General features: G+C 37.9%; 6 protein-coding genes across 8 annotated transcripts; 2 read left to right on the top strand and 4 right to left on the bottom strand.

Annotated features, from left to right (window-relative positions):
• Positions 1-23850: 23850 nt before the first annotated feature.
• Positions 23851-43378, bottom strand: CCDC172 (coiled-coil domain containing 172). Its single transcript, XM_010206081.2, has 8 exons — positions 43300-43378; positions 42509-42594; positions 39103-39219; positions 37456-37621; positions 35469-35570; positions 34441-34543; positions 24693-24780; positions 23851-23883 (listed from the first exon to the last, which is right to left on the bottom strand). Exons 1-8 carry the CDS (start codon positions 43376-43378, stop codon positions 23851-23853), a joined length of 774 nt encoding a protein of 257 aa, XP_010204383.1.
• A 24944-nt stretch (positions 43379-68322) lies between these two features.
• GFRA1 (GDNF family receptor alpha 1) lies at positions 68323-206511 on the top strand. Its single transcript, XM_062001524.1, has 9 exons — positions 68323-68377; positions 69490-69792; positions 70837-70920; positions 155063-155402; positions 171056-171165; positions 176245-176379; positions 181578-181756; positions 204357-204413; positions 206365-206511. Exons 1-9 carry the CDS (start codon positions 68338-68340, stop codon positions 206509-206511), a joined length of 1395 nt encoding a protein of 464 aa, XP_061857508.1. The 5' UTR covers positions 68323-68337.
• Positions 206512-267462: 60951 nt separating this feature from the next.
• On the bottom strand, positions 267463-761337 carry ATRNL1 (attractin like 1). Its single transcript, XM_062001233.1, has 29 exons — positions 761054-761337; positions 718924-719007; positions 716894-717007; positions 715319-715447; positions 711624-711832; positions 700282-700456; positions 698955-699042; positions 687612-687867; positions 680145-680328; positions 675441-675595; positions 663852-663936; positions 661775-661983; positions 659157-659275; positions 651058-651190; positions 649597-649778; positions 641677-641890; positions 639733-639921; positions 635349-635567; positions 630859-630996; positions 605377-605470; positions 578198-578250; positions 555814-555908; positions 555107-555185; positions 553722-553879; positions 506612-506673; positions 486371-486449; positions 391930-392037; positions 319870-319984; positions 267463-268051 (listed from the first exon to the last, which is right to left on the bottom strand). The coding sequence occupies exons 1-29, from the start codon at positions 761335-761337 to the stop codon at positions 267927-267929; spliced, it is 4134 nt and encodes a 1377-aa protein (XP_061857217.1). The 3' UTR covers positions 267463-267926.
• Positions 761338-816568: 55231 nt separating this feature from the next.
• TRUB1 (TruB pseudouridine synthase family member 1) lies at positions 816569-851896 on the bottom strand. Of its 2 annotated transcripts, XM_062001514.1 has the most exons (8): positions 851723-851896; positions 849890-849982; positions 846342-846397; positions 833329-833410; positions 827309-827381; positions 825899-826038; positions 824737-824793; positions 816569-823366 (listed from the first exon to the last, which is right to left on the bottom strand). In XM_062001514.1, the coding sequence occupies exons 1-8, from the start codon at positions 851865-851867 to the stop codon at positions 823152-823154; spliced, it is 861 nt and encodes a 286-aa protein (XP_061857498.1). In that variant the 5' UTR covers positions 851868-851896; the 3' UTR covers positions 816569-823151. The 2 variants fall into 2 exon arrangements, with proteins under 2 accessions (XP_061857498.1, XP_061857499.1); XM_062001515.1 differs by lacking the exon at positions 849890-849982.
• A 24663-nt stretch (positions 851897-876559) lies between these two features.
• FHIP2A (FHF complex subunit HOOK interacting protein 2A) lies at positions 876560-913310 on the bottom strand. Its single transcript, XM_062001127.1, has 17 exons — positions 913054-913310; positions 905765-905843; positions 903472-903641; positions 901155-901259; positions 900330-900452; positions 896348-896641; positions 895310-895506; positions 894029-894143; positions 893853-893929; positions 893554-893746; positions 892708-892877; positions 891713-891856; positions 889969-890059; positions 888115-888258; positions 883555-883695; positions 882391-882494; positions 876560-882301 (listed from the first exon to the last, which is right to left on the bottom strand). Exons 1-17 carry the CDS (start codon positions 913096-913098, stop codon positions 882196-882198), a joined length of 2298 nt encoding a protein of 765 aa, XP_061857111.1. The 5' UTR covers positions 913099-913310; the 3' UTR covers positions 876560-882195.
• A 12361-nt stretch (positions 913311-925671) lies between these two features.
• On the top strand, positions 925672-1121169 carry ABLIM1 (actin binding LIM protein 1). 2 transcript variants are annotated; one of them, XM_062001129.1, is made up of 23 exons: positions 971668-971797; positions 1013671-1013805; positions 1027479-1027662; positions 1029353-1029462; positions 1042508-1042634; positions 1043937-1044030; positions 1066837-1066924; positions 1071077-1071135; positions 1079917-1079994; positions 1082713-1082868; positions 1087578-1087613; positions 1088597-1088726; positions 1098239-1098343; positions 1100600-1100647; positions 1102860-1103006; positions 1105190-1105281; positions 1105396-1105492; positions 1107610-1107671; positions 1107968-1108028; positions 1108819-1108826; positions 1110075-1110149; positions 1113000-1113080; positions 1114344-1121169. In XM_062001129.1, the coding sequence occupies exons 1-23, from the start codon at positions 971758-971760 to the stop codon at positions 1114455-1114457; spliced, it is 2127 nt and encodes a 708-aa protein (XP_061857113.1). In that variant the 5' UTR covers positions 971668-971757; the 3' UTR covers positions 1114458-1121169. The 2 variants fall into 2 exon arrangements, with proteins under 2 accessions (XP_061857112.1, XP_061857113.1); XM_062001128.1 differs by lacking the exons at positions 971668-971797; positions 1110075-1110149; positions 1113000-1113080; positions 1114344-1121169 and adding an exon at positions 925672-925844 and having other exon boundaries at positions 1108819-1110073.
• Positions 1121170-1122146: the final 977 nt, after the last annotated feature.

The raw sequence follows: 1122146 nt of genomic DNA, 5'->3' as shown, positions 1-1122146 counted from the left end.
AAACTTAATTTGTGTTTCTAAATCATACAGAGAGTCTTGGAAAATCGTTTTGATGGTTACTTTCAGTCACATATGCTTATCAGTCCTGATCTGCTTGATCACTTAGTCATCAGCTGATAGGTAAGCATTGGAGTCAATGGAACCAGTCATTTACTTCAAGGGAAAGCCCTTTAACTGTAGTCTCACTGTTACTACTGGTAACTTATCTTCAAAGAAAAGAAGATGATTCTTAGAAAACTAATATCAGGCCCCGATCTTTCAGTGATGAAACCTATATTCCCTTCCTGACCCTCCCTCCCCCAGTCTTCCCAGCCCAGTGAAGTCCATAACATGCTGTTAGGAGCAGAGAATTCATTCCTGTGAAAGTCCTGTTTCCTTCTGCTCTCCTCCAGCCACTCAATAAATACCCCACGCCTCATCATGATGCACCTTATTTCAGTTCCTTAGATGTTCTTGGTGCCAATGTATCCCGTTTTACCTTGGCAAAGTTCAGAGCAAGCCCTTTGGGTCCACTTCTCAGTTGGCTGTGGCAAGTCTTGCAGAAGGCCTTTGAGGAGCCAGGAAGGCAGCAGGCTAGCACTGCCCTCCAAAGCAGGCAGCCCAGGGACGTTCACCCCACCACTGCTCCGCAGCGCTCGGCTTCCCAGCTGCATCTGTGACTTTGTTGGCTAATGTCAAGAGAGATCTCCTTGTGACAGGCACGCTTCATCTGAGATAACACGAACCAGGTCAGACCAGTTGCTGTGAGACTCCACCTGGTTAATGCAAAGTTTCAAATAGGGTGTTATTGTTACCCATTGGTAATTATTTTTAAGGCTAAAATGTTCTGGGAAGTGTGACGTAAACACTAAACAAACACACAGACTTTCAGGATCAGGAACAAGGCTCTTGCCATCATCTGGGCTGATCGTTTCTGTGTGACACTGGGTTGGGACTCAAGTGACTTAGCATCACAACAAAAGATTGTAGCAGAGATTCAATCTTTTGGATTCTACTCCAGAGCAAAATCATCCTTCCTGGAGCTGATCCCTGTCTGAAATAATTTAGTCTTAAGCAAAGTATTGAAATCGTATTTGAAAGTTAATCCAGCCGTTATAAATGCCAAGACACAAACACAAATGAGTTGTTTTGAGATGAGCTAGCATGTATGTTCACAAGGATTAAGCTGTTACCTAAGAAAAGGCATAAAAAAAGAAAGAAGGATGAAAAATGATTAAAAAAGTTAAGTTTCTCAGTCTGTCATCAGTTGTTTGTTCATCTTGTAGTTCTCTTGTCTATAATTTTGTTAGTGGATGAATTATGTGACTTTTCTTTGAAAAGATGACTGAAATGTTCTCAAACTCATTCCTTGGGCAGATTGTCATCAATATGAACTCTTCATTGTTGGATTGTTTTGCAGTAATTTTAGTTTTTAGTGGTCTGTTAATGATATCTTTTCTCATAGTACTACATTGTGGTCATACTATTAGGTTAACACTTCCAATGAGGCTTTCCTAGAAATCTTTGTTCTTATATGGGTCTCTTCTACCCTAAATTATTCTGTAATTCTGTGTAGAGAAACTTACATCTCAATATTTTGATGTTAAAGCCTTTAAGTACTGGCACCTCCTAATTCAAGTATATACAGAAAGAAATATACAGAAGTATATACAGAAATCCCTTTTAGTATAATCCTTTGCTCTGACTGATGACTTATCTCAGATCCAGAGCACACAAATATGAACTGGGTTAAACTGATTCTCAAGAGTACTAGGTACAAAAACACTTCCAGGCTTGTTTATTTTGTTTTCTTAGCCTTAAAAGATTAATTTCTTCAGATGCACATTGTAGAAGCAAATAGATCCAGCATCTCTGTGCTCCTTAACCCTAGCAGAAAATCAGGAAGGTTAGCATGTAGCTCAGGGAATTTGTCTTTCCCATTTCTTCAGGACTAAATTAGTGCTGAATTATTTACATTAACATTCAAATTAGTCACAGACTGTTAGAGTCCCAATTGGTCAGTTAACCAGTCAGCAGGAGAATTCAGCCAACAAAAATCCTGACCAGATGTTTGGAAGAAATCTGCTTCCAAGTTATCCCAGGTCATTGTGGCCAATGCTGAATTCACTGATAGCTAAAAGGCTCTCAGAACTGTGCTGCTGCAGCATGAGGTATACTCAGATCTGGTGATCAGGTTCTCAGGTCTGTGCTACAGTATCACATTCAAAGGGAGCAGGTGCTTGTGGGTTTTTGTATTTTGAATTTATAGACAAATTCAGAAAGGCTGATTCATTTGAACTTAAGGGCCCCTCAGAAAATTAGTATCTTATTTACATTATCTGCTTCTGATTTAAATCTATTATATATAATATTGGGCAAATCCCTCACTTCATTCTATCCTCACAATTTCTTCCCACTCCAGAAGGTTACTATACTGGAGAAGCCAGTCACCCAAACTTTTAGATTAATCTAATTGGTTCAAAAAACTATTTCCATGAATTTGAATGTGTAGATTTTCTCTATTGAAAGTATTTTGGTGCATGTGCTCTCTTGGGAGCTCAAGAATTCAGAATTACCAATTACTTCAAGAAGCCTTTCTGGAATCTGATATAGTCCCAAACTACACCTCAACTCTCTGCGGCAACTTGGACTTTAACAGCAGTCTATTGGTGAAGATTTCAGATCACTTCAAGATGTAGTGATGTTGACAAGTTAAAACTAGAATGACAACTTATTTAAGTGCTTTTGATTTTGCCTATGATGAGATGATCATTGTCTCATGTCTTAGATGCAAACATGTTCTATGCAATTTTTATAAAGCATCATTCCAGCTAGTATTGAGAATCACTTGGAGCTTAACTTCTCAGTGATTTCTCAAAACACTCTCAGGTTACTGGGAGAGCAAGGCATCTTTATATTTGTAACAAATTAGTCAGAGGATTTACTCCAGCAGACAAGCATGAAATGGGTTTTCTATGCTTAGTTTATTAATAACAGGAAAACTCATAGCTCAGCAACATTGTTAGATGTCAGAACTTCTGTGTCAGCTTCTAGAAAACTTCTTGCTTTAACAGGGTTAACTGCTTACAGTATTCTTTGGGACCTGTGATCCAGGAAGCCAGCCACAAAGTACTGACTCTCCATCCCCTAGAAATTCTAGGGAATTTCTCTTCCATGAACTTGTCCACACTGTGCCTGAACTCATGCACACTTTTAGCACACCCAGCATCCTGTATCAAATTGTGCACTGTGAGAAGAATAATTTCCTTTCCTTTGTCCTGACATGTGGAACAGACAGCTTCGTTTCATGCCCTCTTTCACTGGCGTGGAGGAAAATGGGCAAGTTATTCTGTAGTTGATCTTCATGATTCTCTTCATTTTACAGACCACATTCACAGCCCCATCTCTTTTCCAGACTGACTTCTGTTGTTCCATTATATACCAGAGGAGGTGGGAAAATGTCTACTGCTTCTGTTCGGCTGGAACAGAAACCTTTTGCCCTGAGTAACCAAAATCAGTAAGGAAAATTCCTTCTGTCCTGAAGTTTTGCCAGTGAATGTGTGTTTTCTTGAGGAACAGAGTGGTCAAAGGTGGAAGAAGGTTCCTTCTGCAGCTCAAACACAGCTTTGTGCAGTTTCTCCTAAAAGCTCCCACCTATGACGACATCTCTGATAGGAATTACGTGACGAGGTACAGTGTATATAAAATGTTATGATAAAAAACTGGGGCTAATAGGGATAATTTGTTGATGTTATTGTGCAGGTTTGTTTATGCTGGTGTTTTGGTTTTTTAAATTTTTGATCTTTAATTATACCCACTTTTCAAGCCTTAATCTGGAGAGTAAACTTTCTGGGCAGTGACTGACCTGTCTACCTATCTCTGCACATAGTGGGGCTTATAATTCAGCTTTGGGCAGCATATGAATATTTATTGTAAACAGTGACAGTAGTGTAAAGGTCACCTTTCTCAACATATCAGTTGTAAGGTCCTCCCTAAGGAAGTAACAATTCTGCATAAAAGAACTTTAAATACCAGCAAGTATTTCCCTATTCTTTCCAGTCTGCTTGGCAGCTGAAATAGATATGAAGGGATTATTATTCTTTGTATCTGCTATTCCTTTGTTATGATCCAGCTTCTAATACTCTTATTGATGTCAATCCCAATGGAATCACTCATAGTAAAATATACTTCTTAGCTAACAAGAGAGCACCAAATGTTAAGTTCCACTTGCTTTGTGTTTTAATATCATTTAAAGTAACAGCTGCTGTGTGACTTATTTGTACCTCCCATGGAAGCTCTAGTTTTTTTCTTGTACCTCTTGAGATGAGCCTGGAGATATCATGAGATTTGATCTGTAATGCTCCTGACCATGCTTTGTTCCAGAAATTAAAATAGAGTAAGTTTTTTAAGAGCATTGACTCTTATAGCAATATGAAATTTCAAGGATATGTGTGTGCAATTAGCCATCCCTCATTCACTGTTTACCTCTCTGTGGTTAATTATAGCACCTCCTGCCACCTCTGAGAAGATAGATGAGGAATGATTAAACTTCATGTGGAATGCTGCAGGAATCATTCCCCTGACCTTCATCTGGCTTTCCAATGTCTAAATCAAGAAGTCGTGTCTGTCCTGGCCATATCTCGTGTTTGGGTACGTCTGGAACATCCCACTGCCAGGCTACAAAGTTATTTAATTCAGTGTCAGTTTAGAGCTCTTAAAGAAGTGGAGGATACATACTCTGTTGATGTAAGAGAGCAAAGATAAGCATCCTCTTTCAGCCCTAGTACTTTTAATCTTTAATTTGGCAAAATTAAGTAACATCGACTTAAGCTTGGAGATAATGGGGGAAAAATAGTGTTTGCATATAGTGCTTCATTTTGATAAAATATCCCTCTCCCTGCAAGAGTTTAAAGAATTGAAGCAGGGCTAGAGAGTCCAAGTTTTCAAGCTTGAAAACATCTATTTTATTATTTTCACATAATAACGGTGGACTTGCTAATAACCATCTGGTTAGTGATAGATTATTCTTGTCGCTACAGCAGCAACTTGCAGATTGTAAGAGTCTAGGCTACGTATTTGAAACAGACACAGTAAGTCGAGTCACTGGTTAAACTCAACAGAGCTGGACCCATTTACATCAGGTAAGGTCTGAAATATGTGTCTTAATAAACAAAATAACTTTATTCCTGCACTTATGTCTTGGTTTGTGTCAAACAGAATTCCACGTGAGTTAACTTTTTGTCATCTGTGCAATAGAATACTCCCATGCTTCTGAGGACAACACTGAATTCAAGAGTACAAAACATAAAGTACAAAATAATAAGAATGTGATCTAAACAACAATAAAATTCTCCTCTAGCAAGTGATTTGAAGGCCTGTGGATATTGTGTTATAAAAATGTCAAAATGTGAATCAGTTAACTGCAGTGAAAAATAATGAAAGAAACGAGTAAACCTCCAGACTTTTTCCTACCCAACTGCCATGTCTCCCCATCTCTCATCGGCCACCTTGCACCAAAGTGCTGCTTTTGTGCTTTTGAAAAGTTAGAAAGTATTTTAAGAGAAGACAATTAAATACCACATAAAATGGATTTCATGGACTAATAGGGAAGCATGGAACGAAGATCCTAATCATAGCTATTTTCCACAGCCCTGTAGAAGGCTGTGGTAAATGAATTGTAATTGATCATGGTGAATTTTGTCACATAGATTAAAGATTCCATGAAGTGGTGGGATAGAAGCTCTATCTGAAGATCTTTGATTCTTTATTTCTGAGTTTAAGCTAGTGGTTATTAGTAAAATACAAAACCATCGCTTATTTGAGATAACTGGGACAAATCCTTATCTAGTAGCATAATTACTGAAACATTGTGCCCTTAGAATGGCTATATTTTGTTTTTAGTCACTCCTTCTGTCTGAAATTAAAGAAGACATATTAAACAAGTAACTTAAACTTGTGGTTGGCTGAATTATTTTCAATCTATAGATAAGATATCTTTATGTATTTATTTCTGAAAGATAAGACTAAAGATAGAGACATAGGTTTCTATATATTCTAGTCCCTCACCAGATTTCCTTTATATTTCCATCTTAATCAGGTTTTTAATATCCTGATCTCTCAGTTTCCTCAAACCATTAAATGACTGTAGCTGTAGGTGCAGAATGCTCCATGTTTAAATTGGATGATAAAGTCAATAGAACAGTATCAATTTACACAAGCTGTTAGCCACTTTTAAATAGAAACACCTAATAAAAAAATTAAGTGGTTTTATATTGGGCCTTTGATGTGATATGTGGCCTGTTTTATGTGGGTTTGGTTGTTATTTTGCAACCGCTGGTTCTGTGCAGTTGCATTTCCTTTAACGTCAGCAGAGGACAAGAGTTTTACACCAAGGTGCTGCTATGTGTGTGGCACTATCTTTAGGTTCTCAACTATTTGTGCTGTGGCAACACATGTAATGGTTTAATAAGACTGCATATTGGTTTTGCAGTATCCTCTGCACTTGCAGCCTGACCACAAGTTTGTGTTTGTCACTGATTTGTGTCTTGGAGAAGAGGTTATAAACTGGAGCTGTGCATCTAATGCACGTGATGATCTGTAGGTTTCTTCCTCAGAAAGACCCCTGGAAGGAGCTGACAGAAAGAGCAGCACTATCTGGGTGGTTCCCAAAGTCTGCTTGGTGCATCCTACCAGCTTTGTTACTCCCTGTACAAAGGAGGTGACTTACATGGGGAATAACATCTTGTCTTGTGATAAAAGACTGTCTGTAAACAGGAAGGCTTCTTTATTTTGCTTTTGCATGCTGCTGTTTCTTCATCAGCTTGGTTTTTTAGTGTAGTTTGAGAATGCTGCCAGAAATTTAATAATTTGTAGGCCATTGTTGGAATAAAATCAGATCTTAATGAAGTGCTACTTCTGCCTTCTACTGTTTTTGGAAGGTCTCCCAAAGCTTATTTGAGGAGTGACAGCCAATACAGGTAGACTATAAAGAAAAGTAATGTATAGCACCTTTCTGTAAATGAAGGAATGGAAAAGCTACAGGATGGTATACATTTATTTTACAGGCCAGCTGAATCAGCATCACACTCAATATGACTCGAGAAAAATTGAGCATCACCATTTCAATTTTAATCCTTTTGGCTTTGAAGTTACAAACCCACAGATATTTAATGAAGATTGTGAAGGAAACAGTCATGAGGAACAGAGAGAACTCTTAAAAGGGTTACCCCAAATGAGAGTTATGAGGCAGGATTGCAAAGCACAAAGTCATTTTGAGCCCAAGGAGTGTGGGAGTTGGATGTTGCAATTGTCACAGCAGCAATATAGGAAGGCATTACCACACCAATTAGACCTAATGAGTTTAACTGGAGTGTTTCATAACGTGAGTTCAACCCAGCTTCCTTTGAAGTCAGCTGAAGGTATTGCCATTGTTTTCAATAAGCAAGGGTAGAAGTCAGCATTGCAGTATTGATTTCAGGGTGTATATAGTTGTGGCTTGTAGTGGAGACACATAGGAGTGTCTGAAAAAGATGTCAGCTTTCAGTAATATTTCAGTGATCTGGTACTGGACAGGCACTAAATGCTAAGTTTCAACAACTAAAGAGTGAAAAGCTTTAAGACTGTTTTCTGTGTGGGCTTTATGCTTCTGAAAACCAGTTGGATATTTTGTGACACATCACATGTAGATGATTGTGAAAACCCAAAGCCTGAGCACTGCAGAGCTATGCCTGTTTTGGGCTTATTTAACAGTTAAAACTCATGAAAGAAATGGCTATTTAGATGTTCTTCTAAACTGCATTTTACTATGTGCCAGAAAGATAATCCAGTGGCAAATAAGCACTTTTAGGCTATTAGTCCTCCTCAGTCTCATGACCGGACACACTACAGATGCAGCGTACATTCTGTTTGCCTGTGCAGAGCAGGTATTTGGTTCCCAGATGCATTGGAGCATGTTAGATATGCTCTAGCACTGTGCATGTGTGCTTTCTTGTCTTCTCTCCAGGAGAGAGGATGCTGAGACTGATATAAACGAGCAAACTATGGTCTGACCTGAGCAATGCTGGTATCTGCCAAGGAGACAACACTGATTAATCGTTTGCAACATCAGTGATACACAATGTATCTAAATATTTTGAACAACCATTATCTGCTTTCTGTTTCTACCAGCCATGCTACAGATTAATGTAAAACATCTAAAGATGAAAGCTAGAGTTAGCTAAAGTTACAGTAGCTAAATGGTGCTTGGGCTGCACACAGGATCAGCCCTGGTAAATCAGGTGTTTGCTACAGCCCTTGCCAGGACCACTGCCCACACTAGCACAAACTACTTCAACTTGCTTCTGAGAAACCAGCTCTTTTGTTTCTCTGGAAGACTTTCTGCTAGCCTTGAAAATACATTTCTGAGGGCTGTTTTTTCATGGCCTTCATTCAGCTGCTGTCACTTCTTAAAGTAATAATTCTCTCTTTGCTAGAAAATATAAAATTCATCACATAGGGTAAGCTGATAATTTTCCTTGTTTTAATTTGAAATGTATAGCACAAAATGAAGGCAATAAAGAAGTTAAATGCCTTTTTAACATAACATTGTTGTTATTATAACTAGAAGTGCATTCACTGGTATGAAATCTTGAATATAGCGGAAATGATACATCAGGAGTTCTCCAGTTTGCCTTATAGGTTTTGTCTGCTGCACACTTTTTCCCAGGAAGGTTTCATCATAGAAACTTTTCTCATATCCCACATTAATACTTTACACACTCTTGGAATTTAATAATCTACATTCTTATGCATCATGTACACATATGCCTTTGAACATGTTTACTGAACTCTGTGTATGAGTCTGGACCACACATGAATGAAATATGTACTGTGTGTAATTCTTAATGCCATTAAAATGAAGTCATTCAGGTGAGAAAAAGTCTTCAGACAACTACTGAACTTGCAGACAGAGCATGAGTTAGGTAGGTGTTTTCAAGATTTACACAATCCTTCTTTATGTAAAGGCTGTTTACAGGGTGCTCTGGGACTCAAGGAGAAGCAATTATAGCCTTCCCAGTCTGAGTATGTGAGGCTGCCATACACAATGGCCAAAAAGTCATGACTGTGTCCTACCCATAAAGGAAAAAGTTCTAACAATGAACAACTTCAGAGCAATAAGCTGCAGAGGAACAATGGTCCAAGTCACTGAAATGGCAGAGGCAACAAGCCCTGAGTTTTGCCTGTCTGTGCTGTAAATGTCCAGATGCCTCAAAGTGATGCAATTCATACCTTGAGAGAACTGATAAAGAAGGATAATATGTCTCAAAACCCCATTATTTTGTGAACAGAATCAGTGTCTCATTTTATTAACAGGCTCTCTGAGCAGCTAAGGTGGGCTTCCAAAATTAGGTTGATGTGTGAATACCAGCACCTCTACCCACAGTTTCAGGTGATTTGTGAGGACACACTAATCTCTCTAATTATGTATGATGATTCATCCAGCGGATCAGCCCCAGGAATGAATGCTTGCTGGTTCTCAGGCTGGGGTCTGTGCTCTGGCAATGTTCTTTTTATATATGGGGCAAGACCTGACATGTACTACCCCTCTTTCACATTGCAGTCAGCTGGGAAGAGAGCTGTGTGCTGCATCTCTGATTGCCCCAGTCTTTAAACCTCAAGAAAAATAAACAGCTGCCTTTGTGTTTCTGAGCAGCACCACTAGTTCATTGTTGCTTTAAAACAGTATAGCCTCTAAATAATGTATTAATTATTAGGTTGACTCATTAGTTAATCCCATGAGGCTGATATATGGAGGCACTTTATCAAATTGAAAGTAAATCACTAGGAATGTCACTTTTTCCATTGCACTTTTAGATTACCTAGTGCAAACTTAGCCTCCTAATTTCTTGTGTTCAGTTAAGAGGGCATTTGATGGTTGAAAATGATACTTTTGCCAAATGATATTTTAGGGAAGGATAAATTAAATGTATAAGATGGAAACAATGGGAATATGCTCTACTTTTATTACCAGTTTGTGTTACTGCTGTTCCTAGGAAGCCTCTCTTGAAACAGAAGTACAAAATGCCTTGCACAAGTACCTTGCAGGTCAAGATACCTGCAGCTAATCTTCCTAAACTAGTGGGAGAGTGACTAAGTCATCCATTCTCACCTCTGGAGTATGTGTTAACTCAAAGCTTTGCACCTGAGACATGGTGGTACTCCAGAGGATTCAGAGCCTGGGAGATGCAGGTATCAATTTATTAATACTGGCATTCTCAGACCAGCTACCTAAAGGGAAAATACTTTAAAATGGCAGCTTAAAAATAATTTGCAAGTAGTTTTTATTATCAGATATTAATTTCAAAACAGTATCTAAGGGCCAGAAATACTGAAACACTTAATGAGGGTTGAGAAACGATAATAAAATATAACAGGCATGTATTAATCAGAGCCAGACACTCTTGTGAGTTGAACTTGATGGTGTGGATCTTGAAATGTGCTTGGAGTTGTCAATGGAGTTAATAGGTATGATTACAGTCATAGAAACACCTCCACAATGCAAGCATTTTACTACTGAGGACAGGATCAACAGCCACCTCTATTTAGTTTATGCAGAAGGGAAAAGCTCAGAAGTTAATAGAGAGGGTCATGAAATTGAAGGCAATTTTGCGTGTACCTTTTAACTCCATTTCATAGCATCATTTCCACTATCCTTAATGCCAATTACTGGCACCACAGCAGCACCTACAGGCTAGTGCTACACTGAGAGGAAAGATCATCCTGACCTGGTGAAATAGAGGGAATGGAGGAAGCAGAGAACAAGAGTGATGAAAGGAGTGAAGTACGGGAGAGTTGACAGCAGTCAGCCCGTTAGCTGTCAGGAGTTAATGGGATTCTCTAGGTAAAACTATGTTCCAGTGGATCTTAGAAGGATTTAAAGGAATCAGAGATGACAACTGGGCTGGTATTTTTGTCTCTTCATATTTACTGTTTCATGACATTTCTTTGGTGGAATTTATTCTAGTTTTTACCTGTGTTCTCACATGTGAAAAGTTACAGCTGGCTGAATTTTCTGAGAATTGGAATTAAGCCTTAAATTAGATGAGCTACACCTTCCTCAATGCATTATTTCTTTGAAGAAATTACAGCAAGAAACTGCATGCTAAATTCTTTTCATTCCTCTCTGAAGAAAGAGAAAGAATATTCCTGAAAAGTACCTTTCCTCTAGGGCAGTGGGTCCTGTTTGAAAGCAAAACAGTGTTCTTCAATGGAGTTCACATTCTACTAAAGCACCACATTTGAAATAAAAGAAAAGCTGGGAGTGCTGACAAGTGGACAGCAATACTTGCATGCAGTCATAGATTCCTCAATGGCTGTTGCATGTTGATTTTAGACTTTAGGATATAAGTATGTATCAGTACATTTGAGGTCTTTGAATGTACTCAAATGTACTTTACAGTGGCACACACCAGTGCCTTTCATCAGGTAGAGAACTATATGTTATTTGAATTCTCAGTGGATGTGAAAAGTTCTATTTATGTGTACTCAGTTCAACAGGAATAAATCAGACCCAGAGGAATGTGATCTTCAAATATCTCTGGTTTCTTAGCTCATATTTGCTTGAGTATTTTCTGAGAAGCATGCATGAACCATTTGGATTAAATAATTCTATTAAAGATATAGCTGGAAACAGCTGTGTTAAAAGGATTTGCACTATTCCATTGGTTGAGGTAGTTTCCCTGGAAACTTGAGAAGGATTCATCTTACTGCAGTCTTTTATTAATTATGATTTGTGAAATTTTGTTTGATAAATGAATAATAATACATACTGATTGGATGAGTGTTTTCACCAGTTATGACATAGTTGCAGCTATGTGCTAGAGTTCTGCTTTACATTTCTGAGTATGACAGAGAGATGGATAACAGCTGGTACTCATAAATATCCTCCAGTGAGAGGCTGCAGGGGTTTTTGTGTCATTGATTTTTCTTTCAGCTGGTTATCTATCAGGAAGTAAATTACTGTAACTCTATCTCGACCTAGTTTCATAACTTTGTTATCCTCTCCAAGCTGCCCCAGTCACTGCTGAGCCAATAACTCCAGCCTTCATTTGTTTATTCACCTCTACTGTAGTGCATGTCCTCTTACTGAGCTACTTCTAGTCCTAGAACCTGAGCTCAATATCTGCCCTCATCACCTTTCCCCTTCCTATGTGTCACCTGCAGAAGATTGCTCTGCTTCAGCTCATGTTAAGTATCATAACAATGTGCTCAACTCTTCTCAGGCTAACTCTGTAGCCTCACTACAGGAGCATCGTAGAATCATAGAATGGTAGGGGTTGGAAGGGACCTTTAGAGATCATCTAGTCCAACTCTCCTGCTAAAGCAGGTCTACCTAGATCAGGCCACACAGGAACATGTCCAGGCAGGTTTTGAAAACCTCCAGAGAAGGAACCTCTACACTCTCCCTGGGCAGCCTGGGCCAGGGCTCCCTCACATAACATAAGTTTTTCCTTATGTTTAAATTGAACTTTTTGTATTCCAGCTTCTTTCCATTACCACTTGTCCTGTCACTAGATACAATAGGAAAAAGTGATGCCCCAACCTCCTGACATCTACCATTTAGATATTTGTAAATATTAATGAGATCCCCCCTCAGCCTCCTCCTGACTGAACAGCCCCAGTTCCTGCAGCCTTTCCTCATAAGGAAGATGCTCCAGTGCCCTGATCATCTTTGTGGCCCTGCACTGGCCCCTCTCCAGTAGTTCCCTGTCCCTCTTGAGCTGCGAAACGCAGAACTGGACATAGGATTCCAGATGAGGCCTCACCAGGGCAGAGTATCATTATTCCTCCCTTTGTTATGCCATTGTGCTTCCTGCTTGAGACTGAAACGAGATCTTGTAGCTCTTCTGTGATGCCACGTAACCTGTCTGTGCTGTGAGGCACCAGTTCACTTCCAGGTGCCATACATAAATATGAATGCTCTACACTTATGTGATATCTGTTCCTATGTGACCTGATTTAGGTGAACCTGTTTCTGCAGGGGAGTTGGAGTAGATGATCTCTAAAGATCCCTTCCAACCCCTGCCATTCTACAACTCTTTGATTTTATGATTCTATCTATTTGGAAGTCAGATTGTGTTCTAGTTGAGCATTTTAGCCGCCCTTATGTATGTGGGGTGGCATCCAGGGACCAGCTTTAACGCCTCTGAACAGCAATGGGAAATTCAGCAAGAAGTTATTGGAACTGAGCCACCATCAGAGAGGTAAATTTAAGCCTTTTTGGTGTTCATCTAGATTTTCTATATCTAATGCTTTCTTCTGAATTTGATGGTGATGCTCTCTAGTGGACAAGTTTGAAAAATCTCAGCCTGAGCATCTGAAAGGTGCCTAGAAAAGCTCTGGTGCTGAGGCTACAGGTAGGTTAAGACAAACAAAGAGAAAAAGAAAAGATCTCTAAAGTAAGTGAGCAAATTAAGAAAAGTCAGAATGAAAAAAAATTTTTGAAGGAGCCAAAAGAATATTGGAAAAGAGATTAGAAAAAAGGAGTAGAATCCCTCTATGTTTTGATCTCCTCCTTGTGTTTTAGCTAGTAAGTGTTAAGGAAGCATTAAGGTACATCATGTGTGTTTGGTTATGGATGTACAGGCACGAATATGAGACAAGGTTGAGTTGTATTTCTTTTGGGGAAGTTCATTTCTGAAAAGAAATCTCCCCACTTTTTGATATTTGCTAGTACACTCAGCTTAGTGGCTTCTTGTAGGTAAAGTATTTCTGGTTAAAGTACTGCAATTTTTTTTTTAATGTGTATCACAACTCCTGCTGTTAATCCCAGGCTGCTGTCTCATGAGGCACAAGTTCATACTACCACCTAGTGCAGTTTGTGTCTCAGTGCAAGAGCATAAAGACATGGTGGGATGTCTTTATTATTGATGAATTCCTCTGAATAATTAATCTGACTAATTTATTTATTCACTATGGTAATAACTCTATATTAATAGAAGAAACAGAACTAGAATATGATTGTTCTTCAAATTCTAAGCCCTCTGTAAATAATACACCATCTTCCATCCTTTATCTGCCTATTTTCTCACATGTATACAGTAATTTCTAGAGAATAATCACTCCTCTAGCACAATAATACCCAGCTACACTCCTGCTGAATTATGCAGCTGTGGGTTTATATGAATGGACAGTGGTTGATTTGTACAAGCATCCTGTGAATATATGAAGCTTGCTTTGGAAAAGAAGAGGAGAGTGTCTCGATCTCATGTGCTGTGGTATGCAGAACCACAGTAAATCTCAGAGTTCATAAGAATTAGCAGTTTGATTTTAACAAAGAACAGTATGGATTAAACAGCTCATGTTGCTAATTCCTAGTGTGTAGCTATTATTTTGGTGCCATTCTACTCCTCTCATGAAACAGTCTATTTTTCTTATAGATGTGCCCAATAGATGTCACCAAATGATATATGGATTATTGAAATAAAACTCCTGAAGGTCAAATGTAATGTTGATCCTTAGTATAGCTATTCAATAATGAATGCACACAGGAGCATTGTCCATTTACAAAGGGCTTAGGTGCTTTTTTGGTATCAGAACCTTAATTTTGTGTCAATTAATAAACCATTTCAGAGTCACAAATGCATATTATTGGTTTTTTTAAAAGAAGTTAACCATGTTCATGCTTTTTATTATTATGCTTAATTCCCAAGAACTATTTTAATGATGTTTCAATAAGGAAAAAAAATATGCATAGCTAACTTAGTGTGCAGCACAACTTTCTCTAATACCAGCTCTATTTGCTCTTGTGTGCTGATTTCATAGAAAGAAAACAAACCAAACAAATATATTAATAGCAATTCTGTTTATGGGTTAGTTAGACTCTGACAGAACTAAAGACTTATTAGTTCAATAAGCAAGTATTTTTTTTTCCAAGCCTTTTCTGTTTCTGTATCCTCTTCCCTTCAAAGAGTCGGACTGAAAAGACAGGAAGGCTCAAACTCCCTATAAACCCACAAATAACTAAAAAGTTTGGCTAAGTTGGAATTCCAATGGGATGTGGGCAAAGAGGTTTTACCTACATGAAAAGCTCAGTGTTTAAAGCTCAGAGTATAGACAGATAGAGGGCCAAATTTATGGCTGATGGATAATTCCTTGGACTTTAGTGAGACTGAAAAGAGTTTAAATGTGAATAGAATGATAAACAGTTTACCAGTGATAGGCTGTGGTTTTGTTAAGTATGTAACTATAAGCTTATATGTCCCTTTTTTGGCAGAGAAAACTCTTCTAAGAGAAACATCAAGTATAGTGTTACAGTTTGTCCATCCTACCGGTAATGGCTCTTTCTATACTGTGGTATCAGTGGTTTTAAGTTTGCTGTCATGCTTAGGGAGTGGGCAGGTGTGGCTGTAGATTTACCTCAGGAGCTGTCCAGGAGTGCAGGATTATGACTGATGGTGTTACAGCTCCAGGTGAATTTCTCTAAGATTCTGGGCAGTGTTCCCAAATACACATTTCAAATGGACCTCTGTGGTAGATTAATATTACAGCTGCTTAGAACGATATAGAAAGGGTAGAGAGCTTCAGTATGTTGTTTCTGGTTTGTATTTGGAAAGAAAAGTGCCATTGCACTCCTTCCACTGAATTCCTTAATCAGGAAGGAAGAAGGTAGGCACCTGCTAGGGATAAGCTTTTTAAAGATGATCATCTGGATCATCCACACCTGAAAATCCTTAATGAAAACACCCTTGGCTTAGGCATTTTGTATACACTAACCAGCTTTTGAAAGGAATTTTGGAGTGCTGGATAAATTGCAGAAGCAGGAAAGCTGTGAATAGCTGATGGGTATTTGAAAGGACTTGTAGCCTGTTAATCAGATGTGAGCTCTGGGTGAAATAGTAGGAAGAGCAAAGCATTATCAATAATTACATGATAGGAATATAATTAATGCTAGGTAGCATGAATTTAGAGAAAAATAGGCCTGATTTAACTGTCCAAGTGAAGCAATGGTTAAAATCTGAAACTGACTGGAAAAAAATACCCTGAGGTATAACCATGCAGTGAGGCTCTTTACAGTTGTGTCTCCCAAAGAAGTGTGCCCAAACCAAACTCGTGCTACAACTTTATGCAGAGCCTGGACTTAAATATAAAATCACCATTGATAAAACATGGATATGACACAGCAGTTGACAGCATAATAGATAATGATGCCCAGCTCATGAAGGAACTTCTAGAGAGAGTCAAGCACAGGGCCACCAAGATGATCAGGGGACTGGAGCAGCTTATAAAGACTGTTCAGCCTGGAGGAGACTGTGGGGGGACCTCATCAGTGCTTACAAGTAACTGAAAGGTGCATGTCAAGGTGATGAGGCAACACCCTTTTTCTGTAGTGTCCAGTGACAAGACAAGGGGTAATGGACAAAAGCTGGAACACAAAAAGTTCCAGTTAAACTTAAGGAAAAACTTTATTGTTGAGGTGAGGGAGCCCTGGCACAGGCTGCCCAGGGAGAGTGTGGAGGCTCCTTCTCTGGAGGTTTTCAAAACCCATCTGGATGCATTCCTGTGTGAGCTGATGTGGACATGCTTGTGCAGGGGGTTTGGATCTTTAGAGGTGCCTTCCAACCCCTAACATTCTCTGATTCTATGGTTCTATGATGGAGTTGCACAGAGTAACACAGATAGTCTGGTAAGCAGAGCAAACCCATGCAATTTGCTACTGTTTGAATAGATTCACATGCTGAGTCCTCTTTCTGAAAAAAACCTCAAAGTAGTTGAAATAGGGAGGAGAGGACAGAATCCTTGAAAACAGCAACTTTGAAAAGTGCTTACAAATCATCTTGTACTACTGAGTCAACACAGACTTCTAATGTGAAGTGTGAGGTAAAATAGCTTAACAAGAATCTGCAAACCTATCCAGAGAGGCAGCATGTAGGAGTAGGAAGGTAACTTTATGTTTATATAAGTCAGTACTAGTATATTACTTACAAGTCAGGTGTCAGTGTTTCTAACAGTGTAAGAAACTGGAGAAGGTGTAAGAAGAAAGCCACAAAGATGTATCTGAGCCCTGGGAAAATGCCTTACTCTGAAGGACAGAAAGAATACAGCCTGTTAAACTTCTCAAAGAAGGGTCTGAAAGGTGACTTGGTTGTAGCACAGAAGTACTAGTACAAGGAGAATATAGCATGTATTAAAAAAGCTTTTTAATTTCGGAGAAGAAAGCTGAAGAAAAAAAGAGGACTAGAAGCTACAGACAACCCATTCCAACTATCAGTCAGGCAAAGATTAGCATGCCAGTCAGCAGAATGGGTCTGATGTATCTGCCTCATTGAAATCTTCAAAGGGAAGCTCTGCTCCTTTCTAAAAGATGGGTTTTTGCCTGGTTATATTATTGGTTTCAGCCTCACAGTATGATGCTTTTTCCTTGCAAGGAAAATAGTGCAGTATATTCCCACACTGCATGATATTTTTTGAACAGAAATACTATGTTCATAGATAGAGGCAACAGAAATATTTTAATGTCAATGTGTCTGATGTAATTATGTGTAAAACTGAGGGAAAATCTAGGCATAAAGCGGTACCAAAAAGTGTTTTCTGATTACAATTATAAAATGAGACTTGTCATACGACAGGGAATATGTTTCTATGAATATGAAACAGCCACTAGATGGCACTGAAACATCCCTTTACAAATCCTCGTGCTTGGACAGATCCCCTCATTATCCATGCTTTGAAATCAAGATAAGGACATTATGAACCATAGTTTGAAGAATCCAAGAGACACAAAATTCTGGTATCAGACAGGATTAATTTTCTGTTTTTCTGTTTATTTTACACAATATATAATTCACTGCTTAGTTTATGATAGAGTTGTCTTTATGCACTTAAATATTTGGATGTTTTGTTTAAGAGAACTTAATCAGTAGCAAATTATATCAAATATTCCTTAGGATATGCAATTGAACACCATTCCAATCTATAGTTTGACTGCTGGCTAGGCCTTGTTGTCTTCCTGCTAGAGTAAATTTAGCTAAATAAATGACAGCAAATCTCTGTTGTAAAATGAAATAGAGGATATGGGCTCGTCTCCTGCCAGGACATGAAATGAAGGCTGCTTGAAAGTTTGTTAGTACACAATAACAGGAGTTATTATTTCAATGAAATCCAAGAAATATGCTGTGTATTTTCTGACTCATTTCTGGCACTGCATTTATGATAAATAATTTATATGGAAAATTGATCACTTTAAAGCTGTTCCTTCCAAACAGGTAGATGTTCTCTTCAAATACTCAAGACATTAAGTTAGAAGAGAGGAATCAGCTCCCACTTCACATTTACAAAGAAATTTTTAAGCTCCTCAGTTATTCAAGTTGACAGACCTATGCTGATGGAGGTGATCATAGGAGTGGTGAAAGCTGATCATATCTGGGAATTACTGCATGAGTTTTGGCTGAAGAAATGCAAAGGATGTGTAGCCAATGTTTTAAGAAAAGCAAATGATGTCATGTTATACTTTCTGATACAATTTTAATCAAAACCTAAGTGAAATACAAGCTTTCAGCTGAGGACAATCCCATGCTGAGAAGTATTCAAATCCTACTTGTATCAGGTGAGTAACTGGAGAGGACTGTGAATGTCTGGATCTGCCTTGAGTTTGGCCCTTTAGAGAATCACAGCTAGCCTATCCCCTGCTTGGAATTCAGAGTCTGTTTTTGACCTTTTGGGCTCTAAGTGTCTTACTGGTGATTTTGGCGAGAACTATCCTTCTTCGGATAAAGGTATAACTAAATACAACTGATGTTCAGCCCATAGTATAGATGATTTGCTACACTAAGGGCTATTAACAGCAGCCTGCTATCTAGAATATTAAAAAAGTACCTCAAAACTTAATAAAGCAAACCCCCAAAATTCACCAAATGAACAAGCAATTAATTACAAAGGTCATTGGGATAAGGGGCTGACAAATCCTAGCAGACACACTGAGAATGATGGGAATTTGGAAGGCTGGGCTGTCACTAGAATGTATAGACAGTGTGTGTCAGCTGCAATCAGTAAAAGTGGCAGAACTACTACTTACTTAAATATCCTATTGACAAGGAAGATACAGGTCATCAGACATTGATTGTTCTCCTTTAGCAAGTTAACATGTTATAGTATCCTGTTTAAGGACTGGAACTATTTTACTAGTCCTCTTTACTCAGGATCTGTTTATTGCATTATCATCCTTGGAAATGGGTTTGCAGTATATCTACTAAACCTGTTATCTATGTCATGGATACCACCTGGAAGTGTTTTCTCTTACTAAAATCTTCATGGCAGGTCCCTGTTTATTACTTCATCTCAGTCAGTGATAAAATCCTTAGTCATGTTACAAATTCCTATCAAATTGAAGACAATTGTGGTAAACCAGTTGGCTCACTCAACTTCTGAGCTAACATATTGACTTAGTAGAAGTTTAAGCAATATAGAGGGATACTCATTGTTTCATCCAGATTTATAGAGCAGAAAGCACCCAAACAGGTACACACAGAGGAAAACAGAGCTCTTAAAAATGTTAATATATTTAACCTCCAGTGTACAGTAAGATCAAACACTACATTTTTTTGAAGCTGCAGGAGAAATATGAATGGCAAGTCCAAAAGCAAGGCTCCATATCCTATCAAAGGATGAGGAGGATCTGCTACTGCTGGTCAGGTATGGTATCCTTACTCAGGGAGACAGTGCTGGCACATGCCCTCTCTTTTTGGTCTTCCCTTTGTCATTCTTGTAGGATCTATGCTCTCTGGTTTCCCACTACACCTCTGTGGCAGGGGTTGGCCTTGCAGGTACTTTTCCTATCCATTTTTGATGTGTACATGTCATTCAGTCAAGGATTTTAAAAACAAATATTTCTTTCCCTTGGGGTCTGATTTTTTCTAGATCAGTCACTACCAAACTGTCAAGCTCTTGTAGGCAACCAGTAAACAGCCCTGCAGCTGCAGACTGTCAGCTGCCTCTGACTGAGGACGCCCTAAGCTGGGTCAACTGAACAGCGACAGGTGACCTCAACTGATATTCAATTAATATTTTGCTCTCTGTGTCATACAGAGGAAGCTTTTCTCACTGACTCAGTGTGTCATTCAGCTACAGGTATCTTTTTGTGTGTGTCTTATTATTTATGTCCGTCTCTTCTTCATTTTACAACATTAATTTGGCACTATCACCAATTCAATCATATTTATGTCAACCAATTAAAGATAATTTGTGTGGGTACTGTTGCATTAGGTAACTAATTTTATTCAGTGGTCAGATATCATAGTGGTTTTCTTATCAGTCTTTGAATTGTCTGTTAAATAGCATGAAAATGTGGTACCTTAACTCCTTTTTATAAGAAACAAAAGAATTGCATTTTGATTCTTTTTTTTGGTTGCTATTGATTCTTTGTTTGTTTCTTCATCCCATTTGTAGCTGTTTCTTTCTTCAAGAATAGGTACCTATCTGGGTAAACAACATTAGGTCACGGGGGGAGCTTTATACACAGTTAAGCTATGTCTTCATTGTGGTTTGTGTTTTCTCTGCTGGCTTGTTGGATAGTGAAGTTCTTGAGACTTTTTTCTCTTCAGCATGGCCTCTCACCATGACTTTGGCTTAGGACTTCTCATTTGTTTGGCTCCTGCCCCTGGGTTGTCCTTGCTTTGCCTCCAGACTCATTAAGGCTAATTTGTAAACCCATAGTCTTGTAGATTCAGGGTATAATAGATTTTCCCTTTTGGGCCTCTGGGATCAGACTTTACTCTGGATGGTAAACTCTTCTTAAAAGTTCAGTGACTTTCTCCCAAGCCTTCTCAAGTCCATGGCCTGACTTAATTATTTTCCTATCAGGTTTTTTTTGTTTTCAAATGGATTTTGGATGCTCCCTTCCAATAATTTGTTTGCATTAAGCTGCTACTGGGCAGTGCCTTTTCCAAAGCACAGTTGGGACCTGTGACTTGATCAAAAAAACTGTCTGCTTAGCTGTGTCTTAGGCATGTGGCAATGTTAGAGGAGAGATGCTGTGGTGTTAGTGGGTAAGCCTGAGGTAAGACTGCAGTTAATCAAGTCTTTTGTGAAGAGTGTGGGACTTCATGCTTCTCAAATCTCAAACCTTAATAGGTATTTCTTGATCTTTCTTCAAAAATGAGAGAGTTTTTATCTGTTGATTCTTAAAAGCAACTGGTCCTAGGTCCAAAAAGGAAGCATGTGGCTAGTTTTCCCTGGGCTTTGATTTTTTTCTCTGGAATAGTAACTATAATCTTCTCTTTCCCACCAACTTCTTCAACTATTTTTATAGCTTTAAATTTTATGGTTATAAAAAAGGGGTAATTACTTCCTCTGACCACAGAAGGTTCTCTTATTCTCTGATATTTAAAGTGTATAATATATAATCTATCCTTTGAAAAAAATATTCCTGTTATGCAATCTGTGAAAGAATTTCTTGATTCAGAAAAAACTCTGTATTTTCACGGCAATTTGGCAATGTTCTTTTCTTTAACATATTTATGAAACATGGCAAAAGATGATGCACTTTTGCAGTCATTCTTTAAAAGATGATTCATCCCTGGTTTGAGAGTTTAAAAGAAAAATCCACAAAACATAAACTGTGGCTTAGTTTTTTCGTTTGAGTCTTCCAAGTAGAAATATGATATTTGTCTCAAATTACATTGTTCATAAGATATGAGTGAAAAAATACACTTGGAAAAATTAGTATGTTTTACATTCACCCTGCAACAGCTGGTTTAGTCTGGCACTACATTTTTTTCAGAGCTGTTGAGGGATTTGTTTAGCCCAATAGGATTTGTATTGATTTCTGTTTCACTTTTTTTGGTGAGCTTTAGACTTGTTTTGTTGTTATATTGATTCTGAGAGCTTTAGCCTTCGGAGTTATTACAAATTTTGCTCTATTTGTGCTGTAATTCTACTACAATAATTAAGGACTTAGACTTTCACAGCTATTAAAAACAAAACACCCTTCCAACAAACAAACAAACATTCCCCCTCAAACTTGAAGTTCCAACCAGTTTTCTGGAATCTGAAGCATACCTGAAAAGGGATTACCGTATTTCTTTTCCCCAGTGTTCTTTCAGGTGACTAAAGGACATAAATTTATATTATTAATTGATAGTTATTGGATGCTATTACTCATTCCACTTACTTGAAATGTATATATAGAACGCTGGTATGAGGCAATGTGTTCTGGTTTGTCTCATGTCCAAGTGTTTAATCTATATAGACTGAACAGGAATACAAATATGACACCATTGCAAAATATTCAAGGACTTGTCAATAAATGTAATGTGGATAAACCTGAAACTTAAAAAGCTTTTCCTGGGTGATTAACCAATACCTTTAACGTAAGCAAACCCCTTTGAATGAGTAAAATGATCAGCATAAGCTCAGCTGCCCCAGCAAATCCCAAATTTATATCTGTTTCCATTAATTAAATCCAGAAATGGCACTGCTTTAGCTGTATGTACACATTCTGATCTGCAACTGTATCATTTTGCAATATGCCCTAGATTTGATCAAAACCCACAAGCAGTACTTGCCTAACTTTAAGTCAGATGGTCCCATAGAAGTCATAGGGACTAAGATGTTTAAAATTAAGCATGTTGAAAGAGGACCTCTCTTAGGGAAGAGACCCAAAAAACTTTTAAATGCTATCAGTTCCAACAGCACTGATTATTAAGAATAATTCCAACCTCTTGGAATTATCCCAGTTAAGTCAGTGGATCAGAATACCCTTTGATACTAGTGATGGGTATCAAACCTTGTCAGGCTTCAAACTACAGCTGTGTCCTGAGAGGAAAACTTTCTCCATCACAGACAGAATTTGGTCAGCTTCCAAAAGGGATTTATTCCTCCCTTTCTTAATAAAATATCTTTTGCAGTTTTATTGTGACAGACACCGTCTGTAGCTTGGAGAGCTCTGGGTGTAGAAGAACTAGTGAAAAAGCAATTTTCCACCCCATCCCCTAGGCAAGAAGCAGATGGGAAATTATTTGCACACACAGTTGGATGTGATGAGATGTTGACCACAGAGTGGACTGAGGCTGAGCAGAGTGAATACTTGCACATGGTCCTCTTGTAAGCATCTGAATCATCAAGTCATTTCCTGCTGTGGGGCTGGGAACTGCTGCAGTGGTTGTGTGTCCTGAATGAACAGGGTTCCTCATTCAATGGAAATTGTTCACCAGTTCTCTAGAAATGGGACTTTTCAGTTAGAACAGCATTTTATTTTTGCTGTCAAGTGCATTCAGTATTTTGGAAGTCATAGGAGAGTAAGAAAAGAAGAATTCTTTTGTCATTAGAAGACAAATGCTAAGTAATGGAGGGATTTCCCACCAATGGAGGCATCTGCTGCTCAGCAGATTTGGAAACTTTTGTGGACTATCCTGCAAGGCTGCTGGAGTTGAGCTGTTTCGGGGAGCTTGCTACTGAACTGCATTCTTAAGGTGTAAACTAAATAGCCATAGCTCCTGTGAAGTATTTCTTGATGGTTATAACAGTCTTCCCCTTAAATAAGACCAAATCACTGCCTTAGAAACAGGAGAGCATTCATTCTGAAAAATAGTACATAGAGAACAGGGACAGTAGCATAGGAACTCAGCTCTACGTGTAGTGGACTATATATTGTCCATCCATGGGCAACAAAGAAGAAAAAGTAAAGATGGATAGCTTTTGAACTGGAGAATAAAACACTAAAACCTCACCACTTTTTAATTTAAAACATTTTATTTTAATGAAAAATGAAGGCAGATAAAAACTGAGGTTTAATAAAACAATAAAAAATAGAACCAAACCTGATACAGACTAAGTAAAACAGTTCTAAATTTCTCAAAGACTAGCTTCTGACACTCAACTTCCCATGTCATGGATTATTCACTTGTCTGAAGACTTTTTTTGTGATAGATTCTGGAAAAGAGAAAGAATTGAATTAGATAAAATGTAATCTAATGAGTTCAGTGTGCTTTTTATAGAGGGGTTTTTAAAATGTTGAGCTGGGGTTGTTTTTGCTTTGTTTGATAAGCATGATAAAGTTAACAGATAAAGTCTGTTACTTTCCTCCAACAGAAACTTGAAACTGGTCATAAAAGTGAGTAATACAATTTTCCTATAGCTGTTCTTCTGCTAGTGGCTAGTGGCAACTGCATCTTCAAACAGCTCAATCAGGGCTCTGAAAGGAACCCTCAATTCTAAAAATGGAACTTCAAAATATTTTTCTCTTAGCATTGTTAAACCAACTGACAATCAAGAAATTTGAAGTTAGGATTGTCATTTAGAGAAAAACACACATTATTAACTTTTTGTGAGGAATTTTAGTGGACAAAATAAAATATTACATGAAAGGATGCTATTATGGTCCTACTTCTCCATATTCCCATCTTCCATGTAACTGACAGCTGGAGATAAAGATTAATTTAGTTCCTAAATGCACAATGTTTTGCAGCTTTCAAGAAAGTAACGATTAATATTAGTCCCTCAAGTAGTTTTTCTTGGCTAAAAATGTATCTTTAAATTCTTTTCTGTGCTTCCCTTTTGTGTGAGAAATTATATTCCTGGACATTTGGAAATAATAGGCTAAAACAAATGAGAATTGGTGTGAACCTGTGATGTAAGGATGTTTGGCTGTATACAGAGTGAAAAAAACACCCTCCTGCTCATCTAAAACCTCTGCTAATCATCTTAAATGACACTTAAAACGCATACTGAAAATGGCATACCGATTGCAGAACTTCTATTTCTGCTCGAAGAGTCTCACAGATACTTTCCCAACCATCATCTTTGCAGTTTTCCAATTCTTTCTTAAGCCTGTGTCCAAAAACAAGTACATTTTTGCATCAGAGAACTGTTGCTTGCACAACTATATTTTTTAAAGCTTTGGTCCCAATTATCAACTTGACTCAAGTGAGAAAAGCCTTGTTGGTCTATATGCCTGATCAGGATTTGAGTTTGGTAGCTTTGTCATTGCCAGTCCAAGATGTTGCTCTCTTGCAGTGTCACTGGAGTTCACTCGGCACTGGCAGTTATGATGGCAATGTGAGGAACTGCAGAAAATGATGTTCTGGGTTTTTTGCAAAGTGTATCTTGACTAAGTATTTTGTTAGAAAAATTTCTGGTCCACGTTGTTTTCATAAACCATGAAAGATTTATGGCCTTGTTAGTCGTAATTTTACTTATTTAAACATGTGAATTTGAATGCTGATACTTAGGAAGTGCCATATGTTCCTGTTCTTGTTTTACTGGGTATCTACTTGTAGCCGCTGGTGGAGACAGAATGTTGGATTAGATAGGTCTTCTGCATGACCCTGTGCAAGCATTGCTCCATACCTCCTCACAGACTGCTTTGCCATTGCTGCTATTTTCTCCTCACTACTCCCATTGTTCTTCAACACTTACTGCTTTGCAATGGCCTCAACCACAGGAACTCTCCAACTTTTCTACACAGAGGACTAACTTTAGTATTTTATTATAGCAATTTTTTTTGTATTCAGAAGAGTATTGAGTACTGCTAAAAGGAGACACTTAAACTTTGCACATCAGTGAGTGTGATGGTTTAAATTGATACTTGGTAGGCCAAGAGAAATCTGTCGGAGCTTTTAGTCGCCTGATGAATACGAGGCGATGAGATTATACTGAATCTTTCCAAGGCTGATGTAAGAAAAGCATAATGAGAAAGATGAAGTTGTTTGTCCTTAATACAGTTTCAGTAAATATTGTGGGATGTACAGACAAACTGAAAAAAAGAGGACAGAGTATATATTCTACTTCTTGTTAAATAGCTAAACTGATGCATCAAAGCACCCTTTTCATTCTGCAGTTGAAAGAGGAGATGGCAACCACTTTTCCTGTTATATATTATAGTGGACAATAAATGATTTCATCCTATTATATAGATAATGCAGTTCTTTAGCTTTCCTACTGCAGGTAAAGCTTGTTTTCTACAGAAGAAAATGGCTTTATTAACAGTAAAGGTATAGCTTCACATGAGAGGAATAGCTTAGTCACCATGTGGCATTAGAATAATAGTATAAGACTGAACTGTAAGTTAGTTTTGCTGTTCCTGGGGTAAATGCATCTTACCAAAACAGGGAAACAGTATGAGCTCTATGTGTTTGGATTACAAAGGAATAAATGCCTTTTTTTTCCAGAAGTATTTCTCCTGCATTCCTAATATATAGAAATGTTGGAATAAAAGGAAATTCTGAACTACACTTGAAGTTGCTGTCCTGTAGCACAGCTTACAGACCATTTTCATTGGGAGAATTTCATTTCAAAGTCTAAGATCAGGTTCTGATCTTGATTAAATTGGTGTAACTTCACTGCCTTGCCTCCTCATTTTTTTTTTCCTCCGTGTTCTCTGTTAGCATAAGATTAGAACTCAAATTTATTTAAGACAATCAAAACCCCTCCTTTGCCCAATTTACTTTAGGAAAAGACATAGCCTGTTAATCTCAGAGAGAATGCTCTCTCATTGTCCTCCACACTGTAAAATTGATGCATAGTCTATTTGCTATTTGTCAGCTAGGAATGATGCCAGTCCATGTAAGGTGTACGTTATGGATAGAACAACCAAAACATAAGCAGTAGGAGTTGCTTATCTGTGTCTTGGGATTGTGAATTAATTACTACTGATGATGTGCCCTGAAATTGTGACATATTTAGTATGGATTAAAAAATTTTCTTTCAAACATTTTATGAAACTTTTAAATGTGGTGACAGCACAACTCCTCACATAGCATGGGGTAGTGGTGATAAAAACATTCATTCAAATGTAGTGCTGAATTTTTACATTAATCAATTGATTCTGCTTCCAGGTCTTTCTTCTTTGTTATTTAGAAGATAGATAATTACAGTATGTGCCAGGAATATTATGCTCACAAAACAAGGGCTGTCTGTTAGGTTACAGTGTACACAATTAATGCACTGGAGATGCCCGAGTTACTGAATAAATGATGAAGTTTTACCAGAAGGAATGTGAGACAATGGACCTATTAAAACAAATGCTTAACCTGGAAGTGGATTTAGTTGTTTTTTGTCATTTTACATTTAAGATAAGCAGGATATTCATTTTCATCTTTCCACTACCATTTAGAATGTGCAAACCAGTCAGTATAGTTCATGAAACTATGTTGTCTAGACAGAGGGCAAGATTTCTGTCATCTTTAGAAGCGGAAAGATGTGTACCTTTTGCCAGAACAAGGATCAATATGGCAATTGTAGTCTTCTTACAACTATGATAAAAAGTAAATCTCCTAAAAGAAAAAAGAAATCTGAAAAATCACATTGGCAGTGGGCTGTGTCCTTTGGTTTTGTTCTGTTTTTGGTATTTCAGGCTCCTTGATGACAGTAAAATTTATCTTTTAAACAAGTCATTGTGCTGAATGGCCAGGGTATTGGTAGCAGTGGAATGATGAAGAACTGGAGTTGAAATGCTGTGTTTGTGAAAGGAAGCTTGACTACTCCTTTGAAAAGCATTCAAGATAAATAACAATAGCAAAACCTGGCCTTTAATCAAATAGGTGGGACAACAGCATCAGCATCTGTTTGGATGCTAGCTTGAGCACTGCTACCAGTGGTCCATTTTCCATTACTCTTGAATGCCAGAAGCGACAAAGAGAAGAAGAAGGAGGAGCTCACTGAAGATGATCGATTTTGCATCTTTGAAATGAGCACGGCTATTAAATGTCATTGGCATTTGTGGCTGATACACACAATCTTCTTGAATTTCCTCTGTACATGTAGAAAGCAGATAGGAAAAATAATTGTGAAATCAATACATGTAGGTATTATAAATTGAACTATGATGAAAATAATGTCACTGTCAACAAGTGTCTCTGAAAATCACCCACAGATTCAAATTACTGGATCAAGACTTCAGTAGCCAAAACATACATTCTAAGAGTAATTTTATGTTAACAGGCTGAAAAGAAGAAATGATTTATGTAGAAGGTGAGGTAAACGTGTTTTCAGAGACTTTTTCTACATAGGGATAAGATGCCCTACCTGGTTATTGTTGGAGCTGCAGAAGGAACAGACTGTCCCTTGGTTATATTTTGCTGAGACAAGGGAAACATTTTTTTCTTATTTTCTTTCTTGTCTTTGCTTTATTTACGACTACCATCTTATTTTTCAACCATAAATACAAGGGAAAATATTGGAGTGTATTATAAAATGGGATTGCTTGACACTGATACACAGGACATAGAATTTATGGTACAAAATGAAATGCCTTATGTAAGTTAGGTATATAAACTATAGTGCATGTATGCTGATTTTCATGAATTTTATCATAAAAGTCAGAAGAAACATTTATCAAGTTTTAAGGACTTTATTGAGTCCAAAGACAAAACTAGTGTTTTGTTCCAAGCCAAAGTAGAGCTAATGTGTTGAGATCATTCAGTCTCAGTTCAGCACTGGAACTAGATTGAAGTGTATCATTCTGTACTGAGAGCAAGATTTTGATGGATATTTACAATTTGCTGACATCACTAAACAGAAAATGCTATGGATACAGCTGAAGAGGTCAATAAATTTCACACTATTATCAATTGATTGAGGAAAGGAGAAAATGAGTCCTAAATGGAATTCGGTATCTAAAAACATAAACTTAAGCACTTGAGCTGAACAAAGAAATTACAGAGTATATGCTTGATGAAGCAGAAATAGAATAAAAATTAAGTGACCTAGTAATAATAAAAAATGTTATCAAGAAGATGAAAGATGAATGTGATCAAGGTACTAGGCTACATAACGATGAGAATTAAATATAAATTAAAAGAAACAAATACCTTAGGTAAAGTAAGAAAATTTCAGCTTCTACTGTTCTGGACTGTGAAATACATAATTATCATTGATTAAAGCTTTTGTTTTGTGACTACTAGGAGGCAACTATTTATAAAAGCAGTTCTAGGTCTTAACAAGTGTGGGGTTTTTTCTTTCATTTAATAAAAGTATTCCCCAAAATGTATAAAACATCACAGGTAGTTTTTAAGGAATAAATTGCTATAGGTGAATAGGCATGGAATCAAACTGCACAATTAGGATGAGATTTGCTGTTGTGCAGACGGCAAACCAAAGTTCTAAGGACTACTTTGCATAGGAACTGTCAGAACAAGTTACACAGGAGAGAAAAACATCAGAGTCATTGGAGACGTCAAATTGTGTTTCTAGGGGTCAACAGATTCCTATTGAAAGGCACGGAAAATAAATGCAGATCAATGATCCTTCAGTTCCAAAGTCACTATTTAGAACATTAAGCAAGCCCAGCTGTAGCTGTAGTTACCATCTTGCAGCCCCCAAATTTCTTTTTTCAGACCTGTTAATGTTATTATTATTAATCATGTCCTTATTCACTTAAGGTTTTTTAATATGTCTTCCCATGTTACCTAGTGCTTTCCCACACAGGAGAGCATCAAATACTTTACTAATGTCTAGATGGATGGAATTTGCATTTTCTTTGTCTAACCAATGAGTTGTCTTATCAAAGAAAGATATAATTAGTCAATTTGATCTACTGTTTTTGTAAATCCATACAGCAATTTATAATGGAAACCTATTTTAACGTAATTCAAACTGTAATAGTTCCACTGGGCACTGCTATTAAAAAGAAAAGCTTAAAAAAATCAATGAGGAGATTGTCATTAAAAAACTCATTTTCAGCCACATATATTACTCCAGAGATTGCTATTTCCTGATTATAAAATTTAACATAAAATTAAATTGCAAATATATATACATTTTTTTAAACCACCAGAACCATGCATGGCCTTAGGCAGTTCACTGTCAACATGAAACCTTTCTTCAGCTTTAATGAACATATTTCCTGTATGATTTGTATAAAAGGAAACATTGCTGCTTTTTTTTTTTTTCCTAAATTTGATAATGGAATTTCTTTTTCTGCATTTTAGAGTATAAGAACCAATAGTATATTTTTAGGAATTAGGCAAGTATACAAAGCCTTCAACTATATACAAAGTAAGCTGACTTCATGCATTTTTCCTCCTCCTATTGCTTTTCGGTAGTAGGACAGAAATTCAGGTTTCATAAAACCATTTTCTCTTTAGTCTACCTTTAGAATACTGTAAAAAATACCAATTTTAGGTAGAAACTGTCTATTCTTAATCTAAATAATCTTTAAATAATTTTGAGGTTGCTTTACATAAGGCAGTATGTACATTAAAATTTAAAGTATGAAAGAAGAGAAATAATTGATATAGTAAGTAATTACAATGATTATAAGAGTGAAATGACACAGCTAGGAATTTCCTGATACCAGTTAGTCTCTGCTTGACTTCTGCATTGCTCCCTTGAAGTGATATTTCTTGCTACCTGTCAGCGAAATGAGATGCAAGAGAGCTGATGCCAAAGTTCTTGCCTGTTGGTCTGTGTTTGGACTTGGCATTAGCAGAACAGATAATTAAATTATCTTGACTTTAATTGCAGATCTTTCTTCTGAAAAAGATTCCAAAGACCTCTTCTCTTAAACACTTCTCTGAATTGCACATCTCTATCACAAGACTTACAGTTTCTAGGGTGTCTGCTTTGAGGAAGAGGGTACAGTGTCTTATCCATAGTTATATCTGCACTTAGCATTCAACATTTGGTTATTTTTTTTTTCCTGTATCTGATATGTATTAGAATACACCTATAACTGCAGCACCAACAGCTGTTGGAATTGCTGGTGTGTGCTTCTCATGACCTTTTGTAATTCTTTGATGGATTTGGGAGAAATGTTATGAAACTGCAGACGTGATGTAGGGCATTTTTCTCAGATCAAAGATGAATTACTGTAATTTGAATTAGCTAGCTACACTCTTCAGCTGAAATGCAATTTACTTTAAGATATGTACTTAATTGTAATGAAGATTCTTGCCTTGCCAGCTACTTTTGATATTGATTTTTAAGCCGGGACTAGGTATGCGATACAATAACAGACTTACAGGGTGATCTGGGAGCTACATATATCAGGTTATTGATGCTGACTGTCTCACACTTGTTCTAAGGAAGCATTAAAAACATTGGGGGTTTTTATCATTTAGAGAGTGGTGTGGTTTCCTGCTCTGTGAAAGAATTAATTTTTGTGCTTGTTTCATAGAACAAATGTATTTTTGATCCACATTATTTGTATCAAAATATTATTCTTTTTATGTATAAATACTAGATACAATATTCAGTAAAAACTAAAATTATGTTATTGTATCTTGTTAGGCAAAAAGGGTTGTTTTTCCAACACAGGAGGTTCAATCCCATTGATTGAACTGACTCCTCTCAAAATAGAGACACTACCATATGTAAAATTGCATTAATTGGTACTTTGGCTGCAAAAAGTCCTTTGCAAGTGCCAGAGATGTATCTAGATTGTCAGGAAGCCTTCTGGTTCACCACAGGTGCCTGGTATCTTAGTTATTCCTGTCTGACACTGCATGAACTCTTCTTTATTCTCAGTTTCCCTTCAGAAGGCATCCATAGGAGTGGACAGGATAGTTCACTCAAGGATCTGCTCCAGAGAGGCTATTGGCATGGGCTGCATCAGTGCGTGCTCTGCTGCGGCAGTCATGGTCCCTCAAACACTTCTGTGGCAGATCATTGCACACAATGCATGTGCTGGGTATTATCATTTCAAAACAGTACTCTGCTGTTCTGGCCATAACTCCTGTAAGCATTTCCTGCATATTGAATAGAAAGTATGTGTGTATATATATGATGCTGTATCTTAATGTCATAGAAGCACTACAAGGAAACAAGACCTGATGTGATCTCACCAAATGCAAGGCAATTTGGAGATGACTGGTTTGCTGCAGATAATGCTGCTTCTGAGCAATGTAGGCACAAGCCATCCCATATGTATTGATCTATGGGCTGTGCAATCCACAATGGTAATCGGCTTGCTCCACAATTCAGACTGGAAGAGACATCAGGAGGTCACCTAGTCCAATGTCCTTCTAAAAGAAGGGTTACCTACAAGGTCAGGCCAGGTTACTCAGGATTTTATCCAGTTCAGTCTGGAAACCCTCAAGGATGAAAACTATGAAATCTCTCTGGGCAACCTTTTCCTTTGCTGTACTATCCTCAAGATAAAAAAGGTTTTTTAAAAAGTTCATTCTGAACTCCTCTTGTTTCAACTTCTGCTTTTTGCCTTTTGTTCTCCCACTGTCCAGCATTTTGCAGATCCTACCTGTATCATCTTGACTACTTCTTTCTAAGTACTGGAGAGTGATCAGACCAGGGAGACTATTTCTATACTGCTCTATAGCATATACACTTTAAATCCCCTTTCATTCTCTTAATTCAGTAGTCCAAACCAAGAAGTGATGAATAGGTTTTGTTAAAGAAATAAAAGATAAATAAAGATTTCTATGAGTCTGTTAAGGTTTGGGATAATTGTAAGCAGTGCAGTGCTATGACATACAGAGGCAGACAAACAAGGATTGCTTGCTTTGCTCTGCTGAAAAGCAGAATCTATTAGTGCTGACATGGAAACACAGTAACATAGCTATGCTGATTCTGGCAACTGGGTTAACCTACTCAGGTCTCTCTCAAAAGAGAGCATTGAAATTCTGTGATCAAAAGGAACTGCACGATGATTTAGGCACACCTGTCCTAAATTTAATCTAATATCTGAAACGAAAAATATTTCAGTGTAAAGAGAACTTCTTCAATATATTGTTACACCTCAAGGAGCACTTGCTTTTTCTGATACTGATAAGAGCAGTAGGAGCACTTTATATTTTGCACTGCATGCAATTATTATGCAATAATGTTAAGCTTATCTTGACCATCAAATGAGGCATTTTATGAAATAAAAACCCCCTTATCCCTCTTGCTTTGGTTGCAAATGATATTTTCTGGTTTTGGAGTTAATAACAATTAAAATATTATCTCTGCTGTTGTGCTTCCCATCCAGATAAAACCAAAGTGTCATTCTATAGAGCTGAAAGTTAATATCACTATATAAAGAAACAGACGTACACGGATTGGAATGTTTTGCATAGAATCTCATAGCAATCAATGGCAGAGCCAGGGATTTAAAGTAATATAATGTTTGCTACTTCTGTACCTTTTACATAGAGAACTTGTTATAGAAAACTAATTACAGCATTTTGAATATTAAGTGACATCATGGCAGTAAACTACTCCAAGGAAAGTTATTTAGAAGGAAGGTGACAACCTCATGTATCACAAAACCCAATAGATCATGATGGGGTGAATAATGTAAAAGAGTGAATTATAACAAGCTGTCTTCCAGAATTGCCACCGTTATTATTATTTACACTGTGTCATCTACGTATATGTCAAATGCAAAGTTTCTGCTACCGTATGCAGAATTGTGAGCTAATTAATTTTTGTGCTGAGGGAATTTTGGCTGTGTCTCTATACCATGTAAGAGGTTGAAGAGAGTATAGTAATAGGGCTAATGTATCCTTTTCTTTCAAAAACTGATATTGAGCATAAAATGGGCTGTTACCAAATTGCCTTTCAGCAAAATGCTCAGGGTGCACTGCAAAATTTTATTTTTCCTCTATTTATTATTTCTCTATTTCTTCTATTTCTTATTTTATTATTTTTCTTCTCTTTCTTCTATTTATTTGTCCTCTATTTTTTTTTTTTTTGTAAAAAACTCAGAAATTTATAGGAAAAAACCCCCATGTTAGTAACAAAAGTTCTGTTTTCCCTCACAATTTCTGTTAGAGAAGATTTTGGACCAACTTTTTGAGGAGGAGTTTCCTTTGCATTGTCTATCAAATATTTTGTAAATCCACAGGCACTTTCATCTGGAACCATAAAATAGGAAATAGATAGTTAATTCTGTGATATGGAGCTTTTTGCATTGGATTTTTTTGTTGCTGTTGAGAAAATGACATTATTTTCTGCATACTGAAAACTTAAGCAAACTGATGAGAAATGAGACATTACCACTCAGTTCCTGGGAACCAAAACTCATAATTAAGAGAGGCTGTGCAAGGTTTTGTGTCTTGGTTAAATCTTCAAAGTTTTGTTCTAAACTAGCTTAATTAGAAGGCAATCTAGAACTGATGGTAGAGATCATAGAGAAAACAAATCAATACTGTGCCCATCTGGAGATTTTTGTGGCCCATAGCAATCAGGCTCTGGAGAAGGTTGTACAGAATGTCAGCAGAAGTATACCTAGAGTTGTGTAGTTCATCAGTACTCAGTGTTTTAATGCAAACTTAAGAACTGGCCTTCCACCCAAGAAGCAATCTTTTGCTCTTCCTCCACGTTTCACTGAGTTCCTTGCAAACACTTTCACTTTTCAGTTCATTGGAGCATGCACACAAGGGTGAAAGACTATTAAACATTATGAATGCATGTTATGTAATAAAAACAATGTTTCTTATGATTGCAAAGGAATATTGTACAGAAAAGGTAAACTGGTTATTGTCATCAGGACTCATCTGCAGTTACAGACCTAAAATTAAATGTAGGAATATGTTAACAAGAGACTCATACCTTAAACATTCAGGATCAGTCTGAGGTTTTTTAGTGACTTGGACTTTTTCTGCTTCTAAATCTTTGGTCATTCTTTTAGTCTCTCTGATTGTTTCCTCAAGGTCTAAAAATAAAATAGTTACCTTATAGATATTAATCATCCATGTTACCTTCTCTAACATTTCTTTGAACTTGTTCATATGATAAAATCATGTGAATAAAGAACATTCTTTTATTAGTTTGATATGGATATTACAATTTTCTAAAAATGTTCTTACCTTTTCCCAAACAATTTATGACCATATTTACAGCTGGTCTTTGCTCTTTTGCTGTGACATGTTCCTTATATGTTTGTAAAAAAGTTATTGAAGTGCTTCTAGATTACATTTTTTAATCCAAATTTCAAAATCTTCCCTATTGCTTGTGATCACACTTGGCACATAGATTTTCTTGATTCCTCCTGTATTTTTTTAATTTTTCATTTATCCAGTTTCCTGGGTATTCAACACAGCTTTTGGTGTAGATTTCCTTTTTTCATGCACAGACTTTCATGCACAAATACACAAATGTTAGTAAAGACGGCTGAATTTACAGCTCAGAGGTTTAGCACCTAGGCCAAGTCTGTCTTTATCAATCCAAGTCACATTGCTTGTTAAATGTTTGAAATTTACTGACATTTCTTAATGATATGTTGATGGGTTTTAAACAATATTCATGTTGATTTTAAATCTCCTTTGAAACACTAAATTCCCCATTTAAGTATACGACTTACCAACAAAAGTAAAAATTCCTTTCTCCTGTTTATAACTTTTGATTGAGAAAATCTGTAGACCTCTGAATCACTGACATTTAAAATACATCTTATTGAAATCCATAGTATTTTATGTAAGCATGCTTAAAAAATGATGAATTACATAATGTAAAAATATATTCAAATCTTGTTTCTATGATTCCTTTTTTCCTGAGCAAAAATAACTGACAGAAAAGATCTTTCAGAAGTTTGTGTCAAGCCACAAGTAATTATCATAACAACTGCTTATCAGGCACACCTTTGAGTTTGCTTTGAAGAGTAAATAAATTCTGCTTTAATTCTTTCTTCTGCAGCTGAAGTGCATTTAACTGAACATTTTCATGTTGCATTGACTCCATTTCTAAGAAAAAAAACATTTTAAATTAAAATGCATTGCAGTTTTAGTCTTCGTGATTTAATCTTAGTTATTCTTAACTACTTCTACCAATCTTCAGCTAGCCAAAAAGAACCTTAAATACAAAACTAAAATCAACTAAAATAAGTCATATAAAACCCAGTTCACAAGCCATTCTATGTCATACAATGTATTCATAATTAGGAAAGGATTTTTGAAAAATATTAAGATATTTGACATAGTTTGTTGACTGTGCATAAAGAGAATGTTTTGCTTTAGTTACTTCAGCTATAAAGGAAGACAACTTATTTAATATGTGATGAACTTCCCAGGAGAACTGAAAAAAAGCCTTATTTTGTTTGGAGTTATGGACATTTGAACCTGACCATTGACAGCATCTGGAATTAATGATTATTGTTTCCCTGACAACTAGAGATTCTCACAGAGTTTCCTTGTTATGAGTTACTTAAACTTTTCTTCTTAATGTTATCAGTATTCTCAGGACTGTAGCAGACAGAAAGGCAGACAAAGTGTATGTCAAAAAAGGAAAATTTAAAAGGATGGAACTAAGAGAGCAACTAAAGCTAGAGAAGATCCTAGTCGACTTTCATGTTCTACTGATCTGCTTGAATATGTAAAAATTCATCATTAAAAGTAACAGGTACCACCAAATACAGACTTTTTTTCAGCTGCAGTTCAGGATGTGAGACACAGGAAATACAGAAAGAAGGTACCACCAAGTAAAATCTCAAATGGAGAGGCACGTTTCAGGAACTTTATATCTTGTTTCAGGAATTCTCAACTAATGATAGAATAATGAGTCTGGAAATGACTTTGAGGGGTCAGCTACTGCACTCCTTGTCCTGAAGGCAGGATTGGTTGTACCTCTGTCATTTCTAACAGATGCCTGTCTAACCTGTTTTAAAGACATTTAGTAATGGAGGCTCCTAGTTCCTTTGGTGATGGCAGAGTATTCCAGTCTTTTCAGACACTCTTTTATTATGGTTTACACTTGTTCCTTTTTATTCAGTTCACTATGGGTATAGGAAATATATTAGTTTTCTTTTTTACAGAATCCTTTAGCAATTTTAAGACTGATATCCATCTTTCATCAGTCTTTTCCTTCATAGGTTAAATAGCATTCTTGGGTTTTTTTTGTTCTCCAGATCTCTGATCACTCTCACTGGTCCCATATGGATCCTCTCCAGCTGGACCACATTGTTTTCTTGAAGTGTAACATCCAAAACTAGATGCACAGTATTCCAGCTAGGAGTTTAAATGCCCCAGAGTGAGGATTATTATTATTATGATATCTTCTAGGTCAGAATTATGTTTATGTCTCAGTGCGGTGCTGGCATTCTGATGTCATTGAATCATGTTCAGCCTGTGATCCACAATGGCCACCATTTCCTTGCTGAAGGGTTGCTTTTCAGTCTGAATCTCTGTTCTGAGAAATCTCATATTCTGTATCGTAACTCAAAGATAAAGTTACACTGTGGAAGTAAAAGACCAGTCCTACAAGACATCTGTGCATATAATTATTGTGAAACTAATGAAATTTACATAGCTCAGGCATAGGTGATTATAATCAGTGCAGAGCTAAAACAGTATGCTATATATGACAGCACACCTCTGTGCTGGTTGACTTTGGGAGCCACCTCTGCAGGTCTGCTGCTTCTCCTCATAGTGCTCATAGTCAGAAAGGACTGAAGAAGATAAGGAATAGAAGAGATTTTAATTATGCTTCTTTAATGTGTTCAATTTAATGCTGAGAGGAAGTTCCAGACAGCAAGAGAATGCAATTAAAATTATTGTTTTGCACAGCTATATTTTACTGATTTGTATTCATTCTTTGGTAATCCAAGAGAAAATAGTTTAATATAAGACTTACCATTTTTCAACAGAGCTGCCTCGTTCTCTAAATCATTTATTTCAGTCTTGACTTTTTTTTTAATCAGAAGATCTCTGTTACTCATTAATCCATACTCATCATTAAACTCTGTTACTTCTCTAATAAAATTATCTTCCTCTTCAGTCATTTTTCTTTTTGCATCTGCCTGAAAAGAAAAAAAGAAAAAGAAAGGGAAGGGTTAATGTTCATGAGAAAAAAGCCCAAGAAAGCCTTTGGTAAGCTGGACAGACTGAAGCACACTGTTGTTGTTTATCCTTAAACTTGTAACGTAAATGTAGAGTATTTACTTTTCCTGACCTATGAGAACATGGAAATGTTCTACAGCTCTACCATTTTATCTGTTGCTTTAACCTTTTTATTTTATCTGAAAAAGTGAAAGATATATTCTTAATAATAAAACATTTAAAAAAATCAATATATTATGTTACAGGCTTGTGCCAGTAGTTTCTTTTCAGTTTAATTCTTTATTGAAACTAATAGAAAGTTCTGTTTGAAGTCAGTAGCATCGTAGGGCCACACTTCTTTTCAGGTTGTTATTAAATAAGGTAAAGGTGGTTATTCCTCTGCAGAATGCAGACTTACTTTAGCTCTCTCAATAATTACCAAGAAAGCTATAGTTCATAGGAAGTAACTGTTTAGTTTTATGGAAAGAAAAAACATTCTAAAGAGAAAAGCAATATTAAAATCCTTTAAAAAATATCTTAACTAATTGCTCAATAAAAGAAATTAAAATTATCCTTAAATACAGAAGGAAAGAAATTATAGCCTTTATTTCAAACTTGACTCTTTACAATGAAAAGAAATTTGCACATTTTTTCAAAGGATATTTAGCTTTTATAGCTAAATAATTTTTCTATGATACTTTATTTTTTCTTTATTTGTATACTTAGGATTGGGAATATTTTCTATGCTGAAGAAATATTACTTAATTAGAAGGATGTCTGCCTATAGAGTTATGGTTAGTACCAATAATTTAGACTGAATGTTTAAGATTTGGCTGTGTTGATTTAAAGTACAAATATAGATGCAGACAAGAGTACTCATCTGTGGCATTTCTTAATATATGTAGATATAAGGATCCTCAAAGAAGTAAGAGGAAGGCCATATTCATATCAGCACAAGAAAGGACTAAAAACCTTATCTGTAATGTGTTGCAAGTGGTTACCTTTAAAGAAGTGGGTAGGTGTAGCTAGCCTTAAAGAGTTCATGTGAAATGTGAGAATTAAAATGTGGTGTTACCCTCCCTGAGCTTTTCCCTTAATCCTTCTGAATATGTTTCATTGTGGGTGAGGCAGCCCAATTTAAGATGCGACATTCCTAGCTATCTTTTAGAAAGGAAATATGTCAAAATTGGAGTTCAGTCATACAATAGCAGACATTAGAAAATTAAGTCAAGAATGTTAAGTCAGCTTTGTAGATAAACTGCAGCATATGTTACCTTAGGTCGAGGTTTCAATTAAAAGTGAGAAATTATCTACATTTATATTAAGTATGCTAGAGTAAAAAATAAAATACGCATTTTCCAAATTTAAAGCATCACTGCTTCAGTATTTTCAAATTTTAAAGCTGAATACTTTCCTAATCTAAAAAAAACAAGCTATATGAATATCATAACTGGAAACATACAAAGACTTTAAGAAGACTGCTTTTTTGATTAATGAGTTCAGCTTTCTGCTTTTCTAAACTATCTTCACGTTTTTTCAGAGTTTCTAAGTAGAACTGTTTTTCAGACAGATGTTGAACCTTGCAAGAGAAAAAAAAAAGTTATAAAATAAGGTTATTGTTCTATTGTTTCATATAACTTTGATATTGTATGTAAGGATCTTGATCCAATTAAAACACAGCATAGCCAAAAAACAACAGCTTTTCTTTTCCCCAATAATCTTCCAATGTACCACTAAGCTTTTGAAAAGTATCCTTCTTTAAAAGACACATTTAGTGCTGGTCCACCTATCTAAAATGGCATTTTAAAGTCTGCCTAGTTTAGGATATTTTTTTTAACGTTAAAGCCAAGAAAAATATCAATCACATAGGATGTTTATCTAACATAGTGCAGTGTCCTCCATCTAACTGTGTAAAGCTCATCATTTAGCAAATCAGACAACATCAGAGGTACAGGGGTCCAACATCTTTGTTTTGATTGAATGGCTGTAAACATTATCAACTCTGCAATTTTTTTCTGAGCACAATTTCTGGAATTTTTAGCCAAGGAAGTGTAATAGAAATCAGTTCATTGGTTAAAGATGGTTTCACCATAACCTTCCTCAAGCTCCAAACTTCTATTCTGCATGCAATTTTATTTTTAATTAATTTCAAACAGTAGCTTCTCTGATAGAAGGGTATGCTGTTCAATCAATTTTCCAAAACTGCTAAAGAGTTCTCAATTGTCCAGCACATCTATTGTATCATTGTCTAACCTAAGTTAAAATATATGGTGGTTAAACTACAACAGCAGATAAACAGTGAATAGCTAAGTGTCGAAGAGTCTCAAAGGATGAGAAGCATTCATGTGATGAAGTGGAGATAAGGAGATCAAGAGAACAACTCGGACTGTAATACTCAGAATGATGAGTAGGGAAAAGTAAAGTTAGTAGAACTGCCCACAGAATGTAAAGGCACAGGATAAGTATCAGGAAGTTAATGGAATAGTTAGAATGAGACATGACTGTTTGTGTGCAGAAGCAGAAAAGATGAGACAATAGTGATATTACAGAGGTGAAAAAAAAATATTGTAAAATGAAAACCATGTAGTTGATTTTGCAGAGTGTGAAATGCATCTGATCAAAACACGAGCAGGATAGTGAAATCAAATGTGGATAGATAGGATAGAATGTGAGAGTTGCAGAGAAAAAGACCAGATCTTTTCCTTATCCCTGAGATGTGTGGCATGCTGAGTGTCCAGGAAGCAGTTGCCTCAGGAACGTTTATTTTACATACTAATTCAAAGACAGTAGATGGTCCTAGACCTCTGTGTTTTTAATACTGAATACAACTAGGTGCAGTGTTAATTTCTGCATTTGTAAGAAGCCAACTTAATCTATGCATTTGCAACAGATTTGTTTAAGAAATCATTGAGCCATGAAAAGCAAAATGCCATAATTAGGATTCTAATTACATGCTACCTGATTTTACAGAACAAAGGGAAAAAATAGCATTTCCTAAGAGTCTTTGATTGACCACAGGCAGTCTCTGTGAAATAGATGTCAAAACACTTTTGAACTCAGTGTCATCTGCTTGGCCAGGCATAAGCTTCTGTGCGTGCAGGTGCTTGGATATGTATGCTTATAAAGAAGTGCAGTTATTTGGTGTGGGACAAATCAAACAGCATTAGCTGAACAGCAATATTTAATGTTATCTGAATTACATTAACTATTGAAGGCATATGTAAAGTTAATTCCTTTACTGAAAAATAAATTACTTCAAATAGTGTAAATAACTATACAATCTTTAAACCTAAATAGAGTTTGATAGAAATGCATTGTCCTATTCCATCTGTTTTCTGTATCATTTCCTACCTATAAATGAATTGATGTCAGACTAAACAAGCAAGTAAGATATATTTTTGTGTACATCGGTGCAGCAGTGAGAACATTATTAATCCTGGTGGGTAAAGCACAGAAGATTTAATTAGGAATAGTTCTTTTGCTCTTCCCATTAGTCATTTCAATAACTACTCTACTCTAGGGACCTTCTGTACCTACCATATAAAGCTTGATTATAAATCTCAATACATCAATAACAAGTTAGTAGTATAAACATAAAATTGTGATGTTCATAAATAAATTTATGAGCAAGGCTACAAAGGGCTTCATCTAATAAGCAACACCCAGATATAATCTGTGTTGGTTAAATAAGTTATTAAAGTAACTGAGATTGTGGCATGCATAAATGCAAGCATGTGAATAACTGCTTGCATGATTAGAGTCTCAATTTGCAACCAGTAAATATCTGTAAAAGAGTTCTCTTTTATTCAGGCCCCTTTGCAGTAATGTTAATATCTAGTCTATAAATTACACAATCTTTTACAAAAGGCAATTTTTGGAAGGATGAAAATCATCCCCCAAACATTTATTTTCACAACTAGGTGATGTAATCTCCCAAAGGTTCTTGAAGATGTTTATTTAGGTGATAGGATACAACACTTCTGACTTCAAAGGAGGCTCCATATGCTTTCCTGTTGTGCATACACATTCTGCCAGTGCAGATACTTAGCACAGGGGATGATATTTAAACTTCATTTTCAGGCTCAAGCAAATAGATTTTTAAATCTTTTGTAACCACAGATATTACTGGTGAAAAACTCTGCAGAACTGGAAGCTCAATCTGAAAATAGGTCTGCAGTTTAGTTAAATGGAAAGCATAATGAAATCTTAAAACCATGAAAGATTCAGAAACTTTCTTCTGTCTTCAGCTTTCCTAGAAAAACTCTTAGGCCTTGTAAGCCCTAACTGAGATCAGGCTCAGAGGAAGATCTTCAGTACATGACTCCAGATCTTGTGAAGTAAATACAGAATGTTTCCATACATTTTCTGTGAAAGTCTTTTAATGAAAGGCAATGGGCAACAAAGGAATACTCTCCAGGGCTCTGAAGGAAAGCTCTGTAACAAGCTCCAGGACTGTTAAAACAGAACTGCTCATGCCATGCCTGCAGATGACGTCTGGCAAATGGATTGATATGACACAGATCAGCTCCCTGACAAGCTCTATCTGTGGCACAGAAGTGACTCTCACGTGTAGATGTGCTGTCTCCAGTGCCTCCTGATTTTGGAAACATTATCTGGAGATGTTCCTATTCCTGAAGGTCATAGCCAAGGGCCAGCCTAAAAGGCGAGATTTGTGAGGGGAAAAGATGTTGACAGACCTTTTTTTCACTACAGAAACACATGGTGTAATTTTTCTTAATACTATTTTATTCATTAGGTGCAACATACTCCTTGAAAGTGTTAATGAAACTAATCCTGAAAGAGTAGGCCATATATTTGTAAATATAATATATTTCATTATTACATATACTATAAACATGCCAGCTTACCTTAGTTTCTAATTTAAATTTTGCAGTGCTCAGCTCTTCTTTTATTTGGTTAATTTTTTCATAGTTTCTATTTATGTCTAGTTTAGCTGCAACACAACAAAAACATGTAAGAATGTGTGCTCGGTTTGTGAAAGTTCCACTCATACAAAAATGCCGTCAGCAAGAAGCAGTCGGCCCAGCTACCTGCCAAGCTCTTCACAGAATCTTAAGGGTTGAAAGGGACCTTGAAAGATCATCCAGTCCAACCCCCCTGCAGAAACACAACCACCTAGAGTAGGTCACACAGGAACTTGTCCAGGTGAGTTTTGAATGTCTCCACAGAGGGAGCCTCCACAACCCATCTGGGCAGCCCCTTCCAGTTCTCTCTCACCCTCACAGTGAAGAAGTTTTTCCTTATATTTCTTTGGAACCTCTTATGTTCCAGCTTGTATCCATTGCCCCTTGTCCTGTCATTGGAAATAATTGAGAACAGCCTGGCTCCATCCTCCTGACACCCACCCTTTACGTATTTATAAATATTAATGAGATCACTCCTCAGTCCAAGCTTCTCCAAGCTAAAGAGCCCCAGCTCCCTCAGCCTTTCATCATTAGGAAGAAGCTCCACTCCCTTTGTCATCTTTGTGGCCCTATGCTCCCCATCCTTCTTGAACTGAGGGGCCTAGAATTGCCAACAAAGGTCCTGTCATAACAGCGCAGTGGGGTCATTCTGCTTTTCCCTCAGGAAAAAGCAAGGCCAGTAACTGTGTTCAGTGCTATTGCCAGACCCACAAGATGGTGGCCATGGAGCAGACCTTGTTGAATGAGGTGCCTCTTCTCCCTTGCCTGCTTTTCTGTGAGTTGTATTTGCTGGAACAAAGCATCCAGGTTCATTTCTGTCTTCTTGTGGAACCTGTGGGCTCTCTGGGTCTTGCTAGCTTTGTGTTTGGTTAAAGCTGAGCTTCACTGGAGAAGGGTGATGCTGGGCCTGGCCACAGCCCTTCCCTCAGGCCTCTGCACCCTGCGAGGTCTTGGTTTCGTCCTCAGGCCTCTGACGCCCCTGGAAGGAGAGAGAAACCCGGACTACAGATGGAAGCGACTGTGCTAGATGGAACACAGCTTAGGAGGAACAGGTGACAGTGGCATGTGTGGGCTGAAGAAAGTGGTGGGATGAGAGTGAACCTTAGGCAGGGGGAAACATGGATGATAGGCTGAGGGAGCCCACATAGGAAACACTGGGCTCCCAGTAAGAGGGTATTTGGCAAGGGGAAAGGCAGCTGACACTCGGAATGTTGTCAAACTTGTGTGCATTAGTGAAGCATTGGTTCTGACTCAGAGTCTGGGGAACTTTGATCAAACATCTCTGACTTCTCTGGGACCACTGCACATACTGGCTTTGCGTATCAGAAGCTGTTTTCTTTACCCCTTCCTTTTCTTCTATAGAATGATCTTTATCCTTTTAAAATACACCATGTGTTGAGATTGTCTTTTGGAGATTAATATCTGACTTTAGCAAAGGTTAAGGAAGTAGGCTAAAATCTGCTTTCATGCAGAAGATGGTAAAGCTGCCTACATAAAACTTTAGTAATGGTGATCAGACTTAACTCAGCTGCATTTCACCATTAACATAAAACAATATTGCTTCTGTTCCAGTTGATCTCAGTAAGCAGACTATAATGTAGCCTGATGTATGCTCTTCTAGAGCACACTGGTGTATGAGTTTACTATGCTCTGAGCTTCTGCAGCTTTCTGGTTTGTACATTACTGGATAGTATATCTGAAATGTAAGTACACAGTTGAAAATACCGAATCATAGAATTGTTCAGGTTGGAAAAGATATTTAAGATCAAGTCCAACCATTAACCTAGCACTGCCACATCCACCACTAAACCACGTTCCTAAGTGCCACATCTACACATATTGTAAAAGCCTCCTAAGATGGAGACTCAACCCTTTCTTTGGGCAGCCTGTTCCAATGCTTCACGATCCTTTCAGTGAAGAGTTTCTTACTAATATCCATTCTAAACCTCCTCTGGCACAAGTTCTGGCCACTTCTTCAAATTCATATTACAGAGTTTGTTCCTTTATCTTGAAAAGAATCCACTACATTCCTCACAGGGAATACCTGTGAAGTTGGACTATTTGCTTTGAGGCAGAAAAAGTCTTGAGGAATGGAATTTTATAGCCTTCCAGTCTTTTTAACATTGAAAAAGATTAGGATTATTGACAGTTCTGTCTTGTTAAAGAGTTTTCCTCAGAGGAGATACTGTCTTAGAATAGACTGCTGCTGCAAAGCTCAGAAATTAGAAAGTAAAAGTCTTTGATTGTATAAAGCAAAACAATATACACGAGTGTGCAAATATCTTATTAGTGAAAAACCTGTTCTAAGTCAGCAGAATGAAACTGAGAATTCCGGAAAAATGATATGTTATACCATTTACTGCTTAAAAAGTGCCACATTATAGCTGATAGTGTTTCATAAAATAGTGTTTTTTGAAGAAAAGACATTGGTCTATCCAAGAAATAAAATGTGGGTTCTGATGAAATTTGAAAATGTGAAACTAGCACATTATGTTGCAGGAAATGTAATTATCTTTTAAAATGGAACAAAGTGCAACTGAAGGAGAAGAATTCACAAAAATGAATTTAGAAAACGTTTTGGAAGTGAAGCTTTCTACCCAAAGGCCAAAGCAAAAGTGGATGTGTCAAACAGGATCATTTGATGATTGAGACAGTGATTTGTTACACAGGTCTAATGAGTGAGAAAGTCATTTTACAAAATGCTAGAAAATGAACCGCACTATCAGTGGATCAAGGAGAAAATAAAATGAAAAGCTTTCTTTTAAGTTTTTGAGACTTGACTACTTTTGTGTTTCAAACTGAGAATTCCGCTGTAGGCTGGGATAGTGTTCAGTGTCACTTATTAAAGAAATGACTGTTTTGTGGAGGGTGCTTCAGTACCACTAATTATGACAAAGGAACCGCTCTCCCTAGAAGGAAGAGCCTGGCTCCAACTCCTCACTGTCTGAGAATGACCATTCAGCATGATTAACAGTTCTGTAAAAGATTCCTTCAGAGACTGAAAAAATTCAAAGTGGGACAAGTATTTGACATTAAACTTCATAGCTTTTGACTCCTGCAGCTATTTGACATGGGCTTGACTTTTAACATGGTAAATAACTCTCAGTAATAACTCAGGATTGTATAAAATGAACCATGCATGTGAAACATACATGAGTGCTTTCAGAATCAGGATCAAGGCCATTACTTCAAAGATTTGTAGCTGCCTGGCTCCCATATAAATGGATGAGATGGTATGAACCTAAAGATTTCAGAATAAAAGTAAAATGTTAATTACCTTTGCTTCTCTCCAAACTTTGCAAAGCATAAGATCTTTTGTAAATCACTAGCTGCTGGAAAGGTGACTTTAATTTTATTCTGTCGGTCATATCAGTATATCCTAATCTTAATCTATATCTGTATCTTAATCACTGTGCTGTAATCAGGTCATGTCTTTCCAGTGTACTTCAAAATTAGTAATTGCCCTTTGTAATCAGGCTGCTGTGCTAATAGTAAAGTTTCTTCTAAAAGTTTATTCTCTAGTTTGTGTAGGAAGAAAAAAAGAATGATTTTGTTTGCAATTTCAAGTCACTCTAAAAATATTTATGAGTGTAATTTATTTCTAAATCATATATGCTCAGATTGTTTCAAAAATTGTTTTTCTGAAAGCCAAAAATGAAGGAGGCAGAGGTAAAAAAGTGGCAGGGTAAAAATTAGATGATGCAGTACGGTCTTCATCATAAAAAGTATATAGCAGAACCTAGAAATTGTAGGGTTATAGCTACAAATAGATTTCATCTTTTTTTCTTAAGCACTCTAAGTATTCTTTTTTGTTTACATATACAAACTACATTGCTTACCTGTGAAATGTATTTATAGTGAAACCTTTTCCTGAACCACGTCTCTTTGGTCCTCCTTTGCTCTCGGTGGTCTGTTTCCCATCTATATTTGCACTAACATCTTTCTACTTTACAAGAAAGAATAAAGCCAAATTGTCCTGTGGCATAAATTCACAGCTACATTCTGTGTTCAGTACTGAAATCTGAGCTATACTTTACTAAGAAATAGCATATATGTGTATATACACATTCATCTAAATAAAGACCACTAACCACTTGTAGCAGTGTTGATGGAGAGACCACAAATAGTGAGAAACCCAGTCATTATTTGGCACAAGACTTATTCCACATTAAGTATATGATGTAGTTTTTAAAACCAAGGCTTTAAGTTATTATTTTAAGATTCATTGTTAAAATACATCAAGCAGTGTTAAAAAGAAAAAAAACACAACCCAAACCCAAAACATTGAACTACTTCTGGAAACTTGAAGTACAGCAGAGAAGGTGAATATAAAAATGCACTAATAACCTACAATTTATGACCTATCTCTAATTTCCTGAGGAACACAGGTTAAACACAGCCTAGTTATTATCTTTGGAAGAGTGAGAGCAAACTGCTAACCCACAGGCTGGAAGTTCTTCATTTCTAGTACACAGCTCAGCAAGGGACTCGTGAATGGACACACTGTTTCCTCCTTGTAACAGGAGGGAAATAAACTACAAAAATCCATGTAATAAAATATAAAATATGAGAAAAGGTAGAAATAAATCCATGGCAAATTATATGCAAACTAATACAGAGTGATTCTCTGAGTCCCAAATCTGGGTTTAAAAAACATGAAGAAGTAACTTTGTACTCCCACTAATATGTCTGGCTGCAATGGAGAATTAGCTATACTCTTCTTCATTTTGGTAGGAATGTAAACAACTTCACAACAGCTGTTCTATGTAAGGACATAGCCTATTTGCATTGTGATATCTCCTTTTGAGTCTTACATCCAAGTTTTTGTTTAATTCCATCTGGAAAGGCTCCTTTGGATCCCTTTGGTTGCAAAACCGAAGATTACACTTTTATGCTTTTAAATCTAAGTTTTCTATTGTCTTTGGTTAGAATCACACTACACCTGCTTTCTTTGCTGAATGGTAACTGTGCTGTTATATAGGTATCCACATTATTCCTTTATAATGTGTTAGAAGCTTAAATACATTTCAGTTGTCTCTTTTCCTGAATCTAAGAATTTATTCTAAAACTTTTTTTACCCTGCTATTCTGTAATATTTGGATAAGCCACAAATGAAGTTCTCATTTTGAGGCATTTATAACAGCTCTTATTTATCTTGGCATATGGTAGCAACTTGTCTAATGGAGAAAGAATTTTTCAGATCTGGAGTGCATATCACAGTACAAAATGCTGCCTTGCCTTTGCATTTTCATAGTAAATTTTCTTAATTATTTGGCCAGAAAACTGCAGTTTGCTTTACATCAATACTGGTTATCAGTAAGTTGGCATCCAGTGGAAGCTACAACAAAAACAGTGAAAAAATCCTTTTTAGATGTTAGGTGTTTGTATCATCCACTTCTAAAACAGATTGGAGGCTTTTTTCCTATTATTTTGTATTAGCAGAAATGTAAATGAATCCTTCATTATCTTGTAAAGTCTTAAGAGAAGATGGTGCTATTACATCACCTGAATAAAGGGCTGTTAAAGAAACATTTTGAGGTCTGGAACTTTCACACAAGAGACGTAATCTTAGGTTAAAATGCATTAAACAATCTCTTGTAAAATACCTCCTTTTAATCGATTAAGTACAGTATGTTTCCTATAACTATAAAATCTCATAGAATGCCAGTATGCTAGCTTATCTCTTATTGTCACATAAATTTCATCTTAACTATTAGATGATGAGCCGTCATTTCTTCTAAAGAATCTCAGGAGATTTTAAAATGTGTGTGTCTGTTCTTTAAACTCTATTTCTGCTTGATGATGCAACTGTAGGGGGGAAAAAAAGGGTGTAGATCACTGAAATGAATCTGCTTTATTGTCTTTATTCATAACAGAAGCATTATTTAGTGCTAGGTTAGATAACTCTTGTATTTTTGTTGTATGCATTAAACTCCAAGGAGTTTCTCTGCATGCTGAAAATAACTATAACTGAAACCAAGAGTTGTCCATTACACTTTTAGGTTTCTCTGCTAATAGTTTTAATAAGATTAATTTTAAGGTTCCATCCATGATGCTGCTTAAAATGTGACAGTTTCCTTAGACATTTGGAGGACTTGGACATATGCCCATGGCCTGAATTAGGCAGCAGCAGAAATTATCCCACATTCCACGCAAGCCTACCTAGTTGAGGAAAGGCTATCTCAGTTTTACTAAGATATATATCCTGAGTCTGAAAATCTGCTCAATATAACTGCTGAAACTGCATAGTCTCATCAAACCTCTCACCAAAATTGGGCCAGATGGTATTCTTTAGTGACAAACTGTTTTGTAAGAAAGTTCCCATTTCTAATTATTTATTCAGCAAAAAAGCTGTCATCCCTGCTCCTTCAAAACACTCTGAACAGTTTTCAGAATACTTCTCAAGAATATTGTGGAAAAGGTGTCTTCTACCTGCAGGTTTTAAAAGCTGCTTTGTAAAACCCACACTAATAAATAGATCTCTATAAAACTGTGCCCTCTGTTTTCTGTGGCATTTGTGGGCAGAGGAACATATTTAACGAAGACTTAACAATGATAAATAACACTTAGTAAACTTAACTGCCTATTGATATAGAAGTTATGTTGTGATTTCATCTTTTCTAAAGATGAAATGGCATTAAAAAAAAGAACCTATTGCTGTGCTTCTATCCCTTCTATATTCCTCCCCACTGATGCTTCTGGGATATTAGCTATCTTAATCCTGAATTTTTCAAAGGCTTCATGGCACACATCTGCATACATATGCCAGGACTGCATAGGCAGGATAACAAAAGCATTAAATTCAAGTAAAGTAGAAAATCACCACTGTGGTAAGGATGGATTATCATTTGTGCCACATTCATAAATTAATAATTTGCACTGTATTACAGCGACTTATTTTCAGATGCATTAAACATATCTATTCATGGATTGTGTGCAAAGTATGTAAATAATTCTTGTGGGTTTGTCTTTTTACAGCTTGCCTTTTCAGAGAGAAGATAACAGAAGGAAAGTGATTTAGAATAAATAGCAAAAAGGTTGCTTCCTTTAAAATAATTACATTTTCCCCTATTTTAAGAAGTAAATCAGAAGATTTACAATACCTGCAGTCAGTCAGTTTTTTGAATGCAAAAATAATGTCCATAGCCAAGGCTTCAGAGTTCATAAAAGGGAATAACACATTGTGTTTTCATATGTGTGTTCACATATGTTTTTGCCTGGTCCTCTTCTTTTTAAAAATAACATAACTCTAGTGCTGTTGATGGTATTTTTAACTCTTCCATTTCTAAAAGAGAAAAACACAGCTTAAACATCCATTCAGAAACAATTGTTGTTGATTGTGAATAGTTATATCTTCCAGTGCTGCAAAAAGAAAAAGTTCTTTAACCATAGGGCTTAATGATGAAGAGCCTGATGCACACACATTTATATTTGTTATTTTTATGTGTAGTCATAATCTAGCAAGATACAGTTTGAATAGCTGACATAAGAATCATAGGCATAGAGGCCTGAAAAGCATAGCAGGGTATTGTCTGTCTTAACTCTACAGCTGGGACAGAAAAAGCACGCTGGGGACTGCCTGACTCATGGGGCAGAGACCTGCTCTACATGCAGAACTTTTCAGAGTCCTGACAGATTGCTGTCCTGCCTTGTTCTCCCTGTCCTGTGTTTATTTCCTAGAGCAAACACACCCAATTTCTCCCTCCCTTTCATAGTTTCTTAGCCTCTTGCTTTTGATTTTTTCCTCATATTCTCCATCTTTAGTGCTGTTAGATCCTTTTCTGCTGGGCATCTTCTTGGCCAGACATTCCTTAATCCTGCATGTATGCATTAGATTTATTGTCATTAAATGTATTGTGCTGCTCTTGCCCTTAGTGAATATTCCAGACAGTTTTCCTATTTGTTATGGTACTCTGAATTCTGATTCCTTTCTTCAAAACACTGTCTTTTCCCCTTCTCCAGCCTGTCTCCTCCTCAGTACTATACGTTGTTGCACACATTTTATAAGTATGCTTTCTATTCCATCTTCCAAGGTGTTAAAAACACTGACTAGAATTGCACCTGGCTCAGGCTTATGTGGGATCTTGTTTTTAAAGTCCTGAAGAGTAAATAATTGAAAACTGACAACTCTTACTGAGAGTTTGCAATCATCAATGTGCTCTGACTGTAGTACTCTAAACCGTATGGAAGGTTGTGATCATGGTTACACTGGCTTAGACCAAAGAACTACTAGCCTTCCTTCAACAATAGCCAGCAGTAGAAGGCCAATGAATGTAAGGAAAAAATAGATCTTCCATGACTCTTTCCCTGTTATGACCTTCTATTTTGCATCAATTTGAATTTAGAGTTAGTTTACTTATGAGAATATAAGGCAATGTGAAAATCCAGTGTTGTCATCAAAGCTCTTGATCAATGTCAAGGTGCAACACATTTAGTGCTTTACTTTTAACTGACATGTTTAATTGTTTGAAAATTTGTCCTAGTACCTTTCTTAAAACAATCTGTTTGGTATAAAATTTTGACAAATACTAAGTTTAGCCTGTTATATTTCTCTGAGAACTTCCCAGTCCTCTGTGAATTCTATAAGCCAGGCTCTAGCAATTCAGAAATATATTTGATGGTTCCTGCAAATTTGGCAGCTGAAGAGGATAAGGTCCTGTCAGCATGAACACACTTAAATATTTAGTAAATTGTTTAATTATTGCAGCCAACACACCATACTCCTCGTTGAAGTTATTGTAATGATGCATCAAGGAACAATTCTCTTTTCTGAGGACTGCTGAAGGAAATAAGAGATAGAAAAGTGTCTGTCCTCTTGGTATTTTACTCCAGGCCTTTTCCCAGTTCATAATGGATCATCTCAAGAGCGATACAAAAATATCAGTATGGCCAAGAATTTAGCTGAGTTGGCTTGCACAATTAAACCAGATATGAAGTTTCCATAGAACTTTCCATAAGTGAGCTATCAACTAAACAGAGCCTACTTACTGTGATGAAATAGAGGGGGTTAAACAATACCCATTTCAGGGCACTGAAAGAATCTGCAAATGCAAATGCTGATTTGCACAGAATGCATTTGCAGGGATTTTATGTGTATCTCTTCAATTCAGGGCTAGCTCAATACAACTAAAGACTATTCATAAAGGGAAAAGAGGTGGTCAAATAAAATAGCAGTTTGACCTCAACACTAAGCAAGGTCTTAGAGTAGATTTTGAAGGAAAAATTATTGAGGACCTGGATGTAAATGGAAAATGGGAAAAACTAAAACGTGGTTTTATCAAGGGTAGATCATATCAGACTAACTTAATATCTTTCTTTGATAAGATAATTGTCCCAGAGAAGAGTAATGCAGTAGACCTAATCTACCTTGATTGAAATAAGGCATTGTATTGTTCCTCGTGGGAAGTTATCTAAGGTGGAGAAGATGAGCTTTAATACAAAAATTGTAAGTTAGAAGAAGAACTGAGTAAAGGGTTATATTAAAAGAGGGTTCTTTTAAAAATAGAAATATTAAAATGAAAGGAGTTTGCCAGGAGAATTCCTCTGGGACTGATCCTGGCACTGATTTAAGTAGTACTTTTGAACTTGGTAAAGGTAGGAAAATGGATATAGCATTAGGAAATGGCACAGAACTGGACTATGACTAGCATATCAGAAAAAAAAAAAGACTTTTTGGACAGATGAAATAGAAACTTAATAGCATGGAAAGTAGAGCTGGGTACTTGAGAATCAATATAATGTCTTTTAGTACAAGCTGGTATCTTGATAATTGCTACTGACAGTAAAGGGAAGAGGTTTAACGCAGCAGTCAGCTGTATGGTGACTACCAGCCACCATTATGTCACGTCCATGAAGCAGTTTCAGAGTATATTTGATGAAGGATTTTCAGTGAAGACAATAAAGTGTTAATATTACTTTACAAGTCCTTGGTAAGACAACTCTCAGAATATTGTTTACAGTTCTCATGACCCACATTGATTCACAGCAGGTGCAGAGTGGGATGGTTAGGGGAAAGGAGTACCTATTTTCTCAGCTGCGATGAAAATAGCTTATCTGGGAAAACAAAGCTTGAAAGGGCATATGGTTATATCTTTATAAGTACGTGTGGGGGTAGATGTGAGGGAACAGGACTTTTATGTTAAAGGATAATGCTATTTCAAGATTAGGTGCTTACAAACAATTATGAATAAATGAGAAATTAAAAGATGGTTCTTGACAATCTGTGCAAAGCTCTGCAACTGGTTTCCAGATAAGGTCATGGAGGAAGGGGCCTGAACTACTTCCAGATGGAAGTTTATAAATTAATGAAAAGATATGTGTGACATGGTGAAATGATCATGAGTCACAGTATAAAGTTTATGATATAAAGCTTTGACTACTTGCTAATACTGCCAGAGAAGTTTAATGGGAAACTTGCTTGTGTGCTTCCTTACGCAGTCCCTGAACAGAAATGTTTTTAGCTGGTCCAGTTCTTCTATTCTTTTGCATATACCAGGACTTTCATGTTTCTTCTTAGTGCATAGTATAGAAGGGGACTACTCTTTGTCAAATGATATGATTTGCAGCAGGTAAAAATGAGGCAGTTTGTTAGGATGTCAGGTGTTAACCGGGTGTAACTTGCTTACATGCTCTGGCTTAAATTAATCACCTGATGGGAATCAGGAGGTAATTTTTCTCTAAGTCATATTGGTTGGTGTTATGTAGAGTATTGTTTTCCCATCTAACTTAAAGTGTCTGGACGGGGATATGAATTTTTAACTTGTGAAGTACCTGCTCTTGCAAAGTGCTAAGGTGTAGCTGGTCAGGAAATCTCATGACTTAAATATCTTCTGCTGTCTTCTGATACACTGGTGTTATTCAGTCTTCTCCTGAGGTGCAAGGTGGTTTGACTATAATGTAGGACATTGTTTCATTATACTACAAGGCTTGATTCAATATTTCTTTTTTCAGATCTTTGAAGAGTTTCCTCTGAAAAAGAAAATCTCTTTTTTTTTGAGGTAGCATGGAGCTGAGTAAGAGGCAGTTAAGGATGCTTCAAATGTCTTGGTAAGTTTTGAAAAAGGTTGATAATTTTTTTCTGGACTAGATATTCCTGAGATGTTACAGCAGAAAAAGCTCTTTAATTGATAATTCTAGCTCAAAGAATTTTAAAAATCGTTAGAAGACATCATAACTTGTTAACTGGGATTCTCAGGGTTTCCTAGCTTAGTTATTCCCCTGATACACAGATGCCTCATTACTAAATGACTGAGAGTCCTCAGACTTCATAAAACCCATTTTATAGTAACCACAGACACATTGGATTTCCTTCTTATTTGGTTTCTTGACTGCTACTAATTTAAAAGAAGTTCTTTGAAAGTGATAGTGCTTTCTCTCATTAAATGTATAAGGAGTCTATGGCAATTAGGCTCCTAACTCACCTGTGACAGTGAAGTGGTTACCATTAGATGGGGTGTAAATGTGCTGTAGTTATAATGTTTAGTTATAAAGACTGCTTTTTACACAAATAAGGACTGTCAGACTAGAGGCCACAAAGGACTTAATGGTGTTAAAACTCTACTAGGGAATTCAGTATGAATTATTGATATATCTATGCTTGTAGTGGCTGTGCTTACATCTTCCTTGCCACTAATGAAAAAAAGATAGTTTATCTCTCTATTGTTTCTTGAATTCTGAAAAAGCATACTCTGAAATGGTACAGTTTCTTTCTCATAGTCTGGACAAGTGGTATCAATGTATCGGTTGTGTGATGCAGTTTATCTCTTGCAATTCAGGAAGCTGGAGTTTGAAAGTTTTTCTTAAAGCACACATTACTAAATGGCAGTATAATCTATTGCTCTCAATCTGTCCCTCTCCTTACATTTCTCGTCAGAGAAATAAAATAGCAGATTCAGAAGTCAGATCAAATCTAGTCTGCATCTGTTTTCTTGAGTTCTATCTTGACATAATCAGATAAATTATCTTCCAGTGAAGAGATGGCTTGAAACATACAGAAAATGAATGTATCTAAGCCTGCCAGTCCTCCAAAATCCTCACACAGCATTTACTCTGAAATAAGCAAATGCTTAGTTACCTGCTCGTGATGCTAATATCAGAATCTCCAAATTAGTTTTTGCTTGTTCATATCATTGTCTCTGTGGAGACCAGTGTTACAAGTTATGGAACCTTTTAAGAAATAGCTGGCAGCTGCATGGCATATGTAACTTTCTAAATCCAAACCCCTTAGAGATGAAGAACAGTTACTCCCATGCTTCTCAGTCCCTTTTGTCTACCACCTGGAACAGCAATAAAATAAAACTCTTTTTATTATCATCTTAGGTACATAAATCCATCTGAAAACAGCTTCTTCCCACCCCCCCAGTAAATAGTCACCTTAAATTTAAGCAGAAAAGTTTCTGGGGAGTCATTTTAACTTTACTTGGTTTAAGTTTTGGTTAGAAATACTGGACTTTTAAAGCTGATTCTGTCAGATTGTTTTCACTTTAGGATTTTTAGATAGCATAATACTTCTCCCCTCATTATTGTTGTCTAACTTATTGTTATCAGACATGTATTTTGCTTTTATGCTAGAGGGAAATTTTGATACCTAAATCAGGACTTGGGAAGCTTGTATGTTTCTGATATCAAAAAAAGTTCTCCTGCTAAATAGATACCAGTATCTCTTGGCAGAAAGTTAGTTACCTTCTTGTCCTTTTCCTTCTGTGCTGTGTGTGTCTCCCAGATTGTCTCAGCCTGAGTGGCAAATTGTCCAGTCATCTCCTTTCAAGGTCCAGGGAAATCAGAGCAGGGCTGGAGATAAATTTACAAGTACACCCACAAGATGGAAAGTGATCTCTGCTATGTATAATTGAAGAGGACTCAGTACAATATTTCAGTCTTCATTGTGATTGCCAAGATATTGTGTTTCCCTGCAAAAGGGTTGGACTGAGATCTTGAAATGTGGTAAGAATATAGTGATTTGGGTTGAGGAAGTGGGAAAGGAGAAAGCCTGGATTGTTAGAGCTCTCAGAGTACCTTTGCAGAGGCTGGAGTATTTGCCCAAGACAGGACAGTTTTGATTCTCTTCGCTCACAGCATCAGTAAACTAAAAATCTTACTTTCCCAGCATATTACCTTGTACCTTTTTCAGATGGAGACATTGAACAGCAAAGTGTGCAAGAGTTAAGGGGTAAGAACAAGAAGCAGCAAGGTGTGGTGCAATATGGTATGTTAATGATTGTGATAAGGTGCCTCCAGAACTGCTTTTATATGACAACTGTGCAAAACGTATCTAGAATCTTCAGAATGCCTTTTCCACTTTTACATATTAAGTCTGAAATATACTCTTAGTTCATTATAGACCAGACTTGTCTTTTGTGTAGTATCACAGCTGAAATGAGATGGGCCTTATCCATATGACAAATGTTTTGAAGAAATGGGTTATCTTGGAGAGAGATTTAAGAGCACAGGTTTAATATTCAGTGGATGAGATTGTCTTCCAAAATTGGTCATAAATTCTTCTTTGCCCTAGATATTTATTCAGTAACAACATTAGTTTGAATATATATTCCTAATTAAAAATGTAATTATCACTTCTAACTAGAGAAGTCTACAAACCTGGGCTTCTAACAGATTCCTAATGTATTGAGGGGAGGAATATATTTCTTATTTTTTTGCCACAGAAGTATTATGTTCTGATTGTATCTTATTTTATAGTACTGGATTCCATCTGGGCCAAACATACATCTGGTACTCTGAAACAGGAGTCAGCAGTAACTCCTGTAACTGCTTCCTCTGAATCACTGGCAGCTTATGGCTATAGAGAAATGGCTAGTGTTTGGAATAAATCCAACTCCTGTTGGATTTATTTCCTAAGAGTTGCATTTGCACAGCACAGGCATAGATACTACTGTGTTGTGAATCTTACACTGAAACATGGTGACCCTGCCTTAGTGTTTTGCAACGTAACAGCTGGTTCTTTTTTTGTTTTTAAAACTGTAGATTTCCCTGGAAAATCTGAATTTTCTCTAACCATTATAGAAATAAAAATACTCTTGAGTGGCTTTAAAGTACAGTAAACTCAATTCAGCAACAAAGTTTTAATTCAGAGGAGAAACTGTCTTCCAAGTTTTCTTTTTTTCTTTAAAAAGTACTATTTCAATGCTACAAATATTAATATTGTGCAGAGAGCATTGCCAGTCCAGTAACACAATTATTCAAGCCACGAGGAGCACTCTTAGTTCTTTAGCACAAAGGGTAAAGTAGAATCTTTCTGGCCCTCAACCACTGGAAGAGTTCTTTTTGGGTATATTACAAATTTACTGGCCAAGTCTGGTTTAGCATTGCAAATCTGGATCAGGAAAGTAGCCAGGGAGCCTGCATCAGTTTGCCCTCTTTATCTGACCAGTACTTGCCAGCTTGGCCATGAAGTAGACAGCTCCATATATTTAAGCCTCTCTGTCATGTACTCATGTGATGGTAAGCATCTTCCTGGCTCAGTATGTCACAAGATTTTGGATACTAACATCTTAGCAGGATTCAGAACTGTAATCAAGTCCAAGTCTTTTTAGTGATCACTTCAGCTGTTTTCACTTCCAGCTTAGGATTTATTTTAAGTAAGACTGCTGCTAGTTAAAAGTGTCACTTGGAGATGTTCAAGGGAGTTAGACTGAGGGAAACTTCTGTGTGCTTGACCCTTCTTTTAAACATTTTTTTTAGTCAATATTCATCAACCGAGACATTCCACATAAAGTGGAAATCTTACAGAAAGAGCACTTGTGGCTATTCACGGAAATCTTGCAAGAAGAACACCTTGGTTATTCCTCTAGGGGGAAAAAAATTATCTTCCTCAGGGATTATTTTTTTCCTCATGGGATAAAAGATGATTGAAAAATTAAGTTAACTTTTTTCACACTTAAAAAATGTTAATATTGACTGGGAAGTCAACACATTTTCAGCCTTCCTTCAATACAGTATCTCTATGCTGAAGTGAGCTCTTTCAGATGCCTGAAAAAGTATTCCTTAGTGCCTGTAAGCTCCATCAGAAATCAATAACTTTGAAATTTGTGCTATTTGTACTTTGAGTTTGGCATATAAATTCAATTCAGTCTGATTCCAGTGGAACAAAAGAATGGACAATTGTCACAAGCACATAAATACATTGAATAATATTCCTCTAAATTGTTGAAAGGATATCATTTTGATATTTTCAATAGTACCTGGATCTTCACTGTAGCTCTGCATAAAAAGTGCAAATTCAAAGCATCACAGAAATTGTTTTGGTGGTTGCATATAAACTGTGGATGATATCTACAATCACACTAAAATAATATTTTCACCTTGAAAACATTACAAGAATTTATAAAACATATCATTAATGAAGAAACCCCCCACATTTTCAAGATATTTTAGGTGGGCAAATGATTAGGAAAGCAGTGCTGTCAGTAACATGGGCTTTTAATGCTAAGAACAATGCAAAAGAATTCCAAGTTGTGTTTTGAGAAGAAAACAATGAATGCCAAATGTGAGTGTTCTATTTTCCAATAGACAAAAAGTCAACTCTGAGGTTCAGTTTTCATATTGCAGGGGTATCTACAAGCTGAAGATAAAATTTATTCATTTTTTTATAGAGTTGTGTGCTCAACTCTAGGGCTTTGTATATTTCTGGAGTGTCTTTAGTGATAATGGGATGATTCTAAACATTTTCAACAGATAAAATTTCAATGAGTTTAAGCATCCTAATGTGAGAATTAAAATATAACAGTATTCTATCTGAATGTATATTAAAAGACTTAACCAATTGGGCTTAACATTTAGTCATTTCAACTCATTCCACCCAAAAGTGCAAAGTCTGCATTTTCAGTAAAGACTGTGGAAATGCAGTGAAACAGATTTCCTGGGATGAACAGATTTTTCCTTTCTGCTTTTCCTTGTCTTCTCCAGGTCTCCAAAAACTCCTGTGGCCCAGCTAACTATTCCAAAAGCAAACAATTTAAATGTACCATCACCTACCAGTTTTATTTGGAATATTCTGTCCAATTCTGGCCCCCTCAGTTCAAGGAGGACAGGGAGCTGCTGGAGAGAGTTCAGTGCAGGGCCACAAAGATGATGGAGTGGAGCATCTCCTTTATGATGAAAGGCTGAGGGAGCTGGGGCTCTTTAGCTTGGAGAAGACTGAGGAGTGACCTCATTAATGTTTACAAGTATGTAAAGGGTGGGTGTCAGGAGGACAAAAAAGCCATCATCTCAGTGATGTCCAATAATAGGGTGAGGGGCAATGGCTACAAGCTGGAACATAAGAGAGTCCAAAGAAACATAAGGAAAAACTTCTTCATTGTGAGGGTAAGGGGGCACTGGGAAGGGGGCTGCCAAGACGGGTTGTGGAGTCTCCTTCCCTGGAGACATTCAAAACCCATCTGGGGGAGTTCCTGTGTGACTTATTCTAGGTGGTTGTGTTCCTGTAGGGGGGTTGAACTGGATGATCTTTCAAAGTCCCTTCCAACACTTAAGATTCTGTGATTTGATGATTAGATGGAAGATTATCTCTCTCAAAATGTCCTCACAAAAACTGAGTCTAGTGTCATAATAATTCCCACAGTTCTAGCCAAAACTGTAGACTCCTGTCTAACTCACCAAACTACGTCAGAGCAGCAACTGCTTCAAAGCAACATACATAAAGACCAAAAGTGAAGGCAATTCTGATCATGCATTTTACAAAGACAAAAATCTGAATCTCTCAGATTGAAGTACAGGGATGTATTCTAGGAAATGTACAAGTTTCTGTTCATGAGGCTGTTCTAGTTCTGATCAAGATACACTAAACGCATGAATTACTACATAATAAATGAAACTATGTGAGGTTTTATTCTGTGCATTAATAGTTGCTTTGTCACAGATGGCACAAATATCCAAATTTATAGAAATGTGGTTATATCTGCTTCTCTTTTCCTTACTGACAGGAGCAGTGGTTAGTAATTTGGAGGAGCAGCTTGTTGTGTGTTGTGGTTGTGAGCTTGGTACCATGCCTCCCCAGAGGTTCTCTGCAGTCAAGTATCTTTGAACATTCAGCTGTGCTGCCCCCTAAATTGCAATTCCTTTGTGTCTATTTTTCTTGCTTCCATTTTTTTAGATATATAAAAAAGGAAAAAGAATTCAGATGTGTTTTGCTGGTCTTTCATAATATCCCAACTGTGCATCCACCAGGTCAGCTCCAGTCGCACAGATTAGAAAGTAATCAAGTTCAGAAATCATTACATTTATCACAATTGCTTTGGATTTTTGTAATTCAGAGAACACTGAGTTTAAATTTCATTCTGGCAAGATGCCACTACCATATATGTTTAAACAAGTTTGCATTATTTTGTTATGAATAGTGATCTACTGGATAATTAACCAAGTCAAACTTGGAGGGGTCACACTGTGGGAGTGTAATTATTTTGTTACAGCTTTAAATTTATTATCAAGTATTTACATTTCATCTTAACATTTTGTCTCTAAACAGATTTTTCTTCTTTCATAAATTAGAAGCTCAGAAATTCCTCTGAAAACGAGTTCATCACAAGCTTCCTTCTTTTCCTTACTTGGGGTTGCAGATTCTTAGCCTCTTTGCCATTTATAAAATAAATAGTTATATGGCTCAGTTGCTTATATGTACAGACATTGCTGTGGTCAGAAGTATAGCCTTTAGAAATGTTTTTCAGGTATAAGCTAAGTGTTAGAAATGTGTCCAAGGGCAATGCAAAAGACGCCTTTATGTTCCTTTTGGCTTGGCTTCTGCATTAAGGTCATTTAGAGGGAGGAGGAGCAAGAAGCTTCTGCAGTGGATGGCAAGGCAAGTGTGACAAAATCAGCAAGGGATGCAAAGATGGCTTGAAGAATTTGAGTAAACTTTTTTCAAGTCAGTAAGCCACTTGGAGAGAGATTAATGTTCCATTCATGCAGTAGTGGGGGGAAGATTTGTTTTCAAACTTTGTATTTAGTCAGGCCCATCGTGCTAAAGCAAGTTTTCTCTACTAAACAAGAAAGCTCAGCCTAATCCACTATTTTCTGTTCTAATAAAATATGGTTTTGAGATTAGAAGGCTTTGGTGTATCTGCTTAAAGAAAATGGCAAATCTGCCTTCATACACCTCACAGATGGACAGATACACACTAGTGTGGAGTTCTTTACATTTGGGTACTTTTACTGACAAGTCAGGATACAGTATATTTAGGAATATTCAGGATGTCTTGCGTGTGTACAGAGCTCAGTGGGTGTTCTGCTGTCATCTGAGTTTAAGAGAAGTAGTAACATAGAATCACAGAATGGTAGGGGTTGGAAGGAAACTTTAAAGAACATCTAGTCCAACTCCCCAGCAGAAGTAGGTCCATCTAGATCAGGTCGCACAGGAAAGCATTCAGGTAGGTTTTGAAAACCTCCAGAGAAGGAGCCTCCACACCCTCTCTGGGCAGCCTGTGCCAGGGCTCCATCAGAAGCCAACCAATGGGATTATCTGGTATTTTAGCAGAGCAAACAGGTCTTGTTTTTTCAACACTGTTTCCATCTGATGATCTGTGGGATTACAGAAATATTATCTCATCATAAGGTTCTTAAACCTAGAAAAAAAACCCGTGTTAACTAAGGAGCTGTAGCTGCCGACTCAAGAAATACTTAGTTTCTTCATTCCATGTTTAATGAGTACCTCTTATGACTAAACATCTGATTTCAAAATGTTCTGTGCATTTATTTATTCCTGAAGTGTTTGCAGCTATTCAGGAAACTGTGCAAACAAATCAACAAGCACCCCTTCCCACTCACCCCAAATAACAATAAAAAAATCCAACACCACACAGCAACCTAAAACCCACACAATCACCCCCCAAACTCATAAAGCAAGCAATAAACCCCCAAATATCACCGTACCTTAAGTAGAGGGATGGCTACTTGCAGCTGATGGCAGATGCTTGCAACTAGTCGGTTTTGTTTTCTGTGTAGGACAAACTCTCGAGGCATTTACAACACTGGTTTCTTCCACTTTCATTTTTTTCTTGATCTCCTTTCACCTCCAATATAAATATCTCGAGACTTTTTGTACCCTAAATTTCTCACCTCAGAGGAAGACCAATCAACCAGAGGTTCTAGAAATTAACACTGACAGAGTCGCTAACCTTTTTGAGATACTTCCAAAAAAAATTACAATGTTGTTGATACTGTCAAGAGAAAAAATTATTTTACTCGTCAGGCTTAGACTAGCAAATGTACAGAAAATACAGTTTTGAAAATCCAAGATGATAAATTTGCCTTAGGTCATTAAATTTGAAAATGACTTTAACCTCCACGTGTCTTTTTTGACTTCCCTATGCAGGGCAGGAGTCAGGGCAGATTTGGTCTTTCCATTTAGAGTAAGATACGTACAGTAAGTGAAAGCAAAATGTTTCTCTGTGATTTAATATTCTTTGCTTTGGAAATGTGTGTGTGTATCTGGTGTGGCAGGAGCAGTGAAAGCTGAATGCCCTTTGCTAGCCAGAGCTGTGCACATTCAAAAAGAATACCTCACCACTTTTTTTTGCCCCATTCCATACACAGATATTTTATCACTATCAATTAAAGGGAGGGGAGGAAAGGGCAAATGTAGCTGTAAGTGAAACTGTATGCAAATACCAGATACTATCATTCTCATTTTCTCCTATGCTGTTCAAGAATCTGATTTGAATGCTCTGTGATGCTAATGCTTTCCACAACTACGTTTTTAAAGCTGCCTGGATGTTCTATTCTTACAGCAACAGACAATTAGAATAAGTAATTTTCTAGAGCTTTAGTTTTTTCCTGCAGACTATGTAAATATATTTTTTACACAGTATAAGATAAGCTCTCCTGTCCTGTAGTTCAGGAGTGCATGGTTTTCACAAGACCAAGTTGGTGAAGTTTTAAAAGCCAAGAGGAAGGTTTCAAGTTAACAAACAGGGTTGTGACCTCGGTGGAATCCCCTGAGCCAGAGCGTGCTGAGGGTGATGCTGCTGGCGTGTCCTTCGCGAGCTCAAGTGTCGAACGGTGTTGTTCTCACATCTGAATGGCGTTGCTGTAGACTCGCTAGGCAGGTGAATTACAACGATTTAACACCCGCTGTTTCCTGTTCCTTGTGTCTAATCTCTCCCCCTTGTCCCTGCCTGCCTCCCGTCCCGCCTCTTTACTGAATGCGCTAGAGGGCGGTATCCCCCCATTTTTACCGTGGCGGGCTCCGGCCGCCTCGCCCCGGCACGGCCGCCGCTCCCATGCCCACCTTGCCACGGCTGGCACAGCTTCTTCTGCGGCTCCGCTTTCCTCCTTGTTTCCAAATCTTTAAGGATAACTAGTACGATGTGTTTATAAACTGCCTGCTCTCGGAATCGCGTTATACTGCTTTAGTACGTATTCTACTGAAATAAAAATCAGGTCACGTATCAGATGTGAATTTTGCAGCTTGGGTGTTTGGATTTTGTTTGGTTTATTGTGGTTTGGTTTTTGTTTTATTGTGGTTTAGGTTTTGTTTGTTTTATTGTGGTTTTGTTTTGTTTGTTTGTTTGTTTTTCCTCCCACATGGTCTGATACTACACAAACACAACCTCTGATGAGGACAGGGGAGCAAGAGTTGAGGGAAAACTTCCTGACCAGGAACAGCTGTGGGAATTCACCACCAGGTCTGATTAAAGCAAAGGAGTGGAGGAGGGGATGCAACTTTCTTTACTTATGATTTTGCATCAGTTAAAGCCACTCAGTGATCTGAATTGCACTTTCATGTGATTTTTGATTACAGTGTGAATGCTCATTGCTTACTTTGCCTTTGTTTTATGGGTTTTTTTTCCTCCTGCTTACTGAAAGCTCTAAACCCAAATAAATGACAGGTTTGGTTAAAAACTCAATCTTGCTTTTGTGCTGCAAAAGCCCATTCAAGGCTTCATAAGCCCCTCAAAATTGATTTTTTGGAACACTGTTATTTAATCTGTCCTTTACAAAACTTTCATGCCTTGAGCAAATCCTTCTTCCCTTATTCCCACCACTAGGTGCTTTGACTTCATGGTTAGCAGACAAATATAAGACAAAAAAATGCAGTTCAGGTTGTTCCTGCAATTCCAAGTAATTCTCTAACTTGTTTATTCTCCTTTTCTCATTATTGAATAGTGCCTCCTGTGTAAACACAACTTTTTGTGCTCCCATGGCACACAGACATTTTCCCATCAGTTGCTTGCTCTCTCCTGCCTGCTATATCCAACTCATTAGTTCAACTTCAGCTTTGCTTCACCTATTCATCCCCCAAAGAACTATAGTTAAAGTTCATGGCACTGATCTTATTCTCAGCATACTTTCTCTTTTCATATCTACTGTGCCTGCAGATAATTTTGTGTAATGTTCCCCAGGCCCAGTGGCTCCAACTTCATTATTCTCATGCAGGGTTCCATCTTTAAAGGAAGGTCTATGGCAAAGAAGGCAAAGGGACCCCGCAGGCTAGCTGTGGTCCAGTCAGTGTATTAATTCATCCTTCTTGTCAGCTCACTGTTACAATGTGATCTGAACTGCTGCCAGCCATAACAACCTCATGCAGTGCTGCAACACTGCAGCTTTTGCATGTGGGACTGGCTGCAAACAAACATCAGCTGCATTTGAGTCAGTTCATTTTGCATGTGACACGCTTGGAGAGTTTGCTGTCAACTCTTAATTCACATGCAAAGAGGAGGCAGAAGGAAATCCAGTAAAAGCAAATGTCAAATAGAGTCTTCTGACTTTGCCCATCTTGTGTGGCTGGCCTAAAGTACCACACGGCCCTGACTGCAGGGATGGTTTGATGCTGTTGCTGACTGCCCATAGTCAGGGGTTCACTTGTTACATCCAGCTTCAAAAGAGCAGTGTTTGAAGCAATATTTTTTTAGAGAAGTTTTAGTATCAACCCCTCTATCCTCATTACTTTGTCTTTATTAAAAGTTTTCAGTAAAAGAATACCTGCTAATGTAGGTAACTAGAAACAAGTAACTAAAATATGTAAAGACTTAAGTGTACTAGCAGTTAATGCTAGCAGTAAGTAACTTGAAGAAGTCAGCACCATCTTCCACATTATTTATACTGCAATGGCCTTTAAACAATAATACAGTGGTGATTATATTGTCATCTGTTTTCTAATGAAATGTTTTCCCTACCAGCTGTAACATATATATATGCAAGTATATATATACACATATTATTGATTATTCTGGAACTTTTTTATAAAACTCAATCAACAGAATAGAAAACCAGCTCAAATGTCTTTAAAATGTTCACATTAAGGATTTCTGTTTGGCCTTTTTTATATATATTATTCATTTGACTGAAAGAGTCTTATGGTTTAAGAGACTGTCAGACACAAATTGTAAGGTGGACCTTGGTATGACTGAAATCAAAGCATCCATTGACTTAATTTTACCCCAGAGAGAGATAAAAGGCAGTTGGAAAAGAATGTGCAAAGAGCCAGAAGTATTATGACTCCAACCACAGAGTGGCTGATGGGGTTTTGTCTGGCATCTATTTTAAAAAGCTGAAAATGATTTGTAGCTACAATTTGTGACAGAGTACACATAAGGAAAACTTGACCACATGGCACTTCAGGCAAGCTGTGTACCTTGTGTGTTAACATGACACCAGACCCACACACAAGTGACTTCAGCTACCCAAAACCACAGCGAACCTCTAGGAACCCAGTAAAGTTCTCGTGTTGTCTTCGGGCTAACAGAACATGGAAATTAGGTCAGTAATACATGGAAAGGATGACATAGAGAAATGAGTTAATAAATACTGGGAAGAATTTGGCCCAATTTATAAAGAATTCCATCTCTGAAAGAAAAAAAACCCACATGGGTAATTCCTGAAGTGGAAGAAGTGTCTTTGTGATTTGCGAGAAGCTTTCTCCCACCTCCAGTCCTGCTAAAGCCTGTGCAGTGGCTGCGCATTCCAAGCACAAACTTTCTCCTTGGAGTTGTTTAAGAACATGGCTGTGTTTTAAAACTTTTTTTTTCTGATATTAAGACATTTTAACCTTTTTCACTTTGGGTGCTGGCTTTCCAGAGATGAGCCAAAACACCGTCAAGAGGAGTGTTTAGTGATGTAATTCTGAATTTTAGGTGCATGCTTCCCAGCTATCTTGTTATTTCTGAACTGTCAGTAACATTTTATTTGATTTTTAACACTTAAAAAACATTGTTTTAGTGTCACTGTAATAGTAAACACCCCACAAAAGCTGTGTTGTGTAACAGTGGAAGTAGCTATTAATGCAGAGATTTGCAACGTTTTGCTTTGACATGTCAAATAATACTCTGCATGTGTATATACATGTGTATATATGTGTATGTATATCTATATTCAGGACATTAATGAATGAATGGTTTTGTAGATAGTGGCCTGCATTTCAGTCTTGTTTTCACCGGCCTTGCTTCATTGTGGTTACTCCTGACTTAGACTTGTAAATAACAGAAGGATATTACTACTTGTGTATTAGACAGACACAAAACATCTGTATAAAGTTCATCATGTGCCACAATGATGCTGAAATTACCTGTGAAGAAGTAGTAACCACCTCTCTATAGCACCCAAGTCAATTTGTACTGAAGTGGTTGGCAGGCCAACTTGTTTCATTAACTATCAGACACACCAAAACCTGAAGCTCCCTTGATTCACCAATGTCATTACCAACTTTGCACCTCCTAACTATCTTGAAATACTCTAGAATAATCTATCATTGTCTTTGTTTCTCCAAGGATATCCTTGTACCTCAACAGATTTTGTGACCACATAATACTAAATGTCCCCTCATATTAAATGACTAAAACACAAACGGCTGTGACTGAATCAGTTGCAACTTGACATCACTACTGTGACTTCATGGAGAGCCAGTACTCTTTACAATTTTGCTTTTCATTTTTTGGGGGGAGGGAAGAAATACATAAATATCTGTTAAGAAAAAGTGGCAGAGAACAACAACAAAAAAGCTTCCACTTGGGTTCTATGAAGGCTGTATTCTCTGTATACCCTGGCATATGCTAAGCTCTTAAATAAGTGTTTCTGAAGTACCTTACAACAGTTTAGCTCCATCTGCCATCTAGTTTTCGCTATAAAAGTGGCCAGCCTGATCATCTTCAATCTCATGAGGCGAGGCAAACTCCTTTAGGCGAAATTTATTGTGAGGAGAAGCAAATTCCTTAAGTCAAATGGGCCAAATAGCTTGTTGACAAAATTGCCGAGTATAGAGTGGTTTGGGGCTTTTTTCCTTAGTTTAAAAAAAAAGGCCAACTCAAAACACTTGGTTGCAGCTAAAACATAAACACACCTGAATCAAGTTTTCTGCGTAAGAAAACAAGGAAATGTGGAAACTGGCGCTATTTTAGGCTAATTGCATTTTGTTGGGTTTCGGGGGAGCGCTACATAGTAGCGACTGTGGGAAAACCACTAAATAGTTCTCTGTTGGAACCATCTGTCACGAATATGGGACATATGTTCGCTTTGTTTATTCAGGAGCCAAGTGGAAGCCGATACACTCATCTCGCCCCGGCCAAGGGCCGGCCCGCACCGAGCACCGCGGAGATGCGGCTCCCTCCGCTCCCGCCTCCCCCGGCCTGCGGAGCGCAGCCTGCGCCGGCCTCCGCACCGCTCTGCTCTCCTCCGCAAGCGCGGAGCCTGCCTTAAAGACGAGGGCTGCGGAGGAGAAGGCGGGCGGCTCGTCTCCCGCCGCCCTTCGGGGGTCGCAGCGGGACGCCTCGGGCTTCCCCCGCGGCCGGCGGGGCGGGCAGGGGGAGGTGGCCGAGCCCCCGGGCGGGGCGGGGGCCGGGGGGAAGCCGGGTCAGCGCCTCCCGGCACGGGCAGCGGCAGCAGCCCCGTCGCCTCTCCTGCAGCTCTCGCTCACTTGGTGGCAGCTTCCGTTCGGAAACGCTCCAGCCGCGCCGACCCGCGCCCCGGGTGCTCCCGGAGCTGCGGCTGCTTCGCTCGGGTCAGCGGAATCGGAGCAGCCGCCCGCACCGGGACTCCGCGCCTTCCGCTGAGCCTCCTTCTCCCCACCCTTCGCCTCTCCCCCCGCGTCCGTCCCTCTCAATTTCCCCTTGCAAACTTTCCCAGCCGCTGTTAGCAGCGCGGCACCTGCCCCCGCCGCGCCCCGACCCGGCGGCGGAGGCGAGCGCACCGCGCAAGCTGCGCGCCTCCCCCCGCTTCCGCGCACCGCCTCCCCGCCCCGGCGCAAACGAATAAATAAAGTTGCAGCTGCGGGAAGAGGTGAATTGCCCTGGGGGATCTGGGCAGCCCTGGGGAGCCGCAGCCGGGGGTTGTAAGTGGCTGCGGAGCTGTCAGCGGCTGTCCCCGGCTGCGGGGCCGGGGGCGGGCGCCGCGGATCTCGTTCCCCCTCCTCCCTTGTGTGTGCGCTCGGTCCCTCCCTGGGAACAGGCGCTGCCCACCCAAGGAGGCGACCGGCGCTCCTGCCCCGCTGCCGCTCGCTCACTCGCGCACACATATACTCGTGCGTGCGCCTCTCGCTCCCTCTCTGAAGTCAGTGCTTGGGTTTTCAGGTTGCTCAGACCTGAAATCTAAGGGAAAAAGCTCGGCGTTTGCGTCGCTAGTCCTGCTGCTGGTGGTGGTAGCAGTGAAGAGGAGAGAGGGTTTGGGCTTTTTGTTGGGTTTTTTCCTTTTTCCTTTTTTTTTTTTTTCTCCCGTGAATTCAATGGATCTGAACTTGGAGTCTTTGGACCTCGGCGGTTTTGGAATATCTACATGCTGATCCTCTTTGTTATTGCACATCAGCTCGTTTGGGGAAACCATCCGAAGACAGCAAGATGTTTCTCGTTCTCTTGTACTTCGCTTTGCCCTTAGTGGGTAAGTTGCTGGCGTCTGATTTCTCCCAGTACATCGTTTCATAAAGCAAAGCATAGGGTTTATGGGGTCGGATCCCTGATGGTTGTCGGTCTATTGTTTAAGCAGAACAGTGAAGTTTCCCGTAGTTTTTATGGCTCTGACTCACATCAGTTAGCCCTGTCTACATTTAAGTCTGTAGGAGATTACAGACTTAAGATACTTGCCTATGTAGCCTCTTGTTAAATTTGGTTCTCACAAGTTATGGGGAAACTTTTCATGTTACTAAAATAAGGCTGCTTGGAGCAGGGGGTGGGGGGGGAGGGTGATGGTGACAAGAGTCCGCTGAAGGATTACATCTTCACCTGAACCTGGCAGCCTGCCTGACTGCAAGTGGTTTGCAGTCCAAGCTGGTTTCCTTTCCACAGAAGATGTTTGTGTTTCCACTTGTGTGTGTCTGAGGGAGCGTGACATGGGGCATGATGGAGAGAAGAGAGTTAATGTAATTTGCTTTGTTCTCCTGCAAAAACATCATACGTGGAGAGAAACAGAGAGGGGGCAAGACTAATAAATTCTACCTTTATATATGTAAAACAAGCAAAAATGTGTACAGTCTTTCAAAAGTGACTGATGCAAAAAAAGGAGGCTAATATCAATCAGTGAGGATACTTATCTCTCTGAGCAGGTTGTTCGTGGATGTAATTGAAATTACAGCAAAGCTCTTGTGGAAAGTGAGGCCAAATATTTAACCCCTCAGTTAAAGACTCGAATGGAAAGGTTATTTGTTTCACCAAAGCGGATCTAAGAAATAATGAATGCTTGTTTTGTCAGACACATAAACCCCTGTGGGTTTTCTTTCGTGTTTTTAATGTTTGCTTATAAGTCAGCTAGCAGGATTAACATGTACTGTTTCCTTGGATTCTTACAAAAGTGGATCTAAGATTATGAAAACCCCGTGTGCTTTTTTTCTAAGGTGCAGCATAAAGCCTAGAGGTTTGCAAGGTACTGTCTCTGGGGTTGGCTGCATGTGCTGTGTGAAAGGTGCCTTGTGCTTCCCATATGCCTGCTTTGAAACCCTGTTAAATCAGCCTCACCCCTCAATGAGAGTTTGTTGGTTTGTGTCTCCTCTCTCTCAGATGTACTTCTGTCTGCAGAAGTGAGCGGGCTGCCTGGAGGGGACCGCCTCGACTGCGTGAAAGCCAGCGATCAGTGTCTCAAGGAGCAGAGCTGTAGTACTAAATACAGGACACTGAGGCAGTGTGTAGCAGGCAAAGAGAGCAACTTCAGCCGGGCAACGGGCCTGGAGGCAAAGGACGAATGCAAAAGCGCCATGGAAGCTCTCAAGCAGAAATCTCTGTACAACTGCCGCTGTAAGAGGGGTATGAAGAAGGAGAAAAACTGCCTGCGCATTTACTGGAGCATGTACCAGAGCTTACAGGGTACGTTGCAGAAACGTTCCGCTCCCCTGATGCAGTGTGTGATTTTGGCAGTCCCTCACATCCGCAGCTAGCGACGGCCGCTGAGGCTGAACCCAGGGTCTGACCCCATAATTCACACTGTGCTCTTCAGCTGCAAACTAAAGATCTTTCATCCGACTCAAGAACAGCTGCTGCTCCGTCTCCTGTTGTTGGGAAATCCACAATGAGGGTTTCCTCCAGGGGACCCAGCTGACCTTTCTAAACTCAAGTCAAAAGATAAGGGCATTAGGAAGTGCAAGTGCCACAAAAACAATCATTTGGAGACATTTTCCTAATAATATTTAAACTCTTGTTAGAACTTACCTAACAAGATCTCAGGACATTGGAACTAGTTTCTTAGCAATTTGCTGAAAGTTAAATGTAATATGAAGAGGAGCATTATTCTAAGGAATAATTATTTCCTTCTCTGTGTTTACTAGCAACATTACCTGGGCATACTGAGGCAGAAGTCTGTGTTTCTTAGAGCATGTAGAAGTGCCATTTAGAAGGGATATGACAGTGATTAAGGAGTCAATATATATTTTCTGTTTTAACTTTAATAATACATCACAGTACTCTTGGAACTTTTCTGCATCATAAAAAGTTTCTCTTCCAACAGCATCTTGTTAAGAGTGTTTTATTCCAAAGATGCTATTGTTTAGCTGTTACCTGGGCTGCTCCTCTAAAACAGAGCTCTGCTGATAGGGTGAATGAAGAGGAGCATCCTTGCTACAGCTTCTCTCCTGCTGGCATGAGATGGGACAATCCATATGATGTCACAGGCTGTCTGCAAATTATGACCTTTTCTATGGGAGAAGGAGAGAAAAGAACTAGTGACAGGGATAAAAAACTAGCTTCTTCCAGGTGTTTTCATAGATAATGCTTTGAGGAGAAATAGCCACATAAAGAGATCGAAGGGGAGTACCTTTTGCTGTTACAGAGTAACTTCATTTCAGAGTAAAACAAAATTTCATCCTCAATTCTCATATAAGAAAAGAAAAAAATCCAAATATTTTTTGTCTTTAGGAAATGACTTGCTTGAAGATTCCCCTTATGAGCCAGTTAACAGCAGACTATCAGACATATTCAGGCTAGCACCAATTGTATCAGGTAAGCAGACTTAAAATTCTTTAACTGAAACATGATTGCAATCTGCTGCTTTGTAGTTGAATTAGGGAACTTTCGAGAAACACTCTCTTAAATAAAAAGAAATATTAATGGCTTTCTGGATTTAAGAAGTTCATGACATAGTTGCACAAAGGAAAATAGTAAATGATCTTGAAATAAGTGACACTGAAAGAGTGCTTGGCAGGATGTCAATTTGTATTCTTTTTGAGTCATTCTTGACAATAAATGCAAAATTTTCCTGTAGGTGGCATCTGATTCCCTGCGTTCCTAATTTACAAATCAGTTCCTTTTTGGGAATGTGGTCAGTGCAAGTTACTCCCATTGACATTAAAGAAGATCAGAAGAGAAATCTTTCAAATGTTTGCATAAGGGAATGCTTTATAGTTTCATACATTTTTGTTTAAAAAAGAAATTTCAGAATTAAGGCTTGTCTTATTTTCTGGAACTGCTGCCTGTTGAAACAGCCTTGTCAAAACTTCCTTCTTTTTATAGATGTTCTCTGAGCATTTTTGCTGCTATGGGGCTGTCCTTCAGGACTTGTTTGCAGTAATTTGAGTATGTTGCTTGGTAATTAAACTATGCTGTATGTTTTTTTATCAGCCTAAATTATACTCCCTTTGGATAATAGTTATTGAAATCTGTGAGGATGCAGTTGGTATTCAGGACCTTTTTTTGTTTATACTGTCTACATTCATTTTTTAAATGGAATTAATGTTTAAGTCTGACAGTGGTGAAGCTGTAGTTATCTGCTAATCCATAGCATGTCAGTTGGGTCTTTAAAAGAAAGAAGAAAAGACAAGAGAGAGTGGCTTGACCAATTTTCAGAAGTACTTACACTTTTTAAGACCCTAAGTCTCATTAAAAGCCAGGGGGGCTTAGGTTGTTAAGTATTTAATGGTGCAGATTTTCAAAGGCATATAGACACATAAAACATAGATAACTGCCCATTGGGATTTTCAGAAAGGACTAAGTGATTTAAATAGGTGTTAGATGCTCAGGCAGTTTTAGAAATTTTAAGTGCTTAATGCATCTTTAGGTACCTTAATGCCTTTGAAAATCAGCTCTTTAGTCACTTTTCAAAATGTGACTTCAGGTCCAAATCGCATACATCTTTTGAAAGCATTATCCTAGTTTGGTTAGGAAGTCTGTTGGAGAAATAGTAGTGAACAAAGATTCATTTCCAAAGAACATATTTCTTTTAATTACTTAAAACCAAGACAAAATCAATACAGAGGAGTTCCAGGCTGTTTTCTTAGAAAAGTTTATGGTCAGCCTACTGAGGAGCAAATTCTAATCAACTTCAGCAGTTCATGATCTCCATGGCAATGCCCTGTGTATACTCTACTTTTCTGATAGTTTTTAGATTTCTCATTTACTTGCAAAATCATTAATATTTTTTATTCTTCATATTCTGTGAAACAATGACTCAGTTGCCAACAAGTGATGTCCATCCTACTACAGTTACCTAAGGTGCTGTGGGACTGACTAGGACTCATTCTGTGTTACTAGTGCACCCCAAATTGCTGTTCCCTTTGTCAGAAGTTTCAAGTTTACAAGGACTGGAGGCCTAGATTCACAGAGAGCAACAACTAGAAATTGTAGTACAGTGGAAAACCACTAGTATTTGGAAGAATTGTCATCTGAAAGAAAAAGATTAGCAAAAGCATTTTTCATATTGTCATGGTTACTGCTGCATGTTACATTCTTTAAAGCTTCCTAGTCTGACAGATTTTTTTGCAGGGCTCTGCAAACACCCCAAACAGCAGAACTTGGTAAGACTTTTGTATCCTGATTAAAACAGACAAACCGGCCCCCTGTACAAGCAGTGTTGGCAGAGGTTTCTTAACTGGTGTTCTGCGAGTGTGGTCATTGTGTCTATAGATGTTACTGCAGTATTCACTTCCATTAAAGTTACTTGGGTATAATTAAAAGCTGCAGTTCACTCTTTCATCTCCCAAAGGCCATTCTGGCAAGTATACTGCTTTTGCCATCTTTTAAAATTTATTTTTGCCACAGTATAGAAAAACAACAGTTGTCTCTTACAGTACATAAAAGGGAGAAGACATTGGCTAAGATCACTGCTTTGTGTGTTACAGAAGTCTTCTGTGGTGTACGAGTGAGAAATGAAGGACAGTTTTTAAAAGAAGTTAAAGTTGATCTAATTCTATACAGAATTATGTGCAAAATTGCATCCTCTATGGAAATAGGATGCCATTTTCTCCTTAATCACCCAAGCACCAATATGCTGATGTAAAACAAAAGTCAACAATATATTGCTAAACCTGTTACTAAGTTTGTAGTTTGTCTCCAGTTCCCATTCTGTTAATGGAACCAGCAATGCAGTTGTGTTACTAAAGGCAGGCTTTGTTTTATATTTTTAAGACGTCTATTTTGTGCTGGGAGTAGTGGTGTATTTAGTCTAGAACTGGAAGGAAAAGCCAAGTCTTCTATATAAAATTTAAAACAATGTCCAACAACACAGAAAAGAAAAATCTACACCCACATGTTTTTTTTATTGTAATACTAACTGTTAAGTCCAGAGTATCTTATATTCCCATACTGAATAACTACTAATTTTGCAAGGAAAGTGTAATTTATAATGGATGACTGTAACATGAGTGTGAGCTGAGTGTTTCATTTACTTGTGATGACACATCCTGAGTATTCAAAGGTCTGATCTTCCTTTCCATCTACAATTCAAGTTCATAATTGAGGTCCATATATAAAGTTAGTTCTCTGACACCTGTGTGGTCGAATCCAGGACTGAGTCATCCCATTCTGAAGGACAGGGCTGTCTTGGTTTTTGTTTTGGGCATGTCTAGGTCTGAATTTTCTTTAGAACTACCTATGTCTGATGTGGTGCTTCTGCCTCAAGGGTGTGAGTTTCTTGCTGGTAGGCAGCTCTTCAAATTACCGAAGACTTGTGTGAGTGTGTTTTAGAGGGTAACAGATCTAGGTTAGGTATTATGATGTAAAGATTTTGCTTAAGCAGACAGTTTTACTTAAACCTTAACAACTTCTGAGAGGTGAAAACATTTTAAGGTCATTGGCTTCTGTCACAGCTACAGTAAACTCAAAATCTGTTGATTGGATTTCAGAGGTGAGTTTCACACCAAATTAAGGATAGATGCTTGAATTAGTCACTTGTATAAAGCTGTAGATAGCTTTAACTACCTGGGGAAAAGTTTGCCTCTTGAATTTGTATTGTATTTGACATTGAGCCTTGGAACTGGAAGATACCTTATTATTTTGGTATCAATTGATACTGTATAGAGGTCATCTGTGTGGCATGTTGTAAGAATATATCCTGCATAAGAACTGTAGCTTCACATACCTTACAAAAGAAATGTTTATGAAACGTCTTATTCATTTCAACCCAAAACAGAGAGCCACTACAGCTGAATAAAATGCCTTAAGCCATATCTGTGAAGTGATGTAAATAGAATACTTAATGTTAAAAAGAATTGACTATTTAGAACAACATATTTAGTATGACATAATGCTCTCCTCCCATGAATTCACTTTTAAGTTGCCTAGTTAATCACAGGCTTATTATCCCATTATTGAGCTTTATGTACATTTCTTTCTTTCTCTTACATCTGTTATGTTCAGAAGTAATCTTTAAGTACAGGCCATATAAATATTTCTGAAAACATGCTGGTAATTTGTGAAGGATTGGTTGGTTATGTGCTGCTAGTTAATAGCTTGTTTCTAGTGGCTAAAATACGAGGCAGGTAGAAATTAATTATTTCCCCAATGTTTATTTTGAATGTAGTAAACTGTTTTTGCAAAGTGCCTTTTGTGTCACTAACAAACAAGAGAAAGAGACTGGCTCATGTGAGTATGTGTCAAAAGGAGTGTTTTCTAATTCTGCTGTTCTCGTGAGGCTGTTTAGTCTTTAAAAACTCTGGGAATCTTGTGCTTCAGAAGGTATCTGGAAACGTATTTAGAAGAGGATATATTTTAGATGTATTATGGTAAATTTGTTAATTAAAATTGAGTTCAGCAGACAGCACAGCACCTAGGGCTTCTTTCTGGAGTGTGCCATTCCATGTTAGAACATGGATAACACAGCAAGTGAAGTTATTGTGTTTGATTTGGGTACTGAATAAGCTAGAGGTATAAATACAAACCATTCTAGTCAGTAAGATGGCTTCTATTTAAAAAGTCAGTTGCAGTAGTGCTGGAATTCTCAGAAAGGTCTGTGTGCCAGTGGCATTTAAATCAGGCAGTCATAGAATCATAAAATCATTTAGGTTGGAAAAGAGCTTTAAGAAGTCTCACGTACGCTCTTTCTGTAGGATTGATGAAGATGGGTCTGAGTCTCCTTCTAGGATCGCTACATTGTTCAGAAGGAGAGTTGGTTAATTACTAGTTTTTCCCTTCTTCCTCTGAGTTTTTCAAAGTCTCGTAGGTATCCTGTACTATTGCCGTTTACAGATCAGAAAGTCGATACTGGGAAAGAATGAAGTCCTGCATGCAAAACATTTCCTTCAAGATCTGACAAACTTTTATAAAGGGATACTTCTCTCTCCTCAGCATAAAGCCTGCTCTGAGTATTGATGACTGCTCTCTCCCTGTTATTTTACCCCTCCCCGGGATGAGGTAGAGTCAGAGAACAGGCTGCAAGCGTTTCCTGTGGAAAAACTGCTATCAGCAGAAGTGGAAGTAGAAGGTTGGGGTTTTTTTTAATATGATTTCTCAGGATCCAGAGAAACTGAGCTTCCTTGTCTGTGCTTCAGGTACTTTGGGTTTCCTCATACCTCCTCTTTCTGCTACTTGTATGAAGAGGGGCTGTAGAACTAGAACACCATGTCATAGTGATTTAATTTTGCCCAAACATTTGTAACCCCAAATTATTTTAGTTGGCAAATCACAGAATCCTAGAATGGTTTGGATTGGAAGGGTCCTTAAAGATCATCTAGTTCACCTTCTCTGCCACAGTCAGGGATATCTTCCACTAGACCAGATTGCTCAAAGCGTATCCAAACAGGCCTTGAACACTTCCAGAGATGGGGCATCTACAGCTTCTTTGAGCAACCTGTCCCAGTGCCTCACCACCCTCACAGTAAAGAACTTACTCCTAATAGCTAATCTATATCTACCACATTCATTTTTTGCAGTTCTTGAACTAATGTAAGAGGTCTGTTCTGGGTAGCAGGTCTCAGACATTAAATTAGCATTTTTTTTCCCTACCTGGTAAATTACTTTTCCTTTGTAGAATCCATATTATAGTATTACAAAAATTGTTTATCAAAAGATAAGAGTCTCTGTCCTGGCCAACAGATTCACAGCCTTTCCCTATTGGGGTTTGTGGCCTGTGAATTAGTGGCCTCTCCCATGAACTAATGTTGTATGACATCCCCAATTCCTACTGCCTGAGGCCTCTAATCCTGATTCTGTTACTAAATCTGTGTATTTCAAGTGCTACATATTTTTCTAATTTAACACTATGTCTTTTTCTGACATTTCTATAAGAATTTTTGAGATGCCATGTTTCTACAAAAGCAATTTAATTTACAAGATATTAAAAATGTTGATTACTCTTGACTATTTACAGTATTCTTAATAGCTCTTACCTCCCATAATGCTGCAGTTTCCTTAAGAAAAATGAGATACTTGATGTTAGTTACCTTGCACATCCACTGGAATTCATAAACAATAAACCAGATCTTATTAATTTAATAGGAGTCTTGCAATCTGATTCTCTTCCCCCTGAAGTGAGCATAACACATCTAAATATTTTTATTTGTTTATGATGTATTCTGTTTCCTGTTGTAATTATTTTGGCTTAGTTCTGGTTTTCTGATGTGAGACTGAGCCTTTTGATAACAGAAAAGTAAACAGATGTTGTTAATTTAGCCTACAATAGATTGTCACATGCACAACTGTATTTTCCTATGTAAAGTAATACATTAAAATAATAGCCCTTGGAACAATATATAATAGTGGTTTTATAGTTATAAATCCAGATTACTTCTTTCCCCAGTGAGAATCTGTGGCCCTTTTCCTGTTATCAGAAAAAGAACCCTAAAAAACACAGGCATCTGTTTTAGCCGCATTTAACAAAATGAAAATAGTTTGACAAAAATAAATCCAATATGAGCATGTACAGTGTTTGTGTTCTTTGACATTTCTGTCTGCAGATTTTCTTTGCAGACAACTAGGCTGGCTTCCAGTGAGATAACAAGTTATCAAGGGTGCATAGATACTAGTTGCTGATTTCCACTTCTGCATTTTCATAATCAGATTGGACGTCACACAAAAGAAAATCACTTTGGTGACTGTTGGCTTGCAGAAGCTCTTTGAGTTTCCTGTTTTCTGCATTTCTTGAAGTTAGATCTGATTATGAGAGGGGAATTAAGTACTTTGCTGAAGTAACTGACTGACTAGCTTTTAAAGCCAATGCTTAACACACTTTAACTTTAGCAGGAACACAAACAAGCCTTGAAACCCCAAATAGGAACATGCAAATATCTTCAGCTTAATCCATGTGTCTCTCCTTGGTGAGATTATTGGAACTTTTTTGCTAATTTCTTTGAAGATCTGTAAAACAGAGGAAAAGGTCTTTGTTCCTCAAGTACTTAAAATGCACAGCCTTGAGCAAATGTAAAGCTTCTGTTTGTCCCAGTAGCCTAGGCAGGCTTCATCAGTCTGTTTCAACAAAAGCAGCAAGATGGAATCCATTCCATGGAGGGAGGAAGCCTCTGATGATACAACATAGGATGTTTCTGCATGAATATTCAGCATTTCCTTGAATGCTGAGAGTAGTAAGAGAGAATATTTAGGGTCTTGAAGGAAACTTGAAGGAGAGCAGTATTCTCCTGAAGCCTGAAAATAAAGTGTTGGGAGATAGGTAGTTGAATAAATATGGCCAGGCATTTTGCTTATAATGTATGCTGTGAACCATGCCTTTTCTTTGCCTCAAGTAGCATCTTTGGAGAGTGGAATTGCCATCCCTTTAATCTGTATCTTCAGAGGAAAGCCTCAATTACAGCGTGGTAGGCCAGATATCAAACGAGCAGATGCGGATATGCTTTTGAGCAGCAAATTGTATACTCTTGTTTCCCATTACAGTCCAGCCTTATGGTTTATGTAAGTGCCACACCAGTTGTTCTGAAGTAGGAGCAAAAGCACACAGGTACTGTTAGTGGTATTGGTGGGGTTATGAGTGCTGACTAGTCATTGAGGAGGGAAGCTGAATCTGGTTACCTATGGGGAGAGACACCACCAGTTCAAGGACACAGTGAGCAGGAACAGATGTGGGTTGCCAGGGGACTTCAGAGGCACAGAACTTGTCAGGAGGTTCCCATCTTTGTCAGGTATCTCCAGACCGCTGTGTTGCAGGGGTTAAGCAGCTGGACACAACCTGTTAAGAGGACTGCTCGAGGCATGACATGATGGAAGTGAGAAAAAACATGGTACATGTGACATAGCGCTGGTGCAGCACTGAATGTACTATTGGGAATACTACGGTAATAAATGTGCTGTAAAAACTGGTGCAGAAGAGAAGCCTGTGCTCAGTAGGCATGTGTGGCAGTCTTCCTTGGCAGGCTCCTCAAGTGCTTTGTGTCCCCTGCTGAAATGCAGAGAACAGTGCCCAAAAGAGCAGCATCCTGCAGCTTGCTGTCTCCTGATGGCACAGCAAGGTGCAGTTTATGGCAGACAATTTGCACTCTGGCTTTTTCCATTTTAAAATATTTGAAAACTTTATTTTTATAAACCCATTTGTGTTGGATTCTTAGGGAAAACTTTGACAGTCTTGGAAGAGCCAGTGCTATCTGTCAGGAGCTGACAGTCTGTTAAAAATGCTAAGAGTAAAATGCCTGTGTGTCATGAGAAAAAATCAGAATTTCTGGATTGTGAGGCAGAAACTTATTTGTGATAAGTATCCACCATTTCTTGTTTTAGGATGTTTTAGGATGTTTTAACCTTAGAAAGGCATGTATTCACAGTTTTGATTTTTAGGAATGTGACTTTTTGTTTATGAAAACTAATCCTGTAGTTTATGTTATGTTATGGGGTTTTTTTTGGTATTAATTTTGTATTCTTGCATTTCCTGTGAATGAAACTAATGCAGCAACAATGCTGTCAGTATAGGTAGGGCATTAACACAAGTTACTTTTGGAATAGTTCTTCAGTTACTATGATGCTTTGACAATTTTTATAAGTGTCAGGCTATTGTCCTGTACAATCTGCACTCAGCCTGAAATTTAACATGAGATGCGTGACACCAAGTGTAATGGCATAGAGCTCTTCCTGCATAGAAATTTGCAGAAATGATGGGTTGTAAAGAGCCTTGAAGATATCAAACAATTTGAGTAGGAACCCATAAATAAAGATGAATTTCTTCATTCGCTGGTTATATGATTTTTATCACTGTCTGGTGTCCATAAAATGCGTCTTCCCATTAAAGTTTTGTCACGCAGCTGATGAGGTTCAGAAGTGTTAAAAGCTTCCACTTTCTTCCTTTTAAATTCTGCACCCAAAATTCAGTACTAAAGCTCAGTTAAGCAAAACCAGGAATCACTGCTTCCCTGTTCCTCCTCCACAGAAGTCTGTACGGTGATCCTCCATGCTCCCCAGTCCCACAGCCTCCAGCCCCCTGCAGACGTTTCTTATGTGTGACCCTGACAATCAGGCTAGTGCTACACCGTTGCTTCCTTGTGCTGATAACTACAACTCATTTCTGCCTTGACATATCTTTTACATGTGTTGCCATTCCTTCTTTGATTGTTGAGTTCGCTTTCTCTGAACCGTAACTCGTCCACCAAATCCCCTCCAGCAGTAGGACTCCGGTGGTTTCTTTCATTGTCATTGCAGCATGGAATGGTTCTACCTTCTACCTCAGCTAGTGGCTTCTCAGAAATCTAACTGCCTTTCCCCCTCACCCTTTTCCTTTTTATGACAGACTTTGCTTACATCTGGTGTCTTTGCTTTGTGGTCTGCCTCTGTCCCCCACTCTGCTCTCCTTTTCTCCTTTCCCCCAATGCCTTCCTGTCCCCCCTTGTCTGGTATTTCTGGTGAAGCAATGCCTTCGCTGTTGCTTTCTTCATTCCTTTAAACACTGCTTTTCCCAACATTCTCAAAATTGTTCTCTCACCCTCCCTGTAAAGAGTCTGAGATGTGGTCTAATAAAAGTAATTGTTCCCAAGTCATGGAACTAATAAGTCCTGCTTTCCTACCATCCTCCATCTCCTGGATGCCCCTGCTCTCTTTACAGAGACAGCTCCTACCTTTTCTCACTGTGCTGTGCCCTCTCCACATGTACTCCCTTGTCTCTTTATTAGTCCTTAATTCTGTCCCATGACTCTTGTCTCTGCAGCATGTGCTGCAGCTGGCTTGGTGTTATATACTTGCTGAAGGACTGTATGGACAGACAGGTGGGCACCAGCTCCTTCTTGGAATGGCTCAGAGACATGCCTGGCTATGCTTGTGCCTAGGCAGGTCTATTTGGGACTAAAAACCAGCAGGTTTTTTATAAAAACTCTAAGAACTTCATATTCATTCCATTGTCAAATTTGTTTGACTATGTCCTATGGGTTAAAGAAAATCTCTGTGAGCTGCAGGGATGTGGAGAAGATAGAAGAGACTGACATCCAATTTACCTACATTTCCTTGAAAAATTAGGGTTTAAAAAAGCAAATATGGTTCCTGTCAATCACTAAGCATTGGACTGTGACATACCTCATCTTATTCAAGTCTCATAAAGCATCTACTGTGTTGTGCAAGTGATATAAATAAACATGCAGTGGACTTGAAACATACAGACAATTAAGTACAGTTGATGGCTGACAGTTGTATTAGATAATTGAGCATCTCAGGATTCTCAAAATGTGAAATAATTCACGCATTTAGGTTAGTTGTCATAAAGATTATTCAGATTTAGAAATGAAACAAGAAAGAAAGGACCCACCCCAAAGCTGTTCTATATGAACACATATATTTGAGTCCTTAGATGATACAATATTGTATTTACAAATGACACTGTGCTTTTTGGAGTCATCTTCTTTTTCAGATAGACTATTTTAAGATTAAGTGTTAAGTTTTTCTGACATTTGTTGTGATAAAGTCATGAACAAAATTAAGAAAGGTGATGGTAGCATTTGGTTGTAGTTTCAAAGAATTTAAATCCACATACCCAGACTTCTCTGGGCTTGCCACTTGCAAATGGAGTGGAATGTATTCTGCACAGCAGTGGCTTTGCATTCATGAACGCTTAAGCAGCAGATTAAAATGCCTGTTTAAGAAGTAGGTTAGGATTATATAATAACACAAGTCTGGGATGCTAATAGCAGTGAAGATAATTTTATTGAGCAGATTAAGTGCAATTAGATCTCAATGACAGAATACTTAAATACAATACCACATCAAAACCTGGTCCCTGAAACTCTACTTGCTTTTCTTCACACCTACAAGGATCAGCATCTGACAGCAAAGTAAATTATCTTTTTTATTGTTATTCATTTTATATTGCCATAGGAAAATACATCATGTTATCCATTATGAACAGACAAACAAGTCTTTTTTCCACATACACAGTCATGAAACAAGACATGATTGAAGACAATGAGGTGTCTGCACTATTTGAAATTCTATTAGAAATTGATAAATTTGCTTGTCAGATTTCTTTAAAGGATTGCATAGGTAAGAACTGCCTATAGTATTCTCTTACAAAAAGTCATGAAAATTATAACTTTATAATAAAGCCACAGAGACTGAGAAATTCTGTCAGTTCTTTCTCATAATCTGTTTACTTTATTTTCATCTCCTAAATACTGAAATGGAGACACAGACTTGCAGAGGTTGGTACCACTTATGACCACATGAAGTAAATTGCTTTGATCCTTTGAGAGGTCAAACTATGTGCATTTCTCAGCAAACATTCCCCAAGGCTGCTCATGTGTGAGATGTCTCTTCCCCTTGCCAAACGTCCCACTTTCGCAATAGAAAATTAAAGGAGATTTGTCAAGAAATGTGGGGTGTGAGAACAGTTGAACACAGGTTTTGGTGTTTTTCTTTGCACAGTTCAAAAACATCTAGAGAGCTCTTTTCTGGGTTGGGTAGAAGGAGGATGTATGAACTCTAACTGTGTTAATGTTTAGGGAGAAAGGCACAGAGAAGTTTTTTTAATTTAGTAAATAGAGAAAGATTTGAATTTGACTTGGAGCTTCATTTAGCTTTTTAATACATTTCTGCTGTATAGCTAAAAATAACTTATCTTCATGACCTTGACCTTTCTCTAAGAGCTATGGGAAGATGAAAATGCATAAATGAGAATGAATTTAGAATTAGCCTGTTTGAAGAAAAATGGTACCAAATGCCTTAGCTATCCGAAAAATGGTATTAAGTAGTCAGTCCTACCACATGTCCATCCTTGCAGAGCCAAGCAAAGCAACCTACGAGAGCAGGGATGTAGCAGCCCTAGAAATGGGAAGGTAAATAATTTTTCGTTCACCACTCAGTCCTTCCCCTCCTTGCAGAAGCTGCCAGCAAAGGTGCCAATTACAATGATGATTTCTGTAGCTCAGATATCAGTCCCTTAACATACCCTTTCTCCTCCCAGCTTGTTCTGTGTAGTTCACCATGCAGCTGTAGAAATACTTTTGATCATTCCCCTCTTGGACTGTGTTTGAACTAATGACTAAAAAGGTGAGGTTGTCAATATATAAAAGAGTTTGTTAATGGAATAACCACAGCCATAAACGGTGAGTAATTGTGATGGTTGAGCCTGCTTCATTTATTTATTCATTAAAACGTGTCGGTATCTGGGCATCTCTGACATTACAGGGGTACTTTTGAAAACAGATGACTTTTAGTGATATCCACTGCAAGCAGCCACTCTGCAGTGTGCTTAATTACCTACTTTAAATTATTCACTTAACAAGACAGAGAATGGTTGCACTTGTGAAGCTGTCATCTTTAGGGCTTAGGTACTGCATTGCTGTGCAATAATTATACAGTCAGATACTAGCTTTCATTTATGCTAATTGGAAGCAAGCTTATAAATTCCTCAGATTATTAAAAAGTGAGTTATCTCCTTCTTGTTGCATTAAGTCAAGGATTTAAATGTTGCAACTTCCAGTCCTGCTTCAGAGATGCTTCAACATGAAAATCTTTTGGATATCAATACTTTGTCAAGCTAAGAAAACAAGAGATGTTGTTTTGTTTTGCCTTTTGTAATTGTATTTATAGCATTGCAACTGTATGTATCATTTTTTATCATTAATGGAAATTAATTCAGTGATTTAAATATGTGTTTAAACCTACACAGACAAACATAATGAAACTAAAAGATAATTGGTAAATGATTCAACCTAGAACACTAAGAGAGGCAAAAGAAATTGATTTAATAGATGGCCATGTTTTCTCTAGAGCTGTTCTCTGTAGGATAGTCAGAAAAAAATCACAGATTTCTGTAATGCAGGCAGTTTGCAATATCTGGTTTAGAGGGTGAAGAGAAATGTAATTTACAAGTTACAGAGTGAATTATTTTGTCACAAAAAGAATAAAATGGAGCCAATAGTTAGCTCCCCTTGAGCAGTAATATGTGCTAATTGAAGGACTTGGGATTGCTTTGTAAGAGTCAATATTCAAGCTTGTATAATACTTAAAAGTGCTTAGTTTCTGTCTTTAGCCAGAATGAGAAATACAATAAATGATTCTGGACCTGGGCTGTGGTGAGAAGAGCTACTTCCCACTGCAACTATCAGAACAGGAGACGTGTAAAGTACTTGTAACAGATAGCTCCTCTATCGACAGAGCAGCTTGTACTTCTTCCATGGCAAAGAGTGTCGCTGATAGATTAGGGTGACAATTCATAATGTTCCCGAGTGCGAATGCTACATGTTGAACAAGATCAGTGTCTCAAGGAGCATGTCACTGAGAATTAAGGTTTATTACTTAACCTTCCTCGTGGTTTTCAGAATTTTAAAAGGATTTATAATATCTGAAATATGTTTAAACTCAGAAAACCTTGGTATTTCAGAGGAATACTTTATAAATCATCTTTTTCCCCAGATTGTAGCTGAGTGCAGTGGTCTAATTGTGGATACTGACTTTTTGTTGTGTGATGTGATACAGTAATAGAGATGCATTTTAATAAAATTTTTTACAATTACTGTGCATATTAAGAACAATTTATTAGTAGAACAGCAAAGCTCAGAAGGTTTTTTAAAGGTGTTAACTTCTCAGATGTGTATTATTACTGTTCAGTAAATGTATTCTTTTGAACTCTTTAAAGAATGGCAAAAGTATTAAAATATTTCTTTAAATCACTCTAAAGCTATTTAGAGACAAGGTTTTGGCTAGCTGCCCAAAATACTGTATAGTGGGTATTTGGGAAGAGGAGAAGGTTTCTTTGAGAGGTTTTAACCACAGCGGGACTCCTGCTGTTCACATTTCTGTTTGGAGTACCCCAGATTTGCTTGAAATGATTGAGTTCACATGAAAACTGAGGCATGTAATGGTGTTGGAAGAGGTGCAGCCAGCATATTTGTCATGGAAGGTCATGTTAATTTTAATGGGAAAATGAAATGTTTATCTATTTCACATTGTAACACCCAAATGTTAACCCAGGTTGCTTGTCCCTACATCCAGCTGTAGCATGAGAAGCTGCATGGTTGTAGAAGATGTGGCCAACTTTATTCTTTTGACTGTTTTACCCTTAGTTGTTTTAAGACTTGAGTGAATAGGTGCTGGCAGGACTCTAGCTTTTTTCATATTAAATGTAAAAGCTGAGCTAATGTATATTTGGCAGACACAAGTACTCAGAGGTCAGGAAACTTACGACTTTAGCTTTTTCTGCTTTTGTACAGCTCCTTTCTGACACAGGTTTGAAATTACATTCAGACACTCCTTTTCCAGTATGTGATATGAATCAATGTTGTACTGGTGCCTAGAGATCACCTTTGTTGGTGTACTTAAAATCTGACTAATGCAGATATTAAAGGGAAAGCTAAGGTAAAAACACATCTCTAATTCTGGGCCTGTCTGACTGGAAACTTTCTTTTCATAAATCATTCAACAGCAGGTTTACTGAAAGGAAGGTTAGGAGACACATTTCTGTAGACTTACAGATCTTTCCCCCAAAATAGCTCTTTTCCATTGGAAAAAATGCAGTTATCCTAATTTCCTGTCTGTACTCCAGGTTGGCCTTTCTGTGAGAATACATTTTTCTTCCTGTTAGGAATTTTCAAAACCCTTACAGGTCGTCTCTGAAGGGCCACCAGTTTGTGCCATAGTCCTCTTCAGAAAGGACTCTACACAAGAGATGTGTCTGTGCGTTTCTGTTAATAAACAACGGTCTGCAATTTGTAGAGGCAAAGCTTCCTGTTTATAATACAGTGTGGTGTCCTTAAAACATAAAACATTAGGCCAGCCTGTTTTCAAAGACACTAGAAGTGTAAGGCCAAATATTCTCAAAGCAGTATGTTGGATTGCAAACTCTTTCCCAGGTTTTTTCCTTGTATTAATCTCAGTTTATTTCCTTGTACCGATTCATCTGTCTGTACCTGTTGCATCACAGTGAAATGAGTTCAAAGGTGTTAGTTGGTAGAAACAAGGATGCAGAAGTCTCATCTCAGATCTGGCTTTCAGAGCCTGTTTATTTTATTAAAGTTAATAAAGTGAATAGTACTTCAGATAGACAGTCACACTGCTGCTTTATTTAATAAAACAAACAAGGAAGAACCAAGGTGCATTTGCTTCATAAGGAAAAAATCTGTCTTTTGTTGTCTAGAGAATGTATCCTGTGATGACTGTCATACAGCATTAATTTTTATGCCGTACTTAGAATTTAAGTACCTGCATTTCTGGCAGTTTCTTTTCTTCATTGGTGACAAGTAAATGTTGAATAATGAATTGAAATATAATTTTTAAAAAGTAACATCTGAAATGAAGGAGACTGGAAGGGAAGAAGGCAACATTTTGCATGTGATTAAAACTGACGAGTTTGTCAAACTCTAAGCAGGAAAGCTTCAGGTGGTGTAAAAGACATTGAAACAGAAAATCCTCTGATTGCTTTCACTCTCCTCTCATGTATATCAAAAAGCTACTCTACTGGGTACCAAACATTTGAGTTGGCAACGTTTTCCTGAAGGAGAATGTGCATTGCTTCTATTTGGTGTTGGAGAAAGACATGACCAGTTTGCTTCCTAATGTGGTGGACTTTCATAGACTCTGGTGTTACATTATCTTACAACATCATCAATCCTAACGTGTGAACGTGAACATTATTCTGTTTGTTACTGTTTTCACTACTTGTCAGTTGGTCACTAATGGGAAAGATATGTTATGGAAAGATTTGGTTCTATGGAGACAAGTCAAATTGCAGCAGCCATTGATGCACCACAATAGTAGATCTTAAGGACACTTGGCAGCAGAAGTGATATTTCATGTTTAAACCTGTTTATTTCAACAGGTCATGTTGTTCTTTGAAGAATGCATGTTGCAGCAATTAGAGTAGTATGCCAATTACTTCTTTTAATTACAGCTGGTTTTTTTTTAATGTGGGGAATAGATCAGCTCCTGTGAAACTGACTTCTTGTTTTTCCATTCATCTGTGGTGTAAACACTGAGGCAAAATACATTTGTATTATTTTTTCTCTTCATCTGGAAAGAATTTTGTCAATCTGGCGGACCCATATTCATAGCATAAAATCATGTCAAATATTTATTGTAGAGTATGTTTTATAGTTAACTGCAGAAGAGTGTTTTCGCTTGCTTTTAGTCACAGGATACTCCTCTACATTCTGTTACAGGGTCTCGTTAAGAGTAGTGTAGGCTCTCAGCTACCATTGAGTCTCCAGTCACTTTCCATCAGAATTGGATCAAAATCAGCTTCACAAGAGCAGATTTGTAGTCCCCCCTTAAGCAAAATATTTGTTAATATAAAATGAAGCTTTCCCAAGAAGAATGGTAGGGGTTGGAAGGGACCTTCAGAGATCATCTAGTCCAATCCCCCTGCAGAAGCAGCTTCACCTAGATCAGGTCGCATAGGAACATGTCCAGGTGGATAATGAAGACCTCCAAGGAAGGAGACTCCACAACTCCTCTGGGCAGCCTCGCCACTGCTCCATCACCCTCACAGTGAAATAGTTTTTTCTTATGTTTAAGTGGAACTTTTTGTGTTCCAGCTTCATCCTATTACCCCTTGTCCTGTTGCTTGTCAACAATGTTTCTCTTTATATGCTGGATTGCAAATGTACTTCATCTGTGTGACCTCAAGGTGTTTTGATTAATTGGATCTTCTGCAACTCTCTGTGTGTGTTGTGCCTGCTTTATTCACTCATTAAAGGGACACAGCTATTACTTTCCCTCTAGGTTATGTGAAGAAAGAAGGCTGTGTTTACCCTCTGTGTTCTATTTCCAAGCCCCATAACATTTAAAAAAATATTTTTCATGCCTTTGATCTAATCCTAAATGTTATTTTTCTTTAGTCATAAAAAATATGGGTTAAAAGCTCTCAGTGATTTTTTGTAGGCTTTCATACAGTAGTCTGATGCCTCTGAAAGATAATCGTAGAGACATCTCTTCCACAGAACAGGACTTGTTCGTGATAATTATTCTCATATTAAAACTACTTCATTGCTTTGAGCAATCTGATAAGGAAACTGCATCATACAGAGTCAGGAAAATTCCTTCTAAGTTGAGGAGATTTTCCATGTGGGCAGCTCTTGAAATTAAAGATCTCTAATTATTTACAATGCATAGGATGCTCCATACCCTCTCTTACATTGATAGAAGTTCATCTAATAGTTTTATGTGCACGTCACTGTTTTAATAACTTTCTGATCTTCTATCTCATATTGTTAAAAGTTTCTAAAGACTCTTTTAGTGACAAAATAGGTTTTGTGGAGCAGTTTAATGTCCTGTTTGTGATGCTCATCATGCATCTTGTGTGTATTTTAAGCACTGCTGCAATCATCATCTGACTCTTAAAATTGGTATTCACTTCAGGAGAGCGAGCAAGCTTTAGACAGTTATGGTATAAAAGCTATATGCCTTGCTCTATCTGGAACAAATAGTATTGAGACCTTGTATGAAATTCATTTACAAAGATGATGCCTGCATTTTGTAGAACAGAATTGGTGGCCTTATGTTTTTCCCCTAAACTTCATGCTGCAGATGGAGAGTATTATTTATGTGGAAAACTCAGTTTATAGCTAAGCAATCAGATAGCAGCTGTATTTTCCTCCATTGCCAGATCCTCAGTAACATCTTGTCCTGTTTGTAAAGCCATCTAGTTTATGCAAGTTAGAAGGCTCCCAAACAGAACAAGCTGCTCATATTTGTAAAGTATACAGCTGCTAGATCCAGAGCTGATGCACTGAGAGCGCAGTATTCCCATCTTTGTTTAATTGATAATGTTGGCACTTTTCATGCCACTACTCTGAAAAAGACTGCAGCTTAGCAGTCACTCTTGCCTGGCTTTATGCTGGCAGGCATCCAAAGAAAAATAAGATAGCTCTCCTATGGCCGCTTCAGTTCTTCAAGATGCTTTAGTCAGTTGAAGTACACTGCTAAGAAAATATTTGAATTACAAGGAGAACGAGAGAGAGTAACGACTACTCCACCTTCTAGCCTTATGTGTAGAAGAACTGAGAGATCATATATACAGCAGTACACAGCACTGGACACAGACTTTAGAAGGTCCCAGGGTGAGACAGTTAAGGTGCCTGCCTGCTTGAAATGTATGGAAGTGCATCCCCATTGACCACACTATTGCAAAAATACCAGAGATTTATCATGCAATTATTATTTTTTTATATTGTAAAGCAAATTTGGGTATATTTGTCACAAATACACTTTTAATGTACCTCAAATTTCCAGTATATAAATACTATTTATAATAGGTCTCTCTTTGAAACTGGTCATTTTTGTGATTATAAAACTTGCCTTCATCATTTAAAAATAGTTTGTATAAAACTTTGATTATTTTTCAATGTTTTATTTAAATTACTAAGTTCAATAAACTCTCTTTGCTCAGCTTATCTGTAGAAAGTATATGCTTTATAAATACTCAGTGCACCAATATTTTACAAGGCCATGTGTTATCAGAGAAAACTCATGCAGAGAATCAACAGCTCTACCATAGGAATCAATCAGCATAGTACTGCAAACAAGGGACCTTTTGTACCTCTACAAGTGCAGAACAGCATGAATTTTACAACTGCTGAGTGTATTCCTAAGTTAATTACCATTTAGAGTCTAAATAAAATAATTCTCTATTAAAAAAAATGTATTGAAAAAAAATTTAGTGGCATATAGCATCCTATTTATTATTTATTCAACTGTAACCAAAATTGTAATCAGAAGTCAGATTTGAATCCTAGACTGTGGGGAAAAGTGCATCTTTTCAATGGAGTTAATTAGCTGGCATAGAACAAAGCACTAATGCGGCTATCTGGAACCCGAGTTCATCGTTGTTGAAGGGTATATAGTATGCACAGCACTGGCTTGGTGTGTATCTGCTGTATAGTTTGTATAGACACTACACTAAATAATATATAGTGTATATAGACTGCAGGAATTATTCCCTAACGGTGGATGTGCGATTCCAAATTTAACTTATCCAGGAAGAAAAGGTGTCAGAGGTAGAAGAAGGATGAAACGCCGAACTGAACGGTTTAATTGCAAGGAGGAGATGCTGTGAGTGTTTTTCCCTGTAGTTCACAGACTGTCCAGTGAACCTGCATCATCTACTGTCTCTCACTGTGCATTTCTTAGCACCTCCACTGTCTTTCGTCATGTTCAGACTTAGTTAAGATCAAACTTGCCAAGAGCAAGGACAGAGGTCTATTTTCTGAGAGGTACCTGGCAATTGTATTTCCATCCTCCATTGCCTTTTAATTATTATTATATTTTTTGCCGATATTATTGAGCTTTCAAATATTTTGCCTTGTTTCAAAGGAGGTTTGCTTCCATATTGAGTTAAATAACACTTGTCAATAGAATGTTTGTTTTTTATTACTCTGTGTAATCACTGCTATAGAATCTTATCAGATTTCCAGTACTCTCAAATTCTTGTCTTTCCAAGTACCAGACCTTCTCAGTCAATGTCTGTTGACTCCCTTCCAGAGCAATCTTTGTCTTTAACCAAAAAAACTTTAGAAATACTTTTGTTGCTTTTTTACATTTTCATATGTTCTTTTGGAGAAGTCCCATTTCTCTCAAGCATTTGACTTGCTAGTTGTGTTGTTGAGCACAATGCAGTTACGTCTTCTCATGTAAAGCTATGAAATGTAACCAGTGTGGACAAATTGAGCACATGAAAGTTTCTGGGGCAGTGACATTGGAACACATACTGTTTTCAGGGATAAATAATTGCTTTTAAAGGGCTATAAAATGACCACATTTAGTATTTACTAATGACTGGATTTAACAAAAAATTCTGTGTTTTCAAGTTAGAGAAATGAGTATCTGCAATATTTTTGGAAGCACTTGACCACAAAAAGCCTTGCTTCCACATAGCCTGGAAAACAGATGGAACAAAGGAAGGGCACATGGATAATTTGCATTCTTTTTCCTTCTGTTTTGTTTCTAGTGCCAACACATTTTGGTGTTTCTTTATGTTTGCAGGCTTATGAGTGTTCTGTTACAATGCCTAAGGGATTTGACTGGGCATATTATGAAGTTAATATCATTATTACTGTTACTAACAAATACTTGAGTTTCCAGTTTCAGGGAGAGAATATGTTCTAGGATGTAAACATCTAAGAGTAGGAAAGAAAGAAACAAAGAAAAACAATTGAATTCAATTGAATTCTTGGCAACTCTGGGGACTGAAGGGATCTCTTAATCTTCAGGTTTACCTGCTGTTGTGTTTGGTATTTCCTTGCTCTGGAAAAATTAGGATAGTATATGGGAGAAAACAAAAGTGGTCTCATTAAACATTGTTGGAGGATTGTCCCACAGACTTACTGAAATAAGCTACATCTTGTGTTACCACTGGACACAGAATTCATTTATTCAATAGGAAAAACATGTAATTCCTCATGGGTTCTGCCAAACTTCCTAAAATTCCCATGAATTTGTATGTCCTTACTCTTTGTGGAATCTTTGCTGTGACGTCACATCCAATTTATTTTTTTCCCTGTATTTTAAAATCTTCAACCTTCATTTTGTACAGCAATCTTCATTTTTAGGCCTGATGCTGCCTAGCAGGACTAAATCACCTGTATCCCCTTAAAAATGCTTGGCTATGGGTGATGTATAAACTGATTTTCCCATTAAATGTGCCTGTGTTTGGTAAAAGAAAGAGAATGTCTCTGAAAGAAAGGTGAGATATAAGTGTAAAATAATTATCAACACAGTTACCATTTACACTAGTAAAACTTTCTGGATATTGATTAGGGCCAGTGTGTGCCAAGAGGAATTCAATACACAGAAATGAATCAGTATCTGAGCTTTTATTGCTTTTCATATCCAGAGATTCTGCTTACACAATATTTTGGTGCCAATTTAGCATAGTAATGATTACTGGCATTCTTCTAGAATAAAGATCTGTGAAGTTTAGCAAGTCAAATCCATTGTTGATTTGGGACATACAGATTGTGCTGAAGAAGTGTTTAACTCTGGCCTTGATTTTAGAGAAACAAATGGAATATCTGTTTCAAAGAACAGGGTGCTTAAACAAAATGGTCATATTACAAATGCATATTTATATTTGTCTTTTTGCATATCTTTTTATTTTCCTAGAGGGTATCACATTGTAGTTTCTCATTTCATGAGACATTCATAGTTTCTTTTTCGCAGGATAACTTAGATAAACTAGTGCATGTTTTGGGAAAGATCTTAACAATACCTGCCTTTTTTGGGGACAAATCCATTCTGGTGTGTTACATATTAGACTAGTGATATTTGTGTTGGTTCTCAAGTAGAGTTTGACTATTCTGGCTAGCTGCGTTTACAGAAGCTCTTTTCATGATGAAAGCTATAAACTGTTGCCTTTCTGTCTGATGTGCAACTGCTTCACATCTTCTTTGTTGAGTATCTCTTTGATGCAGTTTCAACAATGTTCAAATTTATTGGTGACACAAAACCAGATGGGCCAAGAGTGCTCTTGTGGTCAGGCCAAAATGCAATGACCTTGAGATATTAGAGTGGTAGAAGCCAAGGGGAGCAAAGGGTTTAACTGCTTAATAAATTTAAAGCAAGGCAAGGGTGAAGAAGGATTGGCAATGGGAGGACCTGGCCATATTGGTCACATGATGAGAAACTCATTTTACAGATCATTCTCTCAGTTCTGTCCCAACATGGCTTTTTATGAAAACAAACATTTCAGACTTCACAATCTTAAAATAGCACAGATGGAGCTAAGGGGAGCTAATGCCCAAAATGAAAACTTTTGAGGATACTGCTGTAATACAGGTAATTTACATTTCAACTCTCAAACAAGTGACCTTGCCACGATATTTGGGGAAAAAAAGTAATCTATATTCCTTTGCTAGACTCAGATAACTCATCAATCTCTGCTAGAGGGATTGAATTTAATATATTTTTATATCTCAGAATGTAATAATGCACCCTAAATATTTGTACTTGAATTCCTTATGCCTGAATTACATATATTGTAATTAAAAAGTAATTCAGTTTAAGAAGTTCTAAATGGATATAAATTGTGGTATTCACATACTTCTATTAATAACGTGCCCTGCTCTGAATTTGGCTTTTAGTTTATGGTCAGAAAAGTACACTGTACTTCATTGTACACATTTAAAAACATCACTCCTAAATAGAGTTGTTGTATAACTTTACTGTGATCCATAACAATGAAAACTTGCCATTAAAACTGTAAACATGTTGCTAGTTCAATGTTACTTGTATGATTTTATTTTTAGATATACAATCTGTTAATAAAATGCAAGGTATAAAGCATTATGTCAAAAACCAGTCCATTTATCAGAAGCAAGTGTATGTGAGATTTCTTTTCAGTCACATATTTTCTCCATGATTCTTTGAGAGCGCAGCTAACATTTATAGCTCTTGCAATAGAGAATCATACTTTAAAGATTTGGAGAGGAAAAGATAAAACTATAGCAGAATGGCCCCGTAATTTTCATCGTATTGAAAATGGGAAGTGATCTGGTTCTGGTGTTCTGAAACTTGTGAATTGCAAGGGATGCTAACAAAATGTCTAGAAAATGAGTCCCGACAGCACTAGACTGAGATTGTGGAAAGCATCTTCAATTGCACATACTATTTGGAGACAGAATAGACACTGAAGCAAATAAAATGGCAAGTAGAGGCTTGTTCCCAATCATAAAAAATGAAGGGGGTCCAAAAAATAAAGGCAAAATATGTATCAAAACCCATGACAATTCAGTTGAGCAAAAATAGAACATACTGTCATAATTGGTTTCCATGATTCAGAACAAAAGGAGACATGTAGACCTAGAGAAAGGAATTGTACTTTTCTGTCCTGAACCCTCAGTCTTACTAAGAAACACAAACCTCTTCCTCAGAAGAAAAATATTTAGGAAACATTGAAAATCACAGATAATTCCAGCCTAGCAACCCAATAATACAAATAAGTCTAATTAGTCTGTTTTTTCCTAGATGCATTTAAAAACGCCTATTTTTTAAATTATACAGTAGAAAGAATCGTGTTTTAAACTTTAAACTTGTCCTAACTTTGCTACTGACTTACTGTGTCCTTGTGAAGAAATCATACAGCTCCAATGGCTGAATATTCTTAGTTATCAGTATAGAGGAACAAGCTTTTTAACAATTTTTTTTTTAGGACCTCAAATGATAGGCAAAGTATTTTGTCACTCCTTCTCTGCAACAGTAATTATACTCTAGAGTGAGATTGAGCATTGATATTTTTTTTCTTTTAAATAGCTTCACATTGAGACATTCTACTTCATCCTTTCTTCATCCAGAGGCATTTTCTATAATGAAAAAAGCGTATTAGAATTTCTGTGATTTCTCCCATATAAAATATGAAAAGAAATACAGTTACTTAATGTTTTGCTTCTGTACAAAAGGCAGATCCTGAGTGGTATTATAAAATATATTTAATCCTTTGAAGGGTAGTGGAGCTTTGGCTCTCTAGGATAGAGAGAAGAGATTCTTCTCCCAAGATGCAAGTTGCAGTGAAGCTGGGATGAGTTTTGTAATGCTCTTTGTATATAGGCAGAGCTCTTTCTCACTTTGTGCAGTGCTATATTCAATGCACAGAGCTTCTCAGTCCTTTCCTCTCCCTTTCTTTGTCTACAGAGGTATCTACTGTATACACTCACCTGTGTATGTATAAACAGCTGCAAGAGCAAAGTGTGGGTTGCAAACCGAACAGAGCGCAGACATTGGTGTGTAGCAGTGCAAGGCCCTTTGCTTCAGTGCCCGTCTTTATGGTTAAAGTGCTTGGCTTGCTGCTTTTCTGTAGTAGGGGCAGGACAGGCAGGAATTGAATGTCTGAATCAGAGATAAAACATGCTAATCTTCCAATTTTTGTGAGTTAGTGTTAAGTATCATAAGCACCCATGCCCCTACATGAAAGAAATGATGTCTCCTCCTTCTTCACAGCCCCTATCTCTCATCCCTAAATTACATCATTACCAATGAATTCCATTTAATGCAACTCATTTCTGGCAGGAACCCCATAAAGTAATGATCTGCAGCAGTGTGATCTTTCCTCTGTAGTGTCTTCTTATATTATTTCCTCTGAATCTAATTTTCTAAAATGAACTGAAAAAGTGGTTGTCTTTTGGGGTTCATAGTTTTACTTTATTTTGTTTATAAATGCTTCCTATTCCATAATCTTTCTTCAGAATGTTCTTGTGGGTGGAAAAAATAGTTGAACATACTTATTAAGAAAAGATGAAGAATTTTAGTTGCCTAAAATGTTTATAATGTCGAGATATTCTATCCTGTCTTCTTAATTAGTTTTATGAACTACACCAATTTGCACTCTGATGTTGTCTGGATATTAGAAAGTATTCAAGTGTAAAATAAGCATTAGTCTGATGGTCCTGTGCTATTACTTTAGGAATACCTTTTTGTTTATTGTAAGACAACTGGTTTGTTTGGGCATTTTTATCTTAAGTGACAGCTTTTATATCCCTGCATTCTGTAATATGATTTAGTGTCAGGTTAAGTGGACTAACTGAATTAATATCCCAATGAGTGTGGTTTATTTTTCAAGATGGATGATCATCCATCATTTTGTTACCTTTCTAGATGATTTCTCAGATTGCAACCAAATCATTACCTAGTTTTGGGGGACTTCTGGAATAGGTTTAACGTGTATTATGTTTAACTTCATACATTTGTTCTTCTTTTTCCGTGGATTATGTATAAAAGCAATATAAGCATTCATTCTGATACAGCCTTTAAACAAAAAAATTCATGCTAAATCAGGTTTTGGCCTTTCTGTGGAGACAATCAATAAAGTGATGAGTTTCTCCTTTTGTTGCGTGCTGTGAGCATTAGAAACTCACCCAGGGATACAGCTTAATGCTTGCTTACTTGGCAAATGTGATTAAACTCTTAGATAAGAGGAGAATGAGAGTAATTGTATGGTACAGGCAACAAGGCATGGTTTAAACGTCCACACGTGGAACTGGGACATTGGTGAAAGCTCAAAATGGAGCAATTCTTGAAATGATCAAGAGCAAAAGGAAAGCCTAGTCTGGGATTCACATCATTTTGGAGGAACAGAAAGGTTTTGTTCCTTTATCTGATTTGCTTGCCCTTGTATATGGGATAGAAGGTTGATCTTTGCTCGACTGAGGAGGAAAGCAGTATGGAAGTTTCAGTATGGAAGAAGGAGATACTTCTTAAGCAAGGAAGTCTCCTAGATCATCTGGTCAGTTTCATCTGACACAGTTCTGAACTGGTTTTGTGTTATGTTCTCATCCAGCATGATTCTTCCCCTGTGCTACTCTAACTTCTTCTGTCTTATGGCTTATGATAGAGAACTTTGGATCCAAATGTACATCTAGACAATTTACAGGAATCTTTTTGAAATTGGAGAGAAGTCTTTTCTCTTTGACCAGACCCATTGAGATCGTCTGGGTCTTCTCTTCTGAGCTGCACTGTGAAGATACATGCTTGGAACACAGACAATCAGATCTAGTGGACAAATGAGGTATAAGTTCATTGAGACCTGCAGCTCTTTTCCCAAACATGAATGACCTCTGAGAGATTTTTCATGTTAAATCTCAATTTTCTTAGAGGAAGCAGTTTGAAATGTTTTGGTGCTCTCTTTGAAACTCTTGATCCTTATGCTTCTGGGAATGAATAGAGCTTGTGTGGGAATGCGAGTTAATTACTAGAGACATAATGTGAAGGTGCAAGGGTGAAAGTTCTGACAGAAAAGGGAAATAATTATACTCCCTAAAAATAGAAGACAAGTGATATAAATATCCCGTAGAAATTTCGGCAGACAAATATATCTGGAACAGGCAAAGAAATTGAAACAAACAAACAGAAAAATGCCCACCTAACTCTTCCTTTTTAAGGTCTCCTGAGTATTTTGTATACAACTGTCTGTGGTTCATTGGAGTGTAAAAAATTGTTGAATCAACTTCCATACAGCAACTTTGGGAAAGAGTCCAGGAATGGATATTTTGTCTTCAGAAGATCCATGTCCCTAAGCTTAGAATTCATCTTTTATATAGAGTTACCTACGGTTACTTTCTGCTAAGATCATCACATTTCAGCCTGCCAGCATTTGTTTTAGAGAAAAACATTTTCAAAAGCTTTATTCAACATGCAAAAACATTGTGCTTGTGCTTTCATACTGTCCTCTTTGTTTTGAGACTAATAGCTTTGTTGAGATAATAATGGATCTTTGCACAAATTAATCTTAACTGATATATTGGTTCTCTTGAGGTTATTGTATGAGAACAAAGGAGAAACTTTGGAGTTAGTTCAGTGCCCACTCAAAGGAAAATACAGAGAGGAAAAAACTGTTCGGGATTGTTCTTGTGTGAGGCTCCTTCTCTTGTTTGGTCACAATTAACATTTGAAGATGTTGTTGTAAATAGGAGAATATTTTTGTAAAAGAGATGATTTATGATCTTTTAAAGACAAATGTTTGGGTTTTGAGGGGTGGTCCGTGGCAACGTACAGCAAATGCCTTCTTGTTTTACACAGGAGACTGAGATGTCCTATCATGCTCATAAAGCAGGCAAAACAGAACCTCCCAGGGATGAGAGATTTACTTGGCTAGTAAGAAGGAAGCAGGCCTTATGAAAGAAGGACCAAGTTTGACTCCCCAGCCGTGTTGCCCAGTGTATCTCCTGGCTGCCCTCTGACTGAGTGCCTGTTAAGCCAGTCACACAGGTTATCCATTTGCTTGCAAGCTGCTTATAAATGTACTGTGAGATGTCCATTCTCCATCCTTGGTGGTTTCAGAACCTGTTTGGATAAACTCATTGTACTACTGCAGCCAATCCTGTTTTTCACAGTACTTTGCAGATACCACTTGAGAGCCCTTCCAACCTGAATTGTTCTATGATTTTATGAATGAATAATCAACAACATTTGCGAATACGTGTATATTGCTTTTGTTAAATAAGGCAAGACTGAATTTTTCCTAAATGGTATCTGGATGTAATATATAGATCTCATTATGCTGCAATAAGGCATTACTCTGTGTATGAATAACAGATTGTAATAGAAGGGCAGTTCTTCATGGGTAGAAGTCATCGAAAGTTTTGCCATCTACAGAAGGGAGGTTCAGAATTCTCATTCACAATTCATGAGTCATATTCTCTGTTGCCTTCTGCTTTATGGAGTTACTGTCCCTGTGCACAATGAGTAGAAAACATTTTATCAAATCAGATTGGGCCTGAATGTTTTTCACTGTGCTTTCCAAGGACATTGCGGTAAGAGGCACAGTGAAGGATGACTCATGGTTCTCCTCACTGATCTGCTTTGTTTCCAAGACCCTTAAAGTAGGCTATATGCTGTGGGGTGGGGAGAACTGATCCACTAGATGAGTGGTGTAGACTACAGTGTCTCCATGCTGCTATTGCGGTCTCATGTCAACCATTTCTGACATCCTTTTAAGGTTAATAACTGAAATACCTAACTTTGGGAGTGGATAGCTATAGGCATGTTGATGTTTTCCCAAAGATTTAAGAAGCTGGTACTTTAATTACATTAATTAAATAGTGAATGCGCTTTTCATTTATGTAGATATCAAAATGCAGTCCACAGTAGTCTTGTCTATTTACACAGTTGCCTGTCTGTCTCTTGAGCATCAAGATGTATGAATGATTACTGGGGCATATGGTATGGGACAGAAGATGCTTACTGTTTGTAGGCTATCCATTATTTATTTCTAGAGGCTATATATTATTTTTTTCTCCTACAGAGACTTTCTGTGTAATGCATATAACCCAACATGCTGTAAGTTGAATTAGAGGCTATATTTAGTTGAGGTTAAACAAACAAAACCAAAAAGGAGATGAGGCTGGTTTTGTTTAATGAAGTATCTGTTGTGGGAATGCATATCTATCGGGAATCTTTCTAATTAGCTTGAGCCATCTAGACAGCTTTGGCTATAATATATTTTATAAATTAGAAATAACCCCATCCAAGTAGAGACTGTATTTCTCATGTTCCCACAGTATCTGTTTATACTGTGAAACAGTCTTTCTGTGTGCTAAAAAGACAGATTTACCACGTATGATGATAAAAAGCTAAGTGCTTTATTTGTGACCACCATTGAAGGTGCAAATAATAAATTTAGGTTTATTACTAAATAACTTGCTGTACTTTCTAAAATCTGCCATTCTCTTGGAAGGATTTGCCAGTCAGTAACATGATATACTGTTAAGCATAATCTTGCAAAAGTTTCTCGTAATTGGAAACTCAGTAGCATTTTTTTAAAGACTGGAACAGTTGTTATGTTGTTATTTCCTCACATGATTATATGAGGACAATTTTTTAATTGGGAGAATTTACTAACATTAGAAACACTAAAATACTAAAAACATTTTAAAACATTTACTCTGTGCAAGGCAGTGCTTTACAAGTTGTAGTATAAAGACATAGAAATTCCTTGCTTTCAGTTTTCCTCTTCATCTAGACGTAAGACAGAGTTGTTGGGCTTGATATGTGGTTTATTGCTCTCACAGTTTTAATTCAATCCTTGCTTAGAACATTGGGGAAAAAAACAACAAATAAAGTTGATCTTAGGGTTCAGCAAGTGTAATGGAAAAGTTATAAATACAATTGCTTTCTGAATGACATGTTGCACAGTAGTGTGCTGGATGTTTGACAGTATCATATAAAATCCAAACTTTGTATATAATGACAGCTTAATTCTGAACTTCTGAGAGAAGAAATATTAAAAAAGCAAAAGAGTGGTGAAGTAGCTTGTGTCTGGCCCCTGAATACTGCCATGTTTGCACAGACACCTGCACAGATTGCAAACTGTGACAGACACAGCAGCCAGTGTTTTGACGTTTTCAATGTGGAGACACAAAGAAATTTTTAGATGATTTGTGGATGTTTTAAACTGTTTAATTTTCAACAGATTCTGAGGAAACACTTTCAAGAAACTTAAGAATTTTGAAAACTGTCTCTATTTGCCAGTATCTGCATAATTGCTGCAGTTACATAGCACTCATTCCCAACATTTTAATCATTTCCTAAATCTCTAGTAAATATTTTTTTGTCACTTTTATTCCTTTTGTCCTTGATATTTCCTTCTCTGATAAGTTTCTGGAAGGAATGGGTTGATAATTTGAAAGTCTAGAGTTCTGAATTCTCACAGTGAAACAGTAAAATTCTCATTTAGTGTCAGAAGTACTCTTAGATGGGATGAAACCCCTAAAAAAGTGACAACTTGGGCAGACCTTGAAACACTTGTGGGAGCACATTGCACATGTGAACTGCAAGCTCTGCTGATGGGTTTCTGATGTTGAGCATTGACTGTAAGAACATTGATTGTAAGTACAGACTGGTTGCTATAGCGCCAATAATGAGGGTGCCCTCTTCATGCCAGTGGTACTTGATGTCTCTCCTTCCTTACAGCATTTGGTACAAGTTAAAAAGAGGGAAGTCTAGCCCAACTCTCTATTTGGGCCTGTAGGGTGTTTGCTTTGCTGCATCACCAGCACTGTAGCTTTTCAGGAGTAGGCAGCTGGCAGCATGAAGGTCACGTCAAGAGTTTCCTCTGGTTGTAAATGGAAGGAACAAATATTTAATAAAATAGAGATTACTGTAGCCTCCAGAATAGCAATATCACTGTTCCTGTTGCCTAAAAGTGATGAACATACACCACTTTCAACTGCAATATCTACTTCATTCTTAATTCAGAGACAAGGCAGTGAGTGCTTTTGTAACTCTGGCCACTGAAGTCTGAGTTCTCTGGGTTGGTGACTTGAGTTCTGCTTTAACGTTACTGTGAGTCGGGAATCAAATTACAGAGGGGAGTTCCTAATACCAGTAAGAAATCTTCAATTAAACAATCTTGTCTGAAGGTTATGGAAGATCACAGAAGCCTATGTGCAAACTCAGGTTTTTGTTAATCATCTTTTGTACAATAGCCATCAAGTGGATGGAGTCTGATGGACTTGTGCTTTGCCTGAATCTGAAAGGTACATGAAACTGCTCTTGTCCCTGACTCCTTTCATAGCCCTAGATCCGTACAAAAGAGCCAAAACCACTTGAGTGCCTATTTTTACATTAAAATCTATCTTCTGAGTATCAGGACACCATTTGCTTACTCTGTTACTGCTTGAGGCGGCTTGAAAAAAGTTGTACTCTCAAGTACCAACAGCAAATAGTACTTCTGTTGGATTTTTTTACAGCTTTTGTAGCCCAAACTATGCTTGTTACAAAAATATGGTAAAAAGTATGTTGATATGGATTAACATTTTTGTTACCAGCCAAAGAGCTAACAGGTACAGAACCTGAGCTGCCAGGGAGTCTCCTAATGTATCATTGCTTCAGTAACCTGCCTTTAAAGGTGAAGGAAGGACTGAGAAAGTTGTTAGTGGCTCTTGCACTGAACATATGTGCATCTGAAGCAAAGGAATGTTTGTTTGAGTCAGTTGCCTGCCTATAGTGAGTGAGAGTCAGTTTGTAGTCTTGTATTTAAAGAATGGACGGATCGATGCTGAAATACTATTATGGTGTGGCAGTATAATGGTTTAGAGTAGAAAGGACTGTGGCAGGTAACCTTTGATAAAACACTGTGAAAAGTTTCCCCTGAGTAATCGATATGTATTTACTGCCTTAATTTTGTCTCAAGTTTTTTTTGGCACGTCTCCACAAGTTCAGCTCGTCTCATTTTTCAGATCTCCTTTATTTCCCAAATGCCCTTCTGATTTATATTGAACAGTTTTTTTTTTTGGTGGGGGGGAAGGAGAAGGGATCCCAAGCCCACATGCTACAAATGAGAAATTTAAGACAAAATATTTTAGTGAAAGAGGAAGCAAGGAAAACAGAGCTTTAGTAATATGGCAAGGGGAAAGAAATGCATTTGTAAACCATTGCAAATTTAGCAGTGTGGCAATATATTTATTAATTTACTGTCAAATTGTTACTTGAAGTGTTATATCAGCATTGGGACTGAGAAGGAAAAAACAAGCTGATGGCATCACCATCATGCTGTGGAGAGTGAACTCAGGGCAGTACAAGGGAGCCCAGGGCAGGGAGGAAGGAAGCTGCCCTGGATGGCAGCTCATGCGTCTCGCTTCCCCACTGGCAGAAGGGACTGAAGCGTGAATCTCCTGAGGCACCATATCTTGCACTGCTGCCAAATCTACTGCTTTTGGCAGCAGTCTAACACTTTTATGAGTCATCTATCATCCTACTATTTTTTCGGTTTTTCTATCACCAGTGTGAAACAACAGATTTTCCCCTCCTCCTTTTCTAATCCTGCCCTTGCTGTCTGTTTCCAGACTGCTATATGAGCAACATGCATGTGCTCATCTCTTGCTGCCCAGTGATGGGAACTTGTCCCTTTGTCACTGTCCCTGAGTGCTGGATGGGGTCCATTCAGCTCAGCTTCTTCGCTGTCCTTTTTCTGAGCAAAATAGCTGGCGGGTTCAGGTGCCGGAGCATGTGTTAGGATATAGGTTAACTTGTACTGCTGTCAAATGTATCCCAGTCTGTGTGTGTGTATCAATTTAGTGGGGAAGGGGGCCATGCCAAGGGAAGACTGGCACCAAGCCATCACATTGGCTACTGTATGAATTGCCAATATTACTAGGTAGGAGCATAGCTACTCAATGTCCTTTATTCAGGTCTCAGGCTAAAGCCATGATCTAGTCCTTCAGCATTACAGGCAGCTGCCAGTGCTCCTGTGATTGTCTGTGAAACTTGTTTTGACACACATACTGTATTCTTGTAAAACATCAAGATACAAGTTCAGTATTCATTTCAGCAAACAGGAGAATTGAATTCTCTCTTCATTAGCAGTGCGTGAAACAGTGTCTGCCTGTTGGTTCAGGGCTTTGATTTTTATTCTAAACCCAGATGGAAATATTTGCATAAGTCCTACAGTAGTCCTTTGTGGGGGCTTTTTAGTTCTTCACACCCCAGCTAATACTGCAAACTTAAGAAGTCATCTAAAATTAATCTCTTCCATTGTGCCTGTTACTGAATACTACAAATGACAGAAAGATCTAGAAACCAGGGCTAGTGCTGCTTTCCAACAGGCTGTGAAGCTGCAGTGATTATTTGTGTCGTGTGTGTGTTTATCTCTTTTGGCTAGTGAGACCTTCCATGTTTCCCCATTTTTATTTCCCCTCTCCACACACTCCTTCCCAGCTGCTGTAAGCAGCGCAGCACTCGCCCTCTGGCCAGTGTGTGGAATAAGCTGTTCGTCAGGCTGCTGGTAATGCCTCTCAGGCTGCCACTAGACAGGACACATGCAGAGACGCTTGGCATCTGCGCTCTGACTCGCTGTCTAGCAGCCTGGTACCACCTGGGTACCCTCTGGTCCCGAGTTTGCTGCTCTACTTGGTCCTGAGTACTCTGCAAAGAAACTCTCCCTGGACCAAACGCATCCCCAGAGTAGCTTCTGCTGCATTGTTGTGAATAGAATATATTTGTTGGGTTTATGTTTTGCACTGCTGGAGAAGCAGGATGTTGAATAATATTTGTTGTTGTTGTTATGTTGAAATTCTACTTATAGCTGTAGCTGTGGCTCTTAGCCATCATGGAAAAAAACAGTGATTTCTTGGGTTTTCTTTTCTCAACACAGCAGATCGCTGATTTCCTCCCTGTGAGCCACTATGCTTGGGGTTATCTTGTCTTGTACTATTGTCAGTATGATAGGGGAATCTACACATGCTTAGTGCCCCATACAAGGGGTTGAAGCACTTACTGAGACAAGGCCTGAAGGATCTGGAGGTCGAAGAGGAAGGTTTTTTTTGCTCAACACAGTTTATTGTATTAGTATTTATTTGAATTGTAAAACATAAGTGATTCCCCTTTTTGTCTGTTGCCTGTTTTACTCTACCAACGATTTACATTCTATTTCTGCTCTAAGTAATATGGTGCTTGTACAGAACTTATTTTTAATTTTGTGTTTGCATGTGTTTTACTGTTGAACATAAATAACAGCCCAGTGTCTCTCCAGTTAAGAAATTCTGCCATCCGTGCTGTCGCAGAGATCCTTTCATGAGCCATATCCTTCTCAAACTCTGTGTGATTGGTTTTTAAATGCTGAGGCCAGTGGACCATAAGTTATATTTGTTAGAGATGCCATTTTGTGTTCACTGAGAAAGTGCAGTTGCATTTTGACACCGTTTCCTGTCGCCCCATCTCCTGTTTTAAAACCAATGTGGAATATATTCAGAGATATGTTTTCTAAAGTGTAATAAGAGGTATATAACAGCCTACATTACCAGGCTGCTTGGCTCTGTACATGCGTGCACATGTGTTTCATAAGCAAAGTCTGCATTCATCCTGACGTGCGTTCTGCAGTACAACAGCGTGACAATTGACATGAAGTCAAGAAAGAACTAGATGTATATGCAGTAGCCAGTAGATATTGAGTTCATTTCCAGTTGCCACACATGTAGCCGTTTTTAATATCTTTTTGTGACAGTTTGTATAACATTAGAGGTCAGAGTGAAGTTGTTATCTATTTAATCCTCCTAAAAGCAGATAGATGTAACATCCTTTGGACCAAATCCAGTCTCTCCCTTGGAGTGCAAGTGTTGGGGGTAGGAAAAACATCACAGCTGCAGTGTTTAGATGTATGGGGTAGGTGCAAGCAGTGGAGAGCTGATCACTTACATGGTAGCTGTTTTCACAGTGGTGTATGGAAGATGTTGAGAACATTGGCAGTAGCAGTTGGTGAGCCTGCAAGCATACAAATTACTGGCCGGTGCCCCAGCACAACATCTGCATAGCAGGCATAGATATGTCATAGCTACACAGCTGTTCCACCCCTCCTGTGACATTACATATGGTGAGTGAAGCCTATCCAATCTCTGCATTGAGCTTTTCTTCCTCAGGGGAGCATCACTGGGCTTTCTGACCTAGCAGCCTCAGGAGATAATATTTTTTTTTGGTCAACATTAACAATGTTCTGATGTCACACTTAGTAATTCTGCACTTTGGACTTGAGGTTGAGTGATAGCAGTTGTTGTCTTCCTTTCTTTTTGCACCTCATTGACACTGCAGTCCTTTTTCCCATTGCTTACATTTCTCCTTCCTTCATGTTTTTTCATTCTCAGCCTGTAAAATAAAAAATTACACCTACCAAAACTAACTCAAAAGCTGTACATACAGGATACTTTCTTTGGGGTTTCATATTGCTAGTATTATCCATATCAAGTTACCCAGCCAGAAGATACATTATGGGAAAGCACATCCCTGAGTGGAAGGAGGTGATGATACCCATGCAAAGCAGTTAGCAGCCACACAGAGTGATAGAAATTATTAATTCAAAAGCCCAAGAGGTTGTATTTGTTTGATGCTCAGCTGAAGAAAGAAAATTTCTCTACTGCTGTTTAAATAAACTTTTTGTTTGGAATGTCACGGCTGCATGTCATCCACTATAGCTAGATTTGTCTAACTTCTTGTCAAATTATGTTTTATTTGTACAAATCTAATTTTAGGGGTTTCTTTTCTACATAAAATGTAAGAGTGGGTTTATTTTACCCTTTGATTCAATTTGTCAGTATCATGTAGCATTTCTGTCTCCATCTCGGTATCCATCTCTAGTCAGTTTGTGGATGATGGCAGAGATTTGACATTTGGGGCTTTTTCATGGCTTTTAGGGAACTAAAAAAAGCTGACAGTCATTGGCTGATTGGTATGATAGGAGAGGTCATATTTAGGACCAACATCACTTTGTGTAAAAGTAAATACAACATCACTGAGTTTTTAGCTATTTGTGGCATGCTGAATTACAACTTTGGTATATCAGCTAAGTAGAGATAGAAACACTTGGTAAAGACTATGAATCAAACTGAAATACATCCCATATTTATGGAATTTCAGAAGCAATTTTTTTCCCCATAATTATGGATCCAAAAAGCTTGGATGCATAACAATAACTAAGAGTCTTGCAAAAAACCAAGTGTGTTCAATTTGCAGTAATTCTGCCAAACTGACAGCACCGAAGTTCTGTCATTTGTTTTCAGACTTTCATTTTTCTCTTTCTCTTCACTTAAAATCTGACATACACAAGCATAATTTGGCATAAAGGTAAGAGACCAATTGATGTTGGAAGTACTAGAGTATAGAGCTTTTCTGTTGGCTTTATATGAGTTACACTGAACCCTTATCTAGTTGTGACAGGGATAAATCAAGCTAGCATAAAGCAATCCTTTACTTATGCCAAATAACATTTTTTTTACCTTACTCAAGTCTTGTAGAGAAAATTTCTAACTAAACCTTTAAAAGAGGGGAGCTTGTGACAGAGCCGTGTATCCTCTGTGGATTTAGGAATCCATCATTAGATTGTCTCCATTTATTTGTTTCCAAGAAGAACAGTCATTTCTTGATAAAGAGGTAGGAAGTTAATTAAAAAAAAACAAACCAAAAACCCACCAACACATGGTTTGAGTGATTCCCCAGTTTTGACACTCAACTGTGAAAGCTTTCCACTTGTTGTGGATAAGTAAACAAATAGATTATTGAAATTGTTGTAAAAGCACAAGCTTTTGCCTTAGGATTAGTCCAAAAAGACAAGAAAAGCAGTAAATCGCACCATATTTAGAAGCAGCATGTGCATGAACTCTTGCCCTTTGATTGCAGGGCAGAATCAGTTTAAATCCAGTTTCACTTGACAATACTAGCTAATTCTTAAAAAGGGAAACCACAAAAGATATTTTCCTGAATCACTTAGTGATACCAAAGCACAGATCAGAATGCTAATTTATCTTTGTCAGTAACAGATCATATAGAGATAAAAGCCAGTGTAGAATATGAATATTAATTTGTTAACCACATTGAAGAAACCCTTCTGAGCACTTAGCCCTGTGTTTCTGAAGCAGTATTCTGGGAAGTAGCTGATTGAATGCCATTAATTTAAATGAGAGTCAAATGACAGTCTGTACGGACCTCTTTGAAAATGTGAGGTTTAGTTCTTTATTCTTCTTCCTTTCAAACTGTTGTAGGAGACTTTCACATATTTAGTGGACTTGCAAAGGCAGATATATAGTGCAGTAAAAATACTACAATTTAGTGCTTGCACCGCCTAAGTTGTCGTTTCCTGCAGAGTAAAAGAGTATGGTTAAAACACGGTGTTTTATTTGACGTTGCAAGATTTAAGGCTTCTGCTTGTTCACAGCGTAACTGGTGAAAACTTTATTGCCTGTTGTCAAAAACATCATTTTAATTTAATTTTTGAAGCTTGAATCTAAATCTTAGATCATACTTCCTTTATAATTACACACACTTATTGGAACAGCATATGGGGAAAATATATAGAGCTTTGCAAGAGAAAAGAAAAGAGAAATGCTAGGCTTTTATGTTGATTACACCTATATGGGGGCTTTATAAGCCTCCCATTTGAATCATTTATAGATACAGACTCAACATAGCTCTAACATAACTAGTACTGCAAGGCTTCCTTTTTTTTCTCTTTTTTTTCTTTCTTTTTGCTGACTAAATTATAGGCAAAGCAATTTTCAACAAATGTCTCCCAGTAGGCTGTCATCATGGAAGCCTTGTAATGTTGCATTTTAACCTTAGCACTGGCGGCTATCCAGAAGTTATTTCGTTTATGCCAAACTATTCTGCACAAGGCACTTGCTCTTTCACTACATGGGAAGAGAATAAACTTCAAAACTTAACGTTTCTTCCATCTTCCCATTGTTTTATGAGACCTTTTTCATCTGTTTTATGCTTATGAGGATGTAGCAACATGTCTCTTTTTTTCTTGGGGTGATCTCAGTTTCATTATGGAAGGAGAAAATGGAAAACTCGGGTAACTCATGTGCCCGCCATTTGTACCTTTCAGAATGCTTAGTGTGAGAATTTGATCTTGACAAGAATACATTCTACTTCATTATATCCATGCTATTTTCTCTTTAGTAGGTTTGTTTGGTTCAAAACTCTTAGATATAGCCAAGTGTGGGGATTCAGGTGGTAATGTCACTGCTTTCTGTGAAATCTTTTTTAGTTGTTATCCTGCGTATATCCATTAATGCTTGTGGGCTAAGAGCTTTTATTTATTTTAAAGAAACCAAATTAGAAGATAAATGATCCCTTACATTAAGCCTGAATCTAGTTTTCATTCAGGATCAAATCATAAATAAGCTGATGTTCCAGTTTGATAGTTGTAAAGCCTCACAGATTCTCTGTTCTGTTCCCTAAATCGTGCACTCCTAATATTACAGCAAGCATAGTAGTTTGGAAATGAAGGTGTATGTTTTAGTCAGTCTCTACTGTGAAGTATAGTTGTCCTGTGTAACTAGATGGAAAATACATTTTAGGTTTAAATTATAAAATCTTGAATTAAAAAACTGCAGATCACAAAAGAAGATTATCAGTAAACACTGTAATAACTTATAGGTAGAGATAAGCAGGTATTTGCATAACATGATGTTATCCCAGGCATATGAAACCTGTGGTGATAGACTTGTTGATAGTACTTCACGTTATTTTTTACGTGATGAAAACGCAGTTTGGAGGTATTCCACACCTCAAAAAATCCGTCATTTCCAAACTCTTGGCAAATAGCCTCTTGCTCTGTCCTGTGCAAGGCAGTCTGAACCACAGCACGACACAAATGACAGCTTCAGAGGGGACTCTGCTGGTAAGTACCATTATTACTCCCATTGTGGCATGGAGTTTGTGTCTGTGTTCTTGCAGTTCTTCTCAGAGACAGTATTCAGAGGAAAGATATTACCTCAAATAATGCCTTGTGTTAGAAATTGATCCACTCCTTGAAATTGTTGTCATATCACATAGGCTCAGGCAGACGATATTTTCAGTTCCTTCTACTGATTTTTTTCCCCCCTTTTCTCTCTTTCTCCTTTTCTTTCTCTTTTTTTTGTTTGGTTTTGAATCTCTTTCTATAATAGGAACTTTCAGTCCTGCATTACATGATTCCTGGTTAGTGAGTGCTCTTCCACAGATAGGGCACTGGCCTTGGAGACACCAGACTAGATTCTGTTTGGAATTTGGCTATTAACCAACAGAACAACTATCAACTTATAATTAGATTCATTTTAAGTATAGGTCAAAGTTGTTACAGAAGAGCCAAGTACTATTTGCTTAAGTATTTAAATATGGATAAGGAAGTCTAATTTGCAGCTTCCTGCTCCAGATGTCTTGACCTCTGTGGTTTCTTTGGTTTTATTTCTCCTTCAGTTTACATTGTTCAGAGACTCAACTATGTATCATTTACTTGCTGTAAAGTCAAATATTTTCAGTCTTACTAAGGTTACTGATGGAATTTTGTCCAGTATTTTTGGTTGCAATAGTGGAAAGTAAAATTGTCTCAAGAACAAGGGTATTTGATGAGGTACAAAGGAGTGGCCTCTGTTGCCAGGTAAAAAAAACCCCAAACCACAAACCATGAACAACCATGGTATTCCCATAGCTGAGACCTTATGCTGTTAATTGTTCACAGAAAGATTCCCTCATGTATCTGAAGTGTGGGAACTAACTAATTAAGAACAGAATTCACAGGCACCCAAATTCTCCAGAGATAACCTTCTAAGATTTGGTAGGTAGAAAACTATGTTTAGTAAAAAGAGGAAGGAAAAGAGACTTCTAGATTTAGACTTTATTTAGTTTTTCTAATGGACTTCAAACATTTTGTAGTTAGAAAGCTTCACTTTCATTCTGTTTCTTTTACATTAGTGTGTTTGGTTCCTGTATGTGATTTCTATTGTCTGAAGAGTGTAATTCACCAAATATGGTTGGGGGGAAAGGCAGATTTTTGCTAATAATTATCTCACATACACTATTAACTTAAAACTTCCAGGAGACATTTTTAGTTGCAGGGATAAGGGTCAAGTCTCTTTGTGGATATATCTTCTGTTGGCTTTCAGCCTAACAGCTTTAAGGGACATGAGCTTGGAACTGAGCAATATAAGCAGAAACAGGTCTGTTTCTGCTGCCTGGTGGGATCTCACAGATGCTTGTAATAAAAATTGTTAAAAATTGTTTCATTAGTTTGCAAAAAGGAGGTTTCTTGGAATACTGTACCTTCTTTTGCTGGGAATATTGAATTTCTTTTATGTTCTGTGTATGACAAGCACTAGCAGAAGCAAGTTCACAATTAATTATGATTCTATATAGGACTTAAAAGGAGCACTCTGTTTTTTGCATGCTGAGAACAAAAGAATATTGGGTAGAAAACAATATGGCATTTAATACAACTGTTCCTTTAAGTGGCACATTCTTCAAACAGATAAAGAGATATCAGCCTTCTAGAATTACATAATATCATAGACATTTAAGTAAAACTAATAAGATATGCCACGTGCCCTCATTTTGTAAGTGCAATAGCTCATTTAGCTGTTAGCAAAACCTTGCTTAGTGATGCATCAATAATAAGAAACTGTCACTGTCTGTATATGAATAACACTTTTTCTTCCTCTTGCTATTTTGCTATTTGGGAAAAAAAACCCCACACATATCACATTTCATCTGTCCTGGAGTACAAACATAGCTGGACACTTCAAGATGTCTATATAGAATTGTTAAAGTATCACAAAATGTGGAGTTGCTATATTAACAATTACAAACGTGCATTTTTATCCATTAAGCTTATATGATGAGTTGGTCTTGAGGTAACACATCTACAAAGCAGTCTACTCTATGTAATGTTTAATTAATATCTTAGTTTTCATACAATCCAGAACATGGTTTTTAAAACTGAAAAATATGTTTTCTTATTTAAAAGGAATATTTGTACTTAAAATTGCTTAGAAGGTTAATGACAAGCCATTTACTGGTGGGGTTTTTTTGAGCAGATAGGCTTCTCTGAGCTCATAGCTCTTAATCTGTTAGGGGAATGGGCACAACGAAGGGCACAGTAAAGTTATGTCTGTCAGTAACTAAACAGCCAGAAATCATTAAACCACTGAAAGCATAGGCTGGAAACAAGATGGACAGTCTTGCTAGATGATAGTGTTTCTTTGCAGATCAAAAGAGTGTCTTTGCAAACCTACCCTGTTACAGATCACCTTTTATGAGGACACAGTTCCTCTGTTCTCCAAGGCATGTGTTTTATGTGCAAGAGCACTTTGTACATAGCCTTCTTCACAGTTTCTGTTGCTGCCTTTCAACTGAGCAGCAAAGGAGGTTCAATATATATACAGATTTAGGGTCAGGCACATTGCATGAAACTACTTTTAATTCATGTTTGGAAGCCTATCTTGTTCCTTTTAAAAGTTGTTAGACATAGAAGTGAATCTCAGCTATACTATTACTAAAGTGGACAGATGTAAACCAAAGCTACTGTAAATTTCCCAGCAGCTCTGTGATGGTGATATACAGGTTTTAGTGACCTACTGGTAGCCTCCAGTTGAAGCAGGTGACAGATTTTCTCTTTTCCTTCAGAGATGTGTAAGTAGGTAGTGATGAACACTTTTTGGTCCATTTTTAACGCTCACGTGAGCCAAGATCATTCAGTGGTGAGATCCTTACTCAGCTGTGTAAAAACATTGGGGAGTGAGATTTAGGCTGAATGACATTGTGTGCGTGACTCTGAGCCATTTCCTTCGTCTACAAATGATGGTGATGCAAAGACCAGCTTGCCCATAGTCTAGACAAATCAAAACCTGAGTGAAAATTAGATAACTTGGGTAGATGGAGAGAAAGCCATTTCTCTGGGAGACACATAATGCCTCTGTGCTGGGGAGAGGACAATGCAGAGCTGATTTAGGATATTTACATCTATTCAGATTTGTAAACAAAAAACTTCAGAAAGATTTTTTTTTATGCTATTTATTCAGTCTACTCACTGTAGCATTTCTCTGTGAAACAATTCGTTTATACCCATATGAACCCCACATTTTGGTATTGCAATGCTTCAAAATGTGCTGGGATAACTTCAAAGGTACCATGGAAGCTTGTCCTCAGTGCAAGTGTTCACACGGTAGCACATTCAGAGAATACATTGCACTACTGCTCCAGAGGAAGAACTGTCCCCCTGTGCATGGGTGTGCCCTTCAGGTTTCTCATACAAATTTAGAAAGCCCTCCTTGAGAGTCAGCTATCTTCAGATAGTGCTACAGAACTGTGGATCACCTAAGGAACATTCCAGCCACTGCTAAGCTGTGAATGTCTGGGGACTGCATGAATTTTAGCTGGAACTAAACCAACACTAAAAGATTTGTTTTTAATATGTGAACTAACTATTTCCAAGTCTTTTTTAATGAAAATCTAAAATCATGAAATGGTATAGGACTTGAGAAATTCCCAGGTCAACTTACTCACCTGCTCCAAATTCCTACTGTCTCCAGGCTGGTGGGATTTCAAAACTTGATTCAAAGGCCAGCTGCCTAAATTTATAGGAAATGTATTAAAGGTGCATGATGTTATGGACTTACATGCATACATATATACATGAACAACTGGATATCTGTAAGAGTATGGACATAGCCCCTTTGTCTCAGGTGGTTCCTTGACACACAGTGCCAAGACATTCACTCTTACACGTGGGCTCTGGAGAGGAAATTTCCTTTTCCTCCTGCTATATATGAAAATATGAGAGGATTTTTTTTTTAAACAGTGCTCTCTGTTAATCACAATCCCTAAATATTTATGGGCTGTAAGAAAATACACCTGCTACTTATTGCTCTGTGGGAAACAAAAGCACAGACAAGAAAATGCTACGAAACAAAGGAGATGCTGAAACATATTTTATCAATTACTGATAAGTACCAGAAGTTTAAATGAAGTTTTTCAGAGTTTAAAACCAACAGTGATGTTGAACCATGTTCTTGGTGGAAGTCATAAAAAATGACTACAACATTCTCGAAAATGGATGAGAAATGAGTATACTGGAAAAGTCAGCTCTTCTCAGTATCTTTTCAGAGATGGTTATAGATAATGTATGTAGACAAACCTGCTTGACAAACCCCTTCTATTACAAGGTTAAGGGGAATTTTATGATCAGGGTCATATGAATAAACATAAGACCTTGCACCAATTTATGTATTAATCTGAGAGACGTCTTGGATTAGATGGGCTGTGTCTGCATTGTATTCTGTGTTCAAGCATTTGAATTATGTTTGGATTTGGGTGCATTGTAGCCTCAGTGGCATGCAAAATACTGCAAAAATACATCTGAGAACTTGGAAAAGCCCCTTTTTTGAATGCTAATCCTGTACTGTCTTGGCTACATAATTCTCTATACCAAAACCAGCTATCTGAAGCATTCAGGAGAAAATGTGATTATTTTCATTAATGAAATACCTACACTAAGAATTCATAACATTTACTAGGATTAAAATGGTTAGGTAAAATGAAGCTATAATGTAAGACAGTGAGGTATCTTCTCAGTTGGAAATCTCATAAAAGAAACCTTTTTTCTCGCCAGATGTTAACATGACCCATAAGCCAGAGACAGCTATTTGCTGTCTCTAAGGTAGACACAGTCATTTCCTACTCATTGTTTCTGCAGGTGAAGCTGCTGGAGTGCCATTTTCTTGCAGTTCTTGCCGTTTCTAGTAAATGGGATTGTCCTACTTATATTTTGTGAATAACAGGAGACAATACTGTTTGTGTCTTGCATCATTTCCAATGGGAACATGAATGATTGCAGTGTTTCAAAATCTATTGTGCAGTAACAGAGCAACAGTATGCTGTGATTATCCCTTTCCATTGCCAGGAGCACCATATAAACAGCTTTAAAAACTTGCTTGAGTTGTTCTTGTCTCTGCTCTTCAATGTTTGCAAGAGAATCTAATAGCAGTGCAGTAGTGCAGTGCTTCTGAAATGGCAAGCTCCAGTCCAGGAATTGTCTCTGTTACAAGTGTGTGATTTCTGTAACTTTTCCCATGGAGAAGGCTAGAATTCTTACCTGTGTCATGGGGTGAAGTTTCCATGCAGTGACAGAGATCTGAGCTTTGATGTCAGCTAGGAGTTTTTATTCGCTGGCCTGGTGATGTTGGAGCTGGCTTATTCGTTCCCAGTGTGGTAAGGTCTGATCAGACCTTGGTAAAAAATAGTGGATGCTGGTAAAATTAGCTTCTGGACCTTGAAAAATATTAATTGAGTAGTCTTCTAATAGTACATTGTAATTCAGCTTAAAGAGCTTAATCAGAATCTATTACATGCTGTTAAAGTGGCTCAATAATGAAGGGCTGATTCATAACCATCATAATCACTTCATTGCACTTTTAGTTTAGATCTGTTTTTCTTCTTGTTTTAGTGTTCAACAGAATCTCAAGTGCTAGAAAAATCCCTTGTTTGTAATATTAACATTTGGGCTATGAAATAATGGAATAGTGAAAGACTTAATTGAAGAGCAGTGCACCTAATGTTATTCCTTGGCTTTTATTTGTGGTGTAAAAAGTCTTTTTGACTGGTATACTGACTTTTTTTTTCCCCTTTCATCTTGGAATACTGGATATTTTGGAGGAATTCTCTTTCATTTTTGAGAATGTTTGGCTTGCTGCACTGCTTTAAAAACACTGGCTTCCAGTATTCTCTGTGCTGATCAGGAGTTTGAAAACACTGATGAATTTGTAAAATAGATTATAATAATACTCACTTCACTCCTTTCCAGAAAATCTTTTGCCTCAAATAAGGAATGATAACAGTCAGAGGTGTCTCCGGGGGAGCTGCTGGTGAAGCTTAAGAAGCTGCTGGACTCAGTTTTATTCTTACTGCTTCTTTGCTGGGTGTTCCCCTTCCCATAGTTGAGCTTCTGCCATAGGTCATGGTGTGATTCTGAGTCTTTTTCTGTGGAGCTAACTTTTGAGAAGGCAGAGCTGTCTGATCAGCAGACCTTAGTCCAAGACTTTAGATATGCCACTGATTTACTGTCTGATCTCTGTCTCAGGTTATCCATCTGTTTGATGGGAATAAAATCACACAATAAGATCTTTCTTCTAGATCAGATCATGTGTGCAAGTTTTTATAAAGCACTTGAAATGTACATATTGCTATGTAAGCAATATAAAGTACTATGGTATTAATTACATTGAGATGAGGTGTAGTGATTTAATTAATCTTGATTTAAATTACAGAATAAAAATGGCCTCTGTTTGCGTAATTGAGTTAAATTTTACTTTGCGTGTTACTGTCTCATGATTTTTCTAGAGAAAGGTTGATTTTTAGTTGTTAGCTAGCATCACTTTTCAATGAAAGATGCAGCGAATTAAAGTGATTTTCTCTGTTGGGGAGAGAGATGTTGGGTTTCTTGTGTTTGCTTGGATTTTTAAAAAGATCTTTGAAGATGTCACTCTTGTGAAATCTTGTACTAGTTTAACAGAAAAAAACTTAAGGCAAGAGCAGCAAAACTCAGAAAAGGAAAGTGTAGAAAAAACTAGGAGTGGAGATATACAAGACTTTAGAAGTAAGAGTCAGGACCTTTAGCTTAATAGAGAAACTAATGGGTAGCTTTGTGTCTGCAGTGCAGACAATGTCAATGCAGGTGAGGAGAGTAATTATTTTAGCAGCTATATTTTTTGCATGTATTGGAGAATGGAGAATAAGACCTTAAATGGGAATTTGTTGTAACTGATGCAAATAATACGAAATCTGGGACAAAGATTTTAGTGAAAGGATTGGAAAGGACAGGGTGAATACTGGAGAAACCATAGAAAAGTACTGACAGGATTTGATGACAGTTTGAGCTGTGATCAAGTGATAGAGGAAAGTGTTGAATGGGCCATGAAATTTGAAATCTGGAGAATCAAGAAAGATAGTGGTATTGTCAACAGTAATGGCAAGGAGGTGAGAATGGGAAGAAAAGATAAGAAGTTCAATTTCCAAGAGTCTGACTTTGACATCAAAATTGTGTGTTTGAGAAACAGGCAAAGAAGTGAGATACCGATACCCTGCAATGTGGAGGAAATGAAAGATGCAAGTGAAGATTGGTGATTCATCAGTGTCAAAATGGTGCTAGAAGCTGAGGGCAGGTGAACTCACTGAGAAAGGAGTAGGGAGAAGGGCTGGCTGAGATTTTTCACTGGAGATCGATGAAAGCAAAAGGAAGAAAAAGGAAACATTGATCTGTCAAGTCCTACAGTAGACAACCATGGTAGGGAAGTGGAGGAAATAACAGGTGTTCCATAGCTCAGCCACAAATCAAATACACAAATGAAAATCTTATCGATTTCAATTGCAGAATATCTTTTAATACATGTGCTTCTATAAGTGGCTGCTGACTGACAAGTCACTTCTGTAAGTGGATACTAACAAAATCCGGCTTCTTCGGCAGTGTCCATTAGGCACATTTTGCCATGCGTAACATAGCCCAAAGCACTATGTTTTTAAAACTCTTGCTCTGCTTTCAAAATCTTAAGAGCCTTTCTTTTGGGGGTTGGACTGGAAGGGTCCCTTCCAACCCTTAAGATTCTGTGATTCTGTGATTTTCCCAGGTAGCTTCTTTTGTTGGAGGGAGCAGCTCATCTACACTGCAGCACTGGACTGAGTTGAGGTGCTGCAGTGGCCATTGCTAATGAGACTTGAGCTTCCCTTGCCTTGCTATGCGAGATACAAGTGTATATGTTTGCCTGTCATAGGTGTTAAGTTCCTCCTTGAGATCCTTTTCTCCAACAGCACACTGAAGAATTTCTGGTTTTTATCATAAATTGTAAACAGTCACCAGCTCTTTACATGCATGAGCATAATTTGATTAGAGGCCTGTGAAAGAAATGTACATGTATCATCTTTAATTTATGGAGCAAGCACATCTTAAAGAGCATTTAGATGATCAGTTCCCTCTTAAGTCTGAGATACCTTATGGAAGTGCTTGAATACATCCAATAAATCCATAATTCCTTCTGAGACACTAAATATTATTTTTAGTTTAAACATTGGGAAGGAAATCTCTTTTTTTTAAAGCTTATTAAAATGTTATAAGAATATTTTTCAAATATAATTTATATTATCACTGGTGCATAACCTTTCAAATGAATAATTCACGTCAGCAAGTAGTCACTTTTCATAATCTGCAGCAGTATATTATGTTGGTTTTGCTGAGAGATTAACACTTATGGCCCAAGGAATAAAACAGGAGAATCTAATCCATTTGTTTGCCTATTCACAGTGACAGATATTTTCTTAAATTAAAAGCTATTAGTCTGAATTCTGAATCTTAAAATTGAATCTGTTTTAGCTCATTTTAGGCTCTTATAAAACAGGATTATGATATATAATGTATTGCAGGCAAATTAGTATGCAGACTATTGATTTTCAGCAGAGTTTTCATATCAGAGACACTGAAGAATGTTTCTAACAAAAATTTATAGGATATTAAGCAGAGAAAATGTTTCAAAAAGCTATTGGAAGAGGAAGGAAATAGGATAGACCCTGGCTGTTAATAATTGGGTGTTGTAATTTTTCTGAAAAGCAGCTGAATTTGAAATGGTTTTTCATCACAGGTTACGATGGCACATCTAATATAAAAGTAAGCAAAAATGTGAATGCTATGGTAGTAACATTAGTTGGACCTGGTCCACATCATACTATGAAAGTATGTGTTTAACTATAAAGAGTGATGTAGTGGAAGAAGTTAAGGTTTACCAAAGAGAACATAAACAGATGACATAGTTTGAGTCTGTTTAACTTCTTCCATTTTGCATCAATTAAATTTATCTTCTGTAGCTGAAAAACGTTACTGATGTACATTGTTGCCTTGGTTGCTTGGTTTTGGGTTGGAAGCAAGAGGGGACCCACTGGTATTGTCTTCTGACAGATACTGTGCAGTACTGCACAAATTGTTCTGAATTGAAGGAACATGCAGATACTTCCGTGTGGTGGGACAAGGAGATCCTAGAGCACTGGACCAGAAGATAATTTTAAGAAGCAGACTCCAGGGGGAGACTTACAGAAAGTTCTTTTTCCTGAAAGAAGCTGCTTCATGTGAATTAAAACCATTGTTCATAAACCCATTCCTCTTCACCTCATGCTGTGGGCAATTCAAACAGCCTAAACATGCAAATACTAATCTGCTTGAAAAAATATTGTGGTATGGAGTCTTGCAGGAAGGACATATTCAGAAGACATGGATGTTGATTATGTAGATGTTCCAAAAAACCCAACACCACCACAACAAAGCTAAAACCCCACAACCCCCAAACCACTTATTTTCTTGTATTTTCTTGCATTATGCACTTTTGAAGAGAAAAGGCTCTATGGGTTTCACTATGAGGTAGCCTGTCTAAACAGTATTACAAATAGCCCTCAAAGCAATTGCCTTAAATACTTTTAGTTCCTACATTAAAGGCAAGTGGCAAATTAGAGAAAAATACATTAGTAGAGCTGCACCTGCCAAAATTAGTTGTGAATTTGGTCATAAATGAACTTCATCAGACATTGTGGTGGGGGGAAGATGGATGGACCACACACTTTTTAGGACATGCTCCCAGCATATATGTGACTTCTAAGCACAATGTGAAAAAAAGCATTTCCTTTTAGGCAATAGTGGCTATAAAAATCCACTTTGAAGAAAAGAGACATGTTATATGAAACGTGGGATCGGGTTAACACTTGGCAAAAAAATGATGCCTGTTTTTGGCATCTTATTACAGAAGCTGTGGTACCTGATAGAAGATATAATAGCTATCTAAACCTATAATTTGAAAAAGCTATGCTGCTTATATTCCACAACATAGAATTTACATGTCAATGTAGTTTTGAACAGAGAAGGTGGCCGAGTCATACAAGAACCAGTGAGCTACATTGGTATTAGAATTGATATATGCAAAAGATCTTTCTGGTAATTTAGCTCTTCCTTTGTCAGAGATGCTTTGAACAACCTTACAAACAGCCTGTATTAACAATCTTCTGCTTTCACTGGATGAACAGTGAACAATCTCTGAAAGTTAGTTTGTAGTGCAGCTATTACATGGCCCTGGGTAAAATGCCAGGATTGTACTTAAGGCTTAGATTCTGGTAATATTAATAGATCATCCAAAATGTAAGGCTTTCTTCTTGGTTTTTTTTTTTTTTTCTATGTCAAGTAAATGCTATGATTTAATTACAATAAAGTATTTCATAAAGGAACAATTTTTATTCTATAAGTTATTACTTTAATAAGCCATGAAAAGGTAATTAAATCACTTGAATCTGTTTTCTGAACCAGAACTGGCAATCAATGTATACTTGGAAACTGTTAAAAGAAGAGATGAAGCAGATAACACTGCAAGTTTTGCATAAAGAACAAAAGCTAAGTTTCTTTTTAAACCAGATCAGGGGCATAATTAAATTACCATTGGGTTTTACCATTGTCCTGCCTCTGCAACCCTACCCTCAAACCCCATATGATCTTGGAGTATAGTCCCTGATTGTATGCTAAAAGAGAAAACCTCTTGTTCAAAAAAAACCCCACAAATCACACACAAAACCCCCTGGTATTATTTGTGAGTCTGGTCTAATGTGCCTAAATCAGAAGTAAATGCATAATTAACCTTTTTTCATGATAAATTAACATTAATTTTCTTTGGATTAGTGGGAAATAGCATAATATAGGGCAGGTTTAGCATTCACAGTAACTGTCACATGGGACCTTTAACACTCTTACAGGATTAGTGCAGCCAGTGATTCATCCTGTTACCATGCACACAGAAATAGTGTGCAGCTTCTGACCATCAAAGAGGCTTTCCTAATTATCAGCTTTTACAAGTGAGCATAGAAAGATTAGAATATAAATATGAGGAAGACGGCTTTGGAGTTCTTGAGGGAACAAGATAAAATGCACTCTTTCCCCAGTGAGTCGTCTGATTGTGAATGAAATTTTGCAGTATTGTTCGAGAACCCATCATTAGGAAGATAATTAATGAAAAGACCCGTTGTTAGGCCTAAGTGAGTGTGGTGTCTGTATGTCTGTCCCTGTCTTTTTCTTTCACAAGGGCATTTCTTACTTGTCTTATTAATCTGAGAATTCTTTATGCAAGGAAAAAGACGAGTAGTTTTTGAAGAGTGGGAAAGAACTTGAAAAGCACTGGTTGAAAAGTGTAAAGCTTTGATGGTAGGAGAAAGAGGCCAGCTCTGTTTAGGTACTGAAATACAGATTCAGTGCTTAATTTTTGGAATTCAAGAGCTCAGAAGCGGAATTCTTTTGCTTAAGTACTTGAACTAAATTAGGAAATGAAAATAGAGATGCTTTAGAAGCATCATTCTGGTAAGTCATGCTAGCCGCCAGAAACCTTTCCCCCAGCTGTGCCATGGTACATGTTTCTCTGAAGCCTGGCACAGAATCCTGTGGCTCAAAAGGTAAAGAGGGATGCAGCTTGACCTACCTGATGCTGCTCCCCTAGCATGTACCCAGAGACTGTAGCTCAGCAGAGGTAATGTGCTGAAAGCTTGTGTAATGTGCAACTTGTAGATCTAGGTCCATAGCTGAGAGAGAAATTTGTCATGCAACTCACTCCACCTTCTTTTCTTATCTTTATCCTTTATGGTAGATGCACCAAGTTATTGTTCATTATACACCAACCCTGACCTGCTCAGCTGCGGCTCCTTTGTGCTTCCTCTGCTAAATATGAACCCATGGAGGGGAAAATGTAGAATTGCACCACCTGAGCAATACTTCAGGAAGACAAAGCGTGCTTATTCCTTATTAAGAGCCAATAAGCTCTTAATATGTTGAATATAACCTTTTACATCCTAGTGAGCTCTGCTTTGTAACTCAGAAAGAAAAATTAGTGGGGATCATGGCTTCTCTCTGAGACTGTAGATTATTTGGGCCATTAATCCACGTCAGCCACCAGTCATCTGCATTCTCCTGGACATGTTCCTTTTGCACACAGAGTTCTTGTCTATGTAGGTTTCAAGAATTTAACAGATTGGTCAGGGTTTCGTGGATGTCCTAGAAGTTTAGATGCTACTGTGTAGGCTGCCATATGTCCCTAAATCTCAGACATTTGGCAGTCCAGCTGGAACTGGTGTGCCCATAAGATCTCCTATAGCCATGCACAGTAAAAACTGGGAGGAGCTGGATTCCCTCCCTCCACTTGTGCTACACAGTTGACTTGTAAAAGAAATGCCCTGAGCTGTTTGACTGGTTCACTGGCCATGGACAGGAGTACCTACTGTTTGGTTTTCTTCACACTTTTTCTCTGAACCCTGCTATTTTGTGCAGGATGGCCTGGGTGAATTTAAATGAGTAAGATATGTTTGTTCATATGTAATATATGCGTGGACTTGGGCCTCGGGAGGCCACATATTTGAATATGTAGGACTGGATTCTGATTTTGCAAACAGACCGTGAATTCAGAGCACTTTTTGGGTCTAAGGGCAGTAGGTTTGCATCTTAGCATCAGCATGGGAACTGCTCAGTGGAACATTTATTTTCCTTTCTTTTGCTATCCCAAATATTCATGTTTACCAGAAAAGCCTAGAAAGCTGAACTTGTATGGTGTGTGTTGAAAACAAACCTTTTTTGTGCTTCAAGGACAGTTTCATCTTGGGTTATCAACTGTTTTAAGTGCCAGTTGCACAAAGGCATATTTAACTTGTGCACTCGGTTTGCTTTATAGTCAGATTTTGCATTCTTGTGCAGATAAAGTTTGCTTAATGTTTGGAACAGTTCCTTTCCATTTATGTAAATTCATCTTCTCTTTGACTCCCATAGCTCTATTACATGTCAAACAAGAATCTGATCGTAGGGCAAGATGTCTATATGTGAAACAGAAATTGAGTGTGGGTTGGGGCAGCTGGGTTCCATTATCTTTTAAATGACAAATTATATGGAAACCAAAAAGTATTGAGCATGGACATTCTGCTAGAGGAAGGCTATAGGACTGCATCTTTCTAGGCAGAGTTTGTCTGAATTCTGCATATGTTAAAACCTACATATAAATACAATGCTGATAATATGAAGCCTATTTCATGTGAAACCTAAATGATTGCACGAGGTTGTATATGGAATTATCTGCAAACCCACAGGCACACCTACACATAAATTTTAGCACTTTTTATGTGGATGTATAGGGTAAAGGTCTTCATTTTCATCTTGTAATGCCAGGAAGATGGTGGCTTTGTGTTGTAATTAAGTCTTGATGATATCAAGAAGAAATTACTGTGCTCCAATCTGAAAATTCATTGTGCAGCTAAATGCTCCTCTTTGCATAGAAACTGTTCATAATTAATAATCTGTTTGATGGATTATTAGTGCCAGGCTGGATTGACATCTGCACTTTGGACATGATGTACCTGATTGTACTAACAAGTTATAAGTACATGTATCAACTACTGTAATTATTATATTGCCACTGTTTCCTGCAGATGTAAAGATACATAATTCAAGCTGACAAGCCTCAATATTTTATTGGAATGACCTATGATACCCTAACTTCTCATTAATATACAGCCAAATGCACAATATCAATTAAGTATAAGATACAATCTCAGGGCTTCTTAACATTAGTAGCAGTTAAAATTAATAATGCAACAGAAGTTCTTACTATTTTATTTTCCCTACCCTGTTGAAATGAAGGAGTCTGCAGTACAGAAGCTTTCTTAAAAATGTGTGTTTTTAAATAGTCAGTTCTTTTTTGTGTTTTGGATTTTTACATTAGTATGTAGTAGGAGTAAATAGCATTTAAAATGAAGCCATTGTTTATTCACAAATCAAATAAGCTACCGACAGCTGCCCTAGTGGCTTCCTCATTCACTTAAATTAATGCCTAAGGCCTTGGGGTGAATAGTCTTCTGGGGAGAATGTGGGCATTTATTTTCGATTTCCATTCAATGTTGGGTCTTTTAATGCCAAATCCTATTTAATGTGCACATGTTATGTTGAACTGTGTGCAAATTTATTCTATGGACCACTTGACAGAATTCATACTATTAAAGTCACATACAATTTGTACTCAAAAAAATAAGGTCTTTACTTCTCTTTTGAACAAGCAGCATACAATTGCATCTTTATTTTAGTTTAAGATCCATGTAGCACCGAGAATAAGTCCTACACAATGGTAGGTACTTTTTAACTAAGCTTGAGGTTTGATTTTTTGGATTTGTTCCAAGCCCTGTCCATTTAATCAGGATTTTCCTGTGCCCTCAAGTGTTGAGACAGTGCTGTGATGGATGCAGTTCAAAAACTTGAGGGGGAGAGTAGTTTTGCTGAGTTCAAGCATCCTTCTTGTTTTCACTGCTTAAATGTATTTGGACACTTCTGTGTGTCAGGTTTGCAAAATTAATTCAGCCCTACATCCTCAGAAGGACTTACACCCTGTGACAAAATGGAGGTGAGAGGATGTAAGAGGGATAATGATTCTGTAACCTAGTGGTCAGCCTTCTCCTGGGGAAGTGGAATACAGTTCCAGTTCTGCTCCAAGGATTGCTTGTGCATTTAACAGAAATAATTGAATCGGATGACTGTCACTATCTCATTTTCTGTCCTGGCCCTGTGTTAAAATGACCTCATTTTTTGCAGCACCCAGATTGTTAAGCAAGTTCTAATAAATTCAAGTAGGCTTCAAGCTTCTTAGGTCTGGGAGAAAAAACATTTCTTCAGTGGATCTTGAGGGACTTTGTTATCAGCTAAATGGAAAGCTGCTCTGCCCATTAGCAGTGAGTTTATGGACGAGTGCAGAGACTGAACTCGGAATACAGCTGAGGAACATGAGAGTGGCAATATGGCCATGACTGAAAGTCCAAGGTCTAACATCAAACTCAAGGAAACTTCAGGGCTTTAAATAAGGTGCTTATAGAATTTATGTGTGTCTCTTTCATAGTGGCCGAGAAGAGACGTGGAACTTTGTACTTTAGCATTAAGTGCTTAGTTTCTAGCTAAGAGCCAGCACAGATATGTTTGAAACATTACTGGAAAGCTGGTTCTAGATGGCTACTAGCAGAGAACTGCATTTAAAGTTGAGAAAGAAATGACAGGCCAAAAGTTTGACCTTCTGACAGCCCCTCAAAGGGAATGTAAATTTCCTTCTTCTCACTTGCGATTTTCACCAGCTTTTGTTTCAGAGCTCAGTCTAAGCCCAGATTTGACATAAACTTTTAACTGCTAAAGCTCTGAGAGATTACACCTTTTTTTTTTTTCCCTTACTCTCTTGCTTTTTTTCTGCTTTCTCCTGTCTTTGCAAATTCTCAGATTTGCATAACCATGCCTGAAGTGGAAGGTGAAGTGTCTTAGGTTATTTCTCTACCTTCTCATTTCTACCTTTTCTCCAGTCCTTCTGGCATAGATAAAGGTCATATCCCCTCTACTGTTTAATGTTCAGTCCCACTTTATTTTCTGGATTTAGAAAGGATGAGTCTAAGACACTGTATTACTTCTCTGGCTCCAATTCCGTTGTAGTATTTTTCCATCAATGAAGTTGGTGCTAATGCTTCAGTTCCCAAATTTCCCAGTTTACAGCAGCTTGAAAATAATGTGACTTTAGAAAGCTTTGCAGAAGCCCTGCATAGTTCTTAATAGCATCCACATTATGACAGAAGTGTCAATTTTAATGTTTCTTGCCACTTTAGAAAGCTGTAAGCAGCTGTGGAGAGGTGGAGCTTGGACAATTCTGAGTTTGCTTTATGTACACTTCATTTTTGGAAGGTTCTCTTTATTGACCATAAGGACTGGGAGACAGTGTAAATTTGTCAAGCCTGCACACAGGAAGCTATGCATTTCAGTTCCTCTTGAAGTACTCAGATCAGAGTGATTTTCAGAGTGGCCACATTTCCCTAGCTACCACTAACTCAAAATGAGCTCCGTTTGTTGATATCTGTAGCAAAAGCATCGCTTTTATTGATGACACAAGGTAACCTGCTATACTATTTTGCTCTTAATGTGCTTTTTATTTTTGTAAAAGCAAAACAGCTTCCATATCAGCCTGTAGTAGCAGATTTGTCTGTACTTGCTGGAATATCTGTTAGCTTTGCTTTTTTTAATATTGTGACTATATCCAGAGAAATGGTAAAGTGGGCAATACATAGTAAAATGCTGACACTCAGGACGCTACATGTAAAACATCAGCGTGTAATCTTTGTAGTGCTTCTGCATGTTACATGAATCCTTTTCTAAATGGCCTGTATTGATGGATCTGTTTCTGTGTTAGTTCAGCATATGTTTATATGTGCCATTTGCTACTTTCCTCACCTCTCTTCTTCAAAGTTTTCCTCCTCTGTCCGTGCACTGGAGGCCACTCTACTCTTGGAAGTTACTGTCAGCAATACAGAATTCTGGTGCGTGGGAGCAGAAAGACCCTGTTATTCCAACAGAACCAATTATATAGTAAAGTTGTGCCCTTGCTCAGAATGTCTACCACTGGAGACATGTCTTTTGTGGTCTGCACTTGCCTGTGCAATGACCCTTGCATCAAATTGTTCTGAAGGAAAACACAGTCTTCTGTTGGCTAAAACTGATCTTTCCCTTCTCTGGAGAACAGAGCTGTTTCCTTCAAGTGTGCCAGCTAGAAACATTTCCTATGTTAGTTTAAAAGATAGAAGTATTAAACAGCCTTTTGTGGAACAGTGAGAAAACAGAAAATACAAGGCAACAATACATCAGTGTTCTTACTCAGAAAATCTCTGGAGTTCTTCTTAACTTTGATGAGAATTGGCTTAAACTTCAGGACCTCAGCCAGAGTACCAGCATGTCTAGTCAGTGTTTCAGCCACTATGTTTTCATCCTTTTGGGAGCATAAATACTTGGATTTGGACATCAGACAAGGAAACCACTTATAGCTATAAATCTCAAGAGAAATGGAAATCATGTTTTTAGAATAGAAATGACTAGCTTCTGTTGGAGGTGGTTTCAGTGTCAGATCTGTAGTGTGTCTGGCTGGTACAAGTCTTCTGTGGTGCTTACTCCAGTCCTGAGTGTGCCTAATTAGGGTTAGACAAGATGATCTTGTGAGTTCACTTGCAACTTGGGCTGTTATGTATTCTCAGATAAGTTCCAAAAGGAATTTACCCAAACTTCCCTGCTCCTTGGCAGTGTATTATTTGTTCTCTGCACTAGAGAAGAAGAGAAGGAAGAGGCTATTTGACCTTTGGCCTACTGCTCCCTAAAAAGGTGGCCTCTAGGCATAATGTGGGGGGATGCACTACCTCTCACATGCTGCTTTGCTTGGGGGCCTCTCAATGATCTTTATCAGTACATTCTCTGTATGCTGAAATTTTAAGTCTCAGAATGGACTGGACTACAAGAAGAATAAGCAATTTGCACTAGCTCTTGTCCCAAGTACCCTCTCATTTGCATGCACAAATGATAAATTCCATCTTTTCTATTGCCTGGGATATTGATTTTCTTTTTAAATTCCTCTTTCAGGGTACATATCTATTTTCCTTTCATTGCTCTTTTATGCACCTGCTTAAACACAATACCAAGAACCCTTAGGCTTGATACACAGAAAACAAATCCTTTGTGAATTTTTAATTAACCTGTCTATATGATTTGAACCGAATAAACAAAATTTCTTGCATATATTTCCATTAACTGGCCTTTTGTTTTCTCACAGACCCAAGCAAAATCTTTCTGAGAGAAGACTCAATTAACATTTTGATCTCTGTTTCACATGAACAATTCAGCCATGTTTTTAAAAGTATAATCTTTTATCTGCACATAAACACAGAATTAAAATCCAACCTAACATATCAACTGAATGAAAATTGGGCAGATTACCCATAACCATCAGACATTACCTATGGAGCATGTTTTCTCCTTTGCAGCCTGACAACTTAAACTGAAAAGTGGTTGTGTGTGTCACTTCGACCTAGGAGTACCACAAAGAAATGGGCTTGTGGGTCCATGGGTGCACAGGAGAAAATCCAGACTAGGATGCTGCACCAAGGGAAGATGGGAGCCTATGTTAGACTACCTTTAAATAGGAATAGTCCCTTCCAATCTGTATTCCTTTTTCCACTTGTCACCTTTCTGAGGACATAAATTGGCTTGTGCAGATCCATGCAGTAATAGAAATGAAAGTATGAATTTCTATAAACAAAAGCTATGTATGCTGTTTTTGTTAACAATTCTCTCCAAGATGAAGTTACATTCTTCCGACAGAGTGTAACACCTCATTTACTCAAGTGTAAATGTTGTTTTATAATGGCAATCACTGTCATTCATTCCAGTGTTGCTGTGTACAAATGTAAACAGATCAATTCATTTGGTTTTTAATTTGTCTTATGTTTTCTCTGACGTGTTGTAATTTAAAAGCAATAATTAAGTAAAGATGTTGCACTGTAGTATTCTAAGACGCTGAGGGAAATAGGCTTAATTCCCAAGTTCTGCATTCAAACCAAATAGTGATAAATATGGTGGCAACAGAATAAACATAAGTTGTTTTTCCTACAAAAACTGAATCCAGCAGCATTCCTTCATGGCTCTTAGCCTTTGGGTCGACAAATAAACATCCCATATCTGCTTCACATGTAGGCAAAATGCAGCTGACTAATTTTGCAGGCAGTTTATAAACATATTTTGATAGGTATGTCCTTCTAACTCTTACATCAAATCAAATGTGTGTCACACAGCATGACCTAACATAGCTCAAAGCAAACTAGCACATGCAGAATTCATATGTGCATTTTCAGGAGAAATACAGTGGCCTTGTTTGTACCTTGTCTGCCTCTCTCTATCTTTTCATCTTTACCATAATGCTAAAGATGTTTACACTAGCAGTCCAAAACACTTCATCAATGTTGTTCATCATGAAAGAGCTTTTGACCTTTCCAAAACGTCTGAAGTTCACTTGTGTGTTAGTTTTAGGAGCTTTTAAATTCAATGTGAAGTGCACGTATGCACAGATGAATTGAGATTGAATCTTGAGGCCCTTTACTAATTCAGAGTACCCACTAGCCTGGAATGCCTTTAGAAGATGTTTTTGGGAGTGAAGATTTTCTTGAGTAAATTGGCACTTGCCACTTGCATTTTTCTAGACCTGTAGAATTTCTCTGTATATGTGAAGTGTCTTTCAAATGCCACATCACTGAAGTTCTTACTGTTGTCTTTTGCCCTTTCAGCCCCTGGCATAGCTGAAGTGTAGTTAGCACGATGAGAATTTATACAAGCAGTACCTTGACGTGGCTTTTTTTGGCCCAGGACAGGCCGTTGTTGTACTAATAGCTCTAGAACCATGTCTGAGACTTTCAGACTCTTTGGCTGATGTTAAGCTGCTTTGTTTTTGTGAGCATCCATTTTTGGCGAGGAGGACATCCGTGTGAGCATCCCTGTGGGGTTACTGGTTCTTGTGGCTGTCAGTATCTAACACGCAGCTGTAAAACCTGCAGCCGCTCTGCTATGTAAACAGCGTTGCATAGTGATTTCAGAACACTTCAGTTTATAACCTTTCTTTAAAAACCAACTCCCTTAATGATATTTAGACGTGGATTCCAGATGTGACAGTTAAATATACCCAACCCTTGGGAAATTAGCTGTGTTTTTTTCTTTATTCATTACTAAGTGCCCTCTGCCATGTTTCACGCTCTCCCTCCCAATGTCTCTCAGTCTCTCTGTGTGCTCCACATTACAGCAGAGACTACTTTGTTTTGGTACTTACATTCTCATGAGGTAATAGAAGAACAGCATTATCAGCTTACTATAGCAGCTGAACAATGTAAAGTCTCACTGCACTTAATCCTAGTTACAAAGTGTTACTGTATAGAAGTACGTTGAGTTTCATGTTGCACTGTATACCCAGTGTTGGTATATATGGGTGCCTCTGTATGTTAATGCATTTATGCACAGTAAGAACATGACCTGTTAAATTCCTTTTGGTAAAAAAGTGCAATTTTGACCAGAAAAAAAAGTTTATTTCTTTTTTTTGTTTTCATTCCAAGTCAAGGATGGCTTCGCTCAACAGTCTTAAAAATAAGTGGCAGCTGCGTAACCATGATTTTCATTATAGCTGGAAATATCTTCTGTCACATCTGAGCTACAAAGTGATTTGCTGTAGTTTTCAGAGTAGGTTTGTTTGAAAGATTCTGCTAGAAAGTAACACATCATGCCAAGCTGGAATATTGAATTGCATGCTAAGGGAGTCTGAAAATAATATTACCATAGAAGAATACTAGTGACAAATAGGAATCTGATTAACTTTGTATGAATTGTTGAAGGATCCAAAGGCACTGAAATCGTTTTCCCAGATGCTAATGAACTTTGAATATCATTGTACTGTTTGGAGCATATTTCACTTATCAGGCACTCAGTTCTCTATGTCTCTAGTTGACTTGAGCACTGGCTGTTCTATAGCCCTGTAGGTCTCTGTATGTCAAGAATTGCAGAAGAGACTTGATGCCATCAGACCTTTTGGCAGGACATTCTCATCTCCAGATGCTGCATTTTGGCTTCACAAACCTCTGCCTACAGATACCCTTCCCGCAGCTCCTTCTTTCCTTGAACTCTCTCACTACAGTGCATACGTGGTCAGACCTCATCTTTTTGGACATCTATTCAAATAGCTTTCATCTGTTTTTTCAGAAGTTGTCTTGGACTACATGCCATTGAGATTACGTCTATGTAATGCAGCACAATGCTGGATCTCATCAATCTCTGTTTTCTTTAGCGTCCTTTAATCTTTTCTAATCTATACTTCAGGGAACCACATTTTAATAATGAAGAACATCACTTTGTTTATCAAATTAATATAGACAGTGACCTGGCCCTCTAATAACATCTTTGATATATTTGGGGCTCAATTGAGACAAATTTATGTTACCTGCTTCATAAATTAAGATCCTGTAACAAGAATTAATCATTTTTAATTGTTATTGACATATGCTTTTCTACTTTCAAAGAGAGCATGTTAAAATAAAATACCTAATTAAAAACAGTATGCATTAAAATATCATCAATCTATGTATGGCTAGATGCCTAGTGGTCCATACTGCATTGAAATTTCTAAATGGTGCCTTATAGAATCAGAATCTTTCATGTTGGATAAGACTTTTAAGATCATTGAGTCCAAGTGTTAACCCAGGACTGCCATATCCACCGCTAGACCATGTCCATAAGCATCACATCTACACGTCTTTTAAGCACTTCCAGGGATGATGATTTAACCACTTCCTGTTCCAATGTGTGACAGCTCTTTCAGTGAAGAATTTTTTCCTAATATCCAATCTAAACCTCAGCTGATTCAACTTGAGGCCATTTCTTCTTGTCTTATCATGGGAGAATAGACTGACTCCCATCTCGCTACAACCCTCTTTCAGGTAGCTGTAGGGAACGAGAAAGTCTCCCCTGGCCTCTTCTTCTCCAGGCTGAACACTGCCAGGTCCTCCTATCAGACTTGTGCTCCAGACCCTTCCCCAGCTCTGATGATCAGCTCTGTACATGCTCCAGCATGTCAGTAGTGAGGGGCCCAAAACTGAACACAGTATTTGAGGTGCAGCCTCACCAGTGCTGAGTACTGGAGGACAACATATATGTGTATGTTAAGACAGTATATATATATTTTCTAAACTGTACATTTCTTATTGATTTTTAACCCATTTAAAATTATAACTCTTACAGCAAAGTAGACAAAGTAGCCAAGTAGTCTTTGTCATGCTGTATAATATTGTGTATTGGTTTATGGTTTATGGATCATTATTTTACCACTGGTGAGTGAAGTGCTCAGCCTTTTCAAGTTTGTTTCCTGAAAAATTGTCATGGCCATGTTAAGAAGAAACGACTTAACTGGGGTAAGAGCTCATTTCAGCTGTCCACATTTGAACAAAATTAATCTTGGCTTCCTCTGTAAATGTTACTGGGAAGTCTGTCAGACTGGGAGCGTGGTTTTGACTGAAGAATAACCAACTGGATGAAAATATAAGTTTCAAATTTAGTTGGGACATCATTCAAGACTGGTTGGGATTTTTTTGTATAAAATGCGTGTAAAAGATTTCTTAACAATGTATAAAGTTACCTTAAAGTTACCTCTTAGAGTTTGGATTTTGGGACCCTCAAAAGACTCATTCTTTTAATGCTGCTTGGAACAATGCCCAGGTCCATTTATTTGTAATGTCAACTAAGACCTTAGGATATATCAAAATTTTGTATGGAAAATGGTGTTATGATTAAGAAATTGCTCAAGGTATCTCTTAAATCCCGTGTGAGTGCACAGATTTCACATGTGATTTGACCAGTTCATAAATCCCTTTTCCTTTGTGCATAGATTCCATAGCTATAAATTGTAGCTGTAAGTTTGCCCATCTGAGATATTAGGAGGATAAATGATAAATTCATTACTATTTTGTGGTAACAGGAAGGAATATGTAATGATTGAAAACCCATAATTATTCAGTCATAAGAATCTATGTTTAGATATGTTGATTGGAACTATGATTTGCCTGGTTCGAATCAAATACAAAAATCCATAATGAAATCTCATCTTCAACTTGCTGGATTTCATCGACTTCTTTCTTTTTCAGTAGTTTGAGTCAAGAGATGATTTAATTTTGCTTTGAAACAACTCTGGATAATGGGGCAAAATAATCCCACAGGAAGATTCTGAAACTCCATGCTCTCGTGCTGAAACCTGACTGCATTTGGGAGATGCTTTGTGAGATGGGTAGCCACTCTCTGCAGCAGTCTTCCAAGTGTAGGATAGCACTCAAGTATTCAGTATACCAACACGACATAATCTGAATTGGTTTTAACTGACACATTCACTGTGACTTGAGATGACTGAAGTTGCCCATGAATTTATAGAAGCCTTCCTGTGTTTGCCAAAGACAAAGTTGTAGCCTCACCCCTGACCCCCAAAGAAAACATTGGATAGGTATAAATGAGTAGATGTCTTTTTTTCTCCATCCATTCCTGTCTTCTGGGGCATCTTCTGCACCCCTCATGGTTCCATTCTTCCCCTCTTTTTATGTTAATACTCTCCACCATCCTCAGTAGTGAACAAAATCTCATTCTTTGCATCCAGTTAATTTTTTTAAAACCCTGTGAGTGGTAACAAATGAAATGACTAATTTTTGGCAGGCTGGTGGTTTCTTTGGCTTTGCAAGCTTTGTGCAAGTGTTTAGGTCATCTTATCTTTTATCACATTCAAGCTCATTGTCTGTCTTTAAACCTCATTTTCTTTCATTCCCCCGTACATACATACTCTGCCCAAACTGACTCTCTCCGTGTTATTGCATCCTTCCATTTTGCTTTTCATCTTGTTCTTCTGTATTGCACTTTCCCTAAACTGCCTCCTCCGCCTCCAAAATCTTTGTTTTCATCTTCTAAAGTCTTGCCTTGCTTGTCATATTTTGTTTGTATCTCCAGGGCACAAAACTTACCCAACTGTATGTTTACTAAAAATCTCAGTTAAAAAAACGGACTTGTCTGTGTAATTATATTACTATAAATAAGGGGCTTTTCATAGTAGATTCATGAGTTTGAGTTTTTTCCTTTACTAATTGATCCAGATGTTTTATAATCAGACAAAGCGTTATGACTCAGGCTTGTCGGTTTCTGAGTTAAAACGGGTTGGAGGCAAGAAGGATGGTATGAGATTTTAAAGTAGAGCATAAGGTATTCAAAGAAAAATGTTTGATAAATTCTTAGCAAAATGAAGAAAATCATTCAAATCTATAACATAATTTGAACTTACCCTAACGACCTGTAATTTCCTTCTTCTGCAATGTAGCCCCATTACATTAATCAAATTGACATTCTCATGATATATTACACTCATTAAAAGGGTGATTCTTTTATTCTAGTTAGTTTGCAATTCAGTATCCATGCTATATATCTAGTGACAGTGCTGTACAGAAAATTAGAATTTTGTGGGTTTTTTGTTTTCCCCTTTGGCTGAGCCAAAACAGCTTCTGTTAGTATTTGGCATTAATATCATGCTGTATTGTTTCAGCAGCTAAACAGAGCAATTTTTGAATAAGACATATATAACAGTGCACACTGGAAAATATTTAAAATATATTGAACAGTACTAGATCAAGCACCAATTCATTTTATTGTCTGTTGCTTGCTTTCAGCTATTGTGCTGGAAACTGATTTGAATAACTGTTTCTTTCTGTGGACCGGATTCATAACCCAAAGTAGATCTTTATAGACTTTTTTTTTTTTTACCAACTCAATAATGCTTGATAGATCTGTCCCAGTGAGTAATCCAAGTATGTATCAAGGATGATTACTGTCCCATGTGATCCTCGTGCCATTTTACATTCAGGCAGCCTGGCTTTAAAATTTTCAGAGAGCACTAGCTGAATTGTTGCTGAATTGAGAAATTTAACTCATTTATTGCTTTCAAAGCAGGTTTTTTCACTTGTTATTGTATTTCTGTGACTGAAAACAATAAGTGTATTATTAAAAATCAACAATGAGTAGGGCAAAGTTTTAAAAGTTTTTCAGGTGATATTCTTGTCCAAGTTAATTTTCCACTAAAAAGAAAAAATACCACATCAATTTTAGATACAGAGTAATCACTCTGATCAGCGTCCAATGATTTATGCATGTGTTGGAAATTTAAGAGTAAAAAGACTTCTGCAGTGAATCAGAACAGATGTCCATCTATCTCTGTCTGACAGCAACCAATAACAGCTGCTTTGCAGGATATTTTTATACCTTTTTCCTCTCCATTAAACTCCACTGTTTCAAGATAGGTGTGTATGTGGCATGGTATCAATTAATTTGCTGTTAGTGCCAGTGGAGGTGAGACTGGAACGGTAATTAAGAACTAGATCTTGAATTCTGCTTATAAATTCAGTATTTGCAATTGAGTAGAGTCTCCTCCATGGATGACAGAATCATAGAATGGCAGGGGTTGGAAGGGACCTTTAGAGATCATCTAGTGCAACCCCTCTGCCGAAGCAGGTCAACCTAGATCAGGTCACACAGGGACATGTCCAGGTGGGTTTTGAAAACCTCCAGAGAAGGAGATTTCACAATGCCCCTGGGCAGCCTGTGCCAGGGCTCCTTCACCCTCACAGTAAAATAGCTTTTTCTTATGTTTCAATGGAACTTTTTGTGTTCCAGTTTCTTTCCATTATTCCTGTCCTGTCACTGGAGACAGTAGAAAAAAAGGGATGCCCCAAACTCCCAACATCCACTATTTAGATATCTGTAAATACTAATGAGATGCCCCCACAGTCTCCTCCAGACTAAACAGCCCCAATTCTCACAGCCTTTCCTCATAAGGAAGATGCTCTAGTCTCATCAGCATCTTGGTAGCCCTGCACGACTCTCTGCAGTAGCTCGCTGTCCCTCTTGAGCTGGGGAGCCCAGAACTGGACACAGGACTCCAGATGAGGCCTCACCAGGGCAGAGTAGATGGGGAGGAGAACCTCCCCTGACCTGCTGGCCACACTCTTGATGCATCCCAGGACGCCATTGGCCTTCTTGGCCACGAGGGCACATTGCTGGCTCATGTTTAACTTGCTGTCAACCAGCACTCCCAGGTCTCTCTCTGCAGAGCTGCTCTCCAGCACGTCAACCCCCAGCCTGTACTGGTGTATGGGGTTGTTCTTCCCCAGGTGCAGGACTCCGCACTTGTCCCTGCTGACCTTCATGAGGCTCCTCTCTGCCCAACTCTCAAGCCGGTCAAGATCCCGCTGAATGGCAGCACAGCCTTCTGGGGAATCAGCCGGTGCTCCCAGTTTGGTGTCATCAGTGAACTTGCTGAGGGTACACTCTGTCCCCTCATCCAAGACATTGATGAAGATGTTGAACAAGACTGGCTCCAGAACCGATCTCTGTGGAACTCCACTGGCCACAGGCCTCCAGCTCGATTCTGTGCCATTGATCAGCACCCTCTGGGCTCTGTCATTCAGCCAGCTCTCGATCCACCTCACTGTCCACTCATCCAAGCCACACTGTCTGAGCTTTCTGATGAGGATGTTACGGGATGCAATGTCAAAAGCTTTACTGAAGTCAAACGAGACATTTGTTGCTCTCCCCTCATCTAGCCAGCCGGTTATGCACTCATAGAAGGCTATCAGGTTGGTCAAACAGAATTTCCCCTTGGTGAATCCATGTTGACTCCTCTTGAGAACTATCTTTTCCTTCAGATGTTTATTAACAATATTAAAGATGAGTTGTTCCATCACCTTTCCAGGGATGGAGGTGAGGCTGACCAGCCTGTAGTTTCCTGGGTCGTCCTTCCTGCCCTTTTTGAAGACTGGAGTGACACTGGCCTTTCTCCAGTCCTCAGGCACCTTGCCTGTCCTCCATGATTGTTCAAAAGTGATGGAGAGCTACAACAGACTTCTTCTGCAACTTAATATATAGACTTCTATTGACAGAGAAAGAATAAATATCATCCTTATTTTTTTCTGTGTGATGCTTAAAGATCTGTAGATTAGATGTCCTGTTCTGATCTTTTCTGAAGATGACAGAAGGCTATTGAAATGAGACAGAATTTGACATCTTTCAGTGAAGCAATGAAGATACTCTGAATTTTTTAGTCCAATTGCAAGCAGAGAATATATTTCATTATATACTCCAATTACATTGAGGATTTTACCCTCCAAATTAATGGGAAACTCCTAGTCTATGAATGTAGACTGTTGCTGCACACTGACACTGAAATGTTGAAAGCAATTCCTTCAGAAAGCATTATCTTCTGTCACTCTTTGTAAGAATGCTGGAGATGATCCATGTATGAATCATGTTTATTACATAACGTTCAAGAGCCATTTGGAAATGAGGTACCATTCTGCCAGGCTGTATGCAAACCCGGAATACGAGATAAACCCTATCCTGATGAACTTACAATGTAAATCACTGGAACAGACAGAAGGACAAGGCATGCAAGCAATGAAGTGTGTGATAACTGAAAACACTATTTTAGTTTTATCATTGATTGATTTCATTTTCTTAAATGTTAGCAAAGGCTTGTTTTTCTCTCTTAAATGTCCACTATAAATACATTTATCAAGGAAAAGGGGTGCAGAATGAAACGACAAATGTGCGTGACATTGATAGAAATCCTGTTTGTAGAAATTGTTCAGGAACAGTTCATCCATGTAAAAATATGATCCTTGTAAGACTGCCAAGGTCATCAAGGCCTGTGGTGATCTGATGAGTAAATGCTGGTCACGCCTGGAGGCAGCTTTAGCTTCTGAACTCAATTCTTCAAAAAGTGTAAAACAGTTTTACAGAAAAGAATGTTTGTCATTAGCCTGTCAAGGCCATTTCCTTCTTGTTTTCTTGGTGCCCTTTTCAACAATCGTATACCTCTTTATGTACCTGTCAGCTGTCCTAGATAGGTGCAATGGCAGAAGTGCTAGTACTGCTTTGCATTCTGCTTTTGGGAGGTAGCTCAGCCACTTCATGGGATGTGGAGATGCACATACACAGCCCTTTTCAATGGCAGGTTATCAGTAATCTCTTGTACCACTCCACTGTGGTTTAGATGCTCATACTAATGGTTACTCCCAGTAGATTACAGCAGTGTGGCCACCTTAATGAGATCCATCTAGATGTCTGAATGAAAATACATAGTATTTCAAGATATTTTCACATATTCATGTAGAAACAGGCCAAAGACTGTCATGAGAACAGGATTAGGTTATTAGAAGGATTAATCCTTTTGTTGCTGGTCCACTACTATCCCTGCTGATTTGCCATCAAGCATTAACATATGCAAATCCTCAAAGTATCTGGTGCAACCTGAATGTGTCTTCTTCTCTCCTAGACATACTAGGTGCAGGCAAAGAGGTCACAAAGAACACTTTGTTCACCACAACTTCTGGAAAACCTTACTAAACTTACTGTAGTGCAAAAGTATCTTCATTCTGTAGTATACCTTGATGTTTGAATTTGCACATGATTTAACATCCTTTCAGCATTCATATTTCCTTTGATCCCCTTGCTTATTAAAAAATGCAAATCTAAATTGTATCTTATTAATGTGTTTCTTTGTGCTAAAGCTGTGGGGGGTTAAAATCCCGGCTTTGGTAACATATTTGGATTCTTAATGTGCAAAGTGCAAAGAGAGCTAGACTTTCTGCAGGCCATATTTTCTAATCAACTGTTATGAAAAAGATTTTTATTGTGCTTCTATTTCTGTTCTCATGGAGTTTGCAGAAATAAAAAGAGTAATGACTTCATTGTTATACCAAAAAAGATTTTTAACCGTGAATAGAGATCCTTATTAATTTGCTGCAGTTTCTCAGAAATGACAATGAGGAACCTCAGATGAAAACTCAGGGAAAAATATTTTAAATATAAGGAATCATTTTAGCTGGTTGATTTGAAGTAAATAGTAATTTTTTGTCACAGACCTAGGGCCTGGATTTTGTAATAGTAAACAGTGGTCACTCATTCTTCCAGTAGCTTTTATAGGTACTGGGTACCTCCTTTCACTATGGAAAAAAAGAGCAAATGCTGTAAAATTACTGATACATTTAAGTCCATTAAACTGCTCCTTATAATTCCTTTTTGCACAACTTGACCTATCCCTTTGTCCCATAAAAGCTTTCTCCGCATGTTTAACGGCTTCTTTCTTAGTGTTGCTCCTTGTTTTCTGAATTGCTTCTTATGCATCTCCTGGTTGGGAACTGGGGTAGGTCATTGTGATTCAGGATTCTACATTGCATAAAAATAGTACAGCAAGATGTAAAGCATCTGTGAGGTTGGTTAAAAGAAAGTAGGAACATATGAAATTTCCTTTGATGGAGTGCCACGTTACTTCTTCACAACTTTGCAGCGAGCTTTCTATACAAATTCAGTTCTTGCAGAAGCAGTACAATCATCAATGGGGGTTAATGTACTATTTAGATGAAGACAAACTAAAAAAGTTGGCTATTTAATTTTTTTATAGAAAGGCAAAAATGACTTTAGAATTATTTTTAGGCAAGAAATAAAGCAGGGAAATTTTATGCAAGTCATGTATTTGTGGAATGGCTAAACCTTGTGTTGTTTCTGCTGTGGCTGCAATTTTAGGACATGTAGATCCACATAAATAAACTGTTCTTCCTTTTCTTTCCCCTTCCTGCTGCTGCTTCAGAAGCCTGAGGGATCCAGCTGTGGAACTGAGATGGCATGCTCTACTGTAATGTGCAGTGGATACCCTGTTACTGAACTTATTCTAAGCTTCTGCAAACTCAGAGGTGAAGGGAGCCATTCTAACATAATAGTACTCTATCCCAACACTTTAATTTGCCTTGAAAAGGATTACTGTTGAGGAATTAGATCTCCTTTGTTCATAGCAGGGCTTTCCATTGTTTTCCACTTGGGGAATCATTTAATGGATATGAAAGCCATAGATTACATTTGATTTGATACGATATTTCTTGATCTCATCTCTTTTCAGCTCTCTATGACTCAGGGCTTAGCTGAATGCTGAGCAAACTGACACTTCCTCTAGGAGCCCTTCAGAAATGGAAACTGATGCTGCTGGCACAGTCTCTTCCCTGTCTTTGTGCAGTTTTGTAGACAAATAGGAAATACTAAGAGAATGGGATCAGAGCTGCCCAGGCTCTGACTAACTGGCAGCTCTGTGAGGATAGGCCTTTGAGGCATCAGTTAGCTCCTCTAGTCCAGTTGTTTTCACTACTTTTCTGAACAGACAGAAGAGATCCTATTATCTGTAAGGATGAACAAATTGCCTAGTTTTGTTGAGGACAGATACTGTGAAATAGTCCCTTGCTGATTTGACTGTGAAGCACATCTTGCGGAAGTCTTTGACTTGCTGGATCCACAGCCACGTAGCACTGGGGATCATGACTCAGGTACCACGTTTGCTGTGGACAGTAAGTCATCTTATTTGTTCTGTCTTGCTTTCCATTGTTGAAGCTCCATCTGAATTTGCTGTTTCTTCAGCTATATCACATTCTTTACAGCAGTAGCCTCAGCCATTGTTGTCCTAGCTCAAATAGTTTGCCTCTATGTTGACCTGAAGAGAGATTAAGAGAGATTCCAGCTTACCGATGAGGAAAATAGGAAGGCAGGTAAATAGTTTCATGCTTTTTAGATTCAAGAGGTTCTTATTTTATTCCTCCATGTGGTTAGATACAAGTTATGTAGCAAATAGTAGGGGATAGGCTGTGCTAATATGTTGGGTTTATGTTTTGTTTTGAATAAGGACCCTTTGCTCATAGCTTGGGACTTTGAAGCTGTAGAGATGTGAGTGCACATTGAAAGATCCTGGTTTTGACATAGGTGGCTTTAGTTTATTTGAATAGAAATGATATTCATTTATGTGTTTGATCATAATCATAGGGTCATAGAACCATAATGAAACAAGAGTAATAAAGTTTTGGACAACTTTGCTCTATTTTAGAATCTGATTTATCAGAATGCTTCTACTTCTCTGAGCCATTGTGGTGAGACAAAGTCACCTAAAATCTGGTTTAACTTCTCAGTTGGGGTGACAGTTTGTTTTCCTTCTCCAGAGTAGCAAAAAACCAACTCAAGACTGCCAATACCTTAGGCCTTACTTGCTGTGTCTATGCCTTGATTATCTGTGTGTATTGGAAATGAAAAGTCACATTTTTGATTTATGAACTACTAAGATCATCTGAAAAGTATCAACATAACTCCACAAGCAATTTAGGAAGGCAGTTTTTAAATGTTTGACCTCTAACATATGTTATCACATGACATGGCACCAAAAAAAAGAGAAAGATTTATATTTCCTTTTTAGTTTTAAGTTAATTTTGTTTTGAATAGAAAGGAAGAAAAACACACAACAAATTATAGGGTTTTTTCCCTTCCAAAATCCTGGTGAAATTCATTTTAGAGTGCTTAAACAAGCTGTAGCTTTTGATATACCATTAGCAATTATCTTTGAGAACTCATGGAAGAAAGAGAGGATCCCAGGGGGCAGAGGAAAAATGAACATAGTATCTACCTTATTTAAAACCTATTTTTTATATACATATATATATATATATACACAAACACACACACATCCCCATCAATAAAATGAACCTATGAAAAAGGCCCAGGGAATTATGATCCAGGTCTCAAACTCAGTGCTTGGAAGGATGATAGAATAGAGTATTAAAAAAGAATGATTTAAAAGCATCCAGGGGATGTAAGGTGATAAGGAGGGTCAACGTGGATTCATTAAGAAAGAATGTCAAAGCAGTGTAATATCCTTTGTGACAGGGTAATTGTCAATTGGTGTGAATTGTAGTATGTGATGTTTAGGTTAGATATTAGGCAAAAGAAATCTAAGAATAACTAGGCACTGTCCAGAATACCCTGGAGACTGTAGCGTCCCTTCCACTGGGAGATATAGACAGATACTTTGCAAAGGATGGACTCAGTTTGGCTTGCCACAGGAGGATGAACTAGATAGCCATTACAGTTCCTTCCAGACCTGAATTTCTCTGATATTGTTAAGATCTCACAGCACAATACAGGTTGGTAAAATAACTTGACAGTGGTGCTTTCCTGAATTTATTCATTAGTATTGCAGTAGGAAGGCACAACACTCTTTTTTTCCCCACCATTTCCTATCAAAATCAGCTGAGTTTTTATCTCACACATAAACACACACTGTGTGAATGCACATTTTAGTTTCAGGTAGATAACTTCCATCTGCAAGCAGTTCTTTATGTTCAGTTACATAATTGTGTGGTGGTTCACCACTTAAAGGCCAGTGGATTATTTTCTAATATCTCTAAATCAGCAAACCTCTTGTGTCCTTATGAAGCCTGTTGAGTGACAGTGAGATGAGTGTGACTGTAAGAGCTCTGGCTGTATGGATCAGATTACAAGATTATTTACTGGTTAAATCAATTTTTAACTGGATTAAGGAAAAAAAAAAGAGAGGAAAAAACCCCTCTTGTTTGTACTATACATTTCATTTTGTCCAGCATTTGAGCAGAAGGACCCAAAGTACCAAGCTACCATGTTTACTTTTGCATCCTTGCTTTATGCATTCTTCAAGAGCATAAAAAGTTCTAATTTATTAATTGTGTTCAGCTGAAATATACACTCAAGTTTTGCTTTCATTGAGGGGTGATCTTATTAATGTTTACAAATACATAAAGGGTGGCTATCAGGAGGATGGAACTAGACTGTTCTCAGTGATGTTCAGTGATAAGACAAGGGGCAATGGGTATAAGCTGGAACATAAGAGATTCCAAATAAACACAAAGAACTTCTTCACTGTTCTGGTGAGGGAGCACTGGAACTGCCCAGATGGGTTGTAGAGTCTCCTTCCCTAGAGATATTCCAAACCCACTTGGACACACAGTTCCTGTGTGACCTACTCTAGGTGGTCCTGCTCTGGCAGAGGGGTTGGACTGGATGAGCTTTCAAGGTCCCTTCCAGTCCTTGAGATTCTGTGGTTTTGTGATTATAGTTTTCTCATCCCTCTCATAAAATAATGAGTGAATGCACCCCATTTGGTTTAAAGCAACAAATCTATATCCAGTTAATTTGCGGATAAATGTGGGTTTCTGCTATTGATGTTTCTTGATCCACACAAAGTGGTTATATTAATACTGAAACATTATTAATCAATAGGTAGCTCTTTAAAAATACATCACTGAGACTAGCCAATTACCTTTAAGTATATATCAAAGGCGACAGAGCAATTTGACTTACACTCATGGTCCATTAGAGAGTTCCAAACATTTTAATTACGAATATATTTTTATCTGCACTGAAACTTACAAAGCAAATTAAAATGTCTCATTCTCACCTGAAAAAATCTATTTTTTCTTTCAGGAAAGTATATAAAATATACTTAAATTCATGTCAGGCTCCTGAATTAAAGCTAAACAAACAATGTGTTATCATACTATTTTTAAGATAGTCTGCTCTGTAAGATCACAAAAGTAAGTAATAAAGACAGCTCATGCCATTGAAGTGTATAGTTCTGTTTGGTTTTATAACACTAATTAACTCTGTTGACTTTTAGTGAAATTGCATTATTGCAAAAACTGACCAAAACAATCTACGTGTAAGTTCTCAGAAATATGTTCTTTATTCAAAGGCTGTAATTTTGTGAAGCATACAGTGTATTTTTTATTCCTTATGTACTGATGCTTCTCCTTTAGGAAAGGAATGTGTTGACTGAAGTAGCGTATCATGTTGTGTTTTACCATCAGATGAGAAACTATTTTCCTTTGAGTTTAACATACCATTCTTCACATAAATTTCCTTATTTAAGTAGACTATTTCCCCTCTGGCTCATGTCCCTCAACAATTACCCAGCATAAGTAATCTATGGAGTATAGCGTGAGGTGTAGCTGATTGTCATTCAACGCAAGTGAAATCTTTAGGTGAACATTAGTCACTCTTTTAGACAAGTTAGCTTGAAGTGGAAGCAGTCAATTATAGAGCAGGGGCTTTATGGCTACATTATTACCATCATACTATTAGGTTTTCAGCAGTAGCATTCCGTTTGATCGATCCATGCCAAGACATTGATGGATAGTTTTGTTCCTCAATTGTCAAATATGTGGGACTTTTGTACTTCATTTATTTACCAGTGCACTACTGTACTGTGGATATCTCTCCCTTCCACATCATTCTAGCTTTAACAGCTGATCATGATTCATGTTATTTGAAGTTTTTGATGTTGATTTTAATAGTGTTCTTAATCTTTCTTTCTCATGCTCTTGAATTCCAGAAGAAACTGTACTATAGCATTGGATGTATATTAATTAGACATGGGAAGGTTTCACAGTTGTGTGAGGGCCTTGTGGAGCAAGAGTAATTGCTGGCTGAGAAATGCATGTGTGTGATAGATTCTCTGTAGTGAATTCTGTTCTCAATGCTTCTGTGTGTTGTGTGTGTTTGGGGGCACTGGTCTCTATTATTTTATGTCTCTCTCACATCACAATAATTAGCTTCCAGACACAGGCTTAGTTTAGGTCACAGGTTTTAACGTGATTAATATTTTTTACCTAAATATATGCATTTGTAACTATATTCAGAAGTAAGAATATTGCTATTGATGCTAATCTGTAGCTGTAAAAACCCTTCTTTTTTGGTTTTAACGGGGATGAAAAAGCACATAAATACAAATGAAGAGCAAATATGTATAGGGAGCTGTTACTCTCTCATCTCCAGCAGGACTAAGAAACTGCTCAGTGGCTTGTTTGTGATGGGCACTGGTTCTAAGTACTTCAGCCTTCTGTCAGGATTTTTCTAACGCTTTTACAGAATCCATTCTTCAAGAAGATGAGAGTAGATAAAAATAAGATGCTGAAACTCACTAAAGTTTTCTGCTCAGTTCAGTTAAGCATCGAAGTTTGCAAGCAGAAATTATCGGTACAAAGGCTCTGTCCCCATCCTGCATCCATGGCATCAGTGACACAGAAAGTCAGAGCAACTGTCATAAATTCAAGCTGTGTTTCTGCAAAGAGGTTCAGGGAGCTGTAGCCTCCATGTGACCATAAGTGATTAATGGGCTGTTTTATATGCCAAAGGTGTGACTCTACCATTGTACAACTATTGTGTACTCTACAGTTGGTGCCTCTACAACACTCTACTGGTTGCACCTGCAATGAAGGGAATGTGATTAAGATTTTTAATAGCAGTGAATTTGTATCTTAGTCCCATCCATTTAAGTCAATACTGCAGAAGTGTCCCAGCAGGATGAGTTGCAATGTCAGTCTCAGGGTTTGAGTTCCTGGCAACAGGAACACTTTTTACCTGATCAGGAGTATTAATGTTGAAAAAAAAACCCCAACAACCTAATTTGGATAAATGTTATAGTTTTGATTACAGGAGTGTTTATACACTCTTAGTTCATCTCTTATCCATGTCCCTCCAGTGCCTCTTGGACAGTGTTACCAGTGCTGGATAGCTATAATTCTACACTCCAGAACTGGCAGCAATTCAATAGTGTATGTGAAGAGACTCTGAATAAAATAGACTATTTAAATGTAAATAGTGTTGTCATTTTACTTAGTGAGGATCTCTCCTCATTAATTAGGAGAAATAATTTATTTTAGTGTAACACTGGTTTTCTCTCCTGGTCATTTCATTTTCCACCTATGTATGTGTGTATTCATGTATTTGTAAACACACCCAATAAAAGCCAATGCGTTCCATGTGTGGTTTAGAGTTAAAAATAGAGCCAAGGAGAGTGTAAGATGATGCCTAGTTTGTGCTAGCACTTAATCAGATGCTTAAGTTGATGTAAATAGGTTTTAAATTTAAGAGGCTGAATTTAGGCATAAAACTCAGATTCAGAGGTTACTGAACCTCAATCTGGAGCTTATTGAAGGAAATGGAAATCAAAATTCAGTTGGCTTCAGACTGGGCACTAAATAACAGTCAGCTGAGACAGGGGGCAGCACCTGGAAAAGTCATGAGTGCTATGTAATTAACAATGAAGTCAAAATACTGTGATTTTTTTGGTCTTTTTCTGACAAAAACTATAGTTTTACATTTGGGAAAAAAAAAAAGAGAGAAGTTGGATATTTCTAAAAGATAAATTAAATCAGACTAGCTAAGGGAAAAAGATCAGCAGAGAACAGGAGGAAGACTAGGGCAGAAAGTTTTCTGTCCACTACCACCTGGCTTAAGTGGAAATGAAAGAGGATTTAGAGCAGACAGTGGCCTACTCTAATGGTCTAATTATTAGTGTGGTCCAATTTATTAAATAACATAATGATCTCAAGTTAATAACACTTCCCCAGTTGCATGTAGGTAGGTGACATACATCATACACAGCTGCTTTACCATCATTTTGTATTGCTTTATCTTCTGTGCACACAGTAGGATAGTGACCGTCATTAATATTACTAAATCTCTAAATCAGTATCATTTAAGTTACTTTCCAAAGTACCTTATTTCCCTTTTCCATTAAGTACACCTGTCTAATGCACACATCTCCTTGATCATTGGCTTTTGGAGCCTCAGCAATGAGTCGTAAGATGAAGTGAGCAGCAACACAGTAACTGCAGCCCTTGTAAGGTTCCTGAAGCTGATGCACAGCAAATCCATGAATAAACAGGTTACTAGTCTTGCTCTCTTCGCATTATGGTGCATTTATTTGTATTCAACAGGATTGTATTGAGACCAGCTGATAGAGAAAAGCAGAGCAGCTGGTGGTGGATCAATGGAACGAGGCTTATATTGTTTGGTAGATAGGCCAGATAACTGCCTTGAATGGTTTTCACTAGCAGCAGGCAAAGGGGAGGTGATAGGGGTGCCTGCACATCTGTTGTGACTTTTCTTATTCTTTGACTCTATTGCTATCTCTGCTGCCATGGTGGCAACCTTCGTCCCACCTTGACCGCTGCTGTCACTAATTGAACATCTGCCCCCTTTCTGTTACTGCTGCTTTCATTGTGACTGTAGTCTTGTCTTTTACTTGTGCTAATGTACTTTTGTCATGGCCATGGAGACATCTGTGGCTACCTGATAATGTTGCAGGAGAGCTTTAGAGAAGGTAGAGCTTGCCTCTTGTTATGCTGGAGAGAGTATCTTTCCCCATTCTCTGCTTTCAAATGTTTCCTGATTTATCCCATCAGCTGCTGTTGTCAGACTCAATTCACCATCACTTCTCCAGTCCTTTTTCCTCTCATGATTTTCCTTCCGAAAGAGCAATACCACAGAATAAGCAGGATAATTTTTCTACTAAGATTTTATATACTTTGACTCTTTTTTCAGGTTATAGCCATCAGGAGCAAGCTGCTGTCATAGATAAGCTAACATATACTCCTGCAGTAGACAGTCAATGCGTGTAAACCATCTCTACCTACACTGGTATTGCTTGAGGCTGTAGTAAGCTATGCTTCAGTAACTCTTGAATTAACAGGTTTTGTCTGTCTGTAGCAATCTTCTGAGTACAACTAGTACAGTAACTCTTGATCAACGGATTTTTTGGTAATTTCTATTCTTTTCCCCTAATCTGAGAATAAAATAGCCTGAGTTTAGATACCTGGAAGACATGATTTATGTTATGAAGACAGAATTAGCAGATCAGGGAGGGCTAGCTTAAAAGGAGTGGAGCGATAGGAGAAAGACAGTTATCAAGAAGTTAAAAAGCCATTGCTCAGAGGAAAGAGTAAAGTTAGGAAGGTATTCATGTTCTGACCTTTGAACTCTTTCCCTTTGGTTTGCCTATTACTTTTGATGTTGAGAAAATGTGTGGTTATGTATGTGTGAAAGTACCAATTTATATTTTTTAAATCCTAATGTTTCTAATGTGTTCACTTCCCACATTTTAACAGCTTCCTTGTTTAATGAAAATGAAGAAAAGTAGAACTGGAAAATACAGCTTTATTGACAAAGCAGTTCTTGGCATGCAATGGAAACACTGAAAAACATGTTGGAATATTTCAAGATACTAAACCTCAAAACAGCCCCTATGTTTACATTCTATAGCATATATTATGACTGAGACAGAAATAAGACAAGGTCCAAAAAGGTATTAATCATCAACTTGATATTTTGCATACTCAAAAATGTGTTGTTTATTAAAATGCTCTGAAAATCCCTGCTACTAATCTGAAATTCAGTTACATTTTAAATTTTTTTTTCTGAAAAATAGTTGGATGTTTTCCTTGAGGATTTGTGAAAGTTCATTCCCTTTGAAGTGTCTTTCCTCCTTCCATCAGATTTCCTTGTATTGCACTGAGCTCAAATATCTTAGAACCCGTCTTAAGTTAGACAAAAGCGTTTGGATTATTTCTTATACTTATTAATAAATATATAAGTAGCTATCTTGTCAAATGACTCCTGAAGCCAAAGAATACTGACAAATTCTAGTCCATACATGTGTATACAACTGTGTCTGCTTGTATATGAGAAAAATCTAGGCCATTTTAAAGTAAGAATATACAGTACTCTCAGAGTATATAATTGTAGAAGAACTCTCTGATTTTGTTGCACCAACGTAAAGAAAGCAAAACCTGATGTTGAATTTAGTTCAGGAACCAACTGTGGTTAGAAAAAAATACTATATTCAGAGCCAAACCCCTTAAAGTCTGTGGTTATTTCAGGTTTCGATGTCATGGCTAAGAGCATATCTGGCCCTTTCTTTTCTGTAACTGGCATGACTTCAGGAATAAAGCAGTTGTTAGCAAGCAGAGAAGGGGCTTTGGAATTTCCTGCACTCCTGCTGTGTAGATTCAAATACTAAGTTTAAATAATGGATGAAGCTAAGATTATTATAATTGATCATTGTATGATTTATATGTTGTAATTATAACTAGGCTGAGAAAGAATTTTCAAAAGCTAGTTTCCTGGTAGCCAGAGCCATTAAATAACAGTGTGCTGCCAAAACAAGAATTAGGTGGGAACATAGCCACAGAGTTCACAACGTCTGTCCTCTACCTAATTTATAACCACTCTTATGATGACAGTATCAGTGGTATTTTCTTATTAAGAACAGTGAGAGCTGTTTGAATTGTTTTTCTTATCTTTCTAACGGAACTCTGTATTGTTTTAAGCTTAGTCAAGCATAATAACTGGAAAACTGGAAAAATCTAATGTATTACAAAACTAAGAGGTGCAAGAGGTTGAAAAGGTTAATTAAAAGTGTAATGATTGCATTTACTGAGACAGTCCAATTAATCACTTTAGTCCAGTGGTCATGTGATACAGAAACCATTGCTACAGATAGCTGGTTCCTAGTGCTGGCATACATGGTGTGTTCATTAAAATGGGTATTTTTCTACAGTTTAACTTTTTATTTTAAGCTGGTTTTATTTATTTGAAAACATTTTAAAATAATAAGTAATGTTTAACCCCATACCCTCACAAAATACTTTCTCCAGCTATACTCCCTCCAAACAATATGGGAGCATTGCCCCCTTGATACGTGTAGTCTTACAGCCCTGTGGGAGGTTTGCTTACAACCTAATGGGGTTGGAGGTATAGAAGAAATAAAGGACTAGAAATACATCATGATGTAATGTGATCTCTCTGAAACAGTGTATGTGACCAACAAAGTGAATTCTCAAGTGTCAACAAGCACATCTAAATGTAATTTTTACCACGTCAACTGGAAAAGGGCAAAAAGAACCTTGAAGGATCAATTACAAGGGTCATAACCTTGTATTATCTGATTTGCTATAATATTCACACAGGCTTTATTGGAATGGAACATAAATTTGAAAAATAGTGAGATTAGAAAGGATTGCAACACTAAAGCAAAGAGCTAGAAGCTTTCACTTGGTTTATTTTGCTGGGGCAGCACTTTAGAGGGAGCCCATTATAAGCAGGAGAACAGTAGTTATGTTAACACGGTAATTAATCAAGTCTGAGGAAAAGAGGAAACAAGTTGTGAATTCAGTTCTGCAGTAATAAAAAGAAATGCTGAAAGTTGCCTTGTAAATTGGCATGACTTTGGTAAACAGTCCCTCACTGTGTCTTGAGAACTTGCATGCAGTAAATCACTTCTCATGGCAACCGTGTAGCTTTGAATATTTTCACAGGTTTAGTCTGCAGTTCAGTGTGTGCTGGTTGTTTCTCAATTCTGTTGATTTACTATTTAGCTAATAATAAAATACTCAACTGCATGACATGAGAGTATTTGCAGTAACACGTTTTCACTTCAAGTATTTTAAGGGGAAATGAATTAGATGAACTAAGCTGAAACCGTGGCAATAACCTTCCACATCACAAAACCAGCCTCTGACTCAGTACAGAGCATGAATTGTATATGGAATGACTAAGATCACTCCCTCAGAAAAAAAAAAAATGTATTCTGTATATAGTCCCAGTCATGCATAATCCATCCCTAATGCTAGAGCGGTGTAGATACATTAAAATGACCTTTAGTCCCTAAAACTCTTTAGGGTGGAACTGAAATCATTGGTGCAGTAATGTGAGAAACAGTGACTGGATCAGTTTGCAACAACTGGAAGTTTCTTTGTTATAGCGGCCCGTGTTGTTATTCATACGTTTCTGCCTCATACGTGAGATACCTTGGACAGAAGAAGGGGAAGCAGCATTAAAGAACCCAATTCTTGAACTTAGATTATTGAAAATGCAGAATAACTCTAGTGAATGAAATGGATTCAACCATGCTGGCTTGCACATAATGCAAAACTGCTGTCCTGAGTGTCACGTGGAAAATTAGAGACCCTGGCATAACCTTTCATTGGATTTGTGGCAGAAATGAAACGTGGTAGATCAGGATATTTGTGAGTGAAGATGGAAGGAATTTCAGCAGCAGACCAAAATGTTATGAACACTGGGGAGCAGGGTTTCCACTTGCTTCTTGTTCTTGTGGAACAAAAATTTAAACCAGTTCATCGTAGGGTTTTAAGACTTTCTTATTAGAAAACCTGTGAGTTGAGCAGATGTCCTTCAGCCCAATCCACAGGGCCCAGTGAACTCTGAGTCTTCTCTCAGCCTTTCCTCATTCTTTCCCAGAAAATACTTAAAGTATCAAAGGACATCTTAAGACATCTCCCCTTTTTCCTTAACACATATCCAACATTGGAGTTTTCTCCTGCAGTCTCTATGTGCAATAGCTATGAAATGCATCAGGAAATGTTCAACTAAAGGCAGCAGGAGTTAACTCTTAAGTGGAGAAAAGAGTCCTGCAAAGTACTCGAGCCCAGATCCAGTGCTGAACTTGAGCAATGCAAAATGCAGCATACAGGGTGTGTGGCCCTCTTACTAGGATTAAACTTCCATAAACTGACCAAGAGATAGATTTACCCACCTAAAAGTTAGGAGCCCCTGCTTCCAGGTGATATCTAAAATCCTTAGCAGGGTGCTCAGGATCCTTATAAAATGCACAGGGAATATTGTGGGAAAAAGCCCCAAACACCCACCAACGAACCAGAAAAGAAAAACCAAACCCAACCTTCAAACCAAAACAACAAGAAACCATCTAAAAAATGCCATCAAAACAACAACAAAAAACTCAAAATACCATCGACAACAAAAAGCCATCAACCAAAATGATAACTGTCTAGATGAACAATAAAAAAATGAAGAAACTGAGATTTGTTAGAAGACTTTGAGCCTGAGGAGCCAGATTCAGAGCTTCAGGTGAGTCCACGTGTCTGTGCAGCAGTCACTGTGCGCTCCTGGGAGTAGAGAACCCCTCTTCTTTTATTTGGCACTTAGCAGAAGATGTCCTGGTGCTTTAGTCCTTAAGTTAATGATCACAGCAGTCTTTGAGGAGCTGGGATGGATGCCTTTGCTCTCTGCTCTTCTCTACAGGTTTTCACAAAGCCTGAGAATGTACCCTATGGGTTAGTTAGTAGGTTGGTCTGGAAGGAAGGGGAGGAGCTGTGGGTTTATGGGCTTGTGAGGCTTATGTTTTTTAGAAGAGATTAGAAGACAGCACAAGTGGGATCACGCCTCTGCAGGCTTAAAATTAAGGGAGTAATGTTCAGGGAGGGAATGCTGGTTTCCAGTCGTTGCTCTTGTAAGAGAAATAACTCTCTTTCCTGGGTGCAGGCCAGAACCCAGCAATCTGCCTGCCAGGGAGAGCTCTCATCCTTGGGCTGAAGCATCATGCTCTCTCTTGTGTTTTGCAATAAGCACTATTTCTCATGCACCTTCTTGAGAACACTCTACATTGAGATGGTTTGAGAACTCTTCTGGGAAATGAGAACAGTGGTTCTGAGTCTCCAGGTCAAGAAAGATATTGAACCAAAGCCTTTGAGATCCTGACTGATGATTCAGCACTGGAGTCTCATAAAAACAAAGACCAAGGTGTTTTGAAAAAGACTGTTGGCATAGCAGTTGTGCATAACAATAGTATCTGAGTGATGAACAGTTCCAAATCATGTCTGTTGGTTCACACTAAGCAGGATAAATGTTCTTGATCTCTACAGGCCTTGAACAGGAGACAGTCTTTTACCTCCTCTGATAGATTAATGGGTGTGTTCAGAAGAGAATTCTAGAGACCTGTGGAGTTTGTCTGTCAAAGACTTACATGACACACCAGGAATGTAAAATGTTCCAGCTTTGGTCTCATAAAGTCTCTTTAGGTAGTGTGTTTAGGTCTTTTTGTTGCTTTAGCCCTGGATGTTCCCTTCTGCACACAGGAGTCAATGTCATCCTTGTCACCTGGTGCACCTGCTGCTGCCATTGACTGTAATTTCAACATGCATCTTGTTGTATTTAGTAGTACTCTGAAAGCCCTCTGAAAGCCCGTGATAATATATTAGGTTTAATTAAAAAAGTAAAGCACCAGCTTGTTATGATTATGGGCAAAGTTTGAAGTAGGCCTGACTGTTCTCTAAATGCTGACTAGAAGACAAGTAGAACCTCAGAGTAACATGTATGTGTATCAGTTGCATGATTTCTCAGGGATGACTCATTTTTTTCCTACCATTTGGAACTAGATATAATTTGTCCAGGAAAATGTTAGTTTATTGGAATCCATTAAGGTGCAGATGACAATATTTCCCATGCCTTCCTTAGTTTTTAATCTGCTCTTCTTACAAAGCAGAAGTACTTTGGTGAACCCCATAGCAGCACTTGTGCTAAAGTGGGACCACGTTTCTCCTCTTCAGTCAGTTTTTTGTTTCCTGTGATTCCTAATTCCACACCAGCATTGGAGTAGGCTCATACCCATGTGGTCACCTCTATTGTTTTGTAATTTTGCTTTCCATCACATTAACATTTACAGTTATCTTTACAGCATTCCCTTCACTAAAATGTGTGGAAAACCTACTAACGCTAATTACTTGCAAATAGAAATGGTAATTTTAACAGCAACCTCAGTAAATTGCTTTTTATGTGCTGTAAGAAAATTGAAAACTAAGTGTCCATTTTGCTGTTTAATAAGATTCTTATTGAACAGTAGTCCTTTGCTCTTTCCATCTAGTATAAGCACAAATTAGAAGCTCCCAATATCCACTGAGAATCCCTTCTTGTGCACTATGGGGTTAACAGGAGTTGAGGAGACAGCCAAAGGCCGAGTAGGTGCAGAAATAGAATAGAAATGGAAATGCAAGGAAGATGAAAGATTAAGTTGAAGAGGCTGTGAAAGAGGGTGAAGCATAAGGAAGATCACAGAGGGCGAAGGAAGTCCTGTTAAAACTTTAGAAACATCCCGCAGTGAAAGGGTGGAGCTCTCAGCTGGTTTCTTTCTGCATTTGTTATGGCGCCTTGCTTCCAGAACTGTTGCAGCTGCGACTCTGTTGGACCAAGGTGGAGCTGGTTGAGGAGCTAACAAGTATGAAATTGATTACACCTCCTCATACTGTAATACCAGGCCTGCTTTTTTTTCATCAGTAAAATTTATCAGAAAAGGCATCACACCTTGCATGCACTTGTTACGTGTGCAGTAGAAGAGCTGGGAGCTGGTGATCCACACAGGTTGGTTACTATCAGCCAATTATTGCTGCCCCAGAGGTTTTGCAGATAGTTTTTAGCAGACTGCTTGGTAGGAGGACATTTTCAGACATCCTAACCCTATGGATGTGGGAAGCTGATGAGGTAGCAGCTCCTGGCTCTGGTTGTGTTCTGCTGTGACTTTGCCTGCACCGCATCAGGACAACACCCATAGCAGGAGCAAAGCAGCTCACAGCTGCTGGAGGCAGCATCCTGGTGTTTGCAGATTGGCTCTGCTGGGCTCCTTGCTGTGGGTGGGAACCAGTGCCTCACACACAGGCAGCAGGCATCACTTATCACCTGCCTGGAAGTAACTTACCTCGGAGGCTGCAGTGATTTGGCAGGAGCAGAGAGCTGTGTGTTTGGCAGAGGTTTCCAGTATAGGCCCAAGGCAAAGTGGACTTGGAAGAGAGAAAGCTCTGGGTGGGGAAATGGCAGTGGGAAGGAATCATTATTTGTCCCAGGCTGCTTCTCTGACCGCTCTTAATCTGTATCCAAGTGTCCCAAGAGAGATGGGAACTGAGAAAGGATCTCTGTACAGAAATGTTTTCCAAAGGATGCTGTCAGGAAAAGTAGCTCTGGATTAGATCTATTTGCTCTTAACATAGTCAGTACCTAGTAAGAGCCAAACTCTTGCTTGTCTTAATAATTTAAGCTTTGCAGAACAGAAGCTGGGTGAAATTCTGACCTTATGTATTATTGCTGTGTAAGTAATCCTCAGAAACACTCTCAGTACTGTTAACTGTTTCTAATTACTGCAGGTCTTAGGAGTGATTATGTTGTACTTTTGCTATAAAGAAAAGGCATAAAGAGTGTTCTGAAAGGTACATTTTGTATTAAAACATGTTTTCAAAGCTTGTGAGAAGTTGGTATTAATGAGAAGATTTAGTTTAGGCAATCTCATTTAATTCAAATGCATTTGATGCATTTTTCTTATGTGTTGCACGTTAGTCCTGGTTTTAAAAGGTAAAAAGAATTTGTGGAAAGTGATGATAAATATGCCAGAGAAAACAGCTAGACACGTATGTATCAAAATAGAAAAGACAAGTGACATGTTGCAGCCAGGGCCTGTTTAAGAAAAAACAAATCCCCCAACACCTGATTCACATTCAGAGTTAACCTGCAGAGGAACATGAGCCTTGGGTAGATGCAAATGAAAGATATGAATATGCATAATTTATGTGGGAACAATTCACACCTAATGCAACTTTCATTCCAGATAGCTTTCACTGCTGTTTGTGGTGTCAGTGAATTGGCTTGTGGTCTGCTTTCTGAAAAGATTTATTATCCTGTCCCTTTTGATTTTTGAGGTGTTCATATTGACAGTGTTGTTTGTATTTCTGTAGCAGAATGTACTCCATTTTGCATCCTTAGTGGAAAACATGTATTTGATGATCAGCAAAGAGGGGCTTTGTTATATCTTGGGGTTTTTTTAAAGCATGCTTTATAATGTATCATAGAGTAGGCTTATATCTGCTGGTATTGCAATGCCCCATTCAGAGTTCTTCTGCAGAATCATGTTTTAAAGAGTGGAATTCAGAAGTTGACTCCCAGGCACAAATAACCATGTAATTACTCTGCAATCACATAGTAATTAGCATGTACTATTCATATATTGCATAATTATATGCCCTGCAGATTACATAGCAATTATATTTGTACTAAACATATAATTCTATATACTGTATTAAAAAATGTTGAGAGTTCATATTTAAGATTATATTATATTAATGTACTACAACATTTTATATCAAAATGTTACAATTTTATGAGAGGGCTGCATTTTGGAGATCTCATCTCTTCTGCATCTGGTGTTGCTGGAACTGCAGTAGGCTGCTATTATAAGAAAAACTTGGCTCTATTAATTTGTAGTCAAATGTTGCATGTTTCTAATTTTGTACTTGATGAAGATAAGAATCAAAAAGTTGCAGTTTATTGTGCAGGAAACTGAGATTGGGAAGGACCTGGGGTGTGAATGTTAAATGTACAAAGGTCAAATGTATGAACCAACTGCATGTAGTTACAGCAGTGAGAAGTGAGAAACAGATCTGATGCTGCTTATGCATTGTGTTATTTCTGGATAGGTAAGATACATGGGATAGTAGTAGGTGATATGTCTATGTAATGCTAAGCTTGTGCCAGCATCCAAGGCCTGTCTTTGGCACGCTTCAGGGAATTGTAGTACCACGGTGCACCACATCAGCCAAACTGCATCATCTTGTCCAGTCACAGGAAAACCAGGAAAGGTGAAGGTCCTGATCTGGGAATTAGAGGCTGAGTTAGGAGAATAGAGAGGAGTGGCACTGAGTTGTAGAAAGGGCTTGGACTTAGTTTTTGGGAAAAGGTAGATGATCTAGGAAAAAAGCTTTACTTGAAATAAATTTAGAGCTTTGGATTGTTTGAGATGTTTTGTCTTTGGCCAACTCCTCTGTGAGGTAGCTGCAGAGTTTCGGATACTTGCAAAATGTTCTGTTCAGTTTGCAAATTCTGTAGCAATGGGAAGCTAATGTATTTTCTTGGCTCTGTGATGTTGGCATTCCTAACATCCAAAGCAGCCTTATGATTATTCTTAACTGAATCTTGCATTCTAATGCCAGTGGCCTTCATTTTCAAGCAAACCATCCATTGTGTATTAATATCTGGATAATGTATTGCAAAATTAAATGTGTCATTGTAGTCTTAACTCTTACCTGAGTTTAATTTTTCCTGTAACTCACTGTAGCGTGTGTGTGTGAGCCGTATTTCTTGTTTTCAAATGTTCCTTTCACAGTTATGTGTTATTTCTACATCAACTTTTTCAAAACTTTTAAACTTCATAAAAGTTCAGGTGGCATCTATACATCTTATAAAAGCATCTTTCACTAAGCATGGGGCTCACAGGCCTTGTGGGTGGCCTTACAGAGCTCACAGTCGTTGGGCTGCACCTGCTTTCCTTTCTGTTTGGGTGGGCTGTTTTCATCTCTCAAAAACTGTAATAAGAAGCCTGTGGCTTATACATTCTGCAGAGTACACAAATTACATTTAAATGTTGTTACCTGGCGCAGATACTGAATGTCATTTGTGCTGTTCACAAGGAAAAGATTAAAAAGAATGTCAGAGCTTTAAAAAAGCAGAATTGGGAGCCCCCGTTCTCACTGTGTTCTTGTGCAATGGGCCAAATGTATCCCTTCCAATTTACCAGCAATTTTAATAACTTTAGTGAGGCTGAGTCTTAGCCATATTTGTCCTGCATGTCTGCTGCAAAGCAGATGAAGTACAGCTTGCCCGGTATAATCATCATTCATTTGCCAGCATCCTGATCTTCACGCATGCCTGTGCTCTTGTTCACTCGTTAAACCATTGCCCTAAGAAACATAAGGACTGGTTGCAGTTTCTGGCACTGAAAGTTTTGTATGTAACAAGTATATAATCAGGATCTCATTAACAGTGAAATAAACACAAATATCAAAACACAATATAAATGTGACGCGTTTCTTACTGCTGTTGTGTTGTCTTTTCTAGTGGAGCCAGTACTTTCAAAGGGGAACAATTGCTTGGATGCAGCAAAAGCTTGTAACCTAAATGATACCTGCAAGAGGTTCAGATCTGCTTACATAACCCCCTGCACCAGCAGCACGTCTAATGAAATCTGTAACAAGCGGAAGTGTCATAAGGCCCTCCGGCTATTTTTTGACAAAGTCCCCCCAAAGCACAGCTACGGGATGCTCTTCTGCTCCTGTCGAGACGTAGCCTGTACAGAAAGGAGACGGCAGACTATTGTTCCTGTGTGTTCATATGAGGACAGGGAGAAACCAAACTGCCTGAATTTACAAGAATCCTGCAAGAAGAATTACATCTGCAGGTAAGATAGCACTGGCAGGGGAGTGATTAATGAGGTACCAGAGAGAACTTTTTGGTACTGCTGGATTTGCCAAGACTAAGGGTCAGAAAACCCACTTAGTGAAAAGGATGAGTCAGGATAAAAAGGAAATGCCTCTGACATCCTTAACAGAATAACAAAAGCCTTCTTCTGGTTATAGTGTATGCCTTCTCCAACACTGCTCACAGCTACTCCCTCGCATTACAGAGGAATCATTAACCCCCCAGTTGAATTTTTACAGATCATTGTTGTAAACATTTTCATTAGGTGTCTCTGTGAAATGATGACTCAGAATGATGTTCATGTCTCATTAGTGACCAGGTGAAAATGGAATAATTTGTTAGAAAGGGATTTATTTTCATTGTAATCTTATGTGTGAGCACTAATAACTGTTTGGGAATACAAGCCACATGTTGGACTTGATAAATGGTCACAATGGTCATATGGACTACTCATGGACTTTTTCTTCTAAGAGCTGTTTTAGACTTGGAATTTGTTTTATCTCCCCTCCCCTGACAAGAGTGCTGGTCTGATACAACTGGAGGGTCATTGATTCAGTGACCTAATTCCCAGCCTCTTTCCTCTGTGTGTTGAGCCCGGAGAGGCAGCGCACAGTGCTGCTTCACAGGACAAATTTGCCTTCCCCATCCTTTTGCCTTCAGTCAGTTCCCTGCAGGGTATCACACAACAGTGGCATACAGGACCTCCTCTGCCTTTAGGAAGTGCTTTATTCCTACTTAATGCTGTGTGTGTTCATATTAGAACATTGTCCTAATATCACATTTGTGAAGTTATGCCTGAGAATCTTGCTCATTTCTGATGTGTAAAGTCCTTGTGGGTTATCCACTTCTGTGAATTTGCAAGTAAGGAAATAAACACTATTGTGAAATGTCAAGGATGCTGAAGACATGATATGAATCTTAATAAGTATTTACCTATACCTGGTAAAATATTTACTTTGAAGTTTATGAGATCTGCACTGATGATTTTAAACATTTAGCCATAGCACCTCAGGTGTGCCCAAGTGTTCAGAGGCAAGCAGTGCCCTGCCTTCAGTGGCTCAGGGGAAGTCTGCAGCCACTTTCCTGCTGACTCAAATTAGAGCAGATTTAAAACAAAGCAGAATTCTCATTGCAGTCCAGCGAGTTGCATTCAGCACCTTCATAGCTGATGCTGTTGTAGTTTATGAAAGCTGGATACATGTAGTCTCAGAATCCCTTGCTTTTCGTTTCCCCGTTGTGCCATTAGTCTTTTTGCTTATACACGCTGTCTTCCCTATACACAGGTCCTGTTAATTAGTAGAGTGACAGTGTCTTTACTGTGTTTTCCCATGTATTACTGTGCCAATGAAATGGGAGAGAGGATTTTATAGGGAGACTTCTTCCTATTATTCAAGCTGTAGTGTTCACAAATTACTTAGTTAAATTAATGCTATTACTTCTCTCATGACTGTGTTTTCCTTTGGTCAGCTTTGATCTAATGTTATCTCAGCAGCTAAGTTTTTAATGGCACTTTGTTTAATTTGTCTGGTGATGTGCTTTTTCCGTTGCAATGCTGCAGAGGAAAGCTCGGTAAAATCTGTGCTCCCATTGCCCTAAGTTGCAGTCAGCACTATGATGAAAGTTGTTTCTTTAAAGGTTCTTCCCGTGGCTTGCTTTGATTTGAAATTACAAAAATTGAAAAAGTTTGGACTGTTCTAAGGCACGATGTAACCTGGCTGTGAGGGTGAGGGGCAGCACTGGTATGAGGGAGTGGGTGGGCAAATGCCTGTGGGATTTGGGGCAGCATTGGTGAGTACATCACTTGAGTCCAATGCTGGAGGTCAGACAAGCTCGATGTCTGGATGAAAGTTGTCTCACAATACTTCCTGAGAAGTTTAAAATACCAGTGTGTTTAATACCTTCCCTCTCTATTGTCAAGGAAAGGGAAAACCAGCAGCAGAGCTATTCCAGCTTATCCATAGTACAGTGAAAGATGTTTTGTCTCAGTGACTTGTTGCGCTCTTAGAGGGAGTTGGTGTGATTTGCTCCATGTGTCCTGCAGGAAGACAGGGACTTGGGCAGGGGAGGAAGGAAAGGGGAGGAGATCTCCTCCCTGCTTTGAAGCATTAGTACTGATAAATATCAGTCTGCAGAGTAATTCCAGATACGTTTACAGTGAAAAAAGTAATAGTCAGTAGGCTTATAATTCTAACTCTGATAACTTCTGTTTCGTTTTGAAATCAGGAGTATCTAAATGAGAGAATGATTTGAGAATATGTTCTGCCTCCTGTGAAACGGAGTCATTTAGCAACTATTGTTTGCGTGCTTATTACATCTATTAAAGCTTCTTCCTAATGCTAATTAAGACAAGGGAAACATGTTCTGAGGGTTTCTGAAAGTACACTCACAAATGGTTTGTGAATGCTGCTTACTTAGAAACGTAAGAGTTGAATTTGCCCATATTCTGTATAAAATATCAACTGGGGCTGTGCAGACAAGTATTTAAACATTCAGTTTTGGATGCTCTTTAAAAGCTTTGTCCTGGATGCATATATCACTGAATTTGGTTTTGAAACAGAAGTAAGAGCAGGGAAGTGATCTGGCCAGACAGCAGGTACCACTAACTGAGATGGCAGGATGCTTTGCTTGTTTTTTCATTTTTTATTCATTAATCCATCTGTTATATAACATAAACTCTCGATCAAGGGGGGAAAAAAGAACAGAAATGTCAGGAAATGCAAATAAGTTTTGACTTGTGTAAATGGTCCAAATTTTTCAACCTCATCAGAATACCAAATGGTTCATTGTCATTATCATTTTTCTGCTGCCTCTGCTTGTATCCCAGGCCATATCCAGCTTTGAAACTGCTTGGAGTCTCTCAGGCATGCCTGTCAATGCTCACTGAAAAGAAAAGCAAAAAAAAAGCCAAAGAACAAAAAGAAGACATAAGGATTCCTTTTTATTATGAACATATACAAAACTCTCCACAACTTTCACCAGTGATGTTGTCCTGGAATAGCTCAAACCTCTGAGGAACCTCTTGTTCTGATCGCTTCAGCCACCAACTAAACTCCAGAAAGTTGACTAGCATGTTTTAAAAATACTCTGCTGTAAATGCAGGGCAGTGTGCTTCATTTTGGCCACTATCACGTTTGACAGTGTTTCAAATAGTCTTTTCTTTTAGTAATGAAAGTGTGAGTCATTAGTTTGGTCTTTTTAATAACCTGTGTTTTGAATTTGCATACTTCCTCTGCCTCCTGGATATGTTCAGAAGGCACAGACCAGAATGATAATGACACAGACACATTTATTAAAAGAACAGTATCAATCCTGTCACATGCTGCAAAGATCCAAAGAGTTGCATAAAATGAAGCATCTTTTGTTAATATATGAATCCAGTGACAGCAAGGTTCTTGTCCTTCACAATTACTAAATTCAGAAAGATTGGTCAAGTCACTGAAGTTCATTTTTAAGGTGAAATAGCCAGAACGTAGTTCTTGACTAATTTCAGAAGACATCTGTAACAGTGGCTTCTCTACATTAAGACTTCCTGCAACATGTACCATTACTGACTGCAAACCCTACACCCTCCTGGATGAGATTTGCCAGAAGAGGGGGTGGTTAAACACTAAGCAAGTCTATGATGAGTTATAAATGTGCAGTCAACCTTTTCTGCCTGTTATAGAGAGGAGGGAGCCCAGCACATTGTTTTAGTAGGGAGCTGCCTTTAGTCACAGCATTAACAAGAAGTGGGGAAGAGTGCACTAAAGGGTTGTGTGAAGGGAGAGGGAACAGGCAGAGAAGAAATATGCCCTTTTCCTCAAATTTTCTATTCCTTAGACTTTCATTTTTCCTTACATTCTCCCTAGCTTTTTTCTCATGCATCTGCCCCTTGCTTAGACTCCCTTCATCATCTCTTTCCAGACCTTCCAGTCATCATCTGACTTTCACCCTCTCCACTTCATTTGACTTTTCTCTCTTAAAACCACTTACAGTCCCTCCTCACCTGCTTCTCGGTGTGTTGTTCTTTACCTCCCTCGCTATCCTGCCACAGTACAATGATCATCTATCTGTAATGTAGAAAATGAGAGGGAAAACATAGGTGCTACCTCCCTTTCTGAGCCTAGAAGCTTACAATGATTACAAATCAGTTGTCCAACCTCTGAATTTGACTGCTTAGTCTCAGACTGGCTCTACCTTCAGGTGTTGAAAGATATTAGTGGTTATTTTCATGAAGGACAGAGAAGCACTATGCAGTTCTATATAAAAGAGCCGGATTTGCATCCCTCTGGGGTATTTATAGCAGTTTGGCACTCAAAGCTGTCTGGCAGCTCCTTGAGATGATTGTTTTGCAGTGGGTATGCAAAACCAGGACAACAACATAGTTTTTGTAATTTGGTTAAGGACATTAAAACAGGGACACTCTTGATTTCTAGAGACGTGCAGGCTATGCCTATGTCACATAACTCAGGGAGTGGGCAAAAAACCCTCGTGTGCTGCCTGACTCACCCTGCACTAGATGTAGGATGTCTGCAGTGTAATAGGGTTAGCCTGAGCTCAGGCTACGTGCACATTTTCCCTGCTCTCCTTGTGCATGACATCAGGAAAGCTCCTGTGTCTGCAAAATGCCAAGTGGGATAGGAAAATGGAAATGGAAAATGTAAAGCTACCTTTTGGCCCATATACTGCAGCATGCCCACAAGCTCACCTCACATCTAGGAGCATAGCCTGAATTGGAAGAAGACTGATTTTTATACTTATATACAAGTTTCTGTATCTATTGCTAGAGGTACCATATTTATTTCAGTTTAAAAAACCCCAGGTATTAATTAATAGTGAGAAATGATCACAGTTTAGTAAATTAACAAAATGGCATCAGTGGTGGGGGATGGGACAGGAGCTGGTGTGCTCTGCAGAGGGGATGTGATGGTGAGCAGAGTATGTGTGTGGGGAATTGCTAGCCTGGAAAAAAATATTAATGCACTCTCTGCAAAATAAGCAAAAACTCCTTTCAAGTCAAGGCAAAGATATAAAATGCTGCAATATTCTGTTGTTTTCTTCCCTTCCAGTCTTTTTACATGATTCATTACATTGATGTCTTTTGTTAGCAGAGTAAAATAGAGTATTACTCTCCCCTCACCTCCCAACCCCCCCCCAAATTAATTTAAAATCTTTTCCTTCTGAGTAAAACCCCAAAGGAATCAAGCAGTTCCTCCATAAATCCCTTTGGAATCCAAAAATCAGAACACCCAGCAAAACACCACTACTTTAACATCCCTGTTAAAGTGTAGATGGATCTCATTCTGCAGTGCTAGGATCTGCTTGGCCAGTCCTCATTTATACTCACTCTGTTCTGCTTAAGAAGGTCCTGGAGATTAAAAGCTTGGTGAGTGATTGACATTTCTCCAAAATAAGTGAAGATGCAAGGATGTAGTAATTAGAAAAATGGCTCAGCTATTTTCCTGTACCATACTCTGGCATCACTTTGTGCTTTGACAATGCACAGGGGCATTCAGCTCCAAGAAATAGTAACTAGAAGGTATCTTTACGCTGAGGTCCCTTGTGAGGCAAACCTGAAGCTCTCCAAGCAGCATCCCTTCAGTCAGCTAGGATTTCTGCTGATTCCTGAGACCCGGTCTCCAGGAAGAAGGCAGCCTAATTCTTCTGTGCCCATTATCTGTAAAACGTAAGTTCTGCCTTAACATTGTCAGAACTGTTTTGATTGAAGTCTTCTCAGCCACCAGTAAACTTCATGTCAAAGAATTTGGGGGCACTGGTGTCATCCAAATGTGGTCTTAAATCTCTGTGTATTGTTTTGTCCGAGGAGGCTTGTTTTGTTATTCTAAGTGAGAAAGGAAAACTGCCTGTAAAAGAAATAAGACTACAAAGAAGGAGCCAGGAAGGGTGATACAGCTGGGCAAATGTAACCCATTTGGTTTTGTGCATTTATCATGGGGGAAAGATTAAACCACATATATTAATGAAGCAATTTCACCCCTGTTTAGTCAAAAAATATTGAAATCCAGGAAAGCTAAATTTTGCTTTAAAGTTTAATAGAGATCTAAATTTGGAGCTACCCGTGTTCTTACAGATAAGCAAGGAAGTGCTTAATTGCTTTGCTGGATGGGGTTCCAGTAAGAGTACTGCTACTGCTGATTTGTTGAATTGTTAATTGAGAGTTTTTTGTAGAGAACAGGGGTTTAGTATTCATTGGTTTGCATGAGTAGTTTCCACCCACTGTTCTGTTACACCTGGTGCAGAGAAGATTTGTGATTCCTTTTAATGTACACTCAGTCACATTTGGCTAACATGCTGTTTCTGGGGCAAAGAAAGGGTGTATATATCACATAATAGTGTTTTCTTTAATAAATCAAAATATTTTCTCATTTACCTCAAACCATGTATATGCTACAGGCAAGAAGCTGCTGTAAGTTTAATGTGAATACCAGAGCTATTATATCAAGTCCATTCCCAGTGTGCTTCCTCTGACATCAGTGGCTTCAGTGGATTTATTCCAGGGATGAATTTGTCTATTCCTGCTCTGTGTAGGTAAATCTTCAGGCAGTGCTAATTAAAAGAATGTCAACTGATTTTACCATTCCATTATGCTGGACTTTGTAAAGGTTATTTATATCATTCTACATCAGGCCCCAGTGAGAGAATGTTTGTGGTGGCAGTGCATCTATTAAAATAGCTGCAAGAAAATGTAAACACTAGAACTAAAAATAAAACTTTGTTTCTCAACAGAGCAAGCGACAGCCACATGAATATTTTCAAATGTTAGCATTTTCATGTTTACTGGATAGAAATTGCATTGCTTTCATTATGTTTTAAGCACTACCATGTTACTGATGGAGTGACTACTGTGAAGTGGAAGCCAGATGTAAATGTACCAGTACCCACAAAGACTTCTTGACAGAGGTGGTGGTTGTTTCCTGTGCTTTGATTTATCTGCTGGCTTTAAAACAAGTGACACAGAAAAAGTTTTCTGGTGTGTGTTTACTGTTGAATATAGACTTTCTGTGTGAGCTGGCTGTGACTCTAGCCTGAGATTATTAATAGATGACCTTACATTCACATGTTTGGACTTATACTGTATTTGTTCAAACCATCATAGCAAGCTTTTCTATTACAAAGCACATATGACAAAGACTTCAGTGAAATTAAAACTTGACTGTACTTTTTGAGTGTTCAGTTTACCTTCTTCTGATGCAAGCATAAATTACAGTGGTTGTCCTCTCAAGTCACGATGCTCCCTTTTCTAATTAGGCATCATGAAATAGTGGAGATGGATCTCAGTAACTGACCATCATGCAGCATTGCAAAATACACTTCAGAATGGACAGTATTTTTCAGAGCAACTTCTGTAAACATCTGGATATCACAGGCTGTCAGCTCTCACCCTCAGTGGCCATGTTCAGGTTCTTTTGACAGTGGTGACAAAACAAAACCTCTTAAGACATCCACATCATCCTTAACTGGTCAAAGTGGTTTATTTTCCATACTTTCTCTACAAATCAGTGCTTTTTATACTAGTATGATACATCCATATAGCTTCTAAAAGCGAGTAAAACACATTGAATAAGAACAATGTTATATTGATTTGCTAGTGCCAGAACTTCTTGACTTGCTGTTTGATGGGGCTTGTTTTGTGCATGGAAAAACCAAAAAGCATTCACATAAAAGAGACTCTAATCTACTTTTATGTGCTGTAGTTCTGATTTTATATTTGTTGTCTTACTCCTGAAGTCAAAAGACTTTTTAGAGTAGCTGGAGGTTGAGTTTCAGCTGTATTGGCTGCCTCCAGACCCTGCACAACTGAGTGCAAGGACACACTGGGCAGCACTTGTTTCCTTCAGCCAGACCTCTGCCAAGGAGACACGGAGCTGTTCCTTTCAGGAATACCACCACACATATAACAATGCCACGGAGGGATTTTTCCTCTGCAAAAAGCATCCCTATATAACCTTGGGAAAACTGATGATCCCAGTGCACCTGTAAACAGAAACTTTTCTGGTAAACAGACAACTTGTATTGAACTTTTAAGATTATTTTCTATCTCCAAACTCCAAATCAGTTTCATTCTTGAGCCAGCAATGTTCTATTATAGTTTATTCAAGTGGTTACAAAGAATATTATTGTCATGGACATCTTTCTCAGGTACTTGGAGCCACATCCTTTCAGTGCACACTCAGGATTTGTTGTTAATAAATACCTAAGCATCCAGTGACACACTCAAGGACTTGCAGTGGCACTAATTTCTTTGGCTTGCTTTTTGAGAGGGGCAATGGTTTTCTTAGGTTTCCAGTCTGTAATACAAAGACTCTCCTGCCTGCCCAGCTAATGAAGAGAGAACAACTCTATTCATAATGCACCAGTTCTTTCCTGATGAACGTGCCATCAAGAGACATTCTGAGGCTTGGCCATCTTTAAATGTGACAGTCATTTTATATTTAGAAGCTTCAAATTAAACAGCATAAAGGAAATTAATTAGGATGAAAATATACAAATTCATGGTACTCAGAAAGCAGGTAGTGGATTTGTTCATGTTATTGGAGAGCTTTGGGATAGAGACAGGTAGACTAAATAGAAATCTTTCCAGCATCCCCTGATAGAAATCACAGACTGACAGTTGAGCCTATCATTTTGTGGAGGATTCTCAGAGAAGTGTTTTCTTTGCAGCTGAGAAGACAGAAACACATGATGCATGCTTAAAGTCAATGTGAGGAAACAGAGCCCCGCAAAACATATTTAATATAGGTTTGATTTCCTGTGGAATGGTTTCCAGATGTTCTCTCAAACAGGCTTCTAAAAAAACGATGTGAGGTAATTTTTTTTTGCAAACAGAAAGGGAAAATTCTGTTTTGTGTCACTGCATCTGAGAATCACTGTTCTAATTCTTTATTGCATTACCTTGTGCTCAGGATTTGCACTGTGTTTTTCAAAATTGGTTTTATTACACAAAAGGTCAGTAGTATAAAAATATTTGTATTACCCACTTGCAAATAAATCATACTTGGTTAGAATCACATTTGAGCTTGGTAGTTTTCCTTAAACCCAAAGGAGACCCAATATATTAAATAAAAATTACTCTCATGCACCATCTTGAGTCACTTAGAGGATTTTACTAACATTGATAAACTGTGAGAACTATAAACTTAGCGGTTTTTAAGTTCTTTTGATTTTCTGTAGCAGACGTGTAAAAAGATCTAACAGGGCTCTTGCAGATGATGTGAGCAAAGGGAAAAGATAATAACAGAAAACGATACAAAACCTCCTAATGTAAAGCTTTACATAAAATACAGTAAGAGAAGGTGAGTGTGGGGTATGTTTAATTTAGAGCACTAAAATAGAAAAAAAATGGTTTTCTTAATAGAAAAAATAGAAATAATACAGTGTTCTGTTACTTTTTAAATATAAGTATGGATAGATAGAAGTATTTTTCATTTAGCATAACTGAAGTTCTAATAACTCTCCATATTCTGGGGTAGTAGATGTCTAGAATATCCTTGGTAAATAAAAAGCCTGGGTGACATAGATGCTAGTGGACATGGTACAGTCAGCTAGCCAGTTTGGGTTGAGTGTGGGTGCTCAGCTGGAGGAACCAGCTTTGATGGGCTGCAGTATCTGTGCCTGGTGCTCTGAGCAAGCATTTGTGATGCTACGAGGCATCTGCACAAATCTTGTGTGGTCTCTGGTGTTTGTTTCTGTATCTAGTTATCCCACTATCCAAATAGGCTGCTTCTCTGTAATTAGGGATTGTCTGTATTCTACTTCCAGATGAACAACACAATTTTTAGAGATAAATCGAATCCAGAATCAAATATTTGCTTGGGCTTAGGCTGACAGTCATTTAAAATAACAAACCAGAAGCAAAACCAAATACAACACAGCTTCTTTTGGTTAGTAGCTGATATTTGGGGTCCAAGATCCTGTAATGGTTTCTGCCAATGGTGCAAAACATTTGGATTAGCTCATGTGAAAGAAACTGCTTTCAGTATTCAGGTCTTGAGAGCCAAAAGGTCTGCCATCAGATCTTTACTTTTGTCTCTTCCTTCACGCTTCCCAAATGGTACAAATGCAGAGCTGTGTGTCAGGGTGCAGCATGGACCAGGGATTCCCTGGGGTCCATAGGAACCTCTCGGGGACAGGCAGTACAGGACCTTTCAGGTAATGCTGATCCCACCACCCCAGCCAGGCAATGGAGCAGCCAGGAGCAGCCCAGGACACCAGGCATCTCCCTGGGGATGGGTTGGGACATCAGCCCATGGTGTACCTGGCTTGGTGGGGCCCATGGCATGGCAAAGCTGGAAACTGAGGTTCCACACCATCACTGGGGCGGGGACTGAGGCCTGGGTGCTCTGGGTTGGGGTCCTGGTCCACAGGCTTGAGTAGGGATGGGCAGTGACATTCATGCCCTCGGGGCCTCAACACTGCCATTATCTGAGAAGGTGGATGACAACCAAAGAAAAACAAACTATCTTGCTGAAAATAAATAAACAAACAATGGGATTGCTGTTTAATACCTATATGTAAAAATGACCATTTAAAAATCCTGTCAAAATCTTTAGTTGCTCACAGTTGCTCAGTAGTGTGTGTACATAAGTAAGGAGGTATGAGATGTATTAATGTTACGCATCTCTAGTGTATTTTAATGCAAGACAAAAGATTGAAGCTATATAACTAGATGCTGGGAGGCTCATCTCTCTTGTGATGGACCTGCTCTTCAGCTTTTGCCACCTCACTGGTTGTTTCTTATGTAGCCTTTGCCTTATTTTCTTTTTGCCTGCTCACTGTGTGTTTATGGAACAGCAACAAAATGAAAATATCTTCCAACAACAAAGCCATTAATTTGGCCACATCCCAACCCCTCTTGCCACTCTTGCATCCCAGCAGAAGTAGCACCACCCAAGTTATACAGGAGCTGTGTGTAGCTACAGAGGAGGATGCTGAATTTGACCCCCATAAAGATTTTGTCTTGTTTTTTTTGTCTATAATGGTGTCATTTATCACTATGGCCCACATCCATTGTCTTAGTCTGGTTTTTTTCAGTGCCAGATTTATCCTTCTTTGCTGTTTTGAATATTGATGCAGTGCTTCCCTTACGTGACTATGCTGTGTCTACCAAATGGTGTCTAGACACCAGAGCAGCTTCAACTAATTGGTGTAGTCACCCCAATCACTCAGCTTTGGCACTTACATACTCTGTATGTTACTGCTGCCGAGCCATAAATAGGTACCTGCATACAAGCAGCAATATAAAGAGAGGTGGCACTGAGCACATCCCAGACTTCAGGTGGCATCCCTGAGGTGAGGGCAGAGAACAGCAACCATCGCTCCCTACATTCACTAACAGAGCAAGCGGTTGTAACCACGCACTTGGATATGACAACTGAGTCAGCAGGAGATCCACATCCAATCTGTTTCTTGTTCTGAAGATCACCAATGCAAAGACAAGTCTAAGAGGAGATTTGTCTCTCTCAAGGCTCAGCCCTCGTGTACCAACAACTGAAGATGCTTACAGCCAGAGAGAGAAAAAGCAGTCAACATGTGCTAGCCCAGCAATGGGGATACTTCTTGGGGAGGACTCATATGTCTGGTTGTAGAGTTGCTTTCCAACAGGCCAACTGAAAAATGTAGCTTCTGAAACTTTCTGCAACTTCATCATTTAAAAATGCTTTTCAATTTTGCACCAGTACTGAGGCTAAGTTAAACAGCTTTAAAGAAGGAGAGCTGATAAATATCAAAGATAACTTCAGAACATCAAAAGAACTTTTACAAAACCCTGAGAGTAAAAAATAGTGACAACTTAATGTTGCCTATGCAACAGGCTGTGCTAGTGTAAAATTGAATTGCCTCAAAAATTATATGCAGATTAAACACAATACTGCTATTAACAAAGCTTATTTGTAAGCAAAAATTGAAAGTTTTGATTTATCCTGCTGAGTATTTGAAGAACCACTATCATAAGGAAAGCAAATTAACTTTGTTTTCTTTGTATTTTTAACTGTTACAAATGATTTTACTGGTGCTAATGCAAAGCATTAGAGAACAGCAGGTTTGGGATTTTTGTTTTCTCTTTTTATTCTCTTCTTCTCAGAAAGACAGTTTGTTGTTGGGGCAGGTTTTCTTTGAATTTGCCAATAGGATTATTCTTATTTTTTCAGTTAGTGATATACAAAATATTTCAAGGAAGCTTTCTAGAAGATTTGCAGTTTACTTTGAGGAGATTTTCCAGGGCTAAGATAGAACTCATTTCATTTCTGAGGTTTTTTTTTTCCCCTAAAAGGAGATGATTCATTTTTTTTTTCTCTTCCTAGGAGGAAGATTTCTGGGTGGTTCTCTTCCTTTTTATTTTTTTATGCAAGGGAAAGGAGAAAATTATTAATGCTGCATGCACAAAGAGCATTTGTGGTTCTTCCTCAGAAAAAAAAAGTTCCTCTTAGAGTGGACCTGCTGCATGTTATGCACAATATAAAACTGCCTGCCTCTCTCTGTCTAGCAAATAGATACATATATGTTCTGTAACACTGGGCACACTTGAAGGCACATGTTTGTTCTCTAGATTACCAAACTGTTCAGTCATGGGTTACACATCTACCCCTAAGTTACCAACTAGGAGTTGCTTGCTGCTGAAGGAACACTTCATGTATACATGTTTTTTGTAGGACTGCTATCATCTGGTCCCTCTTTTTCAGCATCTTTAAAAGGATCATTCCTTTTCCCCAAACAGTTCTTAATATCATGTGCAACACTTTAGGATAGATGACTCTGTGGTTCCTCTTTAGGCTAATTTTTCTCTCTCTAGATTAATAGCAGTACCACTGCTTTGGTATTGCTGATGAGCCAGTCTAATGGAAGTGGCTGGGGCTGGATCTTCAGTGACTGTTAATCAGCAGATCTTCGCTGAAGTTAATGGAGTCACTTTATGGCAGTTGAAGGTCTATCTCTGTTTTTATTTGCTGTCCTTAGCTTTATCTCCGGTGGAAATGAGTCCACATAAATATCAGGTGTAGTTAACAGCAGAGGAGAGAGTGAGAACTTTGGTAGTATGAGGTTTGGATGATTCACTAGGGAGGAGGTGTGGGATGATGCCTGGTAACGCTTGGACCAGAGCTATTTGAACTATATTTGGCTAATGAAAACTTAAATGTGCAACATTGTCAGATCATTACCTTTTATGACCACAAAAATTCTTCAGAAATTAACATAGACATCAAGCTGTATGCTAAAAGCATCAGCAGAGCAATTTAGCCTCCTTCAGGGTTTACAACAGAAAAAAGTCTTTCAGCAGACTGGATAGTAAATGACTGGTGTTATACCATAGTTATCAATCCTTACAAACATTTAAAGAAGTGGAATATATTAAATGATCTCTGAACCAATGCACCTAACAGCCTAAGGGAGAACTGGACATTCAAGAACAATTAATTCATTGCAAGAAATGTTTTGAGGATTGTCAAGATACTTGATCATATAATTGTATCTCCAAAGAGATTTATTTGTGGTCACATAAATAATGAGATTTAAATCTGAGGAGCTGTTTTGTTTTAGAAATTTAAAATACTGCACATAACAGCAGGCTTGCTCTTTCTACCATGGCAAAGGTTTTTTCATACTAGATAGCTGTAATAAGCTCTCTTCTGTCCCAAAACAGACTTCATCCAGGTATTAGCAGAATTTGTAAAAACCTCAAAAACTGCCAACTGTCTTTTTTTCCCAGTTACTCAGAAAGCTGGCTCTGAGCCACTGTCTTAATTATTGACTGAGAGTGGATTCACTGCAGTGACATAGGGTTTCCTTGCCCAGATTTTCTCCACGGTGCTGCTTATTTATCTCTTCCCTTACCTTGGGATCCATTTCTTCTCAGCCTGACCCCTGGCAGGTACAGTAGATATTCACCTCCAAAGTAGAGGTTTTATGGAAAATTAGAAAGCAGACACAGAAGGCATCTTGAAGGACTGGCAGAGAGCTTGACTTTTTAAAACTACCAGAGGCAACTATGTACAGATGTCCACCTCAGGGTTACATGGTTAAGTAAGGGAAAGGAGGGCGCAAAAAGCTTACAGCTTCTGTCGTTTGAAGGTAACCGTGGATTTGCTGGTGTCAGTTCAGTTGGCAAGGGATGGAACTAAAAAGAGGTCATGAGCACAGCTCAGATAAATTCAGGTACAGTTTGCATGCGGTCTATTTATGGGATACTTTCTTAAACTGAGCTTGTAAACCTTTTGAAGTTTGCCCATCATGGCTTTCAGGCCAATTAATGATGTCTATCCAATCCCATTCTGAGACAGGTAAAACAATAAAGCAAACAGATAATTAGTCTCTGGAGCATGTAAATAAATAAAGTAAATCACTTGCAAATCACGTGTTTCTGCTAGCTTTTGGGGTTTTGTTGCAAAACTAGAAAAGTGCATTTATATTGCAAATCTACCTAATGGCAGAGCATTGGTGAAAATGCAGAGATTGTACTATTCTGATTTTGAGAAGGCGTTGCAAAGATTAAGCACCTGATCCTGAATCAGCACCATGAGTTGTTATATGCAAAAGAAGGTTTTCATCCCTTTTTCACAGAAGAGAAGATCGACGTAGGGAGGTTAAATAACTTTGTTCATGGAGATAAAGGTCTAAATGAGACTTCATAAATAAAAGTCACTGCTCCAAGTTTACCAGTCTAAGTGAAAGCATTAGTGGGGCTGAGGAGAGCAGCTCTCAAATTTTACAGACCTGAATGGGAGCATTTTGTGGCCTTTAGAGCACAAATAACCAGAAGAGTTCCTGACTTCTAGTTTTTTTGTTGTTGTTGTTGTTGTTGTCTTCCAGCATAGTAGTTATCTGCTAATTGCAATAACTCTCAATCGTAAAGCACTTTCTATAAACAAGTAGGGCCCTCCTCTTCTTGGACATGGAGTGACTGAGGTAAGAGAACATAAAATGGCTATTCAGCAGCAGAACTTTATGCAAAACATACATTCCCATCCTCTCAGCCCTGAGCTCAATACTGTAGACTTTGGATAAATGCACATTTGATAAGAATAAATATATTCTCAGTAGTGTGGCTCTGGGGGGTTGTGGAGACCAGGCCATCTGGATGTGCCTGCTACCCTAGATCAGCCAGCTGGTTCTGCAGGCCAGTCCAGAGCAGGGGTAAGCCCGTTCCCTGGAAACTGCGGGCAGTACCAAAGCAAGTCCTGCCTCAAGCCATGTATAGTCCGAGGATTCTGAGAGCACAAACATCCAGTTTTGTGTAATCAGTAAAACAGCAGAAACTGTGTTCTGGATCTACAGAATGACAGATTCCATTGAGAGCTCAGATGCAGGCAAAATGACAGCTCAAATGATAAAATCGCTCTTTGTCGGTTTTTTTTCCTCTGGCATGAAAATGCAGAGCATTTCTTTTAGTAAAGGGCAGTTATTCTGTCCCCTTTTACTGTTTTCTTGCACTTTTTTGTTCTGACTTTAAAAATGGATTCTGGAAAGAGATACGTCTTAGAAATTGACGTATTGACGTATTGAAATTCATCAGCTGAAATGTGTCCAATATACATTCAAGTTAAAGAATATTAAGCCTTGTCCAGAAATAAAAAGAGTGTAAAAGGTAAGAATGCCTGCAGGCTTGATTTTTGAAGATGTGCATTTTTCTTCATGTTGCAGATCTCGCCTTGCAGATTTCTTCACAAACTGCCAGCCTGAGTCACGGTCTGTTAGTAGCTGTCTGAAGGAGAACTATGCTGACTGCCTCCTCGCTTACTCGGGGCTTATCGGTAAGGAGGCAGGGAAGGGTGGGGGCTTGCTCCGGCTAAGAAAAACACACAAAGTGTATTTTAAAGGCCCACATGTAAGAAAAATTGTAGAACAGATCACTAGGCAAGGCTCTCCACCTAAGTGCATTGGCCTTGTTTTACCTCACAGAGATTCCTGGGGTAAATTTCTATGTTGCAAGGGAATTTAGGATAGAAGACAAAGAGAGAAAGATGCTTGAATTTGAAGTAAATTCAAGCTTGCAAAGTAAAGCTTATTAAGGTGGTTGAATTTGGGCAGGATTGTGAAGTACAAAGTTAAAAAGAACAAGTGAAACTTTAGTTTGGTTGATTTTACAGCTGTCATCACAAAGTTGGGTAAATTTCTCTTGGTCTTCAGGGACAGTTTGCAGGACGTTTGAGGAAGGAGACAATCGAGCATCTCAGCCTTGTTTCACTTCCAGCTGCTTTTCTTTCTGGGATGTCCTTCTATTCACTCAAAATGTTTTCTGAGATGCCTGTCAATGAAGGTGAACGGAGACCAAATTTTTCTCCTGAAATCCTTTTCCCTCCCCACCCTATTTAATTTTGTTTGCTTTCACCTTCCAGACTGTGAACAGGCACAGGGATGCCTTTATGCAAGCCAGATTGCCCATACCACACACAAGGTTTGATGCCTGAAATACAGTGATCATCTCAGGATGGGAAACTCATAGAAAAAACATGGCTGGGCAATAAAGAAAAAGTGAATATCAAAACTCAGAAACAAACACATTTTAAAGGCCACCAGATAAGATATTTTTAAGCTTACATCCTGCACCTGCTGCAATGCAGCAGTATTCCCTTCTGTTGGGCATGAAGGTCCCAGCTGAGGCCCTGAAGCAGATCCTGCTGTTAAATAAATGTCTCTGAAGATAATATCCAAAATAAGATATCTCTAAAAAAGGTTGGATTTGCTGAAATATGACTGAAAGCTATATTCACTGGCTTATTGTTATCATTCTTATTACTCTAGCAGCTAACAGGTGAGGTAAATCCATGTGGCAACTGGTAAAATAAGATGTGATGGTTTCAAAGATTGTCTTCTGTGCCTTAAGAGATGAAGACAGTATGCAAAGGGTATGACATATGAACAGTTATGACAGAATGCCATATGACTCTAAAACAAAGAGTTGAATAGCCTTGAAATCTGATCTAGTCAATGAGATTAAGAAGTCTAGCTGCTGGCAAAGAGTAACTGTTACTAATAAATACTTCTGGGTAAGAGCTGCCAAGGAGTTTTTGCTGGACCTAGTGAATTTTGCTGGCAGTTTTGTTGGATCCATTTTTTTATTTAACCCCAAGGATGACCCAGTTTCTATAGTCAGGTGGTTTTGTGTTACTGTGGATGACCATGCTGTAAAATACTGTCACACATCAGAAATGTGGAATGAATCCCTAAGGAGCTGAAATCAAAAGGATCTAATTTTCAAAGGGAAAAAATAAACATTTTTCCTCCTCCCTGCTGGCCCACAGACACATCCAAAAACGACAGGAACTGACTAGTGTTACAGGAGGTTTTAATTGGTAGGAATTCTGTTAAACCAAGATTACCAAAACAAAACTTTCATTTGCTGAAGCAGTAAATTCCTGCTTCTGATGTCAACTTGATATAAAAGTGGAGTAAATTATTTGAAGACCACGGAATTTTTAAGATGCTGAGATAGAAATCAGAGACAGAATCTTCCAAATGTCTGCCCAATATATATGTAAAACACAGGAAGATGAGAGAGATAGACTGTGGGTAAGAAACTGTTAGAGATCCATTCATTCATCAAAGCTTCAGGATCTCTGGGTGTTTTAATTATGATAAAATGGTGTTCATTAAAATAAAATATTGTTTAATTTAGCCATTTCATTAAATGTAGAAAAAAATTGAACCTCTGTAGAGCTTGTTCAGGAAACTGAAGATCTCTGTGGAAGGTACACTGGAAATGATTCTGTTGTCACATACAGTGATGTAAATCAGAGTTAATTTCACTGCAGTGAATGGAATCCCACCTGAGGAGAATGTCTTAAGTGGAAATGGAGTCAGGCACAATTTTTGTGGGAGTGGCTTTAGCAGTTAAATGGAGATGTCTTTAAAGAGCCCTTTAAGGACTGTGTCAGGGTGCTACGTATATCATTTTAAAGATACCTATATATTACAATCATTTTTTAAAAATATTAATTCATGGCTTTAGACTCCTTGTTGTAGTAATAGAGGTAAATTAATATTAAATATAAAGGAAAGTATAAACGTTAAATATAGAGTAAGACTGGAGATAGCCATGTTTGAGATTCAGTGCTTTTATTAGAGCATAGTTAGAGCATATTAGAGCATCTGGACCTGTCTGCACTCCCACCAACGTTAGATATTGCTCTAACTGCTGACTTCAAGATCTGCTTTAGCATTAACTTTCCGACATGTTTTCCCTTGTCTCAGTAAAATCCATGTAATTTCCCTGGGATTCTCAGGAATTGTGTGAGAGGTTGTGTGAATAAGCTGGAGATACTTCGGGCTGAAGGAACTTCAGTCACACGCTCCTCCTCTTGGACTCACCATCCATCTCCTCACTCTTAACCGACCCTGATTTGAGCAACCTCTTGACTGTGTTCAGGTCAATCCTGCTTTTGTCTAAATTATCGAGACCTTACTGCCTGCTATTGAGACCATTGCAGAACTCTTTGATACACAGGACGCAGAAACACAAGCATGTCCTATTTTATTGTCAGCCACCATGGTTTCTCTGATCTCTTAGTGTCCTTCAGCAGAATTTCCAAGATGCCAGCTAGCAGAGGGATGAGGGGTGGGGAGAAGAAGGCACACACATTGCAGGGAGAAAAAGAAAATCCACCCCAGGAAACCAAGCGTATAATCCGCTTGGGTTCACATCTGCCCCCAGGTTTAAATGACAAACTGATTTTCTACTAGCTGCTCTTTCAGTCACTCTAGTTTTGCTGGATGTACAGTTTATGTGCTGTGTATACACATTCCTTGTCCTGTCTTTCCTGTATTCATCAACCCTAATTGTACCTTGGTATCTGTTACACTTTTAGCCCCTTTCTTGACCCATTTTAATTACCTTATTATCTCATCGTGATAAGAAAGTCTTACCTCAGTGACCTTTTTAATTTCCTCAATACCTTTCTGTTTTCCTAACCCTTCAGTAAACGTTTGCTTCTGAGCCTTTTTTTAAGCCTACTATTTTCTTTCCATTTGCAAAATCCTCTCGATTTTTGTTTTCTCTCACTTCTTTTCAGGTCCTGTCACACGGTTGAAATAGAGTACTGAACCATCAAAGGGATAATGGGCAGATAGTTTCATTTGTTTTATTTTAATTTAACATCATTCCTCCTCTTATTTATCTACTGTCAAGTTTTCATTAATGGTGCAAATGATATTTGGCTATTTCAATAAATTCTCTACTTCCACTTAATACATTTTGAACTGTGCTATTTATTCGTGTGCAAATCTCATGTAGAATTTGAGCAATTATTACTGCAACTATCTGTTAAAAGTTGGTAGTAGATAAAGGTATGGGATTGCATTCTAATCTAAAGTCATCCTTAAAGATGCTTTTTGTGAGTTTGGCAGTGGACCTGCATTCATTTCCACACACGTTACTGCCTTTCTCAGTCCAGCCCTTAGTGTCTGTTATCCTTTGTCTTCCATGTCGTGTATGAAGCAGTTGGTGTGTTGATTTCATCAGTTCCTAACACTGCCTGGTGACTCAAAAGCTATTAGACATCATTCTGGGATTTGTGTTATTTCTAATGTTCACTTTTTTTAGCTTGATGTTTCATAGCCCTTTCCTGTGCATTATTGCAGACTCCTGGATCCCGAACCTATGGACCAAATTTTCTCTACTAGTGTACACTTTGAGTCTCTAATATTTCCACTCCATCAGTTCCATCTTCTTAATAACCACTTTGATGTCAGTTTTGAGGAGATGTGATCACCTTTCTTCATGATATATACCCTGTCCTAGAACTGTAGCTTACCAAGTAAGGAACATGTTTCCTGAAACAGCTCTCATCAGTACAATTCTGGAACACCTTCCTCTTTTTCAACAGACACATGAAATAAAGGTTCAGCCTTTTTTTTTTCCTGAGTCCTTAGGGAGATCCTTAGGGTTTTTAATCTCTGATCTGTTGGGGCAATGCCTTCAGTGAAACTACTTGTTTGAATAAGTGCTGATCATATAACATTTGCCCGATCCAAGTGATGAACAGTTGCTGGATATTTCTTAGGACATAAAATGCATTCTTCGTAGCCTTGACTTGACATATAAATGTGAGAATATTTACCCAGGAATTTGTAATAGAGTTTGGATGAACCTGTGGTTGCAAATCATTGACAATATTTAGGAAACAATCACTGTACTGAAAAAGTGGTGACAGGGCAAGATGAATAGTAATTTATTACCTGCAAAGAATCTACTGTAGCGTTTTATGCATGCTTGTTATGTTTCTGCTTTGTTCATTGCCATAACCCACTCTGTTGGCAGGCCCCTAACGAGCACTATGGGATTAATGCTCCTCCAAGACATATTAAGGCTCCTTTCAGCATGTCGAGCATTGTCCTTGCTCATGTGTTTCAGAAATGTTTTTTTCAGGCTGCAGACTCCAGGAGGAAGCTCAGGTTTGGGTGTCTACTTGCAGCCATTTTTTTTCCAGCTAGAACGAAAAGGTGAAGAACATTTGGATTTTTAGAGTGCAACTCTAAGGACACAGGTCTTATGTTTGATTTGGCAGCAAAGCCCATTCATGATGTTCCCACCTTCTCCCAATCCATCCCTCCTGTGCCACAGTTTTTGGAGGAAGTGAATGGGTCTTTGCTGCCTGAGTAATTTTACAGTTGAATTCAAACAACTGAGTGTGTGAAGTACAGCAGAGGTCTGGGTGTCAAAGGCCAAATGAAGTCAGGAACTTAAAAAAGTTAGAGCCCTGCCATGGGTATGCGTTGTGAGTCCAGCTCTTAATACACAGCTTACCAAGTGCTATTTGCTCTCTTCTTAGTAATGAAAGAATATTTCAGTGCCAAGGTTGCTCACAGTGCTGCGCTTCACTCTTTGTTAACAGGTACAGTGATGACACCAAACTATATCGACTCCAGCAGTCTCAGCGTTGCCCCGTGGTGTGACTGCAGCAACAGTGGTAACGACATAGATGAATGCAAGAAATTCCTTAATTTCTTCCAGGACAATACATGCCTTAGTGAGTACAAAATTAAATGCCTTTAAATATGTTTTAAGCATGGTTTCCAGGATTTCCTTACTGTGTGTTACGATACAGCAAGGCTGTCTCTTTGCACTATATAAGCTTGCTTCTGCTGTGGGTGTAAGAATTAAATGAGCAAATATGCCTGATACTGTGGTTTGTAGCCAAGATTGCAAACGTGAGAAGCTCTTGGAAAACAAAGTCAAATAACAAGGTTGTATCTTATAGAAATATGTTTACATCACAAATGACCCTAACAGGCAGCATCTGTGCCAAAAAAATTGCAACACCTGAGGGGCTTCTGTATAATTTAAGAACTTCATATAAAAAAAGACATACAGTTTATGATATGAAGGATTTGCTGTAGGTAAGTATAAATTGGATTGTGCTTGCAATTTATAGCCAAGCTTCAGGTTTTTAGGCTACTTGATCTCAGCTGCCTGGTTTTAACAGAAGTCTGGATGGTACCTATTGTAAAGATTTTGTTAAATTATTGATTTTTTTTTCCCCAGTCAAACTCACTTCCAAATTAAGGGACTATTATAAATTTCGGAATGGCTCAGTGGAGTCGATTTTGGCAGGTTCTCTTTTCAAATTTCCTGTCTGCCTGGAGCAGCATAATTGGATGATGTGGAGTGTGCATCAGAGTTTTAATTTCAGATAAATGAGGAGACGAAAGGAGCTTGGCTTCCCCAGCCTAGCAGAACAGAAGTTGAAAGGATACGTGATTGTCCTCTGAAATTGCATTAGAGGGGCAAACCCAGGGAGGCAAAAGGATTACTTAACCTAGAGGATAATGCTGGCACAAGATCAAAAGGGGAGATATTTGGCCATATATGTTTAGGCTCGAAATTGGAAAATTTTTAACCATCAGGCTAAACTTAAGAAATAAGCTTCCAGCAGGAGTTCTGAGGGTGAAAAATTCTTACATCTTTCAAAAGTCCCGTTTCATTATCTTATGAAAAGAAGAATACATTGTTGCTTTAGCGAATGAACTCAATGATCTAGACTGTCCTATCCAGTCCTGTATAGTTGTGCTAATATTGATGCAGGGTTCAATCTGTATTTTAGTACAGTGGCCTGAAAAATTCCATTGGTAGCTTCTAAAGACACAGAGAGCTTTGCATACAAAAAGTGAGTGACCAGAGTTGCTATTTGATGTACTCTTTATTAAGCTCTGAAAGAATAAATCAATTACTCAAGATTATTTACCAAAAAAAAAACCACCCAGAAAACAATTCAGACTGTGATTGGGTAAAAGTTAACAATATATCATCAGACTTTCAAACTTAACGGGGCTGCCATTTATATGCACTGCAATACATCAGGTTTTATTCATTTGTGAATGCATTAATTGCTAGAATGTTACAGGTTCCTTTTAGAACACAGAGACAGAACGATCCTTTGTCCTTTCTTCTTGCATCGGTATAAAAGCATTAATGAAGACAAATCAAAGACATTAGAGGTTACTGTGAGACAAATTATAGTCATCCTAGCTGTAAGAGATGTCTTCTTCATGAAGAAATTAAAGATGTTTCTAGTTTAAGATTTTTTTTTATCTTACAGAGAATGGGAAAAGTTCTAATTATTATTTTAAAAAACTTATTACTGTCATTTTTGGGCCTTACAGTGCCTGAAGAAAATGGCATTTGTTCATTGGATGAGATTAAAATTTTTTAAACTAAACAAAGTGAAATAAGGAATTTCTTGCCAGTCTCGTTTGCTAAAACATACATCCTCTTCAAACTGGAAAATAAACCAGTGATTTGGGTTGTTGACAGAACAGGTGGAAAACCTATATTAAATGTTTATTCTAAGACTCATTTGTTCTTTATGTAGAGTGAAATAGCTGAAACGATGCCCAGAGGGCTAGGGGACTCAAAGCAGAAGGCCCAGGGTCATATTCATATTGTGCCTGGTGTGGAGCTGGGACATGAAGCTGTGTTTACCGTGTTTCGTATCACACCTGAAATCCTGGTCTTTCTTGCATCTCTGTATGTGCTTGCCTAGAAATTCCACTCTACAGTTGAAAAGCCTTTTGCAACAGATATTAAGGAGAAACCAAAGTGGAAGTTTTGATTTCAAAAGTTGGATGTGAAAACACTAATGAGAAATCTAATCTGCTTTAATAATTAGTCCTAATAAAGACAAAGATTGCATTGTTTTCTTTTTACATATATTAGTCAAAGTGTTTCTTTATCTCAGAATTATCCCATAGAAAAATACAGCTTTAGATCAGAACTGTGAGATTGGTCCAGTCACAAGAAAGCTAAAAATCCAAATTGATAGACCACAAATCAAATATATTCTACTCTAAAGTCTGTATTACTTTGCTTATATTTGTATCCTTTTTATTGTAAGATGTAAATTTATTGGTAATACTACACTGGTCCAAATTGCTGCCTCCCTAGTTAGGGTTTGTCCAATCTTGAATTCCCAAAGTCCATCCTCAGACTTCATTTTAACTCCTGCGAAAGTGAATGTCATGGCATTCATGTATATACTATAGAATTCCTACTGAACTGAATGGGATTCAATGTGTCTACCTATCTATTCAGTGGATTTGTTCCCACCTGCCTTAGACTGTACTAAAAAGAATTGGCAAGTGGGAGGAAAAGCATAAAGCAGTTAATAAAAAATATTGAATGGGTCTTTATTAGAGCAGTTAGACACTTGAAGCACCTCAGTGCTGAGGCACCTTCAGTCATTATGGTTTTTTGACATATATTTGAAATATGAAAAGTATATATATGTAAATTATGTATTTAAAATATAATTTATATGTTTGAAACATTATGAAAGTATGAGAAGGGATGGAACACCTCTTCTGTGAGAGACCAAGGTGGGAAGACCTTATTGTGGTGTTTTAATACTTAAAGGGGACTTCATAAAAAAGATGAGGACAGACATTTTAATAGAGCTTGTAGTGATAGGACAAGGGGTAACATTTTTAAACTAAAAGAGGGTAGATTTAGACTAGGTATAAGGATGAATTTTTTGATGAAGAAGATGGTGAGCCACTGGAACAGGTTGCCCAGAGAGGTGGTAAACTCTCCCTCCCTGGAAACATTCAAAGTCAGGTTGGATGAGGCTCTGAGCACCCTAGTCTAGTGGAAGATGTCCCTAGTCATTGCAGGGGGACTGGACTAGATTAACTTTAAAGGTGCCTTCAAACCCAAACCATTCTATAACTGAATCACAGAATACTTAAAGTTGGAATGGACTCATAAAAATCATGGAGTGTGAGTCCATTAAATACTTAAAGATAACTAATTATAAAGTCTGCTTTTACTTAAAAGTCTAGAAGGATATTTCTGTGACATCCTTCTTGCAATAATAGAAACAAAGGGTTACTCTTAATTTAGGAAATCATAAGAAAATATTGCTTTATATGTTACCTTATTCAGGTAAAATAAAAAAATATATCATGCTACTCTTCCCAATTTGTTTCCATCATCCCAGCTTTGTGGTACCTTTTGCAAATGCTTCTCTTTGCATGTTGGAGTTCTGAGAACTAATATCAGAATAAAATACATCTTTTTTCAGACAAGAATGAAATGCAAATTCTTTTATAAAGCAAGGAATACCACTGAGAAGAAGTATTAATAACTTCCATGTATTAGTCCCCAGCGAAATTGTTTGATTTTTTTTGTACAAAGAATTTGAAATAAGAAATCCCTAAATCCATGATGAATCCCCAAAGACCTGATTAAAAACTGTTTTTCTATTTGTTTATAAAAACCACCAACCAATTTACTGTTGCCATAAACACACTCTTTAATCCCATGAAAGTGTGATAAGCTTTTTAACTTTTATATTGCAAAGTTTTAGTTTAAGCATGCTTTCCGCACCTGATTATGCAGATTTTGATTGAAAACTGTAAGGAAAAGATTGTCTTAGTTAAACCATTTTGTAGTTACAGGCATATTAGTTTTACTACAGCAAGCTTTAGAAATAAATTAATATTTTGCCTGTTCTCTGTCCTTAGTTTGAGATCAAACTGAACTGTAGCTAGTTGGAGATAGTTTTAGTCAGTGGGATCTTGACCGGCTTGAGAGTTGGGCAGAGAGGAGCCTCATGAAGGTCAGCAGGGACAAGTGCAGAGTCCTGCACCTGGGGAAGATCAACCCCATGCACCAGTACAGGCTGGGGGTTGACGTGCTGGAGAGCAGCTCTGCAGAGAGAGACCTGGGAGTGCTGGTTGACAGCAAATCAAACATGAGCCATCAATGTGCCCTCCTGGCCAAGAAGGCCGATGGCATCCTGGGATGCATCAAGAAGAGTGTGGCCAGCAGGTCGAGGGAGGTTCTGCTCCCCCTCTGCTCTGCCCTGGTGAGGCCTCATCTGGAGTCCTGTGTCCAGTTCTGGGCTCCTCAGCTCAAGAGGGACAGGGAAGTGCTGGAACTGCAGGGCCACCAAGATGCTGATGGGACTGGAGCATCTTCCTTATGAGGAAAGGCTGTGAGAACTGGGACTGTTTAGTCTGGAGGAGACTGAGGGGGGATCTCATTAATATTTACAAATATCTAAATGGTGTGTGGCAGGAGGATGGGACATCTCTTTTTTTCTGTTGTATCTAGTGACATGACAAGGGGTGATGGAAAGAAACTGGAACACAAAAAATTCCATTTAAACTTGAGGAAAAAGCTTCTTTACTGTTGAGATGAGGGAGCCCTGGCACAGGCTGCCCAGGGAGGGTGTGGAGGCTCCTCTCTGGAGGTTTTCAAGAGCCACCTGGACATTTTCCTATGTGACCTGATCTAAGTGAACCTGCTTTAGCAGGGGGGTTGGACTAGATAATCTCTAAAGGTCCCTTCCAACCCCTACCATTCTATGATTCTGTGAATATCACCTGCCTGAATTAGGACATACATTCAAACTGGGTTTTAAATCTTGAAAGTAAATTTTTGAGGCTTTTGGATGGTAACAAATATGATTACAGCAAGTGCTATAGCTTCTGTCAAGAATTACTGGGAACATGACAAAGAAGAGGCTGCACCAGATAATTATATGACCCCAGACTTTCAGTTCGTGTTTCTGATATGTTCAAAATTAAGACACATTCTTCGGGATAAAAATTGAGGTTCTCTAAATACACCTTTTCAATGAAATAATAATAATAATGATTAAAAAGTCAGTCCTGCTTTTACTCATTTGTTTAGAATTAGAAAATTACCTGTAATTTATTTTTACAGAAAACGCGATCCAGGCCTTTGGGAACGGTACTGATGTGAATGTGTGGCAGCCAATCTTACCAGTACAGACCACTACAGCTACAACTACAACAGCTTCCAGACTTAGAAACACGGGTTCAGAGGCCACCAACAATGAAATACCCACCCACAACGATTCACCAGCATGTGCAAACCTGCAGGTAAGAGAGTCTTGTACTTGTTTCAGTGTATAGATGAAAGACTTTCATAGGTACATATACGGAGTAGTCTCCTGCTGCAGGAATAGATGCCAATTTACATTGGAATATCTCTTTATTCCCACATTGTAGTAAGAAGCCAGGTGTACTATAAAATGTCAGATGCTCTTATTTTAATTTAGAAAAATGCATTTTTCCAAGTCGACTGTGTTTCCTCTCTGACTCAGGGCATAGTATTTCGTTTGTTGTCACGTGTTTGAATGTGAATGTAGCATCCTCCAAACCCTGCCAGGATATGTCAGATTATATTAATCCCTTGAGAAATCTAAATTCAGAGGGAACTGTTAATGTCAGCTAGCATGTCCTGCTGTCTTCTTTCTTAGGTTATTGGCACTAAACTTAAGAGATGTTTTGCCCGAATAAGTCTGGATATTAGAGAGTATGTGGTGCTACAAACTACATGATGAAGTTGAGTAAAGACAGAAGGAATTCTAAGTCATGCACTTTCCTGAAATGAGGTCAAGGTTGTTGATGTGATTTTGGCCAGTGGCCGTAGTGATTTTCTTTGATACTTCAAAAAGGCTATTCATGGTGGATGCACCATTGATTCTGGATTTAAAGAGTCTCATCACTTGCTGAAGGCAGTATATGCAGCTCTTAGGAGGTTTGAAGAATTTGGCCAGGGTCAACTGCAAAATTAAGGCAGGAAAGAGGTAACAGGAAATCTAAGTAGAAAAGTTCTTTAGACCAGATCATAATCTAGGTTTCTAAAATAATTTGGTGGTTTAAAGGCAAAATTAGGTCAAGGATAGATCAGCTTGGCCTGTTTATTCTTATCTTTACAGATAGAAAATTGCTATCCCAACTTCTTCTACACTTGTAGCATTCACCTTTCACTGATAAAAAATCGATTTTGTATTCTTATTAAACTGTATCAAAGTTTCCATGTTCACTAAAACGGTCAGTTGGTATCCTTTAGAAGTTTATTTCACTTCTTAGTTTTTCCTGCACCAATATCTCACCTTCCTGCTTATCTAGTTTCTCCATTTATTTTGCATGGACAATTTGCATGAGAATTAACATTTTTCAGAGGCATTACAGAGTCCCAAGTATAGGGATTTAATGGTAGATGGTATTGAGTTTAGCTCCTTCTGTTTTAATTCTGTTTTTCATATCTGTGCATTCATTATTAGTTAAGCTTTTGAAGTTACCAATAAGAGATAGTTGTAGGCATATATTCCTATATGCAGTAATCACTTGGCCAAATAGAATATCCTAAAGAGAACTGTAACCTTTTAAACCTGAAACTCTGAATATTTTGCATTTAAAGCAAGACCTTGATGGGATATTTCTAATTCACTTCATGTTATATTAAAAAGTTGTTTTATGGGAGAGAGAATGTTTTCCTTCGGTGTTTGTATAGTCCCCTATAGAGTAAGGCCTCCAGATGCTGCCAAAGTGCACATGATAAATAATGAACTGAAGAAGTAGCAAGTGATCACAGATCCCATTGGATTCAATTTGATTTGCAAATGTTCCAGTGTTTTGAAAACGAATGGAATTCTTCCCTGTCCTTACTCCTCTTAGACTGGCATTTTGAAGTCACATCCCACATGAGTTTATCAGCACTGTTTTAATGCTGTGCTATGACTTCAAGTGTATCCCAGATATACTTGACACAAGAAGTAAAGGTCTGGAGAGAAAACAGCTTCCTTTAAATAAGTGATCTCTGCTGTTTTGTAGAAACTATAGATAAGTCTGCTAGAAAAGGTCACTGAAGTTACGTGAATCAAGCAGTTCTATTCTTGTGAAATACGACAGTCTGGTGCTCAGATACTTTGCTGTGTCAGAACTGAAACACAGGGAACAAAGCTCTTATATTTTAATGCACTTTTCAAAAAATAACTTTCAAATAGAGCCAAAACAAGCCCACACTTTTTAAAAAGGAAACCTGTATTTGTTGGACAGTGTGGGGCCACTTTGCATGTAAGGCTGAAACCTCAATGCAAATTTCACAAAAGAACTGGAGGCATTCATATCACACTTGGAGAAGGGTATTCATTCCCAGGCTCTCCTCCCATGAAAAGTATGGCTTTGTAGTGTTTTCAAAACGTAAACTAGTGCAACCAAAAGCAATCTGAAGGGCTTTTGTTATGTGCTTAGCAGTTGAGCTGAAAGGTTTCAAAAAGGCAATATAGCCTAAATACTGTGAAAAGTGGAATTAAAAGCCATTAGTCTCAGCATAAAAAGACAACGGCAGAGAGAGCATAAGGAAATGATCACTGAGATATTACAAGGCTGCATGTCCTAGTTAGTGGGTTTAAAAATGCAGTGAAGGAAGAAAGAGCAGGAAGTGATTGATTAGTATAAATTGACGTAGAAATAAATACAGTAAGGGAAGAAAGAGTAGGAAGTGATTGATTAGTATAAATTGCCTTAGAAGTGAACAAATGCTAACCTCCTAGGGCTGTGAAATACAGGGCACTAACCCAATCTGCCAAAAGTGTCACTGGCTGGGCAATTTTTGATACATTTTTTTTCTGACTTGTTCAGAGTGCTTATATGAACAGCAAGATTACACTAATGGTTTTGTCACTGTGCCATGTTCTCCTGCACAGATTCAAACCTGGCAATTGGAAGAGTTGTGAATGCTTAAAGAAAATATCAGATACTCTCCGTTTGCCTGTACTGAATACGTATTTCAAATACCTGTTGAGGGTTTGGACTTCTAAATAATCTTTGTTTGAGTGATGCTGGTTAGAAATTGTTCGTTGTTTCGGCATCCCATTGCTACCAGGATGTACAGTTCTCCTATGATGGTGGTACTTTCCTATTTCACATTGATACAGAGAAACGTTGATTTCTGATATATGCATCTTTTATGTTTACATATGCATGATTTTGTGTAATACACTCTTGTTTTCTATCCCTAAGTCAAATCAGCATCCCATCTTTGCAGGGAAGGTGGTTAACTTTGTCAAGCATCCCATAAACTCTTTTATAAACCTGGCTTCTAACAAAGTTTGCTAAAAACAGATAGGAAACAGTCATCGGTTTTGTATAAAATGATTTGCACCTTTTTGAGGTGCTTGACATTGGGCAAAGGATCCTCAGTACCACATAAAAATACAGTAAAAACTTGTGAACAAAAAGCAAGATGATTGCCAACAATGTGCTCCTCATACAGGCATATTTTATTAAGTAATTGCCATCCTTATCTTCTTTTCTGATAGCTTCCCTCTAACGTTTTCTGTTTAACTGACATATTTGTTTATCCTTCATTCTCAATCATAGCTTGTGTTCAGCATACCAGTCAAAAAATGGTTATGGTCTTTCAGTCTCACACTCCATCATGTTGATTCTTTGAAAGAGTCAAAGGAATGAGTTTGGATGTGTGCTCACACCGTGCATTCTTCAAGAAAAATGCCGCTTCTGCATTTAGGAGAGATGCACTGAACCGAAAGATGATAATGAAGTAAACTTCAAGTGATAGGTTACACAAGATTAAACCAATTGTTACTCAATCATCATCAGAAAGAAATTAAAAACTAGGACTTCAGTAGTGGGTTTGCTACAATATTTTAGAGGACGTTTTGCACAAGATAAACAATGGTAGAAGTCAAGATGGTTAAGGACATTTAAGTCTAAATTTATGCATCCAAATCTATCAACTCCCTAGCTAGTTGTATGCTTTGTTTTCCCATGTTTATTATAAATGCCTGGCCCTAGTTAACCTTAGTTCAGCATTCAGAGGGAATGTAAGGTTTTTATGCTTTTGAAGTGGTGTAAGTAGTGGACACTTGTAATTGAGATACATGGCCCTTCAGACTGAAGTCAAGGACTTTTCAGTCGAGTCCAGCATGTGAATGTCTTTGTACTCTTAGCAGCGAAATTAAACAAAAACAAAAAGAAAGGAATTGAAAAGCTCAAGCATTTTGTAGGGAACAAAGAAGAAGACAGAAATCTGGATACTTAAATAAGGTGATTCTTTTTATTTGCAGGTAAGATTAGTGAGTGCTTAGAACAACTGTGGGTCATATTGCAAACTGTTCTTCCACAAATTCATATAACTCAACATAAACTCAGGATTTAAAAACATATCTGTTATGTCAAGTCTTGAGACAAAAACAGGAGACAGGACTCAGCTCTCTGAGGACAGTGGGACCAAAACATGACTCACAGACTAAAATTGACTGTGCTTCTCACTCATATATCTATCTGTTGCAGATATTCAGCACTGTGTAAGGATCTGCTAATCTGGTGTTTGAAGTACTGTCTATAATTATTTAAAGTAGCTTCACATATGCTGAGTATTATTAGTGGTATATTGTGTAGGTGTTTGGAGAGGCTTAAAATCTTAAATGTAGTGTTGTGAGGATCAAGACACAGCAGGTATGGAGCTTCCTGGATGGGTAATTGGGTGGTGGGTGAACATCAGCAGGAAACACAAGCAGCATGTAGGTGTGGTGTTGATGAAGGGGATAGTACAACAGCTGAGATGGTATGTTAGAATGGAGACAAAGGGAACTGTATTAATCCTCTGAGCACAAGTATTGACTCACCTGTATGTCTGGCACCCAGTTTTCCCCATCCCTTCACACAGCCCGGGATCCTTCTGTTTCCTTTTTGTTTTGTGAAGAACAGGCACTGTCCTTTCAAATACCCTGCCTGCTCTGTCTCTCAGGAGAAGTTGTACCTGCACCTCTTCCTCTGAGCATTGCAACTATGCAGAAAGTTATAGTTTGGGGAAAAGATAGAAATATAAAACTCCCAGTGCTGTGCCAGAACAAAATAAATAAGTAGACTAAATGTTTAGTGTGAAAAAAATGTTTACCTCCTGTATTTCCAAGATTAGCTGACATAATGGGGTCAGCCTGCTGGTACAAGTGAGTTAGAGAACACCTATTGGCAGCTTTTCTTCTGAAAAAGCAACGTCTTTGATTTGCTTCAGTAGCAATTGTATGGTGCCTAAAGAAGTCTTGTGTGCTTTGCATGTTCAGATTAAAATCTGACAGGCAGAGCTAATACAAAGTTTCATCTTTAATCTTATACTTCTAATGTGAGGAGCACTGCACAAAATTCTGTGTTTTACCAAAACAGTAACTGCTTTGACCATTGTTTTAATTGACATTGATTTCAGTTAAGTTAATTCTTGTTTGCTTCAGCACCATGCTGGAAAAATGTGGAAGTATGATACTCCCTGACACTGTATTCATTTAGTGCATGACTTGCACCTTCAGACAGAACCTGAGAAGCTGAGTTCACCAGGAATGAGGGACAGGTTTGGGTTTTCTGTCTGTAAGGCAATCTTGGTGTTCACAAGCAGGAAACAGGTCAGCAGTCCACCCCCTTTACTGTGCAAATTGTGGACCTCAGTGCCAAAAGGCTGCTTTGCAGTGACTGTGTACATATGTATGTACCAATGGTGTGATGATGTAGACTGCTGACACTCGGGGCAAGGCTGCACCTGGGCTTTCCACCGTCTTCACCAAAGAGTTTCAGGGCCACACAGATCATTTTCAAGCTTGTCAGAATCCTGATGAAGATCTGATTACTATAGCTGAATAATTTCTAAGTACAGTCTTTTCCTGTCTTTTGAACAGTAGAGGAACCATTTGAGGATGCAGATTAGTATCATATGTGGAAAATTGTTCTCCTTTAGCAGCCTTGGTTGAACTTCTTAGTCGAACATTGGGCATCCTTGTAAGATCAGTCTTGACCTGTGGAGAGATCTGTGGATCTACAGGCTAAAACTCTCCCGTGGTGTAGGTCAGTGGGTCTCTCCTCTTACCATCAGTGCTGCATAGATGTGCACTGGTTAACACTCAATCTTTTTGTCATGTAGAGCTCTCTCTGTAAGACTGGATTTTATATTTAGTCATCAGTACTCTGATGAAACTTTTTTAACATTGGAAGTCAGATGTAATAAAGACAGCAAAATGGTGTCTTTTGTATGTTAGAATTACCTTTCAATTTAACCTTTTTTGGATTAGCATGGTTTTCATTATTCCAAAACATTGTGCATGTGTCCTGCTGGAGAACATAATACTTTAGAATTATTTCATCAACGATGAAATATTTTACAGTTCATTAAAAAAAAAAGAAGTTTTAATAGCCTGAGCATCTTTAGTGTATTATAATAATACAGCACTTTATAGCAGATTGTAAAACTCCAGCTTACAGTTTTAGGAATCAGGCAATTTTATTTTATAGTTTAATAATTGTTCAATTGAAAATGAGTATGAGGTTACTAAAAACCAATTTAATGACTTACAAAAATACAACTTTAAAATGTACCACACACCTTTACAGAGAACTGAAATTTCTATGGACAGATTATAGTTGTTCTCCTCAGAAAGAGTTCTGCAAGTTATTGCTACTAAAAGCAGATGTACCATTTGCAGTGTTCCCCTAAGCCACAGTTGTTTCTGCATTTCACATCAGTGTCCTCTTATAGGAACTCCCACAAAAACATGAAGTGCTGGAATAAACCAGAATCAGAAAATTGGATCACATCAGATAAGCCAAATCAGACTACTCGTAGCCTATGTTATTACTTTATGTGGTTCTTCATCATACTAAAGGTATTCCTAATGTCAGCCAACTTTAGTTCTCAATCAAATATCTAGTCTATCATGTATTTCCCTTTTAAAACAAGTAGCTCGCTATAGCCTGCAAAACCCAGCCATAAAATGGAGTACTGTATTATACTTTAATTTTAAGGCATAACTACTAATAAAAAATCCAGGTCATTGCATGGTAGGTGATTAATCACATTGTCTTTAGAAGTATAGTTCATAATACAGTGTGTGTTTATGGGACTTGACAAAGTGCTTAGTTTAAGGCATACTGTTTGCTGTTAGCAAACATCAAGTTTTAGCCATGACTCTTCTTCCACTTACACTTGTTCTAGTTAGAATAGCTCTGGTTATGCCAGCAGGCTGCCCGTGTTGCACAGCCAGTGCAGGCAGAAGCAGTTGTGTCACCAGCTTTCTAATGGAATGGAGAACAAGAACAGAACCCTTGAAAACATTAGTGCTTTCTTAACTGGAAGAGCTTGCAGGAATCCCACTTACAGACCAGAATCGCATCATACTGGTGCTTCCACAGGCTCATAATGAAAAGATACTGCTGACCTTAAAAACCTGATGAATTACGATTAACTTCAGCGAAGCTATCATCACCTCAGGGCCTTTATTTACTCTGAAAACCACATAGTGTATTGCAGGACTCTACAAGTAATAAATGTTTTACTTAGTGTACTTATTAGTGTGTTAATGCATGGTGTTGTCCTCAAAAAGTACATCCACAGAGATACGTAAGGAAAACCAAAGTAAAAGAGTGGTGCTGTCTAAGGTAATTGATAGAGCTGTCAGTACAGAGATGTTTCTTTCTAAAGTATGAAAATAGCTTGGCAGTTGCCAGAATTGGTCAAAATTTAACAAAACAAAAAATCTGTCTTTATCAATTCTGCCAAAGAATTCTTCTGCAAAGAATTGTTGTTTGCTAGGCAAGCAAAAGGATTTCATGAGACTTTTATAATTGAAATGTATTCTTAAACACAGTTACTGACGCAGGTATTGATGTTTTTGTTTTGTAGTGGGACGGTTTAAGACAGATGATGGTGTGGAGGAGAAATAATTTTAGATAGCAAAGCATTTTCATCACAGAGGTATACAGTTTTAAGAATTGCTCCATCTTCTAGGGGGATGGTGCAGAGGGAGTGAGAGGTGAGGGGAGCAGCATAGCAAGATTTTGCCCAGCCTCCTCATTCCATGGGAGACAAGCTTCACTCCTGGAGAGGACCATGATGAGTTGTGCACAGTCCTGGTGCAGGGTCATGCAGTTTGCTTCATCTCTTGTCCTGCTCTCTGAAAAGTGCCTAAAGGTTAGAAAGGTATTCCCAGATCCTGGAGTAGGTTGTGAGTCTGCTTACCCCAGAGTCTTTTCCCCAAATCTTTGTTCCCTGGAATTTTTATGACTCCTTGTGTTTATGTGTGGATAGAGGAGAGCTCATGGCTGACTGCATTCAAATGGCACTATAATTCTATGATTTGCTGTCACACTTGCTGGCTTTTGCAGCCTGCTTGTTGTACACACTTCTGGACATTTTTTCACTTCTTAATGATCATCAGGTTGTTTGTATAGATTAGCTATCTATTTCCTAGAGCACACAAAAGCTATGCCGTTGTTTGGGACAAGTGGTTGATTGTAATTTGTCTACTGCTACAGCAAAGCGATGATTAGAGTTCATTGCCTTATGCTCACAGCTCTTTCTGATTTATTTTCAGTCCAAAATAATTTTAAAGAAGATTAGAAATGGGCTGTATGCAGAAGTCACTGTCCTATTGTGGTAGGTCCTGAGCAGTTGTCAGGCAAATAGAGTTCTCCACAAGCCCCAGGAGCCTTGTGCACATGTTAAATTGTCTATTTCTTAGTAGTTTCAAGTGTTCAGATTGCTTTGTTGCTGGTTTTAGCTGAATCATTATGAAGAAAGGAGTAGATTTAAAGCATTTGAGAAAGGCGTATGAATTTGAGTACTCCGGTGCTCAGAAAAATAGGATAACCTGATGTTACCCACTGGATGAAAATGGGCTTGAAGGCATTTACCATATTCTCTCCTTTTATGCGTCTTGCAGAACATGCCAGTTGTGGAAGTGGATGTGTCAGCTTTGTTCATTCTCTTACACTCAGTCTCACGGCAACATTACTTTCTCTGGCACAGAGCTGTAACCTTTCCTCTGGAGGTCTAAACATCTCTGTAATGCCGGCAAAGAAAAGGACATTGCTTTTAGATAGATTCCCTTAAACTCATACATGGATAGCAGCTCTAAACAAAGATCCTTTGTAAACAGCTCCTGTACTCCTGGCAACCCTCCCTATTGGAAATAAGAGAAATTAAAAAACCTGACTATTTTATCATGCAGGAAAGTTCCCCTTCAGGAAACGATAACCAAGACTAGTTCTGCTTGTGTATGTGATGTGAGTTGTTAGACTATTAGTCTCAATTTACTGGCATGTCTACACCATCTCTGAAACCCCGCTTCCAGTTTACCATTAGTCTTTATTAGATTCTTTTCTTATCTGTCCTTTCCCCCCTTTTTTTTTGTCCTTTTCTTCTTGCAGATCTGTTCTGTAATCTTTGAGCACTCAACTGCCTCATAGACTTATTCTGCTATGAAATGTATCAGTATACATTTTTCTATATTCCCCTCTAATGATATAATGGCTGATTGCAGATTCGGGGGGGGCGGGGGGAACCCAAAAGACTGAACAAGACTGAGCAGGAGGGATGTTGGGCCAGTGTGGGACAGGAAGAGTCGCCGTGCCATAGCTGACTTGACTGCCTTGGAAGCTACAGTGGGGGAGGGGGAAGGGAATGGGGGTTGTGGCCATACTGGGATGTAATAAGTTTGTATTTTGAATTGGGAAATAAATCTGAGGCAACCCTGTTTCCTTATCATTCAGTAAAGAGGATACATTGCCTTTCTCTGGAAAGAGCAAAACCAAGTACATGAAGTATGTTTATGCATAGAAAGAGGCAATCACACGACCTAATCAAATTCTGCTATTGTTTATACACTTGTGAGCATGGAATAACTCCTCAGTTGTATACATTGCAATTATCCTTAAGTGTACTGTGTAATTACCAGTTATTCCTTACATATATATACAGTGTTCTTTGATACTCCTATGTAACCCATAAAGTAATGTTCGTAAACATTAAACTACCCAGGCTCGCATTTAGCCCGTGGCAGATACGATCAAAAGCATTTCAGTAATAATAAGGAGGGTTTTTTTGAAGTAGTTTCTTGCATGTAACCAGCAGCAAATGAAATATAGAAAAGCCCAATGGAAATTAGAACACAATAATAAGTAATCATTCTAAATCATACATTGGTGACAAGGCAGCATAACTACAGAAATAGTACGCTGCTGAGGAGCTAAAATTTGGACCTTTTTCCATAGCATGCCTACAGTTTGTAAGTAGTCAAACCACATTTATGGGTCAGAAAATGAAGCACTGTCTTTGAACCAAATTGGCTTAATAGAAAGCCATTAAATATAACAAAACTTCTGAACTTGTTCTGCTTTTAACCTGTCTGCTTATTTTACTTACAGTCTTTGCTGTACATTAGTAATCAAATACTGGGAAGAAATCACACATTTTATCTCTTTCTTACTTTTTATCCCTATGACGCCTAGTCAGCTGTTTTACCTGAATAATGGATCTCAAAGTAGCCCTCAAACCATCTACTCTATAGCATTTTTCAGCTTGCTGTTGAGTTCCAGATCATGAGGCTTTGTCACCCATTTCAGTTCCTTGCCTTCGAAATCCGTAGGCGTTCAAACTGTTTATTTTAGTGCGTTCTTTTAAGGAGAGCCTAAGTATTTCACACCAAACTGTAGTTCTGATCAATGGACTAGGCCCAATAATCCCACTTCAGGTTAAGCCCTCCTGCATGCTTAGCTCTTTCTGTAAGCCACAAGTAAACAGACTGACTGTTGTGCCTAATGCAGGATATTTTTTCATAGGTTCACTCGGCATAAAGAATTACAGGATTATCCTCCCTCACGTCTTTCTTAAAACAGAATTAGGCATCCAGGGCAGTAATTTACTAAATAGTGCATTACATGGTACGACTTCATTTTTCCAGATTGACATTTTAAAAAGCCTCAACTTGCCTCTAATTCAAGGCTAGATATGCATTACCACACGGACATAAACATTTGAATGTACTGAATTCATGCTCAGATTTGAAATGCAAGTATTCAGATGTGTTATGTATGTGGCAGGTAAGACATCTACCAGTTAGGATCTAAATAGCTACCTGCAGTCACACATACCTAATTTGTGCAGAGAGTTGGATAAGTGGGCATTTAAATTAAGTGTGCACAGATGAAAGCTAAGCAGTTATACAAGTATTTGTGTGGAAAAAAAAGTGGTTTGATAACTTTTCTGATCAACGGTATTTAGTTTGTTTTGTACAAAGTCTTGCCCTCCTCTAGAAAAAGCAGTGCATGTATACAAGTTAAATTATTGAAGACCATTATAATGAATTCTATGTCAGTGTGCTATTCTGCATACTTCAATCAAATAGGCACTGTAATTATCTGGCTCTGAGGGGAAATTTAGAGATCTGTTCCTGAAGGGAACTAACTGCCTGTATACAATTTCAGAAGTCAAATGCAAATTCAGAAGGAAAAATTGTCCCTTTTTTCTTACTGATTTTGAATTTAATTAGTTTGACAAATCCTTGAAACTGTTTTGAGAATCATGCTCTCATCAAGATTTAGCCTAACCCCTATTACTTTTGATTAAGATTTCCTAATTATTACTAAGGATTCCATCACGGTTGTTTGCAGATGGGAGATTCAGATTGTTATAGGCACAACTGAAAAGGTTGGGATAAAAAACACACCCAGTCTATACCCAGAGAACAGCATAATGAGGATCCTTAGGAATCGTTAATTAAGCAGAGGCTTTTCACCTTCAGGCATATAGCTCAGATACAATGTTGTATTCAGTTTGGTAAGTGCCCACTGTGAGAGCTCTGCTCTTTGGGAGCTGAACCGATCACGCTGGGCCAGCATCAGAGGGATAGCCCCTAAAATAGAAATCATGCTGGCTCATGTCAGTGTAACAGGGGTCTGGACTCAATGTTTCATGAACATTTAAAGAGAGCAACTGGCAAAGCTGCAGCTCCCCATAATCTCCAAGCCAGTGAGACGCATCTGCTCATGTATGCTTTGCAAGTCCTCATTCATCATCTGCTGCCCTTTGTTATGTACAAAGTCTGTTGTAGTGCACTGTTGTTCATCCATGCACAGCATGATCAGAAATGCAGTGCCCTATGCTGTTCAAGGGGTCACTGAGTGTAAGCAGCATAGTGATATGCCAGATCTCTTTTGGGGATGTTGTTCTCGAATAGTAGAGAGGCTAATCCCATCTTGGCCACTGATCATGGCATCTCTTAAACTCATTAATTTCACTTCTCACTGGGACAGCTCAATAGACCGGTTCAGCATCAGTACTGGTGTGCATAATGCAGCCTGCAAAAACAATATACATGTGTTAATTTACAGTAGACACAGTCTGCATTATACTCATCTCTAGTAATGCTGTCTTAGTTCTGAGTTTCCACCCACTGGTCTGGAGGTAGGAGTAGCACAAGAAGCCATATTGTTGCTGTAATTGACACACAGAGAGATATATGTTTTGGAATGTTTCCTCTCTGGAAGCACATTGTCAATGACAACATGTTGATGCTGAAACTTGCTGGTAAGACAAAGCTGATGTTTGTGGGTATTAGATGCTTCTGAATAGTTAGATAAAAAAACCACTCCTCACTTGATCTGTTTTCTACTTGCCTCAGCTCAGTCCAGAACTATTAATAAAACTGTTATGCACTCAGGGAAATATTTGCTGCCAACCTTCATCAATCAAGATTCTATTCAAATAACACTCTCAAGATGTTTTTCTAGGTGAAACCTTCTAATCTCTCTCTTGAGTCTCACTAAGGGATGTTAAAATTTGGTAACATAAGGCACCTTCAAGATGTTTCTTGTAGGGTTTGCAGTGGAATTAGGAAAGTCTGAGGATATAGGAGGACTGTCTCTTTTTAACAGAACAGCTCATCTCACAGGAAAGGAAATGAAGGGCATGGGGAAACATCCCGAGTGTTTTGCAATGTTATAAACCTCTATCCCATTAATTCTTCAGTCTCTTTGATGAAGTGCACTGCCTGAGGTGCAAATTAGTGCCACTTTTGTGCATTGAACCTGTCCTCTTAAGAGAAGAAGTGCTCCAGAACCGCCTCCTCATTTCAAAAATACTACGGAATAGTTGTCAGTATTGACCTGAGCTAGATTAAACTAGCTGTATACCCCATTAATAATCCCCTGAACTATCCAGTCTGCCACAACAAAATACTTCAAAAAGTAGGCAAACTAGTAACAATAAATCTTCAAAAGCTTCTTCCTGTTTAGTATGGAAACCTTACAAAATATACCAAATGTGATCCTGTTGATCTCCATTGCTTGCATTATTGGCATTCATCTATTTATATTTTCTGGCTTATTGAGACATAAATGTAAGCCCTTCTGTCCTTCTGTGAATGATTTGTGTGCTGAAACAAAACAGGATCATATCCTGTGAATACAATTTTGCTTAATCTCATAATTATTTGCATAATCTGGTTATTATAGGCTCAGAATTGTTTTAATAGGGTTACAATCGTTAAACATCTAACATTCACAATACTTTTTGTGTCTAAGAAATTGTTCCAGTGATGAAAACAAATTCTCAGTACTTCTTAATCTGCTCAGATTTGAGGCTATGAATGCAGATGGTGCTGGGAAGTTAGTTTTCATTTTCACTTGCTGCTGTATGGCCAGTGAAAGAATTCCCATTGATGCAGTGGGATCAGGGCAGTAAAGAATAAGGCACCTTTCTAATAAGGTCATGATTCTGCAGACTTTCCTTACATGAGAGTTTCTCTGCTTCTTTGAATAGCTTCATTAACTAGAGTGGAACTGTTGTGTGTGAGAGCATTGTTCATGTGTAAATAATGGATATGAGGAAGACCTCTATAGCATCATCCATTATAGTATAGTTCACTATAGTCTAGCCCATTAAAGAGAATTAGTGTTATGATTTCACTCCTAGTACTTCTGAGAAGAGGTGATTTTTCTCTGCTTCACTCACTTTATCTGCAAAAAGAGTGAAGGTAGGATGCTACATCAAAGTCTCTCACAAGTACTGAGTTTTAAGATCCAAACTGTGAGGGCCTTTTAATAATCTTTAGGAAGCTGATGGGACAAGCAAGTCTAGCTTAGCTAATGGAGATCTGTGGACAAGACCAACTGGAGATTAATTTTGTTTCAGTCATGACTTAAATCCAAGGAAACTTATACTCATTGTAGAAAAGAAAATGTCAGCAGTCCAAGTTGTCATTAATTGATATTAAACACTTTCAGAAATTAAAATGCTGTCAGGATTTATTAATCAGGAATACAAAAGGTGATTAGGAATACCTTTCCACAAAAGTATAAAGGCAAATATTCTAATGAAAATAAAAATAGATTAGTGTAGACACAGGTAGAAGCTGTGCTTGAAGTTGAAATTGCCATACATTTCACATTTTAAAATCCTGTGTTTGGTGACCTTGAACTTTGCCAAGACATTGACTGTTTGGGTAAAATTTTTCATGTGTTATGTGTGCCTCTGAGTGAATTCTTGAGGAATGATTGCCTGTCAAAAATACAGTATGCCATAACCTGTTTAACCTTGATAAATTTGACTGCATTATCTAAAAAATTCAGTAAGTTCACTAAAATTTCAGCCCTGCCAGTTCTGAGGATACGTCTGTGCACCTGCAGAATTCAGCTACAGGATTAGACAGGGATGGGGAGAAAATGCTTTAAATTTTTATTTCAGAGGCACTTCTGGAGACCAGATTGTTCCAAAAATGCAAAATTCACCAATTAATCCAGATCACAGCTGTCTGAGGTGGAATTATTTTAAAAGAAAAAAAACCCACCAACCCTCCACAGTCTCCAAGTCACGTCATGATTTAATGGGGCTTGGGTACAGGCATAGCTATATAACCACAGATGTAAGGAGGCTAATGCATTGGGCTTGAAATGTGTACACAAAAGTGAGGAGGGGAATGTGTAGCTGTATGATGGGTGCTGAGCTCACTGGCTAGCTTCTACCTTTCTGTGCAAGGATACTGAATATCTGCAGCCTTTAGTTTTGCTTCTCTATAATTGCAGTGAGGTTGCTTGTTACTTGAAGTGTTTTTGAAACCCTTTTAAGGCTTTCTGTGTTTTCTATCTGTATGTGACCGTGCCAGTGCTTGAAACACACATAGGTGTTTACATATTGTTAATTAATAGAAAAGTCTGGTACATTTTTAGTCATTTAACGAAATGCAGATGTTCATGGTCATTCTCTTCCCTTCCCTTTTAAAATTTATGAGTGAATGCAGTGCTCAGGAGACCAGCAATAATATCAGTTGCTTGAGGTTGGCATAGCACGCATGGAAGCTTCCTGTAATGCTCACTGCTCAAGGCCCTGTGCAGACTGGTGTTCAGGCAAGCTTGCCTGATCCTTCTTTCCAGCTGCAGAACCAGTGGATACCACCCCTGGTCCTGCTGCCTGAGTGCAGAGGCAGTGTGTGACCTTGTTTTCTTAATCTCTTCCACCTACTGACAGCTCAGCTTGGAGCTGGATGTCTCACGAGGCCAACCAATGCCATCAGCATCCCTCCTGAGCTCTCTCCCTGCAGCTCTACTTTCAGCCTGGAAGGCTCCCAACTCTTAGTAGAGAGCCCCAGCCTCACACCATCCTGCTTGGTGCCTGGAAGAACATTGCAGCCACCCTCAGACCCTACACTTCAGGTGTGAGATAGAGAAGCACCATAGCCACGTTAGTGTGGTGCCTCTCTCTTTTCAAGGCTCGTTAGCACAATGCAGGCCTATACCGTTCTGGCTGAGCTGCTTTTAGTCCCCCAGTAGCGGTGGCTGACAGCTGCTCAGGAGTGTTTACACCATACTCCAGTGCACCACATAGCCCAGTCTAATAGAGGAGGTAGGTACTTTGCCTGCTGCCAAACAGAACAACTCTGTTTGCATATTTGGCCGTGCAAGGGCACATATACCAGCCTGGGGAAGTGTTGTGGGATCTGTAGTTCTTCAATGGCTTACCTTTGTTCAAAATTAAAAGCTGAGTATGTCTTCTAACTGGGAGTGCAAAGGCTTTATGTTAGTGCTGCTTTTCTTCAGATCCTGCTCAGTGCACAACAGGCAGATGCCACCTGTAACTGCTGTGCATGGCACTGGATCGTTAGCTGTGGTGAATCAAAATTCCAAACAACTCAACCTGAAGTATATGGCTGTTTTATAACTAGAGAGGGGGGAAAAAAATAACACCTAGGCCAATGAGATGTTAACCTAACAAAACTTATTTAATCTATGCTCTTTAGTATTCTCTTTCCTCTGTCCTTCTTAATGCAAAAATGTGTGCTTGAGGCAAATCCATAGAACGACCATATTAGGAGAATTGCATAATATATCCTAAAAATAGGAAACAAGAATCTAGGACTATAGAAATCCATTTTATTCAGATAAATGAGTGACTGAACATGAAAAGAAAATTGTTAGCAAGTTACTGTACTGCCATGAAAGGTAAATCAGTCAGCTCAATTGTCTTGGCTGGGTGTCATATTTTGTGCAGTGTTCACTGGGAGACTAATTGCTTGAAATAAATATTTGAAGCTCTCTGTGTCTGGTCCTTGTAAGCTGTTTGATCAGTTTGGTGTTTCTGATAGGATCTGTTTCTTATAAAACCGTTAAGATTGCTGTTCTGCAGCTTTTGTGACATATTGCCCCAGCCATATAAATGCAGTGAGAGATGGGGCTTAATTAGGACATGTCTTTACTAACATAGGGATCTGGGATTGCTCCAGCAACAGTTCATACAGTACAGGTCAGCTTTCTCTCTTTTCATGATCGTTTCTGCTCATTTTGAGAGGATTAATCCCAACCTCTCCATCTCACCCTCAGAATCAAATTTTCTCATAATTGTAAGACTGAAGAGGTAGGAGGGAGGAGATGTTCCTCTACCTGTGTTGAGCTTCATCAGGTCTGTTTCTCAGGCTTCTGAAGCCTTTCTTCACAGAGGATTGCTCACACCTGCTATGGGGTGAAGACTTCTTTTCAATCTCCTTTCCTCCTGAAGAAGTTCTTGGAAACATTTTAAGGTGACTCACCATCCCTTTTTCCTTTTTCTGACCAAAAAACAATCCCTCCCTTCTTCAAGGTTGCCCTTCATCCCTTGTTTCTGATGCTCACATACTAAAAAATGGCAAGAATCTACTGATGTTGAGTGGTAAGGGGACTTTGAAAAGGCAGTGTGTGTTCCCTTAAGAAAGCTAGAGCTTTGTGAAGGTAGGTCTGTCACTGTATGGTCTTGCCCACTGAGCAAGACTTGGTTTTGGATGGGGCCTGAGCAAGGCCTGGTTTTGTCTGCTGGTTTTGGATGGGGCCTGACTTGTGATTTCTGAATGCTTGAACTGGCAAGCAGGAGGTAGCTGAGCCCAAAGGCAGCTGGGGCATCCTGCAGTGCTCAGGTCTGTCTGGGGTCTGCTGCCCTGCTTGGCTGGGGCAGAGCTGCAGGGGAAAGCCAGACAAGACCCTGTAGGAGAACAGGGACAAACCGAGAGATTTTAAGACAGGTACAAAACTGCAGGAGTCAGGAGCTTAGTGCTGGGAGGTGATGGGATCTGAAGGGACTGGCTGATGGACTGTTCATGGTGCTGTGCTGCAGCCTGTAAAACTCTGTTTCCCCAGTGCATATTTGGGCACAATGGGATAATTGATTTGCTTTATTTAATGCCTCCCAGCTGAAAAAAAAAAGTGATTTGATTCTCACTGTGCTGGGTGTTATCTGCATAGCTTTGGAGACTAGTGCCAGCAGTGTCTTGGTAATGCTTGTTTTAAGATACTTTCTTTGCTCTACCAAGTGGGATGGCAGAACTGCAGTGCTTTTATGCAGGATGATGACTGTTAATTTCATGCCCCAAGCTTGTATCTTGAAGGCTGATTCAGCAGAGAAAACAAAAACCAAACTAAAAGCAGAAGAAAACCCAGACTGCTTTGTTATAGCATTGTGCAAAGCTGGTTGTTTTCATAGCTTAAATAGCCTTGCACTCTGGTTATACAGTATGGGTTTCAAAATTACTCCATGCTGAATTGGATTCTTCTTTTCTTGTGGCCTGTGTTTTTGACCCACCCTTTGCTTATCTTCCCTGTTGAAAGTAATTTATACTCCAGCTTGGCATAGTACTGCTGTGCTAATACAAAATTAGTATTGACAATTGTGATAGATGCACCTACCACTTAGCGAGTGCTGAAGAGTTAAACTGATTGCATTTGTAGTCTGTGTATTTCTCTGTGTCATAGTTTGACCCCAGCTGGCAATTCAGCCCCACATAGCCACTCACTCCCTCTCAGTGGAATGGAGAGAGAATCGAAAGGGTAAAAGTGAGAAAACTCATGGATGAGCTAGTTTAACAGAGAAAACAAAAGCCACCCACACAAGCAAAGCAAAACAAAGAAGGAATTCCCCACCTCTTCTTGGCAGGCAGGTGTTTGACCATCTCCAGGAAAGCAGGACTTCCTCCCATGGACATCCCAAGAGTGCCTTGGGAAGACAAACACCATCACTCTGAACATCCCTAACTTTATCTGCTGACATGATGCTATATGGTGTGGGATATCCCTTGGGTCAATTGGAGTCAGCTGTCCCAGCTCTAGGGTCTGCAAATAATTGAGGCAGAGGAACTGTGGGGTGGGAGCACAGAGTTAATGAGGTTTGGGAGATTCTTATGATGGTAATAAGCTGCAGGGCAAGAGAACACCAGGTATGGGCCTGTCTAAGTAAGGACATGATTTAACACATCTAGGAGGCACTGGGATTAGCAGGAAATATGGAGGTAGATAGAGTCCTCTGGAGGAGATTATCTGTAAGCAGTATTCCTTTCACCCTTCAAAAAACCACTAGCTCCTATGCTGGGTCTGTTTCACCTTTCTTGCTAGGAAAGAAAGAACTAAAATTTTGCTTCCCATCATGAGAGTATTTTGTTTTCTGGATGTGCAGTTGCTTTCTCTACAGGCACTAAGTCCACCATTTTAGTTGGAATATTAAAAACTAAAGGCTGTGAAGACCAAAACAAGGCTTGTGTGACTGATAGACAGGATACTGAAGCTCACCAGGAGATGCATGAATTTGATTATCTCTGTTGCTTGTGCTACCACAGTGGTAAGATTCGCTGTAATAGCAGATGTTCATTTTGGCAGAATATAAAAGCTTAAGTGAGTGCAAGGTTGTTGGCAGTATGGGGGCAGCTTTGTCAGAGTAGCCCACGTTACTGAATTATAGTTCCCTGAGAAGCCAGGGTGAGTATCAGCCCATCTTATGTAACTTTGGATGACAGTCAGAGGCATATCATGGCTCAGTGTGCGAGTCATTAGCCAGTTCCATTGTACCTCTGTGCAAAGGATCTCCTGCCTCTTTCCATGCATTTGACCAGTTATTTTAAGCTGCTTTTCTTTCACTGTTTGTTTTTTAATTCTCATTTTTATCAGCCCAGCCCTACTTGTTTTTTGATGGAATTCCCATAGATCCTTTTGTCACTAGAAAAGAACTTAATTTTGAAGCTCCAAAATACAGGCTCCTTAGCCATTTGTGTGTGCTGTGTGACTCCTCTGGAATTAGGTGCTTCTAGCATGTTTCTTGCCTGTGTTTTAGGATACCAGAGATGAGGGCTGGCAGTGAATCTTCCATAATGAATAACTTTAATTTTCCAAACTTGTTTATGACATAGATAGTCTCTGTCAAAATTGTCTGCAGCTGTAGGTGACAGGCACACACGACTATCGAAGATGTTATAACATAAATATCAGATGGCAGAGGATATTCTTTGTAGTTGAAACTGCCAGTCTGGATGTATTTCCAGCAAGGCTACTAGTGTGACCCTAAAACCCTGGCTTTTTACCTCTGATAAAGTGTTCATTCACTCTAACAGAAATACAGCGGTTCTGCTACACCTAGAGTCATTTCTGCCCAAGAGTAGGGCAGGAAGAATTGTCCCCTTCGCTTGTAATTAAAGGACATGCGCTTTCTATGGCACTCTCTTCAACATGTAGGGATTAGCTGGGGTTTTTATTCTATTACTTATGATTCAGTGATGCACTATTGTATTGCAGTTGTGCAGCTTATGCCAGCTTTTCCATTAAACCCACTTTTACAGGTTTATAACTCAACAGTAAAAATGTACTCTTCCAATTTTAAACTTGGCATATAATGTCTCATGTCATCCTTGAAGTGATAGGAGTTTTTTTCCCCATCACCTTCCCCTCACCGGGAGGTAGCGTTTTTGCTGTATTTCTAAATGGAAGATATCATCCTTTCTGTTTTGATAAGAGAAAAGCATACCTGATTATTACAATTACTTTCAATTCTAAGAAGGGAGGAGCTCATAATAGAGGTTGCACGTGATTAAGTGTTGTTGATGTTAGAATGACTACAGTAAGTATATGGATGCAGAGAAGTATTACCTTCCAAATGAAAGCTAGGAAATATTGATAACAATTCTTGAAAAGCTTTTTTTTCTACTGTTGATTTTGTTTCTAGCTGTTGATTTTACCCCTAAAATAATGTTCTCAAAGGTGAATATGGTTGGAGGTCTTCAAGACCCACCTGGACACATTCATATGCAACCTGATCTAGGTGGACCTGCTTCTGCAGGGGGGTTGGGCTAGATGATCTCTAAAGGTCCCTTCCAACCCCTACCATTCTATGATTTAGCTGCTGCACTCTATTGTTTGTGAGACTGAATGAAGCCAAGGAAGACCTTATTGCATATAGACAAGCTAATGATATTTTTCTCTTTTCTCATTTGAGAAACAGTACAGAAGGAACATAAATTCTAACTTTGGTATTAAGACCAACTACCAAGTGTAGACTTGAAGTTAGCACCCTGTTACAAATCCAAAGTATGCGTAAGCAGCAAAGCACAATGTTTCCAAGAGACAGATGCTTGTGTGGACTAGGAAATTTAGCACCAAATGACAAGCTAAGAAATACGAGACTTGTACAATCCTTAGAGTTTACATGGTCAATACCTGAGCCACTGATCCTGAGGCCTCATCTGAAGCCTCACATTCCAGTGCAATGTTGTATGAGTGTTTAGGGTATTAGAAAATCAGGACTGAAATCCAGTTTCTCCTTCTTCACCCATCTTCTTGGAGCCAGCCCTTTGGGAGCTGAAATCTACCCAGCTGCCAAGAAGTTTTCTAACAACTTCTTTTCTAACACGGCAGGAAGGCTTCACCGTGTTGTTGCTTCTTGCAGCAAATTTACTTCCAGGCATTTCTTTTTCCGTTGAGATAGTTAAATTTATTTTTACTGTAACCACTTTAATGGTACTAATTAGAAGAAAGGGTATGTAAGAGGGAGATTTCACCAAGGGTGTTTATTAATGAATTGAGCTATTATTTTGTCATATGTTTGAAAACTGTCAACATATATACAGTGTGCATTCTTATTCTTGTCTTTCTTTTAAATCCCAGCTGGTTTGGTTTTTCAGTTGTCTCCAATATGTATATTTATAAATGTGAAAGTATCATGAAAAGCAGAGAAAGTGCTTCCTAATGAGAAGCTCAGTTCCTTCATTTGAATTCTAAAATTAGTAATTAGGTTGAAGACTACTTTGTGTCCATGGGCAACACCGATGGCTCTCAGATATAAAGTAAAATATAGCTGTACACGGAACTGAATTTTTTGAAGGTATAAAATCAGAATGCTTAGTACTTACATGAGCTTTAGCCCAGTCCATCTCTGCCAAAACCAGTGGGATCCTGCAGAGTAAAATGAATGCAACACAGTGAGATTCAGATCCCCCTTTTTATTTTTTAGCAAATAAATTGCAAGTCTAACAAAACTTCCAGGTGGGGGTATCAGATGTGCTCGGTGCAGTCGGTCGTTCAAGTGTGTAAATCAAAGTCTTCTGTTATAGGACTTGATTCTACATTTAAGAGTGGTAGTTTTGATAAAAGAGCGCTATTTATATTTCTGGAGTATACAAAGAAAGGAATTACATTGAGAATCACTGAAGTACTTAAATCAACCACAGCAGCATTTATTGAAAATATCTTCAGCACCATGGGGATTGCTATTGCAGAAAAGCAGAAGACTCCCAGCCCAGTCATGTTCTCATGAGCAATGGAAATATTAAACACCTCCTGATGCTAGACTGAGGGCACGCTGTTGCTTTCATTTTGTATGATTCTGCCACCAGAAGTGTTTCTTGGTTGAGTCAGCTTGGAGAACACACCGTAATAGCAACAGATGGATGCTCATCAGCAGATGTGGCTGAAGATATATCAGGTTAATTTTTTAGGCATTGATTGTCTAAAATATTCCTGCATTTGATAATAATCTGTATATAGTAATCAGTGAACCCTATGTAAACAAATAGATCTATTTGAACTACAGTTATACGTTTTAAAAGTCATTACATTTCTTTTTATAACTTTTCTAGAAGAGACTCTGGGGCAGCCATGAAGTGCATTTAAATCCTATTTGTATTTTCGTAATACATGAAGAAATTGCGAGAAACATTAAGGATAAAATACAGCCATGTTGTAGATGTTCCTAAAACTGAGACGTGTTTGATTGATAGATTTTTTTGCTTGTTTGTTATGGTAATTGTTAATGATCATATTTAATTTCTTCTCATGAACATCCAGCACCATTTTTAAGGGGCCACTGAACATAACATGTTTTCTGCAGCTGATGGCACTCGTCACTGTAATTACTAAGTACCCTTAGCTGTTTGAAGTTTTGCTATAAATTCAAATCACATGTGAATGTTACAAGAAAACATGCAGTTACATTTGGAGAGTTTATTTGCTAATCGTGTGCAAATCTCTGTCAAAATTATGGGAGTATAACAACCCATGCAAATTTATCTACCTGTTTTGTGCTGATGTGTGTGTAAATTGTACAGGGAATAAACTTTGCATTTGTTCATAGGCACAGAAGAAGCGGAAATCCAATGAATCTGTAGACACAGAGCTCTGTCTTAATGAGGTAAGCATGTAAACCCTGTATATGTCACAGCACAGGTGTCTCCCTGTGATAGAGAGCATTCAAAGTCTGTCAAAATTGTAACAGGTTTAACTGACGTGAAAGTCTTTTTAGTATTGTTGTGTTTGAATACCATAAGGTATCAAAGAATGATCTTAGAAATCCAGAGCTCTAAGTGGCCTTTTCTGACTTTATATTTTAATAGCTGTATAGTATATGTTTGGGGAGATCCCATGGTAATTAACCCTGCACCTAGCAAGTATAATTAGCTAATAGTCTTCAGGAATGCAAGATTATGTGTCTTTCAACAAATACACATACTGGACATTATTCTGTGAACAAAAATGACCAATTTAGGCCATGAAATGATGTTCACATCAGGAAATATGATGCTCATACATCAGAAACAGATTGAGAGCCCCAAGATTGATGGACCTCCCGGTGCTGTTTGAGGATTCTGCTCAGCCTGACCTCCAAGGCTTCCTTTCCGACATTAAATGTTACATCAGTTTCCATGTCTATCAGACCAAATCCTTTGTACTGAGGCTCTCTGGAAGCTTAGTAATTAGTGAGGTACATAAATTCATTTTAACACTGTGGAAACACGTCACCTAGGCCTTGGAGCAAACCAGCTGCATAAGGCACCAAAAGGATGTGACCATATGCATCAGGTTTTCCTTCACCAGTCCAAACTTGCCCAGTTCTTCCGAATAATGACAGTTGCATAGCCCATTCCTAAATCTTTAGCTTCCATGAAGAATTTCCTGTAGATATTAGAATGAAACCTAGTAAGATGTGAGGAAGCAATGCAGTAACATTTACACTTTTGTTGGCATCTTGTGCTGGTTAAAAGACCTTACACAAGAAGGCCCTAGTAACCGTAGGGCCTTATGATCTGCTGGTCTGTCTTATCCCACACTCTCTCTGTGACAGGTTCCACAAAACAGGACTGAGTATAGGAAAACATTTAGTGGTAATTCCCCCAATGCATCTACTACTTGTAACAGTTTATATCTCAAGGCCTTCTGATTAGCCAGTCTTTGCAGGTGATATCAAAGTGAGGGAATGGCATGAAGATTTATCCACGAATGCCTCCCTGGCTCTGCAGACAATGATTCTTGTGGAAACTCTGTACTTATTCTTTGCATCTGTATTCTGGGTAGTTATAGCTTGTACCTTGGCCCATTGCCTCTCCAGCATGGGGGAGGCTTGTCCCCTCTGTAGAAGCTGCAGATCTGAGTGGACAGCAACTTTGCATGGAGGAGGTTGGACTAGATGACTTTAGAGATCTCTTCTAGTGTAAATTGTTCTAACTCTGTGATTATACCTGTTAGGTTTTTCTTTTTACTGAGGATGATTGCAATGAGAAACATTCCTGTTTGTTGTTACACCTGCTCCTTAAGCAGTTCCCGATGATCTGCCAAGTTCTACTTGCATAGGCATAATGTTTAATTATTGGTAGCAAAGAAGACAAGGAATGTAAATACTGAAGCAATTGAGAGGGAAAAGGTGTGAGAAAGAAAATGTTCCTAAGTTAGAAAACTCTGTCTTTACTGATCCCATGGATTAGATTGTATTTATTGTTATCCAGAAGTAACTTGTCAAACAAAACTGTTCAGAAGCTGCAGTTGCTCTGCAGGCCCTGCATTTGCTTTTTGAAATAACCTGGCATGATAAACACAGATCACTACATTTTTTTTATACTTTAGGGGTCATTTTGTAGGGTTTTTTATTAATTGTGCTATACTGCTTCTTTTATTCTTGAAACTAAATTTAAAATACTGGCATTTTCACATCTGTTTTTATAACTTTTCTATCCTTCTGTCTGTGACGGTGACGTATGGGTAACAGTGGAGGGTGGGACACAAGCGAAAGATGAATCTCATGATGTGGATTTAAATATTTTGCAATGGAAATGTGTAATGGTGACCAAGGCAAGTATTGTGTCTTGCAGAATGCTATTGGGAATGACAACACAGGAGTCTCCACCAGTCACATATCTGCAGAGAATTCGCTGGCTCTTCCTACAAGCACACCGCTCACTCTGATGACACTTGCACTCTCACTCTGTTTGTTCCTAAGCTCATCAGTCGACTTGTAGCTGCGTTACAAAAGGACGTGTAAAAACAAAACAAAGCAAATCTGTTTCCTGTCCTCTGTTGTTTATCTGGAATTCCAGGTCTGGGAGCTAAGCTGAGGCACCCCCTCCTAGAACAGTTTCAGTCAGCTGGATTTATTTCTTTTTCTCTCTTAAAAAGCTTCTTGTGATATTTAGAGGCTTTGTGAAATACTTGGTGCAGTGCTACATTCCAAACCCAAAAAGGCTTTTGGGCATGAGGTGTTTTAAAGAGACAGAGTGTAAATTTGCCTGTAAAGCGACTCAGTTGGATTATTTTAAGAGTTATTATTTTGATTCTGGCTTTTACCTGAGAAGGAGGATGGCAGTTTCCTTAAAATCCTATTTATCTCATTGAATGGTTTTGGTTTTCAAATTGGTTGAACTTCAGCCTATCAAGGATGCCAGGCTTTTGTCTAACGGTGAATGTTCTCCCAGAGAGTGGACTTGATGAAACTTCTTCATTTGATAAATTGCTACTGATGTTAAACTCTTTCAGTGTTATTAGCATTTTCCTCTTTTAAATGTTTATGTACTGTAAGTGATTCTGCGTTCCCTGCTGAGAAGCCATTTATAATTCACATACAGGTGTAATGCACATCTTTCAGTTAAATTCTCATGGAAATAGTGTGGCATAGAGCTTTCTAACAGTACATTTATCTTTTAAGTATTAATCATCTAGCCTTAACAAGGGTGAAGATCCTTTAAATTAACACGAAGCAGCCATTGTGAAAGCTTGATAAAGATATATTTCTTTAAGTTTGAGGGTAAGCGGTGGAAACACATTTTGCTACAGGGTTTCAGCTGTACAGTCTATGGTCTTCTATGCTTCCATTGTGATAATATAGTCCAGTTAATATACTGTTTGTTTAATAAAAACTACATACAATTTATTTGGTCTACTAAAACCAGCATTATCTGTTTATCCATAGCAGATAGCATCGGCTCATAAAGGTTACAGGAACTTAATGCCTTACTTCTCTTATCACAACACAGTAGAGAGAAAAGAGGTAGTAGGATATCATTTAAACTTTTTTTTATTTCTTAGATTACTAAAACCAACACAAAAGCATGGTTGATACAGTTACCAGGCAGCATCACACACACTCACCCATGTGACGGGCTTTTCTCACCCTGGTGGTTGCTGCTGCACACCTTGGCAGTGGTGACATGATGAACTGTCTGCAAGACCCGTTCCATAAAGAGTCTTAATGGTTTGGATGGCAGTATTGCCATTATACATGATCTGATCACTTTGGTTTTCGTTCAGTGGCACTGACAGCCTGTGCTGGCTCACGATGATTTTCTGCAGTATCTAGAAGGAATTCTTTAAAGCTCTAAATCTCATCAAATAGGCAGCGTTTCTCCCAGAGGCTGTCTTTGTACCTTACGGTGGTGGCTTGTTGACTGCTACAAGCAATTATGTCTAAATGATGATCAACAGTGATCAGTTTTTGTTTCTATTGAAAGTGGAAGGTAACTTTGCCAAGCAAGGAGTTCATCATGTGTTGATTTAGACAGTTACATTGGGGCTTACACAACTGTGCCCTGACCTGCTCCGAAACATCCTCAACAGTTATTTGCAGTACAACTATAAAGTACAAATTACTGTTTCATAAACTGCAATGAAGCTTGGGAGAGTGCAAAATACACGTATTACTAAGAGGTTATTAAACATATTGACAAGTTCATCTTTTGAGATTTTTTTTCTTAGCTAATAATAAACTCTTTCATTGATTCTGAAATTCACTCCTGTACCCTTGATTATGGTCAAATAATACAGGTTTCAAAGCCCCGAGTGCGTGATAGAATTTTAGGATGCTCTGTGCCACTGAACAAAACAAATTAGACAATATTACCCTTTAATTCTGTACTGATAAGAAACTGCAAATTCCTTTCAAAGGCAGCAGAGCTGCTTTCAGAAAAGAAATGTATAGCACATCATTACCAGCAAAGCCCGTGTGGTTCCTGTTGCTCTTCTTGTAGAAGCTAATCAAATTCTTGAAAACTAGTGACAAGAGGAAAAAAGATTATGAAATTCATGATTTAAAAAACAAATCAAAGTGTTCTATGTCAAAAGGAGTTGATAGTCTGACCTATTGAGATGCTAATGAACGCAGCATTTATAATTCAGAAGTCTGACATTATCCAATTAAAAAATATTTTCAAAACAAATTCATAAACATTACAATTATTAAATCCATCTTTGATCCACAGAACTTCCTTTAAAATATCGTTTGTATTCAGCACATGAAATATTTTAAGCAGTATCAGGAATGTTAATAACCTCCCAGTATAGTACAAACTTTTTGAAGATTTGTTGCATTGGGTTTGATTACAGTGTCTCTCTCACATTTAATACCAATTATCAGAGCTTTGACACTGTGTGATCCAGAATAAAAGCCATTGATCACTTATACTGTAAACAACAACCTAATTAGATTCTGATTACAAAAGGAATTTCTAGCTATCTGATTCAACAAGAGTTACCTTTGGAAGTATCATTTTGTATGTGGTAGAGGATGAAATGCATTTCTACGCAGCTAGATATGTTACCACAAAAAACCCTGGGCACTCAAGCTTTTCTTCCTTGTGCAAATTAAAAGCATGCTGAATTCTTAATTAAAAAAAAAAAAAGCAAACATCTTATTAAACAGGCAAGAGGGGAAAAAAGTATCTGAAGAGTCTTACACTTAATGAGGATTATTACAGGCATCACCATGCAAATATTGGAGGATTTTTTAGAAGCTGGATGTGGTGTGGATGACATCATCGTTTTAGCACAGTGACCTTGTCAATGCAGTCATCTGCTACAGTACTCAAGTATGGAAGTTGTTTATTTTTTTCTCCCCTTTCAGTCACTAAAATGCCATGTGTTGTGTGTTCAATGAACAAGCTTAGCTTGGGCTTTATCTGTTCCTTTAATACATTGATTTTATCAACATAACAGTAATATAGGAGCTGTCCAAATACAGGATGTACATACAGATGTTCTACTGTTTCAATTGTAAATTTAACCAATTCAGTTGTGTGCAAATTAAATCATGGGCTACCATAAACATATACAAATAATCTTTTTCATTTAACATAATGGAGCAGACATTGTCATTAGTAGCATTAGAAATGCATATACTCTGCCATGTCATATAACCTGATTATTGTGTTTATGTTTCTTCTTAAAAGTAGTACACAGAAAGGTGAAACTCAGACTGAACTCAAATATATGGCTAAGGCTTTGCAGTACTTAATGTAGATATTAATTCCACAAAGTAGTCCAGTGAAAGAGGCCCTGAAGATGAACCACTCAGATATTAGTAAAAAACAATCCCAACTGAAGCTTTTCCTTGCCCCAGTGCAGGCAGTGTCACTCACCAATGGGCAGCAGTCCTGCAGGAGTGTCTGCATAGGGCTGTGGTCAGTAGTGAGGAGTGCAGCCTCATTTCACTGACTCTGCTCCCTGAGATCCTACCTGCTTCAAGAGAAGGGCGAGGGAGGTACCAAGCGCTGAGCAGCAGCCGACCGTCCATCTGCCTTCACTGGGGCACTGGCCACTTCCCGTTGAACGGCTTCATTCTCACTGTGTCATTAGGAAGAATTAGGAGGAACAGGAACTCAGTCATTTCAAAGCTCTATGTAGGCAGACTCTGCCTGGAGACCTATTCCCAGCCTTCTATTTCAATGAAATTATGCCCTCCTAACTCTCAGCCTTTTGACTATGAGGCTGTTCCGAATTTGAGGGGTGTCTCAGTTTGAATCAGTAGACTGAAAACATGAAAGTATGCATTTTTTTCTAAGCCTGTGCAATTAGGCTGGAGATGAAGAAAACAGAGAAGGAATCACCTTGAACTCTCAAGTCTGATTTTAATTTGTGATTGTTGGTTTAATCAGGATGATATTTCCATGGAGGAGAGATGGTGAGAAACCACTGAAGGAGGAGTGCAAAACTCAGAACAGCTCCCTGAAGGAACATACATCTTGTGTGTGTCAAGTGACAAGAGAATCTCATACTTAGCTTGTAATAAAAGAGCTGGATTCTGCTAGGACAGCAGCTTCTTCAGAGCAGGCAGTAAAAGGTGAAAGAACGAACAGTTATTTGTACAGCAATTAAAACTTTCTTTCATAAAATGCAATCATTTGTCCTCAACACCAAGGTGGTCTTATTACCTCACTGAAAAATATCCATTCACCACAGGAATTCTGCATTAAAACTATTCTAGGCTGAAGAGGCCTCCAAGGTTGTTTTATGCCCATACAGTTAGTCAGATTGTACCTGATGTCAGAGACATCAAATAGCAATATATTTGCTTCTGATGAACTTGGCAGAGAAATTAATCCAGAGACTTGTTAAATATTTCTCATCTTTAAATATTTGCTTTTTTCTTACCAGCTCAGTTCCTCCTACGGCATTTCAATTATTGGCTATTTCAGCTTCTCCTTTAACTTCGGAAGGTCATTTTCTCCATACTCTACAGTAATCCACTTTATAGATTTCCCTCAGTGTTGTGTGGGGTTTGTTGTTTTTTTTAATTACAGCCTTCACTTCCTAGAAAAATATGTGTTCAGTAATATGTCTCTACTGAATGACCAGCACCTTTACAGGGAGAGGAAATTGCAAGTTCCTACTTTATCTCTTTAGCACTGGTTTGACTAGCAAGCTAAAACATGATGTTGCTATTCCCCAGATGGAATTTAAAATTTAATTTGCTACTGAACAAGGATTAAAAAGTTTGAAACTCTCACAAGCTTTTAGAAACATTTAGATACTTCTGTGTGTTTTCCAGTTGGAATTTCAGTCAGACAGGTAAAAGTCTCACTGAGTAGGGCCGAGGTTTTTTTTTTAGGAGTAAGAAGTTTCATTGGGAAACTCAGATGGGTCCATTTTAAAGGTAAAATCAGGGAGAGTGGTGAATTCCCATTTCTAACTCAGTATTACCTTGACTTTCATACACACTTGTTCCATGTTCTCTTCACCTGAGTATGTTTACTTTCAGAGAGTGGCTATGCTTAATAAATACATAAATACATGGTCATCTCAATAATCAGAAGCAAGCCAAGTCCTGCAACTCCTGATCAGATGCTCCATCTCTGATTCATAAAAGCCAGACCAACAAATTCAAAATGTGGCTTAAAGATAATCTGAACTTTAAAAGAGCACGGGGTCAACCAATTTCTCAATTGCCTTTCTTATCAATATAGATTGTGTTATTATAAATAAATATATATATATATAAATTGATACCATCTAAACTACCCACTCTGAGCACATTTAACCCAGTGCAGCTGCAGTTTCTGCTGGTTTACCTTTGCCAGGTGCCAACAGCTGAACTTTGCCATGCATACACCTAGAGCTGTCTCGATTGCAGCATCCAAACCTGATCCCACTTCAGCAAGTGTTCCCTTTAGCCCACTTCTCCTTGCTTTTAATGATTCCAACACACTGACTCTTTTGCACTACTTCTTAATCTGTCAAAAGGGGAATTACCTAGAATCCAGGAGAAAATGAGTTACAGATTTAAGGGCAATTTTCTTCCCACCAAAATACCCCAATAATAGACTTCTTGCAGACTTCTGTCCTCCAAAGCACCAAATACCCCCTGCCCAGTACCTTCAGTCCTTGTGACACCGAGCAGGAGTTTCAGGAATTCAGCTTCCAGCAATTGAGGCCATGTTTGTTTTCAGACTTCTTCAAGCCATTCCTACAAATGGATGTTATGGAAAAACATAATTAGAGATGATGCCACACTACTCCCATGTTTGTCAGCTCCTTCAGCTGAACGTTGCTTTGACAGCAGGAGATAACATTCAAAGTCCTGCTGTTGAAAGTACAAAAATTGAATGTCTTCTATTGTTTTGTTCATCTGAAATGCAGCCCTCCACTCCACCCTTCTCTGAGTTCATTTGATCAATCTCCTTAGCAGCAATGAAGTCCTGAAAATTGATGCCACTCAAATCTTGGTATCGGTCTCAGTAACCTAAGCCCATCTCCAGTCAGTAATATCAGTCCATCCTTACTGGCCAGTGGCATAAAAGCAGTATCATGGTGGGCACTAACAGACAGCAGCATTCTTCTGGCTGACCACAGATACCCTGGTAATACAAGGTTTGTTAGCACTAGCTCATCTGTATTCTACCAAGCCATTATGTCTACTTCATCACCCAAGCCTGTCTATCTGGTGCAGAGTTCACTTTGACCACGCTAACAAACCTTTTCAGAGCTACAGGCTGACAAGTAGATCACATCAGTCTTGCAAGCTCCAACTCTTCAGATGGTCTGCAAAGAATAAGAGGTTGATTTTGACCACTGCAGTTATCCTTAGGTGGAAGCTTAAGAGGTACAAAAGCTAGAGGTGTGGATTTACTGAACCACAGGGAGGTGTCAACTCCTTCAGGCACAGAAGCCAGCAAATCTGCTGGAATTCTGAAGTAACTTTCAAAGAAGTCAAACCAAACCATCACAGTCCTTTCTTGATAATGTTTATGGAATAGAATAGAGTTGATAAAATAGAGAGTTTTTTTCAAAAGTAGGAGAAATCCTGAAGATGCAAAAATTACTGTTTAGGGAACCAGCATTTATTTTAGAAGACTGTAAGGCAGAGAGCACTATGCTGAGAAATAGAAAGGTATGTCCCTCAAGGTAGAAGTCATTGTGGGTTTCTCCTTTTTTTCTTTGGCTTTTGTGAATTAGCACATGGAAACTGTTCCCTCTTTTGAGAGGTGAAGCAATGCTCTCAGGAGTCTGCTAACTAGAATGAAGCTGATGGCAGCATACGGGCTCCTTTCCACATCCCCAAACTGGATTATTAGTAATAACAAACATCTTTATGCTTTGGAGTGGGGCAAAGCCTTTAACTCTTCACTGAAAGTTAATTCATGAGGAGTGTTTGGAAGGATTGTTGGGGTGGATCAGAGCCCCTGGTGTTTTATACTGGGAAAGTCACAGTAGAAGTGAGGCATAAAGTCAATGTCCAGTCCCCTCCACTGTTACTGCATGAGAAAAAAAGTAGATCCAAAAGGCAGAGAGTGGAAGAAACTGCTTCAAAGCATTGCAACACATGGAGAACTTAACTGGTGGCAATTAATCCTGATTTTCTTCCCTCCCCCAAAATAATTGCTACTGAGTTTGCTTAACAGGGTGGGTGTGATGTTTTGTGTGGCAGTGTATGTCCTACAGTGTATGAGCTATGTGTGGCTCATACTGGGGAGCTGTATGTGTCTTTAGCTGAGAATATGGCTAAATTTGCACTTTTTGTTTAAAGTGAAAGCTGACAAGAGCTCCAGCAAAGAGGAAATAGCAGGGGAAGGATCGGGTAAAGTGATTTTTATTACACCACAATGATAAAGGGGTTAATGGAGGGTAGGCAGAAAGGATGTAGGTGAAGGTAGCAGGTAGCATTTGGACCCAGGAAGACTGGCATTCACTGTGAACTGGAGATTTCCCATGTTAGTATTTCCCTGCTTTTATTTCCTTTCTTCCCCCTCCCTTCTTCTTTTCCAAAACTGTCTGTCTAGAACATGCTTCCATTTCCCAGAGGAAATTCTACCACAGCCACTTACCTTCTTGCGTAACTTCTGTGTTGTCTTACAGGTTTCTGTACATCTCACTGCAGGTTATTGTGTGTCAAGTCTTCAGTCGTAATGGCTGGGAATTTGTTGTAAAAAAACCAAAAAAAAAAAGAAGTTAAAACACTGCTCACTTGTTCCTGTTGACTGACTTAAACATTGCTCTGAGGACATTCGCTCTTTGGACCCTTTGGAAGTCCATTCATGATGTTTGGCGTTTTCTGTTAGCATAATCCTCCTGCGTTGGTATTGTATATATCCAGGAAACAATCCCTCTCAATAAACATTATTCTCTTTTTTTATTAAAAAGCATGTTTTTGTGACAAAAAAAAAATCCTGGTTGTTCTGTTTTGATTTATACTAAAAATACCCAAGACCCCAAACTGCAGGAAGATTGTCTCACATTAGGAGTGACTCACTGTTGTTTGACAGTCCACCGTTATCTAAGCAAATGAGAAATAAAGCTTTTCCCTTTAAATATCCATACATATGCCTGCTCCCTAGTCTCTTTGTGTTAGTGAATGTGGCCTGCAAAATTACAATGAGCAGAGAATATCAAATGGAAATGATGGAAAGATGGGCACAAGAGTGGCCAGCTGGCCCTATTCATACTTGTTCACTCTCTGGCACACACACACGCCTCCACACCCATCCCACCCCTTCTGTCCTGCCAGGCCAGAAATAAAGGGCTTCCTCCTATTTTCACACAATGGGAGCAAAAGAGCTGCAAAGGCTTCAAAGACAAAAGGGGCTACTGGGAGGGAATATTTTAGGAAATGCAGTGTGCTGGAAGGGGATAGGGAAGGTGGACAAACAAGCTTTTACGATGCACTTGCATGTGGCAATGGCTAGCAACCAGGAAAATTATCTTGGCGTTTATTCGTATTCAAACTGAGACTTAACAAATGGATGTATCATGGGCAAAGAGTAATCACACCCACCTGTGACAAAACTGCTGCACAGCCAAGAGCAGGCCAGAGCCTCCTGCCATTTTAAGGCCAGACGGACTCAATTGCTGTTGCTTCAGAGAAGGAAAGGGAGGTTTAGGGGCAGGATGTAACAAGGAAAGATGGCAGTGGTAGAAATGCACATAGGGCTGGAAACACACGTTCCCAACTAACATAGCAGCAGGTCACCGTCCTATATTCTCACCATCATGTTCTGGCAGCTCCAGAAGGGAGTAGAGTTGCATAGGGTGATGCAGGCAGGAGATATTTAGCTGCCCTGGCACAGTTTGCTGCTCAGATCATCTGTGTTTCTGAATGTGGGAGGGGAAGGCAGCAAAATCTGTATGGGAGCATCCAACAGCTCAGCTGGGTTCCTGGGCCACCCATTGAGGTGGATTTATGAGTCACTCTGCTGCTATTGATGTTCTGTGCATCAAGTTGTGCAGGGACTTCAGCTCCTGCAGTGTCACCTCCCAAGTGTTGAACCATTTCAAAGACACAGAGTTGGGGAATGTGATGCACAAAAAGCAATCAGAATGTTTGAGTTAGCATTGGGCTTTCCTTCTACCTGCTTTCCCTCTCTCTGTGCTGCTACAGCACCAGTGCTGTGAAAGAGGAGAATAAGGGAGGCAGGGCCAGCAGTGAAGCCTCCATTCAGCTCCATGACAAACGCACTGAGCAGAACCCTCTCTGGGGACAGATGAAACCAAGCTGTGCTCAAGACTACTAAGCAGCCAGCTATGCAGGACCAGATGGATCCTATAGTGTGCATTGTCTGTGGGTTTGATTTTTGGGTTTGTTTTTGTTCTTTTGTTTTTTCCCCCATTACTTTGAATTGTTACTATTCATCCATAGGCTCCCGTTGACAGTTTCTCTCTGGGTCAAGAAGTAATGGCAACAGGGCTACTTTTGCTGGACAAAGGCCAACTGAGTGAGTTAGTACCAAGGGTACTACATGGTGCCTCATTGCCCTTCTTCCACATGTATATATTATGCCATTAATAAAGATGTCTCATAGCATCAATCTCTTGTTGTGACATAGAGAGGACCAGTGTCATGAAAAAATTGCATCTTATCTCCCCTGGTCTGGATGCTTGGTGTTCAGCGAGCAACTTTGTGTGACTTTCAGTTGGAATGTTAGTAAGGTCTAATGATGCCCAGAAAAGTTGAATTGTCTACTTTTAATGACATTTATAGAATCATGTCAGTTAAATGGATAGAGTTATGCAGAGACATTTTAAATGACAGTCTGATAAGGAGATGGAGAAAGTGGTTTGACATCTCCAAAGCAAGCCTATAATGGACACGTAAGAGAGGCCAAATGGGGAAGTTTCCTTAGAGGTGCAGGTCAGTGTGCCTTTAAACTGCTACAGGGTCTCAGCTGTGAAGGATATGGATTTTGAAAGACGATCTTAACCATTTTCCAAGCATGTTCCTACAGCTCTCTAAACTACCCTGCCCAAGCAATCGTCCAGCCCTGACACTAGCACAGCTCCTGTGCGCTGGCAACAAAAGCTGTCTGTGTTATTGTCTGCTTCACACTGAATTCTGTTTTACATTCAGAGACAGGAGTGTTATTTCCTGAAACAATTTTTTTGGTAACAATAAACTCAATTGTTTTGGTAACATGCATGTCTTTTCTGGCCCCAAATACAAATGATACTCCCTAATCCTTCATCGCCAATTCTTTTTTTAAATCTGTATTAATTACAGAAAACTGCAGAGCAGCAGCCAGGAACAAGCCAAAACAGGGACTGGGAAATGTTGCTCCAAAGTAATTGTGCAGAAGGTTTTTTTGGGTTGGTTTTATTTTCCAAAGAGGATGCTAGAAAATAGGTTGCTTTGAGGTAGAAAGCATAATTCACAGAGTCTTTAATAAAAAAACCCACATTTGTGTTTTGTAGCATTATAAAATAAAGACTGGTAGCCAATTGCTTTGGAAGGGCCTGGCAGTCAAGCCTCTGAATTGCTATTGTGTATATATATATTTCTTAAAAAAAAAAGGACAACATTGCACTGACATTCTCAGTGAGTTCAGCTAAACAGATGGTATTTATCTCTGGGTCTGCAAGTGTGCCACGTCCCTCTCGCTTGCAAAAGAGGCATTAACGCAAAAAATCTTAAGAGAGGCAGTTGCAAAATTGTCTCACCAAGTGCACACACAGAGATAGGTGAGCATGAAAACAAACATGCAAAAAGAAATCTACGCTCACCAATCCTCTGGGTTGAAGAGGCCTCAAAGGTAGTATTAGCCTGGCTGAGCAGTGATATTTGCCTGTTTGTCAGAGGTCAGAATCTGATGGCTATAAATACAGTTTAGTTTTTATTTGCCTCCAAAAGAATATTTGTCAATACTGCAGTGCTGTTTCTAGCAGATCAATGGCTGCACATAACTCACTGCCTGAGGGGTTTATTATTAATACAAGTTTAGGTAGGCTAAATATTGAGTGACTTTATTAGAAAGGGGTTGTCCTTCCCTCTGTGACTTTGACTGTTGTGAAATGAAATAATACATTAGCCAGGTTCTGCTCGTACACACAAGAAACCTGTCTCCCCCTCTCTGCCCGTCATGGGGGTTGTTGAGTAATTTAAGGAGAATTATTAAACTGTGTTTTGTAGTGCTATCAACTGGAGTTAGCATATAGAAAGAAGTTTACCTTCTTGGGTGAAAGGCTGAGCTGTCTCTGTTCAGTCTCTGTGGGACAGGATTAAGCCAACTTGTGAGAGGCTCCAGAACCTTTGTCTTCCTTAGATGTAGCACAGAAGGCTGTGGCATAACTGAGAACTCCCATGTCCTGGTGGCTCTGGTTTAAAGTAACGTCTCATTTAAAAAAGAGAGAAAGGTATGTGTTAAAAAACATTACTTCTGAGGCAGAGGGTTTTTCCACTTACAACCTGGCAGCTGTGCGTGTGACCTCAGACATTGCCACTCTTGCACATTGGGGTCTACAAGGGGGTTAAGCTGTTACACTATGCTGAGCTGAGGTTGGTCACAAGACCTCTCGGTGCAGTGCAAAGCCTGCTGTGCCTCAAATGCCACTGCTTGCGACAGGCCCAGTGGGCATCACAAGCAGCCAGATGCACAGCTAAGGAAGATGCTTTCCAGGCACACAACTGGCTGTAGGAACAGTCGTCCTGTCAGGTCCAGTGGTGCCCAAGTGTCTGATATGTGATTAGGCAGCTGACTGGTGAGCTGTACTATGTTATTCCCTTGAATAAGGTTTAACCTGGGCTCATAAAAGAAATCCTGTTTACAAAGAAATAAAAGAGGTAAATAGCTCAGTATCATACCCCTTGTTCGCTTGCACAATGAGTATTTCTGTGCAATTTCCTCCTGAAGTGAGCAGATATATGCCTGTTTAAATAACTTCTTTTTTAAAACCAATTTTTATAAGAAATGAGACAATCTTCTGCTTACTTGAAATTAAGCCAAAAGATTGTTTTAAAATGCCACTCAAGATAGAAAAAGAACACATTTCTGCTGGAGAACACAAACCCTGTATAGTTGGAGGGTTTCTCTTACGATTACAGACTATCTACACTTGACAATAACTTTTCAACACCTAGTGACATTAATTTCACTTGACTTCCTGTCTTAAGGTCAAAAGCATTAATCAGCACTTCTATCATTAGCTTAGTTTCCTTTTCTATTAAGCAATTATGATCGCTCACTATTAATGAGTCGTGAAGTTTTAATAAATTCTTGCTAGTGTGAAATTGCTAAACAGTAATTATGGCCCATACTCTATGGATGGTTTGTTCCACAATGTACGTTTTGCTTAATGTTCGTTGGAAACATGGACAAAAAAACAACAGAAAATAATTAACTAGTTATGGCTGAGGATGTGGAATGGCCTTTTTCACCACATTTATAGTCAATAAAAAGACAAAGCAGGTCATTTTGGTTTTTGTCATTGCTGGAATTACTGTATTTCTCGACCTTGTGACTTTTGCAGTCCTTTATATGAAATGGCACTACCAAGGCTGCTTACTAAACAGGAGATGAAAGAAAATATCACATCCTTTAAGAGCTATTGTTTTAGCTTGTGTTATATTTCTACTGTTCTGGCATTGAAACGGCAAGGTTAAAAAACAAAAGCCAGACCCTTTCTGTTAATAGAGAAGAAAAATAACACAGCAAGTCCCATTGCCAAAAAGTAATGTCTGAATACTGACTTGGCTTTCCTGTAGCTTGCCATTACTCACAGACACATCTAAACAACCAATGCCAGATGCTCATTTGGAGCTTGGCTGAGGTTTTTATTGGTTAACTGACTTTTTTAAACACTCGTCAACCAGGAGCTGGGCTAACAGTGGCTGACAAACTGGAAGGTAACTCTGACCACAGTAAGAGGGTGTATTAAAGAAAGCAAAGCAGGTCACAGCAATAAGTTTCTCTACTGACTGCCCCCAGTTCCCAATTTTCTGTTTTACTGATATCAGTGAAATGTGCTGAGAAGACTCTGTCATCTCCTAGAATCACTGTAGATTTACTCCCTTCTGTTCTGAAGCCAAATTCTCCAAACTACTCAAAGGGAGGAATGGATTCAACTGAGGCACACTGGCTTTGTGACACTGCATCCCTCTCACAGCAGTCGGGTCCTTAAACACGGTACAATTAAAAACTTCTCAGACCTTGTTACTACACTGATAGCAATGTGCATAGAATGGGAGTTGTGTTGCCTGTTGTGAAAACCCTAGTTGATAAGCCATCTGAGCCAGCATTGTCCCTTTTCAGTAAATCTCATCAAACTGGTGCTGAAAAATGGAAGGTAGTTCCAAGAAGAGACAAAATGACAACTCTAAGACTCTGTGAGAAGCACAGCTAATAGTAAGTCTCTAACAGTGCAACCTCATCACAAAAACACTACTTGTTGTCGTGAAGAGTGACTCTAAGTACCCAACAAGGAACAGAAATTAGAAAATAGGAGGTTTTCCACCCAATAGACAAAGATTTAACAAGGCTAACTGGCTGGATGTAAACTCTAGGCCAGCTCAGAATAGAAAAGCGTCACATTAACAGAGAAGGCAAGTAAGAGAATTTGTACTGTGTTCTGCACTACTGAATAAAATATTTAAAACCAGACAAGGTGATTTTCCCAGAGAAAAGCAGTGTTCAAAGAATAGTTCAAGAAAGTCCTATACCTTGCTTGGTGCCAGAAGACAGCTTCGTAGTCTCTAATGGGTAAAGCATATCTCTGCTATGTAGCTCTGTAGTGTTCAGGATTGTCACTTTGAGGTGTCAGGATAGAGTCTCTACACTGACTTTGAAGATTCTTTGTATTCAAGAACAAGACACTGTTCCTCTGTCCGTTTCAACCATGGAGCAATCACAGCAGATCTTGACCAAGGGCATCTGCGTATGCATGGGAAGGCTGGCACTGTGAGGGCCTGCCAAATGTCTCTCACTGATTGACTCCTGAACCAGAGAAGGTTCTGAACCAGGACTCCTGAACCAGGAGGGTGCAGTCACTGATACTAGCCAATGAGTATTCTGTCATGCCACTGCAGAACCAAGTGGCATGATTCACAGCTGTATCTTAATTTATACCTCTCATCGGCCTATCAGGAACTGAACAGGTCCTTTGCTTTCCATTAAAGAAATGCTCAGTGCCCTGGATCAGTAAAGAATGGCTTGCATAGCCTAGGATTAAATACAAGTAAAAATAAACTAATCAGCTCCCTGTGTCTTCAGCAAAGGCTGTGGCACAGCAAATAGCAGTTCTGTCCCAAGTAGCCATTTGCATCATACTGCTGGGACAAGGTCATAGCTTTATTGGTAGCTGAGTGACCATCTGTCCTTGCAGACACTCGGTATCACCTCCTTGGAGGGTCATAAAGCTATATCAGTCCATACTGGAGGAGCTGTGTTACACACACCAGCAGTTAGTGTGATCCCTGCCTGTATGACTTGTACTGATCTGAGGAAGATTATTAAAACATTAATTCATATCTCTTGTCTTCATCTTCCTGGCCTGATTCTCACAATGTTCATTACTAGGTAATGTGAAGTTATATCACCTATGTTTTATAACTCTCTGAGGATACCTTGGGTCAAAAATGAGCTTGAGATTCCAAGCCACAGGAGAAATATAACTTTTATCTGATGAAACAACAAAGTGCAGGGAGAATTATGACCAGCAAAAGTCATCATAGTCAACTATCTACTAAAAGCAATTTTGCTTTAATTGCACCTGAAACTGACAATTCCTGAATATGTGGAAAGGCCATTAATTGCTTTGTGGGGATTTGCAAGGAGCCATTGAATGGTGCCTTGGATATATGTACTGTATGGGATATCTAGGAAAGCCCAGCCATGCACATGAGTATATCCAGTTAACTTAAAACACGTGGTAATTCCTAAAATGAAATCTGGTGTACAAAGATTAAGCAATCTCAAGAATGAGCAAGTGGTTGGATCATTAGCACCTTCCCCTCATTCATTAAGGGTGCTGGGACTCCTTAGCAAGCGTGGGCAGCCCAAGCAAGTGCAGCAACATGTGGGACTTGAGTCAACTGCACAATGACATTTTCAGCACTGTCAAGAGCTGAGGTCTATGGTTCTCCAAAAACCATCCTCAGTACCCAGAGACTGCTGAAAATGCTGTCTCTACCCAGTTTTCAGGGTTGGCAGTGGATGAACAAGGGTTCAAAGTGCTAAAACTGGGCCTGGAAAATTAAAGCACTAAGGATGGGGTGAGTCTAGGCACACACATCTTTTAAAGGGGAAGGACAAACACATTTTGGGGGAAACAGGCAGATCACAGGGCTGCTTTATATCCATATGTAAAAGGAGATGATAAACATGACAGGCCTTCAATGGTAAGTATTCACCAGCCATACGGTGACGTTTGGCAAAGAGCTCGGATTGTTCTACCAAGCAAGTATTGCTAAGGCAAAGTCAAAGCTTATTTCAAAGCTCATTCCTCACATTTGACAAGGGTTTGTGTTGCCAACTTCATTGTTCCCCTCTGTATGCTAGTTTCTGTCTACTCTTTTCATGGCTTTGTACTCAATTACTGGATGGCAGAGTATCTCTAGGTTTAAAATAACAGTATCTATGCTGTAAATTCACATTTGAAAACAGATTTCAAGTTGATAATATTCCCTACACATACTCAGAGAAAAAAGCTCTATATTTTAATCCCCTCTAGTTTTGAAACACTTTCAGTCCATTAGAGCCACATAAATACGAGGCACAAAACAATAGCAGGCTGCAAATCAATACATTTGCACAGACAGATCTAAATAAACATGATCCAATTGCTGACTTGAAAAACTGAGAGCAGACCAAAGTTTTCAGAATGAAATGCTGGGGATGAAATAACATTCAATTGCATGCAAGAAACCCTGACCCTCTTGTCAGGTGGCACCCTCAGTACAAGGTATTAGGAAGGTATTTACTGACAAGGAAAGACAACCTTCTGACAAAGTAATGGAACAGTTAAAATCTACCCTGGTGTGAAATGGGCATGGTTCAGCATTATTGTGGACACTATGCTGATAAAGTAGGTTGTGAAGTGGAATGAGACACATTCAGTTCAAATATTCTGCAGTGATCTCTCATGAAGCAAGCATTAGGCCTACTGGGAACTTTATAAATAATACACAATCAAATCACCGTCCTCAGCTTGGAAATTGGTACTAAGCATACAGACATAAACATACTCACTATAATCACACACGACTGGTATCGCTGCAAGGAAACTTCAAACAGCCTATAGGAAGAGACAAACCAGGAAGAATGACAACCTCTGTTCATTTTGCCTTTTACCTTTCTTATGTTTCTGTGCTGCAGCTGTTTTTGTGATAAATAGTAGAGGGTGCTTCAAAAAAATCATACTTCAAATACCTAGGAAAGAAAAACAAGGGGAAAAAAGAGAGGTTTTTGTTCAATTTCAAATTATAAGCAATACGGTCCGTTGGATCCAAGCCCCAAGCAGCAATTTAAAGTTCCAGTCACTTTATACCAAGTTATTTTCCTCTTTCTTAGAGTTATTTCTTCCTGTTCCTACCACAAAGTAACACTTTACATCAACCATTAGTAATAGGCGTAAGCACAGGAAGGGATACACACAGGAGGAGAGGGCAAAAGGCAAAGCAGGCGTGAGAGCAGAGGCTCCTTTGCACCTCTGGGCAAGCAGGTATAGGCTGCTTTTATGTACGCAGTACAAACACTTGTTTGTCTCTTTTTCTGTGCAATAAAAGCATTATGTTAAAGGCTAGCTATGGCTATGTTTCACACTGTCTGTAGGTACATATCATAATAACCCATGGATTTAGGTTAAATCACTTGTGTATGAAATGTGGGGTTTTTTGTTCCCTTATTTGACCTTCTATGTCTATGAGCAAGGGAGCACTGAAAGGCAGGGGAATCGTTCCATTACTTTTGGGGCTCAAAGACAGCGATCTAAGGCATCAGCTGTCTCCCTACTGCAGCTGCCACTACTTGAGTCTTCTTGCTGTGGAAAAAATACAACACTAAAAAAAACTTACATGAAATAAAATAAATAAACCAAAGCAAATGGATCAAAATTTTGGACTGTTCTGTGCATACTTATGCACGTACCTTTACATATGATGGTTTATGGCCTCATTGTTTCCTCCAAAAAATGTAGAGATTTCTTCTGGGATTCTCCCTCAAGAGTGACCTCAGTGAATCAGTTATTTTCAGCAAAATAAAGCCCCGTAGCTTTGTAATCTAGATGGTGCTCATTTACAGCATTAATAAGAGCTCATTAGTGCTAAGGCACACACCTTTGTGTGCTTACCCAGCTGTCTTGAGAGTCAGAAAAATGCCGTTAAATCCATTTTATGATTGAGGACGTAAGGGTTCAAACAGTCTAAATAGGGATTAAATTGAAGTTGGGAGTCAGCCTCTCAGAAGGTGATGTACTGTATTTGCTCTCCACGCTACCTAATCCCAAGGATGGCTTAATTCGGTCAGCACCTTCACGCCAGGCTCCAAAGCTCATGGAACACTTTTACATGCTGGGAGGCTCCCTAGGGGGAGAGCAGAAAGGGGTGTCTCCCACTCAAAGTGCTATCACATCTCAGGGACACATGAAAAATAAGCCTCAAATCTGACCAGGCTCTCAACAGAAAGCACTTCTGGAGTGAAGTGCTGTGCTGCTAATTTCTAGTTCTTAATGACCTCTGAAAAGTGTGGGAAACCCAGAGACTGGGTCATGTTTGGCCTGAAGAAGTTAAAATTCATGCCATGCCCTTCAGAGGAGGGGCAAAATTCACAGAAACCAGCTAGAACTTCTGTTGAAATGGGGGAGAGCGTGTGTACAAGTGTTAATCAGCACTACAAGTATTGTACAAGCTACAGCAAGATTTCTCCTGAGAGAAAGAATTCAGATACATTTAAAAACAACTGATGCCTTCATTCTTAGTCTGTTTTATTTCCTTTTGCTTGACTACACATAGGAGATGGATTGTCTACAGTGAATTGTGTCTCTGGAAGAACCCCTGCGTAGCTACATCCTACAGAAGGTGCAGTTAAAGCATATCAGAAAATGCTATTCCAGACTAAGAGCATAACTATCATTGGTGCATACTGTAACCACTTTAGGAAAATTATCTGGTAGCATATAACTCATGTTACATGACAGCATTTTGAAAAGGACAAGAGAAAAGGTTGACTTATGAAAATCCATTATTGGCAGCCCTTTTTTGACTTCTGAGAGAAGTTTGCAGGCATCCTGGAGTCTGAAGCAGTGACTGTTAGTGAGTAGCTGCTACCCTTTCTTCTAAGCTTTATACACCACAGACTCTCCTTGGCTAGCCTTACCCTCTAAATACAGCAGACTAAATCTGACCCTGTCTATCGATAGTTTCAAAATCTTCACAAGTCCACATGTCTTTTGACAAGAGCCTGGCTGATGCCATCACAGGAGGTCCCACTGGCTTTATCTGTGTGGTTCAGCTCAGTGTGTAATGGCCATACTCCAAGTATCTTGGAAGGAATTGTACTGGACGCTCTACAACTAGCACATACAGTACCCCAAAATAGTCACAGTCTATGTAAATACTGCATTATTTTGTACAAATATTCTCTTAATGAATGCAGAGGCTTGAGATGCACTAAGGTTTTGGCTCTGTGTCTATGATCTTTGTGGAGAAATTGTCCTAGTTCTAATGAGCCACTGTAACCACACTGGGACAACCGCCACTGTGAACGAGGAAGGGCACTATCTTTAGTGGTGGAGCTCATCTTGATTTCAACTAAGCAGAGGTGTAGCAGCATGCCCAAGCCATCCACTATCACTCTGCAGAAAACAGATTATGGTTCTGGGAAGTTCTCAGTATCGTTGGACACTGCCATGTTATTCATATTCTGGAATTCACTGTCCCCCTCCTCTGCAACACAGCAGGTTATGAGAACAATTTGCCTTCTGTTCATTTAATGAAACAACTCATCAGGATTAGTTAATTAAAAATCCATCCTTTGAACTCTCAATTTGGAAAAAGAAAAGAATTCCAAGCAGTTTAGCTCTCTCAGGAAATGAGGCAAGATGAAAGGAGCACAGGCACGGTATGGAAATACATTGATAAAGGACCTGTGGGACAAATGAAGTGTCATCAGCCCAAAGAGAGGAGAAGAATCAGTGAGCAAACTCCACACTGAAGATGATTTTGGCTCCAGTTTGAGACATCTTAAATGCTTCTAATCTTTAGAGGTTAGGAATTCACAGCTAGCAGAAAGCCAGATCTTCTAGGCACCTCTTATCATCAGTCACTTCTGAGAATCCAGTCTTGTTCTGCTCTCTTCAGCCTGTACTGTCTCCTGGGCTTTGATTCTGTCATTAAGGCTGCATGTTCCACCTGTGAAAATGCAGCTGGGTGTTATGCACACCGTTAGAAAGCTGATCATTGTTTTTTCTGCACAAGAAAAGCATGGATATAATAACTTTCAAATAGACTCTGGAAGTGACTCTATTCACAATAGTCAAATCAAGTCTAGAAGCCCAGGATTAATTATATGATAACTGACAAAAAATTCTTTCTACCCTTGCTAATGGAAGTAAGCAGACAAAGAGGCATAACACTCTACATAATTTGTAAGAGATGAAATGCTTTCTTAAACCTTGTAACTAAGAAAGAGAAAAATAATGCAAAGAGAAGCAGAAACAGAAGATTGTTAACGGGCTTATCTCCACAATTTCTGTTGAGAAGATTAAATTTAGCAATGTTCTCCTTGTGAAATTACTTCTTTCCCTTGCCAGTAATTTTCATAGTATGTATCCCCAGGTATATCCTTTTCCTGATTAAAAAAGTGCTGTCTGACATTGGCCAATCTCTTGATCAATAGGTATATTCTTAGTAGGCTCTTCAGTTCTTGCTCTCTTGTCCTGCATGGAAGCTGAGGTTCCATCTTTCAGCCCTTCATTCTGATTCAAAGCAGCCTCAAATCTCAACCAATTTGCTTATGGATACAGAAGCAACAGATCTAAAAAGGTATGACCTTCATCTATCAAAACAACTACCATCTGGTGATCATAAACGTTGTGATCCTACCTAGCACGAGCTTCTGCACAAGCATGCAAATTGGAGTCACTTTCGGTACCTCGGGTATAACGAGGTTCAACAATGTTTGAGTAAGATCGCTGCTCAAATTATAGGTTACAAGTCAGAAAGCGAGACACCATCCCAATTCACCTTCTAAAATAAAATAAAAGGAAAAATAATGATTTGTGAGAAGTCATCTTATGTAATTATTCCTATTTACTCCCCTGTTTATGATTTCTTAGGATCTCTGTTCAAGGCTCCCCATTCTTTGCCACAGCCTCTCTTGTTGAGATGTTTCCTAGTGGTGCCTCCCAACTCCTGGGTACCATGAGATGAATGTCTGAAGTAGCACAGATACTCTCCCAAGGAGTGCTATGCCATGAATAGCCTTAGGAATCTGTCATGCACCCAGCTGCTTAGGAAAACACATATGCTCATTCACATGCAGCTAAGAGGACGACATCAGGCTGCATGCAGTGAGACCTGGGCCATTGCATCCTGCTTCAGCAGCAAGCCCAGCCTCAGGAGTGTCTGTGCTGCAGATACTCCTTCTGTACGTCCCCCCGACCCCTGTGTCTGATGTGCCTCACTCGTGCTATTGTGCTTGTTTGTGGAGCTGAGCCGTAACCTGGATTCCTGAAATGAACAGCCTGAAAATAACTGTTAATAACAAACAATATCAACACAGCTGAGGGGTCATGAACTGCAAGAAGATAGGTGGGAATTGACCAGTGGAAAAAGTATCTTTGTCCATCTTTGCTGCTAAAAGCTGTAGCTCCCTGATTGCTCCTCTCAGTTACAGCAGGGGTGTTGGTGAAGCACCATTGATGGGATATTAAGATATTAAGAAGCTGGTTCATGGGGACATTTAAACCTTTTATTGCTATTACAGCTGTGAATTCTAACAGCATACTGCTTTCTGCTACGCTTTCTTATAGGGCCTTTGAGGACGACAGGGAACTGAACACCAGATCAGCCTGTGATCTCTGTAGTCCTATGCCTGTCATACACACTGGCCAGCAAAACATCTCTAAAGAAAGTCTTTACAACCCAAAGCTGCAGTTACAAATAAACCTGTCACCTGGGAGGTCTCTTACTGAGTTCAGTGGTCTGAAGGTGACTTAAGATGATCACGAACACACCGCTCATTACAGAAGGGCTCATACCTAGTTTACTGTTTTAAAAGCATGGATCGTGACTGATAGAAAGAATGCAAATGATCAAAACAAATCAGTAACTGTGCTGTTACTGCTGGTCAGATAAACTGTGCTGTTGTTTCTAACTTCAGATTTGGAACCTCAGGTACAGCCTTAAGTATGTGCATTCCTGTGATTATGCTTTGAGGGCTATGGCTGTGGATGTGTTGGCATCCACATCTAACACCAAGGCTTAAAGAGCTGACAGTCCAAACAGACTAGAAAAAAGGAGAAGAAATATGCTTATCCTTATTTTACAGATCGAGATCTAAGACAGAGAGAAATGAGGAGCCTACCTCAGGTTATACAAAGAGTCAATAGTAGGGATTGAACAAAGATTGTCTGAATCATGCCCAGTGTGTTAATATCTTGACCTTTATACTGAGGCATTTATACCTCCATAGGAAAGATAGAGATGGTTGAGGGAAAGCAGTATACAGACAATTAATTATGTTTTACGTGCCCTTTCTTCCCTTGTCCCTAGTTACCTCCTGGCCCCTCAGCCTGGATCATGAATTCTTGAAGAATTTTCTTCATTCAGAGAATTTATACATAGAAGAAAAATAGAAGCTGGAGGGAAAATGCTGAGATGATAGAGTAGGTGGAGGAGGTGTTCTGTGCTACTAAGGTATTTCAATGTACTTCTCATCTGAGCTTTGTGCAGCTGCTCTGAACAAAGAGAGGAAAAGCCTGAATACTTGGCTTTTTCCTCTAGGTAACAACTGCAAACAGAAAGAGCTGAAGAGAACCTCAGATCTTTAAAGAATGATAAGTTTTGTTAAAAGTAACAGGAGAACAAAAATATTCTGCTTTATTTCTTCGCCTTCCAAACTTTCCAAACATTCCCCAGTAGGTGCAAAAGATCTCAGGAGACATTGGCAGTCTTAGCTGCAATGGTTGAGGACTTTTTTAAAGCACGGCTGAGATTTAGGATCATAAGTCTCACTGACAAATATTGCAGTCCTTGGGTTTGCCTGAAATGCCACACCACATTTAACACTTGCAATGGCAGATTTTGTGCATTACCCTTCATAATTGCAGGTGATGTTGGATTGGATTTAATTGCTTATTATACTAAGAGACTTTTTTTACTTGTGTTGGGAACAAAGTTCTGCTCTCTTAACTTCTCAAGGTCTCACATCATGTTTCTAAAGATTCTCAGGCATGAAGTGGCTGTGAGTTGAACCTTTCACTTGCCAGAAACTCCCACTTCCAGCCTTCCTCCATGTTCTCTTTCCCTGATGATACCGTCTCTCCAGCGTCTCGCCAAAAGTCACTGAGCTGAAAACCAACATATTTAGCCCTTGGTGCCAGGTAGACTGAATTGCATTGGAGGCTTCTCTTGGATTTACAACTTTGTGTAGAGAAATTCCACGCTAGTCTTGGCCTCCACAATCTCTTGGCACTCTAGTTTTAGCCTGCACAATCTCTTAGTGCTCCCACTTGTATGGATGGAAACCAGGAGATACGTGAAGGCAATCACAAGGTTTGAATAGCTTGTTAAAAAGTTTACAACTAGTGCAAAGTCCAGATGTGTATGTGCAAACTGTGCTATCTACTTCTTAGATAAAGCACATTTGGGAAAAAGAGGAACTGGCTATAACAGAAAAGTGGCTGCTTAGTCAGTGTCTTGCCCTTCACATGAGAAGCCATAGCTTGCTCCTGGCAGCAGTCATCTGTACTCTGGAGAAAGCTTTGCACAGCTACACTGATCCCACTAATCCCACTAATCCCATGCCCCGATGTGCTCCATTAGCCTGTGAAAGGCAGACTTGGACTTTCACATCTAATGGCACTCTACGCTTCAGAGAGGTGGCTCGTACATTTCCCCAGACCCAGGCAAAAGGCAAACAGCAAAGCTGCAGCCAAAGAAGCTGCACAGCCCTTGTGCCAATCCATGAAACGACCTCCCTGGAGGCCCATGGAGGCTGAGCTTGCTTGTGTCTCTGCACCAAAAGTCACCACCAGTCTCTGTGGCAGCTACAGGTTTACATGGGAGAAACTTCTTATTTTGTGACGCTGTTGAGGGCAGAGCAAGCCAGCACCGTCACTGGAGTAAGTATCTGCCTGATGCACGGGTCTGACCTTGCTCAGCGACAGGTTCTAAGTGGAGATAGATAGCTAAGGTGGACCAGGTACAGTGGTTACGGCAATGGAGTGAGAGAAACACTTTAATTTCCCCTTCGGCCCTCAGTTGGCATCAGTAAGTACAAGTTTGCATTACCTTAGGCCACAAATCCTGTGAGCTTTCAATTACAGATTGCAACGTCTGTGAGGGAACAGTAAGTGAAAGAACCATTGAATCCTAAGCAAACTAAGGCAGTGCAAAGATGCCGTGTGTGGATGCACGTGGCTGTGTCTGAGAAAAGGCACACTCTTCCTACCGACAAACTTTAAAATATGATTTACTCTGTGCAGGCAGCAGTCTCAGACATCAAAGCTTCAGCCTCGGTGCAGTGTCAAAAAACCATGAAGCTTTAAGGCTCGACCAAGCATCAACACCAAGCTGAGGCAGAAGCTTTTACTCTTGAGACCGCTGACTGAATGGATTAGACTTAAAAAAAGCAGCCCCACAACTCTCTAAAACTGCTGGTAGAAAAATAAATGACTAAATGTATGTTTGCCCAAGTACATCTTTATTTATCCTGCTGCACTCTACACATCAGTACTTAAACCCACTGTATTTTAAATAGAGGCTAAAAACAGCTGTACTTGCACTAGTCAATGGACTAATGATAATAAATGCATCCAGCAGAGGAGACAAAGGGTTGCTTTTAATCAGAAAAATGAAACAAAGACCAAGGTAACATTTGTCTCATTTTTCTCTCATGCTGCAGAGTGAGTTGGCCGAGAGCCATGCAGCGAGGTAGAGCTCTTCAGCTCGAGCACGCATTTGAACAGAGCTATTGACCATCCAGACAAAGTTATGGTACCAAGTGTGTGATCAGAAATGGATTCAATGGCTGGGCAGAGCGGGTAGGTGTTCTGCTGTGAGTGTTGTGGTAGATCCTGTTCACTTAAGGACTACAGTCTGCTTAGGCCCTTCTGTCCGTGTCACAGAGCTGTGCCTGAAGCCGCTATGGTGCCCAGAGATGGAATCTCCTTGTGCCGAGCTTTGTGATTGCAAAAAGCTCATTCAGCAAGGAACATGCACATCTCAGCAGGCAATATACAGAAACAGAGGAAAAAATAAACACCCTGGGAATGTTATCATTTTGCTTTTGTGTATCAATAATAAAACATGGCAGAGCTCACTAAAAGTTACTTAAGGCCTTTCCCTTAATTTCAGTGCAAGTTACATACCTCAGTGGCTCTCAGAAATTGTGACAGATACTCACTCAAGCCTTTCACAGTCTGTGAACGAGATGCAAAACGGCTACAAAGCCCTCTTGTAGGCACCACAGTCATATATTCTCCTCAGAATCACATGGTTTTGTCCGTAGGTCTTGCCACCAAGTTAACACTTGAGGGAGACATGACCAGAGAACCTCAGTTCAGGGATTTGAACTGACACCCTCTGTTCCTAATGTGCCTGTTGAAAAAGGGAGAGAAGTCAGTTTTATCTGGATTCCATATACTCATATGAGAAGGTGACTGAACTGCTAATGGGGGACACTGCCTCGTGTTCAACAGCGTACTTGGATTTACAAATAGCCTGCACCAGCTGGTGGGCTGCAGCTGAAATGATAGTTGGCATTAATGCTGCTTGCACAGCTTATCTACAGGTCTGCTTTGAGAAGGTTTCATTATTTGGAGTAGAATTGGGCACCTAGTATTCTACACAGAAAAGGATTTCCCCTTTTCCATCAAGATTTTGCAGACTGATTTAATGTTAAGGGACATTGGCTCACAGTTTCTTTCCCCTCTCCATGTGCTCACAGATAGCAACATCTCTCCTCATAGCAAATCTGCACACTTCAGAGTCTCTCACCTCCAACCTGCCTAGGGAAAACTTGCAAAAAAAGAAAAAGGCAAAAACCAATCACAACAAGAACGGATTTCCTACAATACAAAAGAAAGTGGAATCCCTTCCTGTTGGTATGGAAGCCTTGCTGCTGACAAAAAAACAAGATGGTATGGAAAACAGAAAGATTGAGTGAAGATCCCAGGTAGCAAGCTGGCAGGCTACAGAACTCTGTCTCTTCTGCCAGTTACTAACACCAAGACCATTTAAGAGGCACTGCATTGTTATTTCTGTAGCAGGGCAGCAAACCAAGCTTAGTGACATGGAACAACTTGTCAATAGGCCTACAGATCTGCAGGAGGACTTTAATTGGGTAAGAACATATGTCAGGAGGGGGTGGAGGCTGAGTTCTTTTTATTAGCAAAAGATGGTAGCTTTTGAGAAGGAAAAAAACTTCTGTTCCTTTGTCTCCTTTATCATAAAAATCTACTAAACCACAAATCGTTCAGCTTTGCAATGAAAGAGTGCCTTTTGTGTCATTTATATTATCCTACTGTGCTCTTACTATTAACAGTTTTATGCTTAAGAACAGCCCTTGGAAAAACATGCTCTTAAGAGCTTGAAAACACTCCCTGCAAAGCTTTCTTCCTATGCTCCCACACCAGAATCCCAATCAACAAGTGGATTTTGTATTCAAGCTTCCCCTTCCGCCCACCCAGTCACTTTGTGAAATATTAATTCCTCCTCAGGTTCCAAAAAAAAGCTATTGAAAAACAGCTTGAGACACTTTGCTCCCTCTGGGAAATGCCATCCGAGGCCCTTGGGGTGTCTGGAGAGCAGGAAGGCAAGGGAGTGAGAGGTAGGAAAAGCTATTGCCCTTTCTGAGGGAATGATGAATCTGAGACAGTGAAAAAAAGCTGTCAGGACATGCACATTTGCCTCACTACACTTAAGTTTCTTGTCTTTGAGAAAGGTAGAGGAAACATGGCAATTCTAACTCTCTCTCTGGAAAAGAAGAGCTTGCCTGAGCATGCCTGCTATTTGAGTTCCCAGATCCCATGCAGCTGAGGAATGGTTAGTTATCACGAGCTCTAGACTAGAGACCAGAGCAGACATATTTTAACCTTCAGCCTGCTATCCTGCTACATGCTGCAATATACATCTCTTCTCTGCCTTTCTTCCTTTTTCACACTGAGTTAAATTATTTTTATAACTGAGAAGTGCTGGCCTATCCAAGCATCATGGGATACACCAAATTTGGGAGATCTGCTCCAAGAAATAGGGGGAGAAGGGCCAGGACTGGCAAGTGGTGACCTCTACTTTTATAAGATACGAGCAGTAACAGTGGAAAGTTTCCACTGCCATCCTCAAAGAGCTCCCAAACACAACTGTTTTGTGCAGTAGAGCAGTACAGTCCTGTGCTGACTTAGTTTGTGGAGCAATTTTGATGCCCACCAGCTAGGTAGCTTTTGCAGACCACTAAGCTCCAGTCCAAGTGAGTACCAAACATGTGCCAACTATTAATGAGGATGTGACTGTCTGGCATCAACAACTGGGCTTTCAGAGAGGTTTTAACAATGTGCCTGGTGGGGAAGTCCAATCTAGGAGACCACATGGACTACATCTGAAATAAAGCCTTCAAGCTGCATATTATGTAGGTGTAGAGGTCTCAGCCCACCTGTCTGAGTCTGCCTGATAGATCATCAGACTGATCTACTCTAAGGATGCCAAATTGTCACTGTACCTAAGGCCACAGCAAGGTTCCTGTGGCTGAAAGGAAGCTTGACAATAGAACTAGTTTACATGGGTTTTTTTCAGACTACAGGCGGGGATGCCAGATGATTCCAGTGCTGCTAGAATTCTTGTGATGGTCTTCTCAGAGACCTGACTGAGTCTCTAGTCTGACAGAAACTAATGCAAGAATCCTCAAGACCAAGAAGCTAAGGCAACTGCAATGAAAACATGGAATGGGCAGAGGATTGATGTTTTGGGGATCTTTCTTTTGATACTGTCCATCTCTCACAGAGAATTTGATAGCAAATGAGTCTTAATTTCCCAGATGTACACTCCTTTTCCTCAAGTGTGTCTTTTCAGAGACTCAGATAATCCGGGCTCCCACGTGCCTCTGGGTAGTGTTTTGCCTTTTTTAGAAAGGACTTCGGACACGCAGCTCTGAAGTTAAAATTGCAGGCAACTGATCAATGTTCATGGTTAAATATAATCAAATAAGACATTTCTCCTCTGATTAGTTTCAAGTGTGTTGTCAAAGGTGGTACAGATAATATCAAATTCACATTGCAAGGCAAAAGAGGCAGCACGACGTCCCTGTACTTTTCAGCTGTCTCGTTTGATGAGAGGGTAAGGATTGCTCCACTCTCGGTAGGGAGGAGTGCAACTCACAAACACACACACAAAAAGAAGGTGGTATTCTTCATGGTTCACCAACAGGGGACAGCCCTTTGCATATTTGTCAGATTAACATATTCTCAGATGGCATTTCCTGGAGGCAATAAAGTGTCTCTAGTTGTTTTTCAAGCTCCTGCACACTGTCTGAACAGATAGTTATGAAATTGCATTGCTAAAGCTTACAGTGGAGAGGCTTCCTATTATATGCTACAGTGAAAACATTCAAGACATAGCTACGTGTACTCACTGTCTCTAAAGGTACAGAACAGCTTGCCCTGTCCTAAGCAGAATGCCATACTGGTAAATGATGGGGCAGCAACCAGAGAATATTTCATGTGATGGAGGAGCCAAATTTCACTGTGAAAGCACAAGCCAGCTCACCTCAGCCAAACTGCTTATAGTGCTCTCTACTCACAGCACATCAACAATATATTTCCCCTGTCTCTTATAGAGATTTTCAAATCACCATTTCTGTCCCTCTCTCAGCCCTTTTTCACTGTCTCCTCCCTTCTTCCCCCAAATGTCACTTCCCATCCTTTTGCCAAGTATTGTAGTTCTGTATCCAAAGAAAAATGAGCATACAAGGATGTCTTGAGGTTATGCAGGGAGAAAATACAACAGGCCAAAGCCCAACTAGATCTTAATCTGGCTACTACCATAAAAGACCATGAAAAATATTTCTATAAATAGATTAACAACAAAAGGAGAGCTAAGAAGGATCTCCATCCTTTATGGGATGTGAGGGAAAACATAGTGACAAAGGATGAGGAAAATGCTGAGTTACTTAATGCCTTCTTTGCCTCTGTCTTTAATGGTAAAAAACAATTGTTCTCTGGGTACCCTGAGCTGGAAGACAGGGTCAGAGAGCAGAATGAAGCCTCCATAATCAAAGAGAAAATGTTTAGCAACGTGCTACACCACTTAGACACACACAAGTCTATTGGGCCAGATGGAATCCATCCTAGGGCACCAAAGGACTGGACAGAAGTGCTCAGCAAGTCACTTTCAAACATTCGTCAGCAGTCCCGACTAACCAGGGAGATCCTGGTTGACTGGAAGTTAGCAAATGTGATATCCTTCTACAACAAAGGCCAGAAGGAATACCTGGGCAACTAGAGGCCTGTCAGCCTGACCTAGTCTCCAGGGAAGCTTATGGAACAGATTGGTGCCATCATATGACATATATGGGACAACCAAAAGATCAGGCCCACTCAGCACAGTTATGAAAGGCAGATCCTGCCTGACCAATCTGATTTCTTTCAGACCTGCATAGTGGATGAGGAAAAGACTGTGGATGTTGTTTACCCAGACTTTAGTAAAGCCTTTGACACCATGACCCAGAGCATCTTCCCAGAGGACCTGGCACTGGTAAGGCCACACCTCAAATACTGTGTCCAGTTTTGGGCTCCTCGCTACAGGAAAGATACCAAAGTGCTAGAGACAAGCAACAAAGGTAAAGGATCTGGAGCACTAGTCTGATGAGGAGCAGCTGGGGGAACTGCTCTTGTTTATCCTGGAAAAAGGAAGGCTGAGGAGAGACATGATCACTCTCTACAACTAACTGAAAGGAGATTGTAGCGAGGTGGGAATCTGTCTCTTCTCCCAAGCAATGACTGATAGGTGCCAGAGAAGGTTTAGACTGGAGATTAGGAAGAATTTCTTCACTGAAAGGCTTGTTAAGCACTGGCACAGGCTGCTCGGGGAGGTGGTGGAGTCATTGTCCCCGGAGGTATTTATAAGTCATGTAGTTGTGGCACTTGGGAACACGATTTAGTGGTGGACATGGCAGCACTGGGTTAAGGGTTGGACCTGAGGATCTTAAAGGTCTTTCCCAATCTAAATGATTCTACACTTGTATTCCATGTTTTTAGTCTCTCCTGATGCCGTTTCCCCCGTTCCTCCCATCCTGTATTGGCATTAATGAAGGGGAAAAATGCATCTAAAGTGGTGATGTTCAAATGTGTACTTGGGTACAGCTTTAATCTGTCTCCAACTCAGACACTAATAATGTTCCAAAGGTGTACTGTTTGCCAGACCAAGCTACTCAAACGCCACTTTCTCCAGCCATATAGATATGTCCAGAGTTACTGTTTGCCGTTCCTAGGTAACATGACTCTTTCATTACAGCCATCAGCTTCTGTTTCTAAGGTCACAGTTCTTTCTGTCTGGGAGCCACTTACAGGCTTGAGGTGAATTTAAAGGGATAAGGCTATTGTTTCAGTTGAGTATATATTTTTATGACACCTATATGTCAGTAACAGGTTTTGCTTTGACAGGTTAGACAGTCTCTAAGCACAATGATTAAATATGAATATCATGGGATACCTATTCAGACTTAATTTCCCTGTCTCAATCCTCAAGACATTATCTGTAGAGAGCTGCTAATGCAGAAAATGTTGCTGCTATCATCCAGATAGCAATCTAACACATCCCATGTACAATGTGATGGATATACTTCCTAACAATGGGGTGGGAGGTGGGCAGAAGGCAGGGTTTCCAAAGAGCAGGTTTGAAATTCCATGCATCAGAGTTGTCAGCTAACTGCATATCAGATTTACTAACAAGCCTTATTGGGTCAGAGATTTCTAATTTATCACTGTCTTATACTGGAAAGAATGCTTAAAATACATGGATCAGGCTATTTTAGGTAAGACCTGTAAATTAATCTCCATCTTGTTGCATTCCCTGGATCTTTACAGTGAAAACATCTGCAATGACAGTAGTTGACAAAAGGCTGCCTGCTTCAGATCTGCAAATAGCGTAACACCTATTGCAAGGGAAAAAAAGCATCTAAGGTAATATCATGCTCCTGTAATTCAAACCTACCTTAATTTCATAATGAAAAATACTCTGTATTTTGAATAATAGGTATCCACATTGATGATAGGTTTTCAATGCAGCTCAGTTCAGCAACTATCAGTTCATTTCTCTATGAAGAAGTTTTTCAGGGCTAAAAACTTTTCAGGTCTCTTTGTTTGCTTAAAGACTTCTTACGGCATGGCCAAAAATGTTACTCAGAGAACTCTCTGTGGCCAGAAGCTTACTTCCATCTGTGAAGATTGCCTCCCCTAATATTCAAAATGGCTTAAAGTTATCGTCAACTTTGTACCCTGAGTGTATTAGATGAGACTCAGGCTCTAAGTAAAGCACAAGTGCCAGGTCTCCTGTTCCTTCTCACTGCATTTCATCAGCAGAGCTCCATGTTTGATCTGTTGTCGAGTGATTGAAGGCGGAAACAGTGTGGTCACCCTTGTGTTATTTAATGCTGGTTTTCCTCAGTTTAGCAATTAGCATAGTCACTGAGCTGTTTTACAGGAGGTGTTGCTATGCTGAATTGTTCTACAGCTGCACAGGATCAAAGAGTCACAAAGGGAGCCCAGTGCGTAGATCTGCCACATGTTCCTTTAACTCAGCTTTGGTTGATGTTAATAGTTCTGACTGTGGTCATTAACTCTCTTTCTCTCTAAGATTTTTTATTTCTTGCAACATGTCTGAGAGCTTTGTTCCAGACTAGCAAGCCATGACAGTGAGCCAGGGAAGATGAAACTGATGGAATATAGCCAGGGCTGTGGCACTATCCTGCAGAAGTATTTTCCCCAAGAAAGGAAAGATCTCTCACTGTTTCAGTTATTATTATTGCTAGTGTACTTAAGAGCCCTTAAGGATGTGTTATTTGTTTTTAAAAAAAATCTAAATATAACTACATAGCCAGTGAGCCTTAAAAACTGCAGCTTTATAGGTATATCCTAGGGAAGCATTAGTAGAATAGACCCAACAAGGAGAAAACAAGTCAAAACTGAGAGAAGCAGCTGAGAAAAGCACCACAAACCTCCCCCCTCCGAAAAATATTATAGCCATACTTGTTCTCATAAAGGTTTTGCATCAATAGCTCTGTCTCAAACTGCTGTAAACATTCAAAGCCAACAGTGATAAATATGTCATTCCAACAGCTTTAGCAGAAGGGATTTCCAGATCTTTATGAGTAGATGCTGCTTCTTGTCTGTCTGCTCCTTTTAATTAGACCCCCAAAACACAAGATCCTGCATAATCTGTGACAAAATGGGGGGGGGGGGTGATGGTGGTGGTGATGAAGCAGAAGGCAGTGCTGAGGGCTGAGAAAGGGGAAGGAAAGGAAAAGTGCCTATAGCTACAAAAAGGACAAGAACAGTGAGAGAGGGATGGTTTGACAGCATCAGCACATGGAGAGGATAAAGAAAACACATTAAAGTTGGATAATATACAGCAGATAATATGTGAGTACAGCTATGAGCTACTCCTTAAATTGTTTAGTTCTGTCAACATAAAAATGAATATATGTTTTATCCATTTAAATGGCACTATTAAGACTTTATAGAATTCTGGACATTCCTCAATTAACCCCAAAAGGGAATATGCATTCCAACAGCAGCCTCAAAGGTATGGGTTTTCCACTCTATTAAACTCCATTAAGCTTGTACAGGTCATAAAACTGCAAACATGACAACCTGATTATTGTTCATTTTATCTTTCTCTTTCCTGTGCCTTCACCACAGTCTATAGCCACTCTTCCTTTACTCCTGTTCTGCTACTTGACATGATAATCTTTGTTCTCTTCCTTAAAGGTCTAATTTACTTTTCAAAGACACTCTATTATCCTAAACACCTTGATAAGACTGGGAAGCCCAAAGCCTATGGCTGGGACTTAGAGATGGAAGTTGTGCCCTTGTGTAGTCTCTAGGGTCATGCAGCTCATGAGACACCTCTCTCCAAGTACTTGTACTCCATGTCTTTAAATATGAACAGTAATGCAGACAAAAAAAGGGTTTGAAGGTGTACTGGGGATGGGATTTCTCCCAGCAGTGAGGTAGAGTGTAAGTCAGAAGTTGTAGGGGCAAATAGTCTTTGTTTTAGGGAAGCAATTCTTGCTACTGCTACACACCACGACTTTTGCTGCAAATCCTACTGACACTGAGACTCATCCCATCCTTGGGGATAACCTGTCACAGAGGATATGGATCCTATCATTTTTCCTCACTGTAAGGACAGATGTTTGCTCTGACTGGCAGATCTAAAAAACACAGCTTTTTTCTCCCTGCTGAGGTAGATGTACTCCCCAGATAAATTTGAACATGATCAACAGATACCTTCTTTGGAAGACTGACATACAACTTGAAAAACAATGCTCATGTCCCCTGGCAGGAACATCCTCTCTGCAAAGCAGTGACATAGAATAAGAAACAAATGATTCCTATGCCTTGCTTATTCTATCCTAAGACAAAGTAAAACCATGGTGCATTGCCAAATAGTTTCTAATAGTATTTTTGGCTTCTTCACTGTTCATTAGTTCTTAGGAGGAACTTTGTTCCTTGGCACCTAGATGTTGAGTCTAACTTCCCTGCTGTGCAGGGAATTAAGGCTTTGTAACCTCTTCTTAGCTCCACAATACTAGGGAAACTCAGAGAAAGGTGCTTCTTATTTAGCAGAAGCACCAGAGGAAGACAAGAAGTGGGCCAAATCCTGCTCTGCTACCTGTGAGCCAGGAGAGCTTGCCAGAGTTGGAAGGCTTGCCAGAGTTGGAAGGCTTGCCAGAGCTGCATAGTCTGCCCAAGTTCTGCTCCTGAAGAGAAATAACCAGCTGGGTAGGAACCAGCCTGGGGGCTCCTCCACAGTCACCATCCTCCACCAAAGAGGAGGTGGCCAAGACATTACATGGGAAAAGTCACTGCAGCCATTCAAGCTCCAGCACCTCCTTTTGGACCAGAAGAGAAGGGACCTTCCCCTTCCTATTGTTAAATGAAGGAAGGGAGAAGTAATGAATGAAATCTATAAAAAACCCAAGACATGCCAGAAACTCCACAAAATCCCCTCAAGACTATGACAGTAGACAAATCATAGACCCTAAAAAAGCAGGAGGGAGGGATAACGGAAAACCCAGTCATATAATGGATGAACAATTCAACGTCTGCCATCTTGTTATTCAGTACCCATTTTTCCTTTGCTCCAGCCTTCTAATGACTTGCCAGATGGACCATCCACTGTGACTATGTGTACAGCTAGAGTTCCTTTGAGTTGTCATTTGGCTTAATTTCTTGTCTGTATTATGTTAGCCCCACTTCAACACTAAACGGTCATGGAAAAGGTTGTCTAGCATTTAGACACAGGATCCTATTTGTATTGAGTATAATACATCATACTGAACACTGTTTAAATACTTCTTGTGTTCCTCTGCTGCTTGAAGCAAGACTTAATGTGAATCTTTCGGGGTTTTAAACAGTTTTAAACTCAACCAGTTAATGAGACACATAACACATGAGGCACAGGACGTGTTACTTACACTCTTTGGATATAGCTGTAATTAAGTACTGTTGTGCTTTAGCACCGAGACTTCCCCAAAATCTCATCTAGGTATTGAAATTCTCCACTGCAATCGTGGAACACTGTGAATGATACACCAGGGGACCCCTCAGTTCTGGAGAGGCAATATCCTCCTCCCCAGCCAGTATGCAGTTCTGCAGAGGGGCACAGACTCTGCAGCAGCTCCTGGAAGGAACTGAAACAGACAGCTCTGGTGCTGCCTGATGGGCATTCCCACTGGGAAGACTTCAGATGGAGCACCCTCAAGGAACTGCTTATCTGCAGCCCTCTTACCTCGGATGAGAGGGAAATCAGACACTTAAGAGACATGAAAGGATGAAGACAGCGTGTTGGGTAAACTGAGCTGCCAGGAAAGGTATTGATGTGAGCCAATCCCATAAGAGCCTTTGAAGCAACTTGTTCTCTGACAGGCTGTGTGCACTCCAAAATTACCATGGCCTGACTAAATTAGAGCAGCTAATCCAAAGATTTGAGGGCATGATGTTGTTATGGTTTATGTGACGTTTCCTTGAAATTTTCTGAGGAGAAACCCTGGGTACTACTTCTGTCAAAGCTCCATTGTGGAGAAGGGATGGTGAAGGGTGATGTGGATATACCACAATACTCTTAGTCTCACTGAAGTGCTGGAGCACTACCAAAGAGACTTAACAGCCTTTTTGTTTGCTCACCACTTCTGCTCCCTGTGCCCTATTTAGGTTGTAAATACTTCTGAACATAAGCTATGTCCTTTGATTCTAACACTTGCTAGGTGTCCAGCACTAATGATCACCACAGCTATTACCCACTCAGAAGATTCTGGTTTCTGCCTGTACTTAAAAGAACCTCAAACATCCCAAAGTATGGAAATTCATTGTTGGGGCTTTCAAAATATTAATATGTACCCCACTGCTAACCCCCAACTCTCTTTGTTCCACTCATGCTTAACTTTGTAAGGTGTGTTTATTGTTTCTTATCAGTTACTTGTCTTGTGTAGGAAGGCTGCAGCAATACACTAAGGATATATTCCACACGGAAGAGCCACTGTAGTTGTACCAATTATTTGTGCACCACAGAGTTTTCCTTTTCTAATTGACTTAATACATTCATGTCTTCAATGCTAAGTGCACAGTTTCATCACCACACTAATCTTTGTTGTGTTTGGAAAGCAAGTGCAATAATTTCCTGATCTGGGCCTCAGAGGTTTATTTCTACAGATATAGTGTGTCCTGTATCTAATGACGTTTGTATAATTGCTTGTCCACACAGAGGGGGCTTTAGAATTGCTGAAGCCCTGCATGTGGCTCAGGCATGAGCTTCCCTCTGTCTCACTCACTATTTGCAAGGCTCCCTAAATTAACCAATTGCCTCCAGTTCTCCTTCCTCTATGGCCAGAAAGCCCAAGGAATTGCCACAATACCTCCTCCTCTCATTTTACAGACAATCTGAAATGGGAAGGAAAGCTTGTTGGGCCCACTATTTTCCTGACTGTGACTGTGGAGTACATAGCACTTACATCTCTTTGGTTTGCATCTGGCCATAAAGAAAATTGGAGCTGGCAGAACTCTACTACAAGATTTAAAGTAACTCACCGATAAAACAAACCTGTTTGTAACAGAAATATGAGATTTAAAGTACACCACTGATAGATGAAATAAGCCTGTTTGTAATGGAGATAAAAGCTATTTATATTGCTGGAGTGCTGGGTAAACATATTTTTCTGAGTCAATAATAAAGTCACCAAAGAACACATTTTCTGTTGTCCAGAAACTATTTCTGAATTCAGGTCAAATTTCCTAATGGTTTCATCTGAGAAAAAATTATTGAACCAGGACTCTCAAAAGAGATGGTAGATAGCTTTGTTACCTTTTACCCAACAGTTTAACACAAATCCACTCTGCTTTCTGCTGAGAAAAAGTGGACCTCAGCAAAAACACAGTTTGCCATCTCCCAACCCTCTTAGGATTTGCATGTTTCAGCCAAGATGGAACAAGACATTAGGAAAAGGTGAGGAACCAGAAATTTGAGGTCTCTTGCTTGAATTGTGTATCTGGAACTGTGGTGATGCCTGAGGGAAATGCACACAGAGTCTGATTCAGCCCACCCTGGCATAGCCTTGCTCTAAGAGTCCAAACACCTCTCCTGGCATGGGAGGCTGTGCTTACGTTAACTGGAGCAAGACCTTCGAGGCAGTTCCACATCCCAGCTGAAAATCCTAGGTGTTACACTAAGGTTCACACGCTTTCTCTTCCTTCCTCACTCTTTCTAGGAATGCTGAAGTGTCTCCCACAAGTGGGACCGGTTCAGTGTGTGGCATCCAGCGGCTTCTCCTGAGAGCTCGGGAAGTGCTTTCCATGTCCATCAGGCAGGGAAAGCAGCCAAATGCAGCTCTCTGTCTTGTGGTGACTAGTTCTAATCTAGCCTACTGAATAAGAGGAGAATGGTATCTAAATCCCTCCTACCTTTGTTAATTAGCCATCACCTGCTTTCTGTAACTGATGTTCAAAAGATTGACAGATTTTGGTTTATATTCCATAGAACTAAATAAATTGATACATTTTATGAATGTTGATGATTTCTCACACCATTTGGTTCAGTATTTCAATTTTGACTTCTCCTGCCTGAAACAGCCCTACATTGCACTCATCTGACTTTTCACTGCACTTCTATTTATGCAGGGCTAGATGCATCACAGGGATGCTTTTAATAGCAATTTTCACACTTCTAGTGTCTAAATTTTAGAAGTATCCCTGATAAATTAGCCTTACCTCTTAATTTTCTGGCTTTACTGACAGATGGAAGCTTGAAAAAACCCCAAAACCTATAAAATCTGAGAATGGTTCTTAAAACAACCTTGAGAGAAGGAACAAGAAGGAACACTAGTTGCAGGGATACTCAGGAACTGAGATAGTCTGCATAGCTTCAGCTTCTCAGGTCTTCATGAGTTATCTGGGCTTCACCTCACCTGTTCCATAACCAGTGTGTCTGCTTGTAAATACTAGGAGTTGCTGCAAAGCTAGTATCTCAAAAAGAGCTTAAAATAACAATGATTAAAACATCTCCTAACCAAATCCACTCACCTACTTTGACAAAAATTGTAAGCAGATTTCCTCTCTCTTTTTAGGTGGAATTCTCCAGAGTCTATTTGAAACTTTTCTCCCAGCTTTGATCAAATACCTGAAAAAGAGATAGACTGAGAACTGATACAGGCAGTGAGATCTCAAGGACACCTAACTTTGGCTTTGCAGGTTCAGATGTTAGCGTTGTCAGAATATTAATTTGTGGACAGTCCCAAGTAGCCCTCTGAGGTCTGAGGCTGGGATGAACATCAGGCACACAACTAAACCCTTCGCCTCCATTAGCCTGAAGCTGTGAATGAAGAATGCACTGGGGAAAAACACTGATCTCAGTGAAATGGGAGGGACAAGTCCCTTTTTCTTCTGAAGGGGAAAGGTCGAGTTGCAGGAGTTCACCTAGGATATTATATTGCTTATGGTTGTGAGTTGGGAGGCCCTTTTTTAAAGGCAAACGGGCAATAGTTGAAATTGAGCTGGCAGAACCTGCCTGGGGAACAAACTCACCTTTTATTAAAACAAAAGAAAACTTGCCAGAGCTGCTAGGCTCAACACAGCTTGATTAAAGACATTGGGGAATTTACCAATCAAGGAAAGAGCAAAGCATGGAAAAAATAAGAAGTGCTAGATCAGTTAAAAGTAGCTAGAGAAAACCCTGAGGCTCTGCAGCTGGTCATTACTGATGCAAGAGATAGACTGCCTCATGGAGAAGGGATATAATGGGAGAAGAGTAACACATTAATCTGCAGAGTTCAGCATTAGGGCTGACTAATCACAGGCAGCACTGGCAGCTGTAGATCACAGACCACCTTCTTAGAGTAGGGGCATCGATAGAGATCTCTTGTTGTCATGAAAACTCCATACATTACCATCTCTGCACGCCTCAGACAATGCATCTGGCTAATACCCTTCTGCACCAAAGAAGATGGGTGTGAAAAGTAGCTCAGGAGTGTGTCCACACTAAGTGGAAATTGCACACGCTGCAGTGAGCTGTGCTAATCGAAGCATTGCTTAGTGCTGTGGCGGCAGGTTAGCAGTAGCCCTGCTGGGCAGTTAGCCCTGATGGAAATCATTATCACTGGAGAGGCTTCAGCTAGGACATCTCTTCTCAAGGCACTTTAGGGAAGCAATGTTAATTGCCATGTCTAATTCCTTGCCTGCCACAAGACAGCGGGGCAGTGATGGTAAAAGGAGGATGCAGGAGTGAGCTCCCTGAGGCAGGTGTGTGCATTTACCTAGGCACAGATAAAGGGATAAAAACATACCTCTCTAAGTCCTTTTCACGCTCTCATCAGTAGCACTGGGATAAGAAATTCGAGGTTTCCCCATGCAGAATCCACTTCTGCTTTATTGAAGACCTACCTGAATCACATTCAGGCTATAAAGTAACAATGATTAATAACAGGACGTGTGGTCATACACCTGGCCAGACCACAGACTTCCACCAGCATCCTGTACTTGCCATGTAAGACAGAGGGAACGGAGGCCACCAGACCCTCCTATAACTCAGTCACTTTGTCCACGCCTCTCATGAAGACAGTTATGCAATCTCCATAGATGCATTTTCAGGCCTGACCTCCTCTGCCAGAAAGGACATACACTCACCTCAGTGTGACCTGCCTCCTAGTCACAGCCAAGAGACTCTCCACCTATACTAGAAAGCAATCATTTTGTATTTGCTAGTGTAACAATACAACATAATGACAACAAATCTTTTCTGCCCTGCTGCATCTCTGAGCTTTGTAGAACATTTTCTCTCCTCGTCCACCTCTCCTCCTCTCTGCCATGAGAAGTGTCAGAAGATGTCAGGTTCTAATGTCTAAATTAAATGTTGTAATCTGATCAGGATGAAATGCCAAATGAGTCAACTCCTTCTGCATCAGCCTCTGTGCCACCTGCCCTTTGCTCTGCTTCTTGGCTTTCATAGTTTGCTGCTCGGCACAGAATCCAGGATAATATAAAATGGACCTGATAAAGAAGGGGCTAATGGATAAAAACTTCATGAGAGCTTTCCAGCAGCAGACTTTGAGGTATAAGCAGATATAAGTGATGGCATTTGTGGGGAACCCACCCTATACTCTTTTAATGGGAAGAGTAAAGTGAAGTTGATAGAATAATTCTGATTTTTTTCACCTTCTCTCTTCTAAATGGCATATCAGTGAGACACTGACAGTGTTCTCACCATTAAACTTGACAGAGGAATATATGTTCCTTGATTTCAGAAGGCTGCAATAATATCAGAAGCAGTGGGAATCTGAACCAGATGACCAGGTGGGGACCTGAATAGAGAACAATGTGGGATTTTAATAAACTTACTTTTAATAAACTTACTGAACTTGGCACTAGTCTTGTTCCTGAGCACCAAAGAAGAAAGTAATTTAAAGAAGAGATTTGGATTTAAAAGAAGTTAAAAAAGAAAACATTACCATGGGTTTTTTTGCATCATCCCTGACTTTACAGAAATATGTAAGATACCATCATGTGAATTAAGCCATTTTAGCTATTTATTGCTTTTCCCCCTCTCTGAGGCCAGAGCCAAGTTTTCATATGGGCAAGATAGCTTATACCACAGATAAGAGGTTATGAAAAGCTAAGTGAAGGTCACATCATTTAAGAGTTGAAGGGATTCAGAACACTGAGCTTTGGTGGTAATTGGAAAAAAGAAGGAAAACTTCAGAAAGCTGTCTGCCACCTAGAATTCCCTGCCAACAGCAAGCCAAAAGATCCAATTCTGCACTAACATTTAAAACTCAGAAAGAGAACTCAAACCTCTACACACTTTTTCTCTTCGGTTCTGCTCTTTATTAAGTACAATATAACTCACTGCTTAGGCTTTCTGAAGTAGGATGCCTTAGTAAGGCATCACTGTACTTCCCAGGTTAAAAATCAAATGGGGCCTTTTCTCTTTTTAAAAGTTTTTCTTCTAAGCCAAGAAGTGTCCAAAACAACAACAAAACCCCAGCTCTTTTAAAGGCTGGACTTTCTTGCTTCACACACCCGTTGCCCATGCAGCCACAAGTTCTCAAGTCACATGGCCAGTACTTCCCACAGCAATCAGACTTCATCAGTCTATTTGCTGCTGTCAAGGCTAAAGAAAAAAGCCAAGAGAAGGACTAGATGGTGGTGGGAAAGCCTGCTGAAAGCCAAGACCAATCCAGTGGAAAAATGGGCCATGCTAGGGGAAGATCAGCCTTTCCCACTGCATACAGGCATTTGCCTTGCCTCTGTTCTTTGCTTTTCCCTATATGTGGCTGGCTTCCTAAGGGTTAAGCCATCTTTGATAGCAGGAAGGTAAAACTGTCCTAAATGTCTTCAGAAATCTGCTTGCCTATTAGTAATTCCCCAGTGACAATGTAAAGAAAATCAAACACCAGGCTTCACATCCCGAGCAAGCCTGGCTATGCATATTTAATAAAAGGAAACATGCTATAAGATAAAAAATGGGTGTCCATGGAAACTGCATATTTATCTTAAAAAAAACAACACACACTACATTATATTTTACATATGACTTTCTTTCACATACACACTCCCTCTACCAGTTTTGGCCTTCTGTGTTGACTGTCAGAGATCTTCACTGCCTGTTATTTTCACATCCCCAGGATGATCTCAGCATCGTATAGCTCTGAGATCTGTCATGTACTGTACACAGCTCGGGCTGCACACAGGCTTTTCTGTGCTAGGCAAACATGGGCTGCAACAAAGCACTGAGCAGGATGGCTTGCCCCTAGGATTTAGAGCTCTTCAGTAATTTTTTGTAAGGGTTAGACGAGGAGAAAACAAAACAGAACAGCACAGGCAAGCCAGCAGCAGCCTGTGCTGTGCAAAGAGGGGAGGGGGAGCTGTGCTCCCAGCTCTCGCTGCTCCCTGTCCTCACACTGCAGGTACAGGATAGACAGGAAATATTAAAGTATATCTCCCCATGAGGACATGGAGATCCCCCCTGGGTGATTTTAGGAAGCTACCCTTAAGCTGTTGTAGCTTTAGACTGTTAACAGCAGCTGTCCTAGTGCTTTATACATGGTAGCTGAACTGCAGCTCTGAAAGCAAGGGTTCAAGCTCGGGACAGAGTGTAGAGCGCAGTGGAGGGGATCAACAGACACTGAATCACCCTGCAGTTCTCTCTGCTCCAGCCACCAGAGCAGTGCCCAGCATCAAGAAATGCTCAATAAGCCTCTTTGTTCTCAGCACCAGCTGCTAGGCTCTGTGAAGAGAGTTGCAGTAAGCAGTGGTTTGCAAGAGATGCGTGTGCAGAGACAGACAGCAAAAGAGCTCTGTTACAATTAGCACAGGATGTACCAATCAAATTTTTATCAAAATGAAAACAATACTTGGCTTCCTCAACATTTTACCTTTAGCAAAAAGGCAAATATGCCAACTCTACCAGCTGGCTTTAGTGCAGCTCAGGGAAAATGGTGAGACATGCACAGCGGGGCATACTGAGTGATACAGGAAGGCATCACCCAGGTGGTGGTGACAGCAAAGGTCACCACAGAAAACTTCACCTCCTCCAGTTTGTTTCCATATGGAATACCATAGTATGAATTTCCCCAGCACACAGCATCTTAAAGGATAAGAACCCTACCAAAGAAAAGCCTGTAGCAGGATCATGAGCGATCACCTTATTACCATTGTTTCCAATACACTCACCGTTTTCTCCTCTTCAGTAACTAGCAATTAAATTCAGTCCCCACTGCATTTTTTTTTTTAATAGCAATGAAGAATTTCCACAGTGGGATCAGACATTTAAACAAAGAGCAGCTGTTTCCCACCTCACTCTGCAGAACGCTGACAAACCCAACCTCTACCCTCCTCCTCTCCACGTTTCTGCACACATTTGTTCTGTAACTGCTGCCTTTCATTAAACTTGCTCTTAGGGAAAGACTTCCCAAAGGTTTTAGTTGCCCAATTACTAGACAAACATAACCACACACAGCTAAGCTAATGCAAATAGATTCTCTGCTCCTTCATCCAGTACACTTGCTTCAGGCTTTACTATGCATTCATAAGCAAATTCTGTTTCCTCCCTCCTTCCCTCCTCTGTTCGTTTTCAACTAGAGAGAAGCTTTTATCCTGTTCCCTTGTTATCATACCAAGCATCCATAAATTCATTCTGCTTCTTGAATCTCCTCATGTTCCTGAAACCAGGCACCTGCAAATTCTGCATGTTGAAGGGCCACTCCTGCAGCTAGAGCCATTCAGAAACACACCTAGGAGCCCGTGCAGCACTGGCATTTTCAGTGTCATCCTGTTGTGGTGCTCCCACTTCTGCATTTCAGATCTCTGACTGCCCTCACTCTTGTTTAACAATACTCAAAGGTTTTTGGAAAGCACTCTGGCTTGTATGCCCATGGTAGGGGAAGCAAAGACCTGGCCAAGGTGCCCATGTGTGAAATCCACATCTTTCATGCTCTAAGGCCTTCACGTCTGATGTCCATCACCATATATCTGACAAGGCTGATTAATAAGGCCTGCACAATCAAAGCACACACCATTACTAGCATTTATCTTCATGTACTCCATGGCAGAGGCAGGACACATACTCTTCTCATTTCTAATAGGATGACTCCAGCACACTAAACCAGCCACAGCGGCAGCTTACAGCCTGCAGTCAGGGAGCACTCCTCTGAAAGACTGATTGCACCAGTGGTGGAGTGTCCAAGAATGGGAAGAACCACAGAATCAGCCTCAGGCACAAGCTTTACATGGTCAGCACTGTTTTCAGTCACCCAAGGTATGCTCCTAGACCATAGCTTCACAAGTAGTTCTTTTTGAGCATGGGTGGGGGAATTATGTGCCTGAGTCAATTACATACCACTGTACTCCATCCAGTCAAGCAGAGCATGCCACTGGACTCCCCAGAGAACGGCAGCCATGCTCCATGGCCTTGCTTCAAGAGTTTGCACATTCAGAGGGTTATCAATAGTGTTCTAACTTTCGAGGAGGTCCACCAAGGGGAGGAATAGGGGTGGAGTGGGCTGATAAAACAGTAGCTGGGTCCCAGAGGTCACGATGCAGAGGACACAAGCCAGCCAGATCAGTGTGGCACCACAGTGCTGACACCAGCCCTTGCTGAGGACAGGGCTTCTGGCCACAGGAGTAAATATGTGTCAGCAGAGGAAAGACCACAACAGCGTTTATGATAAGAGCTAGCAGTCTTCCTCTCCTAGCTCTTCCTTCCCAGCTGTAGGTGGTCAGATGGATTAGGCATGGGATCACCCATGGGCCATACACACTGTCCTATCCTAGGACTTGAGGAGTCCTGGCTACCTAAGGGAAACTATGATCAAATGCTTCTATGAAGCTTGCAACACCTGTTACACCAAACTTAACATGATAGGTAAGAAGGATGGATGGCAGGAGGACGAGAAGAGTACTGCATGGTCAAGAGTAAAGCTACAATGACACACATGAAGCTGCTGGGAACCCAGAATTGTGAACTATGAGCTGGCAGACACCTCCTTTCACTCGTCATTCCAGTTGCTGTTTTTTGCCATCTGTTTTGTTCCCAGCACCAAGCTCTTTCTATATGACTTTGCCAAGGACACATGCTAAAAATGTTTTTTCTTGTCAGGCAAAGAAATGGGTTAAGTAAGCTTAAAAGTGGGTTTGTTCTCCAACTAGCATCTGTATGCCCTAATAAAGTCAGATAACTGTATTACTGGGGTAGCTTGAAAACAGACAAAATCTGCTTTCTGTTTTTGCTAAATCTCCAGCTAAATGATTTTTGAGGGGGATGTTTTCATGGGAGATAAAAGACTAAAATCAATGATAGGACTGTCTGAAGACTGAAGTTTCATTTTTATCGCCACAGAAAATCAGAGTCAGCTATTCCAGTCGCTCTCTATTAAGTTTTGGTTCAAAAATGTCACTTGTACTCACAGCAGTGCTGAAAAGACTATTTATCTGACTCCAACAGTAGCATAAAGATTCTCTTGGAATCTTTTGTTTATCAAATTAGATAAGCATATGTAGGTAATGCTGTTTATTACAATAAAGGACTTGTAGGTGATATGAAACCCAGACTATGATATGTGACAAACATTAATAAACGGTTATGAGAATGGCATGAGGTCTAATGATAACACATACATACACCTAGATATCAATCTGTGGCTTAGGGAATTTAGGAGGAAAGTGCCTGACAGTTCAAAAAGGAAAATTACCATATCTTCCAAACACTTTTCAAGAACTGCACCAACAGTTTAATGCTCTAAATGATGAACTTTACTGTCTAACTGTGGCGATGGGTCTGCAACACATCTGTGTCTAAGAACTGCAAAGTGACAGCAGTACAACATGGAAGCTGGTGAAAGATTTCTCAATGCAAAAGGATGTATATTACATTGATTTAACTTCCTGATTGCACACTACTGTGACATATTTTCCAGAAATAGCAGCTTATATGAAATGTCACCAAAGACCTGCTTTTGGCCCAAGTAACTGGGCAGGCAGCTGGCGATGGTTCCTCAGTTCTAGATCTACCTGGCCACTAGATCCAAGGAAGAGCTAAGAAGGGTAAGGCAACATGGTTGTCTACAGTAATTGGGTGATGAGGATTGATGATCCTTGATTTCCTAGTCCTAAAATTCCAATTTTCCAATCAGTCTTCCTTCAGAGCTGGCTCTGTCTAGAGGCTCCTGAAAGAGGAATTAGGATTCCCTATTTCTTTCTAGACACTGTACTCTTTAAACACAGGTCTAGCTGTAAAGCACAATTAAGTATAAGTGAACTCCTGCTCATTTTCCCATTGCAACTAACTTCTTTCATAAAGAGCTTAGTCTCCAGCTCAGTTAAGCCTTTAATTGTATGCTTAACTTTAAGTATGTGCTTAATGTCAATGGGACATATGGGTAAGTATGAAACTGCGTGTGTTTCGCTGAATGGAATAAGTTGCCTCAGACGTTTAAATGTTTTACTGAACTGAGGCCCTGGCAAATAGAAAAAGCATTTAATGGGATATTGAAAAGAAAAAGGTTCCTAGCATCAGTTGATAAAACTCGTATTTTAAGAGGTTTTTCTTCCTCATTGGTATAATTATATCAATAACTCTTTTCTGTTCACCCAAGAAAGATTTCTTTGAATGTTCATCAAGATGTGCGAGCTTAAACTAAATGGCTGAACTCAATGCTTTTCAGTGTCTTTGATCAGAATGTCAAAGATACTTGGCTAATTATTTCTATTACATCAGTGCTCAAGACCTTGCCATTAAAATATGTGTCCATATCCTCTCACCTTCACTACGTTTCTAGGATTACTACATTCCTGTAGCTCTTCAGACGGAAAAATGATCAGGTGAGCATCATGCATAACAATGCTTTAAAGCCAACTTACGCCCTGAGTGGGATTTCAAGGCTGTTGTGATGGTACCCTGGCTGATCCTTGCCTCTAGTTTACATGCATTCTTGTTACCTAGCAGTGTTAATAACGGCTCTAAAGCAAGAGGAGAGGTATGAAATGATAAACTTCCTCTTATTGCTGCTCCTGTTCTTCCGTCCAGGAGATTTATTTTCCATGAGTTTCTCTAGTGAAGTACTTTCTTTCACAAGTAGCTCAGTCATTGCATTTGCCACCATTTGCTCTGAAACAGACACTACCCTGAATCAACTGAGGTGAGCAGGTTTTGAAAAGCTATACCTGGTAGACAAAAGCAGTCTGCCTTTTGGCAGCTCTCTTTCTTTTTCTGTCCCTGAGCTCACCCTGCAGCAGAATGAGGTGTTACCCTGTAAAAAAGAATAAATGCTACATTCAGGGAGAACGTTTCTCTTTTCTCTTGCCTTTTCCAAACGTATCCTACTCTTGCCTGTCTTACAGCTATTGCATCATGCTTAGCCTCTACTTGTCCTCTAAATCTTGCCAGAATCTACATATTTTGCCTCTTCATTTGAAATTAATGACGACACCTATTCATCCTTCTGACATATCTGTTCTCATCACTTCTCCATCCTTTGACCCTTTCAGGTGTTATTATCATACTAATATATTTTACCTTGTATGTCTCCAGAAATGGGAGCCATTCCTTCGCATGACTTAGTACAGAACATTACTAGGGAGTCAAACATTTGCTAATGCCTCACTAATATTTTTCTTCATTTCTTTCACATGACAAGCACAGGAATAAAGAGCAGCCATACCAATATTTCAAAAAATGCCTCATCAAAACTCTTATCTAATGGCTTTAGTGTTTGGTCACAATCTTGGCTATATTTCAACGGTACAAAGAGAAAGTCAGTGGCAAGTTGAAAAGGGCAATAAACAAAATGTATCATAAGCAATATGCCAATACCTGTGATAGCACTTCAATTCTTAGTGCCGTACCTTCCCAGTTTGTTATTTTCCCCTAGGTGTTTTGGGACAGCTTAGACAGTTAACAGAAACTCATGTCACTGCTCTTCTCATTTCCCTTTTAAATTCCGATGTGGAATATTTGGGTTGCAACCATCACTAGAGGTTTCTTATTTCTTTGAAACACTTTTCTTGGAGATTTGAAATGAATGAAGCACATATTCCTACAGGTCTTTCGTTTTGTAAACACTTCTATTTTCAAACAGAAATCTGCATTCTGGGTCATATTTAGAGACCTGTAAAGTCTCTTTAATGCATTATAAAACCAAAGAGACTGTTGCAATAATCTATTTTAAATTGACTTCCATTAAAACAATATCAATTTTTTTTAAAAAAAGGTAATCAGAGAGGGGAAATACATTCTATTCCTAGATAAATTGTTCTGGTAACCCATTACCCTCAGTTTTAAAACACTGTGTCATTTATTTTAAGTCTATATTTGTTTAGCTCCAGGAACCTACCAGTAGATAGTGTTACCAGTTTTAGGGATGTATTCCTACTCTTTCACAAGAATAATAAAAGAGCTATTTTATGTAGATATTGAAGACTGGTATCAATTCACCTATTATTCTATTCTTGGATAAATTAAGTAGATTAATTTTTGTAAATCACACGTTATTGGATTTCTTTTTTCCACTGGCCCAGAATTATTCTTTTGTTCCTCTGAACTTTTACTGTTTTTCAGATTTCTTCTTAATGGGTGAAAACAAGATCTGGACAGAGAATACTAGTAATTATCTTAGTCATACCATGAACTCATGTCCCTCCTGCTTGATATTCATTGCTTACCCATTCAAAGCTAATGTTTTTCTCTTGGCCATTATATTGGACAGGGAGCTCATATCCAGACACTGTCTATCTCAAACTCTAAATCTTCATCAGTACCACTGTGTTTCAAGGGTACTCTTCTGCTATTCTGTATGTGTGATTGGAATTCTTTGTTCCCAGCCATATGACTTTGTATTTGACAATATTAAAATGCATATTGTTCAGATGAGCTCACCGTATGGAATGATGCAAATCCAGAATATAGAAATGATCTGTCCTGTCATTATTTACCACTCCACTAATTTTTATGTCATCTGCAATATTTACCAGCAGAGATTTTGTATTTTCTTCCAGACCATTGCTAAAGAATAACTAGCATTAGGCTGAGAACAGATGACTGAAAGTGTCTCCACAGAATGCAGATTTTCTACCACAGTACTTTTGAAATCTATCTACTAAATACATCTTTCAGTCAAAGCATAAAGGGATTTGGAAGAAGCTCTATATACACTATAAAATGGCAGGGGAAGGTTAAGCCGTTTTAAACAATAAAAATCTAGCTGACCAGGCAATAGATTGGAAGCTATTGTTACCTTCTAATAACATTTTAGACTACGCAGCCATAAGGTTTGAGCATCAGCATGGGAATAAACACAAAACCACACTGTGTAACCATAAGAAATTCAGTCCCTTAGAAATAAAGCAAGACAGCTCTCTCCCTCAAATGCATTAATCTTGGGTAGTCTTGTGATAAATACACCATGATAATATTCACTAAAAGAACTTTTAATATCCTACATACAGGATAGAGAGAGGCATCTGCCTACATTGTCCCCAAAATACAAGCAAAGCTTGGAGAGCGTGTTGACTCTGGGAGCGATGCACAGAAGCAGCACTACACATGCATCTCTCATCTTAGGAATGGCCTAATATATATGGTAGCATCACAATAACCTAATTCTGTCCTTTCTTTTTCTTAGTCGGCACACTATACAGTAATCTCACATGAGCCTGCATCTTGCAAGTTATGTAGGGTTTTGGCAGAACTGTCACTTCCTTTACAATACAATGCATTTTGGGCTTGGATTCATTATTAAGAAATAGTATTTGTCTAGGATTAGTCAGTCCAAATGTAACACTTTAGTTTTAGTTTTTAGTGATTTATCTGGGTCACATGTCAGTATATGATACACAACAAAACTGTATATTTATCTAATCTTGTAGTAGGAGAGATGTAACTATTATTGCAATATGTGAATAAATCTAATAAACTCAAAATTGTTTTTCCTCTGGCTTGGACACGGCTATTTAGGAATAACATTCAGCTCAAAAAATAATTGCCAAAGGTTTTGTATAGATTTCAAAACCGCTTGACAACAAGGTCCTTTGCTTCCACTCCTCCTGCCTTCTAGGACCAAAACTCCAGCCTCACCTTATTATTCAAGGAAGTCAAATACTCTAGGGTTCTCATCACTTTCTATTTTCAGCACTTTAGTTGGACAAATGAATACAATTCATCACAAATAAATCACTCTTTGGCTTTGCAGTTATTTTATCAAGTAGCTTTAGTTTGTCTTGCTCGTTATTATGATCCATACACCACAATCCAGACAAATAAATATGCTACTATGTTACCTTTAAATGAGAGGTCAAAACTTGCTCTTTGTCTTGGTCATGTACATTGACGCAGAGCTCTGTCATAATGCATTCTGAATGAGGATTGAAAGTTTAAGTCACTGTACCTTTATCACCATAGTTTTGTTCAGAAACTCCTGGAGTCTCAGGAAGTTAGCTACATGAGATATTTCTTCCCTCTTCTATTTTTACTTGCCATTATAGGATTCAGTAATTTATATGGGAGAAGAGGACATCTAGCATTTGCAACAGCTCTTTACCCCTTGTACGCTGTACATCTGAAGAAAATTAATATCATGAATAAAAACATTTGAAACATGACTTCAGAGTCTGCTGGTTTGAAATATTACAGATCTTCTTATTGCCAATAACACACTGTAGATATATAAGTGTTCTTCAACTTTACAAGCTTTCTCTATGTTAAATATTTTTACTTAAGGCATAATATATGTTTTAACAACTCTAGCATGTGTAAACCATTTTATAGCTCTGAGCTTCGTGGAATTAATAGAGGCTTAAAGGTAATAAGGCTAATCTGTTCTACAAAGGGGACAAGCTACTTTGACATGCTCATATTTTGTGGGTACTAGAGTTCCCAGGTGCAAATAAAATTAGACAGATGAGGTGGAACTGGTAAGAGAACTGAGTGAGTTTAGTCACATGAATTGGATTTTCTAAAAGTGGAAACATGAAATCACCCTTTCATTATCCTTGCATCTGACAAAATACATTATCATATGTTTTTGCTTGAACAGTGTAAAGACCGTTCAAAAGAGATACAATTGCAAATCAGGAAAGATCACACTTACGTGGAGCCCTGACAATGTGATCTCATCAAGCTAGAACTTGAAATTGCAAGTGTCACTTCAGATAAGATCAGAGAATGCTTCCTGTCCCAATGATGTGACATTATCAGGTTTGAGACTCTAGCAAAGGCACATGCACAATTTTGTGAACTAACAAGGCAGATTGAGAACACACTGGTTGGCAGGATATTTTAGATCCTGAGATTGCCTTGAGCTGGGCATAATTACAGCTCATTTTTTGCACATGGCAGAGCCATCTCAAAGACAAAAAGAGCAGGGTACTCAAGAAAGAGAAATGTTGATCTTTCAATTAGCATAAGTTCAAGCATCTGAACTGGGTTTCTCAGTGTATGGACAGCTTTTGAGTGAGAAAACAGCACCATCTTCTATAGAAGACTCCTAAGACAGTTGTGCTGCCATTTGTACAGGAATCATTTAACATATAGAATTCTAGCTGTGGTGTATTTAGACTTGCTTGAAGAAAAAACAACTAAAGAAAATTAAGAGTCTGCTGCTATTAAATTGCATAAAGTTCATCATTAAGGTAGGTCATTAGGAATTTATTACCAGGATTTATTTTTCTGTTGATTTGGACTCTTGAACTACAAACTAAACATCACGGTTCAGAGTCATGAAGAAAGAAGGGCAAGGTGGCAGGAAGCCATTTAGATTTCTTGGCTCTCTGCATATTTTTGATGCTGTTTATTGCTCAGTACACAGCACTTTGCCAGGAATGGATTCAGAACTACAAGTTAGGTACCAGTCCAAAGCAGACTTGACGCACTAAAAGCAGTAACTGGGAAGATGCTGGAGGCCACATGAGAATTAGCAATCTGAGAATGTTTCGTAACACTTCAAACCTCAAAGCCATTGAATGAATACCTGTCCTCATCTGGAAAATCCTCAGCGCCTACAATTTGCCTTTGATTGAACAGATGCCAAATTGCTGTTCAGAGAGGAAAATCTACTCTTTTGACTTCATGGCTTTAACTCTGTCAGATGGCTGAGGACCCACGGATGCCAAGGCTTGGGAAGATCCCCTTTCTGTTGTGATTATAGAAGATGCACATTGGTAGTAATTGCATGGTGGAAGACATGAAGTCTATCGTGTTGAAGCAGCTGGAGGAGGCAGAACTGTGAAGTGCTTTTGCCTCAATGCTATAAATACATGTACTTAGGAATAAAACATTATTTTATCAAGTATAGACATGGTCTACTCAGAAACCATGTGATTTCATACAGCATGGGCTGCAGCATTTGAAATACTAATTCTATGTGCAGGAGATTACAGAAGGTCACTTTGCCCAAAGTATGCATGTAGTGTGATACCAAAATAATTATGAAATTAACATTTAAATGGAGAGCTATTCCCCACAAACCCAGCTTTTTTTCCTTTTCTTTTTTTTCCAGTGACTCCTCAGCATATCAACATCACAATGATTGACAGCTTCTCATATGATGTTCGACAAAACACAGAACTATAACTTTAGAGCACAACTAAGAGAAAGTGGTGAAAGCTTTTTAATATCATAGCTCTAGTTCCAGCTCCCTATTTTTGCACAAATGTTCACATGAGCTGGGGGGGGAAAAATACCACACATTCTTCATCTTAACAAACTTCCTTGCATTGATTAACGCAGCATTTTATGAGACCTGAAATAACAAAGTTAAACGAACAAGAAGTGAAAACTTATGATGGATGTGTCCCTCATAGCATTTAGATCTTTTCCACTTGATTAAAAATTCCTAGTTCCTCTTCACTGAATTGTTTAGTTTTTTAGCAGTCTCTGTCCTGATTAAAACAAATTAGCATCAAAGATCCCCAGCTGAATGAGGCATCATTAATTGAGAAACATGCAATGCTCCTTAATTACCTTAGAACAGTCAGAGAACAAATAATCTTAGGTTTCAAAGGGGTTCGCACGCACCGTGCACCGTGGGCTTTTTCTCAGTGTCTGCTGGAATAAAAGCAGACTTGCCTATACCATTGAGGGATATCAGTACAAGCCTCAGTAAACACATTGTAGATTGTTTATCTAAAGTAGAAAAAAAAATCAGCAAGGTAATGGCTGACTGTTAGAGATAGATATTTCCATTTATTATGTTGATCACAGCTTCCAATTTGCTTTGCATATGCCAACATTGACTGAGAAAGAAAGCTGTTTGATATTGATACAAATTTGAAATACTGCTGGAGCATTTTACTCAGGAGCATCTAACAAAATGTCAGGCACCTAGGTACAAAGAGTAACAGTGCATCTTGAAACAAAAGACAAAGAGGCAACAAACTTTCATAAAACCTGGCTCAAAAGGAATCCAAGGAGTATTTGCTATTCCTTGTTCGCTTGTTCTTTGGTACACAGTTCCTCTGACTGTTGGTTTGTGTAAGGCTATGACTCAGATTCCACAGATCAGTCAGTGCCAACCTTCATAGGAGGAGGAGTAACTAACTTTTTTAAGGGCACAATATACTTAGTAATACGAATATCTTAACATTTGTTTTGCTTCACCAGCTCATAGAAGAAATCCTGCAGAAAAATGTCACTCAATAGCACTGAGTGTATTCCTGGAGTGGGCCTGCTATTTACATTGCTTTGGCACTAAGGCTCATCCAGCAAGTGTTGCTAACTTCGAAACTAGACAGCAAAATTAAACACTGCAGAACTACCTGAGCTAGTTGGGAACAAGCTGGCTTGTACTAGTGCCAATATCCTGTGCTCTCTCACCGAGCTAATTAGCTCTGCAGAGCAGAAAGCTAGGAACATGGGTGCAGTACAGTGCTGATGCAGCTATGGCCTTCTGGTACCCAGACAAACTCCCCTAAAGTTGGCCAGAGAGATCAACACCGTACTATGTCACACTCTAAACACATACCCTTACATCTTTGGCATGCAAATCCCTGATGCAATGTAATACAATGTGTGCAGTTGACATAACAAGATGATTCCAATAAATATAAAGGATAAACACTATAGTAAAGCATTTTTAAGAGATCCTACAGCACAGGAGGTATTTGAACTTGCTCCCAGTTCCTATAAACCTGTGCCATTGCTTTGTCATCAATGAGTTCTTTCCGACATACCTCAGGAGAGTGATTCTAAGATCGATTAAGGAGCTTGATCTAAATATTACATTCTGGCCTTAGCATTCCAACACCCGGGGAACAGAAGCAGCACATCCAGCCTCTTGTGTTAAATTCTCTTTGCTTGCTTCTTTTTCAGTCCACAGCCACGACTTTCTATCTAAATGGAAACCTGAAGTTTTCAAAGATTTCACTGGGGCTCATTCTTCTCATTGATACCTAAGGATGGTATCATCTCTTAAACAAAACCCCCTTTTAGCAACAGTCTACGTAAAGCTAGAAAGTCAGACAACTCCTCAAGCCTCTAGAGAACACTGAACCTATAGAGAACTGGGGTTTTTTATGCAGTAATGTATTGTATATATTTGCAAGCAAAAACACATAACTGGAGCCAAACTAACACTTCTATAGGTGAGACATGCACACATTGAGTGTATGTGTGAGCACAACGTATCATTTTGGGTTAGATTAGCACTTTATTCTGTCTTTTCTCCTGTGAATCAGAACTTCACCTGTACATCACACTCCTAACAATCAAGTGAGAAGTCAGAAAGAGAAATGTCACATCCCTGGTCTAAGTTTTAAGTATTTGGAGTTTAGCCATACCACTTTATTTTTGTTGTTGTTGTAAATAAAATCTGTATGGGTGCAGCTATTGATGCCCTTTCTGTTGGCTTTCATTTTTAGAGTCTATAAACCAAACAAGTTGGTCCTTCCAGACAACAAAACTAATGCTCGCTCATTGCAATGTCAAAGGAACGCAAATAGAGAAACCTTTGCAAGTCTGTGTTGTTTGCTGTCAAAGCAAAGCTTTCCAAAGCAGGCAAAAGCCAACCAAGCTTCAAAGCACTCCTTTTGGTTTGGTAATTTTTATAACAAAGGCACATTGTTGTAACAGAAGGTTGAGCAAAGACAGGGTAAATCACAAGTTCTGAACGTTTTGATTTTGAGCTACTACTGAGCCATACAATTTTAAAGGCTCCTTTTCAAAAATGGATTAGTTACAACTAAATAAACTAAATAATAACATAAAAACTAACATTAGTAATACCAGTGGCTTAGTGGTAGAGACACCATAAACCTGTATGTTTTTCTTTTGATGTAATGGGAGGCACAGTCAGAGGCAAACCATATAGAATTGCAATCAGCATACGATGAGAACACCTATACAGGAATATGATTACTTCACTTAAACTATTAACATTTCTCAAGCACTACTCACTCACCTTCCAAATAATGCACAAAACAACCTCTATATCTAAAGTACTACAGAAATTAGGCAATGGATTAGCACACCTGCTCTGGCTAGAATTGTCTGAATCTCAACATGACATACCTTTCATACGTTTGAGATTCCAAAAGCTCTGCTGATTATAAAAACATGGGCAGGCTAAAGAAATTGGGTCATATTAAAGTAATATTGCTTGGATCTGAAGGCCTTTTCTTCACAAAGAAGCGTAAATTCACAGAAAACACTTGAATATGTTGGAAGGGACCTTTAGAGATCATCTAGTCCAACCCCCTGCAGAAGCAGGGTCACCTAGATCAGGTCACATAGGAACATGTCCCAGCAGGTCTTGAAGACCTCCAAGGAAGGAGCCTCCACAACCCCTCTGGGCAGCCTGTGCCAGGGCTCCCTCACTGAAACAGTGAAATAGTTTTTTCTTATGTTTAAGTGGAACTTTTTGTGTTCCAGCTTCATCCCATTACCTCTTGTCCTGTTGCTAGCTACTATAGAAAAAAGGGATGTCCCAGCCTCCTGACACCCACCCTTTAGATATTGATAAATGTTAATAAGATCTCCCCTCAGTCTCCTCTTCTCCAGACTAAACAGCCCCAGTTCCCACAGCCTTTCCTCATATGAAAGTTGTTCCAGTCCCATGGACATCACAAGATGTCTTGTGAAAGCTGATAAAACTGCAGAGGTCTAAGGAAAGGACATGGAATATATTGAGTAGATATGGTACAAGAGAAGCCAAACTGCAGAGCAGGGGAATGGGAACAACTGGCTGCATATAAAAACTCTGAAAGCCTGTGCAGAAAACAGCCTTGTTCCAACAGCACCAAATTAAACATACACGCTACAAATAAAACTTACAAATTCTGAGGGATTAAGGGCTCATTGAGTGGCAGCTGAGGACAGGTTTGAAGCTTTGGAAGATTTCTATATGAAGTGTGCAGATGACACTGATATAGTGTAAGATAGAGATACAGTAGGAGAACTGCTGAAGAAACCAACAGCATACTTTCAAGTGAAAGAGAAAAGAAATTGGAAAGGAATCAGGATCAGCATGCAGCAAGGACTGCATGTCTTCAGAACCTGGATCGCTTTCATCAAGAGATTGAACCAAAAGAAAACGCCAAGAGAGAAAGCCAATGCAAAAGACAGTATTTGAAGGGCATGGTGGTGAGGGTGGGGCAGAGGAAGAACGTTAGTGCTTGAGAAGAATCTGTGCCTGGAGGAAAAGGTATCATTTTCTCACAAATGTGCTGAACAATGCAAACCTTTTATTGTCAAAGAAGGAAGTTAGAGAGGGATGGACTTGAGCTGTTTGTGAAGCTCAGTCCTGGAGAGATCTAAGAGGCAATTACAACCCTTTGGGAAGATCTTGGCACCATGTGTGGACCGGGTAGCCCTTAAATTATTAAAAGCAGGAGGAGTTAAATGAAGCCAAAGGCTGTACAGAATAATTCTGTTGATTTCAAATATCTGAAAAAGTTTCAAGGCAATGGAAAGTGCTTTTCGTAAATGCAATGTAAAAGCTAGTGCAGCTCCTGTCTTTTTCTTACAGTCTCTAAAGCTCTCTCAGAAGGCTTCACTATTTTTTTTGTTTTGTTTTAATAAAGCAGGAACAGTTCAATAACACTGGTGGGGATTCTGGAACAGAGTTCTACCAAATATTAGATATTTTCATGAGCTATTTGATAAGATGTAACACTACAATCAGAATGAATATGAAGACTTACAGATTTTAAGAAATACTACAATGCTAGATCATGGCCCTTGAGCTACACTGGAGGAATTTATAACCCCATAAAGCATTTTTAAAAAGGCATAGTCACTACTTGCAAAGAAGATAGAGCATGAAGAGGGTGTAAAATCTCTGGCCCATTTAATATAAATGAGGGATTAAGGCATGGAAATGGATTATCCTTGATATTCTTCAGCGTAGTTAAAATGGTACTATCACTGACATTTTCAGTCTACAATGAACATCAAAATAGTATTGGGATCCTATGGCTTGGGCAACCGTGAATGAAGCAGAAGGTACTGTACAAAGAATGGCTACTTGAAGAAGAAAAATAAAGAACAAATAACATAAAATCAGACATCTGAGAAGCCTGACTAACCAAAGGTATCAGTAAGCTGAGCAGACTAATAAAATGATTTACCAAAAGTGGGAAAATGACCTCAACAGGAGGAACTGAGAGCAAATTTTCTGACCACTACTGTGTGAAATGCCACAGCACTTTGAAGTGAAATGCATATGAATTCTTTAATATCTGTCAGCAAATGTTTATTTATTTATGTTTTAATTATGCCTCAAGTTGTGGTATACAAAGCTGCAACATCTAACACTACTAAATAAGTCTGATATTGAATAACTTAACTAAAATAAAATTAGCACTCGTACAGGGACTGCTATTTTTAGATCAGTAAAGAGCTCTGAGTACTCTCTAAACATTAATTAATTAATCTTCAATATTCCCACAGCATTAATATTCTTAAATACTCAGGAAAGTTAAAGCAGAAAAAAATATTTGCCATATTCCAACCATCTATGTAGAAGCAGAAATAAAATGACCTGTATTAATACACTTAGAAAGAATTTTAAACCTGATCATTTGGCTCTTTGTGCTTTGGGAAGAGGAGACTTGCAAGAATATTAACAGACTTCATGTCTGAGAGGAAGCTTTAGGACACAAGACAATTTGGGTAGAGTTCTGTCATGAGAACGTCTGTTTTGTTATCCTAAATGTTATTGTTCCAAAAGCACATTATTTTCTCTCAAGTATATTCCATAACTGAATATAAACAACTAAATAAAAAGGAGCTTTAGGTTTTCCACATGAAAAAAAAAAGTCCTTCATGTTAACCACTAAAAATCATGTCATAACACTGGCTTTTAATAAATACTTACCTGGAAAGGAATGTCTGGAAGTGTATTTGAAGATCTCCATCTTATAACTTTCTTCCTTATTTTCTAATAAAAGGTCTTTTAGGAAAAAAACAATCCACTAAAATTGGTAAAGAACATAGCTAAGCATTGTTTCGGTGATAGCAGAGAAAGGTAAACAGTTATTGTTAAATGAGTAAGAATTCTCTCAAAAGCTAAATTCATCCTCCTTCTGTATGAACTCTGGCCTTGGCACAGAAAAACTTTTACTGGAAAATATACTAAAAAAACTAGGATGGAAGACACTTGCCTCACTTCATGCACTCCATCTTGGACTTGCAGAAGGTACTTATACCTAATTGACAACAGCTGACAATTGGTAACATTCACTATACAACATTTGAAACAGACTTCTATATCCTCACTCAGAATGATAAATATATTTAAGGTTTTATTTCTGTAGAAAGTACCATTAGTACACACATAAATAGTCAGTGCTTCAGTTAAAAGTTTTCATACTGTTCAATATAGTATGTGAGGAAACTGAGAAAGTGTTCTGATTTAGATCAGCTGTGAATACAATATACATATATATACAGATACATGCTCACTGTATGTTTTAAATGGTGGTGTTTGGCTTGGGGTGTTTTTTTCTCTTTGTTTATCATCCTCACCTTCCACATAGCCCTGAGTTCTATGAACCCAGGTTCTAGAAGGCTTGTTTTAAGCAGCTTCGTTCCTCTTCATTAGTATTTAACAAGCAAGCACAGCTGAAGACAATATGGGATGTTCTAGCCACCTGTAGGCAAAAGTAGTTTTGCTATTTGCTGTAAGCACCTACAGTAGCCTTAGGTATTCTGTATTTTACTCTAGAGATGATCTGAAATAAGCATCAGTAAACTACAGCTTTTCAGGTCATGCTGTACCTTGGAGACTGAACAAAAAAGTTAGTTTATTTCATTTTGCCCAATAACATCAAACATTCTGGGTAAGACAACTTTGCTTAAAAAAAGAGAGGGATTGTTAATTACCTTTAACAGAGACTTCCTTTATTGTCAAGAAACCTTTCAGATGCTTTTTTTTAAAAACTGGTAATGAAATTAGATACATAATGATTTTATAATTTAGATGATTACAATGAAAGTTATAATGCGTAAGGACTGAACATCTGCTAAAGTGATCTCAAACTAAAACTCTTACCATCAGGATCCCACCTCTTCACATTAGATTATTTAGAAAATAATTATTGCTGTGGATTTTGCACGTAACAAATTACACATCCCAACCTGAACACGACCAAATGTTTTTGATTTGGGAAGATGAGAGGAGAATCTAATTATAAAGACAGCAGTCAGCTATGAAAATTTTTAAATCAGATGAACCTGAATGTTCCTAATCATAATGGTATCTTCATGCCTTAATATATCTGGAATTTGGCCTCTACTTTAGATACAATTTTAATACTGGCAACATATAGATAACCTTTTTTTTAATAGGTAAACCAGCATTTCATTACATTTCATAGGAATGCAATGAATGGAAGCTAGTATTTGATCTTATTTAGACGTGTACAAATTTCTAGGACTTGATATGAATACACAAGTACAGTACTGGTGAAATCATGCTACCATGGACAGTCTACCTCATATGTTGAATGGTAATTCGTAGCTGCTGAATTTCCCTCAGCAGAATCCACAGACTGAGAGGGTGTAGGTGGAATCCTGGGGCGTATTTTCCAGAAACGCACTTAGTCATTTTTTTCATCCAACATAAATCATTTTAGGGACAAAGCAGGCCATTCAACATTTTCTGACTCTAAGAAAGAGATCAAAAGTTAAACTGGTGAACAAGGTTTTAAAAAAACTGGCTTTTTTGTGAATCAATCAAAATATGACAGTTGGTAACACATCTCATCTGATGTCCAGTCGTCATTATTAAAAAGTGTGCATTTTTCATCAAAAAACAAAATAGTAGCTATCAGACATTGTTATGCTATTTTTACACCTTTCAAATAGAAAGCTGTAACAGTGATTCTGAAACTTTGGTTTGAGATGCGTTGGGAAACTTCTGTTATTTAAGTATGACCAACATAAGTGGTTTTATTAATGTAAATATTTTTACAACTATGAATTTGCATGCAACCAGGGGCCCTGGGAGAAGAAAGATACTTCAGAGAAAAACATCCTCAGAGTGAATTAAAATGTTGAATGGTCCCATGACAAACATGCTTTTCTTATACAATAAAATAACATTTTTGACTATTAACACAATAAAATGGGTGATAGCTATTTGCCCATCTTCAGTGTCACAATCAAATATTTTAAACCCCTTAAAACGCATACCTGCTTTTCAAGTATTTGTCAAACTTCCTTCCAGATATGGAGGAGTGTAGTTCTTTATGAGTCAATACAGTCAAAACTGTTTTACAAGACTACATGGCCTTTCTGTGTGTAGGGTTCCCAGTACATTCACAAAACACACACTGTATATTTCTCACGTGAAATGTTTAGGTTGAGGATAATACAGAGTTTGGAATATATTCCAGACAAGTGGTTCTTTCCTTTTCATAAGCGTATGCATCATATCAACCAGTCCCATTGGTTTATATTCATTTGAACGTTTCTAAAACTGACAGAAAGGGTTGTGTCCAAAAGACCTTTTTTTTTTTCCACTAAGCTAAGAAGCACTGATTGAAAGTTCCCAATGGAAACTTTAAAAAGAAATTTAAAAAGTTTTAAGACACAGGAGATTGAGGTCAGAATAGGCAATAAAAATCATAAGATTGTGATGGCATTATTTTAGGATAACAATTTTATCTTAAGATATGAAAATACTGAAACAATCATGCCAGCATAAGAAATAATCATACCATAATTCATAAGTGCATAATTTATCAAAACAATAGAGCAGTCATGGTTAGATGCAACCTAATATTCCTGTATATTACTACATACTGTACAATCGTTTCTTTTTATAGGTATTTTTACATTTAGTCCTCATCCAAACTGAGCTGAGTATCTCTATGTATGAATGGCATTACAAAATAAACACAACTCACAACAGGGCTTTATTACTGCTACTGCACCACCGTGGCATGCAAGGAACTATGTAGTCAACTATGAACAGTAAAATGTCATCATCTTCCTGAAATAAAAAGAACATAAAAAATACAGATATAGTAGTAAACATCAATTATCTTCTTAAATCTTTCGTATTTACCAAAAGTCTATCATTACATGAGGTATTTATACCTCTGTATCATTCTCCTGTATTAGTGTGGTGGAGTTGAGAAACTATACTTTCAATAAGCTTGTACAAAACTACAGGTTTCGTGTTATACTGCTGCCAACGTGTAATGAGTAAACGAGAATATGACACATCTGCTGCCTACCCCTTAGCATTCTCTTACTCATTCGTATGTTCATGAATTCTGAGTAAATAAAAAGACTGAAGGCCATTAACGTTGCTTGCTAGGTTATCTGTTGTGGTGACTGAGTCCTCAAAAGACTAGTGCCCTACAGAAGTTCTTTCGTCTGCTTTTTGTTGCAGAGTACTGATTGCATGAGGTTCCATAGCGGGTGTTGGATTTAAGAACCACTGTTGGAAGCAACCTGCATTTCTGAATATTTACTTAATTTTTGCTATGCAGGGTAATGCCTTAATTGGTGTGAAAGGGAGAATGGGATGAAATTCTGCAGCTGGGAGTACAAGAAAATATCCATACTTTATTATGAAAACAAAGGTCAAAGGGCTGACTGGGATTAATTTCTTCTGCTGGGAGGTCAAGACAGTATATAGATACTAGCAAATTTCAATATTGAAATGAGAGCTGGTAGAATAATGGCAAGTTAAACTCTCCTTAGATTTGCAACCTTGGAGACTCTTGGGAAAGAAAGCAAACTTTATTGCAGAAGAAACCTTTCCATGCTCTATTAATTTTGCTAATTGGTTAGCTGGCATGGAGGATCCACTTCAGCTCTTGGTAAAATACAAAATTCAGAATTCAGAACAGGCTCTTAAATAGAGAACCATGAAAGCCCACCCACCACTCTTCTGCAGCTCAGATTATGTTCCTGAGGCTTTTGTGAGGTAAAGAAAAATAATCATAAAATGGATAAATGAAGGTTTTCTATGGAATTATCTTTGAAATATTATGCATGGTGTTCTCAGGTCATACCTATGCTAAATTCAAAAGCATTCAAAAGCAATTTTGGACAATGACAAAAGAACACCTAAATCCAAATGATCCTCTTGAATTCCTGCTTGCTGGAAAGAAATCTTAGTGCTGATTACAAGGAAAGAACTGTACAATTCTCATGGTTACATTTAGCTATACAAAAATGTCCTTTAGTTTCCTGGAATTTGCTTAGTTTTCAATTATACAATTTCCTCTACGTTACAAAACAATGTGCAATTTATCCTAATTCTGTTCAAGGATATTCCCTGCTCTGATATGTTCAGGATTAGGAATATTAAGTATTTTATTTCATTTTTTATTCATATCAGGATTCACTCTTTTTATTAAAGCTCATCAAACATACTCATACCTACCATAAGGCTGTTCTGCTTTGGGTTGTGTGACTGTAATAGAGCACAATACCTCATATGTTCATTCATAGGTTTGCCTCCATAAAAACTGAGGCTGTAGTATAGCTTTCAATGGAAGCCATTTAAAGAGAAAACATTACAGAATATACAATTGTAGTTTTTGAATCTCAGACACAAGTTCCTTGACGTGTTGAAAGATGCTGTTTTCGATTCCTGACTCCTGAACTCTTATCTTTACAGTCTGCAGGCTTCTGTTGTGAAATGTCTATCAGTGCGCTTGCAATTGCAAGACCTGTAAGATAAATAAAGGAAAAGAAGAATTTAATGTCCAGCTTTCCTGAGAAGAGTTCCAGAGCGGTGTGATGCTTGCTTTCATGCCAAGTTTTTGTACTTTCCCAGTGATCAGTTTTATTTCAGAGATAGATAGCAAGTTCTCACTTTCTAAAATGCTACCCTGTAACAGTGAAGAAAAAGAGGGAAAAAAACCCCCCACAGTTAAGATACTAGACTGGAAATCAGGAGAAACAAGTTCCCTTTAAGCCTCTTATTGATTTGTTGTTTAATCTTAGCATCATCTCTTATTTTTACCCTTTTCTTGGTTATGTGGACCAGCAGTTCTCTGACATGGATGTTCTCTTATTAAAAGTTTATTCATTGCATTTAGAAATGGATTAAACTATCAAATCACAAATTAAAAAGAACTGGAGACTGCAGTTAAGACAGATTTGTATCCCTGGATATTTCACTTTGCAATATATAAGCCTCCTCAATTTGGGAATATTCATAGGTTAGAATTTACCATGAAAAACAAATGAAAGTATCTTTCCAGAACACATGGATCTGTGAGCAGACTATCAACCATGAAGGTATTGGCTTGGATAAACTCTAAATATTGTCAACTCACCAAAACTCTTTTTTTTTTCCATACTCTGGTTAAGCTGTTATTTCATGACCTGTTATAATCTTCACAGGGTATTACAGAGGGCATGGACAGGCATGCTTAGGAAATGAGTGGTTTAAGAATGTACTCTTCCATTTGCTTGTTACTGCACACTTGCTAGAAATTACTGATTTCTTTGAAAGGCTGTGATTGACAACACAATACATGGTAGTTCTGAATTTTTACATTCACCAGGAGATATTGCAATGAAATGGATTAGGAGTATTCACATCACTTACATGTTCTACTGCACCACGACTGCAATAAAACCATGACACTTACACCTGCAAAAGCACATCTATATTTACACCCATACATAGGTAAAGATGGTGCTGCTTTCTCCATACTGCTCAATACATTTCAGCTGCTAACCAAAACAAGGACCACTCCTCAAGGAAACTTTTGTCAGTACTTTCCACCATGTTTAACTGCTGGTCTCTGTGTTTTCACTCAGGCCAGTATCAAACTCAGTTTATCTATTAGACAATCCAATGTTGCAATACTTTTCATGAATTCCCTCATTACAACCCGTAGCAACTAAGAAACTGCAAAAAGGTATTTTTGAGTTACAAATGATTCTACAGGCTTCTCTCTGAGTATATGATATACTATCACATTCAGTTCAGGTTTCCATTATCCTGAAAAAAATCTATGCTATTGCACATTGTAACTCTACCTTTCTTAGTTCACAAAAACGTGGCAATATTAATTAATGTGCATGCAGCTTTTTCAAGAGGCACAGCGCTGTACTGTAAAATGCTAAGTACAATTATCATTGCTACGTTTCAGGATATGTACAAGCCAGGATTAATTAAGTTGTTTTATACACTTGCACATATATTTCCTGGCATGAGCTAGTGATGCCTTAAATTGGACTTTGATAAATTGAATTTTTTAAGTCTTTGAGGCACCTGTAAAGTGTCTGATATTAGTAAATTCAGGGATAAAACATAAGTAATATTTTGATGGTTGCTTACGTGTGATTCTGTGTGATTCTGATCTAGGCTTTGGGATATGGTAAGCAGAATGGATATTATTATTTTCTATTTTTAAAAGAGATATTGAACTATACTTGTGTGTAGGATGCTAATCCCACTTTGCATAACAATTAAAAAAAAAGGAAGAACTAATTCCTTCAAATCTAATGCTGCATACTGGGATATAGTGGCATGCTGTTAGAGTTCCATTAAAATCGTGTCACTACAGAAGACCATTTTTCAAAATGTCCTACAAATCATCTGATGAATTTCATTTATTATGTTCTCTACGCCCAACATAGTTCCTTGTTATCAAAGCAATACAATTAACTAAAGGAACAATTCATTATTTCAGGCTGCCAGTCTAAAGGAATTTCATTTACCAAGTCAAGCTGATGCACAGACACTGCAAGCAAGCAGAATTTACATCAAAATACAACAGAAGATTTGATAAAAATACTGTGGCTTAAATACTCATTTAAAAAACAAAACCAACCCCAAACAGTTCCATTACTTTTCAGACTTTGTATCTAAACAACAAATGTGAATACATTTATAGTCATTAAAGTTGGAACTGTAAATCGTATAGTGCTCTGTACCTGTTGCCTCAGTTTAGAAGTTATCATATATACCCACCTTCTTCAATGGTTGCCATTTAAATATCCTACCTACCATCCAAACCAGTATTTAACAAACCAGCACATGGTCTCTGGTTTCTTCTGACTCTTGAGTAAAGTGGCAGAAAGGAACAGGAGAATTAGTAAGCATCCCACACGGAGAATCAATGGGTCACCTCTAATAGTCTAATTTCTGGAATCCCAAGCCTAGCTGCAGAACCAGATCTATATTTAAGTTTAGTTTGTTTTTTTTAAGTAAATGTTATAGAAATAACCTGACCTAGTTCTTTGCAGCTAAAACAACCTCTAGCTTGTTTTAAGGCTATGTATGGAAAGATCATTAAGAAGTGAGCCCAGTCAAATACATAAGTGGAAAGTATATTTTTGTAAGAGATAATTGCATCCACAATGAGAAAAATACCAGAGAAAGCAATATGAACTTGGTTATCTTTAGCAGAACTGTTGTGTTTCCTAATGGAAGTTAAATGGTAATAGTTTATTCTCAGGAAGAAGTGTCTAATCATAAAATTACTGGTGTGTGAATTTTTTATCCTTTTTTTTTACAATTATGCAAAACAATTAATAAGTACAGGAATAAAATACAGCACATCAAATGAGATTGCCTTGAAAAATACATTCCCAATTTATATACAAACAGCACTTCAATTCTGCATTTGAACAAAAGCATCTGAAAAAGTCATTAATTTTGAGATGCTCCCCTCCCAGTCTCTGTAAAAACAGGCAGTACTATATATTTTAATTTTGCAGCAAAACAGCTTCATTAGGCGTGAAAGGTTAATTGCAGGTTTAAGTGCAGTTCAGGGAACAATGCATGGGTCTGTAGTGAATAGCACAGTCTGCTACAGAAAGGCTGAGTGCTATAAACTGTTTGCCCTGCTGAAATGTTTTACTACCTCATTTACTAACTGTCTTCTTTTACTGCTTGTATTTGTAGTTCTTCTAAACCTTTAATAGCTACAGTTTTATTTCACTGTAATCAGATTTAAATGGAAATACCCATGCTGAGATGTTTAAACATTTTTCCTCTGATTGTATAGAGCTACATTTGAACTAATGTAAGGTTACACTATCTCTTAAAGTTGGAAAAAACCTTACGTTGAAAAAGTTAGTCTTACATGCTGGTGTGCATATTTAAAACCTTTTTTCCTTCTCTATTGTTCATTTTAATGAGAAATGCATTGAGTTCTTACAATCCCTATTGTTAAAAGTAAGGGAACAAAGAATGACCGCAGATTCACGGTTTGGCAGACAACTGGAAATGGGTTTTTTCAATTTAAATATGTATTATTCAGAGATAACATTTGGATAGATGTCTTCATTTGATTAAATTCGCATGTTTTTTATTGTTACACAGAATCAGAACATTCAGAAAACTAGACAATAAAGTAACTACAACTCAGGTAGATCAATTAGATTTGTTTGACAGTTAACCAAAATTATACTCATTGCTTAAGGTGACCTCAAGCAATAACAACAACAAAATGACAGCTGCCATACAGAAATACTTAAATAGAAAAGACCAGGTAAACACTGTATTAGGTAATAGTTTCACGCTTCAGCACCTAAAAGTCTTTGTGTTACTTCCATTTGTTGGTTCTTTAAAGACATGCCACTGTACATGCTCACCTAATAGTGGACAGAGTCCTGTTATCATAAAGGATGTGTTATTTGAAGTCTTTCCATGATAGACAATGTAAGATATAATGTAAGATATACTGAGATTACTAGAAGATATACTAGAAGATATACTTGAGAATTACAGTGAGAATAAAAGAGAATTACAGAGACTAGTGTCAGTTGAAGATGACCACAGCACACAGTGAAGCCAGTGAAGACCATTTCATGCTCATCAAGAAAACTGACAGTTTTCATGTAGAGAATTTTAATGAGTCTTGTCATTTATCATTATTTCAAGACTATATGAACTGTTTTGTTAACACACAATGTATATTATATGTGTATAAATGATATTTATATGCAAAACTACCTTCTTAAAAATGCAGTTTTGTATTATTTCCTTCTAAATTTGATGAGATCCCACCACAACCTTTATTTTTCAAAGATAATGTTAGCAATAGTGTCTATAATGGCAGAGGAACATAACTTTTGAGAAGGTTATTACTTGGCAAATGTTTCCGAGTACTCATTGAAAAAACTCTCACTTTCTACGAGACATTGTGCTAGGAACATTTGTATTCAGTTTAGTTGTTTGGCAAAATTTTCAAGATTGCCTAGTACTTCCTATACTTTTCCTGTTTACTCAACTAAACTTTCTGCAAGTAGACTGACTCATGATTCATTTTCATGACTGAGAAGACCAGAATATTGCTTGTGCTAAACATTCCTGTGCAATGGATCAAATTGGGTCAGGATAAATCCAAAGGGCATGTAAAATGGAACCAGAATTTGGCATTTAAAAGCCCAATCCACAAACCTTCTCCTAACCATATACAAAGCTACACTCAAGCACCTAAGGAGAGAAATTAAGAATCATCTGAAGTTCAGAAGGTACATGGCTAGTGGAACTCCTGTACCTCTCAACAAAACCAAGTTCATTTCAAAGTCAGAAAGCAGTCAAATCCTTCATGTGTATCTGAGGGGCCTGATCTGGCAGGTGTGCTTAGATAGTATCCAGAGATCATGCACTTACTCACAGAGAAAAACAATCATAACTAACTGCCACGAAGAATAAGTATCTTCATAACCTGTCATATTGAATGGGTTTTTATTTGAATGAGATTTTTTTAAAAAGGACAAACTGACAGCACCTCAAAATCACAAAGTCTTTTTATGGGCTTCCCTTCCTGTTTGGTTCATGGATGTGTATTTTTAGTTGACACCACTCTTACCATGAGAAAGATATATTAAACAAACTAAACTAACTAGGAAATTACTTTGGGCAAGTAACCCCATCGTATCTTTTTTTCAGTGATAATTTTTGCCAGATGGGAAGACAGCCAAGAGTCCAGGAGGTATGTTTTCCCTTTCTTATGCATATAACTTAATTAAATAAGTAAAATATGAGACAGAGCATAGGAATAATAAACTAAATAATGATAGTGTGGAATTAAATCGCCACACACTAGTAGAGAGGAGATGGCATGCCCCTTTGTATTATATCCTTGGTATTTGGTAATAACAGCTATCTATAAGGGGCTAAGAAACTCTTATTCCCAGAATAGACTTATAAATTACTTGCTGTCAGTTTGTGGGAAATGCAGACTATACAATAAAGGATCTTTTACAAAATGTTCAGCCTTTCCCAATTTTTCTCATTTCAAAAAGGAAATGGCCCTACATATTTGTGTGAAATATTTGTGCTCCAAGGGGCCAGTGGTGATTATTTTTGTATATAGTGAGGCAGTTTCCCCTTCCTTTTCAATGTGAGATACCTAGTTTAGTCTGTAATCCTGGTCTGTACTACATCTGGTGATTTTAAACTATCCAGCCTGTCAGTAGCTGAGAGAGAGCATGGGCTGTTTGGTCTCTGCCTATGGAGGGGCAGGGGGTGACTATACACCTTGGAATAGCTCTTGTCTGTTCATCAAGGTAAACAAATATGGTACTGATGAAGGGAACTAGTGAGAAGCCAGAGACACTATGGAACTGAGACTGGTGCAATCTAATATTGACTAACTGAAACTTTTTTCTCCCATCCGTTTTTTCTCAACTCAAGGTCTCCAGGACCACAAGAATCATAGAATCACAAAATCACTGAAGCTGGGAAAGACCTTTAAGATCATAAAATCCAACCATTAACCCAGCACTGCCAAACTAACCCATGTCCCTCAGCACCTCAGCTACATGGCTTTGCAATCTCCATGGATGGGGACCCCACCACCTCCCCAGGCAGCCTGTTCTGGTGTCTAACAACCTTCTAACGGAAAAAGTTCTTCCTAATCTCCGATCTAATCCTCCCCTGGCACAACTTGAGGCCACTTCCTCTTGTCCTAATGCTTGTTACTTCTGAAAAGAGACTGACAACCAATTTACCACAACTTCCTTTCAGTTGTAGAGAGTGATAAGGTCTCTCTGGAGCCTTCTTTTCTCCAGCCTAAACAATCCCAATTTCCTCAGACGATCCTCCACTGATTAGTTTAAAAGGAGCTGATATGAGATTATTGCATTTATCTGGACAGTATTATTGGAGCTGTGCACCAATCCGACCTGTGCATCTTGTCCAGGGAAGGCAGCACGGAGGAAAACAGAAACGCACTTACTCAACAAGTAAGAGAGGAAGACTGAGATAATGGTTGACCTGAGCTGGAAGAAGACCTCTCTATCTGAAAGTGCATAAGAGATGAGAGGCAAGGAATGGTAAATCACAGTGTGTCTTGACAATGAAGCTATTGGAAAAGGGAGTGCGTGGAGCTACAAAAAAATGTTTCTGTAATTAAAATAACAGTCAAGATAAAGACCTGAAATAAACCTGGATAAGGAAGTAGTTGTTTAACGTGTCAGTAATTCAAAAGCTGCAGAGATCCTGGGAAAGGGTGACAGGTTTTGGTGATGCAGAGGAAGATGGTGTTTTGGAGAAGTTGCAGCAAACAAATTCAGTAAGACTATACATTCTGGTAGGGAGGAAGCAAAGCAATGACAGTCAAGGAGTACTTGGGCAAGAGCAGAGGGACAGCAAGGGTTATATTGCCATTAACACAGGTGAAGAAGAAATATGAAACACTGTGGGAATCAAAATTAAAATACATAAAAGTAGTCTGTAACCTGCCTGTTGGTGAAGGGCAATCCAAATCCAAGTATACAGAATACAGACTTTCATTAAAGCCAAATACATGCATTTTCTGAAAAACAAAGGACTAAGCTGAACTACAGACTCTTTGCCAGGACACCTTGCTCTGCCAAAAAATCTTTAAATTTGAAGAATAAAGCACACCTTGAGCCCTAATGGTTAAACATCATCACTAGGTATATCATCTTTTTCTTGCCCCTACTCCTTAGGGCTCCCTGGTAAAGCTTGTCCCAGATATTAAGATATTGGTGTTAAGAATATGACTGACTCCAAAGACAAAAAAAAACACATAAAAAAATTTATAGTTGACTGCTGAGTCTGAAGCTAAAACTTTATTCTCCAAACCTCTTATCGATTCACTATAGGTATTACAATAGGCTTGGGAAATGGCTACATTAGTAATGGCTCCTAAAGCTGCCATACTTACCAGCACTAAATTTCAATTAATAAAGCAGGAATCCCACTCAATCAGGAAATATATTATTCTCATAGAATAGCAGTGCTAAGAGAATTAAACCATCTTGATGATTTTATCTAAGAAGTTCTACTTTGGCAGCAGTTACAGACAAGTGGTCCACTGTTAGAAGATTATTTTATTCCATTGTTGGAATATTTGCACCCTGGACCACAATTGCTAATAAGAAAAAAATCTAAGAATGCCCATAACTGTTCCATCACTTTTCTCAACAGGAGTTATTTTACACCAAAAAATGGAAGAGTTTTGTGTGCAGTTTTTTTGTTTGTTTTACATGAAAAAATAAGCAATGAATAATTACTTCATCAATAATTACATATGTGATCAGACCTTCTCTACCCTGCTTTCCATGAATATGTGTTGTGGAGACACAAACAGTTGTATCAATAGTAAAATAGGTTTACATTTGTAGGGAGGGGAAAAAGCACATTTATAGGATGCATAATATTTTCAGAGAGCTATTAGTTAAGTACATAAACAATTAGATCACTTGTAATTCACAAAATAATTGTTATTAGCAAAATAAGGGGCTTGGTTTTAAGGTATATATTAAATATACCTAAAAAGGAACAATCTGCTTAGAATACATGCAAACCTCATGTGGATCAATTCCTTGACGCTCCCTCACTGCATATTGCACATCGTATGTTAAAATGTGAGTAATTACCCAAGTTTCTGTGAGGGGCAGTAATATTTGAAATATCTGGATTTTTTTTTCACACAAACTATCGTATCTGCAGTTTGATTACATCTCCTTTCCATTGAATTACTTATCCATACGTTATGAAGAACATCTTTATTCTTGTGATGTTGTGCAGCCGTTTAATTTGTTTTCAAGAAAATCACTATAAACTAATTTGCTACTCTGCAAGAATTTGGTAAGATGCATTAATCATGCCAGAATCTAATTTGGTCTTGTAAACCTATTTCTGTAGAAGAGAAAAAAATCTACTCAGAGTACTGAAGAAGCACTATTTTCACTTACTTTTAGCAATACCTGGGTTAATACAAACAAAATTATAATTGGTTTTGTTTAGGAGTCACAGCTGTGACCCAGTTGGGGTTAGTTTATGAACCTCTCTGTAGTAATTAGACACATTTGGATTGCAAAAGCCTCTTCCAGATCAGCACGGCATTATTTTACTCTTTGTCTTCATCAGCCTCCTTTTATTTGGATCATGCACACCAATCAGAGAAAAATGAAGACATGAAAACTAGAAAATGATGAGCGTGAGTTACAACATTTTTAAAGCTTTTTATCCAAATTCATTGATGCAATTGGACTCTTTAACCACTGTAATGAAAGCTAGAGCCTCATTCAACATCTTGAGTAGGAGGCACACCTGTGAGACAATTACCATTCGTATAAACAGAGTGTGATCAACTCTCCATTAATACAGTGCTGAACTATCATTTCATGTAATTAAGTAATCAGAATATCTGCACATGTGTGTGTGTGCTTCTAGGTGTATGAGTACCTGGGAAACAGAAAGTTTGAACACAACTGAGCAATCAGGAGAACAGTTAGAAGGAGAGAAAGCAGAGGTATCACCAGAGTTTACTTCCCTCCAGAGGGGCCTTACTTGCAGAGGGTGATTTAAAGCAGATCTCTTCCTGCCTGTAAAGGAAATCTGGGGTGATTAACCTCACCAGGTGAAATTCATTTTTGTGAATACTTCCCTAATGTTCTGTCTGGGTCATAACATATATTGTCAGATTTGCAGCTTTACTGCTGTTCTCCTCAAGACAAAACACACAACGTTAAAGACAATAGGTTTAAGGGCCCAAGAGGGGGCAATTCTGGCCCCACTGGAGACAAACCTACACTACTTACATTATCATTTACTTTTAAAGAAGATCAGGGCAATAATCCCCAAAGATGCTGCTTCTCACTCTCACACCTTTATTTTGCAGGTGCTGGAGTTTTTTCCACTGTCAAATAAAATTTATTTAAACCAGAAAGTGATGAATAGATTAATACAAACAAATTCTTAAGTTCACCAGAAATTCAATAGGATTGCAGCTTAATGCATCCCATAATGCATTCTCACTTCTAAGTTCTGCTTTCCAAGGTTGATGAAGCACTGGACTTGTTTTCCATTTACAACATACTACTGCAATATATCATCACTCTAACCACTGTTTGGCTTGTACTTTGGTTCTAGCCAAAAACACAGTGCCAGTTTTTCAGTATTCTGCTGATTTCCACAATTAGACATTCAGTACATACCCAGCTACATAGCCAGCAGTCAGTCTGACAAAACAAACGATCTTGGGAGTGTATCACAGAATTAAGTCAACAGGACAGAAAACATGCCCAGAATTTTGAAACATGTTTTGAAATATTACTCAGGATCCTTGGGATCTGTAGCTTAAGGGTATTTGTAGTCTCAGTATCTACTAATGCCCAAGAATAAAGGGGTGGGGGGGGGGGGGGAAAGACACAAATGCCCTGCTGCCAGTATCAGGATGGCTTCACCAGCAAAGATATCACCAGGTTATACAGAATACTGATATTTTAGTAATTATAGCAGAAAAGCTTGGTAAAAAGCTGAAAAGCTCAAACCATAAATAACCCCCATTTTAAACCCCAAAGATTATATACAAATGGCCCTACCAGAATCCTGGTCAGCACTGAAAGAGAATCATTCAGAATGAGATTCTAGTGTACACATGCAAACTACACAGCTCTTTCCTGAATCTTCTGTATTACACTGAAAACACTTTATTATGACTTTAACAGGCAAAATGACACACTGGGACCTGGTTACTGTCAAAATGTGTGGAAATAGGGTTCTATTTCAAACACTGCACATTCATACCATTTTACACACTTGGTCCTGAACAGTCAATATTGATAAATATCAGTAAAATTATAGTAGCAGAGCACCATTTCTGTTTGTGTGACATATGCAGGTAGAGCAAATGCCTGAAACTGTGAGATAGTAATACTGTGGCTGTGTATCACTGAAAATATATTATATGCCCTAGGCGTGCTTCCTAGTTTGGAGAGAAAACTGTCAGAAGACAGTCACAGCTTGTTACCTTGCTCTGCATGTACTCACACTACAACAAGTAGCACTCGTTTATCAATCTCCTTAACAAATTTGAAATAACTATTCTGGTACAAACATAACCAAACTATAACTTTTGCCATTTAAAATATTCCTCTAGATGCCCCTTTACACGCACAGGATGTAAATGGAAAAACTGGGAAAAAATCCCTGACACGCCAAATCCAGGTTCAGTGTTTCTCCTTTTAGGAACAACATCCACATGAGATACAGGGGCTTTGACATATTCCTCTCTTGGGATCGGATTTGGCAAAAATCTCAGCCTGATGTGCACACCACCTTTTTGTACATCACAGTGAAATCTCTCCTTTCTTGTTGAACAGGACTCATGCTACTAAATGGATTTGAAAATAAAAGATAGGAAAAAAAGTGAAAGTTAGAGTCTAGAAATTCTCAGTTCACTTCCCAGCAATGACAGCTCCCAAAAGATGCACTCAATGAAAACAAACATTCAGATACTGAAGAGTTACTACAGCAGCCCTTCCTCATCACTAGTCACGACAGTAAGAAACAGGAGGAATAAAACTAGGGAGATGTGGCCAGAGACACTCTTCTTGGAGTTTTCCACTGTCAGGATGGTTCTTTAAGAGAGGCAAAATTCAGAGAAATTCTGTGCCTTGCTCTTCACAATATTTCCATTAAAATCTGATTTGATGTGTAAAATGCCATGCTGACTTTCTATTTCCAGGATGTGATTAGGAGCTAGCATTCATTTACTAAGTTTCAAAAAGTTTTCACTATGTGATGAAGGAGAAACGAACCTTCAGCAGGACGTTAGAATTCCCTCACTGCAGTTTTACTAAATCTCCCATCTGTTTTTTAAAAGCAGAAATGATGTTGTGTCTTCTATTTCCTACTTAACTGCTGACCTTTTCCCCCCTCTACTTTTTTCCCATATGCTTTTTGATCACATGTGAAAAATTCAGCCTCAGTTCTCTCATTTCCTGATTTTCTATATTTCAATTATACTTTAATGGCTATATATATATACAGTAATGATAATACAAGTGTGTTGTGAATGGATTCTTTTTTGTACTATCCCAGCTTCTGAGAACTGCTACAATTTGAGTTGCTTTCTTCCGTAGCCTCTAAAGTGCCTTCTATAATATAATAATATAATAAACCCTGAATCTGCTCTGCTCTTTGCAATGCAATCCAGCATTCTGTTTCCCATAATGCTGCTACATTATGATTCACAACTATAAATAATTATCCTAAGTTATAAAGATAAAATATAAAACTTTAAAGCAATACCATTAGACACCACGCACTTGAGACTCTGGAACAGCCATAAGCAAACATTGATTTTCATAAAGAATAGAAAAGAAGGTGGTAATGAAAAGCATTGTTCCCACTTCGAATTAGCTCATCAAAAGCTTGCTGCAAGCCTGGGTGCAAAGAGTGGAAATAGTGGGTAATCCCTAGCAAACTGCACCTAACAGGTGGGGCACCAAGTTTTATGACCTCTATCTTTAAAGGCCAAGAGAAGAAAAACCCAGTTGTGGGAATGGGATTTGATGATGTGTGAGGTTCAGAAATAGACCGCATTATCCCCCAAAAGGAGAGACATCAGAGCTAACAGGGACTTATCTAAACTTCTGTATGAACTGTGTGAATTTGTGAGTTGATTTTTGTTTGTTCTGTCTTGTCTGGACAAGTATTCAATATAACAATAGAATAGATAGGATTCCTGGTTTTTTCCTACACAATTTTTCATTGCCTTCCTTACAAATAGCCCTCAGTTTTCCATTCTGTTTTTTGCTGCTGCTTGTTCCATTGAGTCTGAGTTGTCACACTATTTAACAGCCTTTACAAAGTACCTACTTTTCTCTACCTAGACTTCCAATAATCAGGAATTCTCTTTGTAAATCTGATGATAATTACTAAGCCTACTCTAATTCCCTTCTTCATTCTTTCATCTCTTTAGATCATACCACCGTGAAGAGGTGGTGGCACGGCAGGTTTTAAAAGCTGCAAACATCTTAATACTCATTGATATTATTTGTCCTTGTTCTGACTTCTCATTTTAGTGGGCAATTCTTTTTCAAGAAAAACACACATGTCCACTATTTACAAAGAGAGATAAAAATAACTCGACACATCTGAACTATGATCTAATTATTTCTTTAAGAGCGATGAAGTAGATTGTGGATAATCTAAATAGAGCCAGCCTTATTTCATTATTTGAGTCCCACATGTGCTTTAACAATATTTACATTCAAGATTTTAAAAGCTGTGTGCTAACTAGTGCACACTTTAAATGCAACATTTGATGTGTTTAACTGGACTTTGACTACTCGTGATGCAAAAACACTCCTATGTTTTTCCCACTGAGATGGCCTCAAGGATACAGCTATCCTTTGTGCCAGCATGAGGTGGGTGTGAAGCTGCTGAAGGTCCACAGAGGTTGAGGCCATGTGGTTTAAGTCTTCTTCAGACCCACAGACATGGATTTCAAGGGGAGAGAAGGCTAGGAGGCTCTTGTAGGAAAAAACAGCCTTTAAGATGAGGTACATCATTGCTCTTCTCTGCTGAAGCTGCATATGCTCATTAATTTAGACAAGTGGGTGCTCTGGCCAGGATAAAGTCACAATGAAGACTTTACATTTTCATCTGGCTTCCTATTCTTTGCCTTTCTATTTATGCAGGTAAAATGAACCTATTGCCCCGAAACTTGCCTCTTCTGGTCAATACTGGCAGCTGCATTAGGTCAAGACAATGAGAAGTTTTTAGTGAAACAAATGCTTAACCATATACAAGCCTGCTAAGAGATCTGGCCACCAAAATTGAAGGTCTGACTCAAGTTGGAAAGAAAATCAGCTCTTTCAAGTAATGATTTAGAGCTTTCATTTACAAAATCAGTGTTTACTGGCCTTCCCTTAGTGTTTTAAATACGAAGAAAAGAGATGTGTCCAGGAAGGAAAAAACCAGTATTAAACCACTGAGCTTGATATCTCCAAAGTGCTACACACAAATTAACTAATGCATGCTAATATGATGATTAGCCAGTTTGCCTAGGTTTAGTGCTATGGCTACATTTCCTAATGCCATCATCATTCAATGAGAGACGGATTGGTACCACACTGAAGCCAGGACAGCTCTTCTAATGCGTTTAACTTTTGTGTATTACCCACTGACAGTAATATGTCTATTTAGACTGCTGAGGGTGCTTGCAAATAACAGCTATTTTTGGAGAAACATTTTGAAATCAAGATACATTTTGAGTTACTGAAAGATTACAATACTATGCAAAACCATAATGAATTATTGTTGGCTAGGTGAGATGAGGAAGGAGCTACAGATGTTTCGCTTGGTATGGCTACAGTACCCGGTATAAATCTCATAGGCATTGACCCCTCAGGAGCATGTTCTCAGGAGCAAGTAGCACAGAAGTACTTAGAGGAAAGTGCTGTCCCCTCTGAGGGGCTGTCCCTTGCCTCCTCCTTTGGGGAAAAAAAGTAACAAAGCAAGTAGGATTCATCTGTGGACTTCCCAGAGGACCAGGCTCCCTGGACAGTTGCAATGAACAGTTCCAGCATTTGTAGGTCAGATTAAGTACATTATTGTACATGTCTCAATGTAATGAGGTCCCACAGTGAGGCCTCTGACAGACTCAAGAATATAAATAATAATAACAACAACAAAAAATAGTAATAAATAGGAACAAAACTGGTAGCATCACAGGTATTTATGGAGCTCTGGAACGACCACAAGAAAGCTGGCACAGCATCATCAGCACAATGCATACTGAAACAGGTTGGAAAAAGCAATCTGGAAAAAAACCCCAATATGAATATAATGAATGAGTCTTTATTCCACATATGAAAGCATTTCTGATACTGACAAAAGAAGGTACAATATTTATCATTCTAGGATCACAGGGGACAAAACAACAATATTAAATCATGAGAGGTTTTCTTTGCGAATTGGCATTGTTTTCTGTCCCTTGTGTTACCAGAATGATAAATGCTTTCCTTTGTGCAGGAAAGAAAAGGCTTGGTACTGGCTATGCATTCTATATATTCCTGCTTCAATTTTTTGAGAAGTTTGGTTACATCCTCATAAATACCAGTGTTTACATTAAAGGTGCTAATAAGCACTTTGGGGTGGTTATTGTTTGGGGGTTTTTTCCCCCCTCCACAGCTTAATTTGAGAGTCTCCTTCATGATATTTTATTTTCTAGGGCAGATGAAACGAGATTCAGTTATCAGAGTTCTTGGGATAACTGGCTGGAATATTGCAGAAGCACAATGTGATCAAAGCGGATGGGAAAGCAATCCCCAAATGACTAAGGGCAAAGCTGCGCCAGCCCCAGGATTACAGAAAGAGCTGATGGGTATGAGACATATTAAACACTTGCATTTGAATTTTTAATATCAAAAATAAATGTCACAGAATTTTCATGAAGAATATATTTGTTTTGAATGCAGCTCATCTGCTACTCCTTCCTTCTCTTGCTACACCTTCTACTTTACCCATCTTTAACTCCTGCTGAGCACTTGAGCAGTTACAGTGTCTGACAAGAGGTTATGGTGGGTTTTTCCTATTTTTCTTACATTTTATGTTTTCAAAAGCTAGCACACAGCATTCCAGTGATCATATGAAAATTAACATACTTTGTTGTCAATATTTTCAATGCAAGCAATATCTTCTGGTTTGCACAGTTCAGGATGAATATGGTGCATCGCTGTGCCATCTAATGTGACTCAGCTTTGAGAGCTTCAGGGCTTGGCTCTGCCTTCAATGCCCTGGGTACACATGGCTGAATTTTTTTAGACAGGAAATACTGAACGTGTAAATAAATATAGAACTAGTAATCTGATTTCCAAAGATATATAAGCATGACCCTAAGAAATGTTTATTTTATAATGGTATCATTCCATGCATGCTCTGAGTGCTGGGGAAAAAATTACTAGAACACAGACAATTTTATCACACAGATTTCAATAGCTAGGTTAGATGCACTTAAGAATAACATTTAAATTACACAGAAATGTATTCTATATATGTTACATATTACAGCATGCATGGATAGAATGGCTCTTCAAAGTAGTGTGACGGGTTTTCATTCCCCTTTTCAGTGCAATTGCTATTACTCAGACATCTTTCTGTAACCTCTATCAGCCCCAGTCAGGGATACAGCTCCTGCTGTGTGGGGTCTAATGTATGAGCACTGCACCAAAGACCTTAAAATCGAAACAACTTTTTGCAATGCTTAAATTTTCATGTTAAGAGAAACATATTCACAGACCCCGTTAACTCAAAGTCAGGATGGGCATGAAAATTTAGCTAGACTTTTCTTTTCTGCAATAACCTACTAGGCAATAAAAGTTCTGTACATCACTATCAGCTCTCAGTTACACTGTGTAGTTCAGAGGCTTCAAATTATATTTCTGACACTCTCTTACACAGCTAGTCCTGAGCAGACCTTTGTAAATAGCTCTATTAATGATGTACAAGAAAGAACACAATCTACCTCACTCCTGCTTATCTACACTGGCTTTGCAGCTACAACACAAGTAAAATATGACTATTTTACATTAAAACCTGTCAATATAAATGCTGCATAGACCTATGGAGCAGTGAGACTGCATTAATCAAGGGTTTTTTTCTGAGAGAACTGGGCTAAAATTATCATGAAAACTAATAAATGAACAAGCTGCAAAATTGAATGACTTGGAGAATCAATTTCAGAATGTGTGAAGGAGTTGTCTTTAAAAAGTTTATGCTCAGAGTTGAGCAAAGGATATGTAGGCAAAAAAAAAAGGTTTGTAGTTTTGAATAGATTTTAAGATTGGCATAAAATTTCCAGGAAACTTTTAGGACCTGTGCAAACAAAGCTTTGTGCAGAAAAATCATGCATACAAGAAGTTACAACAAAAAGTCAAGAAGTTTCCAGATTTTGATAGATTTCAGGCTGGATGTGTCAAAAGATAAGCCCTGACACTGGCAGGCAGTCTCCCTTGAAAATGTAGGCTCCGTATACAGAGATCTTCAGGTAAACCAATTTCTACTTTCACCTCTGCCTCCAAATACTGCTCTCAAAGGACTTCATTTCAGCCAAAACCTGTCAAAAACCCCAAATGCTTTTCATTACTGAATTCCTTCTGTATGTTCTGTCAGCTGTGTTAAAATAATAAATTCACAACTGATTGATTTTTTAAAAGAGAAGGAACCACTTGAAGTCATCCCTTGATTTTGTTGTTTCAACATGTAGATTTTGGAGGCATATTTAGAGTTGTTGCTTGAAGTCTTTGTTTCCTATGCCCTTCTAGCGATAGGTTCAGAAGGAGTTCTAATATAAGTCATTCTCAGTAGGATTGCTATGAGACATTAGGGGTGTGCTCCAGTCAGTGCGTATCTTTTTAAATCACTAATATTGATGGTAATTCACTCACAAACATCACACACACACACACACACAAAGTGTCCTGGTGTGCTTAACTGGTGCTATGAAAGAATAAAGTTACTTCTTTACATTCTAATATATCTGGAGGAGAATTTAGGACATTTCTACAATTGTTTTGAGAGGTTATTCATTACAGTTTTTGTCAGCAATCCAGGGAGGAAAATACACAAAAAACCATATTGCTGGATAAGAAGACAGCAATGGTTATATTACCTAAAAAGTAGAAAAATAGTCTTTTCACATTATGTGTGTAGACAAGGAGCTCAGTTTGGATGAAGCAGTTGTAAGATCACCTTAATGGGGGACAAGAAAGCAATTAACAATGAAAAGTCACTGATGCAAAAGATAGTTCTAGAGATTAAAATCTTATTGAAACAAATGCTTCTCCATTTGATCATAATGAATTGAGCTGAAAGATCTGCAAAACCAGTTCACTGAACACATGAGAAGAAAATAATAATTTCTTACTTAATTACACTACAAAGCTTTCTGACCAACACACTGCTCTAGAGCTTTAGTTAAATAGAAATAGAGATCTTGGTTAAACTGAACAACACAGTAGGAGAATTAGGCATAGTATTATTTGAAATTGTAATGTGATAATTGTAAAAATATATACAGATATATCAATCTGTACACTGCTTTAAAAACACAGGAAGAATATGCTGCATCCCAAATGGCTAAAAGAGAAATGGTCAAGAGAGCAGAGGTGAAATGGGCACAGCAGGAAGGATAGGGCAGGGAGAGATGAAGCTAATAATGTGAAGAAGAGTAGGGCAGTGGTGGAGCTAAAACGAGCATGGGGCAACTGGGGAATATTCTGAAATGAGAGAAATTGCAGAGATGGAAGTGTGAAAGAGAGAACAGTAAGAAGAGTAGATTGGGAGAGGTACATTACATGTGTGAGAACAGACTGTTTAAATGAGAAAAATCCATCAGATCAAGGTGGAAGGGGTCTTTGTAATGGAGCCAAAGGTGTCAAATTCAGCCTATCTGCCTTTAAGCACCTAGCTGAGACATCTAAATGTGGAAGCTATCACATTAGACTTCAAAAATCAGTGGAGAGGCATGTCCAAAGAGGAATGAAATTGTATGTAGGGTGTGCCCTTTGACAGATGCTTTAAGAAAGAAACGTAACTGATCAAATTTGAGCAACCTGGTCTAGTGGAAGGTGTCCCTGCCCATGGCAGGAGGGTTGGAACCAGATGATCCTTAAGGCCTCTTCCAACCCAAACCATTCTGTGATTCTATGAAATTAGTAACACATCCAAAATAATACACACAGATTATGTGAAACTTTTGGATCAGATGGGACTACAATAAGAGAGATTCAAGGAGGGAACAATAAACATAAACACCTGCAAAAACAGCTGTCACGGGGATTTTTAATTGAATATGTTTTTATAGTGGACCCATTAACAGGTACCATGTTCTTCAGTGTTGCCACTTATAGTAAAATGTGGCAAAGACAGAGGTAGAGGCAACAGAGCAATCAGCAGTGGTGAAGATGGCATCCATAGGTAAAAAATCCCCCTGTTTTTTAAACAGATTATATTTAAATATTCTTTTTCTTTGCTTTTCAATAAGAGCAAAATATGAAGTTACACATCCAGAAGAACAACATGAGACATACCAAAATCAAAGCAGTGGCTTCAGAAAGACTCTGCAATTTGTAAGTAAGGTAAGGGGAAATGATTTGATTACATTTTGGAAGTTCTAAGGAAGGAAAGATCATGCGCTAAAAGGATTCTTTCATCCTTTCAGCAAGAAAAATTTAATACCCAGGTCTAAAGTCTGAGCTCGGGAAAACTAAATGAGGTGAAATTAAAGGAATTTTGATAAAGAAATCATCAGAGTAGGTAAGTCAATGATTCAATGAAAATAAAGAATCGGGTAGATAACCCGAAAGGTCAACAGACTTGGAGGCAGACCATCAGAAGACCAACCATGACAGAAAAGTAGTGAAAGGAACATACAGGCAGGGGAGCAATTACAAAAAAAAAGGCCAAAGTGCCTTGTCAAAAACCATCTCTCTCTTTCTCTAAAAGTATGTATACACACATATACAGTTATTCCACTGTAACATATTTCACTAATAATTTACTGACAATTTAGTCTGTCAACACCACAAGCTGAAGAACTCAGAAAGCATACTTCAGTAATTCCAGGATGAAACAAATCATCTGAAAATATGGAGTTCTACACTGCCTAGTACATAAAATATTTTTAGCAAATAAAATCAAACCCATGAAATAAGCTTCTAGCTGAGAAAAACAAAATTGAAATCATCAATGTATCAATACATTTTGGGCTTGTCAGTCTGTTAAAAAATCAACACAAATTCCATCTGAAATGAAATGTAAATATATATTTTCAGATCACCATCTACTTGCATTTCAGACACAGGAACTTTGAAGAAAGCTATGTTTTCCAATACTCCTAGTGATATGCTACAAGCCATAGGGGATGAGGCATGATGAATCTTGTCCCTTAATAGGGACAAATCCAAGGGTTAAAACTTCAGTATGAACAAAAGATAGGGTAAAAGGAAGCTGCAAATGTATTGCCTACAGAAAAACCCTTCCTAGATTTGGGGAATTATGGACAAAAGCTTATGTCCATTCAAAAAGAAGTAATTTGTGTTTAAAAGGAAAAAAATAAGGAAGAAAAAAAAATAGAAGGAGTAGGACTGTAGTTCTGATAATAAAAATGCCCTGCACACCAAGCCAGCAGTGTACAAACCCTGTACAGGAACCAGACAGTGAACATATAGTCTTACAGTGTGGTTCTTACTGTGATAATGAAATTTTAAAACATTTTATGCATGACAAATCTCTTTTGATTACATGTTGAAATTTTTCAGCAAATAATTAATTAATGAGGCACAACATGGCCTCTTTGTGTCTCTGCTGTCTCCAGAGACTTTGGTGCACAGCTCCCACTGTCTAGACCCTGTTAGATGGGTCCTTGTCTTCCCTTAGAGGAGTGTGATAGAGGTACAAGGAACCTCAGCAGTGGGCTCAGCATCCTGTGAAGCCATCACCAGATGAACTCCACTTTCTGCTCTTGAAACGGGAGCTTTGAAGGGAGACTGTTGCTGTGCAAGAATAACAGCCACGCTGCAACTTGCCAGATCAAAAAAGGGGAAGAGAACTGTGTGTTCAGTGCTGAATGAAAGGACAGGGCCTGCACAGATTGACTATCTGTTGGACATTGTTCCTCTTGATTTAAGAAATATTCCTCATGATGTTAATATCTTCCTGGAAACATATACAAAACTGCTTACTATCAAGTCAATGCATCCACTGCATGCTTAAACTTCTCCACAGGTGTCTTGATCAGGGCCTTACAGAGACCCGTTCTGTCAAAGACAGAAGTTTCTGTCTCTTAATAGAAATATCTAATAACACTTCTAGGAGATTCATGCAATTTTTTCATGATCTGCCCACAAGTTTCAGGACACTTAACACAACTGCAGAATGACTCTCAAGTGTAGCAGACATTTGCTTCAAACCAGCTTTCCCTCAGCCTTTATGCAACTGTGCACACAAAAACAACTTCTCTTTGCAAATGTCTTTCACAAACTGAGGGTAATACCTGGAGTGTCTAGGCCAGAGATGCACAGGAAGGATGTGAAGCTCTTCATAAAATCTGACTGAAGTGAAACCAGTGTTACAAACATACCCATAACAAGGGATCCATTACTGCTACTATAGATATAAAACAGTAATCTGCCATTCAGGAAGCATTTGAAAGGCATGTGTTGGGAGTAGGAAATTCTTTATTCAGCTCCCTGGGAACATACAGTGATACAACATCACTGAAACAGAAAAATATTATAAGCATACCCATATGTTCATAACCTTAAACAGAGTTATCCACCACAGTATATTCTCCTGTGCTTCGGTCCCGGTATGGTAAGGTTTACTTTAGGCTTTTAATCTGATCATGCACACTTCTAATTGTTTAAACTATAATTACAGATGTTAAATTGTTTTGCCATCTACAAAAAAATGTGCTTTGGAGAGACCAAAACAGAAATTAAATGCATGTAACATAATAGGACCATTTCAATGGAACTAATTGCAAAACAATTTTTAAAAGCACCTTTTGATGAAATAATTGTTTTAATTATACAGTATACTTAGGTTTACCAACTATAAACACTTCAGATTTTAGCATTAAGATAATTTCACCTGTACTGTTTTCCCACACTTTATTTCAGAGCATAAATAAACTAGAAATATAAATCCCTGCAAAAGGACTTCGGAACAAAACAGGAGGAAAAGTGGCGATTTCTCTGCATTTAACAGGATTCTATCATAGAATTTGTTAATGGTTATAGCTAAATGCAAACAGGCAATTCATGTATCCTTACTAATGGGGGACTAGCAAGGACATCAAACCTTAGGTTGTTCAGAAATGGCACCTGCCCAAGGAAGGTTATGTGGAGCCCAGCAAGGTCCCTTCCGTTGCAGAAGGACTGCACCAAGTCAGGTCTTCTGGAAGGGATTTTCTAAGTAGAAGTCTTTGCAAAGGACAAAGTTCCCATGACTGCCTGCCTTAAACTCACAGACTCATAGATGATTCATTTCAAAACCAGACTGAGATGCTTCTTGACTGCACACTGTGGCAGACCATAAATTTACCATGGTGCATTGTCCACTGTCTAAAGAAAAAAACCCAAATGCAATAATTCTTACCCGTGAGGCAGCAATGTTCCACTGCTTTGGTCTTAAAGTTTTCTTTGAGGGTGGGAAGAGGTGGTAAAAATCAAATACCATAGGAGGGAAAATGTATTAAGTAAAATTACTATTAAAGGTAATTAAATTACATTCCCAGCCAGATATCTCAAATTCAGCTTCATCATTATTGTCGAGGGGATACAGACATAGTAAATGTCTTGTGACATTTGGTAGGAAGTGGAGGGGAAGGAGATATTTGTGATATGGAATGAATGTAGAAAGGAGATGTTAGCGAGACATTGCACATGTAGACATGCTCTGGCAGAATCACAAACATTTTTAGAGCTTTCAAACACTCAAATCTCTTCTCAGTTTAAAAATACGCCTGAAAACAACTACCTTGTATTATTCTGTGAAACAGCTACAGTAATAACTGCTTGTATTCTCATTGCCTGCAAAAGCTCAACACACAGCAACAAGGAGGTTTCTGCTTCAGTCAAAATCACAGTATAGCTCTTAGGAAATTTCAGAACTATCACCCTTTGCAAGACAAAGAAAAATCCTTCTGTGTTCTGACTGCTGAATCAGTTAGCGTAGACAGAGGCAAAACACAGCGACTGCTTGGCAGGATCTTAAGTAGTCTCTTATCTCTACACTGCATTCTTGCTTGTACTGCATCTCAGTACATGCACAATACTTTGGTGTTGGTCTTGCTTTCACCTTCTAATCCACCAATCAAACTGGTTGAACCATGGCAGAGACTAACATATCTGTTTAAACTTTGCCACTTGGTAATTTCATTTATTTTGTTTTATAGCTGAAGAATTGATCTCACTGAGGGGTTTTTTGTGTGTGTGAGGAATATTAATCTGAATAGCATTACTGATTAATTCATATTTTCGACTCATTGAATTTCCACACTATCCTTGAAATGTGTTTCATTATGTGGGAAAAAGATCTACAACATATTTTATTATGAAGATAATGTTGAAGTCTTCTGAAGAGCCATGTGTCATATGTTCAGCTGATATTAATGCATGCTCTCTACTATAGGCAATGGGTTAATCCCAGATTTCTCCAGCTGGGGTTCTGGTTCTCTTTCAGCCGAGCTAGCAAACCACTGAAGTCCTAATTAATGTTACTTGCAGTATCTAGGTATTGGAACTGTATATATGCAGAAATAAACCCATATATATGTGTAATTTTCAGAACAAGCTTTGGAAGAGAATATATTATTACTGTCTTGCACCTGTTTTCTTTAAGGATTATTATCTCAGAGAATTCTTGCACTTCAGCTGAAAAAGTGTTATTCTTTAAATTTCAGTTTTAGATATCTTTCCCAATGCTTGTCAAATATTCCTTTTCTGGGATATATTATGTAACACATGGTCAAAACCATGCAACAAAAAAAAACGTTTGAAAACAAAAATGACTCAAGCTAGATACAATCTCTTTGCATAGACAGGGGCATCTGATCATTATGGGGCACATTTTCATGACTAACAAAGGTTTATTGGCTGCATCTTTAAAACTGACAGTGTCTTTCAGGATCTATCAAACGTATCATAACATAAGCTATCAAAATGAATAAAATATAAAGTGCATACATCTCAGAGACATCATCTCCAAGCACGTAAACTTTTATCTTACCTTTGAAAAAATGTCAAATCACTTGGAGCAGCAATTTTAGAAGTATGATTTATGAGAAAGACTTCTTTTACAGGCTGTGAGAACTACATAAAAGTCCTTCAAACAGCAGGTCTACCACAACTTTTAAATGAGAAAGTATTAAAACAGGTGACAGATGGGAGCAGGGAAGATCAGGGAAGACAGAATCATGGTCCCTGCCCTCAGTCAAATATGTCTGCATTTGGTAAATAGCTCTAAGAATTAAAAGAAACACTCTTGCAAGTTCTCAATTTTCATTCAATAGATGAGGTGTTTGTAGTGTCATAGATGCTGCTGCCCTAAGCTGTCAGAAACAATCTAGTGCACAGAACAGTGCTCTGAGTGTACAGATAAATGAGGACCCTATGGATGAAGTAGAGAGGTTGATGTAGGAGCAGTCCAGTCTGCAAAAACATACTGCTCTTTTAACTAAAGTCTCTTCTTCATTTAGGTATCCTAGCATTCAATACTATTATTTATATAGCACTCATAGGACATCTTTCTTACATCACTTCAATTGTTAGAGCTTCTCAAAGTGGTTTCCTATTAAAATGAGCAGTCATTACTAAGTCTGGCCATCCTTTTAGCTGTGTAACATTCAGGTTAACTAATGCAACTATTCTACCTTGGCTCTATATAGGCCCTCCTTTACACTCTTGTCATACTTGCTGATAAAAGATATGTCTGCTAACTACATCACTGTACTACAACTGACAGGCTGAAATAAAATATAATTCAGCCGTTTCAAAGGGTGTTTTTAATCTCATCCAACTTCATCTGCCTAGATGAGGTGACTACACTAAGCTAATCATCCAAGCTCCCTCTGCAGACATCAGAGGAGTGGGGCCACCTCAAGAGTGAGATTTCAAAGAGAATTTTATTTTGAGCTCATGTAATAGAATAGGACAAGACGTCCTCTCCCAGTGCTTCATTCTTTCTGTTGACTATCAAGTAAACTTAGATTACCTTAGATTAGAAACCTAACTTCTAGATGAATGTGAGACAGCTCCTGGTTATTTTGATATAGAATTGGTTAAGAACAGCTGTAGGAGCAACCTTATACAGACAGCATTAAAGATAATTCTTGCTTCAGGCAATTCACAAATTAAGGTAAACTAAAATCCCATTTCAGCTATAAAACTATTTTCAAAGATGTTTTTTTTCTGTTCATATTATATATCTAATGGGAGAAAGGTGCCATATGGAGGGATTTCATTTTGTTATGAGATACTCTATTCTTACTTCCCTATGTTCAGCATGGAAATTGAAAGCAAACATAAAGCATATCATATATTTTTACAAGAAATTGTAATTTTAAATACAGAGAACTTTATTAATATAGCAATGGGATACAGAAAAAGTAAAGTGAGAGAACTCAGGGCAAATGCTCAGTTAATGCCATATACCTGTATGTAGTTATCTTGAATTAACTGGTTTGCATATATGGAACACAGCCTTTTAAAGTGTCCTGTACTATCTTCCAAGGATCATTTTCAAAGAGAAACTGTAATTTTCTAAATAATAAAATATTAGCTAATGTAACCATATGATGAAATTGCTGTCAAGGGAGCGGTTCTGGGGCCAGTCTTATTCAACATCTTCATCAATGACCTGGATGAGAGGACAGAGTGTACCCTCAGCATGTTTGCTGATGACACTGCTGCCATTCAGAGGGATCTCGACCGGCTGGAGAGGTGGGCAGAGAGGAATCTCATGAGGTTCAACAAAGACAAATGCAGAGTCCTGCATCTGTGAAGGAACAACACCCTGCACCAGTACAGGCTGGGGATTGACCTGCTGGAGAGCAGCTCTGCAGAGAGAGACCTGGGAGTTCTGGTTGATAATAAACTGAACAGGAGCCAGAAATGTGCCCTCAAGGCCAAGAAGGCCAATGGCATCCTGGGGGCATCAAGAAGAGTGTGGCCAGCAGGTCAAGGGAGTTTCTACTCCCTCTCTGCTCTGCCCTGGTGAGGCCTCATCTGGAGTCCTGTGTCCAGTTTTGGGTTCCCCAGCTCAAGAAGGATGGGAAACTTCTAGAAAGAGTCCAGTGCAGGGCCATCAAGATGAGGGTTGAACTAAATGAACTTTAGAGGTCCCTTCCAAACCCTACAATTCTATGATTCCACAATCAAATACGGTCTTGTGATTATTCTCCTGTTTTGCTTGAGAAAATAAATGTATTTGACTTCTCAATCCAAGCTTTTGTTCCAGTAGCCCTTGAATTCTGGAAGTGCAAAAGTGTATTTTGTAACCTCCTTGGCCAAACAAAGGATTTCATGTGCTCAAAAGTGAATCTCATCAAACTCTCCATGACCAAGAAGTGTCTGCTGATACGATGGGGGAGAAAGCCTTTAATAAGGATAAGAAGAAGAGTATTCTTTGGAGGGTGCTCCACATTTACAAAGCAGATCAAAGGCACACAGCTTTGACTCACAGCTATCTAGAGAATGCTGCTACAAAATGCATGTACTTATCTAAAAATCTGGGTGATACTGACACTATGTGTATGCTTTCTACTGGTTTCCCATTTCCTGTGCCCTAAAACTTGAGATGTTTGGCTTTATTTCCAAAGGCCTTCCCCATCAAAATGCCTCATTTTTAGAAGGAATTCCCTACAGTCATCTGCAAAGCTCTCTTAATTATCTCATTTCAGACCCTCTCTTTGATATGTTGCTTATAGAAAACTCATAGCTGGCCTGATGTTCTCCTTTGAATACTGACTTTTTGGCTGACCAGCCCTGCCACATTGCTTCCTTATGCTCCCCCGTCTGCCTGCCTCCATCTGTTATCTCTTGTTTTGTGCTCAGTTTATAAGGTCTATGGCAGTGGAACTGCCATTCTGTTCTGAGTTCATTTAGTGCCTAAAACAATGCAGGCTTGACCCATGATTAGAGCTTCCCAGGACCAGAATAATACAAACAAGCAAACAGTCTCACAAATAACCCAGCTGGAGGGCCGGATACAGACACTGCCTCGCAAACATCACAACACAGAGGAATCAAATTCCACCAAAACTAAATTACCCGACAATACTGGTCCATTTGGTCATCACTGCAAAACAGCTTTCACATTCCTCTTGCTTTTCAATCTAGCTCACCGTTGTGGCTTTCAGCTAAATAATCTCTCCTTTGAATTAAACTTGTCAAATTATTCAGCTGTTTTCTTTAGATATCAGGGCTCTGCTTCTTGATTCTTCTAAGATAAGCACGCTCAGACTCTTCCTTTCTCTATTCCACCAGAAAGAAAGTTGGTTTGAAACCAGCTCCCTTGAAGCCATCGTGGATGTAAGGCGATATTCACTCACAGATTTGCTTGTTTAAGACATTGCTACCTTTTGGTGTGTGCTACAATGCCTTGACCCATAACCTTATTCACAGAAGAGATGAAGAAATGGCACATGTGAGTGTTTCTCAGCTGCTCTGTGCAAAATCTGGGACCTTAAATTTGAGCCACTGTGAGCAGATTCCAGAAGAGCAATGAAAAAAAACACCACGTGTGTCTCTGGGTGCAGCAAATGATGATTCTATAACATCTCCAAAAGTTAGATGGAGAATCTAAGTCTATTGGGACTGACAGAACTAGGGACGTTCTCCATCCTTACAGCTATCCTCAAAGGCGCCTCCAGCTTCCAGCAAGGGACGTAGCACGGTTATATCCTCATTCCCATTTCAAGGCTGCCTGTATACAGATGAGCAGAATTTGGGACAGGGTTTCTCTTGTGGTTCTTAGTGTGCTGATTAGTTTAATTAACTTTTTCATGAAAGTAAAATAGAGAATAAATTTTAGCTGTATTCCTATGAGATTCTCACCAGCTTAGATTTCTTCAAGCACCTCTCTTTCATATTGTCAGTATTTTGCTGATTTGATTACACAGAAAAAGTGGCAGCATGATGACTGCTAATTAGAACTGAACTCTCAACTTATTACCAGTCCACTTTTTTCTAGGTTTCATATCAGCAGATCAATACAAATATATAATATATGTAGAGCTCTGGTTAGCTCCAATACTGAAATCACTCTATACATGTCTCCTTTAAAATCTTTTAGCCTCGAGAATTGACACAGAAAAAAACACAAATGAGGAAATCTAAAAGTTTGGCTCTAAAAGGAAGTTTTACTACAAATAAAGTTTTATAACTCTAGTGAACAGGAATGTCCTTGAGCTGAGAATATTTGATTGTATCATTAACAAGCAGTGGCATTACTTGTATGCAGGCATCAGCTATAAATTATGCTTTATGTACAGTCATTATATATTTCTTATGGATTCAGGATCTCATCTAGGATGTTCCAGAGATACTGAGCACCAATGGACTTTAATAAGAGCTGAGGATGTTTAGCAGCCTGCACTGCTATGACCACAAAACACAACTGTGCAGTGCATGCTGAAATAATCATGAGGTAAGTGCCTGATAATTTTTCTATCCAAAGTGCACATTAAACATTAATTACAGTTAAGCCACCTAAAGACAATTATCAAGTTACTACAGAAACATGTAATTTCTATGCAGATTGTATTTGGCAAGAAAGCTCCATGAACCTACTGTGTTACTCTGTGTTGCCACACATGGACACACCAAGCCATAAAGAAACAAAATAACCCCCAGCAAAAATGTAATATTTATTGCTGCCACAAACTCACCTTCTAAGAATGACAAAGGAGTTTAAAGCATGGAAAAACACACATTATGAAGCATAAGTAGATACATTTCTTTATCTGACATGCAGAATGCCTAAAGAAGCAAAGTCCAGTGCCCTAGCTTATGATCAGTAGCTTCTGAGCTTTAAAACAAAATGGTAATATGTTCAGGTGGCAAAAATTCTGTTTTAACAGCTGCATCAACTGTTCAAAACTCAAAAGCAGCATCTTAACAGATTAATTCTTCTCCATAATATTATCTTTGCAGCATGCAATTTGTTCTAAATGATAATTAGGTATTTAGAGACTTGCATAATTAGAGAGAAATGACTGGATGATTTTTTATTTGCGGAGAAATCTACTGTCAAGAAAGGAGATCCACTATGGGGACTAATGTGATTCTGGTGCCAGAATTAGTGTCAGAAGCATATGAAAAACTGTAGTTTAAAATGTCTAGATGGTAAAGTAATGTTTTACCAATAGAGACCTACATAATACTCGGTTCTCCAAATGGAACAATTCTATTCCTAACATGCATTTCATAAATGTGGCTATTGAGGGGAACATACAAGATCTGGTAAAAAGTGAACTAGATGGGGTGTTTTTTTCTGTTAATCAGATCTTTCCTAGTCCAATTTGGAATAATATATAAAACATTCAAGGCACCATTAAGCCTAGAAAGCATTTATTCTTATTTTCACATACATTCTGCAGGCTTCTTTTTCCGTTTGCCTTTGCTGCTGCATTGCCTGTCACTAAAATACATCTTTAACTCTATATCATTTTCCCCTGGATTTTATTTACCATGTCACTCACCAGCTAGCTTCATATAAGTACACCTCAAGCTACTAGAAAAGAGCATTCTCCACATTCACTACTAATATCATTCCATAGATTGAGTGGAGTGCTTTATGAGAGATCCTACTACCATCCAAAGACAAATCATGCCTATGACACATTCAGTTGGCTTTTACCCAGGGCTTAAAATCATACATCTACAGCACTAAAATATTGAAGCTGGCCCTACAGCATCCTTCTTATGAGAAACTGGTAGTTCTTTTTGTGCAGACACAAAAAGCTCCTCATTTCCTCAATTACAGGTGCACGTGCACATATACACATACATACATACCCTCATCCTTATATGTGCATCCAACAGCATCCACACTCACAGGAATACATTAATACATGTGTAACTGGCCATACTGAGCATTCAGATATTGCAGATGTTTGTAGAAATATAATTTTGTCCTGTCTTATGTCCAGCTCCTGCAATGAATGTTGCAGGTGTTCTGCAGAAATATCTGACAGTATTGCATTATTGAAGGCTGTATGACAATGCACTCACCCTGGGGAACTGAATAATGGCTGCACAGCCAAATCTGGCAAACCATTACTTGCAAGAACTTAGCTTTCCAGTTTCAATGATTTCATTTTAAAACCACCTCTGAAGCTTTCTTTTATTATTTTTTTCCTGGCTTCAGCTGTTTGTTTATTTGTTTGTTTTAAAGGAAAAGGCTTGAAAAGCTTAACTGCAATGCTCTCCCCAAAGCCCCAGTACTCGAGACTGGACGTATCAGTTGCATCATGCAACTCTTCAAGTTTATGTTCTGGACTAAACATGGGAATCATTAACAATAATCCTGTGGGTGAAAATTATCTTTTCTATGGCACTCCAGATGGAGCAAAAGCAGGTCTGGAGAGGTATGTCTGCAGAGCAGAGAGCCTTCACAGTGCCTGCTTCTTCCTCCTCAATGCTTCAGAAGGCTCAAATACTTTACAGTGCAGCCTGTGCTGCTACAGCTGCTCTGGCATCAATGTGAACCTGAATCTTTAAAAATGTTTGAGTTCAGTTATCACTTTGGCCTGATGCCAACTTTCTTTCCTATGAAATGCAGCTAAAAGAAGGAAAACTGCTATGTTCTACAGTTTATGATTCCACTAAACTGGACTGAATTCAGGGAACAAAGAAATGGCATTTCTTTAGTTCATGGGGTTTTTTTCCTTGACCAAATTTAAAAGTCTGCTGTAAACAACAGCAGTGTTAGAAATTGCCTTTGAAAGCAACCATATTTTTCTACAAAAATCTTTCATTCCAATGTGCTGGGAACCTAGCAGATAGCCCTAAGTTTGTCTAAATATATGTTTCATATATAACTATACAAGTGCTTCACAAACAAGTTTATAAACATGATAAAATAGGTACCTATGTGAAAGCAGTTGCATTTAAACTTGTGAATTGCTTCAGATATCCAGCCATAGGTACAGAAGACCTTCCATGTAGTTTGTAATGCTTTATACACAGCCTGACCAAATCAGTAATAGTATTAGAAAATAAATTTCTGCTTAGCATCTAAGGAATCAGCATTTGAGCACAAATAAATACAAGCACTCAGCTAATCCTGTTACTTATAATATTTGGAGTAATTCCCAAAGATAGTTCAGAATAGCAAATTTCAGAGTACTGAGGTACTTCTGTCCACTTCATTCCGAGTAGCTCTCTCAAGACCTGCAAACTGTACTACTACATATCTCCAACTTCTTCATTTCTACATAACTTCTATTTAAAACATCATAATAACAAAGTGTTACTGTCTTTTCTTCACACTGTGGAACTTAAATATCTTGTGAAACTTGCCAAGTATGTACAGTGAACAAAATCCAGTACTGCAGCACTTACATAATTAAGGTTCAATATTTAACAATGCACGACAGTGATAAACCACTGAATAACACTGAGGTAGGATTTGCATGGAGAGATGCTATTGACTAATTGGTAAAGTTGGAAAAACGTGGACTTTCTTAAACAGGACGTCTTCAGACTTAAGCATTCTAAAGAGAGGATTCCCAAGGGTTTTATGATTCAGCTAAGAATCACTAAATTTTATCAACTTTTTATCTATGCACACACATTTAACCATATACTCAAATGTCTCCACATTTCTAAAGCAGTACAGGTTATCTGAGTTGGTGAGGTTTTTAATCAAAATGCCTAGAAGGGTAGCACTATACAATGATGATTTCTAAAGCATTTGCTTCAGAGCACTTAAAACTTCATCGGTCATTCTTTTAATTAGCTGAATTCACCCCCAAAAAAGAAATCCATTACCTTATAGAGCTACACTTTCTATCACATTCTCCAAAAAAAAGTATAAGTAGATATGTGTAAAAGAAAGTTGAATGTGTTGAAAGAAGAACTAACTTATTAATAGCAAATAATACTTTCAGATTCTTGTCTTTCCTTAAATATAAGCGCTTCCACAAACAAAACACAGTAAATTACATTTTTCCCATGTGTAGGGATGTTTACTTGCAGCAACATCTACCTCCTTAGCAAAGCAGTCATTTTCTTGTCATTTCCAAGTAATATGTCATAACTTGTTCAATCTCTTGAATGTTACTTTCCATAATCACACCTTGATGTGTCCTAAAAGTCTCAGAGAAGTTGGAATCTTTTTTCTGCTGTGATATCAATACATCACTATACATGCAGACAACGAACCATTAAAGTTGCTCATCAAAGACTGGTATGTGTTGTTAAGGTTGACGTCTTTTTCCATTCCTGCCTCTATTGTTGTTCATAAGAAAGCATTAGCTTGAAAGATAGTGTCAGAAGTCTCTTCCCAATTAAATACTTTTCAAGATGAAGATCACATTTGATTTGAACAAGACCCATGCTACTATGTTTTACCGTATTACTACACCCATGTGCAACATCACAGTTAAAAAAGCTGTCTACTGTAACGATTTGATCCCATGTTGGCATTTCAGCTTACAAATGGGTATTTAAGTTTACAGCCTCGTCTAGCAATGCCTTCTCATTTAGTCAGGGAGAGATCCAGGAAATCAAACTGTAGCATATCTGTTTCTCTTTGTGGAGTCAGTGTATATAAGACTAGATGCTTTTTTTCTTTTCCACTAATGGGAAATACAATTGGTTTCAACTGTATCTAGAACAAAACAAACTACAAGCAGACCTGCAATTTCAATTAGGTTCATTTATTTTCATTTCAGCCTTACCAGTTGGGGACAAGAAAAAGGTAATACAACACACTCAGAGTGTACAAGAAAGGCATATAACTATGGAGACAAAATCAGCCAGCTCCTTAATTCATGACTGGTCAGGTCATAAAATGAGCATAATTCATAGCCTTGCTTCCAAAACAAAGAACATGTTAAAGTAAGAATCCAGATGCAATAATGAGTAGTCTGCTCCTATTTCTTTTTAGAGAGATCTATTCCTCTACATAAATTGTTTGGCTTGAAATGCTGAAAATGTTTTGAACAGAAAAAAAATGTTTCCTTTTCAGGCTCTGGCAGAACAGCATTCCAATTAAGAGAGTGGTAGATTTGTGGTACAAATTGTGGCATCCAAAAGCAAAGAAGATCAAAATGCACTTCATGAACCATTGCCAATGAGGTACCTAACCCCACTTTTTTAAAGCTGTTTCATTTTCTAATATATGATTCCTTGAGAAATCAATATTCCATTCTCTTCCCTATATTTTGAAGAGTGCTTGTAAGTACTGATTTCAAGGTGGGGCTTTTACTCATTACTGAATCTTCAATGGTCTCCTTGTATTGCAATCCAAAAGACATAAATAACACCAAAAAATGACCCCAAGCAACAGTTAAAAGCTCATAACTTCAAGTTATGCTCAGTTCAGTCTTGTAAACATGAAGCAGGTTAAGTGCTCAGACATGGTCTCCCTCTTCAGCTACAGATTACTAATACTACCATCTGATTATTATTTGGTGTTCCCTGCAACAAGAACATGGTATTTTTGTCATTTCATTCTACTAGAAAAATCACTGCAAGAACCTTAATAACCCTAACTAACTTCAATATTTTCTGGCAATTTCTCTAAGAGCAGTAAGGAATAAGTGGAAACAGCTTCCTTCAGAGTAAAGGACCTAGCACATTGGTGAACCCTGCTAGGAAAACTGTATCAGTGTTGCCAATGCTCAGCCGAATAAACCAAAGTTTCAGCTCCCAGAGCAAGAAATGCACCATTAAAATTCAAGCATGCAATTTGATATCAAGAGGAAAATAATTTGGGGAAGCAAAGTCTCTCAACTTTTGCTTTTCAAAATGGAAAAGGAAAAGCATTGAGTAGCTATTGCAATTAGGTGGGGAAACTCAAAGAGGAGAATGTAACAAGTACATTTATTAAAAGCACCCAAGCAATGCAACCCAAGCTAAAGAAGACAGGCCACGTACTGCACAAAAACAAACATAGTCAAAACATGGGACAAACACCAAGAGGAGTATATAAGCTGGTTAATTTGAGTGCTTAGAAAAAAATATTTAGTTTTTGAAGTTTCTTGGAGTTTTCTGAGTTTTTATTTAAAAAACCCCACCCTGTTTTAATAGCACTGGTATCGTTATAGTGATACAATTCCTCATCTGGAGAAGCAGGCCATAGCAGCTTATCTTACTTCTGAAAGAGAAAGGTGATAATTTATCTCAGTATAGGCTGTATTTTCACACTTTAACTCTGTCCACAGAGCTGCAATGTGCGAGCACAGATCTTTGGATTGGAATTCACGTTTTAAAACATGATTACTTTGTTAGTTTATTAACAGAATGCATTCCAAGCTTTCTTGTATGCTATTTTGGTACATTTTTATTTACCATGAACAAGAACAAAAGTTTTACTGCGATTTTAAGTATGTTCCATCCTTTAGTCAACTATAGGAGGTATGGTTGAAGGGGCATCAACTTTTATTAGAACATCTGAAATAAGCTAGGAAAAAATTATACCAGTATACCCATAAAAAACTGTTTAGAAGATGAACTTGGGAACTAATTTAGTACTTTTTCAGGTAGCTAGATATCTTTCATTCAGTGGAAGCTCGGATTTGATGAGGGACTTATGCTTTTCATTTGGATAGACTCACATTACATAATTCAGGACTGAGAGCTAAAATTTTTAAAACATTTATTGGGAATTTCTTTCACAGATTATAAATTCACTTTGCTGCACTGTGGTTGTTTAGTTGCACCTATATGTATCTATAGAAATAGATGCATTCAGTACATTTCATAGACTCATAGAATGGGAGGGTTGGAAGGGATCTTTAGGGATCTAGTCCAATCCCCCTGCAGAAGCAGGTCCACCTAGATCAGGTCGCATAGGAACATGTACAGGCAGGTCTTGAAGACCTCCAAGGAAGGAGCCTCCACACTCTCCCTGGGCAGCCTGTGCCAGGGCTCCCTCACCCTCACAGTAAAATAGTATTTTCTTACATTTAAATGGAACTTGGTACAATGCAAGGCATTTGCTAAGGTAAATTATTCTATGTTGATCATACCTTCTAGAAATTCATTGTCTTTGTATCAGTTTCCAGTTGGATGGATAAGTGGCAGACATAGGCTTTGCATAGCAATCACTCAGGCATTCTAGATTGGGTTAGGTAGCATTTCCATGTTTGACATTTTGGATAGGATCTAATGAGGAATTAGAGAACAGGGAACTCCTCAGAGCTGTTGGGTAAGATCAGACAGTGCGATTGCTCCAATATGAAGAAGAGTACTGGGTGTTCCTTGGGCACAATGTTAGGATGTCATCTGCTGTTGGGTAAAGTAAACCCTCTTTACTCGTTGGGCTATCCTATCTTAGTAGGATAGATGGTGACTGTGGTCATATTTGTTGATTATTTCACTTTACACATTCTAGTTCACTGTAGGGATTTGTCTGGTTTGGGATATAAAATCCAATATGTCTTGAATTGTTCACAGGGACTGTTAGAGCAGGGAAGAAGTGCAAAGTGGCCTCCTGTAAGTGTAGGGAAATTACTTGTGCTGTAGTTGGCAAAATCAAATTCTAAATCTAATGTGGAAAGTGAGTCTTAAATGCTTGACATGGTTTCTAATTGTTCATCTGATAATATTTTAGCGCATCTACCACCAAAGAAAAACCCCAGTAATTTATGTTAAGAAGATGCAAGAGAAGGGTGCTTTCTAAAATTCTCTTTTCGTATCACTGCTTTTCATCAATGGAAAGAAAACACAGACAGCATCATTGAAGCATAATATCTGGGAAACATAATCTGAATAAAGCTTTAGTTGCCTAATAAAAACTAGTGGAAGTTTATTACAAAATTTCCTAGCATGCTATTGATGGAATAGATTACCAGATTATAAAGCTAAATATGAGTTTTAACAGGCAATATTTATCCCAGAAGGAAGGATTACCTGAATAATTCAGAAACTCCCTTGTGAATGAATCACACATCCTTGTAAGCAAAACGTACATCATGGATCCTACACTGACATGCATCACTTTTGGTGGCAACTAAATCACTCCTGCTTCCACAAATTCCTCTTCATTAAATGTAATTTTCATTGTCCCTGCTACAAAGTGCCATAATCCTGCAGAAAGAAATGACTGAACCCTGCTGGCTGATTGCACCAGACATGAATCATTGACTCCACTGTGGATGGCAAGGGATGGGCATGTTTGTGGGAAGAAAGAATTAAAGCCCACAGCCAAGATCTCTACAGGAAATCCTAAAAATAGCCAAACTTAGGAAAAAAGTGGGAGTAACTTTTCCAGTTGCAGTGTCAAGTCTCTTAGTAAAATTAAGATTTGAGAAGTAGAAAATCTGAATCAACCACAGTCTTGATTTTCCTGCTATTCTATAGATCCCACATATTGCCCAAGTTCAGAATTACAATGTCAGGTATCACGTATTCCTCATTTTAGGTGTGCTAGCCATTCAGCAAATCATTTCAGCTATATCAAACCCATAGTTAACAGCGTTGTGCATGTGAAAAAGGCACACCGAAGCAAAGACTGAAAGATAAGCTAGTGTACTTGGAGAAATGCTTCTGAATGCTTGATATCATTTCAGGAAGACATCTTTTTAAAATAATTTCCCCCTCTACCCTTCAGTATTCCGCACTCCTGCTGTACCTGTCTCTGCATAGGCATAATATAGAGGACTTGTACAAAGCAATCGCGTCTAGAATACTTGACCTCGACCAGCTTGGAGAAACTGGGATTATTTTGATATCGAGAAAGGTGATAGAGGGGAAACATAAAGATATAAAAGGCTGAAGAGAACAGGAAGGAAGGAAAGAATCTTTTTTCCATGCTCATTTTCAGCATGATAAAAAGTAATGGGCTTAAACCATAGCAGAGGAAATTTAGGTTAACCATTAGGCAAAACTTTCTAACAGCACAGCAATGCATGGCAAAAATTTCCCAGGTGAAAAGCAGAGACCCCATTTTTGTCTACTTTACAAACACGTTAGACAAACATCTGCCAGGAATTGTTTACATGCAGCTGATACTGCCTTGAGAGGGGAGATGGGACTAAATGATCTCTAAAAGTCCTTTCCAGCATTATATTTTTGTGATTCTGTAATCAACTTTGAAAGGAGCTTGGCATCATTCCTATGAAAAATAATGGGAGTTTGCAGAGTGTTCGGTAATAGCATTCCAGATTTCCTCCAGTACAAACCAAGGTGGAATTGTGTGCATTTCAGTGAAGTGGGACCTCAAGCTCCAGTAGCTGCAGCAAGTGTGTTAATTTATACCTACTTGCATTTGTCACACTATGTATCTTCCATTACTAAGCCCTTTACAAAGCAAAAGAAATTTAGATGCCAAACTAAAGCTGATGTGCACCTGATAATGTTTCTTAGTTGGATGAGTAACTGATTTTAACGCATTGTTTCACATAAATTAGAGCTTTGTCTAGTCTAAATATTTTTATGAGCAAATATTCTTCAATTATGAGAAACCAGTAAATTAAAGGATGTATTTTACTTTCAATCTAACAGACTGTATAAAAGCTACATCTACCTCTTCTCCTGTGCCAGTCTGAACAATCCTCTGGTGCAGCACAGGATGTGGCTTGCTATGCTGCCAGCCAGGGCTTGCTGTTTTCTAAAAAAAACCCCAAACATCCATTATTTTCACCTTCTCCAACAGAAGCTAACAGAACTTATTCAAAGGATATTTCTTCAATAGTTGGTATTTAGAATTTAATAATTATAATCTCCAGAAATTGTAAAGAAAATTCCATTTGAGGTTCACATTTGTACTTAGATGATTTTGTACTTTATGGCCAACTTTCTCTGCTGCATCCCCAGGAAAAGGTGCAGTTTCTTCTTGAATGTAATGTGTTATGCTCTGATGGTTCCTAGCATCACTTGTTATGCTTTTTGCATATTGATATGTTTTCAGGTAACCAAAACATTGCTACAAAAAACTTCATTGTGTACTCTCAGCTGCAATGTGCTATCTAAGATGCTTTATCTATTTTCCCTCATGATGACTAATCAGTATTTCTCTATTGTGGACAAAGATTCCTGCATGAGTATATTTGACAGGAATAATTTATCTAGAGGAAGAATAATGGATTAATCTACACTTCTCTGGAAAAAAAACACAAACCATGACAAAACAACAAAAAACCCAAACAAAACCCCAAATCAACAGAGTATCTTATATATTGAGATACTGATCTGAAAATTCATCAACAAATAGCGAATAGGAGTTCTTAACTCTATCCTTACATCGAACTTCCCTGCTGAGGCAATGCAGGGGCTTGGAAATTAATGAATGGCGCTATGCACTAAACCATGCTGTGAACGATTGTTTATGTTTTTTATGGTACACTTACAACAATGAATCTGAGAATACCTCACACATTAATTAACTTATTCCCACAATATCTTCAATAAAGCAGTATTCCCACTTTGCAGAGAGCATAGAGAAACACCAACTGTCCACAAACCCAAGGGGATCAGGATACACAGCAAGGACTAAAGTCTGCTTTGAGTACATGTTCCAATAGGTGCAAATCCCAGCAAGTCTCTTCTTCCTTTTTGCAATGATTAACTAAAATCAGCCATGTAAAACTTTCATGCTTTCCTCTAGAGAGTCAGTGAAACCACTTCACTGCAGAGCAAGTTCTGCTGAATGCACTGCTGTGTGAATTTGAACTAAAGGAGTGAGAGGCAATACAGCTGCAAATATGCAGAAAGGGGAAGGGCTGATGAGGAAAAGACAGAACAAGCCTGAAGCTGTTATGTACCTGGAAAAGTGCCCTGAACAATGATACTAGAGACAAGTCTGAAGTCTTGAACTGCGGTTATGGGTATCATGCTGGTACATCACCGCCAGAGGACAAGGATAAGCAAAGTTACACCTTGATCACTGAAATCCAAGTATAATGCCTACCTTGGTATGCCCTATGGCAAGGCACTAGATATTTTAACTTCCTCTTAGAGTCAACTGCATTCAAAGTAAGCTGAGGACAGTGAGAAATTGACATCTCAAGATTGTAAACAATATATAAGCAATACATACATATATATATATATATATATATATATATATAAATAGTAGGGATTAAGCCAGAATGGGTGAAAAGGGTAGATACAGAAACATTGTCATTCTAAACTTTCCATGACTATATCACGTTGAGTCACTCTCAACACTAAATATAGTTCACCATTGTGATTTTCTTTGTAATCTTTCATTTACATCCTATCATGTTTTGAGCACTTGAGACAATGTTATTGAAATGAAGACTTAAAGTGACAAGAGTGGTCTTTTTCTGCTACTGTTCAGACTCATGCTCAGCAATTTGGAAAAGTCACTGAATATTTTTCAGATACAAGAATTTGAGAAAGATTAGGTTTAGAAAAAGGGATTCTTTTGAAAGTAATTCATATACAGATACTAGTTTATAATGTCCAGCCTTTGGCTGGATTATTTTGACTGCCATTTTTCCATGTTAACTAGCTCCTAGTTGTTTTCAAGCTCATCTTCTCCAGCACAAAAAAAGCATATGCATTTTTGTGTGTGACTTACCTGCCAGATCCCATAATATTGACAGAAATCTAGCTTCATCTCATTTTGTATTTTCCTTATCTTTACATTTAATGTATTTAACAGATCCTGGAGTTTTGTTTGGATTGCTTTTAAAAAAAACCCACATCTTTTAAACAGCCTTTTTTCACATTATAGACTTGCTAATTCTGTATTCCTAAATGAATCCCTTCTTGCTGTTTCCATAGACTTTTATCTTTGTTGTATACTGTAAGGAAGAGTAGAAAAATCATCTTTCAACTTTCTTTTTTATTTTTTTTCCCTGGGTACCTGCAGGCAGGAATAGCCCTGACAGCAGAGGAGCCCACCCATTTAGCACAAGTACTACAGACAGTGATGCATCCTACAGAAATTCTTGAGCAGCTCTGCAGTCAAGTATGATTCACCAGGGTGTACAAGTTCTGACAGCCTTTCTAGGCTCAAACTCATTCCAAAAAGCAGCATTTGGTGGTTCCTACACTGTTCCCCATTTCATGTTACACAAAACCTTACTCATTTGGATGCACCGTTTAGCTGGTTGTATGTGTAGGCATAGTGCCATACTTAGATGCTAAGATGATGGTGCAGAGAGATTCAGAACTCAGCCCTGGTTTTGTACAGACAGTACTGACCTGGATCTACCATATCCCTGCAGGACAGGTCAGAACAGGAGTTTACATGAAGATATGGCTGAAGTATATTCCCTATACCTCTCAGTTCCAGAATTATGAAGCTGAACTACACAAGGCACATGAATATGAGAAGTTAAGAAGTTGTCACAGTAAAGGACAATGTCATAACAACCAACATCTCTAACAATCATGAGCTAATTAACACCAATCCTGAGCTCTCAGCTATCTGTGGATGTTTTGAGCTAATATCACTGCCAAATCCAAAACAGCTCCTTCATAAGGAGATTTCTAGTGATTTCACAGTTAAGGGACAGCTAATTCACAATCAGAAAGGATGTGGGCAACGATTACAAACTCAGTTTTACTCTGTTACAAACTCAGCTTTATTAAAAGAATGAAAGTATCCCATTAAGATGTATCTCCTCAATCTGCTATTCAATTTTATGAACAGAAAGTTTTGAACTGAAAATCTTATGTTTTTTTCCTTTGTACTTACAATATTAAGTGAATATATAGAGCACAGAGTAGTTCATCTCCCATCCCTCATCTTGAAATTGTTTTATACTTAATGATAACAATGATAGTTATGTTAATTTGTGTTCATAAGCTTTAAATCTACCCTTCTACAATAATTGCACAATATTGATTGAATGGGCAAGATCAAAGGATTCTAGAAATTGAGCAGCTCCAAATTTAAGGGCTACTTTTAAGCAGGAATAGTCTCTGTCACACTTTCACACTGCTAACAGAAAGCCCTGACATCCTTTTGTCTCATTTTCCACAAGCACAAATTGCTTATGCATTAGAAATTTACTTGAAATGGCATAAAAAGGTTGTGAAGTTAATGTATTCCTGAAGCCTGGGTCTGCAAGCCAGTGTAATTTCAGAAAACACCATACAGGGTGAAAAGACAGCAGATGCAAGAACTGAATTTAACTATAGATGATAACTCAATTTATTTTCTCTGTAGTCTAGTAACTCAATAAGTCTTTAATGGTTTCGTAAATAAACAGATGGATGCCATCAAATGCCACAGAATGATAAATCTGATTGGTCTCTGTATAATTTTGGATAGCTTTATCCCCAAAACAGACAGTGGAAGCATCTTACTGCAAGAGTATGATGAAATCAATGGGTGAAGGTAGATTATGGTCAGTTGCATTTTCCCAGTGATGAATGAAACTCTCCATGATGGTATGACTAAGAATCAGGGCAGGTCTCAACGTATCTCTTTCTAGTGGTAGATTTGAACAGATCTGACTTCTGTTGATTAAAAAAAAGCGCATCTTTTCAAGGAATTCAAAGTTAGAGGAAGGAGAAATAGGTGATGAGATCCCATGCTGAAAGATTTAAATCACATATAGCTTTTTCTTTCTGAGAGGTTTATCGTTCTAATTTAACTGTGAGCCATCTGCTCCATCCAGTAAGTGTTGACTGAACATAAAACCAGACCACCAATTTCAAACAGGAAGGACACTTATCATCCAGCATGTCACTTGCATAGGGAATTGTTCACTTGATTTTGCAACTCTAACTGTACAACAAACTGTTGAATCCTCAAAGTGTAACAGCACAAAATTGAAACACTTTGCTTGGTTTTCAGAAGGAACATGGATAAATAAGATGCCGTTAGGTAAAGCTGTAGATTCAGATGGGCTGAATGCAGACAACACAGGCCCTATTACTGCCTATTTTCTAAGAAAGAAACATTGGGTCTTTGTATCAAGAGTAGAACAAAACACTGCTTAATAGCACTGTCTGATCACCAGTGCTTCCATTTGTGTAAAATAAATCATACTACTGAAAGATTTTTTCTTCCCCCCATCAGATTTCTATTAAAAATGACAAAAGTATCACATAACCTCTCAGCAAAATTCTCAAGTGAGAACTTCACATGTTAGTTAGTTACCTTTATCACTTCTTGGGGTTGTTTTGGTTTTCAGGGTTTTTTATTTAGTGTGTGTTTTGCTTGTTTGTTTTCTCTCCTTTGTTGACAGCAGTATAGTTCATGTCAAAAGAAGCACACTACAATTTCTCTCAACTATGGAAAGCTTAGCCTTGCAGAATGACTAAGGGTCTGCCTGGGAGACAATCAAATTTGAAGACCTAACTTTCCAGAACATTTTCTTCCTATTCATGAATTACTTTTCTTTGTACCTTCTATCAATTTCACTCTGACTTTCTAAATCCTACCAGCCTTCCTCATCACAGAATAGGCAAAAAAGAAAAAACTATCACATGCAGTAGTACAAGTGCAGGATTTCACAGCCTAAACAAAAGAAAATAAGACCAAGCTCTGTAAAAAACACTTTACTTGGATGAAGTGATTATAGTGAGGAAATAAGATCTACAAGTAGAAAGGGGATAAAATATAAAGGGACATCAGTTCTCCACCCCTCCACACAGAGCCCATTATGAGACCCGAAGGCTGTCCCTGCCATTTGACAAGGTAGAGAGCAGAAGGTCCTGGATACCATATATCTTGCTCTGACCCTATATATGGGACAAATTGCTGTTAGAAATCTGTCCCTTTCTATATCAACAGAAGAGTACATTGTGCAAGGTCACTGTTGACCTGCAGTATGTTCATTAAGAAAAATTCTTGACTCTTCCCTGACTTCCAACAAATACACTATAACTATGGAAGCCAATGAACTTCTTTTTGAATGAGGCTGTAAGTACTAAATTTAGAAAACTTATGAAAATGGACAAAAAGCATCAAGCAACAAACGAGGCTGTGTTTTAGAGGTAAAGAAATGCAAGAGTGAAATATGGATTGCCAAAAATCAAGCTGAGTTAGACCTTGCAAAAGTTTATTAAAACAAGCATTGGAAGACTTTCACCATGTAAATAAGAAATCAAAAAAAAGAAGGGTTATTACGTAGAAAGAATGAGGTGAAGCTCAAATATTTTCTAGATTTTGTCCCAGGAGTGAATTTTTTAATGATTTTCAAGAAGGGAGATAATAGTTATCAAAGAAGGTACCACCAACATAGATAACGGAATGAGGATATGGAAATAGAAACAATGGAAGATTTATGCATTGAGTAATCAGAACAGTAGTTCTGTAAGAACAAAAGAAAACAAAGGCTGGTAGAGGGGAAATTTAATAATCTGTCATGTCAAATGTAGTGTCATACAAATTGAGGAGAGTAAGTGCTGTCTTTTTCATCCTAAACATCATCTAGATTCGAGAAAAACTTATCTAGGTCTTTACTGATCTATTAATCAGACTCTGCTGTATGATCCTTGGCAAGAATGAACAACTAAAGGCAAGTAAATGGAAAATGGGTCAAAATGCTTCAACATTTTACAACAGGCTGTGCCGGACCAACCTGATGGGTTTTTTACAATAAGCTAACTAATTTTCTGGATAAAAAGGTGTCAATTTTTTAAACTTATGAAATCAACAATTTATGAAACAAATGTGAGAAATCACAGACAGGAAAAGATGATATATTAGCACAAGACTTAGAGGAGTCAATTGCAAGAAGGGGAGAAAATAGTTTTGAAGAGGAAGAAGGCTACTGATGGTATAAGATGGCAACAAGAATGAATCTTTTGACACTCTTTTTTAATACTTTCATTAAAGATCTTGGCATAAAGGTAGGAGCACACTGCTGAAATTCAATAATGATAAACATTGGTACGTATCATCAATGCAGAGAAGGAATAGAATTTAAACCAGAAAGAGATGCATGACCTCAAGAACTTGAGGAATATAAATGTACTGAGATTCAACAGTGCAAAATTCAAAGCCGTGTGTTTTGAGAACAAGCACAAATTTATACAGTAAAAGTTCACTGTTTGAGGTAGGGAAAAACAAGTTGGCCACAGAAAGTCTGAGCTGGAAGGGAAGAAATCAGTTTAAACCCCCTAAAAGTTAAATGGGCTACAGCAAGGAAATACCAGTGCCATTGGGCAATACCAGATGGGACTTTGCCTGGTACTCTGAGCACAACCTGGCTATGCAAGATGAATTGAAGCTGAAATTGGGACAGTACAACAAAGGTGTTCAGAAGACTGAGTAATGTGTTCAAAGCAGACCTCATTTGCCTTAGCCTGGCAAAATGAGGAAAACAGGGTAACGCTTGAGCACTTCAGCTGATGGTCATCAGGTAAGCAGGGTTGAAGGATAATGTTTCTTTCCAGGTTACAGGCTTCGAATTGAAGCTTTGGGTTCAACTGTGTATGTCCCCAGACAGGATCTTAGGATTATGAGCATCCATCATTGCCTCTCTACTCTTGATGAGTGGGGAGAGGAAATAACTGAATTGCCATCTGGATGCAACCTGAAAATGGCTCAGCCCACCTCCACAAACAGTGGAGGAGATGTACATGACTGTATTTACATTTCACAGTGTTTAGAACTTTTATAGCTTTGTCAGACATTATTTCAGTATTCTTTATGCACTTAAAGCTGCAAAAGCTCAAAAGAGGCATGAAACAAAATAACAAAACTAACCAAAACCTCATCTATTTCTAATACTCCAGAGGAACAGTGCCAGTTTTGGTTTGAACAATGAATAACTAGTTGTCAAAGAAATATTCACAGTACTTAACAGTTTTTATTAATGTGTCTCATTTTTCTGAATCCCTCTAGATCAGCAAACCAGTGATAAAGATCTAAACCAACCATCTCTGCCTCCTCTGTTATCCTCTCTTTATTTTTTATGTTTATTTTTCAGCTGATAGCTCTACAGTACAGTCTTTACTGTCCAATCAATAAGTTGTTTTTGCCAAGATTTGTGGAAGACAAATTGCTAATATATTGCATGTTCTTCATATTAAAGTGTTTGTGTCTTTTTCAAATAAATTCTCCAACATAGGGAAGAATCAAAGTTCTATGGCTAGAATGATACCAAAACTAATTAATAATAGAACCACCTAAAATTCTTTAAAAGACCAGACATCGATACCAACCTCATTCTTCACCACTTGCAAAGCTTACTATGCTAAGAACCACAGTGCTTTTCAGGTATACTTTACCCTACAGGTTACAAAAAGAACTGCTTTGGGTTTGGGCTGGAGGAGGGGTGGTGGTGGCTACTGGATCTTATTATCTACTTTGTTTTTGTTATTGCCATAAATATTTTTTAAGTAATCGTCAGCACCATCTGCCACTTACCACTGTGTTCTTTTCACAGTGTCAATACTGTAAACACAGTCTGCTCCATCATTTGATGCAATGCAGAAGAATGGAATTAAGCAGAAAATAGTCACTCTAAAAATAGGCCTCACTACTTAAAAGAAAGCAGCTCCTTCAGTAAAATTATCTTCAGAAGAGATTATTTCAGTTTCCACCAAGTCTTAGGGAGTTATTTGCTAAGACATGTCCAGTCAACTAAAAATAACTACATTTCTTTTGAGACCTTGGCACTTGCCAAACCATTCTCTCAGTGTCAGTAAGTTGAAGTTACTGCTTAGGAGTTTAGTTTTAGTCATAGTCATTAAACTCTCACAAACACCATTTTTATTTTCTCATTCAGTTTCAACTTTCTCTATGTCTATTGGCACTTCACAGAAGATGAATAGAACTGAGAATCTTTTGCCATTATATCATATGAGAAATTTTATTACTTATGATGAGGGGCAAAGTGTCCCTTCTAGAGGTACAGTGTAGTTGGTTTCGCTCAGTGTTTTTAATAATACTTTCTTTGTTTACACATTGCTTTATTCTGCTGAAATAGTACTGTTAGATTATAAATAAAAAATCTGCTTGTTTTGTCCAGCAATAAAAGCTTATGCTAATAAAACAGCAAATAATGAAAATAAACCAATAGACTGTCTCCAAAACTACAAAGGAGGAGGGATGACACCCTGTCTTGAGAGACTGACTGATATAGAACAAAGAACAGCATGATGCAGAGAAGTAAGTTTACTTATAAACGCATGTAGGCTGCCCAGATACTATTTCAACCATCTGGGAAAAAACAGAATGCAGAACTATGTTCTGTTTTATCTAGACTCACATCCTTTCATAGATTTCCTTTTTTTTTCTTTTGCAATATCACTTTTAGGTTTCTTGTTTCTATGTTTAGGAGTCTAAATAACCTCCCAACATTCAGGACTCATGCTCTTTCTTTATTAAAGCCTGAGATAATAATCAAAAGTCCAATTTCTAAATGAAGAAACAATGAAGAAACAACAGAAATAAAAGTCTTTATGTACCTTCAGCACCTCTTCTCTAGGTTAAGCACTTCTCTTTCCCTGGTTCCCTTTTGGTCAGTTAAAAGGTTTCTTTTTTTGTCAGTAGGTATTAGTCTATACACACCTTCAAAATACTGCATTCAAGACTCTATAAATAGTTGATGCCACATTTTATACAGCATGAAACACATCCTTAGTGTAAGCATTATTCCAAAACAGATACCTTGCCAGCACTCCTCTCTACTAGCTACCTGACATTATACCATACATAACAGTTCTGTTTTCCAATTTGAATAGAGAACACACAAACAAGATCAATGATCTGGCCTAGCCCTCTGCTCTTAATAGAGCAAGTTCCAAGCCCCTTTTTCCCCCTCTTTCTGAGTATAAGAAAAGATTTAAAAAGAGGTGAAACAGTGTGCCAGAATATGTATGTCTAAGAAGACATGAGGTTAAAGTGGTCCTTAGCAAATGAGCTTCAAGTTCACACTTAACTCTTCAGCCTCACTGTTGAGGAAGGAGCTTTTCAGTAGGCACAGGGATATACTTGCGAATGCAGAATCAAATTCAGCTGTTTCCCTCTGTTTCCTATGTTTCTTCCCTTTTAGTACACGAGAAGTACCAGAACTCTCAACATGCACACTCAGGCCCTTGATAATATATACTCCATACACCACACTGCACAATTCCATTGATATTGCATTATTACCTTTTCATTATTCCTCCTGTATTTTCAGTCCTTTAGTATTCTGTAAATACACTTCAACATGAAAAGACATTCAACCATCTCTAGTGATTAAAAATGTTTACTGATCTTTGTAGCTCTGATGACTTTATATTGAGTTACTTTGCAAATATGAAGGAACTGAGCAAGGAATGTGTTTGTAGCAAGGAGAATCTCATGGGACTTGGTGCATGCCTGCAACTATTTCACTGCATACTGAGACAGGCGCACATGTGAACCCATTCTACATACGAAAACCCCTAATCTATGGGTTTGCTTCCAAGAGTCAGGACAATTGAGTGATATCACGAAATACAACACTTTGTAAAAATGATATCTTATTTTGGTTTTTATAGTAATGTGTCTCATGCTATGGAGCATCTTTTTCTGTATTTTAATCACAGAAAATCAGAAATAGAACTGAGAAAGCCTTGTTACTGAAAACCCCCCATCCAGAGCTAATTGTCTTGTAGAACAGTTAATGAGTCGTTATTCATTATGATGGTGAGTACAGGGAAGGCAGATGGCATGGTAATTTTATTGATTCTGTGATCCTACTGTAGCTTGCTGATTAAGTAGGATTGAACGCAACAGTTAGTATGGCCAGAACTACACAAAATTCTGCTTTGATTCCAGGATATCAAAGAGTAACTTTCAGATGGAAGTGTTGGAGAGGCCTTACCAAACATTAATTTCTTGCTATCTTCATTTATATTTATAGCAACAGAATTTTGTGTGCAGTCTTCCAGGATTTACATTCCACAACTTCCACTGCAAAATTACTCTCACTGAAGTCGCTCTATTATTTACTATAGATTATTTAGCTCTTGATTTTAATTTCCAAGTGTACTTTTAATTATTAAGTTTGATACATCTCATCTAGATATACTCACCTAGATGTTACAAGTCCTCTGTCATTTAAGGGGATCTTATCAACATTTACAAATATATAAAGGGTGGGTGTCAGGAGGTTGGGAAATCCCATTTTTCTATTGTAGCTAGCAACAGGACAAGGGGTGATGGGATGAAGCTGGAACATAAAATGTTCCATTTAAACATAAGAAAAAACTATTTTACTGTTGAGGTGAGGGAGCCCTGGCACAGGCTGCCCAGGAAGGGTGTGAAGGTTCCTTCCTTGGAGGTCTTCAAGACCCATCTGGACATGTTTCCATGCAACCTGATCTAGGTGGACCTGCTTCTGCAGGGCAGTTGGACCAGATGCTCTCTAAAGGTCCCTTCCAACCCCTACCATTCTATGATTCTATGATTTAACACAGACACACATATGCCTTCAGAGACCATTCAGCCCACTGTTTTAATAGGAAAGCACCTTTATGTGGTGGCTCTAGCATTTCTATCTTGGCAGATGACAGGGAAATTTTGCTCTATGCAAGTAAAGGAAACTATAAATAATTCACAAAGTACATTCTGCTTTAAAGCATTTACTGGCCTTTCCAAGAACAATGCAGAGTTCTATAAATTTACTGTACAATATCTCAACACCTCAAAGTGTGAGATTTAGTTGGTTTTAACAGTAATGATGACATGATCACAGTTCTTTCAACAGAATTTATCACACCACCAAGCTCTTCTTTCTGTATTCCCTGATACATCATCAGAGCTGTATGAAGACCTTGAAGGAGTTATTCTTGGTCTTTCTGCTGCTGGTAATTCACTGGCACCTTTTTCTGCAATAAGTAATTTATATATTATCCTAATGTTCTTTTTTATTTGGCCCAGCTTGTTTTGTTCAGTACCCTTTGAGATGTATAATTTAGTTCTTTCTAGAGATCTGGTTGCAGCTGCTCTCATTATTAGATCTCCTTCGATATCTATAAGAGTTTAAGCTATTTAAAGCATGGGGTCAGACACTACAGCATAACACATGATCTCTAGCTTTGAAAGTGTCAAGAAATCTGTAAGCTATAGATGTGCATTGTATATTATAATCTGCCCACAAATGCTGAACAAGTGATTTTTCTGATATGTAAATACACAGGTGTTTGTGTATTGATATACACATGAATTGTACAGAGAATTGCTAGTTTTTTGAACTTCTTAAATTTGATCTGATTACTCAGGTAAAATGCAGCCAATGAGACAAGTGAAGAACGAGGAAACCATATGTTCTATATTTGCCACTCCAACACTGACAAATTCAGTTTTTATCACTACTAAACTTCCTTAATGTTTTGCATTGATCATTCTAATTTAAAATTCTAATTTCTGCCTTAATTCAAGCAAAATTTCATTTAAAAACTGTTGTTACTCTAGAGAAGCATAACTGACTTGTTAGGATGTTCTTCAAAGCTTAAACCTAAAAGAAAATGTGAAGTCTACTGTGCTATATCTAACCTCCATTGACAGTAACATCTATTGACTTCCCAGATTTTCAAGACATTTAATTCTACAAATTGATCCTTCACTGAAAAAAGCTTTTCTTTACAACATGACTCTCAATGAATAGTGGGTCTTTTCTTTTTCTTACCAATACATTCATTTTTATCAATATTTCATCTGAATCTTCATGACCAAGCTGTATAAAACCACATATTAAACCACGTATTAATTTTAAGCAGGTTTAATTATGTCAGCCTAGTCATTATTAGCACTTAGAACAAACAATGCTGTTGAAAGTCTATAAAGTTCTGAGTATTTTCTGCAGGAAACAGAGAGCACTCAGATCTCCACTGGGACATATGGTCTCTCCTAAAGAAGTGTTTGCCTTGCACAGCCTTTGGCCAAAGCCCACCATCTGCAGTTTCAACTTTTCTTCCAGCTGCTGATAAAGGTGAAGTATAGAACATATGCTGCAGAAAGAATAACCTTTGCATTAGGTTGATTTTTTGTTTTGTTTTGTTTTGTTTTTAAATATTCAGAGACACTTTTCAACAAAATATTTGCAAATATAACCCTTGGAAACAAGTAAAACTCACTTTTGACCAAGTTCTGATCTTAAAAGCATCGGGATACAACTAACAACTCTGGTGCAGCATGGACTAGTTATTTGTGGAAAGAATTCTCTTTCTTGATTTTGGAGAAACTCTAATGCAAAACAATACAGGCATTCCATTCTTCTATTTCGGAAATTTGCCAATAAGAAATGTTTTATTGTACAGTCTCTCATTGTGAACTGTGAATTAGTATCATTGATGTATCATTTAAACAAATAGGTTTGACACACTGTCAGTTTTATACTGCAACGATCCCAATGAGCTTGAAAATGGTTATACACAAGTAATAGAAGATTCTAAAATGACTCTGCAAGACATAATTACTGAACACACTACTTTCAGCCACCTAAATATCTTTGTTTTAACTTAGCTTAGATCATAAGGGAAACCAACTGCATAGCAAACATGTCTGCTGCACAAGGATTCCACATAATTTCAAGTAACTTGGCACAGTTCACAGCATCTGCTCCCAGGAAGCCCAGGAAAGAAGCAGCAGGTAGTGCTGCAGGACAGGAATGAAGTGAATTAGTAGAGCTACAGGTATGCCAACAAACTTGCATAATAGCTTCTGTGTGGACTATGCAGGGTTATATACAGTGAAAGCAGTCCATGAGTACCCAAATTCATTACACACAAGAAAAAGCAATTAAAGCAATATAATCTATATATAATCTAATGGTTGAATCAGCATGGTTGCACATCTCAAGCATTTCTATTTGCTTTTGACCCTGAACAAAGTGAAAGTTGTGAGGCTAAATATTTTTTATATTTTTAAATACTGAAAGGCTGACAAACACCACAGTAACGAGAGGAAAAATAGCATTTGAAATATAAGCCTGCAAAGCTGATGGCAGGCAAAGTAATAAGAGGGCAGATCAGAACAGCAGGACATCACATGTTAATCTTTCATAGATTAAGAAACATTCAAAATGACAAATCTGCTGTGTTGTTGAACCCAACTCCTGTTTCAAAAAGCCTCCACAGTTTACATATAGCAAAGAACAGCAATGACTTTAAAAAAATTATGTAGTAAATAGAAGGTGATTATGAAGTAACTAGATAAATACATTTTTACTGCCAAGAAGCACATCATAGGTAAATTTCAAAATAAAAGGAAAACAAACCCAAACCAAAGATCATTTTAAGCTCCAATTTCAACAATTACTTTTAATTTCCTTTCTTAATGTTTTTCCTTGTTGTAAGACTATGAACACCTTCGAGTCTTTTTAATTTCCTTAAAACCTGAACAGGGAATACACTAAACATCCTGACTCCTTCATTGCTCTCTTCAGGGCACTTACATTTTTTACTTCTTCCAGGAAATGTATTTGACAAAGCATCAGTAACACTTTTATTTTCCTAGCACTTCCAGAAATCATATTACAAGTCATAAACAGAATTTTAAGAACTAAGTCCTCATCTCACAACTCAGGGAGGGAGGAGATATAACCCCTCTATCCCCTAAAAAAATGAACTAAAAACCCCAAATAAATAACAGATAGTCATCAGGCCAAAAGGAGAGAAAAGAACAGTCAGCTGAGCTTATTTCCAACATAAGTCAACTGAGTTTGCCCTCATCACCATTACTCAATAGTGTTTAATCTCTTAAATGGAATTGTGAAGGTTAAAAGGATATCTTTTTGGCTAGCCTTAAAAAGCTAGCCTTAAAGCATATTTTCTCGCTCAAAGGAACATTTTGGGCACATATCATGCTGCTTACTGTTCATTGTGCAGGTCTTCATTTTGGCAAGAACTCCAACAAATTCTGAAATAGCAACTGTGGCATCTGTGCAGCATCACGTTGTCTTCTCAACATTGTTGTCGTGACCATTTTGTATCACACCATTGTAGGCAATTATTTAAAGGGTTAAAAAAGTGTATTTATGTATCTCCTGTATACAAATTATTTTATAAGAATGGATGTAATGGTTTTGTACAACAATCTGGCATAGATCAGATAAGAGAAATACCACAAGACATGATTCTAGATAACACAAATCTGCTTTAAAATGTGCTGGGATAATTTCCAAAGTGAACACCTTCCTAAAGAAGCATTCACTTACACAGTCCCAGGTCTCAGCTGATAGACTCTCCAGGAAATGCTAAGATTTAACTGGATTCTGGACAGCATTGGGATTCATGGCATAAAGGAACTTAACCAGAAGTTAGTGCATTAAACATCAACTTGAACAGAGGATACTCACTGGTATTCCCTATATAGCCTCATTTATAACAGCTTGAGCTGAAACTCTAGACGTATCTGCATCTGAATATTTTTTGCCCAACAAGATGTGGTTGAAGAATGCTGGTATGCACACACATTGTTTCAGGAAGTGAGAATGATATATGTCATTATAACAGTAGTCTAGAATGATCACTGGGCTTTTTATTTGGGATACCACATCAAAGGCTAAACAAAAATTCCTCATTAAACATTGGCCCTAAACTTAACATCAACTCGACTGAGTAACCTCTCGGATTCATCTGCTGTGCCATTATTTTGGATCTATGTGGGTGCACTTGTCCAAGTACACTGCATTGCATGAGGACAGATCAACACAAGCCTTACCTGATTGACCAGGGGGAGGGACCCCTGATGATCCTCTGGGCAGACACAGAAATACTGTGAGGACTGCGGCTCTGTTTCCTGAACATGGCTCAATGGCAATTGGTTTAGGTGCACTCTGAAAAAGGAAGATATCTGTGTCATGTCTGAAATTTCCATTATATTTTCACTTGTGTGTCTAATTTATTTTAAGGTTCACTGTAACAGTAGGCAGATGTTTTTCCCAAGCAGTTCTTTGCATTGAAACAGATTGTAATACCCATGTTAATTGACTTAAAAATGGGCTGTAACAGCCCACATAGCAAATCTAATCAAACAGAAAAACTGAAATGATCATAAAGACAACAAAATTATACTTAATTTTATAGCTCACTAAATGCAGTGATATGAACTTCTTAAAGCTTAGAAAAAAAAAGCAAAACCTTTTGGTGTACACAGTGGTATCTGAGAGCATCAGAGTTTCCTCTATTCTAATAAGAAGCATTCATGTGAAAGTATTGTGCTCAAACAGCATCGATTGCCTAGCCCTCCTTATGCAAAAACCATAAACAGAGCAAATCTATATTATATATAGATATATGAAAACAGCCAATCCCTCTTGAGTTTCCCAGACCAATAAATCTGCCTCCTCTGTGTCTGTCCTGCTAAGCAAATGATTACTTTGAGGTAAGAACTTCTGGACTTTTTTCGCACATGCAGAAAACAGGTGCAGTGTGAATATATTAAACAAACCTAGAAACTCTATGAAAACGTTACCTGTACGATTATCATCTTGCTTTGTTTTATATAAAGCTATGATAACAGTATTTTTTGCTGACAGGAGGTATGTGCTGTTACCAAGAATCTCTCTCTTACTAGCTAGAGATTTTTAGCTTGCAGTTAGCTTTCCACTAAATGATTGCTGCCATATTGTTCTGAAGTTACCATGACTTACAACATTAGGAACTAGAAAAAATCAAAGTAGTCTACAAAGCTATAGAATAATATTTCTAATCCTACAATTTACAACATTTCCATATTTACATGTCTCAATGTTTTGTGCTCACCAAGAGATAGGCATTTCACTTTTGAAAGTTCAAACATTTAACTGAGAACTAAAGATGTTTCTAAAAACTCTAGGTCTAAATCAGCACAAGCATTTGTTTCTTTTTCTGCTTGTAAATTTTTAGACTGTCTCTCACGTTTCAAGGCAAAAAATACAAGTTTGATGTTTTGACTCAAATTTCAAAGCTATAAAACTTTTCATTCTCATACAAAATGCAATGTATATATATGTCAACTGATTCAAGTATACTTATAAAAATCATAGTTTAGCCAAGTCAAATGCACTGAAAAGTCCTAGATATAAAGAAAACAAAGGCACTTGCATCATATAAAGCAATTATCATTTTCAATTTTTCTACCTCCAAGTTACCAACATTCGCTACTGCTCAGTGAAGATAAGGAAACAGAGAATACAGCAATAAATTGAATAACAGATAAACATATCTATTTTTTATTTCATGGTCATATTTGAAAGGCACTTCTGTTGATTCATTTGAGGTGATAGCATTAAAATAACTTGGGTGAGAACTGTCATTTAATCTAAAATTGCCGTCACATAATGAATTACAATTGATATTCACAAAACCTTACCAAACAACCGAAAAGTAAAACCTCAAAAGCTTCAGCTAAAAAGATATTTTTAAAAAACAAAATAAGAAATATTTTGTAAAATGAGTGCTCTGGATTTGTAGCATTAAGTATTGTTTTTTGTAATGTATTGGCTCCATGTAGGCCAAACGAACAGATAAAGAGAACAGGTTCTGAACTTGTGTTACCTGGTGTTTATCTGTTGACTTCCATGGATCTATTATCAGAAAAACTTTTAGATAGGCATTGCTGGATGATACAACTTTATGCTAAAAGCAATGCAGTAAAGAGGAAAACAGAATAAGAACCTTTCTAATATTAGCAGCATTGCTTGCACATACATAAAAATAGTACCAGTAGATTATTAGGAAAGGCACAAGAAAATTTTCTTATTAAGGTTTCTTTGAGTCACGTATGTTGAAAGGCAATGCAAAAAACACACACAAGGATAACGAGAATTCTTTTCATTGTAACCTTTAATATAGAAAAGATCCCAAAAGGATCATTCAGATTAGCACCTAGTCTGTACCCTGGGCTGTTTAAATCTCATCAGACAAATGGAGGCATAGAATCACACAACATACACAGCAGTGACCACAGCCTGGTGTAGACCTCTCTGCTGCCTTCTCCCTCTATTACATGCTTTCATTCACTCCTACTTGTTGCACTTTCAACTGTCTAAATCCAAGACTTCTCAACTGTCCCAAATTCATTTCACACCTTCCCTTGGACATAAATGCATGTCCTTTCATTCCAGCATTTCTACTTATATCTCTCTCCTCAACCATTGAGACAGGGATGCAACTCCATGACAGTTGAATTCATTTCACTTTGACTCAATGCTTCCTAAATCACCCTGTATTGGCCCTGCTTCTGCACCTTCAGTGCAAAATAGACTTTCCAGTTCTAGGCAAGTTCCTGGAGCAGGAGCTGTGAATGGAGCAGACCAGATGCTCTTCATGTCCATGGACAGGCTGCTATAAACTGGGGAGGTGGTTAGTCAGTGACTTCTGTGCACTCACTAATGCAATAAATAAATTTTACGAATAAATACCTTTGCATGAGGTGTCATGCACCTCAATCCTTGTACAGCATTTATGATTAAATTGGTATTACTAATGCAAGCAATAGAGCATTTAAGTCATCTGTCTTGGTTTGTCACAATAGCAAATCAAATAACATGGAAAGGCAGACAAAATGAAATCTTCATTTTAAAATGTAATTCAGAATACAGTTTATGTGGACTCACAACTGAAAGGAGAAAAAAAATACCATTATGTCATTTTAATTTGGTGACTAATTACTTTATTATAAATCAAAATGATGATATTTTCTATTGCTGTGTAACAGAAAACCTTTCATTAACAGGCTTCATCCTTTCTGTTTGAAGTTTATACTCATTTCAAAACAGAACTGGAGGAAATTATTTCTGACAAATATTATTCAGAGGACCTCATCCAAAAACCCAACACAGTAAGAATTTTGTATTTGTTCTTATTTGTTCTTTATAGAACATTATGACTGAAAAAGCAGATGTCTTATCTTACCTCACATCATTCACATTGGGTAGCAAGAACTATGGAAGCATAGAGCAAATGATAATAATTTAGATACCCTAAGGTTTGTAGGTTGTTTAAAGATAAATACATAACCATGAATCAAAGTTATTTCACAGTGACATAACATGTTCTCTGAAACGTGCCATTTATCATACATTTTCCACGGGTTTTTTGGAGGAGATAAGGCACATGTTTGTTTGCCCAAAGCACTTAGCTACCATGATTTACTTGCTAGAATGATCTTTTTTTTTCCTCTCTGTACAGAAAGTGACTTACGCTTTCGCCAAAAAGCACAAATGACAATCACAGAGTTAATAAAAATTTATCAGTGTAAGACAGAATAAACAAATAATTCTTTATTGAACAACTCTTCTATTCCCTTTCTTACACATACTATGACAAGAAGAAGTATGTCAGTTGGGAAGGTGAAAAAAGAAGGGGAATAAAACCAAGGAGGAGCAAAAGGGTGAAAGAGTATATATTACTATGATAGTGAGAAGAGTAAGTTAGTGGATGGAAAAAAGAAGAAATAGGTGGAGAGTGTAGTGAACAAAACAGAGAATTAAAATAAGAAAAAGAATAATAAGGTTTTATCCACAATTTAAATACGTAGTCACATATTTATTAATGTAAACAAGTATCAGAAGTCATCTTTCCAGGGCCCTAGATTCTCATCACAGAAAAGGTTCTCCATTCTCCAGCTCTCCTACAAAGACCTAGCCAAAGTCCAGCTGCTTGAGCGAGCTTGTGAGGAATTACTGAGCTTTGGGAAGATTTTTTACTCATCCTTGTGATGTTTCTATAGGAAAGAAATTTTGGCTGGATTTTTTTTTTCCTATCCAAAGGACAGAAACTTGTGTCAGTGTCTGCCATATTCATACCTATATTAAACATTCGTTTCTAAGTACTTAGAAAAACATAATGAGCAGCTTAAGAGACCTAACCAAGTAGAAAGTGGGAAGTGTATTCTGTCACTCTTGGAGGGCAGGAACTGAAGGCAGTGGCCTGAAGAGCTGAGAAGAGCACAAGAACACAATGTTGACTAAGTGGATGTTCACGGATCTGATATAAGGGTTCAGAACCTCTTTGGGAGAAACACAATGAAACTTCAACATCAATTTATATTGATCAATTAAAATATTTAATACTGTGAATACAGGAAGATGAAAAGTGTGAAGTGTTCTGGCTCTATCTGTATTCCAAGAAGTGGTGTCTCACAGAAGCACCATAAAACTTTGCGATTTCAGTACTAAGTAATATCTACATATTTTTTCTGTTCAGCATTCTGAGTTAGGTGCATCCAATTTTTAGAAGTGCATTATTATACCATAAGACAAATAGATCACATAAGACTAAATGGCTCCAAACTCATGCCAAAAAAGCAATTAGAAAATTGAATCAAGGAATTAAGGATTAATGTGAGCATGTTACACCTGTCAGAAGTAATAAGTATTTTGACAAGAACAGAGTAAAGTTTGACAGTGTGCACGAATACAGATCTGATACATAAATCAAGTATTAAAATGCAAACAACTATGCATTAATCACTGTAATGTTTCTTAACTAAAATGGTCTTAGAACTACTTACGAGAATTCATTAGAAACACAATTTCATCTCTACTTAAAAAAACAGGCTTGACCTATACTTTTTGTTTCAGTAATAAATGATGTCAATTTAAACTTAGCTCTTACTCATATTTAATAATAATAAAATAACAATTAATCTGGTGAATTCCACATAAACTTTGATGGCTTGGCAAATAAACAATCAAATATCTTGTTGTGGCATGATTACCACTGGAGTCAGAATGTAAATAGCCACTTTTCTTGAGTTCAATGTGCAAGACTTCAGAGAGGAGAAAAGAAAAGAAACAAGACTGTGTCATCAGAAGAGGTAAAGAATGTAGAAAAGCAGGAAACATAAAATTTATACAGCTATACTACAAGTATTCACATTTGCACTTTCTCTCAGCTTCAGGTTAGTTTCCTGATTTCTTTGTGATAAGTATGAGATTCATTAAAACATTTGAGTACCCGAGTTGGATTTTCATCAAATTTAGATACCCAAATGCAAACTCAAGAGCCTCAAAACCATGTTAAATCTTAGCTTCAATATTTAAAAAAATTCTCAATATCTGAAGCTCTCCTCTACCTCCAAAGGCAGATGCTGGTCTGTCTTACACGCGCTCTGGATTCATTGGCATTTCTGAAGATGCCCTTGATGTAGAGCTCAATCTAGGTAGCTGTTTTCAAAATATGCTTACCAAATTAGATTTTTACATACAGTTGTGGCCACTTTCTGTTAAAACACAGTTGAAAGCAGATGTAGCTCTGTTCTTCATGGAAAGGATTAATCCTGGTTTTCCTATTCCGCATTTACGAAAGCTATGTTTGAGGTGAGTTATTCTGACTTATAGTTAAAGATGGAGATCAAAATGCTGTTATTGCTCTGACCATTTGCAGTGAAGGCAGACTTTTCAGCAGTGCAAAAGGAGGAAAAAAAAAATTCATCCTCTCAAATACACAGAATTGCATTAATGTCATTTGGTGGGGGCTTTTTTGGTCATTTTGCTGCAGAAACTTCAAACATCCCTGGCACAGCTATCCTGCTGAGAGAAAGAACTGGGAGACTCCCACCTGTGGCCAACTTCCACACTAGATTTTCAGAGGAATGAAGAAACACTGTCTGCTCCTCCCAGAAGGGACTCGTTGCTTTCATAGCACTCACCGCTGACCTAAGGAGAACCTGGGACTTCTTCCAGAGTGTTGAAACTAAGGATATGTCTTAGACAGAAACAAAGACTGTAATCAGTACTGCTGTTTGCTTAGGCTATCAGTGTTACACTGCATTGCTGTTCTAAATGTTGGGTACATCTTAACTAACACTTTTGAGCACGAGCTTTCCACTCACCCAAAAGTTTTGACAATTTTCTCCACAGACTTATTCAGTGAGTAATGAGCCTTAATGACACTGCAACAGGAAAAAAAGAGGAAGCTTTCACCAAACATCATTTGTGTGCCAGGAGAAATATACTTTAGGAAATACTGCAATAGAATAAATAAGCAAGGCTGGAGTTGCTATGTGGCTGGCATAGGAAACACCAGTTCTTCATATGACCCTAGGGTTTTACTGAAATTATAAGCATCCACTACAGACTTTCATTTAATCCATCCTGTGAAGTTTCTCTCTTGCAATTAGTGAGAGAAAGGCTTTACCTCATTTAAACCTACAAGAATGGCCCAGAGCCTGAGTGTGCTCAACACTTTGGGCTTCTACACTGCACCTTCTTTCTGTGGATTTCTCATTGATTCTAACTTTGGTTAATAAGATCCCACTAACCCATGTTAGCAACCCCATACATAACAATATTACCTACAGCAGTAAATGCTGGAGAATATTTTGAAGCATCTTACAATTCTGAAAGTGCCTTGGGGTAACTACCTTGCTTCTGTGATTGAGTCATCCAGCCAGTGCTGATTTACTGGGAGGACTCTACCAACTCAACTTTCAGAATGCACCAGTTTTCAGGGAAACATTCTATAGTGACTAATGGAGCTGAGATCACCAGACCTACTGATAATAAAACGTTAACTTGACCAAAATTATACTAACATTTCTTCTTAGAGATTTTTTTAATAGTGAATTACTCTTTCCATAGTAATTTCACTCCATTGGTTTGCAGAATATAAATCTCCCATAATTTCCTTGTTTCAAATTAGCAATGGAAATCTCAGAATATATTGGTACATTATTTTCCATGAGAAAAACAGTGGGAATTAACAATAAAAAGAACACATTATGATTACCAAGCTGCGATTACGGTCCCAGTGAGCAAACTGAATAGTTATCTTTCAATTTATTGTCTTACCACTCTATCTCAACTATATCAATGTGCAGTGATAGGCTGCATTCTTTTTTGCAGTCTCTTCTGAGTAGAATGCTGATAGTTATCAAAGGTTATGTACTGATGTTAAAATTATGTATTAATCTGAAAGTGTTTATGCTCAGAAGAGCCATATTTTTATTATAAGAACTATATTTATGTGCAACAAAGTTACTCTCAGTTAATCTAGCAAGAGGCTTCGTTTCAAAACCTAATACTGTGTCATATAGCATTTCATTAGCAGGAGAGTTATGAATTGACATTCTGATTAAAACTGATTTATTAAGACAAAGCTACGAGAAACGACTGCAGACATTTATTTTCAATAAGGTTTCCAGAAAGAACTCCTAGTCAGGTTTCATATTCAGCTTTCATCCTATTGCCTAAAGGTGGGTTTTTTCTGAACTGTGACACTAGTGTGAACCATGCTGCAGTCTGACTTTCACAAGTGGCTGAACAGAGCACAAAACATTGAAGTTAAATCAAAACACCAGGTAGCTGCTGTAAGGCACATTGCATTTCTTTTTCTGTGTCTGTGCATGCACTTTCCTATCTCTTTATACTGTTAAACTAACTTGGTTTAACTTTACTTGACCACTGATAAGAGCAATTTCAGGTTAACCTGGAAAATATTAAACATAATTTACAACTGATGGTGTGTGAAGTAGTTGGTCTGGATTACTGCCAGAGATATCCCCAATAGCCTCCAGCACATTCTCCTATTAAACTGTATGGGTGTGATTAAAGTCTGATGATGTTAACGTCCAGTTTGTGAAAATAAATTTATCTTGGCAGCAGTTAGCTAGATCCTTTTGGGAAAAGCACCCAAGACCCTGTGTCTGTGGTATATACAAAGCACTATGTATCCTCAGATACTTTCCTGTAAATTCTTTTTACTGCCATTTCAAATTCTGTAAATCAAAGGGATGTTGTGCCATGAAGTGATGCTAATGAGCATTTATTTCCCAGATGGATATATTTGTTGTATCTCCAAGGATTAGAAACAAGAAGTGGAGAATTCTGTTATTGCTTCACAATTCAACCTTAAAGGCTCATCTATGGAAACTCACATTTCACTGGTGGCAAATTACAGACAGTCCATCACTGTTAGAACTTGGGCTGATCACTTAAGACGAGATGATCACCCCATATATCATAGTGGGTTGACTTCATCCCAGATGGCCTGGCAGAAGAGGACATGGTCTCCCCAGAGCCACTACTAACTTTTCAGGGTGATAAAAGATGAAGTACTAGTCATAGTTCAAATTCTCCCTTTCAGGCCAACAAGGGTAGCTACGATAGCAGGCAGGTGAATACTGAACTAGGATGAGCTTACTTTCCTTGGGAACAAACAACCTGAGTCAGCTCCAGACTTCTGAAATGCCCATGAAGTGGATCATCTTGGACTGCCCTTTGCTCAGGGTGGATCTTCAAATGCCAATCTGTCATTGCAACAGCAGATCTCAAATAGAAGTCAGAAGTTCTGACTAGCAGGTACCTTTTTTGACCACAAAAATCTCATTCCTGTAGCCAAGGTTTGATTATTATTTAGGAGATCTGTGCCAAACTTGAGGGTTAGCAAAAGCAAGCGTCCTGAAATTATTATGCTGTATTTTGCATTTCTTGCAAAACTGGAGAGAAAATATAGTACACCATATGTCATCTGAAACACACTTGTGAACTTTTCCTCAGCAATGTCTTTTAAAGTTCTTTTTGTAACCTCCTGGCCACATGGACCGTGCCTAGTGAATGATGAATTAAAACATTTATACCTGGAATCATAATAATAAAAAAGGGAACTAAATCAAGACACATTGTGAAAACTAGCTGTCAGCAGAAGGGATTAAAGTGCAAACTTGGCAATATTCTTAATGCAGGAAAAAAATGCTAATGGCCACAGAATAACAAATTACTTTCTATCATGACAACTTCCACAGATCACAGCCTACTGAACATAGAGAAGACACAACCTGAACATCTGAAAACATGGCACAGCTTTTATTTTTATTGTCCTTGCCATGCTCCAAGGACAACTGTGAAATGTGTACACCACAGCCAAAAATATTCTCAAGCAAACTATTGTGCTATTTAAGACTTGAAAGCCTACAGAAGTTTTCATCCTAGTGACTGCGTGTGGATAGTGTGGATCAGATCACAGTTGCTTCAGCAGCAGGAAAAAAGAACCGTTAAAGACTTCACCATCCCAAGGAAAAGGCATGTGACAGCAGCAAAAGAGAACCTAGTTTTGCTGGATTATACAGCTGTAGCAGCAGCACGTGTTGAGCTGACTAGCAGTTCTAGCAGTCATTGCTGCCAACCAGGTGGAAAAAGAGTGGGCAGGCTGGCAGGCTTGAGAAAGCACAAACCAGACCCTTCTAAAGGTGTTGCAAGACGCGTCTCTCACGTCCCTCTCTTTTGGACCTCTGTCACCTACTCTGGACCATTCACTAATTTGAAGGCATAATTGGGTACAGATTTTCACTCGAATTGTTAAGAATTAATTCAAATTTGATATCTATGAGAATAATCTTCTGCCTAAATCAGTGCAACACTCGAATAACCACAGAACTATGCTGACTCATACCACCTTCAAATCTCACACTACATTGTTAATTCCTTAATGGTATTCTTGAAACATTCTGCATATAAACTCAAACTCAAGTATCACCACTTAATGTTCCTTTCCAAGTTGCTCCCTATGAAGACTGTTAAGACTTATGGTGGTCACAAACATGTTAGGAACTTCACTGAATATGCGTAAGAAATGAGACTTACAGGATCTCATTTGGCAAATAACTAGACAAATGAGAACTAGTACTTGGAGAAGCTGTTGCATTAAAGCAAACAGGATTATTTATGCATGTTACTCATGTTACCTTAACATAACTGATGGAATAACCTTTTTTAAGTTTTAAAAAAGAGGCCTTTTTAATATACCAAAATAAGAAAAAGACTGATCCTTTAAAATATTACACAATCTGCATCATTTTCACCAAATCGGCAAAGATTTACTGTGTAAAGAATTTGCTCAACTCGGATTTGCTAAATCCAACTTACTTGTTCCACTTGCATGGTAAGTAAGTGTTGTTTGTTCAGGAAGGACCATATTCCAAGCCTGCCTAGCCCCTTGAGCACTGCTAACTGAAAATGAATGGTATGGAAACACAGTCCAGCTCAGTTTATAATTCTGTTTCACATGCATTTCCAAGGGCACAGCAGGAATTTCTAATCATTGTTAAATTTATGTTTATATTTTAATTATTTTTCTCAGTAAGGTGGTACAAAATTGATACCAACAAAAACCAAAATCCTTATTGACATTGAATTCTGCAGTCCCCATCCTTACTGCATGAAAGTACAGACAAGCTTGTTATTTCCCTTCAGGAAATATTCTCACTTTAAATTTTACATTGTAACATTTAGCTGCAGCAATGATGCTTGAAACATCTTTTCTTCCAAAGACATCCCATTTTCACAGCACATCGACCAGCTTTTGAAAATAGTTTTCTTCAAAATTTACAGATTTGGGAACTTTTCCTTGGAGTTTGTTTCAAATCCCTGCATTCCATCAAGGCTTCTCACACACTTTTCTTATCTAACCAAATGATTTCTTTTCCCCTAATTTTATTCATAGAGTTCATTCCGCTGCCAAGAGTAAACCAGAGTAATGTTTGTCCTGTACTTCAGTCAACAGAATGGTATACAACACATTTATTTTTGTACCAAAGGTAAACTCTCATTTCTTTCAGCAGTGACTACTATTAGGCTAATGAGGCAAATCTTGCATTGTTTTCTGATTCCTCTTCCCTTTTCCCATCCGTCCCTTCCCAACACCTTTCACAGTCTTAGGGTGCACTTCCCATGGAAATAAATGTCCCGTATCAAATGTCACTGACTATACATTAAGCAGAGGAACAGGATCTTATTTACTTAAACAAGGGTTGAGATTTGAAATCAGTTATCGAGCAGATGTTATTTCTGAACCTGAAAGTATTCATGATGATTGTTTCTATAGAAACCTAGCTTTCTAAATATTCCAAACAAACACTTCTTTATTAGCCTGCTCTGTAACTAAAGCGCTCTGCATTACGCTGCAACCCACAGTTAAGTTCCCAACCGCACATATTTTCTTTCTGGTTATTTGCTTTCAATAGCAACTACAGGACAGAGCTTCTATAGGACCTAAAAGATAGTGTATCACACTACCAGTCAGCCATAAAATGACACACACTGTACTCATTCAGCACTAAACTCCCGTCTGTTTCATTTCCCCCCTCCTGTGGGCAGCCACTCAAATCAGTGTTTCCCTGTTCAGCAACAGTGAAAAACAGGAACCCACTGCTAATTCCTGTGGTTAGATCAGCAGTGCAAAACCAGCAGTGGTTACTAAATGCCAGCCCCAGTCTCTTTAGCAATTAAACCATTCTTCACTCAGTAGACTTTGTGAAGCCCATGCGTCACTCAAAAAGCATCTTTCAATGCCTTGTCATATCATACCCAGAAGTTTCAGACTTGTTGCTTTGTTTGCTGATCATACTAGGAGAAAAGTAAAAATTTGAATCCTAGTTCCAGCGAAGTCAGTGGGACTCCAGTCCCAGTGCATAATCCCTGGGCACATCCCAAGGGCTGGAGCAGGTCACAGCCACAACTGCCAGGTGATTTCCAAACACCACAGCCTGTGCCAGTGGGAAGGAGCAGGTAAAGCACTGTTACACAACCTGTGCTGGTATCCAAGGCTTACAATTTCATTTAAAACTTGGCTTCACTCAGGTAACATTAAGGATCCCTGCCTTTCATTATTCTAAAACAAATCTGGTTTAAAATATAGTGATACAATCCAAGTATGATTAGATTTCTATAAGAATATACAGAAGTATGGAACTGCATGTACCACTGGTATCTATTTTCATACACAATATTGTCCTAAGGAGGAAAGCATTAAGCAAAATAACACAACTAAGGAGCCAGTTAAAAAGTTTTAGTTGTGGTGATTTGTTCTGTCTGCAACAGCATGATGGAGATTTAAAAAATCTATTAAAACTTTAAGCATGAGAAATGTGTAGCAAAAGATATTCTGGAAGTAGATCACAGACAAAGCAAGAGTATTATGGGCATTTTTAATAAAGACAGAGTTACAAGCTAGAAGTGACTGTGTGGGACTGAATACAAAGGATACAATTAAGGCATTGCACGTGTCCTGATGGACCAACATTCAGAAAGGAAAGTGCTGTAGTTAACTGCTGTAGGTTACAGGTTCAGAGAACATACAAGTTGTCTTTTAGATGTCAGTTACCTACACACTGTACTCGGAATATTTTAACAGATTTTGTATGTCTGTGAAGTAAGTCATGCTTTCTCCACGCAGTAGGAGCTATAAATAGCTGGGCCTAACATGGCCAAAGCATGCCAGGTCCTCTGGATAGAGGCCCACAAGGAATTACAACAGCTAGCAACAAATCTGACTGCCTCCTACTTCCCAGCTTAACTGATGAAGTTGTCATTTACAGCTACACTGACTGAGGGCAATCTCCAGTACCTGCCTATAGCAAGGCAAACTCATTTTCTTTTATTTGTAGCAAATAAGCTTTTCTAAAGGTTTTTGTTTGATTGATTAAGTTTTTTTTCTTGGCTTTTTCTCGCTGTATTCCATGTAGAGAGGACACAATGTAAAAAACCACAGAAAACATACACATTTACATGTACATGCACATAGACTGCACGCACGAGTACATGTCACCTTCTAACTGTGCTATCAAAAATCTATGGAATGTTATGTTGAAGCAAAAAGATAAGCATAACAAAAGCTATGCTTTTAATGACTTTCCTTTTTAAAAAGTCAATTCCTCTTGAAAACCTCCTCAGTCTCACACAAAGCAATTTCTCATAATTCCCCAAATGTCTACTGATATGAGTTGCACTAAGAGGTTCTAGAGCCATCAATATCATTAAGGATTTCATAGATGTCTTTTAGTTCTCTTTGATCATAAATTGTCAGAATGGTTTCTGCTCTCTCCAGTTTGCCTGTCCCTGACTCTTCCGCCGTGACATTTCTGGATGACTTCCAGTTCTGATTGTTGTAAAGTCCTTGTTTTTGCAGAATCACCTAGTGTTGAAATTTGCAATTCCAAACAAAATCTTTTTTGGTCTGTTTATCAGCTAACACTCTTTGCTCAAGCAATCTTTGCCCTTCACATTCCAATTCGCTTTGTCCTTATTCAAACTTCTATGAATTTGTGATAGATAATACAACTTAAAACATAGATCAATATTTTTCTTCATTTAAGATAAAAAAACAATCTTTGTGTAGCCTTCAGTTATGGGAAATATCTGAACACATACATAATGTCACAAATTTGGAGGATTAACATTTTACCCTTTTGACCTCTGTATTATTGAGTTTTATTTTTATATTTTCTTTATATATTTAAAACATTTCTTCATGATCACATCAGAGGCCTCTTTGTGTAGTTGTCATTTTTCTCCAATTTGTCTGGTTTTGGTCATTACAGTTTCTTAATTTTCAGCGAACTGCTGAGCAAGCTCAAGATGTTAATTGGATATATCACTTTTTCTTGTTGTAAGAGCTTCTTATTAACGGCTGCTCATGTAGATGATACAGATGTTAATCAATTTGCATCTGTCCTTCTAAAAGATTTGGTTAGATCCCTGATTAACGATCTGTAAACAAACCCTTGTTCAGTAACAGTGTTCAGTCATTTACTGTGAGCCAGCGAAGGCATGTTAGGGCCTTACGCTACCACTCTGTCCTGCTCTAAACACTCAACTTCTCTCAACATACAGAAGGTAAGTGGAAAAAAAGCAAGTGACTCACAATCTAGACTGTGGATCACTGGTTTCTCTCTAATTGAGTCCTTCTTATTATGAAGTATAAAAAATGCAAGTGTCTATTGCTTCCATTAAACATCTAGTGCTTTAGCAATACTGAGTTCCGTATTGCATAGCTATAAGCAGTGAGGATCAGGCATTCCTGTGATGAAAGTAACAGAGACACAGTCTTGAAAAATAAAATTATTTCCTCAGATAAAAAAAATATATTCTCCCCCATCCTATTATTTTGAGCATTTGCAAAGATTCTGGTCTTCCAAAACACCAATGGTCACTCACTAGGAAGTTCTTTGACATTTGAGTTCTTAACAGTTATTGACCTTTACTATTGTTCTCAAAGTTGATGTCTATCTAACTCCATACTGTACATTTTCTACACTCTGCAGTGACCACAGGAGTTTCTGAATACCTTCAAGCAGAGTAACTAATCTCCCTAATAAATCTTGTCTCTCACCATCTCCTGGAGAGCATTACCATTTGAGGATGCCAATGAAATGAGGATATTTTTATTATAATATGCAGGCATTATATGTTTATATATATTCCATTCCCAACCTGCTGTTGTGGACCATATATGCTTGCAAAGACTTGTAGCACAGCCCCTAGATCTTTTCTTAGAGGCTGCTCACAGCAGTGACAGAGACAGACACTAAATTATTGTCCATACTTAAGAGCAATTTTTAGCACAAAAGGAAACCATCTTCTCTGTTCTTACCAGCAGATAACTTACTGATGTGTGGCAGTAGGCATTATTCATTTTTACCACACAGAAGCAGATCAAGGGTGGCACTCAATCACATGGAAGGGATTACAGCTACTCTGAGGCACTTCTAGTTCTGCCATCATATCCATTTCTCATCCTTCCCTATTCTGTTCGGTACCTTGCTATAACTATTGAAAATTACAGGTATTACTTACATTCCTGTTAATCCACACCAAGAATGATTTTCTGTGATGGCCACAAATACTGGACCACCTGCACAAAATATGTAGGTGTAAGTGCCAGCTTTTACATAGCATATCATATGAACAGAAAACATGGCAGAATCCACATGACATGGAATAGACTAATGGGGTTTGAGTAAAATTATTAGGAGTTAAAAGGAAAATAAAGAAAGAAAATTAACTTGTTAATCACCAAAGGTTGGGAGAAAAAAATAATCTAGGAAGTGGTAAAGCAGAACCACAAAGGAGATCTAACATGAGGACTTTTATCTTCCTTTTTCTGCAGTTCTACTTTTCTCTGACTCAGTGATCTCCCTCAAAATCCAGTTTTGTTATAGCACATCTATTTCATCTTGATTGCAACAGATTGTACAACATGAGACATCTTCTCTTCGCAATTTTCCAGATTTCTCTGAAAGTAAACTCATCAATTCATCTAAAAACTTGTTACCAGGGTTCTTAAATATGGTTCCTACTGCTGTTTTTCTTGGTATGTTACCATGTACATGCAAGTGATTAAATTAACGTTCTCCTGTATCCCACACAGGTCATTACCATATCTGTAGTGTCAGATACAATCCATTGCACACTTGTCTTCACCTGTTCCATACTTAAAAACACACTCCTGTAGAGATGTAGTCTAATTTCAAAATATCTAAATACATTCTGTAATAGTTGTTCCTGACTCAAAATGCCAAGGCACTTTTCTGTTCTTGAGATCTGGAATTCATGTAAAAGCACATGATATACATGTCTGATATTTCATTTAACACCAGTGGCTGGCTATCTCGTGATCCTAGGAGCTAGAACTCAAAGGCTTGGATAACCTAAATTGATAGATTCACAGTTTTCCACCAAGAGATACAGCACCTCCTTCAGGACTTCAGATTTAGACTGGTAAAAGTGAAGGAATTATCTTTATAATCTAAGAATACTGAAACTAAACCCATGCCACAGCTTAATCTCTTTTTTCTAATGTGAAACATGTGGCATATGCATAATGTAAGGGGAATGCAATCTACAGAGCTTTTATTGATGGTTGTTTGGTATGATCTATATAACTCATATATTGCTCACTTATGAGTAATGCAGTCCTCCTCAACTCTTGCTCACATACATATAAAAGATGAAAACATCCAATGAATATCACTTTAGGAAGGCCACATTATTCCTGAATGTCAGAGCTTATGCAAATCATACTGAAGGCATAACGCTAACTGACATCACACAATTACACACTCTAAACACATTATACATTTCAGAAAGAGAAGTAATTTAGAGAAGAAATGAGATTTTTTTTTCCTCTTGTACCAGTTTTTCAATAGTTTGGATCTAAAACCAGGGCCTTAGCTTTGATAATTCAACTGCATAATGCTGAAAAAGAGAAAATTGGAGTGTAACATTTCTTGAGTTTATAATTTCATCTGGCAGAGACCATTTTTACTGTCTGATTTGAATTTGGTAAAGAATGTTTTTCTTATATCTTTCTAGATGGGGTTTTTTTTCATGGTATCAAGGTTCTAGAACTTCCACTATACATAGATTTTGGACATCTTCCCCATTAGCATCTCTGCAGCATGTAGTGATTAGGGGCAGATTTTCACATGCTCAGTTTCTTGAATTTTGAAGAAACTATGGCTAAAAGATGATGATATATTTTTTCTATAGTTGGTCACTAGAACTTATCTTAAAATTCCAAATATCCTCAATATTAAGAAGCTGTATCACAATATCTCCAAAAGCCTATATAAGTTCTTCTATTAATGGAATTTTTTATGCAGAGGGATATAGCTACATATTCACTATTTATGTATTTGCTGTGAAGCTTTAAGCAATAAAGCAAATATTTTTATTTAATTGAAGATGTGTTTTCAGCATATTAAACACCAAATACAAAATTTTAGATGTTGATAAGTCTCCAAACTGTCTGCAGACCTTTCTAGTTCTTCATTAGATATGGTTTGTAAAACTTTAGGATGTACATTTTAAATTATCATCAATCAATACTAAAATCAAATAATTTGCAGATAACTCATTCTAAAAACTGTAGCCATGACATTCATGTTCTGCCATAGTGATCAGGTCAAAGTAAGAAAACAGAATGAACTGATGCAGCTAATTACATCCTAATTTCAGCTTCCCAAATTGAAACAAATGACTGAGCTGTATCTGCCACATTGAACTTAACATCACTCAAGCACTTGATGTTGTACCAGCATGATAACCTGTTAGAAAATGGACACAGATTATGAATAAGACAATGGTGAAGTGCTTTACAGGTTTGAGACCTGTGCCTATTATATTCTTTTGGGCAGCTTTTAAGAAGCCTTTGAAAGTATGAAAAAGCATGATGATATTCTCTTAGATCTGGTTTAAAATTTCTAAATGCTGAAAGTAATTTATCTCATCATATGTAGATTTCCTGGCTCTACATTCAATCTCATGATGATACCTGATTACAAATCAGACAAGTTTTCTTCCAATCAGTTAACTTATGTGTGCAAGCAGATAATCACAAGTATGTGGTGTGGCTATTAAAATAAAAAAATACTAAATTTCTTATTTAAAAAACTACTTTTTTCTTCAGAATGGAATAAGAGAAAAGACAGAGGAAGGGCCAAAAATCATAGGAACATTTCTATGAAGAACGGAGAAAGAAGGATCAAAGTCCTGCTTTGTTGGTTTAAAAAGAAGGGATTGCATCTCTGTCTACATATCATGCCACCATACAATGGTCAAACATTAACTGTTGATTGATATTTATTTCATTCCTTCCAAGTGTGACAGGTCACCTCTAAGATACTAATTTATAGCATGTTAATCAATGCTGTTTCCTAGAGGATAAGAGACTATTGCTACAGCGATGAAATCTACCATGGTTCCCTGATGCCTCTGACTTCACCAGAAGTTAGATGAATGTCCAATTTTCCATACACCAGGGGCACTCAAACACAAGTTTACCAATTTTCTGGAGACAGTTTTCCCACAAGAATATGTGGATTAGGTTACAGAAAATTTGGCCAAAAAAGTATTTGAGAGGGTGGGGGGAAGGAGTGTTCTTCCACTAGTCTTGATTAAATCCAGAACATCAAAAATCAGAGAACAGATTTCAAAAAACTCAAAGAATTAGCTCTTTAATGCTAAGAAAAAATAAATCTAAAGTAACACCTTCGTTATACTGCATCCATGACAAACACCGAAAGGATGAAATGTCACTTTTCCTTCAGTATCTATGTTCAGCATGAATTACAGATCGTTCTTTAATATAATTTACAAATATATGTTAGCTATTATAACATCATCTGTTTCAGTCACCCATTACTAACACTTAAATACAAAGTAGTAGCTCAACAACTCCATTGACAGTGTGATAAATTACAAGAAAGCACACGAGTCAAAGGTACTATACTTGCCACCACACAACTAGGGAGATCATAATAATAACAGAAATTTTTAATTAACTCAGGAAATTAAAAGATGACTTTAATAAAGAAGCTTAATAACAAGACACACTCAGATGAACTCACTAGAACATGTTAATCAAGAACAAGAAATAATTTAAGGTACACAAAGGACTAGATGCTTATACACAGTCTAAATGAAACAAAAGACAAGTGTTTTAAAGCAGTGTCCACCACCTTGATTTTGGCTGAGATACAGTTAATTTTTGTTCTAGTAGCTGGTGCAGCATTGTGCTTTGGACTTGGTCTGAGAATAATGTTAACACAATGATGTTTGATTTGTTCATAAGGATTTTTTCAGTTCCCCAGACTCTGCTGGTAAGCAGGTGCACAAGGAGCTGGGAGGCTGCATGTCCAGGACAGCTGTCCTGAACTAGCCACATGGATATTCCATACCATAGGGAGTCATGCCCAGTATATAAACTACAGGGAGTTAATGGGGAGGGGGAATTACAGTGCATTGTGCATCACTTGGGTTTGTTTCTTTTTCACTTGGGTTTTACCTTTTTATTCTATTCCTTTTCATTATTATGCTATACTATTATTATTGTAGTATATTTTATCTCATTTTAGTTATTAAATAGTTCTTAACCCATGAGTTTTACTCTTTTTTCTGATTCTCCACTGTGGGTGGGGAAGTGAGCAAATGGATGTGTGGTGCTTAGGTGCTGGTCTGGGGTTAAACCACAACACACTTAAGTGATGGATCTATGATAAAAACTATCATATATATCTCTGACTATAAACACAGACATTGACCATAGGTGTCTAATAAATAACAAATGGAAGCAGGGTTAATTCCTCAATGAGCACACGTTAAATGACTGTAAAGCTACATGGAGAGTCATTCTGCAGTTTATGCCATATACAAGACACTACAGGATCACAGCTAGGAGTCCTATATTTGCACGTAGATAACAAAACCTCCTAGATGGTTTGGTTGGGGTTTTGTTTCAGATAAGAAATGCACTTATGTTCACTTAGTTATTGCATCAAATATGAGATTATTATGTTCTCAAGTTTTATTTCTGATAGCTGCCTAACCATAATTCCTTTGGTTTTGACAATCATATTTACTGAAAGTGCAACAGAAACACAGGAAATCAGTAATATTTGGGGAAAACTCACTATACACATTCCATAGGTGCTTTTGTAGAAACAGAAGAATGATTCTTTCCCTTTCAGCTATATTAAAAATACCAATACTGGCAATAAATACAGGCCTTGCAAGATTCAATTTGAGAAAACAGAATATTTTACAGTGTTTGAGGTGTTCAAACACGTGACATTTCTACTTCAGTGGTATGCTTATTTGACAACAATGGAAGGTGTTTCAATTAGGAGCTCCAACAATTAATAAAATTCCTTAAATACAAGGCCTCCATATAAATAAGTGATAACCTCCTGAAATTAGAGCATTTAACACATAGATCTACAATATAGGCACGCTGAATTAATGGTACAAAGCTATCACTAAGTTATTCATTAAATAACTTCAAATATTAGTATTGCCCTTCTTCACCCATATGTAGAATATTAGGAAAAGTTCAGTCTCTCTAGTTTTAATGCAAGTTCCAGGAAATACCCATAGGCTTCAGCAGTTCACACTTCTATGGTAGATTCTGAGTTCCAAAGGCAACTTTTTTTAAGTCTAGCCCAACCTTTATGAAATTGTTAACAGCCAAAGCACTGCAGATGCTGCTTTCAGTGACAAAATGCAAATTCAGTTCAAACAATTACATTGAAAAAAGTGAATTCTATTTGAAATATGTCTCAATACCTTATGTAAATGCAGTCTGGGTAGTTATTAACTACCAGGTGAGTTTTACCATTAAAATGCTATTTTAATGAACATTTGGAAAGGACCTCTTGGTTCTTCTAATCTCAATCCATATCCAGTTTAAAAATTCTTCTGCTTTTGTTCTTCCTACAAAATGTGTTGTGTGAGTTATGTAATTAAACTTATTCAATTTATAGACCATGTTTTTTAACTCATTCAAATGAATTTGGGAAAGTACAGTGATACCACATTTATTCTCAGCAGCCATACCTCCCCCTCCCCACTCCCCCCACGTTTATTCATTTCCTAAAGGAAATTGCGAGTTAATAGAAAAAGCAGCACTGGAACTGCCTCACATCCTATAGTTATTAATTAAGCAAAGCCTGGTTCAGTAACTCTGGGTACTAAAAATACAGAGTTAAACAAAGCCCAGTGCTTTATGAAATGAAGTTTCAACTTCATCATTCGTTCTACAAAATTTACACAGTAAGATCTGTATCTTTCCTTTAAGGAGTTTTCAATAAAATCTGAGTAAAAACAAAATAACAGCTTTTGACCATTTCTTCTGAAGGACTCATGTACAAAACACAATACAGAAACATCAAAGTAAGTTATGTCACTGTTGTGTAGAAGCCACTAGCTACATAATTCTCCCTTATTACTATATGCAGATTATTACCCTGCAATTAATAAAACAAGAAGGTGCACTACCTGGTTCATTGCTAATATACTGTAGTTAGCAGAGCTTAAAATGCACCAGTGTGAGAAACTTTTTAAATGTTTCTGATATCTGTAGCTCTTACAGGATAATTTACTGTTGCATTTGGTATTGAATGTTAAGTGAATAGATAGCATGCTGGGAAAAATGCACATAAATTCTGGTTATAACAACTCTGCTCCTTTATAGTGAACCTTTTCTTAAAAGCAAATAGGTTATTATTAAAGTTATTTTTTTGGAATGAAGGACAATAAGAGCTTCAACAACTATGTCAAAGTTCTTTTAAATGCTGAATGCAATTAAATATTTATAAATAACTTACTGAAAGCTTAAAAGTTGGAAACAACTGATGCTATATAGTGAGACAAAGCAGGAAATATTGATGAATTTAAACTGTGAACATGTATGCTACAGAGAATACTTGAAAACAAATCAGTTTGTATCCTATGGAAGAACTAAGTCTCTTTTTCCCTTGGGCAACTTAATTGCTGAGAGTCTCCAACTGAAAATCGATGGCAAAGACAGAAAAATGCCTCAACAGCCTGCATTTTATGAGAAATTAAATGAAGTTGTTCATTATACAGATATTCACCTTTGATTAAGCAGTAAATATTTTGTTTATTTTGCTGCTCTTATACTCTAAACAAAGTATTTGTGTCGCATGAGAGAGTTTGCCATGTTTATTCAAAATTAAACAGTAAGTGATGTGTGTGATCTATCTTCAGAGGCATCACAGCTTAAACCATCAGAAGCAGGAAAGAGAGGTGCTGTTAGAGGAAGGAGATCGCTTCTCATGGGAACAAAGTGGAACAAAATTATTGGCTAGTGAAGGCAAAGCAGGTGCAAGGTAAACCCCCTGCCTTTACCCCTGAAGCTACCTGGGCAGCACCAACACTTCTCCTGTTCAAAAAGAGCTGCCAGGTTATGCTCCTCTTCTTCGGCAAGAGGGGTTTGGGGGCTTTTGTGGTTTTTTTCCACAGAGTAAGCAGAACCCTGTCTCCAACCTTGTCTCTGGCTATTAGCACCTCCATCTGCCACTTTCTGTAATAACCAAGTAGCTGTGCTCTGGTAGACTGAGTCCTGCAGAAACAGAGTCTGTGCTGCTGCCAGCCTTACAGGCAGCACCGCACACAGGACCAAACAAATGACACCAGATCAAAGCTTATAGCAAGAAAGGGGAAAAAAAGAGAATAAAAGATCATTCAAAACAATAAAGCACAGAAGTTACATGACAGCCAGCATCAAGATTTCCCTATGACCTTAAATGGAAAAAAAAATACCCCAAACCCCCACAAGCATTAAGAGTTGCTCCTTAACTCTTAAGGGATAAGTAACGAATGACTACTTTTCACATTTTCTGTTGCTTTTCATGTATTGGGAGCTTTAGTCCTGCTTTTTCCTTTCCCTCAAGCAGATGCAAATAGAAATGTTTTGTATCAGCAAATCTTCCTGTAATTTATATGGTCACCTATGGTAACAGTGCACAGTAATTATGAGGCCTTTTAGTATGCTTTCTTTTATTGAAAAGCTCTTATAATGAGTCATGGATATAGTGAATACACCAAACAGTACAGAAGTAAGGCCATTAACCCAAATTAATCTCAATTTTTTCATTCTTTACAGATACTTTTGCATTACTGCACCTGAGCTTTTATTCCTTTCTCCCCTGACAAAAACTTTTGGGCCCTAAGGTCCTTAGCATACTTCTAAAAATCTTTCTAATGACAGTGCTGAAGTTCTAGTTCAAAGGTAAAGGATATAGCCTTGTCTGCAACGTGCAGTGCCATCCCATGTCTGCTGGTGATACTTTACTGCAAAAATTATTGTAAATTATTTAATACAAAAATCCCATAGAGTTGTTAGTTCTGGAGCACAGCATCTCCTTTAAAATTCCATGTGTACTAACTGCTTGGCTCTTGGGATGGGAACTGGTGTTACCTTCTCATCTCTGCTTTGCAGGACACTGCCTTGATAGGTTTCCCAGCATAACTATTCATCTAGTCATACTCTGAGAGCTGGACTGCTGAAATGAGCTACTTAAAAAATAAAGCAGGTTCAGGTTTAAGAGTAGGATAACTTCCCCAATTCCTTTAACAGAGTGGTTGTTCACATAGTTTTGGTGGACACAAAGCAAAAGTGCATAGATAAAAGGTACTACATAGAGACTACATAGAATTATAGAATGGTAGGGATTGGAAGGGACCTCCAGAGATCATCTAATCCAACTCCCCCTGCAGAAGCAGGGTCACCTAGATCAGGTCGCATAGGAACATGCCCAGGCAGGTCTTGAAGACCTCCAAGGAAGGAGCCTCCACAACCCCTCTGGGCAGCCTGTGCCAGGGCTCCCTCACCTCAACAGTGAAATAGTTTTTTCTTATATTTAAGTGGAACGTTATGTGTTCCAGCTTCATCCCATCACCCCTTGTCCTGTTGCTAGCTACAACAGAAAAAAGGGATGTCCAAACCTCCTGACACCCATTGACTTGATGCAGAAGACTGAAAATATTGTAAGGCAGCACTGCTACTAACCAGCTGAGAACAGCAAACTACATATTCTTTGTTAGTGTGTCTCTACTCATAGAAGAAAATTTCTCAGAAATGAACCATTTCTGTTAGAGATACTAATCAAAGTTAGACTGTTTGCAGCCTGCATTTAACTTGAAGACTGCCATTTCTTCTTTCAGATTGAAAGCTATTTTGTTTGCCTGAAAGCTGGCCTGTTTTTTACTTCAGAAATACATTAGTTAATAAAATACATGACCTTTCTGGAAAATCTTTATTTTGCCATACAGCTCACAGGCTGGTGAGTCAAATTTTGTGTAAAGCAGGATGTATTTCTCCAACGATTTCTTAACCATCTTGTCTCAGCTTTCTCTGGAAAACTACGTCTGTTGCAGGAAAAAATGATCACTATTTGTCCAGGGAGAGAGGTTTGGGCTTGTTTTTTGTTTTTGAAATATTGGCTTTATCTTCCCTGATCTAAAAAAAGAACCCCAACTTTAACAGTTAGAAACCCCAGTACTCAAACATAACTTTTCTCACTACTTGCTCACAGAAAGGTATAAAGCACCATGCTTCCAGAGCTCTGGGGCACTGCCTCACTTTTCTGCAATTAGAAACAGGCTCCTAGGTACTGCTGTTTTGGCAGAGATTGCATAATACAGACATACTTAAGTAGGGAAATAAATTAGGCACACTCTGTCATCATAAACTTCAGTTATGAGTGAAATTACAAGTTTTTTATTGGCCTGGGACATGCTAGAATAAAAAGTGTAGAAATGGAAAGATATTACTTTTTGTGAGGTTTCTGAAATCATAAAACCTTCCACAATGTCATCTCACTGAAGGCTGGTTATTTTTGGAGACAATTTAAGAAATCAAGTTTCCCCATAAGCTGGTGAAGTCATCCACTTTTAAATTTTGTTTAGATTCTTCAAAAAAGCTACAGGTTCATTTCTGTTCATCTTCTTAATAGTTCAGGAATCTATGTACAGACTCAGACAAGAAAAAAGGCCTAGTTCTTCCTTTGATGACATAAATTCACATCTTCAGTAATCCCACCTTCTCCACGAATGAATACAATGATGGGAAATTCACTTTCTTACATCTTTCTATTACTACAATCTCTATATTATGTGTATGTGTGTAATGTTAAAATGTTCTGGGGTGTATTTCTACCTGTACTTTATAGATCATGAAAGAGAAAGGATAAAACTTCTATTCAGCATCAGGATTTTATGTTGGTAAAATTTTTGTGAGGCACCATTTTTCCAATTCCCAGAGACTCTGACAACCAACATCTGATGCATTAATATGGCTATTTTTTTCCAGGAGAACAAAGTGTTGCTGTTTGGCAGTGGATAAATTGTAATCAAGAGTCAACAGAAACAAATATCTTTTCATTCTGTGAATAAATCAGCGGGTTGCTCTTTCACTAGAGCCAGATCTAGGAAAACAAGTCTACGTACAAGGGAAAGCCCATGTCTAATGCAGGTAAACCTGTCAGTAAAGGGACAGATGTTCATCAAGTATATTGAGATACTACAGTGACTGCAACATAGTTCTAGCTAATGAAGATGTGTGGCAGAAACGAGGTAGTGCTCAGAAGGAATGAAAGAAAAAGGATTTTCAGTCACATGGGAAATTAGAAGTAGATGGGAGCTGAGGGAAATTGCTCTGGAGACAGCTATGCAGTATGGCAAGAAAAAAGCCTTGATAGGAGCTAGTCTCATTCATGAAGATGAGATTTATCACCATGATGGTTAATGAAGAAGCAGCTTGGACATTAGGCTAACAAATTTCCCAAAAGAAGCAATGCAGTAGGTAGAATAAAGCTAAAAATGGCTACCAAGGAGATAAACCCAGGTGAGCAGTCTTTTCCTACCAGCAGTAAAAAAGAGAGTAAAACAACAACAACAAAAATGTTCAGGCCTTTAACTTGCTTATTACAACATCTACAATACATCCCAACAGGTTAATACACTTCTTCTCAATAAGCACATTAAAGAAAAAAGAAAAGGAAGATGGAACAATAAATTCCTTCATACAGATATGATACAAAATTACTTTTAAATGCTGCAGATGTACTTGAGTTACTGACTGTTGCCATGCTAAAAGACTAATTAAGATGAGAAAGAGAGAATATACTACCAAAATTTTGAATTTCCTGCAAGGTCATTTCTAAATATTATTACTATAATCCAGGTAAGATTGCACTCTTTAATGCTTTTTTGGCCAGCTCATTCACTTTCTCTTATTTAATGACAATACTCAGACCAATATTATTTAACTCTATCCTTCAGACAAAATGATGCACCATCTAAAAATATTAACATAAATTTCACTGTAAGAGGATTAAAACCAAAGTAGTTCTATCCAAATTAATTTAGATAAGTATACCAGATAAATAAATCAGCACTCTTCAACTCTCAGAAAGCACTTCAAGCAATTTCAAGTCATTAAAAATACCTTCAGTTCCCACATTTTGGCTCTTAGAACAGTCTTAATGGTATGTTCTACTAGTGGCTGTATGGCTTTTATTACATACCCTGATCTATTTGATGATCATGGCAGCTTTTTAGAGAACTACAAAGAAAAGCTGAAATAATGAATTATTTTTCAGACAAGTCTAATAAAAGTGTTAATCAAAAATACCATAAATGTCAGAAGCTCTCATAAATCCTACATTTTATATATTCCTCTTTCTAAACATTCAACCAATGGAAGAACAGTCTTCAAAGGGAAAAAAAACCTAAACCAAGCTAAAGTGCAAGCCAAGGAGGAGAACAAAAGCACTCCACATGCATTTACAAAATCTCACCAATTTATCTGATCTCATTTACTGATTTATGAACTAGTCTTATTCTCCCATGACTTTATTTCTGACAGCTTATAAACATCTCATATAGATTAATGTGGTTATGTTTGATTTCTGGTTAGATTATAAGGTAGTCCCATATGACAAGTTACAGTCAATTATTTCCACTTATGCTACTATTTTGAAATATTAGTGAGTTTAATATAGTTTTCCCAGAATAAGAATCACTTCCCAAACTATTTTCCAGTGACTTGCACATCACTGATCCTGAAACAACAAATACCTTTTAAGTTGTACTTCAAAACTTGTATCTATCCAATCCATAATGATAATTTTCCTTTTTTTGGTGACATTTATCAAGACTAAGTGAAATTTGACCTTCTTTCCATCCATTTTTAAATCCTCCGTGAAAGAATTGCTTATTGTTAAGTGAGGAGAATATAACTACACATAACATTGTAGACCTGCTAGCAAGGATTCAGTTTGCATTTTTATGAGGAACCAAGAATATTATGTTGGAAGGTGAAATTATAGAGCTGTCAGTTATGTCTGTTGGTTCCCATACTGATTTTAGTATGATGCTATGAAGTTTTGGGATTTTTTTTATGGAGTTTCCATAGAGCTGTACAAATGCTTTGTTCTACCTGTGGTGCAAATACCTGCTAATTTGCTTCACTTTCTAACTGAAAGTACTGAATTAAATTTTTTGAAAAGGAGTAAAACTTGTCAGATGTATAATGCACAGGCAAAAAGATGGAGCTCTGTCACAGAAATCAAGCCGAGACCTCCAGATCCCTTGGTAACAGTGCTGCAGCAGACACAGGAAAATACATATTTTGACTGAAAATGGCTACCATTAATTAGTTGCTATTTCTTTTATATTATATTCTTCATACAAACACAGACTGTGTATAGGTAGATATTTTACACCTTTGAGATTCCACAGAACTCTTCAATAGACTGCATACCTAGAGGAGAGTCCAGCTATTTAAAATGCATGATTCTTGGTGTGAAAAGTGGAATTACATGAGAAGTTCAATGGAGCATTCTTAGAAGTACCAATGTGACACATAGGTGAGTGCTATTCTAGTACAAGAGCATAAGAAAATACACACAGTTCCACTGTTTGATAACATTGAGGCACTGAATGCCTCTCTACAGTTACTTGTTTTATAGAATAGTCAATGGCAGAAACTGTCACCATAAGCTTGATGTTTCATCAAAAATTTTCTTCCTTTCCCTATACATTTCCTGTAAGCAACACACTAAACCAAGTAAAGTTTAGCATTAAACTTTGCAAGAATACAGAGAAATGGCATTGAATTTTTTTTTTCCACCCTTTTCCACCAATTTAGGTTTATTCTTTAAACAAGTGTCTGTGATAAGAAAGATTTTTGGGTAGTCATTGAAAAAAACCATAATGTCTATTGGAATTCACTTTTTTCCCCACAGTTTGTTGAAGCACCATTATGGAAGAATAGGATCTGAGAATTCAGGGAATATGGATATTTAAGTATTACACTCCTTTAAGTAGTAGAAGTCTTTACTAATTACCCGAATAGTTGTATCCATATTTTATTAAGATTTGATGGATTAAAAGTGACAGCATTGATACATTAGGAGAAACTCATATATGAAGGTGCAATTTCAAACAAAACTTTGTGTCTGGATTCACTGCAAACTTGAGCTCGATGTTTTTCCCAACATATGTCCAACTGCATGTTTTTCTGAAGAACTATGACTAACCAGAAAAGCAGTTTGGTTTCTTAGATCAAAGTCTGTGCTCCTGTCAGTTGAGAGATGAAATGCTGTGCTTTTAGTCAGCACAAGCTACGTTAACAGGGACTTTTCAACTCACGCTTCACCTCCTGTATCTGCTATAACAGCAGTTCCAATGGGATACAATCCTTTCAAACTGAGACTTATTTCCCTTCATTCTAATTAATCTGATCAGTACCTAGCCATACACATCTGTTAGCACCAAAAAAAAAGTTTCTATTGTTCTATCATCATCTGCAGAAAATGCCATGCCACTGACTAAACAGCATGCTGTCAAAGGCTCAAAATGTCAGAGGAAGATGGTGAATCAGACTATCAGACTAAAAGGGAACGACATGAGTTAGGAAACTGATGAACATTGTAGAGTTACTGCTTAGATTATCAGATAGAAACCAGCATTTAAGTTTGAATAATACAATACAAATAAATAAAGGACAAATTCACACCTATTGATTACAGCATTAGTCTGAAGAACAAAACGTAAATTACTAGCTATCAAAAATCAGTTTCAGCTTCCAATGCAATAAACCTGATAAGTAGGGTGTTCTTGTCAGTGCCAAACTTGGAGGAGGAGCATATAAAAAGTATGTCATAATATTACTTGTAATTTGGTACCAGCTTTTCCGGAAACATTGGAGGAAAGAACGGGGTAAGCTTTTATACCAATTTCACTGATCTTAGAGGAAAAATAGGAAAGCAGCACTATCACAGGTTTATTTCTAATTATTTTAAGCTTCCAGAAGTGCAGGTCAAGAATCAGAAGTGCCCTACCATAATCATTGTAACTTTAAACACAAATGGAATCATTTCTATATGAAAGCAGTATGTGAAACTTATAAAGGGAAATAAAAATGGAGGAACAGAGGGGGAATTCACCAGTTTTTTACTTAAGATGAGTCAATGTTTTCTTTGTGCAAACTTACTTTGTTTCAAAAGATCTCTACCTAAATCAGAGAGATATTCCACACTGATGAGATTAATCTCACCTGACTGATCAACCTCAAGCAATTTAGTTGAAAAAAATCTCTGCTCTACCAGTTAATTGCTCTGTGACTCTTGTCAAGTAACTTCACCTTTGTGTGTTTCAATTTCCTTGCCCACTTCTGTTCAACTATAAACCAAATATTCCAGTGTAAGGACTCTTTTAACCAGATGCTTGCACTCTGTATAGTCCAATGTGAATTCTGATTACACTTGGTACTGTAATATCATAAAATCATAGAATGGTAGGGGTTGGAAGGGACCTTTAGAGATCATCTATAGTCCAACCACTCTGCAGAAGCAGGTTCACTTAGATCAGGTCTCATAGGAACACGTCCAGGCGGGTCTTGAAGACCCCACAACCCCTCTGGGCAGCCTGTGCCAGGGCTCCCTCACCCTCACAGAGAAATAATTTTTTCTTATATTTAAGTGGAACTTTTTGTGTTCCAGCTTCATCCCATCACCACTTGTCCTGGTGCTAGCTACAACAGAAAAAAGGGATGTCCCAACCTCCTGACACCCACACTTATAAAGCATAACAGGACTTCACAGAATTATTCAGCAACAAAGATAGAAAAGAGCAGCAAGAGAAAAAAAATTAATAAACTAATAATCAAATGACAAAATTTGGATAGTGTCTTGAGTAGTGATGAATAAATGCACTTTGCTTTTTATTATTTGATTACAAGCAGACATGCCAGTTTTTAATAAATGCCTCCTTCCATGATGACACAGGATAACTTGACTTTGTTAATCCCAGAGACATTAGCCTCACTAGTCTCTGTCCCAGATGGAGGTCTGGTGGCAGATGTCTGCTTGTATGCAGAGATCATTGATCTCTGAAACCTGAGCTCCATATTAAAGACACTGAGGATGAATCTCTTTGAGTGAGAAAATAGGGTCTCTTTCAGAAAGAGAAAAAATACCCCAAACTTTAATTTATTGTCGCCCTAAGACTCATTAGAATTTACTCCCACAGACTTCCCTTTGATAATAAAAGGCTGCAGCGTCATTTTACAGAGGGTTCATGGTAATAAGCTTAAATTTATACCTGAAAATTTAGGGAAGTTTTACTTAAATTTCTATTTTCATAAACCCAGATTTGCAGCACGATCACGATCATAATATTCTATCCCAGATGTCCTGTGATTTAGAAAGTCTAAAAGGTTTACCATTCCAACCAACAACGCCTCTAACTCATCATCCTTTGTTCTACTCATCCTGTCTTTAAATCTGACAGAGATCAGGCTGCTGTGAAGGGGCTGCCATGAGATCATGCGAAATGCACCAGCAAAGCTTAATATGTGCAATGACAGAGGTACAGGAAATAACTAATTTCTCATTTTCTGTCTCTTCCTCTCTTTCCTGTCAAAATTCTAATTATATGAAGAAATTGCATTTTACTGACATTGTGTCAAGTAATCGTAACTGTTACCCAATATAAGTGTGTGACTCTGGCTCCCAAATAATAATGTTAAGGAGATAATGCAGAGCAGGGGGAGTGTGGGCTGCCAAGACTGTGCAGCAAGCTACAGCAAAATCTCTAATGCAAATGATTTCCTCCTGGACACAACTGCATTTGATTTGAAGATTTCTTAGCAGCTTCATTTTCAGGCTATATCATCCAACACGCTGCTTATGTCATCAGCATTTTGCACAAAATTGCTTTCTGCCAATGAAAGTCTCTCTTTGAAATGTTATTACAAGAACTAATCCTATTTGCACCTATGACTGTAAAACTCTGCTTCAAGACAGAAATACACAGAGACCCAAATAGACAAAATATTGAGGACTAGGGAGGCCAGTACTGAACTGGATGAGAGCTCTGAAGGTAATTTCACACTGTGGGAAAAAAAGAAGTTTTAAAAATAACAAGTCATGGTAGATATTAGAGCCATACTAACAGGCCACTTCATACATTCTTTCAATACTGACTTGCTCTGGATCATATTTTTCAACCATAATTTTCATTGTACGACTTTCACATCTCTCCAGCAGCAGTACTTATATTATTTGTCTTGGGAAGCTATTCTACCATATTGCACCATCATATCCAACAGGCATCTTTCCTCCCTCAAAAAAGTGTGATTTGCTCCTTTAATGTCTTTGGATTTAATGGTAACATCATTCTCTACTCAAGAAGAATAACTAAAGCAGAACTGCTGAAGAGCAGCTCTGCAGAGAGAGATCTGGTAGCCCTGATTGATAATAAGCTAACCATGAGTCAGCAATGTGTCCTCATAGCCAAGAAGCCAATGGCATCCTGGGATGCATCAAGAAGAGTGTGGCCGACAGATCAAGGGAGGTTCTTCTCCCTCTCTACTCTGCCCTGGTGAGGCCTCATCTGGAGTCTTGTGTCCAGTTCTGGGCTCCTCAGCTCAAGAGAGAGAGAGAACTTCCAGAGAGAGTCCAACACAAGGCCAGCAAGATGATCAGGGGGCTGAAGCATGCTCCTTATGAGGAAAGGCTGCAGGAACTGGGGCTGTTTAGTCTAGAAAAGAGGAGACTGAGGGGAGATCTTATTAACGTTTACAAATATCTCAATGGTGGGTGTCAGGAGGTTGGGACATCCCTTTTTTCTATAGTAGCTAGGACAGGACAAGTGGTAATGGGATGAAGCTGGAACACAAAAAGTTCCACTTAAACATAAGAAAAAACTCTTTCACTGTTGAGGTGAGGGAGCCCTGGCACAGGCTGCCCAGAGGGGTTGTGGAGGCTCCTTCCTTGGAGGTCTTCAAGGCCCCTCTGGACATGTTCCTATGCGACCTGATCTAGGTGACTCTGCTTCTGCAGGGGGATTGGACTAGATGTTTTCTAAAGGTCCCTTCCAACCCCTACCATTCTATGATTCTATGAAAAGATACTATTGGACAAAACTAAGCTCTCATCAGACCTCAGTTTCTAAAACAAACAAAAATGAACTGCCTCTCATTGTACTTTAGTCATATCCACACCAAAGGCTTTCAAGTTAACTAGTTAAGAAAAAGGGCTTTTTAGTAATTGCACACTCAGCTGGGCTCTTTGCAATTCTGTCTCTAATGGCACCTGGAGGTCCCTTGACTCCTAGAATTCTGTACAGCCATCGGGGGTGGCATTAAGGGACATGGTCATGTTGGTGAAAATGCAAAGCTGAACAGAGCCAGCTACTTCAGTTTATATGTGTAGGGTCAAAAGCACAAACTACAAGTTGCATACGACTTCCATTCCTTAATGAACTGCTGGAGGCAACTGGGACATTGTAATGATGAAGACAACCTAAACAGAACATAACTTAAATGCCTCACTTTGTGTGTATTTTTTTACTACTTCAGTATTAAACAGACACAGAAAACAGATCTGTTCAGAAAATGCTTCTACAAGGAACTTTCCATGCTCAAAGATGTGCACTGTATGTCAGGCAATTGATGTAAGTATCTGTGTTCCCCTTTCTGATTTAGAATTAATTCATTTTCTTTCCAGATAGGTTAATATCCTAATAACAGGCTTTAAGATGTTCTATACCTTCTTCTTCCTCTTACTATCTGCTCCATTTCAACATTCAGTAACCACAGGGATTTTGTAACCACTCTCCCCAGGGATTACTCTATCAAACTTTTTGTTAAAGAGGCAGGAGCTGCACCCCTGCAGTTACAGTGAAATTCATCATTAAAAGCAGAAATTACATTTCTTTCCTGCACATAAATAATAAACCAAATAATTACATGATTAATATCACAGTGCTTTCCCTTTTACTAGGCTGATTCTTTATAGAGCTTAGATAAAAAGTCAATGTTTACTTTAAAGTTAAAATTAGTTCCAGTTGGATTCATTAACTAAAAAAAGGAAAGCAAAAAATTCCACCCCAAACAATCACAAATCCTAACTCAAAAAATCCTAAGCCCCATCAAAACCACGATTTGGTTTTGAATGAGATAAACCAAATCCCTACCTACTCCCCTGCCCCTAATATAAAGTCTTTAAATCTTGTGCTTATTTCTCAAAAAGTAGCAGTGATTTCTCTACACAAGTCTTTAAAACTACCTTTTTTCCTATTTTTGTTTTTCTTTTTTAACCTTCAGTATAACCAAATAATAAAGTTCTGTTTCAGAATTTCCATGAGGAACCACTCTGAACAAAATACTTATCTCTCATTGCTCTTCTTGGAAATGAAACAAGATGCTGCCTGCAAGTGGCCACTTAGAGAAAGACTTCCATCTCCTACAGTTCTCATTGAAGCTGTTTCTCCCTGTCCTTGAAGCGCAAGTGACCACTAAGGGCAATGCAAGAAAAAGGTGATGGCCTCGCTAAAGAAGGCCAGTTCCTGCTAAGATTTTCAGACATGCAATATGTTTATATTTTAGCCTTTATTGACATATTTCCTAACTCTGTTCAGGAGTGACATGAGCTGAGCCTATGAAGCATTCCTGATTTGCCTATTAGGAACGTGAAAATAGAAGGAATTAAAAATACAGGATCATGTAGGACATAGCTGGTGAAAAAGGGGATGTCACTGTATGGAAATATACACTTGGGCACTATGAAAAGAAATCGTTCTTTTACATGTAGCTATAATGTGTTTTGCAGGAAGAATGTAATACATAAAATAGGAAACTCTTTTCCTTTGAAGTTATTAACAATAATTCAGCATCAGCTTTTATTTTTAGCAAAGATGACCTTGGAGAGCCTTAATTTTTTTTTCTGCAGCTTTATAGTGTAAACCAAGACAATTGAACCCTTTTAGTAGTAACGCTGGGTGCTCAGAGAGGAACTCTCAAGTACTATTATCCCTGATACCCTCAAACACACTGTAATTTGTGCTGTGTGTAGCAGTTTTGAAATGTGTCGTGGAGATGGCGTGATTCATACTTTTTATTTTTTCCTGACAATAGATGTTAATATTTTCTGGTATTTAGAGTGTCAGCTTTTTGACAACTTACATTTTTGGTTGGGGCTTTTCTTTCCCCGTGTTATCTGAAAACGAAATTGTAGGACTTGGTACAAAATAAAGCCTATCACTCGAACACCACTTCTAGTCACTCTTCTTGTGGATACTTTCACAAAGTAAATACCTTGTGAGGAGGCAAAGAATTTTTTTTGAAGGGAGGAGAGTGAAGGAGAAAAGTGGGGAAAAAATGAGGATCATGAAAACGTCTGGATCTCGAACACTGGCTTTTGAAGAGTTTTCCTGAGGGCGTGGGGATCCACTAATTTGTGGTCACTAAAAACACTTCACATCTAGTTTTCAGAGCTATTCACATTAATACCTTTATAGCAGGATGTTCATAAGACACAAACTAAGCCATAAAAGAACATCTGGCATCCCTCTTCATAATATTTGAAGATAACACTGAAATTGCCAGAGCAATACCTGAAAATTTGGTAGAAGCCTCTATGGAAAAGGCAGAATAGAATTTCTGTGCGCATATGAATTCCCCAATCAACTTGAGAGTGTCCTTGAAGGTCCCATGAAAAGCTTCCAGATAAGAGTGAATGTGCTTAAAAGAAAATAATTTAAGAAGTCTCAATATTCAAGTCATAGTTCTGCTCTTTTAAAAATTATATTTTACCTTTCTTACTTGGAAGCAGGAGTATGGAATAACTCCGGTGTTAGGCTCTGAAGCATAGATTTTTTTTGAAGCATTGTTGAAGAGCAACAGAACACAAAAGTTCATACAAAGGAGGAAGTATCAAAACGTGACATTTTTAATAATGAGGAGGTAGCATGGCTTGTTAAAAAACTCTACATACAAAGAAGAGTTACAGCCTTATTTCAGAACTGCAGCACGGTCTTGTACACCCTAAAAGAATTCAACTTCAAAGCTGCCTGTGACATGCTATGGGCGTGTTGGACAACAGAAGAAAGGGACAATGAGACTGGCAGAACTGCTGTGTTTGGTAAGGGTGGCAAGATCATTTTACAGTTCATGCTTTCCCTGCAGAAAGTATATAGGAGTAAACTTCCTTTTTAAGCTCTCAAAAAACTGTTACTGTGATGAAGGAAAAAATCATTCCTCAACTCCCAAAGGAAAATTCTTCTCTGCAGATTCTTTTACTCTCTCTCTTTCACCCACAGCATGCAGCAATAGCAGTTAATGACAGCATAATGGCTCCACCTATCAGAAGGAGGAATACTGGACATTTATCAATAAAAGTTAATAAAATATGATTGCATTTACAGTAACAGACTTTCACAACAAGGTAATATATAATAAGGTAAAAAAGAATCCAAGTAGGAGAAAAGAATGATCATTACAAACAAAATTATCAACTGGCAATTTCTCTGTTATGTCCTACCTAACAACTGAGGCTGTAAAAATGAACCTGAAGGGATGAGGGGTAAGTAATACGACTGCTTGGAAGACCAACTCACAGATATTCATTACACAAGGTCAAAGTTATGGGATCAGGCTAAAGGAAAGGCCTATAACATCCTAAGACTGATATTACTTATACTGTAGTGGATATTGTCTCTGAAGCTTACATTTCCAAGAAACACAGAAGTGGTTTGGTCCTTGCAGAACTTTTAAGGTTCCAGATGTCTGTACACAAGTCAGATACAGAAAAAAACAGGGGCAAGATTAGTAAGACCTGAGATATCAACGGTCATCACATAGTTCCAGGAATGAAAAGGAATTACTACCCAGAGCAGAAAAAGCCTCTAAGACCATTTCTGAAAGTGTGGAAAACAACTGGAAAGTTGTGTACTTCAAGTGTGTCCTTTTGTGTGGAAGATATGACAGTGCCTGTAAAAACATAACAATTTATGAAGACAGCCTCATCTCTGACAATAGTGGTCTCTGTGGTACTTGATTTTATTAACTATGTGCACTAACAAGAACTCTCAAGAATAAGGCTGTGATGGTACATAAACATTTGTAAGACACCTAAATCTGCAAAAGTAATTCTGTAATTTGGTTAATTTCCAATAAAATCCCCAGAACTCCCTAAGGGAGATGTTCTGTCCAGCACTCAGCCTATGCAAGGTCTGATGTTACAATATGTTTGTAATGCAGCAGTGAAGATGATGCTGTGACTGAAATCTGTAACAGGCTTCGTGTGACAGCGGTTCTACCTAGTAGAAATCCTGTGATTATGCCTAGTTGAAATTTAGGCAATTTAGCCTTTTTTTTTGGAGCAGGGCTGCCAGTGCTGTAGGCCTTAGCTGTCACCTCACAAGAAGCACGTCCCAGGTACACACTTGCCTGGGGAGCATCCTCCAGCCCACAGCCAGACCATGAGACAGCAGCAAGTGGAAATGGGCCAGGAGTAGTGCAGGCAAGGTGCAGTCTGATTCTGCTGTGAAGGAGATAGGAGTTTGCACTACACTCCATGCATGTACATTACATGATTTAATTTGTCTATCACTGACTAAAACAAACAATAAAACCCACCACCCAAAGCCCCCAAAACAGACCCAGAAGCAAGAACTGTGACCCTTTGCATGTCAGCAAAGCTTAATGCCCCAACACTCTAACAGAAGGTTCTCTGCTGCTGCTGTGCTGTTGACCACTGGCAACTACAACAGCCCAGCATCAAAAAAGGGAACAGATCATACTTAGGCACCATTTATATATTGACATGACTGTAGTCTTCTGACATAGTTAAACCCTTCAGATTGAGGAGGACCTAGAACCGAAATCTTCCTGTGTAAATGTTTTAACCACTACAGAAAATGCACAGAATTTTTAGCTCTGACCTACGAAGATGAAAGTCTTCCCCCTACACAAAAAAGCACCCATCGGTCTCAATAAGCATTTCTAAGGTTGTCCAGATACAAGTCTACTTAGTTAAAGTTAACTATAACATTCATCATACACAATCTCTGATGCCAGTAGCTTGAGATATAGTTGTTCCAGGATCCATTTTAATAATTTGCTCCCAAGTGCCACTTCTGTATCAAAAGTCTGATCTCACTCTTCTACAATAACTACTACTATTTGTGGTATTAGGGTGCCTATATCTGACTCATCCTGCATTATATGAAAAAAAAAGAAAGGACACAACTCTGTCATTCAATAATTCTTGCATCAGGTTCAGGTGCTTGCTCTTGAGGCAGTTCATCTTTTACAAAGATATGCAGTTTTGATCAAAGACTTCCACTAATGGAAAATCTATCATATTCCCTGAATGATGCATTCCAATAATAAAATACTTTGGCTTCTTAAAATGGACATCATCTTTCCTGATCAAATTTTCTTTCAGCCTCAGGATCTTGTTATGTTTTGTCTTCGTGATAAATGAATCTCCAATACCAAGTATCTACTCTGTGGAGTAGATATGTCACCCCTTACGCTTCTCTTTGACAGAGGAAAACAGAAGTGAAAAGAAAGACCCTGCATGAATTTGTTTAAGGCTGGCTCGATGTTTTTAACAAAGGATGAGTATAGGTTTCACCTTAAATACAAAATAAGGGGGTTTTTCCACCTCCAATTCGAGAGTCAAGAACAGAGGTTCAGAGGACCTAATGACAGTTGTTTGCTATGTCCCTTCTACATTACAATAGACCTATCAGTCTGAAGTAAACAACTTCTATGCCCATGCACAAAGGGGAAATACAAGGGGAAACCCTCTTACACAGCTTTAAAACTAGGAATTATCTCCTAAAGTTCCTTTACAGTTACATCATAGATTTACAGTGCTTTTAATTAGAGTAATAGCCAATAAGCACAGTGAATTTCTGTCAGAGGAAGCCACACTACTGACCAAGGAGATGAACACACACAGTGTTTTGCCCATTGAGGAACAATCAGCACTTGCCAGTACAGCAGTGTAACTGATGCTCAACATGAGGTGAAAACACTAAGTAAAAGGAATTCCTGAAAAACGCAAGAAAAATCAAATATTTTGTGGTTTGAACTATCTTGACTATTATTCAGCTTTTGGGAGTAGCAACAGATATTTAATAGAGCATGGTTCTAGCACAAGCAGAACAAAGCACTAAGCTAAACTGAAAGTCACATACCTGTCCAGAGAAGTTTACTGGTTTACATATTTGGCAAAGTTTCTCACACAAACACACGGAAAACAAAGTGTCTCTGTAATAACAGCAAATGCTCTCAGAAACAGACATAGCCCCAATCTTAGGAAGGGCTGCACAACCACACAAAAACATTAACTGACATGGAGAAAACAGGTAAAATCAGAAATGCTGGTCAATTTAATAGTCAACAAAGAGGAAAAATTCACACAGCCATTCCAGGTCAACCCATGACTGACCTGATCTGTTTTGTGCATAATCACTGTATTTGATCAAGCCAGACATGTCTCTTGGCTGTTTTACTCTAATAGAGAAATATCCTGGATCTCTTAGTCATACATATTACTCAATAGCAAAGCATTGGTAAAAGTTGATTTTATTAAGGCAGTAACAAAACAGTATCAGTACATTAACAATTAATAGTAAATAACTGAGTTTAACCGTCCAGCATTTAGATATCTGAAGTTCTAGCCATAGCTTTCTTTATGTATACACACATTCCAACAGTCTCAATGCATATTTATTAGGTAGTAGCAGGTATATTAACATCTTGTACTCACAAACACATACATATGTATCTCAATATGAATTACTTTACATTTATCAGCCCAGAGAGATCCTGCAGTAACTGACACTTCCAATAGCCATGCACAATTTTTATGATCAGCTAAGGCCAGATAAGGGGTGAGTGAGGGTAGGAACAGACAGAGGGAGCTGTGAGGAGAAAAGACAAGCAAGCAAAATTACTGATTGAAGACAGATTTTTGTCTCCAAATTTTTCAGGACTAAAGGTACAGGTTGTTAAGAAACAGTGTCCATCTTATCATTTAGAAAAGTCATTTACTTGACTAAAAACAGCTTCTAGAACTACGTAAAGCCAAAGAGCGTGGGAGAACAAGAAGAAACAGACATTACAGAAAAACTTTCTTAACAAGTTGCAGAAGGCATTTAGGAGAATTAGGTAAGTAAGTTCTCATCTGATAAGGTTCACTTAAGTAACCCTGGTGGAAGATACATTTTTCAATTAAATATTTTCTGTTCAAATTTGTCCTTTGAGTAGTCTGTTTGGTGACTAATATGCCAGTGGCCACACTTTAGAAAAGAGATGCTGTAAATGCCTCAATTCTGGCAGGCCTACTGAGTAAACCTAGTTGGCACAAAAGGTATTATGGTATGAGAGTTGGTATGAAAAAACAATAATTACAAAATTCTGCCCAGAACAGAGGAAAAGATAAAAATAAAACAATACATAAAATCAGTAAGCCTCTCTCTATGGAGATTGAGACCAAGAAAGACAATGGCAAAATAAGGCTTTGAAGTTTGGTACAGCATTTCTCTGTCTGTAGATGTTTTTGGACATGCTAGTAGAATTACTTGGGTAACTAACACATAAGGTAATGTGCCTGTATACAGACATGCTTTGAAGGTCAACCAAAGCAAACCCTGTTACATGACATTTATGGTTCAAATGATAATCCAAGATACTAAACAGAATCAGTGTAGTAGAGCTGTATTTTCTGTATTTCACTGTGAAGTGAAAATAAGGACACTTCAAGAAGTCAAATAGTTAAATGTCTAATGAAGTTTCAAGTATATTGACTATTTAGTAAGGAAACTTACAAGTCACTAGATGTCTTCCTATTGACTTAACATAGGTCAATATGTTAGAGTAAGAAATCCATTTGAACGCCCAGGTAGCCACGGCTGACCACACTGTGAATGTCAGTTCATTGACTCAGTTAGTGAACTCATGCCATTTTATACTTAGGCAAGTCATTAACCATGAAGAAAAACAAAGATTATTACTTAACTACCAGTTCAGCTGCAGGTACACGCACAGTATTACAGTCTGATGAACCAAGCATAATAGGTATTTTCTGCGTTTACCTCTTTAGCTACACATGATATACACAAATAACAGAGGTGCTAATTTCACTACAGAAACTATGCCATTAAAATTTACTACTATAATTTGTAAGTAGAAAGCAGCAAAAACAAGTGTGAGAGGCTTTTGGGAAGCCTTAGGAGACTGGTTAAAGGCTACAAGCATGTGACATTCCACAGTGATGAGGCAGGCTGGCTGTGTGCCAACATCAGCCACTGTAACTGCACCCTGCAAGAATTCAGCTGCAAATCTTTGTTTCCTTTATGTCTTTCATATCTTTGCAATTCTCAAGGCAAAAAGGCAAAGACAAGTCTTTCAGCTGGAGTTCTTTCATCCAAGAACATTCTTCATCCAAGGCCAAAGGTTCACCAAATCTTAAAAGGCCTTTGGATCTGCATGCTCAGTCATCTTCATCCAAATGTATTTCTTTGGGAGCATTATTCAGTCCTTGTGGTCGATCCTAAAAGAACACCAATAAAAACTATCTTCATTCCTTCAAATACAATCTTCAGTGGTTTTACCTCTAGGACCACTGTATGAGAGTATTGTGTCATAGGTGCAAAATGGTAAGTGATTCAGAGATATTTTGATTACAACCACAGCACATAGAAACTTTATTTAAAGAATTTACTAAAAAGCAAGCACCAAAGCTATAGAATTGTTTCTAAGATGAAATAAACTTTCTGGAAACACACACATATGAACACAGTATTTTCCCCTGTGCTGACAGCAGTTTAAAAGGACTATTAGCTTTCCCTGGACAATATTTCTAAACTGATGAAAATTGTGATACAAGATCTGTATACTACAATCCTACAGTGTTTTGAATATAAAACTCCAGAATACAAGGAGGTTCCTTCACCCATGTATAATGCTTTACTGGAGTAGAGAGAAGCAGAGTGTCTCCTGGGAGGAAACAAGTCACTAACAGTGCACGACAATGCTATAAGTAAAAAAAAATAACCCACCAACATCCTGCAATTGCAAGTTGTGATTGCCTAAAACCAAAAAGCATCAGCTAAACTATCTTGCTTAATTTTCTTTCATCTTTTTTTCTATTTCTATCTTTTCTTTGCCTTTTTTTTTTTTTTTCCAATTTTCCCTGAGCTGTCTCCACTTTTCATGTCTTCTTTCCTTTTTCTCTTCTGGTAGCCTCTCCCTGCTACCCTTCTCTTCAGGTCCCCAGGCCCCTTGGTGACTTTAATCTTTGCCTTTCTCCCTCTGCATCATTCACAACTCTACATCAGTCTCCACAGTCTCTCTCTCACTTTTGTGTCTCCTGTCCCTATTCCTATTGCCCCATGGTCAGACTCAGTTCTAATTTACCTTTATTATTCCTTTCACCTAAAAAACTCATCATTTCCCATCTTCTCAATTATTTTTTGCATAATCCTGCCAAACAACTGGGTCACAAACTGTTTCTAGAATAAGGGACCAATCCTGTCTAGCTGTGTACCTAATAGTGCCTTGCTCTAACAGTGTAACAAGACTAAGTTGGAGCAGAGCTGATTTTCAGCCTAATTTTAAATACCACAAAACTTTCTGCAAGCAGCACTGACAGTTCTCATGACTTCCTTACAATACTTGAAATAACTTTATTAATACTAAATCTGAAGCTTCTGAAAAAAGAAAAAAGACAACTGTAAGAAACATATCTATAAAGAAACTTTCAAGTTCTGATGGTTATGACAGCACCAGGAAACATGCTCCTGTCTTAACTTTGTGAATCATGGGTGAGAAAGGGTATGATTAAACCCTAATGTTTTAAAGTCTTACAATTTTTAAGCTGTGTAACTATTAGCATTTTGACTCTAGGGACAGACATAAACCTGATCTGAGAAGAAAAGCTGGCTGAATAACAACAACTTAAGTTCATACCTGATTTTGAACTATTCTGTGTTAGCTCTACATGCTACATGGTCAGAATAATAGAGGAAGGGGGGGAAAACGAAAGGTAAGCTAATCTCAAGCTTTCATCACACACATGTCAATAAAATGACACTTGTTACACTGAAGTTGTAAAAACAGGTAGCATTGTTGCCTCCATAACTTTAATTTTGGACAGAAATGATCAGAAGTGACAAGTGTTTGGTTCACTGCAGATTTGAAAACAGTAGCTTGAAGAAAAAAGTCAAATTTCCTCATTGGTTTGACAGATTTGTGTCCATAAAAGGTATTTTCTTCACCTCAAATTAGGAGTTATTTCCCCTGCAATGGGAAATGGGCAGGTGAGATAAAAGATACCAATGAGGATTGCTTTTTCCTCGATGGAATGTAATCAATATCCCTCCTTAACTACCTCAAAGCAATATGATGGGGAAAGAAGAAGGGTTGGATTTGGTTATAGTGGGGTTTTGTATTTTGGCTTGGTTTTTCTTTTGTACTCCACTCAGCCACCACAAAAACTTTAATTGCTGTGTTTTCTACTTCTTTTCATTAAGGCGCCTTCTGGATTCTTCTTTTATGTTCCTATCTACTTTTTCAATGTAAGAGTAGAAAGGATTAACATTTTGCCTAGAAACACTTCAACATCCGTCTTCTAACACAAGTGATACCCCCCCAAGACTAGGCTATGTTTGCATAATTAGTTTAATTACTTAGAGGAAATATTTCTCTATCAATTCTGTGCTGAGGTGAATTTAAAGACACTGAAGGATTCAGAAATCGAATCCTTTACAACACCAACTTTTTAAAAGATGTTAACAAGACATATTAGCTCAAACAGAAGCTTTCTATTGACTCTCTATTATGCCTTCAAGGCCTGACCAAAGGAAACCTCAGACTTTCAATCTCATAAAACTCAGATGGGATTTGGTTTGTAAAAAAAACAACTGTAGACTTTAAAGTTTATTAATTCTTTAGCATCCTCTGTTCTTTAGCTTTTAACATGTAAGCTGGATTTCTGTGCACTAGAGTCAATAAACAACTTTTAGCTGAAAGGGGAGAGCAAGATGAGGTACCACACATCTTCTTGTAAAGGCAAACATCATAAACTTATTTTAACACCAAGACAAATGTAAAAGGGAAATTAAGATAGACTGTGTCAGTTGCAGCCTGGAGGAAGACTGAATGCAAAATGAGGGAATGTGCTCTTAGGTCAATTTTTACTAAAAAACAATCAGGCCTATCAGACCTTGGGCCCAGCATATTAGGCAAACAAGGATCACTTTCTGATGCTCAGGCCTTCCCAAACTTTTCAGAAACAGATTTAAGATACTGCTTTCTATCCTGGCACCTGACAGTAAGCAGCCCTTGGTTTTCCCCTGCTGACTCCTCCTGGAAAATGCAGTACAAAAAGAATTTGCATGTACCAACAGCAAGCTTGGTGCTGGTTCAATGTTTTCTCTGCAGTGGTGAAATACCATGAAATGTGTGGAAGCACTCACAAACAATTTTCTCAGTGTTAAGTTCTGAGCACTAAAGCTAGCTGTGGGGTCAAGTCAATGCTAAGACAAATCTAAGCTTTACAGCTGTTGAAATACTTAAGCCATACCAGATTTTAAAGTGATGTCATAGCAATGCAGTTATTACTTGCCTGCCACAGGATTTGCTGATGGCAGTTGAAGTTCTTATTCATCAAGGGGCCCAAATAATTGAAACAATCCATCTGTTCTATGTACTCCCTTTCTGCCTATACTGTGATTACTTACTGCCTTGTGATATTTGCCAGTGATGTCATACTTAATCAAGCAATTGGTGGTCTGTTAGACCTCCTGAGAACTGTGCTGCACTCCTGTGATGGAGCACAGGTAACCAAAATAATCCACCTGTTCCAAGCTTTCCCTTTACAAAACCTGATGTGACATGATATTTGGCAGTGACTGTCATAACTGATCAAGCAATTGCCAGACTCATGCATATTTCCTGAAAGCTGCTGCTGTTTTTCATCATGAACTCCTGATAATTGAAATAATTGACCTGCTCTAGGGCCCTGCTCTGACTCGAGAATTTTCTGCAATGGGACATTTGCCTATTGTCATATTTGTTTAAGAACTGCAGTAGGAAAAGACTTTGATTACTTTTTCACAAGATGTCACAGCACCACAAAGGGAAGTGACATTGTTTGTACAGTTTGTATTACTGAGCTGCCAGACACTACTCTGCTCCCTGTACCATGACTCACAGTGCACATGCTATGTTATATCCATCCAAGTCTTAGAATGGTATAGGAAGAGGAAATGAGGAAAAGCATGCAAGCTAATTTTTGCAACTAGGTTACTAGGATTCCCACTATCACTGCTCCCAAGTGATGAGCACTAAGTAATTTAAACACTCCAGTGCTCTGTTGGTTACATGGACTTCTATTAAGCTTTTTTTTTGCTCAGTAGTTAAGCAGTCTACAAATGTTCTACAGCGAACCAGGTACTCAGACTCAGGCTGTTCACCACTCATTACAAAGCTGACAGCCAGACTTGCCTGTTGATTGATATAAAGATTTTTAGAACAGTCCAATTAAGTGTGCCAGCCATAAAAAGATTTTATGTGTTAATCTGATAAGGCGTATAGATATTACTTGTAGTCATATTCTATTACTCAGCTTCATTTGAGAAGAATGAAAATACAACATTAGCTCAGTACATCACATCCCATTCCTGAATTTACATCTCAAGGATGGATGTTCAGTTGTGTTCATTACTCTGCTTAGCATCTAAGCAGGTCACAGACCGATTGTCAGTGGCTGTAGAAGTCTAGCATATCTGCAATAATTTTGCAAGTGTCAGTCAGACTTCCAGCACTTTCATTAAGATCTGACGTTTCTGCATCTGTGCATTAAGGGGTCAATATTTTAATCTGCATAAAGTACAGAATATAGACTTCATTTTAAAAGACCTCTTATAACACACCATTCACCTCTAGAAATGCTCAGCTTTCCTAAAGTCCAGGCTTTGCTTTATCTGCAGCTTTTATTTTCCCAGCTCCTTATCTCCAAACAGAGAACACTTAAATGACTAAACAGAAATGCTGTTTTTAAAGGAAGAAAGCTGCCAAATCTTATACAGGTGTACAGCTAGGAATGATATCAACATTAGAGTTATAATTATCTACCCACTTCAACACAATTTTCATGGATTTCTTAAAAAAATGGATGAAAATGAAAACAACTCAGAAAGTCAAGGCGATCTGTAAAAGAGTTTACATGTAAACTATGCACTAAAAGGAATACATTTTAATCATCTTACATCAAGCTTTCTAGAAATGAAAATCCTAAGTGTCTCTCGATTAGAAAGGTTTGATGTGTGTTAGTGTAAATCCAGGTCTTGCCATCAAAAAGACATTTATGTTCCCATTAAAATTAGAGTCAGTACTGGCATCCAGGGACAGATAGTCACTGGGTCTCTTGTCCAGAGAGGAGTTAGGGATTGCTCTTTTTCCATCTTCAGAGATTCCTTGCAACCTTCAGGTCCCAGTAACATCACAGAACATTCTGTCCAAGCTCTATAGCAGTACTTGTGTGCTTTTCCCTCATTGAGAAACTTCATTATAGGAAAAAACTACTGTTAAAGTGGTAAAGTCTGAATTTCAGCTTCATAGAGGAAAGCTTATCTAGGAAGACTTGATATACTACTCCAGGGAGTGTTTGTCAATCAACACTTATTTGAGGAAAAAAGATTACAGAAGGACACTGTTGTATGAATGCACATAACTGTGGGGTGGGAGAGATCAATCTTTTGATGAAGTAGCTCTTTTTTTCCATTTTTCCCCCCACCACATACATAGGTGATGATTGAATGTAGAGAATTCAAAAGGGTGACTTACAGATAATTAGCTCTGACTAACAAAAGAAAACAACACTGCAGCTTTTTGTCAGCAGTGGGATGTAATTATGCATCATTAATTATACTGGCATGTCAACCAAAGGTCAGACAACACAATATAAGGAAGAAGAAAGTAGTCCGATACACTGGCAATGTTATTGTTTGAAAATGTTAGTGCTTATGTAGCACTCTTGGTGTGGGAGGAAATAATTCTTCCTTTAAATCAGGTGAAAATCTGGGGTCACATTCAGATCTGACTTAAAACAAAGAAAATGAAATAAAATAAGATGATAGGAAACAAGGAGGTGTTGCAGACTAAACTAACCACCTACACTCTCATTGTGGACAGACGGGTCTGTTCATGAATGGGTATGTAACAACAGGCAGCAACACTTTGCTTAGTGGGGGGTTAGTAACAACTTGCCAGCAGTGGTACAATTCAGAGCAGAAGACCTAATTTCCTTATCACTGTGTACACTCTTATTAAGATAAAAGAACATCCAGAGCAGTATTTTTCGTGCATTCTCCCAGTCACTAACTCTGATTGCTCCCAGTGCCAAGTCTTCTAGGAGGCCATTTGTGGTGCTGTGCCTCATTGCAAATAGAACTGTGCATTATTTGCATGCTCCTATTTGACCCACCATTAAGGAAAAAAACAGGAATTTCCAGCTTTGTTTGCAGTGAATAGTTGGTTGGCTGGATTGGGGAGTTTGGGGGCGTGGTGGGGTGGGGTTTTTTTCAGGTTTTGTGGAAGTTTCAGGGGACCTTTTTTGTTTTGCTATTGGTTTGAGGGGTTTTTTTTGTAGAAGTCACTTTCAGATAGATATTTCCCTGCCCATGTTGCCCCTCCCAACACTTTCTTTGCACAGACTAATTTGCCAGCACATGATAAATTTTACCCTACCAAGTTTACTCAAATAAAAGACACAATAACTGGCATGATGTCATCTCTGAATGCAACATACACCACTTTTCCTGATTCTATTTTTTTTTTAATTGATTAGAAACACGTATGGAACATGGAAGACCAAAAGCTTCCGAAGTAAAAAGCACACAGTTTGTTACTAATGGAGTCAAGCATGCCTTTCAACAGGATGACAGAGACTTGGCAAAGAGATTCTGGTACTGCTGCTTCCTTTCTCGAAGCAGGACTGAGAATTTGCAATAGGTAAAGGTGGATAAGGTATGTTAAAGAACATCTCTGGGATGCACTTTCTCGTTGGTGGGCTGGAACTGGGTTAGATGATCTCACTGGGCAGGTAATATAGTAGTATAAATTGGCAACATTTTCTTCTTCAAACTCAAGATAGACAGTTTGGAGTTTTGGTGGGAGGTGGTTCTTTAAAAACAAACACAAAAAAAAAACCAAGCCACACAAGAAAAAGTGTTGGAGCAAGTCCAAAGGAGGGTCACAAAGATGATCAGAGGGCTGGAGTACCTCTTGGATGAATAAAGGCTGAGAGAGTTTAGACTGTTCAGCCTGGAAAAGAGAAGGTTCTTGGGAGACCTTATAGCAGTCTTCCAATATCTAAAGGGGCCTACATGAAAGCTTCAGAAAAACTTTTTACAGGGGAATGTAGTGATAGGACAAGGGGTGATGGCTTTGAATTGAAAGAGTGCATTTAGATTAGGTATAAGGAAGAAGTTCTGCCCTGTGAGGGTGGTTAGGCACTGTCACGCGTTGCACAGAAAGGCTGTGGATACTTATCCCTGGAAGTGTTCAAGGCCAGGTCAGATAGGGCTGTGAGTAACCTGTTATAGTGGAAGGTGCTTTGGCCTGTTGCAAGGGGGTTGGAAATCTTTAAAGTCCCTTCCAACCCAGACCCTTCTGTGGTTCTATGAAAAAAACTACACCATCAGTTTACCCCTATCTCCTCATACTCAGATATGTTCCCCTTGCCTGCCAAACACAAGATTCAGTTAACTATCTAAGCAATTCATGTTGACAAAGAACAGAAATGGACTAGGTAAAAAAATACTTACATTTTTCTTTCCAGCTCAGTAAAGAAACCTTGTTTTCAGCAGCTGCATTTCACACACAAACTTCCCTTGAGATAATAAATCAAAGTCTGAAACTGTCTCCTTTCCTCATATTGTTTTATCTTTTCACATAATTGCAGAGAAATGGCTAATGGTCACACTGAACGCTTAAATTAGATTTATCAATAGGGCAAATCAAACTTCCACAGCAAGTCAAATTATGCAGGATACATTTTTCAATACAGCACTATACTATCACAGTTGGTACTTAAAGGCAAGCATTTAATTGCATGAAAATTTGGAAGAGAGGCTAAGCAAAGCAATGTAACAACACTATCTTTGAAACAATTTTGTGGGATAAGGATTGATAAAGATATCAAAGAAATCATGTTAGAAGTGAAATTAAGACAGAATACACAAACCCCCAATTCCTGGATTTTAACTGGGTGCAAAAGTGTAAGCAGAAGTGAACCTTAAAACTAGGTTAACCTCTCTTTCACTTGGCATTTCTTTTCACAATGAAGTTGTGAGGTTTTTTTTAAACCCGTAGTTTTGTCTAACCGCATAGCTCTTATAATGGCTAATGCATCTGTCTTTTCAAGTCTGTCCAAGCTGCTAGAGAACAACTTAAATACTATTCAGTATATCCAGTCTTTTGCTTAGGCAGCAAATGCTACTCTTAGGCAATGGTTATCCTGAGTAGCTATAGCATCATTAACTTGTCTCAAATGCCCCATTTTCAAAGATTGTTCCTGTTAGGAACAATTTTTGAAGAGTACAGAAGAGCTGAAAAGGGCTGAGTGTTTTAGATTAGGCTATTATAGTAAAATTGAGCATCCCAATCAAGTTCTCTGGCATCTAAACTGATTTATTGCATCCTAGCTCTTCTGTGTTAAAAGAGGTCTGACATAAAGTATGCATCAGAAATTTTGTAGTGGCGTTTCGTGTTAGGCTTTCTCCATCCCCACAGGTCAGATTCCAATTCCCATTACACTGTTTACTAGAAAAACTAAAAAATCTCCTATCTCAAAGTTATATTAATAACATCAACATATCCAATGTCTCTCATGCTCCAACTAGTAGACAGTAAATAGTAGACAGTGGAAATGATTTTAAGAGAATCCTTGATTGTTTCTGAGGTAAACGAGCAACAGTAAAAAAGGTGTTTGAGGGGTTCTTTCTAAGACAGCACAGCTACCACACCACTTCTTGCTCAGATACAGCACCAGAGCCCTGGTCTTCCTCCAGTTTCTACTCCTGCCAGGTCTGCAAGAAGCAAGTTGGCATTTGGATGACTGTACTGTACCTTACATCCCCCAAAACAATGACTTGTAAGATGAAAATGACCCTATTTAACTTAAAAATCTTGTATGTATTTAGTCTAGTGACCAAACACAGGAGCTAACTTTCACACCTTATAATCTTGAAAAAGTTTTCAAAAACATTCACTCAGTACAAAGTGCAGTAAAGAACCAGAGGTAAACCAGAACAGTGTCCAAATGTTACTTAAGGAACTAAATAAGAGATATAATCCTCCTGATTGTCACCTAGACAAGGCCACTATTAGGTTTTAATCCTGAAATTCTTTCAGAAGCAGCAAGTTCTGCATCTTTCCATGAACAAAAGCATCTATGGTCTGACAGGCAAAGCAGTATGTCTACCTATGCTCATACAGTGTAAGATGCACAATAACAGTTCCACAGCCTTCATTCCACCCATGAATTCATTTAAGTAGACGCTTCCAGTGCCAAGCAATGTTATGTTTTCACTATCAGGTTCTTTCAGGCAGATATTCCAGTCTTTTCCTTACAAAGGAATTGTGAAATGCAGATGGGATTTGAACTCCCTTATATACAGCCTAGTTACCACAATACTAACAGAAGTGGGAGATGCAAATTCAGCTGCCTGTGGCAAAGGATTAATAACCTCCATCTCCCTAAAAGTTATCAATATCAATGACCTGGCAGTAGAATGCAGTTAGCTCTCTGCAATTTTAACTTTTAAGAAAGCCTAACTTAAATGTGAAGGATGATGCAAATATTAGGTAGAAGAACATGACTTGATGCTTTTCATCATAATAGTAATGATGATTGCTACCTCAAGTCTATTCAGAAGTGGCTACATCCTTGCATGTGCACCCAAGCAGTTTTCAAGAGGGAATGCAAGACTAAGTACTTTCTTTTGAAATACTTCATAATAGTAAGTATAATAGAATTAAGATTTGTTGTGTGTCTTGCAATTTAGCACACATAATTTTCAGGTTTGCTAGTAATTTAGAAAGCCTTAACACTTATTTAACGAGTTTAAGCTTTCTAATTCAGCCAATGAAAACTGAAATGTTTATTAATTGAAAACAATGTTAACAGTTAATTTTCTGAATGATGAAGCAACATAAAAACAAACTTAAGTAATGCTATGATTAATTAATTGATTAGCTAGCTCCTGTTGAGAAATATTTAGTAAGAGTCTGCCAATACAAATTGCTATCAATTGCTACTTTATGAAGTGCCAAAAATAATAGGTTCAGGTGCACATTAGAACTAGTTGTCATGAATGCCAATTTACAGCAGAAAAATGGATTGTTTATCACCTAATTTCATTTCAGACAGCTAACTTACTTGTAATAACTCATTTTAGCATTGAATTTTCAAGAACTTGAATGTTGTTAAAAGCAGCAGCTTGTAATATGTGTGAAAATTTAAATTCTTCTGTAAATAATTTAAAGCTGCTTATAACTCAATTTTACCATTGATTACTTCAAAAATGTTTAGCAATTGTATTCAACATCTAGACACCTCCAGTTCCTCCCACTGGCAGCATATTTCATCACAAATGCTTCCCTACTGCTGCTAGACTTGACTGTGCTTTTAATAACATTGAGATAGGCAGTGTCCAATGTTGCTTTGTGGGTGACTCAGCCAAAATACTTTTTGGGGGTCTCTTAGGTCAGATGTGCTATCACATATACCATATGTGGAGACATACACTTTATGTCAGCACATCTGGACAGTGTGACATTCAGATGGAAAACAACATGCAGAGAAAAGAATCACGCTCTCAGGTTCATAAGCAGAGTTGTGTGACCTACTCTAGGTGATCCTGCTCTGGCAGGGAGGTTGGACTGGATGATCTTTTGAGGTCCCTTCCAGCCCTTGAGATTCTGTGATTCTGCATGAAAGGACGAAAAGTTGTTCTGGTTTGGGGCAAGGGTGAGGTTTAGTTCATCATACACCTTCCTCATCCTATTTTTGAAATATTTGAGGTTATTTCATGGCAATAAACCAAAAGTTTTGTTTAAAAAATGGTCTACTTGGAGCCTTTGAAAAGTTATGTAAAACATCAGCTTCTTAAGGCTCCTGGGAAGCTGCCACCTAGAAACAATTTAACCCTTAAGAGACCTTCCCCTTCCAGACTTCAAACATTCACTGAACTTCAGTTTGCACTGCCCAAGTCTGAGTAGGCAGTTACATTACAAAGAGTTTTGCCATCTTATCTTATTGTTAAGAGTTTATTAATCTACCTAAATCATTGCATCTAGAGCCATGCCAATTTATGTTTAGAACTGTAACATTGCTGCAACAGTCTGTAGTTTCTGGAAATCAATATACTATCAACCTTTTTCTTTATTTTGCAAACGAGGCTTTGAAAAGAATCATGTTCCAGCATGCTTGCAATAGGTACTTGACAAAGTTCACCAACTTGTATCTGTCAAACACCAGTGAACATAAAGGTTAGTGCCAGTTTAATTTACTTACTGCAACTACCTCTCACTGGTATGCAGTATGTTCATTAGTTGATGCAGGTCACTTTATATTTCAAAGTAACTATTGTATTAATACTTTCCTGTAATCTGTTACTTCAAGAAAGATCAACCATAGTTGCAAACAAGCAGTAATAAACTAAAAGGTTTCAAAAGCCTTTTCAACTCTCCTTTAATAACATGAATTGATTTCATAAAGAAAAAAGTTTAACAGCAAAGCCTTTGAAATGCCACCTCAAAATAGGTCAGATTCTTACTTTCCAGCTTCTGTTTTACAGCATGAAAGGCTGTCTGTGTTTTGCCTCATGACTTTTCTCCTTATGGGAGCTCCCAGGGATCATTTCTATTGGCAAAAAAACAATCCATTGACTAAGCCTATCCTAGAGCAAACAGACTGAGCTGACAGTGTGAAAATGCTTCAAGCTTAACATGGATATTGACCAATCTAGTTAAAAATGCAACAGAACATAACCAGCACTACACTAGCACAGATGTTGATTGGATTTTACACAAAACTTCAAGGTAAAGCTAAATACTTCCTCACTTAAAGTCAGACCAATAGCAGAACATTTTATTTCAACTCAAAAAAACCCCCAACTTTGTTTTCTACAAGTCTGATATTTAGAATATTTAACTGGATTTTCAGAGATCCATTTGTTCCTACTCTTCCAGGAACATCTTAGTATGACCAGCTTTAGGAAGTCACTCTGTTCTTTCCCATGACCATTTTGGAACACTCTAACCTGCAGTCAGCACACAGCACAGCAAGGACAGATGACAGAAGCCCATTTTGGAAGCAGATCATTGCAGAACAGGTATGGCTTAGCACATTAACATTACAGATGCCAAAAATTCAATTAAAAAAATCCTGTCAAATAGAGTGTTATTTAGACCATGTTCTAAGAGTCTTTGTTAATAACAGAAAGAACCCTTTGCCTGGAGGATTACTTTTGAACCAGACTGTTTCAGTGTTTTACTGTATTGATCCACAGATATAGTAACATAAATGAAGAGATAATCAGAGATGGGAACTTCTTCATCTAGTTTTACTATCAACACTAACACCTCACATACTTTTGCTGTCAGGAATCAAACGGTTATTCCCAACATTGTCAGCAAATGTTTGATATCTGAAAGGCAGAGGGAGGAATCTGCCATTGGAGTTTTTCCTTTTAGGGGGAGGAAAGTACTCTCAATTAAGAGTTTATATATTTCTTATAACTACAATTAGACGGTTACAGGAAACCCTATCCATATTCACTAAGATAATACTGTAGTAGACTTAAAAAGCACTTCCCTCTGCCCCCCAGCACGTTGCAGACTTTGTAAGAAATGATTTAATGTTTCAGTTTTGAAAAGAAATTGTTTGGGAAAAATCTTTAATTTCAACAAATTTGGCCATACTTCATTAATTTGAAGTCAGTATCACATCTTAAACCCTCATAAAATTAGAGCTACAGGAATCTGCAATTACTTCAGAACAAAAAAGACAGTATTACAAAGGCATTACCATATGGCTGAAAAACATCAGTAGCTCTTACTTTCAGTTCAACACCAGAAATGACTGATCCAAGTAATAGTATACATTAAAGTCAGGTTATAATAAATAGTATTTGTGATGAAGTATCAACTATTATTTCTATTGGCATTCTATGACAACTGATACTTGACTCCATACAACCCGTTAATCATTACATGGTACTCAAACTTTTCTAATAAAGCTTTCAGATTACAAATAACATTGATCTGTAAGAAATTGGTATTTACCACTGATAGACACTATGCAGCAAGACACTTTAAGGAAGATGTATGCACCACAACATAGCAGAATGCAAGCTTCCTAAAGGATGTTATTCATCCTTAAGAGCGACCTGGGAAACAATAACAGATGAGTGCAGTGATGCTTTTATCCAGCATTTGTGAGATTATGTTCTTTTTTTTTGATCAGAGCTTTACCAAGCACGAGCATTAACAAAACCATATCAGCTTATGATCAACTCTCGGATTTCATCCTTTGGCTCCAGTCCTAGGACAAATGAGCAAGACCAAAGAAATGCACTGCATTCAGAGAAGAGCTCCAGAACAATCTGCAGTCTGGGAAACATGCTTTGAAATGTAAAGAACTCTATTTACTTTACCAAAAACTTTTAAAAGACTAGTAAATAAAAATCTACAATTACCAATAAAAGTGCAAGACTTTGAGACCACTTTAATAGATGAAGGCACAACAAACTTAAGTGGCTCTTAAATTTATCACAGTTGAAATTGATGCATTACTTTAAATAGATCCATTAAAAAAAGTATTAATCATGAAAGAGTGTAGATCCATGAAAGACTGGACTGAAGATGTGTACAATTTAGACACGTTCCCCATCCCCTAAAGAAAATACAAAATTCTGCCTTATTTTACTGACACCTAAGTTCAAAACCAAATAAATTCTTGCTGGTACACAGAGAAACTTTCACATATTCAGAATTTACTGCAGTGCAAACAGAATCAATGGCTTCAATGTTCTTTTCTTACATAAGCACATGCAGGAATACTAAAATAAACATTCCTCTGCTGAACTTTCCTATAGAACATTGAAAAATTCAGGGCTAATTAGTCTAGAACAAAGTGTGACTTTTTAACCTATTGTTAATAAGTCATTAGGGACCGAGAGTTTTTGATTCTACCTTGAAGGGCAATTCATGAACTATGCATTACATCAGTACAAGTGGATTAAAAGCTTGGACATCACTTGGCACAGAGATTATAAAACCCATACCCAATATCTTCTGTCTCCCAGGACAACAGTCTAGGTCACGGGTCATTTTTTCACCAAGTCTGTTGAGGTGAAGAACCCTTTTCTCTACAATAGCAGTCACAGCTATGACAATAAATGACACGAGTGGCCCGCAGCCTTACACTCAGGTCAGAAACGCTTCTTTGATGGTTGGCTGATGATGGCCTGTAACACCCATCTCTTATATTTTCAATGACTGTTTGAAGCATTGAACTACTATGCAAAGTATAAAATGTCACAGGATTCCCTCAGCTTTCAAAAAAAGAAGCATGAGCACCTAACTCCAGGAAAACATTTTCAGATGTGAATCCCGACTTGACAGAAGCAACCTTCTGCAGCCTGGTTTAGGTACTTTTGAAGAGGCGTTCCTTTTCAGTATTCCCTGTTGCCCTGCTCCACACATGGCAGTGGATTCAATTCTGAGTCAGGCATCTAAAACCGGATTACTACAGCAATGGGAATTACAATAGCAAAATCTTTAGGGATAAATTTATGTCGACACTTCATTTGGTGTTTTTAAATTGACAACATATTTCTGAATGAGTTTGAGTTAAGCCTTGTATTTTTAGGAAAAGCTGTAGTAATTACTGGGTTATATTTTATAGCTTCTGTTATGCTGAAAGTCATATCTAAATTGAAGATAAAAAAGGCCAATATAAATACTGTCATTTATGAGCAGGTCATTGGATAGGGAGCAAAAAAAAACTGAGCTCACTTCCAATTTTTCTTTGTCAGTTTTCCTGTGGGAAAGTAGGATAGATTACTAATATATAATATGCATTTTTATATTTACAGATAAAAATACAAATCATGTACTAATAGGGTGTTGCAAATAGCTACAAGACTACTGAATTCTATATTTGCTTTCCCTCAAAGATTCGAATTTCCATTGCATGGAATTTACTACTCAAATAATGCTAAACTATAAATTGATGAAAGGACACTCACACCTGGAGAAGTCTGACTGCATACTCCAGAAATATAATTTAGATTATAACAATGATTCTTAGATAATACTGGAATAACCTCACTCTGTTAACTGCAGCTCCATAAATGAGATAAACTGGAGCTTTGCCAGCATTTCAAAAACACTTTAGGCTGCAACATTACTACTGTGGTAACTCAGCTTCACGTTATAAGGAAGGAAACGTGAAGTATAACAGTGCTGATTTTCTCTGATGGTGCAAACACAACAACGAGATTTGTTCCACTACAAAGAATACTTTCTATTCCTTTGATATTACTCCTTTTCATTTAGATTTCTGCTCAGATCATGTAATATACATTTGTATTACTACCTGAATCTGCCACAGGTACCTTCCACTCAATGTGGAAAGCCTCACTGCCATTGCACAGGTTGCTTCCAAGGCCCCCACACCACAGGGTCAGTGATGCTTACTAGACTTTATAAGCAGAAAAGAATTGTTAGTTACTTGAGAACAACTATTTTATGCGTAGCCTCTTAAATAGACAAACCTAGTATTGTTTGTCTCCCTGTGGAAATTACCAGAGTTAAAGCAAACTGGAATTCCCCTACTAACAGTGGGGAAAACAACACAACAAGGATGCAAAGACTTTCTCAAATTCCCATAAGTATTCCCTTAACCCTTATCAAAGTAAACACTAATGCTTACCACTCGCTCACTAAAGACATCAATTTTCAGAAGTTTTCTCTTCCTAAAAATCTATTTTACAAGTAGCATGTTAAGATCATATTCTGTGACAGAAGAGCTTATTAAAGACTGTAACGTGAGAGTTCATTGAGCTCTACATCTCTGGTAATGGGCACTGTATGAAATATGAACTTTCTTATCAGTGAGAGATTATCTTTTGCTTAAAATGTGGCTAATTACTGTCATTTGTCAGACATGAGACAGTTGAGTATTATTTCTTATGTCACATTGATTTTAAGTTGCTTATGATTGCATGAAATCAGTGAATTTCTGAACACAAATTTTAGAGGAATCACTCTGTACCTCATAACTAATCCACTGCCTTCACTGAAATTCCCAACTGAAAAAACAGGGTAGCAATGCTAACAATAAATTAATGTTCAAATTAATTGTAGATTAAAATACAGAAGTAGATCTGTGGTCTGCTTTAGTAACATCAGATCATATACAGAGGGCAGTTTCTCAGTTTGCAGGTTAAATAATTAATTACTTTTGCTTTGTTAAGTATTTGTATGCAATGATAAAAATATGCTTTCCAAGAGAACCACTTCTGCATTTTCCAAAGCTGTTTTATACCATGCACTCAGGACTTTGCTTCCAAAAGACAGATATAATAATCAGATAAGTAATTCTGTCTGTAAATTCTATCATAGTGGAACTGACTATAAAATTGATCCAGCTAAATTTCATGGCTATACTTAGCTGCAATTGCCTACTTCCTTTTAAGTTAGATGTACTATTTCTGGAAGGACAGCACTGCACATGAAATTGTTTGAAAGATTAGGACATGCATTACGTTATTCACAGCTACGAGTCAATGCATAGCAATGATTGTCATTAAATATTATTTATCTGTTGCAAGAGCTGAAAAAGAAGACATACTAGATACATGAGAACAAATGAAAAGTGATTGTTAAGGCTAAGCAGAAGACAGATTGGAAGGATATAGGCCCTCAGACTTCACGATCACCTCTGTTGTGAAACCGATTAGACCATCCTCTTAACACACTGACTTTTGTTCATAGTGATCTAATGTGCCTAGGAAAAACATATGTGGGCTGATCCACCCTGCAGTACCTGAGAATATACAATTCCATCATCTCTGTCTGACATCCAGAGGCAGCAATAAAATACATTTCATGCTATTCAGATGTTTGTCTGTATCAGTTGTGTTTGTTAACATATCTGTTGATCTAAAATGTGCAGTCTAGATGCTTAAGGACTGAAACGTGTAAAAAAAAATATCACTGAAATACGATGATGCCTTTATGATGTATCAGGGATTTTCAATTATTCAGATAACACACCTATTCCAAAAAAAGAGGCGCTGTCTATTTAAGTGAAACTTTTTTATGATATGAAGAATGTCCAGCTTATTTCCTGAAGACAGAACAACAAAAAAAGAAGTACTAGGGAGAAACATCTGCTTGGACTACCTGGTAGGCTTCACAGGAAACATCACCAAAAAAATACAAACATGATTTTTAATAGTAGGCTCTCTTAAGGCACAGCTGGTACACACAATTAAGAACCATATGACTGACATGTTGCTAAGAAGAAAAAAGAAAAACCAAGCAAACAAAATCAGACCTAGAGGGAAAGATATCTCTCATTTACTCTTAGAAGTAGATACTTGAAATCTATTTTTTCTTTTGTTTCCTCTTTGAAAAACTAAACCAGCATTGACAATTTTGCAAAGAAACCAGCTTTAGCACAGTTCACCTTAACTTTACTGAACTCCAGCCAAGGTGCCTTGCATTAAATAAAAAAAGAAGACAGACTTTTTTTTCCACAGCTCACCCTTTCTAGGCTGCTTTCTGTGATCAACCATTTCTCCTCAGACAAAAGCTCTTCCTGTAGCATTTCTCAGCACAACTCTTCAGCCTTCACAGGCGAGCCTGCAAATTTGTAATTTATTTGGAGCCAGGCTTTTACAGCTGCTGTTTCTAATTGACTAATTGGTCAAAGCAGAAGATAGGTAAAAGCCTTCCAATAGGATCTTCATTAACCCCTTCTGGTTTGTTATTCTGTGAACTGTGCTTAGTTAACCACAAGACCTCTAAAAAACGCTTTGAAAAACAAAACTCATCTCATCACACGTGCCAAAACCTCACAACTGTGTTTTGTAACTGCACACATCTTGCCAATATTTAAACACGTACATTTAAAAACACTGTGCCAGGTATACAAAGGTACACATTGCAGCTACTAAAATGCAAATGGAAAAAAAAATCTGGAATTTACAGGGTGGTATAAGAAGAACAACTCAAAAAAAATGTATCCTGCAAAGAAGTATCAGCAGAAAAGCAGACGTTGGCCACTCATATATGCTGCTACTGAGGAAAGTGCCTTTACAGCATTTCTTTGTTTACATTAACATCAAAGCTTCTCTAGTTTATGCAAGAAGTTTATATCCAACTGTTATTGCACACACATGAAATAGCCTGAATTCCTGAGAAACACAGCTTTTGGGGTTTGCTATGGTTTTCATCTGGTTGAGTTAGTAGGAGTACTCATAGTACTCACAGCAGAGAAATAACGAGTGGAGGACCACTTAAGCAAATCGGTTGTGGAAAAGTCACCAGGCATAGATGGCATACTGGAAACTGGCCAATGTCACCGAGGAAATGCTATCATCTTTGGTCATGGTGTTCAGGGGAAGTTTCTGATCTCTGCAAAAAAAAGCATATGTTACACTTCTAAGAAGTGTTATGCCCTTAAGAAGGGCAGGAAGAATCTGGAGAAATTCAGACTGGTCAGCCTAACCTGCTTCCCACCATCCCTGGGAAGACTATGAAGGAAATCCCTCTAAAAGCCCTGACCAGGCACATGAAGGAAAAGAATTTGATTAGGAGTAGCTGGAATGGATTTATGAAAGACTAGAGTTTGCCTTACCAACCGTGTTACTTTTGGTGATGGTATGACTGGCTCAGTGGAAGGCAGCAAAGGATGGTGTTAATCTGGGCTTTGGCATGACTCTCAGTCTTCCATAGTATCTTTTCAAACAAAACAAGATATAGGTGGCCTAGGAGTTAGAAGGAAAACCTGACAGTACAGGATTTGTCCAGTCTTAAAAGGAGAAGGTTAAATTGGGATCTAATTGCTGACTGACTATGCCATGCTTTATATCACTAAAATAAGACATTGAACAGAAACAAGAAATTGCAAGAAGACTATGATAAGATATTAGAAAAAGGCTGTTCACAATGAAGGTGGTCAAACGTTTGAACAAGAGCCAGTGAGTCTGCAGAATCACAATCCTTAGAAATATTCAAAGCGCCATTGGATAGTGACCTAAGCAACCTGGTCATAGGTAGCTGGACTCTGCTCAAGAGCTTGGCTTGTCCCCAGTCTCTTTGACTAACAGACGACAGAGAGAGGTTCCTTCCAACCTACATTACTCTATGATTCTACTGTGTATGACGAAAATCTATAGATTAGATTTACTGCCTATGTCAGATTCAGTAAGGAAAAATACTGAATTTCAGTTTAACGTGAACTCTCCTAACAAGGATCAGTTCCTTGAGACTATTACAGTAAACTCTCCAAAACAGCTGATGAGAGGATGAGGTCGCTAGTTCTTAAGTAGGCAGCTAATAAACAGTTGCATCTCCTCGTCAGAACTGCTTGTAACGCCACCATCTTAGTGTTCATAATGCTGAAACAGAACAGTGTTTGGAGAAGATCTGCATACTGATGAAGACAAGTTGGTTAGCGTTAAAAATAGGCAAGGCAGAGGTGAGCAAGAGAAAGTATTCAGAAGACCCTACATTTACAGAGAAGACATGTGACACAATGATCCATATAACCTGTTGTATTGAAGAGTTTTAATCTCTCATTCAATCACAGCTCTCATTAAGCAGCATTTCTGAATTAAGCTTTCTGCCTTTCCCAGTTGATTTAAAATTGTTGCCCAACATTCTGGAAGATAATGGGTTGATTGTACTACCCTCATCTCTTGGAGCAATTACAGTTCTATGATATACTTTGACATTGTAAGCCCTTTGAAACAGAGTAATAGAGTATACCTCAATAGCAAAGGCTATTGCAGAGATTACTGTAAAAACATCAGATTTACCCCTTGCTTTCTGGGCTGGCTTTCTAAAGACTATAAATTGAAGGTTTCAGACCTTATCCTCAAGATACTTAGTGGCTAAGACAGTCCATCTAAAACACTGCCTAAAAGTCTGCCATCAAACTTCGTTTTTCCTTTTTCTCATCTTGCACAGTGGAACTCTATGGAACAAAACCAATTTCAAGTATTTCAGGAGACATGTATTCCTTGGGATTTGGTCAATAACGTTACTGAAATAGTGGCCTGCAGACTTTCACAAACTTCCCTATCATTTACCCCAAATGCTAAATAAGTTTCTCTTTGTCCTCTCTCACATAAATGAAAACAAATTGTACACATTAAACAAAACAAAATATGACATCACACACTCCTACAGTAAATGCACTGGTTTTATACAATCATAGAATCATAGAATGGTAGGGTTGGAAGGGACCTTTAGAGATCATCTAGTCCAACCCCCTGCAGAAGCAGGTTCACCCAGATCAGGTCGCATAGGAACACGTCCAGGCAGGTCTTGAAGACCTCCAGGGAAGGAGCCTCCACAACCCCTCTGGGCAGCCTGTGCCAGGGCTTCATCACCTCAACAGTGAAATAGCTTTTTCTTACGTTTAAGTGGAACTTTTTGTGTTCCAGCTTCATCCCATCACCCCTTGTCCTGTTGCTAGCTACTATAGAAAAAAGGGATGTCCCAACCTCCTGACACCCACCCTTTAGATATTTATAACTGTTAATAAGATCTCCCCTCAATCTCCTCTTCTCCAGACTAAACAGCCCCAGTTCCCGCAGCCTTTCCTCAATATTCTGTTGAGAAGAATATTCTCAACAATATTCTATTGAGAATATCAATGGCTTTATGTATTATCACTTTCCTTCAGGGTCCTATATTGTTCACGTGCCCCTTCCAGTTTCCGTTTTACCTTGTTACAGTTTCATATAATTAAAAGTAAAATAAAATCAGAAATAAGACAGACATCTGGGTTAAAGACACCTATTTAAAATCTTCTTTAGCTACTTATTTTGCAAAGTAATGACAAACTGGTTATAAACTGTTGCTATATCACAATCACACTGCACTTTGCACTTACTTCAACTGATACTATCTGTGAAAGCTAGAACAGAAACAGATGCTGTAAGTGTTTTGGAGAACAAGACATAAAATTAAATATTCAGATTGTAGTACTACTTTTAGCACTTACTTAAACTGAGAAATGGGAAAAATAAAAGTTTATTTTCAGTTTTTAAAAAATGCATTTCTGTGATTGCTCTGCATTTAACCACACACACAAATTCGCTGTTCCTCAATAAATACAACAAATTATATTATTTTACTAGTCTAGTTTTAATGGTGCTCTAGCAGATACATGCTTTGCTGGATTTGGACCTGATGCAACTCTACTTTTCTTGAGCTCAGCACGTGAGTGATGGGAGAATGTAATTCAAATAACATTCATGATTAAGCCCCGAAAGTACCTAGAAATACACAACAGTAGGTTTTGGAGATTTTTTTAATGCATATTCCACTTATGATGTTTAGCTAACTATTTATAACTAAAAGGTGATATATTTTATTGTGATATGATTCTAAAATATTCTTCAAGCAAAAAAAAATGAAATATACAATTTACAGGAACAATACGCCTGGACGAAAATGATGTCTCTGGATCTTATTGCCAAAGCCACATGAGCACCTCTTGGAATGTTTAGTGGTGATCTTGAAGTGTCCTAGACTTGAGTATTTTGTGTTGCAAAAAACAAATTATGTTTGTGAGTCACTGGATAATGCTTTTCTTTTCTGCACATAAACAGATATTTAAGCGTGTTCTGAAGGGTACATTTCATTCCTTCTAATTCCTACCATTTCAAAAAATTCTCTATACAAAATAAATTGCTTGTCTACTTTTCCAAAAGCCCAGTGGCTTTCCATTTAATAACCATTAAGTTGCTTGTAGAACAGAATAACTTTATTTATTAACTCCATCTGGTTCAATATTTATGCATCTTTTCTAAAGGCCTAAACACTTGAGACAAGAAGCTGATGGCAAGGGTCTCTTCAAAGTTCCCAGTCTTTACTGAAAGCTGGATAATAAAGATAAGAAAAAGGTCATCTTGCCAAGGATGTAGCATAAGGAATAGGACTTGGAAAGACAAAATTCTACTTTAAATAAAATTCCAATAACATGAATGTATACCAAAGATGAAAAAAGGAAAATTTCATTTCATGCACATCTGTTAAAAACTTTACTGCTTCACACTAATGAACAATCGTGTTTTACAGTCTTGTTATAGGAATCTCTAAGAGATTTGTAAAGTGTACTAAATTTATAATTGGAAGCGATTACATATCACAAACAGCGCTTACTTTTTAAAGGACTTCCTCTTGTAGAGATGGCCTTGATACAGACTCATTGACCTTCCCAATTTCACTGCAGTCTAACTGCCTTTGTAACTTCTACTTTACTGCAGTTTCTACTTTACTGCAGTATACTATTAACAATCCGTTGATTTCCCAAAGAAGTTGTACACTGAGGAGGCTCCTTCAAGGACCATTAAAGAATTGTACTGTTAGGCCTTAGATCTGATTGAGCCCACTCATTTTTAGAATTCTAATACTATGGTATTTTCTGCATTAAAAAAAAAAAAATAGATTATTACTGCAACTAACAACTTATGCAATGTTTCTACCTCTAATTTGCTAAAGTCAGTGAAGTGAATCCATGCCCTACAACTTACACACCCAGTTTCCACATAGCCTCTTTGAAATGTTGGGTTCTTCACACCAAAGAAGTGTGCCTATAATTACTACCATACTTTTCTAAACAAGCAATGTAAAAAATGGAAATCGCGTCTCACAATATATAGATGGGAAAATAGGACTCCTCTTCTTCCTTTAGTTGTAGTCCTGACCAGACATATCACAGTCTTTACTGTGGGCTCAGGCAAAGGTTAGCTAATAGCTCTTTGAAAGTTGAGTTTATAGACCAAGTAGGGAAGTGCCTGCTGGGTTGAACAGCCTTGGAAAGTAAACAAATGGGATGGCCCTCTGAAGCTTAGGTGAAGTTTAAGCATCTACTGTCCAGGGCACGTGTATTATCTTTTACACAATGAATTAATATTCATCTCAGACTTGAAGTTAGTTTGATACAAGTTATAAAATGATAAAACTGCAGTGAAAACTGGCATAACCTATTAGATTACCCAACAATACATCCAGGATGTCAAGTTCCATGAAGAAAGCAAAGGGCACTGTACTTTCGTCTCTCGTCTGCTGGAGTTTCAATACGTATTATTGTTGGCAAGAACTGAAACCCAAGTACAGAGCTAGGAAATGGCCTCCAGGTAAAGCCTCTGAAGCAAAGTTAAGGACTATAAGTTGCCAAATATCAAACAAAACTATACAGTAGGCAGCTCTATCTGGAAATATGGAAAATAGATGATAAAAGACTACAGTTTCTGTATCTATTTCTTTTTCTTCTCCTTTCCTTTTAAAGAGAGAAATGTCCTACTTTAAAGATGAGAAATAACTTTTCATCTAAAACCAAAAGAGATACTAAGAAAATATATATAACTAGAAAGAGCAGTGTGTCAGAGAATGGCATGTGGAAATCAGGTGCACAGAAACGCCCAGTCAATCAAACCAAGAAGAATTTCTTCTATGTGCTTTTTAGATATTCAGATAGCATATTTCTTTCCATGCTTTGGCACGTTTAGTTTAAAGAATTCTGGAAAAATCACATTGTCATGGATTTGCTTTGCTATCCAAAGGCTAGGTTACCACAAGCAAGCGTTGTTCAAAGACAGTCCTAGAGTCACATACACATTTTGTTTTCCATTCATTGAATTTAGCACCTGTTTACTTTATCAAATAAGATGTTGGAAAAATTCTATTTATTAATTTTAATGATCACAGAACATGCACAGTGTCATCATTCATAACATTTACAGACACATCTAAACACTTCTGCTTGAAAACAATCAGAATATTTATTTTGATACTTTCAATTTGCAACTATGCCTAATACAATAATTTAACAATCTCTATTCATATCATGCCAATACCACTGAAACACCTACATTTAGCTAGTCAGCCAAAATTCCTGCTAATTGTTCCAACTGAGCATGAAATTTGTTGGCAATCTTATTCAACACAGATCATATATTTCTATCCAAACAACTTCTAGACTCATCTGATTATGCAGTACATGTGCCAAATAAATTTTGTGAAGTGGAAAGATACATTTTTATCAAAAAAAACCTGAAGAAAATCAGGTTTTCAAAGCTAATTGTGAAATCACACTACAGCTCATAAGACAATAAGCAGAGGCTTTACTTTCTCGTTAGTATGAAATATTAGGACTTAAATCTACATGTAGACCAATCTCCTCTACATTATATTTAAGACATTCTTACAATGTCCATGAAGGTAAATCAACTCAACAAAAATAAGCTAGCAAAGAATACAGGACAAAAATGTGTTTTCTGTAAATTCAGAGACTGGATACATTTCAGAGCCCATCTGAAACTTTTAAAACTTACTTTAAGAACTCTGTCAAAACATCAACAAGTTTTGAAATGTTAAGATATATTATAGCAAAAAGCACAAAAAATCTTGGTGTATATGGAAAAAAAAAAATGTGGCTTATCCAAAGCTGCATTTTTCAGACTATTTTTATGTTTCTCAGATGCCAAAGGAGAAAACTTAGAACATGTAAGGAAAGAAAACTTAGAAATCTTAAATATTGTTAACTTCATTCTCTGCAAGGAATTGCACATTTATACATTTTCCACTAAATAGCATAAAGAAACACATAAAAACATACAAAACACATAAAAAACCAGGAGCAACTAGATTAGGCAACTAGATTAGACTCAGAACATTCACATATTGCTAGACATGAATTTAAAGCAAAGCTACTAAAACCTTATGCAAATGTAAAGGTATCTAATTGGGCAGGGCAATACTGTTGTATATGACCACTGTATAAGGAATTACAGTGGGAAATCTAAAACTCTCATTTCCTGAAAAACAGTTCATTATATGAGTTCATTACAGCTTTCAGTTAAATGTTTTTCTCTAATGGAAGAACTACCAAATACATAATACAACATGCCCCATGCATGGTATCACTAAATGATACCCAAAATGAATCAATTCCTTGCAAAGAAGGGGAAAAAAAAAAAGGAAAACAAAGAAAAAAAAGAAAGGAAAGAAAAGGTTTTAAGATAGGAATGAAAGGAAATTGACTCAGTACTTTAAGAGAAAGTTCTCCAGGTGAATAGGACACAGGTAGTGGGCAGAGAAGAATTAATTGACTCATTAAGGTCAAAATGTAGCACAAGTCAGCAGAGTTCTTGAGATAGTGGACTGCAGATTTAGCACAATCTTTGAGAAAAACAGAAAATGTAATCCAATATAGATTCTTTTATTCAGTGTCAGGTGTATCATTTGACTACATCTCTCTGAGATATAGTAGTGTAGGATGCATGGATTTTGAAAGGCTATAGAAAAGTTAACTCACTGGTTAAGCCAAAACATAATTACATCATGAATACAGACTTCAAGGAGAATATTGAAGCTATTCCAGAGTAGATCTGAGATCACATTAGACCTAGAGTCATGGGGAGACAACAGTTTTTGATCTTGCATGAAAACTGAAGATGTAAATCAATGAAGGTAACAGGAAAAGTGAAGAGAAGGGTCAGAAATATCAACAGAAAATTAATAATGCAAGGAAGGTAATTAAAGTGTTCACACAGAAATGGAAAATTTTCAGAGACTATGTTGAAGGAGGAGCTAGGCAGCAATCAGAATAACAATACAGACCTAAAAAGATAGAAGCTAATGCAGGTATGGGTTCATGGTACCTGGTAAACGTTTGTCCAGCATGTTCTAAAAAGCTTCCAAGAAAAGAAATTCCATCACCTCCCCAGGCAATTGCTTCCAGTGATTCTGTGATTATTAGAAGTTTTCCCTGATGTACAGCCTAAACTTCCTCTACTACAATTTAAGTCCATTACACCTTTGCTGCCTACCGTGCATGCAAAGAAAAGATCCTTGCCCTCCTGATTGCTACTAACCTTTTGCATATTTGAAAGTTATTATTTTGATTCCTTTCAATAGTCTACTCCAATTTCTTTGACTTTTTCTTGTAGTTGTATTTTCTATGTCTCTGATTGCTCACATTGTTCTCATCTAGATTCTCTCTCCTCTTGTCCTCCTTGAGCTGCAGTGCCACAGACCAGACATTGTACTTAGCAAAGCCCTTTCCAACACTAGGCAGAGCTTGGCTTATAGACACAACATATGGACAATATGGGTAATTCAAACTTGGAATTAGCATGAGGTTTAAAAAAAAATCAGAAATTTTCTAGGAAAGAAAAACATTAGGAAAGTGTCAATTAAACTGGGGAATGAGAGTTCTAAAAAGACCAACTCCTCAAACAGACATCCAAAGTCTTCTAAGGGGAAAGTTAAAGAAAATAATGCTGTTGCTGAATGACATTAAAGAGAACAAAGCAGCTAGGTGTCTCTATGTTTCTGCTCCCTTGAGTTCAGCTACAGCTTTTGCAATCCCTGGAATCATTGAGAACAATCTGCAAATTGTTCTATGTGATCATGGTTGAACTGCCTCACAGGCTGTCCCCCACACTTAGCATTGCACCTTCCTCAGCACTAAGCATGACAAAGATAGAAACATGGACTAGCCAGTGAAACTATCTTTCCCTATCCAGTAGGACATCTAGTTTACTCACAAGGTAGTGTGGGATAATGCCTAGTTATCTCATCATGCCAATAAATAAAAACCAGATTTTATCATATTTAAAATAGAATTTATAACAAACAATGGATATACTAATATCTTCCTTGACATTCCCAGAGTTTAGCTCCACAACAAGCTTGAATGAGCAACAATTACAACTTTGTATATTAGATAGAATGACTTGTAAGTGCCAGCATAGCTCCTGTTGCTAAATATGTGTTGCCTTTATGGTCACTGGAAACAAGATGACCATTCTGGAGACAACTTCATCATTTTCTTGTATAAATTGTTGTTTTCTGAAGTGAAGTTATCCTATGACACTGAAACTAAATTAGGAACTGGGAACATCAAGGGGCAATCTGATGACCTGTAACAAAGAGATGGGAAGAGTCTGTTCCTTGATATGAGATGTTATGTCATCAAAATAATGCAGGTGTAATGCTGATGAAGCACACAACTAGTTTTATTTTGTACAAAATAATGAAGGATGCTTAGGTTGCAGCTTCAAAAATTATTCACTGAATTATTCAAATTAAACAAGAAAATAAACTCAACTTAACTGGATGGAATTGTAAAGCAAGTTAATAGGACCTGATATCTTACTGGCAGGAGGAACCAGTAACACAGTTTATGACTATAAACTTCAATTACCTAAACCCCACAATTCTCTGGTACAGGATTTTAATGTGTTTTAATAAGTCACTCTGATTTCCAGAAGCCATTCTTGGTATTATGATAGCTACTGGTGTCAGTGAGTACCTTCAATCCTTTTATTAAAACGAATGAGAAATTATGGCAGATTTTTGCTTCAGATATAATAGAAGTGTCTGAAATTCAAAACTTATTTAATGTACCATAAATATTACTTACTGCTTGCTAATGAAATAAAGCTCAATTTTATTTGGAATTCAAAATTCTTGAGATCAGATGTAGAGAATTTACAAATATCTAAAGGATGGGTGTCAGGAGGTTGGGACATCCCTTTTTTCTACAGTAGCTAGCAACAGGACAAGGGGTGATGGGATGAAGCTGGAACACAAAAACGTTCCATTTAAATATAAGAAAAAACAATTTCGCTGTTGAGGTGAGGGAGCCCTGGCACAGGCTGCCCAGAGAGGTTGTGGAGGCTCCTTCCTTGGAGGTCTTCAAGACCTGCCTGGACATGTTCCTATGTGACCTGATCTAGGTGATCCTGCTTCTGCAGAGGGGTTGGACTGGATGATCTCTAAAGGTCCCTTCCAACCCCTACCATTTTATGAGTCTATGCCAATTCTACAGAAACTGCAGTAACTTGATGGAAAACTGACTGAAAGATTTACTGTATGTTTTTCTGTAGAGATAATTATTAAAGAATATAATTTTTTAAAAAAATATATCCAAGTAATACTGTAAAGACATCAAATGGATGATCTCATAAGAGGAAATCTTCACTTGGTTCTTATGCAGGTAATAACACATGTGTTGCTACTCCAGTAGACACAGCACAGTAGGTGCTGACGTTCAGAGACTTAGAATGACCACACACTGTAGATTACAGTGGTGCCCACCTTATAGGCCTAAAGAAAGAATCTGTCCCTGTTTCTAAAAACATCATGGGTTCTGAATGAACTGACAAATATCCAGAAGTTAGGCAAAGCAGGACAGAAAAAAACCATTTTTCTGACTTTTGACTTCACATACAGATTAACTAAAATGACTATCGGCAGCACAGTGGAAGAGACTCTTCAAAAGCATTTTCTATTTTAGGGAAAAAAAAAAGATGTTGCCTAAAGGATGCTTAGAATATGAAGCTAGTCTAAGTGGTTTAGCTTTTGGTATATACTGAACAGCAAGAAGCAAGCAGGTCTGGAAATGGCTTAGATGTCTAGGAAAAAAGAAATGAAAGGAATAAAAAACGTTTTAACACTGAGGGCACTCTGAGGGTGTTTTAACACCAAGGGCATTGTATCTATTGATCTATGATACTACTTAAATTTTTTATGATTCTTCTATTGAAAAAATTACAGTGGTATCACAAAATATCACAATATTTTAAATCTATGCACAGGATGTTTCTGGTGTTTTCTCAGTTTGCTTTTTAACAGCCTGCGCTATGTGAAACCGCTAACAAGGAGATCTTAGGAATTCCTTCTCTTCTTTTACTTGCCCCTGACACACTAGCTCCTTCATTATAGCCCTCTTTGAGGATTCTTCTCTTGGCATCCTGAGGTTCTCTCCCTTGCAGCCTTCCCTTTCTCTCCTCCACCAGGGTAACATTAGGCTGCTCTTTCTCTTACCAAGAGGGAGGAAGAAGAGTGAAGGGTGTCGTCGTTCCTTCAGTCCCAACTTCCATTGTAAGAGCTCATTCAGATTTCACCACTTATAAGTAGGGAAATGGAAAGTGTAATGGAAGCAGTTGAAGATCCAGATTAGTGAAGGCACGTCTTAAATAGGATAATTACACACAAGATTAGTATCACGAATACCACGGCACAGCAGGAGTAGGTACTGCTTCATAGATCTAAAATTAGGATAATACCGTACTACCAACATCATTAGCAAGATAGTGGTTGATGTGATGCTAAGGAGGAATAAAGGTAAGGGAAAAAACTAAGTTTGATTTCTTCTGCGTTAAGTTTAAGCTGACAATAAGTTATTTAATAGTTGACATAAGGCCAATATGACAGAATGGATGACAAGGTGAGAATCATTCGTGCCACATTGTAAATAGGATACACAGAAAGACAACCTGAAGAGGTAAAGATTGACAAATAATATGCTTTAAATTGGGAAGACCAAAGGCTATTGCCTGAAAACCCACTCAGCAGGGCACAGAAGGAATATGATGCAGATTAAAGTTTTTTGAAGGGGTTAATATCAAGATACTGTCACTTTGGTGGCAAAACATTAAGATAGACAGACTGGTTGGTTAAAAAAAAAGCAGAAAGACAGCACAAAATAACAGAATTCCAACTATTCCATTTTTTTTTTCATGTTTTTATTTAAATCTGTTGCAAATTGCTGCTAACTGAAAATAGATCCAAGTATTATCAGTTGTACTGAAAGTATCTACACTAGGAAATCCTTTTCAGTATCCATACTCTTATTTTTTTACAAATGCTTTCCAACACTGGCAAAAACTACTGCAAACTAAAACTAAAATGAAATGGTTGCTCTGGATACTTGCAAATAAGTGCTAATAATAAACCATAAGGTAACACAATGGCATATTGGAATTATCATGTAGATAGTTATATAAATATTGATGTGTATCAGACCATCAATATTAATACAGAACACCAGCTGTACAAATCACCATCATATAAACCAAATGACATTAATAAACAGCAGTCTGACTGTGCAGTTGAATGGGAGACTTGCAGTAATGTTGGGAATAGTTCAGTGACATTCCACTATGCTCAAAGGACCTATGGATAATTACAATGTCATTGGAAGTGTTGGAGTTGTTATTGCAGTGCCAATAGAAGCATGAGGTGAGGGGTTGCAATACATCATCATTAAAATTGGAACCCTTATCATATCAGTGACAGATGTCCCCAATGACAGTGGAATAAAGTTACTGCATATTGCTCATTTTTTACCAAAAATGACCAAAAGTTTCCAATGGTCATCACATATCACAGAATTATTAAAATAGCTTAACCATACGACCTTAACACATCAAAATGAAGTTATAGCTACTTCATGCTATCCTATTATTTAAGCATTGCATCCTGGAAATACACGTGTGATCCAAATTCCCTTCAGCCCAAATGAGAGCTGAGAATGAAGAAAAGAATGCCAACTATAATTTTCAGTGTCCTTTCACAAATTGAGGATAGATTGGAATAAAGGCCTAATGTAGCTCTTTCTTACCAAATATACATCAAAGGACAATCAATACTTTGAATTACATTCATTTAATCCTCAGCACAATGCTTTGTTTTGATATAGATCTGTATATTGTACTTCCAAGGAAAGTTTGAATGGACTTCATTCTGTGTGTAACTATTAATTAGGAAAAACCACTATGGATAGTGAATACTAAACAATTACCAGAAAATGCAAGGCTAGGAAGAAAAACCTAATAAAAACTGTAAAATATAATTGAAATATTTCAGCATCTACCTCTTTTAGTGCTAAATAAATATATATGAGAAGAAAATGCAGCAATTAACTTGTGATGTTTACTTCTAAAGTTTAATTAACTAATCAGTATGTTTAGAATTACAGTTTGGATTGCTCAGCTCCCACTCATTGCCTCCCTCTAAAAGGACAACATAGAAAATGTTCACAGATACCAGTTTGGAAACAATGAAATCACATTCCAAAAATGTTAACTTTTAACTAATGTAATATATCCCCAGTCTTGGGAGCTGAAGAGGTTTCTTCCAAGATAAAAGGAGACAGAAAAATTGTGATATAGGTGAAGAACGTGGGGGTTCTCACATTTGGTCAGAAAATAACAAAGCTTCTTCAAAGAGATATGGCGTTTTTATTCACTATTCCAAGTATTTAAATTATGTCAGCAAGAACAATTGTGATTGCTTCCTATACAGTAGCAGGACAGAATGCCACAATTTGGTAAGTACTCAAGAGCTGATTCTTTTTCTTTCTGCTATGAATCTGTTTTTCACATTGCTCACTTCTCCATGAACCTGAGTTTTGATAGAGTGTATTTAATCTTCCACTGAAAGAGGCTATTGAGAAAAGTAAGAGAAGCTTTGAATTCAAGAGGAATTGGCAGCAATGAAAAGAAAAGTACAGTCTTGAAAAATTTCAGAGATATCACACCTCACTCCCAGGTCCCACCATAAATAAGATAAAGTAATAACTGTAAACACAATACTGTAAATAAAGGTAAAGGAATAGAGGATTACAATCTACCAAAAAGCTCAGCTTAGATTAGATATTCATTATCATCCACATATTGCAATTCTGCCTCTATTTTCAGGTGAAACTTCCAGAATCCATTTCATGCATTATTACACTACTCCAATATCACATTGCCTTGCATATTATTTTTTTCCAACGTACTGCAATTACAATAAAAGAAGGCAGTAACGTAGCCATTATCTACAAACACAAATATGCAGTGTAGATAGAATCTCTGCTCTTGTAAACCTGTACGTATGAAACGCAACACTGAAATTCGACTCACAGCTGTTTTATTTGTTTGTTTGTTTGCTGTAATCTCTGTTAATTAAGATAGATGTTAACTAGGGGCACTGTGTACTCGAAGGACTGAGCGTGAGGTTTGCTCCCTCCTCAATGCCTGTGTCTTGCATTCCTTCAGCTCACATCCATCAGGAAAGACTGCCAGGTGAGCTGGCTGTCACTCCAGCCCAGGCTAATAGATTCTCCAGTGGCTTTTGTTACAGCTCATGTCATGCTATTAAAGCTATGCGCCTTGAAAACGGCATAACATATGTAGCTGAGACTTGTCAGCTCCAGGTAATCAGACGCTGCTTGGTTTCAGAAGCAGATGCAGATGAGACTAGCAATATAAATATGCAAATCACAATGGTCCCTTGTCAGCACCACTGTTCCTACCTCTAATGGCCCTCGTAGAAAGTCTGTTTGCTCAGCTCCTACTTCCAGTGCTACATCGACAGAAGCAAAGGGGCGGCTGGCCATCTGCTGTCGCTCCCGCATAAGTTGCTGATGAGGAAAAAATGATGTTTTAACAAAACATTAAAAAATGCACCAGATATCAGTCTGCCCTACTATACCTCCCATTAAAACATAAGAATGCAAATAGCATGCAAAATAATCATATTACAATATTAAAGGGATAAAGTTATACTAAATTATCGTTATCTATATTTACTCGAGAACTGAGCCCAGAGGGCTTATGTTGTCTGCAAATGGTCTTCCAGCTTGAACTCTTGACAAAACCTCCAAATGAAAGCTTTCCTAACCGACTGTTCACTCTAAATAACTTTGCTATTTGTGCAAGTCGCAAGCAAATATGGGAAATGGTTGGTAAAAATAGTTTAAGTCTAATTCCACTGATAATGCATGCATTAGAACACCTGCCAAGAGCAAGTCCACTCGGCCTTCAAATTTTCATACTTCACTACTAAGCCAGATGGAGTTAATAGTGTCAGGACTCATAATTTGATGCACTATCTTTCTGCAGTTGCTTCTATATGAAGAATAATGTATCAGGATTGGGAAGCCTGCATCAGTGTATTTGAATATGAACAGCTATGCTCACAGAGCTTGTATAATCCCTTACAATCATACGAGTGTGCACAGAAGTCTCAAGTAAAACCGCAAAGCTAACTCTTATTCCTTCCTCAATCTGTAATTATAATGCTTATTAAACCATGATGAATAAAAATGATGACCAGCACTAGATATTACAGATCTTACTTCACCGGTTCAGTGCAACTAATAAAAGCATTATTAAATATTTAAAGTGAATGAGTCGTGCAATTAAAGCTGTCTGCTCCTTCAACTGAACAGGATGTCACAGCACCTTGAAGAGACAAAACACTTGTAAAAATGTTTATTAGAATAGATCTAAGTCTCATTTTCGTAGTGTTTTTCTCCCCATCATATCTCTGGAAAGCTTAAAATGTTAGAAACTGGTATTTGGATACAAGTGACATTGGTCATAAAAACCTTGGAAATAGTCACAGGTACGCAAGCAACATTTGTTGTCAGCTTACTAATAAACATTCTCAATTGTTTACACTCTCAAAGGTCAGTTACAAAGCAACAAGCTCATTTTGTAACATCGCTCATGCACTTCTTCTTTACTTGTATTTTAAGTACAGAGATCTAAAGAAGCACTCATAAGGTTAAATTCCAAACAGTAGAGTAGCCTCCCAGTGCATATCCAGTATATTCCTAATGTATGCATCTTATCAACGTGCAGTGTATTTGTCAGTAAGCATCTGTGCAAATGGGCTCCCACTATATCATACCAAGAGGATAACGGGTATGTCTGTGGGTGAAATTGCCTGTTTTACATTCAGAATAAATAAAAGCCTAGTATGAATAACTAGATGGTTAAAAATTACATTTTAACCCTTCATTTAAAAATGGAACTGGCAGTCTCTGTACATCGATTTACATCAGCACTGATGTGTACTGATATATCACTAGATTTTGCAACCAGAGAAATTAGACCCTCCAGTCTTACTAGCAACTTGACAGAGACCACAAAAATTTAAAGCATAAATACCGAGTCATGACATGCTAAAATTACTATATCTAACTCATTTTCTTCCTAAAATAACAAAAATTAAAGAAAACAACGCTATTAGAGCTGTCCTGCCATATGGAACTCATTATAGTGTTGTAAGTCTACAGAGCTATTGGCAAATGCTTACTTTTTAATGGGAAACCAAACATTCTTTTAAACAAATAGAATTGCTTGGAGAAAGCACTTAAATGAGCAGAATAACTTACTCTCCAAATACACAAACAATTATTTAAAAGATTTACTTAACACAGACCATAAGGGAATGTATATTTGAAATGCTCTCTGCTTTTTAAGGCCAGAAGTTTTCTTCACCTCTGCTCCTCTGAATCATTTTGTTCACAAGGTAGTCACTGTAATTTTGATACTTAGTCATTTGAGAAGAATACTATGAAGATTCTTGATTAGCTTTGTAAACAAGAGTAAAAACTTTAAAATGTTTGGCTGCCCGTGAAGCGTTGCTGAGTTTGGCAGCTGAGCACTTGCACATCAAAGAAAACTGCTCTATTCAAAATACTGCTTCTCTCTGTTCAGCCGTTTAAAGCTCCCTGTAAGGTGCAGAACAGGAAAAATAAGATGCAATGAAAAATACAGGAAGATATTATAATGTTTAAAATCACTTCTGTGGCTGCAAAAGGTCACTCACTCCCACCATCTGCAACTGTGTATCAAGACTGGGACAAAGGCAAAGTTCCAGTGGCAGAAAATCTAGTGAGTTAGATTATCGCATGGCAGGTGATGTCTTGTGCTCCAGTCACACTTTGATTTCATGTGTCCGATACAAGTATGGGGAAATTCCTGTAATGGAGCCACAGACTAAGAAAGAAGGAAACTCTCTCGACATGGATTGTTATAAGAAAAGTGAAAAAGCACTTCCCTACATTTTTCTCGGGAGTAAAAGAGATTTAAAAAGCACACAGATTTCATTACAGAGGCAGAATGAACAGGGGATAGTGGAAAGAGGAATCACGCTGGTCTTAGTTATATACTCATATCCAAAAAAATTTACTGCAATTAAAAATCATACCGATAAATAATACATACTTCTTCACTAAGTAGAGATATTTACTTGGAGACAAAGAATAAATGAACATTATTAACTTGTAATATTACAGTATTTTATCACACATTTAATTTATAATGTTCAGAATTAGGCATGCCTAAATATTCACTGAAAACTATGGGAAATTCCAAACATTTCCTTTCCCAGCATAGGACTGAGAAATTTAATGAGCATTTATCTGACTGATCAGATAATCGCTTTCAAGGTCTACCATCATTTTAAATCTCATTAAGTACAGGAGTATTGACAAGAATAATATTTTAGGCATCTCTATTATTTTGCAGGAATTTTAAGGTATTAATTTATATCCTATTAAAGAGGTTTTCTTGTATAGAATTATATTTGTCATTAGTGAAGAATGGTAAGACGTTAGGATACTATAAATTAGTTCAATTTCTCACTCAAAAGCCATATAATTTGAGAACATTTCTTAAAAAACCCAACCACTTTGGCATAATTAGTTGCTTGTCATGGAATTATACATTTCACCTAATTCTACATGGACGTGTAGATATCTCCACTCAAAGATTGTCTTACTTTTGAGTTTTGCAGTGCTAGTTGAATAAACGTTTTTTAAATAGAATCTGCTTCTCCATTTAGAAGTATATCACAGGAAAGTATTTGCCTGGGAATACAATTTAATTTTATCATTGACCAAAGAAATAGTCATGGGGGATACTTCTCTGATCAATGCAGTTTGGAATGATTAAAATGTTCCATAGCATCTTGTATAATCTTCTATAAGAAAAAATCAATTTGAAGAAAAGTTAAGTGCAGATGTTTTGATTTTTCTTCCTTGTAGTTGATAATATTTAGACTTACTTTCAAAATATTTTCATGGCCATCCTGTATTCATGTACAATAAAACAACTCAAAATACATGTAGCAGTGATTTAACATTAGTAGAATATATTTCAACAATTCCCATCTGACATGTTTCAAATCTTTTGTATTTTAGGAAGTATTACCATTTTTCTTCTTTCTCCTATTTGAAGACTTATTTCTTAAAAGACATGGTCTCTCAAGTGGAATCGGACACTGTTCTTCTCACTAGCACTGCTTTTTCCATGTTCTTCTCTTCACCTTCTAGCATAACTGTCCTAGAATTGCCCTAATTGAAAAAACCTAATATAGTGCATGAGATGTTAGGAATTTGTACAGGTGTACTTTTTGTTACACAGTAACAGACATTCTTGAGGAACTGATAGCTTAGGATAGCTGAAAAGGATGTGAAGACTTTAGTGCTAAAATAGGACGAACAGAAAAAAAGATCTTTCAAAGATCTTTCTGTTGCTATTTAGTACATTTATGGGCTAGTTCAGGCCACTGGCAAGCAAGGTTCATGTTGGAGTGTGCTGTAAAATATGCACAGACAAGTGTGTATGTCCAAGTTCATGGGGCAGCTTGACAGCTAGACTAAGGTTAAGAGGTGGCAAATGCTTGTAAAAATGTGAGGAAGAATTCTCACTGCCAGGCCAAAAAAAGTTTTCCTTTCATCTGTATAGAGCCAGCCAGCCTCAGCACACTATTTCAGAAGTAACAAAGTTGGCAGGTGAAAGGCTGCCTATTATTTCAACAGCAACAACAGCCTAGGTTTTCTAGGTTTTCTTTCATCACATTTCAGATTTCTTTTCTTTGTTGGTGTTGTTTTTTCCTAGATCAGTATACTACCAACATTGCACCAGGACGCCCATGACTGTCAAGGTGAATACTCAAAACCAGGAAGAATGGTAATTCTGCAATCTCCTTGCCAACTGCTGTCTGGTTCAGTGCTGCACTACCCTCTGAGTGACAAAAACTTTCCAGGTGTCTAATCTGACTTCTCTGTACTTAGAGCCTGGTCTCCTTCTCTCCTGTTTCCGTGCTGTCAACCGCTGCTGAAAATAACACCAAAAGCTACAACAAATGTTTTAACAATGCCAGGAGTTAAATCTGAGTTTTCCAGGGAAAGTGTTCTCAATGAGGAAAATTGGCAAAACCTCATGGAAGGTGGCATGGACTAATTTCTGATCACACTGCATTTGATAAACTCCAAGGGTTAAAAAATTAAAAATGTATGTAAATGGACAGCCAGTCTGTATAAGCTTTGCAATTCAGTAACTCATCACATACCCTTCAGATTTCTTACTGGCGTAACTAATTGACAGAAGTAGCTTAAATGTGTTTAAATGACTACACAGGTCTGAGTGGACCACAAGCATTTTAGCTGGAAATGTAATTTAGTTCAGTTCAAAAATCTTATATTCTCATTCTCAAACCGAATTACACATAGTGATATTTCAAGGAAGCCCTGCTTATTTCCTTTGATTTGCACAAGACAGAAATTGCCTTCTCTATAACTTTTCTCATTGTAACTCTTGGTGTTACAAATCTCTTCAAATTAAAATAGCTATTTACATAGCTGGAAAGGAGAGCAATTTCTCATTACATGTTAAATAACCTGTTTGACTTGGATTATTTCCAAATCAGTTGATTTTACTGGAAAGGCATATCATAGCCATTAAGCTATTTCTTGGGGTTCAGGTGAAATAAGCTCACCATTCCATGACTGTAGGAGATATAGTGACTTGAAGAGATGGACGAAAGCTGGCTTAGGAAACCAAGCAGCACGACTACAACAGTAGTCTGACAATCTGGATTCATTCATTCTCGTCATCATGAACTTCCTAAATAATCCTGGTCTCTTGCACTCCCTGTGACTCATTTTCCACTTTGTGAAGTGGAAAGTGCCATGACACAGGACTGCATTCAAGTAGGCAAAGAGATATTAAAATGATAGACACAGTATAACATGTTATCTGCATGGCAAAACAGATTGTATGGAAACTTCCTAAGATATCTGGGCCTATTCCCTACCACTTTCTTCTAAAATTGCCTGAGGAAAAATTGTTCTCAGATGTGTGCAAAGGTCTGTCATGGGAAAAAATGAGAAGAGTTATACTTCTTGTTCTAGCTTTATACTGAATAAAATGAAGGGTTATTTAAACTAGACATAGTCCAGCAAACAACAGCTAAGACATACTTAAAATACAGTGTACACATCCAAAAAAATAACAGTTCCAAAAGGTCAAGTTTTTATGTATCCCTTTTGGAAACCAAATACCAGTCGTCTGTAATTTCCCTTGAACAAATCAAAAATGAGAAGAAAGGATGAGCCCTGAAAAGGTCATTTTGTTGGTAGATCCAAGGAACAGACGTTTAATGTATTGCACATTAGTAAGCAAAGAACAAAATGTGAATCTACTGTGACTTCAGGTCTTGGACCTTTCTGGTTCTGGAATAGAACTCCTATCTCTAAAATACTGAAGAGTATGAAAGCTGCTTATTACCATGGAAATGGCATCCTGGTTTATGCTTATTTGCCAGTAATTTATGGGGCCACACATTACGATAAAGTTGGGATCAATCCTTCAGAATTTTTCTCTAGAGATTAATTTAGCACAGGAAGATTTGTTGGGTGCTAAGAATCACTAATCTCAAAAATCAATTAATTGCCTTCAAATTTAAGTGTTAAGATCTAATTCTATTATCTCTTTCACTTAGATCACTATCAATCTATGTTGCACGTTTACACAGTTCTGCAGCCATAATAAGTTCCAAGGTTCCTCTAGAGATACTTAAGTCATTCTGTAGGCCTTGGTAACCCCAGAATTCAGGTAACCCCTCTTCTTCCTGATCAAGTGGATTTAAGAAATCCTTTCCTTCATTATTTATCTGTTTTAGCTAGTAGAGCCACAAAAAATTTCTAAAGATACTTATTCTGCAAATCTGTGTGCAGAAAAAAAGAGAGACAGATCCACTAATTATATGCGTTAAAATATTTCCACACAAGACATTCTACTGTATTTGCCCTAGGATAGTTATTTGTAAATGAATATATTAAAATATATGTTTAATTTAATTATTTCAGAATATAAAAAAGAGATTCCAGTATCATAATATGCAAACTTCTCCTTGGAACACTTTCATTTACAGTAGTGTTACATAAATAATGTTTTTCACAATGTCTCCTAAAGAATTACTAACATTGATACTGTAGTACTTTAAATAAAAGTGCCATCTTTTTAAGTGGAATAGACACAATATGAAACTACCTTCTATTAGCAAAATGTCAGTGCATTCTATCCACACTATTAAGCTACTGCTTTTGAAATGAGGCATCATGAATATTACTCATTATTATCACAACTGTTACAAACTGCTTTACTTACTTACCCTAGACAATGAATGTCAAACTGATAATTCCCTGCTCTGAAATAGTTTTATGCTGTTCAAACAGCAATTCAGATTGCTTTAAAGATAGTAAATATTGCCTAATAAAAGAAACTGGGAATATGTGGTACCTCACAAGATCACTTTGTCCACTTCTGTCCATTGGTCCTATACAAAGGCGGTGTGTTTATAATCCTAGCAGATTTATACATTCTTAAAAAGACCCCAGTGATAGAGGCTCCACAGTCATCCCAGAAGTCCTGAGTTCCTGACGAACCCCATGCTGGAAAGGTCTTTTCTAAAATCTAAATTAAATCTCCATGTTGACATTTAAGCCAATTGCTTCTTGTCCTGTCTACAGTGGAGAGTATTCCCTGTCTACAAGTGAGAAAAATAAAGCCCCTACCAAAACTCTCTTCTCCTTCACAGTTCTTTATAAATGTGAAGTTTCCCTTTAACCTTATAAACTGTAAAAAAAACATTGGTATGTATAATCTCACCACTCCTGCTCCCATTTTCAGTGCTCCCCTCTGTACTCTCCAAGTGCTAGACACTCTTGTCACAAAGTGTGGCCCCAGACCTTACATAGCAAAATAGAAGGGTCACTTCTTAGACTTTTTTGTTGACAATATTTTGCCAGTATCTTTGCTACAACAGAGGTATGGTGACTTATATTCACTTCTAATTCATGATCACCTCATCTCATTTTTGAATACTGTTAGCAAGCTCACTGCCCATTACCCCTTACTCTTTTTTTTGGTAGATGGTTACTTTTTCTTCAATGCAGAATCGTGTATTTGTCAATTACAGAACTGTGGAATTGTAGCTTTCCAGCTAATTAGTTCAGATTCTCCCATCTTTTCATAAGGTTATAGTTCTGTCCTGTAGTAGGTTTGCAGTGTCTCTTACTTCAATGGCAGTTAAATATGGAATAACTATGGTCCACCTCTTAAATAAACACCAGAATCAGATCCCAGAAGAAGGCCACTTGTTTCCCTTTTCACAATGAACAACTTTTAACCATTACTCCAAGAATATAGTTTTACATTTACTTCCTTTTTGTCTGAAAGGTCAGCTAGTCTGTTATATCAAGAAATCAGTGTGGCTCAACATGACTTGAACTTGAAAAAAGCAACACTGAATGTCACTCACATCTTCACTTTCCTCTAAATTCTTACAGATTATTATTATTTTTTTTATTCCAACAATTCCCTAACAGTTAATGATAAATTGGCTGGTGTTTAATTGTCTAGCCCTTCTTTCTACCCCTTCTTTTATACGATAGGTATTACCATCATGCCTTTCTCAATCTTGCCCTAGCTGAAGTCTCAGAGATAACCCTTACAGGCTCTGGAACCACGTGCACGCTCATCCAGATCTCTGAAATATTCTAGAATAAATTTAATCCTGTTATTGAAAATTTTTAGCAAATATTCCCTATCTCATCTTTCTCTATTACTGCTTGACATTGTATCCCTTTTTCACTGTAGGCACTGACAGACTTTTAGAGAGGCCTTAATTAAAGCACTTCTTAAAGCAGACTCATTTCCTAGCACATACAGTGTCAGAAAGGTGAGGTGTACATACTATCACTATTGCTTTAAAGAGATTTTCAAGTGCCAGACAAGTATATTTAAATTTTCAAAAAATGTCAATGCATTTTTCTAACTTACAAGACAATAAGAAGGGTAGGCACTGCATTTGTTTCCTATATGTGAACTGATGGGCAAATATACGGTCCAAATGATAATGACTGAACTAAAGCTATGCCAGTTTAGAAAAAGCTGTTTCTGAAACATACCTGCACTGTAAACCTCACAGTGATTTCAGATTATCAAAATCTTAAGGTTGGGGTTTTTTTTTCAGATTACATTGAATCTAAGGCTTAAATTTATTTTTCTTCACTAATTGTTTTCCACATTTTTTAAATGAATTTGTAACATAAAAAAAAGAAATTGTGAGAGAAGAGAAATAAAAAAAACTGAGCAGGAAAACTATGCTATACTCCAACAAAGGTGAAGTTTCTTTTATTACTATCCCTAATTCTTTAAAAACATCTATTATTTGAGATTACTAGTACACTAGTGACAATGTAAATGAAATGTTTCAAGTGCAGCATCATTGCCAATTATACAACTATTCTAAAGTGGTACTTTAGAAGCTACTTAAAGCACAAATGACATTACCATTAAGGAAGGTAAACTGGTGATGTACCATGACTAACTGATGCCTTTAAATGCTTTCAAGATTTAATTCTTAGTGCATTAAGCAAAATATCCATCATTTTCACTGCCTTGCAAAAGAGACCAAAAAGAGGTACATTTACCAGTAGCCCTGCCTGTCTCAGGATGGAAATGTCCTGATCTACATATATCTGTGTAATGAGTGGAATAGCATTTCTATTGTAAGCTGAACAAGCATACCAGAGTACCTCGTGCTACTGCTGGGTGAGTAAAGCTCTCCTGGATAATCCTTACAAAAGTTGAGCCTGTGTTACTTGGTTACCTGCCTCCCTTTTAATTACAAAATGAGGCTCATCCTGTCAGTGATACACTCTTTAGTTCAATTTTTCCATCCAGGAGAAGCTGTAAAACCTAGTACTTTTCACTTCTATAACCCAACTATGAATCATTAATAAACCATATCTTTAAGTTACAGCTAGGATCAGGCAATGTGAAAAAAAAAGTCTGGTCACTCAGAACGTACAAACAATCCTTATAACAAATCCTGTCCACCTGGCATTTTCAGTGAGAAGAGGTTCAGCTAATCAACATGACACTAGAACACCAATCTGAAATCTAGGTGCTTGTCCAAAGAAATATTCCAAACTTGACAGATTTTCTCACCACACCTAGTACATTCAGATAGCCAAGAATTTGGCACACACTGTTAGTTGGAACAGCATGTGGCTCTGTGCAGGAGAGAGAAAGGCTTTGGAATAGATGCAGTTCTGATACCTGATTGGAATAGTGTGACTTAAAGCAGTTCACATTGATTCTGAGTGTGAAAAAACTGATCTAGCAGATGTTAGATGTTACACCTTTTAACAGTGGTTGCTCAAGAATACTTGAACGGTAAATTGATCACAAAGCTTTCCACTTCTACTAGAGATCTAAGAAAGCAAGACAACTGACCATTCCTTAGCTTTCAAAGAAACCAAGGCACTAGTGAGTTCAAGTACCTTGAACAGGAAAGTATGAATTACAAGAAACTGATGAGATAATTAAGTCTGAAGCTTGTAATATTTTAATGGACAATTATTATCTTAAGAGTTGAACTGCTACCTAGTAAACTACAGCTCCTTAAGTGACTAGAATTTTTCTAATCTCCTAAAATAGTTCAACTGCACCAGAATTTCAGAAATAGAGGGATTTCAATCATTAAACACCCTAATCCTACAGTTTAAACTACAGTTGAGAAATAAAAGGAAAATTCTCATTCCAAGAGAGTATCTTGGCAATATCTGCAGCAGTAGAAGTTAGCTTATTGTTTTCTTGATCTTGATAATAATTTTGTGCACAATCCAGTTGCAAATGAGGAAATCCAGCTTTCCCAGTAGGGTTCCTACAAGGGGTTGCACCAGACTCTGTGTGTACATACTCTACAGATTAGAAAAAAATACTGTGCAAAAGTTAATTCCTCATTGCTGCCACACTAAGACTTTCAATATAAAAGTGACAGAGAGCGTAAATCAAAGTACTCTGGCATTTTGAGCTCCAGTCTGACTGTTTCAAGAGAGAGAAGTGGGACAATTTAGAGTTCATCAATTATATCACATCAAATTAGCCTCCATCACTGGCTTGGCTCGACAGCTTTCATCTATTCTAATTTACAACAGAAAGGACAGCCAAGAACAAGATTGTGGCAATGACACAGTCAAAGGGAAGCACAGTACTCTTGCTTTGCAAAAACAGTAGGCTTTTCTGGACAGCCATTCCAGCTGGGTCAAAATCTCCAGCCACATTTAGGTTCTTTTATTTGCTTTGATCTGATGACCCTTATCCTCATTTAAGGAAGAAATCTGCTAAACATTTTTTTAGCAGCCCTGCAGTCACTGTATTTCTTCAGACACTGCTATGTGTACATCTACCTTACACAGTGATTTACCTTTGCAGTTAAATCCTTAAAATAGATGAGTGCACTACTCATCATACAGGAATGCTATAGTACCTGTGTGTGGTTAGGACATGGATTAGCTATTTTAAAGGAAAATCACTATCAGTAAATTGTAAGAATTTGCCTTCCAACTGACAGACTTTAAATTTGAATTTGCCATGGTTATTTGAAGACACTGACAGTGCAATAACTTAAATCACAGTGAAACACAAAAAACATGGAAGAACCTTACACAGATATTACTTTACAAAATACTTTATATTAATAATTCATCCCTTTGCTATGGCTGTGATCATGAGCATCATTTAAATTGCAGTTTAGAGGCTTTGTCCGACTCAAATGGAAAATGGGCCTTGTGTTAGCCCTCTGCACAGTGGTGAATTTGCACAACAGGGATGAAAGGCCAGCTTTATTGTTTTTATCACAATAAAAACTAAGCAAGCAAACAAAAGAATAAAAAGGCTGTTGTTCACGTAGCAACCAGTTTCCCTCTTCTCCTAAAAAAACCCATTTTTGAAAACAAATTAAAATGAGCATTTAGAAAGCATATCTAACAATGGTTACTTCATCAGAATAAACAGGATTCCAGAAGTCTGTTTCAGTCCCCTCCAACCACAGTTTCTGTGCATGTTGGCATTATGTGTGTATCTCTTTACCTGCTTTTGTCTAATATGGCCCATTTCCAAATGAAATATCGCAAGCTTTAAGCAAGTCAAGGTTATCTTTCCCATTCCTTCACTTCCTCTCCAGGCTTGACTTTGCTAGTAGGATTTTAAGTAGTGAACTACTAATAGTTTTTCATGGCAGTCTTAAAGGTGTTTTAATCACTCTATCAGATTAAAATACTTAAGAGACAAATTATCAGAATTTCTGACTGCTATTTTTTTTACCAGTGACAAATACTAAGCAAAAACTTAGAGACAGTTTTGTCTTTTACCTGGAATATTAACTGGCTCCTTTTTATATGGAGTCTTACACAGTTTGTAAAAAGATTGAAGGAACACAACAAAATGTATTCATGACTTTCCTCTTACAAAAATGAAAACAGCAGACATTTTTATATTCTCCTACAATATGCCTCTTTCTCCATAGGAATCTTTTACCTGTATTAGAGAGTGACATAAATTTTTCAAGAATGTGGACTTGTTTTCTGTTATTTGTTCCAGCTGGAGAGATATTGGTTTAAAATGTCAGGGAACCTGCTATGTGTTAATGGATTTTTATATGGGCATCTGCTAAATGCTTTCAAATTTACATCACCATAATGTATGAGACAGCTGGAATTTCATTAATTGAAATTTATTTACCAAGAAAGAAACAACAACATCCTTAATTGGGAGACAAAAGAAAACAAAGATATGATCTATGAGTCAAAGGTGTGACACATCTCAGTGATTTTCCTCAACAGACCTATATTTATCACAGTGTATGCAAAGCAAGGACTTGTCCTCGGGGGTTTCTTAAAAAGAGCATGACAACTATGAGTTGGCTAATTAATTTTCCCCACTTATCTGGAGTTGAGGGAAGTATTCTAGTATGTAATGCTCAAGCCTTTCAACATAAGTTTTTTATCTTCTGACTTGGGGTTGTGGTGATGGCTTGATTTATTAACATGGAAAAAGTTTTTTCTTGATAACACGAAATATTGTTATTTAAACAGATGTGTTCTAAAAATACATATAATTACGGACCCATTCTCTCTCCCCTTTAACTAGGCACCAATAAACCTATCTTTCTATCTGGGTAAGAATCAATCCCCACATCAGATGTAGCACAGCTTTAATACATCAAGCAACAGCAAGTAAGTCCAGCGCACTGCAGAGGAGGCAACTCCTCTCTGTGAAGGAAAGATCAGACTCCTGTCAGTAAAAGTGAGCTAAATGACCACAAATATGTAAGTGAAAGAACAATGGTGGGGTGTGATAATCTGAAAGGATTTTCTGATCCTTCCCTGCCACACATAAATAGAGGTAGAGTCACTAAAGATACCACAGGAAGAACTTCTTGGATAATGCCTCCATTGCACCTTCCCTGCACTGATGCAGAACTCTTTCTCCATCAGTGTTCAATGCTGTTGACAGTGTTTCTGATGAACTATTCAGATTTAGCACTGGACTTGAGTTCGTGCTAGTAGATTGCAATGGCCCCAGCTAATGCTATCAGGAGATGAGAAAGATGTTTTTCCTCACCTGGTTAGATTGAATCATGTAATAAAGGGGGATTTGCAGCTTCTCATCCCCTGGGAAGTCTTGCTTTGGTTGCTCGGTACAACTGTTCTTTACACCTCAGCTGCATGAGTGCAACGTGGAGTACTAATTTGGAAAGTACAGTTTGGAATTAGAGACCAGAAACTGACACAGACAGCTTGGCATTGTTGAGATGTGGGTCTGAAAGACTAGCATCAGTTGTGATTTTTCCTATATGTAACCTTAACCCTTGTATTATGTAACACGAAAATCTAGCAGCAGAGAGATGCTTTGATGATGGGCAAAGGGAGACCCACAAGTCACACTCAGAAGATTAGTAAACTCAGCATTACTAAATTAAGAATGTACAGATACAGGTCACTGTGAGTATATTATGTCCCTTATGTCCCATATGGCACTTTTCGAGGAACAATACACAGGAGCTACTTACAGCTGGGTAAGAGGTTCTAACAAATAAATTGGCTACATTTCGTAATTGAATCATAGAATCATAGAATGGTAGGGGTTGGAAGGGACCTTTAGAGATCATCTAGCCCAATCCCCCTGCAGAAGCAGCTTCACTTAGATCAGGTTGCATAGGAACATGTCCAGGTGGGTCTTGAAGACCTCCAAGGAAGGAGCCTCCACAACCCCTCTGGGCAGCCTGGGCCAGGGCTCCCTCACTGAAACAGTGAAAGAGTTTTTCTTATGTTTAAGTGGAACTTTTTGTGTTCCAGCTTCATCCCATCACCCCTTGTCCTGTTGCTAGCTACAATAGAAAAAAGGGATGTCCCAACCTCCTGACACTCACCCCTTAGATATTTATAAATGTTAATAAGATCTCCCCTCAGTCTCCTCTTCTCCAGACTAAACAGCCCCAGTTCCCGCAGCCTTTCCTCATATGAAAGATGTTCCAGTCCCCTGACCATCTTGGTGGCCCTGTGCTGGACTCTCTCCAGAAGTTCTCTGTCCCTCTTGAGCTGAGGAGCCCAGAACTGGACACAGGACTCCAGATGAGGCCTCACCAAAATAACCCAACAAACTTATACATCGTTAAACATGCAAAATTTATATAGTTCCACAGGCTAGTTCTTTAACGTTACGTATCCTCAACTAAAGGAGGAAAAGTGTTAATATTTTTGTTTCTGACACTATACATATTTCAGGTTAAGTCACAATTGCCGACATCCGTGATTCAAACATAAAAATCTATCCTGTATAAGTAAAAAATGGCTGTTTAACAAAATTTACTGCTTTGCCCATGCAGTGACAGAAATGGTGAGCTAACATAACATTAGCAAATAGAGTTTCACACAGGGATACCTTTGCACCTACAAACCATTGATTGTAATATTACAGCCTGATTAGAGAAGAAAAAGGAATCAGTTTGAAACAGGATTTTAATATTTGCCTTGCTTTATAATTTATGAGCATTTTGATTCTTTTTCATTTCAATTCTGATGAATTAATCTTACGATTTCAACAGTGAAGATTTGCTTGCAGTTATATTTCACTGGCCTTTAAACTAATGCACGTTCATTCCTGTCCTACAGGCAAAAGTCATTTCTGCGTTTCTCAGTCTCTGATGGAGGGAAATTTTGATCTAATTTCCAGCAACTTTAAAGACAAAAGATGTCAATGATTTTTAAACACAGCTTTTTAAATGCAAGTGTAATACAAGGTACTCCAATCAAATAAATAAATTAAAACTGTGGTAGATTAAATGATTTTATTTGAGAGTGGAACCAGTCACATATCACAAATGCAATCTTCCATTTGACTGAACCAACATTTTAGATCCATTGTGACTATACCAATTAAAACAATGTGACAGTATATAGGTTTTTCTGTATTATGTAAGCTGGTATCAGAGTTCTCATGGGATTTTTTTCAGAGAAATGCAAAAATTTCTAAAATATATACCTTAAAGTGTATCTCAGCCACGCCTCTCTCTTCCTGTGCTGAAAATAAAATAGGTTCCAGAGTCCTGTTGAGCACCCAATATTTCTGACATCTTATGTATGCTCCAGGATGGATTTAAAAACACAGTTTTCTTTTAAAAGCTCTGGCTTCTTTGATTGCAAAAGTATAGGTCATGCAATTGAGTGCTTAACTCAGAAATGAATGGTGTTCATTTCTGAATTCATAGAATCATAGGATGGTAGGGGTTGGAAGGGACCTTTAGAGATCATCTAGTCCAACCCCTCAAAAAAAAAACACCAAAAGAAAAAAAAGTTCTTGGAATTCACAGATTCATGTACATTAAACAATTCAACCACTTAGCCCTCTTTTCTTCATTTATATTCAAAGAGTCACGGCTTATTGCAGCCAAGGATCTCAATTATTGAGTTTCTTTAAGTCACTCCATTCTAACCATGTTACATACACAGCAGAGATTAGGTCCTTCCCCAATCATGTTCTGCCTAATTTTCAGGAAATGAGATGTGAAACATGCAGTGTGAACTACACTGATAGCTGATCTCACTCAGACTGACAAGGTCCAAGATATGCTAAACCAGAATCACGTACACCAGAAATAAATTTAATGATGAAAAGCAGAATCAAGGAAAATGCTCAACACAGCTGCGAAATGTCACATTTCTCTTTTTCAGACATACTTCCCATGTCACCAATGTGTTAAAAAAGTACAATGGCATTACACATCTTATCAATGAAAGATACTTATATTTTAGTTATCGGTTATAGTAAATTCTGATTTGTTTTTCTGGCAAATATTTTTGCATTCAATCATGCATAAACAGCACGGACACCTGTAGTTATCCTTTCACAGTTGCATTCGCCTTGTCTTGAGTATTAACACAACAAAATATTTAACCAGTTATAGGGATGTTCATAAAGGAACCCTCTCTAGCATTTGGAAGTAAATAAAACACAGCTAAACCTCATGGAATAAAAATGTTGCCTTTATAGTTTCATCTACTACCCATGTTGTACATCTAAATAGTTTTTATTTGGTATAATTAGAAAATTGAAAAATCCTTCAGATTCATCTTAATGTAAAATAATGTAAAATAATGCTTGTAATATGTAGGAATTTTATATAAAGAGTTATTTGAGTTATTACATCAGCACATGTAATAACTATAACAACATTTACTGCAACTATAGGTAGGAAAGAATGGCAGGATAGTGGTGTTATTTTTCCTCATAGTGAAAAAGGTATTTTAGTGAGTTAAGTATAACATATTTACCAAGACTTTTCCTTTGTAAGTCAAAGTGAACCTTACACAGAATGAATGCAAACAATTTGCATACATATAGATGTCCCAAATTTCATGTATGCTGTTTAATTCTAATGCATATTAAGCTTTCACTGCTCAGGGAACAGTACTTTGTAACACAGCTGGAAAGTAAACTGAAGAATCACACAGGCTACAGTCTTCTAGACAAGTCAAGATACCTTTAAGAAGATACCTTCCTCTTCTGCAAAAAGAAGTGTCAAGTAACTCAGCAACACACAATGGGAACGAAAGATAGGGGAACATGTTCTCATGTGGTGGATGATGGTGGATAGTAATGTCAAGCTTGCCAGCCAGCTAGTGTGTGGTAGATCAAAATTCACTCTTTTTGGATCAAGGGAATCAATCATATTTTCTCTACACAGTACAGACTTGTAGCATCTGAACCACAGGAATAGATTGTACCTGGATGTAACCCAGTTTTGGAGCTGGATGCATGTAACTGAGAGAACAGTATTTCAATGCTACATGGAATTACAGCTTTCAGAAGGTAGAACAATGTTTTTAACATTTCAGAGATTAGTCTTCCCCTGACCTGAAACATAATCATTTGGTTTTTTTAATCTGCTTATTAGACATTTTGCATGAAGTCTCTTTCTTCTCATACAAAGCTGACATTTAAACACAGTCATATTTTTTAAAGTAAAAAATATGCTACTTTGACTTAATAACAAATAATGAGAAACATTAGCACTGCCATAATTTCCACCATTTCATTCATTCTATACATATTTTCAAGTCATTTGGAAATGTTTCTGATCCTAATGTACATCACAGAATGACACGAACTATTACGCACAAAATAAACACAACTGAAATGTATGGAGTAAGACATGGCCAAGATGAGAGGTAACACACAGCCTACTGAATGTACCCTGGGATATTTTTGCTAATCTTGTATTTCTAGAAAATATTGTGGCCCTTTTTCATGCAAACTGCAGACTGTGACTCAGCTGTACAAAACAGTTCTCATATTTTCCTCTTCTGGGGCACATCTTCTCCAGAAGCAAGCTCATTAAATGTCACCTCAGCTGCCACTGGCAAACGCACCAGCAATGCAGAAGACACAAGCTGTGAAGTGATGAGATCTAGCACTCCCTGAGCATGTCATTTATTTTTGTAATGAAGCAAAAATAAAAGGCTGGACCTACAGTTGACTACATGTGAACAGCATATTTAACACCACTTCACCTGGATATAGATCACATTTACTTTTCAAAGAGTAAACCTCTATGCAAAACCTTACTGAGTGACATGCATTCAGTAGTCAGCTGCATTTCTCATATATATGTGGCTCAATATAAAATGGTTTTCTAACATTTTCATACAATTTCTAATAAATGGTCCAATTCTTAGTCATGTTAACAAACTAACCTGCATAACAAGTTGACACAAACATCTCAAACAACTGGCCACTAGTTGTGGGTGTATCATAATTTCTACTAAAAATACACAAGGCTTTGATGCAAAAGTTTTAAGACATCAACCAGACTCAGGATATAAGAAAGCCTCCTTAAATATCTGCTTGCTTTCCATCGAGGTGGTTTTGGAGGGTTGTTTTAACTTGATTCTGCAGACAATTGTGTACTGTGTGCAGTACATAATACAGATCTTGGCTACTGTGTTTCTTAATGCAAAATGACATCGAACATTATTTGCCACATCAGGAAAAGCTAAACTATGCCCTAAGGCAAAACATCATGAGTCATAATTATTCAACTATGATGTTTAAGATCATCCACTGTTGCGTGAGCACTGTGAAAATGAGGCATAATGAAGTGGGTTATGCCAGGTCTGACATTTCACCCTTCTTTCTGATCATGTCAATTTGGGGGATTTAACTCAGTTCTGCTGCACAGTTTGTGAGGCTTATTTTAATTTCAATTTTAATATCAAACTGAAAAATGTCTGAATAAGTGTTTCATGCTACATTTAAAATATACAATCACTAACTATCAAAAAGAAACACATATATTTAAACCACTTAAAAATATTTAAAATCTAGTGATCTATAGAAAAAGAAGAATTATTCATTCATCATTATTTTCAACAAAACCAGCATATACTGATCTGTACAAGACTATGTATTGTCTTGTGATGCACTACTGTGAATAAGATCACTAGGGAATGCTACCTAAGAAAGAGATTATAACCACACAAAAGTTTGTCCAAAAATAAAGCAATAGCAAATAAAATCTGAATGGAAAATGTTTATGAGATTATTTCTCAGCTGCCCAGCATCCTTGTAGCTGCTTTCAAATGTATTTAATATTGTATGTAACAGAATCCCTAAGTAGCAACATGGCTTTCAGCTAATCACCCTTACAGAACAGATTTTAGGGGGGAGCAGTCTCCACTCTGCTGGAGCGACGTTCTGGCTTTGAAGCCCTTCCTCTGTCCCAGCCATGGGGAGCTCAGAGGGGCAGAAGCCATCCTTCTTCTCCCCTCAGGAACCCGTGCTGTCCCACTTGACCTATCCTTCATGCACATAGTACCATAACTCAGTTTTCTGCCATGATGTCCTTCCCTTTATCTCCTCCAACACATAGGGCTGATTTGGGATGGTTTTGCTCTTCACTGCAGGAACAGCAGAACCTGCTCAAGCAGGCTTTCCTTGCTGTGCTTCCTCAGTCGTTCTGAGCTTTTGACAGACAAGGATGGGAGTGAAGAACACTACTTTCTACACTTCCTCATACCTCCTCCTCCCTGATGGCCTCCTATGGCCATGATGCAGTCGCAGCAGCAGTACAAGGAGAACAAGTTGTACACTCAGTGGTGACATGCTATTTGGGTTGGTTCACCAAATATTCTGTCAATTAAGGAATACACAACAAAAATATTATGTCTTTGACCCTACTTGGGAGGTGCTTGTTGGACCACGCTGCTAGCATACTCAGAAAAATCAACAAAACAAAAGTAGATTCAGTCACCAACATAAGAATGGCTTAACTAGCAAAAAGATAAAAGCTAAAATTTACCACTCTTCTTCTGTGACTGTTATAAGAAAAAAAAAATAATAAGAAAAAAAAAGATAAATAATGCTCAAATAGGAAATAAATACACTGCAAATATACAGACAATTTCTGGAATGACAAGCTTTTCCCAGAATCCATACACAGGTCATAACACAGCAGTGAATATTGCTCAATGCATGCAGATACATACACACAGTTGGAACTCTGCAAAGAAAATAATATTTCTGAAAATTTAATCTGGTTTCTTCTTAGCTGTGGGGCAAAAATTATGTGGATTTTAATACAATGTTGAGATAAATTAAGATTAAAATAAATATATGTACAGGTTGATGCCTCTTATTAAACATAAGTGTTTAATAAAGTTTAATAACATAAAGTGTTAATCTAAAAAAGAAGCCAAAAAAGAGATTTAGCTGAAGAACAGAGATTTTAGGTATTAATTTATTGCCACAAGTATGAGCCTACAAGTAGCATAAGCATGGAACATTTCCTATGCAAATAGGTAAGACAAGCTAGTCCTATTTTCCCTGGACATGTTCAATAAAAGGCAAAAGTAATATCAAGGGATGAGTAAAAATCTACTCAACAATTTTTATACTGTAATGTTTTAAAATACTACAAGCATTTAAAACGTAACACTTAAGGTAAAAAGAAACCAACTGGGACATGTTCTTCAACGTGACACGATACTTGTCTCTGACATTATCCTGTGAAACATTTATTCAGAGACTGTGGCTTTTGATAAGAGCTCAGCATACTGTTGCTGTTCTCCAATTTATTCTTCAAGTTTTTGATCTGCCTGCTGATTATCTCTAAGCCAGTGGTTCAGAATCTTAGTTTTTCCTTTCTGCATCTTACCATCAGCAAGCTCCTTAAAAGAGAGTGGTCTCAGTGGATGATATCACCTTCTAACAGCATCCTACATGCTTTCAGTTAGACCAAGGCTGCTAGAGTAACACAACAAATAAATGCTGTTATGTCAGAATTCACTGTTTGCAGGGATAGAAAAATGAATTTGGTTTTATATGCAAGCAAGCAACAAGAATCTTCTAATTTCCACTAGTGCTTTTAGCCACAGAATTAAACACAGTGCCCACGTACTTATTGGAGGATTGTGCTACATATATGCAAGAGCAGGAGACTAGTTAAAGAAAAAAGAAAATTAATTTGCATCTGTCTTCACCTTGGGAACATGCATGAACTCTGCCATAAAGGTGTGGATGGCCAGCTTGTTAAGCAGGGATAAATTGAGAGAAAGGAGAAATACTGGAATTGCATTCATATCCTGGTGCTGTGTAAAGAACTTAAATGGCAGTAACATGGATGGTGTTTCCTTGTACCAACCATTTTATAAGACAATCAAAGAATTGCAGACTCTGGAGTAATTTGTGTGAAATGTAGTAATTCTAAAGAAATCGGACCAATAAAGGACAAATAACAACCTACAGGGGCATTCCTCACATCTTTGTAAATAGAAAATATCTCATGTGAATATGTGTAAAACCAGCATAAAAATCAGCATCAGGGCCTCCTTATTTTGAAAAAAACTAGAGCACCAATACGATTGCAGATATCAGAAAAAGCAGTAGACTAAGACTCACATAATAGGTCAGTATGTTTTATTTTGGCAAGGCCAAATGATTAAAATTTCTGTTGATCTGCACTGCATATTGTCATTTGTTCTTTTTCATTAGCTTTGCCTCAACAGCAGTAGCAGGATGGGAAGTAATGTGTGAAGGCAAATTTCAAGAAAGAAAAATGCAATTCTTTTAATAAAATGAAAGTAACTACCATTCCACCCAACATGCCTGTTAATAGAGGCAAAGCAACTCGTCACGGACGTTGGCTGCATATAATCTATCACTTTAAAGTTAAATTTAATTGTATTATTATTTTTATATACAGTTTACTGCCTAAAAGCCATGAGCCAGGACTTCTCTGCTGTGCAAACAAAGGAAAGAGGGGGTTTATGGTCCAGAGAGTTTATATTATAATTTGTTAATTTTTGATGAAGAGTAGAAGATAATCTGAATGAAGCATTCAGGCATTCAAAAACAGAACGCATTTAGCTATATAATGCAACTCCTATTACAATTCTCAGTCTGCATTCAGAAAACACCATTAGCAGATACACTGAACATTGCTATAAACTGACAGTAAAGAGGATAAAATTCTCTTTAGGTACAAATGCCTCAACTACTACTAACTTCAATGGAATCATGCTTATCTACCAGAGAATTTTGATCCACTAACAGAAAAAGGTGGCAGCAGGAAAAAAAATACAGCCCAATAAACAAAACACACACACCAGATTGTAAATTACTAATATCATTGAAAAGAATGTTTTTCCTATAACTGCAAATCTGATTTTACTCCAAAATAAAACAGAAGTAGTTATTACAATTACTGCTCAACTGTTATCTTCCGGATCCAAAGTCCTGCTGAAGGTTCTGGTTTGGTAAAAAAGTAATCTGGTGGTGCTTAGTATACTTTTCTATCTGTAGTGAACATTGGGGCACTCTAAGAAAAACCTGCACAGAGCTAAGGATGTATGTTTTTATGTCCTCTATGAAACTAAGGAAATGCAAATAAAGGTATTTGATTACTGTAAATTCATAAAATATTTATTTCCCTGTGCAATTTATGCCCATATAGGCTTACTATAGAGATAAAGAATTGGAAATCTTTTAAGCTTAAATTAGAACATTACTTAAGAGTAGAAATACTGAGCCATGTCTCTTTGCCCTTCCAAGATCTTTTATCTCTTGCCTATAAAGGGCATCTCTAAATTCAAAACACAATAATCTATCCATATATCAGTCATTTCCTAAGTTACTAAGCACATAATCAGCAAAAGACATTGTCACAACTTCCATATCCTGACACACTCCATTAATATCATTCTTGATAACACAATATAGATGTTATTTTATGTTAAAAATTAGCATTTGACGGCAACCATTACCCAATTGAACTTATTGTAACAAAAGAGCTAAATGAGTAACGATCACTATTGAATTTTAAATGTAATACTAAACTTGAACACTCTTATAAGTCAACAATCAGGTTCCTAAAAGAATAACCACCAGAAAGGAATCCCAACTGCTACAGAAACCTCGTGACTAGTGAGTTTGTAAACATTTCACAATCTGATGAAAAAGTTTTTCAACTGAATCTGATTTTTAAAAGTAACTCCACTATTAAATGAAAACATTGCTGGTCTGATTCCAGTCCCTTACAGCAAATAGAAATATTTCTTTAAGCTGAATAAAATATATTTTCAAGGCGACTTGTAAGAGGAAGTAAATTGCTTACATGGTCATTATTCCCATTAAGTAATTTCTTCTGAGTGAAAGAGGAAAATGCATTTTCAAGAATTACAAAAGTAATAGAAATTTCAAAACTATGGAAGATCGAATTGGACCTAGTACAAAAAAAATGATTTTAATAACAAAGCCACCATTCTTTCAGTATGTGCATACAATAGTTTTAAAATTCATCTTTAAAATTACTTTAAGATTTAATAATTATATGTAAGTGAAAATGAACATGCAGTGCACTGTGATAATGCCACCACTGAGTGATATCATCTGAGTCTATTATCCAGCAGAGCAGAGAAATATCAAGAAATAATTGGTCTGAAAACTCTCATTTTAATTGCTCCACACAGCCCTGGAAAGCAAGTTTGATGCCTCTAATATCAAGGAACATATCCAATTCTGAAAATGAAGCAAAATGGATCAGGCTGGGCATTAAGAAATTATAAGCACTGAGCCATGGTATGCCAAGCCACCTTCAAAACAAATGGGAACAATTTTACTATACCAAGCGACAACAAAAGAAACAGCTCACATAGGCTTGGTTAGCATTAAAATAAGATTTAGATTGAGGAACTCAATATGAGGAAGTTGTTCAAGGCTGGAATTCAAAGGTGGTGTACATCAGGAGAGACACGAGAGCTGTGGGATGTGGCTCTGAGGAATACCATAAGAGACAGAAGGCTTTTAGTCTACAGAGAAAAGGTTCAGTATTCTACCTTCTTCTAAACCACAGGAGCGACTATGGATAACTACGTATGTATCTACTCATAGAAGCATCTTTCCTAACAATCCCTTTGAAACATTTTCCCTTACCTCCATTCAATTTTCCACATTAAAAAACCACATGCAAAGTCAATATTTTATTCAGAACAAAACAACCTTTCCAAGATACTGTTTTAAGCATCTCCTTAGCCTAAGCTATGGAAGAAAAATACTTTTCTCTTTTTTTTTTTCAGCTGTAGTTTTATAGATATCATTACTCCCCACCTCCTCCAGGATCAGGCTGATTTAAAAATACACCACAACCTCACTTCAGAGTGCTCAAGTTTTAAAAATCTTCGCATTACTTCTATCAAACTTCTCATAACATGTCTAGTCTGTGGAAACAAAGTACTTGGCCAATTTTCAGCAGCTTAGTGTCTCTGGGGTAATAAAGAGATATTTAAGTCAATCAGTTCTATAATGGAGAACTAGCATCAATGAGAACTTGAAGAGTGACTCTTGCTCTTCATTATAAATACAACATCTGTCTAGAGACATAATTTTATTTCATTATATGTTGTTTGCCATGTCAGAATAGAAATGTTAGCTTCAAAATACTAAATCTGGGACTAAGTGATTAATAAATGCGCTTTAGGTTTCAGTGTGTGAAAAGTATTGTTGCAATTGCTTTTTCATCTCAGGATGCCTGTTGTGTGAAAGCTTGTTTTTGTGTGTCTAGAACCACTTACATTAAATGCATTTTTAACTACCACAGTTGATCATAAAAGGAAAGAGGAAGAAATAAAAAGATACATTATGCAAACAACCTTGAGATTTCCTTTTCTTAATACAAAAGACAGCATTGTTTCTTTGCTTGGATTCTACAGAATGGAATAAAGTTGATTTAAGAAACTTAATTTCAAACTGGTAGTCATTCTACATCCTAAATGCAGGGATGAGTATTTTTTAAGCCTACTGGATAAAATATATTGGTTTTGGTGCCTTTGAAAAAGAAATTGGAAGGTGGATCCTACCAGAACGAATAAATTATACTGGCACAAAAAAAGGACGAAACAATACAGTTGACAACAGATTAACATCTGGGGTTAGCTGCCAAAAGGCAGGCAAGGCTTATTAGTATCTGACTGAAAGGCTCATCCTGTGTCCTGGGCCACATTATTCATTTGTTTGAGTCAAACAGGCTCTTCATCAACTTCTGTCTTGCCTTATGTTCTAATTTCACTAGAAATGTATGGTAATGAAGGTCCTCCTAACAGATGTTCCTTTAGAATCATTAACTTCTGAATCTTGTTCATTCATGTCCCTGCCTGGACATGTTCCTATGCGACCTCATCTAGGTGAATCTGCTTCTGCAGGGGAGTTGGACTAGATGATCTCTAAAGGTCCTTCCAACCCCTACTGTTCTACGATTCTAGGATTTTATCTACCAAAAGTTTATTAGAACAAACAACTATGAGAAATTAGAAAATCACAAAGAGCTTTCATCTTGATACTTAACTCCAGATACCGATACCAAGTGAATCTGCACGCAGATGCTAATAATTATAAAGAATGACACTTATTGTCTTAAGCGATGAGGGAGTTCCCCACGTCTCAAGAGACAAAGATATCCTGCGTGACTTCAAGCAAAACATCATAAATCATTGCTTAGCAAGGACTCTAATAGCAACTGTCCTCCTTACTGACAATAACTAAAGGCACAAAGCACTTTGATCCTACTTGCCTGAGGGGAAGTTATTTAGCAAGTGAAAATAACACTATAGGACTATATAAATAGTACTATAGCAACCAGTTTCGAGGAAAACATTAAAGTCTTGGTGATTTCATGAAAAATGCATGAAATAAAGTGCTAAGAAGCGTGAAACACAACTTTGCACTGTACTTACTTTATGATACCTAGAACATGACAAATGGCAGACCTTATTTAAGATAGGTACAATTATTTTACTATTTCATTGCAGTGGCAGAATTCAGATTTAGACGTTGCATTACTGTATGAAATTCTGATATATACTATCTAAAAAACAAAATAAAACATCCCTGTAAAAAGATGTCACTACTTTTCATTACCACATACAGACTCCAAATGGTTCGGTGTTGATAAAAATCTTAACAGTTTTATAATATTTTAATAAAATGAATGTGTTTTAAGGAAATGTAAAATGAAGACTTTTAAAATCACATTTTTACTCCTGATACATTTCAGATTTTAAAAATTTTACATTATCTTATTTGAAGACTGACAGCAATGTGAGGCCAATGCCTACCTAAACAAAGGAAAAGGTATCTTTTCCGACTAAGCTATGTAGTAATTTTTAAAAGTTATTGCTTAAACAATCTCACAGATTTTCAATGTAACATGCCAACAGGTGAAATGTAGCTCCAGAAGTAGTTTTTGTAACCTACTCAGCTCTTCTAATTAAAACTAACACTAGTCACTCTTTAAAGTTTCTAGTTCTAAAACCATGTACTAAAAACCAGTAATTCTTGTGAATCTGCTCAACAAGAGACATTGATGAGATGGGAATAACAATTCCAGTATATATCAACAGAGATAAGCTATAACCTCTGGTGAAACTTCTCGTGGACTTTTGAATTGATTCTTACTCTGAGAAATACTGGACGTACAAAACGAAATCAAAAGCCTTCAACAAATAATTTCAACACATAACTTATTTTTTTGTTATGTTCTTTGGTTTTATTTGCCATCTGGAATATCTTCCAACTGTATGTCTCTGACAGTTTTCCAATATTTGAATATAATAAATGAGTTTGAAGGAAATACATTATTGAATTCAGAAGATACAGTATGCATTTCCATGCACCAGTGGGAGAGCAGACTATTACATTTCTTTCAGAAGCAAACAGAAGTCTGTTGAAAGCAGACTTTTGATATGTATTTGATAATCATGAGTAAAGGTGAAAAACATCATGTAGGAAAATGACTGTGATGCATTTCAAAGAATATAATTGTTTCTGTATTCTTATGTCTTACTAAACAATCAGCTTATGGTTTGATTTACGCATTTACATGAGCTAAGCATTCTTAGTCTGAACAAGGCAGTACTGTATTATCCTCAGTTACTAAGAATCACATGCAGTAGTGTTTCTCACTTGAATGAGGTAGAAGGAGATTGTGAGCCAGTTGCTTTTCCTTGAAACACACACATTTATCATACAAAAATCTGAACTATTTTACTGTCTTAGCTAATCATCAGATAGATGGTAAGATCATTTGGTAGAGTTAAGACAAGCAAAACAAATGAGTACTATGTTCTAGGGCCAAGTCATACCCTCTCAAGAAATCAAGTTCATGGAATTACAAAAATGTTATGCCTGCTAATGACACTGTTGTATGTGAACAGTACTAAAAAGAAAGACTGAAATAACCCATTCTCTCACCCCTCCTACAAAATAATTGTCAGTTGCATTCACTACCCAAACATGCATTTGGTTACACAGCTGTCAAACACTTTTGCAAGGATGGTATAAGGATTACTTACTTCTAAGTATTTTGTCCCACCTTCTTTTCAATTAAAATACAGCAAGCCATTAACATTTCATGGTCAAGAACAAAATCTTCAGTTAAACAAAAATCCAACAGGCCTCTCTTTAAGAACAGTCTCATATTATTTATTCCATTTCACTTAACTGACATATAGTCATTACTTGTAGCTTTTTTGTCCAAGAATCATTCCAAACAACATTTTTGCCTCTCTTCACAAGTTAAAGGGTATACAAGCAAAGAGCTAGGAAATGAAACTCTAAACTCCTTATTCACTTCAATGCACATCATGGACATCCTGCATTTTGTAGTATCAAACCTTCAGGTCCCGGATCCCACCCATGTCTCACATCATGGTTATAAAATTTTGAATTTGATATTTTTCTTTCAAGAAACATAACTGATTGTCTTCTCAAATGCATAAACATACCCACACCCTATCCACATCCATACACAATACTTCAGAATACATGAAGAAAGTGCAGAAATGAAGTTGTACCAAGAAATTCAAATACAACCACACAAAATCACTACAATGTAATCGAAACACCTGGGTTTTGTGATCCAATGCACACACTGAAGATGTTTTTATCCATGATGCTTCTGGACAATTGTTAGAAAATTATGACTGTCTGATTAGCCATACAAACTTTAAGTAATAGCTTTATGAGTGAAAATGACAATAACATACTATTTGGACTGCAATCCTGAATGTAAAATGTCCACAAACGGAAAGATTTCTAAGCATGCATTGTGTTACAGCATCTAGTCCCAACTTGATTTCATCACCAAGTCTTTTACAGACACAGGAGGAAAAAAAAATCACAAGTCCTGTATCACAGAGCTTGCAATATGGGCATAAATCAACGAAAAGAGGTGAATATGGTAGAATCAAATGTAAGTCAGTCATGGTTGGTAAATGGGCAGTAAGTTAACAGTGTTACCAGAACTGAGTCATGAAAGCATCATGAAATAAAGTCACAAAGTAAAGTGGAGCTAAAAAAGTGTATTTAATGTAGAACAACAATGTAACAGAGGAAGTTGTTCAAAAGAAATCCCTTCTGTTTTTCTTATGGTAGGATAGATTATGAAAACACAATCAATGTACATATAAATGGACATATCTATAGGTAATTCTTATTCTATTCAAAATTTTCTGCTCTCTGCTTGAATGTAAGTGCCACTGATGAGTTCCTAGTCTTATGCATATATAGAATAGCAATTTAAACCAGAAAGACTAACTACCACTTAGCATGTGTATTGGTATACAAAATGGAGGAGAAAAACAGCTGTCTACATTTTTTCACTTTAAAATCATCTTTTCATGCTGTGTTCTGTATAGGGCAAACGTGTGTGTGCTAAATTTCATTTTCATGGATAAATATGTAAGGCTGTTAGCTTCACTGGCTTAAAAAAACCAAAACATACCTCACTGATGAGCCAAAAAAAAAGTAGGACTTTGCAAAAAATCAAGCTGTGAAAAATGACAGAAAAGTCCTTTCGAGCACACTGCCTTTTGTAGCAGAAGGTAGTATGTTTGGTAAAATTCCAGAAACTTAGCCCATCTGCATCATTTCTTTTCCTAATTACAGAGTGCATAGATAAAAATATACATTCTAGCCTCCAAAAACCAAAAAAAAACACCACCCAGATATTTTCTCAACTAGTTCATTAAGCTAGAAAATTTGTAGAAGAATTTCTCCAATGCATAATTTAACTGGAAGTAATTTTAATGACAAAAGCAACCTTATAGATCAGATCAGATATTTTAAGGATTAATTCTGAACTGTTTCAGATATTTGCATGAAACCACAATAGCAATTAATGATTGCTATGCCAAGGGACATATTACTTCAGATTAAAGTAATTCTATTTATTAAACAAATTATTTATATCACATTAAGAAATTTAAAAAGGCTTTTACTGCAGCTCATTTTCTCATGATTTTAAACTGAATGGTAAACAGGTGGGGCAGTAGCAGGATTAAACTTTGTCTAACACTTCCTTTTGGCTATCTCTAATCACAGCTAAACCTTACTCCCTACTCATCTGCTTACCATGGAAGCACACATATTAATCTCTCAGATTAGCTGCATGAGGAATCTAGGTGTCTAACCTCAGAAAATTAGGAACATACCATTAGAGTTTGGTGCATAATCTGTGATGTTATGTTGCTTGATGTAGGCAGAAGCCAAGGTACTACTGTGCTAGGCCCTGAGATAATTGCAATAAACATTAAAGAGTCTAAGAATAAAACAGAAAAAACAATTGCAATAAACCTGAATATAAGTTAAAACATATCTTGAGTATATTAGCTCACAGTATGCTATATCAGCAAGTAGAAGCACATTATGTGAAGTGTTGCAGTGATATTAGGTGCTAACAATCCTTTTACCAAATAGTATTGTTACATGTTTACAAGATAGTTTACAAAATAAAGCACTAAAAGAAGCATTAAAAATCATACATCTTTGAAAACAAAGTTTAATAGCTTTATAAAGTAAATATTTTGTAAATATTTACTTGGATAAATCTAGCTTAAGAAAACATTAATGACATCATTGAAACCAGTGGCTAATCAGCAAGATCAGGTTACTGAAAATGAAAGATTTGAATACAAAAAATATTCATGAAGAAGATTTCATTAACTTCAAAGATTTCTGTTATGCTATGCTGCTTGACCTGATAAATGTGTGCTGTGTCAGTTTTCATTCAACAGTTAATATTTGACTACATTAAATTAATTTCCAGGATGATAATATACTTGCATATCATCTGACCATTATATTTGTCCATCTTAAAGCTGTACTTTACACCCTAGTTAAAGCAAATGAGTACTTGTCCACAGTTAAATCTCTATTTTGTATACTTTCTTTGTAGAGTCTATTAGTTGTATAACTTTCTTTGTAGAATCTATTACTTTGAAAATAGTGTGGATTACAGCAAAACATATCTTCCCTTTTTCTGACACATTCCATGAGTTGAAGACCCTTTGAGTCTATAGTAAAACACCACCAGTCCTGAATATGCAGCTACTGCCAATATTTCTTCCAATATCTGTATAGTATCCAAATCATCTAGGAATTAAGTGGCAGTGGTTAAAATAAATAGCTCAGCTTGTTGCTTTTCTATTTGCCACATATATACATGATACATTAATGTAAACATGAGTTTGCAGGAACTGGGAATGAAAGTGATTACCCTCACAGGAATTGGTTTCCATGCTGCAGAGCATGTTCTTGATGCAATAAAGAACTGGTACTGAAGTCTTTAATTCCATGCAAGTTTAAGTTATACGCATTTTAAGACTGAAATGACGTTTCATGTTTGGTATCATCTTCATCCCATCTTAAAACGGAATCTGTGCTTTAAAAGTAAAATAAATACAGTCTTTAAAATATTTCTTTTTAATAGTGGTAACCAGCCACCTGCAGCCCAGGTGGATTATGGAAAGGAAGAACACAAGACATTGTATGGAAGAAAAAATAGTAACATAATGTGACCCAGTAACTCACTGCTGATTTTGTAAAATGTGATAGGCAATCTGGCCAGAACTATGCAAAGAGATATGGGCCTGGTGCTACTGTAACTGAGGTGTGTATTTAGAGATATTCTGCTCATTCAAACAGAAGATAGTCTAGAGAAAAAAAGGTTGTGATTTCCAGTTGGAAAGTGTTTATTCCACGTAACTTTAGCAAATCATTCAAAATTACAGCACTGATTGCCTGTACAGTCTCAGATCCTCTTTACTTTCTATGAGGTATTGTCTAGAACTACAGATGTAAATCTGGCCCCCCAGCTATTCTTCTGCCAGGGCAAAGTCTAAAAAAAATATATCTTAAAATCTTGATAAAACAAAATACTGCTGTAATATAACATCAGACAGCAAAGACATTTCAGAAAATACAACAAAAGAAAACAAGAACCAAAAAAGCCTTGACAAAAACCCCACAACAACCAGGTCTGCTATAAACTTTTTTCCTGAGGGATATACAAAAAATATTTAAGAAAGAAGTAAAGGAAAACAACTTCATGAGAGGACAGATAGACTATTATTTATTTCTTAGAAGATCATTGTTCTTCCACTGAGAAGGCTCACTTTCCACAACAAAGACGTTTAAAGTCCGGCCAGTACAGCAGTCTATAAAGATCTGTGTAGGTAACAAGACCTAAATCATGTAAGACTATTAAGGATCCACTGTGGCCCCTGCATTTCTCCAGGAAAAATAATTGAAAAGCCAAGAGATTGCCCAAAGAATCAATGTCAGACAACATCCTTGACCTGCGTAACAGCCACACAGTAGCAGCCTTTGCAGCAGTATCTGAGTGCTCTCTGTGGCTTCAGGAAAAACAACAAATTAGGTCATTGCAGTAGTCAAACTAGCAGGTACTTAAAATATTAAACTTAAATTATTAGGATTAGTGTGGCAAAGTACAAATTCCAGTGTAAAAAGTTTTACATAACTAACATATATGTCAAAATGCATGTCAAAAAAACATTCTTGTCCACTATAGTGAACAAACTGGACCTTTGGTGAAGGTCCCCAGAGATAAAAATCAATCTTAAAGTCCCAAATGACCAGGATGTGCTTTACCTAGCTGGCATTAGCCAGCTCATTGTCATCCAAATCCAATTTCACAGACACTCTGTGAAGGCAGAGACAAAGGAGTCCATTCGCTGATAAAGTTCCATGAAAATCAAATATAGAGTCCCATGTCATCAGCACTCTGATGATAGTGAAGTCTACACTGTGTGCTCCCTTTTCTGGTGACACTGTGTTTCATGAGGTTGAACAAGGGCAAGTGCAGAGTCTTGCACCTGGAGAGGAACAACCCCATGCACCAGTACAGGTTGGGGATTGACCTGCTGGAGAGCAGCTCTGCAGAGAGAGACCTGGGAGTCCTGGATGGTAATAAACAAAACATGAGCCAGCAATGTGCCCTCTTGGCCAAGAAGGCCAATGGCATTCTGGGATGCATGGAGAAGACTGTCCAGCAGGTCAAAGGAGGTTCTCCTCCTCGTCTGCTCCACCCTTCCAACTCATACCATTCTATGATTCCATGGTTATGTATGACAGGTTCCACTGGACCTTTGTGAAAAATCAGTCTTCAGAGTGGAAAAAAATATCCTTCCAAAATTAACATTAAAATCACAAAAAGAAACTAAGGATATCTATTTAAAGAAAACAATGTAACTCAGGCTGGACCTCAGCTAGATAAAAGGAAGAATAAATATTACAGATATGTCTACTTGAATGGGTCACTGCTTCAGAACAGTAAGATCTGGATTCATGACCCTGTTGTCCTCAAGACATCTGATACACAGTCACAGATTATAAAAAAACATAATGAAAGACACTTCACACAATACTGTACTTTGGATTATCTAAAACCAGATTGCACCTTGAACTGCAGGGCTCAGAAGTTAGCATAGGACTCTAATGAAACATTGCCCAAATCAAGCAGAGTGGAAAAGGTACTTCATGCATTTTTTTATAGCTCTTATTTCTCAACATAGAACTTGCCCCCTCTCCAATGAATTAAATCATGATGAGTTTGATATTCACTACACCAAGGCCTAGATTTTTATTTCTTGTTTTCCAAGAATATAACTTGTTTTGCAACATAGCTACTACCTCGTCCAGCCTCTGCTTAAGTCAATATAGTTTGCTGAAGCCAATATACTCCATAACTTTTTTGTCTATATCCACATCATCTCTTAACTTGTTACAAGAGATTAACAGTTTAATAAGATCATGGGTTCAGTAGGAATTATGTCAATATTTAAATACTTTTGAGGACTTAAATTTTTCCAGATCTCAGTTTTCCATCTATAAACTATGCACAGTGGTACTTTGCAGGAGGTTTTTTGAGTTACAATCATTTAATATTATCAAGTGTTTAGATAATATAGTAATGGAAATATTTTTGAAGGAAAAGTACACGGGCTTTATAGGGAAAGCAATTTAGACAAGAATAGCAAAAAAAAAAGCTGATATGTAAGTTCCTAAAAGCAGCTCTTAAACTCAACCAAATATAAATAATCACATATTCATATCTGAATCAAAGAATCAAGTAAACATCAGAACACTAGACTATGCTTGCCCATTATTATTTTACAATACTCTATAATCCTTGGAGGTTTTTTAAATCAGAAAGTCATACAAAATGTGAAATTGGTTCCTGATAAAGAGCACAGGTACTCTGTTCACTTCTCCTTCTACTTTCCTACTGCTCCCTAAACCCACTGAATCGGTAATAAAAGAGACAAAAGTAGCATGAATAAATATGAAATCAAACTCAATAGCCTGCATAATAATCTATACATATATTATATACCTATACAAATTACTAGGTGAAATTGAATCAAATCTTAAGAAAATGGATGACAAGCCTAGTTCACAATCAAATGTCATACACTTCAATGTCAGTGATGAGAGAAAGTTTTTGCAGAAGCCCTCATATTAATGACACGAAGAGAACGTTTGGGGTCTCGAACGCCTATGGCTACAACTTTTCAAGTACAATATAAAAAGTTCAGGCAAGGATCACATGTTCCAATTATCAATTTCCTTATTCACAAATAAATATATATGTGACATGTTAAAAATAGAGTGAAAACTATGTATCTTTCAATGCTTAATTGCAACACTTGAAGGAATTTTATGTATACTTATATAAAGTGATTAATGAACAGTTATTATAAATTTCTTCATGAGTCTTAAATATAAGTAGCATTAAAAATCCACATAATTAATTTTCAAATTGAGGAGCAAAACTGGTTTTTTTATTCATTCCAAATGTAACTTTCATTCCTGTTTAAATGGAAAACTTATGCTATTTCTTTTTAAAGGAAATTATTTTTAGAAGTGTCAGTACTTAATTCATGCTGCCAAACCTTTGAAGTAATAGTGCAGAAGTATTTTATATACAATACGATATGATTTTAATCAAGTCACAGCACTTCCATCAGTATTTAAGATTATTCAGAAAAAGTGATACTGAAGACCAGGAACAGTTTGGAAACTGATTTTTTCATTTGCTTTAATTTTTCTTTATTTTGTCAGTCATACCTAAAGTTAACAGCTTGCCTAAAATTTAGAACAGGGCAAGCTTCAAAGATCATTTCACACACACAGACAAACAGAATTTTAAGGGCTGGAAGAAACCTTGAAAGCTCATCCAGTGCAACCCCCCTGCCAGAGCAGGACCACCTGGAGTACGTCACACAGGAACTTGTCCAGGTGGGTTTTGAATGCCTCCAGGGAAGGAGATTCCACAACCCATCTGGGCAGCCCCTTCCAGTGCTCTCTCACTTGAAGAAGCTTTTCCTTGTGTTTCTTTGGAACCTCTTCTATTCCCACTTTTACCCACTGCCCCTTGTGCTATCATTGGACATCACTGAGAACAGCCTGGCTCCTGACACCTGCCCTTTATGTATTTGTAAACATTAATGAGGTCACCCCTCAGTCTTCTCCAAGCTAAAGAGCCCCAGCTCCCTCAGCCTTTCATCAGAAGGGAGATGCTCCACTCCCTTCATCATCTTTGTGGCCCTGCACTGAACTCTCTCCAGCAGCTCCCTGTGCTCCCTGAACTGGACACAATGTTTCATTATTATAGATATTAACATAAACCATTTTGGTTTTCATTATTTGGTTTTTTTTTAAAAAGCCACAGGTGAACCAGATTCAGCTAATGCTGCAATTTAATACAATTACATGCCTTTCCCAAAGAAAACCTGAAATCTTTACTCAATTTGGTTAACCCTTACTCATGTGAATCTCCCAGTGTAGCCCACTGCAATCTTGGGGTTTCAATTTCTATTTGGAAACAAGCAGCAACCATAAAAGAATTTTCACTTTTTGTAAGCCACAAGATCTACCACTAATGGGGGAGAAAAGGTAGAATGATCATTGGGAAAGGTGTGGACTAAGCCACTGAAAATGAAAGGTTTGGGATGTTTTTAATATCATGCTTCACTAACTGATTATAACTCCATTTTTCCCAAGTCATCACCCTTTAGGCCTGATAGCAATTACGTCATCATAATTCCTACAGACATTTGGAAATACATTAAGTTTTAGTGTAGCTGTGACAGGAAAACATCTGGAGTGTCTATAGTAAGAGGACAAGGGAAAGGCTGTGCTGTTCCATACATAGTTTACTTAAATTAAATAAAATCAAAGCTCAACACTCACATGACAGGCCAGAGGGAACAAGGGCTGTCTGCAAATAATCATCTTTATCTGACAAGTGGAAACTAGATATTGAGCCAAAATGTCACATGACATACTGTCATGTTCAAAGTAATTCAAGTTCTTCAATTTCTGCTTAATTGAATTTTCCTCACATATGGCAGCTAACTACATCAGGCTCGTTCACGCTTACGAATATACCATGTAACTTTCTTTTAAAAAAGTATTCTAAATAGTCTATAAAACAACATTCTAAATATTTCCTTTAATTGTAATTAAATTACCACACATACTGAAACACCACTTTTAGGTGCCCAGTGAGCATTCTAGTTAGGGGAATACCCGTTGTCATGGAAGATGTCAATGCTACATTATAGTCTGAGAAGAGACACCTGAGTTAACATGAGATTTTTCCATAGGAAATGCTGGGCTCATTTCTCCCGTGTGGCTTCTGCACAGAAGGAAGAGGCTGAGACAATTTATATTGATTATATGCTAGAAGTAGTCAGGAACAAAACGGGCCATTAGGAATTGGTGAGTCATTAATAGCTGATTCAGTGTAAGCAAGGGAAACAATGTAGGCACTCATACCACATCACTTTGGACATCCAAGGTTGAGTTTCCTTTGGGTCCTAGAGAAAAAGGCAAGTTCTCTACAGGGCAGGTCAAAACACCTGAATTCAGCTCCTGTTCTACATGAACTTCTAGATGAGTCTCTCAGTCACCACCAACTATAAAGTAATAAAAAAACCCAACACAAAAAACCTGCTAATATAATGGTCTACCTTTGCAGTTACTTTTTGAAAAGTTTTTGCTTTTTAATTGGGCTAGCCTGAGATTTCCCTAAGTCTCTCCCCTTTAAGTCACTCCAATATCTATTATTAAATTCTGTGGTTAAAAAAAAAAAAGAACACAGCTTCTCCCCCAGCTGATGAGGGCACTAGTCATCATTTCCTGATATTTGGGTCAATTAATATTTCACTCCAGTGAGAAACATTAATAAGACAGGCTCAGAGGGTGTGATGCTCCAGAATGTTCTGACTTCACAACTGGGGCACTCTTTTAAGAGGTTTAAAGTTCAATTTCCATCTCTTTGCTCCAATAAGACAACGGAATAATTCTAATTGTGTTTTCCTATCTTGCATATATACAGATGCCTTAACAATTAAACAAGGCACATAATTAGGAAGAAGGCTCCTTCTCCTCTGGATTGTGAATGGTATCAAAGCCTAAGATTCTGATTTTTGTTTCCAAGTTTTTTTGCTTTTCCTAAAAGTACATGCCATGTTAAACTTGGCATTTAATTTCCCCTGATATGTTATAAAAATGAGAATCCTATAGAATAAAAAAATCACTAGAGCTGACTCAAATAAACTTCTCCATTCCTAGGACTGTCAAGGAATAGAAACAACGAAATTGACAATTTCAGTATTTCACAGAAAAAAGAAGGATTAGTTCTGGCTTTGCAAATACCAATAACACAGATTAAAATGCAACCACAGAACCCTGTGGACATATTTTATAACTCTCACAATACTGTTTCTCATTCATCTGGTCATAAGCTTTTACCTCGGCCACTGCAGCCCTCTCACCAGCCTTGACAAACACAATCCTGGTCCACTTACATCTATTCACAGCATTTCTAGAGAGATCATTATTTTGTCATCACTTGGATCATATCATCCCTTCCTCAAAATCCTCTAACTGGCTCTTTGGTTCCCCTACCATATCAAATACCTTTTACTTGTCTTCAATTTCAAAATCCCTTGCGATTTATTCTCTCCTGTCTAGCACTTCTCATATGCTATTGTTATGGCTCCAGAATCATTAATGCCACCTTCTGAAATTAATCAACTTTTTTACCTTCCCCCACCCTCTCTCTTAGGCTACCCAAAATCATAGACCATTGTCAGCCTTCCCATCAGTCCTTGAAATTCAGCCCTGACACTATGTCTCTAGAAAACTGGACTAAACAAAGCCACAGGTGTACTGAGGTGGATGGGTAGCATGGGCTTCTGTATCATCACAGTATTATCCAATTGACCACCTTCCAGTGTACTTCCACCTTTTGTTTCTTTGACTTCTCAGCTTTCCAAAAACTAATCAGTTTAAAAGCTCCATCAGACACAAACCAAGTTAATGCTGACAGATCACATGCAAAAGAACTAACCACTGTGAGTGTTGACCACTGGAGAATACCAGATACCGAGACTTTACTAACTCAGGAAATCCTCAGTCTTTAAATTCCATTAATACCTCACACTCATTGGCATGATTCAGGAATTGGTATGAAATGTATGAAGGTGAGTATGCTAGAGTAAGTTAAACAACTCAAAACTAGAGTGGCGGCTTACACAGAGATTGTTTTGAATTGTGGTTTTACTTTCACGTGATGTCTCTACTTTAGCTCTGATAAATTTACTGTGTGAAGCCATGAATAATAAATGATGATATGAAACAATAGTAGGGGAGATATAAGTGAGCTGAAACACTTATAAAATGAAAGCACTTATTTTCTAATAGCCGTAGTCCTACTAGAAAACTTCCAGTGCACCAGGAGACATTCATTTAAACGCCTTGCAGCCACAAGTTCCCACGACAGATCCTGCCCTTTAATAAAATCAAGTTACTCCTTTTAAATGTTATTGGCATTTTATAGGCTGTTAAAAGGAACAGAGCTCAGAATGTTTGTATTGCTCTGAGTCTCCCTGATTGTGTCCCATTCTGATAACCACCTGTCTAAGGACGCTTTGATTGGGCATGCATCTTCTGCTGATAATTCAATAGGAAACAAACATGTTACTGTTGTATTAAAAACAGAATGTGTACTGGGACCTAAGATTATTGGTCAGTGCAGGAATTTTCCAGGCATCTGGTCTGTAGCTCACATTGCATGCAGTGAATTATACCCCAGTAATTGAGAATGATGAATGATTTGACCCTCCTAAATACATAATGAGGGAAAAAACATCACAGTGAGAGCCAAGATTTAGGCAATTTTAGCCTCCAGGAAAAAAACAGTTGTAACCTAACACCACCTACAAATCTCAGCGGGTGCTTTGGTTAGGTAGTATGTCATGTACCTTGGGTAATACGTCTTGCATTGTGGGCATGAAGAAACACTAATATCGATCTTCTACACCATGAAAAACCATATCTAATATCAAAGAATGTAGACGTTTACACAATAAGGTTAAAAAAATCTCACTTAATCTCTTGCTTGGGGATTTTTTTTTTCCTCCATAGGAATTTTATACATCCCTATAAAAGGCAGAAGTACTGAAATAAGTGTTACAAAAGACTGCTAAATTACTCTGACACAATTTAATGTCACAATGGCAAGATAACACCTCTTTTTGCACATACCTCTGTAATATTATGGTGACTTCATGAAAATGTAAAGTTAGTAGCTTATCCTGAAGTTAAAAAGCATGACAATTAGAAATTTCATGCTGGCATTTCACACTGGGATATCCTGCTGTGGTAAGAGACTCTGGGACCAACCTCCTATTCATATAGATATTGAAGTCAGAGGTCAGCTCACTTCAGTTACAAGTTGTATCTTCCCAGCTGGCCACCCTCCTTCCTGCTGCACTGAGTGGAAAGAGTAAAATACAGAACATCTTGTGAGACTTTGGAAAAGATGCTGTCTACAAAGCAGCAGAATAAACACAGTGATTAGGCAGCCATGGAACTTGCCTGTGATTTCTTATTTGGAAACACTAATCTTAATATTTTTTTTTCATTTAAAAATACCAGGTAATACTGTTGGGGAAATTTCATTTATAAAGTGACAGAAGGAAGTGGGAATCTGAAATATGATGAATTGATAAAGAGAAGAAAAGTAAAAGTGAGAAGTGTTTAAAAACTACTAAGGTGAAACCACCCTGGTATTCTCTCCTCTTTTACCTATTTTGCTTATTTGGGCAACCAGCTGCCAGAAGCAGGTTTTGGTCAGTTTAACTAGTCATTAAAGAAATTCAGGGTTCTCTTTTGTCTGTGGTCAGAGATGTGCATGCCTAACACTGTAGAAGATGAGCACAAAATGTCTGCATTTCTGTTTTGGCACAAGGACTAGATTTAAATATGAATAGGGAGATCTCCTGCAGCTGACAGAATTGCTCACTCATTCCACCATCGCTGCAGAGATGTTACCACCAGCTCCAGGGTCCATTTTTCAGGCAACAATTCAGATAATGCATATTTATAACATTTTTACAGCCGAACGAGTTAACAAATCACAAAGAACTTGAATTACATAGGAAGTAGCAAAACCCAATCGGGTAGAGCCTTAATTTGATACATCTGTATTGTGTGATGGGCTCCATTGTATGGGCTCCATCCTGCTCCATGGCAGACAGAGTGTGCATTGAAAGTCCTACATTTGTGCTCTGAAAGACAGCAGCTGCTTCCCATCTTCCATAACATCTGAAGAGAGTTTTACATTCAGAGTGCTCCCAAGCCAAGAACACACATCTCTGATACAGGCTGAGGGAGAGAGTATTTCTGAGTGCCCTGACTATCTGCTGCTAAGGAAAACTACATGTGGCAAATACACGAGGATTTGCCACGGAAATATGCTAAAACACGCTCCAATAGAAAAAGACAACACAAAATTTTACTAATGTTTCTAAACACTGTAATAGATATGTGAAACTTTACATAGCAACATCCATCTTTTCAGCACCGAGAGCCAATTTCCACAACCATTTTCCTCCAGAGCATTTTCTATTGTGCTAAAAAAATCAAACCACAAGAAAAACAGAGAACAGTTATCTTCTTTAAGACTATTCTATTGAACAAGCCCTTATTATCTATTGTTCTAATAAGATTTGTCTTATAACTTCTACTTTGAAGCTGATTTAACTTTTTTATAGTATATTGTACCTAAATCTCTCGCATTCCATGGCTATTAGTGAGACAAAGATACAAGTGTCACTTTTCATTTTTTAGATGAGCCATTTTTTTGTTCTGATTTTGGACCTTTGTGTCAATATCTTTCTTGTTCATTCATGATCCAATTTCCTACACAAACGTTTCTGCTCTTTCTTCCTAGCTGCTCACTACTTACATATCTGTAAAACATACTCAACATCTTCTTCCATGTTGGTGTTAGGGCTGAAAACTCATCTCCATTTCCCAAAACTGCTTCTTACAGTGATTATGTAAAAATGGTGAAAAGAATGGTTTGAAAAGAGAGAGAAGAAATGCAACAGATATTTATACAACTGTAATAAGAGTACACATTATTATATACCATTTTCCTACTTATGAATGTCTGTGTGTTGCTATACAGAACCTGACACCGAGGAACTTTTTATTAACTTGCACAATACAATGTTGATAATTGATTAAAAGAAAAAAATTTTCTCTAAATGCTGTCTTTACATTCCTGTTCCCAAATCTGGTATCTCCCAGTGCTGAACCCATTTAGAAACTAGAGCTCCTGAGATATTATTTACCCAAGCTAGTCAACTTAATATCCAAATAATATGAGTATTACTATGCTTTCATCACATTATTTTGTCGAATGTAATGGTACCCTACAATAAACAGAAAAGCAATATTGTCTATATGTGAGAAAGTCAGATGCTACCAAACAACACCAAAAAAAAAAGCCAAAATGAAACCAACCACCTGGTAATTTACCCATATGTGCATTTTACCCAGAAGATTTTGTAATTCATAAATGAATGAGAAGCTACCAGAGTTCTCTTGTTTAAAGGCTTTTATGTTAATTGAGTTTGCTCTAAACATTTTCATATATCACATCAAGTATTCGATGAGGTGCCAAAGCACTTTGTTAACGAACTTATTTCCCAGATGTGGCTAAAGCAGGGACAGAAGGCTTGAATGTTCTAACATACCTAACAATTCAATTACAGTTATCTTATGGTGCCATCACATATTTTTCTTCAACAATCAAACAACCTCAGCTGGAAACTCCAAGCAATAACATAAATAAAGGACCATCTGGCAAGAATAATTAAGGAAGGCTGGAAATAAAACATTAATTAGTGCAGTAGTTCAAACGACCTTCAAAGGCCTTATTATGAAATTATATCCAAAACAGATAATCATTTATTTCATGTTACAGTTATATTTAACTAAGCATGAATAAATAATAATATCATTTTAGGATGCTATTACATTGTTATTGACTCAGACTGATTTTGAAATTGTCTTATTTTTCTATAACAATAAAATTAGAATGGAAAACAACCTACATCAGTTTAGAATGGCAGCCTCGGTTCTCCCCTGTTTCACATCAATGAGCCAGATGAATCAAGCATGCCTCAAAATTTACATACTAGAAAGGAATAGAATGGTTTGCCAGGACAATATGCATACAACTAATTGCTTTTAAATCATTTACATTTGTTTTCTCAATTTTGGAAGCAAAAGAATTGAAGTCTAGAATTACTTGCTTTCTGATCTATGAAATGAAATCAAATGCCAAACAGTAAGTTTTCTTAAAATCTCTTCTGTACGGAATTATACAATGTTATCATAAGCCCTGGTAAGATATCTTCTGATATCTTTCAAAATCTATGCTACTTTTACTGAAAGTTAGTTTCAATTAGAAGAAATCCATATATTGCTATGTAACCTGCAGACAGGTAATGGTGGTCTCAAATGCCTTCATTATCCTTAAAGCAATACAATAGGAAAAGGATTCCTTGAAAATATAATATAACCAAGCTGCTCAAAAGGGATAAAAATCCCAAACCACAATAAAACAGAGCTCAGTCATTCCTGTGTTTCTATATCTTTTTCAAATCGCATTTAAAAATGTATATATGAATTATTAACAAAGTTCTACCTATATATTTTCTGTTTGTTCTTTCAGTTGAGCATTATTGGAAAAATATGCTAAGGCAAAGGATTTTAAAGAGGACTATAATTAAAATACATTAATTATTTTATTTTATTATTGTATAGAATTGCCACCCACCCAATAAGACTACAGTCTTCATCATCTGGTGGAGTCACCTTCTCCTTATCCCCAGGCTACAGGACATCAAGCAACCGAATGAATTATCTTGGACCACAGCCAAAAGCACACGTCCTTTGGTTACCAGCCAGACAATGACAAAGCTCCTGAAACTCTCAGACATCATCTGGATAAGCAAGCACAGGGGATAAAATCTTCCTTAGGGAATCTGAAGACCAGATCCACTTATGAAGATCCATTACTAACAAAAGAACTACAGAAGTCCCCAGTGCCACCCAAGGCCAAGGGAAGCTGGATGATTTTTTTGCCAGTATTATTGTTTCCTTTATTGCCCGTGCCACACATAGTATGTTGTTCCAAACAAATGGTGCAAACAGTGAAAGTGTGATTCTAATGATGTTACTGAAAGTAATAAATTTCACATTTGCTCTTTTATCATTCTTAAAGTCAGTAGCTTAACCCCACAAACCTTATTAGGATCACAGATACGCTGCTGGTATGAGAAGATGTTGGTTTTTAGATCAAAAATTATGATGGGATAAATTAGCATGTCAGTTCATTGCTGCAATGATAGTTTAGGAGGTAAATTGCTATAAGAAGCTGCTGCTATTCTGTGTAAAAAACAATTAAATTATTGCAGAACTTAGGCCCACATAATGGGAATGCAAAAAAACCCTATAGAGAGAAATAGCTGTCCCTATGTTACTGGCCAAACTGTCAGGCATCAGAGACACGAATTAACAAGAGTTTCTGAGTAACTTTGTTGACAGAAAGTGAAACCCAGACAATATCCATCCACAGGGAAGGGAAGGAAGAAAGCTCAACTACTTGAGAAAACAGCATAAAAAGAACTAAAAATGTGAAGGTCATAGGCAGGCAGCATTTACAATTACCTAAGGGAGAGGGCAGAAATTACTAGCAAACAAAAGAAAAGGCCATAGGGCAGACTGTAATAACTCAAAGATAAAAAGAGGAGGTCTGGACTCCATGTAAGCATAAGCTATAAACCAGTTGCAGACTAGTGAGCTGGGAACAAACCTGTAATGAAACAGGGAATACAGATGAGGGAAGTGAAGCTATTTCTCTGTAAACAGAGTGTACCTAGTTAACACAGAGATCTCCACAGAGTTCTCTGATCACCTTCCTGTGCTAGTTGGAGAAGTATGTCTCTAGTTAGGATGCTTCAGACATTGATTCTGCACATGAGCAAAAGGCAGATGGTCTGACAGTCTGTGCAATGATCTGAATGAGTCTGAGATTCAAGATCAAGCAAAGGATAGTGAGTAGGAGGGAGACTGGTGCTCCATTGTTCCTAGTTCCCGGATTTACGTTTAAGCACTGTTGTTTTTATGTGGGACAGTAGAAGAGTAAGTAAATGATGTTCAGGCTTATGAAAGAAAAGACCCTTATTTTCCAACAAAAAGATTAAGCTTTTAAAAAAAACCAAAACAAAACAAAAAAAAAGAGCAACAAACCAACACATGGGATGGGCCAAAATAGCCCTAAATTTTCTCATTGTCTGTACTCCTTGTGTCTCCTGAATAGCCTTCTGCAGCACTTAACTTCTTAAGAAGTGTGAAGGAGTTGAGGTAGTCATATCCTCCAATGCCATTACCTGGGACAGAAATAACAATTCAGGCTTATATCTCCCCAGCAGTCCCCAAGAGTGCTGCAAACAAGTACACCAGATATGTGTATGCCTTGAATGGAACAGATGTAGCTGCATTGCATCCCTAATACTTATAACATGCCAAAAATATCCCAAATTGTTTCAGACACAAATAACCATTCCTTCTCTTGTGCATATTCCACACCAATCACTGAAGACATCTTTGTGGATGGAGGACTTTCAGAATGCAAAAACACTAAATAAAGGATTGACCTTACAAAGTCTGCTCTGCATCAAGAAGTCTGACCCACTGAATGTTGTTACATAAAGTAATAAAAGATCATGGAAGCTGGAGACTCTCAAAGAATTTCCAAAAGAAGCCCACATTCAAATAGCCAAATAGCCTTCTTATTTCAGAGGACAATCTCAGATAACAGGAATGCAAAAAGTACCTCAATAATCTCACTACTCCCTATCTGAGGGGAAAGTAGAGCATTTGATTGAGACTGGACATTCATCAGATACTTTGCATGGCTTTAGATGCTACATACCACTTCCAGGAAGGAAAAAGAAAACCCCTCAAAAATACAGTGTTAGGTGGTACTACTGCAGGTACACAAGGCATTCTTTCGATTAGTTGGTGATGTTATTACTTCCATTGTAAATCTTACTTGGTTTTATGAAACATATAGTAGCATTTGTATTAAATATATTTATGAGAAGATGAAAAGAGCCTTTTCTGTTTTCCAGCAAATCTTTTTAGAAGGTATTTTGGTACTTTTGTGTCCCTTCAAGTGAAAGAGGTAGAGAGATCCCTTTCTTGATAGAAATTTGTAAAGAACAATGTAGTGTCCTCTTGAAGGTTCTGACTCTTTCAGAGAGATTTGCCAAGGGCAGAAAATGAGCATATATAATTTTCTTAGAAGTGATAGCTTAGCAAAACTTGTTCGAGTTTTGTTGTTGTTTTTTTCTTGTGAAACAAGGAACTGTACAGTGAAAGGTTGGTTTTCAAATCTCTCTGGCCTAAACAAAATCAACAGTTTGAGTATCCATCATTAGCAGCTATAATAGCTCTGCAGGAGATACAGCTTAAAACTTGGAGAGCTATGCTGTCCAATTAAAGTTAAGAAAATGCAGGAAAATAAAACAGACAAAATATTCCCTCCAGGAACTTTTGATGAAAAATTGTTAAAAACAATTTTCAGTAACAGTAATTTATATTGTCCAACTCGTGGAAGAAGGGGTGTTGTCGGAATAACACCTTTGGCCACACATACCAAGACAACACTCAATGAGAACCTTAAGATTTCACTGAAAAGGGACTCTTAAGATTTCTTTTTATATCTTCTAGTCTCCAGAGCCACCATTTTACATGTTCAGTTTATACTTCTCTGTCTCTTCCTTCCTACTCTATTGTGATTGTGAAATACAGCAAAAATGACACTGTTAAACTGCTTTTTTCCTGTCACACAATAGAAATCACTGACAATCTCTGTTGCATATTTATCTTAATATCTATAAAACAGACGATTATGAAAACAGAAACTTAAAAATTAATCTTATTAAAAAGGCCAATTAACCCTGTGATCATACTGGAGTTTTATGTTTAAAACACAGTCCAAAGTCACCCAATTCTGAAAAAAATAGTTTTTATAAATACATCATTTGGTTATGTCTGAAAAGATAAGCAAAACACACACAAAGCCACAATTCTCTGCAAGCAAAATCAAACAAAATTATTATGAGATATGGTAATTACTGTGAGTAGAATTATGACCTAACTTCACAATGAACAGGATGCACATCAGCACAAATAAGGTTCTAGAGGAAAACTTTCAATCACTGATCCCTTGTGAGTCTACACCATTCCTAGGAGAAGCAGCACACTCCTCACTCTGGAAAGATTGTACATCTAGCTTTTCAATGAGTGACAAGATAAATCCTCGGTACGGAAGACAGACAATTTTGCACCTATTGAAATTAAATAAACCCAATAGCAAACAACGGGCTTCTAAAGCAGCCCCACAGCAGGAAACACTACACGTACGCAGACAATTTACAACATATTGTCAATATAATTGTTGTGAATAAGTAATGTAAATCAAAAGTATACAAAAAACCCCCAGAAACTTACTTTATTCCTTGTAAAATAAACATCAAGCATAAATAGAAAACCAATTTCATCTTCAGTTTGATCACATTGTGAACATCTTTAAGTATCCACGAGATATGTCCCTCTACTCCAAAATTTCTTTCTCTGCAGTCACCTCTACATAAGGAAGGCAAAGAGAGTGGCCTAACATGTTATCAATAAAATTAAAACAGACTTTAATTCATTTTTCTTATGCAAAAGATGACGGTCAGTGGAAATGCTAACACAAGTATTTCTTAACACTCACTTGGTTCTGTTAGAAGGAAATGAACTAGTAAACCAAAGCTTGATGACTGGATCTAAAATATGATATGGCTAAGGACTCCTTAGTAAGGAGACAGTAACTGCATTAGTTTTAAGGATACTCAATTATATAGATTTTCTACATGCTATTTGCTTACTGGTCGTCAATTAAAGTCATTTTTCCAAGAAGATTTCTAGGAGTTATAAATGACTGTGTTTAACTCTAGGACAGTGGAAGCCCATCTAAACCCAAACACTTGTATCTCTAGGCCTCTGAACCATCCTGTTAATAGGTCACCTGCTTAATATGGCTGATTGAATGCAAGTACTGTTATAGGAACTAATGAACTGCTTTTTGTGTTGCATGAAATGGAAAAATCTGTCTAGGTGAAGTCATTCAGAGAACAGAAAAGACCATTTGTCAAAGAGAAGAAAAGTTGCTGGTAATTATGGCACACCACGCATCAAAAAATTGGATTTGTTAAATATGCTTTAATAGCTGAATTGTTTCAATAAAAAGCATAAAGTGGTTTTATGTATCACTTTTTCCTGACAAAACAGTTATTAAGCATTTTTCACACTTTCTTCTAACATCTACATTTCAAATGTCATTAGCAACGACCTAGTGACAGGAATACACTAAAGCTGGCATTTGTCAGGACTGACAGCAGATTGGAAAGAAGAGAAGCAGTAGTCTCCTATCTCTGCCCAGATTTAACCTGTGAACTATAGTAGGGTTATTTAACAAACCAGACTTTATTTTCCCCAGTTGTTAATCCAGGATGATAGTTCTCCTTTTTGTGTAGTACTTTTGAGATATTTGAATGAAAAATAAAGCATACAAAATCTTTACTTTTCTTAATCTCTCTGTGATCTTACAATTTACCTGGGAAAAGAGAAGAGACTCTTTTCTATGATAAATATATACACAAAGATGCAGACATAGGCACTATATTGTCATTACAAATTATATAGGAAGAAGAAGTGGTTTATATAATTTTTTTACCCAATTTCTTCCTCTACTGCTTCTGTCAGTGTTCCTCAAAATACACTAAAGTTTTATGCATTAAACATTTATCTCCTTTCCTTTTTACCCTTGTAGAAAGAAAGGAGGTCTAAAATGAAACAAAATGGTAGGAGGAATTTTCCCTCTATTTACTAATTAGTATTAAAATGTTGATTTTTGTCCTCCTAGAATTAAAAAATCTGTAGATATTTTAATGTTACAGTGATTTTGAGAGATTAATACTCTGAAAAATCTCTCAAATTACAAATCTTTCAATGTTAAATATTTTAATATTCTAAGACAAGACTTCTGCAACTCTTCAGTAAGAAGTCAAATGGAGGTATCAGTAAAGCAACTCACAGCATAACATTATGCAAATATATCAACCTATTCCTCAAATATACTTTTAAAATACTATAACTGAATTCTAAACTTCTTAACTGTATTCTAAAATAACAAAAGTCATATACTTATCTACTACCCTAGCATAATATTACTTGCTTATGATGCCACACAATTTACAGACTTTCTATGTTTTTTTTTTTTCACCTTGGGAAGACGGTGAGGTAACAAAGGGGATCCTTTCACTCATATCCCAAAGGTCATATATATATTTACTTTAAAGTAAATAATTTTGTGGAACAAAAGAAATAAGAAAAAATGCTTATAATGGAAAATAATACAGTTCTATGTTCTAACCACAACCAAAATATCAAGATTTTTTTACTTTGGAAGGGTCATGTATCCACCAATGGTAAAAGAATATTCAAGAGGAATTAAATATGCAGACTACAGCTAGAATATACTGAGAAGTTTTTTAAAAATTAACTCAAGGGCAGATGTTTAAACAGAATATAGTCCAAAAACAAATAGCTTGGGCCAGGTCCCTGTTAACTGTAAGTACTCTAATTACTGAGACAGATGATGTTTCAAATGAATATAAGCCACTCTGGCTGGGATACAATATCTAAATGTTGTATAACTTTATTATGTCTTTTTACATTTACAACAAATAGTGAGCACTGACAAAAGTTCTACCAGAAGCAATGTAAAGTATTCCTATTACAAAAAGCACAGTACAGGTTTTGTGATGCCTGGAGCACTCTCTCTGATTTTGAGAAAAGGGCAAGGTTATTCTCCGTATCTCACCACTTTCTTCTTCATTCCCTTCTGCATCTTCTGGCCAAATAATTTACCATAATGAAGAACCACATCAGCTACATCGCTTTCAATAGACCAATGGCACGGCCTAAATTATGTCAACTGGACTCCATGTTGTCCCTCATACAGACATACAAGCCCAGCAGAACTGTTCTGATCACAGAGGGCAGAGTCAGATGAACATACCTTCTGGACACCAGAGAAATGCATTCTCTTGCCACAGGCAGGCAATTCGTACAGACTCATAAATCAATATGTAATATGGTGAGTATTGGTAACAACAGGAGAGCTACACATACATACATATTATAGATGGTCACCAACTGTCTTTTTCCAATGAGACCAGAGTGAAGACAACCATAAACTTCAACAGCAGCAAGAAGGACAGAGAAAGAAACCACTTTCAGGGCTGGCATTGACAGATGCTATGATCTCACCGTGGAGTGTCATCTGTCAGTCCTTTAACTTGAATGGAATATATTCTTGAGGAAGTTACAATTTCCTGAGATCTTGGAATATCTGGAGTTTAGCCCTGTTTTACTTCTGAGTCCTAATGGCACGTTCATGTTCAAACTACTTAACAATGCTTTACAAGCCTTTAAGAAGTATTTTTAGCAACAGGAAAGTATTCCATATGGAGGTGGAAAAAAAGAAAAAAAATACTGTCCAGCAAGAAAAATGATCAGTGGGTGGGCAAATTACCAGAAAGTAAAGAAAGGATTTGTAAATGTGTCATTTGGCAAGATTATTCCTTCTGGCTGCAAGAGCTAATGGGTTCTCTCATATTAACAAAACTACATGGATGATGTGGAACCTTTCAATGAATTCCTTACTGACAGATACCTGCAAGTCAATAAAGCACTCTAAAATTTCAAGTGTTCTCTTCAGTCTTCATATTAACCCCTTTGTAAAACTTTGTACGAAATCAACAATTGTTTCACAAACTAGAAATACAAATTATTTCATTAATTTTACTAAAAAATTACCAAGGAGGCTAATATGTGTAGCTCATTAAAATGATGGTGATAATCACTGTTTGCACGGGTAACTGTAAAATTAAACCTGCAAAATTAATCAAAAAAATGAGTGATTCTGGTATTTTTAGTAATTTATTTCCACAAATGGATGCAGAGTTCATAAAAATATATTAAAAAGTAAAACCTCATGTATAAATGAATAAGGATGTAAGATATAAATGTCTAAAATATATAAATACAATATAATAAAAGAAATATATTAAGCATGACCCCGTATGGTTTGAGATTTCATTAAGCTTCTACCTACTTCTCTTGAACTTTGTATCTCTCATATATGATCACTCGATTCTTATTTCAATTAGTTTTATATTCTTCCTAATTTTACCAGATCTTAAGTTTTAAAGTAAAAATTTTCAACATTTAACACTTCAGCCAAAATGATTTTTTTTCAAGAGTACATAAAGTTCATATGAAATGTATCCTTTTTTCCTAAGATTTAAAAATATACATATTCACCCAAGATTAGGAATAATCTATTTTTTTTTACAGTCAAAGAGGACTTTGTACTCTAATTCTTTGCAGATAAATTTTAAATTTTGTAAGCACTATCATAATACTGTGAGTTTCACATTTTCCATGAAGAAAAAAATCCTAATCTGTGAAAAGATAATAATTGACTACTTTAATACAAATATAAAGGACATGAATTATGCAGGAACTTGAGCAACCTACAGTCAGGACTCCTTAACTTTGGAATAACATACTTAGAAACTTCTGAGGTCCTCCAACATATGCGTCTATATTAAACTCTTGCTTTTTAGCACCTGTGCTTCACAGAATAACAGTAGTAGAGTGTCATAAGTCTTTCAGGTCATGACAATTCCTCTTTAACTAGATATAATTCCACAAATCAAAATAGTGACAACTTCATTTATCTACTACAAATAGCAATTTCTTTCCTCTTTCACTCAACATTCTTTCCAAAAAAACCCACTCAAATCTGTGTACTGAGGATAATACATAATCTTCTAGAAATCTTAATACATATCCCAGTTGACTTTGTTACCATATTGCTGTAAAATCCTATTACTAAGAGATTTTTATTTTCTTTGACTTGTATTAATATTACATGTCACTAGGCAGAGTGAAATTTGCACTTTTGGAATGCACAGTACTTGAAGAAAATCAAGACCAGGGTAGCAGACATTTCTCTCAGATAAGATAAATAGCAAGGACCTTCTACAGCCCTAGCAGTATTTTAAAGTGCCTCTAGTAATGGTTGCCAAGAAAAATACAAGGAAAGCATTCCTTTGCAGAGTAAATTCAATGTATCTTACAAATGACTTTAACTGATATATGCAGAATATCTTGTCCTCCCTCAGTCAGAGCCACAATAAACATCAATAAACAGGTAGGGTAACACAGAGAACATGTGATAGCATCTAAAGTTAGAAAGCAGGGATAAAAAAACCTCTGTCCTTTAAAAGGCTTTCCTGAATACTACATTTCATTATTAATGCAGCTATTTAATACTCAACAATACTTTTCTGTCAGAGATGTTCATATGAATGTTTTTGAAGTCACATTTTTATCTGATTTATGCAAAATACATATGCTTGACTTTGATAAGGTAATGCATTCATTCTAACATCTGAAGTGCTGTCATTTCATTTGTCTTTACTGAATCCCAGTGACACTGCTTGAATCCTGTTACGAGGTAGAATTAGTCCTGGCTTTTTGCTTATTTGTTTTTGCCTGCTATAAATTCCTATGAAAACATACAAAAACAAACAGTAAAAACTGGTCTTTGCAGTTCATTTTTTAAAAATGTATTTTAAATGTAAATAATTTACATATTAATGTTTAATGCAATGAATTTTATGATAAAACTTTGCACTGTAATTCAATTCAAAGATATCTCAAGGTTTCAATTACAGTACAAGCCACTATATCCAATGGTCCTAAAGAGGGAAGATTATCAGACGACTAGAACTATCATGAACTCTTAATGTGTAAAATGATCTAATCTTTTCATGTTTAACCTGCTCATGAACTCAAATTCTGTGATGACTGCAGAAAGCAAATAAGCTACGTTGGACGCAAGGTGAATGAAATACTTTGATTTTTATCTCCCACGCTCATTCATTTACATGTAAACAAATGAAGACAAAACAAGGATCATTAATTTTTTTTTTTTCAATTTCTGTAAAATCTTTTCAGACGAACAATCACAGCCACCACCACATCCCAACATCCTCATAGACCACGTGTATACCACTGAACAAATACTTTATGGCATCCTCCTGTAACTGCCCCATTGCCAAACTTCTCATTGGTATATGGGAAACTGATCAGTGCAAACATAGTTAAAGTCTCCCCTCACTACAACAACCAGCTGCTGTCCAGGATCATCTTGAAAAGTTACTAAGCTAGATGGTGTAACTAATTAATAAGAAATGAAAGGCTGTAACACATATCCTTTCCAGACATGGGGACAGCCAACCCAGTCAATTGTCACTCTCTTTGCTAAAGATAATTAGCCCTAGGTAAGCTTAAACGATTTAAACCGCGAATCTTTGCTAGCCCATATAATTTTGATTGAAATAGGCTGGCTAAGTGAGCCCTGGCAATTCATTCAGCACAGCTGAGAGCACAATGACCTTCAGAAGACGGCAGTAATGAGCAGCTGGGGTTAGAAACCGGATTATAACCTTTTCCACTGGCACAGCTGGATAAGAAAGAACAGATACATTTACATCTCACAGCCAGATCATCACACTAGAATGAAAAGTCAATACTGTGTGCATTCCTGATTTGGACATCTAATTGACATTCAGGCAATCATTCTATGTGTTTTTGAAATAAGATCATAAATTCATCCTAAACTACTCTCCGTTCCACGTTGCAGCTGTATATATCTACAGTGTCAGCCAGCATTTCAATTAATCCATGAATTCTTGCACATCTTAAAAGTCAAGCACATAGTGTATACACCTGAGAGAAATTCTGTATTGGTAAATAACACTTATTTTGCTTCCTTCAACAAGGACATGAAATATAAGCCTTCAAGCATACAACATCAAGTGTAGAACACTATAATTAAGAACTATATATTATTAAAAAAATATTTTTGTGATCTCTTGTTAGTTCTCTTTCTCCTGTTACTCAGTTTATATTAGTCTGCTTATCTAACAACTCAATCTCATGGACAATTAAACAATACTCACAGAGGTATACGAATGTCCAACACAATCAGTTCCACCTTATTAAACGCTTCTTTCATTGCTTTGTAGCATCTCAAATTACACAGTCAATACAATCTCCTCAATAGGGCTACACTTTTGAATACATTTTAGAAATAAAATCTCAAACTTGATAGATTTCACGATCACAGTAAATGTATTTTCTCTTTTAAATGCAACCCAAAAGCTGTAGGGTTTTGTGGGTTGTTTTTTCCCCCAAGAATTTTCATAGTCTTTCTTTATTTCACTTCTGCAGTGATTTAAAAACTTCAGCACTAGAGAACTTGAAATCATTGCTGTCACTTCAGATGCTATCAGAGTTCATGGTAAGATACAAACTCACAGTCTTCCTAGCATCAGCTACAATGACAAAGTTATTTACTGCACTTTCTGAACGCACTAATCTTGTTTTTCATATTCCTACTGAAAACTGGTGACATTCACTATCTTTCCAACCACCATGGCATGACATGCAAGTCAGCTTGAAACTGTGTCATAATGGCTTGACAGTAAAATAAACATTGATTCTGTCCAAAAGTAACAGCAAATAGAGACTAAAAAAGACAACTTTTGCTTTCCTTCCTGGCAGACACAGGCAGTTTCTTATTGTATATTTATTTTGGCATGTTACCTTTCTTTTCTTAACTAAGAATCTATATATACATCTGAGACCATTATTTCAAATGAAGGATTTTTGGACACAATAAGAAAAACCAAAAAACCAAGAAGTTTAATGCTGCTTCTATTTTCATTATTAGTAAGGGTTGCTTGTTTAAATTAAAATGAAATACATAAACTTCTGATCTTCCTTATTTGGAGAATTCCCTGAATTTCTAGAATAAGAACAATCCAGCAAAGTAGTGAATTAAGTTCTTTATAACTTATCCTATATTCCTCACATTTTGTACAGCAGATGACTGATCTGAAATTTGTCAAAGGAAAACTCTCGTGTTTTGTTATACAGCATACATCAGTGACCGGTCATGCCTCTTCGTAGTAGAGACCTTTAAGTGATACTAAATGAAACTATTATATACATAACATACTTCAAGTGACTGCCAACATTAATGCATTGTTTCAGTAATAACCATGAATCTACTGTGACATATTTAGGCTATTTCTCTGTGTGGTTATAATAAACTTTTGTCCAAGAGCATTTAAGTCTATAGCACTCATTATCCTTGTTGTGTGACCTAGAAGGGTCTTTGGCAATCAAAATTCTGACACAGAAGTTCACAGTTCAAATCTGCCTTTCAAGTTGTCCCTTGAGACTACTTGTACTGATCCCAAGACTTTTTTGACAGCTGTGTTGAAGTTTCCCGATTATAAACTCCCATCTTCTAATCTTTTCACTGGAAAGGGCAGCTGCAAGTAATGGCAAGTTAATTGCAGCATATGACACAGATTCTAATAAATGCTTTAAAAGATTTGCACTCTATGCTTAAAAAAAACAATTTGGTGCCAATAATTTCAGTGCAAATCTCCAAGTGCTCAAGAGGTCTATGTTGCTCCTAAACCCTGCAGAGAGAAAAAAAATTAAAGTACACTTTATGGTATATAGGTCTCAAGTCATTGTCATTGAATGCCAGGGTTTTATGCTACGGGTGAAAATAGCATTGTTCCACACATACCTGGCAGCCAATACATAGGTTACTCACAAAAGGAGACCAAATCAAACTAATGACAATCTGCTATTAATATATTGCTCCGTTTCCCTTAGCTATATAACTGCAGAAGTTTTTGATGTTTAAAGCAGAATGGGTTGTAACGTGCTACAGTCAGGCAGAATAACAGAAAAAAATCTTGCTTGTGATGACTGGTAGACATGGTATAAAGACATCCAAACTAACCACAGTTATGTGGCATTTGCAATTACTTTCAAGTAAGCTATGACAACTGTAATACAGACCTATCAGACATTTTCCAGCCCCATGATGGGATACAGTAGATCTCATAAACTATGAAAATGCAAGAATAGATCAGTATGTGCATAAAAGAAGAATGATGCATACTTTTGGCGAAGGTGACATTTTAATGTCTACATAAGGACCAAACCAATGGCCCACCAAGGAGCTATTATGACAATCCTGTCTGACTTGATCCGTAACAGACTTTAAAGAATTGCCCCCAGTAGTTTATGCATCAACTGTACAACATTTATTTAGTGATAGAGAATCCCTGAAACCTTCAAGAAGTTCTATTTATCTTTATAGGATCTTGCTATCCCATGTCCTGCTACATTAAAAAAAACTCACCTTAAAGCTGGTAAATTTCTCCCTCAAAAAGATAAACTCTAATCATATCACCTCTTAACTTTCATTCAGCTAACTACATTGAGATCTTCAGTCTCTGTCTGTCTAAGCATTTTTTTCAAACCTCAAACAAATTTTTATCTCTCCTCTGTTAATCCCTTTACGATGATCTAGACAGAGATATTTCAGATAAATATTTAAGGATCAGAGCAAACATGGTAAATAGATTATCGGATTCTAATAAGACCATATATGCTATTGATACATTCTCTAAATTATTAGTAAGCTATACTTTATGGCTTTAGGTTTCAGGCTTAATATTATACACCTTTGGTTCCTACCTGTAATGCTCTTTTATGTTTTAATGTCAAATAGAAAAATACATGATGGACATTCAGTTGCTTTTCAGTAAGTAAGACAGAAGTTGAGGTTAAGGGTAAAGTTTTCAGTGCTTCAGTTCAGTTCTTCAGCAAAATTTATACCTTAAACTAATCTTTTCAATCTCTGCAGCACACTTAAGACATACAGAAACTTCTGATGTCAATATCAAATATGTATAAGTGAACTTACATTACAATGAAAAGCAAAAATACACTAAAATCAGTCAATCTTACTACTTTTTCAGGTCTCAGGAGGCATCCATGATTCCTTTTGCGACAAAAGCAAGAAATATGTCCTATTTTTTTCCCCCTGATATCTGGGAAAGGAGCCTTTATTGGGACCCAAAGTCCTGATGTCCTATACATCATTGCCCTGGAGGATGAAGTGATATAAGAGGAGCCAGAACCTGTAGCAAGTAAGGGTACGTTTTCTTGTTCTTGTCCCACGTGAGTGTCCAGAAAACAAACTGACCAGGCAATCCTCTGACTTTATAAGCCTCAGGTAGACTCTTTTTAAACTAGCACATGTACTGGACTATACATCACGTTACAGTCTGGCCCCACTTCTCCTCCTAGTTTATACCAAACATAATTTAAAAAAAAAGAACAAGCCAAACAAATCCACCACAAAACAGAGCAAGAAAATATGATGCCTTTCTCTCAAATCTTGCAATAAGAGACAAAAGACATATGATCAATAAAGACATCAGGAGAGTCACAACCCCTCACTGCCCTAAGAAATACTATGGACTTTAACACTTGAAAGTGAGAGGTATGAACAGTAGTAGACAGTCTACTCAGAGGATCTCATCCATCCAAACCCCAGTGACGCCACGATGTCTGTGCTGTACTGATTCATTTGCAGGTTTGAGGAGATACTACGCAGGAGCTTGGTAAATGCCTCTACTTAGCAGTCACAATCCCCTGAGATGATTTAATCAGATCTTGTCAAATAAGCATACGCTTCAGAAAACACACAATGTTCTTCACCTTTATGGTGTTTTAAAAGTGGTTTTCATAACAACTTTCTCTCAGATTTTCAAAAGCACTTTCTACCTGAATCTTGTTTGTGTAAATGATTTTTTTTTCTATTTTATGATTTGAACAGCATGTTTTTTTTAATAAAATGTTGCTTAAATTTCAAGCACTGTAGGTCTTTAAAAGAAAACTGAAATATTTGTATGTATTTATTTAGATAAAAAATAACGAAGTCTTTCCAAGCATCTAAGCACCTCAATATGCCATTAATAATGCAATTAGTCATACTTCTTTTATGGCCTTATGATTCAAAGGGAAAAGGGTAGGAGAAAAAAAAGTTTCAGGACAATAATGCAGCAAGAGATCACCAGTAAATTAGCAAGAACTATTATTAGATAATTAGCAATTGGAAAAATAGCACATGCAAATATTCTGATGGATTAACTCACACTACCATGTGTTTAAATGGCATTCACAAAATAAGCCAAGAGCTCCTGAGGTGTTAAAGCCCTACAATTGCATATTTTAGCAAATAAAAAAAGAATAAGGCTAAGGAGTTGGGTGTATATTATTCTTACATGCTTATAATAATCCCTTAGCTAGAAAGTTTTAATTTTTTTCAAAGTGTTACAAAAATTACCAGAATAAGTATTAGTCAGAGGTACCCCTTCAGTTATATCTTCAAATACCAGCAGGACTAATCCTCAGGTAAAATAGCAAAAGCTTAATGCTATCATATTTAATTTCAAAAGGATTTGAACAAAGAAATAATTTCAGATGAATAAATCAGTTCACTTTGAATGAAAATTGTAGGGGAAAACTGCACTTGTTATTAAAGTTTGTTGTATTTCTCATAAACGCCTAGGAATATTTCCATCAAATTACAGGTATCTAAAGAAATTGGGCTTGCATTCTAGAACCCAACAATTAATAAGGAGTTGTTGAACACTACAGATGAATTTCTTTGTACTGACCTTGAACAAGGAGTCATTGTGAAGTATCATCACTGCATTTATACTGTTAGTATTGTAGGAAGACTATGTCCCTCACACTTCATCATGCATCACTGAACTGTAACAAACTCTGACAGGTATAGAGCGTATCTCTAAATATTATGACACTCTGCTAGTGACAGCTGGAAAAGAAAAGCTGGACACAATCACAGTTCTCACATTTACTGGAAAAGACGAGCTGCCATCCATATCAAACATATTTCAGGAAACTATACTAATACATTTTAAATATTTTTAAATGTCTCATTTCCTGACATTTTAAAACATTTTAAAAGTATCTGTTAGAATTACGGAGGCATTTACTGTCAGCAATTAGTCTTTATGCCTTATGTATAACACTATCACAGAAAACGCTGCTAAAAACAACCAAAACCCAAAAATATACAGCATTCAATAACCTTGCTCAATTATAAAGCAACTCATGGCAAAGTTCATTTGACAAAGCAATAATATTTGCATCATAATTGCATATAAGGAATCAAGTTTGGAACATCACAAAACTATTCCAAGAGTACACTTTCTGCAAACTGAGTTTTCTCATTAACTATAAGTATTTCTAAAGTAATTTAATTAAATATTAATTTAAAAATTAGAAAATTACATTCAAGTGCTTCCTCATGTACAGATGACAAGTACACAAAGGAGGGCTGCATCTTCCCACCAGTGCTAACTTTAGCGTGCAATTCCTCTTTAATTATTTTGATGACTGTGTCTTCAATACATATAGTGTTGCAAATTCAAGCACTCTACTCAAATACATATGTTTCAAGGTGTACAGCTGCCTACTCTCCTGTAGTTTAGCCGAAGGACAGTTCAGCCATGGTACCAAAAGAAACACTGTCCAAAACAACATGAAAATCTTAGACATCATAACTTTACTTGCAGCCAACCAGCTATGTGCTATATATGTGTTGAACTCAATATTCTCTTAAAGACTGCTTATTTTCTTGCATAACAAAATATAGAGTGTTTCCTTCATAAATAAGATGGATTTTAGACCACAATTTTATTCAGGAAACAAAAGTTTTAAGGCAGCTTTGCAACATGACATGAAATACTCCCAGGGATTACCTAACATTCAGGATAAAAAAAAAAATCAAAGTTTTAATAATTACAAAGTGACAAATGAACACTCAAAAAGCTTCTATTTATGCTTTTAAAATATATGTCTTTAATAAATACGTTTTTGCATGTATGTAGATACACTTATAAACACATTGTTCATAAGATATAGTAAAGCTTAGTTGTTTAAAATTCTCAGCGGTTTTTTTCATCTTATCTAAATTGTTTTCCTGTAATTTATCACAATGTTGTACTCAACATTTTGCCAAAACACTACATTTGATACTCAGAAGTTCTGAGAAAAAACTGGGATAAAAAAGAAAAAAAAAAGACTACAACTGCTTCACTTGTTCCTTTAACTGTTATGTATATAAAAGGAGATTTCAGGAATGTTCTAATTCAACTTTTTGGCTCTCTCTTTACTCACAGAAATTGAAGCTAAACACTTCAAACTCAAATCTGACTTACTGACCTTGTCAAGAATAGCAAAACGTCTCCCCTTTGAATAAAATCAACTCAATTTTATTAATTTATTAACAAATCCAGCCAGTGCACCAAAATATGTTGATCGACAGCATATTTCGTACAACTTGGGGTATGTGGTGCTTTTACTAACATTTGTTTAAAATACTAATCTAGATGCAGGAGAAGAAAAAAAAATGGGATAGATCATTCCATGTTTTTGGCAAAAGGAAGTCTTTAGGAGTAGTTATTATATATGCTTCATCTCAAGTTCCCCTAACACCTATTTAATTTTATCTGGTTTTTTTCCTTCCTTTTTCCACTAAGCCTTCCTTGCTCCTTGGCAAATTAAGGAGGAAGAGAAGTAATAATAAAGTAGCAGAGAGATAATAAATCAAATGTACAATAGAGGTACCTGACAAAGTAAATACTGAATCTTTTCCAAGACCTTTCGTGTTCTCTAAAATGGTATTGTTAAACTTAACATTCCCACCACGGGTTTTTCAAAAGTGTGCAGGATCCATCAACTTGAACAAACAGAGGTAGCTCAAAATGAAAGAGGAGTGAAAAGTAGAACAGGAAAAGAGTGGAGAAGGCTAAGAGGAGGTAAAAAAAATGTAGTTCAGAGAGCATATAAGGGAACAACAAAGGTTCAGTAGATAGCACTCAGACCTTTACTTCAACTTGCTGGCTCATCTAACACTTATTACTGTCACATCTCTGTCTTCATCTATAGAATGATATGATACCCTCCTACTGATGTAAAGTGCTCTGAGTCTTATGGTTTAAAAGTTTCTAAAGAAATGTTCATTATTGAGTGTTATATGATGATCTATACACCAGTTAAACCCTCTGATTTTCAATTGTTTATTTATCTGCTGCATGTGGATTAAACACTAAATGAGGAAGTTACAAACTTGTTGAGTGAATTCATAATAATTCAACAAACAGCAGCAGAGCATCAACAGAGTTCATTTTTTTTTCCAGACTCCATATGATAAATCTGTATGCTTGGCTGCTTAGACTGTAAGAATGTTCTTAGCAATTAGGTGGCTGTATTCTCTTTAAGCAGATGGAACAGAGCTTAATGACACTTGAAACTGCCAGATTAAAGGTATTTTTACAGTGACCACTTTTTTCCTTCACTTAGTGCAGTGGAAAATGCAGTTTGACAGAGATAACAGGTGATCTGAGGTTCATTTGAAAGCTGCAGTTAGCATGTTCATGGTTTTTAATTCTGAGTGCTTCTTCCAGACAAGAGGTCTTCAGAGAGAGGGAGAAGATTCTAGGTCCTAAATGAATTTAGCATTTTTCTATGGCAGAGACAAGAGGAAGATAGCTTTATTTTCTTCTGAAGTTTCTCAAAAATCCAACATTATAAATTAAACTGTTTAGACCTAGAGATACTTAACAGTAGTTGTCTGATAATTTCCTTATTTCAGTTTTCAGCTATTACATCCACTAAGGATGTGATGCTAATTTTCAAGGTATATTTATTTAGGTTTTATTTCTCTCAGAGTAGGGGGGAAAAAAATAAACATTTTTCCTTTGTTTAAGTCTGACCACATATGTGTTAGAAATATTTTACTAACACACTTAAAATTCACATCACTGGGTACTGAAACTTTCTAAAAGGTGAGATCTGTATGACATTAAAGCTATGCTTGATGCTACTCCCATAGTTAATGGTCTGTTAAACACTCTTTTATGTCCTTATTTCAGAGGGTTTATAACTTCAGGACAAAATTCTTTGCAATCTGAAACTAAGCATATAGGATAGCAGTTCAGAAAGAATTTTATTAGGCACATACTCAAACCTTCTATAAAACAGGTTTTAAATGAAGACTTTTCTTTGTCCTCTTAGCTAAAAGCAAAGATTAAAAAGGAATCTGTTGGCACCTATCTATAACAATTTTTTCACAGTAAAATGATTTTTAATATAAGAAATGACACTATAGAATGAAAAAGAAACATAACATTTTCGCTACAAAGAACTCAGTATGTATTGATCTTTACTGCTACTATTTAATTAAATGTTACATGAGTGGTAAAAAAAGAAATACAGTTTATGTCCCAAATAATTTCTAACTCAAAAGAGCCATAGAAATCTTTTACTGCAGGTCCAATTGTGAATAAATATGTTGCAGAACCTCCTGAAGTTGAGCAGAAAGGAGTTGGCAAGAAGAAAGTTACAAGGAAAGTAGCCTTAGCATTTTGGTCAAATACAATAGCGTGGTTTTGAAGCTAATCTTCCCTTCCCTCCCATCCCCTTCTGTCTTTGGCTACATTCACAGAGAAGTTTTGGTGCACTAATCTCTTTTTGGAGGAAATCAAACAAGAGACTGCTTCAAATGTGCACCAGAAATACTACAATCCAAATGGGTATACAAGTGTCCTGAGCTATTTATGAGTGGTCCTTTGGAAATGGAAAAACAGCCTAAATCTAGCTGATCTCCTGAAGTCCACACAAAGGATATGTAGGAGCCTCAGCTACTAAACATTTTTTGCCACACAGAACAACATCTCTGAAAACAATAACAGCAGCTATAACTGTGATCCCTGTGGCTTGGAAGATAGGAGTCTTCCAGTGGGAGGACAGGGGTTCTCCTCTCAGCATTGCCACTGACTGGTATTGATTACTCTGTCTACTTAGAGCATTTCATATTGAAGAGATCTCATTTACCTTAAAAAACCAGGAAGTTTTGGTTGCACAGTGTTACTTCTGTCAATGCTACAAATATTCTTCATTTATGAAATTGTACTTAAGGCACTTGGAACACACTGCAGATACTTCCCTTTTGAACTAGTCAGTCTACCTATCTGATGCAAGGAAAAACATATTAAAAATATTCAAAAAAAAAAAAAAATCAGCTTGTTCAGTTTAGGAAGTCCCAGAGATGCTGATTTAGCAACTATTTTGTGCATATTGTTAATTTTCAGCTGACAAGCAGCATTCAATGTTGGAGTGGCAAACATTTGCTTAGCAGTATTTCCTTGTGTAGGATTAATGGGTATCTAAAGCTTTGCTTTGACATCTTTTGGAGACCTGAGCCTCACTTCAATAAAACACAATTAATCAAGTAACCATTTACACCTCAGTAAAATTCATTAATTGTTTAATGATGCTACTGTTTAAAGCTTCCCTTCTTTCCCTTTTACTGCATTCCATCCCCCTTGGTTGTCCTTCTCCAAATACTTTATTTCTTTGTTAAAAAACATGCTGTTATGCTCAACTGAACATTGCTTTCAAGTATTTTGAAAGAAAGAGAAAGCACATCTGGAAATTTTGACACTATCCATTTCTAAAGATCCAATGTAAATTGGAATACTTTTGGGTACAACACAAAGCTTTCAGCTTCAGATGTCTTTATTCCTGTATCACAAAGTGTCACCATTCTTAGGCACAGATACAAAAAGAGAAAGAGAACATCTCGGAGAAACAGAAGTGGAAGCAGGAGAGAGGAAAGATAAGCTAAAAGATTTTTTCACAATTTATGTATGATCCCTTAATTTTTACCACTCTTAAGGCTTCCTCAAATCCACAGGCCTTCTACAATCTCTACACTCTTATCCTCTAAGGCCCCTCACATAATCCTCACCTCCACTCTATACTCCTAATACTTTTCTGGATAACTACTTCTCCCTTCCACGTTCCCTACTTCTTTAGCTGGGCAAAAGGCATATACTGCAGCCAGCGCGTGGTTGTGTTGTGTGGTCGGTATTGGGGTTATGCTGATGGGTTGGTAACATATGGAGGGCTGGTTAGCACACAGAACAGCTAAATGCTCTCATAAATCTGGGCTTTCTTCCTTTAAACATTTGTCAGTTTTCACAAGACTTGGTAGAGAACTGACTTTTGGAGATTGTATCTAAGCAATCCAGTGGCAGTTGGTGACTGGGTTCAGAAATTACTACTGACAGTCAGTAGACAGAGTATTTGCACAAGTGCATTTTTCAGGCCACTAAGCTAAAATGTGATATTGGAAGCTGCAGCACCGCTTTAAAAGAAGGAAAATGAGCATGGTTATGAATTGTGGTGGTTTTCAATATTGTGACAATGAAACTAAGTGCCAGCTTTCTCCTTTTGTATTGCATTCAAAACCGCTCAGCTGAGAAGTGAACTTAGCAGCGGATGGCAAGCTGCTGTAATAGAAGCCTCACACTGTGCAAAAACTGTTGTTACTTTTTTGATGTTTCAGTTGTCTATCCAAATAAAATCATCCGGTGTGAATGTGCATGAGGAAGCATATGGTATGTAAATAAATAGCAGGAGGCTTATGCTAAACAAACTTCTGCTTTCTGTCTTCCAACCTTTCTTTTTTGTTTTCCAAGTTGACCTTAAACATACTTGGAAGGAAAAATATGAACTATGAGTTTATACATTATAAGAAACAAAGAGGCCTAGTACAGTGAGGTCAGAATCTGCATTGGTTTTCAGAATGGTAGTTAACATAAATAATATTTCGAGCCTACTCAGCTCTATACATCTTTTCCTAGGATGCGGATGACAGGAATGTATTTAATTAAACTATGAGAGAGAAAAGAAAGTATACAGCAGTGCTGGTTTACAAGATCTCTCAGAGGGTGCTTTCTTCATCATGTCCTCTTGATTGCTAGTAGTCAGGGAAAAGCTTAGTCTTAATGGATTATTTCTCATTTACACACCTAAGTGACAGCTAGGAAACTGTACAGGACTGTGAGGCTCACTTAACTCTATTCCATCAGCTGAAAAACAAAGAGAGAGCTAAAACAGAGTTTCACCTCCTCTGTGATCATTCTTCACTGCACAAAGACCAGAAGTCATCCCAGTTCAGCAAAGCATATCCATATCTTTATTTTCGTGCTTAAATTCTAATAAAGCCCATGTGTGGGCTAGAGTTACTGAGAAAGATTATTCCTGTCCTTCACATGCCACAAAGTACCAGTGCTGAAGCAAGCTCAGGAGTGATATGACTGAGAGTTCAATGATTCAGAGAGAGATGAGATCTGTATACCTTTGAGGGAATTTGTTCTATTACCATTTACATTAGGCAATATGGTGGTTATTATATATGTCAGCTGGAGATGCCTTAAAAGTAATGCCTCACATTTCATATATGGTATTGCTGCACATTCAAAAGCTTTACAGGTTTAAGTAAAACATCATCTTCTGCATTATCTCAATGTGAAAACTGAGCAGGGTAAGAACTACATATTGTCACTATAAGGATGAGGAGGTCAATGTCAAATTAACTTCTTGCTCCCCTGTCCTTTAATAAGAGCAGAAAGGCTCAATAATGGGCTGGAGAACTGGAGGTGTCCTCAGAGAGTCAAGTTTACTGCCACTGAAGCAGAGCCTAGTACCAAATCTGCCAATTGTTGCCTCATACACTCTCACTCCTGATTTAGTAGCAGATACCCTCAGGTTTTTCCAAGGCTCTGAAGAGATACAGTAGGCAGCAGGAATTCTGCCATGCAGCTAATTAACTCAAACGTAGGTGTCTATGATAAAGGTGTTTAAAGTAAATTTGGAATAAATGCTTTAGTTTTCTGAAACTCTGAAATATGTAACTTTGGAGACAATTTAAAATAAGCCCTTCTTATACATACAATGCCTGTGTCAAATATTCCAATTAATTCATGTTCACTAGCCTATTAATTTTTTGAAAGGAAGTTGTTTTGCTTTTCTCAGTGTTCATCCTTTCCCATAAGCCTAAAGAGACAGACAATATATACAAAAATCCCAAATCAAACAAATAAAAATATCCCAAGAAAAAAACCCTCATACTAGCTGATCACATGGGAGTTCATAAGACTTCCTTTAGAAATGAAGATAAGTAAATCACCTATGCAACCATTAGAGAATAATTTGAAAAACAATGGAGGGTGCAGCTCACCCAAATAACAGAGACATACCTAAGTTACCTTTGAAGTTAATGACCAAGTTTTTCAAGACACTGTAGGTCAATATGGAAACTGAGTGAGCTGAAATAGCTAGATGGTATTTAGGTAAATATCTTCATAGGTATCTCTGATGAACATCACAAAGCAGCAGCTCTACAGTTGAAAGACTTGGATTAACTCACCTAACTTGGCATACCGAAATCACCTTGCACAGGATTTGAGCAAGAAAAAGACTCAGATAATTCTATAACAACATTCTGCACAAAGAAAGATTTCACTCCTGTTTTCTAACTTAAGTTGGAGTGTCAGAACTAGAAAAATGGTAGGTTATATCCTTAGATATAACCTCAGAACAGGAAGAATAATAAATAAAAAAGTCCAACAGTTTAATGAACTCCTGACTAACTCATGCTGACAGATTCCTTTTTACACGTAAAGATAAGAAAAAGTAGTCTTAGCTGGACAAAGAGGACAGTACTTAATCATATCATTGCACTTCATAGTCTGAACCACCTGAGAACACAAACATATGTGTTCAAGCTCCCAAAGCCAAGATAGTTCATCCACTCAAGCATCTTAACACAAGCAACAGACTTCAAGATAACTGTGCTCTACATTAATTATATGAATTAGAAATCTATCACTAAATTGTTGAAATAATTTAATGTATGAGAAACAAGATGAGTCAGTTCACAGAAAACGTGAATCATAAATGTCACCTCTGGAAAAACACTGACTAATCTAACGTTTCTACTCAAGCCAGAAAAGATCCTGCTTAGGTTTACATCTTGGTGATTCATTTTGTGAAAGGAAAAATAATTGATTCTGCTCTTTCACAGAAATGCAGCATGTGCAGTGTCATCAGTACGTCAACAATTTACATTTGTTTTACTGCACAAAGAAGTTTCAAATCAGTTTCAAAGGCTGTACATTTGAAAAGCAGCCAGCTGGCTTTTCAGAACTTTGAATGTGGCTGCCTTTATGTTACCAAGCAAGTAGACAGACAACTGCACATAAAGGGAATTGACAGTTAATTAGCAAATGCCATTGTCCTGCTATATTTTCTTTTTCCATTGTTGGATACCACTCACCTTAACAGATCCCGTTCATAGTATTTCTTTCATGAAAAGCCTACATATTTCTGTACCCTTTTAACAGCTTCATTTGTTGACAATCAGGCTTTCAGATGGCTATCTAAACGTGTCACAATGGGCAACATAAGGAAACAAAATGCTTATTTTCTTTCAAACACTATAATAAGGCATTTGATAAAGTCTGGCAAAAGATTCAGAGATACATTTTATGCTGCATGACATACTTATGGTACAGTGCAATCTCATGAAAAGAAAATAATGCAGTCTCAAATCAGTAGACTCATGCCAACACGGGGCTACAACAAAACTAATAGGATCTGTCTCTTACTGCAGTTGTCTGATCTCTAGCTTTCAAGAGAACTTGTTTACTACCAGCTCTGAATAATGCAGAACTGATTTTTTTTATTCTTTTCTTTTTTTCCCCTTTTGGAAAATCCCAAGTGGATGAAGATGCTGCAAAGAAGCAAGCAGGCACACAATAGAAAGGAAAGAAAGACAATCCTAAGGTCTGCTAGAATATCTCTGTTCTTGTTTCTCTTCATTCATTGTAACTACATCAAACAGCAGTGATATGTCTGAGGGCTATTCCAGCCTTGTTTTGAATCTATCAGAGGTTCTGTCTCCAGTCACTTATGTATCCATACATTTTTCAATAAGACGAACAGTACCTAGGATCTCAATCACAATAACATAAAGAAACTTGAAGTACAGGTTTTTAAATCCGCCTTTGCACTTATTTTTCAGTTTTGCATAGCATTTTGCTTGCTCTGTCTCCTTTTCCTTTCTGAGTTCCAATCTCCCTACCATAGTCCAAGGATGAACAGCACTTTCATTCTAATCAAGACAGTAAGATTTCTGTGCTTGCTTTGACTCTGATACCACATTTGAAAACCCATTCAAGACGACTTCACTTGCTAAAGGCAAGAGCACTGCAATGAGCCAGGTTTCTGGCCTAATCTGAAACTTGAACACCTGAGTTCCAAACTTACATCAGTAGGCCTGGCATGTGGCTTTGTGACACGGAGACTCAAGTGCTGCTATGGCTAACAGAGATGTGGAACTACTCACAAGTCTGTTTACCAGCTGTCTCTTCACAGGAGACAGGTTTTATGGCTTGGATATGCTGATACTTGTATATAAAAAACTCAATGGCAAAGTCAATAAAAGCTGAGCTTTGCTGATCATGGATAAAAGAATAAATCATAAAAACAAGCTACAAAGGTGTAAACTTGATCTCATCTGCTATCCATTACAGAGATAGTACCTCATCTCAAAATCAGGCCTACCTGGATTTTCAGTCTGGTAGCTCTGAAGACTCTTTGGAAGACTTGTATCAGTGAGGAATGGAGCAACTTTTTTCTTAATACATAAAGCTCATTTGAGACAGTGAGGGCAATACTGCATCATGCTCTAGGATGTTGTTTTGGTTACATATGTATATTCATGTTATATGTAGTCAATATGTAGAGTCATTTGGTCTCTTTTTAAACCTGTCAGAGTAGCTGTGAGGAGATGAGATGTTGCATTCACCAGTTTCTAAGGTTATTCTCAGATGGACTACCAGGCAGCCACTAACTCAAGAAATTGCAATTTGCTTCTTTTCATGGTTCATGAGCAGGTTCATGAATATGACTGGTATCACAGAAGACTTCACCACACAGCTAATAAACCAGTCTTGTTTCTTGACTGTTGAAGTTCAAACTGCTAGGGAGTGGTTACACTGCTGCCGTTACTAGTTGAGGACTAACTAGTTCAAGAAAGTAGATGAACATAAACTGTTTTCTATCTAGGTCCTGAAAAACACATCCAATGTCATATTAAATCACGCTCATAAAACACACGGATGTATGCCACACTCTTCACTAAACTGTTCTTTCTAGACTTCGAAAAATGAGAGACAAAACAAGCCATTTTTTTGAGGTGGACCTAACATTGACCATTAGATGCTACTGTGCTCCTCTTTTTAATACTATTTTTAACGTTGTTTCCAAAACTCATGTATAATATTTTACCTTACTTATCTACCTCTATATTTTCTCTTGTATTATCTAGCCAGTATGCTTTTTCTTTTATGTTTCCTGTAAAGTAAAAGATCTAATATTTACACTTTCAGAGTCTGACAAAGGAGGAACTGCCTCAACAATAATAATAAAAACCGGGCAAAAGAGCGGGTGGTTTCCAAGGCATTCGGGATTTCAAATTGTATTCAAAGGAAGACAATTAAATGTGATCAAATGAAATTAATGCAAAATTATTATTATTATATTATGCAGTATAAACATTATTAATAACCATTATCAAGTTGTTGCTGTAACATGAACAAGCAACATAGAAATCTTCTTGTATATGAACTTTTTAATAAAAATTAGGGTCAGTAAACTTTATTATTCTTCCTTTTGTATCTAAAGTCCATGAAATTTTAAATAACTTAGGAGAATTATTTGTCATTTTTCTAGAAAAAAAAAGTAGAAAGGAAATGATAAATCATCATGACTTCGCACCGAGACAATTTTATAACAGTAGAAAAATGGACACAGATACAGCCCTACACACCGGTTTACACAAGTGGCCTGGGAGGTCTGTCTTAAAACTGCTGATTGTATTTTTCTCATCACCCTGCCCTGATTTTGCTTTTTGTTCTGTTCTGTTCCTTCTAGGTAGCAGAATATACTTTCCTTACCTCCCTCTCTAAGACAAGTAGTGGAGGGTTTTTTGCCCATAATTGGCAGTGAGCCCTCCCTGCCCTTGTCTCAATCCTCGGTTATCTTTTTTCCTACCATCTTGCTGGGGCCTCTGCCATCCTAAGGAGGGTGGGGGTTGACAGAGGGCACTGATCAAGGGACTGCTGTGGTGCTTCATTGCTGGCTGGGAGAAACCAAAACAAAAAGGCATGTCCTGTGTAAAGCAACTATCTCAGCGAAGCCTTGCTTAGGTTCTAGGTACCAAAGGTTACACTGATGACTGCTATTGTCTCTACTAAAAGTAAGTATATGCAAGCAACTAAGAACACAAAGTGACAATAAACACATGTTCAAAATACTAGTTGCTCATACACTTACTGACCTAGGTCCATAAAAAATTATATTTTTTAAATGAATGGGTGTTTTCAAGATATATGAGTAATATGAACTTTCCAGCTCCGTTGGGTTGATGCCTGACATATACTATCCCTGAATTTAAAAGTGAGGTATAAACTGAAAAAGTTAAAATTAAGGAAATAAGAAAACCAAATTTCACAGAATGGTAGGGGTTGGAAGGGTTCTTTAGTCCAATCCTCCTGCAGAAGCAGTTCAACCTAGATCAGGTTTGGGTTGTTCAAACCCAAATTCTGTTTGGCTCCTTCAAATATATTGATGCATATGGATCTTTTAATCTTTCTAAAGTGTTAAAGGTAGTAATGCTTTTCATGTTTTTTTCAGACAAACCACTTCATAAAACATAAAGCAGCACATTGTGTTTGATCCTAGAAGCTGAAGAAATTTCAGAAGAATTGATTTTTTTTATATTTGCAGTAATCTAGTAATTTTTAATGTTTCACCATCAATAGATTAGTCAACACATAAAATCAATCTTTAATTCCATTACAGGAAAAGAATTCTTTGTTGATGGTATAATTGCAGTAGAAGCAGTGGCTATTCTAATACCACCACTGAAGTTGTAGGAATAGAACATATAACGCAACAAAGAAAAGAGTGTTAAAAATGGATCACTTTCATTCTTTTGTTAGCACAGTGTTACTAAACTGTGACATCATTCTGCATTATGCACAGAGTTGTTAGGAGAGGAATACATTATAAATAAAGAAACATGACCACAGAAAATGAAGAATTCAAACTGAGGACAAGTAGCAAAGGTTGGCATGAAAACAGGCAAAACCTCAGAGGTTTAGCGTTAGAATAGTCAGATAGAGGGAAAACACTAAGTTAAAGTGCAGGCCTGATTGAGACCATGATAAGCTCTGAGTGGCTATGATGATACAAGCTTGTTTAACACGAAGAACAGAAGTGCAATTCATACGCCTGAATAAGCCGGCTAATCTTGTTAGGATACGCATTCATGTAAAATTAGTCTCTGCATCTCTGTCTGAAAGAAGCACTTAGACCTTTTTAATTTTTATAGCCTATGGCAGTAAATGATTGTAATCATTTAACAATCAGACTCTTTGCAATTCAGATCTGTTCTTAAGGTTGCTGCAGTCCACACTTCCAACCCAACAATGGTCAAACTGAATTCATTTGTTTTGACTCTCTATGTGCCATGTTTCACATTATTGGAACAAATCTCTCCGTTAAAGCTTCCTGACAGAGATCTAACACACACACTGTGTCAGTTACAATTCTGTCCATCACATAAAAAAGCCTGATAAACTGTGGCAATGTAGAAAGCCTGCTGCCTGAAGTCGCAACATGATCACATAATTATTGACCACGTTCTCTTGACCTTTCTATTGCTAGTTCAGGGCCTTGTCTTATGATTATTCAATGATTCAGTTATAAAAGACTTCAGTAAAAATTACACATTTTAAATAAAAACATTTATTCAAGAGCAGAGTGTGTCACAGTAACTTAAAATAAAATCTGACTGGGGAATCTAAGTGTTTATTATCACAGTAGCTGTGCTGCTGGGCTTTTGTAGATTATCTGGCCCATGAGATTTCAGCAATGGGATGGGAAAAAAAGTAAGTAGCTGAGTAAGCAAAACCTACCTAAAGCTATCAGAGAAACTTAAAAATAACTGCAGTGAAACAAACTAAAACCTTGCAAGTTTTTATTAAACTCTATTACTTTGCATGCTTGCAAGATTTAAAGCAAATTATGTTTGCCATTAGAATAGAGAATATTTCCTAACAGGAACAAAACAAATTATAAATAGAAATCTGCATTACTCCAGTAGTTATAAGCACTCTTGCACACTCACTGTGGATACTAAGATGAAGATAATTAGCATATATAGCTTAATGTTGCTATTTAATACAGGTTAATGCAACGTAAATTCTCATTAAGTTTTCAAAGGGATAAAATTTTCTAAACTGATACACAATCTCTTTATTAAAGGCCAGAGAGTCAGATGGGTGTCCCATCACACTGGATGAAACGGAAACCCAGGACAATCCACATCCACAGAAACAGACTAAAGGATTCCTCAGTCAATCAGCGAAATAGGTCAATTTTCCAAACAGAACAGAAAGATATTTCATTGAATGTATTCATTCAGATATTCATTGAATATCTGCATTTCCTTTGTCTACCCTCATGGTACTAAACTATGGTTTTTATCCTCTGCCCCACTTGTGTAGGCAGATACATAGCATCTTTCTCAATGTGTACCAATAACACTCAACCCAGATCTTAAAGGTCTGGTCAGAAAGAGGCAACACAAACGCAATCTCTCTTAAATCCAAATGAATTACCACAGCTACATTTTCCATGTGCAACAGTTTCATTTGGTAATTGTCTTCAGTCTGCTCTTGAACTTTTGACTTTTTTTCCACTGTTTGTTGAGGAAAATTTTAACAAATGTAAAATTGCTGCAGTGAGAGAGAAAGAGAGAATAAAACTGAAGCTCCAAACATTTAGGAAAATCTGACTGCATGGCAAATGGATGTATGATCAATAACAGAGAGAGAGAGAAAGAGAAACACATTATACAAACACATTGAGAAATATTCCAGATGTCAGCAACACTAAGCCTCAGACGTCAGATAACAAATGCAAGAATGTGCTCATGCTTTGATGTTCAGCTCTACTTTGGGCTCAAGGTTGTTACTATTCTCTTTTTAGGAAATAATATTAGCTAATAAAATTTTAATACTGTGGGTTTTCCCATGGTATTTTGCCAGTGACACAGAAATTTAGCTAAGTTAAAAGTGAATAGTTCCTCACACATATTTATTCCTGAAGGTAAAATTGAGTTGAATGTGGCACAATTTTATATTTACATATTTCATATTACAAAAAGATATATTATTTATGAGGCTTATATTTCATTTTAGATATCTCTTACAAAATTTTTCTTGTGTAGGTTATATTGTATTTTAGTTAGGAAACAAAATGAATCTATGGAATCATCATAATAATGTTTCATGGAAGAAAAATTCAATGAACCATATAGTCAAAACTGTTTCATTGAAAAGGCAAAGTTGTTAAATCAGATGACCGTTTAAAATGAACAGGTGAAATTAATGACAAGCACTGTACAATATTTTGATAACAGGGCCTGATCAACTTACATAGCAACTTAAATGTTTCAAAAAAATATTATGTCGGTTTACTCAGCAGTTTGATTTAATTCCAGATTCTTTCTGATCTTTCTGAGAAATAAGGGATGTCCCAGATGAATAAGCAGGAGGATGTCCTAGAATCTTGATGTATGCAAGGAAATCACAGCAGCAAGTTAAACTATCTGTGATGGCTTTGATGCTAACAATGCCTTTCAGCAAAGGACTAGAGACCACTGAAGGAAATGCAAGCTAAGACCAATTCACAGTATCTGAAGTCCTGAAGTAAACCAAATTATAATGTCTCTTATGATAAGAAGTATGCATTTCCATTAAAAACAGATTAAGATTCTTTATTTATACTGGAAAGTATCTCAGCTAAACCACAAAAGATTCTATCCTATGCCAAGTCCTCTCTATTACAGCAACTGAAAAATCTGTAACCACTGAAGTCATTGCCATGCATGTTGTGTGACAGACTTTAAAAATCTCTAAACAAGGTCTGGTTTCCTACTTTCAGGAATATTTGTTCTACCAAACTCACAACATATATTGGATGATTAAGGTCCTGCTACTTGGACAGAATAAAAGATATAGCATGTAAATGACATTAAAGCAGAAGTAATGAAGCTTTGATTCCTTCTGATTTTGGGTTTTGTCCCTTGACTCTTCATCAATATTGCATTAGATTCCCCAGGGTTCTTTTTATCAGTCCTGTTGTGCTTTGAGATGATGGAGTGGTTTATTGGTTACAAACAACACGTGTAGGTGTGCTGGCCTTCCTCAATAAGAGAAATAAGATGTGTTTCTGTTCTCTACCCATCCACTTATTTTCCTGACATTTGTTGAACTGTCTTTGTGGTTTCTTCTTTTTGTCCAGTTTTGCATTGACCAAGGGATTACAAATTTTGGAAGGATATAGAGGATAGAGAAAAAAAGTCACATCATCTCTATTTCCTTCAGCAAAAAGTTAGGAAAGGGTCCTCTGAAGTCATAAATTACAGAGTATTCATAGAAGTTCTCATAGTTCATCTCTCAGTTCAATCGTGATATCCCAGTTCTGGTCATTCAGAGCAACAGGAAACCCCCTGAGGTTTGAGGCTGGCACCGCCAACCTGTGGAATGATACCAGCTCACGTCTGCTGAACAGCAAAGGTCTGAACTGACAGACCTTGACCCCTACTGTTGCCTGTGCCCCTAGAAGCCAAAATATTGGCATTTAAAAGTCTCTCAGTACATACCAAACTTTTTGTGCAAAAAGACAATTTATTGTTCTAACGCTGAATTGCTCTTACTGCCTGTATCTCTGCTACACACATCCTCCAGAATATCTATGGAAATCACAGAATGGAAACCTTTCATTTATTGTCAAATACATTTGATATTTAACACATGAAACATTCATTTAAAAATTTGTGTTCTAATGTCAATGACATTTGCCGTTCAAAAGTGCTAGAATTTCCAGATTTTGTTTTAACCGTTATCCTAGAGCTTCTGCCACCAGCATTCTTCTGCCTGTCTGGATTTATCAAAGAATGCAACCTGGTAGCAATATGTTCACTTTGTGTAATCCTCAAAAAACAAAGGAGCTCAGATCTGCAAACAAAATGAATGTAATTCTTGCATAGACCATTTGCAGTATTTCCTCTTTGTGGGTAGTAAGAAGAAACATTGGCTTTGCTCACAGAATCTTGATAAGCCTCAGTAGAATCTTAAATCATAATCTTATACTTTTTATATATTTAAATCATGGTTTTGATCATCATAACTATAGAAAACAGCAAAAGTAAGATTCCCAGCATAAAATACACAGATTTACAGTGATGTATTAATCCTCTGCTTTTCTCAACCTGAGACAATAGAATTATATTCAAGGATAAGCTGACATACTGTGTATCTAAACCTATTCTGTGTATCTGTCTCTTAAAAACAAGAAGTATGACAAGTTGTTTTGTCTCAAAACACATTAAATCTGCTATATATAGATAAAAACCAATTATTTACGTTTATGACATTTCTAATTACACCAAAACACATTGGAAAATCATGACGGTGCAATTAAGGCTATCAGAGTATATGCTATGGCCACTAACAGAACAGCAGCAGCACAGTCACATTAGCATATGCCAGCTGGGAGAGAGACAGGAAAAGTGACAGTGCACCTGTGCAAGCATGAAAGTATTGGCAAAGCATCTCGGTTGCAGGCGAACATAATCCGATTCCTGGAAGATATAACTGTGTAGGTTTGCTTTACCTAACACTGAGCAAAAAATGGTAGCTGCCTCTATGAGAACTCGGTGTATAAAATAGGACTGTTGCTTTCCTTGAGTAAACGGTGAAAGTGAGTATTTAGCTACGAGCACACAAAATGTATCAACCAGTTTTCAACTAAAATATATAGGAAAAAAAATGTCCCTTCATATAATACATGAAATGTGAATCATGAGTTTGGAGGAAAAATAATCAAGGTAACATCATTGAAAATAATAGTCATTTTATCCTAACAGATTGCCAGGTGACAATATAATGCTTTGTTAACTTTGTAGCAAGGGCACAAAACACTTTTTACCTTTCTAATCACCTGAAAAAAAAGCCCCCAAACCCCATCAAATCCAAAATCTATGAGCTATTTGTATATCTGTGCTATCTGTTGAGCAGAATTGCTACATTCACGTCTCCTATTAAGGTGCACTTTATGAAACTTATATAATGACATTTCATTCAGCTACAATTAAGGTAAAGAGTACTGCAACAGTTCTTGTCCTGCCTAATAATGAATAATGCAATCATTTTCAATGATGTCAGTGTCCTGTTTGTATAGCTTTGCTATCTAAAGAATGTCTGGTATAGATGTGGGAGGTGATGAGAACATCAGTTGAGATAATGGGGCAGAATCTAACTCTCACTGAAGTCACTAGGATCTCATACATTGATTTTAACTCATTTTGGACCAAAATTATCACACATAATTTTCTGTGTTACAAAAATCTCAAACAAACTTGGTGCAGTTGTGGACAATTGAGAAGAAAAAATGAATAAAGGGACATGAAAGAATCAAAAGATTGTATATCAAAAGCTATTCATTTTAAAGGGGCACAACTCAATGTTATCTGTCATTGATTGAAACTGTTTCTCTGTACTAAATGAAAAATGCCTAATAGTATTAAACTTAAAATGTTAAGAACCTCAAAATATATGAAAGTTTTATAATATACAACAGATATGCATAACTTAATTTGAAAAGTTTAAAATCCTAACAAGTGCATGCCAAAAAGCAATAAAGAACTGCACCAAAATATTGCTCCAGGTATGAAAATCCCTGCTGCACTAGTAACAGAAAAGGTACTATGAAAGTAAAAAAAAAGGATCTCCAAGGTGCACTGTACAAACATTCTGAACCTCTGCACCACTAGATAAAAGTTCTTCAAGATATCAAAAAGAAAAATCCCAACAACTTAAAGCAGGAGCAATGATCATTGCTGCCTCTTTACTTTGTGCAACCCTCAATAAAATTAAACATATAAAGACTGGGAATCATGCCAATTACATAAAATATACAGGGTGTGTATGGTTACAGTTGTAAAATGAAAGAATTTAACTAGGAAGCCATCTCAGATTTTGTTAAGAGTGATGAATAAAATCATTCTACAGTAGCAGAATTTGCCACAGAACACAGAGATCTCCCCTGACATAAAGCTGTGTTTCAGGGTTGTACTTGAAAAATTCATTTTAAAAAGGATAAGAAAACACATAATGTTTTAAGGGTATGAGTGTATAACAGTGAATACTACAGTTCTCTAGTTACCATGTCATCTAATATTGCCAAGTAATATCCGCAAGAATCAAACTCTTTCTGTAGCTTCGACCACAGAAGCATATACAAAAAGTTGTATGAGTATTTATTGGTGTTTCTGCTGTCCTTCAGTTCTTTTGTGGTGTCCTTATTTTGAGGGGGGAGAAGGGCTTATTTGTGGTGGCTTTTTTGACATGTGGCATACCCATACATACATATTCAGATAGACATAAAATGGTAAGTAATTATGATGAGAAACTCAACTCACATATTACTCTCATTTTATGGTACATCCTATAATACAGGGGAACTCCCATGTTAAAACTCTAGGAATATAAAGTTTCAGGCCTCAGTGGAAATGCAGGCTGCTCCAGAGGGTAATGCAAGCCTCCTGCAAGCCCCATTTGGCCCTCTACTTTTGTCAATGCACCCTTTCTATGTGTATAACAGTCACAGTGATGGCAGAAACATTTATACATTCAAGTATCTTAAGCTGCAGAAGAAAATAACTGTGGAAGTCTATAAATTAATCCCCAACATCAAACAAAATTATGGGGATGAGAGCTTTCTGCATTTTATCCTTCACCTGCACTCCTCCAGAAAACACACTGACTCAAAAGAAACAATCTTAACTTGCTAGCTGTGTCTGAAATTCATGGTAATAGATTGCAACTTGTTTTTTCTTATTTAAGCTATGTATTACAGTTTGCTTTTCCAATTTCTGCATTGCTTCACATTCTGCTGTATATGTACCACTAATGAGAAGACAACTTTTTAAATTAAAAACATTAATAAAATGGTGCTTGTAGATATTTTTAAATTAAAAAAATGTCAAATGTAAATAACCATCTGGGGGCCTGAATACTTATTCCTTTTATTTCAGAAAGCTTCCAGCAAATGAACCATTTCTGGAGAATTAAAGGTGTAATCCTCTACCAATCACTGACAGATATTTTGTGATGTTTGTGCTCTAGTAGTATCTGATACCTTTTTTGATAATACACACTTTTAAGCCATATTCACATGTATCACCCTCATCTGATATAAGTCTCTTCCTGCTGGATCTTGCTTGTATTCTCTTTTATGTCCTCCCTTTCAGTCAATACTAAATCAAAGCTTGCCCAAATGCTATTGAATAAATAGCAATAAATTAAAAAATAAACAACATAAATGAAACTTGGAAATACCAATCTTTGTGGTCCACCTCAACTCTTTGTTTGATCCCAGTGGATGAGGAGACCCCTAAATATTCATGTCAAAATTTAGACAGGTTAAGAATCCTCAGCTTGCAATTTCCTTTCCTGTATTGCCCCAGAGCAGTAAGGCAAGTGCTCTCCCAGCACAAGGAAATAGTATTACACTGCTGCATCCTCTCTACTTCAGTACACCATGTTGCACTGTCCCTTCTGTCTTCTTAAGAGGTAGTTTAATCTTTAATGATTATTATGTACCAGCAATGCACTCAGGCAAAAGCAGTGCTTTTTCTAAAGAGTCATCAATCTACAGAAATCATTTTGACAATTGAGTTCAAGTATAACAGCCAAAAGGCAGAGGCCTAACCTTTTAAAAGTGCCAATTTTAACATAAACACAACACAACTGAAATGTGTTTCAAAAGAGCATGTTCAAGTACTAGCAAAACAGAAAAGACAACTAATGATGAATAACAGAAAGAAGAAACTGATGTATGTGATGTGAGAGGGAATAAAAACAGGGGGAAAATCAAAGATAACAGCTATGCAATCAAAAGCAGGAGGACAAGGGAAGAAAGACAAGATGAATTAATATGCTTATTTCTACCTCTTCCCATATTTTCTGGCAAAGAGTAACATTATAAGAAAATGTATATAATTGAAGAAGTTTGTCACTTACTTAAGAGGCTTCTCATGAAAAAGCTTTGCCTTATATACTTTTTTCTCCTGGAAGCTCTCTGAATAAGTGGCAGATGGAGTGCAGATTTGTATATTTATATAACAAAACACTAGGTATAACTGAATTACAGCCAAACATGGAAGAAGTGTTGTTGTAGCATGATAATAAAGCAATATTTCTAGGGAAAGTTAACATTATTTTTCTGTAAAAACCCATAAAAATATACAGTTGAAAACTTACATTATTCCTCTTCTCTAAAATCATATTAACAGCTTTCAGTTTTTCGGGATTCTAGGGGCACTAAGAGGTCTCAATCATCATGTCTCTACCAACTGGATGAATTTTGACCCATTTTTTAGCCTTATCTCCAGTCTTGTGTCTGGCTATGCATCATTTTTCACCTGTCTGGACACCCTGAATCACGCCTTGGTTTATTTCTGAGGCCATCAATGGATCTCATTTCTACCAACCAGCTGTGCCCTGCCAGCCTCAGAACCTACAGGATGGTACCAGATGGGGGAGGACACTGTCCACACTGGGGTCACCCTGCTTCCTTTCCCATAGGGTTTTTGTGTATGCCCAGCAGTAAGTAGGCAGTCAACTGTTCTTAGTTTGATTGTTCCATTTCTCTTTTTTTTCAGGACTTCAGATAAGCCCCAGCCACGTCTAACCAGTCATCACAGGCATATCCCAAGAAACAATAAAATGTGAACAGATAGTGCCACAATAATGTACACAATCACAGTAATAAATGTCCTCGGGTACCTTTTATCTTTTCCCTTAAATGTCTAACATTATCCATTCAAAATTCAGAATAACCATCCTCAGTCTGTTCTTAGCTTCCAGGTTGGCACTTCTGTTTCAGGAGAACTTGTATGTGCAAAACTTATCCATGCTTTCCAGTGGTTGTGCAGTAAAGCACATCCCTTTATTCAAACAAAGGCAATACAATTAATGGTGTGTATTTAAGCATGAACATTAATGAAGTGACACAGCTTTTATTTTTTCTGGCAGAATATTTGATACCAATATCATGGAAAGAAAATAAATGTGGATTTTTTTATAAACTGCATTTTAGTGTTATTTTCTGTTCATTAAAAGATTAGATCCAAAGAGAACATCACTCTCTCAACGATGAGTTTCTATTTTGAATAGAAGTATGATTATAAACTCCCTAAGACATCAGGAAGATTTATTGTTTTTCCTTATCTAACCAATGTGTCCCAATGTATATAGCTGCACAATCTCTTCAGAGACTTGTACTAAGTATGCTGGCCTCACACACATATAACAATGACCTGCTGCAAGACATGATTGTACTTGAATTTGCACAAGTTACTATGTTGTTATCACAAGCATCAGCCATTCAACATGAAAGGCACCTTCACTTAGGATTCAACAAACATTTAACTTGAAGAAGAAACTCTACAAGTATATTAATGAGGCATATTAAATATGCTCAATGGCTAAAACGAGAATGAAACTCTCCATAACTTCAGAACTTTGCCCATTATTACCAAAAGCACATGAGTACTACTTGACAAACTTGGGGATGGAGGTGTCATAGTGTAATTTTTTTGAGACAAAACATTATACTAATTTCATCAGATAAAAACAACCCTACTTATCATTTGATCCGCTATCTATCATAAACAATTTTACTTTCTTACCTTTTCCCTTTGTTCACTTAATTACTGGCTTGTTTTAAGAATATATGAAGATCAAAAGCTGATTTTATGGTACTTTGAGGAATGAAAATCAAAGACAATTGTAAATAAATGATGATAAAAATATAGCTTTTATTACCCTACAAAACTAAAAACCTTATTTTTAGAACACATTTCTTCCCTTGCTCAAAATAAAACTAGCATTTAGGAATGATGAGAATTACAAACTATGCAGGATTCTTCAAAGCAATCACCAGACATATGTACAGAACAGCTACAATATGAAGTCACCTTGCACACTGGCACCAAATTGTAGCACTTGCATATCTCAACTCTTTTCATAGGTTCAAAAGCTTATATAAAATCACACAATGGGGTATAACACTATCTAGATTACCACAACTAAAATAATTCTGAAGGTCAAAATTTTTGCCTTAGTAAATCTGATAACAGCTTCTATAACATTTCGCTTCTAGCAATTTTACCTATTCAAAACTTTAGTCTTCCTCCTTGAACATCTAGAAAAACCATTACATGTAAGTGGAGTTACACCTGCATATTCCTTATTTGCTCAGTACCCATTTGTGCCATGGTATTACCATATACAGACTTCTGTTTATGTTATAGGCTACCTCATCTCACAAGATAGAACCAATGGGTAATAACTATTCCTTTATTCAGAAGACTGTTTACCTATAGTTTGAAAATCTTTATTGTATCTGATTTTTTTATGACAATAATACGAGGGCATTGATGAGTAGATAAAGCTAGCTCTTAACATCGGCTCGGGGGAAAATATCGCCCCGAGTGAAATAGTAAAGACTTTTCATACAGAGACAAATGTGTGAAACAAGTCAATGTTTTCTATATGAAATGTAAAAAATGAAACTGATTTCCTTCAAATATCGCTAACAAATCTTTGATATGACTTCAGTTTCAAGTACGTTCTTCACCTGGTGAGTACCCATGAGTAAATACTGCTCTTGAAATGAATTGCCTCCCAAACTGCCAATAGAAGGCCAAGTCCCACTGAGAGCCTAGGCCTACAAGGAGATGAATCTCTGATCAGATAAACATTTTATAAACACTTAAACTACCTTCTTGCCTGGGGGACACTGAGCAAAATAGCAAGAAAGTGTTGCATGACAACCAGTCGCCTGAGGCCACCCTCCATTACGGGGAGAAAAACAAAGCTAGTATTTTCAGACAGATATATCCTGCAGCTCATGCTGCAAAGAACCAGGGGGAGAAACAAATTTAAACGATACTCCCTTTGCTTTTAGAGTGAGAAGTCCCATAAACTATGAATATCTGTACTGGATATAGGAATGCTGCAGGATCAAACAGTAAACAGGCACTTACAGAGTTTAAAAATTGGGATGCAATGAAAAAGTGAAGCCAATGCTAAAGCTAGTAGTAGAAATGGCATCTGTAAAATATTTGGATTACAGAAAGATCCTTCAAAAATAGGAGAAACTGTTCAAATTATGATATCAGACTGATCTGAATGAGATGCTAGCAAAATAGAGGGATCTAAACTCTTCTTCGTAAGTCTTAGTTGTGAATGAGAATTTTATACAGGTTGACAGTGAAATTTTGACTGTATCTACTATTAGAAAAACCTATTTACTGCTGGGATGCTAGACTATATTTCATAATAACCTATTTTGCTAGCAATCTAGGTAAATCATCTTATATTTTATGTTAGAAATATATACTTTCTTGCTTCTTCCATCACAAAAGTTAAATCTAAAGGAAGCTACTTACTTTCCACTAAAAGTGAGATTTTCATCCTGTAGATAAATATCCTTATTAAAAAAAGGTGTTTGGTAATAGCTTCTAAGCCATAGTGTTATTTCCAATTAATAACAGTCTTGTAAATACACATACAAAAAGCAAAATAAAAAGCAAAATGTAGGTGTTTTATTCAATTGCTATTTGCATGCATTTCAATTGGTAAAACAATTTAAAGTCATTTAATAAAGCTGTAATTTAGCTCTTGTGTCACACTGTGCTTAATCCAAATTTTTTACCCAAACCACTTTTTAGGCACAAAGAACATGGAAAAACTAATAGCATATTCAAAGTCTGATGATTTCCCAAACACTATATTTCAACAATACAAAGGTCCCAAATTAACACTATATTCATTTTAATTATAATTTGCATTTGAAAGCATTTTTGTCCAAATTGTATGTTTTTACATAATTGGTATCAATGATTCAAGATAAAAGGAAAACTGAAGGTTATATGTAAATTATTAATTATATAAAGGAAGAAAGTATGCTTAAATTATGTTAGCTTCATGTCAGCAAACAATAAGCCATTCTAAAAGTAGTGGAAATATAATACATTGTGCATCAGCAGGACAGATAAATCATCTGTCATAGGATACAGGAATAACTCACAAATATGTAGAATTCTACTTTTGATAAGAATTCTGTATATGTGCTGTTGTAAAAAATGTGCATGTGTATTTTAAAATACTGATGAAACTGGATCAGCTACTGGAGAATAATTCCAAAAATATGTATTACAGAAAAATAAACCTCAGCCAAATAACAAAACCCTAAACCCTTGCTCATCTTTTGATCTGTGTAGAGTTCTCAATTTTCATCTCAAATAAACTTTCCTTGCTTGCTACTTTTACATAGAAACCAGTAGAATTGCTGTTGAGTCCAGAACAATTAATCTGTCTCAAATAATAAAATCAAAAATTACAAATAGTAGTTAAAGGGAAACAAAAGATAACAGGGTGGCTCAAATGTTCAGTTGGATGGACAACATGAATATATCTTAAATGGTATAAAATGTAAGGGGTTAGTTTTTACGCTAATTTTCTAGTATCTGACATTTTGCAAGTTTTAACCATGGTATACAACATCAAAGACTTCATTTTGCATATGAAATTTATAAAGAAGAAAGCTGCTACATAAAAGGTTTTTCAAGGGAAAAAACAACTGAACTTCTCGATAATTACTTGCCTATATTGTCACTTGGGACACAGTTTTGCAAGGGAAGTATAAATATCAAATTCATGTAGATTTTAAAATAGTCTTTAATGAGGAAGGACAGGTACTGTTACAGATATATGCTGCTGTAATTTCATATAGCTAGCAGTAGAGAGTCTGAGGGAAATGTGGAGAACCTCATCCCTGGAAGTGTTCAGGGCCAGACTGGATCGGGCTTTGAGCAATCTGCTCTAGTGAAAAACGTCCCTGTCCATGGCAGCAGGGGTTCAATTCAAGTGTTCCAGTTCAGGCCACACTCACTAAAGCACAGGAATTACATGCCTTAGAGTTACTATTTCTACTAATGCAAGAGAGTAATATAGTCCTTTTTTTGTAAACTAGGTTGTTGTTGACTTACATTCAGATGGTGAACGTTCCTAGGTCATCAACCAGTTCTCTAGAATTTAGCATAGTCAGCTTTTTCCTCATGCTTGTTTCTATGAAGATGATTATTTTTACCAGATAAAAAGCTTGCAGTCACCAGTACGGATATATATTCCTTCTAATTTATAACGATTATTTTGAAGTCTAATCCTGCCTTGTGACCCAGCTTCTAGTATCTGCAAATTTAATAGCTGTAATTGCATAACTTAAGTCATTAATAAAAATACTGATGAGTTGTAGAGCTAGGCCAAATCTTCAAAGTTAACCAGTAGTTAATGCAGTTAACTACAGTCAATACGTAGTTGATACCACATTTTACTGATAATGAACATCTAAGTATGTTTGTCTGATCAGTTTTGTACCTGCCCCACAGCTATGTAATAAGGACAATGCTTCTTTGCCTTATCAAAGCAGGTAAGCAGACTTTTAAAAGCCATTATAATGCCAATCCATACAAGCCATCAGGTCCTTTCTTTTTCACTCAAAAAGACTTTCATCCTGCCTTGGAAGGAAAGTGTATTCTTTTCATGCAATTTAGTTCATGAAAAAACATCTAAGCTTTTCATCTTTTTTTCATAGGTACTTATAAACAGCTTAGTTTTTGTTGAAGAAGGTTTCTGGGAATTTATTGCCTGTAATTCTCTGGCTCTCTTTTACTCCCTTTCTACCAAAATGATTTATGTTCATTGTTTTCTATGTGCTTACAGGATATTGGATGCTTTAAAAAGAGGTGAAACTTGGACATTTCATGCATGGTCGATTTAATCATTAAGAACATTTACAATGTGGACTTGCCTTCCATGTGAATGGGGAAGAGGACAAGTTCAGGAATATTACTAATGGACACTGTAAAGGTACTAAGTCAAAATGTGGTGTGTCTGATACTTGCATGAAGGTCCCATATGTATGGGTGTGTATTTTTGTAATATGCTCCCACGGTTCGGAAATATTACTCCTTAACTTTCCGGAGGCGTAAATTATTATGGTGGGTAAGAAGTAGTGCAAAATTAGTATTGTACGTCATTAACATACTCAGAAAGCATAAAACCCTAAGAAATGGGTGACTGGTTTTAATTAATCTGAAAATGAAATACATATGAAACATTTAATACTTTTATAATGTATTTTATCAAATACTGAGATAGGTATTAAATGTAACACATTAAAATATAGACTTATTTCACACATGTTTGTATCTCTGACTAGTTCCCACCCACCCAGACAAAAATTAAGACAGCAATCCAGCGTTCATTTCACTCCTCCTGCCTAAATGGACTAGGGACATGAGTTGCCTAGAGACGAACAGGATTATAGGGGAATAAAGGAAAATAGTCATGAGAATAGATTCCCCCAATTAATAGCAACAGCACATAAAGAAGATCTGTTTCCTTTCTACAGATGGGGAAACCGATAACCTAGACAGCAAAGCACATGGCATCTCTAAGTCCAGTACACGAATCACTGTCTTCAAAACCCAATAGCTATGCTATTCCCTACCTTCTTTCTCCAATAGTATTTCTGACTGTGACTGCATAAACATGAAAAAATAGAAAACTAGAGCTCTTTAGACAGAATACAGATTTTCGAAATATATGGGGAGCACAGAAGACCAAACAAGCTCATGTTACATGGTTCATTGTGGTTTCATTTTTGTTAATTACAATTGATTGTTAAAGCAGTCTAATTTACTGATGTTACAATTTAACTGCCATGGTGCTCTCAATCCAATAAATTCCAACCAAAATATCAAATGGTATTCTATTTTTCAGAAATTACTTGTATATGAATTGAATAGCATGGATAAAAATAATGATCTGTTCAAATATGCATATTCCCTGTAGTCCTTTCCTTTTGCTACCATACAACTGTCCTAAAATAACAGTACATTAATTTTAATTAAATTTTGCATTTCAAAGAGCTTTTTCTACATATAGTATGTTTTTATGCGACTTCTGTCAATACTTGAAGATAAAAGGAAAGCCAAAGGTTATATGTTAATTACTAATTATCTTTTGAAAATGAATGTAATGAGCTTAGTTTATATCAGGTCACACAAACTCTCAACTATTGTTTGTAAACTGTTGGAGCAGTAAAAGTATATCTTCAGGAAGGATATATCATTTTATCCTTGAGTAAGACTATCTTTTTGCAGACTGTCACCCCCTGCTTTCTTCTAAAGCTCTTTTTTGGGGATTGGATATTTTTTAACTACAATGTGAGGTTTCACTGTTACTTTGTAATTGCAGGTTCCTCAAGAAATAAGCATACATGTGCAAACTTTGTCATCATGAATCTACTACTATTTCTTTCTACTCAGAGAAGGGGTAGAAGCCTAGAAGGCTGATGAACTGCACAGTCACTGTGTGCTCAGAGGGGTGACACCAAGGAAAGTTTCTATGACCAAACATCTACAAAAAGTGGAGAAGTTCCCCATAGAGTTTTTTTCATGGCAACAATACCAACATTCATGGCACTGAAAACATTCTGCTGAGAGAGTAAAACAACTAATAGTGCAGGCAATGAAAAAATAAGTTGGTGAAGTTAACTGCTTTCCAGTTGCACTGATCACTGCATTCACTCCACACTTGAAAACTATTAAAGCTCCGACCTTAGCAGGGAGTTTTCCATATATAAGAAATTTCAGTGCCTTCCTTTTTTTTTTTTTTTTAAGAAAGAGTAATTGTGTGTATTATCAACAGTAATTTTAAAAGAGGAAAAAGGTCAATGTGGTTATTTCAGAAGGCATATCCACGGCTTCTAAAAGGTATTATCCATGTTGGGCAAAATGAAACACAAGTATTTTCTGATAGATTGAGGTATGATGTTAATCTCTCTATACTGTTACTCAGTTGTACATGTAGAGAGATGTACCTAAAAATCAGGTCTAAAAAAAATATATTCAATATATTTGCAAGAAGTTGGACATTTGTGGAAGCAGATATATTTGTGAAAGAACATCAATATTGACATCAGCTGTCTACAGACCAGTAACATGTTCTACAGACCACAAGGAAACAATTATTGTTATGGCAATTTAATATAATTTTTAGAAGACATGAGAGAAGAATAAGAGACAGGAACTATGTATGTCTTCTAAGCTTGAACCTTTAATTGCTTTCCTGCTTTTTGGAGGAAGGGCAATTCTGACTTAGCTTCCTTTGTGCCTATCCTGTTGCAAGTGACTTAGTGAGTCCAAAGTTGTGTGGTCAGTGTCACTAAAATTGCTCAAAACTAAAAAAAGCTAAGGAGGAACTAAAGAGGGGTATTTGCTTTTTCCTCAAGGAGCTCTTACTGTAAACCTTGAAACCTTTTCACTCTCTCTTCACAGAGGACATCTTCCAAGTTTCTAAGCATTTTTCTTTGCACCTAAATCCAGTCACTTCTTCCTTATAAAATTTTGAGGAATGAGAGGTTTGTTTGTAGTTTAGTAAGTGACAAAAATTGTCACTACATTGTAAACACAGAGGAAATTCCAATGTAAAGAAGAGTCTTAACATTTTGGGCCAATATTCAACACCTGCTCTTTTGTTTATGTTAAGAGACAAAAAATGAATCATTAATTTCAGTGCAATCCTCTTTATTTACAAAGAACATCATCACCATCCTCATTCCTTTAACACTGTGGAAACAACTCCAAGTGACTTCTCAGAAATTCAAAAGAAGTTATCTGGCTCCTTCCCAGCACCCCACTAAGGACTGGCTTTCTGATTGCTGCTTTTTGCTGACAGGTAGTTTGCTAAAAATTCTCCTAATGCTCTTAGATTTACAACTAGTCTCATGGAAGCCCCTCAGACCATACAGTTCAAAGGCTCCTAAGGCTCTGTCAAGTGGCCAGTTGCCTCAGGCAGTCTTTTTAATTTTGTCCAGCTCCCTCTTTCTCCTAAATAACCCTTCTGTTTAGCTTGAAGGCTTAACCTAGTACACTTCACCAGATCTAATGGACTATATTAATTCCTGCTAACACTAATGTTATCAGCATTATTATATACTAATATTTAGAAATTTCAACCTTGATAATAAATTCTACACAACAGAATATCACAACTATTAATTTTAAAGCTCTGTTACCATCACTAATAACTATATCTGAGCTTCCTTCTATGCATATACCCAGGAATCACATATAATGAAATTAATTTGTTTTGATTACTTCCCTTTGGGATTCTTCAGGCTAAATACACTATGCAAACATAAGAAGGAACTTTGGTTATTATGTTAAGAAAAGCAAACAACCTTCTTCTCCTGGTAATATGTAGATATAATTAAAACCCCTACTTAGTTTATGTTTCCCCCCATTTATTTATTTTGTTTCAATAATGAGGTAGATAACACTTTTCCTTGCAAAATCTATTGTCATCTGTTATCTTCTCTGCCTTCTGAATTCTTGTGGAATGAAGAGACAGATCAATCTGTTAGCAAGCTTTCTTAAATGATGGCAGGATCAGTAAACCACCTGAAGTGCATCTACAGCAATGCACACAGTGTGGGCAACAAACAGGAAGAGCTGGAAGTGTGACATCATTGCTATTACAGAAACGTGGTGGGATGAGCCATACAACTGGAGTGCAGCACTGGATGGCTACGGACTCTTCAGAAGGGATAGGAAAAGCAAAAGAGGCAGAGGAGTGGCCCTCTATGTTAGGGAGTACTGTTTAGCAGTCAGTGATGGTGAGGATAAGGTTGAGTGTTTATGGGTAAGAATCAGGGGAAGGACAACAAGGGGGATGCCATGGTAGGAATCCGTTATAGGCCACCCAGACAGGATGACCTTTGATTTCCACATAGTCTTGCTTGAGGGCTGGAAGGCCCTTTAGAGGGACCTGGACAACCTGGAGTGATGAATCGGGGTAAACTGCATGAGGTACAACAAGGTCAAGTGCCAGGTCCTGCACTTGGGTCACAACAACCCCAAGCAACGCTCCAGGCTTGGGGCAGAGTGGCTGAAAAGCTGCCTGTTGGAAAAGGACCTGGGGGTGTTAATCAATAGTCACCTAAATATGAGCCAGTGGTGTACCCAGGTCATCCAGAAAGCCAATGGCATCCAGGCTTGTATCAGAAATAGTGTGACCTGCAGGGCCAAGGATGTGATTGTCCACCTGTACTCAGCACTAGTGAGGCCACACCAGTTGTGGGCCCCTCATCATAAGAAGGACATGGAGGTGCTGAAGCATAGCCAGAGACAGGAAATTAAGTTGGTGAAGGATCTAAAAAACACTTCTTATGAGAAGCAGCTGAGGGAGCTGGGGATGTTCAGTCTAGATAAGAGAAGAGAAGGCTGAGAGGAGATATGAACACTGTCTACAGCTACCTGAAGATTCCTACTGAAGATGGAAACTCATAAACAAAGCTGACACAAGACAGTTAGGATTATTTTGTACCATAAATGTCTCTGTCAAAGGATACATAAGAAACAAAAACTAAGATGGGTTCTTCAGTCTCATATCCTTAAATCCTATGATAAGTGTCCATGGAATCCTCTTAACACTGCATGATGTTTAGACACACCTGCGTTAGATCAACTTTGTTTAACTCACTTTCAAAAACAGATATCTTTCCAAAGTAATACTGAGTGTCACCGATGTCGTTAATACTTTTTTGTACAGAGAATACACATGATGTGAACAGTGCTAATAATGGAATCAATGCTTATTTTAACTGAGAGTATTACAAATACAACCTGAAATAATACTGATTTCACAGAATCAAAGCAAAGATTAACTCTCAACATAGGAGATTTGACTCATTGGATTATTTATGCCACTAAAAAGAAGACAGCAACTCAGAAGCATCAAAGTGAACACTGAAAATTTGGAAGGATGAGATGTCATTTGGAGGTGTCTCTTACAATGATTGCACTGGGACTCTGGAAAAAAAGACCTACTGTCAACTAATTAGATATATGACTTGAAAGGTTCATTCAGAGAGGAATCTAAATTTTAGGTTGGAGGGAATGCAGAAAGCCTCAGCCTAAAATAAATGTCCCAGTTAACCTCAATAAAACTACATCCACAGTTGGAATAAGCAGTCATAGCTCTATCAGTTTCAGGGGAGCCTGAGCAATACAACAAGTTGAGATTCTGATCCTATGAATAGCTCCTTTGACTTCAGCCGGATTACTCACACATTCTATGAGTACATATAGATGTGTAAGTTATTTGATATGCAGCAGACAAGAAACTACCAAAAAAAGAAAATTAAACATAAAGCATATAACCCTGTTGACACCTACACATACGAGTAATATTATGCATTGGGGTACTGGTTCCTTGCCCACATTAAAATATACAGATGAACCCAAGTGTTCCTTTTGCACCTTCTGTTGTTGTTCAAGAATACACTGCAATTTATGCATATTAATATTGCTAAACACACTGCATTCCATAAACAGTATTACACACACCAAAAGCCATTATTCCCTTTTCTAAAACTAAAGCTTTACAAATGCAAGCGTCATTGAAATAAAGTAAAAAAGCTCTAGCTGAAATTCACATGTTGTCTGCATGCATTAGAACTATCGACATAACTGAACTTTCTTATTAAGGTTACCATAGAAATAAGCCTAAAGCTATTACATGAATTGTTAGTTATTAAGAATTAGTCTATTTCAATTTCATTTGTATGTTTTTAAGAATCTTTGAATATTCAAGAGAATAAAACTACCTTGATATTAAAATTAAGGCTAGAAAGGTGGGAGTTTTTTAAACAAACATAAGCTTATTTAATAAAATGAAGCAATAAGTTGTGTGGGCACCCACACACTGTATAAAGCCAGCAGTTGCTATAATTCCATGCTTTTATGTTTATATATGCTATTCTTTCAGACAGGCAAATGGTGCACAGCTGACTGTATAATGAAATGCTATATATAAATACGAAAATTCCAATGAAAGAGAGATATTAACCTCTAAAGTCAGGCAAGCACTTTATACATATAATACCCTGATTTCAAGCATTTTTACATAAATGTGCATTCATGAATTACTTCCTTATTGCTCAAAAGACTTACACTGTATTATATGAGGAAATAAGATCTCAAGTCATCTTTTTAAGATGTGTAAGCTCCTTCTAGTATGTAATTATAACAATATGTAAAAAGGAGATTTTCATAATAAAAGATGGAAAATTGCATTTTAACTAATTATACAAATGTATAATTCAGAGTAGATATAAGAAAGATTTTTTACGAAGAGGGTGGTGAGGCACCACAACAGGTTGCCTAGATAGGTGGTAGATGCATTCACGTTCAGGTTGGATGGGGCTCGGAACAACCTGGGCTAGTGGAAGATGTCCTTACTCATTGCAGGGGGATTGGATTAGATGACCTTTAAATGTCCTTTCCAACCCAAGAAATTCTACAATTACGTGATTCTATATAATAACACATGACATATTTTTTTGTGTGTCAGGGAAGGGGAAGGGGGGAGAGTACATCTGTATGCACATTAGTGATTGAGTGCCTTTGGATTAAAGGTAACAACCATTTACAACATCTGGCTGAATGAACAGTACACAGAATACTTGAGCAGCAAAAGCTTTATTTTGCAAAAATATCTCAATTAGAAGCTCTGTGGTTTAAAATTCCATCTATATGAGTTTGTTCATGACCTAAGTGTAATCTTGTCAATAAAAAGTTCTACACTCTATTAACAAGAAATCATTTCAATGCAGATTTTCTCTGTTGCTTGTTCAGACAAAGTTCATGAGAGAAAATCTTTGAGCTAGTACAAAACTGGCAGGCAACCTATCAAGCTTTTCAGTAAAATGATCTATGAACATATTCTCGTGTACCTATTCTCAACAGAAGATGGAATGAATACTTTAGATCGGAGACATACATAGACAACAAAAAAATATTCTTTTCAGTTTTCTTATTTAGTAAATCTGGGTGATATATCACTCAAAGAAAACAGTCAGACTGAAACTTGCATGGGCTCTTGGGTGAATTCTGGGTATAAAATGCAAGAGGCCTAGCAAATCTTTTGGGAGAAAATGACAGCTCTCAGTTTTTCATCAAGTGAGCTAACAAGTGAAATTTCAGGAAGAAAAGTACTGGTAGAAAAATTTGTGATTGTGTGGAAGAAAAAGAAGGATGAGAGATTAATATTTAGGGTATATATCTGATCTTTTTATGTAGAGTAAGACTGTTCTAAAAATGTCTTGCTGCCCCTAAACTTTGCAATACTTAGTAATTCCTTTAACTTATTTGACAAACAAATATATGATGCCTTCATTGTGAAATTCTGTGAATACCTGCAAATGTTATCCTGCTCTGTAAGCAGCAATTTGAGTTTGGTGCCCACATGAATATTCCAAATTCCCTCTGCATTGTTTTACAAGAAAAACAGCGCCACAACAATGCCACTTTGGAAATCATCTCATCAAATTCTGTATTATACCTTTCAAGGATCCAGCTCTCTGAGATGAACAATATTTCACTGTCTTACTTCAGTCTTTCTTAAAAACCCTTTTTTCAATGTTAGAGATACATGAGAGTGATGGGTGGGGGAAGGTGTCAAGGGATGCCAAGCAGGAGGTTGTTCATGTTCTCCTGCTCAAAGTTTCATTGATCTTTTTAGAACTAGGAAATAAAAGAATAATACTTCCCATTTTCTTTCAATGCAGAAGGTGAATAACTTTGATGGTACAAGGTGAGAGAGTCTATCTGCTGTTTCGTGCACTTTCAGAAGGCGGGAAAGAAGACAAGCTCAGCCAGGAGTTAAAGTATAAATACAGTTGTTCAAAAAGCCTTAGATAGTAAGTATCTTTTTAGAGGCAGCAAAATAAGTAGGAAAAAGATAATAAAAATTTTCTAATGAGTAAAAAAAATTTTACTCAGGGACTTAGCTTAGGAGCAATACAGCCTACACTCAAATGAACTGCTTAGTAAGATTTGGGCAGTAGTCTGAGCAGTTGAAAGCCAATATTTGTTCAATAAGCAATAAATTAGGAAGGAAATCAAAGAGAAAATTTCTGAATTTGTGTGAAAATTGCAACATTCTCACTACACAACGCAACAACTCACTCTTGCTTTGAATTGGATTGAGGTCATGTTAGATTCAATTTGGAACAATAATTCAATTTAGCCAATCATTAAAGTCAGAAGGCAAAAAAGGACAGAGTTTTGAATTTTCAGCTATGCACAGAAGTCTACAAAAACTTTAAAAAATTACATGTAACCTTAACAGCCTGATAAAATTCATTACTATAAGATCACAGGGACTAGATACTAAAGTTTCTCTTTCTCTAGAGGAAAACAGATTGGGATGAACAACAAATAGATGCATAGCTATTAACAGCATGCTTTTTCATATTTGTTTGTGTTCTTGTTATATTTCACTTTTGGGTCCATATTGAAGCTAACATCTGAAGAGTCAAAAATTCCTGTCTTTCAAGAATGATGAAAGAGATGAAAGACTCTTCTGCTAAATGGGTGGGTATTAAAAGTCGGTACTCCAGGATTCCTTTCAACAATAGATTGCTTTCTACTTGTATGTTATTAGTATGATTTATTTGTAACATTTTTTCCAGAACCTTACAAAACATGCTACCTATAAAAACAAATTCTCTGATCTAGATTAAAGAGGAGTATTACATGGAACATTAATAAAAAAAAAAATTGATGTGAACTGCTGCTGATGTGCAAATATAAAATATTAACATAGAGGAGATTTGCTTAAACATTTACAATTCATGGTGCTGCCACACTAGGTACTGTTTCACACCTCTGTGAAAGTAGGAAGAAATAGATACTTATATAATTTTGAAATTAAACAAGGAATTTTTCTGAATGAGTCAAGAACTAAATTTCTCTACCTATATTAAAGAAAAAGACAAAGACAAAAACTAAAGCATGGGACTTCTGGGAGTCTTAATCCAGTTGCCAAGTATTTTTGCCTATTTTTATCTTCCAAAGAAGCTGGTTTATGTTTATGTTGTATTTATCACTCAGATTATATGTGTTGCCATACAGTTTTAGAAATGCTTTTGATGAAATTTGGAAAATAAACCTTGGAAAACTTCATAAACTTTTATACAAGAATATGTCCTCTATGGGATGATGTCTACCAACTATGTTGAAAACATCCTTTCAAACATCTAGGAGAGTAACCATGGAAAATAAGACTAGACTCCCTACATCTATAAACTTATATAGGTTCTTAAATATGTCAGTAAAACAACCTTATTAACATGATAAATTAAATCAACAAATTGCTACATTCCAGCACAAGAGAATTTTGAAAGCAACTTTCATCTGTACTTGGCAAGTAATAACAAATATATGAGCACTTGCCCTTAGAGGGAGAATATGCTTAACAATATTCACCTGAATTTAAAAAAAATACTATGAAATAATGATTAAAACAATTTTTCTTTTATTTAGTTCAAATCTAAACCTGGGCATTACTATGCTACAATTTCAGCAAAGGAAAATTGTAAGTGCTAGTTACCTGGAACTTCTAAAGCATATATAAATTCACTGTAGATCTACAGTAAAAGGGAAAACATTTAAACATTCATAGTGTCAGTATACTAAGAAAAATTAATTAAGGACTTGCCTTGTTTTTAAAAAATGTAGAGTACAGTACATTTCAGTAAGTACTCTTTCCAAAAATTACCAAGATTAGAAGCTTTGAGAGTAAAAAAAAGAAATCACTACCTAAAAATTATGTAAGCTATTTATGATAGAAAATGAAATATAACTATCAGCATATATCATGTAATTAATGCTATACATATCTTGCAGAATACCTAAATTTCATCTCATCTAAGTGTAATCATTTGTTAAACAGCTAAGAACAAATATTTGGGACAAATCTTCCAACACAACTATAACAATTTATACAATAAAAGAATAAGATGATTTTCTGTATCTGTAGAAGAGCTTTAATTGTGCCACAGTTTTGATGACAGAATTACCAATATGAATAGAGAATTTAGCTTAGAATAAAAAATTTACACACCAAAAAGAGTGAATAAAAATAGTAGAAAATATAAGCTCTTTGCAGATAGAGTTATCTCCTACTCTGTATTCCAATGACTCTTGATAACAACACAGCCTAAGTCACAGAATCAAATAGCTTTCTAGAAAGTTTGAGATACTATACTATAATCCTCTATGTTCACCCAATGTTCCTGTACTACTATTTTGAGACTATCAAATATCAGGGTGTGTTAAACTACATAACCAGACAGTCAAAAGATGGTGTTATCCCTCTATATTTAGCATTGCTGCAGCCTCACTTTGAGTATTGTGTTCAGCTCTGTGCCCCACAATTTTAAAAGAATGAGAAAGTCCTTGAATGCATCCAGACGTCAACTTTGGGCTTGTCTAGTTTGGAGCAAAGGAGGCTGAAGGATGACCTCATTGCTCTCTACAGCTTCCTGAGGAGGAGAAGTGGAGGGGGAAGAGGCTTCCCAGAGAAGAAGTTGATGCTCCAAGCCTGTCAGTGTTTGAGGTATTTGGACAGTGCCTTTAATAACATCCATTAACTTTTGTTTAACCCTGAAGTGGGCAGGTTAGATAATCCTTGTAGATTCCTTCCAACTGAACTATTAAGCTCTACTCTGTTGAATTCTAAATATTCTACCATAAAGAAAATTTAGCTTTCTACAATATAGTGCTGTAATGTCTATAATTTTTGACTAGAGGAAGAAACAGTTTTCTACTTCAGCATAAGTCTACGGTAGAAAAAAATGTTTAGAGGGATACTTAGATTGTGTATATAGGAGAAAGTGGAAGTGTGATTGTCCATCAAAGTTCTCAATTTATTCTGAAAGATAAAACTACTACAATAATCTTAAAATTATTGATACCTCTCTCCGTCGAGAAGCCCAACAGGTTTGTTTGATTTTCCATACGACAGCGGCTACCAGCAGTAAGGATAAGAAACAACTGCAATTATAAAAAAAAACAAAACAACAAAACAATTGTAACATGATGGTCTGAAAAAGCTTGTTTTTAGAGTATCAAGGGTAACAAAAATACATTTAAGCGTGAAAAAACCCCACAAAAATGGAGAAAATCTAAACTCTAGCAGGATGACAAACAACAGTCAATGATCTAAGTTCAAAGTCAAAAGACAATGTACACCTTTGACACTTTAGTTTTCTCCATAAAATGCTATTAGTGTCTCCACTATTAGTGGGAGAAGCTCCATTACAGCCATCCACATACCCACAACAGTCTCAACAAACACGTTCTGCATGTTCCACATTTAGCAGATGGAAAGGGTGAAGTATAGCAAAAAAAATTACACCCACTTAATATTCTACCAGTTTGTGAATTCCAGATAATTTTCTATGATGCAAGAATAATAACTACACAGGGAGCATAAATAGTTTGAGGAACCAGGTTTGTACATTATAATAGGTCTTTTTTATCAAATGCAGAATTTCTACAGTGAGTTGAGAAACCATCCTAAAGAGCATTCCCATGTTACAGTCCCACAGACACAGTAGAAAAAGGGGGGGTTGGGAAAAATCAAAATTATTAAAGTTCTGCAGTTCATGATCAGAGCATGTGCCTTCTCTCTTGCTCTAGTATTTTTGTATCTGTAACATTTAGTCCACAGAGGATTTTGGTACATAGATCATTGAACTCTCAACTTCTTTTAGTGAATTTCTAGATGCTGACAAAAGTTTTCTGAAGTTGACACCCAATGTAAGCACTCAGAAGATCTTTTGAAATTTTTTTAGACCCTTTTTTCCTGGATTTTCTAGCTGTGTGAAGAATTTTACATTGTTAGCATGTGTCTTGTGCACAGTGTCGGCAATTAATACAATCCTGTAACTACTGAATTTCACTAGTCATTTGTAATTTTTTTTTACCACAAAGCTTTAAACTCTATTCTTTAACTAATGTGTCAAATACGAGGAATTTCCTGAAGTAGTATAGTTCAGAAGAATACTGTGCATAAATTCAAAATACATGCATTACCCATTCAGTAACATCAATGTTTCCCTGTATCACACTGTACACAGAACTGAAATTATGACCTGGAAGATACATCTCTAAAAGCAACAATACATATAGCATTCAACATTTATCCATAATATGGAGACTGTTATAAATCTGTTTATGGTGGCTGCAGTTTAATGTCACAATTAAGGTAATGGAATGAAAGCACCTAATCATTCCTTGGTCTGCAAGCTACAGAATCGGTTATATCACTCAATTTTGACAACAGAAAATACTATTGCTTTGAGTAAGTTCAAAAGTCAGTCTCTATAACACAAGCTTTCTTTGACAGTTAAAGTAATACAAATCGATACAGCTTTCTATCAGCATCTTATTCACTTAAAACTCTTCACTACGAACTTTCAAATTTATTTTTTATCAATTTCTCCTTTGAACACCCTGGAGAAAGCTGACCAGAGTAAGGCCAAGTTTGAAAGAGAAAAGTACTAAATATATGAAGTATTTTAGATACAGAAAGTTCAATTAAAATTTACAGCTTGGTTTTTTACTCAAGAGACTTAATTCTACCTGTTTAGCTCCAAAAAGATTGATTGTTCTAAATCTGAAAGGAAAACAATGGTTAAATGATCTGTTTCTAAATGCAAAGTTTGCCTTCTCTCTTAAGAGTCAACCACCAGCACTTCTTAGCACTTTTTAAATGCTCTTTGGGACTTAAGAGATTTTTATAGAAAGAAAGATATATTCTCCCTCTCTCCTCGAAGGGCCATTTTAAATATTGCTTTGAGATTTTATTGGTTCTTGGAACAGACACTTTAATAAACAAAGGTACCTGGAATTTTGGCTGGTTCTGATCAATGGATCAGAACAGTTCAGCACATCTAAGAATCATTCTGCCAATAGGAAATTGTTGGAAGAGTCAACGATCTGTAATAAAAGGATGCCTCTCGCAAGTGCTGGTTCAAGAACCTTAGGGAATTCAGAAGAGAATCTCAACATTACACTTTAATGAATCTCCGTGTAAATCATCTTTCTACATAGGTTTTTGCTGAAGGGAACTAACTCAGTAAGAACATTCTGATTGACACAACATTTCATTAACACATTATTTGTTATTAGAAGAGTTTCTCTTCAGAGTCTTTCATGACAAAGTACCCAAGTAGCACAAAGAATGTTACAATGGAAACTGATAATCGGGGACTATTCACCATTTTGTCTAATACAACACTCCAGTTGATGTAATGATTTAACTTTTATAAATTTGTCTTTGGCTGCCTCCCTTTCTCCAGTCTCTTTTGAAAATAAGACCATTGTGAATTTACATTCGGTGTCGAGGGAAAAGCAGAAAAAAACCCCAACCCACTGACCACCAAAATCATTCCAATTTTGCAGTAATATCTTCAAAGCTTTCTAAACCAATAGCTGATAACAAATACTATTTCCCATAAATATTTTCCCTATCATACAGTGTACTCTCTAGCAACTGCAACAGATGCTTAGCTGCAATATTAGAATGCTGACATACTGCTATAAATTAGCATGCTGTGCATGAAGTAAGGGTAAGACATCTCATTTACTCTTCTCTTTTATAGTCTTTCCAAAAACACTAAATTAAACATCAGCAACTTTACTTAAAATTATGATCTCAAAGCTCCTGGAATTTGAAAAAGATTAACACATTCAAGAGTATTGGACATAAGAAAGAGAGGCTGTCACTCTGCAACTGCTTCATTATGATCAGGGACTGAATTGCTTCCCTTAAAACATTACATCCTTCACATTTATAATTGTTTTAACAATTCTCTTAAGCTACTAGAAGAAAAAAACTTGAGAGTTCTGTCTAAAAAACTTCAGACAAATTGCTTCTGTGCTCTGTAAGTCAAGGGATCTGGGTCACACACTGAACTTCCCTGTCATCAGTCAAAACACCATTTAGTTTACATGTAAAATCAAAACGGGTGTTTCAAAGGCATAACCATCAAATAATATAAACCATTGGAAATTACAGTGTTGATAATGTGAAATGTTTACTTAACACTGTATAGTCTTTTATTGGCAAGTAAACATGAACTATTTTACTTAGTTTTGGGGTTTTTTTAAATATAAATAATCTGGGAGAAAAAAAGTCAAAATTCAAGATAATGAAGAGAGAAATTGGAGAATAGATTTTATCAAACTAATCTGGTTCCAGGCTGTGGTGAGATAATCATCTTAGTTTACTCAAGGCAATAAAAATTAAAGCTGACTGCAAAGGATCTCTCAATATTGAGTGACTTGGCAATAAAATAAGGGAATGAAATTCATTGCCAAAGAACTAAAGGCACTGTGTACAAGGAAGAAAAAAAACCCCACACACTCTTTTGCTACAAATACACAATGATAGGTTCTAAATTAGCAATTACCAGCCAAGAAAATGGTCCTGAAGTCATTGCAGATAGTTCTTTGAACATATCAACTGAAGGTTTAGTGGCAGTCAAAATAGCAAATTGGATGTTAGGAGAGATTAGAAATGGAATAAAGAACAAAATAGAAAGCCAGTGCATAAATATATAGTATGTCTGTATCTTGAAATACGCATCATCTCATCTCAAAAACACTAAGTGAGACATAAAAGGTATAAAGTAGTACAGTCAGCTTGGCTAGGGAAATTGAATGGTAGTACAAATATGCTCTTTTCAGTTTTGAAACAATAGGAAATTGAAGTGAGACATGATAAGGACATTAACATCACAGGGAAAATATAACAGCAGGACACGTATAGATGGATGCTCTCCAATTCCCCAGCATACTATTTGTGACAGAGACATAAGAAAACACAATCACAAATTAATTGTACCTGTTTCAACAATTCTTATTTATTTATTTAATTGTAAATACAATCACTTGCTAAATTGTATTTACAAAGACAAGGAATCCAAGCCTCATTTACAGAGTAAAGCTTTTAGATTCCCGTTGGAATGAAGCAATTCCCAGAATAATTTAGAGATTAGTATATGAACTGCTGCTAGGATGCTGACACAAAAAAGGGTTAAAAGAACCTTAACTACTCAGGTGTACAGTAGTGAGCAGCACTTGGGAGATTAATTTATCTCTCTACAAGGTACTGCCAAAACAGATACCATCACACTTGTTCTTGAAATGATGTTATTTGCATTTCTTTTTAAGGAGGTTGGAAATACAAAAATAATAGAAGATTTGCAAAAATATTCAGAGGTTGGAGAAAATCTTTCACTGATAGTGATCTAACAAGCTCAATTATCTCACTTTTCAAAAAAAATCATGTGATGACTTGCCTACAGTGTGTACGAGTTTCCATGGGGAGAAGACACCAAGGCTCTCGCTCATTTAGTACAGAAATGCATAGGAAGAAATAATGGCTGCAAGCAGCCCATTTGCATTAAATTTAGACGTTATTATTTTTTTATTTTCTTTATCATAAAATAGTGTTACACATCCTGAAAAAAGATTTAGCTATGCTGTGATGACTGGATAATGTAAGACACCAAAACCAGATAGACGGTAAACAGGGAGTACAGAAATTAACTGTGCTTACAAAGACTTGTGCACATGCTCGTAGATTTGGTCTACTGTTTCTGACTCTCTAGTTGAGACTCTGCGTAACATCCAAATAAACAGATAGATGCCTTTGTAATGCAGATGGTTTATGAAGCATTGACCCAGCATACACAGTGAAGGATTTTTTGCACTTATGAATGTAAATCTTCACAATAAGACAATTATCATGGTAAGGCACACTTGAAACCACAGCAGCCAAGCAGTATCAGGATTTTGTAGTCTCCTTCCAGAACGAAGAAATGATCTGCCAGAAGATAATGAGATAGCTTTGCACAGTTGCTCCTTCAAACCATGTGGAACAAGATAGGAGGAAACACTAAAAAAGCATGCTTTAAAATGAGTAATTCATCACCAGTGGTGTGTATTCCTGGCTGATTGAAAGTGATCGTCTTAGTAGAAGACAATAAATGATTAGAGAACAGATGAACTGAAAAGGAAGAAACCTTGAACCTAAGTAGTTTATGTCCAACACAGCAGAGGAAAAGTGGCCAAGGAAGGGCTGCAAGAGAACAACACAGTCTAGCAGTAAGGTCTAGGCTAGACAGATCAACTTCCCAGAAGGGCTCTGGGCAGTATGAAAAAAAGACATCTTGATCTAACAGAAACACAGAAAAGGAAAACTGCAAGGAATAATTACTGCTTGCACAACTATTTCTGCAACGTAGGGACTAGATTTTAAACTTAAGAGGTCATATTTACACATATTTAGTGCAGTGCAGAGATGTGGCTGAGGAGGGAGAGGGCAGTTTCCATAACTGGAAAATGTTTTTCTCTGCGTGTGTTTTGCAAGTAGAATGAAAACCATCAAGGGAATTAGTGGATGTGTTGCCACTTGGTATGTGCAACTTAAAACGTTTAGATAATCGCTAAAGAAACTCAAATTAATACAGGCAAAATATCTGTGAAAACTAATGGTCAGTATGGTTGGACTAGATGAATTAATGACACATTTGTGCCTTAAATTCTATGCAAAAGTATTACAAACACACTATAGAATTGGTTTTTTCATTACATATTAATGCCTATGAGTTATGTACTATATCAAAAGAGTACTTGCATTAAAATGAAATAATTTACTTATTTTTGCAGTGATGTAAAAGGAACTATTTCATGAATTAAATATGAGGATTTTAAGGGCCAATATTGTAAATGGAAGGTAAACAGAACAAACCAAAATGTTCCATCCTTTGCTATTTCTTTCCTCATTCACTTATTACTTAACATGCAAAGAGAAATTAGAATGTCTGAAAATGTATGTAAACATTCATGCGTGAATAATTGTTGTTTCTACGATTTTACTTAAGCCACTAATTTGCATAATAGTTTTGTATAAATTTCCATATTTGATGAAAGCAAACACTTTTTCAAACCTTACCTTAAATCTAGTATACTTTCAACTCATATAAAATTTTAAGTAGCGTGGGATTCTACTTCAAGTACTCATCACATTTACTCATATTATAGCAGTGGTCAAAGTACAGCAGCTGCACAGAGCTGAGAGTGATGCAGAGTCCCCAGGCTATCCCTAGTTAAGTCCATCTTGGGAGCAGCATATCTTCACCAGCACAGTTTGTACTAACAGCTTGCAAGAAAACCTATGGCCTATTGACTGCAGCATCACATTTATACTGTTACAGTGTCACCATGCTCAAATACATCTGGTAGATATCCTTAGATTCCTAGGGTTGTGCCTGAATTGCTGGTTTAGGGTGGATTTGAGTAGGCTTTTGAAGGAATCCCCTGACCATTGCTACTGTTGGCTCACACTGTGGAGCAATCTTGGAGCTCATGATGCAGAAGCTAAACAGGAATCACACAGAATCCCAGAATGGTAGGGGTTTGAAGAGGCCTCTAGAGATCAATCCTCTGCTAAAGCAGGTTCACTTCAAGCAGGTGGTACAGGAATGCATCCAAGAAGGTTTTGAAAACTGCCAGAGGAGCCTCCACACCCTCTCTGGGCAGTCTGTGCCAGTGCTTCCTCACTATCACAGAAAAGAAGTCTCTCCTCATGTTCCAGTGGACCTTCCTGTGTTCCAGCTTTTGTCCATTACCCCCTGTAATGTCATTGAGCACTAAAGAAAAAGGACTAGTCCTATCCTCTTTACGGCTGTCCTTTAAGTACTTAAAAGTGTTGATATGATGTGCAACATACACTGCAGACACAAATGGGTTCTAAGTCCACAGAACTAGAGTCAGCCCAAAGCAAAAAAAAATATAAGATGCATACTGCATGGATGATGGGCTTCAGCAGCATTTTACACAACAGATGATCTCCTATTTGTCTACACTCCCTATTAGTATTGATATAAGCACCAAAGATTACTTGCATAAAGTTTAAGTGCAATATGTGTATATTTACATATATTTTAAAAGCTTTTTGGAAATAGGAGTTGGACCATCAAGGCAACTACTGCTTAAGTACTTGAACCTTGCTGTGCTGAGACAGTAGTTAAACACTCCTCTAGATCTACAAACCTCTTGCCTTTTGATCTTACTTACTTTGCCAAGAGCACAAAAATGCAGACTTCACTGAACAGCAAAATTAACAGCGACCCCACATGGTATTTATGTTTGCCCTTCATACTAACTATGGCGTTTTTAAACATGAACAAAACACAATATTATTCAGTTAAAAAAAAAAAAAAGGATGACAAAAATCTTTTTAATGTAGATATATGCAAAGAAAACAAGTCTCAGATCCAAGTTAATGTTTTAAAATAAATATTATAAAATTCTCCTGAGACATCACGTATATTGTTTTTCTGAGATCTGTTTTTCTGACATGTTATTTACTATCTTTTTATCGGCAAATAGAGCACATTTTAATTGATATGTTATAAAGCAAGTACAATTCTAAAACAAAAATAAATGAACAATTATTTTTCTAAAACCATGATTTTGAATAGCAATTATTGTCACAGCAATTGATTTCTCTTATTGTACTTGACAAGAACATTGTGTTTATGATTATGATGTGCTAGGTTCAGCCAGTTTTACTTATGTTAACTAATATACACATGACAAGCAGCTCCAAAGATTTCAACAGGACTATCTGAAGTACAAAGCACTGTAAACATAATATTAGGAGTCTGATGTGTTTGAGAGCAGTGTGATTTTTTTAAAAACATTTTAAATGATTAATTAAATTGCTCTGAATCACACAGCCTTAGAAACACTCTTGTAAGGAGGAATATTCCAATGATTAGCAATTCTGAATGATTCTGGGAATCAAATGTTATGGTTCCAAAATAAAATGTGCAAAGACTTAGAGGAAATTAGTATTGGCTAGCAATGGAGTAGGATAGGCAGCTTCCAGTCTGTGGTTAATGCAGTGTGTGGGTGCAGGGAATTAAATCACAGTTGACTCTGCAGAACCAAGACGTCAGTCAGTAGTGCTTGCTTCCTGGTCTAGGAGAGCTCTAGCTGACAGTCAGTGAAAGACACAGTGAAAGTCAGTATTATCATCTAGGTAACTGAGAAACTTCCTCTTAATCTTGTCGGTAGTGAAAAATACTACCATCACCAGCAGCTCTATGCACTCACTGCAACTGACTTTCCATTTTCTGGAACCAATCACCTAATAGCTGCAACCTTGCCCTCTTCAGCTACATCCATTTTATTATTGTACATACTTAAATATGACAGGGATTTTTTCCATCAGCCTAATTCTATGTCCTGTTCTCAGTCAGATTTTTCCTGTCTGTGTTGTTTCAACAAAGCAATAACTCATGAGCTCCAACTTCCCCCCATCCACAACTCCACAATTTCTCCACTAAATAAAAGAACCGAGCAGAATTAAAATCAACTGTGAACCTTCTAATCCAAAAGCCATTCAAAGTGTTTAAGTGTTCTTACTTTCCAAACTGCAAAGAAGTGCCTGAATTTGAGGTAAATTATCTACAATGGTATTTAAAACTCCAAGTGTTACCTAAAATCATTTAAATGCAAATTTGTATTTACTTATTTGTGTCTCATATGGAATTCATGCAAGTTAAGCAACACCTTTCAGGTTTATTTGAAACTAATTACATGAATAATTCTTCTTATCCAGATGACAGTGATTAAAATGCTATTTTGGATGCAGTCCTGAAAATCCATACATTCTCATAAATCTTGCATCCAGTGTCTAATGCAAACCACAGAATTGCCCCTAAAATTCATTTCTCACATGTCCACAACTAGCAACCATATAAAAAACCAGAATAACTGTTAAACAGATATATATATTTGACCTTCTACTTTTCTGGTCCTCCCAGGCAGAATTTTATGTTTGGTAAGAATACAAGGTAAAAGGTATCTACATTAGATTTGGTTTACTGTGCCATGGCTGCTTAAAAGAAACCGCATCTGCAGAGATGGAGTTCATAAAATTTCTGACCAAGGTTTTAAATGAAGAGTTACAAACACTACAATAGCATTATGTAAATACCTTAGTACATGATGAAAAAATATATTCATAAATGGAAAGTCAGCTGACAGCATTTTCTTTCATGTGTGCAAAACTTCTTAAAGATAGCAACAGAAAAACTGTATACCCCTTTCTGCAGTTCATACAGCAAAGTAATTGCCATGAAGCAAGTACAGAAAACATTAATACATAGTTATTCTAAGGTGAGAAAAGGCTGACAGAGTACACAATAGGCATAAGAATTTAGAATAAGTTCAACTGTTAAATTGTATTTTAAAAGAAACCAAACAAAAAAATACCCTAAAGGAATAGCTTTCAAGGACTTCAGATTCCTGCATTTCAAAATAGTGTTCTTCAATGCCAGCCAAACCTTTGTGAAGATATCCACCTAGCATCAGAGCAGTTCTTTTAACTGAGGAGAACAGAAGATCATATCTAAAGAATTTCCTATTCCTGGTGTAAGAAAATCCTACAATTCTTACTTTTGTAACATATGTCTCAGAATCAAAACCAAACAATATTTCTGCTTGGAAACATGTAACTGATAGTTATTTCACTTACAATAAAATTAAAAAAAAGAAGGAAGGCTGAGATGGACTCATGGAGAGAATATTTGGGCTGCTGAGTAAAAATTCAGTTCAGAAAATATATGTCAACACAATATTTTTCCCTGATAGATGAGACATTGTATCATGGATGTTCCTGAGCTTTATACACATGAAGTCTTCTCAGAAACAATGAGCTACTCTCACATAATAAATTCTTGTTCCTCTCTGTTTTAGAATCAGAGACTAGTTGTTTTCATGAAGCAAAGAGAAGTTTGGCAGATCAGAGTACTTCATCTCTCACAGAGTAGGTGTATATTAAGATGAAGTTATTTCTGTGTTCAAGGACTATTATTGACTACATCAGGAAGACTGTAAAGGAATTCCTCTGAAAGGATCTTATTCCCTGGTCTTATGAAAAAAACCCCAACAAATCTAGAAAACACAGGGATAGTGTAACTTTATTTTAAAGTCATTTGTTAAAAAAATGACAGAGAGTGCTTAAATCTCAGAACTTGCCATAACATTTTTGAAACAGTAGTGCTCAGCTGGGTGTGGAATTTCATATCCTCAAGCAGTATCTGACTCAAGCACCTTTTCTTTTAACATAGGACCTGTAAGACAGCTTTAAGAAATCACTTCCTGTATGATTATATGCTCAGTCTTTTGAAATCTCAAATCAAGCAATTTATTCCAGCTCCATCAAATATAGGACTAGTTTTCGGGTGCTTGCTGAACAACTCTAACCCGACTGTGATTGTGAGAGGATACAATCAATCTGCTGCAGTTGGATTCTGTTGCATAGTTCATGTCTTTTTTCTTTTTTGAGGCATTCTCATTAACTAATCATCAAGCCATCTCTAGCTGCCCAACCAAACAACAGCTAAAAAGTAAGGATATGTGTGATCCAAGCTCACTATTACTTCCACAAAGTCAGTCTGCATTATCCCAATGACACTGTTTTCTAAAGTATCCAAGAAGTTTGCACCACAGCCACCTGGCATGCTTATGTCTGTACACTGAGACAGCACTTAAAAAAATGAAAATATATCTGTGTGAAATATATGTGCATATATATTTTAAATATAAAAAAAGAAAATGATGTAGGTATTACAGGAGATGAATGGAGCTATTGAATGGGATTGTTTTACTGCTAAGATAAATAGCAATATTAACAAGAACAAAAATCAAAGAAAAATCTATAAGCTGAATACTATGAGCTCCATTCAAGTACTTCTACCCAGAACACCTATACTGAGTGGGGCAGCACAGCATTCATGGTATTCATGGACTTATTCACCCAAACACTAACACTTAGTAGCACAGTGCATGCCAGTGTATTCAACAAATTATGAAAAAAGGATTAGATGCACAGGCTGAGGTGCTCCAGCACTTTTACATGTGGAGTGCAACTTGTTTTGGAAGTTAAGGAAGATGTATACTATTAAAATACACTTGTTGCCTTTAGGTAGCCCAGTGGCTGCAGTAAATGTTTTTGATGGTAGCAGCTTTTCTGTTTTGCCACTTAATGACAGTTCAAATATGTAGCATCACAGAAGAGACAAAATAATGGTCACAGGCAAATTATAGTAGTAGCCCTGCACCACAGAGCTTTCTAACTGCTTTCCACAAGACCACTGGATGATGTTGTGGCACAGAACACTTGGACTGTTCTACAGAAGTTAAGAGAAATACCCAAAAGGGAAATAAGCCTTTAAAAAACAGTATACAGCCAAAAGTATGCTGTAAGTCTCTGAAGGAGTATATCCAAAATTACTATTCAAAATGTTACCAAAATAATATTCTTGAGGGAGAAGAGTAAAATTAAGTGACATAATAAACTACAACTTAAATAATGGTATTATTAAAGCTTTTCCATTTAAGCTCTGAATCCATAACTGAAAAGTGTTAGATTGAATTATCAATTTTATCAACAGCATTTTATAGAAATTATATTTTAAAGTATGAAGCATTGATGAAATATTAATATAATACATTATTAATTTATTAGTAAGAATAGTTACCAAATCTGTGTAAAAAGATTTATCATATGTATTCAATGTAGAAAACCAACTTAATACTTCCTCTCCAGTGGCATAAACTCCTGTAATAGCTTAAAATCATCTGTGACAACCCTCTCTACAAAGTCTGGGTTTATTGGTCTTTGCTGTGCAATGAAACATCAAAATAATTCTTGAAGGTAAGGGAAAAATAATGTGTTTGAATGGGAAATTTGTTAGTTGCAGGAAAATTATTATTAAAAAAAGCATTGATTTTTGATGTTTTTACGTGTGTTCAAATCTTAGAGCACAGAGGGGTTAAATAACTTTATTAAATAAAACAATCATTAAAAGCAACTATGTAATGTAAAAATGCAAAAATATATTTGTCTACATATATAATTCATGTACATGTATATAAAGTTGTCTTTTCATATTAAATATACCACAAGCCATACCAGAAGCTACTCTAGGAAAGCATGAATGAATGATCAATTATGCAAATAGCCTTTATATACAACTAAAAAGGGAAAATGGATATGGTGTACATCAGGATGCTACCCAGAAGACCAACATTCACATTTCATTCTGCCAATACAATATCAAAATAAAGTGAACCATTTAAAAAGAACTCTGAAATATATTACTCAATAAAGCTCTAGACATGAACTTTAACTCTCGGCAGTTCTTCCTTTCACCTCTTTGAAGAAGCAAATAAAGAAGATTTACTATCAAAAGGGCTTAATCTAACATAAACTGAAATTAATCTCCATAGAATAAATAGAACATCACACCCATAAAGTGTGATTATGTTTCTTTTACTCATGGAAAAGACTTTCATATTTCATTTAATTTTATGGTTTTGCCCTTCATGGGTGGAATACTCTATATTTCTTTCAACAAGTGAAGTTGTATATAAAAACCTCAAATCTAAAAAAGAATAAAAAAACAACTGTGTCCCTTAAATTTGCAGACAAATAATGCCAGAATTAATATTTTCTGCAGTAATTTTAAAAAACAGTTAGAAATTTAATATATTGTTCCTATTTTTAAATACTTGTGCTTTCACTTGTGCTTTTTTTATATGATTTTGCTGATTTATTCTAATTTAAGATTTAAAGTTAAGGGTGAAAAAAGACACACATATTCTAACATGGTCAATTAATGAATCTGGGGAAGATGGACTGCCATCCAATGCCATGTTACAATAGTTTTCCAAACCATAAGATTCACATTCTTTAAATATTTCTAATTTTCTTTATGCTTTCCCCTCATTCTTTTTTTCACTGCATGGTTCCTCTAGTGCATATATTATTCTTTGATAATAAATCACAGAAATATACATTTAAAGAGCCACCAAGTCATGTCAGCATTGTTTAGTGCATTAGACCCAAATGTAGAAATTTAAGAAATTTTATAAGTCGCTAAAAAACTTTTCCCTTCCTTATGTAACGTTTCCAATACCTTTTCCAAAGAGGGAAATACATTTGAAGTAGTGGCGTAAAAATATCATAAATCTTTATATTAAACGTCCTACTAACATAAAATTTTGCTGAAGACAGAATAAGGATTTATTTGATTTAGAGGTAAAAGAAGCATCATTACTATTATGTAAGTGTCCTGTATGAAGAATACAACCCCCGTGTCTTACCTCTGAGTGTATATTTAGAATTTGACTGAAAAGATTTGAGACACATAGGAAAATATGACCAAAAAAAATGAAAACATAAACCAATTAAATTCAGTTTGATATTCATATTGGTTGAATTCAGTCCTGATTGATAATAAACTAAACATGAGCCAGCAATGTGCCCTCATGGCCAAGAAGGCCAATGGCATCCTGGGATGCATCAAGAAGAGTGTGGCCAGGTCAAGGAAGGTTCTTCTCCCTCTCTACTCTGCCTTAGTGAGGCCTCATCTGGAGTCCTGTGTCCAGTTCTGGGCTCCTCAGCTCAAGAGGGACAGAGAACTTCTAGAAACAGTCCAGCACAGGGCCACCAGATGATCAGGGGACTGGAACATCTTTCATAGGAGGAAAGGTTGTGGGAACTGGGGCTGTTTAGTCTGGAGAAGAGGAGACTGAGGGGAGATCTTATTAACATTTATAAATATCTAAAGGGTGGGTGTCAGGAGGTTGAGGCATCATTTTTTTTGATGATATCTAGCAACAGGACAAGGGGTAATGGCATGAAGCTGGAACACAAAAAGTTTCACTTAAACATAAGAAAAAACTATTTCACTGTTCAGGTGAGGGAGCCCTGGCACAGGCTGCCCAGAGGGGTTGTGGAGGCTCCTTCCTTGGAGGATTTCAAGACCCACCTGGACATGTTCCTATGTGACTTGATCTAGGTGAACCTGCTTCTGCAGGGGGATTGGACTAGATGATCTCTAAAGGTCCCTTCTAATCCCTACCATTCTATGATTCTATTTAAAAATTTAAATAGATGAAGTAACTACTTTTTAATGTGTATTTTTTTACTGAAGCATTTAGAGCCCACAGCAGAGTTTCCATGATATGCTGCTTACTGATAAAATGTATTCCACTCACCTTGAATCCCAATAAATAAATTTAAACTACCAAAAATCTTCCTCAGAAAATGCTTCATTTTGTACTAGGAAATTTTACTGGAATATTTTTTATTGATAGTCCAGTAAGAGAGTTCATTAGCTTAATTCCTTTGAATTCGGGTGTCCCTTCTAAAAAGTAGTAATTAGATCCAATATTTTAGTATCTATGAAATCCACAGCATAACACATAGACTAGCACTTTCTTTTTTCTCTGCCTGTGATTTATTACCACTGAACACCAGGACCCTGAATATTTCTCTATTGCCATGAACAGATTGCTCATTTCTTTGATGTCATTCACTCCACAGTATGCCATACTGACTGCATCTGCAGAGAAAGATTGGTAGATTGCTTGAGAAAGTTGCTTGTCACTTGCTATAATGGACAATGACATTATTGCCTAAAGGAAAAGGCTAATATTTTGTATTTTCTCTCTTTTTTTGTTATTATTATTTTTCTTCATCATCTTTTACCCCACTTCACAATATACTTAAATCTGGAAACAAACTTATGGAGTTAACTTTGCAATCGGTATATATACCTTGTCATAAGAAGACAGAATTGCTTCTCTTTTGAATTGAAATGACAAAAACAAAATTTCAAGTCCATTTATCATTGATGAAAACTTATTCTAGTTCTTTTGTTTAAAGTATGGTGGACTGAAGTTTCACTAAAAAAATGACCAGGATTAAGCACTTTAGAAGACAAATAGCTGTGAGCACTAATGTTGTTTTAGTCTAAGAAAACAATTGACTAATCGGATTTAAGAAAATACATTATAAAAGCTAGGGAATCAAAACACAAACACAACATGAATTATCTATGATGCTTCCTCAGAAACAAAATTCAATGCGGCTGTAAAAAAACGACAGCCCTAAAAGAAGAACATTACAGAACTGTCTCAGAGTAAGGGAGCCTGAAAAGTACCGAGTCTTCAAAAGAAGACATACTTTTTGCAGGAGTCTTGAGAAGTATATTTCAGGTGCCACCTTCAGAGACCTTTGTGGTGAACAGTACTACGTAAGTGGCAGCTTTGATTCCAATGAGATTTTATAAAAGTAAAAGTAGAGACAAAATGTTTTTTGGAGTGCAAGGCTAGAGCACCATACACAATGAAGGGTGCAATTTAACATTTTCTTTTTTTTTCTTCCGTCTAAAAAAGATCTGGAAAAAAATAACAGAAAGGAATCTTTCAAATCCTGTTACTGTCACAAACCTTCACCCTACAACTCCCTTCTGCACTTAACTGCAGAATTTACTTCCAGTCATAATGAACTAGGCAGAATTTTGGATTAAGCACTTCATCAGGCACAAAGAATAACTGATACATACAGGGAGTGAGAAGTTCAAACTTCTAAGTGCCCTCATACTTGAAGGAAGAAAAATCCCATATCTGTTGGATATTAAGCAGGTACACACGACATCCTCAGATATCAAGCTGAGCAACTATTTTGTACATACAAATTTTGAACAGTGTATATTTAAATCAAAATACAGCAAGCACTAGTGCACTCACATTCACTCCCAAACGACTCAAAGCACAAAGAAAGAAGAAAATCAAGAGCAAAATAATGAAAATTTTCCTTTCAGGAAATTAGAATAAACCAAGTAACTCTACAATGATGATAAAGCACCCAGATGGTTTAGGTAAAAAACAATATTAAACAATTAAAAACCAACCTTTTAAACAATATAATACAACCTTTAAATCCTTTTTTTCTATGAAAAAAACCCCAAACAACTCCGACTGTATACTAAAGCACAGAAATGCTTGTCCTAGTGGAAGTCTGACAACTATGTGCTTTTAAGTGAAGTGAAAACTGTTTCATGCATCACTAAGTAAAAATCAATTTTATTCTAGCCCCAAATGTAAAATCCATTTTGCTAAGATAACTTAATTTTCATTTTACCAGAAAATATTCTAATTTAGATTTATAAGACTTCTGCACTTTCTGAGAACCCTGTCATGGTGGATGTGATCTAATCCTGATATGCTGTGTTTTGTCTTTCTTGAAGAGATCAATATGCGATCTCATAAAGCTAAGTATGCCAAAATCTAACATTAATTTATCATCATTTATCTTAAGAAAAACAAAACACAAAGCCAGGCAGACATGCCACAAGATTCCAGTAAACAGAATAGTTTCATTCATGGCAAATTCACACCAAGAATGGTAGACTGAGGTACTTAAGCTCTCAGAAGCTCTGATACAACCCATGGAAATGCAGCCACCCACTCATTCTGCATAAAATGCAACTGATTTTTCTAAGACTTTGGCACAGAGTCATACATGTAGGGGAATAAATTCAGTTCTTCAGTATCTGCTGCAATTCCTAGTGCAGCTTATGCTACTAGTCCATGTCCTAACCTAAACGCCCATCTCTTCCAACCACGGTAAACACTGGATATATTTCAAGTATTGTTTTTGTTCACTTTTAACGCTAACAGAATGATTCATCAGAAAGCACACACCTCCCATCCTATTCAAACTTTTGAAGCATCCATATTTCTTACAATTCTACTTATTACAAATTGTAAAATCTGTAATTCATAACACTAAGGGTGATGATGTAAAAGTGATGAAAGGGCACCAATCCAGCCAGATCTAAAATCCACCAGTTAGCAGTTCCACCCCAAGAGCTGAACTGAAGGCAATAGAAGTACGAACAAGCACTCTCATAAAGTGCCTGATTAGTTATTGGTTGGTATTATGTACTTGAAGCTCTCTTTTAAAAACATTTAGGTTAGCAGTGGTTGCATATCATTATCTACAAAAAAAAATACTTAGAGCTAACCTTTGTCACCTGTATCGATTTCACATTTGCCTGTTTTTTTTTATTATGAGACAAAACCACATTTTTTACCAGAATTCCTGCTTCAGAATCTTGATAGAAATAATTTTTAAAGGAAATTAATGAATAAGAGTTATAAGCTCTTAAAGATAATTTTATTTTAAAGCAGGTTTAGAAATCAAGAGTTTCTTGGTTCTCAATTCTGGATTTACTCAACTCACGTATAATAAAAACTAACAAACATTTAACATTGGCGAATTTTATATATCATAGAATATAATCTAAAGAAAAAGTGAATAATATCTCATTGACTAAAATGTCCTATCTACTCAGCTGAAACATTATTTGAAAACACTAAAAATTCCTTTATCACTTACTAGTTTGTTTTTTTTTTTTTTTTGCCAGGTTTTAGATTATTGAGTGTTCTACTGGTCAGGGTACTACAGGCATATACCTTCTTTAACTGTGGGGACTTTATTTCTTCAGTATAAGAAGAAAGATTATTCATTTGATGCCTGTGAAATTTTCTAATGAGAGCTGTACTACTTCAAAGCAGGGTGGGGAAAAAAAAGTCTCACATTTTGGAATTTGTGTGATGGCTAGAAGTCTTCAAGGCATGACGTAAAAACCATTGACTAAAGCATAGTAAATGCCACAGCTTCTGTAAGACTGTTTAGAATCTGTTACTACTCTCACATATCTGATTGCATTTCTACTCTTAGAGAAAAAGTCGCTAAACCAGTGGAAATAATGAAACCTTCCAGAATAAAAAGAATGAAATCAAATTAAGTGTGTGGGGTATGGGGGCTGGGGGTTTTTCACTATGAGTAACATGGTTTGAAGCTCTACAGTTTCTGTAATATTCTGCTTAGTTCTTCAAAATAACCTGTATTTTTATAACTTCTCTGTTCTAGAACATGCCACAGTAACTTGGTAGATTAAGCATTAATTACAAATCCAATCATAGATTTATTATGTACAGTTTTAAATATATTATTTAAAGAACACTTTCGAAATAGTTCATCCCATACATTGGGAAAATTCTAACACTTTTTATTTTGATGTTTCTGATTCAAGCAGTAAAATGTGCATTTCATCTTTTACTCTGAAACATCTTATAAAAGAACAGTTTGAAACTATACTTTTAAATAGCATTAAAAATGCTGTTGTCAAATAAAGCAATTTGCTGGTTTGGCTAGACAGCCAGGACAAACAGGGTTATACCCTCTGCTCAGAAACATGAAAAATGTAATACTTGATGGTAGAAATGCAAATGCATGCTTATCAAAGCAGGTTGAAGCAAGTTTTATTCTTAGTAGATTCAACTTTGTCTTTAAACACGATTATTTTCTCTGTCAGTAATCCTAGCAAATATGACCTTGGTTATTATTGTTACCAACAGAATTTGTCACTCCTTTAATATGCTGCATACCCATCCAATAAACAAACAAAAAACCCACCACAAAACAAAAATGCAAACAAACAAATGTTTATTACAACAGTTTTGTTAGGCTATAAACTGTTGAAACCCAATTTTCAGATAAAGGCTTGAATGCTACTAAGCACTTTGGAGAAGACGTATTGATTCTGTCCTTGGGCATGACTAATTCTCTCCACTACTGTGAAAAAAAACCAATCATAAATTAGCTATAGCTACATTTTCTTATCAGAAACACTCTGCAGTTTGTTTAGACCAGTTATCCTGTAGAAGTAACATTCAAGTCAATAATTACTGAAAGGTTTTATGGTGTCTAGTTTGGGAATATTTCATACTAAATTTTTCACTCTTGTTTTTTGTAAAGAAGATATGAAGTATTTTTCCTGTATTTATTTACAACACATTGCAACTACTATTTCAGAGATAAACCACTTGACTGCTTCTTCTTTGGATCATTTACATAGACTGACCATTTGCAAGCTCTGATGTCAGTGAAGATGCTACACTTGTAGGAGTCTTTGTTTGGGAGTGTTGCTGTGACATTATGCATGACTGTTTTTGTTCTGTCATAAGAAAATAAATGGACTTCTAACACCTATGAAAACTTCATGCCTCTGTGCACAGCACTGACAACAGACACACAGAAGGTACTGGTTTACGCCTTGGAAATAGAGCCGAGCTAATCTTCCCAGCAGAGCCAATCAACTTGGGAACACAGGTGAACCAAAAAGCTTATTGTCATGCAGCTGTTTTATTCAGAACCAACTCAAGATTCTTCCTTTCGTTCTTCTTTTCCTCTCCTCTTTGTTCTCAAGTTCTGCTTTGTAAACTCTGAATCTCTTGTGTGCTGCTTTCTTGTTTTTATTTTTTTTTCATAGAAACATTATACTAGAGCTACAGCTCCTAGAAATCCTTCCTATGTCTACAGCCATCAGCTGCTAAACCATTGCCCTTTAGCAAATACATTGAGTACAGGAGAATTGGGGGACTGTCTCCTTTTTGATGACAACTACTAATAGAAGTTGTTCTAAGAATCTGATTCTTCAGGTATAGTTCATCAGAGCACATTACAGCAAACAGAAAAGTTGTACTATGAACTTGTGAAATAAATGCATGGCAGTTCTAGAAATATGGAGTCTGATGAACACACTTGTCACTGTTCACATTTTGTGGACACTTCATGGTTATTGTGGAATATCTTCACAGTAAGATTTTCAAGCACCGTAATTAAACCCTTTGTATTCAAGTTTGTGACATTTTATGACAGCTGAACTTTTAAGAAGGCTCTGAGTCGAGTTTTGCTCAGATCTTAGATTAGTTGTTCACTGAGGTTGAAGCCAAGTCCTGCATTGCTGCCATAACCAAATCTCACACATCACCTCTTGTCTTTCAGAATTAATCTCTAATACATGAAAACATCACTAGTGATATGAGGTGCATCATTAAAAAAAAATCCCAACCTATTGAATAGAATCTTCATTTTTAATAATTCTTTCAAAGAGTTTACAAAACAATTCACACACATAAATTACTAGTCTAAGTCAGTATAGCTGGCTTCACTTAATCACTGTAATATACAGTACATATCTAGCTAATCTTTATAAAGTAAACATGAGGACTATACTACTGAACATGAAATATAAGAAAGATGTCAGCACCTGCCTGTAGTTACAGGACAATGGCCTGAATCCTCTATAGAGTTTAAAGGCTTCCTTGCTTGCATTTCTTAAGATTAGGAAGCCGGTTAAGATATTGGTTTGATGGAAAAGAACCAGCACAATTTCAGTCAGAAGATAGAAAAAGCAATTTACCTGAAGAAGGTGACAAAGAACTGCACGAGATCCATGATAGTATTATGCTGTGAGAAGGCAATCTGCAAATAAAATAGAAGTAAATTACAACATTTTCAGAGTCAATGGCTCTTTTTAGGCTGGGGCTTTATGCCTCCATGGATGATTAGTTTCAAGTGTAATTTCAACCTAGTGTGCACAAACCTGCATTTATCACAAAGTGAGCTGAGTAACTAACTCTTTGTCAATATCAAAATACAAACAATGGAATATAGTCTATCAAAGTAAAGTTAGTAGAAATATCTACATAAAACTTGCTTTATATAAACAATAAAAACAACAGGCAAAATATTAAGAAATCTTAGCAATACAAACTTTATGAATCTTTATAGTCACCTGTTTTTAGCTATCAATATTTTCCATGTTGATTACAACATCGAAACAAGGTTTTAGAAATGACAAAAACCATCTTGTACTTAAAATAAAGGTAAAATATTTAATTACGTAACATTAAAATCAATGCATATGTTACTTTTAAGAAAATTGATACATCTGGTGCATAAAAAACTCAAACTGTTTCAAAGCAAACTGCTTTATCTTTAAAGCAACAAATATTCTTTTAGGCTAAAGTTTTACAGCCTCACCAGAACATGCATTAGTTCAACTCTTGACTGTAATTTTTCACAAAGATTTAATAATTATTTCTAAGACAGCATTTACACACACACATTCACAGTTGCATGCAGTAGAGCCTATAATTATCATTATAATTACTTCTTGCTAATGTTAAGAATTGTACTTAATATTTAAGCTATATTTACAAATATCTTTAAGTCTCTGTCTTGTTCAGTGTTTCATTGTGTGTCATTATCAAACTAAAGATATACAGAATCTTCTACATTAAACTGCACAAAGTGTTTATGTAACTATATTCTCAGTCTGTTCAAATAATTGCTGGTTTTAGAAATCTTTGTGCATTTAAGATCTGATCTTGACTAGTAATTACACCAAATAACTGATTCACTTTCACAGCAGACTTCTGAAATTTGAAATGATAACTTATGAGAATCAAGAATTGCTTGATTTGGTTTCTTTTTTGGGGGGGGGGGGCAGTATTTTATGGCAAAGCTATAATGTCAACTTTAGTATTATAATGGTGTAATTGTGCCTTGTGCCAGTTATATACAACTAACCATAGGTCAGAACACTTAACGTCTAAGCAAGGAACAGCATGCAAACTGCATCATTCCAGGAATAGGCATAGGGAGCACCATCATACAAGCACACATCTAAAATGTAATTTCACCTTCCTCTTCACTAACAAAACACAATTGATGAAATGCAAACAATTCTAGGAGCTCTAGAATTTGGTACGGAAAGTAGACATGTTAAATTTCTAAGCCTAAACTATCAGGAAAGATACTTGGTAAATGAATTAGGATATAACTTAGTGTACCCAACTCCTTAACTGTTACCATCTATCTCCTCTCTAGAGGAAATAGACATGTACATAGCTTAAGTAGACTGCTGTGCTTTGATCAGAGCAAAACCTATATTCTGCCCTGGGAGTCTGTGAAAAGACAAGGAGATGAAGTTCATGTGGGAGTGAAGCAGGAGAGAGAAAGAAATCTGACTCACTACTCAAATTTAATCTACAAAGGTTTTCACATTTGTCCAACATAAGCAGAAATTTTAAATTCTCAAAAACGTTAACTTAGGTTACTGTCACGATGAATAGTGTTCCTAAATGAGGAGAGATTAGGGAGTAAAAAACCAAAAAATTGAAGAGAAATGACAGAGAGGACAAAAGTGTCAAAGTATCTGTTAATGCAAACATAACTTTTATTTCACATAGAAAAGATAAAATCTGAGAAAAGATCTCAAGATTTCTTTGGCACAAACTAAACTGCATCCCAAGAATAAACAATTGTTCAAGAATACTTTATATCAAAACCAAAGAGTTTTCTATATTTAACCTTTACTTTAAATGCAGGCCAGATTTCCTTCAAACAATAATTAGTACTCAAATTAACTGCTTTTTTTTAAATAATATTTTGTACACATTTCATACTTCAGGCAATGAAGTATGAAGAGAAAAAAACCCATGCCAGTTCACCTTTTGTTAAAAAAACATTTGTTGAAAGAGCATTTATATGAGTAAATATTTTAATGTAAGGTTTTGACACTCATTAACAGTGTTTCTTAGTCTAGAAACAGCCGCAGTCAAAGGATTGTACTGCAATCAAAAACCACAATCTGATCACAGTCATACCAGGAAAGTTCTATTGCAAATTTTTCTACGAAAATGTAGTGCCATGAAGTAAGCAGGTTTGAAACAATTGAATGATTTCACATGCTTATTAATGATTAAATAATTTACATATCCGCAAGCTGAAGATGAGATAGATCCTTTTTGCACAAAAACAGACAGAACAAAAATGATTTTACATTTTCCACCTTCTATTAATCAAATCATTAACTTCAGACAATTGTGATGCTCTTTTGCCAATGTTCATATTTGCAAACCTACGGAAGAACCTCTGTCTGTAGAACTTGTTTGGTTGTATGGCATATTCTTGACAGTACTCACACTTCAGAACAAAAGCACAGTAAAATATAAAGTTCTACCTCAGAAGTAATTTCAGATTTTAATAAAACATTATCTTCAAATGATTACATTAGAGTTCATGTTTAAAAGATGAACTAGAGTATTTTCTGAAGAAACAGTACCATGCATCTTAGACTATTTTCAACACAGAATATTAACAAAAAGAATACATATTTTAATATAAGTAGATCACAGAGGAGCAAATCAAATGTCATGAATCTAAGTTTGACACAGAGAAACATAATACAATTAAAAGATCTATTTCCATGGTATTTTCACCTAGATATGAATGTCTCTGTGGTTTTTTTCTTGTGCCTACATAGACAAAGGTCAAGGAAAATTCTTGCAACCTCAGGTTTCTGCTTTGGACTTAAAGATATTGGAGATGAATATCTGTTTTGTTAATTTGTATCATACCTAAGTAGCCCTCAGATGCAACAAAATATCTAATAAGCCTTCTCTTATAAACGACTATCAAGATAAATATCATCTCCATCATTTGCTATCAAGAGCCATGTGGAAAATAATTTTCTAACACAAAGTATATCTTGTATGAGTGAACACAGAATTTCCAGCATAAAACTATTTCCCTTGAACAAAGAGGAACAATAACCCCTCTGCTTTACAGAGCTTAACACCGAAAAATGGAAGTAGGATTACTTATAGCACTATAAAACATTACTTGAAACACAAATTCAGCTGCAGATGCAATTTTTTTTCATTCAACAGTCTTAGAATTCTAAAAGAGAAGTTAGGACTGAAATCCTATAGCTACAGATGTAGATTTATTTCAGTAAATGTCCATGATCAATGCTTCTCTTCAAAGGCAACTTTATAGACAGATATCTATCATAAATGTTAATCAGTTTTCTCAACTTTACAGAAACCACTAGAACAATTTTCACATACAACAGAGGAAGTTCTTTTCCCTGTTTGGCTAGGGTTAAAAGCTTTCAGTAACTTTATAAACCAATATTGTTACAGAGAAATTGTTGGTATGCAACATAAATAATGACAGCTTTTGCTGAAATGTATGAACCAGATGTTTACTTTTCTTAAATACTCAGCTATTGGCAGCAAAGAAAATCAAAATAACTAGAAAATTTAAGGTGAATCAGAAGTTATTGTTTTCATGATAAAACTTTAACCCAAACAAAAAAGAACCAATCTAAAGGCTTAAAGATATGCAGTAAAATCTTTTGTCTGACTTCATAACACCATTCAATTTTATATTCCTTAGAAAGTTGTTACAGTATTGGAAGATCTCTTGAATGCAACCAATATAATTTTATTTGTACTTAGCCTAAATTTTTGTCATTTGCTGCTAGCAGACAACTACTAGATTATCAAACTACAATGAACTTTTGCAACAATTTTTATAAATTCCTAGCTTTGTACTCCAGTAAGGCAGAGTTTAATTTCAACATATGGTTCACAGAAAGTCCTAGCTGTTGTTTAACACTTCCTTCAGCTTTGAGTGTTTAAAACAAATAATAATTATGAGACACCTCCCATTAATGAAATCTCTCCTATGATTAAAGGATCTCTACCTTGAGCAATGTGACAAAAGATGAATTTTCGTAAGGTAGTTTGGAATGTTCTAATGGTAGTGAAACCACCTATCAAGACTGATGATAACAAGGAAGAGTTGTATGTATATATGAATCAATATTAATTTCCACAGGATAAAAATGAGTCAAATTCTTGAGCATGCAAGCACTTTATGATGCTCAGAAGACTTCAAACCAAAGTGGAAGATATGAAGGTTGTACATTTTACAGAATCACAGAATTGGTAGAGACTGTGTGGTTTTCTTGTGTAGAGTGGAGAGGACAGGTGAGAGAGGAAGAGGAGTTGATAGGTAGACAAGTTGTAAGAAAAAAAAAAAAAAGAGAGATAGTTTATAACCTGAGAAACATGAAGAGACAAGGATGTGGAAGGAAACTATAATGTGAAGTAAAACTGATGCTTCTGCTAGACTTGGATTCATCTTGTGAAGCAGTTGTGATGAGTAGGATCTAGAAGTGAGAATTGAAGTGACTATTTTATGAAAAATGCTCTGTAATCAAAATCTGAGGAATTGCTTTCAACTTGGATTTAGCTTTGAAGCCTGATGATTCTGTATCAGCCATGAAGGAGGACTTGTGTGCCTGAAAGTTTGTCCAACTTTTCCAGGTGTATGTTAGTAAAACATACAAACTTCTATCTACAAAACTCATCTTGCAATTTTGACTATTGTGTTATCTGAGGTCCTTTTTCTATCAATATTTCTGCTTGGATTTTTATCTGGATGAATGAAAATCTTTAAAATAAATAATTTCACATACAATCTTCCCATGCACTCTTTGTGTCTCATTCAATCAGTAATACCAATATAAAGAATAAATACAAATACATTCTGAACCCCACAGTCATAAAAACTCGGACAGAATGAAAAGATTCCAAAGCAAAATGAAAGGGTGTTAAGAGATAGAAAGCTATAAGGTGAAAAAGTTGATGGTGATATATATTAACTGTGGTGATTAGTTGATCATTGTGGTAGCCAACTTTACTGATAATTCTCATTTCTCTGCCATGTTCAAGTCTTTGAAAAGTACACTTTTTCTAAAAAACAAACATAAAACTCCAAGAAAGCAAGGGAGAATTAAAAAGTCAGATATCCAGCAGAACATGCCAGAGAACATTGCATACAAGGATGCACTACAATCAAGATTACAGTTCTTAATTTTGGATGCTTTGATTACATGTATGATATAGGAAATACACTTTACATTGACTAATGATAGGTTGTTGTTGAACTAGCAACAACTTTTGAACACATGGATTCTTCCAACATTTAAAAGTTAACGTCTGTAGGAACAGATTTTTTTTTTCCACGGCTCTAGATACATAATTTTATGTTCACCTTGGCTATTATATGCAGTAATAATACAGTCCTAGAGAACAATAGGTCAAGATCTGTTCCACCACAAAAATGAGATAACCCTGAATGTCTAACTTAAGGATACCTTTCACATGCAAATAAGTTTGGCCTCAGAATTTTGTGGTTTAGTTTGAAAAATATAGGTGTTGAGAAGCAGTCTGCAATTCTAATGAAGCCAATCTAGCAAAAGGAAAAAGAAAGGGAAAATCAGGTAGAATGGAAGAGCATTAAATCAAAATTCCACGTTGCAGTAAACATGAATCTAATCCATGAAATGGTTCATATATTCAAATAATGTCGACAAAAAGCAATTTTAATCTATGCTCCATTTCATGACATTATCCACTAGTGTAAATTCCTATCTGCTCAGGCTCTCACACAGTGAACAAACATTTCCTCCTCCACTGTTAATAAATTAAGAATGAACAAATAAGAGAAACTAAAATAAATACATGGATAAATTTTGTTAGATGGTCTAATTATTAAACCTGGAAACATAATACAATAAGGTCAGACACAACCCAAAGTAAACTGCCTGGACTGTGTTGATCATGAATACTTAAACCCTGCAGAATTATTACTTCCTTCAGTATCATCAAAACTCTAACTTAATTTCTTCTTGGATAAAACTATTATACACTGCCACATTGGTACTATGTATGTTCTGAAGCAGAAGAAATGGATATTGACCGAACATAATGACTAACATATTTTGTGTTCCACTTTCCTGAGGAACACCTTTTGACTAAGGCAACTGTAGACAACAAAAATAAAAGACAACTGAGCAAAATATTTGTGTTGGTGGGCACATGTCCGTCTATAACATTTTTATCATGAAAATGGGAAAGATCAAATACTGGGATGTTGGCCAATTTAGATATATAATGAATATTCACATTTACTATTTGTTGTATGAAGTCAAGTTTAAATATATATCGTGCAGGAACACAACTGCAGAGATTCAAGTACAAGCTATTTAAAGACATTGTTATATACTATAAGTAATTGGATTTAAAAACCCTATGGATATCTTTAGACTCAGTAAATACATGACTACTAAATAATCAGTAATCACATCATAAAAGATTAGTTACTCTGGGTTTTTTTGCTCAAATATACCTACAGTTATATGGGAGTTTTATAGAGAGGATAAAAAATGGTAATGACTGTTCTTTTACATTGGAATTTGAATATGAAGAGTGGCCTGCACCAGTGAAAAGCAGATAGTAAGAAACTGTCATTTTTCCCAATATAAATATTGAACAGCCAAAGCATAAAATGTATTCTATTTTCCTTTGGAAAACGAAAATACCAAGAAAGCTATCATAAGAAAAGGACAAATTTACCAACAATAAATACAAATTACTTCTCTCTAAATTAGAGATATATTAAACACTTTCACACAGAGACTAAAAAATGCCATACATTTATTCTTTATATTTTCTTTCCTAAAACTTGCAAGAGAAATTTTAAAGAAAAATGTTCTGAATTTTGCCATGTGGAACATGGCAATTCTACTCAAATATGTGAATTTAGTCAAAATTAGTCAGATGGTTTACAATAATCAGCAGAGCTAGGAAGGCACTTCATAGGTGACTCTAAAATAGATGTGGGATTCTTATAACGTGGAATGAATTACCCTATGGAGCTGCCATTTCTCTCTGCTAACAGCACAGGGAGCCTATGATTAGTATAGACTATAGAGCTAATGTCAAACTCAGAATATAAATGATGTTAGGTGAGATAAATTTCTCCCATAGTTTTCACGTACTGATTGGGTATTTCTGAAAAGTAATGTAATGTTAAAATAGGAAAAAGAAATATTTCTTCTTACCAGGATGAAATGATCAGAAAAAGCAATATGGAGCTAAGTGTCTGTTGGCAGATTACTGCTTTGTACTGTGTTGATGGCAGTAAAGAATTTAGTCTAGTATCAACAAACTGTCCTCCTATATAATGAAAACTCGTGGTAGCAAAACTTCCATACTGATAATATAAACAGCAAATCAAAGATAACTTAAATCAAACTCAGAATCACAGCCTTCACATCAAGATTTGATAAACAGCTTCTAGAGATTATTACTCTATGCTGAAGTTCTGTATCTCATGGTGGCATTTGCTAGATTATCCAAATACCCACCTCTTTCTTTCTCAAATAATGTAATAATTACAGGATATAATTTCCACTACTCAGAGTCACAAGAAGCTAAAAGACAATCTAGGTTTATATTCAAGTGAGATGAATAACATGGGTTTATAGATATCTTTTTTTCTACCTTGTATTTTGCCTATTAAATTCAATATGCATACTCTGACATTTTACTGCTTTACTCAGTTTTGTATATGTATAGACATACAAACAAATGCACATCACACAGGGAAACCCTCAGTCAGCAGCTTCCAAAAAGTGAAGAAGAAAACCTGGGGGAAGGTAACTGTTATTTAACATACAGTTTAATTCAGTATGCAAAATATCTTCATAGGGATTAATACAGACATTATTAAGAAATTGAGATATTGAGTTTTAAAGTCTGTAAGATAATGAAAGAAAACTAAAAGGCATGGACAAGGGACAAACAACGTGTTTCAAAATTAAACTAAAAAAAAAAGAAAAAGAAATTGATGCAAAGACCTATAGTACCATAAAAGTTATTTTAGACATAAACCTTTGCAGAAGTGAGTTCTCCTACAAACTGGATGTGAAACAGCAGATTTCTAGACATTTTCCAAAGCTCTGATTTTTAAAAGCCTGGCTAGATTAAATGAACAAGCAGGAAAATCAAATACGAGAAGTGAAGGGAATGGAGTCTGGAAATTTGTCAGGTAGAGTGGAATGAACAAATTCTACAACAAAGAAAAGCATTGCATGATGATATGGCTTTGTTCATCAAACTACATTAAGGAAAAGTCATTTCTATGACTTGCTAGAATTGGATTTCTCTCTCTTTTCAGCTTTTTTTGTTATGACATCTTATGACATCTTATTACACCTTAATAAATTAAAGAGTCTCCCTTAGGAAAGCTTCACCTTTTATGGAGTGAATTCTTATATGTTAGCATCACAGAGTCACTGAAACGTAGACTGGAGAAAACATCTCAAAACTCATGTTATTCAATTTCCCACTCAAAGCCAGGCTACCATCAACAGCAAATCAGGTCAACAGTGTCTTTTTCCAGGTAAGTTTTGAAAACCTATCCAAGGATGGATATTCCACAGTCACTCTGGGAAATTTGTTTCAATGCAGCATTTCTAACATGATGTGTTTTTTCTGTGTTCAGTCTGAATCTCCCAAGCTGCATCCTATGACCACTTCCCCTTGTTCTACCACTTGGTACTGCAGAGAATAACAGCTTCATCATTGTTGTAACTCCACCGCAAGTAATTGTGTACTGGAGGTTCTTTGCCAGACTAATCAATCCCAAGCTTGTGTGCTTTAGGCCCCTAAAAACCTTTGTGTCACTTGGCCCCCCTCAGCTTCTCAATATCCTTTCATTCCACATGCAGCCTCACAGAGCTGAGTAAAAGAGGGTAATTTTCTCTTAATGAGACCTTACACTTGGGTATTGCTTGAACTGAAATAAGAGCATACTGTTGGCTAATATTCTAGTCAACATTAGGTAATTCCATCCTAGTTAGGGCTTTGCACTTCTTGTCAGACTTCACATGGTTTCTGTTGGCCCAGTTCTCAAATTTCCTGAAGTCCCAAATCAAAACTCTACTGTTTGACATAGCAAACTCTCTCCCTCTCAACATCAAGTCATTTTGGTCTCCTAATAAACACAGCACATTTATCATTGACATTTTTCAAAGTAAAATAGATTTTTTATCTTTTTCAGATCCTTGATGCGTCTCTCTATCTTTTTGGTTGGTTTGTTTGTTTGTTTTTCTGTAGAAGCTGGTACCACGTTAAGGATAAAACAATGACAACTGCAGGCTCAGTTGTCAGAGGCTTCACCCCTCTTAAAAATATACCATGGTCCTCTGACCTAAAGTGCTACTGTTAAAACTCATGTTCTAATAAGCATATGTTAACTCTCTGATTCACAATCTCCATTATAACAGCACAATTTAAATTTTTTCCTGTCAAAACTAAATAAGCTCAAGCACAGACTGGTGATATTGTATCTACAGAGTGTGAGAAACTACCTGGGTGCTGCACAGTACTACCTTCATTCTCATCCAGTGTAACATGATCAATGCACTTGCAAAACATCAGGAATCCTTGTTCATAATAGGGAATCCTACTCAAGCAACTGACAGCCTATCATGGCTCTAGGATACCATAATAAGTTAAAACTGTAACTTATATTTTATTCAAAACATGAACATGGGACATCTCCAACTTTATACGTGGTTTATACTTCTACACAAACCAGTACTTCACTCCTCAAAGTGCTGTACATTTCTGAGGGAAAGTGGTTCAATAAAATATATTGCATTAGAAAAATAGTAAGAGGACTCTCATCTAAAATAGCAAAACTAAAGTGCTATTTTCTTCTCAAAAGAGTCTAAAAGATACCTCTTCAAATGCAAAAGACGTATACGATGTTTTCATCAATGTCAAAATGGAATTAGTGGTGCAAGTTTAAATCTCCTGGTGCTGGTACACTATTACTCTGTGAAACTATAAGTTGAAACAATTTGTATTCCAGGGTTCTAAAATACAGGAAAATACCACTAAATGCTACTTCCACTAAAAAGCTAACATTTAAGTCACATTTCTGTAATTATTGATATGATGGCTACACAAAATATATATTCTACAGAACCCACACAGACTGTTAGAAGGAAAACTTCCTGGAGAATGAAGTCAGAATCTCAGAGTCAGTGCTTTTGTGTCAGGATGTATTTAAATTTAGAAAGCTGTCTGATGAATCTGAGAACACTCACCGAGATGAAAAAGTCACAGCATGTATTGTAAGGTGCAGAGGGTGGCTCAAAGGTCTTCCCATATGAAAATTTTCTTTAAAAAAAAATCTCTACAATTAAAGAAATACAAAGTTCTAGGAAGCATCAGCCAGCACTGCAAAATCTCTCTCCAGTGAGTCTCAGGCAGAGCACTGAAGGCACAGCCACAAAAGCCACCAAGCTGTACCTTCTTAAGTTGGGCAAAAGTTTATTAGGGCAGCTAAAGTAAATACCTGTAATGCCTGACTTGCACTGAGTCACTTCACCTACACGCCAACCTAAATCATGCATGTACTGACTCCTGACTGAAACATTATATATATACCTACCACTACCCTGCCATACAGCACACATGGACCCAAACTTCTACAATAGGCTGTTGTGCTCCTTTTGCACAGTCCACAAAGGTCAGCATAGAAGCAAATCATCTAGATTTCTTTAATAGAAATCCTCCTAGACTGAGCAGCAGCAATCTGAGGACTGTGCATGCAAATTAAAGAGGAAATATAATTCCATGGAACACGTCTCATTAAATGGCACACTTAGGTCGTCATTCCCATGTCTATTACAATGCACCTCTGCTAGAAATACGACATTAACCCCTCCACCTTGCTCCTTGCAGCATACAGGAGAAAATTAACAGATTGAGGATAAACCTGCACAGATCTAAACTCTGCTAAGTCTGTACATCTTGCTCTTCTGATACAAGCAAGCGGCACTGGATGTTGTGGAAGGATATACAAGTGTCATATAGTTATTTACAGTTATTTAAGCCTTTAGGGAGTTAATAAACTTTTACTTGGCTCTACTAATACATATACTGCTCAAATGAATTTAGTTTACAAAGCTATTCAGCGCACTTAGCATAATTGACCTTTTATCATTTATCAATACATAACTTGTTTACTGTTGGGGACCATTAAACAAAACAAATTCAAAAGTAATCAGATGGAATTAGAAAATAAGAAGAGCTTTTCAGAGGCAGGGAGCTCCCTTAAATGTGGTCACAGAGTAGCTGATTCTAGCTTTTAATCTTTAATGACTGGATTTCAGTTTTACTGTGGAGTAAAGTACAGTAGAGTTCAGAAGCAATGTTACTTTGTATAGAAATCTGAACTATGGTTTGTACCACATCAAATGTATTTTAAAAGTATCTGAGATTCAATTTAAATGTCTGAAGGAATTCAAAGTAATTATGTATTGAACTATTTTCTGTTTTTAAAGAGGCAAATAGTAGTCTTGTTTCTACAAAACATCACATTCAAAACAAAAATAGAGTTTTAGTTTTTGAAGAGTGAATCAACTTTTTGTGTGAGTGTCAGCTCACAGAGAAATGGACCTTGATTTGATATTTATTAAGAAAAAAAAAATCAGATACATATGCAAGGAGATACATCTACATTATATAGTTAATCTGGCAAGCAGAAACCTAACACTCTGGAAAATACTATATTGCTCAAATTACCACTGTTTACATTTTGGTCCTTCAGGCATCTAATGCAAAATCTTAATTACTGATTACAGAAAACTAGAAAAGAATCATTTTTTACTGATATTTGAAATGAACTAAGAAATGAGTGACTTCAGATCTGACTAATGTTTTTAAAGTAATACATTTTCTTCAGACATGGATTTTAAATGGGATTGTTCAAAACAAGTCAAGTAAATATTAGCATTGCAATACCTGGGAACTAAACTATTAACTGACTAAGTTCATATCTTGGAAAGACTGAGTTTTGAACACAATTGGGTTTACACACAGCATTCAGTGAGGATTGATTAATACACAGAAACGACAGCCTCAAAGAAATGCAGAATTCTCATATTCTGAAGTCTATAAACATGAAAAACATCCTATTTGCTTTCCTGCACAGAAAATATTTTTCACTTTTCCCAACAACAACAAAAAAATTAAAAATCTAGACTGAACTATTTGAATGACTTAGAACTTCATGTGGTGGCTATGGCATTTGAAGTTTGTACCTACAAGCATGTGTAGGAATATATATAAACAGAGACAGAAAACGTCTTGCTAAAAAAGGATAGGGTTTTCTTCAAAATATCCTAAGTCTTTGTCTTCTTACACATACAGTAGAGCTGATTTTGCCATACAATCTACTAGTTAACCCACTGGTTGGTCTCCAGTCTAATAAAAATGATAATAAAACTTTTATAGGGCTACAAAAGCTGAATTTTTAAATTTTATGCAATGTTTTGTTCATTTTAGAAATCAAAGACTTGGTTAGAAAAGGCAAAACATGCACTGAATTTTGCATAAAGATCATGCCATTCAAAATAATGCATGTAAAACTCACTGGTGAGATGCCAAGAAAAGGGCAAAGCATTTTCTTAAACATGAAGAGAGTAATTTCCCAAAGTTTATTGTTATGAATGTAGAGCATGCTATAAAGCTGTTGGAACTATGGAATAAAAATTCTGTATTTGCAATAGCACTTTTCTTGATTACTGTGGATTAGCATATTTATGAGGTTACTCAGCCTCAGGTTTAAACCCACAAATCAAAGGTTTACATCAGCATGGGTAATGGATTACACAGAAGTCTATGGCCTACGATATCCCAAAGGTATCTGTCTTTCAGAAGATTTATGCATATAATACCACTTTGTAGAAATTACATTTTCTGATCTTTTGCGTGGTGCTTGGTGATTCCCCTCGATAATGTGTAAAACAACCAAAAAGCAGCATTTCCATTCAGCAGCAAAATTCATTGATGTATCTTCCTGTTCCCATCCTCACTCATTGATAAGACCATGGAGGAGAGGGACTGTGATTCCTTGATGTAAATAGCACTACTACAATGTGAGCAGAAGCCATTGTGAGCACATTTGATGCAATTCAAAGGAATACGTGTTCCAGCAGCTGTTCAGGAACAGATACTTGAATTTTGTTCATCCTAAAAATCTTAGAATAAAGCTATAATTAAGAAAATATTCCCACTTTTTCCTCCAGAGGTGAATGCTGGCTACATTGATAGCAATGGCAAATATCTACCAACTTCCTTTCCACTTCAGAAAGACCAGAATTGCAGAGCAGAACACTACAGAGAAGAAACAGAAATATAACCCTAATGCTGTCTCTCATGAAAGACTATAACTAGTGAAAAGCCAGGCAGATAGCTCATGCAGAATGGCTTTTTCAGGACTCCAGCTACCCATGTGAAATTTTATCATCATTATTGCAAAATGATGATAAATGAAGATGCAGAAACCTCATTAAATTGTACAGAGAAAATGTCCATCAACTTTCTTATTATTTCATTTTTTCACTGAAAACTACATCTTAAAGAGAAATTAAGGAAGGGTATGGGAATCAATTACATATGTGTGCATGACACTGAAGATAAGAGAACACATAATAACCGACATAATTTACAATATGAAATCTTTAAAGCTATGATGAAAAAAAATGAAATTGATTAATCTTACTGTATGTATTTGTATGTATTTTCCACTGAAGGAAAAATGTGGGGTTTTGCATTTAAGGGATGATGTCCACTTATCTATATAAGGGGCAGGAGTATTTTACCAGATCCATTGTTGAAAGAACCACATCAGATTAATGTGAAAATATTAATAACTTCAAACAAAGCAGAAGCAGTTAGCTGACCTTAAAAACCTCAGCATAATAAGAAAGAAAATATGCAATATGTAAAGAAGATAATGAGTTAAATGTTCTTCCTTGAAGAGGTGATCAAAATCCATAAAGTGACAACTGAGACTTTTACAAGATAAAATGAAAATTAAATGATGAGGATTAACGGAACACATTGTGACCAATCTTGTTATGTTAATTTTACTCTTTCATTTAACTTTTATCTCTCATTTGAAACTCCTATTATATTGCAAGCTGTAACAAATTGGGGGAAAAAAAAAAAAAAGCAGGGACAACTGACAGCTCTAGATTTTACTTAACCTTGTAATACATTTTGTAGAGTCAGGGTGATATGTCATTCATCTATTATCTATAACATGTCAGTGATACACTGTCTGATCCAGGAAAGTATTTCTAAAAGATGCAGAGAAATGTGTCATGCTATTATGCTGGAACCTCTGACATCATATTCTTTTAATAACTTGAAGTCATTGGGTAGGCAAAGGTGGATGAGTGACTGGGTCTACGTATATTCAGATCAATGTTAACCAAAGTGGACAGCAGGACCTCCTCAAATGAAACTGATTTCCAAGAAACTGCATTAGGCATTCTAGCACTTTAATAATGCCACAACAAACTACACTGTTAGGTAAGTGCAATCATCATTTCCACGAAACAACCATGTTTGTAACCAAAGCTCTATTCCTGAAATATAGAAAGGACAGTGTAATGTATGAGATATATCACCTAGAACTGTGATTTTGAAGGCTACCTGTAAAGTTCCGAACGGGCTGTTCCCATCTCATGGACAAACAGTAAAGTACTTGATTCACATTCACTTTCATTCATAAAGGCCTTAGTTTTTTAGAAGAACAAAAAAAAAACCTACAAAAAAGAACCCCAAAGTTTTCAGCACTGAGAGTACTTTTTATTCTCACTTTTTGAAAACTTTCCAAGTATATTTTACAGAAGCTCTAATTGTTTAATTAGGCATGTGCAAATGAACAGTAACCATTCGAGTGTTGAACAGCTTTGAAAAAATCCAAATCCAAAGAAAATAAATACATTTTTTCTGCTAGAGCACTTTATGCTTTCAGAGAGTAAAGGAAAATACTTTTCAAGAGCCCTACATAATTATAATGCTGGCTTGAACTCTGTTGAGAAATAAGGCAGTACTTTTTCTTCTCTTAGGTTGAACATTTCATACCAACTTCAAGCAAAAATATTATGATCTGCTTTTGGGGATCCTTGTTAGCTATATAGATGCTTGTCATTTAAGTAGGAGCAGAGAGAGTGTCTGTAGAGCAGAGTTTGATCCCAAAATAATAACATCTTCTGACAAAACAAGTATATGAGTCAGGGCAAAGATCCTGCATGAAAAAAACATTCCGAAAGATAATGAATACAGTTTCTGTTACACAAATGTATACTTTGGAATTCTAAACCACCTCATTTGCTCTACCAAATCTATATGGCAGGGGAGTTAAGGAATGAGTAAGAAACCTATTTGGAAGAGTAAGTCAAGTAAAGACTGTGTATCTTTCAGCCTTCCTCTATGGCTTAGCAAAAGAATTTCTACTTTTAACTAGGGGTATCTTTCTAAAGCACAATATGGTAATTTTTAGGAAATCCTTGAACAAAACTTTGTTTCCTAGGAATCAAAGATACAGAATGTAGCTGTTCCTGTCCTGCATGAACAGTTTTGGACTCAAAGACCAATTTTAAACACTGCAAAGAAGATTAAGGGTCTTAAATTTCAGTGCCTACAATATTCGAAAGAGTATAAGAGAGATGGTCTTAAATATACAAACTGAAGGAAAGATGTCTACACAAGTGAACACACTATCAAACTTTACAGAGTCAAACAGAAGAAAATACTTATTAAACTATCAGTTATTCAAATTAACTTTAGAGAGAATGTCAGGACAAAGTATTGGGTTTTCTGCAGAAACCTAAGAAATTTGAGGTTGCTCCTTGCTCCCAGAGCTACTAGTTTCAACAAAGCTGTGATTGGCTGAGCCGTTCCAAAAAACTCATAAAGCACTTTTGAACAGCCTTTATAGTGAAAAATTTCACATTTGCAAAAATGTGAAAATGGAAAAAAGTTTTTGCTTAAAAAACAAAAACCACAACTGAGAGCTTGGTTTAATCCTAAAATGTTTGAATGAAAAGTTTTAAATATTAAAAAAAGAGCATTTTTCCCCTAAATTCTTGCTACAAAATCGTCATATTTGATGACATATAATTACTGCACTCCATAACCTTTAGCAGGCTTTTGTAAGAATGGTAATAGAGCAAGACATAGAGGAATAAATATTGACACTGTTCCCAAAGAGATGAATATCTTAAAAGATAATCCAGACACTCCAGCTTCAAGTGCAGGAAGGTGTGGAAAAGTTAAGAAATCAAAATCATACTGTTTACTCCCTGCAGGGTGAACTTTTGCTCATACAGATTTTAAAGGTAACTTTCTTGCCAACAGCCATACATAACAGATATCCTCAGAGTATTCAATGGAAGATTTTCGGCATCCTTTCTGGGACAAGAATACTGCAGAAAGTTATCTTCAACTAAATGTGTTGACTACACCATACATACAAATGCATTTTCCACCAATGGTGGCAAAACTCCCAAGACCATTTCATTGTACCCTACATCCTTTTATCCAAATGAGAGCTTACTCATGGTTTTCATTAAGACAAAAATAGACTTATACAAAATATTTTGTATATTTATTATTTCTGAAAAATATGCTTAATTGCATTCTAGCTGTGAGTTTGTTTTGTAATTATCTTATGCATCTGCAGAGGGCTTAATGCTGATTTATGCTGTTTACTGAAATCCTGACTTAGTCTGTTGGGAAATAGTTTAACACAAATAAACCATGTGACCATATTCAAAGGTTACAGGGGATTTTCACAAATGAGATGTTCTAAAATACAACATTCTTTCAGTATACATATGTCCTCAACAATATTTTTTTTAAATGGTAAGTTAAAGTGTTTTATATATCAGTTGCTTTTTACACCTGAAATTATTTCAGATTAAATGGAAACACAAGAAATTTCAATTAAATATAAGAAAATTTTTACTGCAAGGATGACTGAAGGCTGGAACAGGCTTCTCAGATAGGTTGTGTATTGATTCTCTGCCCTTGGAGATACTTAAAACCTGTCTGGATAAAGCCCTGGACAACATGTTTTAGCTGACCCTGGTTTGAGGGGTCATTCAATCTCCGGATGGTCCTTTCCAACCACCACTATTCTGTAATTCTGTAGTTGGATTATTTCCCTTCTCACAGGTTGGTACAGGGGTTATTAGGCCCCTATGTCATTAATAGGTGATAAGACAGAAAAAAGATTTGTGAGATATTTAATTTTCTCTCCATTTTTCCAAAGCTGATAAGTGCAGAGACATCCACATGAAACATGTTAATTTAAAACAACAAATACTATCTAATCCAAATCAAACTTAACCTTTCTCAAATATTTTACCAAAGGCATCTATGGTTTATGAACTTCAAATCAGTTTTATAAAACAAGGGATATCTTGTGAATGTCCATCTATACTACTTAAAAAAAGGCACCATATCTTTTACTAGAAAGAGTAATCATTTGAAGTTTGTTATATCTAAAGTTCGGCCAAAAAAATGCCCTGATTCTGCTAATGACAATGAATGTTTAACACTACCATGTATTTACTAACACTAATATGTACTTACTACAAACATGCTATTGCAGAAGCACCAATATAATGCTTATAGTTCGTAAAGAGCACTTCTGTGCTTTTTCAACCTTGGTGTAACTAACTGCATTGCGAAGTGCTAAGGAATTTTTTTTTCTTTTAACCTAATAGATAACCTGGAAAGTTGTTCACATTTTATGACAATTAATTAAGCCCACAAACCTGATGGCACTCTTTTGGCCCCTTTCGTTGTTCCTTGATTAGGAATTTATTAAACTGGTTATTGTTGTAATTTAGCTGTTGTAGTTTAGAACATTTATAATACCTGTGTGCAGTAATTGAATGTTAAACATTTCCTTTACATGAATTGGGTGAAAGTGACAGCTGGTCAGATTTTCCTGGAGAAAAGTTAAAATATTCAGATTTATGTGATACAAGAAGACAGGGGCACGGAGAACAGAGAAAGGTGATCAGACCTAGTCTCCCACACTAAAAGGCATTCTATGATGTCAAGATCTACAGAACACTCAAGACCCATGTTGCAACTCAAATCCAAGCTGCATTTGCTGTTATTCAAAATAAAATCATGCATAGGTATAAAAAAAAAGATCCAGCAATTAAAAAGGGAAGGAGCAAAGAGGACGTCTGTTATATCACCATGGAGATATTTAAAATCCATCTGGACATGGTCGTGGGCAACCTGTACTAGCTGGTTGTGCCTGAGCAGGCGAGTTGGACAAAATGACCTCCAGAGGTCACTTCCAACATCAAACAATGTGTGATTCTGAGATACCAATAACATAAAGAGACAAAAGTTGAAATTGCTGTAGTAAGCGTTATCTTTCCCTATCCTGATTCTTGGTATGCATAAAATCTTAACTACAGCATTAAATTTCTTTGTACTTAATTTAAAAACTCAATAGCTGCAAAATTGAATACAGAATAGCAATGAAAAAAAATAATATAGATTGATATATGCTATGCACATATACACACGCTTTGCTTGAAATGTCCAAGATATCAATACCTCTACAACTGGATTTACCAGAAAATCTATTAAAAAGGCTGTGGCCAGCATAAACTTTCATAAAGCTACTCCATTAGAATCCAAAAAAAGTTGAAGATAAAATGCAATGGCAATCACCTGCATGTTTTTCACAAGTCACAACTACAAAAGTTTAAGCCATCTGATTTGCACAACTAATCCCTGATGATTTATTGTTCTTACATTTAATCAAATTTAGAAGCTTAATAAAGCACATAGAAATAAAAATCCCTTCACATGTCTGCATTTGTACTTCATCAGACTTAGCTAAAATGTCTTTTTACCAAAAACAGGAGTCTTAGGTTCATCCACGTCAGTATTTCAAAATGCCTTGTGCCAGTTCAAAGATTGGATTTAAAAAACAGGATAGAGAATGTATTGACTAAAATAAAGAATGACTACAGAAAAAAAGCAGAACAAAATACACTTGGTCTGCTTTGTGTTGAGAGTCTTCATACATACACACATGCATATAAATTGCTTTAAAAGAAAGAATATTTATTAATTAGTCATATTAAAATTGAAGAGAAATCTGTATATGGCATATCAGCATACCAGAAACATACTTATTTTCTGACCAGACCTAGAATTTCATTTTTATGGCAAAAAAAATCTCACATAGCTAAAACACTGAAATGTTCAGAAGGCGAAAAGCATCTAGAAATAGATTTCCAACGATGTCAATATACAATAAGCCATAGGCATTAAAGCTTTAACAGTCTTCAAAAAGAGCTTTTTTTTTAAAAAAAAAAAAAAGGCAGCTTCTTAATTCTTAACTGATACATTTCCAACCTTAGTCTTAAAAGAAAGAGAAAAGAAACAACTCAAAGGAGAGGTTTTAAGTGGAAACCTTTACTGCTGTGGATTGGCCTGTCATAAAAAAGCTGATTGTCTGAGGAAGTAGATCTTCCAGAACATTTTAATTGCAACTGGAAATGTGCTATCAGAAGCAATGTGCTACCAGAGTTCAACAATAAGGCTTCAGTCTGTAAGCAGATCAACAATTAGAAACTGAGGCTACAGTTAAAATGTTCAAGAGGTCCAGAATACTCAGAAATTGACTTTTTGAACCTGTGGTTTGTATCATCTCTGAAGCACCAAAAGCTCTATCAGACTGGAATAATCAGAAACTGCATCAAACTGGCCAAAAGCAGTCCTTTCATCCATCTGTTTGGGAGTAAAAGTCTTACCCAATGAGTCAAGAACCACATTATAACTCAGCACCTATTTCAGATGCAAAATTGCTGGGTTTATATATATTTTTCAATTGAACGTCTAAAGGAGAAGTTCACTGTTTTATAATGAATAAAGATAATAGCTACATAAATGTTACAATATTTAACTTGTTGAAAGAGAAATTACACTTTTATTTTTTTAAATCTGTTCCAATGCTGCACTTACATGTCACATAACAGAGCTTGGTTTAAAATATAAGTACCCATAAAAAGGTGATATGGTAATATCTTGTGCTAATGGTGCCATTATCAAGCCATAAAACGATGCCATTATTTTGCCCAACTGTGTGGCTTCATGCCCAAGGCCGTTGCTCCAGCTGGGAAGAACAACTCACAGTAATATGGCATATTATGAAATTTCCCTAAATACGTAAGAGGTTTCATAAATGTCATGCACTTATGCAAGGCACACTATTATTTCATAAAACAATTTCCTGATTTATATCTGAGAGGAGGAAATCACATCAAATCATCCCTTCCTACAATTCCAAAAAACTTAATACATATTTGGAAGGCCAATTAAAATAGAGGAAAAAAAAATTAAGGATTTCATCCTCAAATATCTGTTGTAAAAACAATTTCTCACACGTTCTGCAAGTAAGCCAGCTGTCAGAATTTAGAGTGATGAACCATAAACAGGTCAGTGGTCAAAAGCTAAAAATTCATTAAAGTTCACAAGACAGAGTTTAATGCATATAAAACCAGTAATTATAAATACAACTAAATAAGACATGTGCAACATTTCTGTATCTTTCATCTTGTCTATTTTACATACACAAACTGTAACACACCTCTTAACATCGAGAACTCTTGATAATCACTGAGTCCCAACTTGGTCTCTCAAGTTCAAGAAAAGATGAGCTGAAAGACCTGTAATGGCATCTTAACACATTCATTATTAACATCTGGTCAGTTACTGGTTTTGTACTTCAAGCTTGATTATTAGCAAAAGTACATTCCTTTTCATGCACACAAATTGAAACTGCAAAGGGAAGAATAATTCTGGGCATCATTCTCACATAAGAAGCAAATCTAAATTATGACATCAGTTGCAGATTGACTCAACAGTCAATTACCAAATCCAATTTACTCGGGACCTTGTAATTTAGTTTCGATTTAATTTAATTCAATTTTAGCTGTGATATATAAATGTTGATTAGTAGACTATTGTATAAGAATATAAAGTACTTAAGTTTGTTAAGTTACTACTGTTTAAGCTGCAGTAGTTTTGGTTTGGGTTTTTTGTTCTTTCGAAGACAGAACCAAACAGTATTAGGAACCATAAAAAATGATGTTAATAAAATGATATCTGGCATCACGGCAATTAACTCTACAGTATCATTTTCCAGCATACATTTAAATATCTTCCTTTGCAAAGATCCTGAGCTATAAATGCACTGCATTTTTTATACAAAAGGTGATACTAGCATGGGCTTATCCTTGTGCAATAGACAGCTACAACCACTGCTTTTCAAAAGTGCAGTATACTTATGTTTGACATTTTTATTTTTTTTATCACGTGGCCATAAAAACACACTTTCAAACTTAACTCAAATAAAATTTTCAATGTATTTTACTTTTTTATGAGAAAATTTTAAAATAATATAAGAATTTTTCACTTCATAAGGAAATAGAAAAGATCTTTTAAATAAAATAGACCAGTGGTTCTAAGTCACAACCCAATTTTTGTAGCCTATTTTCTGAGAAGATTAACTTGCAAAAGTTTTTTTCAAAAATTTTATTTTCCATAAAGTGATGTATAAATAAAAATTACTCCCAGCATAAATTAATCTTTTAGAACAATCAGCAAATGTTCAGACTCATCTTACTTGGACAGATCTTTGTCAGAAAAAAATGTTAATTCAAACACTTAATAATAATCCACTGCAGTCAGAAAAGAATGAGATGAAGAGAGTAAACCTATTCATCTATACCTGAACATCTTGGCTGAATGAAATCAATAGCAAAAGTCCCCTTGTTTCCGTTATGGTAATATCCTTTAGTACTCTGTAAGTACTGGGCTATCTCAATTATGTTTACTTCCTTTATGGTCTTGAGGCTTTGTCACAAAAACCTAAAAAACTAATGTTCTTCTCAGCTGATTAGAATTTAAATAAAATAAGAAAAGCATGGATCTGGCAACTCTGGATTATCTTGAGAAGGAAAGACAATGGATACCAAAGACTTCAAAGAGTTTATCACATTAAGAGATCAACAGGACTGTTTGGATATCAATCCTTTGCTGAATCTCATCAAACTTTGAATATGCAGAGTGTCAATGTAAGTACAGATCCTCACTCTCTACTCCTTTATTTACTCCACACAAAAAAAAATTGAACACAAACAAACAAACTACTGTTTCAGCCCTAAGCAGTTCTATTCAACAGCCTCTGAAAAAAATGTGATGTCTTTTTATCCCACAACAGTAACATTTTGTACCAAGGTATAATGGTACATTATACTTCAGTGTGGACTTCAGAATAGCTACGCACTGACCTCTCACCTACACAATCTTTTGTAAATCTACAAGTATGAGAATGCACAGCCCAACTTGCACCCAGAGTTTTCATACTTAATCCACTTGAAAACACCAACACAACACAACGTGCCTCTTGGATGCCAGCCACAGCAACCGTCATCCTACTGAATAATAACAGCATATATACAGGTTTCATATCATAGGATATGATCACTTTGCTAATTTGTACTGATGACAGCTATTTATTGGCATATGCACATGAGGCAACTTCTAGCTTATTCAGATAGATGTTTTTATTTCTGACTGACTTTTGTTGCTAAGCAGTTATTTGCTCAAAAATAGTTTGAAAGAAATGGACAGGAACAACCTAGTTGAGGATATTCAGAAACAGGTAATAAAGATTTTTTAAGGGAGATCTTCTCAGAGGTTTGCCACTGAAATCACCTGCTTGGGAACTCCAGATCTGCAATTAAGTAGGCTCTCCCACGCTTCCTGCTTGCCAGCGGGCATTCTGGTTATCCAGAAAAAAATTATAGAGCCTCTTATTCCCCTTGAATAACAGCCCTCCCTCTGGACAATAAGAATATGCTTGAACTTCAAGATCTTAAGGGAGTTATTCACAGTGACCTTACAGAGTTCTGTGATCTTTCACTTTTGAGATCTTCTAATACTACCAAGTGGAAGTATAATGAAAGGACACCTTAAAGAAGAATGCAGACATATGTCAAATCATCAGCTTTCATTTCCCCACAATATTGCTCTTCCTGGTCTTTACTTCATGACAGGTGAACATCCATAAAAACTAAGGTATGACAAATTGTATTTAACACATTTTCACATATTTTAAAACTCAGAATAAACTGATCCGTAGCTGTCATTTGCTTATTTTACAAAGCTGCATTTATGCTAAAGCTATAAAGAACAATTAAAATGTTTAATCTGTCAATTTAGTCCAAATTTTGTTTTTCAATATTTGCTAAAAACTAAAAATTGCCATGACAACACTCAAGATACATGATAAGAAGCTCTGCCTCTGGGATACAAAATGATCACAAAACGTATCACATATTGTACATATTTTTTCAGTTTCTATACTAGGTGTATTAAACATTTGATGCTTAGGGATATAATTCCTTTCATTATTTTGTTCACTGTTTGACAAAATATTTTGCCCTCAAGCAATGACACGTTTGTCTGCAATGTATTTGTAGCACTTTGAAAATAGCTGCTTTACTTGGTGAAATACATCTTAAAAAAGAGTGAGGAATTTTATTAGAAAAGCAGCAGAGGTCTAAGAGACCTTTAAGGAGGCTGTGTTGCAGTGATTCTTTTTTCTCTCTTACCACTTTATTGTTATTGGATAATACAGTCAGATATCTGCAGGACAAAATCTGTACATCTCCTGTTAACGTATTTTTACTGTGTTCAAGTTTTAAATTGTTCTAATCTTTTTATGTATATCAAGGTTTCAAAGAGTGGTTGTGTTTGGAAGAGGTCTCGGGAACTGTCCAGCCTCCTGTGTGGCAGTTTGTGCCCATTGTCTCTAGTCCTGTCACTGGTCACCACGGAAAAGAATAGCGCTCTGTCTTTCTATCCTCACGTATTTTATATACATTAGTGAGATCCTCCTAACCTTTCTTCTCTTCCCCAGGCCACACCAGTGTTAAGTAGACCCACTGACAACACTGCCTAATTCAGCCCAGGATATCATTCCCCTTCTTTGTCACAAGAGCACACTGCTGGCTCCTGGTCAACTTGGTGTCTAATGGAACCCGCAAGGACATTTTCTGAAAAGCTGCTTTCAAGCTGGGCAGCCCCCTAGCTAGTACTGGTGCATGGGGTTGCTCCTCCTCAGGTACAGGACTCTGCACTCTGCTGAACTTCATGGGGTTCCTTTCAGCCCATTTCTCCTGCCTCTCCAGGTCCTACTGGATGGCATATCAAGTCCACACAATTTTGTGTTAAAGGCAAACTTGCTGAGGATACACTCTGCCCCACCATTCAGACGAATACATTAAAACCCAAAACACTATTCTATAAATAGCAAGTGTGCCATAATGAACAGCCTAAATGGACAGATTTTAATTTCACTTCAGGACAAAGAGGACTGTAACAATGTACAATTCTGACACTGAAATAATTTTCATTCATATATGGGAATTAATATGGAAATGTATAGAAAAATTATGTCAAGGAATACACATATAAATATATTCCTTATCATTTTTAGATATATACCTATATAAATTAAAAGTACACGGCATCAGGAAAATGTACCCACTAGGCCACATCCATCTTTAAATATTGGTATCTGCCATTCAGTTTATCTTTTTCCTATTTAGTATCTTCTTATGTCTATCAGCAATTCCCTGTCATGCTTTTTTTCTAGTACAACAGAATAAGCGAGGGAAAGGTACTAATAAAATTGAGTTAATATACTTGAACAAGTTTTTATGAATATTGATGCAGAACTTGTGAAACATTACTTTCAAACTTATAGTTAAAATCTGTTTTGTAACTAAATGAAATCTGTTTCTGTTGAAAGAAAGATTAGTAAATTCCTACTGCAGAAAACTGATGCTGCTTTGCAGTGAATTGTTATGGAAATATAGCTTTAAACCTGAAATTAAGTTTTAATGTCATATGAACCAGGCATATTTCATGCAAAGTCATGAATAAAAAATCTGAAAATGCCTTCAGAATGTCTTATAAGCTTCAAATTGCATGCAGTTCAGCTTTTCCTAACTGAACAAACACTTCCTATATTTTTTCCTGAGAGAATAAAAGAAGCAGTAATTCCTTATATCATTTTTTCTATTAACCACACTCATGCCTTTATAAAAGATAATACATCTTGTTTAGTAGATCACAAAGCAAAAATAAGGAGTTCATATACAAAGCAATTTGTGAGCAATCAACATGCAATATTCAGGCTATTCATCACAGTCCCCAACCACAGGAAAAATTTGTTTTCACTGTGTCACAAATACTGGGTTAATAATAGGGGTTTGAAAAGAAGATATGAAAGAAATATGAAAAAAATTACCCTTAATTAATGAAAGAAGACTGACTAATTTTAAAACTATTTTTTAACAAAAAATAAGCTTAATACATACAATAATGTTTTTTAAAGCTTTCAGGAGGTTTGCATGACACATTTCTTAATAAAAGTTCTATACAAATTTGAAGAGGATTATTAAAAGTAGCTCTTCAAAAGTTAAGGGGGAGAAATGGAAGACTCAGGGATCCAATGACATTTTTACAGAAGCCAAAACAGAAGATTACATTCACAGCTACTGTTAATGATGTACTTGCTACCACTGTGAAGACTGACACTGCTGCTGTGACAGTCACTACCGAGGACAGTAGCTATTGAAAGGCATTTTGGATTCATGACATCAAAGATATCTGAGAATGAGGAAGTTAATTCCTTTAGTTGTCTGTTTACATAGCCCCCCACAACGAGGTTTTGATTCAGGGCTGGCACTATGTCACAATTATTAATAGAATAATATCAATAAATCCCCACATTTAATCCCCATTGCTTGTGTGACAGGGTAACTTTTTAAAGGAAATGGATAAAAAGAAGGTGAGTATTGATAGAACAAGAAGAGAAAAAGGCTTATTTGATGGCAGAAAAACAATAAAGACAGATGTTTTGTGATAAAATAGGTTCAGAACACAGGCATCAAGAAACAGGAAAAAAAACTACCCACATGCACACAAGTACTACTTGATTTCTTCAAAAAGTTTAGCATGTGATAACTATCAGATCTTTTAAAGGATATATGTGACTAGAAGTGGGATAATGATGCCTAAACCAGAGCAATTACCAATAGTGTGTTCTTAGAGACAAGGGGCAATTCAAAGCAAAACAAAAACCAAAATACAAAAGGGTATTTTTTATACTAAACTTCTACCAACTTCTACCCAGAAGATTAAAGAGATCTTCTCTTTGGAAGACTAAATGACTGATGAAGACAGAAAAATTCCTTTGCTCTTTCCACTTCTGAGTCATGGAATGCTTCATTGAGGAAAATGTGTGAAGAAATATGGGACTGTATTATTACAGAAATCTGGAATTAGAATATAGAATTTGAATTGTTTAAACTGTTTCTTGACTATGAGTTGTCAATAGATCACTCTGACTACTTCTCAAGATGGAACACAAAAGTGCAAACATCTTTACATTTAGAATATCTGAAACAAAAAATTAAGTACAGCTCTAATTAGACTGAAAATCCCAAATTAGTTTTTATGTACTACCCTTGATTATGCAGAAAAACAATTTTATCATTGTTCTTGGTCTCAAAGAATTTTAGTCCAGTTAAAGGCTCTTCACAAGGTATTTTATATGTGTTTCATATGAGCTATCCTAGAAGAAAGGAGGATGTAGCAGAGCAACAGTGTACACTGCCAGGCAGCGAAACTGTTAACACAGATGAAAACCAAAGTAGACAAGGACACAGAAAGAAAAATGCTTTGTGTGTAAGTAATGTTTGGTAGAAACAGCATGCTCCTTAGCTTAGCAAGCACTTTCTTCAAAGCTACAGTTTTACTACCCTCAAAAAATTAATTCCACCATTAAATGGTTTAACATATTTTAAATTAAATTTATTTCTAAGATATTTTAATAAACAATTGCACACAATCAAATGATCATACTTCATATCCATTTTCATAATACTTCTAATATATGCTTTTTGAGGCACAATGTCCTCTTGCATTTGCAGACTCCCAGGTTCTGGAAACAGAGAGAGCTACTACAGACTTTTTGTGACTTTTACACCTGGAAATGTCCAAGCCATATTTTAAAGGAGGGAAATTCTTATATCTTACTTATTACTACTTAGGGTACAAGGAAGGTCTTCAAGATCTGCCCGGACACGTTCCTATACGACCTGATCTAGGTGAACCTGCTTCTGCAGGAGTATTGACTAGATGATCTCTAAAGGTCCCCTCCAACTCCTACCATTCCGTGATTCTATGTATACCAAAATCTCAACGACTCCCTCAACAGCATCAAACATTAAGCATTGTCTCAGGCATATAATTCAACATAGTAATAGGACAAAAAAATAGAAGATTTACAATTTAACTCTATAAAACTGTGGACATAGTTAAAAATACATAACATATTGTTTGACTGAATAACATTGATTAAATCTTCTCCTTTACTCACATGATGAATAAAATGAAGGCCAATGGTCACCTTCATGAGAAAGATGTAGGAAATACTTCTAGTATGTCTCCTGGAATAGGGTAATTCAGTACATATATATATATATATATGTAAAAGAGTCTATACAAATGTGGTGAGTATCTAAGCAATGTTTTGGCTCACAGAAAATAATCCATTAGTCAGCAGCTCTTCAAGCACAGCTAGAGAGCTGTGTATTATTATTTACTATAATCTGCCACTCTCCAGAACATTTTATACTCAATTTAGACTGAAGTGTGCCCTTAGCTAAAAAAATACACAGAACTGAAGTAAAATCATATGGAATACTTATTTTGCCATGATAACCAAAAACTGAGCTTCACTCTTACTTGAAGAAAAAGCAGAAAAACTCTTGAGAACTAATAAAGCTTATAAAAATAAATGGCAAATTCACATCTTGCATGAGTAATGCCAACTACATTAAGTTAATGGAGTTATGCCTTAAAATCCTAGCAGTAATTTTTATTAACTTTTGGGTTACAATTTATTTTATTTCACTGACAGAAGGGTGAAGAAAAAAGTTGGGCTTATCTGATTAATAAGCATTTGCTGAGCATCTTCTCAGTCTTCTGGAACTTTTATTGGAAAGAAATAGTTTAACTTAGTTTCTGTATATCCTGATGGACACAGTTATCTTTGGTCAGGGGTTAATCAAATATTATCTCTTGCAGCAGTGCGATATTTGGCAAGTAACTCTCCAAAATGTCTGGGGCATTCTAAAAGCACAAGGGCAGTACCACTGTGAAAAAAATGAAATGGACATTCTTCCAACAAACACACAGCACACCACATCTGCTAAAGGTCACATGAATGTTTTACAGAGTTTTTAATGGAAGGTATAAAAATACATTTGTAGTCCATTTTCTAAATGAATTCTATTAACAAATAGAGTCAGGACTTAAATGAAAAAGTGTGTCAAACATGCCCACAAACTTATCAATTGTGGCATAACAATGTGCTTTTCTCCTATACTAGAGCACTGTAGTCTGTCTTGGGTAAAACAGGGTAAGTTTAGGCTCTTCCCCAGATCAAGTACCCATTTTAATGTTTAATGACTGCATGGTTATTTCACATAAAGACAGAGTACAATGTACTTACACAAACATGGTAATGGGGGGAAAAAACCCCCACCATGGAAACAAAAAAATATCCGAAGAAGTTGAGAAAATGAATGTTAGTTATTAATTCTGAGCAGTATAATATAGATTTCCCTTCTTTGAGAAAATACTTCTTTCCATCACTTACTAAGTCATGTTTCATGTTGACTTAGACATGTTTTTGACTAACAACTGACAGTTTATTGACGTATTGGGATTAAAGTAGATTTTTTTAAATTGACAAAGATGGGCTTGTACGTAAATTTTGTAGTCTAACATTAAATCCGCCAATATAAGTAGTCGTGGACTGCAGAGGACACACAAATCCACAGAGCTCTACAAAATTAGTGTGGTTGTTCTATGAAGCAAATGGTGGTGATCCTATTTTATGAGCATATAGATGGTTAACCTCTCCACAACATAGAACTGAATGACTTAAGGAAAGGACATGAAACTGAAAAAATGAAGTGTGTGCAACAAATCCTCTCAAGTAGATACTACATGAGTTTTTTCTCTTCTCTACTGTGCCCACTCCACCCTCTTTGATCTGCTTCAAGAATAACAGGTTTTTACTTAAGAATGACCTACTCTTTCTTATGCTCAATTAGTGTGTGGATTCACCCTTATTTCTCCAATATATGTCTTCAGGCAAAGTAACCCATTTATTTTCCTCCATTCTTTCATAATAACTGGAAAGAACCTTTTTATAATGGGATATGAAATAAAATCAAAGATACATAATGGTTGTCATTTCTAAAGCCATCAATACTACCCATATGCCAAAACTCTCAGAAAAAAGAGCATCCAAACATCTAGATGACTTAAAAATGCTACTTAGCTATGATCTGTGACTTACAGAATATGAGAAGCAGTAAATGTATTTGTGAAGAAGAGGGCAGGACACTAACAATTATCAATAAAAATATTGATTTGGATGAAAAGTTCCTTGTCATACTTTCTTAATAAATAATAACTTTGGAAACTTCAGTTAAATTTCTTAATATTGAAATGTCATTTAAATTGTGTCTGCGGATCAGCTGCCTTTAAAAAAAACACAATATTAATGGTCACCCTAAGAAGTCAATAATATTTTCAGGTCGAAGAAATAACTTTGCTATTGAAAGTTCAAAACAGTTATATTTGGTGTCATACTAGATATGAAACATTATTTTACCTACATGATTAAATAAGAAACAGAAATCAAAGTAACTACTGATTGCTTCCCAAAGTATTTCACAGAACTAAGACTGCAATGATATCATCAGCCAAAACAAATTCAATGATGTCTTAAACTATGCTTTCTTTCAAACTCTAAAACAAAAGACAAAAAAAATGCCAACTTTCAGAACTGAAGGTTGTAGCAATTTATCAATTCCCTGAGCAGCAGGGCAAAACAGTCAATTCGATTAAAGAGTATGTACTAGACCAATTATATTATCATTTCTAGTGGGGCAAAGAGCTCTAAGTGTCAACAAACTGGTAGTGAAAGAAGAGTCAATTGGTAAAAGACCATTTGTTTTTAAAATATTGACACAAAATTTAAAAAGTTGAAAATGGACGAACTTAATCTTCCTTTTCTGAAGTCCATTAACTGTAGTGATTGCTACTTAATTCTATTAATTTTTTTAATTGTGAATTATTGGTTCTTTTTCAACTTTCAACTCTTCATCGCCACTACTGTTTTCCCTCTATGGTTCCTGTGCTGCTATTCAGTGGGATCTTGACCAGCTTGAGAATTAGGCAGAGAGGAACCTCAGGAGGTTCAACAAGAACAAATCAAGAGTCCTGCACCCGTGTCATCTTTCCTTTTAGTATACAGAAATTAAATATCTCTTACTGATATTTAAGCTTATTTCTTCTAACTCCTTCTCCATCTCCTTCCTCCATCATCAGTTAGACATCTTTAGATGCTTGATTGCAATATCACCCTATAAATCTTCCCTTCATGAGATTAACAAATGAAATAATTTCAATATTTCCTGAAGTCATTTTTTCTAGACATCTTGGTAATTTTTACTACCCTCTGAACTCTCAAGTTGAAACAAGAAAAAGCTGAGTAGAGCAAAAGGACGGCTTTACAACTTACACTTAAAACATTGTTCTTCAAGGTAATTGACCCCGTGTCATGTCTTTGTATTCACTTCTATTTTCTTCTCTTTGTATTTTGAGTTACTGTTTGAACAACATTAATGCAAGAAGTGTCAGCTTAGCAAGAGACTTTTAGACTAGTCTAGAATTAACTAGTATGCCCATTTAAAGAATACTTTGCTTTGGTTACGTTTTAAGCTCTAAAGTATTTTAAAACTGTATTAATATTATATTTCATAAAATATATTTAATAAAAATGCATTTCTTTCCCCCTATAAACTCAAAAAATGTTACTGCAATGATGTAGTATTTACCATTAAGTTTGTTCTGATAAAAAGCATGTTATCACACCTATCATACTGTTAGTAAATTGTCACTACTAGATCTTGTGTATTTATCAATTAAAAATATAAACATTTTTAAAAATCCTTATAATTTATTGATTTTACCATACTGACTTAAGTTTAACAAAGGCAATGTTAAAACAAAGGTAAAGTTTAAATATCATGAAAATCTGATTGAAATGTATGAGCAAGAATTTAAGTAGTAAGGTATTTCATAAAAAACATTCGCAACCAATCCTACTCACCTACAGTGAGTGCAGCCCCATTAACTCAGTACTCATGAGTTAATGGAGAGAGCATGTAAGTGGATCCAAACAGAAACTGAAGGTTTAATATCATAGTATCATGCCATTTATCACTGTGAATGATAGTCTATGTGAAAGCATCCCACGGACGAAATTCCATTTAATGATCTGATTGTGTATTTGTAAATTCAGGAGTATAAATTCACATTGGTACTCATACGACAAGGTTTCTATGCATCTCAGTTATACATATGGAATTAAACTGATTTCTTTAAAAGATTCAATTTTATCATACTAGGATACCATTTGAACTTGCTACTCAAATGAGATCAGTTCATTATTTCATGTTACATCATTATGCTTTTGTTTGTTTTAAATACAAAAAACTCTCTTTTACATCTGGCGATTACAACAGGTATAGAATAAACTACATTAAAGCAAAATGCTTTATAGAATAAGTTACTTTCTCAAACTATACCAATCAAACAAAAAACACCATAAATGGAATGTGAGACATCTTAAATGGAGTAACCAAAATCATAACACTAGAAGCGTGCAATTTAATCTGCTAATTGCAAAACAATATCTTGAGAGACTAATAATTGTACATTGCACTGTCACTCTATTCAAAAATGGATTGAAATTGAAGTTGAAGGACCATTAGGGTGGTCAGGAGGGGAGCAGAAAATGAATCTTATCAAAGGCAAAGAACAGAGCTCATAGGAAATAGGATTGCCACATATAAATATATGAAAGAGGGTAAACAGGGGACCACTTCAATGGTCTATGTGTGTTTTCCAGAGTTGGAGCCTAGCACATAAAACTTGTAGCCCTTCACTTTTTGCAAATTACTACATACATCAGCAGTTAGTAAATATAAGTACAATTTATTTTCACTAAAAGCTTAATACTGGAATCAAATCTTGCATAGAGTAATACTTAGTATGCATGAAAACCAAGGACTGAAAAGTTAATGTATGCTTTCCTTCCAAATTTACTTTAAACACATAATTTGAGACACTGTTCAGGTCAAAAAAATTAACACAGAAGATGAATATATCATTTAAATATGCCCAGTTCATGAGAAGAGTCCAACAGAAAACCAAATAAGACAAAGAATTGTCAAAAGAACTGGTGATTATATCCATGTTCAAGACGTTTTCAAATACCCCTTCTTTACATGAACTCAAAATTCAAAGGAAGTGGGCATAAAGAGATGAGTATCAGTCTTTACAATGAAACAAACAGAAGATCCAAGTATATCAGATTAGTGCAATTTTTCAGCTCCTCAGGATGCCAATTCTAGTTAGAATGGAAAAGCGAATTGATTATTTCGCAAATAATACAGCTGCAATTGATTTTTTTACTATGACTAGCCTCACCACAGATGAATACAGCTTTAAAAGGATTTTCAAAACAAATGAACTTCTGTGGTTAATGCCCATAGAATATAAATGAAGTGTTAACTAGTTTAGAAAAAAATATACCAAAAAACAGTGTCATCGTTTTACAAAGGAAAAAATAAAAAAGCATTATAAGTTTCCAGTAGTTAATACAGGTGTGATGTGAATTAAATAGCTTTTCACATTTTATAATGGAATCACTAAGGAAAAATCCTTTCTTACTGATGTGCATGGGACTTAAACACAAGTGCTAATATATCTGTTACTGAAGGCAGAAGACATCTTTCTTTTTATATATCCTCACTGAAGAGCTGACATACACACTTCAAAGAATGCTACTGAATGCTTTCACTTTGGCAGGGATACAGTGATATAGTTACATCCAGCTCATGTTAATGAGTGTTGCAAGAATACATTCCCAATGAGAAAACAGAGCCAAGAGGTTCCTTTTAAACCATATGAATACACTTGTTATGGATACTTTCTCCACTGACATCCCACCAGCAACTCTGTGAAGTGTAACAGGAACAACAAAAATTTGTAGAGCTTCCACCTTTATATTTCAGTTTAAATGCTACTTTTTACTATTCCCTGCTTTTTATCCTTGCTGCTGCTGAAGAGATGCAATTCATCCCTTTTCTTTCTAATCTCTACTGTGGTCACACAAGCACTGACAAATTTTAAATATAAGAATGGCTGTTTAAATACTAATAGACAAAAAAAAAATAAAAAAACAAAAGAAACAAAGCTACAAAAAATGCAACCAAGTTTAAGTGAGGATCATGATAATGCTATAAGACATAGATTGGAAAGACACAGATTGAAAGGAAAGACTAAAGTGAAGAGGCACTTCACGTGTTATGCTCTGTATCCTCTGGGTTTGGAGGGACCACTCTGAATTGCACTGAATTCCTGGGATTGATCTTAATGTCTTCTGAAAATTCATTGAGCTCACATTTTACCACACAGTCAGAAGTCATTAACTTAGAATGTCTTAGGGAGAAGGCAAATAAGGGATCTTATCATTGTCTCCAACTACCTAATTCATGGGCTACAGAGAAAAGAGAGTCAATAGTCTTCTCAGAGGTGAACACAAAGAGGATTAGACACGATGGATATAAACTGCAACATGAGATACAAGGAAAAAAATTGACTGGACAAAGATCTGAGCAATCAGATCTAACTTTGAAGTTTGCCTTGGTCTGAGAGGGGGGTTAGACCTTCAGCACTTCTTCCAATACCCATTTCCCAGACTCATAACTTCTGTATCCACAGAAAGTGAATTTTGTGCTATACGTATATTAATTTGATAAAGAAACACAATAGGAAGCACTTCCACTACAGATAATTTATATAAAAATCTTTGTTACCAGTGTAATTTTTTTAAAACTTTAATATGTATACAGCAGAGAATTTTGTAGAATTTTGTAGAGAATTTTTACTGATGGGAATAAAAATAAAATTACCTTAAATGAAAACAATTCAAAGCCTGCACAAAGATGGTATTATGAGACAAAGGAGTAATGATGATTCTATATACATATAAACAGCTTTTATTTCACTCATGTGTGATTGTCTGACAGCTTGAATGGTTTTTCACTACCTGGACTGCTAGTTAATTCAGCAATTTTAACAAGACTGCAATCTGTAACAATGTCAGTGTTGTGTATTTTTCTTGTCACAGTACAGAATAATAATAAAAGGAAAAGACAATAAAGTAAAATGAGGGCATTGTGAAACAACAATAAAAAAAAGGACGGAAAGGCAGAAAATTCACCTTCACTCACTTTTGTGTAAAGTATCTTCATCAAGGAGCAACTGAACAAAAGAATAAATTTCAAGTAAGGTAAATAATATTGTAGGAATAGGATATCAAAATTTGTTAACCATATTCATCTAAAAATCCATTTTACCAACTTCAAGATAAGCTCTCTCTGAGAAAGTTGGGTTGTTAAGCCTGGGGAACCATGTCGTTCCTTAGGTCCAGCCAGCAACAAAGAACCATGAGCACCCACTCCTTCCTGACAAGACAAGGAAGAGAAACTGAGTGCCTTTGGAAATCCCTAAGGACAGAGAGGACTCATTTTCCACTTATGGTCCTGGGTAAAACAGATAGGACTACTCAATTTGGGGAAGAAAACCCAACTTCATTTACTCTACCAACAACTAAAAACATAGCAAACAGAAACCAACACAGAGTGGCATGATAATGAAGAGCGTGGCAAGCCCTTTAAGACCTTCACCCTACTCACTCTCTCCTCCCAAGATCAGAGCCATGATCCCGGTATCTTTACCTCAGTGAGGCAGGGAATGAGAGGTGCGGTCAGTCTTGTTCTGACAGCTCCTGCCACTTGTTTCTCCTCAGAGAAGGTGGATTGGACTCCTCTCCAGCTTTCCCTGCTCCAGAGCTGGATCCCTGCAGAGGCTGCTCCCATGTGCGCTCATCCTGAGGGCTGCAGCTCTCCTCTGCCTCTCTGTGTGTCTCTGGGTACTGCCTGTGCCATGGCCACCTCCTCACACAGTCTCTGCCCATCTGGTCGCACTCACCCATTGCTGCTGGTGGCTCTCAGTCCTGCCATTGCCCTCCATGGGCTGCAGGGTGGCAGCTGCTCTCACTGCAGGCTGCAGAGGGGTCTCCATTCCAGCGCTGCTCCTTTCTTCCTCCTTTGCTGACTGTGGGGTCTGCATGGTCACCTCCATCTTGTCCCACCCTTCCAACTCCACTTCCGATGCAGGTTTCCTTTCTTAAACAGTGATGGCAGAGGTGCCAGACTGGCCCAGCTGGGCTGGAAGTGGGTTCAACTCAGAGGTGGGGGATGTTCTGACAACTGTTTACAGAAGCAGCACTACAACTCTGTCCCTCTGAACAATCAAAAAGCAGCTCCACACAAACCTACGACGACTTATAGCAGCCTTCCATCAGTCCCTAAAGGGGCCAACAAAAAAGCTGGAGAAGGATTTTTTCACAAGGTCATGTAGTGATAGCACAAGGGGTCATGGTTTTAAACCTTTAAACCTGTCCCGTGTTCCTATGCGACCTGGTGAACCTCCATTTTGCAGGGGGGTTGGACTAGATGATCTTTAAAGGTCCCTTCCAACCCCTACCATTCTATGATTCTATGGCAGGGAAGGTGGAACTAGGTGGTCTTTATGGTCCCTCCCAATACAAACAATTCTGTGATTCTATGTGTTTAAAACAAGCATTCTATAACCAGTAGTTCTCACACATTTTCATAGATCTCTGCTCTCCAATTCACACCTTCATAGACTATTCCCTAACCTATTCCCAACAACATATTTGGCAATACAAGCAATTGAGTTTCTACTCCTTATGGATATTTTCCTGTTTATAAACCTCAAGAGAGTGTATCAATTGTTCTAGAAAAAGCATCACTCTGAGAAACTAAAAAAAAATGAAATTCAACATGGCACATATTAAATAAAGGGAAATGTAACTGCAAATAGAGATTCACATTTGTACAAGTGTGTTTCTAATGCAAGACATGGTGAGATTCTTGGACCTTAATTTCCTACTGTTATTTAAAGCTATTGTCAACAACTAGCAGGATAACCATATCACTCTTAACATAGTTTTATTTGGCATGTCAAGGGAAGAAAGTGAAAATAATACATCACTTTTACCAAGTCATTTGTACAGGAGGATAAGGGGAAAGTAAAAGTAATAAAAATTGCCTTCGATAATATAAATGTGGAATCAAAGAATGAAGACCATTCTCAAGTATGATATTCTGGACTCAGTGACACTGAAAAACATTTGGGGTTAGGGTAGATAATCATTAAATTCCCAAGGCAGTGATGAAAGGGCTATGGTAATCCTGGATGTAGAGAGTGAAATACTGAATGTAGCAAAAAGAGTGGATCAGAGTCCGAAGGAACAGAAAAGGTAGTGCTAAGGTTGCTCTTCAGCAACACAGATTAGCCCATGGGGAAGCTGCTCAAAAATACCCTTTTTCTGCCCCCTTGAGCACATCATTAACTCTGTATCTGAAACAGATGTAATCATGCTTGGGAAAGCATATCCAGTTCTGGCATCCATAGTTCCCAAGGGATACTAAAATACTGCAGGGTTCAGAGAAAAACGACAAGAATGACAGTAAGGCAGAAGAAAAACTGAAGGAAAGGTGATGGAGTAAATGGTGTTTAAAAGAGCACGTCTTCTATAGGAGGGAGCTCTTCTTTCTAGCACAAAACTATATTTCAAGACTAGCCCGTGAAAGTCACACTTCTCATGAACCACATGTTTTTAAACAGTGGCAATAATTAACAGTCACAACTCTTTAGTAGGAGTGTAGTACCTACCCCATTTCTAGAAATACTTAAGCCAAGACTGAATCTTTTTCTCTTTTTTAAAACATCATCTAGTTCAAACAACATTTAATTCCCGAAAGCCTGTGCTTCAGTTTATGTGTCATTTCAGATTATATGATCACAGCACTCTTCTGGATTTATCATCTATGAGATGTAACACCAAGGTAGCAATGAAACCAAGTGCTTACATGAAAAAGTAATGACAAGTAACTAATGTACTTAAAACCAGATTAAAAAAAAAAAAAAAGGCAGATGACCTGCAAGCTCTCCATCCTCTTGCTCAATATGCTTATCTGGCTATCTGGGCCCGGTAGTTACTTACACTGCCTTCCTTGAAGGCACAGAAGTTGTTTGTCTAATACACACCGAGCATTTTTGAGGGTTCGTTTTTTTTTCTCCCTAAAAAATACATATACATACCTCCTGATAATTCAAGAGATATTTTTAAATGACACTACAGCCATAGTTCAAAGATCCTTGAAACACTTCAAAATAAAAACTAGCAATCAACATTTCGTAATGAAAGCAAAACAGAATCACAGCCCTAACATTCTTCTGCACAGCCTAAAGATGTGAGCATTTACACTATAATCTAACAAAGGACACAGTAGCCCCCCAGTATCTGTCCAATTAACAGTCATGTTTGCAGGTCTGAGCTGGTCTAGTTACTAATCAAAGAATTTACAATTCTATCCAACTATGTGCTATTCTTTCTGTGTTTCTCAGGAATGACGTTTCTGGCTTTGACTTCCTCACATCTTCACATTGCTTATCTCAGTATAAACCATAGAAGTATTACTTAATCTATGAAGAACCATAGAATGACTCTAGATTTCAAAATCCTGAAGTCTCATTGACTAACATTTTGTTATATCATCATAGAAATTATTACATTGATCATATAGTTAAAAGATTAATATCTAGCTTTACAAAAACTACAGGTCTATATGAATTCTCTCATAAATATCCTAGAAGAAACCAAGAAGACCAACATAAGGCAATTATTTTGCCTTTTCAAGGACTATCTTCTAGTAGCATATATAATTTTTAACTCCTTGCATCTGTTACTGCAATAATTCCTACTTGTGAGTGCCATCAAAAATACTAATTCAATAAAACATTCTTAAGCATGACTGTCTCAACTAAGGCAGGAATCCTTATGCTAAGGATGCTGACAGCACCTTAGCTCACTCCTGAGAACGTTTCTGCAGATAAACAGCCTCAACTTTTGAAGCTTCAGTGCTTTTGGAAAACTGTGAGCTAAAACATTCTGCAAATTCAACTGTAAGTAACCCTACAGTTTCTAGCTAGTTTACCATTGCCTGAGAAATTAAGCTCTGAAGTCCTAAACAAAATCCCAGAGCTGTATTTCCAGTCATTGCTGTCAAGTTTCTCTACAGCTGGAAACTATTGTTTCCAGGGTTGCTGGCTCAGAGACAGTTCACCGTGACACAATTTGTTGGTTCAGTGTTTGGAGGTCAGATTTGGAGCCTTCAAGTCACAGGACAAGTGACCACATGCTGCTATAGTAAAGGACAATCCTTGGATGTAAATGAGCTTTTATTTGTGTTTTTAAATGAGGGATCCAGTTAGTCCAGATACCTTGTAGCTCTGACTAATAGTTCAGAACAGACTGATTAGCAAAAAAACCTGTAACTCAAACCTGAAATTCCCATCAGTGTTAGGGCAATGATCATGTTGGTGAGGCTGACAAGATTGCCATCACTACTCAGCATATGTGGGGCTCCTGAGAAGCCTACTTCACAAACATATTATGCTAGAGTTAAGTTGATTTTGGGCTACTGACTTTCTTTTTTTTTTTTTAATAAAGAAATGTTGAAAAACACGTATTTGGTCCAATTTGGCACAATGTAAGAAACAGAAATCCTTCACATTGTTCATATTTATATCCAAAACACTGGTTAGACAGAGTAACAGAGTTTTCTAGAACGGACGTGATAAATATGATGAAAATATCTATTCCTTACTGCTGTGTTCCTATTTCCAGTCTGATTCCCTATGAGCCAAACATTTACTTTCAAATTATTCTGACAGTGTGGGAACCGCTATGCATGACCTTTATAGGCTTCTGTGGTTCAACAAGGCAGGGAAGTTTTCTTCAGGGAGAATCTTAAGGGTTTTTCTTATTATTAAAAATACAGGTTTCCATACCCTGTCAAGTGTTCACTCCCAAATTCCCAAACTGAATGATTGATTTATTTTCCTATAGCTAATCAAAAGTCTCAAACAAATAAAAGTTATCTTTGAGCAATATTTTCTATTTCATTCTAAATGTTCTAACTACAATTTACTCAATTAAGTAGATAAAGGAAATGGAAATTACAGAAAAAAAACCTCAATTTCTAGTTGTTAAGCATTAGGAAGAGATAATTTTTATTAGCAAACATCACATCTATACATCTATACTGCATTACATGCTTCCAGTAGATGATGTCTTGGTCTGTCTGGAATACAAAACCCTATACAATTTGCACATCAGTTAGAGGAGTTCTTATCTCAGGCATTCAAATTAGACACCAATTAAAACTATGCATCATTGAGGACTAATTATCACTTAATTAGGTGTTTTGGTTCCTTTAAATCATCAGCTGAATTAACAGTGCTTCTGCTTTCCGGGAAATATATCAACTATGTTAAATATTTACAGACATTCTGGTGGCTCATATTACATCTTTTCTAAGGTGACTGGAAGAAGAAATGTACCTGGGAGAGTAAGGAAATGAACATTTACATTTCCTGGAGTGATGCAGAAGTTCTTTCAGTATAAAACAAACATTAACAGTTCTATCATTATTTGTAGAAGAAAAAAAGATATAATCTAATGATCAGAAAACACCTTGTAATAATGCACCTATGACACAGAATTTTTAATGATGGTATTTAATGTCTTGAAAATTAGAATGGAGTTTAGTTTTAGAATCTAGTACTGAAAGAAATTCATTTTTACCTCCATGCTGCTGTCCCACTGATTGCCATTTTATAATAAATCCTGAACCTAGTGGAATAGTATTTTCAGAAAAAGCTAAAGAGCAAAAACTCTATTTGCATTGAATTGAGAAACAATGAAAACATCTTTTAATAACTTTTAATCAGACATAAAAAACAATCCTGTGTAAGATATAAATTTCAAACGCCAGGCTTTTCTCTGTCAAACTAAATGTTTCTACGCTGCCATGTCCAGAAAGGAAATCTGATGAGCCACTTGGGCACAAATGTATCATGAGCAGTTATGTGATCTGTTAACAAAATCTGTTTCTTTAGATCTATATTCCTCTGCTTTACAATCATCAACTAATTCCCCTATCTAACTTAATGCCTGCAGTCAATGCATAAAATCTAACCAAATACTAACTACTATAGTATTACATTTTCCTTAAAGATCTCTGTCAAAGCCCTGTATTCTACTAAATCTCTAGTTACTTGAATCACTTTCTCCCTACATTCAGATACAAACTTGCCTCCAGTCCAGTCTCGCAGTCCTGTCAGGCTTTGGCCTTGCAATTTCACATTTCACTTCCGATTATAGGATGGATATTAACTGGTGCCTAATCTGGGTACATTAAGCTCAGGTTTTTCAACCAGCTCTGTTGAGAATGATTTTCATAATGACATGGTAATTATTATTATTAACAATCTTGACTTTACACTATTATCAATATCATTGTAGCTATAGAACATGTATATTTTACATTTTTTGTATATCTCTATATATAGAAATATATTACATTTTAGACTATATATTAGTCATCTATAAACTATCTTATCCTGCACTGCTTGATGCTTTCTATTCTTGGTTTTGTCTGATCCAAAAAAATGTCATGCTCCTTGCAGAATTTTAATTGAGTGTTAGTTCAATGGATTTTCCAGGTCTCTGTTCTTGGAATATAGCTTTTAAGAGGGATTTTATATTTACTGTAAGAAAACATCAAAGTTGCTTTGGAAGCTAATCCATCCACTTCATCATCAATACCTGTTTCGTGTTTCAAGAATTACAGTGTCTTCACACACAGGTATATGCAGTTACTCAGCAGCCTCTAAGAAAACCATTAAGGCTTTTAGAAATTGAATCTTTCACCATAAATCATATTTAGGTGGGCAATCACTGATGGAAGGAGGCTCTGTACAAGTACAGCTACATATGGACAGATACATATTTTCTGAGAAAATATTCCAGAATAATAACCTTTGCAAAATTCTGAAAGGTCTTGCAACAAAAAAGCTCTGATTTTTATTCGTTAATTTAGTAATGAGGTCTGTGTTATTGTTGTAAATTCTAAGAGCTGTGACCGACAAGATTTACTTCTTGGAGCTTTTATAACATATAAGTCATTCAGGAATGTTAAAAATCCAAAATGAACAAAAAACTAAAAGAAAAAGCTGAAATAAATTATGCTACACAGTAAATTTTATTACAAGCATAGATGTGCTTCTTGATTTACATTATACTACTTCAGTTCATACAGGCAGGCTACTAACATGGGAAAGAAAATCAATTCTGAAACAGGAGCCAATAAACTGAAAGAATGCTAGTTTCCCCTTTAAAAGAATAAAATCCCTTGAAAATTTATACATGAAGTAGTTTTGGTTAGTTGTGCTACATACAAATAAAATGTAAATCTTCACCATAACTCATTATTCTCTCTGACATACAAACTCATTCAGGGTGCCAAAGATTGTTTTCCTCAGAAACAACAGCGCAGAAAAAAACAAACCCAAGAATATGCTGTTAACACTTGCAATAAGCTTGTTCAAGAATAATTAAATTCCTTCTTTCCAATACATTTGGGCATTCTACATCTATACTAACATCACATCTAACTTTGCTGTAACAATAATTGTTCTATGCTGTGGAAACATGTTAGATTATTATATGATGAAAAATGAATAACAAGTTTGGGGTTTTTTTTACATTCAGTACAAACCTAATTTTGCCAGGCAGAGCTCTGCTGCTGAGGTTGAACCTTATAATTTAAATGGATCCTCCCAATTAAAACTCAGACACTTGTGAATCTTTCATTTACACTTCAGGGAGGAAAGGAAATAACTAGTATCACAGAATCATAAAATCTCAAGGGCTGGAAGGGACCTCAAAAGATCACCCCCCTGCCAGTGTAGAACTGTTATTATTTCCAGATGCTGCTTTAAAACTGGTAGAAAAATTTGCTGCTCAGGCACAAGTTGAGATCAGACTTGCAAGTTTGACAGTTATGAAAAAATATAGGTGCGTGAAAGCATCAGATCCGGAAGCAGGATGTTATTGCAGTCCTTAGGGACAGAGCACATCAACCAGATAGCCAAGACAGCGTTTTAAGGGTATTTGCTTGTTTCATGTGCAATGGCTACTTTACGCAATAAGGGAGCAATTGTTGAAAACAAAGGAGATATCTGTTACCAGCTTCAATGACAAAAATCCCTTGCCATAAAATCAGTTTCCTGAGACTGAAGATCATGTTGTTACTGTTGTTATTAATATTTGCATAGCTGTCAGAAGCCCAAGCTTTATGACTGCTCACTCCTTCAGGGACCACTGACCATTATTTGAGGTGCTGGCTACAGTCTGAGTTACTGCTTTTCAATAAATGTTACAGCCTTCAAATTGCATTACCAGTGCAGGCTGAATTACATCTACTCTCAAAATAAAATAAAAATGAACAGAAACGAGTTATGGAGCTTTGTCACATATTCTGTCCAGAAATCTAGCCTATTTAAAGACAACTGCATTTTCTCATAGATTCCTATTTAACAGATATAGAAGATACAGTACACATAAAGAGTTGGGACTGTCAAAGACACTCAGGTCAAATGTAGGGATGATAAGTGTGGATGATAAATCATGTTCTCTTACTTGAACACTTGAACCCTCTAATAACAAAGACACTTTATACAGACTTCCTCTGAAAAGATGCATAAAGTACTGTTACCTATGAAAGTCTGGAAGAAGCTAAGCTTCAGGGTCTGTATTCACCCTTACTTTCCTGTCAACTCTGCATTACTGGAAATGGAGAAAAATTGCGGTATAAACTCTTGCAGTAATTCACCAGGAAAATATCCAGCAATTGCGTGCCAGCATATAACTACTACCTACTTCTGAGAAAAACTGGTAGCTGTCCATGTTACAACCAGTAACAGGTCTATTTGTGGAAACAGCTCTAAGCTGAAGATGTCCTATATCACCATCTTTCTAACGACCCCTTATGCAACTATGTCACATTTCTACTTCTCCTTTGATGTCAAGGAAGAAGAGATCTTATAGCTAAATAAAATGCTTTTAGCATCAGGAAATTTAAATTCAGCCTTTTCCCTTGAGGGTTGCAGAGCTCTCTTCCTGACTGGGCACTCAGCTGTGCCCACAGCCATTATGGACAGAAGAAGGGTGCTAACTAATGGGAGCCCAGACTACAATTTTATATAGCAAGAAGGATTTCATCTGATGATGAAAATTTACTACATAGTTCCTATGATTGGCAAGTAATTCACTGCTATCCAGTGCTAGAGAACTTGTACTCTGAGGTCATTAGGCTCATCAGTGACAGAAATAAAATGGGTCGCTGGGTAGTTACCGGTCAAGAATTACCACAGACCAGCACATCTTGAAAAAATTGTTGTATGGATACAACCATCACATACTCTTTTTTCTTCAGAAAACCGTATTTCCAAAGGGTATATTTTGAGTTAGAATCTCCAGGGATTTATTAAGAAATAGGAAAAGATCTCCAAGCTTGCTGAATAGGTAACATGCATAATAATAAAGTACTTGAGGAAGCAAATATGAGACATCGATCCAAACAATCACCTGCTGGGATGTACAGTTTTTCCTTGTAGTCAAGAAAATTTTGAAGACAACTGAATGCAAAAATAGAGATAATATAGGTGACTTTTACAGAAAAATAAACTAAATGTCTTGTATAATAGGACTGTTGTGCCTTCTCCTACTGAAAATAACTCCAGTTACTCTAACATCAACACCCAAACCTTTCCAATGCAAGACACAAGTAATCTTAGCCTCAGTGCTAGAATAACAGGAGGTTTACAAGGAGTGGTCAAATGCATATCAACAACACAACCTGAAGTAACAAGTACAAAGGAGGTAAGGTCATTATTTCTGCTTCCTTCAGAACTCACTCTTTATATAATCTATTATTGACAAGTCACAGTGAATCACGTAAATACAGGAGACTGGTATTCAGATTGTATCTGAAAAATTCTAGATGTGCCAAAGTGAGATTTAGTCCTCTACAAAAGTACTGTGTAAAAGGTATGTGTCTAATTAGATGTTGCTGCCTTTCTTACTCTGATGAACGGAGTACCTTTCAAGTCACTAATTTTCTTAGCTCTAACAGGATTAAATTAAACCTTCAGTACTGAGTTGATACAAAATGGCATTACACTTTTAACTAACGCGATCTGACCAATGCAGTGTGACTGTATTAATGGAAAGGACTATAGTGCAAATAGCTAGGTGTGTAAGATCATTTATGCATAGGACACCTTCTGTGACATCCAAGGCCCTGCACTAGAGTACTGAGGTAACTAATCATCACAGAAAAGTAAAGGTAGCTAACTCAGGAGACTACTTGCTACATCATTTGAAAATTAATTCAGAGATGATCTAGAAGAGTTACCTTCGAATTCATCACCAGTATCTTGACTCTCCTGTTAAGTCCTTTCATCAGTATAACAGTAACATAATTTTTGTAAGCACTATCATCCTTTAAATGGATGCTCTCTAAATCAGTAATAGACTGATAGCAACCACTTTTACATATTGTGAAACTGATATGCTAAAAAGTGTAGATAGCAAATATTAGAGCTATGAGACCATTTAGCACTTGGAAACTTCAGACTTAGAATAGAGATGTACCATGACTTTCCTCTCCATAAGCTAAGTCATAGGAAGGCACACATATTCTCTATATTTCTATTATATGCAAAATCGTTAACACAGAATGTTAAACTCATTTTGTCTGAAAAGCTCCCTACTCCATCTATCATTTGAAGATCTTATCTACTGCTAGAGCACCAAACATATATATACAGGTAATGTGAACATCTTATTTCCTTGCAAAAGAACAAAGCAGGATAATGAAGTTGAGAGCTAATCTTGCTGATTTAAGAAGGCAAATACAAAGGGTATTATTAACATCCTGAACCAGTTTCTATAATTGAACCTTAGCATTCTTTTTCCTCTGCATAAATTTGGAGTCACTTAATTTCTAGACGGAAAAAGGTTTTTTTAATGATAAATTAGAAGGACAGGAAAGAAATGCAACACTCAATCACCATCATTTTGGAGATACAAGAGTCTAGACTGAAGAATTTCAACGTTCCTCAAAAACAAGTAAATAAATCTGTGCAACTGAACCAGATAAGGAAAAGTCTGATTTGAAAAAAAAAATAAATAAAGATGTAACCCATGATCAGGAATTCCCTTTATCATGCATTAAAACATATTGCCATTAAGGTGTTATGTTGCAGTGGAAAAAGCACAAGAAGAAGCCACAGTTTGCCAGCCACTGGCAAAGAGTTGTCCAATTTAGGAATGCATCACATTAACCATGTTTGTCTTACAATGATGATACAGGCACTTTCTAATCTTAAAGGTGAAACGAGTATGTAATGCAGTTACAGCTTAAATTGCTTCATCAGTTGGCTTAGGAAGGCTATTTGGCAACTGAAGAAGGTCTAGCCTTAGAAAGTGAGATTGGTCAGCATAAAAAATACTCCTAATATGAAGAGTAACAGAAAGCAGTTAACCATCAGGGGTTTTTATGTAAAATAGTACATATATAAACGTGAATAAGTTGCACAATTTCATCCTTTGATATTACGTAACTCATATTTACAGTTAATATTCATGTATGATCAAGAAAAGTCCAGGTTTACTTAACAGAACACAGGAATAATGTTTCTCTGCCAGTTTACTTAGAAGAGGACTGCGTTAATCCAGGACATTCCTCAGCAGACGACTTCATTTCATATCTATACATATTTATATACATATCAATATAAATACATATAAATATGTAATTATGAAAACAGCTCTGCATTTCCACCAAAATGGAAACATGTAGAATTTTTTTATAGTTAAGTGGCAAGCATTTTTACCCATGTCCAGTTCCCTGAGCAAATCACTAGGAATTATGAAAGTCTGTTATCATTTTAGCAATTTAATTTTTAAGACTTGGTTCTGTATCTGGATCACAGAATCCAGAGACAAAACAGCCAAAAACGTAGTCAAAAGCTGATCATCCACATATAGAGCTCCTTGACTGGTGCAGGAGATGTAACATTTACAAATGCAGATACAGCAATGGTAACTACAAATATTGCTGAAACTTCTGGGGGCAAAAAAAACCTAACCAATCCACACTGCATTGATTTTCTTTTTGAGTCCACCACTGCATTGTATGTCACTACTCCAGAAAATACTCAATGAAATTGATTCCAGTGAAATCAAAGAATATTAATTGTAACCAAATATACTTAGTGTTAACTGAAGTGTTAACTGAAGTTTCTAACCTTGCAATATGATAGAGACATTCAAACTTTATGTAAATCAGAGACTAAGAAAGATGATTACTGAAAGATGACAGACAAATATCTAGGTAAACACAGACATATTTGTATGCCTTCTTTTATATATACACATCTAAATGTGTAAGATATATTAAAAATTAGCATTCAACCATTTGAGCTTCAGATTTTAATACTGACAGTCTGAAATGTGATTCACTAGAGAAAGCAAAAGTATCATTACATAGTTCTTATACACAGAAAACACATGATGTAAATAATACTATATATACACTTTCTATGTGAGTGAAAGTATGAAATTCAACATAAAGCTAAGATGTCAACAATCTGTAAGTACAAAACAGTCAGACTAACCTGTATTTTGATTGGCCAGGAGAAATTGCTGACATAGACATAGAAAGTGATATTTGGATTGCTGCGAAAGTTGAATTTTTCACAGGAAAAGCTGTCTCTGTATTCCTTAATATTAGCCTTAGAAACAACAGGAATCTCTTCTCCAGATATTGTCCCAGCTGAAAAAAAAACAACTCATATGTAGATAGGTATATTTATCACAAATACTAATCATCATTAAACATCCCAAAGTAAATTTGCACAAGAAATTTAAATTCATGAATTACTTTTCGTGTTTACAATCTACAACTTTAGTAACTCTTTATGATAGTGTTCATGGAACATTAGGTCTATTTCACATACACACAGAGAATTCACAGAAACACTCTGGTTGCAAAAGATTTTGAATTACTCATAAAATTATCAGAAGTCACATGAATTTTAGACAAAAAGTTGATATGGACAGCTGGACATAGAGTATGTTTTCCTCTAGTAATTTACGTTCTATTTCATTAAAAGCTCGTAGGTTAATAAAGCTTGAAAGTGAATTTGTCTGCATTTTGCATTATGGATGTAGAGCTTTAATTGTTGTCTTTAATAAGATACCTATTAATTAACTTGTATCATTTTTGGCAAATATAGGGGTGACTTTGCTACAGTAAAATAAATTAATAAATAGAATTTACTATCTATGATATGTTAAAATACCTCAGAACCACACTGATGAAGAAATTTATGAGTTTATGTAAGACAAACTCTGACTCTTCTTTGAAAAGATTTCTTTTTTAAAAAAATTATAGTGCAATTTCATTTTAAGCAGCATGAATCTCCTTGGATGTTTTTTTCAGAAAGTCAATAGAACCAATTCAGACAACCTGTCTAAATAAAGCTTTTCTTCCTTATTCTTAAAACAAAGAAGAGTAATGGGGTTCAAAGTTGGAGAAAAATAGATAAGCGGCTCCTTTTATCAGCATACACAGAAGAACTTTATTGTTTGATATCAATGTTAAGGTTAATAATTAATTTTTTAGCTTGAACACTGAAACAAAGAAATAAAATCTCAGTCTCTGCAGTAGTTAAGGAAGCAATTTATCTTAATTAAAATCACAGCATTTCATAACACTGTCATTTTAAAAATTTAAATAGACTACAAGCCTTTCCTACCAAAGCAATTTTAATTGAATAGGAGAGAAAGTTAACATGTTAATGAAGCTTTGTTCAGATTGCAAATTGCCATCTGAGCTTTAAATAATATAATTAATAATGGCATAATGATAATGGCAAAAGAACACATTTGGTAAAGTTTTATTATCAAAATTAGCAACAAAGAGACAATCAGGTTAAAATAGTTTAAAGGATCATGTGGTTGTATGGAAAAAAGTCATCATACCAAAATTCACACTCACCTGTAGAACCAATAGACCATGTAATATTGAGGTTGAAGTTGTTCGATGCATTAATGGATATATCCAAATTTTTATTTGACTGGATTTAGAAAAAAAAAAGAAAATATATTGAACTTAACAAAATACACCAGAAGATATGGAATGTAACTCTATTGCACATAACTGAATAAAGCCTTTTAATCATTTTCCATTCTTCATTTTCAACATAAATAGAAGTTGTAATAAATCTGAGCCAAAGGCAATCTTCTCTTTTCCTTGAGTAAGAATAGAGTACAAGTAAGCATACAACTACACCAGCTACCTTTTCAGACTGTCATAACCATAATGACATAATTTCCATTATAAAACTAAAGAAAAAGCACATGGTAAACACATTTTAACTACAATCCAAAAATTATTTGTCATCTGCTGATAAAAACTTCTTAATGGAAGGACACACTACTTGAATTTATCTAAGGAATATACTACTACTTCACAGGAACAACGATAAAATAAATCAGTTGATAATTTTTTGGAGTATTAGTTGACCTGAAGTACATCTACCATTTAAAGAGTTTTCTCAGTGAATGTACAGAATAATTTGCAGTTCTCAAGAAGTTTTTGAGTACCTTTACATGCATTTCGAAACCTTTAATCATGGTCAAATACAATGGAAATCTTCGCCACGATTCTGCAAAACTTGTCTGAAGTTAGTAACAATTTCTTACCTGTTCTGGGTTTGCTATAAAGTTTATGGCAGTGTGATGGCGATCGTCCTCTTGTAATAAGCTGAAGGTGAACTGATAATCAATCAGAAGGCTGTCTGTGGGCAAAACAGAAATTAAAAATAATAGATTCAAGTGTATAATAATAATATGTAAAAATACGTTATGCAAGCAGCTAAGTATTTACCATCTACTTTTATGTTAAAAAACATGGGCAATCTACAAGTCAGAATTATTTACATGCATTTCACTTTTAAGTATTTGCACTATAATGTCTTGAAGTTAAAAAAATTAATCAAGTGAAGCAGTAACAAATAAAAGAAATTAAGAAAATCAACTAAATGTAGAATCAGATTCCATCCTGGATTCAGAGCAACTCACACACATAACTCGAAGTCATTCTTTCTAAAGTAATTGTTCCAAAATACAGTACTAAGCACTGTTATCAGTTCCCTAAATTTACTCTAAAAGGATTATTCAAATATTCTGTTCAAAATGCATTTAAATATTGTAGTTATAGAGTCATGTGCTTCACTGTGTTGAATAAATGGTTTACATAGGTACAGTACTTTAACACTTTAGAATTTCGAGATTTAAAAAAGTTGGGGAAAAAGCTCCATCTACGATAAAATTGCCAAGCATGAAAGCTTGATAATATAGCAAATAAGATTGTTGATAATAAAACAGTAACAGTGGAATTTTGAATAAAATTACATGACCACCTTTTCAAACTGTCAGAATTCAAAGAGATTCTTTTAAGTGGCAAACAGTAAAAAATTCCACACAAGAGAAATAAGTGGCAGTTTAGTATTGACTCAAAGTACTGTATTTCATTTCCAAATGACATTTGTTCTACACATTCTTCTTGCAACCTATGAAAAGAATGGAGTCTGCCAGGCAGTTCCTATTCCTGCCATTTCTGTCACCACACACTGTTAGCACTTCTGTAATGTTAAAGTTGGCATAGGTGCAGAGGGGAGAAAAGGGTCCTTCTCAGATGATCCAGTCCTTGCTTAACCCCTCCTGGAAGGTGCATAAAGAAGTGTGTGCACTGGATGGATCTCGAATGCTCTCTTACAAGGGTAGATGCTTTCAGATCTACTAAAACAATTCTTGGAACTCTTTGACCATTATAATTCTACAGCAATCAAAAGATTCTGTTTTCCACCCTGTCACAGGAAATAAGGAGGTGCCTTGTCAGAGAATACAATTCAGATTATTATTTTGTGCATGGTAAAATATGGTTAGATGCAAGTCATCTTTGATTCTACATCCTAGCAAATATTTGAAGCTCTATTTTGATCCTTCTCTTGATGACATTCTACTAGTCACCAACATCACACAAGCTGCATGTTACAAATAAAAAATATGTCATCATAAAAAAAATCCAGTAAATACAAAGGGAGTGAAAGATTAAGTCAAAGCAGGAAGTAGCTGTGTCAGCCTTTTTCTAGACTCAATAGTTTGTTTACTGCTGACAATCACCTTCTCTGCAGCAACACATCATCTGAAAAAATACACTCTATTCTTTCCCATGGGAAGCCTGACACAGAAGAAAAAAAACCTCACTGTTTGATGAAGCATGAATACAGCCCACTGTATAATCTTAACAGTTAAAATGATATTTGTCTTTTTTTACACTGAGTTTGGAAGGAAAATTAAAAAACAAAGCAGTTACGTGAAAGGAATTGCCATGACCTTCAAAGCTGGAAAGTCCAGTTCCTCTGTTATTAGTTACCACAGTTCCATTGCTCAAATAAGTTGACACAGATGTCTTAGATAATGAGTTTTGGTCAGGTGTTTGCAAGGTTATGAAAGCAAAAGACAAATAAATAGTACATTTAAAGACTCCACTTATTTATTAATACTACTCTACATTTCTACAGCTACGCAAGCCCAATTAATGAAGTCTCATTGACTCTATTAGCAACAGTGTGCCATATCTGCATATTTAACAGTAAGATTACCGTTGCACCAGAACATACTTAAACGTAGGAAGACAGTAAAAAACAGTAAATAGAGATTGATCCCTATAAAATGGATTAACAAATCCTTTAATAATCATGTGTAGCAAGGCAAAAAGGTTAGGAATGACATATAGATATGCTAAATCTCCTGATCTAGTTGACTTAGAGCCTTACAAAACATAAATGCATGAAACTTTGCAAATACAATTATAGTAAAGGTATGTTAGCCTAGCACCAAAGCATCCACTCCTACTAAATTATGGCTACTGTGGAGGCTACAAAATGCAAGAATCAGTGTAGTCAGATTTCTGGACAAGATATCCTTGATTTGCTAACCATATAGAGAAAACAGCCACTTAAAAATGCCATGGTCTTCCTCTAAGTCCACATTGTGTCCTCTCAGACACACCGAGTATCTAAATCCAGCATCGTAAGGCAGAACTGGGAAGAGACAGGACTGTTCTCTCCCAGTCATGTACAAACAAACAACTTCTCTGCACACAAGTTTAAAAAATATCAGTCATTTTCTCTTAAAGAAATGACTACTTATTTTTTCTGCATTCTGTGTTGCTGTTTCTTAGGTTTTGGTGGTTTTGTTTGTTTGCTTTTTAATTTATATTTTACATGCCAAAAGTGAAAAAAATGGGAACTTGTTTTACAAGGAATACAAGAAAAGTCCTTACATATACAAAAGATGTTAAACTATAAAAATCCTCATAACTTTATCATCTGTAAGAAAGCAGAAATAAATATTGCCACTTTTCTTTTTCTTCCTGCATTTTTACCTACAATAGATTTGAAGTTGTACATCATGAATAAGAGTAATAATTATGTATGGCATCATTTATACTCAAAATATCCCAGAGTATTTTATAGAGTTATTAATCAGTAATCACTCCATTAACAGTATCAAAGAGAGCTATATATCCCACATAGTAGCCATTATCTCCTCTGTAGTACTCAAAGAGCCTTGAACAACGCAGATTGTACTATTCAAGAAGAGCTCTAAGAGCCAACACATGGAACTCATCCTGAGATTGTTCAAAGCTGCCAAAGGACCTTCAAGTTATGTCAAGCCAGCCCTACAAAATGGGAAGAGAATCTTCACAAAGCTATTCAGAAGGAGCACATTTCTTATCACTAATGGACACAAATTATGAATGTTTCCACGGGGACCTGCAGTAGAGGGAGAAGTTTCTATCTTGGCCACAGAGTGGATTCTGCAAAGCAGAAATACGTTATCTCCACATGGATGACTCTAACTCAGGGAAGATACCTAAAGTGCAAACAACTTGAAAGAAGCAGACAGCAGTGACTAATGCAGTTACGTGATTCAATAGTGCAAACGAAGTTGGGTCTAAATGAAAGAGCTGACACTGAGCATTCATTCTGATTTGGCCTTGCTACTCATTTCTGAGGATTACATAAGTACGCTGAAGAAGTTCCAGAGATTGGAGGAAGGCTTATTTTCAGAGTGAGGATAATTCTGGTTGGCCAAAGCTTTGAGAAAGACTTGCCTGGTTCTGTTCTTAGATTGAACATCTCAAAATTCCTGGAAGGCTCTAAAACTAGATTTTATTAGAATATAAATTAGTAGAATTAATTTAAGAGGAAATTCAAAGAGTATAAATTAGAAGAGAATGTAAGGAAGTCTCTCCTCCATCTACCACATCCTGCTGCTGTCTGTCTCACTCTCCTTCCTCCCTCCCTCTCTGCATCTATTTCACCTTATACCATAGAAAAGACTTCCCCCACACGCATTCAGCATTTCTCAGGGAACAGATCACCTCTACCTCCTCCAGAAGGATTCACCTTTACAGACTGCAGCAGGCAAGACAGCTTTCCTTCCCACTGCCAAGTACCATCCTGAACACAACCCTAAAACATTCCATGCCAATACCTTCTAAGCACACATGAGCAAACTAAGCAGTCACACAGCACATCACACCGTATTTCCCAATTCGTAGCCCCATTCAGCCCAGACACCTTAGCCTGGAAATCAATATAAAATTTGAGCATGACCTGTTCTGAATAGTTAAATATATGCATAATAGTTAAATGTATAAATAGTTGTTTAAAGTACATTTAATATATCTCATTGATTTATATTATTATGTCTATTTACAATGAGGAATTTAAAGAAGCCTGAGATTTTACTCCATTTATTTTGATTTCTACTTTAAACCTTTAAGAAGCCACCATAAGTATTTTTTACCCTTTACATAAACACATGAGACTTTTCGTAAGTGCTTCTGTTTATAAAGACACATGGAGAACAGATTGCTTCAATTAGGAAGGAAATTTGGATCACATACAAACAGAAACTAAAAAAATGTCACTGCATTTATTTTGTAGCACAGGATGACAATGAAAGCACAAAGATAACAAATACTAACCATAATCATCAAGCTGCCATTTGAGCAACACTTGATAAAAACTTTATTTTTTAACTGGCTGACCTATAGAAACAAGGTTTTAAAACTGCTTTCAAAATCTGGTGAACTCTGAAAACAAAATAAACAAATTCAAATCACATCACTTCCATGAGAGGTAGCAACAAAAATACAACCAATGGCTATTAACAGCTAAAAATTGAAGACATAAACCTATAGAATTATTTCGGTGAATTACAGAAGAAAATGCTTAATTCACCTCAAGTGTCACTGATGCTTGAATATGAACTCCTCCCCGTTTCAAAACATATTTTCTCAATCTAAACTTAATTCTCAACATTTTAAATCCACAAAGTTTCAATTAGCTCTGACTTTCAAAGAGACTAGGCAGCTTACTTAAGCACTGCATAGACTCTTCACTGCAGAAATATTACAAAATGACTGTTGCATTCTCTTATAAAAGTTAACTGAAAAGTAATTTACCTGAAATATACCATGTTTTTAACAATTACTTTCCTGATCTTTTTGAGGTATGCAGAGCACAGTTTCATCGGTTTTGGATTGTTTCAGTAAAACCTTAGTATCCAGCATGTCATTTATTTTATGCCATCAACATCCTCCATATGTACATTTCCCCACTTAATATGTTTGAAATAAATAACTTCACAAAAACTCATTGTTCAGAGTTTCCTCACATCAACAGGCAAGGGAAGGAGATAGAACCACTACCACATTGCAACAGCAATAATCACTTTCTGCTGGTGCAAATGACTACAAAATGTTTAGTGTGTTGCTGACTCAGATATGCAGCCCAGACCTTCATCTCAAAAGTGATATAAATACCAGTGACTGAAGTGACAGTTAGACACAATTTAAATAGCCATACACTGGGTGCCTCTATATACTCAATGAACTTCTATGTCTAAAGTTTTGTAGGAAAAATTCTTGAGCACATAAAAGTCTCCTACACAAAATCCAAGCCTACAGCTCAGATCGTAACTCCCCACAACACATTGCATTTGGAATCCACAAGCCAGGTATTTTTGAGCCAAAGTTTCTCCAAGAGACAACCCAGTGCCTCCTAAGCACAGCTACTACAGAGTTCACCACAAGCGTTAGCTGCCCTGTCACTGTGGCATAGCCTTCCCTTCAGAACTCTCACCAGAAAAACATGTAGTAGGCTTCCTTCTTTTTGACAGTATTAAAGCCAACTCCTCCAGCTTTTTGACTATCAGGGTGCGTGCACAATCACCTTAGTGTAGGCAAGGGAGAAGCAGCATGGGAAAAAATTCAATTTGCTCACCAGAGGAAGTCAAATGAGACAGGCACTCAGCAGGGAGAAAGGAATCCTACAGTCTAATTTCTGTTTCCAGGCATGTTGCTTCATTTTGTATTAAAAATCATTGAATAAAGTAGCAAAAGAACACTGGAAGATAAGACTACAATACCGTCCTGACATCATCAACGGTCAAATATAACAAGGACTTATAGTTATTGAGTCTTTTCACATCTCTATTTTGATTTTTTCAAAACCCTTGACTGCTTTCACAGTCAAAAGGAGTCATTAAAATCAATTCCAAATGTCAGTAATGAGTGCATGTGAGAACACAACAATAATTAGGCGAAGAAAGCCATTTAATTAAACGAGGAAAATAAATTTCAAAGCAATCGTTTAATCCTAGCATTGCTGTTAATTTCTCAAGAAACTGTTCTCCTTCTTTATTGAAGGCCCATGACTTTCAACATGCCAAATATGGCATAATATGGGAGTTTTATACTTCTATCCAACAAGGAACAGACCTATTCCTATACTTGAGCACTTGTATTGAAAAACTTTGTGTTTTCTAAAATGTCAGAATGTTCCCAAAAGAACAAAGGTCGGGTACAAGTCTTGATCTGAAATTCTGCTTCAGTATTTCTGAGTGACGCTACAACGCTCTAAGAATATAAAATTACATTGGTAATTATTTATAATTTTGTTTAATTACATATTTAGTATAAATTAATTATAAATTTATATACAAATAAGTATGTTAAAGAATACCAAGATTGAAAATTAACCACTACAATCAAGAGTGCCTATGAATTATCTTTGCATGAGTGCTCACCTAATAGGTGGTTATGCAACACTTGGTTCTATGTTCAGCAGTCAGTGATGGGGCCGTGCCTCATTTATTACATGTCCCACACAAACCCTTTCCTAAAGACAGAACTAATTTCTGTTGTACACATAATTAATTTTTATAGTATTCACCACTTACATTTTCTAAATTCTTAAAAAAAGTTAATGAATTTATTACAAAATTACTGTGAAATAAGCAGGCATTGCTAGTCCAGTCTTATAGGACAAGAAATGAAAGACAAAAACATCCATCAGTCATGAGTTGCCAATCTGAAATATCTAGAGTTTGAGGTTTCATAACATTTTTTAATTATATAACACTACATATGATCATTCTTATTTTGCAGCTCCTTCCATCACTCATTGTAATTCTTTCCATTTTCATAACAAAGTAAAATGACTGTGCCACTAACCTTAATTTTTCCATTTTCCTAGCATCCAGTGTCTAAACAGCATATTTCAATAAAGGTGTTTTATTAAGAAATTTTAAGAAATTAAGTAAATTAAGAATTTTTAGAGAACCAGTTTATTTTTGAGCTGGCTTCTCCCTTTGCCTGAATCACTCCAGTAGAGCATCCTAGCTAATTGTATCTCTCAGCAGAGGGAAGAATGAACCTGAGTTCCGAGAAAAGGAGCAAGAATGTATAGAACTAGGCAGATTCATGGGCTTGCACCAGCCACACCCCCATGGCTCCTGTCACACAGTTTCTTAATACACATTTCTAAAATTGAACAACATGGAAAAGACTTTCATACATATAAAGAATTATGTCTAGCATAGGCCAAAAGTAGTGCAAGCAGAATAAAGCATGCAAACCAGACCCTTTCACAATACAGTCTCATTCCCAACTGCAAGTTCATTACCACATTTTATAACTGCTAGGTGAAGATCAATATGATCTTTATCAGAACAACAACTGAACTGGGGTTTTTTTCACCTTTTTTTTAAAATTTGAAAAATTATAACTAAATCATGCTGAAAAGTAGGACATGGACATGAAAAGACATCAGAATTTACTTAGTGAAAGGGAATCCTTAGGCCAAACTTGAAATGGTGATGGAAGTATAACCATTAAATCTGAAGGAAACAATGGCACACTATAAGGAGTAGCCATAAAATAAACAAACAAAAAATGTTTAACAGCAAAAGATGGGTAAGAAAAAGATGAAAAGCTTCTTCATTTATGGAATAATAGCTGGTCTTATGTACAACCATGCATGTATTAACAAAAACTTTTAAGACTACAGTTAAATTATAATTCCACCGTTCACTTCCACCAGTTGATTATTTTAATATCTTCATGACACCAAAAGGCAAATAGATAATTATGTGCCTGAGTTGGTATGTTTTCAGCATAATTCTCTATTACTGAATGACAATAACTAATTTGTGAATAGAAGGCACGTAAAATAGTTTTGCTCTATTTCTACTTGAAATCACTTTCAAAATTAAGAGGAGAAACCTCCCACATGACTGCAACATCAGATCCATCATAGTCAGTCTTCCCACATTTTTCTATTTAGGGAACCCTCTATTCATACCAGTTCTAGAATTCATACACTCACCTTTTCATTGCACAGGCTTGTTCATCTCCCTCCTGCTCTTTCTAACGATTGTTCTCTAATTCCAGTAAGAGTTTATTGAGAACAGTTATTTTCATGTTCCTCTCTATCAGCAAAAATGTTGCTTTTGTAACCAAGTTCCACTATCAAATGCTATAAATCATATTCATTTGTGACCAAAATAAATTCTGCTTGTACTACACCGCAGTCAGAGGGTTACCACCAGACCTATTTCAGTCAGGATAATTATTTTGAACTTTCAGAGCAGCTGTCTGATTCATTCCTCTGTTGCCTGTATCTAGCAGTCATCCACTGCCTCATTTTCATTGTTATATTGAAATATGTTGGTGTCCAGCATTACTTGTTCATTGTGACAAAACAAAAAGTCATTTACTATGAAGTCTTTACTATCAACTAGCAAAATTTGCATTTTTGCTAAATGTAATGAGAATGAAAAGAGCTTCAAAATACTCCAGCACTTACTATTTATATGCCTCTTTCTCCATGTAAAGAAAGAGCACATGAGAATGAATTTCAGACATTCAAAGTTTTTTAAAAAGCCATTCAGCAATAACAAGGCATTGTTTCTTTTACTGTACTTTAGAAAGTAAGTACTAGGCTCAAAAGCCCACAAAAAGAAATAGGGATTGGTGTCATGATCAGCAAGCTTAGTAACAAAATTTTACTTTAAATGGAAATATTTTCTCTTATGAAATTTTCAGCTCCTCTTTTGGTCATTTTTAATCCTAAGGGAGGGGTATATAAAAAAATAATCAGACCTGTATTAAAATTTTCTTCAGCTAAATGGTACTAATAGTCTAGGCTTACTCTATACTGACTAAAACTTTATGAAGATGACTGATCTCTAAAGCAGACAGACACAGAGGTCAGATGAATAAGCCTTGATTCCTTCTACTGCCTATAGAAAGACCTAGAAGATTAATTAAGGCTGGACACATAAAAAGGTGAGATGCATCTTACTGTAACTGCACAGAAATAAATCTGGAGGTATGTCAATGTTATGGTAAGCAAGGGACAACTTGTTGCTGAGAACTAAAGACTGATGAACATACAGAATTATCTGGGGGTTTTTTTAAGCATACAGTCTGAATACGATGCTCCTAAAGTTTTTGAACCATGTACTACACAGACAGAGCTTATATTTTTCATAGGTACTTCAGCAAACTCTTAACTGAAAACACTGCAACAACTGATGGGGTTTCTGTGTATGACTGCAGAACCTTTTCAAATTCTGCCTAGGACCATGGTCTCTAAACAGAGTTTGGAAACCCATGCATTAGAGAATTATGAAAAAATATTAGCTAGATAAGCAGCAACACAGAAAGTGAGATCATCAAGTGGCAGTTATTTAAACATTCATTTCAGAAAAAAGTCTAGATGGCTCCAAGAGTGGATCATTTCAAAGCTCATGGCACAGTCACAATTAGTCAAAAACATAAGTGTTATTACTTGACTGCTCAGTAAATGAACTTTTATTTTGTCAGAATGGACAGTCTTTGTACTATCTTAATTCTTATAACACTCTTGAAGTGTTACAAAAGTGGGAGAAAAGTACAAACATAACTAAAGGAAAAAAAACCTCATTAAAATATTATGGTAGAAATTAAAATTTATCACTCCATGAAATTCTCTTCATAATGATCTAGATGCATCACCAGCTTTACAATGTTCAATATTACAACTCTAATATGCAACATAATTTTGCAATATACTAACATCAATACTCACTAACCTGACTATTTTTTCAGTTATATAGTCTAGACACTGAAGAGCTCTCTGATCTGCTTGTTCTGACAACTGAAACGGCACATCTAAGAAACAACAACATTAAATTACTGTTTAAATTCATGTGTTATTGCCAAAGAGGGATGTTTCTTGTCATATAGTTAATGAAAGTAGTCAAATTTAAGGTTATTTTAAATCTTGCTCTTATAATGTTGTTTACTGTATAATCCCTATAAACACGGTACTTTGCTTCCTTTTAGAAATATATTCTAAATGGATAAATGCCCATAACAGGGATATGGCAAAAGTATACTATTTTTTTAACATTTTATGCTTTTATACATATATAGGTTCAAGTTTTCATCTAAGTTCAGAATATTCACAAGTTATTTACACAGTAACTTCTATATAGATGTCATCAACTAAAGTAGCAACCTCTGGCTGATCAAGCTTTCCTTGCAAGGAGACTGAACATGCATTTTGTATATTAGCTATAAATACAACACATTACAGGAGTACCTACTTATCTGTATCTCAACACTTTCAAAATTCTCTTCCTTCCTTTTTCTTATTATTTAGTTGAACTTTGCTTAAGAAACCTTAAATCTACAGTCCAAATGTCAGACCTTAACCATGTTGCTTGATTCCACATGATTTGTACAAAATACACAATGTAAATTGAAGTTGAGATGTTTCAACTTTGCTGATATTCTTTGCTGTTTCTCCAACAATTTTAACGTGTTAGTTCTGAGAACTAAAATCTCTTATAGCAAATAAATCCAGAACACTGTCAGCAGAATTGCACTTCATACTGGATGGAAATGATGTATGTTATATGCCTCACTGTGCAGTCTCCTCTAGTTTGAAGTCATGAATGACAACAGGTACTTGTACTGTAAACAATATAAGGTGTTAAATGACCATACTTGCACCATGGACAGAAGAAACACTTCTTCACTACAACTTTGAAACAAAGGTGTAGCATGAGCACCTTGTCATTTAAAATACCACCACATATATCTAAAATATAATGTCAATTTAAGTAATAAAACTCTCAATGCTTCTTGACCCTGCTAAAGTTGTGTGTTGATTCACAAAAAACCATCGATGGAATATTAAGATTTCAAACATTTGCGTATAAGATTACACATCTGTAATAATGCCTCATCCAGTCTGCATGACCTTTAAAACAGGTAGGAGGAAATACCTCAGCCCTTTAGTACAGAGGAAAGTACAGAGTTACAAAGTTGAGACAAAATAAACTCAGATTCTTTTTCCCCACCTTCCTACCAATTTAGTTTGTAGCGCTGGCAGTTAAACACAGAAAATAAACTGTTTGGTTAGCAAAGCAAATGGAAATAACAGAGAAAGGAAAAATGGAGCCCAAAAGGCTGTTTTTTCTCAACTCCAGTGCAGTCCCCCACTCTTTTCAGAGGAGATTTTTTTCTTTGCCTGAGAGAGGGAACATTGGCTATTGCATTGCAGGGCTCACTGACTCCTTCCTGAAAGTGACCTGGAAAACTCAATTTCCACCTCAAACAGCTGCCAGACTTTAAAAGAAATATTCTATTTCCTTAGCACTACTTTTTCTATAAATCAAGAACTAGATACAGCTGTGCTTTCACCAATTCATTACTTTTTTGGCCATGGAGAGAAAGTACTGCTAACTGAATCGCACAAGCAGAATAAACTTCCTCTTTTACTGTTTTGTTCTTGGTTTTTGGCTTGAGGTTTTTTTTCACATGATTATCCCAATACAGAACAACTAATAGACACCACTACTTTTTGATAGATATATCAGCAGAAGGTTTTTGACACAGCTCCTGTAAAAAGGAGCAGCAAACCGTAGTGAATGATGATAGTCTATTCTGTGTATTTAAAAAACACTTATTGTTCATATCATCTATACTCAGCCTTCATTGACCATATATTATGGTAGGTAATCTTTGGTAATCAATATGAAATGATATATTTGCATGACATAGTTGTACACTGTCTTCCTGAGATTAATTTCATTTTTCTCTGTCCACCATTTACTCTACTGTTCATTCTAGTAATGACCTCTCTTCACCTTCTCTTTCATTAGTCACTCCTAATGCCATGAAAAAAAGACTTCCAAATCTGTCTTTTCATGAGCCTATACAGAAGTGGTATATACAGATTTTGGCAATTTGAAGATTTTTCCATCCGTATTTTTCTTTGTTCTACATTTTTGCAAAATCATTCTGATGGCTGTGACATTTCCTTAAGGGGGTAACACAGTAAAGCATATTTATTTTTCCGTAACATAAAAAGACAAATCAAAGACATATATATTACTTATATACCAGTGTATCTTCATAGTCCTTGACAGATACATTTTTCAACTATCCCTTAATGTCTTGTTTGCTATTGAATCTATTTTACTAACATATACTGCTGCTTTTTGACCTCATACTGATTGCCCTTCCATTTCATGTCACCATTACCCCTTATATCAAGTCACTAGCAAATGACACTTTGCAGTCAATGGGTTCTATTTCTGGAACACATTTTAAAACAATATTTACAATTCAACCTAAGAAAAAGTGACAAAGTAATATCAAAGGTACTTTACAATATCTGAATTGAGCTGAATTAGTCAGAAACTTGACAATGTCTATATTTAGACTAATATAAGATTTCTTAAAGTTTATATAATCCAAGGTTTTGTCATCTTGAGGTAGAAATGACCCTCAATTTATTTAAAAGATCCCACAGAGCTCCTCATTCAAATTCCCTGCAAGGGCTTCACAATGCTAATTCTAAAGCTGAAAACTTTTACAAATATGTGTGCTGAGATTAGGCAGTTCAGGACTGACAACCTGAATAACATACCTTATTATAACTAGATAGCTGCATTAGATGTTCAGCCAGCAAGAACAAAGGAAGCTAAACTGTCCTCTAGTGCTTCATATTTGCAGAGGATAAAGATACCCCAGCTGACACGCAACAATGCACTAGTTTGTCCAAGAACTCCCAGTCAAAGGAACCAGCACGAACTCTACCACAAACCACTTACTTATGGAAGTCAGGGTTGGGTTTTTTCCAATTTCAGTTCATTCAAGATTTCACTACAGATGTTTCCTTGAAGTCCTACTGATCAAGAATTCTCTCTTTTCCTTAGGAAGCCAGCATGGAAAGCAAAACAACTGTAAAATCACCACATTCTTCCTTCATTCTCAGAAGGTCAAGGAAAGGGACACTGATAGATCCTTTCCTATTCCCTTTGCTTCTTGCAACTCTAGTCTTGGGGAGCTCTAAGGCCTCCCAGGTGCTTGTGGAATGACAGTTCCTGTCTTTGTGGAAACGTTAGGGAAACAGCACACTGTGTATACAGCACAAGGGCTCAAAAAGTATTCACTCCTATGAACCCCAGGACAATATACAGACAAATTAAATATTGCACACATGTAGATATCTGCATCCTTTTTCCTTCTTCTTTATAAAACTGCTTTACACATGGGCTAGAGTACCCTACAAAGCAAAGTATTTCTTCTGAATGAGTTCTCCAAGACATCAAGTGTCTCTCACTCTTCTCTTGTCAAACATTTCAAAATTTACAGTTCTATAAATATACAGTTTAACATTTTATACTAATGGGTATTTTACTTTAATACTATATAGTAAGTTTGCAAGATAAATAATAACATACAAAATAATTATGGGACCTGTGGAATTCAGAATTTTTTTTGCATGCATTATAATATATGTGCATCTATTATTTTATTCTCCTTTGCAGTTAGAAAGCCAGTTTGTCCAGTATACACTGTATATCTTAAAAAAGAGTCACTAAAATGACTTTGTCTACTTTGGCAAAAGTTACTAAATAGTGTCTGTAAGGGGATCCCAGTCAACAAATTAACTGATATATCAGCAAAAGGTATCAGAAAAATGGAATAATCCTAATTTCAAAAATAAAGTGCCTGTGTTTAAACAAAGAAAATACTCAGGAGGAAGGGAAGGAGGGAAAGGGAAAGGGAAAGGGAAAGGGAAAGGGAAAGGGAAAGGGAAAGGGAAAGGGAAAGGGAAATTAAAAAAGGGAGAGAGAAAGAAAAAGATAAAGAGAGATAAGACTGACATACATATGTGGAAAGACTCTCCAATTCACAATAAAGTCTGAAATGATTGGCAGTAAAATTGTTTCTTTAGCCTTCCCAAAAAAGCTGCAAGCCATCCTAGCATTTGGCAAATGAGTATGCAGAGCCTAGGGTGAGATCATAATACTTTATTAGGAGCTTAGGATTCTTGGTGTGGTTATTGTTTTAATTCTCTGGAAGGCGACAGTTGGTTTGTGTGGTTATTTTAGCTCTGGGCAAAGACTCCGTTTGTCTGTTGCTCTTTATCTGTTTTGAGTTGGTAGGTTTCTCGAGGCTAATCTTTTCTCAAACCATCCTAAGAATTGTCTGATCTAAACTATAATCTGTTCCACTAGACTCTTTAAACACTAAGAAGATTTCTTTTTAAATAGAATTTATTTCTATGAGCCCCAATATTCAAAAGCATTTGAGTCATTACTGTTACTGTATTTACAAATAATAAAAATTGTTTCAGCCTGTATCAAAGTCAATCAGTGTTTAGTGAAGCATGACAGTTTTACAATTACAATATGTATTTAGTTTAAATTAATGCTGTCCCAAAAGGAAACATGAATTGTAAGAATCCATAATGAAGTATCTAACTGCAGGTATACATCTCATGACTCAACTCAAGCAAACACCAAAGTGCTAAAATTCTGTGTTTATGCCCTTTAAGTTTCAGCATAATTTTTAAATATCTGGAAAATCTCTGCTAACAGTTTTATTAAAAGTGCTACTTCCTACTTATCTTCTAAAATACTCTCCTTGGAATGTTCTTGAGTTCAGTTTTTCTCTAAGTATACCAAGTCTGCCACCTAGTGCTTTATGGCTACCTCCAGTACTCATTTGATTACTTTTTTTTTACAATTCTTTTAACAAAAGATGTCATGCTCTGAGTCCCTGAATGCTTATACACACACATTTGCATACACACACCCAGATCTATCTTCACATTCTATCTTCCTGCTGACAGGCTGCATTTCATATTTCAACAGTTATTAGACCATACTTGCATTTCTTGACTGGCATGTAACCACCTTGTAACTGTGTTCTTCTGCTGTGAGATCTGAAAAGCTCAGGGTGATTGTAAAAGGAAAAGTAATTTATGAAAAACAAAAGCAAAGAAAACAATGCATCATGTAAGTATAGTGTGGGAAATGGAGGGGAAGCAACAATGTGGTTTTGGCCTAGTGCAGCTCTACACACACTCATATTTAGTGGGGAGCATCGTAGTGTGGTACCTGCAGCACTTCCAAAGGACACCTTGGAAGGATCTCTGAGCTAAATATCCCTGAGACCACCTGTCTAGGATCCAAGGGCAACAGTCCTTCAGTAGTGGCCCTTTTCATGGAAGAGAAAAGCTGGGGAATGATGAGAAAAAGGAAGCAAAACCAGATTCTCAAAAAAAATGCAAGCAGCAGGGCTGAAGTAGCCCAAGAAGTGATTTATAGCAGATCCCAGTGTGCCGCTCCCAAACTGAGAGCAACCACAGACAACTTGCATTCCAAATCTAGCATCCATCTGCCCCTAGAACAATCCCTTTTCAGAAAGGTTCCTTATGTCTGCATATGTCCATTCTCCTGTGGTGATGACCTATGTTTCTGCCCTGTCATTTTGCCAGATTATTGCAAGACAGCTAGATAGACCCCAAGAGAAAGTTTTGCATTGTATTGTACAGAGAGATTTCTTTTTACAGTTGTAATTCTCATTTTAATGAAATCGTAACACTTGTAATACAACAGCTGTTACAGAAAATGGGCTTATATCGGAACTTTAAGCATGAAGAAGCCCAGAAAAAAGAGATATGTTTAAAGAGTAAAGATACATCAAGTGGGAGACCATATCAATAGGTCATTTTAAGTTTAAATTGGGTTTTGATATCATAAATAAGGTTGTATTATCTGACACGTTTGCTCTAAGACAGTATTGAGCTTGTTTTTAAAAAGCCATTAGAGTTACTGTATTGCCACAGATTGTTTACTTTCAATAATCTGTCCTTTATCAAACCATCTTTCTAGTTACTGCTATTCAAGACAAAAAAAATCAGAAAGGAAAAACATAAAGTAAGACTTGTAAAGGAATAATAGATCCTTTAGTCCAAAGTCTGGATACTGAAAAGAAATTAAGAATCTCTTCTTAATTTTTATCAAGTGAGATGAATTTTAAATAAATGAGATACAAGAACCAAGTGTTTTTGTTTCAAGCATCAGATATACTTTTAAATTAAAATTAACAAGAAAAAAAAGTAAGGAGTTCAGGTAAGGTCCAGCATCTTTGCTTTAATCTGCCCTTTGGAAGACCTGGTACATCTGCAGTAATGGGGATAATGCAGCTCCAGGACTGGACTAGGATCCTGAAGAGGTATTACAGCCAGAAACAAACTTTCCTCCTTCTTCTCCAGCTCCCTGCACAGACACCAGATGTCACCTAGAGAGTTTTCACTGAATGGACACATTTCATGTTTCCTCACCAATTTTGGACATGAAAGTACAAGTCTTCATTTCTGCGAGCTGCTGACATACGGAGAGAATAATTCCTTATTGCCATCCTTTCTGGTTTTACACCAAGGAAACATGCAATAGTGTTAGGAGCTATAATGATTTTATGGCTCAGAGTTTAGAATGGCATGGTAAAGCCATAAACCAATTATTCTGGTCACTTCCAAAAAAACTGTTGCAAAATATTTAGTAGCTCTCATACAATCACATATTTTTCCCCTGTACTTTAAACAGGAGGAAAAAAAGGTAATAAAACTTTTCCAATGACTGTTTAGAAACTCAAATCTATGAATATTATTTTCCTACTAATCATTACTTGGATTTTTTTTTGTGATAAACATCTGAGAAATCAGCAATGTTTTTTGTCTGCCTTTCCATTTACTCCTCCATGTCAACAAGATTGACCAGAAAAGGTCAGCAGTGCCAGTGCTTTGAAGCATACCCTTAAGGCTTCTGCAAATGGACCTATCATCTTTTTTTTTCCATGCTTCACTCCAGAAGAACATTTGAAACGGTGGCTGACAAGTCAGTGTGAAGCAAATTTCATAAAACACTGAGGTGACAGAAAGATTAGACAGAGCTGCAGAAGGAAGGCAAATCAACCTAGGAAAATGGTTAAGATAAAATTTGTACATTCTTGCAGCCTCTTTTCTGTACAGATATTTGTGCTTCCTCTTTTTTAAGGGCTCTAAATCCAGCAAATATCTCCATGACATGCATAAATTCCTGTGAAGATGTGGAATAAATGATCAACAAATAGGTTTTAATTCCACCAAAAAAAAAAAGCTATGAATCACTCAGCTCCTCCTGGTTTTAATACTCTTTATAAATGGCCCATCCCTCCTGACCTCTATTCAGTCCTAGATTCCCTAAATCCTTCTCAAAGGCCATGCTCTAATCTTTTACAAATTTAGAAGTAGGTCTACTGTGCTGTGCAGCACAATACACAGCGTTACTCTGGATACATAACACACTTCTATATGCAAAGCATAAGTTTCCCCTTGTTTTTTGAGTTCACAGATAGCCATGGGTCTGTGTTCAGTCCAAAGATGAGCACCAGGTTAATCAAAGTTGCTGTCTTACTGCAATTGAAGCCCATTGTGTCTACATTCTCATCGTTCATTGCAGAGAAAATCTTAAATGCAAAGTTTCATACTCTAAACTATAACGCACTACTCCTGCCTATGGTCAAAAGGCAACCAATCTGCATAACCAAATGGAGAAGCTGCTCATTCTCCTCTCTTCCTTGTAGATGGCAGCATCCAAAATCAACATTAAAAAAAAAAAGCTTCTAAACATTCTTTTAAAGAGTAAAGGGATAAGAAACTAAGATGTGTAAATCCACATATATTTGTTTCAACTACACTTCGTTAGCTGGCTACTAGACTGCTCTTAGCTGGGAATTCTCTTGGTGGAACTCAAGTGCTCAACTCATCTGAGAATTCTAACTCTGTAGTCAAACGATATGATTTACACTCCCTGTTCTGATTTGTTGTAAGCTTTTTTGCTTCTGCTTGTAGTAGTATTAGAATCCATCAGTTGTACTACTTGTTTGAAAGGCAGCATTGAAACTGTGACACCCAAAGTAAGGTACAGGGAGCAGACATTTTGAAAAGTTTTTGGCTTTAGAATTATGGATATCTAAAATATGTAATGAAGAAGAAAATCACATCCTTTCAAAACAAGGGATTGTTAGCAAGTCTATAATTCATCTTCTGTATAGTAACAAGTTATGAATTGTAAATTTAAACTCCCATTTTCTCTAGAACATGGGTTTAACTATTTCTACGTTTATGATTTATGTGCTTTGTGCCTGTATATAACCCAGGTTAGAATCACAGAAGTGGCATTTGTCTCAATGATTCCTTCCAATCAGTCTAAAACCATCTGGTTTTGCTGCTTGTTTCTTTGCACTGATACCAACAGCAATGTATTTCTAATGCTGAAATGTGAAGAAGTAATGCAGCCATTTGGATGCATGCTTTGCTATCTATGTGTCACTGTTATACATCACGTTGAGTGGGATGCCAAAGAACAATAACAACAACAAATACAAAAGCATCATGGCAGAATTTTGTATTTATGGTTTGTGTACATGCATAAGTCAGCTGTACAACCACCTCTGGCCTCCACTCAGAACTCGTTTATATGGATTGAATCAGTATCTGATCATTCATTTCTAAAAGAAAGGCCTAGGGTCATCGAGTCTCCCTACCAGAAATACAGAGATACAATCCAGAAGCAGACTGGTACTCAGCCTAGAATATTTACACAGACAAACAAAACTATGACTATTAAATTAATGAAACTTTCTTTTTGTGTTCATGTTCTTCCTTTTATTATAGATATCTTTGATAACATTTCTTCTGATATTGCTAGACAATGGCACATCAAACACTTTTGGCTCAAGAAATTCTTCCTCTGATAAAGTTCCTGTGTTGCAAACTGTTGAATGTGAAGAAGGAAATACCACTGTGTGTTCTTCCATTTGCTACATTTTTCCTTTGCCATTTATATTCAGCCACTACTGACAACAAGGTTCTAGAATAGATAGATCACCAGCTGCTCATGTATTCTTATACATTGAGTACTTACTCTATTTTTTATGTCTGTTCTCATTCTCTTACTCTCACAGAAGTTTTTTCCCTCTGTTGTGCTTTTTCAATCATACCGTAAAATCATGAAGAATGAAATTAAAGTTATTTTCACAGAACCAATGGGCAAGTTTATGATGATCTACATAACACACTATTGCATTGCCTACTCTAATTTTACTATGTTTTGATAACTTAAAGTATAAAAACTACTCATGTCCAGTGCCATCATGTTTTGAAATGCCATTTTAGAACGAAATCTAACTAACTACTCCTGTTATCTCTAACATTTAATGCCTTTGCTGCTCTCTACATCTATGCTTTTGGCATAGTATCTTATATTTTGATTAAATCCTTGAAGTGTTCCAGCATGTTCCTTCCTATATAAATCTTCGATCATGCTAGACCTATCTATAATTTTCTTGTGTTATCATTGGTGCTCAGATGACTTCTTTAATCATGACACAATCCATATAAAGCATTAATATTCTGCTTAAGCTCCTGTATCACTACTAAACAAAACAAAAAAGGAATAAACTACAACAATCTGTGATTCCACTGGCTACGATCATTAAGTTTAGAGTTCACTTACTGTGTTTAACTGATGTTAATACCAGTACCTATATAAACAGCAGTCTGTTCCCCCCTTCCATGGATTTGAGGATGGCCACTACAGCCAAGGGGAAAAGGACTAAGCAAGAACTGGGTAAGCTAGGGAGACAGCAAGAGATGGAAACAGCTGAACTTTTATAGGGCAGTGGGTATCCACAATATCACAAGCTGCAGAAAGTTCCTCCGAGTCAACAAGCATCAGGGTCATCCAGCATCATACAGAAGTCAGACATACACTCAGAGTTGACTTCTAAGGCTTTGGCTTAGAAAAGCATTCCTATAAAAGTATCTACACAAGTGAAAAAAAAGGTAAATTTCAAATACTTAAAACTGGTCATTTTCAAGCCAGATAAACTCAAGCATGTGACTAAAAGCTCTCCTGAAGATCTCAATCATACAGTACATTTCTAGTTGTATTCTTGTTTTCACACCAGTTACTGATTTTGATTCTAAATGATAGAAACAAATGTGCCTAGCATTTTTATTTCTCATAACCAAATGCTACTCATAAGTATATACAATTTGGTTTTCCTCCCTCTTGAGAAATAACTAATCTTGTAAAAAAAAACAACTCAAAGATTCTTTACTCCAAGTAAAGCAGCAATATGTCTAAAGAGAAAGTTTCTTACATGAACAGAGTAGTGAAATAAGCACAGAAAAATATCATCTAAAGGTCTGTCATAGAATCATAGAATGGTAGGGGCTGGAAGGGACCTTTAGAGATCATCAGGTCCAGCTCCCTTGCAGAAGTACGTTCACCTAGATCAGGTCTTGTACAAAAGCAAAACATTTCTGTATATAAATTATAGTCTATGGTAAAGTCATATTTTAAAATACTTATATAAATAAGAAATTAGAGTATCTTTATGACATATCTTTTAATATATGACCTGGTACTAATAGATGGTTCTGATAAGCAATTGACATTGAAATTTTAGGCCAATTATCCACAAATTATTAAATTATTTCCTAATATTATGCATCAGCCACTACATGTTGAGAAATACAGAATTCCATTACTTTAAATTAACACAGTCTCAGTACTTCCAGATAAAATAACTCTGAAAATTACTTATATATGATGCTTTAAATGATTGATAGTATTAAAAGAAGATTTAGCATTCTAGAACCACGAGACTTTTTAAATATTTTAAGATCTGACAGAAAACAAATAATAGTAGTGAGTTAAAGGCAAAAGGGTATCTTGAATATAGCACAATTTGTCTCCAACACGATTTATAGACCCAACCTGCACGATCAGAGCCAAAAAAAAAGATTTTCTTTGAGACGTCTGAGGTCTACAAATCTCATTACTGTCATTTATTTTCCACCTCCTAATTCTAATAATGCTTACTTTTAAAAGGACAAAACAAACATTGATGCACATATCCAAAACAGCCTACATAGCACTTCTCTTCATAGTGTGAACTTCTCATGCACTCATTAACCACCTTTAAATGTACAAAATTTATAGATACTGAAATCCATTTTTCTGAGAACTAAAATTTCTTTTTGGAATTTAGAAAAATTTCTCATGCTACAAAGAAATTAAATTGAATATATTTGACCACAGTTTAGAACACAGTATTAAGGAGGATTTTAAACTTGATCTATTTTATGTAAACTGACAATATCAACAGTGTCTTCAAAATGCAATACTTAAAAATTATCTTTCAGTTTAAAGTTTCATTTTTTAACTTAACTTATGAGAAATAAAAAAAAAAGCCCACAACAAACTTACAAAAATCCCACTCCAAACCTCTTACTATCTTGGAAGAGGAATAAATCTTTTAGGTCTAGGGATATGTTGGCATCTATAACATAGTATGTGCCTATTTTGTTCTGTAGAACATACTTTTCAGATGCAAATCATTTAAGGTAGAAAAGAAACATTACTGAAGAAAAGAAACATTCATTTATTAGGTAAAAGATGCCTTAAAGAGATTCTAAAACAAAGTTTTTGCATACATTTTAAAATGAAATGCTAAAAAACAAGATCAATGATCAAAATAAATGCTACAAATACGTTCAGAGATATGTATGTAGATCTGAGGCAGAGATTACATCAAAAAACAACAGACAAATGAATCCAATTGTCTGACATTAAGCAAGTATGCACACAAGTCACAAAATGTAAAACAGTGTTCTACAACATGCCATACCTTTTATGATGATGAAAATTACTATTTAACATCAGTATTGACATAGCAAAAGCAGTGGAGCTCACTAAGGGATTTCTGCACCTGGGTAATAAGAATTCTCATCCCTTCGGGTCTTTAACTATGACTACCAAAAATGTAATGCTTTAAATGCCAGAGGCACCTTTTCTACAACAATAAGAACATGGAGACAACAAACAGTATTCCTTTATGACACTCAGGAAAGCAGCTGTGTATCATGTTCCTGGGAGGCAGACTGGCTAAACCATTCAGAATATCCTCAGAAATAGTATTGTTTAGCCTATTTGCATTTCCCATCACAAATTCTCTTTTAAGCAATGACACATTTACTCACTCCTTTCGCTCCCAAATGCTGAGTTACAGAGAATAATCCAATGGCTTGGTCATTCCCTCTAACCTAGGCATAAGGAATCAACCTTTTTTTTACTCAACTTTTACTCCTGGACAAATTAACAGAGAATCCCAGTGAGGCATTCTAGCTTTCAATCAAAACATCAATGCACCCCAACTTCAGAAAATCTATAGACAAATACGTAACTTTTCCAAGGAAATTAAATTATAACATAATATGTAAAGAGCATTTAAGTACTGAACATTAAAAACAGAAGTACTCACAGTAACATGTTCCCCTAAGTGGATTTCCAAGATACCTATTTTCTGAGTCACAGCTGCAGGGGGGAAAAAAAAAGACAAAACCAAACATTCCCATTAAAAGTGGTATTGTTTTAATAACAATGCAGCTATAATATTTAATCCAAATAGCACAAGTTTCATTATTAGTATAGAAATACATGAAAATATAAAGTGTTTTATAGAGTTCTTAATTAGGGCCTGCTATTTTCAAGATGTATCTCTCTCTCAGTTTTCCATATAGAAGAAAGACAGAGTGATGAGGCTCTTGAACAAGGCACTTCAGTCACGTGCCTAAAGTCAGTGCCCATTGTAGGACTTGCCAAAGGTGATATGCCTCCATTAATGAACAAAAGAGCACCAGACAGTCAGGCTGAGAACTTGATTCCTAATTACAGAATCCCAGAATGGTGAGGGTTGGAAAGGACCTCTAGAGATCATCCAGTCCAAGCCCCCGCTAAGCAAATTCCCCTCAATCAGGGGAAACAGGAACATATCCAGGTGGGTTTGGAAACCTCCAGAGAAGGAACCCCCACACTCTTCTTGAGTAGCCTGTGCCAGGGCTCCCTCATATGAACAGTAAACTTTTATCTCGTGTTCAAGTGGAACTTCCAGCTTGTGCTCATTATCCTTTGTCCTGTCACTGGACACTGGGGAGAAAAGACTGGTCCCATCCTCTCAACAACTGCCCTTTATGTACTTATAAGCACTCAAATATGCCTTCTCTAGTCTCCTCTAGAATTCTCTAGATGCATCCCTAATGCTCCAGTGATAGCTTATTCTCTTGGCTGGTTTTGATCTCTCATTCATTGCAGAAAATGTTCCTAAATACAAGTTCCTGTAATATACATCTATAATGTATAGTCCTGGAACACTATTAGACCAGGCTTTGCACCCTCAGTCACCTTCCAACACCTCTTCATGCCACCTCTTCAGTAATGGGACACACTGTCTCCATTTCTAACCACACAAAACTGACTCTGGTGGGCTGCAATGCAAAGTCTGATATTTCCAACACTTTCAAAGGAAACAAGAAATAGATCTGACAATAACAGAAAAACTCAAACTTCTAAGCATAGAACAATTATTACATTCTCATACACCACAGAGGACTTCGAGGTGATCCAAAGCCATGCTGTGTTCTCTAGAGAGGCCAGTCCTAAGTTACATAGCTGCAATTGGACCAGGGCAACTGGTCAGAATTTGTAGCTATATATGTAGCACTATAAACATCTCAGCTACTTAGCTTCTCTGAACTTCAGAGGCAATCTCTTCTCTTCATTGACCACTCAGGACACTAGGAGAAATTCAGACAGAATTCTGCATACTGATGCTGCTCACAAGATGAGTAGGTGATAAGAGCTGGAGAAATATCTTTCTTACTGATAAGATACACAGTTATTTTCAGGGATGTGAAATATCCTACAGAATTTCACAGTGATAACATTGATTTATATAACGTTTCTCTAAAAATGCCATGTACCTTAACAAAAAATTATTATCCTGCTTTTGGCTATTCCACCAAAGTCTTCAGCAAGACTATCATTTTCTATTAAATACACAGAATGACTCACAAAACAAAGAGAAAGCTTCTCATTGCCTATTAACTTCCATATAAATATTTTCCCAGAGGAAATCTGGATCATTTAATAGTTTAGACTACCTGTTCATTGCATTGTTCCAAAACACTTATATTTCACGAAGATGTTTTTGTGGGTTTTTTGTGAGTAATATTAAAAAACTCTTTAAATGAGATGTCATATCATTTTACAAGATGCAGATCACTGAATAATGTTGGTATTTCTGTTGGTCTCTTTAACAATTTCCAACCAGTCATTCTTACCTGCTCATTATGATTAAGCAGTAGTCAGAGAATCTCCTTGACCCTTTGTTACTATATCATAAAGAAAATAACAGTAGCACTAAAATGGAAAAGTGGAAGAAAAAGATGTTCTGCACTCTGCCCTTGCTCACTCCTGGTTTCATGTCAGTGTGAGAAATCTTTACAGGGTCAACTATACAGAAATTCAGCTTTTTTTTTTTAACATATAAAAACTTTCTTTTAAACTCCAAGAAAGAAACAAACCCAACTCTAACTGCAGAACACAATTTGTGGTCTTGTCCAAACAGACACTCTGGCCCTGTAGTCTTTTCCACAGAATTCAGAAGAGACACTGATGCTGAAGTGTCTCTTGCATGTATTTATAACATTGATCTGCTTGAGATGCTTCCTTCTAAAAATCACAAAACACTAACTAAATTCTTCAAAGAACAGCTCACTCTTTAAACACGCTAAGATTGTGAAAAGAGAGTAAGGTATCTGAAAGTGCCTTCAGGTTGGAAATTTTCAAAGAAATAGCTTAGGGAAAAGGATCATTCTTGAATGAAGAGAATTTCCTTTTCTATTATTGCGTGTAAGATTGTCACATTGACGAGACAGTAGATCATGTAAAAATTATAGTGACATAATAAATTGTTGTAAAAGGATTTTTTTCTTCTGAATTGTTTCAAAAGAAAAGCAGAATATTAAATACAGGCAGAACTCAGAACACACTGGGGCTTTATACCAGAATACAAAAAGGTATATAACTGCATATGCAGAGTCTTTTTTCAGATAAGACTAGAAGCTTTCTCCAAAGGCAAAAAACTTACCTTGCTACTCACTGACTACGGTGCTGATTTATATAGAACAATTATCTCCAAGGAAGAGTGGTGTCTGACCACCAGTAACAATAAGCTCTACAACTTTTCATCACGAGCAACTAAACAAATTCCACTGTAATCTCTTGCTGGCCGCAACACTCAACTGTGATGGTTTCACCCAGGGTTGGAAAGAAGCTTAGTTTGCTTCTGACATAAAACAGGACAACTTTTTTCTTTTAAATAAAAAAAACTTTATGAAAAAGAGAAGCTGTTTCCATACAGTTTCCCTTCTCCATTCAACTACCCTTCTAATCAGATGAAACCACCTGTGGATCAATAATTATGAGAACCCAGGGATTTCCAGCAACACATATACCTTTCTAGTATTTTCATTTCTATCACAGAAAAAACCCCACAAGAATACATAAAATAAAAATTATCTGTAAAATCCATCTAATGCACCACAGGTTTTACTAATTAAAAGAACACACAAAAGAATGCTTAATATGAAAATTACTAGGTATGGAATGTTTTGCAACATACAAGTATTCATAAGAATTCATTCAAATCCAAATAATTACTAATTCCCTGACAATTACAGAAGTGACCTTCAAGAACCTTGAAGAGAAAATGGCAATGCAATTTTACAGCCATCCATCTGAGTTGTTTCTGTATAACGCACAATGGAATGATAGAATATGCATAATTAAAAAAGAACAGTGAATTACATCACAGCAAAGTATTTTGATATATTATCATATATATTATACTTTCTATTTTAGGAGCCTCATGGGAGGACATCATACTCAAAGAGCTAGAGACATTTGGCAAGGCATGCCTGCTCTACTAGTCCTTGTTTGTCAGGCTCCAGGAGCCTGTCTGTAAGCAAGAGAAGCTGCTGTAAGGGAAGGAGCGTGCCAGTCTGTGCTGTGAGTTGGTAAGGGTCATCAAAGAGAATCTTCTAGCTTGTCAGGAGGAGATACATGGCTTTGCTTTTACACACAATAAACAGCACCACAGTACAGGAGGAGGAATCTTTCCATGGAGAGGATGTATGCAGCACACCAAGGGAGAATCCACACTGGGTCCCATTCAGTGCTGCATGCACATAGGGTTCCCAGCAACTGAAAGGAGACAAGATTTACCTGCTATCTGTATTCCTCTTTTTTTTCTGTCTTATTAAAACAGCTAGTTTATCACACCATTTGTTGCCAGATCTTAATGAGATCAAGAACCCTGAACGGCATCTCTTACGCTTCCTCCCCTGCACCCCAGTGCAGAACGATTTCATAAGGTCGATTAGGAACAGCAGGAGGTGAAATTCTCACTAGTTAGGGAAGCATGCTTTAATTCAAATGAAAGATCCTGTTTAAACACTTAGTTTTCAATGGAGTGAAAAGATGAAACTAATTGGATTAAGAATACATCTAAAATTATTCACATGAGTATGTATGCCAGGTTCTGAATACATTTAGTTTTGTCTTTTAATCCTATCCTATTTTATTAAGCATATGTACTGCTCTGTATTAGTCACTAATTACGGTTCCAATTACAAAATTTCCTATTTGTTGAATAATTTCCTTATGAGATTTACCTATTGCAGCAATTTTTGCACCTTTTCCAAAAGCCAGCACACATTTGACTGTATGTGAAGCATAATATATGCCTCATATCTGTGAAATGGGAGCTACACTTGTTATTTTATGTGCCATAGGGCTATGATCATTTGCTTTAAGTGGTAATAATGAATGAGCAGTTCCACCCTGGCATGACTCCAAAGACACAACTCCCATTTACAAGGACAAATGGAGGAAGGCTCCTGCCAGGTTACGTACAAGTTCTATGGTTTGTTCCAGTACAAAAGTATTCAATTCATCAAGCTCACTGACCTCCTGATGGCCTGCTATTAGCAGTTATTCCCCAACCTCTCCCTCAATTATCCCTTCAAAACCAAACCATTTTCTTTCAATGTCTTTTTTACTCTCTGTATTTCTTGGGAGTTTAAAATAAAAGTAATGGACAAAGGCATTAAAAATAAATATCTTTTCTCATGTATATGACCAGGTAAATGAGACTTTCTGGCTTTCTCTTGAAACACCATAAATGTCTCCAATGTTCACATTAAAATCCACAGATTTGGGGTTTTTTTAATAACTTAAAGAAGTTTTTTGTAAAACAGAGTTTACAAATGATTGTTGTTTACAAATGCTGATGCAGCTAAGCAATGTGTATGATCTTGTGCACTATATCTGCATCTTCCAAAAAAGCTAAGGAACTGGCAGTGGAGCAATACATACATATATGTCTAATTTTATTGTGCTTACTGGTGTTTCCCTTAAAGAAAGGGAAACAGTCAAGCTGCTCACCTAAAGAAAATTATCAGTCTAACACCAACCTTAATCTATTGCTTCTTAGACTACTGATTTGATCAAGTGGAAGTTTTCCCTTAACAGTTCATCTAACCTTTGACCATAAAGGCAAGATCTTTTGCAGTTCTGCTGCTACCACTAATTATAAACCTTTGATTTCAATCAAAAGTGAAGGGAATAAAAGGAGGAACAAGGGAACAGTAATTTAACTATGGCTGGTCTTTGCTCTAGCTATTTGGTTTTAAAGCCAAACTCTCAGCAAAGACAAAAATATCTGTCAGACCACTCTAAAAGACAAGATTATTGTATTCAACTGATTCCCTGCTGATGCAGTTGTATCTTGCTTTGGCTTAGGTACAGGCTTGGCAGCTACACTGAGTATATATTTATGACCCTTACCTCATATTTTGCCCTTACAAATCAACACAGACCACTTCCACAGAGTATGGGGAAGAGCTGTCATCTTTCTGATCTAAAGTTGGTTGTAAACAGGGCTGGGATTTTTCTAGGGTCTCAGTATGGCATGCACATGAGGTTTCTGATAAGTAAAGAATAATGGACTTAGCCCGGGCCCTGGCTGGTGGCTTGCCCCAGCTTTTAGATGACTATATCTTCTAGGACTACACTTCAACTACATCTCAACTCTGGTTTAGCCTTTACTTCTGATTCTGTACCCTATCTAGCTGGTGCTCTTGCCCCTGCTGTCCTCCATCACTGATGCATGCTTCTGATCTCCTTACCCACCTCCTGATCTTGCACAGTAGGCTCCTGTTTTTACTCTACTTTACTGGTACCACAGTAGTATGATGCTATGAGGTTTCTGAATAGTGGAATACTATTTAACACAACACAATTTGCTTACAAAGGACACTTTGGAATCAAAGTTGAGTGTCCGTAAAGCTAAACTTAAGACTTCTCTAGTCACATGCTTTGGCCTGTGGCATAAGTGGACTATTAAGTATTACTACATGTTACTATATATTACTACATCCTCAGCATTAGAAATATGCTCATGGTGCTGTGACTGCAGCTTTTGCAGGTAGTTTTGAGACAGCTAATAAATCTTTAGTAATAAAAAGGTAATAATGCTGAACTCAGGACAGATTCACACCTAGGTATTTATCCTGCTTGTTGGTTGCCCTTTCTTGAAAGTCATGCAAGGCTTCCCATCCTAACAGGGTCTTTCCAGCAATGAGACAATTAGTTGAGGTATCTTCTTCACTACAGTCAATAACTGTAATTGGCTATAATTCACAACGCTTTGTCACAGAAACTGAAAATTTTGGTGTGACTTGTGGATGAAAGCACCAGCCTCAGCTGTTCTTGCATTCTTAACTGGTCCAGAACAGGGAATGACTGACACTTGGAATCCCAATTCACACTTGCACCTGGATGGAAGAGCACAAAAGTCCCTGGATCTTGACTTAGGCCTACTTGGTTTCAATACCTTTTACACAGACTCGCTAAAGAACAGCCACGTCTTCTAACCATCAACAACAACTAAAGAGACATTGCCAACAGCAACGAGAATGAGTGACCTCACAGTCAGCAGAGTTATGCTACTGCCAGTCTGTCTCTGGTACTGAAACTTCAAGCACATTTAAGAGATTCAGAAGCAGCACCACTCTTTTGCAGAAGTCCTAAGATTCACACATGATAACCAAGCTCTGATGATATATTTAACAAAACAAATAACAGAAATTTCCAGCAAAACTAATAAGTCCTTTGTCATTTTCAGACACGTGTAATTGTTAACTCTTACTGTATTGTCATCCTGCTACTATAATCTTAATTCTGCTGCAGTGAAATACACAAACTTATGATCCTTAAACGCATGTATATCCCTCTAGTAGTTAAGAGTTCGCTTCTTGACTGCATTGACATTGCACTATGTTGTCCCAATGTTCGCCATTAATATTGAAGTATGTGAAAAGCTCTCTCAATTTTTTTGAGCTATAATAAAACATATCTTTAGTTCTAATGTAAAACTTGGACACTTTCAGTTCTCTCAGTGCCAAGATATTTCCAGTAATGAGCAAAGTTTCTGCTTTAGATACAAAGAATTATCAGTCTACCTCTTAAAATAATGATAACCTAAAAGGGTAAAAGATACTAGGATTTATGTTTCCAGTTAGGACTTTTTAATAATGTGGGGAAATGATTTATTTGTTTCTTCTTGTAAGTGCATATAATGATGTCATGAGACAACATTTTTTTCTGCAGATTAATTTGTCTCCTCTTCATATAATTCATGAAAAAGGCCTAGGCAGGCAAAACCATTTTTTTTTTTTTAAATCTAGGCTGATCTCAGCGTAAGAAAAACTAAAACATTCCAGCTTCAGAAGTACATTTTCCATTTCCAGATTTCCCTCATGTCACTAAAATCCGTCTTCCCTCAAGATCAAGAATAACCACTCTTATAAGGGTAGAAGGAAGCAATGATACTTCAGATAAACTTTCAAACAGGTGCCAAACTTATCATGATTCTCTAATTAAGAAAAATTGGTTAAGAGATAAGATTTTCCAGTGAACTCCAGATTACATTCTTTGTTAATCTTCACAAATCAGAACCAAATCCATTTCACATGCCAATGATGGGATGTTGCTTATTCTGAACCAGAAAATGTAATGTCTATGGCCTTACTTTTTACCTTCTGTCGCTCCCTCTGTGAATAATCATATCTGCTGGCAGTGATGTACACAAACTTTTAGATATTTAAAAGTGTGAACTTAGAAAAGCAGACTTCCCTCCTATCAGAAATCGCCCTGTCAAAGTGAAGGAGGATAAACATGCACATTTCTTCTCTCGCATTTTGACCTATTTCAAACATTTCTCCAGCCTTTGGAAAGCAAATGTTAGAAATATCCCAGGCAGCACAAAGGAAGATACTATGTAAACGCTGAACTGAACCACATCTCCCAGAAATATGACCATACTTTTCTCAACTCTTTCCTTTTAGCTAGAAGAATTAGATAGAAGCAGTGGTAAAATAATCATCCACAGCTTATGAATACTTATTATTGCTTAACAGCTTCTCCTAAATTTTTACTTTGCAGAAATCAGCAAAAAGGTTCACAAGATAAATGTTGATGAAAAGTGTTAAATGTTAACTTAATATCAACAGCAGAGTACTCATTAAGCTGCATCCCTAAGCATAAGCAGTTTGTAAACAATTTCTTTTGCAATCATTTTTAATGTTATTTTACTTTCACCAAGATTTCATGGAAAGAATATTCATATAATCATGAAAACAATATGCATTTCGTTCAAATGACTACATTCCTTCGTGTTTCAACATCTCATTGTTCAAATAGCACTGATAACAGCATTTAACAATTCATGTTCAGAAGTACGAATCCTCCGGCCTGTAACTTCAAAGTGAAAGAGGTGTACCAAAAAGAAAGATCATATCTCATACTGTTTGCTGCTGGTGATGTTTCCAAGGATGTTCATATTCTTTTGTCACTTAGAAACCAGCTCTCAATAATAGCCGGAGAGGTGGCACTTCAGCAGCCTTAAATACTCTGGCAGACACTGACAGCCAGAGTGAATATATTGTAGATGTCTACAGTAATTAGATCAGATTTAAAAAAAAAACACACATGTAGATACACACAGAATCTTTCAAAAACTTTCTAAGTCAAGAAAAAAAAATGATAACCAGAAGAAAAATACATCACCCATTTGGGAGTGGCGACTGCAGCTTAGTGATGCCCAAACACTGGTTATATATTGTGTTCAAGAATATTAAACAAAAAACTGAAGACAGAGTTGTTCATAAGTCAATGTCAGTTTTCTCTAGGCTGCAGATATACAGTATTAGGAAATTTCAGCAAATAGTGATGTTATCTAAATTATTCTTCTACCTGCAACAACTTCCATAGCGTTAATGACACGTTAGAATATGAACATGAAACATAAATACTACAGTGGCTTAAGTACAATATATAGTACAACTGATGAGCTATCATTCTTACTTTTAGGAAGTCAAAACTCTATTACACTGTCTCTTCAAATAACTTTCCATATTCCTAGATTACTGAGGAGTTCCTGACTAGATATTCAGAAAGTATGTCCAGAAGATATACTTATCATACTTGTTTCCTGTGGCACTGAAAGAAACCATCAGAGAATCACATCTCTTTATTGAAGAACAATGTATGTATGGTGAGCCTTCAGAAAGTACCAGAAGGAGATCACAAGAGTGATTCTCAGAAACCAAACATGAAGGCACGTCAATTTCCAGACTCCTACCTTCCATCTTGTCCTGTTGGTCTTTAAAACCACATTTAGTCCATCAAACCATTTCAATATCTACAAATCTATCCAATATATTGTTCTGATAAATTCTTTTCATGCCTAAAAGACCTTTCTTTACCTCATCCCTGCATGGCAAACTCTATCAAATTCATGCCTTACTGCCTATCTATGTCCCATCAAAATCATGTCTGGCCTCTTTTTAAGTCCTTTTTAATATGTTGGATATCAACTCCATCTAACCTGCACCAACTTTTATTTTACTTTATTAAAAAAAGATAGCAATCCAAGAGAAACAGAAATATCAACAGATAATAAGATAATAATAGATAAAGGAACAGAACACATAAAAGGTGTTTGGAGGAAGTATGAAGATAAATACACACGCTTGCTTTTCTCTGGTCCCTTTCCTACCAATGGCCCCAATCTCCATTAGTCCATTATAGCACAGAATTTCGTGAATTTCCTGGAGCAGAGATGACACTGATATTTCTTTATGAAGTGTCAAATAAATGGAAATAAATGTTACTATGTTGCAACAACAATATTCTATCTGCCAACACTTCCAGTCTTGGCTGAGTCTCCTTGAAACTTTATCTGCCCTTTAAGAAGAAAACTTAGAATTAATAGCTGTGAAACAGGAAAGATAAGTAGCCTAAAATGACAATACAGCCTCATGGCAGGGTACTGGGAAGTATTTAGTAATAGGAGTCCTGGTCTGTCAGCCTTGATGCATTTGAACAATGTTTATGTTAGTTTTGATAGGCAGGCTGCAGAGTATTATCATGAAAAACAACATTTGTTCCTGTGTGGGTACGGCACAGAACAGAGACTTTAACTCTGTAAGTAATTCCAATGACTTCCCAAAGGGCAATTCACAGAATCAAGAATTTTTCAAATGCACAAGATCTCACCCTAAACAATGATAACATGAGGCAAAAAAAAAATGACTTAGTCTAAGAGTTCTGATGATAAAACTTGTAATGGATGAGAAAATCTTTGTGTCCCAGCTGGGAGTGACTGGGAAAGTTAAAGCCTACATTCCTCAAAATGCTGTTTTATCATCCCAGCCCACATAACCTCAAAGACTCCATCCCTTCATAAAGAGGCTTTAAGACAGTTGCTTTATTTGGACTTCTGATGATTCATCGATCTATATTTTGTAAGCTTCACACTAGATCCTTGAACTAGAATTGCTAGAATTCAGATAACACATAATAATGTGTGTATTACACATAAGTATGATGACTTATTTTATAGGGAAGAAGATGCTCTCTTTGCTTCCTGGACTGCCAATGGTAACAAATGTGTTCAAATATTTTTGTAATCAACATGTTTCAAAGCATTCCAAAACCTACCACCTTTCAACAGGTATTCTCAGATGTATCTGAGATACATCTTTCTGATTTTTAAAAGTTTTCAGTGAAAAAATTTGACATGTATTCCAAGAAACTAAATGCTGCCTACTGCAAAATGAAATGGAACAATAAAAAAAATAGGTAAGCTGTCACAATGTAATACCAAACCAAACACTGATAACCTGAAATATGCTGCTGCCAAAGGGCCATGCTAAACAAAATACTTTCATTTGAAAAACCTGAGGAAAAAATAAGACTACTATTTACTTAATTCAAAACAAATATACCAGTAAAAATACTAGTTCCTTGCTAAGAATGAGACTCAAAGACCTGCTCAGGAACAAAGACTTCAACTAGTTATGTGATGAACCATTTGTCTCTGTGTGACAGCGTTTTTAAAGAATAAAAATCTTAAAAAATAAGGAAGTTGCTGTAACAGTATGTTTCACTGTATCCCTGGGACTGATGAAAGTGGTAGATTAAGGGGAAAAAAACCACCCAGGATTATAGAATACTGAAGTTTACTAAAGGAGGACCTTTTTTGACGTCAGAGAGAAATAAAGAGAACCCACGAGGCATACGAAAATCCTGTTTAGTAATCCAAACATACCATAGAGGTGGGATATTACTGATGCAGAGATTGCGTGGGAACAGTTATGGCATAATCCCTTCACAAGTCTCTATTTCACCAGCCTTGAGCATTTCTATTTTCTATCCATCATTTTCTGTCTGTTGGTTTGCATCTTAACTCAAGCCTGCACAGGATAATAGGCTACAATTACATTAACCGCCTTTCATCTCAGTTTGAATTAAATTTGTTCTGCATGCCAGCGTGGAAATCTGTCCCAAGTTATTTTGCTTAAGTCAAAGAATAATAAACTCCCTCAATCCAATAATTTAGCCAATGGCTTTAGTACTGTGCAATATTCAGATTCTTTTCTAACTGAGAGATAATCTCAAAATTAGTACTTCAGAGTAAAAATTCAGTTACAATATTTGTCAGTAATATATGTATTCTGCATTATCACAGTGATTTTTAAATTATTTAAAGTACAATCCCATCCTCAACTGTTCTCACATTCCTAAGGTCTTTTTTTCTTTGTTTTCAGATCAAGTTTCTAATTTAAGCAAAAGTAATGCCATAATTTGCAACATTACCCACAGATTCAAAAGGTAAAATATTTTAATGTCACTCGAAACACAATTCTGGTGACTGAAATGGTCTGTCATGTCAGAAGAACAAATTATTTGTCACATTTTCTATAAATAAGAGAGAGAAATAAACTGAGAGGAAAGTGGAGAAATGTACTCTGAAGGAAATTCTCTTTTGGGAAGATCAGTGTGGAAAAGATTCAAAGAATTCACACTAGGATCCTGTTATGTTTGCAGAGCATCCTGCTGCATTATAGCCAACATTTCAGACCCAGATCAAATCTAAAGCTTTAATTTCAAAAATTCTTCAGTAACTACTATAAGATAAGCTTAAAAAAAATTAAAATCCCATTTTGTACGTAAATTTTAAGCTTGATCTCACTTGTTTTTTTTATTCCCTTTTGAATTTTTGTTTTTAAAGAAAATATAACTGAAACAACTTCAAAAGTGGCTTTGGATAAAGGTCTTAAGCACCACATCACTTTTGAAATGGCAGAAACTTTTATAAGCCATCTTGGATATGTTTATTGTTTGTTATCAAGAAGATCAAGCACACATGAAAAAACAAAATGGCAAACTCACATCAACAGCTTGTAAGAAATATAGATGTACTATAGTGAAAGTCTGTTTTACCAATCAAAAAATGTGGGTGTGTCTGGGTTTTTTCCCCCATGAGAGACACGGTTTCCATTTTTGGGTGGGGAGAAAAAAAAAAAAAAACAAATGCCCAAGATTTCAAAAAAAACAGGAAGAAGATCTTAGTCTGTGACAACACTAATTGATAAAAAAGACCTATGCACTGTTAGAGAAGACAAAAAAAGCAAGCATACCATATGACCTGCTGTCATAACAGAAGGACGTTTTGGTAATGAGGCTTGGATTCTGCAATAAAGAACCAGTTTGCTGTAGGATTATTCAGAAATATTCAATGACTTCTAGCTACGACAGGAATTTGCAGAAGAAAACACAGAAAATGTTACTTGGTAATTTTCATTACAGTGTGTTAATAAAACATATGATGACCTACTATATTATAAGCAGGAAGAAAATTGGATGCAATACGCTATTTAGGAATTCATAAAGCTGGATATATTTGGTGTACAGCTCAATGGAGGAGGAAGATGTATCAGAATAATAGTTGGATTGTACTATTCAAAGCCTGCAGTTAACTGGAATTATGTAATTTGAGCTTTATCACACTTATAACAATGCTCCATTAGTCATCATTTCTTTCATTCTGTTTTCCCCAATGAAGGAAGTGCTGTTTGCTGAAACAGTGAATTACATTCACTGTAATTTTATTTTAAGGTCAATACTTAAATGACATCTGTGTTGCAGAAAACTCCATATCATACAAACATAATAAAGACAAGAGATATGCAGGTTGTAGAAACTGGCAAAGGTAAAAGCTGTGGACAGGTATAGAGTATGCACAGGTTCCAATATGAGTTAAAAGACTCAACATTCTGTGGGATAAAACCTATCTCAGAACAACCTGCAATGTTATTGTAACTTGTACTGAAGAACACTGAGTAGATGATGAAAGACAGGCAGATATAATTCTACAAAACTGAGCACAAATAATCAAAGCTTCTGAAGGGTAAATGTCAAACATTTATTAAACCATGTAGTTAACTATTTTTCAATAAAGCAACTAAACAAACAAAGAACAAAAGTAACAAACTAAAGGTAAATGAAAGGTTTTGTGAAATGACAAATGACAAAAAGACAAGAGCATTAAGGAAAAAGGCATAATGAAGTTTTATCCTTTTTCTACCCTAAAGCCATGCCTGGAGAACAGATTTGATTTTGTACATGCCAAGCTGGTTTAAATACAGCAGAAAAAGGTGAAAACAACCCTTAAGTTCAATTCAATACTAAATGAAGTCTCTTAAAAAAAAATAGATAAAAAAATGTATGTCTTCCCCAAAGAATGGATTTACAGAATTCTCACTCGTGAATCACAGAGGTATTTTACTTCTATGTGGATAGCAATGAACAGCAGTAAAGTTGTTCATCTGTTTTGATGTGCTGTTACTTCTTCTTTTATTCATAGAGGAGGCAATCTTTCTGTTCAACAGGAAGGACTGATTTATATATTTTTTCATTGCTTACAGTCATCATCTGTCACCTTCAACGTTACCTTACCTCAGAAAACCTTACCAAGTCGAGAAAACAACAAATAATAATAAAGAGAAGGAAAATGAATGAAAAGTATGAAAGAGTGGATAGCAAAACTTTGTGAACTAGTTTTGTGGAACTCTTGCTGCTACTCTGTACATGACAATTTACAATTAGCCTCCCATACGTGGGAGAATGTAAAAGTAAACCATATGTTCGCCAATTCACACCAAATCAGGGAAATATCCTTTAACTTAAGAAACAAGGTGTTGCCATGTATTTAAATATTTATCTGAATTGGGGCCCAAATCTGTGATTAAATCAAGACTATACGTTAGAAAGGATAAAATGACCTAAACAAGAACAGGATTAGAAAGTCATTTTGAAACATCTGTTGAGAAGTAATTGCTGCCCTCATCTCCTTCTAGATCTTGTAAGAACTCATTTCCAGGCCAAATATAGGGTTTTTTAGGTTAAACCTTCTTTATGAAATCTGATTTATTAAATCTCTTTTAGCATATCTGACTGTTCCTTTACCTTTTAATTCTTATCATTTCCCTGTGAACAGCTAAACAACTTCTCTTCCAGGACAGCCTGACACTTTGGATGTGTTTCTTTTGTTACTGTGGCACTCTTGCTGCTCTCCCTGTGTATTCCTGATGTAATTCAGTATCCCTAAAATTGTCATTGCTCTGAGTAACAATGAGTGAAAACAGCGTCGTGGCAGGTCAGACTGTAAGTTTTCTTTGATTCTAATTCAGACTCCTGTCGCTATTTAAAACAGCTTTTTCCAGCAAGGTATTTACTTTGCTTTATAATACTTAGCACTTATTTTAAGTTGTTGAAAAATTCTTTTTCTCATAGCATAAAAATAACAGATGGAGACGAAGAACTAAAGCTGTAAATCAATCCTTGTGAAGTGATAATCGAATAAACCACTCAGGCTTCACTGTTGAAGTTTAGGATATCATCAGGGCTCTTGGATTGATTCATGCCTTTGTAATCAAGCTCCCCAGCCCCATTATCTAGTAAACTAGATAAAGAATACCACTTACCTTTCAATACATTCACAAAAAAATATATAAAACAGAGCTCAAAACATGCAAAGGTTATGCAATTTCATTTATATTTTACACTTTCTGAAGGTGATTCTTCAGTACAAAAGAGGAAAATAATAAGGGAGCATTTCTATTATTAAGACAATATTATCTTTCAGCTGGTGAGAACAGATAGGACTGGTCCTATGCTATTTGTTGTTGCACTATCAGTTATCATTCCCTGAAAATACCTTACATATGATGGAGAACTTGCTTTTGGTGTCAAATTTTGTTAGTTTACATTATAAAAGGTAAAATATTACAGATACTTTTCAGTAACACTGTTTATTTTAACTTACTGCCATCTTATTTTCTGTCATTCATGTGATAATCCAGGCTAAGGAAAAGCCAAAGACAAAAGGATGTTTATGTAAGTATGTGTGCTTTCATATGATCAGCCTGCAGAATTCATTATCTCAAGTAGTCTATCTCCAGACCTATAAACAACAAATATTCCTCTTAAACAGGCAAATCAGCACCAAAGAAGAATAACCGTATAGGTAATCACATCAGGTTTCACCCACCAACTATAGGATAGGACTTTAACCCCTTTTCTGAAAGGATATAGTTTTCAAAGCCTCCTGTTTTTCTTTATGTTAGTTGTCAAACTACAATTCAAGTATCTTTTCTAAGCAGTTCTTAAAATGTTGCATGCAGTACCCTTATCCTCATAACACAATAAAAAGAATATATCATTTTAGCTAGCTCATCATTAACGAAGAAACTAGTGTTACAGAAAGCTTTCCAAGCACTGCCTGTACTTGGGACAAGGGGAAGCATGAGAATGTGAGCTCTACTGCAGTAATTATTGAGTTGAGATGGAAAGAAGAGACAATAAATAAGAATACCAACATGACTGCTAGGTATCTGCACGTATATAATGCAGAATAATGCAAGTTTGCTGTAACTGGAAAGGTCTCCAAACTGAGGATTCTTTAAACATGACTTAGCCCTGTGTACTTGATGTGCTCAGTCTATGCAATTATCAGCAGCTTCATGAAAAAAGAAGTGAGAAGTAATGCATTCCTCACTCCCATGTCTTAATACAAATATATAGTTCTTAGATCTATTTATGCGTAATTTTAATCCTTTATGTGAAAACTTCTTTAACACTCTCAGCAACTACTGAAGCAATTTAAAACTAATAACTGGCAACAAAGTGAAACAAAATGCTTTAACTTTAAAATCAGAAATGTAACTACTGCAGATAAATTCTCATCTATATGTAAAGGTATACAATTCACTGAAAGATAAGACAGAAAATGAAAACAGCAGTGGGAAGATGCATATTACTTCTATTAGAGACCATAAGAGGAGAAGAAAAGCAATCTTTCTATCACCAGGAGATTTCTAACAAATAGTGTCACCAGTACCCATCTGACCCAGCATTTCCTTATTGCTGTATAAAAACAGGTTTTTCTTCCCCTTTCTTAGTGAATAAAATGAATAAATATCACAAGCCAAAGCTGACAAATGTATCTATCAACAGGGTTTTCATAACAACATAGCTAAACTTCTTTGGCTTATTTGTAAGATTTTGAAAATGTATTTTGAAATAAAAACAAGGCATGGTGTTTTGTGCAAACAGTGAGCAGCATAAAGAGGCACACAGTTTTAATTTCAAACTTACCAACGTGAAGCTTGTAGCTCTCTAAGCTATCAACACATAGCTATTTTCTTTTCCCACCGCTATCTATATACTTCTACTAGCTTAATGACAAATTGATTAAACCAGATGTTTATTTCAACTCTAACAGCTCTTGTACCAGTTACTAATTACCATACTAATGGCCTATCAGGTGTAAATTATAAGCCCAGATCTACACTGCATAATGGATAATATTTTATGTGAGAGTTAGGATCTGAGAATATTGAAGCAATTTTCAATAGCTTCAACAAGCCACAAGCATTGTGGATCTACTAAGAAGAAATTAAGATTCACAGAATCTATTTCATTAAAGTCATGATTAATTTCATTTTAAAGAATCGAATATTTGGATTACTACATGTATTTGAAATTGTACAGTGAAAATAAGGAAAACTTGGATGTTTTCCCTATGAGATGAGAGGTCTAACTCGAAATCTGCTTTCCCTTGAAATAATCACTTTGATAAAGATCCCTTCTCACTTCCTCAGACAAAACAGTAGACCTGAATTTATCATCAACATATTTTTTCCACTTTAAATATTCCTAACATTCAATACAAAGTAATTCATGCAAGTCATGACTGACTTAGGTATAGAAATATAGCCCCTGCAGTGTATTGACTTGGACAGCAAAAGCCCTGACAGCAGACACTCTGAGGTTGTCCCTGAGCCTCTTCTCAGTCCTGGTCAAAATCACATGTTTAATTTGCTGGATCATCAGCAACATAACCACTTTAAAGCTACCAAATGCTTGCTCTCGTATCAAATAGTCAAAACTGTTTTCATCGGAGAACTTTTCTATAGGAGAAAGTATTTTCAGTTCCTTGTCAATTAATAAAATCAGTATCACTCAAATCATTCAACCTGATGTTCTTTGAAATAGTAAATTTAATCCAGATTCTATTTAAAAATGCTATTTTCATTATAAATGCCCCTTGAACAGATTCTCTGTCTAGATTGAAAAGGAAAACTTGAAGCATATCACAGCTGTGTGTTACATAAGCTACACCTAGTAAAGAAAAATGTGTTTTGATGGTTAAATTCTAACTCATCTCCCACTAGACATTTATTTTGTATTTCAACATATTGAAATAGCAAGGGAAATAGTTCTTTTCACTGGCAATATCCTAACGTTTTTACTTTATTTGTACAATGGCCTGGTAGTTCAAGAGATAATTTTACTGAAATAATTCCTATATACACTTCCTAGTAGATTCAATCTATATTTTGTAATTGAAATTAAATCCAGTTTGAGAAAGTTCAGACTACATTTAATCAAATATCTCAGTCAGAAAATGACAGGTGTTAAAAAATGTACAGACATATTCAGTATTGAACAGGTCAAATAATTGCTTACTCATTTTCATTTAAAAGGATTTATCTTTAAATTAAAAAACACACCCTATTCTTAGTCACTTTAAAAGCATAAATGCTATTCAACATTTACTGAGAACCGATGTTTTGGGCCTCAGTGAATGTAGTCATTAAGAAATCATGTCATCCATATCAGACCTAATATCTGGTTAACATCTCATGTTAGTGTCCATTTGTAAGTAATGAGCAGATGCATTGTTCTGGGGCAAGAAGAAGCAGGTTAATCCACAGCACTTGCCAGTGGCAACAAGTCAACAAGATCAATGTCAGCAGGACATCCTGTGATGGAGCTGCACATCTCATCTTGTAATGGAGAAGTGGGATTCCTCAGAAGTCAAATGAGGGCGAAGGTTTCTTGGAAATACTCACAAAGCTTTCCACTCTCCATCAGGTGAGTAGCACATGCTTATGATTTTTTACCAGACACATATTTGAGTGCAGGTCTCCTCGAATTTGACAGACATACTGCCTTATCTGTACTTGCTGGTACAAGAACTTGCTGAGCAAGAACTGGGATGTTTTGCCTTGTCTCCTGACTGGCTTCTTGTCATTGCTGTAATCATGGTCATAAACCAATATTGTTCTAAGTGAATCAGTCACAATTTTGAAAATTTTGATTGATTCATCTTAATCTATATAGAAAACTTATAAAAAGAATCTGCTTTTTTAATGAAACACCTGATAGCTGATGGCCATCTTTTAACTCTTAAAAAAAAGTTGAGAAGTTAATATTATGGTGTAAAGTTTTTAAAGAAAAATGTGACAGACTTAGTAGAGGGACAAGTACCTAGGGAGAAGACTCCCACTTCACTGTCTCCTTAAGAGGGATGTAGTGGAACAAGAAAAATATCAAAACTGAATGGATCAGAGCCCAAATATAGAGACACATATGTGCTGTAATGCTTCTTATCTCACCACCAATTTTTATTACACAACCAGTCGTCCGAGTAGAATTCCCGAATCCAGAACAACTATCACAACTGCCCATACAGCAAACAGGTGCCCAGAGATAATACAGTTGGAGACCTCCTTAGCTACCTGTACACTTGCCTGGATGTGTTTCCTGTGACTGGGAATTACAGATCAAAACCATTTGGTGGTTGGACTAGATGATCTCTAGAGGTCCCTTCCAATCCCTACCATTCTATGACTTACTGGACTTAGGTGTGTATACAGTTTCTCTGGATAGAACTGGCTGGATCAGAATATTCCAGAGATGGAAGTCGACAGCAGGCTTGAATATGTAAAAAGCACAGAGTGTCTGGCTACACTGAGGCACCAAAGTTCCACTAATAAGAAGTAGTAAAAGGTACTCTGCTAGAGCAACTCACAGAACTTATCCTATACATGACATTTTATGATCTAAGAGATTAATTGTGGCTCCCATGAACACTCAGTTCATAATACAACCACAGCAGAATGAAAAGAACTGAATAGTTACACTAATAATTAACAGAATGAGTGGCTGTGATATTGAAAACTGGATGTATTTACAATTTGTGGGGACCCTGGCAGCTAATCTGGATGGAAATAATAGACTATGGGGGTATCTGGTTAATGCAGGTTGAGATAGACTACTGTCTGGTAGATTTACCCTCTGAAAAGAAGCTGGTCTGTACTCAGCCAACTCCTACAAGTTTTTTTCTGGAATCTCAATGACGATTTGTGCTGACCATCTTACAAGAAATACTCCAGTCTCCTTTCACACCTTCTCAAAGGAGCAGTGCCAGCAGACAGTGTAATTGCATACACCTTTCTGACTGGGCTGGTTCCTTTATAAGAAGAGTTGTTTATATGGATTTTAGCTTAACTTATTTCTCGTGTCTCACCCTTGCTAGCTATTAACTGCAGTTCTAGACTTGGCCATAGAGATGCATTCTCAGATGCTTTCATTGCACACCCTAAAGAATGCAACACAGAACTGCCCAGACAGCATTTTCAACAGCTTGAACTAGGAAAAAAAAAACCTTCAAATTGTAAGTCTTTGCAACCTACTGTGACCCTGTCTGAGATATACATAATTCCGCTTTAAAGTTTTCCCTAAGCGAGATATAAGCCAGCCCAAGTCACAAGGCCCTTCACTTCCTTCTTAGCTGTACAGGAACAGACTCAAAACCTCTCAAGTGCTTTCCAAAAACATGCACAGAAGCTAAGGTCACAACATTGCTGGATAACAAAATATCAGACTCAATAACAAAGTAGTTTTAGGGCAGTCATAACTGCCTCCTTCCTCTACTCTTCCACGCAACTCTTCCACATGGCTATCCCTGTTTCTTTTTCCTGTATAAGAGTGACCATTAGAATCACAGAATCACAGAATGGTAGGGTTGGAAGGGACCTTTAGAGATCATCTAGTCCAACTCCCCTGCAGAAGCAGGGTCACCTAGATCAGGTCGTATAGGAACATGTCCAGGTGGGTCTTGAAGCCCTCCAAGGAAGGAGCCTCCACAACCCCTCTGGGCAGCCTGTGCCAGGGCTCCCTCACTGAAACACTGAAACAGTTTTTTCTTATGTTTAAGTGGAACTTTTTGTGTTCAAGCTTCATCCCATCACCCCTTGTCCTGTTGCTAGCTACTATAGAAAAAAGGGATGTCCCAACCTCCTGAAACCCACCCTTTAGATATTTATAACTGTTAATAAGATCTCCCTTCAGTCTCCTCTTCTCCAGACTAAACAGCCCCAGTTCCTGCAGCCTTTCCTCATACGAAACATGTTCCAGTCCCTTGATCATCTTGGTGGTCCTGTGCTGGACTCTCTCCAGCAGTTCCCTGTCCCTCTTGAGCTGAGGAGCCCAGAACTGGACACAGGACTCCAGATGAGGCCTCACCAGGACAGAGTAGAGAGGGAGAAGAACCTCCCTTGACCTGCTGACTACACTCTTCTTGATGCATCCCAGGATGTCATTGGCCTTCTTGGCCATGAGGGCACATTGCTGGCTCATATTTAGCTTATTATCACCACTCCCACTCCTAATTTCGTCCCAATTCAGATTCAATACATATCTAACTGAAGGCAGAATAATTGCGTTCAGCTTATATTTAGCTTTAAACTTTTTTGTGTCTTTTGCAGGTCTAAACAACTTTCAAACTGGTCTATTCTTGTCAGCTGTGCTACTCTACTATAATAAAAATAAGACATAAAAGCATTACCTTACCTATACAATTGATAATTGAGACTATAACAACACTCAGCACCAAAAATTACTAGCACTTTTTACAAAAGAGATTTATTTTATAACAAATGCATCTGAGCACTAGAATCCAAACCAGGTCTTAGTGACATTTCATCTGTGAAACTTAGGCAGCCTGCCCTGTTCCACTGCTTCACTGATGGTATACAGCACTCTATGCAAAACAGATTATTCAAATGCCAGTCACTAAGTGGCATGGCCATGGCACAGGAGGAGCAGCTTTTAAAACGAAGGTATTTTCATTTACTTATTTTGAAAGAAAAGCCAGCACCATATGTTTTGCAAATAGGAAACAAAAAAATACATTACTGTTCTATATCCAGCATACATAGTAACAGAAATCAGCTGGGCCCTAGAGACAAGCACACTGCTTACATTCCTGTTTTACAGCCAGGAGCATCTGGAAAGTTGTAAAAGAAAGTCTGCTTTGCAGCCTGTATTTTTTGAGGTATCCTTGAGAAGAAATAATGAATACTTAAAAAAAACCTTAGAGAACCGAAGTCCTGTGGTGGGTAGATCATGCTTTGTTGAGCCTGCTAAACCAAGAGACACATATGTGCATATGGTTAGTTATAGAAGAGCCTAACTTCGAAGCCTAAAGCAAAATGACTATATCCTCATGAGAGAGAAATCCCCAAACTGTTCCCCATTTCCCACAGAATTAGAGGTTCATCAGAACGAAACAGCTAAGAAAATTCCATGTACCATTTTTAATGCAGCTCTTGACAAGAACCATCTTGCTAACGTAACCAGTTTTACATCGCGTTGTCAATATTGTGGTCTTCTCAAGATTTCACACATTCACAACTGACCCACAATAAAAGAGCAGCATACTGAGTTCTTGGCCAAGTGCTTGCAGTTGCTCATTAAGCCACTAGCTCCTTCTAATTTTTTCACTGAGAACACTGCCTTCCAGGAACAATACAAGACATGCAAACTCCACTTGTTCTCCATTTTTACAAAGAGCTCTGGAAGATCCCAGAGACTTTTACATCCCATGGACTTTACATATCATATACTGAATATACCAAAGAAGAGAAAGTGAGCCTACCACAGCACAAAAAATATATTAAAAACCAACAAAAAGGCTAACAGTGACACAAAATGCTGCCAAAGTTAATTTAAAATATACTGCACAAAGCCTGTTCCAAATAACAAACTTTACTTTTCTTCTCAAATGTTTCAGGTTCCTGATATTTGCCTTTTGAGTGTTTAAGCCATTAGAGTGCATTTGGGTCATGTCCTGAAGCTTTGATATTAAACGTATTGTTTAAATGAAAGCTGCAATTTAAGCAAAAATGATTGATTCTGGAAACCTGAATTAAAGAAAAAAAGAAGGATCACAAGTCCTTCATAGACGTGGCAATAATTACTACATGTAGAGCAGAAAATTAGTATATTTAAAACATCTATTTCATGTTCAAGTGGGAGTTTTATTTTATTGTTCTCCTAATGATGTAGCTCTTGGAGAGCTAGCTGAGGGCTTGAACCTTGCAGAAGCAAGCTAAAATTTTCAGGCAGCAGAATAAACCAAGGCAGTCACTAAATCCACCTAGGTCTACGTGATTTTGATGGACTTCTCCTTGAAAAATCATAGCTAGTGCAGTAGGATGCATAAGTACATCAGAGTTTTCTGTTAAATGGAAAACACAAGGACTGGACTCAACCTGAACAAGGAGAAAACACCTCATGACAAACACAAGCACCATGCAAAACTAAAGGTGAAATAATGGTAGAAAAATGAAAAAATCTTGGGGCAAAAAATAAGGGACAGCTTCCTCCAGTATTTAAAAACACTACACATTGTACTTTTAATTTCACTTTAGAAAAGTAAATGTCTATCATCATAGACATTAAAGTTAAATAAACTGATTCTACCCTTTCTCACAAAACCTAAGTTGTTCAAAAGAAGCTATTTACTTAACTTCCAGTGCCTAGAATCCTCCTGGGTTGCCTTTTCTCTCTCTGTGTGTGTGTGTGTGTGTGTATACTTTTGGTAAAGGAACTTCTAATAAAGTGGATGTATTGTATGATTGCTGTCAATTTCTGCTGGAAAGCAGAGCTCTGAGAGGAAACAACAGGGCACAGATTTACTTTACTATCAATAAATAAAGCTGCAGTGATATCAATAGAACGGTGATTTTGATTCATAACCCCGTATGTTTTTACCTGTCTTTCCATCTGGTGAGAGCAATTACACCATTCTGTGAAGAGGAACTATACAGAAGAGGATAGCAGGATATTTTTAGATCGTATTTTTATGTAAATCAGACTATAAAGAAGTATTTATTATTTATGCACAGATTCATATGTTATTAAATAGCTTTTCAAAGTTTGCATACAGTGAAGATTTTACCAAATAAACAGGTTATATTTTTACAAATAAGACACAATTTCCTTCATCTCTTCAGAAGAAACCACAAAGTGACTAATAAATGAATAGTCTGAATATTTCTTAGAATTAAAATAGCAAAATGTTACTTTTTCATCCCAGAACACTCCTTTTCTCTACATTTAATACTCTTAAATTTATCTCTTAGAACTACATAAAATACAGTATGAAATATTATATATATATATATATATATATATATATGAAAAGGGGTTTTTTTTCTCCCAATATTTTATTTTCACCTAGCAGTTCTTCATTACAAAAGCCTTGAAGCCCATTTTTTTTGCTATATCTTACATGGGTTTCTGGTAGTTCTTCTTTGAAGTACCAGAGCAGACATGTTTTAAAGTTTCCCAGTAAGGTAAAATAATTATTCTGATTTATATCTGTGAACTCAGATATACTGAAATAATATCTAACCTGCCAGTCACGCAAAGATGCAGTTTCAATACCAACAGGACAGGTCCAACAGTCTAAAATCAACCACAGCAGAAAGTACTTATCAAGAGATTGATTTCCTTCCCCCAAAACTACAACAGTAGCTGTGACTGGGAAGTAAAGTGCAATAAATGTTACAGTACATCCAGTAAAAACTGACAATTTGAAAAATTCACTATGAAACCCTATTTCCACCAAGTATTTGTGAATTTGTAACCTTTCCAGATGCTCATAATATAATATGTCCAGATTTACAAGGGATGCCAAATGCTACAAACACATCTCCAGGTGAAAGCTGTCTCTTGGAAGAGCTCAGACATACTGAAATGATTGAACTACTCCAGTAATTCTGTGATTTTCATACTTTTCTTCCTTGCATCTCTCATTTAATATCACAATTTAAACTTTGAGACGTGTCCTTAGGATAACCCTTACGTTTCAACAGGCCTGTATCTGTGTATATTATCCTGCATGTGGATACACCGAAACCTATGGAAATTGTAAAATCTCTGTAAACAATATTCTATGAAGGAATAAAAGGAGCAGCTAACAAATCAAGAACTACAAAAGAATAAAACTAAATTACCTTTAAGTAATATTTTTCAACTAAAAAGATGTTTTAAGTCAGTATGACTTTACTGTTACTGTCAATGGCATATTTCATTATTAAAATTAAAGGAGAAACCATCTAAGTATTTTTATTTGCATCTATTTTTATTGTTTTACAGTCTAGTTACTTTGATCAATCAAATCACTCTTATCAGTTCCTCCTGGTTAAGAGAGTAATACAGGTTTTTACTAACTGAAACTACCAACCTAAAAGAAACAAAAATATAGAATTTTCATAAACAATAAATTATGTCATTAAAGAAACATTGTATAATAGAATGTAAAAGTATGCTCAAAGCTGTTTTAAAACACTGATTTTTATTTAAAATACAACAGCACAATTCAGAAGTTATTGCCACTGAAACATGTACACTGAAAGAAAAGATACATAAATAAAAAATAAGGAAAAAACCACAGAAGGTCCTCCATGAAAATACAAATATCCAGCTGTTCTTAAGCATGGAGGAAAAAGGGTGGGGGGGGAAGTTTCCTTGATTTCCTAAACACTCTGCCCCCAAGGCATAGTGTGTACTGCACATGACAAGCAGATATAAAAGCATCAGAGGGAAGGAGGAAGAGACAGAGTGAGGGAGAGAGAGAGAGATAACACACAACCTTGCAGCTATGACTTTGTAATCAATAGGATTCTTGAGAGGAATATAAATCTTTCACACCAAACAGCCAGAGTTTAGAATTTTCACAGAAATCCTTATTTCAGAAATCACAAGGTCACAGGTTTGAGATTGAGGTCCTGAGATTGCACAACAGTCCAATGTGGTAAAAAATAAGCTCATCCAGACAATATCCACTCTTTGACTCACATTCTAGGTGATTTATACAAATAAATAAAAATAAAGCATGTAGCTGGTTTAAATTATTCCTTATCTTCTAGGAAATCATTGTATATATATTTTGACAATAAAAAGTGTAAGGATAATTTTTATGGAGGAAATAGTTCTATGTATTTTAAAACATAATACAGACCAAGTTCACTTTTCTCATATGAAGTTTACGAACCATTATGGGATTGGATTCAGTGATCTATGTTCTTCATCTCCTGAAGTTCTAAGAGAGGTCACTGAAAACATTTGACTGAAATTTCCATACACTCTCCCAAACCAAGCATCAGATGAAACTGACAAATCCTATGTGTATTATCTGATGAGATGTGCTAAAACTCTAATCTGTGGTTATCAGCTTTTCTCAGGATAACCAGTGATCATGATGATGAGTTTCTAGTCCTGATACTTCTGCCTAATGTCCTAATACATTCACAATATCTAGAACGGGTCTCTTTCTACACATGCTCTCACAAACTACAGTCTGTACAGCTGCTCTTTTAAAATATTTTTTTTTAAAGACCAGAGTTAGGAAAGGACTTAGGAGTAAAAATTCAATTTTTATGCTAATATTTGTGCCTATGAACCCTAAAGATGTCAAGCTCACCGTGTAAAATGTGATCACAGCCAAAGACAATTTGAAAATGGCTGCTCTGCAGGGTTTCTTTCATCCAAAAGAAACCATTTTGAATATCAAATGCTTTAACACCACAGCTTGCTCTGAATAAGCCTTTGGTCTATGTCAGAATCTAGGAAGTGGAATGTATTACATGTGACAAAAACTGGGATTTTCAGTCTGAAATTGCAATTTTACATTTACTCTTGAAAAGTCAAAATTCATAGTTCTGGTCCCTCTATTTTGTGGAGTAGTTGTAACCCTTTACTAGGACTAGAAAATCCAACACCAGGAGAATCTTTTCTCTTCTAGTTTAGTAAATGGGATAAAAGAATCTCTTATGATAAACATAAACTCAGGACAGTGGACTGTTACACAGCTGTCGGTCTTATACAGCTGAGCAGCACAACCAACCACATGAGACAAAAGTTCCAAATCAGAGCAGAGGAGAAGATGATGAAACAGACAAACTAAAAAAGACAAGCAATAGCAATATAGGCATGCAAAAAACAGACTGGGGAAAAGGCCTACAAGACCATCTTGGGCTGAATGGTACCTAGTAGAGGACTGGAATTATGAGCAAAGAAACTCTTTCCTGTAGTTCAAGTATTACAATACACACAGGAGTAGGATTCTGTTTTTTTAGATTCTTTAGATGTTCTTTAGATTCTTTTAATTTTGTTTTAGATTCTGATCAAGGGATGGGCAAATATACTGAATGTAATTACCAGTTACACACATTTTTTTACTTACCAAAAAGCAAAACTAAGGAAAGGAAGACAAAGACAGGTAATTTCCCCAGTTCTTTTTACAGGTTATTTTTAAAATCTGTACTGTCTGCACAATATTCTTATTATTTGTGATATAATTCCTTAACAAAAGACTATGTAATATCAAAATTTCTTAACGTAGGGAATAGATTCATCGGAAAAAAACCCAAAACACTTTCTGGTCATTCAATCACAAAATTCAATACCAAAAGCCAAACATGAATATGAGAAAAGTGATTATAAGGTAGGCATGAAAAGCAGTAACTTTGAGTTACATTTAACTGTACTCACAGTTGACACTGGTCTCCTTTGATTCCCTTGGTTGTGCAGAAACATTTTCCTGTTTGCATGTGACAGATATTTGCGTGTCCACTGCACGTGCAAGCTATAAAATCAAAAAGGAAAAGTGAGAGATCTTAGTCCATATTTTGCTTTATAACTAAAGAGATTTTCACAGATTTTGATACTTTATCCTAAACTTACTTTCTACAAGCGGTATTTATATACATAGACATATTTCTAATTCAATTACAAGCTGCTTCAAAGAACACGTCATTAGCACATCACTTCAGTTATTTTCTGTAGAGTTCAGAACTGGAGCTTACATCATCTGCACATCTTAAACAGTAGCAGTTTGAGAACAGTCATTATAATTTACCATTTAAATGAACAATACAGAAAATTATTAATGATACTTTTTTTTAATGTATCAGGTGAAATCCCAACCAATAGCAAAACTCAATTAATTGTAAATGTGTAATTAAAGAGAGTATTATTGCAGATGTTTGGTAAAATGTCTAATATAAATGAAGCTCTTGCTTTCGACAAAAGCTAACAGAAACTTGAAACCACTTTAACAAGTCGGTCCACAAGAATATTCTAGAAGCAACGAAAACAGGCACCTTTAAAAGTTCCTGAAATTTCAACTGGAGGAAAATCACAGAAGCATCATCATCATTCCACTTCTCTTTAAACTCAGTGGCTACAGTAAACCTCTCCACCACGATCCACTCATTGCCACTCTTGCTGTCTGATCAATTCTCACCTCAAAGCAAACCTTCATGTTCCCAACTTCTGATCATTTTGCTTTTCCTTTCCAAGTTTATACAAAATGCTATCTTCTTTAGGCAGCCCTTTGCAAGTTCCCATATCATGTGGGAGTGATCACCTGCTAATATTCATACTGTATTTAAATTCTTTCTTTAATTCAGACTGACTCTGACCCGACTTGGATGATCAATTATGCTTTCACCAGTGTTTTAATTACAAACATGATAAAAGTTTTAATATGTGGGCTCCTGTATGGGAACAGATATGATACCAAGTGGTGACCTGTATATAATACAAGTTTATTTTCCATTTTATAAACCTAATATTGAAATTCTATCAGAAAGACTGAGTTTCAATATTCCTGTTCTACTGATAAGAACACACAATGAATACTTCTGTGGCAGTGCCCTGTATCATACACACTCTAACCTCTCTGCCTCAGTGTAAGACAAAGAAGGGAAAAGGGAATATTACAGCCAGACTAGAATCACAGTTAAACATAAGGTATAATTGACAGAACCTATGCCAGGACTTCCATGGTTGGTTCAGACTTCAGAACTTGTTAAATAGCCGGCTGAAACTGAAGGAGTGATTCTTACTAAAGAGGTACTAGAGACTCAAACTGTCTGCAAGAAATACTACGTGCTGCCTAGGAATTTCTGGTATGTGAGCTGTGACATTTTTTCTCCTTTTCATAAAACTGCTTATAACATTTCTGAAAAACATCTGCAGTGAGATCAGAGTGCTAAATTTTGTAAGTTTACTACAATAAACATTCATTGAAGTACTGCTACTATAGAATGTTATATTTTCCTAAATCCATTCATGCTTTCCCCTCTACATTTATGGAATAACTATTTAGGCATTTCAAGCTGGGAAAGCCTCTCCTCAAAAGTTACTTTTAGTTGTGTAATTTTTTTCCCCACACTTTCAGTGAAAAACAAAGTAATATATTCCTAATAGCTTATTCTGCTTATGGTTAATTGCTCTTAACAGTGATACACCATTACAACACAGCATAAAAGTCAGAGAGGAGCTAAAAGGCTCCAAAAGCTGTCAATATATATAATACAAACACACAAGGTATTGTCAATGAACCTTAATTGATTACTGTCATAGTTATTGCTCCTTTAATAGGAAGTAGATCATGAATGTGAAAGTTGAACTTTCTTTACTTGAGTAGTTTTTATTTAGTAAAATTATTTCAACACTGCGTTACAAAAGCCTTTGTACCTTATGCATCTTTATCAACTTACTGCATTTTTTTAAAGGGTAAAATGGATTCTATAGTGAAAGTAGCAGGTGTAGCTATATGACTGTTCGTGAAAGGGCAAAACACTTCTTTTGGCAACCCAGACATCACTTGTACACCCAGTCCATGGGATTTCTGATAAATCAAACTTCTCAGCATTTTTTATCCCCAAGAACATCTAAATCAAATCAGCACCTATACAGTGCACTTCATTGTACCACGGGCTCACTCACACAGCGATCCACACATGAACTCCGCTCCAATCAGCCAGGTTCCTCCTTCCATTTAAAGGACATCATGTTTAGTGACTGCAATCTGTTTTTGGAGTTTCCTGCATTTATATTGAGGAATTGTTCAATAACATAAATATCTTTCAGAATTTATTTGTCCATAGATTCATATCTAAACTTTTTGCCAGTTTATATTCATAGTGCACAAAAATAAAGTGTGCATTCACATAGTTTGGTCTCTCTCGCTGAAAATTCCAACATGACTGCTCTATGTCACCTGTATTTTCATGCCACTAAGATCAGTATGGTTGGAAAAGGAGAAGAAAGGAAGAGTTCAGAAGACTCAGAAGTTTGTGTTCTGGATTCCTTGTCACTGTAAATGATAGCTCTGACCAGCCCAGGAGCTAATTTTCTTCTATTAAAAGATTAAATTAGCCTTATTGATCAAGTTCCTAGTAATTTAACTATTCCCTGGATAATACTGTGAAAAAGGAAAACAGGAGCTAATCATTTTCATATTATTTTAAAAAGCTCATCTGCACAAATTTTATTTAACAGCAGTGCATCATTTATTCAACTTCAAGCTTACAAGTCTGTGATGAAAAATGGTTTCCTACTAATCTGGGGCTCTCTGTGTGGGGAGTACCACGAAAAACAAAATACATATAAGCCAATCCTACTGCTACTGAAGCAAATGGGAATATATGTTATCAAAAATGCACAACATCAGAGCAGGATGATTTGCAGTACATTCAATGGAAAAAAAATTAGATGCCATTATCTTTGTGCCTCACTGCAGGTTTTTTCCACTGGCCTACTTCCAAACAATACAAAAGAAATTGTGAGCTATGAATATTAAGTATGTTTACTAATTAAGAAACAGCACTAATTAATAAAACTGCACCTGATTTCAAAGCTATAGAAGATTTACATTGTTCTGATACCCCAATATTTCAGTACTCCCCTTTCATACTTCCTTTAATATTTTCTACTTGGCTTTTTCTGCTTAACCACTTTCAGTGAATGGTTTCTATTTGGATGGACTGTAAGTCAGCAGCTAAAACTGGAGTTACAGTAGCATCTTTCAAAGACTAATGCTAGAAGAAACATGCCACAATTTGGAATTGGTTTTAAAAGCATGTTTTGTATCAATCACTCTCAGCTGGTAAAACTTTCCATTATTTTTCTTTGATGTTCCACCTCTCTCCACCCCCTTTTGTTTTCAAGGAACAAGGCTTAAGTTTCAGCAGCAGGTAAAGACTGTATTAAGTCACTTTTTTTTAATTCCAAAAAAGACAGACATCTTTAATGTTGATATGAATAAATGTTTAACATGATTTTTCTTTGTAAGAACCCCCTAAAGCTGAAGAAAAAGGAAGTAAGAGTTAAGAGTTAAAATGAAAGCTATACTTAATATTTCACATTTTAAATGCATCTCATTATTTTACCCCCATGTATTGAATAAAAGGTTTATGAATTTGAATAGAACTGCATGGTGGTAAGCAGAGATTTCTGACCAAAAATCCAGGGCTCAGACTACTTAATGTTAGATGGTGGGAGGATCATATCCTTGCTTTTAAATTTCTAGGTCGGTATGCCTCAGCTTAATTAACATATATGACATACTGTCAAGGAAATATTCTGATATCCCATTTTTGTGCCTTAGTGTTCTCCTACAACATTGTATTTTCTATGGCTATGTACTAAGTTATCTAAGCCACCCCACTGAGCCTCTGACAGTTTCAGCTTCTGTCACACTCAAGTATTTTACCAAATTTCATCATCTTTTAGCTCATTTCATTTTTCCCATTTAGTTCCCATGTCCTTCAGTGTGGATTTTTGATAGCCTCTATTCTGCCTCACATCCAGTTAGACACAGTGTGAATCTTCTTCATCGTGACATTTCTCATGTGATTTTAGGTTGACAACTATGCTTTAAATAATGTACAATTCTTAATTATTTTACTTGGGACACTGACATTGGGCTTAAAATTACAGGACAAATTACACAGATTCACTGGGTTAAGAGAAATTAAATATAAGCAGAAACAATATTCATGCTTTAGGACAGGGATATTGTATCCCCAACAGAAAGACAGAATTGAATAGATGATAATAATAGGAAAAATAAGCCCAGTAGGGAAAGGTTCTCTAAACCTGTATTTTTATTATTCATTTCCAATGCACTTTTTTTCCCCACAAAATCTAGTCAACTTTTGTCCTTATACTCAAAAAAACCCACATCACCAACACAGAAAACCAGCTTCATCAATGCCATTATACCTTTGCTGAGTACAGCCATATGAACAGACACACCAGACTGTTAAAGAGACATGATTATCTACACAGTACATCAGATTCAGATTCGACTGATGTACAACATATTCCAGCCCTCATAGCAGCATTATACTCAAATCACTTTCAGGAGGCTATGATGACACTAATCCTCTCTCAAATCTTACCTGACAGTCATCAACGTAGAGAATAGATTGAAATCCCGCTTTAACGTTATTGCAAGTTTAATGTACAATAACATTCTAACAGTCTTGTTGAATCCTGGTCACATTCTCTGTTTCCTCTGACTATAAGTACTCATATTCAGTATTCAAAATTCAGAAATTAATAGTTTCAAATCAACTGGTTAAAATGAAATATACAGATTTTGCATCCCAAAACACTACTGACTTGAAACAGTAACATTAATATTGGGCAATATATTTTCAATGAGATAATCACACCTATAGTATGTCATAGCTGCATTTCCCTCATGGGAAGGAAATACATCTGCCATTCTCTATTTCATAATTAACCCAGTCCGTACTGGTTTTCATTATAAGGACAAGTTTAAGACTCTAAATAAATCCCCACTTCTAGTGGATTTGAGAACCTTCTGTTAGGCAAGAATTACCATTAGCCTTACATCTTCCTGAAGCAGCAGTACACGAAACACAGAAAAACTTGTTTCAAAGGCTCACAGAAAAAAGATGGGAATTAGAATTGTCACAATTTGGTCTGTGAAAAACTCAGTCACAGAATACAGACATAGAGATGGATTAAAATTTGAAGCATACTGTACAACTCTGATGGAGAGTTTGTTCCCTGTTGCAATTTCCTGCTCAAACGTGTACGTTATTTAAATCAACATTCCAATTGTGTATCCTTTATATACTTTTTAAAAAATCACATCAACTACAAAAATTCTTCTTCTAAGAAAGACCTGAAACTTTAGATGCACTATTTTAAATCCACTCATTTACTTCCATCATGACTGACAAACATGAGTTCAGTATTCAAAGTTGTATAAACTGCCTCCAGGTTGAGTTTTAAAAATGGGTTCTGATCACTTTTATGTTCTAGGTACACCTTAGAAATTTAGTCTTCTGTAGATGTTGGAAATTATTCCCCAGGATTGACAAGCAAGATTTAAAGTTAGTGTCTCATTGACATCAAGAATATTAGTGCAGATTATAAGTGAACCTTCGCAATATATCTCCTAAACATTCCTCTCCTGCCATGGTTTTCTTTGTACGGTAATTCATAGGGTGATTAAGCAACTAGATCTTCTCTCATATTAGGAGAGGCTGAGAGAGCTGGGATTTGTCCTAGAGAAGTCTCAAGGAGATATTATTGATATGTATAAACACCTGATGGGAGGGAACATGACTCTTAGTAGTTTCCACTGACAGAAGAGACGGCAATGGCCACAAATCAAAAACCATGAAATCCCACCAAGACCCAAAAACATTCCCTGCTTTTTTTTATTCTGAGAGCGACCTCTCACACTGATATAGGTGCACATGTAGTTGGTGACACACTTTTGTAAAGAAACAGTGAGTTTAGCCCAACTTTGTCTTCCCATACAATTGTATGCACTCACTGCCAACTTGAGTTTCAATTATGCACACATATTTTTGTTTAAATAGTTATTTTAAATCCTCCATTACCATGCAAACATTTTTTGCAGTCATTAGTTATTTAAAAGAAATACATAATTGGTGGTTTATAAATAAAATAAAATTTATTTCATCTAATTTTTACATATTAACTGAAATGATGACATTAGAGCTTTAAAAACAACAAAAAGCCCCACCCTAGCAATTTCCACTCTGTTCTGTAGGGAAATAGCAGTTCTCTCTACTGCTTTGTACAACATGCAGATTCTAAGTGGAACAGAAAAATTATATGAAAACAATATAATCCAGTAGTGTAAATCCATGCTGCAAAACCACAACCCTATAGAATTTATTAAATAATATATCTACAGCATGATTGATTCTGAGATGCCAGCTCAGCATATAAATGTTCTTGCTGATGCTGACAACAAAAGAATACCCATCACTATTTCCATGAAGTATGCATTTCAGACAATTGAATTTATAAACACTTATTGCTTACCCCCCAATCTCCCAACATAGAGCTGGAAGAGCAATTTTCCTATCAAAATGGAGTTTCCCACCAATCATACTTTAACTTAATATATTTGCTTACTTCAAAGATTACTAAACCAGTAGCTGCACGTGGATAATTCCTTTAAGACATTTGCTGACTTTTTTTATAAAGGGAAAATTATGACAATGCTATCAAATACTGAGGTGTACTCCTACGTTTATTTTGCCAGCACACATGGCATAAGTTGCATCAAAAACCATAGGCTGTATCTCATTTATTTGATGCAACATACTTCTCTTCTGCAAGGCTAAGTAAGGAATAGCAAGTTTAAACATGTATTAGATATAACATTTTAATGCTCAATTTCACTGTAAACATACGTAATGTATTAGTCTACTTACATGAGAACTGCCCTTCTCAGACAAATTTCTATGGCAGTAATATTACAAAACTGTCTAGTCACTTATTTTTTTAGAAGTGTATATTTAGCTGGAAGCCCCTGATACTCTTTGACTATTCAACAGTTATCTTTATAAGATATACATCCATTCAACTTTTAAGACAGGCAATGTAAAAGCAAACAGATGGAATCAACAACAGTTACACAGTATCACTAATTGAGTAGGATTAAAATTAAGCTAAAGAACTTCTGATAAGCAGTAAGTGCACAGAAACATCAAAAAAGATAGTTTTAAGAAAGGACTGTGATACATGCAGGTCAAATAGAACTGTCCTTTTATGGTGACATGGTTAACCTTCATAATAAATCAGTCTTACTAGACTAATCAGCACATATATAACTAATTTTATTTTAATCCTTCTTGGTTTATCACAGAATCCCAGAATGATGGAGGTTGGAAGACTCTTCTAGAGATTATCCAGTCCAACCCCCTGCTAAAGCAGGCTCCCCTCAATCAGGTGAGACTCCATAACCTCCCTGGGCAGCCTGTGCCAGGGCTCCCTCACACCCACAGCAAAGAAGTTTCTCTTCATGTTTAAGTGGAACTTCCTGTGTTCCATTTTGTGCCTGTTACCCCTTGTCCTGTCACTGGGTACTACAGAAAAAAGTCTGCCCTCATTCTCTCAACACCTGCCCTTTAAGTAATTATAAGTGTTGATTCCCCCTTCAGACTTCTCCAGGCTGAACAGTCCCAGAACTCACAGCCTTTCCTTATAAGGCAGACGTTCCAGTTCCCTCATCATCTTGGTAGCCTTCCACTAGATTCTCATGTCTAAACCACTTATCTTGGGATTTATCTTTCTTTGGTCTCAAAACAATCGATTTTTTTACAGCACAACAGCAGCACAGAAAGGACAAAAGTCATATAGAATCACAGAATGGTAGGGGTTGGAAGGGACCTTTAGAGATCTAGTCCAATCCCCCCCCCAGAAGCAGGTTCACCTAGATCAGATCTATGTGTATTGATAGTACTCAGGTCTGTGAGACTGAAAATGCAGATGGAATAGACAGATCTTTAGGATTTATATAAGTAAGATATGAAATCTGCATATGCAAAATATGTAGGGATTCTCCACTCACCCAAATTGTATCTATATCCCGTCTGTACTGTTTAAAGTCAGCTAATCTCAACATTCATAAAAATTAGGTAATCATTTTACCACATTAATGCTGGGTATAGATTTGTTATGAAAAATGCAAGTATGCCAAATCATTATTTTGGTAAAATTAGACACTCCTCACATTGTCATTGGTTTTCACCAGCCGTCTCAGACTGTAGTACAGCCTGCCCTCTGCTCTTCCCTCCCAATTTAGAGGCTAACCTGGTGGTTAGAGAAATGTTCTTGGCCTTAGGCACTTCCCAATTCCAAAGGAGCAATTCAGCCAAGCCTGAAAGTGATTTTAACGTTTTCCTGGAATTTATAGTCACAGTATAACACAGACAATCTCACATGAGCATGACTTAAAGCACTGAGATTATTTTACTATTAGTAAGGCAATTATTTTTTTCCTGAAAAGCACAATCAAGCCATCTGGAAAAGACAAGCGAAGTTTCCTTTGCTTTTTGAACCAATACACACATTACAGAAGTAGGATATTTACTATAAAAACCTAAATCAAACATGGGAAATCATAAACAGGCCAATTTTCTGTTGCAGGAAACAAAACACAGAATGGTTACACCAACACAATCCTATTGCAACCTGCTCCATTTAAAGGCTGGTATTTATTCTTAAGCCATTTTTACACTGGTAAAAGAGCTCTGCAGTGTTTGCACTTCATTATTTCTTCTGTTTACAGCATTCATCCTGAAAAGTAAATTAATTTTTTGTTTCTTTGTCATCAGTATCTCTCAAGCAATCATACTAAATCTGGCTTTAATCATCAGCAACTCACATTATAAAGACGTATGGAAAACCATAATTTTGTTTTATACAAGTAGATAATGAGAATGCAGCACAGAAGATGAACACTGAAAGATGGGATATTTTTTCTTGTTATGAACTAAACAGAATCTTAAACAAGAATCTTGCTGTGCCTGAACCTTCCATGCCAATGCTGACCTATAGCACAGAATTTTTATGGCTTGGGTTCATTCAGGAATTGTATGCTGAAATGACAGTATTTTCTATGGAGAAACCATACCAAACCAACACATTTCCACGAGAACTCATAAACTACAGCAGCATCAATGTTATTTTCTCCACAGCAATCTGTGTGAAAACCTCAAACTTCTACACTTACTTTGAGCATGTAAAACTCAAACATTCCAGGTGAAAACACAATTAAAAGCACTTTGTTTGGAGAGAAGTTTAACATATCCTGCTTCTCCATTTCCTTTTCATTCTTCCCAATTCTTCTTTTCATTTTTAAATATAATATAGAATATTATTAAGAAATAAACAGCTGACAAATTTTACAGTAGGTTAAGCTGCAGGTTTAGTGAGTTCAAGTCAAATATCTCATGTATTGTAGAGTTCTTTAAGCATGCAAGTATTTAAGATGTTTCTTTCACATGTTTGCAGGATTTAAAATATTATTCCATAAGCTGCTCTTACTTTTCTTGTTTTTTAAGAGGCTTCTTATGTGGAAACATAAGATAAAACTAGAATTACTTAAAAAATAATTTCAGATCTGGCAGACTAAAGCTTTTACTAGTCTTAGTAAAAACTAAAATAGTGAGGTTTGTTGGTTCTGTTTTGTGGGTTTTTTGAAGGAAAAAAACAATGATTTTAGATGCCTTCATCTTTGCACTTCCAATCTGAAATGTATTTAAGAAGACTTCTTCAGACACCAAAGTCTTAGTACTTAAAAAGATAAATCAAATAAAAACCAACGCAACAAACTACATCTTTTAAACTTTTCTTGAAAAAAACAGTAGCTTTTCTACTGGTCACTTGGAAAATTTTGGCCAAAAAATTCCTTTCATCAAAAGGCTGCTGTTTTTTTTCCCCCTCTCTTTAAAGTGAACACATAACTTCCTGAATTATTACAGTAAAAAAACACATCATTTTGTAAAGCAGTATGAAAAGCAAAATAATTTAAAACCAGTCAGTAGCAATTCATAGTGGAAAAAATAAAAAATCAATCTAAGGTGAAAAACAACTGAAATCAACAACTAGTGATTGCAACTATTTGTGTGTGTTTGGTCATTCAGAGTAAAAGCTACAAAACGTAAAGAAGTCAGCAAATCATTCCCCCGTGTTAGCCATTAGGAGGTACAAAGTACGGCTGATTTTTTAATGCATTCAACATGAGTGAAGCTTTTTTTGTCCTTAAGTAACTAATGTGGTCTGCCATTGTTATGTATGGCATTTACCACTCAAAAAATGAAAGTGGAATCAACTGCAATCAAACAGAAATACCATTACAGAGTTTTATTCTGAGAATCTTCTTTCTACCCTTTGAAAAATGAGTTGCATGATGCCTCACAAAAGCTATTTTGTCAACAGCCCCTTGGGCTGTAAGCAGAGGGATGACCATGATGCAAAATGACTACTTGACTCTTCTGTCCTGGTGGCATAATCACATGTAAGGACTCCACGATCTCTTGTGGACTGGGAGGTTCAGTCACAGTCATCTGATCTATGTGCAGTCTTCACATAAATATATACAATTCTTTCAGACTGTAAAATTACAGTCAACAATGCCATGCTGTGTGTTATATGTCACACTGACCAGCTGTCAGGAGATATATTTGTGGAATTTTCCTAGAGAAGGATTGCAGAGAGATGCTAGAACTTCTGACTAACTGCAGATGTCTCTGCACTTAAACTATGAAAATAAATGGGAAGTTCTGAGTGGTTGCAGCAACAAGTGAGAGAATTTGAGTTTCATACCACCCAGAAACATCTAGAAGAGCAGATTAAGAAAGTACAAAAAACTGAAATGTCTATCTTTTTTTTTTTAATTATTTCTGGCTGTAGTCAAATGCTTATTTGAGGATCAAGTAACAGTGATTTAAAAAAATGGCATCTTCAGTGTACAACTATCAACTCTTAATCAGAGACCAGCATCTTCTCAGCCTCGGTACAGCAGCTATGTGAGCTCTTGACATCTCTTTCAACACAAAGTAAAATATGTTTGCTTCTAAGAGGCAGGCAAACTCACTATATTGCTGGACAGCTGAAATCTAAGTCATGCTCTGCCTATTTCCTCTGGGAACATCTTTTGGAAACCAATGGCTTTACAAATTTCATTGGGAAGGTGAACATACTGATACGCAGCTCAGCACATCACAAATACATTTTCTACATGTTCTTTATTCCATAAAATAAATCTATGGCATGTAAACCTGAAAAACACAAAATAAGAACATGCAGCAACTCATTCGTCATTGCCAAAAACTATGTTACACAATAACATACAGGAGGACCTGATCACCAACATCAGTGAAAGTAATAGAATTGTCATTAATCCTTGCAAAAAGATAAAGTAAGCACAGAGATAAAGGAATATAATATAAATCAAGTTACTGTATCTCTTCAATATCTATAAAAGTAATAAGTGGTGATCAGTTAAAGGCTGTCTGAATTCTCAGTTATCAGGCTCAGATGCTGAATAAGCACAAAGTACCTGCTACTTAGAGTAAGATAGCACAAGTTGGTGCTATTCTTTTCCCTATCTCAGATATTTTCGTTGTCTAAGACAAAAAATAGTTTAGATTAAGTTTATTAAATATGCAGTATTGATTGTACATTTGCAACATTTCAGAAATAGTTTTGCTGCCTTTTTGAAAAATAAGCTACCTTGTTCTCACTCCATTGCATAAATAGAATCAGCTTTGCTGGATGGTGAAGTTAGATTTATGCAAAGCAACATACTGTAGCAATCAGACTTAGAACAAAACCACAGTTGATATAATTAACTACTAGACATAAGCTACACAATTATATTGCAGTTGTGAAGGATGGAAAGAAAACTTACACAAGAAAAAAATCTTCAAAAAGACACTTAAACTACTTTAATCACTTTTAAGAAGGATAAGAAGAGCTTTGATGGTCAGGAACTGCAAGACTACATTGAACTTAACTTACTGTCCTCTGATTATGGTGATAATTAAAACAAATACTTGGTAATTTGGATGGGAGGGTATACTGCCTTGGAAAGCTGACTTGAATTGCACAAAAGGATATTCCATGCCATATGATGTCATGCTCAGTAATAAAAATGTGGAGGGGAAGCAGGGAGTAGTGATCTGAGAGACAGTCATTACTCAGAGTCTAGTTGGGCATCAGTCCACTTGTGGGAAGGTGGCTAATGAGTGCTTTTGCTTGGTTTGTGTTCCCCCCGCCCCTTTTTCTTCCCTTGTTACACTCTTTTCTTGCCTTTGCTCTTCCCATTCTCCCTCTATCCCACTGTGGGGGTGGGAAGCGAGCAAATGGCTGAGAGATGCTTAGAGGGATCAACCCTCCACACTGCCAGTCAGAAGCTCTGCACAAGCACTGACATTTTCAATAGTGATCCTAAGCTGATGTTTGAACCAGTACTGTCCCGTGCTTTGCTGTTCCCACAATCAGACCACTCTGCAATGAACATGCATATCCCAATTTAGTGAATAAAATCAAAGTAAGAGAATCAAGCATTAGCTTAAAACAGTTGTGCTTGACAGGAGTTTTATAAAAGCCTTTTGTATGCAATCAAGGAATATAATCAAAATAATGAAATATGTCTAACAGACATCCTGTCAAAACCTTATGAATTCCCACAGCCACACAAATTACACATGTCTGGAAGTTAATCATGAAGAATGCTACAGTCAATAGCTTTTCTTCCTTTTTTCTCACATAAAGTTATAGACATCTATACACAGCTTGATGATGACACCCTCCTTGAAGTATAACTCCAGGTTACTCACCAACGATTAGTTTAAGTAGGTTATGGGACACCAATACAGCTGTATCAAAAGATTCCTAGTTATAGTTGAGGTTTTTCCTCTTAGTTTACATTTCATTAAGCTAGAAATCATGCTTTATAATACAGGTCTAATCTACAACAAAGCAAAAATAAAATGGTATGTGTACACAAAAGTTAGTAGCATAGTGAAAAGTTTGCTTTGCATCTTTTGCTTGGCAGTCAAAAAAAATGTGTGGAACAGTAATTTGTTAAAGATATCTCTTTTCAAGTTTCTCAACTAACTTCTTGTTATGGCAACATACTTGACTTCTGCTTTAGCAGCACAGTACAGGTTGGGGAATGAACTGTTAGACGGTAATACAGGGGAACAGGACCTGGGGGTCCTGGCGGGCAGCAGGATGACCATGAGCCAGCAATGTGCCCTCATGGCCAAGAAGGCCAATGGCATCCTGGGGAGTATTAAAAGGGCTGTGGGCAGCAGGTCAAGAGAGGATTTCCTCCCCCTCTACCCTCATGAGACCGCATCTGGAATATTGTGTCCAGTTCTGGGCCCCTCAGTTCAAGAAGGACAGGGAGCTGCTGGAGAAAGTTCAGTGCAGGGCCACCAAGATGACGGAGTGGAGCATCTCCCTTCTGATGAGAGGCTGAGATTCTGTGACTTATTTGGAATACCTTTTGATTTGAGTTAATTTCATTTAAATTCATAACTAAGCATAAGTACAGGCATTTTATTTACTCAGCATTCAATAAATAGCATTCACTTAAAGGAAGGAAAATAAAGTTTCAAATCACCTTTGGGGGAAAATGTCATCTCAGAAAAAAAGAAAGGAGTACCTCAACTATTCTAACAATCTCTCTGCAAAAAACAATATGAAAATTCTCTTTAATACCTTACTGTCCCTTATATTTCACATGTTCTAACAAGCCTTCTACTTATTACTAAAACCAAATTCCAACATTTTAGTTACTATTGGTTTTATTCTATAACAGGGTATTGTATAAAAAAGAAGGAATTAATGTCATTATATATATTTAACAGTAAAGAAAAAAGAAAACAACAACAAACCACTATGACTGCAAAACAGAGTTTCTTGATGGCCCTCTGCTTTGTCAAAACCTTTAGTTATTTTATTTGTATAGGATAAGCAGAATAATATATTTTCTGTTGGAATTTAACACAAGTGAGCTTTTCGTTTTCCTGATTACCCTCAATTACAGCTTCCTGTCACAGAGTTTGCCTATGAACTTGTGACCCACTTTATTAGAAGGTACAAGACAAACAGTGGAAGTGGATTTTATTTGTTGGTTTTTTTACGTTGTTCCATATTCTAGTACCTGAAGACACTATGAAGCATACCATGCTCTTTTTTTCACTCATCTTCAACATCTGCTCATTTTTATACAGAATGCCTTTATTCACAGACTCCTGGGGTCTGTATCGAAAGCCTCCAATGCATTGAATATCTGTTATTCATGTAACCACAAAGTGCTTGGACTAAAGGATGCTTTTCATTTTTAACTACAGAGACTTGGTCACCGTGTCAAGAAGTCTTCCAGAACATAGTATTTAATTCAATATAAAATTTCCTCTAAAATGTTCAACATTTATTCAATGATGGAATGCCCAAAGCCACAATCTTTAATGCAGCAGTGAATTCCAGAAATGCACTCCCCTACATGCTAGACATCAAGACAAGAAAAAAGCTGTATAAAAGCTCTGTACTCCATACTGCCATGTCATTTTCTAAGGAGGTCAAAACTCCCATCAATTCATGTTCATTCCTAATTCTACTTTAGGAAGCTGCAGAAGAAAATGCTTTGCTGCTCTTTATACTGGTAGTTGAGACCGATGTGTTCTTTTATGCTTTCTACATTTCTGTTAGTTTTTCCTGCAAACAACAATTAAAAGCTCTTTGTCCTCATTCTTAGTACTACATTGCACAGGAGTCAAAGTCCTCAAATACAAGATTTTGGACCAGAAACCTTTTCAAACCAGAATTCCCCCATAGAAAATAAAAGACTATATTTACAGCTGTCTACAACAGTAGTAGAATTCATCTACTTATCAGACTAGAGGTATGAAGTTAAGCACTGAACATCACGCTAATATTTCTATTAAGAACAAATAAACCAAATTCTACATAGTTGTAGAGCTTGCATTTTGCCCTTCTCATTCATTTCACAACAGTGCAGCTGCTGACCTCTATGGACAACATTGCACAAAAGCATCCAAACTGCAGGCACTGTGGCACAGGCAGATCACGATGAAATGTATAGGAACAAACAGTTTAAAGAGGAAAATATCACTGCAAAGCGGGGTGGAAATTGCCTTCTGAGCAGTGGAGTTGATCCCCACTAGAACTCTCTAGCTCTCAGTATCCCACTTGTGCTAATTGCAGTAACAACACCAGAAAGTTCTATTAACATCGACTGTAAGAAAGCTACCAGATCCTGTTTTCCAACTGCTAGTAAGTAAGTATTCTTGGCTTGTTAGTGTTGGCTTGACAATGAATACCTTTTACTACTTCTGTATTATATTTTCCCTCAAAGGTCTGTGCTGTGTTCCAGGGACATGTGCTTACATTATCTACTGCAAAAACTGGTGTCAATATCACCCCCAGCTGAAAAGCACATGAGACATCAATGATTACAACACAGCTTAAACTTGATCAAAGACTGTGAGACTTCTACTCACACTATCTGAACTCGTGTGACTGAACACATCACATTCCCCTTTTTGAAAACTCACACACAAGAGAGGAATCATTTTAAAGAGATGTCCAAAACTGCAGGTCTCTTGGAGATAATCTGTACATCATTTATTACAAAACCAAACGTTGTACTCCAGATTGGTTTTAATTTATCTGACTTCAATAAGCAATTTTATAGGGCTGCCAGACTCAATAGGAGGAAAGATTGATGATTGCTTTAGAGCCAAAATTTAGATGTTCTGTTTTAAATTTCCATCTTCTTCATATAATCATTTTATTTAGAAATCTATTATGTTATATTACTCTGGACTGTGAACATCTGTCTTTTCTTTCTAAATAATACATGATATGAACAAAACATCAAGTCATTGCTCACCAAAGATTAATATCTAAGAACAGCAGATTTTGGGCTATTAAAACTAACTACAGGCTAATAAAAACATGCTTCTCAACGCATCACCATCTCATGGTAACAGCAGCAGAAAAAAAATAATGCAAATTAAAATATGAATAAACTAGCTTTATTTTTAACATTTTCCTACAAGCATATAATGGAGCTCAGGTAGCTTTTGTTTTGCTGGTTAGCACAGTTTGTACAATTCTTATACAATTTCATCAAAATAGGAGTCTGAATTGCTATTAACAGATGTTAGAACTGATACCAGTAATAGATATCAGAGGCTGGGATAGCTTCAAGGACAGGATACCAAACGAGATTTCAGGCATCAGACTTCCAAATTTGGACGTTTGAGAGTTTGACACCTGAATTCCTCAAAGCTCACATTATTTCATCTGCTCAGACTACTGAAGGTTTAATCTGTGCTTACTAAGTACAGCTTTGAATCAACTGATTGTCAGGATGCAAGTGACCCTGGATACAGTAATCATGAAATTCTTATGCAAAAGGAAGATGCTCATTCCAGCATCTTGATTTTAAACAAAATTAACTGTAGTGCATGTGCTCTTAGTTAACCTAGTGATGGCCTTATATACAGATATAGTTTAAGCATACTATGCACAGAAGTCAGATAATGTGCACAGAATGCTCCATTTCAGAGTACAGAATTGCTTTAAGCAACAGGTGCTTTGATGGTTAGTTCATCAAGAACAGCACCTACCTTGCATGCAGGTAAAAATTATTAGCTTCTGGAAAAAGCTTAATTATTGATTCAAAAGCAAGCATTTGGCTAAAAGCATATGTGAAAACCAGGAATAAAATTACAAAGCCTTAAAATAGACCTAAATAAAAAGCTTACAGAGGTATACAAATTAGCATAAACATTTATGCTAAGAACTGTAATGAACAATTGCTGGGGCTTTGTAAGGTTTTTTTTCTTTGAGAGTTTGGGTGTGTTTTCTGGCTCATCTTGTTCTCTTTCATTTGGCCACATTATGTTTGACAGAGCTGCACACTAGTTGTCAACTATCTTTTGGACCTCGAAATATGAAGTCAGTACTGTAGTCCTTTAACAGTTATTAGTTGACAGTCCATCTTGCATTTACAACTTTTCAATCTACTGAGTATGTTTTAAGGAAAAAGCTTTGCCACATATTCAGCTGTTAAACAAATCCAGAATCTAATAAACAAGAAAAAAATCTGCCATGAAAGGCAATGTGAACTCTACACAGAAATGCACCATGTGCCAGGCCTCCAAATAACAGTGTAAATTACTTCCTTAAAAGCATATCATGTAAATGAGTGCACTTGCATTAGATTTCGGTTTTGAAAGGCCTTAGTGCTACAGTGCTTCAAGCTACAGCCCAGAGAAACCATGGGTAACGTTAGTGTAACGAGAAACACATGAGGAATCCAAGCACTGGTTAATCCAACGAGCCAGAGCAAAACTGATGGGGTTGCAGAGCCATTCATAGGTAGCAGCATTTTTCCTCCCTGTCTTCTGGTGTTAATTCCACTTTGCAAAGGAAAAAGAATTAAACAGAAGTCGATGAAACAACATAAGGAGAATCTTACTGAAGCAGAGATGTAATTACTGCACAAAGCCTCCCGGGCTATTTATATGTATGCACGTAGTTTTTGCATGCATTTCTAAGAAAATATAGAATCATAAAACATTATTGTAAATGGAGCCAAAGAAAAATTACAGCTAGAAAAAAAAAAAAAAGCATGACTAATTATACTAGCTGAGGTCAACTTGTAATTAACTCTAAAAAAAATTAGTACTTGGATCAAGGTATTGTGAGACATTATTCCAACTTTACACACCAAAGATCTTCAACCAGCCAATGAATATGAAGGCAATGGAGAGACCCCTTGTAAATCATTGGTTAAACACTTGAAAAGACAGGAGCTTACTGGTAACTTAAACATATATTTGAAGAGTTCTTGCAAGGTTTTCAGAGATAGGCATTACCCTCCCTTAGGACTGGCTTATGGAACCAAAGTGTGATGAGCCTAAAGCTACTACATAAATCTACACGTGCTGTATTCCTGTAAAATAAGAACACTAAAATGGTCTTTTGAAAAGCAGACTATAAATTTCATCTGAAACAAATCGTTGCTTTCCTACTGCTCATTCTGCTTGCATGGACCATCTCCAACAACTAGAAATTACTGGAATACTCAAGTGTGTTGTTAAAGAGGACAAATCCCTCAACTGCATAGCCATGTTGTGACAGCCCTGAAAGTAACCAACATGCATCTTGGACATCAGTCAGCGTTGGGACTTCCCCAACAGACAGAATCTTCAATCCCCATTGGAGCTGAAAATATTTACAAAGGGCAGGTTTGTTGCAGAAGTTCAGCATCACAGCAGAACAAATGATTTCAGGTTACTGAAAAAAAAAATCCCTTGATGAAGTTTTAAATGTAAGATTTTTCTCTCTCTTCCCAAAAATGATTTTTCAGGCTAACAGCATCTGCCTAGTTTTGTCTGTCTAAATTAGTGTCATATGGTTCCTAATACTATGATAGTCTCCCAGTGTTTTGAGACTAAAACTGAAATCTAATGTCATTGTGCTACGATATTTACTAAAGAAAATTATTCTTAGGGAAATGATTTTTTCCACTTTTAAGTTTACTGCCATAAATACAGTCATAAAATATTTATATTCACAATATTCAGGTTGTTGCTTCTCCACGCTTGTCCTATGCAATCCCAAACTGCAGGTAATTTAAAAGCTACACAGTGATAGTGTTGAAGTGAAAAATTAAGACTGCTGCTTTCTGCTCCCTCATTGATTGTATACCTTTTTGAAATCTAGAAAAATAAGTCTAAAGGGAAATTACCAGGTGCCTCTCTATCAACTAAGCAGACAACAGCATATTTCAGTTCAAAAAAGAAACTGAACGTTAAATTGCTTTCCTTGTCATGCTATCAACGTTTTTCTTTATGAAAGACAGGTTGCTTTCTGTAATGTGTGAAATTACATAATTTGCTGTATTAGAATTTAATAAACAAATGCTGTGCACTCTGTATGTATACACACACAGAGACACACTCACATATATATAAAAATGCGTGTATATGTGTCATCTAAGAATATGGCTGGAGAGCAAGCAGAAAGGCTGCCTGTTTATACTGTCCTGGGCACTATGGGTTACTTTGTGCTCTCTAGACGGGCAATGAAACTGGTTCCTTCATAGAATCATAGAATGGTAGGGTTGGAAGGGACCTTTAGAGATCATCTAGTCCAATCCCCCTGCAGAAGCAGGGTCACCTAGATCAGGTCGTATAGGAACATGTCCAGGAGGGTCTTGAAGACCTCCAAGGAAGGAGCCTCCACAACCCCTCTGGGCAGCCTGTGTCAGGGCTCCTTCACCTCAACAGTGAAAGAGTTTTTGCCTATGTTTAAGTGGAACTTTTTGTGTTCCAGCTTCATCCCATCACCCCTTGTCCTGTTGCTAGCTACTATAGAAAAAAGTGGTGTCCCAACCTCCTGACATCCACCATTTAGATATTTGTAAATGTTAATAAGATCTCCCCTCAGTCTTCTCTTCTCCAGACTAAACAGCCCCAGTTCCCGCAGCCTTTCCTCATATGAAAGATGTTCCAGTCCCCTGATCATGTTGGTGGCCCTGTGCTGGACTCTCTCCAGAAGTTCTCTGTCCCTCTTCAGCTGAGGAGCCCAGAACTGGACACAGGACTCCAGATGAGGCCTCACCAGGGCAGAGTAGAGGGGGAGAAGAACCTCCCTTGACCTGCTGGCCACACTCTTCTTGTGCTGGGCCACAGGGGCACATTGCTGGCTCATGGTTAGTTTATTATGAATCAGGACTCCCAGGTCTCTCTCTGCAGAGCTGCTCTTCAGCAGTTCGACCCCCAGCCTGTACTGGTGCAGGGGGTTGTTCCTTCCCAAATGCAGGACTCTGCACTTGTCCTTGTTGAACCTCATGTGGTTCCTCTCTGCCCAACTCTCAAGCCAGTTGAGATCCCACTGAATGGCAGCACAGCCTTCTGGGGAATCAGCCAGTGCTCCCAGTTTGGTGTCATCAGCAAACTTGCTGAGGGTACACTCTGTCCCTCATCCAGGCTGTTGATGAAGATGTTGAACAAGACTGGCCCCAGAACGAATCCCTGTGGAACTCCAGTGGCCACAGGCCTCCAACTCGATTCTGTGCCATTGATCACCACCCTCTGGGCAGTGAATGCAAAGGAAAATTACAAGTTTTGCCAAAACTATTAGGAGCAGCTGGCAGAGTGGAGAGAAGATAACAAGAAGCAGAAAGCCTAAAGGAGGCATGGAAAGTAGATGTTTCAGAAGATGCCTATTTATTTCAAAAAGCACAAACAAAACAAACTGGAGGAGAGTAAAAGAAGAGACTTTCCTAAGATTCAGTGTCAATTGTATGGAGTCTGATTCAGCCTGAGCTCGAGAAGAAGTTGTTGCTTTGGAAAGAAAACTGGGAAAGAACACTCACCTTGAAATTATTTGAAAACAAAAGCTAGATCTGTTTCCAGTTGTCTTTCTTTAGTACACCTCTGCCAGTTTTCCACAGATAATCTTGTTGAAGTTGATATTTATGTTCTAATAAATCAAACTACAGACTACTTCAAAGCAACTGTGGGTTTCTTAGATGTACTGCCAGCAAAACAAAAAAAACCCAAACAAACAGAACCACTCCAATGCACATATGCTCCTTGTAAATGAAATCGATTTTGTTGGTGTTTTTTTTTTCCAGATATCTAACATATTAGCTCTGAGTCTGCTTTTGACGATCATCATGGTAGCTCTTAAGAGTATTTCTTTTGGAAAGCAGGGAAGGAAAGGAGAACAGTATCAGTTTCTCAGTGGACTGTTAGGACAAAAATGTGTTATGAAGGTTCCTACTGTTAGATCAGTAAAAATGTTAGAGAAAATGCCAAAAAAAACCCCATCTACCCAATAGGCATCTTTCAAAGGTAGATAGAACCTAAAAAACCAAGGAGACCATTTTCAATTAGCTGCCAAGATGAGTTTAACGTCTTTCTCATGTCTTTCTTTGACAGACACTGTAAGTAATTACTTCTGCCATCCTCAGCCTCTTCTCTCAAAATCCTCACACCTCCAATGTCAGTTACTCAGCAGAATGACCACATTATGTGAGCAGCAAGATTTGAACACCATGGGATTTTCCTCTGCTTCTAAAGATACCTCTTCGGTACCAACAAGTCACTATGTTCTTTTCTTCTTCTTTTAACCAAAAGAAAAAAAATCACAAATGTAACTAGACAAATACTTTATTGCTAGGATCAATTTCACCTAAGTCAAGGTACCTTAAAGTTAGTGTAACAACTTAGTCTGTTATTGATCCTTATTTTTTTGGTCATATATGGCTAATATTTGGCTAATACAGATATGTCACAGATGACTAGCAGAAAAGCTCAGATTTATCCTTTCCTTCATACTGTGTACTGGAGGAAAAAAAAGACACCCAGATGTCTCACACAGCTGCAGCGAATGCTACTGACTTGACACTCACTAGAGACATGTTTGCTTTTGCTAATAATTTGAAGATCTCATAAATAGTTAAATGTTTCCAGTAAACAATTAATTTCATATTTTCAAACAGAACGGTTACAAAGCAAATGAGGGGAGGAAGCTGTTGCTCTTGGTATTCAAAATGGATGAAAATGTGACTACAGACAATGGGACAGATCTATAAAGGCAATAGAAATGCTACAGACTTGTTTAAAACCCTTACAGCCTTTCTGGTAGGAGGCTTTTGCAGAATGCTCAGTGTCTTAAAACACCATGTCTTTTAAGGTTGCTTTGAGAATGAGCGGTGCAAGTTAAAACACAGTGTTCCTGCTGTGCTGGTAGCCACAGCTTTACTGCAAAAGCAACAGCAGAACAATTATGGGGAAAATGAACACTGTCTGGGACATTATTACTTCATGAAAAAAATGGCAATAGAGCAATGAGCTTATGGTAATGACACAATAACAAACTGGAGCAAGGGTCACAAAGTAAACCTGCAAAGGTTTCTATAGCACAAAAATAACAAAAATGCGACAGGTTCTAAAATACATAAGACTTGGGAACATCTTCATTAAACACTCATAATATGGCAAATATTCATAGTCATTCTGTTATACATAGATAATTTTCATACATTCTTTACTCAATAACTCCTTGCATTTTGTATCTCAGACTTCAACAATCTTTTGAAAACTAGGACTAGAGAATATGTGGAATCAGCTAGTCTGCTGCCCTTTACAAAGCCAGAGAAGTTTAAAAACTTGAAAATATAGTGTAGGTGATAGTGCAGATTTCATAATGTCTTTAGACAATCTATTTTGTAGTTTAACCAGCAGACAATTTTCCTTGCATTTCACCTTAATCTTTCATATTGCAACCTAATCCCATTACTTCTTCCTCAAACAAAATGGGGGCGTGGAGGAAGACACTTTATCATCATTCTCTCTTTTCAGTTTCACTTCATGTATCTGAAGCCTGTTATTATGCCTCCATCTTTTCTTTGTCCTTCCTTTTAGGTTTGTCACATCTACTAAGTCTGCATCATATCAGGATGCTAAGTGAGTCCTTAGATTTGTTTCAAAGCTATTGAAATGGCAGCAATTATAGTGAGTGAAAATACAGAAAAGTCATTTTTTTAATCTATTCTTTAATCACAACTATTCAAAACCTTTGAAACATTAATTATAGCTTTTTTCTATAACAACTATTACTTATCCCATAGCAATTTGATAGCATAACACTACACAATACTACTATGAATGTATCAGTTATCTGGTGACAGTTCTAAAGGCATTATTATTCCCACAATGGAATAAGGAAAATAGTTATATTTGTACAGATTTTTCTATGCCTGGACAAAGGTTAGGACTGTACAAAGGTCAGAATAGAACTCAAGAGTAGTCAAGGATTTAGGAGAGAATGTCACAGTAAAGGAAAAAAAGGTTTTCCAAGCACTTAAAGACTTGCTATGCGTCTCCTTCTCCTTCCTTTCGAGACGATTAGGGATCTAAGGAATAGCAAAGACTAATCCAGCCTATAAAACAAAATGAAGTTTTTCTTGCAAATCCTTCTAAACTGTATCAGCAATAGTTAAGCTTTTGTCAAGACACAAGGAAAAAATAAAGTATGTTAAGTGAATAATTCTTTGTTTTTCTCCCCATGTACACCACTTTGCCTGTCAACCTCAGAGATCCAGTACAACCTCTTTTCCCAGCTTCAACTGAAATCCAATTCATAACCAAGTTCCATCCTTGTAACTATAGCAACTTGTTAGATGAAGAATATTATAGTGTTATGGATGTACTTTAAGAGTTAGAGTCATCATCTTGTCATTCCTTGGTAAAGTTTTGTATCAAGACCCTCAAAGAACTCATGAACTCAGAGGAAAAAGATGCACCACATGCTCAGGGAGCCTCAGCCTTCATATAGAAGAATGAGTTTCAGTGAAAATAAAATGTTGGTAGGGTCCAATCAGAAACTCAAATGGCAGCAGCAAAGTAACACAAGGAAGGACCACGAGGATGACTTTTTTTTTCAGTACTTCATGATTTTTTTTTCATTGATTGGCCTTTCCATACCATTTCCTGTCTCATCTTCTAATTATTTCAGTATATCAGAAGTTCAGCTTCTGATCTGATTGCCCTCTCTTTTGCACATATCTTTTTCCTTATGTCTTAATTGTGCTTCAATTCACAGCTATTATCAATTTTTTGTGTCACCAAAATCATTACCGGAACGAAAGAGGAAAAAACCACCAAAAAAAAATAAACAAACCATCTCCTTCTTTCTTTATATTTCCATAGTGCCTGATCCAAAATCCTCTTCAATACAACTAAACTTGACTAGATTTATCTATGGATCACTGGTGGTTTTTTTCCTGTAGAATTCCCCAGCCCACAATTTGGGCAATTCTATCACAGGAATGAAAATTGTGACACCAAAGAAAATCTAACAGTTCACAATGACTACATTCATCAACATGTCTTAAAGGCTTGAGTGGATTTATGGGTTCTGTACTACAAAAGACAATACACCATTGCAGATAAAGCTTCAAAATAATTATAATCTTTATTTTTAAAGCATTTTTTAGTCTAAATATCTCCTGTTAATATCACGTCTACCAATAAAAATATGTACTCTTACAGACTAGGGTTGAAAAAAATAAGTCATAAAATTTATAATTGTACTGGTCATATAAATTGATTTTAGCCATTATTGCACTTCATATAATTCACCAAAGGTGATGGAATGCTTATTTGGTTGATAGCTAATGTATCCTTGAAGAATAAAAGCTATATTAATACATCATTTTGCCATAAAGGTGATATAGACAGCAAAAGAACATTTTGTCAACTTCAGGAAATAAGAGAACTATTAGGAATTATTTAAAGCGTCATAAAGCACCAGCAAAATGTGCAATTGTCAATAGGGGCAGACTAATCTTTCTATCCCCTTGAAAACACTTTTTACATATTGTGCTTGACTTTGCCAGATGTGCAGCTTTATACATTCACTACTGCACTTTAAAATGCTGAGGAGCAAGTGAACCTTTTAAATTAATAAATATTCCTTGAGAAGCAAAGGTCCAGATAAGGAAATATCAATAAAAAGAATGAAAAAGTCATGGGACAAAACTTTCTAGCACCCTCCTATATTCAATCTCAACTACCTTAATGACTTTTCTTACTGAATATATACCCTCTTCTCCTCTTTAATTATAAGGGAAGGAGCTACTGTCAACTTTAAAATCACCCATGCAAGTGATAAAGCAGCCCTAAGGTGATGTACAAAACCTGAGTATTGGACTTCACTCTCTCTTTCACTTCAAGCACAATCCTCCAATGCAGCTATTACAAAACTAAATAGATTGAACAGAGTATGTTGAATCCTCAGTGTATCAGGCTTTTCCATTTGAACTATACGTGAATAAGACTTGTTACTCTCTTAAATGAGTTTTTTCACTAGTATCACACATTTATACAAATCAGTGTTATCAGACATTATGGATAATGAATTTCATTCCTAACTACCTTTGTACTTCCTTTAAAAGGACTGTTTATATGGAACGAAATTATGCGTCTCTGACATACTAGGACTTAATGCACTCATCTCACAAGACAGTTTCTTTCTCCTCCTTTCCCCAACTTGGAGAACAGCTTTAAATTACCATCTTGTTCTCAGAGCATCCAGACTAAACAACACATGCAAAATGATGCTTCCCAAAGCAAAGTTTCTCTTAAAAATATCAGATTTTGCATCATTAATATAGCTGATTAACTTGCCTATAGTATCAAAACAAAAATTAACCTTTAAAGAAAAGTGCATTTAACATTACATTTTAAAAATTAAATCCCCATTATATCAAATGTCATTTCAATTTTCTTCCCTCCCAGCAGAACAACTTACCTGTACACTGCCCTCCATTTGTGGGATCCCCATAATATCCTGGCATGCATGTTTCACATTGCTTTCCTGTTGTTAAGTTTTTACATTGATCGCAGACATTACTGTTGATGCAGGTGCTGTGGCCATTACACTGGCAAGCTACAAGGTAATATTTAAAAAAAATACAATCACTAAATTGTTCTTCAGAACAAAAAAATCCTTCGTGACTGCAAAATTGCAGTAGAATGGAATTTCTGAGGAGTTACATCCTGATTAACGACCAGAATACATACTCGTACTTTGAGACAGAACCTCTTTAAAATAGCGTTGTGACAAGACATGAATTCATGCAAAAGATTGCAGAAGTTGACTGTGTAGTGACAAGTGACTTTCAGATATGTGAAAGGTATTTTTTGACATTGTGAATGACCGAATCCAGTCCTCACAGCTTTAATATCCCGCTCAAGAAATTTGTTGAGAGGCAGTAAGTCACCAACTAACACCAAATGAAACCCCCCATACCTACATGCAATCCACTCTGAAGCATTTGAGAGGCTGCTGTAGTAGAGAAAACGAAAAACTCACACTTAAACATATCTACTGCAGAGAAAGAACTAACAAAAAATTAACCAAAGAGCATCTTATTTTCAAGAGTGTTGATCCTCACATAAGTTTGGCACACTAAGGGGTTTTAAGGACATCAGAACCACAAACAACTTCAGTTCCTCATCACTACAGTCAACTTCGGTGAAAGCAAAAAACACTGGACTTCCATTGACACAGTTTTTTTTTACACCTGACCGTGAAAGCACAAAATTGGGGTTTTTTTTGTCGAGTAACAACTCCAGAAACCACTGATCTTTCACCACACTCCCACTCCAGTGCTTCATGTTTTAGAGAAACTCAAAAAGGACTGAACACTATTGCAGCAAAATCTCAATGTGAACTCTTGCCAGAATCATTGATCTTGCTGCCAGGACTTGGCTGAGCAACCAAGAGGTTTTGAAGGATGACATCTCCATAAAGTGGGACCTCAGAGCTCACAGTGCTCAGTAGATTAGCAATCTATCAATTACAGTCTGACATTTGGCAAGCTACTATGTCAAACCTGTCAAACCTTTAGTGGTGAAGGGTGTGTAAGACTCAGCAGAGGATGTCTAGAGCTATTTCACTGTTTAAAAAATTCTGGATTTTTAATCTAAATTTCACTGGTATGTTGTCTAGAAAAAGAAAAAGGAGAAAAATAGATTCTCACTGCATGATTTAAAAGTTTAGAGCTGTTTTAGAATAAATAACGTAAGACATTTACAGCTATTGCCAGGCTTGGCTCATAAACCATTAAACCTTCCAAGTTTACAATCCCTTCTTCTGTAGCTATGCCTATAGAATCTTGTAAATAGGTATCAAACATTTCTGTACTACTGGAAAAGACATTTTCTCACTGCCACGACTAAATCTCTTTCTACAATTACAAGTTTTATTCTTTCTAAGAATACTTAATTTTTAGACAACTTTATGGTGTGTTCCTCCAGGAAGAATGGCAGTTTGCCATTTTGCATTTTGTTGCTTTTCTCAGCAGAAGCTACAGGAAAATACCAATAGCAGATTTTGGGGGTTGTTTAGATGTCATACACATTGAATTACTTGAAGCAAATGTTACTTAAAAAAATGCAGCTAAACAAACCAGAAGTAAAACCAGTTAGATTGCCTAATTAAGGCTGTATAATAATGTAGGAGAAAAGTTTCATTTATAAATGTTCTATTCTTCCTAATGTTACTTTTAGCTTTCTTAATTTTTGTGTTATTTAAAGGATCATAAAAGGGACCTTCATTAATCATTTGTGTGTGTGTGAATTTTAATTTGCTGCAAGTCATAATATTATCTGGTTGTATATAATAGCTCTTAATTCCTACATTTCATTAAGGCAAAGAAAATGGAAGATAACTTAAATGAAAAATTTAAAATATATATACACAATATGAAACAACATAATCTCCAACTGACATGGCACACCATTTAAAAAACATATCATATATTTGTCAATTTCCCTAAAAATATGTGTTGCACTGAGAAGAGTGAAAAATGCACAATCCAACAACTTCCTGAGATATAGATGAGTGCAATCAAACTGGAGACATCAGTATTAAATAATTTAAACAGCAATGAAACATTGTAGTGATCATTTAAATAAAAACTAGTAGTTAAATTTTTAGAAGTCATTTTTTCTTTAAGTGATTTTAATGTACAGCAACTGGCAGAAACAGAGTAATTCTCACACATACAAATATGAAGCAATTTTAGGTTTAATCTGCTTCTGTTATCTGTGTTGAAATAGTTGCTGATGCTGACAAAAGTTGGTATCTACAGATTTAAGAAAATAGGAAAACATAAAATGGAGTTCTGCATTACCATCTGAATCTACTGTAAGCATATTTCATCTAGTTTTAAATAAACTACTCAGAATCAATTTATATTGTTTTTCAGAGAAGAAATTTAGGCTTTAAAGACAAAGTTTGGCTTGCATTCTACCTAAACTGCTGTTCTTAGAGAGGAAACGCCAACACTATTTTTCTTCTCTTCTTTATTTTATGTATGACTTCTGCCGTTTTATTTATAATAATAGTTCCATTAAAATACAGATCTGTAGGAAAAAATAAGTGTATCCATATAAAACAAATACTATTACAGCGATTTTGAGGAATACTGACTTCAAAATGACCAGTCACAAAAAGAAACAATTTATATGCTACCTGCTGAATAGTAGTTTTAAAGATTTGAACAGAAAATTAGAAATAATTTAAATACTTATCACCACTACAATTGCCCAGAGGCACTATAAAGAGAATGGAAATGAACTACAAGGCAAACAGCGCATACATGAATGAACATGAATGGCTTAGCCAACTATTCATCAATGTGGCAGAATAATCTTCAAACTACATGTTACAACCTATTTATTTTTATTTTCATCCAAACTACAAAATGTACAGTAGGCTTTTGCAGACTTAGTATCAATTCTCTCTCATTTGAAGTACATCATGATTCCTGTGCTAAGACTAATAAAACTGTGTTAGTATAATCCATTACTGATAATATTTTAAGAATGTGAAACCAAAAGCTTAGGAGCAATCCCTCCAGCCTATGTGAACCAAAATGAAATTTCACATTAACTAAAATTTTAAATTTATTACTCCTGTAGGATTTACCTCAAACTCATAAAACTAGCTGGTTATTAATACAAAGTGGAACTTCTGTGAATTCTTGTCCAGATCATGAAATTTTATCTATGAAGATTAATACCACTGTTCGGGAAATAGTATTAGATGGAGTTTTTTGGTTTTAACATAGAACATTTGGCAGTGTTCACTTGCTTTTACATTTAGCCTCATTATTCTAAAACTTTAAAAAAATATATCTACCTCTCTACCTATGTATTTTAAGTTTCCAAAACTTTCTTCAGAGATTATGCTTTCTAAATAACAGTGATACACACACTTACACATTAAATATATAAAAACACACATATATATGCATTACACACACAGAGAATACAATGATGAAAATAGTACCCAGGAGAGCAAACATGGCTTCATGTATCTATGAATTTTGATACTAGAGAAGCTCCAGCTTCCAAATCTATCAGCAGTAGGAACAATAGCTGCTGGAAAAATAGCTTTACCACATTACACCATTTATTCTAAAAGGAGTTTTCAAGGTGTCTTTCAAACTGTAGTATTTATTGTAAATTACCACTAGAGGTTCACCAAACTCCCAAATGTGTTTTTCATTTGCCTGCCCTACTACACTGATGCTTTCACAGATTGTTTTCAGGATTTGAGTATTTTCACATAGGATGCTGTACCAGTTCAGCTTGCATGCTCTCAAAGCACCTGATGTCTTGCTCACTTTTCCAATGAACTTAAAAATTAAAAACCAATAATGAATTGTATGGCTTAAATTTAGACTTCGGAGATTGTCTTTAAGATTACAAAGGCATACATTCTGTTTACTCAAAATATTTAAAAAGTAGGCTGGAGGCATAGCTCAGACACTTGGGAACGTCTCATTCTCACAACCAGCTGGACTTTTTACATGAGAAGGAGATGCAGAAAATTCCTGCTCCTGGCCGTCAGTAGCTGCCTATAGATAATTCCTCCCCAAGTGCACTCTTCTTTGATGGATGCAGAAGCCAGAAGAAAGCAAGAGCTGAAGTAAATTCATATATAGTTGGATTTGCAAAATTAGAAGGAGAGTATGGGTGAAAAATTATTCACAAATAAACAGTAATTTTGGTTAAACTATCTGCACTAAATTTCACATGTGAACGTGCATGACAGGAAGCCCATTTGTGTTCAGTAGACAGAGACTAACAGACTATTCAGGAAGTATTTTGGAAAAACAAATTTAATTCAGATGTTATTTGTATTACTCAACATAATTATGTTAATTTGGCATGCTTAAACTAAGAAACATCTACTATTTCCTACATAAGAAAGAATGTAGACCTTACCTGGACACTGGATAAAAGACCACTCATAATTCTTCTCTTTTGGACAAAGATTAGCATCGAGCACCATTTCATTAGAGTGTGTGCCAACAGGCTTCATTGGGCCTCTTGATGATCCTTCCAAACATTGCCCTTTTCCAGTGTTACTGGGATCATTACACCATCCACACCCTGGCTGTTCCAAACACTGGCCACAGGTCCTCAGTCCAGAGCAGTTTTGAGCTTTATTACATGGAATAAAATATTAATGTAAGGGTGAGGTTTTTTGTTTGGGTGGATTTTTTTAAATAAGCTGCTAGAATTTTACAGCAGCTGATAAAGAAAAAAAATTGAATTTCTATTCAAAAAGAAAAAAAGAAAATCAGTAACATTAGTAAGAATATCTTAATTTTCTTTAGAAGTTGTATTTCCTAAAAGATCACCAAATCTACAGCGGGTGTTTGGTACACCACAATACAACAAAGATTTCAAACAAAAAAAAACCCATAATGAAGGAGAACAATAACATTACACATCTTCATTAAGTATAAAATATATTTTCTGTGCTTATTATTAATATATATTATGGGATGCCTACATCACTAAACTTACTGACATCAACATTCCTTCCAGCTGGAAAACTCTAGAATTCAAGATGACCTCAAGAATACAAATGAGATGTATAATAATAATCAAAAAATTGTAATAATTCAAATTGAAACAAAAAACCTTATTTGGGTACAAAGTATCGCAGGATCACACCTGGGTGTTCATCTACAAATATGACTCAAACTTTCTGTACAGAACTTTTGAAAAAAGGTAGCATACTACACATTTATCCAAAAACAATCAGGATTCTGAAGCTAGAAGTCATAACTCAATCTTGTTTTATTGAACTGTATCTGAAGTATCATCTGTTAATCGGGTTTGATTTAATTTGCATACTGAAACCAAATTTCCCTCATGATCTTTTAGAATGTACTCTCTTTTAATAATTTAATTGCTCATGAAATGGTCTTTCTCATACTTTAAATCTGTTTAGAAACAAATAAATTTTTTATTCTGAAGTTACAGCCAAATAAAATTCCTATTCTAACATTACTGTCAAATAAAATTCATATTCTAAAGTTGCTGCCATTTCTTATTAATAGGAAATTAACAATGCAGTGTCTTCAGGAAAACCATTTGAGTTCCCAAGTTTATTTGAGTTTTTTCTGCCATATCTTAATTTTCTTAAATTACTGCTGTAACATTGAATCAAATTAACATCAGAATCATTTGAACATTGATCACTATGAGTTCCTGTCTCTTCTCACATTAACTTTGTAGACAGCAATTATAAAAGCATGCATGAACTTAAAGAAACTACCAGGAAGTCTGATATAGTCTGATACTTTAAAAAGTTTCTTCTTAAAAATAAAGTATTTTAGTAGTTTGTGAGTGTTTTTTGGAGGACACAGAAACAGCTTCTACATGACTGTAACCTCTAAATTTGGCTCAGCTGCAGTTAGGACACTATATCCAACTAGTATTCATGTGACACAAATTAGTTTTAAACCTAACCTCATAAAATCTAAAGCTGTATGATACAAATTTAGGGGTTTTGAATACATTAGATCAGCAGACAACTGGCCAGCTTGCACTTTCAGAGGTGCACTGTAAATAATCCATACAATTCTTATGCTCTTAGTAACAAAGCCAGGAGAAAAGAGCTTTGGAGTATCAGTTGAACTATCTTCATGAAAGATAAAAGAGAACCAAGTGAAAATAGTCAGACAATCTCTGTAGTGGCCTTCAGCTGAAAAACTAAAGAGAACTAACTGAGAGGTTATTGTTTATGGAAGAGGATATTCAAGCAGAAAATGTTTTTCATTGAAATTCTAGAGGTGGTCCAAGATTGTTCAACTGTCAGCTATTCAATCAAAAGTCATAATGGATGGAAGACGTGGGGAACAGTGGAATGCAACTTTCTGGCAAGCAGGTATTAAAATGACAAAATGTCACCCATAAAACAGTGTTCTTCATTTTAATTCCAAGTTGTGAAAATAAATGTGAAGTTCTCAGTTGTTGTATTTTATTTTATAAATCATACATGCTTGTGTGAAGTTTTGGGTGTTTTTTTCATTCAGAGCAAAACATCCAAAACCTCAGAAATCAGCCTCTCAGAATAAAAATTAAATTCTTAAAAGAGATTTCTTTTTTCTTAAAGGTACAGTTGCATTCCATTCTCCAGGTAAGTAGAAACGCTCTCCCATGATAATGGAATCCACTTAATACTTCATTACCTCAGCAGCAATAATGATGTTATCTACCTAATAACTTTCTCAGTTATTTAGAGTGAAATAATGTCTGAACCATGTTTCATTTGGGCATTCATTTTCTTGTTTAAATGCAAAATAGCTATTGGTTTAAGCTCTAAAAGAATCCTGCTTATGGACATGGATTCTTCTTTTTCTTTAATTTGTTGAATAGAAAATACATTTTAATACAAAACTGCCTTTACATAGTGATGAACTGGTATATAGCAAATCCCATTTGCCTTATTTAGTATGAACTTCTACAGACTTGACAAAAATGACAAATTAAAAACAATTCTTTGTGTTCCCCAAACAAATTGAATCTGTATGATGTGCAAATACCACACACGCACAAAACAGAACCACAAGTTCAGGCTGAAATAATATACGGTATTTTAAAAAGCTAAACATCATTCACATGACATTCTATTTTATATCCAAATTTTCAATCTACTTCTCTTCTGCCACAACTCACTATCAATATAAGTTACAAAACTGATTTCTTTTAGGAGTGAAAAGAAAGTGTAGTCTACTGTTATGAGAGATAAACCTTTACATAATTACTGTATTATTATTCCAAATACAGGGGACAAGAGATTAAGTGTTCCTATTACTTCTTTGGTTTTAGACTAAACACGGACAGATGGCTGGGTTTGGAGAACATAAACCCTACTTCTAGTCCTTGTTGGACACTAGAACCTGGATTAATATTTGAAATTTACTAAGCATAAAATTTTACCAGGTCAATGCTGCACTGGCTCATTTTATTTTATGGTTACTAAGGACGAAGAACAAATCTCTATTAAGTTAGGAACACAGATTCTCCAGGTTCCACTATCCTTGGCCAGTTTTACCTGAAGAAGCATTTTACTAACCCATAACCCAGATATATGTAGTGGCCTGAAGGTAGAGACATTCCTGTAAGATTAGAATATATCAATGCTTCCTATTACAGGTATGGGAGGACCTTATTTTCCCAAGGCTTAGCAAGTAACTACCTCTTGTATTTGCACCTATCTATTAAATGGAATCATGATCCAATTATGACCCTGAAGCAAGTGGCTTTTTGTCAAACAACATCATCAATCCTGCCACAATACACCAAGAAATAAAATGTTCCAGAGGGGCTGGTATCAAAAGAACGTCATGGAGAGAGAAAGGAAGTCTTCAGTAACTAGGGAAAACACTCTCATAGAGAACAGCAATAATGACAGTTCAACATCACACTCCAGAAGTCAGGTCCCTATGGGACTCAAGTCCTTTACAGGCGAGAAATACCTTAAGCCAACCTCGAAGAACAGTAAAAATACTAAGAACCAGTCTTCTGTAGGATGGCAACTGAGGATTTCTTCTAAAGAAACCACAACTCAGACAAGAATCTAAGTCACCAGGCAGCTTGCTTCAACATCTACATGAGTTACAGCACTTATATACACTGCACGGTGCTGAACTTAACAAGGTCCAGTCACTACAGAGGCAAGAATAAGTAGCTTTAGATGAACAGTATACTGAAAGGTACATTGAATAGGTTTCTTACTCTCCTGTAGAGACACTGTATCAATTTCTGATAAAATGTGCTCCTAGAAGGGAACGTCTGGGGAGTATCTTCTCTGCTCCACAAAGAACCCACCTGCCTTGTTTTTAACTTTGTATGCTAGGAAAATGTACTTCTCTGAAGTACAAAACTGACAAAAATAATCAGAATCTTAAAAACTCTGAATTCAGCTGATCTTTTTCTTTAACAACCAGATGTGGTTACAAGTCTACGGTCTGCATATTATTGCTCTGGTTTTTAACAGTATTTTGTTCCAATTCATGGCCATTATTTGACCCACTAATGCTGGCTGCACAAATAACCATGGTAATTTTTCTTTATCTGAAAATAATAAACACTATGTTCCATCATAAAAGAATGACCAATACTTTGTGTCTAGCAACCACATACACAGAACTGACTTGCCCACGTTAGTAGCTACGTAAAGTGATTTTCTGTGGTGAACCTATTTTTGTCTTTAGCGAACGTGCCGAATCCTTTTCATACAGGTGTTCTTATGAGTGGAAAAAAATAGAATGGAATATTTAATAGGACAAACGTGCATTCTGATACTCACGGGAGCATGTGGCAGTTTGCCATTCTAGACATTGTCCATATGGGAAGGAGATTATATAGGCGTTTGAGTCAACGCAGCGCTTTGTACTGCTGCACCACATACATTCCATACCGTTACTTGTGCAGTTAGAACACGTTGTTCGCAGGGAGCACGGCTTTTTGCAGGGCCTGGCATTCTGGTTGGGACTAACTGGAAAAAGAACAGCAAACATTTATCATTTTGACCACAACTGCAGTCTCTTTTTTTTCTTTAATCGTATGTTCCATTAGAAAAATCCTTGTTAAAGTGCATGATTCCTTAATTAGCTATAAATAATTTAGTCCAACCTTATGGTGCAGCATATAAATACAGTAATATTTTATTAAAAATATTAAAGCAATAGTCAGTATGAGTCATACTAGAGCTCTAAAAGACTCTATTTAAAAATTTTCACGGCAATTTTATCTGTATAATGAAATAATAAATTTAATATTCATTGCCTGGTAATGCCAGCTTAGTTTCTTGCACATACATGACAAAAAATAAGTCACAAAATTCAATAGCAAGTATGGTAGAATTCTGGTCTATTGTTCTCATTAGTTTAACAGTATAAAAGCAACATATATTCTACTTAAGACTCATCTCCAAAAATGCTGCCTTATGCTGCACATAAAGTCACTTGAGTCCAAAGGGAAAGTATTGAAAGAAGCATTGTTCAATGCAAAACTGATTTGGCTGGGTTTTGGGGGGTTTTAGAGGATTTTTTGTTGGCTGGGTTTTGCCTTTTACTTGTTATCAACTAGAGACAACATTTTAACTAGGTTAGAGGTGTAAATCATCAAAGAAGTTGTCACATACACACAAAAAAAATGTATATCCCAACTTCTGATTTCTGCTCTGATTTGAAATAAAACTGTAAAAAGCATACAACAAGAGTATAGCAACTCTTAGGAAGGAACACAAAAATACAGATAACACTATATTCTCCATACAGAAGTGCCTTGTGAAACATCACGACAAAGCCATCCTATGTATTGCCGTGGCTTTGTATATCAGAGACTTGTACTCATAACTAGGACATAATTCTTAGAGCATTCTTCATCTGCTAATACCAAATAACTTAAACAATAACTTAAACAAGTCCAGTTTGCAGTTAATAAAAAAATACAAACTTTATTTTTACTCATATATATGAACAATAAAAGTGTTCTCATAAGTCTGAAGCACTTTGAATTCTATAGTCTTTGAAGCACCTCATGATCAAAAGGAAAAAACTAAACCAAGACACTAGTAACAGATGTATATAATATTGACCTAATTGTAAAATACTGTCAGTTTCCCAGCAAAACCATCAAATTTATAAGCAGTGTTCCCATCACACCAACAACGCAGCTATTTTCCAGTTTTGTACAAAGGGTATCTGAAGGGGAATTTAAAGAACTTCATGTGCTCAACCTCACTGCTACACAGAGGAACACAGAACAATCAGAGCATGAAAATGCTAATTTGAACTGTCAAGTGACTATTTGCACAGCAATCTTTATACACAAACAAACATAGGAGATAGAAAGAAGAATGTTGGTTTTGTCAGTCTTTTAAGACCATTAACATGTTCACTGATGTTCAGTGAGAGTCAACAAGAAAACATCAGCCTTGTTGAACATCTCCATGGACACTTCCACACCACAATCTCTGCTATCATGGACCATTACCAATTTAGGGGCAACTTTTAAGACTTCTGGTGTAATGCAAACTATGTCATATAAATTAATTCATAAATATTTGCTGCTTTAGGAACTTTATTTGTTTTCTAGATTAAAGCTCCACATTTTCCACAAAATAATAAAAAACTGGGATTTTAATTATTTAACTGAAGTTGTTAAAAAATCACTCTTAGCCAAACAGAAATCTAGACAGCTTGCTAATCATGACAGTAACAGTAACCAAAAAGAAGGGATTGCTTACCGACAGGTTTTTCACACACAAGACCATCTGCCATTGCAGTGCATGGATTCGCTTTCAGACCTGCCACCTCTGCTCTTTCTAGATATGCACAGAAGCCAGAATCATTTGGCTCTCCTGGAAGCCATTGCAGTGTAGTATTTGTAAAAGGAGACATGTCATCCCATCCCCAGTAGGAGATGTTGATCTTGCGTAAACCTACCCAAGGTGAAATTTTCTATGAATTAGAATGAAACAAATGTGAGATAATTAGTTAAAATGCCTTTTTGTTGTTGTTGTTAAAACATTTCAAAGAAAAGCTCAGCAGCAATAACTTCAACATCTTCTGTTCACACCTTATCTCACATTGTCCACACAGTTTTTATCTTAATTGTTTTAACCTTGCTGACCATCCTCCCTCTGAAGAACAGAAGCCCCACTCACTATATGCTTCTGTTCTACAAAACCCGTGGTTGTTCTGTTCCAAGTCAACTTAGCTTGTATCAAATAATAGTAAACACAGAAATCAGGCCAAATGGTCACAATAAAATAGGTTTATTTTTCCAGCAGCTACTATACTCATACTGTACTAATTGCTAGTCCAATGAGTATAATAAAGCATGCATAAATCAACAATACTTCAACAATCAAAAATCCAAGTTCAGGGAAAAAAAATGATAAATATTCCACCAGAAAAAGGAGATAGAAGTAGCACACTCAGAACTCCAAAGCCATTAAATACATATTGTATACAATTTTACTATTGATCTATAAGCTACAAAAAAACAAACTAGTCTAGAAAACAGAAAAAGTATTAATTATCAAGAAACTATCTAAGATGTATCAGAAAAATTACATCACAAATTCTACTCTTTTTTATCATTTTGTCTTTATTCCTTAAAACCTGCTCTTTCTCTTGGTAATAATGTAAAGGTCTTTATCCCAGAATAAATCTACGTATATTTCTTGCACCCACCACTGTAAAAATCTCAAGATGCTGAAAACAAACACATTTCCCCACGTAATCACTGTGCAGGTCATTTTCATTAACTCCAGTTTCAGTATCAGGAACAGAGACAGACTACAGGCTGTGACAGGTATGTGGTGGTAGGTGAACACCTAAGAGCCAAATACAGCTATCTGCATCAGGCAAAAGGCAGATGCTGTCAGCTCCAAACCAGAGATGTTGATCTGATTATGAATTAGCTTCTCAATTGATTTAATTTGCTAGCCGAGGTAGGCAAAATACTAGAATATATCTGAAGGGAACCTGATTCCAGATCTATGTGATATTTCAATAGTGAACCAAGAGTCACTGTCACCATCTCTCTGAGATCTTTCATCTTTGATCTCACATCTTTCCTTGGCCACTCAGCTTTAATCCATGGCTGAAAAAAAATTCTTGCAGAGCTCAAATCTACATCTGATCAGAGCATTCTTTTTTCCCCTTGACTCATTAGATCAAAACAAAACCTGAAGGATTATTCATTTTTCTTCAGAAATACCACTGGTAATGACTTTTTTAAAAACACTCAGTAGGTAGATAGCAGGTCAGTACTTCTGATCTCCCTACAATATACTCCCTATGCTCCCTTCTTCTGCCATATCAGTTGGGAGCACGATCAAACAGAAATTGCTACAGCATTTCTTACAGATGCAAGATCAAACTCAAATAAATCAGAAAACAACTAAGAAATGTTCCATTCTTTAAGCATTGATGCAGTGTGAGAGACTGTTAAATAGCAACACAAATATCTAGCAAAAATGCCACCACCCAATCTTATGTCTTCTGTACTTACTTCATAACTTCATTGCTACCCCAGGTGACCAAATTTCCAGGTGTTTGTGAGAGCTCACAGGATCTGAACACTTGAACAAACATGATGAAAGTAATAAAAGTGGAATTTGGGCATCTGAGAAGTAGTAGATAATACATCTGCTGTCTTATTTGTTAATTATTTGCCTAGATTGCTGTATGTGCACAGACCACATGCATCAGAAAACCTTAGATATTTATGCAAGTCTCTAGACATCTTTCTGTGGAGTATTTAGTGCGCACACCAGGCACGTACAAAGAATGTCAAGGGCTTAGGCAGGATAAATTACTGACAAAAACAGACCTAAACCAACCCTAAATGCCTACTTTGGGGATGAGGAATTCCAGCCAAGAGAACCCTTCAACATATTACTCACTGTTTCAATTGCACTGCCAAATAATTTGGCCTCAGCATCAGTATATAGAAAACAGAACCTATTTCAGCTATGGTGAAAAGCTTGTCAGGCCAATAATGAAAACTGATCATGCAGCAGTGACATTTAGAAATAATATTTTCTATTTGATTAGAAGAGTATCTCAGAACCCCATTAACAATGACAGAGTCTCAGGGAGGATCACGAAAGCCAGAATAGTCTTAGGAGATAAAAGTAGCATCCTGAAATGAAAGACCTCTAGAAAAACAACATATATCATAGTCACCATCACTCTTAATGGTTGTAATATCTGGACAACTTATAGCATTGTGGCAGATATCTCAAAATCCATATGCACCATCTTTGTCTCTTTGCTAGTGTAACACATCAAAACACAGACCTGAACAGTGCCATCAAACACACACCATCAAAAGCTACTGTCCTGCAGGCTCGCTTATGCTGCTCTTGGCATGTTGGTAGGATGCCAAAAGGAAATCACACAAAACTTTTATTCTTCTTTTGTCTGATTAAAACATGGTAAGCAGCTGAGAAGCAGGCCACCTAAATACTCCAAGGACACTTTTAAAGCACATGCTCAATTAGGTCACATTAATTCGATGATGTGGTCATGAAAGGTTGTCACTGCTGGTGACAGAGATTGCGTGCTGATGTCACCAAGGCTTATCAGCAAATACAACTACTGCTGCTGCACTGCATGAAGGCCAGCAGGTAAAAACAAATAGTGAATAGAGAATTTGGAAGTTCCACTGGTGATACCTGAAGGCACCAGTGTGCTGTGAAGATCAAATTCATTTCTTCCCAAAAAAATGTAAAGAAAAAAAGCGCTTTTTTATGGGATAATAGTTTTAAACAGTGTAGCCAGATAAAGCTAAGAATCGTTCTCTGGAATATGTTTCTCCTCTGTCACAGCTCATCTTGGAATACATGTACTTTTGCTTGAAGTATAGCTGGTCACGGTTTATCTGTTCTTACAGAACCTTATAGAAACTTTTGTAACACTGATAACAAGTTGCCAAAATCCTCTTTAAGTGAGAAATCAGCCTTAATATTAAGTTGGAAAATATTTAGGAATTATTGAATTCTAAGACAAAGTGCTGGACAGGGCTTTACTTTCATCTGATAGAAAAGTGCAATCATACAATCCATAACAATACTTGCATCTATAGTCCTATTTAAATGAACATAAGGCGAGTTACAGGAATTACGAAACACTGACCACCAATAGCTTCAAAAATATGTTCTTTTATTCTAAAACACCTAATTTTAACTTTCTAGTCAATAGGAATTACGGATCTATATTGAAATGAAGACTATGTAACCTGAACTAGAGAGCTGATACTTCATGTTAAATCCAATGTTTACTCAGAAAATTTAAGTCAGACTAAGTTGCTTTGAGATCTATAGTGAATGTGATCATTTACAGTCATGGCATTTTTCAGGCACTATTGCTGCCTCAGCACCAATTTAATGAGGGTTGAATAATTTGCAGATGAGTGAAGTGAGTAAAGTCTATCTTTACTGAATAGCCAATTACTACTGGGGCTCAAAATTCTGTTTCTTAATTATGCAAATTGCTGAGGAACTATGCATCTCTTTCAGAATTTTATTGCCATATTTATTTAAATTCCTTTCATTTTGGACCTTACATTGTCCTGGAAGTGTACAATACCCTCCTGACTCATTTTATAATGTGTGCAATGACAATATCTTGTTATCAAACATGGTTTTCAAGAGACATTTGAACTACTAATCTCTCCCAAAACAGTCACATTTTTTTGAGACAAATTTTTTGATAAGTCAGGTTGTCTTCTCAGGCACCCGAAGTGAGGTGAGCTCCCCACTTCGTGCAAGTAAGAAGACAGTTAAACTAGAGATGAACTACTGGTCAGTCAGCGTAACAAACCTAATATGGAGACAAAGTGCTGAAATAATTAGGCTTCCAAAAGCAGGACTGTTACAAACTGTAGTAAAAAGATTAATTCAGGGGGAAAAAAGTAGATGTCAACTTCACTGTAACCAATCATATGATAAAACCGCAAAAACATACAGCCCTCTGAGAATACTTTGAGCTAACAACGAAAAACATTGCCATGCAAAGCTCGCTAATTAACTGCAACCTACACTCAAGTGTAATTAATAAAGGATGCTTATCCCGGAGAACAGTGAGTTAAAGGAAAAGTTGCAAGCAGTTTACATAATGAAAGGCATAGTTTAAAACTGTTCTCATCTTTGTTTCTGCTTACTCCACCAAAACTAAATCTTCTCAGAATTTATTGCATGCTAACAAGAAAATTATTATTTTTAGTTAAATCCCACAGTTGTGAGCAAACTCCCAAGAGATATAATTGCACTTCTAAATGAATTTACAACATTTGAATATTAGCAAGAACGTTTAATTAACTTCCTATTGTTGTTTAACCTACTTTGCAGAAAAAAACTTAAATCATCCCTTTCATAATATTTTGTTTAATAGGTCAATAAAACAGTATATAAGAAAAAATATCGTGCCATGTTTGCCTTAGTTCAAGAATCTGTAGTCTGTCCATTGTATTTGCTTTGGCATTCTCTTAAGGAATTTGATTTCTTTTCAATGAAAAATACAAATTACAGTTTTAATTATTGGTGATAGTTTTAGAATACATCTGCAAATTCAAATTTGCACACACTATAAAGGTCTTAGTTTTGTTCCTTTCTTTAGTATCAAATGAATCTTCTCCTTATATTTTAGAAGGAAACAATCGATTCATTCCAATACTAAACTGGAAATACACAGTGAGGTCTGGACAAGTTGGAGAAAATGGTAGAGTAAGGACTTTGTGTCTTATAAAACAATCTAGGAAGTCTTACACCATTTCTATGAATGACAAAGAATTATTAAGTTCTTCCAGACTTTAGTATTTACTGACACCTCTTTAACAGCTTGTAAAAATACACAACAGTTACCAAAGTTGTTTTTCTTTTCTCAATATAAGAATATCAAATAAAGCTGAGATAAAAACAGATCCATATTCTTATTTCCAAATGTTACTCTGACACATTCACTAATCCTGAAAGCTTTTGTTTCACACGTGAAAGATTTTAAAGCCTTTGATATATTAAATACACAAGTCAAACTCCACCACAGACAATACTGATTAAATGTACAGTGTTCATCTTACAGTTGCTCTGACTGCATTTGTGAGCTCCACACCACCACCTGTTACAAAAACAAGCCATCTAAAATGAAATCTCAGTCCTTAAATCATTCTGATTGCAGCCTGAGTGGAAAAGGCAGACAAAAGAAAATCAAGAGGTTTCGGAGAGCCTGTCACACCTGATAAGACATTTAGACTGTCTCACACAGAATAAATGTTACTGGACAGATAGATATGAATGAAAAAAAACCTTTTTTTTCCTAAATGCCACTGAAAACATCAGGATAAGTCACAGAAGCATTTCATTGGGACGTTGATAACTAAGTGGTCATTTAACTCAAGATACACTTTTAAAGTGCATAAGTTAGTCTAAAATTGCATAAACTGTATGTGAGGTATCTCAGATTCACATCACCACATTGGCTCAAGAAACATTTCATTTAAATACAGATATGCTCAGCAGGATGTCACCTTGTAGAAGTTCTAATCTCTGAAATGTAAGAAAAATTTAGTTTCCAAATACTAAAAAAGAAGCTGTTTCTATTTACATTTCAAGTCAGTCAGGTACTATCAGACATATCAATCCTACATCATACACCATTAGATTTGAAGGCCCCCTGTGTGGTATTTCAATAGGGACTGGGGGAAGAAAGGGAAAGGGGGGGGGGGGGGAAAAAAAGGGTCAGTAAACTAACCAAAGAATTCATTGCTATTTAGGATTTTGTTATTTTGGTTTCAATTATATCTTCAACATTGTCTCACATCAAAGTGTGTTCCAAGGCTGCAGCAAGTACAATATCAGGGGGTATCTTCTGACACAGAAGACTCTCCTTTATTAGCAAATAACAGAAGACACATACCTTTCTAGTATAAAAATCTTGCTTTGTCCAGAGCCTACTTTTATTAGGGGAAACACCTCAAAACTGAAGTACATAACCTATGCTTGGATCTCTTTCTTAAAATGGAACATTAAAAAGGACAATACAGAATATTATGATTCATACTATGTCCCTAAACTCTTACATTCAGATTTGGCACGCCACAAAGGCAAACCTTAACTGCTGTTCCCTTTACAGGCCCCTCAATTCATCTGCAACATGACAACTTTGCAAATCACATACCAGCTTGATATAAGCTTTAATTATTCTTCATAAATATCTTTCATTTGTCTGTAACTGTAAAATTCTAAGCTACTTAAACATTAGGGGGTTTATACAAAAAAATGCTGCATGTCTACAAACCAAAATATACAGTTTGCTGAAATAGTTCGCTTGTAATGGAATCTTATGGTGCTCCCATCTGATTGTACATTGGGGGATTTGACACTTTGAGCATCCATATATTTCATAGAATCATAGAATGGTAGGGTTGGAAGGGACCTTTAGAGATCATCTAGTCCAACCCCCCTGCAGAAGCAGGGTCACCTAGATCAGGTCGCATAGGAACACGTCCAGGCAGGTCTTGAAGACCTCCAAGGAAGGAGCCTCCACAACCCCTCTGGGCAGCCTGTGCCAGGGCTCCCTCACCTCAAAAGTGAAATAGTTTTTGCTTATGTTTAAGTGGAACTTTTTGTGTTCCAGCTTCATCCCATTACCCCTTGTCCTGTTGTAGCTACTATAGAAAAAAGGGATGTCCCAACCTCCTGACACCCACCCTTTAGATATTTATAAATGTTAATAACATCTCCCCTCCATCTCCTCTTCTCCAGACTAAACAGCCTACGGACTACATTGATTCATGTACATGTATCAATGATGTGGATAGGGTTTCCAACAGTTTAAACACAGCAAGAAGCATTTGAATATTAAACTGCTAAAAGAGTGAACCTGACCACGCATGGACAAGTAATTAATATTCAACTTCTCTTTTTTTGTCCCACAGTTAAATCAATATGGATTGCTTTCCTAAGGAGTATTCTGATGGCAGCTTCCTGTATTTGCCAGAGGCATGTAACAGTTTTCAGCCTTCTCCCTCCCCTCACCATTATCAGAGAAAGCTAATTAGCTTCTGGCTCATTCCACTGCTGCTGTGCAGGGAATTGCTACATGCTTTACATACCACTACAGCTTCTCTGTGACCCTTTGATCCCACATATCAGTTACATAGCGACCTACAGTTTTCTGGAGAACAGAAATGTACAGCTTTAGTACCTCCCTGTCCTCCACTGAGTGCAGCCTAGCTATTCGCCACTCAAAATCAACCCTGAAAGCAGTTGTATGGATACTGATAAGAAAGTTAGGACTTTTTTCTTCCTCTGTTACACTGACAATTATTTTGTCTTGTTTTTATTCCTGCTGTCACAGAAAAGGGCTACAATTTCCCTCATCAGTGTTCCAGCCATTCTCTGGAGTCACGTCTCAAAGGTACATAGTAACCTGTAACAGTTAAATCTGGTGAAGAGAAACACTGGGAACTGTTGTGTCGTTAGTTCAAAACATGAGATTTCCTTCATATTCTACACATAACTTGGATCAGTCCTTGGCACCATGCTACATTTCTCTGAAGGCATAAACTTTCCTCTTTTTAGACAAAGCCCTTCAATAGATTTCTCAAAGCAAATTTAATTCACCTAAACATCAATTACAGTTGTTCAAGTTACCTGAAGTGTATACTTCTGTATTTCATCCAGAACAAATTCCACTTCTTTTGAGGTTGTTAATGAGGCAAGATTCCCACTTAAGTTGTAGCAATAGAGTTTGGCATTGTCATAGCTTTCCCGACTAGAATTTATGCGGAGGCAGGCATCTCCAATATGACTCCATCCTTCTCCACACAGATGAGCTAGTAAAAAGCATACAATTAAGGATGATTGGAAAAACCTTTAAAAAACTTAGGGGAATCTGAATTTTATCTTCCTGTGATCATAATTCAAAATACATCCCACGCTCAATTTCTCTTTTTATGTCACGTAAATTCTAAACCATCAAGTAACATCATATTGAAGAGTCTATTTTTATGAAAAGAAGCTTTTAACAATCTATAAAATATTTATAAGGTATATGCTAAATTTCTGTGTAACAATACCGTTATGACAGTATTTCTTCCTTCTATTCAGATCTGAGCACAACTAAATATTAAACACTAGATTATGTACATAATTAGCAGCACTTTAACCAATCATTTTGCATTGTGTAAACGTCAAGATCTGAAAACAACTGTCCAGGAATTAAGAGAGCATATCTTTAACCTATCTTTGCATTTTGATTTGTCTAAAGTACAAATGCAATCAGAATGATAGGAAATTCAGATAACCTCTTAGAAAATACTTCCTCTTCAACATATTTCAGCATAACTCAGATTCAGATAACTATTAAAAGATGGGTAACTCAGAGCAACTGCTATAGTCAATCTTCACAAAGATTACAGAAATGCAGTTTTAAACAACACAAAATAAATTAATTGAAGTTATTTAATGAATGATCTCTGCGAAAAAAAACCCATGTTCGTTAATTTCATCTGGACATAAAGATGAAATGGATAAGGTTCTGATATCTAACTGCATATATGTGGCTATGAATATGAATTACAGAATAAATATTATTTCAGAATGTTCAGAGTCACCTTCTGAGAATATTTTATATCAGCATTTTAATATTCACAGCTTTCATATTATTGCCAACATTAGACAATCAAGAAACTAGATCTTAGGCCCTATCTGCACAGGCAAATTGAAGTATAATTGAAGTATAATTTATAAGATAAAACCTCAGCTAGCAAAAGTAACAATGAATATGTAACAGTAAAGGACTCAGCATGGCAATTCAGCTCTGCACTCCCAAAGGCTAGAACACGTCACCGGTTTGTGCAGAGGTACGTGCCGTTATACCTTCACTAATGTTATCACATCTCCTAACACGATTAAAGGTAGCATTGATATATCAATCAGTGATGTAATTACATCTGTGTTCACCTGTTCAAGCATAGTCAGGCAAAGAGAGCCTGCACAAATAAAAGAAATCTAGTTCTACTCATTGAACAAATGTTCTTTGGCAAATATGGAGATCTACTTGGTTTTGAAATAAACTGTAAGAACCAGTTATCACTGCTCCACAGCCCTTACCAGGTAGTGCCTGGCACTCCTGCTGCCGCTGGTCCCACTGGCAGTTCAGGTGTAGCGAGCAGCTTTTGCAGCTGGTCAGTTTATTGCAGATCTGTTCGTTCCTCACATGACACTTGGTGTAGTTTTTAACCGACTATAAAAATAAACCAGACAAAACAGCATCTCAAAATTATGTTAAACTATCAACAAATCAGATATCAAAACTGGAATATGCAGCAGGTGGAGTCCTCCCAGAAAAATCACACCCATCTAAAAGCTCTTTATGTGGATTCCCTTATCAGTTGTGGAGCGTACAGAATGCATTGCTAGAGCACAAATCACCCCACTTGTCCTATACAATTAACTTTGGGTAGGTCCAACGGAACTTTGAAGATGTTATTTCCCTGTAGAGAGGGAGGAAAAGCTTAAATAACTAAACCAAATCTCTATTTCTTAGACAGTATGGGATATGCTCTCATTAAATTATTTCATCCTACACAGATTAAAGCAAGCAAAATAATCAAACAGACTGTAAAAAATAGCACAAGATAAAGCTGTAAAATAATTACACATTAATAACTGAAAGTGTAAGAATATGGTCTACTTCATTTTAACTAGATTAGGTAAAGCAAAAATAGGAGCTGTAGACCAGCAGTCACAAAACACAAGAAGGATTGATCAAAAATTTTGATCATGCCTTTCTACAGATTTAACTGCAAATGTCTATGCAACACAGCTAGTATACAACTCATAGAATAGACAGGAAACGATTTTGTCAAACACTCACATAGAATCAGGATTAATATTATTCCTTTGGTGCCTTAGCATACAAGAAAAGGAGTAAGCACTGAAGGAATTTTTACTATGTTTTTGTTTGGGTTTGGTGAGGTGGGGTTTTTACTCCTGAAAACTGAGGTCTTCCTTTCCATGTTAGGTATTTTATACAGAGATCTTTTTTCTCCCTTTGGATAATGCTTTTAACAAAGACATAATACTGATATTATTCAATAACTGCACCAAATTCTCAGCCAATTCATCAGGTTATCCATAAGCTGTCTCTAGTAACTTAATTTAAAGGTAAAAAGAAGTTTTAATTCAAGACAGCCTTGTACTTAGAGATTGTTGAGGTTGGAAGGAACCTCTCGAGTTCACCTTCTCCAACACTAACAATTGTCTAACAATGAAAGATGAATTCACGCATAGCAGCAAAAATGGATTGCTCTTTGCATATGCATGGTTTACAGGTTGCTTTCCTTACTAATAATCTCCTCAAGAACAATACAACACATCTTGTCATATTGCCTCTGTAGAAGTTACACAGCTGTTGGTATGGGAATGATGAAGGGCATCAACCTACTGCCCTCAGGAGAGGAGACGGTCAACCTTTTCTTTTTTCTCAAGTCCTGAAATAATGTAATTGTTAAGATGAGTTTTCAGTCTCACCAGCTTCATTCCTGCTGAACACTGCTCTTTAGGGATTTGTTTGTTGTCTTTATTGGATCAGATGCCCAATGGTGAGCTTATTATGAAAGGTATTCACTATTTTTCTAGTCTATAAGAAAGGCTACTGTAAAGCAAAAAGAGACAAAGAGGCAGTCCTAGAAAAAGGCATCTACATCACAGTATGAAACAGACTCAGAAGGCAATGTCTAAAGTAACACAATGTCTATCTAGTCCAATAATGTACAGAAATAATAAAACACTAAACCCAAATTTAGTTTCACTCAGTCATGAAGCATATTCACAAAACTGCCCGAGACATGCTTTAAAGCGAACTTTAAAGCACAAGTGACCATCTTCTGCTCATTTACAATACCTCAACTAATAATCACTTTTAACACTTCATGATGACAGTCAAAACCAATCAGCATTCAGATTGTTTTTGAAAATTACATCTTTTATAAGATATAATTTAATGATATCAGATACAGATTAAACTCTTCCAACTAACCCAAGATATTTGTTCTATTACTTTCTAATCATGAAGCTTGTTGTGTGCTGGTTATTTAATGTTTAAAATAAAATTCAAAGTACTACTGACTATTCTGTAATAATATTCTCTGTTGTATTCCCTTATTCCCAACACTTATTTCCCTTAAATCCAATTTAAACATTGCTTGCCTGAAAATCTCATTAGTTCAATGTAGATGTGAATCCAATAGGTAATTCATATTAACACAATATTAAGGTTATAACTTAAGCTACCAAACCCAATGAAATTCAGAAACATGACAGAACATCTGTTACTGAAGTTCTATAGTGCTGTAGGATATTTAAAATGTTTACACTCCCAAGCATGAGTAAATCATGTTATGTATAAAGCTTCCCGATTGTGTCTGATTTACTTAGGTTTTTTTCAGTACTGATCTTGATATGATGGTATATAGACAGATGTGCACTGCAGTGATATTCTGAATATTCACTGTAGAATTAAAATATTACAGTAGTTTATCTTAGAATTTCAGAAATTGTTATTAAATCATGTACCTCTCCCTTCCTCTTGGATCTTTCATGTTAACAGTATTACCTTGTCTGGTTTTCCTACTCTAACTGTAAATTGTTAATCTAATAGACTTGCCACTATTTCACTGAGACTACTCCCAGATTTTACTTCTCAGTCTTAAATTGTCTTTCTTTCCTCCAAGATAAATTTGATTTTATTCATACTTAATTCTACTACTTCATATATTTCTGCTTGACTTGTTTTTAATTTCTTCAAACCTAGGCTTATTAACTATTGGCATTAGTGTACCATTCAAGGACTCCCATCATGAAAGAGGAAATTAATATTCCAGAAGTGGTGCATTACAAAAAAAATGCAATGATTCTTGTCTTTAAAGCACTGTGTAAATATATTTAACCATGTAGGGTTACAGTTCTCTCTGAAGCATCCTTTAGGATCCTCTGTCCATCAGTAAGATGCTCTTTATTCTACTCTCCATGAGTTCTACAATGTTTGGTTTATCTTGCTACACTGTGACATAAAACACTTCTAAATCACATCTCAATTATTTAGGGCTGTATTTAGGTCACTTAAATCTACTAGGGCTTTATTGTTTTGCATCCACAGAGACTGATACACAAGAAATGCAGAGACTGCTACTGGAGGTAAGGGTTTGGTTGGTCACAGTTACAGAAGGAACATGTCCCCTTTGTAGCACTGGAAAGCAATGAGGCTTTCAAACATGCAATGCAGACTGGATGCAGGAATACTTCAGCTGTGCCTCTTTCTCACAGTCTCTCCAAACACTAAAAATCACATGCATTCCACTTGAAAAGACACACCAGAGACCATACCCTGGCCAAGAAGTATTGCATTCATGTGCTATTGCCTGGTGTCCTCGATCTCAACTGATTAGTGTTGTCCATTTATTCTGCCCTCTCATATGTCTGTTGTTACAGCAAAAGAGTGGGTATTTTAACAAGCCTAATGTGAAGATTCAGAAAAGTTGGAAATTTATAAGGGAAGAGGGGATTTATCATTTTTTTTTAAAGTGTTCACATGGTTTTGAGAAGGAAACATTTTCTCTCAAACAACATTTTTCAAGTAAAGTTTAGTACTACATTACTGCTGCATTTCAAGCCTTCAGTTACTTTAATATAGGAATAAATTACTTTATTTGCAAATGTTAAAGGTTGGTGATAAATGTTTCTATAAACTGAAGGATTACAGGCCAACATTGTAGACCACTAGTGGAGCATATTAACTACAGCTACCCTATCTTCAATGACTACTTCAATTTTTTACTGTAGAGCAGTAAGATTTTAAAAAAAAGAGTGAAAGAAGCCATTTCTTGTTAATTCCTGAAGCTTTTCTTTCAGGATTGCTGTTTGGATCTGAAGTGGAGTTTGTTGTGGAGTCAGGAAATGAGAAAAGTTATTTTAAGGATATCAAGAATCAAAACCAATTTGTTTTCACAACTAGTGCAAGCATTTCCCATTGTTTCCCAATGAACAGGGTGAGGGAGGAGACAAGTAGGTTGGAGAGGGAAAAGGCAGAGATAGAAAGCTTTTAAGATCCTTTCAAATTATAAACACCAACAAGAAGCCAACATTCTGTCCAGTAATAACCTACATGCACACAAATATTTTTATATTTGTCGGTCTATAAGTCATCAGCACTTGAGTCAATGACAAACAGAAGTGTCGTGGTACTTGTCTAAACACAGCTCACCCTCCTCTACCACAAGCACATTGCTTAAAGAGGGCTGGCAAGCAGAAGGCATTCCAGTAATTTCAGGTCTTCAATGCAATCACATTTTTTTAACGTGATTATACATGTTTGCAAAAATAAAACAGATTTATGGCTATCATGTGGACTTGATATATTACTATCCTTAAAAATGATTACTCTCTTAGTGTATTAAGGCTCTCTGTCACTTTATCAAGCTAAATTTTGCTCCATTTCTGAAATGGAAAACAAATAATTGCTAAAGTAATTTTTTTTCTCTAAAATTCAGGCTGTCTGGTCTTCTTGTAATAAGGTACAAAAAGATTTTGTTTTCACAGACGGCTCCTCCTTGAGAAGCAGACCAATTATTTGCTTACTCTTCCACACTATCTCAAGAAAAATTACACCTTGTAAAGATGTAGATATTTTAAATGAAATTCCCGAAGGTAAAATTGTAAAATTAACCGCTTTCCTTAGAATATTTCTATTACAAAATATAATAATGGTCAATTTTGAAAATATCACAATCAGCAAGGGAGTATCGCGCTCTCAGGATGCAAGAGAAAGCTTTTTATGTGCAGTTACACAAAGTGAATACAGTTTCATAATTATACTCAGCAAATCCAGATCTGGTGGTTTTCCCCTATCAAGAGACAGGTAAAATGCATCAGTATCAGTTAGGACCAGGAAGATACTTAGGATATTATAGAGTACAAGTAAGTGTCAAACTGAAAAACCAGTGTAACAGACTTGAGGGCACTGAACTGGTAGCAAATGTCAGTACAATCTGCTCCAAGAAAATCAGATACATGCCACAAGCAAAACACTGAACTTTTTCCGAAAAAAACAAAGGAAGAAAGATGCAAGACAGAGAAGTTAAGAAAAAGATGAAGATATGAGCATGACAGAAAGCTGTTCTCCCAGTTTTAGAAGAGTGTTATATGTAGAGTTTAGACAAACGTATGTGGAATAATATCAGGTTTTACAAGTCAATCGAAATATCCTATTTTAACTTTCTTCTTTGATGCAGAAAATCAATGAACGGGTGAAAAAGAATAGGTATGTCACTGAAATAGTTTCCTTCTCTGTGACTAAGCCTTACACAATATTCTGTGTTTCAAAGCTGAAAACAGCCCTGGACTAGATGCAAGAGACTCCGTGAAAAAGCTTGAAAGAGGAAGTTATACATATGTTAGTATGTCATATTTCACAAAGTCTGAACTTGGCATAGACAGTATAAAAGACAGCATTGTAGTTGCTTTTGCCCCTTTGGCAAACCAGTATCTGTATTTGCACTTTTTGAAAAAAAAAGTAGAGGAAGTGATTTTACCATTTTTAGCATCCAAAGATAAAATTCACTAACTTATTTTTTTCATTTTATAGATAAGGATCACATTTTATCATGGAATAATTTCAATGTATTATGTAAAACTACTGTAAGCAGTCTGGGGAATTTCAGTGATATAATTTCTCACGACAACTTTCAAAATCCTTCTTGTAACAGCCAAAAGCTCTAATAGTTGTATTTAATGGCAAAAAAAAAAAAAAAAAAAAGAGAAGGCACTGCTGTTAGAAGCTGTTCAATCTACTCACTAGTTAAATTTCAGTACCCTTTTGAACCACTCCACGTATTTTAAGTAAACTGTTTCCCAGTTGAGGAAGACAGGATAAGCATTCACCCCTCAACATTTGCATCAGAAATGATGGGGTAAACTAAAATCATGGTATATGGAAGTATCCTACTTATCTGAGTTTTTACAGGGGAAAAACAAAAAAGCTTGCTAACACTGAAATAAGCTAGACCTCAAGAATGATCTGTCATTGCAATCACATCAGACATGAATATTATATGTATCTTGATAATTCATGAGTCTGAGTAGTGGAATATAATGTCCTGTTAATACACTGACCTACCTCAGAGGGAAAGCATAGCCAGGTATGTGTGTATCATCAGTGCATTAGTACTACTTATGAATTCCATCTGTCCAAACAGAGTTATTTCAGGAAAAATTCCATATTTTACAGCCCTTCCAATCAGCACAACAGTCACTGTTTTGTAAATATCCATGACACGAAGCCAATGCCAAACTGATTGCCAACATATCTTCAGTATGCTGGCCAGTTTCCACAAAGCAAAAAGCAACAGATTCTAAAACATTACTGTCTTGTCTCATCTGGGTGTTCTATAATCCAAGTCATAAATCAAGGCCTTTGTACAACTGCAAAAACAGGGCTTTCACCTTGTGATGTTTCTGAGTCTACAGCTTGTTATCCCATATTACCATCACAGTAGTGTCACAACATTTTCATTTTGTGGGCCTAGTCCAGAAGGAACAGTCTATGAAAAAGGATAATCAGCCTGATCCATTCTGTTTCTCCACATGGTGCCATTCTGTTGATGCTATTTTGGTGGGTTTATGTTAATAGCTGCAAAATTCTGACTCCATCATCTCCCAGCCAATATACTAATTCTGTAATAGCCAGAGAATCAAAGAATGGTAGGGGATGGAAGGGACCTTTAGAGATCATCTAGTCCAACCTCCATGCTAAAGCTATCTTCAACTTGTGATGATAATTCTTTCCAGAAATCATTTCAATGAATTCTCACTACACCATTCTTTAGTAACTCCATTAACAGTCTTTGCTATCCACTTCAAACTCTCAATACAAGATAGAAAATTGTACAGACTAGTGTATCAGTTGCTAATTAAGCTGAAAACCTTGGTCATGAAAGGTTGTCAAAGATACTGAACTGACAAGCCTGTGCTAAAATACTCAGTGCTCTGCATTTATTAGAAATGAAGACAGTCTGCTCCTTAGTAACTCTTTCTTACCTCAGAGTTGAGAACCACAGTTAGAAAACTGGCAGCCAATAAAGTACAATATGTTAGGAAAATAATAGTCCTTGAAGATCTCAAAGGAAAATAACCATTAGTGCCTGTAATGTAACACTTGTAACATAGCTGCTGATAAATTTGTATCTGCGTTGATCTTATTAGCAGTGACTAGCTATGAAAGCCAATGATTAGAGTTGGCTGGGCTCACTCTGAATGGGCAAGGTTTGTGTCAGAGTCAATCCAACTCACACCTTAATTTCTCTGTCTGAAGAACAAAATTGATTTGCATCAGGTTCAAACTAGAGAGCAAGCTACTATTACTAATGGAAGTATATAAAAAAAGGATTTTGAACTCAAGTACAGCCAGGTATCTGGAACTAGCTGAAAAATATAAGGTGGCTAAATTTATAAAGCTAAAATAGGTTTGTCAAAAATCAAATGAACAAGTAAGAGATGTAGCTCCTGGTGGACAAGAATACTAAGCATAAAACATGGCACTAAGTGATATTAAAAATACAAGAATGTAAACTTGTTTGACTCTACACGTTCTTTTTTCTTGTATTTACAAAGATCAGAATCATCATAGAACCATAGAATCATACAAGCCAGTTAATCTCATGGTGACAGAGGTTCATATTGCTTTAATGCGATGACCAGTAACTCCATGACAAAGAAAAACATTTCTATGGCAATCAGTGATCGGAATACTAAGACTAAGGAGAATAACCTAGTCCTGTTTGAAAAGGGGGGAAAAAATCCCCAAACGGCCATCTTTCACAGGATTCCACAGCTTCTGCCTGCATACTGTACACCACATTTGCATAAAATCCATTAATTAGGAGATAATAGTATGTATCCTGAGAGATATACAGTGGGCTAATACAACCCTAAATAATGCCTTATTTTTTTAATCTGGAATAGATATCTTTACTGCAGTCCAACTCTGTCCTCTGCAACACTTTAACTGCTAAAGACAAGCAAACATTGCGTTTGCATTCAAAACAAGCTGCTGTCCATTTACTATACCCCCTTTGATTTGCTGCAACAGGCCTCTGGTCTAGCTAGAAAAGAAACAGTATTAACAAGATGATCATAGATTTGCAAAGACTCACCATGCTACAGTTACTATTTGCTGAAATGCACTTCTTGTCATCACACCACTGGCACCCGTTTGTATTGGCAGTGCAGCTCGCACAGTCTGCGTATCGGTAACATCTGTCATCTGCAGCAGCTGTAATTCAAATGAAAGTCAAAGAGAAACATCACACAGAGGGAGAATAATACCACATTTTAAACACTGGCTTAGAGTACCTTCTGTTACATCCTCCATTTGAACTCTAGCCATTCATAAAGGTTTAAGTTACTGTAGGAAATTAATTCTATCCAGTTAATAAGATTTACTCCTTTGCAAATTCCTTTAGTAACATCTATATTTGAAGGTTCATAAGTCTCAAATCAACTTAAAGAATATTCACTGATTTGCAGCAGAGAAACTCTCTTCCTACAGTGCATAAACTAGGAGTATCAGAAAGTTATTTAAACTGTTCTTTTTTAACAGAGAAGAAATAATTTCTTCAGCTGTGGGTTTCTGATAAAAACATTAGATTGGCATAAGAATGGAATGGTAAGAGCAGTGAATTAAAAAACATCCAAGACAGATATTATCAACATACGGAAATTTTAAGTCTCTATAAATTAATTTATGTGCCTAAGAATTATTGGTAAGTTATAGTTGTGCCCTTTCTCTTCAAAAATAGTTGAGGAAGAATTCATGTTAAATCCTTAACACACGACTTCAGGACTTAGACTAAAATTCCTGTTATTGAAAACAGTCTGGGAGATAAATTACTACTTCCATTTCAAGGAGGCAAACATTTGAAAAGTCACCATGATCCAAAAGAGGCGAACTCTTAGCACCTCCTATACTGATTACCATGTTTAACTCTTATGCAGTCTGGCTTTTTTAGTCTTGGGACTGGGCAAGATTATGGGACTCTCTTGGCAGAGAAGCCTTGCTATCCAAGAACTGATCTTTTGAAAATTCACTGAAGTTTCTGTTTGTTCTTTAATATTGACTATCAGTAGTTTTGAGATTATATTCTCAAGCAGATAACAATTGAGCCAAGTGGCATAAAAGAATATATGAAAAAATGGCTTTTGGCGGAATACTATCACCTGAAACTGGAAGGATTTGAGAGCAGTGAAGCAGTGCTGTCCACACAGTTTCTTTGGAATTGGAATTCTACACACCTCATCTCTTGCAAGCTCAGTTTACTCCCACTGCAGTACTTCTACTTTAGAAACTACACTTTTTTATTTTCCTTCAGCCTATCTGTGCTTTGTTTTGGTTTCTTTTTTTTAAGACCTGTTGATACAATCAACAATTTAGAAGATCCACTTCCATCTGTATTACTTTTAAATTTAGTGTCTCAAGACTTTTCTTTTTACAAAGAGACGAAACTTTCCAGACTCTAGATCTCTAATTGTTACAAAACTGTACAACAGCAGCTCTTCAGAAAGCTGGATAAGTTTTTTGTGTTATAATGCACCTTTTTTTCTAAGTTTGCAACCTTGTATCCAGTTCAGAAACAAATAAAAGCTAACAAAAATTAACTGTCTTGAAGCATTCATTAACAGCAGAGTTAATCATTTTTTTAAGAAACATTAGAAGTAGATTGTCAGTTTAATTGTGTGGTAGCTTGTACATGTAGCACACAGCCAAAGTTTGGTATGGAATTCTATACTGCGCTGAAAGGAAAAACGCACACAAGAAATAGCAGATGTAAGTAGCAGGGAAGCATATTCTGCTCATGTGAAGCTGAAGAACAATACTTTCACAAACAATTTATTTCTGACAAGCCAAATTACTTCAGAATATGGTGCAAGTTATTCATAACATCAAATTGCTGTTTCAAAAAATACAGCTATCACAATGCCGTACAGAAATTCACATGACAAGCTTAAACCCATTTTGACACGCTGCAGCAAAGGGCTTGTTTGCCTCAAGTTTGTTTCCAGCTGTGACTGTACTATATTCCTCCATAGAAATGCTCCTTTTTGATAGGGAATCTACTTGAAGCTTCAATGCTTTCCCTCTCTCTTACTGGTATATACAGACAGGAGAGCGTCATTTGTCTGTAACGCCAGATAACACTTGCAGTGCCCATCTGTGCTCTAACTGCTGTTATGCTTTCTTGGAATCAGAAAAATATGAAGGTTTATATAGATGTGTGTGTGTGTGTGAATGTGTATAGATACACAGATATCTATGGACATACATAGATAGATATATACACACACACTGAAACAGAAGGTGGAGAAACAAGAAAATTCAGTTTCAATATATCAAAGCTCATCCTTTTATGAATGCTTCAAACACAGAGACAAATCCATTCTGAAGTAATTTTATGCTTCAGCTTTCCAATGAAGTAAATTCTTCTCTTTGAGCCTTCTTGTGTTTTGCATCCCTTAGCACCTTAAATACGTGCTCTTTTGGACCTGCTTCTTTGTATTTAAAATCATTTTTAAATCCCAAACTAAACTACTTTGAAAATTAATCCATCAATTTCTTGTGTTGGGTAGTCCCAGAGAGGAACAGCCTTAACAGTCCAATCACTGGTTCCACTTGGTTGCTGGGGGCAGCGGGGGAGGAGGCATTTGAGGGGTTTTTCTGCCTCCATCTCCGGCACCGCATTGTAAATCTGACACTGTAAGACTGGAATTCACTTACCTGTTTTCTTAGGACATTTTGCCCTGAGGATGTTATTTGCATGTCCAGATTCCCAAGATTCACAATGTTTCTTGTTCCACAGACACCTTATCCCTGGACGAGCATTTTTACACAGCTCTTCATCTCTGAATGCTTCACAGTTTGGAGGCTTGTACACAAGGATGTCATTCAAAAGAACGCTTGAAAAACCCCCAAATATATACATGGACCTATGAGGAAAAAGCAGGTAAATGTAACTGTTACAGTAGCTACAGATACATATTCTTGATTTCTTATCTGTCATAATATATAATAAAAAATAACACATTATAAAAAACATTCTTCATCTCTCTGTAACAAAGACTCTGTCACTGGTTCCATTATTGATTAGTTTTTCAATTTATTTCACCATGGAAGTTTAGACTAACAAAGAAATTGCTCAAAGTACACTGGGCTATATGTATTAGTAAGTGACACATGCCAAATGTCTAGAAGCAGAAAGAAGAGCTATGAAGGAAACTACTCATTTTTTGAGTTAGATAACAAGAACAGAATGTGAAATAATGGCCTGCAGGAAATTAGAACATTTTTCTTCAAGAAGATTGCAAAGACAGCCAGCAATAATTGGCAGATGGATATTTCTTATTGGTAACACATCTGGTGTAGTAGCTGCTGACATCAGAACCAGAAGACTAGACCCAAAATCCTACTCTTCTCATTTAAAACTAAGAACAGGTTCAGGTAAAAGATGACAATAATAAAGAACGTTTTTATCTGTTGTACTATATACTCTTAGAACTAACCATACAGTTACCAAGAGCAGAAAACTTTGGGAAGTGTCTTGAAATGTAACTTTTTTGTACATAAAACCTTACTAAAAATATCATTAAGTTCAGGGGAAAAAAAACCAAACAACAAAAAACAACCACAGCTATTTTCACCTTGAATCTAATTCATTGAAACTGACAGTTCTTGGAGTATCAGACATTGCTCAGGTATCTTAAAACAACACAAATCAGAATGGAAAAACTACTAGTTGCTCAATTGATTAATTCCAAGTAGTGTTATCTTAATGAAGCAATCTATCCATCGATTAATTTCAAGTGTTCTGTGTACAGAATTACAACTTACTGATATTTTTTGTTACTATTTGGTAAACTTGTGTGTAGCATTAGTTATCACCTCCATTATTTCTGACCTATACAATATCCATATGCAGAGGATCTGTAAGTCACCTGTATGTCCTTAAATACTGAGTTTGTTAGGGTGATGAATACTGTTGAAGAGAAATTATCAGTCCCATACAATATGGCAGTCATCTGTAGTACTGCAGCTGTCAAATACAGGCCGTTTGGCAACCAACAATAGTAAAAACTCACAGAAGCAACCAGTACTAATTTCTTTAAACTCAACTTCACTTTTCTAAAACTTTTCCACCAAAAAAGGAGTATTTGTCCTATAATTTGATTTTTGCAGATAGATGGAAGCAGAGTTTTCAGCCATCAAATCCAGGAAACTCCAGCACTCCATCTGCTGTTCCCAGATGATTAAGCTATACTGAGTTTCTCTATTCAACAAATGACATGAAAGTATGCTACATTTTCTAGAGGCTAAGCAATAATATAATCTAGATGTTGCCAGGCTTTTCTCCCTGCAAGTGGTTAATGATGATCACTGTACCAGTATCTTCAAAACCCTACTTTTTCCAAGTAAATTTTAGTTACATGTTTTTGATTTTATGATTGTGGAAGAACAAGAAATTCCAGCATGCTGAAAAGAGAAAAGGATTTATCCCTATAATCCTCCCAAGAGGACTACAGCTGGTACTGAATTTCAAACTGAAATTGTTCACAGCGCTGAGGAAACACCTCAGTACATCAGAAGGTTCACATAAAATGTCATCGAACAGATTCAGCATGTCAGATGGATGATTAGCTGTACTGATTACCTAAGACAAGTAAAGCCCCTGATGAGCACTACTTCTCACGTTAATACATTACACCAGTTGTATGCCATTGAACCTTATTTCACATAGTTTCTCCCACAGCTTTTTCATGCAGAAAAGTGGCTGGGAAAATTTAAAAGACGCATCATTTACCCATTACTGACAACAGCACTGTGACCAAATCTGTTGACATCTCGATGCAGATTAGGTTTTGGTAAAATCTTCCATTCATCACAAGCTGAAAGACAAAACAAAGGCAAATTTTAAAATGTGACATAATATGACAATTTTTGAGCAAGATATATGTAAAATGGATTTGATGAGACTTTTTTTTTTGTATCAACGAGCTTCATTGTCTGTTTACCCTCCTCTACCAGAGGGATCTCTGCAGGTAACTCCTGCTGTCTCCACCGTAACAGTAAGAACAGGCCCATCTACAACCTCATGACCTTCAAGTGCTCTTAACATGCTTTCACTGCCTATCAGTTTCACAAACTCTGAAACAAAATTGGACTGTAGTATTGAAAACTCATCTTAATATTAGTGTCTAGGAGTTTTTTTTAAATTGTTCTGCAAAATCAGCAGGACTTGACAATATTTTCTTCCGCTGTCACTAGGAGAAAGCTAAGCTGTTTTTTCCCTACTCCTAATAATCTGCTTTGTTCTGCTGTTTAAATATATTATTTATTCAGACTTCATATGGTCCTTCCAGAGTCTTTATTTGCAGCGATATGCATTTATCAACATACAGCACAGATCAGTGATACGCACACATCAGTCTTTAAACACACCCTACTAATGCCATTTTGTAATTCTTGATCCTCCTTTTCATTTCTTTTCAAGTAGGCTTTGGGTTTTTACACAGATTCTCCTTTTAAATGCATCACTGATGGATTTTCTGGAGAAGGGATTAAGGTGCACAAAGATTCTTCCACACTTCTCAAAACTGCAGGATTTCAGAACACCGCAGTCACTAGTTCAGAGAAGCTGTATTTGCCTTGCTCAAGAATAAATCAACAGGTACTCCTTTCAGATGTAGTTGTTGAGAAGATGCTCCAAGAACCTGTTAGCGACACTTATCTATCATGGCATTTATATCAGGCCAGAGGACACTCGGAGAAGCATCCCTTTATTATGCAGTTCTCTGCCTTCACAGCCTGTGTCAACATCCACAAGGACAGCCACTGTTATCATTGTCATTAAATGACCAGTAATCCTCTCCTAACATTATATGATCTCAAATTAGCCAAAGGATTTCAATTCATGTGTATTTCATGGAAAATCTATGACAGCAAACTTCTTTTTCATAAATGCTTGAAGATAAACTAGCACTCCTCCTGCTATGCAATCCATCTCATTATCATCTTACTTTTGGTATCTTGATTTAACTAAGCTACTAATTACTTTCCTTTAACTGAGTATTTGAGATTATTGTTGTATCAGTATCTTCACATCAAATTAGCTATTCAGGCATATTTCTTTTAGTACTGCTGTAGGAGCATTTACAAACATGGATTTGGTATGGTTTCATTTTTCTGTCTTGACTGGTATTTCAGTTCTTTAGAACAATTAGTTCTTTCTTCATTATTTCCTATTTGAACTTTACTAGCTTTAAACTTTCAATTCCCAGAGCAATAGAAGTAGGGAGCACCTGGAGACTGAAATGTCAAGGAAAACCCTTTAAAAATTTGCTATAGAGCAGCCAAAGCATATCTAGCATTTATTAGCATAACAGGCTTTGGAGCCAGGTACAGAAAATTTTAGGAAAACTTTTGTTTAAGACAGAAGATTACTGTTTTCTCTAAATAAAAAAATCTGCTATACACAAAGATACAGATTAATGTCAAAGTTGAAAAGGAGGTAAGAGACAGAGACATCTCCAGTCTGATCCAAATAAAAGTGCTGCTTTGTTTTATATATATATGTATACAGACACACACACACATATATATATATGTACACAAACATTTAGGTCCTTGATTATATTGTCCTTTAATATAGTCTCAATGAAAACTAACTTGCTTTTTGCCTTAACATTGTTTGAAAACAGAATAACATGATGACTTCTCTTTAAAACCATGGCAAAGCGATCAGTTTGGATAGACAGAAAAAGAGCTACTTGCTCAGCATTCTCTCTATAATATGAAGAAGGGGAGTGGGTACATGCCTGTAGAAGCTAAAGAGTCAGTACCACAAAGAAGCAGAAGTGTCCTACAGAGATCAACAGAAGAGGTCGCTGACATGAAGAGAGACTGTGGGGAGAACATCTGAAACCTGTTTCCAGTTCTTAATGCAATTATTATGGAGGCTGATTTTTAGCTAATATTGCTGAATTCATTTACCTGCCAGATTTCAGTGACAGATGCATCTAAATAAGATATACCTACTCAGATGTGGAATAGTTTGCACAAGTTGTAGTTATGATTAAAAAATAAAGGAAAATCACCATCCTTCCACATTATTTCAAGGAAGTCTGCTTAAACTTTAAATTTTTGTTTGGGGTTTTTTTTTTAAAGAAGTCCTAACACCACTCCTCCCTTCCTACACAGTTTAAAACAACAAAAAAGGATATTAGGAAATCCAAGAGGGACAAAGTGTCTTCCAGGCTGGTGTCACACAGCTTAAATCAGTAACTGCTCGCTACACTGGTCCTGTTCTCATCCCTACTCACAGACAGTTTGCCTCTGCTGGCATTGCTATGCTGGCATTTCTAATGCAGAAAATTATTCAAAGCAGAACTTTGTCCAGTTAGCATCCTGTTAGCATACCACACAAACAGCTCGGTGCAAGGTCACACAAGGGTGGACTTGGCACACGAGAAAGGGCAGGATGGCATGGCTTTGGGCAAAAGTGCAGTAGAACACTGCTAGACTGATTGAGGTTTCCACAGACTCACAGCCTGAGCCCATAAAGAGAGTCAGAGTGAGACTGTGGCTGTGATAGATAAATCAATCACATCCTTTTATAAATTGGAACCAGAAACCAAAAGCACATTATTTCCAGAGGAACACAGATGGTTCAAAAAAAAAATCAGAATTTCAACATCAGATGGTGGACTCAGAATAAACTTAGTAAAAGAAAATACAGTAGTTTAATTGTGCCATGACTCCCAAAAATCTTGCCTCCTCCTCAACTTCTACTTTCTGTCACTATAATTGTTGCCATATCATAAAACTAAGGTATTATTAATATCTTTTAAATTTTCTCTACTTAAACAGAATGATGAAAGTACATACATGGCCATAGAGATGTTGCTCCTGAAACTGTTTCAACAGAAAAGATTACAGTAATATGGCAGCAACTAATTATTTATGACCACAAGTTTCAGATTAAGAGTAGTACTACATATAAAAGTTATGTTTACTCCATACCCCAGTATAACCCTGGCATCTGATGACTCTATAGTGTTTCAAATTATGCAAGAAATTCAGGCTCAGAGGGTTAATATTTATTGGAAATAAGTGATCAACAATCACTAATTTGATTTCCAGTTCAAGAAAATATTTCCATTTTAATAGCTATAAAAAACAAACATTTTAACACTACGACCAACCACCAAAAGCATGCTGTTATCCTTTAAAATGAAGTTCTTGCTGCTGTAAGTCATTGCACATTAACAAAAACTGTGTCTTTGAGCTCATGTGCCTTGGATCGTAAAGGAAATGATTTTAAAAAGCCCACACTAAATTTTTGTCTCATCCTGCAAAGTGTTGCAAAATACTTTTTCTGTTTTTACAAACATATCATAGAATGGTTTTGTTTGGATGAGACCTTAAAGATCATCTAACTATGACTGGTTTCATATTATATACAAATATTTTGTGTTTCCTGTCCTTAGAAATTTATTTAAGGAAAACTGGGATTTAATGCTGAAGGAAAGCCATAATAAAAGCTGGTTTTAAGATAAGAAACCCTTGAGGGCTAGAGATATTATAATTCCTTTCTTGCTGATGGTATTTGTCAAACTGGCAGGTCTTTTCAATAGACTACAAAAAAAAAAGGGGGAGGGAAGCACGTTACAAATAGCCTTCCCTCTTATCTCCTCCTAGCCTTCTCAATGACTGCTGGATACTGAATGGAGTATTGTGGAAGAATGATACTTTTGCTCAGCTTTTAATTCCTGATCTGTACAAATTGGCTAATACAAACTACAGAGAGTTAACCAACTTATTTTTGGTGGATTTTTGGTAAACAATCAAACGGAATTCATCACTGCCCATATCTTCAAATGTCTTTGGAACACTTCAAAGTACCCAAATTTCCAGATTTACTGTACAGTTCCAAAAAGAAAGAGACAAACAGCAAACACCTTATGACTTGTAACATTGTTTATCGGTATTACAGCCTTCTGTGCATTTTATCTGTTGTACTAAGTCTAATAAGGATGTTAAGCTCTATGGAGTACAGAATAAAACTCTTTCCCCTGTAAAATATCATGCACTCTTCAGACATTATGCAGATATTAAGTGGAAGATATGATATTGGATGTATTTACCATTGTCTCTGTATGTATCCAAGTATAATACATAGCACATGGAAGGCTAAACTTTTGAATAGAAACAGTTATTAAGAAGAAGAAACTGATACTACTCATTTCAAATTGATTTAGGGCAATGTCTAGTCACTGAAAGTACAAGGAAAAATGCAAGGGCTTTCCTTCCTATTACTAAGGCTTCTACTTCAAGAACAAGTTGTACCACGTTATATTACTATAAGAAAAAGATTAATAATCCTTCCTAGTGTAGATTAAATGATTATTGGGTGATACAGAAGTGGCTCAGAGTGATTTTGCCAGACACACAAATTACATGATGAAACACACCACAGAAATGCCCCGTGTTTGAGCTGATCCAGTTGATACCGGCAGAGAAAAACCCCAGTTGAACATTGTCTGGGCTAGTGCATTCCAGGTTCCATGCTCCAAGGGGACAGACCTCAACACTCTATACTTGCCCCAGTCACATGAATACTTCTCATCTGCATCATAATGGCAATACTGCATTTGTGGTATCAGAGAGGATGATCACGATAGCCTATAGAAAAGTTTTCAGTGTTGCAACAGTGAGGAAAATTTCCCAGAGCTTCATCTGGGAATCTAGGCTTGTCTGCAAGGGACGTAGACACAGAGAGAAGGAGTTAACTGAGAGTGCACCAGGAACCATATTAAGGATCCCTTGCTGAGATCACTAAAAATACAACCAGCTACATCAATACATAGGTACTATAACAACAAATACGGTAGGGCAAGAATATGCTGTAGCATACTATGCTAGTATATACACATTAATGCATTCATACATTACTAGAATGTCTCCCAGTGTAATTTTATAGAAAAGTAACAACCACGGTTCTAATCAACATTGCCACATGAATAAAATACTCAAACACAGATTTGCTTTAAAATATTTAACTAAGGTCTATTAAAATGTGATTGAAGGAAAAGCAGGGGAAAAACAGCTTCCTAGCTTGTCTCGTTAGTCCTGCAAGACTTTTTGAGTGATTTTTTGCTCTTCAGACATGCAGTTGAAAACACACTAAAAAAATCTGTTTAGGAGTGGAGGGCAGTATAAAGTTTGCACTTATTACTCACACCTGATTTTGAACAATGTATTAATTAAACATTAGGGAAGAATGGGAGGAGAAGAAACTGCTCCATTAAATTAATGCCTGAATTAAGGTAATGAAGAATTTTCAAAACTTATGTTGCACAAGCAGGTCCACATAAATCAGGTCACTCAGGAACACGTCCAGGCAGGTTTTGAAAACCTCCAGAGAAGGAGCCTCCACACCCTTCCTGGGCAGCCTGTGCCAGGGCTCCATCACCTGAACAGTAAAATGTTTTCCTTATGTGGAACGTTTTTGTGTTCCAGCTTGTGTCCATTACCCCTTGTACTGTCACTGGACACTACAGAAAAAAGTGTCACCTCATTCTCCCCACATACACTTTTTAAATACTTGTAAGTATTAATGAGATCCCTCCTCAGTCTCTTCTCCAGGCAGAACAGTCCCAGGTCCCACAGCCTTTCCTAATAAGGAAGATGCTCCAGTCCCCTGATCATCTTGGTGGCCCTGCACTGGACTCTCTCCAGCAGTTTCCTGTCCCTCTTGAGCTGAGGAGCCCAGAACTGGACATAGGACTCCAAATGAGGCTTCACCAGGGCAGAATAGAGGGCATCTCCCTCAACATGCTGGACACATCAAGCTGTACGGCTTTGATGTTTTTCATCTGCAGTTAAGCTGAAAACAAGTACTTAAGCATGAACATGCACATAGTTGTGTATATGCATACATATACATACGTTTCTAATACACAGCTGTATTGATATGTGTATTTATTAGACCAACTTCCACAAAACAGTAACACTTTTTTTTGAAGCAGGAGTTTAACCAGAATTTTGTACGGTAGAGAGATCACCATGTTTTCTCTCTCAATGGTATTCTATTCCTCATACAATCCATATAATTAATCACTTACTCAGACAACAAAAAAAGCAACCTGCCCAGCACACTAGTCTGGTTGAACCACTCTACCACTCTGCAGGTAGAAACCACAGTGGTGATCTTGAGGCCAAGAGTAACCAACTAGTGTGGTTTTGCTCCTGAAGAAAACTAATCTCTGCAGGAAGTAAGTGCTTTGTAAAATTTCAAGTCAGCGGTGATAATCTTTCTTTCTACCATGTCTCAGCCTCCCAATGGTATGCAATTTTTATACAAAGTAGTGCTAAAGAATTGGGAGAACTCAAGGTACAGGTCCTAACATATAGTTTCTCAATTACATAGCAAAGATGGAAGAACAAGAAAATAATCTTATGTAATCTTATGTTAGACCATAGTCAAGGTTCTGCTTTTAGGTTAAAGTAAGCAAAAACAGCATGGTCAGAAAATACCTCACCTCTATAATGACAGTCATTTGTGGATCTTTAAGGAGCTGCCAGAGCACCTTGGCAGCCAGTCTGGTGGTAAAATATCAGAGAAGTACAAAAGTATAGCAAAGGCCAGGTTTCTAAAGCTCATTTTATGCAGTAGACCTCTCATCATAAATATATTTACTGCTATTTAAGTAAATACACTAATATTAAGTTATGAAAATTAGGGCATCATAATAGTTTTTATAGCATCTCTAGATGCCTGGGTCTTCATCTTTAAGAAATATATTCAGGTGCAGTTAGCATTTAAATGATTGAATTGAGCTCTTGCCTCATGACACTTATATTTAACTATCTAAAGCTTACGCATGTAGACTAAGTGCAGTTCCTAGAGAGCAATCATTGATTCCAGAAAAGAAGAAAAAAGAGCCTCTGTCCTAAGCTTGGAAAAATTAATTGCTCTCTGGAGACACATCTCTCCCTCTACTGACTACAGAAGGAGTGTGGATTACCCAGATTATATTAGAACCAACCTTTTAGACAGCCAAACTTAACTGAGATGAATCCTCCCCAATAGTTATTTCACATTAATATGAAGAACAGTAAGCGTTTTCATGCGCAATAAAAAGCTGAAGCAATCTATCCATAAGACTATATCACATATAATAAGAGATATAATCAAACATACTCTATGGCCCAACTTGAACATAAATAGTATAGGCTCTATCTCCAGGATTCAGCTGGTTTCCAGACAGCACCCATTTTTTACAAGACAGAGTATACCACCTCATCACCCGCAAGGTATCTAGGAAATGTGATACTGATAACATCATATATTTTTTCATCCAAGCATTGTTTAAAAACATGTAATACACAATAAATAACATTCTGAAATATACTCATTCCATAATTATTTAATTTTTGGTGAAATAAGAATTTACTGAGAGATAATATAAGAATGCTTTCTGAAAAAATATGTCTTTATCTGAAGTGTGCTGTGAAATTGTGGTTTTAATGTGGTGAAATGAATAATACAGAAGATTAAGTCTGAATCAGATCAATCTTCACAGATTAATTTTTTTTAATGAGTAATTAAAAAATTGCGATGCACCCAAGAGTGCTGAGGGAGCTGGCTGATGTGGTTGCTAAGCCACTCTCCATCATTTTGAACAATCATGGAGGACAGGCAAGTTGCCTGAGGACTGGAGAAAGGCCAGTGTCACGTCAGTCTTCAAAAAGGGCAGGAAGGACGACCCGGTAAATACAGGCCGGTCAGCCTCACCTCTATCCCTGGAAAGGTGATGGAACAACTCATCCTGAATGTTTTTCATAAACATACGAAAGAAAAGAATGTTATCAGAGGGACTCAACATGGATTCACCAAGGGGAAATCCTGTTTGACCAACCTGATAGCCTTCTATGAGTGGCTATAGCCTTCTATGGCTGGCTAGATGAAAGGAGAGCAGCAGATGTCATCTACCTTGACTTCAGCAAGGCTTTTGACTCTGTCTCCCATTACATCCTCATCAGAAAGTTCAGGCAGTGTGGCTTGGATGAGTGGACAGTGAGGTGGATCGAGAGCTGGCTGAATGACAGAGCCCAGAGGGTGCTGATCAATGGCACAGAATTGAGCTGGAGGCCTGTGGCCAGTGGAGTTCCACAGGGATAGGTTCTGGGGCCACTCTTGTTCAACATCTTCATCAACAACCTGGATGAGGGGACAGAGCATACCCTCAGCAAGTTCGCTGATGACACCAAACTGGGAAGACTGGCTGCTGGAGAGAGGCCAGCGCAGGGCCATCAAGATGATCAGCGGACTGGAACATCTTCCTTAGGAGGAAAGGATGCAGGAACTGGGGCTGTTTAGTGTAGAGAAGAGACTGAGGAGGGATCTCATTAATATTTTCAAATATCTAAATGGTGGATGTCAGGAGGTTGGGGCTTCACTTTTTTCTTTGTATTTGCGACAGGACAAGGGGTAAAGGAACACAAAAAGTTCCAATTAAACATAAGGAAAGAACTTATGTTATGTGAGGGTGAGGGAGCCCTGGCCCAGGCTGCTCAGGAAGGGTGTGGAGTCTCCTTCTCTAGAGGTCTTCCAAACCCACCTGGACATGTTCCTGTGTGACCTGACCTAGGTGGACCTGCTTCTGCAGGGAGGTTGGACTGGGTGATCTCTAAATGTCCCTTCCAACCCCTACCATTCTATGATTCCTACATGTTTGATTTGCACTTCATCAGTTTTATAGCACACAGAGAACATGATGTGCAAAAAAATCCAAACACCATATTAAATATTGTAACCAACTAGAAAAAACAAAATCCTTAAAAAAAAATAACAAAACCACACAACAACAGCATACAATGTTTTCATGAATTATGATTAAAAAATACCGGGTGCATGAAAGTCAGAAAGTTACACTTACTCAGATCCTGGGACTCATACTAGTGATTCTCAAGTGCATATTCTACAAATAAATGTAGACCAGTAAGGAATATTACCCTCTAAAATGAGAAGGGAGCTCTGTTTCATTAAAAATTAAAATCAGATGTAAACTGAAGTGGGAACAATATCAACAGCTCACACCACCAGATGTCTGCAAGGAGCTACAGAATATGTAATACAGGGATATAGTCACAAAAACTCAACTGTTTTGAAAAGGCACAATTCACACACACGGTGAAACTGGCAGGAAATAATATGTGTGTGTTCCATGTACTTAATTTACTGATTATTTTCATATGAAAGCAAACACATTGCATTGCTATACTATATATCTGTATGGAAAATAAAGAACAATCAACTAGATCTATACAAAAAGATCACATCTCCTCCTCTTTTACTTCAGTAATCAGCTGATAAATGCTTTCCAAAAATAGATCCAAGCACTACTGACAGACTCAGATTCTCAACAGGATCATGCACAAGTCCATCACCCTGAGCATTCTGACACATTTCCCAAGTTTTAGCTCCCAGGGCAAATGGCTGTGCATTTTGGTCCAAATATGACCTGTGTGTTTATATTTGCAGCTTATACATAAAATATGGACATGAACATTAGGGGAGGGAAAAACTATTTATGGTAAGAACAGCAATGGCAATAAATAAGCCAGGGAGCAGATTATGGACTCACTAAATTCCCTTAGATTTACAGGGAGACATAATCCTATAGGGAGACTTCTCCTTAACAGCACAGATCTATGGTTGGAACCATTCTACAGACTGAAAGCTTACACTCATCTAGATTTGTTTCGAGACTGTCTTTTACCTTAAACATTTTTTCTCCAAAGTGAATTCTTATCATATATTTATAAACAACAATATTTTTTTCTCTCAGACACTCTCTTGCAAAATTAAATATACCACATGCTATTATTTTTTCCTAAAGGCTTTTCACAGTTCAGTTGGCGAAGTGGAGCACAGTTTGAGTTGCCTTTCTTAAACATGTGTTCTCTTCGTCAGGACTCTATGGGCAACTTCTACAGCCACATGCCATTCCTGACTCAGATACACAAGACACTGGCATTTTCTTCAGTTTGTAAGAGAAAATTCTTATTTCGTCAGTGTATGATTTGCACTTTCTTCCATTAAACATTATCTCATGTTAAATGTCATTTCCAATCATCTTTTTCTCCTTGAGAGTCCAGCCTCCTCCCAATCCACTGTCAATAAAGTTTTGTGTGGTTCTCCTCTTATTCACTTCTACTTTTGAACTCAGGTAACTGGGAATGAATTCTGTATTTTAACATTTGTACTGCATACTAGCAGGTTTTGGTGCTTCAGAAGTAAACTTGCCTTTTAGCATCATTCATAGGACTATCTTCTGTCCCATGAAACTTAGCACAAATAGCTTAGCCATTTTCACAGCACTGTACTCCATGGAAATATAATTTATCCTTAAGATAATGATGCAAAAGTATTCAATAGTCCATTATTACTCTGATTCATCTACTGTTGTTATACCATTAGTCTGTATAAGGGAGTATCCCCCAGAATTTTCCTCCGTCTCAGCAAGACTGCTCCTGCTGGACTGGGGTGGGTTATCACTCCATGTGAAACAGATATGTACAAAGGCAGTTAATCAAGTAATGTAATTCAGTCCCAAAGGCAAGAAGCTTTTTATTAACACTCTGATCTGAAATGCAAAGGAAGAGTTAGAGGAGTGAGGAGGGTAACTCGTCAGAGGACGATATGCAGCAAAAGCCATGTATTCTCAGCTATCAGCCCCAACCAACTAACTATAGCAATCAGTCTCTCAAGAAGCTGTTGCTCATGTGGTATGGATTTCCTATGCTTCCAAATTGCCCTTCAGCTTATGGCAGCTGAACCTTTCTTAGTTTCCTGAGCATCACCATTCAACTAGCCCTGCCTTGCCTTTCAGACAGCTGCCTACCCTGGCTTCTGCATTCCCAGTCTTTCAATTCACATTCATTATGGTGACTTGATATAAGCACTGAGCAATATATTTTCCAAACTGCCACCAGTTCCATAGCTTTCTAGGAACTTCTCAAGTGTTACTTGTGGGGAAGACTTGGTTTTGGTTTGGGGTTTTTTCAGTGAGTTTTGGAGTGGGTTTCTTTGGTTTTTTTTTTTTTTAAATGTTAGCATCATGTTTTATTAGCACTATGTTGATATTCAGTATGAAAAATGAATCTACACTTGGAGGTAATAATCACTAGAGTATGTTCAACACACTTTCGTAACACTAAAATGCTTCACACTATTATTGAAGAAAAATCTACATTCTACATTATCATTTCTAAATAATTACAGGTGTTTGGGATCAAGACTTTAAAGCAGCACATTAGCTGGACTTAAGGAAACAACACTATGCTATTTAAAACTCAAATGAGAAAGATACAGTATGATACATACCTATATCATATGCAAGAAAGTCGGCAGAAAAACACTTTGCACCGTTACTCAGGGAGGTATCATTATGTGTGTTTCCACCAAAAATGAGCATAGCTCCGTTGATTAAGACAGCTGAATGAAGATACCTTGCAAAACCACTTTCCTTCAAAATAGTCCTACAAAATATAGGAACAAATTGATATACAGTAATACGTGAAAAACTGTACAGACACACCAAGAAAATTTATAGATGAAAACAATATAAAAGACAAGGAACATACTAAAGCTATCGCTGAGTAAATACAATAAAATGTATTCAGATTTTTACTAAAATTACGCATTTCCTCACGTCACAACAAACATTTAGCATTCATTTAAAATGTCATTTTTTATTTGAAAAAAACAGTTTACCTGAAATAAATTGTATCATGTTTATGTTCTTCGGAAGCGATTAATGATACAGTAGATTTTACTCAAAACCGAATGAAAATCTATTCAATATTATTAATTCCTGTTCTTAGCTATCCTTGGCCATGAGTCTCTTTTGTTCTCAAGAAATGCAATAAAGAATCCTTTAGAAGGCTTTAAAGAATCTGTACTGGAACAGGAGAAACTCTCTTTTTTTAATTAATTGAACACTCAGATCTCAAATAGAAATGGTAGAAGTCATTCTAGGCAGGATGAAAAACACTTGCACTGCTTCATAAATATATTCAGACTGACAAACTCAAACATATAGAATTTCAGTACCAAAAAAATTAAATAGTCTATGCACACTGAGTCTTTGATTTCTCTTCATTCACTTTAGCCCATGTCTGCACAGTCTGCTTTGTGCCAGAGCAATAACACAGGTCCAATAGTAGCCAAGAGCTACCAACAATACCATTTTTAAGTGGCAGGTGTGGGGTACTAGAAAGAACAGAATACAAACCTTGTTCAATCATAGTAAATAGACCTCACCAAGGGAGAGAGTAACTATTTGTGGGGTTTGCCAGCTTGAATTACTTAAGTAGACCAGCTGTAGACAAGTTTGTGAAGAGCTCATTAGATCACCAGTACAGAATATTACTTGCATTCCCCTAATAACTTTTTACTTGTCTCAGTAATCTGTCTTCTAACATAGACTCTCAGTTGTGCTACTGCACACTGCTCACACCTACAATTAAACTGTTTCATCATTCATTTCCTGTAATGAACATATTGACTTGATAATTTTTTCTACTGATTGAATACTGTCTCTCTTGAATCCCAGCGATAACATTTGTTCAATATTTTTACATCAACCTAGGGTTTGGGAGAGGATTTAAAGTATGTCTCATTGTTTTCACATAATGACGTAAATCAATCAATAAACTCAAAGTATTTTTAAGTTAGAAGAGATTGTACGCTTAAAAAAAAACTGTGAAGAAAGTATTTGTCCTGGTTTCAGCTTCTTTTTGTTTGAGACTCCATTTAAAACTGTTCTTTTGAGCCACTCAACAAAGAGGGCTTAAAATTAGACTATAATTTGGAATATCTGTTCTCTAAAAAAAAAAGCTTTCTTTTTTTACTGACTGGTGGAGACATAGATGCAACTTTATCACATCTCATACTATGCACTCGCCTCCAGGAATATCAAATGATACAATGGATTGTTAAAGATTACATTTAGAATTTCCTGTAGCATACATGAAAAATACGATAGGGAAAATCGTCTGGGTTATTCCTGCCTCGGGCAAAGACAATTCATGCGATTGCTTTTGCTCAAAGACCTGGGTGCACTTGGTGAGTGATGCAGAAGGATGGGCAAGTCCAATGTGTGCCTCAGGGGGATTTGATTTTAGGTGAGAAGGGACAATAAATTGAATTGTATGTTGTTAATTGCTACATAATCCTGCCACTGTACGTCAGGATCACCCAGACGGGGTGCACCATTCCCAGAGGTATTGCAATATCTTGATGATGCATGGAGCAGAGGAAGCAAGATACAGATCCAACTTTCAGACCCAAAAATCCGTTTAATATACAGTCATCTCATAAAGGACATATTGGATATTAACCTAAGTTCCCATGCTGTCATTTCAACTGATTCCCTGCCACCTCTGGAAAGTAACATCAAAGGAAATAGGAGAGACTAAATGAAAGTAAATGAGGTTTCTTTAATAGTTTAAAAACGTGTTCATTTATTCAAGCCACCAGCACACTCACCAATGTGCTTATGGTTTTAACTCTTTCTTTTGTTGTGATTTGCATTTTGATTGTGTATTTCTGATTAATGTACCTCAAAAATACAGCACCATATAACTGTGTTTTTCTGACCGGGAAACAGCTTGATACAAAATATTTGTGGTGTCTAAACTTTACGGTAACTTAAACAATTATTTTCAACTAGTAATGGAGAAATATTGCTGCTATGGGTTGAAAGAATTATAACATACTTAGAACATGTTATCCTCATCCATTTGGACTACATAATTTTTTTCTGTCTTCTGTTTTACCAGTTTTATACAGTTCCTACCTCCTAATCCACATTAATTGCTATACACTAGGCTCGGTCTTCATTATCCTGCCTTGCAGCTGACTACAGATGGTTGTGTTGATTACTAAGGCCTAAGGAGCCATACAGTGTTCTGGGGGAAACTAAGGTCTCTCTCCTCTTCACAGTGGATATAAAAGCAATTTCCATGGTTTCTCTTTGAGCTACTCACTTTTCTACTTGACACCCAACCACATTTCCCCAGACCTGCTCCCAGCGTTGTACAGGGATGGGAGCTTTTTCCCTATTTTTTGCATACTATGTGCTGAGCATCCTCCCTCCTGGTAAAGTAACTTTTCCCCTAGACTCAGCAGAAATGGAAGTGTAATACAGATCAAGTTTGCTAATTTGGCCATGATTTTCACTATTCATTAGCATCATTGATGAGCGCAATCTTCAGAACTCTCTAATACATATCAATCCCATGCAAATTATGTGAGAGTCTCAGCACACTTTGCACTGAATCCATTATTTATGCACATATACGTGTATCTGCAGACATTAGTCCACGTTAACTATACTGATGCCAAGTGTTGCATGCAGCAGCAGATATTATAATGGTAATAGAAATACCCAGGAGCCAGCAGGTGCTTCCACTGTTTCAGGCCATTATCTAAGCCCAGCGTCACATTGTCCCCCAACTGCCAATTGCAACAGTCATGCAAAGCAATGCAGGTGTTAGAAACACTGCAATTCTCTCCATCATGTATTAGAAATAATGTTTACACTAGGAATTCAAATATCACCCGCTCACACTCCAAGAAACAGAAAGCTTATGCCCAATTGATACGAAAAGAAAATCAAAAAATGAAAACCCACAAGCCACTGAACAAAACAAATCATCAGCTTCGGATACCAAGACTTAGTGAAGCATGTGGACCTCAGCCAGATGATAGAGAGAAACAGAGAGTGAGTTCAAGGGAAAAACAGAGAGAGTGAGGACAAGCCCATGTGAGTATGAAAAAAAGCTATGTAGATGGGCACGATAAAGCTATTGTGCATGGGCATGACAAAGTTATTGTGCTTCCAACTCCTCCTCTAACCGCACCTAGCCAGTGGTGCATTCAGGCTCAGCTGCCTCATTGAGTGCTTTGAATACTGATTATAAGATGTCACAGATATGGGAAACAAAGATTTTATAACTATGTAAATGGCATTACACCATCCTCTCAGCCAGTTTTCAGTCCTATAGTACAATCGGCACCCAGTGTAATGCGCAAACAAATAGAAGAGTTAAGCTCTACAAGCTGCAGAGAATGACACATTAGTATAGAAGCATTTGTTATTAGGTTTTTTATATGAATAGTTAATAAAAAAATCCTATTATTATATTGTTGTTGAACAGATCAAAGGATATATCACTTTTTTCCCCAAAACCAGAGCATATGAAGACAGCATTAAAATTCCAGCAATTTAAAAATGCATTAAAAGAAACAAAAATTCTTGTAATAATGTTTCCAAGTGCCATGAATTAGGGGCATTCAAAATCAAAAGCCTCAGTGAAACCAAACCCACATGTTTCCAACCTCTAAGAGAAAATCTTGTGTGCTTAATGTTAAGCCATGAGTGCTCAACAGAAATATTACATTGCAAGAATAAAATGTTCTAAAAACAGTTCTTGATCAAGTCATCTCTAAGGTAACAAAAAAAAAAAACACATTTAAGGTCACTTTCTGTATATAACTAGCATTCATAAATTACAATAAACTTGAGGGACAGGGAACTGACAAAAAAAGAAACACCATCAACAACTAAGAATCCCTACACAATACCAGGAATATTCTCTTATTTCTGATAGTTTTGTGAAAAATAACTTTCCACAGTTCTTAGATTTCTCTGTTTATTTATATAAAAGGTACTTGAATGTGAATCAGCAGGATATTCATACCATGTGGAAACAGCACATGCATTCTATTTCTGCATAGTGGTTGTGTCTGGATAGGAGAATCTTTTCTTAATTTATAGAACATGTGCTAAGTTTCCTCCTTGCCACTCATTCAACATGTGGCTCCATTAAACCACCAGCTAAATTCTAATCCCTCACCACAATTCTTCCATTTTGGTGCTGAGAATGTACTATTCTGCAGCATGAAAAGGATATGGAGGTGCCTACATGACTGGAACAGAACCTTACTCCACCTTAAGCTATGACTACATTTCCCTTCCTGGTAACAAATAACTTAGTTTTCTAAATTATAAACCCCACTTACCATGTCCGAGTATTAACTTCATATCTGTAAAGATCATCCACCAATCCATATTTATTGCCAGGTAACGCTTTATATCCACCATGGACATAAACAGATTTTGTCAGCTCATCATAGACACTAGTATGGCCATATCCACCTTGCACAATTGCTCCTTTTGTTTCTGGTACAAGCCAAGAATTAGACCCTGAAACAGATGGACAAAAGGTATCAGCTTAAGGCTTAACTATTGGTAACCCACAATACCAAGAGTTATTAAAAAAAAAAAAAGGTATAGAAAAACATTTTCACTATTATTCTAAAGAGGGCAATAACTAGGGACTTGTTTTATCATCTCATACTCTCCCATGTGCAAGTTCAGCACACACAGAAAAGAAAAACAAACAAAAACATCTGGAAAATATGAAATTAAGAGCTACAGTCAATTGTGTCTCAACATTAACTTTGTCCTGCCAGAGACGGCTGATGAGAATTCAGTGTTCTAGCTACTTGAGCTGCATAGGAACACCTGTACTCAATCATGGGGAAACTGTCTGGAGAAGCCTGGCAGAAACCAAACTGCTGTGAGTTGTGAGAAGCATGTAACGTAAGGTACCTCAAAGTACACACAGATACAGATAGACACTTTGCCAGTAAACTGAAAAATTATTGAGCAAAAAAATCAGTTTTCAACTGCTGTTTTTTACTTATTTAACTGCAAATATACCTACTCAGTTGCTGAAAACTCACAGAAGGATAATCTGATAACAACTCATTAAACTGGCACTTAAACCCACATTTTACATCACATCATTAATAACTGCAAAGAGACACCAAATAAAACCATTCACAATAGCTGTTATGACTGAAGAATAAAACACAATTGGAAAATATTTTACCCTATCAATATAAAAAAAGACAGTGAGGTTAAGTGACTTCTTGTTGCACATAGCCCTGAAATTTCCTTTTTTATTTTTCCCCTCCACCTCCCAAGCCCACGACACAAGTCACAAAAAGAGCAAGCCAAGAGGTAAGTATTTGCTGGAGAAACCAGACTACTCAAAAGAGCCTATGACAATTAGGCAGCCAGTTCTATATATATGAAATTAAATAAATAATTCAAAGCCTTTTGAAGATTATGTCTGAAGAATACACAGTGTGGACAAGGATTTCCAAAATGCAGCTGTCTCCCGATTCTTAACCTAAACCGACTGCCATTATGTAGTTATTTATCCAACACCAAGCACCTTGCTTCACCTGAAAGCTAGTTTAAATTCCATTTAAATTTTTATCTGATATTATGTAGGTAATTTAAGGTTACCCCTTTTTCCTCCAGATTCTTCTGTGCAGTGAAAAGACTCGTGACTTCCCATTATTACTGTGGTTATTCTACTTTCACTAAGTGGCTTCCAGATATCATTTCTATAAGCAAGTTACTATTTTTTCAATAACAGGTGCTTATAGCAAGTTTTAAAGTGTAGATTCAACTGGAAGATTTGTGTTGGTTTGCTGTATGAATGTTGGTATTTGTGTAATGCACTATTTATATCTGAAACAGCATATTTACATTATTTATATGGAGTACAACGTAATCAGTATTTTATTTCAATCTCTATGTTGGGTATTATCAAGCTATTAAGAACTGCAACTCTGAACATAAACATCAGTAATAATATGTATTTTACACACGTATTACCTTGCTAACAAATAGAGGACAAGCAACATCTTTCTGAAATCAACATCAAAAAGCAACATTACAGTTTTCTCCTTCTATTTCCCATTCTGAAACTTAGTTGAGCTGCCTGAATTTTCAACACTGAAATGTGTATATGCAGTTTTGATCTTTCACACTACTTCAGCATCATTCAGACAAAAACACATTTTGTCAGTATTTATGCACATGATCTGCCCTTTTTTTTAAACAGCCAATTAATATGGATCTTGATCTATTATTTTTAAACAGAAATTCAAATTTCATTTGAGCTACTTATATATCCCTTCTCATGCTCAAAGAGATCCCACTCTTTCTATTGGGAAATCAGATGACCAAATCAGTCCTGTGAATCTGCAGCCTCAACAGCTTCAGAAGCCAAATGAAGAAAGAGTTCCATGAATATACAAACCAGAAAGAAGGAAATAGGATTTTTTTTTTTCTAAATTTCAATTTGTAAGCCTAATAGACAGTGTGAAAACAAGGTCAAAGGAAAAAAAATATACTAAAAGGGGGGAGAAAAAAATCCCTCAAGTAATACAGGCTTCTACTTTTCATTTGTAATTGGACATTTTTCATCAACATCTGGGTAATCTCCGAGAATGTTCTTCCTCTTAAGGTTTCTCTTGAAATACTTAGGCAATTCTATGATAATTCAAGCAATTCAATCTGTCAGGTACTAAACCTGGACACAGTTTCACACTGCAATATTCTGGTCACCTTTGATAGAATCATACACTTACAGAGTCATCTACAAAAACATGTAAACAGAAAAAGATACTACATCTGAAACAAAATCTGTAGAATAAGTGTATGACTCCATTCCAAAACTGACAGATGTAACAAATGAAACTGCAGACATAGTAGCAAGCATTTTAAATAGAACTGGTCAGATAACAGCAAAGAACAACAATCATAGTGCTAACATTAAAGATCAGAGGGAGTATGTACAAAATCTGGACAATTACAGACTTTAATCATCACAATCATATGCAAAGGTTTAGAACAAATACATTTGTTTGGTTTTTTTAAAAGGATAAATAAAACTTAAAAAAAATCAAAAACCACTTCACTGGGTAACATAAACATAATAAGCCATATACCATTTGCCTACAAAATAATCATCTACAGAAGGAAGACTAAGTGTTCAAAGTACCTGGGCTTCAGTAATGTCCTTACTATAGTGTCACAATGGAAAACCAGTAGTTATAACAGAATGGGATTTGAGCACTGAACAAGAAGTAACAATGAAAAATGTTGAGAGGTGCTGTGAGTACTCGGGAGACTCCTTAAGGGTCAGACTGAGTGCATTTATGACACTGTCACAAATTTAAGGTGTAATAGCTGTATATATTTATAGACTATCAACTCATAGAAGCTGTAGAAAAAAACATGCAGAATGAACTGGATGATCTCGGCTACCAGAACAAAATCAACAATAATGTAAAGACATTGTGCATTGGGATTAGCAATATGAACTTCTGTTAACTGAAAGCTCATCAGTTGTTAATGACTAAGAACAATGAGTAGGAGCACTGCTTCACCAGAGAAAGCCTATGAGCAATGGCTATCTCCTGGAGGCAGTACAAATGGTATTTTACTGCATACCAAGTGAGGTGTTCCAAATTCAGTAGGATTAAGGATATTTAACCAGGCACTGGTGAAATCTCACCTAGATTATCCCAAATCATCCATGTTCAAGAGAGACTAATTCCTTGTGGAAAACGTACAGAGATGAATTATTGCAATGACAGTGGAATACAGGAGGTCGTCCTAATTAGTCTTGCAAAAGGGAAGATTGCTATCTGTCAGTACATATCAAAGAGAATTCCAAGGAGGGAAATGAGCTGCTTACATTAAATATGTATTGCCCAGGAAACAAGTGAATATAAACAGACCATTGATAAAGGTAGGCTATGAATTAGAAAATGCCTAGTCACTAAAGTTATAACCCAATTTTCCAATGGCACTTCACTGTTTAGGATTAATCCTCATTTATTTTTAAAAGGAATTCTAAAATACAGTGTTTACTTTTAAAAGTCACTGATTTTGATGGCCAAGGTGATAAATTCCAGCCTTTTGCTCAGAGGAAGTTAGTCACCTCCAAAGATGTAACACCATCCCATCATCAAAGAATGCAAAGCACGTAAAATAAGAGACAAAACCTTATTGTTTCCTTTTTCAGTTCATTTCTTTGTAAGAAACTGATTAATATGGTCAAATGTAGAAAAATTTCAAATTTGAACAAAATCATTTTATCATTCAAAATAGGATAATTAAAATACCATTTTGAGGCAAATCTGTTTCTTAAAAGATGTTTGAAAAAACAAAACTTAATTTGCGGTAATAAATCCAATAAAAAAGACCAAGGAAAGGCAGACACATTGGCCTGATCTGTCCTTCCCACAACACAGCCTTCAAACAGATTGGGTAAAAAGAAGGAAGTGTCCAAGAGGCACCTTAGTGTGCCATCTTCATTTTATTGCAGTGACAAACTTCAAATTTTTTTTCAGCAACCATGAAGCTTATGTGAACTTACCAAAAGAGGGAAAACACATGTTACATCATACAGCTTTTCAGCGCTCCTTCAAAGAAACATTTTTCATCACAAGTACTCTATAACCTACTTCTAAATTCATTTTTTAAAAAGCCTAAAAAACAGGGATAAGCTACTAACTCAAAGAAATCTCTGCCTTCTAAAACATAAAATAAAATCACAGAAGACTTATTCAGAAGTTTCTTAATACATAACGATCATTTATAAACCTCAGCTAAAACAAAACACCATTATTATATTCACCTTGAGACTCACATTGAGATTCCTAGAAGGTTTATGAGGTATTGCTAACCTAAAGAGGAATAAATTTCCCTGGGGAATAACCCAGAAAAGCTTTATAGTTCAAGTTAGTAAAATTATTCACATAATTCTCATACAGGATTTATTGCTTTCCTCAAAAGTCGTAAGTCTAAGTATAGCTAGAAAGGACAACAGGAAGCTCTTTTGTTCCTGCAACAATCACCACACCTTTGGAGCAGAAATGTATTCCTGTGCTTTTGCATGGTGAAAATATGCCTGCAAACCATGTTTGATTGTTCAAGAATTTATTTGGCTTTGATTGAAATTACTCTCTTCACTAATCAGACAATGTCAGAGACATTTTCAGACCATGCACACACTTCATTCACAAGAAATGCATACCTACGTGACAAGCTCGGAAGTGCACAAATAATTAAAACTTCTCTAGATATTTCTTGATTCAGACACCATGGAAATCAGGGTGACAGTAACTGAAGAAGGTTTTCGTACCAGAATTCCACAATTCCACGTATCATGTTCAGTAAGGTTCACTAACAGGACAGGATCACTAGAGGTTTCAATTCACATGAACCAAAGGGTAAGTTGCTTTTTTTGATGCCTCTTTCTTTCAGTAGGCATCTGGTAAATGCTTGAAAAATAGCTTTCATTAAGACTAAAAGACACAGCTGATAACATTTAGAAAGAATAAAGCAGTACAATTTGAAATGTCAAAGCAATATATGTTTTAAAAGCAAGCAGAGAGGGAGAAAATTGGACTCTTTCTTTCCATAACATGAGAAGCTTTTTTTTATAACAAATTTTCTTCCTTATTCAGGCAGGTTCACAGCAATACTCCTGTCACTTCCTATCTCTTTCAAATTTGGATTCTGAGCTGCTGAAATCCCCAAAAAGCTAGTTCATTCTTCATTCAAGCCACCATCTGGAACTTTATGGTTAAAAACGATCCTACAGCTGCAGAATTATAGATAAATGCTAAAGTTGACAGAAAATTCATGAAAATTTGCCACAAAATTCATTTACCTTAGATGAAGATGAGAGGGTGGGAGAGATGCAATAAGGTAAAATGAAACATGACAATTACCCACAGCAGAAATGGTTCAATTACAGCACGTAGACCATGTTCTGCAAAGCACTGCATGCACCAATAACCCTTCGTCACATGAGTAGACTCACTGAAATTAATGGGTTACACCATGGTAATACTCCATATTGTTACAAAATTACTTTACATTTGATGCAACTCAAGCAGATTGACTTTAACAAACAAAATTTCTCACTAGTATATTACAAAATTATCAACTCTGAAAGGAAACATAAAAACTTGAGAATAATTCAGATCTATAATAATTGCCAGAGAAATAAGTTCTTTCTCCTACTCAAAGCTTATTACCATAGTATGAAATGCTTGAGGTTTCTTTTCTTTGTTTGTTTTATATATGCTTAGTTATAGTCTGTTAATTTAATCCTCCACAAGCATAGCCTTAACATTAAAAGAAACTTAAACTAGGAACAAGTACATTTCAACCAAAAAGCCAGCAATAAAATCCACCAGACAGAAAATTTGACAAAGTGAATCGTGAGCACATTTACATAATTAAACTAACCACCGTAATAGGTGAGAATAATATTGGTATTTCTACTTCAGACTACATAAGCAGCATGGGAAGAAGTAAATAATTCAAAATTCCAGTAGGCATTAGTAGAATGTGCACTAGTTTTTCTAGAAAACTAGAACAGTTCTCTCTGTCAGGTTAAAAAAAAACTTCCAGATATTAAGATATTCAAAAAACTGGCCTTTAATCCTTAACAAATCTTATAATTAATTGTGAAATATCATTCTAAGATTGGAATTGCAGTATGGATAAAGCACTTCGTGGCACTCTTCCTCTTATTTTCATTTTCTTTTTATCCTTTTTCAACATTTTATAAAATTGGAAACACTACTATCAGAAATAGTACCAGGAAACATAAGAAATCTCTGTGTTCTGAGAGTATTTCCATAATGATTCCCCTAATAATTCCCATAAATCTGCTTCAGCAGTGTTTTTATACATATATATAGGCATACTTGCAAAAAAAGGATAAATATACAGAAAAAAAAAAAATCGTTCCTTTATATATAACCATTACTTTGAAATTTTGTGATTGCCTAAATAATGGGGGACTCAAATTCTATAGAAAACAAGGAATCAAAACAAGAGAAGATTACAATTTTCATTAGTAGGAATATAAATATGCTTTAAAATGTATCAGAAGGTGTAGATTTTCATGTTTATTCTATTGAATTATTATCTTAGAGGTGCCATGTGTAAGATTAAAAAAAGTTCCCTCTTTTTATTTAATTGTAACATTTAAAGTCACCCCTGGGAAAAGCTTGTGGTTTGCAAGGAGAATCTCAGATAGACACAGCAGGTTATTTACAAAAATTAGTGTTCATTTTCTCTTATTTTCTCTAGTAGCAACATGTATATACTTAGAGAGAACCTTATATAGAGGAATGAACTAAGTTGTTACATTTCCAAAATCAAAGTACTACAGCAACATTAAAGAACCTTCAAAATAACTAAATAACGGTAGTAAGCACCATTCATAATTTGTGTTTGTCTTTTCTTTTTTTGCTCATCTACTTTGTGGTAAAAACAGTAAAGCTTTGGTTAAAAAATGTATCATCACAACAATAACCATTGTGTGGAATTTCTGATTTCAGCCTTCCTTGGCCCCCTTTGGAGTACCAGGGTAATGTACTAAATAACACATAGCCAAAGCCATTGTACTCCAAACATGTACAAAATGATACAAGAAATTTGACCTACATAATTAAAGGAAAAAAATATCAGGTTTTATTTCTTTTGCAAAATACTTTTTTTTCACAAAAATAAGAGCATTCTTCACTTAAAAAACCACGACACAAGATTTTTCTTTTTTATCAGGACATGATACAAATTATTTGAAAGTGACTTACTGATGTAGTATTCTTGCACAATGCTTGTGTAACCATAGATGGCAGAATATCCAAAAATTATAATCATAACCACATCTCTGCTGTCCAGCTCTACTACGTGTGCTGAGTGACCTTCCACAGCATATTGTTGGCCATGTACAAGTACTGCAGGAGTTCTGGTACTCCACGTTTGACTGGGTATGTTGAAAATCCACAGCTCGTCAGTAACATTGCCATTGTTGGTTTCAATTTTACCTCCATACATGTAGATGTCTTCCTGTAAAAATTGGAAGAAAGAAAAAGCAAAGAATGGATTACAGAAAGATAACATCTGAACTGCCTATTTCTGTGCTGTGTAGTGTTTCATAACTGAACAATCTGATTTAAATCTTCACATTTAATCTTACATTAAGCAACTCAATATCAGACACTAATCCCAGACTATGATATTTAAACTAAACCAACAGTGATGATAAGGAGACTATTTCTCTGAAAAATAAACCCAGCCATGAAAATGACACCAAAATGAATTTTAACCGGATTACTTCAAGCAGAAAAACTTTAATTACATGGCTCTTCTAATTCATACTGCAGCATTCTCCTTCAAATAAAACCCAAACAAAACAAAACCAAAAACTAAACAGAAAGGATATTATACTGTTTTCTTAAGGAACAGTTCACACAACTAAAATGTGATTTTCCACACAATCTGTCTATGGGGATTTCATTCAGCACGTGCACAAGATAGCATATTCCTTCTTAATAGCAAAGTAACTTAAGTCCTGAGAAAATTCACAGTAATCTGAGCCCAAAGAGAATGGACAATACGTGTACAGTATCCTCTTGGGTACATTTGCTAAAAATCAAATCACATAGGCAAGAGTATTTGGAGTTTTTTTAAAGGGATGCAAAACAGATTTTCCAGTCTTCATCAATCATATACCTCAAACAGCAATGCCATCTGTTTTGATATGCAATGAACAATTTACTTAAATATTGACTGAAAACAAATCTTACTAAATCTCAGACTTCACCTAGAGTTCCAAATCAAGTTCACACAAAGTCACAGAATGTTGGCTTTACAGACTGGCTCAAGCACAGTCTATCCAGGGTGGAAAAAATTGCCTCTGGCTTCAAGAATAATTGCTAGGACATACCAGAACCACATACACTCTGCATCCCATCTGCTTAGTGTTTGTACAGTCATCAGTTGTCTCCCACATCCCACAATGTAATATTGTAGGGTTTATCCTAATTCAAGTCTTAGTTGGTTGGAGAAAAAAAAAAAAAGGAAGCTGCAGACTTACAATATTTGTCAAAGTTTTGCTTAACATAGAATAACGAGTCTCAGAAAAAAAGGCTAAAGAAACTACCTAATATAAGAAGTTTGGATCAACCATATGGAAATTTCAGACTTATTGTACAAAAAGCTGATGGGATCTAAATGGAAATGTAAGCTGCACGCTATTATCATCATACACATCAAGAAAGATGAACTCAATTGGTAGGCATGCAAAATATAGATCTTTAGAAGAATGACAGTCTATTTGGTCCAACAAAACAAAGGTTTGAGAGGGATATAATGCTATATATACCTACAGTTGATGGCAAACCACATGAAAAATTTCCTCATTACTCTGAGAGATTAGGCAATAAATAACTAACGAAATTTTCTGGTCTGTCTTCAAGAGTACACTTGAAATTTCTGCAAGATTTTCAACTATTTTTTCCTTTTGAAGCATGTAAATATTTCTTAATTTGGAATTTAAATCATTCCTATTCAGTGATACCAATTAGGTTGGACTGATGGTGCTTAAACAAAAGATGTTCACATCTTTCAGTAGGAATTTCTAGTAGGATTATATATACACACACACACATACATATATATATCTCTGTCTGAAATCATTCTTTTCCTATGAGATAAAACAACACTTTAAAGAGCTTTGTGAAGACCCATAGAAGCTGGAGGGAGGCTGTCCACTGATCCAAGGGAGTATCTTGAACAAATATTACTCTTAAAAGGATTCTACACGGCTCATTCATTACACTGCCACACAGATCTCAAAAGGCAAATCAGCATCACTAACATCATGGACTATTTATTTCTAAATGCAAATAACAGACAACAGCAGAAAGAGGAAGCCAATTACAGAGCTGCAGGTGCTGTACAACAGTATTTGGAAAAAAAAGAAAGACTTCTGACATTGAGGAAAGACATTACACACAAAAAAAAGTGACCTGAAGAGCTGCATGAACTTTGAAATGATTATTCAGACAGTTGACAGTAAGAAAGTTCAGATAAAAGGACACTTCTGTGAGGAGCAATCTTTATAAATGACACAGCAGATCCTGTACACAAGACTATTCACTGAGAAAAAGACAAGAAGGTCATGACAACTGCTTTATCAACCACAGAAACAGATTTAACTAAGCTTCACTCAGGTCTATTTCTGAGATTAAGAAGCTCCTAGTAGAGCCGAAAAACACTTTACAAGTTAGCAATGATCAGCTGAACATGGAGCAAGAAAGGCTTACAGACCAAAGCCAGCACAAGAAACACAAAATTGAAAAAAAGTTAGATGTATAGTTAGACAGGACAAAAACCCAACATCCTAGGCACATAAAGGTGGACATTTATCTGGAAAGCCTCATCAGGAAGAGATTGTAGGAAGGATACAAATGCAAATGGACCTAGGTAGCCTAAAGATTGTGAAAGAAAAGAATCTCCTTATAAACTTGCTTACAAACTGTATATGCTAAAGCTGAGGTTTTTACAGACACAATAAACAATTTCAAGAGTCTTATAAGTGATGACCTCTGAATGAATAAAGCACACTAGACAGTTGTTTATAATAAGACAGCATAACACAATAGCAGTGAGATGAGAAACAACAACCAAAAAGTGTTAAACAGAGTAACTGTGAAATTACTGAGGAAAAGGTGTCAAGAATCTAGCCCAGATGGAAGATGTCAAAAATTGTACTAGTCAGCCTGGAGGAGGGTCAAGACCAAGAGACAGATAAGGAACAGATAAAATGACAATTAGACAAGCACCAAGAAGATTCCAGGCCTCCCACACACTTAATTTTTAAGGTTTTGATATCTTGTGCCAAAAGCAACACTTTTTAGCACAGTGGCACACACTGAAGGTGACAATTTACTCACTAAATTAACCTTCATCATTTTAGGTAATTTTATTTATGTGAAGTACTCTCTTTAAGAAGTCAGAGAAGACTGTAAAGGGATGTGCTTTTTTGTTGAAAATTTCATATAAACATTACCATATGTAAGTCAAAACACACAAAACTAGACTATATCTTGAACTTGTAGTCCAGAGTTCCTGCTCAGTAGGGAATTCCAGCAAAAATGAGACATTTCCTGCAGTAAACTGAGCAGGTAGGCAGTTCACTCATTCATGACATTCCCACTTCCAGATCACATGAGTTTGGCAACTGTTCATCCCCCTTTAAGTGAGTAATCATGAATTAACATGGTACTTTGTGTATTTGAAGTTTTGTAAAATCTGATAAAGCAAGTCACAGAATTTCCAAAAATTAGGTAAGTTAGTGCTTATTTTTAATAGACACAAAGAGTTAAAAAATGATCAGTGATACAGTATGCTTTTCTTCAGCTATCTCACTTCCTGACTTCCAAGGCTATGTACTTGGTAATTCCTGAAAAATCATGCCCCAACAGTATCACCAAGCTTTTGCATAGTAGTTTTATGAAGATATCCTTGGAGGTCTTCAAGACCCACCTGGACACGTTCCTATGCAACCTGATCTAGGTGAACTTGCTTTTTGGGGGGTTTTAGACAGATGATCTCAAGGTCACTTCCAATCCCTACCATTCTGTGATTGTGATATCAAATCCCTTTACAGAGGTGCATTTTACAGCAAGAAAAAAAACTGAAACAGAGCAAAGAAGTTACTCAACAGGATCACCAAAAGAGCAAGTATGAGCACCCACTTGTTTGATAAGTCCCCATCAACACAGAACAGAGCAGAGTAACTCTTTTACATAGTTCACACTGAATCCTGAACAAACAGATGGCCACTGTTCATTCCTCTGACCTTGGACATATCTCAGGGTTAATTTTTATATTTCATATAAAGGCAATAATTCAAGATTTTTTAAAAACTTCTCATTTTTGTTCTTTAGTCTTTGCAATTTTTCTTTTTCCTTAAAAGAACAATACTTATCAGTCACACTGACTCTACCTGGGAACACTACACTGTTATGCAAATCCTGCCTGCATTCCAAATCTTATCTTTTTTTGCCACAAAGAAAAAAAAAAATGTTAAGGAAATGCAATAAGGGAGCAATTTATAATCCATTTTTAATGAATTGGAAGTTAATCATGCTAACATAGGCACATCATTTTCTTTTTGTATTTCTTAATTGTATCATGGTTATACAGAAAAGTTTGTCTCTCAGAAATTAGTTTTCTGCCTTGATTCTTATATAAATCCAATCTGTTCCTGAAAGCTGGGCCAAATAAATACTACTTAGAAGCTACATGAAGGACAGTCATTGTCCATTTACATTAAATAAGACGATCAATCCGTTTTCCTCAACTGGACTGTAGTCATGCATTAGTATATAAATTAACTTTATGCAAACTGATAGGACTCAAAAATTCATCATAATATTTGTTCTCTATACTTACCTGAAATTTCTAAAAGTTAAGTCAAATCTACATATCATTAATAAACTTTTGGATTTTTTTTCCCATGATAAAATATAAGTAAGATTCATAAAATCACCTGGTGATAACTTATCCATCACAAGCCTATTTTCTGCATTCCATATGTACCCACTGGTTTAGGACACTTCAGTATCCCCCTTTCTTCCCCAGACCATCACCTCCTTTAATAAGATGCCAAGATCAAGAACATTCTTTTACATGTTACATTAAAAGAAAAAGAAAATAATAATTAGTAGCCTCTCTACTCAGTCCCATAATCTTCCCATTAGGTCAGGACTAACAGACTGGAAAGCAGTCTTTGCTTAACTCTTCCTCTTGCAGTCTGCTTTATTATTCTCAGCTTGTTGTGGAACTATATCCTCACTGAACAAGAACCTGAGGAAGAATCTGCTAAGTGAACACGAGAAGTATATTTTAACCTAAGTTTCCCAATAGGACCAAATGCAAGCTCCAGACAGTACATGCTGCAACAACTTCTACGTCAGGTTAGCCTAAACACAACTCTGTTCACTTTATTTCATCATTAGTTCCACATTTTTTGACATTGTCACTAGCTATAGTTAAAGGTATTAACTCATTAAAGGATTCAATTAAGTCAGTTCTTGTATATCTTAAAAGCCAATAACTCTTTCTCTTGAACTACAGTGGCATTGAAATTATAGGCCAAGTAAAAATACTGTGGTTTGTGGTAAAAAGTACTGTGGTTTAGGGGGGGATGGGGGAAGAAAAAACCAACAAAATTGTGTGAACTTTTAACAGAAAAAATAGGCTGAAGAAAAGCATGTACATAAAACTATGTGAAGAGAGCTTTAAAACTGCTGAAGGTAGCTGGAATGTTAGCAGAGATGTCAACATGACCTTTTGTACATATAGTATTTGGACTAAAGGAAGGAATGAGTAATAGACTGCATAAATAAGTATTAAGCATTCATTAGCTTTGAGATCTGCTAGACAGAAAAGCCAAGCATGCTTAGACTTCCAATTCCAAACCAACTGAAATATAGTGTCGAAACAACAAATTAAAAATAGAGCACTTTTACATAAAGAAACCAATCTCTTCATGAGTAAGGTCCACTTAACTGAAGAGCAACTCTGATTAGGCTTTTATCTAGCCTCCTTCCAAAAAGTGTATGACAAATCATCTTACCTACTTCGCATACACTTCTGAGGTCTGCAGATCACAGTTAGAGAGCAAGTTGTGTATGAGATGTAATGGAAAGTCATAAAATAATAAGACTATGCAACTTAGTGATGCAATCTGCTAATCATAGAAGAGTTTGAAAATGCTTTTACATTCCTAGTGTTGTTCCAATACTAGAACAGCCAACAAAAACAGGCATTAAAAGAATAACAGTAATTAATTGGTGAAGGATTTTCCCATTCCTACTAAAACAGAAAACAATATTTACTCTTTTTTGTTAACACTAGAGTTTGACTAAAATCAAAAATACCAGAAGATAAATATACAGAATTCAACATCAATATAAAATAAATTGGAAAAGTAACCCAAAAAAAAATATTTTTTTAATAAAGTTCTAAAATTGGGAGTAACTTTCATAAAACTCAAATGAGTGAAATTCAATTTGACTACTTATAAAAGAGTCTGTATACTGGAAAACATCTTGACAATTACCACTGTATTAGCCTGCCTGTTTGCTTCCTTCCTCTTGCAGTCTTAAAGGAAAGGAATCTCAGTGCCCAATCATCTGTCCACTGTCTTGGAACCACTAGCAAGTTTAATTACCAGAACAAATTCTGTTGTGTAATCAAAAGCTCACTACCAAGCAAACTCCCAGTAGTGATGGGATAAATATCGTGTATACAACTCCCTTTCTACTTTATTCCAGGAATTTAGTATTTCTCAGTTTACTGTGTAGCTCCCTATCTAGTCACTGTTTAGTAAAGCTATGTGTACTTACTTTAAAAACACAAGCCATTTCCTCCACTCTCTTTATAATCCCATTTCTTATATGAATTATTTTCAAGTATGTTGACATTTTTCAGTATCAAGACGCCAGAAACTATATACAACCTTTGAGACACAGGAGAACCAACTGCTAACAGAGACAGGTAGCATCTTGCCAATAACCAGTCTGAAGAGGCACTGAAGGTAATACTATCTAACAGTTTAGTTGGTCTAAAAGCAAGAACACTTTTATACTCTCTCTCTCCTATAAACACATAAAAAGTCTTAGTCACTTGTCATAACTATACATCAGTAGGAGTCTTCTGATCCTTTTTTCTGCAGAATAAAGAAGTACAGCACTTCAACTTTAACTAAAGCAGCTTTCTGAGGGAAATGGGCACGGTAACTTATTTCATTCTCCACAGAGTCAATTACATAGCTTCAATTTACCTTGTGCCATGATCAGACAGTACCAGCTCTGTGCTCTCACTCCATTCTAGTGCTAGGCTTTGAAATCTCAGGAGCTCAAGTCAAAAACTTAATCTAATTTTTTCTCTGTGGATATTTTTTTCTCTCAGCTGTAAAGGAAATGTTATCCAGTGACTAGTACACATCTCCAAACACAGCTCAAAGCTGCCATCTCTAGGTATTATGTTCTACTACATGTCACATTAATTTCTTTTTCTGGTTTTCAAGACACCGAACATCTGAAACAAAAAATATCACAAGTATATCCTAATAAGTTAACTTAAACATTTATTGTAAAAGGATGAACTTTTTCTCTTGAAGATTCTCCAGCTCACATGATCGGCTCCTTTCGCCCACATAGTTTTTGATGTTTGACATAATCACTAGTACAAGTAACAAAGTAAATTAGTTAATTGACCTGAGTGGGACTGTGTTCGCTATTAGTGAATTCTAATTACTAATTAACAAATATCTGACAATAGCAACAGTTTTCTTCACTACTCACTTGCCCATAGCTTTCGTTAATATTAACAACAACCACATTTCCTCACTCAGATCCAAATGATCTCTGAATTATCACAGGTCTATTACATTTCATATTTTCTGGTAAAAGTGTCTCAAAAATGGTTACACTTTACTCTGGAACATCTCGAGAAAAATATTACTACTGTCAAATGAAAAGGTTAAATGATATTTCGAGCCTTTATTCTGAACTGCTAAATGATACATTACTTGGACGTTTCCCAACTAAAAGATCCACACTCTACAAGAACTGTAATAACCAAAGACACCGGTCAGAAAGATCTGACCTTTCAAAGAACAGATAATACATTAGTAATGACTCAGAAACTGATGAGAAGAAAAGTAATTTTTGAGTTGGTGCTGCCACATGTACTGAGTCTAGTTCATATTACTACTGAAAAAATACTTCTACAACATTAACATTCCATGTACAGATATAACATCTCTGGAAGAGCAACGGATGCTAGGAAAAAGGCAAAACAAAGCAAAAAAATCTACTCACACTTTCAATTCTGCTTCACTTCAAAGGGAGCACTACACAGTTTCACAGACTCACAGAATGGTTTGGGTTGGACCATATAGTTCCAATCCCTCTTCTGTGAGCAAAGACACCTTACACTAGACCAGATTGCTCCCAACTCCACTGGCCTTGAACACTTCCAGGGAAGGGACATCCACAGCCTCTTCGGACAACCTTTTCTAGTACCTCGCTGTCCTCAAAGTAAAGAAATTGTTCCTAATACCTAATCTAAATCTACCTTCTTTCAGTTTGAAGCCATTGTCCCTCGTCCCATCACTACATGGCCTTGTGAAAGCCCCTCTGACTTCCTTGTAGGCCCCTTGAAGTATTGGAAACACAAGAGGAAGAATGTTTATTTTAAAAAATATATATATATATATATATATATATATATATATATATATAGAAAAGGTACAATTAAAAGGATAAACTCTATACTGACAATATCAAGACATTTTAAGGATTTCTGCTCAGACCACATGAATGCTTCTTACTAAAAAAAAAAATTAAATCCTATTACAAATAACAAAAGAAATAAAGTTTAACAAGAGGATGAACGAGACTGTTAGAAGAAAAAGTATACTTCAAAACTAAAGGTTAAAAAAACTCCAGCAGGTTAAAATGCAGAGAAATATAGGAAAGTCATTAAAAAGTTTAATGAGCTGCCTGCAAAATCATATTTAAAGCACTAATACATCACTTTTCAAATGCAATAGAAAAATAGCCAACTAGATAATTTGTGATGCCACAGTCTGAAGGTGTATTTTGAGAATAAAAATCCACAGTAATAAAATAAATTCACAGTAATTTTCCCATGTGAGTTCTTCATGGTAGATTTTTACAGGTATTTCCACAGCAGAGATTAATAATAAAATATTATAGTGAAAAAAACCAAAAACCCAAACTGGCAAAACAATCAGTAACAAGCCACCAGCATTAGTTTTTAAGTCATTTAGGAACAAAAGAGCTGACCATTGTCTGCACAGTAAGACAGACACACTGAGGAAAAGCCCAAAAACTTTTTAAAAGGGAAATTTTTAAAAGACAAATACTTGTATTTTCCTGAAAGCATCAAAGGTCTGGTTAACACAGTTATCTGGAACTTCCAAAAGATGCTTGACAATGTTGATGTCATAAAGAAACTAAGATGCTCTATGCCAAGCAAGGTGGATAACAGAAGGCTAAATAATTAAAGTTTTTTTGGGGAAAAAAGGTTACTTTTTAAATGAGAAGATGCCTTTAGTGGTGTCCCACAGAGATCTTCAATGGGGATTTGTTTATTCAATATACTGAAAAACAATCTGTCATAACAATCTGTCATGGGGATGAATGGAGAAATGACAATGTTTTTTGACAATACTATGTTTCTCAAAGTAGCTAGGACAACAGCCAAAAGCAAAGAATTGAAGAAACATCTTACAAGACTGAATACCCCATACAACGATGAATAAAAGGGTAAATAAACATTCCCAGACATAAGCATGATGTGATGCATAAACATTAAAAAAAAATGGAGTCTGTACATATAGTGGTGGGTTTTCAATTGACCAGAAGGAGATCTTGAGGTTATAACACAGTTCTGTGAAAAGACCAGTTCAAAACCAACAGCAGATTTTCACAAAGCTACAATACCATTAAAAGTAAGAGAAAAAAGACTGTAATGTTCCTTATCTCAGAGGGGATATAATAGAACTAGAAAAGGTACAAGCAATGAAACAACAGTGATCTAAGGTATGAAATAGCTTCTTTTTAGAAGATGATTAAATGCAAGGGATTTTTTGCACAAAAACCAAATTCTAGAGAGACTATACCATGGACTTAAAGAAGATCATGAGTGGTACAGAAAAAATAAATGGAGAATAGTATAAGTAAGGATTATCAAAATTAAAGTAGCAGGTATCGGTTTCCTAAAAGGTGGTATTTCTTCACAAAGAATTCTTAGGCACAGGATGGTATTAATCCTAAAGTAAATGTATGGGCCAAACATTGAGGAAAAATAAAAAACATGGATTCATAATCTTTCCACAAAAAATATTATGTTATCTTCAACAACCCCAGCTGCAGACTAAGACAACATTCTGAGGAAACTTCTATATGTTCTTGTCATTTTTTCCTATATTCTTCCCTAGGCTTTCACTGCTATCCATTATTCAAGATATTATCCGGCTAGAAGAATATTCTAGTCTGACTTGACACAATCTTTTTTGTTCTTCCCAACCCCAGGTGTCTAACACAAACAAGTTAAAGTTTCTGATACAGATTTTGTATTTCTCTGTCACAGCCACCATCTGCACAAGGCTAAGTCATGCCCTGTGTTCACTGCTGATCTTTTATGTTTCGGAAACACAAATAACACCAGACACAAATTTACAAATGAACTAAAAGCAATTAAGAAGAAAAGATCTTTTCTGTCTCTGTATTCTATCAGTACACAGAAATCTTTTTTCAATGAAACAAGCCTGTGACAGAGCTTTCAGTAAAGCAGTATGCAGACTACATGATACCAGTATGCAAAACTGCCAGCAGTTTGTATTTATTTGAACTTACAGTAAAACAATGGTATAGTACAATAGTTTGTACTGTTCTGCTTCTGAACTAAGATAGATTAAAAAAAAATAATAATTCTTCCTGTCACAGCCTTCATGGCAACAGGTATAAATGGCCCTGGCCAGCTTCACCCAGAGCTCAGCCATGGAGCCTCCATCCCTGTCCGCCTGTTAGATGGACCCACATTTGTCTCCTGGATGGAGGCATTCATTGTAGATCTCTCTCCAGTTCTCTCTCTGGCCCTGTCTCCTTGCGTTCCTAATTTGGCTCCCTGAACAGTCTCTGGACCTAGGTTGCCAAAGGACCCTGCTACCAGCACCTGGCTCTGGCTGCTGGGCTCAGCCCCTGGGGATGGTGCCTGGTCAGTGAGGGAGCTGCCCACACTGGAGACACCCTTGGCTCCCAGATCACCTTCTCTTACCACAATTCCAGTTACATCAGTGCCCTTTTATCAGCAGGTTTAGCTCTGGGAGTTTATGGTCAGCTAATAAGTGAATTAGATCTATTGCACAATCTTTTGTTCCAAATATTGTGCAATACATCTAAGCATTGAAGAAGACACCAATACAAAATGTTGAGACACAAAAAATTAAATTATCCTCAAAAATCTCTGTTCATGGTAAATCATTTTAAGATCACTAGCAGCACACAGATAGAAATTTGTTATATAAGACAATAAAGAGTCCAAACCTGATATAAAGCAAGAGTGTGTCCATATCTCTGGAGTGGCCCTTTGGATACAGGGACTACATTCCATATACTGCTTTCCAAGTTGTAGCTAAAAAAAGAAATAGAAAAGTAAACATTTTCTACCTGCAGAGGAATAAAGGGTGTTGCATGTTCAAACCAACTTCTGTCTGGCAGGCTTGATTGGTCACTGTTTATCTGACATGGTTATTTGTATAACAGCAGTAACATGATTAATTTTAACCATTACAATAGCATACTAACTTGTGGTGGTGTACTAAATGTACATCAAATAAAATAGGAACAGCTCTTTCAAGAACCCATCAAAAATCTCAGAAAATGAGAATGCAATAAAAATCACCAGCCTTATAAGTAAGTTATGAAACCAGGTTGCTAAGCTCACTGTTATCAGACACATTTAAAAAAAGGAAAGAAAAAACAACCCTAAACTGCTACTGTCACAGTCTTTTGCACCACTTTGAAGAATTGTTGAGCACCCTCAACCCTAAACTGCTACTGTCACAGTCTTTTGCACTACTTTGAAGAATTGTTGAGCACCCTCGCAGCTATGTGGCTAATTTTCATTTCCATTACATTTTCATTAACAATACATTAATGCATTAACAGAGAACAAGAGGGAACAGAGGTAAAAACTAAACCACAGACGTAGAAAACAAAACCACCAAAAATGACAGGACTTGTTTTGGATGACCACAAACATGGAAGAAAACAGAAGGTAGACAAAAATATGAGAAGTAAACATGTTAATAAATATATCCTAACACTTATATTTGACACATTTAGGGCCTCTACACGTATACAAGTTACCACCTAAATCAGCTGCTTTAACGTTGTTTTCAACAGGTGGTCAAACACACATACATACAAAGTGTCATAAATATAAAGTAGCAAAATACAAATGATCTGCCTAGCCCTACTGGCTTGGCACCAACAGGCTAAGTGCATGCATTAAACACTGGTCTCCTGTAATTACAAATTAACTTCAGTAATTCAGATAGCATTCTAGATGTGCTGTCTGAAAATACCAGCATATGCATTTCTCCAGACACGTTTTTATCTTTTGCAGCAACATATAGCAACAGTTTTCACAAAATCAAAGAAATTATGTATCAGGATCACTTACTGTTTGATGTTATCCATGTTTTCACCTTTTTCAATCATAAGAAAATTACCAGCAGAAAACAAGGCAACTAATGAAAAATCTAAAACCTATAAACATATAAATTACAGGATAGAGGCTAACTCCCTATTAAGATCTGTCTTCCCTAAGCCACATCAAAAAGGTTATGACAAAGGAGAAATCACTTACTTCAACACCATTTGGAATGAACTGTAATTAAATGTGTATCCACCAATCACCCACATAAATTTCCCATGTAGGATTGCCTTGTGGGAAGCCCGGCCCACAGAAGGGCTGAATGGCTTTACATTTGGTAGAATCCAGTAAGACTCCGTGGAGGGGACGTTCAAAGAACAATCTGGACCTGTTTTGTAAACAAATGTGCAATTTGTACAATCTGTTAGACAGGAACGTTAAAGCCAATAAAGCAGAAACAAGGGAGGCTTAATTATAGATGTCAGGACTGCTCATTCTGATAAAATACAGTATACACTTTTATGTTTAACAGATGCTCAATGAAAAAAGTAACGAGGGATGTCAGTGAAATTGAAAGTGTTAGATTAGCTCAAATAATAATGATCCATTTCTACATTCTTCTCAGAAAACATACTGTACGAGTCATAAATTGAAAGAAAGGCATAATGCATCATATTTTTAGATGCTGTATAGGTCTAAAACATGTAGCACAATAGACACTGCATGTTACCACTGGAGAAAAACTATGCTGTATTTGAACTAACCAAAGGAAGCTGATATCGAAGCAAATGGCATTACAGTAAGTTGAGTTGGAATATAGATTTTATTATATTAATACTCAGGGGGGAAAAAAAATGCACTTTGCCAATGCATTTCTGCATTGTCTTTCAAGAGTAAAATACACTGTTAAAGTGCTTCCTATAAAGAACAATTTTAATATTTACATATTATAACATTTTGTAAAACATTCCACAAAGTCACTAAAACCCATAACTATGAATAATTTTTAATGGAATTTATCCAATAATTTTGATACATAAAGTGTGAAAAATGTTTTATTTTTAAGACACAGAACCACTAAATCTATGAACAGCAGAAATGTTTATTTATATTTTATTTGTACTGTTATAAACAAAGTCGAATTTCATCTTTAGCTTATGATCTAGATATTGGAAAGGCTTTAAAATCTAGTTATTTAAAACCTGAACACACTCAAAACTTTGTTTAAAAAAATTAATTTCAAAAGAGAGCACACAAACTATTTGCCTCTTTTCAGTGACTGTACATCATTATTGACTGACCTCATTTCTACATGAAAAAAACACTGAATTTCTAGGACATCAATGTGTTCTACTGTAAGCATTATCAGTCATGGAATTGAAAGTTTTGTCATCAGTGATGGCATACAGATGTTGTATGACACCTACATTATATCTCTAATTTGATGCTGATACTATAAGCAATGTCATCCCCTTCTCAGTCTGCCTAACTAGGAGAAATTCTACCCTCAAGCTACTAAATACAAAAGCTGTTGACATGTTCCTATGCGACCTGATCTAGGTGAACCTGATTCTGCAGGGGGGTTGGATTAGATGATCTCTAAAGGTCCCTTCCAACCTCTACCATTCTATGATTTTACGAAGTCAGACTTGGCATAACCTTCTTTGCAAACTCAGTGATAACATGTTTAAAAAAAAATTAAGGACTGAAAAAGAAAAAAAAAGCCCAACACTAAACACTAGTCTGCATCCCAAGTGTCATATGTGACATAAGAGGTTCCAGGGAAAATCTGGAAAACTACTGGTTTACTATTCTGTTTCTCTTATTTCAGGAGAAACTACAAGAATGGAGAGAATTAGACAATAGAGATAATTGCCATGTACTCTTAAAATCAGTATAGCTCTCATCAAGGGAAGCCCTGTCTTCCAAATCTATTAAAGTTCATTGAAGAATTCAAATCCACTTGATGACTTGACGTGGAGCTTCACAAGGCTTCCTTTTTTACTGTGAGGGTGAGGGAGCCCTGGCACAGGCTGCCCAGGAAGGGTGTGGAGGCTCCTTCCTTTGAGATCTTCAAGAGCTGCCTTGACACGTTCCTGTGTGACCTGATCTAGGTGGAGCTGCTTCTGCAGGGGCATTGGACTGGATGATCCCTAAAGGTCCCTTCCAACTTTCACAATTCGACAATTGTATGAAGGCTTTAAACAAAGTTCCTCACCAAAGATTTTTATGGAAACTTGAAACTTTTTATAGCAAGAAGCCTTTGCATGGCTAAATAATTGACTTCAAGATATAGTAAGCAATAGTAGATGGGAGTAATTGACCACTTCTTAAACGGCAGGAGGTCATCTGTGGATCTTAGTACTCCAGGTATTCAATGTACATATTACTCAAAGAGGACAAGCAGAAGAAAGTTTGCTGACAAAGGCAAATATTGGAGGTCAAAAAGAGTAAGTTCAGCCTCTGAAGAACCAAAGAATAAAGTCTTGTCTGATTATGTGACTGAGCAATGAAATTTAATATAGTTAAATTTAAAACTAAGTAAGCTATGTTTTAGATTGACAAAAAAGACAGTCTCTTAACTATTACTAGTCAGTAGCAAAATCTCACCTTAGTGTAAGTCATGAAAATATCACATCAACACTCAACAATGGTCAAAAAAACAAATCATGTTCGGAATAGGGAACACTGTTACCTGACTGTATAAATCAATGATTTGCTTACACTTAGGAAACTGTGTGCTCTACTCAAAAGAAGATAAATTAGATCTGGAAACTCCTTAGAGGAGAGTAATAGGTTTCTTCAAAGGAATTGAATGGCTTCTGTAACTGTACTATTGAGTTGGCTAAGGCGTTTGCACTTACAAAAAAGTAGTAGTGAATGATAAATATCTATAAAATAAGTGACACAGAGAGGGTGGATATGAAGAGTCCACAGTGTCTCTGAATACAAGATCCAAGACTTAGCAAATGTAGCCTGAAGAAGCCACAGTCAAACAAACAACAGGAGGTAGTTCCTCATGTAAAAAAAGTATCAGATCCCACTGGCAAGGATGCTGTCCTGACAAGGAATGGTCTGGATGCGAAGATTTACTCAAGCTGGAGAGACTGCACAAGCAATTAAAAAAGAGAGATGAAGTTTAATAAATAAATTCAATAAGTAATTTACACCAAGTTCATCATTTTCACACATTCAGGGCTCAGGGATAAAGCACAGATTACATTTTTCCAATGCATATTACAATTTTTTGAGCAGCTTGTTACAACTACTTCTTATACACAACAATCAGACACCTAATCTATACCTAACCAGTTGGTAACTTTTCTTAGTGCTCCATAGAGGAATGACAACCACTTCTAGCCAAATTATCTTCCATTTGGTAAATGATGGAGACACTCAATTGCTCTTGCTCATGATTTCTTCTACCCAGAAAAGATTAATAGTGTTTGAATGAAGTATAATGAGAGCATGAACAATTCAGTATATTATTTCTTAAGCATTAATAATACATATAGTAAGAGAATTGTAACCTCAGCAAGATTCTGATTGGGTAAAACCCTGGAGGAAATACTCAATTTGAATCTAAAAGTGTTTAAAAATAAACAATTGATTAAGTATTCTTTGATGAAGGGAGAGTTTAGAGTTATGAAAACAGTGCCTCCTGTCAGAAAACCCACATTTGTAACTTTTCTTACGGTCATCGCCCTTGCAGAGAAATGTAGTGGGCAACAGTGTCCCCCTGTGGCAAGTCATGAATAAAACACTACTCGAGTGCCAGTTGAAGTTTTCATTTCTGGAGAGAGGGAACCACAAGAATTCGTACAGCAAATCAGAATATATTTAGATGAGATTGGCTGTGTTAAAATGAGAACAAAAAAAAAAATATGCAAAATTAACAATGGAAAAACCTTAACAGTGCTGTTAACCACATCAGGGACTGGCAGACTGTCACAGATAACTTCTTTACAGCCTCAGCATGAAATAATAGGAAACGACAGGAATGACAGGAAAGGTGAGATAGAGCAAAGAAACACCATGTACACAGATCTTGCTCTAGCATGGAGGAAGGACACATTCTAAGGAGACACATCACAGTTCAGATGCATGAAAGTAGCAGGTTCTCCTCAAAGAACACATCAATACCCTGTGTATGCTGCACGCATGTTTTAAAGTGACATTACTTGACATTGTCACCAGATAACACACCTCTGGTCTCTTCTCACTGTGTACTCTTCAGCTATCATCACTACTGGCACCAATTTTCACACAACTACACCACAAACACAACAAGGGAATGCATCCAAGTTAAACATTGCTTTTCTTTTCAGTCAGGCTGGCTTTTAATCTGGATGCGTACTCTTTATGTTTCGCCTTGCCCGCATATGTATGGCTGTGCCAACACAAGTTATACTGCATGGCCAGGACTGCCTCTTCAGTGAAAGCAGAAAATATTCAAGGAGCTAGCACAGTATGTATCCATCAGTATAAAACTGGAATATATAATTGAAAAGAAAAACAAAGCAATAGAATAACACCAACTTCTACTGAAACATCATTTAAAGAGTAAATGCTTTTGTGTGGCTATTGCCTTAAAGGCAAGCTAAAAGTAGGACTTGCAAATATCATTGACAGATTTGCCTACTTAAATAGATATACCATGAAATATCAGCATTATTTCTGCATAAATACATTTTCTCTTCAGAAACATCATATTCACTAAATACATGACTTGTGTAACAGAGAGCATTACAGTTACAGAACAAAGACAAAATACATTTTATTATTTTTATGCAAATATGGTTTTTCTCCATTTATTTAACATATCTTCCTTATTTTCCTAATGTGTTGCTCCAGGGGAAGAAAATAAAAGCATCTTTTTTTAAAAACACTAATCAGCCTTACAAATTTGAAGTGGAAGTTAATTAGATTATCCACAAAGACTGGAAAAAATTATATAGGTTTGAAAAAGTGATTTATCCACACAACACAAGAGAAAGAATCTAGTTTCTATTTATTGAGGCCTTTCATGAACTGCCAAGGTAACAAGTTGTTCCTGTAATTCCAGTCATCAGATCAATTTCCACCTAATGAGAAAACATCATCTACTGTTTTCAACCCTAATCTTCTCCTTTGGGATCACAGGAAAAACAACATCCAAAAAAAAAAACCTACTGATGTGTTGAAGAGAAACATCAGCATCCTGGTTTTCATACAATCTTATCAAAGCATTTAGATAAAGTATTTGTTGTTATTTATTCTCTATTTGTTTGATATCTGACACACTCAGATGAGAATTCTTGCTTTAACGCAATTTGTCAACCACCGCAAATACAACCCAAATATCACTGTTTTCAAGTGCCCAATAAAATCTCAATGTGATAATGAATTTGAGATTATGAGAAGCATTTTTGATAAAAGACAATATATCTGAGTATACTTTCAATGAAAATTCTATTGGAAGTTTTACCAAGCAGTAAACCATCTTCCTTACTGGAAAGTGATGAGATACTAACTTCATAAAAACACAAAGTTGCTGTGTCAACCAAAAGAGAAAGCTTTTCTGAAATGGCTCACCAGTTTTCTGATATGAGGTGTATTCATGTCTCCCTACACTGCCATAGCACACCTCCACAACATCCATATGGGATGTAATTATTTCCCCTTTCCTGCAAATAGTCTTGCTCCAAAAGGGACTTAATGGTAGGCAGATAGATTCTGGATAGGTCTCCAGCTCAAGCAGCATGATAGCAATCTGTGCCAGGACTCAGTCTCCTCCATGAATGAAACAGACAGAAATCCTAGTGTACACAAGCTGATACAGTTCTTGAAATGCCATCTGGTTGCTATTATTCAGTCCCGTTTCTTTCCTGAGCCGGGAAGAGAGGATCATCCAAGGGCAATTTGGCCTTGGGGAATCTGCAGGGTCGGTCTGTGCAGGTCAGCCAAAAGGGCTCTTCAGGAGACGCTGCCTGAGTTTTGTCATCTTAATACTGAACAAAAAAAGTTCTGGTTTTTTGGACTTTAAAAGAAACAGGGACTTTTCAGATCAGCAGTAGCTGACAGTACCCCTTGGATTAGAGAATTTGAGACTCCAGCTAATGTCAGCAGGAAATCAAGCTCTAGTATCTCTGCTAACAACTTTCAGAAAACATCACAGCTCTAACAGTCAAAAGCCTCCTTCCAATGTTCAAATTAGATGTACTGATGGCCAATTTTTCTTTTACCAGTGTTGATATCACTGAGTTTAAGCACCCTACAAATGTTTATAAACAGCACCATTTCCCCTTCCACACTTCAAGACTGTAAAATTCTTAACACTTGTAGTTGAATTTACAATTTATACTGAAGTAATTACATCCCACATATTACTTTAACCCCTTTTTTGCAGGAGATCCTGGTCCTCCTTCATATTGAAGTAACTCCCATCTTTGCATTACCAGATTTCATTACCAAGTTTAGGGGGAGATTATAAAAATTATGTAATGAGATCAGTGCTGGTATCTTTCTATCCTAACTTACTTGCTCAGCACACCCACACACATTTCACAATTAAGGAGCTGTATTCCCTTTATATAGTCCCCGACTGCAGTTTCAATGATTTCCTATCAGCAAATGCTGAGGTTCTGATAAAATATATTGTCACTTTTCTTACCAACCATTTTAGAGTGAACTACATTGATAAATCTACATTTCAACCATTTCACTATCCAATTATCACATGTTTAATTAATTCTTTCCTCAAGTTGTAGTCTAGAACTTCATGCACTGCTGAAATCAAGCCATTAAGTTTTGAACTGCCTGAAGCACTTCCTTCCTATTCTCAACTAGATATTAAGGGAAGATACAAATTTAGTTCAGAGGAACCAGAACTATCCCCCCCCCCTTTCTTGTGTTCAGGACCTAGTATTGCATTTGTTCATTAGTTTTATCAGGAGCTTGCACATTCTACCTTGCTACATTTGTGTGCATGCATTTTAAATAAATATTCAGAAGGTACTAGATTTATTTTAAATGGAAAAGAAAAAAGGCATTTTTCATTAAAACTCATAAATAGTAGGGGATTGCCTTCCTAAATCTAAGCCTAATTGCACATAAGGAGCATTATCAACCACTCCAATGGAGCTAAGCATTTATTGAAATGAGTCCAATAAATTCCACTGAAGTCACTTTCGCTAATCGCTGGATGATAACACAAAGGTATTTTAAACTGAACTTGGTTCTTCATTTAACTATGATCTTCCTTCTTTTGCGTTAAGGATACTTAATTTTCTCACAATGAATTTCCAATTATCATAGCTGTATTTTCTTTAAAAATTGCACAAAGTCCTCTAAGGATGCCTGACAAAGTAATAAATCAAATCTGAACATGAAACAGAAGAATGTGTTTCCAGTATATATGAAACAAGCACGTTAAGCCAGTTCCTTCCTATGAATTCTGCATATGGAAAATTTCCTTTGACAACTCTTGCTTCTAGGACACACATAATAAAATTTACAAATTATGGAGTGCAGAAATTGGACTTTAGCTTAAAATTGGGGGTTGTGGGTTTACATGCATATATAGCATTAATGCACACACATTTAACAGGACATCTCCCAGACTCCAAAACTGCAACTTCCTCGGACTGAATTGATACTCGGCCAGAACACATGAAAAGCAAAATTTAGACAAAGAGGGCATTATGACAGGGCTGAACAGTTACAAGACACCTGCTTTTAATTTCATTTTTTGCTTTCAAAATAAGGTTTGATCAAAGCAAATGTTACATCAGAGGTCCTCTTCTCTGAAAATGCATACTTGTATGCTTTTTGTTCAAAACCATCTGGGCACAACAGGCCAAAATGTTACATTTCAGACCTCCCAGCATTTGGCACAAGCTCTTTCCAATGTTGCATTTACGTTTAAGACAGATGAAACAAGAATATGACCTCAAAGCCTTCCACTACAGCAATGGGAAAGAACCCACCTCTAGTTAGTTCTTTCAGGATACTCTAAGTGTAGACACACATTGACACAATAGCCCTGGCCATATTCAAGATGCTGTTAAGAGTAAATGCTCTAGTAATAAGGCGAGGCAAAATACTGCATTTTACACTGCAGTAGTCAGAGCACTTTTACACTTTCATTGTTTACTTTTCTCCACACATAAAGGCTCAGTTTTCCCTGACGAGATGTTATAAAATTCAAGCTGCCTGAATTGCTAGTAGATGTATTTCAAAGTTAATTAGTTGGATTTCAGAACCTGGCCTTCTGCTAGGAGCAGATCTGTAGGGAGGAACAGCTAACTACATACATTCTAGAATTTTTATTAGTGTTTTCACTTTGGACTAGATCTGATCCCTCTCTGAATATGCCTGATAACAGCTAGTGTGTATTACATGTTCATCTTCTCGTGTAGCTTCATGTAGGAATCATCAAAAGGAATGCAGTTCCTGTGCTTTCAAACCTTCTCACAACGCAGACCAAAACACAGTACACTTGGAGAATCAGATTTGCTTCGAAGGTACATTACTGGTCCTCTTAAAGACTAATAGAAATGCATCCTGTGTTTTCTCCCTAGTAGACTCCCTTTTCACTTGAAGTACTGATGTTGAATGATTCAAGTACCAATAAAGTTTCTCTTAAATTCAAGTCTTCAACCCTTGTTCTTGTCTGTCCCCAGCATGAAAGGTACAGGCACCACATCACACTGGACAAAGGGAAGAGGAAGCATAATATGTCCATGTAGTAGCTGTCATTGATGAGAGCACTAAGCATTAGTCAACACTAACTTCTTTATCTGACCACCACAAGATTGTTTCCTAGTGAGTATATCAATTTTGATGTGGGACCTGAGTTCTTGCTGGTATTTTCAAATCTTCCCGAAGTGCTGATCCACAAACCAGGCACTAAAACCAAATGTCTAGCATAGAGAAAGGGTCATTTCCTCTCAATTCAAAATTCCTTATAAGAAAACTGTTGCCTACAGCAACTTGCAAGTCTTCTAACCCTCACTGCTAACGCAGCCTTTCTTTCGCTGACACAGCCTGCAGTAGTTATTCCAAGATCTTTTTACACTAAATCACATTAACACAACTCTCTAAATTATTGAAATACATGATTTATAGCTTTTTTTAATTAAATTATCTTCTCTTACTTACCACATAGTAAATCTTATGTTATCTGAAAAATTGATCAGGAAATGTTATATGCAATAATCAAGATCTTTTCATAAAATGTTGTTTGATAAAAGCTGGATATTGGAAACTTTTCCAAGTAAGCACTTGGGTACTGCATATTTTGCAGGTAGATATATTTTGAATTCCTTCTGTAAAACAGTTTTTAACCTATTTAATAAGTGTCAGGCTAGTATTTACAAGGTATTAAATCAAGCTTCCTGAAGAAATCAAACATCTCTATCAACAAGATCTTTAGTATTACTTTCACAGAGCATACAAACACATTCATAATAGTTAGCAATATTTTCAGCACGTTCAAATACACTCCATTTAAGCCTTTTCAAAAAAATTGGAACCATTTACAATCCTTCCAATCATTCTGAATTTTTCAACTCATTACAGAAATCAACAGTTTTGAAACCTGCTCTGCTCGTTTACGAAAATTGAAGTCATAGTGCGACATTTTCTTCAGAGCTGCTCCTTCCTCAGTTTCCACAAGATGTCACCATCGGAAAAGAAAGAAACCTCATGTATTGTGAAATAGGAAATACCTTTTTTATGTTCTGAACGATGGATTTCATTTACTGCACATCTCAATTCAGTCCATTTTGGTGTGGTTTTTTAATAATACTGAAGCTAAATATACTCCAAAAATCCCAAAAAATGAAACATAAATTCCCTTCCAAAACAAAGAAATCAAAACCCCAACTTTAGCCATTTGATTTGAATTAAAAAAGTAAGAAAATCTTGGCAGACAGCAATAGTAGTAAGATAAGTAGAAACAATTTTGATTCCAGCGTTGCAAATAACCCACAAATAATATAATCTCAGTTTATAAACTGTATATAGATGCAAATAAATAAATAAATAGAGAAATGCCAGTAGTCTCCCAGAGAGCTTAAGGGAAGGTTTTATATTGTTTTGTATTAAATAAGGAGAAGTAATTATATATCTAAGTCAGCTCATCTGTCATATAATTTAGAAAAAAAAAAGAAAACTATGTAGGTTCATTAGAAATCTGAGGAACAAGAAATATAATGCTGCTTACTCATATACCAAAGTATAAGAAGCCAGTATGCATAGACATGCTAGATGGAAAGTAGGTACTAACAGTGAAAGTTAGACTTCTCATTACATTTCATGCTCAAAGCTTCTAATGAAGATTACACCACTGTAAATTAAGGTACAGCCCTAAAGGTCTTTCCAAAGATTTCTGATTTTCCCCATTTTTCTACACAGTGATCTGAAACTGCAAGGAATCAATGCACAAACAACACAGTGATAGTCTTGCAGCAAGTTCTATTCACAATTTCCTTAGAGGGATTAAGCTTTCAGGTTCTTTTTTTGTACACTACCATCATGGAAGGCTCTAAAGGACTCACTACCAAGTCTGCACTGTTTCCATAATGCTAACCCACTTCCTTTCTGCGGGTGCACTGACTGCCTTGTAATGAACAACTTCATTAATTATTAAGAATAAAGTATTAAATCTTATGGTGTCTTTGGTCTAATAGGTGTGACAGTTAATAGAAGTAAAAAAAGTCATTTCCTTTGACGTGCAAAAAGAAACAGCAATAAAACACAAGTAGAGACAGGAAGTAATGGGAAGAGGGCACATCAGATAAGTAGTCTGGAGGTATTTTAGCATTTCTTTTAAAAGAAGAATGTCAATTTCAATGCATAGCATGCTAATCCAATTAAGACCTCTAACAGGAGCTATAAAGGATAAAGAGAAAAGAGTCCACAAACATCTAGCATAATTATAGTAAGTAAATTAAATATTTAAAGAACTTAAATTATTTATCTTTATTAAGAAGCAATTATTTACAGTAGTGGGAGTAAAAATACAGCACATGCTTATAGTACATCCATTACTCCACAGTATGTGTCCACATAGACATTCCTGTACCTGCACTGTAACAAAACAGCTTACCCTCCACTGAGAGGCTATGAAAATGATACACAATGAAAACACAGTGAATCCTCGCTTCAGGAAGCACTAAAAATATGATGTCATACTGTAACATTAACAAAAGTGGGAAGAAAACCAAATCTATCTAGAAATTGAATAAATAGGAAATGAGGCTATGCAGGAACTTAAGTCGCCAGAAGTGCTCTTGAGTAATGACTGCCATTATTTTTGCAAATCAATGATCCAAAAAGAATGCTCATCACAAGAAAGTTTAGGTCAGATACTTCCACAGTGTCTTTAGACAGAAAATATCAATGCTGTGAGCCTTTTATAGCATGGAATTACACACATCTGAGTCCACATGAAATGATAATATTTTAATCAATGTTTATTATTGAGAGATGCTAACATGCACACTAGACAGGATGCAGTAAAAGCAGTTCATTTCAAAACACTAACTTGATCCCAAAGAACAAAACCTTACCTTGCCAGCTATCGTTGCAAACACACAGCTTCTCGCCTGTCAAATCACAGTACCCATGATCTGGACTGCCACAGTTGGCTTTACAATATGGAATATCACAAGCTTCTCCTTTCCAATACTTGTCACATTCACAGTATACCCGGCTTGGTATGGACACACTGGTTGTACACTTCCCATGTTCTGAGCAGTTATTAGGACAAGAATTAATGCTGAAAAAAAAAATACGTAAAATAAAAGAAATTACAAACTGTTGATGATGTAAATAGTGGGTATCGGGAGGCTGGGACATGCCTCTTTTCAATGGTATCTAGCAATAGGACAAGGGGTAATGGGATGAAGCTGGAACACAAAAAGTTCCACTTAAACATAAGGAAAAACTATTTCACTGTGAGGTGAGGGAGCCCTGGCACAGGCTGCCCAGAGGGGTTGTGGAGGCTCCTTCCTTGGAGGTCTTCAAGACCCACCTGGACGTGTTCCTATGCGACCTGATCTAGGTGACCCTGCTTCTGCAGGGGGGCTGGACTAGATCTCTAAAGGTCCCTTCCAATCCCTATCATTCTATGATTCTATGGTGTTATCTGACATATTCCAACAGTATTTGTTAGATAAAGAACTTTGTCATGAAAAATTTCTATATACCGATAAAACACAAGTTTAATGATGTTTTTACAGGCAAGTGAGCTGAAAAGATGTTCATCCTGGCTTACATACAAAGTCTGTGATTAAGCTGGGATCACAAACACCTTGTATTTGAACACAAACTGCCAGCATTAGGCAGGAGGACAAACCCTACCTGGACAGATCACCATTTTTTTTTTATTATTATCTTCCAGCATCAGCACTCTAGTCAGTCCCTTCAAATGCTTATTATCTCTAGGAACATCCACACTAGAAGTGACTGTGAGCAGCAACTCAAACTCTCCACCACAGGGTTTTCCTAAGTGGCTTTCGTCCATGCCATAAAACAGTAAGTCTAACATCTAAGGGGAACAACATCAGAAAAACTAAGGAAAAACACAAGATGGCTAATATGTTGAAACTAGTTACAGGTTTGAATTCTTACTATAGAGCCACCTTAACCTTACCTCCTTAACTCCACAGTCAGAGATGCAGAAAGAAGAAAGATTATGCTGAAAGAAGTCTGTGACTTATGGGAGTTAGCATTTCTGTGATACACCCTACCAAACACTGAGATCACAGGCAACTGGAATGCAAACTGGTTCCAGAAATGCAGGCAATTCCTCAGAGACAAGGAGGGATGGAGGACATGGAAGTATGTGAGTCCAAGATTTTCCATGAACAGAATCGCAGGCAGTATGTGCCTGATGAAGTCCAAAAAGGATCTGAAACATTATGTTCATGACTCACAACAAAGAGTTGGGTTGAAACTCAGAATAAGCTGTTACTACAGATGCCTGATGTTAATGCAGACTGCTCCCTGTTTATGTGAGAGCTGGATACTGTTCATAGCCTTCCTTGCTTTTACTGAAGGAAGAAAGAACTGAAAAACTTAGTGAGGAATTTGTCCTTTGGCCAAATGTAGTTCTGGTAAGACAGTCAGGAGATGTCTTTTCATTTTCTGAAGACTCACAGCTCAGAGGACTGATTCTGCTACAATATCAGAAAAGAAAATTCTGTCTGAACTGCAAACCTTTGCCTAGTAACACACGTGGCATTTAAACCATTGATGGTATTACCTGCTGTATACAACAGCTGTGAGGAATCTCTCTCCAACTTCATAGACAGAGTGTTCTGCAGAAAGCTGAATAGTTAGTTTTTCCAGCAACAGAGATACCAGTTTAAAAGTGGAGATATTCCCACTCCAACAAGTTCATTAAGGATTCAAATCGAATGAGATAAACAGAACAAGCAGAGCAGGAAGCAGGTTGCCTGACTCCGAGGGACACAAAATGTACTCAGTTCTGGAGTCACTAAAATGCCAGTTGTAACAATAGTCACAGATGATGTGCTTGTATCTTCCCCAAAATAAAAATATACAAGTGGTTCATCAATATAAAGCCAAAGATCAAAGCAAAAACTACTTTGGGGTTACTAAATCAAGGAAGAAAAAGAGTAACAGAAGCAGACTGCAATGGAACGCTGACAGAAAAAAAGAAGTTAATGCAGCCATAAAAAGCAATTGTAGGTACTTCTCTTATCATAAAATACTCTTGGCTCCTTAGTTTATGCGTTTTTTTAAATATCCATTGCAATAGAAGAAACAGAAAAAGAGAGTACATAAAATTCTGTGGGTTATATATGTAGTGGAATTTAAAACCAGCAGGTTTTTTTCATTTATTTTAAATCTTCCAAAAAATTAGGTAATGATATGTAGCATGCACCACATTACCAAGCCATGAAAGAATGCAGAGTACATACACTCATTTCTTAAGAATCCCATGTCACATTGCCATTTACTCCCAAGACAAATAAAAAAAGTATGATAAAAGCTTCAGGGATAACTGAAAAATACATCTAATTACATTAGAGAAATCTGCCAAGTGATTCCTTTTTACTGATGTCAACTGACAACAATTTAAGATACCCAGTCTTCTAGACTGCCACTTCCAGTGCAACACACATAGTGAGGTTTCCCAAACTCTGAAGAGCTATTTAATACTTCATAAAAGGTAGGCAAACTGTTGAAATTACAGAAAAAAACTTTCCATAGAGGATTTCACAAAGACCTCTGCCAAGAGTAAAGGTATGGTCAGAAGCACAAATAGCAATTATAAATTAATAAAGAATATGACAAAAGTATTACAAGTACTTCCACATTTAAAGTACAGTGCTGACCACAATATCCCAAAAAAGTATTTCAGAACCTGAAGGAACTGAAAGAAAGGAACAAGAACATTTTCAATCATGGGAATACTGTTACATGAAGAAATGGTTCAACAAGTCCAAGCAATACCTTTTTGAACTAAACCATTCAGTATACAGAGATATCCCATTGTGTGTCACAACCATGTCCCTGATGTGACTGAAGTTGCAATAAACAGTCAGTTCATATAAGAAGGAAAAGGCTCAGGTCTTTTGAATGTACTTTTAGAGCTGTTGACACAGAAAAGCAGACCAGAGGAAAGTAAGCATAGTTATATCAGATTAGACTTTGCCATCAGAGAAACTCAAAGATAGACAGTGCAGGTAAGATGTATGAAGGTAGACTGAGAAGGGCAATAGAAGAGGAAACTACCTGAGAAGTAGAGAAGAAATGGAGTAACACCCTTGTAGCTGGCACAAAAATAAAAGTAGGACTTCAGTGAAGGTTTCAAAAGCCAGAGAAGTACACTCAACAAGAAAAATCAAGCAACAGATGATCCTCGTTCAGGAGAAGAGAATTGACACAAGAGCAGAGATAATCTTCCTTCTATTTTCTATAGCAACTACGTGTTAGATAAAGACTGGAATGGATGTATTCTAGTTCTATATGTCACAGAAAAAACACACTCTTGGAATGGCCACGCAGTTTCAACTCAGAACAAGAGAATCTATCCTGTTTTCTTGGTTTTTTCACACTACTACCTTAATGACAACTCATTACAATCCCAGCTCCCTCATTTTAGAAACACACCACAAAGTATTCCTCTTATATTATTAACAAAAATTAACACATAAACCCTCTCCCTGGGTTTCTCATTCTCCTGAAAGGAATAATATGTTCATTAACAAAGTACTTTTTAAAAAATACTTACGAGTAAAAAATGTTAAATCCAGTTAGGTTATAGGCAGCATCACTAAAAAAGTGTAGCAATGCATAGCCAGATGTAGTAACTACTTCAGGAACAGTTTCATTTCCACGTACTTCAGGGACTATTAGACCACTGGAAAAGAAAATGAGAATAATGGTTTTAATCAGTCTTTGGGAGAGAGGAAAAAAAAATAAGTGAAAGAAAAAGAGGAGTTCACTATTCTGTTTGTAAATTATATAGACAAGATAACTCATAAAACTCATTTATAAACTACTTTTAAAAAAAACCCCACTCATAAAATGTGTCTTTACCTTGCAGAGGCATGAAGTTTAAGTAGAGTTTTTCAGGAAAACAAAACAATAAACCTCTTCCCTCACACAGTGGTGCAAAATTTCACATGTGCCTGCACTGTCAGTGTGATTTTTAAACCTATTTTCACTGTGAAAAAAAAATCCTTCAGCAGATGCTTAACACTCACACAGATATTTCAGCACAGATATTACTTCCATATAAAATTTCCATCATTAAAAACTTTATCTTATTAAGAATTTCAAACCTAGAAAGTGTGATAACCAAGTAAATTCCATAAAAAGCCAGTTTTGAACAGATAATAAAATACTTTAATTCTTCATAAAGATGTTAAGATGTCAGTCTTAAATAAAGATTGAAACAGGAAAAATAAGCAATATATTAAAATACTGAGAAAAACAATCACCTGTATAAAAGAGCATCACATCAGCAATGTAAATTAAAAGTTATAGGATTTCTAAGGAGAAAAGAAACAATAAACTGGATGACACTTGAAGAACACAGCAAAAGGAACCTCCTCTTTTGTTCAATTCATGCAACAGGTCAGGCTCCTGAATAACAGCTAGACATATTTAATAAATTCAACTTTGGGGAGGAAAAAAAAGATCTCAAACTAATGACAATATAACAAAACAGAAAGAAATTTTATCCTTTCAGTTGATTGCAAATTTGAGCTCTCCTCAAGGACTCTGAAGTATTTTACCCTCTATGACTTAGTCACAATGATGTCCAGTTTAGCAATCTAAGGAAACATGTCACAAAATTATTGTTTAAGATAACTGTTGTATCAAATGCCTTGAACAAGTCCCTTCATTCTTCATACAGAGGTGCAGAAGACATTTAGCAGCTATTTTCCATAACTTGCATATAGTACAACATTGCCCGAATCACAGATTGCAACTCTCCCTTAAGCAGGATCAGGCACTGACACTATTGGTCAGTTCCACATTTCATGCACATTAAAACTCAGGAGTCACTCTTGCAAATCTACTGGAAAATACATTCCTGACTGCCTATCTGAGCATTAATACCTCATGTAATGTCAGGAGCAAGTACAAGGCACGTAATGGATTTGTGTTATGATCACCTATACCAAAAAAAGCAGTGTTTTGCAATTTACTCTAATGTTAACTTTGATATCATGAGATTCTAACAAAAGAAAGGAAAGGTATTTAACAAATTAAAGTCTCTAATTCTTTTTTTCTTCCTCACAAACTAAAAATTGTCATGCATGACTTCTTAGACTAAAAGGCTAATAAATACACTCACCTAAACACAGCTATTAAAGGTGCATATATTGAATCTCCATCATATACATACATATGGTCCCAACTACATTCTGTGGCAAAGTGATTAAATCTTAATCTTAGTATTGCATTTGGGCTGAAAAAAAAAAAAAGAATTGATGTAAAATATTACTTACAGAAGTACTGAGCTCATAAGATAAAGACTTTACAGTAACATTGACCATGCAAGCATAACTCTATTAAAACATTCTGAATACTAATTGAACATTTCAATAAGTTGAGTTAATAATATTCAAAGTAAGTATTTCACTTTATCTGAAAATAACCTTTCAAAATAACATCTTCAGTTCAAGTCTAATAATCCCTGAAGTTAACAAGAGATTTTAAGTTCACTGAGTTTTATCAGTATTCAGACTCATGAATTTGGAGCAATTAAAATTTACCATTTTAATACATCTATTTTATTTTACAACGTCAGGACTATGAGGTTTAAAAAGTCAAGACAAAAATCTCCTACACATGTTCAATCCAGTATTACACTAGTTACTGAAAATCTAGATCTTAAAACACCAATTTAAAACAGCAAGCAATATTACTGAAAGATAATTCCCACACACATCCCACATCTGCCACCTGGGAGTCAGACTTCACTAGTGTCTGGTAGAGATTCAGATGGGGATTCTAAGATTTCTGGAAGAAGATTTTTCTTATACAACAAAATTAGCAAATTCCTAAATATATTCCTTGAAACACACTGGTTATTTTCTTTTATTTCTTTTTTTTCCCCCCTCCTACTGACAGGCTCAAGTGCAGTTTGGAAAACAAGCTCTTTCATTTTTTTATGAGAGGTGATATAGAGAAATCTTTTTATTCATTTATGATGAGAGAGTATTTTATACACATGTGACTTCCTTGTGTGTTGACATTTTTGCACTGTTACTGAGTTGCCTTACTCTTCCACATGCTGCATAGGGTATTGTTTCCTCCAGCTACCCACTCTACCACCTCCTACAAAGAGGAGGAACAGAGTGAGGACCAACTTCAAAGCAGAGTTTGCATACAGCCCTGAGGCATGTTTCTGCTTTACAGTAGCACAGTGCAAATATTCCTGAGCTAGCTTGGGTAAAAGGATAACCTAGCTATGTCAGAAAGATATTCAATTATAGTCTACTCACATACATTTAAGCTTCTACTTCAATGATTTTGCAAACTACCCATAACTTCATTGCTGTTGTGTTTAAATTATTGTCTACATATAAGTGGACCAAAACGAGATCAGATAGATCATTACAGTACTACAGCGACAGAGCAGACATCTAAGTTAACTGAGGTTATGAGAAAGTGGAAATAGAGAAGAGGGAAATTTTCTTCTAGAATGTTAGAAAAACTCACATCTAACTAAATTCTTAAGAAAATCCTCACCCATAGCCTGGGGGAAAAAAGTCCCTCTTGCCTTTAACAGTCATACTAGTGCCTAGGTCTCATTTCTTTGGTGCATGTTTGTGCATTGCTGTGCTGCATAAACTGAAAGATTAGCAACAGAAATCAGACAGATCAACTGTACAGACTGTGGGCACAATATGACTTTAAAATTAAGTATGAGGAAGAAATAGAATGTAAAAGAAAATACCTTAGAGAAGCACTAGTTTTTGAGCAACAAGTAACTGTACAAGTTCTCAGAGGACTGAAAGCATTCTGTACTTGAAGCCATTCCTGATTTACTACTGATATGAGTTCAATAAGATAAATAAGATAACGAGGAATCACATTTGAAACTTACATAAAGGTACTCAAACAGGCAACAAATTTGTCATAGGGCTTTCAGAGCTTGCAGCACTGGCCAGATTCCAATGTCAGCATCATTCCTGCCAACAATTTGAATGGGAATGGAATTTGACCAACTCTGCGCAATCCTGAAAATCCTACTTCAACATTTTTTTTGATCTTTAACACAAAACTGTTTGTATGCAGTTTCTACTTTAGTTCTTTAGATCTCTGTAATACCCAGTACCAAACTGCCAGAAAATTTAAGCTATGGAAATAGATACTTACTATCCTTCAATTAACCATGTACATTTAGTTTTATATTTATAATTTATTGGTCCATCTGTTAAGTATCCAGAAGGTTCTGTTAACCTACAAGAGAAAAAACAGTACTGTAAGAAACTACAGACATCACAACAGAACACAAAGCATCAACATGTTAATAGGTTCTTTCCAGACGGAAATAAAATTGGAGGTGGGGGAAACAGTCAAGTCTGTCCTCATATTCCTTGTCACACTATTTTTGATCATAAAAACTACATTTCTGATTACTCCATCATTGATTTACTTTTTTCTCCTAGGCAATCACAAGACTTCTAATTTTTCCAGTTCAGTAGGAAGAAAATACCACATTTAACTTGAATTATTCTTTACACAAAATGGATCTAAGACAATGTAATTGTATTTTGGTTTGGCTTGCTTGGATTTTTTTGCCATTGCCTTACATCACACTTCTGAAATTAGACCACAGCAGCAGTGGTAAAACTGTTCTAGTGCAAGAGAAATTAAAGTATAAATGATCAATTTAAATAAGCTTATTTCCCAGTCCCTCTCTTATTCCTGGTCAGTGATGAGACATGAGAAAGCAGAACACTGGACTATGCTAAATAAAATGCATATGAACAGCTATAAAAGGTCAGACCAAAATGCCAACACAGCCGAATTCTCTGGCCCTGACAACAGCCTACAGTGGATACCCAGGAAAGTATCATTACAGATACTCCCCACAGCATGACAGCACCTTCGACAACTTGCAGCTCAGGAGCTGTGCCTTTGTACTGGTTTGGGGTTAACGTTTCTCTGAGGAGTTTGCCTATTTACATACTCACATAAACCTGCAGCATCTAGAACATCATGCAGGAATGATTTACACACACACACACAGACACATCTCAACTGCTTTTGTCCTGTGCCTACCTCTTGGCAATTTCATCTGACATCCTTGGGTCTGGTATTGGATGAAATGATGAACATCAGGACCCTATTCACATGCTTTATCCCACTCAAAATGTATGTTCTTTCTGTATTGTTTACTACTCTTCTCTCCCCTGTCTCTTTTCAGTTTGAGAAATCCTTGCTCAATGTCTTTAATATATCTTTTCTATCCTCCTATACCCCTTCTGAGATGCAACAGAGATATATTTAACATATCAAGATTCAAGTGAATCATTAATCTGTATAGTAGCAAAATAATGATTTCCACTTTGTTATCAATTCCCATCTTAGCATTTTATTTGCCCTTTCGACAACTACTACACTGACATTTTAAACATAACTAGCTTTTATAACTTCTTCTGTGAGTGATAATAGATGATTTGAGATATAAAACATGAGTGAGGCACATGTGATTACTTACTACCCAGAATCTGATGCTCAGCCCCTTCCCAAGACACAATCTCTCCAGAGCCAGCACTCCCAGTTTGTGCACTGACTATGATGTCATATGGTATCAAATATCCCTTTGGCTAGTTCAGGTCAGCTGTCCTGGCTGTGCCCCCTCCCAGCTTCTGTGAAAATTACCTATATCACAGCAAAATCCAGGACAATTACATACAGGAATTAATTTAATATAGAAATAGAACCCTTTGCCTCCATTCATCTATATTACTTCACTTTAACCTATACAGAGCGATAAAAGAGCAGATGAAATCCAATAATCTATTAACATAAAAGCTTTCTGAAAGAGCTTAATATATTCAGTACACTGTTACTTCACTCATCTACGGCATTTTCCACATCCTTTCTGATTATGTTCTATAGTTGAAGCCTTAACACACGTCTCTGGTGGTCTTCACTGGGAAAACTGACCATCCTACTCTTTAAAATGCCACAACAACGATAACAAATGCAAATACCTACTCAGAAACGTTCATTTCTTTCACTACAGCGTGCAAAGACAATCATTTAGAATAAGTATCACTGAGTAAGAAAAAAAGAAGCTGTTGGGTTTTTTCTGGTATTTGTCAGGGGTTTTTTTTCAAATCCATAGACTAGATCTAAACCCAGAGGGAATGTTGAGTAAGTTGACCAAGTCACAGCTAAGTTTTTTCACTAGCTGAACAGGGATTCAGCATCTGCTATCCTACTACCTTTGATGATGTATACACTAATGTTAAAAACATTCACTACCACATTTGTTGCAAATTATTTACATTTGAACTCATATCAAACATTCGTTGCATGCTTATTAACAGAGACCCGTAATACCAAACCTAGAACTATAAACATGTGGAAAGGAAATTAAAAAAAAGAGAGTGGAAGAAATCAGAATTTATGAGACAATGTCCATGCAAATTCAGGTTTTTTAATGAGTTCTTTCATACCTGTCCTGTAAACACCACTGTTAGTTGGTTAGGTACATTTTAAGCCAGTCTGCTCCAATCACAGTGGTTTGAATTAAGGACTTGACCCACATTTTCTTTTTGATGCAATGAAACAAAGCTCTGTAACGTGGGGAATGGTCCAAATAATTGTACTTCAAAACATTTTCAAGGCATAAAAGCAATGCCAATAATGTATTTTATGTTGCTGAATAAAAAGAAGTAAAGCAGATAAAAAGCCAGTAATATGAGCAACAGATTGGGAGGAAAAGAAAATAATAAAACCAAACCACCACCATATACTTCAATCAGCTGACAGCTGAGAGAAAATTTCCTCAATAAAGCCCAATACATCAAGCTGGTCTGAATGCTGCAGTACACCACTCCCCCAGAGCAATGGTTCCTGGTTAAGTGCTATACAGATGAACAATGAGAGGCATGGCTGGTATCTCCCATTCCTCCCTTGCCACACACTGGAGTAGCTGCAGTGATGGAGAAGCGCTAACCATGCTCCTGCCAAGTGTTCTCCTGTGAATCTGTTCCTGGCCACAGAAAATTTTTGCTTGAAGAAAGCAAAAGACACAGACAGGCTAAGTTTACAATTTCTTTGTTTGTTGAGCAATATCAACTCCAACTAAACTTTAAACTTTCACATTTACATACACAAGAAAGAGGCATTTCAGGGTTATTTCTGGCTTCTTTACATATTAATTACATTGTTTGGACAATGCTGAATATAATACCAAGTTTTAACTTAAGAGATCTACGTCACATAGCACTGATTTTGAAACCAAGCAAATCATGGAATCGTATAGTGGTAGGGTTGGAGGAGACCTTTAGAGATCATCTAGTTCAACTCCCTTGCAGAAGCAGGTTGGCCCCTAACAAAACCTTAGTGAAGCTGATTACAGGATGAGATTCCATGTTTGAGTGTGTACTGGATTAAAGGCATTTACTTTGAGGGGAAAAATGGCAGTGATGCACAAAATTCCAATCCAAATCATTTTAGTGCTGTCACATGGTTTATATACAGATGTAAAGTCTTACATAGCAAGCCACAGAACATATTTTGCTGCAAGAAGTGTGAAATGTCTGAAGTATTTATTTGCAGTCGTGACCACTGTCGCCTTAGTAGCTGTATAATGCAATGGAGGCAACTTACAAGAGTTGTTTTTATTAGATAAGCCCTTCAGCACTAGTAAAGTGCAAATAATTTCCCTTGTCACCTAGGCTGATAATTTTTGGATAAATAGTTTCTTTCAGAAGAGCAGATAGCTTTTGAAGCAGCTATTGCACTCTCCTGAAAAAAAAAAAGTAAAGAATAAATAAGAGCACAACACTGCTTTGTAATAATGGTTGTGGGGAAAAAAGTGAGATAAAGGGGCTGTTCTACTTAAAGACATTGCAAGACAGACAGGTATTATTACTTTAAGTTTCCCGAGTCATATCAAGAACTTTTCTGTATCATTTCTCTTTCCAAACATTATTAAATCCCAAATCCCACAAATAACACACAGATAAGTAGCACTACTTCCATGTAACCTCTTACCAAATCAAGGCTGATGTTCTCCATCTTATAGAGACAGGTACTCATGGGCATAGTTGTCTCTGTGACTAACAGTGAGCCTGTCAAACAACCAAAATCCAGATGAGCTGACAGGACTGTATAATCTTTAGGCACAGAATTGGAATAGCTGGATCAATGCCTACACAACACACTGCACCACACTCCCTGACCATTGCTGAAAAAGCTTCAGGGATGAGAGGACAGCCAGAACAATTTGTGTGGCCTGCTTAAGCACCACAAGTTTATCATGCCTAGACTCCAGCTTTCTAAACAGAATGCACAGGGGAGCAACTGATGTTGTTATATTGCCATTTTAAATTGCATGCCAGCTTTCATAAACACAACAACATTTTGTTAGTTGGCAGGGTAATAATCAAAACCTATAAAGAATTAGAGGTGCATGCCAAGAGAACATAGCCCTTCCCTGCATACTGTAAAACAGATCTACCAAATTACATGAAGAAGTCAGGATGCTGCACAGTTAAAGACACTCAGAAGCCTCAGTGACGGATTAGTCACTCATCAAGCTAATCAGTCGTCAATACCTTATGTGAAAGATACGTGGCACTTAAGGTTGTTTCAGCTGGCAGACAACATATACCAAGAACACAAGTGCTACAGGCTGAAGTCAACACAGGGCAACTGAAACATGCAACAAATGGATATCTATATTCCCCTGGAATATTACTACTGTTATAAAACAATGGCAAATATAACTGAGTTAGAATTTACAGAGGCAACATTTACCACTGCAGAGACTTTAAGACTGATGCACTTTAAGAAAAGGGAGAAGTACATTCTAGTTCAGACAGAAATTATTGAATTATGAAGGAGCAGTCAGATGAAATCCTGCAATCCATAAGACGTCAGAGGGGGTTATTAAAACAGCCCTTCCTAGTTGTAATATTTATAGCTCTGTGAAAAATGTAGTCATGTCGTCTCCTGTATCTTCTTCTAGAATAATAATCATAATAATATCATCATATCTTTCAGAAAGGGGCATTCATGTAAAACCAGAGAAGTCATTGGGTATTTTCTGTCGCCAGCAGAACATGAAGATCCACAAAACAGCTGGTAGATGGACAGACTGAAGTCTGACTTATAAAACAGGTACATTAGGAGAAACAAAGCTTAAGGCACGTTCATAATATTACAAATATTCACCATTAAAAGAAGGGGTTATGAAGAAATTAATTTCTCTCTACATTACTTAGGGTCACATTTGTATTCAAAAATTGTATTAAATGCTGCATTACTTCACAATTCCTACTTCAGATACATCTGAATGTAAGCTACAAAGCATATTTTGCTGCATGGACTCCTCTGAGTATCAGTATATGTGTGTCAGTCAAGGACTTTTCTCTCCACTGTTACAAAATTTTGCTCTTTTCACCTGTTATAATTTCTTTTTTCTTTAAAAATAAAAATCAATAACTGGGCTTTAGAGTTATAAGATAAAATCCTTCACAAACACAAGTAGGGGAAATCTCTCTAGCTTGAGATCCTGTGCCTAACCTTTACAGCAAGAAAGAGGATCTTCACACATCCCAAATGAGGTCAACTTGAACACATTGAGAAGGAAAAAAATCTTGGAGAACTTAAGAGAACAAACCAGAATTAATGAGCCTATGTTATCAGAATTAGTGAGCCTACAATATCAGAAATAAAAACAGATGAGATCAAGAGGTCATTTCTCAAATGAAAATTTTAAGTAATAGACTAAGAAACTTTTATAACATTTTTGTCAAAGGAAGATATGAAAACATGTTCTGAAAACCCTTCCAAGCCAGATTTTTATTTTCCAGGCATAGAGCATTGATTGGCACCTGATAAAAATCTTAAGAATCTGCATTTGATTTTTACATTTATTGTAGAACCCTGCCTGTGGGTTTGCTGGTGTTTTTTTCACAACACCTATTAAAACAGAAGAAACTGAACATACTGTAGTTCTAATTTTTCTTCAATGACTAATCAAGAGGGATGAATATTTAATACATTAAGAAAATATCTGCATATGCCAATCACACTCCTGTACTTGTTAGTTACTCTTCTGCATTAATAGAAGAAAGTATATTTAGAAACTGTAAGGAGATTCACAATGACTCTTCACATGCCAACTAATCAAAGCCATGCTCTTAAATAGGCCCCACTTTATCCATTGACAAAATAACAGTTTCTTTTGTAAAATGTCCCCGTCACCTAATTCAAGTATTCAGTTCCTTACTCTAAGTTATTTTAAACAAAACCAGGCTCCAAAACAATCAAAAAATCCCAGAAAAGTAAAGTGAAGACTACAACAACTTATCCTTCATAAGGATATATTCTGCATTTCAAGAATCTTAACACTAATGTGTGGCACAAATTTGGGGGTTTTTCTTGTCTAATTTCTTTTTTTATTTGCAGGAAATTTTGTTTTTAAATAAAGTTAGTGGGAATAATCTTTGGTTGGTGTAAAACATTAATATAGAGGTTTAACTCCAACATGTGTTTCCTCATTTACTGTTCCTGAAAAGGGCTAGTATTCTATACTGAATTTTTGTAGTAGTCCCCCAAACTAGCAGAAGAACACTGCAAAGATGCAGATGTTCCTTTCAAAGTATAAACTTACATGGTGTCTTACTTAAAAAATGTATTTTCACTAACATAAAAGTTTCAAAAAGTCTGTTCCCTGTAGGCACAGACGTAGCTTGGACCAGCCAGCTTGAATAAAGATGGTAGGGATAAGTTAATGCAGCTGGCATGCTACTTCAGAAACAGGTGCTGCAAGTTAATCAATTGGGCCCTGGGTGATCTCATGGGCAGAAGCAGCATATAAGGAGGTAGCTAGCAAAGGAAGGGTGGCTTCGAGTCAGCTCTGGTGGTTGTACTGTGTTGCCCCTGTACGTCTCTGCACGTGCATTACTTAGACCCTCTACGTCTTTGAGTGATTATTGCCTTCACAACAACAACAACATTTGGTGACCCCGACGTGATTCGCTGAATCGGTTGGATCAAGAACCCTCGGCAGAAAAGCACTTGGATTTCTGCTGGAAAAGGCAAGTAATCTGAGCAAACTGATATAATGGGAAAAATGCTAAGCAAAGAGGAAAGTCCTATTGACACCCTCCAGCATATCCTTGCGGAAAAAGGATTCAATTATGAAAGAGAGCCTTTGCTAAGGCTTGTAAGATGGGGACAGGAAGTGGGTCTCTTTGCTTCCCCCCAAGAAGTGTATGAAAAAGGACACTGGGAACAGCTAGGAGACATGTTGAATAATGCTATCGGCTTGTGTAAATTGGTATCATCCATTATACACCAGCTAGAAGCTGAGCGTGCTGCCGCTGCTGCCATGAAAGCAGAAGTTGCTGCACCATCTGCGTTCCCGGTGGATGCTAAAAGATTCTTTGGAGGTGGTGACTTTATAGTGCCATCGGCTCCACCTCTAGAAGAAAATACTCAGAGATTCTTTGGAGGGGATAATGTCGTAATACCCTCGGCTCCACCTCTGGAAGAGGAGAGCATGGATGTGAGCCCACCTCCCCCTGAACCCCCTAGAGCACCGTTCCAGGAGCCGAATACACACATTGCTTCTCCTCCCCTCCCACCCACCCTTCACCATCCTGCCCCATCCCACCCTTCTGCTATACCTGAAGGAGTACCTAACAGAGAACGGAAGGTACGTTTTACAAATGATATGCCGTTGCCCCTGAGCTCATCAATCCCTGAGTGTATTCCTCTGCCATCATCACCCCCAACTTCTAGTGAAGATCAACAAAGACAATTATTAAAGGAAGAGTTAATACAACATGGAGAAGATATGAAACACACTTTGGCCCAGCTGGAGGAACTGATAGAAAAACCAAAAGCAACAGCTAATCAGCTGTTGGAACGAATTAATGAATTAACCAAAACAAAGATTAAAGTTTCATCCCCACAGGTACTCAGAGATCCTCGTCCAGATGATTATGATCCGGCTAAGAAATGGAGAGGCCTCATACGTGATGCGGTAATCGAAGGCGAATTTATTCCGCAAGCCTTTCCAGTAATAACAGCACAAAGAAAACGACAATGGGCACCTTTAGATTGGAAATTGGTAAGAGAAGGCCAGAAAGCAGTAATGCAATATGGCTTGTCCAACCCATACGTTCAGACATTACTAGATCATATTTTTGCCAGTGGGTTAATGACTCCATTTGACTGCCGGAAGCTTGCAGAAACTTTCCTGAAGCCCACTCAGGTATTATTATGGGAGTCTGAATGGGAAAAAAGAGTTGATCTGACGGTGGTGGAAAACATGGACTTACAACAGGGAGATCCGCGGCGAGTTGTCACAGCAGACATGATGCTGGGTAAAGGAGCATTCGCTGATCCTCAGGTACAAGCCCGGCTGCATGAAGCTATCTTGCAGCAAACACAGACACTGGCACGTCAGGCATTTAAGATCGTTCCTGATATGGGGGTGCCAGTTCCCTCATATACAACTATTATTCAAAAACCTAATGAGCCTTTCATGACCTTCTTAGACCGCCTAAGAGCAGCTCTGGATCATATACCAAACATGTCGGCTGAAGTAAAGGCGGAAATAGGGTTACACTTAGCAGTTGCTAACGCTAACCATGATTGCAAAAAGATCCTGCAGGCTCTCCCGCGGACAGCAACTTTGGTCGACATGATAGAAGCCTGCTCTAGGGTAGGATCGTCAGCACATTTAGCTGAGGCAATGGCAACAGCATTGAAACCTTTAGTTCAAGCCCACAAAGGAGATCGGAGGCCAAAGTGCTTTAACTGTGGAAAAATAGGACACGTGAAAAATCAATGTCGGTCCAGACCATTGGTATGGACAAACAGCTCCGCCAGGCCATCTGGGTCCAATGGCAGATTTCACGGTAATTGTTACAGATGTGGCAAGTTTGGCCATAGAGCCACTGAGTGCCGCTCTCGAGTGGCCAGACAAACAATGCATAAGGGAAACGGGTTGACGAGCGCAAAAAGGGCGAGCGCGATGACACAAAAACGCCCTTCAACACCAAGAGCTGCCTGGATGGCCTCAGATCAGCCACTGCAGGAAGCGCAGGAGTGGATGTGGAAACAGCAGTAGATGTAACCATCCACAACACAGAGGTAACAATTATCTCCTCTAACGTTAATGGACCCCTTGGCTATGGATTAAGCGCTTTGCTTTTAGGACGGTCATCGGCCTCTCGACAGGGTATTTTTGTGCTCCCCGGTGTAATTGATGCAGACTATGAAGGAAATATTGGAATAATGGTTAAAGTTTGGCAGCCACCAGTTCATATACCTAAAGGAACTAAAATAGCGCAATTAGTTCCTTTCAGAGCTAAAGTTCCTTTCGCAGGAAGTCGTAAGCGTCGAGACGGTGGTTTTGGATCCACTGGAGTACCTGAGGTAAGACTGGCGGTGCCGCTTTCACAGGGAAAGCCCACTCAGACAGTTGTATTCCAACATCCAAATGGTGAACACATGGTTGGGTACAACACATTACTGGATACGGGAGCAGATGTTACTATTGTGCCATTATCCTATTGGCCAAAAAGCTGGCCTTTAGAGAATTTAGACACCCCTGTCGTTGGAGTAGGAGGAATACAGATGACAAAAATTAGCACAGACCTGATTTCGGTATGTATACAGGGCGAAGAGAATAGATGTGTGCAAATTAGGCCCTATGTAATGAATACTTCAGTTTGGCTTTTGGGTAGAGACGCCTTAAGCCAAATGGGCTTTCGTTTGTCAAATGAAAATTTTTAATGGCGGCCATTGATGGGCGACCAATCCTGAAGTTAACCTGGCTAACAGATAAACCAGTTTGGATTGATCAATGGCCGCTAAGCAAAGAAAAGCTCGCCCACATTCATGAATTAGTAAATGAACAACTACAGAAGGGTCATATTAAACCATCCACCAGTCCATGGAATACACCAATTTTTACTATCCCTAAAAAATCAGGGAGGTGGAGGCTGTTACATGATTTAAGAGCTGTTAATGCAGTGATGCAGGACATGGGTGCTTTACAGCCAGGATTACCCTCTCCTGCAATGCTTCCAAAAGAGTGGCCCCTGTTGGTGATTGACTTAAAGGACTGTTTTTTCACAATTCCCTTACATGAGGATGACAGTGAGAAGTTTGCCTTTACAGTACCATCGATTAACAAACAAGAGCCAGCAAAACGATATCAATGGACTGTTTTACCTCAGGGAATGAAGAACTCACCAACTATTTGTCAAACTTATGTTGCCTGGGCGCTGGCACCTCTGCGCAAAAAATACCCTCGTGTCTTATTTTACCATTATATGGATGATATCTTGATTGCAGGAAAAGACCTGGACCAGCATCGCATTCTACAAGAAGTGAACCGACAGTTAAGCAACTCCGGGTTGGTGATCGCGCCAGAGAAGGTACAAATGCACGCCTCTTGGAAATATTTAGGTAATATTATCACTGATGCGCGCATTTATCCTCAGAAGGTGGCAATTAAAACAGATATTGCTAACTTAACAGACGTTCAAAAGCTGATAGGTGATATCCAATGGGTACGAACCATATGTGGTATTACAAATGAGGATCTTGCGCCACTAATGCCTTTGTTAAAGGGCTCAGTAGAGGCTGATAGTGCGCGAAGACTGTCTCGGCAGCAAATCCAAGCAATAGAAAAAATAGGAAGCAAGATAGTCAATAACTACAGTCACCGATATGATCCTGACTTGTCAATTAACATTGCTGTGATAAGTCAAAACCAGCATGTAATGGCAATCTTGATGCAATGGGATTCAGTAGCGAAAGACCCATTGAGGATCTTGGAGTGGATATTTTTGCCATATAATTTACAAAAAACAATTACCACAAGGCTTGAGGCAATTGCAAAAATAATAGTTAAGGCCAGGAAACGTCTGCTGGAAATAGCAGGGATTGAGGCAGACATCATTTTCGTTCCTCTCACAGATGAGTTCTTGAACTGGGCACTGCAACAATCTGATGAATTACAGTGGGCCTTATTGTCATATCCAGGAACTATAAATAATCATTATCCGGCCCATAAATTGTTCTCTGTTAAATTTCAAATGGAAGACCGGCCGTTGAGATCAGCAGTACCCGTTAAAGGCCTGACTGTTTTTACCGACGCCAGTAAGATCCAAGCCAAAGCAGGAGTGGTTTGGTGGGAAAATGGAAAATGGCAAAATCTAACTGTCCACTCCCCAGGCAGTTCAGTTCAACTGCTGGAACTGATGGCTGTAGTTAAAACTTTTGAGAAATGGTCAGACGTCCCATTAAACATCATCTCCGATTCCCTCTATGTGGTCGATGCTGTCACTCGATTAGAGAGAGCGCTGTTGAAAGAAATCTCTAATCAGAATCTGTATAACTTATTTCTGAGACTCTGGCATCAGATAAATGAACGGCAAACTGCTTATTATATTGGACATATTCGAAGCCATTCGGGCTTAAAAGATGGCCTATCAGTTGGCAATGAAATTGTTGACAGGATAGTGGCAGCTCCTTTATTGATACCTACGGGGCCAATAATTGACAAATTTTCTCAAGCCCGAAGATCGCACGATTTTTTTCATCAAAGTGCGAAAATGCTGGCGAAGCAGTTTGACCTGACCATATCGGACGCTCAGGGTATTGTTTCCACGTGCCCTGCATGCCAGAATCAGATCGGCCTAGGTGTAGGAGTCAATCCCAGGGGTCTGGCACCATTAGGTATATGGCAATCAGATATCACTGTCTATGCTCCTTTTGGGCGATTTAAACGTATACATGTTACTATTGATACTTATTCAGCCATGGTCTGGGCCACAGCCTTAACCAGTGACAGTTCTCGAGACGTCATAAGACATTGGAGGAGTTGCTTTGCTGTCCTTGGTGTTCCAAGAGAGATAAAAACTGATAATGGCTCGGGATACATAGCCAGTAAAACACGTAAGTTTCTAAACTTATGGGGTGTTAAACATACTACTGGTATCCCAGGAAATTCCACCGGTCAAGCCATTATTGAACGGACACATCAAACCTTAAAAGGCCTTCTAGAAAAACAAAAAACGGGGGAAGAGGGGGTGAGTCCTCAAGACAGACTAATGAAAGCCCTTTATACAATGAATCATCTCAGAATTGTGGCAAACCGGAATGAACCACCGGCATTAACACACTTTGCCCAAATGAGTCGGGATTTGGATTTTACTGACAAACCTAAAGTTTGGTATAAGAATCCCACTACTGGAGAGTGGCAAGGACCTGCAGATCTGTTAACGTGGGGAAGAGGCTATGCTTGTGTCATTACAGATCAAGGTCCCCGATGGATTCCGGCAAAATGGATCAAGCCACATCAACAGAAAGGACTTAACTGTAAGACCAATGGAAAAAACAATCTTGAGGAAAGAACCAAGTGATCCACCCTCAATCCATCACTCTATTAAAATGTAAACCCTCGCAACTGTGGCACCACTTAGGCTGCTGTAAATTCCTTCAGCTATAAAAGAATTAAAGAACTTAAGATGACCAACAGATGAAGAGATACTTCCATCTTATTGATAATGCTCACAGATCAGCATGCTAAAGGATCTGAAGAAAAGTCCGGAACTACATCAGGAAAAAGAAATATCAGTGGAGCTACCAAGACCTCATCCCTTCCTGCCAGTGTGCGTCCCTCCTACCAACACATATCAGATTGTTTATTTTGACTTTATGGATTTCTGTATTGTATTGTTCAGCGATGTAGCTGTTATTGACCTTTTGTTGTAAACTCATGGCCATGGGTAAAAATATTTATGTTTTCTTCATGTACCTTTAATTCTGAAATGTGTTGCTAAAGGCTGGCTGGTTCAAAAAAGAAAAAGGGGGGAATTGTAGGCACAGACGTAGCTTGGACCAGCCAGCTTGAATAAAGATGGTAGGGATAAGTTAATGCAGCTGGCATGCTACTTCAGAAACAGGTGCTGCAAGTTAATCAATTGGGCCCTGGGTGATCTCATGGGCAGAAGCAGCATATAAGGAGGTAGCTAGCAAAGGAAGGGTGGCTTCGAGTCAGCTCTGGTGGTTGTACTGTGTTGCCCCTGTACGTCTCTGCACGTGCATTACTTAGACCCTCTACGTCTTTGAGTGATTATTGCCTTCACAACAACAACAACAGTTCCCTTCCTTAGGCTTCATCATATTACATAAAGTGACAGAGCATAGACCATGAGAGGTCATTTACGACAGAATATCTGAATGTGTGACAATAAGACTTGACAGGGAATCCATAAAGGGACAACAAACAAGCAAATGCAGGTATCCGTCTTACAAAGATTTGGTAGACAAATCATATGCAGAAAAATAAAAGTAACATAGTATCATTTAAAGTAATACCAACATTTATTATATTGGAAATTAAAATTACTGTAGAAATACTGTATGAAACTGCCTAAGGATTTTCTTCTACATTCTTACAGTGTTAGGTGGCACTTGTTTTTCTGAAAAACATTAAATTGCTATTTAGTTCCCACACTCCTTAATGCCTACCTCAACGTAGGATCAAGCATATTAAAAATCTTTCTTCTCAGTTAGTTGTCTAACCTGTTTGCAATAACTCCAATGGCAGAAGTCTAGAAACTTTTTAGGCAATCTATTTTAATGCTGACTTATCCTTACTATTAATTAGAAAGTTACATTAAATGTTTAACTTCATTTTTTTCCTTACTTCAACTTAAAAGTATTACTTCCTGTCCTACTGAGAGCAGACCTAAAGAACTGGTAATTTCCTCCTCTTTCTGCTCACAAACATCTGCCTTTAGGCTTTTCTTCTCTGAATTAAGCAATTTAATACAGCAGTCCTCATTTGACACTTATAGACTTATCTAACATTTCCGCAATTCATTTGCATCTTAAAATGGTACCTGCTACTCAGTTGTAGTCTGACCCGCACTGCAACCACAGAAGGGTTATGGTCTTAATGCAGCCAGTTCTCCCAAATACAAGTAAGCAAAATAACTGCCTTTACACATGCTGATGTGTTTTCAGCTTGCAATTCCCCGTGACTGCTAACTTCTTCCAGAGAAGAAACTAAACTATACTACTCTAGTTCATCTGACTGGGGTTCATTAAGCCTACTGAAGTGTAGAAAATTCAAATCCAATCTGTCAGTACAACTTTTTTCAGGTGGCAATAAATGGGATCAATGCAGCTTGCATGATCTGGAACTTGCTGCACAGAAAGTTTTGTTTATAACCAATTTCTCAGTAGGAAAATCTATTTTTGTGTCTGTGATAGAAGCATTCGCTTAAAACATAGTAACTGCTGGTCACATTGAATAGTAAGGAATCCTACTTAAAAGTCAATGACCTCCACGAGATGAAATTCCATTTGTGTATGTTTACTATAAAGTTCTTCAAAAGAAATCCTATATTTTCGATAACAGCCATTTTTCTACTACTCCACTATGTCAACATTCATTATTCATTCACTTCACAAAGCACTGAAGTCAGTACTAACAAAAATGAAAACTCAAGTGCACATATGCAGAAGGTCCCTTCCTGACATTGCAATGATTTTGTATACCATAATGTAAATCATTCAACCAATTACAACAAAGAACCAGTTTTTGTGCTCGTTAAAACCAGGCAGTTGCCAGACATCAGCATTTTAAGTCAGAGGTGCAAACACGCAGGGTTTTCCTTTTTCTCACAGTTTTAATATTAAGTCTGAGGAAAAATATGAGCAAGTATACAGAAAAGAGCTTTCTGCTTTTCTGCATGTACAGAAATCTTCCCAATAGCTTCCAGCAACAGCATATGTCAAAAGGCTCTATTTTAAGTTTTTCTGACAAAATGAGTAACCAAATTTTGGATGAACAGAGGTCGACAGACAACGTAAAGAACAGACACAGTAATCTCTCTCACTGCACAAACATTTGGACTATTTCCATTTAACAGTTTGATACATAAATGGAGCAAATAATACTACTGAAAGCAGAGCTTCATAGCATGGGTCTTGAAAAAGTGAGGATGGCTTCTTTCAGAGTACATACATATGTTCTTTAAAATATGTAAGTGTAAGCTAAAACTATTTTAAAAACCAACACAAACACTGACTGCCCTAAATCTAAGCAAAGAAACACACCATTTGCTCTACTAGTATGGAGTATTTGTTCATTTTTGCAACTATGTAAATGAACCCAGATTTTGGAATAACAGAACTTCTCCCAAAAGAGATGCAATTTTTTGAGAGGGTTCAAATCTAAAAAATAAAAATGAAGACAGATAGCAAAGCTTAACAAGTTCTGGTTTGCCAAGACACTGAACAGTATGAGGGAGAACAACAGAGTGCAGCCAGCATGAGAAACAGTTTAGAAAGCTGGCTGAGGAGAAACAGAAAAGAAAAATAAATGCATTGTTACCCTTCAGTGGATTCTTAGCATTTTTTAATAGTGATATTCACATCATAGAACGAGAAGAAAACTACACACAAAGATTTTAAATAAATTACTTGGATTATGTTCAGAAAAACTGTTCCTTACCGATAGCTCTCATTGTGCTATTATTCCACCTCTAATAAATACAGAAGACAGTTGTCAATTAGATATAGATGACAATTTTGGGGGGTTTTAATACAATTTCAAAAGCACTTGATTGTGTATCTGAGTTGATCACAAACAGATTCTTAGAGATTACAGCTTAACTGTTTAACATGGGTGCCCAGGTAAAAATATTTTACTGCAAACTGGTTGACCTTTTTTCCCCAAGATTTAATCTGAAGTCAGAAACTATCTTCTAAATGTAAACCTTTGCATTTGGGGAAGAGGGAGGAGGGCTGTTATGCTACATTTTAAGAAACCCAGACTACTAAATACTGTATCAGCCCAAATCATTTAGAAGTTTTCAACCACTAAAGTTTTTATACTATCTAGTTTTACAGATGGATTTACATGAAATACCTATGGAAAGTTTCTACAAAACTGAATGAAGTTGAGTCAATTTACAGAATTGACACCAATCGACAGTTCCAATCTTGCCAATATTTTCCAGGTGGCAGTGATCCTCTTGCTTCATCTCAAAAATCAGTGACTTTTAAAAGATACTGCAAATAGCACAATATTCTCCACTGACCTGGAAAAAACTTCAGGAAATGTAGTTTCATCTCTCTTCTGGAATAATACACACATTTTGTATTTCCTGTTTTAATATCAGGGTTGGATGAAAACATGAGACACATCTACTCTATTAGAAATGTCTACGCTAGTTCATAAATGTCATCAAAAATTCTGCCTATAAATAGACCTGCCACTATGCTTTAAATAAAGAGTTGATAGAAAATCAAGTTGGCAGTTAAATTACAGCTGCAAATGCTACGTTAGATATAAAAACCAAACTGTTAAAGAGATGTATAAAAATCATTCCTATGTTGAGTAAGAGGCAGACCATCTACCCAATTCATTGACTGAACTTCTTGCACTCACAGTTTCAGATCATGGTTACTTATTTTCTCAGAAAAAAAGACATTCAAAATTCTGAATAATCAGTCTTGATTCAGAAGAATATTAACAGGTGTCCCAAAGCTTTCTCATGTATACATCCAGATGGCTACTATTAAAAGCAAAAAAGGAATTACAAAAGAATCTGCCAGGAAGCAAGGTTCACCTCATTGCTCTAATATTTTATAATGTTTGTTTCATCCAAGAGCTATTTTTATGACCAAATGGTGCCAAGATAATGAATAAATAAATAATACAAGGAAAAAAAACACAAAGACATTCTCAGACTCAAGAGGTCCTTTCACTTACTGTTTTCCTACCATATTAATACTATTATTTCATTTAGAAAAGTCCTGTACTTGAACAGATTGTTACTTTAAGAATGGCTTGAAGTAATGTTATCCTTATGTCATCCCTAGTGTTTAAGAAAAAAGTTATACTTTAGGTTTCTTTAATTGCTAGAGTTCTTTTTGTCTAGGCTTCATTTTCTACAAGGTATCCCTCCATTTCCAAAAGTAACATGGTTAAGCATATTGTCTAACATATTTAGATTATTTTGGTAATGTCTTGCGTTTCATCTGTACTCCTAAAATACATTTCATTCCAACTATGTTCTACATTAAAGTAAGATTGTCTACATGGTTTGATTTAATCACAAGATTAACGCAAACAAAGAATAACATGAATCCTTATGTATTTGTATACAGTTTCAACATATGTATACATACTTTATAAGACTTCTGTATTTAAACAATATGCTACAGTACCTTACAATGTGGGGCACAATGCATATAGACAACGCAGACTGAGATACTTGGCAAAAAGCTAACATATTGTGCCAACTTTTCCTTGTACATCACTATAAATCTCATTTTCATTTGTGACCTACTTCAGGGTTTTAACTTAAGCTTCCTGAGGTAAAAGCTAAATGCCCTAAATCCAGCGTGTCACCTGCTCCTAAACTTCTCACTGTCTAATTAGGACAAGTTTCTAATATACACCTGTGTGCAACAAAAAGCAGCTATTTCTACCTTTCAGTCATTTACATTAATATCTAACCACTAAATTGTATGCTGCTATGAACACAGTTCTCCTGGCAGGAAACTACCTCCTACCATAAGGCTGAGCACCAGCACTCATTAGCTATAGCAATTCTGACATTACCCAAACAGAGGAAACCGACACACACACACTCTCCAAAGGAAGACAAAAACATCAAAGATCACCCTAAGACTACACTAACACAAGTTTGTTTCATTTTGTATAATTTATTATTTGTTTGGTTTTCAACACTTTAATTCAATATCCTCATTTTATTCTTACATATCTACATAAACAGCAACTCCTTTCTTTCTTCCAGCACCCATCAGTACACATAACTGCTTTACAAGAGGTTCACGGTCCCTGACCACAACCTCAGATAGTACAGATGTTGAGATAGGAAGAGATAATAGTTCTTTTAAAAACTTAATTGATTAACAAAATCAAAGGGCTGGTTGCTGACTAGGTTTCAAGTGCTATCTATCAGATAATTACATAGATAATCACTTACTTTCTGACTTGTGTAGCTATAGTGATTATCAGGACATTACACATTTGCCTTAAATACAAAGCACATGCCTCTTTTTGCTGTAAAGAACTGGAATAATGGCATTCATGTCTCTGGGTTATTTTATAAGGCATTCCTGTTGAGGACATAGAAAATTTTTACCAGTCATAATACAAAGGTAGCACTTTAGAACATATCATTTGTGGCAGCTATCATTTCACTCATATTTTCTGCCTGACTTTTTAAATTATTTTAATTTTAAGCCTGTCTTACCATTGAGTGAATTGAGTAGAGAGTAGAACCATCTTTCATGAGCTGAAATTCTTAGGATTGCTCCTAGGACAGCAGGCTGCACCCACTTCCCTCTTGGAGGCTGACAATCTAAGTTCTGCTATGAAAAGCTCTCAGAGCTGCTGCTCATCTTTTCTCTCTGAGTTAAAACACAAAGCAGAAGAGACTAGAAACAAGGACCCACTCTCCACTAAGACACCTGTCCACAGAGAGTAGCTTCTGAAACAGCATTAAGCCCAAAAGCCATCAGCAATCAACAAAGGCATCCACTGAAGTCTAAAGTCAGTAAATTACTGTTGGAAACAAGGAGAGGAAGAAACGAGAACACAAGCAATCACTCTGAGATAGGGTCAGAAAAAAGCAGTGACCCTAAAGCTTAGAGATGAAGTGATGATTCAGGTAGCAAAATGCACTAGAGCAGAGAATTGCTTCAATGCAGCTAAACGGTTAGGGAGAATGAGAAGGATGGGTTGACACAGCCCCTTCTCAGACTTCATGAATTGTATGCCAAACAAGCACTGGCAGCACACTCTCCACAGGTCACACTGTGGGAGAAGCTTCCCCAACTCTCAGCAACCTTGAACTAAAATAGAATCATTCGAAAGAGATACTTTTGCTATTTAATATACCAACTCACAAACAGGCCATCAGGTATGCCTGTCAGTATTTAGCTGCTTCAACTGCCATTTAGGTTTTTTTCTTGCAATGTGTCAAACCCAAAATCTAAGTTTCCCTGGTCATCTCGTTCAACGAGTCATGTAACAGTAAAGCACAGAGTAAGCACCCTAGCATTGATGGAATTTCTACAAAAAGACCTTTGAAAGATACATCAAAAGTATCTTTCAATTGTTTTATTTGATTGGCTTAAAACCAAAATTGAGAGCAAATCCAGGAAAAAAAAAAAAAAAAAAAAGAGCATTGGTTTCTATACAGAGGAGACAGACATCTGAAAAGAAAGGCTTTCACTGAAGGAACGGTATTATGGCAGCAAAGTTGACAACTGAAATCAATCCTGTTTAAGCAAGACCGATTTTCCTTGCCTACATGACCTTACCTGCTCTACTAGATGGTTTCTTGAGGACATTTCCAGTCCTCTGTTCCAAACAACAGGCATGCACTGTCTTAAGCAGTACCTTCTGTAATGAATAATTCAATTCTAACATTTGTTTTGTTTTGTTTCTGAATTATGAAGAAAGTTAATTTATTTTTAAATTCTTTGGATGCAAGTTCCGCTATGGGCAAAAACAAATGTGTACATGTGCGTGACCTACTCTAGGAGGTCCAGGAGGGTTGGACTGGATGATCTTTCGAGCTCCCTTCCAAACCTTGAGATCCTGTGATATGACAATCTAACAAGACCAATTCTCCTTCTAAATCCTAGGAAGCCACACACACTGAAATAGAAGTTCTTCATTTTTAATTAACAAAACAAAAAAATATCATCAAATATTCCTTGAAAAGTTTTGTGTTATTAACATGTTCTGAAAGAAGTATTCATCTGCAATTTCAAGACTGGTTTAGATTCCAGATAAAAAGAAACCCCTGGCAACAACAAAAGCAAGCCTTAAAATTATTTATCCAGTTCTCAGTTTGTGGACTACAATTTAGCATTTGTGCTACTCTCTCAGATAACTCAGGAATGAAAATTCCTGTAGAACAGGTAATATTGATGCAAAGGTGTTTCTTAAAAGACAAATTACTTTTCTACTGAAGTAAATATTTCCAAGGATGATTTCACACAAATTTAATAGCATATTACCAGCAGCAAGCCATAGGAAATGAAACTTAACTTTCCTCAAACTTTCCATTGCCTTTAAACCTTTCCAATACTTCCGTACTAGATAATATACATACATATACATAATATAACCAGAATTTTGCCAGAAACAAAATGTTATAAATTGAAACAGGTGCAAATGGACAAAGAACACTCAACATTGTTTCAGGAAAAAATGCTACGTCACCTAAGACCCCAGCTGAACCTCAAGTTCAGACAGTTTCTGGTTAATGTTTCTCTTCTATTAGATCTTATTTAGCATAAGCATCTGTCCAGCAATGCTTACAAGCAACAGAAGAGATAGATGAAGAGCTGAGGGGTGAGGAAGGGGAGGAGATTCTAGAGCAGAAAGGCTGAAAAGAAAACTACATCCTACTATATTCTCCTGTACAAAACACATCAAATCTGATTTCAGGATTTATTTCTGGATACATTTCTAAACTTTCACTACACACCCAAAATAAGCATTTTTTTGGCCTTTGATTGGTCACCAGAAGGTGCTCTGAAACCATTAATCTGAGCTTCACTCACTCCTGACTCGAGTTTCCGAGGACAGCGTTGTGCACCGAACTGTTAGTAGGTCACTTAATTGGAACATATTTGAGTTAAAGCAAAACTCAAACTAATTCTCACATGCCTTGTTTTTCAGTAAGGAAGCTGAAGGGTTATCATCAGTCTAAAGAGAGCCAGAGGGCTTGCTGAGTCATCCCCAAACTAAGCTCTTATTCAAAACTGCAAAAAACTAAACCACACTTCTATGGATGCATACTCTTCATGAAAAATACAGTCACAGAGAATTCTAGAGAAAGAAAATTGCTCCAAGACTAGACATATTTTACAGCGTCTCAAAATAATACTGCATTCATTGCTTTAAAAGACAAAAATTTTAAGACTTGGAATTTGAAAACATTGCTAAACGATTTATTTAGGGGAAGAACATAAAGGGAAAAAAGTGTTCATCAAAACATGTGGTAGCTTAGTTTGAATGACTATATAAAATTAAGGCCAATATAGTACATTCAGTAAATAAATGATATGCTTGTGGAAGGAGTTTTATTTTGACCTGTGAATTTTCTCACTTTTGTCTATGGTTCATAAAACCCATGTCTTCATTTATGTTTTACAACATGTACTCCCCACAAACAGGTACCAGATGTGGCTGTATAAGGCACTACAAGCCAGAAGCAGAAAAAGGCACAGACTTCTACACAGGTTATTTTGCTCCAGTCTGCAACTCATTTAACTAAAAATGAAGCAGAGTCCCTCCCTTTTCTCTTGACTTCTCTGTTCAGGATCCAGGAAGCAAGACATTAGCTGTGATATGAATGAATTAAGTCAGTCAGCTGCAAGTAGCCAGCATGGCACAAGCTGCACTCTTCCCACCCAGTAGCACCTGGAGGAGTGTGGAGTCAGATCCAGAGTGGCAGTAGAGTACATTCACCTCCTGACCAAGGGAGATACTCTAGTTCAGTTTCATTCTGTCTCATTTTCTTCCCCTCAAGGAACTATATTAATAAAATAGCTACTTTTCAAACACCAAATCAAAAAATTATCTGTATATACAAGATTGAGATAGCTTCTTCAGCCTGGATTTTGGGAAATGCCAGCCTAATGTCAGCTTTTGCATTTAGTCAGAAAATAAGCTAAATCTTTGCTTACAAAGTCACTGGGAATACAAGTTTTTAATCCCTTTACATTTTAAAATGCCTTTTCTTGAATCAGCCTAAGGACTCAAGTGTTCTGATTCATAGAAGTTCTTAGGCTGAAAATCCATTTATTAAGGATAGGATTATACAGTACATGTATAGCATTTTACATATGATACTTTTAGTAAATTTAAACTGACAGGGCAGCCTTAAAAAGCTTTCAGTTGCTAAGTGAGCTTTATGGAAATATTTACTCACATTTCTTGAATTTCAATACATACCTTCTACTAGCTCAAAACCTTGAGGAGATCTACAAATTTTACTAAACTTAAAAATGTACATGGTCCCTGTCTCAGTTACCTTGGAATAAATCTGCTAGAGTTACCTGTTTTACAAAGATGTAAATACTACACTGTTGTTTCAATCATATACTAATGATAAAATAAAAATGTTTCACACCAGAATGTATTCACTTCACATATGAAAACATTACTTTAGAATCACATTTAGGTCAAGATAACTGTGTGGAAAAGGACTAAGTCTGGCAGGTGCTTGCAAAATTGATCTTTTTCTGTCCAGACAATCAACAGAACACTAAGCCTTCAATATATACTCTCCACATATTTACCATGCACACAGACAACCACCCATCCCACACTTCATCACTAGCAATGTCCTGAGCATGCCACCTCTGGCATGGCTTTGCAGGTAAACAAGATTGGGTCTTATAGGCAAGACAGGGCAAAGCCCAGCTTATAAACTTCTTGGAAGGCTGCTAATGCTCTCGAGCTGGAACAATCTTCTCATTAGTGTTTTTTACCACTTATTAGAAAAGAGTGGTATAAAAACATATGAAACTGCATGTGCCACAGGAGGAAAGATGAGTACTTTAGGTAGCAACTGAGAAAACTTGACAAATTAGGTCAAATGACTTGTCTCATAAGTGAGTGGCCAAATTGCAAATAAAAATATCTAAGCCAGAAAGCACTGATCTTCAAAACTCTGATCTTCAAAACTAAGCAGACAATATATAACTGGAGAGGGGAGAAAACATGTATTTAGTAAGCTTTCAGAGTAATTATGCATTCCTATAGATGAGTAGTTTCCAATATTCTCCTTTTCTCTCTTTTTTTTTTAATTTGGCATGCTATCCACAGCCATTCAGATCTGTGCTATTCACCTGTAGATGTGTGGATTTTCTCAGTACCATGCTGCAGCTTAGTCTGCATAAAAGATTGATACATTGGCTGTATATACTAGATAAACGTAACAGCCCAAATGAGGTCAGTAACATCTGCCTGCTTCAAAATAGGAAAGAATCCTCTTTAGCAATGCATTTAATATGCTGACACAAGTGAACACTGGGATATATGAATAAGTCATAAGGAAGCTCTGAGTTGTCTGAGTAGCCACCTGCGATTCCATCAGAAAACAAGGTGGCTATATACTGTTAGGTCACGGGTTACCTTGCATAAATACCTGCATAAAAAGAATTCAGTGATTCTAAGCAGCCTCTGATGACAGACAAGACCACAAACCAGAGTCATGTCTCTTAGGAATAAGGCTAAATAGAGTCTTCTTCCACACACACTGACCTTAAAATATAAGTAACACATTAATTCCAAGTCTGACAGATTCATATTTCAGAGTTTTGGAAAGAACTTTGAATGCTTAACACTGATGTGAGCACTCTGAAACATTGCAATAACTCTGCTGTCCAACATGCATTTACTTGACTATTCAGGAGTATATAGTATAAAGGAAAAAAGTAATCCTGAATGCCAGGACATGTCCCAAAAGTACTTTTTTATTTTATACACTGATCATGTGAAATACAGACCATCATCCAACGGCAACATGAAACCTAAGTTATGAGAAAAAAATTGGAAATCATTTTAGAATCAGCTACAAAAAGAAAACAGAAAATGCTGTGACATTTTTGTAAGCCTTGGTAAAGAAAAAAATTCAACAAAATACTGAAGGAGCAGTAACAATAGGTAAGAGTCTCAAGTCAAGAGAGATCTCTTTCATAAAAATCAAGGGAAAACAGATTTTAAGGAAACGACACAATCAACAGTGAAGGCACAATATTAAAAAAAAGATAAAACAACACTGTGAAGGAGACTTTAAAAAAGCAACAATGTCAACAACAAATTAAATAGTCAGATTAATACAGGACAAATGGCATAATTTAGGTCAGTATTGAGAAGTTCCAGTTGCATCCCTGTTGCATGGACAAAAAGGCCCAGAAGTTCCCACCTCCAACATCTGCAGGGGTCGACATGGAAAGAAGTGCTAAATACGTCTCCTAGTACATGTTGACACCTCTAACAATATGTCTGCATAGTCTTTGCTTTTCTCACTTCAAAACCAGAGTCTTCCTAAAAATGATAAGGTTAAAATAACTATAAAATTAACTATAAAATAAGGCCACAGGAAACTTCAAGTATCACCAGTTTAGGGGTGGTTTTACACGTGGATTGTGTCACAGATCACTTACAGGCCACAACCTTTGCAACAACTGTTGAATCCAGCTCAATATGGTGATATTTAACAAAGAGAGTATGCATTCTCTATACATCATTGTATTGCAAACAGGGATTTCTGCACGTGAAACATATAGCAAAAGAGAAAAAAAAGAGACATGTCAAATAATCAGGCAAATGGGCTCTCTAACAATCCAGAAATAGAAGTTACTCTGCTTAATTAAAGCAAAAAGGTACAGTCAGCTTTGACTTCTCATCACAGGACAAAGATGGACATGGCTGCTAATGTTTCATTAAACCGATCAGAGACTTGATGAGAATAAATTCAAATGTCTTCAGATAGCCCTCTATTAAAAAACATGTCAAGGCTTAAAATTTTAAGTTCCCAATGGACACTCAGCTGCTGTACTTATTTCAGTTATCAGAAATAGCTATTTCCTGGCTCATGCATCCAGTAGAAGTAATCAGCTTGCACAAATAGATAAGTAGCGTAATATTTTAGTCTCTACTGCTTGGGGGTTTCCCCCTTTAAAAAGATAAACATCTTGGGATTCATCAAGACACTGCTAGTGAATCAAGCACACTGATACCATCACCATCCAGAAAGTTGCCTGCTATGCATCACTCTAAATGACACACAACTTAGTCTCATAATTGAGTTTAAAAAAATCCCGAAATGGCCACAAAAAACCCCAAAAGATTTACAATGTTTATACTCAGTTTCTGTGCTGTGTCTGCCAGCTTCTTCTAGTTAGCTATTTCTATTTCCTTTCAAATTCCTTTCATCTGTTGATCTTAGTGTCACAGTTAATGACCATGTAAAATACATCAACAGTGCATTTTTAAAACTCTCAAAGCTAATTTATTTTCTTCTTACAAATGTGGATTCCTTCTGTAATTATAAGCTGTATCTCTTTGCTTCTGACAAGAAACACAGATTGAAATGTAAACCAATGGAAACACACAAATGTGATAGGTTGGGTTATATTTCAGATGTACACTGATATAAGAACTTCCATGTCCTTTGGATTACAGAGAAGATTTGGTTTGTTGAGGGTATTTCTAATGACTTGTGACTAAATACAAAGGAATCTGTCTTGAAAACCTGTACAGTTTACCATCTATAACTGAGGTGTGGACACATTATGCAAGTATTTATATTTTCATTCATACACTTTCAGAAGAGTGATGTTCATGAAACCCAGGTATTTGTGAAAAGACACACTTTAATACCTTCTCCTATGTAAACATGGTTGCTCAGGGAGGAATTTGGTAAAAATTCTACAATTTATTATTAAATCTCTCCTCCACCACACAGTTTCATACAAATACTTATTTTAATAGCACATCAACAAGAGAGACTCAATCAGATGTAACAGGTGCAGAAGTACTTAGGGATGGGGTCATTACTGGGATGTATAAAAGTACCAAAGCTTTCATATTGGGCAAACTGCATAATTACTTTTTAAGTACCAAGTGTAATTAATTAGGACTTTTAAAACCACTATGTATGATCCTTAAATCTTAGATATTTCCATTTAAATTTTGCATCAGTGGCCACTTTTCTAGTGCAGGAAAAAAATAATAGAGAAGATGGAAGTATTATGTATATGCACAATGGTCCAGAACCAATTTCAGTATCCATATGGACCTGATAGAAAAGCCAAAGCAGCTGTACATACTCATTATCACTCCAGCTGTAATCTGAGATAAAGATTAGTCTGATTAAATTGCTACCTTTAATAACTAGGCAAGCACCAAAATAACTCATCTTTACAAACTACTTTGCAGAATACATGCCACAAGATCATAAACCTGTTATAAGTAGACATTACTTCTTTGTTATTACCAGTTAGAACTTGCTCTACAAGTGACAGATAGTGTTTGTTCACTTCAAAGCATCTTGCAAAGTATCTCATAGCTTTCTTTACACAATTGATAATTAAGATAACTGATGAAAAGCAAACAGGGAAGCAACATGGAATGTGTGTATTTGTAGTAGTATTCTGCACAATTAATTTTCCAGCCTAAATAATTACAATTTCTGGAGCAATGGAGATGAACCTTGTGCTGTTTACCTTATAGCCAACATGAAAATTGCTTTATGAGGTGGAAATTTGAGTCATAATTAAAATACCGTCCAAGTTCCAAGTAAGACCAAAGTCATCATATCTAATGCAGAACTCTAAATAAGCCTTGACTAACTAATTATGTTTTTCTAGACAACCTGAGATGCTGGGATTATCATCTGTAACTTTATCAGCATTACCTTCTGTTCTAATTTCACTTGTTTATTATTATTAAGGAATTCATACATGACAAAGCAACCAAACATAAAACCAAAACATCTGAGCTTTAACGTGTAGCACTAGTAATCTTGGAAAAAACAATTCTTCTCCTTTTTTTTCAAAAAAAGTACCATTCTCAGCTAAGGAATATTTCTTAGATCCTGTGTTTGTAAAAGTGTGTATATATATGTGATTGCAAAATCGTCAAACAATTGGCAAAAACAACTGCAAGCATGAAGCAACAGATATTAAAGATAATACAAAACAAATGGTTGACAGTTTTCACTCAGGATGGTGATGTATTATCTCACAAAAGCAAGACAGCTCATGGAAATATGTCTACAGACCTAGTCACAATTCAAAGAACTTATTGCCCTACTAGAACAGAGATAAGAATCTCTATGAAAGAGCACTGGGAAACAAAAGACCCAGGACATTAACTTGCAAAGTTAAGCAGTAGGCATTTTATTAAATATATTAAATTATACTATTTGTCATATTCCAGCAAATACTGTATCTAAATTTAATGCAAAAAGAGAAGGAATTGCTCAGAATTAATAGAATCTATTAGTCTAGCTTCTCATTCTATATTCATTTTAATCTAAAAATATGGATGTGAGGGGAAAGTGGAATAAAACGCATCATAAATTTATTAACATCACACATCTTATCTTTGATAAAGCAGCTATAAAGAAAATTATCATTATGTGAAGATTCAATAATAAGCTGCATTAAACCTGGAGACCAAGGTAATAAGAGAATCATAATGCAAGTAACAAGTTTGATAGAAATGGGACTACCATGTTGCCCATAAGAAAAAAAAACTCAGTGTATATGAGGATTAACACTGAATAGCAGAGACAGTAAAAAATTGACCTTAAAAGGTCACTTAATGATGGCCAAGCATGCTAGTGCAGTTTACTGATGACATGAAGTTGAACAACTTCATACTGTTCAAGATACCCCATGCAAAGAGCTATGTGACACTGATGAAAACACAAAAAGAAAAAAAAGAGATTAAATATTGTAATTCAGTCTGCAAAATTATGCACTTAAGAGATGAAGGGACTAGAAGAAATTAAAACAGCAGCAGAATGACTATATGCCAGCAATGGAATAAAGACAGGAAAAAAAACCCAGAGAAATGATCCTGCAATGTGGGATTTCCAGAGATCAGACTGTAACCCAGACGTGGGACTTTCAGGAGCAGTGAGGCAGAAATAGTATCACAGCACAGGAGACAGGCAAAGCCATATCCAGGAAACAGAATAGGAAAGATTAAACTGGAAGACAAACACACAATGCTGTGACTAGAAGAAATAAGAGCCTAGTAAGAAGACACTTTTTATCATGACATAATGAAGTCCAACGTAAAAATATGATACACTCTGTACATTGAAATATGACAAAAGGGACAGCAAATGGAGTGAGAACAGCTCTTTTGGTTAAGTGACTATATGTACACAAAAATAAACACAGATCATGGACTGCAAGAACAACTTTAGAGTAACAATTCGGATAGTCAGAAATGTGCAGTTCGAGAACCTTGGAAGATGTTTTTGGCATATTTATTTACAAAATACTGCCACTTTGCTCCACAGAGTTTGAGACTATGGCAAAAGATAAAGTTTACTAAAGATTCTTTTATCTAAATCATATGTACAAAGCCTTTCAGGCATGCTTTTAAAAATACCTGCTTACATTTCAAATTGTTTTGTTGGGGTTGTTCACAGGGGTTTGGGCAGGTTTTTTGTGGTTTGTTTGTTTTTAAAAACACTAAGATCCTCTCCATATAAAATGTCCCTCAATATAATAATGGGGAACTGTTTGCCACATGTAGGCAGTCAAGGCTTTATTTTGCTGCAACAATTAAAAAACCAGAAGCATTAGATTATGTTTTCACAGAGCTTTGACATGCCTGGGAACAATAGCCCTAAAATAGTGTACATGGACTAGTGCAATAATCCTGGAACACTGGGGAAACAGAGGAAAATAAAAGATATAAAAAGAAACAACTCTTTGCAGACATGTCAACAGCCAACAATTTCAATCACTGTAGCTGGTAACACCAGACAGAAATCTGGAGAGAAAGGAAAAAGTAAGCATCTTATATACTGAAGTAAGCATAAGCAAGTCTAAATTGCAACTCAAAATGGTTTACCTTGTTGTCCAGTCCTGCAGACAACTGTTCCTAACAGCCCTCTTATTATTTTCCACATTATAACTTATGAACTTTTCAACAGCTATGCTTCCAGGCATTCATAAAATGATATAAGGGGTTGGATGAAGTTGGATATCATTTTTACCCTGTCCTATGAATGTACCTAACCCAGAGATCTCAATAGCCAGTCTGGGAATACACTTCACAGAATTGCAGTGGCAGTGATTTTAGTTTAAAATATAAGTATATAAGGAGAGGATTAAACACTTCCTCTTTCTTCATCCCACTTTCATTCAGCAGCATTCAGCTAACCACAGATAAGTTTTCAGTACTCACATAGCTGCCTCAAGTTAAAGAACCAAAAGCATGGACTTCCACAGAGACTCTAGAAAATTCTGCTTTAGAGTGTATTTGTATTTATACACATGAATACATAAGTAGATGCATACACACAGATATATGCCTTATACAGACATATGTCTTATATGCAAGGCTTCACTCAAACTCATACAAATCCCTGCTGCTTTACAGAAGAGCCTTCTGCTTGCATGTCTTCTTAATGAATCCCAACTTGCCAGGAAAATCATTAGGAAAATAAAAGCACTAAAAAGGGAGTGGGAGGGACAGGGGGGAAGCCTACAATAGTTCAGAAACTCAACATCATCGAGAAGCTTCATGATAGAATAAAAATTCACAAGTTGAGGCAACAGTACGAACAGCATCTAGCAATTTTTAAAGCTTACATCTAAATAGCAGAAAATTACAATACCCTACAAATGACAACTATAAATTAACATACCACATGGACCAAATAATTTTCAATTATCCCACAAGAAACACAACAATAATTGCTATTTGCAATTTCTAAAGCAAGGCCCAATAATTTGCTAGGAAGTCTGAATCACAATGGAAATAATAAAGAAACTTCAACATTTATGTTCATTCAAATTTGACAACTCTAATATTTAATTTTCATTCTCAACATTGATCACATTTTAATTTTTTGGTAAATTAAAGTTCCCCCATGCGCTGTTCCCTTCACCTCGTTTGGGGTAAAAACCTTCAGCACTTTCAGATGACTGTAACTTTCTTCTAGAGAAGAAAATAAATTGAAAAAAGGAAAGTAACAGAGTTTTGATGATAACTGGAGAGTTACACATTAAAACTACATTTTACAAATTCTTCTTTTCTCTTATTAATAACTGAAGTCATGAATTTTATCTCAAACTTACAGTAATATTTCAGTCATTACTTCAATACATCATTTTAATGAAATAACTTGTGCACATGAGGTAAAAGATCATCATTAGTGAAGTGATGGTTTGTATTTGTAAACTCGTCTCCAGAGTGAGCATGTTTCAGTATCAATGAACTCCCTTCATAAAAAAAACCCCTCCTCCATTATATTATGCAATTCATAGTCATAGAATGGTAGAGGTTGGAAGGGACCTTTAGAGATCATCTAGTCCAACCCCCTGCAGAAGCAGGTTCCACCTAGATGAGATCACATAGAAGTGACATAATAAGCAGTTTCATCACAACACAGCAACATGACACAAGTTCATAACTTCTCTGCAGATTTATACAGAAGTAAAAGATAGAGGACGAGTAAGGATATTATTTAAGGCAATAAGAAAACTTCTAAAGCATTTTTCATTTAAATGAAATTCTAAAACTCATTGTCACATGGCAGTTTTTAAGTGGAGACAATCCCTAAGTACTCATTTCTGAGCTTTCAAAAAAATCAATTTTATTACATTTTGCAAGGGAGCTTTTGATTGAGTGTTTTACATTTCTTCCCCCCTCTCAAAATTCCATGATGACGTTACATATATTGATTGCTGGGCATTTGTCTGCTTTTTAATTGCTTTTCCATAAGTTTTGATGTCTTAGGAAGAAACAAAACCAGACTTTAGCATCAAATATTGAGCTTTAATTCATCCAGAACATCCCACTCTCTCAGGCTCCACTTTGAAAAATTCGATTATAATATAATTAGAGTATTAATAGCTCATAGTATTTTTATTTGCCTGTTGTGTATCCAGACAAACAAACAGGAAAAGCTAGGTGAAAAATTACTTAAATAAGCAACTTTCTCAGTTTTGCTGACATTTATCCACAGGAATATTAGATAAACAAATAATGCTCTATGTGTAAATTACATTAAAAGGCATTCTTCTATAAACAATGAAACCAGGCAATTAATGCAGAGGCACAACTGAGTGTTAGTCATTGCAACCTGGTCTATGTGACAGTATCATTCCTCTCTATCATTATCCTGACATGCTTTTATTGGGAAATTTCCTTTTTCTTCATTTTGCAGAATGATATGTACGTACATATATACATATTATATACTGAAAAGCAAACTGCAAGATAACATCTCATCCCCTATACATGAATGATGCACCATTGTCACATACACATAATTTTAAGACTCAGACTCTCCATTTCATTGTAAGAGTTTCCTGAAGTTTACCTTCACAATAAAGAACAAACCCTCAAGAGGTTAATTACATCTTAACTCGACAGCAATTGAGAGTCAGGCCTGCAGTCTAATTGCAAGTGCAAAATTATGAACAGTCTTATTACTCCTTGTTATAAGATAAATATTAATTTAACACCATTAAATTTCTTCATAATTATTATAAATAGTAATTAAAACTAAATATTTCTATTTAACTTTTACCTTACAACTATTGCTAAGTCCATGAATGCTTTCTGATGGTGTACACTTTCATAAAAGTTAACCTGCCTCCAAAAACTAGAAATACTTCCTATCCTGAACCAATTGCAATCCCAAACTCCTGTATTGTGGACATGCTCAAATCCCACCTGTTTCTACAACACTCCTTACTTTACACAGTGAGCTCGTTAGAGAGTTTCTTTCCAATGCGCCTGAAGCAAATACTTCTGCAAGTATGTGGAACCTCTGAACTGAAATCATTATGCACACAGCTTCTGAAAACTACTGTTTGGAGAAGTCGATTTCCCCTCTCAGAAGTTCGACATGATAAATTAGATAAGTAAATATATAGTATTTCTGATATACAGACATCACACATCCACACAGCTATGCAATTTTCTCTTTGCTGCGAATAACTTGGGAGCCATAAAGCATATGTGCACACAAAATCCTAAAGGACTGCACAAGTGATTCTGGACTAAGGAAAATGAAAAAACTATTTTCCATTTTTCACTTTTCCGTGGAAGAGATGACAAGACCTTTTAGGCTAGAAAGTCTTCTCAACTATAAGGCAAGTATATCCTACCAAGAGGAATGTAACAAGCAAAGAACAGAGAATTCAACAAGAACTATCAGCTGTCCTTAAAAACAGAAACACTCACAAAATAAAGGTTTCCTGAAATGTAAACTATATTATCAAAATAGATATACTTCATAAATACTAATATATTGAAAACAAAGTTGTTTAACTTGGTATCTTATAGGTTGACATCATGTCAGAAAGCCTCCTAAATTCATCTGGATGGGTGAAAACAGAACAACAAAAAGCCAAAGAAAAATAAATACACAGAGAAACTGAAAGAGAGGAAGACTCAAATATAGCGAGAAAACTCTCAATAGGGAGGAAAATCCAAAGGTTGTTGCTTCTTAAGAAAATTGTGATTTTTTTTAGACATAGGATATTTAAGAATTTCCAAGTGTCAAATAGTGATGTTTTCTTTAAAAAGAATGCCTTCAAGGAGCACCAGAATAAGTGATACAATAAACTAAATTCTAAGCCTGCAATGGCATAACTGAGAACAAAGAATTTCTTCTACTAAAGAGCTTGTGTAGCTATGCTCATATGCACCAAAATTAGCACATGCTAGTTTTGTCATTCTCCCAGCCTTGAAGCACAGTAATTTCCCTCCACATTCAGTGAATTACATAAAGACAATAAGGACATTTGTAGAACAGAAAGTCATAACATAAACTAGAATATGACACATAGCACTTTCCTTGTTCACAGAGAAAGAGACTAAACCTTAAATGCTGTATTTACAAATAAGGAATAAGATTAAGCACGTCCTTCATCTGCTTTGGTTTTCATTAGCATATCGAAATAAAAAGTCAAATTTATCAGGATGAAAAAAACAAGGACTATGAGGAGCAACAGGTGATGTATCAAAGAACTGCATGAGACTCTAAAAGGAATGTCCTTAGTAGGCAAGAAAAACTTTAACCACAGAGTTATTTAATAATGGTAGGCAAGGCTTTTAAAGACCTTTAGTGAGCATGATCACACACTACCAAGACAATACAAAGAAAAATTCAGAGGAAAATGTTCACAAATTCCATTTTAGTGCAACACTGCAAGCCTCCATCATTCCAAGAGAATCTAACATACACTTTCTCTGCTTCATGGTCCAATTGTTACTTATAAATGCAGTCAATCTAAATTAGAAAACCTAACTCTAAACTTAAAGAAATATTGTGCTTATGTTCAGCTGCCTATCACCTGATTTTTATGTTAGAGAACAGATCTCTGAATGCATACAAACACCAAAAGCAGTAACTGCCCTTCAAGGATGTATACAAATTGGAAATGAACCAATCCAGCAACCTTCCTGTTAACTATTAGCTTTTGTTAATTCAATATATGGTTTGCTTGTTCCTCATCTTCCCCCACCACATTTAAAGACAAGATAGACCAGCTACATGGAAGACACCTTTCAAGATCAATTGTCTTAAGTATTCAGCAACCTTTAACCTATACTGGCATTTATACCTTCATTAACAAGAGATCCCGTGTGTACTTGTTGAATGATGTACAGTATGTGTTTGGAACAGCAAGTCTAAAACACCACCACAAAATTCCCCAGCTATGTATCCATATCTGAAAAACAATCTTCATATCCTCTCCTATTCTACAGTAACAGCTCTCTGAGAAAACAAAGCATTTCAATCTATATTGTGTATTTGAAGAAAAAAGAACATTAAATTGGAAAACAATTCAGTCTGAAATAAAGACCGAGACAGTATTGCAGAAAATTGTGTAAACTCCCAATCTTCCATTTAAATTTAGTCACTTAGTTGTTAACTTGAACAATTACACAACTTGAGGTTTCCTAGTTCAAAAAGTGTTTATTTCTCAAGTCCACTGTGATGACTAGCTACCAGCTGTTATGATATCTAGATACAAAGTGTCATACAGCTGAAAACTCAAAAACACAGAGAACAAATACACATCTATGCATAAAAGTCTTTTATTCTATGTCTGTAACAAAAATCTACCTTTAAAGACTTTGAATCCAGACTCAAAATTCTCTAATAACATAAATCAATCATCCTACACATCAGGAATGCGTGATTCTTTGATACTGCTATAGGAATGTAATAGTGAATACAGAACATTGTATTTATAAATGTAGAGCAGCACCGTGTCTTCAAAATACCTGTCACAATATTATGTTTATAAGATTTAATTCCAGGTTGGGAGCTAGCTCTTGGAGGGGCAGGACCTTCCCTTCTGAAGTAACATCTCATCAGTAACTGCCAATGAATAATTTTTTTTCCAAGGACTCTCTTGAATAAGAGAACAATTTGTTCTTCAAGTATTCTTCCATAATACAGACTACTTGAAAAGTTTCAGATCCATCTGACCTAATGAGGAGTGATTTTCCTCATTCGTTTGAGATACATGGCACAGTCTGAACAACAGTACTTCATGCCATCGTATTTATCACGTTCTAGGAAGAAATACATTCTCTAAAACTGTACCTGGCGTATTAGCTGGTCTCTCATCATTTCAGTCATGAGTCACCTCAAGCCGTTAACCTTACAGGAAGTGTTATTTCCTTTTAACAGATGAGACACTGAAGCACATAAATTATGGAAGAAATCCATAATAAAACATAGATGCTAAGTGACATTTTTTTGTGCCTGCATCTCTACCCAAATCATAGTTCTCAGCCACATGCTGCTTAAACTTTGGAATTATTCTAACAGCTAGCTTGTTTGCAAACATCATTAGCGTGAACCAACTAGATATTCTGCCATCATACATGGTAGTAACACATTTCCAGCCTTCGCTAAGAACATAAAACACTGATTCAAATAGATCCTGGAATTCATTTCTTTGAGACGAGTGACTTAAGCTCTAAATTTTGGGAGAGCTTTTACAGTGAATTAATCTTTTGAAAAACCTGAAAATAGTGTTGCATTAACAAAGAGTTTAAGATGTTCACCCTAGAATATTCAAGAGAGATGGTGGCTAAGTTACTTTATAGAACTCTAAAAGCTTTAGGTTTTTCTGTCTCAAGAGATTTCAATATGGAACCTTGCACCTTGCCAAGGAAGACTAATTGACAGTGTTGAGCTCAGTTCCATCATTTCTCAATAGGGTCTTACTCCACATGGAGCTCTGAAATCAATGCAACTCTTAAGTCCACTCATCAGGCTTTTAAAAATACATAGGACAACCTATAATACTAACTTGAAAATTCCCACTGCTCCCCCAGCTCAGATGAACACATATCCTTCCTTTCCTTATAGTTTATTATTGTTCCTTTTTAACTGTTAACAGCTGCAGCTCACTGGAGCACCCATGTTTTCAGGTATCATCATTTATAACTCCTTTCAACAACTCTGTAGCATGTTTCCAAGAGCAAACTACACTTGCAATGGTAAATACTGTGGACAAAGACACATACTTACTTTTCAATACTGCAAGGGTTTTCTGATGCTTTTTTCTTTTTGTCTATGTAGTAGTGTTTTAAAATAAGGGGTCTTTAATCAGAACTTCAGTTAGTATATCTAAGAACATCTCAAGGATATTCCTGTAGCATCTCATATTACCTCTTACCTTTTTTGCCTACATTTTAATACCATTAAATCAATTTCTAAAGCAGCATGATAGACTGATCTCTCAAAAGCTACTCATATACATTTCAAAAAAGATGACATGAACTATGGCAATGCCTTTAAAATATCATCATCACACCTTCTTTTGGGTTAAAGAAGATAAGAGATACAGCATAAGACTATGTATTTAAAACATAAATATTAAATGCTATAATCAGCAATTTAGGTATCATTTATGGACAGACTGAAGCATACGTTCAATACAACTTTTTATACATCCATAGCAATGACAACCACCCTTTGGTACTGTCTGATGGCCACTTGTTCCTACACTTATCTGCTCAAGTAACAAACTAGACTCCAGAATCCGCCAGTCCTTTGCCTAACTTGCCTTTGGATTCAATCCTATGGATGGGCTCAGACTTATACAGAGGAAAGGACTCTCTACATTGCTAACTACCTACTGCTTTGGGGGGAAAGAGGGGTATTTAAAAGAGCATAACTCCATCCCAAACATGTATGTACATATTAAATATCACTTCAAATAGTGGAGGCTGCATCCAGTTCACAGAGTAGTTTGAGAAAAGCAGGGCCATGTATCAATCACTTGGTACTGAGGATGCCTCTTGTAAGGCAGAAAATAACAGGCTGAGCTGACAGCACAGTGCTAAGCTTACAAGTACTCTCTGCAGCTGCATACAGCAAGACACCAGCAGAGTAACCCTGCTGCTACATTTCACCAGTACAACCATTACCAAAAGACAAGTGTCTAGCTCAGACATATAGTGATACAATAGGGAAAGCTAAAAAAAAAGAGATAGTAATCAAGGTGGAAAAACTCAGTTTATGTTGAGAGGACTCAAGGAACACTCCCATTCTCAGTGAGGAAAAGGTGACCATGGTTTCACCTACAACGGAAACATGGATCTGACATGCTGAAGGTATCTGCAGTGAGAGCCTGTCTCAAAACATGAGAAAACGGGGCAAATCAAAGAGACGAAATATGAGGTAAAGGAGAAATTCTGAATTAGGGGAATAATGCATTTGGTTTTGCTAACTATGGACAACACTCAAGACAACTAACCAATGGAAGAATTATAAAAGTCTGTAATAAGCTTTCAGTCCATTAAAGGGTTTTCAGACAGAGTTGAGCATGTGCTTTAGAACAAACACAAATTAATTCAGAGTTACTCTACAGTCTGCATAAGGCAAGCTGCAAGAATAAGTAATCAGAGAGCTTTTTTTCTAGTCTTGTCTATGAAAACCCATTAAAAAAACCATTCAACTTGGTAGTGTTAGGTTAACAGATGGACTCTGGCCTTAAGGGCTTTTTCCAACCCAAATGGTTCTATGTGGAAAGCATTAAACAACAGCAATAAAACTATTTTTATTAGAGTGTAACTTTCCAAAAAGATTGCTTTCCTTTCAAAAAAACACTTTTCAGTGCAGATATTTACCTTGTAGGAGGAGTTTAGTATGGTTGCATGGTTTATGCTTCCACAAAAAGCTTTCATTAAAAACACATATTCCTTAAAAACTCAAAATCTCTTTTATCATATAAACTGTTGTTGTGTTTTAATATTTTAATACAGAGAGAATAACTCACACTGGAATACATTTCAGAACATCACCACTAAAATCAATTTAAAGATCACATTTTATAAGGAAAAAATCATAATCACTGATGTTTCCACTAGTTTCATTATATTTACATTCACACATTGACTTATGAAAAAAGCAATTTTCAGGTGTAAAGTCTCACACACAGTTCCATTGATGTCAATAATTATGCATGTGTCTTCAATCAGATACATTTGACGCTGATGATAAAGGCAGCTTTGCAACTGACAGCCTGACTGTAACAGAATTTGCACCAGTTTAGTGGTGATGTTCTTTCACATCAAAGTTAAGGAACACTGAGTCTGTATCATTTCTAAAAGGGTCACTTTTCTTTCCTATCTACACCTGCTCATTCCTGGTACTTCCTTTGGGTCACTAAGACATACAAGTGAAGTGAGGAAACTGAGTTGGCTTAAAAAAAAAAGAGTTGGCTGGGAGTTGGGGAACTATGTTCCTGTGGATACTTGTGAGCTCTCAGCAGGAATATTAACGCTTACATAAGAGGGCAGAACCATGTAATCAAAGAGGAGCATGAAGGATAGCATCACCCCTTTTCACAGCAACATGAACTTGAATTGGCTGTAGCTAAAACTAACTTTTTTCTGAAGACCATTTCTTATACAACATTGTAAATTAACAATAATCTTCCATTTAAGGGCATTTCCCTTGCGTGAGTCATTCTGCAGACAGCAGAATATAGAGTTTTAGGCAGAAACAAAAGATTTTGCCTGCAATTAAAAAATTATACCCTTTTAACATTTCAATTGTGAAGGTTCACATACTTTGAAGTTGTTTTGTCCTTGAAGAATGCAGAATCTTTTATAAGAGCTCTAAAAATTATGGAGAACAAGCAGGAGGTAATTTAGAACTGCAATAAGAACATCTGGAGACAAGGTTTAATAATCAAACAAATCAATTTGCTCTTACTCTCTTCTGTAAGAACCAGATATCCAGGACTAGGCAAAGGAGATTAACTGAAGCGTAGGTATTCAGAGGTGCTCATCTATCCTGTACAATCTACTTCATTACATAAACCAATGGGGACTCACCAGTTACCAAATAAACAAGGGTAACCACCTGAAAACACAATCTACTTTAATAAAGACGGTATTTTTGAGGACAGTATTTCCATTCATTCTGGTACTCAAAACTTAAGAGCAGTTTCATGCACGGTTTATTCTCTAATGCTCTTCCACACACCAGTGTACAAACAAGAGCCTGAGAAAGGGGTAACTTTTTGCTCTAACCAGAAGGAAACTTCTTTTTCTTCCAAAGAAGTCACTCTGTGCATAGAAAAACTAATGAAACCTGTTTTCCTGTAGTGCTGCATCTCAGGATTGATTGACTTAGACATCTAAATACATCAAAGCTGTGACTGCAGCTTTTCCTGCAGTGGAGCCGTTCATAACATTTGTCTCTGAATTCCCTGGAGTCTCATAACACTACTGATTTGGCCAGTCTTTCCCTCTCCCTTCTGCCCAAAACTCTAACTAACCAACAAATTCAAAGGTGTAAGAGAGGTGAAGGACTGGCAGATGTCACATTAAAAGCTTCATTTCCTTAATAAATCAATCTATCAGAATAAAACTGGACACGGCTTTTATGCTTGTGGTTTTGTTGACATCATAGGAACTGTGCTGTTTGAAGCTCCCTGCAATAAAACCAGAACCTGCTTACCCTTTGTCTTTCTTATCTTTCACCTGTCTCCCATAGGCAGGCAGACACGATTACTTTCCCCTCTCCTTTTACAACTAAATTTCCTTTTTTTTTTCTACCAAAGTGAAAAGGCTTCCATTCTGACAGAGCAGAAGGGAAAAGGAAAAAAAAGGTTTAAGAGAGAATTATATAGTCAGAACTACAGATAGTACTCTCTGAACAGAGAGTAAGGTAAGATACTACCAAGCAGAAATGAGGTCTAGATCATTCTGAAAAGCAACTGACATGGATAGGAATGCAATGCAGTACAAATAACAACATTTCAGTTCATATAACAAGCTACCACATGCTTCCCAAATACAAGGAACAAATATAGAAGATGATAAATGAAAGTAATAAAACTGTGCAAGAGAATCTTTTCGCCTATTTTTTCCTCATCCCCCTTTCTTCCATCCAGCCCAGAACGACATTTGCAAAGTCGTCCACTTACTCAATAGTTCTCCTACAGGAAAAAAGGCAAGCTTACCATAGTATTGTCAATTAATTTTGACATCTGCTTACTAAGATTGATCAATTATTTTTGATGTTTTTCTGCTCTGTTGTTATTCCTCAGTCTGGAAAAGAAATAAAACAAAGCCAAAAACACTACACATCTCCCAGCAGAAAAAATAATGGTTCCAACTTATCCCCTAGGTAGAGTATTTGTCTTATGGTAATGTTTCTGATGCTGGCTAATGCAAGTCAGTCCCTGTCGAGCAAAACTAACCATAATTTCACTTACATAAAATAAAGATCCATTTATTTTCACACGTTTTTAGCCTGCCCTTAAAACTGTTTCCTCAAATAATCTAGTGACAGAAAACAGGCTTTACTCCTGTCCAAATCAGGTCATTAAAAGCTCACTTTGAATCTTCCATGATAGAGCTGCACCCTGCAAATCCAACTGCTGGAACTTTGAAACAATCTAAGAGCTTAGAATAGATTCTATTGACATTTGCATAAGTCATATCATAAGTCATAAATTCATTGTTAATGCAGTTATAATAGCCAAACATACTTTGGGATCTTTATGTCATTCCACAGCCTTCTTTGTAATAACTCTGACTGACAGAAGCATCTGCTGCAAGTGATACACATCCAGGATAACTTGTCAAATGAATCACTGCTACAGAAGTCCAGCCACGACTACTTGTGTATAAAGCAGATATTCAGGCTTCACAGATTGCCACAGAAGTCAGAAAGGTCTTCGATCACTTGGCCAAAAAGACAGACCAACATTCTTCTTCCAACTATTTAGTTGGAAATATACAAGACTTGGCTCCTCACCCATATTCAAAATACAACCCCTCCGAGTGGCTGCTTGCAGTGTAAGACACATTAACATATTTCACATCATCCCCAGCTCACAGGACTCGAAAAGCTTTAAATCTTAGAATGTTTATTTTCACTGCAGAGTATATTTTGCTTTTAAGAATAAAGACTAAAAATGAGTTCTCAAAGACACTACTATGAAAGGGTCCCCTGTAAAAACCAGGTCTCCAACATAATAGAAACAGCTTATTTCAGTGATAAAATAAGTCACAATATAAGCATCACTGTCATTGCTAAAGCTAAGCATGAAAGAATACAGAGGAGTGAATGAGAAATCTATGCTAATTTGAAGAAAACTCGTAACTACATTGATTAATCACTATGTAAGCTCAGCTCAGAAGAGCTGCCCTTTCAACATTCAGGCAGAACTTCCTCTAGGTGGGGATGGATTATTAACTTTCAACCAGAAGTGAAAACATAGCCACTGTGGCTCTTCACCCGACAAACACAACCAGTGTAAAGAAATACTTATGTTTTAATAGGTAATCAAGTCATTGCCTGTAAGGAGGAGATAAAGCCTCCAATAACCATTCCGAGAATACACTCATTCACAACAAGCTTTGAAATTGAAGAAATGAAAATTTGTATCAGCCCTTGCACTGTTAGGATCTGCTGCAAGTAACATCAAGACAAAGGATACAAGTAATCTCTTTAAAGCAAGGAAATACCAGCTCTGCAAGCCTGTCTCCTGCAGATCCTCACACACAAAGCAGATTCACCTGGGCCTCCTCTCCTCACACCCAATCCGTATGCAATTAGCCCATTGTTCCACAGCACAGAGCAGGACAAGCCCCAAATCCTCAATTCACACAAGCCATAAATAGCCAACTTACTTTAAAATGTTATTACCAAGTTCATATGCAGAAAAGACGTATATTTGCCTTATATCACCTTCATAACTTGGTTATAATCATACTGATGGAACAATCTACCACTTATTACCAGTGAGCTGTTTCTTCACTCTGCAGCATGTACATTACTTTAGCCAATGTCTGATTTCAGCTACTCCTTAACTTCCCAGGCTAACAAGTTACTAGGTTTACTTTTTCTTTAGAAATGAGCAACCTTGGATTTCATTTTTAAATAGTTCCACATTACATAGCTTAATTTCAGTACTGTAAAGAGAAAACTGAACTTAAACAGAATTTAAAGTGGCCAATATGGATACTTTTAATTTATAAAAAGTGTTTTTCCACAGACAGAATTTGAATTCTCTAAGACACAGCCTCACCAATGTATTGTTATTAGCTGGATACCAGAACGCTTTGCAGCTATTTATGTCAATATATTTAATAAACAGAGTCTCGGCTTTTAAGGGGTGTTTTACAGGGGAATGAAATGACATGTCCTGTCCAAGGTTATATAGCAAAATAACAGCAAAACGGTATTTTTCACAGCCAGTCTTTACACTGATACCAAAGGGGGCGGAGCTGAAAGTGACAGCCCTATAAATTAAGTCTTCTTTTCCACTACATATAGAAAAGCAAGTGTCAGGGTGCGCTTCCTTCTCCCTGATCAATGACTCCATCATCCACTTTTAAAAATGAGAAGGCAGTTTTAGCTTCACTGACCACTCACTCCTTTGCAAAAATTTGTCACTGTTCTTTACCACTCTGTCCTCTCCTGCAAACCTTGTCAGGAGTCATGTATATTTCACTGTTATGTTATCCTGAGTGTAACTGACTAATGTCCACTTAGCTGAAACACTTGAAGGGAGGAAGTCTGAAATGAGCAAAACACTTTCACTCTCCAGAAGCAAAAAGTCAACCAAATCTGATAGTAGTTTTTGTTCCCTGGGCAGCCCCATGAAGTACGTATGTCACTTCCATAACACTTCCCTGAGCGACAGAACCGACACAGCTTCGGGTTGATTTCCCCTTATCTCTCAGTTCCTATCAAGTAGAGCAGCCTATTTTCAGTAGCTAGTCAGCAGGTAGAATTTTCCTTCAGAGGACTGTGTCCCGTGCTCTTAGAAGGGGGGACCAGGAGGTGAAGGAGCTTATTTTATCTTTAATGCCTGCCACATACTTCCATCACACATGAACAAAATCACAGCAAACACAAGTGGGGAAGAAAAAAATAAAACAACCAAAAACAGGCAAGTGAAACGACGGGAAAAGGGTGTAGGGAGGAGAAAAGGAGAAGCAGAGACTTACTTGAACCTGCCCTGGCAATGTTGGCACTGGTCTCCCACCCAGCCCTGGTCGCAGACACAGGTGGAGTTGACACAATGACCCGAGAAGCAGGAGATTTTGTCGCAAGACTTGGACTGGGACACCTGGGCATAGAGGGCCAGGTACAAGAAGCCGTAGAAGAGCAGCCAGCTGTTCACATCCAGGAGCGAGGAGAAGCAGCAGCCGCAGGAGGAGGGAAAGGGTCTCCAGACGCCCAGGGGCGCAGGGGTAGCTCCCGCTCTCCTCGCCGCGCTCCCCAGGTCCATCCTCGCCGCCGAGGCCATGGGCCGAGGCGCGGCCGGCGATGGCAGTGCCGCCCGCGCAGCCCGGGCACGGACGGGGGCAGCTTCCCCTGAGGAGAAATAATCCAGCCACGGAGATTCAAACCCCCCGCTTCCTCCTCGCCTTCCTCTCCTTCCTCCCTCCCGACCCCAGCGCTGCCTCCTGCGGCTCCTGCAGCCCTCCGCGCCCCGTCACTCCCGAGGGGAAGCCCGGCAGCTGCAGCCCTCGGCCATCCGCCCCTTCTCTTCGTCGTCCTCCTCAGGGCTCATCGCTCCCGTCTTCTTCCATGAAGGAGGAGAGCTGCCTCTTGACCTTGTGTTTTCTCCTCGCCAGATATGCTCCCCACCGGCGTGCACACACACCGCCCTCGATCATGTAGCCCCCCGACTCCCCCTTCTCCTTTGTAGTCCCCGCTCCCGCGGCACACACGCAGGCGGCAGCGAGGAGGAGCGGCGCGGGAGGCGGGAGCCGCCGCGGCCTCTCGCCAGGCAGTCGGATGGGAAGTGAGGGCGGCCGGGCCGCGGGGCCGCCACGGCACTCCGCACCGGCGGGCAGGGGGAGCTCGGAGGCGAGGAACGAGCTCAGGAACTCTTCCCCCCTCTCCGTTATGAGCCCTGCAGGGAAGGGGAGGGTGGGAGAGGAGGGTTAACGGCCCCTCCGTGTCCCAGCTGACAGCTCCCCAGCAGCCATTTTTAAAGGCTAATTGTCATCTCGTCTCAGAGCCGCCTGCTCGCTCTTACGCCCCCCGCCCCTCGGTCCGTTTGGATCCGTCCCTCAGGGCAGCGGGAGGGAGGCAGAGCCAGCCTCCCCCGGGTGCGGAGCGGGGACGGTGCGCCCGGGGCAGCCGCACGCCGGCAGCCCCCACCCCTGCGCCCAGCCGCGGCAACCTGCGCTTCAACGCGCGCCTCGCCCGCCCACGCTGAAAACCAAAGCAGGAGGGGAGTGATGGCTGTGGGCAGGCAGCCACCCGCCGCACACGGCCCGGAGGCCCCGCGGGAGGGAGCAGGGGCAGGCCGGCCCCGGCGTGCGGGAGGCTGCTGGCGAGCGGGGGTGGCGCGGCCGGCGGGAGCCCCGGGCCGGCGCTTTCCGTCGCGGGCGGCCGGCGGGGAGAGCAGCCGGCAGCCCAGGGCTGTGATGTTTCCCGGCCCTCTGCTTTCATCCTCTCTCCACAGGAACCGGGCCGTGCCGCTCCGCTATTTGCCTCAGGTCCTGCAAAGTTCAGAGGCGGTTCTCTTTGAACTCGTCACGGTTAATACTGAAAGAGATGCTACAGCTTGTTTTGAAATCCTTATCTTCCCGAGATTTACCCCATCTTCCCGTTTTGTGCTTCAAATCAAGATATTGCCTTCTGCTTACAGCCTGATGAATGGTGACAAAAAGTTCCCAGCTTTGTAAACAGAGCAGTACCAAAGTAATCCTGGTAATAAACTTGTCTAAAATATCCCTTTTTTCCTGCAAAGTGTGCCTCTCTTATTCAATTAGTCTGTAACTTGTTTTCATTTCACAATTCTTTTACAAGAAACAAACAATGAACCTTGATGTCAAGCAATGGAGAAAATAACAGCAATTGAACCCTCTGAAACTTTCTCCTAAACTTTCTCCTACTGAAAAATGGTGTTTAGGACATGTTGACTCTATTCCAAGAAGATAAAGTGTTTAATTTTGTTTCCTGGTACCATCTCAAAACAGATAGATCCAACGCGATGTGTATTAGAGTCTGAAATGCGATCCAAAACAATCTGTCTTCAGATTGTGCAGTTCTTGGAGTGTAGGGGAATTGTTTGGGGTTTGGTTTAGCCTGTTTTCCCATTAAACCCTCACTTGAATTTCAGAAAAATCAAAGTACATCAGTACTACAGTAAGGAGAACAATAGCAGTATCTATCTGTATGAAAAAAGGGGTCCAACCCAGATCAGGACATCGAAGTCTGTGCCTTAAGGATTTTACAGTCTTGCCAGAGGGAGCACCTGAAGGCGTGTGGGAAAAGCAGAGGTGAAAAGTGTTTTGTCAAGTTTCATTCCAGGGAATGTCAGGAGGCCCACAAGCCACTCTCAGTCCAGGTCTCTGTACATTGTCCTCCTAACAGAGCTGAGATAGATCATTTCATTGTTCTGGATCAGACACATTTCTTAGTTATTAGACGTCTCTTTGTACATGTTTTGTAATGAATTGGTGAGTTCATGCAAAGAGAGGAAATGAAAATTGTGTTGCTGCTTTATATTTTATGAATCAAAAGCTGAGGCTGAAGCCTTTGTGGAACAGTCTGCTAATTGTACAATATTACATGTGATTGAGGCTGCTGAACAACTGTCCTCTGTTAAATAACATTATGACACCAGAAACACAGTTAATAGGAGATTATAGTCCAAGGCACAACGTCAGTTCAAGACTGCTCTTGAATCCAGAAACACTTTCAGCAATAGTTTTGCCCACCATGGCAGGGAAAGATATTCCTCCTCCACTTTCTCAATTCCTTTATACTAACCAAAAAAGTTCTAAAGCCAGCATCATCTTGTTCACAGACTGAGGGAAGATTTTGCTTCAGAGCTACGGAAGTCAGCCAACTTTTTGAAATTAACATTCACAGCAAAGCTAAGATTTCAACAATCCTTTACCAGGCAAGAGATCAGTGATCAATGTGCATTTGTCCATCAAATGTCAGCTTCTTCAGTAATTAAAAGAGATAAAATAAAACAACCAAAAAAATGAATGAAAGAAGTACAAATTTACATGGGGTAATCTTAAACAGCTGCTTAGGTAACTCTGTGGCTTTGGAGACAAACACAAACAGGCCATCAGAAAGGCACTAAAGTGGTTGTGAGAGGTAGAAAGAATGCTATGACAGTAGTTTTACTGCCTAAGCAGTCTTAACTAAGAAGCTAAACACAACTATAAAGGTTTCTAGATTTAGAACAGCAAGGAAGAAACACTGGATGGCTAAAAAGTAACAGGGTGTAAAAATGAAGGAATGCAAAGCTCTTGGATGCTGTGTGTCACATCAATGCAGTAGATGTTTCATAACCCTGGGAAGTAAATGATGTGCAAGTGCGGATATTGGTTCTCTTCTGTGCTGATTTAATGGAGGTTTTTTGTGTCAGATGAAGTTAACAGATCTGGCTGAGAGAAGTCAGATCTGTCAAGCCTTTCATCGTTACATGCATATCTATAAGTTTCACTTTTCTTGGAAGTGTAACATTTTACATCTTTCATCCTTCTGGTTCTTGACACAGAAATCGTTTACATGTTTCAAGTACTAATGTACTAAAATGTCTTGAGTAGAATTTATAACTTAAAAGGATTTGAATAACTTACCAAAAGTTTTAAGTTACTGAATAAAAATAGATAATAAGATCACAGTCTAGAGTAGTGATGTAGAAGCTTATATGAACAAAACCTTCCAAGAATATATCCATTGTAGCAGGAAAGCAAAACAGAACCAGTATAAAGGCTTCTTAGCTGTTGCTATCCAAACCTAAGCACTAGTATACAAGGAAAAAAATACTGATAGCTTTGTGTTCATTGAGCAAAACAGCTTAAAGTGTATTTAGAGATCTATACGGTCACTGCTGTGAGGGAGAGTAGAGAGGATGAAGGGAAACGGCCTTCAAACACCATTGTTCAAAATTTCTGCAAGACCTTGAGGACAACAATACAGCAGAATCAATCCTCTCCTCCATGGCCCACATACCCCTGCGCCCTCTCTGCTCTGCTGGCCCTCTCCTACAGACTGATGTCAATTAATGGTAGCGGTTGGAAGAGACATTTAGAGATCATCTAGTCCAACCCCCCTGCAGATGCAGGTCCACCTAGATCAAGTCACTCAGGAACGCATCCAGATGAGTTTTGAAAACCTCCAGAGAAGGAGCCTCCATGCCCTCCCTGGGCAGCCTGTGCCAGGGCTCCCTCACCTCTACAGTAAAGAAGTTTTTCCTTAAGTTTAAGTAGAACTTTTGTGTTCCAGATTTTGTCCATTACCCCTAGTTCTGTCACTGGACACTACAAAGTGTTGCCTCATCCTCTTGACATCCACCTTTTAAATACTTGTAAATATTAATGAGATCCCTCTCCCTCCTCCAGTCTCCTCCAGACTAAACAGCCCCAGTTCCCGCAGCCTTTCCTTATGAGGAACATGCTCCAGTCCCCTGATCATCTTGCTGGCCCTGCACTGGACTCTCTCCAGAAGTTCTCTGTCCCTCTTGAGCTGAGGAGCCCAGAACTGGACACAGGACTCCAGATGAGGCCTCACCAGGGCAGAGTAGAGGAGGAGCAGAACCTCCCTCAACCTGCTGGCCACACTCTTCTTGATGCCCCCAGGATGCCATTGGCTTCTTGGCCATGAGGGCACATTGCTGGCTCATGTTAACTTTATCATCAACCAGGACTCCCAGGTCTCTCTCTGCAGAGCTGCTCTTCAGCAGTTCGACCCCCAGCCTGTACTGGAGCATGGGGTTGTTCCTCCCCAGGTGCAGGACTCTACACTTGCCCTTGTTGAACCTCATGAGGTTCCTGTGCCCAGCTCTCAAGCCGGTCAAGATCCCACTGAATCACAGAAGGCACAGCCTTCTGGGGAACCAGCCAGTCCTCCCAGTTTGGTGTCATCAGCGAACTTGCTGAGGGTACACTGTCCCCTCATCCAGGTAGTTGATCAAGATGTTGAATCAGACCCAGCCCCTGTGGAACCACACTGGCCGCAGGCCTCCAACTTGACTCGGCTCCATTGTTGAGAAGAACAATATAAGTGGCTGAACAGAAGAGGGAGAAAAAAAAGATTACCTTTTGTGGTTGACCTCTTTGCAAGGATATTAAAATGTTTTCTGTGCCCTTTCCCTTCTCCTTGGACAGACATTATCAGACTCATTAAGTAAAAGGGACCAAGCTCTTCACTGCTTCCAGGCAGGAATATATAGATCTGAGTTGGCCTTATGACATATTGGTAAAACTAACTTGTAGATTGCTGAAGTGGAGGTTATAGCTGCAGAGTGATTTGATACAGTTTCAAGAGGTGTTGTAGCTCAACACATCAGAGCAGCATAAAGGCAGGTTATGGTGTGCAGTCTACAGGTTTCTGGCTGAACCTTACCAGTAGAACATGAGTGTAGGCTTTCCCTTTTCTTCCCAAATATGCACCCCACACTTTGGTGGAAGACAGCATAAGGCTCTTTTTCCTAAATCACATGCTAATTTTTCCTTGAATGACACTGAGTCATCTGTGCTATTCCATATAACTCTGATATTATGAAAGCCATTAGTCTCTTCCTCTAGGTAAACAAAATTTATCCCTACTCAGCAGATTCTAACGCTCACAGAAGACTGTTAGAACGTTAGAATTTTCTGTTCATATTTGTCTTATCCAGTAAGTTAACCAGTTAAGCTTAAAGCATCAATTTTATTTGATTAAGAATAAAAGCCTTCCCTTGCCTACTCTTTTTTTAAAAAATCAGAAAGAAATAAAGAAAACTCTCCAGCATCTTTCTAAAATGAAACTTGGATAGTAAATCTTACCTTCCTTAACACCCATGCGTGTATTTTGCTGCAGCAGTAAGTCACGTTTGTTACCATCACCTTTGGTAAGTACTGGTGAGCAAACTGCCATGCAATAGACTGTAAATGCTGCAGGGAGCTTACCAAACTCAGAAAGAACTACAAAACAAAGGAGAGGAGAGTTAATGTTAATTTATCAAGCCCCAATGTTTCGAGAAAAAAATAATGTAAGGTCAGTTCTATGGTTTTTATGCACATGTCTGAGTTGAGGTATAGAATCTGTTCTATGATGGAGACATATTTTACTGAAATGTTTGTTCCTTCGAAGAATCTTTGCCTGAGGAAAAAAACTAATTACATATTTACACGCTTTTTAAAGCAAAATCTGGACTTTGGATGAAGAACAATAGGGTAAACTACAAATTATCTTCAGGTCCCTTTAAAGATGTAAGAGACTTCAGCAAGAGAGAGACAAGACAAAAACAAGTTCTATCAGCACTGACAGCGGCATTGTTGTTATTTGAAACAGCTATCTGCTTTCAAATAAAAGATTACTGAACCAGGAAATAAAATCATGTTATGGTTTTTCATATACTTTCTGTATACAGGCTAAAAATTAAATCATAGAATCACAGAATGGTAGGGGTTGGAAGGGACCTTTAGACATCATCTAGTCCAAGCCCAATGCTGAAGCAGGTCCCACCTAGATCAGGTCACACAGGAATAAATAGCCAAGCTATATCTCTCTATCTATGGCTGAATGAATCTGCTGACATTAATCTTGTCTCTTGGTATGATCCTTTAATTTTTTCTTAAAGAAAACCAGTTTTTAGTTGTCTTTCTACTGAATAGATGTGTAATTATATGCCAAGCTGAAACCTTGATGCATCCTTCAATATATTACAAATTGCCTGGGAAACACTGACATTCCCCACTGCAAATGTCCCTTCTGCCAAGTGTATTTTTCTGCATCCATTCTGCTTCATTTCATTTTCCCTGCTATTCCTTCTGGAGTTTTTCACAATCCTGCTTAATCTTGACTGAGCTAAGGCATTTTTTCCTTGTCAGCAAAGCTCCATCTCACAATTCAACCTTTCTTACACATCATTAGTAGGTATACTGAATTTATCCAATACCCTTAATGATCCCAAAGGGACATGGCTATTAGACTTTTTTCTGGCTGAGAAAGCATTTACTTTGAGCTATTTTCTCTCATTCTTTTCTAAATAAGGAAATGATCTTTAGAATTCATACCACTGCTGGTTTTATTTCTGTATTTGTTCTTTTTATTCATAAGTTTCAGCAAAATGCTGAAAAATGTATTTGACAGAAATGAAATTCCGTTGACCTGATTGGGATTTACACTCCTCCTTCAGATTTCAGCAGAGGTTTCCACATCTTTTTGGAGAAGAACACTTCTGGGAATCCAAATAATATTATATAATAATATATATAATAAATAATATATAATAAATGATAATATGTTGTATGCTCCAGTTTTCTCTTATCCACTATTTTTTCCTTTGCAAGACTGGGGAAGACTGAATTTCATGTTAGTGACTTACTGGTACTTTACTTGAGAGCTTTGTAAGTCCTCCACCAATTTCTTCAAAGGCTGCTAAAGCATGACTTCCCAGTCTGTATTTTCAAACTGACAAATTTTGTCTCTTTGCATAAAAAAAAAAGTAGTAAAATGTTGAGTCAGTGTTAAATCAACAATATAATCAGTATTTTGATTAACACAATTTCTATCTTTATATTTATAACATGCTTCAGCTCCCTTGGATTGATATTGCCCAATCTTAGTGATTCTATTTAAATATGATCTCTTTAATGCTCTTTTTTGCCCTTTCATTTGCACAAAATTGGCAAAAAAGAGGCTGCACATGCATCGATCCCTGTCTTATCTACTATACAAATGTCAAATAAGAACTGAATAGATTAAATTTTCCCTCATTGTTAATGTCAAAACAGACATTATACACCAGGAATCCAACTGGCATATTGTATTAATTCAATGAAATTATTTTCAGTAATTTGAAGAAATAATTCTCATGCATAAACACAGCATTTTTTCAAGCACACAAGCAGTTTTCTTATTGGTTTATGACATTATTTTTCATATCTTCAAATTGAAATAAAGGTAGAAGTAATCATTATTAAGAATCACTTTACTTCCCTGAAGTGATAAGATTTAATATGGGTCTCTAAAGGTCCCTTCCAACCCCTACCATTCTCTGATTCTATGATATGAACATTGCCACAAAAGAGGAAAACCTCTTCACATTTCCTGTTAATGTACTAGGGCACTGGTGTTACTGCAGGTATGACATGAGTGAGGCTGGAGGAGTAGAGGTGCTGACTATATCCATGCTCACAGCCAGACATGATGTCTGTCCAGCTGTCTATAAGAACAGCTGAAGAAAACTTTCTTCCCAGCCTGGCAGGTTGCTCTTCCTAAGCAAGGCTTTGAACTAGTTTTAAAAGGTGCCAAGGAAAAATATCTGTAGGCATCATCTCCTCTTCTTTTTCAGATTATAGATTCATAATATGTATGGTCAAAGCCAAGATGGGGAGGAGAGAGAGGAGAGAAAGGAAAAAATGCAAGAAGAAAAGGGGAATCCAAAGTGAGACATCAGACATCTGAAGCATAGATCCACAAATACTGCAGTCTGAGATATAAAGTGCTAGACTTTATGGTCCTAATACCCCAGTGTGAGCTAACTGGCATTGCAGAAGTGTGGTTGGGTAAACAGCAGTTCTGGAATGTAGTTGTGGAAGGGCATAGCAGATCTAGAACAGACTTAGGCTAAGTCAGGTGGTATGGCTTGTGAAGGGCATGTTTACTTCTCCTGAAGCCTAGGAAAAAGTAACAGGAAGATTTGTTGAATACCAGTTGAAATATGGGAGAACAAAAAAAAAAAGAGTAAAGTACACATAGTGACAGGTTTAAACCAAAGGTTTTCTGATCAGGAGGCTTTTTCAACAGAGCAACTCTTGGATGTATCCAAGGGGCAGAAACTGGAAAGAGCTAGATGGCAGGACATAGTGTTTAGATGGGAGTAAAACTGTCTGAGGCTCGGTTTGAAAAAGCAGTAAGTCAGGACGTAGATTGTCTATTCACTTCTTCAAATGTGCTAGGGACTGCTTTTTTTTTTTATGAAGTGGAGGAAATTACACAGAAAGTAGCTATTTTAGATTTAATTCAAATTCTTTGGGAGGAAGTGTTTGAGAATCTTAAAGTGGAAGTTAATTCAAGTGAAAAAGATCATAAAAATGATAAGTCTTCCATTCTTCTTTTAAATTGCAAATAACAAAATAAGGGTAATGGACTTCAAATAGCTCAGGGAAATGCAAGTGTCTGAGAAGTGATAAGGAAAAAAAGGAATGCCAGAGATAAAGGCACAACAGCAAATTATCTTAACATGGGGGAAAGATTAGAAGCACATAAAAGATTAATATGATTGCATCAAGAACTCTTTAACAATCTAAAAATCTAAAAAAATTATATAAAATACAGACAGAAGGACACACATATGATGATAAGTAAAAGAAATAGCACAAACAAGCCAGAACAGAATAAAAAATTGCTGAAACATAGAATGAGTCAGAATTGGCACGATAATATTCATATTTAGTTCAAATGGGACAAATCAGTGCTTGAAACAGTAATAACTCCTGTACTGCTTTGTATCAGAAAACTGCTGTTTTCCACAAAGATCACACCACATTACAGTGGCTTAAGTGGTTTCGACTTGTTTTCATCTCCAAATTCTCTCTCTCATACTGATGCTGCACTTCTTCAACTCCTCTGAAAGATACTTCTTAAGCTTGAAGCAAAGACAGATGGTGAATTTTCATTTTCTCAGGTGCCTCTCCCAGCCATGCTGCCTTTAACTGTCCACTGCCATTAACGAACAAGGCATGAATCTGGCCACTGAAATGAATTCTATGTATGGCAGTTGTTGCACATAGCTACACTAAATATTAAAACAATGTTCAGAACAAGGTTATGAAACCTGATTTTTGTACTATGTCTCATGGAGCTGATCTGTGACTTCATTGTTGCAAAGTTACCAGCTGTGCATCAGTATCAAGACTGAGAACTCCTAATCAAAGGTAACACCCTGGATGGGTTATTCCACTAGCTACATATAATTTTGTTATCTTATGTAGACAAATAGCTTCAGGTTATAAGAAAGTCTGAGAATAAGAAGGTTTAATAATATCTCAGTGAAGAAAATGGAGAAGAAGGATATTCACACTTCTTCACACAGAACTATAATTAAGTTGACTATATGTAGCGCTTGTGTATTTTCTCCCATTCCCTCATTTATCAAGACTATGGGCAGGTTGCTTTGGCTTTTACCAAAAAACAAGACAAAAATCATGTTTTGGTTGGAGCCACTTTCCATCTGTTTAAATAATTAAAGGATCTAAGTTCACTGACAAAAATAATTTGTAATAAAGTTCATCTAGATAATTTACTGACTGAAGAGCTGCCATAGTGTCAGACAAGTTACAAAGTGTTCACTTAATTTTTCATTCTGACCTTGCCTGTTCACTTGCTTTGTTGTTTATATCAACCTGAATACTCTTTTTCCATAATTTCCAAATTTGTCTCTTCCATCTTGAATCTAGAAAAAATAGAGATTTCTTTTTTAATTAATCTGAGAGTAGCTGGAAGTGATTCTAAACTGAAGGAGACTATGCTAAATACTCCTCATTTTTACTTGGGAATTTTGGAGTGCACCCTTTTAAAGCAAAGTGTAGCATAGTAAAACAGATTTTATAGATCTCTCTTGACAATTGAGACCAAAATACCATGCTTATGATATTTGAACAAGGAGTTCAATGAGTTCATGAGGGTTCATGAGGTTTTGTTTAACAGGCCAATCTATTTTTGAATTGGATTTTAAAATACATTCTGTTCAACATATTGCTCTCTTGTTTCTCATTATCTGAATTACTTTTCTTATTAAAAAAAAAAAAAATCAACAACAAAACACAAAACCAAAACCACACAGAAAACAACCTGGATTCATTTTTGTTAATTAGCTTTTCAGTTGTTAGCATTCATGGTTCTAGCAAAGGAGCATAGTACGGAAATCTCATGTAAAGAATCATAGAATCATAGAATGGTAGGAGTTAGAAGGGACCTTTAGGGATCATCTAGTCCAACCCCCCTGCAGAAGCAGGGTCACCTAGATCAGGTCACATAGGAACATGGCCAGGCGGGTCTTGAAGACCTCCAAGGAAGGAGCCTCCACAACCCCTCTGGGCAGCCTGTGCCAGGGCTCCCTCACTGAAACAGTGAAAGAGTTTTTTCTTACGTTTAAGTGGAACTTTTTGTGTTCCAGCTTCATCCCATCACCCCTTGTCTTGTTGCTAGCTACTGTAGAAAAAAGGGATGTCCCAACCTCCTGACACCCACCCTTTAGATATTTATAAATGTTAACAAGGTCTCCCCTCAGTCTCCTCTTCTCCAGACTAAACAGCCCCAGTTCCCACAGCCTTTCCTCCTATGAAAGATGTTCTATACCCCTGATCATCTTGGTGGCCCTGCGCTGGACTCTCTCCAGCACTTCCCTGTCCCTCTTGAGCTGAGGAGCCCAGAACTGGACACAGGACTCCAGATGAGGCCTAAATAAGGCCAGAGTTTATGCCTTATAAAAGGACACTGTATTGTTAGCTATGTCACCCGTCAGGCTATGTTAGTCTGACGTGGTCCTGTCAGAACATGCTTGTGCACACACAGGCACACAGTAGCACACTTGTAAAATGTTTTGATTTTTCAGGATTGGGGTTTTTTTTGTTCACATACCCTCCTCTACATACACACTTTATTCTGGAATAAGCTGCCTAGATGAAAAAGAAAGATCTTGAGGTTACTCCTCAGCTGAAAGGGACTGTCTTCAGTAAGGCACCAAAAATGCCTCACAGAAAAGGCTGTTTGACTTCCAGGGTTGTGTATGAACACCTGCCAAATATAAAATGAATGCCAGTTTTATAAACAGTAGACAGTATGGAAGTTTCCTGTAGGTATTTTGGGCAAAAATGAATGTCTATATATCTTCAGAAATTGTCAGAAAACTATAGCAACAAAACGACAGTGTTCCATCTAAAGAATGAGTTTAGACCCTGAGCTTTCATAGGTTTCTATGTTCTGCAATTAGAGAGAATAAACTCAGGAATTACAGTCTGGGCCTCAAGGGAAAAGTATTTTATGTGCTTTTGATGCCTGTTTGCCTTTTAACTGGAGAAAAACTCTGGTAGTACAATTAGCTGCCTATAGCAAAGAAGGCAGAAACATCTTGGGGGGTGATGGTAACAGTTCACAGCTGAGGATTTCCAAAAGCAGCAAAGCACCGTGAGCTTCAGCACTGATTAACTTCCAAGCAGCTCTCACTGTCTTGACCTTCAGGGGCAGCATAAAAACAGAGGTGATGAAATGAATGTTGGAGAAAAAAGAAAAAGGTCTTCATGTTTAGTTGCATCAAAAGGAAGATGAACATTAAAAAGACAAAGCTCACCTGAGCATGGAAATGTCATGACATTCATTTTAGCAGGCCTTGACCTGACTCTGAGAAATGCTTGAGCCAGGCTGGGATCCCTCCAAGAGAAGCCCTTCCTCACAGGAAATCCATTTGTAAAATACAACAGAAAATCTCTAAGAAACTATTATTTCATATTTGTGTCTTTATTGGTCATCCATTTGGGACCAAGACGCAGGTCAGAGAATGCTCTTCTGCCTTCATGTATTAGGGTCTAAAGTTAAGATTTGCTTATATGCTGGATAGCAAGGAAATAGGTCTGGAAAAACACAATAAAAGGAGTCTTTGGGGAACATAGTTATATAAACAGATTGGTACATTGTTTGAATTGTGGGCAAAAGTAGATCCCACACTCTCCAAACCTCCAAAATACACTATCCGTGCATATTTGATCCCTTTCTTGCCAGATGACTGCTCTCTGGCCTTACTTCCAAACCTTTTGACATTGTGTCTATGCAGAAGTACCGCATTACTTTTTCATCCAGGGACTGTCTTTGATGTGCTTGTGTCAGAGGACACCTGCATTGTAGAGCAAGACCAGAACAGTCTCTAAATTAAGGGAGGAAGAGGGAGAGAAGGCAAAAGTGTCAGTCACACTCTCTATTATGGTAGCTGATTTTCACATCTGCAGAGAAACATAAGCATAATTCAGATGACTTGTCAAGGGAAATATGATTGAATTATCTCTGTAGCCCAGCTGAAAGGTGAAATGATGAGCAACCTGGAATTAAATTAAAAACCTAAACCCATTAAAGTATTCAGATTTCCCAGTCTAAGATAAAAGTGAAAACCTTTGAAATTAAGCAGTCTTCCTACCCTTATCTCAAGCTGAAGACGCTGCTGCTTTGGATAACACAAAGGAAGCCAGACTGGATTATTGCTCATTTGAACACTGGTTTTCAAATGCACCATATTTTCCTCAAGAAATGAGCATTATTCATTTCAGCTTATGCTGGATATCAAAGTAGCTGTAGAAAAGGACACAAAATAAATTACCAGCCATCCTTTGATCCCAACACACTCCCACTGCTCCACTTTCCTACTCCAGAGAACAATGTGTAGGGACCAAATCTCTTCCTTATTCTCGGCACAGCACTGCACATCCCAAGTCTTTCAAAGCTCATTCATTTTCTGAAGAATGTCTTTATTCTTAATAAATTCAAAACTCTGCATAAGATTTCCTCAAATGCCAGTTTTCTTACATGATCTCTCCCTTGTCTTCAAAGGGATTCCTCTTACAATGTGATTCACGAGTCCCACCTTGTCTGAAGAGACAAACAAATAGTTTTCTTTGAGGAATCAGTCTATTCAACCATGCCATCAAAAGGAAGTACATTTCTCTACAGAAGTATTCCATTCTTACGTGCAAGATCAATACAAAAACAAACATGTTTTTCTGTTTAAAACAGTTTTTTGTGCTGGGGCGGTTACATTTTTGTGGCATGTGAAATGAATCCTTGCCTGCTTTCATAAAGACATCTAGATAATAATAATAATGATAAAACACCATCTCGCCTTTATTCTCAGGAGTGCAGTTAAAGGCTGAATCACAACCTGACAAATTACTATAAAACCATAAAGTAAACTGTACCATCTTACGCAGTTATAGCTCAGTTGGAGCCAGGAGCGATCAAAATCAAACTTAGTTGATGTATAACAAAGTGAGACCTTAGTTGAGGTGATGCACTTGCATCCCTTTCCTTATGTTTGTTTGCAAAGACTTCAGACCATGTCTTTTTTTCTTTGAAACCTGCATGACATCAGACTAATGAAGCCCTTAATCCAACAGGGGAACAACAGAAATAGAAATGTTTACTAATAGTACTACTGTTACCATTATTGAAACCCCTGTTTTTTTTCTGATGCACTTCGAACCCACTGAAAATCAAAGGCAAGACTGTTTCAAGCTCCTGATCTCTTCTACTTCCACAATGGAGTCAAATCCATCCTGCAGTGATGGAGGAGCAACGACAAGCTTCCCCTGGTATGAAGTGTATCAAAGAGCTCAAAATTATCAGGAAGACAATAAGGGAAGAAATAATTATTATGATCAGGCTTCTAAAATCAGAAGTTTCCAGTAATGTTTCTTCAGCTCTTAGAAACTTTTCAGTGGAGGAAAGTTATTACTGTGCTTTATTACCATTCCTCAAGCATTGGCCTATATGGCAGATAACAATGTAGAAACCTTTGGAGGTTCCCTCAATAAACATCTTTTTAGATGAAACATGAAACCTTTAAGATGGTATTACTTTTTCCATCATCAAAATATTATGCTGCTGTAGTTAAATTTCCCTTTAGCCTTAGGTTTGGATTCTATAGAATTAAATATTCCATTTCAAACCCACATATGGTAGTTCAGTGATTTACACCTCATCTAATTTTGCTAGACGTCAGAAGCCCTTTTAATGAGTGCTTGGAGGGTTTCATTCCATTATAGTTCCAGAGAAGCTGATGCTGCATTTTCTTTCAAATTCAAAAATTTAGTTGGCTGACATCCAACTAGCAATCAAATAATAATGTATATTTAAAACAACTCTTTTCCAAGCAGAATCTCCAGAATAAAATTTAAATACGTATATATATGTACACAAGAACAAATGTGCCAGATTTGTACCAGTTTGTGCAGCAATTGCTGAAAGACCAAGTGCCCCACTCTAATGTCTCAGAAATAGAACCAGTAACCTTTGGAATGCTTCATCACCTAACCAACTGAAAATATTAACAATTTCACATGTTCAGTGCTCCTGCTGCATTAAAAATACAGTTTTAAAAAAAGCTAAGTGCAAATACAATCTGAAAAGGCATCTATTTAAAATCTTCTGTTACTGCTAACGCTCCATTGGTCAAGTTGAAAGTGCAGAGGCAGAGTAGCAACCTACGTATATAAGCACAGGCAAGGAAGAGAAAGGGGACTGGTTTTGAGAAACTGTGACAGAGAGCAAACACCAAACAAGCCATCAAGAGACTTGGGTCCCAGGCTTGAATGTACCACTGATCTTCTATATGGGCAGGTCAAAGCATTCCATTTATCTATCTTGAATTTTTAAACCTGGAACAGCCTATGTAACGAATCCATCTTCTCCTTCCTCTGCCTACCTGTTCCGACAGCATCATGCATGTGGTATCCCCCACTACCCAACAAGAAAAGGCATCTTCCTGCACTCCAGTGAGCCAATCAAAAAAAGGACTGGTGAATTTTATCACAGACTATTTGGGAAACCATGAACAGAGAATGTCACACTTAGTTTATACCAGTTTTAAATGGCTTCACTTTCTTCTACCTTTTAGCTGATGGTTTCCAAGAGTTATTTCTATTTTATAAAGATGATTTTCATAAACTAAAATACCACTTATTATCCCCATGAAAAGTATACAGCCATATGGCATAATGGTGTAGTGGTTGGTAGGGCTGGGACAAAGGCTGGACTCAATGATCTTAAAGGTTTCTTCCAGCTGAAACGATTCTATGATTAGGAGTCTTGCTAGAAGGTTATGTTGTCAAGACCTGCTGAGCTGGCCAGGTGCTCCTTGTGAAGATATTTGGAAACACATTTACCACCCACAGTTAAAAACCCAGTTATTATTTACTGATTTAATACCGCACATTCCCAGCATCATCTGATCTATTAGCTAAATATTTAAACAATAAATATTGGTAAAATAATACAACATTAAGCAAAGAGCATGAATTTAATCAACACTCCGCTCTCCTGCATATAAACAAAGTGTAGCCATCCCATGCAAGAGGCTTTCCTGCCTGTTCTGGGAGTAAAAGGACACCAATGTGCCTTTATTTCGTTATATAAGCCTGAAGGATAGGTGAAAGTTCAACTTTTATACAGAAGTAATTTTCATTTCCTGAGAGGTAGGATTATGTCTTTGGATGCAGTGGTCCTCCTTCAGTTCCTTTTATTACCATATAAATATAAAGCTTGAAGGGAGGTCACCTAGCCCTAGCTTTCTCTTTTTCAATCTAAAAGAGCCCCAGTTCACACAGCCTTCCCTCAGAAATGATATTTTCTAGACCTCCGACTGGTCCCTACCATCTCTTACATTTTGTTCCAAAAGCACTTTCACAGTTATTCCATTGTACTGAAAGGGAATTGACTCTGAGGCAAAATGAAATCTATTATTTAACTTTCCTTTCTCCTTTTCCTTTTTTCATTATTTTTTTTTCTTTCATCAATGGGAAATGCAAACATGATAGAGATGCTTTTCCAGTTAGAACGTCTCCTACATGTCATGACAACTTATTCCTCAGCATTAAACATGCTCCCTTTTTATATATCTGGATAATTTACTAGCACGTAGCTGAGCAACAGACTTTAGAGTTTACCATTCATAAAGACACTAATTATTTCTTTTGTGAATAGCCCCAAATTACGCTTTTTATTGTTTCAATGTGCACTCCATGGCTGTGGCCTGGAATTCCCTTGACATAAAGCACTTTGCGAAGTGATTTTTCTGTGTTACCACATGTGCTAAAGATGAAGAAATTGAGCAGTGTAATTTTTGCCCTTGGATAACTGAGATAAATCTTTCCTTATGACTGGTTTAAGAGAGCAATGCACTGAAACAATACCTTTTCATTATTTTCATGAAATGAATATAGTAATCAGCCCTGGAATCTTCATCAGCTTTCTAAAACATAGGCACAAATTAGGGCATCATGAATGACTCTGATCATTTCTATGCAAATGCTTTTCAGTTCTTTCTGATGCTGCATTTTTTTAGAATGTCATCTTTAAATTTTCTTAGAAATATTCCTCTTATGAAGATATTCAGGAAATAGGGACTCTATAGGCTCCTTGTTTTAGTAAACATCGAGATCTACAGTCCTGCAAAGTGAGGATTGGTCTTGCTTTCAACTGTATGGCTAAGTATGAAATCAATAAATGTCACTAAAGATCTCAACAGAAGTAACTATTTCCTTACTATGCTCAGCATCACTCCTTGTCTCAGTTGCATCCTTGCTTTATTGTAGATGTTATAGATATGTTCTGAAGTACAAACTATGCAACTACATATTCAATGCTCATTTGGAATGAAAACAGGTGGCAAGATGATTACACCACAAAGCTTATTGCAAGTCTAGGTTGAGGTCAGCGACATTCTTGCCTTTTCTATCTCTGTTACATTACCAGAGTCTCAGTTCTTCTCAAGTGTAACTGTTCTCTTCAAGACAGAGATACATTAGGGTGCACCACGAAGTACAAGCACAGACATTGAGATTCCCTCCAACTGCATCACAGGGGGAAAGGAAGTACTTTCATTGTATATTTTCAATAGCCAATGACATTCTGGAAGCACAAGTATTGAAAACTCAGGTTCTGCCTTCTGAAAACACAGCACAACGTGTTTTTTATGCTCAACTCACCAGCCTCATAACTACACATGGAGTTAACCTCTTTTACATGCTCCTGTTTCCACACAGATTTTACCAGTTAATAGCTAGTTGGCCACTGAATTCATTCAAAGGAAAACATCCCCTTTAATTTATGCTGGACATCAGTTTGCAGGAAAGAAAGCAAAAGATAACAGAGAGTCCAGGTACTTAACTTCTAGAAATAGAAGTCTCACATTTTTGAGACCAGGTAGAAGTTCACAGTTCTACCTGATGCAATTTTCTCATCCTCTGTCTCACTGAAGGAATTTTGTCTCTTAAGGCTTTCAAGCTAGAATCTGATTTTTCACTTCATTTTTAAGCAAAAGGCCCTGGTGCATTTTGCAAATAGATGAAGAATTTTTTCCAGCATCACTACTGAAAGTTCCTCTTTTCCCTCTTCTTCAAAGTCACTTTTTAGTCATTTATTGAGATATTTCACCCAAAAAATAATTATGATGAAAAATGGGTAGCAACCCCAATGGTAGGGAATTTTTTATTATACAGTAGAAAAATGCCAAAGGTGGAAAACACCATTTTTGAAAATGAAAACAACATCTCAGACGAACACCAGTAATGTAATGAAATTACTGCTGGAAGTCTGAAGAGTTCATCAGTTTGTATAGTGAGTTTTCAACATGTGAGGTCTGTCAATTTCTCTTAGATGAAAGGGTATGAACTTGTTATGTACTTGTTTCTGATGGCAAAGGAAAAAAAAATACCCAGGTGGGATACTAAAAATGCAACCTACTGGTTCAAAAATAGAAAAAAAAAATGGTTGTCTGGAGGCTTCTTTTTCCCTTTCAAATTGCTTTTCCTCTCTGTTTCCAAAAATGCTGAAGCCAGTGACCTTCCATCCTCTGCAATCAGGACGGCAGTGTCTGATGACAGCATGTTAGGTACAGGCATGGAAAGCAGGTGCCTGCTGCTTTGGATTTGAACGCAAAATGACAATGCTCTGAGTTTTAAGTAATAGTATAAAATACCCACTTTCAGTGCAGTTTACAAGAAATTCTTTTTAACAAAGTACCTGTATAGTTGGGCTTCTGCTTTCTAACTACCAGGGAATAAATGCTTAGCACAAGGAACTCTGCAATCAGAGCGTTGAGCAAATTTGCCCATTTATCCCTTTATGATTCTGAACCTGTATTCCTGCACCTGCTGCATCGACAGTTTTGAAACCAGTGGCGTGGAACAAAACCCTGTTCAATCAATCGGCTCAGAACTATTCTACAAGGAAAAGAAAACATGAAAAAAAACCCCAAAACCCCAAACCAACCACCACCATGTAATTCAAAAGATGGTTGAACTATCTTCAGTAAAAATGATTAGAAGCATTCAGTTAATCCCCATACTAAAAAATGCCAGTCATGCTAGGGTGCCTTGTTTTATAAATAGCCTGTATTCTCACTTGGGCACTGGACAAACTCATTTCAGATACAAAAACAGTCACACATTTTCTAAACTGCTGGGAAATAACCAAAGTGAGATTATAAACAATGTAATCTGGGACACACTCACTGGCTTGTGCTTTTGCAAAGGCTTCGATGGGGACTGTTGGCTCGCTCCAGCGTTTTGGAAAAAGTTAAACGTATTCTACTGGTAACAATTTTTTCCCAATTGTTCTGCTATCCCAACCTGGAATCATAACAGAAAGTGTCTCTTTGTAGGCATAAAATAGAGACTAACCACCAGGAAGTGGATGTAAGGGTGAAAGGAGTCTGCAACGTACAGAAGAGGGGAAGTGGGCAAGTGTCAGCGTCTGAACATGATCAGAGGTAGAGACCTGTAAGGAGAAGGTTTAGTGTTTTCTCCAGCACTAGACATTTCTTGAACCAGGAGAGTAAGAAATCATTATTTTAAACAGTTGTAAAGATACCTGCTTAAATTACTAAATGACTTTGGAGTGAGAAACAAACTGTAAATTAAAGAGAGCTGAAGGCTGCAGCTTTGGAAAGGACCGTGGGTACGCCATGGGTACCTTTAAGAAGAAGACTGCTTTAGATCTGGGAAAAAAAGGTAGAATTTTCTGGATTATAGACCTCAAAAATACCATAACAATTCAGAGGATTAAGGCTCCTATTTGGAGGAGCAGGGACTTCAATGAAATCTGAACCTGGGCTATAAGCAGACACTTAAATTGCTCCTTACTAAGCAAAGGATTTAGCAATTTAATTTATATCAGTTAAAACGAAAGAAAGTTCATCACATGCTTAAATGCTTTTATAAATTAGAACTTCCCAGCCTTTTTCTGGAAACTGATAAGGAACATCTGCAACAGTGTGGACTTGCTGGATATTTTTCCATATTTCAATACAGCCACAGTTATACAGCTACTAAATGCAGTCTTTGTCTACTTTTTAAAATTAATGCTCCCTGTGGGAGCTTTGTTAATAGCCAGAACTTAATTGCTTTACAATGCCTTTTCATTCCAATCAAGACCATTTCTAGCAACTTACTGGACTGTACTAGTAACAAATCACTCAGCCCAGCAGTGAGAGCAATTATCTAAAACCGTTATATAGAACGGGGGAAGCTTTCCCGCCAACAGGGTCTAAACTGGGGATTATGTTCCTGTGTTTGTTTCTACTGCACATACCTTTATGTAAGAGAAAAACTGAAGGAAATCAATATTTTCTCTTGTGTGGATTTCTGAATTTAACTACTGCTCGACCTTACTTGTCCTTGCTGGATCCATTTTGCTCAGCAATAAGAGTTTGCTTCATTGTTGCCAATGGGAAGGTAAAAATTGTCACTAGCTGAATAAACCAAATAGGCCTGGTTTTTTGGTGGGGTTTTTTTTCATTTTTCCCTCTAGATAGCCAGTTCTTTTTAAAACACTCTGTCTTGGGTTTTACAAAGTGAAATACTTGAAAAATCTGACCTACCTCTCACTGCAGTAGCTAAGAATCTCCTATTGACTTCAGCGGCCCTTGAATCAGGATCTACATGAAACCATGGCTTTATGTTTTAAAACAAATAAGAAAACAGAATTTAAAGGGACACATTGTTTCAAACAGTCTCATTCAATTCCTCAGCAACAACTTAAGAAGTCACAAGGGAAATGAGTTTTTATGGTCTCATCATTTCTTTGATGTAAAAGTGCACACTCCATCTTTTTGGCATTTTGTTCAACAGCAGAGCACATGAAAAAAGAGCCCCACTGTGCATAAAGAGAATAAAATATGTTCAAGACGAAACAGGAAAAGAGATTCAGGTTAATATGAAGGTCAACCTCTTTCTGTGTTTCAAATCTACACTTTGCTGAGATCTTAAAGAGAAGTAAAATAAGGTTTAATCTTCGATGCTGTCATCCCTTAGCTGAAGAATTAAAATCCAAACAGAGATGTTTTGGCTCATGTTAGAGTGGTAAATTGCTGTTAGATTCAAATCTGAAAAACAGATCTTATATGACACACATTGCACTTTATATTAAATAAAACTAGTGCCTCATTAAGAGTGCTAACAAACTCCCAGAGCCTCGTGATGTTCCTCTCGTTCCTTTCTGCACGGGTGGGCAGTGCACTGGCCTAGCCCAGGGAGCCTCAGCCTCTGACAGCCACAGATCTGGACCGCTTTGGACAAACCAGCCTATGTCCCTGGCTGCTTCCACACCATATCTGAACTGAGCTCCGAGAAACAGCTGCAGTCTGATGTGTTGCCACAACTTAGAGCTTTCAGTGCCCTCCCCAGCATGGACTGGTCAGAGGCAACTGTGCTCCTTCAAGTAGGCAGCAGGCGCAGACAATGTGTCTGGACTCAAGAGCCCTCTCTGAGCGCAGTGCACAGGCAGCCCAAGCTTTCTACCTGCAGAAGGGGAACACAGCACACCTCTGCCTCACTGACTCACTCAAGAACAAGCAGGCTGGACTGTGAGGTGTTTGGGTACTATGAGACTAGGGACAGGCAAAGTAAAGCACCTCAACAGAATCCGTGTGATTGGCAGGTCTGGAAATGTCTCTCTCTCAGATAACTTGAAGAAGAATGTCTGGGAACAAACTTTTAAGCAGGGCTTGTAACAATAGGACACGGGGCAATGGTTTTAAACTAAAAGAACGTAGAATCAGACTAGATATAATGAAGAAATTCTTTACAATGAGGGTGCTGGGGCACTGAACAGGTTGCCTAGAGAGATGGCAGCTGTCCCATCCTTGGAAACATTCAAGGTCAGATTCTAGGCAACCTGGTCTAGTGGATGATGTCCCTGCTCTTTGCAGAGGGGTTGGACTAAATGACCTTTAATGGTCCATTCCAACCCAAACTATTCTGTGATTCTAAGCATGGTGCACTCACACTCCCTGCAGGCATGAGTTTTGAGGTGTTTTTTTTTCTACTTCTTAAAAAAACCCCACATTAAAAAAACCAATCAAAAGAGGTTACTATTTGGAGCATGAACTGACAGGACTACTATAGAAATATTTCATCAGCTACTTTGAGATTTAACTTAAAATGTTTTTTTAATGCAAATATTTTATTCATCCACTCAGTTACCTCTCTTTTGCAGGAGAGCTGCTGGACAATGACAATGCCTCCTTTTTATAACCTATCAAAGCTGAAAGTCAATTCTTCCAATCATGTAATGTAAACATGTAGTGCCAGGAAGAGTAAAAACTGTCTCTTCTGCCTAGCTGTGTTCTTTTCCTCCTTAAAAGTGAAACATGAATACAAAAAAGTGAGTGACATTAACAAACACCACATCCATATGTGTCTTCCAAGTGTTTTACTATCAGGACTGTGTTATACTAGACACAAAAAAATAAGCAGGCAAGAGTCTGTATTTGTGGCAACACCAGTATAAGGAAAAATGTTTTCATATAGACATAAGAATTCTCCTGTTATTTAAAAGTGTGAACATGGAACATGGTAATTGGAAGTATGGGATAAAAAAATAGAATAAAAGTTACCTGTGATACTGTTTAGTGGATAAATGTTAATAAATCAGAAGCTGTTTGGTTGTCAGTTTCTTAGAGAGATGACAACAAAAAAAGGTATATTTTGCTATTGTGTCTGCATATTTACCTCAAATAGTGTTCCCCAGGAGCAAAGCTGGGAAGCTGAGTTTCCATGTTTTCCTTCTGTTCTGGGTCCACAGCTGTTATTTTTCTTTTCCTTTTTCATGTAGTCAGCTTGCAGAGAGATGATATTTGAAAAATTAAGAGCTTCCAATTTTGGTCCTGTATCTTTCCTTCCTGCACTACAGCCTTCCATTACAGTTCATCAGGAGACAAAACGGTCTGTTTTTCTGGTTTTTCACTTGACAAGTTCCATAATCAACAAAACTGTTGAAATTTAACTACCAGTGAAAGCACAGAGTTAGGGCATCCCCAGGAAGGAAAAAAGACAGTTCAGAGATGCTTGTTTTCCAGCTCATAGAAATAGCTGCTCCAGCTCCTAGACACAGAGTAGGAACAGTTAAAATGAATCTGGAAAGGTGGCAAGAACGCCTGTGTCTGCTTCTACCCCATAACTGGCTACTCTTGTGCCCCAAATAGCCCATCAGAAGTTAACTGAGAAAGATGATAGAGAATATCACTATCTGAATACTGAGTAGGAGTGAGAAAACACTTTCTGTGAGATGAAATCCATACTATAGCAATACAGGCTGCTATATTCTTTGCCATTTGTTCAGGAAAACAAAATCCCAAGAAATGATACAGCATTAAGGTTCTTCCAGCTCTGTTTCAGATGCAAAACATGTTTCATTTAGCATGCCCAAAGAGCCAACAGCTCTCTGTGTGAGTACAGAGCTCAGCACTGTGTTACATTGGGCTTGAGCATCTTTGAAACTTCACTCTGCTCCTTTTGATTTTTACATTGTGCTAATCTTCCTTGTGCAAAACGGTGGTGTTGGACTGGGGGAATTCACCAGTTCAAGTGTTTGAGGGAAGGATGCTCCCTATTTGGCATCCTCTAGGAAAGAAGCTAATTAAACGCACCACTAGCTGCAATGATTTTTAAAAGAGGGAATAAGCAAAGCCACAGGTTGAGATAAACAGCAGCATGAGATTACAGCATCAGAAAGAAATTTATTTGGAATAGAAAACAAGGAATAAATATTTTTCTCTCCACTGTGAACAAACTTTACATTTCAATCCTCTGGCTTAGTGCCTTCAGCTCTCATTTGAGGCTTCTTGTTCTACTGAATTCTACTGAATATTTTTGCATCAGAATTCTGCAATCTAATGTCTTTTCAGTATCAATTTAAAGTTTTCCTTCACCCTTTCATCCTTTGGTAACAAGCACAGACACAAACATACCTGTTCTACTTTTTGTTCCTCAGCAGCTCAAGTGCAATTTACATTTTTGCGTGTTCAATCTTCAGTCCCTGAAGCATATTTAAATAATGTAGCTGGCTGGATCCTTTATGAAGAACTTTGAAACTATTTCTGAGTGGAATATTTACTGAAGGACTAGAGAAAACCTTTCCAATACTTGTGTACACAATGTTTGTGTGTGAAGGTGGCACATTTAAACGAGGAAGAGATCGTATCCCTCCAGTTAAAAGAATCATGGATGCTCTAAAAACTATCTACCACTATTTCTCTGTATCTGTATTAGTTCTTTAATTAAATACAACTTGTGAGGGTGTGTAGGGGTATGAAGAATATGCCCTTTGTAACGCAGACAGTACCCTGCAAACCACGGACGCCAGAACTGATGTGAATAATGGGCTTGTGAGTGGCTGCAGAATCTGCTGCCTCATCTTGGGAATTGCACCGTTATTGATTTCCTGTCCATGAACCCTTCTCCCTTGCCCTTCAACCCGCCTCCACAGCGGCTGCACTCATGAGGTATACCCAATTGAGAGTGGCTAAATACCAGACTGAAACTGCAGAGCAACACTAACATGCAAATAGCTGCTTCTTTTGTTTGTTTTCCTAAGGAAAAAACTCTTTTTAGGATATCTTTTTTCCATACTTGCACTTTCCTCTGCCTTTGGCTATTGCAGGGAAGGTACAGATGCATTAGGCATCCTGACAGGTTGTTATTCTATTGTAGAGGGAATGTTTCACAGACATTTTTGGCATTGATTCCTGGCCAAGCTTTGGAGCAGGTCACTGCGAACTACCCCATTGCTATTACATCACCACAAACTATGCTGGTTTTGGCTTTGAGATCCACTTGTAGAAGGCAGTAGTGTGCCAAGTGTCAAAGGAAATGTATTTATTTAGAGATGATACTTATCAACAACATAGGAAGTGCCAGAATTCCTTCTCTATAAAAATAAAGAACCTAGCAAGCGACTGACTGCAGTAAAAAATGCACAAGCAGCAATCACTGAAAAAAATTCCCCAAACATCCCAGCTATAGTACATGGACATTGTTTTTGCAAAGCAGATAATAGCTTTTCTGATGCTTCTTAAGAAGAAAAATTGTCAAGAACCTACATAACAATCCCTATGTAAACGGTAATTCTACAATGCTTTAATAAGGTTGATGAAAAATAGAAACATAATTGGCAGAGAAAGAAAGAAAACCACCATCTTAAAATAGAATTGGTAGAAAGCCAAAGAACAGTATTATTTTAATAATAATGTTGAGATATGTCACCCTTTTAGAATCCTGCACAGAATATCTCCCAGACTATTTAGGAATAGATGTCTCGTCTTGGCTAGAAATACACATTCAGGGAAAAACAAACTAACCAGCTGCCAATCTCCTGACTTATTGTCAATCAGGCTGCCCTATAAATGAGAAAGAGATGACTGTCAGGCTGGTTACAATGAGGAGTTCAAATCACAACCCCCTGTCCTATTGTCAGTCAAATTGTATTATAAACAAGAAAGATCTGAATGTCAAACCAGCTGCAATAGGATGGCTTTTAATATACAGTACAAGACAAAGGAAAAAAAATTACCTAACCTGTCACAAGAGAAATAGATACCATGAAGGAAATATAGACTATCATAAATAGCTTGATTTCTGCACTCTTTCTGCTTTTTGTATGTCCCTTCTACCTGCCATTTAGTAAGCGAAGAAAAAGGGGAGCTACCATTCTCATTGCTCACACCTGTAACAGAGATCTTGCCCACGTTAAGCTCTGTGGCAAAGAGTTAATTGCACCTACTGCAACAGTAAATAGCATCACTAATCTGTCTGCACCCTGGGAATCTTTGACAGGCAATTCTTTGCCATGTGCATTACTTCTCCCCCTTTTAAATTCTTCCCCTTTTAGTAGCTTGCTGCCCAAATCGGCTCTTGTGTGTGTGTGTGTAGGCTGCCTGGAGAGGAACAGAGCACTGATGGGGAGGTCAAAGGAGGGAAACAGATGAGAATCTGTTGCTTTGATAATTAGTTCTGATCCTTGCATTGCCAGCAGAAATTTGGTGAGCAGGAGAGGGGAATGAGGGTGGACCCAGATTGATGAAGTCTATTTTGGAACCAAAAGAAGGAGAAGCATTCAATCTTCCCACGTTATCTTCTTCCCTGTACCTATATAGGGTCAAGATTCCTCTGTTCACTCAATCCTTTCCCTCAATCCTTGTTTTTTTCCAAAGATGTTATTGAGCTTGAGTTATAGGACAGTAATGCTATCTTTAAAACATTAGTGTAATTGAACAAAAATGCTACACCCTGTCATTGGTACTTAACCTTTAAAGGACACATTTATTTAAAACCACTCAGCAGGGCTCTTCTTTTGACTCCCTGGCTGAATGCACCTGTAGGATTCTCCCAATTGATCATGAGCAGGGATGAAAAATATGATCATGCTTAATTCTTTTTTATTCATTTTAAGCTGAAAACGCAATGTTCATTTGTGGGAAATGTCAGGGTGTATTTTAAGGGTTTCTATGTGCAATGTCACAGCTTTCCCAGTTTCCTACATACTATTTATACAAAAGGAGATGCGACTTAACCTGGCTTTCACCAAGAAAAAAGAATGTTAAGGACCCAAGGCTAGCCTGTGAAACAAGAGTAGCCTTTGACTTGTTGGGCAAAGAGACTGAGACTCATTTCTGCACAGGGAAAGTAAGAGCCACGTGGCTCTGGGAAGGAATATTTCTCGTTAAGAAATAAAATTGAGTCATGGAAAGAAATTAGGTTTGAGGCTGAGCAGGCTGGAATTTTAAGCTTACATTTATGGTGATGCTCTGGCTGCAGAGGCTTTAGTATCATGTTATCATCAGTAAAGTAACCCACGAGGTTCTGAAGCAAAAGGAGATTGGGCGGACTAAGGGAAAACCTCTCATGCCGTAGTCACCCTCAGTATTCTCTCTCTCAACCACTGTCAAACACACAGGTCTAAGTGACCACCCAGTCAGAGGCACTGGGTGCTTTTTCTCAAGGCAGACTGACTATTGTTTGTAAACTCTTTGCAATCTGCTGGTGTCATTGCTACACATCAGGAGTTTACATATTCAATATTTTAAGTAAATAGAGGATTGCAATACCGCCAGCCTGATAAATATCAGAGGATTACATTTGCTTAGAAAGCTGAAGTAGTTGTAAATTAATTTAGTGTATGTAATCTGTGCTTAGGAGAAGGAAAACCCCTTCATTTTAATATTGTAATTTCTCTGTGAATACTGTTCCCCTCTGTTCCCAAGTGCATGAGAGGCAAATAATGCTGGTTCTTTGGGCAGATGGATCCATTACTAAAAATGACAAGCCCATTAGATCAACAAGGGCTATATAATTATCATGGGGAATTAAAGCCAATAAATCTATCTGGTATAAATGACAGGCTTCTGAAGTCATACATAATGAAATAAATATTTAATTCTTGTAAAATCCAAAATCTCACTTTAGAAACGGGAACATTAAAAATTCATTTGCATTTCTTACGATGGGTACAGTGTGGCTGAGCGGTTTCAGCAGGAGCCTGTACTCCCAACAACTTCTTGATCCTATTCCTGGTTCTGACATTGATTCACACCGTGGTGTGAGACAAATCATTCAGCCTCTCTGTACTCCTTTGCCCATCTGTAAAGCCGAGATAATGCTCACCTGCTTCCATTAGGAGAATTAAGAAACATCCCTCCTGCCTCTTGAGGACACAAAATGCTCTAAAAATGCAAAATAGTATTATTCAAGAGATGGAGAAAACCTTCCAGGGTTTGGAGATTTTTGCTTTGTCACCAAATTTCTTAATATCTGCCAGGAGTGATTTCTCCTTCAATAATTTGTTCGGCTCCCTGTGATTGATTATTTCACTCTCCTAGCTGAGTCTGTCACCATTAAAAGAGAGATGTTTACTGGAAGGTGGCTCTTCCCTTGAAATAATTGGCAGCATGTTCCTTGTGGAACATGGTAGAGCAGAGAGCTCATCCTCTACAAAAGACCCAACCTCTGACAATGTAGATCCCCCTCTAGGAACAAAGACTCAAACCGTGTCTGGTTCCTAATTATGAAGAAAAGGTGAAGGAAAAGGGCTGTCGAGGGATATCAAATTATGCAATGGGAGCACAAACCAAGAGAAGAAGGGTTTAATAAGTAGAACTTTTGCTATGTAGCTGATTAGAAACAGCTTGAATGAAGAAAACATTTCTTTTCATCAAGAATTTTGCAAACCACACGGAACAGTGGATAGCAACCCTGTGAATATGCCTAAGGATCGGTATTTCAAACCCAAGCACAATTGCTTTCCTTTTTAAAGCGACCATATTTTATGCTCTACTACATATTGTATGTACCCATTCTACGCAGCATACTTCCAAAATGCAATGATTTCTCTGTCTGCCTGCCTGCCTACTCAGCCAGTATTTATTTATCTCACTTCAGTATTTATTTCCTTTCTGAAGTAAAAGATAAATTAGCTGAGTGATTTCAATTTTTTTTCATTGATACGATTTCAAGTAAGTTCTATTTGGACACCTACAATTCCAGTAAAGTATTTCAGATACATAGGAATGGGAGCTGTATTCTGAAGCAGTCAATCTTGAAAACCAATCTGAACACCACACAAAAACCCAATTATATATATATAAATATATATATAAAACACTTCCTAATTGACTGGGGAGAAAGGTAAGATTTGCAACCCGTTTTTGTCAGAGGTGGTTTAGAGGTGGTTTTACATGTTCTGCTGTGCTTGAGTGGCATTAATAATGACCTTTGCATGATTAACTCTAAAGCCTAACCTGGAAAGATAGCCAGCTATGCTTTAATTGCCATTATTATGGAATTCACTTTGGCCTTGAAGTCTTTAGTAGGCTGTAAAATAGTGTCTGTTCCAAATAAGATCTGTTCTCTACAACCTATCTATCTCCCTTATATACAGTCACAGATTACAAGGGCAGAAAGAACTGTTATCATCATTCCTTCTCCTTTAGACTGATCTTTTGAATATCCTTGGTGGTGCATGTCCTTTAGCCCAGATCAAGCTCTGGTTGAGTTAACTCCCTCCTTCTAGGAAGTCAATGGTCTTGATTTAAAGATTTCACGTATCCATTCTGCATATCTGTCTATCTAATTAGAAATGTTGTTCCTTATTTTTAGGCACCAAGTAGCTTAGCTGGATCTTGTAAAAATAACTATTTGTAGTAGGCTGATCATATCACATCTTGATTTTCTTTTACAGAAGAGTGAGTTAATTAAGCCTCTAAATACATGGCAGGCTTTCCAAACCTCGAATCATTTTTGTAGCCCTGTAGCAAACCCTCTGCATTTTGTCAGCTTACTTTCTAAAAAAACTCTCCTTTAAAAAGAATTTAATCATTTCATTGCAGTGTCAGCTAGAAGGTGAACATTTCTAGACACTGTAATTCTTCACTGCTCTTTCTGTAGGTATGTAAATTCACGCTCACAGGAGAAAGATAAAATGACAATACCTGAAATAACAATTTTCTGTACAGCCACCAAACTAATTCCCTTCCACATATGTCATATGCAGCACTATTTCTAGCAACTGAGGCAGGTCATTAAAAATACACTGGCTAAGCTTTGACTACCTGTAGCCACAACTGTCCTGAAGATCCACGGTCTGGAAAAAGACCCCCAAAAGAGTTGTGTCTGTTCCAATAATATCCTTCCTTTCTGAGGCAATTCACAGCAACATCCATTTCTCTAAAGCTATTTATCTGTATGTTTTGCGTATCCAGAATGCCACTATAGTGCCCTAAATATGTCATGATTTCTAAACTGAGTGCTCCAACTGACCTTATGAACAGCTATATAATTGCAATGTAAGGGTTTGGAATCATACACACAACAACAACTTCTGAGAAGTGCTCCCTTTGTTGTTTGTTTCCACTTAAATGTAAACAAACCTAAAGGGTAAAATCTATTTTCTGTCCAGAAAAAAAAACCAACCGAAACCAACCAAAAACCCCTGAAACAAAGACAAAAATATATTAATTCCCAGGACAAACTTGACAGCCCAGAGAAACTGGAGCTCACATGGTGGCCATTCCCAAATGCACCATAAATGCTACCCCTGCAAAATATGCTTTAGATTAATTCTACAATTTCCTTTTGCCATATTCTCTGTGGGTAGTTACGTTCTGCCTTGGGCATAGACCACAGCACAAAGGACTGAATAATGCAGCCCCAATTCCTGTCAGTATGTACCTATGCCATGGAAAATCTCACTGCCTTCCATGAGATATTGGTATATCTACAGAATATGAATATGAGCAAGAGTTGATGACTAACATGAGCATCTGCTTCGGAAATACCAGAGCTAGAGCTGAGATATTATTATAGACAGTCTATTGTACTTGCAAAAGACAAGTAAAGAGTTCTTGGTTGAGAATACATGTCAGAAAAATGACATGTTTTCATCACTTCCAGCCATAGTTAAAAGACTCTGAATACATTAACCAGCTGAAGGAGAAATACTTTCAGCTTTTGTATCACAGTGGGAATCTGTAAATGCGAGTTACAACGTAACAGACAATTAGTGTGAATTCAACCGTTCATCACTTCTAAAATGTTCATAATTTATTTTTTTAATGTACACAGAGAAATGTATTTTCCACCAAGTTTGCAATGTTCCAGATTTGGAGATTCAGGCTAGTGAAAGGAGTTTAGGGTGGGTCAAACTGACTGAGTAGCTGTAGCTGAGGAGCTATTGAATACAAAGCTTTACCTTATTTCAACCCAAGTAAACATTCTTGCATTCCAATTCAAAATGATCCAAAGCCTTTTGATGAAAATCTGGTCCACAATTCAGCAGACAAACTGGTGTGGTATCCTGGCCTTGGCTTTCATTAACTTCTGATAGGCAGCAACTTTCCTTTGGTATCTTTCCTGTATCAGACTTATCTCCTTTATGCAGACTTCAGCCATACCCTGGGGACTGAATTCCAGGGATGTATATAGATGGCTGTGTTACCTCTAGGAATGAATGGCATTGTTCCTGAAAGGGATTGCTAGTTCTTGCACTGGCAAACATCTGAAGATAGCTGTTCTGAGTGAAGTTTTCCTCTACTAATCACGTGCTGGCTCAGAAACTTCCTTTTGTGAAACAAGTGTGCCCAGGTGGATAGACAGCACTGTGTCTTCTTGTTTCCCAGCTCTGTGTATCTTAAGCTGGCTTGGACATCTCTGAACCCAGCTCAAGAGCACAAGGCTGTTTCACTCTCTCATAGGAGTACACTGTCATTTAATGGGTGGAAGGAATGGGAGTAGAGGGCCCAATCCTCAGGCTAATTAGACTTCTAAAGTAAATTGGGACAGATTTAAGAACTGAATATAAAAATAATGGGCTAGATGTGAATTTAAAAAAAAAGGAAAATGAGTTCTTTAATGCTTGTAGGAAGCAAAGCAGGAAAAAAAGGATAAAAGTTGCTAGAAAGATGTGGCCATGTAAGCAAAGGGTGAGTGCACCCCTCAGGCTTCTGTCAAAGACACATCTACAGCCATGAGTGTCACTGAAACAGCTCAAAGCAAATCTAAAAATGAGCACATATGTCATCTTTGAGCAGAAAGAAAACCAGCAGTTTTGAAATGTGTATATAAAAAAGAAAGGAAGTAAATTGAAACCTTTACACAACCTGGTTTGTCAGTTCCATTTAAAATATGATGCTAAAAATAGGGAACCAGATCCCTGAAAATGTTGCCATACCTGTGCAGAGTCTTATCCAACCCATCCCTGTCGGTGTGATCCTTCACTGAGCTTCACCTTCCTGTCACGAATCTCACGTTTTCCTATGCATTTAGAGCAGCACCAATTTCTCTACGACATACAAGAGGAGGAGTGTTAATGTAAATACAGGACTATGAAGCAAGAGACCTGGTTATTATTCCCTGCTTCTCTGGTGCAGCAAACCAGCACTTTCTGCCCCACAAGCTCCTGGGAATGCTGTATTCCTTGGTATCTCTGAGATCTTGAGACAATGTCACACTGAAAGAAACTAAAAGATAAGCACAGAATCGATATTAATCACCACTGCTCATCTTCAGCATATTTTACCACTGTATTTAGTTAGGGGTTTTTTTTCTCCTTACTTGAATGATTACAAGCCCCCATCAGGCAGCTTTTTCTCCTGCAACTCCCCTAAAAAGGAAACAAAATTTAGCATAACGTTTGTAATGGCCAAATTAACTGGCATTTCCAGGCTGCCTCAGCTGTCAATGTCTGTGATGGCAGGAGATGTTTTGCCAGCACCACTTTCATGAAAAGATATATATACATGTAGATATAGCCAAGAACAGTGTGGGAGCTGTTTCCCCCCCAAAAAAAATGTTGAAAGTCACCAGTGATCATTTCTGCAGTGATAAATAAAAGAAACAACGACAAATAAAAGAAAGGGTGCTTTCCTGGAAAGTAAATGTTATAAAGATGTTTAATTAATATAATGGCTTAGTAGGTGCCATTAGGCATTTCTTCAGGTTAATTTTAGTCTCAGCAGAGGTGTGGATAAATAGGAAGTAATTTCACATCTTCTTCCAGATAAAGCACCATTTTATAGATCAGAAGGGACTTTGCTCTTCCAGTCCTTGCATTTACCTCACTGCACTGTAAGGTGAAAACTTCTCTCTCTGTTTCAAGCTGTATAATAACATCAAGCCTAGTACTTAAAAAAGCCAACCAACCAAACAAAAGCCAACCAAAACCAACCAGCCAATACACAATTGTTTAAGCCTACACTGTCCTCTTACACAACAAGGAGGGTGAGAATTTGAGGCCAAACTTGAAGCTGAGGGCACTGTCTATTTCTGAGGTAGACTTGTACTTTTGACCCCTCTTCTTCTCTTGGCCAAATCACAATCAGCTCATTTTTATTGAAGTCCATAGCAAGGACTACAAGAAGGTGTAATAGGCTACAAGAAGGTATAATGATCCATCCAAACATTATGTTTCCAGTGATGAGCTCTATCATAGCTAATTGTCTCTAAAGACAACTGTCTACATGTGAAACACAAAGCCGCATCTACGGTAACACCTTTACATGCGCTCAGCATTCCTTAAGTAAGGATGCTTGATGTGTTCCTCCTGTTTCACAGTTGAAACCATACCTTTTAGTAAGTCCTACACTTTTCTTTAAGCATTTGCTAAGCTTTCTGAGAGCACTTGCTTTCCTCACAGATTGTCTTTCCAGCGAGGAGACCTATTGTATATGAATTTGCACCAGCAACTGAGACAATTCAATAAACGCATTAAAAAGGCTCAGTGATTGATTCTGACAGAAGTAAAACACTGCACTGCAAGTGCAAAGGAAATACTACAGTATAACTGCATTACATTACCTTACACAGAGACTGACAGATTGCCAGGGTTTCAAATTTACACATTAATGTTCAGATACTTAAAAGTTTAAACATTTAAATCTGGATTTACTTGTTATCCTAAGCAGCCTCCTGCAGGTTTACAGGCCTAAGTTCTGCAGATTTGTTTAATTCTAGGCTGTCTTAGTGTGACACATTGCAGCAAGTTTTAGCAAACATGCTTGCTCCTGAGTTGTTGCAGCAACCTCAGCCTGTTCTGAAACCGAGAGCATCGCTCAGACACTGTACATCCTACGTAACCTGTAGGGTCTAAACATCAGTTGCACTAAGGCTCTTGGATATGCAAGAGAAAACATGAATTGAGAAACACCTCCTGGAGCATGTACAGCTTGCCATCTGCCTGCTCTCACCCCTAGCACCACAAGGAAGGGAAAGAGAAAAGTGAAAAGACCAACAAAACAAACAAAAAGCAAACCACTTTTCAAACAGGAACTCAGTTTTTTATACCTCTGTATAACAGCATGTCAACACATCTTAATACATCAGAGAGAATAAAGGGGGATGAGACCAGTTTAATAAGACATTCCAGGAAAGACACAATGAAACGATAGGACTTTGTTTGTAACAATCAGAATACAAAGAGGGCAGAGATTAGAGCACAACCTAATACACATTATTAGCATTATCTGCAGCCCATGCCAGGCTTAGTTCCACTGAATGGTTTTTCTTCTTGCTTATTATCAGACATTTTTGTGGTATTTAAGCACTGAAACTACAGAGAACTTGTATTTCTTTCCCCACTGCAGTGACTTTAATATAGAAGATAATATCAGTGTTTAAAGCCCTGACACACTCTCTCTGAAGGTGCATCTGCTGTGATAGGATGCTGGTTTCCAGTTCTAAAACTCTTCATCAGATCCATTCTCAGAACTTCTTGACTCATTCTTTCTATAAACAGTGCACTCTGATAAAGTAAGCCCTCCTTACATTGATACACCTTGTAACTAACTGAGAAAGAAAATCCTGCTCTGTTGTCTTGAGCCATGCACTGGTTTTCATAAGCTTCATCATGCCTCATGACATGGCAACATTCAGGGGGAAAAGGAGAGAGGCTGATTCCACACCCCATCCTAAAAAGCTTTATAAGCATTTGTTTCTAAACACAATAAAACCTCTTTTTCAATGCTAAAGCCATGGCTGCCTGCAAGGCCAGGCTGTCAATATAGTGGTCAAAGATGCTACTGCCAAGCCACCTCTTCAATGCACTTTCATCCTTCAAACTCTTCAGCACCATTAAAAGAAACACTGAACTTACACTTGAACGTGTATCATTCAGGTGTCTCTTCTTAGACTTAAATCTCTTTTCATCCCACATCAACATACTGTTGGTTACCAGCAGGGTTACCTGGGATAGCTTGTTTGTATTGGAGGGAAATGGCAGCTGAGAAACTGAAAATATAGCATAGAAAGTTATTAATTATTTTAGCATCATTTTAAACCTCTGCTGGCACTTCTGAGAAGAATGAGTCTCCCTTTTTATTCTGTCAGGCTGCAGAGAGTTAGGGACAGAACCTGAGCTCTAAATACTGCATTACCAAAATTCAGGATCTGCCTCACCAGCACAAAGTGTTGCTTTTGACATTTGCATGAGATCCAAAGGCTGAAAGCTTCTAGAACCTTAGAACTGAACAGGGATTTTGGGTCCCTGAGCCTAAGCTGCCTGCAATTGCAAGAGAAATGCCCATTTGTAGTCCCAGTGTATATTCATCATTAGCCAGTCTAACATCTGTTGGGTAGTTTGCTCTTGCTCTTGCCATTCTAAAACTATTTTCAAAGCCAAAGTTAATCATTAAAAAAATGTCTGATTCTAACCAAAATGTACTTGGGGCAAGTGGCTATTCATCTGCACTCGAGCCAGCGTCACAGTCTGTTCCACCTCAAATACTTCCTGTCAATCTCTGGCATTTACTCCTCTCCCCCACAATTTCTTGGCTATCAATATTAGCAGTTCTCTGACTTGACTTCACTAAGATGGACAATCCAAGCTCCCAGGGTTTTATTTTCTGTGTCGAGGTTTCATAAGCCAAAGATAGATATCTATGTCATGAATTTTTGAGGTGGAATCAATTCCAGCTTTTCAACCTAAAATGTTGCAGGCAAATTTGCTGAAGTGCAACACAATCTGGATGCCTCCTCGAGGCCCACAAGTTCAATAGAATTGGAGAAATACAATAATCTCCCCCTGCCAAATGAAATTATTCTATTAAGCAAATACTTCTAACAATTTATTGAAACAAGTCCTTGAAAATTAGCTTTAACCCCAAGGGGAATCCAAAACCTCAGGGAGTTACCTTAAAAGTATCGATGGAGGAAAATAAGGAATTTTAATGAATATATGCTAAATATCTTATGACTTGAAGCACTTAAGATGCAATCGATCTCACCACAGTGATGAGGAGTTAGGAAGCACTGAGCACAGAGACATCATCAGATAAGGAGATCAAAACAGAATTACATTCTTTGCTTGTCACCAAAGCACTAATACTGAGAGGGTGTGGGAAGGCAATTTACATACAAAATTGAAGCCACACAGCTAATGTGCTCTGATTTTTCACTCAAACTACACTTTACTGACAGAAAGGTCTTTTCTTATAGGCACAAGCTTAGGGAAAATGAGTGAATGTGTTCCTCATTCACTATCATTTTTCTGTAGCAGTGGGGAACTATTTTGTGTTCTGCTGAAAACTGTAAGGTGGCCTGATGAAAACTGGCCAGCTCCTGTTTTCTTGTAATTTCAAACCCCCTAAAAGTACTATTTACAAAGTCTGAACTGGAAAGCTACAATGAATAATGTATAAAGAACACATTTCTTTGAATTTCATATGCTTTTGATGCAAAAAAAATCAACAGGCTGAGAGATGCTATTCTGCCATGCAGCAAGCTAGATGAAGAGCTCTGCAAAGTTTTCCTTCTTTCAAGCACATCCATCTCCTGGAAGTGGATACCTGGGAGTGCAATTATGCAACTTTTTTTAAAAGCAAAATGCATATATTTAGTTGGTTTGGTTTCTTTTAATCAGAAGTCTTCTCCTCAATCTTAAAGTGACTGTCAAGAATCAGCTCTTTCTTCTCCATCATGTGCAACCATTTCCGTGATGACTCTCAGCCATTCACACATGACAGGACAAATGGGTGATCTTTTAAATTCAAAGCAACTGTCCTCCCCTGAAACTACTCACCTGAACCTCTTGGGTCCTTGTCCCTGTAGCAAAGGGATTTCCCACTGCCAAGGGCAAGGCTGTGCCCAGGAACATGCACAGGGCTGATGTACTGGATTTACACTGCCTCTGAGAAAAACATGCAGCTTCACTTGCTCATCAATTCGGTTTCCCTCCTCGCCTTCCATTCCCTCACAGCCATGAGGGAGAAAAATCAGCTCAGAATGAGTATGTATTACTGCACATTTCATTCAGCAGTTTCAGGAAATTCCTCAACAGCCTTCTCTGTTAATAGCCATGTTATTACCTGTGTTTGATTCCCACTGTAAGAATCAGTTGTAATACACCATCTGCTTTCCCCCTTAGTCAGCAGCTAGTATATAGCACTATGTGTAAGAACATCAATGGGTCCTTTCAGGGTGTAGATATATTTTTAGTGATAATTCTGACTTTTTCATTTATATAAAAGTAGTTTCTCTCCCTTTTCAAGGATGATTGTTATATTGTGCTTTTTCTGATAAGGCAAAACTATTAATATCACCCCTGTGGCAGTCTCAGTTACAAAATGCACATCACACATGAGATATTTCATGTGCACAGCTGGTATGACTATTTAAAAAAATTAAGGAGAAAATAGCTTCTTGGTTTTCAATTTCCTCACCCCTACTCTCTCCTACATCCAACCTCCCCCCCCCCCCCCCAAAAAAAGGCATATTTTGTTCTGCTCTAATTAGTATGTGTGCCAGTGCATGACTTCCAAAGCAGGCAGATGCTTTGAATGAAGTGTAATGTAGATTTTCATTAATCTTCTTTGGCACAAGACTTTTCTCCTGCTATGTGTTTGCAGGAAGTAATGACTAGAGAAGATGAGCAATCACAGGCAGTTCTAACCAACTTAAGCTGGCTTTTGTCAAGGGCAAGGCAGGGTCATAAATGAGTATGGCTACCTCAGTGTTTGACATCTTTCCGTTTCTGGATTTCCATTATAATGAAGATTTCGGGGTAATTCCTTTTTAATACAGAATATCAAATTCAGATATGGGAGCTCTAAAGGAATTAAATATCAAGGTACTGCAAAATGCATGTGTTTCAATCAGCTATGTGACTGACTCAAGAGAAAACCACAGATACCTGCTCCTTACAGCAGGCAGAGAATTAAAAACTGTGCTTCCTGAAAGCACTTTCCTGTTTAAAAGGAAATGAGGAGAGTTTTCCCACCTTACTGGAAATGAAAGCCTATCAATAAACACTTTAGGGTAAAGCTGGAATTACTTTGATTGTTTACCACAGAGATGGAGGTAAGTCTAGATTGCTTTAGCTATGGTTAAGGAAGAAGCAAGCTTGGGGCAGTCTGTGTGTGTTTGTTCTTATTAAATAGCCTCTCTGGGTTATTCTACCAAAGATGCAGATTCCATGTTTGGTCAAAGTCCATGCACCACAGTGTGAACTGAAGATGCTGCAGGCTTATTTGCTAGCAGCAGTAAGTGCTCTCTTGTCAAGAAAAGATTGACACAAAGAGTATATATTGAATACAAACTACTTTTCAGAGATACTCTTTTTATCAGGAGCAAATACTGAGGATGGGAGTTTTCTCCTCTTGTGTTCTCACATTCAGCATAATTCAATCTTTTAAACAATCAGCTCCTTTTTGGGATCACTGTTATAATTACCTTCTGCTTTTCTGTAGTCTCTTCCATGTCTTTTCTTTTTCTTCCATGAGACAGTTGCTGATCCCCTCTGCACCGTTTTCCTTTCTTTGTAAGCTTTGCATCTTACACTTTCCTACAACTTGTTCCTGCAAGTGAGTTAACAGACTGCTAGTCTACACTCCAGATTTGGGGATTAACTCCAAAATAGGAGTAATGGGACATGGAAATTCACACTTCCTCAGACACATTGGCTTGGACAAACACTTGCTCAGTGGTTTGATTTTCATTTTCAGAAGAATACTTTCTTCAAGTATAAGGTCAAAACTGTAGCTCCTCACCTGAAAGCCTCAAATTTATCTTCGGGAAGAAGTAGATCCCTAAGTATATTATGTGGGCTAGTTCTAGGCTAAAGATGGTATGTGTGACATCCATACATAAGAGGAATTAAATTAACGATAAAAAAACTTCCTGTAATAACAAAATCATTAATTACACAAATGGGTTTCTATTTACAGTGCAAGTGAAATGATGACTTAAGAGGATTACAGAGCAACAGGCAGAAGAGAACACTGCTTTCAGGAAGAGCACAAGCCAAAACCAGAATGACAAGCATATGCCATCATTTGAGACAGAATCATAGAATGGTAGGGGTTGGAAGGGATCTTTAGAGATCATCTAGTCCAACCTCCCTGCAGAAGCAGGGTCACCTAGATCAGGTCGCATAGGAACACGTCTAGGCAGGTCTTGAAGCCCTCCAAGGAAGGAGCCTCCACAACCCCTCTGGGCAGCCTGTGCCAGGGCTCCCTCACCTCAACAGTGAAATAGTTTTTTTCTTATGTTTAAGTGGAACTTTTTGTGTTCCAGCTTCATCCCATTACCCCTTGTCCTGTTGCTAGATACTATAGAAAAAAGGGATGTCCCAGCCTCCTGACACCCACCCTTTAGATATTTATAAATGTTAATAAGATCTCCCCTCAGTCTCCTCCAGACTAAACAACCCCAGTTCCCGCAGCCTTTCCTCGTATGAAAGATGTTCCAGTCCCCTGATCATCTTGGTAGCTCTGTGCTGGACTCTCTCCAGCATTTCCCTGTCCCTCTTGAGCTGAGGAGCCCAGAACTGGACACAGGACTCCAGATGAGGCCTCACCAGGGCAGAGCAGAGGGGGAGGAGAACCTCCCTTGACCTGCTGGCCACACTCTTCTTGATGCATCTCAGGATGCCATTGGCCTTCTTGGCCACGAGGGCACATTGCTGGCTCATATTTAGCTTATTATCAATCCATGGGAGACATAAAAACAAGTGCTAAAAAAATGAGCAAAAGGAATTATATTTCTTTCTGACCTCTAGAGAAACAGCCAAAGCCATTAGGTGATGGTGAAAGAGCATCAGCTTCCTGACGAAGGATTAAAAGTTAGAAAAAGGAGGAAAAAGTGGATTTAAGTTACTAAGTATTACCTTTTCCAAAAGCCATGCAGAATAAATCAGCAGCCTTTCCCACAACCAACATTTGTCCTAAATGGTGAATATTTCCTGCAAAAGAAATGAAAACTATTCCATCTGGGAAATGTACCTGCTTTAGGACACAGGTTATGATGGTGGAACCAGGCAGAATGTTAAGTTTCCTAGAAGTGGCAGAATTCAGAGATTTTATAATACATTTTCATTTTCTCTTTGCAGAGTAGAAGATTACAGCTTAGTTTTCAAGTAGTTAATAAGTACAACTGCTTTACTGACATTCTCCTCTCAGGTTTCCAGCCTTCTATATAGCAACAACTCATAAAACTGTCAGTGTTTCCTATGAGCACTGTTCTCTGGACACACATTTCTTAACTATAAAGGATAGTGGAGCTCTTCATGTTTTGCTTTTTTGTCAATATGAAATTTCAGACACCAGGGATAAACAAGCTGACAAAGGGAAGAAAACTGGGAAGCTGTCAGACCTCAGATCTGGTCTGAAATCTTCAAAGAAAAGATGCTACCTCTCTCCGCTGGCTTGGGTTTTTTTTGGTACCTTTAAATCAGAGCTACCACAGCAATGCTGGCACAGGAGCAAGAATGCCACTTATCACCTAGATTTTGTAAACACACTGGAACTTGCATTTTGGTTTAACTCCACTGTCACAGAATCAATCTTAAGGAATGGAAAGGACCTTGAAAGCTCATCCAGTCCAACTCCCCTGCCAGAGCAGGACCACCTACAGTAGGTCACATAGGAACTTGTCCAGGTGGGTTTTGAATGTCTCCAGAGAAGGAGACTCAACAACCCATCTGGGCAGCCCCTCCCAGTGCTCCCTCACCCTCACAGGGAACAGGTTTTTCCTTGTGTTTCTTTGGAACCTCTTATGTTCCAGCTTGTACCCATTGCCCCTTGTCCTCTCATTGGACATCACTGAGAACAGCCTGGCTCCTGTGTCCAAGATTTTCTGTAATGTATGCTGCAATTGGGCATGATACCCATGTGCTTTATCAAATAAGGGATTTCTGTTAAATTAACAATTATTCACAAGTTAAAAGTCTATTGAAACAAGTGTTTCTCTTGTTCATTCAAGCAGTGAAAATGATCACATTGCACGCTGCACTGATTTGCAGCAGTGTTATTGTATTGTGATACTGTAAATCCAGCCTTGTTGGCATCAGGATACTGTGGCAGAGCAGAAGACAATTTTGATCTCTGCCCTTAAGTTTTGTTGAGGGGCTTCCAGAAGTTTCTTTATCCTTCTTTAGTATGTGACGTTATGTAAATATATTAGTGGTTCACTTCACATATATATCTGTATCTATTCATCTGTGTGTACAAAGTGATGGTACATGTGTCAGTTCTATGGACACACAGTTACCATTATATTTAGATACATAAATCAGCACAAACTCATTTGATTATCAGCTTTTCTGTAAGCACCTTCAATGGGATCAGTCACTCAAAAAAAAAACCATAGTAACTGAAACCTGTCTCATAATTTAGCATTGAAAACCACTGAACTAATGACAGTACACCCATGAATGTGTACTTTAGCTTTAAAACTATTTATAGAAACTATTGATTCTGTAGACTATGTTGAAACAGAACACACTGAGGCTGGATTTACCCTACGTGTACCTTACCACACTAAAAATTACCTCATGAACTAATCGAAGCAACGGCAAATTATTTGGTTCAGTTACATATTTGAGCCTCCTATTCTGTAACATTTAATAAATAAACACAAAAGTGGGTGGACATAGGCTACTGCATGGCTAAGAGGATGTAGTTAAAAAGGGAAAATCTTGCTTTGAAGGCTAACACTATAAATGTGGAGTGCTTCATTTGCCTCAGGTAAATAATAAGTCTTTAGCTGCAGAGAAATAGACATCCTACAAATAACCTCTGTTTCATTTTAAAAAAATGATATGAAACCTTACAGGCAGGAGAGGGATTCTTATGAGTTAAAAGCTTCATGGCAGATAAATCAAAAAAGAAGCAGGGGGATGGGCAGGTTCAGGAGAAAGCAACACTCGAAAGCAGCCCGTCAGTCTGACAGCTTACATCTTGCAGGAATATTTGGAATGATTTCAGTTGTCACTACCTTAAGGAAGCTTGCACTTTGACAGCATAAATATTACATATTTTTGAAGATGAAAGTGCCAAAGAATCTGTCTTAAATTCTTTTTCTTCCATACAAAACCAGGAGTCATTGAAGAAGAGTGCTCATGGGCTACAGAGAGGTGAGTGAACCTGCCACAATGTGACCTTAGAAACTACTCACTAAGGATGTCACTAATTTTACCCTAAACTGAGCTTTCAGAATGGCAGCTTTGACCCTTTGTGACTTCAAATATTTAGTCCTCCATATATAAATATTATTAATGTGCCAAGAAAAAGAACTAAGCAAGCAATTAACATTAAGCAAACCTCAACAACAACATCAACAAGAAGGCTTAGCATGTCATATGTTCATTTACCAATATTTACAACTCCATCGGGGAAAATTCTTTTCAAGACTCTACATTAGCTTCAATGGTGAAGTGGTATTTAGGCTATTCAATAACATTCAGAGTGGCAAATACTTCAGGGTGACATTATAGGAAGAATGGACAGTAGAAATAAATACTCTTGTTTGAAGAGTTTGGTATTTCAGCATCTCCAGGCTTTTTGCAAACAAGTGGGAGATTTAGCACCTGTATGCTATTTGAATATTAGTTTCCACCTGAAAGCTAAAGCAAAGAAAGAGTTAAGGTATTCCTTAGGCTCCTGAAGTGAAGCTGGGGCAGAATATAAAATAAACAATAGATAAAACAGCTCTCCTGAGGTGTGTGATTCACTGGCTGAGCCCAGATCCTTGTGAATAGGAGGATCCTTCTCTGCATGCCTCACACAAGTTCAGCTCCTTTCTCCTGGACTAAACTGATATTGCAGCTCACCTGTGACAATGAAGAGTTCCTGAGGAGGGACATCCCCATAAAAAATAAATAAGAGAGTGTGGAAAGCAGAGGACAGCAAAACAAATCAAGCTGCCAGCATGACGACTGGGGATAGGGCAGGCATGGGGAAGCAGCTTGCAAGGGAATCCCTGTCCTAGGGGATGGGGAAATAGCCCAGATAGGACCCGGGGAAAGCCTTAAATACAACTCTAGTAGGATCAGCTACTATAGCCTCAGTCTACCTTCCCTGAAAAAAGCTAAGAACCACCTTTGAAGCTGATCCTGTTGCCCTTAATGGTAGAGGAGACTGACTGGCAGAATTCAACCCAGCACAGACGAGCCGCTCCCGAGAAATATCCCAGGGATGGATGAGATGGGAAACGGAGATTGGTGCTGGGGTCAGACCACTAACAGAAAGGATTCAGTCCTATGGCTGCCAGTCAGCACCTGGCTTTTCCTCTCCTGAAGAAAAGTTCAGGCTACTTTGAGCCTGCCAGAAGAACATTCCTAGTTCTAGTACAGCAACAAGAGGCTGAAGAAAATACTTCCACCAGAGATCTGAGCATGGGAATCGGAGAAATATAGGAGCAGTAAGAAACCACACACATGCCACAGGTTTATAGTCTTGTTTCTGCAGCCAGATCAAGTAGCAGAAACCCACTGATTTCAACAAAATCTTGGTTTTGCAGACACTGAAAATGAACAAAAATTTGTGCTGTAAAAAATGTACAAAAAATGCAAAGTGACAATTTTTATTACTCGGAGGTAATAAAGTTACATTTCAAGCATATGAAATGAGAATTTATCAAAGCCTCAGCCCCAGCTGGAGGATTCATGACTTGTGGAATACAAACAGTAAAATCCTTAATGAGACAAGTACCACAGATAAAACTGCTGCTTCAGAAATACCCTAAGCATCCGCAGTTACCCAATTAGTGATCTGGCAGGAATGTGAGCACATTTCCCCACTCAGCTCTACAGAGGAAAAATAAATATTTAATGTATGTAAACTCAGTCACTGACTGATCATTAAACATTACCCTAAAGAAACGGGAATATCTTGTAATATACTCACCCACATTTTCTCAACCTTTCTCCATATCTTTGTGAAGATTAAGGAACAAAAGTAGGATTTAAATTAAGAGCTCCAAGTTTTCATAAAGTAGCTTAGTGTGTTTATGGTCTAAGCCAGAGTACTGCAATAACTCTGCCTAATAGATAGCTTATGACTGAGGGAAAAAAACAATGCATGTGATGCTGAACACCCCTACATCTCCTGATGGGTTTTCGGAGGAGCTTGGGAAAAACATTCCTCACTTCTCTCTCTGTAGTGCAATTTTGCTTTTCAGAGGAAAAGGACCGTTTCCCTTTGGTTGCCTTTGCCCCACACCTAAGCAAAACAACAGGAGCAACGTTGGGTCAAGGTAGTGTGGAGTCAGGTCACAGGCTGCTGAGCAGCTCTACCTACTCCCATTCAGCAAACCCCTGCAAACCACTAACTGGCTGGCCAAAACGAGCTCGATGACCTGCCCCTTCCCCACCAGCTGTCAGCGTGACAGCCTGCGGTTGGTACGACTGAATGACTATCTGCTGTACCTCTCATTAAATGTTTCCACAGCTTATCAGAATTGCTGATCTGTGTGTCAGCTCTCCTCCTCAGGAAAGGAGCTGCTGTATCATTAGTAGCTTTCTGCTATGGGGAAAAAAAAAGAATAAATGACTGTAACAGCCCTTCAACATGTACATGACTCAAAATGTTGAGGTTTTCAGGGCACCAGCTTCTCACATCAAGAATAAAAAACCTTATTCCTGGTGAAATAATAAGCACAAAGAAATGGTATCAGGAGGTCGCTGCATGCTCCTGAAGTTGCTTTTACAGCCACAAGCTGCTTTTACCATACTTCACCATCCACCTTCAGAGCCTTCCCCCTGCCAGCTCCACAGGACTCGACTCGCATGAGCACGCTCTGAGAGGCAGCAGAACCCGGCATACTGAAAATCTAAAGCAACAACATTTTGTGCAGGTTATCTTAAAACCAAACTTGATCTTTCATGGACAATTTTGAATGGATATTATCTTCAAAGATCACTAAGTGTTAAAAGAAAAATCCCTCTCCAACGTCAGGGCATCCACACTGAGCAAAATACCATCTATCCCTCCAGCTGCACTGTCGGCTGGAGCAGCCATCCTCTTCTCACCAGCAGCACCACTGCTTTTCACGCTGCAGCAGCTAGAATAACTTCTTCACAGCCCCTGTGGAATTTGCTCCTTTAGGCACTTCTTGTTTCACACATAACATCCAGAGCACGACGAGCCTTTGATTAATCATACGGTGATTAATTACGGTTTGGATTCAGCACAGTGATCGGCTTCTCACCGCTGTGTGCTCACAGCTTCTGAACCTGGCCAATCATCTGTGACTAGATGTATTTGTACCATAATGCTGTGTACACTCCTCTTGTGTTTAGGTTATGTTCTTGTAGCACTTACACAAAAGTGGCAAAGGTAGCCCATCAATAAGCTGCAGCCAGCACCACACAAGAAAAGATACTTCTAACATATATTAAAATGGAACCATACTTTCCACAAATGTTGTTCACTCAAGAGGCTGCTCCAACAACACCTGTTATTAGATAATAAATATATGTGACATGCCTGGCCAGACACAATATAGTTTAAAAGCAAAGTTATCTTATATGCACAAACATCAATTTCAGTTAATAATGTAAAATACACACCTCTCTCCTTAGTATAGCTCTTGTTTAAAGCAGAGACTTGTATGAGTGCAGACAGCACGAAAATATGCCCGAGACATGTACTATGTGGGAAATACTATTTGCACCTCAAGTCCAGCCATAGACAAATTGCCATAAGGCAGCAGGTACACAAGCAGGGGATAACAGGTCAGCTCTTCTGAGGAGCAGTGGGCTGACAGCTCCAGGAAGGACAGACGTTGGTCCCTATATAAGGCAGTCTGTGTCAGGTCAGATCTATCAAGCCCAATAAATGACCTTTGACCATCCTTTGACAGCAATGAATAGCCAGAAAAGAGAACAAGGGCAGAGAAAATGTGTAGTGATCTAAATATCCCAATCTGCAGCAGCATGGGGCTGAGCTCTATTCAACTAGGGAAGGTATTACAGTATTTAGGTAAGGAACTTGTTCAAGTCCATTGGAACTCCACCTTTTACAGGTTTCTGACATTTCCTTTAATCCCAAAAGTTCTTTCTGATCAGTATGCATTTAAATATGCATGAAGACTTGTCTATACTCTTACCTTGTTTGAGGGGCTCAGGGGTGGCAGAGTGCAGGCTCTCTTCTCCCATTAGTTTCTAGTAACAAGTTACACTTTTTGTGAGTTGCCTGTTAGAAACAACTCCTATTTTCTTAGTATTGAAAAACAAAACCCAAAATGGAGGTTTACAAATATAATCCTGTTAAAGCTACTGTCTGTATGAAATTTTAACAGCACCGATGCTTTTGACTTCATTCATGCTATTTTCATGGCTTAGGATCGCAGAGCTGGAGACCCCGTACTGTGCTGAAGCTTTAAGGACTTTTCATTTACTTGTCTGTAAGGCATCCCAAGTCTTACACAGTGCTGCTTTCCCAATCTATGCCTGTTCACTTGGTGCAATTTGCCAAAGACCTGATGTAGTATTTGAGCAGAGACATTGCCAGTGCAATTTTAGAAGTTTCCCTGGTAACCGCTGCTGACATCTCTAACTCAAAATTGAAGACTACATCTCTCTGTAACACCCTCACTTGGCAAACTGCCGTGTATCAGCTGAGCTAAGGAATCTTACAAATGACAGTTCTACTTTGCCTGCTTTTCAGACAGTTAAGGTCCATGCTCACAGACATTTCTTTCGCTTGAACAGAGCTGCTCCCACCTTCCCTCATCTGCAAGCACGGATAAAACTCTTGGAAAGTGATTCAAATAAGGAAAAGCAAGACTGGAAAGAGGTAGGTCTGGAGAGAGAGCAGGGAAGAGACATGACGAAAATGAAAAGCTAGAAGGGACAGCACTTGGAAGACAACATTTAGAAGGAACCCCTGGAAGATGTTCCCTGGCAAGGACGAACTGAAAACAAATGAATTCAAAGCAATGAAGAAAACACGGAGAAAAGGGGAAATAGTAATTGTTTAATTGATCTTTCAATACATTTTTTAGAGGATGCTCCAGGTCTGGAAGGGAGATACAGCGAAAAGAGGGTCACCATGAGATGTGTTATTGGTCCCCTGTACCCCTTGGTGCTTTATCTCTGGGTAATCTGTTGTCTGCAAAACCCACAAATTCTTCTGATGTTCCTGCTGATGACTCAGGTCAACACTAGAGAGGTGAATCTGTCTCCATTAGTCAAGCAAAGTCACAGCCCAAAGTGCATTGCAGATACCTCACAATCTCTTCTAACTGAAGCAGTTAGATGTTTCCCACTCACAACCCCTTCCCACGAGTTCCTCTCCTCTTCTCAGTGCTCACCCCACTTTCCTGGTAGACATTCACGACCCTGAGCTGATTGCCCTCCTTTTGTTTGTTCTCGTAAACAGGCCACAACTATACCTTGCAAATTATTCCATAGGCAATAACTGTAAGAAACAGTTCTCCCATACCCACCTAAGCCCTGCAGTGCAGTTCTGTGACCTTACCACTGAGCTTTCCCAACTCCCTGCAAAGGCTCATCCTGTTCTTATGCCCCTGACTATTGCCCATGGCAGCACGACCCTGAACTCTCTGGGGCAGGGACTGCCTTTCTGGTCTCAGTTTATCCAGCGTCTAGTACTTTGGCATCCAGGTCCACAATGGGCTCTTACTGCTATATGATCATAGGTAAATAGTGAGACAACGTGAAGGATGGATACCAAGAGACATTAATAAAGAACCAGGGGGAAAAGAAAATCACTTTGAATAGTGAATATTACCTTGTCTTCATTCTCCCATTTTCCCAAGAACGTCACAGTATATTTGGAGACGCCTCTAAGAATGTATTTTCCACCTCAACACATATTATTACTTTCAACTCCTCAAGGACTGGAATGCTATGCATCATTATACAGTGTTAGAAGGCACCAGATCAGGTGTCAGGAAATGTCCTGGGCCACATCTTTCCTCCCATCCTTCATCAGTCAAATAGCAGCTTCTTTGATGTAGAATCTCTCTCTAATTTGCAATGCTTATTGCAACTGAAGCTGCTTTTCTTTTTGGAGCCAACAATGAAGAGAAAGAAAAAGTAGTAAATAATATTAATAATACAGCTAAAGGCAGTACAGTTTATAAGAAGGATGGAGAATCCCTGTCAATTACCCTACATTGTACAGGAAAACCTATGGAGTGTGGTGCTCATTAAGGTGGAAGGAAAAATAGGCAAAACAAAGAGGCAGAGACCCAGCTGTTTGGGCTGTTACTACAGCAACAACAAGAAAACTGAGACAAACCACAGTGCTGAGCAAAGATGAAAAAAAACAATGAAAAAAAAAAGATTAGGTATGAAAGAGTGTTGCTAAAGAAGTGAGAGTTAGAAAACAAGGGGGTATTGGAAGTTCTGGCTTTGAATCAGTATAGAAACGGTAGAGCAGGGTAAAGCAGAGAACCAGAGAGCTATAAACTACCATAAACAGAAAGTGCTGAGGTCGGGAAATAACCCTGACACTACAGGGTGTGCACAGAGGCAGAATCCACCCTAGACAAGGTCAAAGACAGTTCTGACCAAAACAGGTGAGCTATCATTAATGCATGCATCAGTAAAAGGACTGTGATAGTTAAGTTCAGGATTGTCAAAAGCATTTGTCAAAAGGTTTTTGGCATTGACCACTTGAAGCCCTTCATTGCCTTTGCATCCCAGGTTATTGATGGCTTCAACTCTAATTCCAAATACAGAAGGAGCACAGAGCTGATTATGTTTTGCTGCTGTAGCTGAGCTCACCAGCTCTTCTGACTGAGAAGCAGGCAATATCTTCACAGACAAACGCTCCTCTCCTAAAATTTCTGAGCCGTGTACTACAGCAGCAAGCTTTCAGCACTCCTTCAGAATCTTTTAACACTTTTTTTCCTCACATGACTAGAAGGGAAAATGTGCTTTCCACTATTATTATTACATTACTGTGGCTTTTTCCATCCGCCCCTTTATTTCCTAACTGCTTTAACATGTTGGAGAACAAGCAGTGCATGAGAGTGCAACTTGCACTTTAACAGACATTCATAAATTTAGATTTGAATTACACTGCTGGTGCCATGCCATGCTCCTGTTGGGAGGAAACTAGGCCAGTATATAGCAGTCACTGACAGAAAAGAGGAGATTTTCCTTTAATGGTACAGTCAGGTACAACTGACAGATCAGCATCTCCACTTTCTGAGTAGCTAAGAAGAGACACAAATCCTCTCAGTATAGCTGCATTCCAATACTAAAAAAGAAAGCCAAGCAATTTCTCTCTTCCAGAAAATCTAGTCTCATCACCTGAACTTCATGTGATAGAACTCCCATGGCTGCAAAGTCAGAACCACACACACAAGCATACCAAAAATCTGGTTTACGCTTTGCAGTTCACACACCATTGCACTTCCCTCTTTCCTCCTGCACTGGCCTAAAACCACATGTAACCTTGCACCAGCCTCCAGCCCCAGATGTCCAACAGCAGGCTGAGGGAGCTGCAGTTTAGGGCCTAACTAAAGGAGATCTGTGCTAGACTGGCCTTTGGTCTCTGCTTGCAGGTGTCTAGATCTGAAGTCTAAATTTAATCTTAGCAGAAGGTACAATCCTGCAATCTGGCAGTGAAGCTAGGAAGAACTTTGGCTTTTTCCCCAGGATAATGTATAAACTTGTTACAGGCCTTAAATCTCTGTCTGTCATAGGGAGAAAGCAGAAGTTCCTCAGAGAGTCCAGGCCAGGCGTCAGCAGAACCTATCCACGATGATGTTAAGGACCAAAGAACGTTTCCAGTCATGAAGTTTCTGCTCCATATGCTGCTGGGTGAAAGCTATAGCTGCTGATGGAACAGCTCTGAAGTTTACCCTTCATCACCTGCACATTTCCAGAGTTCTACATCTTCCTGTAACTGAGTCTGATGCTCCAGGGCATCACAGCTCCTGTGGGTCCTAAAGTGTGTTCTGCCACGTTGTGTACGATGCAGGTGACTGCAGGGATGTGGACAAGCAGTCAGTCTGATGGGGCAGCAAGGGCTAGGTCACAGAGCTATTCCCTGTTGCCTCTTCAGAGCAGGGAACCACTCAGCACCTTCCCACCCCAGGAACTTGCAGCTTTTAGCTTCTCCTGCCTTTGGCCTCTGCTAACACAGCCCACGCTGCAGCGGTGCCACTGCAAAGCTGTTCTGCGAAGGTACAGAGACCTTACTTTTAAACAACATAGTCCCTCAGTCTTCTTCCTCACAGCTCAGCAGAATTCACTACCTGCTAATCACAAGCTGATTATAAGCTTTTCCTTAAGACTACTGATAAACAGAGCAGCAAGCAGCGTTAAGTGGGCCATTCCTCAGTGCTTATTAGGGATGATAACAATTGAGCACCATGCCAGAGCACAAACCAGGGTGAGGACTGCAGGCGCTGAGTTTGCAGCCACCTGAAGACTCTTCCCCAGTTTCTGCAGCTGCAGAGTTGAATCATAGAATCATTTGGGTTGGAAAAGACCTTGGCCAGAGTTGCTTCTTCTCAAAGATCCATCAGCAGCTACACCACAGCAAATCCACAAGCAAAAATCCATTTACATTATGGTGTAGCTAAACCCCAGAATGAAACAAGGGCTCTGTTGTCCACTTTGAGAAGCTATTTTTGCAGTAAATCACTTCAGACTAAAGAGGTGGGTAAAAGAAGGGCAAAGACACAGAATTGCCTGCTACCTCCTAACTCATTTTTTTTCCCCCACAGAGAAAATCTGTTGGTGTCTTATCACTTGACTGAGGTGGAATCTTTAATTAACATTTTCCAATTATTATTATATCCCAAAGTATGGGGTGTAATGCAAATATGTGACATGAAAACAGAACAGCCCTCGTGTCTGAATTCCTTTAGTAGTGCAGAGAAAAAAGCATCACTTCTGGAATAATTTGCTCCTTAACCAGTCCCTTCTTTAAAGAAAATAATAAAAAGACAGACTAAAATTTCATCTGCATGTTGGGCCACAGAAACATTAAAGGATATTTATCTGGAACATTTTAAAGAATGCCACAGCCTTTCCATTTTAGCTTTACCTTAAGTGAGAGCAGGACAGTCAGTGTTCACTGCATCACAAGACAACCTGTTAAAGTGCAAAACCTTTCTCAGAAACGGTGCTTCAGAAAGCACTGTGCTTTGAAATAATATCCTCAATTACGTTTTAAAGTAGTAAGTTAAAGAGGATTGCAGATAACAGGTACTTCCAGCCAGCAAAGCCAGAGCATAGGCTGATTTAAAATAACTACCAAGGGTAACCTGCAGAGATCAGAGTGCTGCTAGAGAGTGAGTCCTGGAGGCACTGGGCTTTCTTTTGGAACTACTTTTGAACTGACAACTAATGGGATCACGTTCTTGCATTCCTCTTAGATACAAGCAAATGGGATTCAAGACAAATGATATTCAACTTCAATATCTTTTTTTATACATTACTATTCTTTTAAATGGCTTTAGTGAATGCCTTTGGGATTCCACGTTCTCCAGGGCAGATTTCTGCTCTACATCACACCAATATCAATCTGGAATAATGTCAGTGAAGCCCGTGGAAGCATTTGGGCATTGCACAGAAAATTTTGAGTAGAATTGGTTATAACTGATCAGACTACAAGAATAGTCAAGCTGATGTTTTACAATGAGTTAATGGGTGAGGGGAGCAATGTGCATGCTCTTAAAAGGGTGGTGTTCTGATCACATTTAACTTGATCACATGCAAGCTGGAGGCTTTAAGGCTCATAATACTGAACTACTCCAAAAATAGTTTTTTAAATAGTTTTATACAAAAAAGTGCCGTTCCTGCCCTAAGACATCAGCTTAGTTTAGTGACAGGCTTGGCAGTGTGAAGTTAGTGGTTGGACTTGATCATCTTAAAGGTCTTTTCCAACCATAAGGAGTCTATGATAACCATTTGTACATGAGAACTGCTGGAGAGAGTCCAGCACAGGGCCACCAAGATGATCAGGGGACTGGAACATCTTTCACACAAGGAAAGGCTGGGGGACCTGGAGCTGTTTAGTCTGGAGAAGAGGAGACTGAGGGGAGATCTTATTAACATTTACAAATATCTAAAGGGTGAGTGTCAGGAGGTTGGGACATCCCTTTTTTCTATAGTAGCTAGTAACAGGACAAGGGGTGATGGGATGAAGTTGGAACACAAAAAGTTCCACTTAAACATAAGAAAAAACTATTTCACTGTTGAGGTGAGGGAGCCCTGGCACAGGCTGCCCAGAGGGGTTGTGGTGAACCTGCTTCTTCAGGGGGGTTGGACTAGATGATCTCTAAAGGTCCCTTCCAACCCTACCATTCTATGAGTCCTACATTACACTGCAAAGAGAACTTAGGTGTAGTGACAAGAGCTATCACTCAGGCAATCTGCTGCTAATCTTGGCTCATCTAAGTGATTTGTTGAGTTTAGTTGCTGTTAGGAGGTCATATTGATAAATATGGAAGTTTATTTCCTCTCCTCATGGTATGCCTGGCCTTTCTATTTAAACTGGGAAACACACGGTGAGGTAAAGCTGACTTTCAGCTGTGATATGAGCATTGTCTGGGAAGGAACACTAATGTTTCACGTTAATGCTGTCTCACACTCACATGCCAGTTCCTATTCTAAGTGAACTAAATGTCTCAATAATTACCTCAAAGCCCAGCTTGACACCCTTGTGACAATGAGTCAACAGTCTTCACTACTGTTTGCTTCCAGAATGAAAGTATAATAAGAACATCTCCATTTGCAGGGCTCACGGTCTGTGGTACATACCTGAGCAGATCAAGAACTTTCAGATGAGAAAGATGATCAAGTATCTTTTAAGGAATACTCAGAAGTCCCTTTACATGATGCATACCTACAACACTGAGAGTTCTTCAATGCAGCTTGATGTGGAGAACTTGTGTGTAATGCAGTTTTTCATTCCAGCTTCAGCCTGCATCAGCCTGCACATACTGGTGCAAGGGTGATCAACCAAAGCCAGCTACATTTTTGCTTTAAAAATCTATCATAAAACAGATTTTCCCTTCTCCTCATACTTCTTTTTCTGTATACCCTTATGCCTAGCTCACCTCATGCTCTTTGATAAGATCTTTCCCACAGAGTTAATTCTGATCACCTCCTTTCAGGCAGCTGTGTGGCAGCTTCCAGGCTTTGATACATCAGGCTGTAACTTTGACAGACCCACCAATACACCGACCAAGTCAGCATGATAGAAACATAAACTCAAATTAAGCATTAGTGCCTTCACAGGACTCCCGTTAGGAACAGCCTCTTAGGTGGCAGCCAGGCCCACAGAGCACTGGTTCATTGCACAGAACAACCAGAATACTCAACAGCTTGTCTAAGAATCCTCCTCTAAAGAGATGTTAACCCACAGTTTGAAAAGTTCCCTGGCTAACCCTGGGAGATTACTGACAGGTTTATTTTCCAAAGCACAGGTTTCTAAATACAAGTGTTTTAAAAATCATTCTTTGATAATCTTTTTTGCAGGCTTTTCAAACTCATGACAGTAGTACAAGCAGCTGTGCTTGGTTGAAGCTCTTTGTACTTACCATTCAGGTCGCCAGGACAGATGCTCATGCTGGAGTCAGTACAAATAGAGGCAAGAATTGAGAGTCTCTCTGCAGTCACACTGTGATGCACACAGCAATGGGGTTAAATTGTTGATTATTGCAATGAAGCAATCCCCCTTAACAAGCAAACATTGTGAGAAATGAAACAAGTTGGCATATCTGGAAGTTTTATTCCTTTGTACCCATGAATTCAAGTAGAGGTTATTGTAGCCTAAAATTTCTTCCATTGTGGGCACACATGTGGTATCTTATCAGTTTTGGGAAACACGAAGTGTTTTCTTCCCTTGAAAACAGTTCCCCACGGGTCTCTCTGGGTCAAATAATTCTCCAGAAAGGAAGATGAAGCACACAGCTTGGCTTATATATAATTAAAGAGTCACTAGGTTGACCTTACCTCAAAGTTAACACAGAAAAACATTTTCCTCACTGAAGGATTCAACATACTAAGATGGAACCCGAAGATTTCTTTTTCTTCACAACCATCTCCTCCTCTCAAAGGTCCATCCCTTCCTGAGGATCCCACAGAAAGGGGCCACGGGGGACCTGCAGGTTCCTCACTCCTCTTGGAGCTGAGGTCCTTGGAAGGAGCCCTGGAAAGGCTGCACCTCTAAGTCTGAATTTCAATCCTGCTGACTACTTATTGCATTTTATTTTAGTATTTATAAACACATAAAAGTTTAATAGAAAACAAATGCTGTATCAATTGAGCTTCCCAAAACACACAACTGGATTTGACACCAATAAAACCACCCTTCTGAGCACATTGTAACACTGTTAAGAAACAGAAAGCCAAAGCACACTTTTTTTCCCACCCTTGTCCCACACCAGTGTTTTCAGACACCAGCCATTTTTCTTGATTTACCAAGCAATCCCAGTTGTTTCTGCCGCTCAACAATTACTTGCTCGTAGCCAATTCTCTTTTTCTCTCCTTTGGACCACAGTCAGCAACATCCCTAGACTGTAACTTCACTTCATAGCCTTGGGCCCGTTACGAAACCATTGGATTGTTGCAGCGAGAGATAAATGATTCTTGGGTACCAAGGAGCAGAAGGGCTTGGGAAAGGCTTTCCAGCTCTAAAAACAACAAGCATGTGCGTGTTCCAAAGGTGATGGGAGAAAGGTTGTCTGCTCTTACCCAGGAAGATTAGAAAGGCACTCCAGGAGAGATTCAGTTGTGGAATGAACTCACCCATTGCCACATTTATCCTACACAAGAACAGGCACAAAGCAGAACGTCTGTGTCTGTAACAAGAAGAGATGCTGCCACGCCTTCCTCCTTATTCATTTTCCAAACTAAATGAGCTAAGAAAAGCAAAAGGGAGCCAGAGGAGCTCTCCCAGCCACATCTGGGGTGTGTATCAGTCACCAAAAACTGCAGAAATCTCAAGAGCTGAATAAAAGGCTTGAAAAACAGCCTCTCCATGTGAGAGTAAACCAGAATCAGCGAGCTCCTTTAGCAAAGGAGAGGTGAAAGCTTACTCCATTATTTTGTCACACAGCGAAAAATGATGGGAGCTTTACTCTTGTGATCCAGTGGCTGGAAACTCCTCTAAAAGCACTTCCATGGAGAAGGCCTCTGGTTTGGTGTGTTCAGGATCAGATTGCACAAGCATGGGAAAGGCTGTGCCCGCTGGACTTTCCCTTTGCCTGTGTTTGCGGCTGTAAGACATGTTCTGCCTCCAGATAAATTTCATCTCCTCAAATCCTAATTATATACAGCCTTCTGTGTGGCGTGATGGCCTATTTCTGGGTCATTTCTATACAATTCTGAAGGGCCAGCTTGGATTCATTATCACAGAGGAGCAGAGCGGGGACGAGCACTTTGCATTTCCATTGACAGAAAGGAAGGGCTGGACAACAACTCGGATTGTAGGACCACACTCTCTCCAGTAACAAACTTCCCCAGCACAGCAGAAGAGAACAGATAAAACTCGTGCAGGGAAATGGTGTACAGTTCAATAAAAGTTACATGTTCCTAACCCTAGAAGCTGTTTATCCACTCTGCACAGCCTTTACTAGCACTCTCCAGAGAAATGCATTTCCTAGATAAACATGTTTTTTAAAGCCCCACACTAATTCTATTCAGCCAATTTTTGTGTTTGTTGTAAAGTAGAAAATAGAACTGATACATATTCATTAGACACGGAACAACTCTATGTGTTGTGCCACACCATTAATATTTATTTTACTGGGTTTTTTTTTTCCTCCTGAAAAACCAAAAATTACAATTTTTCAATCCATCAGTTTGCATTGCTAAAAGGAACAAAAAAGGCAAAAACCATGATGGGTGAAAACAAAATATGTCAGGCCTTAATTCAGTGAGTAATAGTTTACATAATTTAGTAAGGAAGGGCAGGAGTTCTCTCAGTGAGGTCAGGAAAAAGAGTCATGTGCTTTAAGAATTTGCACCATGGGCACTCACAAGCCAGGCAATGAATGGGACAGATGCTGCTTTCTGCCAGCACTGCTGAGGCAGCCTCTGACAGATGTGCAGGGCACAGTACTAGGAAATCACAACTAGTTAATACAGAAGGTAAAGCCTGTAATCTCTCTGTGTACAAGCAGCAGCTGGGTGAAATTAATCACCTGGACAAGAAATCAACAGACTGCCAGTGCCCTTTGTCAAATCAGAGTGTAAAGAAGAAACTGTGTAGAAAGCAACACAGCAGAGCAGCAGCCAGGTTTAATGCAGCCTGGGTAAGGTTTTACTGAAAGAGCAATCTGCATAGCAAAGATTACACACAATTAATCTTGTTTTCTAAATACATTTAGTGTTTGCACACAATGTTCCATTTATACTGAGAATGCCTACTAGGTATCTGTAGAACAGTTTTGTTGACCTTTAGGAAAGCCAGCTGCGGGAAATGGTTTAATATGAGCACACCACTCACAAAAGAGTAAGTTATGCTATGGAGTTGACAATGCAATATAAGCAAAACAAAGCACTGCCTTTTGAAGGGCATCCTAGAAGACTATCTTTTCAATTGCTGAAATGAAAATAAATGCCTTTTTTCACATCAGCATATCGTAACAACCCCTCATGTATTCCCACATAAAAGCTTCTTAAGCTTAGAAATGGTGTATTTAAGCTAATTGTTTTATGTGCCCCAAAACCAGAAAAGGTAGCAACAATTGTGTCCTTTCTCTTTGCCTTTTCTCCATTAAAATACTCCATGTAATTTCTTACATGATTACCTAAAATGAGTTCATCTGTCTCAAAAAACTTAACCACTGAAACATGCATTTACCTCTTGTCATTCCTTTTCTACCCCCTCCTTTTAAAAAGCTGTAACATTCACGTTCTGAAGCCACTAAAAAAGTAGTGTGACATCTGTGAAATTATGTGCTTTGTTTTTCATGCATGCACTCAGCTGCAGATCTGACTTCAAAGTGCTTGCTTCTGAAATAGCTAAAATAATCCAATATCCCAGGGAAGCAGCACTAGAAGGGCAGGGTAAGAAACAGAGCAGACACACCTTATCCTTTTCAGTTCTGCCTTGTTACCAGCTTTCCTGTCATTCTGCCTTGTTAACCAGCTTTCCTGTCACCCCAGCATTTTCGCTCCATCCCAAGGCCCGCATGCACCTGGAAAGCAGTTCCAGACAGAGGATGATAGAGTTTTTGGATGAACAATCTCAAACAATAGATAAGTTAATGGGATGCAAAGTGGAAAGGCCAGGCTCAGAGCTGTAACCCAAGATGAATACATCTGGTAAGTGGAAGAGTATTTTGTGCTTACATTAGAAATTCCATTGCCTCATTTCTTGATCTACTCATTTTCAGTTACTGATGACTTTTGGGGCCAGCTACACCAGCCCCTTCGCTGCCCAGAGGCTAAGCATAAGGATTGTTTCAGCATCCACAACACACAGCAATGTGACATGGAAAAGGCAGGGAGAGGCTGCTGCTTTAACTCCATTTTTCTGAGCTAGAGGTGAGGAGGGAAGAGGATTAAAGTTCATAACACTCATACCAAAAACATCAGTGTTCTCCCAGGCAGCCATGCTAACACTTTCTCTGAGCCATGGCAGTGTCTCCAATGCTTCCCCAAACACTCAACTGGAAAAAATTATGTTTTTCCTCTTGCAATATAGTCCAGTTTTTTTGTCCTGAGCACTGAAACTATCCTCTCTTAATTGCCAACTTCTTGTTTGGCCTGGTCAACACTTATTCAATCTCAGCAGCTGATCTCGGCAACAGTAAGAAAAGATACACCATCTCATCACCCAGAATGGAGATATCAGCATCCAGATGATGTCCCTGACCCAGATGACAAACCTGCTCGTTTGACATGCTCTAAAGTATTGGTCATTTCCTTAACCAGGTCTCTCAAGGCAGCAAATTAAAGCCCTGGCTGTTAAAAACAATGTCTGCTTTTTAACAGGGACAGTCACCATACCCAAGCTGGCTCACTGCCTCTGTAATTCCCTCTGGCTGCATGTTGTAGTCACACTGTCACCTACACACCTGCACTCAACATTTCATCTCTCTAAGGCCTTTCAATAAAATTAATACTGTTGCCAACTGATTCCTTGACTCTACCAAGCAAACAGAATGACCCCAGACATTAAAATCTCACACCCAGAATAGCAACTTCACCATCAATTATACTCAGAAACAAAACCCTGGGGTATCCCAAAATTTGGTGAGTTATTAAAAGTTTGCCTTCATTTTCTGCTAATAAACACATAAATCAAAAACACAACTGAAGGGTAAGACGCTAAATGCTGAGGCATTGATGAAGGCCCTCCTAGACTATTTCGCTAATGGCTCACACTTGATTAATATCAAAGAGAAGATTCTATTGATTTTGCTTAAAAAACATTTAGAAAGTGCTCAACACGTTGGCAGCAGAAATACATTATCAAGTGCACAGAAAAAAACCCACCATTTAAATATGGAAGAAAGAGGAGACAAATCATGAAGCCCTTGTCAATCTCACTGTAGCAGCATCAGCACTGGAGGCAGTCAGGGACAGTAGCATATTACTATGGACTAAAGATCAGAAGGCCAAAGTCAAGACAGACAATATTCAGCTCAAAAAGCAAGACATGCTTTTGTACCCAGCCCTTCCCCGTGAACAGTGCTCATTAAAATGAGACCAATCCTTCAGTCTGTGTCACAGATTTATTTTAAGTGGTAAATCACAGAGACATGCATATTTTCTGGCCAGAGTACCATAAAATTCCTATTAACTACCCTCTGTCTCATCCAAGCACTCTACTCTGTACTAACTCTTTTACTAGTCTCAGAAATACTGCATACCCACTTTTCCTCTCACTCTAAATAGCCCTTAATGCTGAGACATCGTGACTGTCAGTAATGAAGATCCAGGATATCTTGTTCTGGAAAAGCCTCCATTTTTCTGTGGATGTGGCACAATTCTGAAGGCTGGTATCTCAGGGACACGAGCATTAATAAGAATAAACAAGTTAAAATGCTTATTTCCCTAGGTTTCCATGGGAACACTACACTTACTTCCAGATCTGGCTAGTTTCAAGATACTGGGTTAAGCACTTATTAAAACAGTTCTAAAAAAAGGTATTTCTAGATTTTTCAGTACTTTTACAGCTCACTGGGACTAACATCTCAAGGGACAGAGACCCCCTAAAGCACAAAGTACCCAGGAAAGAGCATGCAAGTGACGCCAAGCTCCTAGGAAAGACAATGGGAGGTAGCCAGAGTCTGAATGTTTGAAAAGATGGCTCAATTGATCAGGGCTGGGATGGGGCTGATACTCACCAGCGGTCATAAAACAAACTTACTGCATAACTTGTTCATGTGCTCCTTACATTGTGTCTTCTAAGAACACCTATCTGCTGTCTGCCATAGCCTTGTGTGCTTTCCAGCCATTTACAATCACAACCAAACATACTTCATACCCAACCTGTAAGTGACGTAGCTTCTGTGGTTCAACACAACCTATGTGGGCAGAAGTTCACCATTAATTTGAAACTAAGAAGTTCTGCCTTATCTCTGAAGGCAAGAGAAGCTAGCACTGGGGAAGATGAGTCACCCTAGGAAACAAAAAGTCTAGCTACAGCTGGTGAAAGCCTCTCTACTTGCTAGAGGAATAAAAGCACTGAGGGAAGTTGCATTTGTAAATTGAAAGAGACCTCCAGTCTTTAGAAACACTAGCTACACACCTTGTGGAGATTCCTGAATGTGCACAGCTGCATTCCTTCTCCCCCTAACACTTTCCATATGGCATTAGGACTTGCAGCCTAACTCAAAATTTGCTGATGTCAACAGAATGCTTTCTTTTGATTGCCATTTTATTTTTCTCTAGCGACTAGGCTACGGAACAGAACCTGACTTCTCAGGATCACAGATCTGTTAGCAATAATTACAACAGCCCAGTTGCAAGCTAACCTAAAAAGTGATGAAAATACAATTTTCCTCATGAAATGAGAAGTATCAGAGGGTCTTACATGGAATAGCAAGAAAGCCAGGGTGAGCATTAAGCAAACAGATGAGAGAAAAAAATGTGCTAGACACTCACAACACTGTATACAAATGTACCCTATTAATAGAAAGATTTCTTAGTTGCACTAATTTTTAAAGAAACAAATCCCTGCAGATGAAATTATATCTACTGGGCCTTTTTTTAAAAATGAAAAAGCAGAAAGACAAATGAGAACTTAATCTAGAAGGCCACTGGGATAATGGAAACTAGGTCCTTGCAAAAATACAGACTTACACAGTAAGAGAAGCTGTGTTTCAATCAATGTCTTTGATCACTCAAGATAAGTACACTGGAAAATGACATTTTCTGCTTTATTTGATTTCTTTCAGGAAATAGATAATCTCTTTCTTCTCTGTTTCTATCCAAAGTACCAAAAAATGCACCCTGAAAAGCAACAGCTAAAAATCTACTGTTCTCTTAAGTGAACCCAACTCTTTTCTCCCACCTCTGAAATAACAATTTCTCACAGTGGTTACTTCATCCACATCATACATTAAATATGCAGCTGCTACAGTGCTCTAACATTTCAACTTGCTTGCAATATTTTCAACATTTCCCTTAAGTTCTTTATAAGAATATACAAAAGAAGAAAACTGTTTACTGAACTATAAAACATAAACTTTATTCTCCCTTTAAACAAAAGCTTCATTAATCTTGCATAGACTTCAGTTTCTTATATAGAAAACAAAAAAAATCCCTGTAGAATCTGGTAATGTATCCTGCAACAAGAAACTTCAGGATATTTACTCCATTTCTTAGATTGAAAGTGAAGTTAGATCTTGATCAATGATTTCACATAATACAAGTAAACAGATACAATTGGATTTGTGAGGTGCAGACCAAAACATAAAATGCAGCACATGGAGATTCAAGCCAAGCTGGAAATAAAGCACTTCTTTCAAGTAATGGAGGTGATTAGGTATCAAGATAACTTACCAGAGAAAGTATTAAATCCATTATCATAGAGTCATTAAATGAAATTTTCATGTCTTTCTCTAAAAGACACACCCTAACGTAAGCACAAAATCTTGGGTTTACAGAATTTAGTCACTTTAGAGTAACAGCCAAGTCCCTGTACTCCAGAAATAAAACTCAAAGGTGCAGCAGCTGTACAAAGCCCCACCAGGCCACTTGGCCAGCAGCAGCATAGAACTGTAACAACAGCCAGACCCTTCCTTCCTCTCTGGTGATATTCCAGTGGCATTTTCAAAAGCAAGGCTTTCTCTCAGATACCATTCACATGCTTCAACTACTCCTCATGTTTCTCATTCTGACAAGAGGAAAACAGAGCTGCTACCAACTTGTATGGAGACACACAGGGAAGTCCTTTTAGCACAGTTCATTACACACCTGGAAACAAGGTCTTTTAGCATTCTCAAACCAATGTCTTTTAGTCATTTTGAAAATCCCAAGGGAAGCAGGGGTGAAAAAAAATCAGTGCAATCAAATTCTGTTGACTGCATGAACTATGGAAAAGGCCTTCACTGCCACAGTGAATGAAAATGGTTTCAGATAGGATCCGATGGTGAATCTCTCTGTTGCCCACGCAACTAATCAGGACCAAAGCAGTCACAGCACAGAAGCACCTCAGCCTTCTACCCAAATCACTGGAGACAGCTCAAGCAATACACAGATGGCAAAAGTAAATGCCATAAGTCCTATGGAGGTTCTAACAGTTAACTATACTTTATATTATGGATAGTCAACAGCTATGACATTGTACCAGGATAAGATGTGTACACCTGTAACGATGACTGCACCTTTCAGAGATCTAGCATGAATGTATTCTGAATAACATTTGACTGTATGACCAATCTGCATAGGAAAAACTACAGTAAAAAGGACACTTCCTGAAATGGATTTCAAGAACTGCCCCCTCACATTCTTGAAGCTATGACAGTCTTGTCACAGTAACATTTTAGCATTCCATTAGCAGTTATACAGTAAAAAGAAAAGATGGGTTTTTTGGAGCATGTTTAGTAAACCTTAAGAGTTGGTTTTTTTATTGAGGAGTTAGTAACAAGAGATATATTACACACACCCCGCAAGTTCTTTGAAAGTTTATGAAGATTTGCCATCAGTGACAGACCCACTTACAGTGTGCAAGAAGGGAAATAAACTGATCAGGAAACAGCAAGCACTGGATACTTTCAGTACAAGTTCTAACATCAGAAAACAAAAGAACCATTTTTTTTCACACTGCAGTTTGTCACTCTCCCAGCACAGACTTGTAAATTTACACAGGAGGCAAGACAATCCCAATCCAATCTTAAAATGTCTCAATCATTCAGTCTTTTTCCTTGACCCAACTTATCACTTATCTTCACAGCTCACAGCAGTTTCACCAGGATGCTCTGTCTTCAATCTTTTATGAGATAGCTCTCCTGGGAGAAGAGATGTGCAATGCTCTAAGGATCGTGCAATTTCATCAATTGTCCATTTGTCTTCATAAAGGGCATGCTCCTCTAGCGTAAACGGCCCCTGCTTCGTCCGGGTCAGCTCCTGCATGGTGGCACATGTAGAGAGTTCTACAGTAAAGGAGAAAGGGAGGATTTAGTAACTCTGCATGGCCAAATTTAACTATTTGCAACTCACCTAAAAGATAATTTTACATGTAGCATTCTACATTACTCTGCTTTGTTTGAGGAAGCTCATGAAGGTTTATCACTCATTTTTATCTTCTCAAATTCGAGCCAAGGAATTCCTTTGATTTCAATAGATCTGCAGCGTAGCAGAGTTCAAAATCTGACAGAGAGTTGTCAAAAGGTTTTCCAGATTTAATTCACAATGAAAAGAGAGGAAATAATAATGTAAGATGTAAGCAGAACATTCTGTATTCACAAGTGACTTTGAAAACCATGTACTGTTTTCCCACACTTTGAGGTCTTTGCACTTCTTGCTTTCAAGAAGGATTTATGATATTTTTATCCCCTGCTGCCTATCACTATAATATAAACTAAGGAAAAAAAACCCCAAACAAATGCTCTGACACATTAAATAAATACCAGCAGGACACAATTACATCATGAGGGGCTACAAAACAGAGTAGTAACCAGAGCTGACTTGTAAGTGCACAGGTATACTACAATATTCTTTTCCATCCTTTCTGATGCAGGAAGGTTTTTTTCTGCATGTTTAAAATTTGAAGAGAAACCAGCTGAGGACAGACTTAATCTTGGTTTGTCACTAAAGGACTAAACATGAGCCAGTATCCTCAGCAGGCAGTAACAAACAGAAAGAGAATTTTTGACTTGCCTAAACACAAATAACAACATTGAAATTCATAGTGTTACCCCACATCACTTGCTTTCTTGATCTGCAAGTGTACCATTTAAAAAAAAAAGAAATGTATTATCTGTTCTCCATCATGCAGTTTGATGGATGTAGAGCACAAGACAAATAACTCTGTGGGAAAGCAAAACCATTCACAGTTCAGGTAAAGGAGAAAGAAAACACTAGAAAAATCATCACAAATGTAGAAGTCTTTCCAGCAGACAGGGTTTATTATGTGCATGGTAATGTTCTGTGCAATCTGTTTTCAAGATGTGATGAATAATGTTTAAAAAGACAGTATCTTTCTTCTTCCCATCCTTAATCTGAGTTAGCTTTAACATACAGAGGAGCAAAAAAAAAAATCATCTCCACTTTGCCTTGTTCTATCTTTCTCAGTGCTATTACTTGCTTCATTTTTATCCCCTAGCCCCCAAGGTACTCTGGCAGTTATTTAGCCTTCCTTCTCTTCCAAGAAGAATACCTTAGTATATAAAACCAAGTCACAGCATTACAACTCTGCAAAATAACACATAGGTCTAGTTACTGGAGATACACAAACTGACAATTTTTTTCCATAAACAGACACATTCATTCCTTCAGCTGTCGTGGGCTTTTTCATGCCTACCTTTGCCAATGTCACTGACCAGGCTCCTGACGTAAAAGCCACCACCACATTCAACATCTGGAATGTTAACAGTAACATGATAAATTACCAGTGCAATGTGAAGTCTATTTGACATAGAAACCATGCCCCCACATGAATGTAGAAATGCACTAAGCAAACAACCCAGCGATAAAATATTTATAGGATGCAACATCAATTATTCATCCTGTAACATATGTGCGGGTGAGATTGCTAAGCTAGACAGGAGGGAAAGCAAATACAATGGCAACTGAACTAACTCACTAGAAATTAAGTACTTGCTGTGGTATGTTAACAAATGTTTCAGTCCTACTCATTTTAAAGGTTTCAGAAAGTTGTTCCAAATCTCTAATGACAAAAACAAGTTCTTTCAAGTGCAGTCTAAACTGACTATCAATGCTTTTAAGATACTGCAGGCAGCTCCAATAACATTTTAAAATTCACCTTTAAGGTCTTGCAGCCCTTCCCTTCCCCCTCTGCCAGGGATCAGCTGCTAATCACCCAACCATAAAGTAAGGGCTGAGTAAGACAGCACTGAGTTCTGCCACTCATCATGTAACATCTGGTTCATCAGAAGACTATAGGTCAGCAAGGCAGCCAGCTGACCCATAGTGAAAAACCTTATCTTGACCTCACACTAGCATCAAACACTTACAACAGTGTTTTTCACTTATTTATTAAGGTGCTTCTTAATGTACTACCCAAGTTTCTTCATGTGTGACGGAAGGATAAAATCCTGCCTCCTCAACTAAGAAACTTGACAGTAAATGACATTGATCCTGGTTACACGCTGGGAGAGATGCCAGCAGGTCTGGGCATCTAGGTAAAAAAATAGGCAAAGTGAATCATGCAGACCTAAGAAAGGAGAAGTGAGCTGGAGGTTAGAAATCATGGACAGATGCAAATAATCCCCTGACCAGCCTCTCAGCATTTTCCCTCACAGAAAGATTAGATATAATCATCTTAACTTAAAACCAAAATACGGTGCTTTTACTGCAAAGTGAAAGTCTCTGCACATGGACTCACACCAAAATAAGCATCTGAGGGAAATGAAACCTATTTCACTATCTTGCAACCATTCTGAATGTAAATAAGCACTAATAAACTGGGAGCATCACTCTACGTAATAATCTCTGGCCTTTACCCAGCGTGAAGAGTGGTGGCTGGAAGTGTTGGAGAGAGAGGCTGTACACTCTTACTGGCCGAGCAGGCTTTGCTTCAACTGCTTCTCCTCTCTTCATCAGAGTTGACAGCCTTTCTCCATCCTTCTTCAAAGCAGAATAGCTGATCAGATAGAGCATGAAAATGTGTGTCATACGGTTGTAACAGAACAAGCTTCCCATCCTCCAGATCCTGTTAATATTGTACTACAGTAGCATACATTTTACCCTTCTAATCCTCTTTCTAGTGCTCACTAAAAAAATGCCCAACAACTAGGAAGTGCTTCTGAAATATTTTTGGACACAGAATCATCTCGTTCAGTAGTAGCTGTATAAACTGGAAGACAAGAGGCAGTCCCTGTAGTTCTCTCTCGCTGTACAGATTAAACCGTGTTCATCACTGCATTTGGAGTTTATGAAAACAAAGGATTTCTATACGGGGTACAACACTTGCAGCTGCCTCTACCATACTGTCTGCAGGGCATACTCTGTTTCAGTGTTACATTGAGCTGAGCACTGGGAGCTGCTCGAGCAATTCCTGTAACTCTGCCTTGCACCTTTACTCATCTCACTCCAGGGTCCTTCCTGAACAGCAGCCGCCAAGGTCTGTAGCCCTGGCCTAAGGTGCTTACGGGACTGCTACAGAACATAAGAAATTAACTTCACTGATTACATGAAACATCACCCAAAGCTCTGACTTTGGTCTTGACAGAAAGTTGGCCATAGAAAAATCAAAAAAAGGTCTTGGTGAAATTAGCAGAGGGCAATTTGAAACAGGTCCCATGAAGCAGAACACCTACCGAATTACTGACCTTCCAGTGCTCACACTGGAACCACGGTAACCGACCCATTGCAAATGGAAGGAAAGCATGTTAGCTTATATCATCATAAAAGCCATCTGTCACAAACTAAGTGCTTGCATGCTGCCAGCTACTCTGGCTCACCTGACCAGAAGGAATTTGCTAAGCCACAAAAGCTCAGCTGCTAATTACTCATTCATATTCTAAGTTTTCAGAAAACTAATTCAAAGTCATTTAAGGCACTTCCACACAGATGTCAGTAAGCTTCCTCTTACTCTGCAACTAAAATTAAAGACTCAGAGCTTTGCTTTCTAATCAGAATACAGGATAGAAGCCACCAAGCCCTGCAAAGCTATTTAAGACTGCTTTGCTACTCTACATTTACCTTGAACAAAACAGACTCTGGATGACTATTTGTGCTTGATGTCCCAGTGGGCATGACCTGCAGCTGCAAATGTTGAACCCCTCAGTTTGCCTAGTCTCTGTCCTCTGGCCAAAATGCTGTCTTTTTATTTTTGAGAGAACTGACTTCTGATGGCAAGTCCCAACAACAGAACACAACTTCTAAGAGTGGTTGAACATTGTGGAACTTACAGTGGAGGAACCTGCATTATGTCTCCTGTGAACTTCTGCAGCACATTTTCAAGATCTCCTTTTGTTATCTGGTCTGTAGAAAGAAAACAGTAAGTACATTAGCATTGATTATGCAGATGGCAGTAATGGCATCAATCACATTCTGCAAACAGATACAAAGAAGAGTTCCCTCTCCTCTGAATTTAGATTGGGTGACAAACACCAAAGAAAAGAGATAAAAAACAGACTGTAGGTAAGAGTGTGACCTATCCCAAAAAGGGTGGAACAAGGGTCGAAGGTGATGAGGATTTCAGAAGGGCAGAAATCCCCATGTACACAATTTTGTTTTGAACTGTCTCACCCTTGGGGCTGCAATTTCATTTTTCTTGGGAACTAGGCAAAAACTACACATTTTGCCCTATTCTAATTTCTGTTAAGGACTAAAAAGGTTTAAGAGTACCTAACTTCACGGGAAAATAGAACAGATTATTAGACAACAAAGGCATCGTGGTTGGGGTTTTTTTTTTTAGTGAAGAAAAGACTGTATCTGGAACAACACATCAAATTTCTGTATCAAACAACTAACCTGCAAATGCACACCAGGGTATTGTTATCTATTAAGTAAGGCAATTTTACTGAAGAAATCCTGCAAAAGAAAGATAGCTGCTTTAAGTAATCTACTCTTTTAAGAGCACACATACAAATCTGTCCCACTTTCATTAGAAGGCTATAACCTAAGTAGCTGATTGCACTGGTCCTTTAAAATACTACTCAATAGAGCTGGCGTTCATTCCTAAGTTGTTTAGAGACTACAAACAACATCTGTAATCACAGTGCACTTCAGTGCATTTCTACCATCTAGGGTTTGACTAGTCCTGTTTCTCATAAGTAATATTCAATTGGTGTCACCCTGACAGTATCCAAGGAAATTTATGTATTGAGCCTTCATCATGTTTTGGAACAGACCTTTACTTGCAGTCTTTACAAAACACACGTACTTCATGCTGTAAGTAAAAAAGAAGTTTCATTCCACAGCAGCTTTGGAAGGTGGCAATGTGGTAACCCACTTTTGCAAAGCACACTTTGAAGCCTCAAGAACAGATGCTGTCCCTAAGCCCCAGCAGCTGTCTCAAAAAGATTCTTCAATAGGCAGTTTGTGAGTACCAAAAGTCAGTCAGGGATGCTGAGAGACCAATGTACATGAGACTGGGGGGCAACAAAATTAATCGTGTAGTAACTCTGAATCTCTTTCTGAAGAGCTTCTCATCTGGTTATTTCAATGTTCTATTTCCATTGCTCCAGTTTAGCAACAAATCACAACAAAACTACACAGGAGAAAGTTAGTGTGACCCAGATCTATGCTTGTGATCCTGTCAGCCTTCTTGTGAATCCCAGGTTGCTTCAGGCTAGAATTTAGTATTTAAGATCTAAGCGTAAGTGTCACTTGAGGTTCTCTTTCAGTTTTCACCCCATGAACTGAATTTATGGCTAAGGCATTTAATGAGACACCTGAGTTCAGTACCTTCTCTGATCTCATATTCCCCTGATTGAGAGGTTACATCTAGCCTCTGAGGAAATCACTCAGGCTATAGTCTCATCACTCATGCCATCTCCAGAAATAATAACAGCTTCCCCATGTGAGGAAAGATTATTAAGCCATTAACAAAGTTGTGTGGTATGTTATCAAAACAAATATCTACAGATGAGATTACTAAGATTAATTATATTAATTAATCATATTTGTCTTCTGTGATACATGGTGGCACAAGCTGGCTAGGATTATGTTCTGAAAGTCTAAAAAATATCCTTTTCTTCTTTTTCACTATGTACTGCCATTGTGTTAATGGACTACACTGGATTCTTGCCCTTTCCTAGGGCAACACAAAAGCTGGTGGAGCTTTCATCCAGCTGTCATAAAGGAATGCTCTATTAATCTGGTCCTAAACAGATAGTTTCACTATGTGTAAACTGTGTATTTGTCCCAGGCATCAGATTGGGCTCATGGCTCTGCAGGGCACACAGCTCACACTGGAAACCAGTTCCTTCAGCACCTTTCATCTCCCACAGCCTTATTAAACCCACAGCATAGGTGGGGAAAATGCAGGCCTGTTGCCCAGGAGAATCATCTCCTTTTAGGTCTCCCTCACCTGAGTGTGACTTGAGTGTAGTAGGTTAACAGCTTGACTGGTCAGCAAATTTAGGGGAGCATTTGGACTCAATCGTCAAACAAAAACAAAATATGAATGCACACATAAAGGCTAATTAGCATCAACAGTCCCCAAACTTTCTTTTCCTATTTGTCTTCCCTTCTCCGGTCTCCTAAAGGGTTGAGAGACATTTCTGCAGAACACATCTGTCACACATCCTAATTGCCCAGAGTTTGCCTACTCCTCCCAATATCCCCATGGCAAATACATTTCCTCCTCTGTTACATCACAGAGCACAAGTTTTTGCTAGAAGTTGGCTTGAAACTGCAGCTTTTTGCCCTTTCAGGGAGGGGTATGGTGGCTGCCACCCTGCTTCACAGTGACTTCAGTGAGGACAGTTGAGGTTTGGCCCATGAGATAACTGCATCCAGTCCACATGAATAACAACAGACTCAGCTTAGAATAAAATTACTGTACCTGCTCTGTATGCGCACTATTTAGAATAAATTGAACTCAACAGTGTTTTCTAAATTTCTTCATAAGCCCTTAGCCTGAGAGCTGGGGTATGAGATCTTTGTACAGCCTTGGTGTCTTCCAGTGGACTATTCCTTACAATTGTATCACAACGCCAAAGCACCCAAAACTTCAGTTCTCCAATGCTTCTCAAAACATTGAAAATTAATCTATTAGCCTTCAACATGAATTTTTTTTAGGAACAGGTGTGCTTCTGAACCCTGGTGAACATTGATCAAATTTTCCTGCTCTAATCATAAAAGAGATTAATGACAGTTACCAAATCAAAAAGGTGCCAGTTGTGCCACAACCTCAAGAAGCCTCCGCTGAAAGGTGATACTGCCCTATGCTTGTTAACAAACTACACCAAAACAGAACACAAGAACTACCCCCAACAATCCAACAGAACTATAGCACATCAATTCAATCTGGCCCAGTAAAAACTATTTGCAAATAGGCAAGAAGAATTCTGAAAGGACTATTTTCTTTTTCACGTTATTCGGGTAGCTCAATTAAACACAGGTTTCAGCATAATCAGCAGAGAGCTGTAGAAAATCCTCATGAATTTTGTTCCCCATGTCTGGATACATTCTGTAGGCATCTAGGAGGAAGTGGGTTTCAGAATGCACATTCCTGTGCATAGTAACAAACATTAAAAAAAACAGGGCCTACAAACATTAACGTGCTCAAAAGAACATCAGAGGAACACTAAAAACAGTACTGGCTTCTAAAGTCAGCATCTGATAGCTTGGGAATAGTAGGAAAACATAACCTGAATTCATGTGGAAGTGCAAACTTATTGTCTGATAAGAACCAAACAAAAAGCTATGAGAAGTTCAGGAAGGGTTAAACCCAAGGAGCTCTCTTCAGTTCACTGTTTTATTGTGACTAACTGTAATACACAACAGTTTGTTTTTTAAACTGCTGTCTAGGGACACTTTGAGGACAAAAATGTAACACTTTCTTATAGTTAACATTAACAGGCAACTTTCTGCAGACACTTTCCTCTTGTGGTCCACTGGAGTCATGCATAAGAGTTTTATATATTTTGCAGGACAATCTGATGTCCTTTCTCTGCACTAAGGCCCAATCCTGGATGCTGCCTGCACTGCAGGATTTACATTCCTTAGTAGATGATCTGCTTCTCCCAGGATCCTTGTAGGTATCAAAGGAAAGCTGAAATTCAGCTCAGATATCTGGTTTGTCTGTTCTTGGAGTATTAGGGTTAGGGATTGGGGATGGAGGGGTACCCAGAGAGTCCTGCAGAAAACCAAGCTGCCTTGGAGAAGATAATGGAAAGGAAACACAAAATATGTAGGCAGCATGGAGAAAGAGAAGGATTATGCATCTTCTCTTTTTCTTCTTTCTGAAGAAATCAAATCTAACTGCTTCATACCAACATTGAAAGCAACTAAAACCAATTTCACAAGTACTTCTTCCAGTCATCAGATTCAGCAAAAGGAAACTGTCCAGCACCAAAAACTGCACTGCCAATATTGCTCTTCATGAGACTGTGTGATGAACTTGATCATGCAACTAACTGCTCTCAGTCTAAATAGATAAGCAACTCAAAAAAATAAAAAGGGGGTATTTTTAACTCAAATCAGTTCCCCAAGCACACAGTCTATCAGAAAGTCAAACCAGCAAAACAGAGGAGGTGGTGCAGGGGTGGGAACTGCTACAACTAGAGTTCCAAGTGAAAGGAACATGCATGAAAACACCACTCTGAATTCTGTCTGCAGTAAACAATGCAAAAGAAAAATGCAAAATTAGTGATTCAAGAAACAGGTTTAAAAAAAAAATTACCACAGGAGCCGCATCTACCTAAAATACTTCTCAGTTTACATGTTAGTATCTATAGTAAGTACTACTTGGTGCAGCAGGACCAAAACCTTCAACTTCTGAGAGGTATACATAAAACCCAAGGAAGTGTTCTCCCCAACAATCACTAAGTGGTGGCAACATCATGTGGATGTTCAGTCCTTGAGAAACTGAGAGATTTAGAAATTGATTCTGACACAGAAGCAAATGAGCCAACATCTCTGGATAACATTACATAATAACTATTACTATTTAGAACAATACATCAGATTAACGTGGACAAGAAATTCCCACTTTCCCACCTCACACAAGGAAAAACTGCAGAAGAAAGGAGACTGGGGATGAGGTGGAATCCAGGCTACCTACTTCTTTATGCTATTAGAAAAAGAGTTTATTTACTTCATTTACTTAGTCTAGAGAAGAGGAGACTGAAGGGAGATCTTATTAACATTTGTAAATATCTAAAGGGTGGGTGTCAGGAGGTTGGGACATCCCTCTTTTCTATAGCAGATAGTAACAGAACAAGGGGTGATGGGATGAAGCTGGAACACAAAAAGTTGTATTTTAGCATAAGAAAAAACTATTTCACTGTGAGGGTGATGGAGCCCTGGCACAGGCTGCCCAGAGGGGTTGTGGAGTCTCCTTCCTTGGAGGTCTTCAAGACCCGCCTGGACGTGCTCCTATGTGACCTGATCTAGGTGACCCTGCTTCTGGAGGGGGGTTGGACTAGATGATCTCTAAACGTCTTTCCAACTCCTACCATTCTATGATTCATGTACCCATTACCAGGGACCACAAACAGCGGGACTGTAGAGCTGCAAACAACCAGATACCTACTGGTTGTTGTTTTTTCTTTTTTTCTGCAGGTTGTGAAAGAAGTAATGGCAAACAGACAGATTTGGTGTGTCTCTGGTCAGTTCTACATTGTTTCTAAGACACCTTGGGTATTGTGGAACGTCCACTCCAACAAAGCCAGTCAGGTAGCTACAAAGCCTTGTACTCTTGCACTGTTCTCTGTGGGTCAAAGAAGTTCATCTATTATAGTTGCTAGGACACAGACTGCAAGCACGAGCAAGATTTTGTAGGTGAACGTGTGTACAAAGTAGTTTATACCATCCTCATTTTAAGTTGAGGAGCCTGTAGTTAAAGGGGCACCCTAGGAGGGAGATCCAAGTACTTTATTCCTCCGTTGGCCTTGAAGGGTGTTACTAAAAGAGTGCTCATGGAACTCTACACTGAAAGAGGAAAATTTTACTGGACACAGCATGTCATTTGTCAGCCTGTCAAAGACTTCAAATGACATAGTTCCGCCCAATTCTATTTTCGCTCTCCTAATCTAATGACTGGTTTGGATTTTTTCCAACAGAAATGAACACTTGCACTGGACATAATTGCATGAAGCTGGTCTGAATTATATGAGCACTGAAGCTGAAACAATCTTAGGTTGATTTCACATTTAAACTTAATTCACAGAGTCCCAAACATCTCTTCCGCTTCTCTGTGCTAGAGACCATTTATGCCTTCAAATTACATCAAGTATATAGATAAATTTATGCTTACCATAAGGTTTTTCTTCAGTTACTTTTCCTGTAGCATCTAATGTATCAGTAGCTTTGCCCAGCAGTCCAATGGCAGTGTACTTCTGGAAAGGAAAAAGAGGCATTAGTGAGTGAGGTCTTCAAGGTTGCTTCTTTTTTATTTTGCTTTTTTCCTTTAAATAAAGACTGTAACTACCAAGTACTCCAAATCAGGACAGGAAGAACATTAGCTGAATAGTCAGCCCAGGAACTATGGGTAAGCAAAAGTTAAGATGAAAAGACATGGAACTAAACAAAAAGCAAATCCTGCATGACATGTGCCTATGATTTCATTTTAAAAACCCCAGGAAGAAGCAATATGGAATCTAATTTTTACCGTAAATACACCAATACCATGAAGAAAATAATAGGGTGGTGAAATCAAAGTCTCTGTGGGGTGTCATATGTCACTCTTGAAGCAAAGCACACAGATGCCTTTCACACACCAATTTTTCTGTTCTTTCACAATTTAAAAAAAAAAAAGAAAAAGGCACAAGGACCTTTACTGGTCAAAGCAAAACACCCACTTCTCAAAGAAAAGGATTACAACAGTTCTGCCATGAAATGCAGTGATTTCATTTTAAGAGCCTAGAAAGCTGGAGCTTTGAACACGTGGAATCTGCTAAAGGACCTTGTGACCACCACAACAGGTCCAAGGCCACCGTGTGACATCTCTGCTCATCGCAAGTTCTCCGAATATTTCTGTTTCAGGGGTTTTCAGGGTTCTTCTCTAAAGAATTCTTCAGCGTGTTTGTAGCTTGCAAAAAGGAATTAATCTGTTCCAAGGCCAGTGGCTCTTCTCCTTATTGCATTTCACCTGACGTCCTTCTTTTCCACATTTTCACCTTAAATACTGCCAGGCTGTGGGCATACAGCAGAATCTGCAGAAGCTGACAGGCTTCCCATGAACCAGGAGCACCATGTCTTTTCCCTGCCAACACGTGAAGACTCAGTCTGTAACATGAGTCTGAGGCAAGTTTGGAGATATCCTCAGGATTAAAATCTGTGGTTTGACCCAATGCCTATCCCATTCCATTCCATTTCCCTCCATGTTAAATCCAGGGGCTTTCAAAGTAAAGTATTTATACAGCCTGGAAGAGAAAAATCAAGGTGTTCCACATGCCTAATTCCCAGTGAAGCTTCAATGAACTCATTCCCAACTGAGATAATACATTTTTGAACCAAGTGGTAAAAAGACCAAAATTCCACTGGAACACATCCAAACAGGCATAAGCACTAACATTTTACTCTCTGATGCAATGCATCCTTTTTCATGTAGTTGCAAAGTACAAACAAGCTCAAGTAATAACAGTGTAGGCATATAAATCACACCTACAGAACAGGACTACTAAGACATGCCTTGATTTTGTTCCATGTGACAACCTGCCACTTCAATGTATTTGTTCAAGCAACTGCCACTAAATGAAAGCAGCAGGAATAGTCAGACAAAAGGCAGTGGAGTGCAAACTTTAATACAAAAATGACTGTATTCTTTGCTTACCACATAATGGCCACTTCCCCCCCCCCCCCTAAATACTGCAGATGCCCAAATGCTTTGCAAAATTAGGCATTTTAAAAACAAATTCCTGAAGTTTACACACTTTTGGAATGCATAGAAAAGAAATGGAACAGAAGAATGGAAAAAGGATGTATTATCTGCTTTTAGGACCATAAAATTGCCTGCTTTCTGAGATGTTTAATGATCTAGTTCTTTGCATTTAATAGCATATCTACAAAGATACATTATTCAGCAACTATTCTAGAGGTTAATAAAAACATGTGAGCAGCTCTTCATAATTCTAGCATGATGAATGATCTTAGCAGTTCAGTAAAACTCTAAATCTGAAAGTCTGAAGTCTCACACCATATCCTTATGTTTCCCAGTCAAAGTACTAATAGGACTTCAGTTTGAATTACCTTCCTGTCTTCATTCTGGTTTGGCTATCTTCCCTCAGGCTGTCTGTCTCACACATACACACCCACATCCACCCCAGCCCCTGCCACCCCCTCAGCAACAGAGAGACAGTATCACCTGTTTATATACAAACACAAACTATATGAACTTCTCTTCCCCTTTAATTTCTGGAAAAAAGGAGAAAAAAGTCATCCAATTTATAAAAGCAGCATCGTTAAAAATCTGTCACAAATCCTTACAGAAGCCTTTAAAGAGTCACAGAAGACTCAAACCAGCAACGCAATAATCCACAAAGAACGCTGTAGCAGGTCAGGAAATTAAGAATTACAGTTGGTTTATGATCAGTCTCTGGAGTGCCCTTGGGTATGTACAACTGTATATCATAATTCTTACTAGCCACTTAATAGGGTTTATTTCCCCTTTGTTAGTGTGCAGGACCTGGAGCTTGTAGAAGATAACATGAGAGTCCAGATTTAATCTATTGTTCCTCTTATTTTATGGCAGAATTTAGCATTAACTCTCTTTAGACTCCAACTCACACTGCCCTCAGAATTATCCAATGGATTCTGAGTCATTTAATAAGTCTTTGGTGACCTTTTCTCACTTGTGTTGGCAATCATTTATTTCTTCCAGTTTTATAAAATACATCTAGGGGCATTCTTCCTGCACTCTCAAATTACAAATCACTGCATGAACAGACAGCAACTGCTCACAAACACGCTGCCTTCAACCCACTCAACCTGTAACATAAAAGCAATATAGTAGGTGTTGTAGGCAGTAGAAAAGCATAGCAAGTGCAGACTGTGACAGGAAACGTCCCTATATTGGCAGCTCGTCAGAGAACGCTGTCAATCAATGGCCCCTAGTCCTTGCCCCTTGTCATCTCGAGAGACTACCATCCAAACCGTTTACAGATGAAAAGCAGCATCTCAGCTTCCCTATGAGATTCCCCAACATGCCAGTGTAGTGCTTTAACAGCTAAGATCAAGCATTCCCAGGCACAACTTGCAAGCACTGCAGCATCACGCACTAATTCCAAGTTAGCATGGTGTCTCAGCGATCCCAGAGCAGAGCCGTGCAATTGTACAAGAGCACCACAACCCTGAGGGCATACAGACCTTCCCAAACCCATCCTGCATTACAGAATAGCTACAGCTCTCAATCGTCTAGAAAACCATTTTCTTGATGTTATGGCAACCGAAACAAAAGGCAGCAAAGTGATCAGAAGCCCTCAAGTATAAGCAACTCTTTTATTCCCACTAGTGAGGGAACAGCCTTAAGAAGATAATTTACAGTGACAAACTACTGCACTCAGACAATGATAATGCAAAAACTGTCACACAGACTGGGGGATATGGTGGATGCAACCTCAACACAACCAGAAAGATAGTGTTTGGCAGCCATACATTTGCTACTATACCCATGGCTAGAAAGAAACATGCCATAAAAGCCCAGACTGGAGATAGAACAGGATTACACGAACCCCTATGAAAAAAAGTTACAACCCCCCTAATAAATCTGACAGATCTCAGGAAGAGCAATTTTGTTTGAGTCACAACTACAGGGCAGAGTCAAAATTTTCACAAATGATAAACCCTCTGATGTTTGCAATAATGTTTGAGTAAGAGAACAGCTATAATTTGGCTTTTTTTATTTCATATCCAATTTTAGATAAATTCTTACACTGAAACAGAAAGAGAAAAGTGTATCCATAAAAAGAGAAAGAAAAGGCAAGCTTATCAGTATACATATTTAACTGTGAAAGGTGGAAGAGGAGGACAGAGAATCTGCTCCATTAGAGGGGATGTAGAGCCTGCATAGCTATTAGCTGCACAACCCACCCGGGGGTGGTGGGGGGAGTGCTCCTGGAGGCTGAAGCCCCTGGGCTATCTGCCAGGCATGTCTGCCCCACTTATCAGTGCAAATGCCAGACAGACCATGGAACAGTTTCTCAGTTTTAACTGTTAATATATCAAAGGTTTATTTGGAAAGAAGCCAGAGACTTGAAATCTTAAATTATAACATGTTTTAAAAGCTTTTTCAAACATGGAGCAGCAACACTTTGGAAGAGCTAGACAGAAACACAAGTAATTATGAAATAAGGTCACTAGTAGCTGTCAGGAAGATTTTTAAGATGGCTCCCAGTGCAAGAATTTCCCAGGCAAGCAAGCTCTCTAGAAGAGGCAGTTCATAAGAGTTCATCCAAGGATGACCCATTTTCCAATCACAGCAGCAACTGAACAGAAGTGTAAAAAGAAAAGTAAATAAAAACGGCTCCAGTCCCCTGTGCAAGAGACTGAAAGCTGAGAAAGTAAATTTCTGTAAACTGACTCTGTGTGGCTGACAAGTTTGAAGGAATATAAAACAAAACAAACAAACAAAACCAACAAGCAAGTGCTCAAGAGAACATGAAGGAAATCAGTGAGCACAAAGCGGGCAAGCGCTTATCAGAATTTGTCCTCCTGTGCCAAACCCCCTCAGCCTGCACACCGTGCCAGCACTGACAGGTTTGTAAACCTCAGCTACTGAGATACTGAAGAGGCCTCAAACTCTCTGGCTTACACTGACATTCAGTTTGTCTGTAATGATTTCTAATGCACAACTGAAGTGCTGTGGATTTAATGTTTATGTAACTTTTATTTGCTGTTTGTACGACATTAGGGGCTACCAGTGGTTTCCAGTATGCTAATCATCCACCAAACCAGAAGAGCACATGAGGCAGACAAATAAGCTGGCAAAAGAAAAAAAAAAATAGAGGGTTGCCATAGTTTCAATTATTTTCCAAAACAAAGCACTCTCACTAAGCAGATTCCAATATATTAAAAGCACAGAGCCCTAATCTCTTAAAAGCAGGTTGCACAGAGGCAACGTAAAGACTGCAGGATGAGGGAGGACTTTCATATTTCACAATAGGGTAAATTCAAAATTATTGACACAAAAATGTCCTCTTCATACACCCAAACCTTACAACTTCTTTTCCATTCTTTTTTTCCTCCCAGAAGAAAAAGCTGACTTTGTGCTACGCCTGCACTAAATTTTATTTACTGCTAGGTGCTGTAATTGTACTGTCATTGCTGAAGAACTATCTGATCTTTACTCTTGGACTAACAGGATTTTCTGACCTCTGATGTCAGCTTATTTTAAAAGTTCAAACATACAGGGTGACTAGATTTTCAATGTGAAGGACCAGAACCACCTGTAAGAGGGGAACCCACAAAAGATACTTTACTTGGAGTTCAAAGAAGTTTTAAGGTGGTAGCTAAAAAGTTTAGCAAGTTTAAATTTTGTGTTAGAGGGACAGCAGGAAAGGGGACAGAAAGGGAACAATCCCAATAGCATCAGGTCACCCAAGACAGCACCATGGTCACACGTCATTTGTAAACAATACAGGCTTACAGCGTCCAAGAGGGGATGCAGGTTAATGTGAAAATAAACCCCACAGTCTTCTCATGTAAACCTTTCTGACGCTCTCTCTGGAAACCTGCCCAACTCACCAAAATGTCTCAGACATTGGCTCTTAAATTTCATCTTCAGCTTTAATACCTGTTCTTTACCTATTTCCTTATTCTGTATTCTAACACCGACACCGCAGATTATACAAAATCATCAAAGATGACCTTCAGCTTCTATTTGATAATCAGTTTTAAGAAAATTCATAATCCTCTGCTCAGAAATATAAGACAGTCCTTCCAGGGGGGTAAGACTTCATGGGTACATACAAATTCAGATAAAATTGAATGCATGAAAGCCTTTAGGTGAATTTAAAGACATTGATAAGTCCGAGAAGCAGTAATGTCTAAAGGCAATGATAAGAACACCTCCAAATTACCAGAAAGGAAGACTGCAGAAAACAATGGAGAATGGCTAGTTTAAATCAGTTAGCATCTCTTTTTTTCCCCTGCAATTTTTATTAAGAAAGAGAAAAAAGCCTTACCCTGTTGCAGTCTTGATTTACTTTTTTTAATGAAGGCAAGCAAGAACTGCATGTGTAGCACAGCTATACACACACCATTATAGAAAGGTCAAGAAGAACCAAGGCAACACTGACCTCATGAATGGAAGAGCAGAAAAATCACACTAGAGCATGCTCTTCAAATACTCTGCATTTTTAGAAGAAAGCTTCTGCAGCACAATAGGTGTAGTCTACTCAAGATTTTCAACAGTTTAAAAAAAAGGGTGAATATTAATAGAGCATGAAGCTGAGCTATTAATAGATTAGGCCTCTGGGGTGAGCATAAAAGAGACTCATGCAACACACAGAATGCTAAGCCAGCTTAGTCATGATACCACTGCAGGAATATACTGTTTTACATTTGCTTCTTTTACAACTTCATTTTGAGGATACTGGACAGGACAGGAAAGGGTAGATACTCAAATCAGCCTCTTGTACTATGATTTGTAACTAAAGAAGCAGGTTAAAAAAATGTTTTATATGCTTTGCAGTAACAGGTAATTAAAGATATCAACACATAAGGGGCACATTTAAGAGCATTCTGTCCAGCTAACATTTTAGCCCTTCCTCATTCCTACATCCTCCACAGTACAGGCTTAACATTCTTTCAGTGCATCTTGGTTTGTACACATACCACTTCCAGTTTTGATAACACCTTCTACACATCCTCAAAATACATCAAAACCAGGAGCATTCATGCATTTTCCCAGCCTTCCTTTTATATAAGCATTTTCCTTGTGACAAAATAAGGAAGACAACTATGCTTTCATAAACTGACATTGATCTCCAGTTAGTATCTTGAGGCATTCAGGGAACAAGAAATTTATTGTCAGTAACATAAAAAAATAGGCACAAAACAGAAACCAATGCTAAGTTTGAATTTAAAAAATGATGGGTTTCTGAACCAGTCACCTTGACTTTGGAAAGAGGCAATGGAATTACAGTAGAAAGTTCTGGCTCTGCAAAGACTTTCTCAAGTGTCAGTAGTGGCTGAAAAGAACCCAGAAAAATAGTATAGCTGTACTTGGATAAAGCTGTTACAGACTGTAGACATAAGTAGGACAAGTTTTATTAATAGACGTGACATCTTTGCACTGTATTCTGCAAACATTCAAGGAAGTATTCCTTGAATGTTTGCACAATAACCTAACAAACACCATGTAACAGAAATGTCAAGGCTTCTCTGTTCTGTATCTATTTTTCAGGAACATAATATACTTCAGCTAATGCACAAAATGGTAACTAAAAGGGTGAAATTAAGCAACCACTGCATGTCAGGAAGAATTCAGCTCACCAGTCTACAAGGGCTGAAACACATCCATCTGCCCGTGGGTTAACACCTCTCATAAAACAATCAGTCCACCTCCGATCTGCCAGTCCTGTTCCTCAAGGGAAACCTATAAAACACCTTTCAAAACAAACCTGGGAACTAAAATTCATAACTCCACTGGGTTCAGAAAAACAAAAAACATCGACTCAACAGAGATATTGGATTTATGGCACACTCTAAGTTACCTCACACTAACTCCTCCACATGCCACAGCGAATCATCTACCAGGCTCTTCTTTCCCCTAGGAGATAACCTTATTATCTCCTTCTTTCCTCTCCTACCTCCCTTGTAAAAAAAAAATAATTTGGGGGGGGCTTGAACAGAGACAAAGTAATGACACTTTGTGCAGCTACAATCCACTTTGCTTAAAGGAGCAGGTCACATACTGCACTCTTTTTGTTACCTCTCCCATCTGAATACGAAAAGAAATCCAGTCAGACCCTTGTCTATTGTGGATGGGATATCATAAACAAAGAATGAGAATGTAAAATAGCATGAATCGCCAAGTGAAAAATGAGAAGGTGTTGCAGATGAAAAATTTCCTAGGGAAAGAGCTAAAGAGCAAACAAACCACTTCTACTGGGATTCTTCCAAGACAGATACAGGCAGTCAGATATGATAATACTGTGATTTGGAAGCAAAAGCCCAACTAAAACCATAGACAAGCAGGACAGCATCTGAAGAGTGACCAGACAAGCAGTGACAGTCCCGCTTGCCTTAGGACTGGAAGCTTGGCTGATCTGTTGTGAACACAACTTTGCTACCCCACACAGGAGATAAACTATTTTCTTACTCTATTTTTTTTAGGCAGGTAATAAAATGTAGCCTACCTCTGTGGAGCAGTCTTGGGGTCTTAGTTGTAACTGCTTGCCCAAACTGAATTGTTGTTACATCACACTCACAAGCATTAACTACTCTTTCTTTCAGAAATGTCCTAAAAAGGTACCTAGTTCACTAAACTCTAAATAAATCTGAAAGACACTTTGAAGTCCATGGCTTCTATTTTAGATCTGAGAAAGGGCTTGCATATGCAAACACCTAGTTTTCCTTACTATATCAATTAGTCTAACACAAAGTATTTTCACTCACCCAAATCTTGGCCTTCCAAGAGAAATGTGAAAAATATCTGAATATGACAAAGAAATCAGAACACAGAACTATGGATTGTACAAATAAGTAGCTTTGGTTTTACCAGGTCCAAAATGATGAGGCAAAGAACTCAGCTGGAGACACTGTAGAGAAATTTAAAAGATTAAGAGCGTACACCACCAAGAGTATCTTTCAAAAGGAAAGTCAATTCCATTTCCTTGAACTCATTACTCAAATGGACAAACTGGAGCACAAATTGCTTTTGAAAGATGAGAAAAAAAGGGAAAAAAATCAAAACAAAACCCACCAAAAACCCCTCTAACAAACCATACAGCAAGGCTCTAAAAAGAGAACTGGAATTTCCAACAAAATAGCACTTACACCATCATGGTGTGCATGTTAATGGGCAAACACACAAATGTTGGCAGAAGAACAGAGGTCTCAGAGATGCCGAGTTCTCATAAGCCTGCTGAAAACAGACAGATAGAGAAAATAAATCTATCGCAGTTTCCACTAAGAAAAAGGCTCCAGAGGGAGCCCCACTGTATTGCTGGATACCAAAGAGTCCACATGGGGCTTTGGTGTCTAACGAGCTGTAAATAAACAAAGTCACAGGAAAAGGCTTCATTAGTTCTGCTCCTCATAGAACTACTAGATGTGCTTTTTAATGTGTTAATTCATGAACTCATCACCAAAAGCTGGAAGCTAAGGATTTAATTTAAAAAAACCCCATGAATTCATGAAGAAAGCATACAACCTTTATGTTTGAGAAGTTGAGGCACACAAATTAAAGTCTAAGCTTTAGGACAGTAAGATAATCACAGGATGCAATGAAACAACCACCTTTAAGAACACCTTGTTCCGCAGCACCTGGTGCCAGTCTTCTAGAGAAACAATTTTGGAGTATACAAACTCTAACCTCAGAAATGTACTGCAAGTAACTCACACGTGTCTCAGAAATCCTCCTACATGATTTGAACCAACTGCTGCTCAGGCAAGCCATCTCTCACAGGATACAAGTGCGACTGGCAAGTTTTGAGACCTGATCACTGAACTAGCACTCAGTTTCCATCCAGGATCCATAAGAACTCAAATTTGAACAATTATAATAAATCAAAGTTGACACATATCCCATCACTGATGAATCTTAATTCTGCCCCTAATCTCTTTTTCTCTCTCTAGCCCCTGTGATCATATCACATTTGGGTTTTACTCTCATCAATGATTTGTTTATTTTTCTGCTTAGCATTTCATTCAGGAGAAGCCACAACTTTTGTGACTCTGTTTTCTATTTTAACTAGTCCCTTTCCGAGCTTGCATGACCAACACAGAGTATTTGGGCAACTCCTCTCATGTCACTGAGCACTCAAGGTTTCAGATCATTTGTGCAACCTGGCAAGAACTTGCATCCCCAGAGAGAATTCACCCACACTTACTGCTCATCGAGAGGCATTGATTTCAAGCACAGTTTGATGGACGGTCAAGTTCTGGCTTTCTTCACACTAGTATGACCAAATTCTCTTAGGATGAGCCCAGATGTGATCTCACTGAAAACCATGCAAATTGAGCACAGAACTGAAGTCTGAAAATGTCAGTTATTCTGTTTTATCCCACCTAAAAATAAAGGCTGTATGTGTTGGAAGACATCTCCTCCCAATGGAAAGTAGGAGAATAATGAAGAATTCTGAGGCTTATTGCTCTTCCTTTTTTTCCCCTCTATGGCGAGTTCATGATCACTTCCCTCATTGCTTCTATGCAACAGAACGTTCCTGGAGGTGAGACGTTTTAAAACTGGATTACCTCTTAGGAAACTGTGCTGCTAGCTAACATTTTCTAACCTATTTCCCCTCCCCTCCAAAAAAAGTAATCACTTTTACATTGCATTTCAGACAGACTGGTCATCCATAAGACTGAGTCGTTCAAAACCAACATAAATTGGTCCACCATCATATGCATTTTACTGGTGAAGCAAGTAATACTTTCTCATTCTTCTATCTTCATTTTGCAAACACAATAAAACACTTTCTCTCAAAATAATGCACTGCAGAAAGGCCAAGTGATTCCAAGTCCCAGACTGCAAGAAGGAAAAGTGATTCTCCTATGGAATGTGTATTAAATGCTTGGTGTTTAAATTCCAGACCCAAGAGGATTCAGCTTCTCTCCCTCAATTGGAACATTTGAAATAAAATAAAGCAAACAAACAAAATCTAAGCCAGCTTGTAAATATTTTTATTTATGGATAAATATTAATAATTCAATGAGAAATGTGGAACATCCAGTAGGTATTGCTCTTGGCTGTTCATTTCTAACTGTTCTGAGTTAATTCATAGAGAGGTCAAACCAACGGTGAGCTAGATTTACACTGAAAGAGTAATGCTCCTTGTGTAATGTGTATGAGTTGCAAATCAAGTGATAATGTTCAGAGCTGCCACACAGAGTCAGGAAAGTTTCACATAATGTTTGGGAAAAAAAAATCAGAAGTAGTCCAATCTCTGGCAGAGTGACCATATGGAGTTTACTGCAGTAACATACGTTTTGGCCACTCAGCATAGTTCTGCTGCCAGCAATGATAGACTGGAACTATTTCTTTACAAGATATATTCCTATAACCAAACAGTAAACCTTAATCCGAGAGGCTCAGACAGTTCATCTGAATCTTTATTGTAACACAAGGAAAAAAAGAGAAAAACATCACACTTAAACTAACACTTTGTCATCCAAAATATGAAAGAAGAATCTAAACTCCTAGAGCACACAGCATGGGATGCAGAAAGGTATTAGATAGCCATGGACTTAATCTGTATCAGATCTCTCACTACATTACGAGCCACTGTTGTGTGGTCAGAAAACCAAACAGATATCTGTAGAAGGCCCTTCAACTTCTTTAAGCCTCTCAAATTATTGATGTCTAATTTATTGGAGTATAAATACAAAGTAGGAAAGTAGAGACAAGGCAAGCTCCAAATGATGGCTTGCGACCGCTGCGGCACAGCTGTTGGCTGCTTCAGACTCCCCACCACATCAGAACACACATGCAAGCAGCTGCGGTGGAAGAGCTGATCTGCTGTAAGGAGATATAACTTTGCTCACCCCATTGAATCCCATGCCGTCAGACTGCACCAATCTAAGACTAGCTGAGAGCTGATGGATCTAGCTGGGGTAGCATTTACCAGACTGCCCCTACTGCCCATTTCTCTGTGTTCCCCTCCCTTGGCCCTGAGCAGCAGCTATTAGCCTATTTGAGCTGTCCAAGTACAACACTTGGCTAGGTAACAGTCCTACTGGCTACAGGACTTCACAGTAGAGTTGCCAAGGAACTTGTGTGTACTCTCTTGTGCCAAGAAGGCTGAAACTGCTTCATCCATCACAATTGTTTCCACTGTGAACATCAGTGTCAGAGATACTTCAATTGCTTTACATCTTTTCAAATCAATTATTTTCACGTTTAGCTATGATGACTTAATTTAGCTGAAGTACCTAAATGTCCATTTTCAACTTAAAAGTTCTTTGGAAGATGTCAGGTGGTAACTGTTTACACTCCAACTGTAGATTCAGCTCCAGCTACTTACTGCATATTCCAAAACAGACATGTCTCCAAAAGCTGGTCCGAGAAACCAAATGCAAACCCGAGACAGTCAGTGCAGAGGCTGACATTGACTATGGTAAGTTTTGGATCAGACTCTACAGCTACATCCTTTTATCCTGGTTGTATTCTCTTCTGTGAAACTATTTGCTTTTGAGTTGAACTGAAGATTTTTCAATTGAATTCTACCTCAAGTTATCAGTTCAGCACCTGTAAAGTTCAGACCAGGAGAGAATGGTAAAAACAGCAGAATAAAATGCATTAGAAAGGCTATCAATTTGCTGAGGCCACTATTGACTTTTCCTGAGTCTAAGAGAGAATTTGGAAGGCTTAATTGATTTCTGCATCTGTCATTCTTACCTCAACTTCTCGTTTAAAAATAATGGCTAGAACTAACAGACTTCACTTGCCAAGGAGGAATCAAGACTGATAGATTTAAAAGATATCTGCTTTTGTTTATATAATACCTACATCTGGGAGCACACTCACCAAAAGACATAGCACAATTAATGAAAAGTAGCAGTGAATAGGATTTCAAAGCTCCAGGCTGGATTATCTCACGAAGTCACAGGGCTTTTGTTACCTTTGGCTTCCTCCATGTGCGAACTGGATTAACAGCTACCGCAGCAAACCCAAAACACTCTTTATTCCAAGAGGTGCCTCTTAAGGCCTCATGTTATTTAAGAAGGGAGAACAGAAACAGAGAACATCTGTTACCAGAAGCTAAATAACAATTATAGTAAGGAAAACCACCAAAAACCGAACCACCAGACACAATTGCATTTCAAAAACAGTATTACCACTGTCATCCTCATTACAGTTTTTCTCCACCTTTTTTTTGTTGAAAGTACTAAACAGTATAGAAATCTTCCTGTAAAATAGGAATTCTGTCTTTATTAACATTTTGTAGCAAAGCTAAGACAAACAGTTTTTAAAATAACCACTCTGGATGTAAAAGTCATAATATCACATTTCTGACTAAATGCAAAAAGGAATTGAAGTACACATTTTGATTCAATACACGGGATGGCTGAGATAGTTGTATGCTGATGCAGCTCTTCATTGGAAGAAAAAAGAAAACAAAGAAAAAAAATCCCCACTAATACAAGTCATTTAGTATTCCTTACCTTGGAACCTGCCAACATAGTTTTCAGCATTTTTGTTCCTTTTCCAATACCAACCACTGCAAAGACAGAAGGAGAAATGCCACTTCAAAACCAGCCCTGCAGTTTCTTTCTTTAACACCATTCACTACTAAATATTATGGTAAGCAGAAATACAGCCTTTCATGCTCTGTTAGCCTGTAAAGAGAGTCAATAGTTAGGTGAAAGTATTTCTGATGTTCAAACAACATGGGACTAGTGAAAGGAAAAAAGTCTAAAAGCAGAAGATAAATATGCTTCACCTATTGTTAAAACGTTTTAATTCAACTTCTAGATTTAGTTATCTTTTTAATCACCAAAAAAAATGGATAGTTCTATTAACACTGTCTCTTGTTTGATGAAGGCTATGGCTCACTAATAATGAATCTAGCCTTCACTGCAACAGCCCTTTTAAAGGCTGATAGTGGCTAAAAGTAATACAGTCAAGATAGCATAATGAAATTGTTTAGCAAGCTTACAGCAAGAAAATAAAATAACCAAAGGGTCCAATTGCCTCTGTCAAAAATCTTTTCCTAATCAAAGCTTCCTATTACTGTGCAGGTACAGACTATTGTCTTTTCAGTCTTAAACCGATATTCTCCAAAACTGCAATCAGTCAGCTTTTTGTAAGAGATAGAAAAAGAGCTCTAGTATATATTTAACATTAAAGTTTTTACAACAAGGTGCTTTCCTTGAATATGCTTCCCTATTGACCATCCCCACAGATGGCAATCCAAAGAAACAATGAAAATCTTAGCAGGAAATTAGTTTTGTGTACAACTCATGGAATACATAACAGCTTATGTCCTTGTTTCTAATAAAACTACAGGGGTTAAAGGAGCTTGCAGAAAATACAGCTTTGTGTTAACTAGAAGCCAGTACCAAAAGCATCAAACTGACAATGATTGGTTTGTAGGTTTTTATAAACATACAGTTGTGCTCTAATGCTTCTCAGCCTTTGAAGTCTGAGACTCATTAGATTATTTCTTATTCTCCATTACTTCTACTCTTTTTACTGCAAGTTTTTGGTCACACATGTCCTTATTCTCATGCTTTTGTGTACCTTCACTTCAGCTTGTTCCTGTCCTATTTGTCAGATAGGAAAGAGCTGCAACAAAGCTGAGAAAAGGAGGTAAGTACACAGACAAAACCTTATAGTCAAGAGCTTTTCTTACAGTGTGATGACATCACTGACACTTCAGTCTAACTGCTGAGCTCAAATTTGCTGAAGAGTGTCAAGAGATTCAGTAGAATAATTTTAAAGAAACACTGAATACTTTAGTGAACAAGACACAATCTTCTCTGTTATTCATCAATTTGTGTAGCATGTGTGTTATTGGAAGGCAACATTAACTAAATCTGCCAGATGACACAGAGCATAACAAGGTTTAAGTCAGTTTTTCATTTCAATACTTTTTCATCGTTCCTTCTACTATGGAAGCAAAATTCTTAACTGCCACTTAAGAACAAGCCAAATATTTACAATTCCCACTGTAAACTGGAAACACTGAACTGGAACCAAAACCCTAGACCAATATTAAAAGAAGACATTCACTGAGACTTGACCTACAGTTCCTTGTCTTTTGAATCTAAAATATGAGATCTAACCTTCAAAAGTAAAAATGGAGTCCCAGCTCCTACCATCTTCCCAATGTGTTAGAAGGCATAGATGGGGCAGAGACAAGATTTTCCCTCTTAGACAGTTGTTGCTCCAGGCTGCTACCAGTGCAGGGCCATCACATACCACGTGATCTCTAAGGTACCTTTCACTCACATGCCATAGACCAGGGACCTCTGTCTCCAAGGTCCCTCCTCATCTACATTTTTACTGCCAGTAAGAAAGGTATATTTTGTGACAAAAAGCACCACTCAATTATTTGCAGTACACTTGGCACACTAAGCAAAGCTCTCTATCAACTAATTCTCATGAACAAAGTTACAGATATGCAGTACATAAAATCTGAGAAATGGCAGTATCAAGAAAGGTTAGAGGTGTCATAAAATAAATACTTCCATTATGCTACCAGCCAGGAGGAAGAAAGCTTCCTGTCCCATCACCCTACCTTAAAAAGCAGCACATATTTTCAGATTAAGTTGTTTCTGTTGTGTCTTCCCCTCTCTCCTCATTATCTTACACAAACCTACAAGAAATCTGGGCACACTCCCTTACCCACCCTTCTCCAGTTCTGTCCTTTCCAATCTAGCTACCATTGATTTTTCTCTGTTTTACATGGCAGTGGAATGAAAGAGTCTGTGTCTTTTTTCAATCGACCCGTAGCATATTAAGGTGATGCACTTCTCTGTCTTTACCAAGCACATCAAGCCCAAGCACTTTTTGTCATGCCACAGGAGCAGGCTTTGGAGACCACTGGATATCAGAGAATAGTAAGGAGAAGCAATTAAGAAGCATGAGCAATTTCTCTTTCTTTTCCTATGGATCAATGCTGCTGACTTCCCACAACGAGTAGCAGCATGCTCAAAGGGAACATCTATGTAAAAGGAAAACGTCTGCTTTAGCATTACACACAGCATTATCCAGTAAGCAGCCACACAGTACAGGAAATTGGAACAAAATGAGCTTCCTTCTAAGCCCAAGAATGTTGCATTTTGCAATGTTCACAGGTGATAAAGGCTATTACCAGCAACAGCCTTGGCAAACACCTCTTTGAAGCACAGCTCTTCCTGAGAGAAATCATTACATCAAAACTCAGTGCATTTACTTTCAGTGTACACTCATAGTTGTACCTGTTGATTTTCAATACCAAGAAAATACTGCTGTTGTTTCTTCTAGTCAAATAGAACTACAAGGCTATGATTTCAGCAAGGAGTAGTTTGCATGCCACTTATCAACAAAATTGTTAGTAACAATGTATGATATGGGAATAACCCAGCCCAATGGTCACATCCACAGCTGAGTTTTCTACACCAGCAGCAAGCACATACTGTTCCTTAACAAAGGAGTTGAATAAATAGATTGTTATCAAAATTAAAAGACAGAATCTCTTTGATGATGCTTCTTTATGAAGCAAGACAGGTCAGGAAAACTGTTTCTGTACTGAGCCTCAAAAAAATAGCAGGTGAATTGCTCTTATGCATCTTTCATTTGGCAAGTATTACAACCCAAAAGGCTCCCTCCAAATCCCAGAAAAGCACTACTTTAAGAACAAATACTTTAGAAAATTATGATGACTATAAATCCCCAGTTTAAGTTAAAAAAGCCATCAATTTCTGGACTAATTCAGAATTCATTACACAAGAGTCTGTATTTTCATGTAATAACCCACAAGTAATTTCAGGAGTTTGGAGGTGGAATATCACCTTCCGTTAAGCAACACATCACATGCATGTAAAAGTATATGCAGAGGAAATTTAAGCCAGACTCTTCTTTCAAAGTAATCTGTCCTTCCCCTAAAAAAAAAATCACATAGCCTGGCATTTATATCTCAAATTGTTCCTTCACCTCTGATTTCATGTAGGTATGAAAATGTTTCTCGAAATCATCTTTTGATGACTGTATTTATATTTTTCATTACCCAGAACTCCTGCTGCTGCACTGTCCAAAGTTCCACCGTGTCCAATTTTCAAAACCTTATTTCTTTTGTTCCCATTTGTTTGCACACCAGCTTCTGCAAACAGAAATTGAAAAGCAGCATTATAGGATAACCTTAGAACACAGGGAAAATAGCACATATTCCCAGACTGCCAAAGGAGATAAAAATCAATTATTTTAACTATAAATTCATAATGCAGAAATTACTGTACTGAGACCAATGATCCATTTAGATCTACTCCCAACCTTCAACAATTTGCAGGCTATTTTCATGTAGGTTCTAATCAAGTCTTACATGCCATTACAAACTGACATTCAGAAAACACCACTAGAAAACCTGGTGGATAGTTAACTTGTGAAGTTTCATTAACAAAGCACATGAGATCCAGCTGCAGAGATCCCAACACCATCTATTATACTCTAATTTTATGCCACATTATCTGAGCAGTTCTTATTGTATTTACTTCCATGTAACAGGCCGTGTTTATCGACATGTACACAGCACTGTGGAAACTGCGCTGAGGTAAACTTGCTCACTGCTGCTTTCAAGTTGACAGAGCATCTCAACCCACCATAGTTTCTATGCAATTGATGATCCCAGGAATTCTGAAGGGCCCAATTCCCCTTATTTAATAGTATTAAATATGCCATTCTAAGCTCCCTTTCCTATTTCTATTACCTCTCCATTACATCTTTCGTATCAGAGAATCAGACAGGACCTGGCTAAATCTCTTCCATACAAAGCTGAATTGAAAGCTGTGCTTGCACTAATGTTCACTACGGAGCAAATCAGCCTGAATAAGTACTCATCAGTGTGAAAGTACGTTCCCACTTCATCAGCAAGTGCCCAAAAGCCAAGATTAGAGGATCAAGTCCCCATATCCATTTATATGGAAATCTAGCCCATAGTCCCTCATACCTTTAAAATGAGCATTTTTTCCCCTAGTATCTGACACCCAGGCTTCCCTGTCTTCAAGAAAAGCAGTTTCTACAGACTGTGTCCGGGACTTTCAAACTCTTCAAAATACTGTGTTTTCCACTCATTTGAAGGTTTGCTTTTGTTTTAATAGCAACAGGCAGTGAGACTAAAGCAGAACGTCCTGCCAGGACTGTGCTGCAGAGGCGCTACTGACACCCATTCTAGCGGATGGGTGCACACTGTCCCTGGGAGCATGCTCAACAGTTCTGCACTGTGCACTGCAGGATGGGAGCTGTCTGCTGGGGCAAACCTCATCCCCATTCAAAACAAAGTTCTCACATCATGCTGTACCTTTGGTGACAACAGACACCTGCCTAAAACGAGCAAGGGGTGACTGTGGCCTTAGAGCTCACCCTGCAGTATGACCAATACACTGAGTGTGGCAGAGACCCAGCAGCTTCACATAGCAAGCCTGAGTGTATCCAGGAATGGCTCCATTCCCCAGCCTGGGCCACATCATGGCTGTGAATTACCACAACCAACCAACCAAACAAATCAAAACTCAGTTCTCCTTTAGTTTTCTGAACGCTGAGAAAGAGGGTGCAGAGGTTTGAGTACAGAGGCTTGACAGGGTTTGTGGTTCCACAAACACACACTCAACCGCATGACAGCCATGGCTAGTAGCACATCCCTGGCCAAACGCTCGATGGCCAAGTGCATGCTCGGGTCAGGCAGACCTGCCCTTGCCCTGGGGCCCCAGGCAGAGCCTCCGCGCACCTACCCGGCACCAGCTCCCCGCTTTACCACCAAACCCCCACCTCGGGCTTCCAGGCCCAACTCGGGCAGTCTGCGCCTCGGCCCTGCTCGCCTGCCCCGGCCCGCAGCGCGGCCACTTACCTGCCAGCAGCCTCTCCTTCAGGAGGTTGAGCACGCCGGCCGAGGTGGGCCCCTTGGGCTTATACACGGCGAACAGCCCGCTCAAAGAGAAGAGCTTCTCGGCGGACCTGCCGAGCATACTGCCACCCGCTTCCCTGGCAGCCATGCTCCCGACAGGCCCCGCCGGCCGGGCCAGGCGCCCCGCCCGGCGGCCGCTGGGAAATGTAGTCCGGCGGCGAGGCGCGGGGCGGGCGCGCCCGTGAGGGGCGGCCGTGAGGGGCGGCCGTGAGGGGCGGCCGTGAGGGGCGGCCGTGAGGGGCGGCCGTGAGGGGCGGAGGGGAGGCGGGAAGCGGGAAGCGGGAAGCGGGAAGCGGCACGGCCGCGGCGGGACCCAGGGCCTCGGTGCAGGCGTTGCCGGGGGAGCTGGCTGACTTGTGCGCGCCCCTCACCCGGCACAACCGTGGTCGTACCACTTTCGTGCCGCAACTCGAAAGAATTCTGTTCTGCTGAGCGGTTGCTGAGTGTGTTGATCTTCCTGCTTGTCATACGTGACCGTGCTGGGCAGACAGGCTTCTCTCACATCTCTTGCCTCCCTACAGAAGTACCGCGTGTCGGTTTTCCTCTTGACTCATTCCTCTGACAACACTCCCAAGGTGTTTATGAAAGCTGTGCTTGAGCAAGGCACTCAGAGCTTGGATGTTTCATGCATGCATTTCATTTGTACGAGCCTGCAGGTGAAACTGTGAAGAGCTGCTGTTACGGGGAAGTAAATACGTGGTTAGCTAAGGGCTTTCCATGTTCCCAGTTCTTCCTAGAGCTTGTGAGACGCAAACCCTCTTGCTGAAGTCAATGTCTGCCTCTGTACAGGGCAGAATGAAGGTCCTTGTGTAGTGTTTCAGCCCATCCCAGAGTCAGCAGCTGACTCTGCTCACACCTTCCACAGCAGCTGCACATGGCCCAGAGCTTCCAGACACAGGCTGCCTTGCCTGTGACCATGGGATGGGTAATGGCTTCCTGACACCAGCCGTGCTGACCAGCCTCCCCTGCACACCTCTTGTGAGAGTTATTAATCAGGCACTTTATGTGATTAGATCTCACCTACATAGCTGTCATTTGGCTGTGGAAATACTTGCTGCTACCATAAGCTGTGAGGGTGGGTTCCCTGGTGGCTATCTTTGCAGGATGTAGAAGCAAGGTGTCAACAGTCCTTCTCCTGAAGGTAAAATGACAAAATAAACCCACTTGGGTAAAAGGTCAGCGGGAAAACTGCTCCTGATTCTCATGGAGTTAAAATTTAAGCAGGGTTGTGGAAGGCATGTTGTAAACCACAGTGCAGTTTTCATTGCAGACATGATTTAGTCAGGCTAACCGTTTGAAAACTAGCCTCACCAATTCCCAACTAAAAAAGAGCTTAAAACCAGATTGTTCTGTGAGTGAGTTCAAGCAAAACTATTTAAACGTGACTATTTGTTAAGAAATGGTGTTAGTCAGCTTCCAAGCAAGGAGATTGCAGCCCAAGGACTGAAATGTAAACCTGTCACACAATCATGGCCAGCAGTAGCACTGGGTCAGCAGACTGTTCTGAAAACATGGCAAAGGATCAGAGGGAGATTATGCAGAAATGAGAGCTCGGCTCTTGGCATAAAGACATCCTCAATGCATTGAGCACCTCAGCTTTCCAGTAATGCAGCAGCAGATGGGGCCTGTACTGACTCCTCAGGACTGACCTAAACACAGAATTGGCTAAAATGATGTAATTAACCTGACATAGCTATAAAGTATGAGCAGAAGGTCAGTGTCTGACCTCCAGTACTGTTTCCACAAATTGAAAAAAGCTTGTTTTATTTTTTGTGGCTTTCTTTTTTTACAGGAGAGGGTTTCAGGTATCTAAAGAAACTACCTCTACTCTCATTTTTAGTATTGAGCAGGAAGTTCTTGCAGGTCTCCCAAACTTCTGCATTAGCAATTAAAATGCAACACTTTGTTATTGCAGCAGATGGAGTCTTTGAAGGCTTAGAAAGAAGAGGTTTGCTTTGACTTCAGTGGGCATTGGATAAGGGCCCAAAATGGGAATTGTGAAAAACTATTAATGACTGTCAGTATCTTAGTTAGCTGGAAGTGTATGTGTACATAAATCACACATGGCCCTCTCCATGGGGCAAGGTTATTCAGCATTCAAAATGGTGGGAATGATGTGCTGCACTGTTCATCTCAAGGGCTTGATTTCAGATTTGCCTCGTGTTGCTTGTGATTAAAAGTCATTACCATCTGCTCAGTAGCCTATTTGAAATGAGATGTTTATCTCCAACAATTCCTGGCCAAGCCGGGATCCGCAACCACCAAAAGCGTGATTAGAGTTACTGACTTTATTTGTAACCTTACTAAAGGGGCTCAGTAAATGGCTGAAAGGACTCTGTTGCTTTATGCATGGAAAACAACAAGTCTAGTAGAGCCCAGCCAAATCCTACACTCAGGTCACTAGCATTGCACAAAGTAACACCTCAAGGATCTGATGCAAATATGCTTTATAGAGAAGAGAGAATCAGTAGTAGCTGCTGTACATGCAAACAGCAGGTGAGTGCTATAGCAGGAGAAATCCGTTACTTGTTTGTGCAGAACAGAGATGCAGAATTTCCTTCTGCCTTCTCCAAAATGATGCTCCCTTCTTTGTATGCTTTCAGACTGGCTTCTCCTGAGGTAATGCTCACAGACGCGATGTGGAAGGAAACGGTGATGCATTAAAGCTTTTAAAGTAGATTCAGTAGCAACAGCCCGTTTCTGTATTTGTGTTCACTTTATGATTCCAGCTTTATTGTCTGTGTCCAGATCAAAGCAAATAATTGCAAAGAGGTCAATCACAGCTCACGTTCTTCCTGTAAAAACAAAGAGTTGCAGCTGTTTGAAAGTTTAGGTCCTAAATGTGTAAACTGCTCCCTTGTCAGCTAGTGCAATTTTGTCTGTAACATAAACTATCAAAGCCTGAAATACATAGGATTTTTTTTTTTCCCTCTAACTGTTCCATCTGTTTGGATAATAAGGCACAGATAAATAACTCTTCAACTTGTTAGTTTATTGGGTCCCATTCAGATGGGCACAAAGCACATAATTCATCATGTTTGAGTGGTTCTTCTGGAACAAAATAATAGAACAGAGTAGGTTCTTCAGTATCTTGTTGAACCACAGCAATTCTGAAATAAAAAAAGAATGTCAGCTACTGCATGCAAGGGAAAGATATAACTACCCATAACACACACGAACCTGAGGTTTGGCAATTTTTAGTAGGCATTCACCTGGTGAGAAAATGTTCCTAAACTACTTCATGAATGGATTGTTGCATTTTTTTCAGAACAAGTTCAGGTTTACATCAGTTTGGGGTTTATGTCAAGTTTTATGTTTATTTTTAGGAATATTTTATTTCCACCTTTATCCTGGCTTCTCTGGTATTAAAGAGATTATTTTAACTTGAGAATGGTTTAGAGAAGAAGAGGTTTAGCTGATTCAATGCGGATTTATAGTGTCAATTTGAGTTGAACTGGACAGAATATTGTAGGATCCGAATGCTTTTAGCTGTCCTTCTTCACGTGAAACACAGTTCTGGCAGCTATATAAACAGGAGAACAGCACTTGTTCTTGATCACTGCTAGGTCACAAATGCTGCACAGCTATGGAGAAATATGATACAAACATGATTCCCATTGCTCCTCATGGACCCTTTCTAAATACATTGCATTGTTAAATGAGGACAGATCTGTTATGGACTGGGAAGTTACTTTTAATCTCTGATACATACCCAGGTGTGTCTGTAAGGACAGAGGACTAAGCATGGTCTAGAATCAGAAGATTCAGTGATGCTGACAGGAAGAAAAACAAAACACATTTTGCAGATCTTTGATTTTGTAGCTAATAAAAGTCTCAGTGGGATTCTCAGCTCTTGTTTAAATTTGCACAGCTTCTTGTTAGAGTTGCTATCAAAGAAGTAATTTTCCAAGAAGCTGCATTCCTAACTAGGAACAATGAAGAGCTCACCAGACGTGTATGTGAAAGAAGGCATCATATTAGGGATTGTTTATATGGACAATTGAAGTCCAGCCTGCCCCTCTGTAAATCCAGAACATAAGGTTCAAAGGACCTAGACACTATTAAATATGAGAAGCTGCTAAATGCTATGGCTAGAAAATAAATCCAGCAGTATGAGTTGAACTGAAGTGTGCTTTCTTGAAAAACATTTAATCTTGGTTTGCAGATACTTGGAGACAGGAAAAAAAATTGATCTGTAGCTTCGCTAGTAGTTCACATTTATACTTGTTTTCTCAACTGGCTTAGCACAATTTCAGCATTGGGATAAATGTGTTCATAATCATCCCTTTGGCGGCCCATTCACAGCTTGTGGGCCCACGTGTAGACTCTGATTAATGGTTTGTGAGATGGATACCCAGCAAAGAGAATACCTGAGTTCCAACACCTCAAATTACCTCTTTCCCTCACCCACTCGAGTCAAGGTTTTACCTCCAGAAAACAAGCCACCTTCAACATCTAACATTAAAGTCACATCATAGTTAAATATTGTGTGATTTGTCTTGACACGAGAAAGCTACAGCCTATGAAACTCCCATCTATGGAGAGTTCAGGGCTTCTCTTCCAAAAGATACCGGCACTTCCAGGTTCGAGGTGCTTTGGCTTCAGCAGTGGCAGAGCTGTCTCCTCTGAAGCCTGCTAGAAGCCTGTGGCAAATGCTCAGGGAAAGTGTAAGAATGAAGACTGCAAGGAGTTTCCTTCTTCCCTTATGTACCCAGCTTCTCATTGTCAGCAATTGCAGGTATTTTTAGCCAGAGTTTCTGTGTGGACTATTATATTTAACCATTCTCAATGAATCTTCCATCCGTTGTCTAATCTGCACAATTGCTTTGAAGCCGTATGTACATTCAGCTTTCACTCTCTGGCAATGACTTCCTCAAGTCAGTTGGAGGATATATGAAGAAGTCTTATTTATTTTGTCCTTTATTTTGAGCTACCTTGACTAGCACTAGGTACCTTCTGATTCTAATACAATGAAAAGTTAAAAACTCACTCATTTATTTCCATCTCTCTCATGGTTTGAAAGGCCCTAAATCATATCTCACTCTGCTCTTGTCAGTCTCTTCTCAATTTGAAGAATCACTATTAAGTCTTTCTAAGCTTTCTATTTAGTCAATCCTCAGAGAGAAGCTAGTTGTTGGCTATAATCTTCATTATGATTGTAACTATCTTCCCCATCTGTTTTCAGATTTTACAACATCCTTCTGGATATGGGGTGACGAGTATTTTACTCAGCAGCTAAAATATGGCCATGTTATGATTTTATAGCATGGCATGACAAGACTTGTGCTTTCCCTTCCTTCCCAACATTCTTAACACCTGATTTACATTTTGATCTCAAGGTGCAAAGCTTCACCTCCTGGGCACAGCTGGAGAGCTGCTTTCTGTGCCAGTAAGATCACGTAGCATCGTCATGTAGAGCTGGAGATAGATGGTAGCAGATGTTTCAGATCCTCATCAAGCTTTTCTGACACTTCATATATTGCAAGTGAAGGTGTCTGATGCTTGATAGCCATTCTCTTTATCCCTGGATCCTCCATCTTTTATGGCATGGATACTTTTAGAGAATCTGCTGGACAAGCATAACAAGTTTTATTATTCAAAGAAATAATTACTCCCAGCAGAAGTAGGATAGCACACTTCAGTATTTGCTTATTGTTCTTTCCTCACTGCCTGACAAATCTTCATACTCTTCCCAAGAATGTCCCTCTCTGGGTGACTCACAATAAACAGCCAGCTGAAAAGCACTTCTGTGCTAGGCAGTTAGAAGAAGCAAAGAGACGAAGGTTCACTCCACACAAGGGTCTTGGAGTTTACAGTCCAAAATGTAACAATTTCTTAAAAGCTCTGATCTACCCTGTGCTCATAAGAAAGAAATATATCTCCTCACACTGCAGAAGGACTATACACAAACCCTACAAAGGGCAACAGCTAAGCATCTCAGGTTCTTCCTGCCAAGAACAGTGGGAACATAAGAAGGTGACCTCCTGCCAGACATGACCTCAGTCAACAAATCTCTCCTCTAACTGGAGACATGCCACAACAGTCATCCCACACCCAGGCAGAAACTCACGTTTCTCAACCTAACTCTATCCTGAAATTTTTCTCCAAGCCACCTTCTTTCTTTCCTTTCCTGGAAAGATTCAGTCCTCTGGCCTCTAACTCTTTCAAAGAAAGACACACTAGCTGTATTCATCTTCTACCTGATCATTCACCCCTTGTCGCTGCTCTTTAACATTTGCCTAGCTTAACACCTTCTTTGCTGTGAGAGACTTGCAAATATCACCAGCCCGAGCAAACACCTATGATAAGAAGGTCAAAGCTGTGGATTTGCTATATGTTATCCCAATGGATGAAACTGAAGGTGAGGAGGTGTTAGCTGTGTTCCCTGCCCAGAGCAGTCAGTGGCTATTCTGGCACATTTTACCTGGAAGATAACCTGCTGGCATAAGAACAACCATAGCACACCTTCTCCATCCTTTTTTATTGGCAGAGTCTCACCCTAGATAAGCACAATTAAGCATGAATAAGTGCCAATTAATGCAGAAGTGGAGACAAACAAAAGCAACCATTGCCCATAGGTAGGGGCTGCCAACTGCATCACTAATGAGAACTCCAGAATCAATAATCGAGCAGCTCCAGGCAGTGAAGTATATTTCGAATGCACGTTATAAGACTGTTGATAGAAATTGTTCCATTTGCCATAAATTATTCAATTTTTAATTGTTTAGGATTTGGAGTCTGTAAAGATGCTAATTGCAAACTCTAAGATTAAATTGATAATGTCTGCTTTTGATTTACATAAAGCTGGACTTAAAATCCCAGAGAAAAGAAAGGATTTGATTTTACAGATTCCTTGTTAAAAATAAGGAGATCAAAAAGACAGTGAGTGTTCTGCCTTTTCATTCTGGGTTGCAATCGTTAAGGTGATGTTCCATGTTTCCCATGTCTGTGTGAAGAAAGTAAGAAGCATTTTGACCAGCACACATACCTAGATCGATGCTCCACTCCATCTGAGTTATCCCATCTCGCATTGTGATCACGGATAGTGAGCAACACTAAGAGGAGACTAGAATTTTGCCTGCCATAAGTCTCATACTTTCCCTCAACATAAGAAAGTAAAATAGAGTTAAATATTTCTCAGTTTTCTGACAAAACTTTTGAGTGTTTCTCCAGGTTCTCATGTATTTGTATCATTTCTTCATTGTCTGTTTTGTCTTGAAGGACTTGTAAAGATACTGTCTGCCAGATGGACAAAGAGAAAGCTTGCTTTTTGTAGTAATCACTGTGGGGAAATGATAATGAGAAGTTTATTCAGAAATAGTTTTGATACAAAAAAGACTATTTGCTAGAACTATAAATACAATATCACCTAGAAAGTCAGTCTGGATTTTTCCACTTTAAACTGATTTTGTTGAATTTGAACCTCTGTTTAAACAGAAGGAAGGAATTGCTGTTCATGGTATCTTGATGGACATTCCACTTCTGAAAGGAACATCAGTGCATCCAATCTCAAATGTGAAAAATAACTGAAATAAAGACTATTTTCCTCTCTTGGATGTTGAAAAGTCCTTCCTGGAAAGCTGAAAAAAGGCCAGAGTATTTTCTTTCACTTAGCTCAGAAGTTCACTTTGAAGCAGTATTCACTTACATAGCTGAAGAGCTTGATCCCAGGGGTGTTCTCTGTTGAAGTCAGTGAGAGGTAAAGGATGCTCAAAATCATGCCCTAATTGCTAACTTGGCCTGAAGGTATATTCTGCATCCTACTAAGAAGCCAGTTGACAGCAATCATCCTGTGCTGTAACAAAATCATGGCAGGCTGTGGTGGCTCAGACTACCAGCCTATAAATGCAGCACTGAAGAGGCACTAAATGGATGTAAAACGGCAATGATATTTTGGCAAATGATAATCAAGAAGTTGACCAGAGATGTTCAAAAGATGATCTACTCGAGTTACTGCTTCAGTAAGGATACTCTGCTTGACTATCCTTCTGGTTCAGGTCCTTCTGTTTATAGGAAGGTCATGAAGTTACGTTGTTTCTGGAGTATATTTATTTTGTTTAAATCCAGTGCAGTCTATTTAGTCTTTCTTGATGCTACTTTGTGAAACATTAATGAGAAGCTCACGCACAGGATCATAGAATTTGTCTGATTACTCCATTCATATTTCATAAGCTTGCTGCTTACACTTCAGAGTAACAACAGAAATTAGATAATGCAATCCTAGTCCTGGAGTGCCCCTAAATTTGACTCTAAATTATTCATTATACTGGCTGAGGGCAAGAGAACGGTCGTAACCTTAAATTTATCTAAATCCTACATTGTCTAATTTGTGCCTCTTTGTTGTTATTCTCACTTTAAAAAAAAGCATTTTTTATTGAAACTGAAAACGTGCAGTTTTTATCTGTTGCAGATTTATCATCATTCTCTGCAGAAATACTGCAGTCAGCTGAAAACAAAGACAATTTAGTTGGACTTCAGCTGTATGTACAAAATGTGAGCCCTGCAATCAAATAAGACTCGGAAGATCTGTTTTGTTAAAGCAGTGATTGTATTTTCTAGCTAAGACAGTGGGTTTTTTAAAACTGTCAATTAGAGAAGAACACAGATATTAACCAGCTGCACTCCCACAGTTTCAGATTTTTATGGTTTCATTCTATAAACTGAATGTCTTTCGTATGAGTTCTATCAAGAAACACACTATCAATGTCACATTTTCAAGGTCTTTTCAACTAAACAAACCTTGTAGGGTAAAAGGTCTAATCTAAACCTAGGTGGTCCTTCAAGCAGAGTTTAAAATCATATCTTAATGTTAGTAGGCTCATCATCTATTTACCAAAACAGACAGAATCTCTCATACCTTCAGATTCATCACTGGGAATGTCTCTTTCTTAAAAGTCTTATCTGAAAACAGGACGACAAAATACAGCTCAGTTCAGATAGATCTCAAGTTTCACAAAAGCAGACATTGCATAAGAATAACTCACTTAAGGGGACTTTCATCCTCTGATCTGATCTTTTAGTAAAGTTTTCCTGTTGGTAAACCACTTATGAGTTGAAACCTTTGGTGGAGTATGTACCTATTTGATGCTCAGCATCAAACAGGATCACGTACCCAGGACACCGGCTCAGAGGTTCATCTCCGAGTGTTGTTATAGTCTAGCTGTCTAACAACATGGAGCAAAATAAGGCTCGCAGGGAGGAGGACCAGAGTGTCAGTCAAATACCATCTCCTTCCAAAATGTCTCTGGGAAAAATAAATATGAAAAGTAACACAGTGGAGTGTAACTGTGGAAAGCCTCAGTCCAGATGAGAGGCAGCACAAAAACTAGTCACTCATTCCCACACCTCAGCTTGACCAAACAACCTGGTCTGAAAGGCCAAAATGAGGAAAAAGTGTTGTTACACTGTTTGTAAAATACAGTAAGTCCCCGTTAAAAGTTTGGAACCTCTGCAGTCGTTGCCTTTCAGGTGACATGTGTAGCAATGCATCATTATCATCACCTGTTAATGAGAAATCAAGTAACACGTGTAAGAGTTGGAGGCATTTGATCGCATCTCGAGTACTGTCTCACTGGAACACTCACAGAGACAGATTGCATATCCTGACAGCAGTCCAAGGGGGAACAAACTAACTTTGGGAAGGCAACACAATCTAAATTTCTTAGAGTTGAGCCAACAGACAGATGGCAGGAACTAAACGTCCTTAAAAAAATCCCATGGCTGTGGCCGTCCTGGCATCAGTCTGATACTCTGCCAAACTGAGAGCCCCAATGAATGAATTGCAAGGAGCTTATAGTTGTTTCAGTCCAAAAGAGCTTAAGGGGAAAGAGTTGGGATGGATGAACTGCTGCAAGTGACAGCAACTCAGAAAGTTAATATGAGAAGCTGCCCATCCAATACTGGCAATGAGAGAGAGGGACCCTAAAAGAAATCTGTCGTTTGATAGTCAAAATAATGTTATTTTTCAGCAATAGTGGAACAGTCATTGGAACTGCTCCAAGGCTGGCAGATCCAGCTGCTGGAAACTTACCTCTTCTGCAGAAAACAAGGGCAAGGCTTTTCCCCACTTAAATCCTCAAAAATAGAGCTTAAACCGTATTTGTCTCAGACATGGCAGAGGCAGATTTATGGAACAGCAGCCTCTCTGCTCTTCCGTCTCCAGGGCTGCCTGCACAGCACACACCCCTGAGCAGGTACCAGCCCTGCGGCTCCCCCAGCCACCCACCCACCCACACTCATGCTGTCATAGAGTTTAAGGGTTCCTCTTTCAGATAAATCCCATAAAGCAAAGCCTTAGCTTTCCCCTGTGAGGGTGAGGGGAAGAATGAAACCTAGAATAGCAGCTTGTATTAAACAAGTCTGTGAGACTTTTTCCTCATTCTTTTAAGTACAGCTTAGTAGTCAGAGAAAATAAAACAGGATCTGCATTCCTCTTCAGAAACATTGAGTCAAATTTAGCTTCAAAATCCTGTTTTAACACTGAAAACTGTGGCGTTTGTGAGATTCAGCACTTGCTTTTCCCCATAAAGCTTCACATTGTCTTACCAGCATCAAATTACAGCAGAGCCAGACCAGATGCTCACAGGAAGATGCTTGTGTGTCAAGCATCACCATCATGCCTCCAAAATCAGCTGTGCTTTATTCTTGGGGTTGGCAGCTGAAGAAACAGCCTTGTGTGAGGCTGGTAGGCTGAGCTTCAGTTCATAGGCACATGCCCTTGTATGTTTCTGAAAGTCTTCAGAGCTCGTTTCAGAGGTTTCATGGGGCAGGGAACAGATAGAAAGGATGACCTTCCCTCAGAAGCCCTTCCCTCAATGGGTAGAGTTGGCAACATCTCCCACTCTTAATTCATATTTCCATCTGTCCTCCCATCAAAGGATGAGGGTGAAAACATGCCTGGGGGAAGGCCAGCCACAGAGCTATTATTGGTTTCCCCTGCATCATCGCTGTCCAAAGTGAAGGAGACATCCTGGACAGTTACAGGCAGGCAAAGTGGGCTGCAAGCACTTACAAACCGCTGAGCTGATTAAACTTGCTTTGATCATCGGTGTAATTCTGCATCAGAAATTCTGTGTGGCAAATCACTGCATCGTACAAATCACTGTGCTGGAGCCATTCCTGGGTGAATGTTTTTCTCCCCAAAGCCTACAAAAGGGTTCTTTATTCCACAGTAAAAAGTGAGAGATTGAAGCGTACTATCGGAGGAGTGAGCAAGCTGCAGGGTCTTCTCATTTCCTCTGGGGCCAGCATTATACAGCCAGTCCAGGCTCAGGGAGCAGAGAGGAGACATAAAGCCACTTTTCTACTTTCTGGTTTTGATTGCTGTGTGCTTCTTGCCTGCGGATCCAGGCCTTTGCTGCTCTATTTACCCTTCCCAGAAGTGCACTTAGCGATAAATGGAAGATTCAAATTCAGGCATTCACTCTGGGGAAAACGTAGGTTGCAATAAATAATGGTCACAGGTTAAGTCATCCAGGTATTGTGTATACTCTTAATGGGTATCAGAGAGAAAATAGGCCATAACACTTGCAAATAACATTTTTCTTTTCTCCCAACAATGTCCATTTAAAATTATATCTCATGAGAAATTTCAGCTGTTTTCTTTACTTTCAAACACAGCTTCCCTCTGTGTGTCTGACTCCGAAGCAGACAGCTAAATTCAAACTGAAGTCTGTTCGAAGATGCCTGCAGGTATAAGTGGCACAACGACACAAAAACTTTATCTTCTTTCCTGGCTGCTCTGAAGTGATTGTGGGGATTAATGATTTATCTCTCTTTAAAAAACTCCTTGGAGCTACATAGTCTCAAATCAGACAAAGTATATACCATTCTCTGACCAGGCACCTGCCAATTTAGATTGAGCCTTTAATCTGGGGACTTCTTGTTTTACAAAGATTTGACTTAAAAGTTTCTTATGAAACGTCATCAGTGTTCATCAGATTTACACAACCTGTGTGATATTTCTTCTCAGAGCCCTCCTAGCCTGGAATTGTTTTGAGAAGAAAGGAGAAATAGCAGAAATTTACCTTTTTGCTGAGAACAATCCAATAGTACACCACTGTCCTGGGTCACTCCCTTGAACAGTGTGTAAGGCTTGAGATGGTTTCTGATGCTGAGTCTGAATTTTCCTGGGAGAGTATCATGGACATATTCCATCTTGCCCTCAGGACCACTGTAGGTTACGAGCAAGCAGAAAGGAAGCAGGCAGCTCTCTCACCAAACTAACATCTGTTGAAGCTGGCTGCAAACTTTTGTATCTGTGGAAAAAAAAGAGGGTAAGGTATATTGCTCAGAAGCAGAAATGCACACCATTGGTCCGTGGACAAGACTTCAAGAGGTCAATATGGATGTTTCTGGAAATGCAGCAGAGACGATGTGGCTCAGTGACATTAAATCTGATTATTGACTCCATTGTAACAAAGTCAATGGGAGTCATCTGGTTTGAAAGCATGCTTGGACTAGATACTTGTCTGATTCACATCCTTATTTAGATGATCCAAAGTGGGATTTGTTTTTTGGGGTAAAAAAAACAACCAAACAAGCAACTCATTCACATGTACAATAAGAAGGGATCCACACACAGTCAGAAGTCTGCCAAATGCAAGGCAGCTCCAGAGAAAAATGGCATTGTAAACCACTTCATAGCTTAAAAGAAAATAAGCTGGGCGTACGACAAGGTAGGAACCATCTGCTTGGCTTCGGTGGGAATTTCCCCAGAGTAATCATTGCAGGGGTGGAGAGATCATGAAACAGGAATTTTTTTCCTCCTCTGATAATTAAATTTACTGGGTTTCTGCAGAACAAATCCTGGCACAGAGTAAGACATGTATATGTAATCCCTTATCTTCGTAAGGCTACATAATTATGGTGATAAACAAGCCCACTGACATTTCATCTGACTGACAGACCTTCATTTACTGCAGATCAGAAGTCCATTTTTTTGTAGTCATGTCAGACTTCCCATTCAGCCAATGCTCCATGCACCAAAATGCCTTTCCCTTCCTGCAGCATCCAAGATAAATATCTGTTTGGTGTAGTACCAGACTCCTCCAGGAAGCTAAAATTTGAAGGAGTGACTATATTTGCTTCACGCTTCTTTATGATATTCAGGCTAAACAGTTGTCCTTTGCACAGATCTTCTGTAAAACCAGGAGCAGCAAACGTGAATCAAGGAGGTAGAGGTCTGTGTGACCTTATAATAAATTAATACTGTCCTTTGGCTTGATGCTTTTGGACCTACACCATAAATTCTCACACGGGACGTAAATTCAGAGCAGCTCCTAGTTTGCTTCTGTGGTGGTATCTGGAATTAACATTGCAGGTAATGATTCACTTCTAATCCAATTGGAGTTAAATATTGCTGTACATTTAATTAAGCAATATTTACAGAGCAATTGGATGTTCTGAGAACAACAATGAAGCGACCTGGGATTCTTCAAGTCTCTGTTTTCTTTCTTTCATATTTCAATACTTTCTTTTGTGTTTCAGCTCCTTTTGCACTGGTAATTAAACACTATGTCACATCTCCACAGCTGACCTTTAGAAGACAAGAAGTTGGAACCACTGTTTTGGCTCTGTGCTTTTTCCCTTACTGTTTCAAATCTTACATGTTAGCTTTAATTTTATTTTCTGTGTGAAATGAAACCAACCTCAGGAGTTACACAATGTCAGAAGGAACGTTTTGTTGAACCTTTTGGTTCAACGCTAAGCTTTATTTTTCCATTTCCAGTGCTCTGTGGAAAAGGCCAAAAGAAGGCACAATAATTGTCCTGTATTGTCTGTACCATTAATTAAAATTAGTAAATTACACATAATACTAAAGATTCATAATTTTTCCCCAAGCAGTGGGCCTCACAAGGAAAATCCATAACCTGGCTATTTTTCCTCAAGATACATCAAGTAAAGAAACTAACTCCTACAAAGAAGTTTCAAATCATGTTGGTTATGTATTTTGAATCCAACTACAGTCAGCTGAGTTTACAGAGACAGACAGACAGGGAAAAAAAAGAAATAAGGAAAGAAATATGTTTAGAATAGGCTTTCCTTGTACCTTTTGCAATGTTTGATTGCCTTTCTAATGTCCTCTTAGTATCATTCTGCATAATCAGAACCAGAAAGAAAAATTACCAATGAGCAGGGCAATCTACTCAGCAGTTTCATCCATGCAGTGGTTAGAGAAACTGTATAACCAGTATCAGACTCAGCTTGGAGACGCTAGTCAATCAGTGAAACCAAGCTGTTTAGGGAAAGGGCAGTGCCTTGTTTAGTTGATTATGTATGGACTCCAATTTTGGTCACAACCACTACTGAGCAGCTAGATGTTTCCTATTCTCTAAAGTCTCACACTAAATTTACTCCCAAGCTTTTCTAAAATGCCCCAGACTCCACCAGCAAAGTCTCTGAACCTCGAGACTCTGACAAGCATTTTTCCTTCCTGGAATACAATGAGGGTTTTTCTGCCTCATGGCTGCAGGGCTGCTATACGCTGAGGCTGGCTGAGCTCTCAAGGGCACAAAGGGAACCTATGAGACCTCAGATGAACCCAGAACTTGAGATTTTGCTCTGTTTCCTTTTCTCCAGACAACCTGATCATTGCACATTTAGAAAACATAAATGTTAAATGAAGTTAAGTTGGACTCTGAGCACTCTTCTTATTTACAGGGCGGTTGCACTGCCAAATCCATCTGTAGAAAGAGTTCCCAAGCTGACATGTACCCTAAGTCACACCGCAATGAGTGGTTTGAAGATACTTCTGTGGGCTTAATATTTGCGCCCAATGTGACTTTCAGGGAGTGCATAGCTGCACAGGACAGCCTACAGTCTGCAGTCATTTCCCAAGTTTCAGTCTTTGCAAACATGATATATTGCACTAACAGGCTGCTGAAGAGGACTCAGATTGCAGCTTCCATTAAAATTAAGCAGAGCAAAGATGTTCCCATCTTCTCAGCAAAGCTGAAAGCTCAGGCTGTCCGTCCTGCAGCGCAACACGGTTGTGCTACGTTTCTGAAGGATATACCAGCTGTATTCAGGGAGTAGCTAGCCTGGGAATCAGAGGAGGTGAGAAGCACATGCATCATCCCCTTCTGCTGCCTCTGCTCAGGGGACAGATAAGCTGGAGGCGGTGTGGAGAGAGCAACCTCTTGATCCAGCGCCACGGCAGTCCCCTGGGTCCACTGACACTGTGTTTTGGATCATTAGGGTAGAGTGTTCCAGGTTTTTTTTTTTCCATAATGTGCATTTTGAGATAAACACCAATTGCAGTGAAGCATCTTCTGTGAAACAGTCTGTTAGCACAGGGTCATAGTGCTGATGTGCCAATTACCATCATGAACCCCCGCTGGCGAGGGGCCGCATGGCCGTGCAGAACACAGCTCCCGCAGACCCGTTCCGTTACAATGACACACTCTATAGGCATCGGGCTGCATTTAACAGCTGCAGAACTGCCTGGCAATGAGCAAGGCTTGCAGCCTTTGACTGATGATGAACTGGCTGTGTAAGCTTTAATTAGCCAGAGACAAGGCAGAATTATAAGAACTGTTTTACTAGTGCACGGTAAATACCTGCCCCCCTGCTTCCCCCAGCCCTGAAATTTATTAGGCACTTGGATTTGTCCACGCCTGACAGCCAGAGAGGCTGGTGTTGCGGGAGTGAGGAAGAGGCTTTGGCAACCTGACCCCTCAGGAGGAATAGCTGCAGCTAAGCCTTTTACACTGACACACTTTTCTGAAATATTTATGCCCCATCATCTGTTGTTGTTTACCTGATGGTCTCTTCTCCTTGCTCACCCCAAGTTGCTGTATCAGACAGCTCCCACTATTTAGGAAGCACAGGAAAAAAAATAAAGTTAGGTGCCTGAAATTAGAGAAAAACCTTCTTGGCATGCATTGAAGTTTCCACTCAGAGCTGTGGAGGATTAATTGAGCAGGCAGAAAGGGATAAGAGTGGAGACTGGCAGGTGCCCCGGCAATGTCACACAAGCATGCAAAGGGCAGAGTTCCCCTCACCTTAGCAGGCCTGACCACTGGAGATTTTAGGTGGGAACTGCTTTTCTCGGTTGTTTCACTCAATTAATTCAGGATGCTTTCCCCTTGCCTGCTTGCAGAAAAGGCAGCTGCAACCTCAGTGGTTGCTACAGCAGCCACCCGCAGCAGGGACAGAGGTAAAAGCCTCAGAGCAGGCAGCAGAAAGTAGGTTAGTGATGAAAGGTGTGAGTGGAAGCAGTGCTCTTACAGACAGCTTTCTTATAGACTTCGGTACATTCACTTCTTAGTGGCTCAAAAGCAGATGACATTCATTTGCATCATTTTCAGTGAGGAGGGAGCTGAACTCCCACCCGTCGTGCTCTCTCCTCTGACCTGTCTAATTACTACAGGAGGAGAGCCCAAAGAAAGTCAATATAGAAAAAAAAGCCCTGTTGGATCCTGAAATGGGTCAGACTGCTGGTGGAAGGGTCCAGCCTCCCTGAGGTCACAGATTTAGCTGAAAACAGCAGAAAACAGCAGATTTGTCCTTTTCAACAATTCTGCAGGACAAGGTGCTTTTGCTGGGGGATTTTTCCTTTGCTTTGGCCGGTTGTGGTTTATTCAGTGTGCCTAGATCCAGGCTGCCTGGAGATAACCATGGTTTCACCAGTGATTTTAGTGCAATGGGAATTTGATCTTGAAATTGCTGAGTTCACACGCCATATAAATTATAATATTTTGTACATCTGCTCTAAATCCAGATAGCCAGAGGGCTGGAGGTACATTTCTCCTTTGCAAACAGATCTGCTAAAAAGCATGAAATAGCTCCTGATTTTAAGGAGAGCCACCATTGCTGATAGAGCCTTGGCGAATGGTGATCAGACCTACTTTATTCACTTTATTCCTTCCCTAACCAACAGGCAAACTTCTGAAAATGTTCACAGCAGCCATTTTATGAAATATGAAAGCAAGCACTAAATTGCAACCCTCAAATCACCAATTTGGAGCCCTCAGAATTTCTTTTTTTTCCCGTTTCTCCCACTATAATTTCCGGGCTGGAGCTGTGGCCATTAATAGCAGCTACATCATTACACTGCCATGACACTTCAGCAGCACCCTCATCCATTTCAGTCATTGATCCACTAATGTGCTCCGGATGAAAAAGGAAAAGGTCCAGCACATTCATCCTCCCCCTCCTTTCTCCTCCTCTCACCGGGTGGCAACCACTCACCCTTTGCTTTCAATCCCTATCAGATTTCAGATGCTTAGTGTTAATTGTCTCAGTACAAGGACTGACCCCAGACTGAGAAACTAAAATCAAAGTAATGGGGCCACAGAAGTGGGTGAAATGCAACAGAAGTGAGTGGATCTGCAGCTGCTTGCCTTGGCCCACATTCTGCTGACAGCACTGGAAATGGCAAGTTAGAGCAGTAAAGCACACTTCTCAGCACTGGATTCCTCCTGGAATATGAAGTCCTACCAGGAAATGAGTAGGAGCAAGGCTAAAGAAATCAGGCAACAAGATCAAAGGTGCTGCGACGTACTGTTGGAGAAATGGTAGTTTAAGTAGCATCAACTACACAAGTAGTTCTGTAATTCTGGTTGCATGTGGAGAAAAGAAATATTCCTCCTGTGGACGTCCCTGGGTAATCCTTCTTGCAACTCTGTGTTTAGGCGACTTTCTGAGTTGCAAAGGTAACTGAACTGAAAGATGCTTTGCTCATGCTTGTAGCTTGTTGGGGTTTTCTAATCCAACCACCTGCTTTGCACTTGAAAAAAAAATTATCCAACTAACCCATAGGCACACTCTTGCTTTCCTTTTTCACTCTTTGCTTGGTGCATCTGTTCTTTTATTCTGCCTTTCCTTATCTTTGTATTGCTCATTTTGGGGATCAAAGGATAAAAGAAATAAAAATCCTGTTAGTTTTTAAAAATCCACAGAGCAGCAGATAATTGGTTTCCACTCAAGCTCAGACTGGCTTTGATCTCCAAAGACCTTGCAAGAACATTTTGCTAAGACACAAGCATGTTCAGTAGCACTACCAGGAGATCTAATTTTGAAAGTCTGCAATTACCTGTGCAGTGTCACTTATAAAGATGAGAGTGACTGATAACAATGCTGTGGTTTTAGATCGTCTTCCATTAAACATTCATTAATGAGACACAACTACCCGCTCCTGAAGAGGTACTTTCAGTAATGTATTGCCTAAGGGGCCAGATGGGATCCACTCAAAGGTGCTGAGGGAGCTGGCAGAAGTGCAGGCCGAGCCACTGTCCATCATCTCTCAGAAGTTCTGGTTCACCAGGGAGGTCCCAGCAGACCGGAGGTTGGCAACTGTCACATCCCCATCCCTGGAGATATTGCAAAGCCATGTAGCTGAGGTGCTGAGGGCCATGGGTTAGCTGTGGGCTTGGCAGTGTCAGGTGAGCAGCTGGACTCGATCTTAAAGGGCTTTTCCAGCGTAAACAATTCTGTGATTCTATGATTCTGTATGAAAAAGTAAAGTGTGTTTATGCTAGATAAGCATGAGATACTGAGGGTGAAATGACTGCTCTTGTGTCTGCAGTAATCTCCCTTTTCCCTTTCCCTTTCCCTTTCCCTTTTCCTTTTCTTTCTTTTCTTACTCTTCATCTCAGAGGTGGCCAGAAACAACATATTTTTTTCATGTATCAAAGCAGAATTCTTTTGTGCAATCTAGAGAGGCAGAGGACATGAGATACACAGGTATAACCTTATGTATGCATACCAAAATCTGTAGCTGATTCTGCTGCTTTAAATAAACAGTATACATTCATTTAGCTTAAAATAGGACTCCTGTCAACTTCCTACCCTACAGCAACTACCAATTGCCCTGTCAAAATCTCTCTCTGTGGTTCTGAATAGGTTTCTTAATGAAAGAGCAACATTAGCTCTTTAGAACATTTTGTCCCTGAAGGATGCAGCAGCAACAGCCACTGAATGATTTCTGGCTCAGACGTGCTTATAAATGGTAGGAAACATAATGGTTTAAAACATGAGTATCAGCTCCCTGGAAATGCTTTATACCAGTGATTCAGGGAACCATGGGACAAATGGATACTAAGAATGGTACCCACTGATGAGCTCTTTGTTTCCCACATGCACGCTGACCCCCTTAAGAATAATTATGGTGTGGGTACGTTGTCACTGTAACAATGCAATAACTGGGGAATGAAATTATTTGGGAACCAATCCAAAGAAAAATCTGCTCTGGTAAAATGAGATTTTAATGTCTGCTGGTTGCTGGATAAAATATGATGAGCATCCGAATGAAACTCTGTGTATCTATTTTTGCAGTCTGGTCATACTGACGCTCAGAGCAGTCATTTAAAATTCTGGTTAAACCTGGAGGCAGTAACAGAGTAGAATTTGACTTGAGTAGAGATGTCTAGATTCAAACCAAAGAAAACATGCTTTTGCTATAAAATGCTTGCTTGGAGGAGTGACTTAGGTGGTGTCTTGTTTCTTTAGTAAGTATGATGTGTCTGCACTCTGCTAAAGTCTCCAAACTGGGGCTTCAGCACCATTTAAATATTGAAGAATGATATTTACCAACAGCTTCATGCCTATCCCCAGTCTCAGTTCCAGACAGATTTCAGATCAAATGTCACTGTTCTTGCCCAGAAAAACCCCGCAAGCTGCTTTTCCACAGCACAAAGGGTATCAGTATCAAAACCAACAAAAAAATAGATGACATTTTTCATCAGAGGGTAGAAAAATCTGTCCCTGCTTTGTCAGAATCTTCTCCCTGGCAGCAGGAGAGTGAACTTTTCCTGGTGTGTTTGATCCTCATCCTTGCCTTTTTTTTTAAGTGATTCTAAATGGGTTTTTTTTACTGTTCTGCCCCAAGATTTGTTTATAGGCAGAGAGAAAACACACCTTATATATGAAGCCAAGAATCTATTATTAGTTGAAATCCTTGCAAGTTTGTTCCAAGAGCCACTATCAGACTAGATGTAATTATTACAGAAAGCAGCAGATTTCTGTGTCTAGGCACAAAAAAATACAGTGCTAATAATAAACCAGTTAAACATATTTTTCCTCTGTTTTGCCCTCTTTCCCTCATGCTGCAGCCCCCTTCCCCTGCTCTTTGGGGCACAGTGGTCACTGTTGTCATTCTATTGATGCTGGTGTGGCTGCTGCAGCAGGCCATCAGCATCTGGAGTCCTTCACCAGGAGGACTATGAAGTTCACGTTGATATTTTCCTCTTCCTCACTCTAAGATTCACTTGGATTCATTTTAGTATGTTTGCTAACCTGTTTTACACCTTTCCTCTTTCTCCATTGTTCTGCAGCTCCACATCACATCTCAATTTGCTGTGTACTTCACCGTTTAAGTATGCTAGATACCATTTCTTTGTTGTCTTTGTTATCTTTAAAACCAGTTTTGTCCTGGAACTGTCCAGAGGTGAGATCATCGCTGTGGGGTCTCCTGTGTGAAGCCTGTGCCCCATCTCTTTTCACCCCATGAGAGTACTCTTCTGTTCTAACTCTCTCAAGGCCTCAGCCATTGTATGTCTCTGTACTGCATTATGTCAGAGTGTGGAACTGCACTGTTACCATCACAATGATAAACAAAGTAAAAGAATTTAGCCATAGCCACCTGGTCAGAAGAAAAATTGCTGTTACAGCTAAATGGAATTAAAAGAAAGCTGCAGGCAGGTCAATAAAAGTTCACGCAAAGCAAGCCTGACACACCTCAGCCCTGAGGCCTTGCAGACTCAGCACAGAACAGAACCTGTGGCCTGTTACTAGCAGTGGCAATACTATATAACAGAGTTACATGGATGCATTATTCTGCTGTTCTTGTCTTTCTCATTTGTTTCCTGTCCAACCCAGACTCTCCTAACACCCAACGTAGGGAGCTGCAGCCATGGAGATCAGCCCAACATCAGAAGTTTGCTGTTCACCTGGCTTAGGGAAAAACAACTCATTAAATACTGCACACAGGATTGGTGCCTCCTTGGCTACGTTCATAAAATTTGAGGGAGACTCTGGAATAAACGGTACTGAATTAATATGATGCTATGAATAGGCTACTCAGGTGGAATCTTCAGCTGCTCACATAGTTGAGTTACACAATTATACTGACCTTGGCTCATGATGGTGCGAGTTTAGCAAGTTTCACTTTCAACCTGGAGAAGATCTTTATCTGGCATCTGGGTCAGCTTGAAATCCATACGTTTCCACTGAAGTAACAAACCTCGGGGCCAATACTGGAGCAATTTCTTAGGGGCTTCTGACAATTGTTCATATAATCTGCTGAGAATAAAAGGTTTCTGTAGAAAACTGAGTCAAGACTAAGAAGTTAAGCCCCTTCTGCCACACTAACACCTAAAAAGCTGAAAAGATGAATTGCACCTCGAGAGCTTGCACTTTAGAAAGTTAAATGAAGTCTATATATATCTACCTATATATATATATTAAAATGAAGTCTATATCTTTTTAGCTGTGACAGCTTCTTCTATTAATAGACTAACTCATCCAGCTGTCACATGAAGAAAAAAAGCATATGTGTCACTCAAAGCCACAAACCCAACAAAATTGCTCGGATTACTCAGCATCACCTCAGTGTGTGGCTAGTAAATAAAACTGCTTAACAGTAACTCAACAATTAGTAGAACAAGACACAGCGATCAGGACGAAAAGCTAGTGTGTTCCTTAGAATGGCACCAGGTGCTGCATATGCTGGCTGGAATTACTAGCATCATGTTATTTACAATTCATACACCTTTGCTTCGTTCTGAAATAAAATGAAACAAATGATGATTTACAGGATAAGTGTGTATACCATAATCCCAAACCAGCCACCACAACAGTAATAACTTTCTACCATGGAAATGAAAAACACAAACTTTTCATGTTGTAGATTTCTCCTCTTAGACAAAATGAGTCAGAACGCTCCCTGGCAGCATCTCAGCTGACAGACATAAAGTGGAGGGAGTGGTTGTGAAGCTGTGGTGCTCTCCCACTGGTTGAACGGATCACATTTAATCATATCAAGGCATTTCTTTTTTCATTATTCTGTTTGGTTGATATTTAGAAACAATCAAGCAATCTTGTTTTAGAAATTTGGCAATTAGAATCATATTAGCAGAACAAATTGACATTTGGAATTAATTATAAAAGGGGGAAAAAAAGGATTTGTGCTCACTCTTGATCTTTTAGAACATAAAAATAAGGTCTGGTAAATCTAGTGTCCTGCATATTTGCCATCTTGGAAACATCAAAGTTGATTGTGATTTGTTGGTTGATATTAAACCAATTCCTATTTAATGATCCAAGCTGAGATCATGGCTCCAGAGAAGCAGACATTTAATATATATATAGCATGTAACTGCTTGCAGAGTTTTGATGCATGATTGACCCAGTACTACTATTACTTTTCTTAAATTTCAGCACAAAGTTAGGGAACAGCAGAATTCTAAGCTGTTGACGTAAGGTCTTATTCACCAGCAGCCAAGCTGTCTTCTGGTGCATGGCTATGAGAGGGCAATACTTCAGTTATCACTGGCTTAAATGTGTATCTTATGTGATATTGACAAGTTTTTGTCTGTGTAGGCAAGGACAAGAGGTGTGGGTGACTGAATTTTGACCCTGAATTGTTCAGGCTCCTGTTAGGAATTGGTGTTTGGTTGCTTGAACAAAGAAACACCATCAAACCAATACATTCTTGAGCAATCAAAGGTATGAAATGTGTATTTAATATCTATAATTTATGACATATATTATACAAATTGCTTCTCCTCTCCCTGGTTTATGCTTTACTTCTGTGGTAATGCTGTAAGGTTCCCTCTGAGGGTTACAAACTACTGCAAACTATTACAAACTTGGTCCAGCTGCCCCACACCTGCCCGAGCTAACACAGGTCCTCTGTCCCTGTGCTGAACTGGTATCAAATACGGCTGTTGGTGAGCACAGAACTGTTGTCAGGTCACTACTTGTGCAGACATGTTTAAATCAATAAAAGGTGCCTCCTTAAATGCCAGTCTGTTAATCTCAATGAAGCTGTGCAGTTTTCTTCAGGCACCACAGGAAACTCAGGAACCCAATATTTATTTTTCTATGATGATTTTCATTCCCGTTTTCCTTCCGAAAAACATAAAAAGTCAGAAATGCCCAAATGAGTTTGCAAAGCAGGGAGTGAACACTTGGCATCATTTTTACTGATGGCAAAATTCCCATTGCTTCCCAAAGCCTGTGCTCAGGCTTTCCTTCTTGATCTCCCCCAGCCATTTTGGGTATGTAGATAGGACTTCCAGTACAGCACCTGGGTGGGCAGAAGCAGCTCTGCCTTTGTCTGTATCGCCCTTAACACTCCGTGCCTGCTGAGCTGCACAGACTGCTGCCTGCACAATCCCCAAGGTGAAGGACAAAATGAAAAACATTTTCAGGGATCTGAAAGGATGGAATTAACAAGGCAGGAGAAAGCGAGTCTCAAAAGGCAGGAGAAACAATACAATTTCTTTCCTTTAAAGGAAGCTGAAAGGAAAATTGGCTGGAAATATGCAGTGTTGGTGGACATCCTGGTAACAGTAAAACCAGGAGTCTCCAAAAACCTTAAGAAATAAAAATTCATGACTCAAATTAAGAAATACAAACTTGACAGGTGCTTCCTGTGGATGAGGAGATGAGGGAAGTAGAGTGGGTTTCTCAAGTAAAGGATAATGATGATGCAAAGAGCAGGTGATTTGTTTCTTGTCTCCAAGGCAGCTCAGCCCAGGGAGGGGGAAGGATCCTGGCCCCGCTAATCAAGCCGTACCGCCCGCTGCGTGTAATGGGTGCTGCTGCTGCAAAGAGCTTATTATGTAAGTGAATCGCATTTTGGAAGGCTGAAAATTGCTTTTCTCAGATTGCAGCAACTTTCCTCATTTGCAGGAGATGCTCAAGTGGATCAGCCCATCTCACTGCTTTCTAGCAGAACAAATACAAGTTATTCAGGAGCCGTTAATTAGCTGGCAGTCTGAGGATGTAAATGCATGTTTACTCCTTCTCCTCACTGACATAGGCTGGTTTTCTCTTGAAACATTCAATGCTTTGTCCAGGCTGGTTTTAAAAGGAGGTCAGAGGCTCCCTCCACTTCTGGTCTAGCAGCACTCCTTGTCAGGAAGTTTTCACTGACAGTAAATATCAGTTTTCCTCAATGGCATTACTTCATCCTTAATTGCATTCTGATAAATTAGGCTCCAGAATTTCTTCAGTCTCAGTGCTTAATTCTTTCAAATCTTTTTGTTGGGAAGTAATGTTCCTCTAACCCTAAGCCATAATTTAACAATGCTAAACCGAGTTACCTCCCTTGCCCTCCTCTCTTAAATCAATTTAATATCTTTCTGCAGAACTTCCTGTAGCCATGTCACATATATTACTCAGTACCACGACTTGGCTGCTTCATCCCTCCAAGCTGAAAATGGGATGCTGTACACCTTGAAACATATTCTGCAAATGTCTCATTTCCTCAGTGCAAATTGCTAAAGCAGGTTTCTACTTAACATCTAGGGCTCCCTGAGGAGGACAGATACCCTCCTTCTTTTCAACTAGTGATTAAGAAGAATATGCTTTTCTTTATGTTCCTATAGCCTGGCACTGTTATGGGGTCCTTCCTTTCGCGTGTTTCCATATTTTTCAGTAGGTAAAATGTTTTACCAGAGGGAGGGGACATATTACAAACCCCTACTGAGTTATGATGCTATAGAGCAGAAAGGCAAAGCCAGACAGATGTATCTACTTCATCAAAACTACAAGACACTGACAAAGTCATCAGTTCCACAGCACTATTCTAGCAGGTTTTATACCACCTGCAGCATTTATTGTAATAACCATCAGGAATTTAATGAAAGATAGTTCAGAATAGATATATCATCCTAGCAAGGGCAATTTAAATCTCCTGGTGAGAGACCATGTTCCAAGAGGCATCTTTTCATCCTCACAGATGCGACTCCAAAGGCAATTCCAGCCACCAGAGCAAACTTGGAAATTTAACTTTTCACATTTTCTTCCTTTTTTGGCATTCCAGAGAAGCTTATGACACCTGAAAACTTTAATCCACCATATGCTGCACCTGATTTCCAAATTGCTATTCAATTCTGCCTCATCCTTCAAAGGGAGTCTTGGCTGATAAAGCGTGCACCAGGAACATAGAGGTTCAGGCTGAAAGGGCTCATCCAAGTTGTGACAGATTCACTTCTCAGGACATCAATCCACTTTCATCCAATTGGATCACACACTAAACTAGCCAATTGACAGCACCAGTTCTGTTAATATTGAAAGGTTGACAAATTTGGTAGATCCTGTGCTACTTGTATCTACTTGGAAAACTTAGAATGAGAATCTGTAAAATGAGTTACTGAATGTCAAGCAGGGACCACACACTAATACTCTGGGGTTTTGTTCGGATAGGATATACAGCCCCAAAATCTTGCATCAAAATGCAAGTGCCACAAGGTTATCATGCTGCAATAATCCAGGCATTTCAAGATATCAAAGTAGGAGAAAAATACAGGATGATACAAAACGTGCCATTTTGATACAGCTTCCCTGCTCCTTGAGGAAGCAAAGTGTCTCTAAATCTTTGAAAGCCGCATGCAGGCACAGCAAAGAAATGATCTGGGGTGGGAGATGACAATCTTTGAGACCCAAGAGGATGGGGGAAAGATGCTGAGAGCTATAAAAAAAAAGCTGTCAAGGGTATCATCTTGCTGCAGTGCTCTTCTTGTTAAAAATGCAAGAGCACTTGCAGCTGTTAAATACTGTGAAGGAGAAACAGCTTAACATCCAAGTGTAGCCCTCAGAGAGGATCCTACAGAGAGGTAAGATTTTTAAAAGGCTGATGATAACATGAAAAACTAGATGAGATACCAAGAAAAAATATACATCAAATACAATTCTAAAATATATAAACCCCTACATATCAAAGCCTTCCTCAAAGGCCCTGAAGGAAAAGATGCTGCTTACTCACGTACATGACATTTATACCAAACTCAATAAACTAATGTTGTGATTGATGCACTTTGCACTCAAACACAATAGAAACCCAAGGTCCTGACCAGCTGCAGTCTTGGAAGGTGCCTGGGTTCTCAGGAAGAGCAGATGTTCATCTCTGTCCTGGCCATTTCCTTTCGTTTCCAGTTTTCATGGGCAAGAGTATGCTGATTCACTCCAAGCCCTGCACAGTACAGTACAAGAAACAGGTTTATCCGAGAACATGCTGCTGTGACAGGCTCGAAATAAACGAAAGGACTTCAGGATCAAAGGCATGATATCAAATGTTAGAACACTTTGACTGAAGGTCAGCCATACAAAACCTATTACAGATGCTGTAATAACAGAAGCAGTCGCTTCGGTGAAATTCATTTATTTTCAGAATATCCCTTTTAATCCTCCATGCAATTTTTTAGCACAAAAAGTTAGAATTTATCACAACCTCCTTCATAAAACTTCAGATTGTGTGTCTGGTAATGTGGCTGTTTCAGTAATTCCTCACTGGAAACCCCATGCTTGTGGAACCTTGGCAACACTGCCAGGAAGTGACCTACACAAAGCTCATAGAAAAATTTTACTGAATATCCTCTGTTTAATGTAAACAAGGCAGGAGGAAAAACAAGGAGTATATATTTTATACAGTTACACTATTTTACAGGGCACAGAAAGTACTGAGGATCATGGTTTGAAAGCCCCATATGCCACACGCCACCAGGTGTGGATTTTCTATGTAGTCCCAAGTCATAATCCTTCAATTTTACCAAGCACTTCTGTTTAGTATTTGTTTTAGCAAGACAAACAGCAATAACAAAATGTCATCTGTGAAATGACATGGCAGGTTATGGTAGAAATTACCATGCATTTAGAAAGCCATTCCGTGACTACTTGCGCCCTGTAAAATCAAGTGCAACAATCTTTACACTATTCATAGTGTAAGCAAGCTCGGGGTTCTGGTCCTTATATATATATATATCTATATATGTATAGATATATATATATATACATAGGTGATGTACAACCAGACTCAAGCTGTGTTTCAGGTCACAGCTTTTATATTGCACAGACAAATACAGAGTAAGAACATTACATAGACAGGATCTGAATACCAGAAATGTGACAGTCATATGAGAAACTAAGGACAAACTCATACTACCAGAGCTAGCACGTGGCTCACTCCTAAATTCTCTATATCTGAGTCTAAATCAAAAACATATAATAAATGGGAAAGAAAAGTAAAAATGTGTCTATTTACACACATGTGCATCAGGATTAAAACGTGGTTTGGATCTGCTTTTAAGAATAAAAAATTCTTCTAGTATTCCCTCTCAAGTAGTTCAATCTAACACTAGTGGCCGTATTTTCTGAGGTGCTAAGCATACTTGCATATCCCACTGACACCCACAGGATCTGCACATGCTGTGGACTTCAGGCCACATAATTTTTCAGGTGTCCATCTCTAGGTAATAAATAACCACAAACACACGCACACAGAAACTAAATGGGCACCTCAATGACATGCATAGATCAGAAAGGTGAAACCATGGACCTGAACTAACTTCTAAGCTTTTGTTTTTTAAACAAAAAAAGTGCATGAAAAGTATGACCACAAAAAAAAGAAATTAGATGAGTTCCATCTCTTAAGGAACATCAAATCACTTACAAAAATAAAGGTCATTGTCATTGTGCATGGTAACTAAGGGTTTGGAGGCAGCGCTCATATAAGCAGTTTAGGCTGAAGCAACTTCCAGGATCGCATCAATTCAATCAGGACGGATCCACATCTTATAAACTTACCAACTAAACAACATTTGGTTTGCAAGAACATCACTGATGTTGCTTGAGACCGAACAATTAGAACCTGAATTTAAGAGTTGTTTATTTTTCTCTTAGACACGCTTGCAGGAATTGTGTTTGCAGCCCGGTAGACAGCTCTGCATTAAAATGCCACAGAGGTTGCAGCAGTCCTTCCAGAAGCTGACTGAGACAATTTCTTACAGTGTAATGAGCTCAGGTATCAGTGAAAACAACAACAGCAACAACAAAGGAGGTGATGTTCATGCTTTCAATTGAGATCAGGCGTGTCTCGAATGGCTTCATAAATTGTTATATTACTTGGAATGCTCTCGCAAGTTTTGTTTAGCATTTCTCTCACTTGCATTTCTAGTAGTATTACCACCTGCAGTTTCCACTGAAGCTGGGACATGAGAAGTATTCTGGAACATACACTTAAAAATAAAAAAATAAAGAAAATAGAAAATTTGGAGGAAAAAGTGATCAAGCTCAAGCAAAGCCATCAATGACTCAAATTCAGTAAAGCACCAGCATTTGTGCTCAACAGCTTAATTTTGCTAATATAAAAGATGGTGGCTTAGGAATAAGATTCTCAAAATTAAGCTTGTGTTTAACTGCTTTGCTGAATTGGGACCTTATTTATAACAAATGTAAGTATTAAACATCACTCTGCGCAGAACATGTTCTAAATGATGTGTTAGGCACGTTACATTAACCGAGCTTCTACAATGGACTGACTGCAATATACAGCACTAAAAAAAATGCTGGCTACTCTCAAGAACAAAAATGTGCCTTTTTTTAAACTTTATCCTGCTGTGGTACTTCAGCTTGAAAACACTTTGGGGCTAAATTCAGGAAAAAAAACCCCAAAACAGATGCAGGGTTTTGTTTGCCAGACAAATGCAGCACTTTGTACAAAAGCCTCCCAGTACAGGGAGACACTGAACACTAGTTTTGCCTGCCAAAATGTTTCTCCAGTTCCAGAACTGCTCTCTCCAGCTGAACCTGTACTGGAAGCTTTAACAGTAGGACTCTCTTCATTGTTGTGATAAGAATACACTTAGATCGTGAACTGTGACACTGTTCTAAGTAACCTGCTAAACTTAAAAGGCCTCTCAACATCCAGGTTCCATAAATATTAAAAAAACAACACCTCAAAGGCATGGATTCAGGGCAGAATCTGATTCTAGGTACAGTCACGTAAATCCAGAAGATTTCTAGTGACTGAGTAAATTAGTTCAGATTTGCATACGAGCAATCACATCTGGAATGAGCATTAGCTGTGCAACAGTAGGAAAGACAAAGACAGAAAACATAAACACAAGGAGCTAAACTCTAACACACCTGCCTTATGTTATCACCTTCATAGGAGGGGAAAGAGGTACTGTACACCTGAGGGGAGAGAAAGGCAGGGCAGTGTGAGGTGCTTGTTAAAGCTCATGTGGCAGCCAGGGCTGCCTGAAGTGCTGCAGAGACAGAGCAAAGCCTGCTGCAGCCTGCATGGCCCTCTGCCTGCAATGCACATCCCTGCCCTGCCTGATAGTATTCATAGTGAAAAAGATTCACTGAGAGACATTATTGCACCCCAGCACTATCATAAGCAGGTGTAAATTTTGGTCCTATATATGTTACCAACACTTTAACTGAACGGGCATCAATCAGCCTTCTGCTGGGCACTACTGCTATAGGTAGATAAGCAATAAAAACGTTACTAAAAATAACAGAATGTTTATGCTGCCAGTTTTCAAGGCACAAAAGATTCTTAAACCAATTCAGGCTAAATATCTGTTTAAACAAAATTAAAAATACTGCTTCAGCAACAACTACTGATGACTTGTAATTAACTTCCCTGTAAAGGTGACATGAATCAGGCAACTGGAGCTCATGTGCAAAAACCCTAAAGAAAATCTAGTATACACAGATGACTTGAAGAGCAATCACTTGGAATGATGGAGACAAACATGCTAGAAACATGTAGGCTTCAGATATATTTGCTATGGATGTGATGCTGAATCAGGACTAATTCCATTAGCATTGATTTTATACTGATCTATCTCCTGGAGTAATCCACTGGGGAATCGAGCTCAGAGTTGTCTTTAAGATTCACCAAAATGAAAATGATTCCTCGTTAATACACCCCACTGTATATGGATTAGTGGGGTCTTTGAACCTCTTCATTTTTTTCTATTATACATTTCAACTATAGTTGTGATTTCCTTTTATATATCCAACTGAAAAGAAAAATAATTAAGACATAAAAATGTTACAAAATTAATCTGCTTTTTAAAAGATACAGAGTCACAAAAAGCAAATTGGCGCATGTGATCCCCAGAACACAGAAGAGACCCAACTCTCTAAGCACTGTCATTATAGCAGAATAACCAAGGCCTAATATCTGTGGTTCTTCATGCAGCTTGTGCAGCTCTTCACACAGTGACTAGAAATGCTATGTATTGACTTCTCCCAAGATGCCTTCAATCACAGCCTAGGTCTGTTTGAACCCTCTTCTCTTGCCAACACTTGGTGAAAGTAACTTGTCTTCCAATTCTGCCAAATGCCAACCAACACTTTGCCATGAGGTACCACATCTTCCCATCCACGTGCTGTCAATAGTCTCCACTGAACCAAGCTGGTGGTTTTATAGCCTGGTTACTCATCAAGGCTGCTTATGGTGTAGATGAGGCATGATACTTCACAAATGCAATCGCTGCCAGCTCTTTGCAGAATTCTTCCAGCACAATCACGCCCTCTAGTAACGTCATGTGGTCAATGCTGAGAAAGAAAAAGTCAGCAGAGAATCAGGACTGGCACACACACAAATCAGCCACAGGGCTTGGAGAACACACAGTCTATTTACTCACATAGGCCCTTCTGGCTCCAAGCCCAGCAGGCGTTTTCTGACCAGCAGAAGTTTGGGAGTGAAATCGGGGATGCGTTGGATTCTAACCATGAGATCCCCAACAACCTGTGAAGCACAACGCCATCAACACGCAAAATTAACACCTGCAGAGAGGCTGGGACAGAGCTTAAATGGCAGCCTGCGGTGCTCAGGATGCAGAACCACCTCAGTATCCTCCCAGGCTCACAAAACAAAGTGCAGAGTACCTGCTGTGCCCAAAAAGGGGTGAGTGGGTGCAGAAAGTAGAGACGCAAAGGGGCAGGAACTCTTGAGCCTTACTAGCTGTTGCCACAAATAGTATTACTTATTTTAATTATGCCAGCAATTAATCTGTCTCAGTGAATGCTGACGCAGGCAACTGACCACTGAATTCCTGGGTTTAGGGAAAACACAGGGGGAGAGAGTGAAGATTATGTTTTGAAATGGGGAGGGCTGCTGGGAAAGAGGGAGCTAAATCCTCTGTTAGTACTGGGCAAGCACCATTAACAGGCTCCTGACCAGCTTAATAACAGCTGGTGCGTGGGGTAGGCGAGGGATCTCTGACTGATAAGACTGCAGTGTGACAGGCACCCTGCCAGCACTTCTAGGATGCAGGTCTGTCAGGAAGAGATGGAATCAGAGAGGGAAAGGAAGGGGACTTTCAATAAATCCAGGACTTCATTGTCAAGAACAGCCTTCATCAGAAAAAAAAAGAAAAGAGGATGAGCAGAGACATTCATCTGGGCACAGGCTGTCCAGGAGTATCCTTTGCTTGTGATGAATCAAAGTCATCTCTGTCTCATCCCGACCTGTACCAGGCCTGTTCTTACACCTGATGTGCCCTGCAATTGACAACAATGTGCCTTAGTAGAGTTTCAAGTAACATCAGTGCCAGGGGGGATGTTTTGATGTATACAATGAAACTAAGCAAACAAACAATTTTGAAAACAAGTGGACACAGAAATCATTTTTTCCAATGTTTTTACTGGGAAAATCTTGACTCAAATCAAGAGCTCAAGTATTTACTTTCACTGAGCAGCCATTTACCAATTTAAACTAGCCAGCAACTGCTACCAGGAACTACAAAGTTACCAAATATATCACAGCTGTACATCCATATGTAAATATTAACTGTGTGTTTACTTACCCTGACAATAACAGAGAAGAGAGACCTGCAGCCAGAAGCTAGGTTTACATAAGGATCCAAAAGGTATTCATGTATATGAGGATGGGGAAACAAGGACAGTTTGGACAACACTGATGTCACTTGTAAATTTACATCATAGGGCTGCAAAAGAAGGAAAGCATGGTGCCAAGTTATTCTTATGCTGGCTTTTGAACACTTGTTTATTGCAGGATAATTTCTCTTCCTGTAAAACATTTCTTCAGTTCAGCAGCTAAACAAATAGCATAGAATTAGCCTAGATGAAACATCTGCTTGCTTCTCCTGGATAACTGTAAAGTGTATGAGTTCAGGAAATTGAGAGAGACAAACCCATGTTTACAGCTAATATGATATTCATCTTCTTCTACTTTGTTTTCTCTTGGAAACAACCATTGCAAAAGGCCTGGTCATCCTGTGGCAGCACAGTACAGGACATAAGACAGTCCTAGGCTGGGAAAGCAGTATGAAATTCTGAGCTGCTTCTCCACCTCCTTTCCCCAAACCAACTAAATGGGAGAGGTAACACACTCAGATGCTGCAAGATGCTAATCAATCATGAGGAAAAACTTAGTACCTAACTTTCTGGGAAAAGAAAGCATTTTACCACTCTGGTGAGAAACTTATCTTTATAGAAGCAAGTTTTTTCACCATGGCTTCTTTATGTCCCAAGTTGGGTCTTTTTTTCCTATGTTTGATTTTCTCATCCTGGTGAAAACAATCTGACATTTTAATTCAGTCCCAAACTTGCAAACCAGTGGGATTTCCTTCAGTCTACTCAGTGGTGGAACAGACTGCATTGACAAGATGCGGACAGATATTTCCTTGGTACATCCTTCTGTCAGCCTGAAAATGTTACGACCAGCCAGATGGTTTAATGTAACCTCTTTGATTTTACCTGATGGGCATTACAGGGCCCTCATTCAATCTCTTTGACTACCTACTGGCAGTAACATCCTCAGTGGCGTAGTTACAACCAGAAGAGCATGATTTCATAGCCTCAAATTATCACATTTATGCTCTCAAGTTTGCATCCCACTGAGAATCAGAGAACAGATTCTTCCCTTTTCCAGACTGAGATCTGTAGGAATTCAGATTAAGAAAGATCCGTTTAGATGTGTCTATATGTCTAAGATTGCATTAGCCTACTCAACAGTGACCTGACACTTGATGCACTTGCCTACACACAAACGTCTTGTGCCATCTCAGATGCTCAAGAGTATCTGCTGGTCTCTTGGCAGTTCCAGAGGGTGGATTCTTTAAGATCTATGTTGTAACAAGCAAGTGGGAATATCTTGGGCAACAGATACCTCAGTTCAGGCAGCAGAGTCAGGCTTTCAGTCAATACGGTCAGGGAAGCTGAGATTGTGATTTACTTTGCATTCAAGGAGATGCTTACTTGGTTTTCAGCCAGTTCCAGAGACTACCGAGGCTGTTCTGAGAAAATTTACATGGACTAGTTGTGGATACCTAAGTAATATTTAGGTGCCTTATTTCTGAGTTCTTCACCACATACTGTTGCATTGCAAAGGCAGTTGTCTTACAGATCTTTTGAAGTGAAAGCAAGTATTTCTCTCGGTCAACGACAGTTACTTCTGTACTTGATATTCCAGTAATAGATCCATCCCAATCTTCTAATAAATTAAGCTTTCAGACCCCGGGCCTGAGATATTATAGGTAAAAGAGATCACTACTTTCTGAGTTATTCTGGAAAAGTTACCACGCAGACAGATACACAAACTCCTTCCATAAATCTATTCCACTGCCTACCTAGCTGAACTGCAGGAGGATGTCTTTAGAGCTGTCTGAGACAGTCAATTCATTAGGAAGCTTTGAAGCCATAAGCATTATCTGATGTTCACAAGAAGAGAAGGAAACTAAGTAGTAGCACGTGCTGCATTGCTCAGACAGATTGCTGCTGCGATTTGAACTAATTAAGAGCATTAACAAAAGTTGTCTCTTCACACGGAGCTTTTATTTCAGTCCATATGTCAGCAGACTCAGTAAGATGGCCTTATATCAGATAACATCCTCAAATATTTCCTGTAAAATCCCCAGTTCAAGAAATTCTTATAAAATTCTTAGGAAACAGTTCCATAGAATCACAGAATGGTAGGGGTTGGAAGGGACCTTCAGAGATCATCTAGTCCAATCCCCTGCAAAAGCAGAGTCACCTAGATCAGGTTGCATAGGAACATGTCCAGGCGGGTCTTGAAGACCTCCAAGGAAGGAGCCTCCACAACCCCTCTGGGCAGCCTGTGCCAGGGCTCCCTCACTGAAACAGTGAAATGTTTTTTTCTTACGTTTAAGTGGAACTTTTTGTGTTCCAGCTTCATCCCATTACCACTTGTCCATTTGCTAGATACCATTGAAAAAAGGGCCGTCCCAACCTCCTGACACCCACTCTTCAGATATTTGTAAATATAAATATGTACAATGTATAATCTCAACAGGGGGAAGGAGGTACTGTCTAGCAGAAAAGGTACTAGACTTGAATAGGCTTGAAACAATTTACTTCACTTGTGTGCCTCAGTTATCTTCTGTTAGAAACTAGGTTAATTTTTCCCTACTACCTCGCCAAAATTTTTGGATATCTACTGAGAAAAACTGATAAAACCACAAAAACTACCTATAGTATTGTGACAGAGCAAAACGAGACACTGAACACAACCTGTAAACCTTACTGTGCCCCTACTAAAGGCTTTTCAACATTTTCACATGTTCTGGACATTAGCACCCCTTATGTCAAATTTGACCTGGGCAGAACCCAGGTTTTGTTGGTTTGTGTTTTGAGATTTTTTCCCTACATGATTTCTCTGCTTTCCTGTGAATAACCCATAGAAATTTCAGGTTTTAGGACAGGGTTTTGGTATGATACAAGAATTTACTCCTTCTGATTTAGGCAGTTAATTTTCATTCTTCTGGAGTCAAGAACCATTTTTGACACCATCTTGCTTGACTAATCCAAATGCGTGTCACGATGACAGGTAGTATATCAAAGTGGGCACTGTGCTTCCATGCCAGAGGCTGTGTTTGTTGTAACTGTACCTATCTTACATGTGTTTCTCAGGGGATGCAATTTGGGTTTTTTACTTTTTTGTACTTTATGTGTCATTGCTCAGACAAGGTTTTTATACTCATGAGGTTTGTTTTTCCTAAGAGATGATGATGCCCAGTTTTCTTCATGACTCCAATCTATGACCTTTTCAGCTAGTCAACTGTGAAGAACATTCTTAGTGGACGCAAAACCCTGATAATACACAATATAGTGATGGGAGTATTTGACTTTCTTTTCTGACTCCTGAATTATAAAAGTTGGTACTTTCAAACATCCTTCTTCCCTGAACACTCTTGGAGCTGACTGAGAGGCTACTGCTGATATCCTGACATGTTTCCTGTGCATTTTTATGTTCAAATGGCCCTTGTCTTGCTTATGACCAGGAAATCTGGCACTACTACAGCTGCTTATTCTGTAGATAGATTGACACACAAAGCAGAAAAGAATTGTGCAGACTTCAGGAACTGATGCCTTTGCATTTGTGGCAACTCCAGTTAGTTTTACAGCAAGAGTAATCTAGACTTATAGGGCTCATTTGTGCTGGCAAGAAAAGTCCTCTTGATCTAAAGCAGCAATATTGATTTCTCCAGAGTTTGAAGAAGGCAAAGAAACATTAAGTTTTCACACAGGGCAATCTCCTTTTCACCTCCCTGATCTTTGCTTTGCTTCTCCCCAGAAAGACTGGGTCATGCAGGGTGGCTAAATACAGAAACAGAGACATCAGTACGATCCACTTTTCTTCAAATTCCTTTGTACTGATGTGGGTCTGACATGTCACACCCCCTTTTCAGAACCAGGAGTCAGTGAGATCATTTCTCATTGGTTTGCCCTTGGCAGCTACACTTTTATTATTTTAAGATAATCAAACAGGAAAAAAAACTCTACATTACAAATGGAAAAGGCTACCTTCTAGAAACTTCCCATGCACTGGTAACAGTTATTTTTAACTATGAAAAAATAGGGGAAATGCTAGCAATGATACAGTAAGTTCTTTTCATCTTACAGAGTCACATAAAACTGCTTCCAGAATAAGACTTCAGACTGAAGTTCACTCAAATGTGGCAAAAAGGAGCTTTACATTATTTTGTTAACTGAAAAATATGCATGCTTTCTAAGTGTAAATGCTAGAAAATGAAAACAGAATCACTGATGCCACTACTGAAGAATTCCTAAGATGCTGTATTATCCTTTTCTTTTACTTTAAGGATATTCTTGCCTTACTCACTAGTTTAAATCATATTTCTGGTCAAGGAAACATTTGGTACATAAAAGAAGTGGATAACAAAGATAAGAGAGTTTTCGTTCTCTACTCTTTATAAGTTGAGAATGCTGATCACTATAACATCCTGCAACCTACAAAGACATGGGACATTACACAATAAGATGATGCTATTATAGATGTCTGAGTGATGGGAATCTCTGGGACCTTGGAGATCAGCCCTTTATCAAAGTACCAGAAACAGAATCCATAACATGCTTTACCTTACCTGGTCAAGAATCCTGCCCATTCTTTCAAATAGGACTCTTAAGAAGTGTCCTTCAAAAAATGATGCTTCTAAATTGCACTTTTCCAAAGATCTTGGAGATCCAGGCCACTCCCACCGTAAGCAAATGACACAATAATCCCGAAACTAGAAAAAAGTAGTGAGCAAAACAGATTCAAACCTCCATGGAAACCATTTCTTTCCTTTTAATAGTCCATACACCTCAAAACCATAATCTGTAGCTACATGGAAAAATCTTAGCCCTCAAAGAACAGTCATTCTAAAATAAATGTGATCAGTTTCTCTGTAGGCACCTTATTTTCCTCTTGATGTTCACGATATTAAACGTAGTTTCAGAAACACGAGTGGAAAAAAAGCTCCCAAAACCCTTCTGGGGCCAAAGCACAGAGCAAAGCCAACAATACACATCCTGATCAGGGTTCTTCTAAAGCAGGAATTGCATTTGTGTACATTTTTATCAGCATGTCACCACCCTTTCACTGTATTATGTGTATCTCAACTTCCTATCCAGTCTATATTGCTCCCTAATTCCCAGTACAGGAAAGGCACGTGTTTATGCAGGAGGTAGGAATGAAACATATACTTCAGGGCTTCCTCTTTGTTTCCTGTCACTCATAACAGTCTTTGTCCACTTCTGCCTCTGATTTCTTGTGGGCTGCCTGATATCTCGCTTTCAAGGAATTGTACCTTGAAAGGTGCCTGGGTTATAGCAGTGAAAATAAGGAACACAGGAATAAACAGTAGCAAGAGAGAGGCAAAATAGTCTCAGAAATTCTTCATGGCCTGTAGCTTACCTACTTCTGCAGCCTTCCAGGAATAGAAATAGGGAAGCAGAACAGCTATTTGGATGTAATAACAACAATAGGCAGGGCTATTCTTAAGGGGGAAATATTTTAAGAGTAGCCATATCATTGTCAGGAAGTGACAGAAACCAATTCTGTTCTCTAATAACACCCAGAATACTCTTTTTCCCAAGGCATGAAAGAAATACAAAGATGATATGTGTTTTCTGGCATCCAAGACTAGAACATAAGGGAATTTTACATCAATCTTTGTTTCCTTATTCTCTACCTTCTATTTCCTTTCTCTTCAGGAGACTATAGACAAAACAATGTAACAAATACAGAAATACAAGGTTCCTATCTTAAACTGCTGATATCATAATTCAGAGGTTAAGGGATTTTTGAAGTACCTACTAAATATAGCTCCCTCAGTTACTCCACTCCTTTGCCTAGATTTTTCTGCTCCAGAAGATGCACTAGGCTTTAATAAGAAAGCTGCAATAAACAGTGATTGTCCTCTGACTAAAGAAACTATAAATTATGTTTGCAAAAAGAAAACCTGCATCCATTTCCAAAAAAATATCATAAAGTTTTCCCTACCTACCAAAACTCTCAACTTCAAACCTGAATGCCTTAGGCTGCACATTCCCTGTGAGGAGTCTTGATTTTTAAAGTCCCAGATTGCATAACTCCTATGCAGCATTTTAATTTCCCTTTAGTCCTTTCAAACAGCTTGGCAGGCAGTTCTCCAAGAGAACGCAGATAAATGCAAAAGCAAATTAAGAATCTATCTGCAGTTCAGATCTTCTCTCCGTGTATTTGTTACATGAATATTAATGCATTTAATGTCATCCATTATTCCCATTAGAGTAATACAAAGTAGATTCACCATCAAAAGATTTCCAAAGGTAAGTTTTCATTAGAAAACAAAAAATTACTTTTCCCATCTTCCATTACCAAAAGATGCATTTAGTAGGACTGTTCATAGAACCATTTGTATTTTCTCCTAAGCATTTCATATTCTCAAGGACTAAAGAAGACTTCACTGACTTACCTGTCTGTGGGCATCTCTGAGGTAAGTATCATAACCTGTACCCTCCACATGGTACGATGACTTGGCTTCATCCGGTACAAGACAGAGAAAACTAGAGAGAGAAAAAGGACATTAATGAGTATCTACCATCCACAGAGCACCAGATCAATACTTTCTCATCATCTCTAACTGTGTACACAAGACTGAATTGTCTGGCCAATTAATCCATAGATCCTACCAGAACTTTATGTGAAGAACAGAGAATACAAGATCTATTTAAACACATCTATTCTAACTATTGTTTGAGATAACAAGATATATTCTTCATAACTTTTGTATCTAGCACTAGAGGTAAAAACCTCAGTGGAAGTATTTTCTGAGAATTAGCAGACAAATGGAGATGAAAAGGAATGTCCATAACTAGGTCAAGTGTTTGCTAATGGTCAGGCTCCATTCTACCAGATATGGAAAATTTGCTGGGGAATAAACGAGCTGAAAGAGAAGAATTAGTTAACATTCTTCTTAGCCTACTGCATAGGCAGTTTTATTTACTCTAGTTTGTTTTGGTAAAAAATGAACATCTAAGAACATACAGGAATATCTGCAGATATATTTGCATATAAATATCTGAAAGTTACAAATACCATTGTCTTTGCCAGGTATGTAGTGCAAATACTGTGTGTCCTTATTACTTCACCAATAACTGATCTTAAAAGCATCAAAAAATTCTGAATCTTATTTAAGAGGAACTGTCTTTAAAAATATGAATACAAAAATTTAAGAATTCTGGACAGCAAAGTAAAACTGAGCCCTCAGTCCCTGTTTCCAAATTTCAGCTTTCTCCACACCCTAAGAACTGCTGGAGGCTCCTGTAAGATTTACATGCAGAAATCTGTAGTACATAACTTTTCATATGGAGTTTAGGATATGGAATTTAGGACAATGTTCTTTGCTCCAAACCATGTCTACCATAAGCTATATTTAGAAGTGGTGGGGGAAAGAGGGCAAGGAGAGCCTATGCCATTCTCCACTGACTGTTCTTCGGGCTGTTTTCTTCCTTTGGCTAACACCTCTGATTATTTCTGGGTAAGTAGATAGGTCAGCACTGAAATACCAGTGCTGCTTTGCTGCTGTGTATTAACAGAGCAAACAGCATTTGTCCTAATATTAGTTGCTAAGAGAATTACCATCATTAAGTTGCTTAGAGCAGAGCCTGTCCTCTTTGTGATATCCAATTTGCAGTATGTCTAAAGTGCACAAAGGTAGGTTGCAGGTGACAAAGGTGCTTCTTGATCTTCAGGGAACAGAAGGTAATCTGTAGTATGGAAATTGTTTATGTATGTGTTTAAGGAACTTAAGGAAGTTTGAGGGGGCTTTTTTTCCCTTGAAGTGATTATGGCAAGGCTCCCCAGACTTCTCCAGGAAGGTCAAGCTCTGCAATAGCAGGTTAAGGACAGCAAAATTTTTGGAGTAAAAAAAATGTTTTATAATCAATGAGGCTTTCATCATGACTTCTGAGTATTCAACTAGACTATTAGCTGTAGAGTTCTTTTATTTTTCTCATTTATGTTGAATTATTTTTACTTATTATAAGCTCTAATCTTTCAGCAGTAGCTTTCTGATAAAATGTCACATAATTTCCTTCTGTGGAGTCATTTTACCAGCTGGCACAGAATAACATCCATTACAGAGTACATTTAATTTGCACAGTGTGTGCAGACACCCACACATTCAAAGATTTCTTTAAGTGTTTGTTTCAACTCACCTATTTACAATTTTATGAACTTCAGTCTTCCCATCATTTCTTGGATGTTCTGGACTGACAGGTGGAGAAGCACTGAGCCACTCTTGAGTCGACAATGTGTTATCTGGAGACAGATCAGTAAATAACGGATCTTCCTCTAGGTCTCTGTGAGATTATATTAGACAAACACATAATAATTCACAGAATCTTATGCAAGGCAAGAAAATCTCTAAGCCAAAAGGCAGGCTTTCTATTTATCTTCTTGAACAACTAGGATGTTTTCCAGATCACTATTATATGATATCTTTTTACCTAATTAATATGCAGAAACAGTAAGCTTTACAAGTACGTAACAAACTGAGTTTTGAAGAAAAAACATGTCTTGATCTGAACAACAGAAGAGCCATTTTAGACTCGTACAAAAGCACTGCATTCAATCACTTAAACTCACTAGCCACACTAAAGTGTGTTATACTCCAGGAAATCATTAGATTATTTTAGATGAGTCAGAAATATCTCATTCAGATGCACGAAATTGCTGGTGTGACTAGTCCTTACCCCTCCATCAGTAAAAAAAAGGACTGACAAGAGTTCAGTAGGGTATTTTATGTAAAATGTCCAATTATTTTCCATCAAAAAATGATTCAACAATATAAATATAAGCAAGACACTTAAGTGATTAACTTCAAGTATAATCTCATTGAAAGCAAGACATAGATGCACAGACTTAAGGCAGACAGACGCTTAAGGAAATTGATATAAGAAGACATTTGAGTGCCTACTGTTCTAGAAAGAGGCTTTTGATAATTTTCGCTTTCCTGTTACTGCTGTAAAAAATGTCATAAATTACTGAGATAATAATTTCTGCATCTTTATATGCATATAGATTAATACACAGAGCAAAGTGTTATCTATGCTCACTTTTCTTCTAATTGCTGAAAAAAATCCCCATTATGTTCTAAAAATAAGGCTCCAAGTTAGCTGTTGTAAAAACTTCCCTTAAAAATGAAACTTACACTGCTCCTGCAATCTGTCCATTCTCTACCACATCTTTATCTTCTTGACAGAGAGGCTTGTATTCCATGTAGTTTCTTTCTTCTAAATTCCTCAGAACCAAATTATAAAGAATGTGCTCATTGGGTTTTTGCAAAAGGTGCTCAAACATTCGTAAAGTCATTATGCTGATCTGCAACATAACAAGTACAAACACAATAAACTGGTGCACTGCTGCTTTATGCTGTTTGCCTTGGGTTTGGTTTACACATCCTAGAACATTGCAATTACTTATTTATAGTATGGAATGAAGCACAAATCCTGAGAAAAAGTACGAAATCATTATGCTGAATGTGGCAGAAAGGTAGATGAAGAGTCCATAAACATTTGAAAAATAGATAGGTGGATGCATTTTTTCCTGTAAAACTTCATCTTTCAATGGGCCTTGAGTATATTCCCTGACCAGATTTACTTTATACAAAAATTAGGTTTTTAACTATACCTCATGTAGTAACATGGCAGAATTGACACAAGGTGGAAAATAACAGCGATGCAACGTATAACAAAGCATGAATTAAAATGTCAATTCAGAAACTGATTTTGCCCTATCTTACTGATGAGAAACCCTAAGTAGACGTGCAGAGGAGACGAGTAACTTAAGCAAAGAATCTTTATTAATGGGAATAACGTGCCAGCTAAACATCTTAACTTTCCTTTCCAAAGGGAATTAGGGCTGGCAGTCAGAACTCTTCTCCTTTTCAAAAAAAGTTAGCTGACACAAATATGAAAAGACCTCATGATGGTGTTTTCACAGACTGTGCGAGAGGGAAGTGGCCAGCAGACATTATTACATCATTGTCACTTCTCACCTCGTCAGAAATATGATCACAGTGTTCGATTAACCTGTGTCGCAATGGATGTCTGTTGATGTCTGTCAAAGTTTCTGGCTCCCTGTGTTCTCCAAGTATAAAATAAACTACTTCCTGCAGCAGGACATCCGAAGTCACTTGACGAACAATGCGATGCAATAGTGCAGTTGATGTGAGGATTCCCATCTCTGAACTGAAAAAAAATATCATGTCAGATATATAGAGGATTTGTGTTGCAGAAAAATAAAATCAGCTTGATTCAGATTCTGCTCTGCTGCATCTTGTAGGATGCTACTCACGTTTGCATCAGCTGGGGTTCCATAACATCAATGAAAAATCGTTCCCGCACAGCTTTTGCCATAGCAACAGCAGCAGTCTGAAACAAAAGTACAAAATGGTAAGTCTCAAAAGCTAAGAAACAACTGGAACTGCTTATTTGCTGAATGTATTTGTAGCATCTGTAAATATTCCAAACCTTTTGTGCTTCTTTGATGAGTTGATCACAGTAGTCAAACCATGAAAAAAATGAAATCAGCGCTCTTTTCCCTGGAAAAGCAGATGCATCTTCTTTGTGGCTATAAGAATCCAAACTAGAGAAAACAGGGAAAAAGACTTATTTAGTCTACAAGTAACGGAAGAATCTTGGACTTCATTCTTTTTCAACTTAACAGAATAATGAATGATCTCCTTGCAATGAAGTAAACATTAAAATAGCTTTTCTGCTGGTCTCTACTAATATGTCAGTGCTATCACAGCACTGGTTTTGAGTAGCACGCTAAAGGATACACAGGTTATACAGCAGAACTCTGTTTGGTAAGTGTTTCTCGAGTCAGAAGGGAAAACTGATCACTTAGTATGTTCTCCCAGGAAACACAGACCACAGAAACTGAATCAATAACTCCTGTAGTCAGAGAACCATAAAATGAAGGCAATTGTTCTTCTGTACTCTGTAAGTGACCTCAATCAAACCCACAAGTGTGTACACTGAACTAGATTGTATCTTTGAGAAAAAAAACATGTATCTCAATTTAAAGGCCCTAAGGAATAACAAATTTGCCATTTTTTTTGGTAAAGCACTCCAATAATTACTTATCCCTCTATTCAAAGTTGAGGGGTTTTCCCTTCTAACTGCAAACTCCAACTACCAGAAATTTTGGTAGGTATTTTGCAAATACCTACTTTTGTCTCAACACTAACAGGTCATGAGCAATTCATAATAATGAAGGTAGAGTGCAGAAATGTTTTGAGAATCTAACATGCAAGCGGTTGGGATAACATGCATCTTTTGCTTCATGCTGACGAGTTATGCAGTGACTCTTTCCTTCTTTTTTTACTGCAAAGATTTTGCAACAACAGCCTGTTATCAAATAAGCCCTTCCTGCCTCCTGCAGCAGCTCACTCACTGTGTACCGTGAAGTTTATGTTTCCTAAATCCTTAACATCTGAACAAGAGAATAATCTGCACCTGATACTACAGCTACATCATCACAAACTGCTAAGGTAATTCGGTGGAAAAACTTGCCTCCTGAGGAATTTCTGCAAGGGATTGGATCCCAAATCTTGCCCCATATCAGAAATCACATGTACACTGGGCACCTAAGTGGCACCACTATGCTGCAGGTGGTAACTCAGCTCTGCTCTTGATACTTTAGTATGGGGGTGTGAACATTTTAGACGTGATCTACCTACAGAAAATTAGTTTCAGGGAGGGGTGTAAAGTCACCTTGGGTATTAAATACAAAAATAAAATTCTTACCCCCAGTTAATTGCCTCCACTGTTTCAATGTCTAAGGGATCCAGTGACTGAGGCAGGGCTTTGTAGAGGGTGGCCAGCCTGTCTGTCAACAATTCACATAAACAAGTGCTTTGAGTCAGGCACTTGGCAGCTGCTGGTTCTGGCAAACTCACCAAAAGCATGAGGCCCTCACAGGCCTTCACTGCTATCCGGCCGTCCTGGCAGAAGGGCATGGAAGAATTAATCAGAGGATGAATGAAGCTCACTTGAAATCAAGAAGCAAACATCTCCTAAATAAAACTTCTCCATTCCCCCACAGTGAGTCAATGTGTTTATTTTTGTTGCCTTTTCAGTCATCAAAACTTAATTCTAGTGAATTTGGATGGCACAAAATAAAGAACCTCACTTAAATCCATGTCAAATACCGAGAATGAAACTGCAACCTTAAGGCAGACAGAACTAGTGCTGTAGGGTCAGCTTTAGATAAGGATACTAGACACCACGAACTATCACTTTTTAATAACAAGGTACATTGGCACATTCAGTTTGCTGCTTTCAACACTGTGATAGTAATTACAGGCTTACCCAACCCTCCTCTAAGATTTCTGAAAGAATCTGAGGATAAATTTGAGGATGATGCTGGGTAAGATGTACAGTAGTTGTTTTGTAAAAGAAATCAAACTTCTGGGGATAGCCCAGTGCCTTTACAAAAAAGTAGGTTTGAAAGATTTTAAAATACTCTCTGGTTGTGTATTTAACCTAATGATTATCCTGTGTAGCTTGTCTGTGAAACTTACAGCCAGCATCTTATACAACTTGCTCAAAAATCACTATCAACAAGCTTCATGTCATTTTCTGAAATAACACTTTTCATTTAATTTGAATTGGCAAGGAAAATTGCCAACTTACAAAAACTGCCTGCAGAACAAACCTCATTTTACTTTCTATAGTTAAAATACAGTGTGTACATATGTGTATATTCACTCTCTCTGCCCACTTCACACATCATCCTAACTATTTCATTTTATCATGTTAAAGAGAACCAAAAAAACAACTCACAGGGCTTTTAGTGAGGTTTAGTAGAGAATTCACTAAATTATAGTCTTGGTTTGGACAAATAGTGGAGGACTCAGGTGACGATGTGACATTTAGCTCATCCAGACTGAAAGAGAGATCATCTGTCTGTTGCAGGAGGTCATCTTCCTTCTCCATTTGCTCAGCTCCAGCAGCATTAGGTATTTCTTCAGGCTGAACAGGCTGTCCTGTGTCTGTTGTCAAGGAGTCTTGGCATTTAAGCATGTCTTCTGTGATTACACTTGTTGATCCTTTGGAAGCCATTGCTTTTAACTTACTCTGCAAAGAATTTTTCAGAATCACATGGCTGAAATTATTGTTCATCCTGAAGCACAAATTTACTAAAAGCAAAATTTTTACATTTAAAGTAGTTCTCTACACAGATGGCTACAGTAGCCTTGTAGAATGTAACGGGTTGCAGGACCGTGGGAGTTTTTAAACCTAGAACATTTTTTAATCTGCTTAAATTTCTCTTAAGCCCTATGACATTTTGCTTCAAAGGCTGAATGTGCCATTTACAAAGAGATGGCATCTTCTCATCTCCACTACTGAAGGCACATATGCATGTGATTTGACCACTATTTGATGGAAATTTTTCATTTACCTTATGAGTGCACCTTTAGACTTTAGCACATACCATAAAACATCCCTCTCTAAGTCAAGACCTCAACATCATCTAATGTTTGTAACTTTTGCAGCTGAAGTCATACAGATAAACTCATTCTAAACTTCTTGAGATTTTATCTTCAACAGGAAAGGGAAAAAAACACATCTTTGGATGACATCAGAGTACTCCCAAGTGTTTCTCATGAAGAAAAAGTTGAGTAGATTGAGCAGACAGAAGATACTAGAAATTAGCACTGGGCATTGGATACTGTACCAGATCACAGAGAACTTTCTCAGAAGCTACAAAGCCTCTCTACTTAGCCTGAAAAAAGAGCAATCTATACATCTTCCTGTAAATCTATCTCCAGCACATGAAAAGACATTTAAATTTGTGCTCTGTGACATCAAGAAGAAACTCACAGCAAGGCAAGAATTCAGTGTTCTTCTGGCATAAGCACAGGTGAATAATACCTTCTTAGAACCATAAATTAGACTGTAGCACAAGACATTTTTTCAAGCAAGTACAGTACTCAGATTATAAATCCAAATGGTTCCCTTTCTCTATGATAACATCAAAATCATTTCAAATATATCTCAAGCATTAATAATTCAAAAGAGTAACCGTTTGGGGTTAATGGCGTTTAGTACATACAAACCAGCAGGGACTAACTCCATGACAGTCTCAGGCAGCAAGCTACAGAAGTGCTGTGAATGCTGCTTGATTGATGTGCATTCATAGAGAAGAGGTGTGGTACACTCGCATAACCAACTCCCTGGAGAGGCAACTCAGTGGTAAAAGCAGCACACTGCATGCTATAAAATAACTTATGATTTTTGACAACAATAGAAAAAAATTACTCCTTCAACATATACATTTCTTACAGTGTAGACTGTGTAAGGCTGCAAAGTAACTAAAACATGTCTTTCTGAACCATGTCTGACTATCCCTAAATCTTCGGATACACAGGAATATGTGAATCACAACGAGTCTTGCACATAAAGCAGAACTAAAAGCTGCAACTGTATTTCAGTCCTGGGTTATACATTGTTGCTGGCATTACTCAAGTAGCAGGCAGGGTTGCCAAAGAGAAAAGCTACTTCTTTTCAAAAATTAGATAATATTCTGTAAAACACTTATGTTATCTTACACTGGCCTATTACCTCATGTCTGGACTCTTCTGTCATTTGAAAAGCCATAGTTTATTTAGCTAAGAGATCGATGAGAAAACCTAAAAGATATAAATGTGTAAATGCCTCTAGAAATTTGTCCATGGTTCATTGCTCTTACATTGGCAGGTAACACAAAGCAGTCTTTACACTGAACAAGACATAGGGAAGAGTTTTTGCGTGTATTTAAGCTTCCTATTGCCTAATCATGCAATTTTGCAGCTTAGCTGCTCACCTGCATCCTGTAAAGGTGTAAAACAGGATCCTGAGTGACCTAATAGAAAAGGTTACATAAAGTATGTATTCAATGCTTTCTGGACAAAGTATTCCTTTATGTGAATTCCCCATCAACAGGGAGAAGACAATATAAAAGTACATTCTAATATTTTTGTGACATGTAACTATCAGAGCTTCAAAATCTGTGGTAGATGGTGCCATGTCTAAATTCAGAAAGATTTTTAAAGTATTCTGTGAAAAAAATCAGGTGGTATCACAGCTAATGAGAAACAATGAGAACTATTATTCATCTTATAAAATGAAGGTATAACTTTTTAATGGGCACTGTATTAGAACTTGCTTAAGGTCTCTATAGCAGAAATGGAAACACAGTGTTCCATTTGCATGGAACAATCAGTTGCCAAGATGTTCATAAAATGTTATAGAAACTGATTAGGAAAAGTCAAAGGATGCAAAACTAACAGATACAAACAGACTGGTTTCAAGAGATGCATCAGCACTGCAGTTTATTTTAAATGTTGGAGATTTGAGAGATAAATGCCACATAGAATTCTGTACATTTTCATGCATTTGAAGGTCAGAAACAGCTACCAAGTCACAACAATAGCACCTCTAAGAGGCAGAGATGTGAACAACCAGCATATTCTGTTCTAATAATAGACAGTTCTGCACCCAAATACCTTACCTGGAAACCACAATCCAAAGTTGTGGAGACACGCCTTAGGTTACGACATTTAGAATAATGTTGTGAAAGAATCAGGAAATGTTCTTCAACCGTCCTGAACTCTATGGCTGGCACTTCTGTGAAACCAGGGCTCTCTCAAATTTTGAATCACCTGGTTTTCCCTCCGATTTTTAAGATTGTAATCTTGCTGTTTTGGGAAAGAAGACTAATTTCTGACAAAACACTTGTAGGGTTCTTTTCAAACCATACAACTTACAGAGATGACATTAAAAGTAATCTTGGTTTGGACATCTAGTGCTTTGCTTCTGGGTGCTTCTAACATTGAAACACTATTTTTTCAATCCTTACACCATTTCTACTGCTTGTACAACTATGGTGAATACAATGGCAATCAAAGTGTTATTTAATTAAGGTAAAAACAAATTTAAGATGAGTTCTCTACTACTGACTTATGTGACACTCATTACTCAGGGGAAAACACCTTAATTTTGCAGTTCAGCAGCTTCTGCTGTTACACACCTTGTTTGAAGAAAACTTGTAAAACATTCCTGGAGCACACCGAATCTACATCTTTTCACCTATGTATCACAGGCTTAACAGATACTGTATCACCATAGGAAACATCAAAGTGGGAGTAGGAGGCATTTCTAAATGGACTTTTAGGAGAAATTAACTTGTACATGCTCCTTTTCTAAATGGCAACAGAAAGTCAGTCTAGAAATTCTTTCTCCTCCCACTTTGATTTCATCAATGCCACATGTTAAGCTCAAAGAGGGAGTAAAGATATTTGGCTTTCTTACAGATAGAGAATAATGTTGTATTGTAGCTTGTGAGCTGGCAAAGCAGCTAGACCATATGTGCCACTACCAAATAAGGGCCCAATCCTTCGGAACACTTAGCAACTTGCAAGGTTTCAATGCCCCATGCAATCTGTCCCTTGGTCTTTACTCAGATGAAGACAAAACAACACAAGAAATCAAAGGTCTCCCTCACACAGTGTTCTACATTACAATTCATATCCTTACTCTGTAGGCACTTTCAGTACTCAGGCAGGTATATTTGTGAGTCCTGAAAGAAATTCTAGTAAAAATAATCAGATGTTTCAAGTATCTGGAGGAAAAAAGCAAAAAACCAAAACTTCTAATATCATAGGAAGAATATCACAGAGTAAATGAAAACTAAGCTATGAAGCACAGTGTGATACTTCCAGTTCTCTATTAGATTTTGTCTGAGATGAAATAAACATGGAAAATTTGGATTTGATTTACTCACCTCAAGGAAGAAGTTGACAAGGTAAGGATCCTGCTTCAGCTTTGCACATACTATACAGAGAAACTGAATTTCTTCATTTTCTGTTGGTGTTGCCAGAACTTCACCACACAGCCTGATTAATTTCTGCCACATAAAGAAAAAAGAATAATTGAGACAGAGAGTAAGTCACAGCTTTTTACATGAATGATGGACTGAATTCTTTTTCTACATATTGTTTAGTCTAGAAAAGAGAAGATTGAGGAGAGATCTTATTAATGTTTACAAATATCTAAAGAGTGGGTGTCAGGAGGTTGGGGCATCCCTTTTTCGATGGTAGCTAGCAACAGGACAAGGGGCAATGGGATGAAGCTGGAACACAAAAAGTTCCATTTAAACATAAGAAAAAACTATTTTATTGTTTGGGTGAGGGAGCCCTGGCACAGGCTGCCCAGGGAGGGTGTGGAGTCTCTTTCCTTGGAGGTGTTCAAGACCTGCCTGGACATGTTCCTGTGCGACATGATCTAGGTTGACCTGCTTGTGCAGGGGGGTTGGACTAGATGACCTTTAAAGGTCTCTTCCAATCCCTACCATTCTATGATTCTATGGTACATACTACAATGATGTTTGATTACTGATTTGAACATTTGCTCAAGATTTTGTTGTTATTTGTGAGTTGCACTGCAGAGGCAGTTCAAGGCTCTAATCATCAATACATTAAAACTGATACTGCACTTGAACAGTTTCTTCAACTCCCTTGAAAATGGAAGAATTAAAGATACCATTATCTATAGCAGAATAAGAGAAACTTGTCACAAAAATATAGTTTACTTAAAATTTGAGCAGTACCTGCACTGGCCTATGCACGTTTATATGGGGAAGAAGAGGTTGTCGTATTCTTCCAAGAAGTTTTGTATAAAAAGCCAAAACTTGCTGTTTCATTCCTGGAGGACACTGAAACAAAACCAGATGAACCATAACAAAAATATTACAAATGAAGAGAGAAATATAGATGCAAATTTGTCACTCGAAATGGCTAAGTAAACAGTAATAATTTAGCCAGAAGTAGTTTTTAAAATATCATCTCTTAACACATTGCTTTTATTGATACTAACAGAGATCACCAAAAAATGTCGCATCTCATTACTGTTTTATGGTTTGAAATTACTCATATTTTTGGTTGGTTGCTCTAGTGCAGGCTTCTACCAGTCTTTTCAGGACATATTCCCTATCAGGACAGTGATTCAGGGAAATTAACTCTGAGTTAATTTGGTACAGGTCAGCTGACCTTTACAGTACTGTGCCACAGAATCCAGCAATACAGTGAATCCGTACATACAAACATATGATGATATCATATGATGATATGATGATCTCTAAAGGTCCCTTCCAATCCCTACCATTCTATGATTCTATGACAAACTAGGAACATCTTACTGTCTGCAAAAGGGTTTTTAAATTCATGAGCAATACAGATTAAGTGTTTATAAATGGACAGATGTTCCTGGACAAGAGAAAGATATTGTTTTCTCTCAGATTCAGCAGAATATCTATCACAAATATATATGTAAGAACCAGACCTTTGTTCTGCTGTTTCTTATGCACCATGTCACATGAAAGCACTTTCCTATCTCCATGAGATCTGATGGTTTGTGGCCCTTTATACACCTAACACACCCCCCAGCCCCCCAACTCCAATGTGTTCTTCTATGTTAATAAACACTTCTTCTATGTTAATTTTAACCCACATCATTTCTCTCATCTGGTTCACCGCATAGGTCAATGGTGCAAGGGTGGCAACAGCCGGGAATGACAACTACCTAATCTGGTTCTCCTTCCAAGGTAATTATCCCTAGATTACCAGTCCCTAGTTATCACGGAGCTGTCAAGCAATCTGTTGAAAAGAATGACAAAATGTGTACCATCAGTGGGCATCTACAACAATGTGACAAATCTAAGTGAGTGCTGTGAAAGGATATTATTCTTTTTGCAACAGATCTTTGCAACATCTTGCAAGCACTGAACTGTGTGTTCACTTCAGATGTATCAACTTAAAAGTGGCAAAGTGTAAAGACAGGCTAAATGAGAATTGCTTGTACAAGCATATTCATATGAGTGCAAGATGACTTCTCTCAACTCTTACAAAACATATTACTAATTATCTGCTTCACATATGTCACCCTTTCATCTTGATTTCTTGAAAAAATTTATAGATTACTGAACAAGCTGTAATTCTGAGCAAGTATTTTCAACACATCAGGTATCTCAGCCTGATCGTAGGACAGCTAGTACGGTAACAGGAATTGTATAGGAACAGGAATTGCAGAGCTTGGGTCCTTCCAGAGCAAGGAACATCCCAGGCTCAGACAGTAGTACCCTACATTGTCTGTATATAGATTAAAAACTCACAGCAATGTGTAGAAGATTGACTGAAAATGAAACTCTGGAGACCTCCATTTATCTTAGGAACAGGATACACCATGCTTTCCTAACTGCATCTGCATCATGATACAAGAGGTTCTAGCACAAGGGCTGCCAAGTTAATTCACCTCATGATCCATCCAGTCCCATACATTTGAGCTCTTAAGTCTGCTAAGAAAGTCAGCAACAATAACACAACTAAGACCATGAAGCTAATTTCACATGTGCCAAAAACCTGACATAAGAAGAACCAGACAACATTGCCAAGGGCTGCATTTTATATCAAAGACTTGGATGTGAAAGCTGTCTGGGGATCAGCTCAAATCAACGCTTTCTGACATGGAAGTCTTCCTGAGCAATAACTCATCACAAAATTTGTATTTAATACCGCACTTTTCACCCAAGAATCAACCAACACTTAACAAAGGACAGGGAGAGATAGTACTGTCTTTTAGAAGCCAGAAAAATTCTAAACTGAATACAAATGTTGCTCGTAGTTTCACAGTCAATATTGTCAGAGTGGTCAGTAACAAATCTCAGGGTTTTGCCCTAGTCAGCATCTCACCAATGGTCTCATTTTCATCACACTTGTAGAAAACTGTTACGTGTAATATGTTGGTAATATAAGCAAACAGCTACTTGCTAGAGTTCAGTGTCCCACACTACCACCTACTGTAGAACTTCATTCCTTCTTACAATTAGGAGCTTACACAAAAAAGAATCTGCTTTGCTGAGAAGTACATACATCAGCTTTTCCTAGGGTGTAGAGTGTCTCCAAAATCTTGTGATGTAGCAAATACTCCATACATGGTCCTGTTTCGCCTGATTCCCTCTCATTTTCTTCTTGAACTAGAATATCCAACATCTGTTCCAGGTGAGAAGGAATGTTGGTATCAGTCACAGGAGCTTTGTCATCTAAATAAAAGAGATGTGCAATTATGAATGACTAAAATATTGTCCTCACTGTTCTAAGTTCAGTTCAAAATGTAAGAATTAAAAACATGAACACTCATTTAAAGAATCTTATATATAGTACAGAATTTTTTTAACATGTCCAATTTTCAGAAGAGTATCTTGAAATGTGAGCTGGAATACGCATTAGGCAGATATCTAATCCTGCAACAGGGAAAATGTGAAAAGCCAGATTTCAAAACATGCATCAATTACAGAGTCAAAAAAAACCCCCTTTTACAGCCAGAAACCAAGCTTAAGGAGAGAAATGTTCAATTATCAGTCTCTCAGTTAATATCCACCCTGTCTTGACAACTTTCTCTTTGACTCTCCACGTAGTATCTGCGAGTCTATAAACAGCCTCTAAGATCAGCTTAATTTGCAGTTGTTCAGTTCCTTTACAAATTAGTTAAGTCAATAAATTGTTTTTCTAATGATAACAACAAAGAACACCCAAACTCTATGCTGTTTATTCTTCAAAAGTGTTTAGACTTGCCTTTTATACTTTCTGCATTAAGATAGCATTCTGTCAAGCTTTATGAAGAAAAGAGAAAGGATAAGACTATGGTTTCATGACTAAAGTCATGAGATTTTCCTTTCTTTTCAGCTGAATTCTATTTGAACAACTATACCACTAAATGGTTACTACTTCTTATGCAATAATCTAAAAATAACTGTCACTGGCATGCAAGTGGCAACAAGATTGCAGAGAAAAACTGCCATGTCAGGGTGATTTTGGTCTCTAACACAACTTTCAAGTTAGAGTGTTTTGCTTGAATTTCCCAGGCACAAATCTGCTCCCACTGCAGATCCATTGAGTAGAAACTTGTTTTTCACAAGGCTTTGGAAAGTCTGGAAGAGAGGTCAGCCTTTATTCTGCACCACATAATCGCAGGTATCAGTTTTCCCCTACTACCCTGTCATTTCTACCTTAGGAAACATCACATAGCGTTCCAAAAGACGGGTATTTGGAACCAACGGTCAAGTTTCAGCTTGTAAGAGTAAATATTGATATAAATAAAATTACCATCCCCAGACACAAACACAGATTCAATAGCTACTGTAGCAGACAAGCAGAACTAATAGGTTTGAGGAATGAATAGGAACATCACTTTTGAAACTTAATCATTTAATAACTAGGATCGAAAATTAAAAATTAAAATGTTGTATAACTGTTCTAGGACCCCAGTTGAAGTTTAAGAGTTAGGTTAAAGTTTAAGAAAAAGCAACTACAGCCCTATTTCATCAGAACACCTATTTTTTTCTTTAAAGTGCAGAATAAGGTATGGGTAAGTTTTAACAAATTGTGTTCTAAATCTGCTCACAAATTCACTTTTCACAAAGTCACAGAGTCTTAAGGGTTGGAAGGGACCTCGAAAGATCATCCAGTCCAAACCCTCTGCCAGAGCAGGATCACCTAGAGTAGGTCACACAGGAACTCGTCCAGGTGGGTTTAGAATGTCTCCAGAGAAGCAGACTCAACAATCCATCTGGGCAGCCCCTTCCAGTGTTCCCTCACCTGAACAGTGAAGTAATTCTTCCTTGTGTTTCTTTGGAACCTCTTGTGTTCCAGCTTGTACCCATTGCCCTTTGTCCTATTATTGGCGATCACTGAGAACAGTCTGGCTCCAGCCTCCTGACACCTGCCCTTTACATAAAATATCTTTCATGGAGACAAGCCACTAAAGAAAAAGTACCTAATACTGAGCTCACAGAATTCATGTATGTCTGGTAAAATCTATGACCACAAAATTACTTTTGTTAAGATTTTGGAAAGAAAAAGAAAATCCGTGATACAAAATACAAAAAATGTTACCAGCTGGGACTACATTTCTGTAGTTATCTGTTTAGAGGCACAATTCTCTACATAGTACTCAGGAAAGAAAACCTTCCCTCAATCATTTTTCAGGCCTGCTTTTTAAGGGATGACTGGAGATACACAATATTTAAAATTACTGATATCTATTGGCATTTTAATAAAATATATGACTTATTTTAGTATTTATCTTTACATTTTATCAACACTGAAATTTGGAATTCTAGTTTTCACAATAAAGAGACAAAACCAGAATGTTTTCTCCTTTTACCTGATGTTTCTATGTAGTAATGGGTGATCGCTTTCCAGTGGTAAACAAAATCTTCTTGTAATGGAAGTGAAGGTGCGAGCTGTAGGGAGAAAAAACAAAACAAAAACCTATTAGGAATAAAATAAACAGATTTCCTCAGAGATTAAATGGAATTTTATCTTATACTTGGAAGTAAACTGTTGCAAGCTAATGCTACAATTCTTACTCTGTGCTCTTTTACATTTAGCAAGGACTACATACATTATTCATGGCACAAAGCCCATGTCATACTGCCTAGCTTGTGAACATCAGTAATCACCTCTGCAATGTCTCAATGACCAGACAGTCTATTTGAAGCAACAAAAGCAATTACTAACATGAGGATCTGTTGTTATTGAGGCCTAATTCTACTTGTCTGAGGCTTTTTTTTACAATTAGGTCCTCAAATCATTATTTTACAGTCAATTCTGAAACAAAGTCCAGTCCTTCACAGAATCAGAGTGGCTGAGGCTAGAAGGAACCTGTAGAGGTCATCTAGTCCAACCTCCTTACTCAAGCACAGCCACCTCGTGCTGGTTGCCCAGGACCATCTATAGATAGCTTTCAAATATCTCATCGGATGGAGACTCCAGACTCTTTCTGGGAACTTGTGCCAGGGATCAGTCACCCTCACAGTGAAAAACTTTTCCCTCCAGAAGCTACAGATACCCCATTTGAGATAAATGGATTCCTCTAGTGTCTCCTCATAGGGCCTAAAAAGTGGTGAATTGCCTCAGTTCCTAGATAAACAGGGCTCAAATTTATGTACACTCTTCACTGAACAGTGCTGGTCTCTTGAAAAAGCCTTGGAAGTATTTCACATCACTCTTTTCCTTGAATTTAATGGCCCTTAGATTTATCTTGGTAAAGGCATAAAGCCCAGTATATGAATAGCAAGACTTGTTGTGGAAGGTTAATGACCCTTTGCACACAGGCCTTTGAAATGCAGGACTTTAAAAAAGTAGTGGTGTCTGATAACTATCTTACATCTGCATCCTGTGTGGAAATGTGCCCTCACGAATGGCAACTACGAAATCAAACTGACACTGCTTATCTATTCCCTGACAGACTGTAGACTCATCTAGCCTTACATATTTCCATGGCTGGGCACAGAGAGTTGCACTCTTTAGTACAGCTATCACAGAAAAAATGTCAAGACATCACACCCTTGGCAAAACTAGTTTATTTTACTATGAAATTTACTGAGTTATGGAAATTCAGAATAACTGAACAAACTAAAGACTAAGCATATAATATTTTCTATCAAGTATGTGATGTGCTGCTGTAGATGTGTATTTCAAGCAATGTAATGATCACTTTGCATCTTTCTGTAATAAAACTATACCAAGAACTCAATTCTGGTTGATGAATAGCACAGACCACTTCTGAAGAATACCAGACCTTTCAGACCACTCTATTTCCAAAGTAACACACGATAGATAACATTAAAGATTTATCCTTGACTGATGTGATTTTCCTCTCTACTACTTCTAGCCTCATCTGCCTCGAGATGAATTTAGTGCCTCTGAGCAGTGCCAGGAAAAGGATTTCACTTCTCAGCAGTGTCAATAATTTATCCACCACACAGGAGAGAACTGTGGATACAGACATTCTCCCTCCCAACAAACGCCTCCAGGGACTCCTCTCAGAGGTGAGAAAGTAATTCAGGGACCAGTCTTGTCCTTTTAAATTAAAATATTCTGTGATTTCAGAGTCTTCTCTGATTGAGGACGGCAAGACAGAGATATCAAACAGAGATATCATTAGTATGTGTGTGCACCTGCTTACGTGTACATCCATGCCTATTGGGAATATATGATCAAGCTTGATACCAACTGGACCTGGGGACACTGAGCTGTGGGAGCTTTGCTTGCATTGGGCCACATCCTAACTACACATAATTCCTAACAATATAGAAAAATTAGTCTTTTTTAGTTTTTTCAGCTAAAGTACCCCTATCCCCAATATTCCCATCTCCAAATTCCCTTTCCCATCACAGATGGACGTAGTATAAATCTGCTGTTTACATCACAGTTATTGAAGGGAATATTTAATAGAGATGTAACTCCATGTTATATACATATGTACAATGTTATGTATTATTCTGAGAGAAGTGTTTTACTGACAAAAAATAAATTAAAAAAAAAACCAACTAATCCTCTTTACTTAGTTATTCAAACACAAAATCAAGCTAAAGACCAAGACTAAGATATCAGCTTATACACAAATAAAGCCCAGCACTGGAAAGCATTAGAGAAAATGTAAGCTCCCAAAACTTAGTTGACATACTTTAACCCTGTTAGGACAGGTAATCCTAGGAAAAAGTTGTAGGTTCTGTTTCAGGATGAATAATTAGCTATCAGATGAGATGAAATCTATGTTACAGTTGACAATCTGAGTAATCACTGTTTTGTAAAAATACACGTACTTTAGTATAAAGATTCTGAAGCAAAACAAAATTCATTGTGAAGGCCATTAATTCCCACTATTTGTTTAATTTGAAGGAAATACTTTAAAAGTGCAGCTATTTCTCACAGTTACATTAAGTCATTTTGACGTAATTGCATGCATTCTTACTAATTTTGAGCTGTTGATTCCTGCTATCAAAGCAAAGGGGGGGGGGGGGGCGGGGGCAGAAGTCTTAAAAGATCTCAGTGTAGGTGTTGGTATATCTAATAGCCAAAACTCATTGAGCACTACTAAAATCCAGCCCATTTGAGCAGACATTGATTAGCTCTTCCATCTGGTCTCCCAACTCCAGCAGTTGAGCTTCCTGGGAGGGTGAGATTGAGTGTTCTCATTTACAAGCTAAACTTAACACAAGCTGCCTTATCATTCTGGTGACAATACGTTACTAATGATGGAATCCCACTCCTTCCAGGAAAAGTGCTGTTCTCAGGAGAACTGTAGATCTTTGACCAGAACTGTAGTCTGCTCATTATGAAATCTATAAAAAATACAAAGTTTTTACAAGTATGCAGGATTTATGTTAAGGCACAAAAAAGTAATATGAAGAGCAAAGAAAGCTACGAATAAATATCCAGCATTTAACAGCAATTCTTTCGTGTATGTAAAAATCATTGTCCTGTTTTTCAGGTATGCTTTTCAGAAGTGCAATTCAATACTGAAAAGAATGGACAAGACAGAAGCTGGTGATATCCCTCAGTATCTTTTGGTCAAGTTCATTTAAGAAAACACTGTGTAAGAGACTATCAGGTATTGCCTGGTCAGCTGCCAGAGTTAAAAAGCAAGTAGAAACTGGGTCAAAGAGAAAGGAAGGGGCAGTGCATGAACACTCTCCTGGCTGAAACAAGGAAAACTAGAGCAGTCTTTGTTTTGATCTTACTACTTTACTAGTGTGTTTGCCCTGAGGGAAAATCCAAAAAAGGACTAGCACTTGAAGGTTTACTTAATTTCTTCAGTTGATGAATGAATTCATAATGGTTAATACTTTCACATATAAAATTAAGACTGCACATGCTTGCAAGCCATAAATTACATTTTGTCATTATAATTTTTTAATAGCAACACAACATTAAAACAATCACTATTGTGCAGTCATTACATCAAATAAAGTGGGCTCAAGAAGAATATGTCTTGTTCTGGGCAGTTACTCAGTTCATGATTTTTGAGCAGTACTCGTAGCAAGGGATTCAGTTTCTTTCAAAGCTCGGTTTTGCTTCAAAACATGAACAGAAAAGGAGCTACTTAAAAGCATGTTAAGGTATCAGTTTAAGAGATTCAGTGGAATAACAGGCTGGTAGAGAGGGATCCCAGAAATGTACAGTGGACACTGAATTTTAAATTCACTCCCAAATATCAAGACAGGGATACAAATAATCTTGTTTGACAACAAATAGCAAAATTCAGAACAATGAAATCACATTTTTCCTGCTCGAGCTACACAGCTCAGAAACATCCTTTTGAGTTTACTATTAAGAGGTAATCTCCTGAAAGCCTAAGTTAAACACAAACATAAGTCCCCTGAACACAGAATGACCACTTTACAGGCAAGCTATTATGTCTATGGAAATAAGAGTGAAGAGCACAAGATAAGAGAAAAAAGAAGTCTAACTTGCTGCTTTGTTATTGTGCACTACATTTGGTATGTTGCTGAGAATGTAGCACTGAGGGAATATGTCTGGGATAAAAGTATACAAGAAATGTATATCAAAGATAAATCATCTTGGGGATAAGTAATATATAAACTGTCACAGATGCATTAATATTGACCCCATAAAGCAAAAAAAAATCTATTCTGCCCTGAAGTAAGGTAACAGAACAAAGACTGTAGTTCCCTCCATCATTCTCACCAACCCATCCAATCCAATTTAAGGATGCTCTGTTAGGATGATACCACAATGGTGCTTGCTCATCTGGATGCTGCAGAGAAATACAGATAAGGCAAAAATACCTAAAATACTAGCAGGACTGACATATGACAAGAGGTGGCAAAAACTTTGATTCAGCTGTAATAAAGATCAGGAATATGATCCCAAACATCTGGACAGTTTAGGTAGAAAGTTTTGAGTTATTTGACGTAGGAAAAGGTCTTTAATAAAAAGCAACTGCTCCCTTGTGTTTGCCTCATCACAGTCCTGTCACCAAGGCAGTCAATTAAAGAGCAGTACACTCATAAGTAAAAGGCAAATGTGTACGTGTCAACCTTTGGGACTCCTCGTCAGAGTTCAGAGAGATGGCATATTGAGGGTAAGATAACAACGATTACCTAATAACACTGGAACTTTTACTATTTAAATACATCTACAGGCCTGCAGGCCTTGGGGCAGCGCAGGAGTATTATATAAGTGATGTTCAGGAGAAGCGACAGAGGAGAAGGGCTACCCAGAAAGTTCCCATTCAGAACAGTCCTACCAGCGAAAGCTAAGCCTGGGCACTTTAAGCATATTTAGGTGTCCAGTTCAACTGAAAACTGTTCAGATGCAATTGAATCCCTCTGGGAGGCAGGCACCGTTTGAAAATTTATATCTGTTACCAGTTCTGTTGCTGATATCCAATGCAGAAACAGAATTCACTTCAAGTTGCACAACCTATACTTGCTCTGCAGCAATAACAGCAAGTAAAAATGATGCTCTGAATTCTCTAGGTTCTGAAAACAGCAGGCACCACCAAGGTGAACTTATCTAGTATTTAGGATTTACAAGACTTTTCATTTTCATAGTAAAATTAAGTAGCCCATGTACTTTTACTAAAGAGAGAACAAAACAATGATTTAAAGTCACATACAGCCCCCAAAGTGGTTAAAAGTTTCGAATTCTCAGTTCAGTTTTCAAGTGAGACAAACGTTCTAGATATAGAAGGAAACTGTCTTAATATCCTCCTACTTTTTGTGCTTCCGTGTTTCATTCCTACCATGTGACGCTTAGTATTTGTCACAATACCAGAAATGTAATTTAGTGCAATATTTATCATCAGGAGAACCGTCACAGTGGTGTTAGATGGATGAGGCAATTCTGAGAGGGATACCAGAGTTGAGCAATAACGTATATCATGTTGTTTGATAGCAGTCACTTGCAAAATGATGTTATCAATCTATTTATGGTTTTGGTTTGTTTTTTTAATAAAACAGACCATCTAGTCCCTACTATCTCTACTTTCCCCCTTTTCCATTCAACTCATTCATTTTTCCTTTTTTTTTTTTTTAAGGATCTCAAATAAATTCAGCTATTTTTGTTTATTTTTGGTACACACTAATAATGTAAATGTTCTTCTAGGAATAACTTGTAGTATATGTCTTGAATTGGTAAGCCTGAAAGAATAACTTCTCCTCCATTTGCGCATCTCTCAAGTCATTCACTCTTACTCAAAACGTGGCACAGCTCACCGTAAGGTCAGGCAGCCACTGATTTCTGTTTCTCCTCCAATGAAAGCACCATCTATAGAAGGCATTCATATGTAGTCATACAGAGTTTTCAAGAAAGCTGTTTTATCATTATTTTAAATATTTCTTTCCAATTGCCGCTCTACCTTAAAAAGAGGAAATTAGGAACCTGCAATTAATTAACACATGCCTAACTCTAAAACTCAAATCACCCTGCTAAGGGCTACAGAACTCTAGGCACACATAAAGTCAAGCATACGCTTAAGTACTTGCAGCATGAGGGCATATATTAATGCACAAAGGATGCTCCTCACATGAGGTAGGATTTGGCATGCAGGCTCTTTATTCAACCAGTTGTACCATTTTTGTTCAACACTTCCACTAGTACTTCACTGCCAGTTCTTAGTGTCTAACCAAGGATACACCTCTTCAAACTCTGTCTCATAGGTGTCTTGGCTTACAGGGAAAGCTGCTGGGAGGCAGAGACGTTACTACCAGGATACTACCTCAACAAAAAGCAAACAAAAATAAATCGTGTAGAAGGTAGCTGAGCCCAGATAAGCTGACAGCTGAACGTGGCCTACAGAAACGGTAGCTTTAGGAAGGGGCCCTGATGCTTTTCTCTCCCTAGTGTGGTGCTAGGCACAGATGTGATGAGCCTCCATGATGAAATCTAACTGAACACACACAAGGCAGGTCCTCTCGGCCTTCCTTCCCATTCTAGCCAGTTTACAAACAAACAAACAGGGATGTAAGCGTCGGGTTGGAAGTGACAACGTTACACAAAAGCGCGACTGGTGTCTGCTGGCCACGAACGAGAATCCCTGAGGGGTTTCCTGAATTCACTGCCTTATTTGTTCCGCAGAAAGCAGCCGGCACGGCTGTGGCGGGCAAGGGCTGCCCTCACGCCTGGCGCGGGAAGCGGGGCCGACCAGAAAGGCAGTTCCCCAGGATGACAACCCGGAGGCTGCTCCCGCTGGCCGAGCGGGCTGTGCCCGGGCCGCCGGACTCTCCGTGGAGCCCCCGGCTGGCAGCCGCCCCTTTTCTCCCGGCATCTCCAGCTCTCGGCAGCCCCGGCGACAGCGGCCTGTGCTGCGGGCATTCGCTCCCTTCCCGGGCGCTGCGCGGAGCCCGCTGCTGGCCGGGGCCCGCCCGGGCAGCTCGGCCTCCGCCTTCCTGCCCCGCGGCAGGGGCTAGTCGGGATCGGCAGGGCCGTGGCTGCCGGCGGATATGCGGTCTTGGCAGGGCCCCTCGCCGCCAGCCCAACCCCGGCAGCAGGCCCCGGCGGAGGCGGTGGGGAAGGGGAGCTGCGCTCAGGGAGCGGGCCGAGCCCCGAGCCTCCCTCCAATCCTTCCCGCTGGGCCCGCTCGGCTGCTAGGCCCAGTTCGCATCCCCGGCGCGGCGTGGCCCGGCCTGCCGGCGGCCTTACCGCCTCCACGGCGTGCTGCAGGATGGAGGTGAACTTGGAGAACATCCTGTCCCGCGACTGGAGCAGCCGCTGCCGGGAGGACCGCGAGAGCTCCTCGATCCGCCGCCGCCGCTCCAGGGTGAGGGCTGCATGCGGGGTCCTGGCCGCGGGGATCGGGTGGGCGGGCGGCCGCCGGCTCTGCCTCTCGCTCCCCGGCGGACACCGTGGCACTGACACCGCCGGGCTGCAGCACGGGCTCTCGAGGCTCCGGCTGTCCGCCCCGGCGCGGCCTGCAGGGGCCGCCACCCCTCGCACACAGACAAGCGCGCCGCGGGGAGGCCCGGCACGGCCCGGGCCCTGCCCTGCGCTGTCCCGTCCGGCTCCCCTCCGCCGGCAGCGCCTTGGCCCGCGGCCCATGCGCCGGTGCTGCTGCGAGAGCGCCGGCTTCCCGCCTAAGCGGGCGGGGACGCAGATGGCAATGCTTGTGGCATGTCGATGGAACCGAGCGCTTGCGCCGGGCCTGCCGAGGCAGGGACTCGCTGCCAACCCCCAGGGCGCGGGCGTTGTGCGGCGCTGCCGGGGCTGGGAGCCTCTGCGGGCCACTCCTGGGCAGGAGGTGTGATTGCCGCCACTGTGTGCCCAGAGGCCCGCCATCAGGCTCCCCATGAACACCTCAGGGGCTACACACACCGCTTTGCTTCGTGAGGGCCAGGAGACCACTGCCTCCTCCCGCGCCTACCAGCATGGTGCACGTAAGGGGCAGCCCCGGCACGGGGTCTGTTGAGATCTGTCACCATCTGCAGGAACCGTGAAGTCCTCAGGGAAACACTGAAATGCCGGCTCTCCACAGAGCCATGTAAGGGTGCTAAGTTCAGAAAGTCAGTGACACCCGGTTGGAGCTGGGTGAGAGGCCGCTGGGGCTGGTGGCCCGGTCCCTGCTGACTGGGATCCTTCTGGGGCTTGCAGTGTACTACTGCGTGAGAAGGCATATGGCAGTGCATGTTGCCCATTTCACTGCTGGGTTTGGCTTTTTTTTGTTCCCCTAGAACTTTGAAGGAGACAAAGGAGGCTTTACTTCACCACCAAGCCAAATACTTCATACAAAAAAGATCATCTCTGCTATTTTACATGCCACCGAAAAAGCAAAGGTAAGGTAGGCTGAACAGAGATTATAGCTGTAGCTGCTGGCCAGTGTGATGTTTTGGGACCGCTACAATTCATGGGGTAGTGTTTGGATGCTGGGCAAATGGACATTATTTAGTATTGGAAGACCAAAGTGAAACGTTGTGAAAAGTGACAGACCACTGTGGGAAAGGGAAGAGAACCCGTAGTACCAAAATGAGTAGAACTCTCAATTTTTGGAAGTGGGTGAACATCAACTACCTCATGTGCTAGGAACAAGTAGAAAGAGACAAATCAAAACACAGGACAAAACTATTAACTACAGTGTTTTAAACTGTGTCATCTGGCAAGTCTAACTATGACTGTTGATCTTGTGATGAAGTCTTATTAATGATTCTGATCTAATGGCAGATACTAACTGACAGTTAATACTAGTTTTATGTAGGCACCTTTGCTGAAATAGCTAAGGAGCACAGCTAGTTATTTCCTTCTCAAATTTCAGACATATCAAATCATATAAACTTAAAAGGTAGTTATTTTTTTTGGTAAAGAATCTGCTTATTGTGAGTTCATCAAGTTGTATCTATTGATGTTCTTAGGAAATAGAATTTTTTCTACATGAGTAGTGATATCATGAAACATATGTACCATCTCTGTAGTTAGGTAACTGTTAACTGTATGGATGCTGCCATTGGAAGGTGTCTGTGTTCTGTGATTAAAAGGTTCTAGGAGGCGAACTCTTCTTCAGATGTACTTCAATGGTGTCTACTACTGCTTTGCAATACCTCCAGATTATTCTTAATTTTAGTGTATTTCTGTGTGTAAATAATTATGTTTATTGATATTGATATTCGTATTTATATTAATATTTTGACAAGTACAATTCAAGAGCTACATCCAGCCTGCTTATATGGTTTGTATTGCAGGTTTGTATTGCTTTCATTTAAAAAAAGAACAACTGATGAGTTGTAGGTTTGAATGCAAACATGTTGTCAGTAAGTGGGCTCATTAGTGGTACAGCTTTTCTCCCATCAATGTGAGGGCATTTGCTGTGTTAATGGAGCCTTTCTCATTCTCTCACCATAGATACTGTTTTGGAGACTGCATTGTTTCTGAAAAAAAGTGTGGATTTAAAGCACATGTGCTTGATTAAGGTGTCTAAGAGAATATGGTAATTTAAAATGCTCTTTGTTTTTGCAAAAATGTCTTTTGGGTGTGCCTGGGCCTTTCCATCTCTGAGCAGCAGAATTAATAATGAAACACTAAAATATCATGAAGATATAAAAGGAGACAGTTTTATAACAATGAGAGTATTCCAAAACATACATCACAGTTTATGAAATCATAAGTCACCTCTTCACAGATGGTGAAGTAAAGCTTTTCTAATGCTTGAGGGCCTCATTATTCTAAGAGTGTCTGATGTATATAAAAACATTTTTTTGAGCAGAACATTTCAGTGCAGTTGGAATTTGGGTTGTGGTCATAAAAATGACTTCTTATTAGGACTCCTCAATATGCCTTGCAGTAAAGGAAATAAAAAAAATCATAATTATATGATTATCCCTAAGCCTATGAAATAAATTGAGTCTTGCAAATAACCCTGCATTTACTTACCAATATATTGAGCTTGAATTTGTAGCCGTACTGCAGAATCCAGTCTGTGGTGCATATATGTGTTGCAAACTGTGGATCCAGGTTTTTTATGCTCTTTTAGTCTCAAATTTCTTAAGCATATGGAGGTATTTCTCACTGCTGGTAATATTAGATAAATACTGGCAGGCCAGTAGTAGAGTAAATCACTGGAAGCTAATGGAAAAATTATTTCACTGGTGTCAGTGCAAAAGAGCTGACCTCATCTGAGGTTACATTCTGTTTGGATACTTCTTGTTCTCATTGAAGATGATTCAACTGAAGATGACTCAACTATGGACAGGCTACCAATGTTATGTCATGCACCAGTACATCTTCACCTGCTCATGCTTGATGTTGTTTCCATGGACTTATTTTACACTGTCAGTAGCAGAGCTCTGCTGGTTTGGGGATGGGTTTCTGCGGCACGGTAGTTCTTTTTTATTGGGGTGGCACACGCAGTGAATGTTTTGAAAGCGAGGCTATTTTAATTGATAGAGCTTTTGGAAATGAGCTTTTCTTCTTGCAAATTAATGAATCTGTCTAGATTAAATAAATTAAAATGGAATGAGACAGTGAGATAATGTGCTAGCCTTTCTATCTGAAAATCCCTCTGCTATTTAGATTGATGGCACCAGGCCAGTCTTTAATGGATGTATTTGTCCATATTACAGAAGAACTTCCCGCAATCTGGACTTTCGCTTCAGAGAGATTGAGGATTTGGAAGGTATATTTTTGTACCCCAAAATGAAAACATGCTAGTAGAGCTATGCATAATATCAGTTTATGTTGTGCACAGGAATTTATTGCGTTTATAATAACCAGATTGACATCTATGTTTTCAGTGACTACTTGTATGAAGTAAAGAAGAAAGTGTTAGCAGCTCAGCATGATCTCTGCTTTTGAGGAGGGCTAAAGAGATGTTTAAAATCATTTTCATACTTTTCTGATTCTGGGTTTCATTACAGAAAGCAAGCATTCTGTGCATTGGATACCAAACACCACATAGTGGTCCGACTGTGCTTCTCCCAAGTTTAATCAGTATCTTGTATGTAGTATCATATGTGCTTCTGTTTGCTGTCATTTTCCATCATGAGTTTTCTGGTTGTCTATGCTCTGAGCTGCATACAACACCTCCCTGCTAGTTCATTTGCTAGTACCAACATGTAATCAGTTCATACACAATTTCTTTAAATCCTGTTTTCAGGCATTTCGTGGTGCATCCTGCTCCACATCTGCACATCCATTCCTTCTAAAGATATTCAGTTGTTTTCTGATGGATTATAAACTTCCTGGTCATTAATCTATTATCTAATTACTTACTTGTCAAATCTGCAAGTGTCTTATTACACCATCGCTCATTGCTACTGTGGAAGACATAGTACTGGGCTGGGTGGACAAGTATGCAAGCCCAGTAGGCAATCTTTTATGCTTGTACCTCAGTTACACTGTCTGTACATCCCTGATTTATCTTATGTAATGGATTGTAAAGGAGACCGCAAGGAGGTCAGAAATACATCTTGTCAGTGAAATGAGACATTTATTTTCCAAACACATCATGTTTTCCTCAAATGTTTCTATTCCACTGAAAGAATTATAAATATATGAATGTTCTGCCTTAGGATATCTGCAAGTGTTAGCATATAAGAAATGACCGAAACCAGATAAAATACTCTCAAATGTGATCAGTTAGAGTTTACCCATATGCTGCAGGTTAGCAGGACCCCAGGTTTACTTGTTCTTGTGGTAGTGGAAGCTGAAGCAGAGAGATTAAGGCTGAGCATTTATGCTTACATAAAGATAAGGGTTTATGTTATATTGCAGCTGTACTGACTGCAAGAGTCCGAATGTGGTATAAATAGACATAAAACTGTATTTTGGCCCAAAATATTGGGGAGAAAATAATTGAGCAGTTCAACTGCTAAAAATTGATTCCCTCAGTCATCCATCCATGTACTCGCAGAGGGAAATCTAGCAACCAGGATCTGCATGTATTTCTGGAGAACTGCTCTGACTGCATTGTTTGTTTTCTAATGCATAATAAGATTTCATTGTTACGTCTTTGGATTTAGGACTATAATCTGTTAATCCCCAAAACATAATCAGATAATATGTTTAATCATAAGCAAAAGCTGATCTTGATAGTCAATATGAGTTATGAGTTCAGACACACTATGACTATGCAAGCGTAGAAACTTTCAGCAGATCTTTCTTTTGCATTAGTCCACAATTAAAAGTAGGTTTTTGTCAGTTTCAATTCAGATATATTTGTCCCAAGGCATAATTGAAATCTTCCATAGAGTCTGATATTAAATTTTGGCATTGTAAAATGTTTTAATTTTGAACAAGTGTCTGAAATATTTATGATGAGAGGTACTCAGTAGTGCCATCATGTTTAGTTTTAAATTATTGATAGCACAATTATCTAGAAAGGCCCAAATACTAGTGTCACAACGCTCTCCGGTGTTCACTGTCTGTAGAGTTGCATGACAAAAGTCCAGTGATGTTCTTCAATATTTTGTTATACCAGGCAGGTGGTTAGTAACTCCCACAGTTCCTGTTCATGGCATCAGGGTTGGAACCTTCTCTCACCAGCACAAGGCACAAGTTTCATCTGTAGGACCCAAAGCAGCAAGATTCAGAGAAAATTCTTCATGACAGCTAATTGAATTCTTATGTGGTTCCCAAAGAGGTGTGAGTGACCATGTACATCACCATGGCGTTCTTTTACCTGTAGGTGAGGACAGAGGGAGCAACACTTCCAGTTATGATTTCATGCTCAGAAGCTGTACTCTGAGCCAAACTGCGTTTCCAGAAAAACTATGTACAACTTGGTCTTTTGTAATTCTTTCTGAGTCATCAGCCCTGTAGGAACGACTGTCTGCACTTGGATGAAGCCTTTAAGAAACTCAGCTGGAGGCACTACTGACAATAAGCAAATAAAGTGAAGTCTGTAGTAGACCCAGGGTCATCCAGAAATGTTTCTGTTGCTCATCCCTGTTCTTTTGCCTCTGGCTGCTTTGGACTAGCATGACATTCAGTTCTCATGTTGTGAAATGCTTAAGTAAGCAGAAGCATGTTTGTAATATGCCTAATACAGTGTTCCTGATTAGATCTTGGAGTGGTAACGTAATCCACTGTCCTTGATTCCTGCCTGGCAGTTCATGTGCCACGTGAAGTATTTCCATCTACTTAGTTTCCCTGGTTTTATGTTCAAAAGCTGTTATTCCCAATCTCTGGGCCTTCTGGGAATTCCCAGGTGGTGTCATATTGAACTGTTATTTGTACCTGGGATGTTTGACTGCTGCATCAGACACATGCAGTTTGCATTTCTTTCTTCCTCTCCAGAAGTAATAGCAGACAGCTAATCGTTATATTTGGTATTACATGTACAGCACACATCAAAATTCCATCTGCAGAGACAGAAATTTTGTACTAACATTAATGAGTTTCCACGAGCTGTTGCAAAACAATTCTTCCCAGTACTAGATGGTGGCCCGCAGAGGGCAGCCTGTCCTCGTCTGTGAGCTCAACTGGAGGATTCAGTCATCTGCTGGCATCTCTATCTATGAGTGACTTGCTGTGGAATGAACAAGTGAACATTGTGGAGAATTAGCATCAGCCCTAAACTCAAACAGATTCAAAAGTGGACCAAAGAATAATTGTGTGACTAAATTAAACCTTCTGTTTGTTTTTTTTTCCCAAACATACTGAAAGAAAAAGAAAATTGCATGAGAAAGCTAGACCTGAGCTTTGATTCTCTCACAACAGATGAGTTTATTTGTAGATGTCAACAAGCAAGAGAAAGAAAATGTCCAAAATATATGTACCTGAATGTACTGGGCAAAACTAACAGGAGAAGAAAAGTGTTGTTCTTTTTTCCCAAAGCAATTCAGGAATCTTTCAAGATTTGAGTTACTGTTACCATGACTGGTACCTTTGACTGATTGGCTGTGTTCTTTCCCAAGGGTGTCCCGAGTCGTCGTGAAACAGCCATTCTGTTTTAAAGGAGGTTCTGTGTAAGAGCAGGTGTCTATATGCATGCATATGTCTCAGCTGTAAAACTGATCAGTGACAGGTTTGGCACTAGGGCTTTTGCTGTCTTTACATAGTATGACAAGGTACAAGGCATTCAGTTCCTGAAAAAGAGCTAATGCTTTGTGTCTCTCAAATCAAATTGCATCCACCAGCTAATTAAGGAATGATCTTGATATGCTCTGAAGGGAGGCCTGTCGGCTTCTATATGTCTCAGCCAGAGGGCCCTGCAGTACAGTGTTCACAATAGAAAATATGTATAAAGAAAATGGCTTTTGAGAAATTAAGACAGCTTCAGCAATGTGTGAATGAGTAATCTAGGTATCTCTTATGATCAGGTATCAAATTGCTCACTGATGTACTTTCACACTGATTTAGGTAATTTATTTGCTCCAAACCTTCTGCTTCACAGAAACATGGCTGTTCACAGAAGAACATATATGCTTCTAAGAGACTGGCTCATTGTATTTGGAACCACAGGTGAATTTTCTGACTTTTGAAACTTTTCCTACATAAAGGAGTGCTATGAGATTTTGACTCTAGTTTATTCAGAATATTTTTTTCTTGACGTGTTATTTCTAAACATCTTTCCAATGTGATCTTTGGCCAAGGAAATAAATGTCATGTTTTACACTGATAATATGATATAAATGTTACTCTATGTAAAAATACTTGCACAGTTAACCAACTCTGATTGCATAATTTAATTCAGCTTGTCCACAGCGAATTCCAAAGGGTAAAGTAGGGCACACAGTGAGATAATACCCTTACTTGATATAGATATAAAAACTCTAGTTTATAATTAACAACAAAGGCAGTTTATGGGATTGTCTCTGTATGTCCTGAATACAAAACTAGAAGAAAAAAAATACTTAGATGTGAAGGTTCACAGTTCTTATTCATGGTACATACTTCATCTGTGAGCCTCTGTGAACTTGATGCAAAACCTATTTGAGTTTCTGACTCTCAGCTCTTTGTTGAGATAAGGATGCACCTATAGGGGTGATGCTGAAGTTCTGCTGCAGTAAATGTAGGTCAATGTGTTCTTGAGGCCAGTAGTCAGTACCGACTTAGGATAACAGATTTAATGTCATGGGTTTTGGCAAAAAAGTGCATATATCACAGACAATGTGGAGGGTTGAATGGTAAACAGAGGATTAAGAAAACTGGTTCTATGCAATAAAAACAAAACAAGGAAGATGACTTTGGGATTTGTCTCAGAAAATTTTCTAATGTGTTGACTTTTTTTCTTTTTTTGTTTGTGTGATGGTTAAGTCTCTTTATAAATGTGTATGTGGGATATTTGGGGGAAAAAAGCGCCCCATAAGTAATGCATTTCTAATAATATTTACTGTGAAGAATTTGGAACTCAATTCTCCTTTGAAACATATAAATGGTAACTTTTCTCAAAAGAGGTTAGTGGGAGCTGCCCTTGAAGTTTGCTGAAATCAGTGAAAGGTCACATATTTATGTGAATACACTAATTACAGCTTCTAGTAAGAGTTTGTATTGAAAGTAAGAAAGCTGTCTTGCTTTCATGTCATACATGACATGTTAATTCACAGAGAACTATTTATTTTGAGCTTATTAAAATTCTGATTAAATCATAAGGCTTAGTAATACTGTAGATTTTGTTCCTTTACAGTATGACTGCTATAGGTCTGATTTCTCCAAGAAAGGAGCCAATGGAGTTACGGTGGACTATGAGGTAAAAACTTGTAGAAAAACCCTGCAGTTTCCATCATCCAGCATGCCAATGAAGTAAGTTCAATAGATAATTCAGGCCAGTGCTGGCCATCTTTGCCATTTGCCTTGCCCACAAAAATTCTTTGAAGCTTACTTCTGTAAGAATTTTTTTTTTTCTCCAAAAAGCATCTCACTTTTGTCACAATGATCTGACTTCAAGAGCAAACGTACTGTGCAAGGATGAGTATGTTCAGATTGATGTAATGGTGACTTCTCTTGCTTTTCCATCCATCCTAAGTCATTTTTCCTTGATTGTCATTTAATAAATGTATTATTTAAATACTACTGATGGGATCTTAATTATTTACAAAACTATTCTTCTTACTTTCATGTGTGACAAACATCAAAAGCGATGAGGGACAAACAATGAGATTAGAAACATAATTTCCCATTCATTGATGCTAAAAATATCAATAGTTTCTTTATTTTTGAGGAGGTGAGGAAAGAAGATCAGGCCCTGTAGGTACCAGTGAATTGTTGGAAAGCCAAAGCACAAAACTTGCGGTGATATATTATACGTGTGCAGTATATTGCAGAGATGGAACGGTGTCTGGCGTTAGATGTCTGAGTTTCAGACCAAAAACTACTGAAAAGCAAAGGGAGAGAATCTCACCCATCTTGCTGGACATTGTCATTGTTCTAAGAGTTTTCCATTTGTCTAAATCCAGTTTACTTGTGAGTTTTTTTTCATATATTCACACACTGGCTAAGTGACAGCAAGGCATGCTGCACAAAGAATACAGTCCAATATTTGGGATACTTTCATTTGAAGATGCAGGTTCTGTTCTTTGCTCTGACATAGATGTTCTCTGTGACCTTGGACAACGTACTTAACTCCTCAAGGATGTTCAGGCACCTGAAAATCTAACAGGGGATTTGAAAACACCTATTGTTTGGTAAAATATATTAGTCTGTTTGGGTATCTCTAAAAAATCTCAGCATGCCTGTTTGCATCTCTTAAGGCCCAAATACCTTTAAAAAATGTTGACCTTAGTGGATCTTTTTTACACGAACTTGAGTTAGAAGCCTAGGCTGTCTGTACAGTCAATAGGAAAATGTAGGAGGCAGAATCCTGCTTCCCAGCTGACTAATTGAGAAGCCTCAGGTAGATGCCTGAAATAAAACAATGTCAATCACTGCTCCTTAATGGACTTCTAAAGTAGTCAGGAAATGGCTCAGTCAATCAAACAGCTCAGCAGCTTGCTGCTGCTCAAAAGGATCTCTTTTCCCTCTAATGGTTCCTTCTCACTCTTTCCTGGCTGTGCAGTTCTGTGCTCACCTGTCAGCTCTGGTGAACTTTTGGGTTTTTTATTCTTCTGTATCCATACCTAGCAGAGAACTAACCCAGTGCAAGAAAGTGAGCAATTATTTCCTAAATAATGAACTAAAGTAGGCCCTTGAGGATCAGAGCAGTGGTGATGCTGCTGCAGTGAGGGGAGCAGATAGATTGGAGTAAGAGAAGAAGGACCATGTAGGAGGGTGAGTGACCACTCCCTTTCAGCAGGGTGAACAGCAGTGACCTCTTGGATTAGCTTCTCTGATTTAACATCTCTGAGTATCTGAGGTCTTTATCTGTAAAACAGTAATAATGGTGTCTCACTACTTCTGTGTATCTCCTTTTTTCATCCTCTTCAGCTCCTGCCACATTCCCTAGATATTGGCAGGATCTGCACCTGCAAGTGTAACTGCAGGAGCTGATTCAGCTGCACACATGCAGATTGCCTGGCTGATACTCCTGGCTAATAAAGACATGCTCTCCAAAACTGATAACTCTTGAGTTCCCATTGCAGCTTTTATCTTTTATCTTAATTTCCCTTCTTAAATGCTAATTGTTACAAAACTTGTAGGAATGTAGAACTCTTTCTGAATTATACCTTTTAGTCAACATGAATTTAAGTTCTCCGTATCCAAATCCAAAAATTCTTGGAGGGGGCTTGATAGACAGGAAAGTGAAACTCTGTCAGCTTCAATTCCTCTGGAAACTGGCTAAAAAGCTCTGATTAATAAATGAGTGCTGTATCTGATCCATTTTAGCATTCTCTGACCAACATGTCTGTTGAACTTCTCTGCCTTAGAGACTTTGTGCAGTGAATGGAATAAACTCTTTGTGTTCTAGAGAAATCGAAGTTCCCCTCCTACTTCCTAGCAGTGTAAAAAAGGAAGTTCCTCATTAAAAAGCTAATTTCTGCATGCTCCTAAACCTTCTTTTAAAAGCCATCTATTAAGTATCACACAGGAGAACTCTTGATAGTGATAGTCAGAAACACACTGAAGGAAGTGCATAGGAAATGACTCAACTAGAAATACAAAAAGCTGTCATGCTACACTGACTGTGGAAAACCTTGGCTCTTTTGGACAAGAAGGAAAACTTGAGTTGTTTGCAAGTGGAAAATCCTACTCATTTCAGAAAATAAGACGGGGAAGGAATTGTTTTTCAAGTGGAGGTTATATCACCAACTAAGGTTAATGCCATAGGAGTTTGGAAGCAGAACAACTTGAGATTTCTTTCAGTCCTGCTACAGGATTCAGAGATATTTGCAATGGGCACAAAAACAGAATGACATAAGGAGTATGACTGAAGTGTGGGAGACCCTGGGGAAATCCGTGGCAAATTATGACTAAAAGTCGCTGTTGCACGTGAGCACAAATCCAGACAAACAGATGTGCCGATTCGTTTTTGTGCATGTATCACCCCATGAGAGGGTGTGGGTGTGCTGGCCGTTCTGCTGCCGCTTCCCTGCTGCCTTACACGCGTACACTCCCTGCTCAGCTGGTGAGATGGGGAAGGTGAACAACATAAAAGCACTGCCAGAGGGCTGGGCTGGTAGGGCAGAGAACACTGCCTGGGCTGCACTTTTAAATGGCAGATGTATCTGTTACTAGCATCCAGTTCTGCTCTGTGGACACAGTGATGCAGTCTTTGCCACCTCACTTAGATACAAAGATTTTGTTAATTAGGTTGGGTTTTGTGGGTTTTTTTTGATGGAAAAATTGTGTAGGCTTCTTGCTAGTATGGAGATGTATAGTGTATGGTACACAGCAGAGTGGAGGAGTGTGATTCAGTCTCTCCTGTCATTTAGTTTGCATGCTGGCTTCTCACTGAACATCACAGATTGCGCTTTCTGTTTCTTAGTTCATCGTTGCCCATTCTGAAATTGGTAAGAGTCACACAGAATCAGAGAGTGGCAGGGGTTGGAAGAGACCTTTAAAGAACACCTAGTCCAACCCCCTTGCTAAAGCGGGTCCACTGAGCTCTGATGTTTTTTCATGTCACCATTCTGATGTGCTCTTCTAACCTGTTATTCTTGACAAACTAGATTGTTATTTTGCTTAACTCTCGCCAGCATCTAATAAACTGCTGGCTTAGGGCTTTTCTTTTTAGTGTGGCTTGGGAGTATTTGGCTTTCTTCAACAGGGGGCTGGATCTCCATGGGGAAGGGTGTCCATGAGATACCAATTTTATTCCTTGGCACTTTGCAGCAAGTTCGTTGCTTGTAGCTTTTATTAGGGTGCCAAGAGGAATCTGCATACACTTTTCCATATGTTAATGCCAAGATTGTTTTGTAGACAACATTGTTATCATTTTTATGTCCATACAGCTATGCAGGTGTATCGTTTCTATACTCTCTGTGTGAATTCCAAATTGTGCCACAGACTTCAGCGTCAGGTCAGAAACGAGCCGAGTTGCTGCCGAACGGCACCGTCGGTGATTTTGGCAGAAGACCTGTCTGCCGGACACTGCAGGGAGCCCACGGTGTGGCGGAGCCTTCACCAGCGTTGCTCGAGCAGCCGGTGCGACTGTCCCCGAGCGCATCGCCCTGCGGCGAGACGCGCCGCGCGGCTCCCCCCGCCCCGCCAGCCCGTGTCATTCCCTGGGGCCGTGCCACCAGCGGGGATCGCCGTATTCCGCGGCCCCGCCGCCGCCAGCGCGCAGTCACGCCTCACGGGAGCCGCCGCGGCCGCAGCCCCGCCGCCGGCCGTCCCCCCGCGCCGCAGCCCGGTCCGCGGCGGCACACACGGGCACGGACGCGGACACACGCACCCGCGCACACGCACGGCAGGGCGGCCCCCGGCACCGCCCCGCACCGCGGCGGGCAGGGCAGGGCAAGGCAAGGCAGCGCAGGGACGGGAAGGGAAGGGAGCGCGGCGGCGGCGCGGAACCGCCCGGCCCGGCCCGGCCCAGCTCCACCGCCCGCCCCCCACAGCGGCCGCCGCGGCGCGGGCCGTCAGGAGCCGCCGCCGCCGGAGCTCCGCGCCCGCCTGAGCCATGTCTACCAGAGGTGGGTCTGTGCCGCGCCGGCCCGGACGCCGGGCTCCGCGTCCTGACAGCGGCTCGGGCGCGGGCGGAGGAGCCGCGCTTGACCTTGCGCGCCTCGCCGTGCTGCAGTGCCCTGGGCGGAGGTTGCCCGGGCGATTTCGGGGCGGGAGGAGGCGAGGAGAGTCTTTCCTCGCACCGGCCGTCGCCTGCCCGGTCCCATTTTGCGGCTGGGCCGGGGAAGGGGCTGCGGAGCGGGCTGCAGTGGGGCTCGGCGCCGCAGAGCATCCTCTGGGGACGGGCACCCGGCCGCACCTGCTGGGCGAGGCGTGGTGGCCCCGCTGCGCCTTCTCTCAGCGCTCGGGAGGCGGCGGTTCGGTGCGGTTTAAATGCTGACGGGAGTGTATGTGTGCAGAGAAAGGACTATGGTGGTGAGAGTGGGTTTAGGGTCAGAACTCGGCGGTTATTACTGCTTAGAAAATATTAACTGACAGGTACTGGTGTGTCTGTTAAGCGCTAGTAAGGGAGGTATTTGGCTTGTCCTCTCATTTGTAAAGCAAGTGCTGCCGTTCGGGTGTGGTGGTACCTCCAGTTCTCATGGTGAACATTTACATCTGGCTTGAAATTAAGATTGTGAAGTTCTATTTCAAATTTACATTTGTTTTAATAATGCCCTAAACTTGAATAGCCTTTGTCCTTTGCATTCATTTGTGCATAGCCTGTGACTGTGCGATTGGTCATTCTGGGCTGGAGATGAACAGATAATCCTCATTGACTGCAGATCCTGTCTTGTCCCAAACTTCTGCTTCTGATGAAGGTGTGGCTCGAAGATAGGGTGCTTTTGTTGGTGGGGTTTTTTTATTATCATTAGTACTGATTAAAGGACTGGAGGCGTATAGTTAAGCATTTTCTGCATGTTGTCATAACAAAGCAAAAATACTTGTAAGCATCCCCTTGAAGACAGAAAATTATCTGCACAATAATGACAATTAAAAACACTCCCTGGTTAGCCCTGAACTGAAAAAATACTTTGTCAAAATTATGTATTACAAATTAACAAACCCCTGACTGTAGAAATACATCTTATTTGGTTTTTTTCCTTTATTTCTCTGCATCTTCATGTATTAAGTACTGGTCATCATGAACCAGCTCTTTCATTTGCTTGGGTTCCTGTTGACATCCAAATGAGCTTCATGCACATGGAAGGCATTGTGTGACTGATGAAAAGTTGTCAGCATTTTGTGGTTAGGACCATATTCCTAAGGCGTCACACCCATTCTAGATATAAATAATAAATGGTGTTATAGCAGCATAATTCTTTATGGCACAGTAGAATTTTTGCTTTAGGAAGAAATGGACTGTATCAGTCTCCAAAGAATCCATTTACGGGAGGACACTAAGTATATTAGCATCAGTGCTGTGCTCAGGCTGCATTAGTACTTGTGAGGGAATATCAGCAAAGCTTTATAATGTAGATTAAATGTGTTATCTTCAAAGGGGTACCTGCATTTGAGGAAGCGACAGACAAAATTTGCAGTTTCAACTCTGCAGAGACTCCCCAGAACTGAACTGTACAGAATGTGAAGCCAGAGAATGTTTGCACTGGCCATATTCCCTTTGTCTCCATCCTCATCCCTCTTTCCTATTCATCTGCACCAACACATGATGTTTGGTGCCTGCCTGATTCTGCTGGATTGCTGCTTGGAGAAGAAGGGTGAATTCTTTCTCGGCCTCTCCTGTGCCATCTAATTTTTTTCAGAGTAATTAATTGGAGAGAGAGAGAGAGAGAGAAAGAGAGAGGGAGTCCATTGGACCTCAGAAAAGCAGTGAATTCATAAAACAATTTAACAAATGGATTTAGTTGGAAAATAAGTGTGTCTGTGCAAGCAGAGACTTATTCAGTACTGAGCCAAGGCTATTTGTGTATAAAGCAGTATAGATCACTATGAAACACATTTTAAACACTACTACTGTTAAAATCTTACGTATGAACTTACTTTTACACACTTAGGTGGTGTGATGAGTTGTAATGAGATTACTCATGAGAATGTAGCTCAAATAAGTGAGTCTTCAAAGGATTAGGGCTTTGTTCAAATGTTAGTGATCCTTTGCTTCAGGAGGGCAAATTGCCTCATATATATGCAGTCTCATTAAAACCACTGTATCATTAGGGTCTGCATGTTCAGCAAATATTGATTGTTAATATTTTGTGTTGTATTAGCTGTCCAAAAGGTGATCATTATTATACTGAATGCATCAGAATGCACCCAGAGCTGCCTGCTTATTGATTATATACCAGGTATAACAAGAATAGCAACAGAGTTAAACATCCACCTGTGCCATTTTTATTACAAACTGCAGAACCCTTAAGATTCTGTGATAGTAAAAAACATCACAATATTATCAGCGTTCAATCTGTGGAGCTCTCTATTCATCTCTTTTGCTCCAGGAGGCAGCATGGTCTAGTGAACTAACTGCAACATGACAACATAAACTGCTGAAATCCAGCAGTACCCCTGTACTTTTGAACCATTCCTTTTAACTCTTCTGCTTTAGTTCCCTGTTGTTATTTTGCCAAAGCTACCTGTATAGTCAGTGACATGATAGGTTGTAAACATAAGCATCAAGTATAACTAATAATACAAATTCCTGGAACTGTGCCTTGAATGGAACTCTGCATCTAGAGTTTTATACTTACCTTCTTGTACAATGGAAATAATGGTAGCTAACTTTTTCAGAGGAATTGCTTAGAGGACTAATTAATAGCTCACCCGTGCTTGAAGATGAATTTTTGGGACATTTCCCTTATTTTCTTCCACCCTTCCCAGACTAGGTCATTGCAGTCCATGCCTGTCCCTGACTTCTTCCTCTTAGGAAAATATAAGATCTCTAACACTCTTCTGCTGTTTTCCTCACAGCTCTAGCTAATGTTTTAGCCAGATGAAGCAGCATAGATGAGTATTCCCTGAAGCTTGAACAAATAATCATTTTGTAAATCTAGTGACTGAACAGAGAGCCGAAACAAACTTTGAAAATCCCTTTTCACTTCCCTGTCAAGTTGGAGTCCTTCCCAGGGCACTCTCAGGACTTGCTCTGCAGCCAGTTGAAATCAGTGGAGAGCTGTCAGTGACGTTGGTAGAGCTTTTCAGTTTTGCAGTTTGGAAAAAGCTTCATATTCTACTTTCAGCTGCTCTTAAGTAGTTGCTATTAGGACTCATACATGACTGAATTTGGGTGTTGGAGTAAGCCTTGTAGATTGATGCTTACCTAAGGGCTTGCTTGCAAAGAGCTGTAAATTCTCTGGATGAAAGACGTTTTTCTAAAGCCAAGTATAACTGTGACCTACTTGTGCATGTTATCTCAAACTGCTTAAAAACTGTCAAAACTACTTGTTATCATGAAGGTCTAAGTTAATGGAAAAAAGACTATTTTTAACTGTTACAATCTTCAGTTAAGCTAAAGCAAACAAACACAAATGGTAACATTTAGTGTGGTCAAATAGGAAGATCTTTGCTAAATATTTTTTCTAAATGTTGAAAGAGTTTAGTCCAGTAGTCAACTACTTCAGGAAAACCAATGCCTGTAAAATTGGAGATTTATCAGTGGTGGTGTCTTTTCAGCCTTTGTTGTGCCATAACAAAGATCACTTAATTTGGACAGAAGCCAGTGTTAAAGAAATATTGTTCCTCTCTAATATTAATAGGTTGCACTGTGTCACTCTGATGCTACAAATGTGGGTATTGTAGAGAAGGTAACTGCATTTTTTTACTTACTCAGTAGTCCAAGTAGTAGGGTTGTTTAGCTTGAGAATTTATTTTATATTACAGTCCTTATCTTTTCCTGTTTGATTTTCCAACAAATGTAGACAAAGCATTTCTCACTGCAGACAAATAATTCACAGTAACAGTGGTGTGAGGGAGGTTTTGTCCTCACTTTATAGGTGAGACAAGAACTGAAATGATTTTTTTTTCTTTTCCCTGAGTCTCAGAGCCAGGTCAGAACAAGAGAATTTCTACCTTCTAGGCCTTGTCTCAAGCTCCTCATTTGTTCTTACATAAGTTGATAATGGATTTCTAACAGAACGTAATAAACTTCATGTCATTATGTTTTGTTTTGGTAACAGTTCTTTATTTATTCACAGTGTACACATCACTTGATTGATCTCACAGTTGTGAAATATTCTGTGAAGAAATCAAAGAGATGAGAAATTTACATACTAAATCTTTAATTCCAACATATTCCACCAATAACCTTTATTTTTCTTTTCCAAGTTTTCTTGTCCTCATCGGAGAGCTTTAGACATGTCTGTTGTTCCTGGCAGGGATGGTTTTGATTGAGGTCTGTTCTGTCTGGCTTAAAAACTAACTGCTGGAAACTTCTGGCCAACATTTTATTATGGCCTGTGATTGTCACAGTAATATTACTAATATCTAAAGGAACCAGCCACTTATCAGGTGGTAATATTGTCTGCCATATCCTTTCTGAAAGCTATTCCTGTTTTTCCTATTCATTGTCAAAGGTATTTCTTTGAAGAATGTAATAACCTCCCTAATCTGTGGTGTGACTCGTATGTGACTATCACCAAGTGCTCTCAGGCCAAGAGACCTGGAGAGCGAGGCAGTGTGAGCTGCCTGGACATTTCCTTTATTTTAGAAGTAGAGAATTTTAGCATGTTTGGAGCAGTTCATTATTGTAGCTTCTAATGTTTCCAGTCCTGTTGACTTCCACCATTTTCCTTGGTATAACTAGCTCCATAGCCCGAAGGAGCACGTTCTTGGCAGGGTTCAGTGCTCTGCAGCATGACCTGAGACAGAGCTGTTTGTGCAGTCGTACCCACGCAGCTGCTTCCCCACCTTGAATACCAATGCAGTGGAGAATTTGGAACTCCCTCTGAAGGCTTATCTTCTCCTGGGCTTTGTCCTGAATTTCTTCTGTACTGATTTCATACTGTTATTTAATCCTATCTGTGCTTTATTTATTCCAAATACACGTAATGACTTTTGATGTTTTCTCTAGTTATTCATTTTAGGGCTTGAACCTCAATTTAGTGGCTTAAATAGCTCAGGATCGCACCTGGATTGTCACTGCAAAGCTATAGTTGTCTGTACATGAGCGTGAGTAGCTTCATCCACATCTTTAGACTTAGTAGAGCTTTTGTTTTGATGGGGGGAAAAGAGCATGTTTTACTGAGGTATCCAACTTAAACACTAGTATCTCTTAAGCTGCTCGTTTTTAAGTTTTGCTTCTTCATGCTATCTTTTTTTCACCTCAGTGAAGCTTAATTTGTGTTAACTTCTGTGATTAATGAAAATTAGTCCTGAATTCATGGAAAAAGTTGCATAAACTAATGGCAACAACAAGAGGAAACTGGGACAATGAGGCAGAATCTATTTTAGATGCATAGCCTTGAAAGGAATTGCACAGAAGGAAAATAAGCATGAGCTTATGGATAGAAAAGCCAGCAAAATTGCTTTTTGTAAAAAACACCAGAACCTCATGTGTTTTGTAGTCTCTGAAAACAATTTTTCAGGGATCTGTTTCATTTTTGGCGGGCAGGGTTTTATTTTCTTTTAATAGGTTTGAATAGAATATTTTGAATTACTTTTAATCTAATCTGTTAGTAACTGAAGATGAAAACCACACATGGTTAGTTCATGTGACTGGTGTTTTATTTCTTAGTTTTGCAGTATAAAGGCAGAAACATGCAGCAGAAAGCAGACTTTGTTCTGAGACCAGCAAGTAGCCCCTAATGTTTTTATTACATACTGTTTAGGCTACAGCATCTTTATAATTAGGTGTTGTTCTTCATTAAAACTCAAAGAAAACATGTGGACATTATACAGTAATAGCAGAAAAGAACTTTGGGAGACACATTTTTTTAAATGCCCAGACCTATTGTGGCGTGTTTTGAGGAAGAACTTGACTTTTAGAGGCTCAAACCCAAATCAGAATCCCGATTCTGAAATTCCAATTCTGATTTTTACCAGTCCCATGTGTGATGTAGGGAAACCTTTAATTTATAAACATGGTTGGACCAGACAGGCTTCAGCGAGGTACACCTGTGATGGAGTTGTCATATGTTCTTCTTTTCCTATTTGTAAGCCAGAATTAGCACTTTGGTGAGTCATTTTGTTCCATGTAAACCATGGCCATGAAATACAGCCACTTCTGTGCTGTTACAGTTTGTTGTAGTAAGTCTTACGTGGCCTTGGAGTTACTTCCTCAAGGCTAGAAAAGGTTGTGTGTACTTCATGTTTGTTGAAAACTATTAATCTGTTCATCTGGGCTCTACATTTTGAAGTGGAAGGAGGATCTGTTGTCGTCATTGTAAAAAAGTCTGATGTGTCAAAATGTATGATGAGCCAGAGAGGCCTCTCTGCCTTGAGAGAGGAGGTGCTGGGGTTTTCCTGCCACGCTGCTAGGGTCACAGTGAGACACAGATAGGAGAGATGCCTGCTGTGTGCAGCTGTCACTGAGGGATGCTCTGGTTGGATGCATGAAAGAGGAAACATGCAGAAGATAATAGAAAATGATGTTTTCAAAGATGAGGCAAAAGGTGCTTTTTTCCACCTGTGGTATTTTTGCAGTTTCAACTTAGGGAGTAATGCAAGAAAAGCATTCCAAGCTAGCCAGCATTTTGTGACACTCTGACTCGTTGAAGCACTTATTGCTGTCTGGATCATGCTGAAAAGTGCAGTAGGTGTTGCTGTTGATTGATGAAGACAACAATGTCTTTTTCTGGCTTAAGCTCGTAGACTATTTTATTGGTAACTTATTGGCATTGTGCTTGGCAGTGCTTCTTTTGGAGACAGGTCAAAGAAGCGAGTGGTCTTACCACAGTGGACTTAGCAGGGACAACATGATAAATTCTGGCTTGCTACTTCATAAAGACATTTTAGTCTGTTTTTGAATTGGCAAAACAGGCTGTCTATTGTCAAAGAGATGGGCATGTTTTAATCTAAAGCACTTAGCTGAAAGTTTCTGTAATAGTTTTCAGCATTTATCATTCCTTTGCTATACCTGGAACCTAAACTTAATCACTTCTAATGTGCTCTCATTTTAACTACTGTTTCCACCTATGTAAGTCTTGTGTGAGTAAGGGCTGTAGGATTTCACTCAGTAAAAGGATTCTGCTTTAATTACTGTTGTTATGAAACTGATTTTTTTTTTTTTCTATCACATCACACTTGTATAAGGCATCTTTGATCAACACAGAAGTCAACAAAACTGTTGCTGTTGTTCAAATTGCAGTTTCCTTTTAACTAGTGATGAAAGCTTTCGGTTTATTTTTGGCATTAAAAGGTCTGGGAGACAACCAGGTTGGATAAGACCTGAAACCTAGTTAATGATAAAGAAACATAGCTAAGAGAGTATTACAGCTCTGAAAAAGATATTTCAGCTCTAATTCACTGCAACAGTACACAGACCGAAAACTCAAAACAGTTTATGCCAAAGTACCGACTTGCTCTGGTGTCCTAGGTTGCCACTTCTGTTAACAAACATTTGTAGATCTGAATTCAGTAAAGAGTGTGTAAGGTGAATGAATTTCATAAGACTAAGGGTGTAAAAGAAGAGTTGGATTTAAGACTTGTTTCACTGAAGGTGATAGTAAGTACTTTGTTCAGTGGAACACAAATATAGTTTAGTCTGTGGTCAATAAACAATGTGGAAAACAATGGTTTTCTCAGAATGGAAACCAAATGGAGAAAACTCTTTTTTTTCTTGAATGAAAGTATATCCGAGTGAAGCATAAATCTAAAATTATATTTAGTTGCAAAAGGAATTGTGCTGTTATCCATTAACTAACATTTCATGCCTATTAATGAAAGTCAATATAATGTACGAATACTCATTTTCTCTGCCAGGACTTTCTTTATTCCAGTTGGAAGGGTGTGTACATGCATGAACAGATTGTGCTGAGGTATGTGTCTCTGTTCCACAAAAGGAACTCTGCAGATGTCTTGAGTGGTTCACAATAAGCAAAGCTGTAATACCTATTACCTTTCACTGGAATTGTGTCCAATTTTACTTTTTTAATCTTACTTTCAACCATTCTTATGAATGTTCTCCGCATATTAGTGTAGATATGCAAGACAAAAATGGAATGGTTCTATAGCCTTCTGCAGCTGTTGTATAATTTTCTTCTTTATTGTCCTAGTAAGCCAATAAAACAATGACATGATAATCAGACAATCCTCTAAAAACCTGTGGCATATGTAAATAAGAACAAAACTTATTGCAAGAAGACAATATTGTTATATAATAATGTGGTTAGTTAAAACTGTTTATTTTACTTTATGAGCTGGAGATAATCCCAAAATTATCCAGTCCAGACTTTGATCTAAGGAAGAAAAATAAAACTTTGATCATTGTTGAATTGGCAGCTGCTATAAAAAGCCTATGTCATATTTGTCTCTTAGTAACACTGGCTAAATCCAAAAGAACTGATAAAAGAATTTGATGACTGAAGTTTAGGGATGCTTTCTGACTTGACCTAAAGTGCTCTCTGCTCAAAAATCTCTATAAATATTTTTTTCTGTTTTCCATTGCCAGATGTTTTGATATTTGAGATGAATGTCAACAGTGTTTTGTGTACTCAGATGTGTAACGCACATTTGGAGTCTAGTGTTTCAGGGAAAGAGACTCTGGTTAACTGATTATGTTCATATCTAATACGATTAATTTAGAACAAAATTATGGTGCCAGTGTCTTGCTTTACTCTCTGAAAATGTAACTTAAACTTTAAAAATTTTCAGTGGCTAGTGCCTGTGACTGTATTACAGCTGCCACAGTGACACTGTGTTTCTTTCAGTGCTTGTAACATTCGAAGTAGTTCCGGACACCTACAGGTAGGAAACACCTCTTGTGATGTTCTGCCTTTGGATTTGCAGCTGCACAGTGGCCAGTCTTTCTAGCTCAAATAGTATGAAACTTAAAGGAAAACTTCATTAAAAAACCAATAATTTCATAATAAATTGGAATGTTTTGAAAATGACAGAATTCAGTAAATCACCAAAGCTCACAGCTTGTAATGTTTGTTTCTCTTGACTTCCTACCCATAATATATTCAGTAAGGAAAATTTCATAAAAATTAGGCTCAAATGGCAGCTGATTTTAGAATCTTTAGTGTGTTTTATATATCTAGATATAACATGCCCTCGATGCCTTGCAGAGGTTTTTGAAGTCTATGTGGCAGGGATGTTGAGGGGTTTGTGCAGTGTTTGGTACAGTGTTTGAAGAGTGAAGTGCCATGAAGGGGATGTTACTGCTCTTCCTTCAGCCAGGCTGCCATGGCACTGTGCATTCAGTTTGCTTTGCACAGTAGAAGTTCAGCAGGGCAAGAGTCCTTCTTTTGCTGTGAGTTTTCCTGTCTGACTCCCTGCTTGATGCAGATAATCTGCAGATTTAAAGTTTCCTTTAATTACACTCGCCTTATGTTTTGGGCAGTAAATCCTATTGATTTAAACATGTTCAAAATTTAGATGTGGGAGATTTTGAGATTTTTGGTTTTTTGCAATAGCAATTTCCCCCTCTTCCTCTTGCCCTCTGGTGGAAGCCTCTGTGGATACTGAGAGTTCTCATTCTCCCTTTCTGCAAGGCATACAGGCCAAGCAGACCAGTACTATATGAGGCACTTTATTCTCTGTTCATTGTTGCCACTCTGTATTTATCAAAATCAAAAAGACTGTGTGCCTGAAGGGGGGATTAAGAATCCTACCATCTTGCTATTTATGGTGCTCAGGAGATATTTTTAGTAAGGGTTGTTTGTGCTTCTGCTGAGGGAAATGGCTGAGAGAGGGTAGGTCAGGAGGCAGCCACCTGAAACTAATGAGTGCCGTGGCTGGAACTGCAGGGAAGGGGTAACCCCAGCAAAGATCCCTTTGGTTGTTGTGTGCATGGATATGAATGTGTCTGTGTACACATAAACAGATTTGGAGTCTACTTATAGATAACAACTATAGAAACTAAAATCACCTGAGATCACTGCAGCCATTTGAAAGAGGGGAGGCAATTAATTTGTGTTCTGTTCCACCCAGTTTCTCTTCCTGAAAGATTATTGGAGTCACATGGAGTGGTTTTTATACTCGCTTTCCATTGCTGAACCCTCCCTCCAAATGTACAGGTCCAGCAAGATGTGTATGTTGCTACTACAGATATCACGCAGTTTTCCAAGCAAGCAAGGTGAAGACTGAGATTTTTTCTGCCCTTGTTAAATTTGCTTCCTACACTTTCCTCTGGAAACTGAAAAGCCACAAGAGCAGTGAGTGAAGGAGGCAGTGAGTAAGAGCTGGAGATGGTGGAAGCAGAATAGAAGGGCACCTGAGAATAGTGAGCAAAAGAGATATATTTAAAGCAGAATGAGGTGAGAGAATGTGCATGGAAATCCTTCCTCAAGCTGGTACAGAGACAGAACTGACACAGACCAGAATTGGCTGTGAACCTAAAAAAGATGAAAAGAGATGGGAGTAGAGAACATTTGGAGAATTACAGAAAGGGACTGTAAGTGTTCTGATGTAAAAAAGATTTCTGTTTTGGTTTCTTTGGTTTTTGGACACCCTAAGTGGCCTAGCAGTCACTTTAGGGGAGTGTGTGCTGGAACAACTATCCTTACAGTTGCTGCAAATATTGCTGTGGTTTTCTGAAGGAAGCAGAGGGAAGTATTGGTTTGAAATCGCCTGAGGTAAAACTCTTAGCAGCCTAAAACCTCTGAACGCTTCATAGACTGATCTAGGAGCTGGTGCTCTGCCAGATCCTATTTTTAAGCAATTAGGTTTCTCTCTCAACTGCATGAAGTTACGCTTCTCTAGCAATATTACACAAGCACAGGGCCTGGAAAGGGAGGGGGGAGCACGTGTGCAAGCATATGACTTTTCGGGGGAAAAATATAAAATTGGAGTTTGGTGCCATGTTTCCCTGTTTGCATAGCAAAGAGCTGATTTTCAGTGAGACTGAGCAGCTCCAGCCCTGGTGTGTTTGCATCCTGCTGAGTTACATAGTCCATGTTGTTACTTTGAAGTAGAATCTGCTATTTTTCTTGAATACATAGATAATTCTTTTCTGCTAGTGCTTTTTTTGCACTGCAAGTTGAATTTTCAAACAGAAGTATTAAGAGATTTCCTAGGGCATTTAGGAAACCCCGTCAGCTGGGGACTGTAAAGAAACTAGAAAGCATAATGCCAGCAGAAGTCCCATGCTAACTCAGCTACAATATCCTTCTCATTTCTGACATGTCTAAAGGGCACCACAGATGCAGCAAGAACTGATCAAAAGTATTTTTGTGAACGTAAGAAATAGCTTTCTACTTTCAAAATACACTTATGTAGATGAAATTGGGAAGTCAGAAAGAGTAACCAGAAGACAAAATAAAGTCCAGTAGATCTGTAATTCATCATTTCATTCTGTCCAACATTAGTTACTGCTAATATTTATGGCTTCTGTAAGCAGGCTGCTCTTAGTATTCATGGTTCATCTTGGGATTGCAAATGTTTAGCCTCAAACTAATTTTCCACTAGGAGCTGGAAATTAAAAACCTTTCCAAAATGGTTATTTTCCTATTTTATATATCTTGAAAATGTCAGGCACTACTGTTGGCTACACTTGAACGTAGTATTCTCAGTATAAGAGGGTAAGACAGACACAGCAATTTGATCTTTCCAGACTGCTTCAGAAAATAATCAGCATGCCTTTTATTTCTGGTCTATTTCTTGCCTCAATGACTGTTTAGAAACTGCAGTGCTTATTTTATGGGTGAAGAATATATTGACAAAAAGTCCTCTTAGGTAGTGGAGCCGTTTGAAGACAATATATCTTCTCTTGTGTTGTACAAACCTGGAATATCTGTAGAGGCCAGCAGAGTAGTTTCAGATTTGTGCTAATCAGAGAGGTGATTTGGTCAGATTTTTGGTAATAGTATGAGTTAGAGGAAGACACTGAACAGGGAAATGGTTGTAGAGACAGTTCATCCTGCCTTGAGGCAGGATGAGGCACATAGCTTTTTCAAGTCCTTTTCACCGTTAGGATTTTGTAACTTCTAGTGTCTGTGCTGTGGGACATATGGGTTTATTCAGCTGTGTCCAGCCTGAACCCGTGTTTTGGAGACTTTATTTAAAACAAGGTGTTTTGCATGTTTGTTTGTATATGACAACATTGCGAAGAACCTCAGCAATACATTGTTATTTAGAAATTTAGTTAATAATAAAGATATTTATCCTTTGGCATGTGTAAAAGAATGTTAATTGTATATACAGTTATTCTCAACAATGAAGCCAGAAAGCCAGGTAAGTATTCCCCCCATTTGCAAGTACAAAGATAGGTGTTGTGATCTTTGGGGAATCTTTCCTTCTGGCAGTTACAAGAGTCTAGGTACAGTCTGTATTTCATCCACAGACTGCTTTATCTCATCTAGGACATGCTAGATAACATACTCTCCTAGAAGGAAGGTGTGAAAATTACTTATAGATGTTTCTAGAGTGTTATGACTGATGTCAGATGTAGGTCAGTGCAAGGAAAATAATTTGTATAAAAACTGGAAATTCATCCTACTCTGAATGAATTCCAGTTCTGTATATTAATCAGAATATTACTGTCCTTTCCTCCCTCTGTGCTGAACCCTGCTCTGAACTGAGTAGCTCTGTTGATTTCTTTTGCCATCTTGGCAATCATGTTGGAAAACTGCTGGAAACACAAGGAACTCTACAAATTGTAAATGCACGTATGTAGATGTCTTTATTCAGCTGCTGATCGTGATTTCTGGTTAGCTGAACCACAGGCAAGTATCCTTTTCTTTTTCTGGCTTAGTGCATAGTTTGCTTTCTAGTCATGCCTTATCTCCTCCAAAGAAAGTGCAGTATCTGGATATAGTTGTTATTTAGCTTTAATACCTCTTTGGGATAGCTTATGTGCTAGTAGGGGCATGGAGGTCTTACTCCTAATCTAGAGCATGATAGCTTTCTGTCTTGGAGGACATAAACACTGTCAGCAAGACAAAAAGAGGTGAGAGTTTGGTAGCTAAGGGCTGAGATAACCACAGGCTTTCATTACCATTACATTTTGAAAGGTAAATAACTTGTAAAAGTGAACTACAAAAGGCAAAGCAGGCTGTTGCATTATGTTTTCTAATGCTGAATTCATATTCCCTCTTTGATTTCTTGTGTATCTTTTTTAAGCAGAGATTTAGCAATGTCTGTTTTTCAATTTATTTGACGTTTGGCCATCTGGAGCTGAGCAGAGCTTTAGTCACACGTTAGCTGTGTAAAGTAGAGCAATGTAGGATCTAGAGATCAGATTCAACACTTAAAGTAACCGCAGTGGAATTAGCAAAGTTATGTCAGGAGTGGACTGGGTCTTTCAGGTAGCCGTTTGCTATGCAGGTTACTGGTATAAAGATGCTTGGGGTGTTTGTAGTAAATTCATGGAGAAGTAAATGGAAACCAGTCAAATAATTTCTAGTACTTTGCTTCTATCCAAGTTAAAACAAGTATTAAAAAGTATAAAGTACTTCAGGGATGGTGTTGGATTTGGTGGACAAGTTCAGGTATATAATGGTATTTCTATTTCTTTGAAAATGAGTCTGTCAGCACACTTCTTGGCAAAAGTGTGTATTCCACAAACATGATTATTGGTGAGGTTTCCTTCTGGGTCACATGAACAACCTGTTACCATTTTATGTCCTTTGACAAGGCAGTGATGGGCCTGTGTCTCGTATGTGCTCACTTGAAATAAGCCTGTATTCTTCTGTCTTTTACGTTATGAATCTGGATCCTTGGATATCAATTGTTTGTTTCAGATGTATCTCCATATGAGGAAGAATATTACTTTCATGACACTTTCCCTCTGCTTGTAGGTTGATCTTGTTAAGTGTTTTGTTAGAAGCAGAAAGAGATTGTTGTAGTTCCTTGAAGGCAGATATCACAGCCAAGCCTGGTTAGGAGACTGGAAATGGTGCCATATACAGGACTATGCACTATATTGCTGTTGAGTGAAGTCCAGGTATGCAGAAATCAAAGCCTTTTGTTGCTCCTGTCCGTGGATCAGGGGTGTGATTGTAACTTGCACTATGGCATGACATAACATCTTTAATTGAGACAGTGTGGGTAACAGTACAAGGGAAGTCACAGCAGCTTGAGTTTTAGGAAGGTACCTATGTGTTTGGTGAATAGTCTGAGCTGAAATCCATATCACTGCAACTTAATTGTTGTTAGTTCTCAAGCTTTATCTGAATTAGGATATGCCTAATGCTGCCATGATTTTGCTTTTGAAGTGTTTTTAGGCAGGCCCCTGAGATTCAGTTCAGAATTCCTATATTCTTTTGGTTGTATTCTTGTAAATTTCTGCCCAGGATGCTGCCCAGCCTGACATTGACTTTCCCCATGTGTGGCACAGATGGACAATCCAGCAGTATTATAAATGTATATAGCTTCAGGTGATATCTTTGTTTTGTAGTCTAGCAAATTCCTAGTTCCTTCCTTTTCTCTTGGCCTTTGGTTTCTGCTGAAGACAGCTGCTCTTGAACAGCTGTGTTGGTGCATTTTACAAACCTTTAAGGGTTAATGATAATGCACAGTATGGTTAAATCAGTGCTCACTCACTTGATGATCAAGCTCTTTAATAATTAAAATTAATACCCACAGTGGTTTTCTGACTTTCCTAACATCCAAAAGAGCAGTTCTAGACTTGACCCAAGTGATTCTATTCTTGTTCAGATGAGCTGAGGTCTGAGCCTAACTACTGTTGTATGATGAGGTCAGGACCTGCAGGACAATTACCTTTGCAATATCTCTTAGAAATCTTCAGTCTGATCTGAAAAAGTTGGTCTGCAAAATCACCTCACTTGTATTTACAGGACTTTCCGATTTGGCTGAGGAGAAATGGTTAAGAAGTGCAAATGATAGGAGATAAAGTATCATGTAGCTCACATACAGAAAACATGCAAAAACATGCTTACACTTGTGCTAGCATTAGTGGAGTTCACTGTAAAGTATCTGGTTAGCAGGCATTTCCTGAAAGTTATGTGCACCATCGTAAATTTTACTATTGGAATTCAGAGTGGATGATCATAGATGCCTTGAAATCAGTGAACTGAGGAATGAAAATAATTTGAGACACCAGTCATGGAGCATGTTTTGAGCGTCACTTCTCACCATCGTAGCCATCCATTGTCACGTGTAAGTTGGTCTTTTCCCTTGAGTGCAGTCACGGCAGACCTGTGAAGAGAACTATCTATTGAGGATGTAGGATAAATGAGGTGGCTGAAGGCCTTGTCTGGCAACACTTACTCGTGGTCCAAACTCACAGTGGAGTTTGTGCAGTGGCCTGCATTTTATTTCAGAAGCGTTTAATACTTAATTCTGTCCACTTCCTAAGTGATCCTGAATTTGTGATGTACTAAGCAAGTATGTAATTTAAAACAGTTGGATGTTTATAGCAAGTCATTCTTGGTAGTGTGTTTAACAGTCAGAACACCACAATTGGGAGTTTTTTGTCTATAAGTGTTACCATGGTTCTCATTAAGAGCTGTCCCTAGTTCTATGATGCTCCACTTCTAAGTACAGGCTTACTCAGACTTTCCTCGGTGCTGCAGCTTCTCTCTTACTCTGTGATTCAACATACCTGGTGCCAATGGTTAGCATGATCTATGATGGCAGGTGCAGGTCATGATATAGGACAGGATATATAAGGTGAAGCCATCATATTCAAGGGAGTTAGAAAGCACAGATGATAGTGTAACTTAGTAATGCGCTGTTGCTTCTTCCCTGTCATCTAGTCCACCATGCTAAGGATGTCTCCCATTACCTAATCCAGAATGGTGCTGTCTCATTTGTGCAAGAAGAACGTTAATGGCATTTGGAACAGGCTTAAGTAGGATTTAAGTGTCATGCAGATGTGGGCTAATCCTTTGCACGGGGTTATAGTCAGCATTTTATGCAAAGGCAGAGTTAACCTTTCTGATCAAATGTAGATAAGTATGAAAATGAACAGTTTTGAATTCCATATACAATTTCTTTTGAAGTCTGCTCAGCAGCCCATGGAGCATCACTGTATCTCTAACACACTGTCCTGAAAAGATGTAACAGACCTTTACCACAGCAAGCTGTGATGCAGGTCTATTTCTAGATAGGTGTCATGTGATTACAGAGAAAAAGAGACCAGTATGTTTTCCTTTGAACAGGGTAAGTTAAAAGATAAAGTTTTCCACTGCTTTAAAAGAAAGAAACATTAGGAAAATCTCTGTATTTTTTCTCTTACCCACCCAGTCATAAATTGATATACCAGATGATCAACTTGGAGGGAAAAAAGTATAGGATAACTTACAGCCAGAGAATTGTATCGAGGCTGCATTAGGGAGCAAAATAGAGCAGGTCTAAAGCTGTTTGGATGACCTTCAAATCCCATCTGTGGATTTCTTTTTTAGCTTCAAGTTTCAAATGTCAGCTGCAAGTAGATCATTGCACCAAAAACACTCAGGCAATAAAAGATCAAGGATGTCCTCTCTTTGCATTTGTTTCAGAGCAGAGAGAACTGCGTTGCTTCATCGTGAGCTACTGTCTGTGGGTCGGCTGAGGTCTCTGGAAGGAATCAGGAAATCCTGCACACTGGGTTGATGCATTAATCAAGGGTAGAAATAGGATTATCTCCACTAGGTAAAACAAAAACATTAAAGATCCACTGTGTTAACCTACTGCAACATACTGCTTGAGTCTGGTGTTTGGGTTTTATGCCACGAGGCATGAATATCCGTGGCTAAGAACTGTAAAGATTTAAAGAGTAAGGGAAGAAAGCCAAAAGTTAAGTATATTTAGTCAGCGTTATGATTTCTTACCTCCTTGAACTACAGAATTTAACAAAAAATCCAAAAGGCAGGGGAGACATTCCCCATTTTTGCTGTGAACTTCCCTCTAGTGCTTTCATTGTTTACATGAAAGAAGTGGGGATGAAGGGGAAGAATAGGCAAGAAGGCACTGCTATTTTAGAAGCAAAACCTCAGGCCAGGAGTTTATGTCCACCGCAATGATCCTTGAGTCCAGTAAAAACATAATGAGCCATAACTGCCTCCAAGAGGCATTTGGCAGAACTGAAGTGTTGCTCAGAGAACCAAGGAGCTGCTTTGAACTGCTTAAAAAGCTTCTGGAGCTTTAATTGTTACCACTGATGTCATTCAAGTCTGAATCCCCCTGGAACCTTCTCTGTGTTAATTATGGTCCTGGGGCTGATAACTTGACTAATGCAGCTGCAGCATTGCTGTTGCATCAGTTAATTAATCATCCAGGCTGGATTGGAGAGAAGATATGTTTCTTTACTTTCATTATAAACATCTGTAGAGAAATAGAAAGGTTTTGATGTCTGAAAGTCCTGTCTCAGCTGTGTTACAGTGCAAAGGCTGTGGGATCCTAATACTAATGTGAGTTCTCATATGTTCATATATTCAAAGGCAATGGTGGTGCTTTTTCCTCAAAAAGAAATATGAAACACACCAAACTCTACAAAAGCAGCTCATCTTTGACTCCTCAGTGCAGCGATAAGAAAAAGCTTTATGAATGAAATTAATCCAGTTTTAATAACTTTAACTTTCACAGGTGAAGTAGAACAGATCATATTAGGAATAAATTGAAGATACCATACTGACTTTCTCAGTTAAATGGAGAGAGATTATTTCTGGGATGGCTTTGGGAATAGTTTGCATGCTCTGGTGATGCTGATTTCACTGTAGGATTATTAGTCTTTCCTTAGTGTCGCTTGCTGACCTGCTGCTTGAAGGAATGCAAACATCTGAAGAATATAGCTCATAGGATTCCCCAGCAAAGCCTCAGCTGTAAGAACATGGCCTTTGAAGTGATCTCTGTCAGTTCCTGCAATGATCTGACCGTCTCTTTATCTGACCCCGTTAATCATAAGAAGTATCTGTGGAATTTGTTGTTTAATGTGCAAGCTGTAACATCTGAATATTATTTCAGCTAAACTTTAAAGCTAATGAGATGACGTGTATTTACATTACTGAACTGGGTCAGTCTTTTTCTTTGTGAAATTTGATTCTGAACATATTTGGGAGCAGAAGTAACACTTTTCTAACACCATTATTTGGTTGTTTAGGCAGATAAAAGCTTCAAGCTGCTTTCTGTAATGTGCCTTGTAAATCCTCATGTTGCCTTTTTCTAAGGCAAAAATAGCTTTCAGAAATGTCAATAAAGGTGAGAAATTATAATTTTTGAACTTGTAAATTAAACTTACTGTACTGAAAACATGTTCTTGGTATGTGGTGACAGAAACAGTGATAAATGTGATGACATATTCATAGTGATAAAGATATCCTACAATCTGTAATTATGTTGTTCTGAGTTTGTTAATTAACTGATTTCCATGACATTCTTGTGAGGAGGGCAGAGCTGTGTTTTATGAGCAGGGCTCTACAGAATTTGGTTTATTTCCAGTGATTTTTCAAGACTGGCTTGTGACTAAAATATGTTGCCTGTCTTTCAGAGTACAGCTGAGTCTGGCATGACCTTTCTGGTATTACCTGAGAAGACCTCTTGCAGTGCCTCATGTTTGGAGTATTCCCCAAGATCTACTTAGTCATGCTACAGATGCCCTGCCTTTGTAACAATAAATTAAAATAAAAAACTACCTGACATCCTGCCTTGTAAGTTCCTGAGGTATCTACTAGAAGGGTCTTGGTATGTGCTGTTGCAAAACCAATAAGATTTATAGGAGATAAGTTCAGGCTTCCAAAAAGATGTTAGACACAGCTGATGCTGCATTTTGGGAACCTCTTTCAAATGAATGATCTGTTTGCAGCTGTATTGCTTTAGGTGTGTCTTTCCTTTGAAACAGTAAGTGTAATTTCAGTGTTTTAAGATGGACATGATCAAGGTCAAGATATTAAAACAACAAAACCACAATTTTCCAATTTATTGTCCCTTCTTTGCCACTGATCTGTGAAGGAAGTGATTTTCTCAGTACTGTATTTGTTTCTTTGTCTATTTGCATCCAGTTTAAGTCACATGCAGTGAAATTGTACTATATGATTGAAGCAAACCTGCGTGCTCTTGGCTGCACTCTTAGGGTCATAGATATTTTGACAGTGATACATGAGAGGACACTTGCACAGCAGATGAAGAGACTGAAGATACATATGGTGTGAAAATGCTGCACAGATTGCTTCCTTTGCAGTGATCAGGCCACCTCAAGAGCCTATGACTAGGTATGCTCTGTGGTGGTCTTTTTCCTGAGCAGCACGAGGAACCATTGGTCATGGCCAAAAATGTGCTGCCAATTGTGTTTTATTCTTACAAACAACCTTACAAACATGGTTTAAGCTTGTTTAAATCTGTTAAAGCCATTTTGCCCCCATATTTTAAAACTGTAGAGATTCCTTTTAACACTAGTTGTGTGTCTAAGGTAAGCATTTACTTTGGGAAGTACTTTTTTCTTTGAGGAAACTAACTCTAGTACATTGACACGTGGCTAAGGTGACATTTGCTGTTTCTAGTCTGAATGGTTGCTGAGGAAAAGAGTGTGTCATTCATTCCAAAAGATGTATGACAAAGCTGGTTAATTTATGTTCATAGGTACTTTTTAATGTTGCTTGGAGAGAAAGCTTTGATGATTTAGTGTGGAGGAGTTGCTTATCTTCTGCGCAGCTACTCATAGACAAGGTGAATCTTGCCCTAAAATAATGCTTTATATGACTAGATTCATGCTGGGAAGCCCAGCAAGGCTGGGGTGAATGATGGGTGTTGTGCCAACTACTGTTTACACACTGTGAAAGATCAGTGCCTGAGGACTTGCTAATCTAAACAGACAGGAGAAAAAGAGAAACAATTTGTAGCCTTTTATTTATTTACTTATTTATTAATAAAGCAAGTTATGCAAGGCTTTTTTAATGGTTTGGACTCTGATGATTTGTACAGGAGCTGGACTGGCAGGCAAACTGCCAAGCTTTCATCAGAGAAACACAAATATACATAGGCCATCAAATGGATTAACCATGACATATATTGTAGGTATATATGAGACAATTGAAAATTGAGTGACAGATCCTAAATCAAACTGATATCATTCTCTTTGCGTGGCAGAGTAGTGGATTCTTTGTTGCAGGTAAAGGGAGACATGCCACGTTTCAGGGAGCATTTTTAATCAAAGGTGTGTGCTGGTGTTGTGCTACGTTAGGAGGGTTGTGAGATAGACTTTAATCTTTAATCTAGACTTTAATAGACTTCATCTGTCTGGCATGTTTTTAACCTTGGCCATTACAGCCTGGTACACAGAAAATCCGTGTGAAAACACCACTTAAAATCAATTTATTTTATTCTGACCAGAATGTTGAAATAAAGGTACATCTCACATGATTTAAGCTCTAACGTACCTCCTGATCTTTAGCAATGCAATAAGAATCACAAGATTTAGGCACAATTTTTAAATACACATTCACTAAAAGTGAAAGCTGAAAATGATGCATGGAGGCCATTTTCCATCCTCAGATAGTGGCCACAAATTTAGGACACTTCTGAGGGAGTATTGAGGTTGTCAAGTTCTTAAATATGTCTTAACCACCAGCTGAACAGGTAGAGGAAGATACTTCAGAACTAACTGCCTGACAGACCAGCCTCCCTCATCTTCAGGCAGAACTACTGATGAGCTGACGGGGAGAAGATGCACTGTTATTCATGACCAGTTCCTCAGAGCCCTTACATGGATTTCTCCTGCTAAAGGCTCCGACTGCTGCCTCCAGAGCCCACTGGCAAAAGCACTGGCTTCAGAAGGTCACACGTGAGAAACCTCTTTCCTTCAGGGAGCTGGAGGTATCAGAGGAGATGGGAGGCCCCTGAAGCAAGTTGAGGCACCACGATGGTTCCACCTTGGTGTCAGGAAGCAGACAGCACGTGGCTGTTGGGATCTTGCCCAGGGCAAAGGTTGTGCAGGCTCAGGACGTGCCCTGGTCACTCAGTTGCTCAGAAAGAGTCCTGATGTCAGAACTAGGTGGTGGTTGGCCTTCTTGGCTGTATTGCTGTTTGGGGAGCAGACAAGTAGCTACCCTGTGCCTGCGCCTGGGAAAGGAGAAGATAGGAGGCTCACCTGTGGTACAAGAATCTCATCAGGCGGGACTCTGACCTCTAAGCTTCCCTCACAGCTTTCCTACAGGACCTGTCCAGTTATGTTTTCTTCACTCAAAACTGAGGCCAAGTAGTTCTCAGCTTTTCGTTGATGTTCATCTCACACATCCCTTTTTTGCATTTCCTTGTAATCAATTCCTTGTTCGATAGTAATTTTTGCATCTTCTTCAAATACACTTGTCTTTCTGCTTGTGGCACTGTGTAAAATGGCACTTTATAAAATGCTATCACTAAACTACATATACAGAACTTTCCTTATGTAAAGCAGTTATCCAAAAAGATATTGGGGTACAGTCTATTTTTAATAAACTTTATTCAAAAAGATTGTGCATTTAGGTCAGAAAACCAAGTTTAGAATTGTTTGGATCTCTGTTTTCTGTTTCTTAGCCACAGCTATGGTGTTTGTTCTTTTAAATTCTTATTATATGCCTCTAATTGAATGGGTTATTAATGGTTTTTTCCTAGGTAGTGTGTGATTTTGATATGCTTGTCCCGTCATTGTTCTAAGATCATTGTTTTCTCCTGTTTTGAGCTCATAACACTGAATGTAATGTGCCCTCTGTGCAATGGGAATTTCCCATTTTGTATATGTATCCTGCTCAGCTTTCTTCCTGTATTGCCTGTATGTTCAGCACTGGATGTTGTTGAAAATGGAGGTGAAGGGATTGTTTAGATACCAGACTGCACATACAGACCTCTGAGAACATTTGACCACCGTTGACCACTCTTTCCTGGTTCTGTCTCATGTTACTTGAATAGTTCAGGGCTGAGTGTTTAGCTAGGTAAGTATGGACTCATACTGGTAAGTATGACCAAGCAAGTCAGTAGCAAGAGACTGATTTTATTTCACAGTGTAGTAAGTATAAGGAGAAATTGTACACTCTGTAGATCTTTGCACAGTGTTTCACAGATTCTGTTCAGTTTTGGGGTGGAGAATCTGCATCCTAGATATTTTTTTCAGAATTATGCTCCCTCTCCTAACTCCTTTAATCACTTTTCATCTTCCCTGGCAAAGAGGGTCAGTGTCCTACGGAAGGAGTACTTTTCGACAGTATCTCAGTCTCTTCCCAGTTAACACTGCAGTGTCAGAGCGAGCTGTCTGCCTGTCTGGCCTTTCCCTCAGTTGTGAAATTGCCCATTCTTCTAGAGTAGAGAGTGAAGAAACTGTAGTGAACCTAGAATGAAACACACTTTGCTGGATTTACCCATCCTTTACATGTTTAGTTGGGCTTTCCTTTGTTGAAATAGATCTGAGATGCTGGACAATGTCATACTGAAGCAATAGAGTGGGTAGAGTGTCAAGGTAGTTGTGTCTCTGTTGCTCTAGTGGTATTTTTTTCTTTGTTACATTTCCTTTTTCCTGTTACTATTCTTTGGTCTAATAAAAGCAGCTGGTGTTCAAACCGAAGGGAAAATTTTCCAGAGACTCGATAAATAATTTAAAACAATTACAGGTTTTATTTGGATCTATGTGCATCCTGTTTCTACTGCTTGTGGCAGAGAACAGTGTGAGAGCAATTCTTAAAATCACTTATATTGCTTTTTCTGTTGTCAGTGTGAGCTGGTGGCCTGCTGGGATCCTTTCTCCTGTGCCCCTAGTTTGGTGGTTTTTTGGATCTCTGTGTTTGTTAAACACTCTGCCATGGATGGTATCCCCTTCCTCTTTTTTGCAGCCATATAACAGTAATTTGTTTTTTCTGTCCTCCAAGCAGTCTGGAAATCTCCAACTGATTTGTTCAATTGTCCTGTCAGTGCCCGATTTCAGTGGCAGTAAGGGAGCTGGTGGCTCTTTGTTTTGAGTGGGAAAACTTAAACTGCAAGACAGTTTCACAGCAATCTGTTACATAATTCTGCGCAAAACGAGAAGTAATTAACGACGAGGTGGAAAAGACACCCTTGCTACTCAGTGCAAAGCCGGCTTGCCTTTCTGACAAAGATAGTTACCTCCTACCTCTTCATTTCCATGAGAGGCTCTCTCAGAATCCCAAAGAGAAGGAAAAATAATTGGAAAATTGTCATTAATCTTTGGCAGAATCTGGCGTCATATGCAAAAGGTTGAGGCTACGTTATTCTTTCATCTCAACTGCCTACTATTTGGAAACAGTGAAGAAATAAATGAGTGAAAAAAAGATCCAATGCCCCCTTCTCAGGGCTGCACTCGAGAAAATCTGAAGTAACCTTGTGAAACTAATGAATTTTCCCAGTACGGCTAAAATCGGTGTTACAGTCTCTGTAACGCAGGAAAACTTCAGTCTGTCTAGGAAGTTACTATTGAGGTACTGTTATTGTAGAGTCTAAAGAGATGAAACTCTCCTGAAGGTGTCCCCAGCCCACAAAATGATAGTGCTGCTCAATTTTGTTTATTATACCTTTTCTTAAATGGCCCATCATAAAAATTTGTTTAGCAGTAGTCTCAAGTTATCTGAGGGTATGATAACAAGAACAGTCTGGCTAAAACTCCTAAGTGATGCTCATCTGACTTAGACAATATGTAATCTTAGATTAAAAATACCCCGAGCTTGGTTACATTCTAAAAATACTCTTCAAAGTTCTTAGCAGCTGTTACTAGAAATAGTTTACTATTGGCTAGGCGGTACAGTAGAAGCTGAAAATATAAAGACTAGGTTTTTCTCTTTAATAGTTGTCATGACTTGAATATTCTGTGTTCAGTGTAGTGTCTTTCACGCACTTGCTCGTCTTAGGCCACTTGTAAGGACTGAAGTGGCAAGTGAAGGCCTATAAAAAGTACTGTTCATTTATACTAAGCAGTGATGGAGGTTTTCCTGCAATATTTTTTCAGTTCTGATGACTTAATTTAAAACTAGAGAAAGTTCAGAAAAGGGGGACTGACATAATCTGTGCTGGAAATGCACGATTTAAGACTAAACCCCCTGGGATTATGATTTTAGACTCCTTTCTTCATCCTTTCTCTGAGTCATATCAGTCATTAAAATTATAAATGGTGTAGAAGAAATAGATAAGGACCATCTATTTTCTTTCCTGTTAACAAAAAAAAAATATCAGGGCACTCAGTTAAATACAAATCTTGGGAAAACTGTACAGGGGAAAAAGGGTAGTGCTTGGTTAGATTTTGAAACTTGTTGCAACAGGATTTTGATGAAATAAAGAAACTAATGATGTGAAAAACAAAATTAAGTCTGTGAGATTAATCTATCCCACTGCCTACTTTTAATGAAATTAGAAAATTATTGGTTCTGAAGTCTTGGGTACAGAGGGAGAGGATTATACATTCACACTATCTTGAGAGCATTATAAGACTGAAGAAAGTAAGAGAAAGTGCTATAACTATGTGTGGTATTGCATTTTTTGGTAAGTTAAAGCTACGTGCTAGTTTTTAGGTGCCTGTACCATGACCAGTCCTAGGCATGGCACCTGTCTTCATATTAGCTTTCTTTGTGGAAGCCTGTAATTGTCTGCATCACAAGAAATGCAGTCCTAGCAGTGTGTTTTTCAGCAGAAACACTTTCTGTATCATTGTAAAAATTCAAAGAATTTTCACTAGAGTTTTAACATCAGCTTGGCTTTTTTTTTTTTTTTTTCCAAAAAATGCTGTATGTTCTTTTCTTTTCAAATTTTTAGTCTTTGCTTTTCATTGCAAGAACCTACTTTAAAACCCAGAAAGGCTATGTATTATGTATTTATATAGTATTTACTGTTTTTAGAACAGTTTTTTCTTCTGTGATTGTTTTCCCAAGACCAAATTAATGTTTTGTAAATGTCTCACACAATTTTTGCATTATGACACATCTTATAAAATGGATTATGCTTTTCACCGGTGTGTCTGTTCTGAACACAAATCCAGTTTACTGGTAGGCGTCCTGTAATCCTTTCCGTTGCCAACCCTCTAAATTTACTAAAATAAACTGTCTTTTGTGGAAGTCTTGTCAGAAAGTCTCTTTTGTATGCAGTAAAACCAGACCATGGCAAGCATGCTAATCACCTTAAACAACATACTGCTCAGTCAGTGGTTTTGGGATATTCTGAAGGAGTAGCAGCATTGATCTTGTTAGCACTTTAAAATTACATGCCTTTTTTGCATGTGGAAAATATGCTGCTGTTTGCAGGGCATAGACATGTTGTGGGCATGTGTGGCCATGTGACCATGAACGAGGAGTACTTCACATTCAGGATCTTAGTGGCTGAATGTGCTGTTAAATGTCTGCTGCACAGCAATCTACAGGCAGTTGCATTTGCCTAGTGGTTCGGGTTTATGTAGGGGCTGTAGGAGTGATGGTGCTGCATAGAAACAGGATGCACAGGCTAAGAATTTATCAGCTGAAGGCTTTTATGCCTCTTGGCACTTGCTGGCAGTCTAAAGTGTGTCTTGGCAGGTGGTGAAATCATCAATCCCCTCCTATGTCTCCTTTCTCTTGCAGTGTAATGGAAAAGGTATGCTCCAAGCTACATGAGACCTTTAAGTTATGTCTTTCAGGATTAGAAGGCTTGGCAAGCCCACCTTGATACTTTGAAACTGTGGTGCCTTCACTCTGTTAGTAGCATTTAAATGTTTTCCATGTAGATATTCTAAACTTCCACATGCCATCAAATGAAAATCAGCTGTGAGCTTAGAAGAAGAAAATACCACGTGTATTTTTCAGGTGTTCTTCCAGAGATTAAATCTTCCTGGAGTTATGTTGTGTGAAACTTAGTTTTACAAACTTCATTTTAGCTGCTGATCTGCACAAATGGTAACATTTGCATCCTATGTCCGATTATTGATGTTGCTAACGCTGGAAGAGAAATGAATAGGCTTGGAAATGTTGATTTACCTTTGATTTTGGAAGTAGTTTTATGAGTCTAAGGAGCCTGGAATTACAGACGTGTAAAGCATACATAGATTTTCTACAATTTCTTATTGACCTTTCTCTAATAGAAGGAAGAAGAGTGTTTTTTCAGATGTAGAATTTCCATATTTCTGATGTAGAATTATTTATGAACTCTTTTCATTCCTCTTCCCTAAACACTGTCCAGTGTTCTGGTTGATTTTTTTTTTGTGGGTTTTTACTTACTTGTATTTAAATTGTAACTAAGATTGGATGGCCACATTGTTCTAGCCCCTGGACAGCTGCCTTTAATGGCAGATAATGCTGAAACATGACTTCACTGCTAGCAAAATATTTGTAGGATTTGGAGCACTTTCCAAATAATTAGTTAAGTTTATAATGCTCTGTGGGATTCATTTGAGTGAAAGAATATAAACATTCCATCTGTCATTTGTATCTATTTCTTCTCATTGCAGTTTGTTTCTAGCACTGTAGCAGAGTAGAAGCTTCATGAGAGCTGTGCCCATGGTAGAAATACTTTGTTACAAGTTAATGTAATTTTCTAACTTGGTGTTCTGACTAATTGTTCTCTAAAGTATATTTCATTAGGAAATGAATCATATCTTATCTATTCCTCTTTTTAAAAAGATTGAGATTCTGTTTTTTAAACCACTGTGTTTTATTTCATATTCAAATGAGAGTAAGAAGATTACCTTCTTTATTTTTGCAGCTGCATGCAAATGAATAGTATTTCCTTTACCGATTATAAAAGGGATTTGGCAAAAGGCAGGTTGTACAGTAGCTACATGATTAGGTGACAGATGAGTCTGACATCGGGAAGATATTTTCCTTTTTTTAGTTTTTATTGTTGTTGTTTTAAACCTTGTATCATTTACACCCTCCTCACATCAAGCTTCTGAGTAACCATCAAAGTCATAAATAAAAGAGGCCTAAACTTTTCATGACTCTGTACAGTATGGAGTCCATAGCTGCACAGCATTTTCTCTTTTTAAGATAATAACTTTTCTCCTGTGTTTTTTAAACTCTAACTGAAGTAACTTTTTTCCCTTTTGAAAGTTCAAAAACACAGGAGTTGTGAAAATTGTATATTTAATAGTTGCCTTTTTGTTTTGAAAGCTATACAGTAATACTGCAGTATAAAAACCAAACACAGACACCAATGTTTTGCCATACAGTTAAGTTTTTTAAAAGTCTAAGAAGAAACCAAGGTAAAACCTTCCAATTCGTATAGGACAAACAGTGCATAAATAGGCAAATAAATGAGGTCAGCTAAGGAATGGCAAACCAGAAAGACTTAGGAATATTCCCCTGCTTCTTGGCTGTCTGGTTAAATTACGCAGATATTGCTTATATGGCCTTGTGTCTGTAGTGCCTGATGTTATTCTCTTGTCTAGAAAAGTCACCTGATGAGTGAAGTTTAATGCTAGGTTTGTAAGACTTTACTTCATGCTGTTAGAATTCCCTTGCTGTTGCCCCACGGAGTTCCCAGAATGCCTGTAACGGGGAGGTTGTCAGACGGTTGTCAGCATCACATTTCTTCATTTCAGAACAACTGATCTGCCATTTTTTATGACTCTGACTTCTCTTTCTCATTTAAAAAATTTAAATAATTAGTGTCTTTTATTTAAAAGAAATGCAACTTGCTTTAATCCATCACTACTGAAGCATGTAGCTGCTATCAAGTATGCCACACTGGTATATGTATAATTATATAGCATGAAGCTGAGAGAATATGTATAAGCCTGTGTTTATTTTCTCTAAAGATGTTAGGGTATATTGCAGGATTGAGATTTTAATACTGAAAGCTGCTTTGAACGACTTTGGGTATTCTGGTAGCTGGATACTGCAGCAACAGTGCTGTATGAAGTTGTAAACAGCAGAGAAGAATGGCATTTTACAAATGAGAAAGCTGGAGTACTAAAGAGTTCAAAAATAGAAAATTTTATTTCTGTCCATATGTGAGGTTTTTTGCTTTGAATCTTGATTTAACTGAAATGGAATGGTGGGGATAGGTCTTTTCTGTCCCTTAAAAAAAACTTTGAAAAATACTTGGCTAACTTTTTTTAGGCTTCTTCCTAAATTTGGGTACCATAGTTTTTGGGTGCCTATTTCAGATAGTTAGAATTTGATTTTTGAGGGATGACACACAGACTGTCTTCAATCAAACAAAGCAAAGCAAGAGATTGAATAATTTCCCTGGAAATTCTGTTTTTTCTAGTTCTGTTGGCATCTTTGTCTTGTTCCTTTACCACACTGTATTTTAAGCAATATCAGAGATGGCCTCAGAAATATGAACATGGTGTAATATTTGGTGTTATAGTGGATAGGCTTTCCAAGCAGACTTCTCATCCAGTCCTATATATAAACTAAATTACAGAAAGAAAATCATTAAAACCAAATGCTTTAAAGAACTATGAACTCTGGGTCTGACAACCGTTTTTGTAAATAAATAATTCCTGTTCAACTGAAACCGCCTCAGAAATACACTGAGATTAATCCGTACCCATGACCGGGGTTACTAATCAGCGTTACCTGAACTGTTGCTGAGTACTGATAAGGTGAAAGGAAGAGCAACATCACATAATTTTTACTTAATGCAGATATACCTGACAGTCTCCTTTTTATGCCAATGAAGGTGATGAGTACAAATGAGTTTGAATTTGAAACAGGTAATAGCAACAGTGCTTAGAAGAGCTTTTAGAATTTGAGACTTAAAAGCAAATTGTAACAGAGTAGAAAAAAATAAACTCACCATTTTCTCTTTAGTTCTCATCATGACAAATAGCATTTAAGTTTCCATAGGCTTGCTTCTTTCCTTCCTTGTTTAGTCTTTTCAAGAGAAAGCTACGTAAAGTACTGGAGTACCAAAGCCAGTCAGTCTGGAAGTAGTACTTATAACAAGTGTCTGTCTGCCCATTGACAAGGCTGGAAGTACACTAGAATAATAAACAGAGGTGGTAGGGGAAGGAAGACATAAAATTCACTCCACTACACAGAATACATTACTTTGAGCTTTTTGTTTTTAGCTCTCACCAGGAAACTGCTGCAAATAAGGAGTATGACGGATGCTTGGCCTATCAATCATATTGATGTTGGATATTTGTCAGTTATACTTTTCCTCCTGGAGAAACTGGCTGTCCATGGCTTGGATGGACCTACTCTTGTGATGGGTGAAAAACTGACTGGGTGGCTGGGTGCAGGGAGTCGTAGTCAATGGAGTTAAATCCAGTTGTTGGCTGGTCACCGGTGGTGTTCCCCAGGGCTGGGTGCTGAGGCCTGTTCTGTTTAACTTATTTATCAATGATGTGAATCTAGTCCACCCTCCATAAATTCGCAGATGACACCAAGCTGGGCAGATACGTAGACCTGCTTGAGGACAGGAAGGTCCTTCAGGGGGACATGGACAGGCTGGAGTAATGGGCTGAGGCCAATTATATGAGGTTTAACAAGGCGAAGTGCCAGGTCCTGCACTTGGGCCACAACAGCCCCAGGCAACGCTCCAGGCTTGGGGCAGAGTGGCTGGAAAGCTGCCTGTTGGAAATGGACCTGGGGATGTTAATCGACAGCCATCTAAATATGAGCCAGCGGTGTGCCCAGGTGGCCAAGAAGGCCAATGGTATTCTGGCTTGTGTCAGAAACAATGTGATCAGCAGGACCAAGGAGGTGATTGTCCCCTTGTACTTGGCACTGGTGAGGCCACACCTTGAATACTGTGTCCAGTTCTGGACCCCTCACTACAAGAAGGACATGGCGGTGCTGGAGCGTGTCTAGAGATAGGCAACAAAGCTGGTGAAGGGTCTGGAGAACAAGTGTTCTAGGAGCATTTGAGGGAGCTGGGGATGTTTAGCCTAGAGAAGAGGAGACTGAGAGGAGATATGATCACTATCTACAGCTACCTGAAGGGGAGTTGTAGTGAGGTGGGGGCTGATCTCTCCTTTAACGAATGATAGGACATGAGGAAATGGGTTTAAGTTGTGCCAGGGGAGGTTTAGATTGGACATTAGGAAAACTAGTTCACCAAGAGGGTTATTAAACATTGGAATGGGCTGCCAAGGAAGGTGGTGGAGTCACCATCCCTAGAGATATTAATAAAACGTGTAGATGATGTACTGATGGTTGTGGTTTAGTTCAGTAATGGGCTTGGCAGTGTGAGGACAGTGGTTGGACTTGATGGTTGATTAAAGGTCTTTTCCAACTGTAACAATTCTATGATTCTATGAAAATTTTTTAAGATATGTGCCTTCTTTATGAATCTCTTCTGTCAGCTCTCACCACCATATCGCTTCTCGTGCGATTTTTGTGATGTAGGGCAATGTCAGACTTCACTCATCCTTGAATGAGCTTTAGCAAAAGTGAAAAGAGATAACTGTCTGGATTTCTGTGGGGTGTGAAGTCTGCATCAGGACGGAGTCGGCACAGCAGCGTATCAAGTGATGTTCAATACCTTGTGAAATCAAGATTCTGGCTGCACTGAAGTTCCTGAAACCATTTCAGCCACCCAAAATCAAATTTTCATGAGGTAGTTTTTATTTTCCTCATCCACATGTAACTGTTTGCTTTATTTTTAGATATATGACTGAATAGTTTATAGATATGACAGGCTCTGGGTACTTGTTTATGGTACGTTTCACTAATTGTCTCAGTGTTGCAAGAAATGGTTGTATTCTGTGTGAGAGGCAGCTTCTAGTCTTAAGCGTTACAGTTTGCTTATAAAGTTAGTGTCTGCACCAGTTAATTTCCTTTTATTTTGTTAGAATTTTACTGGTAAAAGTCGTCCCAAACAAGACTATCTCCTTAAACTTGTCTTCTTTAGACAATTAGATTTGAATGCATGCAGGCAAAACACTCAGCGAAGTGATAGGCCACCCTTTACCTCTTTTTATCTCTACTTTTTCCTCCCTGTTCTGTCTTCAAGGGATTATTTTGTCTCGAAGGGGTAGGAGTAGCTGCATGTTTCTGAGAGTCAATATTTGACCTCATTTCATTCTATGACAAACGTAGATAGACAGTAAAACAAAGAGAAAATATTGTTCATGGTTAAAAGTAATTCTTTCAATCATACCACGTAGTTCGTAAGCTTCAGACAATCTGCTATTTTGGATAATATTGCAGGCTTTTTGTTGTCACATCCTTCTTGTTCTTCTGTGCTTCCCTCTTGCTGCCTTTCTGCTTAGAGCTATGTCCTGGTAATATTGGCACTTTCACAACAAGGCACAGTGAAGTAAAGCTAAAGACACACAGAGAGAATCACAATCACCCCCTCTTGATTAAATCCATACACTCAGGCACGCATACATATTGCAAACCTCTAGTAATTTAAATAGGTAGCAACAGAAGGACAAATTCTCCTGGGTTTATGCTATTTCAAGTTTCACTGACAGTACAGCTCAGTCTCTGAAGTCCCAAAGGTTTACTTACACTAATCTGAATTTCAAAGTAACTGGTGAAGCCTTCAGTTAACACACTACCACTGGGGTGATTTTTCTCTGGGAAGTCAATGTCACACCGATTTGATCAGTGGAATTCTGCTCAATTTCTGCAGTGCTCACTGCTTTGCAGATGCACAGGGGATACAGATTCTTGGCACATACTAGAGAGCTACTATCCCAATTAGGAAAATAAGCTGTCTGACTAATTCTGTTCTTTTAGAAATGCTGTAAGGTGATTTAAAAATCGTGATCCTAGGGAAGACGTGATATTTGAGAAACTTGGGAATACTGCTTACAGCTTGTTGTGGAAAATATTAGGAAGATGCTTGGCAAGCAGCAGGAGTTTCTTCTTAGCTTGTTTTGCCTCCCATCTGTCTGCTTGATTTTGTTCCACTCAACAATGCAAGGAAGTTACATTTGCAAATTGGTGAAAGGGTGTTTGAAGGAAATGGTTCATAAAAACTTCATTAAAGGTTTAGGGGGAAATGGCAAGAGCAGTAAATCTGTCTAAACAGGTTATTCCTGTCCCCTGGCAGCTGGCAAACCTAGTTATAAGGAAAAGTTTCAGACCTCAGCAACTGCTACCTGGTCTTTGAGCTGATTTCCACCTCTGAAGACTTCTGTAAAATGCAAGCCGTTGTGGTTCATTTGCTCTGAGCTCCTTCTCTAGTCTCTGTATATAGTCTGCACTTCAGGAGAAGCTGAGGGCTGTGTAGTGCAGCTCAAATGAGTTGACATCATCCACAGCATTCAGCTGAGATTGCCTTTGGAGTGTGGCCTGACAGATGCATCATTTGCTTCTGCTGCTTTTTCTGATGTTCAGGCATGGGACCATGTCACTTTGTACACCCTGTGTTCATTGTCCCTCACTGACCTCCAGCCATAACCTAACTTTTTCAGAGGACTAGGGATGGAAAAAGGCTGTGCCAAGGTTGCTCTTCTGGAGTACACAAAGCTTTTGCTGCTAAATGTTTGTGGGAAATGTGAAACAGTTCTCATTTTTCTGGAGTGCTGTAATAGCAAATGGTACCAGGGTTATAAGGGCTCGGAAACTTGTGTGGATGTCAAAACCTTAGAGAAGAAGCTGAAATATATGAATGGAACAATGGAGGTGGTGAGTCCAGGCAACCCAGTGTGAATGTAACCCTTTCAGATAGGATATTTTCCACTTATCCAACACAGTGAGTTTTAGAGCCATCGTTACTTTGGTGTTAGAAACAAGGATATTACATTCTCATGCAAGACCATGTTATGCTACAAGGGGCTCACAGTGTAGTGACCAGGAAGATAATGCCTCACAGTCTGACAGAGTCTGATAGACAGACATAGGAACAATTACTCCAAATTAAATGAAGTGAATTCAGAGTTAAAGGGGCTCTGACTGATCTTAATTTATTCTTGTAATGAGCTAACTGAAATTGATTAAGGTCACTCTTAGTTATGAACAAGAGTGTCCACAAAAAGCTTTAAATTAGTTTCTGTAATCCATTTCAAAAGTTAATTTGAATTAATTTTCTAAAATGTCTGCAGGCAGAAACCCCATTACAGTCTGTGTGTAAAGACTGCAAGCACTCAAATCCAAATCTACCTGGCTACATGTCCTCAGTGCCACAGTAGGTAATTGCTATAAAGAGGGAGACATGGCAGTATCCCAGTGGGTTGCAGGCAGCACAGCATTACAGCACAGTTCCGTGTCCCCAGTGTCCAAGTCTCTCCTCTGTGTGAAACCATTGCCTGGAGCCTGCACCAGGGACTAAGGACTCCTTCTAAATCTGATAAATTTTACTTACCTCCTACTCCCAGTGCAGTAATTTACATTTGCTTTAGCCTGGCTCTGATGTATGCCACCTTCACCCACAGCTGAGAGAGCAAGTCTTTAAACACTTTTTCCAGCACTTCAGCCAGAATTATTCTGTGTTTCAGCTGCTGGGTGAGACTAATGCCAGGTTCCCCAAGGAACAAATGCACCACCTGGCCAACGAGCTCCAGTTGTCTGGCTCTGTGCCTCGAAGGCTTCTTATGATGCTAGATCTTGCCAGTTAGTCTCAGTGTATAATTTTTTTGTTGTCGCGGCTGTTGTTGTTAGTGACTCAGCCAAGATTGTCTTAAAAAAGCTCTATCTCCCTTTTAAATTCAGGAAGGCTGTGAAAAAGGAGGAAAGGATAGGTACATGGGAACTGCTCTAAGCTGTTTGTAATGTTCCCTCACTAAATTACAGCTGGATTATCACTCTTATGCTCTGCTTGTGCCTCTTGGGTGCATGGAAAAATTGAGAATATTCTGACAGACTCCTTTCTCTTATGGTTGGAGTAGAATGTTTGAACATCTCTTCAAATTCAGACTCCTGTCATGGTTTTATTAAAGGATTGTGCTAGTCACAGCTAACTCAGCAGACCTGAAGATCCTTTGTATTCAGGGCTGTCTAGAAAAGGCCTCTGCTTTTATGGGGTAATTCTGAGGGATATGTAGAGGTGGTTTTTTATCTTCTCTCTTCTCAGGTACTAAGTGGATTGACTTCCCAAGAGTTGCAATCTCTTGCTGTTGAATTGTTTTTTTCCCCAGTAGCACTGCTGAGGAATATGACAGTAATGAGATACACTGCAATGAGATGGTGCTTTAGGATCACAGATAAAGAGCTGGTCTCTCTTGTTGTAGGCACTACCAAGTCATACAATACTACTATGCTTTAGAACCTTACTTATGAAGCTGAACTGAGTTGAAGACTGAGCTAAAGATTGAGCCCATGCATAGGGTTATATATGGAAATTGTCCAGGATCTGAAGTCAGTGTAGACTGTGGCTGCCTGCTAATGAAGTTGATTTTGTTCCTGCAGCGCTAGGGATGTGTGCTGGCAAGCTGTCAGCAGCTCCTGCATGCCAGCAGTGGTCCAGGCTGGTTAATGCCTCTCTGCTTCCTAGCATTCCTCCAGAGCACAGCAGCGCTTGTGTAGGTGATTCTCATACTGTTCTGAGGACAGCTAAATCTTCTGTCATGTAATTCAGAGTCGGAAGCATTTGTCCCCAGTTCTGGAATAGATCTTGTAATCTCAGAACATGGTGCTGTTTTTTCTAGTCCTCTGGTGAACCTGCAGGTCACTTGGGCTGGCAGCAATGGAAGCTTGTTTATCCAGCCCTAGTTTGTGAGGCTGTGAGTATTTGCAGAGACCTTAGTGTCCCAGTATGTGTAATGGGACTCACACAAGGAAAGAAGTTTAAGTGGGAATTCAGTTAAGGAAAGATTCAAAGATTTTCTCCTGAGCTGCAAACAGGAGTCGTCTATGCAGATGGGTCTGGAATGTGCGTTTCAGCTACTTTTAAATAAATATCTGTATTATTTAGTCCAGGACAGTTAATTACCTCACCAAAGCACTGAAGCCACTTAAAATACTTCCAAGATATTTCCAACTCATCTCTCATTTCCCTTGTGGTAGTTTTATTCATAGCATATATTTAAACTTAGGAGAAGACGCCTTTAGATTTTGATGTATGTGTTTGTGTTGGAAAGGATCATAGTGTGGCAGATTTGAGTAGGAAGCAGTGTCTTCTAGACATTTGATCTGCTTTAACTGCATTACATGCTAGACATGTTTTGTTTTTTAAACAACTTTAATGGGACAAAAATGCTTTGACTTCATTTTTCTAATTTTAATGTGGTTTTACCCCAAAATAACACCATTTGCACAGAGAAACAGTATTTTTAATTTCTGACAGTCTGACTAAAAATCAGAACATAAATGCTGCTAATTATTCCTAGGATTAGATTTTTTTTCTGATGTGATTATAATTGAAGAACAATAAGCATGACTTTCTATGACAATACAGCTCACTTGTTTAGTTTGGAAGCCGGTTTTACTCTCAACTTTGCTAAATCTGACTTTTTGGAAAATGAATATCTCCCTCTAGATTTCCAGGAATTACTGCTTTGCAAATTAATTGATGATAACAGTGAAAAGTATGTCTATATTTGCCAGGATGCATGACCAGGTAGTGAGAAGGGAATTGATATGGCCAAATCAGTCAAAGATTTTTTAAAAAGACAATTGTATATGATATTCTGATGCCTCTTGGAATTTGGTACAGGCAGCCTGGAGATGCTGAAAAATAAGTCTCATAACTTTTGATACAAAATAACCTATTTTTAAATTTGGAGTCTAAGACTCAATATAGCACTTAAGGGATTTGATTTTGCTTTTTCTTTTAATTGATGTGTAGCACCATAGTTTATTTTCATATTTTAGGTTGATGAACAAGAAATGGTAATTATAAATTTAGTGTAGAGATCACCAGGATAATTTTCTTGGCACTGCAAACGAATGAGAACAGTCCTAAATGCATCTTTAAATACACAACAAAATTAAGCCTAGCAATGAGCCAGAGTTTAAGATTAAAAATAGCATTTGATCTGAAGCTGAAAATAGCTCTGAGCTGGAAAAATGAGTGACACTATAATAAAGCTATCTGGAAACTGAGCTTCCGAGAATTTGTGATCCATGTAAAGGTGTCTGTGTAAAAAGGACAAATGCACAGAGTGGAACAAAGGATTTGTGGTTCCAGTGTAGGTGTTTATAAGGTATGTGTTATCCAGCCTTTCCAATCTCTGACCAGAGACACGTACTCTAGGTGGAATTTGTTTTGAACTACCTTTTTTGGCAGCACAGTTGACCTTGAGTTAGGCTTCTGATTCCCTTTAGCGTACACAAACAACCTGCTAACAGGCCAAATGATTTGTGGGGTGGGATTTCTTTTTTCACTTCTGATTTGTCATGGAATAAATGTGAAACTCATGATAAAAATTAGTAGACTTAGTATGTGGGTGTCATCAGTGTGCATAAATTGCTGAATAAGTGCTCAGTTAAATGCTGGATAGATCTCATTGGCTTGTATTAAGTTTTGTTCATAAAATTGTTCCATGGGTTCTCAGATGCCAAAGGGGGAATTGTTTTCTGATTCATCTGGGATGGATGGCTAGCTATAACAGCTCATTCTTTAAACAGAAGAAAGAGACCACATCTTAGCTGCCTTCTGTTCTTTGCAGGAGAGTATGTTAATAACAGGAGAATGAGATGTTAAAAGGCTTTGCTGGTAACCCTTTAGAGAATATAATAGGAGAGAAGTGGACAGGAGGAGTAAGTTCTTGATCATTTCCATTTGCTATGCAAGCACATGAACACCTTGGGCTTCTAAATGGGTGAAACAACTGATGACCAGGTTGAAAATGATTTGGAGATGTGCCCTTGTGACACTGCAGAGTGGAGTAAGATGTACAAGATTTGAGATCTGATTGGCAGATCAAGTTCAACTCTGCAGGCTTTCTGGAATCATTTCCAGTTTCTTCCAGTTTTACCTCCACCCTCCTGGGCAAGAAAAAACTGACAAATGAGCAAATGCAACAGAGTGCTGATGAGGAATCTGGAGCTTGTGACATTCATGAAACAGCTGAAGTAACTGACTTTGTGCATGCCTGGGGAAGAGAAGACAAAGAGTGGAAAAAATTGCTGGCTTCAACTAACTGAATGGATCCATGTTTTCTTTATAGACCTCTGCTCTGACTCTCCTTGGTACGTAGCAAAAGGGTGGAAGACAGCAGCCACAAATTGCACCAAGAGAAATTCCAACTATAATATAAGGAAATAGTTTTTTCACCATGAGGGTGTCTAAGCCATTGATAAGATTACCTTGATAAGACAAACAGTGCAATCTCTAGGGATTTTCAGAAGTTGATGGAAAAAGGCCATGAGTGACTTGATCTCTTTTTGGAAGTAGCCCTGCTTTGGGCAGAATGTTGAACTAGAGATTGCTAGAGGCCCCTTCCAGCTTGATTTACATTGCGGTTCTTTTGTAAGACTGGGATTCTGATAGCAATAGACTGGGGAGTGCAGAGGCTCTTGCCCTTCAGCAGTCCAGTCCACGCACTGCGCTCTGCAGTCAGTAGGCACAAGCTCTACTTATTTTAGGATGAAGTCTTTACATCCTTACTCATATCTTAAGAGACAGAAAGGATATCAGTGGGCTGATTGTAAAATAAAGCACTAGCCATAAGGTAGAATCTGACACTGAAAGAGTTTGAGCATTCACATAAGCAACAATCTCCATCCCCCAAGCATTGCTCTTGCTTGTCAGGGCACTTCCATTTAGTTTGTCCTCCTGATGGTGAATGACCTGGCAAATGAATGATGGTCAATGTGAATTTCCATGTCTTTGCTCTCTCATCCCACATGTAAGTGCTGGACAGAATTCCTCTTCCTCTAGCAGAAAATTAGACAGAATGGTGAAAGGAGTTGCACTCAGATGAGCTCTCTGTGACTAGTGTGTGGTTTATAATGCATGGGGCACCAGGTAATAGGAATAGCAATCTGGAGCTACTGGCTAGATATGGCAGGTAGCAATGGACATGGCTCTCATTTTCTGTCCTTTGAAACACAGATGATAAATAAATAAATATGATAAATAAATAAATAGAACTGCTCATTCTATGAGGCATCCCTTGTGCATTTTAACTAGAAGCAAATGCCATTGCCCTACTTCTGCAGAAAACACGCAGGTATAAGAGCATGTGAATGTGAGTTAAAAGAGGAAGAATTCTCCCTTTCTTTAGACTTAACCTCTATCAATTTCAGTCCTGCTATCCTGTTTTACTCCTATGTATTTCTGACTGTTTTAACTCTCCTTAGGGCTTATTTGTTAGATAAACTGAGTGCAGATACTCCTGAGGTCTGTCATGCTAGCACTTTCTGATTTCTCTTCCTACCATAACAAAATAAGAACAACAAAACCTCCCAAATGTTATGTACTTAGATTCACTAGTGGTTAACATTCTGGTATTTCTGTTTGTGGCTATTGACTAGACAGGTGTTGAATTTAAGGTTGTAAAATACCCCCTTTTGTTTATATTTCTGAACATAAAAAGACATTTCCTTGGTCTGGAATCACATCTCATATGTAGTAATTCAGTGGTAATAAAGTTTTAATGAAAGAATTTTTAATATAGTCCAATAGTCTGCGATAAAAAATGCCTTGCAGCAGAAAAAAAAAAGAATAAGGCATTATTTGAATTCTTCCAGTATTCTGATCTCTCAACTGTGCTTTATACTTAAAGCACATGCATGGCTAAAAAAGCCTTTAACTGTTTCAGATTTGCCCCTTTGAACAGATATTTGTGCCTTAGTGTTCAGATATATTGGTGATTTATCTGAGAAACAGGTATCATAGACAATTATGCTTTTTAGCTGGACTGTATTCTCATTTTTAACATTCTTATCAGGATTATCTGTAGTTAACCAAAAAACTGTCTTTTGGTTTCTACCGAGAGTGTTCCAAGACCTCTGGGTTCTCTGGCTTTGCTACTGATCTGTGGTGTGCAAATTTAGACTTAATTAATTCACTTCTTCCTATGTTCTAATTTTGTCTCCTGGCCAGTGGATAGCTCATGTGTTCAAACTTTAATTGGTACAGGATTGCTTCAATGTTTTTTACAGATCTTAGCCCAGCAGTACCTTTCCCTCAGTAGAAGCCCATAGGCATCATTGAAATAAAAGTGAAAATGGCTCCACTTGTTTTTTCCTGAAACAATGCTATGATTACTCTGGAAACATAGAAGATGTCACCTGAATTAAATGCTCATTTAAAGAAATTCTTCAAGATGGAACTTATCTATTGTTCTTTTTTTTTACTCTGAGTGCAGAATGCTTTTGATCTGAGCCACCAGAGCAGCTTAGTGCAAGACTGACTGATAAGGGGTATTTTTCTGACATGGTAATATAAACCAGGGCAAATAAAATATGGACAAACTTTATAAGCTTGAATATTTTACTCTTGAGAAATTACAAATTAAGATGGGTGCGATTTCAGTTTGTACATGAGTTGTGAGGTAGACAAGAGGAACATAGAGGTCTGGTAATGAAGTGTGCTGGTGACAGGTATTTCTGTCGAGTGAGGATTAGCATAATGTACAGAGGTGTTTAAGGCAAATCATACAAATGGGTTGAAATTCAGTTTTACGAAGTAAGAGGCCTTTTTATGCTTGAGGACTAAGAAGAAGGAATTTTGCTTTACAGTAGGAGTTTACCAGGGGAGAATGACTGTAGGGAAGAATGTTGATGCCTTTTTTGATGACAGGATGGTGGTGGGTAGGTCTCTAAACCAGGATGCGTTGCTTCAGCCTAACAAGAGAGAAAATGTACCTGTCAGGACATATATCCAAAATTGCATGACATCTGTGAAGGGAGAAAAGCTGTTTTAACTAATGGATGATATTGTCACAAGAAAAAAGTTTATGAACATCCCATTAACAAATTAGTGCAGTAGGTAGAAGAAAATTAATCCCTTAGCCTGCCTTTGGAACTTGTAAATGTTACATGTTTTAAGTTGGAACCTGATCAGGTTCTCTAAGGAGTTGTGTGGTCTTACACCTTGTGATTACTGACAGCTGAATGTGATACAGAGGGAAGTTGCATCCAGTCCTTGAATCTGGGTATATTTTTCTGCTCAGTGCCACGACTAAAATTCTTACAAAAAAGAACAATGAAGTCTTCACTGTAGAAATTGCACTGGAATCTCCTTTTTATTCCTGTGAAGGATGTAACATCACAAGGACACAGGTAAATTAAACGTCCATTTTAGCGGCTCCCACCAGGTCTTGTGGGAAGCTGGCACATCTCAGGAACTCCTACTACTGAGTATTGCCCATGTCACAGTGTATCGTCTCACAGACTGAGGAGTTCCCCAGCTGACAGTTAGATGAGATGTATTGTACTAAAAATTCTGACATGGGCAATGCCATCTTTGTTAAGGCTGAAGAAGAACATTTGTAGTATTGATTCCTGCCTCTCACTGTTCATGCTGTGGACTGGTAGGAGAACCCTGATTCACTGTCAATAGTACTCAGAACATAAGAAAACAAATGGACAGGAAAAAGTGAAGAACTGTTTAAAATGTCTTATTTCTATAAAAAATACTGTTGTGCATGCAGTCATGTACACTGAAAGTAGTCTTCTGTATTTCTGGTCTGCTCTGCAAGATACCTGTGTGGATGTCAGTAAGTTTCTTCCATGTACAGTGCTTACAGGCCTAGGCTTTACTTTAGTGTTTTTAGGAAAAAAGATGGCAAGAAATTTGGATTCAGATTGTCAGCTGGTTGATCCATCCAGTAATGTCATCTTTCTCAAAGAGAAAGGGTTTTTTTTTAGTATCAGGGAGCAAAATCGACCATAACTAGCTGAGGGTCTGGCCCAAAGCTATTTGTTGTAAAGATCTGTTGAATATCAGCCTCAGGTGGTCCTGAAAGTCGCTCTTTAAGCTTAACACACTTTCCTCTGAAGAAAAAACATTCTGCTTAACCAACAAGATGCCAATTAAAAAAAACCAGAAAACTTAACTAATGAAATTATTTTAATAGGTCCTGTTTTGTTTCTTGGCAAGAGAAACCATATGACAGTCAAGTGTCTGCCAAATATTTTATCTTCATGTTATCCATTTGTGATCCATTGCCCGGCGCCTGGGTTGAAAGCCAAGTCAGGGGGAAGTAATTGCTATCAGTAAGTTCCCAAGCTACCTCTGAGTGTGGAAAAGCAGAGGGAGGTTGCATATTACTGTAGCTTTGCAAACACTTAGCTTGGCTTCAGGAATGGCAAAGTTTTAAAGTAAATCATTAAATGAAGTGATTAAGTGGGAGACTGCTATTTTGGTCTTAGAAACAATTTAAAGCTCAGTGTATCACGACTGGAATATTTGCATTTCTTGCAAGTGTGCATTGAAATCCCATTAGAATTGACTCAGCCTCCTTCCTTCCTGCATGGGTATAATGGAGAGCACACAATTTACTCTTTCTCTTTGTCTTCTGATAATGATTGCAAGGACAAGGATGCCTGGGTTTTTTCATCAGGGCTGTCACTAGCTCAATGTGTGACCTCAAAAAATAACTTGGCATCCAAATAGATGGAATTTTTAAAACTAGCTGCCTAAAATTAGACATCTAAAAATAAGCAGCTTGTGTTCTTGCAGATGTAAAGCCTTGTTTCAGATTGTTTTCTTGCAAAAACTCTGGCTTCTGTGTTTATTTACCTTAATACTGAGTGGTGTTGGGAGACATGATAAAATATTATAAAACCTTTGTGCAGAGAAAGCTTCAAGAGGATGATATTTTATTTTATTTTATCCTGAGGATGTAAGAGCTTTCGCTTCAACCTGATCAAATCAGTAGGTGACAGGCTTAAAAGCAAAAAAAGCTATTTTTGAAGTGTTTCTTCATCTAGCACTGGAATATAGGATGGAGCGTACCCCAGAGTGTGAATCAATGAGAAGGAGGGACATCTTCCAAAATAATTAGAAAAAAATACAGAGAATAGGTGCATTGTTAGCTGTTAAACACTGATCTGGAGGCAGTCTCTAGCTACACCACCATTTTACTGCAATATGAGTGAGAATCTACAAGGATCACTCAGTATTTCCAGTGGTTCATAGGCTTTTTCCCTTAAGCACTTCCTCTTGACTACTAGCAGAGACATTGCAGATTTTAGATCTTTATTTATGCCTTATCTGATTAAACTACTGTGTGAGTTAATTGATGTTTTTAAAACATCGAGGTCATAAAATGAAATGGATATGCAAGAATTTCAAATGATGTCTGAAGGGGAAGGGAAAGTCTGTATCTGCAGAGATTCAGTGTTCTGCCCGTTGGCCCAAGTCTCTCTCATAATGAATTTGTGTACAGGCTGCTGCACTGGATTCTAGAGATGTCTGGGTACTAGTAGTTTTGTATTAACATAGGCCTCCTTCTAAAACTGTGTGACAGTTTATAAAATGCTCTGGGATACAGTAGGATGAAAGGTACATAAATACATGTAAAATGCTATAATTGAGATGCAATTAGCAATGCACAAGAAAGGGCAGTTTGCCTGGCTACACTTTCCATGTCTATCAAGTTTCATTTTCTGGAGCATAGAATACGTGGCATAACACTTGTTCTAAGCAGTTACACTTGAAAATAATTGCTGTGCACAAGCTCTGAGGAAGTTATTGTAAATTCATTTCTGCTGTGAGACAGAGGCATGGACAATGATGCAATAATTTCACAGGATGGGAAAAAAATCTGTAGGAGTCACCACTAGAAACTGTAAATGAGAAGAATTGCTAGCAATCAGGAGCCTAAGCCTAGATTGGAAGGTGAGGGAAATCGTTTGCTGAAGTAATGAGAAAGAGTCTGCTTGTAATTTTCCTCCTGTGATCTCTTGGTTCTGCTGTGGTCACCTGCAAACTAGTTTTAGTGAAAAAGCTGTGGCATTTGCAAGAATTGTGTAGGGGCATTTTTAGACTTGGAGTGAGAAGAAATAAGCTATGAAGGAACAAGGTAAGTGAATTTTCTTTGATAAGAGCTTCTTGGTCTCATTTAAGATATCTCTCTTTTTTTTCAACTGTGATTTTGTTTTGTTTTAAATAAAGTCTTTAAACAGAATGTATAATGCTAGACCCTTGGGTTGGGATTCACAAGATCTGAATTTGGTTTCAGAGCTGGACAGAGTTTTGTGATCCTGGACAGATCACTTAGTTTTTCTGGTGTTTTACTCATCTGTAGCATGGAAAGAATATCTCAACAGGGAAAAAATCTTCCAGGGAACAGGCAGAGCTAATGTGGTCTGATATTGTCTAGGAAATACTGCTTTTGAAACTTGGAGGAGAAATTATGATGCAGTGCATGTCTCCCACTAGACACAACAGGAATGTACTGCCTCATGGATCGCGGTTGTCTGAAGTAGCTGATAACATTCTTGATTAGTAGGTCTTCTGATAGTAGGTAGTTTGTGATTGTGGGCGCTTCTATTTAGGCTACATGAAATCTAGAGAAAAAGAAAAAGCAATACAAGAAAATGAAAATCACACAAATATGCTCTTAAATTTAAGAAGTGTCAGTTTGTTTGCCTGTGCAATGGAGTCATGGAGAACAATTTTGTCTCTCTGTTCTTCTGGCAACAGTGTCATTCTGCGTATCCCTTGAAGCATGGGGATTGATTATTCTCAGTCGCTTTGTAGGAATTAAAACAGTCCTGAGAACTGTGTAGGATGGAATAAACTAAATCCGATGAAATTGCTGGAGAATTAATAGCCAGAAAGTTTCTGCTGAGCTTTAATAGCCAACAAAACCATCTTTCTACTGAGCATAATAGACTGAAGTGTTTCAGAGTCTTGTCACTTGGCGAGGCTTGTGTGAGTTTTTTCATGAGAAGAACGTACAATGTTTGTGGCAACACACTGGCAGACTGTGAATTCTCCAGAGTTTCTGGAGGCAAGACCTTTAGCATTGGACAATGTGTACAGAAATTACTGAGATGAGACTCAGGACTGGTGCAAAGTGTGAGAAGTGATCACTTCTCACATGGTGTACAACACTACAAGTCATGGTCAGTTAATTTAACACAAGTGAAAGTAAACATATCATCAATTGTATTACAGAGGTGCTGTGTGTTAATGTATGTAAATAGCCAAATAGAAGATTTCAGTTAATGTGTGTCTCAGATTTAGCATCTAATACTGTAGCTCCTAATAATACATAGCTAGGATGAGTGTGATGACTTGTACAATATGTAAATGCACATTGAATCATTCTCCTCTTCCTCTTCCTCCTCCTTCTCTTTCATCTCATCACCTAAACAAAAAAGGTATACATGTGGTTAACTGCAGAAGTCACACTGGCACATACTCCAGAAACTGGTCTCTTAATGAGGACAGAACTTCTTTCTGGACCATATAGCTCTTCTTCAGCATTATATATAAACAGTTGCATCTAGGAGCAGAGTAAATAAAACAAATAAATGCTAGGAGTCAGCACTTTCTGGAAATGTAGCTCTTTAATGTTATTTTTTTTTTGTCTGTAGAACATGAATAATTGTATCTGCTTACCACATCAGAGTGGTAGTAATGGTAATGAAAGTGTGGAGTGCTTTCGTTATTAAAAAGAGGAATGAGGGTGGAGAGAAAGCAGTTGTTTCTGATGAGCTAGTCATTTTCAGTCAGGCATGCTGAAGTCCAAATGGAGTGAACGCCCTGTCCTGCACTCCACTTAATTTGGCAGCAAATTAAATATATAAAGCCAGAGGAGGAGAATGCCAGACTGAGAATAAAGGCAGAGAGACCAGGTTCTGTGTCAGGGTCTATGGTTGTCTGTGCATCTGCAGGAGTGTATCCTCTTAACAAGCTAGCTGAGAAGATGACACTTCATTGTAGGGAAAATGAAGTCAAGAGTTCAGGAAATTCAGGATTTAGTGTTTGAAGCACAGAATTAAAAGTAGTTGGGCAAAACTTGGTTGGACTTAGGAGTTCCCAACCTGAAAGTTTTTATGTTCTTGGCATCCATTCATACAGTAATTGGCATTTTTTTGGTCATCAATTGGAATCTGAGAGATAAAATGGGATTCTTATTACAGCAGCATCTCTCAGTCTGTAATAGTGTATAGAATGCGAAGTATGTTCTAGAGAGGGCTTTGGGTTGCAAGTTGTCGGCTTCTGCACGTTGTGTTTGACTGCTTTTCAGTCTCATTTCCTCGGACATGACGATTGTGCAACTGCTCTGTCAGTCTTCCCTCTCTCCTTCTTTCAAGGAAACAGAACTTCAAGATACTAAGCAGTAGTTGGGGTACAGGAGAAACATGCAAAGGTGGAAGAAGAAAAGGTGCACTTGAGAAGGTATGGGTGGAAATGGAAGATTTTGGGGCAGTTAAAAGCAAGACAGCTCAAGGGTTCTGTGAGTGGATTTAAAGGACAGGGAGAGGAACTGGGAAAGCAGACAAATGGAAAGGAACTGAAAGTATTTCTGGGAATGGTATTGCCAAGAGGATGTTACATGGAAGCAGGGCAAACCTGATGGCTGTTGAGGATGTTGGACACAAATCTGTCAGAAAAAAAGACTCTATCATTAATTAAATCTGCTGCTTATGGAACAGTTTGTCTCTTGAGTATGTACAACTGCGCAGAAGGAAATGCCTGGAAGTCTACACTTAAGTTAGTCTGATTGCCTCTGTCCAGGTGGGGTTTATGGGAACCCAGGGAAGATGTCTGGAACTTTGGCTTTCCCTGCTGTAAGTGTATGTTGAAAGTGGTAGCTATATTTCTTTGATCCCCATCTTCCACAGGTTTTTACTTTTGTTTAGATGCAATATATCCATTTTACAAAAAAACAGTGGAGTAGAGATGAAACACAGAGTAAAAGAGAAATAAAACAGTCTCAGGACAAAGTGAAGTCTATTTGCAGTCAACCTTTGAGGCTGGTTAGGGTCCTTTTGTGTGAAAAGGAGCATTAGCAGTAATACTAGCCTTGAGGTGATCAGTACATTGGAACATGACACTGGAAAGAGGACATACCATGGTCCTGATGACTGATGGAATATCTAGAGGAAAATACTCACTCTTTCTTTAAACTGTTTGGGAACACAGACACACCTATTTTGCACGGGCCACTCCCTTTAGTACTGTTCAACCCAGGAAATACTAGAAGTAAAGCCATAGAGAGAGCTGCCTCTGAAAGATCTCGTTTGTTCCTCCAGCTTGTCATCTGTACTCTGAAAGGCTGTAGCTTCTGAGGTCCAGAAACGTTACTACTTGAGAGCACAAATGGAAGTAGAAATACATCAGAGCTCTGCAAACGGCAAAGGTTTGTCCTGGGCTATAGCTCTGCAATGTAATCTCTGTTGATCAATTCCACAGGTTAAGTCATCCACAGGACATTACTACTTGGATTTACAGAAAGAAAATGAGCTGAGGAAGTTCTGCTGGACTGAAATTGGGATGTTTCTTGATGGAGCAATTTCTTTATTTTAGTTTGTTTTTCCTTACTGATGTACCAGTTAAACACCTTCCCAACCTGGTGTCTTTTATGAACAGTGGACTTTGTTACATGATAGAACAGTGTGTGCACGCATGCGTTTCTCCACCAGACTGGATTTGTTAATATAAGGAGCAGAGCACAACTTGGTGGAATGAGACAGGCTTGTTACCCAGCTCTGACTCCATGTGTATTTTTGTGAGAGATATTTCACTGCTCTGTTTTGCAGCTTTTCTGTCTTCTAGATAAAGATGATGACAGGATGCTATTGCTGTGAGGTATGTTCTGTGTAATAAGTGCTTCAAAATTTTTTAGTGGAAGGTGCCATAAAAATTCAAAATATTGTTAATTAATGCTTTGAAGTAAAAGCTGATAACTGATCTGTATTAGAGTGACTTTCTTTGGCATTTAACCTGAGGAAACATTGTACAAGCTGTGACTTACTGACTGAGCAAACCAACAAGTTCTTGGCTGGCCTGCAACCGTCTGTCACTTCTGTTTGCTTTTGCACAGAGAGACAGGCAGCAGTATGTTGAGCAGTGTTGGTGAGCAGTACTTTTTCTGTGCTCAAAGGTGCTGCAGGTATGACTGTGCAGTACAAAATGCCAGCGTGTAGCAACCTGCAAGGAGTTACTAGGAGGTGAGACTTACAGCACTTTGCTTCTAAACACCAAAAGCACATTCAGCAGAGTTTTGGTGGTAAGTTACAACTGAAGTAATACAAAGTGGATACTCCTTGCATCCAAAGGGAATACAAGTCTTAGTTTGCTTAGTAAATATTTCTCTTCTTTTATATCACAATCTTAGAAAAAGGGAGGGAAACAGGTATAAGTATAAAAAGATATATTTAGCTTTCTTGGTAACTCAAATGTGGGTAGTTGCTTTCTCTCTTAGGCTTAGACAGATGAATAAACCCTTGGAATACCCATTTCACTTCAGGGGTTAGAGCTGGAAGAAATAAAGTCTTCTTTTTTCTTTGCTTTGTCTAATCCAATATTTGTCACTTAAAAATAAAGTCTCACATAGATATCATCTGTCTTTATGGATCTAGAGCTTAAAAATGTGCAGATAGACATTAAAGGACTGTGTACAACTCTGAAAAGTATCAGTTTACCTTAAAAAAACCCCACAACCCAAACCCTTTACTAATTGTTTATGACAGCTTTTTTTTTTTCATTGCTAATTAATCTTTGCAGACCAAACAGCCTAATGGTAAACAAGGTGTCACATTTCTATTTCTATTGTTTCTCTGAATGTGTGTTGAATTTGGTGTGCAAAATGACTTCTTTTTTCCTCTTTATTTCTGTACTATTTTATTTTTTATATAGTATTTTGGATTTATTACATTAACATAAATGAATCTCCATAGAAGTACAGTACAGTAGCATTTGGTTAAAATGAGCTGTTTCTGTATTATTGTGATGTGGGAAACTACTAGATCATTATGTGAACTTACTGAACAAACGAAGATTTGTCCAAGTGCGTGTGAACTCATTATTGTGAGATTAGGCTGAATGTCTGGCTCTTTATTCCTGACCAGATTGCTGAGGAAGTCTTGCTTCTGTCTCTGGCTGCTTTTGCTAGTGCAGGTGACCTCTTGTGTGAATGTGGAAATCTCTTCTCATTGTTGAGTCCTAGTAGATAAACTCCTGACTGCCACACTGTTAAAGCCCAGGAGAGAAGATTGATTACTTCTCCCTGCTACTCTGTAGGAAGCACACAGTTTTCTTGCATTTTCTCTTCCCTAACCTTAGGAGGAGGTTCAGAGTCTAGTCCTTTTGAAATCTAATACATAGATACTTTTGTGGGTAATTGTTGTTTCATTAAAGTGGGAAATGAAAGCAGATTGGTTTATTTTACTTTCGTTTTTAATCAGTTTCACAAGCTGGCTTTCATGTTCTAGAAAACTGATCCACTGACTCTTTTTGTCAGCTGCCTATTTTGAGTTGGAAGGCCTGACCTTATTTTGGTGACAATCCAGTAAGCAGCTGGAGAGTGAAATGTTTTATTTCTTCAGAATCAATTAGTTGATTCTAGGAAAAGCACTGAGAGGATTTGGATTTGAAAGAAATCATAAATGTGGAGGTAAAAAAACCTCAATAACAAAACAATCAAAGTCACTACAAAATACAATGTTGTCTTGTCATTCATTCATAGTTAAAAAGGAAAGAACAGGAATATGCCAACTAGTTTCAATCTGAAAATATGCACAACATATGTTTATAACATAAGGTTCTCTACTAATAAATCCTGTCATGGTCAGCACCTGTTTTAACTGATTCATCTGAAAATATTGCTCAGCGCTGCTAGAAGTAGTTCATCAATCAGTTTTTATTAGCACAGGCTGACAGGTTGGCTGGCTTGCCTACTGTCTAATTTTTGTTGTTATTTTGCTATCTCAATTGCAGAACTGTTCCTAAATCACACCAGGGCAAAACTACCAAAACATCTGAAGATGCATAGAGAGTGTTAACACCAGAAGGGATGGAAAAGGGATTTTTTTGATTTGTGTCAGTGGTAAATCAGTGTATTAAACAAGTGCCACAGTAGTAACGTCAACAGATTTGCTCTAGACTTGAGGGAGTGTTTACATTTAAAAACCCAGACCAACAAACCTCCTAGTGTGCCCTAGTAATAGTTTGCACTTCACATAAACTGGAGAATCAGAGCTCCCATTGTGGGGTAACTATCAGGAAGTGCAGATACTGTCTAATGATGTCTAAGAATGCAGCAGCAGATTCTCTTTCAAAGACACTCAGGGACATCTTGAGTTTACACTGTATTTTAGTTAGAGTTTAATTAATTTTTATTCAAAGTTCACCTGCTGAAAAACTGCTTCTGTTAGTGGCCCATGACACACATGACCTTAACTGGCATAACTAAGTAACCTCAACAGATGGCATTTGGTCAAGCAGTGACAGGATAACATCAAGAAATTCTTGCTGAAGAAATACTGCTGTACATTGTTGTTGCAAATATAATATGGTAAATATCAATCAAGTGGTCAACACATGGGTCTTAAATTCTTTGTAGCTATTGAATTTGACTCACCCACCGTTCCTATAGTTGACAACTTTTCCCAGTGTTGTAGAACCTTATTTCCTACCTTCTGTTGCAAAATTGTGCTTTACTAGATGTTACCACTGTGGCCTCTACTTCCACTGCAGGATCACAACTCTATATTTAAGTAACTCTCAAAAGATTTGATAGGCACAGCTTCACAACATTATACATGTTAGGGGAATCCTAAGACCTATTCTATGTTGGGTGACACTGGTAAAGAATAAACCCAGCTGTACCCATCGACTGACCAAGGACATGTTTCTCCTTTTTAATGCCCTGTGAGCTTTGAGAGTTTAATATGTTTCTGTGACTGTTGCTTTTCCAGTTGGTGACAGATTACAGAGCTTATTTAAGTAGATTTCTCCTAAATATGAAGAAAAATCAAGACAAACGAGGCCATGGGATGCCTGAGAGGACTAAACCTGCAGTTTATCAAATATTAGTAGTTGTATGGTAAGTTATAAGCCATTTCTCATCACAAATAAATTGAACTAAACTCTTAGTCTTATGTCTGGCCCATCAATGTATTTCCAAATATATCCATGTCTCACTTTTGCCTGTACAGAATGTGATTGCTGTGTGAGAAGTGAGCTGCTCATAGAGTCATAATTTTGCTTAACTGACAGTTTCTTAGTTTTTAATGTGGCTTTTGATCACTTTTGTCTGCAGCTGATTTAACGAGGAGATAGTGCTGACCACAAGAGGAAGGGTTCAGCAGTGCTGTAGGATTTATTTAATTACAAAGCAAAGATTAGCTAAGACAGCATATTTAAAGCTGCTTTTAGTAGGAATGTTGGCAGTGGATGACCTGATCTGATGTCATTTCTGGCATCCTGTAGCAGTGCCATACTTTCCACTAAATAGAAAGGTAACCTCCTATTCTTAGTTTTGACAGACATTGACAAAAAGTTTGTACTGGCTTCTGGTAGGTACTTAAATTAGTCTTTATAGTAAGAAGAAGGAATTTTAGAGCTTCACTGGAGCTAGGAGTGGGCAGCATTACTGCAATAGTTATCCTTTTAGAGTTATCCTGTGCTCCAAGAATGGCTATGGTGTTCACCATCTTGAGAGTTTAATGCAACAGTTCTTAAGATCATGTGTACTGGTTCTACATCTACAGTATAAAATCTACTGTTAGGAGAGAATGGAGGATTTAAAGTAAGGTGCTCAGGAAGCCCTGCAGTGCCACAGAGAAGACTTCTTTCTAATATAAGTCTGTGTTCAATGTTTGAGTAAAGTTTCTGTGCATGTATCTGTAATCATGTAAGTTGTCAGAGAATGTAATGATACGCAGTTTGTTTTAGTACATAGCAAGAAGAGTGTTGCTTTCTTTGGTGTCTTTCTTGTACCATATCACTCGTTATAAAGGTACAAAAAATAAATAGGAGGATTGAAAGAACACTGAGCTTTCAACTTCCCTCTCCTTGCTTACCGACCTAATTCCGTTTCAGTTACTATAAAGTAAGTCTACATTGCAAAGAGAATGTTACAAAGAGTTTCTCCCCTCATCTGGAAGAAAAATGTCAAAATTCAAGAAAGGAAAAGTAAGGAAAAAAGTCTAATTAAAGGAATTACATTCATCTTGAAACTCTTTGCTCACTTGAACCTATCTTTGTGACTGGAAAAACAAACTGAATATGAAGCACAGTGGAGAGCTGTTTTAATGAACCATCTCTTGCTCTTGGCTAGTATAATGTCATTTTGATTTTTTTTTTTCATTTATTTTGATTGTTGTTCTTTAAATGGTTCTTTCCAGGCTGGACTGTTCCATAGTAATGACCACAAGTAAGTGGACCACAAGTAAGTGGAAGAAAATCCAATGTTTTTCCACAGTACTTACTTGCTTCTCAAGTATCTGTTTAAGTAAAAGATACCTAAACATTGCTGAGGAGTAAAAAAAAAAGTTCCATACTAGAATATGTGAAGGACTGTCAGCTTCTGCCAGCATCCTTTTCCTAATTATTCCCTGGAGAAGCTTAGGCGTCTCTTTAACTTCAAGCGTAGTGCGTGGCCCCACAGAAATCCTGGGATTATTTATAAGCTCGAGAAAGGCAAGCACTTGAATTGTAGTGTTGAGTCAGTTGTTCACACAGTCCTGGGGGTGCAGCAGTTTTTATATTTATATTTCATATAGCTCTCATTATATCCTGCCTAAACAGTTGTATCAATCATCAGCATTACAGTTGCTTTTTCCTACTTGTAAGGAAAAAGGTTTGGTTTTGCAGTGAGAATACATGGAGCCGTGTTCTTGACATTGTAAATCAATATAACCTTGGGCTGCCAGGAAATAAAATGCTGAGCCACCTCATCTTGTAATAATGCAATAGATGGATGCATTAGTGCACACACTGTTATTTTGTGTCTGAAAATAGTTGAAGACAGAGATTTATTTCTTTTTTCTGTGACTAGTCTGAAATAAACATTGGAATATATAATGTAAGGTAAATAGCCTATGGCTGAATCATGCTTTTGTCATAACCTAGTAACTGCACTTTTCTAGTCACAGCAACCACAGTAATGGTGGTTTTCCTTGTTTGAGGCAGAATAGCTAAAAATGGAATTTTCAGATCAGAGAAGATGTACAGAATTAGTTATATTTACCTTATCTGGTAACATGATTCTCCAGGGGAAATAAGCACTTTCAGTGTTAAATAAGGGCTGCAATCAATTGGAAAACCAGTAAGAAATGTGGTAATGAAGTTGGAAGGTAATTAAGATCAAGGAGAAACACTCAGCTATGTTTTCCATGACCTCTTTTTTTAATGATGAGCAGTTATTCCCTAGTGTTATTATCTGTGGTACCTCTATAGTTGCCATTATCATAGCATCTGAAAACTTTAGTCGTTAATGTACCCATTGTTACAAATCCCTTGTGAAAGAAGTGATACAGGGAAATGCAGTGAAAGACATTAAAGGAGTGGCTCAGGGATGATCAGCCAGTCTGTGGGAGAGCAGACTGCATGTTTCTCAAATTCCAGGTTATTCCAGGCCTTTAGTCTTACTTTCTTGCTATTAATCTCACTATTTATTAATAATATGAATAGCTGATTAGATACGCAGGTACTTGGGTAGCTGTGATGGCATTAAATGCTAAAAATGCATTTCAGCATAGTTTTGCTGCTTATTTAAGAAGAGTAGAATAGAATCTCCATAGGCTGTTTTGGATATGGCAGTAATTAATCTGAACGTTGGTGACATTCTTCACCAGTACTGAGGCCTTTGGACACTAACAGGAAAATAAATCAGCCTTACAGGAGCAGTAGCACAGAAATGACACTTCATTTCATTTAAATATTTCATTTGAATTTTCTATTTCAGCCCAGCTAACAGTTGCAATGTGACAGTAAATGGCTGGTGTTGCTCTCTCTTTTGTCCAAGGTGGTTAGATGTCATCTCAGGCGTGTTGTTTAGATATTTTTGTTTGTTTAATCTTTGTATGCACTACCTCACTGAAGGATAAACTTGATAGATTCTGGGTTTCAGGGAAGTGAGTCAGATTCAATTTCAGAATGTACAGCAAAGGGAATGGCATTCCCAAGAGCTTGTTACGCTGCCTGTCCAGCTTTACAATGCACTGCAAAGCGGATCTTTTGTTATCAAAGGCTCATGTGGCATGAAAGTTATCATACGTAGTTGATAACAGGAAGCTGAGCACAATGCTTTAATTCAACTGAAAGATTTTGCAAATGTCATCAGTTGGGAAAGGAAATTGTCACCATGTGGTCTTAGTTAAGTCTGAGATAGAAATATAGTTGTGTTTTCTCTTGTGTTTTTTCTTCATTGCAAATTGTGACAGAATAAAGGGCAAAGCAGCTTTTCATGTGTGTTTTGGCATGAACCCTAAGGAGAAATCAGTACTTAAAATATCATTTGCTTTCTTTTTTTCTGAATTAGTTTAACAAAATAGGTTGTGCATGGAAGTCTTGCCATTGCTATATACAACGCAGATCCAATTTGCAGTGCGGCACCCGAGGAGATCCCCAGATGGGTTTTCAAGGAGTTAATCTTCGATGTAGTGTAAGATGATAGAAAAGTAGCTTCACCCTATTTGGACTTGAGCTTGCTACTACCTTTTCAAATAGACATTCACTGACATCAGGGACTTGACAGACTTTGTAACAGTTTTTTGATGCTGTGTTTTGTGAGTATGCTGCAAACACAGGTGTTTTGGATGGTGGTTGGCTAATGATTAGTTAAATGTCAGTTATAACAGCAGTGAAAAAAGAATCTTGACTTGGCAGCTTGATAACAAGCCTGTATGGAAAGCTTATGCTGAATTAAGTTGCTCAACTGAGCTATAACACAAATCATTTTACATTTGATCCCACTTTAACCTGAGTTAATACTTTTCAGTAAGCTATTCCTTTTTTTTGATGATATAGAGATGCCTTGTGGCTTTGTGGTGTTTATGTTCCTCCTGCCATAGACAGTTGTATAGCTTACTGTAGAACCTCATATGGGTTGAAACCAGAAAGCTAGTATGGTAGAGACCTGTGGACTGTAAAATTCATATCTATGTGGATCCTTTGTAGCCTTTACCATAATAGAAGATACCAATGCCACAGAATTAAAATATCTTATACTTTTATAGACAGTAAGTTGTTCAAGTCATAGTAGCATAATAACAACTAGACTTTTCAATCTGTTATGAGTAAAATTTACATCTAGATTTACTAGCACAGGTCTCCCTTTAAAGTGTGTACTTAGTAACAGTGCTTAATATAGACATCAGCAATCATTATATGATCTCTGCTAAATATTTTTTCATGAGTGGATGTGATCTTAATGAAGAAGCAGCACGTGTTAAATGGATGGAGTAAAACCAAGTGTGGTGGACAAGAAGCATATTTGTTTATGAGGAGCACCTATTCTTCGCTGGTAATAGTTACCTGAGTCAAGAGAGTATAACCAAAGTATTCTGCAAGTATTTAGCTAAGTAGGTGTCATTGACTGTGATTTGTAATGGATTTTCTTATGTTCATTTTCCCCTTGTTAGTCTGATCCTGCTCTGTCTTTGTCTCTGAAGAGCAGAACAGAGACAGGTATGTGTGGCCACTGCAGTTAGCCCTTAGTGAGACTGCTGAATCAGTTCTCGTGTGTTTTCTTCTCAGCCAAGATAACAATATTAAATGGGCTTCATGCTCCAGTGAGTGAGCTGAGAAAATTACTTCTTCCTGTTGCTGCTGTGGTGCCTTAGTTCTTCTGAAATACATCAGAAAGTGCCAGAAAGTATGATGTTAGTGCCCAGGCTCTTTTTTTTGGTTATGTAGAAGATATATAGCATTGAGAAGTGGTGTGTGGTAACTATTGGTGTTCTTACAACAGTGAACACGTCTGCTTGCTGGAGTGTGTTGTAACACATTTCGGTAGTAGTGGTAATTCTGTTTCTGCATTTGAGCTGGGTGAATATATCAAATGTCTCACTGATCTGAGTAACATCCCAACATTTCCGCCTGTGCAGCAAAAGAATGGATTTTATGGCAACTTTGAAAATATTTAATGTAAACTGGTGGAATGTAATAAGCTGATATACTTTTATGGACTAAGACATGATTGCTTCAAAAGCCACAAAGTAGCTTTGCACTACAGATTTATAAAGCTCAGCAAATTTTATGTAGTACTTGAATTATTAATGGAGATAAGTTGGAAGGGGAAGCTCTGATGTTTTATCCGTCCCAAGCAAGCAGTAGTTGGTTGACTTTGCAGAGAAAGACAGCTCCTTCTGAAGCAATGAGTGAAGAGGTTCTCCTTGGTGAGGAACCCTACGGTGGGAATGGCTTGTGTCAGTATGTCCAGAAGATGACCACCTGTTTTGGACATTTAGGTAAAGAAATTAAAGATTTGCATGTGGATTTTGTTGGGCTCCATTCTGTGGATGAAGTGTTTCCTCCAGCTTACAGTAAATAGCTGAGTGTTTTGTAGGACAGCCTGCAGTCTTTAGTAAATACATTGTGCGCATCAAAAGTGAAAAGCTGCATATATGGAGTAATTTTATTACAAGTATAAAGCTTCTGTTTCTTATTTTGTGTATCTATGTGAACTTGAATACTGGAATGATTTTTTTGCTTTCTCATGCTGTTCTAATTTATTTATTGCTTAGATAACTGTATTTCTTGGTATAAATAGACATAATGCTTGCTCATTTTTCATTTATATGAATCCTTACTCTCGGTATCTTTGAGAATTCTTACGTGGTAGGAAAAAAGGAATCCTGTTGTCTCAGATCGATGCATGAAACACTATTTGGGGCTATCTACCTGTGCAATAAGTATGTTACTCTCTGAAGTGGCATGAGTGGAAAAGAAATTTCATTTTGTTTTGCCTTATTCTCTGTTTATGTTGTGATTTTTCTTTGCAGATAGGTTTTGCTGAACTAGTATGACTGATTTCAATTTCTTGGTTTTGTGGTTGAGTTTTTTGTTACTTTCAATACAAGAATAAAGTCACACAAAAAAGCATTTGCAGGAAGTTTAATTCTGATGGCAGAAGCAATTAAAGACACCATTAGTGTACTATACATTTCTGCCTTTTATTTAGCTGAAGGGCCCATTTAATCCTCAGTGTTGCTCAGGAGGATAGAGGGATATTTCTTCCACTATGATTTTAGCCCTTGGTGTCTAATTTTTGCTACTATTCAGTGCTTGCTATTCTGTTGTGCAATGTCTATGTGGATTGCAGTCAATTTTTTGTTTTCACTTTTATTCTAGTCGCGTTAGTACAGAAGCCTCTGTTCCTGGTTGGATGCAAAACATAGATGTATTTTTATCATCCAGGCAGCCAATTGATTTAGTGAATTCAGAGGGGATTGTATAGGGAATGGTCTTGAGATGACTGAAAATATTTATAAATAAAGTATTTATAACGTTGATACTGAGATAAAATATTTTAAGTAGCTAATCAGACTAATTTCTGTCTCATATTCAATCCCTCATGAAAACTCTCAGTCTGGGAAGTGCCCCTACCTCAAACTGTGAAGTCTCAAGCCCCCAGGACTGAATTCTCAGATTAGACACAGCTTTAAGTTGGCAGTGATTTAAAAATATTTTCCTACTTGGCAGATACTGAGGAAATTTCCTCAGCACTCCTTCTGGGTTGGGCTCTCTGGATTCCTGAGAACGTTTCAAGAAACGTAAGGAGAGGATTGAGCCCTCATGTATTCTCTCCTTTTCTCTTCAGCAAGAATATTAGAAATCATTTATTTTCCACATAATTGAGTGTTTAACTTAAGTGGTAAGAGATTGCTACTGTCTTTTTTTATTCTGGCTAAGGCTAAATCCCAAGCTTGGTGTCTGTATTGTACAAAAGGCTGTCTTAGGGTTGTTTTTTATCCTGGACTTAAGGATCTGACCCTCAGAGGCAACTACTCCAAACAGCCCTTCAACTGACTCTGGAAGCCACTGTTATGTGTGTGTTATGTGCCTTGTTTTGCGCACTTCTACTTTCTGTCCTGTTATGTTACATATTAACAGGATAGAGGCTCTTAAAGACATACTCTGTACTTAAAAAACCCCAACGAAACATCATACTGCTTTGTGTTATAAACAGCAGCTAGTCTGTGGTCTTGGAGATTGCAGTTAGCTGCCAATGACAGGGATAGCCAGGGCTGGAAAGGGGCATGATTAGAGTAGTCCATGTTTACATCTCAGAGGGAAGATGACCTTATTTTTAATTAAGCGTGATGTTTCTACAGTGACGTGTTAGGGTCACAAAGTGCTCGTCTAAACTGAGCTGTTCCTGTGCCCCCCACCAATCCATGCATCTTGGTGGTGGAAGGAGACTGGATTGCACTTTACTGTTTGCAGTAACAGTAGATCCATCTACAGCACAGACTGACTGCTTCTGTAGTGAAAATACTGTGGAAAAAGGGCACTATCTCTACTGCTTCCCAAGCTAACACTGGAGTTGCTCTACCTGCAGGAGTCATGCCAGCCAAGTTCACGAGCAGATCCCTGCATAGGTGAAAGTGTGTTCAGCCTCCTGTGCCTTTGCTCTGTGCTTTTACCTGTGTTACCTGGTTGCAACTCCTCTGAGCAAGCTGCAAGTTAGAGGAAGCAACAGAATCTTTATACAGCTTATAGGGTGTTTGATTATGTGGGGAGGACTGCAGTTTCTTCTAACTGTTGCTGCACAACAGATCACACTAGTTGAGTACTTATTGCAATAGCTGCTGTAATGACTGTCTAGGTAAAAAGAGCTGGAAGTTTGGAACCAACATGGCTACAACAGAAAGCTGGGAGTCGGTCTTAAACCAATGCATTCAAACCCAGTGAAAAAGAAAACTTTTCTTCTAGGATGTAGGTGGCCAAATAGCAAATATTGCAACAGTTTTAAAAGCTACCACAGACCTTGCCTTTCTGTTTTCTGAGGATTAATTTCTGCTGCAGTTGATGTCACAGCAATGTGTGCTTTTGCCTCAGCTACCTCAAGGGGCAAAGTCCACCTGGAAGTGTTGGATAGTTGGCACTGCTGTTGTCAGATGTCAACATCCTTCACCAATTATCCAGCAACAAATGACACTTTTATACTAAGCTGAGAGATACTTTTGTTAGAGTATATCTAGCCATCCTTCCTGAGTCATTCTACTTCTTTAAGCACAGAGGGGTGATTCACCTTCTACTGAAGTGGTAGAAGCTTGTGGAGTTTCAGAAGATGTGTCTTTTCTACTGAGTGGCTGCGATGTGCAGGTCAGTAGGTTGTAAAGTCTAGGAGAGACTGAAAAAATGCTGCAAAGCTTTATTTCCTAGGGTGAACATTTAGAGCATTTGCTGAGATCTCTGATCTGATAGAAGATACTCTAAGGCAGAACTGAAATTGTTGTATTTATTGAGCCAGCTCTTCCTCAAATATACTTTAGCATCACTGCATCAAAAATTAGTACAGTGGTGCAGATTTATTGTAGCTTTGTCCCACTATGTCCATGACTGATTATAAACCTAGGAGAATGGCTGTTTAAGGGTAGCTGTGGTTTTGGGCTTGTTTTCTGGATAACATAGACATTACACTGCTCGAAAAATAAAAAGCAATTGACTTGATAGGAGCTGTGTAATAAAAGCTGATCGAAGTCTTTTTTCATTGAAGTAGTAAATAAAGCAGTTTCCTCCTCAAAGCCTGTGCCCATCTGTAGCTAGTACTTGAACTCTGGGTTTTGAGGGAAGAATTAAGTGATGGTTTCTCATTGTGCTCAATAAGCCTATTGGTGTTATTTTTCACCTAATTTAGCAAAAGCCTTACTGGGAGCAGTACAATTATTACACCAGGTCATTTTGCTACTATAGGTAACTTCTGTGTGTTGAAAGCCTGGGACAAACACTGTCTGCACAGTTGTCTCTGGAAGCTTGGCTAAGTAAAGAATACGAAGCTGTCTCTGAGCAGGTCCTGATCTGAAGTTTACCTATATCTTTGTCTCATAGATGATAAATATTGCTTTAGGTTGCCTGGGGATTTTAGTCTTTGTCTCTGGAATTTCCTGTGAATTTCCATTGGCCTGTTGATGATTAACTCTGCCTTTGCCCAGGGAGAAATATTCATTAGATGATTAGATTAGCAAGTCACTGGAATTGGATTAATGTAAATACTTCTTGTAAGTGAAGCAGGAAGGGTTGGCACAGTATCTGCAAAGCTTCTCCTGTCAGCTACACAGGAAAGTGGAGAGGAAGAGTGCAAGCAAACCAATCTTTAATAGGGGAAAGCTTAAGTGCTTTTGTTTGCAGTAGACAGTGAAAGCTGCAGAAAGGATTTGTCCAAAGAAATCTTCTTATAAAGTAGTGCTAGCCAGCCTTTCTATATTCCCTAAAAAGGTAGACCAACATGCTCTGCATTTACTGTAACCTTTTCACCATAGCACGCATACAGAGCTATCATGGAGCATGGGCATGGCAGATTAAATGAACAGATGTGCATTTGTAGTTTATGATGATGATTCTTCCATAATAAGATTTTTTTATACAACAAGTTTTTTTTTTTAAATTTTTAAACTAAACCTCTTATATAACTCAGTTTTGTACTTTCTCTTGTCCCGAATATTAATCTGATTTTCAGATACTCTTTGTGGTTTTGCTTCTGATTTTTGCATTCCCAGGGATGAGTTGCAACTGATTACAATAGTTTTAGATGGCATCACCTGATCAAGCATCCTGTCATAATCTCTTGAAGATAATCACTAAAAATACATCTTCCTTAATCTCCTTTGCTGGATAAGAGAAAAAGAGACGGATTGGTAAGGGTAGTATGCTGTGAGTAGTAGACCGATTACACACGCTACAAGTTGCTTTCCCGAGCAGCTTCTGAATAGAAATGCCATCTTTCCCCATCCTAAACAGCTTTAGGAAGCTGTGTGGGTCAAGTAAAACTGAAGAATTGGTGCTGGAAAAAGTGAAATTCCGAAATTCAGTGAAAAGGATGTCAATTATTGAGGATGGGGATATTGCAGAGGTCTTGTATCTCATTCCTAAGCAGAGCTTGCTGAAGCAACTGCCCTACTTGAATCCAGATGACTACTACTTATGTGAGCAGTTATTTGACCCTCCTGAGGATCTGGGTGAGTGAGGACTGGCTTCAGATCTTGATTTTTGGTTGGTGAATAGGCTAAATTGCTTTACAGTTAGCTTATTTTTTGTGTAGCAGAAAGATGCTTTATGACAGCAGCTGTGCTCAGGTGTGGAGAAATATTTTATCACAGAGTGAAGAAAAGGAGTGTAAAAACGCAAATTAAATCTGAATAGTCAGAAGTTTTTGCTGAATACAGGTACAGCTCTCTCTGTGTGGCCATCCTGGGACAAAGGGGACCTTAATTTGCAAAAATACTTGAACTAGAAAAATCTCTTTTGAAAGTACAACATCCTGTGGTAATGTGTTCAGAGCTTTCCTATGGGTTTTAGAAAACTACATTCACTTTTGTTCATTTTAAACCTGGTGCCAAGTAATCTCATTTGAACCTACTTCATTTTTTATTTGGAAGAGATGATTAAAAGTCTTCTCACATTGACCTTGTCACTTGTGAGCTTATTAGACTTCTGTTGTCTCTTTTATCCAGGTACTTCCTTTTCTAGGATAAGCAGTCATAATTTATTTAGATGCTTTTTGTGCAGGAGCCAGTCCGTGCTTTTGATTATCCTTTTTACCCTTATTTTTGTAATTCTACTCTTAACTCTTGAAAAACTGGGGAACAGAACTGTATTCAACTTGTAACATAAAGTCAAGATATCAATGGTGGGAGGACTTATATCTGGAATTAATAATCTTAAATAATTTGTAATAATCCATTAAAAATAAATACATAAAAACTCTGGAAACTTCAATCTGTGAAATTGTCTATAAGTGTTGATCCAAAGCTTTCAGATCAATTTCAAAGGTATTCTCTTCCAGGACTGACATTATGGACCTCTGTCCAGCTCCTCAAAATATTAATACTGAGTGATTGTATATAGTAGGCATGTATTTTTCAAAGATCTACTTTCAAGTTTGTCATTTCATCAGTGCCAGGTGCTACTTCTGTGCAAATAGCTTTCTGCTAGTCAGCTCTGTACCCAATGAATTTGACATTGTCAGAGTAATACTGGCCAAAACTCATATGCTGTTTCAGGTAGTCACTGCTTCTGAGTAATCAATCACTTTGAAACTTACATTTTAATTAAGGTGTTGCTAAAATATGAGGCAAATATTTAATGTGGCTGCGAACCAGAAAAAGTAACTATCATTCTGCCTGGCCAGCCATCACCGTGTTTCACATTGGTATTCTGGAGAGAATTTCTACAGACAATTGAGGCATTTTTATAAATCAGAGTTTAGCATAGAAAATTAATTGAATGAACAGTGACCCACTATATGATCAATCCATGCATTTCTTTACCATTGTAACAGTCTGGCAGCCATCACTTTGCACAAGTGCAATTTTCATCTAATTTGCATAAGGCTTAAATCAATCAAGAAATCTGCAGTTTTGCAGTTCTTTATTCATTTCTAAGCAATCACAACGAGAGTGGGACAGGTTCTGATTAGTGTGATGCAATGGATAATGTAAATAACCACTGGGCTTTTTTTCCTTCCATGCTCCAATTTGGGTGCTACTATTCAGTAGGATGGACATTGTGATCTTGCTTTCCTGTGCCATGAATAATACTAGCTGAAAGGCTGCAAGGTGTCTGGTGTCTCTGCTGAAATTACAATTGGAATCAGAACCTCACCTACTTAGAACAAAAATAGTCTCATGGTTATTGCAAATGACCTGATTGTAAAAGCTGCATGTGACTTTAAGTTGCAAAACGCGTGAGTCTGTTTCCTAGGCCATGTGTCTGCTTGGGGATTATGGTTCTTCAAGTACTGCAAGATTTAGGAGCTTATATATGCCCTGCCGAAAGACAGTTTGCTATCTGTATTTGGCTTTACAAACAGAGGTATTTGCAAACTCACTAAATACTTTTCTTGCTGCTGGTAAGTGGAATCATAACCATCAGAAAAGGCCCATATTTGAGGTTTTTGGAAGGTTGGATATTATCAACAAATGCAGAGCTATTTAGTAATCAAGAGGTGAATCTTTTGAGTCTTACCATTTTAACTCATGATTTGCTTTTACTTAGAGGTCATATGATGAATTTCCATCCCTATCATAAGGGGAATGTTGGAGATTAAACTCGTCTCATCAAGTGAAATGATGACATGACATTGACAGTTAAAAGTGCTCTAAAAGTTGAAGAGAAAATATAATTCAAAAGAGGCTTTGAATCCTGAGGGACTCACATCTGCATTTCCCTTGAGTTCATTTGGACAAAGGCTGACGAGCCACCTCTCCTGTTTCTAGGGAAGGTGATAAGGGACTGCTTCCCACGAGAGAGATTGCTAGCTGTGTGGTTTACTGCAACAAAATCTGTTGTAGCCTAGAAGGCCTGGTTCAGCACATGGCTTTGATTCTGTTGAGGTCAGACTCTGATAAAAGAATTCTGTGGAAAAATGTCCAATATTTAGGACCAGCAAAAGTTGCATGTTGGCTGCAATAGAGTGGAATTTTAAAGAGTAAATGGGCTTGGAACTGTATGATGTTGCTTCTCATATGAACTACTGTCATCTGCTGCTTGTACAGATGACACCATTTGCACCCCTCCAAACTGATTACCCTTTGGTTGCAACAGGAGTATACACCTGAGGGAAAGAAGATATATACCACATTATCTAACTGACCTCCTGTATGAGTTCAGTAACTGTTTATGCAACAGTCTTAATTTAAAGCAGTGCTTGTGAGAATGACTGCTTGTGATGGATCAGCTGGATGTAAAGGGAGACAGAAGGAACCTGGGAGGATGTGAAAGGTGTGAGTGAAATTCAGAAAGCATGAAACAGCTCAGTGGTGAGCCAGGGAGCAGGCTGAACTGGTGGAGGAAAATTTATGAAGCACTGAGACCCTATTTACTCCTCACTGGGTTACAAACCAGCTGGATGACTGGTCTCAAAGAGTGGGGGTGAATGGAGTTAAATCCAGTCAGTGGCCAGTCACCAGTGGTGTTCCCCAGGGCTCAGTGTTCAGCCTTGCTCTGTTTAACGTCTCTATCAATGGTCTGGATGAGGGGATCGAGTGCACCCTCAGTGAGTTTGCAGATGACATTGAGGTGGATGGGAATGTTGATCTATGTGAGGGCAGCAAGGCTCTGGCCTTGCTGGGGGATCTAGCCAGGCTGAATCAATGAACTGAGGCCAATTGTATAAGGTTTAACAAGACCAAGTGCTGGGTCCTGCTCCTGGGCCACAACAACCCCAGGCAATGCTACAGGCATGGGGCAGAGTGGCTTGAGAGCTGCCTGGAAGGAAAGGACCTGGGGATGTTGGTTGACAGCTACCTGAACATGAGCCAGCAGTGTGCCCAGGTGGCCAAGAAGGCCAATGTTATCCTGGCTTGTATCAGAAATAGTGTGACCAGCAGGACCAGCAGGATCAGAAATAGTGTGCCTCTATACTCAGTGCTGGTGAGGCTTTAGGAAAATTTCTTCACCAAAAGGGTTGTGTTTGAGGAAGAAGCATAGCTGAAACTCCCTGTCTGTGTTAGGCCCTAATAATATTTGCTTCTGTAAATATGCACAGTTCATCTGATTTTGGTTTTTTAGTTAAATTTTAAAAGCAATCAGTTGGGATCAGTTCTTCATCCACTGCATCCATTTGCAGTGTCTCTATTCCAGTTTCATCATTGCTACATTTTTACTTAAAATATTTGTACATATAGTGTCTTCTTAGCCCTTGACTTCCCATTTCAGATTTCCATTTGCTGTGGGACAAGATGTTGCCAGTGTTTGAGATCAATCCAAGCTTAATTTGCTTAGTAGTACATCAGTGGTTTAGCATTGGTCTGCATTAGCATAGCATGGTCTAGAGCAACTGATTTCAGCTCTGTAGGGCTTGCTGTTCCCTCTCCTAAATTCTGTTACCTGTTATCCAATAACCAAGAACAAAATTGCTTTTCCTTCTATTACTAGATGCTAGCAAGAAAGATGAGCTGTATCAGCTTTAAGTAGAGAAAAATAATTAACGTTTTATGGTTTCCTCTGTGTCTGTAGTCATAGACAATAGCAATGAAGTGAAGCAAAGCTCTCACTCTGTAACTCCATCACACACTGAGGGTACAGGCAGCTGATTGGAAAGAGTGTCTTGTGTGTACACATCCCCTACTTGTTTACAGGGAGTCCTGCTTTTGTTCTATATCTGATTGAAACTTCCTCTCCTGTGTCCGTCATGTGCAGTTGTATAACTTTGGTATTTTAATCAAACAGCCAAGAGAGAAACGAAGTGCCCTTCCTGGGCAGGGTTGCAGCAGGACAGCAGGAGTGGCTTGGCTTCTGCCACTGCAAGTGGGGAGAGCGCAGCCCCTCTTCCCACCGTGTGTGGGTGCCCAGGCCCACCACGGCCTCTTGCAGGCAGGAAGGGCACAGGTAAATAGCAAATGGAAGATGGTTTCCAGCTGAAAAAGTTCTAACCTTTCTGCTGGTGAGTAAAATACTGGTGGCACTGGGATGGGGAAAAGAGAAATAGAAATCGCTATTTCTTCTCCTCTGAAAGTCATTCTTTGGGCTTGCTCTGCTTATCCAGAAGGTAAAATAGTAGGAAAAATTCAAAGCAGGGAGAGAGGCATAGGATATGGCTATCCTCACTCCAACTTTGACTTTGGGGCATAGAAGGAGTAGAAGAGAAGCTTAGTACATGGCCTTTTCTGTTCTATTGTCCACTGCCATTCATTCCTCATGTACTGGTGGGGACTAATTGCCATTGACTCCTTCTCCTCCTTTATAGCTGAGAGGTGGGGATATCACTAAGTAGACTTTTGTATACACAAACCTTAAAAGTGGCTTTTAGTTTGAGAGAATGATAGATATTTGGTAGACCTCTGTGGGGTTTTTTTGCAGTAGAAGGACAAATAGTTAATGGAGGAGAAGGGAAGAAACCAGATGATGCTGACAAGGTGCAGCTGAGAGGGAAAGAAGATAATGTTAGAATGGGAGATTGTGTTTACATCTTTGCATTGTCCTGCTTTTGATTTTTCAGTTATTTTCCTTTAAAGAGCAGGTCTTAATGGTGGGATGCAGAAACACTATGGTACCAGAGAATGTTTGTCACTGGTTTGTTACCACATGAATTAGATAGTGGAGCTTTCTCTGCAGTTTTCAATGGAAAACATGGAAGCATTAAACTGTAAAATGGAAAATAGAAACCTAATTAGCTTATCTGTATACATCAATGCTTGGAAGTTTCAATATTGTTTATTTTTTTTAAGTTGGCAAACTCTCCTTTAAAGTATGTGACTCCTTGGTAGCAGAGGCAACAAGCGACCCAGTTTGGTGTAAACTAAATGGGAGCAAACCTTACAGAGAAGCATCAGCAAAATAGCTTTTGTGTTTATCTTTTAAAAATTACACGTGGTGCAGAAGTTGGGATCAATTATGTCTACTCTGGGTTTGAATGTCAATTTGTTGTATGTTTGCTTGGTATTTTTATGATGAACTCAACTATTAAAACAGCAACGAATAATTTAAAAGAAAGCCTCAAATATCAGTTTTTACATACTGAAAAAGAAGTGAGCTCCCTAACTAGCAGGTAAAATCAGAGCCAGTATAGAAAAGTTCCAGAAGCTGGAGTGAGGTGATAAAAAAAATTGTTGTAAAAGCTTGTTTGAGTATATTGATATTACACTGTGTACCCAAGTTGTATCTACTTGGAAAGCATATTTTTATCTTTGAGATCTCATGCACCAGTACAGGCTGGGAGTTGAACTGCTGAAGAGCAGCTCTGCAGAGAGAGACTGGGGAGTCCTGATTGGTAATAAGCTAACCATGAGCCAGCAATGTGCCCTCATGGCCAAGAAGGCCAATGACATCCTGGGATGCATCAAGAAGAGTGTGGCCAGCGGGTTGAGGGAGGTTCTGATCCTCCTCTACTCTGCCCTGGTGAGGCCTCATCTGGAGTCCTGTGTACAGTTCTGGGCTCCTCAGCTCAAGAGGGACAGGGAACTGCTGGAGAGAGTCCAGCGCAGGGCCACCAAGATGATCAGGGGTATAGAACATCTTTCATACGAGGAAAGGCTGCGGGAACTGGGGCTGTTTAGTCTGGAGAAGACTGAGGGATGATCTTAATAACATTTATCAATATCTAAAGGGTGGGTGTCAGGAGGTTGGGACATCCCTCTTTTCTGTAGTAGCTAGTAACAGGACAAGGGGTGATGGGATGAAGCTGGAACACAAAAAGTTCCATTTAAACATAAGAAAAGACCATTTCACTGTTGAGGCAAGGGAGCCCTGGCCCAGGCTGCCCAGAGGGGTTGTGGAGTCTCCTTCCTTGGAGGTCTTCAAGACCCACCTGGACATGTTCCTATGTGACCTGATCTAGGTGAACCTGCTTCTGCAGGGGGTTGGACTAGATGATCTCTAAAGGTCCCTTCCAACCCCTACCATTCTATGATTCTATGATCCTCTTTGGTTTGTTTGATAGGACACTGAACTAGGAAATAGCTGTTGGGGATGAGATACATTTGCAGGACACATTTAGGTGCCTTTTTTAAGAGTAATATTTATAGTTTGGAATTGGAAGAGAAGGAATTTGTCATTTGTCACAGTGAAAATTAATTAGTCCAGTTTAAATGTAAAAGTGGTATATGTCTGGTGTCCATGTGATGGGTTGGATTGGGGACTTGCATTGTCGCGTGCTTTGCTGTATGTTGAATTGCCGAGGCATACACTACAGGTTAAGGCTTGGTGAAATACTCTGTCGTGTCTCTTGAGACTGCAAAACAAAGAACTTGTTTCTTTGCTCTGCAAATTAACTGATTGGCAGGAAGCTCCTTCGATCTGGTGTTTCATGGACCTCTCCTTGAGAAGCTCTTTAGACTAGTGTATTTCGCTGCATTCCTGCTGATTTCACAGAGCCAAAACTCCCTAGACAGGCTGTGGGGGTTGTTCTGCAGAGTTAATCCAATTCTAAAGTGGATTATCAATATCAAATCTCCTTAACCTTAAGCACGCACAGTAAAGCATTACACTAATATATATGCTTTCCTGTTGGGAATTCGTCTCTTCGTGCAAGTTATTTGCAGTTTTCATCAGTAATTGTGGTTACTGTCAGCAATGGTTACCCACCTTACGCTCATACTTTTAACAGCAACAGTACTGATTGTCATCATGATTTAGTTAGTTGAGTTCAATTTATAGCAGGTAAATAGAGATGATTTTATGTAGTAGTTTTGTAAAAGAATACCGAGTTTAAACCACAGTCACTACAGCATTATCACTGTACTATATCTCAGTTCAGTGCCAAGTATGTGTGCATAGCGTATAAGTTCACACAGGTGTTAAGAAAGCATGATCTCCTTTCTAGAGGATTAACAATAACATAAGCAGTTTGGAAGGCAGTTGTTATATGAGTAATATAAATGTCTGTTCAGAGGTAAATGTTTGCACATACCTACAGTCAAAAGATTATCCATCAGTGAGCTTTGTATATTTTTGGGGCCACTGCCAAAGTAGTATACTGTAGCTATCGTTTCTGACCTGTTTCTAAAGATGATCTGGAGGTTTCAGGTGCTTTTTTACATAAGCATGTGTGTTATAGGCTCCTTAATGTTTTGAGCAAAGACAAGTATCCTTGTTTCCTTAATTTGTTTTGCAATACATTAGGCATTACTCTTATTGTTTGATCTGTATTTTGCAGACAGTTACTGTTATGCAGAATAGCAGCCTTCTAAGAAAATTATGCTTGCAAGAACCTCAGGAAATAGAATTTTGTGTTACAAAATGCAGACCTCTTGGTAGATCAAAACCTAAGAAATGTTTTATTCCTGAGGAACCTAACTTGAAAGAATAGTAAATGGTTCTATTGAAACTAAACACCCAAATCCAGGTAGATCAGAGTGGATATGCTATATATTTTGTTTAATCAAGTGATTGATTGCTAAATTTGCATTTCATTTACTCTGGAAGAATGAGCATATATGATGATAAACATTAATATTACAAACTAGTTTTGTGAAGACTAGTAGATTTACTGAGAGATACTGTAAGAACCTGGAGAGACAAAAGAGCAACATATGCAAGAGCAGCCTTACTAAACACCTTATGTCTTTCTTCAAAAGCAAACACCCAGCTATTAACACCTAGTACGGGAAACAGTTTTGTCAGGTACAGGCTGAATTCTGCTCGGCAGTATGTCTGAGTGACTCTGAAAAATCCATCAATGTCACCAACTTTGCCCAAGTCAGTCACCTGCTGCCTTGTGTACCACAGTCCTTAACAAGCACTGCTGCTTGAGCTGTTTTCAGAAGACGGAAAATGTGTCAGTTGGACACTGAGGGAGAGTCATTGGAGGAATAGATTGCTGGAGCAGGGTATGTTCAGGAGAAATGGAAGCCAGGAAATGCTTAATCATATAGCTTTTGAGACTGCTAAAACTGGAAACTGTAGGTTTCCCTGTTAGGGCACTGGGACCACTGCTGGGTCACAGGTATTTTGTGAGAAATCCCATGTTGACATTTTTGGTTTTCCTCTGAGCAAGCAAAGTTAAGTCAGGATAACAATTGGAGCAGGTCATGGGAGAGTGACATTTCCTTCCATAGCATTCCAAACTGCTGTAATCAAGTCTTTATAGAAGTGACGGCTCTCAATTGATCTAGGCTGTACAAGTGGTTAAGCTGCGGAAGCCTGTGGCAGATTTTCTTGCCAGAACTGTTTGTGCCATACTTTTTTGTTGGAAGCAAAGACATTAAACAGAGGGTAATTCCTGAATGTTATTTAATCATAGAGTCACAGAATCATTCTGGTTGGATAAGACCTTTAAGATCATTAACCCAAATGTAAACCCACCACTGCCAAGCCCACCACTAAACCATGTCCCTGAGTGCTACATCTACACAGCTTTTAAACACTTCCAGGGATGGTGACTCCACCACCTCCTTGGAAAGCCTGTGCCAGTGTCTAACAACTCATTTGGTGAAAAAATTTTCCAAATGTCTTATTTCATCGTCCCCTGGTGTAACTTGAGACCATTTCCTCTTGTCCCATTGCTTATAGCTAGGGAGATCTACCCACCTCACCACAATCTCCTTTCAGGTAGTTGTGCTTCTCCCCTTTCTCTTCCTGTTTTCTAGCAATCTGTTTCCTTTATTGGTTGATCAACAGGTATCAGTTTTGAAGAAATTTTATAAAAACCATGAGTTGATACTTCTAAGCCATGATGTCATCTGTGAAGAATGGGAGCAAGGTAAAAATATGAAAGCCAGCTTATAAATGAGAATAATAAATCTTAACTCATGGCTAAACAGCTTCACATCTTACAAATACTTTTTCAACATTATCGAGGTACAAGAAAAAGTAAAACAAACTGGTTTAATTCTTTCCCTTTGTGGAGTGATCTCAGTATGGCTCTCATGCCTCTTAACTGAATGCACAGGATATATTTAACCAGAAAATAACAGCAACATAAACATGTTGTTTAGCTGTAGTGTACTCACTCTGACTCTTCCACCCACACTGTGTTCAAGGGAGACTGTATTTAATTTGCACAGTGTAAAAAGGTATTTAAAGAAAAAAAGGTTCTTTTGCTTTCCTTCAAAATCTGCACCTCTAAATGACAAAAAGAAATGGGGATTTGTTTCTAGAATTACTGTCTATTCCTCTTCTATCTCCTGTTTAGAATGAGCAGATTCTGAGTTGTACAGTAGGGAAAATTTTAGTCTTCAATGAGAACCAAAAACCATCCTGGTGTAAAAAGATTTTGTTTACAATTGCAGCATCTGCTCTGTGGATCTCTACTCAGAAGTAAATGACATTTGACTCTTAAATCTCCAGTATAATTTACTGCAGTCTGTATTTTTAAATTCCTTTTCATGTGCATGCTGTAATCTAACCTTGCAGCTTTCCATGGCTGAGTGATGTGAGGAAAGGCTTCTATTCAGCTACGGCTGAGGTGAGATACAGCAGTGCTAATCTCTAGCACATGTGAAAAATGGAGGTAATGAACTCAGAGAACAGAAAGTCCAGATACCAGCAGGCAGCTTCTGTGTCAGCAGCTGCTGGAACAAAAAAAAAATGGATGATAACCACTGCAAGTCTTTGGAGGGTGTCTGAGGGTCACAGGAAAGGGTTAACGGTATCTGTGCGGGTGTATCCATAGACTGTGCTCTGCACATCAGATCCAATATTTATGAATGAAGGTCAGATGTGCCCCTTTCAGGGGGCTGTCCCCTAACTGTTTACAAAATACTGTTTGAAAAAGAACACAGCCAGGCTGAGTTACAACCTGACAGCTCTAATGCATCAGAAATGTGACATAACGGATCATGCCTCAGTGTTGGTGGGGTTCAGCCCAGCTCCCCAATCGAGCCTCGGATGCTATTAATAGTAACACACTGAGTCATAGAAACAAGAATGTCAGACTGCCTGGGCTGTGCTTCTCTTACATGTTAGACTGCTAACAATAGAAAGCCAGCCTAGATTTGTTAGAATAGAATAACTGTTTTTTCTCCTTGCATGTGTCTGAGTCTCCGTTTCTCTCTTAGTTCTTTATGTATTAAAGAATGTCACCGAATAATCAAGATTTTTTTGAGGTGAGGCAGACTAGTTTGTTTCATTTCTGTTGTTCTGGTGGCATTTATTCAAAACATTTAGAATTTATTTACTGCAAATATTTTTATTGTTGCATGCTGTGATTTTTTTCCAGCAGGTATCAGCCATCTGCTGCTCTGTCTGGCTGATGCCTACAGCTTGTTTCTTTACATTGATTTTGTTCTCCCTACATATAATATCATTGAGAGGGAATTCCTTTGTGAATGTGTGAGCTCCAGGTTCAAGTTCTTCACTGCAAAAAAAAAGGGATCATTCAACTCTGGTCTGAATACAGCTTTTGTTTTAGGGTGCAGTATAAATGTAGTTGCACCTCCATAATGTAGCCTAAAGCATGTTTTGCTCTGAGCTGTGGCCAAGTTGAAGCTATAACTCAATGAATCTGCCCATAATCTGGCCCAGAATATCCTTATATTTGACCCAGTACTGTGGTCATCTCTTTCTTTGGCAAGTCAATTCATTTCTCTTTGTCATTCTATGATTCTATGATTCTCTTCACCTCTAAACCACAAACACTGAAATCTAATGTCCAAGTAAAGGCTGGGTAGTGTAGGTTTGTATTGGTGAAGTCACTGGTAGCTAGCTAAAATGAGGATTGAAGTCATGTATAAATAAGCAAAAAGTGGCATATAATAGGAGTGATAAAAGTTCCCCAAACTTTTGATGTTGGCATTAAAGTATAAAAATAATGCATGAGAATGTTTTTAGTGGGCATTTAGGGTTTTGATTAAACATATTTCCAAGCTTTTCTTCTTAACTGTGACTAAAAGTATGTTTATAAAAGAAGCCTTTCTCACCTGACTCTGACCTGTATGTTTTAATAGAAAACAGAAACATTCTGAATCTTGCTATAAGACAGTGAGGCTTGGCAACGTTGTAGAGCTGGTTTGTGTTTTATAGTCAGCCTACTGACCAATCCTTTCTCACTTAGAATTTAGTGTCTGCAAAACCATAAATTGGAAGGTCAGTTTGATGCCCAGATGGAACATTGTTTCTTTGTCGTGTTTAGGGGGGTGAAACTCACGTTTAAGTGCTGCTGTTTCAATACACCGCTCTGTCCCTGGTTCCATGAATACTTACAGCTGTCACCTAAAAGGAATAAGAGGAGCTATAGTTTACAGTTATTTTGTATTTCAGAATACAGGGTTTAGCTTGACTTACAAAATTTCATCAGTGGTGCTCCCTGCACATGCTTCTAAAGCCATGTGCTCACTGAGTAGGGACAATACTTATTTTTCTTATTTGTATTGTTATTTCAAGGTAGTGAATAGAATAGGTATTTCATTTTGCACAGGTATTTTGCATAGGTATTTTCATTTTACTCTCTTCTGTACTATGATCAGAAGGCATTATGAGGCTATTTCTCAGCATGTTTTGTGGTCGAGTAATTGGCATTTGGTAACAGCTTTAAAGGAAACCCGGGAGCGGATAAACAGTGCTCACCATAGAAAAGCCACTGCTGCAGCCTGCCCCCGCATTTGCCCATTGCTCATCTTCTATTCCCTCTTTTGATCCTGGCTCAGTTTGAGTAAATAAAATAATAGGAAACACGCAAATACCACTTTAGCTTTCTGCATGTGTTTGAACAGCTCTCCAGTTCTCTCACATCTCACTTGCGGTCTTTTGCCAGTCACTCGGGAGCAAATTACATTGCCAGCTCAGTTCTGCAAGGGCAGAGGAATGCAAGGTGGTGTCAGTGGCTGGAAATGAGGGACGGTGGAATTCAGCATTTGTTCCCCAGCAGCAGCTGTAGCTGGTTGTTTCAACACAAGGGGCAGAGTCCACAAGCAGGGTATTAGCTGCCTTTAGCCACAGGAAAAGACCACAGTGGAAGAAGATTAAAGGCACAAGAAGAAAAGAGACAGTGACGAGCAATCGGAGCTGACCAGATCTTGTGGGAAATCTGACCGAGGAAGATAATTATCTGGAATAAGCTGCCTTTTTCTCTTTTTTTAAAATCCACTTCAGCCAAACACTGCTGGAGAAAGAGATTGTGTTTAAATTACTTCAGCTAATTCTTACTGCTTCCACTACGAAGAAAATTTGTTTGCCATGGTGAAAGAGAAAGGTAATTATGTTTATTGATAGACTGGAGCTAAAATGACCTAACATGCCAGCCATAATCACCTGAGGTTTAAACCTTCACATTTAAAATGAAGCATGCTTTGATTGACAGTTTCTGTTTTCCTTTCTATAAGTGACGTGCCAAAACATGCAGTGGATTTGCATTGATTATCTTTGTACCTGTTTTAATAAGGGTTGAATGTGGAACACACCTTAGTTAGACTGTTCGTACAGCTGCGTTCCTTCTGTGGGTACCTGTCAGGTTTTCTTTTCGTGTGATTTAACCCAAGTTTGCTGTTGACTGGTTTTTACCTGTATTTGCTACTATTCAAAGAGCTTTGACCAGTGCAGCAGTTAGCTTAAAATTTTAAAGATAAACACTGATATATCCAGAAAGTCTGGATTTGAGAAGGTTGTGTTGTACCTTTTAATGAGAATGTGGCGTATCAGAGATTTTACATAATGTTAGAATTTTGCAGTAGTAAATTGGATATCAGTTTCAGTTCCCTATAAATAACATTCTAAGCCTCCTACCAAAACGTTTACTAGTCGAAGCATATAGAAATGGTTGTGGGATCTTTCCTGGCAGTAATAGTGGTCTGTATCATTTATTGCATTATACAGATGTGAAATATATCCTGAATTGTAGTTGAGTAGTGGATTGGGTGTGTATTTGGAGCATTACCCTATCACAGATGGCAATCACAGACGTAGCTTGTGAAGAGGAGGATCTGTATTGTTTACTTTTGAGGACTCTGTAAAAGATAAAGTGGGATACATTCAAAACAGAGAAGAAACACAAATAAGTAACAATGTTGAGTAAGTGTGAGCAGTTTTTCAACTTTAAACTCCAGCTTTTTTAATGCTGTAAATGAAATAAATGGATTGAATTTCACTTCATAGACATTTAGAATGAAGAGAGCAGGACAAATGCCTCGATAGCCTGCCATAGTGTGTCAGATGTATCGAGAGTCATAACTGTTATACACTCTACTGATAATAGTTGTTGATGAAAAGCAGTGGCCCAGCATAAGCAATATTGGCTGCTTAGCAGATTTGAGATCCATTACTTCAGCTTTACAAGATCATTTTTATAATGTCAGCGGTGAACTATTGACCTGCTACAAGCATCAGTAAGCCATACCAGAGCTGATTTAAATAGCCATTTCACCCTGAATCCTTGGAAGTTTCAGAATCATTTGAATCAGCTATGACACTCTTTCTGAAAGAAAGAGTGGCATATCATTCAACATAATTGTTGCTTATTTTCTAAGATCCATTTTAAAATTGGGCTGCTGATTTTCTTGAAGTATACTTAAAATATGTGTAGCTCATTTAGCTCTGCATTCAGTTTGATCCTTTGATATGTTCTTCTCACTCAGCCGATGCTCAGTTTGTTGGCGTCCCTGTGTCACATAGGACTGTGCCTTAGGAGTACTCTGGAAACACATTTTTAGCATTTTACACCATGAAAGGCATCATATACCTGTAGGAAAACTAAAACAAACCCTTCCTTTTTATAAAAAATGTTATTATTAGTATTTTTGTTTCATCCTTGCTTGTTGTTTGCTTTTTCTTTCCTTCTCTCCTCCCCCCGCCCCCGCTGCTGTAGTCGGAAGGTCAGGATTTATTGCCACTTGGAAGCTGCAACAAATACTACTTTCTAGAGTTATACTCTTGCAAAACACAGGCCTGTATAGTACAGCTGGTACTCTCTCTTATAGCTGCTGCTTGAATTGCTGTTTGAACAAGCTGAAAATACATTTGGTCCAGTGTCATTTCATAAACACGTTAACCAGGCACTGGAGGGGCTGGTTTCAACTAGAAAAATGCGATTCCGATTCACTGAGTTGCAAAACAGTTAGTAACAGTTTTCAGCAAATTAGCATGCTTCATTATGCTCATATTGTAGAATGATTTCAGTGTCTGCCTGGTTAGTTCATACACACACAAAAAAAATCCTTAGGCCAGGGTGTTTTCTGCTGACACCAAATGGCGCTTCCTAAACTATGTCTGACTGATACCACGTTTCCTTGTCTCTGACTGTGCACTTGTCTATTTCCAATTATGAGCCCTTATGATCTAGTTAGCTAAATTATTGTCACTGTGTTTCATACAAGAAATAATAGCCTTTAATAGAAAGTTTACTTTTGCATACATATGTCTTGTTACTAATCTTCTGCAATTTGAAAACCATATTGAATTATCTGCTTGCTTAGTGCTTCTGTGTTGAGGTTGTGAATTGTGAGCCTGCAAGCCATGCTGCTGGATGATATAAGTGATGTAGCTTGATTTTTTACCTCTGTTACTTCCCATGAGCTGACGATTTAGCACTGATTTGTGATTTCTTGACTAGTTGATAAGAAAACTGTCCTAGCATTCACCTGTGAAAGCATATTTTATCAGCTTTGTACCTGATGAGATCTTGGATTTGATCATACATGGGCAAACCTATGAAAGTGGAATAGTATCTATTAATGCCAATCTTCTCCATGCTTGGAAGCATAAAAGGAGAGAAGAGGAATGACTGAAGCTTTTTTTAATTAAGAAAGCAGGTACAGAGGGTTTATGATTTCTATTCTTCACATCCTGACTCTATTGAAGGATAGGTGCTGGCACCTGCTGGGTTCCAAGTTGCAGTAAGCTGTATTGTGTTTCCATATTCACAAGCATGTCTGAAGGCATTCAGTCAGTGCTGCCTTTCCCAGTAAGCAACACAGGAGATGTAGGTCACCAAAATGTTAACATTTCCTGTATAATTTGGCCTATGGTCTACTTCAGTCTTACAGAGACACTTGGTTTCTCTGTTGTTTTTTCTTCATACTTTTGATAAAGCATGATACTGATACTCCTTTAGGTTATGACCAAGAGGACAGTTTTTATGCTTACAGCAGCTCTACTTTTCTCTTCTCTTCCATTTCTATATCCCAAGAAATCTCAGTCTCCAAAGCAGCTTATAGTCTTTTTTCGTTTGTTGTAAATGAAACTTCTTTAGATGAGCTTATCCAAAATGTGGATAATAACTATGCAAAACGTTACCTGGGTGTTGATTTAAAGGTGTTCCCCTTCCAGAACATGGTCTCTCCACTGCTCTATGTATTTGCAGTCTTAACACTTATTCCCAGTGTGAGTCAAGAAAAGGTTGAATAATGGGATTTGTGTCCTGACTCTGTCTCAGTGTCATGGTTGTTAAGGAAACATAGTCTTGGTCTGAACTCATGACTTTGGAACTTTTAACCTCAGGTGACCTGGGAAAGTCTCCAAGTTTGTTGCTTTTGGAGCACATGGCAAGATTATGCAATAACACGTTTGGCAGGGGGAGGGCTGGAGAGTTATGGCTTTTTAGCTTCAGTTTACATACATTTAGTTCTACTTGACAGTTTGCTATTAGGGCTGGGCATTTGAGGTTTTGTTTAGATTAAGTCATTGTGCTGCCTTGTACAAGCCATGGAAAAGTCATTTTATAAATATGCATAGTAGTAGATGTTAAAAAAACATACTCTTGTAGTAGAAGTACTAAACTGTAGAGCAGTTCTGTGTTAGAGACTCTTAAGGTGACCTTGGGGAAGTAATTTGATCCCTCCTTGTGTTAATCTGTAAAATGAGGATAAGAACATTCCTCTTGTCTGCCTTGATTATTAGAATTAGAGATCTTGGGAGCAGAGAGTTTCTTTTACTTTGTTTCACAGCTATGACAAGGAAATCTTGGGTTTTAACTACTTGCACTTGTACAAGAAGAAATCCAGCAGTATGTGAATGTTACAAACATCTTGCTGCTTTTTAAAGACAAAACAGCTGGAAAGGAATTATGGTTTTATTGGTATTGCTTGCTCTATACTTTCTCTTTCTAAAATTATTTTTAATATTAGGTTTCAAATTGCAGTACTCCTATGCAGCATTGATACTAAGAGAAACAAAAATAACCAAGGAGATGCCAGCCCAGGCACTGCATGTTTGCTGGAGATGGCTTTTTATTTTTTGTGAGAGCACTTAGTTCATATGGGGTTACGAATATTCGTATCCAAAGAGTCAGGCAAGCACAGTGTGCAGTCCTGCCATACCCCATGGCTTCCTGTGTTTCCCAGTAGTGAAATTCCATACATTCCTTGCATCCCAGCTGCATGTAGGAACCAGCTCTCTGAAGTGGCAGCTATTTTATATTGAGAAATGAGAGAACTTTTTCTGTTGATCTCACTGGAGAGGAGGGCTTAGTGGTTTTAAGTCATTAAACTTGAGACCACAGAGCTCATGGGTTCACACAGTGGTACAGGCAGTTAAGCTGTTCCTCCATCTGAAACAGTGAGTGCCAAAAAACACTAGTTTTGAGTAGAGGAGATTCAATCAATCTAATGTGTTGGCAATTAATAAAAACAAGTAAACACAGGCTTGGAGAAATATGCCTCAACTACTCTCTGGACACATCTTTCCCTTCCTAGTCTCCATTCCCCATGCCAGACATTATACTCAGTACCTTTGGTGAGATGAGGGTGGCACACGAGACTGAGGTCAGTGCATTGTTATTCTTCTCATTTTGTTGCTCCTTTTTTCTTACTCCATTATCTCACCATAGGTTCCTCTGCCTGCTGCAGTCCTAGAGTTGTATCTCCTCAAGACTTCTTCCTGTCCCTGCTTTGGGCAACTGCCTATGCCTTGGTGTTTCTCCTGACCTGTCACTGTCTCCCATGTCTCCTCTGTGTTTTTTTAGCATCCCTGGTGCTCTGGCATCTCTGAGTCTCCTGCTGAGTGTCTGTCCTATCAATGTTTGCTGCCTATCTGTATGCATATGTTTTTACAGAGGTGTTGTGTGCTCCTCTGGTTCTGTTTTGATGTGCAATGAGTCCATTTTGTCCATTGCTGAGCTGGTTGGAACCAACTGTGACCAGCACAGTGCAGTTCAGGACCATCTCCCACAAAAGTCACCGTTGCAGCATCCTTGATACTAAAGTCCTGCTGGTTATGTTGGATACAGAGGAGTAGACTGCAAATTATATGATTGCATTTCCTGGATGTGAATTCAAAAGTCAAGGCTTTTAAAGATAGAGCCTTGGTGTAGTTAAATTATGTGTGTTTAAAATATGTTAAGATAGGGCAAAGAAACATTTGTTTCCAAAGGGGAGGTAGAGAGTTTGGTAAGAAAGAGCATGCAATTTAGGATGATAATTTGGCTTGCCACTACAGGAGAGTCAATTCTTTTTGTGGAAAAATTAATGCATACCAGGGGAAAAGTTCCACTAATCAAAATGTGCAGCACCCTTTTGGCAGGAGAAACCAGAGCAAAGGATTTTATTGCTTCTCGGGGCAATCCATAGCTAATTTAAAAAGGATTATTTATAACAAAGTTGGTTTTCCACCTAGAGAGCAGTCAGTATCCCCAAAAGGGTGATTAATCCTTGCCTTTGTTGAGCCTGGATAGCTTTCCAGCTCACTGGGGATCTGGCTGAGGAGAACACTCAAGCATTGTCTTAAGCTTGTTCTGTTCAGCAGAGAATCTTTTTGAGTCTAATTGAATCACTGGGATTTAAAACTAAGTAAGAGCTTCAGTGTTGTCTCGAAATCAGAGTCCATTTTTGGAAGCTTTGTGATTTTTTTGCAGGAAAGTCATATTATTAATGGTGATCATTTAGTGCTATGTATTAGCTGCATTGCTATGTAAGAAACAACAGTGAGAGAAACAGTGCTGGCTTTTATATTGGCTTACCATAAGGTGCTGTAAACCTGGAAATGCTGGATGCCTTGTGTAGCTCAATTGTTTATGTTCCACATAGATGGGAAAACAAAAGCAGGAAAGATGAGGAATCTCTCCAAAGAGGAGCAAAGTGAGGAGTAAGTGTTAAAATAAGGGTCAGACCAAGAGTAATGTGAACTGTTTAGAGATAAAATGTTGTTGTGTTTATGCTATATGAGAGTCTAATAGGCAAGGTTCTATGAATAGTGTCATCAGGATGGGTCTCTAATTTCCAGTGCTGCTAGCAGCATTTCAGTATCACAGATGCTAATATAATCTACATGGCAGTACTGTAGAACTTTATATTGGTTCAGGGTCTGGTACAGAAGCAGGATCTTAAAATGATATCAAATTAAAGAAGTGATCCAAATATAAATACAGCTTTGCAGAACCCAGTGAGGGCTGTCTTTTCTTACTGGGTTAGACAAGAGTCAGTACAAGACTTTTTTGTTCAAAGAAGCAGTCTCATTTGTTGGTTGCTTGGTTGGTTGGGGTTTTTTCCTCCAAAAGTACCTCAAAACAGGATTTGATGGATTTGAGAGCATCTGCTTGCTATCCAGCAATTGAAGTGCTAGCCAGAGGAAAAGTCTGGCTATTCAGGACTACTGTTTCAGTCATTAGTGCATTCTCTATGATAGTCCATTTGTCATGCAGTGTTAAAAGCTGACTTTCAGAGCACACCATTATTTATTGTCAAAATAATACACCTTAAGGAATTGACTTCTGCAGATTTGTTTCTAAGGTCTAGGTGCCAACATGGGCAGTTAACCAAAGGGCAGGGCCTCTGAAATACCTGTTTTATCAGCTCTGTACATAGCAAAGTATCCCAGGAGTCAGGAGCCACATGAAGAGTTATGTTGCTTGTGAATGTATCTGTCTATTTTTAGTTTGAGGCTGTGCAGCTCAGTCCTTAGAAATGCCAGACGTGAGGGCAATAGCAAATAATGGGCATTTACAAGATCCTTGATTGAAGGAGAGATTCTAAGTGTCAGGGACAGAGCTTCTGTGCTTTAAAAACTGTCTGAGGACAAGTCTCTGCAAGGATCCTGTACAAAACTTTTGGTGAGATTGCTGGTGGTAACTGAGGGGAGATTTTCCTACAGATTCTGTTTTGAAAGATCTTTATGACAAGCTCGTTTCCATGTAGGCTTTCCCTTATTTTTCATACACACATCAATCTGCAGCAGTGAAACATCATTACAAAGATACTGAAAGGTATCTGGGAGACCACTATCTTAAGTAGGTCAATGGTCCTCCTCAGGTAATGTCAGGGTAAAGAGTGGGAAAAATTATTCTTAAAATTAGTGGGTTTATGTTGATTTACCTCAAAAGGGAATGTAATTCATTTTACTCTATGGAATATTTTTGTCAGCCTCAAAAAAAGAAGCATAGGGGAACTCTAATGAGCTGCTATCTAGTGGCTCCTGACTGAAGTCCCCATGTGAGTTGCTGTTAAAGTAGCTAAGAGGCCTGTTTGGCATTTGAGTGCTGCAATGGGTAACCACTACTCAGCAGTGAGCCAGAATTTCCATGCTCTCTGGAAAAAGCAATTGCTTTTTCTGCTAACTTCAGCACCTTGCTTTCATGCAGCCTTGAGAATCCATAAGAATTTGCAGTGAATAGTGTGATGCTTCTGTTTATCCATTGTTTTGACTAAGATTTTGATAGGGACATCAAGTGCTGTGTGTGAGATGGTTGCTTAGAGTACCCTTAGGAGCTCTTGAATTTCTAAGTAGAAAAAAAACCTAACCAAACATGTTTTTCAAATAATGAATGGGTCTTTTGTATGCAGAGTGTGTTAAAGGTACTCAAACCAAATTATTTTACCACTTCCAAGGCTGATAAACAGTTGCTACATGTTACAGACCTGCAGATGTCCAATGTGAGAAACATGTGCTTAGCGTGATCTTCCAGCCTCTAGTCAGGAGCTTTGAAAAGTGAATTGATTATCTTGAAATACTGTCCCTCAGTAAGATGGTTGTGTAAGTAAACGCAGAGAACTTTTGTGGGTGTGATAAAGACCAATAAGGATATTCTCAGAACACTAGATAAGATAGTCTTGGGTTCACTAACTTTTTATCACCCAAATTGTAGCATGATCTGTTTGGTAAAAAATTACTCTGTCCTAATGCAGAAATATGATAGACTAAATTAACTTTCTGTTTCTTCTCTTTGTTTTGCCAACCACCAGTCAGCAAACCTTCTGTTAACAGTCATGTTGAGTAATGCATATTTTGATTCAAAGACTGCCTTAGCTTAGTCAACGTTTGTTTCACAGCACATCTTACCTTGCTACATACTTCCTCGTAAGATTAGTGCCTTTTCATTACTGAAAACAGTTTTTAAACTACTTACTGCTTCCCCTCTTTGAGCTTAAAACAACTTCTGTTCATACTCAGTTAATGAGCTGTTCGAGACTTTTCTTTGGAAACAGAATTTTTCTTAAACAATAATTGTCATATAAAGGTATGTCATATAACAAATATAAATGGAATCATTTTAATTGTTAATCTTTAACAAGAGGTTTTGGGATGTGTGGTGAGAACTGATTTCCAATCTCTTCCTTATTATGTTGCAGTCAGCCTCACATCTGCCTGTGAGATGCTATTTTGAGGGTAGATAACCTGTGGTGTACTTTATTCTAGCTGAAGAACTGAGGCTGAAAAGCATGTGTTATGGTGGTAATTGACAGGATACAAAGAAGAGTAACAAGTTGTTTTAGGTCTTCTCTTGTTAAGCAAGTAGAGAATAAGACCAGAGAAAAAGGACTGGGGATTTAGTAGTACTTCTTTCAGAATCTAAACCAGAACAGACATGGGCTACGCTATCCATCTTTACATCTCGCATAACTCAGCCTTCTTTCCTGCACCGTCCTACTTGCAAAGCTATAACTTTCACCCAACCAACACCCCAAAAAAAGGAGTATGAGTGACCATGGGGGAGAGCTGCTGGTGCCTAGCTCTGTCAGTCCGAATGCCTTGGTATGCGCTCACATATATGTGTGTCTTCATTAGCATTAGGGCACTAGTTGTTGCAGTACTGAAAGAGATACTGTCCTGCAGTGTTCTGACTGCTCCTGTGGTTCTGTTTGCATCTGCTCTGCTGCTGAAACTACAATACTTTCATGGAAAACATCAGAAAATACTTAAAATCCTGGCAAATGACTAAAAGTGTAACATCTTCCCTGCCTTCTTTTAAAATAGCTCATCTGGTTATATGCAGACAGCAAAAACAGTTTTAAGACAAATTGAGGCACTGTAGGTGTAATACAGATAAAGTTACAGGAAGAGAGAATTTAAATGTGCTTCTTCAGATATGATTTGAATGGCAATAGTGTGAGCAAGCTACAGTCTAGGATTTTGCCTTAGGCTTTTTCATACATGTGTAGGCACACAGCTCACTAGTATCTCTTTCTGGGAGTGCCTCCTTCTGGTGTGTCCTGAAATTCCCGAAGATCCCCGTCTGATACCTGAGCTAATGACTTCAGTAACTTCTTTATCTATCCCTGACAGCTGGGAGGTCTCATTTCAGTCTCAGTCACTGTTTAGTCATCTTAGCTGATAGGATTCTTATAGATTTAAGATACAAGAACTGAGTCTGCAGATAAGCAAGATGACACTGCATTTTTCATTCCTTCTTTTTAATAGATAATTCAATAACTCCTCAAGAGTTCACTACACTGGCCTTTATTGAAAGAGGAATTCTTCAGAGATGCTACAGGCTAGAGACAAACAGGCTTTACAAACCAGAGGTTACAGATGTTCACATCAGCGAGAAACGCAAGGATGAGAGAAAATTACTACTTCTCCTCTCTTTACAAAAGGAGCACAGAGAGGAAGTGATAAACCAGACTTGGTTCTTGAAGTCAGTTTTCTGGTGCTCCTCTAATACCTTTCATCTCAGAACAGCTTTTTTTTGCAGCTTGTCATCCTGTGCACAGTGCCTACCTGCCTACCTCCCTCCTGTCCCAAGCAAGCGGCTGCCCAGCTGCAGCAACAGTACAGCTGCTTGACAGCATCAAAGACTGAGGGAATTTTGATTTTGAAGCCTTAAAAACCTGTAAATAATTTTAAAAATTATGTCCTCTAAAGCCATATCAGATATTACAGGCAGAGAGGGATGCTGTGGGGAGATATGGTTGCATTTACTGTCTTGGCAATCTCTAGTACAGTCATTATACCTTCATTCCTGAAAGGAGTGAGGAAATGTAAAACAGGCTAGCAAAAAAACCCTGTGGAATAGTTTCACACTGTTAATTGCTTTATTTTTGCTTCTTAATAGTTCAGACTTCATCCAAGAAAACACGACAGCCAATTGAAAGTGTGCATCTAAGAGAGTGCTGTCTGTACAGGACATGTCTCTTAAATCCTGAGAGTCCCCTTGCTGGTGTGGGCACAGCATGACCTCAGCGCTGTGCAAAGGAGCCCAGAGGTTGTCACGGAAGTTGTGACAGTTGTAAAAGTCATAGAAATTGTTATGTTCTACCATGAAGTTTGAAGTTACATCTGATGCAACACAGATTTGACTGAGCATAACTCCAAGTTTAGTTCTAAAGGTAGGCATGCAAATATGAAACTGATAAAAATTCACCTTGAAAAGAACAGATCACATCCTGCTGTTTAACTTTAGAGGAAGCTGCTTTTTACTTCAGTTTAGAGTAGAAATGAATGCAGCAGATTTTTGGTGTGACCTTTGCTTTGCAGCACAAGTGTAGCAAGACGTTTCCCAGAAGCTTCTTTCTGACTTCCAATAAAAAGACGAAGTATTCTGTGACTTGCAGCAGAGACATGGAGTCTTGCCAGCAAGAATCTGCAGCAGTCTCACTTAGCTTGAGTCTTTGGTTTCCTAGCAGTTCTGTGTTCAAGGAGAGAATAATCCATAAGGAAGGCTGCAGTATTTATTTCCCTTGTTTTCTTTTTTTCAACAACCGTTACTCTTCAGGTGGTTGATGGAATTTTCACTTCTGGAGGATTTGGTATGAGTACTGAGGTCCTTTTTCTGTATGATGCAGCAAATATCATAGTTGCTACTAAACTTATGTACGGTGTTCTGCTCTACATTAAGCACCACTGATAGGAGAGTATTTAACTTTGCACAGCAAATTAGTTCCTTCATTTTGCTCAGAAACTGCCTTAGGTTTCTTATACAAACATTGGGCTGTTATTGGTCTTTTCTAACTGCTCTTCTTCTTAATTGTTTCTTTTTCTTTGCAGGCTTGGAATTATTTTGAGATGTTTTGGTAAAAGGAAGTAATGACTACTCTCAAGCTGGTAGAGTTGCTTTGAGTTTACATCAGTGTAGTACAGTTGCAAAATTTAATGAAATCAACACTGAATGATTCACAAGGGAATGTGAGGGATGACAAAAATGGTGGTGATATGTCTATGGAGTGAGGTTAGCACAAAGCAGTACTGCAGTGACAAAGACTGTCTTCCTCATAGAGGAAGATGCTATTGATTCTTTTATTATTATTACTTTAATTAAACAATAAAATAATGTCACCCAGACTTCCCACTTGTCCCAGTCAATTTACATGTTACTCTGGGTAAATTAGATGTTTAATGGGACATTGATTCATCTTATTGGAAACCCAAAAGAGCTTAAGAAAGCATTAATTATTCATGAATTATTCAGTTAAACTGGTCTTCTGAGCAAGGGTGGAAGCCTCAGCTTATCTTGAAAAGTCCTTCTGTGACCATTTCCAGTTACACAGCTTTACATGGCTCACCTTTATATATCTCATGTGCTGTCATTAATAAAGGAAAAAAGAAGTCTTCAGGCAGTGTCCAGCAGCATTGGAAGCTAAAAATGTTATAAAGCAACCCAAAACCCTGGAAGAGTTTTACTGATGATCTTTTGTAATTGGTGTCTGTAAAATTGTAAAGACTGTGACAAGTTAGACTTCTGCAGGTACTGCAGCTTTCATGATTAATCTTGAAATGCGCTGGAGGAATAAAAATAAGACCAAATATTCAAAAGAATGTTCCATCTGTTTGATCTGTATGCCTGCTTCCAGCATCCCTTTGTTCCAGTGCAGACACTGCACTAATTTAACTAGAGCCACTTTCAAAAAGCACTTTTCTTAGTACCCTGTGTACTTCTGATGGAATGACGTTTGTTTGAACCTAAATCCATTGTGTTAGCGGGCGTCTGCACCTGCCTGATATGAGTGAGACCAGTACATTGTATTTAATCTTATACAAAAGGTTCCATGCAACTTGTTATACTGGTGGGGCTGATATAAGAAAACTGGTATAAAATCACATCTTGGTTTAGTCTGACATGATTTGTATGTAGACAAGTATCAATTCACATCAGTATGCTGGAACTGGTAAATGCTTGGTCTGTGTTTTTATTACACTACCCATGCAGTGAGTATCTGCTTTACAATACAAAGACAGTTGTGAGTCCCAATACTGAACCAGGAATGCGTTGCTTTGGAAACTTAGCTCCCTCTGAAAGTTGTCAATTTATATTGTTTTAATTTGAAAGATAGTTGTGATGTTAATATATTTGTATTTGAAACTTTGTTAAAGGCAACACAATTCCTCAAGTTAGTGTTTGTCTGCACACTTTCCAATGAATGATGCTTCCAGAAATATGGCAGCTGTGACATATGTGACCACCATTGTCATAGGTGCTTATATGATTCCTTCCATCCTGGTTCCTGGGGACTTTGTCCTCTGTATTTAGTCTCGCAGTAGGGTAAGGCTGACAGTACTCTTACACGTGGCTTATGGTCAGAGACACTCAAGATCCAGAGAAGCTATAATATTCAGATAACCTCATTTAAACTGATAGGTTACAGACGCAGAGACTTGGCTGAACTTCACTGTCTGACTTCAGAGTTAAGGACATGCCATCCAAAGAGCCCTGTGAAGCAAGGGGTGCAACCTGGGTTATCCAGATCCTAAATGAGTGTCCTGTCACTGATTATACTCTGGAGTCTGTTATTGTCTTAGTCATGATACAGAGTTGCTTTATTTCACCATTGCTGCTGATCCACGATGCCTGAGAATATATCCTCTAGCATGTAGTTGATGTGGGGAGGGTTGGTGCAGGAAGAGCCCAAATTTGCTGTCTCAGGCTATGAAATCCATGTAAGGAGATTAGCCTAGCTCAGGGGTTTCAGACTCAGAATTTACATATCCAGTGAGCTGGCTGGTCTTCAGTCAGAAACATTTACATATGCTGCTTGTTATGGTATTCCTCTTTCTTTTAAATTCTGTGTTCTGTCCTCACTGGTGTCTATAAAGAGTCATCTGTGCCACTGAGAAGCATTGTGTGTGTTGCATATATCCAAAGGGAAAAAAAAATTACATGCAATTCCTTGCAGGACAGCAAAAGTCAATTACTCAGTCTTGACCTACAATGCCAAATGGAGGCCAGTAAGACAAGCACCATTATTAGCTTGACTTAAGAGATGAGTCTGGAAATAGCAACTAGCAGTATTTGTATTCATTTAAATGACTGAACTGGAAAGAGATTGTGTCATTGACCAGTCTTGAAAACGTTTACTTACTCTCTAGTAAAAAAAACAAAGCACTTGTCTTTCAGATCAATACCAGAAGATTTGGATGCAGGCATGCAGAAAATGTTAAGATGTTCTCCACCTATGAGTTTGGGCAAGCAGAATGTTGCAGATACAGATTTCACACTGCAGCATTTAAGTCCTGAAGAGCTTTTTCCCAAATCCTTGATCCAGTTCTTCATTTGAATAACTTGAAAAATTCTATTACCCTTTCTACAGTTGGCACAAGGCCCATTTCAGTGTGTCTGGATCTGAGAGGGAATTTTCCTCATAGTAATTTGATTTGCTAGCACTTGTCTCTATGTTTGTCTATTATTTTCTTCCTTTCTTTCAGATTGCATAAATTATGTGTTTCCTTGGTTACAAGTTAACAGTTAATGGTCTTATTTAGAAAAATAATAACTTCCACTCCAGAAATAATATTGCATTGCAGACTATTAGATGAGGTTCACTCAAGGCAAGGCATTTACTAGGCCCTTATTTAAATGGAGCTGCTAATTGAAATACTGGTTGAAATTGCCAGCTGCATTCTGTTCACCAGTATGTGCTGAATAACTGCTCAAGGCAAATGGTTGAAATGAGGCTACTAGAGGAGAAGTTATTAAAAACTTCAAGCTTGAGTGGAAGACTTCTGCCGTTTTCTTTGAGGATAGGGGTATATGTGGGGATGTGGGGTGAAGAACAAACTAGCAGCTGCCATATTTGTCTAGATTTAGAGCAGAAATTGCCACTTGCAATATTTGTTATCCTCAGTTCTTGATGCTCTTGGTCCTGTAATCGCTTGTTAGGCTTTTAAATTATTAACCTCATATTTATATAATGCTGAATGATAGCAGCAAGTCTTCAGCATGGCATTTATAAAGGAAAGTTATTTAGAAGGAGTTCATGAAGCAATGAGGTTTTTTCCCTAGAAATTCACTGAGGGAGGAGAGGAATCTGGTGCAATAAATATGAGCAAGGTATCTTGTTACGTTGCTGCTGAAAAAAAGAAAGCATAATCCTTCCTGAGAGATGTCAGGTATTGATCAGGAAAGGAGAAGAGCTCCAGAAAACACCAAGATAAAAAATGCAGATGATTCCCAGTGACAGGGGTGTAGGTGTATCAGCAGTCAACCCTTCATAGGCCCGGAAAAGCAGAGCAGAAGTGGTGTAAAGACAGAGGTGTGGGTAGAGAGGTGCATGTGCCCAGGAATGTTCTGATGAGCGTCACGAGTTTGAGAACAGTAGTACAAGGAGGACAACTTTCTACTGCTAGGATGGGATGTGGGAGGGAGATTTGAAGGAACATAGTTTTGTTTGGGAACATTCTGGGTAATACTTTCCACTTCAGACAGTACAGATGAGACTCACTCTAGCTTATACCTGTGCATTTCTGTTGAGACCCCAAGCTCTACAAGATACATCTGAGGAAGAAGTTAAACATTTTTTTTACGGAAGCCAAATGTGGAGCAATAAAACTTTTATTATATCAATGAAACGCACAATAAAGCTAACATTACCTTTCCTGTTCTAGCCAAGCTCTGCTCAGGGCTGTGGAATAGCTGATGAGTTACCAGAACCTGAAATTTTGTCCCCCTGACTACGTTTCAGAGGCTTTGGCCATTTTTGTCTACTCATAATATCCCTAATTTGCATACAGAGAATTGTTTCTAATAGAATTGATGGAAGCAGAAACAAATAATGTTGGCATCTTTTCTGTAGATACTTTCTCTGGGTTAGGTATGTGTTGCAGAAGAATGAAAATGTTTGTAGTTGATATTAAGTGTAGTCATTTGGATGCAAAGGCAGGCTGCCTGCTTGCTCTGGTTTCCCAAAACATGATTTAGAATTTCTTTCCTTTCATTCTTTTAACTTAGATTGTATTATTTCTTGATTAAAATAACCCAGTGCTTGTTGCCTTCTGTTCTCATTGAATGGTTTACACACACTCACGTTCTTGGAAAGAAAAGCTTAGGCGTTCTGAAATGCTTTGTGGCACTGAAACTGCAGAGGGAATTTTTACTTGTCTTTCCATGGCAGCCTCAGTGGAAAGAGATGATGGTAGTTGATGTGAATGGCTTAAACTACTGGTTTATGAAAAGACTATATTCTCTTAAATGGTAGTGATTTTTTTTATCTGAGCATAAAATGTGTACAGATACATTTGTATTGTGATTAAAAATGTCTGAGAATGCATATTTATGTACATGAGAAAATACTCTTTTCCTTTGGTCGTCAATAGTGTATTTTTGTTTTACAGTGGCCCATCCTCAGGAGTCTCACCACCCCTCCGAAAAGCCGGTCATCCACTGCCATAAATGTGGGGAGCCGTGTAAAGGCGAAGTACTCCGTGTTCAGGCCAGACACTTTCACATCAAATGCTTCACCTGCAAAGGTAAGACCTTGATATTCATCTATCAGAAATGAGTCAATTTGTGCAAATGTACCTTGAACCAGTGGTGAGGTGTCACACTTCCTGCAATTGGCTAATTACAGGATATTCTCATTGCTCAGTATCTGAAGGATTTGTGGGTGGGGAGGATAAAGAATGAGAGGTGGAGTGGCTGAATCACACATGTGCAAGCAGCAAGGTGATCAGCATCACACAGAATAAATTTGATGTGCAAATATCTACAATTTAATTGAATTATATGAGACATTTTATTTTACCGCGGGGTGAGGGATAGATTAGCCACCATTAGAAGGCTCAAAATAGCACATTCTGCTCTCAATAGTTGTGTGTTCATTCTTTTTCCTTTCTGCTTTTCACTGGGTGCAAGCTATGCAGTAGATAATTACCTGAAAGAGATGAAAAAGAAAAATCTTAGCTCATTTTAATATTGTTTTTGGTTTTATTTGCTTCATACAAACATGTGAAACAGTTTCACATATTTCCCAAGTAGTGAATTAGTCCAGAATTAGACTCTGGCTCCTTTGATTTTTTTTTTTTTCCTGTTTATTTGGGAAGAAGTAGAAAAACACTAAACATCCAAGTGTAAACAACACTAAACAAGCAAGTTGTAAAACACAGAAAGGATAGCCCTAGCAGCTTCTCAGAAATCCAGTCTAAAAATACTTAACTTGTTTTCAGATGTTATGTTATATGCATTTCCTTCTATTTCCAAATGTGAGGTGAGAGTATGTGTAGATTATATAGTGGGATGTGGTGTAAAGGAACGTAGCATAAGAATGGGGATGAAAGGTGAGAAATGGAGAAAAATATAGGCCCATGTGAAACAAGGGAAAGGCTGCTTCTGTACAACCAGCATCAGCTACATTAAATCCTAGCATAGCCTAGGACAGATACAATGACTTCAGGCTTGAGGTGAACATAAGGGAGCTGGTGGCAAACATGGAGAAAGGAGCTGAAGTAAGTCAGAGTAACAGAGTAGCTAAACCAGAGTATCAAAATCACTGCTACATTGTTTTTAGCTTCTTTTAAACCCAAGTTCTCTTTTCTGAAAGTCCATATCTAGCACATATACTGCAGAACCAGGCTTTGAAAAGTGCCTCAACCCTAGTCCCTGAGTTTCAGTTACATTTTTCATGTTCCAAATGTGGGTGGAATAGTATAGTAGTGTGATTGCTATAACTCTGTTTCTCTGCTTCCTAAATAGATGCAATATAGCAGAAATATTTGTTTTCCTGTGTTACTAAAGGTTTTCACTGGAGTTATTTGCATGCTGAAAAATGAATGGGTAGAATCTAAGAAATTCTGTGGGTTTTAGTTAAACACAGCTAGATAGCTCAAAAAATACATTGATGTCTTTCACCTGTGTCAGACTGAAAGGGTATCAGCCCATCATGGAGGCAGAGGAGCACTATCTACACTATTCCTGAGACGCTTGGGGTAATGCATATGTCTTTCTCTCTTGCAGTTGCAGTATTGCAAGCAGTATTTGATGTTATATAATCCCCAAGCAGTTAAAAACCAGCAACAAGTTGTTTCTTGTGCTGTTTCTGCCCGTACTGAGTTGTGGTCTCAATTTACAGAAGTTGGTGGATTAGGGTGTTTCCAGCAGCAGGCCATCTGAGACCCTTTGAGTCAAGGAGGAGAATGGTAATTCAGGCCAGGCAGTAAACAGCATGCCTAGGACCTTCCAAGACAGTGAGGGGGCAGATGGAACAGAGCTCTGGAATTGTCCTCCTGCTGAATGCACCAGATTAACCTTGCTGTTTGAGGGAGGGTGGGTGCATCTCGTTTCTACTTTCACTCATTTTTTAGTTACTCATATGCTGCTTTTGAGCTTTGACTATTCTGTTGCAGGCTGGGTTTACTAGGATACTTGTTTTTTCCCCCCTCTAGGGAAATATCTAATCTCATTGTTGCTTTATGGAGGTATTTCCAAGCTGATGACAGTTTAATATTCTATAATGTTGTTGACCTCATGACTGCTTGCATCACTAGAACAATGGGAGCTATAAAAATATCTCTCTCTGAATGAAATTGGTTTCTATCACAAGCTCAAAGTTAAGGAAATGTTGAGCTTGTGGAAGGTGACTGGTTGCATGTGTTCACTTACTGATTAGGAGAGGGGAGTGACAGTGTGGCTTCTACTTGTTTGTAGTAAGTGCACATCCCAGTTTGAACCAAAAAACACCAGTGCCTAATCTGAAAAGCTTTTCTCTTGCTGTTCATTCAGTCTGTGCCTTTATCGGTTGTGTTTGCCATCAAGTAAGAGCTGTCTTTTTTGTGTTCATTTGGCTTTCACTGAGAGAAAGGAAAGGGATGTGTATGGGACGTTGCTCCAAGTCCTGGTTTGAATTTTATACCTGAACTGCAGAGGTTCTTTATTGTTGGACTCTCATATTTAAGTAAGTGCAGTTTTTGTTTGAACTATATAGTTAGTTACTTACATTGCATGTTGTTTGACCATATGGTTCATACAAGTGGGACACAGCTGTTTGAGTAAGTGGGTTTGGTTTTTTCCTCTTAATCTAATGAGTTTTTAATTTGGCTTGACTGTGACTCTACAGGGGTGGAGTTAGACTCCTTTAGTTTATACAGTGTGGTGTTAGCTAGGGAAAACAATTCATACTGAGACCAGAATGTATCAGCTGCATCTAAAGGTCACGTGTTGTCTTTCTCATTTCTGTGTACTAAACTTTGCTCTTGAGACTTCAGCTCATGCATCTACAAGTGGGAAAGACTTGTCCAACTGTCATACCTGCTCAAATTGTTTAAGCTTTTATCCATAGATCTAGTTTGGTAGTGTAGTGAAGATGTGGGAAAAATTAATTTCCTCATAAAGCTGTGTCATCATTTAACCCCAGCCAGCAACTAAACACCACACAGCTGCTTGCTCACTCCCCTTGCCTCCAGTGGCATGGGGAGGAAAATCAAGAACAAAAAGTAAAACTGGTGGATTGAGGTAAGAACAGTTTACTAACTAAAATAAAATACAATAATAACAACAAATAATAGTAATGAAAAGGAATATAACAGAGAGAAATAAAACCCAAGAGAAAACAAAGAAAAAGCCAAACCCAAGTGATGCTGGAGCCCTGTACTAGCAACTGGGAAGAAAATGAACTCCATCCCAGCCAAAACCAGGGCAATCTGACACACTAGTTGTGTAGTAGCAGGGTTTCAGTGGCTTTGCTCTGTATAGGCTTCTTTTCTCTTCTTTTTTTTTCACCTACACTCTTAATTTTGTGTTTACATCACACCATTCAGTGTGTTTGATAGGACCATAATCTCACTTCTCTAGGTTATGTCAGAGACGCACAGGCACGCTGTGATTGCTTGGCATGCATGGCAGTGGTGGCTGTTGTACTGCAGGAACACAGTGACTTAAGCCTCCTTGCCGCATCAGCCAGCTAGGGACGTGCTCATGTGTCATGAAATGGGATCAGACAGCCATCTTCCTCCATAGTTTGGTGGTATGTCCATCTCTGCAATATTTCTCAGAATGGACTAACTGCTTCCTGACAAAGAAGACAAGTAAAACTTCCACTGATTGATGTGTTTCCACACCCCTATGATAAGATGCAGCTAGCTTTTACTGCCTGCCTATTGAGAACAAAGTGTGTAGAGCTGAGTTGTTCTATCTGCCTGGCAAGGCTGGCAAGTTCTATTTGTGGCCGGAGATAAGAGTTACTGAAAAACCAAAAAGCTGAAATGTTGTGACCTGTCCCCTAGAGATGAGTCTGCTGGCCTCCTGATAGGCAGAGAATGTCAGGCAGGCAGCAGCTGGCTGGGGCTGGAGGTAGCGGGAGGGACGAGAGACATTGAGTGCAGCTCCAAGAACACTGTTTAGAGCAGTTGCTTTTGGCTAGTTTATAACAAAGTCACTCACCTTGCTGAGGAATCACACTGTGGTGTGTTACAAATGCAAGTTTAATTCACCATGCTCTTACCATACCAAATTGGTAATGGTTACCAGGCAATGGAAGCAGCAGGCTGAAAGGAGGGAGAGTTAAATGAGGAGGTTGGAAGGAGAACAGATTGAGCTGGAGATCTCATTGTTTTACTTTTTGTCTTTAATAAGCATTAATGTTAACAAGAATAAAGTAGTAGCTTATAAAGAATCATAAAGTTTTTCTTGTAAGGATTTATGTACATGAGTAACTTTTCAGGAAAAATTAAGACTATTCACTGTGATGTCTGTCACAAATGTAAATGTGTGTGGGATTGGGCCCTAAATTACAAGGTGCATGAGCAGAGATTCTAATATCTCCACTTAAATTGTGATCTGATTCAAATGATAATTTTCTATCATTGTCAGTTGATTACAGTTCATTTTACCCTATTGCATGTACCAGGAGAGGAAACTTTGAGGCTAGCAAAATTGTTCTAATAGTACAGAACAAGCTTTAAGCTTTCGTAGTAACAGTGTGAAAGTTTACGGAGCTTGCTTTTGGTAGGTGGAGAGATTGGCTGCATTATCCTAATGAGACAATGTAGTATTTGTGGTAGGAGTCTTTCAAATAGTAGATAGCATCCCTGTTCTTGGTGTTGAATATAGATTGGAAAATTAGCTTCCATATGGTAGCCTAAACTGAAGAAAAAGTGATCTCATGAATAAGCAATCCTGACATGAGAATATGGATGGTGCCCTAAAGATTTCTAGTCCTCACTATGTGGCATAAAGGCCTATAATTTAATTAAGCAATGCCAGGTGGAAATGTTTCACTGTGTATGAACCTTTTATATGCCGTAGCCATACCAGATAGCAAAAGGCAATTATCAGCTACTATTCTTGCGCATTATAAGGCAAAGCCCAGTCTTGGCACACAGGAAGCATTCTACAAACACAGAGCATCCCACAGAGAAGAAGCTTTTAGCTTCTAAGAAAGCATTGTTATAAATCAGTATAGAGCAGTTTCTTAACTATGGAACAAATGTGCTAGTTTCCCTCTTTTGATTTAGGTATCTTGCAAGCTTATTTAGGAAAGCTCACATCCATATGTACCTCAGAACCCTTTGGAGTCTGGTTAGGTTCCAAGCATGGATCTATTTCTTTTATGTGATGACTTTTGCGAGGCTACATCATCCATCCTTCAGTGAGCTCGGCAGGGAAGGGGGGTGGCTCCTGAGTTTAGATTTTGGGATGCTCTGTAATCGTTGACTCTGGCACAGGCTGCCCAGGGAGGGTGTGGAGTCTCCTCTGGAGGTTTTCAAAACCCGCCTGTGTGACCTGATCTAATTGGACCTGCTTCTGCAGGAGGGGTTGAACTAGATGATCTCTAAAGGTCCCTTCAAACCCCTACCATTCTGTGAAGGAATAGGAAGAAGTTAGGGTCATGTAAGCAGATACTCTATCAACAGGCTGGAATGTGGTTTAAATCATTACTTCTTTAACCTTTGATCTGTCATCAGATTCCTTCAGTGGCAGCAGGAGGAGGCTGCAAACTGGCTGCTGGGTGGTTAGTGCTATTCATAGTTCAATGTCAGTGGATGGAAAGTTTAAATATGAGGACGTACTTGTAGTAGATATGCAGTGCAGTGTTTGAAAAGATCACTCCATTTCCACCACTACTTCTGAGACTGATCTGTGGACACAGTGACATAACTGGTGAATAGAATATTCTCCTTCCTGAGCACTGGGAAATTATACAAGATCCCTTGAAACTCTGGATCACTGAACCAAAGAGCTTCCTTTATTTAAAAGCTCCCCATGCTTGCAATTCTTTCAGTACTCCATGGTTCTGCTTGCCAGATTGTGAACTCCACTTTTCAGCTTGGTTATTGAAACAGCCTTTAATAGTAAACCTTTTGATTTTTCTTAAGAGTGTTTGTATTTTCCTGTTTCTCCTAAACCTGAATGACTCGGCTTTCATTGAAAAAAAAAAGGGCATTTCTAGACATTAAAATAGAAAACATTGGAAAATATTAACCTGAAATGCTCTAACAGCAGGATATGAATAAAAGAGACATAAATATTGCAATGTCCTCCTTTGGATGGGTAGAATTTTGGAAATCTGACTCAAAATCTTGAAGGATTACAACCTTGCGTCCTTTATCCATGGTAGGTCGAATGGAAGGGAATAAGGAAGGATAAGCTGGGATTTTAAAAGAGAAGTACTTGTTGCTGAAGAGGTTAGTACACATATCAAGTGGAAAAGTGAAAAGGGAAGCACACCGTTATCTCTATGCACAGGGAGACGTAATGAGGGTCAGCAAGAACATGTTTAAGGATAGCAAGTCTGGTTTGAACAGTTTGGAAACTCCAGGGAGCAATGGGATTCTGCTGTTCCTGGGAAGGTAATGGATGTTAAAATTTCTCTCATGACAGGAGATGTGATTCAGATATGAATTCGTGCATTCAGGTAGTGTGCTGTGAAAGCCAGCCTGAGTTGCAGCTGTGAGAGTAACTGCCATTTCTATATCTGCATAGATTAGCTGCAATCTCTTAAAACCTGTTCTTTTTCGTGCAGTGATTCTTACTGGTATTTCACTTCAGGTTCAAGCCAGGGCCTGGGAAGTTTGCTGTAAGATAGGCTGGTTCCCTGCAAAACCACCATAACCCTCCGGTAGGCAGCAGAGAGAGCTCTGACTCATTAGTAACAGTAGCCTTTGGGGTACACATGGGCAGTTAGAGGCGTGCAGCAGATTTTAAACTGTATCCAACCCCTTGGCAGTGAAAGCTCCCAGCCATCCTCCACACTGGGGGAGAACAGTCTCGGTAAGAATTGCTGGGCATCCCTTGCTCCCTGCAGAACAGGCACAGTGGATGAGGTGACTGTGGGCTTTTACAATAGAGCTCAAACTATACCCGTAGCTGTATCTCACACTGTTCTCTGACTCTTTCCTGCCCTTCTCCTTGTGTTCAGTAGCAATGTCCTGGCTTATTTGGGTCTCCTTTTTTTCCAGATTATCTTTTCCTTTTTCATATAAAACACTGAACTGTTCATTTTTGCTTTAGATGTTGACAGGAAAAAACCTCAAAGTTTCACCCCATTCTGAAGTGGATCCTTGTTTTGCTCTTGGGGTTTTGATGCTATTAATGGCAATTGGTTGACACTGGTCTTCATTTAGTTGGGCCTGAAGACTCCTTCAGTGACCAACCATTTGTCAGAAAATTAAGTTAATTGCACTATTTGGCTGATATTGATGAATGCTGACAGATGCCACGTCAGATTTTGACAAGCTACTGGATCCCTTTAAAAGCAGAAGGCCAGGAGGATGCTTTACAGGTGCTTGATGACTGAGGCAGAGTGTCCTTATGAGAATATGGGAGGTTGCTTGAGTTTATTGTCCTTCATTTACCTGATTTGGATGAGGTTTGCTTTTGTTCTATTCTTACTCCTTGATTTGCTTATTTATAATCTCTTTGGAGAGGTCTCTCAGCTACTTACAGCCAAGGCATCCCAAGTTAAACTTTGACATTTTTCCCCTGACTGCATTTTCTTTAAGGTTCATTTCCCATAGACCTGTAAATTACTTTGATCTCCACCTAGTGCTTAGTTTAATATGAAAGGTATTTTAAATGGTTGAATGATTCTTGCCATTGTTTCCATCCATGCATAAAACATTGGTATTTCAATGGTGAAGCTGTCACATTGCCCCATTATACGCAGCTGCTATTTGCTTGCTGTTGAGCTAAAGTTGTAACTATTGTCAGTTAAATTGCTAGAAAGACTGAAGTATACGCATGTTAGGTGCAGACAGGAAAGTTTCCCTGTGCAGTATTGTTTGTATCTCCAGTATTACAGAGAAAACCAAAGCAAGGTGACCTTGTAGGACTAAAGGCAGTGTCATGGTGTTGATCAGGAAGTTGACAGAGTCAAAACTCTGAGCTCTCTTGAAACATAGTCATGGCTAGTAGTTTCAGTTGAGTGAAGGCTTGCATTAAACATTTAGAGGTTTCACAGAAGTATCCCACTGAGAGTTATGTGTGTCATAATGACTGGCAGTAGTCATGCAGTTTGAAATGGAGATTCCAGATTTTCCAAGGGAACGGGAGATGGGCCTGGATGGAGGCTAGAGGAAGATGCTTCTCATGAGGATCCTGCACTAATTTAGAAGAGGGAAGAAATGCAGTCTCATCTATTGCTCAAGAGGTATTTTAGCTGCTAAGTAATTCTTCCAGCTTGTGACTAGATAGCAAAGTAGATTTTAACATCAGCTGTATTTCTATCTAAAGCTCTTTTGACTTCCCAGAGTTGTTTCTAAAGTCAATCTGTTGAAATGAGAAGAGATTCCAGAATCACTGGGAATGCTGGACACAGTTCCACATAGCTTTGATCAAAATGCACCTCTCCTCAATGTATGGCAGAAAAAAAATCTTGAGTGACAGCAGTGTAACAAACAGTTCTCAGGATCTCTGTTGCAGCTTTTGCAAAAAGTTGGCTGCAGTTTCTTCATAGTGCCTTGTAACCTTTCTGCTACATACAGCATGGCTTCTCAGATTTACTGTTCTTATGTGGTCTTCCCATGATACTTTGACGTACATTCATTCTTCAAATGACATCAAGACAAGTGTTGGTAAGAGGAACTAAAAAAAAAAGGCAGAGGAAGACTTAGTTCATTTGAAATGTGGAAACTTTAAACTTTATTAGGAACATGAGCCTTGTTTTCATCAATGCAGGATTTGTTAAGCTTTCTCTTAGGCGAAGAAAAAGAAACAGATTTTTAATGTGTATTTGTTTAGATGTAGGTGATAAACTGAAACATTGCCAAATTCCTTTCTACCTTCAAACAAGAAATCCATTATGTCCTAAGGAATAAATGTTGTATGAATATTTCCCTGCTTGAGAACAGCACCATTATTCTATGAAGCTTAGAAGTACAAGAAAGAAACAAAACTCCAACAGGAAATTGAATTTGCACCTTCTTTAATGCATGGTGACAAAGCAGATCATTAGACTTTTCTTATTGAATAATGAATAGCAGTCACTTCTGCAAACTGAGAGCCCATGCTCATAGAGTCTGCTTGTGTGGTTTTGTTTTTTCAGTGTGGAAACAATTTTTACTTAACACCACCATGGAGGTATTTTACTAAAGCACTGTTTTTTCAACTCTCACTGACAACAACCCCATGGAAATCCTACAGAGTGCTCAGTAGGATCAAATCCTACTTACATTAGCTTTGAAAAAATTTGATCTCTTTATTTTCATCATATCCAATTAAGCCTGGAAGTGAGTCAGCTTAAGAATGATCCTGGTCCCTTGGAGATCACAGACAACTGGATTGCTCTTCAGTAGCTATGTTTTGTTGTAATAGTCCAGACTTGTATATAGACCCTCTAACGTTGAGAGCTGACAGCAGCACTGATAGTACCTCCAAGCTTTTAGTGCTCCAAGGATGTAAAATGGAAGCTCCAGAGTGCAGTTCAAGAGAGAAAAATCTAGTAGGTTGGTTGGTGTTTTTCAAACTGTTGCAGAGAGAATTGCATTCCACTTTATTCCATTCACAAGAGAAGAGAATTTTCTGTTTGGAATATGAAATTCTTTGATATACAGACTCTGAGAACAAGGCTGAGCTCCTCTAGGAGCTGTTGAAGAGTGTAGTTTTCTTTTTACATTTAAAGAAAAGTGCTGATTTTTTTGTCTTTATGCTTGTGGTACCTCGGGGAATAAAAATGCTCCCCGGTGTCTGCTGTTTCATAAGGGAGATTCTGGTCACGTAAAACAGACTTTTGTCCATCATACTGAGCAGGAAGGTTCTCAAGGAAATATTATCGTCATGTAGAACTATTTCCATGTGATGGATGTTTGGAGAATACTCCTTGCTTTTTGCCTACCATTATGGTTTAACCCCAGATGGCAACTAAGCAGCACACTTTGTCCGTACATACACTGACTGTGATGCAGCCATCACAGCTGGGTTCTCTTCATTGCCTCTGCTGTTTGTGGCAAGAAGGGTGCTGGGCAAATGGTCTTTTCTTTTTAATAATAACAATTACAGTTCTTCTTTTCTATGGTATTTCTACAGTGGTCACAAATGGGTGCTAAGGCAGTGTGTTTAAGCTTGAGGGGATTTGTTGTCAGAACCATAACTTCTGCAGAGTGGCAAAAAGGAAGAAAAAATAACCCCTGTTTAAATCTCATCCTTGTTTGTACACTGCATTCATTGTACACCAAGTGTGGAGACAGCCATGTTCATCCTTTCTGATTTGATCTCTGACTCAAAGTGAAAGCAGCCGTCTGGAACGGCATTTTCCCAGCCATGGATGTTAACAGTCTGGGTGACCCTTGTTTCCGTCATGTAGCTTAAAGCTGTGATTAGTGATAGGAACACATGTGCTCAATTGACTGCAAAAATCCGTTGTAATGTGGGGTTGCCAGGACTTGTCTTTAATTCTTGCAGATTGGTGTGTGCTTCCTGCTGTGAGTGTGCCAAAGATGATGAATCTGCTGGTGGTTCACATCCTAAGCAGTTCTGCTTGTGTCTGAATTCACAACTTGCCAGTATGGGAGAATTTAACTCATTCTGAGCTACTGACAGAAAGACTAAAACATTGGGCAGAAAGGAGACTTCATAAAGAAAAGGGCATTAGAGGGAGCTTCTTTTTAATAATAGTAATTGCTGGCTTGCCAAATAGTGTAATCTGCCATTTTCTTCTCTAGGCTTGAATCACTGTGGCCACACAAGAAGGATAGAGCTTAATAGGGTTAATAGAATTCTATGATTCTATGAATAGATGAGAGTGCATGAACCCTTTCATTCCAAGTTTGTAGGGATTTCTCCAGGCTATGATCTGCCAGACCTCTGTATGATACATTGAAGCTGTATTTTCAGAAGAAACTAGAAGAAAGGTTGCATTGGAAGTTACTTTTGATCATCCTACCTTATTAGTTAGGATGATCCTGCCCATTGCCTAGGTAGGTAGAGGGCCAAGGCCATCATGACTAAATGAGTTTTTCAAACTCATTGGTGGAACTGGGGACCATGGTAAAGAGAGAGAGTTCACATATGCACGTCTGAGACAGATCCAGCAGCACGCCGAGTTCCTTCAGCCTTAAGCTCAAGTGTATATAGGCTTGGATGTTAAAGCTACAAGCCCATTTACAAACTGTGGTTTAAATAATCACATAGACACTGGAGTGCTCCATAGGTCTTGATGATATTTAGCAGTTTCTGAAACATCTAATGCTGCTCCCTCCATGACAATACTCCAGTTCATACAATCACAGAATCTAACTCTGAATACAGAAGTAATTCCTAACAACTTTTTAGGCAGTAAAGGAGAACTCTCAGTCATTCCATGATTAATTGTAAGGATCCACCAAAAGTAACTTAGAAAAGCAAACCTATTGTAAGTGGGCTTCAGTTTTGCCTCTACACCTCCAGTGAAAAATGTCTAGATGGTGCCTAACTCACGAAGAATCTAAGGTGATGTGATGTAGAGGTCACAGTGTCTTCTGCCTAATGGTCTCAAGATATTGTATAGTTTGAAAATCATATTTTAAACACAATGGAGATTGGTAGAAGAAAAATAAAGAATGAAAGAGGTTTATTTCTGGAGTTGTACCTGAAAACCAGCTTGGAACATTTTGCAGTATTATAATAGAGCCTACTAATAGTTGTCTGTCATTCTCCTATGTCACTGATAATTGTGTTTTGGCTGGTCGTGGACTTAATGCCACCATGAAATGTAATTTGTTTGCATGTCAAACATTAACAATGTTCTATGCAGAAATATGAACCCAGAAAAATACTAGTACTGAGACTACCCGAGTAGTCTGAGACTACTACTAGTAGTCTACTAGTACTGAGACTACCTGAGACTACTGAGGCTAAGCTGCATTTTAGTGCATTCTGTTTATTGTTATTCTATTAATTATAGTTAGAGTAACAATTGGCAACAGGCAAACAGAGAATTTGCAATCCCTGCCCCAAACACCTGGCAGTGTTCATTTTCATGGCAAGTAGTTAGTCAGATATTAGCCCATTATAATGGGGGAGAGAATTAATGTTGCACAAAAGTTTGAGCTTGGAATTTGTGGCAAAGAGATGAATTGAACCCAGTTCCCCCTATAATCTTTCTGTATTTCATATTTTAATTTTTCAAGGACTCTGTAACTGCAGGGACCTAGAACACTGCTTATTAATTTTTCCTGAATAGTCAGAATTTCTGATATTTGATCTGAATATACTTGAATGTTATGAAGAGGGATCAGGTGGAATGGCTTGCAAAGAGCTAAGCTAGCATCCTAGACTGCTGTGAAGAACAATTTCTCTTACTCAATTACACAGATACAGCAATATACAGAGGAGCAGTAGGAGTGGCTGAAATCAAGATGATGGGAGCAGCCATGTATATATTTGTTGAAGAATTCATCTAGTAGCTTGCATTGCTGCTTGCTCACTGAGGTGAATAAAGAGGACTTCCTAAAGCTCACATGAAGCAAGTAATATTTTTGGTGCTACATAGGTTCAACACAAGCTAAAGCTGAAGTGTGAAATTCAGTCTCCCATCTCCCATGACACTTTAATTTCATAAGAGCTGACTGTTGTAGGTTGGATTTCTTTCTATCTCCTGTGCTGACCAGAAATGCCAGTGCAGCAATATAAGTATTTTCTTAAGCCAAACAGGCACCTGATTGTGATGTGTTTTCGTGAGTAAGCATTTAACAGTGGGAAAACTGCCAGTCACAGAAATCCTTGACTGTCCTTCACCCTTTTACTGATACAATTACTTTTCCTAATAAAATAGTACACGGCCAGAAGTCTATATCCAAATATTAGAGCTGTTCATCTGAGCCATGAAGTACAGCTAATATAGTATACAAAAGATTGTAACAAGAACAGTGCAGATTAGGCACTTACAGTATTTCTTAGGACAGTAATTTGTTCAGAACACAAGTGAGAATACTCTTCCCATTGGCTTTATTCAGTCTCCAATATACTGTTGTATAGTTTGACTGGATAGATCATGAAGTGTATATAGTGGAGGTGTGGCTAGATTTTTAGTTCTCAGTTGTCTTTCCATTGTAGATTTCTCCCAGTCTTCATGTCTTAAATTCACAGTGTAAAATTGCCCTGAACATTTCAAAGATCATACTTTTTAAAGCAAAATGAAAAGTATTGATGCAGCAATGATGAAGCAGCTCAGTGCTGCCTGAGGACCAGAAGACTTAATCTAAACCATACAGTATTTAATTATTTCAAAAAGAATCAGCACCGTGAAAGCTTCTTAAAGCATATGCTTGCAGGAAGAATACATGCTGCTGTATAAAATAGTAAAATCTGTCCTATTTATGGAATCATGTATTTTCTTCTGCTCACTCCCAGTCCCAGAAGTGAAAGCAAGATTGCACTGGTACAAATAACACAATGAACTGGTTGCTGTGAGGTAACTGAGGTCTTGGTGAAGACCAAATACGTGAAAGTGATGATTATGTAGATTGCTTCAAGAAGCTTTACAGGCTCTTTTGTAGCCAGGGAATACCAGCCATCTCCTGGAATGTCAGAGCAGGAGGAGAAAGCAAAAATCTGATGGAAGTGAGCAAGATCACCAGTGTTGTCTCATTTCTTGGCAGGATAGACTGTTACCAACATCCTTAATAAGTATATTAAGTATATTAATAAGTATATTAAGTATATATGTTACCAACATCCTTAATAAGTATATTTTTTCAGTCTATCTGTATGGTGTTGTTTGTGTTTTTTCCTGCAGTATGTGGCTGTGACTTGGCACAAGGAGGCTTTTTCATCAAGAACGGGGAATATCTGTGCACCTTGGATTACCAGCGCATGTATGGTACCCGCTGCAACGGTTGTGGGGAGTTTGTGGAAGGAGAAGTAGTGACAGCTCTGGGAAAAACTTACCATCCAAGCTGCTTTGCCTGTACTGTGTGCAAGTAAGTCATCCCTTTCAACTAACATGACGTGAACCCAGTACAAGGAAAACAGGGAGGAAGTTATCACCGTGAGACAGAAGTCTCAGGACATATTTCTCTTCAGGAAATGTTTGTTTGGAAAAGATCTGCTGCATGTCTGACTTTGAGGGTCTTCAAAAGGCCATTAATTTATTTGGGGAACACAGTTGCTCAGTTACATATACTTCCCTGTTCTCAGAAGGTTATGTATGAAAGAATTAAGTATCAGGCTTACATGTAAGGGAGAGCCCAAAAGGCCTTTGTAGTCTTGGAGGGAAATAGGCCAGTAGAGCTCTCCAGAAGCTGGAATGTGACAGCAGTCAAATTATCTGAAACTAAATGCAATGAAACTAAAGACAAGTCTCTACATTCTGAGATAGCACCTTATTGGAGATCATATCTTGGCAGACTTGCCAGATGTTACCCAAATCTTTCCTAGCTATCTCTGATGAGTAGCAGAAGTGCTTTGTTCTATAGCCTGGTACCGTTTTCAAGACCTTTTCTGTTGAAAGTATTTGGATGATTTTTCTATTTGTGTTTAAATAGCATGTGAATTTCCTGTGTGTTGGGAATCATATGACGTGTATGTTTTGTTTTTGTTTTCCAAGGACAGTGTGAAAGTAGATGAGACAGTATGAAACATGCCATCAATTTTCTGTACATTGACTTGCATCAGTCTTTTTATGTTGAATGAACAAAATATGAGTCATTGGAATAGGTTCGTGAAATGCAGTATTTCTGCTGATTTATTTATGACCCACTTCAGAATGGCAATGGAAAGGAAACTAGAACCATGCCTTAAATATTTTGTTTTGTGGAAACAAGCAGATGTTCATTTGTCAAGCAGAGTTTTGGAGTAAGATGTGGTGTAGGGGAGTCTGTACTCAGAAGCTAAAGCTACTTACTAGAGATTAGGAGTTACCAAACCTTCTCATTTTAGTGAAATGTTCATACAAAATGTTGTTCATCCTGTATTACACACCATATATATGAGTTAACAGCAACATCAGCTTCTGCCTAACACACATTCTTAACCTTTTCTTTGTTTCATTAATTAATCTCAAGCTTCCACAGCACATTCAGCCTTTACCTTTCTCCTGCCACCATCTGCACAAGTAGCAATGACAGTGGTGGTTCTGAAACGAGATACCTATTTTATAACTGTAGGATAATGAATATGGATAACATTTCATTTTTTAATTTCAAACTACTACATTCATTATCATATAGTCACATATTTCCTTGTTCAAATTAGTGTACTATGAGTGAATAGCTCCACGTTCCTTCACTAGCCTCACAACCAATTCCAATTCTTCCCTTGAGTTCTTTCCTGTACCGTTTGCTATCCACAAAATCACACTGAGACCATCATAAATGTAGCTGTTATGTCTAAGCAGATTTCACTGTCTTCTACTCTTCAGATAAAGTATGTTTGATAACTTTTTGAAACCAAAATACAAGGCAAGTCTAACCTCTGCTCTGCTTGCGTTCACAGATTGTATTTCTTCCAGTGCTTGGCTTTGCCAAGGCCACATTGCAGAAACTGTTTGGCCTGAGTTTCTTTAAAATATTGCTTGCACTAGGGGAAAGCAGCAAACTCAAGGCATAGGGAACAAAGGAAAATTTCTGGCATAACTTTTGCTAAAATCCATTTTTCTCTTTAACTCTCCAGGCGTCCGTTTCCACCAGGAGATCGAGTTACCTTTAATGGAAGGGACTGTCTCTGTCAGATGTGTGCTCAGCCAATGGCCTCCAGTCCAAAAGAACTGTGTGCCTCGAGCAGTAAGTATGCCAGCTTCTTTCTGAAGCTTCACTTTCCTTTGCTCATCAACATTTGGTTGGAAATTACTTAACGCAGTCTTTTGAGAGGTTGTTAAAATTTTTCTTTGCCTTGAGAAACTCAGAATGTCTCTGGGAAACATCTTTTTTTGTTTCTTTTTTTTCCCTTTCCTGAAAAGTGTCTGGTGCTACAGATGGGAAGAAACACTTGCACATTTCAGTATGAAAAAATGGATTCTTCCCAATGAATGAAGGCTGATTTTTTCTTTTATAAGCAATGGGAAAGTATCTAATTGATGAAATCTGAGTTTTCAGAGTTGATAAGTCCCATTTTTTTCATGTATAAGTGTGCAGATTTAAGTATTCAAAAGAGGACAAAGTCAGAGGAAATTAAGTTTCATTCTACTGTTTAACACTTTAATTAAATTATCCTTTAGAAGGAGCATCACCAGGATTATGCTTCCAGTAGACTGACACCAGGATGATACTGTCATCAGAACCTACAGAAACCCTTATAAAAAAGAGAGAAAGCAAGTTAAGGGGAAAGAGAGAGAATGATGAAAACCTGGGAGGATGATTCACTTGTTTTGCTGTTGGGCTTTAATGCTTTTAAAAGATAATTTGTGTATTACTGATACAAATCTCTGCATCTAGCAGTAAATTTCTTATATCTTTGGAGTTTTCTGGTTCTTTCTCTGATTGCTGGTTTGTCGTTAGCACTCTAATCTGTAAGGACTTACCCAGTATAGTTTTATAATTTAAAATGGCTTACAGATTTCCATGTGGCACTAGGTAGTTTTCCACAGATGTTGGTTTCTGTCACTGTGTATTTCGTGCTGATACTTGGCATTGAGATCCTGGGATTATAAAGTGCAGTGTAGAGGCAAAGCTGGGTAATGTTTGAGCTCAGCAGATGATTAAAGTGAATCTCGGGTTATCTGATTTGCCTGAGAACATGTGAACATTTTGTTATCATGCCTGTCTGTCTGTCAAGTGATACTTTTCCACCATAAGTGTAGATTTGGAGCCAAAGATATACACTTAAGGAAGAATTTAGGAACCTGAGAAAAGCCTTACAAGACTTGAAAACCAACATAGAAATGTATGAGGCACTCAGAGCCTTTGTCTGAGACAGATGATGTGGAAATTATATTTCAGTTACTGCTATTTATGAGGAGTATTTGTCAGGGAGCTGCAAGACACAGGGCCTTTGGGCAGTACTGTCGTTCTTTCCCTGAGCATGTCACAGCAAAGCTTCCCAAATGACTGATGTTCAGTGATGGAATATCTGGATCATGCTTCATCTGGTTCTCAAAAAGCAGCCCCCTGTCCAGCAGTGTGGCCAATTCGCAGACACAGGACTCCAGGTGCCAAAATGGTTCTTAGCAAATAAAAAATAAAATCAATTAAGGAAATAAAAGTGAGACCAGCATGTGTGTATAAGTTTAGAAGAGCTCAATTAAAAGTATGCTAATGAAGCATCCTCTGTCTTTGGAGATATGCCAGCTGCTGCTTTAGCTTTGTGAAGAAGTTGACTTAGATACAGAGAAGTCTTTCTTGCTGGCACTGAAGAGTAAATTTTAAGTAGTGTAAGCTGTTCCAGATTGCTTCCATGACTCTCCTCCTGCCTGAATCAGACACATCATTTTTTTTCCTAATGCTTTGCCCTTTTTTTGCAATAAGAGTATCTAATTCATGCTGTGCATCTATATTGTATCTTACACTGCTGTCACTTTCCCAAGATTACTGTAGATTACTAGAGGAGGCTTTCCTCAAAAAAAAAGTGAGGAAATTCCATAGACTCAAAGTATATCAGGTTTGATTGGTTTATGTAATGTAAAATGAAGCCTTCTATCCATTAGAATGTCTACATCAATGCTGACATGATGCCTGTTACTTCATAGAAATGAAAGGTTCCTTGGCAGCTTTTCTTGGGTGATTTCAAGGAAATCAAATGCCTCTAAATACAGGTGTTAACATCTCTTTTACAGGGCACACCAGTGACAATCAGAAGGACAAATAATGAGTAATTAATTTCCCTTTTTTTTTTTTTTGTTGGAACTGAGGTAGTTATTTACCTTATTTATATCAATTAAATATTTCTTTCACTGCACATGTATTACCTGGAATAAATATAGCTATTTTCATGAAGAACCATTTCAGTGATTCCTTTTTTATTCTAACTTTTAAAGACAGGTTTTTCAGTATACAGATGTTATAGAATAATAAGAACTCATAATTTAGAAGAGCAGCTTTGCAGAGAGAGATCTGGGAGTCCTGATTGATAATAAACTAACCATGAGCCAGAAATGTGCCCTCATGGCCAAGAAGGCCAGTGGCATCCTGGGATGCATCAAGAAGAGTGTGGCCAGCAGGTCAAGGGAGGTGGTTCTTCCCCTGTCCTCTGCCCTGGTGAGACTTCATCTGGAGTCCTGTGTCCAGTTCTGGGCTCCTCAGCTCAAGAGGGACAGAGAACTTGTGGAGAGAGTCCAGTGCAGGGCCACCAAGATGATCAGGGGACTGGAGCATCTTTCATATGAGAAAAGGCTGCAGGAACTGGGGCTGTTTAGTCTGGAGAAAAGGAGACTGAAGGGAGATCTTATTAACATTTATAAATATCTAAAGGGTGGGTGTCAGGAGGTTGGGACATCCCTTTTTTCTACAGTAGCTAGCAACAGGACAAGGGGTGATGGGATGAAACTGGAACACAAAAAGTTCCCCTTAAACATAAGAAAAAACTATTTCACTGTTTCAGTGAGGGAGCCCTGGCACAGGCTGCCCAGAGGGGTTATGGAGTCTCCTTCCTTGGAGGTCTTCAAGACCCACCTGGACATGTTCCTATGTGACCTGATCTAGGTGAACCTGCTTCTGCAGGGGGGTTGGACTAGATGATCTCTAAAGGTCCCTTCCAACCCCTACCGTTCTATGATTCTATGATTCTATTCCTTAGACATTGCTAGATGTACACAGTGTACTAACTTTAGGATTTTCATTCATTCAGCAGGAAATCTGATACCAAGTATCTGTAGATACCTTTGCAGACAAATGAAATGGCTGATGATTGTTTGTAGTGACAGAGGGTACACACTCTCTGGACTTCTGTTAGCATTGGTGTGTGAAGCAGAGGTAAGTGGGTTGGCCACGTTAACAGACTTACCCTCTTTGATACTTCTCCATTAGGGCATTTTAGCAGTGAATTCTCACCAAGGCAGCTGATAAGTGAAGCAACACAGGTATTTGAACATAAAAATCCCTAATTTAGTTAGACCTCCATTTTAAAAAGTACCAGGCTGGCTTGCATTTCTTCTTGAATGCACAAGAGATGTAACAGGTACAGCTGAGATCAGAGCAGCTGCAGAGAGACTCCCACACTCAGGGTGGTCCCATGAGGTGGTACCAACAGTCTGTGCTGGTGGACCTTGAACCTGGGATCTTCTGGCTCAGGGGTCATATTTGAAATTCCAGAGAGGTTATGTGTCTTTGAACACACTTTAATACATTTCCCTCTTCTTCAAACAGAGTTTTCCCTTAGGTATTCCACTGCACTCTTTCCATGATAAAGCACTTCAGTATGAAGAATGTTACGTTATTTCTCTACCTTTCTCTGTTGTTTCCTTTTCTAGGTGCTGGTAAGGAAATCATAGTTATTTCTTACTACCTTTTGGCTAACAGATTAGATCTGGCACAGGCTGCCCAGGGAGGGTGTGGAGTCTCCTTCTCTGGAGGTCTTCAAAACCCACCTGGACACGTTCCTATGGACCTGCTTTGGCGGGGGGTTTGGACTAGACGATCTCTAAAGGTCCCTTCTAACCCTCACATTCTGTGATTCCATGATTTTAGTGACGTGCATGAACTAATTAAGAAACTGTGTTTCAAGTGGAAAGTGGGCTTCTAGATGAGTAGGAAAAAAACTCCCTGTCCAAAAGAAACAAGCATTACAGGCACCCAGCAAGTTTTCATCTGAAAAATGCATCTTCTTTTAAAACGATGGAGGATACTTTCACAGTTCCCTCTTCTTCAGTGAAATAGATCCTTACATTCTATATATGCTGAGATATCCAGTGATGATACCATTTGGAAAGAAGCAAGAGAAGATATTTCCACCCCCCTTTTTTTTGGGTTAAGAGCATTACAGTACAGTCAAGACATGGACCAGAGTTTTCAAAATGGCCAGTGTTACATGTCCATAAATAATCTTTGGTGCAGCTGCTCCCCGACCAGCCGGTGTCCACGTGGAGATTTCACAATACTGTTTTGTATGTTTGCCCTTGTCTGTTTTGCACATTATGTTCTGATTCAAAGAATGAAAGTTCTCTGGGACAAATGCTTTCATGCCTATCAGTACAGAGTCTAGCAGACTCGGATCCTGGCTCACAGCTAAGGATCTTAGCTCTATTGTGATATAAATAATAAGCTTAATGCTTAATGAACTTGTGGGAGAAAGATATCTTTGTTAATTATTCAATAGCCTTATCTCTTCAGAAAAGATCCAGTCAGTAAAGCTCTCAGTAAATATCTGAAGATTCCAACAATATTTTTGGTAATGCTGGAGTAGAAGCATTACATACCTGTTGTAGAAGATAGGCAGGAAAAAGTGGGAATTCTCTTTTGCCTCACTGCCTAGAAAGTGGGGGGAAAGTGACGTGTTAGAATGGAGGAGACATAAATTTACTTTGCAGCCCCCCTTAAAAGACTCTCTAATTCTTAATGCACTTTTCTATTTGGGACATAACTGTCCTTTCATTAGACAAAGATATAGGTGGTTGTTGCCAGTATTCAGGAATAATGTCTGAGCTGATTTACAAGCGTCACAAATTTCTCTGTTAGAAATAAGCAAAGTGGATAAAAGGGATGCAAAATTCCTTTTAATCATAGTCCCTGTGAAAAGTCTACAGCTAGGCTTTGTAACTGTTTAGCCACGTTTTTCTGTATCCCTTTTTTACCTAAACTGTCTGAAATCTCCTTCAAGTCCTTAGGAAAGACAAGTGAAGAGGAAGAGTTGGCTGTTATCTGTCTGCAGCCATTTTTTGCTTTAAAAGGTTATTAAGCAACATCCAACACATGATTTTGAGCTCATTTTTAGCAAATATCCTAGAAGCTCCCACTGTGTGGCAAAGCTACATAGCATACAGATACTGTCCCACTGCTTGGCATAGATATGGATGGGCTTTGTGTGTAAAGCACTGAGCCCAGGTTTAGCCTGAAGGGGTACACACAATATCCATAAACTACAGTGAGTGCCCAGGGGAACTTGGGCACAACAATTTTGGGTTTGAATGAGCACTGTTAAAATGTAACTTTTGAAATTGTATGTGTAATTTTGAACCTGAAGAGTTTGATACTTGTTTGTGTGTTATAACACAAAGACTTTTTCTGTTTCAAAATTCCTTGCTTATCTGCTAAAGATATAGAAACACTCACATATCTGTGTGACATTCAAGCCTGCATAGCCACGTTTGGGTACTGGAGATGCAGTTTAGGATTTTGGGAACTTGACAGCAAGGGTTTATGTAGTCCTTTACCTCTTTTTGGTTTCTTTATTTTTTTTCCTTTATAGAATAAAGACAAACCACAGACATCACTGTGGACTGATTTCAAACATTGTGATTTAAATCACTGATACAATCATGGTTTACCTAAGAACCCAAGAAACCTTGATTAGTGTAAGTGATTGTAACCTTCTTTTACTTTTAGATTTCAATTATAAAAGGCAAATTGACAAGCATGAGGGTACTCCATATCTGTACACATTTACTTAAACTAATATAGCTCTCCATAAATTCATTTTTAACATCTGTATTTTTTCCTAATGACTGCTTTTCTCATATTTTATTTCAAATTCTGTTTGAATGGCAATTGAAATTTAATTAGAATGCATAAAATAGCATTGTGGGGTTTTTTTTGAATTTCAGAAACCTGTAATCTGCTGGAAATATGAAGAAAATAATGCACTAATATTTAATTTTGGAACTGTGTTTTCAGATTACATTTGGCTATTTAACTTGGATTTAGTTACATAAAAAATTAAAATAGATATTTATTTTAATATCTAAATTTTATTGTAATAACATTACATGGCAACTGCATTTATCACTTAAGTATACAGGGGGTGTAAAAAATTACCCTGCTCTCCTTTTTTAGAGAAAAATAAGCTAATTAACCTGCAAGAAATTATGCAAAATTGAGATGAATGATGCAAACCCAGTTTCTTTCTGGCAGAAGTCATTAGATTGCTCCTAGGAAGACAGCAGTCTTCCCTTTATAAGTCCTTCCAATGACACTAGTCCATTTTATGGTTACTCCAATAAGATTTATTCTTTTGAAGAATGCTTCCATTTTTTGCGACATTTTCATCATTTGAATTGCCTTCTTGGATTCATTTTAGTCCTCTAAAATAACAATTTCACAACAATGACTAAGAAACTTGAGTAGCCTCTACTTACTTAACTATTTCTTATTTTTCAAGCACTGGCATTTTCACTGGTGCTTTATAGATAGCCTCAGATCCATCTCTGGAAGTATAGAAAACATTATTCTAGCCTAATTTTTGGGTGATAGAGACAGAGCAGCAACTGTCTTGAGAATATAGTTGCAGCAAGATAGGAAGTTTCTGACTTACAAGTTCTATGTCAGAAAACATTCCTTCTCAAAAATCACTGTTTTTTCAGGAAGGTGTTTTCAGTCCAGTTTACCCATTTCTTTTGTATATGTTTATGTTACATGTAAATTGGGCAGAAACAATTGTGAATAGACTATGGGAGTGGACTAAATAAACATTGATTCTTATTTGTCTAAGCATATAACCCTATCATGAACTTGGAAATCAAAGCATGTCCATCTCCTTAGCTCTTACCAGAGAAGTGCTAACTAAAAGGTAATTCCAAGGAAAGTTCTGGAGGAGGTAGAAGGAATTGCTCAGTTAATAGGGTGTTGCATGAGAGACATCACTGGCCTGGAAAACACAACTATTGGAGGAGATTCCCAAAGATAAGAGTATCTGGGAATTGTCACGTTCAGCAAACCTGCCAGGGAGTAAATCAGGAATCAGAGGTCACTTAAAAGGAATGTGCCAAGTGAATTTGTTGTTAGCTAGACCTTAGTTTGCCTTTGCCTTGGGTTATCTGGGCATAAAAACCTTCCTAAAAGTTGTTGTGCATTTCATTCCTGTTGTTGGAGATTGTACCCCGTTGGAATTGCTTGTTTTCCAAGAGTAACAATTGAAAATTACCCAAAATAATCTGCAGATGAAGAGACACAATGTGCTATCCATGAGCTGGGTATTAAACAGTGAAGCTCGTTTGCTAACTGAGCAACTCACTTGTAGTACTGTGAGTTGGAATTGTGAATTTGAGTTCAGCCTGAGCTCAGTAGTGAAGTGCAGTAAAAGGGTAAAGACTAGCCCCAGCTTAGATGTACCTGACTGTGGTTTATCCTTCAGCGTATTTTTACAGCTAGGACTCTGGAGGTGCTAAGCTGGAAAAAACCCAAACCCTCTTTTACAGCATATGTAATAACTCTTCTCTTACATAGGTTGTAGCATATCTATTCTTTCTTCCTCCTCTTATTTCATTCACCCTTTGGTTATCAGTTCAGACACTTCTATGAAAGATTGGTTTGAAGAAGGGACTGAGGCTGATGTTACAGAAGACTGCTAACTTGGTGGTATGTTGCTTGCAAGAACAGCTTGCAGGTATAAGAGGTTAAAAGGTGAATTGGCTTGGGCTCCTTTGGAAAGGAGCTGTAGAGAGATGTGGAAAGAAGGGAAATAGTGTTTCCTTTTCCTGTGTAGAAGATTAACACAAATGCTTACATCAATATAGAGGAGAAAAGTAAAAGAAAAGTAACTTTTAATTTCAAAAACAAGACTTTGCCTGATCTGTGGTTAAAGGGTGACTGAGGAAAAACTCTGGTGTTCCTAACTCCATGAGAAATGATAACTGGGCAGCCTTCAAATTTCCACAGAAGCATTTTGAGGATGTAAGCTGTTTTTCCAGGTGGCTAAGAGTTATTTATATTTAGAGATTTCTTGACCTTGACCCCACTGATAATATTTGCCTCTTTCTTCACTTCCAAATCACTATTCCTTGTAAATTGCCCTGTATGTCCAGCTACCTTTGACAGTATCTTTCTGTGTAAATCCAATGAAAATGTCTTTGTTTCCTATAAAATAAAATCAAAACCAAATCCAAGTAAAAATCTCCCCCTATTCTGCCTGCTTTACCTTTTACCAAGGTAGAAGCCTGCTGATCTATCTGGGCTTTATAAGGAGGGGAACAATAACAAAAGGAATATAATAAGAGTATTACTGCTGCGACTCATAGGGATTGTAGTAGTTTCAACTTTATCTAGACATGTGCTACTAATGGCCATCAGCATTTGGTGATTTAATTATACATCATTAAGTCAGCCTGCTATTAGCTCTGTTCACAGAGCAAACCCTGCAGAGCAGAGTTGGAATGCTCATGCACATGACTTTGCATAAGCAGGTTCATTAGGACAAAAGCAGGTAGAGAGGATTTCCCTTTCCCAAGTTGTATGGGGAGAGTACAAAATGTGAGGTAAAGGTAGCTTTGCTAGTAAAATTTCAAAGCCATCCACAGTGGGAGTAGGTAAATTCTCATGCAGTGTGCTGAGGGTTAATACAGCTGTATCAGCTCTGAGCTGTGATCAGGGCTGTGCTATTGGCTGAGAGCAGGGGAGGGAGGCAAAGGAAGAAAATCCACCGCTTAATTTAGGCACTGACGAATGGGTTGCTGTGCAGGATGTTTCACTCCTAGGTGTCTGGGGTGATGTAGAGCTAAAAAGGGAAATGCATTTTCTCATCATATCTTTACAAGCAAAGTGTCATGGATGGCAGCTCACTCTGGCCTACATCTTATAGTGAGATTGCTTAAGGGGCTTGGAGGTAGAGATCTTAGTCATAGATAATATTATAGCACTGTGCTACTTTCCCTTGTCCTGTCCCCCCACTTTCACATGTGTTTGGGCTGTCTGACTCCACATCACAGCCCTTTTGTCCGAGCATTTGGCAGATATAAATCTGGACACATCAAATATGACACCCTTCTGGTCTATTTTATTACAGACCTGTAGCTTAAATATGTTAGGGTATATCTTCAGGCTGAGCAGGCCTAGCCAGAATATGTGAAAGGCACACCAGGTATGTTTAAGCATCTCTACTCAGAATTGTTTATGAAGCTTTGCTCAGCTAAAAAATGGTGCTGACAGCTAATGTTGGGAGAGTGGATGCAATTTTAATACACAATTTGTGCAGCTGCTGGTGTCACAGGCAGCCTAGGGAGGTTATATCATGATTTGGGTATCTATATGACCAGTGCTCTCACATACCATCTTTCTTTTTTCTCTTGCTTACAATGGATTTGGGGGAATACATTATTTTCCTGGCACTCCTGGGTAACCTTCTTACTGGGTCCTTGTTGTAGTCACCCTGCAGTGTTTTACTGAGAAATGGCTGTCATACAGCTGAAGATTCTGGGTGTGGACACAACACATATGAACATGGGTTACTCCCCATTTCATATGAGAATCAGTGGCATGGAATGTCTAGTCATACACCTTCAGCTGAAACGTAGTTCCATGTAGTGGTGTTTGTGGTATGCTTTTCTTTAGATTGTAAGCCCATACAGGAACTGCACTTTCCTTCTCCTCTTCATTATTGTGGCACAGATGAATGTGTGGATGTGTAAAGAATGGGAGTAAGGAAGAGTCTGGGTTACATGGCAAAATAAAAAGCACAAGAAATCTCATGGGATGCAGTGTATGAAGTATGCAGTGTAGACCCAGGTATGAAGCCAGACAGAACCATGGTGGGAAACATTGCACAACATTTCAGGAAGCATTTTCAGATTTTTTTAGTACACATCTGCCTGACATATGGTTGTGGAGCCACTACTCTTACCTCGTGGCCCTTTCACTTGTGGGATGTGCTCGTATAGGTTAGGCTCGTGCAGATTGTGCTTAGGGTGACACTGAGATCCTGCTTGTATATCTTGTGTGCTGGTGACATTCAGCCAAAGGATTTAATGTGCCTCATGCAGGCCTGAGATCATAAATGTCTTTTATTTGTAGAATTGGGATGAACAAATGGTCTCTTCTTAGCTGAGTCTGCCCTTACTTGCTTTCTGGTTTAGGAGACGGTGATAATTGCTAATCTTTCATGTATATATCCAACTGTTTTGCCAGAGTTAAAATCAGATTTAGTTAAAAGCCATCTCACCCTAATAAGACAGTGCTAGGCTACCAGTTTATTTTCACTCTAGACATTCAACATACCTTTAATATTAGCAGAATGGAAATAGTGGTGTTAATTTACTCTTGAAAAACACTTCTATGAACCCAGAAAGAATAAGTAAATGTCATTCTTGCTATAGAATAATAAAAGCATGTCATCAACCCCTTGTGTCACACATGAGCACAAGGGTAAATGCCACAACACCACTTTTGACTTACAAAGAAGCAATTAAACAGGTAGAGATACTTCATGGATCTGTGCTTCCTGTGTGTAACTGCTTTTGACACCAATAAAGATAAAAGTACTGGACTAGGTAGAACTTTAGTGTACAGCAGTTTTTCTATTCTGACTGCTTTGGAAATTCAGTTAGAAGCAAAATGAAGTGCTTTAAAACTCTCTTTCTTGGTTCCATATCTGAGAAATTTCAGCTTCACAGAAGTTTCTTGGGTAGGGCAGAAAAAAAACAATGGAAAATTCAGCAGATTTTTTGAGGGATTAATGTAACAGGGACTATATCACAGTTTGGCAGGACCCCAGGTCAGGAATGTGGAAGCTGGCACACTAGCGAGACGCAATAGTGCTAGGAAGCTGAGAAATAGGTGCTGTTTAAAACTGCAGTTCAGCACCCACTGAGACTAGAGGAAAGATCTCATTTGTTGTCACAATCAGAAGGCAAATTGCATGGCTTCTGGTTGAGTGTAAGAAAATATAGGCTGGTAGGGACCTCAAGAGATTATGTAGTATCCTTCCAAAACCAAAGGCAAGGTCAGCCTAGCAGAACTGTTCTGGCAGATGTTTGCTTGTCCACTCCTCAGCCCCATGCTGGAAATTCCAGAGCCTGCCTTTAAATGTGACCTATTTCAGCTTTTGCTGTCCTTACAGAGTGGCACACTGCTTTGAGCTGGCAGGGAAGAGGGATCTGTTATACAGAATCATGAAGGGACCCATAAGGATCCCGTAGTCCAACCTCCTGCCTCTTGCAAGACTACCTAATGCTAAATCGTATGATTAAGAGCTCCTTGAGCTCATGGCAGGCTTGGTGCTATGGGGAGCACATGGCGTCAGTCCTTGTCATTTCATGATTTCAATTTGTAACATTTGTCCTCTAGAGCAAAGACCTGGTATTAGGACATCTCAGGGTTGCTTTTCACATCCAAGTCGTGTCAGCAGTCTGTGACTTGCATTTTATCACAGAATACCACGGTGCCTTTTTTTTGGTTTGGGGTTTTTTTTTGAAGGGATTTGAGAACACCAGCACCACTGACAGAAAGAGGGACATGCTGCAAACAGTGACCTGGATAGCAGGAATGCACAGCATGTATCTAGGACTCTCTTGGCCCATTATCCAGCAAACAGTAGCCAGGCCCTTCAGATTCAAAAGGAATGACCTCTTCTCCTTATCAATTGTGACAATAAATTTGGACTTGCCCTTTTGCAAGGTGTGCTGGTGTTGCCTGAGTTGTAAATGCACGAGGAGTTGAAGGTTTGCAGGCTGTACCTTATCAGTCAACTGGAGCAGGGCAGCCAGAATGATGTTTTCCCTGGTGTCTGGGCTTTCACTACTCAGATTGCTGTGTTCCTCTGTTGATATTTGTTGATATTTCAGGGATGGGGAGAGGAAATTACATTCACCAGAGGAACACTGAGTTTGGGGATAATAAAATGCAGAAAGTGCTTTGTTCCAAGCTGTCTCCTCTGTGGCTTCCACGTGTGCCTCAGCTGATGGGCATTCCCTTTCTGCTTCACTGGTCTTTCAGGCCTTCCCTCAGTTCCTCTGTCCCCTGAGGCTGGGCACAGAAACTGCAGCACAACCCTTGCAGTTCAGCGCTGTCTGCCACATCAGTCTCTTCAGATCTTACCATGTGCTGAATCGCCCCTCACTAGGAAATCTCTGAGTATTTAGTTTGATAGAGAGGAATGGGAGCTCGGGGCTGAGCCAAAGATTTCTGATGTGACATGAGCTATTGTGGCATCCTCTGGGACAGAGGGCATTCAGTGCTCCTGGCTTCAGGTCCGCATCATAGACTCTTAGAGAATTGCGGTGAAAATGAGCGTCGGCTCTCCAGGTGGTACCAAAACCCCTCAGAGTCCTTCTGCTGATTCAAAACCATGAGAACTACCGTTTCCAACAGCTGCAGGTGCAACACTACATGCCCTCCTGTCATTCTGCTGTCACCCTTGCCTTGGTCCCTCCCTGACAGAAGGCCTCTCTGCCTCGTTCCTGGCTGAGCTCCGCTGCCAGCCGAGGGGCGAGTGCTGGGTGGACACACTGGGCTCTGACAGCTGAGGGGCGAGTGCTGGGTGGACACACTGGGCTCTGCCAGCCGAGGGGCGAGTGCTGGGTGGACACACTGGGCTTTGCTGCCACCCGATGGGCGAGTGCTGCAGCCCGGCCATGTGCACTCCAACTCCTTTAGTTTCATGTCAGCAGCCACGATCTTGCTAAAAATCAAACCAGAAATAACACTCATTGCTTTAGAAGACAAGAACTTTTTTTGCAGTGAGGATTTTTGTAGCTCGTGCCTGACAAAATCTGAAGCTTGCCTGGTAGTCTTTGAATCCTAAACAGCATGAAATACAGCAGAGGTACTTTCCCTCTTCTACTGAGTATGTCTGTAATGACAGAAATTGTATGTTTGTACTGGACCTGGGAATTGTTTGAGGACAGGAAGATGTACATGTGCATTGCTGTGTAATCTTCCCCTTCGGTTGTCAAGTGTTGCAGTGGGCGGGTATTTAATGAGGGTTAATGAACCAAGTAACTGACAACAAATGCATTTGTTTGTTCATTCACAGATTGTGCTGGCTGTGGAAGAGACATAAAAAATGGACAAGCATTGCTAGCTCTGGATAAGCAGTGGCACCTGGGGTGCTTTAAGTGCAAGGCCTGTGGGAAGGTCCTAACTGGGGAATACATCAGCAAGTAAGTAACCTCTGCATCTTTTTTGCATTCTTGGCATGAGTTCTTGTTGCCAATGGAGAAGAACTCGCAGCAAAGTTCACCTTTTGAAATACAGCTTTGACTACTTTTCTGTATACACCAAAATCTTTGTTCCCTGTGAGAGTTAAGAAAGGAAACTGAAAGGTGCAACTGAAAGATGATGCTTAATGATAGCAATCTGTATTTAATATTAATACAGAAGGGGGGTACATATCCATGTTCCCACAAAGGATTAAGTGAATGTTGCATGTGTTTTTTGTGTTAGCCAGATAAAGCTTTGTGCTATTTTGCTTTCCAACGTGTGACTTTGAGAAAAAAATGAAGGAACTTGTCCATTACACAGAATCACAGAATCTTAAGGGTTGGAAGGGACCTCGAAAGATCATCTATAGTCCAACTCCCCTGCCAGAGCAGGACCACCTAGAGTAGGTCACACAGGAACTCGTCCAGGCAGGTTTCAAATATCTCCAGAGATTGCTTCCCTTCGCCAGAGAATAAACATGATGATGTGGTTGACCTGACACTGTATTTCCCATCTTCATGTAAGAAAGTAATGAAGAGGGTTTTGTGCAGAAGGAAGCACAGAAGAAGGAGGTGGACTAAAGTGGTGTAATGATAAAATAAAAGAAATGAAGGTGCAGCCTCTGTTCCCCCCTTCAAGAATATCACAAAGAGGAAGAAATATGGAAACAAAGTGTGTTTCACAAACCTGTCATTAACAAGTGTGTAACATTTAATAAAAAGCAGCATCTGTAATCCTTCAAAAGAAGGTCAGTGCCTTGGAAATACTCCTAAGCTGACTAGTGGTTCTTTGTTCATGATAAAAAACTACATAACCTTACACTTAAAAAGTATCTATTTATACTACCAAGGATTTTTGGTGGTATATTGTTCACTACCATTGTAGACTACCAAAGATTTTTTTGCTGAAGTGAACAAAAGCTACCTGCTTATGACAAAGACCTTGATCTCCCATCCCCATGGATAGTTCCACTGATTCCCTAGAATTGTGCTACCTATAGGAGTACAGACTGTTCTAAAGAATGAGATTTACTTCAATGATTTGTACTGGATGCCTTTTCTTGGTGGGAATTTAAGGAATAATTCTAAAAGGCACTAATGAGAATCTGATTTTTTTTTATCTTCTACAAAATATTTCCTTTAAATTCTCTCTCATTTTTCTATTTCTGTGTCTAGGAGTTCCAGACTGAAGACAAGGGAAGAGTGTAAGTCATGCTCTTTATTAAAAGGTGGTTTGTCATTTGTGGATTCTTTTTCTTTCAGAGATGGTGCTCCTTACTGTGAAAAGGACTATCAAGTTCTTTTTGGAGTCAAATGTGAAGCATGTCACCAGTTCATTACTGGGAAAGTCCTAGAGGTAGGTGTTTTGTAACCTAGAGTTTAAGAATTGAGCTATGTCCTATTGTGTCCTCATGCAACTGCAGAGAATACAGAAATTCTCATGGGAAGGTTTTTTTCTGCTGATTTTAGAGCAAAGTTGCTCATTTTCAGAAATGCTCAGTGTTTCAGCTTTGCAGTCATCAGGAAAGATACGTGATAGGGAAATCATTGCAGTAGTTACTGTGGATCTGTGTTTTCCGTGTTTCTCTTAATGGTGATATGTGAAGTCTATTGCACTGCTTAGTCTGTGTCAGATTGGATATAGTTATAGAGGTAATTTGAGTATTAGAATTGCCTTTGGCAGCCATAAGTTTTCCAAAAGTGAGACTTGGAATTTCTGTTCTTAAATAAGGACAGATGATCTGAATGCTGCTGAGAAGGTGAGAGGGAGAAATGGGCTGGACAGGTAAATAATACATTCATAAATGAGAAGACAGAAAACATCTGAATCATCTCTCATGTTGACTCTCAGTTGGAGCCCTCAGCACTCTCATTGAATCTGACCTGATCTGTTTAGAGATGTGTATCTTTTGTTGGCAGTACTGATCTCCATCTCCCATTGCTGTGATGAGTCCCCTTTAGGCTGAAATCCTTGAACTGTGCATGGATCCCTCTGTGTTATCATTGAAATGTTTAAGGGACAAAAATGCAGAGGACCTGTCTAGTCAGACTGTTGTTGAGATATAAGAAGCAAAACTGTTGTCTCCTTTCTCTGTTGGAAACTCTGCTCAGCGGGAAGAACCTAAGCTTTGAGCTCAGGTCTGGAGCTGGGCTCCTTGACTTGACACCAGCTTTAATAGTCCACTTTTCCTGAAAAATAAGCCTTTACAGACTAAAGTTTGTGGAAGAAATGAGGAACCACAAAGGACACCAGTTATGGCTGAGTTTTGTGAACTAAAAAAAAAAAGAAGAGTGTGCTGTATGTTTTACAATTAGTAACAGAAAATAAATAAACCTGAAAGTGTTACAGAAATAAAAACACTGGGATTTGCTAGTGAATGTATATTACAGGTTCTCTATGCCCCATCTACTACAGATGTGAGACTGTGTCAGCCCTCATATAAGATGTTTCAGTGCAAAGTGGCAACAGCTTGTGGTTTTAGTTCTGGAGGTTTCTCTGGTTTAGTATTCAGAATATGAGCCAGGATGTTATCAACCACACGAGGGACTTGACATACATGTGGACACCCAGTGCATTTGTCACTGTGTCTGCAGGAAGGCAGTACAACTCTTTAATTAGCCAGCCTCTTCATCTATCTCCTTTGCAGCATATATCTAATTCCTTTAGAGACCCACATAGATAATTAGTGAGAAGAGTCTGAGTTTTCCCATGAGTAGGAAGGCTGTGTCTCTGGCTTTAATCTAGTGGTCTGCTACCATCTGCTTATCTAGTCACATCTACTAATGAGTTTTTCAGTTTAGTGCTATGCTTTGGTGACACAATAGTTACATTCCAGTACAGGAAGCACTGCAGGAGAGAAGTAATTGGATTTGTGACACTGGGAAGCACAAAATAATCCTGAAATTATTTCAGATGCATGTGATGGGTACCCTAACCTTCACGCAGTGCAACCTAGTCAGAGGCACAGAGATGACAATGACAGAAGAGAAGGTTATTGGGGTCTATGGGAAGCTGGGAAGAAAATAAGCTTTTCCTATTTGAAGCTTTTTGTGTAGTGGATGTAACTATAGCAAGGGTGCACTCATGTTACTCTCCCTACCATCAGTGAGAAGGAAACCTAGCTTTTTCAGAGGACCATGAGCTGTGTCCTTTCAGAACTAAGTAAGCTGAGACTAAGAAAAGATTTGTTCAATTGAGCTAGGATTTAGCTGTCCATTGTAATCTTAACTAAAGTTCAGATTATCAGAGATTCTGTGTCCCAGTAAGAACCTCGATACAGTCACTGTGTTCCCAAGACTGGTTTCTCACTCCATAGTTTATACTCTTCTGATGGCTATTTGTTATCAGTAGATGAGACAACATCTTGCTGAAGTGATGAAACATGTCCCATCTCTTGCAAGGATCCACCTTTTCTAAGAATCAAAATTAGGTGAAAAGAGAAAGATTTTTTCCATTGGACCTAGCCCCTGCAGAACAGGGATATACTGACAAACTAGAAATAGACCCTTTGAGGTATCTTATCCATACATGGAAATACTAAGCATGCTGAGTTCTGATTAAGACTTGTAATTTTGCTTGAACGTATGTGGCTCTCATTGATTATCAGAGGCACAACCCATAATAACACAGTAGAGGGCAGTAGTAGTTTTCAATATGTGACTTAGACCAAACTCTAAAGCCTACTTTCCTGATTTTTCCTGATCTTTCAAATGACATTTGAAGGCTGGCTGCTGTCTGAAACGTGCAGATTGGACAAGTCCTTAAAAACTTTCACTAAATAAATTAGTACTGTGTAGTCAGGGAGGCTGTTCAGACATTACAGAATGTATTAGCAGCTTGGACAGACCATGAATAGAGTTCTCCAAGTATCACCTGGAAATGCAGATGCAGGAGAGGCATTCAAGCACTTTCTGTGATTGTTGTGTTTGAAAATGTTGGAAGATACAGGTGAGCAGCTGACATTCACTAGTCAGAGCAATTTATCAGAACCCTGGGCTACTTTCTCGGCTCATCCTAGAAACATTTCACACTGAGATGCACAGTTCCAAAGCAGCAGTACTAATGCCTCTAAACTAGACTAAAGGAGCTAATAAATTATAACTTAGGATGAGAAAATCATGTGTCAGCATGTGTCCTCTTTGGGCAAAAAAGGTAGTTTAAAGGATGGGGACAGAGCATGACACATGTCCTCTGGTAATAACGAAAGGGAGAGATCGGAGTTAGCCACAGGACTATGGAAAATAGATGTTCAGGGCTGCCACAGTTCAGGGAGGGCTGCAGGCCTATTTGAGGTAGGAAAATTAACAGTCTCCTTATTCTGTGCAATAAATCACCCACAAGCTCTCAGTACACCTGAAGTTTTCATTTTCAGTGAAGCTCGAGATTCTTGCAGAAGGATATTATCACTGTGGGAAATTTGGGTGTCTTTGATGATTTCTATTATGTGGGTTGCCTCTTGTCCTGCTACTTCTCTCAGGAAGGAAACCACATTCTTGGTGTGAAGTAGCACAATTATACAAACTGTCTAGTAGTAGTAGGGGTTATGGCATCACTGCCCAGACCAAGTTCCATCTAATCATAGAAAACATGGAAAACACTTTGTATTTTGACTTTGTTATTAAACATGGGAGTAGTAAATTCACTGATAAGCATCTCTAATTTTGTTTGTTGGTAAAATAATGTGTCATGTTAGGAGCAGAGTGTGTAATTTCATCAACTTCATCCAAAGAAATGATCAGAAGAGATTGGAGGGACGTATGTAGCACATTGTATACAAACACTTCCCTCTAATGGATCAGAAGCAATATGCAGCATGCCATTGTAGTCCTGCTTTAGTTTCTGCTTATTCTTATTACATCTGTGGCAGTCAATAGAAAAATTGAAAACCTGAAGGGAAATGGCCACCTGAAGTTTAGCTTTGGGTTGACAGAGGCTGGAGGTATCTATTTTTTTCAGTAAGATTTTATTTTTTTAGTTGAGATATTTTGAAACATTGCAGGCTTTCAGCTCCTGCTCGTGTTTGTTGTTCAGGATTGCTCAGAATCATAGAATCCTTTCAGCAGGAAGAGACCTTTAAGATCAAGTCCAGCCTCTGTTCCAGCCCTATCAACCTCTAGACTATTTCCCCAAGTGCAACATCCACCTGTCTCTGAAACCCCTCCAGGGATGGTGACTCCAGCACCTCTCTGAGCAGCCCATTCCAATGCCTGACAACCCTTGCAGGAAATATTCCTCCTCATATCCAGCCTGAACCTCCCCTGACAGAACTTGAGGCCGTTTCCTCTTGCTCTGTGGCTCATTACTAGGGAAAACAGACTTACCCCCACCTCATTACAACTTCCTTTCAGGTAGCTGTAGAGAGCAATAAGGCCTCCCCTGAGCCTTCTTTTCTCCAGGCTAAAAGTCTGACAAATCAGACTTTCACTCTTCTACAAGAGTTAGACAACAAGAGAGCCTCTTAGGTGTGGATCTAAAAGTCTTCATCTGAGAAGCAGCTATGCTGTTCCCCTGATAGGCACCCTCAGCAAAGTCTGTCAGAAAGGCCAAGGTTTGAGTTCAGACCTTGAGATTGAGGCCTTGAGAGGATGGACTCTGTCCAGCCATTCTGTAGAGATGATCCCTCTGCTCAGTTAATCATAGAATCATAGAATGGTAAGGTTAGAAGGGACCTTTAGAGATCATCTAGTTCAACCTAGGCCATAGATCAGTAGCCATGAAAATATGGAAGAGAAATACCACGTGCATTTAAGTCAGCGCAGATATTTCTCATGTATTACTTGGCACATGACTTCCTGATGAGTGTCTGCCAACACAATAAATGTGAGAATCCAGTATGAAATAGTGCAACTTTCTTAAACATACAGTATAATTTAATGCTTGAGTATTTCAGGAAGTCTTGTCAAGGTAACAAAGATCAACGTCCTTCCTTTGCATTTCTGCAGCAGAAAGGAATCTGTATTTATGAACAAAAACATTCGTTTCCTGTTAACTCTGGGGAAAGAACACTTTTGGCAGGCAATAATGGCATAGTGAGAGTGAGGATTTTCCTATAGACTTTCACTAAGCTATTGCTTTCGTAGCTTCAGGGCTTGCCTATTGAAATGCCAATCTGATCCCAATCCTGCAAATTTCTGTGTGGACATGTGTAACTCCACAAATCTAAGTAAACTTCCACACATATTTAACTATTTGAAAGATGCTAGCCTAAATATTTTTTGCCTAATGTGGTTGTCATACAGAATATAACCATTCCTCCAGGGCTTAATTCAAAATCTGTTAAATCCATGAGAAGCTTTCTATTGACTTCAGAGAATGGTACCTATATCCATGTATTTCAACTTTATATGTCTAAAGTGTTTTACAGAAATTCTATGTAATATTCTTCATTGGGGCAGAAACAGGTGAATATTTTGCATGAAATCCTACAGAAAGCCTGAAAAGAAAATTCAGATCTTAACCATTTTCACTGGTTTTGACTGTTACTGATAGGAGCAGGGTTTGATCTCATGATCTAGAGATGTATGTATCTGCTGTCAAATCCTTCATTCTCGTTGCTACTCCACTCATTTCTTTTTATAGTAGTACTTGCTAATATTCTGTAGCCATTGTGTGATTTCTCCTGGCTGTGCATAGCTCGAGTTTCTGTTCTGATGGGCTGCTGCCTGCCCTGTGTTTGTTTCCTGTGCACTGTTGAAACTTGCACCCCACCTTGTAAGCAGTGGCATAACGCCATTTCAACAGATGGACCTGAAAAGAAATGCCAGGGCCCCAGAAGGCTCCTCTGACTTCAGCCTGCAAGGTCAAGTTCTAAGGCAGGTTTGGTATTGTAATTTCTGATGAGTTCCCATGATTTTTAAGAGGAGTAGTATCTCAAGATGTGGTGTTGAATGTGAAAGAGGTTTAGTACTTGTAGATACTCTAACGTGCCAGGCTCTCTGTGCTGCAACTAACTCTGAAAGATGTCAATTCTGAGACACCTTGAGTTCAGAAGTTAGAAATAAATAACAATAATTATGGAGGGAAAAGCAAAACAAAGAGTGAAAGTTGCTGTGAGTGTGTAAGGACACTGCATCCATATTTAAGAAACAAAGCATGTGAGCCAGAAGTGCCTGTAAGTTTCTTCAAGTATTGTTTTCAGAAAAAGATTTACAAACCTGTGCTGTAAGGGATCCAGAGAAGCTGACTCTTTACATGAATCTACTTTAAATAAATAAATAACAAATAAATGACAGAACAACATTACTGGTTCCCAAACAAACAGTTTAGTCTGGAGAAGAGGAGATGGAGGGGAGATCTTATTAACATTTATAAATATCCAAAGGGTGGGTGTCAGGAGGTTGCGACATCGCTCTTTTCTATAGTAGATAGTAACAAGACAAGGGGCAATGGGATGAAGCTGGAACACAAAAAGTTCCACTTAAACATAAGAAAAAACTATTTCACTGTGAGGTGAAGGAGCCCTGGCACAAGCTGCCCAGAGGGGTTGTGGAGTCTCTTTCCTTGGAGGTCTTCAAGACCTGCTGGGACATGTTCCTATGCGACCTGATCTAGGTGACCCTGCTTCTGCAGGGGGGTTGGACTAGATGATCTCTGAAGGTCCCTTCCAACTCCTACCATTCTATGATTTTATGATTCTATGAAATGATTTATTCAGTCAGTGCCTGTTCAAGGATGTGCTTTTTGCCATTACTAACCCATGCAACCAACTTTGCTCATGTGAGTATTAGCAGTCAGATGCTCCAGATGGTTGAATTCAGGGAAACTTGGAAACTTAGATGTTTCAGTAATTATTATTTCAATTCCATTCAGAAATGTTATATAAAAGGCTAACATATAGTCTTCTGCTGAGCAAAATATTTAACCAGGCTGTTTTCATAGGAGTTTTGCAGGAAGGATAACAACATGCATCATTTACTGGATTTTCATGATGCAACTGGTACTGGTAATCAGGTTGAGGGGAGGAAAAAATTTAAACAGTGCTATAAATGAAGGAATTGATGAACTAAACACTGATGAATCCAAACAGATTTGGCTTTGGTAGAATGTTGAAGTCCTGGTAAAACAATATCCCTGAAGAATGTATTGCCATTCTGCTTTCATTGCACTAGGTGTCTACTGATTTGGGTGTCTTACAAACTTTGGAGAGGCTTTGCTCTCGACTGTTATCTCTGAGGCACTATTATCATCTTTACACACCATAAAAATACAGGGCAGAAGGCTACACAGCAAGTGAGAAGAAGCAGTGGTTTTTTACTGCCATTACAACAAATGAGAAAAGACAAACATGTTATCTGAATGTCCCAGGTAAATGGTAAGAAAAAGCAGAAGCACATGCTCTGATTGTTTGTCCTCTTAGTTTGACGGGTATATACTGCAGACCACAGGACTTCACTCGTTATGGAAAATACCTGCTGAGAGATCAGATAGGGTTAGTGCACAAGGCCCACTATAAATTCATCTAATGTTCATAGAGTGTCTGATCTCACCTAAAGTGTGCAAAAAGAGTAAATAGATACATTTACCAATGTGAAAAGTGGCCCTGCACCCTGCCTGCATTAATCTGAATTGGACTAGAATGCCATCTCACTGTGTTTCTGTAAAAACCAGACTGACAACCAGGGGGATGGATAAATTCTTCAGAAGCCATGGATGTAATATATAATAACTTTCAGAGAAAGGGAATGCTAATTTCATACTCAGCAGACACCTCTGCCCAAGGGGAAAATGTTCTGAGTTGTATCAACATCAAATAGTGGCACACAAATGATGAGAAATAGCCCTGCCCCTGCCTGGGCCAATATTCTTCCCCCTTTTCCTTTTTCAGAATGGGTTGGCCGAGTTTCTGCTGGAGTGGGTTTAATGTGCAGGGAGGATGATTTGCTTGTTTTGGTGGGTGTGTGCAGAGGAGCGCGTGAGTGCGAGCAGAGGAGTGAGGCTCCGAGCTGGGTGCAGCTGCCGGCACTTTGCTCTGCACATCGCTGCTGGTGCTGCTCTCAGTTGGAACAGAGGTGGAGGGAGGCTGCCGCTGGGCTGAGGAGGGAATGGACTTAGACTGAAGAATTATTATCCAAAGGTAAACACCTTCCTGTGAAACTAGATCTGAACTGGAAGGGGTCATGGCTTTTTCTTGAGGGGGGAGAGGGAGGGTGTAACTTTGTGGTATGACTGAATATCTTGCCAGTGGTATGAGTATAGAGTACTTGTACTTTCATTCCTTCACACCAGAAAGATTTTCTGAAAAGGCTATGTGTAATGTTGTAGTTTAGATAAAGAGAATGCAGCTAACATGTTTTTAAGCTGCCAGGAAGAGAGGAGAATGGCACAGAGCTTGGGCTGTTTCTGATTGCAACTGATTGCTATGTGTGGAGGAACAATGCAATTCATTATCTCAAATAATTCTTAATATAGTTTGTCAGCTCTTTTGATCACTTCTGGAGATCTGTTGTATAGAAATAAAGCCAGCACTTGTTTCCAGTTTCCCTGCCTTTTGCTGAGAAACGTGTTTTCTCAGTTAATGTAGAACGCCAGGGTTTTTTTCCTCTCCTGTGGGGTTTGTTTGCTTAAAAATGAGGAAATGAAAAGCTTAATAATAACTCAGGATATAGGTAAATGGTTCAGACAGTTTGTCTATGTAGCTGAGTCTCAGCATAGATTGAACTTCATTTAGACTGCCTCTCCCTGATGAAAAACACACTAGATGTAATTGCCTAGGACACCACACTATGCACAGGGTCAAATATCTGGAATAATTGTACTATAAAAATAGCATAAATTGCTTCATGTAAAAATCCATCTAACACAATTTTTTGTTATTCCCCCCCACTCCCATCTTAGAAGACTGAATTTGGCAAGAGGAATATCTGTAGTTGGGAAAGACTTGACACACAAAGGATGACAAAAGAGCATCTGAAGTTGACAGAGCCCTAACAGAACTTCAGTTGCTATGGCAGCATAATCACAAGGCATTAACTTCTCAACAATGATTTGGAAAGCATCTTTCAGTCAATTTGAACGTCAATAAGAAGGGGAGTAATGTTAAGAGGATGTAAGGATGATGAATAAGAAGAGCAAGTTGTAACAAATGATTTGAAACAATAACCGATTAAAGCTTCCTTATTGCCACAAAGGGATTATTGAATCCTGCAGGTGCTTGTAAAAATATGCCTTATCTGTATAAATTGCTTTTGTGAGTATGATGTTGCTGATTAGTATCTGTATTTCCTAGCACAGTATCTTTACGTTCTACCTTTTTGATTTAATTAAATAGTCTCTATTGTGTTTTTTGCACTATTACTGAGAAACTTCAGCAGGCTGGTCAAAATACTTTAAAATGACATTTCAGTAGAGGTATATATATTAGTATATAGTTTCTTGCCACCAACAGCAGCCTTTGAGCTATATAGCCATTGCATGTATTCCAATAACACACAAACCTAAGACAAGTAACTTTTTCATGTCTTAAAGGTGCACAAAACATAGAGCAGTTTTTAGTACAGAAATAACTCACCTGGATGACTTTATTTTTTATATTACATAGCTGTATTAAGAGTTCAATTGCATGATTGTTGCTGCAGAACATGTTCTCCTCTTGGAACAATCTACTTTAGGAAAAACATAATACTGTCTTTGTATTTTGCAGCTCCTATTGCTTCTTTAGTTCAGCTTTTAAACCTTTGTATTGTGTTAGTGTTACCTGCAACAATCACCCACAAGAGAGAGAGAAAATTAATAGCGGCCCCTGCAACAAAGTACTTAGAGTGAAAACAAAACTTCCTCCAGTGCTGCAGTCTCACTGTTGATGGGGATGTAGTGATAGGGAAATATGAGGATGCACTCTGTAGCCATACAGAATTATTTCAGCTAGTTAGCTTTTGTTTCTCCTCGCTGAGGTCACATTGAAAAATGGAAGAATCAGTGAAATAATTTTTGCAAGATTGTAATCTTTCATTTGTAAGCCCTGTTCTAAGTCCTCCTATCAGTGGAAAATTTGCTACTTGTCTTCTAGAAGAGCAGGATAGGACTTAGACCTGTCCCCTGTAAAAAGTAATTGTTGGGAAGAATGCAGCAATAACACGTTTGAAACTTGAGCAGTGCCTGTTGGGGCAAGTCTGAGGCTGTCACCTGTTTGTAATAGGCTCCATCCGGGTATTGTGCTCAGTGTTCACTCTGTGAGGACTCAGTCCCTCTCTCTTTTGTCTGCTTTGTCAGGGTGCTTTCCTGGAGAGGAAAAAAAAAAGGCAAGAAAAACAAAAAAACAACATAAGAAATGTCTGGAATCTCTGTGGACTTTGAAGTCCACAGTCTTTACTGAGCAGGTGCTTTACGGATGAATAAATGTTATACACGAGCATTTTTTGGATGATTAAATGTTTGGAATGACGACTCGGAGCACAGAATGGGTAGATTATATTTACATACCCATGCCACATTACAAGACCATATAGGTCTAATAGTTCTTTGCATCAATATCTGGGATGTATGACATTTATTACAAGCCTTTGTAAAAAGGAGAAAAAATAGCACACAGCAGGAGATGCACCTGTAATTTAAAATCTACCCCTTCCTTAGACTGCCATCTGTTCCTTGTGTCCCCTTGCAGGAAGAAATTTCCAAAGGTAGCAGGTAGCATTGTAGTTAATCAAGGACAAAAGCTACTCCTTCGAGTTTTTGCTGCCTTATTGAATCAGAATACTTGGAATGACAGTGACTTTTAGGATTAGTTTCCTACAAGAGCAGGCTCTAGTGACTAAAAGAAAAAATAGTCCGTGCTCAATTCACTTCAAATGTGTTTTCACAGAATCATGGAATGGTAGGGGCTGGAAGGGACCTTTAGAGATCATCTAGTCCAACTCCCCTGCAGAAGCAGGTCAACCTAGGTCAGGTTGCATAGGAATGTGTCCAGGTCAGTCTTGAAGACCTCCAAGGAAGGAGACTCCACACCCTCCCTGGGCAGCCTGTGCCAGGGCTCCCTCACCCTCACAGTGAAATAGTTTTTTCTTATGTTTAAATGGAACTTTTTGTGTTCCAGCTTCATCCCATTACCCCTTGTCCTGTTGCTAGATACCATAGAAAAAAGGGATGCCCCAAGGGATTTTCCCATTAGAACAATCTGTGAATTGATCAGGTACAAATTAGTATAAGCTGAGTGTTTCCTGTCTACTTTGTTGTTTTATAGACTACCTTTGTTTTATGTTCTATGGTTATTTTCTGTGGATGTACTATGTCTGACCTCATGCTTAGTTTCTTTCCCCCTCCTTTGGCCTTCACAACAAAATTCTATTTCTCTGTTGTTCTTGGGACACTCCCTCCAAACTGAATGCAGACAGCAGAATGGAGACCAGGCTTGGCTAAATCACACACCAATGGTTGCGCAGTTCCTGAAACAGCCTTCTGACAGAAAACTGGACAGATAGTTTTGCTTTAGATAAACAAGAAAATCAGCCCCAGTTATTTGGATCTAGTGGTGTGCTACACAGAGATTTGTCAAGGCTGGCAGTCTGAGAATTTGAGTTGCCTCTGCTGAAGGCATTCATTTTGATCCAAGGTGAGTTGCTTAAATCTCCCAAGCTCTCTCTTGCTTCATCAGTTAGAAAGTGTTCTGCACTTGCTCACTGAGTAGGTTAATATGAGTTTTACTTACTGCTACACTGACTTTTTTTCTCAGGCTTCCCCATACTGCAGAGCCCTGTCGCAGTGCTGGACTCTCGGGATCAGTAGCAAACCTGGTGCTGATGCAGCTCAGCCAACCCCAGAACTTCTCCTGACATTGCACTTGAACTATCTCTCTGAACCAGAACTCACATAAAGAAATGCTCCCTTCTAGCAGCAAAGCCCTTGCAATATCAAGAATTTTGTTCCTTAGCCAAAGGAACAAATAGAATAGATTTAACTCCATTGGAATTTTTTTCCTGTATAACCTTAGACTCTGACTCTGTTCTGCTGGTTGGGTCCAGGCCTGTGCTCCCTAGGAGCAGCCTGATGTAAAAGCTTCTCTCTATGTAAAACCCATGGGAATGGATTTTAAGGTCAGACAAAAAACTAAAATCATCTTGCTTGACCTTCTCTCTTCAAAATCATAGAGCCTTTCCCTAGAAACCAAATGAAGCTTATCCTTTGGGAAATTATCCTGCCTTCTCATGGAAACCACAGAGCAATTGTGAGGCCAAAAACTTTCCCTATTGCTGCTTAAATTACCTTTACTTTTTAGAAACTTCACCTTATTTTGAGGTTAAATTTGTCTGACTTGGGCTTTTGGTGTTGTCACACTTTTTTCAATGGGGTTGAAAAGCTCATGCTCTTTCCTGCCACTGTCTTCTTTCTTTGCTTTTAATCACTGCTCTATTGTGATCTAGTCATCTCTGAAGCCTCTCTCTGAATAATGGTTTGACTCCAAGTCCTCAGGATTCACAGCTGAAGAGTCACATTGTTTTGATGATTCTCCACTGAGGTCTGTTCTGTAGATCCACATGTAAGCACTCATTAGGGTTACAGTGGTGACACTGCAGTATCAAGTCCATCAGACTTTGCGTTTCCTTTATATTCTTGGTATGCATTAAAGGCTCAGAAAAAAAACAGCCCTTGGAAAGGTACTCTTGGAGCATTTTCTGGGAGATTATTAATGATGTTCTCAAACTGCTTCTCTCAGCTGCTGTTGTCCACAATATGGTCCTCTACCTCACAGGGCCTTGGTTTCTTGATCTGCAGGCATATTACGTTACATTACTATTGCTGGGTTTAGATAGCTTAAACAAACATTGTCTTTGAGTCATCAGCAGATTTACCAGGAAAGGTTTTATATCCTTGTCTTGGCCGGTAGTAGAGGTACCTCATGCTGTGGGTAGAAGGAAGTAATCTCTGAGGTATCTTGCTCAGCAGAGCCTCCCCTGCTAACACATCCATCTGTCAGAGAACTGCCCAGCTACAGTTTTCTTCAGACTCTTGAGTACAAATTATTCAAGTCTCCTAATTTGTAAGTGTTGACTCATGGCAAACACTATTCAAAAAAATCTTGCTCAATAAACAGTATCAAACAGGAAAAATATGTCTTTTGGCATTGCCAAATACAGACCAGATGAAAGATACACCTTCTGAATACTGTGTCACCTCCTTTTCTATGCCAACTCTCATCATTTTTCATCTGCGTTTCACAAGGGATCTTTGCCTAATCTGTGGCTGGTTTTTTTCCCCATCATGCTTTAATCAGACTCTTACTGTCTAAATATATTGTCCAGTTATGTGTTTGGTAACTTTACTTTTCTTATCCATTATCTGGTCATCTTTCTTTCTAACTTAATGACTTCTTCTTGGGGGAGGAGGCAGTGTGCTGTGAACAGTATCTCAGTTCCTATGATTTTTCTGTGCATCAAGCATATGGGCCATGATATTTTTGTTTGTATTTTAGAATACAGAATGTGAGACATTCAGTAGTATGTCTTCAAATTCCTAGGTTTATTCTTTTATAGTTACTTTAACATCCAAGAATATGGATGCTCCTTTGAAATTCCACATGCACATATACATATATATAAATATGCATATATAATAGTGCTCTTCAGTCTGTCTGTCTGGATTAGATCTCTCAGAAATGAGAAAACTGATAAGTTTTGAAATTTCAAAAAACCTTTTTGTGTTAGGATGAGCTCTAGTATTTATTACCTGCTGTCAAGTGCAAGACTTTATGATTCATAAAATAATTATTTGGTAGGGGTTTTTTTTAACATATAAAGGAGGTTTATTACTGACTTTTCTTGACAAATTTCAGGAGACTGAAGTCATCTCTAGTTCTACCAAATGAGAAAGTTGTTTCCAATTAAATAAACTAGTAATAGCTCAGTCTTGCAAGATACCTCCTGTTTATTTGGAGATCTTGTTGCAGCACTGCAAACACAACTTAAATCATAGAATGGTAGGGTTGGAAGGGACCTTTAGAGATCATCTAGTCCAACCCCCCTGCAGAAGCAGGGTCACCCAGATCAGGTCGCATAGGAACATGTCCAGGTGGGTCTTGAAGCCCTCCAAGGAAGGAGCCTCCACAACCCCTCTGGGCAGCCTGTGCCAGGGCTCCCTCACCTCACAGTGAAAGAGTTTTTTCTTATGTTTAAGTGGAACTTTTTGTGTTCCAGCTTCATCCCATTACCCCTTGTCGTGTTGCTATCTACTATAGAAAAGAGGGATGTCCCAACCTCCTGACACCCACCCTTTAGATATTTATAAATGTTAATAAGGTCTCCCCTCAGTCTCCTCTTCTCCAGACTAAACAGCCCCAGTTTCTGCAGCCTTTCCTTGTATGAAACATGTTCCAGTCCCCTGATCATCTTGGTGGCCCTGCGCTGGGCTCTTTCCCTGTCCCTCTTGAGCTGAGGAGCCCAGAACTGGACACAGGACTCCAGATGAGGCCTCACCAGGGCAGAGCAGAGAGGGAGAAGAACCTCCCTTGACCTGCTGGCCACACTCTTCTTGATGCATCCCAGGTGGTCCTTCGAGCCAGAAGGACCTTCAGTTAACTTCAGTTAACATGATCTGCTAGTGTATATACATCAAGCTGTATTATTAGAAATTCAGAGGGACAGGTCAAAGGACTAACAGTCACTCCATGCAGAGAATTAAAAGCAAAAACGTGTTTGTATTTCAATCCTGAACTCACATGTTCCTGATTATCTCAGTGGTCCTGTTATCATCTAATGAAAGAAAATGTGAAGATGACTTGGAAAGTGGGAGACTCCTGTTGTTATGCATGATTGCACATTGTATGTGTCTGGCACATAATCTATTCACAGCAGCTCAATGCAATTCCTGACTGGTGCCATATAGCAAACAGCAGCAAACCAAGCTTAGAGCTTTACTTTGCTTTCAGCAGATTAGAAGCTGTGGCTGGAATGGCTTTCTCACTTTGCTGCAGGTAGACTGTCCACTCAACTGTACATCTCAGAGCTATACAACATTCTTACACAACACTCTCAGTAGTCAGTAAAGGTGTTTTGCTGGCTGGTTGAGACAAAGTTACAGTTATGCCAGTATTAGGCTGTTTGAAAAGGCCCTTGGCACTATGAGGAAGTTACTGTAAAGCAGCTTTGCTGAGTGATTCTGATTCCAAACTAATCCAGCCATGTGAATGTGGCTGCAATCAGGTCCTTCAGGCGAAGTACCTTTTCATGTCAAAATCCATGCTGGGCAAAATGTATACAAGATAAAGGAAAAATAGGTTCTCTGATGTTTGGGAAGCCTAAATATTACAGAGGGCGTAGAAAGTCTACATTTGTACTTATGAACTGGACTAGTTCCAGCATTATTAAGAAGTAGAGGAGGGATTTCTCTCAGGCCTTACCAAATACTTGCTGTTGAAAAGTTTTACATTTTTTATTTAAATTAATCTGTGCAGTAAACATGGTTTAAAAGAAAGTTAAATGGTGGATGCTGGATTTTGCTATCACGTGGACCTAAAATAAGGGTAATGAAGGCAGTGAATTCCTAGACTTACAATGTAATTAGATTAGAATGGAACTTCATAAAATCTAGTACATTTATTTCCTCTGGATTGCTTCTGATTAGCTACATGTTCAGTCACCAGGATTAAGTTTCTGTGTGCATAAATGTAACCCAGGATCCTAACAGAGATGTTGAAATCCCAGCAATAAAGCTGTATTTGCTATTGCTTTGTTCCTCTGTACCACCCACCGTGTTCTAACCAGCCACTTTGGGCTACTGTGGGTACATTTCTTAGTTGCATGCAATTACCTTCTTTGTACTGCTGTTAACTGTGTACATAATGTAAATTCTTAACTTTGATCTTGTGTGTAGCAATGAAGGGATTTGCCCCATGAAGACCATAGATGGCAGTTAAGCATTTCACCTGTGCGGGCAGCTTGCTCAATGTTGAATGTTTCAGGGAAGTGAGAACTCTGAGCTGACAGTGCAGTCACACATAACTGCTAGGATCTTACTAATATAAGTCCAGTTGATATTCAGCTGACATGAGGATTGTTTCTTCTTGCCAGAAGTACAGTTGCACAACTGGGGATTTAACCTGAATTGTTACTCACTTCTTTGCTGTAAGGAAAAAAGTGCATTCCAAGCAGCTAATAATTGCATTGATGTTAGCAGCAGCTAATAGGTATAAAAATATTGTATGCTGACAGAATTAGCACTAATAAGTTCCAAAGTTTGTTACAGTCAATCTATTAAGGAATATACTGGCATGACATTGTCAGTCTCTGTTGGAATGCTGGGAAGTATTTTTGTACAAAAACCAAAAACTGGGCATGAATTAACAGTGGAAGTGTTCATAGCAGCAGGACAGCTGCAGTTTTGGCTTACCCAAGGCAGCACAGCAATCAATGGAAGGCTCTGAGGGTCATCCATGTCTCTTGCATACATGTTGTCATTTACATTTACAGTCATGTCCTCACGCTCCATTTCCTGCTTTCCCTTGGTCTTGTGTCTTGCAGCCCCATCAGCCTGGGAACTGCCAGAGTGAGCTCTGCTTCCCACTGCTCTTGCCTGTCTCAGGTTGAACAGAGGCAGAGAGAGCTGTTTGCATTGAGGTGTTTTAACCTATGTTTAAAACAGCTTTAGAAGGCCCTGGTTTTAAGGATTTGTATCAAACAAGGATGAACCAGGCTAGAATTTTTTGCAACATTTAAATTGTAGTACACTGTCCTTTCTTTGGTTATAACAGAAAAAAACATGGTACATACTGAAGTTCTTTGGAAGCAAAGGAGCTGCCCTTTTATTTTTGTCTCTGAGCACAGATATTTATGGTAACTTGCTAAACAGATAAAAGCTTGGGAAAAAATGAGTGGACAGTTTGGGTCAGGATGTTATTAGAGACAAATTTTGATCTTCGTAGTATTTGTGCTGTTCCAGCCACCTGCAAGATCACAGAAGCCTGCAGAGAAGGAAACAATGGAATTTGATGTTATACCAAACATCAAACAGGGCTGAAGGTTCTGTGACCTCTACAAGTAATTAAAATAAAGCTTCACTGGAAAATGGTAGACTACTGCCACAGTTCCTGTTTTACAATTCACGACATTCCTTAAGGGGTTTGCAAAAAGAGTCTGAGTTATTCTTTGTGCTGCTCCTTAGTCCTGAAGAGAGTAATCAGGTCAATCTCCTCAGAGTCTTGGTAGAACTAAATAATTGATTAGGTTTGTCCATCAAATGAGCACATTATACCTGTTCCTTAAAAAAAAAAACAAGAAAAAAGGAGGGAGGGTGCTTTTAAATGTTCTCTTAAAACAACACAGCAGTTTTTGTGCTATTTAAGTAGCATTAGAAAAGTAAAGCTTTCTATATGTTTAATAGCCATTTGTCAGGTGACTGCTAAGATATCTTTGAATGGAGAGTGAGTGCAGCTGTGCAAATGTAACACAGCAAATATGCACTTAATTGTGTCCTTTGGCCAGCAACAAATGTCTGTTGGTAATTAGTTCTTCCTCTACCAGACTCACTGGCATGTGAGCTCTCCTAGCGGGATTCTTGTTATTGTTCTCGCTGGCTCTTGTTCACTGTTGTTCTGGAAAGAAGGACAGAACTGAAGGCATGAGTAATAGGAAATGTTAAGCTCTCACGTTCACCAAAGAGGAAAAGGTTTGTTTAATCAGACTAAAACTCTACAAGCACTCAGAGAATAAAAGCAAGTCCTGTGGGAAGTGGGGGGTGAGGGAAAGGACTCAGAAAATACAGTCCTGGTCTTCTGAAGTACACTTATCATAGGGTTAAAGCTGTATGTGTACTCAACACAGGTATGGTTCATGCTGGCTTTCTGGGGCACGTTGCTTCGTCTTGCATGCATCTGTATTTGTAGCTCCTGAATTGGAATCATTCTTGTGAGACTCACCATTGCCCTCCTTGACACTCAAAGCTTCAGCAGGTTCCCAAAGGCATCTGGCTAAAGTGAAAGCGCATGAGTGTTGTGTGCACTGTGAAGAGCTGGAGCATTGGTAGTGTGAGAAGGGGTTGTACAGGAGCTCAGTGCATTAAGTTTAACTGGTGCTCTGAATACCTTCCTACCTCCCAGCCTTTTAGTTTACCTGTTAAACTGCAAAAGGTCTTTTTAAGCTTGATAGGTAATAGAGCTTGTACTTTTGCTAGTGCTATTTGGGAAACATCTTCTGCAGAACATACACAGCTTCCCTGTGTAGCCCATCATCCATGATTGACTGTTGAGCCTTTAGCTGTCATTCACAAGTCTTACAGGAGGAGTGGTCATGAGGAATACATTTCTGTAATGGTTTTCCTTGGTTGTGTTTCTCCGAAGTATTTTATGAAGGAGATTAAATGTTATTTAACCTTCCTTGTAGATTGGGAAACTGAAGCAGAGTTGAAATTACCAGAATGAACAGAAGCATAATACTATCTAAAATAATCTTAAAACCTATTTGCTTTGCCAGAATGTGTATATGATGCACATATTGTGCATAGTATATATGTTCAGTACTATGTAGAAAATAAATAGAACACATATATTGCTGGTCAGCCATGAGTCAGTGAGATTTGCAGAACCATGGAAAGCTACACAAATTTAGCATCCCTATTTTAATGTGTATATTGACATTTAATCTGCCTTTGGCCACTGTTCCTTCGTTTTGCAATTCTGGAAGTATTTGGTAAATGAGTGTATACTACTGCTTCCCTTTTCTGCCTACAGTGTTCAAATGGGATTTTATCTGAGAGCCTATTTTAGATTTGTCAGTTGTGAGCAGAAGATAAATAGGAAAGTCAGAAGAGATTGTATATTGTTGTAAATTGCTAACTGATGTTCTTTGCTTCTACTGCAAATGCAAGTGCTGGTTGATTTAACAGCGAATTTATAGGCAGTGACAGTAACATGTACGTTTAATATTTCATTTGACAGAAGGAGCTTTCAATTCATTCAATTCCATTTAAGAATTTGAATGCAAAGTAAGAGTAATAACGTTCAATATTATTTTAGTTGGTTTTATCACTTCTATCTAAGCAAAATCAGGGTACTCACAGCAATTAATTCAGCTTACTCAAACAGTTTAGGGACAGTCCTCTAAGGTATGGGTCATAGTTTGCACTTGATACTTTGGACACACAGCACAGTAGCATAACATTGCAGGAAACTGCCCATTGGCCATAGTTAATGAGAATTTAGTAGCTTGGGAGCTAGGCAAGGTGTCTAAAAAGTGTGACTATTTCATCCCTTTTTACATCCAGAAGATTTTCCTAATATTGACTTTTAGCAACCAGTTTTCTCAGATGATCACCACAAGTCAGGCACAGCAAGATATGCCCTGAGTTAGTCGAGATGCAGATTGTTTTCCAGTGGATACCCACTGAAGAAAGGCTTCCATTCCTCAGTCATAGCAACATTACTGAGGCATAAAACTCATTAAACTGGTTTGGAAGCTTTCAGCAACAACTCCAGCTGCTTTGATCTATGACTCCCTATGGCTGAGGAGTCCTAGGAGCTAGAGAAAAATCTGAGGAGCAGCTGAGGGAACTGAGGATGTTTAGTCTGGAGAAGAGGAGGCTCAGGAGAGACACAGAGACACGATCACTTTCTAACTTCCTGAAAGGAGATTGTAGGGAGATGGAGGTCAGTCCCTCCTCCCAAGTAACAAGGGATAGGACAAGAGGAAACAACCTCAAGTTGTGGCAGGGAAGGTTTAGATTGGACATTAAGAAGAACTTTTTCCCTGAGGGTGTTGTCAGCCCCTGTCCCAGGCTGCCCAGGGAGGTGAGGGAGTCTCCATCCCTGGAGATATTGCAAAGCCATGTAGCTGAGGTGCTGAAGGCCATGAGTTAGTGATGGGCTTGGCAAGGTGAGGGCAGTGGTTTGACTCAATGATATTAAAGGTCTTTTTCAACCAAAATGATTCTATGATTCCCCCAAAACCTCTCCAGTGCAGAACATGTTAGCATATCCACTTAGCAAGCGTGTGTTATCAGAGAGGTGATGTTTATTCATCATCACTCACACTAGGCTAAAATTTGGCCTGTTTTTTCAGCCTTAGGGAAATATCTGATAATCTTAAAATCAGTCTCTTGTGAGACACGTGTACATCATTTAAACTATATTCTCTTGCTAGTACCTGAAGTTTTTCCAGGATAAAAATCTTCAGAGAGGCCACAGGTCTACAAATGATACTGTGATGAATTCTGGATTCGTTTCTCTCACAAATAGCCTGGCTTTAAAAAATATGTAAACAGCTTATAGCAATTAAAAGATGAGCATTTGAATACAGGTGCCCTTTTCTAAGGGATCTTCAAGAAAAGCTTTGTGATGAGGAGACAAATACCTGGAATGTTTATCAAATAGTCATGGCAAGTGAAAATCTCATTTAATATTAGCAGTAGATGGACAAACACAGCTGTTTTAGGATGAAGTATAGTAGTCAAAGTACTAGTAAAACTAGTAGAAGTTGTTGTGAATTAACAAAACAAGGAACAGGAAACTCAGAAGCCTGGGATAAAACTGTTCAAGCAGTTATGGAAAACCCAAAGGATTGGCACCTTTTGCTTATGGCAGTGCAATGCAGCATTTGATTAAAACATAGATGCAATATGACTTTCTTGTTCCTAAACAAAAACCAAACAGAAACAAACAGAACCCTAACCCCTCCTCTCCCCAAAACATAAAACCACCAGATCTCAAAGGCCAGACTGGAAGAACAGAAACTGAAACTGTTGAGGTGTGAATGTGTGATTTTCTTTGTCCACATGCTATGGTTCTCTCACAATATAGATATCTCAGCCATATGCTAACTACCCTTCCTAAAATGACAGTGCCTTAGCTGAGCATCAGAGTGCTTGGTAGGGGATTATTTCTTTATAAAACCTTCTTCAGCTGATAATACTTATGTACAAAGGTTTCAGTTCTCTGTGTCTGGGAATTTTGTAAGCATCTTACAAGACAAAACCCCACATCAGATGGGATGTCTTGGAGGTTAATTATTAATAATCTAACAAGTCCAGTTCAGACTGTGTAGCTGCTTAGCTGCCCTACTGAATGCTTTTGAGAAGCTATGAATTTTATTTCACAGAAATCTATGTGCCTACCAAACATTTGAGCATTCTTAAGCAGTGGCACAATTATGCCACAGAGGTATTCTTTAGTTGGATGAGACAGGAAGAGCCCAGAAAAGATTCTTCTTTTATTATTTCAAGTCTGTGTTTTAATTATTGTCTTCCTGTTTGGAGAAGATCCTTTCTGGCAGTGATTCAACCTCCTTAGGAATTTTGTGCGTCTCGTTAACTGGGAGTGGTTCCCAGGACATCAGATTTGCGATCATCTTTAAATCGAGTGAGTCTGAAATCACTTGTGACAAGCAGCTCTCAGGGCCCCACTCTGCTCAAGAACTTTAGAAATGCTCAAAAGTTGGGATTTTTTTTTTTACCAAACACAAATAAAATTGCTCTTCCTCTGGATGTACAGTATTGTTTGTGTGAGGCAGAAAGTGCAGGAAAGGATGGCAGCTCCTGCTTGGTGTTGAGCTGTCTGAAGTAGAGATCCACCTTTGAACCCCGTTCAATATTCACAACCCTAAGGTGCACATATATATACATATATAAAAGGCAGCTGTTGTTTGCACATCTGCATGCAAGATCAAAATAGCTGTGATTTGGTGCCAATGTTACATTTCAGATATGTTCAGAGTTTCTTAATTTTCTTAAATTCCAGTCTGAATGGAACTGATGGATCACCTCGGGAGTTAAATAAATGCTAGAGGGAGTCAGAGATGAAGAGGACATGAGAGGACATTATGAAAAATGAGAATGAGCATTAACTATGGTTTTCCTTCTTAGTTCAATATTTATTTTGTTTCTACAAGTCAAGCATCAGTTCTGTGGTTTCTACCCCATTAGCTTTTCTTTGTTGAATAGGCGTATCTTGCAGTGACCTTTCATTCTTCCTTTTACTAAAGCCTCCTTTATGCCTGATAGGTCTAAATCTGCTGGACAAAAAATGCTAAATCACATTAGTTTCGCTGTTTGGTAGATGCTGCCCTCTAAGGAACAGGAATCAATAGCAAAGATAGTATCTGAGACAGCAAAGTGCAGGGTTTTTGCTACTGAAGAGCGAGCGTATGGCTAAACTAGTAGCACATTTAGTCCTCCTCTCTGGCCTTATGTTGCTGAAATTCCTGGACAGGAATTATTTTTAGTGATAATGAAAGAGCCATGTCCACAAACACCACTGTATCTATGAATAACCATCTTTTCCAACCTTCCCTAAAATCAAACCCAGGTACTACACTACTAAGGCCAGGAATAAATGATAACATTAATTAAATATTATGTCATTACTATTTAATTAAATAGTGCAACTTTACCTGTAGAAGGGCTGTGCGGTAGAGATGGTTGTCTGGTACTTTAATCCAGATACTTCATCATCTCATACAAATACTAAGCCTATACAATAAATGTCTCAATAGACATAAGGGACATGTTGAATTTAGTAAAGTTGCAGTCTCAAGCACAATGAAGTAAGAAATGGATTTGATGACACCTTACAAGTCAGATGCAGAGTGAACAGATATTTTGTGAATCTAACATCTCAGTGGATAGAGAATATCTTGTGAAAACAGATTAGAGGTTGACTTGTTTGGAAAGCCAGATGCAATTTTAAAGACTTTCAGAATTCATTATTTGTCACTATTAAGGGTCATTTTCTGGGAGTAATTACTTTTCTATTAAAAAAAGGCTGATTTGGGCATTGCTTGCTTAGTTTCTGATGCAAGGAAGTTAACACGTTGTTTGCTTTGGTCTCCTAAGGAGAATAAATCACATTAATATCTGGACTTTGATTTTTCAGGCCCGAAATCTGATCAACTTTCTTTATTGTAGATATCAATGTATCTAAGAGAATGAATGGCTCAGTAGATTTGGGTTGGGGTAACAGGATCTAGAGTATTTAGCATCTTTACATGAGTAGTTCAGATTTGGCTCAAGCTATCTGAGCTAGTGTAGCTTCTACATCAGGCATCTGTGAATTGAGTTAACAGTCCCAGAAGGGGCTGTGGAAAGTTCTCTCTGTTAATGTCAGTATCAGGAAGAAGGGCAAGGAATGAATTGTCAGGTTGAAAACTCTCATTCATTGTCTAAATTCCATAACAATGGAGCAATTGAGGAAATACCTGTTTTGACAACAACTAGTTGAACTGGTTCCTCATTTCCCTTTTTATTTTTGTCCAGGCAGGTGACAAGCATTATCATCCAAGCTGTGCACGATGCAGCAGGTGCAACCAAATGTTCACAGAAGGAGAAGAAATGTACCTACAAGGTAAGGATGTCGCCACCCCAAAACAAGAATATCATACTTTCTGTCACAGATATCAAGAGTATATAAACCATCTCCATGTGATATGGGTAAAGAGCTCTGTAGCCATCCTGGCTTCAGTAACGTTCGCACGCTGTTTTAGTTGAAACGCTTTTGCTCTACTTGTGGCCATAACAGTGACATTGCAGTGACTGTACACCCTAAACTAAGGGCTTTGAAAACTCTGGGTTTTTTCTCTGGAGGTTTTCAAAACCCTTCTGGATGTGTTCCTGTGCGACCTGATCTAGGTGGACCTGCTTCTGCAGAGAGCTGGGCTGGGTGATCTTTAGAGGTCCCTTCCAACCCCTACCATTCTGTGATTCTGTGATTTCTGTGAAAAGCTGTATAGCAAAAACAAAGTTAATGCAAGCCAGAAATCAAAGGGAAAAAGCAGATCCATATTGGGATTTTTTATATACTTACTTGATGTATTATCTGCAAGGACTGTAAAAGAGAAGGACAGAAATGCTGGAAGTGTCGTGGCAGCCATCTCTTGAAGTCCCGAGGAGACCAGGATAATATTGTTAAGGAATTTCTTTGAAGCTAACTTGTGTTATTTTGTAGTTTGTCCTCCCTTGCACTCCATCTCTCACTGACTTTATACCTTAGTCATCTTATTCCAGCTGTGCACAGAACAGGATATTGAGTTACGCAGCAATTCTGCTCTGCACGAGCAGGGAGAGGCTGAAGGAGGACTGGGTAGGAAATATTGCTTTCCAATGGCAAACTGGAAAGACTTACTTAGAAAGCAGCAGTTACCACATCTGACAACTGATGATCTTCTTAGTTTCTTCACGTCATAGTATGATAAAGTACAAGTAAAGTTCAAGGTGAGCATCAATTAGTCTTTTGCTGTTATTAATAACGACTGATGCTGTTTGTACCCATTGGGCAGAGAGTGGGAGTTTATGTTGTTTGGACAGGCTGTGGTATAAATTTCTGCAGATCTAAATAAGACAGGAGGCATTGCTTCTACTCAGACAAGGCTAGATTTTGTCCTGGCCTGGACGAGTTCAAGTGATAGGAAAGAGGAGAGTAACTAACACCTGGCTTCTTGACCTGCTGTCATTCTCTTCTTGGCTATATCTCTCTTTCTGGGTTGTGAATTAATGTTCTTCATGCTCAGTGTGTCTCAGAGGAGGAGCCCAAGGTGCACTGTTCCCAAGCTGTTTCCTGACTCAATAAAGTTATTGCTGAGTGTGCTCCAAACTGTCCTGCCAAATTTTCCTTGCTGAGTTCAGCATGCTTTTAAGTGTAAAGGACCTAAAAGCCTTTCCTGTGCAAAGCTGTTAGCTGAAATGTATATCCTAACTCCATCCAAATCATTTCCCCTAGGCTGCAGAATAACATCATTCCAAGCATTTCTCTGAAATAAAAATGCATACCACAACACTGAAGCTAGAACCAAAATCACGATTGATAAAATATGTTCAAATTAGGCAGCTTTCATCTCACTTCTAACTGTCCTCTCCTCAGGACATGAAAGCACTGTTTTGGTATTGCTTTGTATAATAGAGGAACCTGGTGTGTTTGTGGTAGCTACTTGTATTAGAAATGTGGGGGTAACCTGCAAAAGGAGAATATAGAACAGGCTGTCTAATTTGGGGCTTTCAGTGTTAAGGATTATTTGAATAACGGTAAGAGAAGCACTCTGGCTTTGCCCTGCTCCAACACAGGAAAATGAAGCAGCATCAGAAACTTTCTCTTTCCCATTGACTTCCTAGTAATGTATTAGTGTACAAACTGCCCCAGAAGACTGTTGCTGAGCTAGGATGTAGCACAGCATGTAAAGGGATGCTATGCTTGATTCTCACACAGGCTTTCAGCCTTGTTCGATGGGTAAATAATAGCCCGAGTTACTGGTATTTAGAGAGCTGTATGTTGCAACAATGGTACGTGCAAAGCAAAAAGCTGAATACATGAACGTGTTGGTTTGTGTCTGCCAAGTGAGCAAATAAACATGTGAAGAATGGGAGTAACCACAAGTTGCTGAATTGTTTCTGGTAGGAAAAAGAACAATGCATCTTGGAATTTACGCTGTTCCAAACATTTCAAAATAGATTGCTATGTTTGGATCAATGAAATCTACAAGTTACAGGTGGCTCAGAGTGCAAGATCATAAGGAATATTTACATTTAACTCCTTGTGCCTCCTCTATGTGATTTGGGGTTTTTTTAATTTGAAATCTCTTGTAATTTTGTGAAATTAAACTAAAAACCATTAGCAGAGTTTCACCATGAAAATGGCATCCAGACTCTCTTGTATTTCTTGTTCACTGTAAGCAGCTGCAACATTCCCCTGGGATGTCCCTACAGTTCTGCTAGTTTGTGCTATCATAGTGCCTGAAAATGCAGTGACAGCTTTTTCTTTGATAGTTTAATAGGTAAGATAGTTTAATAAAAAAGAATTTCAGGTACAGAGGAACAGAGATCATTTTTCTCAGGGTCATACAGGAAGCTCACAGCTGAGTTTGAGAGTTGAACCTGAACCTTCTGAGCCTTAGTTCATCAGCCTTATAACATGAACTCCCTTCCTCCTGAGTGCTTGGATCTATCTGACCTCCGAAGGAAATGCACAGGGCATGCTTCTCTCCTGATCTCTGCAGGCTCTGCAGGGTCCTGGCTCCAGGGCTGCCGTTTGTTTACAGAGAAGGCTGTTGGTACACTTGTCCCTGTTGTCTGATCATTTCCCCCTGCCAAACACACAGTTTCTTCTTCCTCAGCTTAAACTCAAAGCCAAACATCTCGGACCCTTGATCCAGAGTCATAGCATTCTCTCCAGTCTCCTGATGATGCTTATACTGCGTGCTGCTGGGAAGTGAAATCGTTCCTGCTGCTCCTCACTTCTGCATCAAGCCATGTATGGGCTTGTTAGAATAAAATTTCCAGGGGCCTGACCCCTGCCCCTCCTGGGCTCTGAGGGTGGGGTTTCTGCACTTGAGCTAATAGTCACCAGCAGGAGACCTGGCCTTTGCTCTGTATAGTTTCTTTGTGGATAGAGTGAAGAGGTGACGCTACCCCCTGTAGACAGACAAGACTCTGTATTGGCTTTGTGGTGACTGGAATGAACTTTGAATTTGACTGCAGCTGCAGTCAGCGTTAAAAATCAGCATTAGCTTCTGCTCCATTTCAACTTGGCTAATACCTGCCAGCAGCTTCACAGCAGCGTCCACAGTTTACACTCTGTTCCAAAGGAGAACTGAAATAGTATGGAAATGCTCCTTGCCCCTGATACTGCTTAGCCCTTGGGGATAGACAGATATTTCCATTTTTACAGCATAAGAGAGAATCCCATGCTTTGGGACATAATGAGACCTTGCCTTTTTTAGCAGCGTGTGTAGTTGGAACATGCCATGTGGCAATGCCAGTGCAAAACATACCACTGGCCTCGCAGTGGAAGGGGTAGAAATGATGTGTGTGCCAATAGCAGCTATGGAACACTGTGAACTAGGGAGAGGCTCTTTCACATGCTGCTTTGTACCATCTGTGTCTCACTGGCCTCACCAGCTTATTTTCAGTGGGTGAGCTACAGCCCAGACTGCTGCATTGTGAATTTTCTAATTTTGCTTTTCCTGTTGCATTTTGCATAATTGAAGGAAGAGGTGATGTGAGTAATACTTCACAGTAACTCAATATGACACCTATTGCTCAAGGAAGTCATAGGACTTTCCCAATATGAATAGACTTAAAATCAGAACATCCATTTTGCATGTGATGCAGTACATAAGGGGAGAACAGATCATGTAATCAGAACCAAGTTCTTTTGCTCTTAGCCTCCATCCTGCTCAGAGGAATCCTCTATCTTTCAGTTCCTCCAGCTGGTGCTTGCTGCCTCTCTTGCTGCTCGAGGCTGTTTGAGTTTTAATTAAGACTGGGGGCAAAGTGCTTTGACAGCCTCGGGAAGAAGCTGGGAAGGTGGGTCAAGGATTTGAATTTTTTGTTTGTTTGCTTCACTTGTATTTCTCATGAGCTAGAGTTGAATGTGAATGGCTTTTCATAGTTCATACAGAACATACAAACACCTAATGCAGCAAAGGGATCCTCTTTAATAACTGACTTGTCGTGCCTGGAAGTCATCTCCTTTCCTCTGAATAAAGATGGCTTTTTCCCCCCTCAGGTTCCACTGTCTGGCATCCGGACTGTAAGCAATCCACCAAGACTGAAGATAAGCTACGGGTAAGCTGAATTCATGGAAGAACAGACCAGATATTTTGCTCATGCAATACCTGAATGTTGTTCTTAAAAGAGTGACTTTTTCCTTTTGTTTTTTTTTTTGCATAGCTGTCACTACTCTGGCAGGATAAACAGTGGAGGCACTTCAGAGGTATAGCTCTGATTTTTAGGCTCACCACCTTCACATACCTGCCTCAGTGCACTGCTTTAAAGATAATGTCATCTACTGACTTACAGACATGGCAAAGTCTCTAAGACACTTCATTTCATATCTCAATTATTGTGAGAGAGACTTTGAAGCAGGAAAATGTGAACAGGGCAAATACTACAGTATATTTTATACTACAGTATATGTTAGTATTTTTACACATCTGTATAATTGTTTCATAACTGTGTGGTTATTTACAGCATTTAGTGATATTAATTTGAATGCCAAGAAGAGCTGCAGTTACCCTTTGAGTGACCTCAGCATATCCAGACAAACTTTCTGAATCAAACCTTTGATGGCAATAATGCTGCACTGATAAGTGCTGGAGCTTGGCTTTTTGCATGCACCAAGAAATTCTAAGCCTATATTCATTAATTTGCCATCTGGACAATTTGGTCTTGTTGATGTCTCAGTTTGAATCTGGCTAATTTTTCTGGATGTTAATAAATTATGAATAATTACTATGAATATAAATAAAATATCTATCAGAGAAGGAAACTAAGAGGTACTGACATGGAGATACCTAGGATATCATGTGGGTTGTGTTCTGTGTGTGGTTTATTTACAGGAAGCCACCTCCTTTAGAGTTTACTCAGATGCACTGCTCTGTAAAACATCCCCAGCAGAGACTTTACTGTGGGCATAGGTAATGTGCAGACACATTTTTGCTGAGCAGAGTTCATGCTAGTATGGACTGTACTCACCATAAAGACGTATAATTGGCTCTAGATGGGCATGGGATCTGGCATGGCCAAACATCACTGTAGGTACCATCCAGCCTTTGCACACTGTTCTGTCCTGAATTTCCATAAAAAACCAGAAAATTCTGCCAGACTGGATTTTCTTCCTTATTTAACGATTTGAATGTAAGACGGTGCTTTGGCCCTACTTCAGTGTCAGAATACTTGTGCTTTGTAGTGAATGGTTAGAGTACTTGGACCCAAGAGTCTTATCAAAGCCCTCCTGACTGCACGGCAGTCCTTATGAACCTTCTCCAGCTGACCTTATAAATCAGTTGGCTTATTCCCCTTCCCTATAGCAATAGCTTAAGCCCTCCTCAAATATTTCCCTTTTTTTCTGTTCCATATTCAAGCACATCAGTCTTCTTCCCCCTCAGACAATTTTAGTTGACGTGAGTGAAGGAAATGAATTCATCCACCTGCAAGACTTTGCCTAAGTGAGTTCTTGCAGGAAAATGAAGTGAAGGAATGCATATTGAGGGAATGTCTGAAAAAGTTTGCCTTGCTCCTGGATGAGAGCTTCCATGCCAAGGTTTAATTTGTCTTTCAAAGGCATTGACAAATGCACCATACTGAACCTAGCTGGAGAGATGGAGGATTTTTGTCTTCAACTGTACAGCACAGATAATCTCCATCTACTCTGGTGCAAAGTCAGACACCTTATTTTAAAACCACTTCACTTTGATGGCTTTGACACGTGTTTCATTCTGCTGACTCAGGTGAAGGCAGTAGCAAACAGGTAGGTATAGACACAAACGAAACTGGGGGAACTAGGTACTAATGAACACGACACCACTAAATTATGACTTATACTTTCATTGACTTTCAGTTTCTTGTGGCATACATTTAGACCTGATGTGAGAATGGGAATCTGGTTTGGGAGTTGACAAATACCTGCTATAGCCATGTTCAGGGTCAGGCCTAGATTTTATGTTGATTCAGCAAAAAGTGAGTGGCATGGCCTATATGCTCTGCTGGGTTTCTTTTCCCTATAGAGCAACAAAAAGCCTTTTTATCATTACACTAACTTCAGAAGTTTTCAGCAAGTTCTGTTTTGTCTCAGTAACTGAATTGTGATATAAACTAATCAGCATTCTAGCTGGTCAGGATCTGAGAGGGAGTTCATAAAAACAGTGGTTGCTTTAGATCTTCCCCTCACTGGATATTTGTGGAGGATGACAAAGCCAAAACAAGCAGAAAATAAAGCAACCATGTTTATGTTACAAAAATATATATTGCTTAGGGTTTACTTTCCAACTGCCTGGAAAGGATCACTGAGTAACATAGATACTATAACACACAGATGATTATCTAGCAAGGAGATAATAGTAACTTGACAGAAAAAAGAGCTTAACCACTGAGCTGGGGAAACTGCTTTCCTTTTCACTCATTTTTCCCTTTTGTGTTTCATGACAGCATTCCTCATCTGAGTTCTTTTATCCAAAGAGTCTGGTTCTGCGCAGGCCACGCTCTGCAGAGGTTTGCTGTTGTGTTTTCAAAGTGTTGATAATGGTCTTCTTTACTGAGAAGATTCTTCATTATTGTCATTCGCTGCGCTTGCTGCTACTTCTGTCACACAGCTTCCCTGCTATCACTTGCCACCACGGGCACTGACGCGGTATTTTGCATCATGTAATGCAGTGTTGTTTGTTAATTCTCACATTTTTCATTTTGTTTAATGAAATGCTTAAAAGTTATGATTTCTTTTTTAGATTGAGATAAGCTTTTGGGGGCTGTAGTGTTGTTCTTCCAGTGTTACTGGAAGCTTTTCTTCTAAACCAAAAAAAAAGAGTGCAAATACGAAGTAAATGAAAATGGTGAAAAGCATCTGACTGGTTAGAAAGAAATAGTTTCTCATGAACAATGGCTTATGGGTTTTAGAAACAAAAATGCCATCATTTTCTTTGTTATATGTATTGACCAACTGCACTTTAGCTAAGAAAATATTTACTGAATTCCAGGTTTGGACATGTTCTGTGTGCTACCCAAGAGCACTTGCCTTTATCTGGGGCACATCCACGTCCAAGTTGGGAGCTCTTCCCTGTCCTCTTGATTCTGGACTACCTTTCTACTCTCAGACTCCCTTGAGTTTGCTTTGCACCTATAAGCACCCCCCTCCTTCCATTTCTTCTCCTTCAGGGCAGTGTTTAGTTATTAGTTGTGTCTTCTGCAGGGGATGTGTGGCTGTACTGCATGAAGGCTTTCACATGGTAACAGAGTGTACTGGTGTGGACTTGGTACAGGCAGGTGGGGCCAGGCAGACTGAGTCCATGCCACTGGATTTCCATTGTGTCTGCTTGTGCTGCCTTTACATCTCTAATTGCAAAGTAGACATAGTCATGTCATCAGCCAGGGCAAGATATTTGTGTCAGCTGCAGTCTGCAGGAGAGTGTTGCAGCTCACTCCAACACTGTGATTCAGTGGGAGTTAATGCCAGGCCTGGGCTTTTTTTCTGTGTCAGTTAACTTAGGATATTGTAATGCATTAACCACTCTTGAATGCCACTCTGTGTTAGCTACAGAAGTAAATATCAAGAAAATAGAGCTATAAAGGTGTGTTATCAGTGCTCATAAGGAGGCCAATGTCTCTGCAGTCCTAGGCTTTATGGAATGGAATGTTGGAGTCTGAGAACAGCAAACCCTGCAACTGTTTTAGGCTACACATCTTTTAGGCTATTGTAGTGGCTTTTTGCATTAACTTTAGCATGCATGAGTCTGCGTTTCCAGTGCTGAAATCCAGGAGCCGTAGGATTAAAAAAAACCCAAATTCTGTTCAACATGTTAGAAAAATATGCAAGGCAAAACCGGAGCAGGCCATGTCAGGTTCTGTTCTGGTTCTTGCTTTGTACATTGAGTAGGATACAAATAGCTTAAAGTCAGATGAACATCCTCGTGTGTATATTTGGCCAGTGTTAAGTTCTGTTTAGATTTACATAATGATTACACAAAGTGTAATTCAAGGCAGGTTTTGGCTTCAAGTGGTCTTCTGCAGAGCAGACACAAAGATACTATCCTTGCTGTTGCTCATAACACTGAGACAAAGGCTTGAATCTACATTAAAATTGTATGTTGCAAACTATAGGGTGAAATCCTGTGAATTCTCTGAGAAGTTTGCTGTTGAATTCAGTATGTTCTGGACTTCTCATTTTATTTTTTTCTCCTTTCCACTTTTTCTTGGTGAAGGCTATGTTTGCATCGGTAGTAAAAGTTCATTTGGAAGCAATGTGCTTTCAGTGATTGTGTGCTGGAAATTCATTCTCCTGTCCAGCATTTGTGTCTAGAAAGGAGAGAAAAATTAGTTATAACCTATTAATATGCGTGTCTGGGTGAGTTTGAACTAAACCTGTTCACTAATTTTGTCTTGATGCATATAGAATGTAGATTCTTCAGTCAGGAAAATAATGAATGCATACGTTTGAAGGAAGCGCTCTGTTAAGGAGAAGGATACGGTTAAACTCGCAGACAGGCACAATGAATGCTGTCACACTGAGGTGTTTTATTGGTCTTGTAAACAGCCACTGAAAATTACTGAAATTCCTAGGAAGCCTGTGTTTAATGAACCCTGCTTCCAAGTCCTAAATAACTGTAAAACCTCAGCAGTTGATGAAACAGGTGGGCAGAGTAGCAAGTGTTGTACTGGGAAAGCCAAATTCCTTGCTATTGCAAAATTATGTCTGCCTCATAGAATAAATTACACTCTAATCTTCTATCAGTTTGTTTATAAACATGCTTCACTTGCTTCTGAGGTTTGGAGAATTTGTTTAATGTTATTAAGTGAAAACGTATTCATTCTTCTGCAGCTATTATCACCGCCTTGCATAATGAACTCTATCAAAAAACTAAGGCAGGTACTGTAAATGATGCTGATGATGCCTTTGTTAGACAATAGTGCATCCATTTGGCCAGATGTTCTTGGGATCAGTTTTGATCTGGTTGCCTGCACTTGTAAGTTTTTCTAGAGCATGAGTTTGAACATCTGTCCTTGAGAAAGCCAGAGCCACCACATTGTAGCAGCATCTGGATGATGTGAGTGGCTCTGGCGTGGATTTTTGTTTTAAAGGAGTTATTTACTTAGCTGGTGTGCCATGCATGATGACATGACAAAATGAGGTAAATGCAGATGAACATAGTAAGCTTTGCAGTCTGATATTACAATGGTGAGTTAATCAATTTGGGGCATATGCATGGTGATGCAATAACTGAGCACTGAAATTCACGGGCAGCCTAAAAGGATGAGCATGATGGTGTTACCTTGGCCAGTGAAGTTGCTAAAGAACTTTTGCATTGAAGAAAAATGCATGGAACAAAAACATAAAAATAAGAAGTCTGTAATAAGGTGAGAAATACTGAGAAGTCTTGCAGCTACTTTAGATGCTCTGTGATCTGGTTCTTTTCCTTTGGCTCCTGTAATGACATGCATGAATTTCTATTGATTTTTTTCATATACTTCGTAGACTTCCTCTATCTGGTATAGACATCCTATATTGATGTCTGTTCCATCCATTTGGGTGGAAGAAGAAAGAAAAATCCAGATGATTCTTCTACTGTCAGAAAATGTGGAGAAAGGCCGTGCACCACAAGAAAAGGAAAAGAAGATTAGCTTTAGTTCTTCATAGAAATTTGCTTTTCCACAAAGGTGGTGTTATGAAAAACTCTTCTTTGAATCCCTCAAGAGCACAAACAATCATATAAGGAGCATTCCAGATCTGTTTGCAGAAGAAGGAAGGCAGCTTAACTTTTTTGGGTTTTTTTTGCTTGGAGTATGGAACAAGTGCTACAGAACTATTGTGATGGAAGGAAATACCTCTGTGTCAATGCATTTCTGTTACAGGATGGTTCCTCCAATTCCTTTGCCAGTCTTCTTCCAAAAATGTGTGCAAGAGACGTTCACATGATATCTCCACTGCAGGTTAAAGGTTAAATGAGGGATAGCTGCTATTCCAGTTTCACCTGTGCTCTATTCAGCTCTCCTCTGGGTGGAATTTACACCCCATTGCAATTGCTCCAATAGAGTGCTTGACCTGCAGTGTGTCTCTTGCCACCTCTTGAAGTTATAAAGTCACAATATTGTACACAGAGTGGGGGATTCTTAACTGCCTATGAAGAGGTAATGTACAATGTAATAAAAGCCATACTCCATCATAGATTTTCAGTCAGAAGCTATTACAGCTCTGTTAGGAGAGGAGCCAACTGTAGCAATTAAAAGTAAGCTAGAGAAATAGCCTATATCAAGGAATCTTTTGTGTATATTTGTTAAGGTAAGCAGCATAAATATTTTTAAGTGTAATGCAATTGTCTTGAGGGGAAAGTGCAAAGCTATGAAGAATTCCAGACCTTATGGGAGCAGCAGAGTAGGAAAGGGTTAGCCATCTGTCATTCAAAACAAGAAATAGGACAAAGTGAGGCAGGAAGGGTGAAAATAGATGTAGAAGTCCTCTCTTCCATGCACTGTCTTCAGGGGTGTGTCATAAACTTAAGCAAGATACAGGACTGGGAGCAAATAGGGGAGCCACAGAACTCCAAGTCTCCTTGGATGAAACTCCTTGGGAGAGGAACAGTGTGTGCTTAGGCAGTGGCTGGCTGGATGGTGTCCTGCCCAGGGAATGTGGAGCTTTGCAATAGAAGACTACAATTGATGAACAGGTGCTACAGCTTGCCAGTCCATCAGACCACTGCTCCTTTACACCAGGGTTCAGAGCAACTAAGAAAATTGTTAGCAGCATGTGACTTAAACTGTCTTAAGATATCTAACTCTATTTAATAAATTCACTGAAATGATAAACACAAGTGAATTTCCCTTTGCTGAAGATGTTTTTATCATTGGCAACTAAGAGTTGAGACAGAGTTAATGGTCCAAGGGCCAAGAATTTCTTGTTTTCTGAAGTGATTATGGAAGACCCTGAGCAAAGAGCAAGCCAGAGAGCCTGCCAGGTGGGAAGAAGACCTAACTGCCTCTAATACTTGTTTTCCTACAAGAGGCAAAGCCCTTAAAGTGTGTCTGCCAGAAGTCAAAGGTAACAGAGACACCCCTAACAGTACCTCAGCTACTTAATACTGTTTCCTATGTTGTAATGAAAATAATTGTTTTCCATAGCAACTGCAGCAACATCTTACACGTGTCTCCACTCAGACAGACAGTGGTGTGAAATGGCAGAATGGAAGAGGGAATAAAGTGTTTCTAAACAACAGTGAGATTTTCCAGCTTAATTCTTGTAACATTTCCATGGAACAAGTGGCTGTTGTTGGGTTTTTTTGCTTTGATTGCATCATGGGAGGAGCAGCAGAGAAATTTCTGGTGCCTTTTGGGATGTAGGAATTTGCAGCTACAGAGAGAAATGGAAAGAAAAACATCAAGATCCATCTGAGACCTGATGTTGTCAGACGTTCTCTGAAAAGGGTTTGTGACTGTGTTGATCCACAGCTGCATCTGCTTTCTGTTTGATCTGAATCTTCACGTTTTTTGGTGGAACATGTTCAAAGGATTTTATTCCTCTGGCCCTCCCTGAACGTGATGATTTCATTTCCACAAGTGAAGTCAGAGAAAGCTTGCTGTAAAGCTTGACTGGTTTTCATCATCTTTTATATGGCTGGTTCCAATAGCTTTCCTAGCTGTGAAATAAAATGTAGAAAGACTCTGAGGTCTGTTGAAGGATGCTTTCAGAGAATATATGCTGAGAAATAAGGTCTAGTATTTCATGAGAAAAATCAGCGAGCCAGGTTGTCAGGCCTTGTTTCTCTTCAGCATGTTCCTCAAGGTCCCTTAGTTCAATGTCACAAGCTGATGAGGTAAGGACTATTCACCAAGATTTCATTTTCAGTGACATTTAAAGTATCCCCCTTCACAAGTGTCATCTAAGTCATTTGCCTATGCATTGCATTATGATGGAATTCGGTTCTTTGCAGTCATTTAGGGAGCAAAAATTGCTCATGTTTTCTCAGTTGTGAGTGGGATATCATTGGCTACCTTTGTGTGTCTGCCACATGCTGAGTTTTGGAGTAAATGCCACAATAGCCTGAGTGACTTTTGATTGATGTTTTGCAGTCAAGTTTTCAGGATGCTGACATCTCAAACAATAAGTTATTTTGTCTCCTTTGACAAAACTTCCTGCAGAGAATTGGTGTCAGTTTAGTCCTAATGAAGTGTTGGAAAATCTGCTAAATGTGTAACAGCATTTGCTCTGTAGGGGTGTGACTGGGCTCATGAATCTCAATTTGTAGGACATTGTTGTTAAGGTCTTTTGCAGCATGGAGAATCCTGACATTTCTGTCCACAGTTCAGCTTTCAGATTGCATCTAGATTTTGCTGCAGGTGTAAGGAACAGCTCCAAGCTAATGATTTCTAGTCCTCCTGCTTAGAAGGGCTGAATTCAGTTCTGTATTCATAATGGAAATCCAGTGATTGACAATCTAGAAAGTGATAACATGTGTGCTGTGCTCCTCTCAACAGTCTTGTCTGCTGAGCTGCTGATACACCTAGCTGTTGAACTAATATTTTGATAAAATGACCAGCAGGACTGTTCTGGATTGTGCTTTGTATGGCTCCTTGCAGTGTCTCTGGCAGGTGGTGTTTGATTTTGTTCATTGTTATTGTCAGTCTTTTACATTGTATGGTTTAGAAAACCTCTTTCCCCTCTCACAGCACTCCTTCCCCTACAAAAACAAAAAGCCCACTTGCCTCACAAGATTGTGAAATTTACCAGAATGCTTGCGTTTGTGTTGATGGTTTTTTCCTAAATTCAGTTAATTTCAAGGTACATGCAGATTTCTTCACTTAAAATCAAAATTACCAATGTTAATGGTTTCACGTTGCTCTGAAAAGTTACTTTTTGTTTTTCAGCCTACAAGAACATCATCAGAAAGCATTTATTCCAGACCAGGTTCCAGTATACCTGGCTCTCCAGGCCACACTATCTATGTAAGTATTCCTTCTGAGGAATAAGCTGCCAATCCCTTACTTGCACGTGAAATACTCCATGCTGAAATAAATCACTTTTATATTGATGCTAATACCTTTTGTCTAGTGGTTAGATTGTTAAAACTCTTACCATGTAGTTTTTATAACTAGAAATTTTCAAAAGGAGGGTAAGCCTTTTCCAGGTCATATTTCCCTTAGAAACATATACTCTTGAAGTCACTTGGTGATGAAAAGAGGGACAGAAGGCCAACAGGTCTTTGTTGAGAGATACCTGAGGAGATCTGTGCACCTGACTGACTGAGATTGAGACCTGCTGTCTGTGGTTGCAGGACACGAGGAGGAGAGTCAGCTACACTATAAGAAGCCTGTCTGATACAACACCTTCCATTTCAGAAGTCAGATATTTTGTTTGTAGAAAGAAGGTGGTTTTTATTTAAGAACAAAAATATTAAGCATTCCTCTTTTACTAAACTAACAGTGCTGAAAATGCAAAGCTACTGGCACGCTATTGTATTTGTGATTACCTGTGATGTTGTAGTGAGTTTGAGTTTAATATGATTCCTTCAGTAATCAAGCTTCCTCCTTCATTATTTTAGAGGATGTCTTTGACTTCTTGGCCTCACTATTGGTACTTTTTGAGCCTGTGAAATCTTAGAAATTAAAAGTAAAAATACATTAGCAGAAGGTTGGCCAAAAATTTTCAAGGGAATAATGGTTTTCTACACTTCTCATACCACTTTTCCAGGCAGTTTGGTGTTGTAAATGTCAGCATCTTTATTCTTAATCTTGGCAGAGAAGTCCACAGGGTCAAAAAAAAAAAAAGAAGTAATTTTCTGTGGCTGTGTTAATCCAGTTCTAAGGAGGAAGAATATCAGCTCTGATGTACTTGTGTGATAAAAGGAAAAACCAGCCTTCTCAGTGTTGTATTTCCATGCATATACCCTACACTTCCTTTGTCCTCATATAAAACATACTGTCAGATAAGCTGCACAAAACCCAAGGCAGAAATGAAAGATTAACAGCTAAGGAAGAAAATCACAGGAAGGCAAGTTAGAGCACCCCTTGTGAGGGGAACAAAAATGAAGGTATACTGGGAAGAAACAGGGCAAACTTTCTTTTCTCTTACCTATGCAGAATGCTGAATCACTGATTTTGTAGATAATGTTGAGATTATGTAGGTAGAAATGTAATGTAAGACATGGAAATTTATGAGTTACATGTGTAATAATGCTGAAAAACTACCAAAATTACAAATCTCAAGTCCTGAGTTCAAGTGAAATACTAGTTTTTCAGCACATTTCAACAACAGCAACAAAAGATAGCTAATAGATTAAAAATGTTCGTGCTTCAGATATCAAAACGCAGAGCTTGTCCTGGACAACTGCCATTCTGCTGGTAATAGCTGTAGCTTATGATATTGAACTGTTGCTCAACAGCACAGTCTGTCTGTAAGGCAACATGATGGCCTAGACCAGGGTCTCCAAAAATATCTGTGGTGATTTATATTGGACTAAGACTTTACAGGCATATCTGCAGATCATTAACAGGCTGTGGTAAAACATTACAGAAATAGCATACATTAATATACTTACGTATTTTAAAGGTTAAAGTGTTTCTTTATTTCTTGTGGGCAAAAACTGAACAGATTTGAGGCTACTTTTAGAAAGTGAATTTCCTAACTATTTCAAATCTCCCTCCTCTCAAAAAGAGATGTTTTGTATTGTTTCACATTTCTGACATTGCTTAAGAACCACCAAAACCACTGGTTGTTAGGAGAGCTTGGGAAGGCAAATGCACTTCAATCTAGGTGCTAGAACTCAGGAGGAATGGAACTGAATACGAGTGGAAACAGATCAGCCTGTTTCCTTGTGCAGCCTACTATGAATAAATAAAATATCTAGGAGAGTGGAAAATCTATTTGAATATTCTCTTTGAATAATCTCTTTTAAGGAAAGATGCTAGCTATCTAAACTATACATAAGGCCTCTATGTAGCTCCTTCTAATGGTTGCAGCTGTCTTTGGGACTGATTTTCTACTTCCATTTTTTAACCAGTCAAGAGCTCTTTGCACTTTTACTGGTAAAAAGTAGTCAATGTTAGTACCATGTAGTGTGCAGTTAGTAAGCAGCGTATGCCTTAGTCAGAAACGTGGGTATAGGTTGAGTGATGAGTTTAATATATTAGTTTCAATTGTGAGTTTGGATACCTAGTCCTGACAAATAGTCCTGCTTGCCGTTTTATTTCCTTGTAATAAGCTGTATTTCCTTTCATGTGGACAGTTATAAGTGGATTTTATTTTGTCTGTGGTCTTCTGCATGGAATCCTCCTGTAATGTCTGTAGTCTGCAAACTAAGTTGATGTTATCACGTTTTACATGTGAGTAAACAAGAGCAGAAAGGTGAAAATACTTGCCTGAGGCCACAAAGTGAGTTGTTTGCAGAGCTGAAGCTTCCAGCTCACTACTGAGGATAAGAAACTTCGTATTTAATCTATACATGCCATGTTCTTTCTTTGCTAAACAGAGAAAACAGTGTGTGCTTTTGCAGAGGAGGCCTGCTGGAGAAGAACAAGAAGCAGTCATTTTGCATGTAGAGTGCCAAAAAGGGTTTTCCATAGCAACAGTGTGACAACAAATACACAAAAAGAAAAAAAATGTGTAAAACAGACATTGCCAGTGCATTTGTGTAAGTTAATTTATGTTCTGTCTTTGACCTTCAGGCAAAAGTAGACAATGAAATCCTTGATTACAAGGATTTAGCAGCCATTCCCAAAGTCAAGGCCATTTATGACATTGAACGTCCAGACCTAATTACTTATGAGCCATTCTACACTTCCGCCTACGAGGACAGACAGGAGAGACAGAGTCTTGGAGAGGTAATGAACCCACCAGCAACTCATTCTGCTCTGCGCTTCATTCAAAGCCTGCTTCGCTTCCATCCTCTTTTGAAACAGTTTCTAATTGCCACTCCTAGATGTTGCTGCTGCTGTTCACTCTGCTTTTTGTCTGTTTGATCTGGGTTTAATGGGAAGAATCGTGATGGTGCCTCATGTGCAAAAGGACACAATTAAACACCTACATTAACACCAGCCACTGACAGAGGAATGGCAGGGAGGCTGGCTGGGAATTCTCCTAACTCACATGGACGTCTTTGGGTACAGCAAAATCCAGAATGTGAGGCAAAAGGCAACCTGGTGCTGTACTGTGGAGCACTAGTATTCACAACAGACTATGAGGAATACTGTGGTGTTCTGTGGCAGTAAAAGGATTAAGAGCAGTGGGATGCTTTCTCTCCCATGTATTGAAGGGAAATACATCTCTGGGGCACTTCGCCAAGCATTCTGAACTAGGTTAGGATGAATTACTCTTACACCTGGGAAGGCAGGTTTGTTGTGTTATGGATATACTGGCCTCACATTTTAACTGATGACATTTAGTTGTGTCCAGCAACAATAGAAAAATTCTATCTAGTTTATTCTCTTACATTTATAGTTAAAGATATCTTTCACGTGGTAGGGTCCTCCAGTCTTCTCAGGTGAACCTCCATAGCTGCTATTACTATTTACGTGACTCCAGTGCAGGTTGTGAAGCAAGTTTTGTCATATAATACTGACTATAAATCTGACTTGCTGAAAGCAGATCTAAATGGACAGGGGAAAGGATTTACTTGCTTGCAATCTCAGTGGCTTCACTGACTGGGACTGAATTGAGTGCAAAGATGAACTGAGAAAAAAGAAAATACAATAAATCATCCTGGCACCAGTGGTCTGAAGATGCCCAGATCAGTGACTGATCTGTTTTCTTTGCAAAGTGTTCTGCCCACTAACGGATCAGAGCTGCCTCAGTTTTTGTCCATTGTCCTTCAATATTTTACAGGGTTAGCCTTTTAAATTATAACATGAATTGGAAATTCAGGAGACTGTTCAGCTCAGGAATAAGGCAAGAAATTAACAAATCTGAATATTACAGGATTCCCTTCCTCCAATTTATGTTGGTAGTGAATCCATCTTACATCACTGATGACTTCTGATCAGTTCTAACAGGCCTGACCCATTCCACAAAACCTTCTACGAACACAAGTCTGTTGTTGGGCACAGAGGAGGAACTAATCTCACCTAGAGAATGTGAACTATTTGTTAATCTTTGCGAGGAAGCTTCTCACTGACAAAGCAGTATGGTGGGAGCTGATAAAGCAGTATGATGGAAGCTGTCTGCTGTTAGGCTTGTTCTGGGGATAAGCAAAAGCCTTTGGGCTTTTCTTACCCTATGTTTTCACCAACATTAAATCCAGTTAATTTCTGGTGACTACAGAAGTTCTGGAAACAGAAGGGCTCTCAGCTTATTTGGACAGGATCTGGGTTTTCCACCCAATGCTACTGCTGACTTTGGGCAAGTCACCTCACCTCTTTGTCCCTGTTTCTCCTCCCTTCCCTTGCCCTAATGAGAACACAAGCCCATTGAGGTGGAGTGTTCTCTTACTTTGTGTTTGTGTTGTGATATCAAGTGACAAGAATATTGATATGTCATAATCAGCCGCCAGCATCTTTGAAAAGCAGAGGAGGTGACACGTTTAGCCATGGCAGGGATTTGCAGGCTTTGAACGATATAACCCACATTCTCTTTGCAAAGTGTGTGTATGTGGTGGTGTTAATTCAAAGGGGACCCTGAGTATAAACCTGTATACTAGAAATGTCCTTCACAGTCATTAAAAAGTTGCCAAACTCATATAAGAAAAATTTCTGGATGTACAAGGGAGAAGTGCAAGAGCCACTGAAGTTAAATCCATTACTGGAGACAAACCTGAATTACAGGGAATGGGCTATATGAAAATTATATGCCTTAGCCATAGAAAGTGAGAAAACACAGCATGTGACTTTCTTCTTTCTTACAATGGAAGGTAAATGCTTTGGGAAGTTTCTCACTCGTAATCTGTCTTGATCATTTAAATCCCAGTCTTGTTTTTCTGGAAGTCTGCGGTGAAAATTGTTTCCCCATAGCACCATCTAGCGAGCCCGGGCTGTTTAGTTACACACTCACCAGCAGGCAGCGGGGCAAGAGGAAGGGAGCTCAGGAGGAGGTGGTTTAGCTTCTAATAAAAAAGAGATGAGGTGAAGAAAAACGAAATGAGGTCTGTAGATATGTTTTGTGCTACTGAGACTGACCACTTTGGAAAGTGATAATGTTTCCAGAAACTGCCAATTGCTCCAGTTCTTCATGTCCTATAACTTCTGCCTTGCTAGGATTTGATGGAAATTTCTCAGTTTGGACTTGTGTTACATAAACACTGAGAAAAGCAGTATTTTATCTGCATGTCTTTTGTTTCTAATATTGTCTGTTGAAAGCACTGAATGGCTGTAACAGCATTCAGTAAACGAGTCGTTGTACAATGAGAAAAGGGTTTTTCTAATGTGATAGATGCTTCAGAATGGGACAGGCATCCAACCTGGTATTTCAATGAAAAAGCAAGTTAAAATGGGGTCAGTGCAAAACGGTGGAACTTGTGTTATAAAATGACACCTCAAAAAGCTTGCAGAGATTTCCCAAAGTACAAAATGATCTCTAGGACTTCAGGTATTAGAGCAGGCCCTTAGATCTCAAAGTGATAGAGCATTGAGCTTGTTTCACTGTGTATTTGATCTCTACCCAGACTTCTTTTTTGGTTCCTGGGATTTTTTTTCAATCTGGAGTCATCACTCTGCATTTCCACTGGTTTACTATTCTGGAACTGAGCTGTTTCTTCTCAGTGACTGCACAGTGTATTTCAAACTGACTGGTGTAGACTGCTGTGACAGGATTTTAAAAGACCTCATAAACCCTGAAGAACCAAACTTTTCATGGCAGAGCCAGAATTTGAGATAGGACAGTTCACCTGTGCATGATAAAACAGTAAGTTGGCTGCCGAGTGTGGTTCCATTTCCCCAAAAACAACAAAATGATGTCAGACTGTGATGGAGTGAAAATACATAACAGGTTGGTACTGGATTCAGCATGTGTTACTCTCTGGGATGCCTTTGCAGTCTTTGATTCCTGAGACTACTTTTTACAGTAGTCAATACCTTAGCATCTAGGCAGCCACAGTAGGTTATGGAAATGTGTTTATTTACAGTAACACATAAATCACTAGTAGAAATATGTGGGAATGCACATCCCAACACTTGCTTTTTTTTCATATGGAAAGGTTTTAGATTAGCTCTCAGTTCTTCTGGAGAGTGATGCTACATAGCACTGCATACAAGATGTTTCACATGGAGCAAAGTTTTTACAGCTGATTCTGTTAGATCTGTAGTGAAATGGTGGTTTGCTGTATAGAACTGTGCAGTTATAAGGATTAGGAAAGCAAGACTGTAAAAGATATTCAAGGCCTAGATGGAAAGTAACAAAAGCAGTTGTTAAAAAGCTTTATGGAAGCTTGTGGAAAAGGGGCCGTTTTCTACCCAAATAAAAAATGTCACTCCTTTATTTGGATAATTGGCTTTCACAGTGCAGCCAGCTCCAGGAGAGTTAATGGTCTCTCAATGCAGAATATACAGCTGGATATTTCTTACCAGAAGTTCTGCATACCTTTTACACTACTGCCCTTGTACGTTATTGTAATAGACCAGAATCAGCAGTTTTGCTTCTAAGACATTATCTTAATAGCTGTATCATTCTGTAATAATTGGGTTCTTATTTGAAAGCATAATCCCTTGGACAGTTTATTATGGCAATTAAGTAATATGGAAGTTTAGTGCATAAAGAAAATAATTAAATCCTGATCTTCCAGCTTCAAATTGCCTTGTGATTAAAGGGCACACAACTGGTAATTATACAAAGCCTTTATTCTTGTTTGTACCATCAACATATGCACAATCCTTTGTTTCATTTCTAAAGGTATTTCTTGCCTCAGTTTCCCTATCACTGTAATAGAAACTTGTTATAACATTGAGCATATTTCTGCCCAGTGGCCTTTGTGTGGTTCTTTCAGTATATATGCTTGTAATTCCTGTCTGTTCTGCTTACATAACCATGGAAGAACACAGAGATTTAAAGGAAATCATATCAAAGAAACGTGGATGACAACTACGTGCTCCTTTGCATGGGTATGAAGTGTAAGGCCTTGGGGAGAAGCACATTTTTGCCAGAGTCTATGTGCTGGAGGAAAATCATGCTTCATCCTAGAAGTTATTTCTGATTTTCCATGCAAAGTTCTGAGTTAAGACTATTTACTTTTGCTTTCCATTTTAAAGATTTCTTAGTAACAAGCATGGTTATTAAATTAATAACCCTTTCTGATTTTGATCTTTACAGCTATGTTTTAATTACCACAATGATTAAACGGCTGAGAGATGATGCTACACAGTATTTGACTGAATTAATCACGCTTATAAAGATTCTTCCAGTAACTTTAATTGTTTCAATGATTTATGGAGCAGATTCTGAGCAATGTGGAGAGTGCAAGCTCCAGTGCTGCAGTGACCTCAGTAGTATTTGTATCACCACTTTACGCTGCCATGTATCAGTGTATCTGCAGCAATACTTATATTACCATTTTCTGTTCCATCACATGCAATGGTGTTTCAGTAACTTTATTTTTATATCTTTGCAGTCTCCAAGGACATTATCACCTACCCCTTCTGCAGAAGTAAGTTTGGTGGAACCTTTGGGGGCAGTATCTTACTGTGATTAGAACGATTCACTTCAGCATATGCAGGTTTCACTTTTGTTGTCAGTCTGACCATCTCTGTTTGCCACATAGACGTGTTTTCTGGATACTGAAACTTCACTAGAAAGGTTAACTCTACAAAGAAAACATGAAGTTCTGATTGACAGATTGTACAAAAAAAAAGAGAAGCTCCTACTGCTCTGTAAAGCAGAGTCATTGGAACAGCAGAGGTCACTTTGGGTACATTCATCCTTGTGGCACAAGTGAACTCAGACCACAGGACTTGGATGATTTGCATGAGCTATAATGCTACTCTAAACCAGATAATAAGCCATGTTTTCTACTAAAACATTTGCAGTTTTGTCTTGAAGAAAGCATAACTGTGGGGAGCAGGTTTGTTTGAGGAGGGGGAGGGGGGTAAGCATTTAGGGGGCTAGTGGCTGTTTTTCCCCAGGAAACCAGGTAAATTGAATTTTGCTATATAAGATGGTGTCATGTTTTCAAATACAAGGAGAATCCAGTTTTGATACTAAATGCCTTTTGATGCAGGTAGTTGAGACACATAGTAAAGTGAGCCACAGAGAGCTGTGCTGCAGCTATTGACTTCTTTCTGGTCTCCAATTCAGCTGGCTGAAAGTTAGCTCATCTATGTTGTGCACTACGCTGCAGGACAGATACACTCTGAATGCAGCTTCCTTCATATAATCACAGGAATGTAGGCAAATCTGGGATTATAGAGAAACTATTAGAAATTACAGATGGAGTTGGAACCTTCAAGACTGAACTCTGATCCAGTCTTTGAACACATTATTAGAGAATAGTAATAATGAACTAAACTGGAAGCTTAAGGGATATTGATATTTCAATAGCTTCTGCTATGTCTTCAAATCCATGAAACTTAAGTGCTGCTAAAAATGTGTCATGTGCATTTACATTTATTAGTGAATACTTCTATTCTGCAGGGCTATCAAGATGTTCGTGATCGCATGATTCACAGGTCTACTAGTCAGGGCTCCATTAATTCTCCGGTGTACAGTCGTCATAGCTACACACCCACCATGTCACGTTCTCCTCAGCATTTCCACAGACCTGGTAAGGGCATCTGCTTCAGAAGTACCTGTTATTGTTTTTTAAACTATTGTTAAATAGTTTACCAGTGCAGAGAAGCACTTGTTCCTCTTAGCAGTGAAAATGTAGGGTTGAAAAATTGTTGCATATTTTAATATCACCTGGTTTTTGTTCTTGATTGATGCAATCTTTTGCTCTAAGCTGATGAGTGTTTGTTTATGATCATTTGCTAAATCTTTGTATGTTTCTCAAAGCAAGCAATCACAAGCTTCATTCTGGAATTTGGGAAAAGTATCTCATATTGGAAACAAAAGTTGCAGCTTGACCATACAGAAGTCAGTATTGCAGGACCCTTCCCTCCTAAAACCAATTGATTTAAAGCTTGGTGCAGATATTGAATCTCAGATTCATCAGGAAAGCCATCAGATATCCCAAACTGCTAGTCATTTTTTACAACATAGACTCATGGCTCACAAGGTAGATTTCTTCATTAGTGCCATAGGCAATTGTCTGGGAAGTGGAAAACAACACAGACTTCATTTACTGCTTGAGCAGTGATGTACAAGTTCTGTGTATAATATAGAAAATGTACAAGTCATTCAGGTTCCCAGTGCATCCAAAATTACTAGTTGTGTATATAAAAGCAAGATATGAAAGTGAACTCTTCATCCACACCCAAATTGCATTAGAGTGTATCTCTAAATGCCGTTCATTGAAGACTTTTCAAGACTGATTTTATTGTTTATGGCAATGAATTAAATCTTTGTGATCTGTTTTTAAACTGAGTGATACAGTCGTGCAGTTTTCATCTTCCTTGATGATTACAGCTGAAGAGTTGGGATGCCAAAAGCCCATATGCAATAGGAGCTGCATTTTTAAAATTAAGGATTTATAATAGAGCCACCACTGTGGAACTTGAATGCTGTAGCCATTTCCTAGTGGGAGTGGGCTGAGAGTAGCTAATTGTGTCTGTCAGTGAATGCCTTATTTAAAGAACCCAAGGGAGGTGGGACAGAAGCAAATTGTGTCTGATACTTGGTGCTGACAACATGACTGTTGTTTTAAGATGACATTACAACTGAAACCGAAAGAGCCTTAAAAACATGAAAAAGCTGCAAACTTCTGTCTCTCGATTCTGGCAATTCTGATGGGATTTTTCCATTTGTATCAGTTGCATCAGGGATATGAACAAATCCAGGCCCTATTCCAGACTTTACAGTGATTGAGTTTTACTGTCTGTATTCTGAACCTTCCCCTGAAGCAGTCTCTGTTTATGTAACTCTTGTGATGGGCAGATGAGCTCAAGCCAGAGTTTGGATCCAAATGTAGAATCTTCAAAAGTTTGCAGCCTGAGGGATTTTCTGGGAAGATATTTGTTCAAACTTATCTCTGTTGCGATGAGATCATCTTTGGCTCACCTGGTTCTGTTTCTCATATGACACTGAAGTAGTTCTGTAGAATTCATGATTTTGATCGTTGCTACTCTGCTTTGGGGTAATTGTTAATGCTACTTTACAATTTTCCTGCAGTAATTATTCATGTTGGATAGTACCACATGGATATTTACCATTTTTCTCCTAATGGCACTTCTTATCATTGTGTTACTTGGAAGCATAACTTCTCTCTGAATAAAGCCAGTGGCCCCAGATAGCCTCTCTTTGGCTCCCAGCTAGCCTTGGAGAGAGAAGTGAACCAGTGTGTTGATGTTGTCAGGCTAAGGTTCTTCAAAAAATTGAGTACTGTAAGTTTTGAAAAAGTTTGCAGCCTTTTCCTCCTGCAGTGCCCTGGCTGGAGTTGGCAGCGTTTTTGGAATGTCTTAAAACAATAGAGAGCAGCTTGCATGCCTCTTGACAGACATTTTTTGGTCAGGCACTTTTCACAACAGCTGCTTTCTTAACTAATTGAGCGTCAACGTTTGTGATGTTTGCATGCTGGTAGCAGGCTCCTTTTTGGTAAGGAGGCATAGATCAGAAGCTCATTAAACCAATGAATGTTGTGCTAACTTAGTGATGCAGCTCAATTCTGAGCCTCTCTTCTAATACTTCCTGTAATTTTGTCTAACATTTATAAACCCTTCGGTATGTCTTTAACCTTTTTTTTTTTCTCCTTCCTTCTTTTCAGAATCCTAATTGTTCAATGCCTTTTTCCCTCCCCCCTTCCTTTGAAGCCTCCTTCCCTGCCTTTCTCTTATTGCTTTTCTTTGTTTTCATTTCGTTGTGCCCCCCGCTTCCCTGCTGCCGCAGAGCTGCTCTCTACTGGTGTGCAGTGGTTGTCTTACCTGCGCACTAGCAGTCTCAGCTCCACTCACCATGACTCCCGCCCCAACTCCCCCTTCCGACACCACTTCATCCCCCATGTCAAAGGTAAGGAGCCAGGCCTCCCCAGGGAGTACCCTCCAGGCTGGAGATTTATTAGCGTTCTGTCCAAGCTAATAAGGTGTATCTCCATAAGGCTGGCGTTGGCTGTGTAGCTGAGCATGCCTCGAAATGTGCCGTTACACTGGGAACTACGTTAGAATAGACATAATGTCCTTTTTCCGGAGGAAATATGTCATTTCTAAGGGCCCTAGTTGAAGAGCCATCAAGCCTGTTAGAAATACACAGGAAATATACATCGTGTGCTGTTTAGAACCCATATGTGCCTAATTTAGCATCTTTCTAAAGCAGGGCATAACAATCACTACAGCCGTTAGCATATCAAATTTAATTACACCTCTGCATCCTCAAAACACGCATTGAAAAACTGGCTACAAATTCTGCCTGGATCAGAGCAAGGTGATCAGCATTATGGAGAAGAAAAATAAATGAATTCTATAAAGATCAGTGGCAACAAGGAAGTTAATCATTGTTAATCGCATTGACAGTAATTAGTGCCCAACAAAGTCAAATGAAAATCTCGAGGCCTCTCCTCAACTAGTGAGGCAGTAGAGCCGCAGGGATTTACACTACCTGAGGATTCTCTTCTTTTCAATCTGTTGTTTTCCACTGATTGATTAGGAGAGAGTTGTTCTTCCCTTGTGTCCCTTCAGGGAGCTCATTCATAAGCTTTTAGTTTTGTTTCTTGCTTTCTGTGAATGGGACTGTACTTCTTTTTTAATCAGAGCACTCCGGCTGTGCAGTCTCTTCTGTTAGGGGAGAAGGTCATAGCTTATATCAAGAGCTCAAAATGAGGCAGTTGAGTAAGGTGCACATAGACAGCATTTGGGCACCACTGATTAATGTAGATAATCATAACTGGAGATAATAAAAAACAGTTACAAGGAAGTTGTTGCCATGAACTTTCAAGTAATGCTAATAGATCTCAAGATTATAGCTCTTCAAACATTCAGATCACCATTACTGGTTCCTACTTTTGCCCTTTCTTAGGTGATTTTTGTTAACATGCACTTTCAACTTTCCTTTTATGTCACTATTAAGAAAAAATCTAACTTCAAAGATTGGGACCCTTAAAAATAGATACACTGCTCATTTCAGCATGCAGTTAATTCATAGCCCTTGCAATTTCAACATTCCTTTGCTGTAAATCCAGATTAATGCTCACACTCTTTCAAGTGTCATTGTCATTTTTTTTTTCCATTGAGAAAATAGCTTCTTCAACAGATAAATCAAAAGAATCATTGGAAATCCCTGCCTATTGTTTTCAGATTTCAAAGAATTACCTGGCCTGTAGATTAGGTGGGTATCTGTTATTGGTACAAAAGGCCAAGCAGGCTTACAAGCACTCTAAAGGTGTAGGTTGGACTATAGATGATCTTTTGAATCCCTTCCAACCCTTAAGAATCTGTGATTATCAGATGTGAGATGCTGAGGGATACGATTTAGTTTTGTGATGGGTTTGGCAGTGTTAGGTTGTTGATTGGACTTAATATTCAGGGGACTGGAGCATCTTTCACACGAGGAAAGGCTGCAGAAACTGGGGCTGTTTAGTCTAGAGAAGAGGAGACTGAGGGGAGATTTTATTAACATTTATAAATATCTAAAGGGTGGGTGTCAGGAGGTTGGGACATCCCTTTTTTTTGTAGTAGATAGTAACAGGACAAGGGGTCATGAGATGAAGCTGGAACACAAAAAGTTCCACTTAAATATAAGAAAAAACTGTTTCAGTGTTTCAGTGAGGGAGCCCTGGCACAGGCTGCCCAGAGGGGGTGTGGAGGCTCCTTCCTTGGAGGTCTTCAAGACCCACCTGGACATGTTCCTATGCGACCTGATCTAGGTGACCCTGCTTCTGCAGGGGGATTGGACTCAATGATCTCTAAAGATCCCTTCCAACCCTACCATTCTATGATTCTAATATCTTAAGGATCTTTTCCAACTGTAATGACTCTGTGATTGTGTCACATAAGACATTGTAAGAATCCACAGTTTCCTGAAAATACGAAATCAAGGTTTTAGGGCTGAGTAGGATTTATATGGAACTCAACAAAGCTCTTGAACATTCAAGTTCAGATCACTGTGACAGTGTACAGCATCCAAGGATGTGGAACATCTGAGAAAGGGCACATAGCAGGTACCCACAGCTTTTAATTTGTATAGTTGAATTCAAACGAACTTTTTCACCAAGAGGCTTATTATGAGCTGCCCAGGGAGGTGATGGAGTCACCATCCCTAGAGATATTTGAAGGACATGTAGATGAAGTATTGAGGGATATGGTTTGGTTTAGTTTAGTGGTGGGCTTGGCAGTGTGAGGTTAGCGGTTGGACTTGATGTTCTAAAGGTCATTTCCAACCGTGATGATTCTAACAGTACATGTACACTTAAAGAAAGACAAGGTAATGGGGCCTGGTCCTATTTTTATTAAATACACTTCTCTGTTATTACCACGTGTGGGTGGTTTTCATAGGAAGAGATAATATAGTTTGCCCAGTGTACAACTTGGAGGGATTATATGGGGTCTTTTTTAAACATTTGAGTATTGTTAAATCCAGTTGTGGTATATTGTGTGTCCTCTTTGCTACCTCATGTTCGTAAATAGGTATTTTGTTTTACCTGGGTTTCCCAAATGGTCCTTCATTTGTCCTCCTTGCTTACCACGTGTGTCCAAGTACTCCTTTTACACATCTGGGTGACAGAAAAGAGAATATTCTGGCATTGACTGCATCTAATGCAACTCCCTGATTCTCTTATTTATAGAAGTTTGCTTTTGAGTATTCTAAGTGTCTTGTTTCAAAGTTTCAAGAACCTCAAGATCAGCCTTTCTGTATCTACTAGGGAATTAAACCCTTGTGAATGTATCTGAAATGAGCACTATAGCACCATGAGGTTTAATTAGGTGTGATAGATATATTTGCAATGAATCAAAGAAGAGACATCATGTGATCTCCTTTTTACATGGTCAGCCTTTCTCAAAGCCACTTGTACTTTTAGCAGGAAGGTGAGATTGGTCTAAGTCTATAAGAAAGATTTCATAAAGCTATAGTTTTGGAGTTGTTTTTTTTTTCCCTTTAGGAGTCAGAGAATATGGATCAAAAGACCCGCTTTGGTAAAGGAGCATAATTTGCAAACAGCATAATGATAATGAAAGTGGCATGCAACACATTAAACCTGTGTTATTATTTTATCACCAATCTGGAAAAGTAAACATTTAGACCAATTTCAGTGTATTTTCATACAAAATAAGGCCAAATGTAAAGAACTTTGAGGAATGAAGGGGCTAAATATGCCTCAGAAAGTCTTAGGGAGAGTTTGTTGATGCAATATAGATGTTGAATGAGCTGGCAGAGGGTGTAATATGCATCAGCTTAGACTTCATTTAATCTCATTTGGACTCTCAATTAATTTGGACATGTCTCAATAAAGTACTGTTTTTGCTATGAAAGAATCAAAACAAGTCCATGAATGAAAGAAACTCTGACCCTACTGCAATCAGAGACAAAACTCTCTTTGAGAGCCAGGATTTCATCTCAAATGCCTGGAATTTTTCAGAGGCATTCAAGAATATTGCAAAGCCCCCCCTTCCCCCGCAAGGTTTCCCCATAAAACGGGCTCCAATGTGTATGCCTCTGCTCACAGACCTTCCTGTAAGCAAACTACCCGCCTTCCTTGTGAATTTGGGCTTTGGTTTTCACAGGTTTCTGCTTTCCTTTCCTGAGGCAGTTCTCTGAAATCAAGCACTCTCTGCATGTGATAGTGGTTTCCAGAGCTTTGTGGATGCAACTGAAAGCTCTGCTCTGGAAAACAGACGTGCTTTGGCTGTTCCATGATTTTCAGTTTTGTGGGGGAAATAAGGGCTGCCCATCTGGACAAGATGACGAATGATAGTTTGACAAAGCCTGAGTAAGACTTAGGGTTTCAGGTGCTCCTGAGCCCTTTTTCCTATGTTTATTCAGGAGCAGAGCACCTAAATTGCAAGTTGACAGAAGGCTCAGTGTTGGCTGCATTTTTTTTTTGGCCTGGTTCTGTGAACTTAGCTTGTGGATCACACAGGGAGCCCAGTGGTGAACACTTCAGAAGGCAGCAGGAACCTGCATTATGCTGTGCTCCGTGAAGACAGGCAATTGTATTCCTGAGTGCTGAGGAACCTGCTTAACAAATCAAGCTATAGAAAACGGGAACTACCTGGTGGAGCAAACAGAATGAAAGGAAAAAAGCATCCGAATTTCAATTCTGGGGCTGCTGTGCTCAAGTGATGGATTTTTATGTTAACTGACATGTATCTACACACACAAATGTTCAACTTCGTGCCAGGGGTGTAGGAACTAGTTTTTCCTACAGCCTTGGTGAACTGGAATGCTCTTGTTGCTTTTTAGAGTTAACACCAGCTATGGCATACCCAAGACAGTATGAGAAACTTTCCTGTGCAGGCACAGCAAGGAACCCAAATTCAGAGCATGCACAGCCCCTGCTTTTATGTAAAGCTGGGAGCAGGCTGGCCATAAGGCACTGGGAGGCAGGTACAGGCAGGCTAGCAGCTCTGCTCTCCCGTGCACATGCACACATTCCTCAGATGTTGGCAGTGCTCTCATAAATTGTGAGCGATTTTACAGCAGCATCTGAAGCACTTAAGGCTCGTTATTAAAGCAGGCTCCTCAGGGATGATCTAATGAGAATCTAAGTAGATGTACCATCTCCTCCTGCAGTATCTGGAGGTAATGAGACTGCCATCCTAGAAAGCGTGGAGGAGAGCCATTTGTCAGTACTAGTAGGAGTCATTAGGAAGAGAGGGACTGCACAGGAACCCTAGGAAATACAAGCTACACATAAAGCAACATGAGCATGATGATACCACACTAATTGTCTGCCTGGTACTTTGTGCATTATGCACTGTTACCAGTTCTCTCTAAACAAATTATCTGGATACCAGACACAGGATTAGCTAGAGTATGTTTATGGATGTCAGCATACTTACTTGTGTTTAGCTGAGATAAAGAGGGGGGTCTAAGAGGAGTTCCTTCCCTATGTTTGTATTGTTGATGATAGAGGCTTTGTAAGTGGAACATGCCCACATTTTGACTACCAGTTCCCAGCAGATACAATGTACTTCTGACTCCTCTGTTGTGACAAGTCCACAGGATCGATAAATCCCTTTTGATCCTTCTCTTTCATTGAATATACTAATTGCTACTGGAAGCAGAAAGGCAGAATTACACGCCTCTATAAAGGTTATAAATGTTAGGATTAACTGTATCTGGAGGCCATCTCCATATAGAAATTTTTCCCTATAAAACAATGATTTTTGCTGAAAAGTGACTTATAATAATTTCTCAATAGAAACAGAAGACATAACTAAGTTTGATGTTTCACCATTACAGTATCTCCAAGGCTGGCCAAGTAGAACACAATATTGTAATTAACAAGTAAAGGACCCTAGATACTGTTTTAACTGATTGCTCATACTGCTGTTCAGAGTTAGCAAACCCAGCACTTAGTTACCTGGCCAGAAGCTCAGCAGCCTTGTGGCCGAAATAGAAAACTGCCATCGACTCATATAGTTGAGAGAATAATATGTCATTTAGGGCTGAAATATCCACCTGGCAAATACATAATATTGCCCATGCATTTTGCTCGACAAATGTTGGGCCACCAAGCCCCTGAACTGTGCATGTAATTTCTAAAACATGTACGTGCAGATCAATTAGTCAATATACTGACAGAGGCCTCTGGGGCACATCTTTCTGAGAGGTTGGTAAAGGAAGGTTTTGTTTCTTTTGGTGCCTTTTATATTGGCAGAATGACCATTTAAGTAAAAGAGAAGCTTTTGTTTGAACTGTAAAGAAAACTTCCTTCCCCCCTCAATATGTAAATAAGAAGTGTGCTGAGTCAAGGCTTTGGATCTAATGAGACACAGGAAATCTGTAGCTGAAAGGAGGCCTGCAGTTTCTTTTTTTGTTGTGTTTTATAGCCCACCTGTACTTGTGTGGGCCCCTGTTTCCCCCCTTTTTGTTTTCTTACTTTGTTAATCATCTTTTCTAGGATTTTTTAAGCCCTTGTGCATACCTGTAAAATGGAAGAGCCTTGATGCTCCCCTGCTTTTCACCATTTTGGTCACCCATACCCATGTGAAAAAGCACCCATGTGAACAGGTTTTGCTTGTGTGAATTTCTAGTAGAGTGAGGAATGACACAAAGTGGAAGGCAGCAATATTCTTTTCTGGTCCACATACAGTCATGTGTTTGGACATCTGGCTGTTAAATCTTGACACTTAGAGATCAAGCAGCATGGTTCTACAGCAGCCCTCTTGCCCTGTCAGACACAGGAACTTTCAGGGCCATTGGATCGCTGTGGTGGATTATTAGGATGCAAAGAAATGGTCCTGATAAGAGTAACCCTACAAATGGAACAAACCATGTGTGCAAAATGGAACTTAAATTTTAGACATTAGGTTCAGATTTGCTACATCAGCATTGTTGAAGTGTTGTCACCAGAGTCAAATCTGGCAGTGACAGAGATTTAGGGAGGCCCATCTGACAGTAGCCAGATGGACTATATTACTTTACAGATTATTTTGCCGTATCAATAATTGTGCTAAACCGATGAAAGAGTGTGTAAAGAACAGTTAATGCCTTTTGATATGGGCCAAGTGACCCAACAGCTATTTTCTGTCTCTAGCTTCTGTATGCTTTTAGTTTAGAGAACCGTAGTAACTGCCAGCATCTGCTTCTATCTGCTTGGGAGCTGGTTTCTTTTTGGGTCTGCATATCAATTACTGTGCTCTGTGTCTGCGACTTTTAACTCCAACTATTGATCTCCATACTAAACCATTGACAAGTAACTTTCCATTCTTCTTTTCCACGCTGCCCATCTAATCGCCAGCTGCAAGCACACAGCTCCTGCCTGCATGCCGTCAGAATGAGTCTGAGCTGCTCAAACCTCAACTCCAGCCTGAACATGAATTTTTATCTCTGCAGGAATATCAGGGGGGCAAAAAAAAGTCACTAGAGCTACCAGTTCTTGTTATTGTTTGTATTTATCTTTTTGGTTCACTTTCTTTTCTCCCTGGAGGTTTCGATTCCACCAGTTTTGTTTGGGTTTGTTTGGGCTTGCTTTTTTTTTATTGCTCTCCCTCTTCTCATTTTGTTTTCTCCATTCTTTCATTGGAGGCAATGAGCCGTCCAGCGGTCGGAACTCCCCTGTCCCTTACCGGCCCGACAGCCGCCCTCTCACTCCAACTTACGCTCAGGCCCCTAAACATTTCCATGTTCCAGGTAGGAGCTGGCACTGTATGTGTCTCGGTGTCCTGTCACAGTGTAGAATGTAGCCTTTGTAACTTCTGTCTCGTCTCCATCCTTTCACACTGTTTGCCATAGGTTGCACCCTCAGGGTTTGGAACTGCAGCTGGGCTTGCTGAGAGGAGTAGTGAATTAAGAAATGGAGGGAGGGAGGTTCATTGTGATTTTATCTGTTTTGTTGGTCTAGTGTTAGAATGCCTTGGTGTTAGGATCTGTTGATGGCCGGTGAGCTGGGTAGGAGCTGTGTGGGGCTTGATTTTTCTCCCTGTTGCACCAGCTGAGCACCAGCCTAACTCAGCTAACTGTGGAGGAGTTGGTTTTGATTCACATGCAGAAAAGACTTGAGCAGCAAGCCATTATGTATGTTGTTTACTCAGATTGTTGTGACTTGTTTCAGTCTTGAACCCAATAGTTCCAGTTTAGTATTCTCTTTTGAAAGCAGATGAGGATGTTTCTTTACTTGTTTCATGCAATGGCTTGGTATCCCCAGAGAGACCTGCAGATCTACAAGGATGTGTATGCCTTAGAATGTCTTGTCTATAAAGGGTGTTCTCTGTTTTGAAGTGAGCTGCACAGTTCTTCCAGCCTCTGTGGAGATCATCTGTGTTGGATTTTGATGAGGTGAAGGTGCATGACCCTAGAGTTGTGGTGGTGCATCTTCTGACCACATAAGTGCTACCTGAAAGCCTGGTTATATTCAGTTATTCTTGAGGTCCCACTCAGTCCAGTATCCCTTCACACTGCCAGGGGTTACTGCTTTTCCAGCTTTCCTCAGATCTGGCAGATAAACTGTTTGGGGGAACTTCCCTTTCAGTCAGTGTGACCTGGCTTGGCTAAGGTGGGCTGTCTGACTGCTGGAGCTGACCCGGCTCACTTGGACTTGCGTAAGCTAAAGCACACTTGCATGAATACCTCTGAGCAGTAATCTCCAGCACGGTGGGAGAGCTGTCCTCTTCAGCTGGCACAGAAGGGGCTGTGTTCCTGTCCTTCTCACAGCTTTCTGGTACAGATGTACGCAAAAGTACTGCATGACTGCCCTGGTAATGGTAGTACCTATTTGCTGGTCAAGTTGCCATAACAGATCACTAACAAAGAGTGAAATACCTCAGTGTCTTTGTGTGCAATGACTGTGTCGGTTTAGTCAAGGATGTAGGGTTCTACAGAGTAAGACTTGCATCTGTTTCAAATAGATTTTTTGGGGTTAATGTTCCTTAATGCCAAAGGCTATTTTCCTACAGCACATCTTTCATTCTAATGCAACTGGAAACTTTTTCTTTCAGGCAGTATGAAGTAGCAAAATGGGTTTCTGACGTTCATTTTCTAGTTCCCAGTAGCTCATTTTGGCCTCGTAATAAGATTTTGACAGATTTTTGCACCGTAGCACTGATTGTGGATTAACTTTGTATTTGTAGCTGTGCCAAATACATGAAGTGTTGCCTTGGATGGAAAGGTAGTTTAGAAAAATTGGTTTGTGGCTTAGATTGTTATTTGTAAGAATATGGTATCTTTTAGGCATTCTTTAGATTCACTGCATTAGAGTTCTGGGAAGTGTTTTTATTCTGTTTTACACTGAGAATTTGAAATGTGTTGATTCTTACATAGAAAAAATACCAAAAAAAAAGGAAATCAAACCTGTCCTCATGGTTTCAGTAAATCTGTTAATGCTGTGTAAAGCATTCCTTTGTCTCACTGAAGTGCAGCTGTTGTTGACTGTTCAAAACAGTGTATTAGGCAGCTTTTTTGTTGTCTGGATTTCAAAGGGAATCGTAGGCTGACAGCATTCTCCTCTGCTCAGTCCAGCCAGGCAGTTGGAAAGAAAATTGAGCTGTTGCAACTAAAGCACAATTTTCCACAGAAGTTATTTGGGGTAGATTTCTCCAAATGACTTGTGTCTCCACCATTCAGATGTCTTGCTTCTTTGCATTTCTTCTCTTTTATGCCACTGATAATCTTCTGAATGTTTAAAATTAATGGCTCATGACCTGGATGCATCCACATGTTACAGAATCAGCTCCAACGGACTTCATGCCACACGTCTTTGACTTTTCACTTGTTCTTACATTTTCTTTTCTTTAAACAATCTGAGTTGGCGTAATACTAGAAATAGCTTTCTGGCTTTTTCTCGTGCTACATCTTTGATTTCGTCTGTCTATGGTTTTGGTGTTGGAGTTATCTTTATCTACAGCTGAAGAAGTTTTCATATCCCCATCTTTCTGTTTCTCAATTTCACAGATCAAGGTGTCAACATTTACAGGAAACCGCCCATCTACAAACAACATGGTAAATGATCTTTCCCTTTTTGTTTCAAAACTGGAGTGTCAACTAAATTAGAAGGCATGTAGACTAGTGAAAAGCATTGTTTTTTACTTTGTGAGCGCAAAAAACTAGCAGTCCACGCTTTAAACAGCTGTTACTGCATGTCCTGCTGAGCAATTATATTTTAAAGCATGTTGTTTCATTTGGATCATGTGGTTTAAATCTTGACCATGTTGATAGTAATGGCAGAATGGCCATTGCTGTCTTTTTAGCATTGTGATGCCTTCATGTATTTCACTTCTTTAAATTTATATTTTCAGAGTAAAGGTAGTGTTGCCAAAATGGATTCACAACAGACTGTTCTCTGATAGGGACTTTACAGAATATCATTATTTAAAGTATTTTTAAGTATTTTAAGTACAATAATTCATTTCAACATCAAAAATGGAGATTTTATCAGACTGGAGTTCCAAATACACCTGTGCTTTAAATAAGGATCTTTAATTATCACTGACAGGGCTGATTTGTTTCTCAGACCCTGTGATACAGCTCAGGTACACTGCAGTTGTTTTTCCAGGTGGTTGGGTTCTGAGTTGGACAGCTGTGTTAGTGCTCTAATCTTTTCAGTGTAGACATTGTTATAGCAAGTTTGAAAGAATAATGATGTCAGAAGCAGAGCAAGGTCCCAGATATAATGGAGTGTGTTTGCTCTTCCTTTCTGCTCTGAATCGAGAACAATGAGCTGGAGGTGATTTTTATGTCGTGTGGTGAAGGATGGACGAAGACACTTTTTAAAGGCTTTGAGTTCACATCCCTTTGCAGACCCTGTACCCACTGAAATGCATTTAGGGCTAAGTAGCAAATGAGCAGTCCTACAGGATTCAGGTGAACAGGTGACTGAGAGCCATTGAACTGAGACGCTTAGGAAAGCCTGGAGAGTCCATTCCATAGTCAGAGGTGGGCATTGCAAATCACATTGTGGTGTGGGTGTTACATCAGGGAGCTTTCCTCTTTCTTTTTTAAGTTTCAAGCCATATGCTCATTTTGGGAAAAGTCTTAACATTGTTTTTGTTTGTTTTTATGGTTTTAATGTATCTCCTCACCTCCCATTAACATGTGAATGTTTAACTACTGTCATCACCAATTCTAATACGTAAGTACTGTTTGAAGTCATGCTTCTGTAAACTCTGACCGGCTTCCTCCATACCTTTAATGATGCTTAGAGTTTCCCCATCATAAAATGCCCAAAATTCCCAATAATACCTAATACTGATGTTCCTAATCTACCTAAACTGTTCCTAAACATGATGGATGAGCAACACATGCTTCACTTTGTTAACTTTCTGTATGGAAAAAAATGGTAAAAGGAAAAAAAAAGTCCAGAATCCTTAATTCTGCTATGATAGCTTCACATAAGAGAAGGGGATTTGAGCTACCAGTTTTCAGATAAGAGGTAGTTAAGGCTGGTTTTAATGCGAACTGAACCTATTGAATTATCTTTTTGCTTGTTAAGAAGTGAAAGCCATACTGCACATTCTCACGTGCTTTTAACGGATATTGGCTTAGGCTGGAATCTTAAATGGATGCCCAACTGCTTAGATAACTTATTGGTGAGGTTCATTTCATTGCAAATGCCTTTCCTTGCCAAATTGATATGAATGGAGTTTAGTATTTCTTAATCAATTCACATCTGGTTTCACTACTACTGCGTGCTAATAAGCAAGGGCACGCAGCAGAAAAACATCCACTGGTTAAATAAACATATTTGTTTCAGATTTGGTTGGTTTGTTTGCAGCTTTTCACAGAAACATAGGAAATAATTAGCATCAGTAGAGTTAAAACTAGTGTTGTTCCTCTGAATGACACTAAAGGGAAAACAGATGAGAGCATAAATCTGGTTTCACCTTCATTAATAATCACCTATATTGGCAATTACTGTTAAATTGAATTGTCTGTCTTTTGTCTAATCATTCTAACACTGCAACCATAGTAAAATCCAAAGCTCACTTGGGGTTATTTTGGGGATGGGAGTGAGGGAGGAGAGGAAGGTTTAATTCCAGTCTATTGGCAAGAGAAAGACATTACTTTGCTTCAGTTTGCAGTTAGAAAAGCAAAACATGAAAATGTTTGCTTTTGAACACTAACTTCTTGTAAAGTATAAAATTTTGCCAAAATGCAGAAGACCTTTATATGGATACAGATTTTTACCTAGCTAAGTTCCCTGATTGCCATCTAGATGCAGCTGCTTTGGCAGCACAGAGCAAGTCCTCCGAGGATATCATCAAGTCCTCCAAGTTCCCAGCAGCTCATGCACCAGCACCCAACGAGATACCAAAGATTGAGACAGACCACTGGCCAGGTCCTCCCTCCCTTGCTGCCATAGGTATGGAAAAGAAATAAACAGAGGTACAAGCCCTGAGGCTTCAAAGGTACTGGTAACCAAAGAAGATTAATACCAGAGTTGTAAAAATGGGTACTAAAGGCTGTGTCCACTCCAGGCATTCACCACAAAGTGCAGTTCTTCTGGGGAGACCTCTGAGTGTCTGTGGATTTAAAACTGTTGATCAGTGCTGAGTAAAAAGAGGTTTTGCTGAAGGACTTTGGAATTGACCAAACAGATTAACCTATAGACAAATTATGTCAACTCCCATGCAGTAGCTTTAAAAATGTGGCGTGTCACACAAGCCTGACTTCTTTCAGTTATTGTCTGTGTAATCTTCTAGGCCTAAGCTAAAGGCAAATATTCCACAGAAAACATGATTGCTTCCAACCACACGTGGTGAGAAGCAGTGACTAAAGTGGAACAATTTACAGACTGAAAAAGTCCAGATTTTCGGTTATTGTATCTACAGCTTGTGTTTTCTTTATGTTGCAGCACTGCAGGTGTCTGATTTTCTTTACATCACTTGTGCCATCATTTGTTAATTTGTTTTGCTTTGGTTTTACCTCTGTTAATTTTTATTGACCCTATAGAATAAAAGAAACCATTAAGTCTGGTTCATTGCTGAAGCTATGTCTGAAGCTCTGAAGGTGTTGCCTGTTCAGGTTTCTGTGAAGGAGTGCATAGTTTTCATCACAATGGGATTTCCACAGCAGTGCTGAGGGAGAGGGCAGGGTAGGAGAACTCAGTGGCCAATTGAAAAGGCTGCATATGCAGCAACATTTTTTTTAACTGTTCTTCATACAGGATTGCAACCTGACAAACATTTACAGTCACAGTGATAATATTTACACGCTTAAAACTCTCCTGACAACGCTTGTGATAACTACAGCTTTACTATGTCATATGTCTGAGGTGCAGCCTTTGTGGGTAATTTTGGCTCTTGGCTCAGTCTCTAGGCAGTGGGTGACAACTTTTAATTATTTCCAGTAAAGCTGCTTTGATATATTTGCCATCAGGTGTTTTGTTACACCCATGAAACTAAACAGGACTGCTTTGTAAAGATAAAAAAAGTGCTCATGGACATATTTTATTCAGAAATAAAAATGCATCGTACAAAATTAGTCATTAAAAAACAGACTCAGGTTTTTCAGCTGCTTCTCTGATTTTCTGAGTGTGTTATTTTGCTTACAGTGCTAGAATGAGCTCAACTGTCAAAAAACCCCAGGCTTGCCACTATTATACTGAAAAGTCTTGCAAAAGCTCAGGACACCTAACAAAACAATCATTTGAGTACAGAAAAGCAATTTCTCCACAACTTTTCGTCTCTGTCCAGATTGGCATCAGTCTAACCCTGCCATACAAAACATTTAATTGATATAAGTCTTCTGATAATTTAGCTGCAAAATTTAGTTTTCATTCAAATGAAACACTGAGTTTGTCCAACACAGAGTTAGTGAATAACTGTGTCAGGATATAGCCTGGGCAGAAAGAAAATAGAAATGCTTGCAGCAATATCATATTCTGTGTATTCATGGAAGTGTCCTGGTGTTCAAATTAGAATGTATCTTAAGAACATTTAAGAAAATTAAATGATTCAATAAAAAGCAAGGAACTAAAACGTAGAACACCTGTGTCTTAATTAATTTTAGCTTTTTCCAATGGATACAATTAGTTTGCTTCATTTTAGACTAAAAATAATGCCTTTCGCATTCCAAATATGAGTGTCCATTTAGGAAATTGATGTAGTTTAATTTTCCATTTGAAATGTTGATTCAGGATCTATTTTCTGAGTTGAGATGAAAGTATACACGTAGATCAGACTTTTTGTTTTCAGCTGCCAGTATAGTTACTGGTGTCATAAAACCCCACATTTCCAGGACAAGCAATCTAAGCTCCCTTTTTCTGTTGCATTGACTCATGGCTTTTGCACCCAGGACTGTTGCCTGGTTTAGAACTCATGTGCAGTTTAACCTCCCAGAAGCCTGATAGCCATAGGGCAGGATGTCTGGGTGAGTTTTGTCAAGAGTGAGTTTTGAAAAAGTCTTTTTGAGTCTGCACAAAAATACTACTCTGTTTATTCAGTAAATCAGACTGACCAGTACTTTGAACTAGCATTGAGATCTTCAAGCTGCAGTTGAACTGATACACAAAGCTATCTCTGTACTGTGGTTATGTGGAAGCAGGAGCTGACATGAGACGCAGATCAAGTGGAAGAGAGGAGGATGATGAGGAGCTGCAGAGGCGCCGGCAGCTGCAGGAGGAGCAGCTCATGAAGGTGGTTATAAGCTTGCTGTTTTTGAACACCATCCAAAAAGTGCCCCTTTGTTTTCTGAAAGCAATTCCTTTATTTTTGTTGATTTTTTGTTTGTTTTTTGATTGCCATTTATAGCTCAACTCTGGCCTGGGACAATTGATATTGAAAGAAGAGATGGAAAAGGAGAGTCGCGATAGGTCAGCCCTCTCTGCCAGTCGTTATGACTCCCCAGGTAATTCCCTTAGGCTGTAAAGCTAGTAATGAACAGTGAATAATGAACATCATGCATATATATATGAAGCCATCTCCTAAACAAGAGAGCTCTGGGATGACTGTGTGATATGTGTGTATGTGGTGTTCTCCCCTGAAAGCGTGGCCTAATTCATTGGCTGGTTTTGGTGAGGAGTGTCCTGGTTGTTTTTTATTTACAAGGAATATGACATTGAGGATTTTCAGGAATTTTTTGAGGAGAGAGTTTTTCTAATATAGATAAGGAATGAGATCAGTGCCTGTTGCATAGCACACATGCTCATAAGCTTGGGGTTTAAATTAAAGTAACACTTTTTGCTTAAACCGGTGGTTCCAGAGAGAAAGTCGGTAACATTTGCCAGTGGAGCAGAATATTCCAAACACAGACAGCATTTTGGCCTTGACTGTTTTGATCGAGGATATTCTATTCCAGAGCAAAAGCACAAAAGTCAGCCTTGGGTAATTGCTGGCTTAGATTTTTGGCCTCATTGCACAGCTTGTTATACATCTGTGGCCTCCTCAGATTTCCAGAGAAGTGTGTGGAGGTTTCATTTCACCCTCGTCATCCTCTGGTCATGGTAGCACAGCAGCTGTGCTTCAGGTCAAGAAGGGACAAGATGAGTCTCTTCAGAGTTATCCACTGGAGTAGTTGCCAAGCAGAGATTTCCTTTTGTTCCTTGTTGTATAAGTGTGTTGCTGTTATTTGTGGTCATGGAGAGAATTTCTGTGGCTCTCCCTCACTACCTGTGATGTTTTCAGGGCCAGAGTCTACCTGTGCAACTCAAAGCTTACCATTTTTTATTAACCTTAGCACAGGGTGGAGGATCCTTTTATTGGAGATGTGTCCATCCCTCTTTGCAGTGATAACCAGGGCACTCATCAATTGCCTTTTGTCATGTCATTGGTGCCTTCCCCAAAACTGCTTGTTGCTGGCAACAGCAGTGCCTCAAGTTCTACATTCCCTGCCCTTCTGTGGTAAAAATAACATTTTAAAACCCAAGAATTGCATTCTTTTATGGAGGATGTTGTCTGAAGGGGCTGTATTAACTTGTAGAATTGCTGTTTATCAATATACTGACAAACCTATTTACCCATCTTTTTATCTGTATTCAAAAACACAGCCTTGACATTTCCACATTGTCTTTGTCAGGTTCACGCAGTTTCCAAGATCAGTTCAAATGCCATGTTAAATGGCCCCAGATACCTTATTTCGCTTTCATTTCAGATGAAAGTGGGATTCACAGAGCTCTCTTGAATCACATCATGTTGTCAGAACTGTCACATCATGTGCAGGGTAACTATAATTTTGGATCAGAATAACAACTTCTCAAGCCTGTTTGATTCCCTCAGCACTGCCCATTCTGGTCATTCTGCTGGCAAAGTCAGTAGTACCAAACTGTCAGTTACACTGACAAAACAGCCTTTTTCCCTTTGTAGCAAGAAGTGGTGAGCTGCAGCATCTGAATACGAAGACAGTGGAGTGTACCAGTCAGAAGCATGTTGGCTTGTGCAGAAGCACAAGCTGGGAGCATGGGTACATTAATAGTTTCAATAGAAAGGATAGGAAGCAAATTCTTGAAAGGTTCAGAGGGTATGATGATGATATATAAAGCACATGTGCCACTTAGGAGAGTGCAATTGAATGGGTCTGCATGGGAGACTTAAGAGGGAACCTGTCCAGTCAGACACTGCTGATCCTGGATTCTCTATCTTGGTCCCATGATAAAGTGCACAGCAATGCTTTTATCTAGCTCAGGGCTAAGAAGTTATTTTGCTCTGTTGCCTGATCCTTAAGCATCAATTCGAGCTCAGTGGAGACCACTTTGATTTTGAGCCTGATAAAACCAGTGTCCCTTCTTGATGACCTGCCACCATAACATGATAAAACTGCATGTAACTTATGGAGTGTATGGAAGGTTGTGATGAATCTGGAGCTGAGATGTTAGTTTCTTAAAGTCAGTGTATCTCGGTTGATTATATATATGCTTAGCTCTTTTAACTGTGTTTTTTTTGTGCTAATTGATTCCTCAAATGTTCTTGGGTTTGGGTTTCCATGGGATTTTTCCAGTAAAAGATTTTTCCCTTCCTTCCCTTCAACAGCACATGCTGCAGCCTCCAAAACCTCTTCACTCCCTGGCTATGGGAAAAATGGACTACACAGGGTAAGGAGATGGTGATTTAGAGAAGCAAAAATTGGTTGTAACTATCCATAGTATTTCTGTGTTAACTGTTGCATATTCAGTTTGATCAAGCTTTCTTATAAGACTATCTGAAGTCAGACAAAACCCTTCCCACAAACCACATTGTTAAAAAAGCAAGAAAGCAATGCAAGAAAGCTTGTGAAAATTGAGGGGGAAAAAAGACTTAAAGCAATTTGTTAGTCCCCACATTCCAACCTTCTTGGGAAGTCATGAACTGTGAATTCATTCACATGACTGTTCCTCTTTTCCTGTTACAGCCAGTGTCTACAGATTTTGGTCAGTACAACAGTTATGGGGATGTGAGTGGTGGTGTTAGAGGTAAGGCTGAGGAGCCACTTCATTCCTAAACATGTCATATCATGCTTGGTCATTTCTGCTGGTTTATTTTAAGGCTGTAGATGTAGTTGGTTTGTATTTGCTCAGTACATTTTACCTTCCTCTGGTAAACTCAACAATTAACTCAAACTCTGCAAATATCTATTAAAAAATTGACTAGATCTGCTATGTGGGACTGATCCTTGTTTATCCCAAGGGGTTGCTTTAGTATTGGTGCAAATGAAAAATAGGTGACCTGTATATTTTCAAGAATATGTACTGAGGTCTGTTATGGTGTTTCCTTTCTCTGAAAATTACCATGCACTACACCATCTGTAGGAATGTGCCACAGTGAAGAAAGGAAGAGAATGCTTTCTAATCCCCTGTTGCTTTCATGATGACTTTGAGCTATCAGTGAATGCCTAATAAAAGTTGACAATATATCTGAAAGTTGGGAAACTTTGAGCTGGAGTGGAGATGGTAATTGCCTGCAAAGTGAACTTGATCCTGACTATCTCAGATACCCTGTGATCAGGCATCTTCTGTTGGTGCTCATGTTGCTTTATAAGGGAGGAATCTAGACAGCTACCTGGTGGCAGAGGTTAGGTGAGGTGAATCCTGCTCTACACATTCAAATTTCAGTTGGCTATTTATTCACATCACAGCAGCTTTGTGTCTCTTAATATTTCCAAAGATCAGTAGACCAGGAGACACAAGGACTGTGTGGTAGATTGTGACTGATTCCTGTTCTTTCACACTGTAGAACTGATGAGATGTCTCTCTTGCTTTTCAGATTTCCAGGTAGAGTACGGGTTTTCATCAATCAACTGACAGCAGAACTAAAAGCATCTACTTTCTCGTTGAAGTTTGAATTTCTGCTACAGGGAAGGGTTTCTTGAGACAATAGCTTTGATTTTCCTGCATGTTTGAGTATAATCACCAATGTAGACCCTTACCAACAAAAAAGCCAGGCACAGCCTCAGATACCTGCTTGTTACCTCCCCAGAGCTGGGCTGAGACAGCTCTCACCAGTTCTGCAACTTGCTCTGTAAAGTCCAGTCTCTGTTGATACATGAGATATCTGTAATATTGCTCTCTGGACAGCTGAAGCTGGATTTATTTCCAGCCTCTCTAGTAGTGTCTCCAGAAGCACATAAAAAGTCTCTTCTCGAGGCAATTTTCTCCCATATCAGGAGCCTTGAACTTCTCAGTTTTACCCTGGAACTTCCTCTCCAGGCAAGATGGCTGGTCAGTAGTTTTCTGCAGTGCTGCCATCACAGATGAGCCAGTAAGAGGTGTGCCTGCAAATATAACCCCTTTTACTCCAAGTCCAAGGGCTTTTTCCAGAATGGTTTGTGTCTGACTGGCTCCTCAGCACAATCACAACATGAAATGATAATTTAAAGGTTTAACTGCTGGGATAATTTTGTTAATGGTGTGTCAAAATCATGATTGGAAAGAGAGTAAGATTATGGGAGGAGAGAAGAGCAGCCCATGTATTGTGCTCCAAGTGTTATTTCATTAGGAACAGCACCTGTGTCAAAACAGCACCTTTTTGCCCTGTCCTTGTTTGTGTTTATAGTAAAAATTTCCCATTGGTAGAGGCAAATCCCTCAGCTGATACAGTAAGTGACAGGAAGGAAAGCCCAGAGGTGTAAAGAGTGCTTTGTATGCTGTTGGGTGGGATGTGAGTTAATGCCTCTGGCTATGTGTCCTGAGAAGAACCCTGCTTAGTGGCAGGGATGGAAAAGGACCCGTCACTCTCCCCTGGGGTCCAAAGGCCCTCCTGGGAAGTGACATTTGCAGGCTCAGCAGGGCAGCAGCCTGAGCAGTGACAGAGGCTGTGGTGGCAGAGAGGATGGAAGGATCCCTCTGCGTGCCTCTGTGAAGTGCTTGAACAATAGGCATGACAATGATCTCTGTGATAGCCCTAAATACTAAGACTTGAAGGCTCAGGGCAAATTTACCTTTGTATTCACCACTTCTTGAGTGCCTTTACCCTCTGTGTGTGTAACCTATGTGTCTGATGTATACCTGTATCTGATGCAGTCCCTTCCGGATGGTCATGTCCCTGGGATGAGAATGGACAGAGGAGTATCTATGCCTAACATGTTGGAGCCAAAGGCAAGTGCAGATGTTATTCACTTTCATTCAAGACAATGAAGATTTGACTGTGAAATGCAGATAAAATATGGGAATTGTCTTAGTTCCCTTGTTGTTCTTTACCTCCCCTCAGCCCCTGCTCCTTATGTGCCAAACCTCTCCCTGTGTTCTGGACTTTGCTCATTCCAGGTGCTGGTACTCAGACAGGCTGAGGGCAGCCCAGGCGTTCTTCTTGGGTTAAGGAGGCTTTTCCAGAGCCAAAACAAAGATACTTAAGATACTCAATAGCTAGTTCTCTGTCAGATCTCCACTAGCCATAACAGCAGGCCAAACTTGATGGGAAAGCCTCAGATGTGTCAGGCTGGAAAAGTGATGCAGGATGTGAGGGTCACAATGCACTCCTGAGGCTGTCTTAATTGGAAAAGGAACGAAATGCATGGATCATGGTTTCAAATTGGAAGTTAGATACCTGCATGTCTGTCTGGGTCTATTCCTTAGCTCTCGGCACTGAATTCCATATATAAGGAATTCTCCAGATTTATTGCAGAAAGAGGCAACATCAGCTGAATATAATTTTAAGATATGAATTAAAATGCTTTTGCAGCTGTGTCTAGAGATGTTTGAGTCAAAAATGAACAAAATCTATAGAGGGGATTCAACTGGGCTGTATTCTAAATCTTATAACTGGTGAACTTTCCAAGAAATCATGATTTTGAAGTTACAAGGATCAGTGAAGCGAGGAGCTCGTTTTGCAAACCACATCGCTATTTGTGCTTCCGAGTCACCTCCAGACAAACTGTATGAGGCAATAACCCTGGCTGTATAAGCTGACACCCTAGTGCAATGTATATTAACAAGTGGTTTTATATAACACATAAATAAGACCTTGAGGACATCCCCAACTCCTGAGATACCACTTTTTATTCCAAATAATTTCTTTCTCAGTGGCATAGAAATTCTTGTAGCCACCACTGCTGTTGATGCATCCAGTGATTTGGAATGTTATCTTGGGTGACAAATTCTGTCAGTATTATTAGTGACAAAATGTATGGGGAATTTTCATGAGATAATAGGTCACTTTCTGTTGATGTTTATATAAAGATGATGCCAGAGCCTCGACACGTGTGAACTGGCAGCACTTTTATTCATGTCAATGGTCCAACTCTAACTCAAACTTGATAAAGGAAAAGAAGCCAAGTGAAACACAGGAAAAGTGAAAACTAGTAAACTCAAGAATGATCAATTTTTACCACATAGTTTTCCAGAAAGGACAGAATTTGTGCATCCTGCCACCCCAGATTGAGACATGCCTTGCTGTTAATACCCAAATATAAAATGTACTTAAGACCGTAGATCTTGACTTAAACTCTGCCTGTTTGAGTATGAAAAGTTACATTTTAGTTTCCTATAATTCTGTATATGGTAGCCATATATATCACATATGAACAATGTATAGACTTAACTGTATGACTGTGACAATGTCAGAAACTCCTAAGAATCGTATCTTACAATTGCTATGTAAGTACACGTTATTTAAGTTATTATCACTTACAATAAACTCAGTGGTGTGTTCCCTGATGCCTGAATCTTATTTATTGTATTTCTGAACAGTTTGCTGTGATAGTTGTTGACAATGGAATGAACTTAATTGCCTGGCACTGTACAAAAGTTGATCAGGTTGAATTTCTTCTCGTGGTAAAAGAATTGAATTAATAGTGTTTGATAATAGCTCAGCTGTCTCTCCAGGAGAGTTTTGGTGGTCTCACTCCCATTCCCAGTGGCCAAGTAAAACAAGATCTATAAATAACAGTAAAGACTGAGCCACTTGCCACTGAAGTCTGCAGAAGAACTTTGTTGACTTCAGTAGTGGTTGGAGGAGAACCTCACTGGGAATGCTGTTTTCCTGCTCGGCAGAGACATGCAATAAGCAGGGCTATAGAGAGGCTCTGTCAGATGGAATATGAGCTCTCCTGAGTCATTCCAGGCATTCATGGAAGTGTCTGCTTAAGAAAAAATCCTAAAGTAGAGTTTCATTTGTTCCCAAACTGATTTTAGGGCACACAGCTTTCTGAAATCCTTTCTAAGAGGCATTGTTTCTATTGGATTAGGCTGATTTGAGACCTGCTGACAGTAAACATTTTACTTCAAACAAAGAACCTGTGTGTATAAAACAAAAGTGAAATCATTTATGCAGTCAAGAATTTATTATTGACCAATTGATATGCATAAGTTCTGGATGATCTTTGCAATGCAAAGGGAGATCAAGGGAGAAGGTAATGAGAGTTGTGCTGGTCACACACTCTTCTGAAGCAGATGGTGCATAAGACAAATAGGTCTGTAACATTGTCTCCCTTAATCCGTGTATGTATGGCACAGCCAGCAAGCACAGTGGGCAGTTGTTTGGATTCTTTAACTGTCCAAAGTGGCAGAGACAATCATGAGATGAATTCCATTGAATGCAGTGGCTCCCATGAATTAATGTCTTGCTTATTCTGAGTTGCTGCTTTTTTAAATGAACTTTCATCTTTTCAGTCCCTTTCCTTCGAGCTGTCTATGATGGATGAGAAGGTACATTGACTAGAGAGGGCTCAGTCAACCCAAACCTAGCTGATGTATTATATGCACCATAAAAGCCAGTGGGGTGGCCAAGTACATAGTGGCTCAACAGTTTGAGGCAGTTTGATACTAAACAAGTTCTTGCTGTGCCCAGATTGTCTTTCATGCAACTTTGGGAACAATAGAAAGAGCCATGATTTCCTTTGCAAAAGAAAACCAAATGTGTGTGTGGTGATGAAAATGAGACACGTTGTGTTCTTTCTGCTTTACAATATAAACCCATCTCTTTTTCCCCTTTTTATACGTTGTTAACAGATTTTTCCATATGAAATGCTCATGGTGACCAACAGAGGGCGAAATAAAATACTAAAAGATGTAGACAGGACCAGGCTGGAGGTAAGAGAAGCTGCTTCCTCGGTGCTCTTTCCTGCTGCAGTTGTTTGTTGTTGCACACTTGAAAGCCCAGACACCGAAGTGTGAGTCTTTGTTAGACTGGGGGGATTTCTCAGCGCTAAGCAGGGAAAGAGGAGTCTGAAGGGGGGGAGGAAGCAGCCACATCTTTGTGAACAGTGCTGGGCCAGGACTCCCGTGTCTCTCCCTGTTCATGGACCGAGCTGCTTACAACTCACATTTTCAAGCAGTTCACTCTATACTTGTAAATTGGTAGAAAGCCCCAAATTGGTGAAGTGTTTTGTAGTCATAAGATCCATGTTAGAATGAAGAGATACTTTGATCTTGGATCATCCCTGAGCTAAGAGTCAATGTCAGCCATCCCAGAGGATCAGAAGTGTAACTTCCTTTAACTCATCCCTGAGGCCTGTGAGTTAGCTGGACTGGCTGATAGCCAAAAATACGAGGCTTCAAATATCTGCCAACAAATAAAAATTGTTTACAACTTTGTGGCTTACAAAGATAAACAGCCCAGTGTAAGGCTGGGGATGTTTAAGTCTTTTGTAGATACTTAATCTTCTGTGGAGATGAATGGAAGGGGCCACAAAAATTTAAGTAACCATTTAAGCACATTCTTAGACTAGCAGATATGTGGTCACTAATGAGAATTCAACACTGTGCTCCATTAGTGCCACAGAGAGACACTTTCCCCACCCAATGCACCCCAGAGTGGCTGAATAAGGAGTAATTTGTGCACAAAAGAGCACCAAAACATGTTTCTCTGGCAGTAAAGAAATGTGTTGGACAGTTAGTCTAGCCAGACATCTTCCTTCTCAGCACTTTGACCATAGCATGTCAACCTGCAGCCCTTCTGCAAAGCTCTCCCAGAACCCAGTGTCTGTTTGAACCTCCACATGTAAGCAGAGGTGACCAGCTAAAGCCTGGGGCAGGGGCCTGCAGGAGCTGGATTTGATCTCTGGTCTGACACTGCTCGTTGGATGACTTCAGACAAACCATTGTCTTATCTCTTGCTTATTCAGCTATTGAAACAGTTCTCCTGATTTGCTTTGCAAACCTCTCAGGCTTAACAAAATGCAAAATTGTGTTGATTCATTGAGCTCCTGAGTTCAGGAGGACTTGGATCTGTGTATTGCCAAAGCATTATCACATCCCACAATGGCTCTGACACAGTGACATCAAATCCCCGAGGCACTCTGTCTCTTTGGCTTTGACTGACCGTTGCCTTTTCTCCCTGTTTTTCTCTTGAAGCGTCACTTAGCACCTGAAGTTTTCCAAGACATCTTTGGCATGACGATACAGGAGTTTGACAAGTTACCTCTCTGGAGACGCAACGACATGAAGAAAAAAGCAAAACTCTTTTAACCTCCCTTTAAACAAACCAACAAGAAATGATGCATAGGATATTTATTGTATCCTACAGTCCAAACTATATGGAAGCAACTACTTAGCCACCAGAAAGGGAAAATCACATAATGGCACCTCTGTACACAGCAGTTGAACAAGATGAATGTTTGTCCTGCTGGAACACAGGGAGAAAATATTTGGGCTCAGAAACAACAGTGATAGTTCTCAGAGGTGTCAAACCTGTTACATGATATTATACAAGATAGGAAACTGTTCCATTCTTCTCCCTCAATGATATTCCCTTTTACTTCTCTCCACAATATGATGGACTTTATTGCTAGAGCCAGGAAGTGCCCTTAGGATGCCTTGTAGACTAAAGTAGTTGTAACCACTCCAAGAACTGGAAAAGAATATATATATATAAATATACATATATGTGTGTGTTTGCGTGTGTGCACACATATATTTATATCTATCCATCTATCTATGTGTGTGTGTATGTATGTACATATATGTGTGTATATATGGAGAGGAAGACAGATGCTCTGGAGTGAAGGAGAAGCCCTTTGTAACTTACCCACGTGGTCACATGAAGTTTTTCACACAACCATTTCCGAATCGGCACTCTTTGGAAATGGCATCTTCCTCACGTGACAGGATGTGCAAAGGTGGGCACTCTGCTCACAGTGCATACCAGTTGAATTTCTAGAACATGAGTTCCTTGTAATTGTAGATATCTGCTAGGATGTAGGAAGTGAATTGCTGTGTCTGTTGTCAGTCTTCCCTCTTCCACCCCTTTCTGCTTGAATTATGGAGGCTGGAGCTTAACCAGTCCTTTGAATAGTTTAAGATCATTTAAGTAATGGGAATGGTGGAGGAGAGTCAGTTTTGTTGTAATATAGTGCAAGGGATGGGTGGATGGGGGTGGGAGTGACTGAGTGAGAAAATGCTTTATTAAGCGTGCCCTGGTTTGCACCCAGAGATTTCGGGGCAGACTCCCTGCTGGCGATTACTGCTTACAGCCCAGCACACTGCGGGGGGGTTGGAGGATTTTCCATCAGCAGGGAAGGTGGTTCTCTGCAAGCTAACACACAAATTCATCCCTCTTGGGGAGGAATGTTTATGAATGGAAAGGTACCATCAAGGTGCCGTGCTCTGCCAATAGAGGCTTTTGGATGAACTTGCAGTTGCTGTTGTCGATATGGCACAGTGCATGGGGCCAAGCACTCTCTGTAGCTAGTGTAGTTTTTCACTTGTGCTTGGAAAAGAAGGCACAGACTTTTTTTTCCTCTCTCTTGAAGTATCAAAGCTCCAGCCTTGGTTATTTTTATTTCCCTTTGTGCCTGACTTGGTTTTTAAAGACAGAATAATCATGCAAGACAGTTTCTGAGCTGCATTGAACTCCTTATTGCTTTCGGTCTTCTTCCAATATGCTGCAGCTTAAAAAACTGCCTGTATATACCTTAACTGCTTCTGGGCAAGTCCCATACAGACAAGGACATGGGCACCAAAGTAATGGAATGAATGCATTGTGGCTGCAAGGTCAGCTTTTCCTCTTCCTTGGTGCTTAACTGCCAATGCATACTGCACTAATGGGCCCACCTCCTGATGCAGGAGAGGGTCCTCTGGGTTCTGTGTCAGACAACAAATATCAAGGTTTCATTTATAATGCAGAAACTTTTGGCACTGGAGACATCAGAACCTTCGTATTCTCTGTTAGATGAGACATGGGTGTTAAAAGCTGGAAGTCAGGAACGGGAAACAGTCCCATGTGGTTGTGAGATTCACTATCACTGTGTTGAGTTCTCTCTATCACCAAATGGCATTTCACCATGCAAGACAGCCCAAATCCTGCCTCTTCTTTGCTGGTTTAGGAAGTCCCGTTGTAACAGATCACTGTGGTTCCTTGGATAAAATCAGAGTTGAAGATTCAGTGCATGAAAGACAGATACAAGGGGCCAGCACCTGCTCCATGTTCCTAGAGCAAAGGGAAGGACGAGTCTGTGGGATAAGGTGGAGAAAATGCAGATCTGGCACCATAGCCACCATGGAACAGGAGTCCACAGTGAACACTGTGACACACACACACAGCTGTGAGTAAACCCTCTGGATGTATCTGAGATGGCAGCAAGGATCAGCTCAACATGTTTTGCTTCATTTTTCAGAACAAGCACCTGAAAAGGGCTGTAGAGGAACATGGAGATGTAAGAGGGAATATTAGGGCACCGGCAGTTCGAGATGCATTTCTGAGTGTCTGCTGAAACCAAACCCGTATAATGAAAGAACAGCAGTGTTTTACAGCCACAGGCTTTTGCAGTGCTGGAGTCTCAGAAATTCAGTGTTTGTCACCTTAACTCTGAGATGAACATTTGAGTTTTAGTGCATTTAGAGCATTAGATTTCTCTGAACTTGGACACTCACACCCTGTAGACAGTACTGTGCTGCTGCCTCTCAAACAGAGCAGGCAGCATTCAGCCGAAGTCGCCTTCACAGTAAACCTTTGAGATCTGAAGGCTTGCTCCCTCAAGGATGTGAGCTGTTAGTCTGCATTTTTCTGGCCCCATCTCTGGATTACTGTTGAACCCCTCACAGCATGTATGACGACACTACGCAGTCATTTCAGAACTGACTAAGCCAGGTTGTTTTCTCTCCTCTCCTTCCTCTCCAAAACAAAAAAGAGGAACAAATAAAAAAGAACTCAGCCTCCTAGACTGTGGCAAATGACAGGGTGACCTGTACCTGCCTCATCAACTGAGAATTTAAAACTGCAGTTGCAGCTTGGGAAGGAATGAAGAGAAGCCAGCTTAGGTGCTGCAGAAACAATCTCTTAACTAGATTTTTAGGCCACTGGTGATTCCCATCTCACTGCTGCGGAGCAGAGTCAGTCAGTTCCCAGCTCTCTGCACCAGACTTCACCCTGCTTTATTTCTGATTGGCGACATGAAGGCTTTTCTGAGCTTCAGTCTCATGCCTGTAGTTAATTCCCCTTAACTGTCCCAACCATCTACATGTCAGCATACCCTAAGAGATGGCCTGTCCCTAAAAGCACGCTGCACCACCCGCAGAAGGGGTGTGTTTTCTGCAGTGGGCTGTTAGTAATTGGCACTGCAACATTCTCTGTTAATTCATCTGGTCTTTCCATCTAATTAAAACAGCAAAGTAGCCCCAGGGAGAATTTTCCTTGCAAGTGGTGAATCATTTTCCTAGTATCAATCCAGTAGCATTCTCTTGGGCAGTTCTCTGTAATTCCCCTCTTCAGTATTCCCTCGAGACATGTCAGGAGCTGTGCTAGATGATCTTTAAAGGTTTCTTCCAACCCAAACCATTTTATAACTCTATGAAGATGCCTTAAGTACATGCTTAGGTTGTTCTGTCTCCTGCAAAACATCTGAGCTCCCAATCAAGTCCCATCAAACTCGGTGCTGTCAACAGAACGTCATTGCGAAGCTGGCAGAAAACTGGTTGCTTTTGTCTTGTTTTTTTTTCCCTTTTTCTGCTTTAGGAGTAATTTAAGAGCAAATTGCTGTCAAAACATTGAAAAATAACCACACATGTGCAAAATGGGATTATGTACACATGGAGGTTCTCAAGCACAGGTGCACATGAAGCTCTTACACTGCCCATTTGGAGCTGAGTTGCTATGTGAGTGGTTCACTTGGAGTTTCCAGAGAGCGGATAGTGTCCAATAGATAGCAGAGAGCATTAAGTTAGGAAGCTTATCACTCACATATGTGTTTGTGGGGCCTGTGGGTACTTGTGATGTATTGAGTGTGCAAAAGGCAGGGCCAGTTTCCCACATCACGGAAGTGCCAGCTTGGCCAAAAGTGAAATCATGTAAAGGGCCTCCTCAGGCATACGTGAACATTTGCAGCAGCCACCCCTGGCACTGTTCAGATGGAAGGGTAATACCCTCTGCAGCAGTCTTTGTGATAAACAGGAACCCAGAGATCTGACTCATATGGACAAGTAGAGAACTGCTTTGCTTTACAGTGGGAGCAGCTGGCCATGCCCTCTATACCCATGCCTTAACTTAGCATAAGCTCCAGCCTACTGAAATACCTATATTGAAAGAAGTATGTTATTCATCATCTCTGAAGACAGTGGAATTAAGCCAACTTAAAGAGCAGATTTGGAAGTTACCAAACTGTCCCCTATTTCTCAATGAAGCAGTGAGATCTGCTCATGAGATCTGTATGTAGCATCTCAGCTCTGCCAGTGTCCTATCCCAAACCTGCTAAACTTTCTGTACAACTGGAAAAGTACATTCTTGTGAAATTTGCTCACAGAATTGCCTTGTTTTTTCATCTTCAATTGTAACCATCTCATGCTGGCATCGTTCAGGACAGGTTTAGAGGCATCTCAGAAACATACTTGTTCTCAGTTTGGTTAGAGCCTTTCATTAACATTATGGTTTGTGATGCATTGTGGATATAGCTGCAGTGTGCTGTGAAAGGTTAGAGTAGGAGAACAGCAAGTTTCTCCATACCTGTATGTGGGATGAGATAGCTCTGTGGCTCCAGTATCCTTTTACATCTGTCAGGACAGATGTCATCTCCTTACAGAGCTGGATAGGCCCAAGTCTGTGGGTCTAGCACTAAAGTGCATGCTGCTCTTTCTCCGTGGCAGCTAGGAAATCCTTTCTCAGCCATGTAGTTCAGCTGTCCTGCTCTCAGGGGAGGTCTTCAGGAGTCACTTCTGTAAAAGTCTGTTACATTTTGCAATGGATGGAGAAGGGTTAAATTCTTGGAAGGAGGAGGGCTGGCATAATCTTGATCTCATCAGGATCTGCCAGGGTGGTGTTTAGCAGACTTAGAAGACAACGCAGACAAGAGCCTGTAGTATCTGCTTCAAACTGTAGAGAAGTCAAATTTAGAGCCTATAGCTTATGAGTGTCTACACTAAAATTAATGGTATGAAGCTGTTACAATGAGTAACAGAAAAATTAACCCCCAGAATGGTAAAAATATGAACATCCTCTAAATTCATCTTGTAATAACTTTTCTTGGCTCATCCTGACTTAGGAGGAGATCTTAGCATATTTGGGCTATGGCCTCACAGAGTAAACTACATAAAAACTGGCCTTTTGTTGTGATTCATTGCTTTTCTTTGGATTATGTTTATGGAGGAGGGTGTCCACATCCTGGAAGTTACCTGTGGCAGTAAAATATACCAGTTAATGGTAATGATGATGTAGTAAAGCACATGCTGGAAACAAGAAAATCAATGAATCTACCCTGAAATGCCTGTCATCCTTCCATGTCAGAGAGATCCTTAGGGCTTGACTCTACAGCCCCCTTCCCCACTCACTTAGCCCCAGGTTGGGGCCCAGTTCCTGTCCTCTCAACCTAGTTGTCAGGGTAGATGCATAGCAAGGGTTAGACCTGGCAATATGTGGTATGTTTTTACCCCATTGTTGGGTAATGAAGAGCTAGAGAGAACTACTGAGCAGTGTGGTAGTTGCATGATGGACCTTCTCTTTTACTGTAGGAACACCTCTATTGCTGTGGGTTGCAGGACTGCTCTGGCTGGTGAGTCTGAGCCCTGTGATTTCTCTCTCCCACACACCTATTTTTTTGTGCTTAATAAAATAAGGAATGAAAAATCCATCACAGTGCAAATATGGAGAGTTTTTAGCCAGACAACTCTGCTGGCAGGAGCTGTGTGATGCTTGTGTTTGGCAGGGAGGGAATAAGTGTTATAAATGTTAATGTCAGCATCAGTGCAGGAAGTGGGAATGTAATTGGCCATTAATGTTGTTTGCCTGTATGCAAAATAAATTATTTGTTGCCCAAAGGGCTTCTAATAGAGAAATAGATTTGTACTCATGATTTCCTAACAACTGCTTGTCCAAATGAAGAGGTGATACTTCCACATGCATTGGAGTCTTTCTTTTGAGGTCAAAAGAGATGACTGAAGGCAAAGGGTAACCTGTTCTGTCAGGATCACCATAGTTATAAGACTTGAGGCTCCCAGGCCTTGCTCCTAGGCATTAGGAAATAAAGCATTTCAAGCAGCAGCTGTGGGAATTCCAGCGGTGCCTTACCAGGCTGAATCTCTAGCTCCCTTAGGTGCTTTGACAGGTCCCACTGGACACTTGCCTGGGCTTTTCTCTCTGAACACCCTTCAGAAAGCACTTCCCTCCAGATGCAGCACTGCTGCCGTCAGTGGAGCCTCTCACAAACATCCACAGGCATTGGAGCGGGCTGTCCCTCGGCTGGCGAGCCCGGGGAGGGCTCTGACTGCTGTCTGTGCAACCAGCTCTGCATGTCGTTAGCAGATCAGTCCTATCCAAGCAGTGTGGCTTGGTCATTGCTGACAACCTTTCCTGTAAGGGGGCTTTTTTTTAAGCTTTGGAAACCGAAACTGATTTTTCAAAGGTATGTTTTCTTTTCAATCAGTAGGTTTTGGCAATAGGATTTTTTATTGCTTTGTTTTCCTTCTCTCCTCCCTCCACGTGTTATGAACCAGCGTTTTGTGGAGGTGTCCCCGTGTTTTCCATTCATCTGTGAGACAGCTCTCTTTCTGAGTCTCTGTAAAAGTGAATCCATGTCTTGTCTGTACACTAAGTCTGCTTGTATGCCTAATGAGAAGTTGAGCTGGGTTGCTGTTCTGTACAATTAATGTTTCCACTGTCGTACCGCAAACAGCACATATTGCACTCCTGTGCCACTGTAATCTGCATCACTGTTGTACTCAAGTCAATGAATAAAGTTTGGAGCTTTATTCTTAATTAATGTTGCCTTATTTTCTTTTTTTAAATCTTGCAGATTATATCCAAATCCTCCTAGAAAGCAGGATGTGCTGTTAAGACAGCGAGGTGAGATGTGCACGAGCAGAGCAAGACAGATGAACAGTTACACAGCTTCAGTGAAATCATTACAAAAGGTTTGAAAATAGACACGAGGTTTGCTGTGCAACTAAGTCATTAGAAAGAGATAGTCACACAAACCACATAGGAGTGTTAATTTTGTGTGGCCAATTGCTGGATTGAAAGGACCTGACATGTCATCAAGGTCGTGCTGTTAAATCAGCCTCACAGGCTGGTTTCCTTTCTTTAGCCTGCAAGTTCAGCTAAAATTTTAGGCCCTGAGTTGAGAAGATACTTACATGTCTTAGTATTTAAAAGCAGGTGTTGGCTTAATTACCTGGAGTTTAAACCTGCCTTTGTGTGTAGAAAGTAAGGGACGATGCCATTCAAGGAAATAAAACACCAGTGAACGTGTTCCAGCAGACCACAGTAGTAGCAGAATCAAGCCCAGTGCACCTCAGAGGAACCTCTAAGCAATTCCTGCCTGTGCCTCAGACATGTCAGAGAACTTCAGTTGTTCTTGCATGTTGGTATCCCCTGGAAAAGAAGCCACTCATACACAGCTCTCTAGATGACCTGCCAAACATCATCACTGAATTAGTTTGAGCCTCCTGCAGTTACGGGACCTGGAGCAACCAGAGCTGGAGCCTCATTAGGCCTGGCCTGTGGGCTAGTTAGTTGGAGGGGAGGTGGAGTGTGGTGGGGTTGCTATTTGAAATGAAGCCCCTGGGGATCAATGCTAAAAAAAAACACCTCAAAGAGAGTGGGAAGGAATCTTGCTTCAGGCAGCTGATCATCTGAGCTGCAGCCCTCTGTTCAGGGGCAGGAGCAATGCAGCACATCCTGCACAGCATCCCCGAGCCTACAGAACCTGTACTCTGCAGATAATGTATTCTCCA

This window comes from Colius striatus, chromosome 8, assembly GCF_028858725.1.
Source record: "Colius striatus isolate bColStr4 chromosome 8, bColStr4.1.hap1, whole genome shotgun sequence".
NCBI classification, from domain to species: domain Eukaryota; kingdom Metazoa; phylum Chordata; class Aves; order Coliiformes; family Coliidae; genus Colius; species Colius striatus.
The sequence above is the reverse complement of the archived record's forward strand: the minus strand, read 5'-3'. Positions and strand labels throughout refer to the sequence as shown.

Bases quoted from the DNA above. Each gene is read 5' to 3' on its own strand.
- ABLIM1 (XM_062001129.1), top strand. From the start codon at position 971,758: ATGGAAGTAGAAATACATCAGAGCTCTGCAAACGGCAAAG. The intron at 971,798-1,013,670 runs GTTTGTCCTGGG...TTTGTTTTACAG, and splicing joins GAGCTCTGCAAACGGCAAAG to TGGCCCATCCTCAGGAGTCT. The intron at 1,013,806-1,027,478 runs GTAAGACCTTGA...TTTTTCCTGCAG, and splicing joins CAAATGCTTCACCTGCAAAG to TATGTGGCTGTGACTTGGCA.
- TRUB1 (XM_062001514.1), bottom strand. From the start codon at position 851,867: ATGGCTGCCAGGGAAGCGGGTGGCAGTATGCTCGGCAGGTCCGCCGAG. The intron at 826,039-827,308 runs GTAAGTTCCACA...CTATCTGATCAG, and splicing joins ATAATGCAGGTTCCTCCACT to CTATTCTGCTTTGAAGAAGG. The intron at 823,367-824,736 runs GTAGGCATGAAA...CCTTTACTGTAG, and splicing joins GGTCAGTGACATTGGCAAAG to AACTCTCTACATGTGCCACC.
- CCDC172 (XM_010206081.2), bottom strand. From the start codon at position 43,378: ATGAACCTGGATGCTTTGTTCCAGCAAATACAACTCACAGAAAAGCAG. The intron at 42,595-43,299 runs GTCTGCTCCATG...GTTGTGTTGCAG, and splicing joins GAGGCACCTCATTCAACAAG to CTAAACTAGACATAAATAGA. The intron at 34,544-35,468 runs GTGTGCCTGATA...TTTTATTTTTAG, and splicing joins TCTTCAAAGCAAACTCAAAG to ACCTTGAGGAAACAATCAGA.
- ATRNL1 (XM_062001233.1), bottom strand. From the start codon at position 761,337: ATGGACCTGGGGAGCGCGGCGAGGAGAGCGGGAGCTACCCCTGCGCCC. The intron at 649,779-651,057 runs GTAAGGGCTGTG...GCTTTTTACTAG, and splicing joins GGAGTGCCAGGCACTACCTG to CTCATCTGTGTGGAGAAGGA. The intron at 506,674-553,721 runs GTTAGTCTGACT...TTTTATTTGCAG, and splicing joins CCTGGCCAATCAAAATACAG to ATTGCCTTCTCACAGCATAA.
- GFRA1 (XM_062001524.1), top strand. From the start codon at position 68,338: ATGTTTCTCGTTCTCTTGTACTTCGCTTTGCCCTTAGTGG. The intron at 70,921-155,062 runs GTAAGCAGACTT...TGTCTTTTCTAG, and splicing joins GCTAGCACCAATTGTATCAG to TGGAGCCAGTACTTTCAAAG. The intron at 171,166-176,244 runs GTAAGGAGGCAG...CTTTGTTAACAG, and splicing joins CGCTTACTCGGGGCTTATCG to GTACAGTGATGACACCAAAC.
- FHIP2A (XM_062001127.1), bottom strand. From the start codon at position 913,098: ATGTTCTCCAAGTTCACCTCCATCCTGCAGCACGCCGTGGAGGCG. The intron at 895,507-896,347 runs GTGAGTTGTTTT...CCCTTCTGCCAG, and splicing joins TAAACCTCACTAAAAGCCCT to GACGGCCGGATAGCAGTGAA. The intron at 893,930-894,028 runs GTTTGGAATATT...CTTTTGTTTCAG, and splicing joins TCATCAAAGAAGCACAAAAG to ACTGCTGCTGTTGCTATGGC.